This window comes from Phyllostomus discolor, chromosome 1 (assembly GCF_004126475.2).
Source record: "Phyllostomus discolor isolate MPI-MPIP mPhyDis1 chromosome 1, mPhyDis1.pri.v3, whole genome shotgun sequence".
NCBI classification, from domain to species: Eukaryota; Metazoa; Chordata; class Mammalia; order Chiroptera; family Phyllostomidae; genus Phyllostomus; species Phyllostomus discolor.
In genome coordinates, this window is record NC_040903.2 from 82,070,110 (window position 1) to 83,117,903 (window position 1,047,794).

The following is a 1,047,794-nucleotide window of genomic DNA, read 5'->3' on the forward strand; positions in this document are numbered from 1 at the left end:
GTTCTCACCCCCCAAGGCAAGCTGTAAACTCTTCTCTCACTAACAGTCTATGAAAAATAGATGTTTTTTACATTTTTTTGTGGGGAAAACAAGGAGTGGTGAGACTTCAACTACTTATCTTCATCTCTGTGGGAACAGGATAAACAGAGAGATCATAAACTCAAACATCTACAGGAGGACAGTTCAATGACTGAAAATGGTGGTGGTGACACCTTATTGTACAGACTTTCTATAAAGAAAAGGAGGGTTAAAATGTGTGTGTGTGCATGCTTGTGTAGGGGGTGATGATTTGAGGGCCTAAAAGTTGTCTGACTCCAAGGAGAAGGGCTGGGAGCCACATTTATGCAGCACTTTCATTAGACTGAGAAGGGGAAGCGTGCGCGGCATGAAGTATGACAATGGAGGGCTGATGGGAAATGCGGTGAGGTGCAGAAATTAAGCTCTCGCTACGGAGGCAGCTTCAACTTAGCTCCCACTGATGGTTGCCAGTTGGCAATGAAGACAGTTGCCAGATCTTCTGAGTTTTCAGAAGATGGAAATCCGGATTTTTTAAGAATGGGAAATCTCCTATTTTTAAAATACTGTGTGGGCCAAACCAAACATGTTTGTGGGCTGAATTCAGTGTGTGACCTACCATTGTGAGAACTTTGATTTATAGTCCTCACAAAACATGACATTTCTGTTCCAATTTGTAATCTCGGAGTGTTGCTTCAGCCTCAGTTCATTTTCTGCACTTCACCTTCCTCCTTTGCAGTCTATGTCTGAGGGCCATGGAAAGTTATACCTTCTTCTGATGGTACAACTGCATCTTTTTTCAGTTTTGTATCTACTCCATGGTTTACTCTAGTGTTTTAAATAGTGAAACAATCAGTAAGTTGCCAATAAATAAGTATTTGTTGAATAATGCCTTTTCAAAGCTAGTCACAGGAAACTTGAAGTTCTACTTGTGGTCCATTCACTGAAACACAATCTGCCAAAAAATAAATATCTGAAAGCCATTTTGGGATTTCTACTTCCAGTAATAGTTGACTATAATTAAGCCTAACTTCTTGCCAATTAAACTAAAATATATGGACAAAATATAGAAAATATCTTCTTAATAGCATCAAAGACCTAACAAGGTGGGGAGGAATTTCATGGAGAGAAAAGGCAGAGTGTAAGAGCACACACTGGTGAACTGATACGTCTTTCATCCTGAGGCGTCTGTTGCACCTAGGAGGTGATGGAGAGGAGGGGCCAGAGATCACAGGTGGGCTGGGACCGGAGAACAAGATGAGTGCCTTGGAGCCTCCTATTGCTTCTTGGCTGGGACTTTGCCCACACCCTCGCCTTCCCTACACCCAATATTCAATATGTGACCTTCCTGGGAAAAAGGCTTTCGGCTTTCAAGGGACAGGAGCAGACACTCAGAAACACTGGAGGTCAGAAACCTCATGTAACATAACTGTTGTCCTGGGACAGGTTGGTGACTTGACTTTCCCCATTCAGCTTCTTGTCCTTGTAACTCATTCTGATAAAGCTAAACCTAAATCACATGCTTTTTGAATCTGTGGTCAGTGGAACTGTTAAAGCTTCACTGAGTATGCTGAACATTAGCCTGAGGTGGTACCACTCTTACTTTCTGGGCCTTGTTAGAATGTACTGGGACAGGGAGGACCTAAGCCTCCGCCTGTGCTGAAACAGAGAAGGCATGCATCACTGGCTGAACACCTGGCTGGGAGATTCCCCATTATGGAAGCACCTGAGCCTCCTGCTGGAAACAGGGTGAATCCTCACTGTCCCTTCCCTCTCCCTTGAGATTTTCCCAGAAACAAGGACCATAAATCTCCCCACCTTTCTGTCGCTGAATCAGCCATGCCTGATCAGAGGACATTGTTTTGCAAACACCTATACCCAGGATACCTGAGGCAGATCAGCAGGGTGACCCACCCTCCCTGGGGCTCTGCTACATATGCTTAAAAGCCCTTCTGCCCTTTCCCTTGCTGCAGGGCCTGCTCGGACTCAGCCAGCCTCAAGGAAAAGCCCTCAGCTGGATCTTTTTGGCTCCAGGTCCTTTCTTAGCCATCTCAGCTACCTAACAAACCTCACCTGTTCACTGCCCTGTTTGGATCCTCCAGCAGCTAGTTGCTGCCCCACTAAGTGAAGGGTCCTCTGGGCCAAAGGCCTGTGCCCATCCAGTGCTGGGTCTTTCTCTGTCCCCATCCCCGACTGTACTCAGGGTACTGAACAGTAGGATTCCTTGCCACACGGTGCCGAAGCCCATTACCCAGTCCTCCGCTCGTTTGAATTGTGGGGGCTGGATGACCCACCCAGGGTGGCTGGAGAGTTCTGCCCTTGTCCAGAAAAGGGGCAAAGACAAACTTGGCCATTGGGTATAAAGCTGGACACTCCTACTGGCTTTCGGAGTGCATGGGATTCTGGAAGAGAGGACTTTTTAAGCAGGAGGTGGGAAGAAGCTCTGGGGCTTTTGGTGCTGAGTGTAAGGTCTTCCCTCGTAGCTTTGGCTCCGGATTTCTGGTCACTGGTGCGCCTGGATGCTCTGGGTGTCTGGCCCTCACTCCCCACAATGACAGAGCGCTCCTGGGACCTGTCAATGCAGGGCCCACCAGGGGCTTAGGCCCCGCATGGTTGGAAGCTCTCTGCTAGAGGCAGGTCCCACATGATGTGTTCCTCGCCTCTGGGCTCCAGCCTCTGGGATACTGTGATCCAGTGCAGCACGCACATGGGTCCTGTACTGCTACAGGGAGGCTGAGAGCAGCGCACCCCAGATTCTGAAGGAGAGAGCTGCTGCAAGAGGATGACGACTCTGAAACCCACGAGTGCATGTTCCAGAGAGGACAGAGATCTGGTTGTGTGACTGGCCTGAACTCCAAAAAGGACAAATAAGGAATTTTGGGGAGTGGTTTTTGCTTGTAATAGCCTGTGGAACAGGAGATGTCCTGGGTATCGTAGGGGGGAAGAGCTAAGAGCAGAAGTACTCTCTGCCCTCCCAGAATTGGAACCCTGTTAGTGAAAACCTGTTCCCCTCGACACAAATCTTCAGGTCATGTATTAGGACGACAGCAGCTGAACCCCATACTGCTTGGTTATAGTAGTTGTATCTGTGTGGAGGGGTTGGGTATCCACAACATCCCACATGGTGCTTGATTATGGGTTACTGAAAAGAAACAGTCATTCTAGAAACCTGGGGAAGCTGAGGCATGAGACTCCCTGGACTGGACTTACTGTTGGGATAACTTGAGAGTAGCCAACTCATGTTGACTGAATTGCACTTAACATCAGCCTTGTTGTAAGACTTGGATTCCCAAATCAGAGCAAGTTTTTGTTCAAGTGTGAGATGTGTCATAGGTGCCTACATAAGGGTGGCCTGGAAAACTTAAATGAGGTGATTAAAATATATGGCCTGCTTGGATCTTTGCTCACAGCCCACTGCCAGACCCCACAGCCAGACAAGCCCCTCCTGATGCCACTCTGTACTCACTTGCAGAAACTTCTGTCTGATACTCTCTTGGAATGTGCAGAATCACACCTTAGATGCAGACATACTGGTGGTGGGTAAGAACACCCACAACATGTTAGTAATGAGTTAAATTATAGTAAATGGCATCTCAAAAAGCAAGACCTCAAATAGTCCTTGTGATATTAACATGCTTCAGAAAAATTATATGCTTTTTCCAAACAAGCCTTTTTGTCTTTAATAATAATTATTTAGGAATGCCGTTATAACATGCTAAATACATCACGGAGGGGGAACTGAATAAAATTTCTTAAAAATTTTTTTCTCCTAAAAATTGCAAACTCTATTCTCTTGTACTTCAGTTTTGATACGTATCTGTGACAGATATGTTGTATGAATGAGATGCTAAATCTTGATTTTTTTAATGTTCTCACTCTGTTGAATACTTGTTTAATGAAAAGAGCTTTCATATCTAAGTTTTTTAAATTGAGGTAAAATTTCAAAACATAGAAACCATTTTCAAGTGTACAATTCAGTGTCATTCAGTGCATTGACAATGTCGTGCAACCACAGCTCTCTCTGTTTTTATGAATTCTTCATCACCCAGGAAAAAGACCTGTTTACCATTAAATAATCACTTGCATTTCCCTTCCTGGCACCTCCTGGAACCTCCTGGTAACTACTAACCTGCTTTTGGCCTCTGGACTTGCCTGTTTGGACATCTCACATAAAAGGGGCCGTGTAACATATGACCTCATGTCTGACTCCTTTCACTTAGCATAGTGCCTTTGAGCTTCATCCAAGTTGTAGCATTTATCAGTGATCTGTTCCTTTTTATGGTGGAGTAATGTTCCATTGTATGTATATATCACAGTTTATTCATTCATTGGTTGTCAGGCATTTGGATTGTTTCTCCTCCTTGGCTCCTTATGAATGTGCAATAAACATTCATATACAAGTATCTGTGTGGATGTGTTTTCATTTTCTTGGGTATATACCTAAGAGTGAAATTGCTGTGTTATATGGTAATTTTATGTTTAGCTTTTTGAGGAACTGCCAAAATACAGTCAAGTTTTGGATACTTTGATTATGGTAACTTTGAATTTTAAACAACATAGTGTATCATTTAACAGCTCTGTTGAGATATAATTCATGAACCATAAAGTTCACCTATGTAAAGTGTTACTATTCAATGGTTTTTAGTATATTCACAGCATTGGAAAACCATCACCACAATTTTAAAACACTTATTACCCTCAAAAGAAACTTTGTACTCTTGTAATTAACCACCCTGCCCTCCGTTACTCTTAAACCTAGACAATCACTAATTTTCTTTGGTAGGTTTGGTAGGTCTGGTAGATTTGGTGTGCGATTTGCCTGTCCTGTATATTTCATGTAAATGGAGTCCTACATTATGTGGTCTTTTGTGACTGGTGCCTTTTACTTAGCATGATGATTTCAAGGTTCATTCATGTAGCAGCATGTATCAAGTCTTTATTTCTTTAATGGCTGAATAATATTTCATTGTATGGATGTACCATATTTTATTTACTCACCCATCAGCATCTGGGTTGTTTCTACTCACTGGCTATTATGAACAATGGCGCTGAAAACACATGTGTACAAGGTTTTGTGTAGACCTAGGTTTTCAATTCTCTTGGTAATATACCTAGGAGTAAAATTGCTGGTTCATATGGTAATTTTGTATTTAACTTTTTAAAGAACTTTCATACTCTTTCAAAGTGGCTGTAATAGTTTGCATTCCCATCATCAGTGTGTTAAGGTTCCAATTTCTCCACATTCTCAATAACATATATTATCTTTTTTATTATAGCCATCCCAGTGAGCGTGAAGTGGTACCTTGTTGCAGTTTTGATTTATGTTTCATTGATGGCTAATGATGTGCATCTTTACATGTACTTTTTGGGTGTTTGTGTATCTTCTTTAAAAAATGTCTATTCAGATCCTTTGCCTTTTTTTTTTAGATTTTATTTTTTATATTGGGGGAAATGGCAGGGGAGGAAGAGAGGGAGAGAAACATCTATATGTGAGAGAAACATTTATCAGTCGCCTCTTGCACTCCTCCAGTTGGGGACCTGGCTAGCAATCCAGGCATATGCCCTGACCAGGAATCAAACTGGTGACCTTTTTGGTTTATAGGCCAGCAGTCAATCCACAGAGGCAAACCAGGCAGGGACATTTGCTTATTTTTTAAAAAATATTTTTATTGTATTTTTTCCATTACCATTTAGCCCCCTTATACTCCCCTCTCACTACTCTGCCTTTGCCTATTTTTAAATTGTATTATTTGTCTTTTTATTATTGGGGTGTCAGAGCTCTTTGTATTTTGTAAGTGCAAGCCCCTTATCAGATATGCCATTTGCAAATAGTTTTCCTACTTTGTAAATTGTCTTTTCATATTCTTGATTTTTGAAACACAAAAGTTTCAATTTGATGAAACCCAATTTACCTATTTTTCTTTTGTTGCTGTGCTGTTATGTTGTAGCCCAAACCAAGGTCATAAAGATTGATCCCTGTTTCTTTGAAGGATTTTATAGATTTCAGTCTTTAATTATTTTAGGTCAATTTTTGTACTGTGGTGTGAAGTAGAATCCAGTTTTGTTTTTCTGCATATGGATATCCAGTTGTCTAGGTCATATTTTATGTTCATATTATATTTTCTAAAAATAGATCTTTTCCCCTACAAACAAGTTTCTCTGCCATCTTTTCTCTTTCTGCAAGTGTACTATCACTCTTCCCCAAATGAGAAACCTGGCGTTACTCATCCTCTTTCCTTGGATACTTTATCCCTGGGCTCACCACTCTCTATCACTACTCCCTGCAAAAATTCGTTTTCATGATTTCATTGTCCATGTGGATGATTAATCCGACACCCTGGGGTCTCATTTTTAAATTTAATCTAATGATCATGTGCAGCTTATCTCAGTCATTTGCCTCCAAGGTCCTCAATTAGAATTAGTGCTTAATTAGAATTAGCTGGGGAGCCTTGCAGTGCTACCTATCACTTCTTTTATGAAGCCCAGCTGTCCTGCTGGAGAGACCATGTGGAAAGACCACACGAAGAGACGAAGTGGAGAGGTAGAGGCCCTGAGGGAACATGTGGTAGAACCAAGGGACTCAGATGATGGTGGGAAATCTCTGGGACTGGATAAAAAGGCAAAATAGAGAAACAGCTTTTACATTGGGGGGTACAGGATAGTTAACGACTAACGTTTACAGCACACAGAGATGGTACTCAGGGAACTAGATAACAACATGGGGTTCTTTGGTCTCTGCCCTGGTGTGTGGGTGCACCTGGAGGAGTCTGGAGAAGATGACTCTGACACTTCAGAGGAATGTTGTCTTAGATGCAACAAAAGACAACAGACAGTCTCACTGAAGGTAAAGATTGACCTTTGTCAAGAAAGCTACCTAGGACTTAACTACTTGCCATGACCCTCTTCTAGTTAGGAATTTTTACGTTCAGACTACCCTATTTGGTTATTTTTTTTCTTTATTTTTATTGTTGACACTATTGCAGATGTCCCTATTTCCTCCCTTTGCCCACCTGCTCCTCCCAGACCCTGCAACCCTTCCCTCTGCCTTAACCACACTGTTGTCTGTGTCTGTGGGCTATACATACATGTTCTTTGGCTACTCCCTTCACCTTCTTTCACCAGCTGCCCCCCTTTCCCTCTGACAGCTGGCAGTCTCTTCCATGTCTCTGTTTCCATTTTGTTCATCAGTTTATTTTGTTCCTAGGTGGTTACTTTTGGTTGCTGAGTTTGTAAGTCCCAGGTGACGCAGGCCTCCCTGAGCTTGTCAGGTTTAGTACGTGGCCCATTTTTTGTCCACACCTCCTACATCATCCTTACTTCTCTGTCCTGCTACATGGGCCTCCTCAAGCACACTGAGTACATACGCCTGCAGGGTCTTAGCCTGCTCCCACTTTCTACAATTCTTTTCCTCGGAACACCAATCCCAATTCCAGGTTCCCTGTACTTCTGACCAACTGGCTATAACTCAGAAATTCCCACAACCCCCTCTTATAAGGTTTGATTAATTTGCTATGATAAAAACTAACTGCTACTTTAAGCAAACATAATCAGTTGGAAGAGTCTATGGGAGACATGACAGTTGATGACAGCTCTCGAACTCTACATAATCACAAGAACCCTGAACTTGAGTTCCTTACAGGAAGAACTCTATGCTTACAATAATGCGCTATGGCTCTCACTTCTTCCTTTTTCCTCCTTTTCCCTTCTACGAGTGCCTCTCTGTCTCGGCATGCACGCCACAGTGTGCACTTGGCTTGTCCTGTCGGCAGGTGCTGGACTGAAGCCCTTTCTTTTTCCCAAACAAATCCTTTTTGGTGACTAAACACCTAGTTGATATTATTTTTCAGCTAACAGCTAGAATGGCTCATAGAAGATCATAGAATTCAGAGCAACATATTATGTACTACATCATGTGTTTGTTATTGTAAAAGGATGTAACTAGGAACAGCTAGGTGGAAGAGATGCATAAGGTAAGGTATGTGGAAATGATCTTAGAAGTTTCCATGCCCTTTCCGAGCTCACCACTTTCCCTGCAGCTCCATGTGTTCACCAAACTAGAAGACTCTGAACCCCATCTTCTTGGGTTTTTATGGAGGCTTCATGACATAGGCATGATTGATGAATTCAAGACCATTGGTGGCTGATTCAACCTCCAGCTCCTCTTTCCACCGCAGAGGCTGGGTGTAGGACTGAAAGTTCCAACCCTCTAATCCCATAGGTAGTTTTTCAGGTGACCAGCTCCCACTTGGGTTGGGTTCAAAAGTCACCTCATTAACATAAAAAAAGACATTAACCATTTAGGAAATTCCAAGGGTATGGGAAACTGAGCCAGGAACTGTGGATGAAAACCAAATAAGTTATAAATCTTAGAGAACTACACAGTTTTAAAGAAAATTATATCAGCGCCCTGGCTGGTTGGCTCAGTGGATTGAGCACTGGCCTGCGAACAAAAGGGTCGCCAGTTCAATTTCCAGTCAGGGCACATGCCTGGGTTGCAGGCCAGGTCCCTAGTAGGGGGTGCATAAGAGGCAACCATACACTGTTGTTTTTCTCCCTCTCTTTCTTCCTCCCCTCCCCTCTAAGAATAAAATAAATAAAATCTTAAAGAAAAAAAAGAAAATCATTGGTGACAGATGTGAGGAGGTTCAAGATGGCAGCAGAGTAGGCGGAAGTTATACTCACCTCATGCCAGGGCCATACCAGAATAGTGGCTAAAGTGCAGAACAATCAACCTGAAAAACCAACTAAAGACTAGCTAAACATCTTATAACTAAGGATTTCCAGAGGATCTCCTGTCAAGACCAGTAGGAAGGAGTGATATGGAAGCTGAGGAGGTTCTGCAGCACTCCCCCACCGGTGGCCCTCCCTAAGAACAAGGGGCCTTAGCCCCAATCCACTCTCCCTAGCTCAGAGCATTAGATCTGGGAAGAGGAGTCCACATGATATCTGGAGGTGAAAATCAGTGGGAATTGCACCCACCCAGGTGAGAAGGGGGATGGCTCTCTTGAAGGGCCAGTGCACAGAATCTCAGTCACAGCACTCACTCTGGGCTCTAGCAGTGGGTTGGCAGCTGGAAGCGGAGTGGACTGGAGTCATAACAGGAGAAGTTGATGGCATGGCTATGGGGAGAAGGCTGGAGTCACAGCAGCAGACGTCCCTGTGCTGGGTCCCTCTTCCACATCCCCACAGATGCCATCTTTCCTGCACGGAGCATCCGCTGCCATACAACATCAGCCTAGAGAGTGGCAATAGCCCCTCCCTGATGACTCCCAGAGGCCCCACCCTTCAGGGAAAGCTCCCAGTGGAGAGGTTTCTGATGGACACCAGCAGTGCAGCCCTTGCTGAGGAGCTCTTGAAGAGGTTCGGGCAGGCTTGAACAGTGCCAGAATCTTATCAAAATACCAAATGGTGTATTTCACAGAACTAGAACAATAATCCAAAATTTTACATGGAACCACAGAAGACCTTGAATAGTGACAGCAACCTTGAAAAAGAACAAAGTGGAAGGTAACACTTTATCTGATATCACATTATACTATAAAGCTAATAGTAATCGAAACAGTCTGGCACTGGCATAAACACAGACACATGGGTTAATGGAACTGAATAGAGAGCTCAGAAATAAATTCATGTTCTACATGGTAAATTAATTTATGACAAAGAAAGCCTGTTCAATAAATGGTGTTAGGAAAATGGACAGATATGTAAAAAAAAATTAAACTAGATGACCTTCTTATACCATATACAAGAACAAACTCAAAATGGATTAAGGACATAAATGTAATACCCAAAACCATAAAACTCCTAGAAAAGAACATAGGCAGTAAAATCTCAGGCATTTTTCTTAACAATATTTTTTTCTGACATATCTCCTCAGGCAAGGGAAACAAGAAAAATAAACAAATGGGTCTAGATCAAAAAAGATTTTGCACAGCATGGGAAACCATCAACAAACAAAAAGACATTCTATTAAATGGAAGGAGGTATTTGTCAATGACACATTCCATAAGAGGTTAATATTCAAAATTCATAAAGAACTCAGACAATTCAACACCAGAACAACAAACAATCTAATTAAAAAGTGGGCAGAAGACCTGATTAGATACTTCTCTAAAGAGGACATATAAATGGCCAAATAGACATGAAAAGTTGCTCCACATCACTAGTCATCTCAGGAAAATAAAACCCCAAAACACCATGAGTTATCACCTTACGCCTGTCCAAATGGGTATCATCAGTAAATCAGCAAACAAGTGTTCACAAGGATGTGGAGAAAAAGGAACCCTAGTGCACTGTTTGTGGGAATGCAGACTGATGCAACCACTATGGAAAACAGTACAGAAGTTCCTCAAAAAATTAAAAATGGAATTGCCTTATGACCCAGTGATTCCACTTTTAAGTATATGTCCAAAGAAACCCAAAACACTAATTCAAAAATATATGCACCCCCATGTTCATTGCAGAATTATTTACAACAGCCAGAACATGGAAGCAATTCAAGTGCCCTTCAATAGATGAGTGGATAAAGAAGATGTGGTACATATGGAATATTACTTAAAAAGAATGAAACCTTACCTTTTGTGACAGCATGGATGGACATAAAGGGTATTGTGCTGAGTGAAATAAGTCAGCGGAAGACAAGAACCATATGATTTCATTTATGCATGGAACCTAAAGAACAAAATAAGCAAACAAACAAAACAGAAACAGACTCACAGCTCCAGAGAACAGACTGATGGTGCCAGAGGGGAGGGGGTCTTAGGGGCTGTGTGAAAAAGGTAAATGGATTAAAAAGTATAAATTGGTAGTTACAGAATTGTCACAGGGAGGTAAAGACCAGCACAGGGAATATAGTCAACAATATTGTGGTATGTATGAGACCACATGGGCAAAATATTGGGGATGGTACAATTTATAAAGTATGTGATTATCTATCCACTATTCTATATACCTGAAACAAATACAGGATAATATGAAATGTAAATTTCTTTAAAAACATTTTTTTAAATTTTTTAATTTTTTATTTATTTTATTTTTAGAGAGGGAAGGGAGGGAGGGGGAGAGAGAGAGAGAGAGAGAGAGAGAGAGAGAGAGAGAGAGAGAGAAACATCAATGTGCAGTTGCTGGGGGTTATGGCCTGCAACCCAGGAATGTACCCTGGCTGGGAATCGAACCTGGGACACTTTGGTTCCCAGCCCACGCTCAATCCACTGAGCTACACCAGCCAGGGCTGAAATGTAAATTTCAATTAAAAACAAAAGAAAATTATATTGGCGCAAACATCATCTTTAATTGAAAGAAGAGATACAGCACAGAAGGAAGAGAGGCCTTTGGATTCTCAGGTCTGTGCAGTCAGGAAGCAGGGTGAGAAAGCTTTACACGCATGGCAGTGTGTGTGCACACACTCAGGAGCTACATACATGCAGGATATTTTTCGTGGCAAAGAAAAAATAACTTAGAGCACAGAACCAAAGGGCCAGGAGATAGAGCCAAGGGTCATGAAGAATCATTCTCAGGAAGAAATCATCCTTAGTTCTAATCAAAGGACTTCTAAATTTTTTCTAGCTAAATTTCAGAAGCTCTATGGACTAGTGACTTCTGATGATATTTCCCCTGCCCCCCACACTTTTATTTAAACAGGAGTGACTGCAGCAGTTATCCTATGCCTGTCCCCCTATTGTATGTTGGGTGGATGTGGGCAGTTAACTTGACCCTCTAGTTCACTGGTCGTTATATAGAGAGTTACTATTTTTTAGAAGAACTTGAGGTTCCTAATCAAGGAGCCACACCTGAGAAGCCTCATTCACACCTGGACCTGACTTAGGTGATGAGGGCCTTGACTTAAAGCTGATGCTGTTATATGATGAGAATTTGGAGGCTTTGGGAGAGGAACTGAAGCTTCCTGTCAATAACCAGCACCAAATTGCCAAGCATGTGGATATAATGAATCCACTTGCCCCACTTAAACCTTCTGAGTGGGAGGGGGGTTGTTAGAACTTTTAATCTACAACTGGCTGTAAATGCCTGGACTTGTGGTGGGTGTTTGAAATGTGTGTGTGGCTGTGTGGGGGAAGTCTAATGGGACTGAACCCTTGGCCTGTAGGATCTGATGTTATCTCCAGGTACCGTCAGAACTGAGTTGAATTCTTGGACACCCTGCCGGTGTCTGAGAATTGTTTGTTGGTATGGTGGACTCTCTCCCCTGCCTCCGTGGACACTGGGGTCCAGAAATCCCATTTAGTCTCTTATAAGTATTACTGGGGTGCATTCCAAAGAGATAAGCCATCCTTCACTTTGTTTTTCTGCGGAGACTGCTGAGGGACAGCATCCTTAAGCTTCTTATATGCTCTGTTGTCTTATTAAAGAGTTGTGTGAGGTATCACTTCAGATATTTTATAGTCAAACTTTCAGCTTTTCTGTTTTTCTGAAAGTCTCTGGATTTGATCTTGTCCCAAAGGCATTTCTTAATATAAGTATCAATTGTCATCTGGCGAGGTTGGGGATTTTCAATCCCAACAACTCCTGGCCTCTTTTGGTTTAAAAGTCGTTCCTTTAGCTTATCCATCTCCTTTTACACGTAACTACACAATAAGAAAAGAAAAGAAAAGAACCTGTTGGCACTGTCAGTATTTTGAATGGAAAATTCTTGGCTAAGTCACACAGATCATTAAGTTCAGTTTTCTACTTTCCATGCTAGCACAGGCAACAGTGTTGCAATGGCTGCCGCTATATATTGGCAGACATTGTAATATATATTATGTATATGTATATATTATGTATATATAATATTCATATATTCTGTATAATATATGTATTAAATATGTATTGCAATGTTGCTCCACATTTAATACATTTGTTATTGTCTGTCTTTTTCATTTTGCTACTCTTGTAGGTGGATAGTGAGTGGTAAATATGGTGGTTTCAATGCACATTTTTCTTATGATTTATGGGTTGAATAACATTTAAAAACATTTATTGGCTATTTTTAGTTTTCCTCTTGTCAAAAGGCTTATTCAAGCATTTGCTCACTTTTCTATTGGGTTGGAGATTTTTCTCATTGATTTGAGGGCGTTCTTATATATTCTAGATAATGTATTTTTCAGTCCTATAGACTTCAAATATCTTATTCTCTGGCTTATCTTTTCACTCATTGTAAGATGTTTGTTCTTTTTTAATAAATGGAGGTTCTTAATTTAATGCATTCCACTTACCAAGTTATTTCCTCTATGGCTAGTGCTTTACATGTCTTATCTTAAATACCCTGCCTTAGTGTCAGGTCATGAAGATACTCTCCTCCACTACCTTCTTAATGCTTTATGTTATTATCTCTTACATTTATGTTTATAAATCATCTCCCTTTAATTTTTGTTTATTCTATGAAGAAAGGATTCAGTTTCCATTTTTTTTCTGTGTGAATGTACAACTGTCCCAGCATAATTGATTCAAGGTTCATCTTTTTCTCACTGCTGCTCAGTATCATTTCTTTCCCATTTTAATGTCTGTGTGTGGGTTTGTTTCTAGCTCTTTATTCTATTTCTTTGATATAATTTCTGTCCCTGCAGAAATCTCAAACTGTGTTGATTACTATACCTTTTTAATATATTTTGGTATCTGATAGAATCAAGTCTTCTTTTTGTATTTCTTCACAGAAAATATCTTAGCCATCTCTATATGAAAAGAAATATTTTTGTTTTTTAATATGCAAAATAAAAACCTTGTATACAAATATTCATAGAAGCTTTATTTGCATACCAAAAAACTGGAAACAATTCAAATGTCCACCCATAAGTGAATACATGAAGAAGTTGTGATATCCAATGGAATATTATTCTGCAATTAAAAAATAGTGTTCTAAATTTAAAGGACACATGGATAAAAACTAGGGGGAGGGTGGTAATGGGAGGGAAGTGGGGAGGGCTGGGAGGGTGGGCTGGATTGGGAGTAAAAGGGAGAAAACTGTACTTGAACAAAGATTAAAATAAAATAAAAAAGAAAGAAATGTGACATGCTTGAAGAAAAAAAATAGTGTTCTATACAACAATATGGATAAGTTTCTAAAATATTATGTTGAGCAAGGGAAGTCAGATGTATAAGAATAAATGCCCTATGCTTCTATTTATATGAAGTTCTAGAATAGGCAAAACTAAACTAAAATGACATAAAACCCATCAATGATTGACTGAAGTAGGGAGTTCTTCAAATCATCTAATAGTTGAAAGGTGGCCCTGGCACTATTCTGTTCTTTTAAACTGGGATAGAACTAAAATCATGGTTAGTATACACAGGTGCCTCATAGTACAAGAATACACATTTTCTTGCCCTTCAGCACTCATGGATCAGTAAATTGACAGTTTTATAGTGACAGTAGTAAAAGCACATGTAAAAGCTACAGCTTACACTGCACTTAATATCTACTGGGCATTGCAGTGCTTTACATCTATCATTTCATTTATTCACCACAAAAGACTTAATGGGTAAGTATTTGTTTTATAGATGAAAAAACTGAGGCACAGAGAAGTTAACTCACTTACACAAAGTCACACAGCTATTAGATGGCAGAGCTGCAGTCTGGCTTTGGAGTCTGTGCTTGTAACCACCATCTGAATCAATGCTGCAGACATGTTCTGTCTTCATCGCACTGCAACAAAAGGTTAATTTGGTAAAGTTAATGAAAAGTTGTCACTTGTTAGCCTTAGCAATATAATTGGGAAATTTGGGGAAAATCTAAGTGTGGTTATTATCTTGTTCTTTAAGATTTGAGAAAAATTCACCTCTTCCCTCCAAAGAAAAGAAAACAAAACAGAAACAAAACAACCAACAAACATAAAACTGACTCTGCAGAGAGGAATGGGATTTGGAGAGCTTGTATTATCCAGATTACTGGATTCATAGAGCTTTAAGCCTCTTGCTTAACCAGGCTTGTGTAAATGGGATCAGGTCCTTGATCTGTCTGAAAGAGAATTTTTCAGCCTGTCACTAAGAGCCAAATCCTTCTCTCCTGCTTCTAAAGATATTTATATATTTTTGTGATTTATTGAAATTTGCCTGCCTGTGGGAGAACTGCATCTTTTAAGTTCACTTCACTGCCTACTTCATTCTATTTGGGAAGCTTTATCTTCTTAAAAGCTGTTTCTCTGAGAGCATATTTCCATTTGAAGCTTATGAAATAGCATGCTCAATACAGCACAGAATTCATTCTATTATTTTACTTTTGAAAAAAATTTGTTTTATTTTATATTCTTATTTTTATTTTTTAAATCCTCCCCCAAGGGTATGTTTATTGGTTTTAGAGAAAGAGGAAGAGAGAGAGAGAGAGAGACGAAGAGAGAGAAATGCTATGTGTATGGGGCTGGACTGGGATTGAACCCGCAATCTAGGCATGTGTCCTAACTGGGAATCGACCCCTCAACCCTTTGGTGCAGGGGACAATGCTCTGACTAGTGGAGCTAACAGGCCAGGGCCATTGTTTCCTTTATTAAGGTACTTACTGGACACAGCAGCTGGTTGTGTGTATAAAGATAGCTACAAATTCCCTCAGACATTTGTTTCTGTTTGATAACTTTGGTGGTGAATACTGGTTAAAAGTGTGGTTTAAGGAAATGAATCAGCCTCAAAAATTGTTAGTGCTAAATAATATTTTCTAAATAAACTGAAATATTTTTTTTCTGTCATGTACTTAATATCTAAAAACAGTATAATATGATTATCCCAGTTACTTATTGGGGTCAGAAAAATCTTTTAAAATACACATATGACATCAAAATGTTAAGTGTGTGTTAGTTTACCTCTATGCTATATTTCTTCTATGGCTCAGTCTCTTAGATACAGGTGTGAACCGTGTCTTTTAAAAAAAATGATCACTTCTACTTACTTAAAAAGCTCTTCTTTGACCTTCATTTCTTTCTCTGTCTTGCTTTTCTCACAGTCACCTCCTTTCTCACTTTAACTTCTTGCCATGTCTCTCTGTCAGATGTCTTTGTTTATCTCCCTTTTCCTGGGTCCTGGAGACTGGTCACAGTAGTGCCTGCAGTCCCTGCCAGTCAGGATCCCGGCCTGGCCAGTGTGAGTAGGGAGAAGAGGGGAGAGAGGCTGCACAGTTTGACTGGTTTATTGTTTTTGAGTTGCACCAATGGGAGACATCAGAGAAATAGAACATATTTTATTCAGTTTAATATGCCTCAGTAGAGGGCATCCTAATTTTACATGACAAGGGGGAAGGCATATCTTTCCAATTCTTTCCCACTGGGCATGTCAGTAAAATAGGAATGCGAAAACATGTGAGAGACAGGGATTGTTATGGCAGGGCCTGCTGGAGTTACAGGGTGTTATGGTGGTTAAAATACAACTTACAATGCTGTAGCAGATGAAAACCGATTTCTCGTGACTGTGATTTTATTAGTTTCCCATTGCTGTTATAAGAAATTACCAAAAACTCAATGACTTAAACAACACAAACTTATTAATTACAGTTCTGATGGTCAGAAGTCCTAAAATCAAAGAGTTGGTAAGGCTGTATTCCTTCTGGAGGCTCTAGGGGAGAACTTGTTCCTTGACTTTGTCAGCTTCTACTCTGCCCCTATTCCTTGGCTTCCATTTTTAAAGAGAATATTAACATCATTCTGACCTCAGAGAGATGTCATTACAGCTCTTTAAGACTATGAGACTCTTACAAGGGCCCCATGGTTACATAGGACCCACCTACATAATTGAAGAAAATCTCCCCATCTCAAAATCCTTCACTTATTACATCTGTCAATTAAGGCCCCCCCTTATAGATTTTGGGGATTTGACTGTGAACATCTCTGGGGGTCCATTCTTCCAATCACATAACTGTTCTACAACCAGCTGCTTGCTTTTACTACTATTGGTATCAGTCTTAGGTAAACTGAAGTTGGCTGGACTGCACCATTTTTACTGCTATTTTAACTTTTTTGAATCCTCCTTGCAAGAATGAACAACTGTAGTCTAATGAATCTACAGATCACCATGAGTTCAAATGCCCAGAGCCTTCTTGGTTCATGCATTCTCTGTACTTGATACAGGGAATCCGCTGGGTTTTGAAATCTCTTGGCTATTGTGCCTACTAATCATATGAATCAAAATTAGTCTTCTGGCTGAAGATGTTGAATACACAAAATTCCAATTCTGTCTCTCCACTAAGATCTGACAGTTCTGAGAGCTTGTAAGAGTTGTTAATGTGCAGGCTCATGCCAATTTCCCCAAAGAATAATATAAAAACATTGCATCATCAAATTAAATGTGTGACTTACTGTCAGCATCAGCCAGCACAGAAAAAGGCCTTTCTACAGAAATTTTAAGAGAGAGAGATCTTGTCTCATCCCAAAAGTTCTTCATTCTTTTTGTCTCCATACTTTGATTAGAGAAACTATCTCATTGTTCATCTATCTCATAGAGGAAAGGGAAGAGGAGAGGGTGAGGAAAAAGATGAACAATGAGAAAGAAGATGACAGACATCATGTGGTAACTTGCAGGACATATACAATTCTGCACTAAGGATAACAGGACATATCCAAGGACTTTGGGTAGATGAGGAGGGCTAGGAAGAAGTCCAAGGTTATCACTGGGTATTTTGGCTTGGGGACACTGGATGTGGGTAAGCTCCATTTACTGTGGTGGGAAACGAAAGAAGAAGAGCAGGGTTTGTAGGTAAGATACAGGTTAAGTTGGAATTGCTTATGGGTCATCCAACTGGAAGTGGCTGACATGCAATTGGCTGTATGGGTCTTAGGCTGAGGAGAGATTTGGGCTTGTAGTTCGGATTTATGACTCATCAGTGTAAGGATGGTAACTGAGAACACTACTGGAAAAGAGAAGATGGCATAAGATAGAGAACTGAGGAGCACCAGCATTTAGAGGACAGGGAGAGGAAAAGCTTGCAAAGGAGTCTAAGGAATGGTTATAGAGGTAATTCGTAATTCAGAAAGAGTTGACATATTCCAAAAATTTGTACCCATTCCTTGGGTGCTATTATTGGAAACATGTTTAATCACAATTAAATGTGACTTGAAAATTGTTACCTTATATGTAAAATGGGACCAATAATTTATTTGCATCACAGGGTTACGAGGCTCAAGTAAAAAAATGTATTTGAAAATATTTTGTAAAGTGTTATACACCAGTGGTACATGAATACGTATCAAAATCATTAGGAAGACTTGGCAAACACACAGATTGCCATGTTTCTGATTTAGTAATAACAGTAATTTTAGGTTCTACTGAATTTGAATTTTGCATAGAGACTCTGATGCTGATATTGCTGGTCTTGGGACCACCCTTAGAGAACTACTGTGTAAAACAAATGTAAGACATTATGCTTTTGACTTTACAGCAAAATTCACTGTTTCCTCCAATGTTGTGGCTGTTTCATCTTCTAATCTTTTTTTCATTCCTATATTTTCCATCAACAGATGTTTCTGAAACATCCTTGTTCTCCTTGGTACCTACTAATATTCATTTATGTATTTGAAAGATCAGCCTATTGCAGTATTGTGTTGATTGTTTACATAGCTTGATTAAGAATAGGAAAATTTTTTTTTTTTTCCTGGGGAGGAGGTGATAAGAAACTCTTTGGAGTAAGAGGTGGGATTTATTTTTTTCAAAGTCAGTTAGACGTAGAATTCTATTTGTTACCTACTTTCAAAAATCCCATTAAAGAACTTGTAATTTGATCCAGAGGGAGCAGCATGAGTAGAGTCAGGTAAGAGGAAAAATTGACCTCATTCTTCAGTCCTTTCCTAAATGCTGAGAAATGTGCACCTCAACGCTGCCTTTTTCAATCCCACAAACCAGGGAATCAGGAAAACGCATTAGCACCCTAGCACAGACTAGGAACACAGAGCAGGGAGGCGACTCGGCCCGTCAAGACAGAAGGAAGCTGGGGGAGGGGGAAAAAAAAAACTTCCTTAGGTGGAGAATCTGCAGGGCCGTGGGAAGAGAAGGGAAGTGGGGAAATGTACCTCGGGCGTCAGCCAGACACTTTGCCTCTGGGCATGTGGGGAAAGTGAGGGAGGAGGGAAAAAGGCTGCCCAGACCGAGACCCCAAGAGCTTCCGCTGCTGCTTTTGAGTGAAGATCTGGAGAGCTGGAGCTTTCTGCTCCACTTCTTCCCGCCTGGAGGCCATTTCTCTAGATTTAACCGTAATAAAAAGGGAGCATTGGGTAGAGACAGTCTAAGCCACTGTCGCAGCCTGGCCCTCGGGCAGACCCTGGTTCAGCCCCTGGCCTAGGCGGGAGAAGTGGCCCTCGGGACGCTAAAGTTACTTGGAGGAGGGGGAGGGGTCTTCAAGCTCATCTCCAATCACTGTTGCCGCTCCAGGAGTTGCATATCTTATGCTAATGAACCTCCCGACTTAGCTTCCCCGCCCCCTTGGGGGCCTAGCGGGCTAGGCGAAGGTGAATATATTAGGATAATGAGGCAGGCCTGGGCCTGGCAAGGGAGGGGGCGCGCTGCCGGGGGGCGCAGACCCAGCCCACACCGAGAGTGGGCGGGGGCGGGGGCGGGACGTCGGCTCCGGGCGCGCGCGCACTCTCACACACACTCACACACGAGCATCTCGAAGTGTATTTAAGGCTCGCACGCGCAAGGCTGCGGAGATCCTTGGGGCTGCCACGACTGGGGCTTTGCCGTTCGCTTTTGCTCCTCCTGGGCCATTTCGTTTCCTCTGTTCTTTGACCCTCCGCTACGCTTTTTGCCCCGCGCTCCTGCCGCGGGTCTCCCACCACTGCTCTCAGCCTTTTTGCCTGGAACTGAGTCCAGGTGGGAAACAGTTGGCGTGCGGAGAAACACAGACTAGGTAGAAATCAGGGGAACTAACAGAAACGCAACAGGTCCCCGTTGCGGGGCGAGGGGAGCGGCAGACACCGCAGCCCTCGCCCGCTGTCCCCTGACTTCGGACTAGGTGTCTGTCCTTTAGGGGCCAGCAGGACCATCCGGGTGGGTTTCAGTACGGTTTTCACCTCGTTGCCACCAGTCCCTAGACTGAGAGTGCTCTTCTCCCCGGGCTGGGAAGGGAGAAGAAGGCAAAGGACTGATGGTCCGCAACTGCTGGTCTCGGCGCTGAGGAGAGTGGGGGTCCACATCCTCGCGCCCCTGCTCCCACTACACCAACTAGTTGTACAGCCACGCTGATTGAACTTTGAAGGAAACGTCCTTTTTCTTTCCTTTTAAGATTATTGGAAGTGGTACAGGGTGGGAGGCAGCTGACCCTGCCACGATGCTGCTGAAGAAGCCTGCAGCGAAAGGAGGGGCCCGGGAGTCGGGATCGGAGGACCCAAGCCCCGCTGGGCAGCGTTGTGCCAGGACCGTACCCTCGTGCGCGGTCCTGGCGGCCCTCCTATCAGTGGTGGCCGTGTTGTCTTGTCTGTACCTGGGGGTGAAAACCAACGACCTCCAGGCGAGGATCGCCGCTCTCGAATCCGCCAAAGGGGATCCTTCCATCCGTCTGCTTCCTGATTGCGTGGATCAGCTGAATGCAATGGTGCAAGAGAAAGTGGAGCGACTTCTGGCTCAGGTGTGAAAGGCTGGGGTATTTTGCTCGTGGATAACATCTGGCACACGCGTGATTCTGTGTATATGATCAACCTCTACCCTTACTGTCCGCATACTTGGTGTGGCTGTGTGTGCATATGCTAGGCGACCATCTCAGTGTAGAATATATTTGTATGTGCACATCCTTTGATATGATCCTCTCTGTGTGTATCATCTTCCCTTACTCTTCTGAATGCTTGCACGTTAAACATATATGGAGCTCTAAAAGAGGGAAGGGTGGCATTTAATCTTCTTTTAGTTTTCCAGAGTCTGATCTGAATCTTTCCCAATTTTGTGGAGAATATTCCTTGCAGAGATAACATTATGTTCTTCATATGTTCTAAGAAGGTTAGGACCATAGGGTTAACATATGGTAGTTACTCTTGAAAGTCACTCTTGAAAGTAAAATAACCGTCCATGTGATTTCGGACCAGTCATTTCATACATTGAATGTTCTCATATTAAATGTTTAAAAATAAAATATAGTAGCTGAATTTTTTTTTTGTAAAAGTGCCATTTGACTTGAGAGTTCAAAATAATCTATATTATATATCAAAATCAGGGGCTGCTTTAAATGAGAATTAGGAGATTTTCTGGAACTTGCTCTTCCAACACAAGAGCCTGTTTGGCAGCAGTTGCAGCACAATATGATAGGCACTTGATCTTCATGTATAAAATATGGATGCTTTAAAATACATAACTTAACCTAGAACTGCAACATGTTAGTAACAGGTTTTTGCATTGATTGCACATGTTTGAGCTGAGGGAGAAGGTGGTGGTAGTTGAACAACGGAAGAAGATGTTATACAGGTCCAGCAGTCTTGATATCATGTCAATAATCATTTTCTTTTTTTAGGGCTTGGGTACTGTTACCTTTTGACTAAAGTCCAAGTACATATGTAAATTTTAGTATGCAGGCTATCAAATGCTGGTGAACCAAACATATGGCCAGAGAATCCCTAAGGAGCCCATTTCTCTATGATACTACTGATTACTTTTAATATCTCTTTCTTCCCCTGCAGAAATCCTATGAACATATGGCTAAAATAAGAATCGCAAGAGAAGCACCTTCAGAATGCAACTGCCCAGCAGGTAAAATGGAACTTATTTAATAAGGTTGGCTCCATAGCAGAGCATTTTAAAAGAAAAGTCCTGTGTCTGTCAAGTCTACCTGTAATAATAGTAAAGAAAGAATGCAGACCTAACTTACTTTAATGAAGTCAACATGTCTCAGTCAAAAGAATGGCAAATAAAGCCCCAAATATTTAAGCAGCAAACCAAGGTCTGTTATGGAGGGCAAAGAAGAGAGATAATCACCAAGGAAAATATGGCAAGATGATGTACAAAGGTGAAATTCATAGAGGCATAGATAGAAAATATTGTCCAATTGTATTCAATTTTAATGTCTGTGGTGAAAAGGACTGTAGAACATGTTACATTCTGAATTTCCTGGTGGTGAATGTTGGATTAGTACAGGTTTACGTTTGCTACTTTTGACATATATTAGTAAACAACCTTAACTTTCTCTCCTGCTTTTATTCTTGTCTATCAAAAAGGTTCTCCTATCCTATAGCACAGGGAAATTAGTAGCTCTTTATCTTGAGCTTTCCATTGCAAACTACTGCATTCTCAATGACCTCTCAAGAAAAGCTCTTATATTTTTACCATTTTTTTTTTGGTGTGCAGCTTTAGGGGATTCTATTAATGACAGCACATTAGTAGAAGGGTGAAAAAGAGATATCAAAGAAAGAAACCTCTAGGTAATCATCAAATTTTCCTTTATTAGCTTTGAGGCTAGGGTTCTGTAGACCTAACAATTTTAGAAGCCCTGGGAATATGTCTGTTGGAAAACATCTAGTGGATTCAAGTGATAAAAGCCATGGAAAACTCTCAGAAGTCAAGATATTTATTTCAGGTAAATATTGTTAATGTGTTTATGAACATTCCATTTCTTTTACCATCACTTATGGAAGAGTGAGTCTGTTACATTTTCTGTACCATTCAGTAACATGATGCTTAGATACTTATGTATGGAAAGGCTACTTCCTGTATTTTTTCATATTCTGAGTATTTTTCTCATGATAACACAGTTAAATCAGCTAAATGTTTAGAAATTTTAAATGTGAACTCCCAGTTGTACATCATAAAAGTTTTACTATTTATGTTCTGCTACATTGTTGACCATAATGGAGCTGTATTTTTTTGTAAACGAAGCCCTTTCCATTGAGAAGACATATATATTAGGTAATAGGGAAATAAGTTAATGTTTGTTTTGACATTGTGGGTTTCATTCTTGGTTGTTTTAAGTTGGAAAAGACCTCAGAAGTCAGAAATTCAAGGAAAGCACTTTTCTAGTGTAGGGATTAACTCGTAAAAGCCTCATCAGCTTGGAAGGATTATTTAAATTCCCAAAACAGTTGGTATAAGACTTCACTGGTCATATCACTTAGAGTCCAGCATTTTCTATTCAGTACTTGTGAGCTGTGTGAAAAATAGCCAGTGTTTAATTAATAGGATTCTTAGTGAACTGGGTAAAAAAGTAGAAAAGTGCCAACCACATAACTGTGCTGTTTTTGTTTTTTGTTTTGAATTTAACTCCTTCATCATGTTTGACATAAACTAGTTGTTGAGGTCTCAAGTGTAATCTGGAAGAATGATATATTTACAGTTTACCTTACATTTGCTTGGATGACCGTTTTTCTTTTTAACATGTTAATTGAATAATAAGTGGTGATTTCACAATAACAAACAAATAAATAATAAAGGGTAAACTCCTTGGCTGTTTTGTTGGCCCTCACTCATGGCTGCTTTACTTTCTTGCCACCACTAGAGCTCCACATTACATCAGTTTTCACCAGGTTACTTGAGAGGTAAATATTTGAAGGTGCACATTTCAATGCACAGAATCAGACAGGTTTCTTGGTGACAAATCGCTGCTTGTGGAATAATTAGATATCATCAAAATAAGGCATTATGTTCAAAGTAGAGTCCTGGGGGAAAACTAGTTATTTCGAGTTATGGTCAGTGAGTTATTGTTTTAGGGAACGGATGGGCTAGCTAAGAGGATTAGAAAGGAGATACAGCACTTCCCACCTGGTCTGTGAGAGCCAGGCTTTGGCTGTAACCCTGGTTTGCAGTGACTAAATGTTGTCACCCAGACATCTGTTTGTAGGGCAGAGTGAGACAAGTCTGTGACCTCAGCTTGCTCAGTTCCTGTGGACAGATGCCCACCCCTTGAAGTTGACACTCTTGTTGACAGTCTCCGTCACAGAGCCAAGGACTGATAGCAAAGGATTAATGCCATGTTGTTTGTGTTCCCTTTAAGTGCTTTTGATAGAACTCAGTGCCAGTGAGGTTTACCCAGGTAGGCTACAAGGAAATCATAAAATTTATAGATTTTTTAAATAGATTTTTTTAAACACAGGAAGGAGCTTTTATGGGAGAGGGATGAGAAAGAATACGATTGAATAATTTTTAATTATATGGGAAGTCCTTTCTCATTAAATCTTCACAACAACCCCGAGAATTAAATATTAGTGATCTCATTTTATAGATTAGGAAACAGGACTCAGAAGGTGATAAATTTAACATAGTAAAGGCAAGGTCAGGATTCATGCCCACATCTGGTAGAATCAAAAACATCCAAGGTTTAGTGAGGAATAGAGAATGAGTACAGGTTTTGGAGCTGGACAGCTCTAGATTGAAATCCTGGGTCTGCTACTGAATAACTTTGTTTGACAAAGTATGAACTTTGTCAAACTATTGAATTCTATATTACAGCCTCCTCATCTGCAGAAAAGTAGTTAATAATAATACCTTCCTCATAGGATGATAATTTAAACAGTCTGGCATATTGGTGGCTATTCATTAGATAATAGCAGTTATCATTCTTTTTACTGTATTATAGGCTATTTAATTCTAATCTTGCCCATAAGGACACATGATAGAGGTGGGCAAACCGAGGTCTGGCGATGTGTAACTTGCTGAAAGTCCAATGGCTGATGACAGGTTTTGGACTAGAACACTATGCCTCACTAAACATATATATGTGTAGATCATTCATACAGATAATCAAACAACTCAGTATCTCAGTGTACACCAAGTTGTTTATACTAGTGTACTAAATTATTTTTACCCAAATTGCAGGAGAAACTGTTGAATATGTAGGTAAACCATGGATGAAGTAGATAAAAATTGGGCTTAAAAGAGTATGGGGATATTGAAAAATTTCTTTACAGTTTTGATATCAGATGTTTACAAAAAGAAATACTTTAACTTTCTGACTCATTTTCACACTTATTTTAACAGGTTTATTGAAGTATAATTTATAATAATTACCCATTTTAAGTGTATAATTTAAAGATTAAAATAACAAATTTATGGAGTTAGGCAATCATCACCATAGTCCAATTGTAGATCACCTTTGTCACCTCTGAAAATTCATGTTTACTTTTTTCATGTGCTCAGAAGCTCTATTTTAAAATATTTGCATTAAAGAAACCCCAAAATAAAATAAAATAAAGTAACATTTAAATGGAGCTCTGGATAGCAGGACATTTGATTCTGCAGTAGCTGAACCATGGAAATTCAGCTGGCATCTGTGGCTTGGCCTCTGTAATACTTGACTCTCATAGTTGTGAATAAATCAGCTTTTCACTCTGGCTATAGAATTCCAGTTAGGGTTTTGTTCTTGGAGTCCAACAGAAAAGTATGTATAAACCAGGCATATGTATGGGAGGATTTCTATCTTCCAACTGAAAAAAAAAAAGAACACTGGGAGCCAGGCAGCCAACCAAATGATGTTTAGAGCACAAAGGTTTCTGTGCCTTACTCATCAGCAGTGTTGGTTGCCCAGGGTATGAGGTATAAGAACCTTATGGTGTAATGGACCAAGAATGTGAATGGGCAATCAAGGATCCAGAATTCTAATCCTGGCTTTGTCATGAGCATGTTATACAATCTGGGGCAAGTCATTTTTAAGAATGACTTTTACTCAGTTTTTATATCCTCCCAAAGTAGTGTTGGACTAGAATGATTTTGAAGGGCATCTGTCAATTCTCCAGGTCTCCAGGTATAAAGAGTCTTCTGTGTGACAAATATCATGCTAGATAGTTTGAATAAGCTGATGATCCGGCAAACTTGGAATCTGCCCTCATGGAGCTTACATTGCAATGAGGAGGACAGACATTTATTTAAAATTGGCATGAATTTGTAGGTGCAACAAGTGCAACCAGGGAAAAGAGCGGTGTGCTTTGGGGCATGTGACCAAAATTTCTTCTATGTTATAAAAACCAAAGATAAATCTTAAATTTTTCTCTGGGGAAAACCCAGAAAATCACAGTAGGATAAAATCATAATATGAGAAAACCTGGCTTCTAATTATAAAGCTGTAGCAATGGATAAAAAGCAGATTGACATAACCTTACCCAGCTTTTGGATTTCCAAGAATTTATGGTCAGGTGAAGGTGCTCAGACACCTGCTTTACCTACACTGATACTCACTGAACCAAAAAAATGGCTTTCACTTGTAAAGATCAGTAGTAGATAGGATGGTAATTTATTCTTTCATTTTCTCCTGGAAACAGTGAGATTTGTGTTGAATAAGAGTCAAAACTTTCTGCCTGGTGGTACTGAACAGGACCTGGACCTTCGGCATTCACATCAGTGAATGTAGCACAGCTAGTCATCTGCTCAGAGTTTAGCTAGAGATAAAAGAGATATACCACATAATTTCTAAGGTCCCTACATACCCTCCAAACCTATGAAAATGATTGTATGCAAAATAAGAATAAATATGGGTAATTAAAGCCCCTGTGATTTATAAATGTGAGTGATACAGGCTCTGGTGGTGGGCTTTGTGGCATCTTATCAATTTGGGGCGGAAAGAGGTTGTGCACTCTTTCCCATCATATGAGAAGACCTTTAACTTACCTTGTTAACACAAATTATGCCCATAAAACTTGTATTCCCTATTAACATGGTTTTTCACTGTATTGTGCATTTTTTCTAATCAGCCTCACACTGAATAGAAAGAGTACATCCAGTCAGGGCATAATGCTGGATTTTCAGTTATGTGAGGTGAAGAATCAGGTCTAGGGATGGAGAAGGGGGGGCATCCTTTCATCAACAAGACCAGGTAAATGGAGGGCTTATGGGGAAGACATTCCAGAATCAGGGCTGTTTTACAGTCCAGGGGGCATTTCCTGTTGTAGGGGAAACTTACAAGACACTCATCAAAATAACATCACTTTTGTTATCTCGAGTGGAAACCATCCAAAACGTATTATGAAAAAGTGTTATTCTTCCATTTTTCCACTTGATAAACACCACTCCGTGGTTTGTTGGATGCTGAGAATTGAAAACAATGTATGAGTCAGCCTGAGTTGCAGGTGGTAGTCCACTGCAGAACTGCGAAACGCAGGAGCTGTCGCACACTCCCCGGTTTGCCAAAAGGGGTGAAGTTCCATGCAGTGGGTTAATGCACCATGACATTTAACACTTTTTTTCCATCTGTGTTAGAAATGTCTGTGGCATACCCACATACTGAATTCTTAGACATGCATAAGTACTGTTTCATTGGGACATGTTCAGCAATCTTGCAATTAAAAAATATTTTAAAATTGACTTTTAAAAAGAAGGAAATGCACAAGAGTGGGAAGCAGAAGTGGAAATCACTTGCAAGTTAAAACTGAGCTCTTTTCATTGGCATCATCCATTCCTTCAAATGACTATTCTGTAAGTCATTTAAATAATAGGATTCCCCGAAGGAATGCCACCAGATGGCAGGCACCGTCCCTTTGTGACCACAAGGAAGAGGAACTGAGCTGCGTAGTGGGACTTCCTCTGTTCCACCAGCTCCTTATCAATTAAATTCCTAGTTACCTTCTATCTCTTGACTTGTGCTTGCAATGGAAAAGATTTATAGAGGAAGAAAGTAATTTCTTCCATCTATATTTGAAGATTATAATGTCCTACCTACAAGCTTTAAGATATTTAAAATGATCTAGTAAATTTCACATTTGTATTAGTCAAAAATTTTAGTTATTTAGTTCACAGACATGAACTTGAAGGTAGTAGTCTAATAGGTAGAATTAAAGAACTAAATTTAATTGAATTTACCAATTGGGGATTTTGTGCTTATGTTTTATAATTTCTCAGAATCAACAATCATTTGTAGTCACTATCATGCCTTTGACATGATTTCATCTGGAGTCCCCATTTCAACTTCAGTTACCACATAATGATAGTTGAAATATGTTCCTTGTTTTTCACGTTGTGTTTCTTAGTCTGATTGCTTAGTTTGATTAGCCAGGAATGCCAAAATCTTGTACATTTGGATATGAATAATTTATATTTTAGGAGCTCTAGACTTCTGGATTATATACACAAAGTTTATAGTCAGCACACATTTCAATATAATTTTCACATTTAGGCTAAGTGGCTGAGTAAATTATATGAATTGTAGCCAGTTTTAGTTTGCGCATTATGGTAGTGTTGAGATGAAGAACATGTCTAACTAGAAGTAGGCTGGTCCTGCTAGGGGCAGAGCCTATTTTTCCTTTCTTTACTAAGAGTTCACATGCAAGGAGAGCAAAAGCAGAAGGAAGAAACTACAATATCCCCTAATCTCTGGGAACCAAATCTCCTCACCATCTTATTTGGCAAGGCTGGTGTTTTAGCATTCCTGCTGTAGTGCAACTCTGGGCAATGGTTTGAGAGTTAAGGAAATGGTTTGAGAGTCAAAGGGATTCTTCACTATCGCTTTGTCTCCAACAGCCTCTTTGGTTCTTGTAGCAGCTGATGGGGGAGAAAACTTTTTTAAGAGCTTCTCCTTCAAGTCTATTTACAGGGCAAGAATGGTGTTCTCCTTTTTGATTTTTAAGATACTAGAATTAAGTATGCCGGGAAAATTGACACAGTCCTTTTCCAATGTTCTTGTATCTTAAGTTGGTTCTGGCAATTATGAAAGGTAAGATGTTTGTATTACTCTTCTAGGAATTATGAAACTCCATTTTATATCTCAGAGGCTCCAGAATCCAGCTGGGATTTTTTAGATATACACGGTACGATCAGAAGATAAAACATTTCCACAAATCACATAAAAAACAACCCTTTGACTTGAAAGTCACATTAGAAATGCTGGCGAATTCTAGGGCCTTGCCAGGGAACTTTGGAATGCTATAAATTCTTTTTTTTTTAATGGAAAGAATTGGGGTTCCCAAGGTCAGAGCTGATAAAGTTTGAACGGAAACAAGCTGCTGAAATAACTGCCTTTCTAAAGATGGTTATCAGCCTGGTTGAGGGTCCAGTGAGTTAAGTGGGTCAAGAATTTGGTGACTCTGAGTTCTCTATAGAAGATTATTTAGAAAGTTCCTAATGATCATAATGAGGATCTGTCAGCTTGACTTGGTTGAGGACTTTTAATGTGGTTTATCTCTTTATACACACCGATATTCTTATCCACAAGCCCCCATCCCCCTTTTTAAACTTTTTCTCTGAGGACTTTGTGAGCCAAAACCTATTAAAGCTAATATAAATCTTGGAGATCAAGTAGTTCAGGGTTCTTCCAACATTTCTTAAAGAGGCTGAGATTTTTTAAAAATGAAATCTTATGAGAAAACCAAGTATATGAAATTGGATGCAATGTTAGCTACACACTGATTGACCTTGAAGGTCAGAGGAGACAGAGGCCAAAACCGTTTAAGCTATTTCTTTCTGCTGCTCAACCTCCTTCCCCATGATGGCCCATGAGGTATCTCCAGAGACTCATAGGACTCTGTTAGAAAATCAAGATACTGTTAGAAAATAACTTGAAGTTCAGTTCCCAGTGTGATCCCAGCTCTTGTGTTTAGAGATACCGTACCCTTGTCAACACTGAACACATCTCCAAAAGTCTGTAACTGAAAGCATTACTAGGCATAATGAAAGCAAAATTATTTATTAAAATGAGTATAATCCTGAAATTACTCTAATATAATATTGTTTTATAATGGGTTGTAGTAGTCTGGCAAAGGAGATGTAAAAGCAGCAGTCACACCGGAAAGCTGGGCAAATGTAGCATGTGACTGAGCACAGCACTGTTGATCAGGAAATCAGCTTTAGCCTTTTTCTTAGTCACTTATTTTTTAAGGCTTCAAGTTACAATATAGATCTTGTTTTTTTTATGACAGTTTCTGTGTTTTTAAATTTTTTCTTTTTTCTTTTATTCTTTAATTCTAGATATTACTGTGGGGCTTTATCACCAAGTTACAGAAATCCATTGCCTTTAAAATATATTTATTGAAAACAATTGATTTTTAGACTAACAGTTAATATTTAGATTGGAAAGTAGTTTATGAAAAACATCTATCCCCCAAATTCTGTTACTTAGAGATAATTTATATTGTGAGAAAGTTGTTATTAAAGATGTTTCTAAGATCTTTGAGACTTTCTTACCTGATTTGATTCTTATTTGTGTTAAGCTGATGATGTTTATTTATTGAAATTTAAATTGACTGTACAATGAGAATATATGAATTGTGCATCTGTGTTTAAATAATGATAGGAAAAATCTTTCGGAATTAACATTTTACCCCCTATGAAAATATATATATATATCAAGAGAAAGTGTATATTTGGGTACAGTCATACTGTGACAAGTACTGCAAATGGAAATTTGGAAGACAATACTCTACCTCCCACTTAAACAAATGTCCTCTGTCGTCAGCAATGTTATTTACTGTTTGAGTAGCTTGTGGACAGTAGTTTCGCCAAGTGCAACACCTTCCTCAGTCGTCTTATTGGACAGGTAATAGGATGACACAGCATCCGTAAAAGTTACTGAGCTTTATTGAGCAATTTATTTTCTCCTTAATGCACAGTCTCAATCTATGGGCTTCCAGGAAGTCTGGAAGAGGAAAATGACTTTTTAAAAAACTATTTTAGTTACTTGGCCTTTTGAGAGAAAACAATTATTAGTAAAGCAGCAAAGATAGGAAGTCTGACCAAGTACTGAAGGCTGGAAAGGTCATACATGCCAGCCAAAGCTATTGTAAGCTGCAAACCAGGTTTAACCAAGCACACTGTATCCCCTGAAATTTCTTCCAAAACCCTCCAGACATGCTGACAACTTCCTAGGAGTTTAAGCAGCAAGCCTGACTGCTTAAAGCAGCAAGTATGGCTTAGTACTGCTATATATGTTATGCATCTGGAAGTTTTTAATAAAAGAAAAGCTCTAACATTGAGACATTACATCTGTAAAGAAACCAGGGCTTTTATGTTCTTGTATATAGTTTCCTTCTGTGCAAAGTTATTTAATGCTCTACATTTTAGCTACTTCTGAGGATACCTTCCTGAATATTGGTTTGTTCACAATCAAGTTTTGTATGAGGAGTGCTATGTATTGATGGTAAAATGTATATTATCATTTTTGGATTATTAAACATTTAATATATATTTTATGGCAAAAAGTATCCTTGAATTGAGAGGTCTGAAGTATACTTTCTGTTCTCTGTGAGCCCAGGACACATGAGACTCAGAATGTGTTGTATTCTTTTATTCCTTTATCTGCTTGACATAAAACTCTTGCTTCCAGCAGCAAGAAGAAAATCTTCAAGAAGCAAGTCTAGGTAGAAAAATTTAATAATCAGTCACATTTATCCCCTATGTATATATATCTCATACGTCATTTTTTCTTTATTTTCAATCTTTTATAAATCTTGAGTTTTATTTAATTGTAGTCATCTACCACTAACATTTATTTTTTCATTTCTAAATTATTTTTATTTTTAATTACATTGATATACATTATTGTATTAGTTTCAGGTATACACTCCAGTGATTACACACTTCATAACTTACTAAGTGATTATCATCCCAATAAATCTTGCACCTATCTGCCACCATACATAGTTATTAAAATATTATTGACTATACTTCCTATGCTATACTTACACCCCATGACTATTCTGTGACAACCAATTTATACTTCTTAATCCCTTCACCTTTTTCACCCATCCCCCCATACCCTTCTCATCTGGCAATCATCAAAATGTTCTCTACGTATCTATGAGTCTGTTTCTATTCTGCTTTTGTGTTTAAGTTCAATAGATGTGTATTTATTGCCATTTTCTTGTTCCTATTTTTAAATCTGTTTTCTTCTTCTTTTTCTTAAAGAAGACCCTTTAACATTTCATATAATACCTTTTGTCTTTTGAGAGAAAACAATTATTGGTTTGGTGATGATGAACTCTTTTAGTTATTTTCTTGTCCGGGAAACTCTTTATCTATCCTTCAATTCTAAATGATAGCTTTGCTGGGTAGAGTAGTCTTGGTTGTAGGTCCTTGCTTTTCATCACTTTGAATATTTCTTGCCAATCCCTTCTGGCATGCAAAGTTTCTGTTGAGAAATTGGTTGTCCATCTTATGGGAGCTCCATTGTAGGTGACTAACTGCCTTTCTCTTGCTGCTTTTAAGATTCTGTCTTTGTTTGTAACCTTTTGCATTTTAATTATGTTGTGTCTTGGTATGAGCCTTTTGGGTTCAACTTGTTTGGGACTCTGTGTTTCTTAAACTTGTATGTTTATTTACTTCACCAAGTTAGGGAAGCTTCCTGTTATTATTTTTCCAAGTAGGTTTTCAATTTCTTGCTCTCTCTCTTCTCCTTATGACACCCCATGATGCAAATGTTGGTATACTTGAAGACTTCTTACACTATTCTCATTTTCTTGGATTCTTTTTTCTTCTATTTGTTCTGATCAAGTGTTTTTTGCTTCCTTTCATTCCAAATCACTGATTTGATTATATGCTTCATCTACTCTACCATTGATTCCCTGTAAATTATTCTTGTTTCAGTTAGTGTATTCATTTCTGATTGGTCTTTTGTATGCTATTGAGGTTCACACTAAGTTCCTTGAGCATCCTTATAAGCAGTGTTTTGAACTCTGCATCTAATAGATTGCTTGTCTCCATTTTGCTTAGTTTTTTTTCTGGAGTTTTGTTCTATTCTTTCATTTGGACCATGTTTCTTTGTCTCCTCATTTTGACAGCCTCCCTGTGTTTATTTCTATGTATTAAATAGAGCTGTTACATCTCACAGGTTTGGTAGAATGGTCTAGTGTAGTCAGTGTTCTGTAGAGTCCAGTGGCACAGTCTTCTCAATCACTCAACTGAGCATGCAAGATGTATCCCTTGTGTGGGTCATACACATCTTCCTGTTGTAGCTGAACCTTGATTGCTGTTGGAACATCAATGGGAACAATTTATTTTCTGGCTGATCAGTTGCAAGTACTGGCTGTGACCACTGACCTCTGACCATCATGGATGTCTAACTGTGCAGGGGCCCACCCCACATAGCAGGACTTACTTTAGTGTGGCTCTGGTGCCCACTGAGTCTTCCCCTTGAGTGTGTCACCTGTGGAGGTGATTGGGTGGTGATGCTTTTATGTGGTCTGAAGCTATCCACTTGATGTCCTGGCTCTGGGGCCTCCTGGAAGGTGCACACCAAGGTCAGCCACTGTTTGTGTTTGGCCTGGGGCAATCTGAAATGAGCTACAAAGTGATCTGCAGATGGTTGCTACTTGTGCTGGGCTTGTGGGTACCCAGGTGAGGCCAAACTGCAAAACCAATGCCAATTTCTTTGTTTGTTTGTTTGTTTGTTTGTTTGTTTGTTTTTTAATATATTTTATTGATTATGCTATTACAGTTGTCCCATTTCCCCCCTTCTCTCCCCTCCACCCTGTACCCCCCTCCCACCCACATTTCCCCCTTTAGTTCATGTCCATGTGTCATACTTATGAGTTCTTTAGCTTCTACTTTTCCCGTACTATTCTTGCCCTCCCCCTATCTATTTTCAACCTACATTCTATGCTACTTATTCTCTATACCTTTTCCCCCTCTCTCCTCCTCCCACCCCCCTGCTGCTAACCCTCCATGTGCCCTCCATTTCTGTGGTTCTGTTCCTGTTCTAATTGTTTACTTAGTTTCTTTTGGTTTTGCTTTAGGTGTGGTTGTTAATATTTGTGAGTTTGCTGTCCTTTTACTATACATGTTTTTTCTTTATCTTCTTTTCTTAGATAAGTCCCTTTAGCATTTCATAAAATAAGGGCTTGGTGATGATGAACTCCTTTAACTTGACCTTGTCTGAGAAGCACTTTATCTGCCCTTCCATTCTAAATGAAAGCTTTGCTGGATAGAGCAATCTGGGTTGTAGGTCCTTGTCTTTCATGACTTGGAATATTTCTTTCCAGCCCCTTCTTGCCTGTAAGGTCTCTTTGGAGAAATCAGCTGACAGTCTGATGGGAACTCTTTTGTAGGTAACTGTCCCCTTACCTCTTGCTGCTTCTAGGATTCTCTCCTTCGTTTTTACCTTGGCTAATGTAATTATGATGTGCCTTGGTGTGTTTCTTCTTGGGTCCAACTTCTTTGGGGCTCTCTGAGCTTCTTGGATTTCTTGGAAGACTGTTCCCTTTGCCAGATTGGGGAAGTTCTCCTTTATTATTTGTTCAAATATGTGCTCAATCTGTTGCTTTTCCCCTTCCGATTCTGGTACCCCTATAATTCGGATATTGGAACGTTTAAAGGTGTCTTGGATGCTCTTAATCTTTTCCTCAATTTTTTGAATTCTTATTTCATCATGCTTTCCTGCTTGGTTGATTCTATCTTCCTTCTGGTCCACTGTATTGTTTTGAGACTCATATTCCTTCCTTTCACTATTGGCTCTCCTCTGCGTGTCTTCCTGCATCTGTTTTATGGTAATCTGCATTCTTTCATCTAAATTTCGTCCAAAATCCACCAGTTCCGTGAGCTTTCTGATCACCAGTGTTTTGAACTGCGCATCTGATAGATTGGCTAGTTCTTGGTCGCTCAAAAGGATGAGTCCTGGGGGACTGATCTGCTCTGTTGAAAACATAGTTTTTGTTTTTTGTTTTTTCCCCCTGTCTCTCCTTTTTTTTTTTCCGGTCTAGTTGCTCTTGATGCGGTGGGGGGCAGAGCCTTAGGTGCTCACCAGGGCTGGGCACCCCAGTCGCTAGATTGTGACGTTATATGTGGGGGCGGGGCGGGAGAAAACAATGGCGGTAGTTCCGTTCCCCTGGACTCAGACCCTTGTCTGGGCTTCTGGGCCACAAGTTCTGCCCTGGTCCACAATCGCTACCCCTCTGGGTCTGCCAGCCGCAGCTTGCGTACTCAGGGATCACCGCTGCCTTCTTGCGCGCTGGATGGCTTTTGCGCCAATTTCGCGCCAAACCTTCCCCTGACCTCCGCGTGCCGCCGACCCGAGCCAGCCCCACGCCCGCCGGCTCGTCTTCTCCTACCAGTCCGGATGGACGCGTCTACTTCAACTTCTTGGCTGCCCGACTTCCATTCAGATAAATCCTCTGCCGGATCTGGGTGTTATTCTGATAGTAAATTATTGTTGTAAATTATTGGTTTTCTAATCTTGGTTGTGCGAGGAGGCACGGTGCGTCCACCTATTCCTCCATCTTGCCAGAAGTCCCAATGCCAATTTCTACTAGGATCAGGGCTAGGGCCATGAGGCATGCTGAAGGCAGGTACTGCTTGATGGAGAGATTAGGAAAATCTGAAGTATGAGCCAAGACAGGTGGACCATTGTACGGAAAAGCCATTAAACACAGGTTGGATGGGCCTGAAAGTTGGGTGAGGTAGAGCTCTGGTAATCACTGGGGCAGGGCAAAAAAGTGTGAGCCAGATTGATGGATTCTTAGATATGGTACCCATCTGCCAGCTCTGTGGGAGGAGGGCTCATCGAAAGAACAATGGCCTCTACCAGCACTTCTGTTTGGGGGAAAGCTGCCCCTCCAGCTCTCTCCCTGAAGCTGAGTAATTTATTTCCTCTCTTTATGTCTGTGGTACCTTTTGAGCTGCTGCCCCAGTGCTGGAACTCAGAGGGAGTGAGTCTGAGTAAGTCCATGTGTGGACCCTTTAAGAGGAATGCCTGGGACTTCAGCTATTCCCATCTCCCTCAGCCTCAACTCCTGATGGTTTTTACAACCAAGAGTTATGAGAACTTCTCTTCCTGGCACTGGAACCCTGGGATGGTATAGGGCATGGATCCCTTGCTCCCCAGCAGGGACCTCTGCAGCTGAGATATCCTTCCCAATTTTTATCTGCCACACATGGGTTAGGACCAGCCTGTTCCACATCTCTGCCCCTCCTACCAGCCTCCAGGTTGCTTCTTCTTTAAATCCCTAGTTTTAAGACTTCCATTCAGTTAGAATTCAGGTGGTTCTGAATGATCCTTGTTCTGTAGTTCTGTTGTAATTTTGATGAGTTTGTGTGAGGAGGCAAGTACCTCCATTTACATACACTACCATCTTGCCTAGAAGTCTGCCACTAGCATTTTGAATATTGACATGACGTGGTTATAGATGTGATGATATTAATGTTTATTGAACTCTTGAAAACCAAGAGTGAACACAAGCAAGCACATCCATAGGCAGATAAATGATGCTCTGTCAGGATGTCAATTAACAGGCATTGTCCTATTGCAATCTATTACTGGTGAACAGAGTGGACAGGATTGTTTTCGGATGCAGTCATGGGTTTATAAACCTGCAAAAACAGAAGATCTTCCACACTACTGAGGAAGAACTTTCATTCTAGTCAGGCCATTCTTCTTTCTATCCCTCCGCCCCCTCTCTAGTATAAATAGAAACTCTATCTTGCCTTCATTGTAGTGATGACACTCTACCTGACTTACTGTTTGCCTGTGATTTCTCCCAGACTCTAGGCCTATCCAGGGTAATAGCTATACTTATAATTAAATCCAGCAGCATAGCTAAGAAAACATCATGGTAAATATCAATACTTCTCCCAAATTTGAAAAGTGACTAATTGTTTTCTTGAAAATTACGGCTAAAAGATTATTTTCAAAAAAGTAAAATTATGACTTTCATGCAGATATAAAGTAAACACATATTAAAGATTCTACTAAATTATTAAAGAAGTAACTGGTAAGATGTTAATTGAAAATTTAAAGACAGACATATTTAATATTGACATCAGTGTAACAGTGGAGGCAAAACGAAACTTATCCACAGTAAGGGGGGAAGTCACTTTCACTCAGTCAGAAAAAATTTGCATGTTAACAGATACCTACAGAGCTTTAAAATAGCTCACAAAGAATCAGAATCAGATAAGCCTGAAAGATGTGTTCCAGATGATGCATAGTTTAGGGACACATTTCCCTCTGTATTCCTGAAGCAATTACACAGGAGAGTATGTTTTCGGTAAAAAAAAATGTTTTTACTCTTCAGCATAGCAATGGTTATTATTCTATTTTCTTTGATGTTCTATGGGGGCAGTGCTGATTGGTATGCCTGTGTATTACTGGCATGACTTACATAAGTGGCCTTTAAAATTCTAATACTAAAATTTTGTTTAGAGATCACTTTGAAAGACTCAGCTTCTTGTGTTTTGATATCAATGAGTAGTTCCACAAATATTAAAGAGTTGCTGACCTTGTCCTTGTGTGTGTTTTTAAAAATAATTTATTTATTTATTTATTTATTTATTGAGAGGAGTGATGGGAGGGAGAAAGAGGAGAGAAACATCGATGTGAGAGTGAAATATTAATGGTTGCCTTCCATATGTGCCCTGACTAGGGAGCAAACAGCAACCCAGGCATGTGCCCTGACTGGCAATTGAATGGGTGACCTTTATCTTTGTGGAATGATGCCCAACTAACTGAGCCACACCAGTCAGGGTGCCCTTATGTTTTTTGATACTCTGTCTAGGCAATTACATTATTTAAATAGGGCACATTTGCTTGGTGTGAATGTGTGTTTGCCTTTGGGATTTTGTTCTGCTATTTTGGCGATGCTGGCTTTGATTTCAGATTTCTTATCTACTACTTTGGCTTTTCCTTGGACACTTTCAACCAATTCCCAGTATTTTCATTCATACTTCCTACTGTTTGATCTTAGTCAGTACTTCTAAGGTTTATTTCTCTTTTCTTGGCCAGTTATCTCTCCCCGAGGCCCCTGCCTTGTTTGATCTCTACCTCAATGTTAGCTATGCACAATGTTCACTTTACTAGCACCTCAATCAGCACAGCCCTCCACTGCCCAGGTATATGGCTGTTCTTCTCTGCTCCTTCCTGTTTTCAGTGTTGCCACCTTTTGTCTGAGCCCACTGAGGTTTTGGTAAATGAATGACTGAAGCTAGATAATGGCCCTACCTATATATCCTAGGAGGACAATGTGTCAGAATGGGGCTGAGGGTGGGTGAGGATACATGGAAACTACACACTAATAAGTGGTTTTTGTAGAGAAATATTTACCTCCATTCAAAGCGGCTTATGTTCTGATAGCCTCATATTACTAGGTAAAGGAGAGAGTTCATTATTAATATTAAAAAACTTTTGGATATTTGTATCTAAAAATTATATACTGTGGGTGGTAACTGACCTCTGGTATTACCTAACTCAACTCTGGCAAAAGTCAGTCATGTGTATCATAGTCTTTAAAAAATCTTTTCATTCAATTAACTAATAACATATTTATTGTGATTTACTGTGGATGAGACCATTTCCCATATGCATTACTATTTAAAGAAATAAGTAGGCTGCTAAGCCCTTATGAAGGAATAGCGGCATCAGATATGCAGACTGAAGACTGCAAAAGAAATAAAAGCTGTAACAGTATAGTTGTAGCCAACTGTATCCAATTCTTATGATTTAAAACTAAAATGATAATTGATATTTGAACTTATATATACAGTTCATTTACCTTTTATGATTTCAAAAATAGTAATGTATAATTAGAGAAGCTGGTGTTTGAATTTTTTAACTTTTTTCTAAGAAAATGGAAAAGCTTTCTAATGAGTATGATGATACTTTGCAGAAATGCTGGTGACACACCATTTGGATGGCTTTTCTGAAGAAAAATGATCTCTGTCAGTTAGGTCGAGTGTAAGATTTTTAACTTCTCCCCAGGCTACCTTCTGTGGCAGTGACTTTTAAGGAGCCTTGCAGGCTCTCTTAAACATCAGTTCAAATTCTTGGCCATATTTTCTAGTGAAGACACTGGCTAGACTGTCTTGGGTTATGAAGAACAGAGATCTACTCTGGTGGCCTTAAGTAACAGTGGTGCAGGGAATTCTCAACTTTGTGACTATGGACATTTTGGGCTGGATAATTCATCATTTGTGGGAGCCTATCCTGTGCATTGTAGGATGTTTAGCAGCATCCTTGGCCTCCACTGACTAGCGGCCAGTTGTATTCTCAATTTCTACAGCTAAAAATGTCTCCAGAATAGCTAAATGTCTCATAGGGGTCAAAATTGTCCCCAGTTGAGAGCTTTTTTTTTTTTTTTTTTTTTTTTAAGAATACCCAGTGACTAAGGAAGGCAGAAATATAAACTTTGTGAAGGCTGCCCTAGAAGAGCAGGAAGTGGAGAGCTATCAGAACAATCAGGATGTAGAGTATCTCCCCTCTCTCATCCATGGTTTCACTTCCCACAGTTTGTTACCCACGCTCAAACACAGTCTGAAAATAATAAATGGAAAATTTCAGAAGTAAATAGTTCTTAAGTTTTAAATTGCATGCCATTTTGAGTAGCATAGACTGTCTCTGTGTTGCTGTACTTGTGTTCAAGTTACTTATTTTACTTAAAATGGCCCAAAGCCATTCATATAACTTTTATTACAGTATACACACACACCTATTTTATTATCATTCATCTCTTACTGTGTGTGAGATATATATCTCATTCATATATATATATATACTTACATATATATATATATACACTTACATATATATATATGAATGAGATAAAGGGCAATTTATAAAGTAGGCACATGATATATATATATATATATATATATATATGCCTACACAGCTACACAGTAATATCAGGTTTGGTATTATTTATGTTTTCAGGTAGCCACTGGCAGGCGGAGGGTCTTAGAACATATTCCCTGAGGACTGAGGATTGGGGGATGACTGTCTTTCCCTCAATGGGAAGATTAAGATTCTGCCTTTGTCAAGGCTGTTTCCTCTCTTCTCTGCCTTGTAGATGCTTCTATTTGTTGCCTTTTGATAAAGGTATTGCTCAAGGATGATCCCTTTCTTTGTGTTTGATTACAGCATTTTTGTTATTATTATTAAAATAATACATGCATGTGCCAAAAATGTAAACATTTGAATTATAAATGGTACTTAATATCTCATTTCTCTGTGTAGAGGAGTCTAATGTTATTAGTTTATTGTGTGTCTTCCCAATACTAATTCACATCATCATCTTTTAAAGGCTATATTCTATTGTATAAATGTACCACAGTGTATGCAACAAGAAGGCAGATTGCTTTGAAAATTCTGATACTGCTTTCTATTGCTGGTTGTCCTTTGATTCCTACTTTTATTCCACACACCTCAAGTGTATGTATGGGGGCTTAATAAATACTTTTTGCCTAAATATATTCCTGATGTGGTGTGCTGATGACAAATATTTTGTACTCTATTCCCCCTACATTATAAAAAATAAATTGAATACTTCTGTAGTATGACAGCTCTTCAAATGTTTGAAGTCACCTATTATATTTCCTGTTGATATTTTTATTTTTGGAATAAATGTTCTTAGCTCATTTGGGTGTTCCAGTTGGTCTCTGTCTTTCTTAAAGTGTTGCACATTGATTTGAGTACAGCTGCAGAGGGGGCCTGATAGGCATGTATGAGAGGGAGAAAAGAAAACTTCCCTAATTCCAAATACTATACTGCTAACTAATGCAACCTAAAATTACAATAATTGTCTTGTTGGTCCCATAATTCTACTGACTGACACTGAGTTCAGTGTTGGTGAAAGCTGCCAGGTGTTTTTGTATATGCTACTGTGTAAGTCCTGTCACCTTATTCTTGGTTGTATGGTATGTGTGAGTTTTTTTGGAATGGGAAGATAAATCAAGACTTTATATTGATTTTTAATAAAATTTCATCTATCTATATAGACCCCAACTCCATCCTTGTCAGGATTTGTTGGGATCATGATTCTTTTAATAAATTTCCTACTCTTCTTGTCTTTATATGATTTAGAAATTTGATGAACAGACCAACTGTGTTTTCTTCTGGTTCTGGGAGGAAATGTGTGAGCATGAGAGTTCAGGACAGAGCATCATGGCTTTCTAGTGATCTTTCCCTTTTGGTTGCTATTAATCTATTTATGAGACATTTAGAATTGTCTTACTACCACTTCCATCCACTCTGTTGTATTTCCTACATTACAGTGCATCGAGCTGTGTTCCTCAGAGTACCGCTTCTTTTTCATGTTGAATGTTCTGAGGAAGAAAGTTTTCCAGACAAATTAGAGGCATACTTGTTTAAACAGATTTGTTTACTGTAGGATTTATGTATTTTAAAAAAATTGTTTAAGTACAGTTGTCTCCATTTTCCTGCCTCTGCTTTCTGTTGCCCCTCTCACCCTCAATCCTAGTCCTCTTTGTTTTGTCCACGGGTCCTTTACACATTTTCCTTGATGTGTTTCCTTTCCCTTCTTTCCCCATTATCCCCCTCCCCCAACCCCTCTGGTTACTGTTAGTTTGTTCTTTATTTCAGTGTCTCTGGTTACATTTTGCTGGCTTGTTTGTCTTATTGATTAGGTTCCACTTATAGGTGAGATCATACGGTATTTGTCTTTTATCGCCTGGCTTATTTTACTTAGTATAATGCTCTCCAGTTCCACCCATGCTGTTGCAAAGGGTAGGAGTTCCTTCTTTATTTCTGCTGCATAGTATTCCACTGTATAAATATACCACAGTTTTTTGATCCACTCATTTACTGATGGACACTTGGCTATTGTAAATTGTGCTGCTATGAACATTGGGGTGCATAGGTTCTTTTGAATTGGTATTTCAGGATCCTTAGGGTATATTCCCAGCAGTGGAATTGCTGGGTCAAAAGGCAGTTCCATTTTTAGTTTTTTGAGGAAATTCCATACCGACTTTCACAGTGGCTGCACCAGTCTGTATTCCCACCAACAGTGCAGCAGGGTTCCCCTCTTTCCATATCCTCTCCAGCACTTCTTTGTTGATTTGTTTATGATGGCCATTCTGACCTGTGTGAAGTGGTATCTCACTGTGGTTTTAATTTGCATCTCTTTGATGGCTAGTGATGCTGAGCATAAGATTTATGTATTGTGAATCTCTGGAATGGGGAATATAGGTATCATATTTTCTAAACGTTTTTGGTCATGGAGCGCTCTTTCCTTTTTAGATAATATAACATGGGTAGCAGAAAATTGTTTTGTGGTTGATAAAGTTTTTCATCAACCCACAGACAATGGTTCCCAACTTGTAGTATTAAAACTTGATGAGCTTGTAGAAAAGACAACAAGGAGGAGAAGAAAGAAAACACAAAATAGAGTAAGTGGGGGTTTTTCAGGTAGGACTTAAGTGTAAAGGCAGAAGGTAAACTCAAATACCAGGCAAGGAACACATCATGTTTGTTAGACTAGGGTATCTTGTCATCAGATTGGAGTGTAAAATCCACTTAAAAGCATTCAAATAACTTTTTAAAGCATTCTGCCAAATAAAGCAAATCTTTGGGTGTTATTTTGTCTGGTCTAAAGGCTGAACTTCATGATAGCAGCTACCTAACTCACCTACATACAGAACTCCTTTCATTTTTGGAAAAAATTGAGTAACTTATATTTGATATAAATTTCTTCCTTTTTTGTTTTCTTTAGAATACATTTTACTGATTACAGTTGTCCCATTTCCCCCACCTCCTTTATTTCCCTCTGCCCTGCTCCCTCCCTCCCATCTGCATTACCGCCCTCCTTAGTTCATGTCCATGGGCTATACATATAAGTGCTTTGGCTTCTCCATTTCCTATACTATTCTTAATTCCCCCCTGTCTATTTTGTACCTACCATTTATGCTTCTTATTCCCTGTTCTCTTTCCCCCATTCTCTCCCTTCTCCCTCCCCACTGACAACCCTCCATGTGATCTCCATTTCTGTAATTCTGTTCCTGTTCTAGCTGTTTGCTTACTTTTGTTTTCATTTCTTTAGGTTCAGTTGTTGATAGTTGTGAGTTTATTGTCATTTTACTGTTCATAGTTTTGATCTTCTTTTTCTTAGATAAGTCCCTTTAACATTTCATATAGTAAGGACTTGGTGATGATGGACTCCTTTAACTTGGCCTTATCTGGGAAGCACTTTATCTGCCCTTCCATTCTAAATGATAGCTTTGCTGGATAGAGTAATCTTGCATGTAGGTCCTTGCTTTTCATGACTTGGAATACTTTTTTCCAGCCTCTTCTTGCCTGTGAGAAATCAGCTGATAATCTTATGGGAACTCTTTTATAGGTAACTGTCTCCTTTTCTCTTGCTGCTCTTAAGATTCTCTCCTTATCTTTAATCTTGGGTAATGTAATTATGATGTGCCTTGGTATGTGCTTCCTTTGGTCCAACTTTGGGACTCTGGGTTCCTGGACTTCTGGAAGTCTATTTCCTTTGCCAGATTGGGGAAGTTGTCCTGCATTATGTTTTCAAAAAGGTTTTCAATTTCTTGCTCTTTCTCTTCTCTTTCTGGCACCCCTATGATTTGAATGTTGGAACGTTTAAAATTGTCCCAGAGGTTCCTAACCATCTCCTCATTTTTTTTTTTTGTTGAATTCTCATTTCTTCATTCTATTTTGGTCGAATGTTTGTTTTCCCTTCTGGTCCATACTGTTGATTTGAGTCCCAGTTTCCTTCCCATCACTGTTGGCTCTTTGTACATTTTTCTTCATTTCACTTTGCATAGCCTTCACTTTTTCCTCTGTTTTGTGACCATATTCAACCATTTCTGTGAGCATCGTGATTACCAGTGTTTTGAACTGTGCATCTGAGAAGTTGGTTGTCTCTTCATTGCTTAGTTCTAGTTTTGGAGCTTTGATCTGTTTTTTCATTAGGGCCATATTTTTGCCTCCAAGCAGCTGTTATGTAGTAAGGGTCAGAGCCTTAGGTATTCCCCAGGATGGGGCAACCCACTTGGCTGCATTGTGCTGCTGTATGTGGGAGAGGGGTCTGAGAGGGAACAATGCCACTTGCTTGGATCTGGGCCAGCTTTCAGTCACTTCCCCCACTACCCATAAGCAAATTGGATCCTTCTGGTGCTGATTCCAGGTGGATGGGTTTGTGTATGTTCTAGGACCCTATGGGTCTCTCCAACAAACTGTCCTGTGAGGCTGAGTTTCTTCTGCAACCACAACCCCCATAAGTTTTCACAGCAGGAGGTTTGAGGCTTTATTTCCCCATTCTGGATCCCTGGGTTGCACAGTCTGTCTCATTCTCCAGTTGTTCCCATGGGTTATCCGCATGGAAATGTTGGACCTCTGGTCTGCCAGCTACCACCTTGCCTTGGGTCCTCTCTGCCCCTGCTGTCCATCTCTGCCCCTCCTACCAGTCTGAATGAATGTTTTTTTTTTTTTTAACTCCTTGGTTGTCAGACTTCCATACAGTTCAATTTTGTGGCAGTTCTGGTTATTTTTTTGTTTCTAAATTTATTGTCCTTCTTGGAAGGCAGCTATGCTAATCAGTATACCACCAACGCTGTGGCTGTTGTCTTTCTTTTGGTTGTGGGAGGAGGCAAAATATCTATCTATGCCTCCATCTTGGCCAGAAGTCAACTTCTTCCTCTTTAGTGCCATAGTCCTCCCTAGTTAATGCTGTTCAGTTTTGTGTGTTTGTGTGTGTGTGTGTGAGCATTTCAGGCTTTTAGACTATTCTTATGTTGATTAAAATGTAAAAGTTTGCTTTCCTTAAAAGTACAATTATCATCTTTTGTTTATTTGATGCTCTACCATGAGTGGAGCACAACTAATAGGACTTATATAGTAACCAGACATAGTTAGGTTCAATAAGTATTTAAGTTATATCAAAGCCTGTTATGCAGGGTCTGAATCAAGTAACCTAATAATATATAGCTCAAATGATTGTTCTTAAGACTTCAAAGGTATATCTAGAACACAGCAAACTTAAACAATTTTTTCTTGTAAAAGTAGAAATAATACTTTCTTGTAATGGCAGTATACACTCATTGTAAAACCAAGCTAAATCTCTGTATGATATTCATATGGATTGTCCATTATTTGACAATTCCCTTTTTATACCTCTAGATTATTTTCAGTGCTTTTATAAATAACTTTTCAATGAATAATGTGATATATGTTTGTTTGTCCATTGCTTTCTAATAATTACCTATAAGTGGAATTGGTGATTCAAACTTACGAACATTTGTACAGCTCATAATGCATATGGTTAAGTTGCATATAAAACAATGATTTGCCCTGGCTTGTGTGGATTGAGCACTGGCCTGCAAACTGAAAGGCCAGTGGTTTGATTCCTGATCAGGGAACACACCTGGGTTGCGGGCCAGGTCCCTGGTTGGGAACCTGCAGGTTGATGTGAGATAGAAACATCAATGTGTCTCTCCTTTTCTTTCTCCCTCCTTTCCCTCTCTCTAAAAACAAGTAAATAAAGTCTTAAAAAAAAAAAGAAAGTGAATGAAAGTGATATCTGCTGGTATTCTCACTGACATTGTAGGGAACTCTTAAAGGGGGTGATCAAACTAGTGTAAGAAATTAACAGATGATATTAAGAATATTTTAACTGTTCTTGATTCTATAAATAGTTAAGTGAAGTTTTCTCAGAATTACTTCCAAAACAGATTTGGATAGATTTTTTCACCATTTAGCTCAAATCAATAATTTTTGGTAGGCACAGTCTTTATACTATATACATATGTATTTCCTTCTTATTTAATGTAACTTTATTTCTTTCCACTTCTGGCTTCTGGTTCAGTTTTTGTGCTATAAAGGGAAAAAATATTGTACTTTCTAAGTACAAAGGACTCTTCTAATTATAATAATTGTTCTTGAAGTACTTTTGCTATTCGTGAAGTTTTGCCTAGAAGGCTTTGTGGAAACTGGTTTCTGTTGCTCTTATTCTTGGGGAGCTGGATGTAAAACTCAGCCAGAAATCCATCAACATTCTACTGTATTTTTGGAGTAGCTGAAGAATTGCTTAGTATGAACTTTAGTGTTCATATAAAAACATGATTTCATTGAGAGAGGAGCTAGTTTTAAAAACATACTTGAAGCAAAACTATAATTTAACTGTGTGAGTCATCAGTTTCCTTGTTAAGTTGGTTTTCTGCTGTCTGCAGGGTGACGTATTGGCATACCCCATAGGCTCAGCTGGCAGAATTGATGATTATATTAATGACAGTGTGTATTCCTCTAACTTGGAAAGAGTAGTCACTGTTCTAGGGGTTTGCAAGGAAGTGAAGTGTTTTCAAGGAAGAAAGTTATAGTAGGATAACTAGCAAAATTGCTTATATTGCTGTAAAATAAAGCTATGGTCCTTAGGAGAAAATATCCTCTGTAGTTCCTTTGCTGTAGTGTTGCCCTTATTGACTAGCTGGATATGATCTTTTAAACCATTTTTTTTTTAAATGACCATTTAAGAACTTGGAAGTGGCTTTTCCTGTTCTTCAATGCCATTGCACTTCCTGAATGTAAAATATGGCTTTTTGTAAGTTATTAGTAGTTAAAAACTATTAAGTTGTCTCATTAGGTCACAACTAGCTCATATCCAGGTGCATAAAATCAGTTTGAGAGGTGGAGTGCTAGTCCTTTATAAAATTAAAATTTCTACTGTTTGATAAAAAAGAAAGCTAAAATGTCAAAATAAGTGCCCTTCCTATACCTCCCACTTTCTAAAATATTTATTTGGAATCTCAGGGTTTTTAAAGCCTTTTTTGGAATAGGAGAGGAATTTTAAAAATATAACAAGCTGATGTCGGGGATTTGTTCAGGACAGAAATTTTTATAGCATGACACAAAGTCAACTGATAGCAACCTCCTATACTCTATAGTTGCTTGATTGCATTCTTAATAACCAAGGAAAATAAGTCATGTTCTGCAAAGTTTTAGTTTTTAGCTTTATTGATAAAAAATTATATTCAGGGTTCAGCAGAAGTAAGGCCTGCTTGAGTGTGGTTAGTAGGGTAATAATATGGGTGTAATAATTTATAGTTTTAATTTGAATATTCCACCTAAAATATCATATAGTGTGCTTGAGTGTGATATTATTATGTTATAGAATTACATGCTTATGATTTTGTAATAAAAATGGGCTTTATTTGTGTTGGACTCTGTATATTTAGATTACACAAAGTGATTTTTATAGGTGAATAACATGAGTTATATATTGTGAAGTAATTATCACAATCAAGTTAATTAATACTTTTAGTTTTAACTTTAATGTTATTTGAAAAATAGTGAATGTTGACTAGTATGTAATAATTTAGTCAACTATGTTTATTTAAAGAGATTTTAGAAAAAGTGGAACTTATTTTTTTACACATAAATATCGTAAAATGTTTTTTCTACTGTCTCACTTGTTTTCTATTTAATATCTAAATCTAATATTTTCACACATGTGCTTTCTTTATGTATTTACATGTATATACCTCTATAGTTATATGTATGTGTTTTGTTGAACCATTGAATGTAAGATGTAGAAATGATACTTCATCACTAAATATTTTAGCATAGATTTTCTAAGAATAAATAATACTTTTTTCATACCTAAAAATTGATAATTTTCTAATATCATCTAATATCCATGTAGTATATTTGAATCTCTACTTTTTTTGAGAAAGGTCTTTTGTAGGGGCCAAACTTTCTTGTTTAAAAAAAAATCAACTCATTTTTTAAAAAAATTATGAAAGTATTTTCTTTCCATTAAACAAAAATCTTCAAACATGGTGAAAAATATAAAGAAAAACACAATACATAATCCAGAGATAGATTCTTATATTGTATATTAGGATTGGATTTTATATATGAAACTATACCCATCCTTTTCTATTATTCTAGGTTTTAAAAGTTAGTTGTGATTATTATTATTAATAATAAATAGTTGATGTTATGAAAGTACTACAAGTCTTTTAAATATTTTCTTATTATTGTATGTTTAGATCAATTCCATTTTTTTCCTTATAAATATTACTATGATAAACCTTGTCCCACAATGAGGATGTCTTTTCTAACTAATGCTTTTTCCTCTAACCAAAGTCAGTTCAAGATTTATGCACTGAGTTTAGTTGCTATGTTTCTTCAGTTCCTTTTTTCTCCTATGGTATAAGATTTTCTTTCCTGATTTTTTAAAAAAGATTTTATTTATTTATTTTTAGAGAAAGGGGAAGGGAAGGAGAAATAGAGAGGGGGAGAAATATCAATGTGAGAGAGAAACAGAAACATCAATCCATTGCCTCTTTTACACACCCTGATGGGGGACTGAACCTGCATCCCCAGCATATGCCCTGTCAAGGAATCGAACTGGCAACCTTTCACTTTGCAGGATGATACCCAATCAACTGAACTACACCGGTCAGGGGATTTCCTGTTTGTTTTGTTTTGTTTTGTTTTTAATGGCTACCATTTTGAAGATACCAGGCCAGTTGTCTTGTAGAATGTTCCATGTTCCAAATTTACTTATTTGTTTGTGCATGGTGTTATTTCACTTGTTCCTCTATTTCTTGTGTTTCCTGTGAACCTTACCCCACACCCCCACCCACACACATAAGACTTTTTGTCACCATTACAAGTCTGAATTCTAAACAGAATCTTGGACTGGTGGTTCATCTTCACCAGCTTGTTCAACTTTAGCACCTGTCTCATCCCCAGTAGCTTTTCCAGAACTTCTACCTTCAACATAAAGCCCCATGAGTTTTCCCAATTCCAACTTGGGCTCCTCCAGCACTTCTACCTTTCTAACAATGACATGATGAAGCAGATAAGCAGACTGACAAGACTTTTCCATGTTTTTTCCAATGTTATCTGGAATCAGTCCATTGATTACTTCTTTCAAGTATTTTTTCTGTACCTCTTTCAGCGTGATTTCTGTCTTCTTCTGATTTTGGCAGACCTATTGGTGCTGAGTACTAGAAGTTTTCTGAATCTGATTGTTGCATTTTTTTGGTAAAACCAACACAGAACAGACAAAGTAAATAACTATCAGTAGATAGTCTTGACACCAACATGACCTTCAACTATAGTCTGTCACTGATGACAATGGAGCACATTTTATCATGGGTAAGTTCCATACAATGGAAGTTTGTTTGTTTTTCCCCTGAACTTCCTTAGTAATTGGTTTGGATTTTCTAAATGCAGCTTCACCATTCTGCAGATTAGCAAAGTTCACTTCAAAAACAGAACTCTGGATGCCATCAGATACTATTTTGGTTCCTTGAGTTCTCATGACTAGTAGTATTTCCATGACTAGAAATACTGTGTTTTCCCAGTATTTCTTATATGGAACTTAGCTGGTACTTGCATATCACATCAATCTTTCTTAGAAAATGGATCAACTGGATGTGAGGGCAAAGTGGCTGCAACACCTGTCACCTCATTGATTACCAGGGTTGATTTGGCTGATCTGGCTGGCTCAGCGGGTGTCCCCTTCCTCCCTCACCAATCCTTGTGTGTCCCTCCTGAAGCTGTGTGCTCAGTCAAAGAGGATAACTTCCCAACCAGAGGGGAGGACCGATCTTTGGTCAAGGGTACACAGGTAGCTGTGCTCCCCTGCTAGAACCACCAAACAAGCTCTCAAGAAAATGGTCCAACCACTTTCATCTTGGCTCCTTTCATGATCCCTTTTGTAAAGTGCTTGCTTTTGCTGATAGCCATGGTGCTCCTCAGAGAGCCAAAGGGTGTGTTTCCTGTAAAATTGATAAGATTCAGGTTACATGACAAGAATATTTTATAGGTGACAATGACTCATCTTTTGTGGCTTTAACAGATTGGATTTCTAATTTAGAAAATGCTCTCAAAGGATGGATGTTTGGGTAGTTTCTTGCCTTTAAACCTCTTTTAAACATATAGTAATGTCTTCTGGTGAAGAAAAGGCAGTACTCAAAATTTGCTTATATTTTCATCTTCCTTGTTCAGTCCTATTAAATCCTGTTAAAGTGCTTAATATTTTTGTTTTTTTTTTCCTATAGGAGACACAGAGAGTTTGCATTCATTGTATGAAAGACACCAGTTTAGGACCAAGGCAAATACTTAAATTTTAGTGTTTAGAGGATTATTGCCATATAATGAAGTGTTTTTGCATTGGCTCTAATCTGAAGGCTTTTGTGAAAATATGCTTATTCTGAAACTAGGGGTGCAGATCAACTTGGGGAAGAGCTTTCGGACCATAGTTTTCTCATAAAATGATGTATTATAAACTCTTTGCTAGATCCTAGACCCTGCACTATCCTTTACTACCCATAGAGATTGGAATTTCATGTTTGTACTCTTAATTTTAGGATTTTAAGAATTGGTCTGGTCTGCAGAAAACATGTGTTGTAAAGTATCTTTAATATTAGGTTATTTACTTTTATCCACATTTCACTTTTCAAGAACTCACTGTTTACTTTTGATCATGGGAGAGGTATATTTTTAAAAAATCATGAAGTTACCTTCTTTATGCCTAAACACTAAGTTGGTTGCATTTCTTGGTCTTTGACAGTGAAAATCTTATAGATATAATTAAGGTAGAATTTGAAATGGATTATTAAACCAATTGTAACAAATTGGAGGATTAGTTTACTTTCTTAAAAAAATTACTTGTCAAGTGGAAATTCTTCAGTGGAAATGAATATCAGGTCCAAGTCACCAAATTCTTCTTGGACAGAATTGAAGCTGGAAGTTGTTCCATGAGGAAGTTGTTCTCATTTTAACTATATCATTAATAGAAGACAATTTCTACAACTAGCCAAACTTAAGTCCTCAGTGCAGCACATTATACATTTTTATAAGAAATGCATTTTATATTTGGCAATATATTTAGTTCTCAGAGTACTGTAAGAACTGGTAAATGGAATTATAGAACTAAATTCAATAAAAATTAATAGGGTAAGGCATGCAGCCTTTTTCTTTGATGAAACTGCTGAACATTTCTTGTTTTAATATACTATCATAACATATGAGAAAAATGAATCCTGGACAGAGGGTGTAATCCTTGTACATTTATTGTTTCATGACGTCTGACTAGTATATTATGCAAGGTTTGAAATTACACAGATCAGGTTCTATTACTGTGCTGCAGAGAGGTAGCCTGAACTGATGTGCTAATTCAACTCAAGTTCATTAAAATAATAACCCATACGGCAGTTCCAGAAATGAGAAGTAATATTCACATACAAGACATGTTGTAACATAATGATAATATTAATATGTGTTAATTGGGCCAGAAAACTGTAAATGTTGGACTGTAGAACAGAACTAGATACATAGAAATGATGTATAATCTAAGTTATCTGAAAGACTCCCAAGGTACTTTCTACTGAGTGAAATTTTTCTGTGATCTCTATGTTAATATTTTCTTATCTTTTAAAAAAGATTTATTTACTTTTAGATAGATGGGAGGGGAGGGGGAAAGAGAGGGAGAGAAACATTGGTTGGTTGCCTCTTCTATGTGCCCCAACCAGGGACTGAACCTGCAGCCCGAACATGGGTCCTGACTGGGAATTGAGCTGGCAACCTTTCACTTTGCAGTACAATGTCTAATCACCTGAGCCATACCTGTTGGGACTATGTGTTAGTATTTTCAACAAAGACTGTTATTTGTTGTTTCAAGTGAATGAAAACACATGTTTTCTTAGGATAATGTTCTGACAGTTATATGCAGAAAAAAAATCCATATTAGTTGTTAGATTCTTTTAGAGGAGATATTTAAAAAAATTCAGTTTCAAAACTGAAGAAATCTGCAAGATTGTCACCCACCCCTTGCCCCACCTCACTCCTGGCTGTCTTTCAGTCAGGCTAATTACTTGAAGCAACTGCCTATAGCCTTGGGCTTTTCAGAAAAGCTCTATATTAGTATGAGTGTGTGGATAATGACAGAGGGGTTTCCTGTCTGTTTGATTAAATACATCAGTCATGGAGAAAACAGAAGTCCTAATCCCACTGAAGTTCTCTATCATCTCTTTCAGAAGCATAGATGGAGGGATACCAAGGAGAAGGCTAACGGGAGACATGTAGTGCTACACTAACACTACTATTTTGCCTTGTAACAGAGTTAGGTGGTGGTTCTGCTGTGTGATGCACAGGCTGAACCATGCATGCAGTATTTTTTTTTTTAGTCTTAAAAGAAATATTGGCAAACTAAAGAAGTTCTAGAGGACAGCAATAAGGATGAAGAGAAGAGCATCTAAAATTTATCTTGGAGTGCTAATAGCAACAGAAAATGGGGATATTTAGATCGAAAAAGACAAGAGCTAGAGATTGTGGTGGTGATGTGAAAGGAGAGTGGATGGTGGTCTTCAGGTGCGTGGTGGACCACTTCTACTTAGCACTACAATGTGGAACTTGCATCCAGACAAGACTATTTAAAAGAGTCTCTGTTTTCATGTGGTAGCTCTCCATAAGTGGAAGAACTCAAGCATTTATAGGACAAATAGTTAAGTACCTGCTCTATGTCAAGCACTGTGTTAGGTGTACAAATCTTTATCCTTGAGGGCTTATCATCCAGTAAGAGGAGACACATGTGTAATAAGTGTAATTAAATGTTATCAGTTCTATGAGGATGGTATATGTGGAGAAGAGTGAGCTGGGGAAGACTTTATAAAAGAGATTATATTTTTAAAAAATTTCTTAAATTTAAATTTTAAAAAATATTTTATTTATTTATTTTTAGAGAGGGGAAAGGAGGGAGAGAAAGAGGGAGAGAAACATTAGTGTGTGGTTGCATTTCGCATGCTCCCTATTGGGACCTGGCCCACAACCCAGGCAGGTGGCCTGACTGGGAATGGAGCTGGTGACCCTTTGGTTTGCAGGCCAGCACTCAATCCACTGAGCCACACTAGCCAGGGTAAGATTGTCTTTAACACTGAACGATGCATAGGCGTTTGACCAGTGGAGGCAGGTGGAGAGGAAGGAAAACCACTTGCATGGCTTCCGGTCAATGACTTTTGGAAAGGCTTTTGCCACTTTGCATTAGGGTAGTGGTTACATAACCCTGTAGGCCTATTATAATTCTACAGCTTCACCTAGTGATTGCCTTCTGAAAATCTTTACCGAGAGAAACCTGACATTGTACTCTATTCTTAATTTTGCCTGGGGTTAAATCAAAATTGCCATTTCTATTAATATTTCTTGTGTAAACAGTCAAAGAAACGGAATCATGAAAATTCTTTGGGAAAATGGCTGTTGGCATTAAAGAGCACTTGTTTCCAAGTGAAGACAGAATTCCTCTCTAGTCCTTTTTTCTCCCTCAGGCACCTCTAGAGCACATTCTATAGTTGACTGCACTCAGTGTGTGGCAAGATGCTACAAAGAGAGACACATCTCTGTCTTGCTTTGTGCCCTAGACACACTTATCAAAAAGATGAGTTAGGCCATGGTTGGTCACCTCCAAGTAACCCCTCTGAAACTGCTGGGGAAAAGTGGCTTGAGATGAACTTTTTGTGACAGACAGACATCAGTTCAAAGCCTATATGCAGTGTCAGAGTTGAAGGGAACTATAATGGGCTATGAGAAGAGGCTCCCGGGGGTCCCTTTTCAGGGCAAAAGGACAGATGGTTTTCTCCACTTGAGATCACGCACAACTCACAATAGATTCAGGACTTGCTTCCCTACTGTGCTACATGTGCACCTTCCTCATATGGGAACATACACTTTTTATACACCCAGTGGGGGGCATATCTACTGTGGATACTGTTCTTTTCAGCCATTTCCTTGGTAAGCTAGGACTGTCCTTTTCTGGAGTGACAAAAAGGGGACTTAGTAAAACACTGGCTCCATAGAGAGAGCCATTGTGTATATATGTATCTTTTGTGTAAAAACTAATTTTGTATTTTAAACACAAAGAAGTTCAACAAGTAATAATTCTGGGTCTCAATTATTTGTGGTAACATATAATCAGTGGTTTTTACTGTGCTAACATACTGAAAATTTTCAGAGACAAAATGAATCATCTGTGTATAAGTACACAGTATAATGTTCCCACACTATTTGTTCTGCACTAAGCTACTTAAATATCTGTTATACCAGTTTTACTTGCTGAATTTAGGAATTATTTTCCAATTATATATAGAATATGATTTTTCCATTAATATTTCCAAGTCTTAAGTACTTGCTTTTAAATTTTAAATAAAAATTAACATGTAAAGAGTTTTATTTCTCTGAATTCTTAAACTATTTGTTTTAACCAAAATTAAGTGGTGAAACAATTTTTAGCATTTTAAGTGATTGCCTCTTTCCTCTAGGATATTTTGGCGTATTTGCCACACATTCAACTATGTCAAATGAAATATTAAATAAAAGGATCTTTATTATGTATTTATTATATTGAAGACAATAATATGCTTTTCATTGTTGTCAACTAATCTGTGGAATGATTTTTCCCTCTTTAAAACAGTCTAAAGGTAAAAAGAATAGCTGTTAATTTATTAGAATCTTATTGAATTATTAGAATCTTACTAAATTTCTTTTTATCTCTTTTTGTTATATCCAAAATTGGAAATTTGCGATGAAAGTAATCTGTGCAGAGCAAGTTAGGGTATTTTTTTTTTTAACAATGAATCAGAAAAGTAGATTTTTGAATTGGCTTTGATTATCAAGATTTTTTAAATAAAGAATAATTAGAACACTCGACTGACAGGAAAATAAAAGATGCTTTGAAAAATTTGGGGTTGTGCAATGCGTGTGAAGACCCAGGACAGGATACGTGTGGATGTTCACAGTGGGTCGTGCCTGGCTGTACGCGCTCTGGGTCCAGAGGGGAAGGGATGCGTGCCTGCGTCAGGTCATCTGCCTTTTGCCACATAAAGAAGAAATGCCCTTTAAAAATACTTTAGTTTTACTTTTTTTACAGTTTATAATTGATCTTACATTAATTATGTCATTTACTTTCTATAGCAACCTGGACAGAAGGTATGACAGGCTTTGTCATCACAATTTGCATGTAGAAAACCTGAGACCCAGAGGCCATAACACTCACCCAAGATGGAGGTGTGGCCCTTTATTTTTCTAATTATTTGGGTGGGTCTTTGGCTGATGCACAGAGTGATTATTTCCTTAAAATAGAATTGCTGATACACTGAGAAAGATGGGCTTTAGAACTTTTGATAATACTGGAAACCGTTGGGTCAAACAATTGCTTTTAATCAACAAATTATATCTATTCAGAAGTAACAATCATATGAAAACATATTTTTTAAAACTTGGCATTTTACTGTTCTTTGGCAAGCAATAAATGCAAAGCTCACATTAATTTTCTGTATATTAGTGATTGTTCAGTGACCTGTCTTACTGATGTAGTTGGGTGACAGTTTGGCCCTTTAGGAGGACTACGTAGCTAAGGCTCTGGGTGGTGCCTAGCTAATTTAAAACTTTAAATAAATTAAAACTTTAATTAGTATCTAGTTTAATAAAAAATAGTGTTTATTTCTTATATAATGAGTTCATTTTGAATTTAAAAATCTCATTACCTTCAATTGGAAGACTTTTGCTTAGTAAATCAGACAATTGCTATGATCTTGGTTATTGTATAAGTTGAGAATCTGGTAAGCATGAGGTATTTTAGTGGGCTGATAGGTACTGGGGTGGGGGTTACAGAGGAAGTAATCCTGCATGTGGCATCTGGTTTCTCTTCATCCTCTTTTTCATAGATCAGATATCTTCTTTCTCCTCTCCTGCCTCCACTCCCACAGTCAGGCATATATTGGGATATTTCTAAAATGCAAATCATATTACATGTTAATTTACTCACCTGCTGTGTACCAGGCATTGGTATAGGTAGTGAGGATACAACAGTGATTAAGGTAAACATATGAGCGCGAACTGATGTGGCTCATTTGGGTGAGTATTGACCTGCAAACCAAAAAGTTGCCAGTTTAATTCTCAGCCAGGACACATGCCTGGGTTGCAGGTTCAGTTTCCTGGTTGGGGTGTGCACAAGAGGAAACAGATCAATGTTTCTCTTTCTTTCTCCCTTCCTTTCTCTCTAAAAATAAATAAAAATCTTAGAAAAGAAAACAGTCGACATAAGTAGCTCAGTTTTAAAAGCCACTGGGGTAATGGTAACATTCTATGTCTTTTCTTTTTAATTTAATTTAAACATTGTTCAAGTACAGTTTTCTCCCTTTTACTCCCAATCCAGCCCACCCACCCAACCCTCCCCTCTTCCCTCCCATTACCACCCTCCCCCTAGTTTTTGTCCATGTGTCCTTTAAATTTGTTCCCGTAAACCCTTCCCATTGTCCCCTGAAATTCCCTCTTCTCTCCCCTGTGGTCACTGTCAGCCTGTCCTCTATTTCAGTGTCTTTGGTTATATTTTGCTTGTTCCTTTGTTTTGTTGTTTAGGTTCCTGTTAAAGGTGAGATCATATGGTATTTGTCTTTCACTGCCTGGCTTGTTTCGCTTAGCATAATGGTTTCCAGCTCCATCCAAGCTGTTGCAAGGGTAGGAGCTCCTTCTTTCTTTCTGCTGCATAGAATTCCATTATGTAAATGTACCATAGTTTTTTTGATCCATTCATTTACTGATGGGCATCTAGGTTGCTTCCAGCATCTAGCTATGGTAAATTGTGCTGCTATGAACATTGGGATGCATAGGTTCTTTTGGATTGGTGTTTCAGTGTTCTTAGGATAGAGTCCCAGCAGTGGAATTGCTGGGTCAAAAGGCAGATCCATTTTTAGTTTTCTGAGGAAGTTCCATATTGCTTTCCATAGTGGTTGTACCAGTCTGCAGTCCCACCAACAGGGCAATAGGGACCCCTTTTCTCCACAACCTCTCCAACACTTGTTTGTTGCTTTGTTTATGATGGCCATTCTGACTGGTGTGAAATGGTATCTCATTGTGGTTTTCATTTGCATCTCTCTGATAGTTAGTGATATTGAACATCGTTTCATGTGTCTTTGGATTTTCTGTATGCCCTCCTTGGAGAAGTGTCTGTTCAAGTCCTTTGCCCATTTTTTAATTGGATTCCTTGTCTTCTTACAGTGTAGTTGTGTAAGTTTTTCATATATTTTGGAGAATAGACCCTTGTTTGAAGTATCATTGGCAAATATGTTTTGCCATACAGTTGGTTCTCTTTTAATTTTGATACTGTTTTCTTTAGCTGTACAGAAGCTTTTAATTTTGATGAGGTCCCATTTGTTTATTCTTTCCTTTATGTCCCTTGCTCTAGGGGACATGTCAGTAAAAAAGTTGCTGTATGAAATATCTGAGATTTTCCTACCTACGTTCTCCTCTAGGACTTTAATGGTGTCACATTTTATATTTAAGTCTTTTATCCACCTTGAATTTATTTTTGTATAAGGTGTAAGTTGGTGCATAAGTTTCATTTTTTTGGATGTGGCTGTCCAGTTCTCCCAACACCATTTGTTGAAGAGGCTATTTTTACTCAATTTTATGTTGCTGCCGCCTCCTTTGTCAAATATTAATTGACCATAGAGACTTGGGTTTATTTCTGGGCTCTCTGTTCTGTTCCATTGGTCCATGTGCCTGTTTTTATGCCAGTACCAGGCTGTTTTGATTACAGTGGCCTTGTAGTATAGTTTAGTGTCAGGTATTGTGATCCCTCCTACTTTACTCTTCTTTCTCAAAATTGCAGCAGCTATTCGGCATTGTTTATGATGCCATATAAATTTTTCAAGTGTTTGTTCTATGTCTGTGACATATGCCATTGGTACTTTAATGGGAATTACATTATATGTGTAAATTGCTTTGGGTAGTATGGACATTTTGATGATATTAATTCTTCCAATCCATGAACATGGTATATGTTCCCATTTGTTTGTGTCTTCCTTGATTTCTTTCCTGAGTGTTATGTAGTTTTCTAAATACAGGTCTTTTACCTCTTTGGTTAGGTTTATTCCTAGGTATTTTATTTTTCTTTTTGCTATTTCAAATGGATTTTTTTCCTTGATCTCTGCTTCTGCTGTTTCATTGTTGGTGTACAGAAATGCCTTTGGTTTCTGGATATTGACTTTGCATCCTGCTGTTTTGCCAAATTCATTTATTAGGTCAAGCAGTATTTTTGTGGAGTCTATAGGATTTTCTATGTATACTATCATGTCATCTGCAAACAGTGAGAGTTTTGTTTCCTCCTTTCCGATTTGGATGCCTTTTATTTCTTTTTCTTCTCTGATCGCTGTGGCTAAGACTTCCAGTACTATATTGAATAGAAGTGGTGAAAGTGGACAGCCTTGTTTTGTTCCTGATCTTAGTGGAAAAGATTTTAATTTTTGCCCATTGAGTATGATGTTGGCTGTAGGTCTCTCATATATGGCCTTTATTATGTTGAGGAATGCTCCCTCTATTCCCACTTTTCCGAGTGTTTTTATCATGAATGGGTGCTGTACCTTATCAAATGCTTTTTCTGCATCTATTGATATGATCATGTGGTTTTTGTCTTTGCTTTTGTTTATGTGCTGTATTACATTTACTGATTTCCGAATATTTTGTACCATCCTTGTATCCCTGGAGTGAATCCCACTTGGTCATGGTGTGTGATCTTTTTAATGTATTGTTGGATGTGGTTTGCCAGTATTTTGTTGAGGATTTTAGCATCAATGTTCATCAGCGATATTGGCCTGAAGTTTTCTTTCTCTGTTATGTCTTTATCTGGTTTTGAAATTAGGATGATGGTCTCATAAAAAGAGTTTGGGAGTCTTCCATCTTTTTGGATTTTTTGGAATAGTCTGTGAAGGATAGGGGTTAGCTCTTCCTTAAATGCTTTGTAGAATTCTCCTGTGAAACCATCTGGTCCAGGGCTTTTGTGTGTTGGGAGTTTTTTGATTACTTCTTCAATTTCTTTTGCTGTTATTGGTCTGTTCAGGCTTTCTACTTCTTTTTCATTGAGTTTTGGAAGGTTATATTTTTCTAGAAATTTGTCCATTTCACCTAGGTTTTCAAATTTATTGGCATATAGTTCTTCATAGTAATTTCTTACAATCCTTTGTATTTCTGTGGTATCTGTTGTAATCTCTCCTCTTTCATTTCTGATTGTGTTTATTGGGGTCTTCTCTCTTTTTTTCTTGATGAGTCTGCTTGAAGGCTTGTCGATTTTGTTTATCTTTTCAAAGAACCAGCTCTTGGATTCATTGATCCTTAGAATTGTGCTTTTAGTCTCTATGTCATTTAATTCTGCTCTGATCTTGGTTATTTCCTTCCTTCTGCTTGCTGTGGGCTGTCTTTGTTGTTATTCCTCGTGTTCTTGTAGACGGAGGGTTAGGTTGTTTGTTTGGAATGTTTCTAACTTTTTTAGGTGGGCCTGTATCACTATGAACTTCCCTCTCAGTACTGCCTTGGCTGTGTCCCATAAGTTTTGGGTTGTTGTGAGTTCATTTTCATTTGTTTCCAGAAACCTTTTGATTTCTTCCCTAATATCACTCTTGACCCATTCATTGTTTAATAGCATGCTATTTAATCTCCATGAATTTGAGTGTTTTTGTTTTTTTTCCTTGGGGTTGGTTTCTAGCTTCAGTCCCTTGTGGTATGGGAAAATGCTTGGTATGATTTCAATTTTCTTGAAATTCTTGAGGCTTGTTTTGTGTCCTATCATGTGGTCAATCTTTGAAAATGTTCCATGTACATTTGAAAAGAATGTGTATTTAGCTTCTTTTGGATGGAGGGCTCTGTGTATGTCAGTAAAGCCTATTTCATCAAGGGTATTGTCCAATGCCACAATATCTTTGTTGATATTTTGTTTGGAAGATCTGTCCATTTTTGATAGTGGGGTGTTAAAATCCCCCACTATAATTGTGTTGCTGTCCATATCTTTCTTGAAGTCCTCTAAGATTTTCTTTATGTATTTGGGTGCTCCTATGTTGGGTGCATATATATTTATAATATTTATGTCTTCTTGGTGGATTCTTCCCTTGAGTATTATGAAGTGACCTTCTGGGTCTCTCTTTATGGCCCTTTTTTGGAAGTCTATTTTGTCTGATATGAGTATTGCTACCCTGGCTTTTTTTTTTCCTGTCCATTTGCTTGGAAGATTTGTTTCCAGCCCTTCACTTTCAGCCTGTGCAGGTCTTTTATCTTGAGATGGGTCTCTTGTAGGCAGCGTATGTGTGGGTCATTTTTTCTTATCCATTCAGCTATTCTATGTCTTTTGATTGGAGCATTTAATCCATTTACATTTAAGGTTATTATTGATAGGTACTTATTCATTGTCTTTTATGTTCGTGTGTTCCTCTCTCTCTCTCTCTCTTTCCCTCCCTCCTTTAAAGCAGTCCCTTTAGAACCTCTTGCAGAGCTGGTTTGGTGGAGGTGTATTCTTTTAGACTTCTTTTGTCTGGGAAGCTTCTTATTTGGCCTTCTATCTTGATTGAGAGACTTGCTGGGTAAAGTAGCTTTGGTTGCAAACCTCTGGTTCTCATTACTTGGAATATTTCTTGCCATTCTCTTCTGGCTTGGAGTGTTGCCATTGAGAAGTCAGCTGTTAGCCTTATTGGGGATCCCTTGTATGTTACTTCCTGTTTTTCCCTTGCTGCCTTTAATATTCTCTCTTTGTCTTGTATTTTGCCATTTTAATTATGATGTGTCTTGAGGTGCACCTCTTTGGGTTCCTCTTGATTGGGACTCTCTGTGTTTTCTAGATTTGTGTGGCTTTTTCTCTCATCAAATTAGGGAAGTTTTCCTTCATTACTTTTTCAAATAGGTTTTCTATCCCTTACTCTTCTTCTCCTTCTGGTATCCCTATTATATGGATATTATTATGTTTCATATCGTCTTGCATTTCTCTTAATCCCTCTTCATTCTTTCTGAACCTCTTTTCCTTTTCTTGTTCTTTCTGGGTGTTGTTTTCTACTTTGTTCTCTAGCTCGCTAATCTGATCTTCTGCTTCATCAATCCTGCTTTTCATTCCTTCTACTGTGTTCCTCAGTTCAGAAATGGCATTTTTCATTTCCTGTGGGCCCTTGTTGAGAGTTTCTATTTCCTTTTTCATGTTTATATAGTTTGCAGTGAGATCATTGTAGCTTCCCTCTAGTTTCTGATAGCTCATTGTGAGTTCATTGAACTTCCTGATAACCATTGTTTTGAACTCAATATCTGATAATTGAATTGCTTCTCTTTCATTTTTTCTGAGGCTTCCTCCTTTCCCTTCAGTTGGGATTGTTTCTTTGTTTTCTCGTTGTTCATGGGATTCTTCTTGTTAGCCTCTGTTTCTTAAATTGATCTGTTCTGGTTCCCTGTGATTATGGTGTGAACTTCTGTGGTAGAATACCTGTGAGATTCAGTGGTGCAGTCTCCTTCGTGTATCCTAGTGTTTACAACTTCCCCCTAGTCTTTTTTGTGATCAGTTGGAGGACTAAGGCAAAATGGTTTAAGACATCAAGACAGTATACTATGATATTTACATTATCAGTCAGTAGAGAAGAGATGGGTTATCCTTTGGCTCCTTATAGTGGTAACCATGATCCTCCACCCCACTATCCACGTTTTAGAAAGGATGGAAAGAAGGTAAGACTCTTATTGGGGATGAAAGGATTGTTAGTTGGATCTAGAAAGCTGTGAGGCTGTGGGAGGTCAGATTCTAAGGTAGGGTTGGAATAAAGATTAGTAAATAGGAGTAGTTTGTAAAAGAATAGAGACAACCCCCACAATAGTATAGTTCAGGAAATTGCAAAGTGGGCTGAGATCAGGTAGGGGTGTTGAGTAGTATTTACAATTGTATGAAGTAGGTCTTATTTACAGTAATATTAAAGCAACAGTCTTGTGGCAGAATCAATGTGATCTATATAACAAGAATAAGGAGTATAGAACCTTGAGAGGTGTACTAATGGAACACAGATGAAGGATAGTACATTATCAACACACTGTGACTGAGATAACAGGGGGAACTTATCAAATGACAGTATAACCAGCCAAGTAAAGAAGATTATACAGAAAGAAAAAGAATACCAAAATACTATTAAAATAAAAAATGTCGGAAGAGTGAGAAAAAGATAATACAAATTTGCAGTAACTTGCAATATCAAAAAAAAAGGGAAAAAAGGAAGGAGATGGAGTGCAGGAGAGATAAATTTGGAGTGGAAGGAATAATACTAGGATGAATGGAAGAGAAACATAAGGGATAGAGAGATATAAAAATAATAAGAATTGAAAAATAAAATGTCACTTAAAACACAAGATAAAATCAATCAACCAACAACAGCCAAAAAACCAAACCAAAACAAAACAAAACAAAACGAAACAACCTCTTGTTGGTTTTTAACTGGCCAGACCAGTTTTTCTGATCTTGCTGGCTCCAGCAGGCTGAGGGGCCTTTGAAATGCCTATCACTCTTCCCAGCCAAATCTCAGTAAGTCTCTCAGGTACTATCCCCAGGGCCAATCTGACTTTCCCCTACAGGACCCTGGGCGCTCCCGAGCACACTCTCCGGAGCTCACTGCCACGGTCTCCAGGGCTCCAGGGCCCCGCTGGGCTCCTGCGTCTTTTCGGTTTCAGGATGCAAGCTCCCAGGATTGCAAGGAGACGTGCTCTTCCCCCAAATTCCATCATGGCGAGCTCTATGATCTCAGGAAGCACCCGTGACTTTTTTGGATTCCTGTAAAAGGGCGTGCCCATCCACCAAATTTTTGAGTTTCAGGCTCTAGGAATGCACTAAGCACTGCATCCCTTCCAGGTTCACAGTGCGAGAGTCAGGATTCGCAAGGGGGTGCACGCTTCCACAGTTCAGCACCGCAGGCTCCAGAAACCTGAGAACGCCCGTGCCCTTTCCTGAATGGGGGCTATGAGGTCTGGGTTTTCCACCGATCCACACTCTCACTGGGCTGGGGGTGCGGGCGTACTTCCAGGCTACCCCTGGTCATGCTGGCTGGAGGCACTTACTTCTCCCAGGGCTATGGGTGGGTGCTCACAGCCCCTGGGCGATTTTCTCCCAGTCCAACTGTCTTCTCTGTGCCTTCAAGCCACAAGGTCTCCCCTGGTGTTGTTCAACCCTGTAGTCCCGGGAGGGAGCAGCGACTCTGCTCTCCTGGGAGCCTTGAGGCAACCCCCCTGGTCTCCGCGCTGATACCTGGGTCCCTTTTGTCCTGAAGCAGTCTCCTTACCGTCTGGTTTTTCAATGATCACTATAATTTTTGATCTCTTGTTTTCAAAAATGTTTCGGTAACCTAGGCCACTTGCTCTGTTCCTCCACCAATCGGCGAGTTTCCCTCCTCTTCACAGAAGCCGAGAATCACACTTCCTGGAGTAAAGCCACCATCTTTATGACCCCCAACATTCTATGTCTTGATAGAGATTTGGGTTAGATAGGTACATGCATGTGTTAAAACTAGATTCCAGTATTTATAGTTTTTTCCTTTTGATGTAAAATTTACATATAATGACATGTACAAGTCTTCAGTGTGTTTGCTGAGTTTTGACGAATGCACGATCATCACAAATCCACCTCCCTCCAGTGTCAGCAGATAACCTTGTCTCGTGCTTCACTGAGGAAATAGAGGCCGGTAGACAGGCCCCTTCCCTCAACTTACCAATGCATCTGCAGTTCTATCTATTCTTTTCTCCTCTTCTGTTATTGAGGACAACAGATCTTTGTTCCCATCTGAAGCCAATATCTGCCCCTATTTTTTTAAAAATATTTTTCAATTGCAGTTGACGTACAATATTATATTAGTTTCATGTGTACAGCATAGTGGTCAGACATTTATGTAACTTGCAAAGTGATCATCCCAATAAGTCTAGTACCCATTTGAGTCCATGCATAGTTAATGAAATGTTATTGACTATATTCCCTATGCTGTACTTTATATCCCTGTGACTATTTTCATAACTGCCGATTTGTACTTCTGAATCTTTTCACTTTTTGCTCACTGTTGCACACACTAGTGACAACCTTCATCCCCTCCATAATTTTATTGTGATGTAGCTAAAAGAGACTCCTTGATATTTAACTTTTCAAGATTTTACAAAAATATACTGCATGCCAAGTTGAGAATTTCCTGAAAAAAGCATTTACAATGAAAACACTCATAGAATTTTGAGAGGATTTGGGATTTTTGCCCCCTGCTAATTCTTTAAAAAAGTTTAGTATGAATGTTGTAAAAGGTGTACATTTTCTCCCCAGGTGCTTAACCCCATCTTAAAATTTTAAGTAAAAAGTAACTCATTAGTATGAAAAATAACTATGGTGTCCAGGGTTGAAGTTTTTTATATAAAGAACTCCCCTGAAAGGTGCTGGTTGGATTTCTCTTCTGCATAGTTCATGACTTGTAACTGGTACTCAATAATATTTAATATAATGAATTACAGAGGCTTTGAAAATTTAGGCCTCTGAAGACCATATCCAAGATGGTAGATGGGATTTTCACATTACTATGAAGACAAGGTAGAAGTTGACATAGTTGGTCTCCTGGGGGTGCTTCATCACATAAATGAAAGAGCTATATTCACCTAATTTATTTTAGCAAGGGAAATACTATTCTCCTTAATGCCACTTATTCAAAGCCAAAAAGAGGTCAGAGAAAATGATATTTTCAACTAGGTAAAATCAAATTTAGTGCACTGTAAAATTTTGCATTTTCTCTATCAACTTGCTTGAAGAGCCAACATTATATTATTTGCCTTCATTAAATTTAGATTTTATCTTTGCTTTCCTGTGTTCTTAGGAATTTTGCATCAAAGTGTTTTTGAGTAAAAATAATAATACAAAAGAAAAATAGCACTTATTTTAAATCAATACAAAATAGAATATTGGTTATTTCCCACTCGGGCAGCAGTGGTCCAGCCAGCAGGAGGCGCTCAGGCTTTGGAACCAAATAGAATTAGCTGTAATTCTGGCTCAGCTGTTACCAACTGTTTGGTGTTGGGTAAATTTCTTAAATCCGTCCATCCTGAGTTTCCTCATTTATAAAACAGACCTATCAATGTCCATTAAGAATTAGAAATGATGTATAGTAGGCATCTAACATGATCCTGGCACATAAGAGGCTGTTCAATAAATGGAATGTAATAATTGATTGCTCTAGATTAGTCTTAGAATTTATGGTTTTTAAGTTCATAGAAAGAATTATATGCCATAGGTTTTTTGGTGCCTAACACAGGACCTGACACATGGCAGAGTCTCCATAAATACATACTGAGTAAATAAACTAGTGTGATTTTGTACAAAAGGACTTGGTCACATATGCCGTTAGTGTCATGCACAGTAAATATGAGGCCTGTTCAGAAGGTATTGAGCCATGTACTATGAAAGATAGAGACATTTATTGAAGAAGATACAAGATACAAGACACATTGTACATCGGACAATGATGCCTCAGTCCCCTTCAAAGTAGGGGGCACCTTGGGACCTCAGACAGTTTTCCCAATCACCATAAACTTCCCCATCATAGTTTCCTGAATCTTATCGATGGTCTGAAATCTCTTCCCTTTCAAAGGTGATTTTAGTTTTGGGAAAAGCCAGAAGTCGCAGGACACCAAATCTAGGCTGTAGAGGGGGTTGAATCACCTGGGTGATTTGATGTTTCACCAAAAAACTCTGTATGAGACATGATGCAGGAGTGGGCATGTTGTTGTAGTAAAGCTGCCAGTCACAGTTGCCCATTAGCTGTGGCCTTCTGAATCATCTGGATAGTTTTCTGTGTAAGAATGTTCAAGCTGAATGCAAAATTTGATGCAGATTCATTGCTGTACTGGCTCAGTCATTTTGAGTGTGACAGCCACACAGTACACATACTCACTCAGTGACGTCTACTGTTCCCACTGACTAGTACAGCAAAGTCATCATTGTTCATACAGGCACCTTCCAGTTCACTCTTCTTGGCTTCCAGTTTACATCATTGTCATGCAAACTATTTTCATTATATTAACAATGGCTGAACTTTTTCCTGACAGACCTCATATGAAATAGGGGTAGTTGAGTAAAAACTGAAGAGTGGAGAAGTGGCCTAAAATCCCTGAACTGTCATTTAGCAGTGCTGGATTACATGTTGCAGGGGTGGCTCCAGGGGAGGGACCTACCCCTCAAGGCTTTACGTATTTGTAGGATGGGTGGAGGGGCAGTAGCTGGGAGGTAGCTGTGAAGGAGGGGACCAATAGAAACCTGCTGGTTGAGGAAATGGTCTCTTTAGAAAGGGGGAGCCTTCAGATCTGAGGCTGAGCAGTGTTTCCTTCTGTTGAGCCAACTTACACCATAGAGTCAGCATTTTGCTGAGCCTCAGGGCATCTGGATTTGTCTTCCTGAGCAGTCAACATAGTCTAATTTAGCAAACATCCTTTATAGTTCATACATATTAGGTTGTCCTGATTGTCCTGTAATCTTTCTGTTTCATAATCAAAAAGATTGTGCACGTATTTGGCTCTAAATGTTTCATTTTTAGAATATTTTGTTATTTTTGAATAGGTTACACAGGTTCATTGCACAAGAATAGAAAAGATAAAAGAAGTATTTTTCCACCCCATCCCTAAGCTAAACTGCTCAACTAGTCAGAAGAAATCACAGTAATGTTTTTTCCAGAGGAGGTCTGTGCATGTGACTATGTATGTTACACATGCTTTATGAACTTGGGCAATGGTCACCACTTTTGGACCTCATGACAATGGTAATTTACAGCATAAATACTTTTGTAATTATGATAGTCTCTTGAAAAGAAAATAACACAAAGATAAAAGGAGAATACTCCAATAATTGCAGATACCATTTAAATGCCCAGATCTCTTAAGACATATGCTATTACTTGTGAAAATGATTGCATTTTGTCCAAGCAATGTTCTCTTTGTAGTATATTGCAGATATTCACACCTTTCTTTTAAAAAATGGCAGAAGTAAGTTTCAATCAGTTTGATACATTACTTGCATCCAGATTTTTATGGTAAATTAAGTTTAGCATCTTAAAGTTTTAGATTCCCCTCCCCCCAAATAATCTCTCCCAAAGTGCACATTTTTTTCACACTAGTGAAATAATCTAATGATTGGAGTCATAAGTAAGAAAAGACAATATGGGCTAAATCCAAACCTCAGGCAAAATCAGATCTGATTCAAGGTGTTTTAGGCTCTATACTGTGTTATCCATGAGGGAGATATACAAAGTCATACTGACTAAAGAAAAAAAAGTGGAGTTAAATTTTTTTGTTTGACTATTCTGCACAAAAGTTACAATGGAATTTTGTTTAGTTCAATCAGGGACATTAAACATTTTCTTTTAATTTGGTTATTTTCTAGTTTCTTTTATTTATTTTTTCTTTCTTAGATCCCTGAATGGGAAAGAACAGCTGAATAGGAAAAGAACATTTAATATTTTGAATGTGAAAATATTTTTGTTTACTCTGAGTTTGGAAAACTTTTATTCAAATAACAGGTAAATATGGGATTTTGCCTTCTTATATTTTGCCAGTTATAGAAGTGAGAATTTGTCAACAGCTGTACTAAATGAATAGGGGTTTCTAACAGAATATTTGGAAAGGATCCTCAAACTAAATTGATCATTTTTAACAGCTCCCCTCCCCTCAAAAGCTCTGCAGACTTTTCCCATCTGATTTTAAGGGCTGTATCTCAGCATTTGGGTTCATTAGCTTCTCAAACCATGTGATTTATGATGATCTCAGATTCAAGTGATGCAGTTAATCTAATTAGGACATAGTGCAGAATAAGCTTGGAGTGCAATAGGGAAGACTCTCCGAGGACTCCCAAAAGGCTGACAGTACAGAAGTCATGGGCTGACTTTAAAACTATAATTGCTACTTGGTTTTCATTTGAAAGAAACATGTAATTCAATGGTATAGAAAAAGACTTGTATCCACATTTTTTATGTCATTTTTTCCCAAGGTTGGGAATAATCTTTACCCTCTCTTCCTACAATGAATACTTTTTTAGGTAGTAGTAGTGTGTGTAAACATTATAAGCTGAGAAAGTCATGCTGACTGGGCAGGAGGCAACCATTTATTTACAAAAGCCAGCCCTAGATTATTAGTACATTTCTCTTGGTCTCCATATCTTGGTAAGTTTAATGCCAACAACATAAACAATATATAAAGGATATTTTGGGGTCAGTGGGGCCTTTTTAGGATACTGAAAGTTACACTGCTTAAGGCGTAAGCTTGATCTTGCCATTCTTTCTTCAAACTACTCCATTGTCAAGTGCAGATTTCTGAAGGTCATTCATCTTCACCTCATTATTTTTCGGAGAATAATTGTAGCTGGTGCACTTCATCAGCTGTTCATCCATAGCCTTCCAAGCAAAAAAGAAAAACAATAGCTGACACTCATGTTGCTGAGTACCAAGCATTGTTTTAAGTATTTTTCATGTATTATCTCAGTTAATCCTTGTAATACCCTATTCACACACTTTATAGGTAGGATAAATGAGCCCCAAAGAGGTTAAATAACTTTCACAGATCATGTAACTTTTAATGTGGATGTTAGCTCTGTCTTATTCCAGAGTTCAAGCTCTTAGCTTGTGATTATTAAGCCTATTTTTCTGAAGAAAAGATTCTATTAAATTTTTTTTAGGAAAGGAAATATTGGAGTCAGTATTAGCAGGAAGGATGTGTAGGGAGTAGAAAACTACCCAGGAGACCAGAAGGACTGTGGAAAAGCATTCCATCATCATGAGAGGAACCCAGAGAAAGGGCTGTATTCCCTGATGTGACTTGATTATAGTTTCTGTTGTTTTAAACAGGTATATCAGTGCAATTTGTTGGATTGTTTTTTTTCTTTTCTTTCCTTTTTTTTAGGTTGACTTTCTGAGTGCTTATCCTCCTAATATTGTTGTTTTTAATAGCAGGTAGATGATCAGAAAAAGCAGAAAGTAAAATTTAGGAAGGTCTAGAGGCCCCATAGGGCCATAGCAGTGGCGATTCTGTAGAAGAATCCTAACATTGGTATTCTGAAGTTGTTATATCTTTCATTCTTTATGTGGTTTAAATGGCATTAAAACACAAACACATCTTTCTGCCTTTAGTATACAATATTACTACATCAAGAAAAAATGTGCAAGAATAGGTAACTGTTGCCTTCATTATAAGTTCATTTTAATGAAAAAAGCATAAGGAAAATTTCACTATTAATTGAAAGCAAATACTAAAGGGAAAGCACAGTCGGTTTGTTCAAAGAAAGCAGCACTGTTTAAATTGTTCCTTGGCATTCAGCTCAGAGTATTTATTGTAGATATGATTATTAGTCCAAAGTTTTAGGCTGTACTGAACACTTTGTAGTGTCTCAGCTCTCAAACTTTAATAGATAGGTTAATAGATTAGAGTAGAAGAGTTGAACCAGTATAGTTTATGGTTTGCATTGAAAACTTGAGGATTTTCTAATTAAATACTGCATGATCAGTGAGCTTTGCTCAGCTTACTAAATCACGAATTTTTCCATTTTAGTGACATGGTTAAAATTGGAAATGTCAAAAATGTCTGAACAAGAGCATGATTCATGGACTTGAACTTGAACTTGCTTTCAAATTTCTTTATTAAAAAAAAGACATTATAAATAGATTAACCAGAAATTATGGTGTATAACCCTGTCTTTTAGAAAGACTGTTTCTGAGTTAGAAAACATTTACTTCTTTCAACAAAGGTGATGTGGATCTCTCGAAAATATAATAAAAAATTAAATAATTACCCAGTGTCAGTGGCAGAAAAACTACATGGTCCAAAGTAACAGAAGTCAGAACTCATTAGTGTGCCTGAGTGGGTTTGCTGCAAATGTTTGTCAGCCCGGTGTTGCCAATATTACCACATGTTTGCTGGGTTTCCTTTGAAATCTCCTTAGAGGCATTTGATCAGCAGGCCTGAGTTCTAGCTGGGCATCTCAAACTAAAAATAACTCAGACTGGATCTGTTATTCCACTTTCTTCACTTGATGTGCTCATCCCTCTGCTCCTCTCTCAGTGTATTGTGGTCCCTGTCCAAACCAGAAAGTTGAGAACTATCCTTGGCCCAACTGGCACTTCCTATAATTTTTCTTTTATTTATTTATTGTATTTTTCCATTACTATTTAACCCCCTGATATCCCCCATCCACCGTAAGCACCACACTGTTGTCCATGTCCATGGGTCCTTTTTCCTTTTTGCTCACTCCGTCTATCTCCTTATCCCCTTCCACTACCTGTCATCCTGCTCTCTATCTATGAGTCTGTTCCCATTTTCCTTGTTACTTCAGTTTGTTCATTAGATTCCACATATGAGTGAAATCATATGGTATTTGACTTTCTCTGGCTGACATATTTCACTTAGTATAATGTTCTCCAGGTTCATCCATGCTGTACAAATGGTAAAATTTTCTTCTTGCTTTACAGCCAAGTAGTATTCCATTGTGTAAATGTCTGATAGTGGTTTTATGCATTCATCTATTGATGGACATTTGGGCTGCTTCCTTATCTTGGCTATTGTAAATAACGCTGCAATGAACATAGGGGTGCTATGTTCTTTTGAATTATTGTTTTGGGTTCCTTCGGATATGTTCCTAGAAGTGGGATTGCTGGGTCAAAAGGCAGATCCATTTTTAATTTTTTGAGTTATCTTCATACTGCTTTCCACAGTGGCTGCATCAATCTGAATTCCCATCAATAGTGCAGAAGGGTTCCCCTTTCTCCACATCCTCACCAGCACTTGTTTGGTGATTTACTGATGATAGCCATTCTAAAAGTTGTGAGATGATATCTCATTGTGGTTTTAATTTGCATTTCTCTGATGATTAGTGATGTTGAGCATCTTTTCATATGTCTATTGGCCATCTGTATGTCCTCTTTGAAGAAGTGTCTATTCAGGTCCTTTGCTCATTTTTTAATTGGATTGTTTGTTTTTTTTGGTGTTGAGTTTTAATAGTTCTTTATAAATTTTAGATATTAGTCCCCAATCAGATGTATTGGTAAATATGTTCTCCCATTTTGTAGGTTGTCTTTTTATTTTGCCGATGGCTTCCTTTGCTGTGCAAAAACATTTTAGTTTGATGCAGTCCCGTGTGCTTATGTTTTTGTTTGTTTCCCTTGCCTGAGGAGATGTATCAGATGAAGTATTACTATGAGCAATGTCTGAGACATTACTGCCTAAGTTTTCTTCTAGGATTTTTATGGTTTTGGGTCTAACATTTAAGTCTTTAAGACATTTTGAATTTATTCTTGTGTGTGGCATATGAAGGTGGTCTAGTTTAATTTTTGTGTGTGTATCTGTCCAATTTTCCCAACACCATTTATTGAATAAGCTATCTTAGCCCATAGTATGTGCTTGCTTCCTGTGTCAAATATTAATTGACTATAAAGGCATGGGCTCTTTTCTGGGCTCTCTATTCTGTTCCATAGATCTATGTGTCTCTTTTTATGACAGCATCACACTGTTTTGGCTATTATGATCTTATATTATAGTTTGTTATTAGGGAATGTGTTTCCTCAAGCTTTGTTCTTTTTTCTCAGGATCACCATTGCTATGTGGGGCCTTTTGTGGTTTCATATAAATATTTGAAATATTTGTTATATTTCTGTGAAATGCATTACTGGAATCTTGATAAGAATTGCATTGAATGTATAGATTTCTTTGGATAGTATGGACATTTTAATGATGTTAATTCTTCCTATCTGTGAACATGGTATATGCTTCCACTTATTTGTGTCTTCTTCAGTTTCCTTCATCAGTGTCTTATAGTTTTCCAAGTACAGTTTTTTTTAATCCTTGGTTAGATTTATTTCTAGATATTTTATTCCTTTTGAAGCAATCATGAATGGGATTGTTTTCTTAATTTCTCTTTCTGATAGTTCATTATTGGCATATAAAAATGCAACTGATTCCTGGGTATTAATTTTGTATCCTGCTACTTTGCTGAATTTATTTATCAGTTCTAGTAGTTTCTTGGTGGAATCTTTAGGGTTCTCTATGTACAGAATCAGTTCATCTGCAAATAAAGACAGTTTTACTTCTTCCTTTTCAGTTTGGATGCCTTTTATTTCTTCTTTTCTGATTGCTGTGGCCAGGACTGCCAGTACTGTGTTGAATAAGAGAGGTAAAAGCAGACATCCTTGTCTTGTTCCTGATCTTAAAGGGAAGGCTTGTAGGTTTTGCCTGTTGAGTATAATGTTGGCAGTGGATTCTTCATATATGGCCTTTATTATGTTTAGGTATATTCCCTCTATTCTCACTTTGCTGAGAGTTTTTATCATAAATGGGTGCTGGATTTTATCCAAAGCTTTTTCTGCATCTGTTGATATGATTGTGGGGTTTTTATCCCTCATTTTATATATGTGGTGTATCACTTTTATTGATTTGCAAATGTACCAACCTGGCATTCCTGGAATAAATCCCACTTGGTCATAGTATATGATCTTTTTGATGCACTGTTGTATTCAATTTGCTAATATTTTATTGAGGATTTTAGCATCTATGTTCATCAGGGATATTGGCTTTTAATTTTCTTTCTTTGTTGTGTCTTTATCTGGTTTTGGAATTATGATAATACTGGCCTCATAAAATGACCTTGGGAATCTTCCCTCCTCTTGCATTGTTTTGAAAAAGTTTGAGAAGTGATGTGTTAATTCTTCCCAGAATGTTTGCTAAAATTTATTTGCGAAGCCATGCAGTCCAGGTCTTTTGTTTTTTGGGAGCTTTTTCATTACTGCTTCAATTTTACTAGGCGTAATCTGTCTATTCATATTCTCCAGTTCTTCCTGGATTGTGTGTTCCTTGGAATTTACCCATTTTGTCCAGGTTGTCCAATTTGTTGGCATATAGTTGTTTATAATATTTTCTTACAGTCCTTTGTTTCTTTGGTGTTAGTTGTTATTTCTCTCCTTTCATTTCTCATTTTATTTATTTGGGTCCTCTCTCTTTTTTTCTTGATGAGTCTGGTTAACGATTATCAATCTTTCTTATCTTCTCAAAGAACTAGCTCTTGGATTCATTGATCTTTTGTATCATATATTTAGATGTTATTTTGTTTATTTCTGCTCTAATCTTTATTATTTCCTTCCTTCTACTCACTCTGGGATTTTTTTTTGTTCTTTGTTAAATTCTGTTAAGAGTAGAGTTAGATTGTTTATTTGAGCTTTTTCTTGTTTTTTGAGGTAGGTCTATAGCGCTATGAATTTCCCTCTTGGGACTGCTTTCCTTGTGGCTCACAGATTTTTGGTTGTTATGTTTTCATTTTCATTTGTTTCCAGGTATCTTTTGATTTCTTCATTGATCTCATGTTAAACCATTCCTTGTTTAATGACATGTTATTTAACTTCCATGTCTTTGTGTATTTTTCAGTGTTCTCCTTGTGATTGATTTCTAATTTCATGGCATTATGGTCAGAGAAGATGCTTGATATGATTCCAATATTCTTAAATTTATTGAGACTTATTTTGTGTCCTAGCATGTGGTCTATCTTACAAAATGTTACATGTGTGCTTTGCATATTCTGATATCTGGAGATATCAGTTAAATCCATCTGATCTAGTATGTCATTTCATGTCACTGAAAGAGACATTTTAAATGAAAATTTTTTTTGAAGTTGGAAAGTTATTTGTTAAACAAAATTTATATCTAAAGACCTTGATTAATTTTTCTCATTATGAAAATTACTTCAGTTTCTTCTTCAATCAGTCTGTTGAATCTACTTGCACATTCATAAACACTGACCTGCACACAGGTATCTGTGCAATCTTCTCTTTGTAAGGCACTGTACTAGGGTTTGCTCAGGTTACTCAGAAGTGTAAGTCCTAGTCCTGGCCTCAAGGGCCTGAGCCATGGAAATAAAATACAAGCATTTCAAAGTGATTTGTAAACTTTAATATGAAAATATTATTGCTTATAACTAAAAATTTTAGTAATATATAATTGATGTGTCACAAAAAATTAACTAGAAATGAAATTCAAAGTTGGTAAGCCATAACCAATTTGAATGGAAAGCTCAGAGAAGATGTCTTAAAAGGGTCATAATTAGACTAGATTTTTAATGATCATATTGAAGAAGTCGATAATTTGAGAATAGGGAGATCTTTCAGATAGAAGAAATAGCAAGAAGATGTGCTTGAACTTAACAGTTTAGAGGTAGTAATCTGGTCAGTTCTTCTTGGCATTATAGTATATTGATTAAAGCGTAACTCTAGAGCTAGATTACATGCATTCAAATTTTGGTGTCACTACTGCTATTATTTTCATTATTGTCAGTAACATTTATGTTGGGGTGTGGTATAATATTTATCTGAAAAGGTAATAAAGCCAATAATTTTTTTCAGAAGTTTATTATTAATAGTACAATAAAAATGATATTAATGGTTGTTAGTATTTATTGAGCTCTTTTTGAGCAGTATTTTACATGTATTAATTTATTCTCAAAATAATTATACGAGGTGAGTACTATTATTTATTCCCATTCTTAATGTGATAAACTGAGGCACAGATAGCCTAAGTTGCCCGAGATCAGACAACTAGTAAAATATTCACAGAGCTAATAAGTTTAACTAGGGCTGTTTTAGGAGCAGTTCACTCATTCATTTATTATTTTTTCAACTTAAAACATTGTTTCCCAGTGCTATTGAGATATGATTGACATGTAAATTTCAAGTGTACAGCATAATGTGGAGATAATACACATAATGTGAGATAATGTGGAGCAGTTAAGTATAAGAATGCATATGGGTAATAGAAAAGACTGTGAGGGGGAATATATTATAGTTAGCAGAAAGCCATTTCAGCATAGAAGAGTAATACGGTCAGACATTGTTTGGGGGGATGAAGCTAGAAGGTGTGAAGAACACAGAATGGAAGCTGTGAGACCAAGCTGCTGCAGTTTCCCCCTGTGAGATTATGTGGGTCTGAAGTTGGGTGGGGGCAGGCAGATTGGAAAGGAAGGGCCAGAAAGGAACATTCACTTGGGGTCTGTTACTAATTGGTGGGTGGGGTGGGGAGAAGGTGTCAGTGATGATTTACAGGTGTTTTACTTAGGTTAATGGTGACATTAACAGGTAGTCAGTCTGTCCTCATATTTAGCCAACCTCTGAATGTTTAACATTTTGACTAACCTTTTGAAGTTTTCTTTCCTTCTTTATGTTGGAGACTATTTTTAAATCTTGGTTTTCCTCTTACCCAATTCCTCATTCAGAGTTCTTTCCTGTAGTGCATAGCCTTCAATGTCTCAATGTGGAGCTCATTTGTTTTTCTTTTACAGGCCCACTTGGCCCTATAGAGAGAGAATGCTGTTCAGTTTCCTTTAATCCGGAGGCAGGTAACCTCATGGAGGGAGAAAGCTGAGCCTCAATCCCAGCTACACATTATTAGCTGTGGAGTAACTATGTCTTTGTTTTCAGTTTGCTTACCTTTAGATGGGAATGATACCTACTTTATGGAATTATTATGAGCACTAAATGAGTTTAGGGAAAAGTCTGGAAGCACAGTAGTCCCTTACCAAGTTCTATCTGCTCCTTTCGTTACCTTCTTTCTATTCAGATATTTCCCTTTGGTTTCAGTTGCTTCCCTGATGGAGGCCCTTCCTCCATTGAGAGAAATAGTTATGATTTTCTTTTGCTTGCCAGATGTTAAACTGTGCATTATAATCTTTTGTGGATAAATAGAACAGTGATTGTCTTTCAGCTTTAAACATGGAATGAGTTAATACTCTAAAAACATGAGGTGAACTACAAAGAGATGTAATAATAAACTGGTTTATGTGAAATTACATTTTAGACTGGGTGTGAAAATTTATCTTCAAATTGGATTCTTAAGTGCAATGTGAAGACAAGCTGTGGGACCACAATATATGAAATATAAAAAATTTAAAACTGTTTACATATCTAGAAGTTTTATTTGTACAGATGGTATGAATGATACAATGATTGATCTTGTATGTAGCAATTAGAATAGGAATTGCATTCGATTGAACGGATGCTATTGTGAAGAGAATGTATCTCAGCAAAATACTAACTCACACAGAATGCCAGGAAGCACCTTGTTTTGTAGACAGATGAGCTGAGATAATATTTGCTAAGCATAACTAGTTCAAGTTAGCTAAGTTCTAGTTGTGGGTTTGGAAATGACACACAGGGGAATTTTTCTTTATTCAGTTAAATTTTGTGGACTTCAAAATCTCAGGTGTAATATATTAAAACTATAAAATATTAAAATTAATTTTAGAATGCAGAAGTGGTTTCAGGTGTGACCTAGTACAACCATTTTTTTAGAGAGAAAGAAACCGAGGCCTAAAGTTTGAAAGAGATTTGCCCAAGACTCCCCAGGATGATAGTGGCGAGTCCGAGATTGAAGTTCGGTCTCAGTGTCCTGGGTTCTTACCACTTTGTCACAAAACCTCATGAGCACTTAAACATTATTTCAACCAAACCCTGGCCTAGAAATGAGGTTTCTGTTAAGTTGTAAAAAAAAAAATAAATAAAACAAAGAAACAAACAAATAAATAAATAAGGCTTGGGACTAAAACTTCTTTAATCATTATTTTTGATCAATTTTTCTTTTCCATATTTCTTTGAAAATAAATTAAAAAATATATAAGATCAAAACATTCAGTTGTCTTTCAAATACTCACACAAAATGAGTGTGTCAGGGTGTGTGTCATGTTGGTGCCCTGTGAGCTGACATTCCGCCGGGGGACCTGGACTCCAGTTTGAGAAGATGCCTCAATGGGTGCTTATGGCCAAGCTAGTTCAGGTTCACCCAAGGTTCACCCAATTTGATTTGAAGGAAATTAATTGTCCGTACATTTTATGAATGAAAAAAAACTTACTACTTAACTGTTGATCAAATTTTATTTTAGTTTGAAAATTATTGTAAATAGAAAACCAGAAAGCAGCCACTTTAATACCATATGGTAAACTCTTGCTTTTCTGTCTAGGTTAAGTCTGCACTAACACACATATACACAAAATGGTGCTTAAAATGTTTGTATCTGTTTGTAGTTTCTCTATGTGGCTCCTTTCCAAAAGGCTTCGGGTTCGTGTGAGAGATGAGATTAGCACTGCTGAACAGACAATGTGGGAAATGGGTATGCTGTGTTCTAAAGGCCAGTTGTGACTTTTGGACTGTCACTTGAAATCTGTCAAATGCTCCTTTTACTTAACAAAGTAACGATATAAGAGCAAAATGGAATAGAAACTTTGATGTGTCCAAAATTCAAAGCAAGTTTTGTAACAATGTATAATAGATGCGGTAGTTATGTGGTAAATATACCAGGTCTGCCCAGAAGGTATCCAACCATGTACTATGAAAAATAGAGACATTTATTGAAGGAGATACAAGAAACATTGTACACATGACAATCATGTCTCAGTCCCTGACAAAATAGACATCTCGGGACCCCACACAGTTCTTCCAATCACCATCAGCTGTCCTGTTGTATCTTCCTGAATCTCATTGACTATCTGAAATCTCTTCCCTTTCAAAGGTGATTTTAATTTTGGGAAAAGCCAGAAGTTACAGGGCACCAAATCTAGGCTGTAGAGGGGCTGAGTCACCTGGGTGATTTGATGTTTCACCAAAAAACTCTGCATGAGACATGATGCAGGAGCGGGTATATTGCAATGAAGCTGCCAATCACCAGTTGCCCATAGTTGTGGCCTTCTGAATCATTTGGATAGTATCTGTGGAGGAATGTTCAAGCTGAACCCAAAATTTAATGCAGATCTATTGCTGTACTTGCTCAGTTGTTTTGAATGTGATGACCACACAGTGCACATGCTCACTCAATGGCGTCTATTGCCCCCACTGACTAGTACAGTGAGGTCATCATTGTTCATGCATGTTCATGTCCTGTCTCCTTGGCTGCCAGGTTACATCCATGTCACAGGAACTGTTCTCATTATATTCACAATGGCTGGACTTTTTCCAGACAGATTTCATACATGAGATTGTCAGAAAGTATCCATATTTGGAAGTTAGTAAGTGTTTTAATGAGAGGAATTTATTTGCTGTTGCTATTTTGATTTTTTGTCAGCTTCTTATTTCTACTTTCCTGGTTTAGGGGAAAACCTGAAAGAAGATAAAAAGGGTTTTAAAACAGTGTAGCACATAATAATAAAGATTATTTGAATGAATGACTGATGGTTCTTTGGCAGTGGTGGTTCTTTGGGAGGGGATACAGTTGACAGGGCTGCACATAAGAATCATCCAGGTAGCCTTCCCCACCACCAATATTCACCCCATTTCCCATTCTGAGATTCTCCATCCTGAAGGAGAACCATGGCTTTGGAGCAATGAGTTAAAATATATTTGGAAAGCACCCAAACATGAGGTCTGTGAGCTGTGCACCAAATTTTCAGCTTCAGTGGAGTCTGGGTTTATTTTAGCAATGTGGCACATTTTTGGTTTGATGATTTAAGTTTTATTTTTAAGTTAAATTGAAGTATAAGATGAAATTACTTTTGAAATATATGAATTTAAATCTTCCAAGGATACCATTTATGAGTAAAATAATTTTTCATTATGGCTAAGCTCAGAATTCTTGAAAATTTATAGCAGTCATAGTCTTATTGTTCCACATGAAAGAACTATCCCTGAAAGTAAAAATTTCATTGAAAAGAGGCATTTTTACAATCAAACAGGATACTTATTTTTTTAAGAGTTCAACCACTAGATTTTTATCTTATAAAAGAAGATAGCTTTTTCTTTGCCCAGTGACTCCAACTCATCCCTGATGGATGAGGTTTTGCAAGCCTAGTGTTTGCATTAGTGCTTTTTGAAACTAAGAGAATTCTGTGAAAACACCCGGCACAATACCTGGTGCATGGTAGAAGCTCAAGAAATGCTAACTTTTTCTCCCTTTTCTTCCTTCTTAAAAGATATCAAGAGATGTACTGAAATTATTTCAGGGAATTAATATGCAGGGGTGGGTAAAGTAGGTTTATAGTTGTTCTTATGGAAAATGATACAATAATTAATAAATAATACAAGAATAAACTGTTTTGCATACTCACAGCTGTTAACCTACATTTGCCCACCCCTGTATTTATTGGTTTTGAAACATTGTCAAAAAATTAGAAAAATCTCTCTGCTGGGCAATGTATCTCATTTTCAAGCATACTGATCAAAATGTAGTAACAGGCAAGCTTTTTAAAGGAATTTCATTTAATTGAGCTCAATTTAACTAAATTTTATTTATCTACTACACACAAGGCACTAATATGGACATTGTAGAGGATAGAAAGAAGAGTGCATTGTTCCTGTGTTAAAAGAGTTTATAATCCAAGGTTGGTGAATATGAGGGAGCATATATTCAGTACAATATATACACACACATTCACATATATGCGTATAAACATATACACACATGTATAAAACATAGCACACTGTAGAACCCAGGTCTCCAAACTTCTAACACATTATTCTTTCCACTATACCATACCCCGTGGCTACTGGATGCCCAGCTCTTTAAGAAAGAAAGTGGGTTTTAACTCCTACCTTCTATTTACTTAGTGTAATCCATGCTTTAGTGTGTCTCCAAGCATTGGTCTTTTCTCACTAAGAACTTCTGAAAGAAGCACGCATGAATTAGTAAACTATTTTAATTATAGGTTATTTTTGAGTAAGCATAAATTTAAAAATAATTTAAAGTACATGCAGTAACCCAGTTTTCTTGCTGACAAATGTTTTGTTGATAGAGGAAAGTAGAAATCTTATTGGGCCTGCTTTAATGAATATGTAACACTCAAGTGTAATTAATGTTCTAAAATACTTAAAACCAGCTCACCTAGAAAGCTTAAGTAGGTCATGCCTATTTACTGTTTTTTTTTCCTTTTAAATAAATCCTTTCTTTTATAGTGCAAAAGTGAAGTTAAGATTTGTTTTGATCAAAGTGTAATAGATTCAGTATTATTGGCAGTGGAATTATGATTATTAGTATATTGCATGCATATATATATTGCACACATAATATATATAACTATTTTGTTTATTGTGTCTCTCCATCTAGATTTTAAGATTTTCCTTCTTGCTATAGGCAATAAGACAGTGTTTTCTTCCCAAACATCTAATCTGTATTGAGCCAAAGTGGGTAGTTGGTAGCTCATTAATGTATTCATTATGCCCTGAGGAATGTGAAGATGGAGGGAATATTAAGATGACATGACTCTTGGCTTCAAGCTACTTATAGTCTGTTAGGAGATTGCACATATAAATAATTACAGTGGGGGATACCATGTTCTGTAAAAGAGGTCTAAACAGAGTGCTGTGAGAATTTAGAGAGAAGACTAGTTACTTTTGCTAGCAGATCCAAGGAAACCTTCCTAAAGTAGCTGGCATTTGAGCTGGGCTCTTAAAGTTCAGTCTGGATTTGAGCAAAAAAAAAAAAAAAAAAAGAGGATACTTCTGAACAGTTTCTACTGTGGATATGCATTAGTTAAGGTGAGTAATTAGAAAATCTAGTTCTTACTATATAGTGTCTGGCACCCAGTAGTTGTTCGGTAAATGTATGCCGAATAAGTGCATAAACTTAACAGTTAATTGCATGCCACTAGCCAACTGTTTTCCTTATATGAAGGGTGGGTATCAGAGAAGTAATTGGAAAATTTTTGCCCAACTGCTGCCTGGAGCAGTGCCTCTGCATTTATCGGGGGCTTTAACTGCTTAGTTTCCCTATGTTCATCTTCTCATGAGCATTAACCATCGTGCTTTGTCCATGAAACATGGTGCAGCTGCTTGGTGGCTATTTCACACACCCCCTGACTAATCAGCTGTTCACCAGTGAGCTAGATTGACATCTGACAAACAGATGATTGTCTACAAGGAATGAGAGGAGGAATAGCCAGCTTTTGGGAAGTGACCGGTGCTCTGGTTTGGTGTAGTGCCTTTTTTTAAAAAAATAGAATACACTCTAGTTGTGTTTTAGTAAATAACAAATATCTTACTTAAAAAAGTGTAGGTAAATACAAAATTAAAATACAGCAACAAGTGCATCCAAAGTAGCAGGAAATGATTTTTAAGTAGGAAGATAGACACTTTCAGAAGTAGGTATTTAAAATTCCGTAAATCTGCTCAGAAGCAACATCTTAAACAGTGATGTTTATAATCAAATATTCAGATTTTCCTTAAGATAGCACATGCAAACACTCATCTCTAATTATAAAATTAAGCAGATAGTAAATGCAAATGATAAATCATATAGTAAGCACATGGTAAAACTTGAGAACTACTACTTCCAGCATCATCATTAGGCTCGTGCTCTGCTTCCTTTGTGAACACAGCATTTCAGAGCTGTCCCACACAAAAGTGATCTGCATCTCCCTGTCTTCATAACTGGCTTGAAAACTAGCATCTATTATTCTCCACCCATGCAATGCAATAATGCCAAACTAGAGCACCGTTCACTTGCCAACTGCTGGCTGTTTCTCCTCTCATTCCTTGCAGACAGTCATCTGTTTGTCAGATGTTGGGGGTGGGAGGGATGTGGAGGTGGAAGAGGGTATAGGGGGATAAATGGTAATGGAAAAAATAGTACAACAGAAAATAAAAAACCCCAAAAACAAAAATAAAGGCTTTCTCAAAATCTAAGAAATTCTCATTTACTAAACTGGAAAATGAATAAGTCATCAAGATGTTTTTTAAAAATGTAGCTTTTAGGAACAGCTTCTGCATACCACCCCTTCCTGTGGTCATAATTCTTAACATAGACTTCTTTCTCTTTTTTAGATTTGATCTTACTTTGTGCTATAGTTTTGGTCAATTATCATCTACACTGTTTTTACTTGATACACTGTGCTGGTAACTACCACTGTGCTCTAGTTCCTCAGTCCCTGTAGCCAATGTTAACATAGTAGGTGTGCATTTTATATTTTTACAGTAATTGGATGAATGGATCTAGCTCTTGAATTTCAGTTAAACCTGCGGCTTGCTGTTTGTATTCCCTGCTTGTCTGAGTTTTTCCTGCCTTTTCTTTACCCACCACTATGCTCCACACAGATGGTAGGACACCTCTGTTATTTCAGGTTGGGCTTCCATCATTGCCTAAGTGACCTTTTGAGAGATGCTTTGACCTTCAAAATAAACTTTCCACTCCTTTATACCAGTTAATTATCTCCTGCATACCAGTCTCAACCCAGATGGCCAAGTCCCTGGACACCATGCAAGCTTCTATGTTTGTCCATAACAAAATGGATTATGTTGTTCCATGATAGAGATATCCATATTTTCACATTTGTCTAGGAAAGTACTGATTTTCGCCTGCTGTTCTGGTTTTTCATTAATAGAACCCCTTCACTTTAAAAAATACCTTGGTTGGGATAATAAATTATATTGTATAATATGATCGATTACCTAACCTCTTCCTGAGATATGATGTACTGAACTTTAAATTTCATCATATCTGTGTTGATTTTAGTGCCATATTGAGAAAATCTGAGGTTTAGTTTTTAAAATCAGATCATATAAGGTATATAGTTTAAGTGATTTTGAGATTATGGCTATTTGAATAGAGATTATAAAATATAAAAATAAAAAATGGACAAATCATGATACAAAATATATTGCTCAAGGCTCATACATTTATCATGTATTATATTATCATAGGTTTAAGAATTCCTGGGAAATCCATTTTAAAATATTTGTTTCAGGCCCTTCATCAAATATTCTGTAAAGCAATACACTGCCTAAGACACTTAATTTTGAATGCCTATATTGTATGTGCTTAGTTATGCAAGCTCTTTTGGGGACCATACAGCAAGTGCTACAGTTATTGAATCACTCAAGTGAGGGATTATAACAATTCTAAAAATATAGCATCTCAGGGTATTAAAAAAATGATAGCAGGCCTTTCATGTGCAGTGTAGCAGAAAATGACTAGGCCTTGGTAATTACTCTCTGGGCTGCTGTCTGTGATTTAAGGCTTAAATGCCTTGAATTGCAGATGCTTCGACTCCATTTTTATTCACTTTGTGAAGTCCCCTAAAATTTTTGCAAATTACTGCAATAGAAAAGGAAGAGTGGGATCTTGTGACTACATTTAAATGAAACATAATCATAGTAAGGCCTACAAAGTGACACAGTACTTTTTCTCATAAATTCTGTGAACTTTAGAGATATTATCATTTTGCTATTCCTGATATTTTGATGGGCTCCAAGATATTGAGAAAAGGAAAAACATAACCCACAGTATAGACACTGCGTTTCCATTGCACATGCCTAACTGACCTTGACTTAGGGAATTAAAGGTCTATGTTTGGGCTATATTTTATGATGAGTAAAAATAAATCTGCTTCTGTTTCTCTTCTTTTTATATCCTTCAGCCTATTCCAGGCTAGGGAAAGAGGAGAGTGTTTTTGCATGAGTGTAAGATCAACAAAGGTGCCTCTACTGTAGACTAGGGCTGCTTCATGTAAGGTCTGAGAATCCTTTATATAGGAAAGAGCCTCTATCTCCTGGACCTATTTTGACACTGACTTCTAACTTCACTGCCTCCAGTACCCTTTATAAGTAATTGTGTATTAAAATAGAAGTAAGAGAGCCTGACTCAAATCATAGATTTCATAGGCGTACAAGGGACAGGAGAAGACTTACCCCTCTACCTTCTGTTAAGTACCACAACTCCAACCCCAGAAGATGGTCATCTAGGTCCGACTTGAAGACTTTCAGAGAGGATAGGCCATTCCAATGTTAAATAACCCCCTCCCCAAGAAATCTTTCTTAGATCTAGCCCAAGTCCTTCATATTGGAATTTAAGGCTATTTCCTTTGGTTCTGTCCTCATTGTAGATAGAGAACAGCTGGTCACTGGAATAACTGATCAAATACCTTAAGAATGTTATTAAATCATCCATCAGCCTTCCCTTCACCAGGCACAATAATCTCAGTTCCTTTAATCTTTCCCCCTAGATATTAGTTTCCAACCCTTTAATCATTTTGTGGCTCTTCTCCACTTTTGTAGAGTTAAATTTGAACCCTGCAAATTGGGTACAGGTTTTTAAAAAACTGTTTCTTTTAGAATAGAGAGTAACTATCTGGTCCTACAAATATTTGGCAGAGTTACAGCTGCACCCAGGGGCCCCTTTCATTCCTGAAGCAGACTTGGTTCCTAGACCTTTTCCATCCATGTTCATGGAGCAATTTCTTCCACATGTGTTGATGACCTCACAACTCATTTGGTCAAAAAGAAATGAAGTCTTCATTTTAAGGTGATACTCCTTCTAAGCTTCTATTTGCTCCCCTACTACTAAAAATGGAAAAATTTTATTTAGTTTATGAATATATTAGTTGAAGGAATATTTTAAGCAAGATAGTTAATATTGAGAAATTGAAGAAGTGAATAATTAATTACATTGTGTAAAAAAACTTCTCAAGCTTGAGAAATAAGAGTTAAGAAAGTTTTGATAAAATGAAAACACCAACTTCCAGTCAAGATGGTGGCATAGGTCAACACAGCTCACCTCCTCACACAACCACATCAACATTACAGCTTAAATATTAAAAAAAACATCACTCAGAAACATCAGAAATTGAGCTGAATGGAAGTCTAACAACTATGGAATTAAAGAAACCACATCCATCCAAACTGGTAGGAGGGACAGAAACAATGGAATGGGCTGGTGCCACATTCACATGTGGTAGATAAAAATTTGGGAGAGATATATTGGGAGAGAGAAGTCCCAGCCCCACACCAGGTCCCCAAACCCAGGATTCCAATGCCAGGAAGATAAGTCCCCAAAACTTCTGGCTGCAAAAACCAGTGGGGACTGAGTCAGTGGCAGAACCTCCTAGAGTCCCAAGTAGTTCCTCTCTCTTAAAGAATCTACACATAGACTTACTCTGACTCCCTCCCTCCAAGCTCCAGCACTGGAATGGCAGTTTGAAAGGCACTAGTGGCATACAGGGAGAAACTGAGTATCTGGTGTCAAAGAGAGAGCTAGGGGACAACTTTCTCTCCCCATAGAAAGGGGGAAAAGCTATTGTCCCTTTGCTGACCCCTCCCCGCCACAGAGCCAGCCATCTGGTGCCATATCTGAGACTCCATCAGCCTAACAGTTTCCCCCTCCCTAGAGATCCCCTGAGACTTCATCCCACCCAACTTGTAGACCCACACAAGCTGTTAACCATGACTTTTCCATATGAATTGCTGGTCTTGGCTCATGCTTCACTTCTTAAATACTATGAAACAAGCAGCAGCTGGCCTCAAGAGTTCCCAGCCTCCATACCTCTTGCTAAGTGGCTTCAGGCCCAGCACTATCAGCAGGCAGCCTAGATTCACAGCTTGGCTTTGCCTGGGAATCTCCAAGCCTAGCACAAGCAGCATCCATCTCAGATTGCTTTATAACTCATGCAGGGTGGCCTCAGACAGAACATAGGTCAGGGCTGAACTTGGCCTGCAATACCTGGGAAACACCAGAACCTGCATACCCAGTGGACAGCTACAGACCACATCAAAGCACCATCACCCTGCTCTTGCACAACTGATCTTCTACAGAGGGTAGAGTTCAATGGTCAATGGTTACAACCAGTCCTTATAGCTGATTGGACTGGGTAAAACCCTCCCATTGACTTAACAGCAATCAAGGCTCAACCACAAGTGTATTCAGCCCACATGAAGGGTGCTTCTTGAGTACTCAGCTTGGGTGATAGGGAAGGCTGTGCCACTGGACCCTACAGGACACCTACTACATTAGGTTACACTACTAAGACAGGGGGTTATAGTAGCTCTACCTAATACATAGAAACAAACACAGGGAGGCTGCCACAATGAGGAGACAAATAAACATGGTTCAAATGAATGGACAGATCAAAACTCTGGAAAAAGTATTAAACAAAATGGAGATAAGCAATCTATCAGATGCAGAGTTCAAAACACTGGTTATAAGGACACTCATGGAACTTAGTTGAGGACCTTAACAGCATAAAAAAGATCCAGTCAGAAATGAAGGATATAGTAATTGAAATGAGAACAATTTATAGGGAAACAATAGTAGAGTGGATGAAGCCAATAATCAAATCAGTGATTTGGAACATAAAGAAGCGAAAAACAAAAAAACAGAACAGGAAGAAAAATAATACAAAAAAAATGAGGATTCTGTAGCAGCCTCTGGGATAACTTTAAGAGTTCCAACATTCGCATCATAGGGATGCCAGAGGGAGAAGAGAAAGCAAGAAATTGGAAATCTATTTGAAAAAATAATGAAAGATTTCTTCTCTAACTTGGTTAAGGAAATAGACATGCAAGTCCAGGAACCACAGAGAATCCCAAACAAGATGGAGGCAAAGAGACCCACTCCCAGACACATCATAATTAAAATGCCAAACTTAAAGATAAGAGAGAATCTTAAAAGCTGTAAGAGAAAAGAAGTTACTTACCTCCAGGGGAGTTCCCATCAGACCATCAGCTGATATCTCAAAAGAAACTTTGCAGCTAGAAGGGATTGGTCAGAAATATTCAAAGTCATGAAAAGCAGGGACCTATAGCCAAGATTTCTCTACCCAGCAAAGATATTTATAATTGAAGGGCAGATAAAGAGCTTGCCAGACAAGAAAAAACTAAAGGAGTTTATCATTAACAAACCAGTATTATATGAAATGTTAAAGGGACTTATTTAAGAAAAAGAGGATCAAAACTAAGAACAATAAAATGACAGTGAATACATTATCTATCAACAATTGAATCCAAAGAAAAAAATAAGCAAATAAGAACAGAGACAGAATCATAAACACGGAGAGCCTTTTGATGGTTGCCAGATGGGATCAGTATGTGGGCTAATGGGTAAAGAGGTGAGGGGATTAAAAAGTACAAACGGGTAGTTACAGAATAACCATGGAAATATGAAGTGCAGTATAGGAAACAGAGTAGCTGGAGAACTGATATGCATGACCCATGGACGTGAACAATGGTGGGGGGATGGCCTGAGGGAATGGTGGGTGCTAGGCGGAGCGGGGCAAAGGGAGAAAAATTGGGAAAACTGTAATAGCATAATCAATAAAATATAATTTAAAGAAGAATCCAATCACTTTCATTGTTTCAGAGCGTGAATTGGTTAATGCAAATAATGTCATTATCAAGGTACCTTTTACATAGAATATAAATTTTAATTAACAGGGAAGAATAATTTAAAAAAGTGTCACTTCTGGTCTACTTGGATTATACCATAAGTCTTGTCCAGTTCAAGGTCCATCTTATGAACTCTAATATTGGCTACTCTCTCTGACCATAAAACTACCATTCTTAATTTGACCTTCAACTCCACCCCCTTACCTCTTGAAAAACTTTGATAAATTGTGTGTTGGTGTGTGTGGTTATCATAGAGAGTGAAATGGAATGCCTATGGGTTAAAGACATTCATTATTCCAAGGTTAGGTTTTGCCTTTTAAAAAATGAGGCCAAAGGCTTTCAAGTGGAATCGACTGTTAGAAAAATTGTTGGTTGAAATGGCCTCTTGTTATACAAATGATACAAAGCTGAGGGAACGTGGCTGTGAAACACAGCAGGTATTGGAGTGTTTGTAGGAAAAACTGGATGACAAGAGTGCAAGCATGTGCAGAGCAAGCAGTATTCCACATTACAAAGGCTCAGGGCACTGATGTCACAGTTGGGGAATGTGGCTGATATGAAAGGTAAAGCTCATCGACCATTAATATTCCAGACCCGGCCTCTCGGTCTTTGTATTCAGCATCCACTACAAACTTGACACAATTTAAGGGTGAACTTTTTTTTATGAAAAAAGTCTAGACTTGATATGCTGTCTTTCTGTCAACTTTTTTTTTTTTTTTACTTTAAGTGCAATAGAACTGTATTATACTTGTAATAAAAAAGACATATGAACACATCAGGAATCTGTAGAAATGAATTAAAGTCATGGAGGTAGTTATCTGGGGGTGAGATTGGGGTTACTAGGTTCCACTAACTCTACTTCAACAACAAATTCTAAGTGTTTCCTGTGTTGTAAATTAGAAACTACTTGTTTTAATTAAAACCATCTGTAAGTGTACAATGACTTGCCTAAAGGAGTGCCAAGGTGAACACTGGTGGTGTTCATCTGAGTCATTTATTCCTCAGGCCAAATATTTTCTTGCTGGACAAATATTTCATAGATTTGAATTAGCACATGACCTGCTTCCTCAAAAGTGGCTATCAGGTGATTTAATGATGTTGTATTCAAAAGCCATCCAGAAGACAAGGCTGCCCTCCCTGGTGTATATGTGACTTAATATGATTTTTAGTGATAGATCTTGATGATTAAAATAAGGCATCTGTTATTTTAGGGATTGGACAAAGGTGAAAGTGCAGAAACATGGCACTCCAGAAAATACAATCCATATAGATGACATTTTGAAAGAAAGAAAGAATGCCTTAAGTGAGAAAACAAGGAATGCTGGCAAAACTAAAAAGGAGTAGCTTCAGCATAGAGCAAGAAAGACTCAGCTGTAATTGTATTACAGGGTTTTAGAATGTTAGAATTGAAATACATCTTGGAGATTGTATAGCTCAATCTTTCAAATTTATTTATTAAAAACACCACCCCCTAACCCCTAAATCACAGAAAGGTCTTTCATTTGTCTTTGTATTCTTTTTCTGAAGACTGGTATGATGAGTACTAAGGTTGTAAACAGAGATTCAACAAATAAATAGGGATTGTGTAGTGTTTTGGAAGAATTGATCTTCATGTGAATGAACAAATAACAAATATATTTTAGGAAAAGTAAATAAGTACTCTTAAGGAATTATTTGTAGTCTGTAGTGTTTCAGAAAGGTTTTATAATTTAATATGGGATAAAAACATGTATAAACAGTCACAGTACAGTAGCAGCACTGCCAAACCATGGAACAGACAAATGTATTACATCATCTAACTCTTGCCATGACCTTATAAGGTACTATTATTGCTATTCTCCCTGTTTTATAGCTTAGGAAACTGAAGCACAGAGAGATTAAATCACTAGCCCAAGTGACAGTGGAAAGGTGTGGAGTGAGGTCTGCCTGTCTGCGGAGTCTATTCATGACTGTGACATCGCTTTGCCTCTGAGTATACAAGGCAGACTACTAATGTACTGTAAGAAAGAAGGACGTGGCTTATATGTGGAATTCAAAGTTGGAGAAAATCACTTGGGGCAAGGTGGATGTCAGTCAGGGTTGGAGGTAGGTCTGCTGGAGGTAGTAGCCCTGGTTGTGGCCTTTGATAGTTGGTGGACTTTAGACAAATAGTAATGAGAAACATGTTCCTGAAAGTTTAAAGATGCCATAATTTCTTTTAGCAATGTTGGAATGGCTTCCAGAATAACTGCTTTAAAGCTGGCTATTTAACCATTTCTTTACCCATGTGCATTCTGTGCATTAGTAGAAATAAAAATTTGCCAATCTTGGCTTTAAATAATCCTTAGGATAATTCCCTTGTTTATTTGTATAATTTTTATTTCTTTTTTTCCTGTCCCAATGAAGGTTTATACTCTCATAATTTTTGCACTTTGAAAGGTTCCGTCAGGGCTAACCCTAATTCCACCCCCCCAAATATGCTGAGTTCTGAAAGAGAATTTTTCATATTGGCTTAGGCATGAGATGCTTTATCTTCACTGACAGATAAGTTACCCTTGTGTTTTATTTCTCTAGTTGTGCCATTTATTTGAGCAGGCATGTCTCAACACTTATGTTTTTAATGTGTAGATCATATTAACATGATTTTGTATTTCCATTCTGGTATCTATGAAGGAGAGCAAAGAGCTGCTCCTGGGATGCTGTGATAATATCTAGCATTTTTATGAAATAGGGCATGTAGCATTTTCAATGGCCCAACTAGTAGTTTAAACAATTTCTTTATCAGATTTTAACTTGACACGTTTCTAAAAAACTCTGAAGTCTTTCATTCACTTTCAGTAATCATTCTACATGATTTAATCATGGGGATATTAAGTACAGCATAGGCTATATGGTCAATGATATTGTAATAACTATGTATGGTGCCATTTGGGTACTGGAAATACCAGGAGAAACACTTTGTAAAGTATATGATTGTCTAACCACTATGCTGTACACCTGAAACTAATACAAAATAATATTGAATGTAAACTAATTGAAAAATAAAATTAGCCCTGGCTGGGTGGTTCAGCTGGTTGGAGCTTGTCCTGTACACCAAAAGGTTGTAGATTTGATTCCCAGTCAGGGCACATACCTAGGTTGTGGTTTCGATCTGCAGGTAAGGCGCTTAAAGGAGGCAACTGATGAATGTTTCTCTCTCACATCCATGTTTCTTTCTCTCTCTCATCCTCTCTATCTAAATCACTAAACATATCCTCAGGTGAGGATTTTAAAAAAAGGAAAATATAATTAAAAATAACTATATGACAATGTTTCTAGGAGTTTTTCCTTTTACACTTAAATTTTTTTTTAGGTAAACAAAAGGAGCCCACTGCAGTGTGGTTATCTTCCATATCAATTCCTGCTGAGAACCAAATACTATAAAAGGATTAATATCCAATATTTAATATTCATAGCTTTTAACAGGTTTTTAAATTGATATTTAGAAAATGTAAATATGATTAGAGAAAATATTAAATCAAAGAATGTCCTAAAAACAAATAATAAACTTATTTTATTTTTTTAGTAATTTGCATTAAAATTTTTTTTCAACTACAGTTGACATTCAATATTACTTTGTATTAGTTTCAGGCATATAGTATAGTGGTTAGACATTTATGTAATTTACCAAGTGATCCCCTGAATAAGTCTGGTACCCACCTGGCACCATACATAGTCATTACAATATTATTGCTATATTCTTTATGCTGTATGTAACATCCCCATGACTATTTTGTAACCACCATTTGTACTTCCTACTTTCTTCACCTTTTCACCCAGCTCTCCAACCCCCTTCCCATCTGGCAACCATCAGTTTGTTCTCTGTATTTATGAACCTGTTTCTTTACCGTTTGTTCCTTTATATTGTTCCTTAGATTCCACATACAAATGAAATCATATGGTATTTGTCTTTCTCTGACTAACTTATTTTTCTTAGTGTAATACCTTCCAGGTTCATCCATATTGTTGCAAATGGTAGGATTTCATTTTTATGGCCTAGTAATATTCCATTGCATATATGTACCACCTCTCTATCCACTTGCCTGCTGATGTGCACTTAAGTTGCTTCCAGATCTTGGCTATTGTAAATAATGCTTCAGTTAAGAGAGGGGTGCACATATTCTTTTGAATTAGTGTTTTGGATATCTTTGGATAAATACCTGGAAGTGGAAATGCTGGGTCATATAAAGTAGCTCTTTTTAAAATTTTTTGAGGAAACTCCATAATGTTTTCCACAGCGGCTGCACTAATTTACAATCCCACTAACAATGCAGAACATTTTCCTTGCTCCCACATCCTCACCAACACTTACTGTTTGTTGATTTATTGATGATAGCCATTCTGACAGGTGTGAGGTGATGTCTCATGTGGCTTTACTTTGCATTTCTCTGATGATTCCTGATGTTGAATACCTTTTCATAAGTTTATTGGCCATCTGTATGTCCTCTTTGTTGAAATGTCTATTAAGGTTCTGTGCCCATTTTTAAATTGGATTTTTTTTTTGTTATTGAGTTGTGTGAGTTCTTTGTAAGTTTTGGTTATTAACCCCTTATTGGATGTATCATTGGCAAATTTTCTTCCAATTGGTAGGTTTTGTTGTTATTGTTGTTTTTGTTGTTAATGGTTACCTTTGCTCTGCGAAAACTTTTTAGTTTGATGTAGTCCCATTGTTTTTTTTTTTCTTTTGTTTCCTTTGCTTGAGGAGTTACATTAGAAAAAAATATTACTAAGAGCGATGTCTGAAAGCTTACTGCTTAGTTTTATTCTAGGAGTTTTATGGTTTTGAATCTTACATTTAAGTTTTTAGACTCAAAAACTCCATTTTGAGTTTATTTTTGTGTGTGGTATAAGAAGGTGGTCTAGTTTTATTATTATTTTTGCATGTGTCTGTCCAGTTTCCTCAATACCATTTATTAAATAGTTTAACACTATTGTATATTCTTGCTTCCTGTGTCATAGATTAATTGACTATATAGGCATGGGTTTATTCTGGGCCCTGTTTCATTGATCTATATATCTTTTTTTATGCCAGTACCATGCCGTTTTGATTACTGTAGCCTTATAGTATATGGTTTGCTGTCAGGTAGCATAATATATTCAACTTTGTCTTTCTCAAGATTGCTTTGACTATTGGTGGTCATTTGTGGTTCTTTATAAATTTTAGAATTTTTTGCTCTTATTCTGTGAAAAAATACCATTGGTATTTTGATAGGGATTGCATCGAACCTGTAGATTGCTTTTGGTAGTATGGACATTTTAATGAGGTTAATTTTTTTCTGTCCATGAACATGATAATATGCTTCCATTTATTTGCATAATCTTCACTTTCTTTCCTTATTGTCTTACAATTTTCAGAATATAGGTTCTTTACCACCTTGGTTAAATTTATTCCTAGGTATTTTTTTGATGCAATTATAAATGTGGTTGTCTTCTTAATTTCTATTTCAGATAGTTTATTATTGGTGTATAAAAATGCAGCCAATTTCCAAACTTTAATTTTGTATCCTGTTACTTTCCTGGATTCATTTATCAGTACTAGCACATATATTTTTGAATCTTTAGAGTTCTTTACATATGGTATAATGTCATCAGCTATTAATGATACTTTTACTTTTCTTCAGTTTATTATTTTTCTTTTCTGATTGCTATGTCTAAGACTTCCAATACTACATTGAATAGAAATGGTGAAAATAGACATCTTTGTCTTGTTCTTGATCTTAAGGAAAATACATTTAGCTTTTTATAAAGTATGATACTACTGTGTGTTTGTCATTTTGACCTTTTGTTATGTTGAAGTATGTTCCCCCTTCCCACTTTGCAGAGAATTTTACCACAAATGACTGCTGGATTTTGTCAAATGTATTTTCTGCATTTATCGATATGATTGTATGATTTTTATCCTTTATTTTTTATGCGGTGTATCATGTTAATTGATTTGCAGATATTGTGCCAACCTTGCATCCCAGTAATAAATCCCACCTCATTATGGTGTATGATCTTTTAAATGTTTTGCTTATTTTGGTTTGCTAATATTTGGTTGATGATTTTAGCATCTATGTTCACTGGGGATATTGGCGTATAATTTTGTCTTCTGGAGTATCTTTTTTGGTTTTAGAATCAGGATAATGCTTGCCTTGTAAAATGAGCTTGGGAGTCTTCCCTTCTCTTGAATTTTTGGAAGTTTGAGAATAATAGGTATTAATTCCTCTTTAAATATTTGGTAAAATGGAACTGTGAAGCCATCTGGTCCAGAACTTTGACTTGTTGGGAGTTTTTTTGATTACTGCTTTGGTTTTTTTCGTAGTTTTTGGTCTGTTCAGATTTTTTGTTTCTCTTGATGTATTCTGGCAGTTTATATGCCAGAGGCATATGTTTCAAGGCATTTATCTATTTATTCCAGATTGTCCAATTTGTTGGCATATATTTCTTTGTATTATTTTATTATATTTTTTTTTGTATTTTTTGGTGTCAGTTGTGATATCTCCTCTTTTATATCTGATTTTATTTACATGGATCCTCTTTTTTTTTACTTGATGAGTCTGATTAAAGGTTTATGAATTTCTTCATCTTTTCAAAGAACCAGATCTTGGTTTCATTGATTTTATTTTTATTTTGTTATACTCTATTTCATTAATTTCCACTCTAATTTTTGTTATTACCTTTCTTCTACTCACTTTGGGCTTTGTTTACTGTTGTTTTTTTCTAGTTCCTTTAGGTGAAAAATTAGATTGTGTCTATGGGACTTTTCTTGTTTCTTGATGTAGGCCTATGTTGCTATGAATTTCCCTGTTAGAGCTGCTTTTGCTGGGTCCCATAGGTTTTGGGTCATTGTGTTTTTATTTTCATTTGTCTCAAAGTATCTTTTGATTTTCTCTCTTGATCTTGTTGTTTACCCATTTGTTGTTTAGTGGCATATTATTTCTCCTCCATAAGTTTGTGTATTTTTCAGTTTTCTTCTTATAATTGATTTCTGATTTCATACCATATTGTTAGAGAAGATGATGCTGCATATGATTTCAATCGTGTTAAATTTTTGAGACTTGTTTTGTTGACTAACATGTGGTCCATCCTGGAAAATGTTCCATGTATGCTTGAAAAGAATGTATATTCTGCTGCTTTGAAGTGAAATGCTCTAAAAACATCAATTAAATTCACTTAGTTTGCTTTGTCATGTAGAGCCACTGTTTTCTTGTTGATTTTCTGTCTGTGTGTTTTATTCATTGATGTTATGGGGTACTGAAGTCCCCAGCCATTACTGTATTACTGTCAATCTCTCCCTTCATGTCCACTAATATTTGCAATATGAACTTAGATGCTTCTATGTGGGGTACATAAATGATCAGCTTATCATTATGTAGTGTCCTTCTGTTTTGTCTGATATAAGTATTGCTGCCACGGATTTTTTTGTCATGTCCATTTACATGAAATACCTCTTTCCATCCCTTTACTTTTAGTCTGTGTGTGTTTTGTTCTGAGATGGGTCTCTTATAGACAGCATATATGTGGGTATTGTTTTCTTATCCATTCAGCTACTCTTTGTGTTTTGTTTGGGGCATTTAACCCATTTACATTTAAAGTGATTATTTATAGGTATGTAGTTATTGTCATTTTATTATTCATATTTATGTTAATTTAATTAACCATTGTGACCTCAATAAATTCAATAAAAATAAAATAAAATAACCCCAGAGCTCACTAACATTTCTTATAATACTGGTTTGGTGGCGATGAGTTCCTTTAGCTTTTTCTTGTATTGGAAGCTTATTATCTCTCCTTTGATTTGAAATGATAGAGTAGCTTGGTAGCATTATCTTGGTTGTAGGTCATTGCTTTTCATCACCTTGAATATTTTGTGATAATGCCTTCTGGCTTGCAAAGTTACTGTTGAGAAATCAGCTGCTAGTCTTATTGGGATTTTCTTATAGTTAACTACTTTTTTCTTGCAGCTTTTAAGATTCTCTCTTTGCCTTTAACCTTTGGCATTTTAATTATGAATTTTCTCTATGGGCCTCTTTACATTCATCTTGTTTGCGACTATCTTTGTTTCTAGGGCTTTCATATCTATTTCATTTGCTTGGTTAGAAAACTTTTCAGTTATTGTTTTATTAAATAGGTTTTCAATTCCATGCTGTCTTTCTTTTTCTTCTGGTAGCCTTATGATATGAATGTTGGTATGTCTGATGTTATCCTAGAGGTCCCTTTAACTGTTTTGATTTCCTTTGATTTTTTTTCTGCTCTGATTGGGTATTTTCTGCTACTGTGTCCTTCAAACTGCTTATTTGATCCTCTGCCCCATATGCTCTTTGTTGAAAGTCTCAAGGTTGATCAGTTCTTCTGTTTGTTGAACATTCTCACAACCAGTGTTTCAAACTCTGTATCTGGTAGAATGCTTGCCTTCATTTTGTTTAGTTCTTTTGTTTTTTAGTTTTGTTATGTTCTTTTTTTTAAATATATTTTATTGATTGTGCTATTACAGTTGTCCCTTTACCCCCCCCCTTCATTCCCTTCCACCCTGCACACCCTCTCCCACCCACATTCCCCCTCTTTAGTTCATGTCCATGTATCATAAGTTCTTTGGCTTCTACATTTTCCATACTATTCTTGCCCTCCCCCTGTCTATTTTCTACCTACCATCTATGCTACTTATTCTCCGTACCTTTTCCCCCTCTCTCCTCCTCCCACTCCCCTGTTGCTGACCCTCCATGTATTCTCCATTTCTGTGGGTCTGTTGCTGTTCTAGTTGTTTGCTTAGTTGGTTTTTGTTTTTGTTTTAGGTGTGGTTGTTAATAACTGTGAGTTTGCTGTCATTTTTCTATACATGTTTTTTATCTTCTTTTCCTTAGATAAGTCCCTTTAACATTTCATAAAATAAGGACTTGGTGATGATGAACTCCTTGAATTTGACCTTATATGACAAGCACTTTATCTGCCCTTCCATTCTTTTTTTTAAATAGCATAATCAATAGCATATTGATTATGCTATTACAGTTGTCCCATTTCCCCCCTTCTCTCCCCTCCCCCCTGTACCCCCCTCACACCCACTTTTCCCCCCTTTAGTTCATGTCCATGTGGCATACTTGTGAGTTCTTTAGCTTCTACATTTCCCATACTATTCTTGCCCTCCCCCTATCTATTTTCAACCTACATTCTATGCTACTTATTCTCATACCTTTTCCCCCTCTCTCCTCCTCCCACCCCCCTGCTGCTAACCCTCCATGTGCCCTCCATTTCTGTGGTTCTGTTCCTGTTCTAATTGTTTACTTAGTTTCTATTGGTTTTGCTTTAGGTGTGGTTGTTAATATTTGTGAGTTTGCTGTCCTTTTACTATACATGTTTTTTCTTTATCTTCTTTTCTTAGATAAGTCCCTTTAGTATTTCATAAAATAAGGGCTTGGTGATGATGAACTCCTTTAACTTGACCTTATCTGAGAAGCACTTTGTCTTCCCTTCCATTCTAAATGAGAGCTTTGCTGGATAGAGCAATCTGGGATGTAGGTCCTTGTCTTTCATGACTTGGAATATTTCTTTCCAGCCCCTTCTTGCCTGTAAGGTCTCTTTTGAGAAATCAGCTGACAGTCTGATGGGAACTCCTTTGTAGGTGACTGTCCCCTTATCTCTTGCTGCTTCTAGGATTCTCTCCTTCGTTTTTACCTTGGCTAATGTAATGATGATGTGCCTTGGTGTGTTTCTTCTTGGGTCCAACTTCTTTGGAGCTCTCTGAGCTTCTTGGATTTCTTGGAAGACTGTTCCCTTTGCCAGATTGGGGAAGTTCTCCTTTATTATTTGTTCAAATACGTGCTCAATCTGTTGCTTTTCCCCTTCCGATTCTGGTACCCCTATAATTCGGATATTGGAACGTTTAAAGGTGTCTTGGATGCTCTTAATCTTTTCCTCAATTTTTTGAATTCTTATTTCATCATGCTTTCCTGCTTGGTTGATTCTATCTTCCTTCTGGTCCACTGTATTGTTTTGAGACTCGTATTCCTTCCTTTCACTATTGGCTCTCCTCCGCGTGTCTTCCTGCATCTGTTTTATGGTAACCTGTATCCTTTCCTCTAGATTTCGTCCAAAATCTACCAGTTCCGTGAGCTTTCTGATCACCAGTGTTTTGAACTGCGCATCTGATAGATTGGATAATTCTTGGTCACTCAAAAGGATGAGTCCTGGGGGACTGATCTGCTCTGTTGAAAACAGCTGCCTTCTTGCACCCCCGGATGGCTTTTGCGCCGATTTCGCGCCAAACTTTCCCCTGACCTCCGCGCGCCGCTGACCTGAGCCAGCCCCGCGCCCGCCTGGCTTGTCTTCTCCTACCAGTCCAGATGAACGCATCTACTTCAGCTTCTTGGCTGCCCGACTTCCATTCAGATAAATCCTCTGCCGGATCTGGGTCTTATTCTGATAGTAAACTATTGTTTTTCTAATCTTGGTTGTACGAGGAGGTACGGTACATCCACCTATTCCTCCATCTTGCTGGAAGTCCTGTTGTTCTGCCCTTCCATTCTAAATGAAAGCTTTGCTGGATAGAGCAATCTTGGATGTAGGTCCTTGCCTTTCATGACTTGGAACCTTCTTTTCAGCTCCTTTTTGCCTGTAAGGTCTCTTTTGAGAAATCAGCTGACAGTCTGATGGGAACTCCTTTGTAGGTTACTGTCTACTTACCTCTTGCTGCTTCTAGGATTCTCTCCTTCATTTTTACCTTGGCTAGTGTAATTATGATGTGCCTTGGTGTGTTCTTTCTTGGGTCCAACTTCTTTGGGACTCTCTGAGATTCTTGGACTTCCTGGAAGTCTATTTCCTTTGCCAGAATGGGGAAGTTCTCCTTTATGATTTGTTAAAATAAGTTTTCCACTTGTTGCTTTTTCTCTTCTCCTTCTGGTACCCCTATAATTCGGATGTTGGAATGTTTAAAGATGTCCTGGAGGTTCCTAAGCTTCTCCTCATTATTTTGAATTCTTATTTCTCCATTCTTTTCTGTTTGGTTGTTTCTTTCTTCCTTCTGGTCCACTCCATTGATTTGAGCCCCAGTTTCCTTCCCATCACTATTGGTTCCCTGTGCATTTTCCTTCATTTCTCTTATCATAGCCTGCATTTTTTCATCTAATTTGCGACCAAAATCAACCAATTCTGTGAGCATCCTGATCACCAGTGCTTTGAACTGTGCATCTTATAGGTTGGCTATCTCTCGGGCGCTTAAAAGTACTGGCTCTGGGGCTTTCAATTCTGTTTGAGCCATCTTTTTTTTTCTTTGGTCTGGTCACGCCTGTTATGTATGAGGGGCAGAGCCTTAGGTGTTCACCAAGGCGGGGCACTCCAGTTGCTGGGTTGTGATGTTGTATGTGGGGACAGGGTTCAAGAGGGAACAATGGCATTTGCTCTGCTCTCCGTTGGACCTCAGTCCCTCCCGCTGCTTCCCCGGAGCACAGTGGTGCTAATTCCCGTGTGGGTGGGCTTGTGAACCCCCCAAGAACTTTCCAAGGGCCTCTCGTGTGAGGCTGGGAGTCTCTGTGACTCAACCCCCACAGGTGTTTTCAATCAGTGTCCCAAGACTCTATTTCCCAGTGCTGTGATCCTGAGCTGCTCACAGTACCTTTTTCACAATTCCCACCTTGCTAGGTCTGACGTTTGCCACCCCTCAGCTGGGGTCTGCCAGCTGACACCTGTGCTGTCAGGGTCTACTCATTGTGGTCTTGCATGCCCCGGATGCCTTACGTGCCCGGTCCCAATGCTCTCTGCTCTCAGCGCTGCGACCGAGACTGGTTGCCTGACTCTACCCCTCTTACGGGTCTGGATGAACGGGTCTATTTTAAGTTCTTGGTTGTCCAACTTCCATACAGTTCAATTTTCTGTCAGTTCTGGTTGTTATTCTGTTTCTAAATTGTTGTTGTCCCTATCTTGGTTGTGTGAGGAGGCACAGTGTGTCTACATCTACCTATGCCTCCATCTTGGCCGGAATTCTGAAAGTGTCTGTTCTGTTCTTTCATTTGTGATATATTTCATCTACTTGTTTTGGCTTCCTCTCTTTTATTGTTTTTATTTATTAAGTAGATCTGCTATGCCCCTCAGTCTTGGCAAGGTAGCCTTATGTAATAAGAGTTCTATGGGGCCCAGGAGCATAGTTTCCCAGGGCTGGGTGCTCCAGGAGTGTCCCTTGTGTGGAATGTATGTGCCCCCCTGCTGTAGTTAAGCCTTAATTACTGTTTACTCATCAGCGGGTGGGATTGACTCTCAGGCTGACTGCTGTGAGGACCAGCCATAACCACAGGGGGTGCAAACTCCACGTAGTGGGATTTGTCCCGGTTGGGCTCTGTGTCATCCAGAACACCATTTGGGTGTGCCATTTGTAGAGCTAACTGAGTGGTACTCCATTGTGGTCTGAGGCTGGCCATCAGGTGTGTTGCTACTGGGCCTCTAGGGAGGAATTCCAGTGCAGGTTGAAGTCATCTGCTGCCTAGGGCTGGCCTCAGGGCCACCTGGTAGGATATACAAAGCTATCTGTGGTTGGTAGCTGGGCCCATAGGTGTATGGGCGTGTAGGTGCATAGGTGAATAGATGCCTAGGTCAACATTGTAACATGGAGCAGTAAAGCCAGATATAGTAAAGAAAATCTACAAACTTTAGAATTATATTGCTCCATGTTTATATTCTGTCTCTGGTATTTCTTTGTGTTGGTTTGAGCATATGAATTATCTAAGCCTCAGTTTTCTTTAGTCTAGTAGAAGCTGTGCCTCTCTTGGTACTCTGGGTGCATGCTGCTTCTTAATAGCTTGCTGCAAAAACATAATAAGCTTATATAAAGTATTGTAGGACACAATAAATAGCAAGGCATTTCTAGAAATTAGTTATTTGGAGGAGAATCAGAGTTAAAATGCCTTATTTTGGATTAGGATAGCTTTTTCAACATAAACACTATTTAGTAATGAACTATATTTTGTGTCAGGTTCATAGACTGAACATGATTTATTCATTTCCTGAAATATTGAGCGGGGGAAGTGGCCATTTATGGTTGTACCCACAAGTTTTATGAGAGCTTTTAAGAATGAACTGGAGAAATTACAGGTGTTTAGGGAATGGCTTTGGGTTTCATCCAATTCAGGAATAATATTCTTTGCCAGGTTCTATTGCTTCTGATGCCTGACAACCCAGAAAATTCACAATAGCTCCTATCAATATTTAGAGAAAATATGTCTTAGTTTCTTATTAAATGTATCATGCTTTATTCAAAAGACTCTTGAAAAATTTTGTGTAATATTTTATAAATTAGATATTTTAAATACATATTGGAACTTCTAATTTAAACAATATTACAAAAGTGAAGAAATCTTTGACAAAAGGAATCATTTATCCAAAGTTATATAAATATATAAATCCCTATTTTGTGCTTTGGTGATTTTTTTGAGCAGTTATTATTTTACAATGGGATATAACTTTTTTATCTTTTAGCAATTTTATGAAGAATACAAATGTAATAACAACAAATATATATAAGCAATATATAAGAAATCAGTGTTTCATTATAAGCAAAACCAATGTGTTCAGTTCTGTACCAATCACTGTAGGGTGCACAGGTTGTGCCACAGAGGTTATACCTAGAGCTAAGTGCCCAGTCTGTGCCAAGTAGGGGGTTATACTTAGAAATACTTTGCCATAAATAGTAGATAGCTTTGCTATAGAGTATTACACCCACCTGAATCTAAGTGCAAAATCTCTGCTACACAGAAGTCACACTGAGACCTACTTGCATAATCTGTGCTACCAATTGAGTTCCACCTGTATCTTATTCTTTATTTTTATTTTTAATCCTCATCCTAGGATTAGGACATGTTTGTCAATTCTAGGGAGAGAAGAAGGGAGGAAGAGAGAAAGGGAGAGAAGCACCTATTTGAGAGAGAATCATTGATTGGTTTTCTTTTCTACAGGCCCCAGATAAGGATCAAATTTGCAGCCCAGGCATGTGCCCTGACTGGGAATTGAACCCATGACTTTTTGGTTTATAGGATATTGTGCCAGCCAGCTGAGCCACACCAGCCAGGGCTTACCTGTACCTTATTGTTTGTTTCATGATCTTACTGAATGAATCATGTAAGGTCTGTACTCTGTCATATATTACCGCCAAAGTCTCTGCTCAAGTGAGTGGTCACTTAATGATTGGGCAGAGGTTTCCTTAAAAGACCTGAACCAATAAATCTTCCTTTATTTTGAGACAAATTTCTCTTGTTGTCTAACATGTTTCCCAGCAGCTAGGACAACATATTTCCACAGTTTCATAAAGGAACATTTAGGGTAGAAGGACAGAGGGAGGGAGAGAGGAAGGGGAGAGGGAGGGGGAGGGAGAAGCACTAGCTTCTTTGAGCAAATCAAATTGACCCAGACCAACTTTTCCCTGAAACTAATGCTGGTTGCTGGCAAAGGGGAGGAATTGATCATAGTTGGCTTGATTTAAACATTTGGATGTGGTGTTGGAGAGTCAACTATACTGCCAGTAGGGTTATTTCTGGAGAGTAATTTTAAATAAATGGAAGACACATTATTGAAGGAGAAAAACATCTTAGAAAGGGAACACTGGAGTTCTTGCCTTCATCTTTGTTTATGTAAAATACATTTTGATATGGGAAGAATATTTACTTTGATCATACCATGGGATAATTAAAAAAATTGTCTATATTGGCTTCTATCCACTTTTTCTTTTTGTTATACAGTAAAACTTTTATGTATGGGACAATGGATGGACCATTGGGGAAAAGGTTGTAAGGAATAAGTAGGTAGGAGGTCAGAATATATTGGAAGATGAGAAGTATTTTACTGCATTGCTGTTACTCAAGTTGGAGACCTATTAAGGGTGCTTGTTATGTTTGGAAGCAATAGCATGATCTGCAGAGTATGCAATTATTCAGTAGCTGGCAAAGGGTGACAGAGTTGTAACTATCAGTGGTATTAAGCATGGTACATTATGTTCTTTGGCTCCTAGAAGCTTGCAATTCCACTGCGGAACATTGCAGTAATGGAGCTTCTTGGTCTGTATAGTATTGTCAGATGTCTCATTTCTTAGTCATTCTTAACAATATCTTTGTGAAGCAGATCACTGTTTTTATAATCATTACCTGTCTCCCACATGATGAATAACCTAAAGCTCAAAAACATGAATCACATTACAAAAGATCAGACACATAGCTTATATTAGTAAGTTTTGAATCAGTTCTTCCATTGTTTGTTCAAGGTCCATACAATGAGCTTCCTTCAGCAAATGGACTTACATATGATTTCCAGCACCAGTCAGGAAAATAGAAAAATCCCAATGCTGTCTTTTAATATTCTGTTTCCTTACATTTATAGGTGAGATAGTCTTGGACTAGTGGAACCAGAATGAATATGGAAGTCAGGATTCTATAGAAAGAAACCCAACTCTAATTAATGTGTAGGGATAAAGAAAGAACAAGAGCAACACAACCTGGATTTAGCAGTCTCAAAATAAAATTATAAGTAATACATTTATTAAGTATTTAGTTATGAGAGTGATTATATGTTCATTAGGCAGCACATTTCTCTGTCTTGCTAAGTGAAGTGGAATGCTAGATAGTAGGTTAGTTTTAAAAAGTTGTATTTCTTTTAAAGAAATAAAAAATAACCTCAAGTCCTTCAATTTATAATATATAGGGTAAAGCCGTATATAGTAGAAAGAAAGAAGGAAAAATTCACTATGTACACAAAAGATGGTTGTTGCTAACATTTGATCCAATTCCAACCATTTTGGACTTCCTCTTTTGCACTGCAGATAGCAATTATCACTTTTTAACGTGGCTTTGAAATTTTAGAACAGAATCCTTGTGAAATGCATCAAACATTCTTGAACTGTTTTCAGAACATTCTTTTTGTGGAGCCTTGGAACCAGCTGCTCTTCTGCCTTAGTCAGTTAGCATTTTGTCATTGATGCTTTTAAGAATGCGTGTATAATAAAACAGAATCTGAGACATTGATCCACTGCAGCTATTTTAAGGAGGCAATTATACCAAAATGAGACACTGATTTATAATGTATTGTTCCTTGGTCTAGACCAAATTACGTGATTTGTCACAGAGGTTACCTATGAATATCTCTCAGAAAAAAAATTCTATAAATGTAACTGCAGAACAATTGAATGGACTTTTTTTGTGGTAAAGAAGAATGCAGTCTTACATTAGGGAATTATTATGGGCTTAGGGACTTGATATTTTTCTTGACAGTTAATGCAAGTGCATTGAAATGATGGCAACTATTAGGATAATTCAGTCTGAAAGCCCTTCTGTTAAAGACAAAGTTTTATTGACTCTGTATGTTCAAAAAGTGAATCAAAATTTCTGCCAAAATTATAGGACTGTTGCTTAGCATTTGTACTTTTGATTCAATATCTGAAGTCGACTTGAAATTTTTATTGACTGAAACAGTAGTACTTAACTAGTTCCTTCTTTTTCTGTGTGTCATGTGAGAAAAATCAATTGGCATGATGATTTCTGAGTATAGGTACTGAAGGCCCAGAGGGAAAATTGTCAGCAGGAATTATATGTTCTCCTGCTCCTGGTGTGGTTTATTGACAAAGTATTGATATTTGCAGTTATGAGTTGAAGGTACATTTCTCTCTTTTTATCCATTTACTCTACAAGTTAATTGTATATAGAATGAGTGAGTTCTGAAATCAACAACAATCATGTTTGGAATTTTAGTAATATCTGAATTAACCTAAGAAATTGAGGTGATACCTTCAGAATTATTTGACATTATCTTGTGCCATAACAATTATATATAACTAAATTCTATGTTAGATGCTGTTTATACTTTAACGTTAGTTTTCAAAATACAACCTTTTGGTATAAGGATTTAATTTCCTGATTTTGCATGGGAGGAAAAAAGCTTAGCAAGTTTCTAACTTGCCTAAGGTTGCACATTTAGTGGGAGAGCTGAGGTTTAAAACAGGTCTGTGTGAATTGCAAGCCATGCTTTTCCATTCTGTTTTGTTGCTCTCAGCAATAAAGAAACATCTCTCTCACTAAATACTAATAAACCTTTTTAAAAAAATCCCTTTTGATTTGGTGGTCAGGACATATTCAAGTAGGTTAAAAAAAAATAAAGTAAGCAGAGCTACATCCAAATAGACTTCTTTTATTGCATTTCTGACCACACACCTCATGTCATGTAAAAAGAGCCACTGTCTCCCTGCAGTTGTCTTTCCTGGATTTCTCTGTGAATTTTTGCCCTCTTTGATATATAATATCATGTACCACAAATGAGAATGTGGTACAGCTTGAAATTGGCTTAAGCTGAGCTGGTCATTACTAACATTTCATATGTAAAAAGAGGAAGTTGAACTAAATAATAGCTAAATCTTGGAAATTCTAAACTGTAAAATTCCAAGGTGTATAGATTAGTTTTTCACATAATATGAGACTTGACTATGAGTATTCAGTGGTTTTTGAATATGGAAATGTAATCAGTATGTAATACTAGTATGTTGAAAACTCTCATGGCCATAAATAATTTCACTCATTAACTTTTAATTTCTTGCATTTCTTAAGACTCCAGGTTTGTTTCCCAAACATTAATAGAAGATGAATAACAGTTCATTATCAACAAAAAGCATAACACCTACACTATGCTGAGGGAACATTTTGGTTTGCTGAATAAACAACTTTTAATTTTCAATCAGCATTTTGACTTTGTATTTTTGGTAATAGAAATATATTTCAATGTTCCCTATCCTCCATTTCTTTTCTGTGCCACTGATTTAAGTAGTCTGTTTTCTTTTTATCTTTCAAGTTTTATTAAGTGTTTTGAAGTAGACATTGCTTATCAACATTGGCAAAGATGTCCCCCCTTTTGACAATGTAAGCAGCCTGTGTGTGGCTATTAACATATCATTGGTAAATTTTGGAGTATACTCTGGACACTTAGACACTCAGGGTGTTAAAACACATGTGTCATTAGACTACATTAGAAATTTTTAATGAAATGTAGCAGCTGTTAATTGTCCTAAGGCAGGAAAGATAAATTACTAAGAATGTTAAAGTAACACTATTTATGGTATAATAATATATTTTATTGCAGTATTATATCATTGAAAAAAGACCTTAAAATGCTGCTGTGTGTGTATCAAACCTAAGATAAGGATTTTTAACTAGACAGTGAAAGTACAGTAGATCCTTATTATTCATAGATTCCATGTTTGCAATTCACCTACTTGCAAAAATTGTATTTGTAATCCCCAACTTAATACCTGTGGCAGTTTCAGTTATTTGTGGACATGCACAGAGTGATGAAAATTTTGAGTTGCCCAATGCTCACATTTTCAACAAGGTCCAAGAAGATGATGTTTGGCTTTCTTGGTTTACAGTTTTATGTATTTTTATATTTTTTGTTGGCTCTTTCCTTATTTAATACAGTCCCAGAAATGGGTTTGAGGGGCTGTCTAGTGTTCCCAAGGCTATGATGTGTCTTATGGAGAAACTATGTGTTAGACAACCTTGTTCCATCATGAATAATAATGGTGCTGTTGCCCATGTGTTCAATGTTAATGAATCAGAGTATCTATTAAATGAGATATCTTTAAACAGAAACATATAAAACAAGGTTATGTATTGAATGGTTGATGAAAGTGATGTGATTAGAGGCTCACAGGAACCTAACCCTACAGTTCCCTTAAGAGTAATGGTTCAATATTCACTGATTTAGTGTTTGTGGTGACTTTATAGAACTTAACTACTGCAAATTAAAAGAATATACCATAGTTAGAGTCACAAGAAAACACCTCCAAAATAATTACAAAGACTTCAAAGATAGCTATTTAGTAATCAGTTTTTCTTAGGGAAAGGGGACAACCCTACAACTTAAAGCTATTTTGTTTATTTTTGCTACATGCCTCTCTTAGGATTTTCCTTAAGATATTACTATTACTTTTGTGCAATTTTATTATTCTCCCTTTCAAATTTTACTACTCATTTATCTATATTTTTATAAAAGTGATATTTGAGTTAGTTACACCATTGGGCCATTAAAAAAAGATTTTGTTTAAAGAATGGTGCAAGTAACCTAAGATAGACTATTCATAAACAAAGAGACAAAAATATCTTTTCTACACCTAAGCCACTGAACTATCAGGAATACCAATGTCAAAACCTTCAGTGGACTCTCTATGTAGAGGGGTGATGGTCCTACCATATTGAGTCTCTGGTTAAGAAATGGATCTTTAGCATGATAGCAAGTTTTCACGTTACAGTAAAAGCTCTGGTAGAATTCACTTTTGCATGCTCTAATGGTCTAAGAAGGAGTTTTGCTTGAGATTGATAAGAGAAAAGGCTTGATTAATATGGAGTATATTAGCTTAATATGTAGGGATTGAGTAGTGTTTTTCATAGTACTTCCATGGGCAAATTAATATTAAATATTTATTTTACTGAAGACAGTTCTGTTAAATTCATTAAACAAGGTATTTCTAATGCTGTGGCAGCCTATGCAAGCAAACCCTAATCTAAGCCTGTAAATTCCTCAAGGTTATGCAATTGAAATATAAGGTCAACCAATCACAATCAGCCAAGTGGGCTTTAAGGTACAGCCAGCCAATAATTTCCTTGCTTTGCTTCTGCCTCTTCTCTATAAAGGTTTCTCCCTGAGCTCCTGTTCCTGGAACACTGCTAACTACTTCCAGTTTGGCTTGATTAGAATAGGGTTTTGCTCAAATAAACTCTTAAATTTTTTAATATGCTTCAGTTTATCTTTTAAAAGTTTTCTGTGGATTATTTTTAGAACCTATTGTCAGACACCTATGCATATGGTCATAAAATTGGAGTCTCACCTTCATGAGAGCTGATTGCTGTGTTCATCAGTGTGGAATTTCAAAGGCACCTGCATTTGAAACTAGAGGATTATGAAGTTTGCAGATTCCCTAATGACTCACTTCAGACTGTTTAAATCAGTTTCTGGGAGCATGACCCTGGAGGCTGTAGTTTTTAAACAAACACCCAGGTACACCCTAGTTTGATGGAATCATTCTTTTCTACTAAGTTTGTGGGAAACCAGAATTTCTATCATAACTTAGTCAAGTAATTTATATTCTTTGGTTCAAATGAGTTTTATTCTTTTTAATGTCTAAGGAATATATATATATATATATACATACACATATACACACACTACACACACACACTCTGTCTATATATGTGTGTGTGTGTATCCATCTCAAAATAAGTAAATCTAATATGAAAATACAAATCAACTTTAAGGTGGAATATTTTTATTTACCTTGTTTATTTAAAGTTAAAAAATTTCAATTACACTTGATATTTAATATTATATTAGTTTCAGGTGTATAGCATAGTGAATAGGCATTTGTAAAACTTATGAAGTGATCCCCCAATAAGTCTAGTATCCATCTGGCACCATACCTAGTTATTACAATATTACTGACAATACCCCTATGCTGTAATTTACATCCCTGTGACCATTTTGTAATTGTCATTTTGTACTTCTTAATCCCTTCATCTTTTTCACCCAGCCACCCAGTACCCCTCTCATCTGGCAGCCATTGGTTTGTTCTCTGTATTTATGAGTTTGTTTCTGTTTTGCTTGTTCATTTATTATTTTTTTAAGATTCCACATATAAGTAAAGCATATGTTATTTTTCTGTCTGACTTATTTCACTTAGCATAATACCTTCTAGATTCATTCACGTTTTCACAAATGGTAAGATTTCCTTCTTTTTATGGCTGAGTAATATTCCACTGTGTACTCACACAAAGTGGGATTTTAAAATAAGGTTACTAACATTTAAAAATATATACCAAACTTAGAAATATAGTATTGTATCTCCTAATGCAATCACTCCATTGACCTTTATGTGTGGTTTTACCATACATCCTTATGAGGTTCCACATATACTTGAGTGGGCAATTCCAATAACTTCTTTTGATATTTTTTCAGAGTTTTTCAGAACCTGACTGATAGTACCCTCAAATGATTCTGATTACTTTTTTCCTCCTCTTCCTTCCTCTTCTCTGTTTTTAAACATAAATGGTATTATCTACCAGGTTCATCACTGTTATTACCAGTCTTGGCTCAGAATCATTGTGACTGTTTCTAAAAGTCATATGCACTCTTTAAGGATAGAACACTGAGGATATTAAAAATATTTAAAGTTCTAAAATGGGAGTTCAGAATATGTTTAGAACAACGAAATAAATACCAAAATAGCACTTTAAGGTGTTTACTCCGAGCGCGACATAAATTCTGAGATGTATATTTCAAAACAGTAGATATAGGTGTACTTCCTAGATACTAGATCTACATTTCATATATCTTTATTAATATCAACATTTTTTTAATCAGCAGTAGTCACACACTATTTTGTGTGCAATGCCTGGCTGTAAAAGACATTTAGTAATAAACATGGAATGCTTTCTTATTAATACCTTTACTGATGTGAGATATAAGACATTTTGTTAAGCAATAGACTGGTTAATGTCTTAACAAGTAAGTACAGTAGCTATGACACAGTCTTCTGTGTTCCATAGAGTTTTGAGTTTACTAAGGAGCTTATACTGTTATATGAAGGGAATCAACATCTTTACCCTGATAGAGATACAGCTTAATTTTCCTATTAAGATCAAGGTGCAGTTTGCCATAACTGGTGTGGCTAAGTTGGTTGGGCATTCTTTCACAAAGTGAAAGACCTTCCTGGTTTGATTCCTGGTTTGATTTCTGGTTGGGATACATGCCTGGGTTGTGGGTTTGGTTGCAGTTGGGGCATGTACAAGAGTCAACTGATTGATGTTTCTCTCTCCTATTGATGTTTTTCTCCCTGTCTTTCTCTCTCCATCTTCTCTCTTTAAAAATAAATGAATGAAATCTTAAAAAAAACATCAAAGTGGGGGTGGGAGAGATATGGTCCATTCCCTTTCCCTCACAACTCTTCCCTAAGGTGGTTTTAGGTGCCACCAGCTGCTACAAGTTCCTGTCAACTGATTCTCCACACTCCTAAACTTTGTGGATTCTAAAGTCAGTATTTGAAACACAGAATCATCATTATTGCAGTTTTCTTAGTGAGCTTGGAATATACTGATAATATCTAATATTCTCATGTTAAAATGCACCTCAAATTTCTAAGGGAAAATATAAGACTAAGATTGAGGCCTACCTGGTTACAACTGATATATTAGAATAGTGATATTTATTTTTGGGTAAGGTTCACAATGGTGGCCTGATTAATAGGCTGATATGGATTGGAAAGATGTAAATATCTACCACAGCTAATATTTAAATTTTATTTCTATAGGTGACAGAAAATTAAAAATTATAGCATGAGAAAATGACTGGGAATAAAGAAGCATTTCCTGATAGTGTTTGAACTTAAAGCATCCTAAGAAAGGATAATGAAATATCACTCCTCAAGAATTAATTCTTGGTATATTTGAATGGGTTTATGTATACTATCAACTGAAGGCAAGAGGATCCGCTTCTATGGTCCTGTTTAGCTCTCCAAATATACTACACATATACTCACAGCACTTATTTTAAAATTTATTCATTCTAATCATTTTTATGTAATGATTTTTATTAATGAAACTAATCACATATCTTTCCAAATGTATACAAGTAGGTTTATAGAGAATCTGTTTAGACAAGGAGTTATTTAAAACAATGCAAAACAAAAACCAAAAACAACAATGCAGCCTTTCAATTCAGCAATATAGGTTTACTTTATCTTGAGCCCAGGACTGACAGCCTCCTTTGGGAGTGTGTCTGGTTTATAGCTGCAAAGACAAAGTGACCTTTTAAAAGTTCCTGGGGTCACTGAGGAAATAGTTGACTAGGTGTGTGAAGTAAGGATTCAAAGTTCAATATTTAATATTAATGTAAAGAGAAATGGAATTTACAAGTTAACATTAAAATATTTCTGTAGTAACTAATTATTAAATAGCTTAATATTAATTATTGAGAACATGAATTCTTTAAAATACTTAGTAGAGGATAGAGCTTATAAAGATTAATTTTTACTTTATAAAGTTTCTTTATAAAGTTTCTTTATAAAGTAAAAACCGGAGTTTAAAAAATACAATTACCGGGTCAAGATGGCAAAGTAGGTAAATGCTGTGCTCGCTTTCTCCCACAACCACATCAAAATTATGACTAAACTGCTGAAGAGCAGTCACAGAGAACCACTTGAAGTCTAGCTGAACAAAAGTTCTATAACAAAGAAGATACTGAATAAGCCATGTGGAGGCTGGTAGGAGGGGTGGAGATGCTGAATGGTCTGGATCCATACCCAAGTGTGGCAGTTAAAAATTGGGAGGGATATCTTGGCTGTGGGGGGCCCCCTTGAGGAAACTAATACCACCCTGGGTTTCCCAGCCCAGTGTTCCAGTGCTGGGAAGAGAAGTTCACATAACTTCTGGCTGTGGAGTCCTGAATACAGACTTACAGATGGACTTACTCTGCTCTGAGCACCAGTACTGGGGCAGCAGATTGAAAGGCACCAGGGACATATGGAGAGGACCTGAATTGTGTGGCTTTAAGGTGAGGCCTGGAGAGGTAACTTTCTCCCAGGCTGAAGTGCTAGCAGGAGCCATTTTTCCTTTGCTGAGCCCACCCCCCAACAGGCATGGATGAGCACCTTATCTGAATCTCCCTCAACCTGGCTAATACTACTCACCCTGCCCTAGTGATTGCCTGAGACCCTGTCCCACTGAATTTGTGAGTCCACCCAAGCAGTATCCAGTGGCTTTTTCATACAAACCACCTGTCTTGGCTTAGGCTGCGGACTTTTCTAAAATCTCTCAAAGGTTCACAAATCCTGGACAGTCAGCACCTCACCTTGGCATGCCCTGAACCTCTTGCTAAGCAGCACCACCTCCAACACTAACGATAGTTGGTCTCAGTGTGCAACTTACCCTCTTCCAGTCATGTCCAAACCAAGCATAAGTAACAACCATCTGCAGATCACTTTGTAGTTTACACCAAGTGGTCCTGGGCAGGGAACAGGCCATAGTAGACCTTTGTTTGTGCCACACTATCTTCCAAGAGGTCACAGAACCAATATAGTAGGTGGCTAACTGCAGATCACACCAGACCACCACCCAACCATGGCAAGTCCTCATAAACAATCAGCCTGAGGGTCAATTCGTCCCTTTAACATGCCAACAGTAATCGATGCTCAACTACAATAGGAGGGCATACACAACCCATACAAGGGACACACCTAGAACACACAACTTGGGTGACTAGGGAGTATGAACACTGGGCCCCACAGGACACCTACTACATTAGGCCACTCTACCAAAACTGGGAGACATGGCAGCTCTACTGAATACATTGAAACCACCTGTTGTAGAAACAAACACAGGGAGGCAGCCAAGATGAGGAGGCAAAGAAACATATCCCACGTGAAATAACAACAGAATTCCAGGAAAAGGACTAAACAGAATAGAGATAAGTAATCTATCAGATGCAGAATTCAAGACACTGGTAATATGGATGTTCACTGATCTCAGTAAAGAGATAGGAAACATAAAAATGGAAATGGAAAACATAAAAAAAGAACCAGTCAGAAATGAAGAATACATTACAGAGAATCAACAGTGAAGTAGGTGAAGCAGAGGATCAAATTAGAGATTTGGAAGATAAGGAAGCAGAAAATACCCAATCAGAACAGCAAAAAGAAAAAGAGAAGCCAAAGAAATGAGAATAACTTAAGGAGTCTTTAGGGCAACATCAGGTGTCCCAACACTTGTATCATGGGGGTATCAGAAGGAGAAGGATAGAGCAAGGAATTGAAAACCTATTTGAAGAAATCATGACCCAGTCTGGGCATACAAGAAGAAAAAAATTAATGCACAAACAAATGGAACAACAAATACATGTTTCACTTTCTGTCTCCCTCTCTCTCTAAAAATCAATAAATTAAAAAAAATAAAGAAAATCAAACGTATGAAAAATAAAATGACAATAACACCATATATATCAACAATTACTTTAAATGAAAATGGGTTAAATACTCCAATCAAAAGACAGTGTGGATAAAGAAAACAAGACCTTTACATGTGCTGCCTACACAAAACTCACTTCAGATGGAAAGAAACACACACAGTGAAACAAAAGGGATAGAAAAAGGTAGATCATGAAAATGGAACAAAAAATGTAGTGATACTTATACCAGACAAAATAGACTTTAATAGTCTCTAGCATCTGTAGCAGCAGACAAAGAAGAATCCAACAACTCTACTTCTGGGTATTTTTCTGAAGAAACCCCAAACACTAATTCTAAAAGACATAGGCACCTATATATTCATTGTAGCATTATTTACAATAGCCAAGGTATGGAAGCCACCTAAGTGTTTATCAACAGGTAAGTGGGTAAAGAAGAAATGGTGCACATTGTACACAGTGGAATATGACTCAGCCATAAAAAAGAATGAAATCGTGTCATCTGTAGTAATATATGGATGGACCTACAGGGTATTATGCTAAGTGAAATAAGTCAGACAGAGAAAGACAAATGTCAGATGTTTTCATTTATATGTAGAATCTAAAATAAATAAATAAATAAACAAAGAGAACAGAAACAAGCTCACAGATACAGAGAATATTTTGATGGTCATCAGATGGGAGGGGGTTTGTGGTTATGGGTGAAAAAGAGGAAGGGATTAAGAAGTACAAATTGGTAGTTATAAAATATTCATGGACATGTAAAGTATGGTATAGGGGATATAGTCAATAGTATTGTAGTAAGTATATATGGTATCAAATGGGTACAGATTAATTATAATAACTATGTATGATATCAAGTGGATACATAGTTATTGGGGATCACTTCATAAGTTATATAAATTTCTAATCACTATGATGTACATCTGGAACTAATATAATATTATATGTCAACTGTAATTCAAAAACTATTAAAAATAAAAAATAAAAGTAAATACAACAAAAATTATATTTGTTTTAAACATTGAGAATTATTAGAATTGAGTTTAAAGAATAAGGAGTTATTTGGAACACTATGCTTGAATTATAAAGCATGATAATAAATATAATTACACAAATATCTATTATACTGAGATTTGCTGAGATTCCACATTATTTCCCCTTTTTCTAAAGGGGTTATAATAGCAGCATCATTGGTAATTAACAGTGTCCTTCTGAGGATATTTAAAAAAAATGGCATACAAAGTCCTTAACATTTATAACACTGAAGACTGATATAAATATTAACATGTAATTATTGAATAACAAAGTCTTAACATTTCAGTTATGATCATGAGCTCTCACATTCAGTGGGCTAACCAGTGAATGGAAAGCCAAGGCAGCTAGGTGTTCAGTAATATTGGCTTGCACCCCTTTTCACAGGAGCTTTGATTTGGATCTCCTACTGTTAACAACATGGCAGTGCCCTCAACTGGATACTCAAATACAATCTTGCTTAAAATAATAGACATGTTGAAAGGGGTATTTTGTATTTTCCTTCTGACTCTACTTTCTTTTTGTAACAGGTATGAATATGTTTTTAAGTATTAAAAATGAAGCACTTACATAATGTGTTTTAAGGAAGCCTGCTGGGTTCCGATAATTTTCCACACTCTTGCAGACAATACTGGTGATTTCATCCATTACTATTTCAAATGAGGTTAGTCATTTGCTGTGATCCCTACAGGTATGTATTTTAACAGCCTAGTTGACACTTTTAGAACTTAGAGAAATTTGCATGGGTTTTCATTCTAATTTAATGTAGATTAGCAAAATTTAAAATTTTGAAAGTCCCTCAGTTTTCAGTGAAAATTAATTCACAGAAAGGGTAATACAGGTTTTTTTCCCCTGGAGAGTTTTATCCATGACACCAAATTATTTAGTACTTGATATGGATAAGTGATTGTACTAGTTTGGAAAACTCTTGCTTCCTAGGGAGTTTTGGCTCTAAAGGTCTGCCTCACATTCAGTTCACACATTATTCAGTTTTGGTTCTACATTTCACTGATAAAATTTTCTTACCATCAGTAAGATATTTGTCTATTTTATATTCTTTTGAGAAGAATTACAAATGAAAAACCTCATAAACAGCACAATACTGAAAACAGTGAAATAACAATATTATAGGAAATAAATCACATCATATTTGGTTGCTAGAAAGAAATAAAATTGTTTCCATGTTCTCTAAGGGAATTTGAATTTAGTTTCTATAATTTAAATTTAAATAAAGTACTTCTGAATTTTTTCTATTATTATAATGTTAGTGACACTATTTTAGTGAGGTTTGATTTGTTTTTATAGCAAAACACATTTCTATATACTGATAAAAATCCTACTTAAAATAGCATTTTTAATATATGATATTAAAAATATTATTACCATACTTGGTACATGGTGCAATTTATTTAGTCTTCAAATCTTCATGAAAAAATAACAGAAATCTCTGCATTCCACTGAGGGAACCTCAGGTTGACAGATGAAAAACCTTTTACATAGTATGTGTTTAGTTTAAGTTGCCTTTGTTCATAAAAGTCTGTTATGTAGAGTTATTTCTGAATATCTCCTCAGTTGAGATAAACCACACGTACCTGAAGTGAACTGGATGTCTGCTTAATCTCAGGGAATCTTCAGGTTCAGAAATATGGGTTCACTGGAGAGCAAAATCAGTTAATCTTTAAAATAAAATGTAATGAACCAGTAAAAGAACGGCAGTTCAAGTGGCTGACATCATACTATATGCCTTCCAGAAAACTGAGATTTTCTCATAGTATGGTTTTGATGATTTTTTTTTCTTATAGACTATCCAAAGACTCAATTAAGAACTTAAAACAACTGGTGACTATGATATAGATCTATTGCTTTTATTAGATTAAAAGTAAGGGTATAAATTACATATGGTACCATCTAGCCTACTTTCAAATTAGAAAACAAATAATACATATAGATTTCCCATCACATTTTTGAACAGAGATACAAATAAACATGACATGCATTTCAGGAGATCATAATAGAATAGAAATGATTCTATTGTTTCTAACATAAGTTTTTGTTTAGTATAAGGCTACCACAAGAAGTTGATTTACTAGACGCTAAATTGACATTTTGTAATTTTGTGTCATGTAGATGGTAATCTCAAAAAGAAACTAAGATTATAGCTATAGTTTTGACATCAAGGACGTACTAGCCTTTACCTTCAGACTAAAAATAACTGCAAAGTCACAGAAGGCTTTTACTACAATGTATTGAATGTAATTTTTTCTTAAGCTCAGTGAGAATGATAGGCAGCTATTAATGAAAGTGAAGGCATGGCACAGGAGAGGTAAAAGTAATTAAAACTCACACCGAGGTTTAAAACTCACGCCAAGGTTTGGGGGGATGACATAGCACTGATGCAAGGGGCTGGGGCGTGGGCAGGGAGGAGAATGGGAGGAACAGGCAGGTGACACAGAACGGAGGTTGAGGTTAAAAATTGGTAATTAAAAGGCATAGATGATTTGTTCTCAGTTCTTTGTGTCTTAGTAGCCTACTGTTGACTGAAAGCCTTAACAATAACATAAACAGTTGATTAACATTTTGTATGTTATATGTGTTACTATATTCTTACAATAAAGTAAGCTAGAAATAAATAAAATCATAAGGAAGAGAAAATACACTTACAGTATTTATTGAAAAAAATCTGTATTTATGTGGTCCTACACAGTTCAAACCTGTGTGGTTCAAGGGTCAACTGTACAGTCTTCTGAGAAGTGAGAAACAGTATGATTTAGTGGGTAGTACACTTGAAATAAAAGAATCCAAAAATCTAGTGATGTCTAAATCAAAGTCTCCTGTGGCCTCAGTTTTATCATCTGTAAATCAATGAATTTACAGATTATCAATACAGTTCTTCCTAATTCTGCCTTTTGCAATTTGATAATTCTCTACATAAAGTCTTCTGGGCTGCCATACTTGCTTTTCTTCTTGCAGGATTACAGCTGATAGTCAGATAATTTGCCCAAGAAATGTTGATATTAACTAATTAATGTAAGTGTAAGTTTGTTCGTTCCTGATTGATTTCTGGAATTTATAGCTGGCTAGTCAGATTTCCCCCTTAACAAGGTTTACAATCTGAGGGAGACCATGAGGTTACAGAAGTCCTGTGGGGCATCTAGAGTCTTGTAGAGGTATTCTAACTGTGTTCTTACTTTGGTAGAAGATATTATAAAGGAAGAAGAATGATAACTTAGGTCTTAAACCCAAATCCATATTTGGTATACATTTTAGAGGTCAGTATAATCTCATTAGATCAAAAATCCTATGAATATGCTGGTTAACTGTTTGGTCACTCTTGTGAGATGAGTCCAGACAGGGCTTCCACATTCAGGAATGTATGTTTAATGGAGGGAATTTTTTCTTGAAGTGAATTACATGCCAATTAGTGATGCATACATAAGGTTCAAACCAGATGCATACATAAGGTTCAAACCAACAAAGTTCAAAAGCAGTTCATTGGGTAAGATTATGTGCCCAACAATTTCCTAAAGTAAGGAGAATAGACTGCATAGTTTGAACAAGGACATGGCAGAGTGACAAGTTATATCAAAATCTGAAATGGGTGGAGACAAAATCTAGACAGAGGCTGGGTTGTCCTGAGTTTGGATGCAGTTTATACCCTTCGTGGGGTTTCCCTTGTTTAGCTGCTATGAAGACTAAGTTTAGTTCAGCACCCTGAAAAAAGTAGCAATCGATTCTGCAGAACTTTAGTATTTAGTAACACTTTCTACCATAGTGCAATAATAAATCGTGTCTCCTAATCTACACAGGGTTGTGGGGCCTCAAGTCACATTTTGTCAAACAGAACAACCCATATTACAGGATTTATCCTAAAGGTGAGTGTCATCATCATTATTGAAAATTGAGAAATAATTTTACCATCTAACTTTTTGTTAATTTATGGTACTACTGTCAGTTATTTATATGAGTAGTCCCATATGGAGAAAAACACAAACCTCCAAAAAAGGAAGACACGGATAGAGAATAATAGTGTAAATGTCATGGGCTCTGGAGCCAGGTCACCTGAGTACAAAGCTGACTCCACCATTTACTAGTCATGGGGATGCAGACAGATACATGTGACTTTTGCAAGACAAAATTTGTGGCTTATCAGGTTCCACGTATAACCAAGTTGACATTTTTGAGACCTACTGCATTACACATTTCAAAACTTCAGTGTTTCTGTCTGCTAAATTAGGATAGTAAGAGTTCTCTTCCTCTTAGAATTGTTTAGAGGCTTAAACTAACTCACAAAAAAGAGCTCACAAATGTATGTAACATATAGTAATTACTTAAAAATAATGGTTATTATGTTATATTTATTGTATATTTCAAATAAATATTATATTAATGGATAGTCAAAAGAAGAAACAAAAGTAGTCTTAAAATATGGCTAGAGAAAATTGAAACCTCATTTGAAAGAAATGTAAATAGGATTAATTGTTACAATCATTTTATATACAAGCCATACTAAGTATTACTTTTTTAAAAAGCACGGTGGCCAAGTACAGCATGGAATGTGGCCTCCAAGCATAAGGAAGAATGTCACATCTATTGTAGTTACATTGCTTGAAAGAAAACACAGTTCTTTTGGTAGTGGACATCTTTTCCTGTACTTACTGGCTGCATATACATATACATATACATACATATATATCTATGTATGTATATGTATATGTATATATATATATAGTCTTTGGAGAAATAGCTATTCAAATCCTTTGCCTATTTGAACATTGGACTATATTTTTATTGTCAAATTTAAAGATTTTTATTTTAGATGCGACTCCCTTAACAGATGCATGATTTGCAAATTTTGATATTATTGAATTTATTTTTCTTTTGTCTTGTGTGCTTTTGGTGTTATATTTTTAAAATAATTTTATTTTTATTATTGTTCAAGTACAATTTTCTATTTTTTACTCCCATCTAGCCCACCTGCCCAGCACTCCCCACCTCCCTCCCATTTCCACCTGCCCCTAGTTTTTGTCCATGTGTCCTTTATACTTGTTCCTGCAAACTCTTTCCCTTTTCCCCTGAAATTTGGTGTTATATTTTAAAACACATTGCCTGCTTTGAGGTCATGAAGATTTCTTCTGTATTTTGCCTTCTAAGAATTTTATAGTTTTAGCTTTAACATTTAGTTCTGTAAGCTGTTTTTGCCTGTGGATATCCAATTGTCTTAGCACCATTTATTAAAATAACTGTCTTTTTGCCATTGAACAGTTTTGGCATATCTTTTTCAAAATATCTTTCAGAGATCTAGAATTCAATGAATAGGTTTCAGTTGAATGGAAAACTGAGTGTGATTTTTCTTAAAGACATTTTATAATAAATCTTTTATTCAGTTGGTAAATCATTATAATTGGCAGTTTCTTTGTTATTACTATATCAAGTTTATGTCTTAGCTCAAACTAGTTTTTTTTCCTTAAGTCAAATAACCTTGGTCCTTTTTGTAGTACATTGCTAAATTAACCTTCTATTTAAATGTTACTTCTTATAGTACATTCAGAGGAAGAATATTAATCTGAATGAAAGTTGTTTGTGGCTAGCAAAAAAAAGGATTTGAATTACAAATTTTTAATATATCTAGTTCTTTAATTCGTGTGTGGCAAGCTAACTTAAAATTTCTACAACTATCATATTCACTTCAAGTAATATACTTTTGGTTTCTGTGAATTCCTGAATTCTTTTTTCTTTACCTATACCCTTTTCATCTAGAGTACTCTTGCTTTTTGACTAATATCTCAGTTACATAGATTGTATATCCTAACCTTACTCTAAAAGTCCCAAGATTTTTTAATTGAATTAACATGAAAGGGTAAAATATTTGCTTATATAGCATTAGATAATTGAATTGTTGGATTTTGTAAAACAAACAAAAAAATAAACAATCCCCTTCAATGAACAATAAACTAAAATACACTACCAAAGATAAAAACCAACAGATATTTTTAGTAGCCAAAAAGGTAAATATTGTATAACTAAAGAGAATGGAATAATTTAATGTTAAAAAATTTGTGGAGGTTGTGGTGGTGGCAGAAACTCCCAGCCTCACAGGAGAGTTTGTTGGAGAGACCCATAGGATCCTAGAACATACACAAACCCACCCACACAGGAATCAGCACCAGAAGGGCTCAGTTTGCTTGTGGGTAATGGGGGAACTGAGTGAAAGCCAACCAAGAGCTGAACAACCAGCATTGTTCCCTCTTGGACCCCTCCCCAACAGTGCCAAGTGGGTTCCCCTGCCCTGATGAATACCTAAGGCTCTGCCCCTTACCACATAACTGGTGTTTGGAGACAAGAAAATATGGCACAAATGAAAGAACAGATCAAAGCTCCAAAAATAGAACTAAGCAATGAAGAGACAGCCAACCTATCAAATGCACAGTTCAAAACACTGGTAATTAGGATTCTCATAGAAATGGTTGAGTATGGTCACAAAATAGAGGAAAAAGTGAAGGCTATGCAAAGTGAAATAAAGGAAAGTGTACAGGGTACCAAGAGTGATGGAAAGGAAACCAGGACTGAAATCAACAATTTGGAGCAGAAGGAAGAAATAAACATTTGACCAGAACAGAATAAAGAAACAAGAATTCAAAAAAAAAAAAAAATGAAAAGAGGCTTAGGAACCTCCAGGACAACTTTAAACATTCCAACATTCAAATCATAGGGGTGCCAGGAGGAGAAGAGGAAGAGGAAGAAACTGAAAACTTATTTGAAAATATGATGCAGGACAACCCCCCCATTCTGGCAAAGGAAATAGACTTCCAGGAAGTCTAGGAAGCTTATAGAGTCCCAAACAACTTGCACCCAAGGAAGCACACATCAAGGCACATCATAATTACAATATTCAACATGAAAGATAAGGGGAGAATCTTAAGAGCAGCAAGAGAAAAGGAGACAGTTACCTACAAAGGAGTTCCCATAAGACTATCAGCTGATTTCTCAAAAGAAACCTTGTAGGCAAGAAGGGGCTGGAAAGAAGTATTCAAAGTCATGAAAGCCAAGGACCTACATCTGAGATTACTCTATCCAGCAAAGCCATAATTTATAATGGAAGGGCAGATAAAGTGTTTCCCAGATAAAGTCAAGTTAAAGGAGTTCCTCATCACCAGGCCCTTATTATGTGAAATGTTAAATGGATTCATCTAAGAAAAGGACAATCACAACTATCAACAACTGAACCTAAAAACAAAAACAAACTAAGCAAACAACTAGATCAGGTACAGAATCACAGAAATGGAGATTACATGGAGGGTTGTCAGCAGGGAGGGGATGGGGAAGAATGGGGGGAAAGGTACAGGGAATAAGTAGCATAAATGGTAGGTACAAAATAGACAGGGGGAGGTTAAGAATAGTATAGGAAATGGAGAAGCCAAAGAACTTATATGTACAACCCATGGACGTGAACTAAGGTGGGGGAATGCTGAGGGAGAGGGGCACAGGGCAGAGGGCAATAAAGGGGAGAAAAAATGGGACATCTGTAATAGCATAATCAACAAAATATATTAAAAACTTTTGAGAGACATTGGGAGAACTTTCATAATTTCAGAGGACAATTCACTTAAAAATCAAGTATAATTTCCAAAAGAGAAGTAAAACCTACATAAATTCCTGCATTGCCCTTTCTGTAAACCCCCATACACTTGAATTGCTTATTTACTATTATTCAGCAGAATTTCATTTTTATGAGACATTGTCTTATCTAGGTTCAGCACAGGCTATAAAAACAAGACACATCTGTTTGATTGACTCACTTGCCAAATGTTAATGTCACCTTTGCAGTCTCTGAGCTTTCCACCGCTCTGTCTTTTGGGCTTACCTAGATCATAGCGTCAATTGCAACCTTTAACTCAACCTTTAACTCATAACACTCTGGTGCTATGGCATGCTAATGCTATTGGCAAAGTTTCCATCAGGTATTCAGATTTTTGGTGGATTTGAAGTAAATCAAAATGAAATGTGAAGGTAAGTTAACTTTCTTTTTATTAGAGACATCAGTGAAAAATCTAAATAAAACAAGATTTGCATTCCCCTACCTGCTCCCTTAGCAATATCTTGGAACTATTAGATTATATTGGATTTTATTTAACCAATTAAAATTCATTTAGCCAAATAAATGAAGCTAAATTCATTTAGCTTCTTCCTCAATGGATTTGAAGAAGCAGGTGTTGCTTGGCTTGTGGAAATATAACTTTAGTTTCTGCCTCCCTCTTCCTATGGCTACTTTCCCTCTGTGTGTCTGTGTCTCTTCTGTTCTCTTTATGAAGACAACAGTCATTGGGTTAGGGCACACTCTAATCCTCTATGATCTCATCTTAACTTGATTATAGTTCAAGCACCCCATTTCCAAATAAAGTCACCTTCACAGGTGCTAGTGATTAGGACTTGATTCATTTCTTTTTGGGGCACATAATTCAGCCCATAACACCCATGTATTATCTTTAATTTACTAAGCTGTTCATGATGACCTTCTTATTTTGAACTTCTTATTTTGTTATCTTTGGATCCTGTTGTTCCTTCCTTCCTTCCTTCCTTCCTTCCTTCCTTCCTTCCTTCCTTCCTTCCTTCCATCCATCCATCCATTCATCCATTGAAATCTCCATCCATCCACCCATCCATCCATCCATCCATCCATCCATCCATCCATCATCCATTGAAATCTGCTATGTGCCAGGCACTGTGGTAGACACTGGGAGCAGAGGGTAGAATGAAGTAAAACCTGTGCCTCATGCACTTATATTCCATTAGGAGCTGATAGGCAATCAAGACATTAGCTTTATAAAACATCTTTGATGGTAACTGTTACATAGTTAAATAAGGCATAGAAAGAGAACCAAGGGATTGAGGGGTAGGCAGGTGTGGCATGTGTGTGGGAGCTGCATTTCAGGCAGGATGGTTGGTGCTAGATACCTGTGCTGCTAAACGAATGCGTCTAAACCTGTTGCTGTTTATCAGTGACCCAATGTGCTGACTCACTCATGTAATATATTAAAAATATCTTTCTAAAAATAATTTCTTAAGCCAGAGGAGTAGTACAAATATAGATTTGATTTTAGAAGGTAGAAAAGATGACTTTGAGGAATATCTCTTGATACAGTCATTCAACTACTATGTGCTAAGTATATTTTGTGTGCCAAGAACTTTGCTAGGTGCAAGGGATGCAAAGTGGTAGGTAAGGAAAAGTTAGCTTCTGCCTTCATGGAATTATACATTATAGGATTTTCTCTCAAAACTTTGATGTAATGTGGAAACCATTCTTGAATAACCGGTAACTAATTGGCATGTGGGGAAGAGTTGATTGAAACTTGACTTTATGTATATATTTCCCACTGATATCTTGGCAAATGAATTAAATATAATTTCATTAGTTCTTTAAAAGACATTTTCTAAATACTCATAGCTAATTGACTATAAAGATGATGTGTCAGAATTATAGGGAGCTAAGAAAATTTTTAGTGTGAGTGTTGTTGGCCGTATACTGTTTTCCTTGGTATAATATGTTGTAGGATTATTTTTACAGAAATATTATAGTGAGAAATATTATGAGCTACACAGTCCAGATGTGAATTATGAAAGCTGTTATGAACCATATTTTATATGATGATTTGTTTATTGACTTAGAACATAGAATAAGAAGAAATCATGTACTTTTATTTAAGAAAACAAATCTTTAATTTGTAGAAGACAAATCAAAGTTTGCTGAATAGCTCACCTAAAAATTGACCCAAGCTGTTACCATGATTTCCTGTAGATTGTGTATATCTGCCAGCTATTGTTTTACTAAGATGAATGAATCTCTGCCAAAGGATTTAGAAGCTCCTTTAGAACTATAAAATTCCTTAGTGTACAGAAATAAAATTTGCTGAGCTACATGTTCATCAAAAGGTAATGCATCAAGCTAAGGAAAAAAAATCTCCAGACATACAGGCAGATTGTACATTTAAATTTCCTTGTATATCATGTTAAAACAAAAATTATGGAATGCATCTGTTACTAGTCCAAAAAACAGAATAAACCAGAGTGGAACCCGACACGATCACTTTCACCAGGGCTGTGACAGTCATGCTGAGAAGGAAGAGAAGCCTTAGCACTCACTAAGCACTTAGTAAGGTTTCCACTGGCACTTTGGAAAGACAAACTATGCCCACTTCTGATACTCCCCGGGTTTACTGAAGCCCAGGACAGATGTGTCCTTGCTTCCCTTTTGTGGTGTGTTTTATCTCATGTTGCTACTTTTTTTCTCTACTTGGACCTTTTCCAACATGTAACCTGTTTTATAGATTTTTTTTTTTATATTCAAGCTGAGGCTGTCAAAGTCATATTTGGAAGTAATATATATATATTTTAATAATTGTAAAACTACTGTTAATTAGTTTTTAAAACAAAGTTGGTAATCTGGGACTTTTCTTAGTCTTATTTGTCTTATACACAAACAGTGTTGATTGATTTTGTGGCCACTCCTCGTTTTCTGTAGAATATGTGTATGAAATATTAATTATAAACTCAGGGAATAATACTATCTGTATTTCCTCTAGGAATTTTTTGGTTTACTACAATAGAATTTCATTTTAATGCTATTGGACGAACTAGCCAAAACTAATTTGATGAAATCTTCAATATATTTTGCTGCTACTTTTTTTTTTTTTTTTTTGCTTGGGGTTAGTTTGATTAAAATGGACTATTTGTGGAGCCCACAAAACAGATTTGGTCATTATCAGTCTGAAGTTTTATTCTCTTCCATGGCCGCACACTGTCCCTTTAATCACAGATCAGTAATCTCACCAACATGCCATTGATTGCAGAGAGAGAATCTGGGCAGAAGGGTGGGGATGGCTTGAGTCCAATCCATCATGACTGTGGGACACCAGCTTCTGATGTGTGACAGTAGAGTCACTTTCACGGATGAAGGTTATTGTGTAGAGGACACTAATTTTCTTATTTATGTATAGAATGTCATAGCAGAATTCTGTTGCCTTACTTGTCATAAAATAAGATGGGTTCTCATGTTAGATAAAACTGATTATCTTTAATGTATTGGGGAGCAAAGGCAGTATTAATATAAGTTTACAATTTGGACACCTAGGATATTATGGTGATTTATTTTTGTATATTAAGTCACCCCTTCCAACTGGTAACAATCATTTAATTTGCTCACAAATCTGTGTTTTGGAATGAGCTTGTGTTTGTTCCATGTGGAGTCAGCTGGGATAGCTCAGCTGGGGCTTCAGGATCTGTTTCTAAGATGACTCACTCACATGGCTGGCAGGTTGGTGCTGATTGTTGGTTGGCTGGGAATTAAACTGGGCTGTGATGAGTGTTCAGTTTCTTTTCACATGGGCCTCTCCATTGTGCTTTTTGGGCTTTCTCAAGAGCATGGCAGCCAGATTCCAAGAGCAAGTATTCCAGAAGACAAGAACTAGCAACTCCAGGCATGGGTTGGGAAATTGGCTCAATACCTTGTGCCATATTGGTTGGTCAATTAGTCATAGAGCCCACTCAGATTCAAAGGGAGGGGACATAGGCCTCACCCCTCAATGAGAAATATGTCAAATAATTTGCAGCTGTCAATAATCAGCTACAAACCTTTTTTATAGTGAGTAGAGAAGACTGTCATTGTCTCAGTAAAAATATAGGCACTTGGGCACTTCCGCAACCTTAGAATATGTCAGTCATGCCCCAGAACAATAAAATGAAGTTAACAGATATCATGAATTTATAGTTATCATTCTAGAAATCCAATCTAGCTTTTCTAGTATCTTTTTGTTTCTAGGTACATACCAGAACATATATCCTCTTAGTAAACTTGAAGTTATCACCACTTCTAGGTAGAAACTGCCACACTTTGTTAGGGGTCCCAAAAGGTTTTTGATTATGCATTTCTATTATTACTTGTAAAAAGCAAATATTTTTTATTTGTACAGTGAAGAATGTTAAGTAGAGATAAATCAATAATTCTCATACTGCATGGTTCCTGCAGCAGCGGGCAGATAATTACTTGCCTGTATGTCTGCTAATGAAATTTTTTGAGCGTGCACCATTCATGCGCCAGAATACAAATGTTTTATTTACTTTATAAGTAGAAATTAAAACCCTGGCTGGGTAGGTCAGTTTGTTGGAGTATTGTCTTGTACATCAAAAGGCTGAGGGTTCGATTCCTGGTCAGGGCACTTACCTAGGTTGGGTGTTTGATCCCCAGTGGGGGCATGTGCAGGAGACAACTGGTCAATGTTTCTCTCTCACATTGATCTCTCTCTCTCTCTCTCTCCTTTTTTCTCTTTCTAAAATCAATAAAGACATATCTTTGGGTGAGGATTAAAGAAAAGAAATTAAAAAAGTAAAAGATAAAAATGTAAGGAGTTATAATATTTTTTCCTCACGTGCCTGGTCTGTGCACCTTGTTGTAGGGAACTCTAGAGTACTAGTTTTTCCTCCTTCTTTGGTTCTTCACTTCCCTCTCTATTTGCCTGGTAGACAGGTACAAACAATCCCTTCTTCCTGGTATGAACACTCTGCTCTTCATTTCAGGAAGTGGAATCTATTCACCCTCTTCCCTCCTTTAACCTGGGCTGGCCTTGATCAACAGAATGTGGCACAAGTGATGTTGTGGGACTTCTGAGGCTAGATTCTATGAAGGTTGCAGCTTTCCTTAGGCCTTTTAGAATACTGGCTGTTGGAATACTCCATTCTGGGACTCAGCCTTCATGTTGTGGGAATGCCAAGCCAAGTCTGTGTGTGGGTGTGCCAGTTGTCAGCCCAGCTGAACACTCAGCTGATAGACGGCATTAGCTACCTGCCAGGTGAGTAAACCGTCTTAGATGTCCAGCCCAGCCAAGCCTTCAAATGACTGTAGTCTAAACCATCATTTGTAACTGTGTAAGAGAACCACCCAGCTGGGCCTCCAGATGATGATAGAAAATAATAGGTTATTATTTTAAGTCTCTAAGTTTACAGGTAGTTTGTTATGAGGCAGTAGATAACCAGAATATCATTCTTATTCTCTAAATAGGTCTCCCAATTATTAATGCCTTACTGTGAATCATAACTACAGAATTTCCATTAAAACATTAAAATTTGTGTAGTTACTTTATAGATAAGGAAACATCCTCATAGAGGTTAATTAACCCTTGGTTGGGCTTGGCAGGAGGTAAAACAGTCAGATTAGAAATATATTTGCCAGGGTCAGGGATCCTCCCCACCCCCAGCAATGGGAGTGTCTCAAAAAATCCTCATAAGCACCCTGCAAAAGAAAGAACTCTATGACATCTTCCAGGTTTATAGAGTGGGTCACAGAGCCAGCTTACGACAATGCCAATTAAATACAATTCTCCCCATACCTTTCCTTTCTCCACAGTTTTGCTCATCAATCTCCAACTCAGACCCCCTCCTGGAGGGGTCAGAATGAGCTGCTAGAAAGTAGGATAGGAGGTGATCTCCTATAAGAGAGAGAAGTCCCACTCATCCCCTTCCCAGGTGGTAGCTTTATCTAGGGTTAGGTGAAATAGCTGGAATACGGAGTGATGTTGGCAGCCTTACTTAAAATGTGGGATGGACTTATTAGGTATCATATCGAGGTATTTTCAGCTTGGAGAAAATATAGGCATTTTAATTACTTAAGAGTCATTAAACAGGTCATGATTGTCTCTGTTTCCATTTCATGGCAGAAAAGAACATGTCCCACTGTGTAAGCTCTAAACAGACAGTGGAAGACAAAATAAAGTCATATCACAGCTTTTACCTGTTGAATTATGTTGGCTCAGCTTGCCTGTCATCTAAGGTATGGTGTAGCTAGGTACATTATGCAGAGCTCTGTAGGCTGAGCAGAAACCTAAAAGACAGAGCTACTGTTTTGAACATGGTTAGACTATGATCTCTTTTGGAATTGAGTGAATTTAAAAATTTTAAAAAAATGAAGGCACCTTAGCAGAAAGAACAGATACTCAGTGAGAATGTATACCACTTTAAAATTTTTTAAAGATTTTACTTATTTTTAGGGAGAGGGGAAGGGAAGGAGAAAGAGAGGAAGAGAAACTTTGGTATGAGAGAGAAATATCTTATCAGTTGCCTTTCATATTCGGCCCCATCAGAGACTGAACTTCAACCAGGGCTAATGTACTCTGACCAGGAATTGAACCTTTGACCTTTTGCTTTGTGGAACGACACCCAACCAACTGAGCCACATTGGTCAGAGCAAGACTGTACATTTTTTTTTATTAAAATAGTGAAAATTTCAGTATAAAATATAGCTGTTTACTATGAAATGGAGCTTTCTAACAACCGTATTATGTGACTTGCAGGTGGTTTTTTTTTATGAGTACACTATTAGGAAACTTTAGCTCTTAAAGTGACATTGTAATAAAAAGCGGGAACATCATATAATCTTTTGAGAGAGACAGATACATTAAATAAAAATGCTCTTAGTTTATACTGAAAAGATAATAATTGAGTTTTATTTTCCAAAGATTGTTGAAAGAAAGCAAATTTACTAATGTTATTACTGATAACATTTGTTATCTGTTTTACGGATTTGTAAATGAAATATTTTTTCTGAAGACATTGAAATTTATTGCCACATATTTGGAAAGAATTAGAGCTTATCAGCTAATCTTTTCTATTTTATTTTACATTTGAATGTTGCCTTTATTTTTATTAAGTAAAATACTCTTGTCAACTTGGGTGAGATTTTTATCTCTGAAAGTTTACTGTGTTATCCAGACAAATATGAACATATCAGGACCTTTCTTTTTTTCCTTGGCATAATCTCCTATCAGCTGTTTGGTATAATAAAAATAAAGTCTTTACCATTCACTATTGTTATGGTATTAGCTTCACCTGCTTTTAGAAACAGAACTAGATACTAGTTTATTCTGAGTGTACCAGAATGGACCAGCACATACCCATCATTTTCAGGCCATTTTCTTTCTTGTTGCACAGAACTCTTAGGCAGTGAAATTTCTTGAAAATATTAATACAAAGTCATTTTGCTTTAACAACAGATAATCTAGTGGAAGAGAATCTTCAAAAAAGGTGCCTCTATTTAACATTCTTTATCATAAAAATGGAAGATATATTGACTGAATATATTGATTGAGTACAATAATAAAATATTTCATTCAGTTAACTACTGTTTATTTTATATCACCTATTTTCTCAGAATACTGTTTAGAAAGGAGGTAGATAAGTGTAAGAAATAGTCTGGTTTGTGCGTGTTGAAGAGACTAGAAAAGATGGAGAGGGAAATGACCCTGCTTGGGGCATTTTGTGGTCCAAGTGGGATGGTTCTGTAATGACTGTAGCTCAGTATGAAGGAAATCCAACATCGTACGATGAAGGAAAGCTGTGCAGACTCATGTATATGCGTGCCTCCTTCTCTTTAAAATGGAAACTGAAATATTTGAATTATTACTTTCCCTCATAATTCTCAGTAGTGTTTTCACTAAAATTGATAGTCTTTTTATAAAACAGAATATTGGAATATTTTAAATCCTAAAATCACTATGTTAATTACCTTCTAATAAAAAATCCTGTTTTGAAATTACATGAATGTGTCCTGGCTGATGTGGCTTAATTGGTTGGGAATCATTGTGCAAAGCGAAAGGACACTGGTTCAATTCCTGGTCAGGGCACATGCCTGGGCTGTAGGTTCAGCTTCTGGTCAGGACATGTATGAGAGGCAGGTGATCAATGTTTCTCTCTTACATTAATGTTTCTCTCCCTTTCTCCCTTCCCAGCCCCCTCAAATAAATAAATAAATAAATCACAAACAGCATGAATGAGAACTAAAAATACAAGTTTTTCTTATTGACTAATATTTTTTTTCTTGGAAAAAAAATTTGCCTGCAAGTTCTGCTGGGTGGAGTGAGATGAAGACTGCTTAAAAGAAATGCCTTACTATATGTTTTTTGAATGAATGCATGTAGACCAAAAGAAAGAGTATGCTATGTGATTTCATTGTTTTTGGCATGGTGGGTTGCCAGCGTTCAGAAGCGTGAGAGGTAACTAATAAGAGCTGGAGGAGCCCAGTTCTCCAGTCAAAGCAGTTTTACCCAGACTGAGGCATTGTTGATAAAACAAAGGTTCAGTTCAGAGTTGTTATATTTTAGCTACGTCAGTAGAATGGTTTTCATATGATTGCATGCTATACTGTGATTAGCTGAGAGCACATAGAAAGGGTGTGCAATGGGATCTTTTAAGGTGCAAGACATCTAGTTTATGTTCACTGGGAGCCTTGGTGGTTACAGCGGGCTTGTTTTAGAAATAGGCAAGGACTTTCAGTGATTTTGGAAGGAGTTTTAGGATGTCTTAGAAACTGATGTCACACTGAAGACAATTCTTTACTAGAGTGTGCGCTACTGTTGTTATTGGTAGCACTGTGTCGTTGGTTGGCGCTGATCTGTAAAACATAACTCTACACTTGGATAAATTGTGAATTAAATATTCACTTTCTTTTGTGTCTCACTTTTTAAATATCCTGAATATTCTTTAATGAACAATAGTGAGTATGGCTAGTAATCACTGACTCATTGTGAATTAGGACAAATCTTGAATTATGAGGCAATGTTTAGTGCTTATTTCAAAACAATGGTTAGCCTGTTATTTCTGTTTTCTCCTACATTATCTAAACAGATAAGCTGCTGTTTTCTCACTGACATCTGTTTAAGGAAAAACTATGCAATAGAAAATTAGGCCCTGGCTGGCATAGCTCAGTGGATTGAGCTCGGGCTGGGAACCAAAGTGTCCCAGGTTCGATTCCCAGCCAGGGTACATGCCTGGGTTGCAGGCCATGACCCCCAGCAACCGCACACTGACGTTTCTCTCTCTCTCTCTCTCTCCCTCTCTCTCCCTCCCTTCCCTCTCTAAAAATAAAAATAAATAAAATCTTTAAAAAAAAAAAAGAAAAAAGAAAATTAGCATTTGAGAAATTTCAATGAAAAGTGACATTCAGCCCCTGAGCTATATAGCCTACATGCTTTGTCAGTGATGGAAGCTTCAGGGACAACCCATCAGGAGTGAGAATAGCACTGTTCTGAGAGCCTGGAATGATCCTTTCACAATTCACTCAGACTCTGATATTACCTTACATCACTGTAACTGTGCTCCAGGAAGACTGCCAAGATGTTCAAGTTCCCCCCTCTACCCCCAGAGCTAATTGATGAACTGATATGGGATGCCTTGACTCAGCTATAGTGCATACACACACAGTGAGGTCCAAAGGCAGTTGGCATACTCATTGCTGATTTCTTTGTTTGGCAACTTCCTAAAACAGCATGGGGCACGCACAAACGCTTGCCACTTCACTGAAAAGTGAAGAAGCCTGTTAGTTAATGCCAGCAGGAGGGTAAACAGGATGTGTTGGATATCAGGTTAAGGGGTGTAATTTATGGGTTGGACTGATATAATTGTGGCTTTCTTGTTTGTAGTCCTTTTTATTTCCAAATTCTCTGCAGAAATTAGGGGTCTGACCAATTTCTGTACACAACTAAGGAATGTCAATTAAAAGAACCCTATTTGGTTGAGTTTGAGGCCAAGTTCAGCTGATTGGCTGTGTCCTTGGGGGTGGTTGATGTATTGCAGCAGACAGTAGACAGGAGGGAGTTGTCAGACTGCCACTGGGGCTTTCCTTTTCCCACTTATCCCCTCCCCGGTTCTTGCCAAATCTGCTTTGCATTTGAAGTTGATTGAAATGCGTCTCACTGTTAACCTGTCAACCAAAACCCCTGTGATTTAGAGGGCTTTTTGTTCATATTTCATTGGCGCAAGAAATTGAAGTGAGAAATCTGGATCCTTTTAGAGCACTGAGATGACCAAACAGAACAGCATCTGGACTTACCCCCAATTAATGGAAAAGTGTTGTCAGGTGCAGGGGATGAAACTTTTTTAGAACGGTGGTCCTTTGGTGCCAAAAGTTTGTTGTGGGTAATGACCTCTCTGAAGCTGTTCAGAAAGTCCCTGGAAAACATTATAAAGAATTATACCATCTTGGATTTAGGTGCATTTATTCTTCCTAAGAGCAGAAAATGCTTTCATATATAGGTTATCTCATTTATCTTCATACCATCAGCATGAAATAGTTTGTGGCAGGTACAATTATCCCCTTTTATATAGGAAGAATTGGGAAGCCAAGGGAAACTAGAGAGCCACAGAATGTTTATGTTTTGTAGTATTTTTCTTTCCAAAGAGGTGAAAATGCTCTATAAATATCTACACCTATTGTTATTACATGAGGAAGCATTTATTATGGATGAATTGTGTATAATAAAAGGATGTTAACCATTTTGTGCCATAAGTTAACTTTAGGGAAAAACGTAAGTTGCTATCTATTAAACCACTTTTCCTATATATTCAGTCTGTTTCTGGTGAATTGAAAGGACTTTTGAGTGAAAACAAATCTGTCTGAAAAATGGATTAAAATAATCTTGTTCTTGGTTCTTGAACACTGGAAATTTAGCCTGCCCAGCAGTAAAGCAGTGAAGCAGAACCAGATGTTATTTTCCGGGGCAGAAAGCAGCCTGACACAAGCACCTTGGTCATGGGACCGGGGTTTGAGCCAAATTTAAAGCATTGTTACTCCATTACATCAGAGATGCTGTGAAGAATAGGATGAAAAATAGCGGAAAGTGAATTGAACACTTGAGAAAAAGGTGTTCAGTAAATTAAATATGTTGTCAAGACCCCCTGAATTGTATTTGAGGAAAGTGTTAGGTGGAACTTTATTAGATAAATTACAGGTTTTTCTAAGGTAACAGAGAATCTAAAAATACAGTGACCATCGAACTAGAAGTATTCATCTTCCCTTGTAAGTCTGGGCAAGTGGTCAGGGAGGTCTGGCAGCTTGACAGCAGCAGGAACCCAGAGCCCTCTGTCTTCTATATTCAACACAAGCCTTTCGTTTTATGATCTAAGATGACTGTTCTAATTTTCCTTTGTCATGTGAGTATTCTAATAAGTTGGGAAGGTGAGGGGTGCAGCAGAAAACCTGCTCCTAACTTTTGGGTACATACACCAGATGTCTTGCATAGCCATGTTTGATCACTATTCATTGGCCAAGACTGGGTCTCATGGACACATCTGGCTTCAGGAGAGGCTAGGACATGTAGCATGTCCTGGTATGGTCTTTAGCCATATGCCCAGCTGCAATGCGAGGGGCTGGTTACTAAAGCAAATCAGGGAGAATGGATATTGAGGGAAAACCAGCAGTCTCTGACACAGAAACATAGTGTGGCAAATTTTTAATCTGTTTTAAAATCTACCAACTTGAAGATTATTTTAGCACTAAATGCTATCCAATGTACTTTCTAGACATAATTGCTGAAAAATACATGTTTACTTTCTAGACAATATAGACAATATTGCTGATGAATACATGTGTTTGAGGCATGTTCCTTAAATCAATTAAGACTCATGATATAGCTAAATCATTAGGATAATGAATTATGTATTTCCTATATTAAAAGAGCAAATGAAAGTTCACTTTTTGCCATGCTCCTTAATACTTTGCATTGGAGTAATCATATTCTGATAAAGAAATTTTGTAAGCGTGCCCCATTCAACACCCCTCCTCATACCAAGGTAGTTAGAAGCATTGTCCATGCTTCTCCTCCCTCCTCCATGGACCTCATATACTTTTCCTCAGGTGAGTCTCTGAGTGTGGTGGGTTACATCACCCTTAATTCCTGAGACAGGGTATGTAACTTTCTGAGATCTTTCATGTCTAAAGATGTTTGTCCTCAGTTGCTATATTTGATTTTTAGTTTAGTTACCAAAGAATTTAAGTTAAAAATCATTTTAGCTCAAAATGTTAAAGACATTGCTACATTTTGTCTCTAGTTTTTATTAATATACCTGAAAACTTTATTGCCTTCCTCATTCTTTAACCTCCATATATGTCCTGTTTTTCTATCTGTAATTTTATGAAGCTTCCCTTACCTACAGTTTTGTGAGATTTCAATACGATATGCTTTTGTGTGGGTCATATTCAGTCACTAAGGTGGGTACTTTGGGGAGACACTTTTCAATTTATCATTTCCTTTTGTTCTGGAATTGTGGGGCAAGGGAGTATTATTTTTTTGCTTTTCCTTGCCTTTCTACTGCCACTGTTTATTTTTATTTTCTCTCATCTTCCTCCATCTATCTCTCCTATATATGTACATACATGGACAAGGTCTGGCAGAAGTAAGGCCTACTTGAGTGTGGTTGGTAGAGTAATAATATGGGTGTAATAATTGTTATATTATAGAATTATGTGTTTATGATTTGGTAATAAAAGATTTTATAATAAACAAGGGGCATTATTTTTGCTATACTCTGTGTATGTGTATGTAAACACACACATTTATGTATAAATTTATATATATCATATATACATTTATATAGATCATATACGTATACATATTGGCAAACTGTTTCCCTTTGAGGACTGTTCTTATCTGGGAAACAAAAAAAAGGAGTCACTTAGGTGAGGTCCAGTGAATAGGGAGGGTAGGGCATGGGGGTCATGCTGTTTTTAGACAAAAACTGTTAAACACTCAGCCAGTGTGGGCTGGTGTGCTTGTGAATCACCCATCATGAAATGGGCAAATACTTCGACAGCCTTCAAAACAAATTCACTGAAGCCAAATATAGCCTCTCACAACAATGCCAGCTGGCACACTGATACAAATAGGTTCCTAAACACTCACCTAGTGGGGGAAGCCTGTGTTACAAGAGGCCTGCCTGCCAGGAGATAATTCCAGTTTTTTGGCATCCTCCTTGTATAAAGGTGTATATCTGTTAGTTTAGGCTAGATTGTTCTATAATAATCCATAATCCCCAAATCTCAGTAGATTAAAATAACTAAGGTATGTTTCTTGCTGACACTCCATTTATTTATTACATAATGGGTCAGTGTGGGGGGGTTGCCAAAGTTCACTCTTACTCTAGGATCCACACTAATAGGGTAGCCCTCTTTCTGAGTACTGCCGGTCACACTGGCAGAGGAAAAAAAGATATGGCAATTATGCATTGGCTTTTAAATTTTTTTTTTAAAAATATACTTTATTGATTATGCTATTACAGTTGTCCCATTTTCCTCCTTTTATTCCCCTCTGCCCTGCATACCCTCTCTTACCCACATTCCACTGCCCCCCACCTTAGTTCATGTTCATGGCCCATACTTATAAGTTTTTTGGCTTCTACATTTCCTATACTCTTCTTAACCTTCCCTTGTCTGTTTTCTACCTACCATTTATGCTACTTATTCTCTGTACTATTCCCCGCATTCTCCTCTCCCCTTCCTCACTGATAACCATCCACGTGATCTCTATTTCTGTGATTCTGTTCCTGTTCTAGTTGTTTGCTTAGTTTTTGTTTTCATTTTTTTAGGTTCACTTGTTGATAGTTATGAGTTTATTGTCATTTTACTGTTCATAGTTTTGATGTTCTTCTTTTTCTTAGATAAGTCCCTTTAACATTTCTTATAGTAAGGGCTTGGTGATGATGAACTCCTTTAACTTGACCTTATCTGGGAAGCACTTTATCTGCCCTTCCATTCTAAATGATAGCTTTGCTGGATAGAGTGGTTTTGAATGTAGGTCTTTACCTTTCATGACTTTGAATAATTCTTTCCAGCCCCTTCTTGCCTGTAAGATTTCTTTTGAGAAATCAGCTGATAGTTTTTGGGGAACTCCTTTGTAGGAACTGTCTCCTTTACTCTTGTTGCTTTTAAGACTCTCTCCTTATCTTTCATGTTGAGTATTGTAATTATGATGTGCCTTGTTATGTACTTCCTTGGGTCCAAGTTGTTTGGGACTCTCTGAACTTCCTGGACTTCCTGAAAGTCTATCTCCTTTGCCAGATTGGGGAAGTTGTCCTTCATTATGTTTTCAAATAAGTTTTCAATTTCTTGCTCTTCCTATTCTCCTTCTGGCACCCCTATGATTCAGATGTTGGAACATTTAAAGTTGTCCTGGAGGTCCTGAGCCTCTCCTCATTTTTTTGAATTCTTGTTTCTTCATTCTGTTCTGGTCGAATGTTTATTCTTTCTTCTTCTCCAAATCATTGTTTTGAGTTCCAGTTTCCTTCCCATCACTGTTGGTTCCCTGTACATTTTCCTTTATTTCACTTGCATAGCCTTCACTTTTTCCTCTATTTTGTTACCATATTTAACCAGTTCTGTGAGCATCCTGATTACCAGTGTTTGAACTGTGTATCTGATAGGTTGGCTATCTCTTTGTCGCTTGGTTGTATTTTGGGGGGATCTTTGATCTGTTCTTTCATTTGGGCCATTTTTTTTGTCTCTGTGTGCTGGTCTGATGAATATTTCTTCTTTAACTTCTTGGTTGTCAGACTTCCATACAGTATGATTTTCTGTCAGTTCTGTTTTTTTTGTTTTGTTTTGTTTTTAAATCTGTTGTCTTTCTTTTGGTTGTGCAAGGAAACACAGTGTATCTACCTATGCCTCCATCTTGGCCAGGTACACTAGCTTTTAAAGCTCCCAAGTGCAAGTGATTTTCAGTCACTTTTATTCACATTTCATTAGCTAAATTAAGCCTTCCCAGGGGTTGGGCAGTACAATCTTAACACATTCAGGAAGGGGAGCTAACCAGACAATATTTGTAAACATCCCAAATGGCTACTATAAGGAGTATACTTACTTGTATTACTGTATTGAATTGTATTTATCAAAAATCTAACATTTATGCTCATTTCTATAAAAAGTTGGGCATAGGTTTTTCTTCAGGAAAGTAATATTTGCTTCAAAGGGGAAAATACCATTGAATGACAGCTCATGTACATTTATAGTGCCACTTTTGGTAATGTAATTCCAACTATGTACCATGTTGGTAGAAATATAAATGGAATATGGATTTTATCAGTGATCACTTTAAAGCTAGAAATAATGAAATTTGTTAAATAAAATTAAGAAACTTTTTTTTAGGACTAGTTGACTAAAGACCCTTTTTATTCTTCAAAAATTCTTGATAATTCTTTTAAACAATGTCAAGTGCTATAAGGCAAGACAACAAGAGATGAAAGAAAAATCTAAACTTGACTGCACTGATCAAATTCTCAGGCTACAGTTCAGTTCTCTCTAACCATACAGTCACAGTTTAAAACATTCCCCATGTTCCCAGGAGGATACATTTTCTTTCTTTGTACAAGTGACCACGTACATTTGGTTTAGCATGGGTTCAGTCCCCAGCTGCACTTTATAAATTCTGTACAGGGAAGTGTTTAGTGTTCAAAGCAAGAGCTCTACTTTATTATCCTGGTTTCAAGTACTAACATAATCTCGTGAATCTGACAGACTCTTCACAAATGTACATATTAGAAGTCTTTAGGAAAGCATCCTAGAGATTTGTGGCAATATTAAAGATTTAAATTATAAAGCATTTTAAATGTGGGCATGGTATGAATAGTAATTTCATGGATTTTGAAACATTTTTTTGGCACAGCTGAAATATATTTATCTGTAATACTTTTCTCTGTCTATTAAAAAGTGAGGCTTCAGTGCTAGCGGAGAATGCAATCAGGTTTCCATTTGGTGACATCCAGTTCCTTGATGTGCTCTGCAACTTTTCAAGAGTCTCTTTAGAGGACTTGATTGTTTAGTGAGTTTTACCTAGTTATCTGTGAACTTAAGGGGTCAAAGGAATCTCTGTCTTCAGTACTAATAAACTTCCTTTGGAACATTTAAAAAGAGTGAAATCAGATGTCAACAAGCCTGCCAGAGAGAGAAAATGTAATGAGTCTTAAACATTGGTTTTCTCTTCATAAAGTACACAGTATTAATAGCCACATGTGTGTTTTTTTATGTGTGTGAATGAGGTTGGTGTAGTTGATAGGTTGACTTTACTCTTCAGAGAGCTGAGACAAGATGAGTTATTCTGAAGAGGACCTGACTGGCCATGTTGCATTTGGTAAAAGAGTCTGCAAAAGAAGGAAGCCTTGGCCAGAGCCCCACACTCATCTCTGAAAAAACTGGGGTAAAATAAAATAGAACATGTTGTGCTGTCAAAGCAAAAGCAAACAGTTGGTATAAAACTATAAGAAATAATTAATTTTTAAGATCTAATAATCCAAGAAACATAAAATGTCTTGTTATCAAGGATCAGAGCTTGTTTAAAATAGTTTTTTTAATTAATGAGAAAATGTATTGGATGGATGTACCACTGGGAACATGTTAAAGTTTCATGTGTTTTAGGAATAATCTTTGTTTATATTAGAGTGGCATTCCACTGATGCTTGACAACTATCTCATTTCATGGCATATAAAATATTTTCACAGATAAATAGCTTATTTATCTGCTGAATCAGTCACCTGGAACTGCACTAGTGCTCAGCATGTGGTCAGGAGTATGAAGTTTTAGAAATTAGTTGGCTTCAGATATTTTGGATTAGAGTGTTAGCCTGGTATTTTAAATGGAATAAATAGAAACAGCCTGTATATTATTAGTTTTATGAAAATAGGATATAGGCTTTGATTTTAGATATTTTCCAATGGATGCTTTCAAATTTTAATATGGAATTTTAAAATGTTGTATAACTTTCAATATTTAATATTCAGGTACATACTTTACTATATATGTTTGTGGAAATTGTATATATCTGGTTAATAGATTTTAAAAGGACCATGAGTAACAAGAAACAGCAATACTATTTATCTAAAAGTCTTTGAATTTTAACAGTACATAATAATTATGTCAAAGACTAACCTCTCTAAAATAGCTCTGACACCTCTTAATATTTACACATAGATACTCAAAATGTCTCAACAATGGACTGATTTTCCATGTTGCTCAGAAGAACCATACCTTTCTTGTTAGGTTCACTACAGAGGTAGTAGATTTGATGTGTAATGTATGTAAGATGGAGCATATTTTTATGTCCTTCTACATGCACATAAGAATGCTTTGACATGGCTCATTTTATCCATGGAGTGACTAAGTTTTTATAAATGATAAGCTCCATATTTCTGTGGACAATTGAAAAAAATGACAACTTTCTTCCAAAAGGCTTGAAGTGGAAAGTACCATCACATTCACCGTGTAGAATCCTGGTAGAGGTGCAATCGACAATACATGATTTGTGTTTGTGTGTACAGCCAGCCATGTTAGGGTAAACACATTTATGATAAAACTTATATTATATATATACACACACACACTTACACATATTCATATATGCACATGTTAGAATACATATGATGTTTTTATATTTTTATATACTTCAAACTCTGAGAGAAAATTATCCTTTTTTGTCATTTAGATAGCTAACTTTAAATAGGCGTCCCATGCTGTATACATACCTTTAAACGTTACTTCTAACTTAAAGAATAAAGAAGGCTGTCTGAATGAGTTTCCTTTCAGCATTGCAGTAGTGGTTTGCAAGAGGTCTCATCTCCCTGTAATGGAGGTGTATTATCTTCTCTCCAGCAGACCCCAGCAACCTGTGTACAATACACAGAGAACATCTTTGTACTAGGCCTGGAGCATGAGTCCAAACCCATTACACTAGGAAAGATATAACATTTATTCCTTGGTGGATTATTTCCTTTACTTCTGTTGCTATTTCTGAGGCAGTACAGAGGGTAATAGTAACACAGGGCTCTCTGTAAATATGAAATTAAAAAGAATAGCTGGAAGTCTCTATTCTGGGAGCCGAGTATACTATGCCACATTCACTTCCTTTACAGAATACATGAAAATGAAAAACATATGGGGTGACTTGTTGAGTTGATTTTTGTTCTGTACTCTATTCTTGTTATGATTTGTTTTCAGAATAAAACATTCTAAGTGTTTCTTGGTGAATGCATGTGGGTTTGAAAACACCACAGCATGTGGGACCCAGTAAAACATGAATTTCATTTATTTTCCTTGGCTTCTGTGTGTCATGATCTGTTCAATATGACAGTCTGGGAAATAGTAAATTTTAGCAAGGTCTTAGGGCTAAGTCATGAACTTCACTTTGGTCAGAATAAGTCCGGTAATGAGAACTGGACTGATACTCCACTTGGTTCTTGCATTTATGCAATTTATATTTTCAGGCTTTAGTTTCTTACTGTTGAGATTGGAATACGTAATTATAGGTCTAGGCACATCCTACTACATTTTTTTTTACTCCAGGGGAAGTGTTTATTCTATTCAGTGAGATGAACAGAACATTAGGAACTATTAAGATGAATATATATAAAGTTGTATTAGTTATTGCTACAATAATGTTGTATAATGAGCAGCCACATTTGTCTCTGTGAACTAAAACCAACAGCATTTACTAAATTCATATGTTTGTGGGTCAAATGGAGGACAGCAGATCTAGGCTGGGCTTGTCTGGGGGAACTAGGATTCCCTCTGCTCTGCTTCACATGTCTGTCTTTCTCCTCCTGGAACACTGCATTAGGGTTTGCATGTTCCTGTGTCAATGGTGGAAGTCTAAGAGGGCAAGCTCCATCACCCATGTGCACATCAGTGTTCTAAATAGTGGGGGGTGGTGTCATATTACACCTACTAGTGTTCTGTTGTTCAAAGCACACCACATGGATACAGTCAAAGTCAAGGAGAAGAGAAATATTCTCATTGTCTTTACTGAAGGAATTGCAAAGTAGAGGAATTGTGCAATTAACAGAATCTACCATAAATGTTATTACTTATTTTCATACTCTTGATGGAATCAAGTAAGCAGTTCATCTCAACTGATTACTTGATTGGATATATAGTTGTTTGATTACATATCTTTCTTCTCCTCTTGCTTCCCCTATATACTCCATGGAGTAAGAATGACCTTTTCTTTATGCATTATGTTATTTCCAGAATAGTTCTTGTTATAAAAATTCAGCATATTATTGTAATGAATTAGTGAACTTTATGTAAAGGTAGATTTTTCCCAAAGTCAGTTGAGATAACAGATTAATTGATTTTTTAACTGAGACATAGTTGACATTTAACATTGTATCAGTTTTAAGTATACATCATGATGATTTAATATCTGTATATATTGCAAAATGATTATCACAATAAGTTAACATCTGTTATTATACACGATTACAAATACTTTTTCTTGTGATGAGAACTTTTAAGATATACTCTTAGCAACTTTCAAATATACAATACAATGTTGTTAACTATAGTCATCATGCTGTATCTTACATCCCCAGGATTTATTTACAATGGTACCTTGGTACTTGTCTTCATTCATTCCAGAACTCTTGAGGAATGCTGAAAGCAATGAGTATCTAATGGTGAAGCATTCTCTTGTGGGGTAGTGTAGTGACTCCTACAAGTTCTACCAAGTGCAATGGCAAGTGCCAAGTGCTGAAACATTTTTTTCTCATCAAAATATGATGAGCACAGTGTTTGATGAGTTCTGAAGTCGACAAGTACCTAGTATGACTGTGTCTTATAATTGGAAGTTTGTACTTGGATGACTTTCACTCATTTCACCCACTCCCTGTTTCTGGTACCTACCAATCTGTTCTCCAAGTTCATATATACATATTGTTTTAGATTCCACATAAAAGTGAGATCACAAAGTATTTGTCTCTGTCTGTCTGACTTATTTCAGTTAGCATAGTGACCTCAAGTCCAACTGTGTTGGACTTGATATCCTTGGCAGGATATCTTTCTTTTTTTTTATGGCTGAATAATGTTCCACTGAGTAGGTATGCTACATTTTCTTTGTCCGTTTATTCATCTTGGCTATTGCAAATAATGCTGCAGTGAATGTGAGACTGCAGATATCTTTTTGAGATATGATTTTATTTCCTTCGGATCAGTACCCACTATTTACCAAAATGGCTGCACACTTTACCTTCCTATCAACAGTGCACAAGTATTCCCCTTTTCTCTGATCCTCACTAATACTTGTTATTTCTTGTCTTTTTGATGAGTCATTCTAACATGTGTGAAGTGACAGCTCATTGTGATTTTCATTTCTATTTCCCTGGTGATTAGTGATGTTGAGCATCTTTTCATATGTCTGTTGGCCATCTGTATGTGATCTTTGGAAAAATGTCTACTTAGATCCTGTGCTCATTTTTTAATTGTTCAGGGTTTTTTTTGCAATTGAATTATATGAGTTCTTTATATATCTCGGGTATTAACTCCTTTTCAGATATATGATTTACAAATATTTTCTTCCATTTGGTGGGTTGCCTTTTCATTTGTTGATGGTTTCCTTTGCTGTTCAGAAGCTTTTTAGTTTTATACAGTCCCACTTGATTATTTTTGCTTTTGTTGCCTATCTTTTGGTGTCAAATACAAAAAAAATATTGCCAAGCCCAATGCCAAGGCAATGTTTTCTTCTAGGAGTTTCTGGTTTCAGTTTGGGTTGGGCTGTTTTTTGTGTATGGTGTATGATATGGTTCTGTTTCTCTCTTTTGCATATGGCTGTCCAGTTTTTTCCAACAACGTTTATTTTAGACTCTTCTTTTCTCATTTTATATTCTTGGCATTTTTGTTGCAAATTATTTGACATGTATGTGTGGGTTTATTTCTAGGCCCTCTATGTGTTCCATTGATCTATGTGTTGGTTTTAAAGCAAATATCATACTGTTTTGATTACTATAGCCTTGTAATATAGTATGAAAACAGGAAGTGTGATGCCTTCAGCTTTGTTTTCCTTTCTCAAGATTGCTTTGGCTATTCAGGGACATTTGTTTTTCTGTGTAAATTTTAAGACTTTTTTTCCAGTTTTTTGAAAAATGCAGTTGGAACTTTGATAGGGATTGTATTGAATCTATAGATTGGTTTGGATAGTATGGATATTTTAATAATATTAATTCTTCAAATCCATGGGCACAGAATATCTTTACATTTATTTGTGTCTTTTCCAATTTCTTTTATCAATGTCTGATAGTTTCATTGTACAGATTTTCCACTTCCTTGGTTAAATTTATTGTTAGGTATTTTATTCTTTTGATGCAGTTTTAAGTGGGATTGTTTATAGTTTCCAAATTAATTAATTTGACACTTTTGTTGAGTGCTTACTTTTATCAAGCACTTATAATACATAATACACTATGATTAGCACTGTGTAAAATATGACTCTGTAAAAGGCATAACTCTGGCCTCAAAAAGAGAAGGTAAGATGAATGTTCAAATATTCACTTTTTACCTTTTTTTTTTCCACCATAAGCCTCTTTACAGTTTATGGAAATATCCATCATGTTGAGGAATTGTGGCTTTATTGCTGATAAAAATCATTCCCTCTTACCCTTAAATTTGAGATCTTATCATTAAGGATTCTGATAAGCAATAAGATACAGCTAAAATACTTTAACAGTTAGTGCTTAAAACAACTTGATTGTTTGACACAAATGGTCTAATTTTAAAGAAAGAAAATGGCATTAAGTGGTATCAAAGTGGTATCATTAGTTAATACCATTCCTCGAAATTTTCCTCTTTCTGTTTCAGTGGTTTCTTTCTTTAGATCTGAAAAACTCAAGTTGATTATATCCTAAGCCTTTGAGCTTCTGACTTCCTAGGGCCATCTCATCTCTCTTCTTTCCATTGCCAGATTTCTTGAAGGTGTGATTTATACTTATAGGCTGTTTCTAATTCCTTAGCTTCCACCTCCTCTTTTACCTTATCTTACAGGTTCTGACCTCACTTCTGCCACTTCTCACTGAAGATCAAGTTCCTAATCCAAAGCCTTTTCTTAAGGTGTGTCATTCCCTGCCTCTTTGTAGTGGTGGCCAAAAATTACCATCTCTTAGATCTTTTTTCATTCTGCATGTACATTCATTAACTACTTATGTCCTCAACACTATGCAAGCTCTCAGGAATAAACAGATGTGCAGAACACAGTGCTTGACAAACAAGGATTTGCACATACGATTAGTTTAATGGGGCGCACAGCTTCATGGAGTACCAGCCTGAAACTTACTCAGATTTTCCAGTCACTACCTTCTGTTGAACTGCCTTTTCTCTTTTCTCAATAACTTGAAGAGATATTATAATTTTCTGGTTACATTTTTTATTGAACATCCAATCTAGCTTAGATCTCAAAGTCGATTTAAATCTCATCCTCTCTCCTGTGCCCGTGACTGACTTGATGTGTCACTCCCAGGGTGTGAAGGGGAAGGGGGGCTGCCATCTGCATTTTACTGCTTATCCCACTTCTTCACCTTGGGGTGGTGGTGGGTGTGCATGGCCTGGATCTCACCAGCTCCACACCTCCCTCTCCTTAGGGGCGGGCACAGCTCTCATCGTCACTTTGTTGGTGTCACTGTTTCTCTGACCAGTACTGACTGAGGTTGGATGCTGCCCATGTGGCAAGGGTTCAGATGTTGGTTGTCGTCTGGGGACAGCTCTGAGCTTATCTCACCACCCCATCTTGAGATGAGGGATCCAGATAAGTCAACCTCTTGCTTTCTTTGTAGTTCTGACTCTCACACTCCTTGATGTTAGGTGCCCATGTTTCATGTTGGTGTTCCCATGAAGTTGTGACTGTCAAATAAACTGTTTTTTTTTCCTGCAAAGCCTTGTGTGCCAAGCACTGTGTTCTGTACATCTGTTAGCTATGTCCCAGGAAGCTTGCATAGTGTTAAGGATATAATAGGTAGTTAATACATTTACATGCAGAATAAAAAAGGGTATAAGGGGTGAGTCCCCTCCTTCAGTAGGTAGGCCTCTCAGGTGGGAACAAGCCAGGTGGCTCAAGCCCTGCCATCTTTTTTAGTGTCCGCTGAACCATATATAACTTTCTTTCCACCCCACATGGTGAGAGGTCCAGCTGCCTCACTCACTGGCTGCCCCTCTCTGCCCAATCATCTCACTTGAGGTCTCTCCAATCCTGTTTGGACAGGCACAGGTGAGGGAGATTGTCAGGTCCACTGCCTAAGTGAATATCTAACTAGACAACATACACCAGTCTCCTTCTCTTTATGACCCCCCAACCTCATCCTACAATACACAAATGGAGGTGGGCAGGAAAGTGCCCTTTTTCCTTTCACCACAAACTCTGTACTCCCTAACAAGGTGGGTGACTCAGATCTTCCCAGGCACCTCTCCCCTTCAGTTCCAGTTTTTAGTTTTTATAAATAGCTGGTGTGTGTTGGAGGGGTCTTCGGGGGGTATAGTAGGGCTGGTTCTACAGCTCTGAATAAGATCTAGGGGGAGACATCTAGCCTGTTGTGCTGACTGTGCAGTGTGGCATGCTTGCTGCCTCTTTGGCCTTCACTGCGAGTCGGATCAGCAGCAACAGGGAACTCCCGCACAACATCCCATTGTTCGGTGACAGGGGAGCAAAGGCACAGAAATGTTATAGGTCTCTGACAGAAGCTTGTATGTCAGGAACACAAAGTAGAAGTGGTGATTTAGTCACTTCTGTATTTTGATGCCATAAAACCAGATGACTTCTGTGATCACTTTCTCTCACACTCTGTCTCTTCATTTTGCCTATAAGATTTAGGTTCTCTTTCATGCTGTGTCTTCGGTTTCTGTATTTTTTATAATCTTCCTGAGCAAGCTTTTTGTTCTTACAGACTCAATGTCCACTTTCATCTGGATGACTCCCAAATTTAGCTCTTTCCTGAGCTCCTTTGCTGTATTTACATTACTTAATTTATACCTTTGTAAGGATGCTTGTCAGAATTCAAACTGAACATTTTTCAGACTGAGTTATCATTTTTACTTAAACCAGCTTCTTCCAGTTTTCTAGATTTTTACTGTTTCTTATTTCCTAGCTGCCTGAACTCACATCTTGTGACCTTTCACTCCTTTTTTCTTCCTCTTTCTAGCTGTTTCCCACTTTTCTGAAAAATTTCTCCCCCCAATTTTTCATATATGTCTATTCTTTCCTATGTTAGTTTTCTAAGACTGCCATAATAAAGCACCATAGATTTGATGGTTTACATAATAGACATATTTTTTTTTCACATTCTGGAGGCCAGAAGTCCAAGGTCAGATATTGTGAGGATTGCTTTCTCCTGAGGCCTCTTTCTTCAGCTTGTGGATGGTTGTCTTCTCCCCGTGTCTCCATGTGGTCATCCCTCTCTGTGTATGTCTTCTAGATTTCTTCCTTTTTTAAGGATACTAGTCATATTGGATTAGGACTCATCCTCATAACTTCATTTTATCTTAGTTACCTCTTTAAAGATTCTATTTTTAAATAGAATGACATTGTGAAGTATTGGGGGTGAGGACATCACCATATGAATATTGGTTGGATGCAACTGAGCCCAAAACACTGCCTTTTTCCCCTGGTCACCTTTAGTCAACTTATCATTTCTTGTCTTGGCTATTGCAAAGTCTATCCTACTATCCCACTCCAAACCCAGATTTCCTGTCTTTATTTTTTTCACCACGTTACTACACACAATCATGGGATTTATCTAAGGAGAAGTTTTTTTTTTTTTTTCGGCAACACCTTAATCGCTCTTCACTTGACATTGATGGGCATCCACTGTGGGGCCACATATGCCTTTCCAGGTTTGGCTGCCACTGCTCCTGAACACAACCCCTGCTCTAGTCTAACTCACCAAATTGCTACCGTGTCCCAAGCAAATTCTGCATTCCCCTTTGCTGTCCCTCTCTATTTCTAATCCTATTTGCCCTTAAAGGCTCAGCTGAAATGGCTCCTTAATTTACATAGCTCTCCTTGACACTCTTGGTTGGGATGAATTCCTCTCTGACCACTACTCCTGTTATACTTAATCTTATTTCTCTTAGAGAAGTTCTCACAGCCTCCTTTGATTATAGTAGTTCATGTGACTCTTATCTTATTAAGGGAATTTAGTGTATAAATTCCCTTAGCATAGAGATCAGATCTTGTTTCTCACAGTAATTTCATAGAGTTTGTAGAATATAAACTCAGATGCTTTTCCTATAATATCTTATTTAGAGATTCAATGATGTGTGGTATGATATTTTAAAAAGCAGAGTATTTTTGCACATGTATGTAAGTGCGAAAGTAGTTCTCACTGCTATCAACATTCAGTAAATGATTTAAACTACAATATCCACTTTTGAATAATAAATATTGGATCTGCAAAACCTAAATGTGCAGAGACGCTTAAGGCTGCATGTGTGGCTTATGGAAAACAGAGGAGTCCTCAAAGCCCAAGGTGGTTGGACCTAGTGAGAGGCTTTCAGAAACGTGGCTGAATGCAAGAGGACTACTAAGCCCTCAGTCTTTTTGAGCAGCTGCTGAACTCTGTGTTTTGTGTGTCTCTTTCTTGTGGGCGACAAGTACCAAACCTCTAAGGCACGCAAGGGAATGAAAATGAGAGTTTGGGGTTCATGGCCTCAGCTGTTGGAATTTGTCACCCTGGTCAAATAGCACAAATTCTCCCCTCCCCTCTGCATTGTCCTTGATTTCCCACAAGAATGTATTTTCCCCAACGTGATGGGCAAATGCCTAATTTATTTCATCACTGAATTTACTGTGAAACCAATTGTTTTCCTAATGTGTGCAACCAATGTAAACAAAACTAAGAAGCATGGTTTGTGGCTTATTTAAAACACTGCTGTCTGAGTACAGTTCCAGGGAGCTGTCTGCTTTGGGATAGTGGTCTGTATATTAGCTACCTTGCAGGAAAATGCTGAAGCAATTTGCCGTCTTCCCTTTAGAGTAACACTACCATAGCCTAGGAGGATGGTATGCTTCATAAAGCAGACATAAAATAATTTCAGAGCTCATAAATTAAAGCCATTCTCAAAGTCTTATATTTTATTGTCATTTCCTCCTTTATTCGAAATAGCAGATGCAAGATGCCTCTCTGCAGCTCTGAATGGCAGGTGGGATGTTGTGTGTACCCAGTCTCATCACTTAGCTTTAAAAGCTACAGGCTAATGGGAAGCAAAGGAGATGTGGATTATAAAACAGAAATGAAATTATAAAGTTTAGGATACTTAGGTTTTCCTAAATAACTAGTCAATCCTTACTATGTTTATCTATTGCATAGTTTCTTCAAGAAGAAGTTGAATCAGCTGATCAGGTGATTTCAGGCCTGTACAACTTAATTACTTAAAACATTTTCATCCTGCCTACTCATATCAAGTTAGATAATCTCACACATGACTTTCTTTTAGACACTGACCAACCTGCTACTCTACTTACAGCTTTGGTCTCTCACTTGCTCCTGAAAAAGCTACATTGTTTATGTTCCAGAGAAAATCAGTTGATCCCCACACTGGAATTGTTTTATTTATTTTAATTTCTTATTAAGTCTATTTATTTTAATTTTATTTTTTTGTTGAAATTATTGCGGTGACATTGGTTAATAAAATCATATAGGTTTCAGGTGTATAATTCTATAATATATCATCTGCATATTGTATTGTGCATTTATCAACCCAAGTGAAGTTTCCTTCCATCACCTTTTATCTCCCTTTACCCTTTTCTACTTCCCCCACCCTTCTTTCCCTCTGGTAATCACCATACTGTTATCTATGTCTATGATAATTTTCTGTTTTTTTTTTTCTTTTTCTTAATCTCTTTACCTTTTTCCACCTAGCCCTACAACCTCTCTTCCCTCTGACAGCTATCTGTCTGTTCTCTGTGTCTATGAGTTTGTTTCTATTTTGTTTGTTAGTTTATTTTGTTTATTAGATTCCACATATAAGTGACATCATATGGTACTTGTCTTTTTTGACTATCTTATTTCATTTAGCATAATGCTCTCCAGGTTCATCCATAGTGTTGCTAATGGTAAAATTTTCTTCTTTTTTATGACCAAGTATAATTCTATTGTGTAATTGTCTCATAGTTTTTTTACCCACTCATCTATTGATGGACACTTGGGCTGCTTCCAAATCTTGATGATTGTAAATAATGCTGAAATGAACTTATGCCCACTCTTTTTTTTTAAAGATTTCATTTATTTACTTTTAGAGAGATGGGAAGAGAAGAAGAAAGAAAGGGAAAGAAATATCCATGTGTGGCTGCCTCTCACACACCCCCTTCTGGGGAACAAGCCTGCAACCCAGGCATGTGCTGTGAATAGGAACAGAAGCAGTGACCCTTTGGTTCGCAGGCTGGAGCTCAATCCACTGAGCCACACCAGCCAGGGCTGCTTTGCCCATTCTTTAATTGGATTGCTTGTTGTTTGGTATTGAGTTGTGTAAGTTCTGTATAAATTTTGGGCATTAACCCCTTATCAGGTATATCATTGGTGAATACGTTTTCCTATGCCATGGGATTGTTTAGATCAAAAAAGTATGGATATGTATTTGTGCTGTATGCATATATCTGTCTTCTTTAGTACCCACCCTTCCTTCCTTCCTTCCTTCCTTCCTTCCTTCCTTCCTTCCTTCCTTCCTTCCTTCCTTCCTTCCTTCCCTCCCTCCCTCCCTCCCTCCTCTTTCCTTTCTTCCCTCCTTCCTTCCCTCCTTCCTTCCTTCCTCATTGTCTCCCTCTCTCCCTACTCCCCTTTCCTCTCTAGTTGAATGCTTAGTGAATATTCCTTAATGTTGTGATTTAAAAAAATCTGTCAATATATTTTTTGACATTAGTCTCTTTCCTTAGATTTTGCCTAAAATATGATGAGTCCATTTCATTTGAGTATCTGTGATTTGGTTTAGTCTAAGAAAGTTTTTCTTTGGTTAAATCTTTTATTATTGTTTCCACTCCAATTGCTGTGGTAAAATACCACAATAATTGGCTGTTTCTCAATTCTTTGTCTGTGAACATGTTATCTCTCTTATTTTTTGTCTGCTTGTTCTCTTTTGCATTAATAGAGAACATCTAATGTTTTTCTTTCATATCACTCATTATATTTTATAAAGCATGAATTTTTCTTTTTATTGCCTTTATGCTTGATATATTTATCCCTATTTTGTTAGTTTTTTTATTAACATGAACATTTAAAATACAGTTTATTTTAATAAATACCACAAATAAAATGAAAAGCATAAAACAAGTATTTGGTGGGTGAAAATCCCACTAATATTAAAGGTTTATAAACTTAATGTTCCAAAAACTCTTTCAACTGAAAAGAATATCAATACTGTACAGGGAAAAACCCAGGCCTCCCTCCTGTGAGTCTCCTGTACTATTCTCTTGCACAGAACACTTCACTTCTGACAATTCTGGCCACCAAATTTGTGTGGCGCGGGGGGGTTTCCCTACCAAGTAATGTTCTACAACACTAGTTGGGTTTCCCACAAAGTAACTCAATTGTGACACTACTTGGAGGTAGCGTCAGATCTTACAGGTGAAGGGTTCAGTCCCAGAGGACTGCCCCCCCCCCCCCCCCTTCAGATGCCAATCACAAATCCAGGTTTCTTCCCATGCTTCTAACCCATCAGCTATAAATCTAGGCTCCCACCACCTTCTCCTCTGGTTCAATTATCAGAGGTGCTCACAGAACTTAGCAAAACAGGCTTACTAGTTAGTTGAAGGGTAAAGGATACAGATGAACAGTCACATGAAGAGACATATGGGGTGTAGTCTGGGAGGGTCCACCGAGCAGGAGCTTTTATCCCTGTGGAGCTGGAGTGGTTCACCCTCCTGGCATGGTTATATCCACCAGCCTGGGAACTTTTGGAACCTCATACTATTGGGATTTTTATGGAGGCTTCCTCAGATAGGCATGATCAATCTATTTCCATTCCCTCTCTTTTCTCCTGAGGATGTGTGGGCAGAGCTGAAAATTCCAGGTGTATAACCATGGCTTGGTCTTTCTGGTGACCACCCCCATCCAGGATCTGACCCAGAGTTGCCTCATTGGAACAAGAGACACATTACTCAGGAATTCACAAGGGTTTTAGTAGCTCTGTGTCAGGGTCTGGGGTCATAGACCAAATATTAGACCAAATACTGCTAGAGCTCTTACCACTGAGGAAATTACAAAGGTTTCAGGAGTCTGTGTCATGAATTGGGGGCAGGGACCAATATATATCTTTTTCTTTATTTTACAATGTCATAAGAGAAAACCAGTGAAGTAATGGAGAGCTATTTATGGAGGATGACAAATAGACAAATACAGACAAGTGCTCAGCCCAATTAGTAAAAATTTTTAGCCAACAAAATATTTTTAAATATGAAGTTTCAAGATTAAAAAGTAGATACAGTGTTGAAGTAGATGTGATGAAATGGATAATAGCAGATCATGCTGATAGGAGAGAGAGCTTTAATGAACTTCTTGAAACTAATTTGTTGAGAAGTATCAAAAATCTTAAAAAGGAGAAAATTTATTGACTCAGCAATCTTGTGAGAATTTATCTTAAAGAAATAATCAAGATATTATGAAAATTACAAATACAAGGATGCCCCTTCTGATTTAAAATTGGAAAATATAAAAACCTAAATATCTAACAGTAAGAAAATCATACATGATAGAACACATACATGATGCACTATTATGCATCTTTTAAAAGAATTTTGTTTTAAAAGAGAATTTAATGATGTGGGGAAATATTCATTTTAATGTTAACTGAAAAAAAGTGAATGAAAATTGTGTATGATCTTCATTAACTAAACCTCCTCTCTCCACACACAAATTCCATGTATTTGCCATTATTACTAGTTAATTCACCCCATGATCTTTTACTCAATCTGTTCTCTTCTGAATTTCTCTTTTGTGGTAGCCATGGTGTCTTGCAACCTATGGAGGATTTTTTTTCAATAAATAATGTTCAGGTGTCTTCTTACTCTTCTTTAGATTGATGATCTCCTTACTTTGTTTTGCAGTATCTTTTTACTTAGGTTACACATTTGATTTTTCTTTACTCAGTCTTGAGATGAGAGATCAGCCTATGATTGATGATTCCCAGTAAGTTGCCTTTGGCTCCGTCCTCTCACTACTTGGGTGTGATTTCGTTCTCAAATCTACAACTCCCTGGAAGTTTGATATATCTTCTTGCTCAATTTTTCATGTCTAATTGGCTTTTATCTAGTATATAGCTCAGTTGGTCTGACATTTTCTTTTCTTCTCTTGTGCATTCCCTCACTCCATATTTCTCTGACACTGTGAACCAATGGAGTCATGAAAATCTACAGTATTAAGCACCTTGCTCTTAGAGAGCTTCCTGTGCCCATCTCGCTTATAGGACACAGTGTACTACCACTTGTTCCTGGCTTCTTGTTCCCAATGTTGTTGCTCATTTATTTCTAGTTCAGTCACTATGGGAGGAGAGTTATTGAGGAGAGAAAAGAGTAGGGCAGTATTCTGGCTAGCTTGAGAAGCATCCAGGAGAAAGGGTAGCTGGTTGTAGCCCTTGTGTTTGTAAACCAAAGAAGAGATGGTAGGGAGGAACATGGGCTCTATAGTCCTACATTAGAATTGAGAATGCAGCTATGATCTATGGATTGTGATAAATGATTAGTTTCATTGGCTTTGTAATTATCGCAGATTCTTGTCTTAGGTTTCTCATTACTCTTCTCTTTTGTTATGTGACCTCTCTCCTTCTGAGAGTGTGTCTCCATCACTGCTCTATCATGACATTGGAAAAGGTTGCTTTAGGGGCCACTTAACAAAATACAATTTTAAGTAGGAAGAAGAAAAAGGATTTTATTTATTTATTTATTTACTTACTTACATACTTATTTAAAAGCCTCACCTGAGGATATGTTTATGGATTTTAGAGAGAGAGGAAGGAAGGAAGAGAGAAAAGCATCCATGTGAAATAGAAACATTGATTAGTTGCCTCCTGTATGTGCCCTGATGGGGGAGGGAACCTGCAACCGAGGTATGTGCCCTGATGGGATCAGACCTTCAATCTTCTGGCACACGGGACCATGCTCCAACTGAGCCTCCCAGCCAGGGCCATATTCTGTGCTTTTAATCATCATGTTAGATACCCAGAAGCCAAATGACTGAACTCTTTATCCTAAAATCTCAAATTCAGGTATTTTTGAATGTCATTAATTAAAATATAAGTGAAAAATAAGTGAACTATAAGTGAAATGTAAGTGTAGAAATATTACACTGAGAAGAGTAAAAGATGGAAATGATTGTTAAATATCTATTTCTACATCTACATGTATGCCAGTCTACAGAGACATTTTAGCAAAATGACCACAGAGGGAATACACACACATAGAAACACACAGCTCTATATGTTATTATTTAAAATGGTACTATCCATGGAACAGACTGACAGCTGTCAGAGGGGAGGGAGGTCAGGGGACTGAATGAAAGAAGGTAAAGGGATTAGCCCAAAGTACATATATCACATAGACACAGACAACAGTGTGGTGATGGCCAGAGGGAAAGGGGGGTGGGAGGGCAGTGGAAGTGGGCAAAGGGGGATAAGCAGGGACAGAAGGAGACTTTGCTTGGGGCGATGGGTCACAATACACTGTGCAGATGATGATTCATTGACTTGTACACTTGAAATCTGTATGGTTTTATGAACCAATGTCACCCCAATAAATTTAATTTAAAAATAAAATAAAAATAGTAGTATCCTGTAATTATTTCCATAGTTTCTCTCTTTTGTCCCCAAGTATTTTGAAAGTAATTATAATAATACTGCCTTCTGTGGTATAGAGAAATAACACTGCCCTGACTGCTGTGGCTCATTTCGTTGGGCATCATCCCACAAAGTGAAAGGTCACAATTCAATTCCTGGTCAGGGCACATGCCTGGGTTGTGGCTGGGCTCCCAGTTGGGGTGTGTGAGAGTCAGCCAATTGATGCTTCTCTCTCATATCAATGTTTCCCTCCTTTTCTTTTTCCCTTTCTTACCCTTTCTCTAAAAACAAATAAATAAAATCTTAAAAAAATAAAATAAAAAGAAATAACACCAGTGGTTTTCCAATACCATATCATTAAGAATTTTTTCCCTGTGGCAGTGATAAAGTTGCACATTAGCTCATTATTTATTTTTTATACCACTTTCCATAGATCATCAATAGTTTGAATTTGTGAGATGAACACACTTTTGAGTCTAGTTTTTTTGTCCACAGGAGAGCAAATTATACACTGATGTTGAATTCATGGCTTCAGATCTTCTCAGAAACATTCTCTAATCAAATCAACTCCTGGGAACAGATTATTTACATCTGGAAAGCAGGCATTATATAATGTTTCTTCTTCCAACATCTCTTTATAGGGACTCAGAATTATCCCCAGGTGGTTAAGTCTACATATTGTTGTCTGCTGAGTGTAACAACCACGTCTCATTTGCAAGACTGTGGAATGAGCTGCCCTTCTGGAGAGGGCAACTTGAAAGGACTGTCACGGATGGGCTTCCAGTGTCTTTGTTGAGCCTGTTTGCATTTTTGAGAATCCCTGAATCTACTACAACATTCTTGGGATACTTTTCTGAAAAAATGTGTGGGGACGTTTTTAAAGTCATTGTACAATAAAATAAAAGATGTGGTCTAGCATGCAGTCACAAACAAAATTAACTTTGAAGCTAGAAATTTTTTTTCTCAAAATTTCTACCATTTATATCGTGTTTCTTCAATTTTTTTACTTTGAAAATTCAAAGAAGTAACAAAACTCTGAGAAAAGAGGAAAATGGAAAAAATATGCAAAAATCATCAGCAAATGAATATAAATTAGAAGAAGTTCTGTCTTCATCTGAGAAGACAATCATAAAGGATTGAAGCGAGTTCTCTAAGGCAAGGGTGTCAAACTCATTTTTACCGGGGGCCACATCAGCCTCGTGGTTGCCTTCAAAGGGCCAAATGTAATTTCATCTCCATAACAGTTAAGGAGTAGTTACATTTATACAGTCCTAAAATTATTTTGGCCCTTTGAAGGCAACCTTGAGGCTGATGTGGCCCCCGGTAAAAATGAGTTTGACACTTCTGCTTTAAGGTGACTCAGTCAGCAAGTGGGCCCTGGAGGGAGACCTCAGTGTGGCTCTCCCTCTTGTTTCACCAGATCAGAGTTACGTGAAGATCGGGACAATAACACAAGGCACTGGTCAAAGAGATGCCTTATTGTTATTCTTCTCTCGTATATAAGGCACATTGTGCCAAATACCAGAATGGCCTAGCGTATGTCTGCTAGGGCTGCCATAGCAAGATACCAGAGACAGAGTGGCTTCAACAACAGAAACTGATTTTCTCACATTTCTGAAGGTCAGAACTTCCATACCAAGGTCTGGCAGGGCTGGTTTCTGGTGAGCAGTGTTGTTCTCATTTGTAGATGGCCACCTTCTTGTTCTGTCCTCACACGGTAAAGAGAGAGTAAGCTCTCTGCTGTCTCTTCTTATAAGGACACTAATCCTATTAGATTAGGGCCTCACCCTATGACATTATTTGCCCTTAATTAGTCAATATTTCCTTAGAGGCCACATTTCCAAATACAGCTACACTAGGGGCTAGGGGTTTAACATATGAATTTTTTGGAGGACACAAATATTCAGTGCATAACAGACCTGTGGCATCTTCTAATTATAAAGAGAATAGGAAACACTATAGAAAGTCTTTATCAAAAAAAAAAGGGCAAGATAGGTTTGTATAAGCAGAAGAAACTTAGGTTTAGAATGAGAGAGATTTGAATTTGAACCTGTGGCTCCTCTACTTAGTACCTATGTGAATATTGATAAGTTATGTTATCTTTCTGAGCCTTAGTTTTCTCATTTGTAAAATGGGGATGATAATGCCGCAGGACTGTTGTAAAGCACTTAGCACAACACTGTTCATCTGGTTAAGTGCTCAGTAAATGAAAGTGGTCATTATTATTATTAACCCATGGATTCAGTACAGCCCAAGGACTTCATTTGCCTGGTGCAAGTAAATCTGTCACAAGCAAATATTTCTGAGTCTTTGGCTGTCTTATAATACGAATAATCTTAGAAGAAACTAAGCTATTATTATGAAATGTATGATTAGGGAAGAGGCAAAGCTATGTATACTTTTTTTTTTTTTTAGTAAATGGCTTTCAAAATGACTTTCTTTAACCTTAAGATTTTTGACTGCTAACACTTTCTTTTTCTCCACAAATGTTTGAATTTCAAAATATCAAACCACTTTATATCAGTGAAGATTTTCCACTGACTCATCTAGTTCTGGGGGCCCCAAAGGGCAGAATCAGAACCAAGAGATGGGATTTCCCAGGAAGAAGGTTTAATCTCAACTAAAGAAAGAACAGTGGAAGAGTTTGAGCTGTATGAATAAGGAATGAGTTTTCTCATGAGGTGGCGAGTTCCTCATCTCTGCTGCGGGACTGCTTGGCAGGAATATTGTGGTAGGGTTTCAAGAGACAAAAAGCAGGAAGCTGCTACATGTGACCTCCGAGATCTCTTCCACCCTGAAATTCTGTGATTACAGAATGTCACTTTCAGGAAGTCTCTCCTTTTAGAAAAGGGTGCACAAGTGGAAATTACCTCAGTGTCTGGCTTATAACTTAGAAAATAGAACTCTGATTGGCCTGTTCAGGCAGCCCTGGAACTTGAAGTTCTTTCATATTGTGCCTTAGTTCTTAGGGCTGCTCACCATGACTTGGGAGCTAAATATAGTCTAGAGAGTACCATTGTGTATCCGACTGTAGGAACCAGGGCAGCAGACTTGCTTCTTACCTTGGTGTCTAACACTTCATTAGGCGCTGGACACGATCCTTTTGTTAGATGCCAGCACAAGCATTTCATTACAGATTCAGGAAATGATGAAGAGATAAATGTTAAAAAGAATGTTTTCCAAGGAAGATATTAATGGAGTGTTAATGCGTCTCACTCTCTTCCCAGAGTGGAATCCTCTAGAGAGTTTTGGATTAATGGGAGTGAGGGCTAATTCATGCCAATAGAATCTTTAGCTTCATTTAGCGACAAAGTAAATATGAATGTTAATTAAAATACCTGGGTTAGCACTTCCTTGTAAGCAAAATTCCTTGAAAACTTCTACCTGGAACAAAGCCATATGCTTCCTCAGCCATGGGAACTTAAAGCCAAGAAAATTAATATGTGAGTTTCCTAGCTCTGAAGTGCAAGACAATAATAACATTGTGTTCTCCAAGCTGAAGAATTTTAGACAGCAGCATTTTCTTCATGAAGCAGGCTTCAAAGAAGTCTAGTGAAAGAACTTTTGAAAGTGTTTCCGGAGCTCAATCATTTTTTAAAGCTGCTGTGTATAAGGTTTTAGTAATATGGGCTTCATAAATACTTTATGTTTAAAAATCAATTTATTCTTCACCCTTTCAATTTGGACACTGTAAATCATAATGCTGTTTTGAATATTCTAGCCACCTAATTAAAATCCAGTAAGGGAAATGTGCATACTGGCATATGTGTTGTGCCCTCCTTGAAAATTTTGCTTTTAGGTTTTGCATTTAGTTCTAATGACAAAACATGCTTTAAAGTACATAGCCTTTTTTATTTTGTATTAGTGTTTCAAATGTTTTCAAGACCCCCTAGAGAATCTGAAATTTTTCATTATAGGTTTTGATCAATATAAAGATAGAAAACTGCTTGCCCTATTGCCAAATCATCTTCAAAATGACTTTTTATATTTGAAATCACTTGGGGTAGGGGAAAAAGAAAGAAAAGCACAGAAAAGTGAGGCTTATAAAATAAAATACAAGTTCTTGCATTTCTCTCACTAATTACAAAACATATGCTTGTTCTCAGTGTCTGGGGCTTGAGATGTGGTTGAATGGAAACCTATGAACTTGAGTTTTTGTTCAGCATTTAGTATGGGTACAAACTTTTCATCATCAATTTCTCTCCCTCACTCTTGCCTTTCATTCTCTTTTCTTTTTTTCGTTTAAGACTTGTGGCAGGTGGATATGGGAGCAAAAGCTCAGAATCCTTGACACTGTATGATCAGGATGCTGGTGGAAATGGAGAACAGCCTGGTTATGTTAATTTATTTTACAGCCTCCTCCATTATGTTTGTAGGCCTGGAGTGGTGAGGGGCTTCTCTCTGTCTCTGTATTGTTTAGGTTAATGATCCTAAAAGATTAACACATGATGATGTTAATAATTGCATACATTGAAAATAAGTAGGTCAATCTTGTTTTAAGTATTCCTAACACCAGGTAAAAAGGTTGCAGTATAATAAGCAGTGAAATGGGGACAAAAAGATTTTGCTAAAGCCAGGCTGTGGGTATTTTTTAACTGTGACTTCTACTGTTCTCAGAAAAGCAGTCTGAAGCTTGAAAGGCTAATAGGAAACCTTTTCTACATTATAATATAAAAATTTCTGAAGCTGCAAGTTCGCCATTTATTCTAACACCTGCTGGGGCAGGCACCGGGGCTGTGAGGCAGCCTCTGAGTCTGATGGCCTTGTGGTGTGGTGTGACCTCATTCACTGCTCTTACAGTGAGGGAGCTCTAAATGTCTGTAATTCCAGTTCTGTTAAATAGGAAATGTTTTATAAATTTTATGTAGTGCTGGCTAAATGACTTCTGTTTTCAGCTGTTATGTTGCCATTTTAGTGTTTTAGTACTCCGATAGGACTGTTGGGCATTGCCAGGAATCTCTTCACTACAAAAATTGCCCATACAAATCTTTTACCATGCTTATCAAATATTTTACTGTTAAACAGACTGACTTTGAAAATGAAGACTCCCTTATTCAGACACTATTATACATAGTTGTTGGAATCAATATAATCATACTATAATTTATCCTTTATTGAGTGTTTAAAAACCTTGCCCATACTTCTTGCTGTGTGCTCTCTACAATTTACAATGATACAAACATGGGGGGGGGGATAAATGGTGATGGAAATAAATAAACATTTTTAAAAGTTAAAAAGAACAAAAATCATAATGAACAGCCTTGAAAGTAGTACAGTATATCCTGTTTGGACATTTAGCAATTGGTCTCTACTTTCAACAGATAGATAGCAATATCTTTAATATAAATAATATAATCTAGTATTTTTTGCATAAAAATTAAGTCCATGTTAATTAAGCTCATCTATATTTCATATGGGTAAGTTATATTTTACTGTAATATTAAATTTCAGGGTGAAATCCAGTAGTTACCATTTAGAGTGGGGCATTCTCTGGGTGGACCTCTGGTCTGTGAAGCCCCTGAGACTGGATATGAAATGGTACGCATTTGTGAATTTTCTGGGGAGAAGGCTCTCACCCCCAAACACATATAAAATTCAAGTGGATTAATATAAAGTAGAAGAGATTAGCAAAAACTTGATGGGCTGATGAAATAATTGAGGATTTATTTCCAAGATTGCTGTGATTTAATGACCTGGAGCTCAGTGAGGAAGTGCTTCCCGTGTCAGTGTCAGAGCTCACTTCCTCAACACAGACCTTCAGAAAAGCCCTTGCAGAAACTCGCACTGCATAGCGGATGTTGGTGTTAGGAGTTAGGCCATTTTATGTTCAATTCTCTTTTCTTCTGAAAAAGGTATTTCTAGAAATGCTACAAACATATTATTTTACTGCGTGTTTTACAAATATTTAGAAATTAGACAACCAATATTTTATTTTTCACTGAAAATTTAGCTAATTTGCAAACATTTTTATTTTCTGAAATTGCAACCCTTTATGACATTATTTCAAAGGAATCTTTATATTTCAGAAACACAGAGTTAAAGCTTATTTTAGAAACTTCTTAGTGGAAACCTTAATATAATTGTTTTTCAAATCTTTGAATCCTGAAAGCCCTGTACCCGTGTGTAGTCATCCCTGTCTCCATCTGTGCCTGCCAGGCTCTAGGACTCTTCACGTATCGACTCAATTAATTATTGTCAGAACCCCAGTAGAAAGTGCTATTAGCCCCATTTTACAGATCAGAAAACTAAAGCAAAGGGAGGTTAAATAACTTGTCTGTGTTCTGTGCCCTCTCTTTAATATTTAAATGAGTGAATAAATGAATGGTTAAATTTCACTATCTTGGTTTTTCTTTATATGTAATCATCAGAGCTGGAGTATTAAAAGTTTGGATACTTATGCATTTGACTCCTCATCTGGTTTCAAAGTCAAGATTATTTTAGAAATTAGTTTTGTATTTTGAGGCCACTTTGGCAGTGTTGCCAAAGGTGTTATGTTATGGTGATTTGTGTGTTTTAACTTGAGATCTACAAGCAATTTATTTACATTTTAATCTTTCTAAATTTCCCATCCTTTAAATAACTTCTGAGAGCAAGATATTAAACATTCTCACTAAAGTAAATGAAGGCCTTACTCTAATAAGGCATATTCTTATCTTAGCATATTTATGCATCTAACTACATACTGAGTTAACATTATACCAAAACTGCAACATACTTAATGCATTGCAGCATCTATCTGATGAAAGCCACACTCATTAAAATATGCAAATCTCTTCATAATAGGCTGATTTTACAGTCATTGCTTATGGAAAATCCTTGTTGACTTCAGATGTGAATCATTTCATCATTAAATTTTAATCATTGATTAAATAACAAGAAACATACACAGAACTTTCTAAACTTCTATTTAAAAATAAAGCAACATTTAGATAAACTCTTCTAGCAAATTCCCAAGTGCTCAAACTCTATTGAACACTGTGTTAGCAAAAACACAGCTTCAAAAACTTCAAATCTGGTTCAGCAGAAGAGCTGAAAAAAATATTTAGGTGATTTTAACCAATAAGCAAGTGTTTGTTAAGCACTTTTGTGACTGGTGATTTTAAACAATGAGATTCGTAAAACAAATTGAGATACATTATTATATATTCACATGGAAGCTATGTTTCTTTACCCTGTTATGCAAGGTTTCCATTGGAATTTGGTTTCTGAAATTCAAAAAAAAACAAAGTGTGTAGCAAATGTTGAGGATCATGAATGCATATCGGAAGTCTCGCATGCCAGCATAGCCGAGCAGCGCAGGGCTTTGGAATCAGCAGCTCTTAGGGGAGGTGCCCAGACAGCTGTTGTGTCAGGTGCAGCGGGCGGAGGGGAGGTAAGGACAGTTAAGGCAGGTTGCTGGGAGGCTGTCTGTGACTCAATAGAGGATGTGCTGCTCCTGCCAGTTTGGAGGAATCTCAGAGGTGTTGATTTAACACAGTGGGACACAGGTGGCAAATGTCACCTTGAAGGGTCTCCTCTCATTAGTAGCTAATGATTTCCTATAACTTCAGACTAGGAAGTGAGAACAAGGCTCCTGAGTTCTTGCACTTGGTGGTGGATGAAACTTGGGAAAACATTTTAGGACAACTTATATTCTCACCCCTGTTTTAAATGGAAGTCTAATATTGCTTAAATGAGCATATTGTTACCCGCTTGAATGCTTAATATCCTACCATCCTGTTAAGGCCTGTTGTCACAGTAAAACACTATGATACAATATTCCATTTGATTTGAAACTCAAAGTTGGGTAGGTATTATAAAATCTATTTTTCAGATGAAGAAACTGAAACAGATTTTTGTTTGTCCTTGGCGTCATCCTAGCCAACAAGTGCAAGGTCAAATGTAAATCTGATCATTTGGCTCCTTATTTAGCCCAGTGCTCTTTCTAGTCTACTAGGTTCTGTCTAGATGGTAAGCTCTGGTCGTTGTTATTTTTCTCTTAACTCCTCAATATTCAGGTAAAAGGATCCTATTATTAAAAAGAAAAAACCCCGAACTTACTGGCCAACAAGTTAATAAACTCTTAGCCAACACTGTTGAGAACGTTTTTGAGCTACGATTCCTTAGAAGACAGATACTTGACAATTCTCTCTTTTAAGGAATGTTTCAGATATTTGAATTTATTAAACTTCTTTTGAGTCATTGACATGGGGATGTATACAGGAGGCAACCTAAACTGCCAGAATGGTAAAAAGAAACTTATTTAAATAAATAGCTGAAATAAGGGAAGCAATTAAAGTCATTTCCCCAGAAATTATAAGTAGCCATCTGTACTGAAGCCTACTAGAATGGATGAGAATATTACTTCTGATTAATTCACTTATACATTTTAAATTACTACATTTGAAATACTACTCAATTCTTATAATGCAGCAGCTCCTGACAGTTTAGGCCAGCTTTATCTCTTCACTGTCTCTGTTCGTTCACATATAGTTAACTTTGATAACAGGCAGTTTATATGGTTATATGCAGTTTACATAGTTAATCTTGATAACAGGCAGTTTTTTGGCAGCTGGTATGTGCTGTCAAGGTACCCACACTGAGTCACATTGTATGACAAATCATGTTCTAAAGTTTTAAGTTGTTCAGCAATGTTTTTGTTGCAGGCTCTGGTCTATCCTCATCAGCATGGGGCTGGTCAGCTGGGCTGAGTCAATCATGCAGGGAGAACATGTGTCCTTCCAGGCTTGTCACTTCCTGTTAAGTCACAAGATAAACTGGGCCTGGAACTCATCCTGGCTGGCAAGAGCGCCGTACTGAGCAGATGGCACCCACTGCATTTGGCCTAAAGGTTCAGCATCAAAATGGAGGAATAGGGTCTGGGGATGGGAGTGAGTTCTGGAGGAAACCTGTGGGAATGAAAATTTTATAGCCCGCTTTGGTCCTGGGATAAGACAAGATCCTCCACTTAATGTTTTTGAGTATAGATTTTTACCAACAATCCCCCAGTGCAGTGATGGGTGGGTGGCTCTGTAGGCTGCTTGCTGTCCAGGTTTTGTTTACACTCCCTTTCTTACCCTCGTTTTCTTCCTCAGTCTCATTCACTCTACAGACGATGAAGTTGAGGCTCTGAGAGGAATGTGTTCAAGTGACACAGCCAGGTGGTGACAGATGGGGTGTCTGATCTCGGCCACTATAGACTTTCCTATGTTCCATCTCTTGTCATCACAGAGGAGAATGTTATTTTTCAATTTAGAAACTTGATTTTGTTTGTCTCTATATTTGTTTCTGCTATTTGTCCTCAGACCAGGAAATTCATATACAGATACTCCACCTGTAATAGTTTCCTAGGGCTGTTGTAACCAATGATCACAAACTTGGTAACTTAAAACAAAAATTCATTCTCTCATTGTTCTGGAGGCTAGCAGTTGAAAATCAAGGTGTCATCTGGTTCCCTCTGAATCCTAGGGGAAAATCCTTCCTTGCCTCTTCTAGCTCTTGGTAGCTCCGGGTGTTTTTTGATTCTGGAGAGCATAACTCCTACCTCTTTCTTCATCTTTACATGACCATCTCCCCTTTATTTCTCCTCTTCTGTCTGTGCCTCCTTCTCTAACTAGAGGGACACTTGTCATTGGATTTAGGGCCCACCTGGTAAATCCAAGATGATCTCATCTTGAGATCCTTCCTTAGTCACATCTGCAAATACCTTTTTTCTAAACAGTCTTATTTATAGGTACTGGCTTTGGGGCTTGGATGTGCCTTTTGGGGGACTATAGTTTAACCCACTGTGCCATTCGTAGGCTATCTTAATTTACATGGCACTTTACTCTCTTTATAGGAATGTTCTCATTTTATTTTTTCCATTTTAATCTATTTTATTGCCCCTTTCTAATCTCTGTGAGGAACGTTAATTAACAGCACTTTCCCTGGAGCCTCTATTCTGATAAGTTCAAGTTCCCTGTCTAGATTCTGTGTTAATTCCTTGAGATTAGGGACTGTCTATTTTATCTTTGCAGCTTCCCTGGGTGGCCCTGGTATGTGTCTGATAAGTGTTGAATAAAGGAATGATTCTGTGGCAATTAGTAGAACCTTTCAAACATTTGTGATCCTATACTATTCTCTAATGCAGTTACATTAAGCAACATCTTCAATATAGGGATTGACTCATACTGGGAAAGATATTTGGCATAAACATAATTTACAATGAGTTATAAAATACTGATACCATGGGCCCCCTAAAGGATATAGGAAAAAACTTATTAAATGCAACTGGACATCTGTAGGGCTTCACTGGATAGGATTTGACCTGTATTTTCAGCTTTATCATGGCATTCTATGTGGTCTTAGCTGTATTTATTGAATGGCTACAAGTTCAATAGGTACTAAAGTATTTAATTCTTAGAAAAATTGAGACCAATTACTTGTAAAAATTTAATATCTTGGGATAAATAAATAAATAAAGCCTCCTGTTTTATGAATATGTGGGTTGATTGACTTATGTACCAGTAGGGAACTATTTAGTCATAAAAACATACAAGAGAAAAAAAACACAGGTTTTTAAGATATAATCACAACTATGTGGGTTGTATAGATAACTCTTATTGGAATGCTGCATAGTTCACCAATTGTATGGTTCAGTTAGATAAGATTCTCCTGAACTTACACTAATATAAAGTAGTTGAAGTGGGTTAATAATGATTACTTCAGGGAATATTCATTGAATGGTGAAGATTCATTCTCAGCACCCAATTTTCAAATTAAAATATATTAGCTACATAAAAACCCAGGTTTGTATTTGGTACAAACTATTTGCTTTGTGATGCTAGAAACTTGGTATCATTTTTGATGACTTTGACCATGAGTTGAAGCCCCTGGATCTTCCACGTCCTTTTCTGGCAATAATGCTTAACACTAAAATGATGATGGCGTGTGTGAATGAACTGTAGGTCTGTGGATTTGCACTAGAACAATAAGCTTGCTGTTTTAATTGCCTCCTTTTTGCCCATCAGTGAAGGAAGGATTCCTGCCCTAGAGTTGTAGTCATGGCTGAACGCATTACACCTGACGCTGGACAGATGAGATCAATGGCAGCTTATGTGTCACATATTCTCATAGGTGGATGAGAAGGACACATGTCATGCAGGGCCACAAAGGTAGGCTTCATAGTATTAACAGGGTAGAGCACCCCTGCATCCCATAGGAGGATGAAATTCTGTGAGTTGACAGGAACTGAAACCACTGCTCAGGGATAAGCAGGAACTGTGCCTGTTGCCCTTGATAAAAACGTCGGGTTGGAAAGGGACTTTACCTGCGGGAATGGAGTGGAGAGGGGAACCTGTAATTAGGCTATTCCAGTCCTTCCTGGTTTCACCAAGCGTAAGGCAACACATAATATTGGGCCTTAATTTTTGCCCTTGTACCACACTTGTTACTTCTAATTCAGAGCTTTAAATGTTTTAGGGTATGGAAATGTATTCATTTCACATTAACATCAGAGACTCAGAAGGTGGTGAATTTTTACCTGTAGTCTATAGACAGAATTTAGAAAGTGGCTTAAAGGTTGTATTTTGCATATCCTACTACTTCTTTCAGCATTTAGCTTTTAATCCTTATAAAAGCAGAAAATATAGCAATACTGAGGATACAAGAGTTATATCTGACAATAATTATATTTTTGAGTTTATGGATAATGTATTTTAAACTTACTATACTTATGGCACATTTTATAACACAACTGAGTTTTTGCTTTGTGAGAATTTCTGTAATTAAATTTCTTTACATTGGTATCTTGGCAGCTGGAGCTTGCCATTTGGTGGTTCAGAGAAAAGACATGCTGGTAGAGAAGCTAATGGAGAAGCTCATAGAGAAGCTCTTGCTTTGTTTTTGTTTTTGTTTTAGGACTTTTAAATTTATTTTTTGGGAGAGCAGAAGGGATGGAGAAAGAGAGGGAGAGAAACATCAATGGTGTGGTTGCCTCTTGCATGTCCTCTACTGAGGACCTGGCCGGCAACCCAGGTGTGTGCCCTGGTTGGGAACCTGAGGCCATTTGGTTCACAGGCCTGCACTCAGTTAACTGAGTCACACCAGCCAGGGACTCGCTTTGTATTTCTTATTCAAAAAGCATATAACTACATGCTCTCATATGCAGTAAAATTATATACTTCCTCAAGGCAATTTATGGATACATTTAAAATAATGTTTCCCATAATGTATTAGATAGAACTCTAACTGGAAGACATTTTATCTATCTATCTATCATCTATCTATCTATCTATCTCTTACATCTCACTGGGTGGTTTTTACTGTGTTCGATTTCAAGAACCCCAGCAACTTCAAGCAGCACCTTCTTCAGGATCTAGCTTTTCCACATTGAAACCTACTAGGTGGAATGTTCACCTACCCTAAGATATTTTAAATGTGTAAGCATAACATTTTAGGTATTTGCATAATATTTTGTATCTGTAGATTGCTGATCAGTCAATCATGTTTGCTGTTTATCCCATCCCATAGCAATCTTTTTGTGGTGCAGATTTGATTTATTTTTCTGTTCAACTGAGATACCCCGAGTGCTTGACTGGAGGAGGTGCGGCTGGTGGAGGTCTCCAAAACATTGTATTGCTGCTCTCAGCCTCAGAAGATCCTAGGGTGCTGTTTACTCAACTAAATTGCATTAAAGAAATTTTAGAATGCTGGCTTCAGAAAGGGATTTTAGTGTCCTAATAGAACAAAAATGAGTCCAGTCATTAGTTGAGCAGTTTGTGGCAAAGTGGTATAATCAAGATGGATTATAATCAAGATGGATTATGGTCCTGCAGGCAGGAGGCAAGGAGGATCAGATTGTGGTCAGGACGTGGATTTACAGAAAGGTTTAAATCAATTAAATTTACCTTCAACTCTGAATTTAGATATCACTGCCTCAGGGATGCCTGTTCTGCCTCTACTCCCACCCCTGGTGCTGTATTCTTCCTCTGTTCTATCACATTTTATTCTACGTGCTTGCTTAAATATGTTTTCCCTGCTCAATGGTCTTTTACGAGGACAAAGACCGTAATTGTATAGTTTACTGTTTTATCCTTATTCCGTATGACAGTGCCTCGCACATAAATGTTTGCTGAACAGCGGATGGAGGGAGAAGCAAAGGGAGGCTTAAGTACCAGAGAATGTTGTCAGTGAGGTCAGTAAGCAAATGGCTCCTATAGAGTCTCAGACTTGCAGAGCTGGTGGTTCAGGTGAAGGCCATATTAGGCTTTAAAATGTCTGGAGTTATTATGTCAGGCCCTAATCTCTTGAGGCGAAACTATTTTATTTTCATTATCTCTACATAATCTCCTTTTTGTTATTTATCCTCTTAGCACATTACAAGTATGCAACACAGTGTCACTAACTATCATCACCATGCTGTACATTAGATCTCCAGAAATTACTCATCTTGCATGACTTAAACTTTGTACACTTTGACCACTATTGTCCCATTTCCTCTTCCCTGAAGCCCCTGGAGACAGCACGAGCTCTCACTTGTTATGAGTGAATTGCATAGCCTACACTGAACTGTAGTCATTTCAGCTCTCTACTTGAACTAAACAGAGGCGCATGTGAAAGCTGTTTATTATAGAATCTCTTTAGAAGGAACTGCTATGGATTTCCTATTTCAAGAACTACTCTTTTTAGCATATAAACAAAATTTTATCTGTAATCTTCATCTTTCCTATTAGAGAATTGTCTCTTGTCCCTAATAAATAAAATATCTGGAAAAATATATAGGATACTTTTAAATTATTTTCTTACTTAAATTTTCCTTATGGAAAGTAAAGTATTAATTCATATTTATTTCCCTTTTAACTAAAGTTTGTAGCTATAAATTCCAAATCATTGATTTTAATATTTATTGATTTGTATAATTAATATAGGGGTTAATTCATCTATTATATAAATTAATTGTATAAATGAATACATGAAATAACATAGTTTTCAAATAAACTGAATAAGTTAGAATTTTAAATATTGAATTACCATATTTTTCAGACCATAAGACATACCTAGGTTTTAGAGGAGGAAAATAGGAAAAAAATTTTGAAGCAAAAAGTGTAGTAAAATATTTAATAACGTAAATAACATAATGTTTCACCAATATAAATGTAAACAGCAGCATTAACAACCATTATTCCTCCCAAACTGAGGGGAGGGAAGTGCATCTTATAGTCCAAAAAATATGGTATATAACTCTTGTGGTTCATTAGATAATACAAATATAATGATAGGTCGCAAAGAGATATGATGTGTAATAAGAAAATATAAGAAGACAAGCAACCCAATTACAAAGTGGGCAAAGGACTTGAACAGACACTTCTCCAAGGAGGACATACAGAGGATCCAGAGACACATGAAAGGATGCTCAATGTCGCTACCTATCAGAGAGATGCAAATAAAAACCACAATGAGTTACCACTTCACACTGGTCAGAATGGCCATCATAAACAAAGCAACAAACAACAAATGTTGGAGAGGTTGTGGAGAAAAGGGGACCCTAGTGCATTGTTGGTGGGATTGCAGACTGGTACAACCACTATGGAAAATGGTATGGAATTTTCTCAGAAAACTAAAAATGGATCTGCCTTTTGACCCAGCAATTCCACTGCTAGGATTATATCCTAAGAACCCTGAAACACCAATCCAAAAGAACCTATGCACCCCAATGTTCATAGCAGCACAATTTACAATAGCTAAGTGTTGGAAGCAACCTAGATACCCATCAGTAAATGAATGGATCAAAAAACTATGGTACATTTACACAATGGAATTCTATGCAGCAGAAAGAAAGAAGGAGCTCCTACCCTTTGCAACAGCATGGATGCAACTGGAAAGCATTATGCTAAGCAAAATGAACCAGGCAGTGAAAGCCAAATACCATATGATCTCACCTTTAATAGGAACCTAAACAACAAAACAAAGAAACAAGCAAAATATAACCAAAGACACTGGAATAGAGAACAGGCTAACAGTGTTCAGAGGGGAGAGGGGAGGGAATTTCAGGGAAAAAGGGGAAGGGTTTACAGGAACAAGTATAAAGGACACATGGATAAAAACTAGGGGTGGGTGGAAATGGGAGGGAGGACGGGAGGGCTGGGCAGGTGGGTTGGGATGGGAGTAAAAGATAGAAAATTGTACTGCAACAACAATTAAAATAAAATTTTAAAAAAATGAGAGAAAAAAGAAAATATAAAATGTTTTGATTTGTCTTGTTTGTTCCTTTTCCTTTTGAGAATAAAAACAAATATTTGTATGACTTCAGGTAAATTTTAGTATATTAATCCAAATAAACTACTTGAAGGAAAGGTATGCTTCATTATATTATGATGGAGATAAGTTACTATATAGATTAATTTGGACTAGTCTTAATTAAAATCTCTAGAGCTATGATGGAGTTTGATGAACTTAGCCAAAATGGTTCAATTCAGTCTAAATATGCATTTAGAAAACTCATTCATTCAGCTGTCATGGAGCACTTGCATAAGATAGGTGGCAGATAGATAGCTATAGATGCAGATACAGATATATATGTATGCACATGAAGATAACGAAGACATGGTCTTTGCCCCCAAAGAGTATGAGGGATGCAGTCAGCGACAGAGGCGGGAACACAGACTGACATGAGCGGTGAATGCATTGCCATGACAGAGTTGCCAGCCACTCCTGGCCACATTTGAAGAAGGCTGGGTTATAAAGGCTCTCAGACAGGAAATGAAAGGAAAGAAAATTGTAAGCAAAGTAAACGGTGTGTACAGGACAGGATTCACTGAGGATCACATGGGGGAAAGGCGAGGTGTTGCATGTGGCTGGACACACTGAGTGGATGGAGTGTGTCATAGCTGAGGCTGGAGTGGTAGCTCGGGGATAAATTTGTATAAGGACATCATTGCCAAGTTAAAGAATTAACATGTAGAGAGTGGGGAGTATGTGGAGGCTTTTAAACAGGAGGATGACACTGATCAGATTTTTAGTGAGGTAATTTTCAGAACGGTGGGGAGGAGGGAGAAGGTAGGAGTGTAGACTGCAGACACATACGGTGGTGCAGGTGAGCGATGCTGAGAGGGAGGCCAGGACATTGAATGTGGGGACAGGCAGAGGAGGGCAAATTTGGGCATTCTAGTGAATTCTCATCAAGGGATTACAAGGAGATTTTAAAGAAATTCAGTTAAAAATATTTGATTCTCTCTAGGGTGGTTAATATTTTGTTTGTTTTATAAGTTTGTGATACTTTCTAAGTCAAATTTTGTAGTGTCAGTGGTCTGAGCCACAATTTGGTGTAGCTTTGTCTGGCTCCAGATTAAACTTTTGGCGCAGCGCTGTAAGCATCCCTGCCAGGAGACTCTAACATGATATATGATGGCTCTGGGGAGTCATACATGTCAACAGGACCTTAGTAGAGATATACCATAAATAGTAATATAAATTTGTGAATATTTTATGACTTAGCATTGTTTATGTGTATGTTGGCATGTAAAATACATGCAGTGATGTGCATTGGCATGATATAATCATTATCTTTTCCTGTATAAGTAAAAGGAAAAAAACATAACTTAGGGAGAAGCTATAAGACAAAAGAAATATGGTGCATTTCCAAAGTGAACTAGCAAAAACTCCCACTTTGTTGCTGGTACTTGCTTTTGATCTTTAAAATTTATTTGGTAGTATTTCTTCAGTCCGTGATGATGAGGTTGCTGTAGTAAATTGACTTAAAATCTTCAGCAGAATAGAAAGTAAGTATGTAGAGGGAGAGTTCATAGGGAAATCACTGAAACTTCACATATCTTGAAAACAGCCCTAGCCAAGGGGCTGTTCTAACTCATTTAATTTTTCATCAAGATGTAGAGCCTCCTTCAGAAGAAACAATGAGCTATTATGGGAGAGTTGTATTCTCAATTCTAAGTCCACTATTCTTTCTTCGGATCCTCTGAAATGGTATCCTAAAAGCTAAACTAGTTACTGTTACCCATTCTCTCTCTCTGCCCAAACTTACTGCATTAATGAATTAAGGATACAGTATGAATGGAGTACAAGGTGAACAACTTTGTCTAAATTGTTTCTCTAATTCCAGAAATCATTCATCAACCTTTCACCCTCATCATTGCTAAGTTGCTATGTCTCTATAGATGATCTCTTTCTGTTATTTGTTCTGTAACACCTGCAACTTCTTTTCTTTTACGTTTACTTGTTCAATGGTGCTCACTTCTACTAGACAGTCAGAGACTGAATCCATCGTGTTGATGGGTATATCCAGAGATTAACACAGTGACCAGCCCCAACATAATGCACATTAAATATGCCTCAAAAGAAAGGGAGGGGGGAGTTGGGAGAGAGAGAGAAAAGAAGGGAAGCTAGGCTTTGAGAATACAGAATGGGGTAAAATCTCATCAATTCAGTTAAGGTGGCAACTGTAATACACTATTCTTAAAATGCGAAAAAAATGATATTGAAACATTTTAAGAACAATGGCCGTCACAATAAATATTTATTTTTCTTGAATATTCTCAAACTTGCTTTTCATCCATTCAGTAAGCCATAGACAGAAAGGATTTATTTTGTAGGTAAAATCAGTGATTGAAAATATAGAGGAGTTACGGGCAGAAAGAACTTGGCTCAGTTCTTGATGTGTCCCTTGCCTCGCTTTGCAGCCATATATTGCCTTGGATTCACACACATGTTACCCTGAATGGGACTCCTGAGAGGGAGAGGTGAGTTTTATAAAATGTACTTCTGGTTCAATTTCAAGGATTATTTAAACCTACTTAAGATGTTATACAAATTCCTATAGGGTTTTTCTCCCCCTTACAAACTTGTCTAACAAGGCAGAGTTCTCATTTTCCTTCCATTTTATGAAATTTAAGAGGAAAGTATGTGTTATAGAATTATGAACAGAGACTTCATTGAGTCTATCTACCTTCTAAAAGTTTGATTAATTTTCTAATTTCAGGTGCATTATTTACATGATATTTTTCTATCACAAATAACCTTCTTATAGTAGGTTTTGCAGTCACGAAGTAGAAGAAAACTGTCAGATATAGCAGATTCAGTAGAAATTTCTCATATCACTTAGGATTAAAAAAAAAAGAAATTCAGACTTGTTTAAAAAGCCATTAGTTACAAGCTATAATTTGCATATTCAGTTCGCATTCAGTGAGTGTGTCATTTGGCATTACTTTCTAGAGAAAAAAGCAATAGCAAAGTGCAACATTTAGAATATTAATAAGACTTGTGCTCTCACAGTGCCAGAAACTCTTTTTGTTGGAAATATGTCCCCTGTAACTATGAATTGACATTGCTCAGTAGAGTGCAAAGCTCAATTCACAAATATTTTGGTGGTTAGGCCCAAGGAAGAAATAGCACCTGTTCCAACTCTGCATGTAGAACCCAAATAAACAGCAGCCACTGCACTACTAGAAGGCGGCTTAATTGTTTTTATTTATGAACCAAAAGTAATCGGGAAGCTTAAAATTCTACACACCAGATTTGTTGGGAAGCTGATTCATTTGAATTTCCAGCCAAAAAGAAAGCAGGAAAATGACACTTATTAGGTTGAGGACATGAAGGGAAAGAGGAAAAGTGACAGAATAATAGTTAGATTGGCAGAGAGGAGCTAATGAGTCCCAGCTGTATTTAAAAGACAGCTTTAAGGATTTTTTTAAGCATAAGCAGTAATGGAAGGAAGAGGATTGGAATAATTGATCTAACAGACACACCAAATGAAATATGTTTGTTGTTCGGCAGGGAATCTGGAATATGCTACTGAATACCTTGAGCTCATCTTATAAATTGTAACTGAAAATACACAGTCCACACATGCACAGATAACACCCATGCTGCACTGATTGGACATTCAGGTGCTTCTTGAATAGAACACATGAACTAATTTCATTCTTTGTGCAAGTTTTCAAAAAAGTAAAAATGGAAATCTAACCTAAAAAAATGTCTACTTTGTAAAGCAAGGGCTCAATAAACCAGAAATTTTAATGTGGAAGTTCCAGGTGCTTTCTGATACTGAAGATGCTTCAGCTCATGAAATGTTACGTTGAACGCCGGTCTACGTCTGTGCCAGTTCTCTTCTATAAACAAACTCTACATTAACACACTGTGTATATTACACCGAATTTACTTATAAAGTTCTGAATGTCCTGTATATAGCATAAGCTTAATGTGAATTGTAATTTTTCTCACATCATGACTATTAATCTTAGTGATTTTCTAACAATGTAGTGTCCTCAATTCCTTTTAAAGATCTTTACAATTTACATATGTACACTCTCTGTAATTTTTCTCCAATCTTTTGGTTTCTTTTTTCATGTTGATGATTGGAAATATTAGAGATGACCCCAATAACTGACTTTAGGTGTTCACTGCTGTGAGTGAGATGCAGTTGAGAAGAGTTTTCTTCTTCTGTCTAATGGACTTTGTAGACCGCTTCACATATTCTGCTTGAACATTAGGAAGCTTCATTTCAAAAATTGAAAAATTGCCTCTTTCTGTTTATTAACTATTGAAGTTAAAGCCTAAACTTAAAATAATGTATATGCTTGAATTCTTTTTTTGTTACCTCAGAGAATCACAATCTTATTCTCTGAGCAGATGGTGTTACGTGGTTGTCATTGTATCAACATACCATCACATGCTGTTTTTCCGATTGGGGGTAACGTCTTTCATAGCAAACATTTGAAAGATGGCTCTCTGAGTTCAGGTGTGGTGTCTGAAACCCCAGAATGAAGTGGAGCTAGATTGTTCAGAGATCATATTTCTCTGAGCTATCCAACCAGGTTTAGTAATAAGCAAATTATTAACAAACAGGAAGATGAAGGTATGTCAGACTACCTGTAATTATGATTAATCTGATAAAGACTGGGCTGAAAGTCTCACATTGTGAATTAATATCATAGATCAAATTGCAGAAATGCTTAAAATATTTTACGTTTTATAAAAGTATCCTCCTTCAACTTAGAACCATTCAGAGAAACTGATTTGCATAATTTTATTTAGTATTGTCCATTCATTAAAAGATGAACCCTAAAGACCTGTTGAATAGTAAAGAAATGAGGTGAATAATCCTGTCGTGTAAATGATTAAATGAATGTTGTCAATCTAGTTTGAATTATGAATTTGAAATTGTATTGCTCTTGTCAGGATAGGCTCACTGTTTTAACCAGCAATTCCCCCAAATCCAGTCTCTTACCATAAAAAAAAATGTGTATTTCTTATTGCGGTCACACCCAGTGTGGAGATGGAGGGGTGGGTGAAGGGGTTCTCTCTGCTCAGCTAATTCATTCATGGATCCAGAGTCCTTTTGTTGCGTTTCTGGTCTAACCTCCCTCAGGGACTTGTCTTCCTTTCTTAGCAACAATGGATAAGGAAGGAGAAAAATCACAGAGGGTTTGCATAGAGGGCTGAAAACCGCCCAGGTTACTTCTGCCCACATGCCATTGTGTGCCCAAGAAAAAAGGAAACAGTTTAGCGAATACATAGCATTCCCTTCCAGAAACATTTCCTGAGAAAACATTTTGTATTTCAGAATTTTCACTCATTAAAACTGAGCCATGCCACTTGTAATCTATATTACTTAGGTTTTACTACTTGGATTAGGTAATTACTTAGCAGAAGTGTTGAAGCAATTTGCAATTCTATGATCATCAACATAGACCAGTTTCACATGGGCTCTAAGCTGAAGGGTCAGGAAATCCCCATGAATTATTTATTTTACTTCTATAATTAGAAATGACTCTGGTGTATTGCAATAGATCAGAACCAGAAACTGGCAGGATTCGATGAGCAGAGACACAGGTGGCTTCTCGTAATGAACCCGATATGAGGAATTTGGAACAGTTTAAGAGCTGAGCTGGCGTCCAGGTGTTCTTGTTCCCAAAGTCAGACTTAGTTACCTGCCAAAGAAATAAAGCCTCATTCATCAGAAAACACCTTTAGCTATTTATGCTGTTCAGGCTTCCAAAGGCTCCTGTGCAACACTTGTAGCAGAATTTCCTGCTGAGGGGAAATGGTTGATCTTCTGCAATTAGTCTGCTTCAATTTTCCCGTTGCTTCTTTTCTGTGTGTTGCTAGCCCACCTCTCTATCTCCCTCAGTTCCCTCATACCCCATCTTGCATATCCTCTCATCATATAAAACAAAAACTCCAGAGAATTGATTGCTACATGGCAGCAGCAAAGGCCACAGTCCCTGGTGGAAACAATTTTAGGCTGATGAACTGGCCACTTAAAGCCTGCCACCAACTCAATAACATTGTACACATTTCTAAACCTATTCACAAATCCAGATACAGCTAAGTACTGGGCTGCATTTCATATACTAAGTAGGATAGCTTTTGCCTTGGCCTGGGATGCCCAGGAAACAGCCTGGGTGAGAAACATGCCAGCATTTTACTGGGAAGCACAAACCTTGAGAAGCAGGAGTGAGGGGAAAAGAAGAGAACTTCTGGCCAAGATGGAGGCGTAGGTGGACATACTGTACCTCCTCACACAACCAAAGCAAGGACAACAAATTTAAAAACAAAAAACAACCAGAACTGCCAGAAAATCAAACTGTATGGAAGTCTGACAACCAAGGAGTTAAAGAAAACATATTCATCCAGACCAGTAGGAGGGGCAGAGATGAGGAGCCAGGAGTAGAGCACTCGCAGCAAGGCAGCGGCTGGTGGACCTGGCAAGGCGGTGGCTTGTGGACCAGGTGGTCGCACATCCACATGCAGATAAACTGGGAGGAACACCTGGGGAATGAGACAGACCCAGCAACTCAGGGTCCTGGGATGGTGGGGGGAGGGAGGATAAAACTTTAAACCTCTGACTGAAAACACCTGTAGGGGTTGAGGTGGCAGGAGAAACTCCCAGCCTCACAAGGGAGTTTGTTGGAGAGACGCACAGGGTCCTAGAATGTACACAAGCCCACCCACCTGGGAATCAGCACCAGAAGGGCCGCATTTGATTGTGCATAGTGGGAGAAGTTACTGAAAACTGGCAGAGAGTGGAGCAAGTGCCATTGTTCCCTCTTGGACCCCTCCCCCACATACAGCATCACAACACAGCTACGTGAGTTGCCCTGCTCTAGTGCACACCTAAGGCTCTGCCCCTTACTACCAAATAGGCTCTTGGAGACCAAAAAAAAAAAAAAAAAATAGCCCAAATGAAAGAACAGTTCAAAACTCCAGAAAAAAGACAACTAAGTGACAAAGAGATAGCCAACCTATCTGATGCACAGTTCAAAACACTGGTAACCAGGATGCTCCAGGACCTCACTGGGTACTTCAACAGCATAAAAAAGACCCAGGCAGCAATGTAGGTCAAATTATGTGAAATAAAGAAAAATCTACTAGGGAACCAACAGCAATGGGAAGGAAACCAGGACTCAAATCAATGGTTTGGAGCAGAAGGAAGAAAGAAACATTCAATCAGAACAGAATGAAGAAACAAGAATTCAAAAAATGAGGAGACATTTAGGAACCTCCAGGACATCTTTAAAAGTTCCAGCATCCATATCATAGGGGTGCCAGAAGGAGAAGAGGAAGAGCAAGAAGTTGAAAACTTATTTGCAAACATAACGAAGGGCAACTTCCCCAATCTGGCAAAGGAAATAGACTTTCAGGAAGTCCAGGAAGTTCAGAGAGTCCCAAACAAGTTGGACCCAGGAAAGCACACTCCAAGGCACATCATAATTACATTACCCAAGATGAAAGATCAGGATAGAATCTTAAAAGCAGAAGAGAAAAGGAGAGAGTTGCCCACAAAGGAGTTCCCACTAGACTATTAGCTGATTTCTCAAAATAAACCTTACAGGCAAGAAGGGGCTGGAAAGAAGTATTCTAAGTCATGAAAGGCAAGGACCTACATCCAAGATTGCTCTATCCAGCAAAGCTATCATTTGGAATGGAAGAGCAGATAAAGTGCTTCCCAGATAAGGTCAAGTTAAAGGAATTCATCATCACCCAGTCCTTACTATATGAAATATTAAAGGGACTTATCTAAGAAAAAGAAGATAAAAATATGAACAGTAAAATGACAACAAACTCACAGCTATTAACAACCGAACCTAAAACAAAAACAGCAAACAACTAGAACAGGAACAGAATCACAGAAATAGAGATCACATGGAAGGTTATCAGTCAGGGAGTGGGTGGGGTAGAGAGAGGGGAAAAGGTACACAGAATAAGTAGCATAAATGGTAGGTATAAAATAGACAGGGGGAGGGTAAGAGTAGAAGCCAAAGAACTTATATGTATGACCCATGGACATGAACTAAAGGGGGGGAACGCAGGTGGGGGGTGTAGGGTGGAGGGGAATAAAGGGGGGAAATGGGACAACTGTAATAGCAAAATCAATAAAACATATTTTTTAAAAAGGAGCAAGGCGGGGAGACTGGAAGATAGGTGTGAGACAGGTGGTCCACTTCCAACATGGATACAGATTTCTAACACGGTCCCCAAAGCTTGTTCAGTTTCACAGGACATCATCAGAGATGGCATACGAACTACGTCATGTCAGAATAGTCTCTCAGGGAGAGGAAAAGAGAAGAATTTACTGACTGTCTCACTCCTGTTAAAATTAGTTAAAATTCCTGTGAGTCAAAATTCACCTCCCTCCTACTTCAGAGAGGAGGGAATTAACTCCTTTGCCCTTACAGTTTGTGTCACCTGCATCTCCAAGCAGCTGCCAGGCTTCCAGCTCCCCACAGTCTAGTCCAGCCAGTGTCTCAGACAGTGCCTCCTCACAGGGCATCCGCTGCCGTAGTAGTGGTCTGGCTCCAAGACCTCAGGAACTGCTGCTGCTGAGGCTGCTCTGCCAGAAAGCAATGTTTGAATAGGGGTGGAGGAAGGGCACATAAACTGAGTCCAGTGACTTTGATTCTTTCCATCTAATTCCTTTTAGCCATACCCATTCTGATTTCTATACTAGTCCAACTCATTTTAAAGTAGTCTCCTTCAATTGGGGTATCCAGACATGTCTGGAGTCATTCCTCACTGCAATCCAAATACTTACTGCATCTAAGTATTTACATTTTGTTTAGAGAGACAAACAAAAGTCAAACAAACAAATAAAGATGATAATTTTAGGGAACAATAGTTCCATGTTGGAAACAAACCAGAGAAATGTATAGTAATTGCAGATGTTCCAAGAATCCATACAGCTTGGCACTTAATGGGCAAAAACTATGTGTTTCCCTTAAGATTGGGAATAAGGCAGGGTTACCTCTTTCACCTCTCTTATTTGACACAGCACTGGAAGTCCTAGCCACAGATTCAGACAAGAAGAAATAAAAGGCATCCAAACTGGAAAGGAAGAAGTAAAACTGTCTTTATTTGCAGATGTCTTGATACCGTGTATAGAGAATCCTAAAGATTCCACCAAACACTGCTACAACTGGTTAATGAATTCAGTAAATTAGCAGGATACAAAATAAATATCCAGAAATCAGCTGCATTTTTATACACTAATAATGAACAATCAGAAGGGAAACTAAGAAAACAGTGCTATTCACAATTGCTTCAAAAAGAATAAAATACCTAGGTATAAATTTAACCAAGGATGTAAAAAACCTGTACTCACATAATTATAAAACAATGAAGAAAGCAATCAAAGAAGATACAAATAAGTGGAAACATATACTGTGTTCATGGATTGAAAGAATTAACATCACCCAAAGCAATCTATACATTCAGAGCAATTCCTATCAAGGTACAAATGGCATATTTTACAGAACTAGAACGAATATTCCAAAAATTTATATGGAATTACAAAAGATCCCAAATAGCCACAGCCATCTTTAGAAAGAAGAACAATGTCAGAGGAATCACACTACCTGATATCAAACTACACTACAAGGCCATAGTAATCAAAACAGCTCGCCAAATAAGAGACATGTAGTTCAGTGATTTTCAACCGGTATGCCACAGAATTTTTAAAACATTCAATTTATACCTGACTATTTATTTAGGGGCACTGACCTCTTTTCTCTTAGATTGTCAAATTAAAAAAATGACAACAACCAGTATAGCAATAGCTATCCAGCATGAGTCAATCAAAATGATAACCATTTTTTTGTCAGATCAGCAAACAATATATTTTTTGTGTGCCACAGAATTTTAGTAATTAATTTATGTTCGGTATTAGATGAAAAAGGTTGAAAATTACTGGTATAGATCAATGAAATAGAATAGAGTGCCCAGAAATAAACTCATGCCTTTGTGTTCAATTAATATTTGACAAAGAGCCAAAAATATGGTTTTGGGGAAATTGGACAGATATATACAAAAAAAGAGAGAAACTAGATCACCTTCTTAAACCATACACAAGAAGAGACTCAAAATGGATTAAAGACTTAAATGTTAGACTTGAAACCATAAAAATTTAGAATAAAGCATAGGCAGTTAAATCTCAGACATTTCTCATGGCAATAGGTTTTCTAATAGATCTCCTTGGGCAAGGGAAACAGAAGAAAAAATGAACAAATGAGACGACATCAAACTAAAAAGCTTTTGCACAGCAAAAGGGAACCATCAACAAAGTGACAAGACAATGCCCTAAATGGGAGAACATACGAAGGGGGACACAAAGAAAACTGGAATTATCTTCTGGAGGGTGGGCCCCTTGTAGTACAGGATTTCCCCACTAGGTGAGTGTTCTAGGAACCAATCTGTATCAGTGTACCAGCTGGCATTGTTGTGAGAGGCTGTGTTAGGCTTCAGTGAATTTGTTTTTGAAGACTCTTTCAACACATTTGCCCATTTCATCGTGGGTGATTTACAAGTGCACCTGCCTACTCTGTGCTGAGTGTTCAACAGTTTTTGATCAAAAACAGCATGACCCGTGTACCCCACCCTTCTATTTACCTGATGTTGCACTGAACAACGTTTTCTGTTTCCCTGGATAAAAAAGTCTTCAAAGAGTAATATTTTGTCAATATGAAAGAGGGGAAACAAAACAAAACAAAAAATGGCAGAAGCACTTAAAGTTTTCAAAATTGACATGTTCAAAAACTGTTTTGAGCAGTGGAAAAAACATCTTGATATGTGTATTACATCAAATGGAGAGTACTTTGAAGGTGACTGAAGTTTAAAGATGTAAGAATAAATACACAATTGTTAGTAAATTCCATTTTTGATCCCCCTTGTGTTCACTAATAATACATCTTATAAGGGGTTGAAATCTAAAATTTGTAAAGAACTTATAAAACTCAACACCAAAAAAATTTTAATTAAAAAATGGGCCAAGAACCTGAATAGACAGTTCTCCAAAGAGGACATACAGATGGCCTATAGACATATGAGAAGATGCTCAACATCACTAATCAACAGAGAAATGCAAATTAAAACCACAATGGGATACCATCTCACACCTGTCAGAATGGCCATCATGAATAAATCAACAAACAGGTATTGATGAGGATGTGGAGAAAAGGGAATCCTCTTGTACTCTTGATGGGAATGCAGATTGGTACAATCACTGTGGAAAGCAGTATGGAGTTACCTAAAAAATAAAAAAATGTTCTCTGGCTTGGTAGCTCAGTTGGTCAGAGAATCATCCTGATATGCCAAGGTTGCAGGTTATATCCCTGGTTAGGGCACATACAAGTATCAACCAATGAATGAATGTATCAATAAGTGGAACAATAAATCAAAGTGCCTCTCTCTCTCTCCCCCCTCCCTCCCTTCTCCCCTTCCTCTCTCTCTCTTCCTCCCTTCTTCTCTCTCCATCTAAAATCAATAAGCAAGAACTTTTTAAAAATTATAAATGCTTCTCTGCCGTATGACTCAGTGATTCCACTTCTGAGAATATATCAGAAGAAACTTGAAACACTAATTTGAAAGAATATGTGCACCCTTATGTTCATTGCAGTGTTATTTTGCAATAGCCAAGATTTGGAAGAAGCACAAGTGCCCATCAGTAGTTGAATGGATTAAAAAAGGATACATATACACAATGGAATACTACTTATCTGTAAAGAAGGTGAAATCTTAACCTTTTGTGATAGCATAGATGGACCTGGAGAGTATTATGCTAAGTAAAATAAGCCAGTCAGAGAAAAACAAATACCATATGATTTTACTTATATGTAGAATCTAATGAACAAGTAAACTAACAAACATACAAAAATGTAAATGAGAGTTCTATAAATGAACTCCAAATCTTTTCCAGATTCAGTATCCTAAAATATTAATGTATTAATAGTAACTAAAATATTGTATTTAATTTTGTTTTTCAGAATTGTTTAAGGAAATAAATCATAACTTCTAAAATTTAAGTATGGAAAAGAAATACTTTATTATATAAATAAAGAAAATTTTTGGTTTTCCAAATTTAGAGTGTAGGAAAAGTATTATGCCTGGATAGAAATGTAAATTCCCTCATCTCTTGCCTCAAAATTGAGATTTAGTGTCAAGAGTTCAGTAAGCTATTATTTAAACTATCAATGCCAGTAATTCTATAATAGGTATAATATAGTACTACTTGATGTAGATATTTAGGAGTAAAAAAATAATTGATTTACTATATTATAAGGCAGATCAATTACAAGAACTAATTTGCTCTGTCAACTAGAACAATATTGGCACTGTCGGGAATTCTTTGTTTTGGAGGGCTGTCCTGTGATGGCAGGATGTTTCGCAGAGTCCTTGGCCTTCACCCACCAGATACCAGTAGAACTCTCTAGTCATGAGACTCACTATTTCTAGAGATTTTCAAATGTACACGGGGTCAAGATTGCCCCTGGTTGAGAACCACTGAACTAGAACATGATCAAGTTGAAGTTTATGTAAAGAAGTTGAAATATGTAAAATATTATAGATATTTCTTGTATAAAATTTCCAGAATCTAGCAATATTTAAATTTATAAGAGGAAAAGATATATTTTAATGAAAAGTAAATGGCAATTATAGAATATGTAAGATGGTGGAGGGATTTGGGGGGTATGCTTATTTAACACTTTATTTTTTGAGTTTGAAAGACAGAGAGTGAATCTTAAGGAGAATTTTTAGTTTTTTCTTCACTTACAGTTCAGGTCAACAGGTCACTGGTTGTCCCTTGGGGTCAATAGTTGGGGTCACACAGCTTTTCCTGCTGACCTCCAGCTCACTGATTCTCTGTTGGACCAACAGTAAACCACTCTTCTAGTAATTAGAGCAAATGTGCTAAATTGTGCAGATGGATGGAGGCAGGTCACAAGAGAGCTTTTAGGTGGTAGTGGCTTATCCATGATAAGGGCAACCTTAGATGTAAAAATATTATGAAAAGTCTCCTCTGCTTTTCTTTATCTTCAATTTAAAGAGAGTTTGGCTTCTGTATCTTAAAATTGAATGACATAAAGTTGTCACAATATTTATTATTTTGGGTTAATTATGGCCAATTTCCAAGACAATTTTACTTTTCTTAACAGTTTTCTCTGTTTATAAACATATCTTAAACTTTTTTTGTTTGACTTCATTTTACTAATTCAAGCATTACTAAAATTGAACCAAAGAGATTTTTCTTCTTTTCAACTTTAATATATGCTCAATTTTGGGGGACCTCTGATATGAGAAGTGGCATTATATTTTTCTTAGACTTTTACTATTAATGGATACTTGATTATAAGTAAAGCCAAAGAAATATCAATTTTTATAATAGAACATAAGTTAGAAAAAAGCAACATGGATTTTGGTACTTGTGTTTAAAACGTAGTCATGATTTTATTCCTAGTTAAACATGGCTTTTATATTTTTTCTATTTACAGATTTTTATAACCAGTTTCTCTTAGAATATATAAAGTAACAATATTTGGTAATTAAGTTGAATTTTTCTTACTTTACAATTTAACCTCTTTGAAAATGCATACTTTTACACTTTTTTGGTTTATATTTTGGTAATCAATTTTATTTCCTACCTTGCTATCAGTCTCTTTGTTCTGATTGCCTTGTTATTTTATGAGATTATTCTATTTGTTTCAGATGCCTATAAGCCTATTTACTTGCATATATATACATAAATATGTATATGTTTAAAACCTTAGCTGAGGACATTTCTTTCATTGCTTATAGGGAGAGAGCAAGGGAGAGAAGAAGGGAGAGAGAAATATTGATGTGAGAGAGAAGCATCGATTGGTTGCCTCTCTTATGTGGGATCTGGCAGTCAGACGAGGGATTGAACCTGCAACCTAGATATGTGCTCTGCCTGGGAATCAAACATGAAACCTGCAACCTGCAACCTGCAACCAACGCAGCCACACTGGCCAGGGTATCACTTACATGTTTTTGACCCTTTTAAGGGTCAAAATCCTTGATCACGAATATTTCTTCTGTGCCTGAGGAAACTCCTCTATTCCACTCCTCCATTTCCAAAGTGGTGGGAACCATCTCCAGTGTTGATCATACACCAAACCCCCTGTCGTTCTCATCCAAAGTCCAGAAGCTTGTCTTGTGAGGGTAGAATACTTAAGAGTGGGGCCTTTTGCTGATTGTTGTCTTCACAATTAGTGCTTTCCATAGTTTTTTCTCTTTGAATCATCTATTCTGTACTGCATGTCCAGCTTCATACTATCCAGTTACTTATCTGCTAGCTAATGCAGTTATTTGGGAGAAAGCCTGAGAGGAAGCGCCAGTGCAGTGGAGGCACAGACCTAGCAAAGGAGGTTAGGATGCTGCTGAGGGCAAGAGGAGTCTGTCCATCTTGTGTCCTCTTGCGGGCATCTGTGACAAAGAGTGAGAACTGACTCGTGTAATGTACTTTTTATTTCCTTAAAAAATGTCATGAGAATTGCCACTGTTAGCACTGGGAACATTTGGTTAGACGGAAGTGAGAACCACTTACATAATATATTCAACTGAACCTGTGAAGTAACTTTAGATTTAATTAAAACCTTATGGCCTTGGTTGGTGTGGCTCAGTGGATTGAGCACTGGCCTGCAAACCAAAGGGTTGCAGGTTGGATTCCCAGGCAGGGTACATGCCTGGGTCGTGGGCCTGGTCCCCAGTTGGGGGCATGCAAGAGGCAACCACATATTGATGTTTTTCTCTCCCTCACTTCCTCCCTCCCTTTCCTTTCTCTAAAAATAAATAAGTAAAATCTAAAAAAAAAGCCTTATTCACTGGAGAATACTTTTTATGACATTTTTGCCATTGCCTTTTTTCATCCATGATGTATCTTATATCAGGTTGGCCCAAACCTTCATTTGTTTTTTTCTGTAAGATGGCTCTAGTAGTGTTTAGTCGTCTTCAACTTCATTCAAACCAATTTTGTTAGATTGTATTGTGACAGCTGTCATATCAGCGTGTAGTAAAAAACATCAAAATTGGTGAATTCTTGTGTAGCCATTTTAATATTGAAGATGGAAAAAATAAATAATGTTTTTGGCATGTGGTGCTTTATTATTTCAAGAAAGGTAAAAATGCAACCAAAACACAAAAAAAAGATTCGTGCAGTGTATGGAGAAGGTGCTGTGACTGATTGGATGTGTCAAAAGTGATCTGAGAAGTTTTGTGCTGGAGAATTCTCAGTAGACAATGCTCCAAAGTTGGGTAGGCCAGTAGAAGTGGACGGCGATCAAATTGAGACATTAACTGAGAACAATCAATATTATACCATGTAGTAGATAGCCAATATACTCAAGATATCCAAATCAATAAAGTTATTTGTGAAAATAAAAGAAATGTGTCTTTTTTGGCTAACACAATATTTCTTTTTATTTTGTTCCTACTTCTGTGTTTTGGACTTCTGTGATCTTCTGTGTTTTGGACTACAGTGAGACATTTTATCTAATTGAGAGATATTTTTACTTGATATTTACTAACGTTGGAAGCCTGTTTTTATGGATTGTTCCACTTACCACAGAGCTGCCTTTTTTCTTTCAGCTTTATTGAGTAATAATTGACAAATACAATTGTAAGGTATTTAAAGTGTACACCATGATGATTTGATATATGTATACATTGTGAAAGAATTCCTCCTATTTAGTTCATTAATATAACCAACTAAGAGTTGCTTTTAATCACATAATAAAAAATATAGTAGACTCATGCAAGTGTCACTGATAGGTGAAATTTTGTTAATCAATGATAAGCAATATTTGGGTGTTATAAGAAACTCCTGTGTTAATTAATATTGGACGTTTATAGGGAGAGTGACCACCTTAATAGGGACTGGTATGGCAAGGAAAGTTTTCAGCATATGGACATTTATTCCTTTTAAATTTTAAACCAGGTGACACTAAAAAATAGTGTTAAAACTTCAGAACTTAAGAGTATTCTCTTCAGAGTTCTGAAACCGACTCCCTATAAAACCTTCCATGCATCACTGAAGCACAACACCATGCACGCACCTCTATTCATCCAGTGATTACAGCTAATTCCAATGATTGCCTACATCTCTGTATCCTTTATAGGGAGTTTTGAAGGAAGGTTTGTTACTCATTCTACATTTTACCCCTGGAACTCAGATTTGCTTCTAGAATACTGTAAATATTTAAGTAGCTATTTGTTTAATGAGTGAATGAACTTCTTGTTTGACTGTCTTTTATGGTTATTTCTACCTGGCCTTGTTATCATCGTGCTGTGTAGTCAGTATATTCCAAATAAAAGACTATACACCAGAGCAGAGTGCAACTTTTTGATAGTATTTCCCAGAAACTTTTAGTGGGTTGAATTGGAGGTGTCATTGAGAAAATGCTTTATGTGTTTTTTTTTAATTAACTTTAAGACCTCGCCTTTCAGGAAAACACACAGATTGGTGAATAACAGGGATAGTTCCCTCTGCCCCTCTTCTCCCTCCCCTGAAACCAACTTTAAAGCATTTCAACCATAAGCTAAAACGTCAAGCTATTTTTCTTGTTTTTTTTTTTTCTTAATTTAAATGGTTTTGACTGTCCATAGGCTGGGTACTGCAAAGCATTTAAAAAAGAATATATGCATTGAACAAACTGAAGGAACAAATTTTATAGGAGCAATCAGGGAAACGTGGTGCACAGTTTAATTTATTTTTTCTCGAGTCCAACAGGTGGTTTGTCAACATCCATGTAATTTTATATAGAAGTATTCAGACGCTTCAGTGCGGCAGATGATGGCATGCCAGCTATGTGCATGTCTTTGATCATGTGTGCTTGGGTGTCGGGCACAACTCTGCACACTGAGCTCGGCAGCAGTGCGGCGGGGCCATGTGCTGAGTGCCAACAGGCTGGTGTCCCCTGTGGGCCACTGCTCCTCCTGTGCAAGCACAGGCAGCTGCACTTGTGAAAGATGCATTTTTTAATATACTAGATGACTGTTTTGTTACCAATAGACTTCAAAATTCCTATAAGACAGGATTTGTGATTTAAAAATAAATATGAAATCAAATTACAGTAGTGGTTTTATTTTGCTTCAGCTGATTATAAGTAAGAATATACATCACAAGTGGCGAGAGTATTAAAATGCTTTTGAATTTATTGCCATCTTTCTTTAGGGAAGTTAAAACACATTGTACATATTGTCTTCAAGGTTCCCCTGAGAGGTTGTGAAATAGCACAGGTGAATGTACTGGGGAACCCCCACAGGAAGCAGCAGAACTTACTTTGTCGACTAAATTATGGCACAGCTTGACTCTCTGCACTGTACTCTGGAGGTCATCTGCCAAGGATGGTTTCCTAAGCTGAATTAATTGAAAATTGTTCTGGTTTTACTGGAGTATCTCTTTGGATTTTAGTTGTCTTAACTCATGTTTCTAAATTGAGATTGCATCTTGAAGATACGAGATTTTTAAAAAAAATCCCAGTAATTTTTGTTGAGTCAGAATCATTTTGTGCACTTTTGTCACACAGCTCCACTGTTCTGGTCACTTGATGCTTCCTGGGAATGCCTTTTAAGTTCTTCAGATTCAGAAGCTCTGTGTAAAGCACTTGACTATCAGCTGAAACCTAGGTGCTTGATCTTGCCCTAGGTCTTGTGAAATTGTTTGCTATGATGTGTGTGCTTATGTTTTTGTCAAACTTAAGTTGAAAATGAAAGAGGGGCTCCAGGTGTTATCACTGGTAGCTTGAATTCACATGCAAATTCACATAAAATTAGAGCAGTGACTTAACTTTTGTTAAGTCACGGACTCTTTTGAGAATCTAGTGAAAGGTATGATATCTCTACACAGAACAAAGTACATGTGCAAAACTTAAAAAAAATATTTTATTTATTTATTTTTAGAGAGATGGTAAGAGAGGAAGAAAGAGAGGGAGAGAAACATCAATGTGCAAGAGATACATCAATCAGTTGCCTTTCGCATACTGCCCAACTGGGGGCCTGGCCTGCAACCCAGGCATGTGTCCTGATTGGGAATCAAACCAGTGACCTTAATCGCAGAGCTGGTTTGCAGGCTGGCACTCAGTCCACTGAGCCACACCAGCCAGGGCCATAGGCAAAACTTTTTACGTGTAATTTTAGAAGGCTAAAAGACCCACTGGAGTGCAAGGAAGAACCTTTGATTTGTAGTTCACTGGCAACAAGAACTGGATGAAATGAGTGAATTTTTGTTTTGTTTCATTCTATTTTCTTGTTTTTCTGTGGTTTACAGTTGAAATCCTACATTGTCTTTTTTTCCCATACCCTTACCCTCTTAAATCCTCAACCAGGCTCTAGTTTTTGTATCTCAACAGATCACTTCGCTTTGTAGTTGATGTAATACCAACATAGTATATATTTGGGGAAATTCCAAAAGGAATTGTCAGTGATGACAAATTTAGATAGGAAGCCAGATTTAAAATTACTTACAGATGAATACTCTTCATTGCTTGCTGTTTGACCACTATGAATTAAACATTTTTAACTAGCTCACTTTGCTAGAATATGACATATAGCTTTCTATGGTACTCCTCGGTTTTCACAAAGGACACCAGCAGGCATGTAAAAAAACAAGCGAGCTTTCAATATTTTAGTTGTCCTCATTCTAGTTCGGAGAGGCCTACTTCAAAAACTGGGTCTCAAAGGTCCTTGGCTTTTATCTAGAACAGACAACGTGCTTGAGAAAGTTCCTTTAGTTTTTTGTTTCAGTTGACATTGACACACAGGTCAGACTTGTCCCAAAGCACCATGTCTAACTGGCTTCCTTTATGGGTTTCTAATTGGGATTCTTTCTCAGGAGGGTCAAATTAGAGCTCCTGCGATTGGAGCTACAGCCTCGGTAGTTGACAGCACCAGCTCAGTTCTGCCTCTTGAGACATGTAAGACGGCCACTTAGAGTTTGTTCCTACAGACTTTTGACAAATGGTCCCACTCTGACTGTGCACCTAATAGACATTTTTTGTTTTTCATCTGGAGCAGTGCCAAAACCATGGTTTTCCCTCTTATTTCTGCTTTGTTCTCTTTGCTTTGCCTTTTGTTGCCATGATTCAGCTTGTGCAAAAGCATTTGCTGACTTTCTTGTTCATGTATCATCATATGTAGCACGCTTACATAATGGTGCCTGGCTTAACTTTTATTAACCTCTTAGGAAATTCTCTCCTGCTTGAGTGAACAAAATTGAATTTTGGACACCTGCATTGTTCTATCGGTCTGTTAATGAAGATAATATGTGGGAGATTAGGTGGTGATAAGTTATACAGAATATTACCACAACCAAAATTAGTTAACAGTCATAGGATGGAAGCTAAAGACTCAAAAGATTTCTCAATTCATTAATTATCTATCATGTACCAAGACGTTTAAAGAATATATGTTTAATGGTTTAATTTCAACCCTGTTTCTACAGCATTTTGGAACACAGATTTTTTTTTTTTTAGAATTCCTCTGGATAACTTTGAAGCGGGAAGATTTTACAAAGAGTTTAAATTGCCTCATACATCTGAGATCAGTTACTGAAATTTAAGTACCTTACAGTGTCCTTTTAGAATCCAATTGTTTTCAAGCCTAAAAAGTAATTTATGACTGTGAAAATAAGAGTGATAAATTAGAGACCAAAGTATGTGTTTCTTTTTCCCAACAGCCTGAGGGATAACAGGAGTGGTCAGACAACATAAGTCTGTTTCTCTTTCTTGGGCTCCGTAGTGTTCTTGCAGAAGGAGCAGGATTGTTTCTGAACAGTGGAAGCGAGTGCCGAGTGACTTATCATTAAGTACCGTAAAGTTTGATTAGCATTATGCTCCCTTGACCAGAGTTGCTTAAAAAGGGAAAATTTAACATTATGAATATACTTAACACCATAAAACCCTGCCTTGCTTTGAAGTACTGTGAGTGATAGCAGAGCTGACTTTGTGCTCTGAAAGATCTAGCATATGGGGGGAAAACAGAGAGTAAGAGAGGGTATAACAGCATAATCTTTCCCCCAATTGCTAAAGATACATTTGCCAGGCCCTTCCCATTGTCCATTAAAGAAAGAAGACAGGGTATTTATATGTTAGAAAGGATTTCTCCTGTTTGAAATCTCAAGAGTAGGACAGTTAAATTAAAAGAAGAGAAACTTTCTATATACTTTGCTTCAGTAGAGACACCTTGGGTGTTTAATGCCTCAGGGAAGATGGTTTTTATTTCCTGCTGGTGATTTCAATTTCCCATTGCTTATTTGCATCTGCTTATTGATGATGATCCTGAATGTTTTCTTTCCCACTTATGTTCACAAGTGTTGCTGATGAAGGAACCACCTCAGGTATAGAAATGAACAGCTGGCCTGCCAACGTCTCCATGAGGTCCACTCGTGCTCTGCAGTCATGACCCCACTGTTACACCTCTGTAGTCCTTCACCTGTTTAGACCCACTGTCTTCAGCAGTACCTTCTCTTCCTGGGCTTCGGGAGAAACTAGATCGTGTATTTGCACGTGTGTGTGTGGGAGGGGTGCGGTAATTGGGGTCAGAGACATAAAGACAGAGAGAGAGTGAGAGGGCAGAGAGAGAAGGGGAGAGAGAGAAAGATTGAGATTTTGAGAAACAAATGGGATAAACCACAGCAGTTTGGTTAGGGCTGTAATTGCACTGAAAGTGCATACATGGTTAACAGAAATTTAGAGACAATTCTTGAGTGGTGAAGGACCTCAAGAACTGATCTTAGGTAATACTGTACATAAACTATGTAAGACAGATGGTTGTTTCTGCCTGTGCTGTATTCTTAAAGATTCCTATATGTAGAAATTTCGCCATCTCTCTGACAGCCTTTCATTGCCACCCACACATTAAATATATTTAACCTAGGTTTGACTATCATGATGATTGGCAAAATCCCTGCAATATTCCTAGTTTGCAAATAGATTATTTAAAACATTTTCTTACACTGCTCCAAATTTTCATTGTTCAAGCCCATTAGTTTCTACTTGCCTACGGACAGGGCCATGTGTTGCCAGTGTGGGCTCAGCCAGGCCTGTCTCAAACACTGTATGTACTTCTCAGCAAAATGCTGACTTCCTGGGTTTCAGCTTCATCACCAAAAAGAGGCATACCAACACTGACCTCATAGGGTGGTAGTAAACATTAAGGCATGGTGTTTGGTCCACCATAGGGCACTTAATAAAGAATTAACTATTGCTTGCTCTTAACTTTTTTATAAGTTATATAGAGCCTACAACCTTGATGAGGATATAAAAGTCAATGGAAATATTGAATGATTATTGGTGATAAACATAAATATGTACAAATTCTACTGAACTAATACTGAACTCCTTTTTCTAGTACTTTCAAATATCTTATGTCTTTGTAAAAATCACACAAGGAGTATGTTGTTGGTGACTACTAAGTTTTGTTAAGACGAGTAGTAAAATATGTGGTTATTCTTTGGAGGCATAGCATTCTGTAGTAGAAAAGGAGCAGAGCTAACTATTGTTTGTGAAATGTTTCCCTTTGGCTTAGAACCCAGCTACCCAAGTGCTGTTACTCTTATTTTTTTTCTTCTTCCCTTTTTTGTCTTAAAAAAACTTGTATAGAGTATTTTTATCGTGGCAAAATGTACATAACATAAAATGTATCATTTATTCATTTTCGGTGTATAGTTCTGTAGCATTATATTTATTCACTTTGTTGTTCAACCAGCACCCCATCATCCACTTCCAGAACTTTCTCACCTTCCACAACTGGTACTCTGGCCCCCAACAACCACCATTCTACTTTCTGACTCTAGGAATTTTACTACTGTAGGTATTTCATATAAGTGGAATCATACAGTGTTTGTCCTTTTGCAACTGGCTTATTACACCTAGCATGGCTTCAAGGTTCATCCATGTTGTAGTATGTATTAGACTTTCCTTCCTTTTTGAGGCTGAATAATATTCTGTTGAATGGATATACTGCACTTTGTTCATTCATTCATCCATTGGACACTTAGATTGTTTCTATTTTTGGCTATTTTAAATAATGCTGATATTCATTTTGCTTTTTAATTGCATGATTAGGCACCATTTTTACTTCACAATATGACCATTAAATGTATAATACCAGTGTCATGGAAGCACTGGCACTTTTACACTAAATGTTAACAGGGGAGAAAAAAATTTGATGAAGAATATGCTGAGTAATCCTAAATACTCTGAAGTGCAGGGTAGTTTGTTGTTCATAGTTGCTGTAACTGAAGTTCCCCTGACCAGCTGTAATTAAATATATGCTGATGGGTCTGTGTAATGCAGGCCCATCAGAATGCAAGTATATATTTTAATTCTACTAATTTGTTTTACCAAGATAAAATTTGGTACCCTGGAATTTTATTGGAATAAATATTAAGGATTATTAATCTTCTCTTGGATTTATTATTGAAAGGTTTTATGTTTTATATCAATATACTTGAAGTTAAGAGTTCTTTCTCTTTTTTTTTTAGTGTGGGGCAAATTCCAGTTCCTTTTGATCAAGAAGTCATGCTTTCTCTTAAAAATTGTCTGTCCATATAGAGAACTGATAGACATGAAATTGCAGCTCTTCTAATCTATATCATCTAGGAACATCATGAAGGATACTGGACTAGATCTAGTCAAGCATCGATTAAGTAGCAGTTTAGCAAATAGCCTAGAATTCTTAGGATTTTTAGCACTGACAATTTATTGCAATGAATGCCTTTTTATAAAGAAGGCTGGGTTAGCTTTAGTCACTGGCTAGTAACCATTTCTTTAGTATTCATTAATATTGCCTGATATAATGAAATCAGATAAGCTTAGTCATATATCCAGAGCATCTTTAAGAACATAAAGATTTCATTTTAAAGAATCATTGAGAGATTACATAGCTTTGGAGTAATTCAAAGAAAGTCAGAAAATGGTGGTTTGTGTAATCCAATAACATGAGATTTTATTTCAAATATTTCTAGGATTCCTAGGGATAGCCTGGGGGGCTCTGTGGAGCCAGGTGATAGTAACTAAAGAATTTTTGGTGTTGTCGATGGGCCATATTTTGCTTTTTAGGAAAATAAAAAATTTTTAAAAAATTAGATTACTGAAAATAAATAAATAAATATCTTACATAAATTATTTCTACACTAAAGAATTTTAATAAAACCATAATGCTGAAACTCTAGTAGACATAAAGTACTGTGATTATTCTTTAGTTAATGTTCATTATATTATCATGGGAGAATTGATGAAGAGAATGCCAACTAAGTCTAGTATGTTTTAGAAGAGACACTAAATGGTCATCAGTTCTCATCCTGACCCTTGTGGCTTTGGGCACTGTACCAAGAGCAAAGGGTTGCTGATCTGATTCCAGGGCACATGCCTGGGTTGCGGGTCTGGTCCCTGGTTGGGGTGCATGCCAGAGGCAACTGATAGATGTCACTCTCACACATCAATGTTTCTCTCTTTCTCCCTCCCTTCCCCTCTGTTTAAAAATAAATAAAAATAAAATCTTTAAATGATTATCAATTTTAGAAGGATTTTATAGTTAAGAAGACATTATCCATTGGGACATTTGATAATATGTAGGTAAATTTGAGCAGGATAGAAATGACCTCTAGTAACATTTATACATTTTTAAATTAAGGTGAGATTCACATGAGATCAAAACAACTATTTTAAACCATACAGTTTAGTGGCATTTTGTATATTCATCATATAAAGAAAATTATACCTTATTTTTTACTAGGTGCTAAATAATATTAATGTCTATGGCATTCTTAGAAACTACTTTTGCCAAACAAAAGACCTTTCAAAAAATTTCAAATTTCTCTTTTTACAGGCCATATCTAATTAATTTGCAGCCAACCAAAATAGAAGTCAGGAAAACAGGGATTGATATCTACAAATTGTTTCCCTTTGCATTCGCAGAGCTAATGTGATTGGAAATATTAAATTAATAGAGCACAAAATAAACCTTTTAAAGCTTCAACCACTGAATATAATCTCAAGAATAAATAGTTTCTTTCATAGGAAATGCAATGACAATTTGGTGTGTAATCTTGAGATCTAACTTTGGTCATTTGGGTGGCAGAATGGTAACAAATGTAATTGCATGTAAAATATATTTTAGTATTCAAATTTGTCATGAGACATAAGTTCCAGTGTCAAGTTTAATTCTCACAAAACAGTTGTTTTTCCCACTTTAAGTCTAGTTGCAATTTTCTTCTTACATAACTGTTGATATACTAATAATTACTTTTGAAACATGCTGTTAAAATATATTAGATAGCTGCAAGAAACTTTTCACCACATTTATATATTTCTCCTTTATCTTCTCAGACTAAAATAGAACTTCCTTCTGTGTAATATCCCTGAGGCTTATCCAAAGTATAAATTCCATTTCTCAACAATATAGAAATTATGACCACAGTTTCTACTCATCTCATAAGTACTGCAGGAGGTATTACTTGATTAACTAGACAAGAGAGAATTGCCAAAAACCTTAGAAACTTAATAAGCCTAGTAGGTTCTCTTTCTAAGGATCACAATGAGGCTAGACAGCTTTTAGAAAAATCACAGAGAAGCAGATCAGAATGTGGTCATTCACAGTATTGCAATGTCCTATGTGTGGCTTTACTTTCTGTATCTCAAAATAATAGCAACCAATTTGTTTGCAGTAGCTTATATAACTTAGAGACTCTGTATGTGTGTATTCATATTATGTTCATCTACATTCATATAAAATTATTTCTAGCAGAGTATTAATCCAGACATTTTCATTAACTGTGAAAATCAGAAATGGCCTCTTGACCATTTATAAGTATCCATCTAATCCTACAGAACAACTAGCTGTTACATGCTTTACATCTCATACATATACACATGCACTTAGAAAATCCTAATTATTTAGGGAAGAAGCTGCAAATAAAATAAAATGCAGGGAACACTGAACTAATTGTTTCACAATAATCTCAATTCAATATCTGTATAGTTGTCTGATTTCTGTTTTTTTCAGACTCATTTATATTTACCAATTCCTAACCTCAATGAAACATATATTGTCCTTATGACTTTCAGTCATAACTGTGTATATCACCAATGTCATAATTTTTAGATTATAAATTCACACAGGAGAGGTTATATATTATTAATGTTATGTAAAAAATCACCTCAGTGAACAGCAGTGTCATGCACTTTAGTAGGCTCAATCGATATTTATGGAGGAACATTTAAGAATAGTGTAGTTTTCATATATTTTAATATTTCATTGCTGAAATTTAATATATATTAAATTGTATTCAGTATTGTTCAACTTTAATGACAGTAAATGATCCAATAGGAAATAATTTCTTTTTTTTTTTAAGATTTTATTTATTTATTTTTAGAGAGGGGAGGGGGGAGAGAGAAAGAGAGAGGGAGAGAGAAGAGAAGAGAAGAGAAGAGAAGAGAAGAGAAGAGAAGAGAAGAGAAGAGAAGAGAAACATCAATGTGCGGTTGCTGGGGGTTATGGCCTGCAACCCAGGAATGTACCCTGGCTGGGAATCGAACCTGGGACACTTTGATTCCCAGCCCACGCTCAATCCACTGAGCTACGCCAGCCAGGGCTGAAATCATTTCTTATATGGCTCTTTATCATTATCTATTGGCAATCCATTGATTCACTGCCAAAGTGATTCTACTATACAAACATTTAGAGAATATTTACTGAGTATAAGCTCTTTGCTATAAAGTAGGGCTACAAAAATAAACAAGTAGCTCAAAATTTTGGGGCTTATGTGGAAGTTGAGGTTGATGATATTTGAGAGAGGCAGATATGACCATACAGATAAAATGTGCTGTGATAATAAACCGTGTTGGAGGAGCCATCAGTTGATTCCAAAAAGAGTGAGAAACATAAGCCAAGACATGGAGGCATGAACATTTGTGAAATGGTGAGAAGGCTGGTGCAGCTACACTCTAAAGTGTGGATGGAGGAGGGGCATCAGAGGAAACTGGTTAGAGGTTAAATCCAGAGTGTGAAAAGTCATTGAATATAATGCTGAAGGGTGATGAGAAGAAGCCACCAGAACTTGGAAAGCAAGGGAGTGACAGTATCAAAACTGTCATGAGAAATAATTATTGCAGCAGTGTGGAGGATGCATTGGAACTGAGCAAGACTAGTGGCAGGGAGGCAGGTGAGGATCTCAGGAAAAAGCCCGGGCTGTGTAATGGAGAACCGATGACTCACTTGAGACATTCTGTGAGTGGTCATGGATGAACAGGCATCCAAGAGAGTTTCACTTTTTTCTAATTTGGGCATGTGGTGCAATGGTAGAATGGATATTTGTTTTGGATAAATTGATTCTGAAATTCTTTTGAAAAGGTCAGGACAAGCATTTCTTTTCACGTTAAGTAATATTTGGAATTAATGCAAAATATGTATAAGAACATCGACTTCTATTATTGTTTCAAAATATTGTTATTAAATCTCATTTCTGTAAGTTCAATTTGTTATCTGGAAAATTGTGTGGCTTGGGTTAAGAATTAAACAAAAAGATGATGGATAAAAAAGTTGCGGTACATATATACAATGGAATATTACTTGGCCATAATAAAGAATGAAGCCTTACTATTTGTGACAGCATGGGTGGACTTAGAGGGTCTCATGCAAAGTGAAATAAGTCAGAGAAAGGTGGAAACCATATGATTTCACCTATATGTGGAATCTAGAAAACAAAAATTAATGAACAAAATTAAAACAGACTCATAGACACAGAGAAGAGACTGATGGCTGCCAGAGGGGAGGGGTGTGGGGGACTGGGTGAAATAGGTGAAGGGATTAAGAAGTACAAATTGGTAGTTATGGAGTAGTCATGGGGATGTGCCATAAATTATAGCGTAGGGCAGGGGTGTCAAACTCATTTTCACTGGGGACCATGTCAGCCTCGTGATTGCTTTTAAAGGGCTGAAATAATTTTAGGACTGTATACATGTAACTACTCCTTAACTGTTAAGGAGTTGAAATTACATTCGGGCCTTTGAAGGCAACCACGAGGCTGATGTGGCCCCCAGTGAAAATGAGTTTGACACCCTTAGCATAGGGAATATAGTTAGTAATATTGTAACAACTATGTATGATACCAGGTGGATCCTGGAAATATCGGGGGAAAACTTTGTAAAGTATGATTGTCTAGTCACTATGCTGTACACCTAAAACTAATACAAAATAATATTGAATGTAAAGTATGATTGAAAAATTAAAAAAAACATCATTAAGGTTTACCGAAGTTCTAAATTCTGTGACAACAAATTTTTGTTGATTTGGTTTGTTTGAAGTCAAACATTTCCAAAGTAGAACAGTAATAGTAAGACACTAGTGATAATGTTTAAGCTCTTTATGCTTACTGGTATTTTACACATAGAGTATTTATTTTTACTTTGCTATATACTCCCTGGGCCCTTTTAAAACTCCTGAGGAAGTGAGGAAGCTTGTCCTGACAATGAGTTTTGGAAGGATTAGTCACTCCTGACCTCTATTAAAGAAATTATTCATGACACTATTAAAGAACAATAAGGCAGACTTTATTCAGGGAGATTCTCTCTAGGGGTGTAGGGAGCAGTGTAATAGGGTTTTGCAGTGTGGGAGAGAGATTGCCCTCTCTATTGTATTTTCACTCTGCAAATACAGTAAGGAAAAGTAGGGACTTATAGCCAAGAGCAGGGCGGTGGTCAGTGGATGGTATGTTACTTAGAGGAAACCTCAGGTGTAAGGGACATTCTGGCTAAACTGACCTAAAAGGATTCTTGCAGAAGGCAGGACAGAGTGCTCAGCTATCATCTGGGATGTGAAGAATCTGATCAGATATTGAGGGTGATCAGATACTGAGGATGGGCACTTGTCACTAAACCAACTTGGCAGGAATCTTGCTGAAATTGGACAATGCAGAGATAAACACAGAAGCCCAAAAGCAGAGGCCAGGTTGAAAAAGAGGTCTGAAGAGCCTGTCTAAGGTTAGGTCATGGAGAGAATCTTTCTCACCTCTTAGCGCAGAGATCCCAACCCACTACTGTCTGTCTACTATGGTAAACAATTTCTTCTTTCAATCGGGTAACCTTCCAAGTAATCCACTGAGAGAGGTAACACATTCTTCTTTTAAGGTTGATATTTAAATATATAAGTAGATATGTATACTGCATTGTATTTTCAATCAGACCCCAAAATAAGAATTTTCTAAGAATCCTGATTGCAAGTATTTCCTGCCAGTAAACATTTGAGACGTAGTTTCTCCTTAACCAATTTTCCTGGCCCGGGGTTCAGAGGAGTGAGCAGTTCCCTTGGGGTCACGCCCAGGCTCACAGTGAGCAAAGTGAAGCCTCTCTTTCTCATGCTCATGGGTCTTCATTGGGGAAGCCCAAAACCTCATGTTAAGTCTCCTTAGGTTGGAAATGATACGGAATTTCACCTATTTAGTGTTAATCTGTGAATATGTTTGCAATTCAGAAGTCTGCATCTAAATTCTGTGCATCACTGGGCCTTTTAAGTTGAAAAACAAACTGAGACGCAAGCTCAGACTGTAAGGAGGGAAATGCAGGTGAGAAATGCCACTGTCATCAAGGCTCATTTGACCTCTTTTTTTGCAGTGGCTGGTGCTAATAACACACTGAGATCCTCCTTAGGTCATCACAGTTTAGCATTTTACACAGTTTGTGTGGTTCTTGTTCCAACCTGTGTGTCAGGCCCCTGTGAGGTATTGATTTCCTTCCATTATGTATACAGGTTTGGTCTGAAGACATTGGCAGATTCCAGAGACACATTGACTCAACATTCTTAAGCCCAGTAGTTATGCAATATAAAATTTGGAGGTCATTAATTGAAGTGAAATAATGGGAAATGAGAAAAGGAAACCTCATATTCTGCAAGAGTGGAAATCCACTTCACCGTCTTTAAGGGAAATTGCTCAGCGGACATGGACTACATCACCGCTGCCTCTTGACAGGTTCACCTTGGAGAGACACAAATTAAATCCTTTCAGTTGCTGTTTTGAAGCTAAAAGTGTTTGACCAGTTCAGCCCCTGAATGGTGTTTAAGGAATAAAGAAAAAAGAGCAGGAAGTTCTAATTGGCAAATTACTCCTTGTTATTTAGTTTGGCTTCCAAGTTGGAAATTCCAATAATGAGGAGCTTTGTGGGACTTGCCCTTGAGCAGAACCAGGGGGCTTTTTTGTTCAATTACTATTTAATGTGAAGCTATTCAAGAAACATATTGTAACATTTAAGCCATCACTTTCTATTATACAAATATTGTTGAATAATGATTTTTAAATCTCTCTCGGTGGATGCTTTTATGATTCTGAACTGTCTAAGTGAAGTGTAAATTGCAAATAAGACATAAATGGATTTTTCTTGCTAAGTAGTATTTATAGGGGTATTATTATTTAATGAGTTTCTTAAAATTTAAAAAAAGTATGTTTACTTAACAGTTGTCTTACCTTCTTCGTCATGGTTGTCATAATCACAACTAAAAAAACTCAAAAGATTTTTTAAAAAAGTCATTCTAAACTGAATTTACATCAAGGTGAACATTTCCTTTTCCTGAAATTTCATAATGTTAATGAAGAATTTATTTGATTGTTTAAACTTAGTAAGTTGTAGAAGATGCTTTTGACATTAATTTTGATTTACACATTTAAATTGGAAAAAAATGGGTTTCAACTTGCAGAATTACCTTCCAGACTAATTAATATTACTGTATCATTTGGAGAGATATCATAGGAAATACTTAAAAAGGAAATATTTTTTTACTTTCTATGTTGATGTCACCACTGAACTCAGTATTGACCTTGTCAGAGTTATGACAGGAATGAAGTAGAGAACTAGAATTTTTCTCAATGAAAGGCAATTAATAAGGGAAGTGATTATTTGTAATTTTTAAACTTCACAGAATATGGCTACATCATTTAGATAAATAAAAGCAAAGATTTTTAGTTGAAAACTTCTGCATAGATAGGGTGTTGGATTTTAGAGGGAAGAGCTTTTTCCTTTCTTGAGTATTGGAACTTTCCATATTCATTTAACGGTTTGTTTCTTGGCTAACGGGTTCTATGACACCTACATTACTTGAAACAATAGTGCAGTTGAAATGACTGTGAATTAATTACCAGTTTCCTTTTTACATTTAAATGTCTCACATAGGAATAATTCATATAATGCCTTTGGAAATGCTAATGGCTCCTGAGGTACTAATCTTGTCTTGTTTCTGAATACTTACAAAATGGTGTCTCCCCTGAACGGCCATGGACTTAATCTGTGTTGTGAAGTGCTACACAGAGGTGTCCAGCTGGTAAATGGAATAGTTTTCTGATGAGATGTAAGTCTACAGTTTTTTCCAAAATGTGTTTGGCCTCACTGACCAAAAAGAATGAAATTGCTTCTTTTCCCCTTAGCATTTTCACTTCTCTAAATCAGAGTGTTTTTGATAGTGATAACCATCAAAAGTGCTTCAGCATTGTGGCTCCTTTCTGTGCTGCATGTGGGACAATGCACGTACTCACTGAATGATGAGTTCAGCTCTTCGAAATTACTGAAAAATTATGCTAAGCACTCCCAGATTTTTTTGAGTGCCTAGCAAATTTGGAGTTTTGTACCAAGTTGGGATTTGGGAGATGATGGAGAAGAGGCAAGAGTCATCACTGAAGTGTATGTATGACTTACATAGCAGCTTGAATTGTTTCCTATGATGTGATGAGACATAATGTGAGTAACCTTCTCTTTTATGATCTCTTTAGCCTGCCTCCGCCCTCCACGCCCCCTTTTGTTTTTTGGTGGTAGTTTGGGAATGAATTGCAAGGACACCAGACTCTAGGTGAGGAAATGATTAGGAGGATGTTGCCAATGGCCTAGGCTAGAGATGATTGAGGCCTAAATTAAGGCACTGAGCCAGTGAGTCTGAACAGGAAGGGGGAGATTCTACAGTTTTTAAGAAATTAATCAGGTTGGTTGCTGACTGATTAATTTGAGGAGTAAGGTGGATGTTTTATGTAGGATAGCGTAGTAGAAATTATTTGCTTCAATGTTTATTTTCATCAATAGTTCCAGATTATTCTTTTAAACTTACTGTGACAATTTTACTGAATGTCTATAATTGCAAATGGGGACATAATTAATGTTCTTTCCTGCTTAAAAATCCTGTAATTAATTCTCATTCATTTAGGTTAATACTAAATCTAGTTCCTTAATATGGTATATTAACTATTTCTTGCTGTGTTAGCAAATTACCCCCAAATTTAGTGGCTGGAAATAACACTAATTTATCATCTCACAGATTCTGTGGGTCAGGTGTCCAGGTGTGGGGGAGGCTGATTCAGTCTCTTGAAGAGCTGCAAAAGGTGTCAACTAGAGCTGTGTCATGTTAAGATGCAACTTGGGGAGGATCTGCTTTTGAGCTCATGCATGTGAGCTGCAAAATACATGTGGACCTCTCGGAAAGACGGCCTCATGTTATGGCACACAGCTTCCCCCAGAGTGAGAGATCGATGAGTAGTCCACAGGGAGAAGGAGCACCCAAAACAGAAGCCATAGTTGTTCTATAATGAATCTTGGATGTTACAGCCTGTCATTTGGGTGTTTACTATTTGTTAGAAGTGAAGCAATAATCCAGCCCACACTCGAGGGCTGTAGGCTACACCAGTTGGGGGTCTCTGTGTTTCTCTCAAAGGTTGCCCACCATACATGGCTTACACCATCTGGATCTCCAGTTTCATGACTTGCTAGGTTTCCATTCACACTAAATTCCAGACAAATCAAACTTATTTCAGTTCTTGAAATGCCCCAATGCACTCTTGCCTCAAGAACATCTCTTCACTTGGCTAACTCACATGTGCCCTATAGATTTCAGCTAAATATCATTTCTTTGGGAAGCCATTTTCTGACTATTCTCTCTCAATTCCTTAGTTAGAACAAGAACTCTTGTTGCTTCTTCAGTTTTAGGTTGTATCAGACTTTAAGATTATTGCTTTTTATATTGTGTGCCTTTCCTACCCAGTATAAGCTGTACTCTAACCCTAGGGCTTCTGGATGGCACAATACTAGATACCTATTATCATTTGTTGAATGATGGCTAAATGAATAGTAAGATGCATAAGATATGTTCAAAGTGATCAATAAGTTTAAGTTCTCCTATGTATGGATGGAGCTGTCAGAGAGCCACCACATGTACTTCCTCTGAATACATTTTATTGAATGAGGTCTCAAGCCTGTTGCTTTGAAATATTTTCTTCTCTCATTTTATAACTTATGTAGACCTGTCTTGCAGTTTGAATTTTGAGTTTAGAGAATAAGATTAAGAAAAAATGCACCGTTTAAGAGAAGCTTAATTTTTTTTTGTAGAAGCCAAGGCTAGTTTTGATGTAAACTGTCCTTACTTGCTTTGAAAGTTGGCAGTGATTACATTAAGAAGAACAAAAAGAACTTAGTTTGAGTATGGTATATTTGCTTTCAATCTAGATGGAGTCTTTGGTGGCATTAAAATTTTTACATTGAAAATGTAGATAGTTTGTATTTCCTGGCTTCACAATTGGGGCAACTTTATGTGATTATGTATTTTTTTATTAAAAATGAGAATAACAAATGAGTTTTAGTGAATAAACAATAATGAAGCAGCACAGCAAGAAAGAATTTATATATTTTGACTTCTTCAAAGAGTAGTCTCTTTTCAGTTTAGTCATTTAATCGATTCCTGCTCACTTCTCAGATATAACTTATCTCCATGTCTTCATGGAATTTCTTCTAGCAAAGCTTGCCTTTACCAGCTCACTGCCAAAAGCAGAGCCTCCAGGTGCATAGCTAATTGAATTTTTGTCCTGTACTTCACTTCTGAGCATCACCTCTTTTTGAACTCTTCTAGTTGGGGGTTTCAGGGTACCTTTCTCCTGGTGGTGGCTCCCCTCCTCTTTGCTCCTCCTTCACCATTTTTTTTTGTTTTCTTTTCAGCTGTCTTTTTGAGCTCCTCTTTGCCTGTTCCCTAAGGATGTCTGTCCACAGGTTCTATTTTGACCCTCCTTTTTTTTTTTTTTTTTTGGTTTATAAAGAATTTTGTTCCTTGTATGTTATCTGTCATCTGTATTCTGATGATGTCACATCTCCAGTTTAGCTTTCCCAGGTCTCAGACTTTTATTTCCATTCTCTGTTGACTTTCTACCTAGGTGTTCTGCAAGCACCTCAGACTCTGAACTTGCTTCTCTGCACCTTCTTCCCCATCTCTTCTGATCGCGCTACCATCCATCTAGTTCACACATTGTTTCTAGATTCCTTCTTTTCCATCACCTAGTTCTCTATGTGATTATCTAATTACCAAATCCAAGTAATTTTTACGTTCTCAACCTTTTTCTCTTCCAAACATCTGAGGGCTATGATACATTCATAGGCATCATTAACATTCGGTCACAATGTCCGTGAGTCTCATTGGAGGCTGGGGTGCAGCCCTTAGGGGAAATCCTTAGAGGAAATAGAGGTTGTTTGAGGCAGGCTTCTGCATAGTTCTAATAGACTCCAGGGACCGAGAATCACTGTTGGAAGCACTGGGGGATCAGGCACTCTCTTCCTTGCAGATGCAACCATGTTAGTTCAAGCCTTTATGAATTCTCTACTCGATGATTGGAACACCATCGCACCTTTACTATCACCTATCTTTTACACAGTTGACAGAGCAATTGTCTAATACAAAGCCTATGCTTTCCTACTTAAGACCTTTAAAGGACCCCAATTATGCATAAGAAAACATAAATGAATTCTATGATCTGGCCTCTGTCTCCATTTCCAGCCTTTCATTGGATCCACAACCACATGGAACTTGACATTTTGAGCACCCTGTCCTTTTTCTCATATTCGCACTTTCCTGTTTGACATGTTCTTTACCTTGTTTTTTGTTTGGCTGAGAGTTGTTTATCATTTAATCCTCATTACTTTCAGGAAACATTTTCTGACTCTCATCCTTCCCTCCACAAGCCTTTCAAGATATGTTCCCTTTGTACATATGAAATTCTGTGAAAATGTAAGTCATTGCACTTGCCATAGTTCACTATTATTATCTGATTTTTACTTTCTTTCCATTGACCAAGAGCTTTTTGAAGTAAGGATCATGTCTTATTCATCTTTATCTCAAGTGTCTATATACTATCTCTCTATGTTTATAAATGTTTGTTGAAGGAAAATGTGAATTAATAGATTTAAGCTGTGTATCCATTTCTTCACTTAAAAATACTATTGTTTACCTACTTTATGCTAACCATCGTTTTGCACACAAGTGCTATAGTAGTTTTTATAAAAGGTAATAGATTTCTGTCCCCATTGGTCTTAGATCACGTTGTTAATACATATTTGTATAATAACCATTGGAATTTACATGTATGTTTTGATAGGGAGAAGAGACTTTCCTGATAAACATTGAACAATTTGTGCCCTTTCTTGGTGAATAACTGAATCTCTGCTAATTATTATTTTTTAAGGTGACTTTTTTTAAAAGGTTATATTTATTTATTTTTAGAGGGGGGAAGGTAAGTAGAAAGAGAGGGAGAGAAACATCAATGTGTGGTTGCCTCTTGAGCATCCCCTACTGAGGACCTGGCCTGCAACACAGGCATGTGCCCTGACTGGGAATCAAACTGGAGTCTCTTTGGTTTGTAGGCTGGCACTCAATCCACTGAGCCACACCAGCCAAGACTCTGCTAATGATTTTTAAAATTTGTGCTATGGATATTTTTTTCTTCAACATTTTCTCATGGGAAGGTACTTATTAGGTAGAGTTATAAAAAAATAATAACTGATAATAGTAAGTACTATACAGTACTGGACAATATTAAAAAGTAATGTTAAAATAGGATCTGCTGTTTCAGTTAAAATTTTTCTTTCAATTACTTGAGTCACAATAGTACTTTCCTTTAGTATCATATAACTACGAAATATATTATTTCTCCAACACTTGTACAGATCAAAATTATAAAATTAGTTTCCTTACAGGTATTTCACACTAAATATGTCAAGAAAGGAAGAAATTATGTCTTATTTTTAAAAGTAGGAGTGTAGTATAGATCTGCTGATAGGTCCATAGCTCTGGTCTAACAGTAGTAAATGCTGTTCTAATGAATGTATAAATGGAGTCTATATTAAAAGTTGTATTTCTAAATAATAATGAATATTGTATTTTCAGGGGGAAAAACCAGGTCCACAAATCAGATATTAAACAAGAAAAATGTAGATATGTAAAACTAATACTATTTTTGTGCCATGGTATATCACCATGAGTTAATCCCCACAGTTCAAAATACTATTATTCATTATGTGCAGTGGAAAAATCAGAACAAAATATTTCTACAAAGTAAGGTCTGACCCTGGAAGGTTTGAAGAATTATATTATTAGAAGAGGCTTTGGAAGTTATCCTTGCATTTTCATCTTTCTGAAAAATGAAACAATCTGTATCTTTAATTCCTTGTCTCCAGGGAATAATGCATAACATCAGAAAGTGCATTCTAGTATATCAAAACCCCTCTCTAGTTCAATAGATTTTATTAATAGCTAATGGAAATTTTACTAATACTTTAAAAGATTCTATTAAATTAATGTGATCTAATTTATTCAAATGTGGTTATTAGATTAAATTACTAGATAACATTGTGAGATTTTATTTAAATTAAAATTCTTTTATATATTGCCAAGAATAAAAGTGGGAAAAGGTGAATCTGATATAAGACCCTTATATCTACCAATCATAGTGGATCTGACATTATAGGTTTTCAAGAAAAGTAAGTTCTACAAAGGATGCTGGAATTAGACTCTTTGGAAACTTTCTTGAGAATTCAAAAGCAAGATTATTTAAAGTCTAATAACTTTCCCTCCCTGAGATATTGGTGCTTAATGAGCACCAACCCCTCTTCCTTTGTGTGACACTATTTGTTGATGAATTTGTGACTAGCCATCCTCTACCCTCATTCAAATATAAGATTTTTAAGCTTTTAAAAGCTTAGTGGCACTTTTCAGCATTAAGAGTCTCCAAATCTAGTTGTGATGAACTTCATCAACTACCTGTATCTCTATCAAAGGATGGTGCCCTTTGTGTTTGCCCTGGAGAATGGTGTGTAAGAGAGCCTCACTGCTCTGGTTAACAATGTTGTGATCATGTATCTTTCATCTCTCTGTACCATGTTCATGACCCACACTCATTTTTTTCCTTTGTATATTCCCATTAAATATCTGTAAAATATGTGCTCTTAAAATAACAAAATTTATACCCTACCAAAGATAATCTGATTAAGCCAGACAGCAATACAGCATTATGCTCAAAACTTTCTTTGAAATAATCTTGCTCTCAATCATATTTTACATTTCAGCCTTTTTCTATATCTACAGCAGCATTGGCCAATGGAAATACAATGCAAACCACATATGCAATTTAAAAGTTTCTAATAGCTACACTTAGAAAAGTAAATAGGACCAGATGAAATTAATTTTTTGAAGTCATGAAGATATTCTTTTTTCTTTTCTTTTTTTAATTGACACTATTACAGATGTCTTCATTTCTCCCCTCTTTACCCTCCTCTTCCCAGCTTCTACCCCCTTCCCTCTGGCCATCACCACACTGTTGTCTGTGGGTTGTGCATGTATGTTCTCTGGCTACTCCCTTCCCTTCCTTTCACCAATCCCCTCACTTCTCCCCTCTGACAGCCACCAGTCTTTCCTGTACCCATGCCTCTGTTTCTATTTTGTTTGTCAGTTTATTTTGTTCATTATATTCCACATATAAATGAGATCATATAGTATTTGTGTTTCTCTGACTGGCTGAAATTACTTTTAAAATATATTTTATTTAATCCAATGTATCCAAAATATTCTTTTCAATAATTGACAAGAACATTACTTACTAAGTCCTCAAAAATGGCAGAGCCACCCCTTCTTTATTTTCTCATAAAGTTGCACATTATTGTATATGTGGATTTTATTGTGACATAATCTCAAATGAGCCAAAAGATTTTTAGAAATATAAACTTTCATTTGCTACAATTATGCTGAAACTCATATCTGATAGATGCTGTACCTTGACATATGAATTATGGTATAAGATCATTATGATTAGAAAGGTATTTTAAATTATTTTTATTTTTTATGTCATCATTTTAAAATCTCTAGTTATATGTATGTAAATTATAAACTAATGATTCAATAACATATAATTTATAAGTAAATATATTATGAGTATAGGTTCCAGATTGAAAGGGATACATGAACAAAAATGTTTGATGACCACTGGCTACCAGGATAAAGTCCAGATATTTCAGGGTTAGTTTTTAAAGTCCTTCTTCCTTGCGCACATATAGACCCCATTGGAGCTATCAATGCTTTACCCCAAGGATCCTCTAACTGAAGGTCAACAACAAAAGCAAGCTTCTCCTTAACTTGTTTGTTTGAACCCAACAAATTCACTTGTTATATGTGTGATTTTGCTCAAGTTTATTTTCTTGTTCGCTTCTGTACATCTTTCCAGTTATAAACATATCTTTCAGGATTCAGTACAATTTTCAACTCTTGGAAATCATCTCTGAATGATCACTCCTCCTTATATTTTTATCTTTCTAGTCTGAATTCTTATATTATTTTTTCTGTCATTTATTTTGACATCTATTTATAGACTACCTTTATTATTTGTCTTTTTTAAGTGTATAATCTGTTTTTTCAGCTCAACTTTAAACATTTTAAAAGCAAGAACTTGTATGTCTTTGTATGACCTTTTAGTATTTATTACAGTGTATATAGCAACATAATATTATGTAAATAAGTCCTAGATTAAACAGAGTTAAGATTTAAATACTCCTTTTTTGTTGTTTTTGTTTTTAATACTTTTATCATCCTCACCAGTGTGTTCTATCTTAGTCTCTCTTTTTTTGAGGGAGTTTATTGATTAATGTGTGTACATTCTGTAGAAAGGTTTAATAAATAATTAATTGCTTTGTGAAGCCAAGGAATTTTCTGTTACTTCATCTCAGAATTCCAAAAATCTTTTCTTCTTAAATGACTATGCTTTGCAAGAGAGGGGCACAGCTTAGGGACTTTGCTTGAATGGCTTAATAAAAACTTGTCCAACTCTGTATAATCTCCCATAACCTGTAATTTTAGTACAAAATATGCTGTGGTTTATTTGCAGAAATGCTGCTGCATTATATATCTGAAAACATAATATTTGACATCTGTCAGGGGAATGGGACATAGCACAAATCAAAGTCTGGCTTGGCCAGGCTTTGTGTAATCTTCTCATGGAGTCACCAGTTAGCTCATATTTTGCTTATGTTAATCATAAATTGTCCTCTCTGAACATCTCTGTGATATCTTTTTATAACATTTAATTTTTATTTAGTTTTGAACAAGAGAGTGAGAAATTATTTTATGTTAGATTTGAGCACAGCAATTAGGATTTGAGTGAAAAATTTTAGAAATTATTTGACAAAATAAGATATAGCTAATTATAAAATAGACTTTATTTTACTAATTCCCAAACTTGGTTTTATGCAGAATCACCCAAAGAACTTTTATAAAATGAACATTCCCAGGTTCCCCTCAAACTATTGAGTCAGACTCTCTAGTCTGATTGGAATCTGTTTCTAGAATGCCTCCAGCTTGGAAACCCCCTGCTCTCCCTGCTCCCAGTTCCACGCACTGTTAGAGCCAACACGCTTCTTAACAAGGCTTACCTGTTCTGAAAGTCATCCTGGTCTGGGGCAGAGCAGAAAAGCCCAAAGGGACCTTGGATGCCAGCTTCTCTGATTCTCTCCTCTCCAAAGGAAATTTTAGCGATTAGATAGCAGACAATCCCATGAAATCACCGTCGTAAGGAAGGTTTCTTCCAGTTTACCATGGGCACTTGTTCTAGTTTTACATGACCTACTTCAGGATGCACAGCAAGGCAACAGCCTAGTCAGGGTCAGCTCCCAGGACTGTACCTCGAGCTAGGGTGTATGTTCCTTGGCCATGGCTAAGTGCTGAACTATAGTATTCAAGTACTTTGGGGTACGGAGAAGCCAAACACCATTTAGGAGAGAGCTGACCACAAGGTAGGTCCCCACCATGACTTACAGCAGAGATATTCCCTCCAGAGGTGGGGACTCAGTTGGTGTAATAGAATATAGTCCATCTTTGGATAGCAGAGAACACACATCAGGGAATAATTTTGTCATTTTTCATCATTTTTTAACAATTTCAATTCCATTTGTTTGTTTAATGCAAGATTTAAAATTACTCAAACTGATTAACACTTGAAGCCTGGCATTGCCATAGCTACCCTTTTGCTTACACAGGGGTCTAGAAGTCATGTTTAAGTTTGTGGTGTGTACAGGATCAACATTGTATGCTGTTCCTTGCTCAAATTCTGCTGATGGCTACCACACCACCATCACATCCAGTAATATTTCTTTACTGGTTAGACTTGCATTGTACATAGATTCTTACCATAAAGGTACACTGTTGCAAATAAATGGAACTAATATTTACAGTTCTTTAAGTACTAAGTGATTTTTAGACTACTTAGCCTTCCTACTGGCTACCCCCCTACCAAGGCTGATTTTTTTCTGTCTTTTTTTTCCTTTTACCAATGTGGAATCTAAGGTTCAAAAAGTAACTTATCTGAGGTCACCCCACAAATAAATGGTGGAGCTGTGTTTATGTGCCACAGGTCTGAATCCAAAATCAGTGATTCTTCTAGTTTAGCATACTGTTTCAACTATAATTTACTTACGCATCAGTAACTAGTGCTTTCTTTGAATATCGGAAAGGATAATGGACCAAATTATGACCAAGAAATGTTGAAGTTTTATCATGCCTTATAAATGCTTAATTTGAACAGCACATACATAAGGAATGAAGGCGTCATTCTAACTCAAATGTATCAAAGCACTTTAGAATATGTTATGGCTAGGAAATACTATGCAGTGCCAGTATAATATTCTGCCTGATCATGAATAATTCTTATTTAGTATTTTGAGCTCTTTTCTTTTTCTTCATTTCTGTTTTTGCTTTCATCTAATTCTTTAATGAATAAAAAAGTGAATTGGGAAATGAGAATGTAAAAGGAAGTGAAAAGAGAAGTATGCTATGAGGTAGCATCCCATACATTTTAAGAGGAAAGTTTTCAGGTCATCCTTTATATTTGGGGTAAGTGTAGTAGACATTGTGTTAGACTTTAGAAGATATGTGCTACAATTTAATTTTTGTCCTTAAAACATGAAGATATGCTGTACTTTGGAATGTTTTAAAATTGTGCACTGGTTTGAGTTTGTATTATTCTGACCTCATTATTCTGTTTTTTTTTTTTAAGGATTTTATTTATTTATTTTTAGAGAGAGGGGAAGGGAAAGAAAATGAGAGGGAGAGAAACATCAGTGTATGGTTGCCTCTTGAGCACCCCCTACTGGGGACCTGGCCTGCAACCCAGGCATGTGCCCTGACTGGGAAACAAACTCACGACCCTTTGGTTCGCAGGCGGGCACTCAATCCACTGAGCTACACCAGCCAGGTATTCTGTTTTGTTTTTAACTGTTAGTAGAGGACTTGGTGATATGGTAATGAAATCTTTTGGAAATTTTTTTTTCTCAAATCAAAGCAGACCAGGTTAGGAAGCTTTGTTTTACCTTCTTGTTTCCAGAGATGAATTTAAAATATGGAGCTCATTGTTTGCAAATGTATTCTGATTCCTTGAAATTCTTGACTTATAAGAAGTATCTATAAAATGAGGAAATTGGCCTTTAATGACTCAATTTTTCTTGTTTTAGAAAAAATGTCAACATTTATTAAGAAAATATGTCCTCATTTGTGTTTTTTTTTGTTTATCACAGGCTTATGAAAAAATTTTGTATTTTTAAAAATCTCTTTTCATTTCAATTAGCAAAACAATGAAATTTTCCCACATATTTTCTTCCTAAAAGAGAATAAGTACTACAGCACAATGAAGCACACAGGAAATAATTAGAGAGCTTGGTGAATGAGAACTAAATTTGTGTTGGAATATGAAGTTTTTATGTGTATCCTTTTTGTTTCCTTCAAAGGAGGACCTATTAATAGGTAGTATTTTTAAAGTCACAAAGTATTTCTTACTTAATCTTACCAGAAAAATGGCATCATTGTTTTTAGTTTGATGTTGAAATTGTGTTCAGTTACTCATTCTTTCTGTGTTTATATCTACTATCAATTGCAGTTTTCACCTTACCAGCCCTCTGGGGCTTCAAAACTGGCACAACTGCCATGTACTTCCTACCAGAGTTATTCTGTCTCCAGCTCCCTCTTTAATGGAGGTAGATAACTGATTCCAAGTACAGAAAATAGATGATGGTTTCAGTAATAATGATGTCAAAACACCTTTTCCAACAACTCTAGCCTTCTCAGCCAATGGCCATTGTCACAAAAACCTTTAGATTAATAATTTCATAGAGAAATGAAGTGACATACTCCAGAAATACTTTATTTAAGAAACTGTATTGAAATTGTGTATTTTATTCTCAGCTTTTGAGGATTCATTTAGGGGAGTTTTAGACTGAACATGAAAATACATCCGTTAAAAGAAATTGTGTTCAGCACCCTGCCAGCTGTACTTAGCACAAACTTTCTATAATTTAGAGGTATTGCTTCCTGAGAAAGCTATTTTCCCTTTCACTGGAGATAAATATGTATATTGAATACACTACCTAGATTATAGAACTAAGTTTTAAAAAAATCTTTGTCATCAATAGTGATGTAATATCAGCATGGTTTGCTCCCTAAAGGGTAGCAGTCTTCTCTCGGCCTTCCCTCCACACATGTGTTGCAGGAATGAAGGTAACTTTACACACCCCTTTGACAGCACTTAGGAAGGCAGTTCCCCATCTGTGGGCACAGATTCTGTTGGAAAGTAGTGTTTTGTTAGGTGGAGTTACACCTCAGAATACTTCTGCTGAATTTGTTGTTGTTGTTATCATTCTAGGGGAAAAGTTGAGGTTTTCTTTGTCTTTAAAAATTCTCTAAGAATTAAGCAAACATGATAATAAATAGGCTACTTCAAGCTTTCAGGACACTCACCCAAGTATCAAGCGCAGTTAAATGTATTCATTGATCAATTCCCACTGATACAGTAGAACAGGGAATAAAAATTGTATTTTTTTATCATTTGCTGTGTTTTTCTATCCAAAGAAGGTAACAAATTAGTAGAACTGAATTATTTGGCTATATAAGTCTGTGTTTTGCTTCTTCAATTTAAGGTAGAAATCTCCGTAGGAATAGGACAATTCAAGTTGTGATGAATCATTTTGCATTTATTGTTCAGCATCTGCTGTGGAAGGGAAACTTTATTACTTTTCAACAATTAACATACCTTGTTTTTATAGGGTATGGTAATTACTCATCCTCCACAGCAATAGGAGATTAGAATGTGGAAGGAAAATAAAAGAAACATTTCAATTTTTTCATCTTGCTTTGTGAGTTCATGTTTTCTACTGATATTCTCTTTAGAATTTTTTTTAGAACAGAAAAAATAAAAAATGTGTATATCATTAAGGACAGTTGTAACTAGAATGGAAAACTTCACAAAATCATATAATTTAGATTTTTATTTTAGAGTATGATTATGTAGCTAATAATGTCTAGCTTCCACTGAGTGCTTTGCCCACATAATTGCATGGTGTAATTTAGCTTACATTTTAGAACATTAATTAAAACCTTCAATATAAGTCAGTATAAAATGCTGAGAAATACAAGGAGGAGGGGTGAAAGCTGAATAACTATCTTGCTGTATAGAATTAAACATTGATTACACAGAGAACAGAGATTGTCAAAAAATACCATCCTGCACAAAATAAAATGATGGTTTGATATGTTTTATACTCAATGTCAGTGCCTGAAACAGCTCGACAAAAACAACCACAGAAAGCAGTGTTTTCTCTCTTGCACTTCTAGTTTTGCCTTTTGTGAGTTTCTTTTTCTTCATGAATCTAACGTACTTTGAACTTTTAATATAAAGTCATCAGTGTAAAATCTGGACCTGAGAGAATGGGTTGAAGTGGCATGTAGGTTTTATATGTCTGTATTTCAACTTGTGTAAACTCACCTTGTTGTTCCCTTGCATTTGTGTGCCCGAGGCAGTGAGCAAAGGTGAGGAGATGCAGGCGTTTCCAGATGAGGGAGGAATCATAGAGCAGCGGCAATGGCAATAAGTCACGCGGCTTCAGGGCCAGACAGTGGCTGGCCTTGTCAAATAACCTGCAATCATTATAAACATATCATGGTTCTTTACACAAGTGTGGAAGTAGTTTCATTTTTTTAATTCCAATATCAATAGAATATTTTTCTTTGTTATTGTGAAATGTCATTTCTTAATCTTTGCCCAAAATTAAATATATCACTACATATATTTTGTGAGGGAGAAGTTCCATATACTTTGTTTGTGTTTCCATATACTTACTGATTTACCTAAGCCCTATTTTTGCCTTAATTTAGTCATAGCAACTCAATCATTTATTTATCCATTTAATAAACATTGTTAATATGGGCTAGGAACTTATTTCTTGATTTAATATAGATCACATTGTGAAAGTAATGAAGAATAAGTTTTCATTTAGAAGCACATAGCTAATAGAATGATATGATTTTGCTCTATTAAGCAAAGATCTGTAGAGTTAAATTAAAAGAAAAAGTCTGTGATTTGGGGCAGTAAATTTGGAATCACTAACATTGGGTCCTTATATTTTCAGCTGCTCTTGTTTTTTATTTTTTATGATGTAAGACATCCTTATTAATGTTTCCATTAACAGAGCACAGTTGGTTAAATACCCCATACATCAGTCATTATACTCTGTTCTACACTTAGAAGATAGCAAATATGGGTTGAAGCAAAAGTAGGTTTATAGTTGTGAGTATGTGAAACACAGTTTGTGCTTGTATTATTATTTATTGATTGCTGTATTACTTTTCATATGAACAACTGTAGACCTCCTTTTGCCCAATGCTGTATATATCATTGGGATCTGTGGGAAGAAGTTTCACAGCCCTTAAATAGGGGGCTTAATTATAAAAATCCTGATTCCTCTTGCATAGCCTTAAAAGGTCTGCAATGGTTAAATTTGAGTTTCTTTTATTAAATAAGCCATTGAAGATAACTGACTACATCACCTGAGTGTGATGTGCCTGAGTCATGATGAACAGACCCGTGAAATCTTTCAGAAGCCTTTGCTGGTTTTACGCTTTTCTACTCTGCCCTCTCTCCTGGGAATTGTCTTGTTTTTGAGGACTGTCAAAGTATGTGAATAACTCAGGTATATTTCTCCTTGTTCATGGCTTACATATTTTTCCAAGAAAGTCATTGCTCAGTAGATTTAGTATCAAGTATACTTTTTGGTATATGTAAAAATCATACATATGTATTTTCTTTTCTTTGATGCTCTCATAGCACAAAATAGCTCTCAATTAGAATTATGAATAATTTTTCTTAGAAATTTCATTGGCAGTCCTTTCTTCACTTCACAGACCTATAATCAAAGTTCCTATAAGTTGTACTATAAGTTATATTAAATAATGTCTTCCTTTCCTAATTCCCATAACATTTTCTTTGTGGGCACTTGAGCACATTTCATATTCTGTGTACTTTTGTTGCTGGTTTATGTCTCTTTATTTTTTTAATTTTTAAGTCTTTATTGTATTTTTTGCATTACCACTTAGTTCCCTTAAGGGCCGCCCCCCCCCCCCCCCCAGCAAATACCACGCTGGTGTCCATGTCTATGAGTCCTTTCTCCTTTTTGCTCAACTCCTCTACTCTCTAAACTACCCCTGCCAATCTAGAGAAGTTTTAGGTTCACAGCAAAATTGAGTGGGAAATTCAGATGTTTCCCATATACCTCCTTTCTACCCCTTAACCCTCAATGCACACACTGCCCCCACTCTGGACATCCTGCACCAGAGTGGTACATTTGTTGCAACTGATGAGCCTAAGTTGACACATCCTCACCCAAAGTCCATAGTTGTGATTCTATGGGTTTTGACACATGTATCATGACATATATTCACCATTGTAGTATCATACAGAATACTTTAATTGCCCTAAAAACCCTCTGTGCTCTTCCTATTCATTCCCCCCTCCCTCTTAACCCATAGCAACCACTAATCTTTTCACTTTGTCGATCGTTTTGCCTTATTCCAAATGTCATGTGGTGGGAACCACACAACATGTGGTCTTTTCAGATTGGCTTCTTATACTTAGTAGTATGCATTTAAGTTTTCTCTGTGTGTATTCATGACTCAATAACATTTCTTTTTGGCCCTGAATAAAATTCCACTTGGTTGTACTACACTTTATCCACTTACCTAGTGAAGAACATCTTGGATGTTTTAAATTTTGACAGTTTTGAATAAAGTGACTATCAACATCTGTGCACAGGTTTTTGTGTGGCTACAAAGACACATTCAGTTCATCTGGGTAAACGCCAAGGAGCATGACTGCTGGATCATATAGCAAGAGTAAGTTTAGTCTTATAAGAAACTTCCAAACTTCCTTCCAAAGTGGCTGTGCCATTTGCATTCCCATCGGCAGGAATTGAGAGTTCCTGTCTACCTCCTCCCTAGCATTAGTGTCGTTAATGTTTTAGATTTGGCCATTCTATTAGGTAGTTTAGTAGTGTCTCGTTGTAGTTTTAATTTGCAACTGCCTATTGACATATGATTTCATATGCTTATTTTCCATTTGTGCATTTTTGGTGATAATACATTCAGGTCTTTGGCTCATTTTTTAATTGGATTTTTTTATTTTCTTAAGGTTGATTTTAAGAGATCTTTTTATATTTTGGATAATAGTCCTTTATCAGATTTGTCTTTTGCAGATACGTTCTCCCAGTCTGTGGCTTGTTTTCTCATTTTCTTGGCATTGCCTTTTGCAGCACAGGAGTTTTTTTTATTTTAATGAAGTCCTGCTTATCAGTTATTTCTTTCATGGCTTGTGCCTTTGGTATTGCATCCAAAAAGTCATCACCATATCCAAGGTCATATAGGTTTTCTCCTGTGTTATCATCTAGGGGTGAGAAGTGCAAAAACTTTTCTAGTTTTGCACTTTACATTTAAATGTATGATCTATTTTGATCTATTTAATTTTTGTGAAGAGTGTAAGGCTTTGTGTGTGTGTGTGTAGATGTCCAGTCTTCTAGCACCATTTGTTGAAAAGACTGTCTTTGCTCCATTGTATTGCCTTTGACCCTTTGTCAAAGATCAGTTGACTATAACTATGTGGGTCTGTTTCTGGGCTCTCAATTCTGTTCCTTTGATCTATTTGTCTATTCTTTCACCAATACTATCTTGACTATGGTAGCTTTATAGTAAGTATTCAAGTTAGTTAGTGTCAACTTTAATACTTGCTATAACTTAGGAAATCTCTTGTTCTTTAATACTAAGTTGGCTACGCTGGGTCTTTTGACTCTCCACAGAAACATTAGAAGCAGTTTGTTGATGTCCACAAAATATTGCTGGGGTCTTGACTGGGATTGTTTTGAATGTATAGATCAAGTTGGGAGAAACTGATATCTTAACAATAGTACGTCTATTTATGCATGAATATGGGTTATCTCTCCATTTACTTAGTTCTTGTTTGATATCTTTCATCAGTTTTTGTAGTTTTCCTTACATAGGCTTGTATATATTTTGTTAAATTTATGCCTAAGTATTTCAATTTTTTAGGTGCAAATCTAAATAGTAATGTGTTTTTAATTTCAAAATCCATTTGTTTGTTGCTTATACAGAGTATAAAAAAACAGGTTTACAGTTGTGGATATGCAAAATAGTTTATTATTGTATTATTATTTGTTAACTATTATATTGTTTTCCATATGAACAACTGTAAACCTATGCTTAGCTCATCCTGTGTATAAGTTCATATATAATAATTTGTTCATTTATTAACATAATAAAGTGATTGACTTTTATATATAATAACCTTTTGTCTCCAACTTTGTTATAATTGCCTATTACATGCCCTGACCAAGGATTGAACCTGCAACCTTGGCATATTGGGACAATGCTCTAACCACCTGAGCTACCCAGCCAGGGCTTCTTTATTAAACTTTTAATGTCCATGGGATCTGTAATGACCCCCTATCTCATCTCTGATATTAATTTGTGTCTTCTTTTTTTTCTTAGCCTGGTTAGAGGCTTATCAATTTTATTGACCTTTTTAAAGTGCCAACTTTTGGTTTCATTGATTTTTCTCTATTGACTTCTTATTTTCAGTTTTATTGATTTCTATTCTAATTTTTTTTTAAAGATTTTATTTATTTTTAGAGAGAGGGAGGGAGGGAGAAAGAGAGGGAGAGAAACATCAATGTATGGCCGCCTCTCATGTGCCCCCACTGGGGACCTGGCCCGCAACCCAGGCATGTGCCCCGACCGGGAATCGAACCGGTGATCCCTTGGTTCGCAGCCCACGCTCAATCCAGTGAGCTACACCAGCCAGGGCGATTTCTATTCTAATTTTTTTCTTCAGATTACTTCGGATTAAATTTGCTCCTTTTTTTTCAGTTTTTTAAGGTGGAAGCTTAGAGTTTTTATTTTAAATCTTTCTTCTTTTTTATCATATACATTTAATGCTGTAAATTTCCCTCTAAGCACTGCTTTTGCTCTATCCTACAGATTTTAATGTTATATTTTAATTTTTATTTATTTCAGCTATTTCTTAATTTTTCTTGCAATTTTATCTTTGACCAATGTGTTATTAAGAAGCATTTTTTAAAAGTTACGACATTTTTAGAGAAGTTTTGAGTTCTGCAAAATTAAGGGGAAGGTACAGTGTTTTCCATATACCCCCTGTTGCCACACATGCACAATCTCTCCCATTATCAATGTCCCTGCCAGAGTGGTACAGTTGTTATAACTGATGAACCATTATAACAAGACCATTTACCCCTTAACCATTGTGTAATGCCCCTCTTTGTTCCTGATGATAATTCTTGCTTTGAAGTGTACTCTGGCTAAAATTAATATTTATTCTTTTGATTAGTGGTAGCAAGGTATATCTTTTTCCACCCATTTACTTTTAATCTGTGCCTTTTTATTAAAAATGATTTCTTAGCCCTGGCTGGCTTAGCTCAGTGGATTGAGCATGGGCTAGGAACCAAAGTGTCCCAGGTTCGATTCCCAGCTAGGGTACATTCCTGGGTTGCAGGCCGTAACCCCCAGCAACTGCACATTGATGTTTCTGTTTCTCTTCTCTCTCTCTCTGTCTCTCTCCCTCTCTCTCTCTCCCCCTCTCTCTCCCTTCCCTCCCTAAAAATAAATAAATAAAATCTTTAAAAAAAATGATTTCTTATAGACAACTTATGGTTGAGTCTTGTTTTATAATCCACTCTGTCTTCAATCCAATCTGTCTTTTCATTGGTGTGTTTGTACCCTTGAATTTAAAGTGGCCATTGCTATAGTTGGATTAATATCTACAATATTTGTTCCTCTTGTTTTTTGTTCTTATTTTTCTTTCATACTTTTCCTGCTTTTTTGAGCATTTTATCATTCCATTTTCTCTCCTTTCTTATATTAATTTTATTTTTTAAAACCTTTTTTTAGTTGTTCTTCTAGAGTTCACAATACATTCTTAACTAACATAAGTGCCCTTTCAATAACACTATACTACAAGAGTACTTGTGAATAATAACAATAAAATAATTTTAATTCCTTTCCCCATCCCTTATATCTTTAGTATCATTCATTTCACTTATACATAATCATAGATAATTGAATACATTATTGTTACTTTGAAGAAATTGCTGTTAGATCAGTCAAGATTAAGAAAAATAAAAGTATTAAGTTCACCTTCCCTTATTCTTCCTTTCATGTTCTTCCTTTCTTTATGTAGATCCAAGTTTCTGAACTATTTAATTTTCATTTTCTCTGTAAAAACCTTTACCATTTTTTTTGAGAGGCAGGTCTACTGGCAATAAATGCCCTCAATTTTTGCTTGTCTGAGAGAGTCTTTATTTATCCATCACTATAGGGTATAAAATTCTTTTTTGTTGAATTCAGTTTTGAAGGATAATTTCAGCGTACAGATTTCTCAACAGTTTAAATATTTTACTCCACTTCCTTCTTACTTGCATGGTTTCTGAGGAGACGTTGGATGTAATCCTTATCTTTGCTCCTCTGTAAGTAAGATGCTTCCTTCACTCTCAGCACCCCCTTCTCTTTTTCAAGGTCTTTTCTTTATATTTAATTATTTTTAAGTTTGAATATGATATGCCTCGGTATAGTTTTATTGTTGTTGTCGTGGGTTTGTTTGTTTATTTTTTTTTCATTTATCTGTTCGGTGGTCTTTGAGCTTCCTGGATCTGTGGTTTGGTGTCTGACATTAATTTGAGGAAATTCTCAACTTTCTCCATTAGTTTGTTACTTTAAATATTGCCTCTTTTCCTTTTTCTCTTCTCCTAGTATTCCCATTAGACACGTTACACCTTTTGTAATTTCTCATAGTTCTTGGATATTCTGTTCTGTTCTGGTTCTTTTTAAAAAATTTTTTTAGCTTAGCTTTTTCAGTTTTGGAAATTTCTGTTATCATATTATTAAGATCAGAGTTTTTTTCCCTCAGTCATGTCCACTCTAATGAGCCCATCAAAAAATTCTTCATTTCTGGTAGTGTTTTTGATCCCTACCATTTCTTTTTATTTTATTTTTTAAAAAATTTCTTTATCTCTGCCTACATTAGCTATCTGCTTTTGCATCATTATATATTTTTTAAATTAATGTCCTAAGCATATTAAGCATAATTCTAACATTTCTGCCATGTTTGACTGTGGCTCTGATGCTACCTCAGTCTCTCTAAGCTGTGTTTTTTTGCATTTTACTGTGCTTTGTAAATTTTGTTTAAAGATGGACATGATGTACTGGGGAAAAGGAAGTGTGAGAAATAGGCCTTAATAATGTAGTGGTAAGGTGTGGGGAGAGGGGAAGCATTCTATAGTTCTATGATTAGGTCCCAGTCTTTCTGTGAGCAAATGCCCTGGACCAGTGCTTCCCAGTTCTTTCCCCCTTTTAGGTGGGACAGGATAGTTAGTGGGGGCTGAAGTTGAGTATTTCCCTTCCCCCAGGTCAGTTAGGCTCTGATATAACCCCAGCAGGTTTTACTTTGGTAAAATTGTTTATTCTGAGGGAAGGCCTTGTTAAGAACAGAAAATTCTGGAATATTTCAGTATGGTTCCTTCCTCTCTTGCCCTGCTCGAAGTATTCACTGTGACTACCTGGAGGTAACACTCAGAGAAGTGTGGGGCCCCTGTGTGACTGAGTTGTCCTGTAGGGTTTATTTTTTTGGCATTTTAACTATTTTGTTTGTTTGTTTTTAACAGTCCATTTTTTCATTGTATTTTTTCCCATTACCAGTTATCCCCCATCCCTCGTGGCCTCTACCCTTTCTCCACTCCCTCAAGATCACCACACTGTTGTTCATGTCTGTGAGTTCTTTCTCTTTTTTTTTTCTTTTTTGCTCAGTCCTTCCATCTGTCTAATCTGCTACTACAGGACTTGCTCACACTGAGCCTTCAGCGATTCATCAATTGTAGTTTAGACTTCCCTAGCCCACCACTAATTGTGGTGGTAGTTTCTGCTCCAATAGATTGTGAAAGTTCTGATTCTCCATGTCCGCCTGACTATTTCTCCCATATTGGAGCAGTCGTTTGCCCTGTGATCTCACTTCTCTGAAATATTTAAAAGAGTTGTTGATTTTTCAACTGGTTCCATTTCTTACCTGTTGTTAGGACAGTATGGTAAGCTCCTTATCTGCTGGACTGGAAACTGGAAGTTATTTATGTTTCTTGAAAGCACAGGTTATAGTCAAATCCATCTTTTTATAAACCATATTAACCATCACAATGCTTCCCACATACTTGATTCTCAATAAATGCTTTTTAATGAATGACCGAATATGTGTATATACCTTCATAAATTTTTCTATGATCCCTTTCTACTGTTGAAATTCCATTTTTTTCTTCATCTGTCTTAAAGTGTGACACCTCCATTGTTGCAGGTGTGGACACTGAATCTGCAATTGAATTATGTGACTGGAATTTGTCCCAACTTTAATCAGGTCAATTATCCCTTATCTGTTTTATATGTAACCCAAAAGTCACTTTCTCTAAAATGCCTGGTAAATAGAGGGGGTATTTCATCTACACTGTTGAGGTGTCCTTTTTGCTTCCCCGTTATCTCATGCTCCTTTTGCAGATCTAAGTGCTGCTGGAGTTGCTTCTCACACTTATATAGAAGCTAGAGTTCTCAAACTATTATGTTTGAGAACTCCATGATGCAATTATCCATACCCTGGCTTTGGTGAATGATTGTGTAACAAAAGCCACATTTTAAAGAACTTGTCTAATTCCTTAACCTTCTTGCTGCTGGACCCACCCCACCCCCATTTCCACACAAGTTCTATAGTTTTCAATAACTTTATCCAAGGAATGGGGGTGATTGATGGAAGTTAGAACATAGAAGAAAATAGGTAGAAATAAATGTTGTGACTGTCTCTCTAGTTCAAATGAAAAGAGCTAAAAAATTTAAGCCCTACCTACTTCATTTCCTAGCTTTGATTTTTGACCCTCTGACTTTTGACAGAACTCTTCAAAGGCCTACATTTTTACTCTCCAGCTGCCTCCACCCTGTCCTGCCCAATAGAGCTTGTTCCTTTTAGAATTAATCCTCCTTTCTACACAGGAAGTCTTTGAAATGCATGAATCTTGCAGCAGTTTCCACAGTCTGAAGTAGTTCAGATTAACATGGGAGAGGGAACATAGTGGCGAACCTCCAGCAGGTGTCTGAGTGGGTTTCTACCTCAATTCTGGATCTTTTTTAGGCCTTCCTCCTGGTGTGGGGTGTTTCTCTGCTCCTCTGTTCTTCATGACAGTCAAGTAGACAACTGTTGGATCACTTGCAAACATGAACCCATGCATGTTCACACACACAGATGCCCTCCCCAAATATAAAGCTGATTTTAATTGAAGAGCAGTAAAGATCCACAGTAAACAAATGAACCTGTAGATGTATGACTGAACTTGTAGATTTTCATGCCCACAATCCTCTTACATCCATTTCATACTCAGAGGCCAATGTTGCATAAGGAATGGGTCCATTAGCATGTTCTGTTAAAAATAATAGGCTTATGATTAACTGCCACTTCATGGCTGCTCTCTGGCTCTCTTGGCATGGGCTTGAAAATTATACTTTTCTGAAGTTTATGCCACCTCAGAGTCTGAGTTAAGGTGTCATGTACAATAATCTCTGGAAATGGAAAGAAGAATGATAAGGAGATCTGTTTTCTTTTTTTTAATATATTTTATTGATTATGCTATTACAGTTGTCCCATTTTCCCCCCTTTGCTCCCCTCCACCCTGTACACCCTCTCCCACCCATATCCCCCCTTTAGTTCATGTCCATGTGTCATACTTATGAGTTCTTTAGCTTCTACATTTCCCATACTATTCTTACCCTCCCCCTATCTATTTTCAACCTACATTCTATGCTACTTATTCTCTGTACCTTTTCCCCCTCTCTCCTCCTCCCACTCCCCTGTTGCTAACCCTCCATGTGATCTCCATTTCTGTGGTTCTGTTCCTGTTCTAGTTGTTTGCTTAGTTTCTTTTGGTTTTGCTTTAGGTGTGGTTGTTCATAATTGTGAGTTTGCTGTCCTTTTACTATACATGTTTTTTCTTTATCTTCTTTTCTTAGATAAGTCCTTTTAACATTTCATAAAATAAGGGCTTGGTGGTGATGAACTCCTTTAACTTGACCTTATCTGAGAAGCACTTTATCTGCCCTTCCATTCTAAATGAGAGCTTTGCTAGATAGAGCAATCTGGGATGTAGGTCCTTGTCTTTCATGACTTGGAATATTTCTTTCCAGCCCCTTCTTGCCCGTAAGGTCTCTTTTGAGAAATCAGCTGACAGTCTGATGGGAACTTTTTTGTAGGTTACTGTCCCCTTATCTCTTGCTGCTTCTAGGATTCTGTCCTTCATTTTTACCTTGGTTAATGTAATTATGACGTGCCTTGGTGTGTTTCTTCTTGGGTCCGACTTCTTTGGGGCTCTCTGTGCTTCCTGGATTTCTTTGAAGTCTATTCCCTTTGCAAGATTGGGGAAGTTCTCCTTTATTATTTGTTCAAATAACTTTTCCACTTGTTGCTCTTCCTCTTCTCCTTCTGGTACCCTTATAATTCGGATGTTGGAATGTTTAAAGATGTCCTGGAGGCTCCTAAGCTTCTCCTAATTTTTTTGAATTCTTATTTCTTCATGTTTTCCTGCTTGGTTGTTTTTTGCTTCCTTCTGGTCCACTCTATTGTTTTGAGACCCAGTTTCCTTCCCATCACTATTGGCTCTCTGTGTATCTTCCTTCATCTCTTTTATGGTAACCTGCATTTTTTCATCTAATTTGCACCCAAAATCAATCAATTCTGTGAGCTTCCTGATAACCAGTGTTTTGAACTGTGCATCTGATAGATTGGCTATCTCTTGGTCACTCAAAAGGATGAGTCCTGGGGGACTGATTTGTTCTTCTGTTGGAGACATGTCTCTCTCTGTCTCTTCTTCTCCCCCCCCCTCCTGCCGTCTGGTTGCTCCTGTTATGGTGAGGGGCAGAGCCTTAGGTGTTTACCTGGGTTGGGCACCCCAGTCGCTAGATTGTGACATTGTATGTGGGGACGGGGGTGGGAGGGAACAATGGCGGTAGTTCTGTTCTCCTGGGATCACAGTCCCTTCTCTGGGATCCTGGGCTGCGAGCTCTGCCCTGGTCCACAATCACTGCTTTACTGGGTCTGCCAGCTGCTGCTTGGTACTCAGGGTCCATTGCTGTGATCTTGCGTGCCCCAGATAGCTTACGTGCTGAGTGCGCGCCGAGTTCGCCCGAGTTCTCCCCGCTGGCCGCTACCAACCTGAGCTCGCCTGGCTCCGCCCCTCCTACCGGTCTGGATGAACGGACCTACTTCAACTTCTTGGCTGTCTGACTTCCATTCAGATAAATTCTCTGTCAGTTCTGGGTGTTATTCTGCCCCTAAATTGTTGTTGTTCTAATCTTAGTTGTGCGTGGAGGTACAGTGCGTCCACCTATGCCTCAATCTTGCCAGAAGTCTCGAGATCTGTTTTCTTTTTATTCAAGCAAATCTCCTAGAAGTGGAGCAGGAGTATTTTTTCGGTTGCTGTTTAAAAATCTACTGGATGAGATGTTTTATAAGAATTATTTCTGATGTGAATAATTTTATGATTCTAAGTAATTACAAGAATGTTATAACTTATTTTGACTCTTATTTAAACAGGTGAATTAGATTTTGTACTAAAAGCATTTCAATGCATTTTATTTCTATCTTACAAATATTTTATTGGATGCCTATACCAAATTTTTAATAATATCCTGCTTCCTACTGTTCTAGCAATTAGTGGTCTAGCTGTTTAATTTGCCTGCAGCTTGATTTTGCCTGAACAAATACTGTATTGAAGCTATTCTTTGCTGTGCTGTCAGTTTTCCTATGCCTTAAAATCTATAGCCACTCTTTCAGAAGACCAAAAAATTAGGTGGTCCTGATGATGTAGTACTACCATAATTTAAATTCAAGGGTAATTTTAGCATCCAGTGTGCCACTTTTATTTTTTACCAGTATTGCACATGCCTTGCATAAAGAAAAGACCCTATTACCTAGCACTGGCAACCTCATACTTTAATGCCTGCCAAAAGTGAATTCCCTGTGTCGTATTGACATTCCTGGTAAATGTGTTTGAGTCCGATACTCACTGAAGTATTTTGAATTCCCAGGATACGGACTGCTTTCTTATGTCTTCATGACTTTCACACACTGCTCCCTTAGCCTAGGTATCACATTGCACCTCTCTACCCTACTTTCCATCACCTTCTACACCTGCATAACTCCTTATCTTTTAACACTCAGCTCAGATGTCATATCCTTTGGGACATCTTTTTTGATTCTGCCCTCTCCTTCAAGTCTGGATCGACTGTCTATCCTACATTCATACTTACATGTAATTGTTGCCTCTGTAAGTATACAGTTTTATAAATCTTTGTCCTAAATTATGAGCCTGTTGATCTTAGGAACTAAGCCATTTATCGCTATATCAACAGCACATAGTAGATGTCCAACGATGTTTAATGAACTGATGGCAGCCTTGCTTGTAGATTCTTATTTGAGCATTCATTCTGGTTTTTCTGTTGGGCCTCGATGCAGAGCTTACTATTATACTGAGTTACTCATGGATCTCCTAGGAAGGGCTTTTTTACTTCTTAATACATTTTCATCTTATTCCAGAACTCTTGTCATTGTTTTTAGTATTTTTTTGTGTGTGTGAGGGTTGGACATTGATGATTATTGATCACCTATTATATGCCAAACCTTCTGCTAGTTTCTTGGTATGTCTTCTCATTTAATGCTTATGATGATCCTTTAAGATTAGTTTTTATTATCTTCATTATATAATGAAGGAACTAGACACTAAGAGATGTTAAGTAATTTGCTCAACTTCATGCTTGCTAAGGGGGCAGAGCCAGCTTTTGAATTCTAGGTCTATCTACTATATACAGCTCATATGTTTGTGTTGCATATATTAAGTTTGTTTAGGTGCACAATAAGTGCTTATGAAAGGTTATTGTAGGAACTTTTTTTTATGGAAATAGCATTGCAGCTCAGTTACCTGCCCTTCTTTATTGCCCAGTTCACCATGAATAACTATTTATTTTTAAATATGTTTGGTTTTAAACATATCGGTTAAATGACAACAATGTATTATATATCATAAACAAAAACTATACTGTATACAAATAAAGTTTCCTGGTTACTTTGAGAATTATAGCAAATTAATAATAACGCTTAAACTAAAAACAAAATTACATTTCATATCACACACATACACAATTCATACATCTAAACCATCAAGGCACAGTTTTGTGTTAAAAATAATCTTGTGTTATTCAAGGATCATTTTGGAATTCCCTAAGAATGGGATGTTGGAGCTCTGCACAGTGTCCAGGATACAGGGTCTGGTTTGCACATTTGTGACAAATCTCTTCCTAGAGCTGCAAAACAATTTGTTTCTGTCATCAGGGGGTTAAAGAAGCAGTTTCTTCCTGTGCTGTTGAGAGAGGAGGGTTTTTTTTCCCCCCTAAGAGATCAGGGAAATACATCAGAAGAGGAGATTATTCACATTCACCCCAGTGCTACTAAAACAGTTGTTTGTTTTTTCTCTCGCTGGTGTAGAAGCCTTTCTGATTCTCTTGTCAAAAGCGCTGAAGAACTGCTCCTCTGTACTGCCACCACCTCTGAGTCCGTTCTTTGATTTCCCACATTGATCAGATTTTAACTTGACGGTCTTTAGTTCAAAGCTCAGATGAATTTGGTGGTCCTTCTTCAAGCCTCTGTGGACATTTGCCAACTTTGTAAAACTGTTACAGAGTTCAACAGACTCTACATTCTTGGCAAGATTCCAGCTCTAAAAGATCTGGGATAAGAATAGAAAGAACACTACATAGAGAAGAGAAAAACCTTTGTGGAAATGTGATGAAGTAGTACCTACTCATTTTTCCCCCACTCTGTAATGATATGAATTTTTCAGATCATATTAAACATAAAATTTATTTTTCTTGGGATGACACTCATTTTTCTTTCCTTTTATTGTGGACAATTTTTCTTAATGTAGAAATACTTATGTATTAGTTTTACTTTAAAATTTTAATGTACACAGTGAGGGGACACTCAAGGGATAAAAAATAAAAATCACTTTTCATAAGCAACATAGAAAATAGAAATAATGGCTTTTATTATTTACTCATCTATTTACTTCAAAACATATCTACTGTGTTTTGAAGGCATTATGGAAGAAAATAATTCTTAAAGTTTCATACTTAAATTCAGTAATGATAACTGACAAAATACTTAATATTATTGAGCATTTAATATTTATAAAAGGAACTGTTTTTAGCATTTTACGTATATTAATTTATTTAATATTCACAAGAATCTTATGAAGGTTGATTAATTTATTATTTACCTTTTACAAAGGAAGGAAACAAAACACAGACAAGTTAAGAAACTTTCCTAAGGTCACATAGAATTTCACTTACTATGCTTTTGATAACAAGTAAAATAAAACAATAAGGATAATTGCTGTCTTACCTAATGAGAAATCTAGACGTAGAGTTACTCTAGGGTTGATTAATTTCATATCATCAAAGACATATTTTTTCCCATCTTTTTACTTTGCTGTTTTTAGCAAATTGTTTTGTCCTCCTAGACCAGCTACTCTCTAAGAATGTTTCCATATATTCCGGTATCATAGGTGGAAAACTTTATCTCTGTACAGACGGAAAAAAAGGGAAAATGCTTTTCTCAGCTCTATTTTAAGAAAGAGGAATCCTTCCAGAAACTCCTCAGGCAGTTTTCTACTGATGTCTTATTGGCCAGAATTGTATCATATGCTCAGGCTAATCAATCACCAAAAAGAGAAAAACCACCACCAGATCCACTAAGTCCGATGAAGATTCACTCCCAGTAGGAGACAAGCATAGCCTCTCCTAGAAATAGACCCTCAGAGGAAAGTGAACAAAATATGATTTTTTAAATGAATAAAATGGGGTAGGAGGGTATGCCTGTTGTGAGGTAGCGAGTTCTGTCTGCCACATACAGCTAATGAGTTGTGGCCTAAAATTCAAACCCAGGGACGTCTGTTTCTTCTTAGCTCACGCTCTTAGCCACTTTGCCATGAAGTCTGATGTTAGGTTGTAATGCGGTTTTCTTTAATCTTTTGTAAAATTATATATTCCAAAAAGCAAACAACATAATTTTCAAACAAAGAGGAATTTGGGGTAAAAAATATTTCACTCTGTAATTCACCATATTTATCATAAACATATAAGCTGTAGCTTGGAAAGGACACATGTGCCTTGATGTATGTTAAGAAAAATAGGCCACAGTCATCATCTTGAATCCCATATACTTCTCTTGGAAAGGAGTAAATCACTACAGAGTGGGGTAGGGGGATGGGGAGGAGCTCAGGCCTCATGTTAACATCCTGAGGTCTTCCATAACCAGTGGGTTTATTGGCCATTTATTCATAAGAAAATGGAAATACATGAGATAATTTAAGTAGTACTACTAAATCAATTTAGTCATTCATTTACTGTTTCTTTAATTCACTCAATAAATATTTAGTGTGAATAAAAACAAGAAGATAAAGCAACAGGGACTGAGAGGAAAACAGATAAACAAACTGGAGAGAATAACCAGAACCTGGGGGAACCAGAGTCTTAGTCTCAAAGATTCAATATGAGATTCTTCCAAAGTACTGTAACACGAATTTTTTCAGTCTTAAGGGAATATCCATGATAGAAGAATGACACTGAAAGAGATTTTTTCAATTGTTATGTGATTAAGCATTAAGCCATTAAGCATCTACTCTATTCTTGACATCATCTGGTATTGTTGATATAAAATAAATGATGCATTCTTTCTTTAAAGAGCGTATTGCCTAACGGAGAGAAAATGAACACTTAATTATAACAATATAAAAGCTGTACAATGAAATTTATTCAAAGCCTAAGAGTTAATGACACAAAGTTCAGGGGAGGCTTCACTAAGGAGTGTAATATTTGAGTTGAAACTTAAAGGATCGGAATAATTTTCCCAGTAGATGTGGACATTACCCAACTGACTGGGACCAAATTTGGGCTGGAGAGTTCCAGAGGAAGGGTTCTAAAGTCAAGACAGAGAGGGCACATTACTGGTTTATTTGCACTTGGCCAAGAATAACATGAACATGCTGGCACATAAGAGGAGAAAGTGGTGGGTGTGTGCTGAGGAATTTGTAAAGCATGGAACCAACCTGGGGTAGAGGACTAAATATAAAAAGGAAGCTAGGAGGGTGTGTGGGCACTTCAAGTTTAGGGCAGGCTAAGAGCAACTAAAGAGTGACTGTGGAACAGAGTCAGTCTAGGAAACATTTTCCTGGACTGCATTCTGACTCTCCCACTTGTCATAAAGCTGTCAATTCCTGCTGGATGCAGGGGAGTGGAAGGGGAGACAGTCCACACAGAATGAACAGTAGTTGCAAAAAGAAGAGCATAGTACATTGAGGAAACACAATTTATGACTGAAGAAAGACTCTGCATGTAGGTGCAACAAGGAAAGGTCAGAAACAATTATGGAATAGTGGTCAGGGAAAGATTTTGACGGGTTTTTAGTATGCCACATGGAATTTTTACCTGATTCTTTAAATGAGGAGTCCTTGGAAGATAAATGTTGTCAGCTTTGAATTTTGGAAAGCTCGCTCTGGAGCTGGGTTAGAGGCAAATTTCAGGGCGAAGGGATTGGAGTCATGAGACAAGGTAGGATGCTACTGCAATAGTGTGGATACAAGCAGATGAAGGACTGAACGAAGACAGTGGTAGTAAGATGGAAAAGGAAAAGGGATATATATATATATATATATATATATATATATATATATATATTGTCTAGACTCTAAAGGTTTGGGAGACCTATTAGATGCATGAAGTGACACAGAAGGTCAGGGATAAATCTCAAAGTTCTCAGTAGACAGTGGTGCCACTAGTCTTGATTAACATTAGAGGATGAATAGGAGCAGAATACATTGAGGGAGTATGAGTTAGAGTCAGGGAATTGGGAGGAGTGAAGGAATAATCTGATAAACTCAGTTTCATGCAGATTGCGTTTGAGACATTTGGAGAATTGGCCTGTGTGAAATTGGTAACCTTGACCTGGACATCAGGAATGGAATGTGAATTAAAGCTACAGATTTGGGAAGCGTGGATATTTAGGTTGAGTCACAGAGGCAGGTACAGGTCTTCAAGAAAAACAGTTATCAGAGAAGAGTATAAAGAATGTGAACTTTGAGAAAAAGTGGAGTCTGTAAATAACAGAACAAGATTATAGACACCAAGAGTAGAGACATTTCAATGAGACCACAAAAGGTGAGCACGACAGAGAGTAAGTGAGGCTTACTGGGTGAGCTCCAGTTGAATATCAACCCTGGGGGAGAGGCCACGATGATGACTTCAGTGCCTTTTCAGGAATACCTGGTTATCTCTAGCCTTGTGATTCAAGAGTGTTAGAAAGCATGGGCACTATTTAATATAAAGAGAAAACAACAAGTGCTATTTTAATTTTTCTTAACCATCTTAAAAACTATCTTAATGAGGAGGAAAGGAGAGATGTAACAGAAATGTCCAAAGTTGAATGGTGCTAACAGTTCTTGGTCAAATAGCTACCATAGGTTGGCAAGAACAGAGAAGGGGAAATATGCCCTGGATACCCTTGAATCTCTCTCTCTCCTTTTAAAAATGTTACTGTTATTATTTTAAGATTTTCAATTACAGTTCACAGTCAATATTACTTTGTATTAGTTTCATGTGTACAGCAATAGTGGTTAGACAATCACATACTTTACAAAGTGTTGCTCCCAATGTTCCATATATCCACCTGATGCCATACATAGGTATTATGATATTACTGGCTGTATTTCCTGTGCTGTACTTTACATCCCTGTGACTACTCTGTGACCACCCGTTTGTGTGCTCCTGTAGCATGGCCTGCAGTGCTGTATCCTTTGTGATGGGGGTACTGAACATGCTCAATAGCACGTGCTCATCATGGAATGGTAGAGCAAAGGATTTCCTCTTATTTGTACCTCAAAGGAAGCCATGTAGTGTGGCTGGAAGGACAGGAAATACAGAAGAGAGGGATATAATGCTGATCTCTAACACTTGTGATGGTCGACCACTGCTACTGTCTTCCACCCAAGTGATGATAGATCCATGCAAAACTTTAAAAGTTCTTCCCAGCAGTTATGTGTCCTCTGAATCTATAGCACACACTCAATCTCTCTATATCTTCTTATACAATTCAAGGTGTGTCTATATCAGAAATAATTATTTGAAATATTTAATACTTATATGTATATATTTGTGTTTCTATAATTTATGCATATGTATGTTTTGTGGATTAGATTGTGCATAGCAATAAATATGACCTAAACACAGTATCTTATTTCTCTGTCCACAGGCTTTAATTAATTAATTTAAAAGGTGCTTCTCACCATATGCTATAAATTATCTATTTTCATGTAAGATATAGATTTTAAGAAAACTGGCCACTTATATAGATAGGTTTTTAAGGTATATAGAATATTTATGCTGATACAGTTCAGATTTTATTATAAAAACAAAAGAATAGGAAGAGTTGGTCACATGAATTGAAAATTAAATGGACTTTAAGAAAGTATGTTCTATCTTGACCCTGTCCTCTACTCAATCAACTCGTGTATCCATGAGACACTGACAGTGAGAAAAATAAACAAAGAGCTTAGATTTATTTTTAAGTGTGTCTTTAAAAAATGTAATTAGTAGTCATGTTGATGTCCCTCTTTTGTGTGAAATCTGTCAGTTTCTGTTATTTGTTGGTATGACTTTGGAGTCGTCAGTATCATTCCCTAAGTGGGGCTGGTATCCCTCCGTTATTTCCGTTCACTTTAGGTGAAGTCAAGTGATGCAAGAGGAGGAACACCTGACTCTCATCTCTTGTTTTCCTCTGATCTTTTCTGCACACCCAACATTTTCATTTTTCACTTGCCAATGGTGAAAAAAAAACTACTTTTATTGTTTCACTAAATGACAAATTATTAGTTTTCTCATTATAAATAGGTGACAAATTTTATATTTGCTGAAGGTGACTATAACACATACTACTTCTGAAGTGTTACATTGAGGCCTAAACTTTAATATCTAGCCATCTTTGAGGATGAGATGGGAAAATCTGTAAATACAGACTTTGTGGAAAATAAGTCTTGAAAATGTACCTTCTGAGGTACATTTAGAAATCTAGAAAAAATATTTTTCTTGAGAATTTCATGGAGGCATGGGAGAATTTTTTTTTTATTATTGTTCAATTACGGTTGTCTGCATTTTCCCTCATTACTCTGCCCTACCCTCCTGACCCCTCCCCACCCCCACCTCCCACATTCAATCCCCTCCCTCATTGCCTTTGTCCATGGGTCCTCTATATATGTTCCTTGACTTGACCTATCCCCTTCTTTCCCTGTTAGCTTCCTCCCCCTAATAATTGCTTTTTTACTTTAATATCACTTTTTGTCTAACTTTTTTTCATTGGGAATTATGGCAGATAATAAATTTCTTTCACTGGAAATTATGGTGGGTACTAAAATAAGTTAAAAAAAACTTTTGTTGGAGGGAACATTTATCGAATTTTAAATGGATATTGGGAATTATACATGCATGTAATTCCAAAGTAATTGTCTTCATTTTGATGAGAACTTTTCATTCCTACTTTTATATCTAATATATTCTGTCTACTGTTAATGAATAGGGACAAATGCTTTTAGCCATACTTTTCCAATATAGAATTTCTTATCTATTGATTTTCTGTGACTTCTGATATAGCTGAATACCACTTCAAGGTGTTCATGTCATGCTCAATACTGTAAAGTAACTGTGAGGGAAAAGCAAATTAGCCTTTACAGTTAGTCTCTCATAAAATATACAGTTTAAGAATTCCCTAGATTTCTTTTTATTTGTTGGGATAAACTTTCAGGTAAACACTCTTTGCACTCTCAAAGTTAATGTAACTGTCAATTTGTTCATTTTGTGGAGGTGTGGTTTGTGCAAAATTGAGGAATGAAGAGAAATTGAAGTAGAATATCACTGCTCATCTTTCTCAATTTTAAAAATATATGTCATATATCACTGTTACAATAATCTTAATAAGAAATTCTGGGGTGGACTGGGGAGACAGAGATGAAAGATAATATTGTATAATTCATTGCTACTTTAAAAAATCTGTTTTTATATGGAGATTAAGAATGTTCCTTCTTCTATGTTCTCATCCCAATTGTATGAGTGAAACCCCTCATACTAAAAATACAGAAGGTATAAGTAGTTTGTTCATTAAGTGTAATAGCAGATCACATCTGACATCCTTAGTAATAATATATTTGTGTAAAATTGGTAATTAGGATCGTTATAGAGCAAAATAGTTTTGACAGAAAATTTTACAGCTTCTAGAAGTAAGCACATTTATAAATGGAAATGAAATTGTTAGGTTTTATGGAGGAAGCTGAAGTATATTTAAAATAAAAGGCTGCTACTTGGTACATTTCAGTTTGCTGAAGAGGATTTGGGGTTTTATTTAATATCTTTACCTTCTGTTTCCTTGAGAGAACCAGCCTTGAGGACAGGAGCTCTTTCTAAGGTAATTTTACACTCTTCAAAATGAGGAAAATGGCATCTTTCCAAGTAGTGGAGACATTTTCAGAGCTCTTCATTTTACCTTTCCATAGCTCTCCATTTTTCTCTTTGTTGCATGTTATAAAGTTATTACAAATAAAATTGTATAATGAGGTTCTTCCATTTTTTTTTACCATTTAGTTTAACTAGAGTGAAGAATAGAATTTTTATCATAGAAAATTACAAACAAAAGCAAATGCATTTAGACTAGCTTAATGGAATTAATTTATCTTTAACCAACCTGAATAGTGATTAACCTATGGCCTCTATTCCTACCCACTTCCCCCCAATGCCAAAATTATTTTGAAGAAAATTTAATATAAAATATTATTTCATATGCAGATATTTTAGTATTTATCTCTAAAAGTCTAGGACTCTTTCTTCTACCATAATCACAATACAAGTATCATACCCAATAAATAGAAATAATTTATGAATAATACCAAATATCCACACAGTATTACAAATTTTTAGCATTTCTTTTGTTTGAATCAAGGTTCAAACTTCTTACAATTGGTTGATGTGTACCTTAAATTTTCTTTTAATTTATAGGTTGCTTCCCCATCTCTTTGTTGTTGTTCCTGTTGAAGAAATTAGATAATCTGTCCTGCACTTTCCCAGTTTGGATTTTGCTACTGCATTTCCAAAGGTGTCCTTTAATGTGTCCCTCTGCTGCCTATGTTTTCTTCAAATTAGTAGTTAGAGCTAGAGGCTTGATCAGAATTAAGTTCATGTATGGCAAGACTATATCATAATGGAATTTTGGGCTTCTGGTTAGATAAATAATGTTTGACTTTTGCTTTGTATTTCTCTTATTATCTGAGTTGATGAACATTGACTGGAACCATTAACTCATGAGGTGTTGCAAAAAAGTGAATTTTTAAATTTTAGCATTCCTTTTTCACATAAATTTAATGTGTTGACACTTTATAGTGTGGATAATACTATAAAGTATTATCCATATCAGTGCTTAAACTGCCTTGTCTTGCATCCAAAGTGGCTCCTGAGCCCTTCGTGAAACCATAATTTAAAAAGTATAATTGTATGCTAAGAAAAAGAATGAACTTTCTATGAAAACAAATATTTAATCATGGTCTCTTATTTGTTTTTCATAGTAAAGTATGAATTCAACTGAAGTTCTTGGGATCAGATCTCTTTGTAGCACCCTCTGGGGTGTTTCTATGTATTTCTATGTGTTCAGTGTATTTCTATGGCCCTTAATTAAAGTTCATTGTTTTGAGGAGTTGTGAATGGTAGTTCTGTTGCCAAATCAATGAGATGAGTTCAGTATTTACATGATTTATGAGTGTTTACATAAATACATAGCAAAATTGATAGATTTAAACCCAAACATAATAATTATATTAGATGTACATAGTCTAAACAACCCCTTTTAAAAGGCAGATATTATTACACTGGATAAAGAGTGAGATTCAACCATATGTATGTTTAGACATTCACTATAAGTATAAAGAAAGCTGAAGTGGCTCTATTAATATTAGGCAAAGTAGATTTTCAAATAAGGAAGATTACTAAGGATACACAGGGACATTTCATAATGATGAGGGGTCAATTCATCAAAAGAATGTAACAATCCTGAAAGTCTGTGCAACTAGTAACAACTTCTAAGTATATGAAGCAAAAATTGATTGCACTATAAGGGGAAAAATGTATACATTCTACAATTTTAATTAAAGAATTCAATGTGTACACTGTATAGTTTATAATCTATCAATGATTACACATTTATAATTTTATATAACATATTTTACAAATAAATATACATATACATGCATTTAAAGTTGGGAGTTTCATACATGTTTGAGTTTATTTGAAATGAATTAGAATAGTTGGCTGTAACTGACTCACTTCTATAGGGCAAACAACATAATGATGCTGTGGCTGAGTGTGATGGGAACGGCTCCTACTGTGGAATTTAGTTCCCAATGGGAATACAATATTACAAAAATATAATGCATTTCATGTTACTTTTTAAGCTTTTTGCAAAGATAATGGCCTGGATAATGGGTAATTTATTTATAGAATGAAGTTCACTGAAGTCTTCTTGGTTGTGAGTTTTCTTCGGGGGATGAGGAAGAACATTTCAGCAGTAGCTCAATCAGGTCAGGGTGTATGCAGGGGGAACCTCAGAGAAGCATTGAAAAGGTCTCAGCTTTGTGAAAGAGACAGCCGGATGTCAGCCGGAAAGGTAACCTTTTCCTGCTCTCCATGCTGGGTAGAGAATGTCATGAAAAGGATAATAAACATATGGAATAAATTACCGGGAAAGGCAATCAGAGGAGAGAACAGATGAGACACCTCGACTTGTTTCTGGAGAAAGGTAATGGATGACTACTATGGAAAACAGGAGGTTTGTCGTAGCCTGTATGGGTATTTTTCTTTTGTACACTTGTTACATTTTTACTATTTTAATTTACTATTACATTTTACATATTTTTTAAACTTCTATTCTAAGGAATATCCTCCCCAAATCACACTGTTCCTTTACAATTTCTTTTCAACTTTATTTTCCACGAGGCCATATACATTTGGAGTTGGTGCATCAAGGATGATTTACTGCAGTTTACTGTATTTAGACAACTCCCTGCTACTGACTGCAACTCTTACTCACTAACCTAACCTTTCTCTCACCTCTAATCACTCAGAGTGCAGCTTTACCTGTTCATTCCTCCTCAACCTCTACCTTTCCAATCACAATCATGGCTAAATCACATAGTGTTTGACAAATGATGTTGAATATCTATGGTTTTTCCTAACTCTCCCTTCCAATCTTATTTTGAAGTATTTTCAAGTCATCTGGGGGCAGTGTTGCGACATTGTGTGACCTCAACCTGAGCATGACATAACCTTCTCAGAGTTGTCACAATGTGGTCTTGTACCCTCAGTTCTGAAGTCTGAATATGAGGCGATTGGAATTGGAAGTTGCTCGCCGTTTCTGGGACTGCATGGAATATGATATTCTTCTCCAGGATTCTGTCCCAAACTCTGCCCTATTAAAAAAAAAGTCTTTCCAGGGATATTTGGAAATATTTAGTAATAATTATTAGAGGGTAACATTCTTTCAGAAGATAAGTTTGGTATTAAAGATGTTAGATTTTTTACAACTATTTTTATTCTTTAGGTTTAGAGATGCCATGGGAGAATATGTATATCTATACTTTCTTTTTATGGCAAAAATTTTGATAATATGAACAAAGTTGACAAATAAGAAATAACTATTTCCCTTACTTCAGTTGCCCAAAAAGGGCAGATATTAACTTGTGAGCCTGTGTATCCAGGTTTTCTTTTCTTTCAAAAATTGGCCCATATAAAATGTAGTTTTGTAATTGGCCTTAGTTTCATTTAATAAAACTTCCTCCTTCCTTCACTTTTGCATCACTGCCTCCTTTAAAGTAGTTTATGTTATAAGCATTTACAGATAAGGAAGGAGACTGACTTTGAATGAAGACAGTCAGATTTCAAAATTTATACTTTTAATCACTACTTAATATGTCCTCTACATTATTTCACTTGATTTTCTAATGTCTCAATTTTTGCAGTTACCAGTGATAATATAAATCTGTGCCTGAGATAGGTTGAGAGACCAGGGTCATGTTCTTTATCTTCTTGATAAGTTATATTTCTTACTATTGGGTGGAATTATCTGAGCTGGACAGTAAAGTTGTTTAAATCAGTAAAGAAAACTAATCTAAATAAAGAAGACTGGTGAGACTTTAATGATGTAAGATGGAAGTTTTGGTGTTTTTTTTCCTGAGAATAAAAAAGTTTAATTATTACTTAGAGAATGAAAATGAGCCACAATATCAAAGATATTTCAATTATACTTAAAATGAATTGCATCTGCCACATGGAACTATTAATTAATACTTAATAGGACAAGTAGCTTTATTGTCTTATCCAAAACCTTAGATCTGTATGGATTATGGGGGCTGCTTACTTAAAGCAAGTGCTGGTATCACCAGTACAAGCATCTGCTTGTCTAGAGGTGTGGATTCTCAGTCCCTGGCCTCCTTGTGTTTTGGAGCATCTCTGCTTAAACACCATACCCTGCATCAGGTTAGCCAGGGCTCCTCTGGCTCACAGATGCTTAACTGCAACATAGCGTGGGTGTTGAAACTGCGTGCCAGCTTATACAATTTAACACTTCTGTGTCTGCTTAAAGAAAAATAGCACGCTAAAAAGAAAAAAAAAATGTAGGAAGTATACTGATGAAGGATCACAAAAGTGTTGTCTAGAGCAGTAAGAGGCCTTTATATATATATATATATATATATATATATATACACACACATATATATGTATGTATTTATATAGTGATAGAAATAGTTTACTGAAACAGCAGCCTTCACAAAATGACATATCATCTGTCCCCAGTCAATGTCCCCATTACTTCAAATGATTGTTTATATCTTAAAAAGTGAAATTTGTTGTTTACCTAAGAGAACATAATTTCAATTACCATGGTTCACCTGTCAGCAACTCTCCCATCACATGGCAGGAGAAATTGCTGTTTGTTAGGAGTTCTACAGCTAAGTGCCAAAAGGGTGAACTTGTAAAAAGTTTCTATTTGGTTAACTAGTTGCCACGTGGAATTTTACATCTGTAGAACTTTTAACAATAACAACACAACAATAAATTATAATAAAGCAAGACTCTTAGTAGAAAATTGTAGAAGAAAAAGTTTTATTCTTTGCTGAGAAATTGATGATGATAGAGCAAAGTTCATTAACAGGCAATATACTATTTTGCTATGCATGAAGAAAATACTCATTAAATGTCATTGACCCATTGTTTTCTATCGCTAACTATCCATGAATCTAATTCCAAACACTTTCACTCCATTTCACTTTCTTAAACCTCCATTCAGTTCATGAATTCATCTTCAAACTCTACATAAATCTTAGTCTTTGTATATGCAAAGACCAAATTTCTACTTTTGGTAAACAATTTCTGTTGCTACCTTTATATGATTTATTCTGTGAATGTGGGCATGCCCATCAAGGGTTACAAAGGGTAATGAGACAGTTCGATCTCTTATTTTCTTGACAATATCCTATAGTAAGTAAGAAGGTCACTTTATGAAGTCTAGCTAGGCCTTGTTTTGCATATATCCTGGTCTTCCACCTCATCATCATTCATTTTACTGTTGTATTATCCAGAATAACACGTTCAAAGGCTTCTCAGAAAACAGCTGATTCTTAGTCTGGAAAGGTTTGGTTTAGGATCTTCCAAGCTTTTCCAAGAGAAGCATGAGATGCTCATGCATTGTCTCTGTATGGTCTTGTGGTGTGAAGCCTTGGAGCCCAGGCATATTGGCCTCACATGTGCCACATGTAGTAATGTGCACCAGAGAAGGTAAGTCAGAAAGTACCCTCAGTCTCTATCCTTTTTCTAGCACTTTGGTTTTGCATCATTATGCCCTCTTCCAATGAAGGATAATAAGGGAGTTTCCTTTGTTCTCCAAAGCATGTCTGAGCCCTAAATATGCATTATTCCTAGGTTAAAAAAACCAGCAGCATATTTTTAGAAAAGAAATAAATATATTATTTACTTTGTTCTAAGGGAAGCTGAGTCCTATGTCTCTTTGGTGTTCTGACAGATGTAAAATGGAATGGATTCTCTGTGCATACTAGAATTATAATCCTTTATTAGTTAGTATCAATATAATGATAACATGTCTTTTCACTATCATTTAAAAATTAAGATTTGAGGAATACTGGAAATTTTAATTTATCACTGAATATTTGAGTAACTTTTTTTGTTACATGTGCTTGAAATTGCTAGTGTATCGCAACAATATTCAAGCTAAAAAGTCTTATTTGAGATCATGTTTTTCCATATTAACAATAAATGGTGGTTGATTATATCAAAGTAGAATAAAGTGAATGGTAGTCTTTTGAAAACCTGAAAAAAATAAACAAGGAAAAATGGTGAGAGATCCAAGAAGGCAAAAGAGTAAGTGGAAGCTACACTAACCTCCTCCTAGAACCAATCTGGAATTACAACTAAATTGTAGAGAAATCATCTTGAATAACCAACTGGACACTAGCTGCAGAGAAGCCTTATAACCACAGTCAGACAGAAGAAACCACTTCACCACAATGAGACTGGTAGGGAGTGCAGAGTAGGTGTAAGGGGCCTCGCTGGGCTCCCTTGGGGGGAGGCTGAAGATCCGGACAGATATTTCAGCAGCTGGGGGTCTCCCTTGATAAATGTGGGGTCTAAACCACAAGCTGGGCTACCCAGCCTATAGCACCAGAGCCTGATAGGAACCCAGATAACATTTAGCTGTGTAAAGCAGCAGGGTTTCTATCTGCCAGGGAGAGATGACTGGAGATGCAGAGAATCTCTTAAAGGCCCAAAACATAAAGTTTTGTTTGTAGCCACCTACCCTAGGCTCCAGCAGAGGGAGGGCAGAGTAGACTAGAGATACTTCAGGAGAGTCTAGGGCTGGTGGTACTGGGGAGAGAACTGAAGGAACAGCCACTAAGATCCCTGTGCTAGGTTACTCCCCTTACTGCAGAAGTCATCTTTCTCTGGCAGAGCACTCTTTTCCAAGTGGCATCAGCCTGAAGGGAAGCAAGAGCCCTGCCCACAGGAATTACTCTGCCCCACCATGTGGTACTTAAGCCAGGCTGCTAGTTACAGCTTGATTAGTTTAATACCAGACAGTTTAATGGCTGATTAGTTTAACAGCTAAGGGGGGAAATACAAAGAAACAGCCAAAATGCAAGACAAAGAAACAGACTCCAAATGAAAGAATGAGAGAATTCTCCAGAAAAACTAGATGAAATGGAGACAAGCAATTTATCAGACAGAGAGTTTAGAGTAATTATTATAAGGATACTCAAAAGGATGAAAAAAAGCATAGAAAACATAAAAAAGAACGAGTCAGAAATAAAGAATGCAATAGATGAAGTAAGTAATACACAGGAAGGAATAAGCAGTAGGTTAGATGAAGCCAAGGACTGCATCAGTGATTTGGAAGAAAAGGTAGGAAAAAAACACCAAGGCAGAGAAGCAAAAAGAAAAAAACAATTTCAAAAAATGAGGAGAGCTTAAGAAACATTGTAGACAACATGAAGCTTAACAATATCCACATTGTGGGAATAGCATAAGGATAAGAGGGTGAGCAAGGGATTGAGAGCCTATTTGAAGAAATAATGACTGAAAAATTCCTAATCTGGTGAAGGAAAAAGACACACAAAAGTTTAAGCTTCCAGGAAGCTCAGATGGTGTCAAGTAAGTTGGACCCAAAGAGGCCTACACCTAGACACATTACAATTAAAGACAAGTAGACAATCCTAAAAGCTGCAGGAAAAAAGCAGGTAGTTACATAGAAGGGATCATGAATTAGACTGTCATCTGATCACTCAACAGAAACATTTCAGGCCAGAGGGAGTGGTATAAAATATTCAAAGTGATGAAAACCAAGGACCTACAATGAAGGCTGTTTTACCCAGCAAGGTTATCATTTAAAATCAAAGGAGAAATAAGGAGCTTGCCAGAAAAGAAAAAGCTGAAGGAGTTTAACACCAAACCAGTACTGCAATGAAGAAGAAGAAGAAGAAGAAGAAGAAGAAGAAGAAGAAGGAGAAGAGGAGGAGGAGGAGGAGGAGGAGGGAGGAGGAGGAGGGAGGAGGAGGAAGGAGAAGGAGAAAAAGGAGAAGAAGGGGAAGAAGAAGAAGAAGGGGAAGAAGAAGAGGAGGAGGAGGAGGAAGGGGGAGGGGAGAGGGGAGGAGGATCAAGGAGGAGGAGGAGAAACAACAGAGGAAAATAGTCTAACAATAAAATGGCACTACATAATGTACCTATCTATAATCACCTTGAATGTAAATGTCTTAAATGCTCCAAGCAAAAGACACAGGGCAGCTGAATGGATAAGAAAACAAGACCCATATATATGCTGCCTCCAAGACACACATCTCAGATCAAAAGATATACACAGACAAAAAGTAAAGGAATGGAAAGAGGTATTTCATGCAAATGGAAAAGAAAAAAAAGCTGGGGTAATAGTACTTATATCTGACAACATACATTTTAAAACTAATGCAATGGTAAGAAACAAAGAAAGATACTACATAATGATAAAGGGAACAATCCAATAAGAGGCTATAACCCTAGTAAACATTTATGTGCCCAACATAGGAGCACCAAAACATATAAAACAAATCATGATGGACATAACAGGAGAGAGTGAAAGAAATACAGTTGTAGTCAGGGATTTTAACACCTCATTGGCTTCAGTAGATAGATATTCCAGGCAGAAAATCAACAATGAGACAATTACCTTAAATGATACACTAGATTAAATAGATTTAATTGATATCTTCAAAACATTTCACCCCAAAGTAGGAGAATGTACATACTTTTCAAGTGCACATGGAACATTTTCTAGGATAGACCACATGTTAGGACACAAAAGATGTCTCAATAAATTTAAGATTGAAATATCAAGCATCTTCTCTGACCACAATGCTATGAAACTAGAAATCAATCACAAGATCACTGAAAAACATCAAAGATATGGAAACTAAATAACATGTTATTAAACAAAGAATGGGTCAACAATGAGATCAAGGAAGAAATCAAAAGATACCTTGAAACAAATGAAAATGAGGACACAACAATTTAAAATCTGTGGTCCATTGGAAAAACAATCCTGAGAGGGAAACTCATAGCATTACAGGCCTATCTCAAAAAATAATAAAAAACTCAAATTAAATGAACTTGAAAAGAACAACAAACAAAGCCCAAAGTGAGTAGAAAGAAATAAATAATAAAGATCACAGCAGAAATAAGTAAAATAGAATTTAAAAAGCATAAAAGATCAATGAATCCAAGAGCTGGTTCTTTGAGAAAATAAACAAGATTGACAAACCTTTAACCAGACTCATCAAGAAAAAAAAGAAAGGACACAAATAAATAAAATCAGAAATGAAAGAGTAGAAATAACAACTGACACCAAGAAATACAAAGGATTATAAGAAAATATTATGACCAACTATATGCCAACAAACTGGACAGCTTGGACAAAATGAATAAATTTATAGAAACATCCAATCTTCCAAGTACAAAATGGATAAATTTCTAAAAACACCCAATCTTCCAAAACTAAATCAGGAAGAGTCAGAGAATCTGAATAGACAGATTACACATAGTGAAATTGAAGCGGAAATAAAAAAAAAAAAACTCCCCAAAAAGAAAAGCCTGGACCAAATGGCATCATAGATGAATTTTACCAAACATACTAAGATTTAACCCCTCTCCTTCTCAAAGTATTTCATAAAATTCAAGAAGATGGAAGACTCCCAAACTCTTTTTACAAGTCCAGCATTATCCTTATTCCAAAACTAGATAAAGACACTACAAAGAAAGTTATACAGTATCCCTGATGAACATAGATGCTAAAATCCTCAGCAAACTGAATACAGCAGTGCATCAAAAGGCTCATATACCATGAACAAGTGGGATTTATTCTGAGAATGCAAGGTTGGTACAACATTCACAAATCAATAAATGTGATTCATCAAACAAATGAAGGATAAAAACCACATGATCATATCAATAGATACAGAAAAAGCACTTGATAAAAACATTATCTCATTTGTGATAAAAACTCTCAGCAAAGTGAAACTAGAGGGAGCATAACTAAATATAATAAAGGCCATATATGACAAACCCACTGCCAGCATATACTCAACAAGCAATAAGTACAAGAATTCCCCTTAAGGTCAGAAAGAAGACTAGGATGTCCATTTTCACCTCTCTTATTCAACAAAGTACTGGAATTCCTAGCCACAGTGCTCGGACAAGAAGAAGAAATAAAAGGATCTGAATTGGAAAGCAAGTAGTAAAACAGCTTTTATTTGCAGATGACATGACACTCTACATAGAGAACCCCAAAGATTCCACCAAGAAACTACTAGAATGGATAAATGAATTCAGCAAAGTAGCAGGATACAAAATTAATATCCAGGAATCAGTTGCATTTTATATGCAAATAATGAACTAACATAAAGGGAAATTAACAAAACAGTCCCATTCACAATTGTTTCAAAAAAACAATAAAATACCTAGGAATAAACCTAACCAAGGATGTAAAGACCTGTACTCAGAAAATTATAAGATGCTAAAGAAAGAAATTGAAGAAGATATAAATAAGTGAAAGCACATACCATGTTCATGGAAAAGAAGAATAAACATCATTAATATGGTCATACTACCCAAAGCAAACTTTAGATTCAATACAAGATTCTAATGACACATTTCACAGAACTAGAAAAAATTTTTTAATAATTTGTATGGAACCACAAATGGCCACATATAATAACAGCAATCCTGAGAAAGAAGAACAAAGTTGGAGGAATCATGCTACCTAATATAAAACTATACTATAAGGTCATAGTAATTAAAACAATATGGTATTGACATAAAAACAGACACATGGTTCAGTGGAACAGAATAGAGAGCTCAGAAATAAGCCCACACCTTTATAGTCCAATAATATTCAACAGAGGAAGCAAGCACATAAAATGGGCTAAAGATAGTTTATTGAATAAATGGTGTTGGGAAAATTGGACAATTATGTGCAGAAAAATGAAACTAGAGCACCTTCTTACACCATGCACAAGAATAAATTCAAAATGGATCAGATTTAAATGTTATACCTGAACCATAAAAATCCTTGAAGAAAACATAGCAAAATCTCAGACATTGCTTTTAACATTTTTTTTATCAGATATATCTTCCTAGACAAGAGGGACAAAAGAAAAAATTAAACAAATGGGACTACATCAAACCAAAAACTTTTTGCACAGCAAAGGAAATCAACAAAATAAAAAGACAACCCACAGGACAGGAGAACATATTTGCTGATACATCTGATAAGGGGTCAATAGCCAAAATTTACAAAGTACTTACAAAACTGAACACCAAACCCCCCCCCCCCCAAACAACCCAATTAAAAAATGGGTAAAGGACCTGAGTAGACACTTCTCCAGAGAGGACATACAGATGGCCAATAGACATATGGAAAGATGTCCAACATCACTAATCATCAGAGGAATGAAAATTAAAACCACAATGAGATACCATCTCACACCTGTCAGAATAGCTATCATCAATAAATCAACAAACAAGTGCTGGTGAGGATGTGGAGAACAGGAATCCTTTTGCACTGTTGGTGGGGATGCAGATTGGTATAACTACTGTGGAAAGCAGTATGGAGATACCTCGAAAAAATTAAAAATGGATCGGCCTTTACCAGTGATGCCACTTTTGGGAATATATCTGAAGGAACCCAAAACACTAATTCAAAAAAATATAAGCACCTCTATGTTCACTGCAGTGTTATTTACAGTCTCCAAGATATGGAAGCCACCCAACTATCCATCAGTAGATGAGTGAATAAAACAACTATGGAACATGCATAGAATGCAATAGTACTCGGCCATAAGAAAGAAGAAAATTTACCCTTTGTGGCAGTATTGATGGACCTAGAGAATATAATGCTAAGTGCAATAAGCCAATCAGAGAAAGATAAATACCATATGACTTCACTTATATGTGGAATCTAATGAACAAACTAAACTTACAGAGAAAATGGGGATAGATTTATAGGTGGAGAGCAGGGTGAAAGCTGGGTGGGACAGGTTAGGGGGTGGAGGGATTGATTAAAAAGGAAAGAGGACTCATGGACATGGATAACAGTGTGGCGATTGCTGGGGGTGGGAGTTAGAAGGGGTCTAAAGGGTAATGGAAAAAATACAATAAAGATTAAATAAAATATTTTTAAAAAGTGAGCTGATTACTCAAATGCATGACTAGTATATATTTAAACCCATTTATTCTGGTCTAATTTTCAGAAAGGTCATTTTACCTTCTGTAGTTTTTGAAAAGCCAGTTTTCAGAGCTAGTCTTTGTAACTCATCAGATGAGTTTAAGAAGGCTTACTTTGACTTTCAAGGGAGGATTTGGAAACTAATCAACAATACACATTTCCACTGATAAATGTCTGAAATCCTAGTTTTCAGACATGTGGCATGAAGTGTATTGCCAAAATGTATTATCTTAATGCCGTGCGATGTAAATGATTTGATGGAGTTGGCAGTTAGCTACCAAACATAAGAACCCAATGTTAAATACTAGGTATGAATATCCATCATCTAAATTTAAAAGAAAGTTGTGATGAGTAAAGGAGTAGAAGATTCCTAAGTTAGTTAATATAAAGACACACATTATTTTTGAGGAATAATTCTTAAAACTTTTTAAAAAGGAAGGAAAGAAAAATAATTTGTTACAAAGTGAATTTAATGTTTAGGAGGCGTACAGTGATGTATTTAATAGTTCTCTTCTGAAGGAGTTTCGTGTCTGTGCCAAGGAAATGTAATGGAAATGAGGAGAATTAAATTCAAGAGTTTGCCTTGTGAAACCTCAGTGCTTTTGGCAGAATCTGAATGAGGACTTGTTCGACTAGTCAGCCCTAAATATTATCTCTCATCCAACATGTGCCTGTGGTTTGGATGGATTTCCTTTGTATTTTTATGCAACTGTGAATGGAGAAAAGAAGATCTCACTGTCCCCCACTGGAAGGATACTTTACAGATATGGAAAGGGTTACAGAACTCTGAAGACAAGCTTTAGTCATTATTCATTCACTCAGTCATTATATCTTTCATTAATTGTTTCATTTATTCAAGCACTTCCAGACACTGTTCTGTATTTACCTGGATGCATACTATAAAATATAGGGCCTTTAAATTTATGGCTTCTTTGATTTGTTGTGGGTATTTTACAACCAAAATTTCCTAAGTAGTTAAAAACTGTTTTTAACTACTTAAGAAAGAAATCAGTAGGAGTTGCTATGGGTTTAGAAAAAGCTAAAGTCTTGATGAAAATTTTGAAGTAACCCAAATGTTATCATTTAGGTTATGTTAATAATGCAAAAGCATGCTATTAAAATTTTTGGTCCCAGTATGCTTTGCCTCAGATTATTTTATAGGATTGTCATTAGTTCTGCAATATTTTCTTAGAACACAGTCCTTAGAACATAGCATTTTATTTTTAAACCTACCTTTTGGCCATGCATATTTTTTAAGAAAAAGGATTAAAGTAGTTGAGATGTCAAAGGATTTTTGGTCGTAACCCACAAAAAGGTTGGATACCACATTTTAGACTAATGGGGACATTGGGATGTGATTTTGAATTTTAGTTTGTCTTTTTTGCAGTATTATTTAAGTCATGTCTCATGGTTTCTTTTTATCTTATCATACAAGCTCTACATGTATTTGAAAGATCACATAACTCTTAGCTTTCTTGTTTTGCTTAGGTCCAGAGTAGGAAATTTTACCAGTGTTCGTTGTAACTTTCCCCAGTGAGGATACAAAATTGACTGTAATTTTATTGATTTGTAAAGTGGTTGTCAGAGTTAAAAATTTTTTTAACAATGCTTTATTTAACCTCCAACCCTCTGAACCTCCAGTGAACATAAGTTACTGTCATCTCTATTCTACAGACCAGAATCTGGAGCTCACGCAGATTGAGGGAGCTGCTCAAGGCCATGCCACCTCAGCTGGGCTGAGACTCAGGCTAGAGTGTCTCCCGCCAAGTTGTGTGCGCTCTTTTTAACTACAGTGTAGGCACTCCAAGAAATCTTGAGCATAAATAAAAAGTGCTATGCATATGGAAGGCACTAGAGTCATCTTATGAATGTTATTGTTTACCTGTGCAGTTATTCACACCTTTGCTTTTGATTAACAGTAAGAGAAACAGGTTATAGCAGCTTTGTTTCATCCATCATTTAGTACAAGTATCTTAAAATTTAAGGCAGCTTCTGAAAGAGTAAGAGGGTAAGGGCAATCTTGAGGATTGCCCCAAAGGAAGTCTATTCTGATGTATGTATGTATGTATGTATGTATGTATTTATTTATTTCCCAGAAATTGTGATTTCTTTTAAGTTAAGAGAATTTTTTCCAACACCATTTATATCCCCATACCCTCTTCCACCTTCACCTACCCCCTTCCCATGGCAATCACCATACTGTTGTCTGTATCCATGGATTCTTTCTCCTTTTTCTTTTTTGGCCAATCCCTCCACCCCCAGCACCTCCAGATCAGTCAGCCTGCTCTCTATTCTTTTCTGAAAACAATATTTATTCCAATGTGTATGTGTGTATATGTGTGGTGATGTGGTATGCATGTAAATGCATGTGTACGTGTGTGTGTCTTAACTTTTGTCTCAGATCTTACTGTGGGCCATTGGTGGTGGCCCTTGTCTTATGGTCCCTTTCCCTGGGTCACAAGTAGCTTTCTGTATTGCATTAGAGGACTATAAATTTTTCGTGATCCGAAGCTGAGTTTTAACTAGTCACCTCAAGGTGAAAAGCTCAGTATCACATTACTGTTTCCTTGGGCTGTTATCCATTGCCCCTGACCAACATGTCATAAATGTTTTAAGAGTCTGCAGATCTTTTAGCTCTGGGCTTGGTTCTAATCTGAGGTACACAGCATGGGCTCACATCTCAATGAATCTTGGAAAACTTGCTTCTGCACTTGTGTGTGTAGGCAGAGCAGCCAGACTCTTCAAAATAAGTGGTGATATGTTCTGGTCTATTTCAGATTAAAATGGATTCCCTCTGAGTCTAGTGTTAAGGACAACAGTATTGCACAGGACTCTTTTCACCTAAAGAGTTATTAGTCAAACATATGAGCCACTATGCAGGAAAGGGAAGAATTGCCCTGGAAATAGTTTGGCTGACTTCTAAAAAAGCTTTCAGGAAATGATAGATGCTTTTGAGCACTCTATTGCGAATTCTGTGTTAAGTGTTATGGATATGTATGAAAGCATAGGATAGACACACATACCCATGCAAAGACAACCTGGATTAAAATAACTTTTTCAGCAACAGTACGGGACATCTCACAAGGAAATGTGTGATGACTGGGAATTAAACTGCATAGACAATTGCTTTAGGGTTTTGAGGACAGGGAGTACTTGGCACTGAGGAAGACTTCCTTAGTGAAGTGAGTTTGAGTGGCATCTTACAGAGTGATGGGATTTGGAGGGACAAAGAAAAAGAGGTATTCTTGAACACAAGCATGGAGGGGAAAATGTGAAAGGAAAATGTGTCTAATGTTAGTTAAGGGATTACAGAAGAGTGAATTAAAGCAAACAAAGTAGAAATTAAGGCTATCTGGTAGAAGCCCTTCTATGCCAGGCTAAGGACTAAACTTTATCCTAAAACATTTCAAAAAATGTTTCCACCAACTTCCTATTCAAATATTTCTGTGATTCTTTGTCTTCCAGTGGGTGTTGCCAAATTTGTATTTTGTCCTTCACAATGTGGAGGGAAAAAAGAAGGAACCCAGAAGATTTATATTCTATTTCTGTACATATAATATATAAGCTTTGCTGAAGAGAGGACCTTTCTGAGACTGTTTTTATTTAAAAAAAAAAAAGGTCTCTTTGTTTGATCCTGACCACAAATATTAACAACCTTGGTTTAAACTTTGGTGATGTGCATTCATCCTGTGAAGATGTCAGTCACTAAGTTGAGTCCAAAAGACAGCTGGCTTCATTGTTACATATTGTATGGACTCACTATAGTTCTCAATGATGTTAATTCAGAAAATAAACTTTCAAGTGGAATTTAAAACTGATGTGTTCTACTTGGCAATCTGACCAAGAGTAAGTGTATGAAACCTAAAGAGTAAAGAAGGCTTGTTTGTTTTTTTAAAATAGCACTTACTTATAAGAATATTATCTGTAATAAGACATTTAGACATAGTGAAACTGCATTTCAGCACTTGCAAGCCATTTGTTTTGTTCTGGTTGCTATAAGTTCTGTAACTGTATATTTTAAATTTAATTTCTGAAGACTTTCAGAGTTTCCTAACAGCTCTTGAATTTTTTATAAAGGTGATGAAATGATTGGTGACAGATAACTTCCTCCATGTTTAATTGAGATGCAAAGTCATTTACCAAAAGAGAAAATTACTATGTGAAGATAGAATGTGGAACAAAATAAAGAAAACCTGTTAACAAGGAAATAATAGAAGATGAAGACTCAGATTAAACTTTCATGGATAAAAATTATCAAAGGTTTGTTATAAAGGAATTATGTAAAATTATCAGCTCTGTATGCTTTTTATAGTTCAAATGTACTAATTTGAACTTAAACCTTAAAGACAAAGCAATTTGCTTTAAAAATAACTAATTTATTCTGAAATAGATACATTTAATATTTATATATACTTTATATGAAATAGAAATTCTTTACATTTATATATAATAAATTTGTAAGCTTGAATTTTGTGCAGAATATAGTTTTTCAATGTTATGTCACTTAACTTGAATGTCTGAAAAAAATTTGGCTATTCAGCAATTACAGTTCTAAAGTATATTCAAGTAAGTCACATGGGGGGTGTAATTGTCTCAAGTAGATCTGACCTCATTATAAATAATCATTCAAAAAAGAACTGAAATGTAGTTTACTTTTGTATTTTTTAGTGAAAGAACAGAGTAAATAAAGTCTGTACAAATGTGTATAAAACATTTCCAAGCACGTTTTGAATTCTTCACTTTGTAGAAAGGAAGAGCAACTAATGTTTGTTAAAAAGAGCCGGTGCCATGAAACTTCTCCACACCTGTGTGGTAGGCGTTCTAATGAAGAAATCCAGGGTCAGAAACAGAACTAACCTGCCTAAAATGGACTGAAGTCATTGCACTGGAACCTTTCTTTCCTGTTTTTTTATAAGCATGATTTATGTTAACTTTTACTATTGAATTTTGCCATGGAGAATGGGGAGATCACTTGATATTTTATTCTCTTAGAAATGACCTAATTTTCCTGCTAGGATGGTTAAGTGATTCTTTTTCTGTAACTTTTTAAGGTTAAGGCTCTAATTTAATTGTTCTGTATCAGTTTTTCCTGGGAAGTAATGACCTTTTCAATTGAGATGGTTTTTTAAAGATTTCCTTGGACTGCTACTTCCAAGTTCCCCACTGTGTTTGTCTAGCACTCTTCTTCGGGTGCCAGCCATGCACAGTCCTCCCTTTTCAGTCCTCCTTGGAGTATTTTATTAATAATGAGTTGTTAAATTTCACAAGGCCAAGTTGAATGGGACAAGATCCCTGCTTTCCAGAAGTTTACAGATTTATGGGGAAGGGAGACAGATAAGTCAACCGTTTTAGAACAGTATAATTCTTGTGGTAGTAGAAGTATCCATTGAGTTTACTGAAAGAACAAACACCTCAAGTCTATTTCTTGAATATCCAGAGAAGTTTTTTAAAAAGACCTATTGATAATCACTATTGTTTTTATAGTAGACTTTATGTTCACATTTTCAGTGCAATTTAGTTAAAAGAGAACAGTCTAATATTTTACATCATATTCGTAGGGTCATGATAGAGGGGAGTGTTGAGTGCTTTGGGAATACCCATGTTGATCATTCTGTGCCAATTTGTTCAGTGAAATAATGTGTGCAGCTGCATCAATGGGTCTGTTGACATTTTCAATGCATTATGCAAGTATAAATAATTGTTATTTATTGCTTCCTGTGGTAGGCACAATTTAAGATTGCCTCTAATTACCCATATCTTGTATAATCTTTTACTGTGGGCAAGACTTTCAACTTCTTTTTTTACCAATAAGATATAGCAAAGCTGATAGAATATCACTCCTTTGATGATATTACATTATATGACAAATGTGAAGAAATTTCTCAGACACAATTAAGATCTCTAATCAGTTGACTCTAAGTGTACCAGAAGGCAGTTTTGCTGTCTGGCTCTTATCTAACCCATGAGCCCTATGACCGAGGATCTAGAGAACATGGAAGAAGCTAGAGCCTTTCTCTCTCCTGCAGATGTGCAAGTCATGAGAAGCTCTGTAAATACGAGGAAGTAAATTCACCAACATCCAAATGAGCTTTGAAGAGAACCTCAGATGGGACCATATTCCTAGTGGGCACTTTGTCAGATTCCCAGACCCTGTGCAGAGGACCCAGTGAAGCTGTTTCTGAACTCCTGACCATGAAATAATAAATGTGGTTTCTAAAAATTGACTTGAGAGAGAGAGAAAGGGAGGGTGGGATGGGGGAAGAGGGAGAGAGTGAGAGAGAGAGAGAGAGAGAGAGAGGGAGAGAGAGAGGGAGAGAGAGAAGAGAGAGAGATTTAATGGTCTATGTATTTATGCATTCATTAGTTGATTCTTGTATTTGCCCTGACTGGGGATTGAACCCTCAACATTGGCATATCGGGAGGATACTCTAACCAACTGAACTTCCTGGCCAGGGCATGTATATTGTTTTAAACTGAGAGATAGAGATAGAAATAGAGATAGAGATAGAGATAGATAGAGGTAGAGAGATAAAGAGAGAGAGAGAGAGGAAACAAACTAGATCCTAGTCCTGGATATGCCCCCAATTTCTAAAGTGATAAATTAATATATCTGGAAGCATTTATTCATATTTAGCATGGGGATAAGTTACTTGGTCTGTCTTAATATGTGAGATTATGTCAAAGTTAAAATGAAGTATTTAAAAAATGTCATACCCTTAAAATGTACCTTAGTGCTTCCTTATCATTAGATTCACTACCGTTTTTGTTTTTAGAGGGTAGGGAAAAATGAATTGGCACAGATTTTGTGACCTCTGTAGATAATGAATACGAAACTTAGCACACTGCCTGGAACATTGTAAACAATAAGTATGAGCTATTATGAAACATACTGAAAGTAGTAGTGTTTTCATGAAATGGCCAAATTCTTTATCATGTAAGCCTTTCATTTTGATCCTCCCCATAGAATCTGACATTGTAAAGTTATCTCATTTATGCAGATTGAAGACTATATTTTTGGGTCATTAAGATTGGGAAAGTAAAATTTGGTTTCTGCAAAAGTAAAAAATGATTTCTGCACTTAAAGTATGGGACTGTTAGGAATTATAGTACCATATATTCATTATGAATGTATTCAAGGTGAAATCTTTATTAGCAGGCTGGGAATTGTCTTAAAAATGTGTATTGAAAACAATCCAGCCTTCTTTCTACTAGAAAGTTTTTAGAATTTGTGGTTTCATATGGATTTTTCAATTTTGACCTTGTCTTACAAGTTGTGTGTGGTTAAGAGCTCAGAACCAGAACCTAAATTTTTCTGGCTGACTCTCCTTGGAAGCTATTCAATTTTTAATGAATTCAGAATTATTTTTGATATCTAATGATAGTAGAAAGGAAGATTTATGAAGTTGAGAAAATAAAAGATGTTTTTAGTTTACTATTATTTACATTTAATTCTCATTTGAGACCTTCAAATTGAATTTATACCTAGGCAGATTAGGGGAAAAAATTAACAATGTATGTCTATTGCCTATTTTTGAAACTTTTAGAATGATGATGTTTTAAAATTTATGAAAAAAAACTCATAGATACTACCACTAACTTTGATAATTATGGAATACATAAAATATTGCTGACACTCTTGCCAAATTCAGTGATGTATATCATTGCCTCAAATACATTTTAATAGGTGTTTTAATGAGTTAGTATCTAAGACAAAAGGTTTCATTTTAAAGGTACATTTTCTAGTTTATAAATCCTCTTTTCTTTGTATCTGCAGAACAGTGTTTTGGTGAACACCTGGGCAGTTACTGTACATGTAAGATGCTTTTTAGAAATTAAACTCAACTGAGACAGCCCCTCAACCATGTTAATTAACATTCTCAAGTATCAGATAAGATTAATAAAACTTATGAAGCACTTATCCAATACATAAGATGAGCAGCATAAAATATGCCTTTTCTTGTGTGTCAATTATTTTTAAAATATTTTTTTAAGTTTTAAAATAAGCTTTTTGTAAAAATCTATTTTCAATTGAAAAAAGAAACTTAGAGTCTATTCATTACCCCAAGAAGCCAGAGTATTAAATAACTCCTGTACTTACTTTCTGGATTCTAGTTGAGTTGTGTGTTGTTTTTAAAATATAATGATATGAATAGTATATAGAATAAGGTTTAAATAATAATCAGAGAACAGTGCACATCTCAGCCCTCTGCAGCCACTTGACTCAATATTTAACTATTATGGTATTTTGAATTATTCAAAAAAAAGTACAGGTGAGGCATAGTATGTGGAGAGCAATATATTTGTAAGTAATACATATCCTAATGTATATACTTGAATGTCTGTATTTAATAACAGAGCTTATTAAAATAAAGAAGGCAAAATAAAAGTAATATGTCCCTTAGGGTTATAATAAACAGCTCCATTAGTAATTTATAAAAGGGTCTTAATAAACCTGAAGTGGTCAAAAGGAGCAGAGGGCCACAGAATGTGAAACAAGGATCTTGCACATTATAGATGGGCGATGAGTCTATTTCCTGAGGCGTGCGCATAAGTTAGAGGCCACATCTATCTTCCTGGTAAGGGTGGCACATGGATCATGTCAGAGAAGCCCATTAGACTTCAAGGCATGGGTTAGGTGGTAGCGTTTCTATTCCTGGTGCCATTCAGGGTGCTGGCGTGGGCAGTCAGGAGGGAGGGTGTGGGGATAGGTAGTGTGGTCATGTTTCTGTGTTACAGATGCAGAACACTTTTGTGTTCTATCCAGTCCAAAAGCTTTACGTAATCCTAAGGATTCTAAGGTATTTACTATCCACATGATTGGTTACTGCTGCTGTTGACCTGATGCTGATGTATACCATCATATATATGCTGTTTCCCTCAAGGGTAGTTTTTGAGGGTTTTTTGTTTGTTTTCTGTCTGTTTTTACTAAAATAAAAATAATGCCACAGCATGAATATGACAGTAGCAATACTGAGAACTGGCATTCAGCCATGGCACTTGAATGACTTGAATGTTGTTTCTCCACTAAATTCTTGCAACATTTTGCCCACACACTAGGTGGTCGATAGGCAGGTCATATTCAGCCCTAATACTACTCGCTGGGTGGGATTCAGCAGCAGGTGTCTCATTACTCACTGTTAGACTGTTTTCTCGTCCCCCTCCACCTCCCCCACCCCATACTGCTAAACCGAATAATACAGCACCCTGTGTCAGAGGTCCTATCAGAGAACTTATTCATGATATTTTAATTTAATTAATGTACTTTATTGTTTAGAACAGTGTTACATTTTCAGAATAATTGAACTATAGTATAGAGAATTTCCATTAACTTCACCCACACTCTCCATGTTTTCCTATTGTAACATCTTTTATTAATAGTATTGTATGCTTGTTATAATTAATGAAATAATATTTATACTATACTATTAACTAAAGTAAATTCACTCACACTTCCTTGTTTCTAATCTAGTGCCCTTTTCCTGTTCCAGGACCCGGCCCGCAGTGCCACATTATAGTCAGTCGTCAGGCCTCTTTAGTCTCCTTTTGCTGTGACGGCTTCTCAGAATTTCCTTGTTTTTGATCATTTCACTGTTTTGAGGACTACCTACCGGCCCAATATTTTGTAGAATGTGCTTTAATTGGGAATTTTCTGATGTTTTTTTCAGAGTTAGACTGGGGTTATGGATATCAAAGGAATTTAGTATCTAGATGACATGACTATTGAGGTGGACCTTAGTCACCTGAGTGAAGTGTTGCTTGTCTGGATTCTCCATATTTTTGGTATTTTGATAATGCTCTGGGTACTTTCGAGAGACAGTCAACTAACTCCTCGAATGAAGTGTAAAGGGAGCCAAATGCACTGAAAGAAGGGGCTCTCCTCAGCTCCTAAGAGCACGGAGGGGCTCTTCCAAGAAGAGTTAACAAGAATTCTATTTGAACAGCCAGGTACAGTGGTGAATACTTGTTAAGAGTCAAGCATAGGGTAGGTATCCATTGATTCCTAATTTAGAAGCCTTGAGAACCAGTTAGGGAACAGCCCACACAGCTTCTCTATGTATTTTTTATTTTTTTTCATTTTTATTACACTAGCTTGTTATCTACCTCCCTGAAGTTTAGATGGACATGACAGGGGAGGTCGAAATGCTGTCTCCCTGATGTATGTGAGAAAAATTAAGATCTGTGCATTTAAATGTTTCATGGTTCAAATCCTGTCATAAAGATCTCATCATAAAACATATCTCAAAGCAAAGATGAGAGCGAGGTTATCTGTAATAGAGTCATTTCAGGGCTTGTTTTTCCCACTTTTCTTCCCACTTTATCATCATTATTAGACACACTGGCATCTATTTCTTCAGTTTTATGGGTGTTGAAGCCAAACATGCAACACATGTTTTGTTTTGTGAAGTAAGATTCCTTTTTTCTTTTGGTACCAGAATGTTTTTGAGTTGAACACTCAGTATCCTTGGACTAGTGTGTTAATTGTGCATTTTTTATAGGGAAAGGTTTAAATTTGTTATGCTGTTCAGTCCTTGACAAATGACTCCGATAGGTCACACCCATTTGTAAGTAAACAAGGAACAGCAGGAAGTGAATTTCCTCTAAAAATTGTGTAAGTGCTGGGAGATTCTTTGGCAAGTTACCACGTGCCCTTTTACTTATGTCTAGAAAACTCATGTGCTTTCCAGCAGAGCTAATCATATTTTTAGGGAGAGGGTCCTCCTGGGGCTTCCTTAGTGGGTTCGACTCTCATTACTCCTTTGGCTTACTCTGCATTTAGTAAAGTTTACAGTGTCTTCTACCTTATCCTTGCAAAATATACTGGATATGTTTTCAGGGTAAAGGGCTCTTATGTGCTGTCATTGATTTTGTTCACAGATATTTATGGGACACTTTCACATGGTAGGCAATGTTCTTAGTGCCAGTAGTGCACAGATGAACATATTCTCAAAGAAGACTTTGTAAGTCCATTTTGCTGAAGGGCCAGATACCCAAAGGGAGCCGAGAGAGAGATAAGGTTGGAAAGTGGTAGATGTGGCAGAGGGCTGTGAATACTAGACTAGTTTTTGCATTCAATCCCTCGATAGCTATTTGCTCAGTGTAAATATATATTCAGAGATGCCCTTAAGGAAGGTTATTTTAAGAGCAATATGTTTGTGTTTTTTTGGAGAGGGAAAAGACTGGAAGCTAAGCATCCACTTGGAATTTTAGTTTTCCAGGTGAACGAAATTGAAGACCTAAATTGAGGTGGAATGAGTCAAATGAGAAGAACAAACAGGTGCAGGATATTGCAGAATAGACAGGGTGAAAGAGAGTGGTCAGTTTAGAAGACTGGAACCTGAGGAACAGTAGTATAGTACGGCTACCAACAAAAATGAGGTCTGACTCATTGACGTGGACAACAGTGTGGTGATTGTGGGGGAAGGGAGGTATAAGGAGACTAAATGGTAATGGAAAAAATAAAATAAAAAATAAAAGTGAACAGAGAAAGTTTTTTTTTAAAAATAAATGAGGTACAGGGCATACATCTGAGGGGAAGATAAGTTTTGTTTCAAAATTTTGCATTTGAGGAGTTCAAAGGTTATCAAAGTGGACACACAGGACGACTAGAAAGGCAGGCTTGCATCTTGCATGGGACCAGGGACTGGCACGTCACTGCAGGGCTAGGTCAAGTAGATAAGAGAGTAGACAGAGGTGACAGTGTGACAAGGACAAAGGCGTGGACAAGGCACACTGATATCAAAGAGGACTGAGAAGCAGTGGCCAGAGGGGAGTGGAATGAAAGCAGGACAATATGGAGTCACAGAAGTGAAAAGGGGGAGAAATACCACATGCTGCTGTGAAGTCCAAGGTTGGGGACTGAAAACAGAAAATTTGAATTTGGAATGTTGTTAAGTGAATTTTGAAAGAGCTCTTTTAGAATTGTAGGGATAAAAATAAAAATGCAGGAAAGAATAGGCATATATAAAAATATTCTTGTGATGGCTATTTGAGAAAACAGAGGAGCACCAAACAGCATGTCCCAGAAAGGAAATAACAAAGTCAAATGAAATAAAGCAATCTGAAAACCAACCAAGTAGCACTCAGATGTGAAAACTATTGATTTATACCAAGTGAGAGGTTGGTATTGCTTTATAAGCGAATCATGATGGTCCCACAGAACATAATGGAACGTGGGCTTGGATATTGGGCATAAAAACCTGGTATGTGGTTCCTGGTACAGCATTGCTTGTATAATAACATACCAGAACAAATTCTCAAAGAATTCAGTTTAACATAAGAAGTGGTCTAGGCTCCCCTGTAGCGTTAGGGAGATTAAGTGTATGATGTGAAAATAAACATGCTTCAACCATCTGGGTCACCAGGAAGGACCATATCTTGGAAATATCATATATTTGCAGTGGAAATATTGTGTTTTTGCTACTTCATATTGTTTTTTTTTTCTTTTTGAGAAGTAATTTGTAAGCAGTTGCCTTTATTACAGTTTTGGTCTTTAAATTTCAGCTTTGCAAGAATAATGTTAATACTGTGGCCTTAATTAGGGAAAAGCATACACACATTTCATTCATTTTTAATTTCATTTCTTTTTTTTCAACAAACATTAGTTAATGAAGTCTATTCCAAACTCTGTACCAGGCTCTGAGGAATCAAAGGTGAGTAAGACATACATACCCCTTGCTCTTGAACTTCCAGACCCATAGTGGAGATGGCTAAAACAAATGAATGCAGTCATTTGTCACAGCCTCGAAGACAAGTGTACAGGATTTCCAGAGGACATAAACAAGGGAACTCTAAGTTCTACTTGAGGGCAGGGTCATCAGGAAGAAGCTTGGAAAGTTGGCGACACTTAAGATCAGTCTGAAAATATGTATTGGTGGATTATTCTCTCTTAAAAAAACTTGCATGTATTTTTCCCTTTAATTTAAATAGTTTTTCTGTTGCTGAACTGAACAGAATAGACAACAGAGAGAAGAGAAAAAAATAGAAGAGAAATCTACATGAATAACTGGGGAGATGAGAGCTAGTATTTTTTGTCCCCGTGTTTTATGGTTTTTTTTTCCTGTGGAGGATTATCACAGAAATCTGCCTCCTCCCAATGGAAGTGCTTTATTTTAGTAAGAGAATTATTGGTGTTGCTGTATTTTGGTTATACTAAATATATAAAGAAGAAATGAACCAGTCTAGATGTATAGAATAATATAAATTGTTATATTTTTTAGAAGTTGTTTTCAAATTTTAGACTTTCTTTTTTAGCTTGACATAATAACATTTTTTGACTTTTAGAAACTGTAACTAAAGGAGCTAATATATATCAGTAAATCAAATATCTGACTATTACAGAGTCAGCAATATAAAAAATTCTTAGACTAGACTCCTTAGGCAAATACTTGATTTTTTTTCTCAAAAGATCCTGAAATAGATGAATGCTCCTTTGTTTAGAAGTCCTATTAAATTTTCATGACAACACCAGAGTTTTAAAGCCGTTTGTTTCCTTTAGAAAGTTTTATTTTAGAAATGCCTGTATTGGACTTGATTTACTGCAGTTTTCATAAATTTTCCTCTTTCATCAATTGTATTGTATTTCTCGCCCAATAATGTTCCATGAGGAATTTTTTCTTTAAGAAAAAACATTATTTTGTTGAAAATATTAATCCTGAAACAGGGTACAATTAGGTCAGTTTGGATTCATTACTAGTGCTTACAGAATATTCTCACAGGAAGCAATGAAAACAAATGGAATTTATTTTCTATCAGCCTTTTATACTTAAAGTCATTTACTCCAATTTTTTAATATTTCCCTCCTTTTTTACTGAATAGATGATCCAGAACATATTTATTTGATATGATGCAATAAAATTCTGGTAGGTAATAGATTATTCAAAGCTAAGCCATAGGTTTAGTAATTGGAAAGGCTTTTTCATTTTTACTCTTCAACACCAAACATGCATTAATTAATTCATACATGAAATACAGGGAAGATACGCAGGAAATTAAGATTGGTATGTTAGGAATGATATGGAACATTCATGAAGTGGCTTTAAGTTCACCGGCAGTGTGACCTTGGGCAAATTACATAACCTCTAAAAGTTTTCCATGCCTGTTCAATGTGGATACTACCACTCTACTCACAACATTTATGAGGATGAACTGAGAGAAACATATCATGCCTGTAGCACAATGCAAGACATAAATGGTAGGAGCTCAATAATTTAAGGGAGTTGATTGGAATAATTCAAGTGAGAGGTGACAGCTGAAAGTAGAACATTTTCATTGAAGATGGGAAGGAAGGTACATATTTAGGAAATATTCATAAAGTGTAAGAGATAAAATCTAATAGGTATACAGGTGTGAAAGAATAGAAATAAATAGGAAGCAGTTTGAATCTGAGATGCCTGAAGAACATAAAACATGTAGGAATCCCGCATGTTACTCATTGGATACTGGTTGCATGAAAAGTATAGCTGTTCTTTACTACCCTTAGGGCAAACTTAATGGAGTGCATATGTAAAAGTTGTAGAAGTTGAGTTTATTTAGGTGAGAAAAATAGAAGAGTTTTTGAAAAACAACCAGCCAATTGTTTGCAGTGGGACATACTTGTATAAGGCTATCACAGAGTTATGGAGTCCTAGAGGTGGCTCTTCCCTTAATTCCTGTGTATAAACTTCACATTAGCTTTTCTATTAGGATGAACTCTTTTAAGTAAGTATTATATTACTGTATTAATCTTTATTGCATTTTAAAAATATGTAGAGAAACAGTTTAGTGTAGTGGTTAAGACCTAAGACTCTGGGGTGGGACTGCCTGGCTTTATGCCCAGCTCTACTCCTTGCTAAGTAGTTAAGAAGTTACCCAACTCCCCTGTGCCTTGCTTTTCTTACCAGTAAAATGGGGATAACTGTAGTGCCTAACCCATCCAGTTGAGGTGAGCATAAAACGAGCTAATGTTTGTAATAGAACAGTGAGTGCCTAGCACAGTGGCTTTGCTGTGCCACCCATGTGAGTTGTGGCTAACGTGGGGGTGAGGCGGTGATAGCAATAACACCGTTTGGTGGCGATGACATGCTAACAGAAACTGGCACAGTCCACTGCTTTTCAATAAAGCAGGCAGTCACCGACACTGAGCGAAAACAGCTCTCTGCTGCCTGGAAAGAAAGCCATTTGACTCCCTTCCTGTTTTTATCAAGGACTGGTTGTGATCTGACTTTGAATTCCATATCATTGATTCCTGTTTTACACTGCTCTGTTGTTCCTCGTCATTTTGATGAGTGTGATCAAGTTCTCAAAACTACCAGCTTTAACTCACTTCAACTCTTCAAAATATAAAATAAAACTTTTTTTCCAGGAAGATTGAAAGTATGGGATGCAAAAATTAGTGTGTCAACTCCAAAATACAGAAAACTCTGTTCTAAATAAATAAAAATTTTGTCTTCTTTTTCGCAATGAAAAGACATACACTTTTCCCAGACACTGCTTGTAAGACAGAATTAACTCCTTTTACTGTACACACTTTTTAGCTCTCTGACCTTGAATTTCTTATGGCTGTTATCACTGTCATCTTAGTTGTTTGTATGCCTCCCTCTGTATTCTGGAATCCTCCTGCCGATAAGGGCAATACATTATTTTTCTGCTTTTTATCCCCAGTGCTTAGCAAAGCACTGTGCCAGCATTTTTTTTGTTGTTGTTATTGAATGAATGAATGTATGAATCAGTCCAAAAAGATTGTCCAAATGATTATAAAGTTTCTGGTTGCAATAAACTATCTTACCCAGCTAAAGTAGGTTAATTCTAAATAATAATGGCAAATATTCTTCAATATAACATGGATAGCATTCAACTAGCAGGGGAAACTGTCTGGACACTAGGAACAAATCAAAACACATGAAAATCTTAGGTAGAAGAAATTCCACCTAAACAATTGTGAGGCTTTGCTTTAGTTCAATCTGAATTTTGAATTATTATGAAACTATATTTCAGAATGATATGTCTTATTTAATACCATTCTTTCATTCACCTCCTGAAAAAAAAGCAATAAAAACAAACAAAAAAAAGCTCACAGTAACCTAGATCATCAGTCTGTTTCCTGGAGTGTCAGCAGAAATGGTAAGATTCCTCTGACCACGAGGCCCTGTAAGTTTGCCAATGAAAATATGCATGTTGTTCTTCTTGCCTTTTGTGTCTGAGGTGCCATGTAGTCAGCGGAAACAAATCAGTCTAGAAACTCTGTTGGCTGCTCTTCCCCCAACATTCTGTCCCAAGGAGCCAGTGTGCTGCAGCTGCTGACCGTACCAAGGAAGCCACTAGGATTTATGACAAGGGCAGGCTGGAAGAATCCCCCAGGATTTCAGCTCAGGGCTCTGGTTCAACGTGACCGGGGGTGGGGGTGGAGGAGGGGATGAGGTGCAGTACCCAACAGTGTTGTGGGCACTCAGCACTGTTACCACTTCCATCACAACATAGTCCACACTACACTCCTGCCTTGTGACTCTTCAAGTGTTGGCCCCCAAGGGTCTGAACACCTCACCTAGAAATAACTGTCCTATGTGATATTAGCCCTCCTTACACATTTGAATGGGTTTGTGGCAAATGGTCTTTCTACCAGCAATCCACTTGAATCTTCATTCACCCTGTTCGATAAGTGTGAATGTTTAATCTGATGCTAGAAAGCTTTACAATAAATACATTTTTAAAATGTGCTTTATTTTGGGGGGTGGGGGGGAACTTGCTTGAAAGTTCTGATAATGCAAATAGCTATTTCATATATTTTGTTTAGTTAAAAAATGCAGATTTTAGAGTGTCTGGCCATATGTGATAAATAAATAAATGCTAAAATTCCCCAAACCAGCCTGATGGATTTAATTGTACTGCGATAAATGCTCTAAAGGAGCATCGTAAACATCAGAGGCTACTTATAAACGGTACCAAGATCCCTAATTCTTGTTTAAAAAGCCAAGTAAAACAAAAACTTCCATATCATTCTAGGAAGTGAGTTATGGGTGATACTATTCTGATTTTTTTTTCCATTTTGGAAGTTATATGAAAATTTGTAGAAAATTAGTTTAATAGAGAAACTCAAACATTGCAAAAAGCTTCTTAAGAGACAGGCAAATTAAGAGGCTCTGGGATAGACCCTATATGGTGACCCTCCAGGATTAGCCAAGAAGAACAAACAAGAAACCATCCCACCAGCATTATGCTGAGGAGACCTCATCCATCCTCTCTGCCTCCCAGAATCATCCTCTGTGGGTGATGGCCAGAGAGTTAAATGCATAGTGAGATGTATGTGAAAATTTCAGTCACCCAAAACACAATGAGTGGGTAGACGACCTTGTCAGCGTTATAAATGACTTCCTTACATTGCAGATTTTGCCTTCTCCTCTACTCTTATCCTTCAGCACTTCATCTTTGTAGAGCTTTCAACACCATTGATTATGATATAGTTTGAAAATGCTTGAGGGAGTTTGCCTTTTGTCTGTTTCCATTTTTAAATGGTTTCATTCTTACCCTGCAGACAGTTGACATCATGTATCAATGGCTGCCCATTGTTCTGGGGCGGAAGTGCTTGAGGCTGGTGCTCCGTGGCCCAATGTGGGTCTATGGCTATTGAAAGTCCTCAGGCTGCCTAGCCTCCTAGACACAATTGTGGCTGTCTGTGGTCAGCTTCAAATGTTTAAAGATACTGCTGCCACTTTTGCTCCTTGGTGGGAGGTAGGGGAAGAGGCAAGAGGTCGGAAGCGAGTTTTGTTTATAGTGGAATTACAGAAATCCAGGTCTGGAAATTAATTCCACAAATTTACCCCGTGTCCCCTGGAACAATGACTTGGCCTTAGGCTTCAGTGTTGCCGAATCAATTGCACAGTCTCTTATTCTCTACCAGCTTTATGTTCTAAAAAGTATTGTTTAAAACTTTTTCTTTATATAACTTTATTTAATGCTTCCTCATTTGGTTTTCCATTTCACTTATCAAACTGTTCACTTAGTGTGCAGAAGTGTACCAATGAGTTTACCTGCTGAAGTGCTTTAAACATAGTAATAGTGACCAGGGCAGGACCCTCTGTGCTGCTTGTTATCACAACCAGTATTCTTATTAGGAATGACTTGCAGAATTTTGTCATTTTCTCAATCAGGATTCCACAGAACACCAAGGTGAGGCATGTAATACTCAAGTAATGCTAACTCGCTTAGTAAATGAGTAAGTTACTGGGGTTAGTAAACGTTGACAGGGAAGCAAGGGAGCAAGTTTTACTTGTTATAATTTTACTGCAAATTATAAAGCAGTTATTACTTACCTGGTTTAAAACACCTGAAAAGCATACCTACATGTCCCTTTCACATAGGGAATTCTGCTAAATGCTTAGAATATATATTTATTGTGACCATTTAAGCATTTAAATTTTCATTGTCAGTCAGAACTCCCAGGAAAGATGTGATGTTTTGGTATTTATATGGGCTTTCAAGTGAACATATAAGATTATGAAGATTGTTGATTTGACTAAGTCTGAATGGATTATGTGGAGCAAAAAATATACATAGATAGTGTGCTACATGAGGGGCAAGGTTTTCGCTAACACCATGAGGGTCTCTGCCCTATGAGTGGGGTTTGATAGTAGTCCTTGCTACAAGTGAAAAAAAAAATACATAGAAAGCAAAACACACCTTACAATAGTTAATTCCTAATTAACTATTTTACCTTTGCGGTTATATTTTTCGATGTTAATGGAGGTCTAAGGGAAAATATAATAAAAATGTGTGTTCTACAATTTTATGAGAAGATCTAATGCATGAAAAATGAAGTTTTAATATACTTTCATCTTTAAATTTTTTTATTGATTTTAGATAGGAAGGAGGGGGAGAGAGAGATCATTTCTGTTGTTTCACTTATTTATTCATTGGTTGGTTGATTATGTGCTCTCACGAGCAGTGGGGGGGGGGGGGGGGGTGGCAGACAGAACCTGCAGCCTTGGTACATGGGGATGCCGCTCTAACCAAGCTGTCCAACCAGGTTATGTGCTTTTCTCTTTTTTCTCATTCTATCTTTTTCAAAACACATAATACCAATTCTTGTGTCCAATTCATTTCAGTCTCTTTCAAATGCGATTCTGGTCATGTCTTGACTTTAGTCCCAAATTTATAGAATAACTTAAAATCTCTTCTTTATTTATGAGTATTTACCTCTTTTAAAGTACATGCAGACAACTAATCTAGCAGTTAAGTATTTATTACAATAAGGTAGAAAGTGCCTATAAATCACTTGAAAATTAAACTGGAAAGAAATACTGAAACTAATAATGATATTCCATCTGGTTATTGAAACTGCCATCATAGATGCTAGCAACTCAGGAAATGTTGGTATTTTCTGGGTTTTGAATTGACGTTTGACTGTCCTGTTCCCACAATAAAAATATGAGGTGAAGTTCCATCTGGGGAATGTTTCTGGCCTTCAGTGAGCCTATCTATGCCCGTTACTGAGGGACTCAATCACCCGTTTCAGTGAAATTACATCTCTTTACCTATTTGCGTTTTTCTTAGGACTGTTGATAAGAAAAAGGTCTCCTACTTTAGCATTTTGTTTTAGGGAAACTATTTTGGATAGGAATGGGTGAGTGGGGGTTCACCAAAGCTTTAAAGCATGTGCACAGTCCTTTCAACCTTGTTAGGAAAGCATCTCTGTGCTTTATTTTCTAGGGCCTGAGTTAGTATCAATGGCATGATAAGTAACTTTGTAAAAATAGGCTGAAACAAGCTTAGTGTTCTTAAATGAAACATCTGTGATTTCCTTGACTATAAGGTTTGATTGAATGCCTAAGTGATGGCACTATTGTAGTATAAATCGTTTAATCATATTCTCATAATTAATGAGAACAATCCACAGAACTCCCTTTGGACCTAATGTTAATTTCATTACTGAAACTAAGTCACATCATCAGGAATTCATCTGTCTATAAATTAAATTTGGATTCAGTTTAGCTTGGGAGAACACTGAATTTTTACATTAGTTAAACTGTTTAATATTCTGTATCATTTGACACATTTGTGTGGTATGCTTTGTTTTCTATGGCAGCAGTAGGAATTTTTAAGAAGAGTTGCTTATCTTGTCTTCAAAGCAAAGAGTCAGTGACACTGTGGGTGTATTGGGAGAGGGGCCAGAACTGGCCACATCCTATGAAGCCACTTTGACTCCTTTTTCAACTACTTCAAACAGCCACCTAAGTATTGACTGTTGACCCTGACTAGATATCTACATGTTAATTTTTTGTGCATTGAATGATTAGGGTCTGGGCAACATGACATTTTTGTGTTTTTTTTTCCTTATTTTTATATGTTAAACTATTTTTGGTTGTGGTTACTGTGTCATGGAAATGACACTGAAAAATTAGAATCCAAGAGTGAATAGCAAAATGGTAGAGGCTTGAAGATATGATCTATGAGAGGATATTAAAGAAATGAGTGTTTCTAGCCTTGGTGGGAAGCAACAGGGAAAGATATGATAGTATCTGAAAATGTGTAAGTTACCATTACAATAGAATGAGTAGAAAAACACTGATTATCAGCGGACCACAAAAGCAGATAAAGCTGTAATATGCCAAAGGATACATTGTGTTGTGGTTCACAGCTAAAACTTAGATATCTAGCAATCAACAGTGAAATGCTGTATTACGAAACCAGAATTCCAGGGGACACTTATAAAAGCAGATCTGCTGTAACTGTGTTATTCTTTCTGAATAAATACACACGGCCGGAAGAGCAGCTCGAAGGGTGAAAATGAGTGTTGTCTTTTTGGGATCTCTGGTCCATTAGCTCTCAGTATTCTCACGATGCACATAGCGAGGTCTTCTCTAGAGTTAGTTCCAAACCCTGGAGGGACTTTAATAGAAGACTAGCAGCAGAAATGAAGTTCAGGAATTCAGAGATGGTTAAGGTGTTTTGTTTGTTCTGAGGTAGGAGGCTCAGGTCTTACTTTCTTTCCTTCCTACAACACACATACTCCTTCTCTGAGAGGGTCCAGGTTGTGTGTAGCAATGTAGTGATACCATCTGGACATGTAGTGAATAATGGTAAATCTGTCCTCAGAGAAAAGTTTCATCCCCATTAAACTGAATTGCAGGTACCAGCCCAGGACACAGAGGAGGAATGGAAGAAGCCATTAAATCCTACACTAGGCTGCAGAGTCAGGACAGCTCGTGTTGGTGGTTGGAATGGGGTGGTGCTGAGCAGTATAAAGTTTTATGTGGGCCCCCTGTAGAGTTATGTAACTGATTTAGCACATCTGGGCAAGGAATAGCTTGGCAGCTACAGTGCTGATTGCAACATTTGTTATTGAGAAATAAGACGTCTTGGTGAGGTTGGAGATCTGCAGTGGTCATGGTGCCTGTCATTTCAGAGTAATCAAAAGGTTTCAGAGAGAAGGCAGAAAACTTGCAGAGGGTTTTGCAAGCTGAGAATGTGGGTGGGTCTATATTATGACAGAAATTGTGAAATCACTATGAAACTCCAGATTTCAGAGACCCTTATTGATCCTGTAATTGTAGGAGGAGCAAAATTCCAAAATCCAGGGCCCTTGTAATGTGACTGGGGTATGCCTTAAACTGGAAATAGGACTTCAGTCATAATAACCTTGAATAACAATTTTTTAAAAGATTTTATTTATTTATTTTTAGAAAGGGAAGGGAGGGAGATAGAGAGAGAAACATCTCTCTCAATGTGCAGTTGCTGGGGATCGTGGCCTGTAACCAAGGTATGTACCCTGACTGGGAATCGAACCTACGACACTTTGGTTCACAGCCCACGCTCAATGCACTGAGCTATGCCAGCCAGGGCTGAATAACAATTTTTAAAATAAGAAAATGAACTCTCATTATTTCATTCTCAAAACTCATTCTTACAAAAGATATAAACTGAGCTTATAAGAGAAGAAATGTAACTAGTAAATACAAAATGGTCACCCTAATTAGTCAAGAAAGAAATGTGAGTTAAGTTGAGGTAATATCTTTCATTTATTAACTTAGAAATTCCAAAATTAATGAGATTATGCAGTACTGGCCTAGAAATGGAGACTGGAACTATCATATATTTCTAGTCAATTTCCACAAAAGATCTTTGCTTCCCTTAGCTCAGGAGTCTTATTTCTGAAACTCCATTACAAGGAAATAATCCCTATTAAGGAAACAAAAGCAAAAACATCTGTTTTTGTCTATTCAGGACACTATAACAACATACCATAGATGGGGTAGCTTACATACAACAGGAGTTTATTGTTCACAGTTCTGGAGATAGGAAGTCCGAAGTCCTGGCACTGACATGAGTGGGTTCTGATGAAGGCCCTCGTCCAGTTCACAGGCTGCTGACTTCTCACTCCCGGTGGCCTTATGTGGTGGAAGGGGCAAGAGATCTCTGTGGAGCCTCCTTTAGGAGGGTAGTGATATAATTTATGAAGACTCGTACCTCATGACTAATCGCCTCCAAAAATTTCCACCTAATATGATCACCTGGCCAGTGAGGATTTCAACTTGTGCATTTTAGGGAGAGACACAAACATTCGGACCATGACAACCCATATGCACAAAGATGCTCATCGCAATAGAGCAAATAGTAGTCAAAATGTGTGGGAAACCAGAATGATCAATAGCATCAAGGATTATTCCAATTACTTTAAAATGAAACTCTTCATAACTAAATAAGATTAAAGATAATGATTATGAAGAGCAATGCATATGGAAAATGTTTATGATATATTAAGAAAAAAGATTTAAAAATATTGTATGCATAAAATAATCATATCAAGTATACCAAAGTGAAACAGTAGCAGTGTTAAAGAAGTGAGGATTTTTTAATTGCTTTTCTTTTCTTGTTAAATTATATTTTATTGATTATGCTATTACAATTGTTTCAATTTTGCCCCCCTCCATCCAGCACCCCCAACTCCCTCAGGCAATCCCCCCACCATTGTTCATGTCCATGGGTCCTCTAAATAAGTTCTTTGGCTACTCCATTTTCTATACTGTACTTTACATCCCCATGGCTATTCTGTAACTACCTATGTGTGCTTCTTAATCCCCTCACCTCTACACCCATTCCCCCATACCCTCACCCATTTGGTAACCATCATAACACTTGCCATATCCATGATTCTGTCTCTGTTCTTCTGGCTTGCTTAGTTTGTTTTTTTAGATTCAATTATTGATACATATGTGTTCATTTTATTGTTCATAGTATTGATGTTCTTTTTCTTAAATAAGTCTCTTTAATATTTCATATAATAATGGTTTGGTGGTGATGAACTCCTTTAGTTTTTTTCTTGCCTGGGAAGCTCTTTATCTGCCCTTGAATTCTAAATGATACCTTTGCTGAGTAGAGCAACCTTAGCTGTAGGTCCCTGTTCTTCATGACTTTGAATATTTCTTACCAGTCTTTTCCAGCTTGCAAAATTTCTTCTGAGGAGTCATCTGAAAGTCTTATGGGAACACCCCTGTGGATCAGAACTTCTCTTCTCTTGCTGCTTTTAAGAGTCTCTGTCTTTAACCTTCAGCATTTTAATTATGATGTGTCTTAGAGTGGGTCCCTTTGCATCCATCTTGGTTGGGACTGTGTGGTTCCTGGACTTGCATGTCTATTTCCTTCACCAAGTAAGGGAAGAAATCTTTAATAATTTTCTTCAAATAGATTTCCAACTTCTTGCTCTTTCTTTTCTCCTTCGGGTACCCCTATGATGCAAATGTTGGAATGCTTGAAATTGTCCCATAGGCTACTTCGGCTAGACTCAGCTTTTTTTTTTTTTTTAATTCTTTTTTCTTCTTGTTATTCTGATTGGTTGTTTTTTGCTTCATGTTCCAAGTCATTGATTTGATTCTCAGCTCCATCCATTCTACTGCTGTTTCCCTGTAAATTGTTCTTTATTTCAATTAGTGTATCCTTCATTTGTGACTGGATCATTTTTATGCTGCCGAGATCCCCACTAAACTACTTGAGCATCCTTACAACCAGTGTTTGGAACTCTGCATCTGATAGATTATTTATCTCCATTTTCTTTAATCCTTTTTCTGAAGTTTGATCTGTTCTTTTCTTTGGACTATATTTCTTTGTCTCCTCATTTTGACAGCCTTCCTGTGTTTGTTTCTATGTATTAGGTAGAGCTGCTATGACTTCCTGTCTCCATAGTGTGGCCTAATAGTGTCAGTGACACAGCCTCCCCTATCACCCAAGTTGGTACTTGAGGTGCATCCTTTGTGTGAGCTGAGTACACCTTCCCCTTGTAGTTGAGGCTTGATTGCTGTTGGTAGGTCAATAGGAGAGACGTACCTAAGTCAGTCAGCCTAGCAGCTGACCTAGGTCTAGCAGCAAGTAGGACTTGCTGTGACCACTGACCACCAACCTCTGACCTCTGTGGAGGATCAGCTGTGCAGGGACAGGTTGGTGGTTCTCTGATCTGGTGTGTAGCTGTCCACTGGGTGTGCTGGGGTGTCCTAGGCGGTGCAAGCTGAGGTTAGCCCCCACCTATGTTTTATCCAGGGCCATCCTGCCTGAGCTATAAGGTAATCTGAGTTGGCTGCAAGTTGTGCTGGGCTTGGAGATTCCCATATGAGGCCATACTGTGAATCTAGGCTGGTTACTGCTAGTGCTGGGTACTTAGGCAAGAGGTATGAAGGCTGAGGGCTCACTGGGGCTCACCGCTGTTGCTTGCTTGAAAGGATTAGGGAAGTTGTGAAACATGAGCCAACACCAGCCATTCATATGGAAAAGCCACTGTTAACAGCTTTGGTGAGCCATAAGTTCAGTGGGATAGAGTCTCAGGGGATCTCCAGGGAGGGGCAAACAGTGTTAGCCAGGTTGATGAAGGCTCAGATATCAAACCAACCTGCTAGCTCTGTGGGTCTGTGAAGAAGGGTTTAGAAAAGAGACAATGGCCTCTGCCTACCCTTCTGTTTGGCAGAAAACTATCCCCCAGCTCATGCCTTGATGCCAGACACTTCAGTTTCTACCTCTATGCCACTGGTGCCTTTCAAGCTGCTACCCTGGTGCTGGAGCTCAGAGGGTGTGAGTCTGAGTAAGTCTGTGTGTGGATTCTCTAAGAATAACTGCTTGGAGCTGCAGAAGTTTCTTCCACCTATTCAATCCGTACTGATTTTGGCAGCCAGAAGTTTTGGGGACTTATCTTCCTGGCACTGGAAGCCTGGGCTGGGGAGCCTGGTGTGGGGCTGTGACTCCTCACTCCTAAGATACCCCTTCTGAATTTTTATCAACCACACATGGATGTGGTACCAGCTCATTCTGTGTCCTGCCCCTGCTACCAGTCTGGATGGATATGGTTTCTTTTATTCTATATTCTATAGTTTTCAGACTTCCATTCAACTTGATTTCTGATTGTTCTGAGTGATGATTGTTTTGTAATTTAGTTGTAATTTTTGATGTGGTTGTGTGAGGAGGTGACCCATGTTTACCTATGCTGTCATCTTGACCAGAAGAAGAAAATGCTTTTCTTAATTTTGTAAATTTCATGTTTATAGTTACCCTGCTTCTATTTCTTAAAGTTGTATATTTTAAAACTTAGCAATCTATGATAAGTAGCAGTATGCCTAGTTTACAATAAATAAGTAAAAGGAGTTTTCAAATGTTTAAAAGTCAGCAGCTTCCACGTCTTCTAGGCAATCCCAGTTCTCTTTTCCCCCCAAGAAAACAGAGCCATAGGTAGATGTGAGTATTTCATTTACAATGAGCCCAGAGAGTATGACTCTTTTGTTTTACACAAAGTGCCATTGTCCATCCTCCCTCCCTCCATTTCTCCCTCTCTTCTCCCCCTTCCCTTTTACTCTGTCAAAAATGATAAATCTGTTGCATGTGCACCAGGCCTTAGACTAAATATCCGACTTACCCATTACTAGTGTTTCTTCATTGCTTTTATTTTTTTCATTCAAATAGAATGATCTAAACATTGTGTTGAGTTTGGGGGGCCTATAACATGTCATTAAGAAGACCTTGATAAAAGAAAAGGGCAGGTGTCCCACCTGTGAAAAAGCAATAATAGAGAGGATTAGTTTTCCAAGTCCAGCATGGGGCTTACTACACTGGCCAGCTTCCAAGCTACTGAAGATATGCACAGCTGGCCTCGAGGAGCTGCTCAGAGCAGCAGCACGTGCCCCAGTAGACTTCTGGGTATCTCGTAGAATAGGACCTAACTTAGAAGACAAGTTTTCAGTTTTAGATTACTGTTGGACCCTTTACCATTCTTTTGGTGCATCGGGTAAAACATTGTTTACCTGATGAAGACACTATCCCAGTGTCTTTGGTTTTATTTGAGATCTGACTCTCCTCTCTATTATACTTTGAATTAAATTAGATTGGGAAAAATTTCACCTCTCTAATCCCTTTTCTTCCAACTTTTCCTTTTATTCCATTTTGCTTCTTTCCCTCCTTAAATCATTACCATAATCTTGGCCTCAAAAAATCAGCATAAGCCAAAGGCTGTCTCATGAGGGAAATATTACTTTCATGCGTGGCCTAAACATAGTACATAAACTACTCTTTGGAAAAGAAAACAAAAATTATTCACCAGGAGATGAAGAATATATTCTTCTGCAAGGAGATTTTTCCACTGCGCTTCCTGATATCCGAAATGGTCCCCAGTGTTATGAAACAAAATTTAGGTTACTATTTGGCACCAAAGCATTTAAAATGCTATAAAGATTAAAAAACATTTTCAGTGTTTATTTTCCTAAGAGTCAAAGAGTTGCAGTGTGTTTACATGATGAGGCTGCCCATTAAAGTGGGGGAGGTGGGTCTGGGGTTTCTGTGGGGTCTCTCAGGAATTGTACACATTCAGAAAGTACAGATACTTGAAGAACACAAGTCCTAAAGATGATTTCTATGCTAAGTCAGATGAAAGAGGATTTAAAATGTTTTATACTTCTATACTCATAGGATGGTCTCATAAACCCAATTACACTTCCCTAAGAAAGTTGCAGGAGTAGGATATAAAGCACAAGTAACTCAAAAGACTTATCTCTTGGGATTTTTGGTTCATCATTACTACCTATATGAAAGCCAAAGAAAATTTAAAGGTTACATGTGTCTACAGGAAAATCCTTATAAGTAATCACAAATGCTATATGAGAATGAGAATAATTATATTTTTACATTTGTATGTTATATTCTCAAAGTGACATAATGAAGTTTGACTTTTATAGCTCATTCATTCATAGATTCACCAAACACCTATTAACATTATATCATTCTCCAAGACACTAGGGCTCAAAGATAAATCAGACTTATCCTCTGTTCTCAGGTGCTTGAGAATAGTAAATGGAAGTTGACTTGTATAGAAAAATTACAGTACAGGATATTAAGTGCTATAATGATGATGGAGGTGAGTAAGGTGGTATTAAAAATATTGATCAAGCAGTATGGTACAGGCTCCAAAAAAATCAGAAGAGATACCAGCCTTCATGCTGGAATAGAGTCTGAAATATCACCTGCTGGGCCCGGTCTTTCCTCTTTAGCATGGGGATTCAGGAGGTTTCAAGGTAGGAGCCTGGATGGTCAGCGTATTAAGAGAAGTACTTGGTGGTGGTTGATGGGGGAGACTACAATACTGGCTACTAACAACTGGTGTGGTAGTACCGATGTGTACCAGCTGCAAATCAGCTCTGCACTTGGAGTGTTACCATTTATTTAAAAATGCTCAGATATTTCCTCTGCTATTATTCTAGATTGCTGCCTATTTTAAATTCATTGAGTATATTTCTGCAGCTGTCACTAAGCTTTGCTTCAAATGATATATGTATCACCCTCGGGCAGGTGGGACATGTGAAGACTTTGATGGGACTCTGCTCAGCTTGGGGTTTTGGATTTAAATGACTGGTAGCATGTGTGTATTCACCAAAGATATTACTGTTACAAAAGGGTAGTTATGTACTACCTTTAATCTGAGCATATTGCATTTCATCATTGGTTGCTGCAGTGAAATGAAAAACCTTGCCATACAGTGAATACTTTAATCTATCACCATAAAGAAGGCCTTGCCAAACTTAGCTTAGAAAATCTAGGCTTAATGACGAAATTGGAGAAAAATAAAAATAGAAGTTATTTAGTAATCATTATATTATTTCCTCTAAATTAATATTCAGTATTTTTGTTTATTTCATCAAACAGATTAGAAGTTAAGGAATAAAATTGAGAACAAACTTATTCTTGAAACACACACATACATATATCCATAAAGCACACAAAAAAGTATTTTTAAACCTTTGGCGTTATTTAGGTTACTGCATCAATATTTTATAGTACAAAAATTCAACAAAATGTTTCTGTCAGGCACCTAAAGAACACAGCTTTTTACATTCTTCTGGAATGTAGAGCTTTATCTGGTTAGATTATAATTGACAAAGGTGAACAAAGACTGTCTGCTGATTTATTATAGCTTGTGATGCAATTGAATGGAAGTGATCCTACTTCCGAACATTTCTTCACGAGGGAGGCAGGGTGTGTGGCAAGATCAAACAACTGTGCTTCATGGTTGTGTGTACTCAGGCAGAGTGGTTAGGACTCCAGAGGGATTTGTTTGCCTGCATCATGCCCTGGGCACTTCCCCTCCTCAATCCCCATGGAATTTCTCAGCTGCAGCCATCAGTCCTAGGGGTTAGATGTGCCTGAAAGAAGCAGACCACATTGCTCTCATTCATTACTGCTGCCTAGTTCTTGCCACAGTTCTGAAAAGTCAATGAATTCTTGGCTCTGGCTGACTCTCCTACCACTGCATTTGATACAACTTCCCTCTGCCTCTACCTTCTACCTTCTCAAGGCAGGACCTCCACACTTGATACCACTAAAAAATACAGTAGTGACTACTATCATTATACCCATGTAATGCTATATCTGCATGTTTGATGTGAAATCCTTGGACTAAATTGGCATTCTTGCATTTACTTTGGGGGACCTAGAGTGCTACTTTTGTAGGTAGATCAGTGTGGCCATTAGTTAGGAAATGAATTATTTTCTTTTGTTTCTCATTAAAGCATTTTGTTGGAAGGAGCTCTAGTACAGTCTTTTCATGTTACAGATAAGTCTAAGATTCTGCAAAAACAATGACAATGAGGCGTAGGGGGTTTCTGGTTCTTAACCCATTAATCAGTCCTGCTGTGTCCTTATTTCAGGGATAATTCACATCAATATTCCATTGATGAAAATCCAGAATTAACTCATATGTGAGTGGAAATATTGGAAAGAATTTCACAGACTTTAAAGGGAATCAGTAAAAAGATACAAATAACCCTAATAGGTTTAACCTCAGTTTTGTGTTTTGTTGTCAGAGACTATGTAATATTATCATCACATTATTATCCATTTCACCTGGGCAAGTCATTATAATAATGTCTGTGAAACTGCCCTGATGCTATAGATGTTCAAGTACAAGACCAATGTTTTCCAAGTTTTAGGGCTTACACCTTCAAGTGTAAAGGGCTATGGATCACATTTTGTAAAAAAAAAATAAAGACTCTGTGATGAATTTAATTCACAATAACATGACAATATTCTGATGCTGTTTTCAAGGCCCAAGGTTGACATCTGACTGTTGTGCTAATGATAGAGGGACATTTTGTTTTATCTCCTCAACATGCAGAAATAGTACCACCAATCTTTTATTCTATAAGGCTCTACTCCTTGGAGCCACCTTTGGCTTTCAACCTCTCCTATTCCTTCCCTACATCTAGTTAAATATCCCAGCTTGGTTCTTTTTAAATCAAAATTACTTTTGCTATCTAATTTTTGTCCTCATTGTCACTATACTTTTTATCACTTTATACCTCAGCTTTGGTAAGAGTCTCATATCAACTTTGGTAACTCCTGCCAGGTTTGTCCTCCCCAGATACCACTTCTTCATGTCATTATATTATTACTCAACCTGCGATAGCTTCCTAATACTTACTGGAGAATTTCCTGACTTCTCCTATTTTAAGGCCTTCTATAATCTAGACCCACTTTACTCATCCAGCCTTTTTCAAACAGAAGTTCAAATTCCAGTGGAGGTGTCTCGTGGTTAGCTGCAGTGCACCTGGCTAGCTGTGTTCTTCCTGACCCACTCCACAGCTTGCCTTATCCTCTTTATATCTACTCCTTAAAGTCAACCTACAATTTCACCTCTCGAAGCTTCTCCCAATTCTCTTCTCTGAGCTTCTGTGGTATAGCAAAAACCGTGTAACACTGCATACCATATAATACAGTATAACACTGTATTACATACTGGCTAACATTGTTCTTTAATTGTTTTTGTTTTAGGGCTTGTTATCTCTAACAAGATTGTGAGATTTTTCCAGGAAGAAACCATACATACACAGTGTTGATAACAAGGCATTCTTGTTTATTCCTTAAATTAAAGTATTTTCAAATTCAACAGCTCATTCAGATATGCCCATCTTTATCTCAATATATTCAGGTATTCAGAGAACGATCAAGTTCAATCAAGTATCTAGGGAATTTATTTTCTTTATAGAAATGATTTTTTTAACTGAGTATTAATGACTAACTTCAAAGCTACCAGTACAATTTGAAAATTTCTTAATGACTATGGAATGAGGAGGCTGATTCTGGAGGATGGTGAATATTGCATGACCCAAATGAGTCATACAGGTACATCAATATGATGCAATAAGTAGCGTCAAAATGAACTAAGATCCTGATTTCCTTGTTTTTGTTCACAGTCATATAAAGATATGGAGATTCACTATAAATGAAAATTTATTCTATTGAACATTTTACACAACACTCTTTCAGTAAGAAATATAGTTTACTTATATTGTAAAATTGTCTTATTCAAGATACCTTCTTCTGAGTTTCAAAAGACACCCAATGAGAACATTTATGGGCACATTAGAAATGTGAGTCATTTTACTAAGTGAGCAGCATAAAAGAGATTTCATAGAACCAACTCCATTTCTGAGCATCACAGTTCCTTCTATATTTACTACAGTTTATATTTTCCTTCTAATATTACCTGGCATCATAATAAAATGCCATATTTTAAACTCTTCTATTTAAAAAAAACTCTTATGAGAACAAATTGCAAAATGAAAGAATTCAAATCCTACTTTGAAATTACCCTCTCTGTATCAGAACCTAAAGTTGTATAACTCTTGAACTTTCACCCCTGATCATTAGTTCCAGAGTTCCTGGTCTGCTTTATCAGGGGTCTTTCCTAAGGCCTTTCAGGATGACTGGCATTTATCATTAGGCCTTAGACATATTACTTGTTGCCCCCTGACACACATCGGAACCTTGGCATGCTGTGAGGTTCCCATCTTGGTTAGAACAAAGGATGCCTGATAGAGAGCCAAGGTTTTGGTTTATGTTTCCTTTATTATTTAAGGCCCTAAGAATGTATGTCTACCAAAATAAAAGCCTTTCTATTTCTTTTCTTTTTTTTTTTTTACTTTTCATTAGTTCCTATACAACAAAGGAACTAATAGTTAAAATTAATTCAACCCCCAAATTAAAATTGTGTGTCTTGGACTGCTCCTTCTGCAGTTTGATTGGAAAATGTTTGCTCACTGTGTGATGTGTATAGCAGCAGTGAAGTGCCAGAGTTATTATGAAATCATATGGGGAAGCATTTTATTCATAGAAATCTACTCATAATGTTTTGTATCCTAGGGAATTTTCCTGTCAGGATGAATCTGAGATTTAACCATAAGGAAACAACTGTGTGTATTTTGAAGGAGGCACTGAAACTCAGTGGGGTGGTTAGGAGATTTCAAGTATCTCTTTAAATGGCCAAATGGGACTTGATTTTCTGGTAAAGATCACCCATGTTAGCATTTCTATGGGAGGCCCACAGTTACCCTGACCTGAACTGTAGTTTGTTCTAGTTAGTTTAACAAGATAATTTGACATTTTGTAGTGCACTTTTTATGTACATGGACATTTCAAATACATCATAGTACTGAGCAAATTAGTTCTGTATATGGGCAAACAGCAGCTCCTCCTTAAACAGTAGTTTGAAGTACTAAATGATACTGCTATTCGGAAAGCCAAGAATAATAGTAAAAAATGTGTGTTTTTACTTTAACAACTCTATTAAAATGTTTATTAAACTGGTAGTGATGTTGCAAGAATGCAGAATCTATATCAATTCATGGATATATTGGAAAAAAGTTCAGAGGAGAAAAATGGACCAAATACATGGTGAGGGAGAAAGGATTATCATTTCTATATTGTATCTTTTAAAAATTAAATTTAAGTAGGGAGAGGACAAGAATGATGAAAAGCCAGGAATTAGGTAAAAGAGATACCTGGCATGGAGACCTGGGGTTGGGAACTACTGGGGTCAGGATTTCCTAGTGGGAAAACCTTATCTTATAAGTACGTCTTCCCATATTTAATGGAGGCATATTTTCATGGGGATTGCATGATGAAAATATATTAAGATGATTACCCTAGCAATTGTATGCAGGTGAATTTGAGAGAGAGCAGTAAGAATTTAGAGCTGAAGAGAAAATACCTAAACTATGTGGGGTAGATATTATATACATTTTGTAGATGTAGAAACAGGTTCTACAAGACAAAGCTGCCCAAAGCCCCACAGCTAGTATGTTGAAGAATTGAGTTCGAGCATATGTCCATATGGCTAATTTCAAAAGTTGTACTCTGCTGTCTTTTTATTTTCTAATCAGAAGAAATACTACAAGTGTTATTGTTTCAGCTGTTTAAAAAAAGTCATTCATTTAACTAACATGTAATTATGTGCCAGGCAGTGAGAACAGAATGGTAAACAAGATAGACACTATTCTTTATTTCTAAAAGATGAATATTTTTATTTGTCTCATTCTGAAACATATGAAACAGACTTGTTAAAACTGGTGTGTGTGCATGCTGTAGTTAATATTACTCTATTGCACACCTAAAATTTTGTTGAGAGAACAGATCTCATGTCAAATGCCCTTACTAACACTCAAATTTAAAAGCAGGCCTCATGGCATAAGAGTACATTAACTAAGCAGGTACATAAATATGTGTGAATCACATCCCCCTGGGTTAACCCTGAGTGTTTTCAGTGGGTGGAGAGAGATTAGTTCATTTTTAGCTTTGTAAAATAAGTTTATTAACTTCTGGTCAGCAATTTCTCATGATTATTTTACATTTAAAATGAAAAGCTAAAAATAAGCCTATGAACTAGATTGTAAACAGAGGCCTTCACAAATGTTCTTGAACCTATTTCTAAGTTTATTTAAAACTCCTATTTTCTTTAACGGCAGCACTGTATGTTTGCATCAGAAAATACAGTGATCCACAGTGTGCTCAGTAGACAGCAAGTCTTTAGCTGTATAGTTTACAATTCAGGAGTCAGGCTGCTGGTGTGAGTCCGCACCTCATTACTTTCTAGATATGTGATGGTGAGCAGGTCCCTTCACCTCTCTGTGTCATCACCTTCCAAAATTGTTTTGGGATCCCACAACTAGTATAAATAGTGAAACAATGCATGGACTGTACTTGCCAAATGCCAGAGGGGTGGTGAACACCCATAAATATTAACTCTCATCATTATCCCTTTTGTTATATCCAAGAATTTTTTTTTGCCCCTGACACTATGTGGTGATCAGGTTCACTGGCTTCCACAGACAGCATTATTTGACCATTGCTGCTCTGATTGTGTTAGTACACTCATGCCATCTGACATTTGTTCAGCACGTTTGGACATCCCTGTTGCTCTTTCCCTCTTAAGCATTTCTACTCCTATTCTGGTGTTCATTTAGATGCTTTGTTGACTCATTCTCCATCTCCGATTTTCAGTGTTAAACCACTTCTATTATGATTATTTTTCCTATTGGTGACTGCTTTAGGCAATAGATATTTTCAGAAATTCATTTAACACTAGCTTAAATATATGTGGGTCATTTACATGTGTACAAATGGTACATGTGCTACTACCATGAACAATTTATCCATGAGCAGTTTGGCAAAAGCTTACAACATTGCAAAGCTGTTAATGAAAACAAATCCCAGTTTCCACTAGCCTACTTTTGTTCCATTTCCCATAAGAAAGATCGTCTCAATCTATAATAAATTAAGAATTAATATTATTTAATATATTGAGCATACAACAAACTATATTCAACCATTATCTGCTTTTCCTGTTATTGTTATTTCTGTTTTTTTTTCCCTAAAAATCCTGTTCATCTTTAAAAGATCTTTTTACCACTCTACATTCTATTGGAAACACGGAATCTAGAGCACTCATTAAAATTTTTCTGCAGGCTTGGGAACTAAATATTTTTTAGAGGTTAATGTATTTCATTGTATGTATAATAAGTACTATTGTTACAGCATACAAACTCACAAAAAACCACATCTTTCCTGTCTCTCAACCCTGCTCTCTGACATTTTGCAGCCCCCTCCCCTGCAAACAAATAAAAAAAGCTGTCATGACAAATCTCCTGTAGGATCATGGGTAAAGCACTGTGGTGCTGTAATAATGAAACACTTCACGTGTTGGAGAAGAACGGTAGGAATAACAACCGTGCCACATCAGGTCTTGTTAAAGTCAGCATGCTGCAACACTGAGCTCTGTGTAGCGTAAACAGTTGCTGTTGAATAATCTGCTATATTTATTATCTAAATATTGAAAACAGCAACAAAGACAATTCCTCATTTGCTGTAATTCCATTTTTTGGAAACAGACCATCTGTGTAAAGCTCAGAAATGTTTCTTTGCACTTGGTCTGGAAACCCCTTTCTTTTATTGTTGAAGTGTCGTAGTTTCCCAGTATGTTCTTGTGAGAGCATCCAATTGTCTTGTAAATACAGTCATTTTCCCCTAGTTATAAAAGTATACAAATGTCAGTTAACACTTGGGTAAACTTGAAATGCCTCCTTTAAACTGAGCACCAGCTGGAACTGACCTTGCCCTGAGAGAACTGGGAAGAAGGGTCACAAGGCAGTGTTTGCCCTCTGGCCTTTGCTACAAGGACTAGAAACTGATCCAGTTAAAAATAACTCTAATGATCAAATAATGAATGAATTAACCACAATTCTGGTATAAGTTAACTTGTGTCTATTTATTTTCAAAATTTCATAGAAATTGTTAAAACTGGAAAAGTATATAAATGGATGAAACTGTATTTTATGAGAGTAGTGTATTTTATAGGACAGATGAAACATACTTTTCCAGAAGGTCATGCCTTGCCACCTCAGTACTCTCCTAACAAGAAGTGTGTTTTGAAATGACTGGTCCAGTTCCTTCTAAACCAGTGACTTTCAAACCGTTTTGGCTACTACCCCGAGGAGGCACTGCATTTGCATTGAAACCAGTGTACACTCACGTGCTTCCCACTGGCTCAGGTGGCCTAGTGTGCACACCGTTAATACACTCATTTATTAGCTACTGGAGGGAGGTTTTAAAAATACCTTCCATGAGTCACAGTGTTTTGTTCCCATTTATTGAGCACAATTTCTGTGTATACTTTATGTTTCATAAGTTTTATTCAAAATTGTCAAAAAATTCTGGTATAAAAGCTAGAAAATAAGTATATTTATGAAAATAAGCTCATAAAATTAATTTAAAGATATGTTTTCTTTTAATCCTCTTTAGAAATTTAACACAACTCTAATTACTAATATTAGGGAGTCAGTACCTTATAGATATTTATAACCTTATTAAAGTTATGATTATGGCCTAGTTAGAGCATGAAAATAAAAATTCAGCTACTTCATTTTTGTTGTTTATAACTAAAATAGTAATGAATTATTTTTCTAACAAACCATTTATGTATTTTTGATTATTCAAATAACATGTAACAGTGGAATACCTGAGACATTAGTATGTCTCTTGTGTTGTTAAAAAAAGGGAAAAATATTTTCACAACTTTTCAATTGAACTCATTGCCTTTAAATAAATACCATATATCTGATAATACTCTATAGTGAGAGTTTTGGAGCATGGCTATTGTAAAATTAATGCCTAACATTTATTATGATAAAATTTCCTTTATAAATTGACATTCTGTGGAGATTAGAAACAAAGAGATTTAAAACAAAAACATACACAATAAAAGATATTTTAAAAAAGCGAGCCTGTGTTACGTTATGTATGGTGAACTACATGTTGATTTAAAATGTCTTGTGAAATAAATCTCTTGAGTTAAAAAAAAGTTATTTCTTTTAAAAATTAGCATGGTATGAAATGATGTTGGCAGGCTTCAAACAGCCCAGAGACACTCATTTTCTGGGGTGCAGGGGTGTCAAACTCATTTTCACCGGGGGCCACATCAGCCTTGCAGTTGCCATCAAAGGGCCAGATGTAAGGATGTAATTTTAGGACTATATAAATGTAACTACTCCTTAACTAGGGGCAAGGAGCTCGGTGCTGCCACAGGTAGAAACAAAGTGCCAGGCAAGATAAAACAAGGTGGAGGGCCTTGTGTTTGCCACCTGTGCTTTAAATGTTCATCAAGTGATAAACCCTCTGCCACTTGCTAGAGATACAGGGATGAACAAGAGAATTCCTACCGTCAAAAGCTCCCAGTCTAGTGGGAGGCAATAACAGTCAATAATAATACATCTGCCTAAGCAAGTATGCCAGAAAAATACGAGGCAGGCTCGGGATAAAATGAAGCTGCTCAGAAAGTGTGTGCCAATTGTGTCCAGTCTCGGTCCACGGAGTGCGAGCGTAGAAAGCAGAGGCAGCGTGGGAAGTCAGAGCACTGAGCGTGGAATCAGGAAGCTAGCCTTTGCTATGTGGGACCTTCAGCGGGTTGTTTTCACTTCAATTACATTTGCAGAAATATGAATCATTGATTTATAAACTTGTTAGCTGTGAACTTTTGCTGCAAGTGGTTGTAATTCAGTATGACAAATTGGAGCTGCTCGGATGGTTCAGTGTGAAGCACAGTGTGAAAAACTTTGGCCTGTTATCACCTCCCGGGTACGTTGTAGTACAGACATTTCGTGAGTACAGAGAAAATAAATTTTGGCTAATATTTTACTTCTACCAGTTATTGGCTATATAGCTTTTGCTTCTAATTGTGGAGTGAAAGGCTCTGGTGTATATTGAAAGAATTTCAGGCATTCAGCAAGCAAGCAGGTGCGGGGACTTTGGGGAAGGCTCTGAAATTAATCTGTGCCTATTTGTAAGGTTAATCCAAAAGATCTGAAGGTAAATCTGGTTTAGTCTTCTGAAAGTAGCTGGAGGATGGGGAGTATGGTTCAGAAAGGATGATCCCTGTCTCCTATGTGCCCAGACAGGTCCCTCCCTCCCTAGAGCCTTCTGCAGCTGTTGGAGACCTATTCCTGGGATCCACTGGGGTAGAGAGATCGTGCTGGATGTGCACGAATTTCTCCTGCAGGCCTCCCTGCCTCAGCCTGTGTCTGCCCTTGGGGCTTCTCTGCTTGCCGCTTCTCACCCACTCTTCCTCTCCCTGACCACAAGCTCAGCCTCCTGCTCCGTCCTTTGCCTTCAGAACTCTACACAAGAGTATTTGCTTTTTGGAGTATGTACTGTTTGAAGTATTTTGTGGCATTTTCTCTGATGTCCTTAAGGAATCTCTGTTTCTCTGGAGATGAAACTTGTAAGAAGTTTTAGTTTTTCATTAGGATGTGTCAAATTGTTCAGAAGTCTTACTATTTTATTGACAAACTAATACAGCATGGATATAGTGAATAAACTTCACAGTAGTTAATAAAAATAAAGGAAACATTCTACTAACATATGTGTATGGTATTTTACAGTTTTCATCTTCACAATAATCATATAAATGTGGTAGAGTTGGTGCTATTTACCAGATTTATTTTAGCATACTAAAATCAAAGAGGCTAATTGGAAATTAGCTCAATTTCCACATTAGCAAAAACCTTTTACCTCTTTCTGCCATGTTCTTTCCATTATACTAAATTGCCTCTTCAAATATTACAATTAATGGTAATGTTAATCTCTCACACTTTTATTCACATACTTTTGCAGCATTTCTTCCTGAACATTCAAATATGTTATGATCACTTAATGACTACATACAAAAGATACAAATAAAGCAAAAAAAGGGGCTGATATTTATCGCGCTCCTAGTCCGCACTCTTGTGTGTGTTCATTGCCTCCTTTAACAGAGATTTGGTCAGGAGTTAACTTCCTAATGGTGTGTGTCAGCAGTGGCCAAGAGGCCATGGTGTAGTGAATGGCTACATTCCTCCCTGATCTCAGGTTTTTATGACAACATACCTAAGCACAATCACCCGGGTTGGAGCCTTTTCTTTGTTTCTTTTATTTAAAACCACTTTACTGAGATATGGTTGAATTGTAAAAAGCTGCATATGTTTAATGTTTTCAACTAGATGAGTTTGGAATAAGTATACATCTGTGAAACTATCACCACCATCAAGGCCACAGACATATCCATCATCCCTCAAATTTTCTTCCTGTTCTTATAATAATAATATTAATGTTATTAATGTCATTAATATTATTATTTTGTGGTAAGAATGCTTAACATAATATCTACTCTCTTCAAAAATTTTAAGTGTATAGTACAGTATCATTAACTATAGGTACTACACTTTATGGTCAATCTCCAGAACTTACTATCTTGTATAACTGAAACTTTGTACTCTTTGATCATCGCCTCTTCCTTTCTCCTCCCTCCGCCCTCAGCTCCTGGCATGACCATTCTACTCTCCGCTTCTATGAGTTTGGCTGTTTTTGATTCCACATGTTGATGAGATCATTACGGTTTTCCTCTTTCTGTATCTGGTTTATTTTGCTTAGCACGATGTCCTCCACTTCCATCCATGTGGTTGCAAATGACAGAATCTCTTTCTTTTCGAAGGCTGAATAATATTCCACTGTATGTATACATACCTAACATTTTTCTTAATCATTCATCTCTCAATAGACTGTGTTTCTATATCTTGCCTATGTGGGAAATGCTCCAGTAAGCCTGGGAGTGCAAGTATTTCTCTGAGGTCCTTATTTTAGTTCCTTTGGCTAAAAGATGCAATTTTTTATATAATTGCATCATATAATGGGTCATATAATAGTTCTGTTTCTAAAATAGTAATTTCATACTATTTCCTATAGTGGCTGTACCAAGTTATATTCCCACCAACAGGATTCTTTTTTTCTCCACAACCTCTCTAGCATCTGTTCTTTTTTTTTCTTTCAAATAATAACCGTCCTGACAGGTGTGAGGTGATAGCTCATTGTGGTTTTGACTTTCATTTGTGTTATGATTATTGATGTTGAGCACCTTTTCACACACCTGTTGGGTGTTTGTATGTCCTCTTTGGAGAAGTGTCTATCCAGGTCCTTGGCCCATTTTTAAGCTGGGTTTATTTTTTTATTATTTTTTTGCTGTTGATTTGTAGGAGCTCCTTATGTATTTCGGATATTAACCCCTTAGAGGATGTATTATTTGTAAATATATTCTCCTGTTCTGCAGGTTGAGTTTTTATTTTATTGATAGTTTCCTTTGATGTATAGAAGTTTGCTGTGATCCCACTTGTTCATTGTGCTTTTGTTGTCTGTGTTTTTGGTGTCATATCTAAAAAATCATTGCTAAGGCCAATGTCAAGGAACTTTGTTCCTATATTTTTCTCAAGGAGTTTTATAGTTTCAGTTCTTATGTTTAAGTCTTTAAACCATTTTAAGGTGATATCTTCCCTTTGTTTCTGTCACATTATTTCTTCTCTCCAAAAAGCAGCAGACACAGCCTGAAATGTGTGTTGAAATAGAAAGCAAGAGATAAAAAAAAACCCTGCCAATTATGAATTCTGAAACTTTTCTCAAACACTTCCTGTGCATTCAATTGTAAATATTTATAAGATGTAAAAATATTTTAAAATACAAATAACATCCCGATTAAAAAAAAAACCCTCTTCTCAGAGTACCCAGAAAGGTTATGTCTAAGCTCAACTTGAAATACTAATAGGATTGGAGAAGAGTGAACAGATCCAAGTAATAGGACTAGAATTGACAAGTAATTTATATGATACACCAGATAAGGGTATTCCAGATACCTTCAATAACTACCCACCCCCTAAGACCATGGAAAAGCCCCTATGTAGGTGTATGTTTACTGCTAGGCACTTATCTAACCTTAGAGAAGAGCCTTATTACCGGTACATAAAGTACTCAGTAGGGAGGAGTGGTTTTTGGACACATCTTTAAAGAATTACCATTACACTAATTTTTACTAATTTTTATCTCAGGCTGACAGTTTGCATCATCTTTCAAGTAAAAACTCTGAAGCATGAACAGTATCGGTTATCATGAAATTTCTTATCATGAGGAGCACTCTGGTTTTATAGCCTTCCTCTATATTCTATAATTCATTCTTCACTTCATGAAATCTCTGCTTGTGAGTCTTCACTTCCTCTGTTGCTGATAGCTCCTGCTTTTTCTCTTTCTATTCATGTTCTTGAACCAATTTCTTTTGCAGAGTCATGTCTTTCTGTGGATAGAATTCACTGATGATTTCTGCTGCCAAGGATCTGGCCAAATTCAGTAAATAAGAGTCAAGTTCCAGCTTCCATATTTGTTCTTACAGCTCATGCCTGGCTCATACTTCATCACTCAGCTTGGAATGGAAATGGCCACTGTCTTTTTCAACTATTGCTAACAGCAGTTTTGTCCAGGAAATGGCAGTCGTTTGTCTTTCCTGATTTTTCATCTTCTCACTCTGGTAATCTGCTAGTTATCCATTGTCAAATTTATTCCATCCATATAATTTAATTATTCTTACCCTTAAATTCAGAAGCAATTATAAAATTGTCTCATTTGCCCAGTAGACTTCTTCCTAACTTCTATTTATTCTTTTTATAAGCAAGATCTTTATTTATGCCTTACTGAGTATCTTATATAATCTATTAGTTCCCTAAACTCAGTATAATGCTCACTCCAGTCCTCTCTTTCTTATAGTAATTATAACACTTTCTTCCGAAATCTAGTATTTTCTTCATAAATCAAGTAGAGTTTAGATTCCCATGTTCTCTTTAGCCTAGCTTCATTTTCTCTCAAATATTATTAGTAAAACTTTGTCATATTTAATAAATATCTGTCTTGCCAAATATCTTTTTACTTTCCTTAGATTCTATTTTTCTCAATTTTAAATATAATAAGCATATTTCCCACAGCATTTGATTCATTTCTCTAAGTTTTCTGATTCAATATTTAGGCAGACATATTTTATCTTTGTTTCCTGATTTCTTAAAAAATTATTGTTTTATTGATCCCTTTTGTACACTGATTTCCTTTAAATATCATTTCTAAAAGTTTTTTTCAAACTATTTTTAAGGTATTAATGCAGTTTAGTATTTTTACCTAATACATTTTACCATTAAAAAGGAATGTTCTTTAGGGGAATGTGACAAACTAATTCTAATAAACAAATATAATTATAGGCTCTAAGACTTGTCATAAAAATCAAGGGCTCCTTGGCACCTTGTTATGGGTGAGCAGAAAAAGTACTTCCCATGGTAAGTTTGCCTCTGGTAGTTTGTAACATTTTATCTTTATCCTTCAATATTCCTAAGTTTCTCCTTCCATGCACTTAATTATGAGTTATTTTGATTCACCACTTAAAGTATAAATTCAATTTCAGGAATCCTATATTCAATTCTGGAAAATTCTCAATGATTATATCTTTAAAAAGGCTCTCCCATCATTTATTTTGGATTCTTTTATTGATATAAGTAAAACTTTGTTTCTTAAAATGAATAGATACATGAGTAATATCTTATTCTGTTTGGGCTGCTATAACAAAATACTGGGTGGCTTATAAACAACAGAAATTTGTTTCTTTCTGTCTGGAGGCTGGGAAGTCTAAGATCAAGGAGCCATGATGGTTGTCTTCTGCTGAGGACCCTCTTTCTGGTTCATAACTGGCCAGTATTTTGTTACAGCAGCCCAAACGGACTGAGATACTATCCATGTATCTATCCATTCCACAGCAATGGGAGAAAAATGAGCACAACTATAACTGAACAACAATAAAAAATTTTAAAAGAAAGGAATGAAATTTTACTTGTATCAATAAAAGAATCCAAAAGAAATGGCAGAAAAACTTTTTAAAGATGTAATAGATGAGAATTTTCCAGAATTGAATGTAGGATTCCTGAGATTGAATTTATGCTTTAGCTGGCAAGTCAAAATAAATTACATACAAAGGAGTTCCCATAAAACTGTCAGCTGATTGATTTCTCAAAAGAAATTTTGTAGGCTAGAAGGGACTGACAAGAAGTACTCAAAGTGATGAAAAGCAAGGACTCATCCAAGATTACTCTGTCCAGCAAAGCTCTCATTTAGAATGGGAGGGCAGATAAAGTGATTCTCAGACAAGGTAAAGGTAAAAGGAGTTCATCACCACCAAGCCATTATTATGTTAAAGGCTAAAGGGAATTGTAGAAGAAAAGATGATCAACATGATGAATGGGAAAATGACAACAAATTCCCAATTAACAACAATTGAATCCAAATAACAAACTAAGCACACAGCCAGAACAGGAACAGAATCATAGACATAGAGATCATTTGGAGGGTTATCAGTTGGGAGGAGAAGGAGGAAAATAGGGGGAAAAGTGCAGGAATTAAGAAGTACAAATTTGTAGGTACAAAATACGGGATGTTAAGGACCGTATAGGTAATGGAGTAGCCAGAGAACTTATATGCACAACCCATGAACATGAACTAAGGGAGGGATTGCTACAGGGAATGGGGTAATGGGTGGAGGGGGCAGAGCAGAAGAATTGAGACAACTGTAATAGCATAATCAATAAAATATATTTTAAAAAACCAAGACACAAATTCTATTCATGAGAGCTCTAGCCTCATGACTTAAGCACCTCTGAAAACTCCACCTCCTAATACCATCATCTCTGGGGGTTAGAATTTTAACATGTGAACTTTGTGGAGACACAAATATTCATACTATAGTACATAGATGATGATATATAGATAGATGATAGATACATAGATAGATATATTGGCTCCATGTCTCTGAGCTGCATTTTGCATCTTCCACATGAATTCTTTTTTCAGTCATATCCAGGCTAGCAGTTAACTGGTTTATATTTTTAAAAATTTTGATGACTATATTTTTCATTTTCAGATTTCTAAAGGGTTCTCTTTCAAATCCACTTGTTCTTTTTCTCTCCTGGTTTTCATTTAAAATCTTGCCCTTTAAAGGATGCTAATTCTTCACTTAGCTCTTAAAGCTTAATTAACATATTAGCCTTTATCTGATGCGTTCTTTTTTTTATGTTTTTTTTTAATTTTAATCATTGTTCAAATACAGTTTTCTCCTTTTTACTCCCAATCCAGCCCCCCACCCCTCCCCACTTCCCTCCCATTACCACCCTCCCCTTACTTTATGACCATATGTCCTTTAAGTTTGTTCCCATGAACCCTTCCCACTGTCCCCTGAAATTCCCTCTACTCTCTTCTGTGGGCACTGTCAGCCTGACCTCTATTTCAGTGTCTTTGGTTATATTTTGCTTGTTTCTTTGTTTTGTTGTTTAGGTTCGTGTTAAAGGTGAGATCATATGGTATTTGTCTTTCACTGCCTGGCTTGTTTCGCTTAGCATAATGTTTTCCAGCTCCATCCACGTTGTTGCAAAGGGTAGGAGCTCCTTCTTTCTTTCTGCTGCATAGAATTCCATTGTGTAAATGTACCATAGTTTTTTGATCCATTCATTCACTGATGGGCATCTTAGTTGCTTCCAGCATCTAGCTATTGTAAATTGTGCTGCTATGAACATTGGGATGCATAGGTTTTTTGAATTGGTGTTTTAGTGTTCTTAGGATAGAGTCCCAGCAGTGGAATCGCAGGGTCAAAAAGCAGATCCATTTTTAGTTTTCTGAGGAAGTTCCATACTGCTTTCCATAGTGGTTGTACCAGTCTGCAGTCCCACCAACAGTGCACTAGGGATCCCTTTTCTCTACAACCTCTCCAACACTTGTTGTTTGTTGCTTTGTTTGTGATGGCCATTCTGTCTGGTGTGAAGTGGTATCTCATTGTGGTTTTAATTTGCATCTCTCTGGTAGCTAGCAATATTGAACATCGTTTCATGTGTCTTTGGATTTTCTGTATGTCCTCCTTGGAGAAGTGTCTGTTCAAGTCCTTTGCACACTTTTTAATTGGATTCCTTGTCTTCTTAGAGTGTAGTTGTGTAAGTTCTTTATATATTTTGGAGATTAAACCCTTGTCTGAGGTGTCATTGGCAAATATGTTTTCCCATACAGTTGGTTCTCTTTTAATTTTGATAGTTTTCTTTAGCTGTGCAGAAGCTTTTAATTTTGATGAGGTCCCATTTGTTTATTCTTTCCTTTATGTCCCTTGCTCCAGGGGACAAGTCAGTAAAAAAGTTTCCACGTGAAATATCTGAGATTTTTATACCTACGTTCTCCTCTAGGACTTTAATAGTGTCACGTTTTATATTTAAGTCTTTTATCCACCTTGAATTTATTTTTGTATATGGTGTAAGTTGGTGCTCAAGTTTCATTTTTTTTGCACGTGGCTGACCAGTTCTCCCAACACCATTTGTTGAAGAGGCTATTTTTACTTCACTTTATGTTGCTGCCTCCTTTGTCAAATATTAATTGACCATAGAGGCTTGGGTTTATTTCTGGGCTCTCTGTTCTGTTCCATTGGTCTATGTGCCTGTTTTTATGCCAGTACCAGGCTGTTTTGATTACAGTGGCCTTGTAGTATAGTTTAGTGTCAGGTATTGTGATCCCTCCTACTTTACTCTTCTTTCTCAAAATTGCAGCAGCTATTCGGGGTCATTTATAATTCCATATAAATTTTTGAAGTGTTTGTTCTATGTCTGTGAAGTATGCCATTGGTACTTTAAAGGGAATTGCATTGAATGTGTAAATTGCTTTGGGTAGTATGGACATTATAATGATATTAATTCTTCCAATCCATGAACACAGCATATGTTCCCATTTGTTTGTGTCTTCCTTGATTTTTTTCCTGAGTGTTATATAGTTTTCTGAATATAGGTATTTTACCTCTTTGGTTAGGTTTATTCCTAGGTATTTTATTTTTCTTTTTGCTATTTCAAATGGAATTTTTTCCTTGATCTCTACTTCTGCTGTTTCATTGTTGGTGTACAGAAATGCCTTTGATTTCTGGATATTGACTTTGTATCCCGCTGTTTTGCCAAAATCATTTATTAGGTCAAGCAGTTTTTTTGTGGAGTCTATAGGATTTTCTATGTATGCTATCATGTCATCTGCAAACAGTGAGAGTTTTGTTTCCTCCTTTCCGATTTGGATTCCTTTTATTTCTTTTTCTTGTCTGATTGCTGTGGCTAAAACTTCCAGTACTATATTGAACAGAAGTGGTGAAAGTGGACAGCCTTGTCTTGTTCCTGATCTTAGTGGAAAAGATTTTAATTTTTGCCCATTGAGTATGATGTTGGCTGTAGGTCTTTCATATATGGCCTTTATTATGTTGAGGAATGTTCCCTCTATTCCCACTTTGCCGAGTGTTTTTATCATGAATGGGTGCTGTACCTTATCAAATGCTTTTTCTGCATCTATTGATATGATCATGTGGTTTTTGTCTTTGCTTTTGTTTATGTGATGTATTACATTTACTGACTTGCGAATATTGTATCATTCTTGCATCCCTGGAATGAATCCCACTTGGTCATGGTGTATGATCTTTTTAATGTATTGTTGGATGTGGTTTGCCAGTATTTTGTTGAGGATTTTAGCATCACTGTTCATCAGTGATATTGGCCTGAAGTTTTCTTTCTTTGTTGTGTCTTTATCTGGTTTTGGAATTAGGATGATGTTGGCCTCATAAAAAGAGTTTGGGAGACTCCCATCTTTTTGGATTTTTTGGAATAGTCTGTGAAGGATAGGGGTTAGCTCTTCCTTAAATGCTTTGTAGAATTCTCCTGTGAAACCATCTGGTCCCGGGATTTTGTGTGTTGGGAGTTTTTTGATTACTGCTTCAATTTCTTTTGTTGTTATTGGTCTGTTCAGGCTTTCTGCTTCTTTTTCATTGAGTTTTGGAAGATTATATTTTTCTAGAAAGTTGTCCATTTCACCTAGGTTTTCAAATTTCTTGGCATACAGTTCTTTGTAGTAATTTCTTACAATCCTTTGTATTTCTGTGGTATCTGTTGTAATCTCTCCTCTTTCATTTCTGATTGTGTTTATTTGGGTCTTCTCTCTTTTTTTCTTGATGAATCTGCTTAAAGGCTTGTCGATTTTGTTTATCCTTTCAAAGAACCAGTCCTTGGATTCATTGATCCTTAGAATTGTGCTTTTAGTCTCTATGTCATTTAATTCTGCTCTGATCTTGGTTATTTCCTTCCTTCTGCTTGCTCTGGGCTGCTTTTGTTGTTGTTCCTCGAGTTCTTGTAGACGTAGGGTTAGGTTGTTTGTTTGGAATGTTTCTAACCTTTTTAGGTAGGCCTGTATCACTATGAACTTCCCTCTCAGGACTGCCTTGGCTGTGTCCCATAAGTTTTGGGTTGTTGTGAGTTCGTTTTCATTTGTTTCCAGAAACCTTTGGATTTCTTCCCTAATTTCATTCTTGACCCATTCATTATTTAATAGCATGCTATTTAATCTCCATGAATTTGAGTGTTTTTGTTTTTTTTTCCTTGGGGTTGGTTTCTAGCTTCAGTCCCTTGTGGTATGGGAAAATGCTTGGTATGATTTCAATTTTCTTGAAATTCTTGAGGCTTGTTTTGTGTCCTATCATGTGGTCTATCTTTGAGAATGTTCCGTGTACATTTGAAAAGAATGTATATTTAGCTTCTTTTGGATGGAGGGCTCTGTACATATCAGTAAAGCCCATTTCATCAAGGGTATTGTTCAATGCCACAATATCTTTGTTGATATTTTGTTTAGAAGATCTGTCCATTTTTGATAGTGGGGTGTTAAAATCTCCCACTATAATTGTGTTGCTGCCCATATCTTTCTTGAAGTCCTTTAAGATTTTCTTTATGTATTTGGGTGCTCCTATGTTGGGTGCATATATATTTACAATATTTATGTCTTCTTGATGGATTCTTCCCTTGAGTATTATGAAGTGACCTTCTGGGTCTCTCTTTATGGACCTTTTTTGGAAGTCTATTTTGTCTGATATGAGTATTGCTACCCTGGCTTTTTTTTTTCCTGTCCATTTGCTTGGAAGATTTGTTTCCAGCCCTTCACTTTCAGCCTGTGTAGGTCTTTTATCCTGAGGTGGGTCTCTTGTAGACAGCAGATATGTGGGTCACTTTTTCTTATCCATTCAGCTAATCTATGTCTTTTGATTGGATCATTTAATCCATTTACGTTTAAGGTTATTATTGATAGGTACTTATTCATTTTCTTTTATGTACGTGTGTTCCTCTCTCTCTCTCTCTCTCTGTTTTCCTTCCCTTCCTTAAAGCAGTCACTTTAGGATCTCTTGCAGAGCTGGTTTGGTCGAGGTGTATTCTTTTAGACTTCTTTTGTCTGGGAAGCTTCTTATTTGGCCTTCTATCTTGATTGAGAGCCTTGCTGGATATAGTAGCCTTGGTTGCAGACCTCTGGTTCTCATTATCTGGAGTATTTCTTGCCATTCTCTTCTGGCTTGAAGTGTTTCCATTGAGAAGTCAGCTGTTAGCCTTATTTGGGCTCCCTTGTATGTTACTTCTATTTTCTCCCTTGCTGCCTTTAAGATTCTCTCTTTGTCTTGGTATTTTGCCATTTTAATTACGATGTGTCTTGAGGTGGGCCTCTTTGGGTTCCTCTTGATTGGGACTCTCTGTGTTTATGGATTTGTGTGACTTTTTCTCTCATCAAATTAGGGTAGTTCTCCATTATTTTTTCAACTAGGTTTTCGATCCCTTGCTCTTCTTCTTCTCCTTCTGGTATCCCTATTATATAGATATTATTATGTTCCATATTGTCTTGCATTTCTTTTAATCCCTCTTCATTCTTTCTGAACCTCTTTTCTTTTTCTTGCTCTTTCTGGATGTTGTTTTCTACTTTGTCCTCCAGCTCGCTAATCTGATCTTTTGCTTCATCAATCCTGCTTTTCATTCCTTCTACTGTGTTCTTCAGTTCAGAAATTGTATTCTTCATTTCCTCTTGACCTTTGTTGAGAGTTTCTATTTCCTTTTTCATGTTCATATAGTTTGCAGTGAGATTGATGTAGTTTCCCTCTAATTTCTGATAGCTCATTGTGAGTTCATTGAACTTCTTGGTAATCATTGTTTTGAACTCACTATCAGATAGTTGAGTTGCCTCTATTTCATTTAGCATTTTTCCTGAGGCTTCCTCATGTCCCTTCAATTGGGGGTTGTTTCTTTGTTTTCTCATTGTTCGTGGGTTTCTTCTTTTTCTTCTTGTTTCTTAAATTGATCTGTTCTGATTCCCTGAAATTACGGTGTGAACTTCTGTGGTAGAATATTTGTGAGATTCAGTGGTCCAATCTCCTTTGTGTATCCTGGTGTTCACAGCTTCCCCCTACTCTTTTTTTTGTGATCAGTTGGAGGAGTAAGGCGAAATGGTTTAAGACAGCAATGCATTCTACTATGATATTTACATTAGCAGCCAGTAGAGAAGAGATGGGTTATCCTTTTGCTCCTTATAGTGTTAACCGTGATCCTCCACCCCACTATCCATGTTTTAGAAAGGATGGAAAGAGGGTAAGACTCTTATTGGGGACTAGAGGATTGTTAGTTGTATCTAGAAAGCTGTGAGGCTGTGGGAGGTCAGGTTCTAAGGTATGATTGGATTAAAGATTAGTATATAGGAATAGCGTGTAAAAGAATAGAGACAACCCCCACAATAGTATAGTTCAGAAAATTGCAAGATGGGCTGAGATCAGGTAGGGGTATTGAGTAGTATTTACAATTGTATGAACTAGGTCTTATTAACAGTAACAGTAAAGTGACAGTCTCATGGCAGAATTGATGAGATCTAGATAACAAGAATAAAGAGTATAGAACCTTGAGAGGTGTATTAATGGAACACAGATGAATAGTAAATTATCAACACATTGTGACTGAGATACCAGGGGGAACCTATCAAATGCCAGTATAACCAGCTAAGCAAAGAAGATTATACAGAAAGAAAAAGAATACAAAAATACTATTAAAATAAAAAAATGTCAGAAAAGTGAGAAAAAGATAACACAAATTTGCAGTAACTTGCAAGATTGCAAAAAAGAAAGGAAAGAAAAGCAGAAGATGTAGTGCAGGAGAGATAAATTTGGAGTGGAAAGAATAATATTAGGATGAATGGAAGAGAAACATAAGGGATTGCAAGGTATAAAAATAATAAGAATTGAAAAATAAAATGTCACATAAAACACAAGATAAAATCAAGCAACCAACAACAGCCACAAAAACCAAACCAAACCAAACAAAACAGAATAAGAAAAACCTCTTGTTGGTTTTTATCTGGCCAGACCAGTTTTTCTGATCTTGCTGGCTTCGGCTGGCTGAGGGACCTTTGAAATGCTTCTCTCTCTTCCCAGCCAGATCTCAGCAAGACTGTCAGGTACCCTGGGCGCTCCCGAGCACACTCGCTCTCTAGAGCTCACTGCCGCATTCTTTTCCGGACTCTGGGGTCCTGTAGGTTTCCAGCTCTATGATCTCAGAAGGCACTCGATATGTTTTGGGATTCAATGTGCCCCCCCTGGGAATCGTAAAAGTATGTGCCCCTCCACAAACTTTTGAGATCGGGCTCTAGGATCACCCCAAGTGCCATGCTGTGACTCTTCTTAGTTCACAGTGAGCGCGAGACAGGCTTCCAGATGGAGCGAGCGACCCTTCCAGGTTCACAGTGCAGGGAGTCAGGCCTCCCAATGGGGCTCTAGCAGAGTCCTTCCCAGCTCTTTGTTTTCCACTGATCCGCACCCCAACCAGGCCAGGGGTGTTGGCGCCTTTCCCAACCAGGGCCGGTCGTGTTGGCTGGGGGCCCTCACTTCTCCCAGGTCTCTGGGTGGGTGTTCATAGTCCCTGGGCGATTTTTTCCCAGACCAACTGGCCAATTTGTTCCTTCAAGCAACACGTTTTCCCCTGGAGTTGCTCAACCCCCGTATTCAGTGGAGGGAGCAGCGACTCCCCTCTCCCGGGAGCCCTGAGGCAGACCCTGGAGCACTGGGCCTGGGGACCACACACCCCCAGACCCTGCACTGATCCCCGGGTCCCTTTTGTCCCGAAGCAGTCTCCCTACCGTCTGGTTTTCCAGTGATCGAAATAATCCCCGATGTCCTGCTTTCAAAAGTGATTCGGTAACCCAGTCCACTTGCTCTGCCTCTCCACCGATCCGCGAGTTTCCCCCCTCTTCACAGAAACCGAGAAAAACGCTGCCTAGAGCAAAGCCGCCATCTTCCTTCCTGATGCTTTCTTAAAATTAATTAATTTTACTTGGAAAGAATTTATGATATTATTGAGTACTGTCTTTCTTAGAATTAGATTTCATTATCTGTTTTTGAAGTTTTTACTTTTTATTAAATTTATTAGGGTGACACTGGTTAATAAAATGATAAAGGTATATAATTCTATAATATATCACCTATATATTGTATTATGTGTTCACTACCCCAAGTCATGTCTTCTTTGTTTTAGGAATTTTGGTTTATGTATTAATTATGAATAGGGGAGAGGTTTTTATTTTGGTATAGTTTTCTCTGTGTGTCTGCCTGTCTTTCCTCTGTGTTCACCCTTTCTTTTTAACCATTTTATGTTTGTGTTTACCTGATCGCCCAGCCTTCTAGACCAGACTTAATGTAAAATGACATTTTAGGGCTCTTGTACCAGATTTATGTTGGGCGTATCATAGAATTAGGCATCAAATCAGCAGATGCTTACTTCATTTTTTGGTTGAGAGATAATGTCTTTATTCCTCAACCTTTAAGCCATACACATAGATTTTTTTGCACCATCTCTTTAGCATTTCCATGGTGCTGGCTTTAGGAGGTGAGTCTGGCCATGAAGAGGTGGCTCAGTTAGTTGAGTGTCATTCTGTGCACCAAAAGGCTACAGGTTTAATCCCCGGTCAGAGCGTGTATGGGAGGCGGCCAAGTGATGTCTCTCTCTCACACTGATATTTCTCTCTCTCTCTCTCCCTCCCTCCCTCCTTCCCCCTTCCTTCCTTTCTTTCTAAAACTCGATGAGCGTGCCTCCAGTGAGGATTAAAAATAATAGATAAATAGATAGATAGATAGATAGATAGACAGACAGGCAGACAGATAGAGTCTGGCTCTGGTTAGAGAATTTTGGAGCATTTATTCTTCAGAAGTAGGCAAGCCACCATGCCTACTTCTAGAACCCAGCAGGCCCATGGTTTTATCTCTGTTCTCAATTTTGCATTTCTGGTCTATTTCTTATATACAAGTACTTTTTAAAATGTTTTTTTTCTTTTTATAATTGACCTTGTGTTTAGAGTAGAAGGAATAAATCAGAGCATTAAATTCATTACACCATCTTCACAACATGCTGCTAATGAATTTTTCATGTGTATTATTTTAATCTTTTCAACTCATTTTCTTCTTCAGGGCAGATGCACATCTTACCCCTCACCTGTAACTCCTACTTCGCAGATCACAGACATCATCAGTATATTGTAGTTGCTAAAAATTTCTTAGTTTATTTGATTTTGTAATAGAAAAAATCTGATCTTTAATCTTACAGACATTTTACATATCAGAATATGTCAATAAAGGGGTTTGCAAATGTAAGTTTACAGTTGTAAGGACACAAAACACAGTTAATGAAGCTATTGTAATAAATCATAACCTGCATGTCTTTTTCTGTGTGAACAACTATAAACCTCCTTTTGCCCCCCATATATATCTGTGTATAAGTGTGTTTGAGTGTGTGTATAGGTGTATATTTTTCATACTCATTAGGATCCCATTAGGTTTATTTACTTGTTTACATGATACTCCTTCTGCTTCCAATCTGGCTAGGAATGTCCCAAATAGGATTAAAACCTTTTTGTATTTCAGAATACAGACAATTTCGGACTCTCCTACAAAGCTGCATCTCCTAATATTTTCGATTGATTTTATTGCTTGATTGTTTTTAACCTCTTACAAAATACGGTTGGCCGGACTTATTCTGTGTACAGGCTTGAGAGGAAACTAACTGGCCTGCTGATGTTTTCATTTCTCATGATAGTGTTTCCATGTGGAAGTTCGTAGCTCGGGATCCCATTCAGGGTCTGCTGGGTGCTAAGGCCTGTGCTGCATGTGTCTTGAACTTTGTAGGACTTGGAAGTCATCAGTCCAACTTAGCAGCTTGTTCTTTAAAACCAGGGAGTCCTATATTTTCCTTGGCCTCTTTCTTCCAGCAAATATTACAAGACCTCAGTTCTTGTTGTGGGCTAATTATCCCCTTCTATTTGCTGGAACCATAATTCAATGGGAACTAGTCCTGCACAAGGAAATGAGAGGAGAAATTATATAATTGAGAAAAATGGCTTGAGAGCCATGAATGTCTAGACTCTTGTGCTAAGTCTGCTACATACTAGCTTGGTGGTCTTCATGGGCAGCTCAGGGGGAAAAAAGGTTTTTTCTACTTTTAAAATGGAATCATTATAAAGACTAAATATTTATTGAGTAGAATTATGAGCTAGCCGGTTAGTAAAATGAGACCTATAGTTACTACCTAGACACTTTCTAATTAAAGAGTTGTGATTTTAACTCAGCTGGTTCTCAATTAGAGAAATTCTAATATATCAAAATTCGCATGTAATAAAATAGAAATATTTGTCAGGTTATTTTCATTACTAACATATACATTTAACTCACTGCCAACAAAATATTTTCAGGGGAGTCATGATGGAATTTACTGAAGAGAAACCAATCATTTGTACTTAGTACTTTTAATCATTAATTATACCAAAACCTTCAGAACAGAAATTTTCCTAAGAAACATGAAACTCAACCCTACCAGTTTGCTGAGCAAAGTCATTCTTTGTTGATGGTATTCGGGCAGGATGAACACAAATTCTGAGTCTTTAGTGTCCCTATGTCACACCGGGTGGTGGGCAATCTAGCACAACTTTTACAGCGAAACGAAGCAGAAGAGTCATGTTGACATACCAGAGATAGTGCTGGCCTTTACACACATCTCGTTCCTTTTGGGTGGGGAGTGTTCTTAGCTAGAAACAGTAATAAAATATGTAGAAATGATTTACTAGCCATTTTGGAACCAAATTTTTTTTAAAAAGTCAATCTTTGTATTTCAGGCCCTCCAGGGAAACGAGGTAAGAGAGGCCGAAGAGGAGAATCGGGTAAGTTTCCCTCTCAGCTGCTCCGTGTCATTTATGTTGTGCTTAGGTTACTGCATCTGCTCCTCCTAATTAATGATCGTGTTGTCCTGTTGGAGGCTGTGCATACGTGTGTGTGCCTGCCTGTGTGTATGTGTTTAAGTCTCTGCTAGACCCAGCATATTTTTCTGTCTTCTTATTTTCATCAAAGGAGAAGCTAGCAAAATATTAGTAATTCATTTTTGGCTACTTTATTGCGTCAAGTCCATCCTTTCAGTGTATGGTGAGGGTTTCTTAGCTGCACACAGTGGGGCGACATCACCCATGCCTCCATCTTCATAGGTGGTCAGTCCACAAACACAGCTTCTCTGTGAAAACATCTGCCTTAGGACACCAGGGCACATGTCTAGGAAAGCTTTATTATTATTTTATCCAACTGGTACAATTTTGTCATGCTTTACTCTCATTCATTTCACTGTTTGAGAGTTTTTATACCTCTTGTATAACCATAGAAGTTTAGTGATGACAGGAGCCTTAGAAATCAGTCCAGCATTTTCATTTTGTATGGAAGGACATGGAGGCGAGGTCAGTCAGGTAATTCGGCCAGGCCAGACGGTTTTTGTGACGAGGACCTAAAACACACCCCGTTGTCCTAACACCCATCTCAGTGAGTTTTTGCTTTCAGGCCAAATCCCTATATGCAAAGTGAAACAGTGGAGCCAGATACAAACTATTGTTTTGAAACCAAGATATGCAAGTCAGTGAGTTCATTGACTTTCAGTGTTTTACTTGTTTATAAAAGTCTAAGATTCCAAAAATGTAAATGACTATGTGAGGCCATTGTTTCTTACTTGCAAGTAAGAGAAAGATAATTTAAGATTTGATTCTGGTATGTGATAAATGTTATTTTCAATAAGTATTTCTCAGTATTAAAAACAATCAATTACTAAGGGTTGAAATAGTAGAAATACTTATCTATCAAAAAGAGCAGAGAGCAGATTGATTTTATTTTGTCTCATTTTCTCTTCCTTTTGAAAAAAAAGATGTAGAAAGGGTTTATGAAAACTCAAGAATTTGGGTAGTGTGCCTGTTTAATTACTTTAAGAGTATTCTCAAAAGTTATCCTTAAACCTCACTGAATCTAAATAATTGGAAACTCGTGTAGGTATTCCCTTCACAAAATGCAGTTTCATGGAGGATGCTTTAGCAATTTGTTTTAAGGAGAAAGAAATGACAAAACATTGGTGGAATCAAGTAACCAACCGCTGAATCGATCTTTGTGTCAAAAGAAAGAGAACTGAAGAGGAAAAAAGTGAAAATTTTGTGCTTATACAGTGTTTTATAGAAAGTACAAAAATTAATTCCCAACTCTCTGGCTACATAGAACTAATGTTTTAATTGAGCATATGGTGTGTGAACTGTTGAAATTTTCTTAGAATTTGCTGGTGTTTTGATGAGAATACATAGTTTTAAAGACACTTATGTAAACATCAGGGCTTATTCTTCTATGTATTGCCCATAAGATTGAATGAAAAACATTCTTAGAATGAATAATGAGCTTATTTCCAATTTAGAAAGTTTACACATCAGTTCTCTATAATTGGTTTATCATTAATGACCAAAGATTCTCCTGATTCAAATCTAAATTTTAGGTATAAAAATTAGACAATCTTTGCTTAAAATATATGAACATCTCAGTAATTCATAATCAGGCCTCAGGGAATCTGAACATTCCCTAAAATTTAATAAGTTTTGTATGCACATAGACATAAATGTATTTTTCTGATATGGTGTCTGATATTTTTCTGATAAGTTTTCATGTTCTGAAAAAAAATGATTAAGAATCACTGACTTCTATGTCCCTTGTATTGTGCTGATGATTGTGATGATGATTTAATATTTTATTTAATTTAATGTTCTGCATATTCACTAATTCATCTCTCCCTTTTTCTTACCTTCTCCACCCACCCCTCACCATCTAGGTCCTCCTGTAAGTATCTTTGCTGCATTTTTGCTCTTCTGCATTAATCAGGATCACGTATGTTGAAACTTGATTAAAACCTCAGTCTATATTTCAATTAGAAAAATGTTACTGACCTTTCAAGAGTACTTCACTTTGGGAAATTATTTTTAAAGTACATGCTTTTGTGGTCATGTGATATGTTGGAGTGTAATATGTGTCAACTAAAAAAAGCTTTTATTAATGTCATCACAAACCAATTACTCTCTTGGGACTGTTGAAATAACTTATGAAGTTCCTAATATTAAATGCTTTTCCTGGAATTCTGAGGGGTTTTTTTGCAAGCGAATCTCCAAGCTCTTTCACACCTCTTTCTTCATCTGTTTAAACTTGTATCTGAAGTATTTGCATTTGCCAGTCCACCAAAGGTAGATGGCAACATGATCATGGAAATGATACCCCCCGTGGGCTTGGTCCGGCACTCCCCCTTAGGCGTCACTCCCTTTGATGTCTGCTGGAGTTTTGCCTGCATGGAGAGCACTAGACGGAGCCCTTGGGGAGTTGCACTTTCTTTTTTCTTTCCTCGAGTAGGTCATAGCAGCAGCATTCCAGTCTGCTTTGCACCCACAGGAACAGATTATCTTGTCAGCTTTGAGTTAGATGTGTTTTTGAGTAATATCCTGGATATCTGCTGTCTGACCTCAGTGTTTGTACTGTGTGCTGTATGTTTATGGTAGCGATGATCATCGGCCTTGAGCTATTTTCTCATCGCCAGTAGCCACTTTGCTCCGGGTTTCACAGACTCCACATTGGCAACTTATCTGACGGGCAAGCATGGTCCAGGGAGAGGGACTTAGCTTATACTCGTTTACTTCATTCAGAGGAAGCATTGGCTTCCAAATATCTTTTGCAGTCTTCCTGCCACATTCAAGGATGGAGCATAAATCATGTTGGAAGTGATTGTGCTTCTGTAACTGACTTCCAGTTCTTGCTTAATGCTAGGCAGATGGCATACTCCAGCCCTTGGAGCCTGATGCTTTGGCTTCTTACTTAAGCCTCCGTCTTTAAAACTAGAAACAAACCACTACTACAAAGAGGAAACTGTGGAGATTACAGCCAGAATAGAGTGTTCAAGGCTTCTTTTGGGGATGTAAGTATTAGGCAGGCCAAGAGGTAGTTAAATCTCATTTCTGCCTTAGGGAGACTTTCGGGATTCTAGAATTTCCTCTTTGGCCCTTCACAAATTTAGCAACCACATCACTCTTGCTTTCTTGGGGATATCTATTGATCCAGGTTCTTTATGTAAATATCTCAATTTTTCTTCCTTCTGTTAATATATATATATATATATATATATATATATATATATATATATATATATATCACGTTTGAAATCTCTAGCTTCAAACAGGTAGGCCATGTTCTACTTCAGGCCACTTAATGCTTTCAGTTTGTCTCACAGCCACCCTCTGATGTTACCAATCTCATTGTTTAGGGAGGAAACTGAGACTCAAAACTGCACAGCCAGAAAGGGTTTGCAAAACTGAAATTCACTCAGATATGTCTGATTTGAAATGTTTTCTGTTTACCACATTATCCCAATTCCTTATGAATTATAAATGTGTTTTAACATGAATCATTGGTTGGTACACAGGTTTGGCAGGCCACAGGTCAAATGATTTCCTTGATATAAATAATTATATGAATAAAAGCATGACCAAGAAATGTACAAAACTAGCCCTGGCTGGCATAGCTCAATGGATTGAGTGTGGCTGCGAGCCCGAGTGTCGCAGGTTCAATTCCCGGTCCGGGTACATGCCTGGGTTGCAGGCTATGACCCCCAGCAACCACACATTGATGTTTCTCTCTCTCTCTATCTCCCTCCCTTCCCTCTCTAAACAAAAAAATAAATAAATGAAATCTTTAAAAAAAAAAGAAATGTACAAAACTAATTTGTAGACAAGCATTAGTGCCGCCCCATCTCAATTGCATTTTGAAGAAGTTATACTGTGTTTAGCAAATTGAATCAAATCCAGGAAATAAAGAATAGTGATGAGTTCTCATACTGACTAAAAGATAATTCAGGTTGTTTACATTTGAAACAACCATTTGACAAAATGAAAAATCATTGATTGTAGAAAAGAAAAAAAACATATATATTGACTATGCTGTCTTCGCTAATATATTGGACTCTTGCCATAGTATTTGGGTCCCCATATCATGGGGGCCTTTGTGGGCAAAATACTTTGTAATGAAATCCTCTTTAGCTTCCAATTCCTAACCACCCCCCCCCATATATGATTTTCAAGAAGTACTTGCTTTCCATCAAATTTTGCTTTAGACTAAGTGGCTTTATAAAATATGTCCAGTATGTTTCTTGCATCTGAACAAAAATTAATAAACAGTGCCATTTATTATGATTAAATAGACTGATCAATTTTATGTTTATTTAGATACACTATCCAATTATTGACAACTGTAACTTGCAGCTTCCTATTTTTAGCATCATTTAATTTTATGTGTATTTTTCTTTCTGCTTCTTTTTCATAAACTGAAATTTGATTTTTAGAAAATTTTATTTTCCTAGTTTTGTGTTTAAAAAATTATTTATTTTATCCCTACAAATAAAATTGGATAGAATATCAAGGCTTATGCTGCCATTTTAATGGCTTAAACGTAAAGCATGAAGGTACTTTGAGAAATTAATTGGTCTTGCTTGTCTTGCTTCTGATGAGCAATTGTTGGCACAGAACCTCTATCAAGTAAACTCCCCCAACTTCCTTCTAGCCTGAGCTTTTGTGGTCCTATGACTTGTACTGAAGTACAACTTGGTGGTCCTGATGACTATTTTCTTGTCATTCGTTCTCAATAGTGCTCAACAGTGCAAGAGATGGCATCAGGGCACTCCGATGTTGGCTAATAAACAAACAAACAAATGGTACATTGGTTGGCCTGAGGGACAGTGGCAGGTTTCTTTGTCTTTGAGAGTCACAATTTTTCATTGCCCTCTTGAAGTAATGCTTTCAAGTAAGATTAAAAAAAAACTTAATGATAAAATATAATTTAGGGACCTTACTTTTACATCTTCAATGGTATAATTTGGAAGACTTGGCTATATCACACTAGAATTATGTATAGCTAAAGCATTTCTTTTGTCAGTTTGTATGTCTTACATATTGGTATCATTTATAATTTAAAAGTTGAAATAAAACTTCATGTAGATCCTGTAAATTAATTTGCTCTTTAGAAAGCTGTTCATCTTATTATTTAGCCTTACCATTTTGACAAAAAGATATTACTATCACAAGTTTCTCTGCTATAAAAAGTTGCAAAGGAGCACTTTTATGATAATGTATGTAATTTATTTTATGTTAATATCAGGTGCTTTTTTCTATTTTTTACTCATAAAGGTAACATGTATTAAAACATTGATTTAAAAGAGTGATTTTCAACCAGCATGCAATGGCACTCTGGTGTGCCCCAAGAATGTTTAAAACATGCAGTGCCCGATCATTTATTTAGTCAGGCTACTTGACCTCTTTTCCCTAGACTGCCAAATTAGAAAAATGACAATAGCTAATACAATAGTAGTTGTCCAGTGTGAATGAATCAAAATTACACCTATTTCTTTTGTCAACTTGGAAAAAAATATATTTTTTGGTGTGCTGCAGAATTTTAGTAGTCAATTTTTGTGTGCCATGAGATGACAAAGGTTGAAAATCGATGTGCTAAAGGAGTCTGTTCAAGTGCTTTGAGCACCCAGTTCGGATAGCAAAAATGCATTTGCTGAAATGATTTGTCCAACCATTATGCTATCTGACTCCAAATGGCATGAAATGGTACCTTTTATTTTGTATAAAATAGATTCATGGGTTTTTTTAAAGATTTCACTTATTTATTTTTAGACAGAGGGGAAGGGATAGGGAAAGAGAAGGAGAGAAACATCAATGTGTGGCTGCTTCTTGCGTGCCTCCCCAATGGGGGCCTGACCCACAACCCAGGGAGGTGCCTTACTGGAATTGAACTGGCGACACTTTGGTTTGCAGGCCAGTGCTCAGCCCACTGAGCTATACCAGCCAGGGCGTCATGTTTCAATAAGAAGCAAAAAACATGATCAAATTTACAAAATGACAGCAGGGCTTTCAAATATAGCAAATTTTGCACAAACTTTGACCCCTTTTAGGGTCAGCGGGAGATGTGGTGTTTCCATCCTTTTGTCCAAAAATGAGGAGTTGTTCCAATATTCACAGGTAACAGAATCAAACAAGCCCTATAACTGTAGCCAGAAAAGAGTCAGAAGACTGATTTTAAGTGGCTTTTTTATTCGTATCAGTCTATCAAGCCTTATAATTGTGCTTGACTGACAGAGGTATATTACTGTTGGTAGCATAAACCCTTGGCGGTGTGAATGCGATGCTGTGGTGCAGCCTGCTCTGTTTCATCCAGCTTCAACAATTGTCAGCTGGATATGAAGCCCAGAATCTTGTAGATGGATGAATGAAGCAGACTTAGCCAAGTTAAACCTACAATGCTACTGCTGCCAATGTGGTAGATGAATTAGGAAAAGGAATCTTTGCAGAACTCTTAAATGAGAAACTCTGTTATCTTTACTTCATATTGAAAAAAACAATGTGACTTTTAAGTCAATGAGAAATCTTTTCCAGATATACTAATAACTACAATTTATAGTAACTACCTACCACATCACTTTACACACTAGTTCTCACGCCAGCTCTGGGAACTAGAGATTCGTTGTACCTATTTTACACAGAAGGAAACCGAGGTAAGTTAAGTAGTTTTCTTTTTTTTTCTTTTTCTTTTTTTTAAATTATTTTATTGGTTATGCTATTACAGTTGTTCCATTTTACCTCTTCACTCCCTCCACCCTGTACACCCTCTCCCACCCACATTCCCCCACTTTAGTTCATGTCCATGTGTCATCTACATTTCCCATACTATTCTCACCCTCCCCCTGTCTATTTTCTACCTACCATCTATGCTACTTATTCTCTGTACCTTTTCCCCCTCTCTCCTCCTCCCACCCCCCTGTTGCTAACCCTCCATGTGATCTCCATTTCTGTGGTTCTCTTCCTGTTCTAGTTGTTTGCTTCGTTTCTTTTGGTTTTATTTTAGGTGTGGTTGTTAATAATTGTGAGTTTGCTGTCATTTTACTATACATGTTTTTTTAATGTTCTTTTTCTTAGATAAGTCCCTTTAACATTTCATACAATAAGGGCTTAGTGAGGATGAACTCCTTTAACTTGACCTTATCTAAGAAGCACTTTATCTGCCCTTCCATTCTGAATGAAAGCTTTGCTGGATAGAGCAATCTGGGATGTAGGTCCTTGTCTTTCACGACTTGGAATACTTTCCAGACCCTTCTGCCTGAAAGGTCTCTTTTGAGAAATCAACTGACAGTCTGATGGGAACTCCTTTGTAGGTTACTGTCTCCTTATCTCTTGCTGCTTCTAGTATTCTCTCCTTCATTTTCACCTTGGCTAATGTAATTATGATGTGCCTTGGTGTGTTCCTTCTTGGGTCCAACTTCTTTGGGACTCTCTGAGCTTCCTGGACTTCCTGGAAGTCTATTTCCTTTGCTAGAATGGGGAAGTTCTCCTTTATTATTTGTTCAAATAACTTTTTCACTTGATGCTCTTCCTCTTCCCCGTCTGGTATCCCTATAATTCAGATGTTGGAATGTTTAAAGATGTCCTGGAGGTTCCTAAGCCTCTCCTCATTTTTTTGATTCTTATTTGTTCATTCTTTTCTGTGTGGTTGTTTCTTTTTTCCTTCTGGTCCACTCCATTGATATGAGACCCAGCTTCCTTTCCATCACTATTGGTTCCCTGTGTTTTTTTTTTTTCATTTCACTTATTGTAGCCTTCATTTTTTCATCTAATTTATGACCAAAATCAAGCAATTCTGTGAGCTTCCTGATCACCAGTGTTTTGAACTGTGCATCTGATAGATTGGCTATCTCTCGGTCGCTTAAAAGGATGGGTTCTGGGGCTTTCTTTTGGTCTTCTGTTTGAGCCATCTCTTTTTTTTCTTGGTCTAGTTGCACCTGTTATGGTGAGGGGCAGAGTCTTAGGTGTTCACCAGGGTGGGGCACCCCAGTCACTGGGTTGTGATGTTTGTATATGGGGTCTGGGTCCAGAGGGAACAATGGCACTTGCTCTGTCCTCCTGGGACCTCAGTCCCTTCTGCACTTCCTCTGAGCAAACTGGGCCCCTCTGCTGCCAGTTCCCATGTGGGTGGGCTTGTGCACCTTGTGGGGCCCTCCAAGGACCTCTCCTGTGAGGTTGGGTGTCTCTCCGTGTGTCCCAACTCCCACAGGTGTCCTGAATCAGTGTCCTGAGGCTCTATTTCCCAGCACTGGGATCCTGGGTTGCCCGCACTGCCTTGCTTTACAATTGCTGCCTCACTGGGTCTGCTGGTTGCCACCCCTCGGCTGGGGTCTACCAGCTGCTGCTTGAGCACTCAGGGTCCACCCGCTGTGGTCCTGCATGCCCCGGATGCCTTACGCTCCGGGTCCCAATGCTCTCTGCTCTCTGTGCTGTGACCGGCGCCTGGCTGCCCAACTCCGCCCCTCCTACCGGGCTGGATGAATGTGTCTATTTCAACTTCTTGGTTGTCTGACTTCCATTCAGATCAATTTTCTGTCAGTTCTGGCTGTCATTCTGTTTCTAAATTGTTGTTGTCTCTATCTTGGTTGTGCGAGGAGGCATGGTGTGTCCACCTATGCCTCCATCTTGGCCGGAAGTCTCGAGGTAAGTTAAGTAGTTTTCTATGGATTCACATTTAGTAGGAGGCAGAACCAGAGTTTGAACCCAGGCCTGTCTCTCTTCAAAGCTCATTTGCCCCTAGATTTAAACAAGATTTTTTTCAGGTACATAAGCTTTAATTGTGTTACTGTTCTTTTTATAGCTATCTTTTTTATTGCATTTTATTCTACCATCTACTATCTATGGTTCATTTTAACCTTTTCTTAGTTGTCTATAGAACTTGCATCTTATAAGTGCTTTTTCATGCTGCCAGTTATTCAAGACAAACTTTTAATCATCCAATTCTCATCTACCAGAAGTAAATTGTGTGGAGGTATAAGCTTTGGCTCTTGAGTCAAGAAAACCGAATATAGCCCTGGCTGGTATGGCTCAGTGGATTGAGTACTGACCTGCAAACCAAAGGGTCACTGGTTCAATTCCCAGTAAGGGCACATGACTGGGTTGTGGGCCAGCTCCCCAGTAGGGGGCATGCAAAAGGCAGCCACACATTGATGTTTCTCTCCCTCTGTCCCTCTTCTCTAAAAATAAATAAATAAAATCTTTTTTAAAAAGAAAACAGAATATAAAATTATCATGTTTTTCAGCAAATTTTCTTTAATTGCTTTAATTATTATATTCCTGCTTAATTATTAAAATGTTTTTATTTGTACTCGAAGCATGTACTTTTGAAGGATATTTTATTCATTATGCTATTAAAGTTGTCCCATTTTTTTCTCCCCTTAAATTATTTTTTTCTATAACAATAGGGTGGTTTTGTTTATCTTGTAGTAGGCAGTATTGCTATAAAATACCAGTATAGCTACATAAAGTCAGACATAGTCAACATAGCAAACAAAAGAAACAAACAAAACAAATCTGGAGAATTAATTTGTTATAAAGGCTGTTTGGAGACAGAGTTATAGTAGAATGACCTTAGGCTGTCGGATGGGTAATTCATTTTGGGACCTTGCACACCAGTTTGTCTCCTGGAACAAATGGTAGGAAAAGAGAATATAACTATAATTCTTACACAGAATAGATTCCCCAGTGTCTTTTCATGTCTTCTGTTTTGAGTGGTTTAAGCTACCATGTTTGAAGAAGGAACTGTGTTCCGTGGCAATTTGTTTCAATGCTTCCTCTGATGTTGTTAATGTAGATTCAAGGCCAGATTGAACAGAACTTTAGAATTCTTCAAGGGGCAAAGAGAATGGGTGAAGACCCTACAAATGAAATAGGAGTGTTAAGTTAAAAAAAAAGAAGAGGAAGATACATAAAAATATTGATAATATTTTTCTTTGCAACATTTTTTCTTGTGGTCTATTTCTAGATACCTTCTGTTTTAGAATAATGTTTGCTGCTCCAACAGACATCCTCTGACATGTTGCCTTGCCATGATAGGAATTTATTTCTGACCCATGGTGAGGGGCAATGCTTCTTGCAGGGATTCAGACTCATAGCGTCTTTGCCATCTTTCACATGTGTGTTATAAGGTTACTCTGGGCACAGACATACAGCCACCAGATAGCATAAATAGGAAAGAGAATGCAGGATCAAAAGAAGTACAAAATTTTATGGTTTGTATCACTTCTGACCACATTTCTATGGCAACAGTCAAGTCACATTTTCACACCTAATAGCATGGAAAGAAAGTAAAGAAATGTAGCTCAGAAGAAAAGTAAAAAAAGTTGGACCCCAGCCAAAATCTGCTACCCTGTCTGGAAATAATTCCTGAAGAAATAGGCCCAGAAATCCCCAGAGAGATGTACATAGGTATGTCACTTGGGTAATAATGTGACTTCTGTCTTATTGTAACATTTAGAGAAGAACAACTTTGTCAAAGTTATTATCATTAGAAACTTCGAACAGAAAAAGAAATAAAAAGGAAGAGATTTCTTTTTTAAAAAGCAACATAAAATTTGGCTGTGGTTTGTAAGAAGAATTGGGTATTAATGCCAGGCTAGGAGCCTTAGGCCCCCTGGTCACTTAACCTTATTAATAATGAAGGTGTTTTGTCTTTAAGCACTTCCACACTGTAAAGCACCATCAGACACTGCAATGGCCTTGTCTTACTTCTCATTTTCTTTCTTGCTACTGAATGATTTCATTACCCTGTATTGGGTTCCGGGTGACCTTTCAACCTGAAATAATTCTGGTTATCTGTCCTGTTTCATATGCCCAAATGGTTTCAAGTGAAAGCTTAATTTTTACTAATACTTTTGTGAAAAAATTACTAAACTCTTAGAGTCACTTTACTTAAAGTCAACTGATTGTAAATATTAATCACATTTATCAAATATCTTCACAGAAACATCTAGACTTATGTTTGACCAAACAACCAGGAATCATAGATTATCCACATTGGCACAAGACCATCATGATGATATTTTCAAACGAGCACCTGTCTGAGCTGTACTTTCCCAGATGCCTGTTGACCAGGCACAGGTGCATGCTCAATGCTTATCCTTTGTTGCTGTCTTTTCCTTCCTCTGGAAATCTTCTCTCCTTCCTTCTTCAACCTGTTTCTTGATTGAGCTTCCATATTCCATGTGCTTAGTGATATGACATTGGCTGTGATGTGTAAATATACATTTTTCACTTGAATAAATAGCATTCTTTGCTATTAATTATGCAGTACATTTAATTGGAAGTTAGAGATCAAAGCCCTTTTATCCAGATCATTTGATGCGGCAACCCTGTGAAGTATGTAGGGCTGATGGTACTGCTCTATTTTATTCAATGGCTGTGAATGGGGCCCAGAGAAGGGGAGTAACACACGAGGCGTGCATGTCTCCTAAGTGCATGAGGGCATCGCTGAGTTCTGGAATGCTTACATTTGATCTTTCCATAGCAAATAAACACAGACCTGCAGACTTTTTAGAGAAAGGCTGCAAGAGAGTCTCTCCTACTTGCCACAGTTGAGATGAAACACACTTGAGGGAAAATTTGGAACCTATGTAAAAGAAAGCATTTAGTAACAGCATTTCTGCTGCCAAGAGCTCCATATCCATATTTAGGGAAAAGGCAAAAACGGAGCAGCAGGGGCTGGCCGGGACCGAGGTAAGCTGGAGTCGGGAGGCCCAAGGGCTGGGCTGCAGACAGAACCAGAGGGGCGAGGGGCTTGCTCTTCCTAATCACAGTCCCCCCACACTCTCCTGTGCTCCTAGTTTTGAACTGTCACATCTTACAGTGTTTTGTGGAGGGAGAGTAGCAATAGGAAAACTAGGGCATCTATACAAAGTGGCTGAATCACCACTTCCTTCTGTTAATAAAAAAATGAAATCCATATTTGTGTAGCTAACCCACAGAAAAAGAAGGAGAATGTTTGGCAGGCACAGTAGAAACCCAATCTGGAAACTACAAATTTAAAAACAATTATTTTGCATTTTATATCACAAACTTCCTTTCAGAGGCTTGCCTTCCCTACATCTATGTTAGGAAATTCTTCTGGGAATAAAAATACAAGCGCTCCCGAGTGCTATGCTGCGCACAGCCATGGACTGTGCAGGACATGTGAAGGCACACTTCAGTCTGTGCTACAGACATAGGCTTTTGTTCTGATATATAATTTCATTCAACAGTAGTAGACACACATACTTTGTCTCTTGATTTGCAGTTTGGGGAACAATTTCAACTTGTTCCCTTCCCAAGCACATCATTAACAACCAATTGGCATACAGTTTCAGGCTGCTTCACAGGTGAGAGTGAAAGCTGAAAGAGTGGATTAGAGAGCTCTCTGCAGGCACCCTGGATAATTTATCGCCCTTCGGTTATAATGGCTGAATGTATATATCTTTCACCATATGTAGCCTTCCATTTAGATTTCTAATCAATGGTGAAGAATAAGAACAGGTTTTTAAAATCCATCCCGTGGAGTGGAACTAATCAGCCTGTGGTTTCCTTTCAGGTACTCGGACCATTATCCAATATGCCCAATATATCCCCAGACAGGAAATGACCTGAAATTCCACTTCCACTTGTAGGGGTTATTTATGCCAGTGCCCCTCTCCATGTCCACCCAACTCTCTACTTTGCATATTAAAGTTAAGCCTCTAATCACTGATTCTTCATGTCCATCTGGGAAGTTGATCCGGCATTGCAATTACATACAAACTTATTTTGTACGTTATATGGCATGAGTTGAAAAGAAACTATTTTTGAATTCTTGTATTGTTTGCCAGTTTCAAAGATGAGGATTTACTCCTTTGCCTGACTAGATCCCCTGGGTTATAGTTGTTAAGAGTGTTATTTTCCCATAGGCATTAATTACCCTGCTTAGAGGGACAAAAAATTTCCTATTTTATCTTTAGTTTGGTGATGTTAGCAGAGTTTAGGAGGAGAGACTGTAGAGCATAAACAAATTGATGGCAATTTCAGATTGTTGGAACATTTCGAACAAAATGAAAAGTTGCTTGACCTTGTATCAAATACCATAATTTGTATGAAACTCACTATAGAAATTGCATATTCCATATAATAGGAAGTTTCCTATGTGCATATGTATAATGTGTATATAAATAATCAAAACCACAAGGCAAATGAGTCTGGGTTGGGAAACCTCCTCCTAGACATTATAGTTAGCAAGGGAAGCTTTTATTTTGTCATTAAAAGTATCATTGAAGAGTAGGCAGTTTCTTTTGTTCCTATTCATTCCTGGAACTTTCCAGTAACTCTAATAACTAAAGCACCTCAATCATTTTTCTAGGCTTGTGTTCTGTTAAAAATAAATTAAATAGCAAGTTTTCACTCATGAAATTATTACTGAAAATCAATCTGTCTTCTCTCTCTGTGGTAGTAGGAACTAAATCTCTTGCCTTAAAATACAGTGATTACAAAGATGTAACCTTCTTTCGGTGATTTATAAAATCCTTATAATAATGTCAGTAAAGGAGACTCCATAGACAATAAACATTCCTTTTGGGAGAGTTTTGATAGAAAGGGATGGTTTATATTAGAATATTTTTAGTCTGGGGACTGGAAATCAGCTTCACTTCAGGTGTGAAATGTTTCCTTGCTATATCTTACTTTTGCTCCGTGACAGTAGCTCAGCAGGTGGGTTACTATTAAAATCAATATGATGTATCTCTTACAAATAGATATCTCTTGTTACATATTTTTCTTACTTTGTCTCATTCTGTGTGGGCTAGCCTTTTAAATACATTAGCATAAGAAGAATGGTATCTAAATAGTGTTCTTAAACTATAATCTTCAAAATTCTTACTTTTAAACTATAACCAAATTTAGGTAAACATTATTTGGCCTTATCCATTAAAGGCATCATATGAAGCCCAGTAACATAAATATATGTACTTATAGAAAACTAGCACCTTGTCTAACACCCAAATATACCAGATCTTTCCAGAAAGTATCCAATCATGTATTACGAAAAAGAGACATTTATTGAAGGAGATACAAGATACAAGAAACATTGTACCTAGGACAATGATGCCTCAGTCCCCTTCAAAGTAGGCACCTTGGGACCTCACACAGTTCCCCCAATTGTCATCAGCTACCCTGTTATATTTTCCAGAACCTCATCAATGGTCTGAAATCTCTTCCCTTTCAAAGGTGATTTTAATTTTAGGAAAGGCCAGAAGTTGCAGGGTGCCAAATCTGGGCTGCAGTGGGGCTGAATTGCATGGGTGATTTGATATTTTGACAAAAAACTCTGTATGAGATGTGATGCATGAGTGGGTGTGTTGTCATGATGAACCTGCCAATCACCAGTTGTCCATAGCTGCAGCCTTCTGAATCATCTGAATAGTTTCCATGGAAGAATGTTCAAGCTTAATGCAAATTCTGATGCAGATTAGTTGCTGTACTTACCATTTTGAATGCAGTGGCCACACAGTACACATGCTCACTCAGTGGCACCTACCATCCTGAGCAACTAGTATAGTGAAGTTGTCACTGTTCATGCCTGCACATTCCAGTCCATGCTCCTCAGTTGGCAGGTTACCTTGATGTTGGATGAAACATTCTCATTATATTAACAATGGCTGGACTTTTTCTGGACAAACCTTATATATGTTATGTGGTACTAAAAGCCCCATAGTGGTGCACTAAGTTCTAATATTGGCATTTGAAGGCTTGTAATTTCTCACAAATTTAGAACTGATGAATCTGCAGCAGTTGACCAAGATACTGACTCTCCAGTCAGAATGTCTTGTAGCTCAAACTTTTCTCCTAGGTAGAAAACAAAATTATTTTTCGGATCTTTTCCTGAGATTTTTATCTTCAAATCACAGAAAGCTTCAAAGTACATGAAATTCAAAAAGTATAGAATTATAGTTGCTTGGGAACTTCAGAGATCGAGTCCAGGTTTTCTTTTTGTTTTTTAAATTAATGAACCAGAAGTGAAGCCCAAACAGGAATTTGAAGAAGACATTGTCACACTGACATAGAACTATTCTATAATGATGAAAATGGACATATGAATAATGGTATGGGGTATGTTTTATCTAAATTAATTTATTTCTAAGGGAATATTTTTAAAATGCTTCATATTTTGAAATGTTCAATTCATCAAAGTCAACATGTCACATCTGTTATAAAGATTTGTCTCTTGCTGAACTATAGCCAACAAATTTTTCAGAAATGACATTTTTCACAGTTTATTGTGTTCTCATCATCATGGCAGAAACCACATCAAGTGTATTTCTTGAGTGATGCTCGAGATGCCTTGGCCATGTGCGTTCTGTTTCTGCACATGGAATTTGTTTCTTAAGAGAAATGAGAACTTTTAGGTAAAGATGTCTTTCACATTTCAATCTGCCATAAAGTTTTACATTTTTGTTTTTTAAATACTTCTATGATTAAGAAATAGAATAGCACCATAAAGGAAATCCATTTCCTATTTTTAAATACTGTTATCCTTTAATTACTTGAGTTAAACCTCAAAATTTTGTTAATCTTTAATTGCTTATTTTTACTTTAAATGTAAGTAGAGTTAAGAATGACTTTGCAGGCTTATTTACTATTGAATTGAATTAAAATATTTAAATAATTTAGCATTATTTATAAACTTTGATTTTAATGCTCTTTTGGAAATTATATAAGATTGAATAATATCCATGTTTATTGAAAAGGGTACTGCTGCAAAAACAAATTATGTGGTTTTTTTAATATAAAGGCTAGAATAAAACTGCTTCTATAGTATTGTTAAATGGGTTGAATAATTCTCATTCTTAGCCTACTGTGGGCTCTTTATGAAAGGGAAACATTAAAAAAGAATTTAGAAACCTGGGAAATTTCTACAGCAGGAAAAAAAGGAAGTTAAATTCTATTCTCTAGGATCACAAAGCAAAGAGGTTTCCATTTTATTGTTTTCTTCAAAAATTTAAAATCTGATTCATGGTTTGGTTGAATTGACCTCTCTCTTCTGACTGGGACTGCCTTCTGCAGTTCTTGCCAACAATCGCAATACGGCTGTCCAAACAGGGGGACCAGCTTCCACGGTACTACATACAGATTGTTCTTGTGGGAATATACACAGGAGCTAAAGGAACCTGGAACTGTACTACACCTGCCCTTTGACATCAGTGAAAAATCCTGCCTCTGCTTAATGGCAGAACCAGGTCCCTTGACTTCCTTTGTGAATAAGGACAGTACTATGTAACTCTCATGCCCTAGTTCATGCTTCATACACCTATACATTCGGTGTGCGTGTGTGAGTGTGCATGTGTGTGAACTGAACTGAAACTTCTCCCTGAACTCCCCTTTCAATGAGAAAAAAAATAAATGACTGAGGTTTGCAGTTTGTCAAAAGCTTTGAAAAGATGGCTTTAGCAGACTTTATTCCTGGATGTTTGTATTGCCTTTCCACCCCTTTAGGAAGGACCTGGTGGGATAGTCTAATTCACTTCATGCACACCAATTACTAATACAAACGTGTACCTTGGCCTACTTCCTTTCTTTTATACAATTTCAGGGATGGTCAGTCAACCATGCTCCAGGCAGGACATAGAACCATTCATGAACGGGAGCTTGTGCTTTATTCTCTCCCCAGTAGGCTGCGAGCTCGCTGTGGCTACAGCCCATAGAACACTATCTTTTATCCCTCAGCAATTATTTCAAATCATTCTGAAAGAACCTGCTGAACCTCATCAATAGAGGTAATTTAGTCAGTATCTCTAAAATGCTAAGTTATCTCTCCTGCCTCAACTGAAAACACATATTATAGAAGAAGTGAAATGTATTCAGTACCCTCTTGAAGACTGCATTACAGTATCTAATGTAGTCCCAGATTATTAACTGAATAATGTTATCTCTTAAAATAAAGGTAGTTCATTTGACATTTTAGTATTTCAATACAATCAATTGTATTGCAATGAGAAGAGAGAGCTATAATTAGCTTTCACAGTTTGGGCCTTAGTCAGACGTGTTCCCGTTGCTTGGGAAGAACAAGCCCCATCCAGTGTGGGAACCAGAGAATGTAATAACTTCTCAGTGTTGCTTGTGACCACAAGTTCCATTGTTGAAAGGTCTATGCCTTATTTTTCCTTGTGCCTCCACCACCACTACAGTGCATGGAATTTAGTAGGTTAATTGAAATAAAATTCGTATAAGGTTGAATTTTTAAAAATCAAATATTTATTGTATGTCTTCTACCATTCAAGGTGCAATATAGCAAAATACAGGGTCCAGCACAAATAATGCCCTTATTTATTACAAAATTATAAGCGTGCAATTCTGTAACATAACAATACCACACTCAAGCACACCATATGACATTTTAGAAAAAATGTTCAAGTTGCTGTTCATCTTGTATGAGACATACACATACCCTATCACCCACTCTTAAGCAGGTGTTACTTCTGCTGGACCCTCTAGCTTAAAAGTGCAGGTTCTGGAACCTGACAGACATGCATTTTTATCTTCGCATTTCCACTTACCAGTTGTATGATCTCGGGCAAGTCACCTCTGTCTCAGTTTCTGCAACTGTAAACAGGCTAATAAAGGTACCTATAATGTCCACAAAACAAGTAGCACAGGGCCTGGCATATTGTAACAGCATGTTAGCTGTTCAAGGAACATGCCATTTAGTGGGAAAGATATGACATTAATAGGTATAATTTTAGGCAGAATGGAATGTCATAAAGGAATTAAAACAATTGCTGGATATTCAGAAAAAATCAAGTTCCCATCTGCTGTAGGAAAACAGGCAAATCTTTGTGGAAGAAGTGAAAAGTCCTAGATCTTGGAAGGGATTTTTGACAGGTGAAATATGCACCTTAGCAGGAACAAGCATGTGCTAGGAGTCGGGAACCTGAAGCAATTGGAGGGAAGTCAAAAGGGCTAAGGGTCTCTCCAGAGACTGCACCAGGGGTTTTGACTGCCAGATGTAACTGAGCCTTGACCTGGTTAAAATGAGGTGCTATTACATTTGATAGAGTAAAAGTGAACTTTCTCATTGGTCTGTCCATACTGCCGGAGCTGACGGCCCTATTTCCTCCTCTGACATTTTAGCAGCTTTTTGTTACATGGCCACTGTAACTCTGTGTGTGTGTGTGTGTGTGTGTGTGAGAGAGAGAGAGAGAGAGAGAGAGAGAGACAGAGAGAGAGAGAGAGAAAAAGAGAGAGAATTGGTTAGTGAAGTGCATATGGCCTTGTTACAGGAAATGTAGGAATGGGTGCTTCATGTAAATTCTGTGGTGGCTCATCATGTATGATGTCTAAAGACAGTAAGATTTGTAGGAAAAATCAGAGTAATTTTGGGCAACATATTTTGCAAAATTAGTCCATACTTCCAGTGATTTTTGAGGCTTTATTGAATAAACATAGATAGCATTATATTTATTATTGTCATACTCAGTTATTGAGACTACATTTATACAATTAAGCCTAAAGAAATAGAAACACAAAATAGCTAAAATAAATTAAAAGCATGTTTTTAAAACTTGTTAAAATAGTAATGGTAAAAACAATACATCAGACATTTTCCTAATGATACAAGCATTGATACAATTGAACTTTTTAAATAAACCTGGATGGGTATATTACAAAAATAATGTGAAGTAAATAACAAATATATCTGACAAAGAAATGGAAAACACTGTTCCACCGCATACCTCCCATAGCATCACTTCTCCCCTTCACAGATTAGATGCCGTGGTCTATCATTGTAGTCATGCTCTTGCATACACCTGCCTCACTCTCTCCCTTGGTCCTGGCCTGGGAAATGCCAAGCCTCGTTAAATACAAGTCACTCTCTACACTGTACCTGCACCCATATCGCTCAATATGGGTGAAGAAAAACAACCCTTTCAGCTGATTTTGCTTTAAATTCACAGCCAGTGTTCTGAACCTCTTCATATCTGTAGAGCTGCCCATGCCCCTAATCCATGTTCATGGTTTCTTAGCTATTTCAAACCCTTCCTTGCTCCTGAATCCTCTAGCATCTTCTCCCCACTTAACTTTGTTAATAACTTTGTTTTTTACTCTCCTGAGAAAATCGAAGCAATCACAGTATAACTTCTATGCAGTCCCACCACCAAGTCTGATCATTTACTCAGATCTGTACCCTCCTTCCCATCTGTTAATGGGATGAACTGTGCCTTCACTTGCATTTGAGCCAGTCCCCTCTGCCTTGCTCAAGGTCGTTGATCTTGCAATCACCAGTTTTTCTCTATTGGATAATTCTATTAGCATAAAATGAAGCCATAATATATTCCTTCCTAAAAAATAAAAACAGAACTTTGTTGATTCCATCTTTTCCCCAGACAATGTTGCATTTGTTCATTCCCACTGCCCTTCACAGCAAAACTCCTAGAAAGAATTGTCCACAATCACCAAACACTGTTTTCTCATTCTCCCTTGAATCTCTATCAGGCTGCTGGAAACATTCTTGTCCGGTCCCTGGTTACCCTCACCATGACAAATTTAGTGATCGGGGTTCAGTTCAAATTTGACTGGACTATTTTCAACACAGTTTATTGCTCTCTTCTTCTTGAAACACTTCTTGCTTATCTCCTTGCTTGATGTCGTGGCACTCCTCTACCGCACTGGCCCCTCCTTCTCAGCCTGGCTTGTTCCTTTTCTTCTTCATGGTCTCTAAATGTTGGAGTGCTTGGGCTCAGTCCTCGGACATTTTGTCGTCCTTATTTACATTCACTTGCAAAGTGATCTCATATAATCTCGTGGTTTTAAATATTATGTCTATGTCAAAGGCTCCAGATCTGTATTTCAGGCCAGGACCTAGCTATGAACTCTAGACTTGTGTGATGTACCTATCTACTCAACATCTCCACATGGCCATTTCAGAGGTCTCTCAAACTCAACATGTCTGGAACCAAACTCTTACATGTCTGCTCTCCAAGCAGGTCCTCGTTCAATCTCAGTTTTCTGTACATCAGTAAGTGACATATTTGTGCCTGTAGTTGGTCCAGGCAAACCTTGGATGCATTCTGATCCTCTTTTTTCTAACATGCCTCATTCAATCTGCAAATCTGGCACCTCTTTGTTCACCATATATGTAGAATCTAACCGCTTTATTATTTTAAAAAAATTTTATTAGATTTATCCATTATCATTTAGCCCTCTCATGCCCACTTCTTCCCGTAATCACCACCCTGTGGTCCTTGTCCATTCCATGAGTGCTTTTTCCTTTTTGCTCTATCCCTCCTCCCTCTAATGCCCCCACAGAGGTCACCCTGCTCTCTATCTGTAAGCCAGTCAGTGAGAGACAAACACCATGTGATTTCACTCATATGTGGAATCTAATGAACAAACTGAATTTACATGCAAAATGGAGCATCTAACCACTTTTTACCTTCCCCACTACAATCCTGGCCCATCCCATCATTTATCTTTTACTTGGATTGTGACCAAAGCCTCCTAACTTCTCTCTATGCCCACACCCTTGCCCTCCTACAGCCTTTTTTATTCAATGAACATAATTTTTAAAAAATATAATTCAGACTGTGTCACTTCTCTTTACAAAACCTCCTCCCTGTGGCTTTGTATCTCTCCCCCATTAAAGGCCAGGTTCTTATTATGACTTATAAAGTTCTGCATGATCTGCCCCTCCACCTCTGTGGCTTTCCTCCTTACCCCTTTCCCATTTCTCTCTCTAATCTGGACATGCTATCTGTCATTTGAACACCCTATCTCTGCATGATAGGGCATTCTACCTGCTGTTCCTTTTTCCTATGTTCAGAGAGTTCTTCCATGACCATCCTGTAAAATGTTCTTCCGTGAACACCCTGGCACCCTCCCACTGAATGGCTCTCCAGCCTCCTTATCCCTGTATATGTTTCATCTTATTTGTTACAATCATCTGCCACTTTATTCATAAACAATCTCTTAAAGTCTGTCTCCTTTAACAAGAGTGATAGCAAGAATTATGTCTTATTTACCATACTCTTAGTTTCTGAAGATAGCCTAGTACCCTGGAGCTGCTTAACAAACATTAGCGTATGAATAATAAACTTTACTGTTCCCACACTCAGCAGACCTCTACCTCAGAGTCCCCAGAGATTTGGGGCATGGAATACGTCTGTTTTCTGCCTCTGTACATCCAGATATGTCTGAATCCTCCTTTTCTCCTCTCCTCAGACAAAATGGTGCCCCGTGTCCTAACGCTATTCTCTTACACTCCTTCCTTTTGTGTTTTCTTACACATTGATTTTGCTCTGCAAGCCATTTCTTTTCTGTCAGCTAACAGTTTTCTGTCAGCTTGTAAACATTTTCAAAGCCTTCTTACCTTACCGAAAAAACAAAAACCTTTTCTTCAAACCTAATATCCCTTTTAGTTACTATCCTATTTCTTTTCTTTTCCTCACAGAATTGTCTATTGAAAGTGGCAAATTGGTACACATATTTTCCACTGTTTGCCTTTAGTAGACATTTCTGATTAAACCCAGTGTCCTTTCCCAAAGTCTATAACCCAGCCTCAGAATCTTCTTTTAACACATTATTCCAGGCAGCCATCACCGATCAATCAGTTGGCACTTGAGATGACACCTGCTTGCTGTCTGTGGTGCTTATTTTTTTAAATAGTGCTTATTTTTGACTTAACTTACTTCATTGCTCAATCAGTTACAATGAAGATTTGACTCCCTATTAACTAAATGCAGGAGATTCTTTGTAGTCTTTATTTAAATTTAATTTTTTTGAAGTTCTCTGAAATCTTGGCTTATTTAACTTGAGAGATTTTTTTTAATGCTGGGTTGGTATGTTACAGTATTCTAGAAGGCTTTTTTAAAGTTCCCATCACTCCTCCTCTTCCCCTTTGGCAGCCATTAGCTAGTTTTGTATATCTGTATGTTTGTATAGGTCTGTTTCTGTTTTGTTTATTCATTCATTTATTATTTTTTAGATTTCACATAAAAATGAGATCATGTGATATTTGTCTTTCTCTGATTTAGTTCACTCAGCATAATACCCTCTAGGTTCATCTTTATCAATACATCTATTGTTGGAAATCTAAGTTATTTCCATATTTTGGCTATTACTAATAATGCTTCAGTGAACGTAAGAGTGGATATATCTTTTCAAATTAGTGTTTCTGTTTTATTTGGGTAAATAACCAGTAATGGAATTGCTGAATCATACAGCAAGTCTATTTTTAATTAACTGAGAAATCCCCATATTGCTTTCCATGATAGCTAAGCTAATTTATAGTCCCACCAACAGTGCACTAGGGTTTCCGTTTACTCACATCTTCTCTAGCACTTGTTATTTGTTCACTTACTAATGATAGCCATTCTGACAGGTGTGGGGTGATATCTCATTGTGATTTTAATTTGTATTTCCCTGATGATTAGTGATGCTGAGTTTCTGTTGGCCATCTGTGTGTCCTTTTGGGAGAAATATCTATTCAGGCCATGTGCCTATTTTCTAATTGGATTGTTTGTGGGGGGAGGTGTTTAGTTATGTGAGTTCCTTATGTATTTTGGATATTAATCCTTTATCAGATGTATCATTTACAAACATTTTCTCCCATTCAGTATATTGTCTTTTTGTTTTGTTGATGGTTTTGTCCACTGTGTAGAAACTTTTTACTTTGGTGTATTCCCATTTGTTTATTTTTTTGTTTCCCTTGCTGAAGAAGATATGTCCAAAAAGATATTACTAAAAGCAATGTCAAAGAGTTTACTGCCAATTTTTTCTTCTAGGAATTTTTTCTTCTAGGAATTTTATGGGTCTAACATTTAAGTCCTTAGTCCATTTTTAGTTGACTTTTGTATATGGTAAAAAGCAGTGGTTCAATTTTATTTTTTGCATGTATCTGTTCAATTTCCCAACACCATTTACTGAAGACACTGTCTTTACCCTGTTGTGTATCCTTGCCTCCTTTATCATAGATTATTTGACTGTATATACTAGAATTTATTTCTGAGCTCTCTACTCTATTCCATTGATCTATAGATATGTTTTATACTGGTCCTATACTGTTTTGATTATTGTAGCTTTGTCATGTTATTTGATATTGAGGAGCATGATACCTCCCACTTTGTTCCTCTCAAAAGTTCTTCAGCTAGTCAGGGCCTTTTGTGGTTCCATGCAAATTTTAGGATTAGTTCTAATTCTTTGAAAGAATGCCATTAATATTTTGATAGGCATTGCATTAAGTCTGTATAAGACAGACTTTAGGTAGTAAGGACACTTTAACAATATTAATCCTTGCAATCTATGAGCAAAGTATATTCTTCCATTTATTTTTATCTTGTTCAATGTCTTTCTTCATTGTTTTATAGTTTTCAGAGTACAAGTCTTTCACCTCTTTGGTTAAATTTATTCCAAGGTAGTTTATACTTTTTGATGCAATTGCAAATGGGATTGTTTTCTTAATTTATTTTTCTGATTGTTAATTAGAAACACAACAGATTTTTTTTGTATATTGAGACTGTATTCTGCAACTTTATGTAGTCATTTATTATTTCTAATAGTTTTTTGTGGATTCTTTAGGGTATATATATGTATATATATTTAGGAGATTATATATATACATATATATATACACATGCATACACACACACACTATCATGTCATCTGCAAATAAAAGTTTTACTTCTGGCTTTCCAATTTCTATGCCTTTTATTTCTTTCAATACCATGTTGAATAGTAGTGGTGAGAATGGGCAACCTTGTCTTATTCCTAATCTTAGAGCAAAGGCTTTTAACTTTTCACCATTGATTATATTAGCTGTGGGTTTGTCACATTGGTTTTTATTATTTTGGGATATGTTTCTTCTTTTCCCACCTTGTTGAGAGTTTTTATTGTATAAGGATATCAAATTTTGTTGAATGCCTTTTCTGCATTTATTGAGATGATGACATGATTTCATCCATTATTTTGTTAATGTGGTGTATAACATTGATTGATTAACAGATGTTGAACCATTCTTGCATCCTTGGGATAAACCCCACTTAGTGACGGTGTATAATTTTTTTAATGTATTGTTGAATCAGTTTGCTACTATTGAGAATTTTTGCATCTATGTTCATAAAGGATACTGGCCTGTAATTTTTTTGTAATGCCCTTATCTGATTTTTATATCAAAGTAATGCTAGCTTCATAAAATGAATTTGGAAACATTCCTTCCTCTACAATTTTTTTGAAATAGTTTAAGAAGGATAGGTATTAATTCTTCCTTGAATGGTTGGTAAAATTCACCTGTGAAACCAAATGGTCCTGGACTTTTATGTGTTGGAAGTTTTTTTATTACTGCTTCAATTTCATTCCTAGTAATTGATCTGTTTAGGTTTTTTTATTTCTCTCTGGTTCTGTTTTGGAAGGTTTTATACTTCTAGAAATGTATCTCCTTTCAGATTGTCAAACTTGTTGGCATGTTATTGTTCACAGTATTCTTTAATGATTTTTTGTATTTCTGTGGTGTTGGTTGTAACTTCTCTTTCATTTATAACTATTTTCTTGGGATCTCTTTTTTTTTCCTTAATGAGTTTGGCTAAAGGTTTGTCTATTTTATTTATCTTTTCAAAGAACCAGCTCTTAGTTTTATTGATCTTTTCTTTTTTAAAATTTTTCATTTTTTCCCATTACCACTTAACACTCCTTCCCCCTGCAATCACCACACTGTTGTCCATGTCCACAAGTCCTTTTCTATTTTTGCTGGATCCCTCCACCCCATCCACCCCCCTACAATTGTCATCCTACTCTCTATCTACAAGCCTGTCTCTATTTTGCTCATTAGTTTAGTTTGTTCATTCGATTTCACATATGAGTGAAGTCATATGGTATTTGTCTTCCTCTGACTGGTTTATTTCACTTAACGTAATGTTCTCCAGGTCCATTCATCCTGTCATAAAGGGTAAAATTTTCTACTTTTTTATGGCTGAGTAGCATTCCATTGTGTAAGTGTCCCGTAGTTGTTTTATCCACTCATCTACTGATGGACACTTGGGCTGCTTTCATTTCTTGGTGATTGTAAATAATGCTGCAATGAACATAGTGGTGCTTATGTTCTTTCAAATTAGTGTTTTGGGTTCCTGTAGATATATTCCCAGAAGTGGGATCACTGAGTCAAAAGACAGATCCATTTTTAATTTTTTGAGGTATCTCCATACTGCTTTCTACAGTGATTGCACCAATCTGCATTTCCACCAACAGTGCAAAAGGGTTCTTTTTTCTCCACATCCTCTCCAGCACTTCTTGTTGATTTATTAATGATAGCCGTTCTGACAGGTGTAAGGCGATAGCTCATTGTGGTTTCAATTTGCATTTCTCTGGTAATTAGTGTTGTTGAGCATCTTTTCATATGTCTATTGGCCATCTATATGTCTCCTTGGAGAAGTGTCTATTCAGATCTTTTACTCATTTTATGATTGGATTGTTTGTTTTTTTGGTGTTGCATTTTGTAAGTTCTTTATAAATTTTGGATCTTAACCTCTTATCAGATGTGTTGTGAATATGTTCTCACATTTTATGAACTGTCTTTTTATTTTCCTGATGGTTTCCTTTGCTGTGCAAGAACTTTTTAGTTTGATATAGTCCCATTTGTTTATATTTTGTTTGTTTCCCTTGCCTGGGGAGATATATCAGATAAAATATTACTATGAGTAATGTCCAAGATTTTACTGCCTATATTTTCTTCTAGGATTTTTATGGTTTGGGGTCTAATATTTAAGTTTTTAATCCATTTTGAATTTTTATTTTTCTTTTCTATTGTTTTTAAATTTCTATTTTGTTTACTTCTTGTCTGATCTTAACTATTTACTTCCTTCTGTTTACTTTGGGCTTTGTTTATTATTTTTTATTTTCTTTAGTTGTGGAGTTAAATTACTTACTAGGGGTATTTCTTGATTCTTTCAAGTAGGCTTATGTAGCTATAAACTTTCCTCTTATGACTCTTTGCAGTCCTCATTTGAATTTCTCTTTTTTGAAATTCTCTCAAATCTTGGCTTCTTTAACTTAAGCTTGTCGTTGTTTTTAATGCTTTCTTGCCTCAATTACCTTTTTGGGACACTCTTCCTCTCTTATTTATATTTCTCTACCCAGGAGATCTTAACCTGAAGTGAATGATTTGCTAGAGAATCTATGGACAGACTTCATGGGGTGTGTGTGTGTGCACGCAAAATTTTAAGTGTTTCATGTGTGGATGTTTCTAAGTAGAGCAGTTCTAGCCTTTATTTAATGGAAAAGAGTGTTAGGAATCACTCTGACTTGCTTCCCCTGGGCAATTTCTCCTAGGCCCAAGGCTCCAGCCACCAGCATGATGCACAAGAGGGTTCAAGTCAGACAAATCTATGTTAATATTCTGGCTTTCCCTTTAGAATTTGCCTGTCTCTGAGAATATTACCTTACCTCTTTGAAACTTGGTTCATTCAACTAAAAAATAGTGGAAATGACCCCTAATTTACAGATTTAGAGTGATAGAGATGTCATTTGTAAAGCTCTTGGTGACTTGTTGTAGTCAGTAAGTGGTAGTTTCTATCATTATTTATTTTTCTTTTTTGTTATTTTTAATTAAATTTATTGGGGTGACATTGGTTAATAAAATTATATAGGTTTGAAAAGTACAGTTCTGTGATATATCATCTGTGCATTGCATTGCCTGCCCACCACCCAGTACAGCCCCCAGCATCTTGTTCACCATAGTACAGCAGCTTGTCGTCTTGAAGAACCACTCCCCCCCAATGTCAATATAGGTTTTCATTTTGGGGGTTCTGTGTCACTACAGCAATAAGCATTATGTGACTCATGCATTATAATTTATTTACTTTGCTAGAGCTCACATTTATTAATGCAAAATATGTAGGACAAACAGCTGCAGAGAGAAGTCAGATCATTTTTTGCACAGTATTTAGAAAATAGGATTGAAATCGGGTTCTTATTATAAACTTAACAATAGATGTTTAAAATCAGCTTCCAGTATTTGGAGTAATAAAAATAGCACATTTTAAAAAGATGTTAATAAACATGGCAGAAACAAAATTATGTATTATTTATTGTGTAATAAAAATTGGCAGGGGAGTAAAAATTTCCTTCGTGTTCTTTAAAAGGCATGTGTTTTTTAAACTATGGAAACTGAGCAGGTGCTTCTCACATTTATTCCATATGTTCCTTTTATCATATTAAACATGTTAAAAAAAACTGGTTGTTTATTTATACCTTAGTAGTCTTCCCTGGTTCCATGCCCATTGGTGAAAACAGTTGGATATGTACAATAATCTCCCTTTATCTGTGGTTTTGCTTTCCGCAGATCCAGTTACCAGTGGTCAGCTTTGGTCCAAAATACTAAATAGAACATTCAAGAAACAAACAATTTCTAAGTTTTAAATTGCCCACCATTCTAAGGAGCATGTTAAAATCTCACTCCATCCCACTCCCTCCTGCCTGCAGCAAAAATCATCCCCTTTTTCAGCATCTCCACCTCACTTCATCTCATCAGATGGCATCTCACAAGAGGAAGGTTGAGGACAGTAGAGTAAGATATTTTGAGAGAAAGAAAGAGACCACATTCGCATAATTTTTATTGTAGTATAGTGTTATAATTGTTCTCTTTTATTGTGAATTGTTGTTAATCTCTTTCTGTGCCTATTTATAAAATAAACCTGGGTATGTAGGTATAGGAAATACCACAGTGTATATAGGGTTCTTCACTTTCTGTGGTTTCAGGAGGGTCTCCAAAGGTTTCCCCTGTGACTCAAAGGGGACTACTCTGTTATGTTTTAGGAGTCTGATACACATTTATAGCCAAAACCATTACGTTCTTTAAATGACTCCATAAAATAATATAGATAAATCTTAAAACCCAAATATTTTAGTTTGCAAAACAGCCAAGTTTCCAACAAACTGCCTAGCAGGGATTTCCAGTCTGAGTGGAGTTGTGTCCTCCTATCATCGATGCTTGATTCTGGAATCTTCTGTCTCCTTCTTCTAATCTCCTCCTAAAAGTGGTGCGTGGCACACACAGAAAGTGAATTTAAAACCTCACTTACTGAATTTTGAAGAATGGTTTTATGAACTTTGCATAAAATTCCAAGTAATTTAAAACACCCTGAACTGGGAAAAAATTGGACAATGGGATTTAAAATTACTGACCTAGATCTTTGAGTGAATGATCCCAGTATGGAAAACATTAACAACTTAGTTTAGGTTTGTTTAAAAGTTTTCTGCAGTGAATTAGATATCATGTGATAAATATTTTTATAATCAAGACTTGAAACTAGTAAAATTTTGAGAAGTGTAAAAAATCTAAATATAGTAATAATTACCCATAATTCCAACACCCAGAAATAACCACTAGTTTGTATACTTTTCCTCCCTTTCTCCCCTTCACCTCCCTCCTTCTTCTCTCTTTTCCCCCTTCTTTCCTCTTTTTTTCTTCTCTTCATATAGAAAGATTTACAAATGTGTCACAATAAATACATATGTATTTACATGTAAATTATATCCTAGACAATATATAATCTGTATTTTATGTACTAAAATATAAAGAAATAAATACATAGATTTCAAAATTTTTATAACACTGCATTTTCAGTTTTACATCATAAAGAAATAATCAAGGATATGGTCAAATATTTATAAAGAAATATATAAGTATTATTTATAATAGCAAAATCTGAGACAACCTCAGTGGAAAGTTACATTAAAAAATTTTAATGTTGTAAATTAACGCATAAATAAGAGTCTTTTTCTTATGTTCTGTATGTGTAATTTTTTATGACAAAAATGCACATATAAAATTCTTTACTTTTCTTGTTTCCATTATGAACATTTAATTATATGAAAGAAAAGGATTTCTTTTTCTCAGCCTCTCCAATACTTGTCACTTGTCTTGATGATAGCCATTCTGATAGGTGTGAGATAGTATCTCATTGTGGTTTTGAGTTGCATTTTCCTATTAGCTAGTGAAGTTGACCATGTTTTCACACATCTGTTAACCTTTTACATGTTTCCTTGATGGAAATTTCTGTTCAGGTCCTCTGCTCATGTTTTAAATTGGATTTTTTTGGTTTTTGTTATTCAGTAATATGAGTTCTTTAGATAATATACTTTGGATATTAGGCCATGTTGGAAGTGTTGTTTGTAAATATCTTCTATTCAGTTGGTTGCCTTTTTGTTTTGTTGGTGGTTTCTTTTGCTCTGCAGAAGCTTTCTAGTTTGATATAGTCCCATTCATTTACTTTTGCTTTTACTTTCCTAGACTTTGAGGTCAAATTCATAAAACCTTCCCTAAGACCAAAGCCTGTAAGTTTAGTACCTGAGTTCGTTTCTGTGTAATTTATTCTTTTAGGCCTTATATTTAGGTCTTTGATCCATTTTGATATATATAATTTTTATATATGGTGATAAACGACAGTGTAGTGTGGGCAGGAATGTAAACTGGCACAGCCACTGTGAAAATAGTATGGAGGTTTCTCAAAAAATTGAGAATAGAGTTACCATATGACTCAGCAATCCCACTTCTAGATATCTAACCAAAAAATTGTAAATGTTTATTTGCAAAGACAGATGCACTCCCATTTGCATTGCAGCATTATTTGGGTGACATGAGAGAACCAAAGTACCCTTTGATAGGATAAAGAAGATGCAGTGCATGTATGCAATGCAATACTATTCAGCTATAAGAAAAGATGAAATATTGCCATTTGGGACAACATGGATGGATCTTGGGAATATCATGCTACGTGAAATGAGCTAGACAGAAAATGTCAAGAACCATGTGATTTCACTCATATGTGGGATATATAATTAAAAGCAACAAATGAACAAACAAGACAAACAAATAAAAACTCATAGACACAGACAACAGTATGTTAGTTACCAGAGGGAAAAGGGAGTGAGTGGAATAATAAGAGTAAAGGGGGTCAAATATATGGTGACAGAAGAAAATTTGCCTTTGGGTGATAAACATATAATGCAACATACAGATAATGTATTACAGAATTGTACACTTGAAACCTATATAATTTGATTAAGTGATGTGACTGCAATAAATTTAGTTTTTAGAACCTGTGATATGTACATGACTTAAATATGATATATATGATATATCATATGATATATGTATGACATTTATGATTTAAAAAGAAAAATAAACATGGTATTATGTTAGGAAATATAATAGTTTTTTAATTATTGTGGGAAGAAGTTGTTAACCAGTTTAAATATAAGACTAAATCTTTAAATATAGTTATTTATTTATGAAAAGCAAATATGGAAGAAAACTTCTAAGTTTTGAAGCAATTTTTGTTTTCATGAACCAAACAAAAACACATCCATGTTTGCTCTTGTTCTCTTTCTCACTCAAATTTTAGAAAAGAAATATTTACCATACTTGAGACTATAGCTCTTTATTTTCCTCTAGTGTAGAATATGATTTCTTCTTCCCAGAACTGAAACCATTGAGGTTAATGTTTTTTTTTAATTCTTAAATTGAAATGCTCTTATCTAAGTAATATTATGTGACTATGGCTAAAGTCAGAATTATTAATATCTATCCTCTAGGATAACACATTAGGCAATATAAATTATGAATAATGTTTATTTTAGTCAAGCTCGTAAGAGTCCTGGGAAGCCTGAGCAGCTTAGAGACATTGTGAGATTATGCAGTCTTTGCAAAGCATTTTAAGATTAATGCACATAATCCTTAGTGCTTTACTTCTGCAATTGCTTTTCTCTATAGTATACCAGTTGCATATTAATTTGTTTTTAAACTGATAGACTTTTTATCTAAATCTGTGTTAGTTGAACTAATTGTTGGTATTGGATATATAATGAACTTTAAATTGCCATGCTAAATTTTATGGCATTTAATAAGTACCAGAGTAATTTGATGTAGCAACCTCACATTAATTAGATATCGAAGCTTAATCAAAGAAGGAAGAGGTTTTTCTTCAGGACAGACCTCTCCTGATCTTTGTCCTGTGTCGTGTGTGGAGAACCTGAACCATCCTGTGAAGCCCCTACAGTCTCTGCCTGCCTCAGTCCCCGCTCTGTTATCTGAACAAGATCCCACTGACTGAGGAGACCCTGACATGGATGTTTTTATTCTGCAGTGAACAGAAGCCAAGAGAACCCTTTCTGGAATATGGGATTAGGAAATTAGATTTTGAATATATAACCCTGTACTGTAAGAATAATAAACTTTCTAATGGTTCTATAAAAATACTGTAAACCATCTTTGGGCCAGTCAAAATATTTTCACCTTTCGGCAATTCAACAATTTTTTCAGAAGCACCTGTAACTTGGGCCCTAAGATATTGGAGTTAAATGTGAACAAATTCCCGGTGCCGTGAGGCCAGGCAGGATTCCTGCTTCCGGGTGCTGCGCATGCAGAGTGCGTCTGCTCCACTTGCATGGACTTGACATTAGACTGAAATGTTTGCAAGGTTAAGGGGTCCCACTGACAGGATTCTATGATAGGTGTCCTATAGGTCCCCATAATCTCCTGCCACCAGGACAATCCTGTGCCACTTAGAGCTCCTGTGACGTCATTCTAAAGCTTTACCTGAACACCTAGTTCAGATGCTGTTTTCACCTGAGGGAAAAATAGGCTTGATATCCAAATGTGTGGATTTGAGAATTTTCAAGAGGTAATGAAGTTATAGTGATCACCTTCAAATGATCTTTTTAGGCAGTATGGGTTCCAAAATGCAAAATATAGAAATAATTGTTTTTAACTATTTTTTTACAATTCAAGAGAATGAAATAAATCTGAATTGAGCCTACTAAAAATAGTTGTCAAACTTGGGTTTCCTAATGAAGAGTTGCTAGGTTATTAAAATAATTTCTTTCTAATGACCTTGAAGCAGAGGTAGCACCTTTAGAGTTGCATGAACAGTACTAATATTCCCTCAAGTTTTTGTAAATGAAAGTGCTTTTATTGACAATTTATCACAATGAATTTATGTGGATCTGTTATCCTAGTCAATATTTTAAAATAAGATTGTACTTTTAAAAGTACAAATATTGTGTGCCTACCTGTACATGTGTTAATGAAAAACCAATTTGTCCCATCTGAAAAGGAATGACACAGGTTTGCCATCCATAAGAAAGTATCATGTAGTGAAACTAACTGCTTCAGTTTTTTCTGCTTCAGAAAAGTGTTAGCACTTTCTGGCAGCACTTTCTATAACAATAATTGTGATAACAGCCTAACAAAGAATGGTTAATATTGCTCTTTAATTACCTAACATAACAATACATACTCCAGTAACATGTCATCTCATTTCTCATGTTGCATTGTGGTTTACTTACCTCACAAATCTTTCAACTTGCTTTGAACCCTTTTCTGTCAGGCATCAGCTACTGGCTGATTGTTTGCTTGCCATACTGTTCTGATTACCACTTTTTAAAGCCAACTCCTCCTGCTGTTTCTTTTACTTCGTGCTGGTGCCTTAGCTGCCTTGAGGGCATTGCATGGAGCTGCTGACATTCAGTAAATCAGCCACTTGGCATTCTCCATCTTTACCTCTATGTTTGTTCCAAATGTTGGCATTTCTGTGATTTAACTATTTCCCTTGGCATGGCTCTTGATTATACTATATTCAGGTTTTTTATTTATAGTAACAGTTTGGTGATTTGTTTGGGAAAAAAAGTCCTTTTTACAAATTTCAATTTAAAAAATTCAACTAAATTGTATTTTGTGAGCCTTCATCATAATTTATAACTACCCATTTGAAGAGTATTTTAGACTGAAAGAAAGTAACTTTCACAGTTGATTATTAGTAATGTTCACTACCTATAAATTACTGTAGACTAGAAAAAATATCCACTAATGAATGAAAATACCTGTATTTCTCAATGAATTACTCAGAAGCAACTTGAAAAATTCTGAGACATTTCTTCTGGTTATTTGTGAAGAAGGCTTTATCACCCAGGGCCTTCACTCCCAGGGAGTTTCTGAGATGTGCTTCTCTTTGGGCTCTAGTGACTCTCCTGCATGCTCTGCACACACCCCCACCCCCACCCCTTGGGGAAGCTCTCACTGCCCCGCCCACAGACACCGCCCCTCTGATCAGTTCCCTCCTTTGTTTAGAGGGCTCTTTTCTGATGACTACAAGATTCCAGCTGCTAGACTGTTTTTTGTTTTTGTTTTGTTTTTTTTAATCATTGTTCAAGTACAGTTTTCTCCCCCCTACTCCCAATCCAGCCCACCCACCCAACCCTCTCCTCTTCCCCCCATTACCCCCCACCCCTAGTTTTTGTCCATGTGTCCTCCAAATTTGTTCATGTAATCCCTACCCATTCCCCCCTGAAATTCCCTCTTCTCTCCCCTCTGGCCACTGTCAGACTATCCCCTATTTCAGTGTCTTTGGTTATATTTTGCTAGTTTTGTTTTGTTTTGTTTTGTTTTGTTGTTTAGATTCCTGTTAAAGGTGATATCATGCGGTATTTGTCTTTCACTGCCTGGCTTGTTTCACTTAGCATAATGCTTTCCAGCTCCATCCATGCTGTTGCAAAGGGTATGAGCTCCTTCTTTCTTTCTGCTGTATAGAATTCCATTGTGTAAATGTACCATAGTTTTTTGATCCATTCATTTACTGATGGGCATCTAGGTTGCTTCCAGCACCTAGCTATTGTAAATTGTGCTGCCATGAACATCAGGGTGCAAAGGTTCTTTTGTACTGGTGTTTTAGTGTTCTTAGGGTAGACTGTTTTCTGACACCATTTAGGTATCTGCTAATGAAGAGTTTGTTGTATCACATTGAGTGTAGACAGTCGTAGGATTTTGGGTAAGATTTACACAGCTTGCATTCTGAAACCCATGTTTTAGGGACAGTTACCAAATTTGTCATGTTGTATGTATCATTCTTTGAAGCCTCTCTTCCACCCCACTCCCATCCCTCTTTTTCATATTCCTCACCCTACACAAACACACAAACACATGTGTGCACACACACATGCACATCATACACACTTGAAACTCGTATCACATGTTAGGGTAATCTGAGTTTCCTGGTGCTGTATACTTCCCAATGCTCAGGTAGGAAAATGGAGACAGCTGTATTCTAACATTAATTCAAAATTATTTAAAAAGTCAACTTTTTTGTTTTACCATCATTTGCTATTCCTTTACACTAGCACTAACATAAAATCTACACAATGTGTATTTGTGCATAACATGAATATATCCACACATCATGCTAAAATCATTTGATCAGGGTGATGACACAAGCACCACATTTAAAATAGACAGGAAAAGTCTCATTTGTAGGACAACCACAGGAATCAAAACAATCTCAGGAACAATGCTACAATGTATTCTTTTGAAGAAATTCTCTCTGAATTTAGAAAATCCTACATTTGAGCTCACACACAAACATATAAGAAATGTAATATGTTCCAAGGTTCTATAAATGTTCACATTTCTGAGTTTGCAGTGGTTATAAGTTTCAGAAAGATCAGAAGCTTAAAACATCTAGAAGCTTAAAACATATAAAGTGCAGGCAAGAGTAAGCATGTGTTGCAATTTCACCTATTACATGGATCTGGGAAGATCCATATCTATGTGTAAATGGGGAGCCTGCTTTTGTAGGTTTTCCATGTTTAGAGCTGACACTAGGGCCGTTTGTTCCTCTCAAGAACCTTTCTGTTCCCTGCAAGAGTCTTTGCTGACCCGGCTTCTGTACAAGTATTGGTTAAGAGTCTGTGCCTGCTGGTCTGAGGTTGACATCTGGAAGCAGAGGTGCACACTGTAGTGGGGACTGGTCGGAGGTGTTGTGACCACTCACCTGAGGAGTGCTGGGGTATCATTGTTGATCTGAGCAACTCCACGTCTTTTTTCTAAAAATTTCAGACTGAAAGACAGAATGACCTAGTAGAAAATGCATGAACTTCAGAATCAGATTTGGTTTAAATTTTAGCTCTCCACCTAAAACTGTGTGATTTTCCACTTATTTCTGTGAGCCTCAGTTTCTTCATTTGTAAAATGCAGAGCAGTTATATGTGATAAATGGAGTAACGAATCCCAAGTGCCTGGTACTCAGTAAGGGATTAATGAATATCATTCCCTTTCTCCCACTCTACCACTAAAGAGTTTAGGAATGGAGTGAGTTACCTCCACGACAGCTTGGTTTAGCTCCCTTCTGGTTTGAATAGACAAAACCTAGCCAACCACACTTTCAGACAAAGCTTTTGGAAATCATCTGTTCTATACCCAGTCAGAAAACAAGTACCTAAAATAATTCTAAGCTTAGGGAGAGACTAAAAGAGATAGACTTCTGTGGGAACTATATTAGCTCCATGCTTTCCTGAATAATACCCAGTGATGTATATCTGATGCAATGAGATTGTACATTATTAATTTATTTTTTAAGATTCATTAACTCAATGTGAACTTTTTCTTTCATCTCATCTTACACGAAACCCAACTGGAGATTTTAAGGAGGTGATATGTAATAAAGAGTTTCATTTACAGTTGATTTTCTCTTAGTGAGAATCCTTTATTTACTATTATGCTGCTTGGAAATTTTTATCAGCTTAAACCACAAGAAAGCAACATTCAAAATGAATTAGGTTGGCCAGAGGTTACATAATGTATTGACTGTGTGAGAAGTTATACACATAATTGAGCCCAAACCTCTTCTGTCCTTTCAAAATGCACTTAGGTTGGGTTATGCAGAATATGAAGTAGATGTTTATTTTTTTAATTGACTTAAAATGTTATTGAAACAATGAGAAGTTCAAAGACATGGTGAGTTATAAAACTAAGATATCTGCTTCTTTTTTTCTTAACCCTATGCCATCTTTGAGCCATGATGGTAGCTCATAGAAACAGCCTGTGTTAGCAGATGCTCCCTTTAGCCAACCCATGCACTATGACCACGTGAGGTGTACTTCTCCTTTGCTGTCTCTTTCTGCAACTGAATTCTAGAGATACTGAAACCCTTGAGTAGTTTTGAGGTTGTGATAAACCATAACAGCAAGATTTTAGGTAATATAGCAGAGAATAAAAATATTAAATAAAATATGATTTTAAAACACAAAGTAAAGTTTATCAGTAGTTGGGTATTGTTATCTTCAGAAATATTTTGAAATAATTTTCAGTGCTAGTTTGGGTTTTAGTAGTGAAAATATTTACAGAAAAAATATTTGTAACTGTTTCTCTTTTTCCTTTTTTTTCAATTTCAGGGTCAACCTGGTCCTCAGGTAAGTGAACTCTTTTCTAACAAATCAATTCCAATTTGAGATTTTTCAAGTGTGGAGGTTTTTGTAATTCTTTTTAAAGGATATAAAAAAGCCGTGAGCCAGCAATCATGACCCCACACAGTAGACCAAATATGTCCCAGGAGTAAAGCTTCGGGGCCTCTTCAGGGCCGTGTGAGCCGTGTCAGCTGTTGGACCAGATGGCAAGTTTAACAATGTACTGTCATATAAAGCAAAACTCCTAACTGATCTGAAACAGAGCCACAGGACTTTAATGTAAGACACAATGACTTAGTAGATGTCGGGCATGAGCTGGTTCACATTAGGTACTGATTAATCATGTACTAATAATGTTGTTGTAAATCCACACACACTCTGATTATGCAGACTGTGATCCTACCAGCCACTTTTGATTCATTATAGACAGATATTGAGTTCGTTCTTCATTTTCAATATAAACCAACTGCTGAAGACATGATTTATAATTAAATGGGAATGCAGTCAACAGAAAATCTTTTAGCCCTAAATCATATTGAAGAAAATGAGGAAATTTTAGGAAGGGGAGGAATGTGTATAAAGATGAAAGTATAAAAAGAGGGAGTTGTCAGAATTAAAGAGTCAGTAAAAATCAAGAAATTTAATATTAATGCTTATTGTAGTAAGCTTCTGTAAGAAGCTATAGAGAAGGAAATAGCATTATTAATATTTCACCCTTAACACCATAATACCTGTAACTAACACAACTATTTCTTAAGTTTCCCTTACTTCTCTTTCAACATACAAAATGCTATTTCTATCCTAGATTGTTTGATCAATAAATAATTTTCATGATACCTTTTTTAGTATCATAAATTGTCTTTTATGTACTAATTTCATATTAGACAAAAATAATATTATTTATGGTTTTAATGAGCTCTGTATATTAAGGATGTCTAACAAAGAAAAACTCTATATACTTCAAAGAGAAGTTCCTTTCATACTACACTCATGAGAAAAACTTTGACATGTGATTAATTTATATTCATACCAAAGAATACTCTCAATATTTGTGATTTTTACTCATATTTTTAGTTGGTTGAAGGTAATTAAAAGACTCATCAAAGAAAGTTGTAGCTTCTTCCCTATTTTTGAAACTGCCACATTATACTGGGATGAAGACAAAGGAAAAGGTGCTCTATGTGTTTTGTTTTATTTCATTTCATTTCACTTCACACATACAACAGGTCTGGAAAATATTTATATATAAAATTAAAAGAGATAAATGATTCACCTGGGGTGACACCATAAAACTGGGTGCAGAGGTCAAGTTTGTCTCTAAACCCCTCATACCCCTGTATCTCTCCAGAAAAGAGATAACAGATGATAAAAAAAAGAGTGTTAGTTTTGAGACAGGATTATATTCTTTAACATATTAAGTTTTAAAGGGAATTGTGTCTTAGCCTGCCTGCATCACCTCCCCCTACCCTAAAGCAGTTCTTAAGGTAAGGATTTGAGCATAAATAATTTATCTGGGAGATGATCCCAGGAAGCATTGTGAGGGAGTGGGAATATAACAAGGAGAGCAAGAAAACCAGAAAACAGATGCGTTAATGAACAGGTTATTGCTGTGGACAATAGGGGTTCAGTCCTGCTGAAGAATATATGAGAGAATGTGTAGAGCTCGCCTTAGAGTCACCCCACTGAGGAGCAGGGAAATTGATGTATTTATCCACTAATTTACCTTCCTTCACTGTTGAGAGTTGTGCCTGGGTGTTAACTCCCTGGGACTTGTGACCTGTCCCCAGAAGGTCCAGCACGACCCAGCTGCTGGAGGAATGCTGAAAGCCTTAGGGACAGATGGGGCCTGTATCCTCGCACTGTCTTGAAGGCAGCAGTGGTGTGGGTTGACACCTACACCTGCCACAACATCTAAGGACAAGTGTCCCAGCAGCAAAACAAAGAGTGGGAAGTTCAGATATGCATGTAAACATTTGGAGATGGGATAAAAATATACCATTAAAAGCCTACTAGTTAATGAGATGTTAAAAAGAATTACTATACAAAGAACAAGGTCATAATAAATCTTGAGTGTACAGCTACAGTTAATGAGCAGAAGAAAGATGGTGAACCAGCACAGGAAGCCAAAGATGGACAGAACTGGGAACATTCTGGATCACTGTAGCTGAGATTTAAAAGTATATCATGACATTTCAGAATACTTTTACATCACATCTTATAGTTACTGTGGCTCTTCAGAAAAATAAAGTCTACATAATGGCCTATACTTGAGAAATTTGGAAACTTTTGAGTGGATTAGGAATGGCATTTTTAAATGGTGATCTGCTCTGGTTTTCCTTCATTTTGGCCACCAGTCTGCCTCAGTGGGCACTCAAATCACACGATCCTTCAGTTCAGAATGCCTTCCTCACGTTATAGCCAGCAGAGAGCAGTGGAATTGGGAAGGAGAGGGAAGAGGGGAAATGCAAAGCTGAGAATTATCCTCATATTGTCTAAGGCATGAAAATAGAGTTTTGTTGCTATGACTCTCTGACCTACTTCTATGTCTACATCATTATCATAGTTTTCAAAAGAAATTTCCATTTTTGGATTTAAATTAAATAATTATTGATGAAGTTATTCATTTAGTACTTGATCATTAACTTTGCTCTGAGCTTTTTATAAATTATCCATCAATTTATATATATGGGTCCTTTCCAACTATATTTTTATTTTTCCTGTTTACCTATAATAATATATTATTTCCCCAGCCCCTAATCTACTCTTGGCATTTTCTAAAACAAAATATGGACCTTAAATAGGTTTTTAACTCCAAGAAAAATTTTCATCTAACTGAAAATATAAATACTTAGAAATGACCTATGTAGTAGATATGATTATTAATATATACATCAGAATTATAGTATTCCATACAGATATATTTTACAATAACACCTTATCATAAATCCACTTTTTCCTTGAGTAAATTTATATAAACTATACATTAAGTTTGTTTTATATGGGTTTATAAGTTACATATACTGAAAAAGCAATCAATGTACATTTAAAATGTAAATTAGGAAATTATAATGGGTTCTTAAATGATTCAAAGTTTTCTTTTAGTTGATCGAATGTCTCTTAAAGTGTCTATGTTTTGTTATTTGGATGACTAAAAGTGATTTTGTTCACATAGTGTGTATATAACAAAAGAAACTTATAATTTGAGGTATGTCTTCTTTTTTTTTCAACATCTTTTTGGTGACTTAAAAAGATATCTACTTGTTTCTTAAAATGTCAACTTTTTCAGTTTCCCTGGCTTTATAAGACTTCTGAGCTAAAACTCTTCACAACTTATTTTCTGTTATGTGTGTATATATGAGTCAATATAACAAATCTACCTACATTTATTCCCTGCTGATCCTGTTCCTTTCTCATCACTGCATCTTCTTAGCACACATTGTTCACTGTGGGGAAAGGGAAGGGCGCAAACACTGCAAAACTTTCTAACTTCTTATCCTCTCTCCTTTTGCCCTGTAAACAAGCTGTCTCCAAATAAGTTCACTTAACTAGTCCTCAAACCCCCGTCCCCCAGTCACAACCATGTCACCAAGGGATGACCCTTAGCTACACTACGTGCTTCACTGAAAATCCACACTGCCTATGACTTGTTACTACTATGAGAGATACAATTCTAACATCCCAAATTCCAACTCTCAGTGGATTTTGCCATCAAGAGTAGTACCAATATGGTGTCTATTATATAATAAGAATTTTTAAAGGTATATTAGGAATAGGCTTTTGTGGAATGGGCTGGGAAAATAAACTACATCTATGTTATGATACCTCTGTGGAGATACAATCAGATTTTCAAACAACCAACTTACAAAAATCTTGTAAATGCTTGAGTAGAGAAATTGTATATCCTTTCAAGTTTATAAAAAAAAAATTGGGCAGAATTATAGTTGGTAACTTGTTTATGTCTGTGAGAGTTTTCTTAGATAGGGTGAATATTCCTACATCATTTATTCACAGTACTATTTCTTATACAGTGCAAAACTCTTCCTTAGAGAGTGTAACACTCAACTTTCCTTCTTTCATTTCTTTTCAGTTCTTTTCACTTCATTTCACTTCTTTTCATTTCTTTAGTAAGGACTTCTGGATTAATAAGGTTTTATTTTGTAGACCAATGGTAAAAAGGAAAAATGTCTATTACATCAAAAGAAGGGAGTTCTCATTTTCCTAAAGTTAAAGACAGCTTAGATAGATTTGAATTAGATTTTTCAACAATTGTGGAGACTGCAGAGCTAAATGGCAGTGAACCCTGTTGCAATGATAGAATGAAATTGAATACAAAAAAAGGCCCTGGGAAAGGGAGGTGAGTCTTTTCATTTACCTAAATGCATGAGAAAATGGTTCTTGACAAGGGAAAGGAGATGGTGAAAGGGTGTTAGAAAGAAAAAGGCAATTCTAGTAGCTGTGGCTGAGATGGGAAAAGAGGCAGGGACACGAGTGGAGAGGATGTTGTGAATCCACTGAAACAAAGGAAATCAAATTTTTAGGAAAAGGGATGGGGCAGAGTAAATAATATCACAGAGATTTGAAAAAATGGTTGGGTTAACAGAAAAATTGACAACTGAATGTAAGGGAAGAAAGAAGGAAGGGAATTTAGAACAAAGACAGACAAGCATTTATATTTCAAACTAGAGGTAATAATTATTTGGAGGTGGGGCAAAATCAGTAACAGTCACACTGGCATTTCTTCACTAATTCATGTTATTATAATTTAATTCAATTACTCAAGTATTTATATAGCTCCTCCTGTGTACCAGGCACAATGACAATGCTGTGAAATCATGGTGCCCAAGACAGACTCAGCTCTGTTCTTTTGATAGTTCTTTTAACATGAATAGTCAGAGTATGAAGTCCAGTCAATTCTCATAGGCCCACCATCTGAGGGTGCCTTTAGCTGCACCCCTACTTCCTGTCCTGCATCTCCACATCTGGGAAATCCCCAGGACTTCAATTCAATCGGGACACTAAACATGAGGCACTAAAAGAGCCTTTTTCCAACATGCAGGTGTCTGAGGATCAATGTCGCGCACTAAGTGTGGCCCTGGTGCCATGCTTTATTTCTCATCATGGTTTCTGTCAGTATCCGGGCACCCCTGTTCCCGTAACCGAGTCCTTTCCTGGCTCCCCACTCCTGCATGCCCTTTCTGTGTTACTCTTTTCATCTCACATCCTCCTTTTCCTTTTCTCTGCTCTCAGGTGTTAAGAGCCTTGGTGCTAATGCTTTATGCAACCCTGCTAATGGCCGACAGAGCAATTACATCCCTCTAGCTTACTGCCCACATGACAGGATTTTATGTTTCCATTTTTTTTGACCCTGACTTCCCCATTGCCATTCTGCACACTGTGAAGACATGCCTTTTTGGCCAGTCATTGATGCAAGGAAAATGAGTCAGGAAATTTAACATTTTCCTGTCTTTATGATGAGGATGAGAACTGGGATTAAGTTAAGTGTAGCATCAACCAATGTCACCCTATATATGACTGCCAGATAAAGGTTTTCTATTGTGGTTCTGATTATATCATTCTTCTTACCCCAAACTTTGAGTCTCACAGTAATTACCATTTAGAGTGAAATAAAGTCTAGTTTCTTGCCTGTCATTCAAATCTTATGTTTTGGCCTGTGTTTTCAGCCCAATCTCCTGCTAATTTTTCATTAATACTCTCTCTGGACATGGTGCTTCATCCAAGCCAAATCAAACCATTTACTTTTTTTCCTTTAAATCTGTTTTTATTCATTTTCCTTTTCTTAGAATATAGTCTTTTCTCTAGAACTGCTTCCTTCTTAGCCCCCAGATACACTCAGTTTCCACACATCCAAATACGACTGCCTTTCATGTTTACCCACCACTTCTTCCATCAGGGGAGTCTTCATGCTCCCCTGGCTGAATGTAGTTTCTCCCTTTTGCTGAACCCCACAGCACTTATCTGCACAGCTTTTTATATTGCTTCACCCTTAAAACTAGGAGGACATAGACAGCAAAGGCAGACAGATCATAATTCAAATCCTAGCTCTTCCACTGATAAGCTCTGTGATCTTGGGCAGGTCACTCAGTCACTGAGTCTCATTTTCCTCTCTGCAAAGCAGAGATATTAATATCTCAACAGATAGTTTGAGGATTAAACTAAGATAATAGACGTATAACTTCTAACTTGGTGCCTACTACAAGACATGCTCTCAGTAAGTAATAATTCCCTTCTTCCCCTTTCCTCTTTCTGTTGTATCACAGTTGTGTATAAACATCTTTTCTCTACTACTAGCTTTTATGATCTTCAAGAGTGGAATCTATGTTTTCTTTCATCATTAGTATCCTCTGCAAGACTTGACATAGTTCCTTTTACATAGAAGTCCAACAAATGCTATTGAGTTGTGAGTGGTAGATCCAAGACCTTAAAGAAAAGAAAGCCAAGAAAGAGAGAAGCTTTTCATGGTTCTAAACACCCCAGTGAGTAGTACCATTTAAAGCAGGTCTCTATGGTTTCTAAGCTCTGAGATTTTACTGAATTTTTATTAATTTTAATATCTTGCTTCCACAAGGTTTGGAGAGTGTGGATACCTTTATTTCCTTTCCTGTCACAGTTTATTTGTATTGGTATTTAATTTTGGTGAAAATACACAGATAGCATTAAGCCAGGATCATACTTACGATGCATTGTTTTATTTTGGAACAATTTATTTGTAAGATTCAAGGCTTGGCTTTGATTTTTAATAATCAAGACAATAAAAGAAGGCAGTTCATAGTGGTTGGGCGTAATGCCACATTGCTTAAACAATAATATTCTCTCACTAATAAATAATTTAACACAAATTATAGAAACAAGTTTTTTTAAACCTTCTCAGGATGTCATCTCATACACTTCAGAAAAATACTCCAACATTTTTTTCAGACAAAATTACTCCATCAGTATATTCAATAGAGGATAGTGAAACAGTGGAAGCATTTTATTAAATGAAAGTTACCTCTTCACTACCAAGACATTTCTTTGGCATAAAATGTTTAGACTTTAAAAGCCCTCCTCATAATTCCCCTTTGGAGTTGCATGGGAACATAAAGGAGATTCAATTCCCTTAGGAATCCGAAGTACTAAAGCGGCATGCATGTTGTAATTCTGTATTACTCAGTGAGAAAAAAATGTAAGAGAAAAACCACAAGTAAGCATCAGACAACTGCACACAGAGGCCTGTGGCTTCCATTTGTGTTTTTTTAGATGTGCTTGAAAAGAAGTGGAAGATGTCAGTCATTGTGCTTTTTTCCCCCAAATCCCTTTTTGCTTTTTCTTGTTCTGACATTGTCATTACCATTTTACAACATTTTACTAAAATTTACAAAAATCAAGCTGTGTGCCCTGTAAGGAATCAGTAGTGCTATTTTGGGGCAGTATTTAATTTTCTATTCATGTTTTTAATTATATACTAAGCTCCTTCTGACCTAACATTAGCAGTTCCCATATTTCATTTTTGCCTTCCTTCTGGCCCATATAGCCTGCCATGGGGCAGGGAGAAGACATCTATACTATCCAGTTTGAAAGCATGAGCTCATGTGCTCATGTGTGTGTGTGTGTGTGTGTGTATGTGTGTAAGGTCTTTATTTTGCTCATTATCATATAGATAGAGCTATCATATTAAACTAGTAATCATTAATCAGTCATGCTAGCTTTGATAATGTATTATCATTTCCCTTTATATTTTGTGTAGTGGTTAGATGACAAAGAGAATGGTTATTAAAGTCTTAGCATCTTAGATTTTTAAAGATATTTTATTAAGTGGTTAATATGATATGAAAGACTCCATTGTACTACAAACAGCTTATATCTCTAAGGATATACATGGCATAATAGCTCATTTATTTTATTAAAATCCATATTTCTTTATTTTTACATTGGTCATTTGTATATTGAAATGGTATAATATCATTCTCAAAGCTTTTAATTATTTTCCACTGACATTAACTGAACATTTATTGCCAATTTTATGCCTTGTTTTCCACCATATGTATTCCTTTTAATTCTGCCTGGATAAAAGTGGGTAACACATAGCTTTCCATGAATAATTAAGTTAATCCAATTTTGATTTGTATATGTTGAAGTTGTTATTATTTCCTGAACTTATTCATTTTTCCATCTCAGTTGCTTTATATAGTGTTGATATATAGAAGATGCACATTAAATTTTTGTTGACTAATTGCATATATTTAATTCAAATTTAAAGATTTTATATTCATTCAATATTGAAATGACTGAAGCAATTGAAAATATCAGCTTTTGGCAGGCTATTTTTAAAAGTAGCAAATGGAATACATTGAATAAGGAAGGTTAAGGGGTGGCTCCATGGGTGGACAGGGATCTAAATCCTGGTCCACCACTTACAAACTGTATAACTATAGGCAAATTATCTTTTTTCTCATTTGGCGTTTAGTTGTAAAATAAAGATGGTTGGTTCAGTTTAACACATGACTTAATGAAGCATTTAGAACAGTGTATGTCACACACGAGTGTTATTAGAGGCCTGCTTATGCGCATAGCTTTGCACATAAGCCCTCACACTGGGACAGAGCCATAAAGATGTGTCACCTTTACAGGGGTACTTCATCTCTGGGTTAGTTAACCCATGGTTCGGTTACATACAGAGGTTTAGGATAGGTAGTTCTATCTTAAAATCAAGAAATTCATGAAAAGTGATTATTACTGTTAAATATGGCTATTGTATAGGATTCTCTATTAAAAGATATTAAGTGCACATTTCTAAGTATGTCCAATTCTTTCTAAAGATAGCCAAGAGTTATCTGAAATATTTTTCAGTGAAGTAAATTTAGTTTGAAATATTTTAAACTTTGTATTTTTATTTATAAATTTTCTCAAGTATATAGTATATACATAATTTCACACATATGTTTAAAAATTTTGATATTATAAGCAAAATTCTTAATAGGCTCAATTTACTTTCTCATGAAATATCTCTAGTCATATTCAATTGATACCACATTTTTAATATAGAAAACATTTCTTGGATTGTGCAGAGATTAAAATGGAGGAATGCTATAAGATAAAATAAGGTAAATGCTATAAGGTAAAACAATAGCTCCAGAAACATCTTGTTGTATCTTCTTTCTTTTGGATAGGCCATATTAAAACTAAATGACTGTAGGAGACTCTTTTACATCCCTAAGCTAAGAAACCTGAAGTGAGCCTTTATACTTCAGATTTATTTTTTCAAATGTTCAGTATATCAAGTGTTGATTATTTTTAAGATCTTAGATCAGGCAGAATCTATCACAGTAATTCACATTTGGTAAATATTCTCTTTATAAAAAATACATAGAGTTGATTTGCATTTTCCTAATGATTAGTGATGTTGAGCATCTTTTCATATGTCTGTTGAGCATCTTTTCATATATCTGTTGACCATCTGCATGTCCTCTTTGGAGAAATGTTTATTCAGGTGCCCAGCCCATTTTTTAAAAATTGGATTGTGAGGGGTCTTTTTGGTGTTGATTTGTATGAATTCCTTATGTATTTTGATATTAACCCCTTAATAGACGTATAATCTGTGTATACCCTCATACCTGTCAAAGTGGCTATCATAAAAAAAAAATCAATAAATAAGAAGTGTTGGTGAGGATGTGGAGAAAAGAGAACACTTGCACAATCCTGGTGGGATTGCAAATGTGTGCAGTCACTGTGGAAAACAGAATGGAAATGCCTCAAAAAATTAAAAAGAGAGCTTCTATACAACCCAGCAATACTACTTCTGGATATTTATTTATCTAAAATCCAAAACACTAATTCAAAATGATTTACAATCCTGTGTCCATTGCAGCATTATTTGCAATAGCCAAGATATAGAAGCAACCTAGTTATCCATCAATAGACGAATGAATAAAGAAGATGTGATATATATATATATATATATATATATATATATATATAGTGATATACACACACACACACACACACACACACCATGGAATGTGACTCAGCAATAAAAAAAAGAATTAAGAATTAAATCTTTCCATTTGAGACAGCATGGATGGACCTAGAGGGAATTATGCTAAGTTAAGTAAGTCATATAGATAAAGACAAATACCATTTGATTTCACTTATATGTGTAATCTAAAAAACAAAACAAAACAAACAAACAAACCCCAGCAGAAACAGAGTCACAGATACAAAGAACAACTTGATGGGTGCCAAAGGGGAAGGGAGTGAGTGGATGGGTAGAATGGATAAATGAACAAATGAATAAATAAATTAAATGTCTGTTCTTTATAAAAATGCATGGAGCTGAAGACAAACCAAAGGCGATGCATCCCCAGTTGATACAGTTGAATAAGTATCATCAATTATTATTTTGCTTAGAATAGTTGTGGCACTCCTTCCTTACAACCTCTTGCCTGGCAATGTGAGCTATAGAGTTATTTGAAAAAAAAAATAAACATAGCAGAACTTTGAGTTTCTGAAAGAAATGTTGCTCCTTGCAGTAAACTCAGGGTCATTATTTACATTACTGCAGGCTGTATACTGCACAAGGCTGCTCAGCCGAGTGGGAGGCAAAGCCTGAGATCCCGCTACTGCTTAACTTGCCAAACTCTGAGCCCTGGCACGGGGCTACATCTGTCTGGAGGAAAACGTACTCTTCTAATTCACACAAAGTCTCAATTTGGGCCATCAGGACCCTGAATGCATACAATTTACTACATAGAAAACTAACCAGGATCTAAGTGCTGGGTATCATGATCTGGGATGGAACAAGACATCAAGGATGAAATGTAGAGTGGGCGGAAGCACCATCCTGGAGAAATGGATATGGCATAGGTAAATAGTAGCTGAAACTATAGCAATGAATGAGATGCCCAGGGAAGTGTGTGGATTATGTAGAAGAAAAGAGAAATCATGGGTGGAGAAAGGGTTCATTATGAAGTACAGAAGAGGAAGAGGGGGAAAAAGCCGATCATATAGTAAAAGTCCCAGAAAAAGGCACTGCCAGAGTAGCTTAAGGAGAGTGGCCAGCCACATGAACTGTTGTCAATGCGTTTGCAGTCAGTAACTTCAACAACTTTAGTAGGCTGGTGGTTTTCAAAGCAGTACTGCCATGGTTCTAGGAGTAACTCGGTATTGAACATGTGTGGAGAGCGAAATAGAATGATACTCTTTTTAAAAATTGTCAGTCACAGGCAGAAGGGAGATAGGAGTCAAAAATATCTGTCCATGTTTGAGGTGTGAGAAAGAAAATCTTTCATTGGATAGAACTCACTTTATCTTTAAGATACTGTGTGAGGCTGTTTTATTCCTTTTGCTGTTAGTCTTAACTCTTGTGAACTAGAGTATGAGTTAACAATGAGAAATCACAGTGACTTCTAAGGCACAGTTTCTAGCTGAAATCAAATATGTCCTCATAAGCATTAACTGGAAGCAGGTTGGACATACAGATAGATGTCTGTGAATTCTTGATTGTCAACAGGCTATTCAGGGAATACTAATTTTGGCTCTGATGTCTTGATAGAGACCTCTGTTACATAAAATCTGTTAACATATTTATTGGATAGTCACCATATATAAGGTGCAAGGCTAGACACTTGAATTAGAAAAGAGAGGGAGGGAAATAATATTTATGGAAGACCGTAAGTTCTTTTAATTACTTCCTATAACTCCCATATGAGATGATTATTGTATGTTCCATCTTACAGATGTAGAAACTGAGGCTCAGAGAGATTAACTCATCTTCCCAAGGTCATGTGCTAGTACATATTGAAAGCTCCAAAGTCATGTTTGTTACATTTTCCCATATACTTCTCTTTCTGCCCTTAAGGGCCCTGATAGTTTAGTATGAAGCATAAATCTCATACCCAGCTGAGTGAGCTAAGTTTTACAAAAAAGTCACAGGTGCTGAGGAGTTAAAAAAACAGGGGCCCTGGCTTGTGTGGCTTAGTGGATTGAGTACTGGCCTGTGAACCAAAGGGTCACTGGTTTGATTCCCAGTCAGGCACATGCCTGGGTTGTGGGCCAGGTCCCTAGTTAGGAGTATGTGAGAGGCAACCACATGTTGAATTTTCTCTCCCTTTCTTTCATCTTCCCTTGCCCTCTGTCTAAAAATAAATAAATAAAATATTTTAAAAAATAAGGAAAATGATTCAATAGGGAGTCAGATGAGGTTGAGAAGAGAGGTCAAGAGATGGGATTTTTAAATGCAAGGACTGACATTCCTTTCAGAAACTCAAATTTCTACTCTGTTCATGTTTTTCCCCAAGTAGCTCCAGAGCTCATGTTTCTAGGTAAGAGGTTTCAAGAGAGGTATGCTGTAAATTATTCCAAGCAAAATGATAATTGATGTTTATTTGGCAGAAAGAATAGGATAAGCAAAGATACAGAGAGTGACAAGAACGAGAGGCATCCTGAGACACCTGGTGTTCACAGCTTACTGGAGGAGAGGATCCTTATGCAGATCTGGGGCAGCTGTAGGAGTGGGCATGTGGCAGACAAAAGAAAGTTAGGAGCAGATTGAATGGACTTTGCATGTAGACAGAAGTTAACACATTATTTGGTAGGAATCTGAAGGGTCACCTAAAATAAAATTTTAAGTGACATCACTACTTCTTTGGAGAATTTTTAAATGTTCTCAAAAAGTAGAGAAAATATTATCAGAAAGTGTCCTAGACCCATCACGCAGCTTCAAGAATTATCAATGTCTAATCTTATTTTGTGACTCACTTTCCTTTCTTTATTTTGTTTTGTTTTGCTATCATATTTAAAAATGAAACCTAGATATCATGTCATTTCATCTGTAAGTACTGAAGGATGAATCTCTTACTGGTAGGGCCTTTCTAAAACAAAACCATTATTTTATATCAACCTTGATAAAACTAACAATAATTCTTCAGTATCTTTATACTCAGTCATATTCAAATTTTCCTAATTATCTCAAATATATCTCTTTATAGATGCTTCACTTGAATCAAGACACAAAGCTCACAATTGGCATTTAATTGCTATAGCTCTTCGATCTCTTTTACTCCATACTTGTCATCTTTTTATTTAGGTCATGTTATCAGTTTTTCCAGGACATTTGTCCTGTAAATCGAATGCCCCACATTCTAGTCTAATGACTTCCTCGTGGTGATGCTTAACTTGTTCCCCTTTCTTCAGTATTTCTTGTAAACCAAGAGTTTCGTGTAAAAGTTTGATTAGACTCTAGTTCAGCTTTTAGGAAGATTCGTAAAGGTGTGTTATACTTCCTAGTTCACTGCATCAAGAGGTACATAGTGTTTTTGATTGATCAGCAGGTCAAGTGAAATAGGCCGGGTTCTCTACAATCTGTCACCTCACAGCTTTTGCATCCATGGAGGATCATTTCCTTTAACAGCTTTTTCATTGTGTGTTGAAAATGAGCTGTGGGCCTTTTCTGAGCTGGGGAATATGTTCAGAAATGTGCTTTGGAAAACATAATTTGACAAAAGTGTGTAGGACCGAGTAGAGTAAGGGAAGCCCAGGAGAGGCTTTTAGACCAGTCCTGTTTTCCAGGAATAAGGTGCCAGCAACAAACATGAAAAAGTAGATTCAAGGGATTTTGTGGATTATTAAATCTATAGGACTTGACAGCAGAGTCCATTACTGCCTCATATATAACACCGAGCATTTAGGCTTGGAGGCGTAGTGGTGCGTCTAACAAAAACAGGGAAGTCAGGAGTCATGACCTGCTTGAAGCAGAAATCGAGAAGCGTGGTTTGAGAATGTTGAGTTGAGCTGATGATGGCATATCTGGCCGAGACATCTGGTGAGCAGTTGGGAATGCAGGACTGCAGCCTGGAAAGGAATTTAGGACATAAGTCAGGTAATAGTTAAAGCCTTGAGGGTGTCTTTGAGAGCTGATGAAGGAAGTAACGTGAAAAGACAAAAGGTTTAGACACAAATTTGGGCAATCTTGACATTTATGAACTTTGTCAACCCCACCTCCCCAAAGCTCTCATTTGCTCAGTTTTAGTGTAGCACAGGGCAACTCCTTTCCTACCCCAAGGGCCAGCTCTGCACTTTCTTTTCCCATAGCTTAGCTTTCTTCTTCCTAAAGGACAGAAACACCCCAACACCACTGTGTATTTCAGCTGTGTTACTTTATTTTTGCCAAAACCAGACTTTAAAAAATAGGACATCTACTCAGCTACCTCCTCTTTTCTCAAATCCAGTTTCCTGTCTTTCTGTGACCAATCTATAATTTAGGGGAGTTTTGTGAAAATAGTAAGACTAAGGTTAGGACTTATTACAAGGAGGGAGTAGAGAGCAAAGGCAACGTTTCTTCCCCCTGACATTAGGAGAGGGTGAATGACCATGGGTAGAGACCAAGGGAAGAATCTGAGGGGCCTGTAATGGTGGAAGAGATGAGTGGGAGAAACGATGAACAGCAGGGCAAGGCTGGAGAGGAGGCAAGAGACAGACAGGCGTAGTATGGTCTTCGCTCCGTGAAGAGAGGAAAGTGAAGACACACAAAAATCTGGAGTCAGAGAGTCTAATAGTTGTGGAAGCTTACATTAAAAACTTCTGATTTTTTCAGCCATCAGTGGACAACGAGGGAGACTGGGTTTCTGATTTCCACTGGAAGCTTGAGAGTCATAGATAGACCCTGGGATTCAGGCCCTCCTAACCTCATCTGACTGTTTTTTCATTCCTTCTGCATGGCTTCTTAGACTCCCGGACATCCGGCCTTCATTCACCCTGTGTTGAGCTCAGTTCTCAAAACCAATATTGCTCCATAAGAAATGGCAAATGAAGCAAAGAATCAAACTGACCTTCCAATCAGGCTTTCTTAGGTGGTTATAGGGCCAAAATGGGCAAAATGATGTGGGGACTGTATTTAGGAATATGCTTGAAATAGGCGATTATAAATTAAACCCAAGTTTAAAGACACATGCACCTCTGAATACATTTTAATTATATTGAGGACACTGGGAGTATTGTAGGATAGTTTACACCATTCACTATGAAATCACAGGGGCTACTGTGGGCATTTATAGAGCAAGTTGATACTTTCTTTCGACAACAGGAATGTTTAGGATTCCATATCTTTCACCATGGAGTTCATTTTATTTGACCTCTTGGAAATAAGTTAAAAATGCAAAGTTAAACAAAGTTTTAGCAACCCCTAAAAACATCAGAGACAAGGAGTGATGCTGGGGAGAAGGACCCCCTTTGTTTTGATTGGCAGGAGTGGCAATTGGGCTGTATTTAATTTGTATTGTGTTAGAAAAGAAAGCCAGAGTGAGCCTCCCAGATTCCTGCTGTTTTATAAGCCCTTAACTCCATTGAGCTACATCAGTCTTACTTTTGAGAGTCCTTTTCCAATGTTTGGCTTTTGAAATATTCTTTTAGTGTTAGACCCCACTAATTGTTTCCTTGTGGCAGCTGCTTACAAATTGAGACTGGTCATGGGCACGTATAGTCCTTGTTTAGGGTTCAAACTGACACCACGAAAGAACCTGTACTTACAGTCTCAGCACACAAAATACCTAGAAAATAATAGCTGTAAAAACTTGTTTTGCAGTAAGTGGAGCTGTTTGGAGTATTTTAAATTTCTGTTTGTACCTACCTCTTTTCCTTCTTGGTCTCTTTTAATCTTCAGTGCAGAGTGAAAGGTGTAAAATCTAAAGCCATAAATCTGTTCATAGCTATAATTCCCTTCCCTACCTTAGCAAAATTTGAGACTTTAATAAACGTGTTTCTTTTGCAGCAATATTGGATCTGGCTCTTGTATAATTCTTAATGTGTTGCTGTTTTGAGCACTGAGAGTTTATTGCATTCTTTTAATTTTGGTGTTTTAATCTAGCGAAAATTGATTGAGGACCTACTATATTCTAGGAGTGACTAGGTAGTTATAGGGCCTAAAGTTTAGTCTTGTTTAGTCATTGAAGTAATGTGGTTAGAACTACAATAAAATGTTTTTGTTTCATATTGTGTTGTTTGGTAAAAGTCCCTGAACACAGAGGTAAATTCTATTAAATGTACATATTTTCCAACATTTTCAACCACCCACCTAACACGTTTCGTACCACATTGCCTTTTGATTTTAAGAAACCAATATATATATTTTCTTCACCCTCAGATCAAGTATCTGAAAAAGAAATTTTATGTTTTCTGTGCTTAAAATATTAACATTATTAAAAATATTGAGTGTGTACTTAACAGAGTACTGTCACTGGGAGAGCAGGCATTCTGCAGATCACTCCGTGACAGTGCTTCACTGCAGCCAACGGCAGGCGCTGTCTTCCCCTTCCACGGACGAAGAAATGGCCTCACGGAGGCTGTCGCAGCCGGGATTTCAGTCTGGATCTGTGTGACTCCGAAGCTTGAGTGCTTAACCACCAAGACACTTTATTTTACATATACTTGACTTTCAAATCACCCCAAATTATACTTCTGCTTTCTATTTTTTACTTTTTTCAAAGCATTTAAAAAAATCGTATACAACCATACACACGTGTGCATGCACACATTGATCTATACTTATATGCAGGAACTTCTACATTTTCACATCAGGTTTTCCTTAAAAAGTTTAGAATTTACGTGCTAATCACTGAAGTTATTTGCGAAATTGAAAGTCTGTGAAACAAACAAACAAAAATGGTGCTTTGAGAAAGAAATGACGCTAAAAATTATATGCTAGTAAAGCAGAAAACTGTATATATGAATTCAAGGTTGAAGTATATACTTGGAGGAACACATGTTCACATTTCAGTTGGAGGAAAAGGTATGCTAACTGCATAAAACACTATGCAGAAGTGAGGTAGATGAATTCACATTAAATAGCTAAGGTCTGTTTTTCAAGTCAACACTTGATGCTTCCATTGTTACTACTGTTTGCAGTATGGTTTTATGCAGTTTCAGATAAACACCCTGGTACCAAATTCAGTTTCTTCATGAATGTGTGGTATAAGAGTATCTATCTTACTGGTGCAATGATCAAGTTGAAGACATGGGGAGCAGGCAGATATCTCACAATCAGTGGAACTGAAGCTTCTATTCTACTTGAACAGGGGAAGACTGGATATTCCCCATTTCCTTTCTTCCTGGGAGACTAAACATCAATAGAGTAATGTTTGTGGGGGTGGAGCACACACATCAAACAGTCAGTGAACACTGAGGTTGTGCTTCGCTCTAGGGAATGGCCAAGGGGCAGACTCTGTCTTCTTGATCCTTAAAAGACTAGGGCAATGATGGCTTTTAAAATATAGTAAGCCCTTCTCAGTTTGCAATCTAAAAAGTAAAGGAAGGGAAATGTAATAAAGCTTTACTTTATTCCTAAGTTAGCACCAAAGAAGGATGGCCTCCGCCTGGTGGCTGCACAGTGTGGCCGCCATGTATCATTATCATCCATGCTCCTTTTTCCCAAAAGGAATGATGAATTCTTCCTTTCTCTCTGTTTGTCTCTCTTCTCTCTCTCTTCTCTCACAGCTATTTCTGATTAGGTCAGCCAAAGCTGCCAACAATCTGTTTGGATTTGACAGACACCCCCAAAAGCAGATTTAAAACTCTGTATGGTTCTCTTGGCTCTGGAGCTGCTGTGTTGAACTGCTTGGGGCAATGCTTTTCTGCAATGGCACTAAATTGTGAAATTTCAAATGAGTAGGACTTAAGCTATGTTGATGACCTGCCCATGGCTCCCATGATCAATCACTTAACTGGTCTCGTTGGTTCTACCTGAGATATATTTCTGGATCCACAACCATCCCTGCGTTCCCACTGTCATGATCTTAATTCAGATGTTCGCCATCTCTCTCCTGTACCAAGGTAATAGCTTCCTAAGACTAGCACTCCATCACACTTGATCTTGTTGCTCTCTTGTTAAATTGGTAACAGTATCTGACCCAGGGACCTGGGTATTGTTAACTAGCCTTTCCAAATCTCTCTTTCTTAGTATTCCCCCATCTTCACTACCACACCACTTATGTTCTTACCACTCTGAACTCCTCACCTTTCTCTGGTAATATGATGTCCTTTCACATTTAAGCATGTTCTTTCCCTCTGCCCAAACTGCTTCACCTCCTCCCAGTCCCCTTTATCTCTGGCCAACTTTCAAGAGGCAATTCCAATATCGTCTTTTTAACTGCAGAACACCTATCTTCTTTCCTCCCCGTGTTCCTGCAACACAGTGCTCATTCAACCATGGAACCAACTGTACTTACGTGTCACTCCTCCAGACTCAGGCCATACTGCCTGCTAACATTTGGCCATAAATGCTTAGAAAATGAAACTTGCTTGTTCTCATAATTCTATCATAGTGAAAAGATTAATCAGAAGTGGGTTGTTATTTTTCAAAAATAAAAATGGCCTACAATTTATGGGATAGAAATCATAACCCCATTCTTATTCCAGCAGCTCTGGCTGCCAAGAATTCCCAGGTTTGCTCTTTTTCTATTTTTTTTCTACCTTCAGCAGAATTTAATTTTGTTTTTATTATTGCCATCTTTTAAAAAGTATTCCCTCTTCAGCTTTTGCTGGTTCAAAGTAGGCAAAATTTACAGTTGCAGTGAATGAAAGGCTTTTATTGGGACATCCAACCCCGATGAATATATCTGTCTTTTCCAGCTATATTTCAACTACTTTTATGTAGATTGAAATGCAACATATTCCCAAATCTCATTTGTTCTGCCTCTTACTCACTGTACTTTTAGTTTGGTTTTATCACTTAATTGAAATAGATAATAGAGCATGGAAAACTTAGTTATTTGGATAGAAATAAATTTTGGGAGACAAGTTAAAGGCTCAGTACAAATAAAAAAGTTGTTACCATAAAATCATTTGAACAAGGGCTGATTTGAAGTTTGCCACTGAAATTTTTAAATTCTTTGGTAGTAAAATAATAATACTCTAACATGAAAGACATGTTCCAACTACTGAGTAACTGCACTAATAATAAAAACTATGTTAACACCTTTAAAATTTATTGAATAGAGCTAATTACATCAAACTAACTAAAAAGATTATTTCAAATATTTTTATTTATTTAAGTGGACATTATAAAGATCTGGTCCAACATGCTAGACCAGACAAGATGGAAACAGGAATCCCAAAAGAAGTCATATATAAAACTGTGACTCACTATTTACTCTTTCATGATCAGTAATTTTACTGTATTTACTTCCTGTTGAACTCAACCATGTTTTACCAACAAAGTTCTATCTTAAAATATTTACTAACCATCACTGATTCTGTTTCTGAACAACAACTATATTGGAAGCAACAAAATGCCATTGAAAAGTACTCAATAATGCAAATAATTCATTGATTTGTATTGCTTCCAGTCTTTTAGTTAATACTGTGATTTTTTTCCTTTTACTCTAAAGACAAAAATAACTTCTTTTTTGCAACTTTGAAAGGTGCAGTTTTAATACATTTGAAAATAATGCTTTTGTATTTAATGGTAGGGCTATTATTAAACCTAAAGTTTCCAAGTAGCATAAAATATAATGCTTTTTTAAAAATTGTTGTTCAAGTACAGTTTTCAGCCTTTTCCTCCCACCCCTCCCTAACACCCCAGCCCTCCCCACCTCCTTCCCCTATTTTCATGTGTCTTTTATAATTGTTCCATAAACCCTTCACCCTTTTCCCCATTATCCCTCCTCTCTCCCTCTGGTCACTGTCAGCCTGTTGTCAATTTCAATGTCTTTGGTTATATTTTGCTTGTTTGTTCATTTTGTTGTTTAGGTTCCAGTTAAAGATGAAATCATATGGTATTTTAAAGACAAAAATAACTTAAACAATGACCCAGCTTTAATTTTAAAAGTTAATAATCAAATAAAGTGTTCTTTTATTTGTAATGTTTTCACTTAGAGAAGAGCTGTGGCTCCCAAATTTTGAAATACTATTTGTGTTTACTAAAGTAGCCCACATTTTTTCTTAAAATCCAACCCATGTTTGCATTGAAGAAGGTCCAATTCAGAAAGAAGAGTGGGATTTCTGCCAGAGCAGAAGAAAAACACCTGCCATTAATCCCAAGAGCACAAGTGGGGTCTGGAGTGTCCGAAGCAGCCAGCACAGCTGTGAATGGAGGTTGACCTCTGCTTTGGTTCTGTCTTGAGCTGGCAGGTGCCCGGACGCCATTCTGTCTGCTCAGAAACACCCCTTTTGCAGCACGTGAATGCAAATCATGAGTGCAAATTTTGAAGCTGTGTAAAGGGCTCTAGTTGATACATGTCACTTTGGTAATCAGTAATTAGTAATTACATATTGAGAGAAAGACTCATCTCCATTTCCCACTGTCAAATTATTTCAGAAAAGCTTTGACCTCAAACCTCCCTATAACTTAAAGTGATTTTAGAGGACTAGTACGGTGAGAAGCTTGGCCTCTGAAATTTCACCAGTAAAAGCAAATAGAACTTTCAAGAGGAGAAACTTTTGGAAAAGAAATGGTGAAAGCTGGGGAGAGGTGCACAGTAATTGTAAGTGACCTTACAGTAGCTGGACTTTTAGGGGTGGTTTTTCTTAATGTTAATATCTAATGCTAACACTAGACTGTTTAGGTCTTCCAGAGCAAACTATTTAGCTTTTCTAATCGGTTGCTCCCACCATTTTCTCCATCACTACTCAGAACACTGCCAAACTCTCTCAAGGTATTTAACACCTGTATATGAAGATCAACACAAAGTTAAATAACATTCTACTTAAATCAAGACTAGAATCTCCACTGTAGTTCTTAAACTTGATGTCAGATAGCTTCTCATTCTTTTCTTTGGGCCAACTAAAAGTAAAATTCTATTTGTGGAGTATTAGTGAACATTTTGTGTGTGTTTAATGTGACCAAGTAAATTCCTTAAACTTAATTTTACAGAGGTATGCACATAGGACTGTACTAATTAGTCATTGCTTGATTCAATGAAAACATTAATTAAAACATTAAAAATTCACTGAAAACATTAAAAAATAATTTTTCTAGACTCCCTTTTTCGATGGCAAAATTATTTTCTGGGAAAGAGATAAGAGGATTTTGTCTTTTTCCCCTCCCTAATACTCTATAATTCCTCTTTCTCTCATTTTGAACTTGAGATCTTGGGGTCAGTGTCCCTGACTCTGTGGGAAATGCAGTGAGAGGCATTTCAGAAAGCACCTGTTGAAGGCAGGCACATGATCATCATTCTTTCTGAGAACTTAGTGCTAGAGTTATATCCTGACACTTAGTGTCCCAAAGCACTGCATGTGAAGTCTCACAGACTAGCTTAAACTCACTTACGAGAGACCTAAACTGGATATTTTTTAAAAATTTTAGGCATCTATAAAAGTATCAATATAATAGTTTCCTCTTTGGATTGGGAGAAGTTTAAATGCTGAAGCAATTTCTCTGTTGATGGTTAAATATACAAAATATAAGACATGATGTTATTGTTACTATTAATTTCGTGATAACCTTACAACTATCACCAGGAGTGCCACAACTGAGAATGAGAATGTGATACAGTTCCTCTGTCACTAATGCTTAGCAGGAAATGTTTTAGTAGGCTGAGCATTCCCACCTGCCCACCTGAAATGACAGTAATCTCCACTGGAACCTAAGGAGGGTACTTTGCTAGGACCTTGGCTCTTCTTTCCATCTAGATTTCTTATCTCCCAGCCCTACTGAAGGTGAAGGTGAGGGTAACTCTGAAATGCACCAGTTCCTCAGTAAGCTGAGCCCTGAAATGTGACTCTATTTTTAAGAGCTAGAGGGGGGTAAAGTATTGGTGCATCTAGAATGAGTATTTCCTGCTAGTAATTTTGTTCAAAGGTAGAGAAAATCTCAGTGTGTATCAAGAATAGACATCTGTCCAACAAAGGAGAAATTCCTGAAAAGGTCCACATATATGTGGTCATCTAATTTATGCCAAAAGTAACATTGCACTACAATGGGGAAAAGATACATTTTCAATCAGTGGTGTTGGGTTAATTTGATATTCACATGGGAAAAGAAAACATCTTGACTTTAACCTCACATCATGCAAAAAATCAATTCTCTGTGAATTCAGATCAAAATATGAAATATAAATTAATACAACTTTTAACTTTTAGTATAAACATAGAATAACCTCCTCATGATCTTGGAGTAGGCAACAATTTCTTACATGGAACACAAAAAGAGATAACTATAAATATAAAAAGTGTTAAATTGAGTTTTATTAATATTAAGAACTATTCATAAAAAAAACACCTATAAGTGAAAAGAAACACAGTGTACAGAATGGGAGAATATATTTGTGTTCTCACTCTCTACCTCGCCCCATCTCTATATAAATATATATAATATAGAGTATGTAGTATAATATATAAGGAACTCTAACAAACAGGCAAACAATTGAAAAAAAGGCAAAAGATGTGAACACTTTCTGAAACAGAATGTTTCAATACTGACATTAAGAGAAGTTCAACTTAATTAATCACTGGAGAAACAGATTAAAATGCAGTGGAGAACTACTATACCTTCCACCAGAATGTCTAAAGTGAAACAGATGGAAAGTACCAAGTATGGCTGCTAATATAGGGGAACTGAAGTTCTCATACATTGCTGATGGAAGTGTAAAATGTTAGAACCACATTGGAAAACTATTTGGCATTATCTACTAAAACCAAACATATGTATTTTCTATAACCTAACAGTTCCATTCCTAGATATACAAGGTCTTCCTGGAAAAAGTCCAGCCATTGTTACTATAATGAGAACAATTTGCCATCACAATTTTTATTTTGATGAGATCCCATTTATTTATTTCCTTTATGTCCCTTGCTCTAGGGGACACATCAGTGAAAATATTGCCGTGTGAAATATCTGAGATTTTCCTGCCTATCTTCTCCTCTAGTACTTTAATGGTGTTATGACTTATATTTAAATCTTTTATCCACCATCCATGTTGTCATCCATGTGACCTGGCAGTCAAGGAAAGAGGACTAGAATGCACATGTGTGAGCAATGGCGACTTCGCTGTACTAGTCAGTAGGGTCTGTAGACACTGTTGAGTGAGCATGTATACTGTGTGTCCATCACATTCAAAATGACTGACTGAATAGAACAACAAATCTGTGTAAAATTTTTCATTAAGCTTGAATATTCCTCCATGGAAACTATTTGGACGATACAGAAGGTTTTCAGGGACAATGCAATGAGTGCAACATGAATAAAGGTGTGGCACAAACACTTAAAAAATGGTCAAGAATCTGTTGAAAGTGATCCACATTCTGTTCTGCGACAAGCAGAACACTTGAGAATATTGAATGTGTATGGGCTGAAATCAACAAAGACTATGCAAGAATTAGAAGCTGATTGGGGGTTTCCAAAAACTACTGTGTCCAACAGCTACAAGCAAAAATATTAAATTCAAGCACCAACCTATACCATACACAAAAATAAATTCAAGGTGGATAAAAGATTTAAATATAAGTTGTGACACCATCAAAGTACTAGAGGAGAAGATAGGCAGGAAAATCTCAGATATTTCACGCAGCAATATTTTCACTGATGTGTCCCCTAGAACAAGGGACATAAAGGAAAGAATTAACAAATGGGATCTCATCACAATAAAAAGCTTCAGGCAGCTAAAGAAAATACCATTAAAATGAACAGGGAACCAACTGTATTGGAAAACATATGTGCCAATGACACCTCAGACAAGGGTTTGATCTCCAAAATGTATAAAGAACTCACACGACTCCACTCTAAGACAAGCAACCCAATTAAAAAATGGGCAAAGGACTTGAACAGACACTTCTCCAAGGAGGACATACAGAGCATCCAGAGACACATGAAAAGATGCTCAATATCACTAGTTATCAGAGATACAAATTAAAAGCACAGTGAGATACTGCCTCACACCATTGAGAATGGCCATCATAAAGCAATAAACAACAAGTTTTGGAGAGGCTGTGGAGAAAAGAGAACCCTAGTGCACTGTTGATGGGATCGCAGACTGATGCAACCACTATGGAAAACACTACGGAATTTCCTCAAAAAACTAAAAATGGAATTGCCTTTTGACTCAGAAATCCACTGCTAGCATTATATCCTAAGAACCCTGAATCACCAATCCAAAAGAACCTATGCATCCCAATGTTCATAGCAGCACAATTTACAATAGCCAAGTGCTGGAAGCAACCTTAGTGCCCATCAATAAATGAATGGATCAAAAAATATGGTACATTTACACAATGGAATTCTATGCAGCAGAAAGAAAGAAGGAGCTCCTACCCTTTGCAACAGCATGGATGGAGCTGGAAAGCATTATGCTAAGCGAAATAAGCCAGGTGGTAAAAGACAAATACCATATGATCTCACCTTTAACAGGAATCTAATCAACAAAACAAACAAGCAAGCAAAATATAACCCAAGACACTGAAATTGAGAACAGGCTGACAGTGACAGAGGGGAGGGGGTTATAGGGGAAAAGGGTGAAGGATTTGCAGGAACAATTATAAAGGACACATGGACAACCACAAAGGGGGGGTGGAAACAGGGCAGGGAGGTGGGGCAAGCTGAAGTGGTGGGGAGGGGTAGGGGGGAAAGGCAGAAAACTGTACTTGAACAACAATGAAAAATGTTTAAAAAATAAAACTACAGTGTCCAAGATTTTGCAGGATCTTGGCATAAAATGTGAGGAAAAATTTATTCCACAGCTTCTGTTATCAGAGCAGAAAGAACATCGTGCTGCAGTTGTTAAAGACTTGATTCAGGTTGCTAGCAATGAACCACATTTCCTCAGGAAGGTCATAACCAGAGATGTCTGAAGAAGGCACTGGGCAAAGTTGCAACAAGACCAAGACTGCTAACTGTGTTTCTTGATTGGGAAAGTGTTGTCCATCAAAGTGTTTAGTCCCTCAAGGACAAATAATTAATAAGGAGTACTACCTCAATGTTCTTCATTGGTTGAGAGAGGCAATACGATGAAAACAGCCACAGCTGTGGGCAACTGGCGATTGGCAGCTTCATCACTACAATGTTCCCAATCATGCATCACATCCCCTGTAGATTTTTTTTGGTGAAACATCAAATCACCCAGGTGACTCAGCCCCCTACAGCCCAGATTTGGTGTCCTGTAACTTCTGGCTTTTCTCAAAACTAAAATTACCTTTAAAGGGAAGAGATTTCAGACTGTTGATGAGATTTAGGAAAATATGACAGGGCAGCTGATGGTGACTGGGAGAACTGTGAGAGGTCACAAGGTGCCTACTTTGAAGGTGACTGAGTCATCATTATCCTGTGTACAATGTTTCTTGTATTTTGTGTCTTCAATAAATGTCTCCATTTTTCGTATTACATGGCTGGATACCTTCTGGACAGACCTACGTATACCCAAAAGAAACGCATAAGAATATCACTTGCTAAAAAGTTACTACACACACACATGAAAAAATGCATACAATTTTTAACCAAAAGACACATACAGTTATATTTATTACAACACTATTTGTAATAATCAGGACCTAGAAACTCCTGGAAACTAATGGGCATCAACTGTAGGATGACTAGACAAATTATGGTTTGTTCACATGATGGGACATTGTAAAACAGGAAGAAAAATGATCTACAACCACAAACAAAGTTATGCATGAATTTCACACATATTGAACAAAAGAGGCCAAACACATAGTGTATGATTCCACTTATATGAAGTTCGTACACTAACCTATTCTGTCTGATATCAGCACTAGCAGTTACTGTTGGTGGAGAGTAATAATAAGGAAGTGTCGTAATAGGTGCTTCTGGGTTTCTTTAGCTGGTTCAACTTGCACAGGTATGTTCAGTTTGTGAAAATTTATTTAGTGTATAATACACATATGACATGTGCTTTTCTGTGTGTATATATATATATATACATCATACCATATATACAATGTTAATATTTTAACCATAATTATAGTTTAGAGCCCAGCATTCATTGAAAAACCTCAATGACAGCTCTCTCTTCACATTACATGAATCTTATAACTAACCCTTAGTTCATCTTTCAAGCTATTATTTTTAAGATTTTATTTTTAAAATCTTTTTCTCTTTCTTTTCTTCAGGGCCCTCCTGGTCCAAAAGGTGATAAGGTAAGGAAATGAACAGCAGAAACAAATTAAGTTAGTGGAAATCCATATTGACATGACCTATACTATGATCTTTTTAATGAGCATCACATACTGACTTAGTGCTTAAACTACCTATCATCTCATTTTTCTTCTCCACAGGGAGAACAAGGTGATCAGGGACCTCGGGTAAGTTGTACTCTTCCAGTTCTGAGCAGAAAATTAGTTTTCAGCTCCAAGCTTACTGAATGAAAGTAGCCCTGGCTTTGTAACTGCCTTTGTATCACTTAGTTTAGTGATGGCCAGCACAAATACTGTACCACTTGTAAGTGAAATAGCCTTGAGAATAACTAATGTGTATATACTGTTGCATCATCTTTACTTGATAACTATAAATAGTACACTCTACAGTAATTTGTCTTACTGATTAAGGGCCAGAATTGCTACTAAAAGTGAACACCACCACCTTCCCAGAGGCTGTTGGGTCCTTTATTATTGCATGCAGTGTTTAGCAACATAAAAGCTATGTGCACTCCTGTTGAATTTGGCTTTTTTTCTGCAGTTAAACTTTATGTGCTATTGCATAAATAGGATATGTTATAGATGAAAATATTAATGCATTTGATATTTTTATTCTTCATCATGTTTGAGTAATGCTTATTTGAATATCTTATTTTTAATAGGTTTTCAAGCAGATAAAAGGTGTAATATAATTTAGCATTCCAGGGAGGAGGGTCATCCTTTTATTCTTCTCAAATGTGGCTCTTTTAACCATTAAGCACAATGGTGAATGCGTTGTTGTTACCTTGGTAGTGCCAAGTCCTCTGCTCCACATCTGTGCCTTATTACCCAAATGTTCAGACATACTGTTCCAATGATGTAGTGGCTCCGTTCAGACATACCTCTCAATTTTCTCATGTCACTAAGCACAAAAGCGAGTATTTGGTTGAAGAGAGTCATTTTTTACAGTGGAAAAGTACATTTAAAACTTACAGGTTGAAAACACAATTATGTAGGATTTTTTTATCATTGTGCATAATTATTGAATTCATGTATACCACAGTAGAGGGTTTATTGCAAAAGATGTCGTCAATGCAAATTTGAAAAGTCTGTAGTCTTACCTGCTCATGCTTATTAAACTAGGTAAAAGTTATACTATGATTTACTTCCCTTGCTATTCTTCAGCCATTCTGCATAGAGAAATGATTATGCCTTGGAGCATTTTGTTTCTCATGGCAGTTATTCTAGTTGATGACTAGCTTCAAGGTAAAAGCTCACTTTATGGTCAAGGAAATTAGACATTATGATATATGTCATGGATGTGAATGGAATAAAATTCTCATAACCTTAAATGATTAGCGTATAGCCACTTGCTCTGTATGTGGTGATTATTTCACATGGCATGTCTCCATGTATTGAGTATCATTTCTTTCCACACGCAATATCAAAATCACTCAACTTGCCCTTTCCAGGTAAGAGGGAGACTGTTTCCATTCTGAGAAATCTTCTTTTGGCGAAGGAAGTGGAGGGGTGGGCCACAGCTTAGCTGTCATCAGTATGCATGCAGCCCTAATTTTCAAAAAGGTGTGTTGGCTTTCATCGTTCCAAAAAGTGATGATTGATTATAAAGCTAGGCCAAATTTTCAGGATGAAACCTGAAACCATGTGAAATTCACCTGGTTTCATGTTGCAGTACAAACTTAGACTTGGACCAGGTTTCTTGGAAGTTTGGCCAAAGTTCATGAACTACTTTGACGAACCCAGACTGCCTTTCCTACAGATTTCAGCCAGTTTTCACACTGACTCAGGCCAAGTTTCACACGATTCAGGGGCCATTCAACATTTCAGGTGCAAAGTGGCAAAAAAATGATCCCATTTTCCCCTGTAGTTTTCTTTGTATTAAAGGAATTTAGATTGAACTAACAATGCAGAATAAATCTTTATGGGTAAAGATCTAAATGTCCTGGAACATATATGAGAGAGAGAATGAAAACCTACTGAACTGCCTCTCTCTTCTCAGATTCTTAACTTAGAGATCAGGCAGGTCACGTTCAGTGCTTAGATTTTATAAATAGTCCTTTCTGGTAAGGTAGTATTAGCTACTTATTAGGACATTTATCATATCAAGATAATAAATGAATGTTTTATATTTTCAGATAAATGAAAGTAAGTTAGAACTGGAAAAGTCTTTAATTTAATTAAAATTAATTTTACCCACATCTTCTATAGGCACACTGTTCCAGCTGATGCGGACACAGACTCTCTCTTTCTAAAATGTAAATTCTTGTATTTGAATACCCTGACCCTTTTTATGCTATCAAAGATTTGAATTCTACTTTTCACCATTTGTTTCAAGTAATTTATTTCTTTCTGTAATTAGCTTAACAATATGGCCCTCCATCATTTCAGTTCTTTGCTGGCTGACATTCCATTATGGGACCTATACTGTTCCCTTGAATATGGAGTTCATTCACTTTCTCTTTGGCTCCCCAAGTGTCACACAGGAATATATTAAAGTATAACATGTGAATAAAAGCAGGAAAAAGGTAACATAGAAATTAAGGTGAAAGTATCTTGAATTCTTGGACATATACTTAGCAATGTATATTGAGCACCTACTAAGTTCAAGGTACCATGTGAATACTACAGACACGATAAATATGTCAACTTCTCTCTCTCCTGCTACCACGACATTCAACCTACTTTCCTGTTCTTGATTGCTATGGTAAGCAAGAGTCCAATTAATCTTGCTTCCAATCTTAAGCCTGTATAATCCATTTTCTATACAGCAGCCAGAGATATCATGTTACATTATAAATTAGATAATACTACTCCTTGTTTTAAACCTTAGAATGAAATCTAAACCACTTGTGAAATCACAGACCTTCAAGGTTTAGTCTTTGCCTACCTATGTAACCTCATCCTATACTACTAGTCTTCTGCTCCACACACTGTGCTCCAGCCACACTGTCCTCCGTGTGCTCTTCAAACACACCACACTAACTCTTAACTTGATGATGTGTTTCCATTTGCTCTCTTCTGGCCTTCTTGTGATTGGGTTTTTCTTATCATTGAAATTTCATTTCAAATGCCTCCCCAGGGAGAACTTCCCTAACTATCCAATCTAAATCTGAGGTTATCCTATTTGCTTACTTATCTATTTGCTTGTTATCTGTAAAACATGTTCTTCCTGGAAACATAAACTCCAAGTACCTGGTCTGTGTTGTTCTACCACCATCACCTAAAACAGTAAGGACTTGATAAATATTTATTGAATGTTAGAATGAAATATTATTACATCATTACTACTCCCAAGATCTGATAATCTCATGGGTGCCTGAATAAGAAAACTATGTGGTTTTATAGTATATGCCTTAAATAGCTGTGCCAAGAGATGCTACAAAGTGAGCATTCTTCCATTTTAAATAACTGGAGACTGTGGAAGAATTATCATTTGAGCTAGGACTTCATAAATGGGTAATCTTTAAAAGATAAGATTAAGAGCTAGACATTGCACATTCCCAGAAGAAGAAAAACAGTATTAATCATGTAGGAAATGATAGGATTAACTTAAGAAACAATAATATTCCATTTGCCAAGGAAATAGGTTAAATATTAAAAATTATATCATATAAGGCTAAATTTTTTATTAAAGTTATATTATGAAGCATTTTGACTGTCTAGTGTGGTGGGCAGTAGAGAGCCATTGAAGATTTTTTTAATTACATCATTTGATATATATTACCATCAGACTACTGGGTGTTATTACCAAATGTTTTTTATGAAAATCTTTTTTGGTTGTCAATATAAGGAATGCGCAAACCTGTAGAAAATTTTTGTAAGAATTTATTTAAGTCAAACTGACATGACCAGAAGCAAGATCTCAAATGCTCCACAGAATAACAGCTTTTATGCATTCATTTGGAATTAAGGAGGGAACGTTAGGAAGATTCTATGGAGGTAGGAGAAAGCAAGGACAGGGAAATCTGTATGGTTGGATTACAGGACAGTTAACAAGATTTGAGGGTGGTTACACCTCCAAGGGGTCTAAAAAAGAAGATTACTCTGGCATTTCAAAGCTTTGTTCACCTAGCTACACAAGAACAATGGACAGTGCTTGCTTAAAGCAAAGAAAAACCTTTTATAGGCCTGAGGTGTGACTATCCACCATGCCCTGTCCAGTTAGGAATTTATGATCAGATCACCCTGTGAAATTACTTTTGGTCAGTGGACTTGGCAGGTTTTTTATAGAACCCTTTTTATCCCACATGTTGATGGTGTCCAGTACAGAAAGGAATTGGAAAAGACTGAAAGCAGGGAGAGCAAGTAGACAGGGAACTATGTCAGTCATCAGGACAAAGTCATAACAATCTGAGCTATAAGGATAATGTCCAGTCCTCAGTGGAGAAATGAGCAAAAAAAAAAGGGGGGGTGGGGCTGGCTCAGTCTGGAACATCAGAAGCCATTGGACGTAAGGGGCTATGCTGGGCAGAAAGTATAGTGTCAGAAACTCCACAGTGGGGAGGGGGCTAAGTTGGTGCCAAAGAAGAAATTCCAAAGGAATCACCCAAATATTGCATAAAGCACAATGTTTTCTATGGAAATTAGGATGATTTTATTTTTCTCATATAGTGGGAGATTCAGAAAAGGCAGTCGATGGTTTTATTTTTGTAATTCAATGATGGTACTGTGAAAGTCTCAGTGAATCTGTTGGCCACTCAGTCATGATTGAAAGAAGGCCACTTTAAGTCCAGCCATCACATCTATATCTATCTCAGCAGGGAAGAGAAAGGGAAAAGAGTCTATATCAAGAAAATAATTTTTTTTCCATGAGTTTTATAGTACACTTCTGCTCATGTCTCATTGGCCAGACCATGTTATATAATTAGGTCAAAGCTGGAAGTGATCCAAAGAGAATAGGGTTAAAAAGGAAAGTTGTGAGGCTTCCAGTGAAGATGGCAGTGTAGACAGACATGGTACACCTCTTCACACAACCACATCAAAATTACAGCTAAAATAAAAAACAACCATCACTCAGAACCATCAGAAATTAAGTTGAATGGAAATCTGACAACTATGGAATTAAACCAACCACATCCATCCATCTAGACTGGTAGGAGGTATGCAGAAGCAGAACAGGCTGGTCTCTCAGCCATGTGTGGTGGATAAAAATTTGGGAGAGATATCTTGGGAGCAAGGGGACCCAGCCCCCCACTAGGACCCCAGCCCAGGGCTCCAGTGCCAGAAGATAAGTCCCCACAACTTCCGGCTGCAAAAACCAGCAGGCATTGAGTTGGTGGAAGAAACTTCTGGAGCCCCAAGCAGTTCCTCTTAAAGAACCTACACATGGACTCACCTACTCAGACTCACTTGCTCTGAGCTCCAGTACCAGGGTGTCAGCTTGAAGGGCACCAGTGGCATACTGGGAGAGGCTGAAGTGTCAGGCATCAAGGTGAGTAGAGGCCATTGTCCCTTTTCTGAGCCCTCCTCTCACAGAGCCTTGGGGCTGGCAGGCTAGTGCTATATCTGAGATTCCATCAACTTGGCTAACTCTATTTGACCTACCTTGGAGATCCCCAGAGACTCTGCCCAACTCAACTTACAGGTGCACCAAAGCTGTTTTTCCATATGAATGGCTGGTCTTGGCTCCTGCTTCACAACTTTCTAAATCCTATCAAATAAGCAACAGCTGGCCTCAGTAAACTCCAGGCCAGGCACTAATAGCAGCCAGATTAGTTCCACAGTTTGGCCTTACCTGGGAATCTCTAAACCCAGCCCAAGTAGAGCCTTCTCAGATTACTTTAAAGCCCATCAAGGGCATCCCTAAGCAAAACACAGGTAGGGGCTGCCCTTAGCCTGCACCACGCAGGAAATCCCAAGGACAGTGCACCCAGGGGATAGCTACAGACTACTTCGGAGCACCACCACCCTGCTCCTGCACAGCTGATCCTCCATGGAGGGCAAAGGTTGGCAGTAAGTGGTTCCAGCCAATCCTTGCAGCTGACTGGCCTGGGTAAATTCCTACCATTGATCTGCCAACAACAACCAAAGTTCAACTACAAGAGGAGGGTACTCAGCACATATGAAGGGCACACTTTGAGTACACAGCTTGGGTGATAGGGCAGGCTCTACCATTGGATCCTACAAGAACCTACTACATTAGGGCACACTACCAAGACATGGAGTCAAGGCTGTTCTACCTAATACATAGAAACAAACCCAGGAAGACTGTGAAAACAAGGAAACAAATAAACCTGGCCCAAATGAAAGAACACATCAAAACTCTAGAAAAAGAGCTTAACAAAATGGAGATAAGCAATCTCTCAGATGCAAAGTTCATAAGGATGCTCAAAGAATTTAGTAAGGACCTCAGCAGCATTAAAAAAAAAATCTAGTCAGAAATGAAGAATACACTAATTGAAATAAAGAATAATTTACAGGGAAACAACAGTACAGTGGATGAAACCAATAATCAAATGAACAATTTGGAACATAAGGAAGCAAAAAACAACCAATTAGAACAAGAAGAAGAAAAAGAATCTAATAAATTGAGGATAGTATAAGAAACTTCTGGAACAACTTTAGGAAGTCCAACATTCGCATCATAGGGGTGCCAGAAGGTGAAGAGAAAGAGCAAGAAATTAGAAATCTATTTGAAAAAATAATGAAAGAAACTTTCCTAATTTGGTGAAGGAAATAGACATGCAAGCCCAGGAATCACAGAGACTCCCAATGAAATTGGATCCAAAGACCACACCAAGGCACATCATAATTAAAATGCCAAGGGTTAACCATATAAGCAGCAAGTTACCTACCAAGGAGTTCCCATAAGACTGTTTATTTCTCAAAAGAAACTTTGCAGGCAAGAGGTAGCTGGCAAGAAGTATTCAAAGTAATGAAAAACAAGGACCTACTACCAAGATTACTCTATCCAGTAAAGCTATCATTTAGAATGGGAGGGCAGATAAAGAGCTTCTCAGATAAGAAGCTGAAGAAGTTCATCATCACCAAGCAAGTATTACATGAAATGTCGAAAGGACTTATTTAAGAAAAAGAAGAACACCAAAACTATAAACATTAAAATGACAACAAGCTCACAACTATCAACAACTGAACCTAAAAAATAAAAGCAAAAACTAACTAATCAAACAACCAGAACAGGAACAGAATCATAGGTATGGGGATCACTTGGAGGGTTATCAGCTGGGAGGGGAAGGAGAAGGAAGGGGGAAATGGTGGAGGGATCAAGAAGCATAATTGGTAGGTACAAAATAGACGGGGGGAGGTCAAGAATAGTGTAGGAAAAGAAGAAGCTAAAGAACTTACTTGCATGACCCATGGACATGAACTAAAGGGAGGGGATTGCTGGAAGGAAGGGGTGTACAGGGCAGAGGGGGGCAAAGGGAAAAAATAGGGACGACCTGTAACAGCATAATCAATAAAATATACTTGAAAAAAAAGAAAAGTTATGACAATAGGGTTTATCATAACTGCCAAACAAAAACCTGGACAGACAAAGAGCGGTAAAATCAAAGATGGCATCAGGACAGGAGAAACTGGTAAAAGAGAGTCTTTAAGCAGAAGGTGGAAGATCGATTTGCTCAGTGTTTATATCCAATGTCTGTGGCCCTGGGTGGAATTTTGGCCAGTTTAAGGTTTGTCGTTGTTGTTGTTGTTGTTGTTGTTGTTTTAAGGAAAAGAAGTCTGGAAGAAAAACTTCAGGATACTGAGGTGAAAATTCAGTACATGTCTTGGAGCTAATTAGATTTAGGGCTGAAGTTGAAAAACACAATAAAATATAGGTCTAAAGTTTCTGGCTCAGCATGATAAACTCGGTCAGAAGAAAGTCAAGAGGATAAATAAGTTGAATTATAATTATGTTGAATCTGTAAGCTTTCTAAATTATTTTACTTGACTAATGTAGCAAACAGTTGGAAACAGGAGATTAGAAATCTAAGGTGGTGTCATAACTGAACGTAAAGGTTACATAGCTGAACTGTCACACAGTGAGCACTGAAACTGTAGGAGTAAAAAATGGGTAAAAGAGTAAAGCAAGAACCACTTTAGAAATATGCATATGTTTAGGAGGTGGGACAAGGAAGGACGTCAGCAAAAGAAGGTGAGCATTCAGGGAGAAACTGGGACTCTGCCATGTTGGAGCCCTGAAGGAAGAACTACATGAAAGGGGTATGGGGGGAAATTCTGCTAATAGAAAGAAATCCACGGGGATGAGATCTATAAAAAGCTTTTGGATTTGGTATTCTGGAGTGATGGGGATGTTAAGGGAGTGCATTTTGTTAAGTAATGAAAGCGAAATATTGTAAGAAGTTAAAAGTAAATGGTAGGAAGTTGACTATCTGAATATTGTTGATGGCATGTGATTTAATGCAGAAATCGGTGGGCTGACTTTTTTTGACATAAGCTATCTGTCAGTATTCACTGAACCAATTTTGAGCTCACAATTTTATGTATGAATAACAACCACAGATATCATTTTGTTTTATTCTACAAGACACCGAATGTTAGATTTCTACACATGAATGCTTCCTGACATTAGAATTGCACTTCCCTTGTTGCTTCTTGGTGAGATGTCATTATGGATTTGCCATTACTCTTTAGTTCATTTTTGCAGTCAAACATTGTGCCTCAGCAATTATGCCTTTGGACTATCTGGTCAGTTGGAGCTTTTTCTGTGCTGCCAGTCACCATGCCCATGCTCATTTTTTAAAATGTCACCCTCCTAGTTTTGTATTCCAGTTTCCAGGCTGTGACTTTACTCTGTGTGCAAGCAGAGAGGGAGTTACAGGGGCATCCCTAAACTGAATAAATGTTGGACTAGGGAATAATGCCTCACATATTAATTATAACTGCTAATTACTTAGAGCCTTACAACTTGCTGAACACCTTTCTAGGTAAGTTGTCCACATTATCTCTAAGCCTTATTCACTTCAGCAAGGTAGGTTATCAGGGAAGAAAAAATGGGAAAGTGAAAACAGTACAGTGTACAGTGAAATGATTATATCCACAGGGGCCTGGGTCAGGCTGGACAGGGTTCAAATTCTAACTCTGTCACTGTCTATCAGTATGGTTATGACAAAGATTAAATAAAATAACATATGAAAAAATCTGTAGTAAGTTCCCAGCAGGCCGTAGCTGATTGTTCTCCCGTATTTCACAGGAGAAATCTTGGATAAAGTAACTCGCCCAAGTTCACATAATTTGTAAGTGGTAGAAGTGGGGTTCAAGCTCAGCTCTCTCAGCCTCTACCTTGTGCTGTGCCCAGCAGATCAGGCTGCTTTCTTACGAGAAAGGTAGTCCTTAAAGTCATCTGCCTCCGTGTGAAACAGCACAGAAATATCTATGGCTCCAATAATAACAGTAAAAATGATAAATAACTTTACCAAGTTCTTAAAATATGCCAAATGCTCTATGAAGGCTTATTTCAATAGTGTTATGAAATACTTAAAATTTTATTATTTTCATTTAATAGATGAGGAAACCAAGATTTACAAAGTTTGAATAGTTTTTCAAGATAACAGTGCCAGTCAATGGCACAGATTATATTTTTTATATAGTATCTCATTTACCTTCAAAAGTAACTCTGAGTTAGTAGCACACATGTTAACATGACCTTTTTTCTTTCGTGATGAGGATTGTGCTCAAACAAGCTAAGTGACTTTTCTGCTCTCTTTCACACACATCTACTGAAAGACAATGCTGGAACTCAAACCCAGATTTCAAGATCTGCTCTCTCCACAATGCCAAGCTGCCTCCATAGACAGCTAGAATCTTTTCAACTTTAAGATTCCATGCCTCTGTGAATCAGATCGAAAAGCTGAGGAACACAAATGCAAATAGGTACAGCTTTTTTGGCAGCGGGGCGGGGGGGCGGGGGGGACTGTTGTTCAATCATGATAATCTCAGTCTTTACAACCCATCCACTGTCAACCCTCCAAAAAAACCGAATGAATGGTTGCTATTAAGTCATACTCTAGAACCTGTCCAAATGGAGCCTGGGCTGAAAGGGCAATGCTGAGGGAGGTCAGAATATGCATTTGCCTTGTTACACTACAATTGTGCTTCTCAGCTCGAGGGCACCAAGTTGAAAATGATATATAAATCAAGATTCTGTTATATTTGCTATTAGCGATATTATTCTTTAAGATAACCAGATGAATGAAGTCTATTTTCAGCCATTCATAGTGCTGTGTTTACATGTTTTGCCACGTATTTTGTTGATTCTTTTAGTTGAGCCTCTCTTTTTGAAAGGTTGAATTACATCTCTTGATCAGTACAGCACCTTGAACATCGAGTGTAAATGATTCAAGACTTTTAAGGATTTCCCCACTGTCTGCACCCCCTGCCACTACCACATTTCCCTTCATTATTATAGAGGACTCGTGGCTTGCTCAGTTCATAAGGACCTCTGCCCTCATCATGAGCCACAGCCCCGGGAGGCACAATGGTACCCAGGGCTTTGATATTAATGGCTAATATTTCTTTTCTGTATTTTAAACAATACAACATAGGCTTAACAATAAGCAAAGCTCTCTTAATATTTGACACTGTCTTTTTAAATTAGGCTATTATGTTCTGAAATTGTATCAAATTTATTAATCAAACTTAGGCAATAAGATGAACAAACATCACAAAATTATCTTTTGATCATATATTAAGCTTCTAATCAGTTGGCTCCCATCACCTTGCCAAATAACACACAGGCCCGATAAAGAAGAGATTTAGTAGTTATTGGTCTCAACATCATCATCCAACAGCTGTTTTTAAATGAGTCCTGGGATCTCACAGTTTCAATAAGCCACCCAGGAGCTCGGCTTAACTATTTTCATAAAATTCTTTTCTCTTCCCAGTGTATTCAAGTAAATTTTCATAACAGCTGGGACTATGCAAAACTGATAGCATCTTAAAAACATCTTCAGCAAGACGGATTAAGTTCCAAAAAGGAAAGCATTCAGAAGTTTATTTTATTATCTTAACCTTTGTTGACTTGAATGATTAAACAGATTCTTTGGCTCTGCTAAAGCATTTAGGCCTGGATATTAATTTGATGTTCTTATTTACTTAACCCTTGCCTCTCTCTAGCCCTAATGAATACCCTACTCATTTGGTACTGAATGTATTGCCTGTGAAAAGGGAATTGATATAACACAATAAAAAGAAATAAATTGTGAGAAAATTATTTTAATGCTTTCCAGATTCAGAAGTTGGCATGGAAACAGCAAGCTTGTTAAAATTTGCAAACGTTCTTGTTATATTTTATAATCAGAGTTCTCTTCTGAGTGTTCTCTGTCATACTTCAAACCACTAAGAGCTGGTATATTGAACTGGGCCCAGACACATTTATAAATCTGTCCTAATGTGGGTCAGTTTAAAAAAATAAATTACCTTTGCAAATAATTGTTGATGTGTGTGTAGACAATATTTCCCTTGGAATTCAGTGTTGTAAATTATATCCCAGTCGTTAGTTGTATACCTTAGTTCATCAAGTAAGAAAAAGAAAAGAGAATTTTGGAAAGGTTCAGGAAGAATAATTTTACCTATTTTACGTGGTTTTAAAGCTTGTATATTTTTGCTTAATGTAAAGGATTATGTGAGTAAACCTATATTAATACAGTGTGGTAAACTTTTATATGAAATATTTGGAAGTAAAAGTGAACATTTTTCTTAAAACAACAACTTGTAAGCCTTTCCACAATAAAATAGTGGAAAGCCTGACATTTGAGCCCTTAACAGAAAATTCTGTTAATGACTGCAGATACATTAAAGCAAAACCAAAATCTGATCCTAAGCACATCCTTTGGGAAGGAATTCTGGAGAATGACACCAACCAGTTAAAATAACCATTGAATTTTCTTTCAGTGTTTTTAATGCAGTGTTCTTTATAATAAAATAACTATTCATTCCATCTTAGAAAGTAAAAGAGAGATTTTACTCATCCACACTTTTGCTTATATCAACTGCAATATTCGCCTTTTTACTTTTTTACATTTATATATGTATATGTGTACATGCATACACACATATATGTATTTATGTGTGTGTATGTGCATATGCATATACACATATATACATATACACACACATACACATATATATACACACATACACCTTACAACCTTTTCAGGCTCATGTGCACCATTTCACATTTTTCTTGAAAAATGAGTGGAAGGAAAGATTTTGCATGAAAGAGAATAAATGTATATATATTTAACATTCATTTGTATTTCTTTTGTTTGAATTTTTACAAATGCTACACTCTGTAAAATATCTTCTAAATAATTTAAAGAATAGCTTGATTTATTAATAACCCCTCAAGCACAAAACTATACAAAAGATTTCATTCTTTTTATGTCATATTTAAGCAAGTTAATTCTCTCTTGAATTAAAACATGATTCTTATATTTGTTAACCCATACAATGTGGAGCTATGTTTTGCATTAATGCCTGCAAATGAAGCATATAATAAAATGTGGAGGGAAAGATAGATTTTGGGTAGATGACTTTCAATATTATATAAGGAAGAGAAAGTAGGCCTTCAGATAAAAATATCAAAATCTGTATATGAAATGGAAAAAATTTGAACATACTATAGCTGGTAATTTCTATGAATAATGAGCATATTTCAAATAGAAAATAGGGCAATTTATAAGTAATTCACACTAACAAAATCCAACATAATTACCATCATTCTTTTTCCATCACTCTCAAAAGCAGAATTATCATTGCAACAAAAATGTTCATGAAGCAAATTAACCAAATAGAAATCAAGAATGTATGGAATAGCAGATTTTTAATGGTTCATCAGGATTTGTAGAAGGGACTAGAATGCAAGACTATATTTTTGATTCTTCCCTTCAGAATGGGTGAAATAGTAGTTTATGCATTGGCAGATCATGTTTAGGAAGAACAGTTCCTGGAGTTCTGAATGAGATGGTCTCTGGAAAGTCATTTAGTGCCAGACAGCAGTGTCTTTTCATAGCATACCCACACTAATGTGTCCAGCAGCTCCTCATAGCAGACACAGCCTGTAAATCACAAGTGGCAAACAGGACTGGCTTTGTAGGGAAAGGATGTCAGTGGTGAGATCTCACTTCAAATGCAATTCTATAGCGACTGTGGAGTGAGTCAGGAAGCCTTGATTCTCATCTCTTAGAAGTCACTTAAATTTTATTTGACAAATGTTGGTGTTAAGAGAAACCCTCACTTACCCCAATTTTTTATTTGCACAAATAAACTTTTGAATCATTTAACACACACACAAGTAATAGTTATAGTGATAATAATGATGATTATGATGTACCATTATTGTTTTCAGAGTTCCACATGTCAAGAAAACTTCTGAGCATGCTTATCATGCTATTGACTTGTGAGTCTAACATGAGTCTGATGATCAAGGAGCCCTACTGCTGGAAAAGATGATAACAAAACCCCCAGTGTGGCATTCAGAACATCAAGGAACTAGTAACACAGGACATTCTTTCCAGGCCAGGAACTTCAGTTAGCTACAAGACTGAAGGAATTCATTCAAATTAAATAGAAAAATGATAGTGAGTAAGCAAAAGGAGAGAGAAGCTGGCCTGGCAGTGTCAGTGTTGCTGTGGCTTGAAGCCTGAGTGATGCGATGTGAGATAGCGGAACTGACTATAACTGTAGGAAGTTCAAGGGAACAATGGGTGGCAATTGCTGCCTCATTTACCTTGTCTACAAAAGAGCACATCAGCCTGAACATTCTGAGTTTACTGGCAGGTGAGAAAAAGATAAAGGAGACACTATCAAAAAAATTCGTTCATGTATTTTATTGACTATGCTATTCAGTTGCCATCAAAATTTTAATTAAGAAAACATTTAGCTGTTTTTTAAAACTATCTATCTTCACACACACCTTGGCCTTTTTTGTGAGGCTTATTTTTAGAAGCTGAGTTAATCTGTTTATCTAAACTATTAAAATTTTGGCCCACCCTTGAAATATCTCCCCCAAGTCTTGACTCCATTATGATTTAGAGGAGGTCGTTGTGTGTGAGATTCCTGGGACTGGAGAAGGGAAATCCTTCCGCTGGCAAAGTAGGAAGTATGGGATGAAGGATGTGACTGAGGGAGTGATGCCCAAACCCAGGACACACAAGAAAATCTGCTAAAACATGCCTGGCACTAAGTTGCTGTCGTGTTTTGTTTTTCCAAGGTTTACAAGTTGTTTCTCTTATTAGGAATTATGAAACTCTTGCCTTTTCTCACAACCAAACATTTAAACTATTATACTGTATATTATTCTGTATTAGTGCCTGCAAATCAAGCATATAATAAAATGTGGAGGGAAAGATAGATTTTGGGTAGATGACTTTCAGTATTATATAAGGAAGAGAAAGTAAGCCTTCAGATAAAAATATCATGGTCTGTATGTGAAATGGACAAAAATTGAACATACTATAGTTGGTACATCTATACATATATCAATTATATACATATATAGTTGGTATGTTTGTGTATATACCAGTGATTAACAGGTATTATTCTATATAGAGAGATATTTTATATACATATATACATGTGCATGGATATTTATGCAAAATTGCAGTTGCCTATACTATCTTCATGAAACAGAATTCTCCATGAATATAGGTTAGTATTCATGTACACAAGACCTAAACACATACAAATGTTAGCCTATTTTTATTTATACTCCAATTCCTACTAAGAAAAGATAGGCAAGTATTCAAAGTAACCTAGAAAGTTTTGGGGGATTAAACTGATATATCTTCCTTAACTATTTTTTTCAAATTCTATTCAATATGGCTTTTCAGAATTGCTTAGAGAACATAAATTAACTTTTAATAATTTAAGGCTCAATTTTCATTTTTTCCTGCTTAGTATGCAAAGGACACCATTTTTACGTTCTTTTGCAAAGTTTGATGGAAACGATCGCAGTGACAGTTCCTGACTATCGTAATGAACACGGGCTCTGACCATCCAGGAGGGTCCACTGACTGGGCTTTTTTTGCAATAATCCTTAAGGCACAAATACTCGCCTTGATTGGAATATCAGAGAAAAGTTTAAGACTTAGTCCAGAATTTAGTTGCTATTTCTTAACCATCTTATTCCTTTATATTTCTTAGTGCTCAAGGAAGTCAGAAGTTCCTAGAATGTCAGCACTAGAATTTTCTTTTAGGAATACAAACTTTTTGATGTGAAATGGACTCAAACATAGTTCCTGAATTGTTAACATTAACATAAGTTACAGCAGCACCTTGTTTTTTCAGTCCCGAGTCTTCTTTTCTCTCAATTTACTTCTATCCTACGGAACAGTTCTTTGAGAAGGTAAACTTTGGAGAGACTGTGAATCATTAGTAGAGTTTTATCACATGTTTTGGAAATTGGAAATTATTTTGTCTTCATTAGAATAGTTGATATCCACCACATGGCAAAAGCTGCTAGCTAAAATTTAACCATTTCCACTGATTTTTTTTTACATTTCTTTGATTTTATGTCTCTGATGTTTAAAAAAAAAATTATAAGCTATATGACAATCAATATGATTTTGATAATGAAAATAATAAGGAATATTTTATCTTTTATTAATATGTTATCCTTTCTCTGCCAAATAGTTAACTACTATGTTTAAATTAAGAACTTTACCTCTACACACATCACTTTCATTTTCTGACATAAAATAATATATAATATTTCTGCTTTGATAAATTAAAGTTCCTATAGGACCTTCTGTGTTAAGATATTCTAGAATACAGCATTGCAAAGCCATTCTGTTTTTGTTGCCTTTTTCGCTCAGTACAAAATCACCTTTCAGTCTTACACCCTTTTGTTTGGCAGCCATGAGCAATTACTTGCTAATAGTGTGAAAGGAAATGAATTTTGAGGAGTTTCAGGAAGGAGAGAATATCTGGAGATCTATTAGACATTTTGGATTTGTTCATAAAATTAATGTAGAGCTTTACGACTTCACCCTTCATTTTAGGCAGAAAAGTCAAACAAAATCGAAATGGAGAAAGCTTGCTATGTCACCAGTACAATGTTGAATGTGAAAGCTGTAACTCTATACTGGTCTGTGGTATTACTTCCACTTTGAAGCCATGTAGTTGTAATAAAATGTGTCAGAGAAGAATGCAGAGTTTGAATCATGATATCTACCCACAATTTTATATAGTAACTGTTATAATAACTCAAGTTTTTAGAATGTGTCAAATGAAATGGCATATGCCAACAGGGTTGTAGTATGAGAAATTGTTGCATCTGATATGGGATTTCTTTTCAGCATGGAGAGCAACAGCCTTGGTTGAAGCAGGAGAAGGAAATTCATTGTCTTCATTTTTCCTTATTTTTGAAAAGCATACACTGTTTTATGCCATCTTCCCTCTGTGTTCTGAATTAATCATTCCCGTGAGGCTGATTAGAGGCTACAAAGTGGTAGCCAGTGGACCACAACCAGATAGTAGGTACATTTTGTTTGGCTTTCACAAACTAGTTGCTAACATTTTCATACTGGCAATTTCAGATAAAATCTTATCTTTTCATTTTTCTTGGAATATTGGAAGATGCTGACAGATCTTAAGAAAAAGAAGTAATTTGGGTTTAGTATTATTTGATCCTTTTTTTTCTGTGTCCTCCTTGATAAAAATACATTGAAACCCAATTTGTCTAAGTAAAATAAATGCAGAATTTGAGGGTGAGGTCCAAAGGATTAAAAAAAGATGGCATGAAAAAAAGGATTCTACTAGGTAGATTGTATTACCTTTTCTGGAAAAGAGATGTATGCATTTAAAACATTTTTTATTACAGTGTTTTTAACTCTTCGGTAATATAGGAACTAAAAATTGCCTTTTAAAATTAGAATTATTAATCTTTATGGCAATGCCAGAAAAGGTTTCTAGGTCATCTTCATGGACCTATTTTTAAAAGATGGTGAGGGGAAGATAATATGGGTGAGGCAAACTCACTTTTCCTGTGAAATTCTGATTTCCTCTTAAAACTGCAAAATAAACTCACTTCACAGCCAGCCAATTGCCCAAAACTTACACAGGGCAGCCCGAGCTCACGGTTCTGGACCTGTGTTCAGACACCTCTGGCGGCAAGGGGGCCACTCTCTTCCAAAGCAGACTATTCTAATTATAGACAGTGCTGTATGTTACAAAGCATTTCATCATCCATTCAACAAATGTTTATTGTTTCTTCTTTTGAATCAGTGCCTGCTATTCTCTACTTCCTACGTGTTCATTTTTAGTCCTGCCTTCTGAACTAGTTCCTCTCATACATGACAACCCTTAAGTGATTTTCAGGAAACATTAAATGAAGCTCAAGATTCGAATGAACACCCATAGCCCTTCTAGTCCAAGCCCTCATTCACTACATCCCTCAACTAGTACCAGCCCAGCCTGAGCTGAACACACCCTGGAAGGTGGTGGAGATGCTCCAGGTGCAATTCTGGGCTTATTTAAAACTGCTTTCCTATCCCATCTCATCTTCTCTGCTCCAACCCCAGCTCCTTCATCCATTCCACAAGTGACAGTTTTGTGTCTTCTTACTCTCCAGGTTATGCCTATGTCCTCTTTAAAGGGTAATACCTAGAGATTAAACACATTAATTCAGGTTCAGCCTGGCCCAAGTGAAATATGGTGACAAGTATTTCCTGCTTATGGTTCTGTTTATTAATATAGCCTGAAATTAGCTTACCCTTAAACAACATTGGTAGTCATATCATATATTGATGTATAAGAGTATTATCAACTTAAATTCTAAAGTTTTTTTTACTATTACTAACCCTTAGCTCCCCAACCATGTATTCGTATAGCTTGTTTATTGCGCCCAAACAATGTTTCTTACTTTTATTCCCATATAATTAGCATACTCTGTCCTCTCTGGAGTGTAATTCTGCCACCCAACAAATATGGCATCCCCTCTGTCTCATATTCTGGACATCTGAGCTATAGATACAGAAATCATTCCCAGACCCAGAGTCTGAGAAGACTAATCTAATTCAGGATACAAATATTGAATGGAGTAAGACTAAGAACATGAACTGTGTGACCAGTTAAGCAGTATTAACTAGGTAAACTGTTCAACCAGTTATAAATCCATTATTTTTATTGGTTTTCAATTCAGGTTCTTTAATTTAGTATCTAAGGATAATATAAGAAACCTTAACTTACCTCTTGTTGTAATCCAGTTATATAGATACATCCACCTTCTCATCACCCTTTTACAAAGGAAATAAAAATTGTATTTTAAACTTCACTTTTTTTCAAATGTTCACCAATAATCTTTTAAATAATTCTCATCTTGACTTCTGTCAATAAAATCTTACGAATCTGTCTATATTTAGTAGGATTTATCTTGTTCCTTATGTTTTCTTCTACTACTTCTTTTACTTTCTACAGTGTCTGGAAAGTGATCTGAATGATTTGATAATTTTTTTGCACATGTTCAGTATTTTGAAAGTTATTTCTTAAGACTAGTTTAGGTTCTCAAAAATTTTACTTATAGTTTATTTTTCTTGGCATTTTATACTACCAATATTTTTACCAATATTTAATTCAAATATTTATATTTTTCTGTTTGACAGAATTAGAAGCTAAATAGAACCTGGCTACTATTGATTTCTTCTATCAATTAACATTTAACTCTCAGTTGACCTCAGGCCTGTTCTTCTATTCTTCTTCTAATTGAAAATGCTGCTGTTTCCTGTAGTATTTTCCCCAAGCCCAGGGGCCCTGGGCCCCAGGGGCCCATGGATCTCACCTCCCCATGCCATTCTGCTGTAGTGAGCCTTAGCGTGACTTTGCTTCCTTTTCTTTGCCTTCCTTACATCTACTTATGGCAGCCATAGCAAAGGACGTTCTACAAACAATGAAAGAGGGGAAGGAAAATTAAGGGCCTAAAAATTCACAAACCAGATAATGTTTTGTAGACATTACAAAACATTAGTGGAGCTGCCAGGGTCCACTTATACAAAAGTGGACCCTGGCAGCTCCTTTAAAAATAATTTTTTCAGTCATATTTGCTTCATGCCATTTTCCCAACATTTAATAATTTCCCCCAAACATTTCACAAGCCAAGAAACATGGATAATTGTTCTATCCACATTTGTGAAGCTTCATCTCAACTCCGTGTGATGTTACAAAGTTCATCCCAGTGCTGGAAAATGACCAGGTATTCTCCCTCACCTTTGAGTTCCATAATTGCTCATGTCCCATGTCGCGCAAGGAGAAAGATTGCCTTGTGTGTCAGTGATGCAGTTTCAATGATGACATAATAGGTGTACATCTTGTAACTTTTTAGTCACATGTGGGAATCATAAAAGTTGTAGTTGATGAGGTGGTAAAAATGGTTATTTATCTGAGTATACCAGATGCCACCTGGTTTTTAAAACATAAACTTTGTTCTTTATGGGTGATGAAATTGAAGACCCACTGGAGAAAAAAGATAAGACCTTATGAAGTACATTTGTATTTTTGAAACTGAGCTATTACTTTTAAATCTTTTAAGACATCAGAGAAACATTTTTTCTTGGTCTTTATACATGTATGTATGGGGCCTGTCCGGGAAAAGTCCAGCCATTGTTACCATAATGAGAACAGTTTACACGATGTTGATATAGTCTGGCAGCCAAGGAGAGTGAACTGGAATGCACAATGATGACTTCATTGTACTAGTCAGTGGGGGTGGTAGAGGCTGTTGGGTGAGCATGTGTGCTTCGCATTCAAAATGACTGAGCAAATAGAGCAATGAATGTGCATCAGATTTTGCATTAAGCTTGAACATTCCTCCATAGAAACTATTTGGATGATTCAGAAAGCCATAGCTATGGGAAACTGGTGATTAACAACTTCATCATGACAACGTGCCCGCTCCTGCATCATGTCTTGTGCAGAGTTTTTGGAGAAACAAAAAAATCACTCAGGCGACTCAGCCCCTGTAGAACCGAGATTTAGCACTCTTTGACTTCTGGCTTTTCCCTAAACTAAAATCACCTAAGAAAGGGAAGAGATTTCAGACCATTGATGAGATTCAGCAAAATTCAGTGGGGTAGCTAATGGCAGCTGAGAGAACTGTGTGAAGTCCCAAGGTGCCTACTTTAAAGGGGACTGAGGTGTCATTGCCCTGTGTGCAATGTCTTCTTCAATAAATGTCTCTATTTTTCATGTTACATGGCTGGATACCTCCCGGACAGGCCTCGCATACATTGTTTCATGTGCTCAAATGCAAAAAACAGTTACTTTGTGGTTTCTTTTCTCTTTATTGGTAAATAAGGCAAGCATTTTATTTAATGTTTACTAAATTAAAAGACCATGTTACATTTTAAATTAATTCTTGTACTCATAGGGAAAAATATTGCTTCTGATATATGTGGCAAGTTCATTTGATAAATAGAATATTAAGTACATTTAAATAGAGAATTGACTTATCATAAATTGCAGCTTTGGCTTATTTGGAGCCCTTATTTTCAGCAACTTTCCCAGACTAGTTAATCTTTACTCTTCACATTTTTGACTGGCTTATTATCATCTAATTATTTGAAATTAAGAGATATAAAAGGAAATTTGAGGTAAAAAAGAATTTGAATATTATCAATGTAGTTATTACAAGTAAATTATATGTGCAAATAAATACCACTTAAATTAAATACAATAAACATGATGTTAAATTTAATATTAAAGATGAACTGCATTTCATTAAATAATATCATAATCAACCACAGCCACAAAATTAGAACTCCAAGTTAGAAAGTTTATATTACAATCTATGGTACCCATATCATTAAGAGGTTTAGACTTAATTTCACAGAAGTCAGGAAATTCTGTCCTGAGATTCCTAAGGAAACCATGACTCTCACATAGAGAACAGGCTTTTCATTAGGGGCTCCAGCCAGGGGACTCCGCCCAAACAGGCCCATCAGTACAGGGTGCAGTGATGCCTTTTCTAAGAGGACACGCCCTGTTCTGTTCTTCCTCCTAGAGGTCCTGTATAACAATCGTATCTGGACGTTTTTATGATTTAAACACCAGTGTTACAGAACACTGTGTTAAAGCCTGTGATCAATGCAAGGAGAACTTGTAACCCTTTCTTCAAAAGCCAGGACAGCAGAATAAAGCTCCTTCGATGGTTAATCATTTCCGTTCTAAAGCAGAGCCCTCCACACTTGTCTTGTTTCTAATCAACATGCAAAAGCACTAGGTCAGAGATGGTGCCGGTGGTCTGTGGGCCATATCCTCCTATCAAATGTATTTTTGTTTGGACTATCAAATGTTTTAAAGTAAATTTGAATTGGTAGCAAACATCTAAAATCTGAAGCATTTATTAAAAGGAAACCCTTGGATTTCTGGCTTCCTGTGAAGTGCGTGAAGCTGTGGCAGCTCCAGCCCAGCTTGCCCTGTAGCCAAACCAGGTGTGTCCTCATTTCCGTCAGCCTTGGCTTGGCTCCCATTCAGCCCTATCTCCCCATGCATTTCTGTCTTAAGCCTTCTCCCTCATTGTGCTTTTAAATGAAAGCATAGTTGCCATGCAATGTCATATTAGTTTCAGGTAGACAACATAGTGATCCTATGTTTATATACCTTACGGTGTCACCACTGTGGTCAGTCTATTGACCATCTGTCGCCATCCACACTTATTACAGTATCATTGACCACACCCACTGTGCTGTACATTCCATCCTCCTGACTTTCTTATTTACAGCCTAAAGTCTGTGTCTCTTTTTCATCCCTCCACCCCTTTCAGACTCTGGCAACCATCAGTTTGTTCTTCCTATGAGGTTTTTTTTTATTTTGTTTGTGCATTTGTTTTGATTTTTTAAGATTCCACATATGAGTAAAGTCATACAGCATTTGTATTTTTCTGTCTGACTTATTTTACTTAGCATAATACCCTCTAGGTCCATTCATGTTGTCACAAATGGAAATATTTTGTTCTTTTTTATTGCTGAGTAATATTCCATTGTTTATATATATCATATCTACAACCATTTCTCTATTGATGGGCATCTAGGTAGCTTCCATATATTGACCATCTGCCTGGTCCTTTAAATTTACCCCACATGCACAAGTGACATCAAATATAAAGATAATTAGAGAGCATTCCAAAAGCCCTAAATTGCAATAAAAACTTCAGTCCTGTGTGGAAACATGCACATTTCAGGGACATCTTCAAGCCACAGACTATTTTAGTTTTGTGTGATTTGAATTGACCCTGAGAAAAAAGTAGGGTATAGACCAAAGGGGAATGCAGTGTTAGTGAATGAGATCAGTGAGGTAGTGGAGGACGGTATCTAGAGTAGTTCTACTCCAAGTAACATTACTCTCCAGTGAACCCTCCCAAGTACTCCATTTTCTCTGCATTGCTAAGGTCATTTTTGAAGAGCTCCACTATTTCAGAGGGCTATCAGGCATTGGCTGTGGTCTCACATTGATGTATGGAGGAGGGAGAACTTGGGAGGCGGCAGAGGAAATACAAGGATAACTGTGCACCCGTTACAGCTGAGCCCCATCTGAGCCCTGTGGGACTCTCACCAGCTCTTTTACCGACTGGCTTCCGGCCATTTACCTCTTCTGTTGGAAGAAGAAAAGAGGCTGCCAGCCAGGAGTGTGCCTGAGGAATTTTAGAGTCAACCAATCTAACATCACACAAAGGAAGTTTACCAAATACCCATGAAGCTAGACACAGAATAGAGTTTCTGGGAACAACAGGATGCCTTTGCTTTCTCCCCCAGAATGAGGAATGCAAAAAAAGTAGAATTTTTCTCACAGGCTACTGGACAAATGCCTGATTTCCCTTCAATATAAAATGCCCTGTCAGCTAACAAATCCCCCGTTTTCTTGGCACTGTTCTTTCCTAATCCCGCTGTGTCTCCTCTCCCAGAGGGAAACTCTTTCCTTTCAGAGAATGGATAGGGTATATTGAAGGTGAGGCGAGCCCTTGACCTGGCAGTCTCCACCAAACAGCAGCCTCGGTTGTGTGGAACAGTAGATGCACAGTGTCACCAGAGTGTGTGCTGCCACGGCACTGTCCCACCTCGGAAGGAAGAGTCCTTGAGAATTAAAAGACTATTAGTTTGGCACCATAATTCATAATTTGTACTGCAAATGCAAATTGCATAAAATTTAAATGGAATAGAATTAAAGTTTGCTTTTGCATTATTTTTTTAAAGAGGGGTTGTGAAGCAAATTATTATGCAGTGTTTGGTAATCAAATTGGACTTCTAAACAAGACTTGCGAAGGTTGTTCTTTTTTTAATTTATAAAAGAACAACATTTTCACATTTCTGTTTTGCATTTACTTGCAAAATATCTATGCTAATTATAATGTGCTTATTTATTCATTAAAGCAGTTAAGGAAAAGATATATATATCTATATATCTATATCTAGTATATACATATATACTAGATAATTCATCGGGATAGTTCTGATTAAAATTAAATTGAAATTATAAATGTAAATTTATTTTTCATTACCATAAACTGATATAAATTATAATGTAAATTCAGATTGCCATCTAGACAGGGCATTTGCTAGACGGGCCCATATTAACAAGTTTTATTGATTGAAAATAAATTAAATGCCTTAACTTCAGAGCTTGGTACTCTTTCTATAATCTTTGGTTTTGTTAAAGGATCTTTGATTTCAGCTTTGAAACGAGCTCACAATCCTTTCTTGAAAACCTCAGAGTCAACTGTGTTTCAGAATTTAAAGATTTTAGGCATAAGAAAGTGAACACAGTTCACACACAGCTCCTCGCCTGGCACCCTCAGGGAACCGGAGGCTCAGACCAGCAGTTTCTGTGGCGAGACGTGTGCACGTTCACACTGAGAGGGACTGTTAGTGACCGTGAGTGGCCTCACGTCTGTTCGAATCAGTCTCTGATACCAAGTGAGTTCGCCACAAACTTAGACAACCTTTAGTTTAAACTTATGAATCACGGCCTATTTCGGGGGGACTTTAGATTTTGGAATTACAGAAAAGGAATCAAGGATTATATGTTTACTTTGAATCTATTCTTCATAATTTTGCCAGGGTTGTCTTCCTCAGACCCACTTCTGTCATGGCGCCTTCATCGTGTAAAGATCTTTCTGGCTTCCCACTACATGCCCCTTTAAAGCTCCTTTAAAGACCTTTCAAAAGTTATATCCTATTCACTTTTCCAGGCTCCTCTCTAAAAGGTGTGTGCTTCACCCCAACCAAACTCAACTTACCAGCATCCCCAGAAGGTACCTTTCACATCTTTGCCCACTGTACTTCAAAGCAAAGTACCTTGCCCAAGTCCACAAGCCATGTCACATTCTATCGTCCTATTCGTTCTTCTCCTGTCTCCAATTCCACCTTTATAGGAGCCTTACCCATTCCCTAGTCAGAATGTGCTTACATAGAATACTGCCTGCCCTCTAATTACAGCACTGATTTAGTGTAGTTTCCATTTGAATTGATAGTCATGTGCTAATTTCCCCACCCAACTAGATTTAAACCCATACAGCTTTTTCCACTGTACTTGGTGTAATGTAAGCATGTAATTACAAGATGTTGGTTACATGAAGGAATAAATGCATTAGTTAATGCCTCTCTTGATCTCATCAATCTGATCACCCACAAGGAACATACCCTGTGGTCCTTGCCGTTGCCCTTACCCTAAAGGTCTCCAAAGGGAGAACTGGATGGAGATCTCCAGGAAGCACCCAGAATACAACAATCTCTGCATTCCAAGTATAGATTTAGTGTTGCTTTGGAAAAGGAAACTATATTTCATCTTTGGTTGTAGTATTCATCCTGATGATACTACCAAGAAGCCAAGGTGTCACCCCCCCCCCCCCCTTTGAGAGCAGCCAGGCGCTGAGGGTCTGCAGGGCTCCTTCATTCTGCAGGTCTCAACCTAAAGAAAGCCTCCTAGGGGAAGTCCTCCCTGGCCCACGGGCATGGTGTAGGTCTCCATTCTGTGCACTCTCATAGCTTTTGTGTTGTTAGTAGTCATCATACTCACTTTTGGGGTATGAGTCTCAATCCAAAAACTCAGGTTAGGAAGAAATAGGACTTAATTTGCTATAAAAATTTTATTTCTGAATCTCAGCCTCCATTCTTCTGGGCTAACAGAAAAATAAAATAAACATCAGTCTTCTTGGGATGTCTACACTTTCCTCCACCTCTAGGCCTGCTTCATACTCCTGGGGGCCCTACAGTATCAGAAAATCTGGGGGTGAGAATAGAGGCACCTGGCCTTCAGCTGTCAACCTCGCAGTTTGCTGCCGAGAAGGCTGAATGACTTGATGACCTGCATGGCCCTTTGGATGCAGTGTCATTGCTGCATCTTGGGGCATAGGAAACTTTCTGCTACGTCTGTGCCACACTTCAGACAGGCGGATCTTTCACAAGACTTCCTATGTTCTTGTGCCTCTGGACACATCACGCAGCACTTTCTTCCAGAAAGGTATTGCTGCCTTCCTGGAAGTGCTGCTGGGAAGCTGGGCTAAGGCCTCCTGTGCTCCTGGGGGCCACAGATCTCCTTCCTGTCTTCCAGTTCGAGGGAGTCTCTTCCTAGATATCCTTGTTTCTAGAACTGTTGGTGGACAAGTTTTGTTTCCTACCCTGCCTTCTCATACATCTTCTAAGGCAATATCAGATGGCCAACTGAAAGGTTGATGAAGGGCAGAGGAAATGGAAAAATATAAGAGAAAAAAGCATAGATAAATATATTAAAAGAAATCTCAGCCACATTGTAATTGCTTGTTTAATACCTTCCTTTCTTGGTCAGATTCTGAACTCCATGAAGCCTGGCATAAAGCTTCCTAATCTCAAAGTCCAAGTATTGTGCTGTTTGTGATAGGATCCTGTTAGATTCTTCTTGAATTAATGAATGAATAAATGGGAATGAACGTCAGAGACTAGATCTGTGGAAAGTATAGTGGCTGAGAGGGTAGACTTGAGAGAAGATGGCCAGGGTGCCAACCTTGGGTTTCCTGTTCTCAGTTAGGTGGGCAAAATCCTTAACCTCTGCAGGCCTCAAATTCTTCATCTGTCAGATGGTCGTTGTAAGAATTTTTTTGATTCTATTTATTTATTTTTAGAGAGGGGAAGAGAGGGAGAGAAACATCAATGTGTCATTGTCTCCCACATGCCCCCCACTGGGGACCTGGCCCACAACCCAGGCATGTGCCCTGACTGGGAATTGAACTTGAGACCCTTTGGTTCATAGGCCAGCACTCAGTCCACTGAGCCATACCAGTCAGGACAGTTGTTGTGAGAATTTAAAAAGTTAATGTTTATAATACCCTTAGGCTAATGCCTGGCACATAGTTGTATCATATGAATGTTGATTACCATTATTACCAGTGCCCTCATTATTTATTATCTTTATTATTACTAAGAAATCCTCAGACAGGACTGTTCTCTTCATGTTCTAGCAGAGAGAACAGCTCTGGTCCAATTATAGCAAAGCTTGTATAAGTCAAATTGATAGGATTTTATTTTTGCATGATCTCCCAGACTGCCAGACTGCTCTATATTTCTGCCCTGTGTTGTGTGCACTCTGGTTCTGGCGGGACTGTGCTGCTCCAGGAATCTGACTTCTTCTCATCTGTTGGCCTTTCTTAGCCCTGTGTCATTAGGAAGTACTGCAGTGAGCCCCTCTCCTCCTGGGATCCCTAATTAGATTGTAGGTAACAGCCAGAGCCTTTCTCAGCATCTGTGGTTTAGGCAATTTTTCTTATATTTTACACTTGCCAGTATTGCAGTTTATCTGCCATCTTTCTGCGTGTTCACAGATCCTTTGCAGTTGTCTTTGCATAGCATTTAAGTAGTTACAATATTTAATGACATTTGTCAGTGTAGAGATTGCATTGTTCTCTCTCCTCTAAAAAATTTGTAGACTCACACTTGTCATTTACATATAAAAAGGTAATTCCTGGAGTGACTAGGGTTGATATTTATAATAGAACACAACAGAGTGGAACTTTGAGTGTCTATGCAAATGAAAGATTAACTTTGGGAGCCAATGTTATATTCATCTACAGGAGGCTACTGTAGTTCTTTTCATAATTAGTACTTCCACAGACAGGCTTGCTCAGTCAGTTATGAATTCTGATTTTCATAGGCCCAAATGCTTGTATTACGATTTTTCAAAGGATTCCTTTAGCTATTTCGAGCTTCACATACTTGATTTTTCTATTCAGACAGATTATACCATCCACCACAATGTCGAATGATTTAGCAGCAAGCTTCTTTCTCTTAATTCTTTCCTTATTTAGCCTTCTAACATTTCCTGCTGTTAAAGTTATTCTTTTACCTAAATACTTTTGCATTCTATTATAGTATTGCCCCATCTGGTCTCTCTTAGCTAGAAATCATTTTATCAACTTCTAGGAATATTTATCTTTATTTATGCTGCACACATACCCGCTGTAGTGTTTGTGTTGTAATGCATGACATATTTTGGGCAAACAGAATCATGGTCCTATTTACATTATGGGAAAACTTAGGGATTCTCATTTCTCAGCACAACACACATTTTTCTTCCAATATGATTTGTATTGGAGCCCTTACTGACCTTTACAATGAAAATAATTGTTTGTTTTTCCTCCATACCTCTACAACCTCAGGTATACATACTCTCTGTGCTTATCAGTAAACACTACTAACTGTCAGTGACATTGGACATTGTTAGCTTGTTCTTACTATGGGTCATTTCTGTATATTTGTAGAACACAATTAATGTTGCAATAAACAGTGAAGTCAAGTATGTGTATCTGTAATTTTGAGCAATTTGCCTGTGTAGGAGGGAGTTGCCATTCCTCCTGCTTCTACAGCCACTTTTATTCATCCTTTTTGCAGTTGCCTCTTTCGCTGCTCATCCCTTAAACTGAAGTCTCTCCAAGTGTTCTTTCCTAGTCTGTTCTGTCTACAGCCTCCCTATGTGACTTGACAGAGCCCTGTGACTCATAATTTCCACTTGTCTCCTATTTTTTGTGCATATCCAACCTTTGCTCCTTGGCTGTCCATAGGAACCTCAAATTCAGCAGGGTCCCTAGCTGAATTCATCATCTGTAACCACCTACCTACCTACTAGAAGAGAAAATCCAGTCTCTTCTAGTGTTCCCTCTAACATCCCCTACTCCTTAAGCTGTAGAGCAAGGACCACTCTCTGCTCTTTTTCTCTGTGTTCTCAGCCAATCTACAAGTCCTGCAAATTCTACCTCTTTATTATCACTCAAAACTATCAATATGTCTCTCCCTGGTTCTAGGGCACGGTCCCTCAACTAGACCATTGTAACAGTTTTCTAGGCAGTCTGTCTGTGTTTGGTTTCCCTCTTTCTGTGCCAGTGGCCATTCCCTCATTCACCTGGCTACAGAAGTCTTCTGCAGCTCCTCACACCTGACGTTAGGCACATGTGTTAGCTCCTTTGTAGTCCTTCTACTTCTCCATCAAAACAGTTGTCACCCTGTGTGATTACTGCCTGCTTACTTTTCCCCATTTCCCCACCAGATGTTCACCCCTGTGAGCTTGGGGTCTTGCGCACCATTCAGTCCCCAGGGTCTGTCACAGTGAATGCTGCACAGAAGGCACTCAATAAATACTTAAGTGTTGTGCAATGCTAGTCAAGTTTTCTTACATTTAAACTATAAATAAAGTAGAAAGAAATTATAAACACATAAATAGCATGATGACAAAGTCTGGAATTATAAGTCCTGGATCGAGTTTCTGGCTCTGTCGTTGTCTCACTGAATACTTCTGACAACACACAATGTTTTCTCTCTGCAGCGCACTCATGTAGCACTCATCGTTATCGAGCATCCCATAAAACTGACTATGGCATCTTGAATTTATGGCCCCTAAGTAGCTAGAAGTGTTTCTTATGAATTATTTATTTGTTCAACATCCCTTTGGGATAGGCTTGCATCTTTCCTCCTCGAAGGCAGTGGAGGGAGAGCGAGCTCCTCCTATAGTGGTGTCAAAACCCTGGTCCTGAGGTGGTTGCCTGCTCCATAGCATGTCGGGAAGGTTCATGACATAGTCTGAGTCTTTATGCTCTCAGGGGAAAATACCTTCTATAATATAGTTTCATACCTTATCTAGTTTCTGAAGAACTCAAAATATTTGGGAATGAAATTTGCACAAATTATTTCAGGATTTGAGCTCATTCCTGGATTCATTCTCCATGTTTTTCTGGAGACACATTTCCCACCCCCCCACACCCACTTGAACCATCTGTGTACCAGGCAAGTTTTCCAAGATGTAAAACCCAGTAAAGTATGTCCATTTCATTTATTTAGAAAGATCTATGACTAATAATACTATGAAAAAATTTGGCATAGTTAATGAAAAAGTATGCTCGCTGTGTGAACAGCTAGGAAAGCCTCACGGCACCACACGAAGCCATGATCCATGGAGAAGCGTTCAGCGCCAGTGCGCCTGCGGGAAGCACAGTCAGATTGGTGTCTGTGAGTGAATCTGGAGGTGGCCCCCAATGAGAGGAGATTCTTCATCATCCTAAAACGTTTTTTTAAATGTGCACAAATGTTACATTCTGCCCCAAATTAGGTCAATGTTTGCTTTACAAAAAAAAGTTTAAAATTCTACTTAATTTCCAAAATTTATAAACAAGAACTACAGCACCAAAAAACAGACAATACAATTGAAAAATGAACAAAGGGCCTGCATAGAAACTTCTCCAAAGAAAACATACAGATGGTCCATAGACATATGAAAAAATGCTCAGTCTCACTAATCATCAGATAAATGCAAATTAAAACCACAATGAAATTTCACCTCACACCTGTCAGAACAGCTATCATCAATAAATCAGCAAATGAGTGTTGGAGAGAATGTGGAAAAATGGAGTCCTCATGCACTGTTGGTGGGAATGCAGACTGGTGCAGCCACTGTGGAAAGCAGTATGGAGATACCCCAACAAATTAAAAATGGAACTGCCTTATGATCCAGCAATTCCACTTCTGGGAATATATCCAAAGAAACCCAAAACATTGATCTGAAAAAATATATCCACCCTATCTATGTTCACTGCAGCATTATTTACAATAGCGAAGATTTGGAAGCAGCTCAAGGGTCCATCAGTAAACGAGTGGATGAAAAGGCAGTGGTGCATTTACACAGTGGAATACTACTTTGACTATGAAAAAGCAGGAAATCTTACCTTTTGCCACAGCACCAATAGACCTGTAGAGTATTATGCTAAGTGAACTAAGCCAGTCAGAGAAAGACAAATACCATATGATTTTACTTATTTGTGGAATTTAATGAATAAAATAAACTAAAAAAAAAAATAGAAACAAACTCATGGATACAGAGAACAGACTGACAGTTGACAGATGGGAGGAGAGTAGAGGGCTGGGTGAAAAAGACCAAGGGATTAAGTAAAACAAACAAACAAACAAAAAACCTCCTATACAGAGACAACAGCATGTTGATTACCAGAGGGAAAGAGACGTTGAAGGGAGGCAGAAGGGGGTAAAGGGAAGATAAGTGGTGGTGGAAGGATGTTTGACTTGGGGTGGTAAACACACAATACAATATACAGATCATGTATTGTAGAATTGTACATTTAAAACTTATTTTTGAGCCCTGGCTGGCATAGCTCAGTGGATTGAGCGTGGGCTGGGAACCAAAGTGTCCCAGGTTCGATACCCAGCCAGGGTACATTCCTGGGTTGCAGGCCATAACCCCCAGCAACCATACATTGATGTTTCTCTCTCTCTCTCTCTCTCTCTCTCTCTCTCTCTGTCTCTCTCTCTTTCTTTCTCTCTCTCTCTCTCTCTCTCCCCCTCCCTCCCTCCCTTCCCTCTCTAAAAATAAATAAATTTAAAAAATCTTAAAAAAAGAAAAAATAAATAAATTAAAAAAACAAACAAAAAAAACTTATTTTTGAGGGAGGACCCAAAAAAACCCCCAGAATTATCTTCTGGAGGGTGGGCCCCTTGTAATAAAGTCTTCTCCCACTAGGTGAGTGTCCTAGGAACCCATCTGTCTCAGTGCAACAGCTGGTGTTGTTGTGAGAGGCTGCGTTCAGTATCAGTAAATTTTTCTTGAAGACCCTTTCAGTGTGTTTGCCCGTTTCATGACTGGTGACTTACAACCACACCTGCCTGCACTGCACTGAATGTTGATCAGTTTTTGACCAAAAATGGCATGACCCCATTCCCTACCCTCCCAAGTCACCTGATCTCACCCCAAATGACTTTTCTTTTGTTTTCCTGGATGAAAAAAGTCCTCAAAGGGAAATATTTTGCTAATGTGAGACAAGTAAAACAAAAAAATGGTGGAAGCACTAAAAGCCGTCAGAATCGATGAGTTCCAAACCACTTTGAGCGATGGTAAAAAGTGTCTTGGCAGATGTACTGCATCAGGTGGAGAGTACCTTGAAGGTGACTAAACTTTTAATGGGTAAGGATAAACACAAAATTTTTTATAAGTAAATTTGTCCCCCTCATAATTTTATTTGCCAATATCAGCCCAATAAATTCCATTAAAAGAAGTAAATAAAAATTTAAAATAGAATTATTTATCGTTAATTAAATGGGCTCCTAAGGAAGATGCACTGTGTTTATTACTGCCTTTGAACTCCCCAGACACTGGCTTGCACCCTTCAAGCATGTCCACACTTTGAGAAGCACAAGATCCCAGGATATTGCAGCCCAGGCCAAGGGATTTTTCTTAGAATTTAAGAGAATTCCTCCACATGTCCCCTTTCTACTTTGCTATTCAGTACATGTAAACTCTTGAAGTCCTTCTGCTTAGTTCTAGTGAAATTGTTAGAATGCAGCTCTTAGCACCTAATTGGTAGCATGTGCACATTTAGGATGACAGAGGGACATAAAATCAGCTTCCTGACACAGACATTTTCTGTTTGAGGAGAAGGGTCTGTCCGAGGTGAGAATTACCTACCCACTTCCTCTTTAAATCTGGTTAACACTGGAAAGCGAACTAAGAAGTGCTAAAACTTAATGCTTTTTTTTTTTGAGCATTTAGAAAATATGATCAAACAGCAAGCTGGTCACGCTCAGGTATCTGTACAAGAAGTGACTTATTTATACATTCAGACTTCAAAACATTTCTAAGGCCTACCATGTGTGCTGTTAAAAGGTTTTTAATTTTTGTTAGATAATCCCGCTTAGAGTGACATTATGATTTATTGCCACTAATCAAGATTCTGATTCCTCGTAGACTTCTTGTTTGTATCTGTTTTTGTTCTTTGTTACATAAATATGAGGTTTATATATAAAATTCTGACTGTGTAATATAGGGCTAATGAGTCACAGATGGAAGGGCGCTGGCACATTACCATCTAATAACATTTTAAACTCATATTCCATAGTAAAACAAAAGCAAATTGTACACATCTGTTTTCCAACTTGTAGCATTTCTGAATTTGTGTGGAGTCTGTGCTTAAAGGACATTTTACTTAAGGAGAAGAAAAAGGGGGGAGAGCGGGTCACCCTGCAGGTACCCAGCCACGTTTTAGCCTGATCAGAAAGGACTGGCCAAAGGCGTGTGATGTCTTCTGCTTGGCTTCCTGAGAAGCCCCAGCTCCAAAGAATGGGAATCAAAGGCATTAAAGCCGAAGAGAAAGTCTCATACTACAAACATCGTTTCAGTGGTTTTGTTGAAAAGAAAAATCTATTTCTAGTGAGAAGAAAATAAAAGAGAAAATGTACCCAAACTAGTAAAATTTAGAAACTAAAAATTTTCTGGCCTTTCCTAAAAGTATTGTCAAAATAGATCTGGGTGGGAAGAGGAGGAGGACAGTGAAGGGGCAACATGCAGGAAGGCAGCGTGTATTGCCCTGGTGGTTGTTTATCTTATTTGTATGCCGAACATGTTCTGTGTGAAAAAATCGAATGAAAGGCTCCAAAATTGCATGTCATTGAGAAAAAAAAAATAGAACAAAGGCAAAATTTCCGTTTCAGACCTACCCAGCTGACAACTCCTGCAGGGACGAGTTAGTGCAGTGAGTGAAGCACAGGGCTCTACATCGCCTCTCCCCGTGCTCCCTGTTTAAGGAATTCAAAACCACTTCTTGGCTTCAAGGGGTTGTGTGAACTGTCAAGTTCTTTTGCAAAAGTTATGTGACAGAAGTAATCACTACAGAGTGTGACCATAACGCCCCCTGACATGAAGTACGCATGTTATAAGAGACAGATTTCCATCCACCACCTCTGCAGGAATTCCTTAAACCAGAGAGACCTGAGAATCACCAGATGATTGGAGGGAGAAATTTTGATATGTGGGGGGTAAGGCTATACTTTGTGAGGCGTACTATATTTATTCTGAGGAATACTGGTGATTGGAGTGCAAAATTCTGTTCACAGTCATCCAAAATGGAATTAATACACGCATTGTATGTCCTGAATGGTAGAGTAAACAGAATATCGATAGAAGGAAATTCAAGTGTTGTTCTTATAACAGTGTCTGTAGTTATCTGCATTTCATACTAACATTTTGTGCATAAGACTCCAGACGTGGAAAGAGTGTATACTCAGATCTATTGTACCTGCTGCAAGGAGCAGTTACAAGGAGTTCCCATTCTGGCCCTTTAAGGAATGTGTCACCTGGGAGCCCCGTGTGTCTGATTTTGTTTATGGTTTGTCAAATGAGGCAAGAATTGGAACTGGGACGGGGTGCTATTAGGTACATGCTTGTTTTGTTTGTCCACCAGTGAAATGTCTGTGTGACGTTTTGTGTCGTGTTTTGGTGCTGTGCCCTGTCCATAGGGTCTGCCGGGCTTCCCCACAGTTGCTGCCCTGCACAGTAATCAGATCCTCACCGTCAAGGTTTGTGGTTGGCACCCATGCACTCCGTCAGAGCCTGCAATCAGCATAAGAGTGAGCAAGAACTGCTAAATTGGCCAGCTGAGTCCTGCCGCACTCCCTTTCATCTGACATAGCAGGCATTGGGCTCCTGGGGCCTCACCTACATTGGTGAGGTCAAGCAGATACCGAAAAGGGGAATCTTGAGCATTTAGGGCAGTAGGATGTTGGAATCGAGCAAGGACAGTGAGGAGAGGCAGGCACAACTCTCTAGGACTGGGCCGCGCCTTGATGCTTGAGTGTGCATGCATGGCAAGGCTCCATGATATTTTTCAGTCAAGTAAATAATCCTAAGTACTCTGGACTTCAGCATCGATAAAATGGCCGTCACGTTCATGCCACATTATGCTGGTTGGCAAGTCTGACGGAAACTGAACTGGCACTTTGTCTGTGGGCTTTCTGCTTGGAGTGTAGAGTGCAGGTGACTCCAGCTTACCTGACCCTATAGTACCCTACATGAGAAAGACCCAACACCTGGGCAAAATGATGGGATACAAACAAAAAATCCATTTCTAACTAAAAATCTGGTCTCACCGTCCTGTTTCAGGGTTATATTTCTTTCACAAAAAGCCAGAGGGTCTGTTATGAGACACAAGTGCCAGTTCTGCTTTATTTGCTGGTCATTATAAGTCTAATGTGTATATCTTTATTTCTTTCTTGGGGCCTTCTGATGTCTATTCTTCAACTCTCTCACCTCTGAACTTCAACCTTTGACCTCACCTGACTGATCAGATGGTGTTTCCTAAAATCAATCATGGGTTTCTCTCTGCTGATCAGCAGCTCATTAAACGCCGCCTGATTAAGGTAGTGCTTATTCTTGCTCAAGTCTAATTTCTCCTTTGCATTCAGTTGTTACTCTATATGCTGTTGCTTTGCCATTCACCTCTCATGGGTTGGTGTGGAGTGGGGGGATATTTATTTAGAAATATCTTAAAACAAACTTATGTTTAGTGAGCTGCATTTGTTTGAAATGTATGTGAAAGTACCAAAATAAAAGGCATATAGTGCCTATTTTTTTCTTAATTAAGGGAAAGACAGCTTAAGTTATAACCAGTAGTAGACCGAGTTTCTAAGGTCTCTAGCTTGGGTAATATATAAATTATGATATAATATGACAATAGCCTTGTATGCTTAATTTAATAGGCTATGAAAAAGAAAACACATTGCCCAACTTCAAATGCAGCCCTTTTGTTAAACAAAGTGATATCACTGATGCAGCACTGTCGTGGATAAAGTTATGCAAAGGTTTTATACCAGCGTGGAATAGAGTGGAAACAGACACACCGTTCCCAAGAGCTGAGAGCAGTGCTGGTTCCTGAGCTGCTGTGATTTTAATAGCTGCACTTAGCTCACCCAGCATGAATATTTATTTGATCCCTGCTGGCAAGCAAATTGCCTACATGCTTCATGTTTCTGGTTGCTCTGGTTCTTTCAAAGTGTAAATGTGAATTAGATAATGCAAATTTAAAGTGTGGAAAAGAAGACCCGAGTCTTTATCTTCTGTGCTCATGGTTGGTCTGTCCCCATCTCCATTGTAGGGTGACCAAGGACAAGCTGGGCCCCCAGGCCCGCCAGGCCCTCCAGGCCCAAGAGGGCCTCCTGGGGACACAGGCAAAGATGGCCCCCGTGGAATGCCAGGAGAGCCCGTGAGTTGCTTTTCAGATCACTTGTTCTGACAGGTTTGGTTTTGTCTGGAGGGCTGAGAATTGGGAGGGAGTGGGTTTGGGAGGGGTCGTTAAGGGGGTCTAGAATGTGGAGTGAGTTGACGGAAGAGGGATGGTAGGGAAGTCCCCAAGCAGAGAGGACCCTGCCAGCACAGCAGGATTCTGCTTTACCACTCAGTCCACGGGGACCCCATGGGAACCACAAGACCTGGGGACTGCAACTAAGCTGGTTTTCAGGTAAGCCCCCAGAAGTCTGATTGGACAAGGCTGATGTCATTTGAGTCCTGATAACACAGAGTTCATCAGTGCCTGCAGTTTAAATGGAAGACCAGCGTGAAAACCCAGGTGGAGGATTAATCACATTTTCTAAAAGATCAATAGCAGAGATGATAAAGTCCCATACAATTTATGAAGAGTAAAGAATTTAAATCTTTCTAATATTTAATCCCTTGTTAATAACTTGACCAGAAAGGATTGCTGATAAAGCAGTAAAATTAATGGTTAAAACATCAAACTAATATAGAGACTATTTATCCACAATGTAAGAAATTTTTAAATAAAGACAACCAAAAACAAAAAATAAAAATCAGCATAGTCATTGTTTTGGTATATTTTATTGTTATATTCATATATTATGTATTTTTTCAAAGAATAGTTCTGTTCCCAAGAATATAAGGTGCTTTAAAACTTCTCTTAGACAAACTTCTATAAGCCCCATTTCCCTTTCTGAAAGCTGTTGTTAATTTGTCATATGAAATGAGGAATTAATTTGCAACATATGATACAGGACTGCTTTAACTGAATCATCAGAGAGAGTGGTTTCATACAAAATTGTCAATTGTTCCCCTTTTTTCTTGGGTGGGTATCTTCAAAAGATAGGAGAAGCTGCGGTTTTAGGAATATTTAAAGCTCTCTGACTGATTGCTGGTCTCCAACAAAGGTGCATTGAGTGTCTCTCCGGGAAGCGGGGCAGTTAAAGCCATGTGGATGGTGCAGAGTCAGTCAGGGCTTTGGGTGTTGCTACTCTACAAGGAATTTGAAGTGTAAGTTACTTTCAAAAAACAAGATAAACTGAGAGCACAGCAAATTGTAAATCATCCAAACACTAGGACATCCTAGTTCAGATATAATTTGAACTAGATTTAAAGTCTCAGAGTTAATTTTATATAATATCATAACCACTGAAAAAAGATTTTATAAAAATCTTTTATAAACTGAGAAGTATTTATTTTTAAAGTCCAACTATATCTATATCTATATCTAGGCATTACAAGCATGTTTAAAAAAATACCTGTAACCAATGACTGCTGTTATAATAATATACTAAAACATGATAAGGAATTCTGTATGAATCTGAGTATTTGAAAGTTATGATCGTGGTATAATATGACAGAAAATTTTATCTTAATATATGCTGTCCATTTTAATTAATCATGTTACTTCAGCCATCGTTAATCTAGGATAATTAAAATTCAAAATCAATCTTCGCTCCTTTTCTTATTTAGTTCCTGCACTAAGAGTAATTGCCTATCTCTTGTATATACATATGTATATACCCATATACATATATATACATATGGGAGTCCTGAATTCACAGAAAGAGGTCTGTGTCATTATCTTTTGCCTTCATGAACATGACATAATAATAGTGATATATTACTGTAATTACAATTAAATATTTTTCTAGGACCATTTCATGACATAATATAATTTTATTTAGAATATATTCTTGGTATAATCTTAAATCTCTACTATAATCTTGGCTCATTTTATTAAATCCTAAAATGTTTATAAAATGCATTTGAAGAAAGGATATTGGCCTTTTTTTATTGCACTGTGTTTGCATTTCTCTATTTAGCTTGAAAAGTGTATTTGATGTTTACACACCCCAATGGGTATTGTGAACAAGAAAAACAATATTGAAATTGTTTTTTAATGTTTATAGCATTAATAAAATGATCACTATTCTTTTTTAAGGGAGAACCAGGGAACCCAGGAAAGCAAGGCTCAATGGCAAGTATCTCAATTTATCCTTTACTTTGAATTCTATAAATTGTCATAAAATTGATATGATAAATAATGGAAGTCTAAGTTAGTTAACACTGTTGTCAAGATTCTGTGTAACAAATATATCTGTCATGTGACCCATGGCAAAAAGAGTGAAAATTAATAAAAGTTTAAAGGTAATATGGCCTATTATATGGTGAAGGTCACAAGACACATCTGTGGGACAGACAGGAAAAAAAGAGAGGGAGATTCTGGGTGGGAGGAGTGACAGAGACACAGGAAGGGCAAAGGAGAAATTCAGGGACACACTTAATAACATAAATAAAATGAGTTTTGAAAAGATTGGTGTAACTAACTGTGAATTAGTATAGTAAACCTTCCACAGTAATTCAAGGAGTTTTTGGTTGAAGGGCTTCACTCAGAGAGAAGCAGTTGCGCCTTCTTGATCTCTGTCATTAAAAAAGATCATGAGAAGGTTCCACATGGACTCACCCTCAGACACGCACACTCCGTTCCTCACAACTGTTGATCATTGGCCGGTGAGAGGAGTTGGGACAGCTTGCTGAGCCCTGAAGAGTGGAAGCCCTTCAACCCACCTCTCCCTGTCTCTCTTGCGGCCACTGGAGCCTTTTTTCTGACATATTTTATGATATAAACAGTATTGGGGAACAGCGGGTGACCATCTAATAGCCCAAATACCACAGGATGGCAGTGTCTCACCTCGTTGTCCTGGAGGCAGTGATCACAATAAGCTTTACCAGGCCTGTTCTACAGAATGTGTGACACGCAGCCTGCAGGTGTATGTTCAGGGTATACAATTTATTTGAAAAAAATAATTAGCTAAGTTCTAATGAAACTGATGCACAGAAATGGGATGGTTGGTCGATACTGAAAATAAATGTGTAATTGGGTTAAAGGTCAAAGTCTTATCCTTGCACAGGACACCTGCAATAGCCCTCCTGGGAAGAACTCAGCAAATGGTAGGCAGAGCTGTAGCGTAGCTGACTTGGAAACATCACTGGGGAAAGGGGAGCATGCTGGGGCCGAATCTGACCCTTTGCCTGGAAATTCTCTGTTCCTCGCTTATAATACCAAGATAGGTACTTGATGCAGATAATTTGGTGGGAGGGGGAGATGTTATATTGGATTCTTTCTAAAAAGATGAAAATGAAGCAACAAGAAAAGACCACATATAACAATGAAACAAAATATTTGCCATCCGTGGTAACTTTGCGTGCAAGAGCAGCATTAGCTGTCAGGGTTATAGGATCACGAGAGGTGAAGGATTCTTGGAAAACTACAATATAAATTTTGAAAGTGCTTTAGGCAACTGAATGCACCTGTGATTTCTATCCTGGCTAATGGTCAGAATCCCTCCCAGGCATTCTTACACTGACGGCTGCTGGGACTCTTCGGAGCCCTTGTTTGTTCCCAGGTGTGCACGTCCTACCGAGATTGTCATGGCTTTCGACCCCACCATGCTGTGCAGTGTCCTCATACACAAAGTTCTGAACTAAAAGTGGATTTTTAAATTACAACCTTATCTTCCTTAAATTCATATATTCTCTCTAGAATGTACTATGTGAATAGCAATTTAACCCCATTTCCCTACAATTCCTAGCTCACTATCATTAAACATAAACGTACCTGGCCTCAGCTGTTATTATTTTAGTGTGCTCCACTTTCCCATTTCTTAAAGCAGCTTTTGAGATGAAGATAATCCTGTGTATTTTCTATAAACTTTTCCTTGACTTTAAGCTTTTAAGATTTAGTTTATATTCTCATTTTTAAAAATGCAGCTAAGAAACTTAATTAAATCACAAATGTTCAGAGGCTATATGCAATGTAATGCTCTCCCAAAGTACACTGTACTGATATTCAAGATGTAAAATACTTTTTAAAAGAAAACTTCTATATTATATATAAGGGAAAGTAGACAAATCTTAAAGTCTATATCTCAGGAAATTTTTCTGAGTCAAAGAATAGAATATTACCATATCCAGAAAACCCCCCTTTACCCTCCAGTCACCACCCTCTTTTCCCCCAAGTTCACCACTATTCTAACGTCTATCACCATAGATTAATTTCACCTGCATTGGAATTTTACATTAATAGAATCAACAGTACACTTTAGTGCCTGGCTTCTTTCGTTCAACATTGTATTTGTGAGATCATCCACTTCTGTTTTAATAGCCTTCACAGCTGGTCAAGAAAAATAGGAGGAAGAACCTTACTTCCTTGAATACCCTGTTAAAGCTACATCACTCAAAGAGCAGTAAATGAATGAATGGTCTGTAGTTCTGACCTTGGGCAAGTCACTTAACCTCTCAATTTCTCATCCGTAAAGAAAGGATAATAATATGGTCTCCACCTCCCTTTTAAGGTTGCCCAAGACAAATGTAATAAATTAGGAGAAAGCACTTTAAAATGTAATGAAGAAGTACACGAGTATGTTACTATTATTATCACTCAGTTGTTTCCTCTAGAGTAAACTACAGGTGAGCATGGATCTATATAACAGATGCATTCTTGCAAAGTTCTGTGTGAGTCATGTTTTCATAAACCAACATATCTTAAATGTGCTGAGGAATTTTGCTATTTAAAGCAATCCTATTCAGAGTCTTTTTGTAAAACAATATAATCTTAATTCTTCCAAGCAAGCTGAAATTTTTTATCTTAAAGTTGCTTAAGTTGAAATATTTCTATGATATAAAAAATTGTATCATTTTTTAAAACCACTATTTATGTTTGTTAAGTTAAATAGCATCTGTATATATTAACCAATTGCAAAGAGAGAAGAGGGATACTAGAAATATAATAGCAGTTTTCATAAGGAGAAAAATTTCCTTAGAAAGCTTTTCTTTTAAATCAGCTGTGTGTGTGTGTGTGTGTGTGTGTGTGTATTGACTCAAAGTCTGGTAGGCAGAAAAGTACATTGCACCCATAGTTCTGGCCTCAAAAGTACTTAGGAGTGTATGACTAGAATCTGCGATCCTTTTTACTGGCCTGCAACATATAACATGTGCACAGATTCCCATTTTACACATATCACTGGGTTATGGTGAGAAGGAAGTAAAATAATAACAATAGGAAACACTTTATGAACTACAAAGAGTTCCATAAAGGAGAAGTATTGGAGGTTAAAACAGAAGTCCAGTGGTACAACTCAGCATACGGACCAGCTCTAAGAAACGTGAGGGTGGGAACAGGGTGGTTATAGACATCGCTGAAGTCACAGATCCTGCGATGACGGAGCAGCTTATTCCTTTTGTCCTGGTGTGTTGTCACCATATGTCTGGCCTTCTCCTACGTGTCATCATTTTACATCATCAGCTTCTCATGACGCTCCCCTGTTCATCCATTCGCTAAACTAAGGGAAGGTAATAGGTACCACTGTTCTCATGTTTTCCACAAGAGCCACGACATCTCTTGGTTTGTGTTGTGCAGGAGCATTTGCTTAAATGAGAGTCTTGAGAAGCACTGGAGAATTCTTAAAAATTTAAAATGTCCCTGATGATGAAATGAAAAAGCTAGGAACAATCTAAAATTAGATCTCACAAAACTGTTTATGAGTGTGTCAGGTGCGGAGTTTGTTTTCCTAATCCAGGATATATATTTTATATTACAAAAATAATCATCTGAAGATTAACAGCTTCTCCAATACGATAAAGGAGACCTGCTGCTCAGGCAGCTCCACGTGTGTTTAATCCTGCTGTGCATCTATTCTGTCAACATGACCTTCAGGTTTTCCAGGGAGTTCAGGATGAGATTTTAAAAGATAGACCCTTGAGCTAAAATAAATTGGACCCCATCTAAATAAAGAGGGAATGGCTCCAGCCTCAAAGCCAGGACTGACCACAATTGGAGATGCTAAAGTTCTGGACCCTGGCATGAGCGAGCTTTATTCTTAGGTCTTTAGAAATGTAAATGCTTGTTAAAATAGTATTTTTGAAGGTATCTTCTTTTTGATATTTTCACTTTTTTTTTTACAAATTGTAGTGGAGGTTCTCAAACGCATAAAAGGTAGACGGTGTACACACACACACACACACCAACCAGTCCCATTTTCCTGGAAATTATTTTTTGATCCAGCGTGTCTATATCCAAGGTTTCACAGATCAAGCTACTTTCTTTTCTCTGAAGCTCTTTCTTCATTTTTCTCTCTTACCCCAAATATATACAAATTCCATAGTATATCCATTCATTTCTTTCTGAATTATTAGAGTACTTAAAATGTGATTCGTTGGGCCCTGATGGTGTCTGAGAATTCAAAACCCAGAAAAGTTTTGCTGTTATTATTCCTTAAAGTTGAAATTTGGACTGTGTCAAGGAGTTTACACATATTTTCAGTTTATTTCAATTTTTCCTGCAATCACATTTAATACATTTGGGTCAAGTGAATATAAATAATGCTTTTTAGTTAGTTAATAACATAAGCATAAATAATTGCTTCTACTTTGTTGAAAATAAATCGAAATAACCAATATGTGAAGATTTATTCTAAATATATTCAGTTATAATGCTTTGCTGTCCCGCAGATCTGATAAGACGTGTCATCTCACTTCCTTGTGTTTGCTCTGCCAGCTAGCTACCTTTATCAGCAGGATGGCAGGCCTCGAGGCAGCTGCAGGCTTCTCTCCCTGTTAATCTGGCAAAGGAAGCAAAACCTCAAATCTTCAAATCATAAATTGCAAAAGTGACCAAAATCCTCTCAGCAGATTCATAATTAGACTACATGTTCACAATGAAATCTCGTTTGGTAAAACTGTGTGTGCTTCGGTTGTGCGCACTGCCTGCTGGGGTGACTTAGCAACTATTCTAATGCTTTATTGTCCTCACTTCATCTGCTCGTCCATGAAGTACATGCAAATGCCACACCAACAGACCCCTTCCCACCTCCTTGGTGCCTTTGTCGAAGCCTGTAATGCTGTTTTCCAAACAGGCGGAGAAACGATAGACAAATAATGTCTTCTCCTTCTGGTTCTATCCCACTGCCCCATCCAGTTGCCCAGCTTAAGGGAACTCACTCTGTGTGGGTTTCTGTGTGCCTGGTCTGCTGGAAAGGTATCCAAAGGTCACCTTAGCATGGTATGAGATGGGAACGTCTAACTTGGCTTTAAAGCTGGTTTGGTCTCCTAGAAACAATTGTCAACCTTAGGGGGAATATTTTTAGTGGTAGTTTAAGATAACTAAGATATCTAGGCCTTAGATTCCTCACCATCTAAAAGTGGTGAGACTAAATTGTATCTGAATCCACTTCCAGCTCCAAAGTCCTGCCCTCCTACTATGTTTTCTCGTCAGGGCACAGGCACAGGCACACATCGCATAGCCATTCACCTGTGTTGTGTGTGCTGACCTCCAGGACTCTGAAATGTCTGGACGCAGCGAACAACACTCATGTATTAAGTTTTAGTGGAAGAAAGCCTTAAAAATTGTCTCCTTCAAACCTATAATCAACTTCTTCAGTTATTATTTATTTTAACTTTAGAATTCAACCTACTTAGCTAAACTGATGCAAAATATGTCACACTTGTATGAGTGTGTTAATAAAATTATGACTAATCTGTTTTACCAAATTTTCATATCTTATCATTAGATTAAGAAGAAACTTCAAAATAAAGGTTGGTCCATGTAAGGCCTTTGCCTTACATCTGTAGATTAAAGGCAAATGTACAAATTTTCGGGTAAGCATGTAAATAGAAACTTTTCTACGGTATATGTAAATATCAAACAGATATAAACCAAACCAATAAACTATTAAATATGTTCTATCCTCTGACCTTCACAATATATCCTCAAAATGACTCGGGAGGTTAGAATGCAGAGTTGTTGACCTCCTTGGAAATCCAAGCCAGGATGGGATGGGTTTCTGAACGAGGAGAGCTGGAACTCAGCCCCAGCTCCTGACCCTGCCCTGCCTGCTGCCTTTCCCTCCCACACCTCCCTCGATCCCTTAACTTGATGAGACTCAAGCTCTCACATGTGGACATTCTGGGGTACACATAGGAGCAAACTCCAGCCACACCCTCTTTGCCCCTTCCTCCAGTTTATTATTGTGCACACCAGCAGCGTGATTCACCTCCAGAAAAACAGACCTGAGAAAGAGGCAACTCAGTCTCTGAAGTGAACTCCCAGCGCTGGGGTGGAGAACTCCAGGGTTCTTAGCACTCAAAGCATAGTCTAAGATCAGGAGGTCAGCTACCACATGAGGAGGAGTAAGCCAGAAAAGAGATCTCTGAAGTATGGGCCCCAAAGCAAGAGTCCTTTTGCCCAGGGCTAAGGAAAGTACAGAGACTATGTGTCTGAATGGAGTAAAAAAAAAAAAATAGCCTTCTGCTTTAGTTACCTCCTTTGAGAAAACTTCAGAAACACTCACTTACTCACACACAGTCACCATCCCCAAACTAAGTCAGAAGTTGTCTTCTCTTCTCCTCCACAGCATTTATCACGTCATATAATTGTGCTCGGTACTTTGTGTATTCAGTAAACTGAATGACTGCATGATATGAATCCATGAATTGATAAATCAGGTACTGATACAAAGGAATCAAATTTATATTTTTCTTACAACCAATGTCATTGCACATCAAGAGTAATATTAAACAGGATAAATCCAACAGAATTACTACAAAACTGCTATTTCTCTGCATCTTCTTATATTCACTCATGTGTTATAGGTTATTTGGGGTGCATGTGTGTTCAGGAGTATGCACAGTGTAACAAAAAGACTGATTGGCATGAGGACAGTGATATTTGAGTCAATTTCCAGTCACACAGTGTAGCTATTTTTAAAGTAGAATGTGAAAGACATAGAAGATATCTTAGGAATGATCTAGTTTATCACTTTACAGGTGAAGAAACAGCACAGTGAATACATGACTTGACCAAGGTCACAACGCAGTCAGTGGCAGGATGAGGCAGAATCCAGGCCACCTGGCTGCAGACTTGTGTGTTTTACACTCCAGATCTGCTAGGTCTGCACTTTCCAACACAGTAGCCACTAGCCACATGTAGCTGCTTGTATTTAAATTGATTCAAATTAAATAAAATTTAAAATCTACTTCCTAACAATTGCACTAGCTGCATTTCAAATGTTCAGTAGTCACACGTGGTTAGTGGTTACTATCTGGATAGAGCAAGATAGACCATTTTCATGATTCCAGAAAGTTCTGCTATACAGTGCTGGTCTAGTTAGAAAACAGGCCTGAGTGTATATTATACTGTTGACTTTAAATTCTTCTTCTGCTGATCATGGGATATTTAAATTTTAGTAGCTTATGTTTCTCAGTATTGTTGACTTAAAATAGGAAAGCACTTCCACATAACCGAATAGAAACATTTTTTACTGAGTGTATTGCAGGGTGATAGGCCATGTGAAACATAAATTCGTGTCCTTTATGGTGCACTAGGGAAGCACACTTAGTCACAGAGGGCAGAGGAAGCCTGCTAATTTTTCTCTCTTTCTGGGTCATTTCCATTTTGGGTTTAGCAACAAGAAACAATTTATTGAATATTTAGAAAGGATGGAGTAAGCTATTTTCAGCCCAGAACATCCAGTGAAAGGTGATACAGTCTCTGTTCTGGGACCTAATTAGAACATAGATTTTTAAATACCTAGATCTGTCTTCAATCTGCTGGTGGTAGTTAGTCTGCTGCTCAGTATTTAGTCTTGGGTTCCGGTTGTGTCAAGTGTTGAGAAAAGTGTGTTATTTCTTTAATTTCCTGAGCTTTAAGAGACCTCCCTTACAGAGGTCAGAGCTTCATGATTTTGAAAAACAGCAATAAATGAGTTATCCCAGTTTAATATTTCCCCCCAAAAGTCAGCACTAGAGAAGTCAGAAATCATTTATTTTAAAAAATAACTACTCCATTTAAAACTTTTGTCATCAAATATTTGTGAATTAGAGTGATGACCTGCCGTCTTACTGATGGGATGTACTTGAGACCTGTGTTAGAGGAACTTATTCAAGTAATAGAAATTATAGAGTGATATCCTCCCAACAAAACTCCCAGGTGCTAAAACAGAAACAACTGTCTCAAAACCGGAACTCTTTCCAGCGATATAAGCATGATAGTTTGAGCAGTAAAATATGGAGGCAATCTGCTAAGTGAAATTTAATAATTTTTCTATTCATTAATTCACGGTTTCAGTTTAGTTAATAATTATTTATTTGCTAGGAACTGACCTAGGTGCTGAGGATATAAAATATATGGCCTGAAGAATTTGCTACCTAGTCAAGTACATTTTATAAATATGCAAATACATTAAAATACCACCAGTAAAAATGTGCTACAGAAACCCAGGACAAAGACAAGCTCTGTCTGCGGGCATTGGGGAAGGCTCACAAAGGAAGTGAGTTACGACTGCTGAGCCTAGAATGATTAAGAACTCCATGTGAAGACTAATAGGAGACTGCTTGGGAAAATACAAATGATTAAGTGTGACGGAAGACAGAGTCCATGAAAGACTCAAAACGAGATGAGGCTCTCCCATCCCAGCACTGTCCTGCTCTTTATTGTTTATGCTAGGTTTCTTCCTACCCAGTTCAACTAAATCACTGACTTTCACAACCCAAAACATTTCAGCACACTCTCTCATATTCTAAACATTTCCCAGTAGTTTCTGATTTGGCACTTCCACACACTTAAGCTATGAAATCTGAATCTTGTAAAACATTGCTTGAATTGTACTCCAGACATACATATAAAAGTGGCTAGAGTTTATGTTTCTCGACCTTCCTTCATCAATCATTCAAGTAGAACGTGGAATTTTACATAAGTACATCTTAAGTGAATCCTTCTTAAGACAAATTTCCATTATTTATTTCAAATGTCCTCCTACTCTTTATAAACTAAGTTTATAGATTCTCTGATCTTGTGATGCATTTGACCTGGTTAATATCTTGCAAAAAGTTATAATTGAAGTGTATTGCACCAAACCCTTGAGAAAGTCTGATGATGCTAGTATTTTATGACTCCGTAAGCTAGATTATGTGTGTTATCATTCTTCCCTATGGAACCAGACTTTTAAAGGAATTTTCTTCATTTTATTAAATCATGGAAAAATTCCTAACTCAAAAAAGAAATAATTTTAAATGGCTTGAAGTTTGGGGCTTTTATCCTCCCCTTCTCAGACAGACGCATGTCTTTTTGTTCTCTGCGTTTTTTATTACAGAAGCTGGTTGTATATTCTTGTATCTAAAAATGACCAGCAGCCTTCAGAGCTTCAGATTTTACTGTTAGCCATCAGGGACAGAACAGGAACTGTGTCCGCCCCCTGCTCACATGGAACATCATTTCCTAATAGCAAGCAGCCCGAACTTGCCTTCAAACACCTCCCGAGAGGCATCCTAAAGCACATCATTTAGAAACTCCACGTCCTGTTTAAGTAATTAATACCTCAATCAAATTTGTGCTAACTTTGCTTTTGTCAAAAAAATTCATTAATTTTTCCCATTTCATGATCTATCAAGCAAAAGGTTTTTTAATTAAAATTTTTTTCCCATTTTTGTGAACCAGAAAGTGCAGCAAAATTATAATGGTTATAGAAACATGCATTTCTTAACTGCCAGCTTTGAAGATGAACTTGGGTTGATAATTCTACTTACTGTTTGCATGACGGCTTTCTGAAGTGCATGGGAGACCTTAGACTTACATCCCCGTCCACAGCACTCTGAGTGTTGACATGGTTGTGTAACTGGAATGATTTTTCCTTGCTGTCTTAGTATAGAGGCCGTGAACTGAACTCCTCCACTCACTCTTGCACTTAGAGGTGATCTAGAGGCCATTAGGGTGGCCCAGCATGTTAGAATGACTCTGGGGAACACAAGGGTGAGAAACCTTGTCATTCCTATCTTGAGACACTAGTGTCTAAGGTATAAGGAAAAAAACTTGATTTACTTTATGTATTCACTTTATAAGTTTTATGACATTCAAAGGAAATACCATTGTGCTTATAAGCACCTACAAGGCCATACAAATATGATCTCCCTTCCCGATCCCTTCCCCCATGTTCTCCTTCCACCTGTAGCCTCCTTGGTGTTTTTTTAACACAGTTAGCGGGTGCCCATCTCTTGGCCTTTGTTCTTGCTGTTCCCTTGCCTGGGAGATTCTCCACCTTCTATATGCCTGGCTTTCTGCCGGACCTCTTTCAGTGCTCCACCCAGGAGTCATGTTAACACCAGGGCCTTCCCTGACTCCCCAGCTTAAATCCTTCCACCTCTCAGTCTCCCAGTTCTGAGCCTCCTATTGCTTCAGCACTTACTGCCCCACACAACTTTGCATTTCAGTTGTTTATCATTTACTGTCTTTATTTACTAGAATATGAAGTCCAGGAGGCCATGCATTTTTGTTTAGCTTGTTCACTGCTGTATCTCCCATGCTTACAACATTGCCTGATACTCAGTGGGCATTCAAATACTATTACATAGATAATTTAATGAATGAACTCAAAAGGATTCACTGAGCAATTACTATATCCTGGCTACTGTGCATAATAAAAGACATTTAAAGTAAAGAAAGAAGTAACCACCCAAACCCAATACTGTTGGTAAATTCTATAAAAGAAGTACTGGCATGGGGTACTGTGAAGACAAAATGGAGGGAGCCTCACCCCAAGGGTGGAGACACTGAGCTCCGAATTACTGAATGGGTAGAAGAGAGAGGACCAGAGACACAAAAAGGCCACTGTAGAAACCAGCAGCCAGAGGTGAAGAGATAGGAAAGCATGGCTTATGTGGTGAACTGCAACTCTTACAAAAGCTTGGACTTTTCTCAAAAGCTTTTTTCAGGATGGACAAACTGAAGGATTTTTTTCAGCAGAGGAAAGGTATGAACTCATTAACCTTTTAGAAAGCTCACTCAGGCAGCACTGTGCAGAAAGCATTGAAGGAGACTAAAAGCAGAGTGGCCTTCGGGTGGATGCCACACTAGATAGGTGACAGAGCAGAGGGTTTGAACAAGAACATAGCAGTGCCCCTGAAGAGGCATTCTCCACTTGGAGCACAAGGAGGAAAGGATTGCCTTCATGCCTGAATAACACATGTTTGGTAAAGACAATCCCTAAATGGGGACGAACATATTTCTTTAACTTACTTGCTCACCATATTCTACCTAATATTTTACATAATCTTTAGAAATGGAATCTAGCAGGGGTGCAGGTAAACAGGAAAGAAAATCAAGGGTAGTATGTAAATTTATTACTTGTTTGAGTTTTAACTTAACTTTGCATACTCTCCATGGTCTTTTCTGAAAGACCATGAAAACCTTTGTGTAAAAGTCTGTCTGCAGACAAGTGAATTTTTCAGTGGCTCATTTGTTTTTATCTTTTGAATAAAGTTATGTCCATTATGGAGTATCTTTAAATGAAAAAAAGTTTATACATTTTACAACATCTACAACCTATATTGAAATGAGTATATTTTCAGGTTCAAATTGTATTCTAACACTTCTGGAGTTAAAGAAATATAGCTTAATACATTGAGATTCTGAATGTTACACAGTTTTTAATATTGAGACATATACAAATAAATTCTTTTGAAAAATAAGAGGCCAGATTATTCTCATTTTCATCAGTTGGATACAAAGTATACCCAAGCATAAAGGTGGCCACCAAAAAAATGCCTAAGAAAGAAACAATTCATTGATTAATAAAAATAGACTAAAAAGACTGACTCTTTGGCTTGAAAAACTATTTGATCCAAACTTATTTTCATGGGGATAACAATAATGTAATTATTTTAGAAATCTTAGAACACTAGAAAATTGACTTTAATTTTAGGAATAATAAGAAGCATTAGTTTGACCAGTAAATAATGAACTTAAGACATTTTCCTCCAAGTCATTATTCATAATGAAGCAAGATGAAAATATAAATAGGAAGAAAGATTAGATAAGTTAGTGAGTGGTTCTATGACATTTGCCCATTATTTTATATATTTATGTTTGTACTAGAAACCACAAAATAATCGAATGTAGACATCTTAATTAGCTGGTAGCAACATACTGTGACTTCAAAATCAATTTTTGAGCAGTGAAGCCTTCATTTATAAGCTTAAATTTCATGACAACAATATCACAGACATATAAAGGGATTGTTAATCTAAGGATACTCAAAGCACATACATAAAAGCAACATCTTAATCGGTAAAATAATTACTGGCATGTGTGTGTGTGTGTGTGTATGTGTGTGTGTGTGTTTATACTTACTCTGATGTAGGTGTCCTATAGTCAACTCTGCTCTACACCCAGTCTCCTTTCAAGAAGGGCTGACACTGCCCTTGGCTTACTACCATTTTTCCTGCCAATGAGATGAAAGGAGAATATGCACATTTCTGGTAATTGAGAATATATCCTTGGCAACATAGTTATGAATAATTCACAAGACATGTACTCACAATTCAAAATTAATGATATAGTTAAAAACTGCTTGTATTTTTAGAGTTTAACAAAAATAGAGTAGTTTCCTAACAGTGAAGAATAACATATTTACTTTCTTAATAGCAATCCTTTGACTTTCATTAAACATTGTGCTAAAATATACAATTAATGTACAATTTTATGGATTTCAGAGTTATGAGTTATCTTTCTAAATGTCTGATCTAATGTGATCATGCAACAGAGACCAAATTAGAAAATATCAGATATACTAGTCTCTAGTTAAAATACTTGATTTAAAAATTACTCTTATTTTTATATGAAGTATCCCTTCCAGGGTTATACATCAATGTAATGAAATATTCAATTTTGGTGAGCATTATTTTTTCAAGTGGCAAAGTTAGGTTTATAATGGGAAACAAACCTTTTTGAATGGAACATATACATTCTCAGTCTAAACATTGAATTAATGTGCTTTTTGTTATATGATTTTCTTTCAAACATCAACATTTTAAGGAGTAAAATACTCTGGGGACACTTGGGAAAATAGAATCATAGACAGTGATAAAATCCAAATCTTTCTTTTACTCTCAGATCTGTAACTACAACTTTCAGACTCTGACTTTACTCAGCATTAACATTCATTTCCCGAACAATTTACCCGAGTGAGGAAATGATCAAACATGTTTATGTGCTAAGGGGAAGGAAGCAGTGGAAAGCAGGCGGCTCTGATATGGATGCAGGGATAATTGATTTGCTCAAATCCCCACGGGCAGAGAGGCGAGGATGCAGCACGGACAGATGCATTCGCCCTGCACAGGAGGAGGGTCTCGTCTTCCTCTGACAGAGCAAGTGCTCCAATGGGTTTGAGTTGGTGAGAGACATGATGTTCAGGAATTTATACCTGATAGCCTCTGTTTTCTCCATAACATCTAGCCAGGGAGAGTTTTAAATAGAAGGAGTGAGTTGCGGGGGAGGTTGTCTGACCACACAGATACATCAGACAACCGGCTCATTAAGGAGTTGGTTGGTTGAATAAATCAAAAAGGAATATATAAAGGTGATGTTGTGCATGTGAGTTCAATTACCTAAAGCTGGTTATATGAGGAAATTGTTAGTCTTCCTGTGAGGATTATGAAATAATTTAGGAGAACAGATTTTTTCAGTGTCCCTAAACATTGTGTACTTTTAATTAAAGAAATTGTGTATGACCAATTCTTCCTCTAATGACCACTCTACCACTCATTTAATGTCTCTGACATGAATGTAAGATGCCGATTAACTGAAAAGTAGCGTATTGAAAATAAGCTAGTATTAGTTATATGTAGTTCAACAAAGAGCTTTTTGTATGAAATTATAGAGTATATATAACTTCATTAAAATATGCTAACAATTGAAGGTATTATTTTGAACAAATGGAACAAAAATGCTGAATATTTTAATGTTAAAATAGACACCAATGGTCAGGTTATAGCTGTACCTCTTTGCGCTCATTTCCACTGTTCTAAATAAAGCCACCAGGATCCCAACCTGACTTTGTGGTTGAAAAACCGCTAAATCTCAGAATGGCCGCATTTCCATTTTGTGTGTAAATATTGCCATTCATCTTCCTAAACATTGTATTTCTTCATCCCTCCCCTGCCTCCCTCCATAGTGTCACAGTCCATGCAACAGCTGATGGCATTTTGTTCCTTTTATGAAACACTCTAGGTGCCACAGTGGGCCTTGCTGTCCCCTAGTTTGTGAACAAGTGTTTGTACAGGTCAATTGGCCACACTTCATAAGAAGAAGACTAGAATAACATGTTTATTTATAATACCGTTCAATTATTTTCTTTGCAAATCTGCTTACTGAGGTTTTGAAGATGCAGAAATCATTTAATGTGACCAGTTACTGGGGAATTATGTTGTATTTTTTCCCTTATTTAATCTTTACTGTATTTTTTTTCCATTACCATTTAGTCCCCATATATCCCCATCCTTCCAGCAATCACCACACTGTTGTCCATGTCCAAGGGAGGGGTGGGAGTGGAGGGATTAAGCCAAAAAGAAAAAGAAAAAGGAAAAAGGACTCTCACTGCAGTTTAAGTGCTTCTGACAGCAACCCCTTGAGCTTCCTAAATGTGACTGATGTGATAGATATGAAGGTATTTGAAGGAACAGAGGTGCTGGGATAACAAAGATTCTTTTTTAAGGAAAAAAATCAGAATCTTACTGCATGTGCTTAATGTTCTTCAAATGAGAATAAGAGCAGAAAAGATCTCTTATGTACTTCCAACTGAAAATTTTCATTTTTCTTGATGTACAAAACATAAGAATATTTCAACACAGCAAGAAGAACCTTATAGAATAGCACAGTTTTAATTGGTTATTTAAGTTTTAAATGCTTATGTTAATTGAATTGATTTTTCTTTTTAGGGTCCTATGGGGCCTCCAGGACAAAAGGTAGAGTATAAACTGTGCTGTGAAAGTATCAATAATTATGCTCCCATTGCCAAACGACAAAGCACGAGGGGTGAATGGGATCAGCTACTGTGAGCCATGACAAAGTGGTCTGGTGTATGCAGTCTGCTTTATAATAATAAAAGTCATATTATATGAGCCATTAGATTTCTAATCAGTTTCATTATAGAAAATCCAATAAATCCAGACTCTTTTTAGGCTGTCTGCCAAACTTGTAAGTTATTGAATTTTTAAATTTAAATACTGATAAAGTGTGACAAAACTTAGAATGTGAAGGTTCATACAACACTACAAATTAAACACGTGGCATTGCTGAAATATCTTACTGTCACATGACCATAGAACTGACCAGAACCAAGGACACACTTGTTGCTTGGTGACTGTATTCAGGCAGTCCAAGAGTGTCTTCCTTTGCTGAGGTAACCTGGAAAATGACTTCCTGATTATCATTGCTATGATATATGTTATATGTAGTCATCAGAATTGGCCATTATATTCTGATGGAGGGGAACTACTATTTCTAAAATTACATCAATACTTTGGTAATAACAAGTAGGTGGCCCTTTGCCAACAAAGTATCACTAAGTCCCCATTCCCCATCACACTCCCCACCCCACAAGGGGGAAAAGAGGATATTTAACCTGCAGAAAATGAAAGAAAACAATTGTATTACAACAGGTGGAAAAGTGATTATCTTTATCTTTGGAATCCATCAAAGATAGAGACTTTTTATCCCTAAGCACTGGGCATGTGGCATCTGTTGAAACGTAATCCAAACCAAGTAAAAGCCAGTGAGTTGTGACATGGCTTGTGTATAGGAGGAACACGTTGTCCTTCGCAATAATGTCTCTATTAAGCGCGGTGTGAAATTGTAAAGCCCCCTGATCCACATGCAACCAGGATAAAATTACTGCCTTGGGCTCTGGGAAGTGCTTTAATGGCCCACTCAATCTCACTCACCCTGAAAGCACTAAGGAACTTGCCATCTCAATTTGTTTTGCATATAATGACTATATTTTTAATCAACTTATTTTTAGGGCAGCCAGTTTATAATTACTATATTTTAAATTTTTCCACTAATATAAAGAAATTTAGTATCATATATCTACTAAGAAAAACCTGTTTTCTAGTGGTAGGGAGGGAATAAGCACATTTTCTTTCAAAACGGGCTCTCCAGAGCCTACACAGGAAGTGTATGAAGGGAAATGACATCACTGTTTGAAAACATTTGTTAATGTCACTATATCCAGCTCACTGTCAGAGATTTTCCTCAGGTAATAGTTAGCTCGCTTATTCCCAGTTTACTCCACCTGTGTCCGGCCACTGGTACTCACTGCAGTGTACATGTGCACACAGGACCGAGCATGTGTGCACATGAACTCACACTTAATACTTTTATGTACAGAAGTTGTGTTGTTCCTCATCAGTGTTTAACATTTGTAACATCTTTTCTAGTCTGCTTTGCAAGATGTATTCATACTAGCGTGGCTTACATGTACTCCCTGAAGGTTTGGGGGGAAGTGATGCTGATAACAACAAATTTGAGTTTACACCATGGGTCACTTATTTGACTAATTGTGGTACAAGTGGTAGTTATTTTAATTACCTTTTGTTTCATGGTATTTAAACTCATGAAATTCAAGAGTTGCTGCTACTGCTAAGCTTTTTCCAGATAGAACTAAGCCTATTATTTCCTAAAAGCACCCAAATTTAGAACCATGTGACCTTGTGATAGCCATAGATCTCAATATACAATGTCACTTTCTTGAAAATCTTACTACCGTTACAGGGATATTTAGATATATGGTTAAATTTAACTCCATAGTTTCTGCAAACATTATCATATGTTTGAACACAGTGGATAAGGACTGAAAAACATAGCCTCCCAGATATGTTTTAGCAAGGTAAAGTTATGGCTGACATAACTAATACAATACAAATTTAGAATAGAAATATTTTGTAATTGTGGTAGCAGTTTAATCTAATTATGTGTCTCCTTAGGGTTCTGTTGGAGCACATGGAATTCCAGGGATGAATGGGCAAAAGGTGAGTACTATAGATCACAGTATTTTTGATCATTTTGAGATGACTAAAATCACAAAATTATTCTAAACTGTAATTAGTAATAAGTTTATGTGCTCATAAACACTCTATAAATACTTTGGAAACAAGAAAACTATCATAACAATGGTTGAATTAGTTAATTTTTAAAGATGTATTAAATAGAAACTCTTAGAAAATTTTTCATTTTATTTTGATAATTTATATAAAATATATAACTGTATCTTTTTCATAAATACATATGATATAGGGAAAATGCTATGTTTAACATAAATTGTGATAAATAAAATGCACTCTAGTTATTCTTGTCATTACAAAAGCAACATGCATTATTTTTCATTAACAAGTTATTCTTACTAGAAATCTATTGAAATCTGAAGTCAGAAACAAGCTCTTTTTACTGGTAAGCAAAATTGGGAGTTAAATAGACTTGTCAAGCTCTGGTCATACACTTTTATTGTAATAATGTTAATAATGAGGGGGAATAAACTAAAACACACACACACACACAACTCTCCATAGACATATCTGTGTACACAAATGCTTTTATCCCTACAATGTACTTACTAGCAGGAAAAACACCTAGCTTTACCCTACAGCCAGGTCTGGCATCCTGTGTCCCACAGCAGTCCTGACTGGCTCTTCAATCTGGAACCTCTACAGAGACCCGGGAAGCTGTGGCTGCAGCTATTAAAGCCACTAGCTGAGCCAGTGTGCTGGGAGCTAGGGAGCTGAGCTGGGGACTTTCCTGTCTCCCTTAGAGGTTTTGGACTGGCTCTGTGAAATCCTGTGATCCATCAGCTTGTCTTCCCAGAAGATTGTAAATCCATGCACTCTGGATTAAATTCTGAAATTGTAAGGAACCCAACACTTACAGACAGAATAAATCTCTTCATGACCTTCTTTAACTCATCTTTTCTTCTCTAATAATATGTAAACAATCATAATTTAAAATCTACTAATGAGCCCTGGCTGGTGTAGCTCAGTGGATTGAGAGCCAGCCTTCTAACCAAAGGGTGGCTGGTTCAATACCCAGTCATGGCACATTCCTGGGTTGTGGGCTAGGTCCCCAGTAAGGGGCACACGAGAGGCAACCATGCATTGATGTTTCTCTTCCTCTCTTTCTCCTTCCCTTCCTCTCTCTCTAGAAATAAATAAAATATTTTAAAAAATAAAATAAATAAATAATAAAATCTACTAAAGAGACCGTGTGAATTTTGGCCAAGTCTTTGAATTCTCTGTCCTCAGTTTCCTCATCTGCAAAAAATAAAAGAGAATAGCAAAACCTACTTAATAGGGTCAGAGTGAGGACTAAGTGAGTGAACAGACAAAGCCCTTATGGCAGTAATCTAACTATTAAACTTCTCCTTCATTGCATTTGAGTGAAATTCTGGAAATTGAATTGACCCGTGATTGAAAAGAGGCTATTTCCAGAATTACGCAGTTACCCAAGTGAAATCAATGTTCTCCAGCAGGACTTATGGTATCTTGTAGTCCACCAACCAAACGCCGCACCCTCAGCAGTGTGAACTGCCTCCCCATGCCACAGCTCTGCTTTCTGTTGAGTAAAAGGCATGTCCATTTGTTTTGCAAGTCCTGGTAAAGAGAGAGGATTAACTTTTTATTTAGAACACTGCAGATCAAGAAGGGAAACATAAGCAAAAATTCAGAAGTGTGTTCATTTGAAGATGGATTTGAAAATTACATAACTCAGAATAATGTTTTAAAAGGACAAAACATGGATATAGAATAAACATTGTTTCTAACGTTGGTGAAAAGCAAAACTTATACTTAAGGTTAGTGTTTTCCTTCTTTGTTTCTTTTTCAACTTTGAGACAATCATGAAAATTTATAGGAACCTTTCACCTGAAACAAAACAACTTTAAAACTGTCACATATATGCTTATGAAGACTGCATATTCTTTAGTTTTTGCAAAGGAAATATGCAATTTCCTTAGCAGGAGAAAGGAATGTGACATGTCCTTGTCCTCATCACCAAGTTTAAATTATATTTCAAGGACATAGTTAATATTTGTGGTTTCCTGTCTTGTTATACATCTTTGTGGCATTTTAAAGTGTTTTCTGTAAAACCTGGGGAAGCTAAATGATTTCACACTTACATGAAGGTATCAGTGAAAAGTAATTTAAAATTGTTTTTCCTTGTCTGTGGAACTTAAAACTTTGGGTGTGGGGTTTCTGTTAATCCCAGTCATTATCTAATGTTTGTAATATTCGGTATGTCATCTTTAGGAAAATAAAGTGCATGAAATGAGTCTCCTTCACTGAAACAGCAGGTCATTTAGATAGTAAAAACAAAGTTGGAAATTGAGTAATAGTTCTATACTTAAAGCATATGAAATATGTCTTGGATCTCTAGAATTTGCTTCTCTAAAACACAGCTTACAATGACATAAATTTTTTAAAAATGCACCTCAATGTCTTTAAACTGTCTTGAGAAAACATCTTTCCAATTTTACAATTTTACTTTTTTCCAACTATATACTTTTAATGCTTAGAGAATAGTGTTTAGACAGTGGTTAAGGAAGGATATAATTTCTAAGCCATCAGTGTGGTGATTGCTAGGGGAGGGGCTATAAGGGGACTAAATGATAATGAGGAAAATATATAATAAAGATTATATATTAAAAATTTTTAAAGAAAAATAAAGTAATAAAAAGTAAAGAAATCTTCAGCATAAAAAAGAAGTATGGCAGATATGTAGAAAATAAACAATTTTTCTCCTATATAAAAAAAGAAAAGTAAACTACTTTAAGAAAATGTTTTGTATGTTTTCTACTAGAACATTTTCCATTCATTCAGATTAACAGAATCGGTGATTGGCTTTGACTAATCAGTTTGGTGGTGACATTTTTTTTTTACTTCACATTTCTTTTTTACTACTTTCCTTTAAATTTTGGTCATCCTGATTACTAAGCTGAGCATTGCTTATTTTTGTAATGGTCTCCCCCATTCTTCAGATCGCATTAGGGAAGAAGACTTACATGAGGAGTAACATGGCAGTGAATTCCACTCTAGCTCTTTCTGGTATGACCGTCTCCAAATGGCCCCTCGGCCCGCCCCGTGAGCAGTGGGAGACCCTGTGGGGCGGAGGCAGGAGCCTGGACTCTGCAGGCAGGGGGACAGAAAGCTGCAAGTCCCTGTCCCCCACCAGGCAAGGCAGTGAATGTTTCTAACTAAGGCTTGTGTGTAAAATACAAATACAGACCGTGCAGTATTAACTAGATGACATCTCTAAAGTGAACATAATATAATAGGTGCTCAATAAATGTGATCAAATATCTGTAACAGTATCACACCTCAAGAGTTTCAGCAAACGAGCCCTCTCAAGTAGGGAGCAGAAACCAGTTGACTTCATGATAAGGAGAAAATGAAAATATAAAAGTATACACAAATTTAATATATAAATATATGATATCTAAATATAAATATTAAATGTTTCTCTGTTTGGCTTCCCCCTATCCCTGCCATACACACATGCCCCATACTAGGTAGTTAGGATGTAGGTACTAATATGGGAAAGAGAAGGACACATCTCATATTACCTGCGAGCTTAGGCACCAGCATGGGGCAGCGATGCAGGAGCACAGTCCTGGAGTCAGGGTACTTACTCTGTGGTCTTTCACTTCACAGGCAGCCTGTGAAAGGCCCTTTTCCTCTCTGGGTCAAGTGGCTTCATTTGTAAAGGAGAGGTGGGGGCTGTACTAATTTATCTCTATGGGCCTAAGTGATACCGTGTATCTACAAAAGGTCACGCATGTCTCATTCCCAATTCAACCAGCTTCTAGCATCTCCATTCCCAGTTCTGAAAGTTGTTTCCATAATTTGGATTTGTTTCTAACAAACAGCTGAAGCAGTTAGAGAAGATTTAATGCTGTCTTACCTAAAAATTTGAAGTGTTGTCCTCTTCTTCTGTATTATATTGGACACAAAAATTTTTGTAATTCTCATGAATAGATCTTGTTGGCACAGGTATAATTGACATTTTATTTGTACTCCATGATTCCTTTACTCTCTCTCTGTCTCTCTCTCACACACAGACATCTGAATATGTGTCAATTAAACCCTACTTCTCAGATACACTGGGGAAGTATGTGGGCTTTTAAAAATGATTTTATGGTAGGCCTTTTTAAAACTGAAGCGTCCTTTGACAAAAAGAATTGGTAATATATGTCAGAACTTCTAACATTTCACCCCTTAATAGGTGTAATTAGAACCCTATATTTTTCTACTCTTTCCACATTTTCACATTAATTGGCACCCATAAGAATAAATCATCATAATGACAATTTATCTGAATAGCAATCAGTGCCCAGGGCTGTGCAGATGTCGTAGAGAGGAGGTCTGGGGAGGAGGGAGGGTTCTGTACAAGTCTGATTTCCACATCTGTTAGTTTACACCATCGTTTCTTTGTTGTGATGAAAATATTAAACATTTTCAAAATTAAAAACAAATTATTTTTGTCTAAGCAAGCTAGAATCTTTTAGAGTTCTCTGAATTACAGGGATTGTTTCCAAAGCAAAGAGAAATATCAGGTGAACTTGTTTCATGTATTTTTCAAGTGTTTCCTAGAATTTGTTATTTTAAGACTTGAAAATAAAATATAAGTTAAATATTGCTATTCATGTATCACCTATGAATTTATCCCAGATAGCAATGAGATTTTTAGTCACATTAAATTTTCATTAGTTTATGGTATTTACAGTTCCTTTTCATCTCTTATCCATGGGTCTCACAGTTCTTCACTGACATTCATCTTCACAGCACACTTGTAATGGCATTTTTATTGTAAGTATATTTAGCAAGCAGATAAATTGAAGCTCTCAGACTTCCAAAGGTCAAGTTGTTTATTCATGTCTGTACAGTGGGCTATGCAGTGAACTCAATATTTTTTATTCTTGAATTACTTACTGTAACCACTAAATACACTCTTTTCCTTGGCTACCTTGACTCTATCATTAAACACTCCAAATTAAATTCCTGAAGGATCTGAATATGTCATAGTTTGGTTTGTGTTCTGGTTAGCTTAAAATGTTCCTATAATATACTTTACCCAGTGATCTACCACCCAATCTATTTATGACTTTCCAGTTTTAGACTCTAAGTAAAAATATTTACAGTTAAATAAAGTGATGGATTTCTGATTCTAGATTAATTAAATAGTTCAGGGAAAGTATCTTACAGCAACTTAGTTCTTTTGTAGGTTGAAGTTGAGAATTAAATTATTTTTATTAATTTTCCTGTCTTTTAAAATTGGCAGTTGTATACATTAGAAGTCTAAGTTTACATGGTTTTTTTCCCTCTGCTAACTATACATAATAGTAGAATGCATTTTCTTCTCATTTATTTATTTATTCTTTTATTTTTTATTATTTTTTAATTTATTTTTACTGCTGTTCAAATATAGTTATCTTCCTTTCCCCCACCTCTCCCACTACCCCAGCCCTCCCCCACTCCTTCCCCTGTTTCCACCCCCCCTTGTTATTGTCCGTGTGTTCCTTATACTTGTTCCTGCAAACCCTTCACCCTTTCCCCCCATTATCCCCTCCCTGCTCCCCTCTGGTCACTGTCAGCCTGTTCTCAATTTCAGTGTCTCTGGTTATATCCTGCTTGCTTGTTCATTTTGTTGATGTACATTCTTTATTCTTAAGAAACATCATTTTTATCTATTACAGGACATTTCATATTGTCAAATCACTTCATCCCTGACTGTGATTCACTCATTCTGAGGCATTTTTATAATGCAAATTTACTCTTTAAGAGACTTTTTACTCAATTTTACTCATTCTTTACATAATTAACTTAGTTCCTCTAGAGAAGGAATAAAAAGTTAGTTGAAAGAGGTAATTTCATGCTGGCTTGAAATAAAACAATGGTAGGAAGATTTTTTTTAAAAAGGCACTCTTCCCTGACTTTATTTAGGCATGTCACCATAAAATTTGATACCACTTATCATTCTACTAAGCAGACATACAGGGAGGGGAGAAGAGAGACTGGAGGGAATGGGACAGGCGGGGTGAGGGGCGTGAGAGGAAGGGAGGCTGCTCACAGGCTGTTGCAAAACAAGGAAACAGCAAAGCAAGTGTGTCTGAATGCATTGTGACATTATCAAGTCCACTCGTTTTTCCACTTTAATTGAAAAGACACTATATATTAAAGAAGGGATCACACAAATACTGATTTAGTAGATCTGATTAAATTGAATACATAATTTTCAAACTTTTTTTTAAGTTCCCTTAAAATGTGTCCATTGACGCACTTACTGATGCCTCTAATCATCTCATCAGCCCTAATTACTAAGTACAGGCACTGACGTTAAAGCTGTCTCTGCCCTCATGGAATTTCCACCCTAACTGGGGATATGGACGTTAGACGAACATTCATAGTAAAATCTGTTAGATTACTGTGCTGTTAAGTCCCATGGCGCAGAAGCACAGGGCAGCCTGGCCTGGAGCAAAGGGTCAAGCATTGCTTCCCTGAAGAGGTGATTTTAGGGAAAACTTACAAGGTGGACAGCATTTGGTGAGGGGAAGAGAAACTACCACTCTGTTGCAGTACATGCAAATTAATTACAGACAAGCTTGGTCCTAGAATTCTGTTTCTAAAACACTGAATTAGTAACTCGTATAGGATTTTTATGTTCACCATAGACTACCTTTTATCCAACTTTCTGACCCTTAAAATATTAAGTCAATATAAGCCACAAAGTCTGTTTTTATGTCATTAGATCTGACCTCTAAATGATCCTCTTGACTGTGAAATTTGTATTAAAAAGCAGGCTGTGATGAAGTAACTTCTGACACTTCATGGGTTAATATCTACCCAGTTCCATCCATTTGCTACCAGGCCACCTTGCCAAGGGGACAGTGACCATTACCCAATTGTGGGCTGAATTTATGAGGAATTGAATTTCTTTCAGGATTCTTTTCTCTGTCTTCTCTGCCCAGTGCAGAGAATAAAAGAGTGCCATGTATAATAATTACTAACATTTATTCAGGCACTGTCCTAAATGTTGCATGCACATTAGTTCACTTACCCCTCACAGCAGTCCTATGAGGTAAGTATGGTATTCTCTCTATTTTATATTGAGGAACCTGAGGCACAGGGAGAACAAACACTTTGCCCAGGGCTACCCAGGTGTTTGTGGTAGAACTGAGCTTCAAAGCCCAGAAATCTGCCCCCAGACTTATAGTGAGGATTTTAAATTCAGAATATCTCATCTCTACTCACCAGTATTTATATAACCTTGGGCAAGTTACTCACCTTCTCTGAGCCTTAGTTTCTCTATTTGTCAAATAAGGACTATAACATTTACCACAAAGTTTAATCAGAAAAAAATGAAGGAAGTAATAACTTTATTCAGATATATTATTACATAAGAACAAGCTATTTTTCTCTGTGAACTGGAGAAATTAATAACCATGAATTCAGAAACCTCCTGGGTGTGTAAGTGAACATTAGTAAGAACTGTTATCTCTTTCTACTTCACTGATCTCTAGAATTTTTCCAGTTGGACATAACATTTAACAGTTCCATTAATAATTAGGCACACTTCCTTCTCAGGAAAAAAAGAATAGTTGATCATGCAAAATAGACATAGATTTATAATTAAGAACTATACCTTAGAAGAGAAAAAATAAGCTGAGTTTTTAAACTTAAAAATGGACATGTTGTAAAGGGCACATAGAATACTTAAGAAAACTAATTTTTCAAACAGAAGTGTTTCCTGGGTATCTAACTTGAAAGTTCAGCACCAGTGCAGGCGTCAGCTTCACTTTGCTTGGGCAACCAACCCGCATCACAAGAACACAGGTGCTTGTGCTCCTCACCCTGTCTCCACATAGCTGCCTTCAGCCCAGTTCCTCCTCTCGTGCTTGCTGGGTGGCTGCCATTCACTCTGGGGCTCCATTCTTTCCCATCTGCCTCCAGAGAGTGGATGAGTATCTTTTCCCCAGGCAGCCAACAAAATGTTTGAGTCCCTTTGTAACTGGATACACACAGGCCATGGCCTCTCCCTCAGCCCTTGCTAGAGGAAGGTCAGTGATTAGCTACTGCCGCTGCAATTTCTTTTCTAGCAGCCCCAGTCCCATGCAAAGTTGCAATAAACACTAACTGTCTGATTTAGAAGAGATCCATGGAGCACAGAGAGCTAAACCAGTGTTGTGTGTGGTTTAGCCCACACCTAGCAAACTCTCCCACTTCACCTACCCTCCTTCATCCCTTTGACATTTTGTCTTTCTAAAACATGTCTTTAGTCTTCACCTTTCATTTTCCACGAGAGTATACACAGAGTACAACGTTTTTGTGTGTGCAGAAAAGAGTACCCTCTGTGGCATCATCCTCTCTGGCTGGTTTTTGCCCAATTTTGCACCCTTCTTAAGTTACTTAAAAAGGAGCTACTAGCGTTTCCCTTAGACCCCGGCATGTGGGGCTCCTTGTCCAGCCTCTACTGTCACGCTAGTTGTGGGACCCTTCCCATGGAATGAGTCCCTAAGGCCAAGGAAATATGCCTACTCACAGCCCAGCCTCCCTACTTCTAGGTCATATTTCAGGTACTCCAGATGCAGGAATTACTCCTTCAACTGTCCTGAGTCTGCTTCCAGGGCCTATACTGGCCTCATCGCCAGGCCTGTGTTCCCAAGGATGAACTGCACAGCTGGATGTGCGCTCCTACGCCTGTGGGTGGCCTTGGAGCAGCTACCAGTAGGAATCTGCCGGCAGAGCTCTCAGGCTCAGGAACTAGAGAGCTGGGGCTGGGAGGAGAAGGGAGGACATTAGCATTGTGGGGTGGGAAGGGCATCATCCTCGTACTCCTGTCCAGGCCTTTAAATTTTAAGGATGTGCTCAAGGCAGATCATTCTTCTCATTTGTATAAATTTTGCCCAAATAAACTGAACTTAGCTACTTTCTGTGCCCCTAAATACTTACTGTCTCTTCGCATTTCAATTTCTTTGTTCAAAGTATATTCTGTACATTTCCACCTTCAGGAACAGTACAGAAAACTAAAATAAAAAGAGCCAACCAGCAGACTTATTTTTGAAATAGTCCATACTGTAATATTATTGATATAACTATCACGTTTTCCTATTTTTAGACATTTGTACATCTTTTTAAAGAGCATAATGAAGGCTTGATTATGAGGTTTAGTTCAGTTATCACTTGAATCAGTTGAAGATCTATTTCAGTATATTATCTGAAATAGAATATTTTTATTAAATTCCTGCTGATAGCCCTGCCTACTTTTATACTCATTAGTATTCCTATTACCAATGCGGACAAAGAGATTCTAATTTTAGGGCTGGAGTTCGCTGATTAGAGGAACAAAACAAAGTCCTCTAAAGGGATGGCAGAGCTCTGCGCAGAACCAAACCCAACACCCAGGCTAAGGGTGCTCTGGTTTTCCTTCTGCCATGTTACAAAGCCTCCTCTGCCTCCAGGAAAGAAATAGAAACAACAACTAGGGACTCTTTCCCGGAGGCAGAGGAAAAGAATTAGCAAGTAGAAGCTTTTCCACAACTACTGAATTGCTTCACATAAGAGAGAGTGAAGCTGAATTCCCAGGATGGTCTAGGAAGGTGGGAAGAGGGAAAAAGTTGAGGTGGGAGGGGGAGAAAGGAGAAGACAGCAAGATGAAGGAAGACTGCATGCTCTGTGATGTGACACCTTCCCAAGAACACCAGGGGCTCCATCCTGAGCTCACCAAAGGCCCAGGGAGAGCGGGGTTCTCAAGGCAACTGACTGACTGATGCATCTAAATTGGTCTGGGCAAAGCAGATGTGGCACATACGGATGCAGGACTCGAGCCGAGGGGCCTGGAAAGCAGGTCCCTGTGAAACTGGGACTTGAGCCAGGTTTAATCGGATGTCTGGAAAATAAGAAGCCACTGGTGACATCTTTAGCCCAACAAGAACAAATAATAATCATAATAAAACTAAATCTTAATCATTTAAAGCTGAAAGAAAGAAAACACTTAATTTACACTGCCCCCCCTCAATACATACACACACTGCATAGAAGAAAAGCTGAGCTCCACAAAAGCTCAAGGCATTGGCTGTGTCCCAGGACCAGAAGTGGAAAACATGGGACTAAACCGGAGGCTTCCTGAAGCCGCTTTCCTATTTTATGCTAAAATTAAAGAGAAGAGAAATGTAAAACTGAATGAGTTTTTTTTTATATATATATAAGTTGCTCAAATATAAGAAACACAAGATGGGAATTGGAAGACGTAGGTTCTAGCCTCACATTTTCCCCTTTGCACCTGTTTGCCTCTGGAGAATTTACTTCCCCTCCCTGGACGTTTCTTCACCTGTTGCAAATGACTGGCTTTGTTCAACTAAAATAGTTCCCTATTTTGCAAGTGCTTCTGCTTAGGGAAAAGGACATGTTAGCATGAGTCCAGAAGGTGATGACACTTGGATAAATTCTAAAAGGGTCTTTTGGGAACTTTAGATAACAAGATAATTTATATAACCAACACTGCCCCAGCTACAGCTCACCCTTCACCAGAGGCACATGGGTGAGGGAAGGAGGGAGATAACCAAACATATGGACATGTTATAATGACTGGTCTCTGTACCCATAGGCAGAATTGTTGCAGCCTTTCATCCCTCTGAGCAGCCACGCTTGCCCTGCCAGAATCCGGAGGGGCTTCAGGGGCTTTGCTGGGAAGCTCATCGCTAGCAGCCTATCCTTACTGGGACTCCTCCCACCCTTCACTCTTACCACGTGCTCTTCCTCTGTTTTTCAGTCCTAATATTGCAGATGGGCCTGCGTGATTGGAGGTGTCACCGCTGGGTTAGCAGTTGTACCATTTTTCCCCTGAGTCCTGCTACAGCTGAGACAAAGAGCCATCTCTTGCCAGCATGATTATAAGTCTTTTCTAGTTTCCCAGCATTGAAACAGTTATGAGTGTTTCATGTCCTCATGTGGGTTTAATGCATTGGCATCTCCTGTATTTACCCTTCCCTCCAACATACGTGTCCTGAACAATTATTATGTGTCAGGAATAGTTTTTAAGCACTGTGGAAAGAAAGTGAGCAAAATAGGCAAAGTTCTGTTCTAGTGCTGGTGAGGGGATGGGGATGGGAAAGAGTTGCCAAATAAAATATAGAATGTCCAATTAAATTTGAATTTCTGATAAACAACCCATAATTTTTAATATGACTATGTCCCATTTAGTGTTTGGGATATATGGTACTTAAATAAAAAATTATTTGTTGTTTACCTGAAATTCAAATTGAACTGTTTTGTATTTTTATTTCCCAAATCTGGCAGTCATAGTGAGGGAAACAAAAAATAAACAAAAAATGGCCTATTTGCTAATTGGTGCACTAAAAAACTAAAGTAAGGCAGTAGGTGCAGGGACTGCAGGTCGTGGTGGCAATTCCGGGGCCACCACGACCCCGGGAATGTACTAAGGGGACATGTGTAGACCTCCGATGTACATGTGGGCTGTATTTTAGATTTAAAACATGTATAGATAACATATATATAAGAAACTGTTTATAAGAATAAATAGTTCAGCAGGCCAACCCACACAAACTTGTTAAAAAGATATTGGAGCTGACCTGTCATTAGTGCCCACGAGATCTCCCTTAAGTCTAACTTCCTAAGCTGGGAGTGAGCACCCCTGAGAGCTCAGAGATGTGTGCAGAAGTACAAAAGGACCGAGGATTCTTCTAGAGCATTGATTACACTTGAAGGTTTGGCCGAGAACTCTTATTTTATATTATTGTGATGAAATGCTACATTTCTATACATTTTCAGGTAAAGAATGTTGGTTATTTTGTACCTTTCACCTTCTCCCAATTTCATGTTCATGCTCACTTGCCATTAGGAGACTAGAATGAAATACTGCAATGAAAATTAGGGGGAAAGTAGAAACCCCATTTTCCTAACTCTTCCCCAGAAAGCAACATCTGAAGTCCCTGTTGGCTGCCTCACTTCCAGAGAATCTTCCTCTACCAAGTGTTGTTTAGCCAATTGCTGCCAAAGCCCGTGAGGCCCTGAGGCCCTGTGGAGGAACAGCGACTCTCCACCATGACTGTCTGCAGGAAAAGAATGACTACGCTCAGTCCTGCTCACCACTCCAGCCACTGAAGCCCTTCATTGTCAGTCACTATCAGGAAGAACAGCTCTGAGCACCCACTGTTTTAGAGAGGTATCAGTGACCTCACTGCGCATTTTTTAGTCTTCATTGCGCATGTGCACCAACCTCACCAACTCGGGGGTAGGAGACCCATCGTAAGAATGATGGCACCTTAAGCCCAATATCACACTCCATCCACTGCTGGTTTTCTTTGACAAGTGAATGTAAAATTACATTATGCTAAAAAATTTAAGCTGCGACTCCTTTTCATTGGCAGAATGAAAAACAGTTGTGATCGGGCGTTGGCCAGTTGTGTTACTGCAACATGACCTACTCCCATCAGCACTCAGCTCCATAAGAAAGCTGTATTCCTTTCTACATTTAAGAACTCTTTTGGGTTGCTCCTGCATAGCAGTACCTGAAATCATTGTAAAAGCCGTGAGTGATGTTTTACATTAGAATTCTAAAGAGTGTATGGAAGGAGTGAAGGGAGGAAGAAAGAAAAGGAAAAAAAAAAAACAACAAAGGAAGCAGCAAGCCATCCTTCTTGAAAGCCAGCCCAATGTAATTTTAGCTTGAATATACAAATCGTCACTTGGGGATAATACACCAGGAGCAGCCGTAGAATTTCAGGTACAGAAGAGGAAACCCCATCAACCTACCTGCAGTTAAGATGTTAGCTGCTGTTTCTCTTTGTTCTGTCTTTGGATTGTCCTTCAGAACTTGCAAATGTGAAATGCATTCAGAAATAAATGGATAGATGACCCGACAAACAAAATTAGCTCTCCACACACACAAAACCTAACTCCCATTTTTTGTCTGTTCTTTTTTGGTATATTTTCTGCATATGTATGTTTTTACATTATGTAGCAATATAATATTATGACTTTATTTGAGGAAACCTCATGATAATTATATTTTGTCCTTATATATCAGAAAATATGAATATTATATATGACATATGGTTCATTTCTCATTAAGACATGCCTTTGATTTCTGTTCACTATGCCTCTTCATGAGGTATAAGACAACTTTGTTTAAAAAATAGTTTTATAACTTCAATTAGATGCCCTCAAGTTCTTTTTGGGTATATCTTTTTTCTTCCTCAAAAATAAGAAAAATAAGCTGTTTAGGCACAGACATCTGTCATGCCTATTTCATGTTTCTATCCCATGAAATAGTCCAGAGTAGAATGTACAGTAGATTTTCAGTCAATTCAGTGTTAGTTGAATGAACTCATGCCACCAGGACCCCACCGTGGTGCTCAGAGTTACATGACATTTTAGCTTCAATATTTCTTTCTCACAACCTGGGGGACTAACCTTGAATAATAACAGAATGCTCCATAACCTTCTAAACTAAGTTTAAATATATTTTTCATGATATATTTTAATAGAAATGTAAAATTCTGAGTCATTTTTCCTTCTTGATTCTATCCTCCGTCGATTCATTCAGGAAACAGTTCATTTGCTTTTTAGCTTTAACATTATGTGAGACACACATCTAAATTACAAACACATGAAAAATATTTAACCTACAAGTGATAAATGTAAAATTGAGCAACAGTAAGCTTTCTTTTGGGGGTATTAAAATAGCCACGAAAATTATTAAGATTGTGATCTTTAGTGCTGATGAGAGGGCACCTATACAAGCAGATGAAACTCAGAACCTTTTTGGAAAGCAAATAAGAAGTATTTCAGTGGTGTTAGTTTTAGTTAAATAGCAAAGATTAGAAATGATCTAAGTATTCAACAGTTTGGAACAGATTAAACAAATGATCAAACCTGACTTTGGTAGGTGATAATTAGGTAAACTATTCATAAGACAATCATGAATACTGTGTGAAAACAAATGTGTGATATCAAATAAAAAATCAGAGTGTCAAACTTTGTAATCAGATGCTTACAATTGCCTCAGAATATATGAGCATACATTAAAAAAAACTAGAAGGAAACAGAAAAATGGAAACAGTTGTGATAGGGTGATGGGATTATGGGTGCAATATTTTTTGTTTCCTTTTATGTTAAAAGATTATTTTAACAGTGCATAAAATCAAAGAAAAGAGATCAAGTTTTAGTCCCTCAATGTTCATAAATTAAGGAAGACTTTATGCAGATGCCTAAACAATGCTTCTCTTCCTTGCTTCAAAAATCTTGGCATGTGTTTTGTCTGGTTCCAGGGGCCTAACCATTTTTATTATTGTTATTCTGGCTACCATGGTTATTCTTTGAAAATCTAAACAGAATTTGTATTGTTCCATGGCAGCATCTCTTGTTTGAGTTCTGCCATGAGTTATGACATCGGTGCATCCTGTGATAGCATCTTTGGAGACAGCAGACTGGACAGTAAAATGGTGGTCCTTTTTTGGGGTGGACTTTATTTCCAAGTTTCTACTCTTTGTGATTATAGATGACCTATCAAAATTTTCCTATGATGGCCATCATTATTCTAAGTCAACAGTTTTGCTATTTTACTAAGCAAGGTACAAGAGTTACGATTATAGTGTAAGTTAATATAAGAAGCAGAATTTCTTCCAGAAAGTTAAGCTGTTCACAATTATAATAATCCAGTATGTAGTAAAACAGTTTTTCTCTTCCATTGCAGTAAGACACCATGAGCTTCACATTGCTTTGTTTATCTGATGGGTGTACATAAATCATCTTGATAAGTAACATTTAATTCAAGTTTCTGTACATTCTTTGTAAGTGAGGAGTATGAACCAATTGTTAATGAAGATAGAAATACTTATCACCTACTCTCTCCCAGTTTGTAGGTATTAACGCATCCGTTCATTCAGCAATGCGTTATATTGTTAAGAACACAGCCTCTTATGCCACATCATGAGAGTTCACATCTTGGCTAAAGTTGTGGAAATCTGAAAAAAATTATTTAGCCTTTCTGTGCCTTAATTGCTTCATCTGTTAAGTAGAGCTAAAGGTAGCACTTACCTCATAGAAATTTGTGATAATTGAGTTAATGAGTGTGAAGTTCCTGACACTTAAAATGTTATTATTATTAATGCACATTTTATACATGTACATGTTTATGTATATTTTTGCCAAGAGCACAAATATTAAAATGGCACAATCCCTGCCTTCCAAGTGACTTACAACCCATACTTAAATATCAACTAAGTTTGCTATGAATCTAAAACTAATCTAATAATAAAATCTGTTTTCTCAAATCAACTAAGAAGCAACTTTACTACCATTGGTGGAAGAAGGAAGTTGTCCAATAGCTGGAGCACATAGTAAAGGACTCTGAGAATGTTTTTAGATGAACATGAAATTCTAGGTGCTGTAAACTGAAGTCATATGGAAGCACTGAAAGCCAGAGTATTTCTCCTTCACTTCTGGGCCCTTCAGGGTACTTCCCCTCTGTGGGAAACAAGTGCTGGTTCAGAGTCCAGAAAGATGAGTATGCATCATATTCTTACGGAAACGGAACACTTTCTAACTGAAGAGCCATCAGCTTTCTCCCACATGCCTATCACTCAATATGACACCAAGAGCCACAAGTCTGAATGGTTTATTCTAATGATTTTTACAGTGAAATTGGAAAGAGAAAACAAAGCCATTTTTACTTTAGTGTCCAATGAATTAAGTAGATGTATGTGTTCTTCAAGATTTAGATTTGGAAATGCTCATTTGATTAAGTTTAATAATATAATGATTTAGTCTATATTTTCCTAAATAGATAAACCTCTTAAAAGGTCTCTACCAAAAGAGTCTTATGTTTTCAGATGCCTTTTACTCATGCAACAAATATTTGTTGCCTACCATGTACCATAGTAAGTGTTCATTTCATATTGATAAGTTGCTTCAGCTTTCTTAATGGAGAAAAGACAGAACAAAGGGACTATCCCTGCTTTATCCTTGGTGCCTAGCACATGGAATTTTGTACCAAACACGCAAACTTGTATTTACAGCGGTAGACATCTACTTTTAGAGCCTTATTGATGGCCATATCTTCTAATGATCTATGGAATGTACTGATTTTGTCTATTTTACTCAGCCATATCTATTTTTTATTTTGAGGGTGAGCCCGGGGTACCTGGAGCAGTGGGGCAGCATGGAATACCAGGGCCAAAGGTCAGTACAAATGAAACCAGGCAGCAGCATTTGATATAGGAGTTTTCATGGAATTGTAGCTATTACATATTTTTTTTAAACATCCCACTGATTTTACCTGCATAGAATTTCTTATAATAGTATAATACACTTCAGTACAGAACTTTGTGACAAATGAATAAATTATGTTTGTGTTTCTTGTTAGCATCACAAATGCAGGATATGACCATCTAAAACCTACATTCTGGGATATTTAAACAACATGAGAAAGCCTATATTTCAAATGTGACTGTTGTCACTTGCCACTTAATATGAGCATATTAAAACATAGGCCATGTCCATGTGGTCTAAAATTTCCATAATATCCACATAGCCTACTAAAGATGATGTTCACAGTGCCACTCACTACGGCTTTTCCTCAAAATGCGGCCGCTGCCTCTAGCACTTACACAACACAACCAGTTAATCAGAGAGAGAGAGAGCGGAATAAAGATTTGGTATGTTCAATGTGTAAAAATGGATGTAGTCAATTACTGAACAGAAAAATATGTAATGAAGATTATTTTTTTTTGGATTGCAAGTTTTCTTTGTTTCTTGAAGGACAAATGAATCTGTTAAATATAAAAAGATTGGTGACAGTTTAGTTTAAACCAAACAGGCAGACAAATCCCAAATCCTTTGATGAGTGAACATCCCTTGAAGTACAAAACTAACGTCTAATCCTGTCAGCTGTGCTGGCGTTTATCCATACCCACAGATGCCTGTCAGCTGATTTTCCAGATCACACTGCTATTGACAGGCGCCTAGGATGGACCTAAAATTTGTAGACCTGTCCTTTGTCCTGTAGGAGAGGAAAGAAAATACTGTTTCTGCTACTACAGCCATTCTCCTGTCTTTTCCCTCTCCTGCTCTGTGCTGAAAGGCCAGCTGATAGGAGTTCATGCTTAATGCCTGTTCTCAGTGCTATTCTTCTGTTGCCTAGCGACCCTCAGGATGGATGTTGAGCACTGAAAGGTAGCCAGAAATTCAGAAAGCCCAGGGTCAGGCTGCCTTCCAGCGAATGAGGAGTCTTGCCTCCGAACTGACTTCTAGAGTGGGTTATAATTTTTAAACACACAATAATCACCTTATAACATTTTTTAGGCAGTTTGCCTCATGACAACGCTTATTTGTGCTTTTTAGAAAGGGAATATTATCATAATATGTATAATTTGCTTTAGAACCCTCCCACTCTATCCCTTTCCATTCATGGGTGAAGTGGAAGTGAGATTCACTTCGGAGCACAATGTTTCATTTTAGTCTTCATGCAGACTGGGTCATTGTTTTGAGTAAAGACATTCTCCTAAACTCACTCTGATTCTGCCATTCTAGTGTTTTTGCTGAAGGTACTAGTGCCTCCCAAAATACACCTAATTTGGAGCATGCTGGTTACCAGTAGGTTAAAGAGAGTCCATGGCATTGTGAAGGGCTCCAAGTTCAAGACTGTGTCTATGGTCATGTTAGGGGAAGACAGATTGGGGAACAACATGGAGACTCTGAACCCCTGAAACAACCCATGCACCAGGGGCTGCTTGGAATAAAGACCTCATGGGAGGATGTGCTGGCCCATCTTAACGATTCTGAATTGGGGCAGAATACAAAGTCCTAGACTAAGAAACCGCCCAAGACAACACATTGAATTGCTACCACATTGTTCTCCTTAGAGCCCAAAAGCCGGTTTCAGGATGATAGTTTCAAATATCTTTCTCTAGTCTTCTTAAAGCAAAGAATTATGATTATATTTGATATTGATATCCATATCCAATTCTACAGGAAGCTCACCATTTGTTTTTATATAGCAACTGTATATTGCCCCCCCAAAAAAGGTCATATGATTTATCTACTATGTTTCATATCTAATTTTGTTTGGCATTGCTTAATTAGGTGCATTATAATTTAATATGTCGCCCAATCTTGGTTCTTTTGACCAGGGAGAACCTGGAGAACGAGGAGAAAAGGTGAGAATTATTCTGCCTACATTTATCTCTTTTCCCCCAAAGATCTGTATATAAGTATGGATAGATGGATTTAGATATAGATATATATTAAATATAGATATAGATATATATTAAATATAGATATAATGACCACTGTTGTTGTTTTTTTAAACTTAATTAGTGGAAGGAGAAAATAGTGTGATTCTTCTGTATAGATAGAAGTTCTTTTAAAAGTTTAAAGAAATGGAGAGAAAAGGAGCAAGTTCAAACATTCTGTGTCTGGATTTTAAATGGCTTTCAGAGCTCACCAGGCCTGCAGAATTTCTGCTCTCCCTGCCTGCTAATGCCACTCCAGCACTTTTCTAAGCATCCACGTCTCTCCGCTGCTGCTTCTTAGGTCACTGAGTTAAAGGGATACAGATGTTTACTGCAGTGAATATACTGAGAGTTGCCCACAAAGAATTCCCATAAAAACCAAAAAGAGAATCAAAAAAAGAAGAGAGCCATATGTTAAATTTCTCTTAGCCAGCCTTCCTGACTACCTTTGGGCATGTCCTGATTACTTTTAGACTTCCAGTGCATTCTTTAGTGCTAACTTTCCTGGTTCTCATGCTACTTAATAGTATCCAAGAAATGTGCTGTCTGCATAGGCAACTTCCAAGATACTACATAGTGCTCTTCTTAAGTGATCTGATCTTTCTGACAAAACAGTATTATCGCCTCTAATCCCAAGAGAAGTATGTCTAAAGACCCGGCAAACATATTGAATGTAACTGTAATTTGGGGCATTGTGAAACAAAAAGGAAAAGGGCCGTTACTTGCGTGGAAGGAGAGCAAACCAGAAGGGGGGTCAGACCCTTTGTTTCCTGACTGCTCTGAGCAGTTTTCCTAATGAGAAAGTTTGTTTCCTTTGTTTTTTTAAGCTTTATTATTATGTTTTATTCATCAGCAAGTAGTTGCTTATTAATAACCTGATAACTCTCCACAGAAAAATATTATTCCTGATCCACTATGAAATCAGTGTAGACAACTGGCATAAAGTAGAACACCAGAAAGTTAGTGCTTTGTTTTTTAATAAATGAATTTCTAAGCAATTAAGAAAAAAGTATGCTGCCAAGTTCCTATCAAAGGTCCCTCATAACAGATTATCTGTGTTTTTACTTGGCACCCAACCAGTTCATGGTAATTAACTTGAAATTAATTAGTCACCAGATGACTCTTTGGTGTGGACACTAAGGAGGAAAAAGGGGCAGCGCCAGCCCCATCGGGACTGCTCGGGCAAAGTGGCTCGGGCTCCTGGGCTGCTGCTGGGCGTCCCTCACAGAGACAGCGGCCTCAGGGTGGCTTCATGCTTATGAAACAAGAGAAGGAAATAGAGAGAAAGAAGAGAATGTCTTCCTCCCTCACCCTCCTTCTTTCAGGGAAACAGTTATCAATAGTTCCTCCTCTTATCTTAAGGAAATTGTTAAGTGAGTGAAAAGTGACCTCTTATGAAGGAGACAGAGAGGCGTTGCAGCTCAGGGAATATAAGAACAATAATGAGCCGTTGTTGCTAACAGCTCTCATTTATAGTGAACGTGACAGACATTACTGTCTTCGTTGCTTTCTACTCAATATATTGTTTACTTCTTACGATCCCATAAAGCATTCTTGCCCTTATTTTACACATGAAAAATAGGATGCAAAGAAAATTTCATTTGCCCAGTAGGTGCTGGAGCTAGGCTTGGTTTCTCTGGCTCCAAATCAGTGATGTTTCCACCATAACATGCTATGAGCCTTAAAGAATTCAGAATTTAAGGAAGCAAAGCATGGGTAATAAACATGGGTAATTTTTCTAATGCATTGCTTTGTGAGAGAAAGGAGATGTTATTAAGGGAATAAGCATAGGAAATATTGAAAATAACCGAGGAAACATAAATTCCCCAATGTATGATTTTTAAAAAGCAGTTTTCTAATAAAATATAAAACATTCATTTCACAAATGCAAAACATGCAGGTACAGATAAATACTCAGGGCACAGGCTTGGAGGGCTGGGTCATGTACTTTACGGCCCTGGAGATTTGAGATGGGCCTGAATACCCAAGTAGGGTTTATACAGATCAAAGGGAAAGGAGAAAGCAGGGGTCCAGGTAGCAGAAATGGATCCAGAGGTGTCAAGGCATGTGGCATATTGAGGGAATGGTCAGGAGAAAGTTTTCATTATCGTGGAGTTCTGAGCAGAGGAGAAAAGAGATAGGGTTAAGGAGGCTGTAGATGCCAGGATAAGCTATTAGGTATCAGAGAAATTGCTGCTTCCCGTTAATATCATGGAGTAGTTTAAACCTGTTCAGCCATGTTCATTGTAATAAAATGTATTTGGACCTGTGATATCAGGCAGCTGGTCAAGTAAAAGAACATTAGCTTTGTACAACACTTGCAACAGATTTTGACATATAGTGCTTATGAAAGAAAACTTAAAACTCTTTGCACAATATTGACAGAGACACTGGCCCACAGTGACTGCGGCGTTATAGATGAGATGAAATAAATTCACACGGACTACCAAGTCCTGTGGAGGAAAAAAGATGGTGAGACCTCTCTCTCAAGGGGAGAGCAAGCCTCAGAGTGCCTCGGCCACCCTCTCAAGAGGAGAGCACCCTGGCCCTTGCCTTGAGAGGCTTTTATTGGATTCAATTTGCATAGGAATACAGGGTGTATACGTAAAGCTCATTAATCATTATCAGGCAGTAAGGATCAAACAATAGATAACATACAGAGAACTCTGAGGGCCTATTTTGAGTCAGGGTCAGATGCTAAATGGTCATAAAACTTTGGGGAACAAATTCACTTCCTGTTTGGACCCTTATCATTTAATTGAGAGCATCCTAAACAAAGCAGGTTTCACCGGGATTTTACATATTCTTTCTTAGGTCTGATCGCCCTAGGGAACCTGCCCTTTCCAGCACAGGGCAGCACCTACCACCAGCATAGTTTCAGGTTTCAGTCAGGCAGGGGAAGTAAGGCAGCCAAGAGATTAGGAGACTTCTTGCAGACAGAATGAGAACTCAGGCTGTGTCAAAGCCAAGGGGCGAGGGTCCATTACCCTTTTTCTGCAGCCCTCAAGTCCTTCTTTGGGGGCCCCTGTGATCATGCCTGTCTTAGATTGTCCTTCCCTTGAGGAATCTTACCCATCATTAGCTAACCGATCAAGCATTGGGGGCCAGGCAGGGTGAAGTAAAAGGCGGAGAGGCAACACCCCTGCCAGGGAAATAAGCTTTGTCTCCTTAGTGGCTTAGGGTTCAAAGGTCACTCACTCAGCCTTAGCCATGGGGGGCGGGGCGGGGAGGGGTTACAGCCCCTGAAACCAGGCAGGGCAGTTCCCAACACAATATAGTTTATACATATGTCTTTTTTCCTCTCTTAGGGTGATGCTGGCGAGAGTGGCCCCAAAGGTGATGCAGGCGAAAAGGTACAGTGGTATAAAGTATGGAAGGGTATGTGTATGAGCAAGAAATAGTGTTCTGTGTATATGAAAATGGGAGATTTTGAGAGAGGTGAATGAATGGTAGTAGCTTTGTTTGACTAGAAAAGATAACTCTGCAAGTTAAGAAAACATTTAAATATTTAATTTATAAAAGGTGATTATCCCACAAGCTCCTAGTGACAAATTTAATTATTTTAAACACAAAATGGCATGTTACAAATTTTAGAAAATGTGTAAGTGGGTTTCTAGTAATATGCCTTCCAAGGAGTAAAAACATTTCTGTATAAATGACCCACTCCCTTTATATGCAGAGACACATAAATGGAATTTCTAAAGTGATTCTATGTGTCCCACTGTCAGGAGAGAACACGTCAGAGGATTGGGGTGGGATTTAAAAGTTTAAAAGTAAATGTCACTTGATTGGATTATCAGATACACTCTAGAAGATGTGCCTCTATTTGAAGTCTACTAAGTCCAAATATTTTGTCAGCCCTTGTTCTGTCATTATGTTTGATCTTTTAACCCGTTATTTATATGCCAGTGGTCTTGTGGCTCATCTTCCCACCTCCTCTCTCTCCCCAGATCTATCCTGACAGCTTGTGCTGCGGTTCGCACTTGCAGGCGTCTCTGACATGAGAGGGATATTTTCTTTCACTTGTCCTCTCTGTTAAGAATGAAGAAACAGGTCTTTTAAGAAACCGAGAATAGAATAGTCAGTCATATTTTAATTTAAGTCAACCTAAGTAATTGAGTAGTAAAAAAATGGAATTTTTTCGATGTAGGCTTATAGTTCAGAATAAGGATCTTCCACTTTGAAAATTATTACAGTACAGATGGATAATGGTTAGTCATAAAAAACATAGCCATAAAATAAAGAGAAATTTTATCTTTCTCATTCTTATAAATATTAATATAAATATGGCATGGTGGTAGGAACGAATTAATGTTGCCAAGTAGCAGCGGTGTTTGTATCCCAGGAGCAGTGGGCAGTTCAGGTGGGCTGTCAGTCTCCTGCGGACCAGGTTCCCAGCCCAGCGCCGCTGATGAGTAGGACTGGGTCACTGCTGTGGGGGCTGGTGGGCACTGAGCATCGCTCCTGGCCTCTGCCCTCTGCATGCCAGTGGCACCCTTGAGTTGTGACAACCAAACCTGTCTCAAGATATTGCCAAATGTCCCCTGAGTAACAAAATCACCCCCAGTTGAGAACCGCTGCTGTAGACCCATTCTATTTACCTACCAAATTTAAGTACCATGGTGAATTCAAGTATGGCATGAATGTGTTTAATACTAATGAGAACAATATACCTCGATCACTGTCAAAGTCAAAATGTCAGACCCCAGATATATAAACCTGGATATTTACCTTTTCTATTTTTCTTAGAAGCAGAAGTTAACAAACTTTCCTTGTAAAGGACCAGAAAATAAGTATTTTAGGCTGTGTGGACCATACAGCCTCTGTCACAACTATGCAACTCTGTCGTTGCAGTGTGACAGCGCCCATAGATGATACACACACAAACGAGTGTGGCTGTGTGCTGCAAAACTTTACCTCGGGTGCTGAAATGTTAATTTTGTGTAATGTTCATGTGTCATGAAATATTACTGTTGATCTTTTTAACCATGTAAAATATAAAAGCCATTCTTAGATTTTGTGCTGCCCATTCACGGGTGACACAGAAACTGCATGTAGCTGATTCAGCCAGTGGGCCATAGTTGCCAACCTCTGCTTAAAGAAAGGAGCTCTTCTACACTGAGAGCAGTTTCTTCAAGTTATACACACACACACACACACACACACACACGTATGTATATGTATATGTGTGTATATATATGAAGTCTGAATTACGCCTCTGTGAACTTATGTAGAGAGTTTTATGCTTCAGAAGATGTATTTTTAAAGCTTCATTTTTGGAATGTAGGCCAATAATTGTTTCTTTAATCACACATTTTAAAAATTTAATTTTCCAAAAGTAAAGCAATTTTTTTCTTTTACAAGACCAAGTTCATCTCAGAGGGATACTGTTCTTATTTTTTATATTAATGCAAATCATTTACCATACTGACTCACACATAGTAAACCCTCAATAAATGTTAGCTTTCTTACCACATGGAAATTGAAATCAACTGGATTCGTTGTTTTCCCTTTTTATCAAAAAGTTTTATTAGTCAACTGAAATTAAGTACAAGAAATGCTTCAGTTAAAACGGAAATCATTTCTATAAACTTTCAATGGGCCTAAGCAGGGAATTGTAAATAGGAATCTGCAGCGTATAATATGTAATCTGACCCACAGCATTCATCCCCGGGAATGCTATAATTGGAATATAATTTTTGATGTGTTTTTTAAAACATTTCCTGCTTCTGTCACATAATTTGTTTCCAGCATGTTGGAAATGCTCTTTTCATGGCCTTTGGGTTTAGTATGTGAAACTAATTCATCATTTACCAAGTTGGAGATGTAAAATCAAAAAATGCTTCTTCTCTGTCATTGATGTAGTAAAAATTACATCATTGACTGATCCAATTTAATAGGGTTTTTTTTTCCTTTTGATGCAACTCGGTGCCTTTGAATGGTAAAACAATCTGAGCCTTTCCAGACTGGTCATCTGGAAATGCTGTGCAACTGTAAAAACCACTGGCCGGTGAGAACAGTGCACTCGAGGGTTCAGAATGACCTTCCAGAAACTGCTTTCAGTCATGTATGGAGTCACTGTGGAAGGGTTAGTTCTGCTCTTTGGACTATTGGTCCCACCCGCGAGTGTAGAAATGGGTTTCTTACCTGTTTCTTGCACTTGAAAGTAGATGCCTGTGCAGGGCACTTGGTGGTTTGGACAGGCCACTTTTTTGTTTATAATTTTATCTGTTGATTCAGAAGCTTCACTCTCACTTTCTTGGTATTACTTGTCTGTGCCTTCATTTCCTTTGTTCCCCCATCTTCATTCCTAAGAATACACCGCATCCTTAGTTTATGGCTATAGATCATCTTTGATTTACATTCTCTGAGCCTCTGCAGAAGCCACACCCATATGTGGAACCACCAAGCAAATTATCCTCTTAAAATCACACGTGAAGGGCTCTCAGTGGGTGCTTTCACCCCAGTCAGTGCAGAGTCCTCTCTAACTTACACATGTGATTCCTTTAGCTTAGAACACTCTTGCTCCACCCACCTCCACCTTCTTTTTTTTTATTATTTATTTATTTTTTTATTTCAATCATTGTTCAAGTACAGTTTTCTCCCCCCTACTCCCGTTCCAGCCCCTCCACCCAACCCTCCCCCCTTCCCCCCATTACCCCCCACCCTTAGTTTTTGTTCATGTGTCCTCCAAATTTGTTCCTGTAATCCCTACCCATTCCCCCCCGAAATTCCCTCTTCTCTCGCCTCTGGCCACTGTCAGACTATCCCCCATTTTAGTGTCCTTGGTTATATTTTGCTAGTTTTTTGTTTTGTTTTGTTTTGTTGTTTAGATTCCTGTTAAAGGTGATATCATGTGGTATTTGTCCCTCACTGCCTGGCTTGTTTCACTTAGCATAATGCTTTCCAGCTCCATCCATGCTGTTGCAAAGGGTAGGAGCTCCTTCTTTCTTTCTGCTGCATAGAATTCCATTGTGTAAATGTACCATAGTTTTTTGATCCATTCATTTACTGATGGGCATCTAGGTTGCTTCCAGCACCTAGCTATTGTGAATTGTGCTGCTATGAACATCGGGGTGCAAAGGTTCTTTTGTATTGGTGTTTTAGTGTTCTTAGGATAGAGTCCCAGCAATGGAATTGCTGGGTCAAAAGGCAGATCCATTTTTAGTTTTCTGAGGAAGTTCCAAACTGCTTTCCATAATGGTTGTACCAGTCTGCAGTCCCACCAACAGTGCACTAGGGACCCCGTTTCTCCACAACCTCTCCAACACTTGTTGTTTGTTGCTTTGTTTATGATGGCCATTCTGACTGGTGTGAAGTGGTATCTCATTGTGGTTTTAATTTGCATCTCTCTGATGGCTAGCGATATTGAACATCGCTTCATGTGTCTTTGGATTTTCTGTATGTCCTCCTTGGAGAATTGTCTGTTCAAGTCCTTTGCCCATTTTTTAATTGGGTTACTTGTCTTCTTAGAGTGGAGTCGCGTAAGTTCTTTATATATTTTGGAGATTAAACCCTTGTCTGAGGTATCATTAGCAAATATGTTTTCCCATACAGTTGGTTCTCTTTTTATTTTGATACTGTTTTCCTTAGCTGTGCAAAAGCTTTTAATTTTGATGAGGTCCCATTTGTTTATTCTTTCCTTTATGTCCCTTGCTCTAGGAGACAAGTCAGTAAAAAAGTTTCTGCGTGAAATATCTGAGATTTTCCTACCTACGTTCTCTTCTAGGACTTTAATGGTGTCACGCTTTATATTTAAGTCTTTTATCCACCTTGAATCTATTTTTGTATAAGGTGTAAGTTGGTGCTCGAGTTTCATTTTTTTGCACGTAGCTGTCCAGTTCTCCCAACACCATTTGTTGAAGAGGCTATTTTTATTCCATTTTATGTTGCTGCTTCCTTTGTCAAATATTAATTGACCGTAGAGGCTTGGGTTTATTTCTGGGCTCTCTGTTCTGTTCCATTGGTCCATGTGCCTGTTTTTATGCCAGTACCAGGCTGTTTTGATTACAGTGGCCTTGTAGTATAGTTTAATGTCAGGTATTGTGATTCCTCCTACTTTACTCTTCTTTCTCAAAATTGCAGCAGCTATTCGGGGTCGTCTATGGTTCCATATAAATTGTTGAAGTGTTTGTTCTATGTCTGTGAAATATGCCATTGGTACTTTAATCGGTATTGCATTGAATGTGTAGATTGCTTTTGGTAGTATGGACATTTTAATGATATTAATTCTTCCAATCCATGAACATGGTATATGTTTCCATTTGTTTGTGTCCTCCTTGATTTCTCTTCTCAGTGTTATGTAGTTTTCTGAATACAGGTCTTTTACCTCTTTGGTTAGGTTTATTCCTAGGTATTTTATTTTCCTTTTTGCTATTTCAAATGGGATTTTTTTTCTTGATTTCTGCTTCTGCTGTTTCATTGTTGGTGTACAGAAATGCCTTTGATTTCTGGATATTGACTTTGTATCCCGCTGTTTTGCCAAATTCATTTATTAGGTCAAGCAGTTTTTTGGTGGAGTCTATAGGATTTTCTATGTACACTATCATGTCATCTGCAAACAGTGACAGTTTTGTTTCCTCCTTTCTGATTTGGATTCCTTTTATTTCTTTTTCTTGTCTGATTGCTGTGGCTAGAACCTCCAGTACTATATTGAATAGAAGTGGTGAAAGTGGACATCCTTGTCTTGTTCCTGTTCTTAGTGGAAAAGATTTTAATTTTTGCCCATTGAGTATAATGTTGGCTGTAGGTTTCTCATATATGGCCTTTATTATGTTGAGGAATGCTCCCTCTATTCCCACTTTACTGAGTGTTTTTATCATAAATGGGTGCTGTACCTTATCAAATGCTTTTTCTGCATCTATCGATATGATCATGTGGTTTTTGTCTTTGCTTTTGTTTATGTGATGTATTACATTTACTGATTTGCGTATATTGTACCATCCTTGCATACCTGGAATGAATCCAACTTGGTCATGGTGTATGATCTTCTTAATGTACTGTTGGATGCGGTTTGCCAGTATCTTGTTGAGGATTTTAGCGTCAATGTTCATCAGCGATATTGGCCTGTAGTTTTCTTTCTTTGTTGTGTCTTTATCTGGTTTTGGGATTAAGATGATGTTGGCCTCATAAAAAGAGTTTGGGAGTCTTCCATCTTTTTGGATTTTTTGAAATATTCTGTGAAGGATAGGTGTTAGTTCTTCCTTAAATGCTTTGTAGAATTCTCCTGTGAAACCATCTGGTCCAGGGCTTTTGTGTGTTGGGAGTTTTTGGATTACTGCTTCGATTTCCTTTGCTGTTATTGGTTTGTTGAGGCTTTCTGCTTCCATTTTATTGAGTTTTGGAAGGTTATATTTTTCTAGAAATTTGTCCATTTCATCTAGGTTTTCAAATTTCTTGGCATACAGCTCTTTGTAGTAATTTGTTACAATCCTTTGTATTTCTGTGGTATCTGTTGTAATCTCTCCTCTTTCATTTCTGATTGTGTTTATTTGGGTCTTCTCTCTTTTTTTCTTGATGAGTCTGCTTAAAGGCTTGTCAATTTTGTTTATCTTTTCAAAGAACCAACTCTTGGATTCATTGATCTTTAGAATTGTGCTTTTAGTCTCTATGTCATTTAATTCTGCTCTGGTCTTGGTTATTTCCTTCCTTCTGCTTGCTCTGGGCTGTCTTTGTTGTTGTTCCTCGAGTTCTTGTAGACGTAGGGTTAGGTTGTTTGTTTGAAATGTTTCTAACTTTTTTAGGTGGGCCTGCATCGCTATGATCTTCCCTCTCAGGACTGCCTTGGCTGTGTCCCATAAGTTTTGGGTTGTTGTGAGTTCGTTTTCATTTGTTTCCAAAAACCGTTTGATTTCTTCCCTAATATCATTCTTGACCCATTCATTGTTTAATAGCATGCTGTTTAATCTCCACGAATTTGAATGTTTTGGGTTTTTTTCCTTGGGGTTGGTTTCTAGTTTCAGTCCCTTGTGATCCGAGAAATTGCTTGGTATGATTTCAATTTTTTTGAAATTGTTGAGGCTTGTTTTGTGTCCTATCCTGTGGTCAATCTTTGAAAATGTTCCATGTACATTTGAAAAAAATGTGTATTTAGCTTCTTTGGGATGGAGGGTTCTGTAAATATCAGTAAAGCCCAGCTCGTCTAGGGTATTGTTCAATGCCACAATATCTTTGTTGATGTTTTGTTTGGAAGATCTGTCCATTTTTGATAGAGGGGTGTTAAAACCCCCCACAATAATTGTGTTGCTGTCCATATCTTTCTTGAAGTCCTCTAAGATTTTCTTTATGTATTTAGGTGCTCCTATGTTGGGTGCATATATATTTACTATGTTTATGTCTTCTTGGTGAATTCTTCCCTTGAGTATTATGAAATGACCTTCTGGGTCTCTCTTTATGGATCTTCTTTGGAAATCTATTTTGTCAGATATGAGTATTGCTACCCCGGCTTTTTTCTCCTGTCCATTTGCTTGGAAAATTTGTTTCCAGCCCTTCACTTTCAACCTGTGCAGATCTTTTATCCTGAGGTGGGTCTCTTGTAGACAGCATATGTGTGGGTCATGTTTTCTTATCCAATCAGCTATTCTATGTCTTTTGATTGGAGCGTTTAGTCCATTTACGTTTAAGGTTATTATTGATAGGTACTTATTCATTGCCTTTTATGTACGTGTGATCCTCTCTGACTCTCTCTTTTCCTTTCTTTCCTTAAAGCAGTCCCTTCAGTATCTCTTGCAGGGCTGGTTTAGTGGAGGTGTATTCTTTTAGACTTCTTTTGTCTGAGAAGCTTCTTATTTGGCCTTCTATCTTAATTGAGAGCCTTGCTGGGTAAAGTAGTCGTGGTTGCAGGCCTCTGGTTCTCATTACTTGGATTATTTCTTGCCATTCTCTTCTGGCTTGGAGTGTTTCCATTGAGAAGTCAGCTGTTAGCCTTATTGGGGCCCCCTTGTATGTTACTTCCTTCTTCTCCCTTGCTGCCTTTAAGATTCTCTCTTTGTCTTGAAATTTTGCCATTTTAATTATGATGTGTCTTGAGGTGGGCCTCCTTGGGTTCCTCTTGATTGGGACTCTCTGTGTTTCCTGTATTTGTGTGACTTTTTGTCTCATCAAATTAGGGAAGTTTTCCATCATCACTTGTTCAACTAGGTTTTCTATCCCTTGTTCTTCTTCTTCTCCTTCTGGTATCCCTATTATATGGATATTATTACGTTTCATATTGTCTTGCATTTCTCTTAATCCCTCTTCATTCTTTCTGAGCCTCTTTTCCCTTTCTTGCTCTTTCTGGGTGTTTTCTTCTATTTTGTCCTCTAGCTCGCTGATCCGATCTTCTGCTTCATCGATCCTGCTTTTCATTCCTTCTACTGTGTTCTTCATTTCAGAGATTGTATTCTTCATTTCCTCTTGGCCCTTGTTGAGAGTTTCTATTTCCTTTTTTATGCTGATGTAGTTTTCATTGAGTTCATTGTAGCTTCCCTGTAGTTTCTCGTAGCTCATTGTGAGCTCATTGAGCTTCCTGACAATCACTGCTTTGAATTCAATATCTGATAGTTGAATTGCCTCTGTTTCATTTAGCATTCTTTTTGAGGCTTCCTCCTTTCCTTTCATTTGGGGAGTATTTCTTTGTCTTCCCATTGTTCTGTGGTGAACTGAAACCTGATTTTATGCCATTTCCCTGGAACAGCCTTTCAGTCTGCGGAGTTGGTTACATTACCTGCTATATTCTCCCACAGCCCTCCTCATGAGCCCTTTCATAACCTGTATTACGATTTATTGTAATTCTTTGTTTAATTGGACATCCAGCTCACCGAAAAAGAAAAAAACAAAACAAAACACTGTATGATACCAAGCTACCCTATTTCTAATACCAGTCCAAGTTCCTGGAAGACAGACAACCAATATTTATTAAATGAACAATCATTACATTTTTTTTCTTTTTACTTTCAACTGTTTCTTATTTTCACCAAATGGTTTAACTTCTTCATGTACCATGCATGTGCTGAGCATGTCTTCTGTGTATATACAATGACACAGAATTTTCAAAACATGAGCATCTCTTCCTGTCCCAGGTTTTTCTTAATGAAGATAAAGTATCTTTCATGCTTTCAGTCAGTGATACTTTTGTATACTTGTATAAGTAAATGATTATCATACTCACAGGATAAGGGCAGGGATTACAGCTACATTGTTGACGGTTGTCTTCTAACCCCTAGCACCCCTGCATTCAGAATCTGGCTGGTACTCAGTAAATACTTACTGAACAAATTAGTGAATGATAGAAATATGGCCATATTCACTTTATATAGCCACATAGACTTCATTAACACATACATACGAGGACTGTCCAGAAAATATCTGGCTATGTAATATGAAAAATAGAGACATTTATTGAAGAAGATACAAGAAACACTGTACACAGGACAATGGTGCCCTGGTCTCCATCAAAGTAGGCACCTTGGGGCCTCACGCAGTTCTCCTAATTGCCATCAGCTGCCCCATCGTGTTTCTTGAATCTCATCAATGGTCTGAAATCTTTTCCCTTTTAATGGTGATTTAGTTTTGGGAAAAGCCAGAAGTTTCAGGGAGCCAAATCTAGGCTGTAGGGGTTCTGAGTCACCTAGGTAATTTGATGTTTCACCAAAAACCCTGTAGGAGAAGGGATACATGTGTGGGCACATTGTTGTGGTAAAGCTGCCAATCACCAGTTGCCCATAGGTATGGCCTTCTGAATCATCTGAATGGTTTCCACAGAGAAATGTATTTTAAAGCTTCACACAAAATTTGATGCAGATTCATTGCTCTACTCACTCAGTCATTTTGAGTGCCATGGCCACATAGTACACATGCTTATTCAACAGCGTCTACCGCTCCCACTGACTAGTACAGTGAAGTCATCATTGTTCACACATGTGCATTCCAGTCCACTCTCCTGGGCTACCAGGTTATACTGATGGCATGCAAACCATTCTCATTATGTTAACAATGGCTAGACTTTTTTCAGACAGACTTCACAATATAATTATATTCCAAGTTTTGTGTTTGAAAATGATCACAACTAAAAATGGAACTTTCCGTGCTTGAATGATAAATAGTAATGTCAAATTCATTTACTTCAAGTATCTTCTCAAAGTGTTTTTTTTCCCATTTATGATTTACCCTGTAAAAACTTTTATTTCCAAACCAGCTGATTTATGCAGCCAAGAGTATACTTAAGACACTGTGGCTTTTTTTTCCTACTTTAATCCTGTATTCATTTTCACTGTTTGCGGAATGGGAATTATAAACACTGACTTTTATTTCCACTTCTTGCAGCATTACCCTTTAATATGTTTAACTTATGAATGCCTTCCAGCAGTTGCTTTTCCACTTAAAAGTTATAAAAATTCTTTGAGATTTCACAGTTCTAATTTTTTAAAAAGAGAAATAAAATATCACTCATAGTTGTCCATCAAATGGCTTCAATTTGCACAAATCAGCCTTTCAGGAAATTGTCTTTTTTTCCCACCCACTTTCTATGAGAACTGAATCTAGTCTTCATTCTCATTAGTGGGTTATCTAGCCACTGTCTGTTAAATCACTGAAAAAAACATTTTTAAACCACAGTTCATACAAGCAACTGCCTTAATTTATAATTTTACTACAATCTTTATGTCCTGTTGTCAAAATGAAATAAACCAATAATTCTTTTCTTATGATGAAAGAGTCTAGGGAGTCCAGAATTCACTTAACCTCTGTTGCTTCAATTCCCTCATCTATTAGATGAAAACAGTAATATCTGCCCTGAGTCCTGGGAGGTTTGTGAGGTATAAATGAGATGAAAGAAGGGCCTTGGCCAAATTGAAATTGCTTCTATGAATACAAAGGTCTTGTTGTACAGAATCTTGCAAACGTGATTCATTGGTGTCTGTGGCTTTCAGACTTGATTCAGTAGAAACAGAAGTACTATCCTGTTAGTCATATTTATTTTACTTCTCATGTGGAACTAGATTGTGAATGCCTGGGAAGAGAGATAAGTGTCATTCTACCATATTTTGGGTCCTCCTCTTTATGTCTCATCATGTTTTAATTTTCCCTTGGATAATAATAATTACAGATGTCAAAGAACCTCACGTATATGTCAGTTTCTTCATAAGCTAATTTACTATTTCCTTATCTTTCCTAAGCTTTTTATTTCCTTACTAAAGTTTTGTTTTTAAATTTTGATCCTTGACTTCTAACTTGCTTAAAACATTCTTTCTGAGATTTGTTCATTCACCATATATGTATGTATCCAGGATATACTATGGGCCAGGCACTGAATAAAAATAGACACTGAGCCCTGGCTGGTGTGATTCAATGGATTGAGTGCCAGCCTGTGAACTGCAAGGTCACTGGTTTGATTCCCAGTCAGGGCATATGCCTGGGTAGCAGGCCAGGTGTCCAGTTGGGGGTATGCGAGAGGCAACCGATCAATTTATCTTGCACATTGATGTTTCTCTTCCTCTCTTTCTTCATCCTTTCCTCTCTCTCTAAAAATAAATAAATAAAATCTTTAATAAAACAATTCAGTGCTCACCATCCATAAACAAAAAAATATGGGCATACAAAGAATAGGAAGAAAACATAAATAAATGCGTAATTACACAGTAAGCTATGCTACGCAGTGCAATGTGAGTGTGATGGTCATGTGTCTAGGTTGGTTGGTTGGTGGAGGGTTATTTGAGGCAAAGCCACTCAGCCAAGATCTGAAGAAAGAGGAGGTGCCAGCCATAAGAAGAGGTGACAGGGGGAAAGAATCAAGGGACTGGTACAGGGACAGGGACTCCATGTATGGAAGCCTGAGGCCTTATCTGTCTCTAAATGAGACCGATGAGCAGCTTCCTAAATCCGGAACAAGGAAACAGACCCCAGGAGCTGCTCGAGCACTTGCACAGATGTGACAGCCAAGGAGATCCCAATAGGAGATGCTTGCTCCTTGTGGCTATTTCTGTTTTCTTGACAGTCTCAGAAAACTCGGTGTTCTCCCTTTATGTTCATGGGATGGAGACCTGGAAGGAGCTTGCAAATGCTGGCCTTTTGCTGGACTGATTTTAGGGGAAAAAGAGCAGCATTCTCAACTATCCCACACTCTTTCCCACTTGGCCCTCTCTACTCACATAGAACACATTTGCTCTCGAAATGTAGCTGGCCTCTATGAAATGCGGATGGAATACAGTGCCTCTTAGAAAACCAGATTCTATCTCGAGATTTTTTCTCAGACCTCACTTGTATCTCCATCACCCGCAAGTCATTCATCATCCTGTAACTTTCCGGTGACTGTGTTACAAAGAAATAAGTGTGAAGCTCGAGACAACGCGCCGTCCCTGGCTGGGACAGTGCTTCACGAGGAAGACAAGTTGGCCTGCTGCGTGGTTTTTCCAGCTCAGAGTCATTAACCCTTGACTTCAACTGTTGAACCCTGACTTTCTGAAGAATGAAGGGTCAGGGAACTCCCACTAAATGATAGCCACTGACTTTAATAAATTCCAGAAATAGAGAAAACCACAATTCCAGATCCCCAAATTATAACTTACTGCTTTAGAACACAATTTTAGCAGTGTGTGAAGGGAAGGGTCTGTATTTATATATTTGTATTTATTTCAGAGACTATAATAGTCCTTACATATTTTGCACTCAAAGTAAACCCATGTTTTTAGAAAGTACATTGTTTATCTTGGAAATTGTTTGTATCTTAACAGCTGACAGATTGATACACAGTCTTAGGGAGCCTAGTTAAGCCCATTAGTCATGGGGTTCCCTTGAGTGCCCCTGTCAATAATGACTGTCTGTGTGATTGTGTGTTTCCTATTTCCATAATTTGTGGAATAATCCCTCATGGGTTTCATTTTAGGGGGACCCTGGATCATCTGCTGCTGGAATTAAGGTAACTCTGGCCTTGAAAGAGTTTGTACCCCAGAAGATACAGTTTTGTTTTTCATAAGCCTCTGCTTTCTCTTCCCTTTTACCAACTTGGAGGGTTATGACTCTGTTCCTGTTCACTTGCAATAATCAGCTTCCAAACACAATAGGAAGGAGCGGTTGGAAATCTGATAGAGGCTTAAATAAGGTCTTGCCTACTCTTCCCTTTCTGATTGGTTTTTATGGAAATGTGAATGATTATGTGAGCTTTAGGTATATCCACCACAAAAATTTGTTTTGCTGTGTCTAATGCGATGTAGAGTAACAGAATAAAGTAAATAAAATATATGTAATCGAGGAGGCTGGGCCATCTCTGTGTGAGTGTGCAGAGGCCTAAGGGTTTTGGAAAATTCTTGTAAGACTATCCTTTTCATCTTTGGTTTCTTTGGCCAGGGAGAACCTGGAGAATCTGGTCGTCCAGGGCAAAAGGTAACATCTTTATTTCAGTGTGTCTTTGCACTGTCTCATATCACCTGTGTCATATGAAAGCAATTACTGGAAAATGATGTCGTTTTCCTGCTTTTCATGCTGAGTGTTGTTGATTGTTTTGTGTTTTAAAAGGGATGATGCTGACCATAACAAAAGTGAAAACACACTCTGTGCACATAAAAGGATGCTACGAACTAAAATCTGCATATACCAAGCTGTTTGAGACTAACAAAGCCCAGTTGGCTTGGAATGCAATAACTTTTCTTGCATGTTTAAAGATACTCTGCATGCTTCTGTCTTTCATGAGAAGAAATGAATACTCACTAAATGGTCTCAATAGGAAGGATGGGCAGTTCTTTTACAATTATATTCCTTTTTCTTTCACTTAAAATACTTCCCTGCTGATAATTTTTCTGCAAATAATATCTATATGTGCAATGAATGTTTAGTCATACAAAGGGGTTTGTTCGCAAAGTGAAATTTAATTACAGATACTAACCAAACCACTTTAACTGATCTATAGATACATATATAAATTTATTTTTACCATTTGTATTTCACTTCAATGATAAATTGGAGGACATGCAGTGCATATGTTTAGATTTGTGTTCTTTGAGTCTGAGGCAGGAGACAACTGTTCTCACTGGAGCATCTGGATATCGATGCCCAGTGCAGTCGGATTTGGAATAACAGATGTATTGTAGCTAACAGATCCATGTGAATTCCACACTAGGCTAAATCTCTGAAGATCATGACCCTGCCTTCGTCCAGCAGTAGCTGATGTTTTAGGGGGAAAAATGAATAGAAACATAGACTTTACCTCACTAGTATACAGGGAAAGAGAGAATCTATTCCTTTGTCATAGTTTGGAACCATAAAACATGACAAAATATAGTTCCCACATTCTCGAAGTCACTGCAAAGATCATTGCTTTGTTTTGAACACTTAGGACTAAAGTAGTTTTGAGGTCTTTCACATTCTTTAAATATTTCTCTAGTTTAAAAATAGATTTTCTACTTGAAACTAAGAATATAAGAATAACAATTCATGAGGACCAGTTTCAGGCAAAGTCAAGGCTTTTCCAATGAGTACAGCAGAATGGTGGAAATTTTGCTGTTTAATTCCTAAGATTTCCTACTGATTCTCTACTTGAAAACTTGAAATTAGTGATATCATCCTACCAGAAATCCAATGTGTGCTTTGGTTTGAAAAAACAACTAATCTCAGATGATCTAATTTCAGGTCCCTTAGTAAAACTTAAAGGCTGAATTTAAGCTGAGTGTTTAATTCTGGGATACTCTAAAAGAAATGTCTGCAACACTGTTGTGTCTTTAAAAACAAAACAAAACAGATCTGCTCTGATCTCACACAGCTCCACTGTTTTTAGAGTGGAGAGTCTAAATTGGTTTTCAATTGCTTAATAAAACATTGCCTTATCATGATTATTTAGAAATATACTTTAGATTCATTTCTGGAAGTTTGTGGGTTTACACATGGAAACCTTGAATTTCTTTCATATTTCATTAAACACCTGTTTTAAATTGTACTGAGAAAAACTTACAAGCAATCTGAATAAACATGCACCCTGAAATGAGCGGCATCTTTTCCATGAATATTTAGGGCAGATTCTACCCTCTGAAGCAGTCTCACTTTCCCACAATATTTATGACTTCCTTTGTCTGATATCTGGGTTTGGCAATACTTACCCAACACTGATATAAAAGTACAGCATGTCCAGGCTTGCTTGCTCACTCAGATTAGAAAATAACAAACAGAAGTGACTGCAAAGTCAACTCAACAGATCTTTCATGGCAGTTTTCTCACCATTGCAAAACTGTGTTGTGGATTCACTGGCACTTAAGCTCTTGCGTTAGGGACATTCCCAGAAAAGTAGAGGATGAAAATCCTATTGCTCAGTTTCCACTGCCTGGTACTCTGTAGTATGAAGGTTTGTTCTTTAGAGTACCATTCATAATGTAGACATGATTTCATTATAGGTTGTTTTCTTCTACAAACTCAACAGTAGAGTGTATGACTAATACATGAGTTAGAGTGTGTGTATATGTTTGTAAAGTTTGTAGATGTGTAAAAGATACTGTTTTTCACCACAAAAGTCTTCCCTTCCTAACTTCTCCATCATCTTTTAAAATAGTTTAAATTTAAAAAATTTTTTTTAATTATAAACAATAAAACTACTCGGTCCCCATTGGAAGGGGCCCTCACAGTTGAACTACACCTAGAAGGACAGTGCACCATCACAGGGACATAGGATGACAGCAGAGTTCCAGCTTTGGCAGCAAAGTCTCCTCTCATGGAGGGTAGAGAGTGAAAGGGAGAGGAAAGGGGAAGTATCGTGTATCTGTGTGAAGTTTAATGCACTTGGATAAGTATCCTTCAAATAGAATAGCAAACTACTTAATTATGACCCAGATCTGACCATGGACTCTGTATGACCAAAAACTCAACTCAGAGAAGCTCCTCAACCAAGGAGTAGGCAAGAATGGAGGAATTAACTGACTTAGTATTAATTGGAAGATAAGCCTTCATGGTATAAAGATAGAAATTTTACATGGGAAGAAATATCTTCTTAAAAATCTCAAGAGATAGGATAACATGAAATATTTTGTAAGATTTTATTATATCACCTTTCAAGTAAACATAAATTTGGAAATGTCAAATTTATAAGAATGAGTCTGAAATATTAATTCCTGAAACACTTGTTCATTAATAAGTACACTTATTATAACCTCTATACATACATACGTATACACATGCATAGTATAGCACAGGGAACAACTATTATAAATGATCAAAGTCTCTAAGTATTCACTTTACTTCACAAAGGGTCCCATTTCATACATCTTTCTCACTGTTGGAAAACCTGGGTGTGTGTTTGCGTATGCTTGTGTCTGTCTTGCTTCAATCAGTCATGTGATCTTTGTAATTTGGTCAGATGGGAGGGTGTGGTGAGAACTCCTGCTGGGGAAGGGTTACGGCTTATGTTTCAGATAGGGTGTTCTGAGTGTTAGGGGACTTTTTAAAAACAATACAAAACTATAGATTTGACACCTCTATATTTACTCTTTTATGGTTGTATATCTACTACAATTTAGTATTTTCCAGAGCCTTATACTTTTTTGAAAGTAAAAGAGAGTCCTCGGTAAAATATAAATGCAAACCCTTTTGACTAGATCTCCCTAAATTGATTGATTGAAGGGAAAAGTGGGAAGAAAAAAAGAAAATCAAAGGTATAATGTTGTATCTGTATGAAGTTTAGTTTACTTGGACAAATATTATTTGAAAGAAATATCAAATTCTTAGTGATCATCCTTTCTTCTCTGGTTTAATTTCATCTCAGCGTTACTGTTCACAGTGCCAGCTTTCACTGATAGTTCCAGGCAGAATCGCTTTTCTTTTGCATTCCTGAAGCACCTTTGACCCAAGCCATCAGGAAAGTCATTGTCCTTTCTGTGTCTAACCATATGGCTTAGTGAACAGCATATGAAGCCACTTAGGGATAATCAATACTAGAGCAAGATATGACTCTTCATAATTTAGAAGAAATAATGTTAAATAATGAAATGTCTGGTTGTCTGCAGTTGATTTTCTTTGAAATGAAGGTTGTTAGAGCATTTAGATGAGAAGAGATGCTGCCATTCACCACTTTTGTGGTTAGTTTGATGCTCCTATCTCGTCCAGTAGAGCTGTCATCCCGCTGACTGACCATCGAGAGAATGTGTAACCCTTTTACCTTCCAATGTTACTTCCACAAATAGTCACCTCAGTCCAACACAGGACGGACTTTCATTGTCTCCAGTGATTCCATTATGCTTCTTTAGTGGAATTCAGGAGATTTTCTAAGTAATATAACCTCTTGTCACTATACTTTGTACTTAAAATAATGTAGACTGTTCTGTGAAAATGAGAAGGTTTATCATGACTCCAGTGTGCTCACCCAGAATGTCCCACTTAATCTCAAACCTGGATTCAGGAACAGCTGCCTGGGCCCATTAGCCCTAAAATGCTAGGCAGGTTTACCCAGACTCAACGATTGTCAGAAATATGGGCTGGAGTTAAGTATAATATTAACCATGCATTTATCTTCTCATCATTCAGGAATGGAAAAGAATCTTACCATACTTTTAAGTGAGCACGACTTTTAATGTATATTGTTTTGATGTAACCATCTGTTCATACAGCCAACTCTTGATTATCTAAGGTAAGAGACCACTGGACTAGGAGGCATTACTGAGATTCACGCATAATCCTCATTTTAACAAAGAGCTTCAGCCTCCCTAGCAAATCATTTACCAGGAAGTAATAAAATATGGGGATTCATTCTCCTTTTACTTCTCTTTCTTGCCTTCTGGTAGAAATGCCAATGAGCAGTGAACTGGCAGGAAAAGGGAAAGTCCTCAAAAATCTGCAAAATGGTCAACCAATGTCTGAATCAAGAGTTGACTGAACTGCATCATCTCACCAAACTTCTTAAAGCAAGAGAGTATATATATAGATGGCAACTTTTCAGCTAGGAGCATTTGCCATGCTTTCTCCAGAGACTGTGCCTGAGTGAATATTATTCTATAATGTTGTGTGATTTTCCTGTGTAGGGTGAACCAGGGCTTCCTGGGCTTCCTGGACTTCCGGGGATAAAGGTAAATACTGCACTGACAGTCTTGGCTTCACAGAACTGTAATTGTGAGAGTCACAAAAACCACAGGAAGACAAGGGGGAAAATGAAAACTAAAAATATAGCCCTCTTCCTTAAATATTCACCAGCCATCTCAACCAATTAAATTTTTGGGTTAAATACCACAGGTATTTTTCAAAGCTTTCCATTACTATCTGGACTATATATTATGCTATGTAACTTAATATGCCCCTTAATTAAGTAAATATAAAAACTACTTCATTTGAGGTTATAGGAATTCTTTAAAGTCTGGAATGTCTACTTAACATTTAGTTTAGTCTTAAGATCAGATTTTTACTAGAATCAGAGTCTTCACATCCCATAAATATAACATTTAGGCAGCTGTTTTATGATTCACCCCTTACAATAATCCCCCTAAAATGTTTTACACTTCTACTTTCTGTCAATAATTCTCACTGGAAAGTGTAAATCATTTTACTAAACTATTTTGAGCCATATACTATTCCTATAAACTTTTTATGTATCTTTTGAAACAATTGCTTAAGGCTTAGTTTCAAACATTGTTTTACATATATTTAAACCATCTAAAAATGTTAAGAAATATTTTTTAATTGTGTAAAATTTTTCACATGGCAACTGAGAAGACTTAGAAGTTCCACTGCCTTAGCTATAGTTACTCCTTTAAAATCAGCTTCTTGTTTTATAGTTCTGTTCTAAATTCCAGAACTGTTTGATAGGGTAATACAAGGCAAGTAGATTTTTCCTTACATCGTTCTCACCTCATAGAGGTTGAATTTATCTCCAGTATACATTAGATGGTCCTACAGTCAGTATTCCTCATGTCAGTGTGAGGGCCGTGTACACTGTTTTAGGAAGGTTGTATTTAAAGTGCATTACAGAAAATGATTTGACTTTAAAATAAATTATTCTAAAATCTAGGGTCAAATTATTGGGTTCCCAGACATATAGTATCACATATATATAATATTTTATGAGTGTGTTTTATACAGTTAATGTAATTAACGGACATGAAAGCTATGTCTTCCAGGTTGCACTCAGAAATTTTGGTCCTGCTTTTTGTTTGATGGTTTCCGATTGGTTGGCAGAAGTACGGATGCGTGTTTTACAATATGATTAGACCTGGCTTCTTCAGTGAAAGAGCACAGTCTATGACAATAGTTTACTAAAAAAGCCAAAGTTATTTCCTTATTATTTGTTAATTAGCAGAAATGACTTCATAAGTTAATATGTGATTTCATATTACAGAGTAATGTGTGGAAGTTCCTTATTAATTCCCACATATTTTTAAAAAGAAGCTTTTAAAAAATGATGAGAAGATCATAGAATTTTACAACGAATTAAAAAAGTCATATTCGCCATTAATTATAAAGGACCTTGTAGCATTATGATAGAGGAAGGCATTTAAAGGGGGGGGGGGGTGTTTGGGGAGGATCTGAGCTGGGTTTGCTGTAACATGTGCCTGTAGGTGGGCAGGGCTGGGCTGTCCATGAGCAGGAGTTCACAGCAGGAACCACAGTCAGTGCTGTGTGGCAATACAGTTGCCCCTTCTCCAGAGCGCAGGGCGCTTTCTTGTTGAGAGAGGATATATAGGGTGAAGGTATCGAGACTTTTCTTTCCAAAACAAGCAAACAATTTCAATTACCACTGTTTTGTTATCATTACCCTTTAGTTAGTTCACGTCCTCCACCATGAAATAGTTTCATCTGTGGATTAATCTGAATGTCTCAAACATTTTCAAATTGGGAAAGAGGTTGGTGATTTGTCCCCTCCAGTAAAAGCTTTTATCCCTAAGGTCAGAAGCAATTGCCAGACAAATGTCGTTGAGATCATAGAACTCATATCTTTGTTTTTCTAACCTTGATATTGATTACAATGACAAGATGATAATGACAAAAACCTTTTCTATATAATTACCAAGTACTGCTGGGTAACTATCTAATATTTTATTTAAATTACAGATTCTATTTTTGGACAAATAAGCTTTGTCTTCTCTGCTCAGGATGTAAATGATAAGCTTTTCTTATAACAGGTTTTCAGTATACGTAAGCAAATTTGTAAAACGAGACAATTTAAGAACACATCATAGTCATTAGTACTCACTTATATTTATAAATGTAGAGTTGAAAGTTTGTCCATTTTATGATATAGCTTCATTAAGTTGGGATGTTTTTATTTCTTTAATATACCTGTTTTTATTAGGTAGCTAACCACAGGAGACTTAATCATGATTTCATAGTTTGAAAGAATAACAATATTTAAAAGGTGAAACCAGGTATGATAGAAAGAGCCCCCCTGAACTCATGCATTTGTTTATGCTTTGGAAATACTTCTGTTGCTATTCATCTCCTTCTTATCTGCTGGTAGTACAGAGGGCATGCAAATGCCATCCGTTATTTCCAAGACGTTGAGGAAATCAGCCGTGACATGCCAGGGAAGCTTTGATTTGCCACCTGTTGTACTCGGGGAATGGTTGGAAACTTAATGAGCACCCAGATGCCTTCCATGCAGCTCTCAGGAAATGAGCAAAGTGCCTAAATACAGACAGCAGACTCATCTATCACCTCAGAGTCCCACTCAGAGAAAAGTGCTAATACCTTAGGCATACATAATAAAGTCACTAAGAACAGGCATAACTTAATTTCAAATTACTCTTAAGCTTCCTGCACAAATATTGGAAAGTCCTCTCACCATGTGGAAGACATTTGGAATTCCCGTTTCATGCATTCATGGTTCATAGAGTGTGGAGATGTTCAACTGGGAAAATTAAATTATGCACGATGTACCATGCAGACATTGATCTTCTGGAATAAGATTTGAGCTCAGAAAATTATTTTATAAACAAGACTGCAAATATATTTTTCAAGGGCAAAGCTTATAGCTAGCTTTTCTGGTATCATATAAAAGAGTAAGATTCAAAGTTCCAGTTTAAAAAATTTTTTTCTCTCCACAGTTATTTTGGAAAATGTAAATACATTACTTAGCCCTGTTATTATGATTGCATGTCCCTGGTAATGAAGGAGTACAGGGCAGGCAACCAGAGCCCGACTACAAAGCCAGGTCATCAGTCTGCAGATCCTGGTCCTGCCACCCCTCTCCCCACCAGTTCGTAAATCTGTGTCACCATGTTTTCTTATGAACTGAGAATCATCATTAGACAGAACTCAGAGGGTTGTTGTGAGGGAAAAATGAATTAATATGTGTGTAGCTCCTAAAATATCGCCATATATTAAACGCTGTATACATTTTAGCTATTGTTATTTCTTCTTTTTAGACCAGCTCAGAATATTAGAAACATTGGTTACATACCTGTTCTACATCTTGTCTTTCCTCATGTGAGTAATTTTAGCCTAAAGAACATAAAGCCAAGTTAATGGATGTAAATTCTGCAAACTCCTGTGCAGCAATAGGTGAATGTTATCTTTAAGAGCAGTCAGATAACCAAGTTCTCTCAAAACACGACCTCACATATTCCCCTTTTCCTGTCACTGAAATCTGCTCTAGGAACAAAAGATGGGGACATAATGTTCTGGGTGTAAGACACGGCACTAAGTTCTTCCCAATGCTGTTCACATGAAAAGCAAAATGAAAACTTGACAATTCAGTGAAAAAATTCTTTAGGCTTTGGTCACGGTATTGTCTTGCCCAAGACATTTTTACAGATTTAATTTTTAATGCTTGTTTTTCTCCTTTTAACATTAGACTACCAGTTTATCTCATTTTCAGAAAATAAATTGAAAAAAATATATAATACAGTAAAATTAATACAGTGCATATACATACTACAGTAAAAATTACATCAAATTACTTAGATGGCAAAGAAGGTTTTGTAGTGTTTTCCCTCAAAGCTTGATATTTTTGCTCTGGCTTCCCCATTAATGAAAATTTGACATTTAGATCAAGAACTTGAGGACTGAGATATTATGAGACAGTAACTCTTTATTACACATTACATGAAATCATCTTTGACACTAAATCATATAAAGTCTAACTTTTACAGGTGGTGGGAACATTTACTTTGGCATCCTTAGGATTAAATGTAGTGCTCAGTAATCTAACAGAAACTCAATGTTCTAAATCTGCTGGAGACGAGGTTCCTTCCTCAGAAACATCAAATCACATTTTAAAATAGCAGAGGAAAGTTTTGGGAAGTAACATAGGATATGAAAATGAATTCCTAAAAGAAAAAAACAACAGGAAGAAATACTGGTTAAAAGGATAACATTGTATTATTATTATTTCTTATAATTATTTGCTGCTCACACAAAGTGTGTCTGAGCTGTTGAATAATTTAAAAGCCCAATTAGGAAACTCGCACAACCAGAAATCAAAGATTTTAGAAGCCAGAATAAAACCTCCAATAAATATACCAAATGTACTTTCATGATGTAATCCTGTTAAGAAGAAAAGTCAGAAAGGTATGTTTTCTGGGTTTTAAATAAATCGGCTATGGTAGTTCATTTTCATCATAGCCCACCAAGATGTTTTCATTTATACTCAAATTTGATCCTTAAGGAAAATTAAGTGTTTTGGGGATAGGCTCTACTTTTTCATTTTCTTCCCCTCAATAATTTTACAAATCAATCATTACCAAAACTGGCTGCCTGGAGGTTCTTATTACAACAAATGTTCTTGCTGTAATCCTCGAAAGTAGGCATCATGCTGACTTGAATTCTAATTAGCCTTTAAGCAAGAAGAATATTGTGTGGCTAATGCATTCAGTGTCAAGTCACATTAATCAAAATTATTGGTGATGCTTTTTGCACCCAGGCAAACCAGCACATATTTTTTGAGTCCTATTGTACTGCTTTGGGGGGGGGGGCAATTAAAATTCTATCTGCTCGTGGGTAGTAAATATCATGGAAAAACATAGTTTAAGCTGGTATATTACAAGGGTTTTTTAAGACAGGTTAAAAAATGATATCTTTTACTTCTTTAATTGATAATGACTTATAAAAATAAAACAAATGGTAATAAATGAAAAAACCAGAGATTTTTCTGTGGGCAAGAGCTAATCAGTTAGGACTTTCTGGCCAATCTTCTATTTAACAGATGTTAAATTCTGGAAGTTTATAGGGAAACACCTGGTGAGCCATTTCTGTATGAGTGAAGCTGTCTCCTTTTTTACCTTGACTAATAATCCCATTTCAATATTTGTTGACTCTTCTCATCTATATGAAGGACATCCTTTATGTGTTTGACAAAAGAGTGTTAGGTGAACTGTCCCCAGAAGCCATTTAAAAGGTAAAGTAAGGTCATCTGAAATACTTTCTTACTATTAATAAATGTGGGTTTTGAAGAAAAATTGGTCCAGATTTTATTATGGAATTCTAAGATTTAATGAGACCTTTGATGGTCATTGTTAGAGTTCATAAAGGTCAAATTCTTAAAGCATTTCCTGGCCTCCACTGGCCTTTTTGGAATATAGAAGGCCAGGTTTTGTTGTCCTCTAGATTTGTAAAGATGGTAAGGGTTTGCATGGTTCTGAGGTTTTATTTTGTTTTGGGGTTGTTTTTTTACCAGCCAGAATACACAGAATTTAAGTTACCTCAATGGGCTGTTTAAATTTTTAAAAACTAATAGCAAATGAGTTGAGCAAAAGTGACTTCAGTCAAAAGGTTGTTTTTGTGGTATCTTCATTTTATCTTAGAGTCAATATTGCTGATTACAGAAGAAAGTAGAAAAGAGAGAGAGAGAGCTCTAATACTGACACTCTAATCAATTATCCTGTTTTTGATGAAAAATAACGGGATAATTGTTCAAATATAGTACATATTAGTTATTGTGGCTTATTTTCATAGTACAAGATCAAAGTTGTGGCTACCAAAACGGTTAGCTATCATTGGAAAGATCAATGTGAAACATTTAGGTCCGCCAAAATTGGTCAGGTAAAGATCCACCCTTGATTTCAGCTATTGCTGCAATCCAGAGTTTCTTTCTGCACCTTTTTGTGCCCTGACTATTTAGAGCTTTCATCAGATTAGCAATATGTGTGAGATTTTTCAGAGGAATCTGCTTGCTGCTGCTGCCACTTCCAGCAGTTCACTGCTAGGCTGACTATATTGTGCTTCATTCTGAATTCATAGCATATCTGCTGCCAACCTGAATCCCAGTTTAGTTGCCAAAACCACATCTTTCCTACCAGCTCAACACAGTCTTTACAGTCTTATTATAGTCTTGGTATTGAAACCTGGGTTATTAACTCTGAGCTAATTAATGTTAAGGGTGAACAAAGGACAAAAATCATGAAACAACTCATGAAGAAATCAGATGCAATATCCAGGATAAGACCAAAGTTTTTATTTTAGAATTTAATGTTGTATTAATGCTATGTTATAATACCACTAGCAGAGCTGAGATTTCTATTTCTCTGGCAACCATTTAACCATTGATTAGCATGTGGCTTGGGTAGCAAAATATGGTGCCAGATATTAATTGTGTTTTAGTGATTAACATTTTAGATTGTTATTAAGGGTTTTGATAAATAGTATATATATTTGATCTCCAGGCTTTGGTTAAATCATACCTTTGTATTTATTTTAAGAGTTAAATATATGGGGTTTTTTTCTGTTTGACACCAAGGGTAGACCTAGTTTTTAGAACCAGTGGGCTGGGGGGGGAGGGGACACAGCAGATTAAACCTGGATCCAGTTTATTCTGGCCATGGGAGAGGAATAAAAATTTTGAGATGCTTGTTTCTCCCCATTCTTCCTCACCCCTTTGCCTTCCTCCCTCTTATTTCTGCTCCCTCCTTCCATTCCTTCCTTCCTTCTTATTCTTCTTCACTTCCTCTCTTCCTTCTTATACTTTTCTCTACCCCATGAGGTACTTTGCATGCAATTACATTTTAAGATCTGTCGGTTACCTTCACTCTTTTAATTCCCTTCCACGCACAATCAGCAGCACCCATATGAATAGAATCCCAATTGACTTCGTTCTCTGCAACAAAAAAGTAAAAACCTAAAATGCTACCTCACTTGAGATAGTGAATAAATACAGAGATGGAGGAAAAATTAGAATATATGAAACAAGAGAAACAAGCAGATGTGAAACTTGAGAGAAAATCAGACTAAAGCAACTCTGAAATAATTAGTATTCTTAACTTAGGCTATTTGTTTGGCACCCTGGTGTTATGACAAACCAATGTTTAAAGGCTTTGCCTTCCCCCCACTTTTCTTAGACCTTTTTTTGTTGCCATTCAAAAAGAAGCTCTAACATATCATAAACTGAAATGATTAATATTTTTTCAGAAAATGCCATATTTGATTGTTTTCACTCTAATCGTAAGCTATTTTACTTCCTGTTTACCTATGTAAAGCTGTGTTTCCCTGATCACAGGGGCCGCCACCTGCTCTTGTCAAAGTGTCTCTGCCTTATGTCTCCCATCTGTTCCTATAACGACTCGTTGACATTATAGTTTGAATTTTATAATTCAGGTAATTGCCTGGAAAAAAGCAAAAGAAAAAAGCCTCTAGATTTAGTTGTTTCTTCATTAAAAGTAATGTAAGAACTTCATTTCCTTGTAGTGCCAATTTCCTCTGTCGCATCTCACTCTGTCTGCTTCGACAAATACATGTGAGTGATTTTCAGTTTAGCGATCTCCTATTTCCCATTGACTAAATGAGATTAGATATGTAAAAAAAAAAGGTCTGAGCATCATTTTACAGTCCAATATAAATAGTTACTTCTCCTGTATATTGCTCTGAAAAAAAATGACATAATGTCATTTTTGTATAGTCTACTTTATTCCAAGATGATTTCATCAAAATGTTTTATGTTTGAATCATATTTCAGCTGCTTTCCACTACCTTCCCCTACTGGTGTCCTTCCTCTATTCTGGATAACTGGAATTATGACTACAGTAGAATAACCACTTGCTTTTCATTTTATCATATTAAAGTATTTATAGAACTTAGGTTGTTCTAGTCTTTCTACTAGACATTTTAGGAAAAATCTAGAACCTTTAAACCCTACATTAGCCCTTGTCAAAAAGGCAATTTTTTTATAGGATTACATTTTATATAGGGACATTCAATAGGTATGACCATTTTCTTCTTTCTCCTCCTCATAGGATGAAAACTCATTCATAGTAACCTGTTACTTCTTTACCTTACACACTTTTGGTTTTGCAATCCTACATGCTCTGGCAGATGGATATTGTGTCATAAATGATAAGGTCACATGAGAAAATTGAGAGTTGCTTCTTGAAAGAAGTTGAAGAGGCATTGAGTATAGCCCCATCCACAGTGTAAAGAAACAAGCATTCACCTTGTATATCACCAGTGAGTTGAGGGGATGTAATACCTCAATTACTATTACCAGTAGTAATAATGATAGCTAAAATTTTTGAGCCATTAGATAAGGGCAACAATAATAACAAACATTTATTGTTCACTTACTTTATTCTAGAGACAGTGCTAAGTGCTTTGCTTGCATTATCTTATGATAAGTCTTAACTAAGCCACCCCTAATGATGCCAGAATCTTCTGTTATTTGGCAGGTCAAGATTCCAGCCTACAAGTCAGGCTTTAAACTCACTTCTGTAACTTTGTACCAACAGTTCCCATTTTGGTCTCAAAACCCCTTTACACACTTACAAATTAGGATTCAAATTTTGTTTATGTAGGCTATATCTATTTATATTTCTATATTAGAAATTAAAACTCAGAAATTAAAAAACAGGTTATGTGTTAATAACATGTTTTATGAACTATAACAATCTTCAAAAAGGCAAGAAAAGAGCCATTGTTATTTTTTATTCTATGCAAATCTCTGTAATGTCCGATTTAATAGAAAATAGCTGGATTTTCATATCTGTTTCTGCATTCTATCTGTTGTGATTTGTTGTTTTAGTTAAAATATATAAAGGGAGACTTCTGGCCAATATGGAGGTATAGGTAGACACACTGTGCCTCCTTGCACAACCAAAAGAAGGACAACAACAAATTTAAAAACAAAAAACACCAGAACTGACAGAAAATTGAACTGTATGGAAGTCCAACAACCAAGGAGTTAAGAAGAAATGTTCACCCAGACCAGCAGGAGGGGTGGAGATGGGCAGCCAGGAAGAGAGGACTTTTGGAAAGGCGGCAGCTGGAGGGCTGGGCAGGCAAGGCTGTGGCTGGTGGACCTGGCTAGGCAGCAGATTGTGGGACTGGGCAGTCCCACATTCGTGTGCAGATAAACCAGGAGCAAGATAGACTGCGCAACCCAGGGCTCCAGGGTGGGGGAAATAAGCCTCAAACCTCTGATTGAAAACACCTGTGCGAGTTGAGGTGGCAATGGAAGAAACTCCCAGCCTCACAGGAGAGTTCCTTGGAGAGACCCACAGGGTCCTAGAATGTACACAAGCCCACCCACCCAGGAATCAACATCAGAAGGGCCCAATTTGATGTGGGTGGCAGGGAAGTGACTGAAAGCTGGCAGAGAGCTGAGCAACTGACGTCATTCCCTCTCGGACCCCTCCCCGCCAAACAGCATCACAACTCAGTGACATGGGTTGCCCACCCTTGTGAACACCTAAGGCTCCACCCCTTACTATCTAAGAGGTGAGCCAAGACAAAAAAATGGCCCAAATGAAAGAAAAGATCAAAGAAATGGTTGAATATAGTTGCAAATTAGATGAAAAAATGAAGGCTATGCTAAGTGAAATAAAGGAAAGTGTACAGGGAATCCACAGTGACAGGAAGGGAACTGGGACTCAAATCAACTATTTGGAACAGAAGGAAGAAAGAAACATTCATCCAGAACAGAATGAAGAAACAAAAACTCAAAAAAAAATGAGGAGAGGGTTAGGAACCTCCAGGACATCTTTAAATGTTCCAACATCCAAATCATAGGGGTGCCAGAAGGAGAAGAGGAAGAACAAGAAATTGAAAACTTATTTGAATAAATAATGAAGGAGAACTTCCCCAATCTGACAAAGGAAATAGACTTTCAGGAAGTCTAGGAAGCTCAGAGAGTCTCAAACAACTTGGACCCTAGGAGGAACACACCAAGGCACATCATAATTACATTACCCAAGATTAAAGATAAGGGGAGAATCTTAAAAGCAGCAAGAGATAAGGAGACAGTAACCTACAAAGGAGTTCCCATCAGACTGTCAGCTGATTTCTCAGAAGAAACCTTGCAGGCAAGAAGGGGCTGGAAAGAAGTATTCCAAGGTCATAAATAGCAAGGACCTGCATCCAAGATTACTCCATCCAGCAAAGCTATCATTTAGAATGGAAGGGCAGATAAAGTGCTTCTCAGATAAGGTCAAGTTAAAGGAGTTCATCATCACCCAGCCCTCATTACATGAAATGTTAAAGGGACTTATCTAAGAAAAAGAAGATAAAAATATGAACAGTAAAATGACAACAAACTCACAGTTATTAACAACTGGATCTAAATCAAAAACAAACTAAGCAAACAAGTAGAAGAGGAACAGATCACAGAAATGGAGATCACTTGGAGGGTTATCAGCAGGGGGGTGGGTGGGAGAGAGGGGGAAAAGGTACAGAGAATAAGTAGCATAAGTAGTAGGTAGAAGATAGACAGGGCGTGGTTAAGAATAGTATAGGAAATGTAGAAGCCAAAGAACATATATATGACCCGGGGGGGGGGGGGAAATGCAGGTGGAGGGGGTGTGCAGGACAGAGGACAATAAAGGGGGGAAAATGGGACAACTATAATAGCATAATCAATAAAATATATTATATGTATATATAAAGGAAAGCCAGTCTTATACAGATATGTAATTGGACAAGGGAAGATTATTTTAATAAAGCCTTTTCATAAAATTAGGAGTATTCTTTTTTGATACTACCCAAACTCCACAAGTGCTGGATTTTTTAAGGGCTGGGTGACATGTGGAATCTGAAACCACAGCAATGAACTTGTCCTACTCTTTACACTAATAAGCTGTAAGCTTAGGATGGTGAGAACAGCCCAACCAGCTCAGTCAGGACCATGAGGAGGCATATTTATGCCTCATTTTCTTCAATAACAGTCTTTCAAGCCTGAGACAAAGAAGAGACCAATGATTATTTCCTCCCCATAGAGAGGGTGGAGCTAATGTCTCTAAAGCCACTGAGAGCTCTGGAATTAATAAACAAAAGTCTGTGACCCTAAAGTTAAGCATGCTATTTTGCCTTTGAATAAATTGATATAAATAAGTGTGTGGATATGGTAGATGCTTCCTTAAATTTTTTCCTGTGACCACTCTGTTTAAGGTAACTTTTTATACATTTACTCAGAAAAATTTAATATATGTTCTCTTTTCTAAAAATGAAGGGAAAAAAACACTTCTCTCTAGCCACTGACATCACAAAGCTTTATTTATTTGTGAACTATGAAACTGCATGCTTCATCTTTTTATAAACTAAGCACTAACATGAATAAGAAATACATTTTTGCAACATTTGCTTTTTTTCTCTTTTATTAGTGTGCTTTAATAGTGCTTCTACTTGCTTTGCTAAAAGAGTGAGATCATTTGTTCTTACTTGAAGATGTGCAAGAGTCTTATCTACATGTAAACTTTCAACCGATTAACTTGCCTTGTATTTCCATGACAGTAAGTCATTATTAATGGTACACATTGACTTAATACAGCTTGTTTTCTGAGGGTGGAGAGGGAATATTTATATGTTTATATATATAATTTTATTGAGAGAAATATCTTACTTATAAATAAATCTATTCCTTATGACTTTTTTGTTTAAAATAACAAGTTAAACTCTTTTACAAGAAGTAAAATAGTCATCATGATTTCTCAGAATATTGTTGGTTTTCATTTTAGAGCACTAAGAGATCCACCCAAAATTACTTGTGCAGATGCTCCTTTCCAATATGTGTAAGGGTACAGGGGCAGGTAGAATAGAGATACAGAAATTTCACAAAAAATAAACCTAAATACTAGTTCTTCTCCTCCTTGTTTCTTTCTTAAACCAGAATCCATGAACATCAGTGCCAGAGATAAATCCATTTGAGTTCTTTATCAATGTGATGCATTTTGTGGTGGTGATATCAGTTTGTTGCTCACCCAATACCCAAATTTTATATAGTTTTTTTTTAAACTTAATTCCCAGTATCAGAAACTAATGTTGAAATGTCACTACCTGGCCCTGGCTGACATAGCTCATTGGATTGAGCGTGGGCTGCAAACCAAAGTGTTGCAGGTTTGATTCCCAATCAGGGTACATACCTGGGTTGCAGGCCATGACCCCCAGCAACTGCACATTGATGTTTCTCTCTCTCTCTATTTCTCCATCCCTTCCCTCTCTAAAAAATAAATAAATAAATAAATTTTTTAAAAAAGAGAATGAAAATTATCATTTAAAATAACTTAAAAAAAAGAAATGTCACTACTTTATGAGAAATCAACTGTATCAACATTAGCAGCTATTATAGAAATAATCTAATGAGGAAAGAGAGAGAGAAGAAAAAAGGAAAGAGAAAGGAAGGAAGGAAGGAAGGAAGGAAGGAAGGAAGGAAGGAAGGAAGGAAGGAAGGAAGGAAGAAGGAAAAGGAAATATATTCCAGGGTTTTTTTGCTTAAAAACTTTATTATAGGTTTTAAGAAATTGGACCCTCTTACATTTGAGCTCAAGTGTTTAAAAAGAAAACAAAACTTTATGGGTATTCAAGAAAATATGAACACTGGTCTCAGGTTTCCTGACACCAAATATGTGGTGCCTTTTCCAACACTGATTATCCAGCTCTGATTCTCTGACACCAACTGTGTGTCTTACAATTCAATCCTGTTGTGACACTAACCACTCAGAGTTAGCATCAGACTCCACAGGTTTAAATGCTCAGCCTCTCAAGACTGCCCTCCTTTCAGACGTGAGTCACAGGCCCTGGGTCCCCTGGTTACCACCTGAACTTCTGACTTAACTACAAATTTGAGGGTACTCATAACCACTACTCCTAACCCAACTCAAGTTTGATAATTTGCTAGAACTACTCAAAAAACTTAAGAAAAGACCATACTTAATATTATGGATTTTTATAAAAGATGAAAATGAACAGCCAAATAAAGAGGTACACAGGATGAGGTCAGGAGCCTCTGTCCCCATGGAGTCAGGGTGCGTGATCCCACCAGCACATGGGTGTGCTCAGCAGCTTGGAAGTTCTCCAATCCCCTTTGTTTAGGGGTGTTGATGGAGGGTCCCCAGTAGGCATGATGGGTTAAATTATCAGCCATTGGTGATTGAACTCAGCCTCCAGCCTTTCTTCCCCTCCTCTCTGGAGATGGTGAGAGGAGGGAAGGCTGAAAGTTTCCACCTCTTGTCCCAGCCCTGATCCTGAAGCTATCTAGGGGTCAGCAAGAGTCACCTTACAAACTCAGGTAGGTTTGAAAGAGGCTTGTTAAGAATAAAAAAAAGGTGCTCTTATTACTCTTATGACTCAGGAAATTCAGAGGGTTTAAGGAGCTCTGTGCAAGGAACCAGAAACAAGACCAAATATATTTTTATTATACCACAACTGGGTTTCCTCCAGGTAGTGGAGAAGAGGTTATGCAGGTGGCACAAGGAGAGAGATTTTTTCTTTCATGCCAAACATTCCTGAATCTTTTCCCTAGCCACATTTGCTGTTCAGGTATCTATGGCTGCATATCATTTTTACCCCCTTAAACTAGAGTGACTTAAAACAAAAAATAATTATTGCACAGTTTTAGAGAAACAGGAATTTGTGCACAGCTCAACTGGGCGCCTCTGATCAGTGTCTCCTATGAGGATGCAGTCAAGCTCTCAGGCAGGGCTGTGGTCTCACCTGAGTGGAGCATCCAGTCCCAAGCTCACGCATGGTTGCTGGCCTACCTTGGACCTCAGCATGTGGGCCTCTCCATAGGGCTGTTCACAGGATGGCAGTTTGCTTTCCCCAAAGCAAGTGATCCAAGTGACATAGAACAAAACAGGGCCCCTAAAGTGGAAGCCACAGTCTTTTAATAACAGTCTCAGGAGTGATACCCCGTTATTTCTGCCAAATTCTGTTCATTAATATAAGTCATTAAGTCCTATCTGTACTCAAGCAGAGGGTATTACACCAAAGACATGGTACAGGAAGGTGGGATCATTTATACCTACCTTAGAGGCTTCCTACTATAGTCACCCAAACATAATTGGATTTGGTTAAATGGTAAGAACCACTGGACAACAGGCGAGAAAGGAAATTATAAAGACATTTCTAAAGCTTCTCCAAAGCTTTTTTCAAAGTATTCTCATCGACCAAAAACCTATTCCGATTAATTTTATAGTCAGTAGCTGGATCTCAGCAAGAAGGCTGTATGCAATCAAAGGAGTAAAATCCCAGTAGAAGGAAATAGTTTAATTTTATGTACTTGCTGTCAAGTGTTAACGACCTCATGTGCCCATTTTTTTAAAGGGTGAACCAGGTTTCATTGGTCCTCAAGGAGAGCCAGGCTTACCAGGGTTACCAGGAACAAAGGTGAGTGGAGTCTCTTTTTCTTTCCTTTCTTTCTGAATTTTCCTGTCATATATTTTTAGTTCATTAGGTTGAAAGATATGTGGGATAACTTTATTATTTAGGTGAACATATATGTTAGCCTAATAGAGAACTAAAGCCGCCTATCACCCATTCTAACACTTCTAATGGGGATACCATCTTAAATGGAGTAACAGGAAGTTAATTTTAGCCTTAGGTAGGACAACAGGAAAATAGAATATATTAGTTGTTCCAGTTGTCCCCGAAATTGCTCCTAAATTGCTGTGATGCTATTAGCTTCCTGGCCATATGGAAAAGTGGAGGAATTCTGAGGAGGAGAAATAGAACTCATTAACTCCTGCCCCTTATCACTGATTTTAGGGCATACTTGTAAATCAACGTTATTATTATTCCCACATCACTCCCTAGATTTCAAGGAGTACTGATGTCCATATAGATTCCTAAGTGCCTCATCCCAGCAAGATCCATCCTGAAAAACATTTGCAGAAAGAGTCTGTAATGAAAACCATCTCATAATCTTCCACTTGGCAACCCTAGAGAGGGCCCTAAAAGCACAATCTATATGCCGGCAAATAAAAAACTTACGTTGCTATGGATACAGTAAGGTCTATGGTTTTCTTTTTATCTACCCAGTAAGACATAAAAAGGTACAGGTCTAAGGATGGAACCTTCCTCTTGACAGACTCATGAATCAAAGGAGGGGCAAAATTAGATCAAACTTTTTTTTTTTAAACTATAGCAGTCTTTGCCTCAGTATGTATTGCATCCGCCAGAAATAAACCAGGATGACTTCCAGGAGCTGGAGAAATGTGTTCATGGTCTGTTCTGACAGAATCGTCCTCATTCCCTCTGGTCGGGAGAAAATAACTCTAATCCTAGTAAATGGAAACTGAGTGTGGCCCAAGGGAGGCTGAAACTTGGTCGAATTTATGCAAAATTGCTTTTTTTTCCAAGCAATTTCTTTTTCACATAATGAGCTGTCAAACTTATTAACAAAATACGAGAAATGCCTGTTTTAGCCTGAACAGATTCACACAAGAAACACACTTTCTGGAATAAAGGGAGAGCGAGAGAATAACGAGCATTCTGTGTCCATGTGAGAACTGTACTCACTGGGCTTGCAGCCTCCGGGAAGGAGGGCAGTCTCGGTTCGGGCACAAACAGGGGAAACCCAGTCAGTGCTGCAGAGAAGCAGGCATGTGCTCACTAATCTCCAAATGTCTGGGGACAGTACAGAGTGGAGTTTATCCCAAATATCTCTTCTTTAGTTTATTGATTTTAAACTATGGCCACAGTTTCAAAAAATCCAGGTGTAGAGCCCTCAAGTCAACATTAATTACTGTTCATGAAGGACACAGACTGATTTTACAGACCAGATACTTTTATAACAGATACTACTCTGAACTCCCAATAGAAGTACAGAATGTGACCTGGCTGGCATAGCTCAGTGGATTGAGTGTGGGCTGCGAACCAAAGTGTCGCAGGTTCGATTCCCAGTCAGGGTACATGCCTGGTTTGCAGGCCATAACTCCCAGCAACCACACATTGATGTTTCTCTCTCTCTCTCTATCTCCCTCCCTTCCCTTTCTAAAATAAATAAATAAAATCTTTAAAAAAAAAAAGAAGTACAGAATGTGAGGTATCCATTTCCACAAGAAGGGATGTAGATAGGAAATTCATTTTATTAACAATATCATGAAGCCTGTTTTTCAGCTAAATTGTCTATCTTTCATGAATTTGGTATTGTAACAGAAAAGCCATGATTATGTAAAAGTCTCTTGCAGCCAAACACTAGTTTTTTCCCCAATTTCGTAGATAGTCTAGATTTGTACCACTCAGTTTAGGTTGAAAAAATAAATTAGCCCTGCATTCTACGCCCAACACAGTGAAGAGAATCATAATGATGGAAGATGGATAATGCCATTTAAAAAGGCAAAAGATTTATAGGACCTGAAGAGAAACCAGAGTATAGATAATGCCATTTAAAAATGTATTTATGCATTGTTATATCCTCAGTGTCTACCTCAGTCCTGGACAGACACACAACAACCTAAAGAGATGGAGTGTTATTCCCAATAACTTACAATATTTTGAGTACTACTGTTTATTCATTAATTCAATATCTTTTCTAGTGTTTGAGAACGAAGAGTAAATGGAGCAAAAACATTCTCTACTCTTCTGCCACTTGCATTTCCAGTATGTGTGAGGGAGGGCAGGACAGGAGGGAAGTAAAGAACAATGTGATCCAGAAAGTGATAAGCAACTAATTAAGGGCACTATGATTTTTTTTTAAAGTGATTCTAGGTAAATATATATTGACTCTACTCCTATGGCTTATACGTATAAATGATTTTCTAAGGTTTTTGTTCTTCCCTAAAATATTACCTTCTAGTTATTATTTTAGAATTCGTTTATAAAATATTAAGAAAAACACTAAGTATGGTATTTTTTTAAAGTAAAAATTTCATATATCACCCAACGTGCATCCGTTGCATCTCTAATCCCTGGGAAAGCCCTCTGGAGCGTCTTTTTCACCCCTGCACCCAGTCAGATCCTTGCTTTTCTCCCACCTTCTTCATTTTCCCACTCTCCTGGGTTCGTGCTGAGAAACCTGCTGAGACTTCTTTCATCCTTGCCCTGCTCTGTCCCACCTCCCCTGCAAAACCATACAGGCTTCCCAGAGTAGGGATGACACACATAAACATCTCAAAATGGAAAGCCCTACATCATCCATACAGATCCAATCCATTTTCTTCTCTTTTCCAAGATGAATCCATTCCTTCTGTGAACATGCTAACACCAAACTGAACTGAAAACCTGTTTGATTATTAAAATTCTGCCCACCATGAAGGAAGCTAGACAGTCTACTGTCTGTCTTGCCAGAGGGTGATTTGGCCAATCTCTAAAATGTTCATACTTTTTGACACAGCAATTCCTCAACTACAAATTTACCCAAAGCAAATGACCAGAAATGTCCAAAGGGTTCCATACAAAAATTTATACAGAAGTTGAAGACGAAGCACAAACAGTTGTAAATTACAGCTTTTCTTTTAAAGCTTTGTGACTTTGAGAAAGTTACTTAGCTTCTCTGAACTTCAGTCACCTCATCTGTAGACTGTGAATACTAACACTTTTCTCATCTGCCCCAAGGATTAAATAGAGTAATGTATGTAAAGTGTTTTGTGAAGTTCCTGTACTCACTAATAACACAGTCACAAACAGCATAATGATAAAATGCAACCTGCTAATCCTTCAGAATGTGGCTGGAGTCTCACCTTCGGGAGCCAGGCTGGATGATTGAAGACCCCTTGGGCTTCCTCTTCTCACCTGTGGCCTTATGTTACTCCTCAATTCTTAACTGTTTTGTTATATAGATCTCGTCTGTCTAACCAGATCACTAGCTCCTTGGGGCCAGTGACCTTGTTCATACTTCACAGAGCTGTGATTAAAAGCTGTAACACCTCTGTGTCTTGTACCATGCTGAGCACTTTACATTTATAAGTTATGAGATCAGTACTACAATTTTTTATATTTTACAGAGGAAATTGAGGCTTTGGGAACTTAACTACTTTGCCCCAAAACACAGAACTGATAAATAACAGAGCTGGGGTTAAGACCCAGGATGTGGGATTACAAGTAGCCTGGCCATTGTGGAGTGAGAAGTTGTAGCCATCACAAGGCCTTGACCACTTTGCCATGCTTCATCCCAGCAGGGCTTAGAAAGGGGCTGCAGAAGGAAAACTATGTCTGTTTCTGTTCTGAGGTATCATCATGGCCCTTATCAAGTCCTTTTAAAGGCCCTGCATGTACCAGCATAGGTTTGTGACAGGCATTTACCAATCTACTTCCTTACCTATCAAATGGAAATGATAATACAATTGAACCATCATTTTATTAAAGGAGATAAATCGTGCTGAGATTAATATAGTGCTTGGTACATGATAAATAAGTGGCAACTCCTCGTTTTTTTTTAATCTTATTCAACTTATTTATTAATCTACAGGGACCAGCTGGGGGTGGGGGATGGAGAGGGAGGTTGCCATTTTCTGGTTTTGCGATATTTGACAGGGCGAACGAGGGGAGGCAGGGCCTCCTGGAAGAGGCGAGCGAGGAGAGCCTGGAACCCCTGGACCAAAGGTCAGTTATTCTTATGTTGGAAAATGATGTTCTTCGGTTTGGAAAATATAAAACTAAAATCTAAAAATTTCTCAACAGGCATTAATAATTTATTAAAATGTAAGAATAATTTATTGAAAGGCACACCAATTGGTTCTTTCCCAAAAGAATGTTACAATTCAACTTTTCCTAGTTTTCTCTCTTCTTTTTGATTAACAAATTTAATGACACATCTGAATGTAAAGGGGGAGGGGCTGTTGCTGACAAATTATCACTCACTGGGTATTAAAACTTGCTGAGGACATGTTGATATGTGTTGTGTTAGTTTTGATGGTAACTTGATGGTAACACTTGGAAAATATTAGCACTAAGGATTTACTTGATTGTTCAATCTTTATTTCTCTAAACTTTCTGAAAACTAATATGGTGACACTTTATTTTAATAACCCATCCTAGAGACACAGAAAATGATGAGAAGGAAATTTATGCAGATCCTGTTGAGACTAAAGAGAATGAATCACAGTACTCCTGCCATCCATGGGTGGGAGGGCAGTTAGCAATTACTGTGGGATGAAGGTTGATGGGCAGACCAGCAAATGAACCAATGAAACCATGAGGATACTTGTGTTTGGTGTTTTAATAGCCACCATTACATAAAGCCATATATAATGGTAGTTAAAATAAAGTGTTTCCATCTTTACGAGTCACCGATAGTTTCTTTTTCCTGTTCTTATCTCCTCTGTCTTTTTTTCTCTTTTTCATCTTCATATTCTCCTATCATAGGGGAAACAAGGTGAATCAGGAGCTAGAGGCCCAAAGGGGTCAAAGGTCAGTAACCAGGCAATCATGTTAATGTAACATGAAGCCTTCAAGAGCTGTGCTTTTTTTTGCCTCTTCCACAGAGAATCATGTTTTCAATTAAACTCCTCCATACACTGGGATTGTAATAATTTATCCCTACGATGATATCCCAGAACAATTGGTTTCTTTCATCTTGTTTGTTTTTGCATGTTCCTATGCTTCAGATTATTCTTTAAGGAAAGTTGTACTTTCTGTTTCATCGGAATAGTTTCTTTGCAAAAAAAAATAAGTTCTGTACTTTATTTAACTTATGTATGGAATAATCTTATTTTTCATTTTCTGGCAATCTTTGTGATAAATGTTCAAATTATACTTTGCTTTTAAGTTAGTTGGCTCCCTTCATTGCATTAAAATTTAACCACCCATTAAATTCTTTCCTTTACCGTGTTCTTTATAATGTTTGTAATTATCTATGCACCGTTAGCAGAATCATGTTATTTAAGATGCTGTTAGCTAATATATAACATGGAAAAATTAGTGGAAACATGAAGAAAACAGAGCAGGAATTATTCTCCGTCCATAGCAAATTTAATTATTATGGATTGGTATGGATGGATAAAAACTTTTCCTGCTTTTCCTGCTTGTCTTCATTGGTCCTTACCCACTTTATAGTAATATATAGAAAGACATGTCAAAATGCTTTTGATTCTATGTGGAAAAAGATCTGAATAAATTTAATGCCATTTAAAAGAAACTCCAAATATTCAGGTTCAAATCTGTTCTCCGACACTTCTGTTTAGACCTGTGAGAATGTTGAGTGTTCTCAGGGTGTAGTTTGAGATTTTGACTCTTCCCGGTGCCTTCCTGGGGTGGGTGGTAACGCCATAAATGGAACTTCAGAGACTTTTCATGTTGCATTTAAAAAGAGGGAGAGCTGGCTTTGCCCTTGACTTTCAGCCCTGACTTTCAGCCCTGCCCACCAATCCCAGCTATCCGTGGTCTATGGCAGCACCTTCCAAGTGTTGAAATGCCTGTACCTACAGGAAAATTTCCTTCAATACCCATCATCATAGGAAGGCCTAGCTGGTGACCTATCTCTTCTGATTCACCCTAAAATGAGCTCTCCACTCCTTCCCTGTCTCAATCATTTACACATTACTTCTCAGAGGAAAGTCAAAGTGGTTGGCTCTTATTTCCTCTGCCCCAAACCTTTTCATATAAAGGCAAGAACATGGTTCAGTCTGAGAGGTAACAGTGTACTTTGGGTATCATGGAAACCACTTGCTTCACTTTTGAGGATCCCTAGCAAGAGAGCAACATATGTATTGTTGTTCCAAGAGTCTCTCTTATCTTAAAGAAGCATTTGCCATGTTGGTGGTTATGGTTCTTCTAGTTGTGATTTTCAACTCCAGAAGTCTGTACTAAGGCTGCCACTGTATGGTATTAAATACATCCTTAGATCTGAGATATTTTTAGACTGTTGGCCTAACTACTAATTAGTTTTTTTTCTCTTTTCCCTGGTGAAGGGTGACCGTGGTGACAAAGGAGACTCTGGAACATTAGGACCAAGGGTGGGTGTGTCTCTCATCTAAATTTTTGCCCCTCCTCTCCACCATTGTAAGCTCAGATTTAAAGTATGTGTCTGTGAGTCCTTTCACAAGGCACTTGAACTAACAGCATGCAATAATAGCACTGGAGGTAGACTACTATAGTTATTCCTGATCACCCCCCTCTCTTATTATTTTTTTATTTCAGTCACTGGTGGCAATGAGTATGTAGATTGTAACTCATAAAACAAGTTCAAGAGAAGAAGATCTAGAGAACCCTCTCAATCTCTTCTGACAAACAAATGATAGCAAACCCATGGTTGTCCAGCTAGTAGAGTTTTCTATTTTTTAATTAGCCCAATTATATAGAAAGCAATAATGTGTATTTTCAAAGTCTTTTAAACACAGGCAAGAAATGAGGACATGACTAATGGAAATTCAGTGGCAGAGATAATGAGCAGGATAGAAGTCTTAAAAATATATGTATTCTCTTTTGTGGTCCCTGTTTGGTTTTATTTTAATAGAATTCTATTCCTGTTGGGAAAACCAGGCATTTCCTAAGAACAGTGTTCTATCTTCTTAAAGAATGAGAAAGCAATCTTTGAGTTGTAGGTGACTAGAAAGGTTTGAGTTGCTTTAATAAATATGAATAAAGCCAATAAATATTTGCAAATCAAATCACCTTTTGTAACTTTCAGAAAACAGTTCAGATATTGAATCACATTGTTTTATTCAGATTTCATGTCTTTAAACATACACAGACAAGGAAGTTAGAAATAGTTTGCCTCCTTTGAAATAAAGACAAAATTCAAACATGATTTATGTATGCATTTGTGCCTTCACAGGGAATTAATGGCCTAAGAAAGCTGTAAGTTGCTACTTCTGTTTTCACCATAGTCCTCTCTATATCCCTAGCCTGACCACATGGTTTTCTGTTGGTTGGTTTTTTTATAGGGTCCACCTGGCCAAAAGGGGGATCAAGGAGCCACCGAGATCATCGACTATAATGGCAACCTCCACGAAGCCTTGCAGGCAAGTGACTGCTCCCCGCCCCGACCCAGACAGTGATGCTGAGGTACACTGTGTAATGAGCGTGAACATCAGTTTCCACACCCCAGGGATCCCAGAGGTCCACTTCTCAAAGCGCCCCCTCTCCCTGTCCTGACCCATCCCCTTCTTTCTGCCCCAGTTTATTCTCTTTATTTCCTAACGCTTTTCAATCTTTCTTTTCCCTTCTACCTTCAGATATGCTTAAGTCCTACCTGGTTTAGATCTTGTGTTAGTTTTGTCAATTTTTGCCTCCTTGCTTGAAAAGCAAGCCTAGCAAAGCAATGAAGAGCCCTGTGGTTCTGCAGTTAAAGTTGCCTGGGTTCAAATTTCAGCTCTTTTGTTTAATAAATGCATCAAGCTAATTCACTTCTCCATGCCTCAGTTTTCTCTAAAATGAGGACAGTCATAGTATCTACCTCATCGGGTTGTTGTGTGCTGAATGGGAGTTAAGGGGCTGAGTGCCTGGCACAAAGTAAGTCCTCTGTGGGTGTTTCTTATTACTGCTACCATTCAATTCTTGTCTTCTGCTAAGTAAACACTATAGATGGTGTGGCACGTCTCCATCACTTTGCACCCTAGTCATCCTTTCCATGTTTAGACTCCTGCACTCTAGCCTGTATCATCATTCTGTTGGACCTTCTCCTATAAAGGTCACTAATAACCTCTAGGTCAAGCACATTGTACTTAATATCCTTGACTTCTTTTGACATTTATACTAAACCAACTTCCTTTTAAAACTTTTCTTTCTGGTTTATCTGATCTCTACTCTCATTTCTTCCAGTTTTCTTTTTTTATGGATCCACTCACTTTTGTAACTCCAGGTTCTCTGTCCATTCCCTAATTTTTGGCATCACCTCTAGTCCTTTCTTGGTGCAATCACTCCCTGTTCTTCTGCCTTGCGGCTGCTTCCAAATCTTTCATTGCTAGGTCAGACCTGGCATGTACTTCCAGCTGTCTAGGAAAATCTCCTCTGTCTAGCAAACACTTCCACCAAGACACATAATTAAACTGGATACCTTTCCCACCTACCAAGTGATTCCCTTTTTTAGCTAACCAGTTTCTTTCAGTTAGACAATAAGTCTTTTAAGTTCTTGAGATAGAAACCTTACAGTTATTTTTAAACTATTCTTAGCCCTTCATCCATTATATCTCACCAGATGCTGCTGCTTCCTTTTTCAAAGTATCTGATGAGGCTGCTCCATTCTATCCATTCCCAACTGGGTCCACACTCCACTTATTTCAGGTCTAACACCACAACAAGCCCTCAACCAATTCCTCTGCCCTAATGACTCTTGCTCTTCTGATCCATCCTGTTACCACTCCAAGGCTCACTTTCCTGATTTTTACTATTTTAATGGCTTCAGTGTGCTCAGAAACCTAAATGGACCCCTTCACCTTCTCTATGAGGCTCAAACTTCTCCATTGGGCTTCTAAGGCTCTGTAATCCTACCTTTCCTGTGCAGAATTTGCTATTTCTCTGCAACACATTTCCCCCCAAATCAGTCATATTGATCACATCCATAAAAGTCCTCCTCTTTTTGCCTGGTCTATGCCATTCTTCTTTCCTTTTTACATCCATCTAAATCATTTCCGAAAATCACCTGCCATCACCCAGATGGGTTCCTCCTCTTAGTCCTTTAAACGTCAGCAGTCAGGGCCCAGTACTTCAACATTTAATTATTCTTAAATCATGTAGATTGTTTCAGCATTGCTGCTTACCTCACTGGGAGTTGCTCAATGACAGGAAACATGCCTTGTGCTTACTCTGTATCCCGCAAAGTGCCTGACCCTGGTCTGGCATAATTAGTAAATAAACTTATTGGTTGAATGAGTGAGTATACTTAGCTCATACGTACAGTACATTTTTTTTTCTGCTTGAAAGGCAAATCAGTTGTTTTAAATATTTGCTATTTTGTACTTGTTTGGGTTTTTTCCTATGCTCATGATTCATTACCATTCTTTAATTTTGGTAGGCATACATTTCTGTGGGTCCTTTGCTACAACTACCATTTTTAACTAGTAAAGCATTAAATAGCTTTTACAGAATCTGTGTTCAGCTCAGCCTGCTTTTCTGTTCTTTTCATTGGCATGTGTGAAGAAAGAGAGAAACAGAACAAGAAGCTTAGGCATATCTGCTATGTTTTCAAAGTTCTTACTTATAAAGTATAGGGACACTTTTTAAACTTAATTTATTAACAGTGTTGTAAATTTCCCTTAAGCTGCTTCCAGCGGTGCCATAATTCTTACTACCATCTTTAAGATTCTCTTGCCTTCCAAGAAATGCTCCAGTATTATTGGCCATTTTCTGAAACCTTGTGACAGAGTACTTTTAAAGCATTCCGTGCATGAACAGGGCTTGGCATGGAGCCATTTCTATTTCAAGAAATTCAATGACTTATGGTATCATTAACAGACACTAGTTAGTTAAGAAAGGGAACCACTGGGCCTAAAACCGAAATCTCTGCTTCAGTCTCCCCTCCATTGCTAACTAAGTCATTTAGAAGAAATCAGTGTATCTATACTTCATTGATTGTATCTGTAAAATGAGGATTTCGGAGAATAAGTTATATTCTAAAAGTCTATAAAATCTAGCATTATGCTTAGGATTATTTTCAAGAGCTCCTGAACACTTTCTGCTGGTGTGCCTAAGCACATTGCACTTTATTAAAATTGTGACACCTGCATCTTGACATGAGGGGATGTTGCGCTCAGGTTCTTCCTCTGACCCGGAGTTCTGTACGGCCATACACAAGTCACAATTCATCATCAACTAGTTCACACTTACATCTCAACCTGTGAAGATGTATTATTCTTGGGGACTTGTTAGGGCAACAATATGTTGTGCTTGTAAATAGTTTATAGTTTCTTTTTCACTTCAGAACTATTTATTTGCTTTTCTCATTATGTACTGTAGTGGATTTCAAGAGTCCCTAATAAAGTGAATTAAACTAACGATTAGACTGAGAGGAAGTTGTAGACATGCATTCTTCTAATTCTCTAACCAGTGATGAATTTTCACAGTTTTGCCAAATTTCACTTCTCTATTGCATCCTCTAAAATAAAAATCTGCAAAAAAACCTAGGATAATTAGATAAATAGGAATATATTGCAGTTATAAAAAATCACATTACAAATATAAAATTTTACTGTTGTCTCTATTGAAAGTTATTATTTACATGAACATTTGCCATGAACCATTTATTTTTATTTTTATTTAAGGTGATTACATTTCCACAATTAGCAATAAAATCTCTCCATTTCCTACTCAAGCTTTTAAAATTCCTCAATACCATTCAAACTCAACCTGTTCTGTAGTATAAATCACTGGTGATTTTAAGCTTGCATCTTTGTCAGAAATGAAACATAATAACCTTTAATTCTAAAGCAATTCACCTAAGCATCTCAGGGAATAAATTACAAAGACCCTGCCAGCCTCCCACCAGTTTACAGTCGTGCCAGCCTCCCATCTCGCACCATGCCTCACTAGAGAATGGCGTGTCTTTCTTCATCACGGCCAACATCCTGGTTTTCAAATCATTGCTGAACTTCAAGAGAGAATCCTGCTGAGTTTATGTAACTTTAATTAGAAGAACCAGAGCCCTGGCAGGTGTGCCTCATGTCTGTGTGTCGTCCTGTAGACCAAGAGGTCTCAGATTCAATTCCCAGCCTGGGTTGCGTGTTCTGTCCCCAGCCAGGGTGCATGCAGGAGGCAACCAGTTGAGGTTTCTGTCTCACATTGATATTTCTTTCCCTTCGTCCCTCCTTTTCCCTCTTTCTACAATCAATAAAAGAAAAAAATTAAAAATAAATAAACAAATAGCCAAATACAAGAAGTCCAACATGAGCAGACATCTTTCCGATGTCTCTGTGGTCTGCACACTGGTGCTTCAGGATGGTAGTAAAGACTTGGTTTTGAGAAATTAGCTTAGTTTACTGTCAGTTGTTCTTCTGTTAACTGGACAGAACCTGCCCTGTATAATTTTTAGATCTCATAAATACAGTAATTTAACAAAATCACTTAAACTCAATCTGTCAGATAATTCACTTACCATTAACACTATTTTTTACTAAGCACCTCATTATAAAACAGACTATTGTCCTTAAATTAAAAAAAAAAAGACAAACTAGTTTTGTGTTTAGGTGAAAAATAAATTAATTATACATGGCACATGTTGGAAAACCTCTGAGAGTTCAAATTTGAAACTCCCTTCCCTTTCTAAGGTCTTATGATTCTACTTTCTAGTGAAGATTGCAATATGTAATTGGAAGACAATGATAAAGAAATTATTTCTACTCTATAATTTTCTAACAACATTTTTTTAATGACTCATCTACCTATAGCAGTGAAAATATAACTTTCTTATAACCATAAATTTGACTCTAGCTTTAGGTGGATCCCATAAGCATAAAGTAAGTGGTATCTTAATTTATATAGGTATGATGGCATGAAAATCTGGGCCTTGGTTTGTTTCATAAACCTGCCCAAGTTTGTGGTAATTTTTCCTTGATCTTAGAAGTACTGCTTGATTTTCTCCTACTATGATTTCTCTGTAGCTGTAATGACCAGAATTGATTTTATCATAGAGCACAAACTCTAACCATTTATGCACATGCATAAATGTATTGTTTTCTAAGAAATAATGACACCATGTCACTGGAAACTCAAGTGTTTGAAGTACAATAAATAATGTTAAGATTATTTTTGACCACAACAATAAAAAAACAAACCTGCAACAACAACCTGAATCAGAAATTGAACAGAGTCGTGGAAAACGAAGGGATTGCGTTAAAGCGGTATTCACAAGTTTATGTGCAGTTGGACAGCACTTCTCTGTTGGGCCTGGAGTCCCTGATGGAGATCGTTTTCCCCTCTACGATTGCATAAATTGGTTATAGGTCCTTTAGAACATTTAGCACAAGGCTTAAACTAGAAAATATTCCTGGCTGGTGTAGCTCAGTGGATTGAGCTCAGGCTGCAAACCAAAGTGTTGCAGGTTCGATTCCCAGTCAGGGCACATGCCTGGGTTGCAGGCCACAGCCCCCAGCAACTGCACATTGATGTTTCTCTCTCTCTCTCTCTCCCTTATTTTATCTAAATAAATAAATAAAATCTTTAAAAAAAGAAAAGAAAATATTGATACAGAAATGATTCATGGATCAAGTGTTTGGGAGATTTATATTTTCCAAGAATATATTTTGTTACAGTACTCAAGCACTTTACATTAAGAAACTAGATAAATCCCATGTCAGCTTCTCTCTTTAGATGTGGCATGCACATACATGCCATGAGGTACAGACTAATAGAGGAAAACATGCCACTTAAAATTAGATAGCTTGGTTTTCTCTAATCAAAGGAGTCTAGACTAGAGCTCTTATGAATGATGGAGTTTCTCAGGGCACAGTTACACTGACAAACCTCTAGTGTATAATATTTCATACATATATTTTTTTTAATCAGGTGAATTAAAATTTTCACATCTTTTATAATCCATAGATTTCCTTAAAAAATAAAGTCCTAAAAGTAATGTTTAAAAGAATCTTTATAATATATTGTATTTATTGGAAGATAGATAATATGCTCTCAGACTCTCGCCAATCCCTTATGAGATATCAGTCTTGCCAAAACATATTCAAAAAGTTTATTATTTCAGAATGTATTACTGCACTTTGGCACACAAAATAGGTAACTTTGTCTTTGTTGATTCACTTTCTCAACAGAGGATCACCACCTTGACCGTCACGGTAACTCCCATTGCATGGTTTCTGTGGTTTGGGGCTTCATACTTAATGCTGAAGCATGCTGTTCCTAATGGTACTAATGTAGCCATTGTTTTCATCTGAGATTTTTGTTTTTCTTATATTGATAACCTTTTACACTTTTGCCCCAGTGGAATCACTTTGTCTGCTTAGTAAAAAAAAGGTCAAAAAAGTTGTTTTTCTTAAAAGTCTTTGCCCTTATCTTAATTATGTAGCTTTTTTCTTTAGTGTTCAGGAAATCAAAGCCTCTAGAGGGGAGGGGAGAAATGTGTGTAGAAACACAGGGAATATTAATAAACTAACTCAACCCAAAACACTGACTGTAAAACATGGCAGCAATTTTACATTGTCTTACAGATCAACCCAAAAGCATCTTCAGTTATTATTGTGGCCTAAGTATTTGTTGATGTGTATGCATATATAGATAGTGCGGGGAGTTTTTCAGATCCTATAACCAGTGACATTTTTCCTCATTGCAATCAATATTGGGGGATATTTGATTGTGATAGAAATTAGGAATGTGTATAGTGTACTTATTATTTAAAGCATAAAATTTAAGACGTAGACTTGGCTACTTTTTATAACTTTATCTTTTCTGGATTTAGGGTCCCCCTGGACCACCTGGACCTCAAGGACTACAAGGGCCAAAGGTTATTTTTTATTTTACTAGTTTCCATTGATTACATATGGTACAGAGAATTCTATATTAAGTATTTCTATCTTTGCAAATCAATCTTACAAAATGCTGGAGAAGCTGAGATCAGCAGTATTGCTCAAGGAGGTAAGAATAGAAATTGAGGTTTGGGCTAAAGGAAGAGGAATCAGGAAAAAAGGAAACTTAGGAAGGAAGGAAGAGAAATAGGAAAGGCAGTTTAAATTTAGGAGGAGGAAATGGAGAAAGACAGAGAATATTAAACAAGGGGAAAACAACTTACAGAAATTATAAACATAAATAAACACTAAATGTGGTATCTGAAGGAAGGAAAATATTTAAATAGGGGAGGGTTGAAGGAAAATTTATGCAGATACTAAAAAAGATCCTTCCTCCCAATCCTTTTGTGATAAAAAGAATAAGGGGAACTTTAGTATGTTGTGTATACAATGACAATTTTAAGGAATCACTTTTGAGTCATTTTGTATAACACATACTATTATTACATGTATTCAGACATTCTGTCATTTAAATCTTATCTAATGAAGCATATGAACAACTATGAACAGTAGAAACTTAAAATTACTTGATTATATCTCAATTTGTTGCTGGTGTTAACTTTATCCCTCCACACTAAAGCTGAGTCATGTAATCAGTTAACACATGGCCAGTTACTCTGGCTTTTCAGAACTAAGCTATGTGTGTTGAAATATGACTTTCATCATTGGATTTTTGTGGGTTATTCAGATAGTTTAGAAATCCGTCTTTCGTTTGTGCTTCTCAAGGTAGTTTATTTGCTGTCTATTATACACATACAGACACACTCACATCAGCTTTTGTACTTATCGCTTTCAAGATACTTAAGAACAGAGAGCTAGAACATAGAAACAGTTATTTTTCTATTATAAAAAGAAATATAAAGTAAAACATTACTGAGGTTGTTGGCTATGTGAAATCATATTTGAACATAGACCTTAACTTCAAACGGACTTCCTGTGTAATGGTGTAAGATAAGGTTTGGGACTTTTAATTTTCTATTTCTCTACCACATTCTGGTCACACATAATCTCTGTTCCTGGTGAACAAGTCAGCCTGGATTCTCATTCTTTAATATCTTGGTGAGCTGACTAGACAACCTAGAGGGAAACCTGCAGGTTATTTTTCCTCTATGTAGAGTCAGCCAGGTCTGAGTTCCTTGTTTCACCTCCTCACTTGCCTGAGTCTCCAGAAAAAAATTGTCTCCAGTACTAAATATGCACCTCATTTCCTACAAGCTCCACAACCTCTAGGACTTCTCTATATAGCCCAAACACCTACAGAAATCAGAAAGGTACCCATCCCTTGACCCACAGGAACAAAAAGGGCCACCTGGTCAAGAAGGCTGTATCATTAAAACCTACATCCCTCTGTTTTATAATCCAATTGCTGTTCATTTATTAATTCAATTATCCAATAAGTAATTTTTGAGCCTCTATTCTGTGATAAGCACTAACATCTAGTAATGATACTATGGTATAGTGAGGGGTTTCATCCAGAGAATTACAGCTTGAGGAGGGAGATAGATAAGCAAAGACACAATTATTTATAAATAAGTATAAGTGCTCTGATCAAGATGTGAATGAAGAAGGTTGTCGCAGCCTTGGGAATCAAGGATGACTTTGAGCTGAAACTGAAAGACAGGGAAATTGGCCAAATGAACGTCTACACAAATGGGATGGGGGGCGGCACCAAGTCATACTCTCTTACCCAGCCATCCTTCCCAATGTGCGGTCCCTCTGCCCCACCCCTCATACCTCACAGGGACCTGATCATTGAAAACTTGGGTCAGTGGATGGGGGCCTTTATGTGTTCCATGAGCTCTCCTGGAGGAGGCTGGGATAACTGGGGTGAGATGTGCCTGTGACCACAACTCCACGATGCAGCCTGAGCCAAATGTAAACCCCGTTCCAAATCAGGACTGACTCACAGCCTCAGAATGAACAGGGACCTTTCCAATCAGCATTGCTCCTTCCTTAATCAAATAAGGATTGCGTGAATTCTTACACATGAAATAACTCTTCACAAGTTACAGTTGATGGATGAAGGATAAGTGAATAACTCACAAATTAGGTTTTTCTTTGAAACAGTCGTGGGTCACATTTTGAAGGTAAAAGTTTAGCAAAGCAGTCATTATTGGGCCCCAAGCACTGACAGGTATTCAGACGGAATAAAACTAGGGCTTAGCCAGTTGCATCCAACCTCAGCGGACTTATTTGTGGCAAAATAAACTTAGCTGCTACCACAAAGAGCAGGAAATCTGGAAAAGAAAAACCCTTTCTTTTCTGTTTCTTTTTTTTTTTCATTTCTTTGTCATGCCTTCTAAAACATTGGAAAGCTCAGATTTCATGCTGCAGCCAATAGCTGTTAAGAGTTTTTACCAGGAAAAAGAGCTCTAGCCTTTTCAATGTTGTGGTTTATAACATCACCAAACAAACCTTTCTAGAAAAGTACACCCTTGAGTCAGCTCCCTTGGAATTCTGTCTGTGAGGTGGGCCACTCGGCCCTTGAAGGAGCTGTTTTTACAAAGTGTCTATACTGTGGAAACAAAGGATACTGATAATGGTGTCCAAATACATGATTCACTGATATAAAACAATATCTTGCCTTTCAAAGAAGTTGTTTCATATCTTTCTAGCTGAAAGGTGACCGACACTTGTTGTTTGAAAAAAATCTCTAGCACATTGTTTAAATTTGTTTTTAATGGAACATCTTCAGTTAACAAAAAATAAATCTATATATTTTGAGTTTGTGAAGAGTTTTAATAAATCACAATATAAATAGGAAATTTGGTGCATTCTTAGCATAGTATAAGAAATTGAATCGATCCAAAAGTAATTTTGTGTGGATTAAGATATTATTTGATTTGTTGTAGCCCTCAGTGGGGCTACTCTGAAAGTACCATTCACAGTCATTATAAGTTTGTGTCTATAGCTCAAACAGTGCTAGCTAAAATATTGTGAATTTAAGGGACTTTGCATTTTATTCTTTCTTAAGATAACTGTCATATTTTAGCTTTTTTTCTCAAGTTGAAAAATAAGAGAAATCATACAGATTTTTTAAGGAGAAAAAATGAACGGAGGCATACAGGTTGACAGAGCACATGGTCAGCCATCCAATGATTTTTTTCATTCAGTTGCCTTTCACCATTTTTTCAGCTTGCATCTCACCTGAGGAAAAAAAATTTAAAGACTTAGATCTTAATGACATATAAGTATTGTTATACATAATACTCAAGAAAATGCTCTTTTACTTAGTTTAGAATGTATTATGATATAATAGTGTATTCCTCGGTCGTGATGCATTTGCTGAAAGCCAAACTGTACTGTTTCCAACTAGAAACATTTTTGTATAGTTTAATATGCCACCAATGATAAACGGAAGGAAGTCATCAATTTTTATCTTAACAGGGAGAGACAGGATCTCCAGGAATCCCAGGAGTTGATGGAGAGCAGGTAATTTTAAAGATACATACTGTCATTTAAAGCATTGTTATTGGTTACTACTTCTATTATATGTTTGAAGCCAAGAAAGGCATGTGTGTTGATATATGATAGCCTTTTTTTTTTTTAACCATCTTTTCTGGAGACTATATTAACTCTAAAAAGCAATTGGTTTTAAATTAGACAGTTTTATTCCCAGAAACATACAAGCTATATGATGCTTTAGTTTTGTCTTTAAACTTTTTATCAGTCTACCTGTGATACTTTTGTGAATTTTTAATAGACTTGTACAATTATTATGTATTTAGTAAAAATAGCCTACTTTGTGTCAGTGAATATAAATGATTCAAGATGAAAATCAGTAGCATAGTTTCCACAAAATTAGATATATGTATTTTCTTTTCCCAAGTAATGATCACACTTAATTTTCTAGACCGTTGGAAAAGATGGAAACAAGTAGGGTCGCTGTAGCTTTGCAAGGATGGCAGTTTCTCTGAGGGTTTCCGCCAACACAGAGGTTGGCAAAGTTTCTCTATAAAGGACTGGGGAGTAAATGTTTCAGGCTTTGCAGGCCACATACAGTTTCTGTTGCATATCCTTTTTTTTAAAACACCTTTTAAAATTGTTTAAAACATTCAGCCTGTACAAAAACAAGCACTGGGCTGGATTTGGCCCATAAGCCAAAAAGAACCTGGCCAGGAGATTGTAGAGAGTATTCAAATTTCAGACTTAAATCACAGGGTTAGTTTCAGGCTTTTTGCTCTTTTCTCAGCTTCCATAATTTACCAAAGAAATGGCTAAAATCAAGTACATCAGAAGAAGTCAAGGGGATTTTGGGACAGTGAATACACTCCTCAGGTGATAATATTAAATACATAAGTTAAGTTTAAGAGAAGACTTGTTATAATATCAGAGTTACATGTTGAAAGTACATGATGTCTCAGTAAATAAGTGTGGTAGTTAAAAAGAGAGAGATCACGAGAGAATTTTAAAATCTGGCTGTATGTATTTCCTTTGCCACTATTGCTCATTACAAATAACTTGACATACATAAAAACATACTTCATGATCTCTACATGTAAAATAGCTGGAGTTTTTCCTATAGGCTTTACAAGGTTTTCCTCTGCTACTCTGTCCAGAGGGCTAGCTATTCTGCTAATATCACTAGAATCCTAAAAACAGCCAGGGTCTGATTAGCCAGTAACATTTACTTAGTCATTCAGGCACCTACCCACTCACCTAATGGGTAATTCTGAAATAGGTGCTATAAAATAGGTATAAGTAACAAGGAAAGAAACATTTCTGTCCATTTCTGGTCTTAGTATAGAAAAGATGAGCAGGTTGTGTAGCCTCAGAGCCTCTTACTGTAACGGTTATGATTATCTCTGCTGAAGGATGGGCCATCTGGTCATATTGCACTGAGGAATGCAGTTTTGAGGAATGAGGAAATTATACATTTTTCCTCAATGAAAATGCTTAACATAAATTAATTTCAGTATTAGTATCACTAATTCAGAGTTGTTAGCATTCAGAATATCCATCTATCAATTTTCTTGTAATAAAAGGAGAATAAAAACAACATCCTGGATCACCTCACAGAGATGTGATGAGAACAAAATAGGAACACTGTGGAAAAGTTGAAGTATTTCTGAACATTATTGAGCATCAGTGTGCAGTGAATGACTGGGCCATTTTGAAAAAGGATGGTGGTTGGAACTTCTCCCTGCATTTAAAGGGGCCACAGGGCATCTAGTGGGAGATGGGAGAAATTTGTTTGGACCTTTGTTGTTAAAACACTAGCTTCTGGTTCAAATGTGTATTACACTGTTGAGAATTAAATCTATGCAATCGTTTTCAGGACTGGTGATACAGAATTAGCTGCCAGGTAAAGATATGGAACCAGGGGAAATGATGTCAACACCTAAGTCCATGTTTTTCATACTTACATGGCCTGAACGATAGACTGTAATCCCTTCTATTACGCAGGGAACCCGTGTTGATTGAATGCAGAAGGCCACTGCTAGAAATACCTCTATCTAAAAATGAAAATCAGAATCACCCCCACATAAGGACCCACCTAATGACAAAACCGATCGGAATTCTGTTTTTTCTAGGAGATAACTATTAAGGGTCAGTATGATTCTTACGTGCAAACCGTATCATTTGTAGGGACTCAAGGGCTCGAAGGGCGACGTGGGCGACCCGGGTGCGCCAGGTGAAAAAGGAGGAATCGGACTTCCTGGACTACCGGTATGTTTGTGTTCATGTCAAGGTAAATATAATCAGGAAAGAATTGCATTATTAGCCATGGTCTCCTCTAATAGTTCATATAATGTTACTATTTTTAAATATTTGAGGTACTGTTGTTTAATTCCTGCAACTGGGGCTCTACAACAAATTTTAAAGCATCTAAATAAATGAAATATAAAATAAATCTTTATGTTTCCTGAATTATTTTCACTAGAAGATGGTAAAATAAATGAAGTTCATCACTTTAATTTAATATACATAAGACAATGATAACTTCATTTTTAAATAAACCATAATTTAAAAGTAAACTAATCAAAAATGTAAAACAATTAAAAAAACAAATTAGTCTGGAAATTGTTCTCTTTATGTGTATGATACTATGGGATGGTGTTTTTATGGTTTTCCCTATGATTTTTACAGAGAAATGGGAGGGGAAATAGTAGGAAAATGTAGGGAAAAATGCAGAAAACTTTACTGCCCTCAATTTTTAAAACAGGGAAGTTGTATAAATAAACGTTAATGATAACAGAGTTAAAAGACTGACCTTTCCCTTTCAAAGTGAGCACCACCATAAAAAATAAAACATTTAATTTGATATATTCAGCAATGTATAAGTTTAACCCATCGAGCCTAACTTAGTTTATATTTCGTTTACTTTCTATTTTATTTCACATATCACCCACAGTCTAGGGGTTTGGGGAAGCTTGCTGTTTCAGGCTAAATGCAGGGGAATAAATCCTTCTTTTACATATCATGTGTACAGTGTAAAAATTTCAAGAGGATGATGGATTTTGGGAGAAAATTCAGCTGTTCCTTACACTTTGGAAATAACTTGACCAGCTCAACTCTCTTACTGATTATTTGTAGGGTGCCAATGGAATGAAAGGAGAGAAAGGAGACTCCGGATTGCCAGGTCCTCAGGGCCCCTCCGTAAGTCCGTGAGGCCGAACTTCCATGGCTCCTGTAAAACTCTGCAACTGGCCTATTATTCATTTATTTCACTCTATGCCAGATGGCTTATCTACAGTGGAAAGACCATGAACCTCTTGGTTTGTCAAACTGTGGAATAAATACCTGTCAGCCTTGTATACAATAAGAGACAAAATGTTTCAGAGGTCTCAGTTAGAAGCAATTTTTCAGAGGACTGCCTAATCCTGGGGAAGAAAAATCAATGGTTTTCCCACGACACTTGTGGGTAGAGCTTTGTGAATACAGAACATGCGTTCTTTTCTTTTTCTCCAGAGCCCTGTTGTTGCTTAGTGAAATATTGGAGAATTTAATAGTGGTTGTGGCATTACAGCATTTCTTGGTAATCAGTTGCTTCCTTTTCTTTTAATGTACTTTTGATTTATTCTGGCTTTTGTAAAACAACTGTATTTTTTTTAAGTTTTTGTTGTTCCCATAAAGGAATTTCTCTGCCTAGAGAATCAAACACATCATTTCTTCCCAGTATCCTTCTTGCTCCGCAACTATTAATGGTCTTAACAGAAACCCAGCAAAAGATTCAAGCCAAACTGCCTTATCTAAATGAAGTAACCAAACCCATGTTTATTGTTTGAATACACAGATCATAGGCCCACCAGGCCCTCCAGGTCCCCACGGCCCACCCGGCCCCATGGTAAGTCTCCCTTCTCTCCAGAACGCAATCACTTATTTATGAGCATGCTACCAGAGAAAACATGAGTGCATTCCTCAGAACAGCCTGTTTGTATTTCGTACTACTCTCTGTGGAGTGGATGGGAAATACGAGGTGCTCTGAGATATACTGACTTTACGGTGTTGTCTTTCACTCCCCCGAACATGTCTGTTGGGGAGAGATAGAGCAGCTTTTGTGATAGGGAAGTTGGAGACAGACAGATCTGGCAAGCTGTACCCTGACCTGACAGGGTGAACATCGGAAAATCATTCTAAACACTGCTCTAGGCCATTAGCAGCAAAACAAAATTAATAATTGTAGCCATTAATGAATGTCTCCAACCAACTTTGAAGACTAACATCCTTTAATGAAATGTCCAGTAAGAATACTTATAAAATAATATGATAAAAATTGAAGCTCACTTCCACAGATGACATACGTTGCTGGGTCTTTTCCTTTGTACTTTTGTGGTACCTTGATAGACACAGTATGTACTGCAGGTGTCCCTCGGCCACCAATGTAGACAATGACCGTGTCCTTGTAGAACTTACGTCCAGCAAGGGAGGCAGCCATGAAACCAGTGTAATTCTCCAAATGTCTAATGACCATTGTGTAAAGACTAGAAGTGGGAGGCAGAGAGCTTCCAGTGCTTTTGACTGGGGCAGGATGGAAACAAGTCCAGCCGCCTCTGAGGTCCCATTCTTGTCTACAGTGCTTCAGTAAACCATGTCTTCAATCCTACTGATTAAATGAGCGGTGGGCCTCACCTTCCCCTACTGTGCCCTAAGGAAGACCATCATCAGAATGCTCCGAGCCCCAGAGCGGAGCCCCAAACCCTGCCATCGGTTTCTTACTGTTGTTACTATTTCACCCACAGATCAATTATAGTTAACCTTATTTTCTTAACAGCTAAAGAATTTATTAAGAATTAAACAAATGGCATAGTTTTGGATTTTTTATACTCCCTCCATTTTAAGTGAAAAGATTCAATTTAAAAACACTGTATCCTGTTCATATCATAAAGTTAATTCACTTAAAAGAATTTTAAATCATGACTGAAATGAGATAAGAATACTTAATAAATATCAGACATTTCCTAAAAATGTTTATCTACAACTTATCTAAATAGAAAGTATTATTCCAATGTGGACATATGTAACAAATTTCTAGATATTTGCTAGTTAAAAATTTTTCTTACTCTTGTATGATTTCACTGATGGGTATTTAAATACTCCTCTCTCCAATATTTATTTAAATTACTTGAAAATTTTAAAGCAATTCACAGTAAATTTTAGTTAATTTAGGTTGGCTAATCAGTCTCTACATTTAGATTTTCCATAAAATTCAGGGGGGAAAGCTCTGATTCATGCATGCATTATGACTTCCTTCCACTGGTAAACATTTGCTACAACAACCTTGAAGAACTCATCTTCGTAAAAATAAATACGCTCTAAATAATAATGCTTACCACTACTGCATTAGAATCCTCTTCTCAGTGTGAAATGAGTGAGGGGGTGGGGTTCTGGGCTTGACTGCCATCTCCGCATTTTGTTCTACCTCCGCATCCTCAGCGCCTGGGTCTAGAACAGTCAGTAATGGAAAAGTTCCCCTCTTCAGTGGTGTTTAAAGTCTGGGGCTTTTCTTTGGCAAATTTCTGTCTTGTAAGTCCTATCAGTATTCCATATTCATAACGTATCTCACATTTTCCACCTAGATTTTTTAATGGGGATTTGAGAAATAGGAGCAATGTGGATTTAAGTACAATACTTTTTTTTTCTATTTTTTCCTTTCATATAGCCCCTTCAGACTCCTCCCTCCCTCTCACAGATATTTATCAGAAAGCATTGCTGTTAATAAACTCCCTATGACAGAGCAATCCAGAAACTGGAATGAACTTCTACTAGGTGTCAGCATCCACTGGCCTGCCTCTAACTACAGCTCAAACAAAAGGATTCTGGTTTTACAGCTCTTTTGTTACTTTGTGTAATCACTTCTGCTGGAAAACAGTGAATCGGTTCTTAATTAAAAGCTGTGTTTTTCATTTTCAGGGACCCCACGGACTTCCTGGACCAAAGGTAATCCAACAAATCCCTTGGTTGCTGGATTTCTGTTTCCTTGTTAATCATGGAGCAGCATGACGGAAGCATGTCTGTCCTGTCTTATTTACCTGTCAAGAATGTTGATGATCTTTAAGCCTTTAAGTATCCAGATGTTTAGCTCTCACAACACAGAATGACTTAGAACAAATTTAAGCGATATCACCTGGAGAGGAATTATTCCTCATTTTGCCTTTTTTTCCTTTTCACTGCGTGAATTTCTTAAATCACTAATCATAATACACTCAAAACTAACCATTTAGAAGTAAATCTGATGAGATTCTCAGACCAGTCTGGATGCTTTCTTATGATAGTGTGTTTAGTTATACATTTAGATGTTACTGATACTTCTTGCTTATCATATAGTAGCAGTACCTCATCAAAATGCTTTGGCTGTCCAGCACCCTAATTCTGTACCCTCCTGGAGGTTACTGGCCTAGAAGGGAGCAAGGAGGATCAGTTGCGCTATACTGAGGAGATCACATCTCATGCTTTGAGACATACACATACACTCTGAATTAACAAGAGAGCAATGGAGAGTAGCCCCTCCTCTTTAGCATTAGCGCAGCTTGTATTGTGAAGGTGGTCTCACCTGTTCTCTGCCTTCATGTGAACCAAGAGGACATCTTGGAGGATTAAAGTGAGCCCTGGAAGACAGTCTCCTTCTTCCAGGGAACATGTGTGATGATATCTCATCTCAGTTTTGTCCCTCACAGGCTGTGTCACCTTGGGCAGGTTATGTACCCTGTCTGATCCTTTTTACTCAACTAGGTAACTTACCACATAGGGTTGTGATAACTTAGCAGCAAAATATCTGGTGCAGTTGTTGATAAGCACCCGATAAATGTCAGTTGTTTGTTTTCTTGTGATTTGATGCTTTGTTCCAAACAGAAAAATTTAGCTAGTCCACAAGGCTATTTGAGAGAAGGTTCAAGCACTCTTGAAAGCTCCTCAGTAGTGAGTTGGTACATTTCAATGGTGAGGGGTGAGAGTACATACATGCAGTGTTGGTCCTAGGCATCAGAAGGGCAGCCCACCCTCTCCTCTGGAGGCTCCCTCGGGCTCACTCAGCTCTAGGGACGCAGAGTTATGGGTCTGACTCCAGAAATCCAAGTTTTCCCTTGGTCAGGCAGGTGACTCACTCAAGTGTGGGAGGAGTCCATGCCTCTTTATTCGTTGTAGAATACCTCACCTTCTGGTAAGGCCAGTGAGTAACAGTGTCTCAGAATCATGGGTTACACTTTGGGGTAAGAGCATTTTTCTGTGGACCAGAAGAAAGAGCCTATCTACCTGCCGGCTTTGTGGTCTCAGTAGCCATCTAACCCCTCTGGGCCTCTTTTCCCACTCTTGGCTTCTCCTTGGATGTTAAGGCACCCCAAAGAGCAGCCCAGTCATAAAAACTCAGGCTAAAGCCATCAAGACCATGTTTTTAATTCCATGAATGATTCAGTATCCCATTACCATTAAATTAATAAATTCCCAAGATTTTTTTGATATCTAAAATGCAATGATTTTTTTTTGTCTGCACTTAACTTTAATTGTACTTAAATCATAGACATCAGAGAATTTTTATAAAGTTGCAAAGACCCCATAGGCTATCTATGCTGGTTCCTTGATTGTACAGATGATGAACTGTAGGCCCAGGAAATTTAGGTTATTTATCCTAAATTATACTGCTAATTAAATGACAGATCTGGGACAGGAATTTAGGTCCCGCATTGAAATTTGGTCTTTTTCCCACTGAATTAGATTGTTTATACATTCAGCTTCTCAATTAATGACTATTCTTATCAATGCATGATTCCTCACCAAAGAATTTCACAGCCTTCCAAGGCTTTCCTGCCTATCCATCATCTCAAGACCACTTGCTGAGAGACCACACACGTACAGAAGCCTTGCATCTCAAGTTTAGACCAGTTAACTGAAGCTGACTATTGAGCCTTGGCCTTAACCTCACATTAACTCTAGCTCTGTGACATCCCCAGAATCGAGCTTTACCAACCCGAGCACTTCTGGATTTCCCACAGCGGCAAGCACTGTGACCATCCTATCTTTAGAACCCAAAATTCAACTAGGTTGTGCCCACATGTGCCCACTACTTTGTGACCCCTCTAGAAGTTCAAATGTATACCATGGTTCTAAGGACCAGCTATTTCCCAAATTTCCTGATCAGAAGAATCACCAGGAAGCTTATTGAAAATCCACATTTCCTGTGCTACTAGGGTCCAGGTAGGGCCTCGGACTCCATGTTTACCCAGCACCCCACAGATTCCATCATCAGACAGATGGGGAAATACCAGCCTCCCGCCAGGTAGACCCAATCTCTCCCTACTCCCACCTGACCCAGAAAGACTCTATAGGGCTTTGAGACCGAAGTCATCTTTCTTTCAAGCCTCTCAACATTTTCTTGATAAATTTAATGTCTGTGCTTAAAAGTTGAAATGTGAAGCAATCAGAACTCTAGTTCTCACATGCTGCTGCTGATAGAAAATAGGTGCACTGTATTTTTAGATTTTTTTTAAAGAAAAGAGTCAACAAAATTTATCACTTCCCCTGGCTTTCGTCCTGTCACCCTAAGCTGAATGCAAACTTTTATTCTAACATTGGGCAGACGAAATCACTACATGTAAGTTCTGTGATCTTCCTATTCTCTTCTGGGATTGGCTATTTGCTGTCTCCTCTATTGATTAATCCATGTAGGGACCTGACTTGGCAATGTCGGTGAATGAGGACTCACTAATGGCATTACTTCAAACATCAGCAGCTATATTTTTAGCTCATTCCCCTGGGCAAAATGCTTAAAGGCTTAAAATGTCTGTATATAACACTGTCCTGCATATTCCAGTTTTCCATTGCAGCAGAGTAGGTTTTTTATTGCTGAATCTCCTTCAGCATCCTCCCCTGTGATTGTCTTTGATTTGCTTGGTCAGAACAATCTGTCGTAGCCCCCATTTCCTTAGTACACAACTGAAAAATTCAGGACCTCGGTTATAAGTATATATATTTTGATAGTAAAAAGCACACTTACTAGGCAGTTTGGTTTCCTAGAATATTATTTGTCAATTTCAGCTTGTTAACTTTTTAGTGTTTTAAAAATTAACACTGAACTGATACAAGACAAGTCTAGCCTGACTCAGCTGTTTCCTAAAACTGGAATCTGCAACCATTTCAGAGACTGGCTCTCTTCTCTCACAGTTGAAACGCCCGTGATAGCAACCAAAATTGGCATTTGCTTTTGCATTTAGGGTGAACCAGGGTTAAATGGTGTTAAAGGATTGAAGGGTGAACCAGGTCAAAAGGGTGACAGAGGACCCCTTGGTCTTCCAGTAAGTAAAGACAATTTTCCATTTCAGTGCACATCTCAGACTTTCCTTCCTACCTTAAGTAACAACTCTGGTTTACTCAGCAACTACCTTATAGTTGAGATTTCTGTAACTGGAGAACGCCTTGAGCTAGTGCAGAGCTCAGCCCAGGTTTGCCTTCTGACGCCTGCTCCCTGTCAGAGGAAGACCCCATAGCACACAACGCCGTAAGTGTTCCGTCCTCCAGTTGCACACATGCCCGCCTTCCTCTGGGAAAGCTGGCAGTTCTTCTCGCATCAGTCTCCTCTTTAAAAATGCATTGTGCTGATAATTTCCCCAAGCATTTTCATAATTTAGTGCATTTTAAATTATTCTTCAATTCTCTTTTTCTCCTTCAATACGCAAAATGTAGTCCTTTGTTGGTGGCAGGTACGCAGTTGGCCCTTGTCGATGGCCTGAGGTCGGCACTGCGGCTCCTCACATTAATCAGTCACGCTTGTGGTCTGAATGTTGTGTGTTGTTTGTTTTGGAAATGCCCTCCTAATGAGATTATTGCGGCACTCGTGGGGAGGACAGAAAAGTGCCGGTCTTCTTTCCATGACAACTAAAAAGAGATTTTTTTTAAAAATGTGTATCGAATACGAGGTTTTCGTTTCAAGCTTTTACTACGATGTTTATTCAGTAAATGCTGGTAAAAGCCAATAAAAACATTATAGATCACATTATTAAAATATGACATAAAATTGATAGCAGGAAATAGTTTACACACATTTTACACATAAAAATTGATGACCGCTTATTTTATTAAGATACTGTATCTTGAGCATTCTAGTTGATAACCAGTGCCTTATATGAACCAGGCATGTGAAAGATGCTCAATAGATATTCATTTATGGAATGAGTGATAGAAGCCTTGTGTCAGAGCACAGGTCCAATCACACCAATTAGATCAACGGACATCAGGCATCAAAGCTCTATAACATATGTAAGTCATTAAATCACATTCCAGGTAAATATATTATCGTTGCAAAAATTTTTCCATCTCCTTACTGGTTTTTAAATGTTGTAATAGTGATGACTCTAAAAAAAAGTACCAAAAGGCAAAAGAAAATTTGGATTTCTATTTCATTTAAGCCCTTAATCTGATTTTTTAAAAGTTTGCCTTAATTTCAAATTTAGGGATGTAATAAGTTTCATACAACATTTAGCAGAGAACTCTACATGTGCTAGCATTAAACAAACAGCAACACACTGTTAAAAAAAATTTTAATCATTGCTAACTAAAGATGTATTTTGCAGTTATAGTCTTACTCAGAGTTATAAAGAAGGAATTATAAAATGGGATCGAAAATTACTCAAAATATATGTGGTGCAGCATCATTGGTAGAGTTTCCAGCTGGAATAGATGTTTTCCCTTCATTTTGTATTATTGAGTACATCTCAAGCACAAAGTGAGAAAATAGTTCTGCAACCTTGCCAAGAGAATTTATAGGGCAAGTGCATTATCTTTCCTAAATACTCCTTGATTACTAGATAATCGATGTTTTTAAATGACTATAAGTAAATATTTGAGTTTCAATATGCAACTCATTGTTACATTGAGTTTCAATGTAACTCAGTATTTGAGTTACAAGGAGTAATTGTGCTTATTCTTGAAATAAGCACGGACAATGTCATCTTTCAATCACGCTCTGGGCACAGCCTCGAGCCCGGGGCGCGGAGAAGCGTGCGTTACTGAGCACAGCATTGGTGTTTAAAGCGCTTCCCTTCACACTTCGATGCAATGTTTATTTGAAGTGAACTGAGGAACAGTTTTGTTTGAAGTAGTTATTTTTCATTTGGACTCATGAACTATTTCTGGCTTTTTTCCTGTTCCTAGAAGTCCCTCTAGTGGTGACTAATGTGAACACAGTTAAGGACAAACCAGAAAACATTGACCATTGTTCATGTAAAATCCAGACTCATTTGGCAGGTTCAAGTTCTGCATTTGTTATTCATAAATGCTATTTTAACAAGCAAAACTAGAGCTCTTTTCCTCTCCTCTGAAATGATAACCTTGATTGATTATTATAATGATCCCTTTCTTAGGAGATTGGCCATTATTTTTCATTCAGAACTTAAAAAAAATATTGTGAATAGTACAGTCTTTAGAAAATGAATTTCATATGTATGTCAGCAGCCTGTGACAGTTACTGATTACCTACTTTAAAGTCCACTCTATAAATCTCATTAACTTGATTTCTAAATAAGAATTTGTCAAATGGAATTGTCATTAAAATGCCATCATCTGTGGGGGTGTTTATTGTCCTGTGTTTTGTTTTTTTTTTTAACTAACAATTTGTAGCAATGTGATATTCATCCCAGAGCCCTGTGACTGGGTATTATGTTGTTTGAAGTTTTACACTTGTTCATTGGTACCTCATACTAATCTCTGTTCTTGTCATTCGTGTTACACCCACCAACCCTGCTACCAACCAAATCACACAGGGAGCATCTGGCTTAGACGGAAAGCCAGGAGCCCGGGTGAGTCAGTGCCTCGTCTTGCTCCAGCGCGTTCGTGGCTATGAATTCTGTGCTTCAGGACAGACCCTTTTCGCTCACGTGCTCTCATTAAAAGATGAGGGTGCAGGGTGCCTAGGACTGGGGTGAAACTCGAAGGTGGACAAGGATAGAGGCAGAAAAGGGAAGGTGAACAGGGCCTGGGCTGCAGCTCTGTTAGACGCACAGCCTTGCCTACAGAGCACGGAATTCAGGTTTGGACTGCTTGCTGGGGGACAAGAACGTCCACTCTAACTGGCATCACTGTCTTAGATCTGACAGATTTTTCCATAGCCAATGGACATTTCCTGTAATTCCATGAGAGAGGCCCTCTGAGGGGTTAAAATCATGTGAATTTATTTTAACTTGCTTTTCCTTTTATGTTTATGTTTATTTAGAAATGTAACCTCTTCATCGGAACTAACTTTCAGATCTTTGTTCATCAAAATGACTTGTCTGTCTTGTCATTTTGTCTCTTTTCTTTGGCTCTTAACAGCTCCATCTCTTAAATTTCAGCCACAGATACTCAGTATTTACAAGTCTTCTGAAGGTGAACACTGAGTTCAGATAGTAAAAGATCAGTTTAAGATGATGAGAATTCACCTACATTAGACTGAATATAAAACCCTGAATTATTCCATATCACAAGGCTCTATCAGAATAAACAAGAACAGAAGAGAAATAAAGAACAGTACAAAAACTTGTTCTGAATAGTTTCATTTGCAAATTCTGTAATAAATTCTTTGCCAATCTAAGTACAGTCTTCCAGAACATGAGCAAATATATTGAAGTCCTTGCTACAGTTTTAAGAATCAAAGAGAGACTTCAGCTCTTCCATTCTAAAACCCTTCTTCAGGCTTTCAGCTTCAGGCAGTCATTGTTTTTCCTGGACCTCGGTGTTCCTGTGTTCACTCAGATGTCCTCTCATCTGCCGCAGAAATCCTAATCCTAAGCAGGAGGCCAGAAGGCAATTATGCCGTTAAAGTATCAGCTGCCTGGTTTATGCCTCGTAAGCCTGGTGACTTCAGCCACCACAACAGAACCTGTGAGAATAATTCCTTCCCTCTAAGCCCCCCGCTGCTCCCAACAGAGCTGAAGAAAGTTTGGTTTGAACACTGTTCTCATTTGTTTAATTCTTGTCCACTTGTGTAACTGTTCAAGCCTCTTAAACAGCCGAATACAAGGCTTCAGAGCATCGGCGGCCAAAGAAGTGGGGGTGACGTTGGGGTGGAGAATGAATGAGAAACTAGAGGTGATAGGAAGGAAAAACTATTTTTTTTAAGATTATGGGGGCAAAGCGAAGAGGTTCCATTAGTCAGGGAGGAAATATATAATGAAGTATGATATACAGCTTTTTGTGTGTGCCCTTCATTGACATCTACAGTTATATAATTCATCCCTTTTTGCATGAGTTTCCTGAAAACTACTGGCCTGAAAGAATCGAGTACAAAGCTCTTGGCAAGATGAGTTGTCTTCCTGACATTCTCAGGCGCCATTCACTCAGGAAAGGTCCAGGATAAATGACAGCTGCCTTTCTGATAGCCCTTAGGATATGTCTCATATTATCTTATTTTTATCTTTCTTTTAGGGTACAGATGGCCCTATGGGACCCCATGGCCCCGCAGGTCCCAAAGGAGAGAGAGTAAGTTGCTCCTGAAGTTTCTAAGCTGTGACCTATGTGTTGCCTTTTCATTTTACTTGAACCAAACTGTTCATTTCCCAGGAGAAACAAAGAGCCATCTAATATTCAGTGAAAATAGATATCATCTTAAGTTCTATTCAGAGCCACCACACTGAGAGAACAGCAGAGTATCAGTGTGGAATATGGCGGCCTTATAGAAAACAATGCATACATTTACATAGCTAAATAAATAGCTCAGACCATTCTTTCTGAACCCATAAGGAAGATATTTTTATTTGGCCTTAATCCAGTAAATAGAAGTCAATAGGGCTAAAATGTCCAGGACTACATATTCTGGTTGATAATCTTTTATATAAAGCTACTGTATTCATTGAGAGTAAGGCATAACATTTTTTAAAGGAAAATTTTAAAGAAATTTTTTTAAAGAAAATGACAAAACCTAAGTATTCTCCTCCACACAGTTACACATGCTCCTGTTTGCAGAAAAAAAAAGGGGGGAAGAAGAAGAAAGAAAGAAAGAATAGCCTGTCTTTCTTTAGCCATACGGAAATAATTTCAGTGCATTATAAAACAAAAACCTTTCACTAACCTCTCTATTGCTAGGCCATGTTTCCATATCCTTGGGAAAAAAAAAAAAAGACAGAGCAGAAGATAAATATCCAATACAAAAAAATGTGCTGCCGCCTCAGCAGCTGGTCGTCTGTCTGGAACTTCTCTCCCTCTTTCTCTGTCTTCTCCTACTTTTTCTTTTCCTCACATTGCAAGACTTAGAAGTATTTGTGTGTCTGAGTGGAACTGTGTTACCAGTTTCCTCACCATCCCATGATGGGATGTAAAGAAAGTATCCTAATAGCGAGGGCTTCGAAATGTTGGAATAATTCATTGTTCAAGTTTCTGGTCTTTCAAAGTTAGATGGAGTTTCATCAATGTGTGATAATTTGCTTTAAAATAGAGGGCTCACTTAGTGATTTCTTTGGCATACTCCCGAAGTCCATGTTCTGTAAATTGAATTCACTCATTTGGTAAATATTTATCACATGTTACAATGTACAAAACTTCTAGTGGGAAAGAGAAACACTCTCCTCCCTTTTATGTAAAGTCTATTTTGCTCCAGTGAATTGAATAGCATTATAGTTAATTCTTCATCCTATAATCGTTTACTACTACACTATATATATATTTATTCAATGCTATAAAGGAAACATGTTTGCGCTGATCTAGAAGAGTTTACAACCTAACTGCACAGGAAAAAAAATTCTGCAAAAAACAAAACAAAACAGATACTGAGGCCAAAGTGAACACAAATAGGTACAGGTAGACCACACAGCAATGAGGAAGGCTGACTTCGTCTGAGAGTGCCTCTAGAAGGAGGTGAGTCTTAAAGGAATATATAATCTGATCTTTATTTGATCTTATTTCTAAGATCAAGCCAATGACTTATGAAGATCGTTGTAATTAAAAATATTTAAAAGCAAAGAGTCTCTAGTGCTGAACCATTCAAGCATTGTATCAAGAAATTCAGTACATGTACTAAAAATGGAGCAGCAAATCTCAAGTAATCTTTTGGCAGAATGCCCTGGGGCTCAAGAGGGTTTACCATTTGGTAAATCAGCTGCTACTTCCGATAGCTCTGCAGTGTCACAAGAGTATCAGGTCTCGGCCCTGGGGCAGAATTAACCAGGAGAGCAAATGAAATCTCTAAGAATTTTTGATGGCATAGTTTAAGTCAAATGGTGTGCAGTGTGAAGTGTTACACTTGTATTTACTCAGCACGTTAACTATCTCAGCTGGATCATGTATCAGTGCTCTCTAAGTGCCCCTCACCCCAAGTGCTGGACCGAGTGTGATTCTCAGTGGTAATTGATTGAGGCGCCACCTGGACTTTCTTGAAAAGTTTCCCATTTTAAAGCGGGAGGAATCAGGAAAGGGGGCCATTCTAGAATAATCCCTTGGTGTAGACATGCAAATTAAAGAGCCTGAATATAATTAGACCAGCTAAAGGAAACCAGGCACTTGATAGGCCATTTTATCCAGAAATGGTCACACACATGATGGACACCATTAGTGTTCAGTCTTCAAGCACCTGGTGGTTCTTGCCTCCAGTTGGTTTCCTCATCTAGCCTTGTAACTAACTGCCTAGGAACTGTGTAGAGGATGTTAAATTTGAGGTTCAAAAAGCTTTGGAATTATTTAATCCAGGAAAAGAAGTTGCACATTCCAATCCCCATGTCAATATTTCACTCCTGAAAGTTTTCAAGCTGGGGCCATTAGGATGCCTTTAGCTCTAAGTGACAGAACCGCAGCTCAAATGCCTTAAACGATAAAGACATTTATTGTCACGTGTAACAAAATGTTCAAAGGAGGGACTCTCAGCTTTGCTTCTGTGCTCTTTCCGCATGCTGCCTTTGTCTTCGGACCACTGGCAGGTTGGTGGCGGTGGCTGTAAACCCCGCTCCCGGAGGGCAGTGCAGAGAGCACCCAGAGCCCTCCTCCTCCTGGCCTCGAGCCAGGAGCCCTCCTCATGGCTCCCCAGCCAAGGGCTCCCACACCTTGTATCGGCTTCTGAAGTCCCCACTGGCAAAGGAAATGGGATGGTCATTGTTAGATTAAAGTCATTGTTTGGGGTGGGCATTTCTATCAGAGAAGTTCCACAGACAAATGTTTTAGTGACATTTGTCACTTAATTCAAATAAGCCATGGTATGTTCATTTTTAAAACAAAATAAAGCCAGTATACTCAATCAAAGCAGGGAATAGGTATACAAATATAATATGTGGAGGTTTTTTCAAATTAAATCTAGTCTAATCTGTCAAGTTTTTTAAACTAGATCTCCTCCAGGTTATCAGAACCCTCCTTCAAAACCCCCACCTCCCACCACTCCCACACACACATCCACGACCACCTTGTAAAGACCATAAAGAACACTGCCAGTTCAAGGCAAAATGAATTTATTTTGAATTAAGTGACCTTTGAGTTGCCAAGCCCATTTTAATCAAACATAAGACCTCTAAATTGTATAATAATAATGATGATGATAGCTACTATGTATGGGACATATTACTTGGCAACGATAAATTTCATATTTTATCATCACATTCGTCTTCAGAAAAATTCTTTTTACAGCCATTGAAGTTCAGGCACAGAAAAGTTAAGAAAGTTACCTAAGGCCATGCAGCCAGTGAGTGGCAGAACTGGAAATCAGATTTACGCATTGTCCCCAAAGCCTGGACTTTCCTGAAGACAATTGCTGCTCCTTCAGTAATGAACACAAAGTTTAAAAGCACTTATCATGTTTATTTTCAGTAGGCTCCCTATTCCTTATATGCTTCTAGGTGGCAGTGCCAACTAGATCCACCAATCCCTAAAGTTAGAGTAAAGAATGGTAGCGGAGACTTGAAATGTGGTCTGAAGGGAATCTGGAGCACAGGGAAACACAGCAACGTACTTGGACCTTCATGCACAGTTATTAGCTGAACTTGGCATTTTACCCATGAAAAAAAATTGCTAGCCTTTAAACTTCTTCAGGAGTGTTATAAAAGAAGGTAACATTTTCTGTCTGGCCACTCATGTAAACAGCACATGGCTCCTGAGGTGTTCATGCTAAATCCTGACAAACACATTAACGCTGGAGATGGTGGTGGAGGGGAACTCTGCTCAAAATGCAGAACACCTCTTTCTCTGTCATCACAGCTATATTTCATATTCATGGGACCACCTCCAGTTGTGTTTATTCTTTAGAAGCATTCAAGATTGACATTTAAGCCAAGGCATGCTACCCTACTTAACTAGGCACATGGAGAGACAGCCATGAAGGTTACCAGGTACTTAGTAGAAGACATAAAAGTTTTTAAACCCTCTTTTTCAGAAAAGAAGCTGAATAGGTGTATGGTTATATTAATGTGATTTGATTTATTAATTAACAGATATTTACTGATGTTCCAGACACTATTATAGGCCATGGGAGTGCCTCAGGGAACAAGCCAGAGGCCCTGGCCCCCAAGTGTGAATATCCCAGTGACGAGCTCGGTGAAGAATACTCATGTTATAACCTGTGTATGTCTCCCTGCCATGTGCCGTGTGAGCTCCAGAAGGCCTGGGTGGTCAGGGGAGGCCTTGCTGAGGAAGAGACGTTTGACAGAAAGAAAAAAAAGGACATTTTATTCTTACAGTTTTAAAAAGGTAGTAGCTGAAAGTAATTAATAACAAATAAATGTTTCACACTAGTGCCAAAATAACCCAAGTACAGCATGCTAGATATGCTGGTCCCTTTGCACAGCCAGCCCCTCTTGCCAAGGTGATTTAGTAAAATAGTCTAATGTAGATGATTTTTACTGTTTCATTGTCAGTGACTCTGAAAGAGCCTGAATCTTTGGAATTTTGATAGACTGACTCTTCAAATAGAGGCTTTGTACACAGGCCTTTAGGGTGCATGTGTGAATATTGGTGTTTGGGTATGATTTGAACTTTCTGCCTCTCATTTTAGGGTGAAAAAGGAGCTGTGGGGGAGCCGGGACCCAGAGGACCCTATGGTCTGCCTGTGAGTTCTCTGTCTTTGTGTGCTTCCCCTTCACTGCACAGATCGCCTGTCACTGGCACGGTTAACCCTCCTCCCCTCACAGAGCCAACTAATCACCTTACAGGGGCAACAGGAAGTCCCCTAATTCTCTACAACCCCGATGCCACCCTGCCCCCAGAGATGGGTCATATTCATATCGCATTCTCCCATTCACGTGCAGACGCACGCCCCTGCCCTTCACAAGACTGAGAAGATCGGAGCTTGTCCACGAGACCAACAGTTCTGACCCAAAGGCAGGAGGCCCACTGTCTGATGACACGTCCCTGGGCCATCCGAGTGCTCGCCCCTAACTGGCACTTCTTTGGGAGGTCACTTTACCAAAAGTGGCTATAGAAGCTTTAATTAAAAAATTTCCTGCAGACTTGGCCTATTCTCATAGGATACTCACTAAGACTACTCTTATAAGAAAAGTTATTTCTCAAATTGATGCTTATGATGCCTTTGATATCTCTGGTCCCTTTAAGTCACTGTGATGACAATGGATCTTCGGAACATAAAATGTGGGGAATGTTCTGTCTTCTAAAAATTCTCAATTACACAGACTTCTAATTGAGGCCTCAGGTCTGCTTCAGAACATTATCTTTCGTATACTCATAAATGACTCCATAGGGTAGGGAAGGACTACAGTAGAACCATATGAAGAACTGTATTAAGGTTTATGCTGTGTACCTCCCACATACCTTGTATTTTCAGTTTTTGTGAAGTGATAGAATAAACCATGATTACTTCAGTGCTAAAAGAGAGGCTGATTTTAAAATAGATTTCAAGTGAAGGCTGATTCTGAAATAGAGTTCAGCTGACAAAATTAAAGCACCCTCTTGGTAACTTTGGGTGAACCCAGTGTTGACGTGACGGGGTCACCCGCCAGCGATCCGTGCCCTGGGAATGCATGTGCCGTCCTGGCACAACAGTCTATGACTCCTTTCACATCTGGGGATTGTGTGTTCACAAAGCTTGCTTAAAAACAGTGTCTGAGTTGTGATCCTTACACCCTCAGTATTTGCAGACAAGGTGCACATCTAGCCAAATTCAAACTTTAACAGTAAAGTTGCCACCTTTTTAACTCATTTACAAGCTAACTACTAAGTTATCAAGTTAAAGCAGCAATGACTTGCATACTTTATTAGTGCTGGTGTGTTTTTAAATCAACTAAACTATTTTCATCTTTCTCCTGGATTGATGACTTAGATACCAAGCATTCAACTTCAGCAAAATAACAAACTATTTAACCAGATATATAAGAAAAACTTTTCACGACTGGTAACAGCAACATTAACAGTCACTTCACTTGATTTAGTGAAAGAAATGTATATTACTAATCAGTAGAGAATCTTTTTCACCTTTTTGAAGTAGCTCTAACACTAGTGTTGCATGTCCAGGCAGCCTGCAATAGAACAATAACCTGTTCATGAAACCTAGGAACACTAATGTAGCTACTGTGGTTCTTTGGCAGGGGAAAGATGGAGAGCCTGGTCTTGATGTAAGTAATACGTGCAATGAACATCTTCCTATTATAGTAGATTCTGATGGTCTCCATCATCCATAACAGCAAGAATACTTCTTATTATTTCTGTGCACATAGTTATGCATACAATATCCATTGCTGTGCATATAAACAGCAACATAAAATACACCGGAAGTATTTGCATAAATTAAACACAAAAGAAAAATAACAATTGTCTAGTATAAAATTAATAACAGATAGTTAATACTGCCAGTTCAAAATACTTTCCCAAACTAGGGACACTCTCAACATTTGCAGTTGAACCACTTACTTTAAAATATGCATAAAATTGAAGTACCTTTCACACACCACCCTTAGGTAATGGTGTATTATATCTATTGTCAAAGCTCTAATGCAATATTTTTTCCTTTAGCATAAAGCCCCTCTATATCTTATAAATACAGAGAATCTCAAAAGTAAATGCCTCTTGAAATGAGCACTGCTTGTCCCGTATTGTGTGAATAATAGCAATAGCAAAAATAATAGTAGTTACTATTTATTGAGCACCTGGTATGTGCAGACATAATTCTGGTACTTTATATCGTTGCATTTAATACTCACACCAACAGTTGTGCAGTAAATATCATCAATCCCATTTTGCGGACATGGCACTAACACGCTGAGGTAAGTGATTTGCACAGGCCACACAGAGCGGTGAACTTGCCAGGATCCAAACTAGGACCCTGATATTCTCTCCACTGGACATTTCCTGGAAAGAGTCCTATAGTATGTAGAAAATTGACATGTTAGTAAACTATTATTTCTAAGTTCTGCTTTACCTAAGTTTTGAGATTGTTGGGCTTGCCATTTTTCTTTATGTCCACATTGAAAAACGTGAAATTTTACATTTATTTTTTTGAATTCGGTGTTGCCACAGTTACATCAGCAGATTTCCTTGGTTTGCTTTTTACCCTACAGGGCTTCCCTGGTTCACGCGGCGAGAAGGGTGACCTAGGAGAAAAGGGAGAAAAGGTGACCCCTCCGTCTCAGCACGTGCCTGCTTGGTTTTTCTCGTGCTGTCTGCTTTGCTGTTCAACCCGTGTGATCCTTTCCTACATTAAACCTCTCTCCATCCTATGCTCCAAAAACACACCAATGCTTGATCTAAGACATCAGGTCTTCACAGTGGAATGAAGAAGGCTGTACCACTGAACATGAGAGTACTGATAAGAGCACTGAACATAAGAGTATAGAAGAAAAACATTATAATCCCCAGATAGCCAGGCTACAATTTTTCAACTACCTGACACCAATGTGTTGAAAGATGTAATGTTCAGGGACTCTTGAAAATGAAAAAAAAGGCATTTATTACACATTAACAGGAACTGAAATAGCACAAATCTGTAGTGGTTTTCTGGCAGAGTTCACCTAACACAGTAAAGCCCACACCTCAATTATCCTCAATGTTTCCAGTGAAGAAACAGAAGATAGGCTCTGTATCTGGATTTTTTTTATTAGAAAATAGAAGCAGTGTGACTGATAAACCCCAGCGAGCCCACGAAGCAGGGTCCAGGGCTTGCCGCTGTCAGCTGCTGCAGATGTTTCTGATGAAGGTGCTGGTGTATTTTATGAGGTCATGTTTAGGTTCTGTCTCAGGACCGTCAGCTCCAGGGCACACAGGAGCCAAAATCAAGCAAAATGGTTTCATGTCTGAAAGTAAAAGTTAGATTATGGATTTTTAAAATCACTATTTTCTTTCCTCTCTCCTTTGCTTAGATCTTTGAAGAATAATTTTTTTTACACTGCAAAAGAAGCAAACAAAAACTGAGCACCTCAATGGAATAGTGAAAATCATAATATGGCTGAAATTATACTTTCACAGTTCAAATTTACACCAATTATAGTTCTCAGATTCAGTCGCATCCTGATCTACTTGACAGCACATTGTTTTCTTCAACAGTGAAATTTTCAGAACTTTGTTGTAAATTTTCACTAACAGTGAAGTTCACAGCTGTTGAAAACCAAGGCTGAATGAGAGTTGTCAAAGAAAGGGCCGTCTGAAGGCCGCTGTGTGCGCCACAGCCTTAAACCTCACTTACCTTCCACTGGTAAGAGAGCTCCTGTCCACACTTACGTAAGAGCACCACCACCACCGCCGTCATCAATATCACTGCATTTATTGAGTACTTAGTGTTTTTCCAAAAGCTTTACATAGGGTGAATCTTTTAATCCTCATAACAACCCCCTGAGGTTGGTGCTGTTTTGTGCCCATTTCACAGACAAGGAAACTGAGGCAAAAATATTTTTTTATTCTGAATAATAAATTCTTACTATAAAATATAAATATTTAGAGGGAAATCATGTATTTTAGCTCAAGGCAATTGTGCTGTAAAGATTATAGACTTTGTATTTACCTAGTGGGTTATGTGAGTCTAAAACCTTACTCAAAAATATGTTACTATTATGAGAATATTAATTTTTAATGCTCTTTTAAACACAGAAGAAATTACCAGGATTGTAACTTATAAAAACATTAAGCTGCAAATTTAACCCTCAGAGTAATTTAGTCACCCAGACAAAACATTTCCATGTTTCAGATTCCATATGTAGAAGTTTTTTGTTCAGGAAAATTACATTCTACATGTGAACACTTAGAGTTTGTACATCACTCTGTCACGGGAGATAAATACAGAGGAGCCCTCATGCGCTCACTCCCACAAGGACAGATGGTTTTGTGTTATGCAGGGCATCCCTGTTACAAAACTATGCTGATTAGCAATAACACTGATATATTATTCCTTGTGTATAATACTGTTTTCCATAAAGTTTACCAAATTATATTACTGAAAAAATTATTCCTATAGCCTGTTCACTCAACATTCGTATGACAACACTCTTCTGCTGAATTATTAATGAGTTGATTTACCAAACAATGAAGTGAATTCTAAATTAATAACATCTAACACACCTGGTGTCAGTCATGCCCACATGAAGAGTCCACTTCGTCCTGAGAGAAAAGAGCTCATACAAACAAGGTTAAATCAGTTTTATGTCATGGCCCTGAACTTATTTGCTGAGGAAGGATGTTTATTCATCTTGCATGAGTGAGCAATTTGCTTCTGAATGTGTCTCCCATCTTCCCTCCCACCGCACCTGCCGCCATTTCGCAAAGACCTGGCTTCTCAGGTCTTTGTCTTTAATGGTGATCAACAAAATCACACAGAATTTCTCTTTCCCCAGTATGAAAGAAGCCCAAGTGTTTCTGATTCTGAGCCTTCTGATGCAATCTTTTTGGCACACAGGAGATAAATGAGGAGCTTTTGCTCACACAGTCAGAATGAATACATTAATTTGAATGCACATCTCATATATTTCTGTTATGTGTATGTCTTTTCACTTTGACTATTCATGTTGTTTTGCTTCTGAAATTATTCAGTTTTATCGTAACTGCCATCCTGATTGCAAAATGACTATGCTGATTTAAATATGTATTGTATTTTGTATTCTGTACTCACCAACTTCTTGTCTATAAATATGCAGATATTTATGTTAATGTAAAACAGCTGAGGTGCATTCCTTCCTTCTCCTCCTTTTGCCTCCTTTCCTAAATTCCTCCATCCCTCTGATCCATGCAGATTTCCACAACCTTTACCTTGATTCCTAATACTAATTTCCATGGCTACATTCCCACTATGTAATTATCCCGCCTACCTCATTTTTATTGTTAGCTCAACTGAGTCCAAACTGCTTTTCCTCTCCTGAACACAATTTTTTTTTTTTTGGTATTTGTAAGTAAGCTGGAAACCCATTTACCATTGTGAACACCTGGCATGAGATCGATAAGAGTGAATTAAAGAAGATCCCTGGGTTTACAAATAAGTCTGTTTCTCCAATTGGTATTACTGAGAAGTATTAGCACTTTTAAAATTTATTTACCTGACTTAATAAGGAAAATATTTGCTCTTCAGTTCCCTGAAAAAAATGTTAAAAGAAATAAAAGCATATTTAAATACATTGAATAATTTTTAATGAGAGTTACAAAAAAATAGTCACTATATTTCAAAAAGGTCAAAGCTGTTAATGTTCTTTTCCTCTGGCTCAATGAAGCTTTCATCCATTATAGGATTAGGACTTAAAGAAACAAGTTGACAGGTATTGAAAATTGGGCAAAGTATCCATTAGTCCTCCGAACTTCACCTGCCGCTGGCTGGCTTCAGCACAGCTGGCATCTGTCACACACCCCACACTCCCCAGATCCATGGCAGAAACACTTCTCTCAAAAGGACGGCTGCACTGGGTTCTGTGTCAGCACTGATGCTCCTTTCCGATGGGTCGGCCTCTTAGGCCTCCTTCTGTCATCTCCCTGATGACACGTAAATACAATGCCACGTGTTGCTGCCCAGAATCCAGTCACTCTGTCATTTTTATAATATCATGCCTTACCTAAACCGGTGGTAAATGCCCTTCCAGATTTTATTGGCTAAATCATGTTTTGAATCACCATTATCCGCCCCCCCAATAAAGCCTGTCTTTTATTTAAACCCTTGTATCCACAGGGGGAAAAGGGAAAGAAAGGCAAAAAGGGGCCTAAAGGGGAGAAAGGAGAACAGGGTGCTCCTGGATTAGATGCACCTTGCCCGTTGGTATGTCTGACTCATGGAACTCTGTCTCCAGATGTCTTGTGTGGAGGGATAAGCTGGGAGAGGAGCAAGCTGGAGGGACCTGTAACAGCAGGGGTTCTGGATGGGGTCATTTCACATACATTTCAAAGTACCAGGAGTGTCCATCTGGGTTATCCTGATAGGGTCCACACCTTGTCTCTGGCCACCAGCTCTGCCTGGTTTCTTAACACTCAAGTATTGATCCAATGTGAATGTCTATGATCTGAAGAGGAACTGACCTGATTCCGTACTTCTCAGAAACGGGGCGTGGTTCCCAGACAAGCCCTCCTCCTTGGTGAAGCTCTGGCCAACCTCACTGCAGGGGACCTTTCACTTCAGAGTTGCTCCTCTCCCAGCCTTTTTCTTATTGTGTTTATTTCTTTAGCAGATTTGTATGTAAATGATTTCTTGTTAGTAACATTATGAGTTAATCTTTACAAACAGGGATTCCGTGGCATTAAGGGGGAAAAAGGGGAGCCAGGCCAGCCTGGCCTGGATGGGCTGGATGCCCCTTGCCAATTGGTACAGTATTTCTCTTTCCTACCTCCCTGCATGCAGTTCCTTTGCTTATTACATATTCATCTCTATTGGTGTAAAGTGGTGCTTCTGGACCAAGCTTTACATGATAAACACACTACATGCATGTGCATGAACAGCTCCTTCAGCAACTCTGCCGAGTGAAGAGAGCAAGCATGCATTTCTATCAGTGGCTGCAAATTAATCTCCTAACCTTGTTCTCACAACTGGCATGACTACCATGTCTGCCTTCTGGGGATATTAATTTACTCAATAAATATTTAAAGGTTACATTAAAGTATATGAAAAGCTTCTGTGTAAAGGCACAGCTAAACCATAACTATGGGTGTTACTCCTACATTGAACTTTTTTTTTTTCCTATAAAGGAAGTAAAGGCATTTTTGCCTCTTCCACTAAATTTCTGTCAGGTTGAAAATAAGGCCAAGCCTACAGAGTTAAGCTTCTGCGGTTGAGACTTAGCCATTTCTAGGGTGCTGTTAGGAGACCATGGGGAAGTAAGCCAAGCTTCTTTGAGCTTCTAAAGATGACAGTAGTCTACAGCCCAAACCCTCTTCTTTGTCACATAACCTTCTCAATTTAATGGTCTCTCCTTTTGAAACTCACTTTCCTAAAAATAGACAGAACTCCCTTATCTCCATCGGCATGAACTCAAAATCCTCCTTATACTAAAATCTAAAATTCTACTGGGTGATCCTTCTCCTTGTACCAATCTGGCATTACCGAATTTTTCCCACGTGTCTTATAAAGCTATTTCAAAGTGAGCTTTTTTACATTTTTTAAAAAGTATGTTAATATATTCTGAGGTATAACAGAAAACATTTTATGGTTGTGTTGATGGTTATACTTGGTCTGCATGTTCTTATATTATTTTTTAGTGCTAAGCATGATTCTATAAGGATAACTTTATGTATCTCATGTCCTGTAAGAGATTATATTTATAGAAAAAAAATTTTCAGCTCATAATTGCAATTAGAAAATATCAATATGAAGTGCACAGTCTTTTATTTTGTTTGCTTGGTAATAATAATATTTTACAATCACTTTGTGGGAAGAAAATATAAGCATGCCTCATCATATACCAACTCTTCCTCCTTTTTCATATCATTTGTATCTGAAGAGTATTTATGCTTTAAATAAAAATAAAATTTGCAACATTTAGGAATCCCTTGTTTACTCAGAAGTTGTTAACTGGCTTCTGAGAATTTTTAATAGAAAAATTGAATGCCATGGATAACATTTTACTGTAAAGATATAGATAGGCTGCCTATGTTTTAATTCAATTGATTAAATATATTCTACTACATCTACTTTCAATATAGAAAAGTGAAAAATAATGTGTGAAAAGCTATAAACTTCAGATAGAAATGGTTCATCATTGATTATTCATCATTATCGTGTATTCAACCACAGACCATAGTGACCAGGAAGTGAAGTTATTTCTGTTTATTTAATAAAAAGAATTGCGAAATGTGTTTTAATAATTAAGAGAAATAATACAGAATGTTTATCTAAAGATAGAACTGAGTAGACCACCATGCTTTGGAAATTACTTTTTCCAAATTAGGCTTATTTTTTTCTATGCTTTATGGGTTTTCAAAATGTATACTCTCTAGAAAAACATGAATTTCTTCAGTTTTACTCATGTTGGGTATTCTATTGGAAGATGTTATAATTAGAAAAAGATTCCTATGACTAAAGCTACCTAATGAGTAGAAATCACCACTCCATTTTTAAGCCTCTGAGCATGTGAATTATGAAGTATGATCACTTTTGTGGAGCCTGAGGAATTGTTATCCTTTTCTTTAAAATAGGGGCCAGATGGATTACCCATGCCTGGCTGTTGGCAGAAGGTAGGCTTTATGGAATTTTTTCTAATAGAAGCACGCTCTCTTTCTCTTCACCTGGCCTAGCCTTTTCCATTTAGAGCAAAGCTTTTGAATTTGACATTGCTAAAAGTTTGTTGGATATTAAAAAGCAAAAGATTCCATTTCCAGAATACTTTTGATTATTATGTTTACTACCGATTTCTTCCTAAACTGAGCAGTGAAAACAGTTCTTAGTAAACATTGTGATTTGGAACCTTCCCTGTCTAATCTTTTCTTTGGATGGAAAGGGGCAGGCAGTGCATGTTCATAATGGTTTGCTTGTCTCTCAATGAGCTCCTTATCCTCCTACTAGTGAAAACTATTCTTAATTGTGATTTTTTTCTATTTATACTCAATTACTTAGGCAAACATGCAAATACATGGTAGAACCCTGTCATATTAGTCACAAAGCTGAGAAAGCAGAAAATGTAAGCACGATATTTTTCTTCAACAATATCCTGATATTCCAGCCTCTTTATATGGCTACCCATGGCCACTGTGTAGGAAGGGAACTTTTCCTTAACAGAGAAACTTCTATGTGATCACATAGCCCTTTCATATACAGGGTGTCATTTTAGTTAACCCTCACAAAAACTCCATGGAGTGTCATCCTCCATGATTCTGATGAAGAAGCTGAAATTCAGAGCAGTTAAGGAATGTCCAAGGCCCAGAGCTAATAAGCAATAGAGCTAGCACTGGACGGGGGGAAAGCAATGACAGAATTTGCGGCAGGGAAGAGCTGGGTCTGTGCTGTGCTGAGGGGGTTCCAAACCCCTACACAACCACGCTGTGGACCTGTGCAGGGCTGTGCGGGCGTGCTACCGAAGGGCAAAGGAACTCCACTGGTGTAAAACTAAGCTAGGGGAAGTGTGCATGCTCCTTTGATCATTTTGAAATTTACTCTCTAAAACCTTGTGGCTTATTCAGTAACTCTTTACAGACATGTTTCATCAGCAAAATTATTCAAAACTATATAGGACTGCAGAAAGATGAAGGGAAACTTGACTCTCCTCGTTTCATCTTAGCTCATCAACTACTTTGGTGAGATCCTATGTGACTCACTCTCTTGCTTAACCACTCTTACCCTGCTTGACCAGGGAAAGAAACACCTTTCTTCTTTCTCAGCAGCGTCATTTATTTAATAGCTTCCCAAACTCCACTTTCAGCCTGTCAGATAATGATCTCAATCACATCTGAGGTCAAGTGGTTCTCAGGAAGATGGCCCTCTCATCGGATTCTTCTTCACCTGAGAAATGCCTGTTCTCAGAATTTTTAATACCATTCTGAACTGGAATTACCACTTACTCCTTAACCCTTGACCTGTAATCTAACACTATAATGATTTTTTAATACAACCACTGGCACACCTTACACAGAGGGAGATGTACGAAAGGCTGCCTTTAGTGGCCTTCTAACACCACTGAGAACTTGGGTTCACCTCATTTTCATTGACTTCTAAATCACTTCCTTTCTGTGAGGGCATAAAAATGACAATAAGCAAAGCACTCATCATCCTTTGGGTTCATGAATAGGCCAAACCTAGTAGTAATATAAGTAGCATCAGAAAATCAGAAATGTCCCTGGTAAGTACTCATTTTTCAAAGAATAGATACCAAAGTCTACATAAGATCAAGGATTTCTTAAATCTAGCATCTTCTTACATAAAGAATAATAACTCAGTGATAAAACCTCAGTATTGTGTACCACACCCCCAACACACACATGCAGATTGTTGTGATCAGCCTCTCCCAAAACTGCCTTCCCCCAGAAGAAGAAAGAAACAACTAGAAAAATGTCATGTTCTAAAATCTCTTATGTGCTCAATATAGCTATCTCAAATACACTGTTAGTCAAATCAAATTATTTTTTTAAATATTTTAAAAAGAATACCAATAGATTCCTTGTAGTTTATCCTGTGTTATGTGGATCCCCTTTTGAACATTATTATTTATTAACCTCTGGAACATGGTGGTAAATATTTGATGGAAAATTCCGATTGCAGTGGCTGTGTCAATCGTGATTGGCAAGCAAGTCCCCTTGGTCGGGCTACTCTCAATAATAACTTTTTCATGTAAAATGATTTGGTCTTTGTTTAAATTTCTTTTCTTTTTAGATACAGTTCAGTTGTCTACATTTTGAATAATAATGATGTATCAGTTCCCAGTGTAATTCACGTGGCGAGTAAATGGCAGAAGTTATGGTTAAGAAAATGCTTACAGGCTACTAAAGTTGTCATCCATCCTCATCTAGAGCTTAAAACTACTTAATAGGAAAAATACCTTGAGCCTTTGTATTTTTTAATGTTTCACTAAACCTTATTTTTCCAGGAAAAGCTGACAGGTTTTTAGCAGAACCTACCTAAAACAAAGTGACATATTTTTTAACTAAGATTTAAAATCTAGAGGGTAGGAGGAAATTTTTTAAATTCTATAGATTATTTACAAAGCACTGGTACTCAAAAACCTGCATCTGTTTGAAATTTGAGATAAGTGAGAGTTTGGAGAAATACTTCCTGTAGACACATTCTCTGGCATGGACACAACACACATAAACAAAGAGTGAACCACATCTCTAAAGATTACACAGTTCCCAGCCTCCTAAACACATCGAATGTAGTGTTTACATATCTTGGAGAGAGATAACAAATGTTTCTAATTAATGAATTGGACAGTTCACTTTTCTCATTGCTTTTTTTAATTTTTTTAAAGATTTTATTTATTTATTTTTAGAGAGGGAAGGGAGAGAGAAAGAGAGAGAGAGAGAAACATCAATGTGTGGTTGCTGGGGGCCGTGGCCTGCAACCCAGGCATGTGCCCTGACTGGGAATCGAACCCGCGATGCTTTGGTTCACAGCCCGTGCTCAATCCACTGAGCTATGCCAGCCAGGGCTCACTGCTTTTTATTTTTGAGTGAAAGTTAACATCTGCAAGGTCTGCTCTATAAGTTTTTACTTCAGAGACAAGTGTCTCTAAGTTCCCTCAGACTTAACGTTAGTTCTAGGAAAACCTTAATAAGTATGGCTGTTCAAAATGAGGAGCCAGAGATTGATGGGATCTTAGATCACAGTGGAGCCAGTGATACAGCTTAAAGGCCTCACAGCAGGCAGGTTTACCTAGCACATCTGCCACAGCAGGGCAGGGCTAGCGAAAGGAAAGAGGATACAAGAAGTAGAGTATTGTAGTCAGGTGTCTCTGAGGTATGTAGTGCCATTGAGTTCGGAGTCCTCAGCCTTTTACACAGAGTGTTTTAATGCTTGGGGAAGGTTATGTAAGTTATAAATAGGATATATATATATATATATATATACACATATATATTTTAATTATGGCACATATATGCTAAAAATCCTAATTTTCTGCTTTCTCAGAATAGTTACTAAAAAAAACAATTACCAGAAGCTCCTCCACAGTAAAAGGAAAATGTGTGTGGAACCTAGGGTGAAAATTTTGATGACACTGGAGTTTCAGAAAAGTAATGTGTATGACATATATTGATTGGGTCATTGATTTTTTTTTAAAAAATACAACTCTATTCAGGGTTCTACCACTGTTCTTAAAATAAATGTTAATTTGGAATTTTATCCTAGACCACTAATTCTGTATATTTGCCTTTTTTTTGTTATTTGTTTTTCTGCAGTGATGAATCTAACCTCCCAAGCATGAAGTTGTGTACATAATGGTCCACTTTTTATATTTATAGTTGAAAATCGAATTGCAGATTTCACAAGTCTGAGATATGTTTACGTGTAGCTGCTTCCTCCTGTTTGCAGTAGTGCACATGTCCATCTTTTCTTCACTTACAGCTAAAACGGGGCAACCTGTGAAACTAGTGAGAAGCATGCAAAAAAATATAGATCAGTATCTCTATCTTATGTAAAGATATGTATTTATATGGACATACCAGTGATAGAGAATGATTGTTCTTGCTATTTTCTTACTTTGGGTTTGTTCATTGCATGGACAGAAGGTGCCATGAAATAGTTTACATAAAATTGTGACCAAATATGGACTCAAGCCCATGAAAGTGTACTATACTGACTGATGCTAGAGTTTATCGTCACGTCCCTACTCACTTTCACTCTCAGCATTGAGTTCACCCCACCCACGGAAACCGACTAAAAAAGCATGACTGTGCCAAACCCGCTCGTTGCCGTGCGACTCCAGATACTAGCATGCCTCTCCATGAGTCCTTTGATCACATCTGAGCTTTTATTTCTTTTGTCATCTCAAGGGGGTTACACCGTGGCTTATTGCCAAAAAGAGATAAGGTGGTGGAGAGCACACACACAAATGGTCTTGTATTTTGAGGGAGCTGCAGTCCCAGCTGCGGATCTACAGCTTCCAGTATTGCAGGCTCAAGTGAACACCTTGGTTGAAATATCGAGGGGTTGAGCTGCTTGTGCCGCCGGTTTTCCTTGGGCTGCCCTCGGCAGTGAAGACCAGGAAAGAGGACCGGTTCAGCCTCCTGCGCTGTCTCTCCGTGTGACCAAGTAGGAGAGAGGTTTACGAGTGCAGGCACCCAGAACAGCAGACCTTCTTTTTAATAAACTGAGTTTCAGCAGGTGTTAGGATGGGTGCTTTGGGAAAATGACAGCAACACAACAGGACGTCTTTCAGGTAAAAGATTCTTGGAATGGCAGCCTCTGTTTCTGAGGAGGAAGGGTGTGTACATCCCACCAAAGCTCAGGTTGCTGACAAATTCACACGTCTTAAAGGGGAGTCCACAGTCTCTACCGAAGCTGATGTGCGAGCTTTTCTCCTCTCCAAGATGGAACCCACTTCAAACATTTTCAACAAGGTTCTAGAAACAGAGGACTTCCAATTCTTTTAAAGTCTTTTTTTTTCTTTTTTTTTAGTGCGCGGAACACTAAGCTGAAATACTTTTGTCATATTTGTTTGAACATTTTTTTAACAAAAAGTCTTTAAATCCTAATAACTTGGAACCAACAGTCAAAATGGCCTTTTACTAATTTCTTTCTCTCTGGTTCTAAATAATTGAAGAGGCTGTAAAAGAAGCTCCACTTCCACTTCAGTCATAGCAAAGTATCGAAATTAAGCAATTTTTTCAGTACTTTTTTACTTCTTTCATATGATGAATATAACATACAGTGCGATTATCAGTAAAGATAAAGTCAAGATTTGGTCACATTTGATAGTATTAACTCGTTTCTATTTTTTGTAGCTCTATTTAGATTTAAGATTTGTTTCTATTTAGATTTCTTTATCTTTTTTTTTTACATTTCTAAATGTTTGTCATATGCATAGACCAAATCTGAGATCTCAGAAAGCTGTGAAATATAGTTGCCATAGAGGGAGTATTTTTTCATCTTTTTGCTCAGAAGTTACCTGACTGGATTAGACTGAGCATTTCTTTGCACAGTGAAGTGTTGGTACAGTGTTCCGAAATGGCTTGTTCTACATGGGAGAGTTCCATTAGGGAAAACTTCATCAATGAGGAGTTGTCACATTTAGCTCATGGGACAATATAATTTTTCTCCCAACTTGATGCCATTTTGTGGGGAAATTTCGAGTTTCACACATAGGTTTTCACCACCAAAGGGAAAATTAGCTCATCATTGACTTATGCTGACAATAGTCAAGATATGGTCATAAGATGAGGATCCTACACGGTCCTTAAGAGCTCTTTCATATTTTATAACCAAATGCTCAATTACGCAAAATGCCTTCTTTTTATTCCCATTAAGTTTTCAAGATGGGAAAGATGTTCAAACAATTGGATCAATCTGATTGGTGGCAATTCTAGTAACATTCCACACTCTGAAGCCAATGTGGCATCTTTAAAACAACAGAGGGCATTTTCCTAACCATCTCTTGTACAACATGGTTAGGATAAAGTACTGTTGTTCAATGTCTGAAAAATGTGTTTTAAATGGATTGGAAAAATAAACTGAAGCAGGTCAAACTATAGTCTCCTCAGGAAAACAAAGAGCAGTATCTTGAGAAAAATCTGGTGGTTATAGTTCATCCTATCTATCTTTCTTTCTACTCCTCTAGTAGAAACAGGTATTAAGATGGGTCACTATTTAAAACTTGCACAGCTTCTAAAGAGAATAATACCTCAAAAGATAATCATTTTATGTACAAAATTTTTTAAAAGGCAGCCCTTTAAGATTATTGTTCTGTCCTATGTGTATATTGGGTTTTTGCTTTCACTTGGTAACATTGGCATTTATTCCATGATTAAAGGAATAAAATTATTAACTCACATTACATGTACTTCCTTGGGAAAAACAAAGGGATCACAGTACTCCTCTTTGTTCAGTGGAATTACTGGGTCTTAACCACTATGGATAAGCATAAACTTTTGGTTACTAAAATATTTTCAACCATCCATTTTGTCATCAATATAGAGAATCCTTAAGTAACTGCCAAGTGAACTAATAAATTATGTCTGCTGACATATGTGTTGGCAGATACATATATTTTAAAGATTTCTTTCTTTTAATTTATATAATTGGATAGAGGATTGAGGAAAAATACATGAAAGACACATTGGAAGGAAATCAAGATCATGTTCTGTTGCTGATAAGCATCTTTTAAGGATACCAAATTGGTTGGTGTTTCAGCTTTAAAATTGTCTTTCATTCATGTTGGTGCTGATGTTATTTCTTTTATTTTTCTTTATGGACAGTGCAACTCTACTATGGATAATTTCTTTCTCTGTTTAATAGCATTCCTAAACTGTTAGTGTGTAATTTGATTTTTAAAGTTCATGAATTTGCTGTAATCACGGTTCAATCAATGACCAGTCTTTGTTAACATAAAACAAACGGAACAATGAACCCATAGATGATGTATCCTTACCTGGATCATGATCCTCATATCACATGTTCTTCTCGCATTCTATATATGCCTTTTATCAACTTTCATTCTCATCTCTTAGCTTACAGAATAGATTGTGTGACAAAACCAGAATTAGGCAAGCCTGCATACGTTCATAGCATGCCTGATACACAAGTAGGCCTAAATTTTTCCTGTAGTTTTTATTTCCATTATGAAAAGCAGTGTTCAAGAATTTTTCTGTTTTATTTGATTTTATAGAAAACATGAAACTGTCTTGAATTTCTATCTCCAAAAAAGTCTTCTTGAATTTACTTCCCCTGCGTGGTGTTCTAAAGGCACAGGAAGAACTTACACCACTAGTAGTTCATTCCACCTGTCCTTTGCTAGTTTGGGAAACGGTCAGATCAGCATGTCAGTATCAGTGGAAAAATTGTTGGTATCTTATATTTTCATTACTTAAGAAATGTGCTTAATTTTCCAAGATCTTTATTTTTTTTGGCTGTTACTATCATAGCATAAAATGCTAACACCACTTTTCATCCCTTTTTTTTTTTTGCTTCTATGTATTATCTTGCTCAGGAGTCAGTTATGCTTTGCTTGGTGAGTGGTGTTTTCATACCTTCTAATAAGTAATTATAAGAATATGCCAATACTGGTATTTCCTCTGTTTCTTGATAATCAAGTTATATTAATGGTTAACATTACCAAAAACATGAACTGTTTCGACTCATACCAAAACAAAAAAACAAAATCCCTGCTATCTCTAGAAAGTCAAGACCATAGCAACATATTCTTATATTCTCATAAATAACAATTCAGAACAATATCATGCATTTGATTCTGGCTCTTAAAATTATTCTCTCCTAGTGGAATTAACATGATTGACCAATTACGATTTGCTGACCTTCAGCCCCTACCTTTTCTTCATATTGGCTAGATTTACTATATGCCATAGCAAAGATACCCTTCCAATTTAAATTTTTCATGGATTTAGTATTTGTTAATCCAATGCTGAAACATTTTAATGGCATGTCTGATTTTTTTAATGTGCTTAGATGCGTAAGACTCCCTGTGTTGTTTATTGACAGAACGGTCCTTTTGGGAATAGGGAGACTTTTTAAACCTGACCTGTTATGATTTATTGAAAACTTAATAAAGTACTATCATCTCTTACAATGCAGTTGATATTTTCACATATCCCAGAAATATTAATAAATTGGATTCACAAAAAAATGTCTTACATATTATTGACATTTATGTGAATATTCTTTATACTGTTGTAAATGTTTCATGCAACTGAATTACATTTTTAAAAGATGTATGTATCTGATTTTTCTTTAGAAAATATTATATTTTTATTTGTATTTTTTACATTTTAAAGTTCATCTCTACATGCAGCTATTTTTATATTGCCAAAAAATCACATAAATGCAAAATAAGAGGAAAATGCAAACAAAATATTTTGGCACACAATACACTGCATATTTTTCTTAATATTTTGTGGGCCAGTCTCATACAACTGATTATTCTAAGATGTGTTGTGTCTTATCAGTGTAAATATGGCACAAACCTGTTTTTCTCTGTAGTGTAAATAATTGAGAGATGAATTCTCCCTGTTTGATTTCTTGTTTCAATTTTATTTTAATTTCTCCAGCTGACATTGCTGAATCAAACGATGCATGTGATTTTCAATTTGCAGTTTGAAGATAATTGCATTGTGTTCAGTTTCTAATTTGTCTTTATTTGCTTTTATAACTTGTTTACAGGGTTCTTAGTTTGTGAGAAGTTGATCTTCAGAATTATTTTTACACTATTTATGACTTATTTTCATAATGTAAAAAGTGTGTAATTATTACAACATTAATCCAAACAATGGTAATGAATTGTATTGTTATAAAGCTTTATTGATATTCATGAATACCTTGGCCTGTTTTCTCTGATTTAAACACAGCCCATAATTTTATTTTACACTTACAATACTGCAATACCTCCATTCAACTTAGTGCACATACCTAGCCATGATAATTTGGTTTTAAAAAATTTGTACTTGCACTCTCTGTTTATCAGTCGGTAATGCCTCCAGACTGAACTTCCCCTCTAAACTCACCTTTCTGCCAGAATTCTCCATCTGGGCAAATTAAACCTCCTTACACTCCATTAACTTTTATTTCCACCACATCAAATCAGTTATTATTGTTCAATTAGAAAGTAATCACTTAAATGTATTGAGTAATGAAGGTCAAATGCCTCCAGTCAAGTCTCCAGTTATTTACAAGTCCTTACTGAAAGCACACACTTCTCAGTCCTCATCTCCCTCACTCTCACCAGCAGCACAGCTGCAGCTGCCCACTGCCACCCTCTTACACACTCTGCCTTTAGCTCCCATGCTCAGGCATGCGGCAGTCAGTGTGTTTCTTGCTCAGTTGACATTCTTCTTTTAGGAGCTGTTCCAAGTAGTGACTATTCAGAGCTGTCTTCACTGGTAACACCTCCCTGTGTGGCACTCCTTTCCACTCCCCTCTTCCGTCTCCATTACTCCCCTCATCCCCTCTCATGTCTCCACCAAACGTTCTCCTCTTAGTTTGAATTGGAGCCTGACTTTAGTACTGACCCAAATCCATCATTCAAAGGCAATGACAAGATCCAAGAGTAATGAGTAATAAAGTCCCATTTGGGAAATGTTTTTCAGCACAGTGCATAACAGGCAGCCAACTAGAAATAAACTTTTCTTACAAAATTAGGAGTTGACTTGCAAATTAAAGGGGTGGCTGGAATATGAGAACAAGGAAAGAGGTGAGCCATGTTTATATTGAATCAATATATCAAGTCACTGAGCAAGAAGCTAGGAATACTGAAATGGTAAGACTTTAGAAAAATAGTTGTTGACTTCACCTATGGCTAACATGTTTGATAAATGGACAAACTATCAAATGTCTTGCCATTTAGATATTGAATAACTGTGGGGTTTCCTAGGCTATTCTATCTTCAGAAAATCAGAACAACCATAAATAAAAGCGAGTGATATTGGAAAAATTGTGTAAAGGTGTTTGACAAGATAATTTATTCTGAAATGATTTTAGTCACATATTTTACTCTACTTTCTGTTTTAAACTTACTGTCCATAATTTACTCTGTACAACTTACTGCCCTATCAGCTCTCACGTCTCTTCTTTAATTCATCTAAGAAGTTGGTGCCACTCTAAGAATGCTACCACAGTAAAGGTACCTTGTCTGTTCTTGGAGCTAAGGGTTCATTAATTTTTAACGGGTATTGTCCTCCCTAACTCACCACCTTTTCAAACATATAGAAAGGGCCCTGGTCAGTGTGGCTCAGTTGGTTGGGCACCGTCCCGCAAAGTGAAAGGTCACCAGGTGGCTCCTGGTCAGGGCATGTGCCGGGTTGGCTGGGTCCCCAGCTGGGGCGCATGCAGAAGCCAACAGGTCAATGTTCCTCTCCCTCTTCTCCCTTCCTTTCCCTTTCTAAAGTCAAACATAAAAATTTAAAAATATGTAAGAACAGAGAAGAGCCTAATTACCTCATATTCTGATATAAAAAGTACTGAATATATAATATAAGAAAGGTGAAATTAAGATACAACATTTGATAAAATTCAATAGATAGTCCTGATAAAAACTGAAATGGAAAATTTTTCCTTAATCTGAGATAGGTATGAATATGTTAAAAACCTATAGTATGGATCATGGCTGGTGTGGCTCAGTGGATTGAGTGCTGGTCTGCGAACCAAAGGGTTGACAGTTTGAATCCCAGTCTAGGGCACATGCCTTGGTTGTGGGCAGGTTCCCCATAGGGGGTGTGCAAGAAGCAACCACACATAGATCTTTTTCTCCCACACTTCCTGTCTCTAAAAATAAATAAATAAAATCTTAAAAAAGAAAACCTACAGCATGAGGGGCTGCGGGTGGGTGTGGGTAGAAGAGGGCATAAGGGGGATAAATGGTAATGGAAAAAAAATACAATTTAAAAATGCAGACAGTTAAAAAATAAATGAATAAATAGTTTTTTAAAAAATGTATAGCAAATGTTTTTCTTTTTTAAAACTCATTTTATTGAGGTGTAATTGACTTATAAAAAGCTGTATTTAATGTATGCAACTTGAGTTTGGAGAAAAGCGTACAGCAGTGAAACCATTACCTCAGTCTACAAACATCTTTTTTTTAACAGCAAAAAAGAGTTAGAAATGGTCCCTTTAACGTCAAGAACAAGAAAAGAATATTTAATATCACTACTCCTATTAAATACAGGGTGGGGCAAAAGTGAGTTTACAGTTGTGAGTACGTGAAACAGTTATTCTTGCATTATTACTTATTAATTATTGGACTATATTTTCATATGAACAACAGTAAACCTATTTTTGTCCCACCCTGTATTGTATTGAAAGTCACAGCCAGTACAATTAGGAAGCAAAAAATAAGGTAAAAGGGTTGAAAAGAAAGAAACAAAAAAACCTCTCTGTATTAGTTTTCTATGGTCCTGTAACAAATTACCAAAATTTAGTGTCTTGAAACAACACAAATTTATTATCTTATATTTTCACAGTTCAAAAGATCCCACTGGGCTAAATTCCGGGGTTGGCAGGGCAGCATTGCTGTGGAAGCCGGGAGGGGGAATCAATGTCCTTCCTTCTCCAGTGCCCAGAAGCTGCCTGCATCCTTTTGGCTCCCTCCTCCATCACCAAAGCCAGCAGCACCCTGCCAGGCAGAGCCCTTCTGATGCCATGTCTCTAGGCTTCTTCCTCTTCTGCCTCTCTCTTCCTCTTGTAAGGGTCCTTGGGATTACACTGGGCCACCTGGATAATCTAGGATGATCTCCCTATTTTAAGGTCATCTAATTAGCAAACTCAGTTTTTCTGCAGTCTTTATTCTCCTTTGGCACGTAGCATAATGTAGTCACAGGTTCCGGGGGTTGGAGACAGCCGTCTTGGGGCGTCATTATTCTGCCTCCCGCACTGCTGTTATTCACGGATCATTTGACTGTGTGTATAGATAAACCAAAAGGAACTACAGATTGTTGTATTTTGGAGTATTGGCATCTAAAAATTATAGTTAATGTAACTGATATTTTTGATAAAATGATGCTGCTATTCATATCACATTCTTTTCACATGTTACACTAGGAAGAATATTTGACAATCTTGGTATGTTAATACTTAAATACTTTTTGACTTCTGTTTATCTTTAAAATGTTATGGTGTGTGATTTTTGTTGTTTTTATTTATTTCAGCTGGAAAGCTGTTCTTGGTTTTGTTTTGTTTTAAGCTATTTAGGATTTCATGAGAGGGCATGTAACAGGATACTATTATTACATAATATTATACTGAACCTTCATAACACTGAAAAGTAAATATTTTTCTCCCTCTTTTACAAATAAAACAGCTGAGGCTCAGAAAAGTTAGATCACTGTTCTTCCAATAAATAAGTGACCAAGTGAGGACTTGCATACCAGACAACAGTCACAGCTCTGGATGCTCCACCACCTTCCAGCTTCTCGGCTCTGCCCTCCGGGCAGGTGCCTGATGTCACTGCCATTTCTCCCCACCCTGAGATGGCATGTTCCATATGGGACAACAAACTACAATAATACCACTTATATTTCCATAATACTTTGTAAGCCACTTCCATATCAGTTACATCTTATTCTCTCCATGACGATACAAGATGAATAACACTGCATTAATATTTCCACTCAGGAAAAAGAGTGAGAGAGGAAGAACTATGCAGCCAATATGACACGGCCATTAATAGCAAAGCATAGAACCAGAATCTCCTCACCCTTAGAACATGGTGCTATCACCGAGAAATAGAGTACGAAAACCCGGGGAAGCAGTGTTCCAAAGCCATTTGATATGCATTTCCCATAAGATACTTTTGGGCAGGGAAAAATCTGTTATAAAATCTCATTATTTTCTTTTGTGTTAAACTCTTCCCTTTTTTCATCATAACAGGAATACATTATTTCTAGGACATTCTCAGTTGATGTTTGCAAAGTCTTTGTTGTCATTCAAAAAACATGTAATTTAGTGTTTAAGAACTCAGTTGCTGGAGCTAAATGCCCTGTTTGACCTCTTACTAAGGCAAGATATGACATGGGGGTGGGGGGCGGGGGGGGCCTCCAAAAACCGGAATTATCTTCTGCAGGGAGGACCCCTTGTAGTACAGGCTTCCCCCACTAGGTGAGTGTTCTAGGAACCTGTCAGTATTATCGTACAACCTGGCATTGCTGTGAGAGGCTGTGTTTGGCTTCAGTAGATTTTTTTTTTTGGGGAGACCCTTTTAATGCTTTTGCCCATTCCATGATGAGTGATTTACAAGCACACCTGCCCACACTGCACTGAGTGTTCGGCAGTTTTTGACCAAAAATGGTATGACCCCCATGCCCCACCCTCCCGATTCACCCAATCTCGCCCTGAAAGACTTTTTTGTTTTGTTTTTCTGGATGAAAAAAGTCCTCAAAGGGAAACATTTTGCTGAAGTGGAAGAGGTGAAAAAAAAAACAACAGAAACACTAAAAGGCATCAATATCGACAAGTTCCAAACTGCTTTCAGCAGTGGAAAGAATGTCTCAGTAGGTGTATTACATCAAGTGGAAGGCATTTTGAAGGTGACTGAAGTTTAAACATAAGAATAAATACACAATGTTTGACAAATAAATTCCAGGTTTTGGGGGTTCCCCCTCATATTTAACCTCAGTGGGCCTCAGTTTCCTAATTTGTGAAATGGGAATGATAAAAGTACCTGCCTCAAGATGGTAAGCTAACACACACCTTTAGAGAGTCAGTATACACATAGGCTTAGGTCAGAGCCCAGCCCAGAGTCAGCCCTTACCATGCCACTAGCTAGTATTCTCTTCAGAACAAAAGCCCTGCATAGCTATCACCTTAGTGTAAAGTCTATAATGATTCCATTCCAATCTGTATGAAGAAACTAAGGCACTTGTTCTTTCAAACTAAAAGGTATTTTTCTTGCATTTCAGTGGTGATTTTAGTGTCACAAAAGCATCTGCGGACACTGTATACAGACATAAGCCCCAATTCTGATAGAAAAGCTAGTAAGAATGAAAAGTCGTTTTCTTCTTTTCTCCTACTCCAGCTTTACTGATGTAAAACTGACAAGTAAAAATTATATATATTTAAAGTATACATTGATAGCATACATCTAAAATAATGACCACAATCAAGCTAATTATCATATTCATTGCCTTACACAATTCCCATCCATGTGTGTGCAGGGACCTGCTCTCCTAGCCAATCTCATGCACACGACACAATATTAACCACAGCCACCACGCTGTCCATTAGACCTGCAGAACTTGTTCGTCTTACATAACTGAAACTTTGTACCTTTTGACCAAGAGCTCCTCATTTTCCCCACCCCGTACCCCTTAAAACCACCATTCTACTCTCTGCTTTTATGAGTTCAGCCTTTTTGGTGTCTGCCTGTAAGTGAGATCGTGCAGTATTTGTCTTTCTGTGTCTGGCTTACTTCAGCTAGCTTAAGGTCCTCCAGGTTCATCCATGTGGTCATAAATGGCAAGGTTGCCTCCTTTCTCGTGGCTGAATGATGTTCCACTGTGTGTTTTTGTGTGTGTGAGTGTCACATTTTCTTTACCCATTCTTCTGTTGACAAGCACTTAGAGTGTTTCTATATGTTGGCTATTGTGAAGAATTCTGCAGATAGTTTCTTCTAATAACTTAGTTAAAAATACTGAATGTTACCACTTTCCAAGACACTGAAAATTGTCCGTGTGTAAAGATAGTTAGCTACTGACAGGAGAAAGGTATGGTACTCCCAGAAATGAACAATGGAACAATGAGAGGGAAGCCCATCAAAAGACAGCTGAAGGAACGGAGAAGCATTGAAACAGGCATTTTGCTACATGTTTGCCCTGTTGTTCACATGGTCTAGTCAAACTGCTGGACAAGAGAGAACTGTGAGTGCCTTTCTCAAGCAGCAGTGCCAGACACTTCTATAACCCTGAACTTTTGTGTTCCAAGCCCGGCACCACACAGATACTATAATATTAACAAAGACAGAATTATCATCACCTAGATTAAGGTAATGGGCTTTTTATAAACTAGTTCCTTTATTATTAAGTTCAATAGTGAGGAGTTTTATTGACACTTGATAAAGATTAATTCATAAAAATATTATCACAGATAACTACAAACTCTTCTATGACATAACTCCTTAGCAGGTTGTGTTGTTCTCTCTCTCTCTCTCTCAGTTGTGTTCTCTTAAAGACATTTGCATTTGGTCTAAAATCGAGCTCATACTGAAGCACAGGGAAAAGTCCTCTACAAAGGCGACACCTCGCACTCACATGCGCTTGAGATGTTTTCTAATACTAGTGGCAGCTTTTCAATGAATGAGGAAAATACTCTTGTTCAAGGACCTGTGAAGCCAGTGGTATGAACTTAAGTGATGCACCAAGATATCCAAACCTAACTGGTTCTTTGGCTCTACACACCATAGGCACTGTGACCAAACTTGAATCAGTCAGTTCAGCTCAGTGGTCTTGGGGGTCAACTGCCAAGCTCTGTACAAATTAGACACAAAGGAATATGTGGTCTATACAGGTAAAGAGGTACTAGTGTTATATGTCACTTAACGAATGCTTACCACATACCATTATGCTAAGCCATCACACATAGGTATCTCATTTAATTTGTTCAACTCCCTGTGATTTACATACTTTATTGTTCTCCTTTTACACACTAGAAAGCTGAAACTCAGAAAGATTAAGTAACTTCTGCAAGCTCACACAATGAGAAAGCGGCAGAGCCAGAATTTGCATTAAGGTACAGTTTGGCACAAAGGAGGAACATTTGGCCAAACCAACTCCATTTCTCACTCTATGACTCAAGAATGCTAAAAAGAAATGCGGTGAATTCATGGGAAGAGGCTGCAACCACCCAGCTCTCTCAAATGTCTGTTGCCAACACCTAAAACTGGTCCATATGGGAACTGGAGGCTGAACTTCCCCCTTCTCGCTAAGATGGGAACCAAAATTAAGAATCATGATACTTGCTAAAAATGTTTTCTGTCCCCTCTATCACATATATCAAATCCTATAGTAAATTGGGTCGCTATCTCCTGATGAGTTTTCCATTTCCAAAGTCAGCCAGAGTCCAATACACGACTCCTTTCACATAATATAATATAATCTATGCCTTTGAGTGAATCTAAGAGCAGGGAGAAGCCAGTTACACTAGCTATACTGACAGAAACTTCAGATATAACTCAGGACCCCCACTGCAAATGCATGCATACATGTAAATATGCACATAAATTTATATATAAGTGTACATTTACATACAAGTTGTTGATTACATTAAATATACGTATTTCTGTGCTGCGGGGTCTCGGGACAGCAGAAAACACAGCAAGACCCAACCCTATTTGTGTAAAAGCAGCTAATCCATATTCCAAAATGTACAAGAATAAAATTAAGATAGAAAAAAATAAAGAACATCTCATTACATGATTAAGATGCTGTTTTTGTTATATTTACTATACTCGGAGAATACTCAACCATTTAAAATAAAACCCCTAATGAGAGATGTGAATCACATAATGAAAAGTATGCCTAAGAAAAAACTGATAAGCAGAATAACTTGACTTAATGCATAAAATATTCTGAGTCAGAACATTTGATGGTGAGATAGCTCTGACATCTCAGTTAATCAGCCTTTTCACAGTGAAGAGGACAGAGGACTCAAAGGACATGTGTAATTGCAATGAATCGTGTGAGCTTGCTTCTTCTAACAGCAGCTTCCGTGTCATCATACTCTGTGATGCAGAGCACTTTTCTGTATAGTACCGCCTAAGAATTATTATATTTTGAACTCACACTGGACTTGTCTTCTGAAGTGCTGAGGGCATCTTCACATATAAAATGTAAGCATGCAGAACCCTCCTGGGGGAAAGTAACACAGCATCAGTGAAATATAAGGAGGAATTGTTTGCAGTGTATTCCAAGACACTATGGAATGCTACATTCAGGCTATCAGAAAACGAAAATCTGACTCATTGAGAAGTGTAGAAATGGGAGGTAAAAGATACAGATGTGTGTTGGGGTACATACAGGGAACCACGCAGTAAACATATAAACAGAAAACTGATATATGGACAGCTGAGTAACCTCAGTTGTTCCTTGGCTGGTAGATGCCATTCTCCCTGTGTCTCCATGTGGCCTTCCCCTTTTACCTGTCTGTCTTTGTGACTGGATTTCCCCTTTTTATACAGACTCACTCACGTTAGTTTAGCGTCCACCCTAATGACCCTGTCTTAACTTGATCATCTACAAAAACCGTATTTTCAAAAATAAGATCACATTCCCACAGGCACTGGGGCATTTCAACTGCAACCTCTTTGTGGGGGGAGGTAGAGACATAATTTCATCCATAACAAGTAGGCCAAAAAGAAAAAGCAAGTTGAACATAGGCACACAGGCACCAATCGGCTGGGAGCTTTGCTCTTCCTGGTGCCCGGAAAACTGCAGTGACACGTAATTCTCTGGGAGTGATGCTGATATTCTAGAAATGAAGGGTTTGGCATACAACACATTGTTTGTCTCTGCTGGATGCTTTTTAAAAAGAGAGGGCTTCGTAATAAAAAAAAACTTTGGTTTCGGGATTCTTTGAGGTTGTTTATTTAAAACAGATTTTTGTGTAGCTAACACAGGAATTTACTTATACTTCAAATCGCACTGAAGTTTACAAGCCAAACAATGGGGACAAAGAGATGGCTAACTCACAATTTTCAGTGGTATTCACCTAAAACAGTTCTTCAGTTATGAAAATGCCAGTGGGTAAACCCCGTTAAGTTCCATTTAGTTATGCATTCACTGCTTGCCTCTGGTATGTGCCCTGACTAGAAATCAGATCCACAGCCCTGGCGCATCGGGACAACACTCTAACCAACTGAACTACCCAGCCAGGGCTGTGTCCATTTTTCTTTAGCTTTTCCCCAATCTGTATTCTGGTATTAACTACAAGTCCCACACAAAGAAAAAATTATAACCTGATTTTGAGTTTGTAAAGGGTTTTCTACTTTGTTCCCGCCGAACTCCCCATAAACACTATGCCTAATCAATAACATTTATTTCAACGTAATGCAGAATTCCGAGGGATGAAGGCATTTTTACAGCACCTCTCACCCATAGAGGGCAGACCCGGAATGCCCAGAAAAGTTACGTGTCCTTCAATGCCCTTGGGCCCAGTTTCTTTGAAAGCTCGCATAGGATAAAGAAATACAGCTGCAAGTCCTTCTGGTTATGTTAGCGGCCCCAAATCTAATTCACTTACGTGAAGTGTATTTCCTTTGCACATACATCTTATCTCTCAAATAATGTCCTCTTGTTTTAAGAAAACAGTATCCAAAGGCCAACAAATAAGCAAAGCAAATATTTCTGCAAGTCCCAAACCTGAATAGCATAAAGATGAGAACAAAACTCAATATATAAGCCCTGGCTGGTGTAGCTCAGTGGACTGAGTGCAGGCTGGGAACCAAAGTGTCCCAGGTTCGATTCCCAGCCAGGGTACATTCCTGGATTGCAGGCCATAACCGCCAGCAACCACACATTAATGTTTCTCTCTCTCTCTTTCTCTCTCTCTCTTTCTCTCTCTCCCTCCCTTACCTCCCTAAAAATAAATTAATAAAATCTTTTAAAAAAACAATATATACAGCTAGCAGATTTTTCCAGTAAATCCAAAGAAAGATGTACATTTGATAATATCCAGAAACCTGAGTGCTAATTAACATAAAGAATATATTTCAAACAAACTATTAGCCCCAGAAAGGCCCACTTATTTGAAATCTGGCAGAAAGAATTTGACTGAGTGTCCATAAATTCCCAATTTTTTAAAATCAAATAAATAATGTGAATGTTTTTATAAAAAACAGCAATATTACATTTTACAAAGTCCCTTTTATTGAATTGATAACAAGTTCTAAAAATTCAATTAATGTAAAATTACTTGATTACATTCAAAAAGTGAAATTTGCTTACTATTTTTTCCTTTCTCAATCTGTTTTCCCACGCCCACGTTTTATTCAAGTCAGAAACAGTAGCACACAACACGTACAAAGCCCCAGACAAAGAAGACAAAAAGAGGCTCCTGCCGTGGAGGTGTTTTCATCTATATAAACAAAACCAACTCATCAGAACGCCCGGGGAGCATAAAATAACTTCTATACTGGTGGCACAAAGAAAGTGTGGTGGGGAGAACCAAAGAGAAATCATGAACCAGTTCTTGAACTCGTGGATCTTAAACAGAAGAAAAGTACTTTCATGTTACTGCCACGCCTTTTAAGCCCTGAATCAAGCTTTTCTCAGCAAGTGAGCACACTCTGACTGGAGTTTAGCAAAAGTTCTGGTACACTTGCAAATGAGTTTGTTTCTGCATACGAGCATTTTATATTACAATGTTTCATGCGGGAAAGAGCTAGAAATATAATACCAATGACACCGTTCAAGCTAGAACAGAGACCTGCCAGGGAGTGGACTGGAGTGCGAGGGCTGGCTCCTGTAACGGGGGTGGCTCTGGACCCTGGAGACCCCCCAAGTGACAGGCATGGGACGAGGGGGTTTCCTGCGCATGGAGCAGCTGACAGTCCTACTCTGAGAACGCAGCCCAGCGGTCAGACTGAGGCCCCCGGTGTGCACTTCCGCCCTCAGCCTCTGCCAGGGACCGCGTGTGCTGACTGAGGCGCAAATGAAAGAGTAACTTGAGAATTCTGAAAACTGCAGACATTTAGAAATAAAGTATATTTCATATTCACTTCTGAGTTTTAAATCAAGGATCTACAACACGTTGCCCTAAAAATAAGCCCCTTCTACACTCACTGAAGTTATCCAGATTTAAGGCATGTGGATAGATAGTTTACCTCCACATGATAACTGCCCCCCAGATCTCTTTCTGCTTCCTTAAATCATTTATTGTGGCTAATAGTTATCAAAATTTGACTAGTGTGCCTTTTACAAGCTTCCTTTTGCATAGAACCTGCCCAGACGTTACCATCATTGTGAAACAAAGAAACTGAAACAAAAAGAAGGTGATGCCTGAGATCACCCACATTCTAACTAAAGGAAGCCAAAGCAAGCTCTAGGTATGCTCTAAAGATTTATTACCATTACCATGATTATCAACATAACATAAAGCAATGTATTTTTCTAACATTCCTTAATTTAAAAATCCTTTCACATTTACCATGTCATCTAAATCTATAAAAACAAACTCAGGAGAGTGAAATGTCTGGCTGTGAGTCCCACAGAATATGAGGGTGGGGACGCTGAAAGCAAAGACTGCTGGGGAATGTGACCGCTGCCTGAGCACGGCAGGACACGCCAGTTAGATCTGGGGTAGAACAGAGATTGCCCCCAAGTCCCCTCAGAGACTGGTCAATCGACTTCTCCCCTTTGGCCCACAGTTTGTGGGCTTGTGCGGGTTCCTACAAGAGGCCATTGCCTCGCCTTGAGCAGGTGTGAGAGACATTTTCCCTTGCCTGGGCAGTGCCCCATCCGTCCCACCCGGTTCTATATAACCCTTTTGCCCTTTAGCACCTGCCACGTGATGAGGAGGATATCTTGAGGCTTCCAGGGGCACACTGAGTATGTAATTTCCCTTAATAAACTCTTTATGTAATGGTATTGTCAGCCTCTTCCTCTGGTCTCTCAGCTCTGGAAAATTTTCCCAGCAGAACTAGAACCCAGCTCTAGGCAGCGGGGTTCTCAGTTGTCTCGCCACATCTCTCACTACAGCCAGAGTGTCAAGGAGTAAGGAGCCATGGGAATATTATCTGAAGACTCAGAAGCAATTTAATTCTAGATTAGGAGGGCATGCTCCATGGTGTCTTTTCAGGGCTGAGCATACCATGAGCCACCAACACTGAACCCTTCCTGGAATTTCCACACTAGATTTCATTCCTTTCTGAATTGAGCATGGGAAAGTCTGGTACGGAGGCCGGAGATAACTCACCAAAGTAACCTAGCAAGTTAAAGGCAAGAACCAGCCCTCACGGAACATTCACCATGTGTCAGGGCTACATAGATCATTTATCTACCCTTCCTCTCCCCTTCCCTCAGGGTCAGTTACCCTATTTTACCTGACGAAACCAAAGATAAAAATTGAATGGCTTGACCAAGGGCTCACTCATAAGCTCAGGGCCAGGCCTTGAACTCAGACCCTGGGCCATCACAGTCTAGCATCTCCCACCAAGCTCCACTCTGTCGCAGGAGAGGGTCTCTCAGCTGCAGCAACCAAAGGTCTCTGCTCCACAGTGGCAGGGGCTGGAAAGCTGCCTCCTATTCTGAACCCGCTTTTAAGAACCCTGTTATTTAGTATAATGTTCATTCTGAATTCAAATTCTTAAAGCAACAATAGGGAAACAAATTTAGACATAAGAAAACTGAGAAACATTAAAAGCTGTGAGTGTTCTCCAGAGGGAGAGCATAAACATTGGGATTCAAATTACAGAGGTTGTTGAAGTTCAAAGAAAAACATAGGGTAAATTTCCTAGAGCTGGCAGCGTCTTTTTAAAAATAAAATGTACTTATGTATTAAGAGTATTTTAAATCCCTTCAGCCAGATGTCTTTATAAAGTAAGAAGGGAGATGCTTAAAGTTTCTATGAACCTTTATAACTAATGTATGTGATCAATTGATTTTCTTTTAGTTAATTCCTCTGGGAGAAAGAGGTATGGATAGCATGGGAATTCTCAAGCCTTTATTTCTATGAAATTAAACAGCAAAAGCTATTAATGAATGCACTACCAAGACTAGACATGTCTATATATAAGTTATATATACATTAACAACAAGAATGCTAACACTAATGAAACACTTGGTGTAATGATGTCAGACACTGTTTTAAGTGCTTTCCCTTATTATCTCATTTGATCCTCCCAACAACCTACTACTTGCTCTATTCTCTATAAGAGGAGGTTGACTAACACCCCAAAATCATACAGCCAGCAAACAGTGGGCCAGGACTTGAAACACACAGTCTGACTCCAGGATCATAACTCTAACCCATGTATGACATGTCACTTAACTTAACCTCCCCATAATCCCGTGTCCTGTGAGTTCCTTTGTATGTATGAAAACCATGGCCCAGGTGGGTTAAGCAGTTGAAACAGAGCTCAGTTTCAGTTTCAAGTCAATTTGTCTCCAGAACCTTATTTCTTTTTGTTTGTGTGTTTTAACTTTGTATTAAAATGCTTAGGCTACAGATCACCTTTCTTTTGTAGACGACTGTTCACTCTTCCTGAAATAGGACCTATATACACTCTGATAACATCCAATGAAAAGCCTCCAGTCATGGCAGTTCCTGTACCCAGGTCTGATCCTCGCTGTTAGGGGCCAAGCTCCTCATGGCAGCTTCTTTCTGCTCTGTTATTATAGGGACTGGTGCTATTTGACTTTTCAATCCCCTCTTTCTCCAGTGGCCAAAATAAGCCACTTCCACAAAGAGCTGCTCTGCGTAGAATCCAGAGGTTTCTAGCTGGCTACAAAGTGATTAGGGGGAAACAGGGAAAAGAAAAACAAGAAAACTAACACTGAAGCAATCATACTTCTCATGTCTCTGGATAGAGAAGTATAGTATGGGTTACCTTTAGGCAAAGCAAATTAAAAGTATGCAAGTTAACTAATTCATGGTTAAATAGACTTGTTCACTTAAGGCTTTAACCACTTTCCAAATCAACAACTATCTTAATCCAGCTATGCTTTCTCATAAATGAGAGCCATGCTCACTCCAGACTCATACCCCACTGAGCCTCTGCATTTGGTACACGGCAGTGAAAAAATATGCTTTCCCAATAGCACTGAAGACATTGTTAACAATGAGAAATCCAACTAAAGAGCAATGCTCTCTCACCCCAAAAATGTTATTCACACTTCCCTTCCTTCACATTATAAGCAAGAAACCACTGAATTCAATCCTCTGCAAATAAGCACCATCGTCACAATTTTCAACTTTGAAGAAACTCCCTCTAATTTTTCACTAAAGAAAAAATGAATGAAGATATCCTCCTCTCTTAAGACTATCTCCGATCCCATCACCTTTTACTGCAAGGGTAGAAAACTGGCTAAGATCATGAAAATCCAATGTCACACATGGCATTAATAAAACGGAAAGTTATAAAAATAATCCTCATCACACTCCCGGGGATGAGGTGGCTTCTGTACCGACTGTTTTCCGACAGTAAGTGATGCTGGCTCAAAAGCAACAGCTCTACACAAAGTTTTTGGGTTAGAGTTTCCCCAGCTTAATTCTGGAATAGAGAAAGCCAATTTCATACAAAAAAAAATCTGGAGAAGCTACAAATGTTAACCTTTAAACACTAAAAAAATTGATAACCCATTTTAAAAAAAGCTCATGAACAGTCCAATAGAGAGACCAAATTCTCCATGGGGAAAATTTAAAGTCCACTGAGCAAACCTTTCCCAGATTCAACCAAATGCTACAATACCAGATTTTTCAGTTCTCAAATCACAGAATTAAGAGCCTTTAAACTGTTAATTTTATCCCATATGACTCTCCTATTCAGAAAATCCCCCCAAAATCTGTACAATGGATTGCACAAAATCTGACGCACTGGCAGTACATGACAACATAGGAGATGTCCTCAACGCTTTCATGAGGCAGAAGTCACTTTTTATAACTGAACATGAAAAAGGTGCTACAAAGAGAAATAAAACTTCCCAACAGTTAATTAAAAGCAGGCTGGCTGAAATTTGTGACTTTATAAGTCAAATTAATAATAATAACCCACTCTGTAATTAACTCCTCCACGGTGAACAGTCTGCTACACACTCTGTGATGAGGAGCAACCCTAGCTCGCTGCAATGGAAACTGCTGAAACTGCAAGGCCAGGGCTCTGCCCTTTCCTGTTCTCCATGCACAAGGTGCAGCCACCTGCCACGAGGCAGTCAGACAGACAGGGGGGCTTCTCTCCCCAACCTGCTAACTCCACGGACTGGGTTCACTTGACTGAGCGCTGGCCTCCAACATGTATCTGTGCATACATGTTTTATGAAGTATCTAAATGCCATTCACTAGATTTAAAGAAGAGAAATTGAAAACCCTGGACCAAATAAATTACAAATTCAAATAGAACAGAAACCAATTGCATTAATAACACTTTCTTTAAAAAATAGAATCACTTTCTTTTGAAATCAACCACAGTGGTGAGATATGTTTTTCTTTGCAGGTGTCCCATGATGGCACACAGCGTTCCCCAGCAAATCCTGCCAGCTCCCAAGTCCCGGGGTGCTGACTGCACCTGCACACCAGGGAGCATTACCTCCCGACAGTGTGGAAAAAGCAGGGTTCACCACTGGGTGATGAGAAAGCTGACAGAGACTCTTGGCTTCTTAATGCCTAATATGCTTTCCTTGTCCTATTAGAAAAGTTCATGAGTAAGCTGTGCTGAGGATCAGTCTAAAGAAGTAAAACTCTTATTTTTGCTGTCCAAATATCAGTCAACACGCTGGGAGAGCCAGCGAAAGCCCTTGCCATAGCCTTGCCTCTTGAGCATGCTGCACCTGAACACTTCCATGGGGCAGGCGTTCAGCTCCTTCAGGGCCACATTTCCCTTTCCTGTGGTCTGTCCATAAAGTCCAAACATCTCATGGAGCTTTTCTTCACTGGTTGCATCTGATCTGTCAATTTTGTTACCCAAGGTAAGGATTGACACAATGGATAGTGTTTCATCAGTCATTAACACATTAAGTTCAACTTTGAATTCCATGAGACAAGGATGATGTACACAGTCCACCAGAAAGACAATCCCATTAATTGCTGGGAGATAATTTTTCCAAACCCAACGTGCTCGCTCATGCCCACCACTTGATCAAAAGTTGTAAAAGTCATTCCAGCAATCGCCAGCTCTTCTGATGTAGGATGTGATGTTGGAACATGTTGGCCCAATCTGTCCTCTTTGAGCACATGTAGAAGAGTGGTTTTGCCTGCATTGTGCAAACCCAAGAACACAAGTTTTCCAGATTTCTTGTAGAGTCCTAGGAACTGGAGCACATTGCTGAAGCCTTTGTAGATTCACTCAAGCATGAAAGACATTATTGATGTTTACTACAGCCCAACAGCTCCTCCTGCGGCAGCGGGTGGCTTTGACCCTCCTCTGAGCACACAGCCCAGCTGCACCTGGGCATGTCCACTGCAGAGCCCTATTTCTTCCACCACAAATTCCCTAAAACAAAAGCAGTGCCATAGGAAATACAGTCAATAGTAGTGTAATAACTATGTATGGTGTCAGATGGGTGCTAGACGTATTGGGCTGATCACTTTGCAATGTATATAAATATCTAATTGCTATATTGTACACCTGAAACTAATATAATACTGTATGTCAGTAGTAGTTAAAACATAACTTTTTTTAAAAAATGAAAAACTATATTTAAAAAAGAATAAAATGAACGAATTAAAAAAGAGAGATGCTCAAGATGAAGACAAGAGACAGGAAGGCTAACTCTTCAGACCACCCCCCATGTCAGCTGCTGGGGCTCCCTGGGCCCTCAGCACCTAGGAAGCAGCATCTACAAATGCCTGTGCGGATTGTGGAAGGAGTCCCAGGAGTGGCTGGAGGGCTATTTTCTTTGGATCATCTCTACCACAGGCTCCGGTCTGCTGAATCCTCGTCCCTACTCTGCTCAGCGGACTCAGTTTGGGGATCCTGCCCTGTTCCCCGATTTCCACAGCAGTCTCGGGATAAACTCGGCCTGGATGCAGCAGACAGCCCTGTTCTCTTTGACCTTTTCTGTCACACAGGCCCCGCCCCGATCGCCCCTTCTGATGCTCCTCTCTCACTTCCCGTTCTCTCCTTGAGCCCTTCATCTCCGGAACAAGGATTCCTTCCCTTTTCCCAGGCAGAGCAGTTCAGTCTCCGGAGCCTTGCTATCCAAGGCTGCTGTGAGGCCTACAATTTCAGACTCCGAAAACTTCCCAAGTTATTTTGTTTTCCAGAAGAGAAGGTAGCTCTTCTTCCCAGAGGGGGCTGGACGGGCTTTTACAGTAGCAGTGGCCCCTGCAGCAAAACCTGCCACAGAATTCTTTCATCAGAAAACAATGGGCTGGGAGGAATTTCAGGGCTACAAAAACAGAATGTCATGAAAACCTCAGTATACTTAACTTTTTAAACATTCCAAATACCAAACATAATATCAAATTAAACATTGTTTTACTTCCATTTTCTTAAAAAATTGATCATACATATTATATAACTTTGCTTGCTACTGGCCTGCCGCCGTATCCCCCAGCCTCAGAGTTAAGCCAGAAAGAAAGGAATCCCATTGGCGCAGCACCAGTCAGCCATGTGGCTCCTGAGGTCTGCCAGTTCCCAGGGAGGCTGCTTCCTGGCGGCCTGCCTGGAGGCGTTGGCACTCCTGTGTGCTGTGTTTATTCTTGCAATGTCACCCATTAGTTCTGTACTCAGTCTCCTAAAGACACTAACTGACATTTCTGGACTTTTTCACATAAAAGGAGGCTAACATATCAGCTGAATGCTACTGCATTGGTGGCTTTTTTTTTTTTTTTTTTTTTTGGTTTGACTGTGAAACCTCAAACTTTCTCCAGGAAAAGCAGCTGAGGCTCAGTCTCAGCCAAACCTGCAAGAGACTAGCTTGGTGGTATGAAGAATAGAATAAACACAAAATTCCTAAGGAAGGAGATTTGAAAAGAGAGCAGGTAGCCCAGGTGTTAGGCAGAATAGAAGAGACCCGAACTTTAGATCCTCTCCTGACTCTACCCCAATGCAGCTGTGTGGTCTGGAGCAAATCATTGACCTTCTGAGTCTCAATTCCCTAATCTGAAAGTAGAGATAACAATGTCTACCTTGCTGACGTAAAGATTGGAGAGAGGTTAAGTCGAAGCACCCAGTTTACGCCAACCACATGGTGGGGGTGGGACACTTGTAGCCGTGATTGCTGCACTGGTCATTAAATTTGATACTTATATATTTTTTATTTTTTATTGTATTTCTGATTTTTTTAGTTTTTGCTTCTTTTGATCTTTTTTCCTTTATTTTTATTTTTTAATGATTTTATTTTTTTCCATTACCTTTTAATCCCCTTATATGCCTCCACCCCCACAATCACCACTATGTTGTCCATGGCCATGAGTCCCTTTTTCTTTTTGCCCAGTTCCTCCACCCTCCCTAACTGCTGCCCCCACATAGCTGTTACCTGCTCTCCATCTATGAGTCTGTCTCTGTTTTTCTTGTTAGTTCAGTTTGTTCATTAGATTCCACACATGAGTGAGATCATATGGTATTTGTCCGTTTCTGACTGGCTTATTTCACGTAGCATAATGTTCTCCAGGTTCATCCATACTATCACAAAGGGTAATTTTTTTCTTTTTTATGGCTGAGTAGTATTCCATGGTGTAAATGTCATAGTTGTCTTATCCACTCATCTACTCATGGGCACTTGGGCTGCAATATTTATTGTTAAAATATTTACTGAGTACTTATCACGTGCCAGGCTCTGGACTAGCCACTAGGAATAGAGTGGGAAAAGGTTAGATCCAGTTTCTGGCCCATTGAATTTCAATTCTAGGGAGATAGAATAGGCCTTAAATACGTAATGGCATAATGCATTTTTTCATTAATTGCAGTTGTGACAAATGCTACTAAGGGCAAGTATGGGTATTGTGAAAATCCTAAACAAAGATCGGCTAGCTAGAGTTGTTTTCCTAAAGCGGGAGGGGGGGGGCCGCCAGGAGACAGCATCACTGAAGTGCAGTGACGTGGGAGAGGTGGGAGTAGGGTGGGCGCCAGGAAAGCTTCACACTGAGGACTTGGATGAGGCATCTCTGTGAGGACCAGTGTGCCTGAATAAGCAAGCAAGAGGGGGAGAGGGAAGAGGTAGGGTTGGGGGATGCAGAGCTGGCAGGTTGTGTTGAGGATCCTGGACTGTATCCCTCAGGAGACTGGGGAATCAGTAAGAAGTGTTCACAGGAGAGTAGATGATCCAGCTTCATACTAAGTGTGTCACTGTGGCTGTTTTGAGGACAACACCAGAGGGAGCCCAAGAGAAAGCCTAGAGCTGTAATTAAGAGGCCGTTGGTACAATTCTGGAAGAGGAATAGCAGAGATGCATTGAGGTGGTGCTGTGGCTCCAGCCTATCTGCTACTACAATGATAGAGACCTAAGACATTTGTTCAAAATACAGGTTCCCAGGCTCCCACTCTAGAGATTCCATTTTGGTGGGTCTGGGAATCCGTACTTCAAAACAAGCTTCCCCAGTGATACTTCTCACTGGCAAGTTTGTCCAGAGCTACCCTGCAAAATACACTGGGGAACAGGCCTGTGTTCCCCTTGTAAAATAAATGGTATTTCTAAAGATTGTACTTCTTGTGACCCCAAGCAGCAAAGGATCCAGGTGTTAACTTAGTTCACATAATGTTTTTCCTACTTAGAACTTCAGCTGTAACATTTCCAACATTCAAATGATCTCAATTGGTGTTTTTTTTAAAGTGAGTGCCTTAAAATATGAGTTTTTTTGGAATGTTAATCGATGTATAGCTGTCAGGGAGACAAGAAGCAGGCACTCCATGACCGAGAAAACTGCCAAGAGCAGCTGGAGTGGAGAGCAATGGAATGGTGCATCCATCTACTTCTGCATTTTATAAAATACCTGCAAAGCTCAGAGACACCTCTCCCGCCTGTCACCTCTTCAACTGGAGACCTTGTTACTTGCCCCAGCCTCTGCCAGCATCTGCAGAAGTGGATTCTTTCCTTAGAAAATTCTTTTCAGTATTGAACTAGTTGCATATTATCCAGTTGGTGTAGGAGGGAAGCCTTTTGCAGTCTATCCAGGTATCTTCTCCCTCGGCTCACCCACAGAGAGGCAGTGTAGCATGGTGGTTTAAAGAACAAGTCTGAGGATCAGACTCCCACTGCTCAGATCCTGGCTTGTGCTTATTAAATGGAGAAGCTACTAAACCTTTTGGTCTTTGTGTGGCCTTTCCTCTGTACATGTCCACGTCCTACTCTTCCCTTTTTATAAGCACACCAGTCCTATTGGATCAGGGTCCACTCTAATCACTTCATTTTACCTTTTTAAAGACCATATTCCCAAATACAACTGCATTCTAAGGTATTGGGGGGCGGAATTTCAACATATAAATTTAGGGGTACACAATCAGCCCTTAACAAATGATATCCACCCAGCAGGGTTATCATCAGCATTAAAAGACTTAATGCGTGTACCTGCCCTGTAGTGAGTGTTCAATAAATGTTGTCTGTTACTGTCCACTCCTTCACAGTGAGCAACAGTCACGTGTCAGGTACTCTGGGTAAAGCACTGGCCATGCAGTGAAGAACAAGATGGTAAAGCCTGTGTGCTGGGGAAGCTTACATTCTTGTAGGGTCAGACGAAACAAGTAAAGAAAACAAAGGCACCAAGGAATACTAAAACATAGGAACGGGAAAGAGCAAAGTTGGACATACTTTTTCTGTAAAGGGTCAGATAGTAAATATGTTCAGCTTTGTGGGTCACTGATGTGGACCCCGGCTCATGGGGTCCGAAGCAGTATGGATGAGACTCGAGACAAATTCACATGGACTACCGAGTCCTGTGGAGGAAAAGGGACGGCATAGTTACTCTCTCTAGGGGAGAGCACCTCAGAACATCTCGGCTACTCTCTCAAGAGGAGAGCATGCCAACCCTTGCCTTAACAAGCTTCTGTTGCTTTTCTGGGCACATTACCTTGAGGACGGTCCTCATTTACTATGCACGGGTTCGCTTTAGGTGGTTACCTTTTACAGAAAACAAAGGAGAGAATGTTGCTAATTACTTCAAAGAGAAGGATGTTACAGATCAAGGGGAAAAGTGGTTGAACTGGTTACACTCCATACTGGGGAGGTTTAGCACAGACTTTAGGAAGCTACAGTAAGCACTTGCTGCCTCAATTCAGGGTGAGGGAGTTTTTTTAAAAAGCAAGTCTCCAAGCAGCCTAGGAACAGTGCAGGCCCGATTCCCCATGGGAGAACCTATCCGTGAGCATGGTCCTGTGCACTGGACCTCACTTTCTACTGGCCTTTCCAAGTGGGAGCTGGGCCCATGCCATGCAGAATGGTCTCCTATAAGCCACAGCTACTGAACTCTGCTGTTACAGAGCAAAGGTGGTCATAGACAACACACAAGTGAATGAGTAAGGCTGTGTTCTGTTAAAACTTTATTTGTGGACACAGAAATTTGAATTTTATTTAGTTTTTATATGTTACAAAATAGTCTTCTTCTTTGTTTGGTTTTAAAGAAAATGGAAGCTCCTTCATTTCAGATAACCTGTAAGTTCAGAAGTCCATTTGTAATTTTCTTTGCAGGAGCAGAATATGCCACACATCAATATCCATCTTCTTGTCAAATCCTTGAAAAACCTTTAGTTGAAAAGGAGAGTGAGACACAGGACCCAGATGGCGAAGGGCGGTTTCGGCAACATCGTGTGAGGCAGCTCTTGGACACTAAAATCTGAATTTTGTTTAAATTATGTATGTTATGAAATATTATTCTTCTTTTGATTCTTTTAACCATTTAAAAATGTAAAAAAATCATTCTCATGATTTTAGCTCATGAGCCATATAAAAAGCAGTGATGGGCTGATTGGGGTCTCAGTTGGTTGACCTTTCCTCTAGAAAGCTGACACTGGGAGGAAAAACTTCCTCTACCTGCTCGGGTTCAGTATACTTGGGGGTCTGCAAATTAAACTTGATAAAAGAAAGATTAACAGGAGAAAAGACACATTTTATTCACTTATGGTGAAGCATTCAGAAAAATGCTACTCAAAAGAGCAGATAGAATTTGAAGCTTTTATACCATTTGTTAAAGAGAAAACAACAGGCCCAAAATGTCGCATGCTACTAAACCTGGACCCAAGATCTTGTCTAATTGCAGTTTCAGCCCCTTTCAGAAATGTAACCTTAATCAGCCAGTCTGGAGTGTTCTGGTCAAACATTGGTAAGGTAATCTGTCACATGCCCCCTCCCCATTTCTTCCCCCACTAGAAAGAAGAGGCAATTTGCATGATTACAACCCTTGAAGTTCTCTTTCCCCCTAACAAAATGTCCTGGCTTAAAAATAATCCTTTCTTTTCTTTTGTTACCAGCTCCCTTGCCCCACCCCTCTTTCTATAAAGACCTTCCAATATAAAAACTCCTGGGAGCACCCTTCCAGTTGCTGGATGGGCTACTGCCTGATTCATGAATTACTTAATAAAGCCAATTAGATCTTCAACTCTACTCGGTTGGATTTTGTTTTTTAACACATCTTCTTAAAGGAAGGGGAGTGGAGAATGGACACATATGAGAAAACAAACTACTTTTCGTAAAGATAAATGAGCCTTTACGAGAATAGGTGGTAGATACCATGGTTTTGTGATTGTTCTCATGATCCATCCCAGTGATTAGAGTCAGTCTTCCCCAATTGTGTGAAACTCCAAGGAGAGGATTTATGACAGTTGGGTTCTTTTTGCAGGCTCTGCTTTTAGGCAAACACAGGGGTTTGCCTAAAACCCACAGGGGTGGGGTGGGCAGAAGACTAATTGTGTATCTGTTGATTCTCAAATGCCCACAGTTCAAAATAATTTTTATGCCACAGTGGCATATCCTGGACCTCTTCAACAATAGAAATAAACTCACTAGAAAGAAATTGAAGCTATATTCTAGATCCCTGTCTACCTGTGTGTTGGGAACCACCCTGCCTGGTTTCAAAAGCTATAACCGCCCCCAAGGCTAAGACTGAGTAAAAAGACCTTGGGACCATAACGATTAATGAGACAAATCTTATCTCCCTGGCAAGGGTGCTGCCTCTGCCCCCTTTACTTCACCCTGCTTGGCCCCCAATGCTTGATCAATTAGCCAATGACCGGTAAGATTCCTCAAGGGAGGGACAACCTAAGACAGGTATGGTCACAGGGGCCTCCAGGGAAGAACTTGGGGGCTACAGAGAAAGGGAGTGATGGACCCTCACCCCTCAGCTTTGACATAGCCTGAGGCCTCATTCTGTCTGCAAGAAGCCTCCTAATCTCTTGGCTGCTTTACTTCCCCTGCTTGACTTAAACCGGAAACAATGACAGAGGGCGGTGAAACCCTGGGCAGGGATAGGTGGTTCCCCAGGGTGTACAGACCTAAGAAAGAATGCATAAAATCCTGTGAAAGCCTGCTTTGCTGAGAATGCCCTTAATTCTCTGAGAAGGGTCCAAGCATAAAATGAGTTTGTTTCCCAAAATTTTATGTCCTTTTAGCTATCTGATTCTGACTCAGAATAAGCCCTCAGAGTTCTTTGAATGTTATCTATTGTTTAATCCTTTCTGCCTGACAATGATTGATGAGCTTTACCTGTATTCCTGTGTAAATTGAACTCAATAAAAGCCCATTGAGGAACAGGCTTAAGGCCTTTCTCCTCTGAGAGATTGGCTATCTTACCTTCCCAAGCAGATCATGTCTTGGTAGACTTATTCTCATCCTCGATGGCCAGTGGGGCTCTTCTGGACAAAGCTCCCCTACACCTGTGCATCACAGAGTGCAAGTATCAGTAGTGGGCTTCTTGAGTTTTCATGTGACAGCTCAGGATGCCTACAGGTTCCAGTAAGAACTGGGATGAGCCTAGAATAATTAAAATACAAGCTTATTCCACAACCATTCCTTCTCCCTTAGGAAGCCCCTCATTCTTACACCCCACAACACACAAACAGAAGTCTGGAAGACTCCTGAGGACTTAGTTTTGGGGGGAAATTCAAGATGGAGGGAGGAGAAGAATAGGTATATATGACCCTAATGTGCCATTCATTGGTAAACAGCAGGGACACATGCCCACATATGATGTGTAGTCAAATGGATCCTTTAAAGTGGTTTTGGATGCCCAGGGATGGGAGGACCTGTCAGGCTCCTCCTGATGTGAACCAGGAGCTGGGGGAACAGTTATATGCACAGGCTGACATCAGTGAGTAAGGACTCTTGGGGGAATTAAGATATGGGGGAAGCATAAGATACTCTCATGCAAGGTCTGGCAGGCACAAAGGAGACCCTCTTTGGATATCATGTGTCACATTAGCAAAGCATCACACCCAGCATTTGTCACAGATAGTGTATGGTTTTCAGGAAAGACAAGTCTCCAGGGAAGTAGGGTAGGCCAGGGCAGAACAAAGTAATAGGAAATAGGAACTAGTCAAATCACCCTATTCTGTCTTGAGCACTGTACAGTGTGGGGAGGAAGAAACTTTCCTCTACCCTCAAAGTTCTTCTGGCTGGTCTAATAATCAAATAGGCATGAGACTGATTAGCAAAAGAAAATAACTGAGTTAAATATGTACATATGTATGGTGACACAGATTCCAGCCCACAGTGTCCACAGCATGATGTATGAGATACAAGATAAATTTACGCGGACTACCGGGTCCTGTGGAGGGAAAGGGACAGTGCAGATTCTCTTTCAAGGGGAGAGCAAACCTCAGAGCATCTCTGCCATTCTTTCAAGAGGTGAGTGTCCCGACCCTTGCCTTGACAAGCTTTTATTGGATTCAATTTGCATAGAAATACAGGGTGTATATGTAAAGCTCATCAATCATTGTCAGGCAGAAAGGATTAAACAATAGATAACATTCAAAGAACTCTGAGGGCTTATTCTGAGTCAGAATCAGATAGCTAAAAGGACATAAAATTTTGGGAAACAAACTCATTTTATGCTTGGACCCTTCTCAGAGAATTAAGGGCATTCTCAGCAAAGCAGGTTTTCACAGGATTTTATGCATTCTTTCTTAGGTCTGTACACCCTGGGGAACCACCTATCCCTGCCCAGGGTTTCACCGCCCTCTGTCATTGTTTCCGGTTTAAGTCAAGCAGGGGAAGTAAGGCAGCCAAGAGATTAGGAGACTTCTTGCAGACAGAATGAGGCCTCAGGCTATGTCAAAGCTGAGGGGTGAGGGTCCATCACTCCCTTTTTCTGTAGCCCCCAAGTCCTTCCCCAGTGATTGTGCCTGTCTGAGGTCACCCCTCCCTTGAGGAATCTTACCGGTCATTGGCTAATCGATCAAGCATTGGGGGCCAGGCAGGGTGAAGTAAAAGAGGCAGAGGCTGCATCTCTGTCAGGGAGATAAGCTTTGTCTCATTAATCGTTATGGTCCCAAGGTCTTTTTACTCAGTCTTAGCCTTGGGGGCGGTTATAGCTTTTGAAACCAGGCAGGGTGGTTCCCAACAGTATGGGAATCCTGCATACACAAGAGAATCAGAGACTCACATGCAGGAGAGGTTCAGGGATGGAAAGGGAACATGGGTATACAGGCTGGGGCAAAGGTAGGTTTACAGTTATAAGTATGGAAAATAACACAATAATTAATGAGTAATAATACAAGTGTAAACTCTGTGTTTCACATAGTCACAACTGTAAACCCACTTTCGTCCCACCCTGTCTAAGACCTCTTGTTCTAGGGAAGAGGAAAGGTGCATTGGGGGCTTCTGGGGCCACCCCAGGATGAAAAGAAGAGCAGCAGACCTTTAGTAAACAAAGTTTGCCCTGCCATATAGATGGGTGCAAAATGTTATTACTGTTAATCTCTTATAGGAAAGGCCCCTAATTTGAATTCTTCTAGTCAGTTGAAGGTCGGGGACAGAAATTTCTCCTGAGCCTGCAGCTAAAGTTGCCTTCAGTACAACACAATCTGCCTGCCGCAGGACACCTCGTGGGTGACATCCTGGACTGCACAATCGTCACCTGGGGAATCTGTGTCATTGGAACATACAGTTCACTCACCTCTGCACCTTCCTCACTGACCAGAAAATCAAAAACTGCCACTCAGGCTCTTCTCATCTGACTGTTGAGTGAAATACTTATTGTCCCAGGCTCACGCAGGCCATGCCATTTCATTTCAGTCATGCACAAGTAAGGTTTGTTTGGCCAAGCCCAGATAATTGAGAAATCTGTGACCTTCAGGCCTGAGCAAACACGACAAAGTGAGCCAATCAATAGTGTCAGAAGCAAAACTGAGCAACCGTCAGCTTCTGGGGAGAAAGGGAACTGCAGTGCCCATTCCTACCAAACAGTCATATGAGGGAGAGGTTCATAAGAAAATGTACCTCAGGTTGTGGTTTTGACAAAGCATTTTATAGGACGACCTGTTGATGATTTTTACCCATCTTTATTTTGGTGCTATTGTGTGTCTGTTCTTTATTTAAAGACAGTCCTTGATCCTTAGTTAAAATTGTATATTCTGCACTGTGAAATCAGCTAAACAATGGGGAAATGCTCTTTCATGCAAGAGTAAAATGCTTTCCTGTATATTAGATAATGAATCACGTATCTCTCCAAAAACAATAATGAAAATGTAAGTTGGCAGTCACCACACAAGTAGAGAGAACAGTTTCAAGAGCGATATGGTTCATAAGAACTTTCATCTTCAAAACGAGGTATTATTGAGGGAGAGGGGTGGATATAGAGACTAAATGGTAATGGGGAAAATATAATAAAAATAAATAAGTAAAATAATAGTCCTTATTAAAAATAAATAAAACATATTTTATTTGGCAAATAAAAAACCAAGGTCATTAAGTCTTAATGTGCTTCCCCTTTCAGTCAGCCAGTCAGTCAGTCAGCAAATATCTATCAGTCTACCACACACCAAGTGCTGGGTACATTGATGAACAGGACAGATAAAGACCAAACAACGGCAGAATTAAGACAGAGGAACAGGGTAGAAATATTTTTTTAAATAATTGAGAACTATTAAGATGGAGTAGTCAAGAATGACCTCTCTGAGGCTGACTGGGGCATTAAACTGAAACTGAAGCAAGTTTGAAGTCCTTGAAGTGACTCAGGACGAGGGAGGGCGGTGCCGTGGTGTGCAGGCTGGGTTGGTGGGCAGGGGCCCAAAATGAGCTGGAGAAGAAAACTGGAGGCCACTGATGGGTTTTATGGATGGAAAGGACTTGATCAGGCTGCATATAGCAGAAAGGGGAAGCAAGGAAATGATTTATAGTGTGTGCCCCTCAGGTGAGGAGCAGAAGGTTTCTGCCTTCAGAAGGTTTCTATGGGGTGGTAGTGGATAGGGTAGCAGTAGATGGAGCTAAGATGTGTTTTGAAGTGGGGTGCACTGGGCTTATAAACAATCTGACATGCGGAAGGAGTTGAGGAAAAGATAGGAATTACCCAGGACTCTCAGGTTTCTGACAGGATTGTTTCCCTTAGTTTATTTTCTTCAAGCCTTTTACCACAGCTAAAGCAACTCAAGCCATTATCTTGTTTGTTTACTTTTTTATTCTGTCCATCAACAATAATGCTGTTCAACAGAAAACTAATGCAAATCGCATATGTAAATTTTAAATTTGCTAGTAGCCTCATTAAAAAAGGTAAAATTAATTTTAATGATATATTTTACTTAATTCAAAATATCCAAAATATTCTTTTGGCCCTGGCCAGGTGATTCAGTTGGTTAGAGCATCATCCTGTACAGCAAAAGGTTGTGGGTTCAATCGCCAGTTGGGTCACATACAGGAGGCAACCAATTGATGTGTCTCTGTCCCATCAACCTCTCTTTCTCTCTCTCTCTCCTCTCTCTCCTCTCTCTCCTCTCTCTCCTCTCTCTCCTTCTCTTCCTCTGGCTCTCTAAAATCAATAAAAACGTATCCTCAGGTGAAGATAAAAAATATTTTGACAAATTATCAATATAACAATGAGAATTCTTAAACATTTTTTGGTACTAAGTCTTCAATATACAGTGTATATTTTATTCTTACGGCATATCTCAATTCAGACTAGCCACATTTCAAGTCCTTAATAATCGCCCACAGCTAGTGGCTATGTACTGGACAGTGGTGCAGATCTGGAGTGTGAACCCCCAAAGGCAGGTCTGTTCAGTCTAGCTCACTGTTTTTCCCTAGCAATTGAAACATTCAGTGAGCCCTCAGGTTCCAGTGAGTGAATAAATGTGTGGTGATGGAAGGCTTATTGGAGGTGATAGTTTTGGGGGTTCGGATCAAAGCTTCCATTTGGTCTCAGTCAGTCTGGCATGTTTCTGAGGTCTCTACATGGAGATGTCCAGAAAGAAAGTGGGTGGGAGAGTCTGGCTGGGACTGAGAAGAAAAACCTGGGTGGAGATGTAAATTTGGTACCTTGATGGGTTCTAAATCCAAGAAAATCATGGTGAATCACCTTGGGAAAGAGTACAGAGAAATGAAAGGGTCAGACTTCTATTTCCAGAGATACCAACATTTACGTGTTTAGTGAGAGAAGAGGAAAATCAGGAAAAGTGTGGTGCTGTCAAAATATCAAGACAAAATGTTTCAAGGAAAAAGGAGTGGTCAGCTCTGCTGAGAGATCAGTTGAACAAAAAGTAAAATAAAAAGACCGAGGAGGCAGAAGCACTGAGATCAAAATAATCCTAACACATTGCACAATCTCTTTTAAACCTTATTGGTAATGCTTTGAGTCAGAGAGAAACTCTTTTCATTTGTGTCTGTGTGTATGTTTTTAAAAACAAAGAAATTTGACCTCCGAAGGTCAAAAAGATTGTTTCTGAAGAACCAGATCTAGAACCCAAGACTCATAGTCTAGCACTATATAAAGAACATATTATAAAGCACAGGGAATAACAAAGGACTGTTGGAGGTTTATGGAGGGAGCATGAATATCTGTGACTTCACCAGGTCTAGGTGGTTTGAAAGCAGATATACATTTGACAACATCTTTTAGGCATAGAACCCTTCATTTATAACACCTACAATCTTTAGCATGCTGCTCCTCCTAGGACTTCGATTTCTCAACCTTAGACAATGCAATTCTACTGTTCCTATGGTGGGTTAATGTGACCTAACAACTTCATTCAAGAAAAAGATCATCAGCCTGGCTGGCATAGCTCAGTGGATTGAGCACGGGCTGCGAATCAAAGTGTCGCAGGTTCGATTCCCAGTCAGGGCACATGCCTGGGTTGCAGGCCATGGCCCCCAGCAACTGCACATTGATGTTTCTCTTTCTCTCTCTCTCTCTCTCTCTCTCTCCCTCCCTTCCCTTTCTAAAAATAAATAAATAAAGTCTTAAAAAAAAGAAAAAGATCATCTGAGTGGATAAAAAAAGTTGTAGCACATAAAAAAATAATACTCCAATACAATAGAATATTACCTTGCCATAAAAAAGAATGAAGTCTTACCATTTGCAACAGCACAGATGGACCTGGAGGATATTATGGTAAGTGAAATAAGTCCGTCAAAGTCAAATAGCATATGGTTTCATTTACATGTGAAATCTAAAGAACAAGATAAACAAACAAAATTGAAACAGATTTATACACACAGAACAAACTGGTGGTTGCCAGATGAGAGAGGGGCTGCAGGGAATGGATGAAAAAGGTGAAAGCATTAAGAACAAAATGGTAGTTAGAAAGTAGTCACAAGGATGTAAAGTACAGCATAGGGAATACAGCCAATAGCTATGATAGCTATGCAGGGTGATAGCTATGCAGGGTGTCAGGTAGGTACTAGAAATAGCTGGTGGGGGGGACACACTTAGTAAAGTATCTGATTGTTGAATCACTATGCTGCATACATGAAACTAATACAAAATAACAATGAATGTAAACTGTAATTGAAAAATATAAATAAATAAATAAATAAAATGGCCATTTACAAACATCTATCGAGTGTGTTGTTATAGGTAAATTAGGCTTCCTCTGCAGCCATTCAAAACACAGAAAGAATGAAATGACCTAAATTCTATGGCTAAGTAGCTGTGTGACCTTGAATAAGACTATACTTTGCCTGCTCTTATTTACAGAACAAAGGGGTTAAATCAGATTATTTCTAGTTCTAAAAATAGTTTGTGATTTAATGTTATGGTTAATTAGGGTTTCTTCTGTACACATATTTAACTTCAAACTTGGTCAGTGTGCAAAGATCATCCTATACAATGTCAAGAAACCTAGGAATGAATTCCAACTTCACTGCCAGATAGATGGTAATAATGGAATAGGGAACTAAAACGAGATGCTAACTGTCATGCTAGTTTCTCGGGGTTGTTTTTCCAACTGAACCAGACAAATAACATGAATGTTTTGTAATCTGTATAGTACTAGAGAAAGTAGAAGTATAGTTATTGGATAATGATGTTTGAAACACTATACATTATCACTCCCAACTAATACCAGGATGAGTCCTCATTTATCCTTAGGGCATGTAGTTTGTTACTTTTCGTGGATTATGATAATGGAATACTCTCAGTGTGAGAATGGAGACAACCGTTAAGCCTTGTTATCTCCCTAGAGGGCCTATCTTTGCATGTTTGCAAGAAAATAATCAGGTACACACACACACAAAAGAAAGAAAGAAAGATGGAAGGAGGGAATTCCCAGGCAAAGGAGGAAGAAAGGTGAAAGCAAAGTTAGGAAAATAAAAGGCAAGTCAGAAGAAGTAACAGGGATGGGGGTGGGGGGAGTGAGCATCAGCTGGGTAGGAACAGGAGCCAGTTAGCCGGGAGCGGGAGGGCGGGGGGTGGCGAATGAGTGGCGAGTCCAGTGACTTGCCAAGCAAGCACCGGGCGGAGGAGGGTGGGGCTTGGGGGAAGGGTAAAGGCAGGGCAAGTCTTAAAAGGGAGATGACCCTAGCTAGTTGATGCCACTGTTTACCTCCCAAGAGCAGAGGAAAGGGACCCAACGCTCGGCAAAAGGACTCAAGGCCTGCCACTAAGGCAGTCCGCTAGGAAGCGCGCAGACGGGACACCGGGACCCTTGGGAGCGTCTGGGCACCCCGCCACCATGTGCGAGCTGTACAGCAAGCAGGACACTCTGGCACTGAGGAGGAAGCACATCGGGTAAGGCCTCCCCAGCCCGGAGGAACGGTGCAGAGAGGGAGAAATAACGAGCGCAGGGCACTGAGAGCTGAAGCACCGCAGGCAGCGGCCGAGACAGGAACGGCGCGCCAAACTTTCGCAAGGCGGCTGCCAACTGAGTGCCTCCGCTGCCCGCTGCACCTGCGTTCGCACGCCGCCCTCAGCCCGCACACCCCCTCATGCAGAGCGGCCCACCGCAACTGCGCACGCGCGCTCTTTGCGGCTGGGGAAACTTTCAGCCCGCTCCAGTGCAGTTTGTGTTCTAGTCCCTGGAGGAGTGAGGCTGCGGGACCTTTGGGAAAGTTGACCCGTGAGGGTTAAAGGCCCCTGCAAACATTTATTCCAGAGATGGGCGCTAAGAGAAGGAAGGATACCTCTCCGCAACTCCCACCAACTCGAAAGGGTTTCAAAACTAGGAACTCAGAAATATGTTTAGTGATGATTATAAAAACAAATTCTTACATCTTTTATTTAAAGTGAACTTATTGCATGCTTGGTTCAGAGGTAAAGGGTTAAACTAGCCAGTAGAAAAAACGTTGAAACCACCGTCCTAAGGGTTAAAACGATACTTACCCACATTGGTGTCTCCCAAGCCATGCCCCTTACTTAAAGTTTAAAGTGCAGTGTTCTCTCCAGTCTACGTTTTTGTCCGTGCTGTAAACGACATGGTAATATACTGGTGAGCACACAGGACTGAACTTGGTTAGACCTGGGCCTTAATCCTAGTAGGGTGTCATGTTACCTGTGTGACCTCTGTCAAATTAATTGCCTTTTCTTTTAAAGTAGGAATAAGAACTCTGCTTCACAGGAAGGAGCAAATGAGATTAATGTGACTTTTTTAAGTAAAAATGAATGATGATTGTGGCCATTCTGGACCCCTTGTCCCTATAAAATCAAGGGTCTGCAGTATTTATATGTAATTAGCAAGCGCTACAGAGTGCACATGAGAGAGGCCTGGGGGACACAAGAAAGAAAAGAATCAGGACCCCTTCGGAGAAGTGCTGGGCAGTTTGACACCCTGAGGCTCCAGAAAGCAACCCAGAGAGGTTTCTTAACATTTAGCAAGTTGGAGCAAGCTTTCTCAGCCCTGCTGTATGGTTAAAATAGACTCCTCATTACCTATCTCTCCTTTCTTTCCCCGTTTCTTATCACCGCTCCTTTCTGTTAGTTTTCAATCCTACATAGTTAGGTTCCAGTGAAAACCTAATGATTTCTGATGTGAGCAGAACAAATTCTGTGAAGGGACAAAGGTAGCCATGGACTGACTGGAAAAAGAATTTTACCCAAAGTCTGAGGGGCAAGGTGGAAAGTACATTATAACAAGGCAAGGTGAAGTCTGCAGTTTTCAGCACACATCCATAACAAAGGTTTCTTTGAATTTTAACTCTTAGGTATAAACTAACAGCTGAGTATGAACCAGTAAGAAAGTCATATTAAATATTAGTTTCACCTTCACTGATGATGATTAATCTTAGGCACCTTTAAATTTCAGATTACCTAGTCACAATAATCAAAATACTTTCTAAACAGTTGTATATCAATTTAATATATAAGTATCTAATTGATCCTCTAAACTTCCTCTAATGCTTGTGGCATTTTTTTGTGTACACAAAATCACCAAAATAAAAATAATATATTCAGTTTTAGTTTCTAAATGTCCATAGAGCCAAGATCAGAAATCTGATCTTGTTTCTATGTTGCTAATATTTATACTCCAGACATTCATTTAAATAATCAAAAATATAGTTGACTTTATTATGTTCAAAAGAGTGGATTAAAGGGTTAGAAGAATGATTGGATTTTATTAAAGACTGGAAAAATCCAGGACTTCAGGTCGAGATAGAGGTGTAGGTAAACATGCCTTGTCTCCACACACAACTATAGCAAAAAAAATACAACTACATTACAAAATAAATTTCACCCAGTATTGTCAGAAAATCGAGCTGTGTGGAAGTCTGACAAGCAAGGATTTAAAGAATCCACATTTATCCAGATGAGTAGGAGGGGCAGAGCTGGGAATGGGTGGTTCCACATGAACGTGTGGTAGATAAAAAATGGGAAGGGTACCTTGGGGCAGAAAGATCCCAGCCCCAGTCCAGACCACCCAGGCCAGGGTCCCAGCATCCGGAAGCTAAGTGGAATAACTTCTGGCTGTAAAAACCAGTGGGGGTTGGGGCAGCAGAGGAAACTGTATCATCTTACAGGGCCCACAACAGTCTTAAGACTCACGCAGGCCCACACCCTCTGGGATTTGCCACCAGGCAATAGTTGGAAGGGTATCAGTGGCATGTGGGGAGAAAGTAAAGTGTTAGTGAGGAGATTAGCTTCCTCCCGGGCAAACTCCAGAGGCTAGGGAGTGGCATTGTCTACTCTGTGAGCCCTCCCACACATGGAGTAACAGAGCTGTGACAGGGGTTGTCCTGCCTTGGCGATTACCTACACTCTACCCCATACAACATAATGTGTGCTAAGGCAGGGAGTCACAGCTGCTCTACCTAATACACAGAAACGAACATAGGGAGGCTGCCAAAATGAGGAGACAAAGAAATATGGCCCAACTGAAAGAATAGAACAAAACTCCAGAAAAAGAACTAAATGAAATGGAGATAAGCAACCTATCAGATGCACAGTTCAAAACTGGTTATCATGATGCTCCAGGAACTCATTGGGTACTTCAACAGCATAAAAAAGACCCAGGCAGAAATGAAGGTTGCATTATGTGAAATAAAAAAATCTTCAGGGAACCAACAGTGGAGGGGATGAACCTCAGAATCAAATCAATGATTTGGAACATAAGGAAGAAAAAAGCATTCAATCAGAACAGCAGGAAGAAAAAAGAACTTTAAAAAATGAGGATAGGCTTAAGAACTTCTAGGACATCTTTAAATGTACCAAAATCTAAATCAGCTGATTTCTCAAAAGAAACTTTACAGGCTAGAAGGGGCTGACAAGAAGTATTCAAAGTGATAAAAAACAAGGACCTACAACCTAGATTACTCTATCCAACAAAGCTATCATTTAGAATGGAAGGGCAGATAAAGTGCTTCCCAGAAAAGGTAAAACTAAAGGAGTTACTCATCACCAAGACATTAGTATATGAAATGCTCAAGGGGATTATACAAGAAAAAGAAGATCAAAATGATGAACATTAAAATGGCAATAATTCACAACTATCAATAATGAACCCAAATAACAAACTAAGCAATGAAGCAGAACAGTAATAGAATAATAGCTATGCATATCTTTTGTAGGGTTATCAGTTGGGAGTGGGAAGGGGGAAAATGGGGAGTAAGGCACAGGGATTAAGAAGCAAAAATTGGTAGGTACAAAATAGACAAGGGATGTTAAGAACAGTATAGGAAATGGAGTAGCCAAAGAACTTATATGCATGACCCATGGATATAAACTAAGGGGGAGAATTGCTGGGGGAAATAGGGGTACTGGGTGGAGGGGGGCAAAAGGGAAAAATTGGAGAGCTATAATAGCATAATCAACAAAATATATTTTTTAAAAAAGAATGAAAATCCACTGGATACAGAGCAAGCACCACTCAAAGACATGGAAATGATCTCCCATAAAATCTCCTTCATTGTATTTAACACTAAGTTATTTGTATTTAGCCTTTATTGCTATTTGATTCCTTATAAATTAGAAGGAGAAAGAGAGAAAGCAAGTAAGCATTATCTTGAGCTATGGCATAAGGCAGTCTAGTTTAAAATTCTGGATTTCTTACTGGCTGTACAACCTGAACAAGTTCCTTAATTTTTTCTGTGCCCCAGTTCCTCACCTATAAAAATAATAATGATGATAACTCCTATTTCATATGATTGTTGGGAGAGTTGGGAAAATTAAGTGAAATAATATTTGTAATATCTGTCAGTTCCTAACACATAGTAAACCTAAAAAAAAATAGTTTGCTTTTCTTTCCTGGTGAATGAAATTTCCCAAAGGAAAATTAGTAGTTCATGTAATTAGATCTGTCAGATTTGATCCATGTGCTTCTACATAGTGTCAAATCACAGCAAATTTAATATAACAAAAATAAGAAATGTGAGCAGTGTCACAAATGGGAGGTTAAGATGAAAGTTTCCAGGCTGATAAGAATTTTTTTTCAAATGTGTCACCCAGGTGGTGTTTTCCCTTTCCTTTATATAATTGTGATTTCCCACTTACAGCGACCTCCACCGAGAAGGAAAAACACTGAAAATCCCTAGTAGACCAGAGTGTTTCCTTTCTTTATTTCTAGGCCCTCCTGCAAAGTCTTCTTTGCTGCAGATCCCCTTAAAATAGTGCGCGCCCAGCGACAGTACCTGTTTGACGAAAAAGGTGAACAGTACTTGGACTGCATCAACAACGTCGCCCATGGTAACTGTCCAGTCTTGTTGTGCCTTGTGGGATTAAGGCACAGGGATGTACCTTTATGGAGTAAGGCAGCCTTAGCACCATTCACATTTGTGCAGGAACTGTAGAGGCTGCAGCTCCTTTGCTGAACAAGACCGGTAGTTCTAGAGGAGAAAAATTGCAGCAAAATGTGGGACAGAAAGGAGATCAACTATAGTTTTCTTGCTTTAGAATCCCCCTCACTTGCCAGGCATTTAGTATTGCAATTTATTTCTGTGGCTTTTGTCTCCTAAATTTTAGTGGGACACTGTCACCCAGAAGTGGTCAGAGTGGCCCTGAAGCAGATGGAAGTGCTAAATACAAATTCTCGATTCCTTCATGACAACATCGTGGAATATGCCAAGCGCCTTTCCGCGACCTTGCCAGAGAAACTCTCTGTTTGTTACTTTACAAATTCAGGGTACGTTTCTAAGTTTCCCATTCTTCCTTTTCCCAGCAATTTCTTTGTTAAGTCTCTCATACATACCTTTTAGTTTTGATTTGTGGTGGAGCATAGATGTCTAAAAAGGTTTCCTGACATTCTTGCCATTTACTAGGTGACTATACACCGGGGACCTGACCAGTCTGATTCCTGTGCTTTAGTCCATGAGCCTGCTGTAGACAGGACACCAGACAGCATGTTCCAAGGCTTTTGAGCACAGCCACTCAACTTTTTATTACCATAGTTTCCCTGGCAAAAGATGAGGAAGCCATCCCCTTAAGTATCCCAAAAGGCTATTGAAGTCTTGTGTTCCTGTGAGAAAACCTAACTAGTCAAATGACACTAACCTCTTCCAGCAGTAGAGTAAGTAGCTAAAGTATCCATAACCTTGAATGAGATTTAGCAAGCAAAAAGAACTACTAAACAAGCTATAACGTGTGTAGGATTTTTTATTGTTTTGAACTTATTTTCATCACACAAAGACAAAGAAGGAAGGAATAAACTGAATAGATAATATTGCAACTTTTAAATTTTATAAATTCAAATTATTATATATCCATTCTATGGAATATTCTGTAGACATTTAAAAAGTAATTTTTGAGCCTTGGCCAGTGTGGCTCAGTTGGTTGGAGTGTTGTTCTGTAGATGGAAAGGCCGTGGGTTTAATTCCCAGTTGGGGCACATACCCAGGTAAGTTGCAGATTTGCTCCCCAGTCAGAGAACATTGGAGAAGGCAGTCAATTGATGTTTCTCTCCCACATCAATGTTTCTCTCTCTCTCTCTTTCTCTCTCTCTCTCTCTCTCTCTTTCTCTCTTTCTCTTCCCCAACCCCTCTCTAAAACCAATGGGGAAAAAAATGTCCTCGGGTGAAGATAAAAAGTATGTTTTGAAAATACATGCCTCAGCAGGTACTCGAAGTTGAATCTGAAAGAATGAAAAGAGAGGCTAAGAGTGAGTATTCAAACTGCTGCTCTGAGGCCTCCAGAGTAGCTTAGGATCCGGTCCCAGCCTCCATGAGTCCAGATCGTCCTAAGGTTCTGTCTGTTCATGTGCCATATTTCTTTCCATATTGCTCTGTACTGAAGACATCTGGGGAACTTGTATTAGAAGGATGAAGTGAGATTGTTGGGTGAACAAGATTGAAGGTGAAAGAGAGTTCAACTTACTTCTTTTTTTTTTTAAGATTTTATTTATTTATTTTTAGAAAGGGAAGGGAGAGAGAAAGAGAGAGAGAGAGAAACATCAATGTGCAGTTGCTGGGGGCCATGGCCTGCAACCCAGACATGTGGCCTGACTGGGAATCGAACCTGTGACACTTTGGTCAACTTGTTTCTTAATACATTTCTGAATATGGTGCCCCCCACCCCTTTATTTTAGATTTCTCTTTCTGCCATTCTGGTTAGCCATGACCAATTGCAATCAGAAAATTCCAGAAACAAACAATTTATACTTTTTAAATTATGGACCATTCCAAGTAGCAAGAGGAAATCTTGCACCATCTGGCTCTGTCCCCCCAGGGCATGTGTGAACCAAGCCTTTGCCCAGAGTATCCACACTGTATATGCTCCCCACCCATTAGTCACTTAGTAGCCCTCTCAGTGATCAGACTGACTGGTGGATCGCCCAGGGTGTCGCAGTGCTTGTGTTCAAGTAACACTGACTTTACTGACTCGTTGCCCCAAAGCACAGAGAGCAGTGGTGCAGACAGTTCTGCTCTGCCAAAGGGGGGCTGAAAGTGCTTCCTTTGGGTGAAAAGGTGGGTATGGTGCAGTAAGATAATTTGAGAGAGATCACATTCACATAACTTTCATTACAGTGTATTGTTCATAATTGTTCTATTTGACTATTAGTAATTGTTGTTAATCTCTTACTGTGCCTAATTTATAAGCTAAGCTATCACAGGTATATATGTACAGGAAAAAATGGATATCCATGGTTTTACACATCCATTGGGAGTCTAGCAACATATGCCCCTCAGATAGAATCTGTAGTTAGAATCTTCTTTTTAATGAAAATTTTGAAATATTTTTAAAAGAACTTACGTTACATTGTTCCCTCTATGTTATCTCGTAGATCTGAAGCCAATGACTTAGCCTTACGCCTGGCTCGGCAGTTCCGGGGCCACCAAGATGTGATCACTCTTGACCAGTAAGTCTTGGACACAAGATCTCTAAGCAAGACACTCCTTCAGAGACAAAATCATCTTGACTCTCTCCATACTAATACTGTACACACATGTGGAGGAGAGGGATATGTGGCAAGGGGATTTTTACTTGCATCAGGGTATCAAGGCCAGGTTAGGCCTGTGGGACACTTAATTTCTCCCAAGTTCCTGCAAACAGGGGAAGCCCTGATGGGTGTTGTGGTTATGGCCTCATGGGCTTTGCATGAATCAGGGCTCTACTTAATTCAGCCACATCTGCAGAGTCCCCTTTGCCATGTAACATAGTCTTAAATTTGAGGATTAGGATGTGGGCATCTTGTGGGCGGGTGGCTACCACAATTGATTTTTTGGTCCTCTTTTATTCCCATTCTTCCCACTTATAGACAGTTATTCTAATGTGTTTCTTGCATATCTTTTATTTTTAATGTATATTATTTTATGTGCATCTGTTTTAATTTTGAAAATATTGCTATAGATCTCTTTCTGTTTCCGACTTTTTTCCTTCAGCACAGTTTCAAGATTCTATGTTGATGGGTGTGTATCTATTCTTCTAATTCAATGTTATCATATAGAAATATAATTTGAGCCACATAGGGAATTTACAGTTTTCTAGTAGCCACCATATCCCAAATATCATTTCAACATGTAATTCTTATAAAAGATATTGAGCATTTTTTTCTCTCTTTGTCTCTCTCTCTCTCTTTTTTTTTTTGTATTGTCTTTAAAATCCAATGGGTGTCTTACACTTACAGCGCATGTCACTTCAGACTTGCTGCATTTCCTTTTTTATATATATATTTTATTGATTATGCTATTACAGTTGTCCCATTCTCCTCTTCACTCCCCTCCCCACTCCCCACCTCCTCCCACCCACACACTCCCCCTTTAGTTCATGTCCATGTGTCATAAGTTCTTTCGCTTCTACATTTCCCACACCATTCTTGCCCTCCCCCTATTTTCTACCTATTGTCTATGCTACTTACTCTCTATGTCTTTCCCCCGTCTCCTCTTCTCACTTCCCTGTTGCTAACCCTCCATGTGATCTCCATTTCTGTGGTTCTGCTCCTGTTCTCTTTGTTTGCTTAGTTTGCTTTTGTTTTAGGTGTGTTTGTTACTGTGAGTTTGATGTCTTTTTTACTGTTCATATTTTTTATCTTCTTTTTCTTAGATAAGTCCCTTTAACATTTCATATAATAAGGGCTTGGTGATGATGAACTCCTTGAACTTGGCCTTATCTGACAAGCACTTTGTTTCCCCTTCCATTCTAAATGAAAGCTTTGCTGGATAGAGTAATCTTGGATGTAGGTCCTTGCCTTTCATGACTTGGAATACTTCTTTCCAGCCCCTTCTTGCCTGCAAGGTGTCTTTTGAAAAATCAGCTGACATTCTGATGGGAACTCCTTTGTAGGTAACTGTCCCCTTATCTCTTGCGGCTTCTAGAATTCTCTCCTTCATTTTTTAAAATATTTTATTTATTTTATTTTTAGAGAGGGAAGGGAGGGAGATAGAGAGAGAGAGAAACATCAATGTGCGGTTGCTGGGGGTTATGGCCTGCAACCCAGGAATGTACCCTGGCTGGGAATCGAACCTGGGACACTTTGGTTCCCAGCCCGTGCTCAATCCACTGAGCTACGCCAGCCAGGGCTTCTCTCCTTCATTTTTATCTTGGGTAATGCAATTATGATGTGCCTTGGCATGTTCCTCCTTGGGTCCAACCTCTTTGGGACTCTCTGAGCTTCCTGGACTTCCTGGAAGTCTATTTCCCTTGCCATATTGGGGAAGTTCTCCTTTATTATTTGTTCGAATAACTTTTCCACTTGTTATGTTTCCTCTTCCCCTTCTGGTACCCTTATAATTCAGATATTGGAATGTTTAAAGGTGTCCTGGCAGTCCCTAAGCCTCTCATTTTTTTTAAATTCTTGTTTCTTCATTCTTTTCTGTTTGGTTGTTCCTTTCCTCCTTCTGGTCCCTTCCATTGATTTGAAACCCAGTTTTCTTTCCATCACTATTGGTTCCATGTGCATTTTTCTTCATTTCACTTATTGTAATCTGCATTTTTTCATCTAATTTATGACCAAAGTCCACCAATTCTGTGAGCATCCTGATCACCAGTGCTTTGAACTGTGCATCTGATAGGTTGGCTATTTCTCGGTCGCTTAAAAAAATTGGCTCTGAGGCTTTCAACTCTGTTTGAGCCATCTTTTTTATTTTATTTTTTTCCTTTGGTCTGGTCGTGCCTGTTACATCTGAGGGGCGGAGCCTTAGGTATTCACCAGGGCAGAGCACCTCAGTGGCTGGGTTGTGACGTTGTATGTGGGGGTGGGGTTCGAGAGGAAACAATGGCTCCTGCTCCGTTCTGACCAGGAGTCCAGTCCCCTTTGCCGCTTCCCACAAGCAAATTGGTCCCTTCTGGTGCTGGCTCCCGGGCGGGTGGGCTTGTGCACTCTCCCAGACTCTGTGGGTTTCTCCAAGGAGCCTCCTGTGAGGCTGAGAGAATCTCGAGGTCTCAACTTCCACAGGTGTTTTCAATTGGTGCCTTCAGGCTTTGTTTCCTGGCGCTGGGTCCCTGGGATGCGCGGTCTGTGTCGCGCTGCCTATTTTCGCTTAGTTCTGTGTGCGAAGGTGCAGCTATGGACAGCCAGCTGCCTTGCATGCCTCACTGGGTCTGCTGGTTGCCTCCCGTGCCCAGGGTCTGCCACATGTCCGTCAGCTGCAGTCTGCACCCACGCGTATGCCAGCCACTGATTTTTCCTGCTGGTACCCCTCGACCCCTCTCCATAGGCCTCCAATTCCGCCCCTTCTTACTGGACTGGATGTATGGTATTCAGACTTCTGTTTGGTTCATTTCTCTCTGTTCTGGTTGTTTTTTGTTTGTAAATTCTTGTTGTCCTTAGTTTTGGTTGCGCGAGGAGGTACAGTGCAACCACCTATGCCTCCATCTTGGATCCTCCTTTCATTTAGCTTTTTTTCTGATGTTTGATCTGTTGTTTCATTTGGGCCATGTTTCTTTGTCTCCTAGTCTTGGCAGCCTCCCTATGTTTGTTTCTATATATAGGGTAGAGCTGCTTTGACTCTGTGTCTTGGTAGCATGGCCTAATGTAGTAGGTGTTCTATAGGATCCAGTGTCACAGCCTCCTCTATCACCCAAGCTGGGTACTGGAGGTGTACCCTTCATGTGGGCTGAGGACACCCTTCTCTTATAGTTCAGCCTTGGTTGCTGTTGGCAGATACGACTTGCTGCATTTCAAGCACTCAATAGCTACACTTGGGCAGTGTCTGCTATAGGGAACAGCACAGCTGAAACTATTGCATATGGTTCCCACTAGTGATGGATGCTGTGACCACCCTTGACCCCCAGCTACCACAAACAGTGCTACCATGAGCATCCTTGCACATGTGCCCCTAAGGACCTTTCTGAAAATTTCTCAGGGATAAACACCCAGAAACAGGATTGCTAGGCCATAGGGGTACTGTAAACATTGCTAATTTGACTAAATACTGCCAGATCCACCTCCAGAATGGTTATAACACGTACTACATAGTGCATGAAATTTCCCATTTTTCCATGTCCTCTCCAAAACCTAATAGTGTTTTGCTTTCTGATTTTTTTCTAATTTTTGCCAGTCTAATAGGTATAAAATGATACCAATTTTGTTTTAATTTTCAATTTTCTAATTATAAGTTTGAGTATCTCTCCTTATACTTATTTCACATTTGTGATTTTTCTTCTGAAAATTACTGTTCATATTCTTTGCCCAATTTTAAAACTGGGATTCTACCCTTTCCTTGTTGGTTTGCAGTTGTTTATATAATCTAGATCAGAGGATTTCAACATTCAGAGGACTGTGATTTAGAATTACCTGAGGAATTTTTTTTTAATACTAATGCCAGGCCCCATGCCAGACCCATGAAAGAGAATCTCTAGAAGTGGATCCTAGGAAATAGTATGTGTTTTACATTTTCCCAAGTGATCCTAATGTACAGGCAGAATTGAAAACCACCATTTGGGGAATTAATCTCTTTAAGTGTGAGACATTTCAAATATGTTTTTCCTATCCATTATATGTCTTTTAATTTTGTCATTGGTATTCTTCAACAGAAATCTTTAATTTTGATTAAGTAAGTAGATGAAATTTTCATCTTATAGTTTGTATTTTCTACGTTTCGTTAATATCTCTTCTCCAACCCCCAGATTGCAAAGATATTCTTTATTTTCTCCTACCTATATAGTTACTCCTCATATAGAATGCAGCTGTGAGTCCCCTGTGTTACCATTTAGGTATGGGTGTATCTCTGAGGTCACCTGTCCCAGTCATCTCTTTGGTCCAACGCCACACTGATTGTATTGTTCTGGCTCTGTAGCATGGTTTAACCTATGATTTTAAAAAAGTGCTTCTCTTTGCTTTATATATTTATGGGCCTTTTACAATTTCTTTTCCAGATCTCTCAATTATATCTCTGGGGAAGAAACAGAAAAGGGCATATGAGAGCCACCTGCATTTTACTGGAAAGAAACTTCATAGCCACTCAATCACTTACCAATCTTAGTTCTTGAAGAGACTTTCTGTTCCTTACCAATTTGTATTTGCCTTATGTGTGCAACTGGGTATCCTTGGGAAACCATCCCGAACAAAAACACAGCCCATTATATGATAGAAAGTTATTTTTAAAATTCACTAGAATGTAAAAGTGAAAGGCACTTTTCATGAAGCTATAGAAAATACTATTTTTTTATACTTAGATGATCTAAGTTAGCAGATAAAACTTAAAAAAATTAAGTTCTTTCTGGTTAAAAAGAAATTTTTTATGAGGATACATATTTGGACTTCCTTGTGTTTTATTCCATGAATAAGAGCTGGATAAAGTAAATGGCCGGTCCTGTCACAGAAAATTAGATCCCACACTGTTAAATCTGGCGCCCATATTGAGATTCTCTTTGGATGATATGCAATGCTATTTTGTATTTGCTAGAAAAAATCCTTCTTTGAGCAATTTTGTTTACTGATTTTTTTCCTTTTCAGTGCTTACCATGGTCACCTATCATCTTTAATTGAGATCAGTCCATATAAATATGGACAGGGCACAGATGTCAAGAAAGAGTTTGTGCATGTGGTAAGTATTTTAGGGTCCAAGAATCAGAATGTTAGTACTGGAAGTATGCTTGGTGATAATCCAGTCCAGTCTTTTCATTGAAATGAAACCCTGAAAAAGAAACTAAGATCTACAGCAGTATGTGACTTGCTAAAGTCAAAAAGCTAGTTAATGGCAGAATGTGGCTCAAAATCCATTGATGAGCATGCCATTGGCAAGCAAATTAGTATAGCAGTAGTGATCGCTGTTATTCACAGCTGTTTGTTTTTCTTGCCCCTTGATCTTTAATTACTTTTTCTACCAATGATACCAGCTTGAAATTCAAAGTTGAATTAAGTGTGTATGATTGTCTTTAAATTGCTTTATGCTAAATTATTATATAGATTTACTAAGTAAAATAAACAAAAATAAACCAATTAAGCTGTTGAAACAGTAAAACTGATTTGGTTTAAGAAAGGATCAGTAGACTTTCTTAAGAAAATCATCAATACCTTCTTCCAAATTTTAAAATCTGGAATCTGTGGTAAGGCATTCGAGTTTTCTGAATAATTACAATTTGTTATAAAATTGGTAAATGTTAGTTTATTTTCAATCTAGAATAGTTAATACAGTTTCCAGCCATTGACATTTTCAGATAATAATAATCACACTTGTTAATTTGAACTTGGTCCCTATGTGAATATAGGATTGCAGTCTTGACTTACAAGGGTCTAGGAGCATTAGCTCCCATTCACAATGAAAAGATTTCAGGTACTCATGGAATTCAGAAATGTTATGGAAGAAGAACAAAAGAACCTAGAGTCACTTAAATCCATGTGATCACCTTTCTAATATACTTTTGTGGGAAAATGCCAAATTTCAAAAGCTTATTTTTCCAAAAAGCAAATCATAAGAGATTCTATTATTTGATGTTTAAGGCACCAACTCCAGATACTTACAGAGGAAAATATAGAGAAGACCATGCAGACCCAGCCAGCGCTTATGCAGATGAAGTGAAGAAAATTATTGATGAAGCTCATAAAAGTGGAAGGAAGGTTTGTATTTACAGTTTTGGAAACATTGTAACATCTTTTATATCACTGTGATATATTGGAGAGATGGAAAAGAACTAGATCTTATTTCCCTTTCTGTTCTTCTCTGGTTACATTTTCACTTGGTTCATATTTCAAAAAGTGTGTTGTTATAGTCATGCCTCTAAGACTACCTATTTTTATTTATCCTGGAAGGGCAATCACTGTGCCCATTCCAAAACTGGTGGCCTAACTCTGACCTTCCCAGTGGGGTGCAGACTTTGGTCCAAAGGGGCAGAGGAGAGAGGATTAGGGAAAGGAAATGAGCCAGGGACAGATTACTCCAAAGTGGAGCAGCACAAGGGGCTAATACATGGTGCCAAGAAGGGAGGACGCAGGGTGGCCCTGAAGCATCAGGACCAGTGCAGACTCCAGGACCCGCAAAGGAGCCTTGGCACTTCCCTTGAACTGGTTCAACTTTCCTGAAGCCACAGCACTTGGGTAAGTCATGTCAGAAAAAGTTTCTTCTGATCTGGACCTGGACCTCTGAGACAGAAGCAAAATCCTGCAGAGTAGGAAAAACACTTTGCTTTCTGAGTCTTTACCTTACTGTCTTCAGCTTCATGTTAACTCTCAGCGCATTTGAGGGTTACTAATATGGTGTTTTAATGTGTTTTGACACGTGTTGCCTTTCAACATGTTTCGGCATCAACATGGCAAAAAGAAAATTTAATGACAATACAAATGAAGTTTTTGCCTTTTCCCATTCAAATATGTGGTTTTAATGACTGAGGAGTCACTTTTATTTCTGTTTCTTCTTTTTCTTTCCAACCCATCGATTTTCACATCTTCCTACGTTACACCTATGCAGGTGGACCTAAGCTTAATATACTTTTTCTCTTCAAATGTAGCCTTTACCTCTTTACTGAACAGTGAGCACTGCTCCCAGGAAAAACATTTTGCATTGCCAAGATCATATGGTCTTTTTGCTGTGAAAGGGATTCACATGATATTTTGAGCACATTAGCATTCAATAGTTATTAAATGCTGTCATGTTAACAATGCTGAAAGCAATGAGCAAATATAAAATCGGTTGCTTTGATGTATTAGATGTGCTTAGAAAGTCATAGAATTGTAGAGAATATTTCTTTTGTGTCCAGCAACCTCATTTTACAGCTGATAAATGAAATAGTTTAAAGTAAGGGACTTTAAGGTAATACAGTTACTAAGAGGTAGGCTAGACTAGAACCTTAGTTCTCTTGACTTTATATCTTAGTTCAGTGTTACCTGTTTTCTACTGTTCCTATCCTCTAGAACACTCCCTCTGCAGTTCCTGTTGGGAATTGCCTAACTCTGCTGAGGTGAACCTAGCTCAGGGCAAGCACTAGAACTGCAGCACGGTGACTCGGTGTACTCGTGTGTGGCCTCAAGTCCTCCTCCCACTTTATTTGTATGCATTCCAGGCTCAGGCCATCCTAGTGCACCAGGCTGAGAAATAAGCACCTCAGTAATGTATTAGAACCTGGGTAATTTTTTAGATCTTCATATGAAGACTGGCCAAAACATTGGTCTTATTCAGTTGGTCCTAATGAAAACCCTGCATTTGAACTAATTGTAATGAAAGGGAAAGCACCCTTTCTTCATTTCTCACAGTAGTTTGCCACTTGGCACAGGTCGATTCCTAGACATTTTTTAAAAAACTGCTGTGTAAGAAGTCCCCTTCTTAAGGTAGTTTGAGGGGGACTTAACGGACTTTGACCCCATCTTCTCTTGTATAGATTGCTGCCTTTATTGCCGAATCCATGCAGAGTTGTGGCGGACAAATAATCCCTCCAGCAGGCTACTTCCAGAAAGTGACAGAGTACGTACTTGACATGGGCACCCTTGATGAAACTGAGGGCACCATGACAATTCTGTAGGGCCATATTGGTTGTGAAAATATTGATGAACTTCTGCCCTGGCTGGTGTAGCTCAGTGGATTGAGCATGGGCTGTGAACCAAAGGGTGGCCGGTTCAATTCTCAGTCAGGACACATGCCTGGGTTGCAGGCCAGGTGCCCAATAGGGGGTATGTGAGAAGCAACCACGCATTTATATTTCTCTCTCTCTCTTTCTTCTCCCCTTCCCCTCTTTCTAAAAATGAATAAATAAAATCTTTAAAAAATATATTGAAGAACTTCCAAACTAGCTATTAAATAGCCACTTCAGAATGCCTGCCACCCCAAGACTCCCAGAATTCCTTCACCTTCTCAAGACCCAGCAAACAAAGAAGCTTGCAGGTGGTTTAGCAGGGGCCCTCCAGGACTCTGCCCCTGCCCCTGGCCTGATATGCCGGTGCCTAACCCTAACCAGTTAGTAAAAATTTCAGGATTAACCCCACTAAACACTGCTTTTTGTTCACTTCTTTCTCTTCCCACTTAAGTTGCTGTCATAGAGCTTATTTTAACATAAACCCAAATAATATATAATAGATCTAATCTGGAAATTATGTGGCTTTATTTCAAAGTCAATGACAACATAGATGTCATTGAGAGTTTTGAGCACTGAAATATTTTTAACAAAGACTCCAGGCTTCAAATTGACATTTTTTTCTTAAATTCTCAAAAATCTGTATCTTTGTGGGTGGGTGTGGGGGCTCTCAGTGACATGAAAGCATTAGACTGTGCTTTTGTTTTTCAGATATGTTCACAAAGCAGGAGGTGTGTTTATAGCTGATGAAGTTCAGGTTGGTTTTGGACGAGTTGGGAAACATTTCTGGAGCTTCCAAATGCACGGAGAAGACTGTGTTCCAGACATCGTCACCATGGGAAAACCAATGGGCAATGGCCACCCAGTGGCATGCGTGGTAACAACCAAAGAAATTGCAGAAGCCTTCAGCAGCTCTGGGATGGAGTATTTCAATACGGTATATCTTGATCTCTGGCTTTAATGCTAAGAAGAGAAAAGAATGCTTGCTCTTATACTTCTTGCCCATATAGTAAAAACTAAAGCTCATTATTGACAGCTAACCACTGCAGAATCCTAGCCAAACTGATCTAACCATGCTTCATTCTATCTGACACAGTTCTTGTATTTCTCCTTCTGTGTCTCTCCTGCTTCTCAATTGTTCTTACTAATTATTGCACTGATAAGTGGCTTCCCTGCTAAATTCTAGTTATGATATTTCTTTAACAGATATTATTTCTTTGTTTTTTATCATATTTGAATTTCCAAAACATCTCTGTTTAGATGATTCATTACTATAAATGTTATATGGCTGACAAAAGAGATACTACATTTTTATCTTTGGGAAATTTCATTTCCTTGGTTTTATCCCCTCAAAAGTATTAAGTGTTAAGCTGGGGAAAAATATTATAGTTTGTATGGTATGTATAATAGCATTTGTTATTTAGCTACAAGTAAGATTCAAATCTAAGGACATAAATTATTTGAAAGAAACCCATACCTCTCCCCTCCCAACCACACTCTGAAATCCTTAATTCCCAACACACTGTCTCTTTTTTGTTGAGATGAACCAATGAATTTCCTGATGGTCTTTCATACTACTTATACAGCATGGAGAATATAATTTTGAATGAATTTTCTTTTAATCCTCAATAAATAGAATCATGCTATATTCTAATCTATGAAATTAATGTATAAGAGAAACTTTTATTGAAATTGCTTGCTTATGTTTGACACAAATTTCTCATAGATGAAGCAATGCTACTAATGTAATTATGTTTTCTCATTTATCCTTTTTCTGAAGTATGGAGGAAATCCAGTATCTTCTGCTATTGGTTTGGCTGTCCTGGATGTGATTGAAAATGAAGACCTTCAAGGAAATGCCACGAGAGTGGGGAGTTACCTTATTGAGCTACTGAATAAGCAGAAGGCTAAGCACCCTTTGATAGGAGATGTCAGGTGTGTTTGCCATGACATTGTTATGCAGCTGCTCATCCTTCCAAATGAAAATGGTTTATATTATACCTGATACATTTAAAACAAAGTGCAGAAAATGAAATCTAGAAAACACTGAAAATATAAAAAACAGAACTCATTCTCAGTCTAGAACCCAGATATCATCGCTACTGTTAACGTGTGAGTGTATTCCTTTATAAGCTTTTGAAAGACAAAGCTGGGATAATTTCAGCACCAAAAAAGGTAAAAAGAAAGAATTGAAATAACTTTAAGTTATTTATTAAAAATTCTTTAAAATTATATCTGAGAAAACTTGATATTTTACATATATGTAACATTTATCATCATTAATGTCCTGAGAAACCAAATAATCTGAAGAGGTTGTTTTCAGTCTTTTGTTTACTCAATTAAGTGAGGGGGAAAAAAATACTGAATGACAAAAACTGACTTGTCTCAAAAACTAGAAAGACCTGTGAACACGTGGATTGGTATCTTGGATTAGTGAGAATCAATTACAATCACTCTTAAAGAGGGTCACATTCAGCCTCACATTCAACTGAAGTTTAGGGACCGTGTTAATTTTCTGTGACAATGCAGTGTTCAGTGAAGTGTGTCAAGTTTTCTTTCTTCACCTCCCTCAGGGGAATTGGCCTTTTTATCGGAATTGACTTAGTGAAGGACCAGCAGAGAAGGACCCCCGCCACAGCCGAAGCTCAGCACATTATCTACAAGTAAATGTACTTCCTCCCTGTGTGGTGTCTGGGTTCTAGGGTGCCCAGCCTCGGGAAGGCTTCTTTTACTTCCTCCCACCTTGCCAAATCGGGAAAGTTTAAGACACATGCATTCTTTAAATGTGGGCTTCTTGTGTGTGGAATACAAAACTGCTCTGTGTTCACATTATTCTTAAAGAATCTTACTTATCTTGCATGCATTCTCACGTATCTTCTGCATCCTCATTAGGATGAAAGAAAAGCGAGTGCTTCTCAGCGCCGATGGGCCTCATAGAAATGTACTTAAAATAAAACCACCTATGTGTTTCACTGAAGAAGACGCCAAGTTTTTGGTGGACCAACTCGATGGGATTCTAACAGGTCTGTCCACAGATTTTTAAGATGCCTCCTTGGCCCCATGTCCCCTGCTCTCCACCACCAACCCCGGGTTGCTCATACACAGTGTGCATCTTGTCATTCATGATGGAAGTGAAGGAGGGTGGAAATGAATGTTAACTTTGTATTTAGAACTAGGAGAAGAGAGCTGAGAAATAATAACTACATTATGGATTGTTAGTTAAATCAACATTTTCTCTTTGCACTCACACAACTCCAAGCCTAAGCTTTTACTGAAATAGCACACAGTTTTATTTTTATCATTTATTTTCACTTTTTAAAAACTGCATGCACCACAAATTCTGCAGTGTATAGTATTTCAACATTGTGCTGTGAGGTTATGTGAGATGTTATTAATAAAAATTGTAGTCTTCAGGCTAACAATTATTTATTTTATGCTGAATCATTTGATTTTGTGTATTTTACCTATTACAATTTAATTTTGAGCACTTTTGTTTGTCCATTCAGAATTATAGCCTGTCATAGGAACTTATCTTTTGTTTACTTATATTATAAAACTAGGTTAATTAATTTTTTTTGTCGTGAGTATAAATCGATATTAGAAAGTAAATAAACAGTGTAAAACCATGTTGAAAAACATAAAGTGCTGTCAAATGTTAGAATTTTTGTCACTTCAGTTATATTTTCAAGATTCACCTTCTCTGCTTTCAGTCTTTTAGGGTTGAGAGAAGGCTGAGAAGCTAGGAATCAGCGTAACATACAAAGTGGATAATTAATGTTTGGGAACTTGAGAGTCAGCCCAAGTGATCTGTACCTGCCAAAGACACCCAAACCTGACAAGCATTCCTCACACACCTGCCTGTCCTCTGGTCCCTTGAAGGACCAGACAGTGGAAAGAGTAAAAGTTGGGGCAAGTCCATAACTATTACTTAAAAGTCACCTCAGAGCTTAAGTGCTGTCAATGATGAGCTGAAGAAATTCTTTTGAATGGAGCAAGCGAGGCGTAGCTAACACAGGCTCAAGTGCCCCTTGTAAATGATAATGATGAAACACTGCAATAAAATCTTAAAAGCAGCAATTTGCACAATGACACCTTTAAAAAAAAACGCACACACATTCAGCTCTCTATTCTTAAGGGTATCCCTATAGATACCAAAAGGGTTTTTTGAGATTTTTATGTTCTGTCTTCTCCATTGCACCCTCTTTGATGCAGTTTTAGAAGAAGCCATCGGAGCCAAAACTGAGAGTGTGACAGACTCTGAGGATACACCATGCAGAACAAAGGTAAGAGTCAGCTACTTTATTTTTAGGAGAAAAGGTGAAAACTGTAGGAATTTATGAAATAAGATTGCAAATTTTAAAAAATTGTACAATGACCTTTGGAATAAAACCTGCCTTTGCTAGGGATGGCTTATTGTTGCAGTTTTGAGTGCACCATTAAATTTCAAGCTGTGTGTCAGGCCACTGGAAAGGCACAAAGGTGAAGATTCTGATAGGATATTCCCGTAGCAACCATCAAAAACCCCTCAGGCCCGTGAAGAGAGCCTTCAAGTCATATAGAGAGATGATTACATGTGACCTAAATGCCTTCTTGTTTGCTCTGAAGACCACCTGATACTGCCTCAGATTCTCACACACCACTCTTTAAAATCAACAGAAGTGTTAGCAGCATGGCTCCAAAAGGCGAGTTTGATCCTGACGTGAACTAAAGTCGAAACTTTGAATGGCCTCCGGAGCCTGGGAACCTTCTGGCACCCAGTGGCCTACTTTCTGCATTTGATGTGCTTCCAGCAGAGGGCCTTTCCATTCTCCCCCTGAGCTGCCTGGGGTGTGAGAGAGAGCTCCCCGGGTCGGGACACAGCAAGGCAAAAAGCTTGAGAGGCTTCGTTGCATAATTTGTTTATGACTTTGCCGCATAAAGGAACAATCAGTGCCTTGAGCCCGCCTGCACGTCCAGTGTGGTCAGCAAAGTCCTTCTCCTCACTGAAAAACATTGGCACTCAGGATGAGAGCAAATGATTTGCTTAGTAGGACAAGCCAATTCTAGAAATCAATGATTATCTGCTGTTTGAGAGTAGCTTCTCTGGCTAGGACAAAATCACAGGTCTAAGAACTGAGCAAGCATTAAAAAGGAGATTCCATAAAAGGGGTTCACTGTGGGAAATTCTACTTTGGAGTTTGTGAAGTTAACACACATTTCTGAAATGTTGGCTCGGAATGCCAGATTTTATGTTGACATCACTTTTCAAATGCCTATGGAAGGTACTTACAGCATTAGGGAGGAACAACTAGCGCTGTGTTGTGTGGGGCTGGCGTGGGTTCTCCCACATGCTGTGTTTGCCTGCCTCTGCAGCACCCCCGGGGGGCTGGGCAGGTCAGAGATGGAGTGCCCACTGGAGTTTGTGTGCCTGTCTTGCAGATGCCGAGGGAAGCACACTTGGAATTGCTCAGTGAGGGATCCCCGGACCAGAAAGCAAATCCCAGGCAGAAGAGAAATGGACTGTGCGCAGATAAACATTCACTGCTCAGTAAGCGGCTTAAGACATGAGACATTAGTGTTTTAAAGCAAGATAAATATCCTGAGTTATGAAAGGAAGTGTCTTCTTTACAGCTCTCTGTACTCCTTAAAGGTAGAATTTGCATTCCATATAGCTTTGTCAATAAAAAAGCATAGATGAGTAGTAAGAATAAACCAACTGATGATCAAGCCATGTCAAAATTATTAGTTTAGCCTTCAGCCTGTTAATGCCTGACTTGAACTTTCTGAATGTACTTAATTTATTCTACTAAATTTAAGCTTTAAGTTGAATATTATGTTGGAAGTTTTACTTTTCATGTTTTAATGTCTGAAATAAGGGAGCAAAGTACAACAGGTTCCTTAACTTAGGAGACCTAGTGCCTTAAAATATGAATTCTATAATGATTCCTTTGGTATACATTTATGGACTATAATAAAATAAAAGATAATGTACACCAAACATGTTTTACTAGCAAAGTGTTTATCCTTCTTTTGCAAAGAATATAAAAAGTTGGGGTGGTGAATGCGGTCATTTGGGGAAACAAATCACATACAGCAAATGTAAAAAGTGAATGAATAACCCAGACCTCTGGCGAGGCGCTAGGACTGGGTTAATCATGATCCTGTGGGGACTAGGGGTCAGGACACAAGGAGTACACCCAGATATGCTCTGCAGAGGTAGCTCGGACGGCAGCAGGAGCCAAAACTCTGTTCCCAGGAGACTGAGCTTTGTCTACGTAGATTGTGTCACCTTGGCAAGGCACTTACCTGTCAAGTAAGAAATTAACTTTGAATCAAACATCTTCTTTTTCTCACCATCAAGGTTGTCATGCACACACACACACTTCTAACCAGACATGAGGACACCTGGAACCTCAAGAGACTCTCCATTACATGCTGGTAACATACATCAACTTGGAAAGCAATGTACCGAACGGGGAGAAATTTAAATTTTAGTATAGACTCCCCCTTGTCTCTCTATTGCCTTCCTAATAATTATTAAATTTTGTGGTTTTGTTACATAACGTAGCGGTAGTAATCTTGCTATGGCAATTTCATGACAACTGAGAAGGATGTTGGGAAGAAAATTAATTGTAAAAAGCTTTCTTTCTGAGTTCATCATAGATAAGAAGCCTACAAAAATATAATATTATTAATACTTTTTACTCCAAAAAGTAGAACTGATTCTGGACCTCAGCTGGATAATGCTGCAGTTGGTTCCCAAAGCTGGCAAAGAGGAAGGGGAATACAGGTCTCTGTGGTTCGCCCCTAGGGAACAATTTAATGACAAGATAAGTTCTGTGCGCACCCCTTGCTGTCTCCCTAAATGGAGCTGGGATACATGCTCAGAAGAGGAAGAGCAAAACCCATGCCCGTGGCTTGTTTTCCGAATACAAAATAGTAGAAAGCCAAGACTGTATTCTTTAATACATTCCACTCTTCTTCATTATCTAAACATTAGGTTTTTATAATAAGAGAGACACAGAAATATGTGGCTCCTTCCTGAATGTAGCTGTGTGCAATGCCATGGTAGCTGCCCCATTTGTGGCCTCAAAAGGGAGGCTGTGTCAATGTGGGTCCTCTGGGACTCAAGAGAGTCCCAAGGTGGATTTAACACCAAGACACAGTGTGAGAGGTCGATAGGGGTGACTCCTGTCAAAGATAAAGGGAGGAGGAAACAGGAGTAGGCTTTCTCTGACAGTAGGGCTTTCTACTGACACCTACGAGTAAGGGTCTGACACTATGAAAGGAGAAGAACCAGAAGGGAGGATTGAGTAGGAAGAATCTCAGGTGGAGGTGCAGCCCTGAGAGGGTCTGTGCCAGCATGCGGGGGCCCAGTGCAGAGAGGGTTCCCCTAATGGAGAGCTGTGCCGGGAGGACATGACCAGCGCCCCCCCATCTCTGCTGCCTTCACCCCCAGCTGGGAGCTCTCAGAGACAGTGCACCCAGCTTAAACACTGCAGCGGATCTCAAAGACACTGCAGCTGGAGGCCATCAGCAGTCGACTCTCCTCAGGACAGGTTTCCTCTTGAAGAGAGACCTGAGCAGCACACTCCCACAGCTGCCACGTCCACCTGGGGTGGGACACAGATCCACTTCCCCACACATTTGGGGTAGCAGCTCCTTAGTGGTTCCTCAGTGGGTCTCTCTTCTTGGGTGGGTACTTAGTGGAGCAAACTACAACTCCTGGCACTGCAAATAACCCAGTGCTACAACTGGTACTTCTTATCTCCCTCTTCCACCATTGAAGTTCCACTCCCCCTCAGCTATCACTCCTGGATCTCCTAGAAGTGATGCGACTCAAACCCTCATTCCTAGGAGTGTGAGACCCTGGAAACCAAGGCCTCCTCAGGCCAGGACTGTGATCCCTGTCCTTTCACAGTCACAATTAGGCAAGGGGTGCCAAGACACACCAAAACATGTCACCTGAGTTCCACATCTGTTACTGCCTTCTCCACATTGCAACAGAAGCCCTGCCTTGAACGTGGTGACTCGAGAAGTGCAATATGATCAGATGTCAGGGGCAGCTTGTAGTTTAACAGGACTCTTGCTTTGTCCCTTGGCAAAAGTGCACCCATTAGGAAACCAGGGGCTCCCACTTGGCAGAACCCAGAATTATAGGGATAGGAAGAACATAGTTCTCCACTGAGTCATTGATTGGAAATAAGGCCATTCCTGCTATCAAGATCCTACTGGGGACACAGTGCCTTACAGAGGTCCCTGATTGGGTGCAGGTACTACGTTTGAAGGATGCCACCCTATCCTCTCAGAGTACTGGGTTGTTTTTCCTTAAAATAAAAGACACATGTTTTCATTTTCACCAATAACTTAATTGATTTGGGTTTTTTGAGTATGTCGGCTCTCTCCTGCATGGTATAACATTGATTGTTCTCAGTTAATACCTGGATTTGATCTCAATTTCAACAGGTCTACCCAACTGTGAAGTATCATCCAGGGAAAAATCTTCAGTGCAAAACTTTACAAACCACTTTTGACACGTTCAATCATTCACAGCATCTTCTCCATACACTGCACAAATCTTTTTTTGCATTTCCTTTGCATTTTCACTTTTCTTGAAATAAAAAAGTATAATATGATGAAAATGTTTCTTATTTTCTTCCATCTTCAGTATTAAAGTGACTACACAAATATCCACCAATTTTGATAAGTGTTTTTTAAATGGACATTGATATGACAGCTGTCACAATACAATCTAACAGAATTGTTTAGCATGAAGACAACTAAGTGCCACTAGAGCCATCTTATGGAAAACACCAAATGAACTTTTTGGCCAACCCAATACTACCTCTGCACTGGTGCTCCAGCTGAACCTTCATTCAGGATGGTATTCCGATGCCCTTTCAGAGTGGCAGCTTCCTGACGGGGTGATTGTAATACAACCAGCTGACTCATGGTCATGGGCCCACCCTACACATCTTCGCTATAAAGTGGGTTCCCCCTTTGGATGATGTTTTGTGGGATTTCATGCTTGTGAATCTAGATTCTGGTGCTGGCTCAGGCTGTGCAAGTAGGATGGGACACATGCCCCAAATAGATGTATATTCCTGTGCAAACAAACCACTGGCCCTGCCGGCATGGATAGGGTCCAAGGTAGTCAACTTGTCACCATGCTGCCTGCTGATCTCAAGGAGTGGTGTCACATCAGGGACTCACTGTTGGTCTCTGTTGCAGGCACAGTAGGTGTGCAGAGGGGGCAATAGCTAGATCTGTCTTGGTAAGTAGGAGGTCATGCTATGGCCAATGCACTGTCCCCATCTCTGCTACTGTGGCCATTATGCTCATGTGCCCATTATGCCTGTTGAGGGATGGCCAATGTCAAAGTCCGGCTAAGGTCAACCAGCCAGGTCATTTTGTTTACTTGGTTGTTCAGTACTTTTTCTGTGGTAGACATTAACATATAATAAAAAGAGAATCTTAACATATGGTGTTTATTCCATATACCCACTTAGGTTCCTCTACTCAATACCTCCTTTGTTACAAACCATCTAATACTTCTTTTAGGCTCCTAGCCAGCTCACCAGGCTGTTCACCGTGGCTCAGGATTTCATACATGTGCTCACCTCACTGGTCCTCCCACACAAAGTGGATGGCCGGGTGCACCACTCAAAGTTCTACCTTCAGAAGGTTTTTGTGTCACTGTCTTTCAAGGCCACCATTGAGTGTATCTGTAATGTGGCCATCATCTACTTGACTGAAATGATAAGTCCCCGATTCTTTTTAGTGTTTAATTCCCACCCTCTTGAGCAAACATGCCTCACTGAGGTCTCCAGTATTCTGGCTACCTCTCTTCCTGCAGGATCACGATGATGTCACCTATGTAATGGGTAACCAATATTTTTCAAATTGCCCAGATGGTCCAGATGTTTTCAGACCAAATTGTGGCAGAGAGCAGGAGAGTTAACATAGCTCTAGAGCAAAAGTATAAAGAATATTGTTGTCTGTTTCATAAGAATACAAATCATTTCTGGTTTTCTTTCCTGATTAGGTTAAAAACAAACATATTCCCCAAATTAGTGACTATAGATCATCCACATGAAGCCTTATTAATCTGCTCTTGAAACATCACCACATCTAGTTCTTCAGCTGCAATTGGGGTTACTGATTGGTTGAGCCTGCAAGCGTATGGTAATTTTCCAGGTGTCATCTCCTTTCTGTAGCAGCCAAGTCAGCTAATTAAGAGATGTTAGAAACAGCCACCCCCACATCCTTTAGATTTTTAAGAGCGGCACTAATGTCCACCATCAATGCCCAGAATGTGATATTGTCTTTGATATATCATCTTGGTTGGAGAGGGTGAGGGAAGGTGTGTGGAAGGATGATTTAGAGGCTTCCACCTGGCCTCCTCCACTGTGACAGCTCTTACTTCACAAGCTAGAATCCCACATGGGGGTTACTCCAACTGCCAAGTGTGTCCATCCCTATTGTATGTTCAGGAACTGGAGAAACAACCACAAGTAGACTTAATGAGTGAAGAGCAATGAGTTTTCCTACCTACATCCTTCTAACAAGGCTTGGCACTCATCTGTTACCTGGGAAGACCTCTTTTGGGGCAGTGTAAGCAAGCAGGTATAGACTTTATACTGAGTGCTTTGTGAATAGGAGGTAGAGGGGTATCATTCCTCAGGAGAGCAGGGGGGAAAGGGCTCTTTCCAAGGTAAGCTATCAAGCTGAAATAGAAGGGAAGAAAATTCAAGACCTTTTCCTGATTGTTCTGAAATAAGGAATCTAGCCTTGATGGGTCTACATTTTGTTAGTTTTTTCAGAGATAGTTGATATATTTGGGTACCACTGTAAATAGCATTTTTTTAAAAAAATTACTTTCATTTTTTAACTATTCTTGATGTTTAGAAGTTTAGTTGATTTTTGCAAATTGATTTTGAAGTCAACAAACTCACTAAACACTTGTAAATTACAAAAACCTATCAAATTCTTCAGATTTGTACCTACATAATCAAATAATCTGAGAATAACAACAATTTTATTCATGCCTTTGTCATCCCTATGTCTTTATTTTTTCTTTTCTGCTTCACTCTGCTGGCCAGGAGTTTTAATGCAAAAATCATTAATGTGGATAATGGTGAAAACCCTTGGGGACTTGTTGCCAGTCCCCAAGGGAAAGCACTGAACATTTTAATACTGAGCATGATATTTGCTATAGATTTTGTATGTGTATGTGCATGCGTGTGACTGTCTAATAAAGTTAAGGATAATCCCTTCAACTGCTGCTTTGCTACAAGTATTTATCATGAAAGGGCAATGAAATTTATCAAAGGATGTTTGTGTCTATTTAAATGATTACATGATTTTCTCCTTTATTCTGTCATGTAGTGATTATAATGACTTTCTCTTTTCTTCCTTTGTTTAAGCACAGGAACCCTTTCTTACTAACTGCCCATCAATGTTTTCAATCTCCATTTTGAGGAATTCCTTTCACTATGTAATCTCTTAAAGCCACTTAACATTATCACTTCAATTTCACTGTCAATTTCCTGCATATCAATAGCCACTTTACATTTTGATATATCACTTCTATTGTATTTTTCATTTTTTTCTCTATATATATTTCCCAAGTTTTTATTTTGAAAAATTTTAAACCTTCAGGAAAGTTTCATATAGCAGTGCATATTACGTGTATCCTTACCTGGATTAACCAATTGTTAATATGTATTCTACCCGTTCACTTTCCCATCTAGGTGCCTACACACAGGCTTTTGGGCTCTGGCTGAGCTGTTGGAGCAGTTTGAGATTTAGTTGCTGACATCAAGGCAATTCACCCTATATATTTCACCTTGTCTTTCTTTAAAACAAAGTCATTCTCCCCCAACTCAATTACCATATTAAGGACATTTAACATTGATTTATAATATTATCTAGTATATAATTCATATCTAAATATCCTAAATTGTATCAGTAATGTCCTTCACAACCTTTTTTAAAAATTAAGAATTGTGTCAAGGATCCTACATAGTGTTTAGATATCATTTTTGTTTGGTTTCCTTTAATCTGGAATATGTCCCTATATTTTTTTCTCCCATCAAAATTACATTTTTGAAGAGTCTAAGCTGGTTGGACATCTTGCAGAATGTCTCTCAATTCAAATTTATATAATTTACCTCATGATTAAATTCAGGTTGAATACTTTGGGCAGGAAAATTAGATAGGTAATGTACACGTATTTATTTTCAAACATAATACTAATCTAAAATTAATTCAAATTGGTTGTAATGTATATATATACTATTTTATATATGTATATCAATTTATATATTGTATGTATATATCTCAGATATATATACAAAAATTCTAAACACAATTCTAGCAAACCAAACCCATGCTCATTTAAATCTGATATTGCAATATCGACTGGGATTTTTATCCTCTTCCTGATGAATGCAAAGACCTCAGAATATTCTTACTTTGTTTATCCCCATCTGAATGTTACTGTCTTGTGTTTAAGTCTGTAAGTTTAGACATGTGTATTTTTCATTGCTCTTTATTTTTCCCTTCCATCTGGAATTATTTTCCTTTTTCCTTAAAGAACATCCTTTTAGTATTTCCTTTAGAGTGAGCCCAAGGTTCAGCTGCCTTGTTTGAGGACTGGATAAACTGAAGGCCTTATATGTTCAGTGGATGAGATGTCCCATATCTTTAAAGGCAAAGTGGTTTTTCCTCCACACCTTTTAAAAATGTTGGAGTCGGGGTGTGCTGTTCTGATCCCCCTCAGTGGGGCCGAAGCCAGGCTCTCCATGACTCCTGGGAGCCCTCGAACACTCCACGCCAGGCCATAGTCTGCCAGTGGGCCCACACTAGCATTTCCTGGTGCTGTTGGCCATGGTCACCAACTCTTGGGCCCTGGGTGTGGACCAGCAGGAAGCAAAGGTCGAGTCGTTGAGCAACTTGCATCTTCAGAAAGAGAAAATCAAACCAGAGGCCAACGGTGCTGTTGTCAAAACCTGCGCTAATGAGGAGAAGACAGATGAAGAGAAAGAGGACAGATCTGCCCTGTCATTAAAGGAGTGGATCAGAAGCTACTTTGTCACAAACAAACAACCAAGCAACCTGTCAGTAACACAAACCTAGTGGAAGCCTTGCAGCAGGACCCCAACTTCCCCCTCCACTCTGTGTAGTCTTTTGAGGAGTTTCAGTGGAAATCACAGCTTCCCCGAGGAGCCTGTGCACGGGATAGAAGAGAATGCAACCGGCAAAACTCTATCGCATTTTAAATTTTCCACTTTTTAAAAACTTGCATTATTTTAAAAAACTGCACTGTAAATACATGCTAACTTTAGAAAACAATGAAAATAAGAAAAAAGAAATAACCTGTAATCCCCTTCCCCACATACTATTAACATATGGAGTAGATTTTTTTCTATATAAACTCACATATGTATACTATTTTTTTAAATCCTCACCCAAGGATTTTTTTTTATTGATTTTAGAGAAAGAGGAAGTGAGAGAAGGAGAGAGTTAGAGAGAAAGAGGAAGAGAGAGAAACATCTATCAGTTGCCTCCAGTATGCTCCTGATAAGAGGATCAGACCCACAACCTAGGTATGTGCCTTGACTGGTGATAGAACCCACAACCTTTTGGTGTATGGGATGTCACTCCAATCAACAAAGCCGCCCAGCTGGGGTATATATGTATACTTTTTAAAAGATGAAACCATATAAAATGTTTAAGTGCTTTTTAAAAACTTAGTATATGATCATCTTCCTGTGCTGGTAAGTATACATTTATATCATTCCCATATACCATAATTTCACTATATGGTCTATAAAATTTGTTGTGTCACCCTGGTCAAGTGGCTCAGGTGATTGGAGCATCATCCCATGCATGGAAAGTTTGCAGGTTCAATTCCGGTCAGGGTGCATACTTGGGTTGCATGTTCCATTCCCCAGTAGGGGGAGAATATGGTGATGTCTCACTCTCTTTCTCTCCCACCACTCTCTAAAATCAATGATAAAATATCCTCCTGTGAGGCTTTTTTAAAAATTAAATTTTTGTGTCACGTATAGTAGGCAAAAACCAAACAGGGTTCTAGGAGACCAGAACAGTACAATTACTATGGTTGTTTGCTGGCACAGTGTTTCTCATGCTTGCATAGCATATGAATCTCAGAAATGCATTAAAATGAAAATTCTGCTTTCAGTGGATCTGAGGTTCATCATTTCCTGTAGTTCCTAGTAAGCTTTCCAGGTGAAGCTTATACCCCTGGGGTCAGATCTCTTTCTGAGTATAAGGCACTAAAGCACGAGGAACTTTTTATAAAAATTGACTCCTACATTATATATGATTATGTAAAATTGTACTACATATAATCTTAAACGCTGACATTTCTTTTCTTACTTATCTAAAAATAGGTATTTTAGGTCTGTATTTTCTCAAAGTTTTCTCTGTTCTGTGTCATAATGATAGGGGACTTAAGAGTTGGACAATTTTAGTTTAAATAATAGCTAATAAGCTTAGTAATCAATGCATGTAAAAGCTTTTGTTTCAGGAACTGAAGGTATGACCCACCCTGACTCCAGGAGACCATAAGCTATTCTACCTTTGTTCCTCAGGAGGACTGCAAGCAACTCCAGATGATTTCTGAGCCATGGTGCTCCAGGGTGAGACGACCACCGCCCAGGACACAGCTAAAGGCCACCACCTGGGGAACAGCTTAAGACCAGCCCCCAGGCCAAGAATGCTGAAGCTGGTTTTTTAATCCAATTAACTTTTCCCTGGATTCCAAACCCCTTACCTACACTTTGTTCTCCTTATAAAAAGGGCCATTTTAAAATGGAATTTAAGATGGTCTGTTAGGGTGTGAACCCACCATCTTCTCAGATCGCTGGCCACCTGAATAAAGCGCCCGTAAGATTCAGTCACTGTCTCTGCTTATTGGGTTTGGTAGTGACAAGCAGCCCGAATGCCAGAGTCTTTTCTGGTTTCAATGATAGGGACATTATTTTAAGATGGGTAATGTCTTTTTGTTAACTTGGTACTTGAAGATACTTAAGATGAATAAATGATACAATTACGAGAAAAGAATAAAATATTGAAGTCAGAGGCATAAAAAAGTAATCAACTAACATAAATGATTGAGTCTACTAATGAATTATAAAACCAGTTATTTTGATCAATTGGCTTTTTACTACAGCAAGGGTAGGGGTTCAGCATGAGTCACCCCCAGATGTGCCTCTATCGTATGCAGATTATTTTGAGCTAAAGTCAGCTGAGACCCTAGGATCTCAAGAGAAACTACTGCCCTCCCCTCTAACTACCTGGAAGAATTTGAATTAGGGGCCTTGCCCATAATAACAGATTATCAGAGATAACACTTCTCCACCTCTATGTGGCAGGGCAAACTGCTAATTACTCAACATCTGCTCTTCTTATTGTCCTTCAGTGGCCTTCTTCCCCACTGAAGCCCCAAGGCCATTTACCTCATCCTCTGCTCAGAATGCAGTATCTATTTTATGTTAACTTCATGTCTCTGAACCTCTCACATACCTGGGATTCCCATCTATACGTATATAATTAAATTTGGTTATTTTCTTTCATTAATCTGTCTCAGGTAGATTTAATTATTAGACCATCCCAGTGAAAGAACCTATGAGGGTAGAGAAAACTTTCTTCTTTTCCCATACAGTTCATCTTTTTATTTTATTTTTATGGTTGACATTATTACAGATGTCCCCATTTTCCCTCTCTTTGCCTGCCCCCACCCCTCCTTCTCTCTGGACACCATCACACTGTTGTCTGTGTCTATGGTTATACATGTATGTTCTTCAGCTAATCTCTTCACCTTCTTTCATCCAGGTCTCCCTATCCCCCTCTCCTCTAACAGCTGTCCATCTGTTCCATATTTTCATGCTTCTGTTTCTATTTTGTTTGTCAGTTTATTTTGTTATTAGATTTCACATATAAGTGAAATCATATTGTAGTTGTCTTTCTCTGACTGCCTTATTTCACTTAGCATAATAATCTCCAGGTCCACCCATGCTGTTACAAAAAGTAGGATTCCTTCTTTTTTAAAGCTGCATAGTATTCCATTGTGTAAATGTGACAGACACAAAAAATATTAATGAGGAAAACTCACCTAATGACACAATAAAAAATACACAATAATTCTACTAGGTGATATTGATTCATGAGATGGAGAATTGAGGGGTAGACAGGAAAGGGAGTCCTCTCACAATTAACTGCAGTGATCCACCAGAATAATGCTTTCTTCCTAGCCCCACAGCTTGGAGCTCTGCTAAAAATCCTGGTTCCAGAGAGAATAATCCTGCCACTAGAAGACACAAAAATGATTCCTCCTAGAAACGGAGGCTGCCACCTGGCCACTTTGAGCTCTTCATGCCACTGAATCAACACGCAAAGAAGGTTGTTACTTCAACTCAGTGGAGTGATTGATCCTGAGCATTAAGGGAAAATAGCACTGCCAGCTTACAATAGGGGTGAGGAGAAGTGTATCTGGAGTACAAAAGAAAAACATCACCCCAATATGTAAGAAAGGGGGGAGGGAACTTTGTACCCTTTTCTGGGCAAAGGGTATTATGGTTTGGGTTGTATGTGGAATAGGCGGATCATATGCAGTGGAAATGTGAAATTGATACTGTCTTTATTTGGGGATTAAGTATGGTTTAAGGAGATGTGCGTAGGTTCCAGGCTGATGAAGGAAGAACTATGGCAGCTTTGTAATGTGTTGACTTTCCTAGGCTGAACTATATTTCTCTGAGTTGCTTTCTCTGTATATTTCTGGTAAGGGTGGGCCACAGGACAGACCTTGGCATGAGATTTTGAGGGAGAAAGTGAATCTGCAGTCACTTTGTAGGCACACACATCATCACCAACATGCTGACTTACCCCCTTGGACTGAGTCAGTGACAGGGCTTCAGCTGCCCCAACTTCCTGGGACCTCCTTACCTCCTGCAACTCCTAGACCTGAGGTGTGTGTTGAGTTCCATGACAAAGGGCCCGGCAATGCAGGAGACATACACCACCTGGATCAGAGACTACAAAGCTGACAGAGGTTTCAGCCTGTCCTCATGGGCTTCTGATTTGGATTCTAGCTTCTTATCCTCCCACTTTGCACACATCTTCCCTTTCCAAAGGCTTTCCTGCCCTACAGAGATTGTACATCTCCAAATACCATCACATCGGCAGTTAGGGCTTCAACACATGAATTTGGTATATGTGTGTGACAGGAGAAGGGATAGGGAGGAACAATTTAATCCATAGCATACCTGTAACAGGGTCCAGAACCTGGGATATAGGAATACAGGATAATAGGCCTGTCTGGGGAAGGGACATATGAAGCAGAGCCATTGGGAGATATTTTGCAGGCCAGCTTCATACCTGATAGGCAAAACTATTATTTTGTATGTCAATAACAACAGACTAGTCTTCCAGCCAGAATGGAGCCAGAAGGTATGCATAACTTTGACCCATGATGTAGCTGAGAGGCAGCTCCCCCTGGTTGCAGCGCCTGTGTGAGAGCTTGGAGGTGGTGTGCCCACGCCATGGGGCTATGCCTGCCCAGATTTACTATGGCAGCCCAGAAAGGCGGCAAACTGCAGCAGTGCTGGCAGGTGTATCCAGTTGTGGGAGGAGTTGGAAATGGGGGTATGGAGGAGGTTCCAGGCTGGGATTTAAACTAAAGATGGGAGACCACAAGGGGCAAGAGACAATGCAGGACAATGAGAGAGGACAATGTGAGACCATGCGGGGAGGAAAGGGATGAATGGGCCCATTTGGTGGGCCATGAGGAGGTGCCACTGGTTTTAGATTAAGAAGTGGAGATTGCAGTGACACAGCTGATGGTACTACTGGGAGGAACTGGGAGAAGTGAGCTGTGGATTTCTGTTCCTCTTCTTCTGAAGGGCAGTACTTCTGATTGGCATGTTCTGAGGCTGGCCTGCCCAGGCAAAGGGGAGAAGGAAGGGCTGTGTGTGTTTGTGGGTGTTTTAAGGGACTTTGGGATTTTAACAATGACAGTCTTTCATTACCCTCAACTTGTATAACTTTTGAATAGTTCCTTTCCTTTTCACCAAACTCCGGCATTGAGAGCCACAATTCCTAGTAACTGGCAGTGGGCAAAGAATCCACAGTGACAGAGAGACCCCGGATCTGGAGCACTCTCATGGGTTCATTCTGTAACGTACCCATAGAGGATATTTCTGGCTCAAAGCTTCAGGCCTATAAAGCATTTCAAAACATAGAGGTAGAGAATCTCTTGCTTCTACGGAGATGTGCAGAGACTCTCTTTGCTTGTAATCAGGATTTAATGGGGAATGTGAGGGTCAGCTCTCTGTGGGCAGCACAAGAGCTGTGTATTTCTTTACTACCCTTCAGGTCAAAAGTTGTCAGGTTGGGACTCCTTATAAATCAAAAGTCAAGATTCTATTCTTCAGAAAATCAGGGCCTTCCCAGCTCTTGGAGTCCAGTCAGATGCTTTACAATTTGAGGTTAATTTAACCCTCTTTAACCATTGAGGTTCTGATACACCTGCTTTAAAAGGAGGGTCAAGATAATGAATTTTCTCTGATATTCAAAGTGATAAAATTAAAAGTCCCAAAAGTTAAGATGGCCCTGATACCTGACAGCAGCAGTTTTCAACCGGCGTGCCACAAGAATTTTTAAAGCGTGCAATACCTAACCATTTGGTCAGGGGCACTGACCTGTTTTCCCTGGGATTTCCAGATAACAAAATGGCAACAGCTGACACAACAACAAATGTCCACCGTTGTGAATGAACCAAAATCATACCTGTTTTGTGTGTGTATCAGATCGGTAAAAAGTATATGTTTTTTGGTGTGCCACAGAATTTTAGTAATTAGTTTATGTGTGCTGTGAGATGAAAAAGGTTGAAAATCATTGCCTTAGAATAAAGAATAAAGTCTCTGCACTTATGTAGATGTAGTTGGCTTTTCCATGAAATGTGTAAAATTATTGTTAGCAAGAACTACTTGGGAATCCTCAAAAGATTCAATTTGCATATCCAACAGGAAAAATCTCCAGGGAATAATACAAAATTCTCTACCAAATAACAATATTATTAATTATTAAATAAGAAATTTACCACTTTGAAAATAATACCTAAGAGTTTCTCTAAAGTCCTCTAATGTGATAAGATCCAACTATAAAGATAATTTGATAAATAAGCTGTGCTCAAAAAATGCATGAAATCCTTTCATTGTGATTGTTTCCATGTGTCTTTTTGAAAATTTCACAGGTCAAGTCTAACAGTGATAGAAAACAGCCTTTTTTTTTTTAATGGCATGTTTGCGTTAGATAGTCCTACATTAGTGTTGTATCTGATCTGGCTTGATTCTGGGTGTTGTAATTTGGGAGTGCAGACTGACAGGGCCCCTGGAGGGGGAGCCGCTGCCAGTCAGGGGAAAGAGAAGCAGACTATCCTCTGCGTTACCAGATGAACAGGACAGACGGTGAGACTTCAAAATGAAAGGGCAAAATAGTGTTCTTATCTCCATCCCCACAATGAAGTCATAAAAGTCATGACTTTCCCTGTGGAGTCGCCATGTGGTTTTAAACAATGCCTTAGTTCGGGTTTTCCTAAAAGCAGGCCCTGAGACCGGGGCTGGAGCAGATGTTTGCTTTGGAGACAGTCCCAGGAAGCACAAGCGAGGAAGTGGGAAATGGAGACTGGAAAGGGAGAAAAGCAATAGCAAGTGGATATCCACTCTCAAGTACTTGGAAAACATTAGTTAAAAGCCTAATACTAGGTGGAGCAAACGTGGGTTTACAGTTGTTTGTATCGAAAATAATAAATAATAAGAATAAAGTCTGTGTTACACATACTTATAACTGTAAAGCTACTTTTGCCCCACTTTGTATTAATTTTAAATGATCTCCCATTATTCTTGGCTACTTTTCCTTCTAAAAATATTCCCCTGCTGAGCTTGCTTTTCCTGTATTTGTGTCCCTATGTGTGAGGGTTGCTTACACAGACCAAAAACATTCATTGGCCCAGCCTCTCCTAGAGCATTTTCTCTGGCTTGAAACCCTAGGGCTGAGATGTAGGTCATTTGGTAAATGCCAACCCAGACAACCACTTTCAAGCCTGTCTGAGCTGTGCTATGGCTCACTGGAGAACTGGAGGCAAGATGGGGTGACACAGGCATAACCATCTATGCCTTTGGCCAGTATTTCCTGGGACTCCTACAGTGGTCTTGCCTAAAACCAGCCCCTGCCAGCATGTGAGCAGCACGATGTCACCACAGATGGTGTGTGCTACATATCATCAAGGTACACAGAGAGTGTGATGGGAGGAACATTGAAAATGGAGCCATAGACTAGGTCCAGAGAAATCCTGGAGTCTTCATAGTCCAGAAGATGTTGAAAGAAAAGAACTTATCAGGCAGGGAAGAGTGTATACCCCTGTCCACACAGAGGAACAGCATGTGCAAAAGCCTAGAGTCTAGAGTACAGGTGACAAACACAAGGCCCGAGGGCCAAACCCAGACCTCCACTTTGTTTTATCCAGCCCAACACATTGTTTCTACCCAGCAGCAGCACCAAGCTCTCACTTAACTGTAAAAGGGTAGTTACATTTATACAGTCCTAAAATTACATTGGGCCCTTTGAAGTCAACCACAAGACTGATGTGGTCCCCGGTGAAAATGGGTTTAACACTCTTGGTCTACAGTAAAAACAAAACAAAACAAAACAAAACAAAACGAAAAGCAGAAGGGAAGACAAAAGGAGGAAGAAAGCTAAGGGTTGTGAAGGGACAAATAAGGCAACTTGTCAAAGAACTTGGACATTATTACCTAGACTCTGAGGGGTCCATGAAGATCTTTAAGCAAACATATTTGCATATTTAGAGCTCTCCAAGGCAGCTTCAAGGTAGAGATCTGAGAGGTGAGTCTGGAAGCAGAGGAAGAGGTAGTGTGATTGTATTAGTTTCCTTGGCTTTTCTAACAAATTACCAAAACCAGTGGCTTAAAACCACACGAATTTATTCCTAGAATTCTTGGCAGCAGAAGTTCAAAATGTATGCCAAGGAGTTAAAAAGCAAAGTATTGGTAAGCCTGGTCCCTTCTGGAGGCTCCAAGGACAATCTGTGTCCTTGTCATTTCCAGCTTTTAGAGACCACCTAGATTCCTTGTCTTCTTGTCCACTTCTTCCACCTTCAAAGTGCACCACTGCAACTTCTGTATCTACTGTCTCGTCTCCTCCTTTTCTGACCATCTTGCCTCCCTTTTATGAGGACCCTTGTGATTACATCCGATCCAGTTGGATAATCCGGGATAATCACCCCATTTCAAAATCTTTGATTTAGTCACATGTTCAGAGTCCCTTTGGCTATAAGGTAAACACTCAGAGTTCCAGGGATTCATACAGGGTATCTCTGGGGGCCATTGCTCATCTTACCACAGTGATGATTTCCAAGTGGGAGACAAGTCAAGTGAACTTCTAAAATACACAGGAATATCTCAAAATAAGGGAGCTCTTGGAAGAAAAACTCTATTTCATTTTATTTCCTCGATGCAGAATGAGAAACTTGTTTCAAACAAACAGACAAGTAGCAGAAATACTCACATAAAAGGAACTAATATCTTGGCCGCTCTAGCTTCTTTCCTCTTCTTATCCAATGCTTTCTTCACTTTTTCGTATGTGTGTGAATTTGTCTTCATTGTGTAAGAGCGGTGATTCCAGTGGGTCAGTGCCCACAGAGTCAGACAAAATCTGTGTTCTCCCTCTTGAGACTTTGATCACAGCACCGCAGGCAGGTAATACCATCATGAAAGCACCTTGGGGTGTAGGTGTTCAGGGAATATCCATCTCAACGACTTCCCTTTGAAGCCCTTGAGAACACTAGCTCCCCCGTTCCTATTACCTCCCACACAGCAGAGCATGCATTCTCCACTAGCACTTGGTGTCTGCTGACACAGCGTGCCCTTCTCCCACCCTCCCTCCCTCATCTTAACAGTGCTAGATTTTCAAATGGGTGCACAACACACATGTGCACATGCACGCGCATACTATTTGGTGAACTCAATCAGCATTTCCATGCCTTAGGCTACAGCACACAGACCATTGGCCTAAGCTGTTCCCCATGGAGTGAATGCTGGGACAGAAGAGCTTTCCTAGTACAAGGTGCATCGGCAACTTCTACAGACACTCAGCCCACATGTGGATAAAAGTACTGCCTCTGTGAAGAGAAACATATTGTTGACCCAATACAAAAAAAGAAAAAAGAAATCAACCCTAAAGCCAGATCTTCCTCCAGGTATTAAATGAGCCAATAAATTCTTTGTGTTCATTAATCTAGTTTGAATTGGATTTTCTATTCTTACAAGCTAGTATTTCCTAACAGGTACATATTTATTTCTTGTTGAATGAATGTGAATGAATAAATGAATAACAAGAAAACCCCTTCTGTTACAAGTTTCTTCTTCATGGCACTCAGAATATTTTTAGTGTTGATCTCATTAAAATAGCTGCTTTTTTCCCTGGCCTTTGGTGTAATTAGGAAAATGTCGCATAATTTTAGAATTACATATAATCAGATAAGGATCTTTGGGAGTGATTTTCTAGATGAGGGTTTGAGGGGCAGCAAACCCAATGAGATTGCTGAAAATCGGAGTCCTGGTCTTGGAGAGGCTTTTGTAAGATAAGCACTTTGCTTTTCCTCAGCTCGTGTGAGGTTGGGGGCTGGCTTTGGAGGACTGACAGAGATTGCGAGGGTGTGAAGACTACTCATTGATGGCTTTACTGGCTCAAAGATTGCTCCTTACTACTTTTCCAAAAACCATTTGGTGTAATTAAATATTAAATAAGGAAATTGTAAATCAGTTGCAGAACTTAAAAGATATTGCTCTCCCAGGTTACTTATAATTGTGTTTAAAGGCAGCTAAGGAAAAAAAATCTTAAAGGAAAGAAAATGGCTCTGGCCAGGAGACTCAGTTGGTTAGAGCATCATCCCATACACCATAAGGTTGTGGCTTTGGTTCCCAGTCAGGGCACACACCTAGGCTGCAGGTTCCATTCCCAGTCAGGGTCCATATAGGAAGCAGCATATCTATGTTTCTCTTTGCCATCTATGTCTCTCTCTCTCCCTCTCTCTCTCAAACTCACTCATTCCCTTTTTCTCTCTCTAAAATCAATAAACATATCCTCAGGTGAAGACCAAAAAAAAAGAATGTAAAAGGTAGATGGTCCCACCATCTTACCCCAACTCCTTCTTACACTAACAGTTCAGTTTAATTCCCTCCATTTCTATGAACACACATATAAGACAGAGAACTGAACATTTTTGATCCCTTCAAAAAAAATAGAATTGGCCTAAGCCACCTACATGGTGACCCAGGGAAGGCCTTACAAGATCATCCCTCTCCAGCATTTGAACTTCTTCTGCAGACTCTAATTTGCCCTGCTGTTCTGCCTGATTTCCCCCGTGTCTTAGTCTACTCACCCTCAGAAGAAAGTGCAAAACACTGTTTTGGAGGATTAAAATTTCTGCTGACTTTTCTTATGTGCTAACCACTGCTTCTGCTGTCTTACTTTATTTAAATGTTACTATTTCATCCTGTTGTTGTCGTCATTGCATTTTCTTGCCAAAGGCACTATGTTATAACTATGAATATATGTAAGCATATTATAACAAATTTTTACATATGTAGTTCATGTAGTATGTGTGTAAACCTGGTTTTCACTCTCCCATAGCAATAATATAAAATACTATTGGCAGAATACATGCAAAAACTCACAAACTATAGATGCCACACATCTGGTCTTTAAACTGTTCATAACTGGTGGGTTATTTCTTAGTGGTGTTGCAAGAACTAGGCAGCCTCCTGGAGAAAAATGAAGTTAGAGCCATAGTCCACACCTTACACTTGGTTAAATCCCCTTAGATGAAGGATTTAAGTATTAAAAATAAATGACCTAGAAAAAAAAATAGGAGATTTTTTAAAAATATAATCACAAATTGCAGAAAGCCTTTCTAAATTCAGAAACCATTAAGAAAAAATTTGAGAAAATTTTTTCTACCATGTAATAGCCCACTTGTAAAATCTCTTAATTTAAAGAAAGTTTTATTTGGAAAAACTATGTGGGGAATTATTAGCAAGCTGTGGTTCAAGCAATGTAATTTACACATCAACTATTTATACATGCATGTGTGCATATGTGTACACATGGGGATGTGTCTGGAATGGTGGGGTCCTTGAGCAACTCCTTCCTTGTGTCCCCCCGGTCACCCCAGGGTCTGTCCTCACACATTGTTAGAGGGCCTGCTTTCCTCCTTCTCCATCTGTGTTTGCACTGAGAGGCAGGAGAAACTAGCAAGTGGCAGAGAAGAAGACAGGTGGCTGCCTATTAACAGGGAATGGAGTCAAGTTGAAAGCTCACTCCCTTGAAAATCTTGAGGATCTGCAACCCCATCTGTAAGCACAACCCAATTGCCACCTGTAGCTCTCTATGAGGCCTTGAATAAGTGTCTTCATGGATGGATTGTTTGAAAAAAGTGGAAGAAGGAAAGTGTGTGGAAATAAGATGTGTTTTATAGATATGATGTTATTGTTATTACTCACAACAGTTGCAGTGACATGGGACTTGCAAATTGGATATAAGTGCATACATTCACGCCAGGGTGGATTCTCCAACTGTTCCAAGGCCCAGGAATTCTGGGGAAAATAATGGGACACAACAACGTTAACTTTATGAAGTAGAAGGTGGGCAGTGGTTGTAGTTACTAAAATAATTCTGCTGGGATAACAGAAGTGGCTGCTGGAGGTGGAAGGAGCCTGGGTCCACACCACAAGCCCAGGGCAAGCAGGGCCATCTGGGAGAGTGGGAGGAACTGCCTTCTGAGCCCAGAAGGATGTGGCATGCAAAGGATGTCAGTAAGAGCAGGACCAGGCCCCCATCATAGGGATGAACATGAAAAGGGACAGAATCACAGTCTAGCTACCAGTAATCTGGATCATTGCCCCAAAGGCTCCATGAGACAGCCCAGCTTTGGCGTTCTCCTTTTCTCTGTCTGAGAGCCAGTCATGAGTGCTTGCTGTCAGTCTCTGCGTATTCTGGATTCAATTAGGATCCATCCTTCTGGCCATTTCTGCCAGCCTAGCAAAGTCTGGATCCCTTCCTTAGGAGCAAACATTGTCTACCTACAAGTCCTCTGTCCCCCTCACAGAGGCAGGACTGAAAACCTTCAGTCCCTGATTCTACATTTCTTGGAACAGTCATCTGCTTTCTTTTGTCTGTATTCCAATCTCCAAAGCGTCCCCTCCCTCCCCTGTCTTATGTTGGGTTTCCCAGGAGTGGACCCTAATTAAAGTATTTGTGTGAGTGGTTTATTACTCCAGTATTGGCAAGGAAAGCGGGAGGTGAGCTAGGAAGGGAAGGCAGCCAGTCAAGTGCAATTTCACAGCAGGTCACCACTCAGGGCAGCTGGTGCTCAATTCTACTGGGAACCTAGGGAGTCAGTGAGAAAATGGCTCAGTTTCCCACCCTATGGGGCAAAGAAGCTAAACTATTTAGTTATCTTCCAGTTTCCATGCATCATTAGCTTAAGGCTGCTTGTGGAGAATTAAGAAACTAACCCTTCTGGCTGGCCCCATGCCTAGACCAAGGGCCAGGGCTCAGGCAGAGTCACAGGTCCTTGCAATATGACACCTTACACGCTTACTGGAATGGTGAGGACCTAGGGCACGTGGGCAGGGCACAGAAGCATCTGCTGCAGCCTGTTTGTCCCAACTTCTCCTAGGCTTTGACACATCATTACACAATGAGACATCACATCACATCACAATTACACATCATTTAACTTAACATTTCAAGTTAAATGAGGTCATTTAACTTGAAAAACGCAAGTCATTCAAAAAGAGCCCTGGTTCCAGCAGAGCAAAAGTTTCATAACCTTTTGACTAATGTTAGTGCTCACCTCCACTTAGCCTCAGCTGCCAGGGGCAGAGTTAAATCCATTGCACATGATTTTGCACACAGAAGATGCTATTTTGTGGAGTTAGTCACACAGGCATAAAGTCAATCGTGTTTAACTATTTTTGACTAGCTTTACCCCCAAGGCTGTTTCACATTTTTTATCATCTCACTTACCCTCAAGAATGTAATACAGCATCAAAGAATGTTGTAGGACAGAGATATTTGTTCCTACGTTAGAGCACATCATAGCCAAAGAGCATGGAAATTGGAACCTATCAGTCTAGTTCTAACTCTGCTTTTGTGTTTTACAAAATCCTTCCCAAGCCTGATGTCATGAAGATATACACCACTGTATTTTGTAAAGGCTTTGTAGCCTTTCACATTTAAATATTTAATCCATCTATTAGAGCAGGATGGCAGCTGTGGAAGGGAGGGGGAGGGATAGGGTGTGGAGGGATTGAACAAAAGGAAAAGGGACTCATGGACATGGACAACAGTGTGGTGATTGCTGCGGGGAAGGAGGTGTAAGGAGATTAAATGGTAATGGAAAAAATACAATAAAGATTAAATCAAAAATAAATAACTAAATAAATATTTAATCCATCTAGAATTGAGTATTGTATATAAGTTTGGCGGGGTTTTCTTCCATATGGATATGTGATTGTCTAAGAAACATTTATGGGAAAGGCCACCCTATCTCCACTGGTCTAAACTGTCACCTTATCATGTGTCAAGTGCCCATATGAGTGTGAGTGTGTTCTCTGTGTCTGGCTCTATTCTGTTCCACAGGTCTATTCGTCCTCTGTTGGGGCAACACCTCACTGGCTTAAGTAGTATGGCTTATAAATTTTTATGTTTGGTAGACCAGCTTCTCTTATCCCGTTAGACTTCTCTTATCCTTCTAGACTATGTCATCAATTCTTGGCCCTTTGTATTTTTGTATATATTATAGAATCAGCTTGTTAAAGTAATTGCTGAAATTTTTATTGGGATTATTTAATCTATAAATCAATTTGAGGAGAATTGACATACACATAGTATGCTTCATTTATATAAAGTTAAAAACTACAAACTAATCTATGGTGTTTAGAGATTGATAAGTTTTAAATATAGCAAAGAATTAATCACCACAAAGGTCAGTGAAATGATTACCTCTAAGAGGAAAGTAAGGGGCAGGATTTGAAAGAAATGCATAAGGATCTTTGTTTTATTCCTTTACCTAATTGTGGTTATTTATTAAACTCTGAATTTCTGATTTACTTAATTTTATGTGTATATTTCATATTAAAGTGTTCTTAAAACTCTAACTCAGCCCTGGCTTGTGTGGCTCAGTGAATTGAGTGCCAGTCTGAAAACCAAAGGGTCTCTGGTTTGATTCCCAGTCAGGTCACATGCCTGGGTTGCAGGCCAGGTCCCTTGTGCAAGGCGCACAAGAGGCAACCACATACTGATTTTTCTCTCCCTCTCTTTCTCACTCCCTTCTCCTCTCTCTAAAAATAAATAAATAAAATCTTTAAAAAATTTTTTAACTCTGCATCTTACTAATTGTTACATTTGTCTTTATCACATTAGCCATTCTTTCTCCTCTTTCTCTCTCCTCTCTCTCTCTATCTCCCCCTTTCTCAGCCCCAGTTTTCCTATTTGTAAAATGGAGCCAATCCCTGCATCACAGATTTGTCTCTTCTTACAGCACTTAGTACAGTGCTTAGCACATGATAGACAATTTTTTAAAAAAGCTGATCCCACCTCCTCAGCCCCCAACAATCCCTAGTAAAATCAGTCAGAGAGGAGTGAGAGGACAACTTCTGCAAGAATTACAGAATTACATATTCAGGAGTCCCCTACCTACAGCCTTGGACTTACACTCTGCCCTGTACAAAAAGAATGTTGACTGAGCAATGAGGTTATCTTCTGTTCTTTCTGGGAATCATGACATCTGTCAGTTTCATCACCTCAGGTGTAGGGCAATGTGAAGCTTGTTTAATAATGTTTATCTCTACACCAGGCTCTGCCAAAGTCATCAATTGGCAACGGACTTCTCCCCGCCTCTTTCACTTTGCCCTTGGCTCTAGAGAATGTGAACCTGTAGCCTTTGATCCCTACTGGTAAGCACTAACATTGTAGCAAATGGTGGTAGTTCTTAAATTAATTCATTCCAAATTGAGATCCCTCTAAAATATTGTGATGGAGCACCTGTGAGACATAGCTAGCTAGCTAGCTAGCTAGCTAGATGATGGATAGATATATCTTCATAGTTCTTGTAAAATAGGCACCAAAGTTAGTTCCTTAATAATAAAAATTAAAGCAAGAAGGGTTAAGATATTTTAAGTGGTTGCTAAATATGCAAAGCATTTTGTTTAGCATAATGCACTTAAAATGTATTATTTATTTAATCCCCACATGATAGTGTTATTTTTAGCCCCCATTTTATAGATGAGTAAACTAGGTCTTAGAGAAGTTATGAGTTCGCTCAATGTCCCAAAACTAGTAGATTGTAGAGGCCTTTACTATACATCTAAACTGGTGTAAGGACAACTTACAGACTGAAGTGGTGGGTGTACACATACCCTCATGCATACAAACTGGCTCATATGTCATGCCTTCTATTTCTGCAATGACCAACTGCCATAATGATGATGTGTTCTCCAACCTGTGTCATTTTTCTATGACTGGTGGCCACATATCAGTGCACTAATAATCATGATGATTCTCCTGCTCAGACCAGCACAGTGAGTATAACTGATCGAGGAAGAGGAGCTTATAAACCCAGTCATCACAAGTACATTTGATAGCCAAATTGTTCCATATCTGTAGGAAATACAATCACCAACTGCATACAAAAGTAACTGCTTGTTGGGTCTTGGAGAAAGTAATTGTCTGTGATTACAAGAAATATCTGACCGCAGACTAATAATATCCTCTACTGCAAAATTTGGAATCAGAACAAAGACCCATTGGGTTCTTTGTTTAGCCAGAAACGTAACCCATTAAATCAGGAGCTGTGACAGAGGAATGTGCCCTGTACCCAGAGGAGCAGAGAAATCTGTTCACCGGAGAAAGAGCAGAAAGCAGTGGTGCAAAAAGAGGTGGAAAAGTGAGGTCAAGAGAAAGAGCCTTGAGACCTTGGTGGTTGCCCATTTCATTGGCTCTCCGTGGAGCTTGCTGCACCCCTGTCCTGGAGTTCCTGAGATGTCCTTTATCCTTTTAATTCAGATCTATTTTGGTTGGTTGGTTTGTTGGTTCTTGTCTTAAAGTAGTTTGAATGTGGAAGAGAGTTTAAAAGGAAACGTCCCCCACCCCTTTTCCTACAGTGCAGCTTAGAGAATTCTGATTCACCAATCCCTTCAACAGAGCCTTCAAGCTTCCCCCAGTCCCTGACATGGCTGTTCATGGTTTTGTCCAAGCGTCCCTTTCAAGCTCCACCTGTGCTTTTTTTTTTTTTTTTGAAGATTTATTTATTTAATTTTAGAGAGAGAGGAAGTGAGGGAGAAAGAGAGGGAGAGAAACATCAACGTGCAGTTGCCTCTCGAGCACCTCCTACTGGGGACCTGACCCGCAACCAAGCCATGTGCCGTGACTGGGAATCACAATGGCGACTCTTTGGTTCACAGACACCAGCCAGGGCACCTGTGCTCTTTGAATGTTGCTTAATAACAGTTTTTACCAGCACTGTCACATGGCCCTAATCCTAGATATGGCACATGGTGTTCATATTTACAATAAACAGGAGAGACACAACAGCCTGCCCTCTTTAAAAACAACTGCAAAAGTGCAACCCTCTAAATCTCTAGAGGTGGCAAGATACAGCCCCTGGCTATTTTCCAAAACGGAACTAGAGGATTCATGTGTGTTCTTGGAGACAAAGAAAGGGTAGAGAATGACAAGTGTATAGACCAGATGCACATGAAATCCCTCAGGTAATTTTAAAATCGTGATGCCAAAGTTCTATCTCCAAAGATTCAGATGGAATTGGTCTGGACCCACCATACCAGGACATTCAAAATGATTCAGCCTCCCAGGGGATTCTAATGAGCAGCCAAAGGCTGAGAGCCATTGTTATGGAGGAGAAACATTGTTGGCAGTTGGGCAGGTTTTAGGAAAAGATAAAGGTGATGAGATTGATTTTTTTTGTTTTGTTTTTAAAATACATTTTATTGACTATGCTATTACAGTAGTCCCATTTGCCCCCTTTATTCCCCTCCACCCTGCACACCCCCTCCCACCTCCACTCCCTTCTTTAGTTCATATCCATGGGTCATACTTATAAGTTCTTTCGAGTCTACACTTCCTATACTATCCTTAACCTCCCCCTGTCTATTTTCTACCTATCATTATGCTACTTATTCTTGTACCTTTTCCCCCTCCTTCCCCACCCACTCCCCTGCTGATAACCCATTTCATATGGAGTGATCTCCATTTCCATGATCCTGTTCCTGTTCTAGTTGTTTGCTTAGTTTGTTTTTGTTTTAGGTTCGGTTGTTAATAACTGTCAGTTTGTTGTCATTTTACTGTTCATATTTTTTATCTTCTTTTTCTTAATAAGTCCCTTTAACATTTCATATAATAAGGGCTGGGTGATGATGAACTCCTTTAACTTGACCTTATTTGGGAAGCACTTTATCTAACCTTCTATTCTGAATGATAGCTTTGCTGGATAGAGTAATCTTGGATGTAGGTCCTTGCCTTTCTGACTTTGAATACTTTTTTCCAGCCCCTTCTTTGTAAGGTTTCTTTTGAGAAATCAGCTGACAGCCTTATGGGAACTCCTTTGTATGTAACTCTCATTTTCTCTTGTTGCTTTTAAGAGTCTCCCCTTATCTTTAATCTTGGGTAATGTAATTATGATGTACCTTGGTGTGTGCATCCTTGGGTCCAACTTATTTGGGACTCTCTGAGCTTCCTGGACTTCCTAAAAGTCTATTGCCTTTGCCAGATTAGGGAAGTTCTCCTTCATTATGTTTTCAAATAAGTTTTCAATTTCTTGCTCTTCCTCTTCTCTTTCTGGCACCCCTATGATTTGGATGTTGGAATGTTTAAAATTGTCCTGGAGGTTCCTAAGCCTCTCCTGCGTTTTTTTTTTTTTTTTTTTTAATTCTTATTTCTTCATTCTGGTCCAAACCATTGATTTGAGTCCCAATTTCCTTCTCATCATTGTTGGTTTCCTGTTCATTTTTCTTTATTTCACTTTTCATAGCCTTCATTTTTTCCTCTAATTTGTGGCCATATTCAACCAATTCTGTGAGCACCCTGATTACCAGTGTTTTGAACTGTGCATCTGATAGGTTGACTATCTCTTCGTTGCTTGGTTGTATTTTTTTTGGACCTTTGATCTTTTCTTTTATTTGGGCCCTTCCTTCCTCCCTTCCTTCCTTCCTTCCTTCCTTCCTTCCTTCCTTCCTTCCTTCCTTCTTTCCTTCCTCCCTTCTTCTTTTGCTTTGTCTCAGTGTGCCTGTTACATAGTAAGGGGTGGAGTCTTGGGTGTTCACCAGAGTGGGGCAATCCACATTGCTGTGTTGTGGTGCTGTATGTGGGGGAGGGGTCCAAGAGGGAACAGTGCCATTTGCTCCACTCTCTGCTGGTTTTCAATCACTTCCCCCAATACTCACAAGAAAATTGGGCCCTTCTGGTGCTGATTCACAAGTGGGTATATTTGTGTGCATTCTAGGACCCTTTGGATCTCTCCAATGAACTTGCCCATGAGGCTGGGAGTTTCTCCTGCCAGCTCAGCCCCTACAGGTGTTTTCAGTCAGAGGCTTTGAGGCTTTATTTCTCCACACTGGAATGCTGGGTTGCGCAGTCTGTCTCGCTCCCCAGTTGTTTCAGTTTATCTGCACATGAATGTGGGACCACCCAGTCTGCCAGCTGCCACCTTGCTGTGAGTCCTTTCCACCTGGCTGCCTGTCTCTGCCCTTCCTACTGGTCTGGATGAATGTTTCTTCTTTAACTCCTTGGTTGTCGGACTTCCATACAATTCAATTTTCTGTCAGTTCTGGTTGGTCTTTGTTTTTAAATGTGTTGTTGTCCTTCTTTTGGTTGTGCAAGGAGGCACAGTGTGTTTACCTAGGCCTCCATCTTGGCTGGAAGTCGAAGAGATTGATATTGACCAAACTTTTTATTCTCCACCAGATCTAGGTTTAAATAATGACTATCTATTAAGAACCCACTGTGTGCCAGAAACTGTACTTTATATTAATTACCTCCACTCATCAGAGTGACCCAGGAGTTTTTCTAGTTGAGGAAGATAAAACTCAGGAAGAAAAGTATCTCCACTAAGGACAAACTCCCCAGTCATAGCGTTTGTGTCTTTCCTGATACACCACTTGCTCTGACTTCACTGTGCCTCAGGACCAAAGACTTTAAATGGGTTCAAGTCTTTCTCCCAAGTGCACCAGGTAAGTCTTATGCACATGCCTCAGAGACAACTTAAGAGAGTTTCCAAACTATACTGTTTCCTCAGTGCCAACATAGTAGATGCTTAAGAAAAAAATTACTGGGAGGGAAGGAGGGGAGAAGGGGGGAGGGGAATAAAACTAGAAAAGTCAGCATTCATGCTGCTTGTCACTACCAGAACCAATAAGTAGAGACAAGGATTGAATCTTTATGGGTGCTTTATTCAGATGCCAGCAATCTAAGAAAATGGAGGGTTATGTACCCTCAAAAATTATGTTAACATCTTATCTCAAGCCTACCTTTTTATAAGGAAAAGAAAGGATAGGTAAGGAGTTAGGAGAAAAGGTTAGTTGGATAAGAGTTGCAGTCCAGCAATGATTTTCCTAGTACTTCTTTATCTACTGACCAACAATTTTTTTATCCTCCTCCCCTTTTATTGGAAAAGTAAGGACAATTTATATATTTCTACTTATATCACCACTATGTGGTCAGATTTATTTATTTTTATTGTTGTGCAAGTACAGTTGTCTCCACTTCCCTCCACCACCTCCCCCACCCCACTCACCCCCACCTCCCACCCTCAATCCTACTTTGCCTTTGATTTGTCCATGGGTCCTTTATACATGTTCCTTGATGAACATTCCCCTCTTTTCCCCATTATCCCCTCCTCCCCCTCCCATCTGGTTATTGTCAGTTTGTTCTTTATTTCAATGTCTCTGGTTATGTTTTGCTTGTTCGTTTGTTTTGTTGGTTAGGTTCCACTTATAGTAGATACCATATGGTATTTGTCTTTCACCAACTGGCTTGCTTCACTTAGGATAATGATCTCCAGTTCAGTCCATGCTGTCTCGAAGGATAGGAGCTCCTTCTTTCTTTCTGCTGCATAGTATTTCGTTGTGTAAATGTACCATAGTTTTTTGGGGGGGGGGGTGGCGGAGGGGAGGTTTGCTATTTTTTTTAATTAATTGTTGTTCAAGTACAGTTTTCTACCTTTTTCCCCCATCCCAGCCCTCCCCACCTCCCTCTGTTTCCACCCCTCCCCCACCCCATTGTTGTCCATGTGTCCTTTATAATTGTTCCTGCAAACCTTTCATCCTTTTACTCTGAAATTACTTCCCCTCTCCCCTCTGGTCACTGTCAACCTATTCTTAATTGCAGTGTCTTTGGTTATATTTAACTTGTTTGTTTTATTGATTAGGTTACTGTTAAAGGTGAGATTATATGGAATTTGTCTTTCATTGCCTGGCTTATTTCACTTAGCATAATGCTTTCCAGTTCCATCAATTCTGTTGCAAAGGGTAGAAGCTCCTTCTTTCTTTCTGCTGCATAGAATTCCATTGTGTAAATGTACCATAGTTTAGTTTTTTGATCCACTTATCTACTGATGGGCACTTAGGTTGTTTCCAGCACTTGACTATTGTAAATTGTGCTGCTATGAACATTGAGGTGCATAGGTTCTTCTGAATTGGTGTTTCAGGGTTCTGAGGGTATAATCTCAGCAGTGGAATTGCCAGGTTGAAAGGCAGCTCCATTTTTAGTTTTCTGAGGAAATTCTATGCTGTTTTCCATAGTGGTTGCACCAGTCTGCATTCATACCAACAGTGCACTAGGGTTCCCTTTTCTCCACAACCTCACCAGCACTTGATGTTTGTTGATTTGCTTATGATGGCCATTCTGACTGGTGTGAAGTGGTATCTCATTGTGGTTTTAATTTGCAGCTCTCTGATGGCTGGTGATGCTGAGCACCCTTTCATATGTCTCTGGGCCCTCTCTATGTCCTCCTTCGAGAAGTGTCTGTTCAGGTCCTTTGTCCATTTTTTAATTGGATTGTTTGTCTTCCTGGAATGGAGTTGTGTGAGTTATTTATATATTTTGGAGATCAGACCCTTCTTCAAGGTATCATTGGCAAATATGTTTTTTCATATAGTTAGATCCCTTTTCATGTTAGTGTTACTTTCTTTAGCCATGAAGAAGCTTTTATTTTGATGAGATCCCTTTTGTTTATATTTTCCTTATGTCTCTTGCTCTAGGGGACATATCAGTGAAAATATTGCTGTGTGGAATATCTGAGATTAAAAATATGGAACGCTTCCAAATTTGTGTGTCATCCTTGTGCAGGGTCCATGCTAATCTTCTCTGTGTTATTCCAATTTTAGTATATGTGCTGCCTAAGTGAGCACTGATCAACAATTTTTTATCTGCTTCGTGGACATTCCCTCCCTGGAACACAATGGCTCAGATTCTATCTCTATCACTTGCAGATCCCCTGGGGCACAAAGATTTAATTTCTCATTGATGTCCTGGAGTCATGTGGTCATGCATTCCAGTTCCTAGAATAAGAGTTTTCCACAAGCATTAGTCACTTAAGCCTATCAACTATGGCTGAAGCTAAAATCTTTAACTCTTGAGTTCCGCTATTATTCTCCACCTGTTTTTAATTATCTTATATCTATAAGATTAGTTTAAAGAAACACAAACTAAGACAACATAAAAGTGATAAGATTATTTAAAAATCGTTTTGCTGTTGAGTAAATAGTCCTTCCACATATTAGAACCATCTTGCAGGCAATTTAACATGACTGAAGACATGAGGTATATTCGTGGTGGTGTTGCAATTCATCTAAAACAGTTTTTAATACAATTGACAAAAGTTACACATTTTCCAGCTGGGGCTATGATGCAGACACCAGCACACAATGTCTGAGGCGTTATGGATTAGACAAAATAAATTCACATGGACTACCGAGTCCTGTGGAGGAAAAGGGACAGCACAGCTTCTCTCTCAAGGGAGAGCACCCTGACCCTTGCCCTGACAAGCTTTTATTGGATTGAATTTACATAGGAATACAGGGTGTATACGTAAAGCTCATTAATCATTATCAGGCAATAAGGATTAAACAATAGATAACATACAAAGAACTCTGAGGGCCTATTTTGAGTCAGGGTCAGATAGATAAATGGCCATAAAACTTTGAGGAACAAACTCACTTCCTGCTTGGACCCTTATCACTTAATTGAGAGCATTCTAAGTAAAGCAGGTTTCATAGGATTTTACATATTCTTTCTTAGGTCTGATCGCCCTAGGGAACCCGCCCTTTCCAGCACAAGGCAGCACCCACCACCAGCATTGTTTCAGGCTTAAGTCAGGCAGGGGAAGTAAGGCAGCCAAGAGATTAGGAGACTTCTGGAAGACAGAATGAGAACTCAGGCTGTGTCAAAGCTAAGGGGTGAGGGTCCATCACCCGTTTTCTGCAGCCCCCAAGTCCTCTCCTGGGGACCCTTTGATCATGCCTGTCTTAGATTGTTCCTCCCTTGAGGAATCTTACCCATCATTGGCTAACTGATCAAGCATTGGGGGCCAGGCAGGGGGAAGTAAAAGAGGCAGAGGCTTTGCTCCTGCCAGGGAAATAAGCTTTGTCTCCTTAGTGGCTTATGGTCCAAAGGTCTCTCACTCAGCCTTAGCCATGGGTGGGGGGGTGGGGATTACAGCTCCTGAAACCAGGAAGGGCAGTTCACAACAGGGCTACATTAGCCTTTGGAAAGAAAATATTTCCCTATTCTTCAGAGTTATCATAGGTCCCCAATTATCTTTTCAGGGGAGTACAAATGCCTATAAGACATGAAGTGAAAGTTTGTTCGACAGAGATTCCAGTCTACTTTTCTTCTATTTGGCTTTCTGTGGATCCTGTCTTCCAAGTCTTGAGTAGCACCTTATCTCCAGGCTCAAAGGAATATAACAGGAATATAACAAACCTGTAGGGGAGAGATCTCTAATACAGCTAAGGTCATTAACCACAGCTAAGGTCTGACTTAAATATTGTATATAGTTTTTTACCTTAACTTCCTGATACATATATATATATATCCCCTGCCTCCAATCTTAACCTGAAATGGTCTCCAATATGCAATTTCATAAGGACTCAATTAAATCCCATTTTGAGGAACCACCCTTATCCTAAACATGACAATAAGTAAAATTTGATCCCAATAGAGATGAGTTTCTTTACACAATTTGGCTATATTTTTCTTCAAGGTGTGATTCATCTTCTCTACCTTCCCAGAAGCCTGGGGTCTCCATACCACATGGAGTCTCCACTTGATTCCATGTAATTTCTGAAACAAAAGCAGGTCCATTAGCATTCTGGATGCTGCTGGGTAGGTCAAAGTGAGGGATTATTTCCTTCAGTAGGACTTTTATTACCTCTGAGGATTTCTCATTTCTATTAGGATAGGCATCTATCCAACCTGAAAACATGTCAACAGAGACTAACAAATATTTCTGGCCTCAGATTCTTGCCATCTAGGTAAAGTCTATCTGCCAGTCCTCAAACAGGCAGTTCCCTTAGTATTGTTTCCCTCTTTTTTCTGATAGAGATCTGTCTTAGGATTGTTCTGGCTTTAGAAATTCCAGGGCCTGTGGGCCATGGTTTAGTATAAGTGGTTTAAAACCCCAGCTCTTAGCTTTCTCAAAGTTTGCAGTTAAATATTCAGGGTCAAATTCTGACAAGTCTGGAACAGGTACCAAATGTTCCTTTAGCAGCCTGTTTGCTGCTTAATCAACCAGTTTGTTTGTTTTAGCCACTTCAGTGTCTTCTTTCTGTTGCTGAGTGCAGTGTATAACTGCCACCTATAAAGGTACTTGAACAGCCTCTAATAATTTAAAATTTCAATTGCATGCTTAATTTTCTTTTTATTGGGAGTTAGTAGTCTCTTTCCTTCCAGATACACATTTAATCTCTTTTAAATCAGTTCTTTCAGGAAAAAACTTCAACTATTTCAGCACAGTAATGCATTAGCATGACCAAGTCAGGTTCTAGGAGAAAGGAGGTGGGATTTCACTTACAGTTTTAAATGCTTGGTACCTGCCCATTCTTCTAGCAGTGAGCCACAAATTTCCCTTTTGCTCCAGCAGGCTCAATGCTTGGTGGGGTGTATCAATGGTGATAGGCTGTCCCAAGGAAAACTTTTCAGCTTCCTATAGAAGCTCACAGGTATCTGCCACAGCTCTCAAGATGGCTGGCCACCCATGGGCAATGTGATCTAGTTTCTTTGACAAGTCCAATGAAACTTCTTTCATCAGGTTCAAGAAGAAACCCAAGAAAACTTACTGCTTGTTGGCAAATATGGGCCTTCTGTGCTGTTACTTAATAGGCACAAAATACCAGATGGTTCAAGGTAGCTATAGTATTAGCTAAATGATGCATGTACATATTGCAACAGAGTTCCTCCTTCTAGTTTTAGATCTTTAAGTCCTGGCTCCCCCAAAAGTATCTGGGAGCATTTGAACTCTTGTCAGAAGACTGTCCAGCAGTTCTGACTGGACCCAAGATTCTGCATCCTGCCATTCAAAAACAATCAGTGGTTGAGAGTCTTGGTCAGTCAGAATGCAAAGCATCTTTTAAGTTCAATACTGAATACCAGAGCCTGTCCTTGAGTATATTGTTCTATACAATGTCACTTATGGCCCTTAAATCATGTATAGTATGTGGAGCAGTAAGGCTAAATGAGTCCATACTCCTGAAACTTCTGAATTATTGGGCATATTCCTGTTAGGGTCTCCTTTCACAAGGCATGCTGCCTACTATTGGGAGTTACTGCTCCTGGTTTAAGATCAACTGTAACAGGGGAGGCTCACTGAGCCTTCCTTGGCCTTCCAGCAGCCAATACAATGGGGTTAACCTGAGTCTCAATTTCTTTTTATTTTATTTTATTTTAATCATTGTTCAAGTACAGTTTTCTCCCTTTTACTCCCAATCCAGCCCACCCACCCAACCCTCCCCACTTCCCTCCCATTACCACCCTCCCCCTAGTTTTTGTCCATGTGTCCTTTAAATTTGTTCCTGTAAACCCTTCCTATTGTCCCCTGAAATTCCCTCTTCTCTCCCCTGTGGTCACTGTCAGCCTGTCCTCTACTTCAGTGTCTTTGGTTATATTTTGCTTGTTTCTTTGTTTTGTTGTTTAGGTTGCTGTTAAAGGTGAGATCATATGGTATTTGTCTTTCACTGCCTGGCTTGTTTCGCTTAGCATAATGCTTTCCAGCTCCATCCAAGCTGTTGCAAAGGGTAGGAGCTCCTTCTTTCTTTCTGCTGCATAGAATTCCATTGTGTAAATGTACCATAGTTTTTTGATCCATTCATTTACTGATGGGCATCTAGGTTGCTTCCAGCATCTAGCTATTGTAAATTGTGCTGCTATGAACATTGGGATGCATAGGTTCTTTTGGATTGGTGTTTTAGTATTCTTAGGATAGAGTCCCAGCAGTGGAATTGCTGGGTCAAAAGGCAGATCCATTTTTAGTTTTCTGAGGAAGTTCCATACTGCTTTCCATAGTGGTTGTACCAGTCTGCAGACCCACCAACAGTGCACTAGGGACCCCTTTTCTCCACAACCTCTCCAACACTTGTTGTTTGTTGCTTTGTTTATGATGGCCATTCTGATTGGTGTGAAGTGGTATCTCATTGTGGTTTTCATTTACATCTCTCTGATAGCTAATGATATTGAACATCGTTTCATGTGTCTTTGGATTTTCTGTATGTCCTCCTTGGAGAAGTGTCTGTTCAAGTCCTTTGCCCATTTTTTAATTGGATTCCTTGTCTTCTTAGAGTGTAGTCGTGTAAGTTCTTCATATATTTTGGAGATTAAACCCTTGTCTGAGGTATCATTGGCAAATACGTTTTCCCATACAGTTGGTTCTCTTTTAATGTTGATACTATTTTCTTTAGCTGTGCAGAAGCTTTTAATTTTGATGAGGTCCCATTTGTTTATTCTTTCCTTTATGTCCCTTGCTCTAGGGGACATGTCAGTAAAAAGGTTTCTGCATGAAATACCTGAGATTTTCCTACCTACGTTCTCCTCTAGGACTTTAATGGTGTCACGTTGTATATTTAAGTCTTTTATCCACCTTGAATTTATTTTTGTATAAGGTGTAAGTTGGTGCCCGAGTTTCATTTTTTTTGCACGTGGCTGACCAGTTCTCCCAACACCATTTGTTGAAGAGGCTATTTTTACTCCATTTTATGTTGCTGCCACCTCCTTTGTCAAATATTAATTGACCATAGAGACTTGGGTTTATTTCTGGGCTCTCTGTTCTTTTCCATTGGTCTATGTGCCTGTTTTTATGCCAGTACCAGGCTGTTTTGATTACAGTGGTCTTGTAGTATAGTTTAGTGTCAGATATTGTGATCCCTCCTACTTTACTCTTCTTTCTCAAAATTGCAGCAGCTATTCAGGGTTGTTTATGATTCCATATAAATTTTTGAAGTGTTTGTTCTATGTCTGTGAAATATGCCATTGGTACTTTAATAGGAATTGCATTGAATGTGTACATTGCTTTGGGTAGTCTGATTCTCAATTTCTTTTGGCTAAGGTTGTTTTCCTCCTTCCCATGGTTTCATAAGGAAGTGCCAATCATGCTCTAGAGGAACCTGTAGGTGGAGCTGTTGTTCTTCTGGAGACAAAGTGGTTTAAGCACAGAGTTTTGACAACAAATCCCTTCCCAGAAGAGGAAAGCTGTATCTCCCACAGCACATATGATTGGCTTCAAGAATGATTGGCTTCAAGAACAATTGGTTTTTAGGGCTTCCAGAAATTCCATTTACAATTGAGTTAGAGGTCAATTGACCACAAAACATGTCACTCAGGGGTCAGTTATAAATGTCTACAATTTGTCCCCCCACTGTTAGTTTTATGGGGCACTCATTGTTCCAGTGCCCTTTTCCCTTGCAATATGATTTCCTTGTCCCAGTAAAGGCTTGTTATCCACCAAATTGGGTTCCCTGATGGGTTTGGGATAGAAAGACCAGTTCAGGTTTACCTCCTTCAGCTCCCTTGGCCAAGTAAGGAGCAGGATCCCCCAGGGCTGGAGGGTCCATGGGAACCCTGGCCATGCTAGCAGCAGCCATCCTGATCTTCCCGGTCTCTCTCTTCTGATCTTCTGCTGTCTGCCACAAGCAAATTTCCTTTTCTCTGGATCATTTTCCCATTTCCTTGATCTTTGACAACTTTAATTGCAGTATAGTACTGTAGTTTGAAGACCCATTCAATGGCCAGTGCTCTCCTGAGTCCAGGTTACACATAAGCCAAGCAGTATTAAAACAAAACAAAACAACAATAACAACAACATTTTCTTAGGTTTATAAATCAACCTATCAGCCATAATTTGCCTCAAAGAGCTGTTTCCCAGAACAGAGGCTCCCCCACCCCAATTTTACCAGACAGAACTCTGTAATATCACACAAACCAGAAGACACCTTAATTCCTGATAACCATTCCAAGTCATAACCTGAGGCTGCAATTCTACCACAAAGCACAGTGATTCAATCAAAAGTGAAGTTGATAGGGAGTGCTGAGAATCAGAGGGGAGTTCCCAAGAGAAATCACTTGGTAGCTACTAGGAAGTCTCCAAATCTGCATCCCAGGGCCTCTCAGGCCAGGTAGCCAACAGGACTCCCCATCAAATATCTAGACTTACTGGAGAGTCCTTACTGGAGAGTCCTGGAGAGTCCTGAAGTCCATTCCACCAGAGTCATCAGAAAATGAAACCAGAAAAGTTGGCATTCGTGCTGCCTGTCTCTACTAGAACCAATAGAGACAAGGATTGAATCTTTATGGGCACTTTATTCAGATGCTGGCAATCTAAAAAGACTGCAAGTTATGTACCCTCAAAAACCATCTTAACATTTCATCTCAAGCCAAGATTTTATAAGGAGAAGAAAGGATAGGTGAGGGTTTTGGGGGGAAAGTTAATCAATTAATAGTTGCAAGTCTAGTGATGATTTTCCTAGTACTTCTTTATCTGTTAATCAACAATTTTTTTATCTGTTTCATGGACATTCCCTCCCTGGAACACAATGGCTCAGATACCATCTCCACCACTTGCAGGCTCCATGGGGCACAACGGTTGAGTTGCTTGTCAACCTTCTGGAGTCATGTAGGTCATGTGTTCCAGTTCTTGGAATAACATCTTTCCAAATGCATTAATTACTTAAGCCTATTAACTATAACTACAGCTAAAATTTTTAACTCTTGAATTCCCATCAGAAGGAAGGAGGGAAGGAAGAAAGGGAGGAAGAAAGGGAGGAAGGAAGGAAGGAAGGAAGGAAGGGAGGAAGAGAAGCAGGGAGGAAGAGAAGGAGGGAAAAGAGAAGAACGGAGGAAGAGAAGGAGGAAGGAAAGAAACAAGGACTTGGACTTCAATAATAATTTAGTAATAATTATTAATTGATTAGTAATTGATATGACTATCACACAATAAAATATCAAGGGATACACTTCATATATCTGTGGGGCTTTTTGTCAGTCTTTCTTCCTGATGTCAAGGAGGTAAAGTTGAAACCCTGAAGGTCAGGGATTTAGAGGCAGGAAAGGGCAAAGACAGCAGTGGGAAGTAGATGGGAGAGTATATCCTGGTCAGAGCTACCAAAGTTGACCAGATGCCGACAACAGAGGCATCCAGTTCCAAAGATAGATCTCTTGAGCCCAAAGGTGATTTCTTGTCCATGCATCTATTCTATTGAACTTGTTTTTTACACCCATGAATAAAACATCCATTAACATAAAATACAGAAGGTCAAGGTTCTAATTCCAGTTGGCATTTCAGGTCTACTTTAAAAAAATAGAAGTTTCAGGTCTACTTTAAAAAAATAGAAGTATTTTTTATGTTTTAATCCATCCAGCAAGAAGGATTCCATACTTAAAAACAAGGTCTTAGGCAAAGTGGCAAGAACAAAATAGATTTAGAGGTTAAATGACTCTTTCTGCACAAACAGGAGAAAACTCACTCTGAGTTATTTATAATCATTGCCCCAAAATTTCTGTATTGAAAAAGTAATAATTACCAAGGCCCCAGTGGCACATATATTTTATCTAACCACATTTGTGGCCAATAAAGGAATCTGGGCAGTCCCTCAGCATCTGTTCACTGCCAATGGCAGAACTATATTGACAACAGGCCAAACCACATCTCTTCCTGCCTCTCCCTCCTCCTCAGCTCTCTACCACCACCATAAATTGCCTGCAAACCCAGTGAAAACAGCTAAACGGGGACCCAGAGATATAACTTCAGTGAACGTTTCTTTTTTCCACCAAATACATGGACACAACTGACATGTGAAGGACTTATGAAATGTGTGTGTTGAATGAATGAATAAGTGAAAGAATTAATTAACTTAAAGACAGCCTGGGAATCCATGTAAATAATGCTATATAACAGAAAAAAGTCAAAAGCTTGGCATTGACTCAGAAATTCTGTAGTAGTTGCTCAATAAATGAGTGTTAAATGACAGGGAATAAAGTATTCATTGAGACACTGACCCAGGTGAAGTATATTTATTCAAAACCCCAGGGCTGTGTTTCAAAAATCCACCCATTACTAAGAAGCATCTGGTGTTTTTATTAAGAAAACAAATTCCCCAGTCCTCTGCCACATAGATTCTATTTCTGCAGATCAACTGCAAGGTCTGGAAATCTGTATTTGCAAAATTCCTAAATACTCTAGGGCCAAAGTATTAAGGCAGTTTGCTATTTTTCTCCAATTTAGTGGAGTCTGATATATTCATTCATTCAGCTAACATTTATTGAGTTTCTACTATGTACCAGGCACAGAGTTGGGTGCTGGGCACACAGCATGACAAGCAAAACCAGATCCCTGTCCTTGAGAGGTCACTCTGTGGAAGATTCAAAACTCATCAGATGGAGTGAGATAACAACTCAGTACATCTGAGACCAGCACAAATGAAAACCACTTTGTCAAGTCCCAGGTCAGTGGATGAGAAAAGAGAGAGGGTAAACAGAAAGAAACCTCTCTAAAGAGGATTAAAATTCAAAGTTCAGGAAGATGCTGGAATTTGCTTCACTGACTATTTTCTTATCATCACCACACCCAGGGTGGTGGGAAGCATTCCCATGGTTTGCTCGGGGTCACTTCAGTAATAATGGGGTGAAGACTAATGTTCCTGCCTGACCTCCAGAACAGGAATGTGTCTCTCCCTGGGGCCTGTGGGACTTGACTTACAAGAGTTTCCAGAAAATAAATATTGTAATTACTGCAACAGATGAGTGAAGCTCTCGTGGCTTTCGGAGAGCTTTTGCTGTGAAGGTCTCCTCAGGGAGATTATGGACAGCCTGGGGCCATGAGTGTTTCCATCTTTATCACAAGTCAAAAGTACAGGGTTATAGGGCTGAAGTACCAAACACCACCAGTTTTGGAGTTAAGGGGAATGAACTGAAATTCTGGTTTCTTGACTTATTTATTGTGTTAGGCAAGGGAAGTCCTTGAGCCTATTTTCTTGTCCCTTGGGCTCTTTGTGAGCATTATATGACAGAATACATATGAGTGTTTGGCAGAATTCCTGGGCCACAGAAGATGATCAACAAATCATTGCTATTGTTTCTTCCCTAGATGTCCAAAAAAGAATAGCAAAGATCTATGTGTCTATAAATGTCCATTTTGTGGCTGCCATCTTGATAAGCTCCCTACCTTTGGAAGCCTGGAGTTTCTACACTTATCTTCCAGGTTTTCCATATACAAGATATTCATTAAGATATCCTGATTCAAAGAGTGTTAAGCACAATGACCTAGTGGGTTTAATACCATCAAGGGAAAGACCTAGTTGGTGGGTGAATGTGGACTGTGGGTGTTAAGGATTAAATCATGAACAATATTGACTTTTTTAACTAAGCAGAGAATATAAAGAATATTGAGAGTGTTGGTGGATCAGAGAATTGAAACTTTGAGGAAAAAAATTGTTTCAGTGGGTGAAGGGACACCCAAGGGGCATGCAAGAGGATGGAAACAATGGCGACACAAGGTGAGGAGAGTCCCAAAGGAAGACAAGGAGAAAAGTTGGTCAAAGAGAGCAGAATACCTCAGTTAGGACCTTGAGTATTTGACTATTAACTGAGTTTCACCCTGACATTGAACCCTGCCAGGTCGGGTATTCACTGGTTCATTCATTCATTCATTCATTCATTCATTTAATAGGTGTTTATTATGAATGCAACATGAAGCTGCTTATTATAGAATGTACAAATTCCTGAACTGGATTATCAGGCCACTTCATGCAATGACTGACTTTGGGCAGATTACTTTACCTCCATTCCTTAATTCAATAAAATGAGTGTAATAGTACTACTCACTTCATAAATATGCAATAAGGATTAAATTAATACACATAAAGTGCTAAGAAGAGTGCCTTGAAAATGGTAAGTTCTCAATGCTAGCTGCTGCTTATTATTAACAGAAGGGCATTTGGGTGTCAAATTAGGAATGATGTTTGTAGGCAATTATCAATTCTTTCTTTCACCCCATCCCCCTCCACACACACACTCTTCAGTTTAAGATCAGGTGGTTTATAGTCAGCTCAGCTTTCCCAGACTTCAAAATTTCCTTTCCCTCTCTTATATGCCTCACACAAGATTCTTCTGTTTCACCTCATTCTCATTCCTGTCTCTCATGTTAGCAACTTTAGAATTCCACATTTTGTTCAGAGTACTCATTTGATTCTCATACTTCTTTCTTTCTTGAATGAGTCCTTGCTACTCTTACGCCTATTACTGCAGACAGTTTAAAAGACCCAGGTAGAAAGTGTTCAATAAATTTTCTTTTCCTTCACTCTCATAATTTCTTCTGAAAATGACTTTCTATTCTTGAGATCTATAATAGAAGTTTAAAATGACTGGTTCACCGTAAGGTGATTAATAGACTTTAATTCATTTGTATGCCCCCAAACTGATGACTCTCCCAGGACTCAACACAGGATTTACTTATATCTGAGCTATGTCTACAATTTTTTTTCAACTCTTCCTGTCCCCATTTGTTCACCATAGAGAATGGAAATCTCATCAAATTCCTGCCGACCCCACAAGGGTATCATAAAGGTTAATGAGGCAATTTCCCAGCAGTTCTTTGAGTGCTGAGAGTGTACAAATATTATTATTGCAAGCTTATTGAGGACTTTTAGTGCTTATAAAATAGCAGACTTTCCCCTCAGGCTCTTAGATTAGAATTCTTCATTTAAAATTTTCAGAATTTAGTGAATTCGGGTTCTTTCATCTTTAGAGTTTGTTAAGCATTGTATTGACATTTGATGAGGTGGAATTCTGAAAAGTCTTAATGTAAATTAGAATGTGTAAATAGAATACTTATATATACTGTTATATGTGTGTAAATGCTTGTATTTCTATACCATATCAGTAATTTTATATATAATGCCAAAAAATCCTTCCAGACAAAAGTGTCTGAAAGAGTAAATATTAAAGGCTTGAGAAAGGAACATTTAATAATCCTACATCTTCAGTCTGACACTTGAATTGCCCCAAAGATATCACTGACAAATGTTGTCCTCTCTATGCTTAAGTCTCTCCATTGACTAGTTCCATTTAGTATAAACTTGCTAACATGTACGGAATTCTTGCTTCTGCCAGGGAAGGGCTGTTTGATGTTGTCCCTTCTTCTCCCATGAAATCTCCCACACTTCCTCCATCCTCATCCAGTGGGCCATCTTGCCACCAGCTTTGCTGAGGAAATTAAAGTGATCAGAAGAGAACTTCCACAATCTCCCATCACCATACACTATGCCTTCTCTCTGCTCTCTGCAGGTGGATGGACTGTCTGTGCTCCTAGCTAAGTCCATCCTCTATCACCTGCTGTAGGACATCACACTACCATTCTCTTTTCTGTCATTTACATCATCCATTCTTCTCTCTCTACTGAATTATTCCCGGTTGCCCATTTTAAAACAACTTTTTAAACCCCACTTGTCCCTTTTGACTAATACTCATTTTTCTCTCCAACCCTTTTTGGCAAAAATCCTTGAAAGTCTTACATGTATCCACTGGCCCAATCTCTGTCCTTCCATTCCATCACAAACACCTTCACCACTCCTCTGAAACTGTCTTCTCAAAGCCACCGGTGACCTCCACACTGCTAAACCTACAGATGAATTCTCAGTCTGAATCTTACTTGACCTAGCAGGGCATTTGACCCAGTGGATCACTCTCTTCTCTCTGAAATACTTCCTTCACTTGGTGTCCAGGACATCCCCTTTGCCTGGCTTTCCTCCCTCTCTTCTAGTGCTCATTCTCAGTCTCCCCTGTTGGTTCTGCCATTGATGTGTATCACTTCTAGCTCCACCCTTGCTGTCCCAAGCTTTGTCCAAGCTACCATCACCACTCACCTATATTATTGCAACTGTTTTCATAACTGGTCTCCCTGCAATTGCTCTTGCAAGATATTCTCTCCACAGTAGCCAAATTGATCCTGTTAAAATATGTCAAGTTGAGTCATTCCACAGCTCAAAACACTCCAGTGGCCTCCCATCCCATTTGAACTAAAAACAAAGTCCTTACTATGTCGGTAAGACATAGTAAGTGCAATGTGATTCTATATTATCTAAGTTTTTCTCTCCTATTATTCTGCCACTTGCTCACTCACCTCCAGCCACATGGCTGCCTTACAAACTCCTTGACCTCATGGCCTTTAGACCTACTCTTCCACAAATCACCTCACAGCTCATTCCCTCACTTCCTTTATATCTTTACTCAAGAGTTGCCTTCTCAATAAGGCCTCATTGACCATCTTATCAAAAATTGTAAGCACCCCTCAATTTTATATCCCCTTTTCTGCTTTTATTCCTGTTTAGTATTTTCATATCTACCCATATTTCACTCACTTGTTTATTATGTCTTCCACATTAGAATGTAAGCTCCATGATAATTGGGATTTTTTTTTTTTGCTTTGTTTTGTCCGTTTAGTTTACTGTTTTATCCAGTGCCTAGAACAATGCCGGGAAAATAGTAGGCACTCAATATAAATATTTCCTGAATAAATTATAAATGAAATAGATAAATCAGGTCCTGGCTGGCTAGCTAAGTTGGTTGGAGCATTAACTAGACATACTACAGTTACGGGTCCCATCTCCAGTCAGGGCGCATACAAAAAGCAACCAATGAATGCATCAAGTGGAACAAATCCATATTTCTCTCTCTCTCTCTCCCTACCGCTCACATTTTCTCTCTTTCTCTCTCAAAAAAATAATAAATCTTTTTTTTGTAATTGGTAAATTGTTAGAAAAATAAAATTCAAATGTTGGCATCAAATCATCTTTGCTGTGGATTAGGGCATCTATGTGCCCTGTCAGTTCCTGGTGTTGATGAAGCACCAGCTGGATGACCTTCCCCTCACCTTCTCAGCAGCATGGGCTGCAACAGTCTTCTTGCAGAAGCTGGTCTGTGCTCAGAGAGGACTGGCTGTCCACCAGAAGGAGTTTGTCAAGTTCATTGCTGTTAACTAATCGACAAAGGCCAATGGGATTTTGTTCTTTTTTAATATTCTACTAGGTTATCAGGTCTCAATCTTCTTGGCTTTGCCTCTTAGTTTTGTTCCCAAATCCAATTGGTAAAGATGTCTATTCAGACTTAATTAAACTCTTAAGGAACTAGCTGTACTATGATTTTCTTTTCCTATTGTTTGTCTCTGAATGTCAGCAAAGCATAAACATTTAAGTAAGATATCATTCATCATTCAATTTGTATAGAGCTACAAGATCCCAAGTACAATAATGGATGCAAAAATAAATAGGGCCCAATCCTCGCTTCTGAGGAGACCAAAATCTAGAGGGAAAAAGAGGTTTACCGACTAATTCAACACACTGTTATAAGCCCAGTAATGGTCAAAGGGTTGTGGGAACACTGAGCCGAGACCAATGAGGTCTGAAGGCAGAAATGAGCTTTGAAGGAGAGAAGGTGCTTGCTGAAATAAGAAACTACAGGAGATTCTGCCTCCCACAATGACGCCTGCTCCATTCAATGTGACACAGAACAAGAGTCACCTTCTGCTCACCCTGAGGCTGAACAGTGACACAGGTAAAAATAACTTGACTTTTCACAAAATTTTATGTTTCACATCCATGTCATTTGATCCATCCCCAGGAATAAAATACCATAGGATAAAGTAAGCCAAGGGGCCTGCTTAATAGGTTTTCTGCCTTAGACTCACAGACTACTAGAGATGAAACTTTAGAGACTAGCTTTGCCCTAACTTGATTCTCTCCACCATAAGGAAGCCAAGGCCCGGAGAGAGTGACTGCCCTCGGTAAGTGTGCCTGGTAAGTTAGGTCACCCCATCTCTCAACAGGACTTGATTTGAACACATATCAAGGGAGTGAATCAATTCTTGCAACTTATTTTCTGCATTTTCCAAGCCATTCTTACCACTCTCCAAACCTGAAATAGACAACATTGTTCTGACCCATTCTCCCCGCCCACCCCCACTCACCATTGTGGTTGCAAGGGACCTATGTATGTAGCAGGAGAAGGCAGTACCAGGAGGTCTGACCCAACCACTCTTCCACATCTAAAGCAGTCCATAAGCGTCCCCAAGCTTTGCCTTTTAAAAAGCTCCAGAGTGGCTTTTAACGGTTGTGACTCAAACTCCAAACGTAGGTCTTTGTTGGGGTGTTAAAAGCTATCACATCTTGGCATTGAAGATTTTTTTCTGATTCTCCAGGGTATTCTTCATTGAACCAGATTCCCCAGGCTTTGTCCTGATCAAGAACAACAAAACGGATCAAAAGAAAAATGTCCTTTTTCCTCCCTACCTGATCATAGCTCTATAGAACAAAGGAAGACAGCTACGTGTAGACCAGTATCATCTAGTGGAACTTTGGACCTTTTAGCTTCAGTTAATAGGGAGTTATTTTAAAGTTCCACAAGGAAATAAAGACATGAAGCCTCACAGCAGTTAAACAATCAGCCTTGAGCAGTCACTCAGAATACCATGGTAGGCCGGCCCTCCAACAGTTCCCAGTACCAGTCATCTAGTCGTCTTGACCCTGCTGCCTCTACTGCTCCCCTCCCTTTTGCCTGTCTTTGAAGCTTTTATTAAGATTCCAGCTGCCTCTCTTGCTGCTGCCAACTACCATTAAAAATATCTGATTGCATGGTTTGCCGTGTATGTAGTCACAATTTGACATGAAAGATCATTCTCATCCTCTGAAACATACATACACTCATGTGAGTAGAGTTTTTAAATAAGATTGGTTCCTCTTCAACTGAGCCATGGGTTGCTCCTTCAGACCTAGATTAGAGGAGGCAATAATACCTAGTGTTTGTGCAGAGCTATACCTACATTAATTCCTTTAATTTCCATAACCCTACTCTGATCCATTTTCCTTCAGAATATTTGTCTACCTGATGTTATATATTTATTTATTTGGCTATGTCTCCCCCTCTAGAATATAATCTCTATGAGGACAAGATCATGTTGTTTACTGTTATATCACCGGCATCTAGAAGAATACTTGACAATTAGTAATGTTGTTTCAATATTTGTTAAACAAATTAATCCACTGACCACCTATGATATAGATGCTATGATAACCTTTGTTTCCGGTAAGAACACGGAGGCACTGAGGAGTTAAGTACATTGCCCAAGATCACACAGTGAATAGGTGCTGGAGACCAGGTTAAAGCCCAACTGACCCCAGCATCCTCGTGCTCTGCCACTGTGCTGTCCTGTCTCTTGGCATGCTGGCTGGGTGCTCTGGGAAGAAAGCCTTCCTTTCAGCGCCTGCCTATTTGAATCAGACTCAGACTGGGTTTTAAAATAAATGAAATAATTGTTCCCTTTGAACTGATGCCATTTGTGATCAGGAGCAGCACAACTCTCCCCGCCCCCCAGTAGAAGGGGAAAAGCATGGCTATCATTGCAACCCAATGGTCAGGGGCTGTTGCCAGGCTGCCAGGTCCAGAGAACCAAACTGCCAATATAGCCTTGAAATCTCAGCCGAATAAATGAAATACCAGGAAGTTAAAGCAGGTGATTCTGCACAGGGATTGCCCAGTGGGGCTGTAATATGAACAACTGTACAAAAAGGGCTTTTTGAGAGCTGATTCCTGATTTTCCCAAAGATGAACCATCAGCTCTTTATAAACAATAAAGAAAACTATGCCCCACAATGATATCCTGAGTGATGAGTGTCAGGTTCACTTCACTAGCAGCTTCTTAGAACTATCACACCAAGGTTATCGCAGAGGACAAACCTTCAGTTGTGTCTCTGTCAACATAAATGTTTCTAAGGACCCAAGTGGCTGGGGTCGAAAGTATTGTAGTTGGGCAGTAACACTTTTGTCACAGGTAAACAAGTCAAGAGAAGAATAGTGATAGGATTTAAATAGGATCAGAATTATAGCATTTGAGCTGGACATCTATAGTCCGACTTCCCTTTTGTAACAATTTTTGAAATGTGACTGATGTTTATGGAATCTCAAATAAATACTGTAGTTCTAGCCTAATAACTATATTCTAATATGCTTGCATATTTTAAAAGATTTGTTTACAGATAAATATTTATCTCATCAGGGATTCACTTCACATTAATCTGGGATGGGAGTAGGGCAGTGGCGGTGGGCGTCACTGGAACAAGATTGGCCATGAGTTCATAACAGGTAAAGCTAAACAATGAGTGAAGGAAGGTTTGTTACAGTACTCACTCTGTTGTTGCCTGTGTTTGAACATTCCATAATAAAAGTGAAGAGATAAGCTAACAATAAAAATAACCTTTACCTTCCAGCACACACAGCACTATGCCACGTATAGTGAGTACAGTGAGCACAGCCAGGTTCCTGCTCAAGGAGCTTAAAGTGCTAGCAGGGAAAATTTGCAAAAATCATTCTAAAGTCTAGCAAATTAAGGGGATTTGTTAAATACCTATAATTAGTACTAAGTGGAGTAATTTGCATGTATTTTGTAAACTTCAAAGCAGTTCTCAAAAGTTATTTCTACTTAAGTCCCCAAACATAAAACTAGTCTTACTATACACTAAATTTTGTGCCTATTTCTCAGATGCAGGTGAGACTAAACTCATAAAATGTAGTAAGTGCTACAATAGGTGAATACAGATATGTAACTAGAGCTATGGTGCAGAAAATTTTGTAAAGAAGTAAATAAGAAACAGAATCAGGCCCTGAACTCAAAACTATTTCCAATCTAGTTTATTCTTTTTTATAAATAATAAAAGGTTGCTATTCCTTTGAGGTCAAATAAGGACACGTTCTTGGAATGCTCCATTGGTTAAGAGCAGAGACTCTGAATCCAGACTGTAGGTCCATCACCTAGAATCTGTGCAAACTTTGACAAGTGACTCGACTCCTCTGAGCCTTGGTCTCCTTATCTACAAATCTCATAGCACTGCTGTGAGGATGCAGCCAGGTGGTAGATGAAGAGTTCTGGGAGCAGTGCCGGCACATGAGCTGCCTGGCACACGAACATTAGCTGTGTTTAGTATCTACACTGCCTTGAACAGCAAAGTTTCCCACAGTAAAAGAACATCCTCTGCAGGACACTAGTGTGGGATGTAAAAGGTTAAAAGTCTTAGAGAATGGACTGCTGTAAGGCTAGTGAGTCAGCACTTTTCCTTATTTACTCCCTGTCCACTCAGAAATACGAATTAACATGCTCAGAGGAAGAGATCCGAGATGAATTTGAATGACCAGGAAAACAACCAACATTCTTGATACAGAGGCAATTTCCTCGTTCAAGTTCTACTTTATAACAACCAGGTTATGCGACTTTGGGGGGTTGGAGGGAAAGGGGAGAGAAAGAAAAAGCTAGACTCAAAGACCCAGAGGTAGTTAGTCTTCAGCTTTTTCTGGTACAACTGTCTGCTCTTCTCAAAGTGCTGACCAGGCATGGCCCAGGGCAGAGGACACCCAACCACGTGGTCCAGACATATGACCAGCTTGTTGTGAAGACCTGCACAGGTTACTCAACCTTTGTTACTCTGAGAAGAGGCTTACCCCAAGGGGGACGTGACCTTTCATGAGGACACATGTCCAAGCTTAGTAAATGAAAGAGCTGTAGTTTGTCCTGGTCTGCCTTCAAGAGGAGGTTGAAAGACTTGGCAAATATTTGACTTGATTATTGAAGCAGTAGGAAGTGGTATCGCCTGCTGAAGTACCCTCCCATCTTGAGACATCTCTTGCTTAGAAATGTGAAGAGACAATGTGACAGCACCCTACAACTGAACGTGGCTATTTATAATATAATAAAAAATTATACTGGAAAGCCCTAAGAAAACTTTGAGAGAAAAAAAGAGAAAATGAAATTTCAGAAACACCTGGATTTTTCTGCTTTCTGTTTTGAGGCATCATTTATTTGGTATTTAAGAGGAAAAAATATTGATGGTATTAGGATTAGTATCCATTTATAGATAAAAATATTAAGTATGAAAATGTATTTATAGCCCTGGATGGTGTGGCTCAGTAGATTGAATGCCAGCCTGAGAACCGAAAGGTCGCCCATTTGATTTCCATCAGGGCACATGCCTGGGTTGCGGCCAGGCCCCCAGTTGCGGGTGTGTGAGAGGTAACTGATCGATATTTCTCTCCCTCTCTGTCTCCCTCCCTTTCCCTCTCTCTAAAAATAAAATCTTAAAAAATATATTTATAAATTGAAAATATTCTTGAATTCTCTAGGACTTGTACTCTATTTATGATCACAATAGCCTTAATAAGAAGAATTTCCCAGCTTCTGAATTCCTGGAACATATCTGAAGGCCACAGAAGATCAGATACGCCAGTTCCTTCACAAAGGAGGCGGCGAATACTAAGGTCACTAAAGTCTGGGCCTCAAATTGTGGCACTTAAGCTTTGGGAGCCTCCTCAGTAATCATTGAATCCAGTTTTAAACATGGAGGGGTTTCTTCCTGGTAAAGTGGTAAGTGCTCCTTTGAAACCTTTACCATATGTCAAAACAATTATTTGAGATAAGCTTAAGAACGTAATTATACAAATGTGAAGCAGCAGCAATAGGATTCTACCTAAGTACATGGTAGGCACTCAGTAAATGCTTCTTCCTGTTTAGTTATCAAGAGCCCCATCTGCTGGTCAAATGGAAATCATCTGTAGCCCTGTAGAAAAATCATGTGTCCAAAAATTAGAAAAGATAAAGGGAATAACAAAGCTGAAAGATTACGTACATATCATCTGACACACATACTTTACAAATGAAGTTTATTATAATATCATATGTAGTTAACTAGAAGAAATGAAGAAAGTAAAACAATTTGTTAAAATTGTAGTTCACATATAGTAAGTCTGAAAAAATTGACTCTGAGACAAACAAATATGAAATTTTATAAAATAAAAATAATCCAGTTATTGAACACACTTCCTGATTTAAATTGTTATCTGCTCTTCTCAGGGAAAATGGTAAATTGGGAGTTTGGGTTTGAAGTCAAACCAGTGTTCGAACTGAGTTTCCACCCCTGCTCGCTGTTTCTTGGTTGAGATGGTTCCCTCTGTAGCTTAAGATCCTTCATCCTTAAAGAGTGAGTCACAATACCCGCTATGGGGGTGAGCGATCGTGCATCAAAGCCGTACCAGCAGTCACATGGTAGGAACCCCAAAAATGGAAGAGAAGGAAGGAGGGTAACTGTGGTTGTTGCTATTATTTATGCTGTGGACAAACGATAGCTTTTCTGCATGCCCAACAGTGGGCTTACCAGGACAATCCCAGTGCTGCGTGCACAAGTTCTTTGTAAATGGGAAACATGCAACACAACTAAAAGTTACAACTATGAGTTAACCACAGAGATAATATACTAATGATTACACTTTTAATCATCAATTTAACAACAAAATCTTTTCGAAAGAATTAATGAGGAACATTTCTTGGATAAACTGTGTTTTAAACATACCAGCTTTAATGTGCTACCTGGAAGGACTGTTCTCAGCTCTCTGTTTCTCTAAACTCAGCTCAAAAACTGAGCCATTTCTTCTCTGACTCACCTCTCTCTTCCCACCTGTCATTACACATGAACAGAAGCCAGTTTGTACTTGCTGCCTGGAAATCTCCCTAGTCGAATCGATGCGTTCTTAGGCACCCTTTCTATTTTACAAGTAACTGCAGGCAGCAGTTGAGCAAACTTGTGACCTTTGCTCACAAGGGTCCCTTTTTCAGCCTCCAAGGCCATTTTCCTCACTGTCTTCTCACTGTCCCCAACACTTCCCTGAGCACCTGTTGACTGCCACTTGTGGTCTTCTCCAAGCCCTTCTGGCTTGCATTCTTCAACTCCTTAAGCCCCTGTTTCCATCTGTCACTCAGTCCCAAAGCCAATGGCACATTTCTACCCCAGTCACGTAGTGCTGCATAAAAAAAGTCACCCTAACACTTAGTGCCTAAGAAACAACAGCTTATTAATATTTCCCAAGCCTTTCTAGGCCGACTGCACTCAGTGGGCAGTACTCCTTCAGGGTGTCTCGTGCGGATGAAGTCAGCTGGCAGCTGGGGCTGGATGTCCCCAAGGCCTCGCTCTCAGGACAGGGAGTTGATGGTGGCAGCCAGCTCAGAGCTCAGGTGGTGTTGGCAGGAGCAGCCACTCGTTTCTCTGTGTGGCCTGGGCTTTTCACAATCTTGCAGCTGGGTTCCAAGAGCTGGCACACTAAGAGGCAGGAAACAAAAGCTGCCAGGCCAGTGAAAAACTACATGCAGCACTGGTACAGGGTTGCTCCTGCTTCTGCTCTCTGTCAAAGCAGGAGCAGGGTCGGCCAAACCGCAAGAGCTAGAGAAACCATTTCCACCTCTCGATGGGGAGTGGCAACATCACTCTATATAAAACAAGTGGGGCAGGAGACACTGTGGCAGCCACCTTTGGAAATCGTAATCTGCCACGTGAAGATAAAAAAAACAATCCACCCAAAAAGGGGGAGAGAGGAGGAAAAAGAAGCATTAAAAATGAGACAAATAGAGGAGGAGATATAGAAAAGTCCAACTATGTGATAATCACAATTCCTGAAAATGGGCTAAACTCATTAAAAGACAAAAACTGTCAGAGTAAAACACAAATAAATGGAGCTTCATGATACACATGAGAGATACCCCTAAAACCTAAGAACAAAGAAAGGTTGAAAGAAAATTATAGAAAAATATACATGGCAAATTCCAACCTGCAGAGGACTGAGCAAGCCACACGGGCTGAGACTTCATAGACGCTGAGACACAAACTACTATCAAATACGAAGGGGGTCATTGCATACTGATGGAAACTCTGGTTTCCCAGAAATTACAATCAGAGTCTAGAAAGCTAAAAATATATATTTTTGTGTACAAAGGGTAGTTTATTTGTAACACAGGCAAAATTATTTCAGATTAATAAATGATTATTTAAGAAATTTCACACATGATTCTTTCCACTGCCTTAGTTCCTCCTGAGATTGAGTCTTAATCTTAAAGATAGTCCCTTTAAAAAGGGACTTTTATTTAATCCACAGTTGTCATGTCCATCAGTCTACAGTTCTCCTATTGGGCTTCTTTGATCTCTACTTGACTATGGACATACTTCAAAAATTCTCCATACCGTTAGGGTGAGAGTAGATGAATCTGCCTTGTTCTAAATTCAAGTCATATTCACTCCTAAACTATCACACCCTGGAATAGTACAGTTCATTGGGATATACCAATATCTAAGATAAAAAAATTTGGCTGCTAGGTCTTTCATAGTTTTTAAAAATTTATAATTTCTGTCCAGTACTTATAGTTTATAAGTACTAATCTAGCCTCCTTTACTATTCTTTGTTTTGTTTTGTTTTTAATATATTTTATTGACGGTCTTTCATAGTTTTATCAGCTCTGTCTTATAGTTCCTCCCCACAGATCTAACACATATTTACTCTTTGAGGCATTTCCAACAATGTAGGTCTATGGAAAAAGCCCCATTAAGATAGACCTCAACTGAAAATATATATATTTTTAATTATGATCAGATAGCCTTGGCTAGTGTGGCTTAGTGGACTGAGTGCCAGCTTGCAAACCAATGGATCGCCAGTTTGATTTCCAGTCAGGGCACATGCCTGTGTTGCAGGCTAGGTCCCCAGTAGGGGCTGTGCGAGAGGCAATCACGCACTGATGTTTCTCTCCCTCTCTTCCTCCCTCCTTTCCCTGATCTCTAAAAATAAATAAAATCTTTTTTAAAAAGTATGATCATAGTGATAATACCATATACAATTTTAAATTAACAATGTGTTAAGCAGTAACTCGAAAGCAAGCAAGACTAAATGATATATTATTTGAAGTGCTCAACACAAAAATTCAGAGCAGTGGCTACCTTTAGAGGGAAGGTAGGGGAATGGATAAGAATAAAAAGATAGACTCAGTGGTATTGGTAACATTTTAAGTCTTATGTTGGATTATGTGTTCACAGGACTTGATTGATTTTATCATGCTTCCCAATTTACATGTTTGTTTCATACACTCCTTTGAATATATTATATATTATATAATAAAATATTAATATGAAAATGACATGAATCAAGATTTAGAGGGGAAACAAAGGAATGTGAGATTCCAAAACTACAATTTCATTGAATTAATAATCCGAGTGTTTTTTCCATAGTCCAGTCCTTTTTGAAAAAATTGCCTGTCATTCTTTTCAACCTGAAGGGGTTCTTTAAAACTGTCTATGGATGATGTACTTCAGGAGGTTCAGGTTTATCCCTGAAATAACAGCAAAGTGTGTGTGTGCGTGTGTTGGAGGGGGAGAGATTAGGGAAAGAGTCCATTCTTTTGGCAAGAGTGTCTAGAAATAAGCAATGCTTAGTAGTTAAGGGGATGGGCTTGGGCGCCAGAAAAACTTGGGTTTGAATCTTGAATTAAACATTCCGTCATGTGCAATCTTGGGCAAGTTGCTTACTTCTCTGAGATTCAGTTCCCACCTCCCAGCGTTATGTACAGATGATATTTATAAAAAGTTTGGCTTTGTTCCTGATAGAGAATAAATACACTTTGATTATTATTATTTTTATTGTAATTTTAATCAAATCCTCAATTGATCCATGACCCAAAAGATTAAGCAACACTCTCCCTGATTCCGTGAAACTGGCTCCAATTTCTCCATTGTAAATGAGCAAACGCACATGAGCTCACTTCGTCCACTGCAGCAAGCAAGCACAGTATTAGGTTCTGGGGATAAGGAAAGAGTTCGCACTTTCAAAAGAAAAACTGGCTTACAAGAACTTTTTATTGAAATACAAGATTCGTAGATTGCACACATCGTCAGCGTACAGCTCAGATCAAAAAACGACATTAGCAGCAACCCAAGCAGCAGCCCTCATGTCCCCTGCTAGTCCCCACCCCACCTCTCAAGGTACCCACTGTCCTGACCTCTAATGGCGTGGGAAAGGCTGGCTTTTAGACAATAAATTATAATATAAGATGAAAAGTACACAATGTGCTGGCAGAAAGCACGGGGGATTTAGAACCAGCCACACTTCAGTTCAGTCCTGGCTGACCGCTGTGAAATGGACACCATATACTGTCGACCAGACTGCATGGTTGTGAGGATCAGGAGAAAATATGGATCCAGTACCCAGCATGGCACCTTCCCGCGTGGGCTCAGCCTGCTGCTGCTTATGATACTAGGAGACCTAAGGAGGGACGGGATCCTTGTTAAGATTAAATGAAATGACAGATGTGCGGGCACTTCAAAAAGATGAAGCAGGTCCTTATACAAATATTAAGTGTCATGTGAAAAGACACAGTATGTTTACTATGTGGGCTTAAAATTGTCATATCAGTTACAGTAGTTTGGCAGTTTTGGGATTCTGAAATACAGCTGTTCCAACCTGTTAACCTAGTCAGACCTTGAGAGCTCTATGGTTAGACTGGCGCCCGCCCACACTCGGCTGTCAAGAGAAAACTCTCTTTCTGAGGTGGAGCAACTGCCAACATAAGCACGGATGCCCTGCATGAAGGTTCATCCTTGACAGGAGTGCCTGAAGAGACAGACTCTAGAAGAGGTGGACTTTAGAAGAGGCGATGCCATCCATGAAGCAAAGGCAGCTCCTTGGCCTTAGTCCAGTGGTGGTGTCATGCTGCAAGCTGCATAGAAACTGTTTCCACCTTGCAATGGACACAACATAAATCATAAAACACTTTTTCAAGTGGACATAAAAATAAAAGCAGACATTCTATGCTTCAACTACATTTATCACACACACGTATGTGTGCACATTTCCACCACTCCCATCCCCAGGGGAAAATGTGTAATGTGTATTAAATACAGCTACAGAGTGTGAAGGGAGAGATAACTAAAGATTTCAGAGCTAATATTCCTGGAGCACTTAATAAGCTCCAGAGGCTGTGCACTCTCTCATTTAATTCTCAGAGCATCTCTATGTCATAGGCACTGTTAGCTTCATTATACTAAGAGGAAAATGAGGTTTGCAGAATCTACATCGCCTATGGGTGACACAGCTAATAATTGGCAGAGCTGGAATATGAGGCCAAATCTGGTTGATTCCAAGTGCGAGCTCCTAGTAACTGGCGGTATTGTCCATACAGATGTGTAGTGACCATTGCTGAAACCCCAATATTAGCATCACTTATGAGAAGTATGTAGCCACCAAAATGGCTATAACAATCTCAGTGTAAGCACCCCAGAAGCAGTACATAATTTTGGGGGAAACATTTTTGAAAGACTATGAACAACCAGGGTTTTAAAGACAAACTGGGTTATAAATTGCCTTTTTAAAAATAAGTATATACTTCTTATTACTATGTTTAAAGAGTGGTCTTCTATACCAAAAAAATAGCAGCATGTGATGGAAACAATTGGTCTGCTGTGCAGAAGACCTGAGTTCTACTTCAAGCTCTCTTGCAAACAAATCTCAATTTACTCATTAGCAAAATGGGAAAATAACCTTTATTCCAGCTTTACACTTTAGAAACATACCACTTACTGAGGACCTCATACCTTTCCATTTGAAACATTAACAACATTCATAGTTCAATCTTTTTTTTTCTGCTGTAAGAATGTTTATTGGTTAAAAAGAATACTGTCTTCGAAAAGTAATTTCCTTCCAGTATTTTCAAATAATTTGCATACTTCACTTTATTCACCCACATAGCAGATACATTCAAATGAGAAACAGAAGACTACGTGGCTCTTTATACATTTAACATCACAACATCACCAGTGCGACCAGTCTGTCCTTCTGGTGGCGCTGAGAAGGCAGGGGAGCTATTCACTCAGGCTTTCACTCCTAGCATCCCTCCAAATACTGAGGAAATTTGGGGTGAGTGCTTATGGCTTCTTTTAAAAAAATGTACTTATGTAATGTTAGAGAGGAGATGGAAGAGTGAAAAGGAGAGAAACATCACTCGATTGCCTCTTGTACGCAACCAGGCCAGAGACTGAACTCATTACCCAGGCACATGCCCTGACCAGGAATCGAATCGGCGAACTTTCACTTTGTGGGATGATGCCCAACCAACTGAACCTGGACCAGTCAGGGCCTTATGGCTTCTTGGCCATCTAATTCCTCAGGGACAGGAATTCAAGGAGGGAGCTTAAAATGTTTCAAATAATTTTCAACACTTCACTGGGTTCTCCCAAAAGGCCCAGAGGTAGGAAAATAATCTATCCTTATTTCTCTTTCTATATGTAAAGGCTTCCTTTATATTTGTGAACCAGTTGGGATCCACTACCCAACCATCCACAGATCCCATCAGACGCACAGCAGGTTGAATACCCACTACTGTAGGCTCACCTCTAGCTGGCAGTGCCCACAGGGGAGACCACAGAGATGGAATGTCCCTTTCATAGGCTCTCCCAGAATGAGCATTTGTTATTGCCACACTGGTCCTGCTATCTGGCCAGCCTCCACAAGCTCCTACACTCTCTCACTCAATACAAAAAGCTTTACATTCTTTTCTTGCTTTTTGTTCGTCAAAGATCTCCATGCTTGCCAGCTGGCTGGAATTCGAGCTTCAGTGTTTATTTTTGCACAGCCCAAACCCCTGCAAACCCTAGCTTCCTTCTGTATCCCCCACTGTGGCTCAGGAAACACAAAACCTTAAAATCCAAGGCTTACTCTCAGTAAGTGAAGGGACACTTATGTAAGATACCTATCGGACTACCAGACTTTTTTCTTTCTTTCTTTTTTTTTTTTTGATAGCCAACAACACATCTAGTCAAGTGGGTATGGAATTTGCTGCAGCCTGCTGGAAAGCTCCAGCTAGTCCAACACTGTTGCCACTGTACCACACAGCACTGGACAATCCCGTTTGGGAACAGCTAGAGCCCGTGGGAAATGCTCTGAATATTTATTTCCCTTGATGGCAAAGCACTGATTTTGAAAACAGCTGAAAGATGTCTGGAGGCAAGCCTGGTCACTAAATGGGACCCCAGATAAGGGATGGCAATAACCAATGGGCCTGTGCTAGAAAGCTCTCTGATGGCTGAGGGCCATCACTAGAGAAGCATTTCAGGCACGCCTGGAGCAAGGGCAGCCTCATCACCTAAAATTCTTCTCTGAAGGACCTCAGTGAGTACCAGGCTCAGTAATTTATAGAGTCATACTGCACACATTTGCTAAGGACTAGAATGCTTTCTTGAATGGACAATATTTTATATGCACTTGGTAGGCAAAGTGCTTCAAGAAGAATTTTACACGCAAGCAGTTCCCATCAGTTTCTTACCTGAGTGTGTACGGATTACATGACAAACACATAAAGACAGTAGGTACACACTTCGCTTCTCACAAAACAGGAATAGAAGCTGAAATTTCGGGTGCTATGCCAAACTTCTGGTCTTGTTTCTAAATTTCTGTAATAAATCCAAGAAGCAGGACATTCAGCTGTCAGAAGATGGACCCCAAAGCTACTTCCAGATTGGGAAGCCCAAGAGTTCCAATGGAATTCTATGTCTAAGTCAGAAGATCAGTTGAAGAGCTGGAAGACTAAAATAACTGGTTCTCTGAGCTGCAGGGAGATTGGGATAATGGCACAGCCTCCGTGACCCAGGAAGCTCTGGAAGGTAGTTAACTTTGTGAGTCAAAAGGCACTTGGAGTCCAGCTGAATAAATAGAGAGCAGACTCTCTCCTTTAAAAGCAGTCCTGCGCTCAGGACTGGCAAGGTTAAGGCCTTTAACCTTGGGCCAGCTGTTTGGGTCAGAAGCACTCTGGTCCCTTAACAACCAGGTCCTTCTAACTTATCCACTTCACTCACCTCCCCAGGATTCCTCTATCACTGCAAGCTGTAGCTAGCTGCATTTTATTTTTTATTTTTTATTGTTTATTGTTCAAGTACAGTTTTCTGTCTTTTACTCCCATCCCAGTCAATGCCCCCCACCCAGTGCTCCCCATCTCCCTCCCATTTCCACACCACCACCCCTCCCCACCCCAGTTTTTGTCCATGTGTTCTTTATACTTGTTCCTGTAAACCCTTCCTTCCCCTAGAAATTTCCTCCCCTCTCCCCTCTCTCTGGTCATTGTCATTTTATAAAATGTGCTTTAAGAGTGCCCTCAGGTGTCCTTTAAGAGAAAAGCTGCTGGCAGGGACCAGCTAGACTGATCTTGAGACCCTGATGTGGAGAAACCCCTGAAGCAGAGGGACTTTTGTTTCGAGAAGTCTTAGTGCTCGTGGGCTCATGTAACCCCCAGATTGCAAGTCGCTGAGGTTAGGCTAATGTGCTGGAAAACTGACGTGGCTTGGAACAGAATGGATGCCTTGTGGATTTCTCAGACCTGAGCTTAATCCTGCATAGGAAAAAAGTTCACTTAGGTGAAAGCACTGATATTCCTGGGACCTTTATTGTAAGGATTTGTTGAGAGATTCTACACTCTTGGGAGACAGGAAAGGAAAAAAACTGGGTCAGGGGAAAAGCAGATGAGATGTTCATTCCACTTCATCTGGGCCATTTTGTGCCTTTTATTATCTTTGCAACTATGGTTCCAAACAGACGATTATTGCGGCTGAATTTCTCTTTAACAGTTCAAGACCGTCTAAGCACATTTGGAGAGGCAGTTCCAAGCATGTTTTGATAATCCCCCTTTAGGGATGAGGTTGAAAGCTAGAATTCTATAGTCCTAACCAAGGCAGGGTTTTACTGCAAGAAATCCTTGAGATTTAGTTTTGGCATCATCCTCCTAAGTCTCCTTATCCAGACAGCGCAAAGCAGTGGGGCCTGACTGAAAGTTGAAAAAGCCATGGAAGGAGAGGGAGACGTGCCTGCAATTCAGCCTCAGGAATGAACACCTCTCCTTGTACTGATATCAGATTACTGGAAGAGCTTGTTGGAAAGGTAGACCCCAGGACCCCACACCTCCCAAGTCCTGAGTGGCTGGAGGTGCACAGTCACATTGTAAGGCAGGGTAGGACTGGTGGCCTCTGAGACAAAAGATGAAGGAAAGAACAAAGAAACACATGTGGGGGCAGGGGGGAAAGCTATAGAAAAACATGAATGAAAGTGAGCAGAAGCACTAAAAAGGAACCATAAAATAACAAACATGGCCCGTGGAGCTGGGTGGAGCTGCAGCGGCCAGGTGTCCCAGGGCAAATGAACTCAGCGAGAAAGCAGCATGTCAGCATAAGGCTTCTGAACCATGGCTGTCCTGGGAGTCTCCACTGGTAAAACACCAAGCTACCAAAAATTCTCAAAAATTCCAAATCAGGCTGGTCAGCTGGGCCAAAATACAAAACAGACTGGCTACAAGGGAGGTGGTGTGGCACAGTCCCTGCAACATCCGCCCTCTTCCAGCAGCTCTGGAAGGTGTCTGTGTGTGTGTCTCAAGATCAGCCCAGACTGGGCCCAGCATCCCCAGTCTAGGGGTGAAGTCCCTGGGCAGTGATTCCAGCAGGGAGGGAATGTCTTCAGCCTGGGCAGTGTTGGCTCTGGCACTTTGCGATCTCCTCCTTGATGCGAAACTTGATGGCCTCTCGCATGGCTGGATCCAGAGGCATGTATGCTGACACCTCCTCACCCACCCTTTCTCGGTCATCATCCTGCTACACAGTAACTGATGTGACCTCCCCACTTTCTGCCTCCTATTCTAAGCAGAAGAGCTAATGGCCAGAAGGCTCTGGCTCCAAGCTGCCACTACTGCTTTCGCTGGACTCATCAGTCTGGGTTGCTTGGTTGAATAGAGTCAGCTCTGCATGGTGGCAGGTACATTTGCATGTTGGCTTGCAGGGCCTCATCAGCATGGTATGTGCAGCCTCTTCGCCTTCTCTTTGGCCCCCTGCGTCACCTTCTTGTCATGCTTGTCCTGGGCGAGCTGATTCCGCCAGATGTGGTACACGAAGCCAAAGCCATGGCTCCTGTCCAGTCCCCCGTCAGGCTTGCAGCAGAGACCTGGTCCCGGATTCGGATTCGTTGTTGCTTCCATCTGGGGCACTGGGAGCAGCGCAGATGCCACCCCAAGGGTCGTCCTCCCTCCTACAGAGCTCTGTGCTGCTCCTCCCAATCTTTCGTTTATAAGCAAGATATGTAAAATTTCTTCTCACTTTAATTCTGTAAAGGGGATGTTTCTTTTATAAATCTGTGGCAAACAGATAGATGTGTGGCTCACTGGGTGCAAGGAGTGGGGCTAGCACACAGCCTTGTTAGCTTCGTCAGGGCTCACAGCCAAGATCATGCTAACCTCCAGGTGGTCAAGGACTTGAAAAGGCAATGGTAAAATGGTAAAATGGGCTAGCCATGCCCATCCAACACACTACTCTTTTGATAGGCAGTCTTTGCTGCTCTGGAGATCCCCGTTGGGCTAACAGCAACTCCGTCAGCTGCAGAATGACAGCTTCCCCGCCTAATTCTGCATCCTTCCATTGCTTCTCACTCGTGTTTCTCTCCACTTAACCATATTGCACTTCTAACTCCATTTTAGCACCTACTTCCTAGAGAAAAATCAAAGACTAGTTTACTTCTAACCTAGCCTATTAATTTACTGTCTCTCTCTCATTCACTTAACCTCTGCTGATATTAACTATGCTTGGCAGGCTTTCTGTCAGGCTGACATTTTAGTGTAGTATCCCCAAAAGCATTTTAAGTCCAGTACAAAGCACATTTACTTTCTTCACATATAACACTTTAATAAAAAAATGTATGAAGATTTTTCACTGTATTTAGTAAATTTACTTTTATTATAATAACCAAAACCTTAAAAGCTGTGACACAGAAAAATACACTAAACCTTAATAGCACCATCTGGTGGTCCTTAACAGGAACTGCTCACTACTCAATCATTTAGGAAAAGACCTTTTAAAGCCATTTACACCTTTAATTATCTTTTGTCCATCTAGTTTCATGTTTTAGAATATGTCCAAATAACAACAAAAAATATAATTAAAGTCAAATCAAGTCTTTAAAGTTAGTGAGTACACACAGGTCTTGTTTTCCACTTTCAGAGCTTTGGAGCACAGCAACCTCCTCTTCCCACATCTCTCATCACCACAGTACACTGTCACCTTGCTCGATTTTTGTGGCATGTTATCAGTACCTGACATTTTATAAACATTTTTATCTTGTGACTATCTGGCTCCCCAACAAGATTTTGATTATCTTCTCTTCCCTCTATGACAGAAACTTTGTCTTATTCACCCTTATAAATTCTCAGTGTGGCCCCGGCCAGTGTGGCTCAGTGGATTGAGTGCCAGCCTGTGAACCTAAAGGTCGTCGGTTCAATTCCCTGTCAGGGCACATGCCTGGGTTGCAGACATGCCAGTTGGGGGCATTTGAGAGGCAACTGATTTAGTACTTCTCTCCCTTTCTCCCCCCATTCCCCTCTCTGAAAATAAATAGAATCTTTAATAAATAAAGTCAATGTTTAAAAAAAATCTTCAGTGTGGCTTGCCATGTAATAGGTATTCACAACTTTTGTAATAAATGAATCTCTAATTTACAGAATGGCTTTTATTTTTATTGCCAACACTATTAACAGATGTCCTCAATCCCCCACCCCTTTGCCCACCTCCATCCAACCGCCACCCTCCCTTCCCTCTGGCCATCACCACACTGTTGTGTTATGGGTCATGCATGTATGTTCTTTGGCTAATCCCTTCACCTTCTTTCACTTAGTCCTTCTCTCCCTCTTCCCCTCTGACAGCTGTCTGTTCCAAGTGTCTGTGCTTCTGTTTCTATTTTGTTCATCAGTTTATTCTGTTCATTAGATTCCACATATAACTGAGATCATATGGTACTTGTCTCTCTCTAACTGGCTTATTTCATTTAGCATAATAACCTCCAGGTCCATCCATGTCACAAAAGGAAGAGTTCCCATTTTAATGGCCATAGAGTACTCCATTGTGTAAATGTACGACAGCTTTTTTACCCACTCATCTTCTGATGGGCATTTGGGCTGTTTCCACACCTTGGGGTATTGTAAATAACGCTGCTATGAATAAAGGGGTGCATTTATTTTTAGATCAGCCTTGGAATTAGAAAAAACATTTTACCTTAAAACTTTCCTGTAAACTTGAACATTTTAGGATAAGAATTAATTGAGCCATTAGAGAACTAAAGTTCATGGCCAGTCAGGGAGAACTGAAAGGCCTGGCTAGCAAAAATGAGGGGAAGGTCACAGCTGTCTAGAGATGTTTTCAGATGTGCTCCAAATTGCGCTAATTACTGAAAATGAATGAAGGGAACTTTCGTCTAAGACATCACATTTCCAACAACTCTGATACAGATGTGCAGCCGGTGCTTGAATATTCACAGGGAAGTGAAGTTGCTGCCTCACAGGGCACCCTGACCGCTGTATTTGGAGACCATAAGACACTGACAATAGTGAGAAACAAAAGACAGGACTGAATAATTATAGACCAAAAGGCTAATATCAATTAAAAACCAAAAACAAGAGGTGTTAATTACAAAATTATTTATTTCTGCTCCTTTCATACACCTTATTGCTCAGGAAACAGTCTTACACACACTCTGAAATGACATCCTGCCATGTACTCCGTTCAAGGGCAAAGCACCACAGGTGAAGCTGATCAGCTGCCCAGAGTTCTCGGCTTATGGGACCTTGCTTCCTGGTTTTACACTGATTTCTGAAAGTCAGAAATGTCATCTCCAAAAAATGTTAAGAACGTTGTAAAAAATAATCACTCTATTCAATATTGTACTTTTGGAAATGGAGTATATTTTCAAGAAATTAAAAACTGAGGAAAAAATGCCACTTAACATCATTGGTGTGTCAGTTTAGGTCAGCAGGAAAAAGTGTGATGAGCTTGTCTCTTTGCTACCAAGAAGATACTCTAGTCCAAGCTTCATATGCTCCCCATGTTTTCTACTAGATGCTTCTTTTCTACCTGTTTTCATCCTTTTCCATATATCATATCAGAGGACTGGTCCAGCCTTTAAAACTTCAGCAACAGGAACAAATCCAGTATCCACAGATTTCTTCTCAAAAGGGACTCTAACCCATCAGATAGCCCCTACAGAAAGAAAATTTACAAACACAAAAAGTGAAAATGAAGCAACATTTCATAATACCCAAACAAATTTTATGATGAATCAAATAACAATCTGAAAATATAATTGCATGATTTGTTTTTATGGCTTTTAGCTTATATCTTGCCACCACCCTCATTTTACTGGGCCTCAGTTCCATTACTCTTCTTCCTCAAAGGATAAAATTACAGACCAATATGCTAAACAACAAAAAATTGGGGGGGGAGAGTAAATTAAAAAAATGTTATGTAAAAATTAAAGAGTCAGAATCAATTTCCTTTGAAGTCTCACAACTATAACAAAAATCATAAACCTTTTAATGGAAAGAAGTTGATTTTGATTTTCTAATAACCCTAATAATACCAAAGAAGGTGGGAGGATCAGGAGCTCCTCACACCTGGGAAGTGAGCCCTTGAACACCTATCTTTTCAGGAAATGTCCAAACAGCAGTGAGATACCTTAGCTGCAGCTGTTGAGCAGGTCAGACGTTATGTGGATCAAACAGGAGATTCTTTTACTAAATGTACAACTTAGGCCCTGGAATCCCTTTTAAATTGAAGCATTAAGTTTGGTTTTATAAAGTTCCAAACTTTGACCTTTGCAATAAATCCTTGCAATCTATTAGTAAGGATCTGCAAGATCAGGGAAAAGAAAAACGAAAAAAAGAAAGACTGTATAAAGCTATTCACATTAAGAGAGTTTAATACACCCTGTCCCCAGTGCTGCCTGCAGAGCTTCTCCCCTTCGGACCCTGACTATAACACTGAGTGGGTAAGCCTGGGCAAACCTCACTGTTTCCCTATGGGTACAGTGGAGTTATCTCAAAGGGTTTTAAGGATTACATAAGAAAATCTAAGTCTACAGTAAATGCTACTCATGGTAATTAAGCTCTTGAAAATGATAGCTGCTACTGTTAGTTCAGAGTCAAGTTTCTTCATCTGTAATGTAAGGGATCAAAATTCTTCATAGGGGTGAGAGCTAGTACGGTGTCTGGCACATAGCAGACATGCAAAAATGTTATGTTCCTCTCTTCCAGCTTCTGGACTCACTTGATCTACAGGGCTTACCATCTCCCTAAAGTTCAGTCTCGCTTTTTCTTCTGCTGTGTCAGCCTGGCTGATCCAAACTCTGAGTACAAAGAGAACTTCTAACCCACACAACCACCTTTGCAACAACTCTGATATGGCCCAGTACTTCTCACCCAAGGAAAAAAAAACTGAAAAATAAAAAGGCTCTTAGGATATATATTGACCTTGAAGACTCCACATAAACTTGCTACTAGAATACCTGACACTTAACAGAAAGCATACCTTAAGACCTAAACTCTGTAAGAAAAAAAAAGTTCAAAAAAATTCTAAGGAAGTATCCACTGATATCTGCACCCGTGGAAGTTATCTTACACTTGCACTCCACTGCTGGCGTACACTTTACAACCCTGAAGGGCTGAGGATTCTTCAGGGGCAGCCACCTGTCACCTGCATATACTGATATATGAGCATGCACTTCTGGACATCAGTCTCTTGCCAGAGTTATATGTTGCGGTATCCTTCCTTGCAACTAGTGTGTGAGCTATGCTTACATACTATAAACCCATGGATTATCGCCAACCTAAATTTACATGGAACAGAGTACTTAAATGGATAAATCCTTGTTCAAAGCTGCCAAACACAGATAGTCCTATCTTAGAAAAAATTGAGGGAGCATTAAGAAATATAATGTAGGCCCTGGCTGGTGTAGCTCAGTGGATTGAGCATGGGCTGGGAACCAAAGTGTCCCAGGTTCGATTCCCAGCCAGGGTACATTCCTGGGTTGCAGGCCATAACCCCCAGCAACTGCACATTGATGTTTCTCTCTCTCTCTCTCCCTCCCTTCCCTCTCTAAAAAATAAATAAATAAATAAAATCTTAAAAAAAAAAATGGAGACAACAGTACTTGAACATCAGTAAAAATAAAAACAATTAGAAATATAATGTTATAAAGATACCATGCTGGAAGAAAAAAAAAAGAACAAATGAACTAATACACTTCTTGGTAGGGAATAAAAATAAACTTGTTGAAACACATTTAGTCCCTCCTCATGGGCCAGAAAATGTCATGATATTCAATTATTATATTCAGGCTTGTGAGAATTTTATACAAGTAAAACTATTGGCAAATACAAGTACTTAGGTAATACAAACATTATAGATAAATAAAAGTAAATCAAGAACGCAAAAAAACTAGACAACAGAAGCCAGAATGAGTTCCTATTTAACCTTCATTTTAAGACACTCATTCTATAAGGCAGGTTCTGTTAGGTTGGCACTAACACAAAACCACCTCAAAAAACTATGACATGCATTCTTGCATTTAACCCCTGCAACAATCCTAAAAAGGTGGGTGAAACAAATATTGTTCTCATTTTGCAGTTGAAGAATGTGAGACTATGGGGGCAGTTACGTGGTTTGCTCAAAATCACATCACGAGAAAAGAACAGAACTGGCATTAAAACACAAGCATCCCACTTTTGGACCACTATCTCCTCCAATGATCCTAAAACAAAAATCTCACTTTTTTTCATTTAGAAACAGAAATTGCTTATTTATTTGTTTTTAAAATGGTGGCCACAATTCAATTTGAAACATAGAACTTTTAGAATTCTGTTTATCTTTACAATAAAAACACAAATAATTAATATTAATATTATGCTTGAGAGCACATAAAACACCCTCTCATTTAATCTGGACAGCAACTCCGAGTCTCATAATTAGCTGCATTTAACAAGTTTGGAATCTGAGCACACACAACTGATCCAAAGCCTCAGAGCGAAGACACAGGAAGCCCCGATTTGGCCCCCAATTCCTCACTCCTCCTACCACACTCTGTCCTCAGCAGCTGCACACTGTGTTTTGTTAGGGTTCCTTCTCTCCTTTGCTAACAATGAACCCTGGACACGAGATTTCACTCACAGAAACACCCCAGCTTATTTGGACGCCAGACCCTCTACAACGTTACCTTTTTGAATAAAACTCCAAACCTGGGAACAAATGAAAAAGACTCAAGCACCATACAGAACTGGAAAAGCCAGGCTGTCAAGCTCTCCTTCATTCAGGGCTGCTTTAAGAAAGCAGTCAGACAGCTAAGATGTCCATTCCCTCAAATCACAGAATAACCAACAAACTGAAAGGAGCAAGGAAAGGGTGAGCTTACAATGATAACCATGAGAAGTGACAGGTTTCACTGAGGAAGTCAACAAAAAAAACTGAAAAGTACTACTATGTCTAACATAAGTGTGAATGTAAAATGACCCTGAGTCAAGAAGGCAAAATTAGAGACTTCCGGCAAGATGGAGGAATAGGTGGACGCACCGTACCTCCTCGTACAACCAAGATTAGAAAACCAATAATTTACAACAATAATTTACTATCAGAATAACACCCAGATCCGGCAGAGGATTTATCTGAATGTAAGTCGGGCAGCCAAGAAGTTGAAGTAGACGCGTTCATCCGGACTGGTAGGAGAAGACGAGCCGGCGGGCACGGGGCTGGCTCGGGTCGGCGGCGCACAGAGGTCGGGGGAAGGTTTGGCGCGAAATCGGCGCAAAAGCCATCCGGCGCGCAAGAAGGCAGCGGTAATCCCTGAGTACGCAAGCTGCGGCTGGCAGACCCAGAGGGGTAGCGATTGTGGACCAGGGCAGAACTCGTGGCCCGGAAGCCCAGACAAGGGTCTGAGTCCAGGGGAACGGAACTACCGCCATTGTTTTCTCCCGCCCCGCCCCCACATATAACGTCACAATCTAGCGACTGGAGTGCCCAGCCCTGGTGAGCACCTAAGGCTCTGCCCCCCACCGTAACAAGAGCAACCAGACCGGAAAAAAAAAAAAAAAGGAGAGTCAGGGAAAAAACAAAAAACAAAAAACAAAAAAACTATGTTTTCAACAGAGCAGATCAGTCCCCCAGGACTCATCCTTTTGAGCGACCAAGAACTAGCCAATCTATCAGATGCGCAGTTCAAAACACTGGTGATCAGAAAGCTCACGGAACTGGTGGATTTTGGACGAAATTTAGATGAAAGAATGCAGATTACCATAAAACAGATGCAGGAAGACACGCGGAGGAGAGCCAATAGTGAAAGGAAGGAATCTGAGTCTCAAAACAATACAGTGGACCAGAAGGAAGATAGAATCAACTAAGCAGGAAAGCATGATGAAATAAGAATTCAAAAAATCGAGGAAAAGATTAAGAGCATCCAAGACACCTTTAAACGTTCCAATATCCGAATTATAGGGGTACCAGAATAGGAAGGGGAAAAGCAACAGATTGAGCACATATTTGAACAAATAATAAAGGAGAACTTCCCCAATCTGGCAAAGGGAACAGTCTTCCAAGAAATCCAAGAAGCTCAGAGAGCCCCAAAGAAGTTGGACCCAAGAAGAAACACACCAAGGCACATCATAATTACATTAGCCAAGGTAAAAACGAAGGAGAGAATCCTAGAAGCAGCAAGAGGTAAGGGGACAGTAACCTACAAAGGAGTTCCCATCAGACTGTCAGCTGATTTCTCCAAAGAGACCTTACAGGCAAGAAGGGGCTGGAAAGAAATATTCCAAGTCATGAAAGACAAGGACCTACAACCCAGATTGCTCTATCCAGCAAAGCTTTCATTTAGAATGGAAGGGCAGATAAAGTGCTTCTCAGATAAGGTCAAGTTAAAGGAGTTCATCATCACCAAGCCCTTATTTTATGAAATGCTAAAGGGACTTATCTAAGAAAAGAAGATAAAGAAAAGACATGTATAGTAAAAGGACAGCAAACTCACAAATACCAACAACCACACCTAAAGCAAAACCAAAAGAAACCAAGTAAACAATTAGAACAGGAACAGAACCACAGAAATGGAGGGCACATGGAGGGTTAGCAGCAGGGGGGTGGGAGGAGGAGAGAGGGGGAAAAGGTATAGAGAATAAGTAGCATAGAATGTAGGTTGAAAATAGATAGGGGGAGGGCAAGAATAGTATGGGAAATGTAGAAACTAAAGAACTCATAAGTATGACACATGGACATGAACTAAAGGGGGAAATGTGGGTGGGAGGGGGGTACAGGGTGGAGGGGAGAGAAGGGGGGAAATGGGACAACTGTAATAGCATAATCAATAAAATATATTAAAAAACAAAACAAAACAAAACAAAAAAAAAAGAAGGCAAAATTATGCTTAATGTTCAGTGTTCAGGAAGTAACAGTTATCAAACAATATATGCTAAATACAAATGTGAGTGTTAAGCAGGCACTTTTGAAAAAAAACACCTTTGAAAGAGGTCTGTCAAAAATGAGTAAGAGCAAGTTTTAGTACATGTAGGATTAAATTTCACTTATATGGAAGAATCACATATATGCATTACCCTAATTCCCTAAATGATATTAATTTAAGTAAAATACTATTATATTCTTATTCTTATTTTTCCCCTCCTCCCCCTTTAGGAAAACTTCTTTTCTGAACTGATCCCATTATCTTAGGGTTTACTCAGGGGCTCCCTAGGTTTTCTCATCAGACTTAATAAACACTTGTTTGAATTACTAAAATGGCAATTTCTGCCAGAGTAAAGCAGGTCTTTTGTCTTCAATTACATAATAGTACCTATTTGGTCTATTTTATACAGCTTTACAACAGACTTGCCTGGAAGGACTCTCTCCCAACCAACCACTTTAGGCCATTACACCATGACACGGCAGGCCATCTTTTATTTTTTTAACTTTAAGATTCTCCTATTAGTTCAAAAATACCCTCACATTGGAGGCTAAAGAGAATCTAATAACTATTCTTTATTTTTGTGGAAAAACAAATTACAAATTCATACCAGAGTCTTCTACACAGTATAAAAACATTATTTCTTCGAGCCTGTATACATTTAAAAGGTACCTTACACACAACTTCACACACATTATCTTATGAATTATATTAGAAGACTTTTGTTTTCAAAATGAAAATTGCTTCTTTGTTAACTTTGTGCTAGTACAATAAAAATAGGCACTAAAAGTGGATTTTTTCATGTTAAATGTATTGTCATGTATAAAAACAGCTGAAAATAGTTCTATTTTATCAACATCTACATTTCTTCAAAAGACAAGGCATCAAAGCCATGTTTTAATTTATAAAATTTTATCAGTAGGGGAGACACTGGGTCCCTAGAAAGCATAAATCAGAAACTATAAAGTTAGTGGTACCATTCCACCGCTCTTGTGTTCTCCTTTTTAAAGGTAACCATGCTAAAAATGATAAGCTCATGTGGAACAGCCCAGCACCGGAGGTCATCATGATGCACCCCCTCACGCAGCCATCCCGTCTCAGGTGCTAGCCACCTGTCTAATCTGAAAAAAACCCATGGTTACTGGTATTTTTAAATGTCTTTCTTATTGTTACTGTTTCACTTACTATGTATCAAGCTGTTTGTATATGTTGGAGCCAAAGATAACATGTGTGCAAGAAGACACATCCCCTCCTTGCTGGTGGTACAAATCACGACCTACTGTGTACAATACACAAGCTCATAAACCTGGCCCACTACGGTGTGTGGGGCCTGCACATATGGCTGAAAATACAACACCCTTCTTCCCTCTCTTTTCTCAAACTGTCCGTTGTTTCTCCCCACTCCACACCTAAGGTATCAGGCATTAGGAGCTGTAGATAAGGAAGCATATCAAAGAGGCAAGCATAAATTCTTTCCTCTTAAAAACTTAAATCCTAGAGTTACCACTATGACAAGTTACAGAAACAAGCAATTTTCTGCCTAGATCGTTGTTCTGCTTTGATTACACCTCAACATAACTCACACCTGAAACCCAGCAAGTATACCCCATTTCCTGCTGTTGGCTTAAGTCAACAGTCTTGGATGATGGCCTACAGAATGGGGACAGCAAAACAAATGTTTATATAAATAACTGCAAAAGTGAGATGGAGGCATCCAGAGAATTAAACACTTATCAAAGCATTTTAGTAAGCAGTAAATAGCTCTATTATTCTAAAAGTCAAATGCCTGAGACAAAAGAAAAACACACTCACATCCTAAGGAGAGGACTAACACTACAAGGAAGCATGGATATTGCAGAATGAGAACCAATCTGCTTCTATGGGCAAAACCAGCCCACTTCTGTTCCGCTGTGTCTCCAAAGGTTCCTTCTGTTTTGCTTGTTAATTTTTAATAGCCTCCTCATTCTCTATGAGAGCCTCCTTTTTTCCTTCCTTGCTATGGAAACTTTAGCCTCTTCCACATACTCTTCCAGTACATCTTTTTCAGCAGGGGCAGAAAAAAGAAAAGACAGGAAGCTAGAGCACCTTAGCCTTTATACAATTTAGCCAATACCCAAAATTGTTTCTGCTGGACAAAAAACAAGAGCCACTGGCAAGAGTCTGAAGGAATACTGCATAACCACGTCGATATTCAGCTGACAGAGAACACTGTGCTCTTTCCCACCCTGCAGGGCTAACATGGGAACATGATTGCAGGGCAAGTGCTGGGTTGGCCAAAAAGTCCATTACGTTTTTCCATACCATGGCTCTAGTACTGCTTACTTGTCTTTAACTTCATTTGAAACAATTCTGTTAGATTGTATTGTGACAGCTCTCATATCAGGATGCATTAAAAAATCTTATCAAAATTGGTGACTTTTTGTGCACCCATTTTAATATTGAAGATGGAAGAAAATATGCAACATTACCCATGTATTATGCTTTATTATTTCAAGAAAGGTAAAAATGCCACTGAAACACACAAAAAAAGATTTGTGCAGTGTACAGAGAAGGTGCTATGACTAATCGAATGTGTCAAAAGTGGTTTGCAAAGTTTCTTGGTACTACTGACATTTTGGCCAAATAATTCTCTGCTGTGGGGCTGTCTTATGCACTGGAAGATGTTTAGCAGCACCTCTGGCCTCTCACCACTAGAAGCCAATAGTGCAGGATAGATGACATACTCAAAATATCCAATAAAGTTACCAGTTAAAATGAAAACTGTGTCTTTTACAGAAGAAATGTAATGGACTTTTTGGCCAAGCCAATACTTCTGATTTTCTAGGGGGAAGTCTGCCTATTCTCCCCCAGATGTATTATAGATAATGGACAGATTAAGTGATAGAACAAGTAAGCTCATGAAATTCAAACACAATCCTATATTCCTTTTTATTGTCTCTTATGAGGGGATGTCAGTTCTAAGAAATCAGTCTAGTTGGCACTTGATATTTAACACATCCACTAACAAATGAATGAATTTACCAGCAGTTAATTTTTGTGTTGTGTGCTTGCCCAAAGTCCCCGTAGTCACTTACTAATGCACCCAGAGGTGAAGGAGAATTCAGGGCAATGTGATCAGATGTAGCCACATCTCAAATTAGAGATCTCAGCTGGAATTATAAAAGTTGTCATAAAATGAATTTATTTTTTGTTCTTAAGATATACTAAGTTTTCTGAATTAAAATTATATATATTCCTTTTCCTATCTTTTTAGGGGGGCAACAACTCTCCTTTCCCATCCAAGACTTACTGGGTTTTCCTCATACTAATATCAAGGAACAGCAGCAATTAATGTCTTGAAAATATTCCCTGCTATACCATTACTGCTACAATCCCATATGCTAAAGATTAATCAAAAAGCACCTTAGCGAAACAGTGATCAGTGATGCTACAGCAAAATAACTAAATTTTCTCATGAACATGCATGAAGATAACAATCAGGAAGACCTATTGGTCTAATTTTTAACTGTAACCATGAGCAAGTAACCAATTTTTTTAGTTCCATAAATTTTCATCTATTTAAATGAGTTCAATTAAATCTTCTAAAATTTTATGTTAGCTAGGTAATTATTTTACCAGTTTTCAAGAGAAGTTAAGTTGTTGATTACACAAATACTTAGGAACTTACGGCAGTTTCATTCTCATGAATACTCTGGCCATGAAAAAACTCAATAGGACACAGACGAATCCAATGAATAGAAGAAGAAATCTATTGAGTTTTGGAATGTTTGGAGCATTGGATCGGTCTAGGATTATGAAACCTAAACCTCCCATTGTAAAGAGGAAGCTGGATGCAAGTCCTTCCATTATATATTGTCCATTCACTCTGAAAAAGAAAGACCACAGCAAAATAAAAACTTTTTCCTTAGGTTGAAATTCCCACTTCTGCTAAAACATTTTTGTGCTAATTTCTTATTCTTACCCTTACACTATTTTACTACATTTCTGGATATTTGTTTCAATATATATTTATTGAGAGCCTATTAGCTTCTGGGGCTGTAACAATGAACAAAACAGACAAAAAGCTTTGTCTTCATGTGGCAAATGTCCAAATAAGTTTTAAAACTCAACTAACACAACTATCTGTGAAAATCAAACTCATATTTTAATCATTAGCTTAAAAAGCCAATTATTGTATCAATATGAATCCTTTACACAGAACTTTAGCTTTAAAAGTTATACTATTTAACTTTTAAATAGTATAATGAATTTAAATTCATAGCTCTATGAATTTCAAATTAATTTTGAACTGGTTAGAAATGTTTTGGCCAAGTTTTATAATAATTAATAAACTTCTAAGTTCAAAGGCAAAAATGTAAAAGCACATGTTCTTAAACTCCATGAACACTGACCCCTCCCCATCCCCAGATTCCCAGTGATCTGTAAACCCCTATAATCATGTGCAAATTTTTGTATATTATTGTATCTGGTTTTTAGAGTCTGTGAGCCCCCCAAAACAATTTTCTCTGTTAAATGGGTGATTTATACATGGGCACATGCAAGGAAAGCACACATTTTTTTGTTAATTGCTTTAACTGAAAACTCAATATATGCACCAGGTTCAAAATTCCAACCACATGAACCACAACACTGAAAGGTTTCCCTACCATAGAGATCATGTGTCATCTAGATCTCTCCCCAAAGAGTCACAATAATTATTCCAGGAATATCCTAAGCATAGAATACCGCTAATGTAAGGCATAAATACAAATATATAGCTACGTTTAGGTAGATAGTTATCAAGTGGATTGTAGAAAACAATACAATAAGCATTGCTCAAGTGAACCAAACCACATTGAAACAGTGTTTCATTACTGAAACTGAACTCCCAAGTTCAGTCTCAAAAATTATATTTCTTATTCAATAAGAAATATAATATTATTCAATATATTTCTTAAATAGCCAGATAGTACAGTACAGGCCATATGGTTTGTGCCATACTTACCACTGTAGCTTGAAAGCATCCACAGATGGTATATAAACAAATGGGCATGCCTAGTTCCAATAGAGCTTTACTTAAAATTGGTTTGCTAATTCCCAGAATAGTGTAGAAACATGTTTTAAACTGATACCCTACTTTAAATGGTCATATCATTGTGAAATGTTATTTCTTAATAGATGAATAGATAATACACTTCTCTTATTCCTGCCCACTTCACACCATTTCTGAATTTAGCATTTTAAAACAGCTATTGTCTAAATATAGATGGACTCTATAGGTTTTGCTGTATTTTTAAATAAGCAGTCATGGTCCAACAACTTTCTTTCCCACCACCAAATCATTCATAAAGGCATCTTTTACCTGTAGGCCAAGAAAGCTACTGGTCTCTGATGGCCATGTTCATCAGTCATAGAGCCAACACTTGGAGGTTCAACAATAACATCATAAATTATTCCTATATGGAAAACAACAGTGAGATTAGATTGAGTTCCTAATTTTTAAAACAGAATTAGTTCTGTCTCTAAAGATTCGTTTTTATTTAAATAGCACTGCTTTGATATATTATTATAATCCAATGAGGTGCAGCTAATCTCCTAAACCTTAGATAAAACCATTCGGAAATTCATCTCAATACTTCAGAATGACTTGTAAAACAGTATACTTTGTCTCATGAAAGAAATTCATTTAGTGACTGTTTCTAATACTCAAAAATGACTCCACAATAAAAGAGATTTAACATTAAAGATTATATTTTAGTTCAAAAAATGTTCTAGAAAAGCTTGGATTTGTTCCTATAAATTGAGAGCTACTAATTATCTTGCTTAAATGTAAAACAAAGAAACATTTTTAAATCACACCATTAGCACTAGAGATTCATCATCATTAATATTAACATCTCTCAAAATGTTAAGTTTTCCAAATCTCTCATTGTCAACATGTTTTTCTCCATTGTTCTCCAACAATGGAAAACACCTCCAGCTTTTCTGATGAATAGATTGTGTCTCTCTCCCCACGGACTCACAAAAGAATCATAATGGAATTCCTTAATCCTCCCTCTCCCAACTACTAACTGGTACCTCCATCTATCCTCACCTCTTTCCGTCCACACTACAATCAAGGAAGAATTCCTCCCCCTATGAAGGTGGAATGCCTTCTCCAGTTATCATGGCTCCATCCCGTCTAGCCTTCTTAGACTTTGTTCCTTTGGGTAGCTGTTCTCCCTCCTGTATTTTCAACATGCCTTTCCCTACATCATTGTTCCATTGACTTCAAACCATCCTAGCTAACATACCATTTTTATGCTTCCTTTTTGAAAGAGAGTCAGGCTTCCTTTTGGGAAAAAAAAATTTTGGCAAATTTGCTGTCTCCCAGTCTTTATTTACTCTTCATTCTTCAGCTCACTCCAATCTGGCTTCTGCCACCACTGATATTACTCTTGCCAAGGTCACTTATGACCTCCAAGTTGCTTAATTCAATGGCCATTTTTCAGTTCTCATCTTAGGTTCCAGCAGCACTTGATCCAGCTTTCTAAATCCATTTTCTTGTGAAGATATATGGCTTTTGTAACACTCTTGTCCACGATTTCTTGCTACCTCTCTAGCCATTTCTTGCTACTTCTCTAGCCAAGCCTCCTCTTCCATACAACCAGTTAGAAAAGTTCCTTAGGGCTCAATCACTATCCACTTTTTCTACATTCTCTCCCAAAATGAACTCATCCCTCTCCACAGCTTTCAATTCAATGTGCTAATGACTCCCAGTATGCCAACACGTATCAAATAATGTTAGTACCATTAGAATTAGATGTAAATTCCCCCAAGAACAGGGGCTTTGACTATGTTCTTCAAGATCTCACTTACGGAGGTGTTCAGAAAACATGTTATTAACCAACTTCAACACAGACCACTTCGCTCAAGGCTAGACTCACACCTGTAAATTCACATATATAATTAATTAGAGTTGGTTATGTCTAATTATTATATATCCCAAAGTGACCTCTGGTTCACCATTCTCCACCAGCAAAGACTTCATTTCTTCAATCTCAGAAAATGACACTTTCATTTACTCAGATGCTCAAACCAGACACCAGTAAGATTCATTCACACTTCATTCTCCCCCTACATCTAATCAATCCATCAAGACCTACTGAATCTACTTCCAAAATATCTTCCATTATATTTTTCTCCATCTCCACTGCCACCCACCTAGTCTGGTCTAAGTCAACTATAAAACCCACCTAATCAGTCTCTTGGTCCCATACCTGTCCATACCTCTCCCTCTGCCTTTCCCCCAACCAATCAGATTTTGACTCACGTGCCATTTCCTCAGGAACCACACTCCAATGACATTCCCAACTCCCATTATTTTCTCATAACCTGTCATTCTTTTCTTTCAATGCATTTGTGGCATTTTTGCAGTGAAAATAGTAACGTAACAGAAAAAATGTATGTGATATTTAACATGTCTCAACCATGACATTATAAGCTTCAGCAGGGCAGGGTCCTTATCTGTTTCATTCACTGTTGTACCTACTGCCTGAAACTTAACAGGAACTTGATACATTATTGGCTGAATATTTCCCTGCAGTAAATACTGTTTATTTATAAAGGTACACTCAGTTTTTCAAACAGACACCTTTCCAGTGGCAAATTTCTTGAATGAGATACCTTATGGCAACGGCCCCTATAAAGGTGTCCTTTTCACTTTCCCCAGGGATTGGTGCAGAAAATCTCCCCCATGGGAGGGGTACAATCAACATGGAAAAGGTAGTCAAAATAAAACCTGTGAAGCATCTAGCAAAGAGAGGTAAGGATTATAGAAAAGAGACTAGCGGATAAAAGCCCATGAAGACACTCTTACTTATTAAAAAAAAATTAAAGACATGCATTTCAAATTTCATTTATTCAATACAGTACCAGTGGAGAGCTGAGCAAGTGTTAATGCTAATGCAATGCTAGGATAGTCTCTTACACACATAAGAAAAATTTATGTAACTTATTTAAACAAACGTAAGTAAACTGTCACTCTTCTGTGGGGGAGGGTATGTAATTGAAAGATACATTCTAGAACTAAGCTTTCACAGTTTCACATTCTTCCCTCTTGTATAAATATTCTCACAAATCATCAATGAAAATGAAGATGTCTCACTATTGCCTTAAAAGGAAAACCACTTTTACTGTCCCTAACCTGCGGAACTGATTTTAATAACTTCCAAATAAAGTATTCCACTTTCCAAAATCTAACAGTAGCACAGTCGAGTAAATCGTGGAACTGTGGCTTGAAAGGGTGGTGGCTCTGAAAGGACTAGCTGGACTGCCAGCTCACCACTATACAAAGCAACGCCCCTTTTGCAACTTTCTATATTTGAAAAGAACATGACAGAACAATTCATAAGTTTTTAATAGTAATGCTATTTTCCTTATTCTTTAAACTCTCAACTTCTGCTCTCTGAAATACAATACCACCTGCAAATCTATCTCCAATCTCAAATATTTATAGAAAACCACGGTTTTAGAAAATTCCATTCATACTCACTGTTGACCTGGACAAAAAGCAACACCGAAGCCTTAGGTCTGAGCTAAAAAAAACCTTAAGAATTCTCAAGTGTCTTCCAAGGTTCCAGAGACCGAGGACAAAGAAAAGGTAGAAGTCCCACACTTTCTTGGCCAACCATGGAAGTAAAATGGGCCAGACTAGACTTTCCCAATAAAGACTTTGTCAACCATGGCAATCAATAAACAGCAACAACCTGGCCTTAAAAATATATTCAATTTGGATCTCCAGGCTAAGAGGCTAGAAAAAGAAAAGCAATAGGAGTGAGAACACGAGTGCTGCCAAGAAAAGGAGTGGGCGTCCGGGCAAATAAACCTTTGGGATGTTAACACCTGGCACCCCAGATTTTCCCTCCACTCTCTGAAACGATCAAGAGCAGAGAGATGCTTGCCCGGGGGCTGAGAGTCAGAGGAAGAGGAGCCTCAGGGGCGAGTTCCCCACGGCTCCGCGCCTCTCGAACCCCGCCAGCCCGAGTTACCTCCGGTGATGAGAAAGTAAGACACCACCACCAGAGCGTACACCGTCATAGCCGAGGGCATATGCACCCAGGGCGGCTTCTTCAGCTTCAGGTTGGGGCATTCCAACACTAAGAATGGGACTCGGTACAAAGTCTCCATCTTGGTTGTGGCAAGGACAGCTGTGGGTCTCAAGCCTCACGCGCCACCCGGAAACAGACCAGTCCTTCCTTTCTTTTGCGCGTGCGCCAAGTAGGGACCGGCAGGTCCACAACACTCAAGACAGTTTATATGTCCATAGAATAAAACAAGAAACCTATTAAAAAACAAAAAAATACAGTATTTACGCTAAATATTACTAAAGTTTTATGCATAAATTTGAATAAGCAGCTCAATTTTTTTTGAATAATTTAACGTGATTTACGTACCTTCAAGGACCTTCACGGTTTCTGACGTGGCCGAGCTAGGAGTGCTGAGGAGACCCTACCCATCTGAGCCCGCCCACTTGGTGGCGCTAAGGATTTGGAAGCTGATTGGACCAGGGCGCTCGAGGTTTCCCCAAACTAGAGGCTGAATGGGGACGTTTGGAAAGCTCTTCCTTTTTTAATAGCATTTTTTTCAGGAGCTTGAGAAAGCACTAGATTGCTGAGCTTTTACTTCTCGATGCACTAGTGGTGATAGTAATAATAAAAATTGTTATTAATAATTGCTAAAATAATATACTATCAACATTTTAAAAATATCCAGTGCAGATCTAGCACAAATGTCAAGAGGAAATCTCCACAAGACGGGTAAAGTCGATACCTTGACTTGACTAAAATACTATTTTTTAAAAGATTTTATTTATTTTTATTTTTAGAGGGAAGGGATGGAGAGAGAGAGAGAGAAACATCAATGTGTGGTTGCTGGGGGTCATGGCCTGTAACCCAGGCATGTACCCTGACTGGGAATTGAACTTGCGCAGCCTGCGCTCAATCCACTGAGCTACGCCAGCCAGGGCTAAAATACTATTTTAAATAAACCTCGTACTCTCCTCTACTTTGTTCTTCTCTGAGCCATCCCTAGCTCATAAATGCTAATCTTTCAGGCAGAAAATCTTGAAATCAGCTAGCTGTTCTCTTTATTAAACCTTCACACGCAAAATATCAGTAGGTGTTTTTCTTTACTACCAAAAATATCTTCAATTCACCCACGTTTCTTCATTCCATTGCTATCACCCTAGTGGCAGCCACAGCATCTGTTGCCTGGGCTACATTCACAATCCATGTGATGAAAATATATGATGAAATATATGATCTCTGGGAATAGAACAAATATCGAAAAATGTTTTTTGCTTTGTTTTTTTTTTAATACACTCTCTTAAGATTCTGTAAGTATCAATTTCCTTTTGGAGTAAGAATTAAAAGTGTCTGATTATATAAATCCAGAACAAACTGATAAATGGATTTTTGTTTTTGTTGGTTTGTTACTGAACTCCTGGTTTTTCACAGGATAACATGAATCTATTCTTCACATTTAGTTAATGACTCAATTATTGAGAAATTGTTTAAATATCATAATAATGAAGACATTTATGAAACATTGCAATATCCAATTCTAAATACAGATGCAGCTTGCTGATCCTACAGTTCAATAGTGAGAGTCTCCCCAGAGTCTTACTCAGCTTTGTATTAAGGAAGGTACACTGATCTTAGGTTATGAAGAGGTCACTGGTAACGCCAATAATGAAGTATATTTATTTACACCAGAATCTGCATTTGTACTTAGGAAGTTTCTCTGGGAACTGTAAAGCATAGTGTTTCTGAAGTTCTCGTAATCTTATAAATAAGGAAGACTGGAACAATTAAAAATGTTGCCTTGAAAAAAAATGAGTAAAAATAGAAATGAAAAGTTTTAAAGCTTTCTTTATAACTTCAGGAAGAAAACTAACATTAATTAACTATTGCTTGGCAGATACTATGTTAAATGATTTACATTGGTCCTTATGTAGTCTTCATGACAATTCTAGTAGGTAAAAACTAAACCGAAGCTTGGGAAATGAAATAAGCTAAAAAAGTATAGTGTGGTTTGTAATTAGATGACACCAAAAGGCAATTGCCCTAAACGTAATACAGATTTAAGGTGTTTAAGGTGTCATCCTTCTTCCTATATATTCTTTGACCAAATAATTCTATATACACGATGGAAAACTCAGTTTTACATAAATAATTTTTAATGAAAAAATAAAAATGCCGAGTCACAACAGATCACATTTATCTATATGTTGAATTATTACTGTCACTTTTTTACTCTGTTTCAAAAAGTAAGTTGTTCCAAGAACCAATTCATTATTGTTTTTAACATCTTAAACTTTGAAATATACTTCAATTGAGTTTGTAATATTCTACAAGCCAGGTATAAAAGAAAACTTTCTTGAGTAAAATATATACATCTATTACCCTCTGTGTCCTAACCAAAATATTCCTATAGAAAATGTTTTGTTTAAACAACATAAACTCTAACAGAAAACCAAAAGAAACCACGGACATTAGATTCTAATCATTTAGTCACTGGCTATTTTACATAGATGAAGAAGGACAATTGTTGGTAGAAACAAAATTTTAAAATATTATACACAGTAGAGCCTGTCATTTTTAGCCAGAAATAAAATTTTAAAATGACTAATTCATACTGTGCACAAGCAAATCTATACCCAAGGAAGAAAGGAACCTAAAACTGATATTTACCAAGATTTTCATGTGTAATGTACAAAATCTTAATAAAAAGCCTTGAAATCAAGAATGATTCTGCCAGTCAAAAGTGAAGGAAAACCCCACAAATAAGTTTTTAACTAAATTCTAAGCAGGCCGGAACTACCATGACTATTAATATTGCTGACTTCAGTTTATTTAATGTTTTAGAGAAAAAATTAGTAGCTTTGTTTTTTGTACGATAGTAACATAGAGATTTAGCCAAGATTTATTCAGAAAACATTATGCAGTGTAATTGAAAGTCTCCTGGACTATGCTCTCCCCTCCTGGAGTCTGTACAAGCAGCGTATGCCTGTTTCGTATGCCTGTTTTCCCAGCTCAGAAACCATTCGTCGCGTGGCAACTCTGTGCCAGGCACTCTGTCACATTCTATTATTTCTCATGACCGCAACAAAAAAACCTTCATAATACAATATTAAATTGTGAATTTTGTTGTTGTTGTCATTATTTTAAATTTTGAAAATTAAAATTTCCAAGTACAACATAGGTACATGGCCAATGTAAATTAGTTAATTAATTTAAAGACCAGAGACACATATGGAATAAGTCTCCTTTCATCACCACTCATTTCAGTTCTCCTTCCAGAGGTAGTGAGAACACTGGAATTATTTCTGGAATGCACAGTTGGAATAAACATGCTTCGAAATGTAAGACACTCCATATTTGTTTCCTGAATCATACAGTGAGGTCTCTTCGATGCCACCATCAAGGACTTGAAAGATGCGGGGTGGCAATTCCTACCACCTTCCTTTCAGTTAGCCAACCTAGCCCTTGCACGTGGCAGGTGGAGCTTGGAGAACAACAGCAAATTAATGTCAACTTAACTATGTGGTGACTTTAGTTGCAGCTGCTACTCTACATTTGGTTTTGTTGTTGGGGTGCATCATCACATACCCTAACACTTATCAAGTAGCTATTGATCTGGCTAATGCTTTATATACCTAGTGGTCATGGCCATCAGAAGAAATTTGCTTTCAGCTGGCCAGGTCAGCAACACACCTTCACAGTCCTGCCACAGGGCTATATATAAAGTCCAGCCCTATGTTATAGTCTGATTTGTAGGCAACTTACTGCCTTCTCATTCACAAGACATCACACTATGCCATTGTCCTGACAATGTGCTGGTTGAACCTAGTGAGCTAAGTAATTACTTCTCTAGGTACATCAGTACCTGAAGCTGGAAGAACAGTGAGCAAAATAAACATCAGGGGATCCTCAGGGAAATCTCTAGGGGCCCATGACCTGTAACACGAGAGATATCCCTTCCAAGGTAAAGGTTATTTGGTGCATCTGAAGACATCTTCCACTAAGAAAGACATAAAATGTTTAGGGAACTACTTAGGATTTTGGAGGCAGCATACATTTCATTTGGTCATACTCTTTTTGCCTACTTACTGAGTAATCCAATAAGCTGCTAGTTTTGAGTGGGATCCAGAACAAGCGAAAGGTCCAGGCTGTCAAGCAAACTGCTCTGTTATTTAAGTAAGCCACATGACTCAGCAGATCCAATATTATTTTTATATCTGTGGAAGATAGGGATGCTCTATGCAGCTTTTGACAAATCACTCTTGGTGAATCACAGCAGAGAACCTGGGAGTTTTGGAGCAAATATATGATTTAGAAACAAAATCCACCTACTCATCAGTTACTTCTGAAAGGTTGAAAATATGCAACTGAAAATAGAGGATTAATTAAATGAATTTCATCCATGTAATACATACTATGCAACCATTAAAAATGATACTGTCCACTTTTATTTTCTGGAAAAAGAAACAGATGTTCATAATAGGTTTTAAATGATGAAAATAAGACTGTAAAATTGTGTGTAGGGTATTGGCCAGTTTGTTATTGTATGTATTTCCTAGACATTGTGCACTGAAAAATTCTAAAGGGACATAAAGGTGATTAATAGCTATATGGTAAGATGACAAATTAATTCTCCCTTCTTTGAAACTACATGTATCTACTAATTTTCTTTAATAAACATGTATTTTTTTATAATTCAAACCAAGTTTAAAAACTACTTTTTTGGAACACAGCAGATATCTTGTTTCTAGTCTTATGTCAGCATATCTGTCTCCCCAGGTATTGTTTGTTCACTGCTGTATTCTGTAAAGAATGAATAATAATGCTTCCCAATTGTGTTTCCATCACTATGCACCACTAGACAGCCAACTATAGAATCAGAAACTCAGTGGATTCAATAATATGCTTTTCATCACTGGATTCCCTGCATCTGTCACAATGCTGGCACATAGCAGTACTCATTATGTATTTGTTAAATAAATCAATGAACAAACCCTTGACCCTTCCATCTTATTTGATCCTTCAGTGTGTCATTTTAACAACTGCACTTCCTTAATGTCTCTTTAGTTTCTTCCCTCCTCCTTACCACCACCACCACCTATTAGCCCAGACCCTGCTACCAGACCCAAAGGTGGGCAGAGGCCATTGTAATTTTTCTGAACCTATGCCTGCAGAGCCGCAGTGTGGCAGACAGGTGTCATATCTGAAACTCTATAAGCTAGCTAACACTGTTTGGCCTACCCTGGAAATTCTATGAGGCTCTGCCTCACCCAACTTCAAGCTCACTCAAGCTGTTAACAGTGGCTTTTCCATATGAATGTCTTGTCTAAGCTCTTAAAAAAGCAACAGCTGGCCTCAGTGAGCTCCCAGCCCCCATACCTCTTGCTAAGTGGCCACAGGCCCAGCACTAGCAGCAGCCAGCCTAGGTTCACAGCTTGTCTTGGCTTTGGAACCTCAAAGCTCAGCACAAGTAGCAGCCATCTGCAAGTTGCTCTGTAGCTCATGCAAGGTGGCCCTGGCCAGAATAGATGTGGCTGACTTTGGCTTGCACCACCTGAGAAACACCAGAGCCTGCACACCCAAGACAGGGAGTCATAGCAGCTTGACTTAATACACAGAAACAAACACAGGGAGGCTGCCAATATGAGAAGACAAAGAAACATGGCCCAAATGAAAGAATAGATCAAAACTCCAGAAAAAGAGTTAAACAAGATTGAGGTAAGCAATCCATCAGATGCAGAGTTCAAAACACTGGTTATAAGGATGCTCAAGGAACTTAGTGAGGACCTCAACAGCTTAAAAAAAGATCCAGTCAGAAATGAAGAATACACTAACTGAAATAAAAAACAATTTACAGGGAGTCAACAATAGAGTGGATAAAGCCAAGAATCAAATCAATGACTTGGAACATGAGGAAGCAAAAAACAACCAGTCAGAACAACAAGAAGAAAAAAGCCATAAAAATTAGGACAATGTAAGGAGCTTCTGGGACATCTTCAGGTATCTCAATACTCACATCATAGGGGTGCCAGAATGAGAAGAGGAAGAGCCAGGAATTGGAAATCTATTTGAAAAAAATAATGAAAGAAAACTTCCTTAATTTGATGATGGAAATAGACATACAAGTCCAGGAAGCACAGAGTATCAAAACAAGTTGGACAAAAAGAGGACCACACTGAGACACATCATAATTAAAATGCCAAAGATTAAAAATAAAGAGAGAATCTTAAAGGTAGAGAGAGAAATGAGATTAGTGCCAACTGGGGAGTTCCCAGAAGAGTGTCGGCTGATTTCTTAAAAGAAACTTCTGCAGGATATAAGGTATTTGCAAAGAATATTCAAAGTGATGAAAAGCAAGTACCTATAGCCAAGATTACTCTATCCAGCAAAGCTATCATTCAGAATTGAAGGGCAGATCAAGAGTTTCTCAGACAAGAAAAAACTAAAGTTCATCATCACCAAATCATTATTATATGAAATGTTAAAGGGACTTATTTAAGAAAAAGAAAAACTATGAACAATAAAATAGCAATAAATACATATCTATCAGCAATTGAAGCTAAAAAACTAAGCAGTCAAAAAGAACAAAAACAAAATCATAAGTAGAGAATGGTTTGATGGCAATCAGATGGGAGAGGATATTGGGGACTAGGTAAAAAGGTGAAGGGATTAACAGGCACAAATTGGTAGTTACAGAATAGTCATGGGGATGTAAATAGTAGTATGGGAAATCTAGAAGCCAAAGAATTTATATGCATGATTTGTAGACATGAACTAAGGGGTGGGGAGTGGGGGTTGCTGGGTGGAGGGGTGCAAACGGGGAAAAATTCGGATAACTATAATAGCATAACCAATAAAATATAATTGAAAAAAACAAAAAGGAAAAGGTGGTGGAGGGCCTTTCAATGCCATGATGAATTTAGATTTTATATACATTTTTAGGTTAAAAACATTAAAAGATTTTTTTAATGGAAATAATCAGTTGTGTGTTTGGAAGGTGGGTGGGATAGCAGAAAGACATGAGGCAGAGAGAATTTGTGGGCCCTGAGTGTGAGAGTCCAGCTGAGAGATGATGAGGGCCTGTGGTACTGTGGGAATGAGGACAACAGGGAGGTCGGTGGTAACAGAAAGATTGTAAAAGATCTATCTCAGGCAGAATCAGCTGAATGTAATCAACTGATGGATATGGTGGTCCCTCTGGAAAGAGAGGCTATGATTCAAGTGCACTGTGTAGTAATGGCTCCGGGCAACTCTGCAGCTGTGTCCAAGAGCTGGACCAAAGAAGAGGGCTGCTTCTAGAGCGAGTGGAGGAGATGAAGGAAAGGCCGGGGGCAAGCAAAGCTTGGGCAGATAGCATGAACCAGGTTGGAGCAGAGCTGCTCCTCCCCAGGGACCCTGAGGATATATGTACGTCTTGTTCATCACCCCCAGCTTTCTCAAAGCCTCTCTGAGGGAGGTGCAAGGAGTCGGAGGCTGAGGTCCCGTCTGCCTGGTGAGAATTATTGTTCTAGAAGGACCCACCAGGAGGAGACCTTGGCAAGGTCGGGAAAGTGGCTGGGGTTAGAAATACAAGAGCCAGCAGTATCTGGGTGATGGTGGGAATTGTATCAACTGATAAACATGCTGAAACACAAGATGGAGCAGGCAAGGGTTCTGTTTGGAGGGGTCATGGATCTCCTTGGGGAGCTGAGAAAAAATTTGAACTCTCTTTCCAGAAAAATGTCCACACATACCCACCAGATGTAGCTACAATTATAGAGGTTCACAGGCTAAAGGTAAAATAGTGAAGGGGAAGCGAGCTGAAGATGATGCCTAAGAATCACCTAGGTGATTACCAGGTTACTACAAAGTAGCTACAGCCACAAAGGAGCAGAAGAGGCATGGGAGAGCGGCAGCAGCAGCAGAGAAGGCTCAGAAAGGGTGGTTCCCAGCTAGTCGGGTGGGGTGGAACTGAACAGAAGCCACTGGGCACAGCCTGAGAACATGGTGTCATGATCGATGCTCATACATGTTTGGCAAATTAACTCATTAATTTCAGTAGCATCGTGTTAGGAGAAACCAGACTGCAAAGGAGAGAAGTGGTCGGGAATTTTAAAAATAAGAGCGATTTAATATAGAATTTACCCTTCCAACTGGGTATGAAAGGGATTTTCTGTAATACATATACACACCCATGCCTTTTCCACTAACATTTTTAAATGAAAATGACCGTAATCTGTATATTATTTTTTACCTTTCCTGCAAAACTGATGCGATTCCATGAACTGCGAGTTTTTCTAACTGCCCACGTGTAATTCCTTTCTGTGGCCACAGCAGGGCAGGAGTTCTCTTTTACAGGCGTCACGGCCCTGTAAGTTTTAACTTCGCCAAAACGTATTTTCGCTGTCTGGAGATTTCCAAACTGTACTCGCGAGCGTAGTGAAAAGGCAAACTTACTGAAAAGAAACTCGTCTCAAAGCCGTGATCAAACAAGCGCAATGAAACATCACACAAACGGAAAAGGCTGCTTCCCAGGGCAGGCGAGCGCAGCTTTAAAATGCAAATGGTTTACTCTTTTAATGATGAAAGGAAAATCTTGTGGAAGCAACATTTTCAGATGAATAAAATATGAAACCCAGAATACTTTCTTTTACATCTAGTTGCCTTGCAAATTACATAGCCTATAAAAGAAAAAAAAGAAAAAAAGAAATGTGTACTTGTCTGGCACGTTTTGGTTATTAAGCCTTTTTTAAAAGAAATAATTTCTAGTGAAGCTTTTTTGTGAGTACGATAAAGTTTATTGGTATTTTTGATAATGTAACAGAAAAGCCCTATACTTTATTCAAAAGAATAAACTGATAATACAACTTAAGAGTTTAAAGAATACTGAGATCTAGTTAAATTCCCCTCTAGTGAAGCTTTTGAAAGTCAACTTTTTAGATTTCATTTTTCAATTCAGAAATTTATAAAGAATAAATAACAAGAGTGACCTACAATACCAGCACACAGATGATCCTTGTTCTTTTTAAAAATAAGATTACATGTTCGGTTCTAAAATTCAGAGCACAAGTAATAAAAATATGAAAATCAAACACCACTGTCCACTTATCGTCTTCTCCCTTGCCCATTCCTTCTCCCTGGAAAGTAGTCACTACTAATAGATTCTTGTGATGAAGAATATTTTCCACGGAATGCTTAACCCCAAGATTAGGAACGGCGTTTAAACAACAGACTTTAATCTTTTCAAAAGAATTTGAGCCAGAACCCAGATTGCAATTTGGTCACACATGTGAAATGTGGCAACGACTTCAGAACCAAAGGCCTGCGTGATGGCCGCCACACCACCGTCATCCCCCACCAACACCTTTCAGAGGGTATAAGAAATCAAAGTGCCTTCTCACCTCCACAAATGATCTTTCCAGAGGTAAGGTATTTGGGATGCATTTGAACAGCAGCTGCTCCTGCTGGCTGCCAGAAGCCCAGAGAAAAGACCACTGTCTCCATGGCTGTCAATTTCACCCTTTCATACACACTTACGTTGATTTAACAAAACAAAACAAAACAATTCTACTCAGAAATGACAAGAGACCCTTTAAGACACTGATATGTCCATATTTGCACACATTGAAGAGAAAAGTATGTTTTATATATATATTGAATAAAATATCTAACTTTTTAAGAATGCTGTAAAATATTTCCATATGTACATTATATCAAAGTACTTTTCCCCAAAGTTCAGTTTTGAAAGGAAATACCCAGAGCATTAGGCCCATCAGAATAGATGTCTCCAGTTGTGGTTTTCAGATGCCCTAACGTGCTTCTGCCCAGAACTAATCAAACACAGCTTGGCACTTCCAGCGGGCGGGGGGTGATGGTGTGTGTGTGTGTATATTTCTTTACAAAGAGAAAAATCATTTTGGGTAAAACATGATATAGGAGGATAAGATATCTGTTGACATTTTGGTTTATTTCCAACATTATCACTTTAATCATTCAAAATGAGAAGATTTCCTTGTGGCTATCTTGATGCACTTTGTTTTCTCTGTAAACATGTAATAAGGCCGGTCTTGTACTGGGAGCAGGAAAGGTCATCCGGTCTGTGGGGTGGATAACACAGGACATTTCACTGAGCCCACAGAACCTCTGAAGTTATGTCATCTCCATGTTGTGGGTGAGGGGACAGAGGGTTACAGAGGGTAAGAAACATGCTCAAAGTCACCTAATTGGTTAATGGTGGACCTAAGATTTATTTAAACCCATATTTGTCTAACACCAAATTATAGATGCTTTCTCCAGTATCTTTTTAAATTGACTGTAGTGGGGTTACACTGGTTAATAAAATTATGTAGGTTTCAAGTGTACAGTTCTATAATGCATCATTTATATATTGTATTGTGTGCTGTATCATGTGAAAGGACAGGCCGGGATCCACTTCAGCTTGTTAAAATGTAGGCTTGGGGCCCAACTTTCAGAGATTCTGACTGAGAAAGTCTTAGATGGGGCTCAGAGATGTGCATTTTAACCATCTCCCCAGCAGACTCTTAAGCGAATCTGAAGTGTGAGAGCCATTGTCTGTGTCATAATGCTCAGATGTTTCAAACAGAAATAGAAATCTCATATGATAAACCTTACTGAAGCTATTTGTAAAGAGGTTGCAATCCCAGAGTGTTCTTCCCCTCAACGTGTCCTTGGATTACCTACTAGCTTTGTATTTATATTTGATAGAGCTATCCTTGACTCCCACAGATTAAATTATCAGCTTCACCCTCTTGAAATTTCTTTAGCAAAAGCTGGTCTTTCAACCCACCATCAGTAATTATAAAGCCAAAATGTAAACTGCCCACAGGGTACACACTGATTTATGTTCACACAATGGCTGAGGGCAGATGTGTTCTGAGATAAGATGGTGGGAAGAGATGGAAAGAGACTCAGAACCAGCAGTTTTTAAGTACCTACTCGGTGTAGGCACATTTAATCTTTGCAACAACCCTGGAAGACAGTTATTTTTATACCCATTTGGAGGTTCATGAAACAGAGACTCGGAGAATTTTAAGTAGCTTCTTAAGGCAAGTAACAGGTAAGCAGTGGAACTTCTGCTTTCTCCTCAGTATCAAGCCCATGTGTGTATGACAAGAGGGGGGCAAGGAAGAGAGATAGGGAGATGGGAGACTGTATATGCCAGGAATCTTCTCAGGGTCCATGCCAGCCCAGTGCTTGGTGTATGCCCAGGGCACAATTAGGGTTTGTTGAATTAATTGCTGTGAATTCTTCATGCCATTACAGAGAACCTCCTAAATGCTAATGTACTTAAAACTCCTTGGTGTCTCCCAGTTGCCCACAGTAACAGTTCTCTAACTTGTTTAGAAAGCAAAACATTTAGGAACCATGGTGCTCTTTTCAGAATACAATAGATTTATATATTATGCACAATTTAATTTATTGTTAATCAGATTTTGTGCAAACAATAGCCTGTACCAAAAAGACTTAAGAAAAAATGTAAATCAACACATTCACCCATTCATTTAGAGTTCTTTTTCTAAAAATTGGGAGTATTGGATTACCTTGCAGAAGATCAAAGGTTTATGGTTTGATTTTTTTCCAAAATGTTGAATTTCTCCAGATAATGTTGAGGAGAAAAATATAATCACCCTTGGTTTTAGACAGTGCATTCCTGGAAAATTCAGTATTTATTAAAACCATGCAAAAAATACTTTTTGTTTATATTTAAATGGAATTTACTAAGGCTTCAATAATAAAAAACAGGTTTCTCACCAACATAAAAACTTAATTGGATATTGGAAAGTAATGTAGGACTTGGGACAATTTGTTGAGAGGACTGTCCTATACAGAACAGAATGTGTTGCAACAATGCCCCAACAAATTTCCAAAATGCCGCATAGGTGCCAGCCATTGGCTTGAACCATTCATTTAAACTAATTTATCAAAAGTCATACGTGGCCTGCCCAGCCTGGGTAGATCTGTTGGTTAGAGCATCATTCCAATACACCAAGGTTGCAGGTTTGATCCCTGGTCAGGGCACGTACAGAATCAACCAATGAATGCAAGGATAGATGGAACAACAAATCAGTGTTTCTCTCTCTCTCTTCCTATTTCTCCCTAAAATCAGTTTTTAAAAAATGAAAAAAAAAAAAAACCCACATATGTGGCTGAACTGAACAGCTAAATGGTGAGATCCTGGAGGGCCCTGGCAGCATCATATTCACCTTGGGAGCTCCATCCAGTGCCCGAAGCCCAGCAGAGGCTTAATTCATTACCAGGACAAATCAAATGAATTAATGAACCCACTAATCTAATCTTCCAGAGCAGGTAAGTGACTTTACTGAGATAATAGAAGTAGCTACTGGCAAACCAGGACTATATATAGTCCAGGCTTCTTGACCCCTGTCCGCCCTACCTGGGGAACCTCAAGTATAAATTCTTTTTCTACCAAATCAGGGATCTTTAAATTTGGTTCCTGCCCTGGCTGGTGTAGCTCAGTGGATTGAGTGAGGGCTGTGAACCAAAGCATCGCAGGTTCGACTCCCAGTCAGGGCACATGCCTGGGTTGCAGGCCACGGCCCCCAGCAACCGCACATTGATGTTTCTCTCTCTCTCTCTCTCTTTCTCCCTCCCTTCCCTCTCTAAAAATACATAAATAAAATCTTTAAAAAGTACTTTAAAAAATTGGGTTCCTCATACCTTCAATCTCTAAGGTACCTGAAGACATCCCAAGAGGCGCTGGAACATTGCTAGTTTTAAGGAAAGCAGTTTCTAGATTATCAGCTTCCCTATGTACTCATCGATCTCCTGTTTCTCCCTTTTACAATCATTTTTCCTCCATTTTACAAAAGAAAATGAACCCCACACCCAGCTGATGCTCCATGATGCATTGACTAGATGCATATAAAATTTGAGAGAAGTAAATGAACAACTTTAAATGCTGGGGTAAGCCTAGCCTCTTTTAAGCAAAGCACCTTGGATGGCTGCCTGACGACTCAAGAGCCAATGACCTGCTTGCAACATTTGCAGGACTTGGCACAGGAGTACGAATAGATGTCTAATGTCACATCCAATACCATGTGCAAACACTAATAAATCAATCAAGCTGACACATGGTTCACTAGGAGAAGTTCTGGCCTCTCACTTTGACAAACATACTTCCCAAAGGTCTTTAAATCTGGGTTCAACATTGGAATTTGGGGATTTGGGGAGGTTTTTGTCGGAACATGGTCACCATGTAGGAGGAGCCTGCTCTCTGCTCGACCCATTTCGCGCCTCTGGTTGTCCGCCCTACCTGGGGAGCTTCATGTGCAGGTACATGGACAGCTTAGCCCACACATCTGAGCTCTTTTCATGGCCCCTGCCAACACCCTCCAGGTTCTGATGAGCATCTCAGGGGCTCAATCCTCCCTGACAGACAGGCCCGAGAAGAGTGCTCAGGCCCAGGGGGGGCACTTGGGTGCCTTGGGCAGGGGTTTCTAGGCCCATGTGTACTTACCCCTCAAGTGCGGGTGTCAAAGGGAAGTAAGTGTACGTTCAGTCCTGTTTGCATGTGGGGTGGGGCGTTGCCACAGAGAAGCCAGATCAGGGCTTCTAAAGTGTGGGGCTCAGGGAAGAGGTCTGTAGAGGCCCAAACAGAGAGCTGTAGGAACCAGTACAACCTGGCACCTTATTAACTTACTGACCTCATCTGCTCCTCCAGTCTAGCCACATGGCAGCCTCCTGCCTCCAGACTATTCTCTACTCTGAATGCTCTTTCCAGATGTCCTCATGGTCTTTCCTCACCACCTTTAGGTCTTTGTTTAAATGTCCCCTTCTCAGGAAGGCTTTCCTTCACACCACTATTAAAATGGCAACCCCCTGCTTTCTCTTGCATTCTATGCCCTTTCTCTGCTTTATCTCTCTTGGAGTCTATAGCGTATATCATTCATGCAATTCACTTATTCATTCTTTCATTTATTCATTCATGTCTGTTTCCCTTCATTGAAATGTAATCTCCAATGAGGCAGGGATTTTTGTCTATTTTGTTTATCCCAGTGCCTTGAACAGCTCCTTATAAATAGTAAATAAACAGTAAATAATGCTTGACTGACTGATTTTAAAGAAATAAAACAAAAGCAGTGGCAAGGCTTTGTACCTTTTCCTGTTGTACACATAAGGTAGATGTTAGTTAGATATTGGACTGCACATTTGGATGACCCAAATACAGATATAATGTAGAACGGAGTAGGAGGGAATGATGACAATTTTCACGTAACATCCTCACCTCTTTCATCTTGCCCCAGACGTTGAAGAATGGATTACTCCTGAGAGAGAGAGAAAGAGTTCCCTCAGAGCCAGGCAAAGAAAACACAGATGAAAAGGCAGTGGTGCCTTATTTCATCCAGAGGGCAAATGGGTGGCAAGACTCCATGCCTCCCTCTTTCGCTTTTTCTTTCTTAGAAATAGAGTGGTGGGAATTACAAATCAGAAAAAGAGTTACAATATAAAACTTCCAACTGTTAAAAGAGCTGATTTTTGTCCCCTCCTCCTCCTCCTTCTTCTTCTTTAATGGTTGCTATGTAGCTTCTATTTGATACATTTTCAAAGTGATAGAACAAGCTTTTAAAAATATTCATATTTTACTATGCTGGAAATTATATCCTGATTTCAACAATTTAAAATTATAATAAAAAGTTTTAGATGATAATCTAAAAATGTGCAAGGGTCTATATGCTTTCCAAAATTCATTAAAGGATATGCAAGCAAAAAAAAATATTTGAAGACCATTGTACTGTACTACTGTTTTAGTGGTATATTGCTATGTAACGAAGCACCTAAAAATTTAATGGGACAGAACAACCTTTGGGTTGACTAGACTCAACAAGGCAGTTTGCTTCTGGTCTTGCTTGAGGTTTCCCGTGCAGTTGCCATCAGATGGCAGCTGGAGCTGGAAGCACAGGTCATCCAGAACAGGGAGGGTCCACACACTACAACCTGCAGACCAAATCTGACCCAACATCAGTATTTGCAAGTAAAGCTTGATTGGCATACAGCCCTAGCCACTTATTAAGTGTTGTCTGTGGCTGCTTCCACACATATCACTAGAGTGAGTAATTGCAATAGACCCTATAATTTATAGTCTTTGTACAACTTGCACTGATGCAATGAACATTTGAGTTTTCTTCAAGATTTTTTGTTCTTTAAGGCATGTCAAGCTGTAAGTTTATTTCTAAGAGAGAGAGAGAGAAAGAGAGAGGAGAGAAGAAAGTGCAGAGCCCTCAGGCTATTTGCACAGGCCTGGGAATATAGAAGCTGAATGCACATCTGGGGAATTCAGTCAATAATTTCGATCTTTTCCTCCTGATCTAGGGGATTGTATAATTCAAAAAAATATCCTCTAATGCAGAGTAGAGTGGGTGCCTTTGCTCCTAAGTAAAATAAAAAGTTTAAGAAAGCTTCTCCTTCACTGGTCTCCCTTGGGAAGGAAAGGTGGCACAGATCTTTGGGGGCCTCGTAGGTGACTAAAAGCTATTTGCTAACAGGAATGTTCCTTCTCAGTAACTAACAATTTGTCCACACATGCCAGATTAATTGGGTTCTAAATGTTGAGGGTGAATTGGGTTGCATGAACTACTTTTTTAAAAAAGCTGTTTCTTACATTCATACACATTGATTCTTATGTCTGAAATGATCTCCCTGCTTTTCACCCAGCGAACATACATTTATTCTTGCTCTGAGCTTAAATATCACTTCTCAGAAAAGCCTCTCTTAACTTCCCAGGAGATTCCATTCTTACTGTTTAACAGCACTGTGTACTTTCTTTTTATGATTCTTATCCTAATGTGTGCAATTAAAAACGTATTTGTATCCTCATTTAACATGATCTCCCCATGTACCATGAGAGCAGGGTAAGAGTCCGCTCTGTTGACAGTTGTATTAATATATACCCAGCAGCACAGTTTCTGAAACATAGTGGTTTCTAATAAATATTTGTTGAGTGGATGAATGAAAGCTAAGGCAAATTATAAAAGAATGTAAATGAATAGCAAAAATATTTATGCAGTCATTCAAATTAACCAGAAACATTTAAAATTTATTCAAAATTGAGAAGCTAATATTTGAAAAATCAGAAAGAATCTTTTGATCTAGAAATATTGTGAATCTTATCCTTTAGAAAGAAAACTCATGAAGGTAGTTTGCTGGCATCCCAAGTGTAAATACTTCTGTCCTGCCAATTTCGAGGTATGCACCTGACATCACAACATGGAGCTGGAAAGGGAGACACGCAGTTGGCTCTGACACCCAGGATGAGCCATGCACCACTGCTTCTATTGGTGATATCTAATAATTACTGACCAGCAGTAAGTGATCTAACTCAGAGAAAATCACAGTGTTCAGCCCTGCTTCACAATCTTCCTGCAGAGATCGGTAGAGGCGTGCATCCTTTTACTGTGCCTCACTTGGTTGCTCTCCACAGATACCGTGTTTTTTTACAAATTGAGGGTAAGGCTAACCAGCAAAAAGATTAGGACTTGCTGAAAGCTCAGATGATGGTTAGCGATTTTTAGCAATAAAGTATTTTTTTAATTAAAGTATGTGCCTTTTTCTGGACATAATGCTATTACACACTTAATGGACTACAGTATAGTATAAGTTTATATCCACTGGGAAATCAAAAACCTCATGTGACTTGCTTTATTGTGATGTTTGCTTTATTGTGGTGGGGTTGGGAAGCAAAGCCGCAATGTCTCTAAGGTATGCCTGCATGTGATTTCAGTTAGTAGGATAAAATGGTTTATAGTCAGAGCTGGGTACAGCCCTGCCTGTCAAAGTTCTGGGAGCCCAAGCTCTAAATCATTAGGGTAAAAAGTGTATGTTATTACACTGCTGAAAATAAACTTGATCTACTTATTTAAATATATGAATATTTTCTGCTTTTAAGGGTGAAACACTCCTCTTACCCCCCATCCTGCATTCTTCCAATAGAATCTATAAGCAATTCAATGGAAGGAGAAACATTAGACTCTAAAAAGGAACCACTGACTACATTCACATGTCCTTTTAGGAACCTGTCAAAAATACTTCAAGTCATACACACAGAACTGGATTCAATAAAACTTTTTGAAAAATAAAATCAAAACCTAGAACAGTGCAGAATCCATTTTGGTCACTTGGACAGAACTAGCACTGTGTTCACACCAGACTACAGTCTTCCACATCTGCCAGGCATGACGCAAGCTCAGCACCCCTGCGAGTGTTGGAGTGAGAGGAGAGAACTGGACCGGGAGAGTGAGAGAGGGAGGTGGGGAGCGTTAGCAAAGGGAGGGTGACGTATGATCTATGGTCAAGGACATAAGTGGCTAACTAACACAGGTGAAGAAATGGCCACCAACCAGGCACAATTCACGTCCTTACTGTTATGGATGTGAAATGTGTTAGTGCTATATATGCTTGTGTTCCTCCAAAATTCACATAGTGGACCCCCAATCCCCAATGTATTAAGAGGTGGGGGCCTTTGGGAGGTAATTAAGTCATGATGTTGGAACCCTCTTTATGGGTTTAGCGCGCTTGTAAGAGCAGAGACAAGACAGCTTGCTTCTCTCTGTGCTCTGCATCATGTGGGGATGCAAGAAGACAGCTCTCTGCAAACCACCAAGCGGGCCCTCACCAAGAACTGAATCTGCCAGCACCGTGACTTCCCAGTCTTCAGGACAGTGAGAAATAAATGGTTGTTGTTAAGCCACCCCATCGACAGTACTTTGTTACCGAAGTACTAAAGCAGACTAAACCACCTAGGAGACATCACTGTAACCCCAGTAATTAAACTTGATTGTTGAAGTACTGTATTTTATGCCACCTTAGGAATGAAAACAAACAGCATAAATGAATTAGATATATAAGAATGCTCACAAGTGTTAAAATAGGGAAACATTAGAAACAGCTCAAATGTTCAAAAGAAAGGGAATATTTAAATTATGGCACATAGATTTGATGGCATATTCAGTCACCAAATTAATTTTTCAAAAGAAATAGGTTCACAGGGGTTAAGGGTAGAAAGAATGTTGCAAATTTATATATAAGCCATGCTTCCAACTTTGATTTAAAATGTCTGTCTTATACCTAGAAAACAAAATGTGAAGACATCAAACTGTTAAAAATGATTATCTGCATACTGAAATTAAAGGGGATTTTTTTCATTCTTTTCCCATACTTTCTAAATTGCCTACAAAGATGTTTTATAAGAAAAGTGAAAACATTTCCAATTTGGAAAAGGTTAAACCATTTAACATGAAGAATTCTTTGAAAATTTAATGCTTCAGTTTTCTCGAATTTCGAAGTTAACCCGTTTATTTTGTTGAAACTCGATAGTCCTCACATTAGAGCCCGTGTTCAGTCACGTTGTTTACAGAACTTTTCGCAGTGGGAAGAGTCCTGACAGACAAAGGGAGGCTTTCCCTCCAAGGCTACTACTAAAAATTACATCTCAAGCATTTCAAAAACTAGATTCATTTACAAAGCAATTAAATAACTGAATATAAATTTTAAGTCATTGTTTTTGAGAGTGTTAGTTTACAAGTACCAACTTTTAGATCATTACACCAAACACCCTACACAATCACAAAGCAGACCCATGAGGTACCTGTCAGCTTCACTAAATCACGGAGAAACGAGCTGTTAATCTACCTCAGAATCCAATGCTTTCCAATTATATACCTATTAAAAATCTGCTTGCGTTGTGATGAAACATTACTCAAAATAATCATATTATTCTGGTTGTTTAACAATCCAAGTGGAAAGGCATTTGGGGGAAACATGACGGATCTCAATCACCTGAGACAATGTAAACAGGGGCCTCGGTATCACTTCCTGTGCTAAAGTATTTATTAGGGGTGAGCCATCACTCAATCTCAACTCCCTAAACACATGTGCAAAAATTCTAATGGGTAATAACACAGCATCTGTGTAACATTTATAAAATGGGGATAACAAAGATGTCACAGGGGTGTTGGGAAGACTAAATGAAGATGTTAAGCACTTTGATGTGTCATGGCAAATAGGTATCACTATGGAGATACTATCGATATTGTTAAAAAGAAGTATTTAACTGCCTCAGTTCAAATGCCAGCCTAGCCAATTTACTCTTCTGCAAAATGTTGATAAAAAATCAACCAAAGAAGTTAGCTGACAGTGTAGTGCAATGAAATTTTCAAGAGGGAAGGAAGATTTCTGCCTTTTTCCTTCCTTAGAAAAGGGCACTGCATTTATTATAAAGAAAAAAATGCTCCCCTGTATAAACATCAGGCCAACAGCAATGTTTACAGAAAAAGGGTCAAATTTTACAGAATTTTTCAGCAGAGTTTCTAGATTTCTTGGCTTGTGCAAGTAGCCTGGGGGTCCGCTTTCTACTCTTGAGATTAGAAGTAAGATTGACATGGCTTGAAAAAATGGTCTTGGAGGACAATTCAGAAGTAATGCATGTAGAATACTTAGATGGATGCTTGGTAGTCTCAGCACTGTAAGAATGAACTATTAAAATCTTTATACACCTTTGCGTTATTACAAATTGTCAGAAACTATTACATAGTTCAGAGAAAAATACAGGGTAGGGCCAAAGTAGGTCTACAGCTGTGAGTACACGAGAGTTCATTCTCCTATTATTGTATAATTTCCTATACAAACAACTGTAAACCTCCTTTTGTCCCACCCTGTATACCTTTATTATTCTAATGCTCTGATCTGCATTACAGGCCCAACATAAATCTGAATTTCAATTCACTAGACATGATTTGTACAGAGTTCATTATTTGCTGAGTTTCACTCTCCAAAATAGACCATTTTGAAAAAAAACCCCAAGGAAATAGAGGATTTAATGATGTAAAAAGTTCCATTCCAACTTGAACACTGTGGTCTTTGTCCTACGCACTTTGGTGAAGGAGCCGTTACACGAATGATCCAAGCAGTATTCAGAGACCTTTAGCTCTAAGGGCCACTCTTCTCAAACTTCCTTTAGTTACTATAAAAAAATTCTATCATTGACTACTCATTACTGTGGTTTTCAAGAGTACTGCCAGAATTTTAAAACATGCAATACCTGACTAGTATTACTCAGGGGCACTGACCTCTTTTCCTTTAGCTAAAAGTGACAACAGCCAACACAAAAGTATTTATTGTGAATGCCCTTTCTCGAACCATAAATATACAGATCATGTAATAGTTGTATCTTATTGGTCATGCGCATAAGGCTGCACCTCATTGGTTAATCCTTATATAGAAGTATAGGCACTTAACTTTTTATACATTTTTGTGAGTCAATCAAAATTATACCTATTTTGTCAGAATGGCAAAAATTAGTTAACACTTTTTGGCGTACAATTTTAGTAGTTTTGTATGCCATGATATGGAAAAGGGTGAAAGAAAATCACTGCTTGATAGTTATCTGATCAGATCAATGGGGAGCAGGGAAAGGGATGGAGTTTGCAGAGGCAATGGTCAAATCTCAGACGGGATTGGCTGAGAAGCTCAATGCCTCCAGAGTGCATGTAATTATGGGTGAGATCTGAAACAAAAGCTGCACTCAGAGAGATCAGACTGGCCAGAGATCTCTGCCTTGAGGGTACCTGGATGATCCTGGGGCAACTGCCTGCATTTCCCAACAGACTGGGCTGCCCTGGGAGAGGGTGGCAGGGTGATTTACAGGGGACATGAAGCAGAAGATTGCTACTCTTCTTAAAATGTGTAGCTTTTGTATCTTACATTGTTTTAGTTTGTAAACTAATCCCATTAAAATTAGATAATTAAAATGAAAATTATAGAACTGAGGTGTTGAAGTTCAGCCTTAATTGACAAATTGAAGTGACTAATGCATGTGGAAAGCTGTTATTCCAAAATTGTGATGCTTTGAATAAGGACTCTTCCTTTATCACCAAACCTTTGCCTCTGGGGTTATGCCTAGAGCAGGGGTACCAAATTCATTTTCACCGGCCTTGCAGTTGCCTTTAAAGGGCTGAATGTAATTTTAGGACTGTATCAATGTAACTACTCTTTTAACTACGGGCAAGGAGCTCGGTGTTGCCGCTGGGTAGAAACAAGGTGCGGGACTGGATCCAGCCCTTGTGTTTGCCCCCTGTGGCCTAGAGGATGACGAGCAGGCATCCGGACCCAATTGCTCTTCTGTATAACAGTATCAGTCAGAAAAAGTAAAAATTTAGAAATTAGAGGGCCCCCAGATACAGACTGCATCTAACCTGTATACTAACAAATTACAACACAAATAACAGAACAAGCCTTTTAACTATTTTTATTACTCAGAAAAGCTCCATTTTTTTATTTAGCTTTTTGACTCTGTGCTTGTGCCTTCAATACTTTCACAACAATTTTCTGCTCCTCAATAAGGAAAGCACGCTTGATCCTAGAAAGGAAAATATGAAATAGAGTTAAAACCCAAATAACACTGACTTAACAAAGGCAGGAAAAGCACCAGAAAAGAATTAAGGAAAGCTATCAGGGAAGACACTCAGAAAAGTAAACAAAACCCACAAATAAAAATTAAAAATTGAAATTATATGGACAGACCTTTTCAACCTAAGGTCTCTCCCTACACTGGCATTTAAAGCAGGTAATTCTTCATCTCTACGGCAGCAGTACCTCTCCTCTCCTTCGGAGTCATGATAAACTATAAGACCACCACCACAGTAGACTGCTCTCTGCTACCGTAGTAGCTTTTATTTAACTGCATTTCATCAGAATCCAGGGCCAATGACACTACTTGATTTGTAAAATGTCTTAAAATGTTTTCACCGAATTATCAAAAATTTCCAGTAAAAACACAGGAAGGAGTTATGTGCTGGGAACCAAAATGAAGGGGTAAAACATGTTAGCAAGAGGTACTTTATCAGGAGCAAGGATTCTAGAGACTGAATGTCTGAGGCCAAATCTACCATTGTGATCTCGGGCAAGCTGCCTTTTCCGTCATAGAGCATAGAATACTTTTATACATATTTCACAGGGTTTTTATAAAGATTAAATTTGGAAGGATTTACAATTTCTGTAATTGAATTTCCATTTAGAGATAAAGTAGATTTTTATCAATCACTGTCACTAGTATGCAGGACCTGGCAAAGAGCAGGCACTACACTATTTGTTAAATCAAAGTTACCTCCAGAGCTAAAACACTCATTTAATCCCCACAGAAACTTGTCCCACCCATCTTCCCCACTGGTACCTCTGGTTACCTAGTAACCTAGACTCAAAATGCTGGGATTCCTGCAGCAATCACATGACAGAAATATGACTGATGCCACTCTTACTCAGGACACTTAAAAATTCCCTAAACTTAACACAACGCAAAGACCAAGCACACTCACTGTCACAGCTGATGCTAATCCAAATGCGGTGTTCTAGATTCAGACCCAACTTTCCAGGAGCTAGGGCCTGAGAATTGTACTTTTAATAAACTTCCCCATGAGAGCATGACTGCCAAAGTCTAGGAAGACCGGTGATAAGCCAGACTCCTATTGCTGGAAATGTGTAATAACCGTTTCATCTCCAATGTGCCTTTCCAGTTTCATTTATGCTTTTTATACCCTCAGTGTGCCAGACCAAACCTATGTGTGTTCTCTGCCTGCAGTGCCCTTTCAACCTCTTGGTTTCCACCTTAAATGCCATTCCTAGATTCCCAGCCACTTGCAAGTAATTTCTCCTCCCAAACTTCCAAGTTACGTTCTCTTGCATTTCACCTAAGTTATACAGTGTCCGGCAGAAGGCCTGCTTAAGTGTGGTTGGTAGGGTAATAATATGGGTGCAATAATTTATAGTTTTAATTTGAACATTACACCTAAAATGTCATATGGTGTGCTTGAATGTGACATTGTTATGTTACAGAATTACACGTTTATGGTTTTGTAATAAAATATTTTGTAATAAAAAAGGGGGTGTGCTGGGCCCTATATTTATCATGTATTTGTATTCACATAACATGCCTTACCATCCCCTTACAAATTAACTCCTAAAAGGCAAAATGAATTTGCAAAGGCTGGTGTGTCAGGTCTGGTTCAGAAACTTGACCAGACCAATTTACAGAACTATCTGAATAGACTGGAGGCACAGTACTATTCCAAACCACCTTCTTCACTTGCAGAAACCCATCATCCAGCCACTTAGGCCTTTGGAGACAATTTAATACAGTCAGTAAGGTTAAGAGCAAGGTCTTAATGAAGCCTGGTATAAATCCCAGGGCTGTACCTTACCAGCTATGTGAATTTAAGCAACAAGTCTTGGTTTCTTCACAAGAAAACAAAAACCAGCAACAGTATTCATTATAAAAATGTGGAGTACCCCTGGCTGGTGTAGCTCAGTGGATTGTTCACAGGCTATGGGCTGAGGCCCTGGGGGAGCGGGGGCATGTGGGAGGCAACCACACACTGATGTTTCTCTCCCTCTTTCTCCCTCCTTTCCCCTCTCTTTGAAAACAGATAAACAAAATCTTAAAAAGTTACCACCATAAACTCCACTGCTTCCACTCCTGTCTATCCTGCTTTCACATACCCAGAAGACCTAGCCCTCTACCTGAACCCCCTCCTTTCCAGCCTCCAGGTTTTAATGAGGGTCATTTCATTAGCTTTCACGAACTAGAGAAACTGTTCTAAGCACTACCTGCCTTTTGTTGAAACAATGATTTCAGCATCCATCCTGCTGTAGTTTTAGTTTCTGGCACACCAAAGGTTTCCCTGCCCTTCTTAAACCCTTCAATTTCCCTCATTTTTAAGAATCAAGCTAAAAATTGTTCTTCATGATCTGGGACTTTCCCCCTTTTCTTGTCTACCAGCTCCCACTATTCTCTGCTCTAGCCACACTAGAACCATATACATCTACTTTGTTTCTGCTTTTAATTCTTCCCACTCTCCATCTATCTTAATGCCCCAATAATCAATAGTTTCTTACCTGCCTCCCCCACAAAACCAGGGTCATTTTAATTTCCAAATCTAGCATAAAGATGGCCAAAATCTTAATGAATTATTTTGAACTAGTATCATTTATTAGTTTGTACAGCACTAATTATCCCTAGTCTAGGAAGGATCCTAAAGCACGCAACTTCTGTTTAAATGATCTTCTTCACTTGTCTTCTAGGAACAAACAGCATGCACAATTAGACTCACACACTTGCCTAAGAAATCCCTTTTGATCTAGGAGTTATATTTACCTGTCACGGACACACTTAGCACACATGGATCCACCATAGGCCCTGCTGACATGTTTTTTCGTTTTCGACAACCTCATTAGAACTTTAGGCCTCACAGCACGAACCTGCATACAGAAAATGCTGAGATTATTTTTGTGATACTTTTTACAGAAACAGAAACTGTGCCAATTTTTTTCTTTTTCAGAAAGTGGTAAGTGCAAACATTAAACTGGGTTCCAAAAGGGAATGGTATACTGATATATGTGAAAGGCATTTTAGTTTATCTGTTATACTGGCTTTAAAAGGAAATCTACGTTCTTACCAGGCCTGGAGGTTCAGTCATTTCTCACCTCCCCTAATGGTGACCCCTCCTTCACCATTTCCATACCAGAAATTAATGCTCAAAACTTCAACCCGTTAACTCTTCCGGAGCAACCGGCTCACTTACCCCACGAAGTCGGCCTGGGCACACGCCACATGCAGATTTTGGTGCTTTCCCAACCTTTTTGGTATAAAGGTAAACAATTCTATTGCCAGGGGTTCGGGACCTAGAATATGAGAGGGCAGACAATAGCTCAGCATTCTGCAGAGTAAATGACAACATGCATTTTAAACTTTAGTAATACTTACAGCCTAGTTTTGTTAGAGGCTGTATTGTAGGACAGCCTCCGACGGTATGTCAAACGCTGGACCATTGTGAATCCCTAAATTAAGAAGGAATAAAATTTCATTGCGGAAATAATTCACTTCAAAACAAAACAGCATCAGGCAATTTATGCATTATCCCTATCTGTAATATCCTTAACTAAGTTATCTTATGAAAGGGGTTCACTTTTTGAAACTACTTTTATTAGCTTGGCACATAGCAGATGCTCATCTTGCCCAAAAAGCAGCGCCTGATTCAACTTAAGTGCCAATCATTTAACACTAACTTTGGTAACACTTAGGAAATTGGTTATACAGATACTGGGTTGGCCAAAAAAAAAAAAAAAATCCGTGTTTTTCTCTGTAAAAGACACATTTTTCTTTTCACTAATAACTTTATTGATTTGGATATTTTGAGTACATTGGCCATCCCCCACTATTGGCTTCTAGTGGGTAGAGGCCAGGGTGCTGCTAAACATCTTCCAGTGCATAAGACAGCCTCACAGCAAGGAATTATTTGGCCAAAATGTCTGTAGTACCATGAAACTTCACAAACCACTTTTGACACGTTTGATCAGTCACAGAACCTTCTCCACACACTTAACAATTTTTTTTTTGCATTTCAGTTGCGTTTTTACATTTCTTGAAATAATAAAGCATAATACACTGGAAATGCTGCATATTTTCTTCCATTTTCAAATTAAAGTGACTACACAAAAACTAACCAAATTTGATTTTTGAAATCATATGCTGACATGACAGCTGTCACAATACAATCTAACAAAACTGTTTCCCATGAAGTTAAACTAAACACTGTTAGAACCATGGTAAGTAAAAAACTAAACAAACTTTTGGGTCAATCCAATATACAAATGAATGACTCAAGTTATTCAGTGAACTATACAAAGTAACATGAAATCATAAGCAAGACTTGAATCAGCCTCATTTTTTATCCTGAATTTTGTAACCATTTCATCACAGTCATGTTATTTGAAAACGGCCTGCATTTATTACAGGATCCTTACTAACATTACACTAAAACACACCTGTTAGACAACAAAACCTAAACGGAAGGCCAAGGTGAGTGACCCAATTAGCCACTATTGCGTTTGCATCTCTAAAACTACTATAGAAAACCCCTTTCTAATACATTAAAAAGAAAATCTTCCTTGCTATTTGGCCTGAGGGGAGAAGGGGAATGTTTGAAACATGTCGGCCGTCCGCCATCCACAAGCCTGAGAACATCCACGGGAGCGGTGTTAAAACATCGGCCCAAGTACGAAACTGTTCCGCCATTTCCCGGAGTCTCGACCATCCGCACCACAAACCGTATGTCTCCAAACGCGGGTCTTCACAAGCGGCGAAGTGCCGGGCTGTGAGCTCCAACCCCTCGAGACTCCCGAGGTTAAGGTGGAGAGGTGTCTGAAGCTAAAAGTCGGGGACCTGCTCACCACCAACCTTCCTCCAGAGCCTTTACCCCCACGCCAGCTCAAAACACTGCGTCTGATAGATCTCGGCTACCGCAACTCCCTGGATGGCGGCCGATTCTAACAGGAGTAACTACAAGCAGAACGAAAAGGCAACCATACCTAATAACACCGTTCCCGGAAGAGGAAAAGGAAAACGCTTCCGAGTTCAAAGGTACAATCGACTAAGCACGACAGGAGGTTACGTCAGAACCAGAGGTGTGGTAAGAGAGTGCCGCCATGTTGTACGGATACAACGCAGCCTTCCCACGTGGAGGAGGAGGCATAGCGCCGCCACGTTGTACGGCAAACGACGAGTCTTGTGTGAGAGACGCACTTCACCACGCGAAGATCTTTGGGGAGTTGCTTAGGAGCAAATGCAAGTGGCAAAGGAGCTGCGAAAAGCAGAGGCAGGACAAAAATCACTATATTTCGTTTCTAAGGACGCTGTGATACATTTAACCTAAAGAGCTCCAGTTTTAGGATTAGACCTTGGTTTACATCCCAATTCTAACACTACTAAGTACGTGACTCTTGAGGAGTTACTGTCATCAACTTTCTCTTATTTTTCCTTGCCATTCAAAGCATAAGATTTACAAATTGGGGTTTTAACTCAGTATCTGCTAGTTATTAGGTGTGTTAGGTTGGGCAAGTTCTTAAATCTCTAAAAGAAAGATATTAGTAACTAACTACCCTGCAGACTTATATCAAGATCAAAGGCATGGAGTTAAAGCACTTACTTAGCGCATGTCGTGTAAGAGAGTAAGTGCTCAATAAATGGTGGCTAATCTTATGATTATGTACAAAGAGCTACTTGAGGCTTCAAATGGGTGGTAAAGTTTGAACTGGACCTTAAAGATGAGAGGAAGAAAAAAAAACCTCTCTAAAATATTAAAATAGTATGTAAACGTTTACACTAAGAGCCTGTGTGTATTTTTTTCTGAGAAAAGGGTGTTTAGCTTTCATTGTATTGTCAAAGGGGTTCATGGCCTCCAAGAAAGTAAAGAAGTTTGCCTGGCCTCAAAGGAAGAATGCTAAAAAAGGTCCTTTAAACTTTTAGCTTAGGCTTCCTGGAAGCAGACTTGCATGCTGGTGTATTGGGGAGTGCTCTTAAAAAATACACCCATTGACCTGGATCCTTGAAGGATTGAAAGGATGCCGGTTGGATTCCCCGTCAGGGCACATGCCTGGGTTGCAGGCCAGATCCCCAGTAGGGGGCGCACATGAGGCAACCGCACATTGATGTTTCTCTCCCTCTCTCCCTACCCTTCCCCTCTAAAAATAAATACATAAATAAAATATTAAAAAATAAACAAAAGAATACCCATTGCTCTGGCCCGCATGGCTTTGTTGGTTGGGTGTTATCCTGCAAAGCAAAAGGTCACAGGTTTGATTCACTGTTGGGGCACACACCTGGGTTGCAGTTCCTCCCCTGTAGGAGCATGGGAACAAACGTGAGGCAACCAATCAGTTTCTCTCTCACATCTATGTTTCTCTCCTTCTCTTTCTTCTTCCCTTTTCCTCTCTCTAAAAATAAGTGAAATAAAGAAAAAAAAGAAAGAAAGGAGGTAGGATCAGGGGACCCACAATGTGTTTGCAACTGAGGTTGTCCAAAAGGGCAGTGTGGAATTAGGATGGTTCTTCATAGGTGTCCCAAAGAGGCAGGGAGCAGGCCTTTGTGCTCCCACATCAGCCATTCCTTAGCCTGGCTGCCCCCAGATGGTGGGTGAGGCAGTTTCCTGCAGCTGAGAGCAATGTCCAGTGAGGAAGGCAGCTGTGAGCCAGCTGCACAGACTCAGAGAAGAGGAGTTGAAAAGAGCATCCCAGTAGTCACTCCAGTTTCCTTGTAGATTTTCTGTGCAACTATTGAGGTGAGAAAACAGGCAAGTGACTGAGGGAAGACATCAGGGAGGCCTGCTGATTCCATCATGCTTCACATCCCTGCCATTTTTGTCCCCACACCAGATAAAAGGCTCAGGTTATACTCTTGCCTTTGAGGATTCAAAATAGCTGTTTCTCCCCTGACCTAGTAGTGACTTACTCCTCTTTTTCCCAGTCCTCAAACTTTTGTCCTCTGGAATCCCTTTCATCTCTGTACCAGGAATTGAGATGGAGGCTGGAATAGAGAATCAAATGCAGTTTTTGAATGAATGAACAAATGAATGCATTTTCTTGCAGTATTCTTTTTATTCCTAGAGACACTTTGCTGGGTAGATGAGTACAACAGGTGGTGGGAGTCCTTAATGCACTGTAACGGAGTTCACCTATCTTTCTGTGTTCCCCTCCACCCTGGTATATTAGGACGGTGGTCTCACTATCACAGTTTGCCCTTATTATACCTAACCCAGTTCTGTAATGTGACTTTTCTTCTCTTTCAGTCTGTATTTGCATTTTTTCTTGATCTGTCTTGCCAGAGATGTGGTGATCTTATTAAACATTTCAAAGAACCACATTTGTTTTTATTAATCTTTCTCTCTCTTAGTTCTCTGTTCATTAATTTCTGTGTACACTTACTAAATATTTTATGAACTTTTGTGAAATTGAAATAAGATGAACCTACCTCAATTTTTTCTGCCTTGGGCTGGGAAGCTTTGAGGTTTAAAATTCACTTATTTAAGGGATTTTCATAAAAGTTATTAATTTTAATATGATCAAATTTATCTTTTCTGAGTTGTGCTTTTTGTATTTCACTTTAAAAATGCTTTTCTACTCTAAGGTCTATAAGACATTCACCTATCTTTTCTAATGATTTAAAGTCTTAAGAGTTGAATTTTGTGTACTGTATAGAATGAGTTAGGGAAGCACTTTTCTTTCTTTCTATATATATAACCTTATTTTTTCCAACTTTATTTACTGTGTAGTCTTTCCTCCCCTGCCAATCCAGTAAGTACTGAAGTTCCATACATGTACGGGTACTATTTTGGTTCTTTTCTATCCCACCGTTCACTTTGTTTTTTCATCAGTTCTGCATTTTCTGAATTCTTTAGCAAATCCTAAATGTTGGAAGGGCAAATAGCACGCTACCTGTTTTTCTCTTTCAGAAGGGAAATTCTTGACCTTTTTCTCTTCCAGATACATTGTAGAGTTAGCTAATCTGAAATCTGTTTGCATTTGCATTGGATCAATTAGAAAAGAATTGACATTTTTTTTATATGAAGTTTTTGTAAGTATGAATATAGTACATCTCTCTGTATATTTAAGTCCTCTTTAACACCCCTTAATAAAGTTTTATAATGTTTCCATTGAGATTCAGATGTCTTTTGTTAGATGAATTTCCAGATACTTGACATTTTCTGATTCTGTTGTGGGTGGTGTTTCAAACTACTGATTTTAATTTTTATTTATACATAAAACTATATATTCTAGCTTTTTGTTGCTGGTATATAGAAATGTAATTTTACATTCATTTTACTTTTAGCCATCTTGATAAGTTCTTCTATTATTTTTAGTAGTTTGTGTGAAGATTCTTTCGGATTTTCTGAGATTCACTTGAAGCAGTAATTTAAAATCTTCACACATAGAATACAAATACTGCTCCATAAGTTTCCACAAACTGAGTACACTTAGCTCAGGACACAATATTGTCTGTCTGCCTCCTAATGTCTCCTTCCATTCTTTTCCCCTTTTTCCAAGATGGAAACATCATTCTGATTCCTACCCATAGATAAGTTTTATCAATTTTTGTACTATATATAAATGAAAAATATCCTTTGCATCTGGCTTTTTTTCTCAACTTTATGTTTGTAAGATTCATCTATATTATTTTTTATTCTTATTGCTATGTAGGTTTCCAACGAGCAAACATACCACTGTTCTCTTGAGGGACACAGGGTAGTTTCCCAGCTATGATCAGTGCTTCCGTGAACACTGGAGAGCATGTATTTTGGTGAAGATAATGTACACATTTCACTTGGGTATATACCTAGAAGTAGAATTGATGGGTGATAGGGTATGTGTGGTAGGTGGAAGGCTATGTATTTTAAGATGGCCCCAGTGACTTCTGTCCATGGTGATATTCTTGTAACTATGCATGGCAAAGGGGATTTTGAAGGTGTAATTAAGGTTACCAATCAGTTGATCCCAAATAAAATCAAAATTAAAATTGGGCTGAAGGAATGAGATGTGGGACACCAATAGCTTCTACTGTGCTAAATATAAAATTCAAGGTTGCTGATTATTTTTTTCTTTCAGTACTTTGAAAATTCCACTCTATTGTTTTTTGGTTTCTATGGTCTATTGAGGTGTTAAATTATTCTTATTTTGTTCCTTTCAAGGGGATTTGTCTTTTTCTTTTTTTCCTGGCTGTCTTTAGCAACATTATCTCTAGATTTGTTTTCCATTTGTTGGGGACTGCTCTGTGTGGTTTTGGAGACTGTAGCCCCGAGAGAGCGCGCCCTGAAAGGGGCTAGTAAGTCTCCCTGGAAAACCAGGTAAAAACGCAGGTGGCAGACATGACACAACTCTAACACCGAGGGTTACCATGAGAACCAGGCCTGAAATGTACATTTTGTCCTTTGAAGCCTGTTCTGCCTATCATAACCCTGTTGATATAAACCAAGTCCAAGGCATAAGGAGTAAACTCTTTATCTCATGAAAAACATCTTAAAGACCCTCTGGCGTCAGCATGACTAACAGACCCTGACCTATGACAGATCTCTGTGTTTCTTCAATTGTTATCTACAGATAATACCTGTTTTTGTCTGACTGTAGCCTATTGACATTGATTGATGGACTATGCATGTACCATGTATACACCTACACATACCGATCCCAATAAAGCCATTTGGGAGAAAAGCTCGGGCATTCTCCACTAGAGGGAATTGCCGCCTCCTTTCCTGCTGGAACAGCAAGATTGTGTCCAGGATGACTTATTTCTCATCTGTGGCAGACGGGAGAGCTCTGCTGGACAGACTTCCTCCCACATCCATTAGCTTCTCAATGATGTGCTTGTCTTGTCTTTTCTTTTTATTTATTCCATGGGGTTCACTATAGTTTTGGGAAAACTGGACAACAGAAAAGAGTGAAATTGGACCACTATCTTACACCACACACAAAAATTAACTCAAAATAAATTAAGGACTTTCATGTAAGACCTGAATTCATAAAACTCCTAGAGGAAAACATACACAGCAAGCTCCTTGACATCAGTCTTGGCAATAATTTTTTGTATCTGACACCAAAAAAGCAAAGGTAACAAAAGCAAGGCAAAATTGTTGAACTACAGCATACTAAAGCTTTTGCACAGCAAAGGAAACCAACACAAAACCAAAAGGACAGCTACTGAGTGGGAGAAAATACTTGAAAATCCTATATCTGATAAGGGGTTAATATCCAAAATATATAAAGAACCCACACAACTCAATAGCAAAGAGAAAAAATAAAAAACAAAAACACTCAAATAAACAAATAAACAAAGAACAACAGTTCAATTAAAAAATGGGCAGGGAATCTAAATAGACATTTTCCAAAGGAACATACAGATTGCCCACAGGTATGTAAAAAGATAATCATCAGGGAAACATAAATCAAAATTACAATGAGATATCACCTCATATTTTGCTAGAATGGCCACTAGCAAAAAGACAAGGAATAACAAGTGTTGGTGAAGATGTGGAAAAATGAAACCCTTGGGCACTGTCAATGGGAATGTAAATTGGTTTAGCCACTATGGAAAACAATATTTTTTCCATTTTTTGAGATTTCTCAAAAAATTGAAATAGAACTATTATATGATCTACCAATTCCAATTCTGGGTACAGTAAACCTTCACTTAATGCCATCAATAGGTTCTTGGAACTACAGCAAGACAATGCATAATTAAATCAATTTTACTGTAGGGTTATTGATACAAATAAGAGTTAAGTTCATACAGCATCTCATCAATGTTATAACAGGACAATGTTGTATGAAATGACACTATTGGAGGAGGACCTGCTCTATTTATTCAAAGAAAATGAAAAAAATTTGAAAAGACACATGTACCCCCATGTTCATGTAGCATTTTATACACATGGAGATATATGTATATATGTATGTGTGTGTGTGTGTGTGTGTGTGTGTGTGCACGTTCAGTCATTAAAAAGAATGACATCTTGTCATCTGCAACAGCACTGATGGACCTTGAGGGCATTATGGTAAATGAAATAAGTCAGACAGAGAAAGACAAATGCCACATGGCCTCACTTACACAGGGGATCTAAGAACAACAGGCCTGTAGTTACAGGAACAGATCTGTGGTTGCCAGAGGCAGGTGAGGGGGGAATGGGTGAAGGGTCAAAAAGTACAAACTTACATTTATTGAGTAAATAAATCATTGGGATATAATATACAGAATGGTGACTATAATTGATAATACTGTATTGCATATTTGAAAGTTGCTGAAAGAGTAAATCTTAAAAGTTCTCATTGCCAGGAAAAAAAATTCTGTAACTATGTATGGTGGTAGATGTTAACTAGGTTTATTTTGGTTGTCATTTCACAATATATACAAATATTGAATCATTATATTGCATACGTGTAACTATTATAATGTATGTAGATTATACATCAATAAAAATAATAGCCATTGATAACTATTTAATTCTTTTTGTCATGTCAGGAATGGCTGTTTAACTTCCTTTTCAGTTTTTATTAAGACAATAATTTAAATTTTCTCCTTAGATAAATTAATGTGGCCAATAATATTTGGGGGGTGGGTGGAGGAGCACATTTTCTGATCTGTGCACAGGCATCAGACAGGTGTTCCTATTTCCGTGCTTCCTCTTCCCCAGACATCTGCATGGCCTACGCACTTCCTTTGCTGCTTCACTCATGGTCATGTCTTCAGTGCGGCCCTCCCGAACTATCCCATTTCAATTGCACATTTCTATCCTTCATTGGGACTCCTACTTCCCTCCACACCGTTCTACTTTCTCCCTGCACATATCACCTCCTAACATACTATATGTTTAGTTATTATACTTACTATATGTTGTTTGTTTCCATTAGAAGTACTCTCCACAAGATAGGGAGTTCTGTCCTTTTAAAAATTCTTTTGAGTGATATATTTCTAATGCCTACAGCAGTGCCTGGCACATAGGAAGCACTAAAAAAAAAATTTTTTTTAACTGAATAAGGATTGGAACCTGTCAAGGAATGGTGAGAAGGAACATTTGCCTGGAGCCTCCTCTTCGAGAAGAGCTTGAAGTTAAGAATTCCAACATTATTTCTAGATAAGGTTATGCTGATAGTCATTGAGACGCTGGGAAACACTGAAAGTCTTCCCTTGCAGGACTCTCTGCTTTGTTCTGGGGCTGGGGTCGCAGCCCGCAGCCCGAGGCGCTCCGCGATTCACAGCATTCCGTTAACCCCGAGGGTAGTCTGAGCAGCCCGATTATGTTACACTGCATTCTGTGTACCAAAATCATTGCTTGGTTTCATATAAACAGTTAAAATACGTCATTTTAAAAATTTTACTAGAAACCTCAAGAAAAGTAGAGGAGTGGGCCGGTCTTTCCTCAGCCACGGAGAGGCCTGCCTGGCACCTTCCGCCGCAGCCCCTGCCTTCTCCTGAACTGCTGTTGACCCTTTTCTAAGGGTGTCACCTGCACCTTCAGTAGATTTGCTAGTTTGAGCTGTCATTTAGAGACAATTTTTGCTACAGAGAATTAAAATATCAGAGCATTTAATTATTCTAAAATTTAGAAATAGGAATTTGAAACAAATTAGATTTTTCTAATAGAAATTTTCTGAGCCTAAAGCCCTAAAGCAGAGTAAGGAAACCAATTAACTTTAATTTAAATAATCGCGTCTTAAGTAGCAAATGAACCAAGTTCTATTGTTAAAGAACAACGGTATTAAATCCCTGAAAGGTTGGCTTCGAAGTGGCACTAATGCAGTGGTTTCTGTCTCACTGATGAAATAAGTCTCTGCTGCTCACTGCAGCCTCTGCTTGTGGTCTCACTGGGCACTGTCGCAGCTGAGAGAGAGGGGCGGGGAGAGACTGGGAGACCAGAGAGAGAATGGTTGTGTGAAATTCCCATTGTTGTTCCTATTGTAACTTTTTTTTACTTTGTTTTATTGTTTATACTATTACAGATGTCCCCATTTCCCCTTCTTTGCCCACCTCCCCCCCACCTCCCCTTCTCTCTGGCCGCACTGTTGTCTGTGTCTATGGGTTTGTGCATATCTTTGGAGGGACTTTTTTTTTTAAATAGCATCAAACAAAAAAGCTAATCATTTTATTTCTGGGAAAAAATAGTACAAGAAAACATGAGATGAAAAAAGCTTATTTTCTTATTCTAAAACTTGTAGATAGCATATTACATGATTTTTTGTACTTGCTATTTAAAAATAATGTACATATTTATGATGACTGAAATTATTATTTATAACTACAATTACTAAATTTCAGCCAGTGCCTGTAAACGTTAACACAACCATCAACAATGTATTAATAGGGTTTATATTGTGCAAACATCAGGGCCAGTGCCTGGAGCTGTATTTTGGATGAGTCTATGTAATGAAGTAGAAGGATCGTGAGTTTAGCAGACAGTTTAAAGCCAGATCATGGAAGGCTTTAAATGCTATGCTCACAGGCTTGAACTCTCCTATTTCTTCTTCCTCGTGTGCTACCTTGGTGACCTTAGTTAGAAAAGTGAGTTAACCTCACTGAGACCGTTTCCTTCTCAGTAGTATGGGGGTTATACTTCTGTATTACAGATACACTGGGAGAACAAACTAACAGAAGCAAAGCTTGTGACTGAGGCTGGCCCATAGTGGAAACTTAATAAATAGTGGCTTTAGTATTGTTTTCTAGAAATGAAACGCTTTCTTTACGAATTCTGCACATCTCTGTCACTCACATCTGTGCTTACTAGTGTTTGCTGTGTTTGTGAGAGAACCTTTTTATTTCCCTGTGGAATATTTTGGAAGAAGCCTAAAAAAACCCCCACCACTATAGAATTCACTAAAATGGAAAATAGCATGGATTGACAGAAAAAGGCAAAAAGACTTTATGTGTTAATATATCAAAGCCTTGATTTTCTGGAGATACTTTTTTCTTCAAAACATATCTACTGCCTTTGCCAGCCATATGACCTGTGCCTTTCCAATTATTTATGCAAATCAAGACAATATTTTTTTCCCATGAAAGACTAGGTGAAATGATGCTGTAGAAAAAGCTAGTGCATTATTACCATATTGCTTGCTTGACAGCAATACTATTTTATAGCAAGAGGAAAGTAATTTCACAGAATGCTCCTCCACTCCCACATAGAAAGTACATAATATCATGTTTGTGTTGAAACTTTTTCTTCCAAAATGTCATAACCTCATAGGAAAGAGAATTAAAATCCTGTTATTTTAATTTCCATCTAGCCACAAGATAAGTAAAATTATCATTGAAATTCTAATTAAGTGGGATGATTGACTAAGGTAGCACATCAAAGACGAGAAGTGAATATGGTAAGTCGGAGACTTATTAATTAGTCTGCGTGGAAGAAATTCCAGGGATGTCAAGCTGAGCCTGCTGCAAGGAGAAAAAAAGCAGACAAGAAAACGCTCGTTTCTTTGAAGTTAGGAACTGAGATAGTGATGGAGGTAATTGTGTCTGACTGGATCCAGTAATGAAGAGCTGTAAATCAGACCTCAAAATCGAAGGAAAGATTCAAGTAACGAATGTGGCTGCCCACCCCTGCTGTGAAGAAACAGAATGCAGAGCGCACTAATTGACCCAGCCTATTTCCCAGTAGTTCTCTGTTATTATTTATTAATTTTTAATTTCTGAATTATTTACGTCCTGGGAAATTATTCTTGACAGCCTGTTAGGCGTGCCAGAGTTAATGGAGGATGAAAGGACTGGTACCAGAATTAGCAGGGATGTAGTCACAGGCTACTGGATTTAATGATTTTGGAAAGAAAAATTGATTTCACACAGCGTGTCATTTTATACTACTTTAGGGATACACCAGCTATTTGATTAATTGAGGAATAACCAATTCAAAGTATATTTGAAGTGTAAATGAGTCACACTGCTCAGCTGTTTATTTTTCCTCCTTTCTGGGAGATCTGAATTTTCTTGAAGCTGATGATTAAAAGCTGATGAAGACACACATGCAGGCTGTGAGTGCACACCTGTTTGATTTGCATTAAACTCAGAACGGAGGAAAGCCCTGAACTGCATGAGAAGATACTTTCACTTTTCTTCTTTCTCCTTTCTGATCTCTATGTGATTTCTCTCTGGTGTGTGGCAGGGCAGTAGTTACAATCTGCAACCCCAAAGAACGATACACAAGACAATTTCTCATTTGCTTTATGGCCTGTGAGCACAAGCAGAGAGAAGCAGTGCTTGCTAATGAATAGAAGGAAAAAAAAATAGAAGAAAAACATATCAAAAGAAAACAGCAACTTTAACAAATAAGGGAAGAGGATTATTCTATGGGGAAAATGAGTGAGGCGGAACTAGGCTATCACCATCCCGCCTGGAAACTCTGCGTCACTCTGCTCCCTCTCTGACCAACCTCATTAGCTTTGGGGTCTCTCTACCGCTGCCATCTTTGTTCAGGTCTCTTTGGCCTAGTCCTCCACTGGTCTCAGGTCGAATCTCTCTTCCATCGTTTGCTACACAATGTTTGCTACACATTCTCTAAGTTCAATGGGCAGACGTCACCTGGGAGCTCGTGCTGCTCTGTAGGTTTAGGTTCAGTGGGTCAGGGCAGGGAGAGGGGCTGAGATCCTGCATTTCTAATAGGCTTCCAAGTGAAGCCCATGCTGCTGGTCCTCAACTGGTCTTTGTGCAGCAAGGTCCTGCAAAACTGTGACAAACTCATCTTTAAAACACTGTTTTTAACCATGCCACTGTCCTATTGAGAAACATTAAGCAATTTCCAGGACCTACAATTAAACACAGATTCTTTAGCCCGGCATTCAGGGTTTTACTAAAATGATCACTGCCTGTCCCTCTGGGCGTATGCTGCATTTCCCAGCTCCGGGCTGCTGTTTATGCTGTTCGTTCTTCCTGAAATGCTTCTGTCTTTTGGAAATGCTACCAGTGCCTCAAGGCGTATTTCATATACCACATCCCTAATGTTGGCTATTCTAACCTTCTGCTCAGCAGACACGAGTTCTCCTTCAAGTTCTTTCTCTTATACTTCAGTTTTACTTCTTTCTTGCTCTGTGATGTCTTCATCTCGTATCATTGCTATAATGTACCTATTTCTCCCTATGTACATACAGGACTGTGAATTATGTAAGGGTGGCGACTATGCCTTTCTATCCTCCTCAAGTACAGGTGTAGCACACAGAGTGTGCACCTGACAAAGACTTTTTCTGTCCAGAAAAAGTCCAGCCATTGTTAACGTAGCAAGAAAAGTTTGGGTGACATGGATGTACCCTGGCAGCCAAAGAGAGTGGACTGGAATGTACATGCATGAGCAATCACAACTTCACTGTACTAGTCAGTGGGGGCAGTAGACAGTGTTGACTGAGCATGTGTACTGTGTGGCCATCACATTCAAAATGACTGAGTGAGTAGAACAACAAATCTGCATCAAATTTTGCGTTAAGCTTGAACATTCCTACATGGAAACTATTCCGATTACTCAGAAGGCTGCAGCTGTGGGCAACCGGTGATTGGCAGCTTCATCATGATGACACACCTCATGCATCATGTCTCATGCAGTTTTTCTGGTGAAACATCAAATTACCCAGGTGACTCAGCCCCTATACAGCCCAGATTTGGTACCCTAAAACTTCTGGCTTCTTCCAAGACTAAAATCACCTTTGAAAAGGAAGAAATTTCAGACCATTGATGAGATTCAGGAAAATATGATGGCGCAGCTGATGGCGATTGGGAGAACTGTGTGAGATCCCAAGGTGTCTACTTCAAAAGGGACTGAGTCATCGTTGTCTTATGCACAATGTTTCTTGTATCTTGTATCTTCTATACATGTCTCTATTTTTCATATTATATGGCTGGATACCTTTTGGACAGACGTTGTACCTAGTTAAACTGAACTATGTGAAAATATTCCCTTCATGATCATTCCTACCTTTGCAAATTTATAACATCTCTGGAATTCTTTAAAATAGCCCGCAAATTATGACATTTGCTACTTCACTTACTCATTCATCCACTTACCTGTTTATTCATTTGAATGTTCCCTCTGTGCCAGGTACAGTGCCGGGGACTGCAAATAAAAAGTGAAATGGTTTTTACTCTCTAAGACCCACCCCCGCCACACACAATTTTGTGTCCTGCTTCATCATTTTTCTTTTTCGTTACTCTAACTCCCAAATATAACCTATCTAAGTCATACATATAGTCAGAACTCTTCTTGATAATCCTTGTAGCTGTTGTAGGCCCAAGCACCATGACCCCAGAACAGGGGCTGCCATGAATCCTAAGGAACTTTCTGCTCCGTCTAGACTTTGTATATATTTATTCTCCTCTCCAAAAGAATTTAATAATCCCTAAAGCCTTGTCCTTCCAATCACAACACCCACCTCTCCCACCATGCCCCTATATCTCTTTTTCAGCATCATACCAGTTCTCAAACCACTGCCTCAACCTGTACTGGACTCCTGAAGGGTAAGGCTCTACAACATGTTTAACAAACTTACCCCAACACCAAAAGTGTCCCCAGCTTTTTCTGCTTCTTTGCTTCTCTCCTCTTTTTTCTCTTTGTGTGTCTCATGCCCTTACTCTGCCATAATTTTCATCCATAACCCCTATACCCTACCAAGTGCACGGGAAAAACACTTATTTTTATTTTTAATTTTAGAGAGGGGAAAAGAGGGAGAAGTAGAGGGAGTCACTGTGAGAAGCATTGCCCAGCTGTCTTCCTCATGTGCCCCGACTGGGATGAGCCAGCAACCCAGGCATGTGCCCCAGCTGGACACCCAACCAACTGAGAAGCACCAGCTGGGGCGGGAAAAAAGTTTTTAAAAAATCTCTTAATTTCTTATCTATCATAAATATTCATACAAAAATAAGCTACAATAAGCAATTTATTTTTTCAATCCTTTGATCAAATGTGAGTTTCATCTTTTCCCTTTATATATTCATTTTTCCTTACTTAGTTAGAGATATCTGTATTGTAATACTTTTACTTGGTATTATGGTAGTAATTTTGACATGTGTTTTCCTTGCAAGATGGTGAAATCCTTGAGGGGAAGATTATTTTATTTACTTTATCTTCTTGCAGATCTCTCTGCAGAAAGAAGCAAGGTACAGATGTATAAATAAAATGCATTATATTTCTCTTTGAAAGTCCAATGTCCAGCACATAGAAGATTTTCTATAAAGAGTCATTGAGCTCTAGCTGCTCCATCCCTCAGAATGGTCTATCAGTGAAAGAAATAATTTTGAATTTACTTATTTGTCATAGGCTGTTTTCACGGACCTTTGGAACCGCAGTCTCAAACAGCTGGCAGTCACACCACCTGGAGCAGCGGTGGCTGGAGGCTGTTGCTGAAGATCTGCAGCCATTCCTTGTGGGTCAGGCCCCAGTGCAAGGCTTGTGCTGCGAGGGTTATTTTACTGGATCACTGGCTGTGTGGTGTATATATTATCCAATTCAGTTATTCAGTTCATGAGACCAGACAATTCTAAAATGAACAGGCAGATTTTACTTTATAACATCTAAAAGACTCCCTGAGAACAACCAACCTCCTTAAAGAAAAGGCAGACAAAGGGATTTTCAATTTTCAGTGTACATAAGTATTACTTAAAAGTCCAGAACCTGTAGCTGATAAGATAAAGCAAAAAGAAAATACAAAAACCCTTTTGGTGGGATGTTTTAGCTGATATATTAAATATTGAAATTCTTTTGGTGGGATGCTTATAACTGATATTGGCAAAGGAATGAGGAGTGATTCAAATTACTCATTATTAAGGAATATTACAAAGCATAAAAACTCAGTATAGTTCTGGTGCAGAAACAAACTAAAGGAACATAACAAGGAGTTCAGAAATATGTCTGTGTGTAGATGGGAATCAGACAGATGATAAACATGGTGCCACAAAAATTGGAAAAGAGTGTTTTGTTTGGTATCAGGAAAACTGGCTCATTACCTAGAGAAAAAGTTGGATTTCTGCTGTATATTTTACAAAGATGGGTTAAAACCCTAAGTGAAGGTACAGATCCAGTAGAAGAAAATGAAGAATATCTTTGTGATATTTAATAAACAATAAAAACACAAATAATATATGAAATATTGATTATTTAACTACATCAATATTAAGGCTTTTTGTTGTTGTTGTTGTTCAACTAAGGATACTAAAAAAAGTTAACAGAGCAAAGATAGATGCAGCAAACAAGTGGGGATTGAGTTGGTAGAAGAAACTTCTGAAGGCCTAAGCAGTGTCTTTAATGAACCCACACACAGACTCACCTATTCAGACTCACTCCCTCTGAGCTCCCAAACTGGGGTAGCAACTTGGAAGGCACCAGTGGCATAAGAGGAGAAGCTGGAGTGATGGCATCAAGGCAAGAGCTGGGGGACAGTTCTCTCCCAGACAGAAAGGTGGGCAGAGGCCGCTGTCACTTTTCTGAACCCGCCCCCACAGAGCCACAGAGCCAGAAGGCTGGTGCCATATTCCACCAATCTGGCTAACACTGTTTGCTATGCCCTGGAGATCTCCAGAGGCTCCAACACACACATGCAACTTGCGGGCCCTCCTAAGGTGCTTTTCCATATGAACAGCTGGTCTTTGCTCATGCTTCACAACTTTCTTAATCCTCTCAAATAAGCAACAGCTGGTCTCAGTGAACCCCCAGTCCCTGTACCTCTTGCTAAGTGGTCCCAGGCCTGGCACTAGCACCAGCCAGCCCAGATTCACAGCTTGGCTATGCCTGGGAATCTCCAACTCCAGCACTAGCAGCATCCATCTCAGATTGCTTTGTAGCTCAGGCAAGGTGGCCCTGGGCAAAACACAGGTGGGGGCTGACATTGGCCTGCACCACTTGGGAAACCCCAGAGCCTGCATATCCAGAAGCCAGCTACAGACCACTTTGGGAACCACAACCCAGCCCCTGCATAGCTGAACCTCCACAGAGTGCAGAGGTTTGTGGTCAGTCCTTGCAAATGACTGGCCTGGGTAAATCCCTCTTATTGACCTGCCAACAGTAATCAAAGCTCAACTACAAATGTAGGGTATACACAAAGGGAGAACCTCAAGGACCCAGGTTGGGTGATGGGGAGGCTGTGTCACTGGACCCTACAGGACACTTACTGTACTAGGCCACATTACCAAGCCAGGGAGTCATAGAAGCTTGACCTAATACATAGAAACAAGCACAGGGAAGCTGCCAAAATGAGGAGACAAAGAAACATGGCCCAAATAAAAGAACAGATCAAAACTCCAGAAAAAGAACCTAAATAAAATGGAGATAAGCAATCTATCAGATGCATGGTTCAAAACACTGGTTATAAGGATGGTCAAGAAACTCAGTGAAGACCTCAACAGCATAAAAAAGATCCAGCCAGGAGATTTCCGGTCAAGATGGTAGAATAAGTAAAAGTGGCTCAACTCCTCACACAACCATATCAGAATTACATCTGAAATATAGAACAACCATTACTCAGAACCAACAGAAATAAGGTTGAATGGAACTTTGAAAACTACAGAATTAAAGAAACAACATCCATCCAGACTGGTAGGATGGGTGGAGAGACAGAATGTGATGGTCCCACATCCATATGTAGTGGATAAAAATTTGGGAGTGATATCCCAGAAATGAGGATTACCAGCCTCACACCAGGCCCCCCTACCCAGGGTTCCAGTACCAGGAAGATAAGCCCCCATAACTTCTGGCTGCAAAATCCAGCAGGATTGACTCAGTGGAAAAACTACTGGAATCTCAAGCAATTCCTCTTAAAGAACTCCCACACAGACTTAATCAGACTCAATGCTGATCAGAAAATGCCAGTTGCACCATGGAGAATGCTGGAGGGAATGGGGGTACTGGGCAGAGGGATTTAAAGGTGATAAAAAATATTGGAGAACTATAATAGCATAATCAATAAAATATACTTAAAATGATTTTCCTTTCAAGCAAAGCATATCCGTTTCAAACTACATTAATCATCTTTAAATAAATTCACTAACTCTTGCACCAACTTAGTATAATTACATTGAGTTCACAGGGCTATTACATAACTGGAAAGCAACTCTAAATTTACCAATATTAGCAAAGCATTCTCAGTTTTTTCTTTTTGCAATCAAATTACATAATGCAATTATGGATAAACTCTCCTCTACTTTATACATGTTATAAAAATGTGTAAAACTATTATTAATAATTTGTATTTTATGAAGAGTTTCAATTTCAACATATTCTTGTACCTGTCTAGGTAGGTAAAAAATAAGCTTTGTTTTGGTGTTTTAAATTTAGTTTGTTCATATGTAGTTTCTTATCTGTGAGAAAACACCAATTGCACCATTATTTTGTGTTTAGTTACCGAATATTTAGCAAGCATTCCCTCTGTTTCCAGAAAATCTTGAATTGGACTGAACAGTATATTTCTAAGATCCTTCCATGATTCTATCAGTGAACAAATGAGCACTTTGAACAAATACTGAAAATGCCACTTAAAATCACTGTCTTCTGTTTCTTTCAACTGTCCTACAATTTGGCAACAATTCACAGCATTTGTGCATATGCACCAAATGACTTTTAAACAAATGGACCCATAAGACTTTCCATAGAGCTAGTTTCAGAAAACTGAGCACAAATACTTTTTAATGTATCATATACTGGAATAAAGCAGTAAGGGAAAGAGCTGTCTTGTTTTAAAATTCCAGTAAGTCTGGATATTTGATCTACTAGAGCTTCACCACTGTATTTCAGGTTAGATCTTTTAAAAAAATATCTAGCTGAAATTTTTCTTTGGCTAGATGGCTGTAAAAGATTTTTTAGAATCTGCACCTCAAATTTTGTTTTCTCCCACTCTGATTTAATAACTTTTCTTTATAATTTTGGAAGTCCGTTGAGAAACAAACATACCAGGTATTAATAGACAATGTTTTAGATCTCATGGTTCATGTAATGCTAAAGAAAAGTAGTTGCAATTTTTAAAATTATGCATTAATCAATCTTTGACATTGTTAGAAAGGTCTTGTAGTCTATGAGCAATTGTTTGGTGGTTTAGTTGAGATCTTTCACTTTTTGAAAAGTCCTTTTTAGCCTTTCCTTCATAATTTTCTAACATTTTCTAACGGAAATAAGAATTTCTGTTACTAACTTTTTGTCTGGAAATGACTTTCTTTTTATTTCATTTCCTTCCCCTTCCTTCCTTCTTTCCTTTTCTACTTCCTTTTCTCCTTCTCCCTCTTGTGTATGTAAGAATCCAAAACATTTTTTCACTGGAAAACTAGAAGTTGTTACCAGCACATCTACTTTTTAAAGACTGCCTACAAAGGAAATTATAACAGGGCTTAAGACTTCAAAAACGAAGAAAAAACAATGGAATAGGTAAAAATAGGGGTAAATATAATAGGCTGTTCTTCACCTCATTAGTTTTTAAAATCATGTTGGACAGTTTATTGGTTTTCTATTGCTGCTATAACAAATAACCACAAGCAAAATTGCTAAAACAATACAAATCTTACAGTTCTTAAGGTAGAAGTTTGGATGAATCTTACTGGACAGAAATCAAGATGTCATCAGGATCACATTCCTTCTGGAAACTGTAGGGAGGATCCACAGCTTTGCTTTTCTCACCTGCTGGAGGCCACTTGGCTCTTGGCTCCCTTCCTCCGTCTTCCAAGCCAGTAATGTGGCTGAGTCCTTCTCACAACTCATCTCTCTGGTTCTCTCTTCTGTCTCTCTCTTTTACATGTGAGAATTGTATGACTACATTGGGCTTACCTCAGTAATCCAGTATAATCTCTAAATTTTATGGTCAACTGATTAGCAACTTTAATTCCAACTACAACTGTAATTTCTCTTTACCCTGTAACCTAACATATTTGGTGGTTCTTGAAATTAAGATGTGGACATCTTTGGAAGAGGGGGCATTTTTCTGCTTATTACAGGATTTAAAAATTATTATACTATCTGATGTGGTGCTCAATGTATGGAGAGGAAATACTATGTATGGACATTGCACTTAAAAGGTGAGGAAGGAGAATCCCTGGAGAATTATGCTGAGAGAAAAAAGTCATTCCTAAAGGTTAAACACAATATGAGTCTGTCTATATAACATTTTTGAAAAGAAAAACAACACAATTTTAGAAATGTTGGACATATGACCAGGACAAATGGCTGTCAGAAGTTCACATAGGACAGTGGGTGGAGGCAGGAGGATGGGTTATAAAATGACAGTACAAGGGATCATTGGGACTTCAGAACTGTTGAATATCTTTTATTTATTTATTTATTTATTTATTTATTTATTTTTAGGCAGAGGGGAAAGATAGGGAGCGAAGCATCAGTGTGTGGTTGCCTCTCATGCACTCCCTACTGGGGACCTGGCCTGCAACCCAAATATGTGCCCTGATTGGGAATCACACCAGCCACCCTTTGGTCCGCAGGCTGGCACTCAATCCACTGAGCCACACCAGCCAGGTCATAACTGTTGAATATCTTGACTGTGCTGGTGGATACATGAACCTATACAAATGAAAAACATTTATAAACTTAGTACATAAACACATATACACATACACATATAGCAAAATAAAAAAATCTGAATATTATCAGTGGAATGTATCAGTTTCAAAATCCTGATTATGATGTGGGGTTTTCAAAGTCAATATATAGAGAGTGCTTTTATATTTTCTATTTTTATTTTTTAATATTTTTAATTTTTATTTAATTATTGTTTGGGGGAGTAAGAAGTATTGGGTTTCTTTAGGACCTTAAAAAATGTTTGACAGAGGCAGGAGGGAGGCAGGTATGCTTATAAAAAGGCAGTATGGGGGAGCCCCTATAGTGTTGGAACTGTACAGTACCTTTACCCTGGTGGTTGATGCACAATGCCACACACATGGTAAAATTATGTAGAAGTTAATATATTATACATACATAAATGAGTCCAACGGGGAAATCTGAATATAATCTGTGGGCTATATCAATGTCAGTATCCTGATTGTGATATTATTCCAGAGTTTTCTAAAATACTATATTGGGGGAAACTGGAATCTGTGTACAAGAAACACCTCTCTAGTATCTCCTACAACTGCATGTGAATCTACAATGATCTCAATACAAATTTTGATTAAAGAAAAAGTGAAAGAGTAAAGGGACCTAATAAAAGTGAGGTTTCTACACTTCACTCAAAGTGATAAAATGTTCACATTAAGTAAGAAGAAAAAGTAAGGGAAAGATAGAAATGAGTGACCATTGGATGCTATGGTTACCTCACAGGTCTCTTAATCCCGTCAGGGTCCTAGGCCGCCTTTGTACCTCTTCTCCTCCAGGAGCCTTACTGAGACACTCTTCAGCTGAGCACACGCACAGGGCATGGCATCTGTGAGGCCTTCTGTGAAGACCCACCTCCAGTGATACAGGCTAGTGTGCAGAAGTCTCTTGAGCACACTGTATCTTCTTTCTTGATTTTTTTCTTTCATTTTGGTGGGGTGATATCCTCACTAGAGGAGCTTCTTGAGAAAGAGTACATAGAAGTTAAAATTTTAAGACCATGCATATCTGAAAATGTCCTTATTCTTTTCTCATATGTATTCAATACTTTGAGTGAATCTAGAATTGCAGTAAGAATACTCTTCCTTGAGAATTTTGAAGGTCTTTCTCCCATGTGTTGTTGCAGCCAAGAAGTCTGAAGTCGTTCTGATTCACGGTCCTTTGTATGTAACGTGCTTTCCTCTCCTGAAGCTCGAAGAGTCTTATCTTGGTCCCAGTGTTCTAAACTTTCACAGAGGTTCTGTGCTGTAGCTCTACTTGAATCTATGGGCGGGGCAGGGGGAGGGGCACTAGGTGGACCCACTCCACCTGGCAATTCATGTCTTCATTTTTAAGAAACGTTTTCTAGGAAAAATATCCATGACTACTGTCTTTTGATCTACTTTTTTAGGACTTTCTTGAACCAGATCTTCCAACTTTTATTGAGAAATATCTTGTTTCAGCTGTTTTTAACCTCCAAGAACTATTTTTACTTTCCAAATCTTTCTTTATATAGTGCCATTTTCCAGGTGCACAAGGATAATATTTTTTTCTGAGGGTACTAATACTTTTGTTAAAGTTTAATTCTCTCTCTCGTCTTTATTTTTTCTAGGTTGCTTTTTCCTATTTATTAGTTTTGGTCTCAGTCTTCCATGTTAGAGGTCCTCCTCAAAAATCTGGACGTCCTCCCTTAGGTGTTCATGGCTAAGAATGAGGGACTGAAATCATAATTGGCTGCTCCGAGTTCTTTTGTGGGGCGTGCTTACTTTGACAAACACAGTTGCGTGACCTCGATGGGCTATTTGTTGGCAGACTCCTGATGTCAATATTTCTGAATCTTTCTTCCCAGGCTGGTTATGTTTAACAGAAGAATCTTCCAGTCTCCTGCCTAGAGGGAAATGGTAAGGCTGCTGGCATTCTGGGAGCCAAGTCAGGGAAGAGAGAAATGTTTTTAGCACTTAGCATTCAATGTGCATGCAGGCATGTGATCTCTCCGTGTTTGGTGTGATAACAATACAGACACCTTCAATTATAGCTGATGTCCCACAATTCAGAGGCCTTCTGCTGTACTTACTCCTGAAAATGAACTACCATTTTTTGCCATGTATAATGCGCACTTTTTTGCAAACTATTGTTTCTCATTTGTAGGAAGTTCAACGTCCAAGTTACCTCTAAAGAAACACACATTAAACAGTAAACAACCTTAATTTCTGAACAAGAAATTTTTCTTGTTTTACTTAGTACACAATTACATGTGTTAATTATTGAAATATGGATAAACTGTCTTCCAGGAAGATGTATTTAGTGTGAAGCACAATAAACAGAAAGGGAAAATATTCTATTTGTTTCCCATAAAAGTGAGACAACGTATGATAACTGTTATGGATACTTCAGGACCATGAAATGAGAATTTTGCCAAGGGTCTCTGGGACTGACTTTAACTGACATTCATGCTTCCTTCCTTTCTTCCTTCCTTCCTACAAACATATTTTTGATTCTAGGTATGTGCAAGGTTCTGAGCTAGTGACTGGAGCACTAGCTGTGGACAAGGCAGACACTGCCCCTGCTTTCTTGGAACCATACCCTGGCAGAGGGACAAGCATGAAACAAGTAATTACGATATTTACTGTAATAAGAATATAAAAGAGGAAGACTTGCCCCAATCTCAAGAGAACATGTGAACTGAGGTCTGAGAGGAGCAAAAGATGTTAATTAGGCAAAGGGAAGATAGGGGGCTCAACCTATCTGCCAGACCTGAGTAACAGTGAGCACCGACGCCCAGAGGCATTCCTGGGTGGCCAGGACCCAGGGACAGAGACAGTTGAGACAGACGGAGACACGTCAGAGATGAGGCTGGGGCAGAAAGCAGAGTCTACTGCATGCTTGGTCATAACATTCTTTCCTCAGAGAAAGAAAAGAACTCACAGCAGAAACACCAGGCAGTGAATGTATCTGCTGAATAGATTAAATGGTCATTGTGCTTCAATATGAGAATATATTTCAATTAAAACATTTTACTAAGGATAAGTGTTAAAAAGTATATATATATGTTAATTATTTACAATTACACAATAACATAATAAGTTGCATATAATCACTTATGTTATTTATATTAATATACAATAATTCATAAATGGTATAGGCTTCTATTAGAATACAAAATAGATTACTAACAAGTGTACAAAAACAGGATCTATTAAAGGGTACTAAAAAAAAGACCCAACTCCTATTTGCTAACATATCTACCTCCCAATATTTTTGTTTTGTTTTGTTTTAATCACAATTCAGTGTTTAAAAGATAAAGCTTTTTTAGCATTCAGTATTTCTGAACAGCTAAATGCATGTGCTGTCCTAGATTATGAGGTTAGTAGTACTTATTTAAATATTAAATAAAAGGATTCATTTTCATTGAAGCAAGCAGGGAATTAAGCTTACAACTACAATTACCAATAATTAATTCCCCACATTGCAAGTCATGCAGTTTTCATTTAAACTCCCAATGCCCAATGGATAACAAAAATCTATTTTGATCACTTTTTATTTTCATCATTTAAAAGGTACATCTTATTTCAATTAAGCACATGTATTTCTAGATTATAATAGAGAACAAATACCTCTTCTTAAAAAACTAGGCAATTAGAGTGGGGGAGACTTTTAAGCATGACAAAGATATTCTGGGGTCTTTTCATTTCTCTAGCTTTCATGGAAGGAATGCCTAATATTGTGTACAATTAGCTACCTTGTATACACTAACCTGTTATTTATAAGCAGATAGATAATTTTCTGGAATTTGTTTTTCCTTATGCATTAAGCTATTCTTTGGTGGCTTTTCATTATCTGAGAGAGAGAAAGTAATTGAGCACATGATTTAAAATGAGGCAGAATTAAGTCCTGCTCCAGGGCCAACCTCAGAGGCAGACATAAGGATCAGAAGGACTCCTCAGATGGGGAGGCTTGGCTTAGTGATGCATCCAACAGACTGAGTTCATCAGGATGTTCCACGGGTTGTTTGTTTGTTTGTTTGTTTGTTTGTTTTTTTGACAAGTTTTGAACAGAAAGAAGCCACCAGGGTGTCACCAAAGCAAAGACACAATCAGAGTCCAGTTCCTAGACATAAAAAGAGGTGATTGGAGTTAGGTTTGACTGAAAATAGGCACACCTGTGTGGCATGCAGAAAATATGTTCTAAGAAACCTTATCTTTTAAGTTTAAAAAATATGTTATATTGATTATGCTATTACAGTTGTCCCAATGTTTCCTCTTTGCTTCCCTCCACCCAGTACCCCTAGTCCCTCCAGCAACCACTCCCCTTAGTTCATGTACATGGGTCATGTATATAAGTTCTTTGGCTTCTCCACTTCCTATACTATTCTTCACACCCCCTGTCTATTTTGTAACTATTTTGAGCTTCTTAATCCTTATACCTTTCCCCCCATTCCCCCCCTCACAACTGATAACTCTCCAAAGGATCTTCATATCTATGATTCTATTCCTGTTCTGCTTGTTTGCTTAGTTTGTTATTTGGATTTAGTTATTGATAGCTGTGAATTTATTGCCATTTTAATGTCCATTGTTTTCATCTTCTTTATTTTAAATGTGATTCCCTTTAGCATTTCATGTAATAATGGCTTGGTGATGATGAACTCCTTTAGTTTTACCTTGTCTGGGAAATATTTTCTCTTCCCTTCCATTCTAAAAGATAGGTTTGCTGGATAGAGTAATCTAGGTTATAGGTCCTTGCTTTTCATCACTTTGAATACTTCTTGCCAGTCTTTTCTAGCCTGCAAAGTTTCTTCTGAGAAATCAGCTGATAGTCTAATGGAAACTCCATTGTAGGTAACTCTTGGTTTTTCTCTTGTTGATTTAAGATTCTCTCTTTATATTTAACCTTTAGCATTTTAATTATGATGTGTCTTGGTGTGTTCCTCTTTGGGTCCATCTTGATTGGGACTCTCTGTGCTTCTTGAACTTGTATGTCTGTTTCCTTCATCAAATTAGGGAAGTTTTCTTTCATTATTTTTTCAAATTAGTTTTCAATTTCTTGCTCTTCTTCTTCTCCTTCTAGCACCCCTATGATTTAGATTTTGGTACATTTAAAGATGTCCCAGAAGTTCCTAAGCCTATTCTTATTTTTTTAAATTCTTTTGTCTTTCTGCTGTTCTGATCGAATGCTTTTTCTTCCTTATGTTCCAAATCATTGATTTGATTCTCAGTTTTATCCCCTCCACTGTTGGTTCCCTGTAGGCTTTCTTTATTTCACATAAAACAACCTTCATTTCTGCCTGGGTCTTTTTTTATGTCGTTGAAGTACCCAGTAAGTTCCTGGAGCATCCTGATAACCATTGTTTCGAACTGTGCATCTAATAGGTTGCTTATCTCCATTTCATTTAGCTGTTTTTTGGGATTTTTGTTCTATTCTTTCATTTGGGCCATATTTCTTTGTCTCCGCATTTTGGCAGCCTCCCTGTGTTTGTTTCTGTGTATTAGGTAGAGCTGCTGTGACTCCCTATGTTAGCACACATGTTACGTTGTATGGGGAGGAGCATAGGTTATCGCCAGGGCAGGACAACCCATGTCACAGCTCTGTTGCTCCATGTGGAGGGGGGCTCACAGAGGGGACAATGCTGCTGCCTGGCCTCTGGAGTTTTGCCTGGATGGAGAGGCTATCTCCCCACTCACACTTCACTTTTTCCCTGTCTGCCACTGGTGCCCTTCCAGCTGTTGCCATGGTGCTGAATTCAAGGGGGGAGGGTCTGTGTGAGTACTAAGTCTATTGTGGGCCCTTTAAGAGGACACAGTTTCTTTTGCCACCCCAACCCCACTGGCTTTTACAGCTAGAAATTATGGGGACTTATCTTCCTGGTGCTGGAACCTTGGCTGGGTGGTCTGGGCTGGGGCTGGGATACCTTGCTCCTGAGGTGTCCCTCCCGTTTCTCACCTACCACAAGTGGATGTGGTACAACCTATTCCTGTCTCTATGCCTCTCTGAGCCACTCTGTGTCCTCATGCCTCTCCAGGCCTCTCTCCGTGTCTTCCTATCCTACCCATATGGATGAATGTGGCTTCTTTAAGTCTTTGGTTGTCAGACTTCCACACAGCTTGAATATCTGATAGTTCTGGGTGGTATTTGTTTTGTAGTATAGCTGTACTTTTTGTTATAGTTGTGTGTAGGCAGGTAGTGTTTACCTACACCTTCATCTTGACTAGAAGTTTATTTTTGAAGTTTTAAAGACATTTGCTTTCTTCCTGCTTGTGTTAATTTTACTCCAGATAAATTTCATAGAATTGATCATGTTACAGTAAAATCTCATTTAAGTGGAACTCAATGACATGAAACCATAAATTAATTGGAATTACCATTTACATTTGGCTTTTAGGAAACACAATGTGATATCAGTCACTTGATAAAAAGTAATAACTACAATGGCAAGCACTAAGGTTAGTACACCTCCATTTCAATCTTCAGTCCATGGCTTTAAAATGGCTAACCATGTCCAGAGTCTTGACTTGCATATCCTACAAAATCCTTAATATGGTAGTAACCATGGAAAAAAATTCAATTTGGTGCATTATACTTCCCATTTTAAGAAATCAAACCAGTGTCAACTGATACATTTTTATTCACAAGGGTTGAAGAAAAAGGATTTTCTGGCTAAGTGAACCTTAATAATTAAAAATAGTAACAATTATTCAGACTAGTAATCAAGCATTCTGATTAATCAATCAACTATTTCCATCATTTTAAAAAAAGACTTTACTTATTTATTTTTAGAGAAAGGGGAAGGGAGGGAGTAAGAGAAGGAAAGAAACATCAATGTGTGGTTGCCTCTCACACACACCTTACTGGGGACCTGGCTCACAACCCAGGCATGTGCCTCGACTGGGAATTGAACTGGTGACCCTTTAGTTCATAGATCAGGGCTCAGTCCACTGAGCCACAACAGCCAGGACAACTTTTTCCATCATTCAGTAAAAATATATACAACATTGATGGACACCCAACTCTCATATAACATTCAATTAAAAATTTCAAATGCAAGGAAAAAAGGAAGGGATTCACTGGATATTAGTATACAAAACCAATAAAGAAAAACAGATTTCATGCTCCTGCCGGCCAAGAGCCACATCTACTAAAATCATTTAAACACAGAGACTCGCCACTGACCTTGCTGTGTATGTGTTTGATGCATTGTTGTTAGCACGGCCAGATATTTCCACCTAGGAAAATTAAATCTAAAATATAGTGTGTGATTTCTTTCCACATGGAAAACGTAGAGAAAGCAAGAAAAAGTTTCTATAATGGCAGAATTTTTGTTAATGAACCACTCTGATGATAGGAGAAGACAGAGGAGATTTGTTTTGCTTGGGAATGAAGAAGTTATGTGAAATTCACTCAGTGGCATCTGGCTTCATGATATTTTCAAGATCATGCCTTCAACAATAAAGCTAAGTCACTCACCTTAGAGTCTTTGTTACCTTTCTGCTCAACACCATCTGCTGGGCACAACCCCTCTCTCACTGCTTGTTGGGCTTTGGCTTCTTTTCAGTGGCCCATTGATGTTTCAGGCATGCACAAGCAAACTCAACCCAGCAGCTTTATTGTGGTACCAAAAGAATGTAAGTTTCTAAGCACAATGGATTTTATTAGTCCAAAATATCCCTACAAGACCACACAGCTCTGAGACTCACCCCCTAGTCATAGATAGCCTCGGGGAACAAAGAGAAGAGAGAAGCTTTAAATTTGCTTGGAAACATCGGCCAATCCTGGAGGTCTGGGACTCGGAGCAGCTGAACGCCTGACGGATTTGCTGTGACACAGCTTTTCTTCCCTGGAAGAGAAGCAGGGGGCACTTGTGCCACTTTCCCAGATTCTGTAAATGACAAACTTCTGGAGGAAACAGAATACCACTGGCTAAAACCATCTGTGTAACTCTGTAAGAACTCAAAACAGACAAGATCAGAAAGGCCAGCAAGACCTTTGTTGTTTCCCAGTTGGAACCAGAAGCTGTCTCAAAGTTAGCAGTCCACCAGAGCTCGGAGATGTGCTGTTTTTCACAAGTCAGGTAGACAGTGTCCATGGCCATTGTCTGTCACTCAAGCATCTTGAGTTGTTTCCTCACTAGAGACGATGATCTCATGCTCTTCTGCTCTGTGCTCCCTGTTACTAAATTACTGTTTTTGAGGTGAATTCCTAGATAGGGGTGCAGACTTTGGCACAGCAACACCAACTCTTATCGCACAATGGTCCAGGGAGTTCTAGGGGCTGAAAACTTATCAAGGTCGTAAAACTAGTTAACCCAACACCGTTGTGAACTCAGATCTCTTGTTGGCTCATTCCAGAATTATTCTGACTATATAAATCATTCCAGTGTTTAGGATAGATTCTTTTTTAATTCACTGTGATACATGGAGAAGTTACCATTCAACCCCCGCCCCCCCAAATGTTTACATTCTGGAACCAGTGAATGTTTTTGTTTCCTGGCAAAGAGGAATTAGGGTAGCAGATGGGATTACGGTTGCTACTCAGTTGTCCTTATAATAAGGAGGTTTTCCTGGATTATCAGGGTGAATTCCAATGTATTCACAGAGGTCTTGAAAAGTGGAAGGAGGGAGGAGAGTTAGTGTCAGAGTGACATCATGCGGGAAAAGCTTGACCGGACATTTGTGGAGGAGAGACTGTCTCATGATGTGACCTTGAAGGCTGGACCTGGGCCAAAATGGAATTGCTTACCACAAACCCTCCTTGGACACTGTCTGATCATCATGAATGCTCATTTGGACATAAATCAGCACCCCTCCCTGCCTCCCACTATGTGCTGGTTCCTAGAAGAGGCCATCGTCCTGACCTGCTCAAGCATGTGAAGTAATTTCCTGTACCTGGTGACATTCATATACTGGTGCCCATGGCCATCCCCTTTTACTCTGTATAATTCTTTAATTATACCAACTGGCATGGGGATCCATTTTGTTTTGCAGCTGCCCAAGAAGTGTCTCTTATGTACATTTCTCTTAAGAAACTCTTAATTAGCAGACTGGAATGGCCAGCCTCTCTATCTTTCTCTGCCCTTTGCTCACAGAGGTAGTCTTTCAGTTCTGGGGCCTTTCCCCATGTCTGTGTGCACTAACATCACTGGCTTTGAAAGGGGAAGGGGGCCACCAGCCAAGGAATGCAGGCAGCTGCTAGAAACTGAAAAGGCAGGAGAAATGCATTTTTCCCCAGAAAGGCAGTGTCTGACCAGCGTCTTGATTTTGGCTCAGTGAGATTCATTTTGGATTTTTGACTTCCAGCATTGTTAGATAATAAACCTGTATTTTTAAGCCACTAAATTGGAGGGCATTTGTTACTGCAACAATAGGAAACCAATATACTCTCCAAAGTATCTAAAACACATGATAACAAAATTCAATAATACATCCTACCATCTTATTGTTTTTTAAAAGTATCCATTATACCTTTGAGATTTGATATTAATAAGCTATAGTCATTAAGAATAATAGCAAATATGCAAGTATAATACCTAGTATGTGTCAACTGTTCTAGATGTTAGATATGTTAACTCATTTAAACCTTTTCAGAACATCGTGAGGTGGGTTCTATTGTCAGCCAAACTTTGTAGAGAAGAGAACTGAGGCACAGAAAAGTTGTGTAATTTCTCCAAGGTCACAGAGCTAGAAAGTTGCAGAACTGAGGTTGAACCCAGACAGTCTGGCTCTGGAGTCTGTCCATTGCTATGCCGTCTGCTTCCCTCAGTGGCAGTGGCCCGAGAGCATCCTTACCCAGAGCTGACACAGATGATCTTGTCCTGTATCCAAGAGCTGAACAAAATTGCTTATGGAGATACATGTTTTTCTAGCTCTTAGATTTTTTTCTTTGAAATATTTTTAGCTTTTCCCTGTAGGGTCCCCACACTGCTGTTTAACAAGTCTCTCTCCTTAGCTTTGATACACAAACACTTTACCTTAACTTAAATCCTGAAGTTTCATAGTCTTACAGATATGGATTATTCAAGAACCAATCAACATGCCTGTGGTTTCCCTGTTAGGTTGTCTCTGTTCCTTCCTGCCTCTTGTCCTTTGCAGGTACTTCACCCCACCTGCTGGTCTACATGCAGTGCAGGGTAGAGGAGGTGAAAACAAAATCTGTAGACTTAGTTACTTGTTAATAAGCTCGGACAAAAGAGGAGGTTGCATATCATGGATCTTTTTTTTCTCTTCGTTTTCAAGTGAAACTTAAGCTTCTTGTGTTCCTCTAATGTTTTTTATTTAGACATCATTTTCTTTTAAGTCTTCATTTCTAATAGAAGCTTTTGAGATTTGTTAATTTGATTCATTCATGCTACACTACACTACACTCTCCATTATCACAGATGATCAAGAATTGGCTTTAATCATAGTGGTTTTCTTCCCTGTCTCTAGACTCAGAAAACCAAAACAGACGTCAACATCAGTTTTTTCTTCTTAAAGCCTTCCTTCCTATGTTAAATATACTTCACTCTACATGATAACCTGGGAGTGGAAATAGATTAGTAGTGGCCAATAGGTCAGCAGAGACTATCCGAGGTGTTTTTGAAAAGGATTTTGTGGAAAAGTCTGGGCTTGGTGATCTATTAGCAGATATAGGTGTTCATTAGACTGTGCAGATGCACATTTTGGAGCAGAGCTGGGCATTGCAACCGCCACACACTCGCTGTTCCTGCTCCAGTGAGTAAAGAGCTGCTTCACGGCAAATATCTGCTGAGCTTCGTGTGGAGGAGCTTGGGTTCAGGCAGTGATGTCTATTTCAACATTACCCTTTCTCAATCCTCACAGCTTTTGAGAACAAATGCTTAAAAGCTACATAAAAGCACAGGTACTGGGAATGCACCTTAGCCCAGAGATGAAATCGAACTCATTTCACGTGATCCCCATTTGAAAAAGTAAGAGTTACCACAGTAGAAACATTGAGTGATGTGTTAGGTCATCAAGGGATGGGACACGGCCAGATCTCAGCTGTGGCTACCTCCCAGGACTCTGGTAAGATGGAGCAATCTGTCTCCCCTTTTCTGTCTCCCCTTTTCTGTCTCTTTCTGGGCCATTCCTTGCAGGTTTTCAATCCCATCCATGACTCTTCTCTACGTTGCCGATCAATTATGTGTTGTCTTGCTCTGGGGTTGTGATAGTTAAAAGAAGATAGAAATCAAGCTCTGAGGTTTTGCCTAGATTCCTTAGTACTTGCCTCAAATTTCTGTTTAATTTTCGCATTGGAGACTAGTTATACAATGGGTAGGTCTTCTTCTGCATCAGAGGTCATAGCACAAAGCTAGGAAAGCTTGGTCATTATCACAGGCTCGTGAAATCAGATCTCTGGTAGGAACTTAAACCCAATGAAATATCAATTGAGAGACTATTTGACATTCTATTGAGGTTTTGTCTAGTTTCGAGCTTTCAAAAATACACAAGTTAAAATACACACACAGCTTCAGCTTCAAACTGGTTTGTGAGGTACACTTTTCAAACACTGGCTTGGGTCACACAGGCTGGGGAGAAAACATTGGGGTGATAATGAACTTGATTCATTCCAGCTTTGAAGATTAAAGTTAAGGTAAAGTAACTGTGTCTGCCATTTTTGATGTCCAGGTGTGTGGAAAAGAAAAATATTTTCAGAACTCAAACACTCAGAGAATGTCATGAGAAAAACAGAATCCATACGTGCCTGAAACAAAGGTGAGTAAAGATCATATTTGGAGATGGTTATTGTATACACAATACCTTTTACTTAAAATAGTTCTTTAAGTGTGACTAAATAGAGCTTATATTTATCATACAATTTAAAGACAAGATGATAATCTCTCTTGTTGCATGAGTCATGGCGAGATTATATTCCTTTTAGCATGCTCCTGCCAAGGCTATATAGATTTGTGGCAAGTTCGTTATGTGTCCACCAAAATCCATTTCTTGCCTCCTGATGAGACAGCTAGCCTACATTTCCCAGCCTCCTTTGTACTTCATTGTGACCACACAACTGAGTTCTGACCAGTGAAATGTGGGCGGACAAGAGGCACGTTACTTCCAGGCCCAGGCTCCCCTCCCACCAAATTTTACAATAATCTTCATATTCTTTCTGATGCCTGTCCTCAGACTATATGATCCAAGAGAGGACTCTGAGACCCTAGTTATTCTGAAGTCACAAGGTGGAATGACCACATCAGACACTGTGTCAGAGGGAAATCATTATTGCATGAAGCCACAGAGATCTTGGGGTCTGCTTCAGCAGTCAGCATTACTTGCTTGAACTAATACAGAATTGGTCTTTGCAATCAAGATAAAAGATAATGTTATTACTAGCAAGTCTGAATAAATAAACTTGCATTACTTTCACAAGTTAAATTGGATTTGAATCAAAATCTCAAAATCTATACTTTTCTATTGCCACAGCATACAATAACAAAAGAACTAGTTGAAAATTCAGCCATTGATTATTGTGCTATTTGTTTTATCTAATAACTTGTTTGTCTAATATTTAAATTAAACTAATAGGTATATAAATTCAAGAGACTAGTTGTTTTGGTGATATAAAAAATTTAAATGTCTCACTTCTTATTTACATAAAGAACTTGAAATTTTTATTTTTTCATTTGTTTTCAACCACAGTTAAATTAGCAGAATTTCTTTTCTTTTTAAACCTTTAGCGTATCTAAAGGCATTTGAATATTCAAATTAAAATAACAATATTTAAATTATTTTAAGAGTATCTTGGTACTTTCACCAGTTAAGTTTGTGCACTTCATTTTTTGTTTTCTAGAGACATGTCCAACTGAGTCTAGAATCTTTTGAGGGAAAATGATAGGGAGACTTTTTTGTTATAACATTCATTATAAGGCTATCCCATGAAAAACAAAGGCATCACAGGACAACAAAAGCTTTACATACAGTGTACTTCCAAATAATTTTAAGATATGGTAGGAGAAAAAATGGACTTTAAAAAATTGATCTCTGTGGTAGGACTTGGATGCCTTGGGGAACACAGCTCAGAAGATACTCATTGAACAAGGATAATTTGTTCTGGGTCCACACCACAAAATGGCTTCAAAGGTTTTTAAAGTAGGTTGTTTGGGCACTCTGAATCGTTCGGTGGGTGGTAACCTTCCTTAGCATGTTGGTATGAAGGTAGGGTGCCTCCCAATAGCATCCTTGGGGTTTCTGACAAAATCGAAGCAAAGTCAACTACATCATCAAGGAACTCTAATTAGACAGCTTGTTTAATTGAAATGCTTTCAATTACCAGGTAGTATGGCATGAAAAAAATAATTATTTTCATTAGCTGAACTATTTGAGTTAATCACAAACTAAAAGTTCTAATATTGAGCATGATATAATAAATGTAAAACATGTTAAGCAGCAGGTTACAAAGATAAATTTAAATGAAAGAATTTATTTAAAATATTGAGATTTTGCCTTAAACATCACTCTTAGTCACCTGGACATTGCCAAGCCAGGAGAAGTAGCGACGAGAACTAGGCCCCATCTACACAGAGAAAAACCACCTGCAGCAGCACCAGCTCCTCACCCTCTTTGTCTCCGTGGGCCACGCAGCTCCCAGGTCGGCACTCAGGCAGGGTGGGTTGCTGTAGACACCATTCCATTTAAGAGCTTTTAAGTATTTTTATTACCGAAGATAAGCTTATTTTGACGTAAGAAGAGCTCACCCATAATTAAATGGGAAAGACCCACATAGCATTTGTCCTGATTGTCTTTCCATCGAAAGCACCGACTGTCTAACAATGGATTAGCAGACTTCAGTGTCATATTTGTTTAAAATATGATCTATTCCAACACGAGCCACTGGTTTTTAAGAAACATCAAAAAGTAGCCTAAGAAAAGAACAAGTCTCAACTCCGAGATGTTATTTAAGATGGATTTTAAAAATGAGATGCAGAATATTAGCAATAGAAGAGACTTTCTTGACTTTTGGGTAATAGCAAAGGTTTGAATTACATGTTTTTGATTTGTGCAAAGGAATAGATATAACAGGAAAATTTCTTATTCATGGGCTAGATACATGGAAGCTACTTGAAGAATTTTTATAAAAATTTTTCTCTAACTTTGTGGAAATGTTAATTTGAGTCTGTTGTGTTTTGTGATTAAATGTTTTAGAAGATGCTATTTTGCTAATAGTCATCCCAATAATCAACTTCAAAAAAAATTCTCCAGTTTTATACAGGTAACTTCACATGGATAAAGAGAGCTGAATCCAGGAATCTTTGTTTCATTAATTTTTTTATACTTCTGACATTTTGCATACAATGCATATATGATCTTAAGGATTCTCTTTTAGGGATCCTGGAAGAACTCCTCCCACAGAAAAAGTATTGATGTACTAATAAACTATGCCAGTTATTTTTTCTACCATGTTATAAACTAGAAAGTTGAATCTTCTGGTTTCTAAAAAAAAACCTTGAATGTTTTAATCATTCCTCCCCTGAGTCCTGTACTCAGTTGAAGTTTCATTTTCCCATCCCCGGTCCAGTTTTAAGTTCTTTGTCTGCGATTCGATCTCTTTGTCTTTAATCATTTTGGATTGTACCAATGACTTCTCGGTAATAAAAGAAATGGGGAGCCAGACTCAGCATGAGACAAGTCTTTTCAGCGGGAGTCAGATATTACATGTAAGTTGCCTACCCACAAAAGGGCCTGCTGTCATATTAAATTAATGAGCTGCATGTTTTAATCATTAAGGTAACAGCAACATGTGGATTCTTTGCTTCTGTTTTAATCATTTTTATGTTTTTACCTGCTAGCTCACGAAATGATTTTTGAGAAGTCTCCCTATTTTCTTGCAGAGAATAGCATCTATGTGGGGCAGAAATAAATGCTTCAGAGCCCTAAGAAACACTAAATAGATTTACACATTAGGGTTGAGTGAAACATATAGAGCTACCTCTTTGTCCTCCAATGACAGAATTTGGAGGGAGGGCTGTGGCCACCATTAGCAAATGGATCCAGCATGGGTTCTAAGTCACAAAGAGTTGAAGTGGAAGAGGTGAATTGTCAGCCTTAGCAGCTGAGGCTGAAATGAGTTATTTTGCAGACTTTGCGCAGCATTTGGACTAGGTGAGTTGAATGAGATACTGCTGACTACACCAGCGGGGGTTCTGAACACTTTGCCTTAGTGGGAAATTGCTTTATGCAAACTTTCAACTCACTAGCTGCTATCTGCTCAGCAAATGTTGGTAAGAGGACTTGCTATTCTCAGGAAAGTCCTGGTGAACAGATCAGGCCACATGGTTCCTAGACCCGATGGACCTGATAAAGCATGCTTCAGCCCTGCCTGGCGTAGCTCAGTGGATTGAGCTCGAGCTGCAAACCAAAGCATCGCTGGTTCGATTCCCAGTCAGGGCACATGCCTGGGTTGCAGGCCATGGCCCCCAGCAACCACACATTGATGTTTTTCTCTCTCTCTTTCTTCCTTACTTCCCTCTCTAAAAATAAAAAATAAAATTTTAAAAAAGCATGCTGCAGAAAAGGGTGTATGTATATTTTTCTCAGCTATTTAAGTGAAGCTGAGAGCATAGGTTCAAAAATGAGAAAAAATCCAATGCACTGGTTATTTTGTTTGGGGATGCCAAACACATGGTTTAACTGATTTTTCCCTGAATTTGCTAAATAAAAACAATCATTTTGTGAGCTCAGTGGAACTAGTGCACTGTCCTTTGTGTTACCACAGAGATTGTTCACAGCTTGAACATAGCTTGTTCTCTATGTGTTATAGTGAATTACATTACTCAGCTGTAAGCAGGGCCAGCCACAGTCACCTCTGTGTCTTCAGGTCTTCACATAGCTGATACTTCAAAAGAGATCATAGAACAGAACTAGTGGTGTAGGGATAAATAGAGTTTCTTCTTTTCTTTCTGAAAATTGGGGGACATCAAGGGGTGTGGGAAAGAGTTTAAAAAATATAAAATTTATGGATTAGAAAGGGTCTCAAAAATCATGTAGTTCAACACTCTTGTATTACAGATAAGGAAAGGGAAGCCCAGAGAGGTCAATGAGTTGGTCAAGGTTGCTTAGTTGGTGGCAGAGCCAGGGTGGAGATGGTATTGGACCTAGCATTTTCCAGAAACAATTATAGGCTGGGAATGTGTTAGACCCGTGCCACCATCCAATACAGTAGTATGTGAGTCCAAGTTCTCCAGAGAAACAATATATGAGAGGATTTATCATGAGGGAGTTGGCTCACATGATTAGGGAGACTGAAAACCCCAAGACCTGCCATCTATAAATTGGACACCCAGGAAAGGTGGCAGTTTAACTCACTCTGAGTCCAAAGGCCTGAGAACCAAGGAAGCCAGTCATGTAAATTCTAGTCTAGGGGCAGGAGAAGATGAGATGAGATGTCCCATCAGGAAGTGAGGCAGGAAAAAGTTGTGAATTTCTGCTTCTTCTGCCTTTCGTTTGATTCAAGTCCTCAACAGATTGGATGATGTCTACCCACACTGGGGAGGGCAACCTACTTTATTGAGTGCACTGAGTTAAATGTTAACCTCACCCAGAAACACCCTCGCGTACAGCCCCAGAAATGGCGTTTAATCTGGACACCTGTAGCAATTAGGCTGACACATAAACTTAACTATCATGGTTAGCTACTAGCCTCTCAGGGATACTGAGCACTTGAAACGTGACAAGATGGATCATGGTACTGAATCTCAAATCTTACTTAGCCTTAAAAACTGAAACAGCATAAAATAACTTTTCATTAAAGACAACTTCACTCTTTGGTAGACTCACATTTCACATTAATCATTGGAAATTTAGTGTCTGAACCGAGATGTGTGGTTCACAGAATACACACAGAATTTTCATGATTCCATATGGAAAAAAGAGTGGAAAATATCTCACTCATAATTTTTTGTATTGACTACATGTTGCAATGATAATATTTGGTATATATTGTGTTAAATGAAATATAATATTAAAATGACAGTTGTTCTTACTATTTTTGTGTGGCTACTAGACAATTTAAAGTGACACATATGGCTTTCATTATATGTCCAGTGGATGGCACTGGGCTAGACAGTTTATTTCACTTAATACGTACAACAGCTATCACCACGTTATGCTCTCTCCACAGTTTAACAGATGAAGAAACTGAGAACGACAGGAGTTAATGTATTTGCATAAAATCAAACCACAAGGGAATGACAGACGCAAGATGATACTCCGTCTGGCTGACTTGGCAGCCAGTGTTTTTTTCTAGGGATTCTTGCTTTCCAGACAGTGGCTCGGCATCCAAACAGCTACTGACATGCAAAACCGAGTGTAGATTCTGATGCAGCCATTCATCGTTCTTTCACTTATCTCCACTGACCATTCTTAGGAAAAGAAGAGGGACAGTCCCCTTGGTTGACCACGGAAGAATTTAAATTGGCCAGCCTTAAGGTTCTTGGATTCTGTTCTACATGTGTCTCTTAAGAATTCTGAAAATCAAACACATATAGTTAATTCATTGTGGGGACTGTTCTTATATTTTTGTTTGCTTCAATTTTCAGTGCTCTTAAAAATGTTTCTACCTGAATGATTGTGCTTCTGATGAAAATCAGATACAAAAATGGATATATCTTGTTTTTTACAGAATCACCCATTTTTATGTGAGAAGCAGGCTGTATGTTTTGAAAAACACTAACAATATTATGGAACTAAAATTATTTCAAAGTTGAAATATTTAAATAAATGTTATGTTTTAATATTTGTTTTGTTCTTGTTTCCAGTATAAGTCTGCTTTTCCCCCAGACCAGAAAAATAAAAAGGTAATCTGTCAGCTCTAGAGTATATTTTCTGCAGGGCAAAGATTTTTTTCTTACTATCAGAGACATGGAAATTCTATCACAATTTTACGCAGGGCTCTGTTGGTCAGATACAGGTGCCTAAAGATGTGGCACAAAAGTTTGGATGCACGAACACAGCTTTTGATAAAAGAGCAGTAGTATTTTCCCAAAGACTGTAAATTCACCTAGAGTCTATATTAGCAGAAGACCCGAAAATACCCTCCTCTTAGCTCTGCTCACTAGAAAACGTTATAAATTTACTGCAACTGAGTTTACTGTCAATAGAGGGCGCCAAAGGATGAAAAAGTAATTTTTGATGGCTTCAGTTTATTTTCCCAGTTCAAAACACTATTAAAAAATTAATTAATGAAAGCTAAGTAAAACCTTTGAAATGTCCTTTTTTCACCTCAAAAATGGGGTAAATCTGTATTTCTATCCATATGTGTCATGTTGTCTCTGCTTATCTAGGCATGAATGGGCAAGTCTGGAGTCCGGATGGGTTGGTGCAGGGGTGGTCTCTGAAGAGCAGAGAAAACTCCTACTTTTGGCTCTTTTACCAGAAAACAAGGTACAGCAGCTTCACTTGAACTAGGTCTTTAATTGTTAGCAAATTAAGTTGCTTCACTGGGAAGTAATTTGACTGAGCAAATATGCCAGTTCCTGCCATGTGGCAGCCATTTGGTTAGTTTTGGGGGGTGGGGGAAAAACAGACACTAAACAGACCTGGCTGCATGCAGCCTACAGTCTATTGAGCAACAGAGACATTAACCAAACAATCACACAGACACGTGGTAAAACGTTATCTTGACAATGTGGTGTTCAGGCTGAGATGTGAAGACTGAATAGAAGTTAACTGGATGAAGCGGGGAGTGCTGAGGAAGAAGATTTCAGGCAAGGGGAACAGCAGCGTACCCTACCGGAGCCAGGAGGGAACATGGCGCTTCAGAAATTGAAAACCAGAGTGTCTGGAGCCTGAGAAATGAGAGGAGAGTGGCTGAGGCTGGACAGGGAGGCAGAGCAGTAATATGTAAGAGCTGATGGCAACAGCAACAGCAAGGATTTTGCTGTATATCCAACACAAAGCCCTTGATAAGTGGATGATAGGATTAGATTTATGTTTTTTTTTTTTAAAAAAAAAAAAAAACCACAACGCTCCAGCTGTTTTGTGGAGAACGGATTAAGAGAGGGCAGGAACATAAGGAGCCTGTTGTAGCAGTTCCGATGGGAGATTTCAATGACTTGGACCAAGGCAGTGAGGGTGAAAGTGAAGAGACAGGACCAGGGAAGGATATCAAATCAGTTGGACAGAGTTGTGGATCGATTGAACTCGGTAGTGAGGGAGAGGATATTGGTAAGGATAACCTCTAGGTTTCCGGCTTGCAAAATTTTCACCAGTTTTTCAAATTTAGAAAATACAGCTGGCAATGTTTGAAAGTGTTACCATTACTGACGTGGGGCAAAAATTAGAAATTTCAGCATTAGACAAGCACTTGTGGGGCAACGTTAGTCCAGGCTGTTGACCTTTCCCTCAAGTGTTCCAACTGTCATTAAGTTGGACATTTCAAGAAAAGGTGGGAGTGACCAACAAAATTTGTAATGTGGTATCTAAATACATAGCCGATGTTAACATATACATGTGTATAGGCATCGGCAAACATCTGGAAGGATATAACTAAGCTGTTACTGTTGTTATTTTTGGAGGTGGGAGATGACAGGAAGCATCCATTTCAAGTCTACATGTTACTGTGCTGTGCGAAAAAATTGAAAGTAAACCTTAATTGGTCTTCTAATTAGTAAAGCCCATAAAATCACCATCATCACCAATAAAAAGCTATTCAGCTGGGAAATTTAAAGCCCTTTGTGGAGCCCCGGTAATCTCCCCTCTCCATTAAACCTCTCTCCTGGAATCTAGAGGCTGTTTCCATTTGAGGACCTTCTAGCCCCGGAGAGCAGATTTGTCTTGCTTCAGCCCTTTGGAAATGCTCAAAATGGACATGAGGACTAGTAGCTGCAGAAGCCCTCCCAGCACCCTTTTTGATCTTTTCAGTAGCAAATATGTCGTTTGTAGCAAACATTCCCATTCTTCTGTGAGCCTGGAAGAGAGCTGCTCAAAGGTGCTGTTGAGACTCCCAGAACTCCAACTAACTACCAATCTTTCTCCCCATTCTTGCACAAGTTCTGCCATATCCCCGGGGAAGTTCATTTCCACCTGCTTGGTAAATAATTAGTCTAGCTGCCTTTGGCTACAGAAAGGATTATAAATATTTAAGCACTGCAAGTGATTGAAACTGTCTCTATTTGATTTCATCTATGCCTGCAAAGCTTTGGGAGGAAACTTATCTCTAAGCACAAAACATCCTTGGGCAGATGAATGTTCTAGGTGTGAGAAGAGTGGGTGTTGTTTAGGCTGCTATGGTCAGTGGGTATTCCGAAACATGCTGTCTAGTAAAACAGTAGTTAAAGCCTTTCCAATTTTAGCTCACACCGGTTAATTTTTCTCCCAATGAGAGAAATAGAAGATATTTCCCCAAAAGAACATTTTTATGCTTACAGGATTTTTTAAAAATAGACTTTATTTTTTTAAGGCAGTTTTAGGTTCAAAGCAGAATTCAGTAAAATTACAGAGTTACCAGGAACCTCTGTCTCTACACAGGCACAACATCCTTTCAACACCCTCGCCAGTGATACATTTGTTACCATTGATGAACCTGCGTTGAGGCATCAAGTCCTGGGTGTACTTCTTGGTGTTGCATGTCGCCCAGGTTTGAACAATGACTTGCACCCACCATTGTTTCACTGCCTGAAAGCCCCCTGTGCTAGGTCTATTCCTCCCTTCCCCTGACCCTAACTCTGGGCAACCACTGGGCTCCATAGTTTTCTATAAGGTGGAATCCTTATAGAAATTTAAAAATTATCCCTCTAATGGTAAGTTAAAAATGCATGTTTCCATTAATATAATTGTTTGCAATCCTTACAGTGAACTCTTGTGGTTGCTATGAACGCCCAGGGTCCCACACAGACCATGCCTGTCTGTAGTGCAGGGAATGTAGTGTAGCCGGGTGGGAACCTCAGCCTTACCCAAGGCAGGTGGGGGTCAGGGAGAGGGCTGGGATGCTGCGGTGGGGGATCCACCCAGCACCCTGCAGGGTATTTGTTCTCACTCTCATTTTCAAAATGGTAAAATGTGTTCATTGATTCACAAAATTAAACACTACAATTGTGCAGAGAGTAAATGTCATTCCCAGAGATAACACCCACTGTAAATGGGCTCATACTATAATTAGTGTTTGACAAAATGCCGATTTTATTGAATAGTATATCATGGGGAACATTCCATGTCAATTCATAAAGATCTTATCTTTTTAAAGATACACAGACATTTCATTGTCTGTTGATGGCTATCTGGATTATTTGCAAATATTTGCTGTGAAACACCAGCAGTGAAGATTGTCTCTCTGCACATCTGTTTGATTATTTCTTTGGGCTAAATTCCTAGAAGTTATAGTGCTAGGTCCTAACGTAAACACTGAAAAATTTAAAATTTTGGTTAGCCCTGGCTGGTGTGGCTCAGTGGATTGAGTGCTGGCCTGTAAACCAAAAGGTCTCTGGTTCCATTCCCAGTCAGGGCACATGCCTGGGTTGTGAGCCAGGTCCCCAGTTGGAGGTGCGTAAGAGGCAACCAATGGATGTTGTTTCTCTCGCACATTGATGTTTCTCTCCCTCTCTTTCTCCCTCCTTTCCCTCTCTCTAAAAATAAATAAATAATATCTTTAAAAAATAAAACAAACTTTTGATACATATTGAGAAATTACACTCTCACCAAAAGTACTTGAAATTATACTTTCTACATCCAAGTTAAGAGAGAAAACAGTTATCTTTCACATTTGCCTATTTAAATTAGGTTCTTAGGTTAAAAACCTAACAGTTATCTTTCATATTTGCTTATTTAGTTTTTTAGGTTAAAAAAGTGTTAATTTTTATTTCTTTATTGAAATATTAATGATGTTGAATTTGTATTTTAATGCTGGTTACGTGAGTATATTTAGTTCGTGAAAATTCAATGAGCTCTATATTTGATATAGACAGTTTTTTGAGGTGTTATATATTTTAGGTCTTTATCTGGGGGCTGGGATATTTTGTTTATCTCTTGGTTTCCTTAGGACTGCAAGTAACAGAAACTGCAAATTCATTAAGAATGTTGTGGGTAGGGTGGTACAGGGTTGATTCATTCAGCAGAATGGTGCCTCATCAGCCATCCTCAGAGCTGTGGCTGAGTTCCCCTCATGGATGCAAGATAGCTGCAGCAACCCCAGGCCTCACAAGCAAATGCCACAACATCTAGTGGGAGCAGACTGTTTCGCCCTATCTGTCTATCTTTAAAACTAAGGGAAATCTTTCTCAGATATTTCCTTCCTTCTCCAAAACTTGCTCTCTCATGTATTATAATTGATCAAAATTCCATTGTATGTCCTTACCTCAGTCATTGGCAAGAGGAATGAGAACACCATGACTTGTCTAAATGAATGTTGATTCCCCAACTATGCTAGTTATACCTGATCTTGCAGAATTCTTACAACTCTGTAAAACAGCTACGTACTCTATTCCAGTAGTGCAGAAACTGAGGCTTTGAGATGTTGAGTCATCTGTGAAACGTCACTATTGTATTTGAACCTGGGTCTTTAAGACTCCAAAGCTTGTGAATTAGTTAATTTCACTATATTAAGATAAAATATATTTTCCAGCCCTGACCAGCATGTCTCAGGTGGTTGGGTTTTGTCCTGTAAAGCAAAGGTCACTGGAAATGTTGCCAGTTCAATCCCTGGTCAGGGCACATGCTTGGGTTGTGGCTTGGTCCCATTTGGGACACTTAGGAGAAGCAACTTCTCTCTCACATCAATGTTTTTCTCCTTCTTTTTCTCCTTACCTTCCCCTCTCTTAAAAATAAATAAATAAGATCTGTGTGTGTGTGTGTGTGTGTGTGTGTATCCAAATAGAAAGCAGGGAATTCTAAAAAGAAAAAAGAACAAAAAAGAAGAGCACTAAAGCATGTAAAAACACGCTAATGCCCCCTTTGTATTGAAGAACCTTAAGAAAATTAAATTTAAGTCTATTTGGAGACCACAGTCCTGACCAGACATGCTACTGTAGTAGGGTACCTCAAATTACTCTTCTTCTTGAAGAAATCCAAATCCAGAATATAGACTCTTCCCAAATATTTTTTTCATGAAAAAAAGTCAGTGTGTATTAAAATTTACAATCTTTTAGTAATTCTTATATATATGTAATAGGCACCTTGCATTTTCTAGATGGATATCAATTTATCTAGATGATCAATTTATCTATCAACTTTTTAGATGAAAGTAAATTAGTTTTAATTTTTTACTGAACCAGCCAGCTGGCTGTGCTTACAAACCAAGAGCTCCAGCCCGCCCCACTCACCCCACTGTGCTCAGCTCCACCATTAGGGAGCAGCAATTACCCAGAGGGTTTTCTGTTTCTCCAGAGATTCCCTCAAGGCCTTGTCCAGATGTAAATGTAGTACATGTGGTGTTGGAGTCTTGACTTTTCAAATCTTCTTTTCTTTAGTAGAATGACTGGGTGGAGCAAAGGAAATTGTTAAGGGGCATTATGGTTTCTCTTCTAAGCTGAGCTGAACCTTGCCAACATCATCAGCGACCAAAGTCACTGCCATCTGTCAGTTGTGGGTGGCCCAAACTAGGGGTCTCCTTCTGCTCCCAATGGACAGGTAACTTGCATCCAAAAAACCCAACACATCACATCTGGAACTTATTGGCAGACTCGAAAGAAAATCCAAACACGAAATCAGTCACAGAGATAGAACGCCCTGCTTTTTCTTGGAGCTGGTATCTGTTGGGTTCAGGCTTGTGGCACATGCATAGAACAACTCAAGAAAGTTTTCCAAAGGTGTAGGCCAACTGAATGTACTTTTCTGAAGCACGACCTTCTAACAAAAATGGAAAGGGGGGAAAAAGACCCAAATCAAACACACCTAAACCAACTCACTCCTTTGGTGTGCCACATAAAATAAAACTGCCTGTCATGAAGATATTTGAATTTAAATCGCTGCCAGTTCTAAGGAAAACGTAGGGTTAGCTGCCTGAGAGATAATCAGCATTCTAACAAAGTACCCAGGCCTAACACTATAATTAGTAAACACAGGTGGTACAACTTCTTGCTTCCTCTTCCTTAGATACATTAGAGATCACCGGGGTGGAAAGAATGACAGGATGGGGGAAAAAATAGAAAACATGTAAGGAAGTAACTTTATAAATAGAGTATAGTATAGTTTTGCACCAGAAGGATAAAAATAGATGAAAATCTCGTTAAAAATTATTTTAGTTTTCAATATTTTCTATACATAATTATCTCATTTTATTTGCCACAGTGTTAGAATTTACATAGCGATGTCCCTCATAAACACTTCAGATAGCAGTATACTCATTTCAAGTACAAACCATGGCTGCTTTTATAAGAATACAGTATTATAAAGAATTTAGATGAGTGAAAGAAATGGAGAAACCATATTTAAGAAATACTCTGACGTATCCTTAGGGGTCTGAACAGGCAGCAGTTGTTAAAGGAGTATTTGTCCTGCAGTCAGCCAGGTCCTTACACTCACACACACTCTTTTCTGGGGCTTTGAGCCTAGAGAGGAGTGAGTGTGGGACAGTGGAAAATTCATGAGCTCTGGCATCAGACGGACTCGGGTTTGACTCCTGACTCTGCTGCCTACCAGCTGTATGACTTTGGGCAAGTTACTTAAATTCACTGAGCTTTAGTTTCCTCATCTATGAAATGAGAGTTGTTCACACCTTCTTGGTAAACTGTCTGTGAGGATTAAATGAGAAAACACATTAAAATGTGTAGGAGGGCTCTGCAGATGCTTTGCTGTCGGATTTCATTTCCTCTCCTGTCTCTCAGTGAAGGGTCACTGTTCTCCATGTAAACGTGTTGGTTTCTCAGAGCCAGTGATGGCTTTGGCAGAGTGGAATCTGGTCTCTTCTGCTTTGCACTCTTTCTTCTCTTTCTCCCCTCACCCCGAATGATAGTGTGATTGCAACATCTTATGGAATAGCTGATTCATTCTGGATGCTCTTTTTCCCCAGCCTGAGTAAAACATGAGGTATTCCCCTCTGGTTAAGAAACCCTTCCTCAGGGCTAGAAGAAATTCACCAGCCATGGGGCTTGATTCCTCCCACTCCATCAGGGTATGAGGAGAAAAGAACAGCAAGGGAGCTTGCCTTGAAAGTATTGAAGGTCAATTAGAAATTGTGCTTGTCTGTCTCTGAGCTTTGCTTCTTACCTATCTCAGAATGATTGAGAACATCCTAACCCTGCCTCCACATTACCAACTGTGTTTGTCTGGATTAAGACGTTGATATTTCCTTCCAATGTCAACATTGCGCCATGATGAACTCCTGTGTGTGTTTGTCCAGGTATGGCCAAGTCTACTTGTTTTATACCCTTCATGGCACCAGCTACGCATTGGGGCATCCAGGAAGCAGTTGATAAATTCTAAACAAGCAAGTGAATGAGTTACTGAATGAATAACTTTAGACAAACACTTCTTCACTTTTTGAAATCTGTGTTCTCTTTTGATTAATACCTCCCAGCCCCCAAATGTTATAACTCTTCCAAAGGGTCCTGCCTTAAAGACAATGAATTACATTTTTCTACACATCCTATGAGATAAACTTTGTAGAGCTTCACTTTGTCTATCTATTTCCCCATTCCCAAATTATACATAGAAAATGTACTATTGGGCCTGCTTTCTCCTGCCCAAGGAAGGTTCTGATTTCCACCCCATGTCCCCAAGGGTATTTGTACCATTTTTGATCAGAGACAAGACCATACTTATTCAAGCATCTGCCATGCTTGAGATATGTTAGGTACCAAATAAGTGCTTTTGATAATTACACAAAAGGCAACTTTGGGGAAGCTTTAGTGCCTCACCATCACCGATTACATCTAGCAGTTCAAAACTGGGTTTAATTGCAGACCTCCCAAGAAGGGTCCCAGTAGCCTAGTCTGAGATGGAATGCGTGGTATTCTTCAACTTCTCTTTCTTAAAATCTGTCCAGCTTATGTCTTTTCATGTGCTTTTGAAGTAGAAAAGAATCGTGTCTTCTACTAAAATATTTCCTGACTCAGGCATTTAATATTATTAATGAAAACTGAATGGCTAGAGTTTTAATTTTTTTAAAATGCTTTCAAAGTGAACCATAGGATTCCAGGAGCTGAATCTTTGGCCCATAATAGCTAGAGGCCTGCCTACACTTTTGGTGTGCATGAGTACAAAATGAAAAAGTAGCATGTAATTTTATAGCAACCAAACACATGGTTTCCCCCTTTCCTTTGGGATGAAAATTCCTTCCTGTAGAAACTAAGGTTATGCCCCTACTTGTGCAGCCCACGGAGGGACACTTTGATGTGCAAGAGAATCCTGGTGGCGTAACGGATACAGAAAGCAGTGTGGGAATAGGAGGAGCCTCCAGAAACAGGAAAAGGCATTGTCCTGAGGAGGGGTTATTTCATCCCTCTCTGTCGTCATTCGGGCTGTCTGGTTTACTTCCTCCCCCAGGTTGGTGTGAGTTGGAAGGAGAGCCCTTTGTTAATGAGGTCGAGAACAAGACTGCCCATTTTGTGAGGTGGTTAGGGCTGAACTTTCAGATTTCAGATTTTATGAAAGGTGACCAAGAACAAAATTAACCTGGGCTTCATCTAAGTGACTGGCTGGGAAGTGAAAACTCCAGTTAACTGGTGTGGCTAAGCAACATCAAACGACTTGGTTGGATTGATTTTCCAAGGAAATGCTTCCATTGGCTAACAGTTTAGGCATTATGTAGGTATGTATAAGACTGAAAATTTGCCCACAGCTAGGTTCCCTGAAACCAAAAATTTGTTAAAATAAAAAGAATTTTATTTTGAGTTTCTTATGACAAGTGAATAGCTGCTGGTTGGAAGCACAAAGCAATGCTTAGGGCTGGGAACATTTGTGACCTGGGTTTCTGGGTTGGCATTAGCAATGCCCTATGTGGGTCCCTGCTTCCTCGGGGGTTTTCTCAGCACACACCAATCGGGCTGGACCCTGCAGCTCCCTCTGGGAAGGAGCACTGATGTGTGGGTCCCAGCAGAATCTTCAGCCAAACCTTCGTCATCTGGGAGCAGTATGGGAGAGTGGCCAAGACCAGTTCCATCTGGCACAGGTCCGAGGCCTCTGGCCACGTTCTTTTCACTATACTTAGCACTGAACTCTTTCAGAGTGTTGGGAATGCTTTGTATTTATTAGTTTTCACACCAGTACATGGTGTAGAGCAACTGTAGTATTAGACCTCCTATTTTACAGACTGACAAGCTGATGATCGAGAGGCTTACGGGATCTGCACATCATCATCCAGAAAATGAGTGTTAGAGCCAGGATGAGGCTGCACAGATAATGTAGGGGCTCTAATGGCTGCGTAGTCCACAGAGAGCATTGGCTCCTGCTCTCAGGACCAAAGGAAATCAATTTTCACCTCAAGAACCCTGTAGGAACCTCTCTCCTCCCAGGGCCCAGGGAAATCCCAGCCAACGTCCTCAGGACGTGAACTCCGCATGAACTGCTAGAGGCACTCTCCGAGCTGAGTTGGGCTCAACCCAGCTCTTTGTTCCTGGTCACATACAAAGACCCATGAGAGTTGGAGATGAGCAGGGTTTTTTTCTAATCTGGAATATTAGTACATGAAAACAAAACCAAAGGGCCTTAGGGAGCATAAGCTGAATAAGAAGCCAAGTTAGGTTTTCTAAGGCCCTTCAATATGTTATGGCAATGGCACGAGACGCCCTCCATGTGCAAGGCCCAAAGTTGAATAAAAACAGTCCTGAATCTCCAGGGCACAGCCTTGTGAAGCAGATGAACCGGTGCACACTTATCATACCATGAGACAAACTGGTGCACACTTGTCATACCACATGACAAACTGGTACACACCTGTGTAATGGCTGCAAGGAAAAAAGAAACAAAAGTTAGGGGTGTCCAGCAGAGGAAGGAGATGTTGATTCTGACCAGTAAAGTCTGGAAGTTTTCTCAGGAGAGGTGGCAATTGAGCTGGACCTTGGTAAGTCAGACTTGCAGAAGCAGAAATGACTTCCAGGGTCCAGAGCAGCAGGACGTGCCTGAGCTCAGAATCAGCTCTGTATTCCTGTGCCCAAACTGCTTCAGAACCACGACCTGAAAGCTGCCAGAGGGACATGCTGTGCTGTAAGGTTCAGATGTTCTTATTGTTGGCTCTGTTTTGCTAAAAAAACCCAGAGTGAGACAGTGGCAGAAATGACCCATTTTTTATTCTCATTTTGGATAATTTTGCATTTAAATTCTCGCTATTGGGGATTTCCATAATAATATTTATCCAGAACCTTGCTTCAGTTTTAAAGAAGGACTTGGATTAGGAGAAAAATTTTCAAATATATCAAACATGCGCTGAAATCCATTTATGTTTACTATATTACCAGTAGGCGTTTCCTGAAATGTTTTCAAATTACTACATTACTTTTAGCCAAGATCAAATTCCTGGTTTTTCTATTTATTTAAGTCAGAATCAAATGAATAGATAAGGCCAAATCTATTGTCTCTATTGAATTAGATTAAAAGGTTATAAACATAGGATTAGAATTAACTGTAGTATTAAGCAGGAAAAACTTGTTATAATGTGTGACAATAAGTTTTTTTATGTAAAAATAAATTCTTCTCAAAGCACCAAGGTCTTACACTGAGAGTGGCTTTGTTAATACTGCCTTTCAATATCTCCCCTTTAAAAGAGATCTTCTGAGAAACACATAATGCAAAAATTAGCTAGTTGTGTTGGATAGATATGTGTGCTTGGTTTTCAGGTATCTGCTTGTGTGGAAGTTTCTGTTTAGCACCAGTATTTATAGCTCAAGCTTCAGGATAAGGTATTGGGTACATGTGAGTCTGACATTAAGAATAAGTAGTTCATTTTGTCCAAAAAGCTTACTATGTGTCCTGATCATCCGTAGTATTGGGTACTATGTTTTCTTGGCTGAGACCCATACAATCCTATCTAAGCTTAATTCATTCATTTGATTAATCATTATTGGGCACAAAGGTTATGTCAGAAATTATACTACATGCTGGGTAAGCAAGTCATTTGTGACCCTTGCTCCAAAAAAGCTCATAGTCTTATAGAATAGACAGACAATAAACATGAAAACAAATCAATCTATTTTGAATAGATTGAATAGAGAGGCCACTGTTTATAAGACACATCATTATTTTTGAATCACTTAGAAAGAAAGATCATGGCCAATTATCATATGATTTATCCCAAATTCAGAGATGTTAAAATGTGGGGAAAATGTACATCTTAGAATCACTGAAATGCAGTATTCTCAAGGAAACAGAGGCTGTATTAGACTATTGCTGGGGATCTTTTAATAGGGATAGACTCCGATGAGATACATTTTAGCCTAGACCTGAAGAAGAGGGAGAAGTTGGTCCCACTACTCCACTCCAAGAAAGAATATTCCAGGCAGCAGGCACAGCCTCAGGCCACAGAGGCAGGAAGGCACAAAGCAGGTTTAGGGTGCCCGAATTCTACCTCACAGGTTCAGCAGCACTTGTCTTGGGGTTTCCCCAATCCCCCACTGAACTGATTTATAGAATTCTAAACCACTGAAGCATCTCCCTCCTTCCCACATGGCCTTCTGCGGCAGTCAGCTTTCCTGCAGTCATTCCGCTTCCACAGCTGCTCACCACTGCTCTCCTCCCACTGCTACTGGCTGCATGGCCTGCCTCCCTGCTCTCTCCCACTACCACCCTACCATGGCCTGCTTCACTCTCAATCAAGGTGAATGCCACTCTTTGGAAGTCTGGGGTGGTCTGACCTGATATTTTAGTTTACTGGCCACAGATATTTTAGGCCCCCAAGAGGTAGTCTTGCTCTTTCCATTTTACAGGCCCCACTGTTTAAGGAACTTGGACCAGTTTCCCCTGGGACTGGTCTGGAGGTACCGTTGAATAACACCACAGTGTTTTTCTTCCTCCCCACAAAGGACCAGCTGGAGATGCAGACCGGCATAAACCTTTTGGCACTCTAAGTCTGAGGGAGAACACTGCTTTCCTTCAGTGTTCCTACCCTTCCTGGTCAGGCAAAAGCTTTTATTCCTTTGTTGTTTAGGACTTAGAATCTTGATGCAACTTCCATTTTCTTTATTTTTCTTTCCCAAGAGAATTCAGTGCCCTTGGGCGTTAGGATTATAGAACCATAAGATTGCCTGGATTTTCAGACTAAGTCTCTTTTCCCTATCCTTCCTTCCACAAAAAGAGAGATAGAGAGGAGATTGGGCTTAAAACACACATTGTTGCTTGCTTAGCTGTCCATAGCCTGTATAAGAGCAAGTTGGGGCAGCTAGCATAAGCCCTTTGCACAGCTTTTCTGAGATGCTCACAGTCTCCCTGAGGAACTACCTGTCAATCCCTTTATTTATACAGGGAGGAAACATAAATCATCTGCAAGATAATTTTATGACACATTTGAGATAAAAATACTCAGGAAAGGATATTTTAAAACAATATTAAATGTCTATGCACTGGTGAATGGATAAATAAAATGTGGTATATCCATACAGCGCAATGCTATTTAGTGACAAAAAGGAACTTTCTAGAACATGGAGTAACTTCAAAGATGCTATGTTTAGTGAAAGAAGCCAGATATAAAAGACAATGTGCTTTATCATTCCATTTATACAAAATGTCCAGAAAGGGCAAGTCTATAGAGATAGAAAGCAGGTTAGCAAGTAGTTGTCTTGGGTTGGAATGAATGTGATTGCATGTGAGTATGAGGGATTTGTATGTGGTGGCAAAAATGTTCCAATACTGCATTGTGGTTATTATTTAATTATACATTTTAATGGGTGAGTTTTATGGTATGCAAATTATACCTCAAAACAGATGTTAGGGAAAAAAAGGATGATGTAAGACATCCATTGTGGCATCAGCCAACTCCATTGGTGCTCCTGGCCTGTGTGGTCTAAGGTATTTCACCAACTTAACTAGATTCCAAAATCAACATTTCATAAACCCTGGGTATGCACCAGTGATCATGTTCAGATATATCCCTTTATATAATTATTGCAAAAAGAAATTTGACTTGAAATGGGGGTAGAATGAGTCTCATTTTAGATGATACTATCTGTCCTTATGTGTGTGGGTGTGTGCTTGAGCCAACCTGAGGACAATGTCAGGAAGCAAGATCTCAAATGTGCCTATACTATCTGTCCTTAAAATTGAAAAGCAATCAAGGTAAAAGAAAAAAATTAGATGTAAAGAAAGAAAGTGCATCAAGCCACAATAAACCAAGTATGATTGCCATATCTTTTTGCACCATTTATATTCAAATAATGCATCAGTAATATAAAGTCTGGAAGGAAAACACATATCCCTCCACAGCCCCAGCCTCTGCTTCTTTATCCCTCAGGTATCCCCAAGTTCACCTGAATAGGAGTAGGCCCAGTTGTTCTATATGTGCTGACTATAGTGGAGGTCTATTGACCTTGGGGGCCAACTCTAATAGCAGAAACTGGGATAAGGTCCTACTCTCCATGGTGGCCCAGTAATAGGACGTTTCAAGAATAGACTGATTTACTTTCTACTGCTAAATTGAATGAAAAGGATTCCCAGCCCAAGTGGCCAAGGGTAGGACTCTTTCCAGGCTCCTAAGAAATCTCCAGGTGAAGCTAATAGGTTTACTTTTGATAATTACCACTGGGCTGGTGGTAGCAGAGACCTGGCTGCCATGGAATTGCTATTGGGGTTTCTAGCTATTCCTGAAAGTCAAATAAAGACCAGGACAGGTCAGACTGTCCTGAGTGTGACCAGGACTAAGGTAGTAGAGACAAGTCTTTCTTATTTACAAAAATTTTTCAAAGAAAAATGATTTTTTTCTTGGGTAATGCCCAGTTACAAAAGAATTTCTAGCCAGAATCTGGCCAGCCCCTTAGTGTTATTGTTCTTAGCAACCAGATCTTTCTGCTTCATGCCCACACTATTTACATGTGTGCAAGGTAAATCCAGGTTGGGCAGATCAGGATGCACTCAGCTTTCTTCTGTTCATACCCAGAAGTACCATTGCAGGCACCTTCTGTCTCAGTGCCAGGGCTAGACGCTGGTCCTCTTTCATTCCCCCTACAATGGCTTTTGGATCAAGTCATCGTAAGTCTCCTTGATGTATTTTCCTAATTCCATACTTCTTGGAAAAAGAGCAAGAGTTACTGAATCCTTTTTTCCTAAAAGAACTCTGGCTCCTTATCCTATCTCCACCTGCTTTTTCAAATCCTATTTTTTCTAACCCCTCCTATCTCCTTCCTCCTTAAGCTATTCTACCACAGCTTCCATTCCCATCAAAATTTATACTGATACCAGTTAGCCAAATTCAATGGCCAAAGATGATTTATACATCATCTTACTGACCAGTCAGCTCATAGTTAACCACTCTGATTCTTAGAACAGTCTTTGTTTCCCTGACATTATGCTCTTCTGGTTTTTCTCCTTTTGGACATTCTTTCTTTGCTCAATGCCTACATTTTTTAGTATTCCAAAGGCCAAGTCTTAGTTTTCTTATTTTTGTCTGTCTGTGGCCTCTCTAGGCAATCTCATCCATTCCCATAATTTAATAAACCACTCAAATGATGATGATGGTTCTTCAAATTTATTTAATCAAATGCACTGAGCTCCAAATTTCCATATCCAATCACCCCAATGATGTGAAATTTGATAACTAAAAAATCATTTTAACCAGAATTTTAAGAAATATTTTGTCTATTTATTTTTAGAGAGATGGGAAGGGAGGGAGAAGAAAGGGAGAGAAATATCGATGTGTGACAGATACATCAACTGGTTAACTTTCCCATGCCCCCAACCAAGGATCTGGCCCGGCCATGTGCCCTGACTAGGAATTGAACTGGTGACCCTTTGATTCACAGGCCAGAATTCAGTCCACTGAGCTGCATCAGCCAGGGCTACATCACAGTTTTTGACTCCCTTCCCAAATCTTTCCCTCTCTTTATCATGTCAATGTATCTATATATAGTTGTTCAGGCTAAAAACTTAGAAATCATCCTTGATTCCTTTTCCCTCATTCCTATGTCCTGTCCATTAGGAAATCTGTTCAGCTCAACTTTTGATGTAAAAAATGTTCAAACTCATCAAGATTTTTTATGAGTTTATTTGAGCCAGATTGATGACATTGACAGGAAACAAGATCTCAAGCTCTGGAGAATGACGGGTTTTTAAAAAGATTTTATTTCTTTATTTTTAGAGAGAAGGGAATGGGGGGAGATAGAGAGAGAGAGAGAAACATCAATGTGTGGTTGCTGGGGGTCATGGCCTGCAACCCAGGCATGTACCCTGACTGGGAATCGAACTTGTGACACTTTGGTTCGCAGCTCGCGCTCAATCCACTGAGCTACGCCAGCCAGGGAGAGAATGACGGTTCTTAAATTTATTTTATATATTTGGAATTAGGGAGGGAACATAAAGGAGATTACATGAATGTGGGAGAAAGAGAGGCGGGGAAATCTCTATGACTGGGTTACTGAATAGTTAATAAGATTATGTGCTCTCTTAAAGGCGGTTGTGTTTCCAAGGGATCCGAAAAGGAGTCATTTCAAAGGTGTGTTAACCTAGATGCACAAAAACAATGGACAGGGCTTGATTAAGACCAATATACCTTTTCCTAAAGAAGTTATAGGCCTGGGGTATACTATTCACCATGACCTTCCCAGCTGGGAATTTATGATCAGATCACCCTGTGAGGTTATTTTCAGTCACTGGACTTGTCAGATTTATTATAGAGACTCTTTTTCATCCACACCTCCAAAATCTATCTCAAATCTCTCCGTTGTTCTTATTCTCTGCCTTTACTCTCTCAGTCCAATGAGCGTCTAACTGGGCTCCATGCTCCCATGCTTGCTTTCTCACAAGTCATTCTCTACACAGCAGTCAGAAGTTTTTTTAAATGCATTTCAGATCATGTCCCCTCTCTGCTATTTTTATTAAACAAAATCCAAATTCCCTTACTTGGTGTGATATGATCTTATCACACAAGTTTCATTCATTTGGTTTCTTTTTATCAGGCATAGAGGTGTAGGTCTTTTTATCTTTTTATGTAGATCCTTTTAGTCTTCAACTCAATCCCAGTATTGCTGGCAGCAATAGAATACTTCTTGGTCTATTTAAGAGCTGGTTTAGTGCATTGAGAATGTCTTTTCTTTTCCTTAAATCTGGACTGTCCTGTGACGTCTTTGGTTAATAGAGGATGACAGTTCTAGTTCTGGCCTTTCAGAGGACTGGCAGCTTCTGCCTTGTTGTTTTGAGCCATATAAGAAGTCTGACTAATCTGAAGTTGTCTTGCTGTGAGGAAGCCCAAGCTAAAAAAGTTGAAAGACTATGTAGTCAGAGAGAGAAGTTCCTGGACAGATCCCAGATGTTTGCATTACCCCATCTGGAATCTCAGATATTGAGGAGCAGAGACAATCTGTGCTGTCTGTGTCTGTTCAGATTGTTGGAAACATGAGATATAGTTGTTTCAAGACACTAAGTGTTGAGATCGTTTGTTATACAAGAATATGAACCTGGGACATATGGGAAGTAATTTGAGACCTTAAATGTGTTGAAATGTCTTCATTCCATTTATTAGTTATATAACAGTTTGTCTGGGTATAGAATTCTTGGTTGGAAGAACTTCCTTCAGACCTTTAAATGTACTCGTATTGCTGTGTTGTCTTCTAGCTCAAGTGCTGCTGCTGAGAAGTTTGATGCCGTTCTGATCCACATATCCTTGTATGTGATCCATTTTGCTTTGTTTTTCCTTCTGTGGAAGTTTTAGGTTTTCTTCTCTGAACGCAGTGTTGTTAAACATCATGATAATATACATTGTTGTGGGTCTTAGGTTTCAGCTTCTTCTAAGTTTGCTAAGTTCACCTCATCCATCTAGTTTTCACAATTTTTATTGTTCTACTTCTCTACCGCCACCGTTTTTAATAGGGTTATGCCTTTCTAAACCACATACTATATTATTAATGGGATTTTTGGAAACTGGTTGTAATAGGTTGGCCAGGTTTTCTGAACTTCTGTTTTGCAACTACCTGTATTATTTTATAATTAGTTTTTTCACATGGCCTCTCCCACAAAATTATAAACTCCATGACAGTTGGGACCATTCCCTCTTGTTCAATACTTATTCTCATTTCCAAGTACAGTGCCTAGCACACAGTTGTCATTGAATAATCATCTTTTGAATGGATGAATAAAGAAATGCTCGAGGCAGAGGGCAGAAGAAGTGGCAGGGGCAGACATATCAAAAGCAAACACCATAATCTGCATCATCATCATGTCTAGACCAGAGAGTTTTAAACAAGGGTCATTCTGTCCCCCAGGAGACATTCAGCAATACATGGAGGCATTTTTGATGATCACAGCTGGGAAGGGAGTAGTTAACTACTGGTATCTATTGAGTAGCAGCCAGGAATGCTGCTAAACATCCTACCTGAACAACACAGCTGCCTACAACCAAGCGTTATCCACTACAAAATGTGAATAGGGCTGAGATCGAGAAACTCTCATATAGGTTAAACTCAGATACAGCTAATATGTATAGACTGGTCTCTTACATGCACATACCATTTTCAAAATACCACACACAGGTGTCAAAACTTCCAACTACATGCCTTCTTCAGTGTATAGACTCAGGGAAGTCTGAACTTTGGATGTCCTATGGCTCACCTCTATATAGCAGATTTTTGCTGTATTTAACACACTCACTTATGTTTTTGAAAGCTGGGATTAGTGGATAAAGAATGGAGTAGGAAAGAAATTCATAGAATCCCTCCTAATTCATTTTTTTCAAACATGCAATGGTAAGTAGATTTAATAGTATCTTGCATTTTTTTCTTAGCCAATCTCCCACTTTTTCAGAGTAAAGTGCCTACTAGACTCTTCCCAAGAACCAAAAAATACAATTATAACTCCCTAAGGCTAGAAGAGGCCTCATTTTAAGATAAAGTAATTGAGCCCCATATAGCTAGCTCAATACAGAACTAAAATTAAAATCTAGGTCTGTCCTAAAAGGTAGTTATATTCTTTTGTAGCATGTTCTTTGAATTAAAAATAATCAAAACAAAAAAATCCTTTTACTACACAGATTCACTTTCAACACCACGATAAGTAAAATGCTTACTCTCATGTACTTTCATCAAAACCGAAATCACCTGGGGTAATCGTTCCATGTCATCCAACCATGCCAAATGCTACACTGCAGACACAGTTGATTATGACCTTACAGACAAAGCATGGATTTGTAGTTATATGTTGTAACATGCAGCCCATTCAGGAGCCTTGTATAAGCTACATTTTGATGACAGTTATGTTTGCAGAGTGAATTCATTCAGGCTAAACTCAGCTATTAGTCAGGGTTGGTTATTTAATGCTCTATCATTCCTGAGCTCCACCTCTCTCTTCCAACCCTACCATTGAAGCCTAAACTAAGGTTGGCATGAAATGGACCCTGTGCTTTCTTCTTTGTGGCTCTTGTTCCACGAATGATGTGGGATACATTTGAAGCAGTTAACCATTGTGCTGCTGTTACTCTCTCTGTAGAAATCAGATAGTGGTTCTCTTATTTATTTTCTTCTCCCCAAACTTCTGAAAGTCAGTAACACCACAAAGTTTCTTCAGATAAATGAAATCCTTGAACCAAATCCATGCAGTGTGCCTACTTCTCCCTTCACAACTCTGCGGGGAGAGAGCTCAGTCATTCCCTTCTTTTCCCACCTGCCCTACAGGTGCCGGGTTCCTCCTGGGCCTGCAGTACTTCTCTAAGGCTTAATGTTTAATGACATCTCTGGACTAGACTTTAACAGAAGTTGCCCAATCTTCTCAACAGGCTACAGACCAGAGTGGAAAATCCATCATAATCTCTGATCATGGCATAGATTTAAATCTCCTTTCATTACCAAGGAGAATCTGGCTACCAGCTACTTCTCACCAATCCCCATTTAACACTTCCCTCTTCATATTTATGTTCATTTTCTTGTACATTTATATGCATGACTTTTCTCCACTAAACTGTAGTTCCTTGAGAGTAGAGCCCTTTTTAAAAATATTTATATGGATAGTATACTGCCTCACCCCCCATGACTCATTCCAACTGTGTGATTTGGCCCTAATGAGTTTTGGGTAATGGGTGACACTATAGTTGATGTGCTCTATGCCATAGTCCTCATTTACCTATTTACTTTATTTACCTGGTGACTTCCCTATTTGGGCACCTAGACCAGAAGGTATCCATTTCTCTAGGAGTTGTCAGTGAGGTAATGATAAGAAAAAATGCAAATTATTGAATTTTAATATAAAAATCTTTGTCCTGAATGATAGGAAACAGTATAAAGAATAAGCAGTAGGTAGAATCAGTTATTCTCCTCTGGCTGAGCCTTCTCACCAGCAAGTAAGTATGGAGCAAGAGTATGGGAAGAACCAGAGAGCTTCAGAAATTGGCCACTCTCTGGGCCTTGCCTCCTACTCCAACCCTGAGAGTGTCAGGATATCCCTGATTTGAGTTCACCTGGGCTCTGCTGACCACACCTGGAACTCGTCTATGTCCTGGAGAAACACATCAGAGATGGCTGTGAGGCATCGAAGGAGCAGGGTGAGTGCCAGGGACAGTCCAAGGTCCTTTGGAAGCCCTAGGGCTGGAGATGACTGACCTTCCTGTGGTTCCGTAAGAAAAGTCACAGGGATGTCCAAACTTGTGGTGTCTCTGGCCACACTGGAAGAAGAGTTGTCTTGGACCACACATTAAATACATTGTGGCATGTAATCACACACACACACACTAAACTCATGGTGTTTTAAGTAAATTTACGATTTTGTGTTGGGCCGAATTGATTGCCATCCTGAGACGTATGCAGCCCACAGGCGGCAGGTTGGACACCCCTGTGACCTAGAAGTTGGGGAGAGAGGGAGAGATAAGAAAAGGAGGGCAATATGAAGAGAAAAGAGCAGGGGAGAGAGAAGAAGGGAGGAAAAAAAGGAAATGAGGGAAGAAGGCAACTAGAGGGGGTAGGGAAAAAGGAAGGAGGGTTGGAAAGAAAGCATTAATCTCCTTTGCCTTCTCTGCCTGTCTAGCTTGAGTTGAGATTTTTCTGCACACCAGCGAAGGGCCCTCTGAGAGGGAGATAATAGGTCAACACTTTTTTGTTCTTTAATTTTACTATGGTAAGAACATGCACCATGAGAGTGATCCTCTTAACAGATTTTTAAATACACAGTATAGGATTGTCATCTATAGGCAGATCTCCAGAACTTATTCATCTTGCGTAACTGACAGCTTACACCCATTGACTAGGCATCCCTTGATTTGTAGGTCTAGAACAGTTGCTCATTAGCAATTTCATATCATCTAGCCTCATACAACAGGCAGGACCACAGTATGACTTTCTAAAAAATCACCATCCAAGGACATTTTTAAAATTTCTTTTTAGAGAGAGAGGAAAGGAGAGAGAGAGAAAAAAACATGCATGTAAGAGAAACATTGATTGGTTGCTTCCCTTACACTCTGTCCTGGGATCAAACCCACAACCTTTTGATGTACAGGACAACACTGCAACCAACTGAGCCACCCAGCCAGGGACACATTATGAGTTTTGAGAGCATAGGACACTTCCTTTCTCCTTTAAAGTAATTAGAAATTATGGTGTATGATTATTTTGGAGTAAAGAGAAATATATTAATATTATATATTCAAATGTTTTCAACTTAAAAGTTCACTTCATTCTTCTGATTTCTGAAGAAATAAAACATTTTCGTGGGCCCCTAAGAGCGCTGTGGTCCCTAGGCTCTGTGCCCACTGCGCCTCCTGGGGATGCTGGTCCTGAGGACAGGACAGGAAGGGTGGGGGGTGCGGAGCTCCACCCCTCTCCTGGTAGGGGGTCCGCCCTCCCTTTTCTCTCTGGATTTTGTAGATTCCTTTCTTCTCAGGAAGGCTGGGCTTCTCTTGCCTTGGCCTTTTACAGGTGAATAAATCCCTCTAATCTCCAACCCCCTTCAAAAAGTCCTGCTCATGTAATTAGTAAGACTATTTCCATTTCACCTGGGAACTCATTGCAAATGCAAGGTTTTGTGCTGCTATGTAAATTAGCCTGGCTGCACACTATAATATTAAAGACAAACAAACAAACAAAATCCCCAAAGCATCGCTCCCACCATATGGATATCGAGTTCCTGACCGCCATCCACATTGTCCCTGGAGACCGGGAAGCGAGCTAACAGCTGATCTCAGTAGCAGGCACATTTACGCACTGGCAAGGTTTCAAACCTCCCCGCCCCTTTCCCCCTCCACTAATTGCCCTTCTAAGACTGTGGCAGAAAACACACTGGCTCCTGCTTTGAAGACCACAGGGGCTTGTGTGAGTGAATGGCATTTTATTACTCTGCCCTTTAGAAATCAGCCTCCGTACTGTCAGGCCCACCATGGAATTTTCCCCCACTTCTTCAGATGTCAACCACCCAAACTTCGAGTAACACTGGAGATGCCACTGGATGATTTGGCTGCATATAGATCAGAGTTGCCTCTGGGCAGCATGGGGGCCAAGGCTCTGTGGCTAGAAGGAAGTGGGGATTAACAGAGAATCTGAAACAACATTTTAGTTCAAAGATCCATCAATTAATTGGCTACTATTGGTAACATACACACACACACACACACACACACACACCTAGTTTTATGAGAATTGCTTGTAAGTTGATGTGGGTAGAGGGCTGGACCCAACTGAGTAATTCTTAGTCTTTGACGTGCAACACTCAGTCTCCTAATTCCTCCCCTATGTAGCATGCCTATATTTTCAAATTAGAGCAAATTAAATTTGATTTTGCTTCAATAACTGTCTTGACAATTTTAAGATACCTTTTGAAACTATTTGCAGCACTGCAGACCTTTTCAAAACTAAGGTTGGAATTAACTTTTGCAATTACTTGTCCCATGTTTGAGTTCAAAATCCAGGTCTTGCCCTGGCTGGGTAGCCCAGTTGGTTGAAGCATCGTCCCTGATACAAGGTTGTGAGTTCGATTCCCAGTCAGGGCACATACAAGAATCAACCAATGAATGCATAAATAAGTGGGAGAACAAATTGATGTTTCTCTCTCTCTCAAATCAGTTAAAAAAAAAGAACACAAGTCTTTGCATTTTCAACTTAACAGGTGATTTTGAAATCATATGGAAACTTCAAGTTAATTAAACACTTCAAGAATTATTATAGAATATCTTTGACAGCAAAACTATGCTGTATTCAGTATTTCCTTGATGATTATGAAGACATTTTCTGATAGCAAAATTATGAAAATCAGTTTTCATTATGATATTAATGTGATTAATTTTTAGGTCAATGGAGACATAATTTTATAGATAAAGTAGACCTATGTTTTACTTGGAAACTGACTAAAACACCTGGACATTATGTATGTATATATCATTGAATGAGATTATGTGTACCAGTGAACAAGCACCAGATATATTATAGTATATTTTCAGAGAATAGAATTGAATATTATTTTTACCTTGGGGATTAGCTTACTAGAACTGTTTTCCTATATGCTTCTTTTCTATCAATCTCACTCATTCAACAATACTTATTAAACACATACTATTATATTTCCTTCCATTTTAGGCCAAACATTTATTCACATTCATTTTATCAGCTCTAAAATTGTGATCAGTTTTAACACTGATGACAGTTCACATTACTCTCACGCAGAGCAATCATGTACCACCTGGCTGTCATTCTCGGTGGCACAGTCAGAAAACTGAGCCCTTTCGTGTTCCTGTCAATTGACTTCTTAAGGACCACTTGCCGAAGGCACATGAACTTCTCCATATTCCGAGTCTAACACTGCTGAAAAGGTAGACTCAGCAGTGTTAGAAATATGGAGAGGTTAAGAAATTGAATTGAGCCCTGGCTGGTGTAGCTCAGTGGATTGAGCATGGGCTGCGAACCAAAGCATTGCAGGTTCTATTCCCAGTCAGGGCATATGCCTGGGTTGCAGGCCATGGCCCCCAGCAACCACACATTGATGTTTCTCTCTCTCTTTTTTTGCCTCCCTTCCCTCTCTAAAAATAAATAAATAAAATCTTAAAAAAAGAAATTGAACTGATTTAATTTGCTTATATTTTCCTTTTTATGTATGCATAAGAGAGATATAAATATTTGACTACATAATTCTCTTATACTAAATAGAAAAATGTCTAAATAATAAGAAAGTATAATATCATGGTTTCAATAAACATGATGCCACAATTTCTTAGAGGCTTTTTTCCTGTTTCTTAATTGTATATAAAATCATGATATATTTCATTATCAGTGGTGCCTTAGATGTAATGAATTCTGAGTACCTGCTAGACCCTGTACTAGGCTTTGCAGATACAATTAATTAAGTGAATATTTATTGAATGCCTACTATGTGCCCCCAAACTTGCTGTGTGCTGTGAATAGTCCAAACTCTCATGAAAGTTTTCCTGGCTGGGAAGAAAAACATTGTACAGTGTTTCCAGAAAGGTAATAAATATTCTGGAGGGGGGAAATGCATAATATATTATGAAGTGCATTGTAATAGAGTCAAACACCAGTGTAAAAAACATAATCCTTGTTCTCAAGGAATTTGCAATCTAGTGTCAAAGTTAGAAGGAAATTTCAAAGTGGTGTATAAATGCTGTGTACTCCTGAAAGGTCTGGAAGAATTCAAGGGCAAATTAGTATTAGCCAGATGAAGAGCAAAGGAAGAGTATTCCAAATAAAACTGTGATGTTTAAAAGCCAAGTGAGAGGGAAGCTGGTGAATTCTTCCAAATGTAAGTAAGTTCAGTAGGTAGAACTTACTTACCTAGTGACACAGGACAAGAGCTGAGCCTAGAAAGTAGGCAGGGCTTGGAAGATCTTGTAGGCTAGCATGAATCTTTTGGTCTTTATCTCAAGAGCTGTGGAGTTTTATTCAGGGTATATGCACGTTCAAATTTGTATTTTAGAAATATCACTGTTGCTTGAGTGTGGAGAGTAATTTTCTCCCTTCCCCTTGCCCGCAAGCAAAGAGCCAATGGTTGCAAGAAGTTAGGTGTCAACAGTGGTAGCCATGTTAAGTTTCTCAGTTTTCCCAGCTCGGCTGGATCTTCATCCCACTTGTGTGTGAGCTTTGTAATAAAGTGTTGCCCTTGGTAGCCTGTGAGCACCGCCCAAGGGGTGCCCTGTTACAGATGCTACAGCCATTTTTAAATAGGGTCCCATCAAGGTATTTGACTAGATAAGCAGGTTGGAAAACCCACTGATCCAGTGAAAATGGGTCAATAAAAAAGTGCCACCTCAATTACATGAAAAAGTAAAAAATCAAAGTGCATGGTTACTCTCCTGAGCTTCTGTGAGACTGAAGAATTTCCATCTGAGACTTATCAAAGGGTCTTGAAAGCCAAAGAATGGCTTAGATAAAACTCCATTGATTTTGTGTTTCTATCAGAACTCAGCTTTCTACAGGCCACAGCCTGTCAGGTGCAAAAAAAAAAAAATCATAGTTTTACCAGAGCTTCCTTTCATGATTTGGAAGGGAGAAGACCCCAGCAAATGCGGAACCAATAGTAAATGCTGGTGATGCGTCTGTTTAAGTGGATGTAAATGGAAATGCCAAAAGGCGCAAATTCAAAGGATGATTCTGTACCTGAGAAATGTCGTTTTATGGAATTTCCACTTCTTTGGAAAAGCACTTGGCTGAAAGTTTTCTTTAGCAAGGCCGGCCGAGAAGACAATTTTAGTGCATTCTTTCCTCTCCCAGAGAGCACCAGCACCACGCTTTCTTCTCTGGAGCCCATAGAAAGCTGGGACACCCAGCCAGGTGGGCTGTTGCCGGAGCCATCCAGGAAGGGTGAGGACCCAGGGAGAGCGCTGCCAGCTGTGCCTCAGCAGTGCGTGCCTTTCTGAGAATAGTGGCATTTTCTAAACATCCTCTTGCAAGGACATAAAATGGACTAACCAAGTCATCTTTAGACATTTTATCCTCATTTGCTTTTGTATTTCTGGGGGTGCATGGATTTATCCCTGCAGGAAACCATTTAAAGAATGTAGATAATACCTACCAGTGTTGTGAGTCACCCTGTCAAGACAGTAACTTACAATCCTGCATCCTTGTAAGTTATTTATCATACCCTGAGGCTGGAATGAATACAGTTTCCTTGATGAAGAGATAAAAAGGAGCAACATAAAAGCAAGGTAAAAGAACACTTCATTAAAACTGAATCTCCCTTCTGGTCTTAACTTTTGTTGCCTTTTTTTATTAGTATTACTGAAATTTATCATCACAAAATTTACTTTGTAGAAACTTTTCAGAAAATAAAGAGAATAATGAGGAAGGGAATAAGGTTGGGACGGGAGAGAAGAACAGAGAGATGGAGAAAAGTTAAGAGACAAAAACAAACAGCAAAAGAAGAAAGGGTGTGGGGGCTGGGTAGAGAAAAACTGAAGAAACTGGCTTCTGTAGAACTTGAATGCTGAAAGAACAGCTCTGAAAAGGCAGTGGCTTTTTGCTGTTGAAATCAGTGGGAGGAGTTTGCAGAGAAAAGCATCCCCCCCCCCGCCCCCCCCCCCCCCCCCCCCCGCTCCCCCCATCCCCCCACCCCGCACTCCCAAAGCAGGGCTGTAAAATGAGGTTGTAGAGAACAGGATTAGTCAGCAGGAGCAATGAATTCTAACTTGCACAGACCAGTACTTCCACCTGAAATCCTGGGGGTGAAGCAAAGGTTTCTGAGGGTCTTACCAGCTCTTGGATTTGGGATCTGTCAGGGTGCGTCACATAGCCACCAGGAGGTGATGGGCTTGGCTCCAAGAAAGGGTGAAGAAGGAAGATAATTAATGTTTTATTCTGTGTTGATGTTTATTTCAAATTGCAGTTTGTCTACCCCTGTCTCCCATTGCTTTACTAGAACAGAACTACGGGAGTAAATAAGCCTCAGGAAGAAGAACAGCTGATTTTCAGGACAATATTAAGGGTAGCTAAATAGAGCAACTCGAGAAATCAATGTTTTAATCTTGCAGCATTGTTTCTGTTTAAAAGAACTTAAATTTGAACTACACAGATAATATATGGGTACAGTTTTTTGTAAAAGATGAAAACATTACATATGAGGCTGAACTCTCCTTTCATCATATTCTTTATTTATTTTTAGAGTGAGGGGAAGGGAGGGGGAAAGAGAGGGAGAGAATCATCAACGTCAATTGGTTGCCTCTCTCACACCCCCAACTGAGGACCTAGCCCACCTGAGTGGGAATTGAGCCAGCAACCTTTTGGTTTGCAGGCCAGCATTCAATCCACTGAACCACACCAGCCAGGGCTCCTTTCACCATTATTCTTAATCCCAAATCTCCCCCAGCCTCTCCCAAGTTTATTATGTTTCCTTTACAGATCTTCTAGGTAGACACCATACAGTGTAGTTGTGTGTGTGTGTGTATGTGTGTGTTTAATATAAATAGTATGGGTTTATGGGTTAAATATGTAAGAATCTGTGTAAGGTTAAGGTGTATAGCATGTTACTTTGACATTTGTTGCAAGTTTGTACCCTTAACCACCATTGCTCTTTTTTTTGAGATTTACTTATTTTTAGAGAGAATGAGAAAAGGGAGAAAGAAAGGGAGAGAAACATTGTTGAGCGAGAGAAGCACTGATGGGCTGCCTCTCATGCTCCTCCCACTGGGGACCTGGGGACCTGGGGGATGTGCCCTGACTGGAATCGAACCAGCAACTTTTTGGTGTTCAGGATGACACCCAACCCACTGAGCCACGCTGGTCAGAGCAACACCATCACTCTCACCCCTCCCCAAGACTTCCCTTCCCCTGGTAACCACCATTTTATTTTGCTTTTCATAGGTTCAACTTTTTTAGATTCCACATATGTGATATCATATAGTACTTGTCTTTCTCTGTCTGACTTAGCTTGCTTAGCATAATGTGGTCTAGGTTTATCCTACTGTCATAAATGAAAGAATAGCCTCCTTTCTCATGGCTAAATAATATTCCATTGTTTATATGTACCACACCTTTTTTATCCATTCACTTCTTGGTGGGCATTTGTGTTGTTTCCATACCTTGGCTATTGTGAATAACTGGGCAGTGAACACGGGGTTGCACATAATTCACTGAAATCCTGTTTTTATTTCTTTTGTGTATATACCCAGAGTGGAATTGCTGGATCCTATGGTAGATATACTTTTTAATCTTTTGAGGAAACTCTATATAGCTTTCTATAGTGCTTGGACAAATCTATGTTTCCATCAGTAATGTATAAAGTTCAGTGTGGGTTTTTATATTGCCATGACTCGGATGTGTGTCCTTATTAATAGTTAAGTTCCATCTCATTCTTTTAAACTGTTCTGGAATGTTCTGTGATTAGTCACAGTTTATTTAGTCATCTCCCTATTATTTATGATTACGTGGCTTTCAGGTTGTTGTTTGTTCCTTTGTTTGTTTTTAACGCCTGAAAATACCAGCTGCACAGACCATCCTTATACCCGCTTCCGTGGGCAGGCACCAACGTGATGATTTGTTTCTCTAAGGTAGAAATACTTTGGCTTCTAGACTTTGGGTCTTGAGGTCTTACAAGAGCAGCCTGAATTCAGCTCCATGCCACAGAGGGTCTGCAAAATTGCCTCAAAATTGGAGAGAAGGAAAGAGTTACTCTTTAATTTTAGCAAAACACTAGCCGTTCTCTCAGCTACCTAAAACGACTATTAGTTTTCCAGTCTTGATGATTAACTATCAATTAAGAAAGTATGGCACCACCGGCCTCCCTCCCCAAATACTCTGATATCCTTTCTGTCTTTTGTAGCTTGCATGTTAAATATGTATGTTAGGAATAAAAAATGAAAACACGTATAAACCAAGATGTTCATCACGATACAAAGAGCCACATTGAAAGAATAATGTCCTTTTTTAAAAAACTAATGAACACATGAGTGCACGAGCTGGGAAAGGGAGAAAAAGGCGGATGTCGACACTGGAAAGTGCGGTCATCCTGCAGGCACCGCACAGTCTGAACTGCCCGTGTCAGGGTCAATCCAGTCGCAAATCCTTTGAGCAGCTGCCTGCGTGCCGCCCACTAATGAAGCTCTGTGAGTGCTCTGTCACTAACGCGATGAAGCAGGAAAAGGAATAAAGGAAGACAGTGGGCCGAAGGAGATCCATCCTAAAGAAAGACTCCCCTTCCCCAGCCACTTGTGGAAATCCATTTCAGGTCAACTGGGACCAATTGTGAGTTCTGGCCTTGGGCAAAATTCTTATTTGCAGTCAATAAATTAATGGGTGACACCTTGAAATGGGTTGCACTTTAACCAAATCGATGTCTGTTGCGGCAATCTATCCTCAGGCCAGATTCCCCCTGAAGGCCGTAGGTTGGGGTTGACTGGAGAGATGGACAGATTCTCAGAACTTTCTTCTATTTTTAAAAGCACTATGAAAAAAGCAGAGTGTACTATTCTGGTGCTAACATTTTCTCTTTCTTATTCTTGCCCGTCCTCTCCGTACCTGGCATGGAAGAACTCCTGACAGTATAGATTTCTTTTATGCAGAACTCCACCATGTACGGGGTTCTTTATCTGGCGGATTCCAGGTTAATTTGTTTCCTCTAAGAAAGTTGCCCATAAGGCCAAAGAGGGAACTATTTCATTACAGTAGCCCCTTTTGAAACAACCTCTAGGCAGCAGGAAACAGAGAAGGCTGCTCTGTTGGTTCAGCTGGCTTTTACAGCTGAAGATAACACGCACCACAAATCTGTTGAAGTTCGTGTTTTCTTGGAGGGGGAGGAGAATTCAGGGAGCCAAATAAAGAGAAGTTGAAGTTTAATATTTCATAACTGTCTGCTCTTTTCCAGGTTTTATTCCTGTAATATTCTCAGTGTGTGGCCAGGCCTTTCCTAACACAGCCCTATTGAAGAAGGAGAGGGGAAAGGAAAAGGGAGGAAGGGTGGAGGTAGGGATTAACAACTAACCTTTGGGGGAAAAAAATGACCACTGCTTTTAAGTACCAACCATGACCTTAACTGGATAGTCAGAGCCCCATGGAATTGAGTTGGTCATTCATTCTGAAACTAGGATGGAGGGCACACACGGACACGGCATTTGTTGTGAGGCCAGAAGAGAAAAGTGACCCATTTAGAATCTTTTCTGAAAAAGGTGGGTTCCTGAGGCATCAAAAAAGCGATGGACTAGGAGCTTTCCTTTCCTGGACTAGGAGTATTCCCTGAGAGAATACTGGCAAAAAAATGTCTACTGGCAAAAAAAAAAAATCTGAGGAACAAATATGGTTGAAACATTGGAGCAATATCTTTTTTGTTTTTTGGAATCATTCTGTGGAACTAAAAAATAGGAGAAAGATTTTCTAAATCTCTGGAAAAAGAACAAGCATTGGCATGTCCACATTAAGTATGCAACGCTGTTTCTGCCACCAGAATGGGAGTCTAACAAGCTCCGCTGCTTAGGAGAAGCATATTTTATTTTCAGGTTGGCCAAGCAATTTCCTGCCTTTGGAGCAAAAACCAGTGCAGCTACTGTACCCTGACAATATTTTTCTCTCTCTGAATATCATAACCTTTTAAATAACAAGCATGCTGCTTGAAAGAGCATGCTCTGAAAACACGGACGGGGAAACACAATAACACCATTTTATCCCTTCCTCCAGAAGGACACCCCTTTCTCTAGGTCTATACACCATTGCTGGGGGTTCTGAATGCAAAAGTAGAAGATGACAGTTGTTTTCATCTCTCAAAAGTAAGAAAACATAACCAAAACACACAATAGTGATCAAGTCACATGGCCTTGAAAAGAAGCAACAAAAATAGGGCCAGTTATACTGTCTGGGCTGGGTGGGGGTCTGTCAGAGCAGAGCCAGGTGTGCTGGGCAGGGTGGAGGAAGAGTGGGGAGGGAGTGGGGCCATGATGGGAACGTTTGTCGAGAATGGTGAACAATGGCATATGGCAGCTCACGTTCATGGACAAATATTTCTTCAGTGCATGATTATAGAGCTAAAAAGACCTTAGATTTCATATGGCCCAATGCCCTTATTTTACCAAATGACTTGCTAAGGCAAATGCCACAGTCAAGCCAAGATTCAAGGCCTCTTGCCTGCCAGTTTGGTATTTTCCATTGCCTTGAGTTGGGTATTTTACCATTCATGTTAAAACACACAGTCTCTGTCTTCTAGTAGCTTACAATTTAAAATGTCTTATTTCCTAGAAAAATGAGTAGTTTGGAGAATGAATTAGCACTGAGATGACCAAAGAAGATGCTTGCTTCTAAGCCTTGTCACTGGGTGATCCTAAGAAAGCCACTGAGCATGTCTGTGCTTACCAGAGGACCAGAGAGAAAAGGGGAGACTGGGGCAGCTGCTTTAGCATTTTAAGAGTTAGTGGTTCTGTGTTAAACCAATGTAGACTCTTTATTGTGCCATGAGGGACAAGGGAGTTTTCAGACCTAAGGCTAAATTTCTCATTTGAAAGTGTAACATTAGAATAATAGTCCTACCTGTCCTGTTTCTGTATCAAAGGTCAGTGTAGGTTCTCACAGTGACGTAAAATGCCTTGGTTCTGTACTTCTTTCTTTACCAACAGGCCCCACATGTCAGCTTCCTGAGTGACTTCTGGTAACTCATCCTCAAGTGATTCCTGGCATTGACCTCATAGAGGGTTAAACTTCCTTTCACAAACCGAGGGCTACACGCAGAGGAGAGAGACTACAAAGGAGGGTGTTGTTACTTATTTTATACCAATTAGAAGAGGAGTGCCAAAAGGAGGAATAATTTTAAAAATTATTATGTGGCATAATTTTAAAAATCTAGCTTCATAAGAAATTTGTACTGAGGTTTTCACTCTATTTTTCCCCTCTCTCCTCCACCCCACCTAAACCATGTTAAAACTGTTCTTATTCAGATAAGAAAGACTGTTTATGCTACTGCACTCCATGTTGAAACCTGGGAACAAAGGCTTGAGCAGAGGGGTTAGGATTGGTGCCAATAGGGGTTAGTGAGGTTGACTCACTGGATTCCCGGCCTTGGACCAGAAGGGACTGAGGGTGAAAATGGTTTCCTGCAGGGCCACCTTCATCCTCCACATTAGCAGAACTGAAAGAAGCGTATGATTGAGGTAAAAAGGAGCTCCACCGTCATTCCTCTGCCCCAGCTACCTCTTTCTGAGAACTGAGGCGAAGAGAACAGTCACATCCGTCAGAGCCTCTGAGAATTCCCAGGAAATGGCAGCAGGGCGCAGTAAACCTGTATTGCTGCAGAGCTGGAAGTCACTAGAAACACAGAGTTGGGTTTAGCTAACATCTACGTAGAAATGTACAGCACCTTCTTTAACAAGGACTTAGGTATTAGCCCCTCACAAACACTGTATGGTCCCTATTATATCTTGCAACCTCTTCCTGATATAGCTTTTCAGAGGTCAAAGACATGCAATAAAGAATTAACATCTAGGGAAAAGCAGAATGAGCTGCTGGAAACTTCCATGCTATTACATAAGGATAAGCAGACAAGCTGATAGAGTGCATATTTAAACAGTCCAGAATGAGGCAATATTAAAAATATTTATTCTGGTACCCGAAGTAGGTGTTGACATTTATATGAAGGGCATGCAGACCCACTCGACTGTCTTTCTGTGCATTGCCATGCTGTTTAAAGGGCCAACCACCTCTTGAGAATTAACCCGCTTTATTTACTAAAAGTAAAACTTTCTTGGGTTCAATTTTTTGGAGGGGGTGTAAAAATAATTTGTTAGCTGTCAAGATAGCCAAGCAGAAGGAAAAATGGCTTCCTCCCTCCCTTATTACCTGCTTTGATGGCCCGGTAACCAAACAACCGAGCTGTGTGCATACACTCACCATACAGAGAACGAGAATCTGTAGGGTGGGGTGAGGTCATCAGCACTTTCCTGAAGCTCCTCAGACAATTCTATTGCACAGTCAGCATTGTTTGAAGTCTCACCGGTTCCAATGGGGATCAGGAGAAAACTTGGTAAAAAAGGGAACACTAGGAAAGGCAAACATGTAAATGAGCTATGAAATATAAATGTGCTGCTTTCTGAATTGCTTCATCGAATTTAGAACATGAAAAGAACTTTGAGAGTTCATTTTTTTATTCATGGGCATCCAGATAGGAGCATTCTCCAGGAACTGATCTTTTTAATGTCTCTCAGTGCTGAGAGTCCGGGTATCGTTTTATAATCCATTCAAGAAAACCACAATGGATGGAAAAGCAAGTAAGTTAAGTAGAACAGTAGTGAAAATTGTTCTAGAAAGAGCCTATTTTTACAGAAAATAAAAATGGAAGTAAAAGCTCAAGTTAGGATTGCTTCGTGACTATGCATTATGGGTAATATTACAAATAAAACTGATTTTCTAAAACCAATTTGTGTATGCTCTTAGCACTCCCTACCAAAATTTTTCTTCTTAGCTAATGCCAGAGAGTGCTTTAGCCATTTCTCTGATCTCTTGTAAAGGTACTGGTCTGGCTAGATTTATAGGTAATTTCCAGGTTGTAACAGCAATAACCAATAGCTTACCCATATTTAAAAGGTGTAATTATAGGAAGAGAAAAATTAAAGGTAAACCTTTCAGCTCCATTGAAATACAAGAGGATAGAAAAGTTTATAAAAGGAAAGGACCGAAGACAGTCATACAAATGTTCTAGTTTGAAAATATAAATTGTTTTCTTAACTAAAGGAATTTGGGCATATGTAATAATAAGGACTATTTTCTTTTAACAGCTAAATAGGCAATCAGGTGGGCTGAACTCCAAATCTGATGGTCTTCCCCCTTTGTCTCCTTTAGGGTAATTTCCCCCCACCCCTCTCACTGCACTTAGGAAGCAGGGAGATACTTAATTAAGGAAGGCGCAGGTGGCCCTGTTTCAAGACCTGAAGGTAGAATTCCACTGGGAGGATAACAGGTCATCATTGTAGGAAGTGGGGTTCTGAACTCACTGGGGAAGGTGCTGAGCCAAGGAAGGAAAGCAGTCACTGAATACTGACCAATGGGATCTAATGGGAAATGCAAACCGGGAAGGAGGGAACAATTCCTTAGCTTTCCCACTTTACGAAATAGTAAGACTTTCCCAGCTCAGCCTAGATTCAGCCTAGACTTTTCCCAGAATCCCATGAGAACTTTCATGAGCCCTAGGTGATTTTGCCTTTATGGGTCCTTTCTTTTATTTAAAAAAATACTAAAAATTATATTTTATGACTGTGTTGGTATAAAGTCAAAAATGCAGAGTGAGGCAAAAGCATGTTAATAGTTACTCATATTGAAAATAATACACTAATTAATAAATAATAATACAAGAATAAACTGTTTTATGTACTCACAACTATAAACTCTACTTTTGCTACATCCTGAATTAATAGTATATGTTAAAACATTGTCTTTAACCTAAAAACATTTTTTCAGTTTTTAAAAGAAATTAAAAATTGTATTTTAAAAGTTTTGTGGGCCTATATCTACTGACTAGTGGAAGTTGCCCCTTACCGGACAGGGTAAGTGAGGAAGGGACTAATGCCGGCCCTGATACTCACAGGAACAAGGCTCCCAGGGCTTCTAGGCTACGTACAGTGCTAAGGATGGTGGAGTTTATGTTCATGAGTGAGATGGGATGTTTTTGATTGTCATGGACAGAAAGGTGACACAATTTGACTAACATTTTAAAGGGATTGTTTCTTTTGTGGAGAATATAATATAGAAGGTAAGGAAGAATATCAGAGAGACCAGTGAGGGGGGTATTCTGAGATTCTAGGAAAGGATGATGTGGCTTGTCTTAAGGTGATGGTGGAGGTGGTAAGAAGTGGTTAGATTATGAATGGATATTAAAAGTAGAGGCAAAAGGATTTGCTGATGGACTGGATGTCGAATGCAATTAAAGAACATGCAAGATGACTCCAAGCTTTTGCTTGAACAACTAGAAGAGTGAATTTGTCATGTATTGAGATGGGAAAGTCACAGGGAAAACTCATTTATGGAGGAAAACCAAGAGTTCCATTTTGGATGTGTTACATTTTAAATATTTATTAGACTCCTAAGAGGAGATGTCTGGAGTTGGGAAAGTGGTTCAGGCTAGAAACAGAAATATGCGAACCTCTGCTTTCAGGTGGTATTTAAAGCCAAGGAAGAAGTGGAGATCAGAGAGAAAATGTTGTCAGATACAGCACAGAAGACACCCGAGGGTTAAAATCACAGGTCCTTTGATATTTAGTGGCTGGGAACATGAAGAGGAGCCAGCACAGGAGACATTTTAGGAGGGGCTGGTAGAGTAGGAAGAGATCCAAGAGAGGGCATCCTGGAGACCAAGTACACGTGCCACCAGGTCTGCACACGCAGTTGCTCTCAAACTTGACCACCTCTGACTGCTGAACACCACACGAAGTGATGGTCGGCCCACGAGCTTCCTCCCTGAGGGGGCAGGAAGCTATGTTCCTACAGCCAAAACCGTGATGGAAAAATCAGCCTAACGGACAGTCTATTCCCTTACCCCCTTATGTGACTTGCCACAAATAAAGAAATTTATTTTATCTGTCTGGTTCAGTTAAGACACAAATATTTCTGAGAAGGAAGAATAACCCCAGGGTGTAATCTTTCCTCAAGGTGGGAAATTCCTCTCTGTAGGCAGATGACCTCTTCTGGTCACATTTGATGAGTCTTTTTCTCCCTTATAGGATTCTGGACGTTCTAGAAGGAAATGATGAAAATTATGTAAAAATGGCAGAGTGAATATGGTGGACACAGAAACATGAGGAAAAAGCTCAGAAAAAGGAAAGCATGGCTCATACCTGGGGGGGGAAAGAAAGCAAAATGCACTCAGAAATAAAAGAAGTGAAAGAGAAAAAACATTATTCTTTGTTCCAAATAAGATCTTATACAACAGTTTACATTGAAATATGATTGTCACAGATTTAGTCAGACATTGGTGGTGAGTCAGCACCAGCACCCAAGGCTGTTCATATAGGGTTCCGAAAGATTTTTAAAAGAAAGTCTTGGGTCACATTTTCTATTGCAATACAACATTAATTTTTAAAAGAGGTATAGGAGCAGGGAACAAATGGCCATTATCAATGGGTGAGAGGCAAGGTCTGAAGTTTCTGAGTAATTTAGAAATAAAATCTTTTTGAAAACTGCTTGCTTCTGAGAGTACCTTCTGACACCAGAATATATAAAAACTATATTCTGTTCAGTGGGGTTAAATTATAAAAAGACAAAGAGAGAAATAATAAGATCATGATTAATATATATATCAATCTTATAATCTTATTAACTCTCTCCTTGCCTCTTTATAATATATATAATGGAATAAAGTAATATAATCACATCACAAAACTTTGAAAACATATAAAAGAAAAAAAAACACCCTACATCAAACCACCCAAAACAATCATCATTTTGGACTATTCCTTTTAAATCTTTTTCCTAGGCAAATTAAAAAATATGCATAGTTATAAAATGAATAAATGGTGTACCATATTTTCTCCACAGAGCATTAAGACATGGGTTTTTAAATATGAATAACTGGCTTTCTAAACTGGAAATCCCTTACAGCAGGATCCTTCCAACCTTTGGACTCCTTCCAACACTTTCACTGCTGCAAAAATTATTCTCCAACAGCAAATGACAAAGGAGTCTATAGAAGACCCTGCTAATCATCTGTCATATAGTACATCCTCTTTTTTCTTGGCAACTCAAATCCAAATGTTGTTCAGATGTTCACACGTCCTTTGTTGGCATCCATTCCCAGTTCCAAGGTGACTGGGCTTTGCTGAGCCTGGTGGTCCATTTCTCTGGGTATGAGCATGTGACTCAGGTCTCTCCAGTGAGATGTGAAGAGAAATCTGGGAACAGCTTATTATTAAGAGTCATGAAAAAAAGATAGATCTTGCAGCCAGGAAGAGAGCTAGCCAAGGAGAAAGCCGAGATGCTGCGGTTGGCAAAAAAGAAAAGAGAAGGAAAGAGGGAAATAACATAGATACCAATCCTGGTATTTGTACCCCACTTAGCATCCTACTTAAATATTCTTTATTGCTTAAATTGGTAAGTTGAGGTTTACTGTTACTGAAGCCAAGGTCTCCGCACTGTTACTGAGCCACTGCCCTCAAGCCGTCCTCTCTCCGTTAGGAATTAGCTCTGTTAGTTGTGTTTCTCAGAGAGAAGGGCCCCATACGTGGTTGCCCTTGACTCTGGATGTTGCCCAAGAGCTTGCCACATTGTAATTAACACTTATTTTTCTCTGACCTATACCTTTTCTCATTTCCTTAATTTCAGGAAAGAAGCTTAAGGTGTCTTTAGGATCTGGTATTAAATGTTGGATTCTTACCTTTGGTACTGCTAACCAAACTGTGAATTCATTCATACTGAACACACACTGAATGAATTTATTCAGTATGTGTTTGAGCACTTCCTTTGGTCTTTTATTAGACACTGCTAGTACAAATAAGAATGAGGCATGATATCAGTCCTCAGTTGGTCAAGCGATATATATTGATGACCAGGCATGCATCAGATGGGCTTATCACAGAGAACAGAGTCAGATGGGATGAGACAGACACATTCCTCCAAAACTCAAACTCTATAATAGTGTAACAGTGGCATAAATAAAATATTCTAGGACTCAAAAACTGACAGATTCTCGTTGACAAAGAGTCAGGAAAATTTTTACAAAGGAAATAATTAGATTTTGATGTGCTTTGGTACAGAAATAATATTTGAATTGGGTACTGAAGAAAAAAAGTTTTTCTGGTGTAGAAGTGGAGTGGGAAAGGACATCTTTGACAAAGAACTTAATATGAATAAATACATAGAGTCGTATTAAACATTTGGAAAACAGTGGAAAGTTCAAGGGGGCAAGAGATCTTGTGAGATGAGAGTAGGAGATGAGGCTACAAAGATTGGTATCTGATTGTGTATAATCTGCTGGACGGAGCTAAGAATGTGGGGTTTTATCTTGCAAGCACGTAAACCTGTGCCCTGCAGGAACATGGGACGTTGCATTTAACATGAAACAGGCAGAGCATTTATTTGAACTCTTCAGGTTTATCTGAATTCATATGAATTTTGTGAGCCTATACCATAACATATCTATATTTGATAATATAGACTTAATATATTTTTTCTAAATCTTTAGGTAAAAGTAATGACAAGGAAGACATGTCCAATTTACCCTATCTCTTACTTCTCCAGTGCACTCACAGTCTTTGGGGGTATGTATCCTAGATTGAGAAGCACTCTGGAAGCAATGGAAAGCTTAAGATTGTTTTTAAGAAGATGATTTGACTTTGGGTGGTGGGCACACAGTGCAATATACAGATCATGTAGCATAGAAATGTGTACTTGAAACCTATATGATCCTATTAATCAATGTCACTCCAATACATTTAATAAAAAATAAAGTCAATTAGAATTGAAAAATTTAAAATAAAAATTAATTAATTTAAAAAAGAAGCAGAGACGGAATAAGGGCATGTTGTTCACCCACCCTTCCCTCAGGAATGCATCTCTGGTTTCAGAATGGTGAATGGACTAGAGGGGGAAGGGAGACTAGTGACATGTGAAAGGAGAGAAAGCACTACATGGGCCTCAGTGAAAAGTGGAATTTGAGCTAAAGTAAATAGTAGCTGTTCATCTCCCCAGCACCCATTTCCCCTCCTTGTAACAACAGCCTCGGTTTTTCCGCTCCTCCCACTTTCTGCTCACACGGGGCCTGCCCAGGCCTCTGTACCCAGCCATAGGAGTGGAGCCTATGACTGCTCTGGGCCAATCACTACACTTCATTTCCCTGATCACAGAGATTGATTCAGTGGCTCAAGTGAGTTCAATCAGAAAGAAGCACAGAAAATATGCTAAGAATGCTGGGGGGAAAAATTTGTTCTTTTCTTCTGAATTAGAAGCTGACAGCCCCAGAAGCTGTTGAAAACCTTATTTTGACTACTTGTATTATAAGAAAGGAGTAAAAAACAGAGAAATAAATATGAAGCTTGGTTCAATTTAGCCATCTCAGTTATGTGAACAAATAAATCTTCATTCATTTAAACAAATTTGATTTGTGTTGCTGTCATTTGCAACCAACAGATCCTAACAGAGACAGAAGAAAAAAAGTCTATTCTTTTTATAAATGCTGTATTTACTGATATATGTACCACAGGTCAAGTTCTGTGAAGAACATGGAGATTTGAAGAACTTGGAGATTTATATTTTTTTAAGTTTCTATTTATCTTGCCCCCAAATAATTTAACTTTTCAACTATAGTAATAAAAAGCAAAAAGAAAGGAGTTACATTCTTAAAATTAGATATTTAAGTGGATACAATTATCAAAGGCTATGCTGGAGATCTCTTTTATACACACACACACACACACACACACACATTACACAACTTGGTTGCATGGGGAATTTTTTGCATAACAGTAACTTGGTGAAAAGCAAATGAGAAATAAAATCACATGCAAGGCAATTCTTCTCTGGCAAATCTACTGAAACCTACTTTTGAAGCAACATGCTTTAAAAACCCACTTTTAATGCATTAAAACAGCAACTGAATGATGGAAGTATAAAATTAAATTCTACATTAATGAATATTCTCAAGGCTATAAAACTTCTGAGATAGGCTGAATCTGGTCTAGGGACTGAAGGAATTAATCTGGCACTGATATTGCTTTAGCAAGATAAGCTGCTGTGGAGTGCGTTGACTCTATTTCATGGTGTGCCCCTACTGATTTAGCCTGATCCTGGCTTATCTGTTGCAATCATTTGGCACCCCATATGGAAACCTATTGACCCCATAAACAATGATCAAATCTTTGGTCCAGACATTTCAAATTGGAAATGTATTTTCATCCCTGACAGAGCTCACATTAGATTTCAGTTTACTGTTACAAGAGCAAACCCAAAAGCTCATAAAACTTCTATCCTTCTCAAGGTGGGGGTTCTAAATGTAGGGTGTAGTGTGGCCAACAGTAACCAACCCACAAAGAAACAGACCTCATTTTTGGGATTCTGTGGAACAGTTGGATGAAATTTCCTCCAATAAAGGCTCCAGGAACAGATAAAGTCCTGTAGAGCATTAAAAGATAAGTGTTTTTGGATGATAACTTTGATAGCTGTGTAGCAGATGGGCTAAGTGGGGACAACTGTTGGAATAGATAAGACTTGCTGAGAGTAGAGGTGATGGATATGGAGAAGTGAGGCTTATGGAAAGAACCTTAACGCTAAGTGCCCACTGTGTACTAGGCGTTGTGTCTTCATGTAAACTCCATGAAGGCAGAATTTTTTCTATCTTGCTGGTTATTTGTTGAATAAATACATGAATAAATGGGTGAATTACTCTGTGTAATCGATTCTTACCCTGTTCTCCAGTCCTCTTTCCATAATAACCTTTAACTCATACAACTGCAATTGCCATGTCCTCAGATTAACCTACATTAGCCTGCTGTCCCCTGTACTCTTCCTTTATAACCGTCATTACACTGTTCAACATCCCTTATTCCTATTAGACTGTGAACTCCATGCAGGCTGGAATCATGCCTCTCTTGTTCACTGCTGCACCCAATAAATATATTGAATGAATGACAATCTGTAAATCTTATTTAGCTAAGTCTTCTTATCATCATTTCACTTAAGAGTAGCTCACCAGGAAGCTAAGTGACTTGTACAAGTTAATAAGATGATGCATCTTGGAATGTGTTACAGGCATAGACACTCCCAAAGTAGACTATTCTGAGAAATGCTCCGAAAGCTAATTTTTTTCTTTTAGGCCATTTTCATTGTTTTTATGGCCACCTACACATATAAGTACTATTTTAAAGATATATTGAATACAAGAAACCTCATACATGCACCACTTTTTGTTAAGCAATCTGTGTATTAAAACCTCCACCACAGCCTCAGAGTGTTGAGTTAAAAAAATAAACAGGCCCAACAAAATGATGCATTAACCTGACATCAGCTCTTAGGGGAAATAAAACTATAATAATAAAAAAAGCCAAAATAAAAACTTTATACTCCCAACCAAGGAGGAATAAAAATGATAATAATAGCAAACTTGTATTAAGTACCAGAATGTGGCAAAGCTGAGCAAAAGCATGCCATTGACTCTCTTTCAACCCTCACAACAAAAATGTGTGGTAGAACCAATTCATATTTCTATTTTATAGAAAAGTAAGCCACCTTGGGAGGCTAATGATTTTCCTAAAGTCACAGGGAGAATGTGGCAAAACTCAGACCCAAAAATGACGTGTCCACCACTCCAGCCTGTCCCGGAGAGAGAACAAAGCACAAAACGCTGGGTGCTGCCTTACACTCGAGGCCCCTTAAAAGGACAGTTCATAGTGGAGCACTAGAAATTTGGCAATTTCCAGGTATGTTTGACTTGACTTTAATATTGTTGATCTAGAACACTTGTTTTTAACCTTTTTTTGAGGTTTGGAAGCATGACTAAACAAGTCTTTAAATCCATCATTTTTTTTGTGGCAGCAAAGCTGTTTAAAATGAGTGTATTTCTTCTTCAGTAATAAGGAATGATCTCACTTTTTCTCTCTCACTTCACCTCTCAGGTACTTCCCATCAAAGTGACTAAATTATCAGCACAAGTGTGGTCTGGGAGGTCCCAATGTTGACTGTGGGTCAACATCTCATGGGGAGTTTTTGTTTTTGTTTTCTTTACTATTGATATTTCAGGCAAAATAATTCAGAAGCAAAGCTAAACAACAACGAAACAAACACCATATTAAGTATGTGATATTAGCTTTCTTCTTTAATTGTATCAACAACTTTATGAGTTAGATATTAGTAAACTGCAGTGCATAGAGAATGCTTCTTGTCAAAGTCTCACAGTTGTAAGTGGCCTGTACTCCCAAACACTGCCTCATTTTGTTAAAATGCCAAAGCCATTTCCAAAATAACTCCATATGGACCCTTTCACATTACCTGATACTGTCTTGGTTTACTCCTAAGATGGCAAAGCTCATCCACATTTCCATTCAGAGGGCATCCTTATTCTCATTGTTTCTAAATTTTTGCCATGCCAAAAGCTCCTATGCTTTGGGGAAAACTGAAGTATACCTTATTGTTTTTATAGAAGATTATACAATAAAACTGTTGTTCAAAGAGTATGCAGCTAAATGTAGAAAAAGTATTGTAGAAGTGTCAGGTAATTCATTAATAAAAACATTCTGTTAACCTGAATTTTATGATGTTTATAGTATTTATCATTTCTTCAAAATCATTCTTAAATATTTACTTTCTTACCTAATTGTAACGTTGTGTTCTGTTTCTGAAAGAGAGCTCTCCGAATGGTGTAGGCATTAGACCTCACAGAACAGGATCTGTCCCTGGGGAGGGGAATCCCATTCAGGATGTTGGTCTCTTAACATCATTTTTTTTTATTTTTAAATATTTTATTTTATTATTTATTTTTAGACAGAAGGGAAAGGGGGGAGAAAGAGAGGGAGGGAAACATCAATGTGTGGTTGCTTCATGTGTGCCCCCTACTGGGGACCCAGCCTACAACCCAGGCATGTGCCCTGACTGGGAATTGAACCAGTGACCCTTTGGTTCCCAGACTGGCACTCAGTCCACTGAGCCACACTAGCCAGGGCTCTTAACACCATTTTTAAACCAAGGTTCTAATTTAGAAGTTGAGGCAACATACAACTGTTATCACCTTCTAGAGGGCTATTTGCTGTCCCAGAACTGGATTAGATTGCCAGGGAAAATAAACCATCTGTGGCAGCTGATATTAGCTGCCACAGTGTGCTATCAAAAAGTAGTCTGAGGCTGAGTAGAAAGCAAAAGTGTCCAGTTAGCTTTCTTTTATCCCCACTTGGTTTCAAAAGGAGTAAGTCCAAAAGTTAGTCATGAAATAGAAGTGACATGTCTCGGGGCGATTGAAAGAATCTAATATGGTATTTCCTTATGCTACTGTACCAGTTAAAGTGGACCTATTACGTTTTCTATGTAAATAAGTATTTTGGTAAATGTCCCTTAACCAACAGTACACCAAAATCTATTGACTTAACTTATACAAAGGTGATTTATTTAGCCACCTCAGTTTGCTGAAGACATTTGATAGCTCAAGGTAAAGTGCAAAAAGACAGTCAAAAAGGTTACCCCAAATTCTGTTTATCAAAACAAGTGCATTTCAATCATAGACAGGCCACGGAAAGTCTCACTCTTAGTTTAGACATGCTTCTACTAAATTCAGGTGTACAATTGCTGACACTAGGTTTAAAGGAAGAGAAAAATTAAAAAAACATGGCTACAGGAAGGCTGAACTACTGTGGATGCCCAGTGAGAAGGAATAAAGGCCAGGAGAGGAAGCCACAAGAACTTAGCAGGAATGGGGCTGTTTCTTGTGGGGGCCGACAGGCTCGCATGTCACAACTGTTCCTGAGGACTTTGTACAGTAAGTGACGTTCGTAATAAACAACTCTGTGCCATGCAGGGAAGTTTAGTTTTCTTTAGTATTCCTCTGTAAACATTAAAATTTATGGTGCTTAAAATTTCAATTACCTAGAACATCTACTTATACATATATACCAGTTTACTTTACAGTGATGTGGCTTTAAAGATAATAAAACTATACTAAAGAACCACATTAGGACAGCATTCCATTTTAACTAACTTTGGAAAGCGCTCTGTGATTTCTTCCGGGGCACTGCTTGCCTTGATTATATTATTTGCATCCCCTGCCCACACATCAAAAGAGAGTTAAGGAGTTCATCTCAGATTAGAGACAATGTAAGATTAAGTATTTGCTGTGTGTAATTCAAAATTTGCGTAATCCACACAAGATGAACAATGAGGGGCTGGCTGCATGTCCCATGGGCGGATGGACATCGACCTCCCTCTTCCTCGTGTGTCCGACCACGCTGAGCTTTCCGTTGCCTCGCATCGCAGTGGAATCCCCCACTAGATGGTGCTGAACAAGCAGGGAGGGCTGGCTGGGAAGCCTTCCTTGCTGGACCCCACCCCGTTCTGACCCTCACCTCTCCTTCCGTGTGATTGATGTTCCGAGAGAGAGAGAGAGAGAGAGAGAGCTCGGTTGTTTAGGAATGCCTAAGGATAACAAAACCCCTTTCAAACATTAGACAAACCCGAGCTGAGGTGGGTAAACATCATTGGCAGACTCCTCCTTTGTCTGTTACTAAAAGGAGTGAAGCCTAGTAGCACCAAATGCAAGCTGGTGTGCTTCCAGTTATGGTCTCAGTAACGAGGCACCTCTTGAAACACTCAGATAATCTGTTCGGGGTAGAAGGCAGTAGCGGGGAGGTGCGGTGTAGAACATTTAAGAAGTTGTGTGTGTGTTGCAGGGGGAGAAATGTCAATTTGTCTTTGACAGCGAAGTGGAAGAGTTGGACGCAAGCAACCTCCAGCCAGATGCCCTTGTGTTGGAAATTACATACTTTATAGTAAAATGAGAAACAAAAACAGGAAGTTATGTATACAAAACAAAGTATCATTCAGTTACACGATAGCTCCCCATAACATAACAATAAGTGATGTGTGTGTCAAGACAAGAAATCAATTTCTTTTTCTCATTAAGAGCTCTCAACGGACCGCAGGGAAAATGCTCTGGGCTGCCTTAAATACACCCCCATGCAAAGAGGAGCCTGCACTTCATCGCTCCTTTTTAGAACACAAGTCTGATTTCAGGCCAGGCAAAAACATGGGGGAGAAAAGGCTCCAGGAAGAAAGTAATCTTTGTTTCCACTTTAGCACTGGAAAAAAAGCATGAGGTGTTTGGTTAATGTTGATACTTAGGTGTTCATTTTACAGCAACTTGGGGGATCCAATGAGTTGAAACTAACTTCTTACCTTATAAATCTTCAAGAACTTCAAGTTGAAGGAATTTAACTGAAAATAATGGTGTCAAAAAAGGAAGTTAAGCGTTATTACTTAACTGTTTTTCTTGCCAAACCAACTAGAGCAGAATTTCTTGACCAAGGCCACGAATCTCCAGTCGTCCTTCCTACAGCTGATCAGGACTGCCATAACGCTCTCCTTAGTGCGTGCTCCGGGGGAGAGCCTCAGAGAAGTGTGCATTGGATTATTTCCTCCAGAGCCCCGTCTGTGTGCCAGGAAATGCAGGGGGTATGGATGGTGGGACTGTGTTTGGGGAAGCAAAGGGGAATGAGATGTACGTATAACACCAGAAGTAGGAGTAAGATCGTGATCAGAAGCAAGTGTAGCTGTGGGTCTGGGGTCATTGTAGGCAGGAGTGAGACATGTCTGGGGGAGAATGATACCATGGTCAGGAGCAGAAATTGACATAGATGTGTGTGCTCCTAGGTTGCCCTATTTTTGAAGGTGAACTTTAGGATGGCAGCTGGGGAGGGTGCAAACTGGTTTGAGAGGAGGGTGGGGATGTGTCAGATGTCATGACCACCAAATGTTATGCCTGTAGCAAAGGTCAAAGGACACAAAAAATTTTCCTGGTGCATTTTCACCAAATGCCAAGCTGTGTAACCACCAGCAAGGCATCAGTTGCAGCCTGCTATATAGCTCCCAGGCAGCTAGGCTGTGTGATCTCCCGTGTGGACTCCAAGATGCCCCTGTGGTACCTGCCTAGAGTGAGGACCATTGTAACGGCATGGTTAGCTGCAGTCACTGTGCTCTCACCTTGAAAGGGGGAGCTTTGCAGCACTCGAGAATGGCTCCAAGCTGCTGGGAAAGCTCTGCAGCGACAGGGGGCCTTGGTGAGCTGGTGGTGAGGAGCACAGTGGCCCAGTGTTGGCCTTTATTGCTAGATTAGAATTACCCCAAAACTTAGCAACTGAAAACAAGAAACATTTATTACATCATCCAGTCTCTGTGGGTCAAAACTTGGGAATGACTTAGCAGGTTGGTTCTGGCTCAGGGTTTCTCATGAGGCTGTAGTCAAGATGTTGGCCAGGGCTGCCGTGGTCATCTGAAGGGGTGACCAGGGTTGGATGGTCTCTTTCCGAGATGGCTGACACACAGACCTGGCAAGTTTCTGTGGGCTGTTGTCAGGAGGCCTGCGTCCTTCACCTGTAAACCTCTCCACGGGGCTGCTTGAGTGCCCTCACAACATGGCGGCCGGCTCCTCCAGGACAGGTAATGAGGGGAATTAAGCTCCACCTCTTCAAGAGAGGAGTATCAATATATGGACAAGTTTTAAAACCACCTCTAACAGGGAGGATTGCTAGGTGGCTGTCTCCCCCGTGGCTAGGGCAGAGCCTTAGTAGACTCTGTGTCTCTTACAGCCCCTGGAACAGCTGCCCATTGTCTCACTTGGGAGCTTCAAAAAGAAATGCCAGCACTGGAGTCCCAGTCCAGGCTAACAGAGTAAGAATCTCGGGGTGGGGAAAGCCTGGGAATCTGTATTTTTAAAGCTTCTCATGTAATTATAAGCACAGGGAGGTTTGACAATCCTAGTCTAGACCAGTGCTGTCCAATGGAAATGAAATGTAAACTGAATATGTGATCTAAATTTTTCTAGTAGCCACATTAAAAGAGCAAACAGGTAAAGTTAAATTTGATATATTTTATTCTCCCAAATATATCCAAACTATTCTTATTTCAACATGTAATCAGGAAAAAAATTGAGATGTTTAACTTTTTTCATGCTAAGTGTTTGAAATCTAGTACACATTTTTCACTTACAGCTGGACTAGCTGCATTTTCTTCTTCTTTTTTTAATCCTCACTGCAGGATTTGTTTCCATTGGTTTTTAGAGAGAGAGGACGGCGGGTGAGAGAGAGAGAGAGAGAGAGAGAGAAACTTTGATGTGAGAGAGAAACTTCAATCAGTTGCCTCTGGCACTCACCTCACTTGGGGATCAAACCGGCAACCAGAATAGCCACATTTTAAGTGACCAGTAGCCACATGTATCTTGTAACTACCATACATATTGGTTAGCACAGGTCTAAGCTGGAAATCCCATAAGGGCAGGGACCTTGTCTATTTTATTCCCTGCTTCTCACAGAGTCTGGCATTTAGTATGTACTGAGAAATATTTGTTGAATACACTAATACTGTACTGACATGAAGTTGAAATGATAAAATATATATTCATTTCATGTATAGTATTTCCAAAAGATTCCAATGGTCTTACAGATTTTTAAAGATAGACTGAGCTGTTACATGCAACGCTGAAATTCTTCACAAGAAGGCTTTTTGGGACTTTGGGACTTGTTGGTTCAGCTTTCAGCCTGAAGAATCTAAATTACTTTATCCTGTAGTGTGATCACTAAAACTTGCATGTGATTCTAAAGTCAAAACATAGCTTGGCCCCTTCCCCATCAACAGTGCCTCTTCACTGCACCCCTCAGCTCCCCACAGGCCTCCCTCACAGCTCCTGGTCAGTCCAGGTCCCCTGCATTTCTGGACTTCAGGGCTCTGTAGCAGGCGAGTTCCTGGAACTCCTCAGCCTGAGGGCCAGAAGCCAGACCCCTTGGTCGTCTTCTTGAGCATCTCTCTGTTTCACCAACAGGTCCAGAGAACTGCAAGAAGCTCCTGAGTCATCCTTTCAGGGTTTTATACTCTTCAGAATTGAAAGGGTTTCTTAGGATTAACAAAAACTCAGAAAACATTAATGACACCAAAGAAAAAGACAGTAGAACTCAACTTCAACAAACCATAGATTTTAAAAATAATACCCAGAAGCTGGAGAGCTAGTAGCTCTCAATCACAAACATAAAGGTCTACTTTCGTTCCAAACTGTAAATGCAATGCTTAAAAGAAGTCAGTATGAACACACACTTTAGAAAAACCAGGTAGAGAGTCAGTATTTTAATTCAAATACTTTGTTATTTTTTTCTTATTTACACACACACATTTTTAAAATGGGAACTCACTGTACCTACTGTTCTGCGTTACTTTTTTCATTAGGCTGCATTTGTGACTATATTCTCATGACTCCACAGAATAATTTATCTCATTGTTTTTGGTTGGATATGTAAACTTTCATGGAAATGTGTAGTCTTACTGATAATCACTGGTCATTTAAAATGTTACATTAAACATGCTTGGGCAATAAAAAAAACTTGGTGGGGAGGGCAGGCCTGACTTCAATGACTAATACCCCTGAGCATGTAAACAGAGGAGAACTGGGGCAAAATTCATGGATTTTAATATTCCATGATGAGTATGTTTGTAGGAACCAGGAATTCCCTGGGTGGGCAGTTAGAATACTCTGTCCAGAGCCGAATTAACAAAGACACTCAAAGTTCTAGGTCAAAGTCATCAACCAGGTATTAGGCTGACTGATTTCTAACAGGGTAGCAATCAAGAATGAATCTAGTGAATAGCACAGCTGGCTTTTTCTCCCAGCTGTGGATATCTGGGCCCAGAGTCCAGATGGGACTATTTGGGGTGCTGATGACACCACCAAGGGCGGAATGGCAGGTGGGGGTGAGGCATCACAGCTGCCACTCACTGCAGAATAAAGCTGACTCCATGTTCTAGAAGAAAGACAGCAATTCTATGTGGGCAGCCCTTTAGGAAGTACTCCACATTCTCAATTTTGTAGACTTTAGATGAGATCAGACACTGAATGCGGGTGGTATGCCTATAGACTCAATTTTGTAGATTGTAAGTTACAAAGACCTCAAAGCAAATATTTCTTTGTGATGTGACACTGGGCAAGTCACTTAAATCTCAAATTTAGTTCTCTCATTTGAAAAACAAGGGTTTATAGCTCTTGTTATTAGAGCTTCAGTAAGAATCAAACAAGATAATCCACACAAAGAGCTTAGGGCGGGGTCTGGCACTTGGGAAACCCTCAGTACCCAGTAACTGCTGTTACTATTTTAAAGGAAGCTGGGAAGGAAGAAGAACTTATCAAATCTAAATTGTGTTGCACACAAGACAAACATGTTCTCTGGTGAATCAAAGTCAAAGGATGTACCTGTAGGAGGAAAAATTGGCCCATGATTTAGTGGGAACAGATTCCCACCAGATCCTGACCGAAACAATGTTCCGCTTCGAAAACACAACACAAGACTAAAGCAGACATCAGATGGGGTGCTGAAAGTCGTTGCTCAGAGACAATAGTTTACCTCCCACGTAGATTCCATTCAGCTTGCTAAGTGCTAAAAGTCAGATCACAGTCAGGTACTGCACCTTCTTCTCTGTCCCTGAGGGCATGCTAACCAACCAGGGCACCTGGCCACGAGGCAATGATCCATGTTGTAACGGCAGCGCTGGCAACGCACATCCGTGGCATCTCTCCAGGGATGAACCAGGCTTGTTCATTTCCTGTTTAGTTTCACGTGGGTGGTGATTATTTATGGAGCTGCAGGAGGTAAAGTTCTTTTTTTAGATTCAGCAACCAGTTATGGGTTTGAGGTTCATTCTCTAAATAACAACAAAACTAATAGTTTGATTATTTTAAGTTACTCCCTCCGCATTTGCTGTGTGGCCACCGAGGGAAGTGCCATTACACTTGGCATTGGGGGCATGTCCCAAACCTACCTCCCCAAGCCATCCTGGGACATTTTGTAAGATTCTGTGTGATGGCCCTAATTTTACTTTTTTTTTGGCAGCCAGATTCTGCAGTTTTTCCATCTCTTCTGCCTGCTTGTCGACTTCTTAATGGTCTGCCACCACTCCCCAATTCCATCACCCTTCTGAGTTTTTGTAGTTTCTGTTTTCCTAGCTCCCCCCAATACCCCTAGGCATCAGGCTTTTTCCTGCAGGGCCACTGCAACTGGCTTCAGGTGGTACACAACAGAGAAGTCTTGGCTGATCTTGGCCCAATGTGGTGAGAGGGCCAGCCTCAGTCGCTGTCTTTCTAAAAAAAAAAAAAAAAAGTGTTGTAGAGACTCTGATGGCATCTCCTATATAGTTTCTAGAGTCAGTGCCTAGTTGAGTGTTCCCAGCCAAAAAACGGTCTTCCTGCTCTAGTCCAAGGTGGGACGAGGTGGCCCCTTACAGGCCTGTTGCTTTCTTACATCCACAGAGCACAGGCTTTAGGCAACCCAGTCACAGCATGGAGCTAACTGCATATATACCCAGATTCTGGACAAGAAGTCATGCCACATGCATGTTTATTTATTTATTCTCCATTTCAAATCATATTTCTATTGGGTTCACACATGAATGAGAAGAATGAAAAAAGCAACATGAATAAATGGTTTGGAAAAATTTAGGAATAATTAGAAAAAATTATTTGAAGGCACAGACAAAGGCCCATTATATTCATCTTTAAATCTTGAATTCAAATGTAGCGAACACTGAATATCTTGGCATCTGTTCCCATATTCTTCCTTCTCGACTGGACACATTTTCCATTTGTGGTCGTACCGCTCCAGAGAAGCTGGCTACCACCAGCCATGGCTCAGGGGTGACGCACATGGCTTGGGCTTGACTAGTCATGGTGTGCCCTCCTCTGGTCACCGGACTGGCTCCAAAGAATACATGTGCCTCAAGCTGGTCCAATCACAGTGAATCTCAGAATTTTGCTGGAAGTTATGGGGCAAATGAACTCTATCTGGGAGCTCCTAGCAGCCAACTTGGGACCAGTGGGGGATGTTGCAGAAACTACACAAAGCAAAACAGAAAAATAAAGGCTAAGAAAATGGTTCCTTTGTTTGACATTGTTGAGCCACCAGATTAAACCCAGCCAGACACTAGCCCCTTTTCAGTTATATGGGCAAAAATATTTATTTTGAGTAATGTTCATTTCTATATGGAACTATAAGTATTCTCACCAGTATATTATAATGGTATGTGCCACATAGTAGGTATTTGATAAATATTTGTAAAATGAGTGAGTGATTGAACAGCTATACCACAGTGAAGCTTTAATAAAGATTGAAATGTCTTTGTTTTAGCTATACTTCAATAATAATTGAAACCAGAAAAATTAGAAAGGCAAAACTAGAAAAAGTCATCAATTTACTGGCAGATTTGGTAGATTTGGTGAAACCCAATTTAATGTCTTAGAGATTCTTCTGAATCCAAACTATAGTAACCTTTCAACCCAGAATGATGTCACATAATGGAGATCAACACCTCGATCATCCTGTCTAAAGTTGTAACCTCCCCTGCAACGCTCTATCACACCTTCCCTTCTTAATTTTGTTTATAGCAATGATTACTATGTGACATACCATATATTTTCTGTTACTTCTTTTACTCAGGTTTGTGTATGTACTATTTTATACTCTATGGGGTTGGGGATTTGATCTCTTATTCACTGCTGTATTCTCAACGCCCAGAGCAGTTCCTGATACATAGTAAGCACTTGGTAAATATTTGACAACTGAGTGAATAAATTATAACCTTCCTTAGCAATCAGCAATAAAGACAGATTGCACATAAATAATTATTTAGATTAATACCGGGTCTTCTGCTTCAGGTTAGCTAAAGGAATTCACTTAGGACCCAGAGATATCTAAGCTTTGGGGAGCTCCTATTCTACTAAAGATTGAATGGGAGGTATCAATTTCATTCTACTCAAAAAGTGCAGAGAGACATTACCGGCCAACATATCACTGTGTTCTCTCATCTATGTTCTCCTCACTTTCATCTCAGCCAGTCTCTGACTTGAGGCTCCTCGGAGGCAATCTTAGTGAATCTTTAAAAATCTCTGTGGAGGCTAATAAAACAAACACAGGTGAGGCTGGAATATCAACCGTTGCATTTTATGTTAGAAGTAAATGATTCCTTCAATTCACCTTCCATTTTTCAAGATAAGCAATGTAGCAAAATTTAAGGAAGGGTCTTAGCTCTCAGGAAATGTTTTGTCAGGATCCTATAATGTAGCTCAGGGATAAGTCCTAAGGAAAGTTTCTGCCAGATGAATTTATGTCAGAGATGTAGTCACAATGACTTTGTAGAAAAGTCATTTTTTATTTCCCAAATCAAACCGGGAGATACATTTCGAGACACTACAGGAATTTACCACATACTACATCTTATTTGGACATTCCTAAGCTTTTCCTGAATTAGTGACCTTCTTGTTTCTGTATAAACTAGTGCACTTTAAAGGGAAAAGTAGAGGAAAACTCGATGACCAAAGCGAACAAAATGAGAAAGCCGTGTGATAGTCAAGTACATGAGGGAAGCATTTATCAAAGAGTTTTCCCTTAATTTAAATAACTTTTGATTGGAAAAAATAGCAGGGTGTAGCTCATGAATAGTTTGTCATAGATTTATAGTCATGAATTTCCCCTTGAGCTTTAAGCACCAGATCACACTGCAAACTGAGCAGGATCAGGTGAAATGGGAGAAATGACTCCTTAATTAAGTAATGATAAGCATTTAGTTGTGCAACTTGACTTAACATGACCGCTTAAAGGAAAATAAAGTATTTATTTCATGCAAACTCGGAGAGCTGTCCTGATGTTGTATTATTGGGGACTGGTGTTGTCTGGCAAAATCTGGAGCCAGTGTGTTGCAGCACACTCATTAGCAGGATCCAGGAAGTGATTGAACTTAATCTTTCATGACAAAGAAACTGCAATAAGTATTTATGTCTATACATACACACACACACACACACAGGAAAAATGTGGCTAAAGAAAATATGAGCAAAGTAACCATGCAGCATTGGGACCTAACTATCACTAAAGATTCTTAGGGCATTTCCATTAACTTAAGAGAATGTCAGTGCGATGCAGGTATGTGGAAGAGAATGAGGCAGAAACAGGGAATTAGGCTTGAGTACAACATTGTGTTACCTACTGTCTCTAATTTGTCACACATGGGCAAGCCTCCTTGCAGAGCATACCCTGGGGCTGAAACTGCATTCCACAGTCCTCACCCAGGAGATAGCGAAGTTGAGTGGAGCTGAGGGAGTGATACTTCACAGCTTACAAGGACTGGGTTCACGCAGAGGGAATTGATGTAAAAGGTGTTTCTGTTTTGCCCGGAGCCAGTACTTCAAGGGGGGCGGGGGGGTGGTACGCGGTGGTAAGCTGACACATATTTGTGCAAGTAAATTAACTCTGCATCTTGGTTCACTGACTGGCTTGGGTGAGAACAATAAACTGTCAAACCCATTTAAATAGAAAAGGAAAAGGAGTAAAAGAAATGAAGTGAGAGGGAAAGCATAGGAGAATTTTTTATCTTATCAAGATGCTAGCCTTACAAAACTTTTACCAAAAAATGTATGCATTTTATATTCCAAAGGCAGTGGAAATAGGCTAATTCAAATAATTAGCTGGGTTAGCCTAGATGATTCTGTGGTAACAAATGAACCCCCAAATCTCAGGGGCCCAACACAATGCAAGCTTGTTTCTCTTTCACACCAAGTCCAAGGCCAATTGGCAGGGACTTGTCTCCTGCCACAGAGTCAAGAATCCAGGTTCCTGCTGTCTCCTGATCTGTTCTCTCCACACTTGGCTTCCACTGTTGCCAGATAACGGAGACAGAGAAGGCACTCTGGCTTTTAAGTGCCTCACCCTGGACATGACACATGTTATTTTTGCTTGCAGTCATATTGCAAAAACCTAATTCTGGAGAAATCTGGGAAATGGAGAAGAAAACTTGTATATGCAGCAAAAGTGAACTGAATTCACCACAGACATTAAAGAAAATGACAGAAAATGGGTGACTAAAGGAAAGGACAGATAAATGAGTGAGACTGTTGAAAAATGTAAAGAGATAGTAGAGCAGGAGACCAAACCTTAGTCTCTCCCCCACGGCATTAATGGGTGGTCTAGCATGGACTTTACAATGCTTTTTTTTCTTAATTGAAGTAATACATGTGGACATTTAGGGAAAAGTTTTAAATGATTATATGTATACTTCCATCCCTCCCTCTTCTACCGTACAATTATTACATGCCTTTATATTTTCTTTCTCTTGTTTTATTTTTTGAAGACCCCATAAAATGGCCCCTCTTAGACAGAATTCCTTATTCTCCCCACTAGGTATACACTGGCCCTGTTTCTATAGGGCACTGGCCACATGGTTGACCCCAAAGCCTGTCTGTCTCCCTTGTTGGATTTGAGTTCCTGGGCACCTTTCCTTCCCCAGGGTCTAGCATGGATCTGACAGAGTTGAATGAATGAATGATGCTTGCAGGTATAAGTAAAGGAGTGAGTAAATGAATCAATGATTCTTGCTCTTTAACTTTTGTGTTAGAATTAGATATTTTCATGCCTCTCTCCTCTGAATTCTGTAGTAAAACTTAACTCTTACTTCTTCAGAAGACTTTGGGGACCCAGTCTGGTAGGAAGCTGGGATGTGTGTAGATCTTGTCTGTACAGACATCCCAGGGCAGGCTGGGGCCACTGGATGCAGTTAATAACTCACACACATGGAAATCGGGGTTGGCTGCTAATGCAAGGGTTAAGGGTGGAAACTGGGGGCTTTTCAGAGGACCGTGGGATATGAAAAGGAGTAGAGTTAGCTGGGGAGTCTCAGTATGACAAGACTGAGAAACAGCTCATCAGAAACAACTAGGCGATTCTGACACCCAACAAATAGAGAGCAGTAGGCAAATTCCGGACGGCAGAGTCAGGGGCCCTGAGGTCTTCCAGAAGAAGGACTGACTCGGAACCTAAGTGGACTCACTTAGTGGACTGACAGAATATGCCCTTGTGTTTCCGGGAAACAGAAATACAGCCTTGGGTGAAAGACTGAAAGCCTTACCAAGAGTGAAGACAGAGGACTGCGGTTGGAGATGGGAGGGAGGGACAATTGTGAGAGGGAAACAGGGAGAGCGGGGCTGTTTGTCTGTTGAGTGAAACCCAAAGCTTTCAACTTGTGCCAAATAAATTGAGTAACTGGAGGCTTTGTGATTGTAACTCCCCTAATCTCTGAGTCACTTGTACTTTGAGATTCCCTTGCCTTGTCCTATAAACAGTTTACCTGAACTGATGGTGTGTTCTAGTCCAGAGAGGCTTCAGGGTGGAAGAGACACGACTGAAGAGAGAATGGAGCAGAGGCCAGAGCCCCAGGGAGCATCCTGCTTAAAGAAAACAGTACTGACTCTCCCAGGTGATGCCCAGAGAAATAATAGAGAGAGTTCAGGAGGCCATACTTTCTGCTTCAGTGTTATTTCAAAGGTATTTGTAGTACCTGCTCTTTTTGTTGGGGTGCTCCTTGTTCAGAGGAAATGGCTCGATCCTGCTTTGGTTACGCAGACTCAGCTTTTCAAAGCTGCTGGGGTGAGTCACCGGCAGTGCCTGGGTTGCTCTAAAACAGCAGGGAGAAAGACCGAGGTAGGCCCTGCAACCACCATGAAACTTTGGATAGTCTCTCAATACTTAGAACATCCTTGAGGCTATCAAGAGAAAGCAGCCAACTGAAATGTCCTTCCAAAGGAATTACAATCCTTATCAAGAATCTGGTAAGGGTGAGAGATTCAGCAAATTTGGTAAGGCAGTTTAAGATCTCATGGAAGTGGGACTGGGAGTAGATGGGGAAACTTTGCCTATGAGAAAAAGTTCACCCACAAGTAACTGAAGGCAAAAGAGTTCATGATCAGAAATCCCAATACTTAGAAATCAGATACTCTAAGTCCACATTGTATAGTGTAGAGAAGCATTCCTTATAAACTTGAGACAATTACAATAATACTATTAATAGTGCACTGGCATTCAAATAATGGCAAGTCTAACCCAATAATTGAGAAAAGTGAGGGCTAAAAATGTGATTTGCTCAAGGTCACAACATTGTTGAAAAAGTGTCACAACACATTAAGATATGTAAATGATCCATTAATATGCTGCTATGGAGCCCCTACTCTTCAAAAATTTGGGGGTGCCTTTCAACCCCCAAACACCTCAATTCTGAAAACAAATAATCTCACTCCCAGACTAACAATCACAGATAGGACCCATCACATACAAACAGCAACCATCAGAAACATCACAAAACAAAACAAAAAAACTCCTCTAGCTTTAAGTTGAATTTTAGAAAAAGCAGTATTATGACACAGACATTGGCCAAAATTTACAAGAGGGAGGGAATTTACCTCCTTAAACTTTGAACCATCTGAATCTTAGAACATGACCACTCCTACATATAAACATTGATTTGCTGTTTAGTGTCTACAAAGCCAGGTACACAGTCTTAGGCAGAACCTTGAATGGAGTGAAAGAAAAAAAAAAGAGGAGTGAGGGGACTTCCCAATTCTCTCCTTATTGTGTCCTTACAATGTGGAGGTCCTTGACACTCATTATCCTGCCTTATTCTTCACAGCAGCCTTGTAAGTCACCTCATCTGTCCACAGATGAAATTACCAAGGCTCAGAAACATTAAGTAACTGTCAATTCACTTAGCTTGTGAATGCTCAAGCTGAGACTTGAATCCATGTTTTTCACCATGCGACTCTCCCAAGTCTTGGCATGGCTCACAGCTCCGGAGTCTAGGACACCTGGGGTTCAACTCAGCTGTTTAAGTCCTCAAGTAATCCAACATGGGTGAAAACTTAAGGACCATTTGTGAGAATAATTCTCTACATGGTGGTGGCTTCTTTCTCTGAATAGAGCAAGAGAGGATGTCACTCACTGTGGATCTCCCAGCTTAGTGATAGATCTGCTCAGAGAAATGACCTTGTTTACTTCAAAATGATGCAGTTGGTTCAGAGTCTTCAGCTGCTGGTTCAGTAGCCCCAGCTCCCACCACAGCAGGACTGGCCAGCCATCAAGCCACTCTCCTGAGGGCTTCTTAGGAAATGACTCTCCCCAAGCAGCACCACCCTGGCAGCCAGTTAGGGGTGATGGAGAGAGCACAGCTGGGGAAACAAAGGTCAAGCTTGCTACCAGAGAGCTTCCCTGTTGAGTAGGCCCTTCTTCTCTCTGGCAGACTTCAGAAACAGTACATGCAGTAGTGAAGTTCTCAGGGATTCCATGAAGTAGTATCAGATGGCTGGATACATGACATCCAACCCTGGACAGAGGGAATTGACAGCAGTTCATTCGTGACATAAATTCACAGCTTGGGGGAGCAGCACATCGCCTGCCACACAGGGCTGCACAGGAGTTACAACTGGGAGCAGAATGAGCCAGAAGGGGCTGTGGGTGGTAGGCTTTGTAATAACAAGAGGGTGTGGTGCCTCCTGATTGGGGATGCATCCTGATGGGGGATGCATCCCCCAGGGGGTGCATCCTGATGGGGGATGTGATTGGCTTGTTCAGATAATTTCACAGGCAGGCAGGGTGGTAAAACCTATTGGGTTGAGGACCAGTTGGGGTGCAGCTGGTCCAGCTAACAGGGAAACTAGCCAGGTGGGAAGCCTTTCCTACTGGGACAGTAGGGGCTGTCCTACTGTGTCGGGGCTGGGACATATCTGACAAGAGCAGGGGAGGTCATGGTTAGGCCTCTGGGACCGTGAGAGGCTCAGAGAGGTTAAGGCAGCTATTGAAATTTTAGGCCTTGACAATGCATCGTCCAAGATCTCAAGTTTCTGCCCCATCATGTCCTGGCTGTATGATCTTAGGCTAATTATCTCCAAGATTGTTCTCCTCAGAAAAATGCAATACAGTACCTACCCCCTTAGGCTGCCATGAGAATAGGTGTCACATGCTGAGCACAGTATCTGGCACATGAGAGTGCTGACTAGGTATTAGTGACAGCCACCCTCATCACTGGAACTGGCAATGGCAATGGACCGCTTCTCCCCCCCATTCTGTTCTTGGTCGAGCAGTATTCAAGCAAGATCTTGCTTTTCGGTTATTTGGGTCGTTTAGTGACCTCAGCAGTCACACGGATAATGCAGACATTACTGTGTTTACATCAATGCCTTGACTTTTTTTTGGAAGCAAATGCTTCCCCAGCACCGGCAGGCAGACAGGGAAGGGTCACTAAGTGGCCTGAAAGGCTGAGAGGGAGAAACAACTCTAGCCAAGGCCTTTCTAGTAAGCTGAAGGTTTAGACTATTTATAAGTTCTTTTCTTTTACTGTCTAAAAATTTTTTATTTTGATCAGAAATGGAAACACAGGGATTAAAGGGATCAGAAGAGTGATTTGTAATTGGTCTCCAGACTGCACTCCTGTTTCCGTTTGTCAAGAGCAAGCTGGTGAATGAGACTGCACGGGAGGACTTTGTTAGCAGTAGCTTTCCTCCTGCAGCCTGGGATTAGAGGCATACTTTAACCTTGACACGTTCGTTTTATGATCACAAAGCCCTTTGCCTATCAGTCTATTTTCTCCTTTTCATATTGCCCTCATCCTGGTAGAGGCTTTTAAAATGACCAGAGAAAGGTTTTGTATTCCTCTCCCTCTGTCCCCTCCTGCTCCTTGTTTTCCCCTAAATGTACACACCAGTTTATCACTAAGACAAAGAAAAATGAACCCTCAAGGATAAGAATGTGATGACATTTTGTACACATATTATAGAAGGCTGCCAAAGACAATAATGAGCATGGCTATCGAGTAAGAGTCGATGCAAATAGTACTGATTTCCAAAAAGACTTTTATGAAAATTAACAGATTTCCAGGGAAAACATGAAACATCACACAGGGAAAATATCAAATATATTTAGCCATCAAATCCTCTGCAAGGAACAAAGGGAACCAGGAAACTCTATGTCAGAAAAATATGCATGAGACATTTTATCCAAGTGATTATAAAAAGGATATATAATCTGCTTTAAAGAATCCATTTGAAATTGTAGTGGGGTGGGTGCCACTGATGTGCATAAATCTCTGAGGTTCAAGTGTACAATTGACTTGTATATCTGCTAATGCGAGATCTTTATTCTGAGTTAAAGGTTAATTGTAAAACACCTGACTAGTATCCCCAAGATACGACCATCTTTGTTTGTTTGATAGTTGAAGAAATCTATCCACTATACACCAATTTATTATAATTATGGAGTTTTACTTTACTTTTTTCTTTATCCAGCAACATTTTTGACTTGTTTTAGATTAAAGTGTAAGTCTCGTTAATTATGGAATTTACTCCTCAGTGTGTAATTGGTATCTGGTGCTTCTAACCTGTAGAGCTCTTACTGTTGTTTCAAGGGGGGCTAATGAATTTGCCTGAGGTAAACTAAAATGGAAAGTACCAACTTCCTTAAATAATTTCAATGATTTCTCATAGCTTCCGCAGTTTAAGATTGTTTCAGCGTAGGGGGCGGGGGTGGTGAAAGGTAGGTACTCCGTCTGATTACCTCCCAATCAGAGGGAAGGAGATAGGGGCCTGTATTACTGGCGGCACTGTGTGCCAAAATGTAATCAAATAGGAAACTGGGTGCCAATGGTAATTTTTTGAAATGTGCTTTTATGACATCCTCCGCAAAGATGAAAGCAGTGTTCCCAAAACAAACAAACAGTACTGGACTTGGGCTAAAGCTCTGATAGGAAATTTATTTATGTTCCACCAAACCTGACTTGAAAGTCAGTGTACATGATTTGGAACTTTTAATTGTTCTTGTGTCTCTCCACAAATAAGGAAATCCTGGCTTTCTGTAAAAAACTCTAGATCCTGACTATTGGTTTCTTTTCAAGATTCGGCCACACTAATTGCTTTCTGTTTGATTCCCTGCCCTTCTGAAATTGAAGGTTGCCTCCAGGCAGGAGAAAAGCTGTGGTGGTGACTTGTGGGTTTGGGGACAAGGGGAACCCACAGAGGTGGCTGCAAGCCAGTCTCATTATCACACGGCTCGGCAGGGCTGGCCAAGGGGCCTGGTTGACTGCTGCAGATCTGAGCCCATGACTGGAAGGCGTAGAATCTCAAAGCTTTCTCTGAATTATTTATCATTTCTGACTGATAACAACACCAATTTCTTCCACAAACCAAACACTGGTCATTATGGTTTTGTTTTAATGTGGTATTTGGTATTGCATTTCACTGTTCTTCAACCGCAGATTTGAAAACTGGGAATATATTCAGGGCTATGTGTTTCACAGGAAATAGACGTTCCACTTCTTTTCAGCAATAATATGACTTTATAGCTTCTACACCAACATATCCCTAATGTTGCCATGTGATTGTTTCCCCTTTGAATCTGTCCAAACAGCAGTGGTGAAAGTCGAAGTGACTTTATTGGTGTCTGAGAACACGTTTGAGCTCGATGAAGTCAGAAACAATTTCATCAGTTGTGTGACCCGATGGTTTTATAAATGGGATTTCAAAATTAGAATTGCATAGTAATCCAGAAAGAATGACTCTGTGGGATATATAGGCATCCTTGCTGAATGAAAACTTTATAGAAAGAGGTAATTAGCAGGAAAAGCTGTGGGTCAGACTGCCTGGGTTCAAACCCCAGCTCTGTCACTCGCTAGCAAGGAAGGCTCGACCTCTGTGCTTCAGTTTCTCAGATGTCACCTGAGGGTGGTAATGGCACCTGGGACTTAGGGTTGTTAACACATCTTAGGGCGCTTAGATCAGCACTAGGTACCTGTTGGTGGCTCAATAAATGCCAACTGCCATTACTTTCCAAAAATGTCTTAGTACTTTTAAAAAATTGCCCATTAAATATAATTTGACGTTTTCCAGCGTTCTGAGTCATTTTTGAGGACTTCAGTGATAGCAAAGGGATGCCCTCCTGGGATCCTAGGTGATCTAACCACCCTCCAGGCGGCGCTGTTTCAGCCTGGAGCCTTTAGCACCCCGCCCCTCTCCCCCGCCCCGCCTGCTACCTGCTCCACCCCACTGCCTGCCCATCGCTTCTTGGGCCAGTGCGGGGGTTTTTACCTGTCTTCATTCTCACGTTAAAGGACAAGTACCCCATGCTTCCCTTTCATTATCCTTGTGATAACCTGAGTCAGTCTTTTCTCCCACTAGCTTGTACATTTCTTGAGTCCGGAGGCAGCAGCCTGTCTTGTCGTTGCTCTTCCTCAGGGCTCGCTGCACAGGCTTCCCCAGCGCCACAAGCCTGGTGCCGACTGCACTTAACAATCCTGTGCCCCCGAGGCCGACAACCTGTGTCTTAATTCTGGTTTTACAGTTTAGTAGCCTGAGTGAGGGTGAGAAGGTTACTCAAACTCTTAAGTTTAAAGCTTTAGTTTCCTCATTAATAATAATAAAAGAAGTGATAATAGTACTGACTTCTCAGGATTGTTATGGAGATTAGATGAAGTGATCTAAATGGAAAGACCAGCATATAACAGTTACTCAATAAAAGGGGGCAATTACTATAGTTGTGGCTAAGCTAAGAAAGTGATCAGTAGCCCTGATCTCTGTGCCTGACCCACCCACTGTTGTAGAGGTGCTGGGAAACGTTACAGGAAACTCGAATATGATCCAGAGAACGGAGCATTCAGAAAGAATAGGAGTTTTCAGTAGAATGTTGCAGCATTACAAATAGGACAAAGCAGGGAATGGAAATAACTATTTTGTTCATTCATATTAAAACTAAATATAAGTCTTTAACTCTTAAAGCAGTATGTTTCACTTTCTAAAGAGCACCAACTACTTCCTTTTATCCTTATTTTAAATTTCTTCAGTGAGTTATCTAAACTATTCATCTGCATGGTCCAAATTCATTACAAAATTGTAGGTGTAGACCAATGGTTCTGAGCACCATTCTGACTGTAAATTTAAATAAAACTATTCCCTCTATTCTCTCTGCATAGTGACATGATCTAAGCAAATAGAGGCCACCTTGGTCATGGCCATTCTACCCTGGCCTTAGATCTGGAAGGAACCTCAGAAATCACCTCTTTCAACCCAACCATTTAGACTGATGAGGCTGAGAAGGCTAAACAAGTGAAGCCACTCACTGAAGACCAGAGAGCTGATTACTGGACATGGCGCCAGAGGACTCCCATCACCTGTTGATTGCTTTGCTAAGATTCGTGAGACCAAAGGTCCTTGATGTGTCCCTGAGCACCTGTTCCACTAAACTTCCCAGTCTGATTTTTTAAAAAAGCATTTATGAAAACAGCACCAGGTTGGGGATCAGGAAGCCTGTCTTTTCTGACTCTATCGCTCAGAAACTTGGGGAGTAACCTTATTCCCTATTCTTCATCTTTGACAAGGGAGACCAGCATGCCACCTTCCCAGTGCTGCTGGAGGATCGAATGAGCTGATAAAGGAGAAAGTCCTTTGAAAGAAAGATCAACTGGATGCTCCTCAGACCAGGGTTTTGGTCCTGAACCCTTCATGTGCTGTATGTCATTCATGTACCCTTGATCAGTGCAGCTCATGAATGGGAATGAAGCTTATCATCCTATAAAGCCTGCTTGAAGATTTAATGAAATGGTATATAAAGTACCGGACACAAGGTGGACTCTCAAGAAATGGTAGCTGTTATCAAATTATTATAATACTTCCTCAAACAACTTTGTACAATACTGCAAGGATGTGCGAGGCCGCCTTGTCCATAGCTGCCCTATCTTAGGAGGTCTCACTGTCTGCGACCCTTGTAAATCTTCAACACCCAGAACTGCATCCCAGCGCTACTGGAGATGCACGACGCTTCCTTGCTGAGCTGAGTAAGTTCGAAGTGTGTTTATACTTATAAAATGGCTTGCTAGAAAGCTTAGCTGTAGAATTTATGAAGGAAAAAATGGCTGCTCTGAACACCATTTCTGAACTTATGTTTTCAAAACAATGAACTCTTCCACTTACATAAATTAAAAATCTAATAAGCACTGTGTACAGGGAGGTAAGGTCCAAATTGCAGCCCAGCAGGGCTTTGCACCTCCAGATGGCCTTGGGCCAGGTTGTCTTCTTCATATCTAGTGTGTGTGTGTGTGTGTGTGTGTGTGTGTAAAAACTCAGAGAACCATGTGGAGGTTTCTCAGGGGTGCGACCCTCACTGAGGGAATGGAAGCTCTGTGTTAGACATTTCCTCACACAGTGAAGCCTGACAGACACCCTGTGGCTCTGTCTTTTACTTCAATTTTACTTGTCCACTCATGGGGAGGAGGAGATGGTCGAAAAATTAAGCTGATGCATAGTTTTACACATAAATTCACGAAGTCTTCATTAGAAAGTAAAACCACAGCGTGGGAGTGATCAAAATAAATTGTATTGTCATAAAGCAATTAAGAGAAAATCAAGCAATCAAAAGGTGATAAAAGCCTATTAGGTAAAGGGCCTGCAAAACATAGCAGGTTGTAAAAAAAATTAAATTCTCACACAGAAAAAAATGCAAATGCATGTGATTGTCTCTCTATGGCAGAGTCAGATTACTGATGTGTGTGAAGAGTTAAAATAAAAGCCTTGAAAAATGTGAGGTGCAACTTTATTTCTCACTTGTGCTGAGATTTGAAGATTTCTGTCCCCTAAATTCTTTTTTTTCCTCCAAAGGAAGTCTTACAAAACAGCTGTGTCCTTTGAAAATAAGAAGATGCATCCTTTAAAATGAAATGCAAGAGCGTGTAATGAATTTCATGTAGATTTCTACTTTTCAATTCTTTGAGAACATTTTGGAATTATAGCCTTTAGATGTCAAACAAATCTTATTCTAATGCCATCATTAGAAATGAAGAAACTGCAATCTGAGAAGGTTAAAGCCAGGTTTGCATATGGCCAATGGGATAGTTAATGGGAGCAGATCTGATTCTACACACAAGATTGGTTCCCTTTTTCCCAGCTCAGAGCTTTTTCCACTAGGCTGCCTTGCTTTTCTGCTATCATGTTAGTTATTGAAACATTGGGTCTGTATCAGAGTTGGCAAACTTTTCCTATAAAGGGACATATAGTAAATATTTTGGGCTTGGCAGGCCACAGGGTCTTTCTTGCCACATGCTCCCCCTCCCAACTCCCACCACAAGTTGTAGTGAAAGCAGTGGCTGCAGAAGGTACTTAAACAAGGGAGGTGCCTGCACTGCAGTGAATGCACTTACAAAAAGGGGCCCCTGCCCTTATTTGGCCAGCAAATGGTACTTTGGCGACCCCTGGTCTATATAATTTCTTCAGTAAACATTAAGATGTCCTTAAAATAACCTGAACCAAGATTTCTAGATATTATAAGGTTGTTTCTAATGGAAAGATAGATCAGTTCCCTTGGTTAGGTGTGTATTTTTTTTTCTGCACACTTTTCTAAGTTTTCTGAGGCCTTCCTCGGTGAGACCAGTCCTTGGTACTATAAGTGGCCGAAGCCCCAATCTTGGTCTTACCCATTTCTTCCTGATTCAATAGCAGGCACACACACAATGCAGACAGGTGCTGGTACACAGTGACCTTGAAGCTGTCCCAGGCAGGCCTCTCTCTGTGTCCACAGTGACCGATCCCAGCTTAAGGCAGGGATCTAACTACTTTTCTACAACTGGATAAACAGTTCTAACGCTAACACTTCAGGTAATCTGTCTTTTTGGCACTGATTAGAAATGCCAGGTTTATCATATATGAACTTTCCCTATGCATGTAAGTAAGTCTGTTTCTACATAGTCACATGTTTCATTAATCTCTTCATTTATTTCTCCATGGATCTTTGGAATATTGTATCTTCTCTGCCAGGAAAGTCTTTATCCAGATTTAGTTTTGTGTCTTTTAATAAAATGAATAGTTCTCTTCATATGTGTTGTATATTTTCATCATGGTTTTTACATAAGCTACAGTTCACTGAATTAAACAATTTTTTATTGATTTTCTTTTTAGAGAGAAAGGAAGGGGGAGAGAGAGAGAGACATCAATTTGTTGTTCCACTTTCTTATGCACTCGTTGCTTGCTTCCTATACGTGCCCTGATCAGGGATCAAACCCACAACCTTGGCATATTGGGACCATGCTCCAACCGACTGAGCTGCCCAGCCAGGACAATGGTTCACTGATTTCTAAAGTGGCAAACAGGAATACAAGTGACTGGAGCCTATGTAGTGAGAGCAAACACAATTGCAAACAGAGCCTGAGCGTGCTCTGTCATTTCTGTATCCTCTTTGGTACTGGAAGCGACCGGCTGGTGTGCACCAAAACAAGAAGACAGAGTGGACAGAGAACCAGGCAATTTTACAAAGATCCTGGACCCAGTCAAGGAGCAAGGCAGCCTTAGCCCTCTTGGTGGAGCATCTCATCAGTGCACACGTGAAGAAGGGTCAGAAGCTGCCTCTGAGGGTGAGGACTGCAGGGACTCTGTGGCAGGAGGCATCTCCTGTTGGGTTGCACAGGCTTTTGGGTTTTAATTGGATGAAACCAATCCTTCTGCATTTCCCTTTGTCCACAATGGCTGATCTGAGAGCTTCCCTTCTTCCAGATCACCCCTGCCGCATTCTGGCTTATTGGCCCCAATTCTTGCTTTGTACCTACAATGGTTCAGCCCAGCCTGCCTTAGTTTAGTTGCTTACTTGTCATTCTCACACTCACTTCTGTGCCTGTGTTTATTTGAAATGATTTGTTGGGCCTTATGTTCACTTACTACCTGATTCTAGTTCTTTGCTATTAGAATGATCCCTATTTGGCCATTTTGTCTTCTGGTTTTCCATTTTGGGGCAATAACCCTGCTGCTCTGGCAACCACTTATTCCCCAGGAACATCTGTTCCCCAGAGCCTGCCGGCCTCCTGGGCAAGACTCCAAGGTAACCCAATGTCTCTATCTTCACAACTCATTCTTTTTAAAAAATATTTTTTAAAAGATTTTATTTATTTATTTTTAGAGATTAGGGAGGGAGGGAGAAAGAGAGGGAGGGAAACATCAATATGTGGTTGTCTTTCACACGCCCCCTATTGGGGACCTGGCACACAACCCAGGCATGTGCCCTGACTGGGAATCGAACTGCTGACCCTTTGGTTCGCAGGCTGGCACTCAGTCCACTGAGTCACACCAGCCAGGGCCACACAACTCATTCTTATCCTAGTTAATACTAGTAGCTATTTTAAATTATACCTCTGTATGTGTTTTTACAATAACCATATAGTAAGAGATATCAAATGAATCCTATAGAGTCACTTCTAACTAAACCTCTTGTCTATTTTGTGAAGTCCTGTGTTAAATGAAGTGCCACAGATATTATGAGGAGGCTTATCTAAGCCAAGTAGATAATTTCAATGCACAGAGTCACTCTCCTGGCATGTACACTGGGCAGGTCAGGTGACCAACACCACTTAGACTAAGGTGGATGCTACCTGTTACTGGTTTTGCCACTTCCAGCTGTAGCTAACAGTGTTTGATGTACATTTTCATGCATAAATATTCCTATTGTATAAACTGAGACACATCTATACCAGGGCATGATGAGTAGTTGTAGTAATAGTACCAAAAGATTTCCAGCTTGTATGCATGACTTGAATTTCCACTAATATAAAGTTTCTCAACCATGGTCTTAGATTAGCTTGGCAAACTTTTAAAAGATACGGATGCCCAGGTCCCACTCCAGGCCAATTGAAGCAGAATTCCTAAAGGTGGGGCCCAAGCATTGCATTTTTATAACTTTCTAGGTGACTCGAATGTGCAACCAGGGTTGAAAACCACTGTTTTAGCACAGCTTTTGGAGGCACTAGCATTGGCTACACGCCCTATTGTTACCAGACCTCACACCCTCAAAAGTGGAGAAAATTTACGGGAACCCAGTCTGTGAGTTAGGTCATGCTACCTGACTTGGTATTCAGAACTTGGACTTCTTTTTGTCCTTTTTCTCTTGTGTTCATCTTCCAGATTCAGGAAGAGATGTACCAGAGAGAATTATGCGTACTTTTTAAGAGGGCCATATCAGTGCACAGAGCCACGAGTTTGTCTCCACAGGGATTTAAGCGGCTGTGCTATCTTTGAAAAATCTGGTAGGAATTTCAACAGAATGAGAAGTTCAGTGAGTATTAGTGGAACCAAAGCAAGTCCACAGTGGAATGCTATTGTCAAAACAACAGTGTATCAGCCTGCCTTTCCAGATGTAAACAAGACTCACTGTAGTTAGTCTGTGCAGAAAATTCATTTATAAAGGGATTGAGTGAAGGTAAGAGGAGTGCCCAAACCCTGCCACATGATTGCCCCTGTGAAGGCCTGGCTGTTGCCATTGGAGGGCCAGGGGGGTCGTCCACCCTGAGGATCTGGGCCGGACCCCTGGAAGTTCTGTTAGCACATATGCTCCGCCCCCCAGCCCACCCAAGGATGCTTTCACCACCAGCTTAGTTAAATGATGTTCTTTCTGGATGGAAATGTTGACATTGTGCAAGATTATGCCTGGCTGTAAGCATTGCTGGGAAACTGAGTGATTCTTTTCAATACTTGGGAAGAAAGACAGATATTATAAGAAATTCCTAAAACATAGGGAGGATGTTCAAGAGATACACAGTAGCCTTAAAGAATGACAAACACCCTTTTTGAGCTTGTCCCTTTCCCTTATCCTTGGATGCTGTCCCTCCTAATAAAAAACTACCTGGAAAGGACCTGACCTCCATCATCTTTATGTCCTTGTGAATTCTCCCTCCCTGGAGCATGTGGACTTTACCTCATCTCTACTAATTGGAGAGGAAGGCAGGCTTCATTCTCTGCTAAGGATGTTCCTGTTTTCAGTGGTGTTGGGGGAGAGGATTGTTAGTTGGTGTGTAAAGAGAATGAAAAGAACCTCCCTCTTCACTCCATCAAAAAAATCAGCCCTAGAAGAGTTCCCCATCACCCCACACACTTTTGTTTACACACAGGGTGCCCCTGAATTCAGAGTTGGACTCAAAATTAAGAAAGTTTAATGAGTATTTGAAGTGAATTTTAGAAGAGCTATAATAAAATACTAACAGAAGGCTGGAGCTGTGAGGAAATGCTGGTAAAAGAATACTGAGAACACATGAAGAGAAAAATGAAATACAACAGATTTTATGGAGAGGGTGGCATTCTTTCTATTAGGGGTAGGGAAAAATGAAAAAAAAAATTACAGAGTAACAGGAGGGGCTTTAGTTAGACCAAAGGAACGACGTTCCTGTGATGTTGCCCTGAGGACACCCAGTGACACTTCTGGTCCTTCAGTGGAGGCAATTCTCTTCCAACACTGATGGCTTCTGGCAGGACTTGCGTGGAGGCAATGCGATGACCAAATACTGTTTTCAAGTCTCTTGCAGGTTTTGATGCTGTGAAAGAGCTTCTTCTCAGTTCTCCAGTGGAAACCAAATCAGTGTCTTCAAGCACACCAGTGATGTTTGCACAGTCACATGAAGCCTCTGGGTAGTTGGTGGAATAAATACGCACAGCTGAGCCCCTGCCTGCCCGTGGATCCAGCCTCACTGGCTCCTCACAGTGAGAGCGGTTTGCGTTCATCTGGTCCCCTGTCCTCTTACCCAGGGTGGCCTCCTGCTTCTTGAAAAGAGGCAGAAAGTCTGAAACACAAACTTCAAAGACAAAGGGAGTTATATTTTAACATTTTTATTTCATTAAACTGAGGCCATTCATGAAAGGTCGTCAGTAAAGGACAAACAAGATAAGCACTGATCTGCACGTCTTCCAGAAAAACGGAGGAAGGAGTGGCTTCAGAGCCCAGCGCGGCATAATGAAATGCGTGCTGGCTGCTGACGGTGCGTATTCAGTTCAGTTTTCACACAGGAGGGAGAGGTTTTCTATTGCAAGCGTTTGGTTGGTGTTGGTCCAGTTTCACTGAGGGAGGAAAGTTGCATGTGGGAACATTTACTGTTTTACCAGGCTATGTAAAGATGTTGCCTTTTCTAGAACTTCCAAATTCTAGCCTTTGCTTTTGGGAGCCTGTGTGAGGTAACAAAGAATGGTGAAAGTATAAAAAATAAAAACAGGAGACCCAAGCAAATATTTCAAAGGATGTGTTTATTTCCAAGATAAAGTCTTAAAAAATCGATGAATGGCAACAAAAATATATTGATAATAGCATCCAGCATCTGTAAGCACATGACCTCAATTTAGTCTTCACAAAATGCCTATGATGTACGTATTACTGAAGCAAATGAGGTTCAAAGGTGTTAAGGAATTTGTTCATAGTTAAAAATTGGTTACCCATGATCTTTCCGCTTAGCTACACTGTAACCTTTGGCAGACTCCGCTGCAGTCAGCAGCTGCCGGGGGTTACAGTGGACAGTCAGGGCCCTGCCGTACCCTCTTGTTCCTGCCACTTGGGTGCACACTGCTCAGTTTCTAAGTTGGCAGTTCTTTGTCTGAAGACTTTCTTGGGCTGACCTTGAAGCCCATTCAGCTCCTATGGCAGGTCCAGAATACCCATGAGTGAGTGTTCCACAACCCAAGACTAGAAGCTGGGTATTTATATCCTAGGCCCCTCATTCTTCAGGTAGGACCACTCTAAGGCATGTATTCTATATTGACTCTGAGTTCCTCAGCAAAAATAAGCCTCAGTTAGCCACTGTGGGGACCTGCTTGATAACAAAGGAAGGCTCTGTCCTTTCGCACCTCCCCACGCCCCTACCAGTATTTCCCAGAATCAATATCCAAATAAACCCCTTGCATTTGGATCCTTGCCTCAGGTTCAGTTTCCAGAGGAACTCAAATGAAGGCAGTTGTATGTGTTCATCAATGAAGTTTGGCGCTGAGGCAACTGTGATGGTTTGATGTCAAAATTCCAGCCTAGTTCTCCAGCCCTCTTTGTATCCCTACCCTTTGTAATGTGAGTTTGCAGCTTCTGCTGTCAAGAGATGGAAGATACTGCTTCATCCCTTGCAGCTGTGTTGGCCTCAAAACGTACTTGGGCTGATAGAGTGAGGCGGAAGTGACAGTGTGCCAGTTTTGAACCTAGGCACCAGGGGGCTTTGTGTGCTTCTCCTCTCTCTCTCTGATGTACGCTACCCTCATATAAACAATTCTAGGCTTGTGTGTGCTGAAGGACAAGAAAACACATGCAGCAGAGCTCCTCAGAGGTTAAAACCACCTGAAAGCAGCTAGCCCTTAGCTGACTGACCAGCTGACCACAGACACATGAGTAGGTCCAGCCATCCGCAGTCCAGTCTGGCCCAGATCAGCAAAACTACCCAGCAGACCCAGAGACTTCGAGGCAAAAATTAATATTTATTCTTGTAAGCCACTGTTTGTTACTATGCAGCAATTTTGTGGCAATAAATAACTGATGCAGTTACTGCAAGATCTTCTAATTTCTGTTCTTTTCACTACCTTCCTTTCACTATACTATTATTGTACACATTCACTTGCTCTCTTCCTCTCTGCTATTGTTTGTAACTATATTAATACTCCTCTGATCACTAATCAGGCAGGATTGCTCAGCAACATGTAGGGGACTATATGCCACTGATTTAGCTGTAACCTAACATTACAGAAAACCTTTTCAGGTTTGTTCTTCAGTTACTCTGCTTGTTACACATTGTGTAGCTAGGATATTTTTATGTAACATGATCATAATATAAAGAATTTTCTCTAGAGGGGGTGGAGGGCTAAGGGAACAATGAGGCCCTCAGAGGACACAAAGGGAAATGAAGATTTTTCTCCCAGATTTTTTTTAAAAGCCAAAAAGAGAAGATGGGACACAAGGTAATGTCTTATTTCTAAATATTCAATAATCGAGCTCCAACTATGTGTCAGGCACTGTTAGGTGGTGGGAACGCAAGGGCGGATAAGAGTATGGTTTCTGCCTTTGAAGAACTAAGGATCTAGTGGAGGATTATGCTAGAAAAAGCAAAAGTTAAGTAATTCTTTGTATTCTAAAAGCTTGAGAGAGGATTGGTAAACATGTTTTTCTCAGGTGGGGGTGGGGTTTAGACAAACAGGTTACTATGAGGCTGGTGGCTTCCCAGAAGGCAGCTTGAAGGAGATCAAAAGCCAGAGGATCCGGTGGGGTGGGGCTGGTGCTAGTGGAGAGGAGGGAGGGTTAGACAGAGAACAAGTAAGGAAACTTCACCCCACTACCCAGCTTTAGGGCATGCAGCGAAGTCCTGACAACCTCTGGGAAGCTGACGATGGGGAAGTGCATCCTGGGAGCTCTCCTGTGCTCAGGACGAGATAAAGCTCATGGGGTTGCTGAGGGGAATAGGTAGTTCACAGATTTACATGTAGTCTACTTACTTAATAGCAATCAATGTGTCATTTCACATTTGTGTTAATTAAACTTTTTAATAAAACTTTGGGTTAAGAGTGCTTATCTCATATTTCAGACATTCCCAGGAGTGCTTAGAAGGGGGCTCTGAGTAGGAAAAATATGCCACTTGGCAATATTCCATCAAATTAATTACCATGGAGAAGTCGTGACAATTGCACAGAAGGGTTTGCTATAAATATTTGAATCAATTCAGAAGATAAGTTACCACAGTTTTGCCAGTGCTTCTCTCCCACGTGGAAGCTTGCAAGAGATCCAGTCACTTTGCCTTCCCAAGATTCCAAAAGTATGAACTTGTCCTTTAAAATCTGACTTCCGTGTGGGCTCCCATGGGACCCCTAGATACTAACACCAAGAAATAAGGAAATGTTTTTCTTTGTTCTTTAGAACAGAGACACCAGCATAAAAGCTTCCACTGAAGTTCACCATTCAGGACAAGCTCTGTCACCTTCTGAGACACAAAATGTAATACCACTATGTTGGCCACTTTCACCAGCTTTTTTTTTACCAGTTTATTTTAGCTTGACTCCATTTTACAAGTTTAATTTAGCTTGACTGTATTTCCAGTACCCAATGTATTTTAGTCGATAAAAGAGTATAAGAATTATATATTGTATTACACTCAAGAACAGCAAAGCCAATTAAAACCAAAAATGAACACCGAAATAAAAAGCACTTTCCTCTAGGTAACTGAAGGAACAATGCATTTCTGAACATATGAATTTCTGTATGACCTATAGAAAGTACATTTAGGTGGCCCAGGGTGGAAAGAGGCTTTAGAACAGGTCAGGACAAATGTCCCAGGTCTCATAATTTGAAGGTCTCTTGGCAGCTACAGGTACGTCTTGCCTGAACCACATTCTGCCTATCCGTCTGTATTCAAAAGAAGCACATATGACCCATGATGGTGATGAGAGAGGTGGTCCCTTTCTCTCCCAGTCCTGAGCCCTGGAGATTTTGATAACAAAGGACTGGTATATGGTACATTGAGGAAGAAGTACCAGTGGTAGTTCATTAAAAAAATAAATGGGTCATAGCTTTCTCTTTCTTGTGGTCTTCTGTCTTGGTTCTTTGCTTCTACAAATACCTGATCACAAAATACTAACATTACTTTTGTTTGTTCTTCAGATTTAATTTTGTTTTAGGTGTCTGCCTATAAAAGGTTTGGGACTTGCTGTTTTGTGAGTGATTCCCTGTACAGTCTTCATTGAAGCCATGGAAGTACCACATTTGTGACTCCACTGACTTGTAAAATCCCAACTGTCAGCCATGCATGAACACATGGAGAAAAAGTATTTTGAGTTTCTGTTTCTATAAATATACTTTTACGAGTTTCTTCTGTAGAAGACAATGATGTACCTCTGGTATTTGGTACAGATCAAAAGCATTGGCCTTCATTTTAATTTTGTTCTCATGGGCTTCCTTTGAGACCAATAAGACATGCTTGAATTGAATTGAATTGAATTGTGGTACCCAGTACTGTGGGAGTATACAGCTCATGCTCTGCCAGAGTAAGAAACAGAATCAGTGGTCATCAGCACATTTGACCTCAAGTCTCTGTTTCTCCATCCTAGATGAAAGGCTCACGTAGGAAAGCACCCTAACAGCCTTAGAATCTAACCGCTTATTCTGGTGTTGCATCTCCATCTTTGCTCACCTCCCCCAAGATGCCCATTCCACAGAACAGAGACTGCAAATGGGCATCCCACAGAAGTGTTTGGTTTTGCTTGCCTGGTGTTTAAAGTTTGTTTGTTTGTTTTTTAACTTATCTTGCTGCATTTAGCAATTGGAGAAAATCATTGACCTACATTGGCACTCTATTCCTGCTGGCATGAATGGCCCAGAGTGTAGTAGCCACTCCCCAGTTCAGAAAAAGCACACCCTTCCCAGCTCACCAATTTCCACCCAGGCTGCTCTTCACTCATTATGTTGCCTCTGTATGCCTTGGAGTTTCTAACTTTGTGTGAGCACCTACGCACTGACTTGGCATCACGAGGGACCAGCTCAAATCAATATTATAAACCTCCATGTTTTTGAAAAAGGAGAATTCACCTTCACTTCTTCAGTTACAGTCTACCTGCTAAAGTTCATGTTTTCTTCACTCTTCTAATTGGTATTTTCACAATCTATTAATACTCTAGTTCATTTGAGCCACATATTGTTTGCACTCTCTTAGGGTATGCATTTTTGAACAATAGGTGCTATGTAAATAGGGCAGAAATAAGGAAAGGACATGGTCTCTACACAGAAGGAGTTTACACCTCATTTAGGCAAAGTGGAAACATTGCTAGTTGAGGTAGATGAATGTACATGAGTTGATAAATGCATCAGGATGAACACTGTTGTCCATTGCAGGAAGATTCACTCTATTTGCCATGGGCTACCTACTTCTGCCTATGTGGAGCGGACAGCCGGAGACCCTCCTGACATTCTGTGCTGTTAGACCTGACTTGGGAGAAGAATATGTAATAGTTCATATGGGAACTAAGTCTGATATCTTTGAGAGTTAATATCAAAGTAAATTTCTTAAACCTCTTATGATTTTTCTGGACTCACTTATTGTTTATTGTGCTTAGCTCAAATCATGGAAAGACTAACATTTACTTTACATTCATATTCAAACTGTATTGGCATTATGGTTGCTTTTAGGTGGTCTGAATGCTTCCTCAGACTTGGACAAGGCCCACCCAGCTGCTAGGAGAGAGATTACCTTACTTCTAAATGATCGGATTTCCACTCACAGAGTAATGTATGACTCCCTTCACAGTACCTCTCAGGAAATTTAAATTTTATTAAGTTTTGTATATATACACACACACTCTTACATATATATACAGAGAGAAAAAGAAATAAATGGAAGTATCATAAGTGTAGAAAAGATTATGTTAAACCATTTTTTGTTGTTATTTTTTGTTTTGTCCTGTTTTTTCTTTTCTTTTCTTTTCTTCTTCTTCTTTTTTTTTTACATTAGACTATTTGAAATGGGCATTTGTCTATCCCGTCACAAGCAGACAGTAATGAGTATGCACTCGGATGTCTTACTGAGCATTTCCATGGAGCAGAGGAAGCTGGTCTTTACTACTGGGCTGCTCAGACTCCCCAGCCATTCCACACTCATGGACAATGGCACAGAGCACAGAGAGTTACTGGGTGAATCCAGTATTAGCTGGGGGGTGGGGAACCACTTCAAGTAAATAAAAGACAACACAAATCTTTAACAGAATTCAAACTCTACTCCGATTTCTGAAAGTCTAATCTACTTAGTTAACATTTTAAACTGTGGCTTTTTAAAACCTAACCCTATTAAAGAGTGACTTAGGACTGGCAACAAAAGGTTTTTTTGTTTGTTTGTTTGTTTGTTTTTTTACTGGTTCTATTTCTAGCCTGGATGGAAACTGAAAGCTTTTGAAATCTACCAAGACTATCTAATTTTGCTAGATTTTTTCGCCCAGTATTGAGGTCTGTGGGTTTGGATAAAAGTCACAGAAGTCTGTGGTAACATCTCAAAATGTACATTTTCATGTAAAAATATTATGAGGAAAAGAGAGAATGGGGGTGCAAATATAGTAAAGAAAAAAAGAAAAGATGATCCCAGTCTTTTATAAGTTCAAATGGTTTTAGACCTTGTCCAAAGTAACACTAAAATTATAAGTGAAACAATTCAGTTTGCCTGAGACAATGATAGGTGGGAAGCCAAGCTGCTCAAAGAATTACTCAAATCTGTGCAGTCCAGGGGTGATCTGACCCACTGTGGTCATTCAGAGTTGTCTGAAGAATGACAAGATTATGGAAAGCACCCAGGACAGTGGGTGACAGAAGAAAGGCTTGCGAAATTTACCCAGAAATCATTGCATCATTCCTCGAACTGGTGCAGGCATCTACAGGAAGCAGAGAAGTGAAACCAAAATGAGAAAGACCAAGCCCTAGCAGGGCTGTCCACCCTTTTGGCATCTCTGCATCACACTGGAAAAAGAATGGTCTTGGGCCACACATTAAATACATTGCAACACATAATCACAAAAATATCTCATAGTGATTTAAGTAAATTTACAGTTTTGTGTTGGGTCACATTCACAGCTATCCTGGGCTGCCTGTGGTCCAGGGCCATGGGTTGGACATCCCTGCTAGAGACAGGACTCTGTACTGGTATTCAGATTCAGCCTCCACTGGTAAAATAAAAACCTCCTGTGTTCAACGAGTGTTGGTAACCTTCACTTCATAAAATGGGCTTACTCTAAGAACTGATATGTAACTGCAATTGAGGCAAAGGGATTTCTACTGGGACAAAAATGGAAAGAATCCTTTGAGATAGCTTTGTAAAGTGAGTATTCATTTATTAATCTGGTTATTTGGTGAGCTTGAATTTTCTTATGATGAGATTTCAAAAAGAGGGCACAACAGTTGTTTATCTGAGTGAGGCACTTGAAGGGCAAAGTTTATGTCTTGGTTAATTTATTACTGTTTACCCATTTTGTGAAGATGTTCTTTCTACTGTTTTTTAAAGCTGGTTAAGAGCCACTTGCTATTCATTTGGCACGATGGCTATTGTGTAAATAATAAGATTTTTTTGTGGAGTATAGTCTTGAGATAAGAGAACAAATTCTTAGATTAGCCCTCCCTCGAATCCAATGAGTTGCTGGAGAAGTTTGGGGGGTGGTGTTGGGGGTGTTCTCTGACCTGAATAGCAAACCTGGGGGTGGGGGCAGGGAGGAGCTGGCAAAGCACAGACAAAACTAATGAACAGGCTTTAAGCATTTGTGATAGACAATTTCTGCCTTTTGGGGAAGACATATGAAACTGAATCCTCTAAGCATTTCCTCTGGAATCATACCACAGGGCTATCTTTTTATTTGCTTTTAGCCACAGCTACTGACTCAAGGAGGTGGTGTCAATTGTGGTCCTTCCTCTTGCAAAGGTCATTTGGCTGCTGAGCCCTTTCAGGACTGGGAATCTAAAGGTGGACATAGAAGAGGGGAAGCTGGAGAGTGCAGACAGACAGGCAGGCCTTTGAGAAGGCAGCCTCCCCAAGACCAGGCTTTCAGATTCAGGAGCAGGCCTGGCTTGTGTGCTGTGGCTCCATCACAGCATGGCCGACACCTCGTGCAGCCCAAAGGAGACCCAAGGGTCTCAGGTGGGGGCTGGAAGCAGTCATTTGTTTGGTGCAGCTCACCTTTCATGAACTGACAGAATGAGTAAGGGAGTAAAACACGAGAGGGGAGGGGGAAGCGGATGCTCTGCTCACAAGTATTTCTGTTTCTCATTCAGCATTCTCATTTGCAAACTGCTGACAATATTATTCCCCCAAGTGATATCAGAAGGGTGAATAAAAGTAATATATGCAAAAGAAAGCCCACCGAGGCTCCAGCCCACAGGAGACACATAAGCTACAGGTATGGGTCTGAATCTCACTCTTGGTAAGAGTGCTAAACCCAGGCTGTGGTGGGAAGGGGCATCTCCAAAGCACAGTGGAAGGTCCATCATCACTTACAAATGCACCTCTCCCAACAGCCACAGTATGGTCCTGCACAAACTGGCCATTATTACTGACTCTAGGGTACTAGTTACTAAGCTTTTGTCTCTCAGCTTCAAATCCATCCTTCTATAATCTACTCGGGGGCTCTGGAAACTATGATTTTTGTTGTCAGCTAATTCTCTGTGAAATCAGCCACTAGAGAACATTAGAGGAAAACTGGAAGGCAGGAAGAGGTCAGTTTGGCAGCTCAGTTTGACACTTCCATTGTGCACCTGCACTCCCAGAATCCATGTTGGGGTCCCCACCCCCTCTGTCTCGGAGACAATGGCATCAGTCAAGTGAGCCCTTCTTAGACATCAAAGTCAAGCCCTAGATCTATGAAAGACTCCTAAGGTTTTTAGGTTCTGATAACCCCAATGTCCTCCCTGTGTTTTCCTAACTTTGAACGTGGCAGGTGCTTTTTGTAGTCTTCGTTGCTGCGTTAACTTGGTGCGCGCTTTTGGACTATTTCATCCTTGAGCACCTGTTCTCTCATTTTCCTGCATTTTAACATAAAGCTTAGAGAACTATACACATCCTGATGCACCTTGTGTTTTCCATGTTACAATGTATCTTGTGAACATTTGTATATCAATATTTTTCTCATTTTTATGGTAGTTTCATAGTACTCCTTAAGGTTGATGTACCATAATTTATCTAGCCTCTTATTGTTAGACATTGGGCTGATCTCACTGTTTTGGCAATTTAAACAAAATTTCAATGAATGACATACCCTATCACCATTTTGCATATGTGCATGTATAGCTGTGGGACAGATTCTGAGTGACATGGCCTGCATCATACTCATTTAGATGTTGCCAAATTGCCCTCTGTAGGGACTATACCAACTTACATTCATGCTAACAATGTATGAGAATGTCTGCTTCCCTTCTGCTTCACCAACAGAGTGTTAGAACCCTCTTCTGAAGCTGATAAAATGAGTCTTTCATCGAGCTCTGAAGTCATAGCATGGTAGTTAAAAGATGCTTTTGTAGGCCTTAAAGATCTAGAGTACCACTTTGCGGATCCATAAATAATCTCTTTCTCCAGGCAGAGGTTCCACAGGGAGGATTCTCCTCTCTGTGAGGCCCGTCTTCTCCGCTCTCTCAGCACAACGATGAAGCCCGGAGTGAGGCAGCCTGGGGATCAGAACTCTAGCTTCGAAGTCAAAGGCCTGAGGGTGTCTCTGGATGTCAGTTTGACCCCCTCCTTGTCATTACCTCCTGATTTCTTTTCAGTGTTATTCTTTGGTATTTTTATGTCTGGGAATTTGATGTTATTTGGAGGCATGGGGACCTGTGGAAAGGTTTCACCAGGAGAGGAAGTGGGAGAATGGACTGACTAGGGAGGGGCAAGGTGACTTATGACTGAGGCCTGAGGAGGGCAGCGCAGCAGCCATGAGTGAGGAAGGGAGGGTTGGTCCCCAGGGATGGAGAAATGAAGACCAGCTGATAGGGTGGAGGGAGACAGGAGCTCTGAGGAGGAAGGGAGAAGTGACACATGACACCAAGTTAGTTTCATGTACTTGGTGAAGAGTGAATAGACAAGGAGTAAGTGGGAGATTGAAGAAAAGTTTTCAATTTGTGTTTGCAGATTTGAGTATTATTTTTCTATGTTTTTAAGTGAAAAAAATTTAAACACGTACAACTTTTGAATGAAAGCATATTGAACACTCCTACATGTATTACCTAAGTTAAAAAGTTATTAATACTTTGCCATATTTGATTTATACACATATGCTATACAAAGAGAGGTGTTAATTTTTTTTCAGAAACTTTTGAAAGTAAGTTGCAAGCATCACAAAAATTCATCCCTAAAATACTCAGCATATACCTCCCAGGAATAGGGCATTCTCATTCACGAACATCATACCATTACCACATTTAAGAGAATTTGCACTATTTCTCTAATAGTATCTAATTTAAAGTCCATGTTCAGATTTTCCACATTGAACCCAAAGTATCTTTTATAGCTGGTTGTTTCAAAACAGGATCCAATTAAGTTCCAAGCATTGCATCTGGTTATCTCTTTTTAGTTCTTTTATTCTAGAAATCCTCCATTTTATAAACTATATTGACCTTTATTATTTACTGTCTTTTCGAAGATACCAGGCCACTTGTTTTACAGAGCTCTCACAACCTGGATGTGCCTGATGGTTACCTTGTGATATCATTTACCTTGTTCCTCCATCCACAGTATTTTATGTAACAGTGTTTGATGTTGGGCCTTAACACTTGATTACATTCAGGTTAAACATTTTGGGGCAAGAATAATTTACAGGCAATGTCTTATACTTTATATTTTATCCCATCAACAAGTATATAATGTCAGATTTTCCCACAACTACACCCCATTTGGTGGCCGTTGTATTTCTTCATTGTAAAGATACACTTTCCCAATTTGCAATTAGCAAGTAGTTAGAGGGGTAATGTTTGGGCACCTTGCTGAAGGACAGAAGACCAGAAGAGTTCTATCTTTCATTATGAGTTTAATTTCGAAAGCTGACCTAGGGAGCTTTCCAGTGGAAAACTGGTGGTGTTTAGGGAGCTGAGGCTCAGAGAGAGGGCTGGGAACCACGGGTACCTGGTGATGGCTGCAGCCAGCGCAGAGGATGAGCTCAGCCAGAAACAGTGTTCAGAGAAGAGGACTGGGCCTGGGTAGTGGCAGCAGAAGAGATCAGGAAAAAAGTTCTGACCAAGAATAAGAACACATAAACCTGGGAGATAAAAGTTTCGAGTGGGGAGTAGAAGGGCAACAGCACATGACCCTGCAGGAGGTCTCGTAAGATGAGGCCTGGAAGGAGGTTATGGGATGTGGAAAACCACCAGAAGGTTCTTAGCAGATTGTTGAGGACAGAATCAGCTTGACAATGAGGGCAAGGTCTGAATCAGACGGATGCCACCTTCTTCCAAAAAGCTGGATGTGGGAAGACAATAAAAAGTGCATCTTCAGAAATAAGAGGGTGTAGTCATGGAGAAGACTTTATTTTTGGTTGCTTGTTCATTTGTAGGATGCAGTACTTTTTAAATCCTATTTTAGGACCAAAAGTAAGGAACCAGTGGAGAGAGAGAGGACTAAAGAGGTAAAGGGATCATTTATAGGTTAGAGGAGAGGGGAAGGGGCATGATCAAGGACACAGGTGTTGCCTTTGGAAAGAATTGTCCCCTTCAAGACAAAAGTAGTCAGTAAGGATGGGGGGAAATGTATAAATATGTTAGGGAGGGAAGATGGGGGAGTTCTTGCCTGATGGTCTCCATTTCCTCAATGAGGAAGTAGATTCCTTTATCTTCCAAGACAGGAGACGTGGGGGTTCAGGGCCTGGAAAAGAGTGGAGGGTTTAAAACAGCTGCTGTTGAGAACAGGAAAGGGGGCCCACACATGCTCACACGATAGCAGGGAAGAAGATTGTGAAAAGGCCACCAGAAATGTAAATGAAAGGTCTGTTCCTTTCACATCTGTAGCTCGTTAAGAAGATCATAGCTCCGTCAAGAGTCCTCATGCGACTACATCTGCCTCTGCTATAGGTTTAAAAAGCGGTGTCAGTGGAGCCTGGAAGCCAGCCTCCCACCCTGCCTGGCAAACACTCCACAGACGGGCAGCCCTGCTGCCCCTCACGCAGGGCCAGCGCGATGCTTCAGAAGTCAGCCTCACAGAGACCCATTGTGGCATGTCAGAACCCACAGAAAATGTTCCTCCTGTGCATTATTTATGACTTTCCTGCATTTATATAATATCCAGCTTCCTGAAAGTAATTTGTTTTGGATTGTGTAGAGCTGGGCAGCACATCAAAGGTATGCTAAGCAGTGGTAATAAAACATTGAGGTTTATGGTCACTGAGGTATTAAATATCACTCATAAATTACAGGGTGAGTATTTTAAATGAGCTATGGCTGAGAGAACAGTAGGCGCCCCATCTCTGCACATATTAATTGCCACTACTGCCTGCCTTATTAATTATCAATAGTTCCAAAGGCTTTGTTGTTGTTGTTTTCTTAAAAAAAACACTCTATGTCCTTTCTGTGGTTCTGTGAGTGTGTGCACGAGTGGACATGTTATGTGCCTAAACCGGCATTAAGCATAATGAAAATGTGGGGATACTTTCGAATACTGTAGAGTCTGACAGCCTTTCATTTAAAATGAAACATCCATCCATGTTAACCACTGGCACTCTGGCTGCTGTTTAACTTTTTGTGTTTAATTATTCAATCTAGAAATTGCCACGGAGTCCCAGAGAACACCCCAGCTCCGATCTTCTAAAGGGGCTGGTGTTTTAGCAGAACTGAGTCACTCACACTTTGGGAAATTCATCATTTGAAACAGAGACTTCAGATATAGCTACCCCAAGTATATGGAACTTTGGGGGACTCTCCCAGCTTTGCACAGCGGGAGCCATGGAGAGGTTTAGGAAGTAGGTGGCTGAGCACATAATTCAGGCTAGGCTCCTGTCATTAAGTGGCCTTGACCCTGGCTGGTCAACTTGCCTTTCACTGCAGGTGGCTCCGTGTGGTTCCCTTTGTACAGCAAGGCCACTCTAGACTTGTTTAGTTGGATTTCAACCATATGAAAAGAGGAAGCACAGAGACGAAAGGCAGGTGAATGTAGTTTCTTAGCAGCACAGGTTACACCTGCTCTGTGCAAGGTGGAAGCCAGGAGCGTCTGTCACTAGGGAGGTCTTAAATGTGGTCAGTGAGACTCAGAAACAGAATTTGGCATTGTATTTCATTTCAATTAATTTAAAGTTACATTGATATCAACACTCAATTTAGTTAGAGAACTTTTACGTATGATTGGTATGTGACTCTGCCTTTATAACTCTAAATGTTGTGAAATCTACAAGTAGAGAAAGTGTCTCTAAATTTAGCCCCCAAATAGGTACACTCTAAGGGTAAAATGCACACGAGATTTTAAAGACTTAGTGTGAAACATAAAAAAACTTACTAAAAAATTTGATTACATATAGAATATTTTGAATGTGTTTAGTTGAAATGTATTATCAAAATTCATTTTACCTGTTCATTTTTATTTTTTAATTATAACTACTAGAAAATTTTTAATTACATATGTGGCTCACATTATGGTTGTACAGGACAGCTCTAGGTTAGAACAAATATTTCTTGAAGGGGCACGAGCCCATTTCTCCTGAATTCTGCAGAAATCTTGATTGCCGCAGTTACTTGGCACTCACGGGGCACAGCTTCCTACACAGGGCTGGTGGACATCCGTACCTGAGGGAGTGCCAGGACTGGAAACGCAGACTCGGTACCCAGATTAAGGGTTTAAATTTGTCTATAATAATAACTACTAGTCTTCTTCTTTTGAATATTTTAAAACTTGATATAAATGACATTTTTCCTTTTATGCTTCTATAGACTTTTTTTGTCCTAACATTATTATTATTTTTTTGAGAGTTATCAGTAGGGATACAGAGTGACAGTAGTAGTTCTAGTTAATTCAGCTTCACCACTGTATGGCACATAGTGTTCTGTTATGTGAATACACCACAGCTTGTTTACTGGCCTCCTTTGGATGGACATTAGATTGTTTCCGCCATTTAGGTTGTTTCTCACCAGTACAAACAAATGGTGGAATGAATTGTCCTGTTCACGTTTCCATGCTCAAGAGTTTCACATGTGCAAGAGTTTCTCTGGAGCGTAAGTGTGGAACGGAAATGTCGAGCCTTAGTGTAACACACCTTCAACTTTGCCACACAGTGTTAAATTTTCCTCCACGGCTTTTATCGGTTCATATTCCCAACAGCAGTGAGACTGCACTCCATTCTCCATGTGTGGTATTCTGTAAAAGAAAAGTTTAGCAATCTAAAGTGTGAAACAGTGTCTCTTTACTGTTTAATTTGCATTTCTCTGGACACTTTTTTCATATTTATTGATCAGTCAGGCTTCTTTTTTGACATGTTTGTTTGTAACCATTGCCCATTTTTCTACTGGGTAGTTTGCTTTTTCATATGAAGGACTCTTGCACCAGTCCTCTTGACTGCAGATACAGAGACAACTGAACTGTTCAATATCTTATCATTGCTCCTTTTTCTCTATTTGTTTTTCCTTCTCTTTAAATGATTACTTTTTAAGTTTGTCATCTGAGATCAGAGAAGGACCACCTCTTTGCCAACTCCCTCCACCCCCTAGGTGTGGTGAGTACCAGGAGTGGGTGAGAGTGCAGGATGCTGCCATGAGAGCTCTGAACGCCAGGACACAGGGCCAGGCAAGGTGATCTCTGTGTCCTTGGCATGGTGGGCAGCCCTCCTTATGTGCTCTGCCTTTACTAAAGGCAAAAGCTGCTGTTTGCGAGAGGAAAAAGACAAAAATTACCACATGCAGTATATGCAAGTATTCAAGAGGTTCCACTGAAGCTACAAATAGATAAGAAAAATCAAATAATTTGAGAATTCCAAAATTACCACTAGCTTACAGTAGCAAAGGAAACTAGTTTGAAGATGGCAAAAGTGTTTTTAAAAGCATCTCTTGAATCTATAGCTAAGTACCAGGCTGGCTGTATGGGAGCGCAGGGTTTAAGCTGACAACAGGACATGAAGCTCTCTAGATAATTCTAACTTAGGTCTTCATAGACCCTTGTGAATCAGTCTTTCAAAGCTTTTCTGTGGTCTGTAACAGCTTTTGTTTCTTAGGACACTTGGTATCATAGGTATAGATATAGTTATTAAATGCTAATAATGATAACTAGCATTTATACAACACCTTTCATCCAAGGGCCTCAAAGAACTGGGCAAACATTAACTCACTAATTCCCATAAGAACCATGAAGCAAGAGTTATTATATTCATTTTACTGATGAAGGAACTGAGGCCCAGAATGCTTAAGTAACTTAACTTAGTCACAAGACATTAGACCTCATGCTCTCTGTTCATGTTTGTCTAAAAAGTTATCTACTTTTTTTGAAAGACTTATGTTTTTCCCCCTTTTCCCCTTCTCTTTTCCCCTAGTGAGTCGGGTTAAGCAGTTATGGAAAGAGAAATATTTTAATGCTTAAAAGCAAACTTCCAGAGGGCAGCATAAAGTCATATAATTTTGGAGGCATGTGTATTGAACAAAAGAATACAGGTGTGTGGCCGAAGAGGACAAAAGGTTAGGTAAGATGTGCCACTGGTTTCTGATAAATGAACCCTCAAGTCGTTCTCTAAAAGAAGTGGCCTCTCATTCCTTTAAAGTGACTAAGAAAATTCTACCATTTCAACAGGTAGTTCTACCAGCCTACTCCAACAAGAAGACTTAGATATTCTTCTTTCTGCTTGACAAATCCTGGGGACCCTCATTAGTTCATTTGCAGCCCATTTTAGTAGATTCTGAATTTCTTTTTATACTGAACCGACACCTGCCTCATTGATCTTAGTTCTGCCCTCTGGCATGAGAAAGAACCAGCCCAAGCCCTGTGTGACATGACCAACCTTCACAGCTCTGGACCCAGATCTTTTGTTTCCTTCAAGCCCTTTTCCAGCAACAACCAGAATCTGCCCAGAATCTGGGCAGCTCCGACTCACATGTTGCTGCATGTAGGTACACACCATTCCGTTCACCCTTACCTGATACACTCCAGTTGACCTAGGTCTCTCTTAAAATGTGGCACCCAGACTAAATGTCATATTCCAGATGTGGTTTGAGATTGGGCAACAGCTTCTACCACCTACCATACCATAGTTTTTCCTATTTTTTCAAAATTATGATTTAGTCTTCTTTCAGCCTTTTCTTTTTCAAGCAAAAAAAAAAAATAAAGCAAAAGTAAGGCAATTTACCTTGTCATGTCTTCTTTTGAAATCTTTTTTGTTTAATCTTTATTGTATTTCTTTTTCCATTACCATTTAGCCCCCTTACACCCAACCACCACCCCTGCACTCACCACACTGTGGTCCATGAGTCCATTTACCTTTTTGCTCAATCCCTCCACCGCCTAATCTATGCCCTCCACAGTTGTCATCTGCTCTCCATCTATGAGTCTCTGTTTTGCTTGTTAGTTGAGTTTGTTCATTAGATTCCACATATGAGTAAAATCATATGGTATTTGTCTTCCTCTGACTGGCTTATTTCACTTAGCATAATTTCTCCAGGTCTGCCCCTACTGTTGCAAAGGGTGAAATTTTCTTCTTTTTAATGGCTGAGTAGATTCCATTGTATAAAAGTGCCATAGTTGTTTTATCCACTCATCTATTTGGGCTGATGGACACTTGGGCTGCTTCCTTATCTTGGCGATTGTAAACAATGCTGCAATGAACATAGGGGTGCTTATGTTCTTTTGAATTAGTGTTTTGGATTTCTTCAGATATATTCCCAGAAGTGGGATTGCTGGGTCAAAAGACAGATCCATTTTTAATTTTTTGAGGTATCTCCATACTGCTTTGCACAGTGGCTGTACCAGTCTGTATTCCACTAACAGTGCCAAAGTGTTCCCCTTTCTCCACATCCTCATCAGCACTTGTTTGGTGATTTATTGATGATAGCCACTCTGACAGCTGTGAGATGGTATCTCATTGTCGTTTTAATTTGCATTTCTCTGATGATTACTGATATTGAACATCTTTTCCTAGTCTATTGGCCATCTGTATGTCCACTTTGGAGAAGTGTCTATTCAGATCCTTTGCCCTCTTTTTAATTGGTTGTTTAATTGGGGTTTTTTTTGGTATTGAGTTTTGTAAGTACTTTATAAATCTTGTATATTAACCCCTTCAGTATGCTCTTTCATTTTGTAGGTTGTCTTTCTATTTTGTTGATGTTTTCCTTTCCTGCACAAAAGCTTTTTAGTTTGATGTAGTCCCATTTGTTTATTTTTTTCTTTTGTTTCCTTTGCCTGGTGAGATATATCCAATTACAAAATTCTATAAGCAATATCCAAGATTTTGCTGCCTATGTTTTCTTCTGAGATTTTTATGGTTTTGGATCTAACATTTAAGTCTTTGATCCATTTTGAATTTATTCTTGTGATCCATTTTGGTATAAAAAGGTGCTCTAGTTTCATTTTTCTGTACATCTGTCCAACTTTCCCACATCACTTATTGAATAAACCATCTTTAGCCCATTGTATATGCTTGTATCTTCTGTTGAATATTAATCGACTATAAAGATGTGGGTTTATTTCTGGGATCTCTACTCTGTTCCATTGATCTTTGTGTCTATTTTTACATCCGAACCAGGCTGTTTTGATTTCTATGGTCTTGTAGTATAGTTCGATATTAGGTAGCGTGATTCCTCCAACTTTGTTGTTCTTTCTCAAGATCACTGTTGCTATGTGCAGCCTTTTGTGGTTCAATATAAATTTTTGAAATATTTATTCTAGTTCTGTGAAATACCTCATTGGAACCTTGATGGGAATTTCATTGAATCTATAGATTGTTTTGGCTAGTATGGATATTTTAATGATGTTTATTCTTCCTATCTATAAACAGGTTATGTGCTTCCACTCATTTGTACCTTCAATTTCTTTCTTCAGTGTCTTATAATTTTCTGAGTACAGATCTTTTACATCCTTGGTTAAATTTGTTTCTAGGATTTTATTATTTTTGAACAATTGTGAATGGGATTGCTTTTTTTTAATTTCCCTCTCTGTTAGTTCATCATTGGCATATAAAAATGCAACTGATTTCTGGATTTTAATTTTGTATCCTGCTACTTTGCTGAATTTGTTTATCAATTTTAGTAGTTTCTTGGTGGAATCTTTGAGGTTTTCTACATACAGTATCATATCATCTATAAATAAAGAAAGTTTTTATTCTTCCTTTCCAATTTGGATGCCTTTTATTTCTTCTTCTTATCTGATTACTGTGGCTAGAACTTGCAGTACTGTGTTGAATAAGAGATATGAAAGGAGATATTTCTGTCTCATTCCTGATTTAGGGGAATGCTTATAGTCTTTGCTTGTTGTGTATGATGCTGGCAGTGGGTATGTCATATATGGCCTTTATTATGTGTAGGCACATTCCCTCCATTCCCACTTCACTGAGAATTTTTTATCATGAATGGGTGCTGGATTTTATGAAAAGCTTTTTCTGCATCTTTTGGTATGATTATGTTGTTTTTATCCTTTATTTTGTCAATGTGGTAAATCACATTTATTGATTTGCAAATGTACCAAGCTTGCATTCCCGTAATAAATCCCACTTGATCATGGTGTGTGATATTTTTGAATCAGTGTTGTATTTGGTTTGCTAATATTTTGTTGGGGATTTTAGTGTCTATGTTTATCAGTGATATTGGCCTATAATTTTCTTCCTTTGTTGTGCCTTTATCTGGTTTTGGAATTAGGATAAAGGTAGCCTCATCAAATGAGTTTGGGAGCCTTCCCTCTTCTGGAATTTTATGAAATAGTTTGAGGAAAGGAGTTAGTTCTTCTCAGAATGCTTGGTAAAATTTACCTGTTAAACCATCTGGTCCAGGGCATTTCTTTCTTGGAGTTTTCTTCGATTTCTGCTTCATTTTCATTCGGTGTACTCTGTCTATTCAGATTCTTTGATTCTCCCTGATTTATTTTTGAAAGATTATATGTTTTTAGGAATTTATCTATTTCATACAGTTCATCCACTTTGTTGGCATGTAATTGTTCATCATATTTTCTTAGAACCCTTTGTATTTCTTTGGTGTCAGTTGTTTTTTCTCTTATTTCTTTCTCATTATTTGAATAATTTCTATGCCTGTTTACTAACACTCTTTTTCTAATCTCTTTCTAAATTTCATAGAAGTGGACACTATGATCAATAACACTTTTGAGCTGATTCAAAATAATGAGATTCAATTTAATTAAATTTTAACTTTTTTCTTCATCAGCTCTTAGACTAACTTTGGTAGCTGTGTCTGGAATTTGGGTATATATTTAACATTTGTTATGCAACTTATAAACTAAATACAATAGTGGGGTTTATTGTTTGTTGTTAAAATAAAAATTATATGCTTGTATGTTCCTTTTTTAAATTATATTTTATTGATTATGCTATTATAGTTGTTCTGAATTTTCCCTCTTTGTCCCCCTCCACTGAGTACCCTCCACTTCCTCAGACAATCCCACCACCATTGTTCATGTCCATGGGTCACATAAAAGTTCTTGGCCTACTCCATTTCCTATACTGTACTTCACATCCCCATGGCTATTCTGTAACTACCTATTTGTACTTAATCCTCACCTCTTCACCCATTCTCCCCCACCACCTCCCATCTGGCAGCCATTAAAATGTTCTCCATATCCATGACTGTGTCTCTGATTTTCTTGTTTGCTTAGTTTATTTTTAAGATTCTGTTGTTGCTAGGTATATATTTAATGCTATTTTATCGTTCATAGTTTTGATCTTCTTTTTCTTAAAAAAGTCTCTTTAACATTTCATATAATAATGATTTGGTGATGATGAACTGCCTTAGATTTTTCTTGTTTGGGAAGCTCTTTATCTGCTCTTTGATTGTAAATGGTAGCTTTGCTGGGTAGAGCAATCTTTGTAGGTCCTTGCTTTTCATGACTTTGCATATTTCTTGGCAATCCCTTTTATCTGCAGAATTTTTTTCAAGAAATCAACTGTATGCATCTAACTTATGGGAACTCCCCTGTAGGTAACTAACTTCTTTTCCCTTGCTGCTGTTAAGATTCTCTCTTTATCTTTAACTGTTGGCATTTCAATTATGATGTGTCTTGGAGTGGGCCACCTTGCATCCATCTTTGTTAGGGACTCTCTGTGCCTCCCAGACTTGCATGTCTATTTCCTCCACCAAATTAAGGAAGTTTTCTTTCACTACTTTTTCAAATATATTTCCAATTTCTTGCTCTTTCTTTTCCCCTTCTGGCATTCCCTATATGTGAATGTTGGACCCTGTGAATTGTCCCAGAGGCTGCTTATACTATCCTCATTTAAAAAATTTTTTTTCTTGTTGTTCTGTTTGGTTGACTTTTGGTTCTTTGTGTTCCAAATCACTGATTTGACTCTCAGCTTTATCCACTCTACTGTTGTTTTCCTGTAAATTGTTCTTTATTTCAATTAGTGAATTTTTTTTCCTGACTGGATACTTTTTATGCTGTTGAGGTCCTCACTAAGTTCCTTGAGCATCCTAAGAACCAGTGTTTTGAACTTTGCATCTGATAGATAGCTTATCTCCATTTTATTTAGCTCTTTTTCTGGAGTTTTGATGTGTTCTTTCATTTGGGCCATTTCTTTGTCTCCTCACCTGGCAGCCTCCCTGGTTTGTATGTATTAGGAAGAGCATCTTTGACTCTGTGTCTATGTTCTGTGGCTTAATGGATTAGGTGTCCTCTAGGGTCCAGTGGCACAGCCTCCCCTATCACCCAAGCTGGGTACTCAAGGTGAACCCTTTGTGTGGGCTGAGTGCACCCTCCTCTTGTAGTTGAGCCTTATGTGCGGTTGGCAAGTCAATGGGAGGGATTTATCCAGGTCAGTCATCTGCAAGGACTGGCTGTGACCACTGATTACAACTTCCACCCTCTGTGAAGGATCAGCTGTGCAGGCACAGGGTAGTGGTGCTCTGACGTGGTCTGAAGCTGTCCATTAGGTGGGCTGGCCCTGGGGTTTTCAGGGTGGTGTGTGTCAAGGTCAGCCCCCACCTCTGTTTTGCCTAGGGCACTCTACCTGGGCTATAAAGCAATCTGAGAGTGCTGCTACTTGTGCTGAGTCTGGGGCTCACTGAAGCCAGCTATAGCTTGGTTGATAGGGTTTAGGAAGTTGTGATGCATGAACCAAGACAAGCCATTCACATGGAAAAGTAGCTTGGGACAGCCATAAATTGGGTGGGGTGGAGTCTCTGGAGATCTCCAAGGCAGGTCAAACAGTGTTATCCAGGTTTACAGAGTTTCAGTTAGGGCATCAGCTTACTGGCTCTGTAAGGAGGAGGTTTAGAAAAGGGACAATGGCCTCTGCTTGCCGTGATGCCAGATACTTCAGTTTCTCCCTGTGTACCATTGGTACCTTTCAAGCTGCTACCATGGTGCTAGAGCTCAGAGGGAATTAATCTGTGTAAGTGAGTCTGTGTGTGAGTTCTTTAGGAAGAATTGCTTTGGACTGCAGAAGTTTCTTCCACTGATTCACTGCCCACTGGTTTTTGCAGCCAGAAGTGGTGGGGACTTATCTTTCTGGCACTAGAACCCTGAGCTGAAACTCCTTGTTCCCAAGAAATCCTTCCCAAATTTTTATCTACCACACATGGGTGTGGGACCAGCCCATTCCACATCTGTGCCCCTCCTACCAGTCTGGATGGATGTAGTTTCTTTAATTCCATAGTTGTTAGACTTCCATTCAACTTGATTTCTGATCATTCCGAGTGACCATTATTCTATATTTTAGTTGTAATTTTTACATAGTTGTGTGAACAGGCAAGCCATGTCTACCTCTGCTGACATCTTGACCAGAAGTCCCTATGTGCGTTTCTGATTACACAAGAAATGAAGTTTAGCATAGTGGCTAATAATCCAAATTCTGGAATCAGCTATACATGGGTTTGAATTCTGGCCCTACCACTAATGAATCATTGTGCAAGTTTATTTAAACTCTTTAAACTTTAGTTTCTTCATGAGTAAAGTGAGGATAACAATTGGGCCTCTCTTATAGGATTATTGAGAAGATATTATGTAATAATGAACTTAAAATACTTCATATGGAACCTGACATAGAGAAAGCACTCAACAAATATAAAGCATTTTTATTGTGGAAATACTTAGAACATACAGCAAGGAGGAAAAGAAAAGTCATCTGTAGTATCCGGCTTATTCCAGAAATATTTACAATGTATTCTTCAATATTTTTGTATACTTTTGCTACTCCTCAGTAAAAGGAATTCTTGCAGAATAAACAAGGTTGTGAAAAGTAGCAGTGAAATTTCCTATGTATCATGACAAACACTAAAACAAGAATATCAAGACTATGGTAGGCTTCACTTAGAACTTTAAGAAATACACATATAAATGGTAATATCATTGTTATTAGAAGTTGCCTAAAATCATATGTAATGGATAAGCTATTCTGTCTTTTATAAAAGTAAATCAGTGATACAATGGGTGTGGTTAAGGAAAGCCTCTCAGAACATACATATGCAACCGTCTCCTGGCCAGGGAAATGTGTATATCAAGACCAAAAAGCATCAGGTAAATTGTGGTTCTCAGAACCTTTTATGATCTTACATAACCAAATTACAGATCAAATTTTGGTGATGTAGTACTTTGAAACTAGTCATCTCACCAAGAGATTTAAATTCCAACAGTAGTTGATTCAAATTTACTTACCAGATTTATTTATGGGATTTATCTTATTGATAAATAGACTTAAACTTGTGTTAAATTGGTTTCTTTCTTTCTTTCCCTTAACATTTCCTTCCCATAATGTGGTCTCTACTCTGGGAGAAAAGGTCTATGGTTTCCAAAGCTATATTATTTTTGGCTTCTCTGCTGCACCTGACTTATGTGAGAGGGCCATTAGACATGGGACCACACTTGCTCCCCAAGTCCAAGCCCCCACTGCCATTTCACACCCCCTTCGCACAGCCTCCTGCAACTGCTAATAATATCCGGCCATTACCCTGCAGGGATGGATTCCTGCCAAAGTGGGAGACTCTCAGTACCAGGACCCTGAGGCAAACTTTACCAGCCCTTTCTCAACCCCTGAGCCACACCTTTCCCATGTAATAAAACTTCTAAACCTGGCACTGAAGGAAAGCCAGGCTCTAGCCCTATTCGGCTCCTCAGCCACAGGTTGCGCCAACATCTCAAAGGCAGAACACCCGCCAGACGGTCCTGGGAGCTGTGAAGGTCTTCTGAGGCTTGATCAGGTGCCAGGCCAGAAGGAAGTGGGGCCAGTGGGGTGTGGGGTGGGGAGCAGAGCTTGAGACACTACTGTGCTTTATGGCACAACGACATCAGCATAGAGACAGATGGCTGTGGAGGCTGTTTGGAGAGCAAGCCTGTGTCAGACCTAGAGGGTGTGGGCTCTGTGAGTCATGCCAACAGGTGTGTTATTATCAAAGTGATGTTGGGGGGTGACGGTGGGGGTCTGGAATGTAACTTAAAAGGCCATAATGAGACATTATCTATAAATATTAATTGCTTCAAGTAACATGGCACTAAAAAAAGAGAGGGTAAAAAGTGGTTTCTTATGAAATCTCTGCTCTCTGCTTTCTGGCCACGTGTGAGCAAATATAAGCGATGTGTAAGCAGAGTAAATGAACGGGGCTGGGTGCCACTTCCATCTGGAGGAAGCCACACAGTTCTTAGTCTCCATTTCTCCCCTGCCCCATTTCCCCAGCACAATTCCCCTATTAGAAACAGACTTTCCATATGGGTATCCTGTTAGTTCCTAAGAAAATCTTACCGTTTCCTGCCATCCTGTCCTAGGATGTGAAGCCTACCTATTTCTCAAAGTACAGTTACATTGGAGGGTAAGGGGTCTATCATTGTTCCCTACCTGTTCCTGTCTTTCGGGATCACAAAGGATGTGTGTACAATCCACTTTGAGGGTGCAGAGACCTTCTCTGCCTGGGGCCCTGGACAGGAATCAGTAGCAGTCATATCCAGCTTTTGGAGTGCTGACTGGGTAAATCCACGAGGTGAGCAGTGATCGTCTTCAAGGCTGGCTGCCACTAGCAGCTCTTGCTGATGATGCCCTCAATCAGCCTCTTCTCAGCCATAAGAGCCCATTTCCATATCAACCCAGCAACCTCCCCAGAGTGCCCCTGGGACACCCCAGGAAACATTTTAGCATCACCAGAATCATTTTGCAGAGACAAACCCAGGAGGTAGCCCTGAGCAACATGACCTACAAACAGGACGGCTGCAGGTTCCAACAGTCATCCTGTGTGTTTCCACCTTCTGTTTCTCTGCTCATAGCATTAGGATACTGTACAACCCTGAAACTTGCTTCATCACGTTTCTGCTCAACTCTTCACCCTATTATCATCGTTCTTACTGTTAGTAAGACTACTAACAGTACCTATATTTACCCATATCTGTTACTTTTTCAGTGTTTGTAGATATTGTATATTACCTCATTATTATTGTTTTGTGATAACTTTATAGGCAGCTTATTTATTTTGAGAAAATTCAGTATATTGTTAAAAATTATCAATATATATCTTAGGATTTTAAGTTACTCTCTTCACACAAGACATTGGATGCTGTCTTTATACATTATCTCAAACTTTGTCTCATGTCTAATTATAAGACAGTTTTTCCCAACATAACTCTTTGCTTAACTAAAGGTTTTTTTTCTGAGTAGAAGAAAGAAGAAAGATGAATATTTTTTAAGCTTAATACATAGTAGTTACCTTTTCACCACTGACCTCCTAAGTTCTCCACTGACCCTAAGTGATAGCTCTTATTATGCCTGTTTTATAGACATGAATTCAGTAATATTGCCCAAGGTCACAGAGCTAAAAAGTGGCAGATCCAGAATATAAACCCAGAATTTAAAGTTCTTCCTGGCTCAAAATATTCCAATTATGAACCTGAAGCTTTGAAGTTAAATGCAAGATTCTTGGAATCTTAAAACCATAGGTATTCAGCACTTTAATTTATTTGATAAAACCAAATGAACTATGTGAAACCCAGTTATGAAGATGGAGTCCTAGGTTAGAAAAAATCTTGTAAAAATACTGCACAGAAGATACCACTTATAAGCTTAATTATTTACTAGAAACACTTGATTTTCAATTATATCACATAAAGAATAACTAGGAAGTACATCTAAATTACTGGGATAATGTCAGTGTTAACAAAGATATATTTTAAATCTTTACCCAATGATTTATTGACTTTAGAGAGAGAGGAAGGTGGTAGGAGTAGACAGAGAGAGAGAGAGGGAGAGAGAAACACCAATCTGTTGCCTCCCACACATGCCCCAACCAGAGATCAAACCTGCAACCTAGGTATGTTCCCTGATGGGGGATCGAACCCACAACCTTTTGGTGTACAGAACAACTCTCCAACCAACTGAGCCATCCAGCCAGGGCAACATAGGGTTTTTTATGGTTGCATATTTAAATACTTACATTTTCTAAATAATTTACTTATATTTCTTATTTGTTTTTAAACTCAAAACTCAAGATTCTAAGATTTCATTACTTAATTTCCACTGCAAGGTAATAGCCATCTCTGTACAGGTGACAGGAATACAGACAAATGTCACACGAATGCTGACTACCATATTATCTTCTTCATAATTCTGCCATACTGGAAAATAGCAAAACCTCAAATCTACCAAATATGGATTTTAGATAAAAAATTTGGCTTGAAAATCAAGCTTAAGCTGTAGAGGAACACTGCCAGCAGCCTTTGACCCTATGTCATGGGCATCTATTTTTTGGGGGGGTAGGGGGTCTTGGACAGATAATTAGACCTTTTTGCACATGTTTTCCACACTTAGAGGATGGAACCAGATAGTTACTACAGACCCTTACATTTCAGAAGTCCATGATTCTATGGTTCACAGCAAGGTCATAGATGAAAAGTTCCACTCTTCCTTTTCTGTGTAACTATTGTTTGGGGGTTTCCAGAACTCTTTTCTCCTTTTTTCATGAACAGCATCTACTTCACTGTTGCTTTGGTGAACTGCTCCTCTCTCCCTATCATCCCACGAACTGCTTGTCTTATAATTCTGGTGTGGCAGCCACTTGGCACACTCTACCCACCTGAGCACAGGGATGAGCCAGTGATACAGATGTGACCCCAGTAGTGCCAACCCAAGCCTTTCTTTGAGATTTTTTATATGGCAGCTGGCAGGGATATTTTCCTTTTCCTTTGGAATTCCCATCTTAGGATGGAGCCCAGACCTGCCTATTTATGCCGCTTAACATGTGAAGGAGCTGGTCAGCAAGAGGCCAGGACTGAGGCAGAAGCCAGGATGAGAGAAGGGGAGAAGACAGATCCCTCATACCTTTCAAGACCCTGGACCTGGTTGACTCTGAGGTCAGCTCCATGATTACCTTCCTGTGATTTGGTGATGGGAGTCTACAATGACCACTTCCTTACTCAAATCTTATAAGTTTGGAGTCTCTGTCACTTAACAATCAAAAGAGCCCTAAGCAATACAATTCTCCACTTTCCTCCAAATTCCAATATTCTAAATTCCCATTTAGTTAAAGTTGGTGCAAACCTGTTTATGACTCTGGCATCTCACCAGTCACCACCCACATCCATGCTGTAAAACACCATGATTTCAAATTTTAAGAAATGGATACTTTTAATCATGAACCAAAGAAATCTTTTCCTCTCCAAAAATATTTGAGACCTTTTTCTGTATCCTGTGTGGGGAATTCCATCCTGCAGAGTCCTCCAAGTTGAGGATGAAACGAGCTATCTTAGACACAATCTGTTGTTCAGGCAGAAAAGGGGATAGCAATTCCCTTTAGTGGAGAATGCCCTGAGCCCTTCCCTGAAATGGCTTTTATTGGGATCAGTATGCACAGGGGTATACAGTATGCATGCAAATCTCTTCAATATCTAAAGGCCATAGTTACAGAAACAGATATTGTTTATAGGTAACAGTCAAAGGAACACAGGGATTTGCCACAGAGTCTGTTAGACATGCTAATGCGAGATGGATGTTAAGGCCCATTTCATGAGATAAGGAGTCCACTCCATCTGCTTTTGGACTTAGATATCTGATTCACGGCAACAGGGCTACACAAAGGAAAGCAAGCCTCAAGTGGTATAATGCATTCTTTAGGGCTGATTTCCCACAGAAACCCTCAGTGCTAGTATCGGGCCATGTCTGCCTCCAGCATTCCCAGCATTCCAATAGAGACTTACAGGCCTCTTTCAAGGTCTTGCTCTAGAGGGATTATAGTCTCTGATACCACACAAAATGATCCCCAACAATCCTGATTTTTTAAAAGAAGAAATCAAGCCAGAAAACCTCATCATACTAAGTTACTGAATAGAACTACTGGAATGAAATTCAGGGGTAGGAAATGCCCTCTGTTGTGTTGGATTTGACACTAGATCAAGAGGAGGTAGGGCCTTCTCCTGATGGTGAATGCAGTGGAGCAGGAAGGGAGAGGAGAGAGGAACAACACTGCCAGACACTACTGAAAACTCAGGTTTGGAATCATGGAAACATTCTGGTCAACCCTGGAGAGATCACTGAGCAGCGCATTCAGTGTGAACACCCAGATCTGGCCCAGGGCAGCCTCGGCTCCTTATTGCAGGGAAGCTGGGGATGCATGTCTGGGGGGAGTTGTTCAGTACCTCTAGCAAGTATAGTCATGCACTACATAACAATGTTTTTATCAACAACAAACCATGTATACAATGATTGTCCACTACGATTATAATGGGGCTAAAAACTTCCTATTGCCTAGTGACATAGTAGCCATCCTAACACCATAGCACAGCACATTACTCGGGTGTTTGTGGTGACGCTGGTATAAACAAACCTACTGTTCTACCAGTCTGTAAAAGTATAGCACATACAATTATGTACAGTACATAATACTTGATAATGATAATTAACAATCATGTTGCTAGTTTTTATATTTACTATATTATGATCTACTTTTATCATTATTTTAGAGTGTATTCTTTCTGCTTATAAAAATTCTGTAACACAGCATGCCATGTTATGCTGACAAAAAGCCTCATACATCTCATTTACTGTGTCTCTTGCTTGCATCATTTTCTCTTGTGTTTGATTTAATCTTGTGGTTTTTGTCCATTGTGGGTCCTAAGTGTAAAAAATCCACTGCTAAATGTTGCCAGTAAGAGGCCATATGATTGACCTGGAAACAAAATTGAAAGTGATTAAGAACTACGAAAGTGGAAAATCAGTGGTGGTTATTGCTTGCCAGTCAGGTATGTCCCATTCTACCAGAGTTATGACCTTGAAGAACAAAAACAAAATGATGGAAGCTGTTAAAGCCTCTGCTTCATTGATGGCAACAAGACTAACAACACTTCAAGGAAGGCCTCTCTCACACAGAGAAAAACTAGTAATGGCCTGGAATGAAGACCAGGCACAGGAGCACGCTCTTTTGAGCACCACAATAATCATAGCCAAAGTAATAAGTTTGTGACATTGAAAGAAAAGGTTAGACCCAACTATGATATTATATTTACTGCTTCTCTGGATGGTTTAAATGATCCAAGAATCAGTATTCATTATATTGATATAAAGTGAGGGGTGAGTCTGGGAGTGCTGATGTGAAGGCAGCCGAAGCACTTTTGGAAACTCTAGATAAGCCAATTGTGGAAAAATATTACTTGCCAGAGCAAGCATTCAATATGAATGAAACTTCTTTATTTGGAAACTGATGCCTGGCAGGACTGTCATCCATGAGGAGACTGAGTCCATGCCAGGTTTCAAGGCCTTTTTTAAAAAAAATTATTTTAATAGTTGTTCAAGTACAGTTTTCTGTCCTTTACTCCCATCCTAGCCCACCCACACATTCTTCCCTACCTCCCCCCCATTTCCACCCCCACTAGTTTTTGTCCATGTGTCCTTTATATTTGTTCCTGTAAACCCTTCCCATTCTCCCCTGAAATTCCCCTGAAATTCCCTCCCCTCTACCCTCTGGTCACTGTCAGCCTGTTCTCTATTTCAGTGTCTTTGGTTATATTTTGCTTGTTTGTTTGTTTTGTTGTTTAGGTTCCTGTTAAAGGTGAGATCATATGGCATTTGTGTTTCACCGCCTGGCTTATTTCACTTAGCATAATGCTTTCCAGATCCATCCATGCTGTTGCAAAAAGTAGGAGCTCCTTCTTTCTTTCTGCTGCATAGAATTCCATTGTGTAAATGTACCATAGTTTTTTGATCCATTCATTTACTGATGGGCATCTAGGTTGCTTCCAACACTTGGCTATTGTAAACTGTGCTGCTATGAACGTTGGGGGGCATTGGTTCTTTTGAATTGGTGTTTCAGGGTTCTTAGGATATAATCCCAGCAGTGGAATTGCTAGGTCAAAAGGCCTAGCAATTTTTAGTTTTATGAGGAAATTCCATACTGTTTTCTCAAGGCTTTTAAGGACAGGAAAACAGCGTCATGTGAAGGCAATGTTGCAGACTACAAATGGGAACCCTCTGTGATCTGAACCAGTGAGAGCCCCAGGGCCTTCAGGCATGTCAATGAGCACACATGGCCAGCCTACCTTAAGAGCCATGAGAAGTCATAGCTGATCAAACTCTTTTTCCAAGATGCCCTCCTGAATTGATATGCCAATGAAATGGAGAAGATCTGTTTAGAGAATAACATATTTTTCAAAATTTTACTTATCATTGATAATGCTCTGAGACAGCCTCCTTTTGTTGGTGATTTTTATCCCAATATCCAAGCAGTGGTTCTTCCACCAAATACCACCTCTGTGGATCAAGGAGTTATAGAAGCTCCAAGGCCTGTGACCTGAGGACCTTTCCTCAGGTTATTGCTGCAACTGAAAAAAAAATACTGAGAAAACAATGATGCATTTCTGGAAGGATTATAATATCTATGACTGCATCAAGAACCTTCTTGGACTTGAGGTGATATCACCAAAGAGTGTATAAATGACAACTGGAAGAAGGCATTCAAGAGTTCCTCCAAGAACTCAAAGGATATGCCAAAAATAAGGAGGTTGCAAAACCCATCAATGCTGCGATTGGAATGGCAAACAGCTTTCACCTGGGTGTGGGTGAGGGCGACACTGAGGAGCTCCTAGTGGTGGTTCCTGAGGAACTGACTAATACGGTGTTGGAAGTGCAATAGAAACATATAGCTGAACAAGAGGCAAGAGAAAAGAAACATAGGAGAAGAAAAGAAACATAGGAGAAGAAAAGAATGGAACCCCCCAAAAATTAACAGTGAAGAATTTAGAAGAATCTTTTTCAGACCTAACAAGCACCTTAAAATGAAAATATGGACCCCAGCACCAAATGGTTTTCATTAACAGGAAGGAATGCTCATGGGGCATTATCTGCTCACAGGTAAACCTATGGTGAAAAAAGAACCAAGCCAGGCAAACCACTATGGACATGTTTCTGAAAATAGTGGAGCCCCCTCCAGAGGAGCCTCCTGCAGGTCCTTCAGGAGGTGTCCCCTGCAGATGTTCCAGGGGACAAGCAGTGGAGGGGGAGATAGTCACAGCGATGATCTTGTCCCTGTGTAGACCTAAGTTGTGCCTCAGTGTTTAACAAAAAAGTTTTAAGAGTAAAGAAAATTGTTTAATTTTAAAAATAGAAAAAAGGCTTATGGAATAAGGATGTAAAGCACAAAAATATTTTGTATAGTTGTACAATGAGTTTGTGTTTTAAGCTAAGTGTTATTACAAGAGAGTCAAAAAGTTTTTTAAAAATTAAAAAAATTTAAAAAATTACAAAATCAAAATGCTACGACAAGCTAAGGTTAATTTATCATTGAATAAAGAAAAAAACTTTAAATAAATTTAGTGTAGCCCCAATGCGCAGTGTTTATAAAGGACAGCAGTGCACAGTGATGTCCTGGGCCTTCACATTCCCTAACCATTCATGGACTCACCCAGGGCAGCCTGCAGTCCTGACATCTCCAATCATGGTAAGTGTTCTACACAAATGAACCACTTTTTATCTTTTGTATCATATTTTTATTGTTCCTTCCTCTGTTTTGGTGTTTAGATACACAAATACCATGGTGTAACCATTGCCTACAGTACTTAGCACAGTAACATGCTGTCCAGATTTGTACCCTAGGAGCAATAGTCTGTACCTTGGAGCCTAGGTGTGCAGTAGGCTGTGCCATCTAAGTGTGCACAGTGATGTTTGCACAATGATGAAATCGCCTACCGATGCATCTCTCAGTCATTACGTGATTCACAACTGTATACAGAATACATAGGGACACTCCATCTAATGGCAAGAGAAGAAAACCACATATAAAAACTCCAATCTATGGTTTCAGTGTAGGCTGGAAGGAGAAGTCTTTCTGTCTCACTGGTGAGAACACTTCTAGAAAACCCAAAGGAAACCACCACGCCTGTGTTGGGTTCATGGCAGAGCTTGTGAAGACACAAAAGCCCCTGAGTGGCTGCGAGCACAGACCAACCCTGCAGATGGGGGGACGTGGCTCCTGAGGGACAAACCAACTAGAGCCACTCTGCACCACAGATACTCAAAGGTAAACAAGGTTGTTTCCATTTGAATACCATTTATTTGCTTTAAATACATTTAAGCCCGAATCCACACTGCAAAATGACATGTATAAATCCCAAGGCTTCAAATCCCTGTCTCCTTCCCATGCCATTTCCACAGTCAGAACAGTGTGTAGTCTCATGGTTAGGCTTTGATTCATATGAATATAAGCTAATAATACCCTCTAATAATGTCTTAGGAATTAAAGCTTTAACATGGCCACAAAGGATTGTATAGTAAGTCACTCTAAGCACCACTGTTTGGGTTATTGTAAATCCAACTCTGACGGGTTTATAGGATCCAGCACTCCATATCTATTATTTGTGCCTCATATTTTTCTCCATTGCCTTAAGCATTTTCTGAAGTTACACATTGGTACAGGGATGTACCATTGAAATGATCTGGCTTAATTTTCCTGTTTTTTTTAAATTATTGAATTTATTGGGGTGATACTGGTTAACAAAATTATATAGGTTTCAAGTGTACAATTCTATAAAACATCATCTGTATATTGTATTGTGGGTTCACTACCCCACATCAAGTCTCCTAACCTCCTTGTCTTTTAAGAGCAGGACACTAAGACTCAAATAGATGACATAGCTTGCTCAGGGTCACCCAGGTTACTAATGACAGGACCAGAGTTAGAAGCCGAGTCTCTGGAATAACAGGTTCTGATCAACACATGCCTCCATGAGCTGCTCTATGGAAGACAGGCATCATGACGCAAGAGTTTGCAAGAGGAAGTAAAGGGGACAAGCACGGCAACCCAAGCTGCCTGGAATGGATTTGAGGCAGCAGGTCAAAACTGTGACAAGCTGAGAACAAATAATGTTTACTCAAGTAAACATGGCCCAGGACTTAGATAGTAGTTAACATTTTCACAATACTTTTCATCTGTATGCTCTCAAAATACTGTAAAATTAGTATGATTAACTCAAATTTATAGATGGGGAAACTGAGGCACTTGGTAGAATTAAAAACTTGCCCAAAGTTGTACAGAGAAGCAAGAATGGAACTTCGCCTGACTTTGTCATGAACCATGGAGTCGGGGTGGTTTGAAATATGAGTCCATAGTAATTGTCTAGTTCTACCCTCTGTGTGGACACCAAGGTACAGAAAGATTTAATGACCTGCCCAAAGTCACAAAGCTAGTTAGTAAGTGAGCTGCAATAAAACCTAGGCCCCTGGAACCCTAGAACTGGGCTTTTCCCCTTGTTTACAAGGCCTGTGCAGGCAGATGTGAAGAGCCCCAGAAGGGACTTCCTGCTGAGGCCTCCTAGCTTTCTGGATGCAAGGTTCTGCTTCTTCCCTCACTTACCCTCGAGGGATGATTAGCTCAAGGAGACAACCTGTCCTTCCTGGCTGTGAAGACCCAACATGAGACCCAGAGTGAGAATAACACACTGATTAAGGCAGGCCACTCAACAGTCCTCATTTCAGCTGATGAGTGGCATCTCCCAGACTCTCAGATGTACCCACCGCCTCAGAGGTTATTAATCTGGAGGTCCAGCAGTAGCCAAAATGGTCTGGCAGCATTTGGTGGATACAGACTGGACTTATGATTCCATTAGATTCTTAATGGTGTCTTCTCCTTCAACTTGAAAACACTTAGTATTCTTCCCCCCGACAGGGCATCCCTAAGCAAAGAATACCTTCTTATTTTTCCTTTAAATATTATTTTGGCAGCCACAAGAGATGCAACTCTGCTGCACTTGAGAAATCTGCTCCACATCAAAGCCACCCTTTCTTTTCACCAGATTCACACAGCTTTTAAATCCCAGCCCTCGTAAGTCCTCCAAATGCCACCAGTGTTTACATTTTTGTCCAGCCTACATGTCTTTTCCTGCTTAAGAACCATGTGTCCTATCACTTTAGTCATGTGGCTAACACACCCTTCCTTCCTTTCCCCTGGCTCTTCTGGCCTCTGACTCAGTTACACCCATCCTGGCTGGTGGCACATTAGGAAACATTGAAAAAATACCAGTTCTTGCCAATGCCCTCTGACATGGTCCCCTTGTTCAGGTCTGAAAATACTCCACCCACTCAGTCACCCAAGAGCCACCAGTATTCCTCACTGCTGATGCCTTTGTGCCAAGTATTTCCATAAATGTTCTCTGATGGTGACCACTGTAGAATGTGTCTTATCCAAAGTCTATCTACTTTTACTGTTCTTGTCGCATTGAATGAGAGTTAGGAAGCAAGATAGTGCTGATTGAGTTTGGAAAGAAGGTAAAGACCAAAGAGGCTGTCATCCATCTCATGCCTCAACGTAAAGACAGAAACCCTGGTCCACCCAATGACACTGGGTGTGGAAAAAGAAACAGCCCTATTTGGGGTAAAAAATCCATTAACAATCTCTTTCTCCGATGCTACTAAAATGTGAGAAAGTGAATTTTCCAGAGAAGTCTTCATTCTTTCATAGGGAAAATATTTTTTTAAAAAGTCAAGCCATGCCATCTTAGGTTGTGGCTGGACTCAATTCAGTCATTCAACAAACTGTTTATTGACTGTGTACTGTGTCAGGGGACTGTGCTAAGTTCTGGAGAGCAGCGAGTAAAACATATGGTACCTACCCCAGGGAGTTATAGCCTAGTAACCTAGGAGATTATGAATTGGATGCGCATCTCACCCAGATAAGTCTAGTTGGTCAGTTGACACTTTGGTAAATTAACTAGCCATTGAGTACAGAGTATTACATAAGGATATAGACTATTTTATTGTTGAAACATTTAGTAATAAATCCTGCTAAATCTGAAAGCTGCAAAACTTCCTACCATTGGGTAGGCTGCCTCACCAGCAGAGGGCACCACTGTGCACTTGACTGGAGATAGCATTGGAAGCCCTGTAATGCTCTCTAGGATTTGGGTAGGCTAGAGGAGACTTCTCACCTGCCTGTGGGCTAAGAAGCACTCCAAGCACACCCAGCACTCAGTGCAATGTATATATTTACCCTGTCAAGTAGGTTTTGTCGCTTCTGATTTATGGAGAAACAAATCTAGGGAGGTAAATTTACTTGTTCAAGGCTAAGAGCTAATATCAGGCCCAAGTTCAGATCTGTTGGCTCAAAAGTTCTTGTTTTTCTCACTCATGACACACTATCTCTCAAATTATAGAAGATGAGGTCTACAATGCAGTAAGCTAAGACTTAAAATTTGCCAAAGTCATTGTTTGTGTAATGGAGGAGCTATCCTTTTATAAAAAAGCTTTTTGACTGTTAGAGTCATAAGGTTGGGGACACCTTCACTTCTCCTTATTATCCAGGGATCTTTAACTATGGAAAAAGTTAGGCCCTTTACAGATATATATTCACACACATACACACACACATATGTAATGTAGGCATGTATATGCCTACAGTATTTTAAAAATGTGTATTTCATATGTGGAACTACTATTTAATTTTTGTCCGTTCTAGACCACAACAAAAACACCAACACAAAAACAAGAGTAAGAGGGGAATGCTGTAGGGTCATTCTCATGGGAAATGTTATGTAGAAATCATGTCCCTGAGCTCCACTTGCTCTGTCTCTCTGATCCAGTTTATCCTCAGTTCTCAAGACAATGTAATAATTTGTCATACCCTGAAGGGGAACAAAAAAACCCCCAAAACTGTACTTCAAAGCACAGAAACTTTTTACTAACTTAAAAGAAATGATCAAGCAATTTAATATGAAAATGAGTCAAATTTACTTAAAAAAAAACCAACAAACATAATTGGAGGCCTCTTGAATGAAACAAAAGAAATAATTTAGTTTTTTAAAATTTTGTAAGCAGACTATTTTGGAAGAAAATCCGGCTTTTCTAAGAAAGCTTATGCTTGCTGAATGTGGTCAGGTGGTTGCAACATGGGCGTGGAAATGGCTCCCTCCTCCAAATTGTGAATATCTAATGGACTGGAAGAGTACAGAAAAGTTTTTATTAACTTTGTGCTGTTCTTTGGCTGTCTGTAACATCAGCATGACTATCATAATATGATTTTTAAACTATAGATCCACAAAAGGTTGTAGGAATTTATAGCGCAAGTGGAATCATCCTGCCAGACATGGTCGGGCTGCTGGAAGCGGCACTTGCTGTGCAGTGAAAATTGTGACCAGAAGACACCAGTGAACAGGCAGGGTGTTTATATCAGTGTCCATGGGAACTCATATCAAATGGATCGCTAATGGGCACATAACCAAGAGAACCACGATGGCACAAGGTCACTTTTGGAAGGAGTCAAGGAGGGAGGTTTGGGAAGAGTTGTGTATTATATCAAGTTTGAGCTGAGCCTAGCAGCAGGAGAAATACAAAGCCTGTGTGGGAAAGATGGACTGGCTATAAAAAGGGAGCAATGAGGAGGGGATAGAGACCAAGATTAAAAGAAGGAGTGATGCATGTGAAGGTTTGGGAAAAGATTATTTTCTCCATACTAATGAAGGTAACTTTGCATTATTATTGACTCAGAAGTACCCACTATACTAGAGTCAGTACTGAGCATACATATTACATACTCATTTTTAAGCAAGAGCCTCCAACTCATGGCTTGATGGTGGCCTGATGAAGTACATTTACTGATTTAATGCACCGTAGTGGTTACTAATAATCCTCAGCTCTGGGAATTACCATTTGCACGGATCCTTGAATGAATGAAGCTGATACTAGAAATGAAAAGGATATCACCCTCAAAGGGAAATATTTGGATGGACAAAATAGGTCTTGTTGAAACTGCTAATCCAGCTGCCTAAGCTTTTCTTGGAATTCTGGCCCATTCCTTCTCACTGGCCGGCTCATGTCTTGTGATCTAACCAGCTCTCAGGGGCTCTTTGGTCAAGCACTTTGGCCCTGTTTCCTCCTTTTGCTTGGCTGGCAACTCTCACATAGACTTCAATGGCAAAAAGCTGTCAACAGTTCATAAAAGGATCAAACACCTTAAGACATTGTATACAAGACCCAGGGATGTTTTCAAATACACTTCCTTTCCTAGTTCCTCACAGATAACCTTTGGCATGCAGTGAAGTAATTGGGAGGGCGGATAGCCAGTCGTGATCTGGGGAAATTTTTCCACCCACTAGTTGTCACCATGCAGGGTTTGGTTGGGGAGACATTTCATCAATGGAACCTTGTGATATTCCTGTTAGCAACCTTCCTCTTCCCAGGGAACAAAGGTCAAGGAAAGGTCTTTCAAAGGAGGCGAATTGTACAGGCCTGGGCTTACTTTCGTGTCTGCCACCACAGTTCTTAACCATTCCTCCCCAAAGAGAAGCAAAGAAAAACAGCTTTCCACCAAGGCTGTTCCTTTTGTGCCAGCCTAGTTTCTAGCAAAAAGAGTTTCAAAATGAAATAGTAAAGGTTGCATAGTTGTCATTTTTTAAAAAAATCTCCAACTCTGAGGCTAAACATTGGTAGACTGTTTAAAGAGGATGTAGAAGATAAAAAGCAAGAGTATTTTCTGGCCTCATCTTCATGTCTGGTGGGACTTTTTTGCTTTCCAGGGCAGAAGGCAGTGAATGGATCAGCTGGTGAGCACAAGGTGAGACTGACCCATTCATTATTCACAGCATTACCATCTCCAGTCAGACTCTGAGCAACTGTTCCTAAGGCCCCTTTTGGAATCCTCAAGGTTTCTGCATTAGGGTTCTTCCTGTGAGCCACAAAACAGACAATGATTTGAGTGACTATTTTCTCAGTTCTCCCAAGGATGGCGGAAAGCTAGTGCCATTCTGAAGGCACATAGAAGAGAAGTTAATCAACTTATATCATGAATACGTCACAGCAATTGGGGTTAACTCCATCTCCAAACTGACTGAGGAAGGCTGTTAAAGAAATACCACACTTAAAGGCCCAGGCCTGCAGCCAAAACATGATAGATAGATAGATAGATAGATAGATACATACATACATACATACATACATGCATATTGCCGCTCCAAGAAGCAAAGGTGATTCAGTGGTTTAAAAATACATGCATGGACTTGAAATTTAGCTTTCACATGGTCACAAGGTTTAGGAAAAATTCTTTCAGATAAATCTAAGAAAATTTCCAGAAGTCTTTTGAAGCTTTAGGTGGGAGAATCACAATGAAAGGAAGCAAAATCACTCTACTTTGGATTCAAATGACCAAATGAGCACATTTCCCACAATATTAACTCTGTAGCAAATCACTAATTTCTCCTTCTTTCCAACAACAAACAAACATTTTGTTAGGCACTCCCTGGATGTTGGGCATTGGGGGCCCATTGAATGTTTCAGTTATAAATTCAGCTATGGCACCTGGACAACACTGCCTGTTGTCCAGGCACCATAGTCAGAGCAGGGATGAGAACAGGTATATAAGATGGCCCTGGGAGCAACAGACAGAGGTGGGTGCAATAGATATTAAAGAAACCAAATCTTTACAGGTTGGTAATTGGATGTACTTGTAGACTGAAGGAAGGGGCTGGTTTTGGCGGCAGGCTTTTCCAGACCTTAAACAAGGAATACATGAGGTAGAGTTGAGTTGCTGTGATTGCAGTTGCCATTGTGAAGTGAGTGGCGAAGGAGACTGTGATGCAGAGCTAAGTGTTGGAGGAATCTGAGGTTCCAGTAGGGCATCCAGGTGAAGGTACACAGTGAACAGCGGCACACAGGTCTTGTAGCTTTCAGGGGAGAGAACTCACCTGGAGATGCAGATTAGAGAGTCATTAAAGGTTTTAGAATATGCTCTGCTCATTCATGGAAGATGTGTTTACTGGAGAGGAAAGGAGGAGAGGAAAGGTCTTTATGTTTGATAACTTCAGGAACAAAAGCTATATTTTTGGTAGTAGCCTCCGTTCTGCCTGTTCAAAAGGCGAGTTTCATCAGTGAAACTCTGGGCCTAGACTTTAACCCAAGGAAACCCTGACAGGCTGCTGCTTTTGGCACAACTCCTCTTCCCCCTTCAAATGCTATAATTCTCTAGTTTTCTCTCAGCACTCGGCTTCCCTGAGAGAGATCAAAAAGCCATCCGGTCTTCAATATGCATATTTTGGAAATCTGTTTGATTACGCTTCCCATTGTAGGAGGCGATTAAATAGGAATATTAACCATTAGATGTTAATATGGTTAGTATCCAAATAGTCAAAGTTTTACCATATTTCTAACAGCTTAAACTATCTATCTATTTATCAATTCTTATGACAAAAGAGACAACTATGATGATATGAAATTCCAAACACTGACCTTTCTATAAGCCATTATACAAAACATTATGTAGAACAAATATTGTAATATTGCATTTATTGAAAAAAGCAAGTAATATAATTTGAAAGCAAAATTTAGCACTAACTGAAAATGAAAAATTATTATATAGTAACTTTCACCTAGCAAATGAATGAAGAAATTATTAGTGATAATATTCAAAATTATATGTGATAATTTATTGATACAGAACCTAATCGATGAGTCCTATACATTAAAATAGCAATTATTGCAAAATGAAATGAAATAATTTGCTCAAAAACCTTCAGGAATGCAGCTCCTAAACCCTGGGCTCCCCGCTGCTGAGCTGGAAGCCGCTGCAGCAGTGTCCACAGCAGAGGGGAGAAGCAGAGTTCCATGAGAAGTTGGACAGCTCAGTGATTAAGAAAATGGGCCAAGGAATCAGACCAGCTGGATGAAGATCTTAGGTAAATTACTTAACGTGTATTTTTTCATCTGCAAAACACAGATAACATTCGAACTTTTGGTGAGGGCCAGTATAAAGAGTAAAGGAGACAATACAGAGTCTGGTAAGCAGCGAATGTTCAATACATATTACAAGGCTGTGGTGATGATAGTGATAACGGAGTGGGGTTTGGAACTGAGATGTGAAGCAAAACCCCAGCTTCTTGAAACAGGACATTGAGCGACATTGTAAGATACACGGTTTTGACAGTATGACACAGAGGGAGAGTCAGAAGGGCTGCTTTTGGTTGCAGCCTGCACGCTGCCCAATTCCAGGGGCTCCGTTCACAGAGATGCTGACAGCCCAGGGCCTGCTGGATTTATGCTGGCGCTAGCCAGAAATCAGCCCACAAGGACAATAATGACCCTTTTCTTCACTCCTTGAATTTTTTTTAAAAATGTTGCTTTTCCCTCATTTAATCTCCAAACTCCGGACTCGTACAGAATTCTTTATTTCTGCTACTTTCCTTAAGTCAGGATTCCAAATGAATGCTTCCAGGGCCAGGCCGTTGAAGACACACTTGAACTGAGCTTACTACAGTCAAAACAGAGAGAAGACCCCTCGTCTCAAGGTGCTTATGTTCACATGGTTTTGAAACACTGCACAGCACAAATAAAACTCACCTGGAGGCTAAGCAAGCTAACCAACCGTGCAGCCTTGCTTGAGTCAATTCATCTGTTTTCTTAATGTGGACAAATGAAAGATGGGATTGTTCTCTGGCTGCAACTCAGGAGTGATGCTCAGGGAGCCTGAGCCTCCTCAGCCTACCCCAGACACTGTGATCTCCTGAGTCAGACTGTGGATGCAGGCTGGGAAAGAGCAGCCTGTTCCCCGGGAGCAGCCCGTCTCCCCTCCTCCCACTGCCCTGTTTCATGGTCTCCTATTTGTTTGACTGTAGCTTTTTAAATCATTTAATATCTGTTTGCTGTAAAATGCAGCATTTGAAAAATTCAGAATAGCAGAAAGGAGAAATAAGTCACTTATAGCCCCATCTCTGAGTACACACACACACACACACACACACACACACAGACATTCACTTCTCCTCTGGTCAGTGCTCACACTAATTATATGGAATAGAGATCATTCTGTACCTGCTCTTTTATAATGTAACTTATGTGATTAATATTTTCCTTCAGTGTGTTTTAAAATGTAAGTAAATGTTTTATTTTAGAACAGTTTATGTAGAAGTCGCAAAAGCTACAAAGAATTTCCCTATACCTGGCACCCGTTTTCTCTGTTGCTTACATCTTATTTTATTATGTATGTTTGTTACAACTAACAACCAATATTGATACATTACTATTAGCTACATTCCACACTTTATTCATATTTCACCAATTTTTCCCCTGATGACCCAGAAAATCAAGAGTACTGGTTAGGTATTTTGCAGAGTGCCTCAAAGTTTGGATTTGTCTTTTTTTTTTTTAATCAGAATTAGGCTAGGACTATGGCTTTTTTAGGGAGGCAGACCACAGAGGTGAAGTTCCATTTCACACACCACATCAGGAGCACATGGTATCAATATGACTTACCGCTAATGATGGTAAATCTGATCACCTGCTTGAAGTAGTATTTTTGCCATGTTGCTTCACTGTGCAGTTGCTTTTTCATACGCTACTTTTTTTGAAAGCAAGTTGCAAAGCACAGCTCACTCAAGGTGTGTGGAGATCAGCTCCACTACCTTGAAGGAGGAGAATCTACATAAATTATTGGGAATTTTTCCATGTGAGAGATTTGTCTCTTCTTCATTTATTCACTTGTTCTGTCATTTATATATCAAAATGGATTCATGGTTATTTATTTTAAACTTTGAGATTTAATCCAATACTACATTATTTATTTTATTGCTCAAATTGTTGCAATTATTTTTTTTTTTTTTGGTTATTGGGAGCTCTTTTAGGTTTCCACAGGAAATCCCCCACAGGAGTTCTTTTACCTCCTGTGTTATTTTGACATACCTCCATCCTTTGGTTTTTGAGTACTTCCTTACTTCCTGGCTCTTAGAGGTGTTTCAGGCTCATCTTACATATTCCCTGTCCCAGCACTAGAGTCAGCCATTTCTGCAGGGAGCCCTGTGTCCTTTTGTTGTAGAACAGTATTAGAAATGAGATCTGAGTGAAACATATGCTCACGGCTACTATGGTACCACTGCTTCTAGTCCCCTTCAGTAGGTAGAACTAGGAAATACATGAATGCATACTAATCAATGGGTACACACACATCTGTAATTATTCCTGCACCTATTCTTCAGTCCTATCTTAAGCTAAACACGAGTTCATATTAATGTCTCTAACCCTAATCCATTACTACATGGTTCATTCTATTTCCCCCCTTACTCGTCTGTTACCTCTTCCTCCAACCATGAGAAGTCTGTATTCTGTTATCCACTTATTTATCTGTTCAGTGCCAGTAAACTGTATACATCGCTTTTAGAATCATTAAACCAAATGCCATGATAAACAATTTTACCAACTAGAATGTAGTGTTTATGTGCAATTCCTTTTAACTTGCTGTTTCCAGTTAGAACACTATTTCTCAAAGTTTCTTAGGTCAACACCTTTTCCTCCCCACCCCAACCCCCCTCAGTGAGGTTAGTCATATATTTGTTATACAGTTGTATTCTTTTGTCATATTCTATCCTGAAATTTCCTGACCTCTTAATGGTTCAGATTTGTACATATTAAGGTTCACCCTGTATTATAAAGCTCTCTGGGTTTTGAAAATGCATAGAGGTATGCATATACCACTATAGTACCACACAAATTAGTTTCATTACCTTAAAAAATTCCTAGTTCCTCCCCTAGTCAAACACTTCCTTCTCCTTTTATTGTTTTCCCCTTTTTATTGAATTTATTGGGTTACACTGGTTAACAAAATTATACAGGTTTCAGGTGCACGATTCCACAACACATCGTCTGTACACTGTACTTGAGTTCCCACCCAAGTCAAGTCTCCTTCCATCACCATTTGCTCCCCACCCCACACCCTCCTCCACTTCCCCTTACCCACTCTCCCACCCTACCCCCTGGCAATCCCCACACCATGGTATTTTTTCTCTTTTTTCTTTTATCCTCAATTCCCCCACCCCCTATCCAGTCCCCTAACCTACCCCTACCCTTGACAGCTATTGGACTGTACTCTGTCTGTTGGTCTGACTCCTCGTATTCTTAATAACCACTGTTCTATATTTGATCCCTATAATTTTGGCCTTTTCCAGAATATCATATGAATTGAATTATATGTTATGTAGCCTTTATGGCCTGCCTTTATTCACTTGTAAATGCATTTATGATTCATTCATGCTGGTGTGTGAAATAATAGCTCATTCCTTTTTATTGCTGAATGGTATCCCATTGTATGGATGTAATGCAGTTCATTGACCCATTCCCCTATTGAAGGACATTTTGGTTACTTCCAGTTTTTAACAATTATGAATAAAGTTTCAAATCAGTTAGATAAATGACTAGGAGAGTGATTACTGTCATTGGTAAGTCTATGTTTAATTTTATTAAAAAACTGTAAACTGTTTTCCTAATTGGTGTACCCTTTAGCATTCTCATCAATAGTAAATGAAAGTTCCCATTGCTCTGCTTTCCTTACCAGCATTTGGTATTGCTACTTTTTTTTTTTTTGGATTTTACCCATTCTGATAAATGTTTGAATTTGTATTTTCCTAATGACAAATGATATTGAACATCTTATCATCAGCTTATTTGCCATTTGTATATCTTCTTCAATGAGGTGTCTGTTCAGATCTTTTGCCTATTTTTAAATTAGATTATTCATTTTCTTATTATTGAGTTTTAAGAGTTCTTTATATTATAGCAACAAGTCCTTGACAAAAGGTCACTTGCAAGTATTTTCTTCTCATGTGTGGCTTGTCTTTTCATTCTGTTAACAGGATTTTTATAGAGCAAAAGTTTTACATTTTAATTAAGCCCAGTTTACCATCTTTTTTCTTTATGAATTTTGTTTTTCGTGTTGCAGCTGAAAAAATTTTGCCCAGCTCAAGATTACAAATATTTTCTCATATTTTTTCTAGAAGTTTGATAGTTTTACATTTAGGTCTACGATACATTTTTGGTTAATTTTTATGTAACATATAAGGTATGGGTTCATTTTGTTGCACATGAATGCCTAATTGTTTCATCACCATATATTGAAAAGACTACTCTTTCTCCATGGAACTGCTTTTTCACCTTGTAAAATAAATCAACTACATTTATGTGGATCAACTATTTCTGGCTTCTCTTTTCTGTTCAGTTGGTCTACATGTCTATTCTTTTCCTAATTCCATGTTGTCTTAATTACCATGGCTTTATAGTAAATCTGGAAATTGAGTAATGGGAGTCCTCCAACTTCATTAATCTTTTTCAAAATTGTTTTTGGCTAATCTAATTCCTTTGCTTTTTCGTGTGTGTGTGGGCGGGGGGGGGGGGTGATAACTAAAAAATAACACTCTTCTGGGATTTTGAATCTATAAATTAAATTGGGGAGAATTGGCATCTTCAAAATATGTTTTCCAATCCTTAAGTATGGTGTATCACTCCATTTATATAGGTCTTCATTTATTTCTTTCATAATAGTTTTAAGTTTTCAACATACAGATCCTATACATATTTTGATAGATTTATAACTATTTTTTCTGCTATTGTAAATGATATGTATTTTTAATTTTGAAGTTCAATTCTTCCTTGCTAGTATATAAAAAGACATTTTTTATATTGATTTTGTATTCTACAATGTTTTTTGAATTAAACAACAACAAAAACTCACTAACTCTAGGAACTATTTTGTAGATTCTTTGGGGTTTTCTATATAGACCTCTATCTGCACAGAGACAATGTTATTTCTTCTTTTCCCATCTGTATGCATTGTATTTCTCTTTCTTGCTTTATTGTGCTAGCTGGAAAGTCCAGTGTGATGCTGAAGGGGAGTGGTGACAGAGGGCAGACTTGCCTTCCTTCTGGCGTTAGAGGCCTTCCCGAGGGCTCCTGTTCCTCTATCAGCTGTGGAAAATGTTCATACCTCCATAGAACCATGACAAGAAAGGCTGTTAAAATCCTAATATTTTCAAGATGAAAGAGACCTTAAAGATCTTCAATACTCTTTATTTTGAGAATGAGAAAACTGAAATCTAGTGCCTAGTTCACTGATTTATTTGTTGCAGAGCAAGAACCAGAACTCAGGTTTGTTCACTTTTAGTCCAGCGCAGCTTCTACAGTTCTATGGATGCTATTTGATGTGACAGAACAGACAAACCTCTCTGAGGGTCACTCTGATGATTCCTATTTACAGTATATCTGCCTATACAGTATATACAGTATACTCTATAGGGGGACCTCGATGTAAAACTGTTCAAGCCTGTCTTCTTCCTGATATGGAGTCCCAGAAGGCCTTCCTTGGAAATCAGTTTCAGTGTGGTCCTAAGACTAGTCCTACCTTCCATGTAACCCCATTCCCTGAGATCTCTCTACCATAGCCTCTATCCCCTTCAGGTCCTCTGAGCAGGTCCTCTGAGTTCAAGGAAAAGAGAAGGGTGGGAAAGGCAAAGAGAAGTAGGTAAACAGTAAAGTACATATCACACCAGGGGAGAAGATATATAACCGTCCCAAAGATACAGGAAGTTAGAAACATGTTCTGAGCAAGGATAACAACACAGATGTTAATTTGAGAATTCTTACAAAGCCTACTGAAAGGATTGCGCTTATTTGGTGTTTATAGTCTGGCATGCTACATTATGAAGTGATTCTTATTACTTTATAGTTACACATCATATTTAATCCTTTATAATGGCAAATAAAAGGGAAATAATAACACGTATGTTTATATATTACTTTGTAGCTTACTAAGCAGTATTATAATCATGATCTCATTTGATCCTTGCAGTAATATTGTGAAGTAGCCATGGAGGGCTATTATTAATCCCATTTTACAGATGAAGAAACTGAGGTTTAGAGAGATTATATAAGTGCTCCAGATCACAGAGCTGGGGGATAGGGTCCAAGACAGGAATCCAGAGTTGGGGACAAAGTGGTGCTCTGTGAGGGACTATTGAGGCACAAAGCATGGCCAAAGGTGGGAAAATTTTCTGTTTCATGGATTTAAAATTCAAATCAAGTCACAAGTTTGGGTACTGGAAGAGACCTTGAAGGTATATTGAAGTGGCACGACATGTGGAGGATTCAGGGGGTGAACATCCTCTGCAAACAAGGAATAGGTCGTGCAGCTTTAATATAGGTACAGCTTTTATAACAACATTGCTATAAAAAGAAAGTCCTGAGTGAATGAAATGGAAGTCCCAGAAAGTCTTAGAAAGATCACAGACAGCAAATAACTTGAACTCCATTTTTGCCTACTCAGGAAAAAAGAAAAAGAAACAACTTTCAGAAAGAAAAAGGGAAATGAGAAAAAAATAGCAATGGAAACACATTCCTGTGACTCTGTCTACCCAAAATAACCATGATGTCTAATCTCCCCTCAAGACATACACAATGAATTTCAGAATGACTGAATACATACGTACTTCTAGGCTAACCTATTGGGGAAAATTTACATAATTTTAGAAGTTTTCTAAGCATGACACCAAGGCAACAATGATAAAGGAAAATATTTATAGATATGACTATACAAAACTTAAACATTTCTCTCTCTTAAGTAAATATAAAATGAATTACCATAAACAAAATTATGCAAGGACAAATTGGAATATTTGGAAAATACATGCCCGACAAATGGTTAATGTCTTGTTTTTAAAAGTCCCTAACAAATTTGTGATAAAAATGAACTCCCCATTTGAAAATTATGGGCTTTAGAGTATGAACAGGAACTTCAGATCAGAAAAATATATATGAAGTCATGAAAAATAGACACATTTATTGAAGAAAACACAAGATACAAGAAACATTGTACATAGCACAGTGACGACTCAGTCTTCTTCAAAGTAGGCACCTTGGGACCTCACACGGTTCTCCCAATCACTATCAGCTGCCTCATCATATTTTCCTGAATCTCATTGACACTCTGAAATCTCTTCCCTTTCAAAGGTGATTTTAGTTTTGGGAAAAGCCAGAAGTAACAGGGCACCAAATCTAGGCTGCAGGGTTTTGAATCACCTGGGTGGTTTAATGTTTCACAAAAAAATCTCTGCACCAGGATGTTGTCATGATGAAGCTACCAATCACCAGTTGCCCATAGCTGCAACCTTCTGAATCATCAGAATAGTTTCCACAGAGGAATGTGCAAGCTTCACACAAAATTTGATGAAGATTTGTTGCTTTACTCAGTCATTTAGCATGTGATAGCCACACAGTATACATCCTCACTCAACAGCATCTACTGCCCCCACTGACTAGTACAGTGAAGTTGTCATTGTTCATGCATGTGCATTCTAGTCTTCTCTCCTTGGCTGCCAGGTTACATCGATGTCATGCAAACCATTCCCATTATATTAATGATGGCTGAACATTTTTTGGACAGACCTCATATATAGCCAGTGAGCTGTATATTCTACCCTATTTGTAAGCATATCAATTCACACTAAAATAAATTTATATTACTGATGTGGGAGAATGTTATAATAAGTGTATAAAAGAGGTTACAAAACCTTATCATTCAGTATTGGGTTTTTTGAAAGAGCAGAGGTACTAAGATGTAAATAGTGGTTACCTGTAGACAGCAGGATTATGGATACTTTAATTGTGAAGTATTTTTCTCTCATTTAATTTTAAAAATAATGAGCATGAATTACTTTTGTAATAAAGAAACCAAATTGGCCATTAGACCTGTAAGCAGGGACATAACTGACCATTACACAATGGTTTCTATTTAAAAATCACTTTTGACTTATAGCATTTTTAACTCCAATTTCAAGAACACAATCTGCCCTGAAATGGGAAAACTTTGCGTACAACTCAAATCATATAAATGAATTTAGTTGGCACAAATGACTTGAGTTGGCTTGTTCCCTCCTGGTGTTCTTGCCCTTCAGCATAATTCACATAGGTACTCCTGGCTTCCTAGATGTAATTATTCTACTAGGAAAAGAGATACTTAGGTTATTATGTAAACAAACATCATAATCATAAATGGTATCTTCTGCAATTTGGGATGTTGTCTATTTTTCTTTCATAACAAAATATGATTTACATGTTTTGTGTATGCTACCTTAGAAACTTAGAACATTTGATGAAATCCTCTGTGGTGCTTAGATGTTGAATCTTTGATGCAACAGATTATTCCCCCAATTCAGAATGTTCTGTCTTTGGCAATCTTGCCTGAGGCGTTCTGCCACACTCAGCCCCATTAACAGGCACAACCTGCTACACACACTAGTGTTTAACCAAATACAGACACAGAGAATGAAAACACATTCTCACAATCAGTGAGGGACAAAACTAGGATTCAAATAAAAGGCAGTTTGAGAAAACTTAATTTTCTGCCTCTAAATATTCCAAAAGTCAGATCACCCTCATTGTTGAAGAGGGATGATCTGATGTGTTTTTAGGAGACTTTGAGATCCTGAGGGTATTCTTATTCTCCATGGCCCTCACAAAAGAGTTTGGCAGGGCACTTTGTTTTATTGAAGGTCAAGATAGCAGATAGACTTTACACACTCAACCTGATATGCCTCGTATACCACAGGGATAAAGACAGAAATTCTCCTTAAGAAGGAGGCATCGTTAGCATCTGTGTTGTGCATCATGAGCACATGGCTGAAGTGGGACTGGCTGGTTCTGCTCCGGCTTAATCACATACATCATAGACCACTTTGTATATTGGGCTGACTACCATTCCCCAGAAATAGAAAGAAACCTTTCCTAGATGATAATGGTTTCATTTGTTCTCCACCTCCAGATATTCTACTGCATGTGTGTGTGTGCACGCATGGGCATGGCGGGGAGCGGGCAGTTACGAGGGTCTCTTTTAGAAGCCATGCTGAAATGCTGTCTTGACTCTGGCAGAACCTGGCCGGAAGCAGTGGAAGATATTTCATAATAACGATGATGCCACTCACACTTTTCATCTTCAAAGCACTTTCTAAACAGTAATTAATTCCCATAATACCCATGAGGTAAGTAAGTAAACACAATTATCCCCATTTTATAGATAGAGAAACTGAGGTGAAGTAGCCAAGCAAATGGCCCAAGGCCAAAAGGAGACAGTGTCAGGGCAGAGATCAAAGGGCAGAAGCTCCCTGCATCTGCTGGTCCATCCAGCTCGCATCACCCCAGGCCGCATGTGCTGGGGGGAAGTCACAGTGGAGCTGCAGGTAGCCGGAGGCGGAAGGAGGGCAGGATCTCCCAGCAGACCCGGCTCTGGCCTCACTGCCCTGGCAAATGAATGCAGCTATTCATCCTGTGGGCAGTTTGTGGGCATTCACTTCAAGATCCTTGCAAAATAACAACAACAAAAACCTTATTGAGGCTCCTTTCTCCTCCGACCACGTATTTCCTGAGTTTTTCCTTGAAATCAGGAGCTGCATGGTACATACACGCCCTCAGGAAGCAGGATTATTCAGCCCACCCTACAATTCTTGGGAGGCTACATTCAGAGATGTGACCACAGACCGGGCCACACTGCAAGAACCTTCTCCTCCGGGGTTTCTGGCCCAGCTCCCTCACAAGACATTTAAGAGCCATCTGGCTGGCTTCACACTGGAACACTCATCTGGCTGCTGCCTCCGCATCCCTGTATTCAAGATGCACACATCTCAAGTAGCTGGCAATTACCCTGAAACCTTATATGACTGCCACAGAGGCGGGCCAGGAGAAAATATGGGTTGAAATGAAATGAAAATGGCTTATGAAAGAGGGACCCCATCTTAGGGAAGGGAACATCACAGACCAAACTCCCACACCACCCTGTGGTGAATTCTACCCAGGGCCCCAAGGATATATCAAACGCTGCTCTCTGACGCTTTTCACCTGCCAAAAATGCTGCTGCCTATTCCCCATCCTGAATCTCTCCTCTCACCACCTCAGATTTCCTTCAACAGCCTAAGGGTTGCCATGACCACCCACTTCCCCTGTGTGGCAAATGTAGGAGCTGCTGCTTTCAGCATTATCTAGATCACGATGGTGTCATGACTTGGCCGCTAATGAAAGCTCCGAGTCTTTGAAGTGCTGAACCTACCATTCAGCTGCATGCTCCCCTCTGGCTCCACGTTGTGCCTCCTGCTTGGCAGCATGTACCCTACAGAGCTGTCTCCCAGAATCTGCAGGGAAACCGGACCCAGGGAAGCTTGGAAGGTCTGTTGGAGAAGTGTTGGCCCAGAGAACATAGGAATGGCACCCAAGAAAACAGTGATACAGATGTCCTGTCAGCTTTAGGAACACCCAGCAGAGGCCTTCGTCTGGGACTCCCCACAGCATCTCACTGGTTGGCCGCAGAGGACAGCATGTTTGTCACCTCTAACCTGCTGTTGGAATGGGTGGGCTCAGTAGAGTACAGGGTCGTATAGTTTATACAGGGCCTTCCAGTGAAGAAGCAGACCTGTGGAGGGGGAAGTCCCCAATGCTGAATAAGGCCTGTCTTGATAATATGTAGATGACATCAATCAGACAACACACCCCACGATCAGGAGTAGCCTTCCTGGTCCACATAATTGCAAAAATTAAACAATCCTAAAAATAACCAGTACAGCCTGAGCAATGATTACAGTAATGCCTTGTCCTTTGGTTCCTGGGCACCCCCACCTAACCAGACAGTAAATGAAGCCCACAGGAAGAATCCTTCTCTGTCTGCTCTGAATGGACTCCACGTCCCCCTCCCACACTGAGCTCCCCTCCAGCCCCGTGCCTGAGTGTGTTCCAGACTCAGGCATTACACACGCATTTGTTCCCTCCACGGCGACACACTCCAGGTGAACGCAGGAGAGGAGGGCAGAGCAGAGAGGCATAACTTTTCACCACATAAAAGAGGTAGAATCCGGCTCACTGCCAGAGCGCCGGCTGCAGTGACAAAGCATGTCACACCTTGGATTTTGAAGTTCATAAATAGATCCACAATGTTGATACTTCAGGGGGAGGGTGGGTGGGAGCTGGATTTCTGTTTCTCTGACTCTGTAATTAATTTATCCAGCAACAAGGCTATAATGATGCCAGGAAGAGAAAAAGAACCCCGGGGGGGCTGTCTGTGGCTTTTCCTCAGAATGACTGGGTATTATGGAGTTGGGGCTGCAGCCTAGATCTGTGTGAACTCAAAGCTGTGTGTGTGCATGTGTATGATCTGCTTATGGTGCATATGGTATGTGGTAAAGGGGGATGTATACATGCACACTTTGTGTGGTGTGTGTGTGTGTGATGTGTGTGCAGTGTTGTGTCTATGTGGTTTGGTTGATGTGTGTATCTATCTGTGGCATGTGTGTGGTGCATATGTATGTGCCATGTGTTTATGTGTAATACAAGAGTGTGAGGTGTGGTGTGTGCTATAGTGTGTGTGCTGTGTGCATGTTTATATCTGATGTGTGTGGTATGTGATGTATATATGGTGCATATGTGTGTGAAGCATATATGGGAGTGATGTAAGGGTATGAGGTGTGTTATGGATGCACTGTAGTGTATTGCATACATGTTATCATGTGTGATGTGTATGGGTGTGCTACATGTGGGGTGCATGAGTGTGTGACACATGTGTTACACGTGGGGTATATATGCATGTGTGGAAGAATGTACAATGTGTGTGGCAAGTGTTTTGTGTGTGTGTGTTACATGTGGATGTATGAGTGTGTGTGGTGTGTGTGGAGTGTAGCTCTGTGTGTGTGTGACATGTGTGCAGGTTCAGCCGGCCAGCACTTGTGGAGACAGGCCTAGCCCTTCACTTTTTGATGTTAGCACGGAAATATCCTAGAGCACCTGGCTCTGTGTCCTGACACTCTTACTGGGAGAGCTAAATCCCAGGGTAGGAAAAAAGTGCAGCTCAAGCACCACACCCGGGAGAAGGGTTTGAAGTTGAGGACATTTGTGGGAGACTCTACCAAGCTTCTGCCCGCCCCTCAGGCTGCACTGCAGAGCCAGGTCTTGTTGCTGGAATTCAGAGAGTGTGGGAAGGGGAGGGATCCTGATTCCATCTGCAGAGGACTCCAGCCTCAGGTTCAAGCCTTGGCCCTGACACTTTCCAATGACGTGAGCAAGTGAGTTCAGCTTCAGTTCTGACGTCGATAAAACATACATAACGTCATCTTCCTCCTGACTGGAGAGTTTCATAACATAACATTGCCCTGAAATTACTGCTCCCCTCCTCGCCTTCAATGGTGGTGTGAGCTTGCTCAGGAAATGGGATTCTTCAGCTTTCTTTTGGCTTTGGACGTTTAGTCCTCACCTCGTACACTAAAAACGCTCTTCTCCAAAACTGAGAACTACTTGGCAAATAATATGGCTGGTGACTTGCTGTTGTCCCCATTTTCCATTTCCAGTACCTGTGGACAGTGCTAGCAGGCCTGAGGATGGTAACAGCTTCCCTGCTCTGAGAGTGGGAAGGGAGGGGACACAAGTTCACTGAGACTCCAATTCAAACCCAGCATCAGGGCCATTCCTTTGCCATGGGGTGGTATTCAAGTGCTTTAATGATTAGGGACACAGGCTTTCCCATTTCTGCATATAAACCCCATGTAACTTTGAAAAGATTACTCAACTCTGAGCCTCCATGTTTTTCAGTCTTCAAGCTAGAGCTCAAAATAGTACTTCATTCATAGAATTCTTTAAGAATTAAATAAGATAATAAATAATAAACTCTAGCACCATGCCTACCTCATAAGAAGTGGTAAAAAATTATTGCTTTACAAGATAATTCCCCTACTCTCCTACTTAGATTCAACCCATACAGAAAGAAGCTCAGAGAGGTAAAGCAATTCGCCCAAAATCACACAGTTAGTAAGTGGTGGGCCTGGCTGTCTTGCCAACCCTCTGCTTGGCCATACTCTTCACCTTCTATTTCTACCACCTCACGGTGCCTTCCCTTGCAGCCTTCAGAGACCTCTCCCTGGGAAGCTGCTGAGTGCCAGACACACTGTTATCCAGTTAAGCTTTAGTCCTGAAAATATTCTAGGAGGAAGTCTAGAAAGTACAACAAAAAGTGTGATGGACTGGCGAAGTAAGATTATTCCCTTCAGGAGGAGCTAAAAAAATGCCCTGGCCTGTATTTGTGTATTGGTAGAGTCCTGCACTATCTTCCAGACATGGGGAATTAGTTGCTGAGTAAAAACAAGCCTGATAGCAAGATTCCAAGGCTACCCTCACTCACAGCGGAGCCTCCTATGCTCTCTCAGGCCTCCATGCCTTGGCACAGGCTGTTCCCTCTGAAAAGACACCTTTCCCCTTCCCTCCCAACCACCAACTCCACCACCCTACTCTCAGCTTTCACCCTACTTTGAATATACCTCTTTTGTAGCATTTAGCACATTAACCTAACAATTGTTTATATATTAGATCCCTGCCCCTGGATTGTGTACACCCAAGGACAGGTGACCTGTTCCACTCACCATTGTTTCCCCAACACCTGGCAGGGGCACCTGGAGAGAGAGCATTGCTAGAGCAGGACACAGACCCATCACCTGATGCAGCACGTGCAGTGTTGGTCCTGGTACAGAGTGGGTTAGGTGGAAGCTCAGGGATGGGGACTGCACCTCACCAGGATCTCCACAGAAAATAGAAATCACTTCGAGTGTTCACGGCAAAGGGAATTTCATTCAGAGAAACAGTTCCACAAGTGTTGGAGGACCTAAGAAGCCAAATAGAAGAGAGGAGACACCAGAAATTAGAAATAGACATGACTACTATCACTCATAGGCTGGAGAGACAAAGACAAGGGATGGCAGTCCCCAGACCCTGAGAGCAGAGGCAACCTGACTGACATCCTGGGGAGCAGGGCCACCAAGGAGATGCAGCCATGACAGATGCAGAGAGCCTTCTTCCACCTTCCAGTCTCAGGCCAGTGCCCCGGATGGCCTCTCCCAGCAACAGGGCACCAAGAAATGCCTCCTGCAGGGTCAGCCCCTCCTACAGTGAGCACAGCCTGGGCAGGATGGGGTGGATCTGAACGTAAACAGACCCAGGATGGGCTGATACACACAATTCTAACACTGATACCTTTGGGTAATGTGGTTAGGTATAACTTTCATTTTGCCTTATTATATTTTCTAATAATATTGCACTTTGTAGGAAGAGGGCTACTGTGGAGGGGAGCCAAGGCCAGGCTGAGAAAGGGCTGAAGGGCACAAGTCAAAGTGACACACTCACGGGTTTCAGGGCAGGTCTGTGTGTCAGTTATTTGTTGCTGCGTAACAAATAACCACAAATTTAGTGCTGCAAAGCAATAACGTTTCTTGTCTCCAGTTCCTATGGGTCAGGAGTCTGGGCCTAACTGAGTCCTTGCCAAGGGTCTCATGAGGCATCAGGCAGGCATTCAGCCCAGCTACATTTTTATCTAGAGACTCGAGTGGGGAAAAACCCGCCTCAAAGTTCGTTCAGGCTCTTGGCAGAACCCGCTTCCTCATGGCTGTACCACGGAGGGCCAGCTTTTGACTCGTGGTCACTGGAGGTCATCTGTGGGTCCTACAGCTGCCTGTAGTTCATAGCTATGTGGGCTTCTCCAATATGGCTACTTGATTATTAACCCCATAGAGAAGACTTGTGTCACATAATTTAATCACACACATGATGCCCATCGCCTCTGCCATATTCTGTTGTTAGGAGCAGGTCCCAAGTCAGGCCTGGTCTTGAGGGGAGGGAATCCCACCAAGTTGTGAGCACTAGAGGCAGGGGTCAGGGGTACCTACGGTCTGTTGGCAATGGCACATCTCACACTGTGTAGCTTTGTGTACCTCAGTTCTTATTTTCTTCTTCGGCAGTTTGAACTTTTACTCACTAAAGAGTAAAAATTAGCATTAAAATCTACAGACATTGCAATTAGTGAAAGCTCAGATGTACCACAAAAATTTGCTAAAGAAAATTCCATCTCAGATTAACTTTAACTTTTAATATGGACTATCCCTATTCATCTTTAAAGTTTTAATATTTTTCAAGCCCTTTCACCAAGAAATTCCAGTTTGAGAAATTTATTTTTAAAAAACTGTCATGGCTGTGGGTGAAGATTTAGCTACAAAGATGTTAACCACAGCTCTGGGTACAATAAACCCCACCCCCCAAAACCCTAAACTACACACAACCTGGTTTTTTTTACAATTGGTTATTGTCCAGAGAAAGCTATGATGCATTCACGTAATAGAATGTGATGGTCCTTTTGAATATGATGTAGAAGACATTGAAATATATGGAAAAGTGTTTACTACCTAATACTAAAGAGGGAGAAAGATCTTAAAACAGCACTTACTCCACGATACCCTTTGTCTCTTCTTCATTTTGTTTCAGCACGTATGAACACGCACAAATGGCTGGGGGAGGCCCACAGAACGGTAACAATGGATACCTGTGGGCAATGAGATTAGCTGTGATTTGTATTTTGCATGATATTTTCTAAACTTTCTCCATAAACACTTTTTATACAGTCATTGGTTGATTCTTTTTTTAAATTTTACTTTAATTGTTGTTCAAGTTCAGTTTTCTGTCTTTTACTCCCATCCCAGCCCACCCACCCATTCCTCCTCACTTCCCTCCCATTTCCACCCCCTGTAGTTTTTGTCCATGTGTCCTTTATGTTTGTTCCTGTAGACCCTTCCCCTTTTCCCCTGAAATTCCCTCCCCTCTACCCTCTGGTCACTGTCAGCCTGTTCTCTATTTCAGTGTCTTTGGTTATATTTTGTTTGTTTGCTTGTTTTGTTGTTTAGGTTCCTGTTAAAGGTGAGGTCATATGGTATTTGTGTTTCACTGCCTGGCTTATTTCACTTAGCATAATGCTTTCCAGTTTCATCCATGCTGTTGCAAAGGGTAGGAGCTCCTTCTTTCTTTCTGCTGCATAGAATTCCATTGTGTAAATGTACCATAGTTTTTTGATCCATTCATTTACTGATAGGCACCTAGATTGCTTCCAACACTTGGCTATTGTAAATCGTGCTGCTATGAACATTGGGGTGCATAGGTTCTTTTGGATTGGTGTCCATAAACATTTATTACTTTTATAATAAGAAAAATGTTAATTTTATGTATCTAAGTTTTCATAGTCAAATATTAAGAACAAAGGGGATGTTAAAAGCAATATCAAGAATTCCTACTAACTTTGGATCATGTTTCTCCTATTTGGTAGTTCCATTACCTCAAGCAAATCACTTAATTTCACTAGCCATGGTTGACTCATGTGCAGAAGAAAATCCCATTTCCCCTAACTAATAGTAGTGTCTACCATAACAAGATGATGAGTAAGAAATTGCTTGCTAATTATGAAACATGAATAACAAAATCTTTTCCCTTCAACATTCAAATTAAATCAGATACATCACAGACAGAGGTATGAGGAAGGATCTAGTGGTGAAAGCTGTCATTCTGTGAAGGAACTTGATTCAGTTATCACCTCACTTGGTGTCTGGGCTCACTGGGTCAGTGTATATGTCTTGTTTACCTCTCTGACTTGAGTTTCCTACCAAAACCTTGTAAGGTAAGCATTGCACTAGGTTTAAAGGTTTTCTACCAGGCTTGTTTCTGTTACGGAGCTGATGATTTCTAGAGTTTTTTCCAGCTCTAATATTCTATGATTCTGGGAAAGTATGTTTTTCCATGGGTAGAGTATAGCTGAAGGAGGTGCATCAAAATTGAGAAAAATAGGAATCAGGGTTTTTCATTCTGAAGAGGTTGCAATCCAGGCTAGTTACAATCCTAGGTAAGAAAAGGTTGAAGGATATTGGTGACATATTAGTGATATAACAGCAAACTTCCTGAAGTCCCACTGCATTGGTATCATTGCAGGCACTAGCATGAGTGGTGGCATTGAAGAATTCAATAACATGGACTCTGGCATCAGATTGGCCTGAGTTCAAATCCTGACTTGGTCTTACCACCTGTATAATCTTGGCTTGTTATTTCATTTTTCTGAGCTTTGGTTTCTAAACCTCATGTGACTCTTTCCCTATGTAGTTCGTGAAGAATTAGGAACTAGTACAATGCCTAGCATGCAGATATTCAGTAACCAGTATATGTAATTAGTATTTGGAGTTCATTGGAATAAAATAATCAGAAAATATTCCTTTTTAAAAAAAAGGTTTTATTTATTTTTAGGCAGAGAAAAAAGGAGGGAGAAAGAGAGGAAGAGAAACATTGATACGAAAGAGAAACTTCAACCAGTTGCCTCTTGTGCATTCTCTGACCAGATGCCAAACCCACAACCCAGGCATGTGCCCAGACCAGGAATCGAACCAGTGACCTTTCACTTTGTGGGACGGCACTACTGATCCACAGTAGTCAAGCCAGAAAATATTCTTGATTTAATTTAATTCTCCATTTCTCTTGGGTCAAAAGGATGACCTTATAATCTAAGATGTGTCCTTGTCATGGTTGAGGTATCCTTTGATGATGCCCAAGTTTTCCAGAGTCAGCTTTTTAGTCACTGACTGCACTCAAGTATTCAACCATCAAATTCCAAATTATAGATAAGAATCATGTTAAAATATCATGTGGCTTTAAGCAACTCCAACATATAAGATAGTTTTCTAGAGTCCTGGCCAGGTTGCTCAGTTGGTTGGAGCATCATCCCACACACCAAAAGGTCATGGGCTTGATCCCTGGTCAGGACACATACCTAAACTAAGTTGTAGTTTGATCCCTGGTCAGGGTGCATATGGGAGGCAACTGATCAATGTTTCTCTCCCATATTGATCTCTCTCTCTCTTCCTCCTTCCCTCCTTCTCTCTCTAAAAATAAAAGCAATAAAAAGATATATTCTTGAGCTTCTCAATAATATTCTCATTTCAGCTCTCCCACAAATACCCAGAAGATGTGGAATTGCCAAACTGTTGCCATGAACACTGAACAATGAGTCGAACTCTGCCCTCACTCCTTGTCCCAAAGCTGTAAGTCAAGTGCAAAAGCAGGACAGAAAGTTTACTTCATGGCCTAATGTGTAAAGACAGAGTGTGTGACTTCTGTTGGTAAATGAAGTTGTAATTTTTACCATATGTCCTACACTTAGAAGGGAGTGACCTAGCATGGGGCAGAAACAGTTCTCTTAAGGAGAACAGTCTGGTCCTCTGGTCACCCGGAGCAAGGATGACTGTACTAGTTTCCTTTCCTGTCCCTTCATGGCGCTATTCTCAAGTGGCAGGATTTGTTCATGGATAGCTGGGCACCCAGTTCCTTGGCACATCAATATGTGGGAATCTTACTGTGCTGATTGCACATTCCAACTGCCGTTAATGAACAAGAGGAAGGACCCTGACAGATGTTAAATTACCTTTGACACTTTGTGTCAGAGGTTGTGTTGAAATATCTGAGAAGCTCTTTGTAGGATAAAATTATGTGTGGATCTTGTGAGCTAAAGATTTGGAGAGAGTTTCTCTTTAGAAAGACTAAATTAAAGATTTTTCTTTCTATAAAGGGATAAGTTTATATATTTCCTAAATACCAAGGCTGTTTCTGCCAAGAAACTTTTTAATAAAAAGTGCAGAAAAAATATTTTTAAGTAATAATAAGTGAATTAGGTTTGATTTTTAAATTTTTATTAACTTATTTCCTTTTATTATAAAACTAACACATGCACATGTTAAGAAATTTATTTTCACATGATTCATTAGGGAATAAAATGGAAAGAGCTCTCTCTTCAGCTTCATCCAAAGCTCTGAGAGCAACTCATCCACCTTCCCAGAGGTAATCTCTGTTAAAGCTAGGTATGTTTGACATTTCAATTATGCTGTGTCTTGGTGCGGGCCTCTTTGGGTTTATCTCGTTTGGAACTCTCTGTGCTTCCTGGACTCTGTTTATTTCCTTCAACAGGTTAGGAATGTTTTCAGTTGTTATTTCTTCAAATAGGATCTCAATCCCTTGCTCTCTCCCTTTTCCTTCTGGTTCCCTTATGGTGCAAATGTTTTTATGCTTGATATTGTCCCAGACGTCCCTTATTCTACCCTCATTTTTCAAATCCTTTTTTCTTTTTGCAGTTCTGATTGGTGTTTTCTGCTACTTTGTCTTCCAGATCACTGATTCATTCTCTGTTTCATCTAGTCTGCTGTTGATTCTTCTGGTGTGTTCTTTATTTTGGTTTTGTATTCTTCCTTTCTAACTGGTTCTTTTTTATGTCCATTTTCGTGGTAAAACTCTCTTTGTTGAAGTTCTTCTAAGTTCCTTGAACATCCTTGTAACCAGTGCTGTGAACTCTGTATCTGGCAGATCAATTGTCTCTGTTTATTTAGATCTTTCCCTGGAGTTTTGTCCTATTATTTCATTTCAGACATGTTTCTTTGTCTCTCACTTGGGCTGCCTCTCTGTGTTTGTTTCTACATATTAGGTAGATCTGCTACACTTTCCAGTCTTAGCAGAGTAGCCCTTTGTAGTAGGTTTCCTATGGGGCCCAGTGGCACAGTCTTTCTGATCACCTGAGCCAGGTACTCCAGGAGTGTTCCTTGTGTGGTTTGTGTGTGCTCTCCTATTGTGAGCCTTCACTGTGGTTGAGTTTGACCCTTAGGCTGACTGGCTGCCAAGACTGGCCATGACCACAGTGTATGTATGAGCTGCTGGCAGGGGCTGACCCCACGGCATGGGATTTGCCCCAGCTGGTTCTGCCAAGGTCAGCCTTTGTGCCACCTGTGGAGCTAATTGGGTGGTGCTCTATTGTTTTCTGAAGCTGTTTATCTGGTATGTTGGTTCTGGGGCCTCTTGAAAGAAGTTCCTGTGCAGACCAAGGTCAAATGCTGCCTATGACCAACCAGAAGCTACCTGGTAGGACCTGCAAAGCAATCCATGGCTAGTAGATGACTGTGCTGTCTGGATGCTTATGGGAGAGGCCATGCTGCAAACAGTGCAGGGCCTGGGGCAGCTCAGCAAAATGCACAGGGCAACCTGAAGCCTGCTGCTGCCTGCAGGCTGCCCATAGTGCTCAGCCCCTGAAAGAGCCTCTGACAGTATGAGAGTTAGGTGGGGCAGGTCTCAGGGAGTCATGGGGTAAGACAAGTGGAGTTCACCAGGCTAATGAAGATTCAGATTTGGTCATGCGGGGTTGGGGGGGCTCAACACAGAAAAAATGGGGCTTGCCTGTCAGCTATGTAAGAAGAGGGCCCAACACAGGGACAATGGCAGTTTTCCCTCCACTCCTTGCCCTGAAGCCCACAACTGTTTCTCCCTATGTGTCTTTGGAGCTTTCTGAGCCTCTGTCCCTCTGCCAGAGCCCAGGTAAGTGCCTGCAAGTGAGCAATTTTGTCACATGCCCTTTGATACCTGGATTTCCAGCTGCCTTCTGACTCACCCAGACAGATGGGTGGAATCCCTGCTGATTTTCACAGCTAGATGCTTTGTGGGCTCTTTTTCCTGGCACTGATACTCCAAGCTGGGGAGCTTGTGTGGGGCTGGGACCCCTTGCTTCTCAGGGGAGACCTCTACAGCTGGCACCACACATGGGTGTGGAGCCAGCCTGTCTTGCATTCTCTCCCCTTCTACTAGTCTTCATGTGGCCAAACTTCTTCTGTTCAGCTACTCCTCAGATATGTCTCCAGGTTTATTGTTCTATAATTTAGTTATAATATTGAGTTGGTCATGGTAGGAGATGCACACAGAATTTACCAACTCCACCATCTTGATCAGAACTCCTTATAGTACTTTTTTACATTTATGTTTGCAGCTCTATTTTAAATAATTAATTTTGTAAGCAGTTTGAAACTTAGGTTGAGGCTCATTATTTTTTTCCCACATGGATGTCCAATTGTTCTCACTCCTTTTGTTGAAAAGACTATTTGTCCTCCATTGGACTGATTTTGTCAAAAATCAGTTGACTGTATTTCTGGGTTCTCTATTTTGTTCATTTATTTACGTGGCTATCTCTATGCCAGTACCACACAGACCTCATCATAGGGTAGACCAATTAATCCTATTAGATTACTCTTTTTCAAAATTGTTTTAGGTATTCTACTTCCTTTGCCTCACCATGTAAATTTTTGAATAACGTCATCTATATTTATAAAAATTATTGCTGGGATTTGGATAGTCATTGCACTAAACCTATATTTCAATTTGGAGAAAATTTATGCCTTGACCATATTAAATTTTCTAATCCCTGATACAGTGTGTCTCTCCATTTATTAAAATTTTATTTGATTTTTTCATCAGCATTTTGTAGTCTTCATCATACAAGTCTTGCTCATGTTTTCGTAGATTTAACCTAAGTGTTTTATATTTTTTTGTATTTGTAAATGGTATTATAGTGTTTGAAAATTTTTCCAATTTCATTGAGATATAATTGACATAGATCATTGTGTGAATTTAAGGTGCACAATGTATCAGTTTGATACCTATGGTTACCACAGTAAGATTGGTTAACACATCCATCACCTCACATAATCACATATTTTTGTATGTAGTGAAAACAGTCTCTTAGCAACTTTCAAGTACATAATATAGTATTATTAACTATATTCAACAAGCTACATATTAGGTCCCCAGAATCATTCTATGTATCTTATAATTAGAACTTTGTACACTTTGATCAATATCTGCTCATTTCTTCCTCCCACCAGTTTCTAGCAACCACCATTCTACTCTCTGTTTCTATCAGTTCATCTCCTTTTAGACTCTACATACACATCAGCCCAAACAGTATTTGTCTTTTTCTGAACTTATTTCACTTAGCATAATGCCCTTAAAGTTCTTCCATGTTGTTGCAAATGGAAGAATTCCTTTCTTTTTATGGCTGAATAATATTCCATAGTTTATATGCCATGTTTTCTTTTTCCATTTACCGATCAAGGATGCTTATGATGTTTCTATGTCTCATCTACTGTGAATAATGCTACAGTGAACACAAGGGTGCAGATACCTCTTCGACATAGTGCTTTAATTTCCTTTGGATAGATATACGAGATCTATCTAGAAGGTACCCTGGCCATGTACTGTGAAAAATAGAGACATTTATTGAAGAAGATACAAGAGGCATTCTACAGAGGATAATGATGCCTCAGTCCCCTTCAAAGCAGGCACCTTGGACCCTCACACAGTTCTCCCAGTTGCCATCAGCTGCCTCATCATATTTTCCTTAATCTTATTGGTGGTCTGAAATCTCTTCTCTTCCAAAGGTGTTTTTAATTTTGGGAAAAGCCAGAAGTTACAGGGTGCCAAATCTGGGCTATAGGGAGTCTGAATCACCCAGGTGATTTGATGTTTTGCAAAAAATCTTTGCACAAGACATGATGTATAAATGGGTGCATTTTCATGATGAAACTGTCAATCAGCAGTTGCCTATAGCTGCAGTCTTCTGAATCATCCAAATAGTTTCTGCAGAGTAATGTTCAAGCTTTAATGCAAAATTTGATGCAGATTCGTTGCTCTTCTTGCTCAGTCACTTTGAATGCAATGGCCACACAGTACACGTGCTCACTCAATAGCATCTACCACCCCCACTGATGAGTAGACTGGTTATCATTGTTCATGCATGTGCATTCTAGTCCACTGTCCTTGGCTGCCAAGTTACATTGATGTCTTGGAAACTGTTTTCTTTATATTAATGATAGCTGGACATTTCCCAGACAGACCTCAAGTACCCAGAAATGGGGGTGCTGGGTTACATAGTGGTTTTATTTTTTATGTTTTGAGGAATCTCCATGTTGTTTATAATAGTGGTTGTACCAATTTACATTCTCGCCAACAGTGCATACCTGTTCCCTTTTCTCCACATCCTTACCAACATTTATCTGTTTTTGATAACGCCCATTTTAACAGGTGTGTGGTGGTATCTTATTCTGGATTAAATTGAATTGTCCTGATGATTAGTAATGTTGAACATCTTTTTGTGTACCAGTAAGCCATTTGTATGTATGTGTTCTTTGGAAAAATGTCTATTCAGGTACCCTGCCCAATTTTTATCAGATTATTTGTTTCAGTTTTAGTATTTGTTTTTTCTATTGGGTTGTATGAGCTCCTTATTTTTTGGATACTAATCTTTTATCTGATATATATGGTTTGCAAATATTTTCTCCCATTCTGTAAGTTATCTTTTCAGTTTTCACTATCAGCAGAAATGTTAGCTGTAGGTTTTTTATAGATTCTGTTTATCAAGTTGAGGAAGTTTCTTTTCCCAATCTGTCAGAGGAAATAAACTTCTAGGAAATTCAGGAAGCTCAAGGAGTCCCAAAGAAGTTGGATCCAAGAAAGCACACACCAAGGCACTTCATAATTACATTAGCCAAGATTAGAGATATCGAGAGAATCTTAAAAGCAGCAAGAGAAAAGGAGACAGTTACCTACAAAGGAGTTCCCATAAGGCTATCAGCTGATTTCGCAAAAGAAACTTCACAGGGAAGAAGGGGATGGGAAGAGGTATTCAAAGTCATGAAAGGCAAGGAACTACATCCAAGATTACTCTATCCAGCAAAGCTATCATTTAGAATGGAAGGGCAGGTAAAGTGCCTCCCAGATAAGGTCAAGTTAAAGGAGCTCATCATCACCAAGCTCTTACTATATGAAATATTAAAGGGACTAATCTAAAAAAAAGAAGATCAAAACTATGAATAGTAAAATGACAACAAACTCGCAACTATCAACAACTGAACCTAAAAAAAAAACAAAACTAAGGAAACAGCTAGAACAGGAACAGATTCACAGAAATGGAGATCACATGGAGGCTTATCAGCAGGGAGAGGAAGGTGGAAGAATGGGGGAAAAGGTACAGGGAATAAGAAGCATAAATGGTTGATAGAAAATAGACAGGGGGAGGTTAAGAATAGTATGGGAAATGGAGAAGCCGAAGAACTTATATTTATGACCCATGGACATGAACTAAGGAGGGAAGAATGCTGGTGGTTGATGGGTGAAGGGTTAAGGGAAATAAAAAGGAGAAACAAAATGGAACAACTATAATAGCATAAGCAATAAAATATACTTTAAAAAAAAGGAAGTTGCTCTTTATTCCTATTTTTATGAAAGTTTTTATTTTTATCATGATTAGGTGTTGAATTTTGTCAAATAGTTTTTATGCATCAATTGATGTAATCATGATTTTTCTTCTTTAGTTCATTAACACAGTAGATTATGATTGATTTTCAAATATAGAACCAACCTTGCATCCCTGTAATAAAACCCACTTGTCAGAGTATATAATTATTTTTTTGTTGCTGAATTCTGTTTGCTAATATTTTGTAAAGGGTTTTACATCATATTAATGAGAGACGATGTCATGTGTTTACTTGTTACTTGGTACTTTGTCTAATTTTAGTATCAGGGTAACACCAGCTTCATAAAGGAAATTGGAAGTAGTATTTCCTCTTCCATTTTCTGGAAGAAATTGTGTAGAGTTGATCTTAATTCGTCTTTAACTATTTGGTAGAATTCCCTAGTGAAAACATTTGGGTCTGAAGATTTTGTTAGAGTTTTTAAATTACAAACTTAACTTCTTTAACAGAAAGCTATTCAAATTCTTTGTTTCATATTGGGTAAATTATGGGCATTTTTTAAGGAACTGGCTCATTTTGTATAAGTTGTTGGATTTATGTGTGTAGAGGCATTTGAAGTATTCTCTTAGCTTTTGATGTCTACAGTGTTTTGGTGATATCCTCTTTTTCATCTCTGATCATTGTTTTTTTAGTTTCCGAGTGTTTGGTGATTTCCCTGTACCCCCTTCTATAATTTATTTCTATATTAATTTTATTATTGCCAGAGAATACATTTTGTATGATATACCCGCATTCAATAAGAGAAGGAGAACCATTAGGATATATATAAAATACACATGAATATGTTTATATTTATTATGTTTATATTTATTTATATGCCTAAATTATATATCTATGTTTTTAAATATATATTTTAATGAGTGCTCTAGGTATAATATATAAATATATAATTTCTCTCAGTCTACTGGTATTCTCACCAGTTTGAGTAAAGTATAGAAACATTACTCTTCTTTATGCCCCTTTACTTAGCTACCTTTATAATATATTTATCTTAAATGTTTCCTTTACATACATTTAGAACCACATCAGAGAGTGTTATCCTGCTTGCTTTAACTATAAAACTCAGGAGAAGAAAAGTATATCAAAAATAGCTATGTTTTTGGTTATCTTTATTTTCTTCTTAATGCACCAAAATATCCTCTTCAATCATTTCTCCCTTTATTTTTTTCTGGTTTCCATGGTTTCTGATGGGAAAACTGCTGCCATTGAAGTTGTTTTCCCATATGGGTAAGGCGTTGTTTCTCTCTTACTGTTTTCAATGTTTTTTTTCTTTGATTTTTTCCCAAAAGTTTGATTACAATGTGTCTGCTGTAGATTTCTTTGTCAGTTCTAGTGCAGGTGCACTCAGCTTCTTGAATCTACAGATTTATGCCTTTTATCAAATTTGGGAAGTTTTCATTATTATTATCTTTTTGAGTCTTTTTCCCTTACTCTCTTTCTCTTCTGGAACATTAATGACAGGAATACTAAATCTTTATTGATAAACTTTGAGTCTATGGGGGGTGGGGGTTTCACATTTTTATCTATGTGTTATTCAGATTTATCTTCATGTTCACTGACTCTTTCCTCTGTTCCATTCTACTGTCGTGCCTATCCATTGGGTTAGGTGGTTGTTGTTAGCTATTATGTATTTCATTTTTAAATTTCCATTTGGTTTTTCAATTTTTGCTTCTATTTTTTATTTTTATTGTTATTGTTTTTAATCCTTACCAAGGATGTGTTTATTGATGAGAGAGAGAGAGAGAGAGAGAGAGAGAGAGAGAGAGAGAGAGAGGAACATCGATGCGAGAGAAACATCAAGCGGATGCCTCCTGTACACACCCCAACCAGGCATCAAACCTACAACCTAGGTATGTGCTCTGACTGAGGATCGAATTGCACCATTTTGGTGTGTGGGAGGATGCTCCAACCAACTGAGCCACCTGGCCAGGGCTCTATTTTTCATTTTTTAAAACATGTCCATAATTGCTCAGTGAAGCATTTTTATGATGGCTCCTTTAAGAATCTTGTCATGTAGGTGTAACATCTCTGTCATCTTAGTGTTGACATCTATTGACTGTCTTTTATCACTCAGTTTAAAATCTCCTGCTTCTTGATCTTCTTGATACAATGAGGGTATTATGCTACAGGACTGAGGATCTTATTGAAACCTCTATTTTTATCTGCCTGTGATGCCATTCTAGCAGGGGAAGAGGGAGCATTGCCTTATTACTAGGCAGGAGTAGATATGCAGCTTCCCTCTATCTACCTCTATCTTGGCCTCTATTGACACCCAAGGTGGGGGGTGCTCCTCATTACTGCTGGCAGAGGTGGAAATGACTGTATTTTGTGGTGTATTATGAGGACTGACAGTTTTGTGCACATTATACATGGGATTATTATACCCGTGGTATGTAATCATTATACTCAGGTATGATGTGCATCCATATTTTTCCCTCAAAACTTTGGGAAAAAAAGTGCTCATTATACACAGAAAAATATGGTATAGTTCTCCACTGATTCCTGGCTTCGGGGAGTGGGAGTGCCTCCTTACTGCTCTTCATATGGCCTCTGCTGACACCCCTGGAGGCCTTCTTACTTCTGGGCCGTGGTGAAAAACCTGACTCCCTATTTGCCCTTGTCAGCACTATCCTGCCACAGGGTTTGGGGCATTTCATTACAGGCTGGTGAGAGTGGATATCTGAGCTCTCCATTCAGCCTGGACTGCTGTGGGTGGGAGTAGGGCCACAATTTTTTTTTCTGTGGTTTTGGTCAGAGTAGAGCAGTTATTGCCCCAAACTTTTTGGTTTTGCTATGTTGCCCCATTCTTGGTCCACTGGTTACAGATAGCTAACTTTTACTGGGACTTTTTTGTTGATTTATCTGCCATTGATGTTGCTATTTGCCAGCTTCTTTGGCTTTAGGATATATGAGGCAAAACAAACAAACAAACAAACAAACAAACCAAACAAAAACACCTAGGGAATTCACCACTGTATTATTTCTAAGGTGCTGAACTCCTCAGCTGGTTTTTCCTCTGTCTTCACCTTTCAGAGTCTTCTTATAGTTGCTTTATAGATAATGTCCAAGACTTTTAGCTGTATCACTCGCAGAAACAGAGAGAAGTGTGTGTGTGCTCTGCTGTCCTGAAAGTGGAAGTCCCTGGGTTACTTTTAACAGGGACTCAAACAGTACAAGTTTTCCCTTGAGCTATAAAGCACCGAGTTCTAGCAACTACAAAGAACTAATGGAAGACTACAATTAAGGAAAGCTTTCATATTTAAATTAGCTAAATAAAATCATTTTATATGTAACAGTTGAAATGGAATAATGCTTGTGTATTATAGGCCCAGAGTTGTGAAGTTAGAAGAGCTTAATAAATTTTTTAAACCAAGTGTGCAAATAGAAGTGTCTTACGAGCTACCAGAACTGTCAAAATGAAATTAAGACCCAGAGTGTTCACAGTCTATATTTTATTGTGTGAAATCATCATTCTTTCCTCTGTTCTTTTCTTCCCTTCCTCCCTACCTCTCCCTTTATCCCTTCCTTCCTCCCTCTGTTCCTTCCTTTCTTCTTTGTTCTTCCTTCTGTTCTTTCATTTTTCTTTTTATTTTAAGACTTTGATTTTGGAAGCCTTTTTTTTGTAGTTCTACATTGTTGCTTCTTACATTTATTTCTGACTCTGCCATTTGACCCAGCTGATTGGAACTGTCACTTAGAAAAATGTCATAAATCTATGGATTATTGTGGACGAATCCTGAGGACATTTTAACTAAAGACAATTCTGTAGACTTCCTGTGAATGGCGACATGGAATAGCACTCCACAGCAGTTTGCTTTCAGACTTTTCTACAAACCCTGTTTCCAAACTTCATTTACAACCCATCCTCACCAAATGGGTCACATTTTTATTCCACTTGTTTAATTTGCACTTTATATTTTTCTTAAATTACTTTTTAAAACCTTATTTACTAAAAAACTGTAAAAAAAAAAAAGAAGAAAAGAAAGAGAAAACTGTACCTCAAAAAAAAAAAAAGTACGGCAGTCTCCTACAGTAAGTAAGTTCACCACTTTAAATTTTAGAGCTGGAAGTTCTCCATGCTGTCCAGTCAGCCTCTCTGTCCCTGACTGCACTTTAAATTCAGTTGGTTTTATGAACATGAACCTGACAGTGCACTGAATACATGAGCCATTGCAGAGAACCAAAACTTAACTTTATTTATTGTTTCTCCTTTAGAGTATCTGTCTCCTTTAAAATGTATTTTCCTGCTACTTGATGAAAACTTGCAGACCTCATGGTTTTCCTGCTCATTCTGGTATAACAAAACATCCCAAAGTCTCAAGTCAGTAAAGAGGATGTATTCAAAGATGGAAATCAACTGTTCAGTTTTCAGTTGAAGACCAGAATGCTGCTCCCCTATTTCTTCTTGAGGCATATGGTTGGAGGCTGCCTGCCTGGGGGTAAGGGGAGTGTGGACTGCTTCTGCTCACTTCCGTGACCACATTCTCCCCTACTCTGAGCCACTTATGCCAACCCTAGCTATGTGACAAAGGAGTGAGATAAGTCAGGAAGGTGGTGGAATGATCCTTCTTTGGTCACTGGCTTTGTGCTCTCTGGCATTCACAGGCGAGACAGAGAATCACCCTTTCCAAGATACCATCCCTGGGGCCCTCCCTCTTGCAACCCCTCTGGCAGCCTTCCCCTTGTGGGCCTGCATTTGGAGTCCTCTCACTCTCTTGGCTTGTCCTCTTGTGTAGGATTTGAAAAAGCTGCAGTGTGTTCCTCCTCTCAGACACGGCCACACTGAGTCCCTGGGAAACATTCATGCATCCTTTATGATGAGAAATCAAATTTGCAGGCCCTTCCCAGCTCAGGATTACACTACTGAGTTAAAGTCACTCACAGCCCTTTTCTGTACTCCACATCTCCTCAAAGACCAGACCCAAGCTCTCCCTGTCTTCAGCCTACACGTCCTCAGACCAGGCCCCTGGAAACACCTCCTATAATCCAGTGAAGGAAGGAGCACCCTGTCTTGGAGTGAGTGGGATCACAGTGTACCAACAGCTCTCTCGGTGGGGAAGTTCTTACAAACACTTCAGTCTGGCTCAAGGGGCCCAGGAATTGTACAGCCAGTTCTGGTTTGTTTTTTATTTTTTGTTTTTCCTTTAGAAAGTCTGCAAGTGATGATCTGGTACCTCAGTATATTTTTCTCATTTCAAATTTTAATGTTAACTCCCGGCACAGGAGAATGGCAACTTTTTGTCCCCCCCCAACTTATTTGTTGGTATTTCCATGCTGGTATTAAATCTTACTCCGGCTTCTTCTTTCAGAACCTTGGTGACCTCAATTCCTAGAGTGACTCGTATGTCCCTCAAGGCCTTTAAGATCCCCGATTTCCCTCTGCTGACTTCTCTAGTTTTACCACACTTCAAATAATTTATACATCAGGAATAAACACAAAAACTGTTCATATGATTTTTATGGTTTTTGTTTTTATTTTGCCCACTATTTTCATAGGAAATACTTTCATTTATTTAAAAATTCAGAAGTACAAAAGGGTTCTACAGTGAGAATTTCTCTTTATTTTTGTCCCAAAGCTGCCAGCACCACCCCCCACCCTAGGAATGAGTATAAATAGTTCCCTAGTGATCTTTCCAGAGACACTCTGTGTACATACAAGCAATTGTGTGTTTATGTTCTGTCCCCCCACTCACCCTGACACTTTCCTCTTTTTCACATTCTTTTCCCTTTGCTTTTTTCCCTTCTAAGAATAACTTTGAGATCCTGCATATCAGAAAAGAATTTCTTCATTCTCTTCTGTAGCTACATGATAGTCATTTGGCCAAATGTCCCACAGTTAATTTAACCAGTTCCTTATACTTGAATATTCCAACCTCTATCATAAGTAATGCTGTAATGAGTAATCTAAATACATCATTTAGCTCAGATAGAAATATGCCTACAGGATAAAGTCCTAGAAATTGTGTTAGTTGTCAAAGCATGTGCACCATTATAAGTCTAATGATGTTGCCAAATTGCTTGTGTTAATTGATTCTTGTGCTAATTGATTCTTCCTGGCAATACAAGAGTACCTGTTTTTTTATACACTTTCCATGAAGCACTATCAAAATTTTTATTGTTGACAGTCTGATTGGTGATATTTTATTTCAGTTGAATGAGGCTGGGCAAATACTGTCCATACATTTCATCCACTTATATTTTCTTACTTTGTAAATTTTCTTTCATGTGACATTTGAATGCTTACCTGGTTAGATCTGAAAATGGTGGCAGGAATACTGTAATGGCCATGGAGGTGAATGGTAGGAGATCCTGTTCCCGTTACGTGAGGCCTCAGGGGTCCTCGCAGCAGGAAGTGTGGATGCTATGCTACAGCACGATGCGAACTTGGACAGTGGCAAACTTCAGCTGGGTACAGGGATGGTTCTTAGGTCATGCCCCGCTGCAGGGGAATCACTAGCTGGGTACTGGCTCCAAAGAGAGACTTATTAGCAGGTATTATGTTCCAGCTGAACATAGCAATCAGGAAATTGCAACTGGGCAAAAAAATCTTGAAAATATTTGATACCCACTATGATACCATTCTATATCCATTGGCACTAAAGAAATTCGGTCTTGTGGTTCAGAATCTAGGAAGAGAAATATGTGTAAGTAGTTATGTATATAAATGCATTGAAGATAGATATAACTATGAATATACATACATATATTTACATATAAATATATAGTATATTTAATATATAATAAGATATACATTATATAAGTAATCAAATATTTTGCATCTTTTTAATAAATATTTTTAAATTTATTTTTAGAGATGGTAAGGGAGGGAGAAAGAGAAAAAGAAACATCAGTGTGTGGTTGCCCCTCATGTGGCCCCCCCACTGTGGACCTGGCCTGCAACCCAGGCATGTGCCCTGACTGGGAATGGAACCTGCGATGCTTTGGTTTGCAGCCTATATTCAATCCACTGAGCAACGCCAGCCAGGGCTCAAATATTCTGCACCTTTATAACAGTAAATTAGTTTGTCTTAAGAGCTAAACCATTGATTGTTTAATGATAGAATTTTTACCAACTATTTAAAAAATTCTACACAACAAACAGCTACAAAAACAAAACAAACAAGCAGGAGATATTTCTGCCAGTTTTGCGTGTATATGTGTGTGTTAGGGGTGGGGTGCTTTTTTTCCTATAAGAAGTGTATGAAGAAAAGTCATTGGTTGGAGATCTTAAGCAGTGAGCAAATTTACTTAAACTTTTTGTAAAAAGGTATTGAAAAGGTAGACTTTTAACTTTTCATTTACTCAGCAACATAGGCAATACTTGCAAGGCTTTGAAATTAGACATGTAGAAAGATTCCTTTCCAAGTCGCATTAGCTCCTTTCACTCATCTTTGGGCAAGCTGACTCTTGAATAACCGAAAGTCCCTTCAGCTGGGGTCGCCTGACACAGATGGGCAGTGATAACCTCAGATGCTGCTGCGGTTCACAGATGTGGCTCTTAGGAGACTTGAAGACCTCTGGGCCAGTTGAAGCTGTAGGGTGTTGAAGCTGCAGGGTGCTTTGATAAGCACTTTGCCATGTGGTGGGAGATGATAAGAGGGCAACACCTGAAAGTATCGGGGCCTTGAGTGCAGAAGGGGGCAGGGAGTCTGGGAGCCATGTGCATACAGTTAAGAATAGGAATAAGCACAAAACAATATTAACTTTAGAAATGAGATGAAAGCCCATGTGTGCTAGCTCTCACACAGAAGGGGAGACCCAGAGAGCCTCCCACCCCTTCAGCAGTGCTTTTAGATGGAAATGATTCCGTTGAATACTGACACAAAGGGAAGACACAGACACAGTGAAGAGCCTTGGCGAAGAACAATTACATGCAAGTAGGTTACATGAAAATATAGTCTCAAGTGCATGATATCTTGTGAATATTAATTAAGGAAATTATTCTCAGAGCAGCTAGTGTTTAAAACAAGATCTAATCTCTGCTGAGTGGGCCCGCCATCCTCCCTCTCAATGTTAACTTCAAAGGGCTTCAGAGTTGGAGCAAATGAGATTATTATTACTTCAATCTAGAGAGGAAACCTTTTCTAACCAATTTGAGAGTAAATTCTAGAAATACCAGTTAATACAAAGCATACAAATATTCTACACTCACAAATGTCTATGCGCTAAAATGCTTCTTAATCTTTTTCATCTGATTCACTCTGTCTGCCTGAAAAAAAAATGGCATATTTCAAATGTGAAGCTGGAGGAGGGTATGGGCCAGCTGAAGATACCACTTGATTAAACTATTCTTTTATTTGACTTGGGGCTGTTCAAAATAAGAATATTGCTGTTAACAGTAGCTAACACATACACATCTGTGTGTCTAGTGCTAGGTGTTTTCCTTGCCTTCTCTCATTTAACCCTTATAAAAGCCCTGTGCGGTTTGCATGGTAAACAGACATGGGAGAGGTATACATGTTAGTTTGCCACAACAAAATGCCACAGCCTGGGGGCAGGCTGAAACAACAGAAATGTATTTTCTCACAGTTCTGGAGACTAGAAGAGCGAGATCAAGAACAAGATCAAGGCGTGAGCAGGGTTGGCTTCTAAAGCCTCTTTGCTCACTTCGAAGATGGCTTCCACCTCTCTGTGTCCTCACAAGGTCCTTCCTCTGTGTGTGCACACCCGGGCATCCCTTTCTGTTCCTCGATTTCCCCCTCATACAAGGACACTAGTCAGATTGGATTAGGACCTACTCTACTGGCCTCATTTTAATGGAATCACTTCTTTAAGGGCCCTGTCTCCAGATATAGTCACATTCATAGGCTCTGGGGATTAGAACTTCAGTGCATGGACTTTCATGCGAGGAAGAGGGAACACAATTCATCCCCTAACAGAAAAGTAACCCACTCATGTCCTCACAACAGCTCAGAGGTGGAGCTGGGATTCCAGCACTAGTACAGAGTCAGATGCTTAACCATCATATTATGCTGCCCTGTAGTTACAGCCGGTGTGAGATAAGGCAATACATGTCTGTTTCAGTCGGGATAATGGTCTCATGCCCCATACAACTGAGGGCAGAAGGACAAAGATAAGGCACAGAAAAATAAAGAAAACAACGATCTTATTAGATAAGACCAGTAAAAACAAATCCCATTCATAGGTTATTAAGGGTGTCCATATGAATTTGGCAGATGTGTATTTAAAACACATTGGGGAGAAGATAATCCTTTGCCTAATGTTAGAATTTCAGCCATTGGTGAAATCAGTGCCACTGCCACTCAGCTTTTCTTGCACAACTGCAAACACATGCTGGGCACGGTTGGCTATTGACGGGCCCAGATGCTGAATGGATGTAGTTGCAATGGGGCGAGAAATGCAGATGGGGAATAGAGACAGAAAGACTGCAGATGTGGGCTGGATGTGGGTCAAGGTGGGCATGTCCATGTAGGTTCTCCAGCAGATACAGGCTGCCATGGTGCCACAGTGAGTGTTGGAGGTAAGTGGAAGTGTATTCTGCCACTTGGGGATCCACCTGAGACTCAGAATAGTCAGACTGCACCAGTCAGAGCCAGCCTCATCACCTGCTGTTTGCCCCACACACAGCCTGGCCTGGTTCACCAGCTGTGCTGGTGAGGGAGAGGGAGGTGAACCAGCCCTCTCCTGGTTCACCAGCTGTGCTGTGCAGGGTCCCACCTGCATGCCTGCGCTAATACTGTTCCCTCTGCCATGAACACCCTCACCTCCCCATCCCTGCCCCATCGCCCCAGCAGGTAAGACCCTCCTTGGAATTTCTGACTGCCTCCCGCCTGCACATTGAGAGTCTCTTCTTTCACTGCCCCATCGATCTTTATTGGTTTGCTGTATTCCAGCAGTTTTTATTTTTATTTTAGTTTCAGCATCTCTCCTTCACTTAACAAAATATTTGAAAACATGAACCCACTTTTTTGCATTTTTATATCTGCTGGCTCCCAACACAGTGCCAGGCACGTTGTTGGTACTCACTACATAACTGCAGAATAAACGTCCTTCTCAGACAAATCTAAAGTCCTGGAGGTATGTTTTCTTTGGCCTGCATACCACTCAAAAATGATAATAAGTATGGTGTTCATGTTTACGATTTCAGAGACCTCACAGAGTAAAAATTGAAGTACTGGCTTTGCCTTAAAAATCAAAAGATCTGGCCACACGAGGCTTGAATTCCCACACAACAGCAAGTTGGTGCTGAATAGTGGCTGTCCCCTTTGAGCGATATGTCCGCTCTGCGGTTTGCCCCAGCCTCTACCCTTCCCTCATTATTTTTGCCTCATTCCTTGCATTCTTTGCTCATTTATAAAACTCACTTCACCCTTTTTTGGCATTTTGCACATCTGATTCCATGAAACCAAGATCCTCATTTACTTTAGATTGCCACCCCCCGCCCATGTACTAGAGTGGTTTTCCATCACCCAACTTTTGCCGTAGACGCGTCTCACTCCCCCCAGTCTGTTTTAAAAGGGCAAAAGGGGTGGAAGAGAGGTGCTTCCTTTGGTCGACGAAAAAGGAGCTAAAGGAAAGATCTGTCTTCTCCTGGCATATCAGGTACTGGCCCTGGTGAGAGGCAGGATACTAGCCGGGGTGGGCAAACAAGCCAGCTGGGAATGGCAGTTCCTCTATTTCAGCCAGCAAAAGCCTTTTCAAAGCCTACTTTGCATAAGACGGTTCCGCTGACCACATTAGAGTCACAGGGAATAGTTACCTCTGGAACTTCCTTTCTGCAACAGTAGCACCCTGTTTAAGGGAACCGAGAATGGAATATGATCGTCTCATATATATGCTGCCATGAGGTTTCAGACGACCATACTGGCATGAGCTTTCAACATTGAAAAAATAAATGAAAGCTCTCTGGAAATAATAGGAGCACTGTGTCCTGGAACCCGAAGAATAATAATCCCAGGCCATCAGTCATCCAAGCTAAAAACACTTTCTTCCTCTCTCTTGGCCGTGCCTGGGATGACATGACACAGATCCTCAGTGCAAGCGTGACATGACCCCTGGCCGGGGACACAGAAGAGGCTGCTCCCCCCACTGCTGAAATGCTATGGACAGTGGGCGACTTGTCCCTTACACATGATGAGGGTCACTTCCCATGTATAAATAGGAAGCATGCTTTGGGAAGACAGATTGTATAATTCATGAGCCCCGAATATCTAGAGGATTCACAAGAATATGAACCCTGTAGAGAGAATTTACAAGTTCGGAAGCCCATGAGACTCTCTCCACACTTGGCTCCCCAACAACCCGAAGTAGCAGGCACCACTGTCCTGACACCCATTCCCCAGATGGCTATGCTGCAGCTGAGCAGGACAAGCAAAGTCACCAAGCTCATGGTCAGCAGATGACGGTCTGTCTGTGTGACTCCAAAGCCCTGGCTCCTAGCTTCCACTCTCTGTTACTTCCCCATCCATTCGCTTCACAAATACATGTTTATTGAGCACATGCTATGAACCAGGCACTGTTCCAGCTGCTTACGATACAAGTATGAACACATCAGGGAGGAGGCCCTGGAGGAAGTCACGTCGGACCCAGCGTGCACTGCAGTGCTGTCAAGCGCACACCCCCCAGCTAGGAAAGCTGTTTCCAGGGAGGTGTCACTTCTAAAGTCCCAGGGAAAGATGAATTTGGGGAGAGGTGTGAGCTGAGTTGCTGCATATGCATTTTTAAAGCAAATTCAAAGGGCTAAAACAAGTTCCTGCTGAACTCGAAAATGAAGTTGGGTACGTTCTATCACTTTTTCCTGGAGGGAAAAAACATCCCCCAAGTTTAATTCCCTTCTGAACTCAGCCACATGTTGAGATAAGGAGGGTGGGATTATAAATCAACTCAGCTCCCTTGGGAGAAAAATTATAGTAATAAGCTTTAAAAAAATGATGATAATAATAAGCTATATGATTTCAAAGTGACTCACCACCACTCCCTCCCCCTCCTTTATTATTTTTTTTTGACAACTGAAATTGATTTTGAAAGGAAAGGCAGTGGAGATTTTCATAGAATACAATCCAGACGTTCTAAATCTAAACCCTCACACCAAAGAGACTGCAGATCTGGGAGCCTGGGCTCTGCTGATAATGCCCTACTCCGGGCCGACACACTATACCCACCACCACATGTCAGTCAACGAGCCAGAGAGCTCATAGATGAAGGAAATGAAGATGGAATGATATTAAGACAAAATCAATACAGCTTTCTTTTACATTTCCCAATAGTCTCAATAACTTCAAAGACGCAGATATGAATATAATTAATGAGTAGAACAAACACCAAGTGAAAAACAAACCTGGCCCCTGTTTTATGAGCACTGCTAGAACGATGGGTTTGGAACTGCAGACGTTTGTCGGCGCATCTGACTGCACACTCATTTCCAAGTGCTACGGTCTTTAGGGCAACTGAGGCCACATCAGCCTGCGTGGCCCTTAGGAAAAATATATTACTGGAACTACTTGCTACCCAATTAAACAGAGCCCTGTACTTGATGCATTCAGCCTGCGTTAAAATTTACGTTTGAACAAATGTGAGGATGAATCCTTTTGCCAACTCTCCATCTAGCTGCCTCTGCAAGCTAATCCTGCTTTAAAATATGTATATTCTTAGGAAACTGACCGGCCTGAATAGCAACAATGCTCAGGGGCAATTCACACTTCTGTTTGGAAAAGAAGTAGGAGTTCTAGCTGGGGAATGGGCACAAAAGCTATGAAAGCACATGGCTTTGTCTGTGGTTCTAACTCTGTCTCTCATTGTGTGGCCTCCTTACTGAAACTCCTCAAAGTTCTGATTCTTGGTTTCCTCATCAAGAGTAATGGTAATGGTAATAATGATATAAGTATTTATTGGGTGTTCATGATGTATGAAACTGACCCTGTTTTAAGGCTTCATACATTTATCTCTTTTAGCTTTCACAACAGGCCTATGAGGTAGCTCTGTTACACCCCCTTTTTACAGATGAGGAAAATGAAGCTCAGAGAGGTGCAATGACTGACTCGTGTTTTTACATATATGAAAGCCAGCATTTTAAGCAAAACCCCCTGCTCTGGCCTCTGTTCTTAAGCACTATTTTCTTAGGGCTGGCAGTCAGCAGGTTTCAGATATGAATTCATTTATCAACCCTGGCTAAGTTTATTTACTCTGTGTTTCAGTTTCCTGGTCTCTAGACTGATAATAATCATACTTGCCTACCTCACATCTTGGACTTAGTATATTTGGCATGAAAAAGTCAAAAGCAGAGGAGGGAATGAATGGCAAATTGCAATGGTCTCTTTATATGTGATAGAACCAGCAGCAACTGGTAAAAAACACAGTCTTAATTACTTATAGCCTGCTTACAGCCTCTTGCGATTCCAAGGCCTGGGTACACTGGTTTCTTTGCTGCTGAACCTTCTTAGCGCACTGTGGGCAATTTATGTGACGAACTATTCAGATTTATTGTAATGGGTCTCTATTGGAAGAGTAGAAGAGTTCAGGAATTCTTCATGGATATAAACCATGTGGAATCAAACAAAGGCATTCAGGCCTTGGAATGACTGTTGAAAAGCTAGATTATTTTCACCTTCGGGATCAAATGTACTAGTTTGTGCTCTATAGTATTGGACCATTATTTGGCCCCAGAGACAAACCTATTTCCAGACATCTGCCCTGAAAGGACTACAGGCACATGGATTTAGCCAAAAAATGTCCCAGCAAGTGAAGTATGTTCATTACAGGAGAGAAAAAGAAGTAACAGTTTGTTCTGATGACTGTCACGCAAGATACACAAATGTCTTGGTATTCTTTCTTTTGAACGTGTTGTAAAAAGGGAAATTGCCCCCTTAAATTATAGTTGGATAAAAATGTGTATAAATCTTGACCCATTAGGGCTGCTCAGTGTTCACGGGGCAGGGACTGAGAGCGAACTCCAGGGAGGCCCGGGCCATGTCTGAGAGGGACAGAGTGAGGAGGACAGACTCCTTCTTGGGTCTGAGCAAGGAGCCAGCCCCAGGCAGAAGCAGCATCCTGGGTGCCCTGTGTCTGCTCCAATGGGTATGAGCCCAGAAAAAATAAAAACATCAGGCTAGGCCCAGTGGGCTGAGGGTGGGGTGGCTGAGGGTAGGTGGAATGACAGCTCATACGAACTACCCCTTACCCTTTTTTATGTGGTAAGGAAATCTAAGATCTAATCCTTAATTGAAAGGTTCAGTGAGGGGGATCTTGCAGCTCCTCTTCCTGCCATTAATTTTAATTTTAACCCCTTCGGGCATATTGACGGGAGTGAAGGTGGTGCGTGGGGACCAGCCATTCTGAATCCTGTAGCTGGGGAAAGAGTGGGAAGCGCTTCTGCACTGCAATCTGCAAAGCCCCTGAGGAGCAGGTGCACTGGTGGTGCGGCCCAGGTACACAGAGTCCTCCCCTTCAAAGCTGTCCTGCTCAAGAGCCGTAGTTTTCCACCTCTGCACATGGGCTGCCACACAGTACCTGCTCCTGTCCAAGAAGGGAGACCTGGCCCGTGGCACTATCCCTCAGCCACCTTTCATGAAGGCCACACTCATCAGATGTGGGGTGGGGGGTGGGGGTGGACAGAGGAGACCTGGATAGAGAATGGGAAAGGGTCCAGAAGATTGGGAGGCGGGGAGAAAATGAACCAACACAGCAGCAGTGAGGAGTGCTGTTGAAGAGCTTTAAAGGAGCATTACCTACTCCTTGTCCTTTATTTTTGCAATGGTGTTGAATGCTCCTATGAGATGCGAAGTTAAAATCTGTGGTCGTGCTAATTAAGCTACCACTTTGGTACACACTACCTGCTGTTACACAGGACGAGCTTCCTTTTGCGGGAATTAAGACTTTAATAGTGTCTTCATCATGCTTTCACCAGTTTAAAGCCAGCGCAAAACATAATTATGGCAAAGGCTGTTAATGGATCAGGTGGTGGCTTTTGCGGCCTTACTGTGTGCCAGACTTTCCCTCCATTTGGCTGTGTTGGCTCCTGTCAGCTTCTAATGACCTGTTCCACTTTTGTTTGACAGCTTTAGAAGTTACAAGGACATTATCTGAATCCAAAGCCAATTTCTTTTTTCTTTAAAGGAAACGGAAAACAAGGCAGGTTCTTTTTAGGAGTGGTGTACTTCACTCCAGACAAACCAAACACCAAATACATGTAAAAGCATCTATGGTTTTCAAAATCTACGAGAGCTCAATTACCCCCCAAACAATGCTAGCCCTGCCTTGGATGCCATGGGCAGAGTCAGTCTCTTTTCTACCTGAGGATTTGCACCAGAAAAAATAAAAAAGAAGGAAAGAATCACACTTACTCATCTCAGAGTGGCAATTGGTGGATTTAACAGGGCCCTGAAAATGAGACTCCTGGGTTTAATACAGCATTTCATTCAAAGGTTCGTTTGGCTAATAAAACCCCCGTTTTTCACTTGTGTTTGAAGCTCATCTATTATTCTCTCATGTGTGGTGTGAACCAGTTTTCTGTGAGCTGTGGCCGCTCCCGAGGATGGATATGAATGGCACTTATTAGGAAGGGAAGAGCTCATGAATTCAGATCATCCTTAATGCTGAAATGAGCTGTAATGAAGGCCTGAGATCAAAGTGCTTGAGGAGCCACAGTCGATGAACAGGCCTCCGTGCTTGGTCCAGGTTACTGCAGAGGGGGATTAGGAAACTTCGCTCAAATAGCCGTAATTGTTTATGAGACCCATGGAAGGGAGACACTTTCAACAGCCATGTAGTCTCCCTCAGAGAAGACAGGAGTTGTAGGGTATTTTCTACAGGGGAGACGGAAAGGCTTTGAATTAGTAGCAGGAAGAACAGAAGCAAGGCCATTCTTAACTCCAGGGGGCGGGGGATGAGGGAAGAACACAGACCCAGAGAGAGGGGAAGGAAGGGGAAGGAGAAAAGAGGAGCCACTGGAACACCGCCACCTCCCCCAGGCCCTCTGCGTTAGCATAGACCCTCCTTCCTGGGAGACGCACATCTCTCTTTTTCCAAATACCGAATGAGTGTGAAGCAAAACAGAGAGCCTGAGTTGCAGCGGCGTCCCTCCCTGCCCTGCGTCACTGCAGCGAGAGGCCGGGAGAATAGAAAGCAGATGCGGTAGCCTAAGTACTCCAACATTTCACTCTCCTCCTTGAAAAGATGTCAAGGAGTAGTTGTGTTATGTTTGTGGGAAAAGCCGAGACATTCTCTTAAAGGATGAATGAAAGATGAGTACAAAGAGTTAATTTGAAACCAATCAAGCCCTGTGTGTGTCTGCTGCTTCAGAAATCCTGCTATTTTAATGACGAATTTATTTTCAAAGCAGTGCTGATTCTTTTGAGGGGAATTCCACCTCTCACAGCTGCATGGTGTGCCCTGCAGTGTTGAGCTTTCTTGCCCACCTGTTCTTTGTGAAACAGTGTGGACTTCCCAGAGCTGAGTGTGTGCCAAGCTGGCTGAGGCACCGAGGACCCATCCTCAGCCTACAGCCACTGAAGTGTCAGCGAATACACCACAAACCCCTGCAAAATGGGCAAAGCAACTTGCGGAGCCACACAACCACATGGCAAAGCCACAGACTCCCTCTCACCTTGCAAAGGACCCTCCTGAATTTTCTATGGTTGATCTGTTAACCTAACTTGGCTTCCCCACTGCCCTGTTCAAAAGCAATTGCATTGAAAATATTATTTGCAAAAAGTTTTCAAAACATCACACCTCAAAATGCTAAACAAAATTCCTATTTTGTATCCAAGTACAACTCCCAAAGAGACCAGAGGATTCTATCTACTTTAGCTGGAATAGCGCTGATGTGTTTGTTTTGAAATCACACCTGGCCATGACTCTCAAAGCTCCCCTTAATAGCTTTTGGTTCCCTTTACCACCACCCCCCTCACCCAGTCTTTATTCCAATACTTCTAATTGTAGTGTTCTGGAATTTAAATGTGGTTGCTATGCATTTGGTTATCAACAAAGAACTTCTGGATTAATGCAGAGGCCCACTGAATAGAGCAGAATACTGTCCCCTTGATCCTTTGAGGACACCCATAGTTCTCTTAGCGAGGAGGATGATGAGGTCTTACCTGTGGCTGAGAAACTCATCCCTTTCCCCTCTGTAAAAGGAGGTCTCCTTCTAGCTCCTCGAGTTACCCGAGGTCCATTATTATTATCCACTATAGTGTTACGGCAAACAGAGTAAAAGGGAAACATTATATCAAATTACCTATTTTATAATTATGACTCATTGAGAAAATGCACAATTTATTCTAAATTAAGTTTAATAAAATATAAATGGAGTAACCTTTATTCTTCCCTTTCAACCTTAATAACCCAATTTTACACACCTTCACAGTTCTCTCAAAGTCAACCAAGAATCTCAAAATGAGGTGATGGACTCATATCTGTGAGCTGTGGCAGTGATAGTAATAGTAATCGTGATAGCAATAGTAGTAATACGAGTAGCAATAATAGTAATAGTAATGCTGGACTAAAGGCAGGGGACTGAATTTTATTGAACTTCATTGAATACGTTTTGATATTATTACCTTAGAGCATCAAACTTCATGTGCTTTCTTTCTATCAGTCTTTACATGAGTAAGACAAAGATCACTCTTTGTGCTATAGCATCGCATAATTTAGAAATCCATAACATGCAGCTCACAAGCGTTATTCAGACAACAATTTAAAGATTTTCGGAATACAGCATGCTTCAGTGAAGTATACAATCTGTTTCCATTGAATGAATAGAACTTGCATACCCCCCAGGTCCTTGTGAGGAACAGAATTGTCAGGAGCCACCTTTGGCTCTCATTCCCCACTTCTGGCCTTATGGCCATGGTAGACCCACTAGCGACTGTCCTGTCACAAGTGCAGGCTGCCAGGGTGCCAGACTGTGCAGACACACCTGTCATAGAGGAACTTTCCAGGCAACTGGGGCCGTGGCCACACGGCAGTTGCATTCTGTCCTCCCCACCCTCTCCTGTGCCGAGACTTGAGTTTGACATACAGTGCAATCCCCTGAATCAATTATTTTAGTTCAATTTACCTAAATATTTAAATATATTCTTTCCATTACAGAGCTTAATTGCTTCCAACCGAAACTCTAAAGCAGCATCAAGTAGGAAGCTTGTAAATCCTCAGAGTGAACCTACCAGTTGTGCTTCCTCTAATGATGGGTTTCAGACCAAAATCTGCTTGGCGGGGTGTGAATGAGCAAGCTCTCTGACTCCTGGTGCAACTCCTCTACCGTGTGCCATAGGCTAGGAAAGTACTCTAGAAATATCAGAACAACGATTCAGAGTTTTGCCCCACTTCATATTTTAAGAATGTCAAAGTTGGGCTATCAATGTTTTAAAAATCTGCGTATAGGTGTTTGGCGAGACTGGACCATTCACAGTGGTACCCTCAAAGCCAGGCTCAGTGTATGGCATGAGGTCCGTGGAAGCAGAATTGATTGCTTCCCAGCATCCATGCCACCTCTCCTGCATCAGGTATAGTGGCTGTGTATGGGACTGTCTACCTTTACTCTAAATCCAGGGTGGACCCTAAATAGTGTGGACCAGTCGGTAGAATTTCAATTTTCTATCCACAGTGATTGTTTTAGAGAAGGCACATAACGCAAATTGGTCAAATAGGAGTGAGCCCAGAACTTTGCCAATTGGGGGAGAAATCTTTTCTCATTCTGGATAAACTAGTGTACGGATATGAGCTATGAAGTAAAATAGCTATTTTTCTACTAGGAGAAAAAATATGTGAGAATAAAGGTAGTGCCCAGAGGAGAACCAGGGCTAAAAGGAGAGTAAAGGGCTTCTAAATTAAGACAAAGTGGTTCAAAATATTTATTGAATGATTACCATTATATATATATATATAGTAATTTAGTCCACATAAAAATAAAACATTGCTAGTCATCACATTTATATCACTAAAGTCTCTATCATTAGCAAGTTCTAAGAAAAGGTTTGATAATTGTAAAGTACTATATTTTTATCCATGGTAATAGACCATTCCCTGAGAGTGAATGAACAGAAAAAGATGTCTTCAATTCCTGAAAGATTTCTATATGTTCCCATAGAAATAAAAGATGTTGCGTGTACTCTCTACACATATGAAATAAATTACAAAAGTTTAAGTTGTTAAGGTAAAATGTTTTGAACCAATATCTTAATGGTTTGCAGTGAGGAAAAGATAATCTCAAAAGTGGTGATTTGTTCTAAGCCATCCATTCCCTCACCTGATCTTCCAGTGACCAATGGTTCACAGGTGTGTGGCAGCTGACCAGGGCACGGATGGGATCTCAGCTGGATAAGGACCATCTCCGTGCTAAATTAGGTGGTTCTCCCACAGATCCTAGAAAATGAACTCAAAGAGGGCGGGAACTGGACTTATTCTCCTTTGTGTCCCCACACTCAGTACATGACATGTGGCATGTGCCTGCATGCGTACATTTTGCAACATGTAGTGGGCTCTTAATCATTATTTGTTGAATAGAAGAATGATATTCATTTATGACTTGAGTCTCATTGTCACTATTCTTATTCTGAGCCTTATATAAGAAGTTGGAGGAAGTGAAAGACATAACTTAGTTAATTTGCCTTGTTTCCTCCCAAGCTGCTCTTGACCCTCATCAGGTTCTTGCATCCCTCTAAACTCTCTTTAGGATGCCCTCACATACTCTTAAGCCATTTTTCTCAACAGAAAATATGCAGTCTGCCTATAAAAGAGGAGAAACAAGTGAATTCTTAACCTAAAAAGAGGATCTGCAACCTTTTTTTCTTTTGGTAATTGTGAGGCCTTAGGGAAGTCATTTTACCTCTCTGGGTTTCAATTTCCTCATTCTTAAACTAGAAGGAGCAAGTTGAACCATATGAATAACTTTTTGAGCTTTGTCTTATAGAACTTGGTATATTTTACAGAGCAGAAAGAGAGAGGAATAAGGCCAGGACCCAGGGTTCTCTACTTCCATATAAGCACAAGAAGGTTCTGAAGCTGACTGCCTGGGTTCAAATCTCAGCCCTGCTTTTTGCCAACTCATAATCTTGGGCAAGTGACTTGATTTTTCTGCATCTTAGTTTCCTCATCTATAAATAGAGATGACAATCATATTTCTTTATAGAGTGCTATGAGGATTAAATCAATCAATATATAAAACCTGGTACATGATAGACATTATTATCTATTGGGGTCTCTCATAATGCTTAGATTTAAATTTTTAAAGGTCTTCTGCTACCACCAAAACAAAAATACTTAGATTTTTAAAAACATTCCATCATTAATTAGAATGTAATAAGGAGTACTAATTGTAAAGGGTCTGGTGGGCTGTCACCTTGTCCAGCTACTGCCCCGCCACTGTCACTGACGCCACACCCCTCTGCCACCAGCCAGACTCTCCCCATTGCTTAACTCAACACAAGGGGCTTCTATCACCCACAGGAGGCGACTGTTTCTTCTACAGCTTCTTCTGCAGTCGCACTCAAAGGGCCTCTGCCACTCGGGGCAGCTGATGCCTGGCGCTAGAGAGAGAAGGGCTCCGTGGCTAACTGCCTACATCCCTGCAAAGACTGAAGGAAAAGATAAATTTCCTTAGCAGTCAACATTTCAGGGAAGGCATTTCTTAACAGAAAATGGCGACTATCTGAGAAGATAGAAACATAATGCAGTTTCAAATTTGCAAAGAAGGAGTTCCTGGCAGTTCAACTGCTTTAAAACCTCTTTTCCCCAAGACCCTGTATGATTCTAAATAAAGCTTGTATAATTATGGCAATTCTCCCCACTAATAATCTTGCTTAGAAACTTCTTTACCTGTGGTATCACTTCCAGAACATCCTAAAGACTGCAAGGCATCAACTTAGTTCCCTTACCTGGGGAAGGAGGTGAAAGTTAATTGGCATACTTCTCAGGAACTGAGATTATGGCACAGTCTGTTTTTGGACTTGCCCAATCTCTGCACTCCCTGGCCTGACTACTGACTGATACCACCCTTCAGCAAGCCCCATTTTCCTAGTTCGCTCCACCAACGCTGAGCAAAATTTGGCTTACATATACATTTAAAGAAATATTTGCTTTCCCTCTTTCTCCCTCCCTTCTTTTGTTTCTCTCCCTGAGCTCACTCGGTATAAAATTAAAAAGTGCTTCTGCCTATTTCTCAGGACAGGGATGTCTCTGTCTCAGAAATATGCTGAGATTAATCCAATTTGCAAGGGCACATAGGAGCTGTAAATATTTATGGACAACAGAGAAGAAATTGACCCAAGCACACAAAGTAAAGGAACTGGGCAGAGGAATGGCCAAACAGTAGTGAGCCCAGATGTCACTCCCTGGGCACCAGGTGCAATCAGCCACACTGCCTTCGGGGTGAGAAGTGGCAGGAGAGTGGAAGTCTATTCTGGCAGTAGACGCATTCGCCCTCCCTTTTCCTTACCCCTGGTCCATTTCTAACTATCAGTTTGTTGGAGCTTTTAGGGACCAAGTTAGTGATTGGAAACTTCCCACTTAGCCAACCTGCCTCTGTCTGGCTTAGGTGACTGACTTCTTCCGGGGAAGGAGAAAACAGATGCCCACTATCCACTCCCCCACCCTCGTTTTCCATACTTGTACCCAAGCACATGTGAATTGTTTGAGGTCTAGGGTTTAAGAGCAGATGTGTCAAAATCCACAGAGTTTCTAGGACATTCTCCTTCTTGGTTCCAATGTAGGCAGAATAATTTATAAATAAATACATTGATTTATTACTAGGTGATTTATTACTAGAAATGTATTGTTAACAGAGAAAAATTTCCACTAAGTGGTCACCAGCCACTTTTTGTCTTCTGCCAGTAATGGGGAACTCACTACTACCAAAGGCAACTCAATCATGTTGGCCCAGTTTTGTTCATTAGAAAAACGTTTGAAATCAAATTAATATCTGCTTCCCAACTGAACATACCCATTGCTCTTTTTCCCATCTCTTAGTGTTTTACACAAGTCATCACACATTGCTACTTTGTAGTCTACATTTGCGGGGTTTTCTTTTTTATTTGTTCATGTCTGTCTAGGACTCTAACTTTTCTTCTTTGGGAATTATTCTCCATGCTGTGAGTCTTAGAGGGAGGCAGAGCCCCGCCTCCCACTGTGGAAGCTGAAGGGGACTGGGCATTCCTTCTACGCCTACCCCAACTCCAGCACATGGTCGTGTAGCCGATTGCAAGCTCTGAGCAGGATTTTTACTATGTGAGAGGAGGGAAGGGCAGGCACGGTCCAAGATTATCCGAGGAAGCAGAGAAGGGTCCAGGAGCAGTGGCCACTGTGTGTCATCGAGGTGGTGTTGGGCGGCACCCTGGCTAGATGGTTCTTCCGGCAGAAGAACCTTCCGGCATGGTCTGCCCTCTGCTGCCAGCCTCTCAGCTCTTAGGTGTTTGCCTATCGGTGTCCCCAGTCTCCTCATGATCCTTCAAGTCACCCAATAGTCTCACAACAAACTTCTTTTCTGACTAAGTGAGCCAGACTCAGTTTCTATTGTTAGCAGCCATGAGCCCTGTGACTGGTATACTTTCTTTCAAATATTTGAAGATAGTTGTAATGTACTCTTGCTGTCTTTTAAAACCTCCCCACTTCCTCCAACACTTTTCCAGATGGTGCAGCTTGCCTTCCCCTCCCCACCCTTATTGCTCACCCACAGATGCACCCGGTTGTCTCTGCACACCCTGATGAAGCAGACTCTACTCTCTCCTTCCAGATCTAGACAGATACTTCTAGTAACACTGCTGCTACCTAGAATTCAAAATCATATCACATTTTTGACTTGCACTGAGTCAAATTAGATCCCCAATTCTTTTCTCTAGATATTATAGCTAAGCCATATCTCCTTCTTTCCACCGTGTGTGTGAGTGTGTGTGTGTGTTTTAATTTGAAGTTCTAAGTCATGAAAAGGGTCAGAATTTCTCTGTCTTGGGGGAATCCCACCTTCCCTAACAGTTAGGGAATGAGTCCAGCTGCAAACTCATTTGTCCAGGGGTCAGTTTTTGACCTACCCTTTCCTTACTTCTACTACCTCCCCAGGGAGACTGAACAGCCTGCCTGAGTCTCCAAGTCACACCGCTGACCACCCCTCAGGAAAAGCCCCTGCTGGCACGGCCAACCCTGAGCCACCACTTGAGCAGGCCCTGCTTCACATTCATATGCGGGACATTAGGCCCAAGAGGTTACCACGTGGCTTTAGATATAACGCCTGTTCTGGTCCTTGCAGACCGACTTCCAGTTTCTCTCGACCTCCAGGTGTATGTCTCAAGTAACTAAACCCCATATTACAGTGCCTTCTCTGAGTTGGTCTTGGACATGGGGAAATGGGGAAGGGTATAAAGAAGATTACAATTGTTGAGTGCTTATTGTATACCCACCATGGTACTAAGATACCTTGCCTTAGTCACCAGCTCTCTATGACAGATACAACTGTCCCAATTTTAGAGATCAGACAATTGCGTCCCCGAAAGGATAACGATATCCATCCAGTGGCAAATCTAGAATTCAAACCCAGACTCTCTCTGGTCTCTCCTGGTTCAGTTCTGATACAACTAATGAAACTGAAGTATGTGAATGAGAGTTCAGAGCAGAGAGCCTGACACAGTCTCCTTCTGGATTCACTTCACCAGTCAATAAAGAGTGTCTTTAAATAAAGAGTGGGTCTTAAGGGTGACCCAGAGTCTTCAGTCATTTCTCTCAAGATAACCTTATTGCCTCTTCAACACTTCGTATGAAAAGTAGGGTCAATATGTTTAGACAGGTATTTATCCTGGGTGCTCTGCAACCTAAAGTGCTTCTTAACTATGAAGGTTATTTTACCAAGACTATGATATCCTTTGGGCACGACGGCCCCCCCCCCACCCCAGTCCCATACAACTCCACTCTGAGGACCAAAAATGCTAAAATAGGAACATGCCTAACCCTCTTCTTGGTCTCGCAGTGGCCTCTGCCGAAAGGAGTGGGGAGGCCTGGGACCTGCTTGGCCAAGCCTTCTGATTCCCGCAGACTTCTCTCCAAGAGGACAAAGCCATGTATATGCTCTCATAGCCTGAAAACTTAATTCTGGTCAGCAGCTTGAACCATTTCTGCAACCAAACCTTTTCTATAAAGTGCTTATAAATAGAAAAATTGTCTGGTTTGAACTTTGTTTTATTGATTCTTCCAAATAGGAAGGGAAGAACAAAGGTCTGGGTAATCCACAAACTAGAAAATTGGTGTCTGATGAGAGCCGATGGTATCTTCTGGGAGGTAACACATTGCCAACAGCACTGGCCTAGTTTTGTTTTGAAACCTCCCATCCTGAAACCACAATTGCTACCACTTTGGTGGCAGAAGGAAGATGTTTATCCTTCACCAAGACTGCAAGCTTTCCAACCCTTTACGTAATCTCCCAGGCCACCAAAGGGCCGGCCACATGGTGTCTGCAGATGCAGAGAGAGGCCGACAATTGTCATACCAGAAATTCCTCCACTGTCCTTCTAGTGTGAATAACAGGTCTCTTCCCTTCAGGTTGCTTTGCTTCCTTCCAGCCCAGGGAACCCGAGGCTCCATTACTGACTGCCAACTTCCTACTCAGACCTGACAGCAATTTGTAACTGAGATTCACAGACCCTCCTACTGTCTGTATTTTTGTTTGCAAAATGAGCCATTTGCTCTTGGTTACTTGGCTCCTCTGTGAAGGCAGCCACAAGGGCAGCTCAGCAAGGGGGACAAATGGTCAGTGGAAGCAGAAGTCAGATCCCCAAGCACACGGCCGGTGCTTGGCCCCCCTCTGCATCCCGTACGCAGGTTTGTCCCACGGACTTGCTCTCCAGAAGCCGAGTGCCAGATCTCCGTGTGTGTAATTTGCAGCAACAGAGAAGTCAACCCAGAAGGAAGTGTTGATGAGCTGTTTGGGAGGACTGGGCAAAGGCGGTGCCCTCTGGGCAGCCACCTTCTTTTAACAGACTTTGTCATCTTCTCTTGAGAGAGGAGGCCTGGGAGCGGGGAAAGGAGGTGGCAAAAATTTGTCCTAGCTCACACTCCAGGGGTGAAACAAACCAACGCGCTTGTCAAGTGATAAAGACATGGTGAGGAAATAAAAAACCACAGCCGAAGCTTATTGCCTCAACGGCTACGACATTATCTCACCACTCATTTAGAACATATGTTCAACAGCAGCGTGAGGATTTGGGGTCTCAACTGCACTCTGAACACAGAGGGGAAGAGGTGAGAAATAGTGCAGGGGAAAGGCCACGTGACAAACTCTACAGACATTCTGAGACCCGCTTTCCCCTCCCTTCTTCCTCTCAATGCCATCACCAGCATCTCTACCACATGCAAACTATTTTGTCATTGAGAACCAAAATTAACACGTGTGGCTGTTCCAGCTATCTGCATTCGACATTTGCAAAGAGTGGGTAATGCTACCTGACTCTCCTCCCTGACCGCCTCCCCCCACCTCCTCTGTCAAGGGGAAAAGGTGCAGACTCACAGTCTTATCAAGCATTCAAACGATTTCATGGGAACACTACACTTTGTTCTATTCTGGCTTCCCTCACAAGGGGTGGGGGGACGGCACATCTTCAAACGCCTGCTAGCTTAAATGGTGACAGCTGCATGCAACGGGCTTGCTTACAGCCCGCCTGGTGCAGTGGGAGATAACTGCAGGGTAGGACTTCAAAGACAGACCCACTGCAGTCATTCCAACAGCCCCAGGCTGCCGCCTCCAGTTGGTGGCTCCCTGCATGCAACAAGTGAGCCAGGGGAAGCTAAGAAATGAGACCTTTCCCATATGCACTCTGAGTTATGATGCAAGAAGGCAAGAACGAACCAAGAGAAGTGTTTAGGATTTTCTGCAAAGTCCTAAACATTTGTCCCAGACAAATGTTTGTGTCTAAGGTAGATAGCGAGGAAAACCAGCTCATCACAGCATGTCAGTTTCATCAACAGTCATTATTATAGCAGACTATGAATTACATTTTAAAAGATGGAAATGGGCTGAGAATTTTATTTTGTATGTGTGTGTATTTCCCTGATGTCACCGAAATTACCCATCTTTAAGGAAATCATTTATTAAAAGTTGGCTCCATGTTAAAATGTCTGGTGGCCTTTGATCTTCGGCTAAGGAGCCGTTACGGGAGAAACTGTCACACAGAAGATTCAAGAGATGACTTGAAATCCTCGGCTCCTTGCAATGGGTAGCACAGATGGCTGTTTAAGGAACCACATTAAAGAGGCACCGTGAAAGGTAGTTATTTCCTGTCTCCTGCATCTGGCAGGTCCTACAGAAATGCACCCCAAGGAGCAGACTCACTGTGACATTGTAGAGACGAATGTGGCCCCTGAAGCTTTTTGTGAGGCTATTCATGTTGGTAAATTGCCCCCCTCTGTCCCACCACTCAGTGCAACCCTCGTTCTTCCTTTCCGCCTTTCAAAATCCTAACTGAACACGGGCAAGTTTATATAACCTCTAAGCCTTGGTTTTCTTGTCTGTGAAATGGGAATTAAAATGTAATAATTGTAACAAGTGTGTTTTGTTTCAGTTAGGTTAGGTATGTTCAACAACTCAAAAGGAACCTCATTAATAAATAAATTAAGATGTATTCATATGATGGAATGAGTGGAATTCAAATGATGGAATATAAGATAATCAAAAATGTTTTAAGACACAAGAAGAATACTGTACTGTGATTATTAAGTGAAAAGAGCAAAGGTTTTGAAGAATGAATGACAGAATTGATGTAAAATGATTAGTATAGTGTATCACTTGGTCAGGATGTAAAACACTTAAGTCTTTGTCACTTTTACCTCTCCCTTGTCCCCAGTTCAAATACCATCTCACTTATGAGACCTTATCCAGTTGTCCCATCCAGCACTAGTCTTTCCTTACAGTTCCGTATTCACCCTGCCTTTGGGACTTACCACCGTATACCTTGAATTATACTAACTTATGTCACGTTTTGTATTATAAATATTCCCCTTCTTGTTTTGCTTCAATAAACTTAAGTTGGCCCTGCAACTTGAAAGGGAGCTTAACTGCCCTGGACAGCATGACTCGGTTGGGGCGTCATCTTGTAGCAAAAAGGTTGTGGGTTTGATTCCCGGTCAGGGTGCGTACCTGGGTTACAGGTTTGGTCCCAGGTCCAGGCCACATGGGAGGCAATAACTGGTGCTTCTCTCGTATTGATGTTGTTCTCTCTACTTTCCTGTCTCCTTTCCTCTCTCTAAAACCCAATGAAAAAAATGTCTTCTGGTGAGGAGAAAAAAAGGGAGCTTAACTAACAAGTTATGGTGTATTCATATGATGGAATATAATATAACCAAAAATAAGACATAGAGAAATGTTATGTTGTTAACTATTAAGTGAAAAAATTTACATGGAAAACTGTTACTACAGTATGTTTGCAAACAGTAAAAGAGAACCCCACCCCCTGAAGAAAAAAAATTTTAAAAAACCATTGCTGGAAAATACACTACATAATAACAGTGGATATTATTTGTCCATACATTTTAGCTGTTTTTTTATTGCTTATCTTCATATTTTTTAAATTTCCCCATTTCTACTAATCAGGAAACAAAAAGTAATATGCTCCTTTTTAAGGGGCAAATTGTGAGGTATGAATATGGAGTAAAAAATAAAGCAAGGGACTAGGAAAGATTTCATGAGTTTCCAATTTTATTTGTTCATCCAACAAACATTTTTAGAAGTACTATAAGTATAAGGCTTTAATAAATGTTTAATAAGTGTAATATAGTGTTATACTATAAGTATAAGGCTTTAACAAGTGTTAAAACATGTTTAAGACAGGCTCTAACCTCAAGAGTCTAAATATTTAGTTGGAGAGATGAGACATACAAACAGGGGTAAGAACACAGGTAGCATCAGAGGAAGAGACAAGGCGAGCAATTTTGGCAGATGTGTCCGCCACGCTGAGGAGGGCTGCCCAAAGAGGTGCACTAAGGACTCCTTAGGCTGGGACAGGGTGCATGGCCATCCCTGATTAAAGAAGTCAGGGATGGAATGATTAAGTTAAATCTGTATACCTAACATTTTTATTTAAACCATTGATTTCAAATGTTTCCCCCACCCCACCCCCCAATTTTTTTCCAGAGTTACTAGCAAGTAGCAAAATAGCTTGAGCATGAATTCCATCAACTTTTGGTTGATTGACAGAGAAATGCCGAAAAGACAAGGAGCAGACAGGAAGAAGCAGGCCTGACTATCCTCAACCAGGTTTTCCCCCTCACAGACCATTAAGACTTATAAAATTTGATTTTTCAATGCTAAAATATTTTCAATTCTGAATAATATTATGGAAATTAAGGCTTTCCTGTAATATTTTTAGACAGGAAATTTATCTGATTTTTCTCAAGATAATAGAAGTAATTTAATCTTCTACTCTGTATTAGCCAAATTTTTCTCTAGTCTCTGCAAGGCATTTTAGTGGAATTTAGCATCAAGATGTCCAAATTTATCTCTCATATAAAGATGTAACAATGACCGCTTTGATGGAAATTTGACAGCTTTGAGGTATATACTTTGGTGGAAAGTATATACCTGTCTGAAGTTTCTAGATTCTCCATTCTACTAACTAGTGGAAGAGTTGATAATCTCAAACCATGGCAAGTCCAAATAATTGGCTGTTCCTTTTCATCACATGTAGGAAGGGCGATGAGACAGAGGAGAGGTGCCCTGATGGTCCTTTTAAAAGAAGCGATGGTGTCGGTGCCATCAGAGTCGGTCCCCAGGAGGCAGAACAAACACACAGGTTGGTGAGAAACCTCACTGACACAACCCACTCCACCAACTTAATCAAAGCTGACATTTAGAACAGAAATTCACCTTCAAGAAAGGAAGAGGCTCCTACGGTCAAGGTCAAAACTTTTTCGTTACTTCGAACTAACTCTCAACCCAGAGATTTGGGCTTTCGGATGCTTTCCAAAGGCTCTCCGCATCGAAAAGTTCACTAAGGAAATACGTGTTTCTGGGTTCTGGAGAAAACCCAGTGCCAGTGCTTAAGTGGAGATGTTGATGTTACCATTAGAGACAGCTTTTATCAGGTGCTTAGATGCAATATCTGAAGGTGGTACTCTTGAGAATGCTCATCGTCATGTGTGGCCAGGGGTCAACAATGACATTCCAATGCTGAGTTCATCCCACACATGGGCCAAATGGCCTGCTGACCGAAGCAGTTGGTGGCGGCCGATGCCCGTAGCAGCTGAATCCTGGCTGCAGTTCAGAACCCATCCAGCCCTCCCTCCTTCTCTGGGGCTTCCCCAAAACTTCTGTTTCAAAGACAGGGCCAGAGGCTGCCTCACACTCAGCCAGCAGCTTGGTTACCAGCTGGAGGTGTCTCAGCACAAGAACGCAGAGTACACAGCTTAGTTTTATCACACCTTGATTTACAGAGCTGAAACTAGAGCCTCCGAGGCAGTTTTCTACAAACACTTTTTCACGTCATTAAAAATATGCATAATATTATCAGTTACCATTAATAGCTTCTGTATTTCTAGTAACTGGCATTGTTGTTACTTCAGACGAGCCAGAAAATAAGCATGCCAGGAACTGACATGGTGCGTTATGTCACCAAAACAAAAACACTCACACTGACAAATGTCAGGTTGGCTTCTTTGTGGTTTCCCCCTTCCTCCTGCAAGTTACAGCTTTTGTCTTCTTCACCACTCTCGGTGTGGGGCGAGGTGTTGAGCAATACAAAAACTGGAGCCTCTTTCAAAGATTTATGCGTCCTAAAGGTAGGAGTTTATGGAATGGCCACAACTTAAGCAGATTCAAGAACTCTAACCATTTCCTTTGTCTTAGATCTAGGAATCTAGTAATGTTTTTAAATAATTGATATTCCTGGGAATCATGCTCATCTGGCATATTCATCATGCAGAGAGGAAAAGGCGTAATCTTTTTTTGCCATGAAAACCCTGGGTGGTCAGGGCTGCTTGAAGGAGGGGGAGACACTAGAAGCCTTCTCAAGTGGCAGTGAACAAACAGAAGTAGGTGGAAACGTGAGCGCGGAGGAAGGGTGGTGATAGGACTCTGAAAGACCAGGTTGCAGACAGCTTGGCTCTGCGGTGTTCCCACCTACCAACTTCACACTCTTGGCATCCATTTCCTTTACTGGCTGATTTATTGCCATTACAGACAAACTAAGAAAAAGTAATCTCTGCAGGGGCCATTTTCATTGGTTTTTATCTTCCCTGAAGCTAACATGCATTACTGCTTTTGTAAAAGAGGAGCTAGTATTCTTGGGCTAGTATTTTGGGTGCGTGATTTGTTTATACTTGTTTCTGCTCTGGGTAGATGGCACATGCTACCTGAGTGTGAACAAGTGTGCACACATATTAGACACAAGCAACTACTCCTGGTGGTAAAGACTGCTAGACATTTACCCCAAATCTCTCTCTCTCTCCTTTTTTTTCTAGACACACAGCTAGAAACACTTTGAAGAAAATCCACGCTGACCAGGAGTATTCACTGTGGCCTCTTTCATGAGCAAGAGATTTACTGCTACTGTGTTTAACCATAATGCATTACCCTAACTTAACAAATACACTCTCAGTCACATCTTATAGGAACACACACACAGTTATCATATAAGCAACATATCTTCAAAGATGTTTTGAAAGTTAGAGAAAACATTTAGTGTTCTAAGGACATATTACATCTGAAGACTATTTTCCAGTTGTCAAAGCACTTTCATGTATAGTCTCTCATGTAATCTTTCTAGCAATTTTGCAATGCAGGTAATCACTGCTTACTGGTGAGAAATCTTGGCTAAGATGGTGAAGTGGCTCCCATAAAGTCAAAGAGCTGGTAAGAGAAAGAGTCGTAGGCTGGGCCCTGACCCCGACCACTCCTCCTGGAAAACTCTTTCTCCTGCTGCACACGCCTTACTGGAGCCCCGCTCAGGCTTTCCCCGCAGGCTTGCCTGGCCACCTCCACCATTAGAACTTATCGTCTGTTCTTTTGTGACCCACTTAGCCCTGTATGTACACCCACAAAGGCACTTCCCACATTGCATTACACTTATTTATTTACATGGACTCTAAGAGTCCTGAGTTTGAAGGAAGTAGATCTTATTACTTCTTAGACCTACCACAGAATGTGACTCCAAGTTAACTGCCAATCCATCAAAATGGTACCTAATATGGCTCCAAAAGTTCTCTAATATGAGAGCAATTTGAGAGGACTAATTGTGCAAAGCAATGTTTCCTTAGATAGAATTTAGGCATGATTAACAAGCCCAGCAAATTTTTTAGAAGTTACATAAGAATCAACTAGGCCTTCCTAACTTTGAAAGCTAGCTGGAAAACAGATGATTCCTGGTTAGGCCAGAATCGCATAGCCCGTTTACACTAAGTCAGTTTTGACAATGGGAGTGATGTGAAATAGTCCTAAATAATCCCAAAATGCAATTCTGTAAGTGAGCATTACCATAAATACACATACAAATACATCTAGCCACACATTAATGAGGAAAAAAAGACACTATTCTCTCATTTTTTAAAATAATTTTTTAAAAGATTTTATCTATTTATTTTTAGAGAGGGAAGGGAGCCAGAGAGAGAGAAACATCACTGTGCGGTTGCTGGGGGCCATGGCCTGCAACCTAGGCATGTGCCCTGACTGGGAATCGAACCTGCGATGCCTGGTTCACAACCCACACTCAACCCACTGAGCTACGCCAGCCAGGGCTATTCTCTCATTTTTTTAACTTCACTTTTTTAATGTGCTTATTTCTGTTAAAGAAATGCTTCACATGGTTCCATAACCTGCACAAGTTAGGCAATGGCGTTAACCTATTGTCAACTCGATTATAAGTAAGGCACTTTGGGATAGAGACTCATTACATCTCCACGAGCCATGCAAGCAGTCAGACTTCAAATTTGTAGGGCTTCATTCCTGGCAGCAAAATTACCAGAAAGAACTCTCGTCTCCTACTCCTGGAGGTTTAAGACTTGGCAGTGATGCTGTATAGGGGCGCCCAACCTTTTGGAGTCTCCAGGACACACTGGAAGAAGAGTTGTCTTGGGCCACACATTAAATACATTGTGACATGTAATCACACACAAAAAATTTCATGGTGTTTTAAGTAAATTTATGATTTTGTGTTGGGCCACATTCATAGGCATCTTGGGCTGCATGCAGTCCATGGGCTGCAGCTTTGGATACCCCTGGGGGTGTCTAAAACTTGGCAGTGATGCTCCAGCTTCATAAAGGCACATAAGGACTGAGGAAGTAATACTTGTCTGTTGGAACCACATGGGAAATTCTAAAAGACCCACCAAGTGTCACTCCCAGGAATGAAACTGGGAAGGATGAACACAGCTCTTGCCAATGTTAGTTTTCTAGAACATGCCTTGGGCATAGTTAGTGAGGAAGAAGGAGAGGGGAAGGGGATGAACCGGTGAGGATTTCTGGCTAACAGACAAGATTCCAATAAGCTGTTTAGCCTTTGGTTTCAGCGTTCCCAAACATCATAAAGATTTCAGCTCTTGTAAAAGGGGAGCCAGTTGTTTACAATAGACTATTCTGGAGGGAGTGGGTGTGTCTCGTGAGGCAAATATTTGCCCATAGGAGGTAATAAAATTGAATTAAGCTTTTACTCCACTGCTGAACGTGGTCATCAATGTGATTAGCTCACTCAAGTCTATTTTCAGACCCTGTCAGGCACGAACATTGACAAGAACCTGGCATTTCTCCTTAAGAATATATAATTGACCTTTCAAGTCCGTAATCTTGTTTATCAGAGCGGATGGCAGGGGTTTATGCAGAATAGTTTGCATACCTCTTTGATTTCAGCCCCCTGAGAACCCAAACATGCATCCCACCCAATCCTGTTTTATTTTCGCCATATCCTGTGTTGTTGAATGGGCCTCTTGTAAAAATTCAATGTAACTGCCCCCCACCTCCAGTTTTTTTCTGATGTTCTAAACAAATCTTACATCAGTTTTGTAAAATGTGCCGCTCTCTTACATTCCTCAGGCAAACTTTAAAGGTCACAGTTCTAAGGAGCTGGGGAAATCTATTTGTGTGGACAAGGACCCACATGGGTGAAAGCGAGAAAGCCCCAGAACAGACAGATAAGCAAGCTTTGTGGGCAAATTTGCACTCCAGAAAATCTTGGGTAACGGTGGGTAGGAATGCACAGGTCTGGAGTTTTCTTAGTCAGTCACCCTTTCCTTAGGTTTCCTTAGGTCTTTTAACGAAACTTTCTGACAAAAAACGTGTGGACCAACAGCCCTCTTTTTTGTTAAGGCCACAGTGAAATAGAACCAGAGACTGTCAGCTGCCCAGGAGGAACTGGAGCTGGCAGGAGAGCTAGAAGGAAACGGGATCAGGGCCTGCTCGCCCCCATCGAGTTAAATCCAGCCCTTAAAGCTTCCCTTGGCATTTTTAATTGTGTGTTTTAACCGTTGAGCCCAACCCCTTCTCATCTCCAGGCACCATCACATGGAATCGCTTTCTCCTTTCATGAACATTCATACGACAATGTTCCTTATACTCGTACACATCCACGCTTTACCTCTCAACTGGCTTTCAAGTCAGTTCAGGCGCCAACAAGAATCCAAACCATTCTTTGTATGGGTCTGAATGATATGCACAACCAAAGAAATGCACCAAAGACTCCCTCAGCTCTGTTGCTATAAAACTAATAAATAGAGCAATAAACACAGAAAACCTTCCAGAGACAGCCTGTGCTCCAGGGTTGGATGTGGTGACTCAAAGCACCAGGCTCCCCACATTAAGAGTAATAGGAAGGTTGGGGTGTGAGGCTAGGAAAGGGATTACATGTCATAAGAAAAAAGAAATTATGTCAATAATGATTCCTGGAGTCACAGCCAACAACGTCAGCCAACTTGCTTCATCAAAGATGCCAAGAGCAGGTCCAATACTGTCAGGGCTAAGAACACTCTCCACATGGATCAAAGGAAGACCCTCAGAATAAGTTTTCAAATTCAGTACAAATATTGGCCCCCAAATCAGAGACCTCCAGACTCCTAGACTTAACATATATTAGAACAATTTCCCAGATTACTGTTTTAATAGGAACCTGGGGCTAATCTTTAATACCACCTGAGACCCATTTGTTCATTTGTTTACTGTACTGGTTGGGCACCTACAGTATGCAATGTATTTTGCTATTTTCTGTGCAGGATCCAAAGTTGGCAAAGCTAAGAGGCAGGATAGCATTGCATTTAAAAATATGGGCTCTGGTGAAATTCAAATCTTCATTTTGTCACTAAGTAGATGTGTTATTTAAGCCATGCCTACCCCATAGGGTCCTTGTAAAGATGAAATGATAATGCATGTAAAACACTTGGCTGAGCCCCTTGGCACATGGATGTACCTAGTTCACGTTAGTCATGATTAAACCAGGATTTCTAGAGCAGAGGCAGAGTTTCTGAAGGGGAAAAAGTGTTAGACATGGTCACCCAGATCCTAACACTCAAACTTACTTCCTTTTCACACACACAATATGCATACAGCTCTCAGACTATCTCCAAGTAAATATTTGCAATTAAGTTTATTTACTCATTTGTGTCAATTTTTTTTTCTTAAACTGTCTGGGAGCAAAAGCAGGATAGGGGGTTGTGCAGGACCCACTGTGGACTGGCATTTGAGCCCCACCAAATGCCGTATAGTCTGTGCCCAGAAGAAACATCTGCTGGCATATCCAGAAGAGTGTTTACTCACCTCTACACTATGCCATTGTCCACCTGAAGAGAAAGTCAATCAACTATGGAGGGGGAAAACAGAGGACAAGACAATAGTCATGTGCTCCAGAAGAGAGGGTTTTTATACACCTTTGGGGTCCTAGACACCTCTGGCTCTGTCCAGGAATGAAGTTTCTCAGCAAAGCTTTGGACTTGCTCTGCTGTGTCCTCGCAGAGCTACCTGCAAAGCCTTTTCCTGAAGTGATGAACTTGTCTTTTGCAACCAGTTAGCACCTGCTCTCAAAACTTGATCCCTCCCTGATTTGTTTCAAGTAGAGCCAGGGGATCAGGACTTAATTAGCAGTGATATATCTCTACTGATCAGTTCCATCCCGCTTCCCCCGGGGCCCCAGATTTGTCTCTATTTGGAATTCCCGTGCTAGCTGGGCGGCTGGTGTTTGCAGCGAGCTGGCAGACCGGTCTGTGCAGTGTGGGGTGGGAGCCCCCCTGGTGGTGCAGCAGATGACGCCTCCCTAGAGCTGCCACCGACCCAGGGACCGGGCCACGAGGCCTCCCATCGAGTAAGAAGGTGATCCACCGGAGGAGGGACGCCGGTGCTGGAGCAAGTGCGGTGCAAGCCCGAGTCCCTTGTGTTTGCAAATGGCCCTGGGGCTGCTGAAGCAGGATTTTTTTTTTTTTTTTCATGAAGGGAAACCGCCTCCTGCTCTGTACCAGCTTGAAGCCAAAATAACATGTTTTGGCAACCGTTATTTGGCAATTAGGGCCTCAGCTCACTGAAAGCATTCTTCCATGCAAAATATGCCTTGGAAAGAAAACCCTAAACCACATCTGAGTGGAAATATAGGAAATGAACAAAGGGTGACAGCGCAGTGAGAGTCAGAAAGGGAGGAAGAGGGGGCTGAGGCCGGCCCCTGAGGCGGGGGCTCCGCAGGAGCGCGGCTGGATGTTTCCACTGCCCGGCCAGACTCCAAGTCTGACCCAGTCCAGGGAGAGGCCAGAGGCCAAGCCCGGAGGTCCTGTGTGTCCGCGGGAACTCATCTTCCATTGTCCCTCGAAGGGGCCCTCGCGCAGGATTTAAGCGAAGGCCAACTACAGCAGCAAGCATTGCCTGGGGTGGTGCTGTCTCAGGGGCACACACCTCCTAGTCACCTCCCAAAGGGTGTGCAGGGGCAGGGCCGGGTGGGAAGGGCGCTCCCGGACTGACGCACCCTCCAACGATGCTAGCCTTTGCTCCCTTTCAGCCTGGCGCACCCCATTGAGGAAAGGATGTGGCAGAAAAAGAGAGACTCCTCTTCCCAGCAGTCCATGGCGCCCGCAGTCGTGGTCGAAGAGCGAGAGGACAATCAAGCGGAATAGACTCCTTCATGGCGCAGTGTGACGAAGATACAGGGAGGCTCTGACACGCGACACTCTGCTCCCCGTCACTGCGCAGCTGCTTCCTGCGTGTTAACTGAGACACCACACGTTGCTGCGTGCTGTAGACTTCTCTGAATAGGGGGGACCTTCTTTCTTCCCTTCCCTTGCCCAACTCCCCGACTTTATTTTATTTATTTATTTATTTATTTATTTATTTATTTTATTTTATTTTTTGTGGCAAACTCTGGGTGAGATTTTGAAGGCAGGGTAACTCGACTCCACAGTAGGCAAAACGAAACCCCATCCTCAAGCGCAGAGGCCGCAGAGGGTAAGGGAGTGAGGGCGGGGACACTGGTCTCACCTTTCTTAAAACCCCAAAGAACCATCTGAAATCACCAACAAAAGTGTCGATGGTTTCATTGCTGACTCTGATGTCACCCTGTCAACGAGCACATATCCCATGGGCACTGGTTTAATTTCCCAACAGTAAACTACTTTCCCCTCAGTATTAGGTTAATTTTCTGATATTTTTTCTTTCTTTTTTCTTTTTCTTTTCCCTTTTTCTCTTCTCTTTCTTTTCTTTTTTTTTTATCTTCTTCCACATCCCCCCCCCCCCATTCACAATACAGACCAGGCAAAGGGCCTGGGTTGAGGTGCACAGGGGTGGGTTTACTCTGCCTCCTCTTTCTGCAGGCAGTGTAAGAACACAGCCTGTGGTAAGCACTGGGAGGCCTGATAGTTTTCTTCTAATAGTAAAAATGTTCACACAGAAATTCATTAATCCTAGATTGCTTATGCATAGCCATTGGATGAACCATTTCTAGCTTAATCAGAAATTTCTCCATGTCTGCATGACCTATTTCTATACAGTCATCCACTTGATAAACATGATTTAGTCATTACAATGGCATTTCTGAATTCAGCTTTCATAATATAGATATAGCGTTGGTATTTTAAAATCAAAATATTATTTATTTTGCTTATGTATCAGATTTAAAGTTTCTAGTGGTCATAGATTAAGATACTTAAATTAAATGTGAATAATATCTGGCACACCATCTTATAAATCTAATGTGATCTATAATTTTGCATAGATAATATCCTCACCTATGTTTAAATCAATGAAATCAAAATATTATCAACTTCTTTCCATTTGTGTATTTTTTTAACTTACATGTACAGTGGCAAGGTAAACCAGACCGTGCAGACTTGGAAGGAAAGTCTAGTGAGCTTGGCACCAGCCTCACTGACTGTTCCTCCTTTTCTGGGCACCCTTTGCTGTGTCTTCATGCCCACAGTCTGGAAGTGTTGCAGAGGCTTGGTGGTATGCCGGCACATTTTGGCTTGCCTTTCTTTTGAAACTTTAGAAAGAGTTCTGCCTGCAGCTTATAAAGGGGGACCCCCAAAACTCCAGAATTGTCTTCTGGAGGGTGGGCCCCTTATAGTACAGGCTTCCCCAGTTCTAGGAACCCATCTGTATCAGTGTACCAGCTGACATTGTTGTGAGAGGCTGCGTTCAGCTCCAGTGAAATTTTTTTAAAAGACTCTTCATGCATTTGTCCATTTTATGATGGATGGTTTACAAGTGCACCTGCCTCACCATGCAGAAAAAGGCATGACCCCCATGCCCTACCCTCCCTATGCACCCTATCTCCCCCCAAAAGGACTTTTTTGTGTTTCACTGGATGAAAAAGTTCCTCAAAGGAAAATGTTTTGCTGATGTAGAAGAGGTGAAACAAAAAATGTCAAAAGCCCTAAAAGGTATCAGAATTGACAAGTTCAAACACTGGTTTGAGCAGTAGAAAAAAAATGTCTTGATAGGTGTATTGCACCAAAGGGAGAGTACTTTGAAGATGATTGAAGTTTAAACATGTACAAATAAATACACATTTTTTAAATAAATAAATTCTGGATTTTTTTTGGTTTACACTCATAGTCTGGACCCTGAAAAAAGTAAAGTATATAATGTTTTCTCTCTGGGCATGGGTATTGAGGTCCCAACGTTCTAAAAGGGTTAGTGTCTTTCAAAGTTGGCTCTAAGGGCCCCATCTCTTCTTCAGCCACCCCCCTGCACTCACATGGTGTGTCCTACATGTGGGCACAGCTGGCTTTTGGAGGGCAGCAGGTAGTCACTGACAGGAGCAATAGGAAGAGCATACGATAGCTCTAGAGATTTACTGCATGCATGTTTTAACATAAATTTCTGTTGCACTTAGAGATGGTAGCTAGAATATTAGGCAGAATGCTACTCTGCCCTTGGAATTGAGGGTCTTTCTACCCCAGCAGAAACAGAAGCTCGTTTTGCCAATATTTGAAAGGCCTGTGGGCATAAAGGGCATAGAACCTTTTCAGAATAATTTTTTAAATCAATTACTCTTTGGAACATCAAAAGCTATGTAAATTCATATTGCATATTATAGGAACTAAATAAGTAATTGTTAAATGAATAGATGAATATTAGAATCTGACAGACCTCACATACTCAGCGTCTAAAGCAACGTTTAAGGTTCTGGCGTGTTGCAGGTGTGTGCATCTCACTGCACCACTGAAGGGTACCCTAGCGTACTCACCCTTAACTCATCCAATACATGGGTGAGAAGGAAAATGTCCCTAAGCTGATCCTCCTTATTAATTGGCTTAAACGCAGTCAGGAGGTGGGTTACCTAAATGCAAACTGCCTTTTCCTTAACATGCTTGGTGAATTACATGCTAGGATTTTTCTCTCTGTCCATGTCTCATAATTAAGACTATTATTATAATAACATGTAGCACAGATGTCACTTGTCTTTAGCACTCATCTTGCCTTACACTTCCTTGCCTGAAGTCACCATGCTGCAGGATCACACTGTCCAACACTTTTCTAATAAATTATTATCGTTTATATTAGGTTAGTGAAAGGCTGCAACAATTTTAAAAATTAAACTAAAGAAAGAAATGAAGGATGAATTTCAGACATAGCCAATGAGACACGGTGGGGAAGTGGGCATGTGTTGTCACCTTGTAAAAACCTTCTAAAATGCAGCCAAGCAGGAGGAGCTCAGCAAAAGGAAAAATTTGACTCGGTAAAGTGCCTCATTGGAGCCGTGATGGAATTTAACTCCCAAGATTGGGAACTGAATTCTTCTCCATAGGAAGGGCTCCCAGAACAACATACGCATTTGTGTGGATCTCTTGAAAAATTGTAACCACTTTGCTTTGCCCTGGGAGAAGCAGACTTTGCTGACCTTTGGTAAATAATTTAACTTCTGCAGTTTTGTGTCTGAATCTATACAGAATAACAATTTTGTAGCACTTCCCAGAGACATGAGAATGATAGTGAGCTGCCCTTAAAGGGCCTGCAGTGCCTCGGACAGAGCTCCAACACGAGGTTGTTTGATTGGAAGATGAGATTATTACCTCTTTGACTGAAATTCATATGTATGAGAAGCCAACACTGCACACCAGTGTTGTTCTTAATTCACAGAGGTTGGTGCACTGAGTACACTAGGGGAGTATTTTATATGTGTTACTCCCAGAAAATAACTCCTTTCACAGTGCCCCCACAGTGTCTTTGTATCCTCCCCGAGCTGCTCAGAAGCTCGTCGGTCTCCAGCTCCTAAAAGCAAGGGTTTGTCTATGTCTGTATGTGGGAACAGAAGCATTTAATTCTTTTCACAGAGTTTGAGAGTTGTCTCCTTTATTTCCTGTTGACTCAGCTATCTTCTTCCCACATTTTGGGGTTTGTGGTAAATGAAGAATTTGTATTTGGCCACTGGAAACAAGGCTTTTGAATAAGCAGAGAATCATGTGGACCCTATGATTTTTCTAAATGATCTGAAATTCTCCTTTCCTCAGAGACTCATCAACATTAATAGGAATTATAGGTGCATTTGGTAGGAGTGGGGCCTAAGTGATAGGAGAAGGCTTAACTAAAAACTATCTAAAACTCAGCTTTAAGATTCCTCACTTCCTTGACATTCTTTCAAAAACAAATCAGCCCTTGTGAATGATGCACAAAGCCTGGTTTTGTTTCTGCAACTTTTCTCCCTCTTGACAGGCAATCGGCCTACACCAAAGGAAGAAATGCTTAAACGCATGCCGATAAAAATAGAAGTTGTCTATGCAAATCCAAGCGTGCACTGCAAAAAAAAAATCTGATGTACATTTGACCCAGTTCATTTAATAATTTTGAAGGATTTTACAATACTTTTCTATTTCTCATTCTACTTTTATTTCTCTTTTCTTACTCCTTATGCCGTTACCAAAAAGAAAATCTTTAAAGTTATGTTAATGTTCATGATTTTCATTGTAAACATCCTAAATTGACAGAGTGAACTCACTGTAATCACTCAAAAACCTTTTAACCATTTTTACGTGTACAGTTCAGTGTTGTGTCACGTTCACCACCAACCATCTCCAGAACACCACTTTCTTTTAAGCATCGTATTTTAAAGCTCTCGTCCAAAAGAATCGTTCTCACTCCCAGTACATGACTGGGAATGACTGGATCCCAGCACAAGATTAGGGGGCTTGTTGGGGGCTGGCCCTGACTTGGGGTGATTTCGGCCCCCACAGACAAAGAAGGCCTGTCTGGAGCAGAAGGAAGAGGCAGAGGTGTGGGCAGACACAGCCGCGTCTCCACATAGCAGACGACTAGGACATGCTAGGTCTGCGGGACACAGCGAACTGTAACAGGAGAATAAAAGGTGATGCCAGTGTCAAAGCTCTCTCGAAAGACAGAGAACAAGGTATGAGGTGCAGGAGGGTCAGGAAGCTCAGAAGGCAGATCTTCAATGAGTAAGTGTCTGGGAATCCCTGTCAGTCACTGTTTTCTTAGCTGCAGGACAAGAATACCTGTTGAAGGTGCCATTTCCTAATTTATTTTTCTTCCTCATTCTTTTGAACCCCTGTTTCCCCCCAGTATTTACTAAGGAGAAATTAACTCCTTTTCCATCAGTCATGATTTTATATTTCATCCTATTCAAAGTATTTTGAAACAGAGCATGTGGGGTTGGAAGGAATGGTTAAGCCTTCTCCTCTATTTTGCTACTAAATACAGCACTCTTCTTCCTTCCTTCTCCTCCACACCCCATTAAACTTTTCTTTTTGCTCCTGTTATTATACATTGGACTTTCATGGTTGCTGTTGTTACTTGCTAACTAGAAAAGTAGACAGGAATTTTGGAGAGGGCTTGCCAGAAGGGTGTGCAGGGAATGGTGGAGTGTGTTTCCTGACCTTTTCCATGAAGGGGATAATCAGAAGCTTAAGAAACTATGAGGCCAGAGGCTCATGAGCTCAGTGATCAAATGTGGCCCAGAATCATGGAGAAAGCTATTCTTTCTGCCTTTGCACAGGAGCTAGCGTTACTCTGATATCTCAAAGGTGGCAAGTTCCATGACTTTGTCATGAGCATTGCTTTTCTCATCCTGGGTGGTGGCAGAAGAAGCACTCTTCAAAGTGGCTTCCGGGCCAGCAGGTACAGATGCTTTGGGACCAAAGGCAGAGCAGAGTGGAGTGGGTATCATGTGGTGACAATATCCGACAGCCCTATCTGTGGGCACAAGTAAAGCACCCCCTAGGGATTTCCGCAAGTAACCTATGGACACATGGAAGAAGGGCTAGAGGCCTATTTTACAATACTATCACAAGGGGGGAGGCTTTGAGCTGATACATCATATGACTCTCCAATATTCACATTATTCCTAAACTTCCTATGCCAAATGACAAATACACGAATTGTTGTCTAAAATATGAGACCTAGTGTCCTAGGCAGAATAATAGCTCAACAAAGGTACTGAGGTACTTCCCATCAGAAGTGTCTTATAAAGATTTGCCATCCAAAGATATGACACTGTATTATTTTAAAGTGGCAAAGATGCTACAAAATTTCAATTCAGTGCTGAACCCAAAAAGTTAACTCATTGGACTAAGAAACATATTCTGAGATACAATTATGAGCTAGGCTCTAGGGGTAAAACTATGAAGCAGGGTCTATTCTTTCAGCTCAGAGATACAAAGCTGAGAATTACCTGTGTAAGAGAGGACACCTGGAGAAAACACCAGCATGTGAGGACCGTGCAAAGGAAGAGTCCCCACAGGGACACAAGAGCAGTTGGAGATGAGTGTCCTTCACATCCTGGCCCCAGGTTCCCTGTGCCCTTCCTGCCCCCAGGGAGGGCACTCGGGCATCTGGATATTCCCCCTGGCTGTGGAAGGAGCCAGGGAGGAGCCCGCCTACATCAGGGTTTCCCTCCACATGCAGAGTGCATTTTTTCTCGATGGTGGCCACTCCACACTACCAGGACCACTGTACCAGGTAACAGTCTTCTTTCAGAATCCCGGTTGAGAAGAATTACACAAAATTCTTCCAGCTCCAGGATTCCCAAATCCCCCTGGGAGATTTCCATTTTTTTTCCCTCCCCCAGTACCCCTACTTTACTCCAGTTTCCGTCCATAGTCTTGTCTCACCCCTCCCCCCACCGAGTTCCTCCGCCTTTCTCACCAGGTCGTACCCCTGGCCAGGGCCAGGATGGGTTTCTGTTTTGCTTTGCCCTGTTCCCTCTGGTATGACAGGAAACCACCATACATCATGGTGTATCATTTATCTTTCTTACTCTGTGGTTATCTCTATCAACTGTGCTCTAGTTCTCTATTTTGTTTCCTTGAAACCCACACATCCTCTCTTCTCTCAACAAAGCCTGCCTCTTGCAAATGGAAACCTTGGCTTTCACATCTATTTTCCCTAAAATGAGCTTCAACGGCCTCCTTTGGAGAAGCTCAACACTGACTCCTTTGTTTTTGGCTGGTTTCTACTGCCTTCCTGCTGAAGCAAGGGACGCCCTCCCCTTCAGTGGATGGCAGGCAGCAGGAATTACTGAGGAGGAAAAATACATCCAATAATGTGTTAAAAATACTGTCCCATTTTGGAGAACGTCAGGCAGCAGCTGAGGTTGAAAACCCTAAATTTGTAGCAGCACTAATCTCACTATTGCATGATTTTCTCTGGCAACACTCAGAAGGCTGAGTGGAAGCAGAGAGCTGGACAGATCCAGGCTGGGTGTTCAGAGGCAAGTTCTTTGAAAAGACAGGGGACAAATGAGTCGAGCTATTGACAGGACAGTGATTACTGGATAATGGAAAAAGCAAAGTGAGAAAAGGGCCGGAGGAAACATAAAGGTCAGGAAACTAGAAGTTTCTGAATATTTGAAATGGATCGGGAAGTAACTGAGTGGGAGTGAGTGACATTCTTAAATGTATGATTTTAGTGATGAAATAGTTTATGGAAGTTCAACTCAGATGAGGTCATGGCCAAGTGTGTGGAAAAATATCCTGCCACTCTCCTGATTAGGCTCTGAATACTAGAGTCGCCTAAAACCTAGTGCACTTTCCTTTGGCATTCCCACCCCAGTTGCTCTGTAAACTACCCCAGGGTGGTCACCACCAGGGGGAAAGGGCAGTAGGGCAGGCATCCCCATCTCCTGCCTTCTCAGCGCTCCCTACAGAACACCTTGTCTTCACCGTTGGAAGGGCTCTCTAAAACAAAGCCAGGGGAAGAGTAAAATGTTGGCAACACTGATGTCAGCCCTTGTGGGTCTTACATGCTATGTCTTCATTGCTGACCTACGGAAAACAATTCAAAGATACAAGTACAACAAGAATGGATATTTACAAAATTTACAGAATTGTTTTATCCATTTTATTAACCCCCATGCCATTGTGGTACCTATTCTACAGATGAGGGAAATGAAGTTTCTGTGAAGCTAGTCCAAGTTCACAAGGCTAGTTTATCCACTTTGCCCCTCATTCCTGACCCAGGTACCATCTCCCTCTCGGACTTGCCTCCCCTTCCTCTCAACCATACCCCACAGTTCATCTTCTTCCTGACCTCTTTCTTGACCTGCACACACTCTGTGCACACCTCGTTCTATTTAATTGGCGGCAGGCACTATTGTGACGTCATCACTCACCTGTGTGTGCACTATACTAGGCTATCTCAGGGGCGCCTAGCACAGAGCATGGTTCCTATCAAGGCCTTCTGAATGGTTCTTCAGTGAAGAAGTAGACAACCTTGGCAACAGTGTAGAAGGAAAAGAGCATCTGTAAATATCAGTGCTCCTCATAGTCCATTTGCTGACAGCTCTCATGCCACTTGGGGTTGCCAGGATGCATGCTCACAAATTGATTTGTGGACAGGGAAGACGTGAGGGCTTGGACTGACCTGCCCAGGTACACTGAAGGTAACACTCGAGGGAGACAGGCATTTAGGAAATGGGGGTTTTATAGGCAGATAGCCAATCCTGGACCTTTGGGCTTCAGGAAAGAAAGGGCAAGAAGGAGAACAGGATTTTTACAGCATTGTACATAAAGATTTTCTTATAAACCAAACTTCAAAGGGAGACAGAATATCACTCCTCTCCAAAGAGTCTCATCAATGATCACAGTATCTCTGAGAGGGAAGTATATTGGAAAGAGTATTTCTCCAATGAGGAAACAGTGTGAAATGGCTTGATTGCCTGCAAACTAGAAAAACACAGCCCAGTGTATTTCCAGATTCTCCTTCGGAAGTGCCAGCAGCCTCCACCAGGCCGGTTAGCCACTCACTAAAGAGGCATTTACAGAGACTGTGTTAGGCCAGCACCACACCAGGATGCAGGAAATGCAGTCTCTGGCCTAGAGGATTTCACACAGCACCTGATCACCAGGGAAGTTTGCAAATAATCTAAACAGGCAAACAAATATCTGTGACGTACAGTGTGAAGTACAGGATAGAAGTGTGAACACAGGGCTAAGGGATCACAGAGGGGAGAGTGATTACATTTGCCTGGGAACATTAAAAAACCTCTAACTGAAATCATTTGTTCATCACAAGGCTTAGCGAGCTGACGTTATTAGCAGAGTTCTGGATTAATACTTTGAATGAAGCTGTTAAGTGAGGACAAGCTGCCCCTCCACAGCACTGTGTTTTCATAATCTTACAGCATTATCTTACAGAATTAGTTAATATCTACACTCCCACTGCGCCAGCAATGGCAATGAACTGTGCAAAGTGTTGTCATGATCCCTAACATTTATTCGGTACTTACCATTTAGTATGCTAGTGTTGTTACACGAATTATTAATTTAATTCCCACAACTTGTATCACTAAAAAAATATTTGTATTGCCATTTTACAGATGAAGTTTAGAGGGATTAGGTAACTTGCACAGTAGTTCACACTGAGACAAATTACTGTTATTTTCAGAACAGTCCCTGTTTGAATTAATGAGGGTGATTAGTTGTTTTGGTCACATGTTTACTAAGTTATACAAATTAGCATTTATTTTTGTCGCTTAAAATTAACAGCATTCATTTAATTATGTAAAATTAACATTGACCATTCTTGTAAAATGTTTCCTTTTCTCTCAGCAATGCCTCCCCTACAAAACCCTCTGAATATAAGGAGGTGAAATAACTATTCACTTGCATGCCATGTTATGGGCCATGCAGTTGAGATGCGGACAGTGGTCCCACAAGTTCAGAACACCATTCACATAAGCAGGACTGGTGAGTTAGAGTTAAAGAGGCAGCAATTTTTTAAAGCTTCAGCTCAAAATCACCTAGACTGGATGTGTTAAACCAATGCACCCAATTAGAGATGACTTAGAGTGATGATACCTTTCTTTGTCACTTAATATCCTCTCACCTCAAAATCCAGAGGTTTTTATCTGCACCACAGAAACCTCACTTCCAAAGGCAGAACACCCACTCTCTAGGCTGTTAGCCTCTTAAACTCAAACAATGGAAAGTTCAGGTCTCATTGCCACATTCCCACTATGGAAAATTCCTGATTACCTCACTCTTCTAGCAGACTTAAGTAAAATCCCACAACAGATACCAATTTAAAGAAAAACGGTTGCTGATGAATTAATTAGACACATAGCTGTTTATATCATTGTCACTTAAATGCTAAATTTTCAGCCTCAGAATGCCTGGTTTGAACCCCATTGCCTCTACTCAAGAAGTATGAGTTATTGGGATCGTTATGGAAACTTGCTAAATCTAACTTGCCTCATTAGTAAAATGCCGATGATAACTGGTAGAGACTGCAAGTTGCCCAAGACCTGACAGGTTTAGTTCAGTTAGGATTTCAAAGAAGCCTGAATATCTGTAACAGAACTACCAGTGCTGGTGCCACAACCCTTTCTCCTCGTTTCCCACAGTACTGGCATACTAGCTGAGTACATAATTTTTCAGCTGGATTACCTCCTTGTCTCCCTTGGTACCAGGTCAGCCATGACTAAATTATAGCTAATGGAATGTAATTCAATATGAGTCACTTCTAGGTTAGGTCCTACAGACACTGGAAGAGCAATCTTCCAAGCACTGTTTCCCCTTCCTCCTGCCAGAAATGGTAACAACAGCAATGATCATGAGGTACTGCCCACCATCCTGGGGCCCTGGATGACTACACGGAGGAGAGGCATACGAGTGTATCTGCTGGATTTATGAGAAGAATAGAGTCCTATTCTGTCTGAGTCATTACATTTTGGAAATTTATACAGTAATAGTATAAAGTCATAAAGGAGTTATAAGGATTGAGAAGGATAGTGTGTGTGCTTTTAGCTTATAACATTACTAAGCATAAGCTACTAATGTGAGAGGCTGTAGTGGCTGTGTTTCCTAAGAACCTGTTCAAACTGAGAGATGCTTTGTAATAGGGAGAGGGAAAAAATGAAAAATCTCCTTCCTGCTCAGGATTTGCCTGAGGAAACCTTTGGGTGAAGCTAGGAATTCTTTGCATTGTCACCGTGACACCAGTTCCTTTTTGCAGGGAGAGCAAGCTATTGCAGAACTCTTAAGTCCAGTGACTCAGAAGCCCTTATTTGACCCAGAAAAACTCCAGCCAGATTATATAAGGCACAAGGTCAAACAGATAAGGTAGATAAGAATCTAAAAGCCAACAGAAGTCTCTAATTAATGCCAACAATCTGCTCTTTATGGCTTCAATTTGGTCTCTAGTTGGTAGTCAAATTAACTATAGTTCATTTCCTATTACAGCCAACTTACAATTAGGCATAATAATGAAGGGAAGTAATGGCATTCACGATTAAAAAGAGAAAGTACTACAAAATTCATTTTCTTTGGCTTTGCAATTGTACATGCATATTCACCATTGCACCATCTACACACAGACTTGCCCCCTCCCAAAAGAGGTAGGAACAATTGGCCCATAGCTCTTCTTTGTTGTTGATTTTCTATTCCCATGATTAACTTCACACAGAACTAAAATAAAAGTCTTTTGTTTCCTTACTAGTGCAATTATGCAAAATCATTTCTGGATCAGTATTTTATTTAAAGTTCAATCACATTTTAAAATGAATCCATCAGGTTTCTGGAAAATGTTAAGCGTACCTCCTACAGCACAATAGGAAGCTCTGCAGTAACTGTGGCTGAAATAGAGTGTCCAGGACGAGCTGTTGTCCGTTCACTCCTCTCTACTCCATTTCCCCTCTGTCCATGTGCCCTGTTGTAAAAAGGGGCATCAATATAGAGACCCGGAATTCTTTAATGAGCCGTTTTCAGTTTGGTTGCTTTATTTGCAGGGGTTTTACTTTAGTGGGATTCCTCAGGAAGAAGAATATTCAAGAACTACAAGAGACCATTTGTTTCCTCACCTTTTGACCCATGTTGAGTGTCTGGTTTTCTCCAGGCACATTCTGTTGCCAACAGTGGGCTATACCAGGACCCCAGTATGAAAGGGTTCATTAGCCCTGGGAAGAAAAAAATAACTCTCACCCCATAGCCACTGATAAGACAACAGCAGCATCACCTCCTAAATCAGTTCCTGGAGACTCAAAGGAGATTGGGCTACTAAACATTTACTTAATATATTCCCTTCCATTTAAATGCCCCCCAAACCCTCATATGCTGTTAAAAGCAATTTGGCAATGCCCAATAAAGATGAAAATGTACATCCCTGAGGACCTAATAATTCTACTCCTATATATACACCAATGACAAGTATGCACATATACATACAAGAGCATGTACAGATGTGTGTTCATGGCAGAGCTGTTCATGAACAGAAAATTGGAAATAGCCTAAATGCCCACCAATAAGAGAATGAAAAAATAAACTTCTGCAATGGAAGTCTGCACTACAGTAAAAGTCTACCCTTTTTGATTTTTTTTTAAATTCTTGCCTTAGGATATGTATGTTGATTTTAAAGAAAGAAAGGGGCAAAGGGAGAACGAGAGGAAGAAACGTCGATTGGTTGCCTCTCATACACATCTCGACCTAGGTACATGCCCTGAGTAGGAAATGAACCCACAACTTTTTGTTGTACAAGATGACACTCCAACCAACTAAACAACCCAGCTAGGGTAATCCATTTTGATCTATAAAGATGTGTGGATATGAATAAATATAAGAACATTATACTGAATGAAGAAATTTAGTGGTAGACTTATATGTTCTAATAAACCATTTATATAAAAAGCAAAACTAAATATTATTTATGGATATATATAGCTGTTGCCATAACTATATATAAATTTGAAAACATGTCTTGGAATAGTTAAAACGCAAATTCAGGATAGTGGTTATTTCAGAGCAGAGATGGGATAGTAAAAAGAAGAATGGGTTCAAAGAGGGTATCCAATAACTCAACCAAACATCTAATCTTTTATTTCTTACAAAAACATTTGAGTAGCTATGACAGTATATTAAAATGTGGCAAAGCTCTGTGGAGCAACAATGAATGTTCATGATATTATTTTCTAGATTTTCTTTATGGCTGAATTATAGGACTTTCTCAAGTGGTCTCCTCATAGATGGATGTGGGTGGGTGTCATCACATCATTTAGGTTCACAATAGGGAACGTTGGTCATGGCTTTTCCAGAGAGCAGCAGCTGAGACCCAGCCAGCATGTGGTGAAGATGAGGGCCCCTTAACTGTCCTGGAACTCCAAGCAGTAGCTAAATACATATATATTACATATGTCCAACATTTATTATGGGCTAGATTGAGTGCTTAACATGCACTATGTGCTGTACTCCTTACAACAATTCCCAGGATAAGACACTGTTATTATACTCATTGTATAGTTGAGGAAACTGAGCTGTACAGAGCAGCAATTTTCATCTTGTGGCACACGTAAACTTCTGTGGCACACCAGAAAGTATATTTTTTGCCTATCTGACAAAGAGGAGTTATAATTTTTATTTATTCACACCAGATGCTATTGCTGTGTTGCTACTGTCATTTTGTTATTTGACAGTCTAAGGGAAATGAGGTCAGTGCCCCTGACAAAATAGTCAGGTACTGGATGTTTTAAAAATTCTTGTGGGACACCGGTTGAAAATCGCTGGTATATTCTGGCCCAGATCCCGCAGTGAGTGGAGAAGCCAAGAATCACTCCAGGCCCACTGAGACTCGACCACCACTCTCTACTACCTCCTCACGGCTGGTGTCCATTGTCTTTACAAATAGTTATTTTCCAGAATTTTCAGGTTCAAGAGGTCACCAAAGTTCCCAATGGAGGAGGTGTGGAAATCACTGTGTAGCAATCCTCTGACTCTGGAACTGTCCCTGCTGCACACCCGCCACTGTCTGCTGTGGACAACTCCTTGGTGAACTTGAAAGCTGTCCTGCCAACCAGGTCTCAACTCGGGAGTCAGGTTGGCTGAGGCCTGTCCTCACAACAGCTCTGGAGTCAGTGATGTTCATTCACAGTTTCGATCTATTCAGCGGCAGGCCTGAAACAGAGACGTCATAAACCCCATCAAAATCTCCTCCATTATGTGACACACTTTGTTAGAACAGAATAAGGGGTTCGGCTCTGTTGGACCAAATCAAGTTGGTCTATGTGGAGTATCACATTTTAGATTCAAATCCCTCTTAAATCCTCTGCTTAGGCTCGTGGTTAACAATATTTTCATATCTGTCTGCAGAGATGACAGGCAGCCCAGCTCTGGAGCGGGCCCAGCGGCCTCTGCACGGCTGCTTTGCGAGCAGGCTCCACAGATGAAAGGCAGAAATCCCACCACCCCAGTGTCTCCTGATTAGCCTGGAGAAAGGCTGAATGACAAACATGTTTCCAGTCTGCCTGGCCCATGCAGGGAAATGGGGCAATCTGGCCTGAAAGGGGATTTAGACTTTTGTTGTGTGGAGGGGAGGGGGGATGGAGAAAAGAGCTGATTTAAATCCATCCACAATGCTTTCCCTCTTGGTGATCTCTCAGATAAGAGGCAGCCTGGCTGTGGTTCAGACCCCCACCATGCCCGTGCACCTTCCCTGTGCCCGCCTCACCGCTGGGTGATCTAGGCCCTCTCGATGTTGGACACTATATGGATTATGGCAACTGGTTGTTTCAGAGCACTCGCTCTTTTAGCCAGAATATTATACTATGCTTGCTGATTAATAAAATTGGCCTACAGTAAAATTCTCTACAGAGCTTCTAGCTTAGAATAAGCTTTAGCACAGTGTATACATTACCTAGTTAGCTATTCAGTTACTTGCATTAATCATATTACCCTATAGTAGCTTCAAAACCATATAAAATGCTCCATAAAATGATCACAAGGCTCCTGCTGCAAATGCTAAGTGTTAAGTATGTGATTTTTATTAGAGACACTGCAATAAGACAGAATACATTTCTCTCTTCCCAATAGAGAGAAGAGCCTCACAGATATTGAAAGCATATATGGTTAATGCAGAGCTTCTTTTAATTATATAAGTCAATAAATCATCACTTTTTATTACATAATTGTGTGTTCAGGTGGGCAGGGCTTGGTGCCAAGTATTTATGAAAAATCCACAAGCCAGATAGAGGAAAAGTCTGTCCTCTGAGAGCATCCATTCTGACTTCAATGCACACACTTGGGCATCGCTAGTATTATGCTAAGGGAATCAAGGGCGGATTCAGGGAAATCTGTCCCCTCTGAGAGGCCCCGAGCCAGGATGTGGACTTGAGAAGAGCACCCACAACATGGCTGCCCGCTGCATCTGCTGGCCGCCTGGGTCAGCCAGGGCGTCTTGCTCTGTGGGCATCAGTACAGTGCTTCTTCAAACACAATTATCAAGACAGTCTTCAGCGACCTCTTATTGCTGCCTTATTTGGGAAACAGCATTCAGATGCAGATTGACCTAAATCCTATCAACCCACTCAACCATGTGTGTGACTGTGTGTGTCTGCGTGTGCACCCACACATTTGTGAACACATATCACATACATATTTGCACTTACATATATTCTCCCAAGAGCATTTAAACCCCCAACGTAAAATTTCCAAGTAAGGAGAAATGCTTATTTTCCCAGGCAACTTTATCAATTGCTCTTGTGCTCGCCTTATAAATATTTCATAGAAAATATTTAACATGACCCTCCAATTGGATCAGCTTCGAAATGCTCCTCAAAGTGAATTCTCCCCTAACAATAGCTTGATGCAAAAGCTTTTTTCTGCTTTTAAGCACATGGTCTGCTGCCATAGCAGCACAAATAGTTCTTATTTAATGGAAAAGAAAAGATACTTTATATTGATTCCATAGTCACTGGAGGCGGGGGCCAGGGTGGGGGGTGCACTGGAAGGCGCAACACAGGAGTACCTTGTGCCTCCAGGGTGGAGGCCCAGCCTACCTTGACCTCCCCTTCTCCTCCCCCACAAACGCCTGTGATTATCACTCAGCCTGAATTAGAACTGTAATGGGAAGTGACAAGTTTATGTAAATGATCCACATAAGGATTTTGCTCTTGTTAATACTGAGCAGTTACTTTGGGCTTTCTAATTATTTCATGCCTTCTAGTTCTCTGATGGGGCAGAGATGACTGCAGTTGAAAAGTACCCCGTGATTGATAGACTTCAGTCCCCCTGGAGCTCATTAGGGCTCTGGCTTTGGAAGTGGGAAATAACCCTACCAGGCACACACACACACACACAAAAAAAGAATTTACCTTAGCACTAGTGATTCTGTAGATTCATTTGTTCAGATTTATGTTTGGTTGGGAAAACGGTGTTATCAGGAAAGTGGACTACTGCCTTTCTGATCCGAGCAGACTCCGCTTTGGTGCTTCTGATTTTGTAAACTGCATGTAGAGTCACACAGGCTGTATGAGGTAGAGCATGAAGGGTACGAAATGCCAATAGGATTTTTCACAAGGAAGCGGAGAAGAGGGTCAGGTGGGCAGAGCAATATGCCTTATGGAGCAGCTGTAGACTGTAACCAGACACTAACCACTGTTGTCGCTCTGCAGACTCAGCACCACCTCTTCCTAAGTCACATCAGCAGGGAAATCAGCGAAGAGGGCAAACAAAAAGGGGTCGTTGGTTAGGAAAGTCTGATTGTCCCTTCAGTTTAAGTACACCCTAGTGAAAAAGAGAAGTGCTGAAATGGAGCATGACTGTGAAAGAAATCCATACAGCTGGAAAGACTTTAAGTTTCACTTATTTTAGTCTTCCCATTTTACAGATTAGAAAAGCAAGGGACAGAGCAGTCACACAGCCAGCTGGCAGTGCAGGCAGAACTGAGCCTGCACCTTCCTGTTCAATACCCACTTGTCCAGAGAGGAACCAGCAAAGGAGTAGAATTGGGGAAGACCGGGTGAGAAGAGGTCTGCCAGTGGATGAGGAAGCTAAAATCTGGTAGTACAAATATAGGGGGTTCATATTTTTATCCACCACTCAAATGTGTAAAAACTAGAGCATTGTTTATATTTCTATAACAGATCTTGCTATCAAGCCACATATAGCTGGGTAGTTAGAACAGATATTTATATGCCCTAATTGAAGTAAGTTCAGTGTCTCTCAGTTTTAAAATTTCTTTCAGTTTGGTTTATTTTCTCTCAGATAAATATTCAGTCAAATTCAATGTCTAAACTTCCTACCAGGGTCATTGGTCTTCTTTCAAAAGTTCTCCAATCCCCCATGCCTACTTTCTCAAGAAGACTTCTGGATATGTTTGTGTGTGTTTGTAGTGACAAGAGGAACCAACTGGTTTAAGTTCAGATGTGGGGAGTGTTCTCTGGTTCCTTCATTTTTTAAGTATATTTTATTGATTATGCTTTTATAGTTATCTCAGTTTTTCCCCTTTCCCCTCCTCTGCCTAGTTCCTCCCTTCCCTCCAGTGATTCCCCCCACCCCCTTAGTTCATGTCCATGGGTCATGCATATAAGTTCTTTGGCTTCTCCACTTTCTATACTGTTTCCTAGACTCTTCTTAACATCCTCCTCTCTATTCTGCAATTACCCAATTACGCTGCTAAATTCCTATACCTTTTCCCCCATTCTCTCCCTTCCCCCTCCCAGCTGATAACCCTCCAAGTGATCTCCATTTCTATTATTCTATTCCTGTCCTAGTCATTTGCTTAGTTTGTTTTTGTTTTTTTTTAAATTCAGTTATTTATAGTTGGAAGTTTATTGTTATTTTAATGTACATAGTTTTAGCTCCTTTTTTTCTTTAAATAAGACCTTTTAACATTTCATATAATAAGGGCTTGATGATGATGAACTCATTTACCTTTACCTGGTCTGAAGCACTTTATCTGTTTATCTGTCCTTCAGTTCTAAATGTTAGCTTCGCTGGATAGAGTAATCTAGGTTATAGATCCTTGCTTTTCATAACTTTGTATACTTCTTGCCAGTCTCTTCTTGCCTACAGAGTTTCTTTTGAGAAGTCAGCTGACAGTCTTATGGGAACTCCTTTGTAGGTAAGTCTCTGCTTTTCTCTTGCTGCTTTTAAGATTCTCCATCTTTAACCTTTGCCATTTTAATTATGATGTGTCTTGGTCTGGACCTCTTTGGGTCCAACTTGTTTGGGACTCTCTGTGCTTCTTGGACTTGTATGTCTATATCCTTTGCCAAATTAAGGAAATTCCATTATTTTTTCAAATAAGTTTTCAATTTCTTGTTTATCCTCTTCTTCTGGCATCCCTAGGATTCAGATGTTGGCCCTTTTGGAGATGTCCCAGGGTCCTCTTAAACTCTCCTCATTTTTTTGAATCTTGTTTCTTCATTTTGTTCTGGTTGAATGTTTATTTCTTCCTTATGTTCCAAATCATTGAACTGAATCTGGCTTCCTTCCCTTCACTGTTGGTTTCCTGTGGATTTTTCTTTATTTCCCTTAGTATAGCCTTCACTTCTTCCCTTATGCTTTTGCCATATTCAATGAGCTCTTTGAGCATTCTGACCAACAGTGTTTTGAATTCTGTGTCTGATAGGTTGGCCATCTCCCCATCACTTAGTTCTTTTTCTGGGGTTCTTTTCTTTTCCTTCATTTGGGCCATATTTCTTTGTCTCCTTGTTTTGGCAGCCTCCCTGTGTCTGTGTACTAGGTAGAGCCATTTGGACTCCCTGTCTTAGCATACCTGTTAAGTTGTAAGGGGTGGAGTCTTGGGTATTTGCCAGGGCAGGTCAACCTGCTTTGCCACTTCGTGGTTCCATGTGTGGGGGAGAAGTCAAAGAGAGGACAATGCCACCACTGGCTGACTTCTGGGGCTTGTCTGGCACTCGCCTCTTTTCCAGTCACCAGTCACTTCCTGAATGTGACTGGCATCCCTCTAGCTGCTGCCCTGGTTGTAGTTCTCAGAGTGGGTGGGCTTGTGTATGTTCCGGGATCCCCTGAGAAACTAGTTTCTTCCACCGCTTCAGTCCCCACTGGGTTTACAGCCAGTAGTTATTAGGCTTCATTTTTCTCTATGCTGGAACCCTGGGCTGTGAGGTCTGGCCTGGGGCTAGGATCATTCCCTCACAAGGTGTCCCCCTGATTTTTATCCACCACAAATGAATGTGGAACTGCCCATTCTGCTACCTCGCCACCCCCAGCTTGCTGCCACCATACTGCGTCCTCTCCTGCCCAACTCCCCTCTCAGTCCCTCCTACCTTTTTGGATGAATATAGCTTCTTTAAGTCCTTTGTTTCTGGACTTCTGTACAGTTCTGGGTATTTTTCTGCATGATTTGCTGGCAGTTTTTCATTTTCAAGTTAGTTGTATTCCTTCGTATGGTTGTGCAATGAGGTCAAGTATGTCTACCTACACCTCCATCTAGACTAGATGTTTTCTGGTTCTTTGATGTCTCTTCAGCCATGCCTACCATCAAGTAGATGTACATGCAGACAAGCCTGCTTCCCTTTCCCTCACTCATCTTGGAACCTAAGAAGGAAAGGGGAGGGTATATCTTCAAAGTGAGACTTATTAAATGATAAGATACTTAGATACTTTTTTTTTATATTTGACAAATTTTAGCACAATGTCATGACCTTACAATGCCCTTCCCAACCTCTATCAATGACAATGGAGGAAGTATGAGTCAGTTATGAAAAATAAAATAATTATACATCTCAGCCAAACTATAAACTTTGACCAGCTGCTATATATTAGCAACACAGAGCCAGAAACAAAGGCACAAACCATAAACTAGAGATGAGATGAGGCAGCAACTCAAGTGCCAGAGAAGCAAGTAAACCAAGCCAGGTAGAAGTAGATGGGTAAGTATGGAAAGGAAAAGGAGGGAAGCCTGCAACAGAGGCATAGTGCAGAGCTTCCACAATGAAGAAAATACAGGAGAGGCAAAGCTTCCCAACTCATTTTGGGAGGCTAATAAAACATTGATTCTAAAATCAGTATGGACAGTACAAGGAAATAAAGTGCATGCCAATTTAATCTATGAATACAGGTGGGAAAATCCTCTATGAGTTGCTATCAAAGTGAATCTAATAATGTGCTAAAAAACAAACACATGTGAGGTTTATCTCAGGGATGCAACAATGGTTTAATATCAGAAAACCTATCTAAAACAGAAAACAAAAGGAAAGAAGAGAAAAAGGATTGCAAAAGGATTTCATGAAGTTTAATATTTACTTACAATAAAATAATGATAGTCTCAGCAGTCAGGAATAAATGGAAACTGCTTTAATCTGATATAGATTTTGTACTAAAAAACTAAAGTCAACATGATAATTGCTGGAGAAAACATAAAATTTCCATTCTCATGATCCCTACCATCATTTAAGATTACTAGATGTCCTCACCAATAAAAAATATTTTTAGGGCAAGAAGGAAAAGAAATTATAGGATGTGGTGGTTTAAAATATGTTCATACAGTCTCTGATGGTACCTTCAAAAAGTGGAGCCTGATTTTTCTCCCCATGGGTTTGGGCCGGACTTAGTGAATTGCTTCTAACAATAGAGTCAGGTGAAGTAATGCTATGTGACTTCTGACACCATTTAGATTCCTGAATTTCTAACCTCAGAGATTGTGTGATAATTATCTGTTGTTTTATGCTGCTAAGTTTGGGGATAATTGGTAGCAATTGATAACTAATACACAAACCCTGGAATAAAGGATGTTAAATTGTCATTCATTACTGATAATAGGATCACCTACATAGAAAGTCCAATAGCATCAATAAAGTATTAAAAGTATGAGAGTTCAGCAAGTTTGCCTTAATGCAAGATCAACTTATAAAAATCAGTAGTCTTTTTTTACCACAGCAATAACCAACTAGAAAATAAAGTATCATTCACAATAGTACCAGAATTGTAATTTATGTGGGAGTCAGTCTTACAATGACAGTGCAAGACATTTTTATGGAAAAATATTAAATTGTATTAAAAGATAAGGAAAGACTGAATAATAGAAAAATACCACATTCAGGGTTGATCACTTAGTATTATATATTTCAAAATCTTCCTCAGTCATATAAAGACAAGAAAAATTCCAGCCAGATTTCCCACCTGCCCATATGGCTTCCCATCAGCTACCACTGTGTCCTCTAAACACTCAATACTGAACACCTTAAACACCAGGTTCTGCCTTTACCCGGTTCCTCAGGTGGCCTTCAACTGGGTCCATATTAAGGGCCTGTCTCACTCTTGTGGCCATGTCTCTTTCCCAAGTTTCAGCCTCCACCATGTGCTCTGCCTCACCTTGTTATTTATGGAGTACCATGCTTCTCTTGTGGCTTGGGCTATGATAAGAGATGAGAAGCTAGGCAAAAGAGGAAGGAGGAGGAGGTGGAGGAGGAAGAAGGGTGAGGGCAGAGCAAAAATAATAACATTTGGATCCTGTGAAGATAGGACCCCTTTGAAGGCAGTTTCACTATGAAACCAAAAGACCAAAAGATGTGGGATCCTGATTATCAACTCATTTGAATGAACCCCTGGGGCATATTTATTTGCATTAATAAAAACTGCTAGAAGTGAAGACTTTTATGCAAAGTTTAGAAAATATATTAGAGGAGAAGATTCCAGACTGTGTTGTTATTCTAGTTAGCAGACCAAAGCAAATGACATTTTTATTGCCTTCATGAATAATGAATAAAATAATAGATTTTAAAATTATAAACTAGTTTAGATTTGGTGTGGAAGAGAGGAAAGATAAGTAAGAAACAGACTTCTATCAAAAAAAAAAAACACATAGGATCACCTAAACAGAAGTTCTTCTCATTCAGGAGCCAAGAAAGGCTATAGCTGTTGAGGAATGCAGTCAAAAAAGGACGTCCTGTAGCTATACTTTGAGAAATCATCTGAGTGCATGAGTAATCAAGTAATTCAGCCATGAAGGGTTTGATTCAATGCTAAGGGAAATATTGGGATCTTCTTTAGAATCTGCACTCCCTCTAACATATTCATACCCGACTTCTCCTGAGTTACTCCTAATTACGCTTCAAAACTCAACTCTGATGTCAATAGCTCTACAAAAATGCTTTCCTTTCTATCTCTTCCTTGCATCTCAGTTTCCACTAATTGCCCCTCCTCAATGTACCCTGCATTGCTCCTTCCATAGACTTGTCACCCAAATGGGATTTGTTTATTCATCTCTTTCCCCACTAGACTTTGAGCTCAGAAAGGGCAGGAACTATGTCTTGAATTTCTGTCTTCTAAAGACCCAATCCAGCACCTTCAAGATAGTAGTCTCTCAATAATATTCACTCAATGAATGAATGAGTAACTGAATGCCATTGCTCTCTATAAAAAGAGAATTATATACAATCTCTACAAAGCTAAAGTGAGTATGCGTGCATAAGAGAATAGCATCACTGAGCCAGATGTGAAGGGCCAATAAGAAGAATGAAATAAATAACAAAAGTGTCCAAAGGCATGGAAGAAAGTTATCAGGGACTGGAAGAGAGAGAAAAGAGAAATGGTGAGTAGGAATTTAAAAATAAATAACAGAGAAAAGTAAAGAACACATAGTTTAGGCTGCAATAAAGGGAAAGGCAAAAAAATAAAAAAGATATTTCCAAAAGCTCAAGATAAGCAAGAGTGCGGTGAAAAGAAGAAAAGGGACATGATGAGAAGTGAAGATAGGGTGGGCAGATTTCAGAAAACTTAGCCATACCTGAGGTTCCTACAAAAGAAAAGTGAAGGGTGAAGAAATTAGGGAAACTAAGAAATGGGGAGGATTAATAGAAATAAGATTATGAATGCCCAAGAAGTTACATGAAGGGCAGAAAGGCTGAATCAAGGAATAAAATAAAAACATTTGTTGAGCACATCCTTGGGCCACTGTGCTAATTTACGTCAATTCATTTACCCTTCATGATGGCAGGCACTATTGTACAGGTGAGGAACTGATGACCCAGAACAGTAAAGTTTAAGGCTTAAATTCACAGAGTAGAAATGGGTCTCCAATCTAAGCCTTTTGGCCTCTGAAGCTCAGAACCTGAAACAAAAAGGAGGGAGACAAATAAGCAATGTAGGAGGGGAGGAAGAAAAGATTTTTGCAGGAAGCCCAAGTGTACCAAGCACATCTATCAAATGTGGCTGACACACAGCTCAAGTGGGATTGCACAAGCTGTGAGAGAACATTGAATTCTGCCTTCTGAGCTCTGAGGAAACAACTTTTTTTTAAAAAGCCCAGGAAGGAATATCTTCTTTTGTGCATTCGAGTATAGTTACGTCTCCGTAAGAAGAGACACAAACTTGTTGAGACTCACAGAAGTCAGTACAAACTACAAGCCAACTCCACGCGGGCCCTGGTTTCATAAGAAAGCGGGCAGTTTTCTACATGATACAGTGGGGGAAGAATTTAAGTTTGAGGGGAGAAAATGTATGAAGGAGGAGGAGGAAATGAGCAGTCAAGGTTGGAATGGTCTACCAGCCACAAGAGCACCATGAGAGAGGTGGAACAGTGACTGAAAGGTCTAGTGAGGTTTATGAAGTGTTGCTGTGTGGTTGAGTTAGAACTAGGGTTGGAGGCCCCTACACAATCTTCAGCCAAAGCAATGAAAAATAAACATTAACATTCTGAGATGGTTTGACTTCTTACATAAAATGTTGAGGAATGCCAGGTCAGAGTATGGTTTTAAATGGAGACAAAACAGCCTGTTTGACAAGAGAAAAGCTAAACCAGAATTGTATGTATAGTAATACTTTGAAAACAAATCCTTAAAGCATCACATATCAAAAACCTGGAAAACTGAAAGTTATATGTATGTGTCAGAAAATTGCACTACTTGGAATTTATCTTATAGAAATAATAGATGATATACCTAATGATTTTTGCCTACCATGAGTCCATGGGAGAAAGGATGTGAGGAAAATGACCTGCCCAGCAAAAAGTGGCTGGTTAAATAACTGATGATGCATACTCATAATTGACTACTAGAAAATTGATTACCTACAGAAAATTACACTGAAGAGTCATTCATTTATTTGGCAAAATTTGTGGATGTGGCTTTCGATGTGGCCAGTGTTGTCCTAGGCTCTGATGACTCAGCTGAGAACAAGAAAATGTTTCTGCCCTCTCAGAATTTATATCCTAGTGGAAGAGAGAGAAAAACAATGTGCAGGTAAACAAATAAATAACATAATTCAGATGGTGATGAGTGCCAAGAAGAATAAAGAATAAAGGAGATCCCAGCAGATGTGGCTCAGGTGGCTGTGTGTTGTCCCATGAACTGAGAGGTCTCTGGTTCGATTCCTAGTCAAGACATACACCTGAGTTGCAGGTTCAGTCCCAGTTGGGGCACATACAGAAGGCAAATGATCAATGTTTCTCTCGCTCCCTTCCCTTCTCTCTAAAAGTCAAAAATAAACTTTAACAAAGAAGAAGAAAGGAGGACAGAGATTGACCCAAGTGAATAAGTTATGGCTATTTTATAAGGGTGTTCAATAAAGTCTCATTGAGCATAGAATCAGCTACTCCACAGGAAAATGTGTCCTCTGGCTGGAAGTGTTCTTTTGGGAACCAGGATCTTTTTATCTGAATAGCTCAGAGTTGGAAGGACAGGAAGCACAAAATCCCCAGTGTGTAACTGGGAGTGATGGTGTGCAGGACTACTCCTATTTCCACCCATTGAGTCCTAGATTCATGTATTCTACCTATTGAGACACTTGTCATATAATTTTGTTGATTTAAAGTGAGTACTTCTTCATCCTCAAAAGCACCTCCAGGGAGCTTCAACTGTAACTTGAGCTTATTCCATTATTCTCTCAGGCTGGCAACTTCTGGGTGGTGCAGTACCTAATATGACTGTGGATCCTGTGGGTCTGTAAAGTGGATTGTTTGGTCTGATGTGATGTCATTGGGGATCATGTAGACACACATTAACCACATCATAAGCTTTCACAATAGGATACTGGCTGAGATCCTGAAGGCAAACCCATATTCCAACCACTTGTCTCTTCCAGTCAAGATGAATGCTACCCTTTCTAGTATAAAAGGGACAAGGGGTCAACTTACCACAAGTGGCTGTTACAGATAGCTTGGGCATTTGGCAATAGGGGCTATATTGTTTTTAGTTGGTGAGACCGTGTAGAGATGCATAATCCTAACCCAAGTCCCCAGCAAAACACTTCATAAATTTCAGTTTCTTTCAATTCAGCTCAATAGACATTTTCGTTCTCTCTAACATCTCTCGAAGGCAGCTTTTTGCCTTGCAAACTTTTCCCCCTGCTTTCTCCTCATGGAGCTATATTCTTGTTTGCTGACTCTTCCTTTCCACTCTTAGCCTCCATCCCTGCCTCCATGGCTACCCTCTCTGTGCCTTCATTGTGCCAGCTCCAGGGTGATGACAGACACTGGTTGGTATCAGCTGGTAGAGTCATTCTGCCTACTTTTCCACAGTGGGTGCTCTGTGGTGGGTATTCATTGACACGCAATCCAAAGGTCTTCACAGCGCTTGCTCATCCCCGTGCTGACCCACATGCTTTTATTCCTTGTCTCCTATCTCCTAGTCTTTCTTCCTCTAGGATCCTGGCCAGCTGCCTAAGCTACTTGCCACTGTCTGTGGGTCTGTGTGTATTCTAATTTCAGGCCACTCTGTTCCCCACAAAGCAGGTGACCAAGTGCACCCCCCTAGTCTCTGCCAGTGGGATAATTCTCTGCCACCCCTCGGCGTTTGGTAGTGCAGCTGCCATCCTTTTTCAGTTGGCACACAAATACCAGGCTGACACATCCATGATCCAAAAACAGCTTTTTCTCCTGTCAGTTGGTCATAAAGGATCCCAGGGGGGACCATCTACGTGAGCTGAAGGAGAAGGACGTGGAGAAGAACACTGGTGGATGACATGGATGTGGGCTGCCCTGTACAGCTTGCTTGTGCTCTCTGGCCCTGTTCATGCTTGGTCCTGATGTGCCACTTGCATCATATGATGGTTTGTGCTGAGCCCATGTCACCTCATGACTTGGTGGTCTGACAGGACTTAGCTCAACATGAGCTGTTCTGGTGGCTTTGTCACTTGGTGTCCTAAGGTCAAGCACTCTCAGGGTACAAGGCTGAAAGCTATTTTTCAACAGGTACATAATTCTCCACTGCAGATGGCACACTCTTGCTCCAGACACCCAAAGCCCTGTGTTATTATTCTGAGGCCTGTCATAAACTCCAGATGATGACTTTCCCACCATGACATCTCTAAAGCCATAGGGCCTGCTGGATTGTAAGACCTAAGTGGCAGTGCTGGACCACAGCCGGGACCTGCTAGAACTTGCTCTTAATTTTACTCTAAGCTGGCAGTCTTTGTGTCATCCGATGTGGATCAGAGCTGTACCTGCAGGTGTGTAATATGCTGCCTCCAGAACCCGAAGGCCTGTGAGATGTCATGTTTCCTCTTTTGTGGTGGGGGATGCAAGATGCAGTAATTTGTCTTTCATTTGGGAGGGAACCGGGTGATTTCCCCCCATGCCCAGACCACTGCATCCTCAAACACTTCACTAAGTGACCTGAAACTTTACTAAATGTGTTGCTCACCCTCTGGAGGGTATGAACCCGACAGAAGACCAGCCACTTCTTATTCACAGACATGATTAGCATAATATCATCACTCTAGCATACTAGTTTGGCAGAAAGTCCAGCCATTCGAGATTTTTCAGACTATATTGTGATAGAGCACATGAGAGTTAATATGTCCTAGGTCAAGTTTGTGGATGTAATCTGTTGCTTATTCCAAATGTTGTGTTTAATCTTCTTTCCTTATAGAGATAGAAAAGAACATATGTGGCAAATCAATGGCCACATATCATGTACTCCAGGCCTTGTTAATCTGCTGTAGCAAAAATTCCACATCTGGCACAGCAGCTGCGATTGTAGCTACTGCACAATTGTGTTTGTAGTTCCCTGTCATCCTCCAGCACCCATCTGGTTTTTTTCAGGGGAAGACTATTCAATAAAATAAAGGTATGATGGGGCCCACGACTTCAGCATCCCTTAGTCTAGAAAGGTGGCTGAGATGTGATTTTGTTCTTGAGTTACTATTTTTGCTGGAAATAGGGGACTGGGTTGCTTGGTTCCACTTGGCCTTCCCACTATCATGGATCTTCTTCCAAAGGTGAAGGAACCAATATGGAAATTTTGCCAAATATTGTACAAAGTGTATTTTCTCCCACTGTACATTTGGGGACAAGGAAATGACCACTGAGTGGGCCATAGACCCAGCGGACCCATGACGAGCCAGAGCTGGGCCAGGATTCAGTTTCTTACTTGGCTGTCATGTTTCCTCATATGATATTTCAGGTCTCTTGGGATCAACGCTAAGTTAGGACCCTGTGCTGGGGACTCCCCCTTCCCTAGTATATGCTCCCCAAATTAAATGGCCACAGGTCTCTTTGGAGAAGGACTGGGGAACCATTACCATGTACTTGTCATGATAATGCAGAATCTTTCATCCTGAGAATGGCATTTCCTTCAGGTGGAGATTTCTTGGGGCCAAAAGCAGGCAAGAAATTAAAACTATTTATTAAAGTGACTGTCTTCAGTGTCCTGATCACCCATCCTTGGTTTGTTTTGACTGAACATCTTGAGTAGCACCCTGTTGGCTGCCTCTCTGTTTACTCCCTAGGGATACTGTTCTATTACCCACCTGCCTACCTTCCTGTGGGGTAGATGCCTGACTGCGCTTGGACCTTGCCAATCAGTTTTTGACCTCTGGCAGTTAAATGCTCAACCTCATCCGCATTGCTTTCAGAGAGTCCAGTCTGACAAGAATCTTCTACCCTGAGCCCTCAGCCATATAGGAGGGCCACCATTGAACTTCTTAGGGGCGACGGTGCCCTCTTACTAGCACATTCCTTATTGCTTTGGTAAATTGTGAATTCTCCGAAGTCTCCCATGAAGCATAGTTATCTTACGTAGCAGATACGCTGTAACCTGCGCACCTCTCTGGGCCTTTTAATCTCTCCTACCATCTGCCATGGCAACTCTGCCATGTCTGTCTCACTTACTGTGGACCATTTCGTTTCCCGTACTTCTAGGCCCCCTCCTGACAGTACATTTGTACCATGGATTAGTGTCCTCGCTGAGAGTTGAATGCTGCATCCTGGGAAATTACTCTCAAATCAATAAACTTGCCCTTATCCAACTCTGTGGCATGACTCCACCCTGCGCCCCTCCCCCACCCAAAGCCAGTGTGCCCAGTTCCTGGCGTGCTCTCCCGGCTTCTGCTGCTACACGTCGTTAGAAGGGTCCCGTGGCTCCCTTTTCTCCCTTACCAGACATAGAATGTTCCCATCCAGATTATGCTGTGACTTAACCCTTGTTATCCTGACCAGGAAGCAGGGACAGCTCCCAAGGAACGAGCTTGTTCTTTTACAGGAGAAAGGTGTGTGCAGCCTCTTCAGGCAAGGAGGCAGTGCTCACATGGAAGAGGGAAAAGAAAACTACTGCTGCTAGTCCAGAGTTCAGAGCAATCTGAGGTACAAGATCTGGAGTTCTTCAACCCAGATGTCTGCATTCCATGTACCAGGAACCCATTCTTTCTTAGCCTACCTGCCTCAACTGAGAATTAAACTTTTAGAGCTCTGTGAATTTTACAATTAAGTCCCAGTCTTGGTCCCCAGCTCTCTATAGCCTCTGGCTATAGAAGATTAGAGCAGTTTGTAGGCTACCTAGGAAGCCCTGTGGCTATCACTCTTAGCATTTGACTGTCAAATCATCATTTCTGCTTTTTATTAGCTTTTCCTGAAGTGCTAGATGAGCTTCACAATAGCCATTCAATTCTGCTGGCCTTATGTTATTTCTGCCGTATTTACTAACACCTGCTATATCTCACTAGCTGGTGCATTTTACTCTACCATCATCTCGTCCCAGTTCACCATCAGTGAAAACTTCAACAATGCTCTGCATCCTTTGGCCAGGCGTTGTCTCTGCTCTACCCACCACCACTGATGGGGTCCTCACGGCCAGGTAGGGGGCAAGCGATCCAGCCCTAAGCTTAATGTCTGGCTTCTTAGACCAGTCCCAATACCAACTGTTATGGGTTGGGCTCCCCAGAAAGAAAACTCTGAGACAGAGATTAGCGTATACGAGGTTGTTAAGGAAAGTACTCTCAGGATCAGGTCTCTAGAAGGGAAGTAGTAGGGTGGGTCAGACTGAAAGGAGAAGTGGGCTGTGATGGAATCCCAATTAAAGATCTCAGCCTACCCCACAGGGAATTCTGAAGCAGGACTAGCCCTTCAGAAGTGTCTAAACTCAGGGCTAGGGAAGCTAGCTTTTATTTCCTTGCATCTGTCAGCCCTTAGAAGCCAGCAGCTGATGGAAAGGGGTGTGCCCCTGGGCAAGGCGAGTACTTTCGTCCCACAGTTCTAAAGAGAGCTGAGGGCCACGGGCTGTCTGCCAGTAGCCAACAGTTGGGTAAATCCGTCTTCTAGGCCTGACGGGAGATCTGGGTGGGATGGCACAGCACGAGCTACAATCCCCTGGATGAACCAGAAAGACATTCAGAATAGATTAATATGTGAAAACAAATATCAGGTTATAAAAGAACACGTCTAGATGACTCCTTCTGGAAGGACACGCCCGAGGCATTGACAACCATCCTGTCTTGACAATGATGGGATTCTGACTTGGTTTTCCTCGTATTTATCCACATTTTCTAATATTGATTTCTATATTTCCTTTAATTGATTACTTATAAATTAAGTCTTTACTTTTAACTTGAAAATGCTCTGAAAATAAAATTGGACCTATGTGAGAAATTAGAAATAAAGTATTTTAAATGTCCCTTATTATTTTAAGCTGTTTAATTAAAAAGATTTACGTTGTGGCCTTTATGGACTTAAGTAGTTGAAAGTATAAAAGTGAGCTAAGGAAAATATATTGGATTTCATAATTAGTAAAAATATTCACACTGCTTAGTTTTCAAATTAAAAGTTATATTGCTACTATAGTGTAGTTCTTATCTGGACACTCAAAAATTCTTAATGAGAAATTATTATAACTCCTATTTAGCTGACGGACAAAATAAAATATAGAAAGGTAAAGTGATCCAGCCAAAGCACACAAATTACTGGCAGAAAAGATACCCTTGGTTTCTGATTTGGAATCCCATTTTCTAATTATTTATCTGTCCTTTCTCCAAGCAAAGTTTAGGTCAAGGGCATTAAATACCCAACTCATTCTAAAATGGCCCTCTTAATTACCAGTGCTCATTAACTTTGTGTGTCATTATCAGAGCAAGGAGGTGGGGAGGGAAGTGGGAGATGTAAAGGAAACAGGAAGTAATACATTAATTTCTAACCAAGGTCAGCTGTTCCCCAGAGCACAAAGCAATGGAAGGCGGATGACTCCAGGGACTTGTGTTGGCAAAGAAGTTATTTTGAAAAAGTTTTTAAGATGTGGGCAGAAAATTCTGTCAGACAGAAAATATTCACCAGCTAAAAACTATGGTGGAAAAAAATTTGAGTTTAAATGTTTTTCTGCAAGTTCTTTCTTCTATACGTCTATTCTTTACAGAATAAGTTGAAACTAAAGGAGCCCATAAGTAAGTAGAATGAGATGGTCTTAATAAAAGGAATCTGAAAGAAAGAAAGAGACGAGAGAGAAAGAATGAATGGGGACCTCCAAGCATTTTTTTAGTTTGTCAGGAAGTTTGGATGGGTGTTTCAACTTTTGTAGTCTTCTTCAAGTGGCTTTCAGCCTTGTGGAGAGTCACATATTACTGAAGTCATCAGTAAATTACAAATTCATCGTTCACCAGTTGAAAAGTAAATAAAACCTGTTTATATAAGCTAACATAGTTTGCCATATGAGATACATAGATATAAAATACAAGATGTAATTTTCTATGTAGTCAGATGCTACCAAACTTCACAGAATTTGTGGACAAGGATAGAAAAGTTTCAAAAACTAAAGTTGATAAGAATCGACACAAAACACCTTAAACAAGCTTAACATCAAATTGATATTAAGTCCTCCCAATGAGATACAAAGGAAGACATTCTCACCTGTATAGCAGTCTCGCAAAAAGGTTTCACCTGCATCTACTAGCGAGCAAAATCCAAAGTGTTGGCCTGGAGTTTCACAATGTCACTGTGATGAAAGGGAAAAAAAGTCAAAGGTGGGGATGAGAGATTTTCCTGATGAACATTGACTAAAAGAGACATGACCACTGAGTGTAATGAATGGTATTTGAGAGAATCCTAGATTTTAAGAGTTATATAGAATATTTTTAACTGAGTAAACTTGAATATGGACTACATCTTAGATATCATAACAATATGTTAATGCTTGTCTGTGATGATGGTGCTTTGGTTGTACAGGAGAGCGTTTTCAGGAGATGTGTGCAGATGTGTTTAGGGGTGAAATGTCATGCTGTCTACAACTTACTTTACAATGCTCAGGGAGAAAAGGAAGCTCATATACAAAAGAGAAATGTTTATATATGTGTATTTATAGATACATACATAGAATATAGGGCTGGGAACCAAAGTGTCCCAGGTTCGATTCCCAGCCAGGGTACATTCCTGGGTTGTAGGCCATAACCCCCAGCAACCGCACATTGATGTTTCTCTCCCTCCCTCTCTCTCTCTCTCTCTCTCTCTCCCTCCCTTCCCTCCTTAAAAATAAATAAATAAAATCTTAAAAAAAAAGAATGTAGACAAGTGTTCGTGTGTGATATATATGCATATAAGTATGATATGTGTGTATATACATACTTATATATGCACAAATATGTGTGCACATATGCTTACATACTTAGAGAGGTGTGACACAGGTGAACCGTTGGTGAATCTAGCTAATATACTGTTTGTCAAAGTTTTCTGTAGGTTGGACTTTTTTTCAAAAGGAAATAAAAAAATGAACTCAAAATGGAGGTGGTCATTTCATGGAAGTGACCTGTCCACCAGTGGAAGGGTGAGTGGCTTTCCTGTGCTGGGCACCTGGTGTCCCGTCCTCCCCACTCCGGGTGCTCGAGTTGCAGGCGGAGGGGAGAGATGCTGGCTCTCAGTCCTCAGGCGGACCCCTTTTCAGAGCAGGTGTCCAAAGGGATGAGTCTGGTCTTTTGATGTTTACTCTTTGGTCAAGGGAGATGTATTTTAAAACAGCTTTTTAATAATTTATATGAAATGCTAGCTATCAGATACACTCTGATATAATCTCTTTTCATTTTAAAGAAATTAACAAAGTTCAAGCTTTAGTTGCTTCTTCTAGGGACAATGCAAATAGAGTTCAAAAATACATGGCTTAGAATCAAAATCAGCATACAATCTGGCTATAGAAATTTAAATTTTGAACCACGGATTAAATACCCAAGGCTAGTTTTGTAGTCAAATTAGACTTTGCAAATTCATGATGTCACAAAATATAATTGAATTAGGTTGAACACATGAATTTGACATTTTCATGGGTAAAAACAGGTGAGTAAAGGCGATTTCATAAGGTTCAACTGTAAATTTTCCATTTATCATACAGATCCAATTTTAATATGAGTTGCTTTAATTTGTTCAAAAAACCATCCTTCTAAAAATGTTTACTCAAGCATTGAAAATCCTCTCAATTTTCAGGGAGCTCTATAATTATTTTAAACAACAAAATATTCTGAGGGAAAGACATTCACCTGAACTGACCTCAACCAGTGCCTAGGTTGGGGGGGTTTCGTGGTTACCTGGCAGGAGCAGTTCGTCCTTTACACACACACACACAAAGTAACACAGATTTAGTAACTATTCCAAAGGACTTGATCACACCCCATAAATGTTCAGTTTCATTTTGTTTTATTTTATTTCTTATTTGCTTAATTATGGTGAAATATACAGAACAAAATTTACCATCACAAGCATTCTGAGTGTTCAGTTCAGTGGATTAAGCACATTCATGCTGCTGTGCAGCCATCACCACCGTCCTCCCCAGAAGTTTTCATCTTGTAAACTTGAAACTCTGTAACCACTTAAATTATAACTCCCTGTTCCCCCTGCCCCAAGCACTAGGCAACCACCATTCTCTCTATCTCTATGAATTTGACTATCACAAGCACCAATAACTCATGTAAGTGGATCCGCACAGTATTTGACCTTGTGTGACTGGCGTATTTCATTTCCTCGAGGTTCATCCAGGATAGCATGCATCAGAATTTTTTTTCTTCTTAAGGCTGAATAATATTCCTGTGTGTGTGTGCCACATTTTGTTTATCTATTCACCCATCAATAAATATTTGGGTTACTTCTACTTTTTGTCTTTTGGAAGTGTTGCTCTCTGAACATGGGTGTACAAACATCTCTTCATGACCCTGTTTTCAACTCTTTGTGAATGTCCCCCGCAATGGGATTGCTGAAGCATATGGTAATTTTATTTTTAATTTTTGAGGAGCCACCATGCTGTTTTCCACATTATCTGTACCATTTCATATTTCCACCAACAGTGAAAAAGCATTCCAATTTCTCCACATCTTTAACAACATTTGTGATTTTATGAGGGTTCTCTTTTTATAGTAGCCATCCTAATGCATGTGAGGCGGTCAATTTTATTTTTGAACAAGATTTTTAAAGTACATTTTAAATGATTACAATATCATAATTATTTATCTTTGAAAAGATTTTTGGGAAAAACTATTATTTAATAAACAGGTAGCCATGGCTTATATTAAATTTACAATGACAGCATAAGTCCTGAATTTAAAAATTGACAGAAAACAATATGCTCTGTAAACTGTGTTTGAGGAATTAAAAGGTGGCTCTATGAAAAAATAACCTAATGTCAAAGTTGCCCACAAAGAATCTGCATAAAATTGTTTCATGAAATATGTGAGTAGAAACAAATAATCTTTCTAAATTAATATTTTATGTGTATAATTATAAATATGTATGTGTATCTAAATTAATAAATTATAAGTAGATAATTGCTTGGTTTAGTCATATTCCAAAAGTTTATATACTCAAATTGGCAAAAAACTGGCTTAAAAGTTTACATATTCAAAACAGCCAAAAATATGAGACCAACTTATATCGGATCCTCCTTCTACCCAGGTATGTCCAGGACACGATGTTTCATGGTTCTCGAAGCATCTGCCCTTATCTTTGCAGAAAGAAACAGCGTGGGCACATCTTCCAGGCACAGATCAGAGCCAGTGTTTGAGAAAGGTGAATCTGAAAATGACTAACTACATTTTTAGTGGAAAACTACATAAAGAGGTCATATGCTAGGCCTTAGGAGTCACACTATGACAGTATCGCAAAATAATTCTCCTGTGGGCCAGAGAGCGTCATTTTCCTAACTATGCAATAGATTCAGTGGCGGAGCGGGGTGGTCCTGCACAGAGACAGGCCAGTGTGTGGGAGACCACATCACAGGCCTCTGGGCATAGTGGGCTGGACTGGGCATGAGGAAAGATCAATTAAACAGATGTGGTTCTTTATTCTCCAAGAGCTGATTAGTTTCTGAAATGGGTACAGACAGAGGTTTCAGAGTGTGCTGCAGACTAAAACAAAACAACCCCCACCACACACACACACACACACACACACACACACACACACACAGCATTAAGTTAGCTAAGAATGGCCCTGGCTGGTGTAGCTGATGTAGATTGAGCACAAGCTTATGAACCAAAGGGTTGTTGGTTCGTTTCCCAGTCCGGACACATGCCTGGGTTGCAGGCCAGGTCCCCAGTTTGGGGCAGGTGAGGGGCAACCACACACTGATGTTTCTCTCCCCCTCTTTCTCCTTCCCTTCCCCTCTCTCTAAAAAATAAATAAAATCTTTAAAAAAAGATAGCTAAGAATGTATATGTTTGATTCAACAAACACGTTTTGAGTGCCTGCTATATGTGTATATCAGGGCTTGTTTTAAATGCAAGGCATTTCAAGCTAAACAGGACCCAGTCACACAGAGAGATGGTGATGATGATGATGGCAGCAATTTCACTGAGCGCTGATCATTTGCCAGGCATGTTCCCGGACAGCTTGTGTGAGCCAAGTCAAGTAATCCTCACAGCAATCCTCACCATGGCCTGTGAAGCCCTATGTGATCTGGTCTGAGGTTTCAGCCTACTTCATTTCCTAGCACTGCACTCTCCCCATTGGCCTGTCCTCTTTAGCCACACTGGTTTTGGGCTCCCTGACCACATCAAGGACATTCCATCTTCAGAGCCTTGGCAATTCGGGTCCCTCTGTCTAACATGCTATTTCCCAAGACATCTGCAAGGCTCGATTCTTCATTTCCGTCAGGCCCCTCCTCAAGTGTGACTGTATCAGAGAAACCTTCCCTCATCACCATATGTAAACTAGCACATCCTTTCCCACCTGCAGTGGACATGGTGATGCCCTGTGCACACACCCTTCAGGGCCAAAGCACTGATCCCCCCAGATGCTGAAAGTGATGGCAAATGACAACCTGTTCTCAGCATTCTCCAGAAATCACTCTCAGCTGAAGAACCACCTTCCTAGGGGCATGTCTGTGGCCTGATGAAAGGGTATAAATGCCCAATACTCTTGCCCCATCTGGGGTCAGACCTGAAAGGCCATCCAGCTCCAAAGCTTCCCATGGCATTAACTGTGGCCCTTTATCCTCCTGTGCATTTATGCTCCCACAGGTGTTCATCGTGTGAGCACTCCCCCAGGAGTCCTGCACAGCAGCCTCTATCTCAGCATCTGCTTCGTGGGTAACTAAACTGCCACCCCCCACCCCTGCATTCTCTTTCTCCTCTACTCTGCTTTATTCTTCTGCAATAACTTAGTACATCTGAACATACTACATACTTATTTGCACATGTTTCTCTCTGTATGTTAACTCCTGAAGGCTGGGATTTATGTTGTTTACTGCTATATCCCTCGGGTACCTGGAGTAGCACCTGGCACATAGTAGGAGCTCAAGAAGTATTTATTGAATGAAAGGCTGGATGGGTGAATTAACAAACAGCACCAGGAAGTAGATGTTGTTGTTGTTGGCATTTTACAGTAGAGGGAACCAAGGCTCTGAAAGATTCAGCAACTTGCCCAAAGTCACACAGGTATGGCAAAGTTAGTAGAAAGACTTGTAAATGGAATGTTTCAATAGAACATAGACAGTGAGGCATTGCATTATGTGCTGAGAAAACTAGAAGCAAGCCAAGGAGAAAGACACATTGCTGGAGCACAGCGAAGGGAGAAATGGGAAAAAGTAATTATTTTCTGTATCAAAATTTGTAAAGGTATGAAACTTTTTAAAAAGTTAAGAAAGCAAAAAGAAGCATTTCGCCACCCTCGATGAATGGCTAAATATTCTAGACTCCAAGTAAGAATAATCAACGCCCAAGCCAACCCTTTATTCAGACCCAAAGCCATTCAACATTAGGTGTTTCCATTAAATTTTCTTTTCTCCCCTAAACCATCAGTTACTTATCATTTATGTAAATTTGGGTTGAAATAGGTGAAAAAATCAAATTTGTTGTCATTGCCTATATTTCTGGCTTTTCCAAGGTAGCAGGACTCAGGAGGGTAAGCAAGGAGAAACAGTCCTTTGTCACACACTGAGAATTTGATGATACCTACAGTCAGCAGATGACAAAGCTGTGAAAAATGGATCCTTAGAGAAGCCTCTATATTTTTATTATAAAAGTCCATCTTTAGACAACTGAATAGTTACTTTAAAAAATACTACTTCTTGGTTGGAAGGAGAAAAGATTAATAAAAAGAAACCAAAAACATGTCCTAAGTTTCTGTCACAGAGAGAAGTAGTAGAAAAGTCACACTAATTTTTGGAAGGAAAACAAGGGGCTCTGAGGACCTGAGTGAAAAAGATGTTGGGGGTGGGGGGGCAATGAGGGGCAGGGGTAAAGAAAGTCGGCTCTCCTACAGACAAGAGAAAATCTTGACTTTCTTCTTCCCAACAGAGAAACAAGTAGCTGTCACTTTGACCTTGTAGGCATATTTCAAAGATCACAAGTAAAAATTTACAATACAGGAATACGAAACCATAGAAGAAAATCAAAGAAGAGCATGTGATTTTGGTGGCTTGTGAAGAAAGATAAAGGAAGCAAGGCGACAAAATGAGCTACACCAGAGAGCTAGGGAAAAAAATTATGCTTTTACAAGTCTGCCAAAGGGAATAAAACCATGAAAGGGAAGTGTGCCACTAAATAAAGGAGGAAGAGATGAGATGAAAACACAATTAAATACATAAACAGACCACAGTGAAAACTGAAAACTCTTGTGCTCACTAGAAATCGCTACCACAGTATATTTTTCTATAATTATTGAGATCTCAAGGTTGATCATCAGGGCACCGAATTCAATGTGATTAAACTCTGCTCATCAATATCTCCCTTTACCAAGGCTAGTCTGGAGCAGAGCCAGCTTCGGATCGGGCCAGTGCATATGTGAGTCTGGGAAGCACAGCCAAAAGGGAAGCTTCGTCTCAGTCCTTCCAGAGGCCACCTCCCACCTCCACCTTGCCCCACCTCCCTACACACACACCCCTAGACTGGACTACCTGGGGCTATTCCTTAGTCTCCCACTTCAAAGCTACTTATTGAGTGCCTGTCTGCTAAGTGCCCAGCACTGTGATAAGCCTAGAACCTGCAAAAGTGAACAAAATAAACAAGGTCCTTGCATAACATAGAATCACATGGAAATGAACACATTAATCAGATCATCTTACAAAGATTATATTAGAATCATCATGAATGCTAAAGAACTGCAAGAATGTACCACATGGGCTCAATCCAGCCTGGTGGGTCAGAGGAATTAAGGTCTGTGCCTAGAATTGAAGGACAAAGAGCAGGAGCCAGATTTGAGGGGGTGGGGCTTGGAAAATAACATTCCAGGCATAGGGAACAGACATTGCAAAGGCCCTGAGTCAGATGGGCTGTGGCACAACTGAGACTCCATGAAGGCCAGAGTGCAATAGCCAGAAGAGATACAGGGGCAGAATGGGGACTTGGGGTTTTGTAGACTTTTGTGGCTATTTTAAGGAATTGTGTCTACTCCAAGAATGAGCAGTGAGGGTTTTTAAGGGGGGGGGGTCTGACAAGCCAGATATTTTTATCTAGGTTTTTAAGTGGAGCCAGGACCAACTGGGGCTCAGTGCAAAATAAAAATGAGGGTCTTTGTTAAAAATTAATAAGAACTTGAAGGCTGTGATAGTAGAGCATTAAACTAAGCATTGGACCTCCTAAGGCAGCCCAGGTTGGCACAGCCCCTGAGAACCCAGGATTATTTCGGTCTTTGGTGAGTTAGGATGGCTGTGTGGCAGGTCCTCAGCCTTTGTGTTAGGCCAACTATGAGCTCCATGGGAAAGCTGGCTTGTCGCCTCACTGCACATGGCTTCTGGTCTTCAGATTCTTAAAACTAACCAGCAAAAAAGAGAGAGAAGCTGAGCTGAGGTAAATACATGAGAAGCACACAATTAAGCTGTAAAGACCTGATGTGAGGGATTTTGTTTGTTTGTTTGTTTGTTTGTTTTAAAATCCTCAATTCAGGACATGCTTATTGATTTTGAGAGGGGACAGGAGGGAGAGTGAAACATCAATTGATTGCCTCCCATATGCACCCCTACGGGGGACCAAACAACCAGTAGGCAAGTGCCCTGACTGAGAATCGAACCTGCAACCTCCAGTTTATAGTCTGATGCTCCAACCAACCGAGCCACACTGGCCAGGGTCTGGCTGTGAGGTTTTTAAGACTAATACAATTCATACATTTGTTTCCAGAGCATAGAGCATCTCTCTCCAGGCCAGAGTCAAAAATAAGGGGAGGCAAATGAGGCTCCCAGGGTACAAAATTTAAGGAGGCACTTTTCTCAAGGTCGTGAAAGTCCAGGGTCAGCACCTAAAATTGAGCACCTCCTTAAAGCTTCTGCCTTCACTCTGGCTTACCTCATTCTACTCAAGGCTCTGGTCAGGGCCATTCACCAGACTGTGTGAATCTGAAGACTCTGAGACCAGCTGACACCCCATGCCAGGGCTGGATGAAGACCTGAAGTTTAGGAGAAGAGGTCATCTGTGGGTTGGTAGCACTTTTCTAGAATTCGGTGACATGGAGCTCTTCTACTGCCAACTTCAGACAAGTAAGCTTGAGCCATTTAATGACCTGAGACCCCGCAGCTACCTGAGCCATGTTACACTCTGCACACTGCAGTGGCCTGTGTGCGCTCTGGTCAGCCGGAAACAGTGTGGCTGGCACACTTGTCCAGGAGTTCAGACAGTCAACTGCTGACATGCAAACAGCTCCAGCTAGCTCAGCCTTGTCTTCATCAGCGCTACATTCATTTCACCCAACTATCAGCAACACACAGGCTCCTGCTATTTTATGTGAAGAGAAATGAAATGGTGATTCCGTTGAACCTGTCTTCCTTTCTTTTTCCATTTCCTGCTATCGCACCACTCACCTCCTGCCTGCCTCTTTCTTCCTCTCCTCATCCCCTGCCCCCTAGTTCATGCCCCAGTGACCATTACAAATGTATTGAAAGTGGTTTTGTTTGTGGCCAAGTCAAAGCCCTCTGCAGGTTCCATCAGAGGTCTGGCTGTGTACCCTGATAGCAGTTCCCTAAAATGCAGACTATCCTCATAAAGTAGTTTGACCCTCGAACTCTGTCTGGCTTTGTCTTTCTTCTGTCTATTGCTTTGTCTAAATATTTGCTCCCTTTCTGCCTTGAAAAGGCACAATTATTCCATGGCGACTGATTTCCCTGGTAGAGAAATGGAACGGCCGTTATTAATTTGTCCTCACATTAATATACTTCATTTCCTTTCATCTTTATTACCCATCTATATCTTCCTCAGAGGTCTTGTTTACATAAACAGGGACTCTTGGATGCAGAAAGTACTTAATTGAGTCTCAGCCTAAACCACTACAGAGCAACACGGTGCACACCCCCTTTATAATTATGAATCATTTGACAGTATTAAAAAAACGTCTTCAGCAAAATGGTGCCAGGCAGCTTCTTTCTAGATTTTTTTATTACTATAAGATCAGCCATAAACTAAATTATGAGCTTGGTCTATGAAATTTTGGCCTTAAGCTCTAACAGTAATATGAACTGTGCTCATATTACAGGCTTGAACAATTGGGCTCTTCTTACTCTCACAAGTCCCTCCCTCCCTCATTTCCTTCCTTCCTTCCTTCCTTCCTTCCTTCCTTCCTTCCTTCCTTCCTTCTTCTCTTTCATTCTTCTTCCCTCCCTTTCCCCTCCCATCTTTCCTAACCTCCTTCCTTCTTGTTTTAACCATTGCTCACATTCAGAGCACTACACACAAAGAAATAAGATTTCAGAGGCATCAGCCCCCTCAATCCTACCCATACTCTTTCCTCATGAAAGGATCTCTGCCTCAGCAAAATTATATCAGAGCCTGGGCTCTGGCCAATGAATTGCCCTCTGACTGAGTCTGTATTATGAACAAAGTGCTGAGAGCAGGTACTTCAGTTTGAACAATTAGTTACTGAGCACCTGTCATTGTTTTAACTATTGATGAAAACCAGATGTGGGAGAAATTAATTTTTTCTTTAACTATGGAGTTCAGATCATTGATCTAGGCTTTGCAGGATGACTAGGAGTTTGCTAGCTAAATAGGGAGAGAAAAGACATGTTCGAAAAAAAGCCCAGGATAATAAATCAAGATAATAAATCAAGGATAATGTGGGACAATTCATTCTATCACACAGACATTTTTTGAATGCCTTCTACATGCATGGCACTAACTAAGCACTAGAGAATGGAAAAATGTGGTTCTCCCTCTTCAGGAGTTCACAGTCTACCTGGGAATACAGAGGTACTTAAACAACTACTGCTCAAGGCAAAATGAGAAGGGAATGATAGGAAATACATAAAGAAAGCATATGGCTGGGAGCAATGAATGCCATCTGAGAAGGTTCAAAACGAGTTGATTTGAGTACAAGGAATGATGTAAAACAAGGGCAAGAGCTTTCCAAGCATAAGGAATGACCCGAACAGCATGAATATATGTAAGCGATCAGCCCTGTGTTTAGGAAAAGGCAGAGAAAAGAGGCACCTTTGAGGAAGAGCATGGTGGTAGAAAGATGGGCTGGAATGTGTTTAGGAAGAGCCTTGAATACCATAACAAGAAGCCTAGGCTGTATCCAAATAGAATTGAGATCATAAAAGGTTACTGAACAGTAATATCATATCAAGGCATAGTCTAGGCAAATATATTTCATCTTGAGACCTACACCTTTTTATTTAGTAATGGCTGCCAAGAATGTTGTATTGAGAAGGATTCTGAGCTCAGTGAGGAAAAAATGGATCCATTTATCCATTCAATTATATTACTAGCCTAAAAAGTATTCATTCTATTTGAACAGCAAAGAACCTCTGGGGGAAAATTGATTTATTGTCCTTCGGCATATCTCCCTTTCATTCACCTCAGTAAGGTCTCGGGAATAGTGGAGCAACACCCATCAGAGGCTTTTGTAAGAAGCAACCTACCCCAATCAGCTTAAACTGCAGAACTGAGACACCATTAGTTAATAATACTGACCAAGTCTTATGAAGTTCAAACAGTACCATAAACACACTACAAATGTTATTAGTAACCAGTGAAGGAGAAACACTTCACAGGTGGCACTCCCTCCCTCTCCTTGTTATTACAACCTCATGACACTGCTTCCGCTGATGTTGGGGGCAGCTCTGCTTTTCCTGAATATCAGGGGACCTGGGAGTAAATGGGGGCAGCTGGGTGCAGGAAACATGGGCATGAATTGCAAAAACCAAAGGGAGAAACGACCCAGATCAGCTGGGAAATCTTAGGAGACAGTCCACGGGACAGAGAAGCAGAATCTTTGAGATGGGAAACTGGAGTGATTGAATTCTCACGTCTAGGTTAGGGGTCTTTCATTCAGATCCATAGAATGCCCTCCTCCCCAAAGGTTCCATGGAAGAAATTTTGAGGGAGAAAAATAACTTGCACCTTTATTTTCAATGAACCTGTAATTGAAATTAGTATTTCCTTTCACTATAAATAAATCAACAAATCACAATGACATCAGCAGTACCTGTGATTTTTTTCACTAATAGAAATCACAGTTATTTTCATGTCATATTACAGTAGTTGCAGATATCTTGAAATATTGTTTATGGTGGTGACTTTGAATTGTGGTAGGTATTAGACTTAGTGCTAGATCTGGATCTTGTTAAGTGTTAATAAAGAAGTTCCTATATTACTATATCATAATGTAATTTTTAAAAAAATATACAGGTTATTTTTAGAGCAGTTTAGGTTCACAGAAAAATTGAACAGAAAGTACAGAGTCCCCATGTACTCCCATTCCCCCTTCACACACACAGCCTCCTTACTATCGACATCCAAAGACCAGAGTGGTGTGTTCGTCACAACTGATGAACCAACATAATACACATCATCATCACCCGAAGTCCACAGGTGACATTCTGTAGGTTTTGAAAAATGTATAATGGCACATGTCTACCATCATGATACCATACAGAGCAATTCCACTGCCCTATAATCCTGTGTTCCTCCTCTTCAAACCTCTCTCTTCCAAGTAAATGTGTAGTTTAAAAACTATTCTGATAAATTTTACTATAACTGTTTTCTTTTTTAATCCTATGAATTTTATGTCTTTAACAATTCTGAGAAGGGCTCATTGGCTTCACTCAGACTCCCAAAGAGTTTAAGGCAGAAATAACTCCCTTCTCCCTTTTGTCACAGCCTTGGGGATAGGGTCTCCTCTTTTTCTCTGCAGACAAGCAGGCTTTCTTCTTCCATCTGCCCCTTGGGAGACCTTCACACCTTCTTTATGATGTACAGAGGTTCTAACTTTGTCCCAGTATCTCTCTCTTAAACTTGCATACTTAATGCTTTATACTGAGGTTGTGGAACTGGGGTGATTAGCAAAACCAAAGATCCTCCAGTTACCAAGACCCACCCTCCTTAACAGCAGTGGGGATTGTAAGTAATAATTTTTTCTTGTCTTATGCTCGAATTAAAGCTAGAGATTTATTATATGTCCAGTAGAGGAACCAGACCATTTACGTTTCCCCCCATTCCCTAACAAGTAATGTGGGGACATGGTAGTAAATGGCGCCATCTTTCCAATGTTTTTCCAGGGCTATTTTGTACCCTTTGTAGAAAAGGCACCTGGGAAACTCTGGGGTTGTCCACCCCGTTAATTCAATCTCTTCTCCATCTGAAGCACCACTTCCCCACCCCCCCTGGCCCGCCCATCCATTCTTTAAGCAGCACTCTTCTAGGTGTTTTTCCCTAACCTCCAAGGACACCGTCTTTATGGACATACCCAATGATATTTGCATTTAAATGTTTGTTTACTAATAACAGCTAATACTTATTAAGTATCTACCATGTGCCAGGCACCTTGTATTTTACAATCTCAACAGGGGTTGAGGGGTTTCCACAAAATGTTTTAAACAGGGCTGCATCTTGGTAGGACTTTATAAATCTGATGTTCACAAAAACCCTAATGAGATTATTAATCACCCTTAGTTCATGAAATGAGGATTTGTGACCCCAAAAGGTCACAATCATATTTCAAAGGCCACACAAACTTGATCAGCTTGACTTTAAACAATGCATCCAAACCTAAAATTTGAACATTGACTGAATATTTTATGACTTCTTAAAGAATTTGCGTTTCTTTAAGTATGATAACAGTATTATTATATATATTTAAAGTCCTTTTCTTTAGAGACACATTCAGAAATATTTACTGATAAAAAAATCAAATAAAATACAGGTCAGTAAATAATGTCAGGCTAAAGGACAATTTGTCATCAGGGTACATGCACAGGGTCACTGTAGTTTAGAAAGACCCACACCCAGTGCAAGAGCCGGATTTTTCCCCAACAAGCTTTGTGGACGTTGGATGTGGTTCACTACCTTTCCTTTTGTTTATAAAGCGTGACTTCAAACAAGTGATGGTTATTTAATTCTGTCTTGCGGGTCAGTTCCATAGTTAATGAGTCTTTAATAGAATGTAGACTATAGCCAGATATGATCCAATCTGCCTGAGTTTAAACATAATCTTAATGAAGAAAATCTTTTCTTATTCTGTGCCAAAATTTTCAATAATCAAACTTCTTACTTCATTTGTGTTTATTTGCATAAGTAGTAGAACCCTTTCTTCAAATGAAATATATAGATGTATAATTTATAAACCCTTTAAAAAGAGTTTCTCTGGTTTAAATAGGAGCTGAGAATAGTACCTTATAAAAAAATCAGTTGTCCAGCCCTGGCTAGTGTGGCTCAGTTGGTTGGAGCATCATCCCATAACCAAAAGGTTGGGGGCTCAATTCCTGGTCAGGGAATATGCCTAGGTTTCAGGTTCAGTCCCCAGTCAGGGCACATATGGGCAACCAATAGATGTTCCTCTCTCTCTTTCTATTGTCTCACTCTTGCTCTTTCTCTCCCTCTCCTTTCCTCTCTCTCTCTCAAATCAATAAACACATTTTTAAAAGAATCAGATGTCCATACTACTCAGAAACTGTTATAATTATCACATTTATTAACTTAATTCTCATATCATCTAAATAAGATGGATTCCATTTGAAGATGAGGAAACTGAGGCACAGGGAGGTTAAGAAAGTTGTCCAGTGTCATAAATATGGGAAGTATCTGAGCTGAGCAGCCTGGTTCTGGAACCCGTGCTCTTAGCTACTGTACTATGGCCCTCTCGAGTGGTTACACATTCATCTTTCATGAAGAAGTGAGGTCCTCAGGAAAGAGTGGGGATATGTGACTTTGCATTCCCAGTGTCCAGCCTCGTGTCTAGTCAAGATCAGGTATTAGGAAACATGTGTAGAATGAATGAAATTTATTGGACACTTTTCAGAGGTGAAATTAAAGCTTATTAAACTTTATGCATATGAATAGGCAGTAGAGATCAAGCTAAGCCCCTTATTTTTAAGATGAAAAAAGAGGCCCTAAAAAGTTAAGTGATTTGCCCAAGACCAGCCAGTTAGTAGCAGAACCAGAACTAAAGCCTAGGTCTTTTCACTACTAAGGTACTAAATCAAAATCATAAAGGATTGGATTAATAAATGCTTACTTCTCATTCTATCTTGAAGCTGTTCTTTTTCTAGTCATGAGATGTTATGGTTAGGGGAGTGGGGAAACTTTGTCCTGGGACAGCAGAGCTGGAGGGGACCCTAGAGGGAGCTTTAAGAGAGGTTCTATGGCATCCAAAAAAAACCTTAAGCGTTACCAGTTGGCAAAACACAAAGTACCCACTTGTCAACATTATCACTAACCATATTCCTGGTTCCCCCAAGTTTTCTCTTTCCTTCATAGAACTTGAATGAGGAGACTACAGACTACAGCCTCAGCCCCGTTCCAGGCCCAGGAATAATCAGGGTATAATGAAAGGGTCTCAATTCAATGTTCATGGCTTATGGCTTATGTCATGTATGTCTAGTCCTTTCCTAACCTGGTTGTAAAAACTGGCTTCTTTCTTGTTTTTGAGACCAAACCCTCACATATAACTCAACTTATTATTTTCTTTCCCCCACCCCTCCACTGGGCCTAAGATACAATGTTGATCATTGGTTTATGGCAAAATGCAGAAAGAGAAGACACCTGGCCCACATGCTGCCCCTCACCTCCACTGCAGCCCCTCACCTCCACTGCAGCAGACATCACTAGTGGATCACAGTGCTCTTTCCTGCAGAGCCCACAGGGGCTTCAGAATCTTTCTCTAGGAAGCCCCTGCACTCAACAGGAAACCTATTGGCCACTGGGCTTTATTCTTTTAAGGATTTGTTACTACCTTCATTCTGGTTTTTCTTCTCTGGGAACCAGTGTTCTATCCGTTCACAGGCCTTCCTATCTGTCAAGTGGTCTTTCTGATGCTGAGCGCTGGTGGCAAGCCTGACAGCTGTCCCCTCCGGAGACACAACTGCCCCCACCCCCCGCTTCCTTGAAGGAGTGGACTTAGGAGAGGTCATTTGGGAGTTAAAACCAGAGAACATATATCTCAGTCAGAATTCAAGGAAAGTTAGAGGTGTGTATGGAGTGACAGAAGGATAAAGGAAAAAAGTTAACTTTATAAAGCCAGAAAAGGAATTGGAGGAAAATCACCAGCAGAAGTTGAAGGGGAAGCACGAAGAGAAAGGGACTTGGAAAGCAGAGGAGACAGACCATGACGTAACCCATGGACTTGCACCTGTGTGCCACAACTACTTTTAGAACATGCAACACCTGACTATTCAGTCTGGTGCACTGACCTCTTTGCCCTTACACTGTCAAATAAAAACATTGACAACAGCCAACACAACAATAGCCATCCAATGTGAATGAATCCAAATTATACTTATTTTTTTTAGACTGGCAAAAAATACATTTTAGTGAGCTGCAGAATTTTAGTAATTAGTTTATGTGTGCCGAGGTGAAAAAGGTTGAACATCACTGATGTAACAGATCAAGGGAGTGGATAATAGGGTGAGTAGGACTTACATAATCCATCATATTTTTCTTATTGTGAGGAAGTTCAGAGTCAAATTTACTATCTGATAATAGTAACGCTATTAGCTCTTATAACTAGACTATCTGCTCTCACCTTCCCTTAGAGGCTTTTTTTTAAAAAATATGAGGTATGTCTAAATATATATATACTATATATGAATTAATTTTTGCAATTTCCATTCACAATAAGTGGGTCGGTCCCATTTTAAAACTCTAGCTGGAAAAAAAGCCCATAAGGCCTTAGACATCTGTGTGGAAGGAGAAATTTCAACCGCAATGTTCTTTGCCATGGGTGCCTCACACGTCTCCCTCCTCCCCACCTATGGCGCAGGAACGGGTCGTGCTGCCCTAGACACTACTAAAAAGTAGAATTCAAAACAAAGCAACGCTGCTCAAGTTCTAAACTTACACTTCCCTTTACAGAAGGTTTAGACTCAAGTATTTAAGCAAGAGCCCTGTTTAAAATGATGTAAATTTTTAAAAGTCCCAAGAAATGACGAATGAGAAATCTTCAGTCTATACACTTCTCTCAATGCAGCTCATGTGTCTTTATTGGGTAGTGAATACATGTTGTGCTCTGAATCGGATACTGTGGAAGACATAAAATCGAAGAAGTGACTGATGTCCTTGAGGAGATTAGCATCTTCTTGGGGAAACTGACTGTACAGTCAGCTCAAGTGAAGATGATCTACTCATCCCGAAAGAAGTAAATTCCAAGAACAAAAATGACCACAATTATTAATCATTTCCTATGTGTCAGTTGATTCACTAGCCCCTCAACCCTTCCACCATCAAAAAAAAAAAAAAACTACAAAGAAGACAAAATTACCATTCCCAATTTACAGAGGAAAACATGGAACTCAGAGCAGTCAAGCAGCTTTTCAAGGTCCCCACTGTGTGTAAATGATGGTCAAATTTGAACCCGAATTGGTCTGACCCCAGAGCCGGTACCCTTCACCACCACCTTCATTAAAAAAATGAGCTGTTTTCTGAGTGCCTGAAAACACAAGGCCCAAGCAGTAGGCAACCCCCATCATATCGCCAACCCTACTGCCAACTTGTGGGGTATCACTTCATCATTATGCCTCTAGTGGTATTTTTTGCATAAAATATGAGAGATTCTGCTACTTGCCACCCAGTTACCTGTGAGCTGGAATGAATTAAGATATGTAAAACTTTAGTGAACTAAGGATGAAAAGTGTTATAAATATTATTACAAGTGGCAATAAATCAGGTAAAGAATGTAATGTACAAGTTGGAACATAAACTGGAATTAAGCCTCATAAATATAAAAGAACCCAAGGCATGCAGCTCTTTGAATCGAATAGTAAAATTCTGAACCTAAATTTTAGATTAAGAAGGCACCCAAACAGCCACCTCAGAAAGGCATAATTTGAGAAGGTTGGGCAGGATCACCAGGAATATTTTGAAAAGGTGGCTAATCTGATGTATATCTCTAGTGTTTTTTAGGAAAAATGAGGGTAGTAAAATTGACAGCTTACTATGGGCCAGGGACAGTTTCAAAGCTCTTCCCATTATTAACTATTTACTCTTCACAAAATTCTGTGAAGTCAGTCATATTAGTATCCCCCATTTGAAAGATGGATTTTTTAAATCGAGAAACAGAGTTCATGTAAGTTTTTTTAACTGAGGAACAGAGGCTGTGTGACTTTTTAAACTGGAGAACCGAGGTCATGAAACTGGTACGTGGGAAAATCAGGGTAAGGATTTAGGCAGTTTGGCTCCAGAGTGCATAGTCCTGACTGCGTGTTCAGACTAGCACCTGTATGTTGATAACTTACTATTTTTAAATCTCTCTCTCTCTCTCTCTCTCTCTCTCCTCTCTCTCTCTCTCCCTCTCTCTCCCTCTCCTCTCCCCCTCCCTCTCCTCCCTCCCTCCCTCCCGCCCTCCCCTCCTCCCTCCCTCCTCCTCTCTCTCTCTCTCTCTCTCTCGCTCTCTCTCCTGTCATTGGTTTTTCTCTGTTTATCCCCTGTTCTGTCTTTTTACCTTCATTATCTCTGACTGCTCAATGACTGTTGCAATAAAATACAACAAAACAGCACCACAATGACCATAACCTTTTTATTCTTTATGAATGAAGCCATCTAGACAAGAATATTAATAAGAAAGTTTATATCAAGGAACCTCAAAGCAACAAGTGAGTGTTTTGCCCTGATGCACAATGTAACAAAAGAACAGAGAACACACCTATCGGTTCTTGGTACCCTTGCGATAACCCTTGCTCTTCGCAGCCTCACAGGCTTCCTTCCTCTGGCAATTCTAACTTGACTTATCTAAAAACTCTGCCCCAAGTTGATGCCTTCCAGATAATTTTCTCAATGTAATTTCATTTCTAAGTATTTTACAGTTGATCAAATTCTTAGAAATCAACTAAAATGATCCCATGAAGCCCCCAAAAGTAAGCAACTTTCCCAGAGTACCTCAGAGGATTGGTGTTACAATGCTCTGAGCCACAGATCTGCCCTGGGCCTGGCCGCCCTGAGTCTGAGCGTGAAGCTGGAACCTGGGCCCTGCTCTCCAGCCAACCTGTCTGTCAGTTCCAGGTTCCCCAACTTGCTCGATGTGTGAGCTTAAGAATTATTTAATCAGACACTACTATCAGAAAGAGATTGAAATACAATAGTTTGCAAAGGGTATATGATGTATACTTAGAAAAGCCAGAGAAACTTGTTAAATAAATATTTATATATTGATATATATTCCTATATATCAATTATAATTCATTACAACATATAATTCATTTCTTCTCAAATAGCTACCAAAAATACAAAATGCTTATAGATTTAGCAAGTGATGTACATTACTTATTTTTGAAAGATAATTTAATTACTTTGGTAGAAGGAGAAATATTTCTGATTCTAAATGGAAAAATTACATATATAAAGATGACTGATTCTTCATATTCTTCACATTCTTTAATGCAAACCCAATCAAAAGCCCACCAAAAAATTTACTAGCATTCTGAAAAATTAAAATAAAGTTGATCTGGAAAAACAAATGGGTGAAATAATAAGTAATATATTGAAAGAGATTAGCAAGGATAAAAGACTATTTTAATCAAATATTAAAATAGAGTATAAAGCAAATTCAGAACAGTGTGTTAGTTCTAATACAAAACCAGACATACACAATAATGGGCCTATGTAGGAAGTTTGTTATGTATAAAAATGTAATATGTGATATGGAAATTAAAAATATTTGTATAAATGATATACCTCTCACTAGAAATTGGAGAAAAGAAATAAACTTATGTCTGTATGTATCTCTCACAACCCCAGATGAAAATTAAAGAAGAAATAAAAAATAAGTAGCACAAAAGATGATCTAATAATAATCAAATATCAAGAGGAATAATAACTTCATAAGTTTGGGAAGGAAATTTAAACTATGAACATTAAAACAAAAGGCAAATAGACTAAGAAAACAATTTTAGTAAAAATTGGAAAGGGTAATTTTTTATCATTTTTGCAATATAATAAGCCTGTTTAATATTTTAATAATGTTGAAATGAAACTAAAATAAGTTATATATAAACTCCCACATTTGGACAAGAAAACAAAGACCCTAATAGACAAGTAGGCAAAGGACAAACCACAGATAATTTATACTAAAAGAAATAAAATTGATAAACATCTATGGAAAAATTATAGCATCATTACTAACCAAAGAAATTCAAATTAAAGCAACAGTGGGGTACCATTTTCCAACTGCAAAATTTACAAACATTGTTTTTCACTGTTGGTTAAGGTCATAATGAAACTGTATGCTCATATATTTCTGATATCAAGGTAGAGGAACACAAATACTTTAGCCATAAAAATAAACTTTGTATAAAAAAACTTGAGAATGGAAAGACTGTAAGTAAAAAGTGTTTATAGCAGTGTTATAATTTTTATAAAAGTTTTAAGGATTATCTAAATGTCTCAGCATAACAATGCTCTAGGAATGTCTCTAGCAAGCTTTGCCTCTCTTCCTGGCCTGCTGTTTCCTTACCTACAGATACCTCAGGATTTCTATCACTCACATGTCCCGAGCCTTTGGCACAGGCCCTGGCACATAATAGGGGTTTTGTTTAGTCATCATTGAGTAAGTGAATGAATGTGAGTGAGTGAATGAAAGTGGGTGAATGAAGAATGGAATCCATGTTAAACGGTAGCAGATTGCATTAGTATGGCTTTTGATGAAATGTGAAACTATTAATTTGCTAGTTATGAAAATAATGTTGCAACTTGGAAAAGGCTTCAGTGTAGCAGCAAAAAGTGGAGAGAAACAGAATACATAACTGCACACATATGATGATTGTAACTAGATAATTGTTGTAAGCACATGTTTTAAGGACAAACCCTGGGAGATAATATGTAAATTTAATGGTTTTGTTGGAGTCATGGGATTGTGGATGTTTCAGTCTTTTTCTATTTTTAAAAAGCATATTAATTTTTTTTCTTTTTACTATTGTAAAAAGGCAGGGTGAAAAATTCGCAGGCCTTGAGTCAGAATACTTGGGTACCAGTCTTGACTCGACTATTTATTTAATAGCTTTCTGACCTTGGACAATTTACTGGAACTCTTTGAGCCTCAGTTTCCTCATCCATTAAATTGGGACCATAATAGCAACCTCTCAGAGGTGTTGTGAGATATAAATGGCCTAATGCATGTGAAAGAGTTTTATAAACTATAAAGTGCTGTGTGAATGTGATGTCATTATTATTAAAGTAGCCTCTGTTTCCTAAGAGAAATAAACTTTTTATTCTTCCAAATGTCTACATTTGGTCATTTACATACAATGCAAAAACAATTCCAATGTCCTTGAACTGCACACCATCCTGTGTTTTACGAGCTAATTCAAAACCAGCCCTAAGCCTGGCCTATCAGCAGTAATGGGTTTCCAAGCTGGGTAAGTAGAAGGGACTTCCGAGAGGCTGGGAATGCATGGGAACAGAGCCCAAAGTGAAGTAGTTTCCTTGGGTAATCAAATCAGGAAAGTCACAGAAATCTATCACCAACTTTTAAATGTTAATTATTTATGTTTTTGCTCAGTTCTTTTATTATTATTGTTATATTACAGTTGTCCCCCCTTCCTTCCCCCTCACCCTCCTCTGCCTAGCCTTCCCCCAGTTCCCACAGTCAACCCCACACTGTTGTCTATGTCCATGGGTCATTCATGCATGTTTCTTGACTGATACTTTCCCTTCTTCCCACCATTATCCCTTTCCCTCTCTTCTCTGGCAGCTGCCAGTCTGTTCCCTATATCCATGTCTCTGGTTATATTTTGCTTATTAGTTTATTTTTTCATTAGATTCCTCTTATAAGTGAAATCATATGGAGTTTGTCTTTTACCACCTGGCTTATTTCACTTAGCGTAATGTTCTCCAGTTCCATCCATGTTGTCACAAAAGATAGGAGCTCCTTTCTTTCTGATGCACAGTGTGGAAATGTACCACAGCTTTTTTATCCACTTATCTAGTGATGGGCACTTGGGCTCTTTCCAGCACTTGGTTATTGTAAACAGTGCTGCTATGAACATAGGGGTGCCTAAGTTCTTTTGAATTAGTGTTTCAGGATTCTTAGGGTATAATTCCAGTAGTAGAATCATTGGGTCAAAAGGAAGTTCCATTTTTAATTTTTGGGGAAGATTCCATACTGTTTTCCACAGTACCTGCATCAGTCTGCATTCCACCAAACAATGCACTAGGGTTCCCTTTTTTCCACAACCTCTCCAGCACTTGTTGTTGTTTGGTTGGCCATTCTGACAGGTGTGAGGTGATATCTCATTGTGGTTTTAATTTGTATTTTTCTAATGGCTAGTGATGTTGAGCATTTTTTCACATGTCTATGGACCCTCCGTATGTCCTCCTTGGAGAAGTGTTTGTTCAGGTCCTTTGCCTATTTTTTAATTGGATTGTTTGTTTTCCTAGTGTTGAGCCATAAGAGTACTTTACATATTTTGGAGATTAAACCCTTGTCAGATGTATCATTGGCAAATATATTCTACCAAACAGTCAGTTCCTTTTTCATTTTGTTGATGGTTTTTTAGCCATTCAGAACTTTTAATCATTTAATTTTAAAACCAGAAACTATGAGAGAAGTCTTCCTCCCATCCTGTCCCTGGTCACTCAGTCATTCTTCTTCCTTCCAAATGGTGACTATTATTGCTTTATTATGTATCCTTCCAGATTTTATGCATATGTAAGCAAACATAAATGTATTAATTTTTCCTTTTCAAAAAACTGAACTATGCATCCTAGTGCTATTTACATATTGGCACATAAAGAGTTTCCTTATGCTTTTTTTTTCTTGCAGCAGTAGTGTTCTATTTCATTGAATAGATGTGTCTTTATTTTTTTATCAGGCCCCTTTGAAAGAACACCAGATCATTTTCAGTCATTTGCTCTGCCCCTAAGGAAGGAGGGTCTCATCCTGCCTTAAGCAGTGAAAGGAGCAGCCATCTAGAGAGTCCATTGCTTGCTTCTCTTCCTAACAATCAATTAGGCCTTTAAAACAATCTACTCACTTATTTTTCTTGCTCTGGATTGAGGCCACATGGTTGGGAGAACCTATTTTAGTTAGCCCTTTCCTTAATAGTCAGTGTAATGCTGTATGTAGAGTCTGAAGCCAGACTACCTGGTTCCTATGCTGATCCTTCCCACTTATTCAAATTCTCTCTACCTCCAAATGGGGATAATAACAGTATACACAACACAGGGTTTTATAAGGCTTAAGGGAGTTAACATGTGCATCAGTGACCCTTTTTATATTCCGCATCTTTCAGAGGGTAATTGGAAAGGAGCAACCAAAACAATAAAAGGTGTTTTTATCTCAAAAAATTATGCCCTAAATCAATGGTTCTCAAAGTATGGCCTGAGGGCCAACAGTATCACTTGGAAACTTGTGAGAAATGCAAACCTACTGAATCAGAAACTCTGAGGGTGGGACCCAGCAATCTGGGTTTTAACAAGCCCTCTAGGTAATTCTGAATGGTTTAAGACCTATTGTTCTAAAATGTAGGTTTTGGCAGGGCAGGGTGGTTTTAAAACCCATTCAGACCATGGAACTCCTGAAAATCATGTTCTTTGTGGGACACCATGAATTGGTAACATAAAATTTTATGCACTTTACTAGTGGAAAAATATGCCCATATTATTCTGTGTGCTGTTTTCTGCCTATCACAAAAATATATACACAATTGTTTTCCATTAAATCACATTTCTAGTTTTCTCTTAGCATTTGTTTGCTACTAGTTCTGTAGCACTGATAAATTAAATAGTAGCAGGTATCAATATTTTAATTAAAATATGGAGGGGAAAATTCAAAACTGAAAAAAATGTCTAACTCTTAAACTCACTCTGTAATTACAAAATGAAATCTAACCACTATGATTTAACTTTAGTCTTTTTTTATTTGTTTATTTATTCAGCAAATGTTTTCTGAGCATTGACTACATTGTCCAAACTGTGCTGAACATTTGGGATTCTAGTCCATAAGACAGGCTGGAGGAGATGACCTGTCCATTGATCTGTCGTATGAACTATCCACAGAAAATCACAGTGTATCTTGTACTTACCCATGTTTCCATGCCATTGGGCAGAGTTTACAGAAGGGGGCAAGCCATTACTCCCTTGTTCTTCCTTGGATCCAGCACAGTGGTTTCCCAATGAAGAAATGCTTCTATCCTGTAGCATAAACTGGGACAATTTCAGCCAGCTGGCAGGACCTATCTGGAGCATTATTTTCAGGAAGATTCTGGGACAGTATTCTGTCTGGGCAAGAAAGAGCGCTATGCAAAAGAAAGAAGGGAGTACCAACATAAGGGTTCTTTTTATTTGTAACCCTTGAAGAGTACAGTTTTTCTTTCCCTTTGGGATAGGGGAGGCTATTTCTAAGCATTTCTTGGATTATAAAATCATGCCATTTTCCTTGTCTACCCCTGAGGCCTCTAATATTGTTGGCCTTCTCCTTTCCCCTATTACTTTCTTTCTCCAGAGCCATTGGGAATGACCTAGCCAAGTTCAGAGTCAGTGAACAGTGGTTTCCTGATGTCAAGCACATTAGCATGAAATGATTTTCTCTGTGGTGTTTGGGCTGAGGCCCAAGTGCCCAGCCCTGTTGCTTTCTTCCATTGGCTTCAAGTCACCTGGCATGCTCCTAAGCATGAAGCAGCAGGATTTGTTTTCCTGAATTAGAGAGCCCACACTTTCTCCTTTGCTATGCGGTTGGCATTGCACAGATGTGAACACGTCTCTTCATCTTCCACCTCCATGCCAACCAACCTCTTGGAGTAAACATAAAGAAGATTTCCACTGCGAGCTTTGTACAAGAGAACACAAGAGGAGACAAAGTGGGCATTATAGTAAAGAATCCACTGGTTGGGCTGGTTTTCCATTTGCTCTACAATTAAAAAGGTGTGTACAGCATTTCTAGATTGCTTTTTATTTGCTTCCATGCCTCTCTTACAAGGTAATCATGAATCCCTATTTAGGATCTATTGGGCTCATAGCTCTAGGGAAGTTTGAACCAGATCAATCTGGCTCATATGGTCAGCTAAAGCTTTAATAGTATGGGATGTGTGGTATAGAAAACTCATTTCATGCTTTAAGAAACAACAAAGACCCAGGCCCTGTCCAGGTAGCTCAGTTGATTACATCATCTCTGTGCACCAAGGTTGTGGGTTTGATCTCCCATCAGGGCACGTACAAGAATCAACCAATGAATGCATAAATAAGTGAACAATAAATCAGTGTCTCTCTCTCTCTTCCTCTCTCTCCCTCTTTAAAATCAATGAATAAAAATAACTTAAAAAAAGAAATAACAAAGACCCTGAAACTCCAAAGATTTTTTAAACCAATTTTGTTCAAGAAGAGCCAATATGAAAACACTATGAAGAGATTTTTCAGTTAGTCCTACCGAGAATACATGGAGATTGTATTTATTCTTATTTGCTAAAGACATTACAAATCACTTTTCTCTCCCCCTAAAATGCTATTTTTTCCTCCTGTTTTCTCTTATTTGCCTCATTGTTGAGATCCAAATAAATTTATGATACTTGCTCATCACTTGATTTTTCAGATATTATTTAGACTTCCTTTCTTTGGCCTTCCTTTCTAAATATTTCTGTTTTCTTCAGATTCTTTAAATATATTGTTTTTAAGCTCTTTGTTTTTTTTCCATTCATTAAAAAGTGCATATATATGGGGTTATCAAAGTCTAAGTTCTACCCACAAAATGATGCTTTATAACTTCTGTAAAGTTATAAATTGGGAATCAAACCTGTTTCCCATAAATAGTTAATTGTAAAAACATTAGGTCTTTACTGATTGATTCTAATTTTACACCGCTGTGACATCTGACCAAAAGATGGCCAGTTAGAGATTTTCAGCCAAGATGGAGCTGTAGGTAGATATACTGTGTTTCCTTGCACAACCAAGAGAAGGACAACACACAAATTTAAAAACAAAAAAACAACCAGCACTGACAGAAAATTGAATTGTATGGAAGTCAGACAACCAAGGAGTTAAAGGAGAAACATTCACCCATACCTGTAGGAGGTGGGGAGATGGGCAGCCAGGATGGAGAGGACTCTCGGCATGTCAGCAGCTGGCAAACCAGGCAAGACAGTGGCTGGAGGACCAGGCAATCCCACATGTGTGTGCAGATAAACTAGAGGAAAAACTGGGGAGCAAGACAGACCGTACAACGCAGGGTTCCAGCATGGGGAAATAAAGTCTCAAAACCTCTGAAAAAAAACCTGTGGGGTGTTGTAGCAATGGGACAAACTTCCAGCCTCACAGGAGAGTTTTTTACAGAGATCTACAGAGTCCTAGAACATACACAACCCACCCACCTGGGAATCAGCACCAGAAGGGCCAAATTTGATTATGGGTAGTGGGGGAAGTGACTGAAAACCGGCCAAGAGCCGAGCAAATGGCACTGCTCCCTCTGGGACCCCACCCGACACACAGCATCACAACACAGCAATGCTTGTTGCTCAGATCTAGTGAATACCTTAGGTTCTGCCCCTTATTACATAACAGGCAAGCCAAGAAAGAAAATGGCCCAAATGAAAGAACAGTTGAAAACTTCATAAAAAATACAACTAAGCAACAAAGAGATAGCCAACCTATCAGATGCACAGTTCAAAACGCTGATAATCATGATGCTCACAGAAATGGTTGAGTATGGTTACAAAACAGAGGAAAAAGTGAAGGCTATGAAAAGTGAAATAAAGGAAAATATACAGAGAACCAAGAGTGATGGGAAGGAAGCCAGGACTCAAATTGACAGTTTGGAGCAGGAGGAAGAAAGAAACATTCAACCAGAACATAATGAAGAAACAAGAATTCAAAAAAATGAGGAGAGGCTGAGGAACCTTCAGGACAACTTTAAACATTCCAACATCTGAATCATAGGGGTACCAGAGGAAAAGAGGAAGAGCAAGAAATTGAAAACTTATTTGAACATATAATGAAGGAGAACTTCCCCAATCTGGCAAAGGAAATAGTCCAGGAAGTCCAGGAAGCCCAGAGAGTCCCAAAAGAGTTGGACCCAAGGAAGCACATAACAAAGCACATCATAATTACATTACCCATGATTAAAGATAAGGAGAAAAATCTTAAAAGCAGCAAGAGAAAAGGAGACAGTTACCTACAAAAGAGTTCACATAAGACTAGCAGCTGATTTCTCAAAAGAAATCTTTCAGGCAAGAAGGGGCTCAAAAGAAGTATTCAAAGTCATGAAAGGCAAAGACCTACATTCAGATTACTCTATCCAGCAAAGCTTTCATATAGAAGGGAAGGGCAGATAAAGTGTTTCCCAGATAAGGTCAAGTTAAGGAGTTCATCATCACCAAGCCCTTATTATATGAAATGTTAAAGGGATTTGTCTAAGAAAAAGAAGATTAAAAATATGAATAGTAAAATGACCACAAACTCACAACTATCAAAAACTGAACCTGAAAACAAAACAAAGACAAACTAAGCAAACAACCAGAACAGGAACAGAATCATAGAAATGGTGATCACATGGAGTTATCAGCAGGGAGGCTGAGAAGGCAGAATGCAGGAAAAGGTACAGGGAATAAGAAGCAAAAATGGTAGGTACAAAGTAGACTGGGGGAGGTTAAGAATAGTACAGGAAAAGAAGCCAAAGAACTTATATGTATGACCCATCGACATGAAATAAGGGTGTGAACTTCTAGAGGGGAGGTGCCAAGGGGGGAATAAAGGGAGGAAATGAGACAACTGTAATAGCATAATCAATAAAATATATTAAAAATTATGAAAAAGATGGCAAATTAATTAATCCTAGTAATAATGGATAGAAAGAGTAGTGCAAGTTAAATTAAGCCATAGATTACTATTTTTATAATAATATCAATCCCTCCCCCCCCACACACCAGCAGGCAGAAGTGATATAAGGGTAAAATTGTCTGGCTTACTTTTCATTGTTTTTCTTTCTGTTTCTTTTTTGAAAACAATGAACAAAGATGGTGAGAGGGAGGGGAAGAGTAAAGGATGAATATCAAGAGATATATGAAAATGCCAGGAATTATCCCTAGAGAGTAAAAAAGTTGGCTTTTGTTGAGACTTTCAAGATTGTGGACGTAATACACCATGTCCATTCACTGGCTTTCAGTACAGTTTTTACAGCCAGTCATAAAACGGAAAGTAAAGGTTCATTGTGAAACAGTTGGCACATATTTAACAAAGGTAAGACAAGCTGGCACCACTATAATTTATGCCCATTAGCATGGGGTTCAGTGGTGATCCTGTGGTAGAGGGCACAGCTAATAAAGAAACTTCAAAGGAAGACAGAACAAATTATGAAATGTAGATTAGTGTAAGCAGTTTACATTTTCAACATGGTGAAACTAAATTTAACTTGCAAAGATTAGTAAATATCACTAATAGTTTATATAAATAACTTAGCAAAACTATAAATGAATACAGACTTCCTACAAGTTTTGCCATAAAAAGGACCCAATTCATGTATCTAAAATCCACTATTTAACTTTTTAGAGAAATGAAATGATAGCTCATGAGAGCACTTAATAAAGTTACCTGTCAGTCCTACACTTGTAAAGATCATCCTTGTGAAGACAGAATAACTGGATCCCTTTTCCTTTTAATCACCCTCCATATTTCTAAAAACAGGAACTGACTCCATAATCTTTGGTTTTATAGGTGAAACAATTCCATCCCCATCAGCTTTTTCTTATAGAATCCATTTTCTATATCCTTGGTTATTTGATTACTTTTCTCTGGATCTTTTTCCCGATCTTGCTTTTAAAATAAAAATTGGTCTCAGGAAAGATTCTTCCAAACCTCACCCAGAAATATTTCCATGTCTTCTAACTCTGTGTCCTTTTCTTTAGTTGGGACAGTTCCATCAAAAAACATAACCAGACACTTTTGAATTCCTAACAAAAGAGATGGGACACAAATCAAAGATGACAATCAAACCTCTAAAATCATAATAGCACTAATCCCTCTGTTAGTGGATGGAGGGTCTGCGAACCACATAGCTTACACTGAAGAGTGTGTGGCTGGAGAACCCGTGAGCTTCTAGCTGTACCATCAGATAGTCTCTCTGCTTGACTTGGGTCCTGCTGGATTGCCCAGTGTTTCATATGGGGTCTCTTCCTTCAGTCATTCATAGTTTTGATTGTTATGTTCTACCCCCTGCCCCCAGAAATTGAGTCTGCTCATGGCATTTTGGAATACTAGACTGTTCAGAACAAGCCTTTCAAGTATGTCCTATTAAGCTTCTTTTTTTCTCTTTTCCTTATAATATAGATTTTAGAATTTGCAGTTGACCCCCATAGGAGCCATGTTGGAAAGTCTTAATATACTTGAAACATATAAATAGTTCCTTTAAAATTTTACCCTAATCTAGTTTTTTTTTTATTTTTTTTAAGATTTTGTTTATTTACTTTTAGAAAGGGAAGGGAGAGAGAGGAGAGAGAGAGAGAGAGAGAGAGAAACATCAATGTGTGGTTGCTGGGGGTTATGGCCTGCAACCCAGGAATGTACCCTGGCTGGGAATTGAACCTGGGACACTTTGGTTCCCAGCCCGCTCAATCCACTGAGCTACGCCAGCCAGGGCTCCTAATCTAGTTTTTAAGGACCAATATTAAAATAAAAGTTCTAGTGCACAATTTTTCTCTTTATTCCAATAACCATTTTCATTTCCATGGTAGTACTAATTTTTTTTAATTTTAATCATTGTTCAAGTACAGTTTTCTCCCCCCTACTCCCATTCCAGCCCACCCACCCAACCCTCCCCCCTTCCCCCCAGTAGTACTAATTTTGTACTAATTTTTAATTTATTTCAGCTGCATTTTCAACTCATGTATAGTTTGAAATCTATAATGTATCTGTTATTTGCGTAAAGTGAGCTATATATTCACCTTCCTTAAAGATGACAGCAACCAAGGAGGGACTGCATCTGGGGGTCACACAACAATTGAGCTCTGTGGCAGCCTCTGTAATATCTGGGAAAGCAGAGAAAGCAGGAAGATGTGAGAATGACCCACAAAGAAGAAACTGAGGACCAACTTCCTATCACTTTCTATGGATCGAGGCCAGTCCTTAAGAAACTTGTAAGACTGTGCCTATTCTACTTGGTCGAACAGGCTAAGTTGCCAACAGTGATTATGGGAACATTCAGGAGAGTGTAATTAGATTTCTGACACAAGGCCTGAATGTATTCAACATTACACACCAGTGTTAGCATATACTGGAAAACCTAGCATTTATTAAAACATACAGGAAATTAACTTACTACAAATAAAACAACACTGCAAGTAACAGAGTTTCCGTGTCCTGAATCTAAGTCCTAGGATTGTCGTTTCTCCGTCTCCTCTTTGCTCTCTGGATACACCTAAGAATGGTGCTAACTCTTCAGGCAGGCTGGATGTCTGAGTTGTATCCCTTTAGACGAGACAGCAGAAACCATCTTATCACCCACTACCCAAGACCTTTGGATTTCTCATGTCTACCCTCTTAACCCTTTATACTTCAGTTTCTTGAATCACGACCATCTTTTTGTTTTTTATTATTCACTGGCAAAGTTTCTTCTTCTCTAACAGTTCTAATTCCTAATTCCAAAGAGATAGCTTTGGTTTCCCTGACTTATGCTTAGATTAGGGTTGCACCCCTCCCCTACAAAAGTTTACACCTTTAGAGACATACCTCTGTTAAATGTATGATTTTATTCACTCAGTAAAAATAGATTATGAACAGACAACAAAATGAATATGTTCTTTTCCCTATGCCTTTCCAGCTGCCTCTTACCTGCTTCTCATGGTAGGACCGCCTTATCCAATTTCAAGTTTTGGTTGAATATGTTTAGCCATTATGTTCAAAGAATCAAGTCCATGCAACGCAAAAAGTTATTTCTAATCACATATCCCTGTTTCTTTAACACATATATGTATTTATATTCTTAAAATATTCCATACAGGACAAATTCATGCAGAAGAATTGGGTTTTGACTAAACCTTTGCACAGTGATTTCTTTGGTTTAAATTTCCAATGTAGAAGGAGGGTGAGCAGATGTTGTGAAGGATACTTAACTCAGTGGTTTTTAGCGCATTATTTTCGTGGTGAGAAAGCTGGAAGTCGAGCTCTTTCTGAGACCCCAGAGATCAAAGAGAATCCCGTTAAAGGGCAATCGTTTGAAGAGCAACAACTATACTATTCTTTAGCAGAAGTTCTGTGAAATGCATACATTTCTGTGATTCTTATGCACATGTCAATGCCAAGAAAATCTGTTGGAAAATGTAGATCTAGCCATTTAAAACTTGTATGGCCTGTCATTTTGTTTCATGACAGTAGGCTGCACCATCATGCAAACTGAAGGTATATATTGATGTTATTTACTAGTATAACAATGGTCCCATCAGGCATGCCCCTCATACACACTACTGTGAAATGCTTGGTAGTCAAACAGAGACTTTATGTTGTTTAACCTCAGGGACTATACTTTAGAACTGAAAGGAGAGCATAATCCAAACTCTTAAACCTCTCTTCACTTATCACCTGTCCTTTAGTACCTCACACTCAAAGTGTGGGCCCCACACCAGCAGCAAGGGCATCGCTTGGGAGCCTGTTAGAAATGCAGAATCTCTGCCCCAACCTCAGATTTATCAAATATGTATTTTAACTAGATTCCCAAGAGATTAGTTTGTGTATTCAAGTTTCAGGAACACTGTTTAACAGATAACTTTCTTTTCTTTGTTTAAAAAAATGAGCTGTAAAATGATTTTTTCATCAAAGTTCCCTCACTGGGAAGTTAAAATGCTAATTTAACCAAAATGTATTAATTACAAGTTTCTTGTAAGGCCATCGGCAATGCCCTCCATCTTTAGATTCATAGGGTGGCCTATTTCACCCAAGCACTAAGGCCTGGAGGGGGAAAAAGAGAGTTAAAAGACAGCTCTTGGCAAGACATCAGATATATTCCCTTCCATGTTTTACCTTGTCTAGTGAGGAATCTCCCTAGAATCAGCTTCTTTATTTCATACAATTTTCTACCATTTAGAGTCTAGAAAAACTTCAAAGGAGGGCCAGGTGCTCTAAGATTAACAGCTGTTTATTATTTTAATTAATTAACTGAAAGAGTTTAGTTCCAAAGAAGTCCTGGGGAGATTCTGAACACAACCGGAGGGGCAAGCAGCCTGTATGCCTACTCAGCACAGATCAACTACCCCACAACTTAACAGCAAGAGCCCGTAAAGCTGGGGGGAGGGGGGAGACTCTATCCCCAGAAGTTCCTGAAACTGTCCCTACCTATTCCAATTAACACAAGTATGGAACTGTGGGGATCTAACTTCAGGTGGAGCGCCTCTCTGAAATGCTTCGTGACTTCCAAACCAGCCTGGGGTTCAATTTTCTGTGACATCAGGCACCGGGGAAGGACCTCCATGGACAGAACACTTTAGGAATAGGGCATGAGTTCTGGTGAAAAGAGACAGACAGTAAAGACTAGGTTCCAAAGGATATGGTAAATGATTTCTGACAATTCTAGGTTACTTTCATTGGGGACACAACAGCATTTAGTGGCCATTCTTGCTAATTCCTCAACCTATCCCTCTTCAGAAAGTACTTAAGAGATTTTCAGGCATTTTAAGGAATCGTTTGTAAATGGGCTTTTAAATTTCCCCTTTGTTGCTTTTTCTGCGCAGCCTAGATTGTGTAGCAGATCTACAGAGAACAGTCTGAGGACAAGTACATGGTTTCTTTTTTTTTTTTTTAAATTAAGGTTTGGGTTTTTTTTTAAGATTTTATTTATTTATTTTAGGGAGGGAAGGGAGAGGGAGAGGAGAGGAGAGAGAGAGAGAGAGAGTGAGAGAGTGAGAGAGAGAGAAACATCAATGTGCGGTTGCTGGGGGTTATGGCCTGCAACCCAGGAATGTACCCTGCTGGGAATCGAACCTGGGACACTTTGGTTGCCAGTCCGCTCTCAATCCACTGAGCTACGCCAGCCAGGGCACAAGTACATGATTTCTTAACATAGTACTTCCTGAAAAGTGGACTAGGAGTCGCCTGGGCCAGAATCTTCCAGAGTGCTTGTTAGGATGCACTCATGAGTCTCCGGATCTACTAAATCAGAATCCCTGGGGGTCGGGTCTTAGAATCTACTTCTTCAACAGCCCTCTGGGTGGTTTTAGGCTCATAAACTACTTTTACAGTTTAAAGTAAGCTGAATTTTGGTCTATGAGAGCGCTCCAGCTTGCGTCAGATTCCATAAGCATCTCCAGCAGTTAGGCAGGGCTCTGAGTGAGCCTGAGGTGTCTTCCCGTCTTAGGTGATCCCAACTCAGCCTAGATTTTTTTCTCCATATAGAAGTGTTAGAGGAAGAAGCAAAGTATTATCGGTGATACCCTGATACACTGAAATGCTTCCCTGGTGATTTACATTGTAGCTTCATGGACCTTCAACCCGGATCCTCCCTGCACAGTCGAAAGACATTTCCACAACCAACTAGCTCTCAGGAGATTCTCTCAGACTGTGGGATTAGAACAATCAATGCAGGAAACAAGTGGTATGTCAGCTAGATGGACTGTAGAAACCCCTCAAGTTTCACCTAGACTACCTAGGAACACACAGCATTCCAATTAGGTATCTAGTTGGTCCATGCCTGAACTCCCCTTGCAACAGATTAATCATATCTTGGGTTGTTTTAGAATTTGCAAAGCCACCAGAATTATGTCTCCACTTCTTAATTTCTACATTGGAAATGATTAGATTTAAATTTCCCATTAAGATGAGTAGTAGACCTCTCTGGTTGAGCGTGCCTATTCTCCAAGCTCTAAATTCACTGTGTTCTTATCACATTATTGGTGTTTCTTTCATTTTTTCCCTGGCAGAAAGGAAACATTTATATGAATCCAATAAAAAGGCAGTCCTGAAAGAGAACCATTATGAACAACGTTCTGTGTCTATGAGGATTAATACTCAATTTGATTTAAGCCTCAAGACAACAAACAAATCAGCTAGTACACATTTTTAAACCACTTATATAGTAAAAGAGCTATCTTTAAACTCTGTTTCTTATCAACTTAGGTTCAGTATTCCGTTGAAATAAGCAGTAATGTAACAGATTTCTGGTAGGGTTTTTTCACCAAAACCATATACCCAGCCCACATTCACAAGCCATCATCTGGACACCTACATTTTATGATCAATAGTTAACCCATCTCATGTTTCACTTAATGTGAACTTCCTCTTTGAGGTCCTGTATTTAAAAAGAAATACACAAAGAATTAAGTTTCGCTTCAAAGGAGTAATAAAAGGAATGTTATGCTTGGCCTAAGAACTAAATGATTTCCATTCCTATGAAAAGCAGACAGCCACAGGTATACAACCAAGCTCCTATAGGTAACTATCCGTTTTTCCCCTAAAATGATGGACTTTTGCCCCAAAAACTACTCAGAACTAACTACCTCAGAATGAGGTAAGCTTGACATTTTTATAACAGGAAGTGAATTTTGAGTAACATGTAGCCACTCTCACATTTTAATCCTTTATTGTTTGTGCTCTTAATATCATTGATATGTAAACAAAGATTTATCCTGACGACACAAGAAAATTTTAGTCACCCCAGTGATCTACCTATTCAGTGTTCAGTGTTTCTGGATCTGAAATGTCCAGATAATTGGCCAATTCATTTAGAATATTTGAACACAACTTTGTATTCAAGCAACAAAAGGGTAAATAATGTTTGATGGTTAGTTAGAGGTTTTAAAAATGGCTCTTTTCAACATAGGCACACGTCCACACTCAGATGGGAATGAGGAAGTCTCTGCCTGAGCACCGTGAAGCTGCACGGAGTCAAGGTGAGTGCACACTCCAGGTTCCCATTGCTCCTGGGCCAAGTGTGCAGTTCTCATTGATCATCAGTTCACAAAAGGACCAAGGACTAGTTTCCTAGAGAATTGGGAGGAAATAAAATCAAAGGTTATCACTACTTAGTAGATCAAAAATAGAGCATTTTGAAATAAGTGGAATGATTTGCCTCAGGTTATATAATAATTTTGTGCCAAGCCTAGATTAATGCTCAGAATGTAGAGGGGTCTGGGAAGAGGCCATTGGGCATATTCTCTGGGCCAGTACTCTGTTATCAGCAGGACCTCATATATCGTTCTTACAAAAATCCTGTGAGGTCAGTTTTCTCACACCCCTTTTACGGATGAGGAAATAGGGACTTGGCTGCCTTCACACACCATTGGAAACTCTCAGAGCCAGGAATCAAACACAGGCCTCCTTTCTTCAAAGCCCATGTAGGTTAAGCTCTAAATCTAGTGTTTCCCAAAGTATAATGCACACATCACTCCTTGGTGGTACGTGGCAGATGACTAATGCAGCAGTTCAACTTGACTCTGAATGAGAATCACCTGTGAAGCTCATTAAACTGCAGAACCCCACAGCCTCCCCAAGAGCTTCTGAGTCAGCACCACCCAGGTGATGTCCCGATGGTCTCACCGTGAGAAACTCACTAGGGATGAAGATATAATTAGCACTATGAACACACTTCATGGTCATTTTCCTTTTTAAATAAACTTAGAAGTAAAAAGTTTGGGGAAGGGATTATCAATTTACACACATTATTCTTTTTTTCATTTCAGTTAATTTAAAGAAGAAAACTTTAAGGAAATGATAGTAGAAGTGGCAGCAGATCTGTCAAAGATCATGGAGGAGTCTGAAATCTGGGAAACCCAGTGACTCCCTGCTCTGAAATGGAGAGGAAAGGGATGTGCCTCTGCTTGCCCAGAGGAAGGCAGGCACTGAAAAAGCAAAGACCTGCCTGGGAGCTCAGGGCCCTCTGCTGCTTTGATGGCCTGATGTGACCACTGAGGACACAAGAATGATCACCAAAGTGCTGTCAGCTGAAGGCACAAAGAAGCATCCTACACCACCACAGTGGTCCAGCAGCACGAGGTACACTACAGCCTCTTCAGGTTCTCTCTCTAAGGTTCTGGACCACGTGAGGTCCCACACCACTCTGATAATTAAAAACAGCATGGAATACTTTCCCCAGAAGAATTCCCGTAGACACACAAAAACGTATCATAGTGCTTCAGGGGCTTTTCAGGCTTCTTGCAGTTCATCCACAGACTCCAAATGTGAGAACTCCTTCTTACTGTAAAACAAAGAGTGCGTTTCAGCTTGCGGCAGCCTTGTTTGAATTCGACTTACCCTTCCTCTGAGGAGTTCTTCATCTGGATTTCATGGTTCCCAGGGAGGTGGAGCTGGGAGGAGGGTGTCAGAATTGTGCATTGTGCCCTGACTCTACAAGAAGCAGTCCGATGTTGGTACATTTTTCTAGGGAGTACTGTCATGGGAATGCCAAAGGAGCTCAAAACTCAGAAACAGTTTCTTAAAAACACATTTTTTAAAACTTGATTTAAAAAAACCTTTTAAAATGCAAAATAAAACACAAATAACAGAAAACTCCCACAAACCAAAATAATGGCATAGTGAATTATTATCAGGTGGAGAGTGCATGCCCATCTCGGTCAAGAACTAGAACTTTGCCAGCCACCCAGCAGCACCTTCATGTGCCGCAGCCCATCACAGCCCCTTCCTCTCTTCAGAAATAACCACTGTCCTGAGATTAAAGAGCAGTCATTTCCTTGTAATTCTCTCTGATTCTATCACACAAGTGTCTACCCTAAGACATTGTCATTTAATTTTGCCCATCTTTTGTTTCTTCATCCTCACCCAAGGACATTTTTTCATTGCTTTTAGAGAGAGAGGAAGTGGGGAGAGAGAGAGAGAGAGAGGGAGAGAGAGAGAGAGAGATTGTCATGCAAGAGAACTATAGGTTGGCTGCTTCTCATAGGCTTCCATGACCGGAATTGAACCCACATCCTTTGGTGTACAGGACGACACTCCAACCAAGTGGACCATACTGGCCAGGGCTCATTTTGCCCATCTTTAAAATCTGGTATATATTTTCAATCTGTTTTAATCTACCAGTTATCCTCTACACCTTATTTTTCTTTTTATAATATATCTTTTAAAAATCAGACTATTTAACTATAGTATTTCAGCCAGATTTTGCTGATTGCATCCCCTTGGTGCATGCACTATATTGTGTTCACCTGTCCCTGGTATTTCTTGCAAATTGGCGGTCAAGTCCAGAAACTGGATTAGACTCAGTTTGGCCAAGTTCTGAAGTGTTGTGGTTTTCTATCAAGTAGCATAAAACATCTTGTTTTTTTTTTAATGTTGGCAGCCATTGCTTTAATACCTGGATCTATTGACTCATTAGGAGTTACAAAATTGTGACACTTGAATTTTATCATTTTGTTTTTATTTGTTAGCTGCAGTTTTACAAGGAGATACTTTGTGGTATCATCCACAAAGTCAAACTTCATAATGCTTGATTCTTCCCCTTTATCTATTCAGTTTTTAAAGCAGCAAGTGGGTCCATGTTATCTCCAGAAGGTGACCAATAGTGTAATATATAAATACATATATATAATCATGAACTGACAGAATTAAAAATATTTGATGGATTTCAAACCTTTGTGATTCTTATCCATTTTGAAGCTCACATTAGTCAGTGGAAGCCTTGTCTTCAAGTTCGTTCTCAAGTCCATTAGCCATGACTCTAGAAGTCTTTGATAATTTCTTTGCTATCTGGTATTACAAGATGGTCAAGGCTCATTTTGTATGTCTCCTGCCCCAGACTTGGGATCAGCTGTTTTCCAGTAAACCCTGGTTTCCTTTAGATGGGAATGGTATTTCAAGACCACATCTGAGCCCTAAGGATATTCATTGTTTCTAAAGATATTCATTGTTCCTTTTCAGTGAGCAGAGCTAGTAAATACACACACCAGCTATGCCTATGCATCTTTTTAAAATACCATAGGTATTCCCAACACCAATCTAAGACAACCAAGATTTTTATAGGGCACATGGGACAATATTTAAAGTTGTTCCATGTTGATTCCAAGTTTCTGCACCCTTTTTACTTGAAAGTCAGTTTTTGCTAGATGCAAAATCTCGGTACTCATTTTCCTTGAGTGTTTATATTTTACACCTTTTCTTCTGTCAGAAAACATTGCTGTTGTTAAGTCTGATGATCATTAACTGTATCTTCCTTTTTGTCATATGTTTTGTTTTTCTATATGCACAAAGGATTAAGATTTTTTCCCTTTTTCTTTAAAGTGCAGTAATTTTACAAGAATTTTTCCTGGTGTTGGTCTTTCTGGGTTGATACTCTAAGGTTCACAGTGTGCTTTCTGAAATGTCATTTTAATTCTTTTTCTATTTCAGAAACATTTTCTGGAATTTTATATTTGTTCTATTCCTGTACACTGGTTTCCTTCTCTGGGGACTCCTGTTATCTGTATTATCTTCTCTTGCCTATTTTTAAATCTCTGTCTTGCTGTCTTGAATCTTTCTTATTTCTTTTGTCATTTCTTTTTCAGCTTTAATTTTTTTTCTCCTTTTCACCTCCTCTTAGGGAATTGTTCATTACAGTTATTCGCTGTCTCATTTTTTTCTAATTTAGCCTTTGGTTTTCTTTTATTTTAAATTATTTCTGACACCTGTTCCCTGACTTCTGAATTTTTCAAATTTTTTGTTGTTTTGTCATGTTTTGAATAATACTCTAAAATCTTTATCTTGTTTTAAAATAGTATATTATAGTTTTTACCTTTTTTGCACATCTTTCTGATACGTTATATTGCCTGTAGAGATTTTATTCTGCCCTCAATTCTCTTTGTTCTTAAAGTAACTTTGTATAGGATTTGACCACAATAATTTTTTGTTGCCAATTTTTATGTAAAATTAGGTTTCCTGAACTTTTAAGAAGAGTTTTGTTCTCACAACTTTTCTGACTTCACAGAGATCTCTCCTCTCTTGTTTTCACAGATTGTTTAAAATATATATATAGCAGGTATAAGTACCTGACAAATACTCTGCAAAACTGCAAAGGCCGTCGAAAACAAGGAAGGTCTGAGGCACTGGCACAGCCACAAGGAGCCTGAGAAGGTGTGACAACAAAATGTAATATGGCGGCCTGGCTGGGATCCTGGAGCATGACAAAAAAATTAGGTGAAAACTAAGAAAATCTGAAAACTGTGGGCTTCAGTTAATAGCAATGTATCACTATTGGTTCATTAATTATAAGAACTGTATTATACTAATAAAGATTTAAAGATGCTAAAAGCAGGGGAAACTGGGTGGGGAATATATTGGAAGTCTGTACTATCTTCTCAATTTTTCTGTAAATCTAAAACTGTTCTAAAAACAAGTCTAACACACACACACACACACACACACACACACACTCACTCCAGCAGCTGCAGGTTTCTCTCTAACATTTCCTGGCTCAGTTTTCCCCACCCACCCATCCACTGTTACTTGAACCTTCTCTTTCCTTCACTCTTCAGGCTGTTCCTGATCCAGTCACTTTAAGCCTTAACATAGGAAACTTATATGACCAGTAGCTGAGGTGGGCCAACCTGACAGTTTCAGCTGTTGTTATCAAACGGCCTGCTTTCGTTCCCAGTGTCATGTACTTATGGATCCTTCCATTCTCTTATTTATCAACCTGACCTCATTGCTTCCTTCTGTTCTCTTTACACAGATGCCAGAAAATACTGGTCTTATGGCTCCTACCTAGGGTTCATTGGTTTACCTTGTTCCCTTGGTTTTTCTTTTTTTTTTAAATACATGTTGTCCATGGATATTTGGTTTTATTATCTGGTTGCTCTGTTGGTGTTGTTTTTTTCCTTTACTGTTTAGGATCCTGAGCTTTCAGAGCGTACACACACGTGCATTTCTTACAGTTTTATTGAAATATAATTCATATACAATTCACCCTGTATTTTTGTGGGGAAGTTAGGAAACCCCACAAATCACACTGCCATTTCCCAGCATTGACACTGTAGACCATTGAGACAATGAGGATTCATCATGGTAGAAGATGCAATGTCTTGTTCAACTACAGATGAGCTAGAACGGCATGTGGGTGGCAGAGATGTGCTGCTGTACTTCTTTGTGTGTTTAAAAGCAGAAATTCAAGGACTTCCTGTCACGTGTGGTCTATCACCAGTTCACAATTATTAACAGAGCTATAATAGTAGCATTGGCAAGGAGATTTGAAATCCAGCAACCATCTCAATAATCTCATTAATTTTACTCTTTCTGGCCTGAGTTTCTCCAACTTGACCAGTCTTTGAGGACTAAGAAAACTCAAAACATACACAAGTGTAATTTCACCGTCACCTGCCAGAGCATGCGCACCTGTGTGGAATTTTCCTCCTCTCACCCGGAAACACAGCTCTGCACTGGAGGAGGTCTCCAGGAGACAACACCCAGGTAACATCAGAACAACAGACGCTGTGAAACAATACACCTTATTTTCAGGGTTCCATTAAAAAAATCTTTAAAAAAACTCTCAAGCTCTCAAGGTCTCATCTGAAGTTCCTTCTGGTGTCCACAATTTGGGGGACTCAGAGCCTGCAGCACCAACCTGAAGAGTGTTTCCCAGGCCTGTGTAACAAGGAGCTGTGTGTTTGCTGAGGCCCTACCAGCCTCATTCTGATAGACACATTTAGCAGGGCCAGCTCACACCAGTCTATAAACTGCTCACTATGCAAAATTAAAATTGTTAGAGCAATTCCACTCAGCCCCCAACAATTTCTTCCCCGAGGTGCTAATAAGTTTAATATTCAAATTTCCTATTTTACAATTTTCCTACCTTCTGGCTGCCCCTGCCCATTCTTTAGGTAAAGTGCTAACAGGCAGCCAAGGAGACAAGTAGCAGGGTCCCTCCCACGATCCATAGCCTGGATAATCAAGCCCCAAATAAAGGACAATGAGCTCCATAATGTCTTATTTTAAAGCTACAACCAGGCCTTGTTGGAATGAGACAGTGGCTCTTTCTCCCCAGAACATTCTGAGGATGAGAGGCCACCCTCGGAATGCCACCCTAACACAGACTAATCCCCATGCACACCACTAGTCATGGTTTGTTTTCTTAAATAGCAAAAGTTTATTTTATTTCACTGCTCCATCAAAATTATTTATCTCATTTATCCTGCCTAGTGTGTTTTGCCAGAACTAACATGCATGAAAATTATGTTAATGGGCCTTGGACTGGTTTTAATGTACTTCATATAATCAAGAAACTAAACAAACAGAAAGGGCTCTGAAAGGTGCTCATTCTCCTCGGAAGAACCGCTTGCTCTTGTAAGACACGTTTTTTGAGGAGAGTAACTGCCAAGGATCAAACCACCAGCAGTGCCCTTAGAAAAGAACTACTTATTCAAAAAAGAAAAGAGACTGAGGGAGTGATCATTGATTGTATCCCTGCTCCATCAAGTACCCCAGGTTTCCATGAACCAGAGGTGGTTTCATGGAGAGAGACTGGAAGTGATTTGGAAAGGATTCTTAACACATAAACTGACCAAGAGAAAAAATGTTTTGATTTTTGAGGAGAAACCAGCTTGGTGGAAATCATCCATTGCTGGAGGAAATCAATGTGTGTATACACAGGGATGTCACTATAATGCTGGCCTGGTGGTCTCCTTCCAAAGCTCACTGACGTAGGGAAAAGCCATATTATAAAGGAGTCTTTCTGCTACTACTGAGAAATGACTATCCTAGGATTTAGTACAAGTTGGACCCACATTATCATAAATTTTCCTCCATAAATAGGTCTTATGAAAAAACTCCACTAAACTTGCTAAAGAACTGAAATTTTCAGCAGCAGTTTAAATAGCTTTGTGATACGACTCTAAATATTTATATTTATGTGCTAATTTTTTATAAACAACTAAAACATTTCTTGAGAGCCAGAAATTGGGCTAGTTTCTGGGATACACCACAAAAACACACACACAAAAAAACCCTCATTAACAATATCAAAAGAATGGTAAAACCAGAGAGAATCTATGTGTCTCAAATGAAAATAAAGATACTGGTGTGCTATTTTCAGTCATTCAAATAATCAGTAGTATCAGACGGATTGATTGACTGGTCAGACCTATAGAGTTGAACTTCGTGGTTAAAATGACCAAAATATGTGATCTCAAATGGATTGTAATGTGTAAATATATAATCTTCATTCTTATCTCAGATCCCACCCAGGACATTGGTGTCACCTCTGTTCCAGTGACAGGAGGAATTTTGTGCATGTCAAGGGAGAAATGAAGCTGCCTTTCAAGGATTTTTGTTGTTGTTGTTTTTTGTCTAATCTGTTCTCCACTGAGAACAAGAAGTATTTTTGCTTCTTTAAGAATAAGAAGGCAAGCCCTGACAGGTGTGGCTCAGTGAGTTGGGTGTTGTCCCACAAAGCTGAAGGTCACCAGTTCTATTCCTAATCAGAGCATGTGTCAGAGTTGTGGGGCCTGGTTAGGGCACATGTGAGAAGCAACCAATCAGTATTTCTCTTACACACAGATAAATAAATAAAAAAAAATTTTAAATAAAAAAATAAGAAAGCAAAACACAGCTGGATGTCACCAGCTCAGAAAAAGCAGCCATGGTAAGTGTGAGAATAGGCGCAGGAGCAGTTGCTGAAGCAGGGCCCTGGAGATTGCAGGCTGGCAGAGTCTACAAACCAAGTAGAGCCTGAAAACATAACGTAATCTCAATAAAGCACCTTCAACAGCGCATGCCCATTAGTAGATGAATGAATAAAAAAGCTGTGATATATTTTCACAATGGAAATACTACTGAACCATAAAAAAGAAGGAAATCTTATCTTTTTTTGACAGAAATTGATGGACCTGGAGAGCATTATGCTAAGTGAAATAAGCCAGTCAGAGAAAGAAAAGTACCATATGATTTCACTCATATGTGGAATCTAATGAACAAAATGAACTAACCAGCCCAAACAAAGACAGACTCAGACAGAGAGCAGGCTGACAGCTGTCAAGGTGGTGGGGGTGTGGGGTGCTGAGGTGGAGGGATTGAGGAAAAAAAAGAAAAAGAAACTCATGGACATGCAACAATGGTGCGGGGATAGTTGGTGGACAGGCGGAGGAAAGTAAATGAGGGTATAAATAGTTGAAGGAAGGAGACTTGACTTGGTGGTTCTGAACACACTATTCAGTGTACAAATGACGTGTTGTGGAAATGTGCACAAGAAACCAGTATAATTTATATATTATTATTAAAATTAATATATATTATTATTAATATAATTTTAAACCAGTATAATTTTATTAATATATTATTAACCACTGTCACCCCAATAAAATCAATAAAAAGGAAAAATAAAATAAAGCACCTTCTTAATGTGTTCAACAATAGCTAAAACTTCACATTTGAAAAAGTTTTGTTCTTTAAGCCAAATTAAATGAGGTCTTATCTATAGAAAATAAAAAATATATACTCCTGAAGAGAGGTGGCACATTAAACTTATCATTTATTTTGTCATTTCAGATTCTTTCCTTACTTTTTGTTGCGTAAGGAGCAGCTTGGGAAGGGGCTGTGCAGGAGGAAGGGCACAGAGGCAGCAGTGGTGAGGTAGTGAGAAAAGGGGACAAGGGTGAGAGGACCCCCGAGGTGAAAGGAGGAAATAAACCCTGAAGGGACAAAATAATGAATAAAAATATAAGCAAAACTAGAAACAGAAGCCAAATCTTAACTATATATTTTCCCCCTTTAGCACTTCATTTATAGGTCAGTCCTGCAGGTAGAACAAGATAACAATCCCTCTTCTGCTCTGTTCATCTTGTGACAAATACTAGGTCTATGAGTGTGCCACATTTTAAGAAAGATGTTGACCAACTGTTGTAACATCAACAAGAGTGTGACTAGGAAGATGAAAATTCTGCAGGATCTTTGAGAAGACTAAGTATGTTTAGCTAGAGAAGATTTAGCAGAAGCTAAATTAACTCAGAGTTTATGAATTGCAAGAAGGCAGATAAAGATGTACACTTACAAGTGTTGCCTTTGATATACATAGAGGACCCGATGAGAGGAGATAAATTTGGGATCAGTGCAAACAATTTCTTACAATGAGAATCAACAAAAAGGAAATGGACTGCTTCACAAAATAGTGAGGGTCCTATCTCTAGATACATTCAAGGACTTGGCTGCTGAGTTTTCATTAGAGTTGTTACAGAAAAAAATTACATTAGTGAGAGCTCTCAAATACAAGTGGTAAAAAACTAAATGAAATGGCTTAACAAAAAAACAAACACAACTTCCAGCCAAGACGGGGCGCAGGTAGATAATGCTTGGCTTCCTCATACACTAAAAGAAGGATAACAACCAATTTAAAAACAAAAGCAACCATAACTGCAAGAAAATTGAACTGTATTGGAAGTCTATACCAGGACCTTAAAGAGGAAATGTTCATCCAGACTGGTAGGAAGTGCAAAAACAGGCAGCTGGGGCAGACAGGACACATGGACCAGGTGTGGTGAGGTGGTGGCTGGTGGACCAGGTGGTCCTGCATTCATGATGCAGATAAACTGGGAGGAACAACTGGGGAGTGAGATAGACGCTGTGCAACCAGGGCTCCAGTGCTGGGATATAAAGCCTCAAAACCTTGGCTGTAAAAACCTGTGGGGGATGTGGGGTGGGAGACATTCCAGTCTCACAGGAGAGTTCATGAGAGGCCATGGGATCCTAGAAAAGTACATAAACCCACCCACCTGGGAATTGCACCAAGAGGGCACAATCACTTGTGGCTAGTAAGGGAAGTGACCGAAAGTGATACAAGAGCCAAGCATGGCATTGTTCCCTCTCTGACCCCTCCCCCACATACAGTGCCACAATGCAGTGAAGTGGGCTGCCTCTCCCGGGCGAATTGCTGAGGCTCCACCCTTTACAACATAACAGGTGTGTCAAGACAAAAGAAATATGACCTCAATGACAGAACAGATCAAAACTCCAGAAAAGGAACTAAGCAATGAGGAGATAGCCAACCTATCAGATGCAGAATTCAAAACACTAGTAATGAGGATGCTCACAGAAATGGATGAGTATGGTTGCAAAATAGAGGAAGAAGTAACGGCTATGCAAAATGAATAAAAATATACAGGAAACTAACAGTGAAGGAAAGGAAACTGGGACTCAAATCAATGATTTGGAGTGAAAGGAAGAAATTCAACTGGAACAGAATGAAGAAAAACAAATTAAAAAAAATGAGGAGAGGCTTAGGAACCTCTGGGACAACTTTAAACGTTCCAACATCTGAATTGTAGGGCCACCAGAAGGAGAAGAAGAAGACCAAGAAACTGAAAATTTATTTGAAAAAAAAAATGACCTGCCTGGTGTAGCTCAGTGGATTGAGCGCGGGCTGCGAACCAAAGTGTCACAGGTTCGATTCCCAGTCAGGGTACACATACCTGGGTTGTAGGCCATGACCCCCAGCAACTGCACATTGATATTTCTCTCTCTCTCTCTCCCTCCCTTCCCTCTCTAAAAATAATAAATAAAATCTTAAAAAATAAATAAATAGAGGATTTCTATTAAAAAAAGAAAAAAATGAGAAGAACTTCCCCAATCTGGCAAAGGAAATAGACTTCCAAGAAGTCCAGGAAGCTCAGAGAGTCCCAAAGAAGTTGGATACAAGGAAGAACACACCAAGACACATCATAATTAAATTATGCAAGATAAGGAGAGAATCTTAAAAGCAGCAAGAGAAAAGGAGACGGTTGCCTACAAAGGAGTTACCATAAGATATTAGCTGATTTCTCAAAAGAAACCTTTCAGGAAAGAAGGGGCTGAAAAGAAGTATTCCAAGTCATGAAAAGCAAGGACCTACACCCAAGATTACTTTATCCAGCAAAGCTATCATTTAGAATGGAAGGGCAGATGAAGTGCTTCCCAGATAAGGTCAAGTTAAAGAAGTTCATCATCACCAAGCCCTTATTATATGAAATGTTAAAGGGACTTATCTAAGAAAAAGAAGATAAAAAAATATGAACAGTAAAATTACCACAAACTCACAACTATCAAAAACTGAACCTGAAAACAAAAACAAAGACAAACTAAGCAAACAACTAGAACAGGAACAGAATCATAGAAATGGGGATCACATGGAGAGTTATCAGTGGGGAGGTGGAGGAGGGAGAATGCAGGAAAAGGTACAGAGAATAAGAAGCATAAATGGTAGGTACAAAGTAGACAGGGGGAGGTTAAGAATAGTATAGGAAATGGAGAAGCCAAAGAACTTATATGTATGACCCATCGACATGAACTAAAGGGGGAAATGCTGGAGGGAAGAGGGGTGCAGGGCGAGGTGAGATAAAGGGGAGAAAAAATGGGACAACTGTAATAGTATAATCAATAAAATATACTTAAAAAGAAAATCATAAAATAAAATAAATGGCTTAACCCAAAAAAGAAAATAAATTGGTTCAATGTAATTGTAGATTCAACATAGATAGATCCAGAAGCACAAATGATATCATCAGGAATCTCTATTATTCAGTTATGCCTGCTTTTGGCTTGGCTTCATACTCAGGCACATTATCCTGAGATGGTGGCAAAGATGACAACCTAGAGCTTCAGTTTTACACTACACCAACTAAGCAAATGAAGTGGAAAAAGTTTTTTCCTTCTTGACAGCACCAGCAATTGCTAGACTTCACTTTAGCTTGGATCAAATGCCTCCCCTGAACCCATTGGTATGGCCACAGGAAAGCAGCAATCCTATTAGCCAGTACTAAGTCACATGCCCACCTCTGCACAAATTTTGGTGGTCAGGCCTTGTGCGTGTGCATTCTGAGAGCAAAAGAGGCAGGTGGGCATGGAGTCAACACTCCCTCCCTCTCAAACCATGTAGACTTGAGAGTTGCCAAGGGAAAATCAAGATGCTATTATCAGAAAAAGAGGGAAGAGTTTCAGGACAGACAAAAATAACAGCCATCCTCTAACAGGGGTTCTTCATAGGGTAGGAGACGGGCCTACAAAACTTGTCCTGCCTTTTCTAATTAAAATTTTATTGCTAAGTCACACTTGCTAAGTCAAGAACTAGGTACTTATTCCATAATTAAAGTGAAATTTCTGACTTTTTAGTTACTTAATCCCTTAGATATTCAGTAATATTCAGTAATATTGACACAGAAAGTGAATTATTGAAGTAATATTTATTCACCTCCCTTTGTAAGATCTATATAAATGGAAACCAGTGGTGTGCTGGTAAATGGTTCTCTGGAAATAAAGCCTGATGTATACTACACTGTTGGCCAATTCCCATGAGTAAATACTCCCCTAAAGGCCAGTTTCAGGCTATCAACATGAGGTCACTAAGCACAAGGTTAGGAAGACATGCACGCACTCGTGGCTCCTAAGTTGGTGCTGCCCAGCTCCAGCACACCACTTGACAAGCCTGTGAGAAATTTCAGATGAAGGAGTCCAGGTTTTTTTTTTTTCCTATTTCATTTGAGGATAGAGTAAGAGACTAAGGATTAAAAATATAGCACAAAATATTTAAATTAAGTATATCAGTTTTCCTATAGCAAATGCTGCTTACTATTACAGCAGATATGTTTGAACTTGGTATGGAATTTCCTCATGAAGTCCTCATAAAATAGTTCTCATTTCTTATGGCTGAATTTGAATGATCTAACAGACACATTGCTAACTAGTGGCTTATCATGGTATCTCCAGACGCCTAAGGGCCTTCTCTACCTTACAAAAAATGGTCTACTTTTTGGCCAAAAAAAAAAAAACCACCTAATGGGTAATAAAAATATGTCTATAATAGTTTATCAAAGATTTGACTTATTTTGTGACAAATGCAAAAATTAAATCCCACAAAAGCAAGTACAGCTATATATGAATGTCATATTGGGAGCATTTGGCAACAAGGGAAGAGACTAGGAGGAATGCGCAGAAACTCTACAGGAGAGTGACTCCTGTAAGAGCCTGTATGAGCACCCCTAGCAAAGCATCTTATTATGGTTCTTTGCAAAAGGTTTCAGTTCAGACTTTAAGCATCTTATATCCCAGATAGACAATGACAATTATCTTTTTAAAAGGAATTGCTTTTAATTGAACCTTTTCAAATATTGCAAAATAGAGTATAGCTAAATACATGTTTCTTTGTTTATAGCGTCTTGTCGCAGGTTATAAGAACCCATCCAAACTGGTGAGGCCCGAGGCAAGGATCAGAGCAGATGGAAGCCAGAGGCGCGCAGAGGACAAGGGTGCAGGGAGCACGAGGCTGCCCAGTGAGGCTGCCCAGTGAGGCCGGAAACAGGCACTTCTGCCGCCCTCCAAAGTAGATATACGGCTGCTTGTTTCACTTATCACATCATAGATAGAACGATGTAGAGTATCTTTTTAAAAATCAGAAATCTGAATTTTGAAATGGGTGTATTTTAAAATTTTTGTGGGGAAGGTCTTTTTAAGGAAACCGTAAAACCCAAAAACCATACAAGAAAAGATTGACCTATTGAATTGCCTCAAAATTTGAAACTTCCATAGGAAAAAATGCCACAAATAAAATACAAAAAGGCAAACTTCAATAACACTTTTGCAATACATACAAAAAGATCTCTTATAAATAGGAAGGAAGGAAGGGAGGGAGGGAGGGAGGGAAAGAAGAAGGCAAAGGAGAAGTAAGAAAGAAAGGCAAAAGAAAAATAAAAAAAGACAAACAGGAAAAGCTTCTCATAATTTTATACACACCACTTATAATTTTAAAATATAAACATCATTCACAATTTTTAAAATGTAAATTAACACAACAATGAAGAATCCTTTTTTAGCCTGCACACCTAAAATTAAAGCAAGCATGTCATCAAGTGTGTGGTGGGAGATAAATTATGCAACTTTCCTCGAGGACAGCTTGGCAAAACACCAAAATTTAAAATGCATATATTCTTTGACTTTATGATTTTATCTAAATCCAGAAAAATAAATGAAATCAGGATTTTGACTAATGAAACAGCAAGCTACCTAAATAGGAACACTATTGTTCCTAGATGATTTATGATATACTTTATAATATGAGAGAATGTGAGCTTTCTTAGATTGGACTGATGGATCGCAGATCCACTTGGAAGAATATTTATGAGCAGAACTAACAACAAATTCTGAGCCTACTTTGATCTGTGACTTTCTTGAATTGGCTTTACCTTTGTCCTCCCCCAAACTGATCATCCCGTAGAAAGCGAGGTTATTCAACACCTAGCATATCACTTAGGTTAGCGAGCTATGAGCAACACTGTGCCGGAGGCCAGGGAGGGGACAGTGTGTGAGTCAGGGTAACAGAAAAACTAGATGCTTTGTGACTGCATGGGTGAAAGCGGCTTTATAGAAGACAGCACCTGAAATGGGTCTTGAAAACCAGGAGGGAATTGAAAAGCTGCAAAGGATTGGAAAGGGCCTCCCAGGGGCAGGGGAGAACAAGACCAAGAGTCGGAAATGGGCAGGGAAATTCAAGGCTTCAAGACAGGCCCAGAAGATACTGAAATAGGAGCAGGAAGTCTTGGCACTTATCCACAACCACCAATAGACCAAGGACAACAGAGACCCTGGGTGGCAAGATCTTCTGTATTACGTGTGTGCCAAACTCTATATGATCATGACTCTCCCTCAAAAGTTTTGTATTGACCTACAGACCTATCTACTATAAATTTTTTTTAAGTCTACTTTTGTTCTCAGCCTCATCCTATGGAATAATATATGTGAAATAACAGGTCTGATATGCTGGACACAGTTCCTCTAGTACAGGTCAAGTAAACCCATTGCCAATAAAATGTTTTCAAAAGTTCACTGAAGACCACCTAACAGGATACTGTGAACCAACCAAAGACACACATCCCACCTTGACAAGCTCCGGTCTTCAGAAATAGTCCCTTCTAACTGAGCCCCAGGAAAGCTGACATTTATGTTTACGTCTCACATGACAACCTAGCCCAAACATGAAGCGTGAATCTGAGGATCCCAGATGGCGTTTTTAAACAGTGCTGAAGCACAAACCAGCATCCAGGAGAACAAGAACCTCACATTTGGTGGGGGGAGCAACTCTCATGTGCTGTCTGTGTGCTGGTTATTTCGATTTCCTTATGAATGGACGTGGGATTTACACAAAATCAGAGAGTGTAACTCGCACGTAACCTCCTAATGCAGACACCTTCATGTTCCAGAATCTTAACAACCTGATATTAAATACCATTTCAAAGTGGTTTTGGCTCAGTTTTGAATTCCAACCTTTGAGGAAGGTTGTTGGATCCCACTTAAAAGGACAACTGTCCTCTAAGGAGGAAGACCACAAAACCACAAGAAACAAGAAAAAAAATACAACCATCAATTATCTTACAACGTTTACTAAAGGCAGAAGAGCTTTCAAAATAGTGTGGCGGCCGGTTGGAATCATGGTATGGTTTCTCCTTTATCCGTTTACTTGCCTAACATACATGCATTCATGTCTCCCACCAGCATAGATTCCAGGTGACCAAGGGCGATTTTTAACTGGGATTATCATTGTGTTAGTATGAATCTCTCCGTGTGTGGAACTAAGTGACTTACCTTCCACTGGGGACAGAAAGGAATCAGGGACTCATGGTTGCCTTACTGTCCTGGTTTGGGGATTCTGGCAGAGTCTGTTTTTATTCCCCTGATTATCCCTAAACCATAACAAGAACCCTCTTCCTCATGTGGCCGGTGAGGCTGAAGTGGGACAGGGCTGAAGGTACCAGGTAAAGCATGCTCTGGGGCACTAGGAGGGGACAACCAAAATGATTAAGTGTTTGGGAAACAGTCCTCACAGTGAAAGAAATAAAATAATTTAGATACATTGTGTCTTAAGAGAAGACAGCTGAGGGCAATGATGTGACTCTGTCCTTAAAAGATAGGGATGGTTATTGACAGTCGGATGACAAGGATCTGTCGACCATATGCATGCAAGTGGAGCAACACTGAACGTGACAGGAGGTGTTTCTTGTGAGCTGCAGTTCCCTGGCTGCTTTCGAGAATATTGACAGTGTGTGAGGGCGGAGCAGCCAACCATGCAGCCACGCAGACTCTGGAGTCAGACGCTGAGCCTCAGTTTCCTTCCCTGTGAAATAACAGCCACAGAGCTTACCTCATTAAGTTTTTGTGAGGATTGTACTTGCTACTATAGGCAAAATGCTCAACCTGTGAAGCACATATGTTCTGTGAGTTTGCTATTGTTGATGTTAGTATTACATGAACTGCAAGCACTTGTTCCATTTCCATGAAGATTAAGAAATTTGGGGATTAAATGAAAGTGCACAAAAATGAGATGAGATGAACAGAAGGAAATTTGTTAGGAAGGGGAAGTGTATATCTTATTCTTGGGGGTTGGCCTATTTTTGTTGTTTGAGGCAGTGTTTCTGAGCTGGTGGTGTGAATGAACATAGTCCTTCCTAGAGGATACAAAATGACGTATTAGTTCTTCCAAGCCAGTTAATTTGATATCATCAATGTAACCACACCAGCTCTGGTTAAGAAATTTTCCCCAAGGAAAAAAAAGAAATTTTCCCCAAATGCATCTCACAAGAAGCATCTCCTGTCAAGGTCTGTTGACTTGCACATTGTGTTACTCGCATGCATGTGGCCGGCAGATCTTTGGATCCACCAGTCAATACACATGTGTGGTGGCGTCTCTTCCTATGGCAGGAGGGGGATGAAGAAGTGTCTCTGAATCCAAACTTTACAAAGGATGTGAGCGGGCTCTGTGGGTCTCTGCTGTCCGTGTCAGTCAATAAAATTAGATCCTTACATCTCCTTTTTCTTGAAGGCATTTAATGAGTTACATACTCTCTTGTTTAAAGAAGCACGCTTGAGTAACAATACAGTTTGTGGGCAGAAAGAAAAAAACTACTCAGGCTAGGTTCTGATGCCATAAAAACTTGGTGATAGGAAGCAACCTCAAACACTGGTGAAATCTTCTGAACGAAGTGGGAGTCGGCCTGCTGAAAGACTGCAGGATCCCCTCTGTGGGGGGAGCTGCCTAGTGGCAGACAGATGTGGCTCAGCGGGTGTTTAAATCCTGGAAATCCTTGACATTTGCAGATCATCTATTCATAGTAGACCATTGGGGAGCAACCTCAATGGCCTCTACCACATAATCGTTTGTAATTCTGCTGCAAGGTTGGAGTTCGTGAAAGGCCACATAGCTAGTGCTGGGACATGGTGGACTACCCAAGGGCAGTCCAATGTATCAAAATTGGGACAATTCACTTACTGTACACAGTGGAACAACGTTTGAGAGTAAGAGGAGATGTTATTAATAACTACAACAGGACAACAGGCATAAACTGAGTCTGTCCTGGGCAAATAGAAACATATAGTCACCCCCCTCCATGTCCATCTTTAGAATCTTCTATTAGTTCCAGCTTTGTCTCTGTTTAATCACTTTTTTAAAAAATGATTTCTTATTTAAAATGGCAATAAAGTGAGGGATGCATTTTTAATTCAGAATGGTTAACCTGCATGAAGTTTTGCAGAAAAGGGGAGAGTCATAAAGCATGTCCATTTTGACAATTCATCAAAATCTTGCCCTAGAACAATAGTAGTATGAGGCCCCCCAAAGTTTACTGAATTGTCAAACAGAGCATCACTCTGAAGACTGTAGGTCCTCACCCTATTTCTGTCAAATTGGGTCAGGACACTTATGTAAGAAGATGATCCTCCCTGTCCTCTGCCCCTCCACCGAACCAAGCAAAGCTCCAGCCCCGACCCCTAGGGTTTGTTACTCGGAGCACTGCAGTGAATGATCATGTGGGTCCCTGGTGAGATTTATGTCTTGTAAGGTTCTTACTGAAAGCTGAAATTGATGAATTAACTTGGAAAATTCTTGAATTAGGAACATCATATAAAAATAGCCCTACTAAGGCTTCTGGGTAAGAGGAAATAGGCAAATAGCACGTGTTGTACACTCAGAATGCGCCAGGCTCTTCGCTAGACTCTCTGTATATGTGCTCTGATCAAACCTGCACAACTCTCTTTAGCAGCCTGAGAAATGAGAAAGTCACTCAAGGAAAGTCACTTAGATTTTCAGGAAACGTTTTACACAATCACGGTCAGGAGGCAGCAGAAAGTCAACGTTCATATTCTGTTCACCTGGGAAGAGGAAGAGAAATTAATTCTTTGTTGCCCCCAAGAAACCACTGCAATTGACTCCATTGTGTGGGACAAACTTCTAGAGTCTAAGCAGACGGAGAGGCTAAGTAGACAAACTAACCTGTCTGTCTGTCTGTCTGTCTGTCTGTCTGTCGCCTGTGATTGTGTGTTTCCCTGCAATCCCCAGGACACTGGAAGAATTCTGGGGCAGCCTGAGTGACAACAGGGCAGTGATTTGCAAATATTTTACTATCAATAGTAAGAAAGCCCTATTTGGGGGAAGCTCTTTCCATCTTTAATCGAATATCTGTGCTGATTCATTAATGAAGAGGAAGAAATTGACATTAAGGGGTGTACTGGAAAGAGACAGAAACTACAAGTTGTAGCCCAGAAGTGACTGAAAGCATTTTGTTACAAATGCAATGGTTAAAAAAAAAAGTGAGGCCCTGGCTGGGTAGCTCAGTTGGTTAGAGCATCTTCTGTTATGCCAAGGTTGCAGGTTTGATCCCCCTCAAGGCACATACAAGAATCAACCAATGAGTGCATAGATAAGTGGAACAACAAATTGATGTTGCTTTCTCTCTCTTCCTTTCTCTCTCTAAAGTCAATAAATGAAAAGAGTGAGGAGAGCACCAGTCTGTTTAAAAACTGGACACCAGTCTGCAGGACACAACTCCCAGATGAACTCGCTGTAGGTGAGAAGGTGAACAGACTCAGGTTTATGCTGCAGTAATTACCTATAATTATCAATTGGATTTTCTTACATAAAAGGAGATAGGTTGTATTTATGTTTCAACAATCCACTTAAGCACAGTTTCTGTGAATTCTGTCTATGATGGAGATGGGAGGGTGTGGGGAAGAACTCTCTTCAGTCAAAACTTTAAATGAAAATGTGTTTCATGTCACCACAAGTCAGGTAAGTGCAATGATCTGGGACTTGTAATTCATGAATGAAACATTGGAAGCCTGGCACTGGCGGATTTCAAAAGTAAAAGAACAATTCCACTAACCTGGCAAGATTTCCTGGATTTGTGTGTCCAACAGGGCAGTGTGTTCCAAGATGAAAAAACGTTTTGGTTGACTTTCTCCGGGACACGCCTTCACTCTGGAAAACTCCTTTGATGGAAGCAGCTTTCCTGTTCCTCCCATGGCCCCTGGCAAACTCCTGCTCCTCATTCAAATGCATCTCAAGTGTGACCTCTGCATGTAGCCCTCTCCCAACCCCTCTGTGATCTGTAGAGACTCCTTAGGTCCCCTATGCAGGCACACCTGTCCCACACTCCTCGTGCACCACACCGCATTAGCACTCGAGAGTGATCAGCCTCCAGCACATCACCCCTCCAGCCCCAGGGCTGACGGAATGACCTGAAGGACCGAACACAGGATCTCTTCCTCATTCAATATCCAAGAAGACGGTGTGCAAACCTAGTGGAAGGTTTCTGTAGAGTACAGGGAAAAGAAGCAGCTTGCAGGTAAGTGTTATTCCATGTATGTGTGCTTGTATGTGCTGTCCACTAGACTGTGAGTTCCTTGGGCCCGGGAACTTATTGGTGTTATTGGCCTTATTGATCTTTCATAATCTGTACTTACATAGTACAGATTATATGTGCCTCATACATCAATGTATGTTCATGCAATAAACTGCAGTGAAAATAATGTAACCACTCACCTTTTCTAAAACTGCCATTTCCCAAGTTTTTATTTTCTAGGATCCATCTAGATTTTTTAATGATTTTATTTTTACCATAACTGAAATAGCCTCAAATTTGTAAAGGAATCCATGTTTGTATTTCCAGCCCTGCGTTCTAAACTCATATAAGCAACTTCCAGCTCGCGTCTCCACTTGTATATCCAATAGGCATCTCAAGACTTTCGTGGTCAGAATAGAACTGTGGACTTGATCCTCACCCCACCCTTGAAAGTGATACTCCTCTCTCTGCCCATTAATTATCCTCAGTATGTATCTTGTCTCTTCATTTCCAAATATAACCAACCACTGCTATCACCCTGGCCTGAGCCATTGTCATCTCACCTGAATGACTTGCATCTACTCACCTGTTCCCTACACACAGCAACAGCTGTTGTGCTCTCCTTAAAATATTATCCCCACACTCAAAACTCTCCAATGGCTTCTTAAGATACTTAGAACAAAATCCAAAGCCCTACTAAGAGGCTCCAGTGTTCATGGGCCCACACTCCATTCTGCCGTAGGAACCTGACTGCTCATCCTCCTCCTAGGACCCATCAGGACCGTCTCTTTGCCCACGATGCACTGCTCCATCTGGTCCTCCTGCCTCAGCCTGAGCGTGGCTCCTCAGAGGAGCCTTCTCCCACCCACCCTCTAAAGTAGGTCTCTGAACACTCACCTGAACATCTCCTTATTTGACTTGATTTGCAAATTATTTTGTTATTGTTTCTCTCTCCACCTCTCTCCATTTGCCTGTCTCATTCAACTGTATCCCCAGCTCCTAGAACAGGACAAGTGCTCACTGTGGAAAGAAAAGGGAGGAATTTTGAAAAACAGGAACAAAAAACATGATGCCAACAAGAAATCTGAATTTCAGTACCATCACCAGGAAGCGGCTGCTCTGTAGGCATGTGACGCTTTCTTTGTTGTCCTCCCTAGGAGTATGAGAGGACTGCACACAAAGAACAATCTAGTGACAAATGTGCAGCTGTCGTTCTGTGACGACATCCACAACATGGAAGATTGTCAGTGCACTGGGAGAACAGATGTTACCCAAATTGCCTGAAGGGCCAACACAGCTGTGTTGGACACGTGTCCTACTCAAAAGAGCGTGGGCAAGACTCTTCACCTCACAGAAGAGATTCTCACTGATGGAAAGCACTGTGACAGATCCAAAACATGCTCCAGCAAGGAAACAGCCCAACCCTTCAGTGCAGTGGAAGGAGGCTGAAGAACTAGTCTATTTCATAAAATACAAATCTTGATTCCACCCTGACCCATACCCGGGTCACTGTGGCAAATTAGCTCCCTATTTCAGATACATATATTTGCCTCTGGTCTCTCTAATCATCACCCCCTGATACCAATCTCACATGTGCCAACCACTTTGTCACACAGCTAAAGTGGCGTATATGTACAGACACACCCCAAAGGCCATCCCACAATGAATTTCATTATTTTGGTAATTTCAGTGGCCAGTATGACATGTAACATGATCTATGTGATGAGTGTGATAACTGCTCATCACTATGGAGTTATCAGAGCCACCACCTGTATGGACATTAATGTGGCCATAGCTCTATAGATTCCTCCAGCCTCCTCTGTGCTCTTGCTTGAGAATCTAAAAGACTCATACTCTCCCTCCATAACCACCCACCAATTCATCTAAAAATATCTAATTTTTGTTTTCCAGTCAATTCTAGGGGAAAGAGTCCTTACCCTGATGCTAGTTGAGTCCTTACTTTTCCGCGATGTGGAAGAACATGGGTTTGAAATCATGCACATCCTGTGACCTGGGCAAGTCAGTGGACTTCTGCCATCTGGGAGTTCCTCTCTGAGGTTCCATGTCCCACTTTAGGCCAATTCATAATCAGCAAGTCACAGTTTGGCCATCACCTATCATAAGCAGGCAATGCTGCGCATCTCCAGAAACACTTCTCCATGAACTCACTTGTGGCACACAGCCTGTGTGCCGATGGGGGCTGCAGTGGAAAGGATCCACCTCAGAGCTCCGGGATTCGGTTACTGGATGAGGCGATGGAAGGCCTAGCCTGTTCCTTCAGTGGCTGTGAGTGCAGTGAAGGATGACCTCCAACAGAGCTGGGTTTTCAGGTGAGATAGTTAGGAATTTAAGTTCTGGAATAAAAAAAAATGTCCGATTCTGCCACTTACTGGCTATGTGATACCAGGTGGCCAACAACCTCTTCAGCTTCCATTTCTGAAAATTAAAAAAACAATGCAGTGTCTACCTTGTTTGCAGGCTGATGAAAGGATTAAATTGCATCTTTAGTTATACTTATTATTTGATGACTTTGTTAGAAGGTTCAGTTAAGAAGGTCAGCAGCTCTCCCTGTCCTGTGTTTCCCATGTTCCTGGAGGGTCAGCAGAGGCAGGGCCTGTGGCGGCAGAGGCAGGTCCCGCAAAACCAATTACCTGGGAGTCTAGCGCACAAGCGCCCTGGCCTGGGTACTGTGTAAAAAACCATGATGGAAGTACCCACCTCGCAAGGTAAGATAACTGTGAGAAGTAAGTAAGATAAATCATGTGAAACTACCTTGAGTCTAAGGAATCATTTTCTTTTCTTCTTTCCTTGACATGGTTTGGAAAATATTTAAAATCTTTATTTAGTAACTTAGAAAAAACATTTTTTTACCTAAAATCTGAGGAAACTATCTCTGTCCATGATAGATTTTGGAGTGCTATGTGTTTATGGCACGTTTTTTCTAATGCTCTCCCCTTCCTTTCACCCGAGAGCCTCCTTTCCCCTTGTCCCCCCTCCATTTTCACGTTGATTTACATTCTGTTGCAGAGTCCTGGTGTGAGAGCTTTACTGGGGCACCAACCTCAGAATGACTTTCTTAAATGGTCAATTTCTAGAAAAAAAAGTAGAATCTTAGCAGGATGCATCCTGCCATACTCCAATGGATATTCCTTTTTTCTTCTGCATTGAAAAAATGGCTCTTTTGGTATTCTATGCAAATGAACTTGGAGTATAAGTTGGAAACACATTCAGCTGCCTCCTCAAGCAAAGATGTCTTTTCCGTGTCAGAATTCTTGAAAGTCCTTGAATAAAAATTCACTTCCCTCGAGAGTTGTATTGATGTATTTTTAATATTGCTATTTTTCTTTTATTGTTGTGTAGAATGCATTCTAATTTTATTTGTAGTTTATAATAAAAAGGAACCAAGGGAAAAACTAGTAAGGGTCTATTGAAAGAGTTAAATCATTTCCCTACAGCTTTTCTAAGCGGAACTGATAGTCTTAGTTTGACTTAGAGAGCTAGAATAGAAAGGCTGCCAACATCTGCTTTGGTCAGAGACAGATAAAAGAGACTAATTCATAGCGGGAATAACCCATGTATGGCATTCTGTATTCTATTACCCTTTTCACAAAAACACACCCATGATACAGATAGACAGATATATTTCTACTTAAACTTTTCCACAGTGGAAACAAAAGAAAGGTAAAAGGCTCAAAAGAGTTATTGTTGATTTCTTTACCTAGAATGAAGCCAGGAAGCACAGCACATCAGCATCACCACTCTGCAAAGGTGGGTCTTAGCGATTTCACAGGACGGGTCTTAAAACTTAAAATTACAGAAAGGAAAGTAAATTTTCACACACCCATGGAAACATGGGTTAAGGCTGACATAAATGACTGAAATGCAAGAATAAAGTAAAATATCCATTAGCATCCACCTTCTCTTCATTAATATTAATTCAAGAACTGCTAATGTGTAGCCAGATGAACTAGTCTGAGACCCTCTTTTCTCACTATTGGCAAAGATGCTAACAGGGAGGCAAGAGAAGTGGCTGGCTGTCTGGATAATTGATAAAATGAGTAAGCCACACAGAAATAATCAGGACATGGCTGTATCTAGAGATCAACATGAGAAAAAATGTTCTGCACTTGGCAGGGGTGCAGCTGTGGAGGTGGGAGGGGGATTTGGTTTCCCGGGTTGGTCAGCTGGTTGGTTGGCTGGGAATGAAGACTGTCAATTCCATTCTTACCTAAGAACACACAAAAAGCTTCCAACACCCAGGGCCATTGAGAAATTCATTTAACTCTGAGTTACTTCAGACAAGTAACTCAGGCTTACAATCTACTTTCCTTTTTGACACCAATCTTTGCATAATTGAAACAGTGTTGTGCAAGGAAGAGGGTTTTATGATATACATTTGACAATGACCAGGAAAATCTCTAGTCAAAGCAGCCCAGTGGGTGAACTACATGCCACCCAGGACTTACGATGCCCACAAGAGGAAAACTCCACCTTTGATACTCTGAACATGGAGGGGTGGGTGCTCTTGTTTTCCTTGAGGTTTGAATTCTCATCTCCTTACTTAAAAATTAAGCACAAGCCTTTCATGACTATCCTACTCCTTTGCTCTTCTTCCTCTTTCCTCCTTTCTTTTCTTCTTGGCCATCTTTCTCACCCTCTTTTTCTCTCCTATTGCCTTGGAAATGGGTCACAACCTGGGTGAAGAATGTCTTCTACCTGAATACTGAAAGCTCACGGGGGACTGAGACTGTACAATGAAGACCAGGAGAAGGTGATCAAATAAACACTTTTAATTAATAAAATAGAATAAAATCAATAAAGTAGAATAAAATTAATAAAAAGAATAAAATACAATAAAACCAGGATGACCCCCAAAGCCCTGCACTGAGGAAGAAGCTCCCACGCAGGGAGGGTGGTGTGGGATACTGTTCTTTACATCTCAGAATCTGAAAACATTTGCTTATGAGCAACTGTCTTACAAACAACTGTAGCCTTTGATAGTCAGAACACAATACAAATGTTTTATGTTTCTGGATTCTTTAATCATCTTAGAACCTTCATTGACTGAAACTCAGTGAAATGGAACATTACTACCACCACCACCACCAAATATATTTAGAAATTTTGTCATCCCACTTTTATGAGAAAGATTTAATAATTTTCAAATTATATTTTATTGATTATGCTATTGCAGTTGTCCCAATTTTCCCCTTTTTCCATCCTCTACCCAGCATCCCCACTCCCTCAGGCAATCCTCACACCTTTGTTCATGTCCACGGGTCATATGTAGGCTGCTACTCCACTTCCTAAACTGTATTGTACATCCATTTGGCTATTCTGTAATTACCTATTTGTACTTCTTAACCCCCTCAACTGTTCAACCATTCCCCCATGCCCTATCTGGCAACCATCAAAATGCTCTCCATATCTATGCTTCTGTCTCTATTCTTTTTGTTTGCTTAGTTTGTTTTTCAGATTCAGTTATTGATAGGTATGTATTTTTGCCATTTTATTGTTCATAGTTTTGACCTTCTTTTTTCTTAAATAAGTCCTTTTAACATTTCATATAATAATGGTTTAGTGATGATGAACTCCTTTAGTTTTTTCTTGCCTGGGAAACTCTTTGTCTGCCCTTCAATTCTAAATGATAGCTTTGCTGGGTAGAGCAATCTTGGCTGTAGGCCCTTGCTTTTCATGACTTTGAATATTTCTTGACAATCCTTTCTTGCCTGCAAAGTCTCTCCTGAGAAATCAGCTGACAGTCTTATGAAAACTCCCCTGTCGGTAATAATCTGCTTTTCTCTTGCTGCTTTTAAACTTCTCTCTTTGTCTTTTACCTTTGGCATTTTAATTATGATGTATCATGGAGTGGGCCTCTTTGCATCCATCTTGCTTGGATTCTCTGTGTTTCCAGAACTTGCATGTCTATTTTCTTCACCAAATTAGGGAAGTTATCTTTCATTATTTTTTCAAACAGATTTCCAATTTCTTGCTCTTTCTCTTCTCCTTCTGGCACCCCTATGATGTGAATGTTGGAAAGTTTGAAGTTGTCCCACAGGCTACTTACACTATCCTCCTTTTTTTGGATTCTTTTTTCTTCTTGTTCTGATTGGTTGTTTTTTGGTTCTTCATGCTACAGATCATTGATTTGATTATCAGCTTTACCCACTGTACTGTTGATTTCCTGTAAATTGTTCTTATTTCAATTAGTATATTCTTTCTTTCAGACTGAATCTTTTTTGTGCTGTTGAGGTCCTCACTAAGTTCTTTGAACATCCTTATAACCAGTGTTTTGAACGCAGCATCTGATAGATTGCTCATCTCCATTTTGTTTTTCTTTTGTAATTCTTTTTCTGGAGTTTTGTTCCGTTTTTTCATTTGGGCCATGTTTCTTTGTCTCCTCATTTTGGCAGCCGCCCTGTGTTTGTTTCCATATATTAGGTAGAGGTGCTATGACTCTTGTCTTGGTAATGTGGCCTAATGTACTAGGTGTCCTGTCAGGTCCCATGGCCTACCTATCACTCAAGCTGGGTACTTGAGGTGCACCCTCTGTGTGGGTTGAGTACACCCTCCTCTTGTAGTTGACATTTGATTGCTAGTGGCAGATCAATGGAAGGGATTTACCCAGACCACTCAGCTGCAAAGGACTGGTTGTGATCACTGACCACCAACTTCTGCCCTCTGTGGAGGATCAGCTATGCAGGGGCAGAGTGGTGTTGCCCTGGCCTGGTCTGTAGCTGTCCACTGGGTGCACAGACTCTGGGGTTTCCAAGGCAGTAAAGGCCAAGGTCAGCCACCACATGTGTTCTGCTAGGAGCCACCCCGCATGAGCTACAAAGCAATCTAAGACAGCTGCTTCTTGTGCTGGACTTAGAGGTTCCAAGGCAAAGCTAAGGTATGAATCTAAGTTGGCTGCTGCTAGGGCCAGGCCCAGGGCCACTTAGAAATTGGGAAGGGGCCTGGAAGCTCTCTGAGGCCAGCTATTGTTTGTTTTAGAGCATTTAGAAAGTTGTGAAGCATGAGGGAGTCATTCATATGGAAAAGCCACTATTAACAGCTTGGGTGGGCCCATGAGTTGCAGGGTAGAGCCTCAAGGAATCACCAGAGTGGGGCAAACAGTGTTTGCTAGGTTGATGGAGTCTCAGATAAGGCATGTACCTGACAGCTCTGTGGCTCTGTATGGGGCGGGGTCAGAAAAGGAAAAATAACCCACTGTTTTGTATGGGAGAGAGCTGTCCCTCAGCTCTCACCTTGATGCCAGATACTTCAGTTCCTCCCCTTATGACACTGGTGTCATTCAAGCTGCCACCCCCATGCTGGAGCTCAGAGGGAGTGAGTCTGAGTAAGTCTGTGTGTGGGTTCTTTAAGAGGAACTGCTTAGGAATCCACAGTTTCTTCCACTGACTCAATCCCTACTGGCTTTTGCAGCCAGAAGTTACAGGGACTTATCTTCTTTTCACTGGAACCCTGGGCTAGGTGTGGGGCCTGATGTGGGGCTGGGACCCCTTGCTCTGGAGATATCCCTCCTGAACTTTTATCCACCATATGTGGGTTTGGGACCAGCCCATTTCATGTCTCCACATTTCTGCCCTTCTGTACCTTCTACCAGTCTGGATGGATGTGGATTCTTTAATTGCATAGATGTCAGACTTCCATTCAACTTGATTTCTGATGGTTCTGAATGATGGTTATTCTATAGTTTGTTGTAATTTTGATGTGTTTGTACAAGGAGGTAAACTGTATTTACCCACACCTCCATCTTGACCAGAGTTTTGGAAAGGTTTAAAACTTAAGTGACTCACAGAAACCACAGGTACAAAATGATAAAGATGTCCATGTACACCTAGGACAGTATGCATTCTGGCCAATCCATTAAAGCTTCTACAGGCAGAACATACAACACTAAGTGCATAATGATATCTGTATTCAGAATCTTAATCATCAAGTAGAACAGAGCCATGATAATGGAAGAAATATTGTTTTGTCCTCTGTTCTTACTAAAGCAAGAGAAACTGCTACTGCTCTTAAGGAAGATTTTCAACAAGAGAGAATATTCTTTTTTCTTTGCATTCCAGATAATTGAATTTCTTTTTTCATCTGCCAAAGAATGTCAGTGCTCTGATACTTCTAAGAAATCTGGGAGTAGTAGCCTGGAATTATTTATGATTTATGCCTACTGCCATAAAGGATTTGAGGCCTGGGATTCAAAGAATTGATATGACCAATATGTTATAATCTGCCCTTGACTTTCTGACCAAAGATGTATGCTTCTACTACTCTAACTGTAAAACAAAGGAACAGGAGTCATAGAATGACAGAGTGAAAAGGGACCTTTACTACTGAAAATTGTAGATCACTCTATAGAAAACCAAGTCCTAGAGAAATAAAATAACCTGTCCAAGCCCAAAGTACCCTCAGTAGCAGAACTAGGAGTAAAACAGATTGCCTGACTAAAAATCATTTCCCAGTGGCCCAGGAGTTGTTAGTAGGACCATTTTTTTTAAGTGTGTGAATGCTGGACAGGCTCTGGAGGAACAAAATATTAAGTCCCGTTTTCCTCTAAACACCAAATCCACCCTGCTACTTAGACTAACCTAGGTATACTTCAAGTGGGTTCCAAACTAGCATCTAAGCTACCACATGGCCGCCACCACGTTCCTCCTTTCTCTGCCATTGTTCCTGGGGTTACCGTCCCTGGCAAAGCCACTGAGCAAATGGAGTCCAAGAAGCAGCTCTGAAATCTCCAGTGCCCACCATTTGGCTTCCAGGCTGCCCCCTGTGTGGTGGAAGTGGGTCGTGGTGGGTGTTGTCTGGCTCATGTGCTGTGGGCCAGAGCTGGTGGCATTAGCAGATACCAGACCATTAGGCTGGGAGTGGGACACGTAAAGAAGGAGGGATAATAGGTTACAAACTAAAGAGGCGGGAAGCACATAATGGGAGATGGACTGTGGCTCTGTGGGCTGCGAGTACCAGAGAAAGGGACTGCCATGAAAAGGCAGTTTGCGTGAATGGCTGAATCTTTTGTTTTTCACATGTAGTTTTTTGTTTTGTTTTGTTTACTTTTTATGAATCAGGTCCACATTTAGGGCCTGAGTGGGGAGGGCTAGAAAGACTGTTAGACTGTTCCTTCTCTTTCAACAAAGCTGTAGTTTGTTTTGTGTGGGTCCCAACAGCTCTCTCAAACAGGCTGAGTACTCTTGTCCCTCACTTGTGCTGCAGCTCCTTCTCCAGGACCTAACACAGAAGAGACTTTGCTCTGGGAAAACGGAGGCCAATTCCAAGGAGGAGTTGGAAACTCAACTTTATTAATGTGTCATAGTGTGCTAGCGGAATTTAACATTCAGCTTTCCAGGGGGGGAAATGTATATATAAGATTAATATATATTTTACAGATATATATTAAAGAAAGTGAGGCTACAATTTATAAACATAATGAAATACACAAAACTCTGTATACAAATCCTATATACTTAAGCAAATGATTTCTCACAGAATGCTATTTTTTATTTTTATCTAATTATTATATCCTTAGCCAACTTATGCTTGCAATTATCAAACAAGTATAATTCCCAAAGTACACTGGTTAATATTTTTTATTTATGTTAAGGAGTAATAAACAAAAGAAACATGTGATTAAGCCACTTGTTCATTGACTATGGAAGCAGCTTCTTTGCTGAATCAGACAATAGTTTTGAATATAGAAGGCTATTTCCTCAATTTCAAGGGCTATGCACATATGTGACTATAGACACAACACACATTGAGGTTTGATATGCATTGTTACCATTGTCTCCATCACTTTCTTAAGTCTATAGAGTCAACAAAATGCCAAACCAAGCCCTGATTTGCAGCCAGTTTCTGTGATGTAATACTCTCACCATGCTGATTTCAGACTCTCACTATGACGTCACCAAAGATGGGGTTGTAAAGAGACCCACTGTGACGTAGTCGGTTCACCAGACTGCTAAGATAAGTGCCAGTCACCTCCAGAGCACAGATCAGGTTAAAATGTAACAAAATATGTACAGAGTGTTCAGTTTGAGGTATTTTTCACCCTTATTTTTAATATAACATGTAATTATAAGTTTATAGAATTTAATTTTTAATCACAGCTGAGTTTAAAAACTGGCTTACAAAATGCCTAAAATCTTACTCATCAGCACTGCTATGCTGGATAAACTGGCTCCAGCACTCCACTTGGGGAACAGATATACTTTTAAAAATGAAGTATCAGGAAAAAAATCCTAATTTCATAAGCTATATGTTGATTTTAGGTTATACAGCCATTTGTTAAGACACTGAATTTTCAAAATCCTTGTCCAGTCAGGAGATTTGGCACTTCTGTCCAAGCGTGTGGGGGGGTCAGATTCCCCCACTTCCCCCGCATTAATCAGCCCCACCACCTCTTCCACAGACACCCACTGCACAGAAGGGATTCATTTCACACACCTCATGAGAGCTTCACCTTGTCCTATCCAAAATAACTCTTTCTGGAGCCAATTTTTTAGTGTAATTTATTCCAAACCTTTGATGGGGAAACTTGTACTCTTGAAGCTGTTCAGATGTGCAGCCAGCAGGGCGCTCCTGGACCACATTGGCTTCTACAGCTACAGATGCTGCGGCCAGCCCCGACACCCAGGGACACCACATGGATTTATAACATTCCTGAAGGGATCGCAGATCCACAGCCTGTAAATGAATGTATTATGCTTATCCATGTACATGTTTTTCATCTGTGACAGGTATTTTATGGATTGGAGCCTTCATTTAAATGTTACATAATCCTCCCTTAATAAATAATGTGAATATTCAATGTAGTTGAAACAAGAAAGACTGCCTTTGTTTTAGCATAACGGGTTCAAAAAAAGAAGTCACCACAGACCAGAGACTGTAGAGACTGATCATCAAAATATCAGTTACCTTAGAAGGTATGAGCACACATCTATCAGTTTCATCATGATGAAAGAAGCATAAATGATATAAGGAGTTTGGCTTTTTATATGGTCATCATGAGCTCCTCAGACATAAGAAGTTAGAAAAATGCCCCATTTGGTCGCACTAACTAATTTGGCTTAACTAAAAGAAAAGCCAGGGTGAATTAAATTTAAATGCTAAATTAAAAAATGCTTTTTACAAAATACTTTGTAAAGCAATTGAGGTGTATTTCTCTGCGGTATAAGGCATAACTGAGATTTCTGTCCATATCATCGAGTAGAGCTCTTACTCCAAAGGCTTTTGTGTGTAGGCAATTGATGTCGACTAGGGAATCTGTCACCTCATCTTAAAGAGCTTGTACCTGTAGCATCAGCACAGTGCCTGGCTAAACGCTGAAAAGAAATTTCTATAATGAATGAATGAAGTTAATGTCTTAATGACTAAAGACATTTTATTAACATTATTTTAAAAGTTTCTTCAGTTCTTTAGACTAAAGAATGTGTTTGTAATTTTACTTATGACACTAATTTTTTAAATAAACATTCTCCATAAATACTATAAAAAGCCAGGCCTTCACTAAATTATTATGTTTTAGATTATGAGAGCTGATGATTAAGAAGTTACATAGCTCCTCTGTTGTTTTGTCCTGAGATCCATTTCCCTTTCTGACATTAATAGCACCCTGATTTTCTCCTGGGAAATCAGCTCTCCCCTTCTCATAGTCCACCGGTGTACACATAAGTTGACCCCAAGCCCAGTCCACAAATGAGTATATGATATCCAAACCTGGCATTTCTTCCTGCTGTCCACAGCAACTGATTTGGGGGTGAGCATGTGACCTATTCTGGACCAATAAAATCCACTCCCCAGACTTCTACTACGACTGTTATGGGATAGATGCCCCCTCGTTGCTAGTGTGCTAATCTGCTAGGAGTAAGCCTGGTATTGATGTTAACTGCATTAAGCTTAAGGAGAGAACCAGACCAGGAATGAGGCCAGTGCAGGGGAATGCAGAGCTGAGAGATAAGGAAAGATGGAGTCCTGATGGATGATATTATCTGCATGTCTGTGCAGTGGCTAAAGGCTGCTCTAGTTTTGGAGTTTTCAATTTCATAACCTATAACTGAGTTGGGTTTCTGTCATTAACAACCAGATGAGTCTATTCTATGAGTTTCTTCTATGCTGATTTTCAAGGCTTACTCTCCTTGATTACATTTTAAATCCCATTGGAAGTAAATACATTTATTCAGCTGGCCATATGCATAATTTAAAGTCTTGCTAAACTTTCCAAACATTATAATTAAGGACTTCAGTAATTCAGAAAGCCAAGAGTTATGTTTTAACAGAATCTATGAAGAAAAGTGCTTTCTGTGTAGCTTGATAGTATACAGGAGCTAAAAAGATACTTTGTTTTCAGAAAATAACTCAAATCTTGGGAGAGTATGATTCAAAAAGTCCTTCATACAGGACTTTTTTGTACTCTTAAATAATACCTGTCACTACCAATAGGCAGGAATCTAGAAAGATGGCATTAGGGTGACAAAAATACAGATTCTCACAGTGAAAAACCTAGAAGATTGCCATTCTTCTAAGACTCATGGAATGTCTCACAAAACTCCTTAAAGCAGAACTTACAGAAAACTATTCTTAAATAATGTCTTATCATCTCAAATACTGTACCATGGAATCAAAAGGGGATGATGGAATGGCTTGGAGAGAGAAGCCTTCATCTGGGTATGGGTGCCACTTTGGGGACTTACCAATTGTTTGGTCCAGGGTGTCAGCTTTAGTGTCTCCATCTAGAAAATTAGGGTGATATTTTTTTCCTCATAAGAATCAGTAGAGACAGTGACCTTTAAGTACCCTAAGAACTGTATAAATGAGCTCTTAGCTATCATTTTCATCAATGTACTGTTAATTTTGTTATGTTTATTGACAGAGTTCATGTACTTCAAAGAAAATCTGGTGTGGTAAGCAGTTAGTATACAGGGAATTTATCCACAAATCCCCAGTCTGTGTACCTAAGACAGGCTTAAACACGGGTTTAAATTCTTTGCAGCAAGAAGGTAGTGTGGGTGTTCCTCCACTTTGTGAACTGTGCTTGACTGTGGGTAGCATACTGAACCTTGCTTTTCTATCCACAGCTGATTCGGACTCTGGCCCACAAGGTCCATGTGTTGTGGCTGCAACAAACAAATTCACACGGACTATAGAAGTCCTGGGGAGAAAGGATGGTATGCCGCTCTCTCAGTGAGAGAAGGCCCCCACCCCTGCCTGGACAGACTTTTATTACCTTTCTGGGCATGTTACATTGAGGATGGTCCTCATTTACTATGCATGGGTTCGCTTTAGGTGGCTACCTCTTACAGATAACAAAGGAGAGGATGTTGCTAATTACTTCAAAGAAAAAGGATATGTGCAAATGCAAGGGGAAAGGTTGTTGAACTGGTTACACTCCATACTTGAGAGGTTTAACATAGATCTTAGGAAGTTACTTTAAAGATATGCAGTAACATTTGCTGCCTCAATTCAGGGTGAGGGAGTTTTAGCAAAAAGCAAGCCTCATAGCAGCCTAGGTACAATGCAGGCCTGATTCCTCACAGGAAAACTGATCCATGGGCTCCATTCTTGTGTCGGCTCACTTCCTGCCGGTTTTCCAAATCAGGGGCTCCACTACATTCACCACTTCCACGCAGAATGGTTTCCTATATACAGTCATACACTAAGTACTTACCAGAGCTACTGCCGTGTATAAGACAGTCTCTAATTCTAAGACCACAGAGGCCATCTACAGAGGTAAATGTATCTTGGACCAAGCACAGCACGAGTGCTAGAACAGATGGGCAGGCAAAAGGCTATCTCAGGGGCAAAAAAAAAATGGATTAAATCCATTTGACCATCAAAAATGGACATTTCTGCACCATTTCAGAAATGGCTTAGGATTTAACCAGTACTATGGAAGTGTCCTCATAGGAAAAAGGAAAAATATGAAAAAAGGCACTGAGTAGTAAAAATGCATATGGGATTCATGGAGTTGGGGATAAACTATGAAGGAAGGTTTGTCAGACTAGGGAGGGCTGGGAACAGCTAGATAAGAAGGTGAGTTTTATTCCACAGGCAGTAATGAATTATTGCATTTTTAAATGAATGAGCTACAAAACCAAGGTAAAAATTAGGAAGAAAATTCAAGCATTAGTGTAAAGAGTTTTTTTAAGTATTTTTAAAAATATTTTATTATTTATTTTTAGAGAGAAGGGAAGGGAGGAAGAAAGAGAGGGAGAAAAACATCGATGTGCGAGAGATAAGTCAATCAGTTGCCTCTCGCACATCCCCAACTGAGGACCAGGCCTGCAACCCAGGCATGTGCCAGGAGTGGGACTCGAACCAGTGACCTTTCATTCCACAGGCTGGCACTCAGTCCACTGACCCACACCAGCCAGGGCATGAAGGATTTCTTGAATAAGAGAAAGTATATTGTCAGGTAGAGAAGCAGGGAGTTTATCCATACTCCCTACTTCTGTAGGGAACAGAATGTAAACATGCTGTAAACATGCTGTAATTTATCCATTTGAGGGAAAACTAAAATCTGAATTATGCAAGTGCCAGTGGACACAAAGATGAAGGGAGATATTTCAGTGACTTCTGCATAAAAACTAAAAATATTTCTTGATACAAAACTGGAAATGGGCAATAAAGGAAAGCACCAGTTCTTATTGACAGAATGACTAGGAAGTTGATAATAATACTAATCAAGTAGGAAATTCAAGTAGAGAAACATGGTCAGAAATAAAGGCATATTGTGTACTTTTGGGGTTTGGGGTGGTGGTAACAGTGTAAGAGATAGTGAAAGTCAACTGGAGATGAAGATATCTAGTCAGGATGAAGGTAAGAGCTAGGGAGAGATTTAGACTTCATGAAACCTTTCCCGAGGAGAAACCATTGAATGGTACATGGGGTTATGTGTGAAAAGGAGAGACAGAAGTGACCCAGGCCCTTAGAAGCAGAGGGGTGGGGAGGTTTACGAAGGGAGAGGTCCTCTCACAATAGGCTGTGCAGAGAAGGAAGGTGAAAAGCAGCATTTACCCATTAAAAGCTCAATTTGACTTTAACTGAAAGCTTGCTATTTTAAAAAAATCCAATTGTATATATACAAATATTATAATTTTTTAAATCCACAAAGCCAGAGCCAATTAACACACTGATTGTAAAACTAGATATTATAGCAAGGTAGTTTAAACAAGAATAATCATTTACATTTTTTAAATCCCAAGCACTCTCTCAAATGTTATTTTCCTAGTTTTCTTTCCCCAAAGGAAAAAGTAACATTAAGGATTTGAGTGATTTCTTTTTTAGTGTAACATTTTTTAATGTTTTTTTCTATTTTTTAAATATTTCAATCAACTTTATTTACAAAATACTAACCTAGGAATTACAATTCTACAAAGCATCCATTTGTAAAAATATACAATCAGATTATGATAGATAATTCAAATTTACTTTAGGAGAAAGACAAATAAAGCTTTGGTTTCTTACTGTTTCTAGAAGTTCAGCAATGAAAGAGAATCCAATCTAAGAAGAGGAAAATGGGAACTCCTTGTTGGAGAGGTACTTATTTTGATAGAAGGATATTGCAGACCAAAAAACTGCTTTGCAAAAAAGGTCCTCATTGTGGTTCATAAAAGTCTTCTTGGAAAACAAGAAGATAGTGTCCCCTTGGATCCACCATCATCACAAACACGTAATTGGAGTTGCAGGTGAAGAAGCAAAACAAAGGTGCGAATCTCAGAGGAGGGAAAGGGAAAGGTCTTCCCTCTAACCAGGGCTGACCCTTCCTGGAGGACCACACCAGAGCACTCAGCCTGGAGCCCTAATGGAAGAGGCCACTGGGGGTTTCATTAACTTGATTTTTTTCCCAGTGCCTACATTTCTAGAAGTATCAGTCTTTTAGTGTATCTAAATTTGACTGTTTAAATTTGTTTGCTTAGTTCTTCTACTCTAAAATCATTTTTACTCTGAAAGACAAGAATTAGTTAAATGGAAAAGTGAAATGGAATTAACTTCCACTGGTCACCTCCTTCTCAGCTGTTCCTGATCACTCACAATTAAGGCTGACGTCCTTTTAGGATAAGTGGTTACTTAGCATTCATGTAAGTTTAAACATCTCAAAATTTTTTACATTTTCTTTCAAGTACTTTGGAAAGTTGCAAAGCAAAATGTTTCTCCCTTTGTCCAGCAGCTGATTTTTAACTGAGTGAAAACTTTTGCAAGAGAGAGAGAAAGACAGAGAGAGAGAGAGAGAGAGTGAGTTATCCAAAATTCAAGGATTGCCATCCATGCCATCATTTCCTATCTGCCATAATGAGGACCTGGACTCAAGTTTCCAGCTGCAACAGTCTTATACAGCTTCTCCAGAAGCTCAACACACAAATCCAAGGCAGTTCCAGCCTCTTTGTAGCTCTGATGGATGACAGAGTTGCTGTTAGCTGCCAGTGTCCCAGGAGTCCCGCAACAAACCAAGCAGAATACAGAATTCAACCTAGATCCACCCCTGCTCCTGGTAAATGGGAGAGCCCATCAATGGAGCAGGTCAATGGCACTGCCCCCTCTCCTCTTCTCTTCCCCCTACCCCCTTGTGCCTCTCTCTTCTCCTCTCCTTTCCTCTCCTCTCTTCTCTCCTCTCCTCTCTCTCTCTTCCTTCCTCCTTTTCTTCCTTACTTTCTTCCTCCTTCCCTTTCTCTCTTTGTACAACTTTATTAAAAAAGTAATTGACATATAATAAACTGCCTATATTTAAAGTGTCAGTCTGATAAGCTTTGCCAAATATGTACCCATAAAAACATCACTACAATTAAGATAACATTTCCATCACCCCCAAAGCTTCCTGTTAGCCCTTTGTGTCCATCCTTCCCTCCATCTCCAACTCAGGCAAACTCTGACCTGCTTTCTATCATATAGATTTGTTTGCATTTTCTAGAATTTTGTGTAAATGGAACCATGCAGTATGCATTCCTTTTTGTCTATCTTAAAGCATAATGATTTTGACATCCATTCATTTTTTTTTGTAGGTCAGTACTTTTTTCCTTTTGTGGTAGAATTCTGTTATCTAGATATACCATAATTTGTTTAACTATTATTGATGAGCCCAGTTCTATAAGTGAAGTTGTTTTGAACATTTGTATATGAGTATTTGTGTTAAAATATGCTTCTCCTTCTCTTGGGTAAACACCCAGGACTAAAATGTCTGGTCATAGGGTAGGTACATGTTTAACTTTTAAAGAAATTTCCAAAACATTTGTATTGCAGAATTGGTATTATTTCTTCCTTAAATGTGTGGTAGGACACACAAATAAAGCCATCTGGTCCTGGAATTTTCTTTGTGGAAAAAATTTAACTAATAATTCAATATCTTTAATAAGTATAAAATTACTTAATGTTGTTCCAATTCCCTCTCTTTATTTTTTGCTTTTTTTCTGTTTTTTTTTCTTTTTGCAGTCTTTTCTCTTTCTGTGTTTCATTTTGGATAGTTTATATTTATATGCCTTCAAATGCACTAATATTTCTTTCTGTAGTGTTTAGTCTGCTATTAATCCCATTGACTCTATATTTTTTCTCAGGCATTAATTTTTCATCTCTAGAAGTTTGATTTGGGTCTTTTTTAATCTTTTCAATGTCTCTCCTTACCATGCTCGTGTTTTCCTCTATTTTCTTGAACATATAAAACATATTTTAAATAGCTATTTTAATGTCCTTATCTATTAATCTTATGATTCATGTCATACCTGGATCTGTTTCTATTGACTGTTTTTGTTCCTTGATATATTATATATCTTCCCATTTCTTTGCAGGCCTAGGCTTTTTTTGGGGGGGTGGGGGGGCGGGGTGCCAGACATTGTGGATCTTTAGCTGTGGAGTGATGGATTCTTGCTCTTGTATTTCTTTTTATATTCCTGAAAATTGTTCTGGGAAAGTTGAGTTACTTAGAAATACGTTGATCCCTTCAAACTTGCTTTTAATTTTTTTCAGGCAGGGTCATAATAACACTTAGTGACTCCACAACTAAGGGAACACCTTTCTGAGAACTCTACTGAATATCCTGTGTGCCAAGAGGTCTGAATGGTGGAAAGGTGAACTATCCTTGGTCCTGTGTGAGCTCTGGGCATTGCCCTACCTACTTCTTCCCTTTGCCTCAGAATTTTCCTCACATACATACACTGACCAGTAGTACTCAGCTAAAGACTTGAGGGTACCCTCTGCATATTTCCAGAGCATTCTCTCTCCCTCCCTCTCTCCCTCTCCCTCTCCCTCTCCCTCCCTCTCTCTCTCTCTCTCTCTCTCTCTCTCTCTCTCTCTCTCTCTCTCTCTGTCTCTCATCCTGTATCTCTCTGCTTTCTGGTACTCTGCCCTGTGAATTCTAGCCACCTTTGTCTTCTCAAGGTACAGACTCTTTCTCCTCAACCCAGGGAGGAAACTCACTGCAGTCTGGAAACATTCACGAAATAGTGAGCTGGGCCAATCATAGGATGCACTTCACTTGTTCCTCTTTTCTCAAAGATCATTGTCCTCCACTATTTTAAAATAACTAAACACTATTATTGTTTTACATACTTTTATCCATTTTTTAGTTGTGTAAGGCAGAAGGGTAAAAGCACAGTGCCAATTACTCCATCACAGCACAATTTGTAACTCTGATTCAAGGAATTTAAGAGCAGGTTCAGAGATCTGAACTATGAATTCCAAGGGTTAATGTTGAACAATTTCTACAAATTTCTCAGTCTGACCCACAGCCACTAACACATATGAAAGGAATTCAGTGTTCCCGATAGGAATCCTATTTTCATTTTCATAAATTAGGATTCTAATTATTAATATGTGTTGCTCCATATTTTCAAACCCTAGCCCAGAGATTCAGAGATATTTTCTCTCTCGCTCTGTGTACACGTAAGGGGCAGGGGGGGGGGGGGTCAGGGAGTGTGTTGGGACGGAGTAAGCAGGGAATGCTCCTGCAAACACACATGTGCATATGCTTTGTATCCAGCTGTGTCACTGAATTTAGGCTTAAAATAAAATTGATGAGTAAACTTTGTTTAATGCATGCCAACAGGAAATTGTTACTTATTAATTCATTAATTAGAGTCCTGTGTATGACATTATTGTGAAGGATAATCCTTTGCTCACAAAAGTGAGGTCTTGCTGTTAGAATGAAAGAGACTGAGGTTCTGTTAAGGAATCGCCTTAGATCACTGCACAGCCAGCCAGTTTCCATCCAGACCCCCTTGTATCTCCCATCTCCTAAGACTGGGTCTTACTCTCAAAGTAGTAAGCTCTTGACTGGACTAGAGCCTTTCATAAGAATTAGTCACCAATTCATCCTGCCTCCCCTTTCCTCTGAATCCATTCCTACAGCCACCTTGGCTGCCTGCCCAGAACCTTGACTTCTTCTCAAATTTGGACTCACTTTGTTTTCCGCGCCTGGCTGAACCCAAGGCTCACCTACCTTTCCTTGACCTTTGGTATAAATTTTCTAGGCTCCTGTCTGCCTGTCCACCTGGCCATTGCTTGGCTTGATGCCCAGTATATGTTAAAAGCAAAAAGCAGGATATAGGAATCCACTTGTTTCCTCTGAACTGTGGAAAGGCAGCCAGCGGCCAAGCGGGATGGATATGGTACCTATTTATAATGTTAAATGAACCAAGGACGTACCTACAGTTCAACCAAACACTCCTTAAGCCAGGCACTATGCAAAGGTCTAGAAAAAAAGCTGAAAACCAACACTAGCCCTGATGATGGGGGCTCACAGTCTAGTATGGGAGACAGGCAAGAAGGAGATTATAACACAGCATGTGAAAGAACCACGGCTTCTCCCTGCCTGTCTAGTTTCAAACACTCTATTCTTACTTACATATATGTTCAGACAATAGACTAGACACATTACTACTAAATGACTGATACTGTGTCCAGACTGGTTTCCAAAAACAGTCTATATATCTGTTTTTGTGACTCAATTATAAATTCCCAAAGGATAGGGGCCATGTCTTATGTCTCTCTTGTCATTCCCAGTGCCTCACATAAACCTTCCTTATATTTAAAAACATGCAATTCATAGATATAAGGGTCTACTATAACATAGTAAATCAATTATAAAATCAATGCAAAATAAACTAAAGTATGCCTTGTGATATGTAGCAATAATTCTATTTAAGAGGATAGAGATGGTTACAATTCACAATGGGAAGTTAACAGGTTAACTAAATGATTATAAGGTTAATAAAGTAAATGTATTAAAGTTGTTCACATTACCCCGAGCGTCATCTTTAATGCACATGGGTTGTAAGGTCACACCCACACATAAGCAACCGCAGCACTGCTGGCACCAAGCACCTGGGTGATTGACAAGATGGCAGCTAGAACTCATTTTCAAATCAGGAAAAAATTCTACCTTCTGCCATTGTTACCATTTTTCATCATCTTTCAGCCACTACTTTGACCTACCACACCTCTGCTCTATATAAAGTTGCCTAAGAGAAAGAAGATAACCCTAGATAGTTTTGTGCCTAAGGAAAGGCAATAGTAAGGATTTAACTAGCAGCCAAGGTAGGGGCAGGAGGTGGGAGAGAGGTCCACCTGACTCTGTTGGTTAGGAATCTTCCCAGTGGCAAAAACCTAACTCAAACTGATATAATAATAAATAAATAATAAAGCTACAATGTTTATGCTTCAGGTACACGTAGAGTCAGGGCTCAAACGTCACCAGAACCCTGCGTCTCCACCTCCCAGTTCAGCCCTCCTCTGCGTCAGCTTCACTTTCAGCCTTCATTCAGCTCACTGAACAATTCCGCCTTTCAGGGAAGCTGATTGCAGTGACATATTTTCTAGAAACTTACCATTGTATTTGATCACGAATAAAGGACGAATGAAATTGTTTTAACCACTCTCTGCTGTGTTACACTGTAATGTCAAGTTCAGGGACAAAAGTATTAAATATTGATCTAACCAAGAGAGGGGCAGCCCCTTCCACATTAGCTGTCCCTGAACTCAGTGGTATCGTCAGGTCTCGTGAGCACATGCTGGGTCACACAAAATGAAAGATACACGATTCTGTGTGTCTGTTGAAGGCAGTGAAACTTCATGAGCAGTACATGTTCCGTTTCTCTGGCAAAGACCACAGTGTGATTTATAATTCAGTTTTTAATTGCACTTTATGTCCTCAGTTACACACTGTCATGGTAAAATAATGTCATTTCATTCTAGCCTTTTCCTCTGCATTGGTCTGGTTTAGCACACATAATTTTGCAAAGTCAGATTGTGTTTTAGTCAAGTATTTATCCCAAGCAGAGTACTTGGTCCAAAGTAGGTGGGCGACAGCGTATTTTAAAGAAAGCCTTCCATCTTCAGCAGTCTGGCAGTGTGCTGTTTTGCCAACACTGCCAGCCCCTGCGTACCAGCTTACTAACTCCCCCACTGAGCGCGCACAGCTGTCAGTCATATGCTGTGTGCCTGTGTGTGTGTGTCCTAATTGAGGTTTTACTCATGTGTAGCACATGCACAAATCTCAAGTGCTCAAGTATAAAACTTGATGAATTTTTACCAAATGTGTGACCATCAACCAGCTCAATAAATAAAACATTTCCAGGAGGCTTCCTTAGGCCCCTTCCTGACAGTACCCCAGCAAAGATAACTGCTGTTCTGACCTCTGTCTCTATGAATTAGCCTTATTTTGAACTTCATATACACAAAATCATACACGGTATCAGTTATCTTTGCTTTATAACAAACCACCCCAAAATGTGGTTGTTGAAAACAACCACCATTTATTTTATTTGCTCACAATTCTTTCAGTCGGCAATTTGGCCTGGTCTCAGCTCTGCTGTCTATTCCACCTTGGGTCACGCATGCTGCTTCTGTCATCCGCCAACTCAGTTTGGTGCTTCATGATCTAAAAAGGCCCAAATAAATCTCTGGTGGCTTTTGTTGACTGTTCGTACAGACTTTATCACATGGCATTCGTTTTCCAAGATGGTGAGAGCTGCAAGCCCCTGAGGCTCAGGCTGAGAAGTGAATTACCTCGTCCACATTGTCTTGGTCAAAACAGGTCATAACAGCAACTGATACTCACAGGAGGAACACTCAGACTCTGTCTCCTACTGGGTGTAGTTGCAAAATATATGTGGCCTTTTTTATCCAACACATAGAGCAGGTACTATTTTATGTCTGACTTCTCCCACTTGACATTATGCCTACAAAATTCATACATGATATTGTGATTATAATTAGTTTGTTCTGAAAACACTTTTCCAAGCAGTAATTACAAAGCATTTTGATCTAGAAGTTTCACAGTGGCTTGGAAGCCTATTTCAACACCAATACCCATGTTTCTTCTTGGGTTCTCAAACAAAACTTTGGATTTTTTTTCTCTGTCATATATTCCTATAATTCCTTTAGTGGTAAAAAAAAAAGTTTGCTTACATAGCCATTTATTTAATTACTTTGGCCTAAACAAATTTCCTTGAGCAATCAAAACACAAATACTTTTTTCTGAATGGTCTAGAGATAGATACATGACAAAGCCAGGATGTCAATGACAGGGAGGGTGCAGTAGCTGAGTCAGACAAACGTGGCCGGGAATCACACCAGCACCAAAGTGAGAGACAAGGGTAAGGAGAGGGCAAGTAACATTTATTGGAGACCTATTGTGTGAAAAGCATGGTGCTGTGCACTCTGCCTGAGGGAACTCAGTGAATCTTCACAATGTTGTGAGGTAGGCTTGCTTATTCCCGTTTTATAGATGAGTGAGTGAGGCTCATCTACCTACTACATGAAGTCATTTGCCTGCAAAGTGGCAGTGCCTAGATATACATTTTCATATGTGCTACCTAGCATTGTTTCAAATAATTGTGAAACAAATATCTTCAAGATGAGGAAGATTCATGAATTACAACAAATCAGACTGAAACGAACTCCTTGATTAGCACTTGAATATACTGAGACTCAGAGAAAGCCAAATGACAGGTGCTGCAAACTTCTCGGCTTGTCCTCAAAAAGCACAAACTAAAATGCCTCATAGTTTTTTATGAATCATTTTTCAAATTAAATCCCCACCTGCCTCAAGCATCAGAGGATGAAATAGCACTGCCCATGTGCCCAGGAGTGAAACCACTGTGTGGCTGAAATGAGCCAGGGACCCAGAAGAGTATGTCCAAGCCCACGTTCACATGTTCCATTTCTTGACACTATCCGCCCATTCTAAATTGCTCTGTGCCTTTAAATGACAGCCTCCCAAGCTCCCTGATAAAGTGCTCAGTGTTCTACCGGAGTCTCTGTTCCCACCTTCCCTGTTCACCCCTGACACACTGTGCCCTGATAACATTGGACAAGTCTATGTCCTATGCACACCAGACACCAACCCCATAAGCCCTTCAGTCTCTGCTCAACCCTCTCAACTGGGCACAAAAACAACCCATCCAAACCTGGGGCATGATTTACACTTTAAGAGTACAGTGGTCCTTCAGTATCCAAAGGCCATTTTTTCCAGGACCCTTCTCAGATACCAAAATCTGTGAATGCTAAAGTATCTTAGTTGGCCTTCCAAATCCACAGGTTCTACAACCATGGATATGGAGGACTGACTATGTATAGTTTGTGCTTCCTACAGTTTTGTTGCAGTAGGAAAACACTTGGTTCTGCATCACATGCTGTCAAAACAATGTACCTCCACACACAACTGTTAATTCTCCCACTGTTCCACACACATACATGTGTACACACAAATGCACATATACTACTTCATTCAACAGCCTCTTCATGGAAGTTAATCAATGTCCTTTATTTTTAGTCTGTTATTTAAAAAGGCATTTTTCTCTCCTGTCAAAGCTAAATATTTTCCATAAAACTCTAGGCCTTTTTAAGGAAGAAAACAAAACTAAATCAATAATCTATACATGCTGCAATTGTCTCAGCCTTTGAGGTGTTTTTCAGAGCTGCGATTCACTGTGGAGCTTTGAGGATCACCCACCCCAGGCTAAACAAAATTGACGTTCTGCTTCTGAAGACTACCTAAATAAAAAACACAGGACTGAAACCTCCTGAGTCTTAGAACCTAAGTCCTAGACCTACTCTTGGCCAACAGCATGGCCTTGGGAAAGTTAAGACTTCTAGAAAATATAAATAATAGTATCTATTTCATATTACTGCTGTGGGCCTCAATGACATAATTCACGGGATATGCTTGGTACAGTATCTTGCCCATAAGGAGGTCTCAGTAAACATTAGCTATTATTATTCCCCAAAACTGTCAGAATCACCATTGCACCTTCAGCCTGACTCCCCATCTCCTTCCTGCCTCCTGTTATTGGAATATTGCCCTAGATGGAAATTTCCACACTCTGTCCTCACTCCCTATACTCTCATTCCTATTTGGTTCAACCCCATCCTTCCCCCCACTCCAACCAGGACCTTCCACTCTGCCTTGTGGAACCCCTGTCCTAATGTAAGCACACATACTCTGTCCTTTCTCCTCAGTGCTGGCTTGTGCCTAAGCCAGCCCTTTCAAAGGTGACCTGCAACCCGTCACCTTGGAGGGAAGCATACTCGAATCATAAACTGAACACTTCAGTCATCTCCGAACACCTGTTTACTCTGAAATCAAAGCCGTCCACATAGATCACCTTTCTTCCTTTTTCTTGCCGCCATATTTCTCAGCTTTTTCATAAATTGTACTTGGTTTTGGTTGCTTGGACTCATGTATTTAACGATTATTGAGCATGAATAGGTGCACAAAACCCTGCATCAAGCACAGGAATAAGAAGATAAATAAGTATCTAAATATAGAACTTATAAGTACCTATAAGTAAGTATTCGAGTCCTACGAATTAGCAGTCTGGTGGGAAGGCAGACATGTGCTAACGAGAGAATGGAGGAAGGACGAGCGCTACCAAGGGGGAGAGTGCTGGTGCACTGGAAGCTCCAACCCTGCAGCGCCTCCATGTCCATTGTGTCAGCCCTTCTAAACCCTGTCTCTTTTGTGACCTGATCACCTCCACTTTTCTACTTTCCCTGCCCAGAAACAGACCCCCACTTTTGATCTGGTCATCCATAATTCAGAATTGCCCACCTCCAAGATCTTAAATTGCCATGTTTGATGATAACCTCCAATCCCTACTAAACTTGCTCTCTGCTTCATTTTCCATTAATTCTTAATATTCCCTATCCTCACTGCTCATTGGTCTCTTTTAGACTTTTTACAATCTCCATCTAGTGCCACCAATTCTATCAACCCATGTTCCCAGTGTTACCTTATTTAAGAATCCCTAACATGGATCTTCAAACCATCCATATTCACCTTTCTCTTCCCAACATGCTATTACTGAAAGTATTAAAAAGAAAAATAATTTAAAACTGTTGGACTTTCATCCAGTGAAACCCAATCACCGTGCCTACAAAGCCAATTGCACATTGTTCCCTTTCTTCACATCTTCCTACCATTTTTGTCTCAGCTGAGACCAAGGGCCCACTTCTCCTCAAATTATCTTTAAATTTTCATCCAGTTTTTCATCTTTCCTTCCCAGCACAGAGCACAGATTTTTGCTTTCCAAGGCTAACCACTGTACATGTGACCTTGATCTTCCAGGTCACCTCCTTGAGCAGCCATACCAATTGTTGGTTTACTTGATTCTCTTTCTCCCTCTCCACTGGTACCACCTAATTGGCCTATAAGCAAGCTGAAATTGCTCTTCCTATCCTAAAAGAGCATTCTCTTGATGTGCTATCCCATAGGCTATCACCCGTTCTCTTTTCCTCAGAGCCAACTTCTTGAAAGTAACCTTGTGTCACCGATTTCCACTCCCTGACCCACTCACTGTATCTCATGCCTGTGAAATCTGGCTTCCACCCATGGGGCTTTAACAACATTGTTTTAGCACAGATCACCAAGAAAAATACAGGATACTAGAGCAATCACTCAAAACCAAGGTTAAAATAGAACAGTTAGGCTTTTGCAGTGAAATTCTCACAAGAATTAAGCACCACCCAATTCTCACGGTTGTATGTGTTGATTTAAAAATTTTTTAAAAAGTCCTTAATTGTTTTTCTGAAAGAGGAAGAAACTTCAGGATGTAAATTTCAAATCATGTGAGCTCTTTTTCCTCTTTCCTAAAATACTCTAATTTTTGGAGCGTAATGACAATATATAGTATTTCAGAGAACCATCTTGATTTATAATGTATGACTTTTCCATTTTTCATTAAATGAATCCTATGGTTTATACAGTATTCTTTATTTATAAAAGTACCTCCTAGGAATTAGCAATAAACCAGTTTAACTAATTCTTCTATTATTCTGAAGACAGGAAAGAAAAGGCATAAAAGTTTGGGGAAACATACCTAGAATGAACACATAATATGTCTATAATCTCCTGTCCTTGCAATCGAAGACCATAATACACACCCTTGTAACTATTGGAGAATAAAATTCAGTATGTTTTCATGAGTTTCAGAAGGCTTTAGCACATTGCTGTTTCTGTCCACACCTTTATTATGACTCACTTTCCCTGGGATCCTGTTGACAACCTGTTCTAATGCATTAGTGAGAAGCCTAGAGAAAAACTCCTGTAACCATCATTCAGGCTGGAATACATCTTGTCCTAGTCCAACACTGTGCACTTATACAGTGTTATTCACTCACCAAAGGGAATTCTGGTTGCCATGAAAACAAGCCACAGGGACACTATAGACATTTCCCACAATTATTTGTTCCAAAGTAAATACACTTCCTTTGATTTTGACAAAACCATAAAACACAGAAGTGTATTGTGAGGCTCTGTTTAGCTGTGTGTTTACCAATACCCTGGAGGCTTCACTCTTTGAAATGCATGATTACATCATGCTGTTTCATCTGTCATCACTTGGCATGCCTGTATGTTATACCTAACAATCAGAAGTCAGCAGGGACAAACAATGAACTAATTCATGAATCAGGATTCCGGCTTATATTCCATTTGTGAAGGATTATTGTGATTTAGCTTAAATAAGCCTCTGCCTGGATTACAGGTTTCAAAGCACAAAAAGTGTTGACCAAGCCTGGGTCCCTGGTATAACACATGAAACGAAAAATATTCCTACTATCTCTGCCAGAGGACTGCACAGGCGCTAACTCATGTGCCGTCCCGGAGAAACAACAGAGCATACAGAAGATTGCCATTTCTAAATTGTATCACTGTTCTTCTCAACCATAGCAACGACTCTGTTTTCACTGAACTTTCTTGTCTCATCCAATCAAAAAGGCCTTCACGTGTTTGTGCCCCCTCTCTCCATATCTCTACTCTCCAAAAATCAGACAGTCACTTCAAGGGCGCACTCTGTTTTCATTTCTGATAGAAAACTCCTTTTGCTCTCTTCATCTATTTCATTAGCTTACAGGTAAGGTCGGGTTGTAAAAGAGCTCACAAGTAAAGTTTATAGTTTCTCTTTGCGGCTATCCTTGTATTTATTCATTCAATAACTATTGAGCATCTAAAATATGTCAGGCACTGATCTTCCAAGAAACAATACAGAAGGGTCTTGTAGCTTTACAACCTCCTTCACTCTGGTTCATTTTAATCAATTCCCATGGACATGCCTCAGGGACTGGGTCACCCTGAACTCATAAACACAGACCACACCTTCCTACCTACACCCTTCTCCTGCTCCTTTCCTCTTTTCAAATGTATTATTTGATATTACTGACACCTTGATTTCTCTTTCCTTGGAGTTCTCTAGACATACCTGCACTCACTCACTTACCTAGAGTCCACAGTTAGTCTTTCTAATAACACTCTGTCCAGTACCCTTCACTCTAACCTCCTTTGTCCCCTCTACCGTCCCCATGACCACCCCCGGCTCGGTCCAATCCAACTAAACCACCGAAGGCTTGGTGGAATGGCATGGCCTCAGACCAAGCCCTGGCCTTTCAAATGAGTCTGCAGTTTGCAACTGCTTCCGCCAATTGCCAGCTTAACCTCCATCAGCCTCAGTTTCTTCTCCAGGTGTTAGAAATAATTATAGGCTTTGTTATGCGAAATAAAGGATGGGTGTCTTAACCATGCAGCATTGATCCTGGCACACAGTAGGTATGAGGAAATGGCAACTAGCATTATTTGTTGTGTTGCTGGAAAAAATTGCATATTCATATTGCTGATCATCATTATAAATGTATGAGCCCCAACCTTATCTGGGCCATCAAGAATTTCTCGTCCCCCTCCATCACAGCTGTTGTGAGCCTTACCACTTCCCTCAAGGGTCCCACCAGCTCCCTGCCTCATTGCCCTCAGCAGGCAGCCTGACCTCCTCCTTCACTGAGAAACGGGTCCCTGTAAGCAAGTGCACCATCCTCTTCTGTCCTGACCTCCATCCGCCTTTCATCATGCCTCCTCTCTGGCTTTACTCCTATCTCAGGGAAAGAAGTATCCTTGCTTATGAGATCAATAACTAAATGACACAGGAAGTATTTATGGAATGCTGACCAACCGTGTGTCAGGCCCCCTGTGCTGAGTGTCAATGTGCCCTCATAGGTCTTTAGCTTCATATAGGAGTCAGACCAGTAAACAAACAAGAACCAAACAATGGGATTCGTGTTACAACAGATGCAAAGACAGGTATTAGCCAAGACTTGCAAGCAGCTAGGACAGCTTTCTATAGGAGGTTGCACCTGAGCTAAAAACGGAAGAAATAGTAGTAGCCAGGTTGGGGGAAGGGAAGGGGCTTTCGGGCAAAGAAAGGAGGATATGCAAATCATGGAAAGTGGAGGAGCCAGGGGATGGGCTTAGATTTCATTACAGATGTGAGAGACCTGGGGCAGCACAGCAGTTGGATATGGCAGCTGGACTGAAAACTCGGTTTGTGGCACTAAGTGGGTAGGAATGGAGAAGCCAGGCAGACCCTCCCGCCTTGCTCCAGAGCAAATCTAGTGCTAAAGAGGGTGATCATAAAAACCCCGAACTGGAGCATGACACTCTGTACTGGACATGGAATGGCTTCCCCTACATATAACTCAGAAGGGACCTGTTGATTATGATAACAGTCCTTAAAAAAGATAGGCCAAAGTCACTGCACCATTTTCTGGGGGAAAGAAATTGAAGTTAGAACCATATTTGTTTAGAAATCCAGCTTGCTTCCACCCCACCCCTGCTTTTTTTTTTTTTTTTTGGCTACATGCACCTCCATGAACAGATTAGAGAGAAACTTGTCCTTTTGTATCCCAAATAAGGCAAAATTAAGTTTTATGTACCTTTCAAATATAGGCCCATAGTTCTTCTTTGGAAAGGATAAAAAATATTGGAGATCTTCACAGTTTACTAGAAAGACATCCTGAGCCAACTTCAGTAACCTTGCCAGGGCCATGGCCATCCTCTGCCACCCCTCTACCCCCTCTGCTCAAGTCTGAGATCTTCCAGCTAGCTGCAGATTCTCATCCTCAGGTGGAGGGTTTGTGGGGTAAATGGAAGTAGTTTGGCTTCCTCACCCAGGTGTCTGGGTAACTAAGGGGAGCAGTTTCCCATAACCTTGAGAATGGGCCTGATGTGCAGTGTTCTCATAGCCTTGAGACTGAGTCCCATAAACTGTTCTCACAGCCTTGAGTGGGCTCGCATGTGTAGTATGAAGCTCTGTTGCAAAAGATCTGTTGGCATCCTGACTACTTTGTTTGTCTCTAATACTTAAGCAGGTAGGGACTCCCCACTGGGTACCATGACATGTGCTATGCAAGGGGACAGGTGACATACAGTGTGCCATGCAGGGACATGTAAGGGGACATGCAGTGTATGTGGCTCGTTCACCTTTGAATAAAGGCCTGTCAGACATCCCAATGGCCCCTGTGAATATTCTTCCGTCTGCCCACATACCATGAACCTGTCCGGCTTTGAACTGTTACAACACAGGGCTCAAGGCCATGTGGGTCCTATCCAGATCTTGTTTAGATATTAGTTTTGAAAGGAATAAAAGGATATGAAATCATTTGACTGGGTTCTACCCCTTGATGCATGGAATTTTGTCTTTATGTTTAAACGAAGTGAAGTCATCATTCCCTTGGTGGTTGTCATAGTTCCCATTTCCAACACAGAGCTTCTAAAACCCTTGGAATTTTTTAAGTGATAAGAGAGATAATGGTGTCTTTTGTCAATCTCTTTCTAATTAATTTGTGAGAATTTTACAAGTTTTGTCTTGCCATATTGGCTGCAAATAATTTTCAATTCAATGAAGCATTTTTCAGTACATAAAATGTTTTATGTCTTTGATGGATTTTATCTTTTACCAATATTGCAATGGACCCCCTCTCTTGTGTTCAGTGTATTTTGTCTTAAGTTCTTCTTTTCTCTTACAATATTTCTATTCCTAACTTTCTTTGGCATGCATTTAACTTCTATCTTTCCATGTCTTTCTTAAAACATAATTCTTTGTCAGTTAATTTTAAGTATATGTCTTATGAATAAAACATAAGTGGTCTTGCTTTTTACCCAAATGGAAAGCCTTTGCTTGTTGTTGAGTGGTATAGGGAAGAGAATTAACTCATTCACACTTATTCTGACTACCGACCTATTACCACTGATTTAGTCCTCTTCCTGCCATCTTAATTTGTACTTCAATGTATTATACTTGTTCTTTGCTTCCTTCCTTCTTTTTTACATTTTGCCCTTTTTACTCTAATAAATATAACTGAACTTACACATCTCTATCAAAGTCAAGAATTATTCAGAATCTATAATCTATCTTCACACAACTCATCTATCTTCAAGATCAGACAGACCTTCAGCAGAATTTTAGTTCCTTTCTGCACTCTTAGGCTTCACTGAAGGAAACTGAAATTTTGGCTACAGGTTGTTTTATTGTTATAATTTATTTCTTCTGATATAAAAGTCCTTAAAACTTGAATTTAACTTTACAATTACAGCATCAGTTATTTACTATAAATTTTATATTCACCATTCTATATTGTCTATCTCAGCTTCCCTTTCTGATTTCATTATTCTGATTTGTTTTTCATTTGGCTGGAGTAGTTCCCTGAGTAACTATTTTTATAAAAGGTACAGGTAGCATGGGTTCTGTGTTTTTTCACATCTTCACAATTGAATGATAGCTTAGCTGTGTGTGGAATTCTGGGGCTATGGTCATTTTTCCTTAGAATCCATCATCTCCTAGCTTATAGCATTTGTTTATGAAAACTCAGATTCCAATCTGATTATCTTTCTTGTTTTCCTGATTTTCTATTTTTTCCCCACCTAGAAGCTTGGATTGAGAATTTTCAAAGCATATGAAGTAAAAAGTTACTCAAAAAGAAAGCAGTAATGCCTGTCTTGAGGATTTAATGGTTTCCTAAAAGTGACTTAAGAATAATTTATATTCTACTAGAAAATAATGGGTAAGTTTTTTAAGAAACATAATAATTAGTTTTTAAATGAGTAGCAAAAAAGTGAATGTGATTTATCTCAATGATCAAAACAAACAGGTTAGGCAGAATGAATTATTTTTGGAAAGTTTATAAAGTTAAGTACTACGAAGTAAGTTTCTCAAGAGTCCAAGAGGGTCCTTGGAATTGGGAAGGAATTCCAGGTCCAATCATATAACATTCAGCATTACAGGAAGATGTGTCAGTCACTTTACCTACACTATTCTTCATGACTAGTTCTCAAAGAAGATAAATACTTACTCAGGCCCCAGGCACTAATAATTAAGTGGCAGAACTAGAATTTGAACCCAAGATTCTATGCCTTGTCTAACATCCTCTTTGGAGTGCACCTTGCAAAAGTGAATGCTGAGTCCCTGCCTTCAAGTTGTTATCTAGGTAGACCCTATTCAGTGTACTTAGTTTTAAAAAAAATAAGGCCTAGCATTTTTCTTCTTGTTATTAAAAATTAGGCCATGAGCCCTGACTGGTGTGGCTCCGTGGATTAGGCATTGTCCTGCAAAGCAAAAGGTCACTGGTTCCATTCCCAATCAGGGCACATGCCTGGGTTGTGAGCCAGGCCCCCTGGGCAGGGCGTGTGAGAGGCAACCAACTGATATTTCTCTCAGCACATCAATGTTTCTCTCCTTCTCTTTCTCCCTCCCTTCCCCCTCTTTAAAAATAAGTAAATAAAATCTTTGGAAACTAACTAAATACATAAATATGTCCATGAATCTATGATGCAGAAGAAAAGTGTCCTTATCTAGGTGAATTTTTATACATTAGCATTTAGGGCAAATTGCCCAGAACTCCAATACTAATTTATCTCCAGCAACTCAACCTGTAGTTACTGTTGAATATTTGGCAAGTAGATTTCCCTGAGGGTAATAGTCAAATTAAGAAGTCTCCTTAAAGAAAAGGTGTTAGTCTTAGGCAACAATTCAAAGCCTGGTGTTCAGAAGTGGGAGGTACTCAGAGCAGTGCCCTGGTGGTAAAGGAGGTGAGAGATTGCCTGTTTCCCTTGGCTAACCCCTGCTTAATGGATCCGTGGTAGGATTTGATGTGTAGTGGTGACAATCTTTCCTTTGCACTTAAAATTCTAGTGAACCATATTTTAACTTCTAACTCCAAGGTTGTCATGGCAGATTTGGGGGTCTGGGTGAACATTTCCAGGATCACACTTGGACTGTCTGCAAGTATGAAAAAGCAATGGAGTTTGGCCATCCAGACAGGTGCGTCCCACGCCTCTCCCATTCCCTTACAGCAGAACTCAAATGGATGAGTTTGTCCCCACTGAACTGACAGTCCCCTTGGATCAACCAGGAAAATAATAACAATAACAACAACAACTAACTTTATTGATCATTTGCTATTTGATAAGTATATTCTAAGGCTTTACCCTTTATTTAATCCTCACAACAACTCTATAAGTTTATATACATTTTCTATTAGATGAGAAAACTAAGGCCTAGTGACATTAAGTGATTTGCTGAATATTATACAGCTGGTAAGTGGCAGATTCAGGATTTGCACCATATAAACTGACTCCTGCATAACTAACCACTGCCATTTATAAGGTTTTGTGTGATCACATCTGACCTTTAGAGAAAATATTTATCACTTGGATCAATGTTGGTAGGGCTGAGTGAGAGTTCGACTGAGAAAGGTGACTGCTATAGGACTAACTCCTACAAAGTTAAGCAATATTCTTTGCAGACTCAAAAGGGATCTAGAAGACAGAATGTCAATGAATTGTAAACACCAAAATTAATGGGGTAGAAATCAGTGGCAGGGCTGTAGTAAGGAAAAGCCACAACTGAATGAGCAGGTCAGTACTTATCCCCAAAGCACAGTCTGTGGCAACAAGAGTAAGTTGTGCCTCACTTCCCAGTAAGGTACTGAACTTGCTCACTGTCCTGATCAGGAGTGATTTAAGAATTGGGTATAATTTATATGAAGAAATCTAAAACACTAATTTGAAGAGTGCATCTTTATGTTCATTACAGCATGTTTTACAATAGCCAAGATATGGAAGCAACCTAAGTGTCCATCAATAGATGAATGGATGAAGAAGATGTGGTACATACATACAATGAAATATTACTCAGCCATAAAAAAGAATGAAATCATACCATTTATGACAACATGGATGAACCTAGAAGGCATTATGCTAAGTGAAATAAGACAGAAAGATAAAGACAAATACCATATAATTTCCCTTACATGTAGAATCTAAAGAACAAAATAAATGAACAAACAAAACAGAAACAGACTCATAGATATAGAGATCAGACTGATGGTTGCAAGATGGTTGGGGACAGGGTAGAAAAGGTGAAGGAAATAAGAAGTACAAATTGGTAGTTACAAAACAGTCATGGGGATGTAAAGTATAGCATAGGGAATGCTGTCAATAATATTGTAATAACTGTGTATGGTGCCATGTGGATACTAGATTTATCAGAGAGGTCACTCAGTAAACTATATAAATGGCTAACCACTTGCTGTATACCTGAAACTGATATAAAATGATATTGAATGCCACCTGTATTTTAAAAAAGAATTGGGTATGGCTGAGTCAAATGAAAGACATGTGAGGGAGGGGCTCAGAAGGCAGAGGCTGGAAACCAGAATAAGCATAAAAGGGAAAACTTTCAGATCCATGTCCAATTTCAACTAGGGAACATGTACTAATAATTTCCCAGTTTGAGTTAAATTTCTACTGCCTAAGATATCTGACGTACCTTAATGTCCCTTTATTATATGCACTGAATAACAGGAATGTTCAATGCAAGTTTGTTGATCGATGTCTAGTGTGAGATCGAAGGAAGGATTGTCCTTCATGTTCTCCCTGTCTCCTGGTGATTCTCTTTTGCCAGTGAGCACCTCCCACAGTAGGACACCTACTCTTGAAAGCCTGCAGCCGCACCATGGCCAGGAGCTGGCTGGATAAGTCCCAGATGGCCCAGATGAGCTCGACCCATAAGGTACAGGGTGTGGCAAACCAAGGAATCGGCAGTCCTGCCTACGACAGCCAATGGGGCTTTTTTAAAATACCCACAAAATACTGTCTCAAATTAACTAAAATTCCTCTTCAGTGAAAGAGGACTGACTAGGAACCTAGAGATCAGAGCCTTAGGTATAAGCTTTCCTGGCTGGCTTTTTAACTTTATATGGCTGTGAAAGACCTGGGTTTTTTTGGTTACTTGCATCTTCTCACATTCGAGGTTTTCAGTCAAGGATGTCTCTGGATATCAGGGGGAGATACTAGCAGCTGTAAGGGGAGATTGGCCACCTTTTATTTCCATCAACCTCAGAGGCATTGCTTTTGGCCAACCTTCCCACCCCATATGAAAGGATTCTCTTTCTCCTTTTGATCTAGTTTTCTGGCAAGACGTGTACACCAGGGTGGACAGTGGGTCTGTTGGGGGCCCATCCAAAACGCAGGAATCAGGGGGTCATGTCCTCATGGGACACAAGTCTAGGAAAAAATATAAGCTCCATGGGATGAGGGTCTGTGCTGGTCTTGTACTGCCCATGTCCTCGGCATTGATCATAAAGCCTAGGACACAGTGAGCATTCAGTAAAGGTGGTGGGTGTTCAATAATATCTTTCTCAGTAAATTTACTCTGGCACAGAATCTAGTGGTGCTAAATAGCAGTACCTGGGATAACCTGGAACAAATTCTATCCCATCTGTATTCTGAGTGGCTAACATTATAGATTATGACATCTTTCCCACGTATTTTCTGGGATTCTAGATTCAAAAGGTGCTCAGCAAAAAATTGATTTAGTGTGAACAAGTAGTCACTTGGGGTCCCAATTCTTATTATTCTATTAAAGAAACCTTTCAGTTTTCCTATAAAAAAACATGTTTAATTTAACCCAGAATTTCTTTTTTTTTTCCCACTATGGAATCTTCACCTTGCATGCATTAGTTGCTATCCCATGAAACTAGTGTCCCTTGGAACTCACTTTGTAATTACTTTAAGAAACACTGAGTTATATCATGATTAGCCCTCTATTGCTTCCAACCATCCTTCAAATGGATATTCTAGACTTTCCTCTGAAGCCATTTATTAGGTGAGACTAAGGAACTGTAATTTCCAAGTCACCCTAAATGAAAATAGGAATCAAAACTCCCATCTTTCTCCCTAGGAAGGGAGGTTAACACTGTCTAAGTACTTTGTTAAGGGCAGCTCTGTATCAGAAATCGTGCGCGTTGCCTGGCCTGGAGCTTAGCGTGGCTCAGGCACCTGGTGGGAGTGGAAGTTGGACCACTGGTCACAAAGAATGCTGGCTTCCTGTGACTGCCTGTGATATGTCAACCTGACGAGGCTAATGTGCCTAGTTATAAGATTAAACACTAATCTGGGTGCTGTTGTGAAAGTATTTTGTAGATGTGGCTAACATCTACAATCAGTTGACTTCAAGTAAAGGAGATTATCCTCAACAATCAGTCTGGGCCTCTTCCAATCAGCTGAAAGTTCTTAAAAAGAAAAACTAAGGTTTTTCCTGAGGAGGAAGAAATCTTACCTGAGTGTATTCAGTGTCCTGCTGGTTCTGGTTCTCAGGTAGAGCCCTGATTAGTGCTAACACTTTTCAAGCAGAGTAAGGAAAGATGAACACAGCATCTGCCCCTCAGGCTGCATAAAGGGTCTGCCTCAAAGCCATGGGGAGTATCAGAATCTGCAGTGATGAGAAGGCTGGAAAGGAGAGACAGAAAAAGCCCTTTGCCCTCTACCCAGGGGCAGCATGCGCCCCCTGATCAGCCTGTGTCTCTTCCAGGTTGCTGCCCAGCAGTGTGGGGGGAGGAATTGCTCAGCATCATCGTGTTTCCCTGTCTAGGCACAACCAGGTGCATGAATTTGTGCAGAAGAATGCCTGCTTTCGATTTAACAAATTTTTCAGTTTAACAGTATCTCGAGGCATTTGTTTTGATTTAGATGAAGAGCCTAGATTTGTACATATTATGGAAACAGACTGCAGTTCTCCCTTTGGTGAGGAATGTGAAATCTGGCCCGTTCGCCAGCACTGATGTGAGGGAGAGATGGGACACGTGTGTGCACTTACCTGGACATCCCCCTCACAGTGTATAAGGAGGACTTTAATTTTCATAATTTATGCTGAAAACAAAATGTGCATACTCCTCAGTTCCAGGTCTAAGATTTACCCTGAGGATATGTACAAAGTTATAACTTATAAAGGATTTCATTTCAATCATAAAACATTAGAAGCCACTTAAATATTGAACATAAGAGGTTAGCAAGCTATGACATAGCAATATACAATAGAATAAAATAAAAATAGCTATGATTCATTTAATGGGGTCAGGCACTGTTCTACAAGGGTTTCATATGTTTTAACTCAGTCCACACAACAAATCCACAAGGCAGGTTCTCTCATCTTCTTTTACGGATGAGCAAACTAAGGCACAGAGCGAGTGACAGGGTAAACTGCACAAGGCCCACAGCTCGCAGATGGAGCCAGGATGCCAGCCTGAGCGTGACGCGCTGTGTCTATGCTGTGCCTCGCTCTTGGAAAGAGGATGTCATTTCAAACAGCCGTATGTTCCTATATGTATTTATAAAACAGAGTAACAGCAAAGATGGAGAGTGTTACACTTTCAAACCAGTGAGCTTCCTTTTTTATTGCTCATCTCTATATACTAAATTTTCTACAATAAATGTCTAATATTGATCATTCATATTTTAAAAATAAAAACAAAAAACCATGTTATTATTTTTACTGGGAGTCAGCTGGATACAGACTGACGTTCAGAGTAGCAACTCAAGCCAGTATGTTCCAGAAGAACACGGACCAGGCAGCATGGGAGGGCTCCTACAGGGCGCAAGCTCTGGGCTTTCTGGTTACGCACACTGTCCGGGAGCCAGTGAGCCAATGAACTCTCTTCTAGGAACAGAGAGCTCATCGGGGAACATCTCCTGGACCTTCCTTTAGCTAGTTTCCAAACCTCAGTTTTCTCCACCCAGCCAAGTGTTGTGGTTGCCAAAAGTGACCATGAGTTTCAAGTCCATAGTCTTTTGAACAGTCAGGGGAAAAAAAGAAGCAACACATGTGATGAGTCGGACTTCACAGAACTCTGTGGGTGTGCTCTGCATCTCCTGCAGACTGCATACCTGTTGACTGACATGAAAAAGAATCTGAAATGTAACGTTTAGAACTGGATGGACTCTTAAAGATATAATCTAAATATCTTCATTTGACAAAGATCCCAAAGCTCAGAGACTTGAAATAACTTTCACTGTTACCTGGCTGCCATAGGCCAAACTAGACTTAAAACCCACGTTTTTAGTGCCTAGTCCAATGCTCTCTCATTCAGTGTGCCAAATGGGGCTTGGACTCAGGTGAAACAAGGGAAGGAAATATTGGTGTGAAAACAATAGATATTTTATGAAAGCCATTTTCTATTCACTCCTTACATTAGCACTATATACAAAAGAGAAGTACATAGAGTTAATCATGGAGTTTCCCACCCCCTCCACACACAACAACCCCCCACCAGGAGGTGATGACTGCAGTCAGTAATTTGGGGTGTGGCCTTCCAGACCCCTTTGCACAATGTCCTAGATGTATTTACTAGTGTGCTAGATACAGTTCACTCTGGTTCCCAAGAGCCAACATAACTTTTCAGGGAAGTTGTGAGCTGGTTGTAAAACAGCTCACAGTTAAAAGTTGTAAGTACTCAAAACTCATCGCTTCCTTTTTTTTACTACAGTTTACTATCATCTGCATTTTGGGGTTATTAACATTTATTGTATCTCAATGGTGGAAACACAAATGGTATCTCACTGTGCATCTCTTACAACTTTAAGCCCAGTGATGCTGCAGTGGTAGAATCTGCCACAGTGGGAGTATTTACACCACGGAAATTGACAAACACTATACAAATCAGTCCTCCCCTCCCTTCTCCTCCCTCCAGAGAGCCAATATTTAAGCATTTATTTGCATACCATAATATATTTTTTCAAGTATTTTTTTTCTTTATATAAAGAAATGAGGTGGGTGAACACTTAAAGGTCTGTTAAATGCATTTCTTTTCCATGGTGGAAATAGAGAAGAAACACTCACTGTAACATGTAAAACATCTTTGCCATCAAACTGTTTTTTAAACTATAATTCTTTTCTCCCTCAATAAACTGCTCCCTTGATAATCTAGCCTTTTATTTTAACTAAATCCCAGTTCCTTTTAACTTTCCTCTTCAAGTTTAACTGCCTCCCACCTCAGTTCACCCCCACACATTTCAAGCCCTCTGAAAGACAGAAGAAGCATTTTTAATGGTAAAGGTGAACTTTTTCAAAGGTAATTACTTAATAGGCAACCAAACAAGAATGGCTGGGCTTGCTTTGCCTGGTAAGCACTAGATCTTGTTAGCTGCTACTCCGACACTCCTAGGCTGTTGAGTGTCAGAGGGAAAGCAATATACTAAAGTCCCTTTTGTTTACACACCAAAAGATTAGGTTTCCTTGAATTCCAAAGGAATTTCAGAAGATTAACTTTCAGATAGGAAACTCCATAGGCTGACCAGGCTGAGAAAAGAAAAAAACATCATGTCACCCTCAAGCAGTTCCATCAAGGGATGAAATTTTAAATCACATCATGTCTCACACCCATTTCTTAGTGCAAAATAAATCACTTGAACAGAGTGCAAGCCAATTTTTACTTTAAAAATGTTGTGTCCTAAGGCTGTCTTCTTGAACTTCAAAAGCACACTTTGTAATTACTCTACCTATCAAAGGAAACTCAACATTTCACCCCCAATCTTTTTCAGTCTGTGTTATCACTTTTAATTGTTAATAAACCACATTAATTTCAAGCTGATTATTCTGTTTAGAAATTCTACACTAAATTATAATAAATGAATTTAGTTATGAACAGGCTTATCAAGTGGGTCTTTTTCTCTGCCCTTCATTGGTTTTATTTTTAGTAATTTCTGACATTTTGGAGACACAACAATTAATGTCCTTTGTTTCTTAAAAGAATAGTGTTCTGGGAATGACAAGGATAAAAAGAAGTCAGATTTCGCCATTGACATCATTTGATTGTGGGTTATGAGCTTGACTGCAACATTTGTTTCTTTGTTTGTTTTTGTTTTAAGAAAAGTGAAAAGCTAAAAAATAATTTGCCAGATTCAGACCACATTGTTAACCTGTATAATTCATCCAGATTTGTTTAAACCCTTCATTTTCTTAACAAGTTTTTCCACAACCTGGAATTAACCAGCTAAGTACTTCTTATTATCAACCTCCCTGTCAATGTAGATGCTGACCGTGCCTACTTAAGAAAAGCATTCGTTCACAAACCACACTTTTCCAGCCTGGCCAGTTTTCTCTCGGAGTACAGACAAAACATCCTTGGGATGGAAGCATGCCATGTCTGTTCCCACTTGGACACCAAACTCAGATTTTAGGAGCAGGGAGCACTGGCTGCCTGACTCAGAAGTTCTCAGAACATCCTTCTCCCTACCCTCACAGTACCCGTAGTGCTGAATCTTCCACCTGTTGGAGGCTCCCTCTGCTCTGCCGTCCTTCCCAACCTCCTAGATGAAACTGGCATGCCTTTCTCATGCCCCCACCTGGGAGCAACTGTCACCACCCCCCATCATCAGCATCCTCATCCTCTAACAAGGGCTTGCTGTGGTGCCAAGCACTGTTCTACATGTTTTACACATGTTAACTGAAGTAATCCTCATCACTGCCCTGTTGTAAGTGCCCTTGTTATTCACACTTTATACATAAGAACACTGAGGCCCCGAGAGGTTGGTGCCTGAAGTCACCCAGCTGGTAGATGACAGAGCAGGACAGCTCCAGGGACTGTACAGTCAAGTGCTGTACCATACCACCTTTCAGCATTGAGCTACTTAGCTACCTAGTTGTTCCTCCATTGGCCCACTCTCTCTCAGAGGGTAGGGACCATCTCTTATCCGTTCCTACCACACCCAGAGTGCCTGCTATAGCACTTGGTGGATGGTAGGGGCTCCTTAACTGTTAATGGAATGAATGAGTGGAGTTCTCCTACCATTTCCAGGTATGTGAATTAAGAGATATCCCTACAACAAGCTGACCTATGGTAGCATTAGGGAAAGAGCTCACCAAGCAGGTAGCTCTGGGCTTACATGGCCTAAAGCCAAGATCTGCCCACACCCGGGCCATATGAGGTAAGCAACTTAACTGATTTTGCTAGTCAGATAAACACTAATCAATTATCACCTTCCCTAGAAAGGAAGGGGTCCAGGTGGCACTTGACGTGCTGCAAGTCAATGATTGATGCTGGTATAAGCTGCAGGCTCACCGTGGGTTGGTGGCAAAGAGGGGGAAGTTGCCATTAGCACATTTTTCTATTTCTATTGGCACTCCACTAGCAAAATGATAATGTAAATATATTCAATTATTTATGCATACCCTATCTTTCCACCAAAATGGCATATGTATTCAGCAGATTTACAAACTGGAAGTGGAAAGAAATAAAACAAAAATACAGACAAAAAATGGAACTTAAATAAGGACAATAAATGGAATGAGTAGGCTAACACAAAAATGTGTATAATAGCGTTGTTAAATATTTGCTATGGTTAGACAAAAGATTGGAATGTATACAGTATTGTATACTGTACATTCACAAATATTTGCCTACTGGATCTCCAATGTGACCATTCCCTATAGTTAACGTTATCGAGTTTAGGTTATAGGTGAGGAACTTGAGGCTCAAAGAAATCATGAAACTTGACCAAGTTCACAGAGAGAGTAAGTGTGACTGTAAGCAAGGCCAGTACAAACTCTTTGGGGTAAGGAACTATAGTTGACCCTTAAACAACACAGATTTGAACTGTGTGGGTCTACTTACACACTGATTTTTTTTTCAATAAGTAGTGTAAATGTATTTTCTCTTCCTTATGATTTTCTTAATAATGTTTTCTTCTCTCTAGCTTACTTTATTGTAAGAATACAGCATACAATACATATAACATGCAAAATATGTGTTAATCAACTGTTTATCTTCTCAGTAAGGCTTTTGGTCAACAGTAGAGCATTTGTAGTTAAGTTTTGGGGAGTCAAACATTGTGCTCGGATTTTAGACTGTGTGGGGTAGGTGTTCCTATCACACATGCTGTTCTGGGAGAGTTACTTCCAAGGAAGGACCCATATCTTACCAGCCTTGGTGGACTCTCCTCCCTCCTCCTTCTCTGCCCCTCCAGCTTCACCTCTCCCTCCATCACTTCCACTTGCCGCCCCACCCCACCACCTCCTCCAGACAGTTCCCCACCTGAGCAAACCTAAGGAAAATGCTTCAGACATTGCCTTTCCAGAAACGTGTTTCTGAGCCTCTGCAGCTGCCATTTACAGAAGGCCCCACTGCAGGGTGCACCAGTCGATGCAGTGAACATAATCCTACACACTTAGACGTGGGATTAGTGGCAGCCAGGCACACTGAGGAACAAAACTCCCTCAGCCTCCAGCTGACTTGACCTGTGAAGGAGAGGTCCAGCTGATATGCTAGCAATCTTCCCCAAACAATGAAACAATTCAACGTTTTCTGTTCAGAGATACAATCACGACTAAAGGGATCTTACCAATGACACAAACACCCTGCTGCTCCCACCTTTGCTGACTCTCCTCACGTGGCCCCATTCTGGCTGTGATAATGTACCAGCATGTACAGCTGTAGGTACTTCTCTTCAGAAAACTAATCATAGCTCAGGGTAGCTTGAAGTACCTGAGTCCAGTGACTTTGTCCAGCTATAAAACCATCTATCAACAACAGACTGGATTTTTAATAAATGCTTGTGAAAGAACATGAAATAAAATCCAAAGATACCTCAAAAAAAAAAGAAAAGGGATTTTAGGAGATAGTTTAGTCATCTTTTTAGTCAAATACTCTAACAAGACAAGCACAAAATAGCAGACAACTCATTTATTGGAAGATAATGTTGTGCACCTTCATTTTACAGATGAAGAAATTGAGGCCCAAAGAAGGTACATGAGTGTTCCAAGGTCATAGTACAAATTGGTGGTGGGACAAGAAACCAAGAGCAAGACAGGCAGCAGAAGTAAAGTAGTAAAAACAAAGCAGCTTTGAGAATCCAAGGCTGCTGGGATGATACAGTTTCCTCCATAAGTTAGAGACACACACACCCTGTGTCTCCCACTGGTATCAGTGGGAATCAATGCTCCCTCCCCTTTACTATAGCCACTGCTCACACGCCTCCACCCAGCCTGGAGCAGGTGCCATTTCACATTTCCATCTGGGGAAGTTGTCACACGTGGTGAGATGCAGCCTGGAGGACAGAAGTCAATGACATCCCTTTCTACACTCAATGGGTCTGTTTCTCACCCCAGGAACGGGCGAGGGAGGAGAGCAGTATGAGGAGCAGCAGCAGTTGCTTTATTTATCCCTGTTCATATGTGCCCCCTCCCCGCCAAAAGCAACCTGTTGCAAAAAGATTTTAAGATGACTTGTTTTCTTTAAGGCCTAAGCATCAGAAGTCTAGGACCGTTAAAACTGCCACAGTGAAAAATGAGTGCAGAATGCCATCATCCTGCAAGTGATAGCTGAAATAGCCTCTTCAACTTGCCTACAAAAATAAGTTAAAGAGGAATTGGAAAGAAGACTACAGAATGTGTTTACCGAGTTCTGAGTTTTAAAAACTCAATATTATCACTGAACAACTAGCTTCCTTTTTTCTATAGTCTGGTACTGTAGCTTGAAGTAACAATCGGCCCTTGGTGACAGTCGTCCCAGGACGCTACTCTGCTCCTAACCATCATCTTGGAGGCTCAAGACAGAGGCTGGAGCCCTTAGGGGACTCCTGAAACGGGGATTTTAATTTATTCACTGTTGACTTATTTACACACTTGTTTTCTAAACTCCTTTGTGATGTTTAATAACACATAAAATTAACTTTTACCATATAAATAAAACTGATCACCACTGCCCACTGTAGCCAAGATAACTGCTAAACTGTAGATCTGCAGAGAGGGGCAGTGTTCAGAGCCTGGGTGTGCAGACCAGCACGAAAGACTGCGTGTAACTGAGCACATCGGGGGAAAGAAACCCACTGCCACTTAAAATACCTACTCTATTCTCTAGCACATCTGTGATGCAATTAAAGAACCTAGTGCACAATTAAAATTCAGGTCAGCACACAGCAACAATGGGGCTCTTTGATGTGAGGTCAGCTTTGGTCATTCTCACAGACTCATTAAACAGGTTAATCAACTTAGTGCAGGATATAGGACAGGAGTAACCCCAAATCTAATTACCATTACTCTGAAAGCACTGGCAGAAAGATCCGTTTTATTTGTTTGACATAGCAACTGCCGCTTCACTGTCAGCGCATACTGGAGCTAAAGGCATCCTTTCTGGAATTGTGTCCTTTTCCCCCAGCTTACGAAATGTAGATATTACACAAATACTTGTTTGTATTTATTATTAATTAATACGTTACAAAAATAGATGGTCTGGTGTGTGCCCTTCTTATTTTCCCTACACAGTTCTCTTTCCTGGTTAAAGTCACAAACCGTGGGTTGTATTTGTGGCATCTTCCTCATGTTCTTTACATTTGTTTGTCTTCCCTTGAGTCAAGAAGGTGCTAATGCGATACATGCAGTTCAGATAAGTAAACTTGGTTTGAGTTTTCATAACATGCTTTACCCAGTACCCACAAGGAAGAACAGTTAATACAGGCAAGTAGTGCCTATTATGAGTGCTTTCATAGGAAGATCCGGACTTTAGGTCATATAGGCTTGGATTTGAATCCAGCTCCCTGATCTTCAGATGCTCATTTGAAAATTGAAGATCATAACCTACTGTGCACCATTGCTGTGAGGATGCAATAAAATAACAAATATAAAGTGCTCAGTGCTGTGCTTGCCACATGATAGAATTTAATGGTGACTGTTCTTATCATTAAAGAAATGCTTCCCTAAGTCACCAAAGAATCTATAACATCATTAATCAGGGTACAGTTTTCTTTCCCTCCCTTAAAGACAGTATTCAATGCTTCTTAATACAAACCACTGTTCTTTTAATGATGAAATCGAACATACAACATAATGTCAAATTAAATAATGGAAATCACTCACTAGACCCTAAAAAAACAGGGTTATATGGCCTCAAAAGGAAGGCACTGTGATGTCACAGGCATCTGAAAGCTTCCTGTCTCATACTCAAATAAGATATAGGGAGTTTCATCTTTGGGGAGCAGGAGGTAATATGGGGATGCTCAGGTAGCCCAATAATCCTGGAATATCCATTAGGAAAGAACACTTCACTTGGTTCTCATTATTCGTGGTAGTTAATGTTCTATAACATCACTGCAAATACTGAACCATTGTTCCTAGAAGAAATAGAGGATTAGGTTCCTTTGAGGCTCTGTCCACATTTTTATCAACTGATTGACACATAACCTTGTTTGCTATGTGTTTCTGATTTAAAACACTGCATTTAATATACATTGTTGATTCATTAACATTGAACTCATGGACAACAGCCTTTCAACTCATGACTGAACAAAGCTTATCTAACACATTTTTCTCTAGAAGGTACATCACAGCCCACCTGCACAGGAACACCAGACTGCACTGGGCAGGGGCAATTTAAAAAAGCAAAATCACCAGTAAAAAGCAAAATAACCCCAAAATATGGTGCCACATTGACTACAAATAGGATTCTTGTTTATGAGGTGTCCTGTTTGTATGGACACCTAAACATGGGAACAGAAACAAGAACACAGAAGTCTGTGTGGTTTGACCTCAGCTGGGAAACCTATGCATTAAGCAACTCAAAGTTTTCTTCATTCTGTGCATGTCTATGAATGAGTGTGAAAGCACCAACATTAATTTTGGGGGTACAAATAAATGTGAACAAGTAGGTGAACTCACATATGCAAAACTCATGAATGATGAGGATCAACCATGTGAACTTGAAAATCGACATATCACCTCTCAGTATGTCCAACATAGCAAGTCTTCTTCAAAGTTTGAAGGAAAGCTCTTTCTTTGGGTAAGCACCAGGTGAAGCTATTGACTTGAAATTAGGGATAACAGTGCATGGAAAGCACTAGAACAATATTTTTTATTATTTAATTATTTTTATTGATTATGCTATTACAGTTCTGCCATTTTCCCCTTTGTGCCCCTCCAACTGGTATCCCAATTTCCCTCAAGCAATCCCCACACCATTGTTCATGTCCATGAGTCATGTGTATAAATTCTTTGGCTACTCCACTTCTTACATTGTACTTCACATCCCCATGGCTATTCTTTAACTACCAGTCTGTACTTCTTAATTTCTTCATCTCTTCACCCATTCACCAACATGCCCTCCCATCTGGCAACCATCAAAACGTACTCTGTATCCATGATTCTGCCTCTGTTCTTCTTATTTGCTTAGTTTGTTTTTTAGATTCAATTATTGATAGATATGTATTTGTTGCCATTTTATTGTTCATAGTTTTGACCTTCTTTTTCCTTAAATAAGTCCTTTTAACATTTCATATAATAATGGTTTAGTGATGATGAACTCCTTTAGTTTTTTTCTTGCCTGGGAAACTCTTTGTCTGCCCTTCAATTCTAAATGATAGCTTTGCTGGGTAGAGCAATCTTGGCTGTAGGCCCTTGCTTTTCATGACTTTGAATATTTCTTGACAATCCTTTCTTGCCTGCAAAGTCTCTTTTGAGAAATCAGCTGACAGTCTTATGAAAACTCCCCTGTTGCTAACAATCTGCTTTTCTCTTGCTCCTTTTAAACTTCTCTCTTTGTCTTTAACCTTTGGCATTTTAATTATGATGTGTCTTGGAGTGGGCCTCTTTGCATCCATCTTGTTTGGACTCTGTGCTTACAGAACTTGCACATCTATCTCCTTCACCAAATTAGGGAAGTCTTCTTTCATTATTTTTTCAAACAGATTTCCAATTTCTTGCTCTTTCTCTTCTCTTTCTGGAACCCCTGTGATGTGAATGTTGGGAAGTTTGAAGTTGTCCCACAGGCTGCTTACACTATCCTCCTTTTTTTTTTTGGATTATTTTTTCTTCTTGTTATTCTGATTGGTTGTTTTTTTGGTTCTTTATGTTCCAAATGATTGATTTGATTCTCAGTTTTATCCATTCTACTGTTGTTTCCCTACAAATTGTTCTTTATTTCAATTAGTGTATCCTTCATTTCTGACTGGATCTTTTTTGTGCTGTTGAGGTCCTCACTAAGTTCCTTGAACATCCTTATAATGCGTGTTTTGAAGTCTACATCTGATAGATTGCTCATATTCATTTTGTTTAGGTCTATTTATAGAGTTTTGACTATTCTTTCATTTGGGCTATGTTCCTTTGTCTCCTCATTTTGGCAGCTTCCCTGTGTTTTTTTCTATGTATAAGGTAGAGCTTCTATGACTCCCTTCTTGGTAGTGTGGCCTAATGTAGTAGGTATCCTGTAGGGTCCAATGGCACAGCCTCCCATCACCCAAACTGAGTAGTCAAGGTAAATCTTTCGTATGGGCTAAGTACACCCTCCTCTTGTAGTTGAGCCTTGATTTCTGTTGCATCACTGAGAGAGATTTACCCAGGCCAGTCAGCCATAAGGACTGGCTGTGACCACTGACCACCAGTCTCTGCCCTCCATGGAGGATCAGCTATACTGGGGCAGGGTGGTGGTCCTCTGACATGTCTGCAGTTGTCCACTGTGTGTGCAGGCCTTGGGGTTTCCTGGGTGGTGCAAGCCAAGGCCAGCCCCACCTATGTTCGGCCTAGGGCCACCCTGCTTGAGCTATAAAGCAATCTGAGATAGCTACTACTAATGCTGAGCTTGGAGATTCCCACTCAAAGCCATACTGTGAATCTAGGCTGGGTACTTCTAGTGTTGGGCCCGTGGCCACTTAGCAAGTAGTATGGGAGATGGGTGCTCACTGAGGCCAGCTTTGCTTGTTTGGTAGGATTTAGGTAGTTGTGAAGTATGAGCCAAGACCAGCCATTCATATGGAAAAGTAACAATTAACAGTTTGGGTGGTCCCATAAATTGTGTGAAAGTGAGAACAGAGTCACAGGTAATCACCAGGGCAGAGCAGTGTTAGCCAGGTTGATGGAACCTCTGATATGTCACTGGCCTGCCAGCTCTGTGGCTCTGTTTGGGGAGGGCTCAGAAAAAGACAGTGGTCTCTGCTCACCTTTCTGTCTGAGGGAAAACTGTCCCCCAGCTCTCACCTTGTTGCCAGACACTTCATTTCTTCCACATATGCCACTGGTGCCTTTCAAGCTGCAACCCTGGTGCTGGATCTTGGAAACAGTGAGTCTGAAAAAGTCCATGTGTGGGTTCTTTAAGGGGAACTGCTTGGAACTCCAGAAGTTTCTTCCAGTGACTCAATCATACTGGTTTTTGTGGCCAGAAGTTGTGGGGACTTACCTTCCTGGTACTGGAATGCTGGGCTGAGGAGGCTATGATGGAGCTGGGACTCCTCACTCTGGAGATATCCCTCCCAAATTTTTATCCACTACACACAAGTATGGGACCAGCTCCTCTCTGCATCTCTGCCCCTTCTACCAGTCTATATGGATGTGGTTTCTTTAATTCTGTAGTTGTCAGACTTCCATTCAACTTGATTTCTGACAGTTCTGAGTGATGGTTGTTCTTATTTTAGTTGTAATTCTGATGTGGTTGTGTGAGGAGGCAAGATGTGTTTACCTGTGCTGCCATCTTGACCAGATGTCTAGAACAACATTTTAAACATTAAAACAAAACTCTGCAGAGTCCCTGAGTGAGGAGATTTTAACTATGAGAAGCAAGAGTGAACTGAGGCCAATTAAAAGGTCAGTAAATTCAGGTCTCCCATGACCCATTTGTTATGGAATAGTAAATAGAAGAATAACAACAAAAACTATTAGCTTATAATTACGCAGTGTTTATTTGGTACCAGGCATGGGTCTAAGTTTAACTTACCAGTTAAATATATGTTAACAAAGTAATGTATATATACATTTACTATTATTATTTAAGCATTGTTGTCTTCCTCTTTTTTCTTGAGAAAGGTTGGTTTGGATGCCCAGGGAAGGAAGCCCCTGGTGATTGAAAGCAGCAAGGTGTGCTGGTAGGAAGACTAGAAGCCATGGTTTTCTAGAAGTATTCTTACCCCCACACCCCTGAAATAAGAGCATCTATTGATTTATGCAGAAAACAGCCACAACTACCATATTTTGCCATGGATAATGCACTTTTTTTGCCTATAGTTTTTAGGGAAAAATAAGGATGCACATTATACATGGGTATAATAATTACATTCCATGGATATGATAATGGGTATAATAATCCCATGTATAATGTGCACAAGAATGTGGGTGCACATTATATACAGCAAACTACAGTTATTTCAATGAGCTGACCAATGACATCTTTTTCAGAGAGCTAGATAATTTTTAGGGTGGTAAAATGTTAGACCTTGATGGGAACCTAACAGTCATTGAACTGAACACCTTTTTCAGAGCAGAAAAATGAAGCTCACAGATGTTAAGTGACAGAGCTAATTAATAATATGTATATATGACTTGATCAGTTAGAAAAATTATATTATCTCCCTCACTAGTGTGGTTCAGTGGACTGGGCATCATTGTGCAAACCAAAAGCTTACCCGTTCAATTCCTGGTCAGGGTACATGCCTGGCTTTTGGGCCAGTTCCCTGGTTGGGGGTGTCCAAGAAGCAACCAATCAATGTTTCTCTCAGCACATGGATGTTTCTCTCCCTTTTTTCTTCCTCCTTTCCCCTCTCCCTAAAAGTAAATAAATAAATAAATAAGTCTTTTAAAAACAATAAGAAAAATTATATAATCATAATAATAGATGTTGACAGTAATTTGATGAAACCCACAATTAATTCAAAAGAAGAGAAATGAAGATGGGTGCTTGCCCTATTACAATTAAAATGTGTTATAAAAGCATATCATTTTAAAATATGTGGTACTGAAGAGGAATTAAACAGACAGACCAGTGGCATGAAATATTGGTTGACCAAAAAGTCCATTTAGTTTTTTCTATAAAATAACAGACATATTTTTCATTTCACCAATATCTTTATTGACTTGGATATTTTGAGTATGTCGACTGTCTCCTGTGTGATAGAACACTGGTTGTGCTCAATTAACGTCTTGATTTGATCACTATCGACTTCAACTGGTCTACCCAACTGTGGAGCATCATCCAGTGAGAATTCTCCAGCATGAAACTTCACAAACCACTTTTGACACATTGGATCAGTCACAGCACCTTCTCCATACACTGCACAAATCTTTTCTTGCATTTCAGTTGCATTTTTACCTTCCTTGAAATAATAAAGCATAATATGCTGAAAATGTTACATATTTTCTTCCATCTTAAATATTAAAATAATTACACACAAAAATCACCAATTTTGATAAGTCTTTTTCAAATGCACACTGATATGACAGCTGTCACAATACAATCTAACAAAATTGTTTATTTTCTTTTCTAACAAAACTGTTTTGAATGAAGTTAAAGACAACTAAACATTACTAGAGCCATCTTATGTAAAAAAAACAAACAAAGTTTTTGGCCAGCCCAATATATACCCCACAAACAAATCACAGTGTGTTTATATGGATGTATGGATAATTATCTGTAGCATTACTTGAAATTATTTACCAAAATAAGATATAGGTAGATTAAAGAGCTAAATATTTTTAAAAACTAGAAAATACAGGTAAAATATACATTGATAGGTATCAGATCTCCATTTAAGAAGGGCTTTTTAATTTTACAATAGTGGAAGAAATTATAAAAGAAAATATCTACTATGTAAAAATTTTAATTATCTGTTTAAAAAATTACTAAATGTTGAAGTAAACAAAATGAGAAATATATTCTAGCAGACTGATGGCTATCTAACCAATATCCATTCTCTCCTTTTCACTTACTAACAGAACTCCAGTTTCCTCAAAGTACCAATGTATCCAATTTAAAATCCTGTTTAGACATCCTTGCAGTCAGGTGTGGCTATGCAGTAAGTTTAGATTGAAGGGATGTACTGAAGATTGATAATGAAGCATCCAGAGAAGCTTCATAACAGAGACAAACTGCAGTGAACACTGGGTGCTCTGCCCAGACCCCCTCAGAAACCCTTCATCCTCTCTGCGCACCCTTTTTTCTGTGGGTTCTGATCCTAAAGCTTGGCACCTGTTACTTTCTTCAGACAACTACCTTTGGCTGTTACAGCCTCTCTGCCCAGATATCAGAGGTCTGGGTCTTCACATCCCCATTCCTCCTCTCATGACTGGGGCAGGAGGCTGAACACGGAGCCACTTTCCTTCAAAATGACACCAACCTATATGATTTATGCTCATAGTTCCCCTTGAGATTAGGCTGAAGCACTTCTTTGTTGGTCTTCATCTTTTCCTTTGTGCTGCTTCCTTTTCTCCATTTACTAATTTCTCCTAGAAATTCTTCTTTTAGTAAATCACTAACACATGAACAGGCCAGGGTCTGCTTCTGGGGAATCTGACCTAAGACATATTCTCAGCTGGCATGTCCTTCTATCTTTTGCTTCTTTGTCCTTCACTCTGCCACCTTTTTCCTTCCTAGAGACTAGAAGAAATGCCCAGAGGCTCAGCAGCCCTCTGATGACCATGAGGCAATAAGCACAGAGTCAAAGATCCACGCACTAAGAATGGTATAGAAGAAAAATGGAAAGAGCCTGAGTACCTAGTGTCATAATTAAGTTATACTAGTCCTGGACTGACACCCCTAGGCTTATTTTTACATAAAACAAGTAAACACCTTTGTTTTCTTGACTAGTGCGGCATATAATAATGCACATCCCTGCCCTGGCTGGTATGGTTTAGTGGACTGAGTGCTGGCTTTCAAACCAAAGGGTCACCGGTTTGATACCAGTTCGATTCCCAGTCAGGACACATGCCTGGTTTGCAGGCCAGGTCTCCAGTAGAGGGCGCACAGGACACAACCACCCTCTCTTTCTCCCTCCCTTTCTTTCTGTCGAAAAATAAATAAATAAAATATTTTAAACATAATGTATGCCCCCAAGATGTCCACATCCAAATCCCTTGAACCTGTAGTTATGATAAGTTACATGACAAAGAGGAATTACAGGCATAGATGGAATTAAGAACAGAAGGAGTTTTACATGTGGGCCCAGTATAATCACAGGAATCTTTAAAAGTGGGAGAGGGAAACAGAAGAGAGATCAGAGCCAGAGATGATGTGGTCGCGGAAGCAGAGCTGAGAGTGATGGTATGTGGAAAGGACTCAGCCTGCCCTCGCTGGCTTTGAAGACAGAGGAAAGGGTCATCCTCCAGGAATGCTGGCCAACTCTAGAAACAGGAACAGGCCAGAAAACACATTCTCTCCTCTGTTGCCTCCAGGAGGGAACACAGCCCTGCCAACACCTTGACTTTAGCCCAATGAGACCCATTTTAGACCTCTGACCTAAAGAACTGTAAAAGAATAAATTTGTGTTGTTTAAGCCACCAAGTTTATGGTAATATGTTAAAGCAACAATAGAAAACTGATACACCTGTGTTTAGTGAAAATTTGCTAAGAAAGTAGATTTGAAACATTCTCATCAGAAAAAAAGGTAACTTACTATGTGAGGTAATGAATGTGTTAATTAACTTGATTTTGGTAATAATTTTTATATATATAAAAAATCATCACCTTGTACACTTTAAATATATACATGCAATTGTGTTGGTTAATTATACCTCAATAAAACTAGGGAGACTAATACACTTGATTTTTTGCTACTTGTGTAGCCTGATTCATTATAGTATAATAGTACATGAAGATGATACAGAAATCATACTGTATGTTTCCAACTATATTTTTAAAATAAGCATTAAGAAAAGGCTAAAAGGAAAGATTTTTAAATGGTAAGATTTGGGGTGCTTTTTCCTTCTTTCTATTACTATTTTGTATAAGTCATATCCAAATGGCTACTTCTCTCACTTTATTCAGCTCTCTTTAATAGGGAAAAGAAAATAAGCATTGCCTTAAAAATAATTACAACAAAGCCCTGGCTGGCGTAGCTCAGTGGATTGAGCTCGGACTTGGAACCAGTGTCTCAGGGTTGATTCCCAGTCAGGGTACATGCCTGGGTTGCAGGCCATGACCCCCAGCAACTGCACATTGATGTTTCTCTCTCTCTCTCTCTCTCTCTCCCTCCCTTCCCTCTCTAAAAATAAATAATTAAAATCTTTTTAAAAAATAATTACAACACACAATGCTATTTGTAATAGTACATGGAAGGAAATGGAAGGCCCAGTGCTGGGATGAAGGAGGGGATGAGGCTTTGCCTGGGAGCCCTGGGAAGGCCTCACAGAGGGGCAGTAGCTGAGTGGGGTCTTATCCAGGCCCACAAAGGAAGAAGGGCTCTCCGGGTAGAGGAACGGTGCGCACCAGCCCCAGTGTGTTGAGCAAACTGCAAACAGCTGTGATGGCTGTAATGCGGCATGGGAAGAAGAGAGCAAGTGGAAGATTAGGCAGGGACAAGTAGAAGTCATACCTGAAAGGGTTTTACATCATGAATAGTAAAGTTTGACCTTCATTGTATGGGGAAGCAATTTTTGGCAGGAAAGCGCCATGATCATATTTATAATTTATAGAGATTTTTCTGCAAGTGTGAAGATGGACAGGGGACCCAGAGACAATGGGATAAATCAGTTCTATTGCCATTGTCCAGGCAAGAGATCTGAACTGAAGCACAAGTCAGGGAGATGAGAGAAAGAACAAATTCAATAGATACGTGAAGAATCTATGAACCAAGGGGAATGATGTAGAGGAAATAATGGGGTTGACTCCCAGAGTTTATTGAGCATCTTTCTGCCATCTCCCCCTAGTTTTTAAAATGACAGCTAACATACACACTGAAAGCAATGAAGTTAACAGCATGGCATGTGCAGCTCCATGAATTACCACAAAGTGGACACACTCAAGTAATCACCACTCAGCCAGTTATTCCTTGGACCATTGGGGCCTCAAAGGAAATGACATCCACTTGCTCAGGCCAAAATCCTAGAAGTCATCTTTTATTACTTTCTACTCCTCAGATCATACACCTAAATCATCAGCAAGTCCTATCAGCTCTAACCTTCAAAATAAATCCAGAACCCAGCCTGTTCTCACCATCTCCTACTACTACCCTACTCGGAGGCAGCATCATTTCCAACCCGAACTTTCGCCACAGCCTCCTGACCTCTCTCAGCCCACCCTTGCCCCTGGCAATCTGTTCTCCACGCAGCTGGAGTGGTCCTTCTAATGTGGGAATTGCATCCTGTTACTCCCTATGATGAATTACCTTAATGGCCCTAGTTCTTTGCCCCTTCCTAGGCTGGTGGCATTTGTCACTTTGCAGTGACCTGGCCCACCCCCTTTGATTCAGGGGTCAGCTGTGTGATTTGCATAGTAGATATGATGCAAGCAGAAGCTTACACTGGATTTGCACATTAAGATTTTTCTTTGCAGCCCTGGCTGGCGTAGCTCAGTGGATTGAGCGCGGACTGGGAACCAAAGTGTCCCAGGTTCGATTCCCAGCCAGGGTACATTCCTGGGTTGCAGGCCATAACCCCCAGCAACCACACAGTGATCTCTCTCTCTCTCTCTCTCTCTCTCTCTCTCTCTCTCTCTCTCTCCCCCCCCCTTCCCTCACTAAAAATAGATAAATAAAATCTTTAAAAAAAAAAAGATTTTTCTTTGCACCCTGGCTGGTGTGGCTCAGTGGGTTGAGTGCCAGCCTGCCAACCAAAAGGTCACCAGTTTGATTCCTATCAATGTTTCTCTCCCTCTCTTTCTCCTTCCCTTACCCCTCTCTAAAAAAATAAATAAATAAAATCTTTTAAGAAAAGACTTTTTCTTTGCAAAATTCTGCCATATTCCATGCTTCTCCCAACTTAACTGAGGTCAGAATTCAAGTCTCACAAAATGCACCTGATTGGTAGAACCTAATTCACATCCGCAGCTCTACTGTAAGGGCATGTGTGAACAATAGGCAATACACTATTGGAAGAAGAACAAGAATGAAGTTACCGTGAACAGAGAATGACCCCACTCAGACTATCATCATATTTTCCTGCTCTAGTGTGCCTTTCCTGATTGCCTTGCGCAGCCTTGCCCCTGTGCCTGCCATTGCCCCAGTCTCCCCCACTCCACTCTCTGGCTCTCAGGGTCCTGGCCAGTATCCCACCTTTCCCCTGGACCCCACCCTACCCACACTGGTCCTTGTGGTTCTCTGTCCCACTCTTCCCAGTGCCTTTTATCAATCTCCTCCCAAACTCCACAACTGTCATTAGATGAGAGAAAATCTCCAGTCTCCCTTACTATGCGCCTGTGCCTCTTCCTTCCCACCTCACTCTGGACTTTATTCAGCTGTCCGTCCTATCTTCCCTTTGTCCTGGAAACCGACCACTTGGCATCATCTTTGTGGCTAACTTTGAATCCCTAAGAGCCTTAGTTCAGGTATATACAATCTCTTCCTCCTCTGATTTTTTCTTACTGTGTCACATGTGGAAATAGGACTGACTTACCCACTGGGGACAACACCACAATACCTAGAGGCCCACAGAAATGTTTTTATCTGAGTTTCTTTTAAAATAAAAAGAAAATAGTAATAATGAATCCAGCCTGGATTATATTTGTCTTTGTACTGTACATTTGTAAAATATACTTTTAAATATTTTTTAATGGAGGAAAGGGCCCACAAAAACAGAAAATTCCTAAGGCAATCAAAAGAGTATGCTGTTATCTTTTGTGTGTGTATGTGTGTTTGATTGAACTTTAAGCTCCTTAAAAATAGAGGTAGCCTCTTTTACATATTTGCTTTTGTTTTTCTATAGAAACTTTCTTCTTATTAGAAACTTGTTTTAATTGGCTGACCAAGCGCACACGCTCCCCACAATATAGTAAGATCAGTAGTTACAGTTTCTTTTCTCCATTCTAGGGTCCAGGCCCCAGATGCTGCTGGGCCCCACACAGCGAGCTTAATCTACATGAAGCCCCATACAGCTGTTTAATCTACATGAAGATAGTGAAGATCATTCACTTTGGGTTGAAAGTTCATGAGCAGGTAGCATTCTCACATGTTTGTGGAAAGGCAAAGGAGGCAGTCGGTCTTCCCATTCTTTATTCATTCGTTGATGTAGTGGAACCCTGTCTCCTCTCTTCTAACTAGTTACGTGTCACAGGCAAGTAATTTAAGCTCCCTTTGCCTCAGCTTCCTGAGCTAGAAACTAGGTCACAAATACTAACGTCAGAGTGCCACGATGAAGAATGAATGAGCTAATCCACATCAAGGCCTACAATGGAGCCTGATATACTTTAGCAAGGGTAGCTGTCAGTTAACCAGACAAATATTTGAGTGCCAACAGGTTTATTGAGGTGACGCATGGCAGTTGAATGAACCAACACCTATCGAATGTCCAAAGGCCTTTTCTGCGGGCTCTGTCTCTCCTCAGCCCCCCGCAGCACGCAGCTGGGCCCTTAGGTCAGCTTGACCCGGCTGCATCAGTCAAGCACATTTCGCTCATTGGCTCTTGGTGGAATGCAGGCACCTTGAATACATGTCCACTGACTAAGGGGAGAACTTGTCAGCATCCTCGTGGGACTGCGAACAAAGTATCTCTAATAGTTGGGGGGTTATGACAAAAGCCACCTACTTGTCTTCCCAGCCTCAGTTTTGCCTCCATATCAGAATAACCTCCAAAGAGCAGCAGACAGATCCTTGCAAAGGTGTGTGTTAGAGCACTCACTTCCCTGATTATCTTTTAAAGGCTTCTCTTTGAGTCTACAGAACAAACTCTCAGTGGCTTACCAAACCCTCCATTTTCTACCCCAGCCTGCCTCAACAGGATGGTCTCTCTCCCATCTCCCTCTGACGCTCCACTCCAGACTTGACCTTGGCTTTTCAGTTTCTCAAAAGGGACCTTCCTTTTATCTCACAGATCTCCTGCCTGCCCACCCTCTCCCCACATCACACACATACCCATGGAGTTCCCTCTGCCTCGAGTAATTGTCTTTTCACTTGGCTAATTCTCACTCCATGCTGGGAAATAACTCTGGCCCCAGACCAGATTAGATCCCCCAGCTTTGCTCGCCCACAGCAGCTAGTATCTCCCAACCATCACTGCAGTCTCTTGTAATTATGTTATTGAATCTGTTTTTCCCACAGGTCTGTGGGGTGACCGTTATTCCTGTCTTGTCCATGATTGTATCCTCAGCCCCTAACACAGTGCGTGGCACTTTGGATCTGTCAACATGTAGTTGTCAACTGAAAGAATAAATTAGTATATTAAAGAATAAAGTCCTAAGCCCTGGCTGGCATAGCTCAGTGGATTGAGCGCGGGCTATGAACCAAAGTGTCGTGGGTTCAATTTCCAGTCAGGGCACATGCCTGGGTTGCAGGCCGCAGCCCCCAGCAACTGCACATTGATGTTTCTCTCTCTCTCTCTTTCTCCCTCCCTTCCCTCTCTAAAAGTAAATAAATAAAATCTTTTTTTAAAAAAGAATAAAGTCCTAAGAAACAAAACCAAAAATAAACCTGAATGCCAAGATTTAGTCTGTACCACTAAAACAACACAGGGTTGGGGCCAGAGAAAAAAGGAAGTACATGGGTAACCACTCTGTTCCTCAGTTTCCTCATCTGTAAATTGGTGATACTAGAAAGCCTGTCTCACAGGGCTGTGCTGATGTTTAATGAGTGAACAAAAATAAAGCACTTAGAACAGGTTGTCACATATGCTGGCATTGTATGTGATTCTTCCTTTCTTTTATTCACATGGGTCATTTTTCCTGGGTAGTGTACTTCATTCCACACAGTGAGCGTGGGGGCAGTTCACTGAGGCAAGCATGTGCAGGAAGGGACATTCCTGGACAGGCAAAGAGTCCAGTTCCCGTCCTGGAGGAGCAGAGAGCAGAAATGGCTGAGGCTGCTACTGCTTGGAGAATCCTGTTGTCTACGATGTGATATAGATTAGAAAGTTATGAGCCTGCTCTGTGGAAATGCATGTAACACGCTGCTGCATTTTCAGCCCATCTGGAGAGCCGAGCCCAATGAGTATTCCATCTTTATCCTCCCAAGTCCCCAAGAATAAGACATCAAAGAGCATGTTTGCATCCCTACAACAGATAAGAGCACTGCCATAAGCTTCAGGGTCCACACAAGCTACAGATAGAATAAATTAATAATTTCACATATTTATAAAATATAAATTAACACAAGAAATATATAACTTTAAGTAAAATTCCTGCTTTATAAAACTGAGCAGAGAAAGACACTTTGCTAAGTAAAAGGCTAGTAAGTTTTCATTATGTGGCATCACCAAATTGGCATTTATCACGTGGAATAAATCAGGTGTCTCTGATATATAGATGTTGACACAACAGAAGCATCAGGCTACTTTGGTGCTGACACAAGGGTTGGATTCCAGAAAACTGACTTTTTAAAATTACATTCATTATTTGGCTTTTTTTTAACAATAGGAAAGCAAGTAATATGATCAGTAAGAATTCTAGAGGCTCCAGTGCATTTATATAAGCACAGTAAATTACTCGTAAAACCATGAAGCATTTACCTCTGTCTTTGTGTATAATATACCATGTCTGTGTGGAACCTAGTTCGCTTTGATGGTAAACAGCTATTCTTCCTGAAACCCTGCCTTCTTTTACTCTGCTCTGCATTGAGAGGTTCCCTTAATAGCTGAACTGGTTTTCCTGGAAGAAGAAAAAGAAAGCAGTGTGAGAAATGTATTGGACTTTTTTCTTTTCTATAATAATGTAAGGAAAATTTACATTCATATGCAAAATGTAAAGATCCATATTCCAGCTTTGCTGAGAAGCAATAAAAATGTAAAGCAGTATCTTATATTAAATATACCACAGCAAAGAAAAAACTTTGTCAGTCTATTCTGCAAGGACATAATAAACTGAAAACCAACCTTTCCTCTCCTCATGTCTCTGACCCTGAAACAGAACAGTATGTGTATCTGCAAGAATGCCATGGGCATGTAGTTTATTCATCACTGGGTCTGGGGATTATTTTGTTGCTAAATAGGCTTGAGATAGACTGTATATTATCTACGAGATGTTTCCAAACATTATTAAGGACATGTTATGAGAAAAGAGAGAAACCTTATAACTTAAGGTTCTATTTTCTTTATAAAACAATTTTCCATTCAGAACCTGAAATTGTATCTCATATATATATACACACACACACATACACACACTCACACACACAGATCAAGATACATATATCAAGATTTTATAACCATGACAGCAAAAATAAGATTAAAAAAGGAAGACAAGCCCTGGCTGGTGTGGCTCAGTGGACTGAATGCCAGACTGTGGACCAAAGAGTCACCGGTTTGATCCCCAGTCAGGGCACATGACTGGGTTGTGGGCCAGGTCCCAAGTTGGAGAAACATGAGAGGCAACCACACATTGATCTCTCTCTCTTTCTTTCACCTTCTTTTCCTGTCTTTCTAAAAATAAATAAATAAATAAAGCCTTTAGAAACCGAGGAAGACAAAATCATTAGCATTACCTCCAGGTAAAGAAATATGTGAGCTGTAATGGAAAGCCTTTATGTATAAAGCCAAGAATACTTCATACTGGGTGGGTGGGCTGGAATGGGAGTAGGGGGTAGAAAACTGTACTTGAACAATGATTAAAATAAAAAAAATTAAAAAAAAAGAATACTTCATACTGTAAAATGTGTCAAGTTTTGCAGAGTTAATAGCATTGACTGAAAATGTTAATTATAATAAATGTCCCAGAAACACCCTGGGCTAGAACCTCTCCCTGCAGCACAGGATGTTCTGTAGAGCAGACCAAGGAGCTTGTCCTTGCCTTTCTCTCCTGTTCTCTGGCCTTTTCTAAATGCCTCAGGTGAACTACAACATTTCTCTTTGGCAACAGAGCCAGAAAGCAGCATTCAGAGAACCCAAAGTTACCCTAGAGGAAGCTCTCTAAGGTGCCCCATAGCCACAGCCATGGCAGAGCCAGCCCAAGACTCCCCCAGAATCAGGCCTGTGAACTCCACTCCAGCCAGGGCCACCCAGCCTCTTGGCAATGCCCATCTGGCCAGACACTCCAGTGCTGCAGCCACACATGGAACCACCTGAGAGAAGGGAAGAGATCCTTCCTGCTCCACAGTCCTCCTCTCTCCATGTGTATCTGAGCCAATTCCATCCTTCCCACTTGCAAACCACACTGAGTACAGAATAAAACAGCATTGCATACCAAGAGGAGAGGCTGGAATCCGTACTTGACAGAACCCTTCTTCCCAACCTTCTTCCCACATCTGTTCCTTCACAGCCTAACAATTACTTTGGTAAATTCCAAGCTGTGGTCCTGAGGGATGTGTTGGATATAAAGTTTATTTTAGAACAGGGAAGATGGGAAAAGGGCGGTATGTGAAAACAACCTCTTATTAGAAATTTGTATTGTACTAAAGGCTCTGCACGCATAAACTCTGCAAGTTTCTATGATCAGATCATTCCATTTCACAGAGGATGCAGCCCAAGCTCAGAAACATGCAGGAACTTACCCAAGATTACCTAGACCGTAAGCATCTCAGTGAGGTTTAAACCCAGGTTTTTCAGAGCCCCTGATTTTAACCACAGAAACAAATCATACTGTTTATCTTCATAGGTTAGGCAAATGTAGACATTATGAAAAGAACCCATTTATTGATTTAATGAACAATGGTTTCATCAAAATATATACAACAACTCTATCAGCAGCATTTGAAAGATAGTCATTGCAAAAGCATAAAGAAATGTCGATTTGTGTTTATATCACACACACACACAGGTTTAGGTTAAATGCGTGGAATGCCACAAACACAGAAAGGAACACGTAGAGCAGGAACGCGGCATCATGTGATTGAATGATCAGATTCTGTGGTCATAAGGGTTTTCCTCCAGCCATAGGACAGGAGCCGACGTGGTTAACCCCAGAGGCTGCAGAGAGCAAGGCTGCTGCCTCCTCTGTGGGTTAATCTAAGAGCAAGACTACGGAGTGCCAGATGGTTTCCTGACTGGATCCTGAAACAGAAATGACATGAATGGAAAAACCAGTGAGACCCAAATGAAGTCTGGGGCTTAGTTAAGTAATGTCAATGTTAATTCTCAGTTTTGACAAATGCCCTACAGTTATTTAAAATATTAACATCAGGGCAAACAGGGTGAAGGGAGCATAGGAATGTTTTTTACAAATCTAAATGTTTAGAACCTTTCTGTAAATTTAAAACTATTCCAGAATAAAACATTTGGTTTTAAAAGTCAAGTAAATTTTAGATATAAAAATGAGAGAGAGAGAGAGAGAGAGAATGTTATAGGCCAAAAAGTCATCTTGCTGGGCTCTCTCATATCCAAAGGGAAAAACCGTGTGGAATAATTTTGCACAAAGGTTGTTTACATGTTACTAAGATGGTCACAGAGATGCAAGCTCACCGACTGTGTATACTTAAATAAAGAGAAAGATGAGTCCCAAAGATTATAAATATACATTAGTTAAGCCAAAATCTTGCTTTGTCTGGCTAGCTCTTGGGAGAGCTTATCCTCTTGCCAGCACCTCATTAGGAAGGATTCTCTTCACTGGAGTGAGTATTAAAGAAATCTGCTACTAGTCACAAAAGACGACTTGAAAAAAAATAGCAAAAAATACCATGCTCTTGGATAAAGACTTACCATCTTAAAATTTAATTTTTTCTTTATCAATCTGTAAACTTAACAGGTTCTCAAAAAGTTGGCTAACTATCTTGGTGGGGGAACTGGACAAGCTCATTTCAATGACCATAAACAAGCCAGAATAGCCATGAAAATTTGGAAGAAAAGAGTAATAGGAGAGAACAAGCTCTATAAGATTTCAAAATGGGTAAATAAAACTACACTTCTGAAAACAACATAGTACTGGTGCAAGAACTAGACACACTGATGTATGGAATGATACAGAGTGCCTAGAAATAGACTTAAACTCATGATGTAATGAATATATAGTAGTGCCCTGGCTGGTGTGGCTCAGTGGATTGAGTGCCAGCCTGTAAGCCAAAGGGTCGCTGGTTCAATTTCCAGTCTAGGGCACATGCCTGGGTTGCAGGCCAGATCCCCAGAATGGGGCTCATAAGAGGCAACATTGATGTTTCCCTCCTTTTCTTTTTCCTTCTCTTCCCCTCTCTAAAAATAAATAAATAAAACCTTTAAAAAATAATAATACAGCAATTTTTAACATTAATAAAAAGATATATATTATTCAACAAAAATGGTGTTGAGGCAAGCAGATAGCAATATGAAAAATAACAGCAAGAGTGTTTTTTTACCTTATACCTTCCACAAAAATAAATTCCAGATGTATCTAATATAAATTCATAGACAAATAGATAAAAGTATGGAAAGATTTTAAAAATAAACTATTTTGGGAAAACAGTCTTCAAATTTAATGTAAAACCTTTATGTCATAAAAGATAAATATCTGGATATTTGATTACATAAAAATAAAAACTTTCTGCATGGTGATGGAGAGGGACTAAATAAAATAAAATAAAATACAAAAAGCAAACTGGCAAATACATTTGTGATTCATATTCCAGAGGGAAAAAAAGACGGTCATCATTAATATGTAAAGAGTTATAACAAATCAATAAGAAAAAATAGCAATAGAAAAATGGGCAAAGGCTATAAACATACAGTTTACGGAAAACAAAATACAGAAAGAGCTCTTTAAAGGTAGGCAAAGGGGTTCACCCTTACTTGTAAGAGAAGTACACATTAATCTACACTGAGGCACTGTTTTCACTTTCCAGATTGCAGTGATCCAGAAGTCTGATATCACGCTGTGTTATCAAGGATGTGAGGAAACAGGCCCTCTCTCACATGGCTGCAGGGAATAAACTGCCTTAATCTTTATGGAACGTGAGGCAATACAATTTCTACCAATACCACCAATGCTCATACCTCCCAATCTAGCAAATCCAATTCTAGTTCTTCTCCAGGCACACTCTCACAATTGCAAAATACCACAACTACAGGAATATTAATCATCCAACTGTTAGTAACAGCAAGAGATTAGAAACTACCTAAATATCTATCAATAGAGGACAGGTTAAATAAACTAGGGAACATCCATATAATGGAATACTATGCTACCGATAAAAAAGAATGAAACAGTTCTATAGGGATTGAGAGTGAAATGCCTCCAGAATACACTAAGTTAAAACAAAAAGCAAACAATGAACAACATGCTGTCATTGGGGAGTGGTTTATAAACGGATATAAAATCTGTGCAGGTGAGTGTTTGGCCAGGGGAACAAATGTAGGAAGAGACTTGGTGACAGAACTTTGTAAATTTTCTTCTGGGCCTCTCTAATTATTTTATAATAATCATTAATTCCATTTTAATCAGGGAAAATCAACAAAGTTAATTTTGTAAGAAATTCGATCAAACAGTCTATAACTACTCCATGGCATTTCTGAGAAGAAAGGGAAAACAAATCAAGCCACCTGGTTCCTCAGGCCCCTCTCCCAGACCCTCCCCAGTCCCTACCTCTCCCTAGGAAAACAATGTCCTGTTAAGCCCTCAAAGCCTTCCAGCTCAGTTGTTAAGGTAATTGTGTTTACTCTTTTCCAAATGGAGTAACTTGAATCAGAAAAGTAAACGTGCTCAGTCTTCAGGTTCTTTGATGTCATCTTCCTCCTTGCTCGGCAGCTTGAGATGCGCCCAGGGCGCTGCTGCCCAGAGCGTGACACACACATTCTATAAGCATTGCCATAGCTACACCATTCTGCTTGTGATAACGACATACAACAAATAAGAAAATTCAAATTTGAACTAAAACAATAGGCTTTGAAAAACACAAGCTGTGGACAGTTGTGGAGATTATGAAACTTCAGAGCATCATAAAATTTCAGAACAATTTCTAGTGCGGCAAAGTCCCAGAGACAAGATTTTCTTTCCTGAAAACAACATCTGATCGAGGTAAATGGTATGCTTCATGCATTAAGAGTCTGTGCCCATATGTCCTGAGCCTATCAGATACTTTCCCTCTACCTGACCCTTGTTAAACAGCACATCAGCTCTAACCATGATTTTAGGATTTCAGGTTCCTAAGACTCCAAAGCTGGTGGCTGTTTAATCATGCAGGCTGGACTTATGCAGGCAGAGGACAGGGCAGTCTGTGCCACACCGCATCAGATGAGCCATCCGAGTCATCCCAATAAATTCCTGTAGTTTGTGAGACACCTACTGTCTCCTCTGCCCCGAACCACCAGGCCATAAGTCCCTTCTCCTCAGTTTGTGGGGTCCTGGGTCTACTCACCTGAAGCTTAGGTTCTTCTTACTGTTGCCCTTTTGTGACACTCCTTTCCTCCTTTGCCCTTGTAACAACAAATTTGAAGTTGAAAGTTTTAAGAAAAAAATTACAAAAAGATTTTTAAATATGCTAGAATTTCCTTTGCTCTTTTAACACCCTGGTGTTAAGCTTCTTTAATGGCATTTAAATCCTTGGAGTTTTCTTTTTCATTACTTTATGTACTTGCAATAAAAACATTCCTTTAGATTTTAGAAATTCTAAATAAAACAAGAACAAAAGAGTGTTCTTTTTTCAACTCTCCACCCAAATGTTACCATTGTAAATCAAGGTAAGAAAGTAAATTAACTACTGGCATTTAAATGTTTGCTGTCCCAAATATTTATTCCTTCCCTCTCCCCCAAATTTGTTTTATACAAAACAATGCTCATAAAAACAATAAATATTCATTTGTTATCTACTAAAATTTGTAGATCAAAGTACTCTGTGGCCCAAATCCTGAGTAACAAAAAGTGATGCCGTTTGTTCAGCAGGAAGCCCTCGTCCTCCCAGAAGCCACCTGACCAAGTTTTGTTTCCATTTTCTCCAAGTGCTGGCAGTGTCATGTACAGACATAACAATATAATTATCACTCTACATTTGCATAATGCACTTAGCAAATAGTTGGACTCATGCCTTCAGTGCACACTGTGCTAGAACTCGACACAATCTGGCCTCCAAACTGGGTCTGCATCCAGGTGCTGTCACTTACCTAGCAGCACACTGCCACAGCTGAGTTCAGTTTGTCGTGGGTAAGATCAGAGGATGTGCCTACTTCACCGGGATGCTGTGATGACTGAATGAAATAATGTGTCCATGGCAGCCGGCCCCCAGCAGGCCTGCCTGCTGTTGCACATGCCACGTTTGCTGCTTCCTGTGTTGCATGTTTGCCTCCCACTGCTAAAATGTGAACTCCTCTAAAGGGAAATTAGGTTTCCTCTACCTTTGAAGTGGACCTAAGTGTACAACGAACATCTGATTTTTTTCATTCTTTCCTTGGGGCTCACAAAACTGCTACTGTGCCCCCCACACACACACACATCCCCAACAAGAGGGAACTAGAGCCCCTGTTTTTCCCACCGTGTTTCTACTTCTCCTCCAGCCCTGCTCAGTGTGAACGTCTGCAGGAGCAGTGAGAGCCTCTGAGATGAGGTTCTCCCACACCCCAGCTTCGAACCAGGCGAAGTTGACACGCCCACCCTTGCCTGTCGGACTTGCCGAGAGCCGCACTGGCCTCCACCAGCTGTGCTTCACCTTGTGCACACCCACAGACACACACAGAGGGAGGCTGTGCACACATACGCATGACTCCCAGGCTCAGAGTGCCAGGCAGCCCACGGCTCCCATGCAAAGCTGCAGGATTGCCAAGGCATTCAGACCTTTCTGTCAGCCCCTCCCATCTGCCCAGAGAGAGGGGACAGCTCCATGTTTCCCTGAGGTGGTGTCCCCACCCCAGGCACTTTGTGTGTGTGCCTTGTTCAGTGACAAAGCTGTTGTAATAAACTTGGCAAACAACTTTGAAATGTCTTCACTGTAGGGCAAATTACCCAAGGGCAAATATACGCTCTCACCCCTGCAAACTGCTCTGTGGTCCTTGAGTCCCTTGGGCACTTCTTTTAGAGAGTACATGGAGAAAGGATGAGGTTAGGCACTTTTGGTCAAGATAGAGGCAAAGGTAAAAATGCTTCACCTCCTCACACAACTACAGCAAAAATTACAACTAGACTATAAAACAAATATCACCAGATTCATCAGAAAAGAGAGCTGTATGGAAGTACAACAACCAAGGATTTAAAGAAGCTACATTCATCCAGATGGGTAGGAGGGGCGGAGATGCAAAGACATGAGGAGAGGTGGAGAAGCACGGAGCTGCAGAGTGGTGCAGAGAGGCACAGAGATGTGGATGGGTGGTCCCACATCTACATGTGGTGGATAAACATTGGGAGGTAAACCTCAGGAGCAAGGGATCCCAGCCCCAGACCAGACCACCCAACCCAGAGTTCCAGTGCCAGGAAGATAAGTCACCATAACTTCTGGCTATAAAAACCAGTGGGGTATAGGGTGGCAGAAGAAACAGCAGGATTCTCAGAAGACTCATCTTAAAGCACCACAATGGACTTAGAACTTATGCAGGTACACCCACTCTGGAATTCAGCACCAGGACAACAGCTGGAAGGACACCAGTGGCATACGGGAAGAAACTGAAGTGACTGACAACAGGGCAAGTGCCAGGAGACAGCTTCCTCCTGGGTGAAACTCCAGAGGCCAGAAAGCAGCATTGCCTCCACTCTGGACCCTCCTCCACACAGAGACACAGAGCAGTGACACGGTTTGCCTTGCCCTGGTGCTTACCTAAGGCTCTGCCCCCCACAACTTAGCAGTGCACTTTTCTATAACAGGTCATGCTACTAAGACAGGGAGTCAAAGCAGCTCTACCTAATATGCAGAAACAAACACAAGGAAGCCACCAAAATGAGGAGACAACGAACTATGGCCCAAGTGAAAGAGTAGATCAAAACTCCAGAGAAAGAACAAAATGAAATGGAGATATGCAACCTATCAGATGCACAGTTCAAAACACTGGTTATCAGAATTCTTAAGGAACTCATGAGGTACTTCAACAGCATAAAAAAGACCCAGGCAGAAATGAAGGTTACATTAAGTGAAATAAAGAAAAATCTACAGGGAACCAATAGCAGTTCAGATGAAGTCAAGAATCAAATCAATGGTTTGGAACATAAGGAAGAAAAAACATTCCATCAGAACAACAAGAAGAAAAAAGAATTCAAAAAAAGTAGGATAAGCTAAGGAGCTTCTGGGACATCTCCAAACATACCAACATCCAAGTCACAGAAGTGCCAGAAGGAGAAGAGGAAAAGCAAGAAATTGAAAACTTATTTGAAAAAAATAATGAAAGAAAACTAATTTAATCTGGTGAAGGAAATAGACATACAAGTCCAGGAAGCACAGAGAGTCTCAAACAAGATGGACCCAAAGAGGACTGTACCAAGACACATCACAATTAAAATGCCAAAGATTAAAGATAAAGAGAGAATCTTAAAAGCAGCAAGAGAAAAGCAGAGAGTTACCTACAAAGGAGTGCCCATAACACTGTCAGCTGATTGATCAAAACTAACTTTACAGATTAGAAGGGACTGGAATGAAGCATTCAAAGTGGTGACAAATAAGGACCTACAGCCTAGATTACTCTATCCAGTAAAACTATCATTTAGAATGGGAGGGCAGATAAAGTTCTTCCCAGATAAGTAAAGTTAAAGGAGTTCATCATCACCAAGACCTTATTATATGAAATGTTAAAGGGAATTATGCAGTATCCAGCAGAAGTAACTTCTGCTTGAGTGTGGTTGGTAGGGTAATAATATGGGTGTGATAATTTATAGTTTTAATTTGAACATTTCACCTAAAATGTCATATGGTGCACTTTAGTGTGATATTGTTATACTACAGAATTACATGTGTATGATTTTGTAATAAAATATTTTGTAATTAAATGGGTGCATTATTTGTGCCAGACCCTGTATAAGAAAAAGATCATAACTATGAACAATATGACAAGAAATTTACAACTACTCACAACTGAATCTAAAAAACAAACTAAGCAAATAAGCAGAACAGAAACAGATTCAGGGGTATGGAGATCATTTGGAGGGTTATCAGCTGGGAGGGAGAAGGGGGAGAATAGGGGGAAAGTTGCAGGTATTAAGAAGTACAAGTTGGTAGGTACAGAATAGACAGGAGAAGGTTAAGAATCGTATAGGAAACAGAGTAGCCAAAGAACTTATGTGCATGACCCATGGACATGAACTAAGGAGGGATTGCTGGAGGGAATGGAGGTACTGGGTGGAAGAGGGACAGGGCGGAAAAATTGAGACAACTATAATAGCATAATCAATAGAATATATTTTTAAAATTCTTCTGGTACACCACTGTGCCATGGCACATGAGTTGAAAATTGTTCAGCTAAATTATGACCTACTTTATTATATTATTTAATGTTTACTTAAATGGCTTGCTTTGGTGGAGTACAAAATGCTGATGAGTCAGTAGTTGGATACTGCAGAGGTTTCCAGCTCTTGATGTAGTCTAAAATAAAATAAAACTTTCTTTGTATGGATGGAAAAAAAAGAGAGAAAGGATGAGGTTAATTCATAAACCTGATAAATATTCCTTGGTGAAATGGACTACTATCCTACTAAATTATTCAGTGACACATATTTACTGTTGGACTATGAGCCATCGTTGTGCCAGCTGTTGTGAGTGAGACACTGTAAGACATGGTCCCTGCCTTCAGTGCCCCCCAGGAGAGGGGCACAGGGCAAACTTTCCACATCCCAGCTCCGCCACAGACCATCTGGGTGACATTAGCCTAGCTTTGAGCCTCGATTTTCATTCTGTGAAATCGAGATATGCTGCTTTGCAGATTGTCTCCAGGAGGAGAAATGATGTTTTGTGTTCATGGGGCATACAGCACAGAGGAGTGGTTCAGTAAATGACAGGTCTCATTTTGTTGGTTTTTGAGTGCTTTGCTGAGAGGCACAGAGGAGGAGGGGCCTACACATAAAGAAAGCGCATGGGCACCAGAGTGGACTCCTCCATCGGGTAGATTTCCAGGGTGGTGAACAAAAGATGCATGCTCACACTTTCTGGGATGGGGAAGTCCTCATAGAAGAGGTGACAGGACTTAAGCCACGAGGGATACTTAAGTACAGGACAAGTGGTGGAGACTGGAATGGCACTGTACATGGAGGGAATAGCATGAGCAAAGCCTGAAAAACTGCATGTAGTTCGGAATTCCTGGAACCTGTAGTGTGAGCCTGGCCCACATGACATAAGACTGCCGTGTGCAGAAAGGAAGCCTGAGGGGGAATCAGTGACAAGGTACAGTGAAGTTTTAGTCTCCTGCTTGTAAGCACAGGGGGTGTTCATTGAACGTACTTCCTCTGGAAAATCTTTATCTTTATTCATTTTCATTGGTAACAATACACTAATTGTTAAAGAAAAATCAAGTTGTAGAAAAGTGCGTAGAATAAAAAGCAAATGATCTTGCCCCATTCCTTAGAGAAAACAGTTTAGTGTTCAGCTTTCTGGACATTTCGTTGGAGATTGTTTTAAGCCAGAAAGTGTCATGAACAGATTTTGTATTTTTTTTAAATCACTTTGCACATAAGGTGAGGACACTGAAGGCAGGTGACAGGGCCAGTTGTTTCAGAGGCGCCCAGCGCCTGCATGGAGGTGGTGCGGTGATGGGGCAGGAGGCCGGGCAGAGAGTGAGGAGGCCAGGATGACTCACTGACTTGGGAAGTCAGTGAGCTGAAGTTGATGAGCTTGGAAATACAGGAAAAACGCAGGTTGATGAGAAAACATTTTTATATAATTTTAGACACGATGAGTTTGATGTGGCCATGGCACATGTGGGAAAGGATGCCTTAGCTCTGGGGCTGAGGAGTGCAATCCAACTTAAAGAAGTAGACATAGAGTGGGTTTCACGTGGTGAGATTCAAGGGCTGGAGTCAAGAAACGAGCAGAGTCCTGACTGGTGTGGCTCAGTTGGTCAGGTGCCATACTGCAAGGCAAGGGGTCACCAGTTCAATTCCTTGTCAGGGCACACTCCTGGCTTGTGAGTCCTGTTCCCGGTTGGGGCACATGTGAAAGGCAACCAATCGATGTTTCTCCCTTGTATTGATGTTTCTCCCCCTCTCTTTCTCCCTCACTCCCACTCTCTCTAAAAATCAATAAATAAGTAAATAGAAATGAGCAGAGACAGACTTTTATGAGAAAATAGAGAAGGAACAGACCCAAAAGGGGAGAGTTCAGTGTCACAGTCAGTCAGCAGGACAGAACTTCAAGAAGGATCAGAAAGAAGGGAATAAGTAAAATGACTCAGGTGAAAATGAGCATTGCCCTTAATGTTCATCAGGGGGCTTTACCAGAATGGGTTCAGTTCATCACTTATGTATGTTATTAGAAAAGGACAGGAGACAAATGTAACATAATGTCAACAGTAATTATTTTTGGGTGTTTGTTACAGAACAACAAGTGGGGGGGGGGAGCTAGGCAATATACTATTGCCCGAAAGGAAGCCCCAGGTTTGTTATGTCCGCCGCCTATAGGAAAGATGTCTCCCAATGCCAGAGATTCATGAAAAGGAAAGGAAATGTTTATTTAATGCTATACAAACTTAAAGTAGTGACCTAATGTCTTCATCAAAATCCCAAAGTCCCTTAAAACACCCACAAACACACACAGTCCTTCCTTCCCCCTTTGCCTCAGTCTGGGGTACTGTATCTCAGGAAAAGAAATAGAAGTCCATGGCTCAGGCAGCCCCCAGTTCTTCCCAGTAATCTGTCTCGGCTGGTAGGCCTCCCTTGGTTCCCGGCACCCTCAGCTGTGTTGCTGGGATCTCTGCTATAGCCGGGTGGTGGTTCCACCTTCTAAGGCTGCGAGAGTCCCCACTCAGCCCAAACCGCATGGTTTTCCCTCCTCAATGGCTGCAAAGACAGGGGTCGCCACTCGGCCAAAGCCGAGTGGCGGTTCTCTGCTAAAGCCATATGGTAATTCTCCCTCTCAGGGCTTCAGGAGTAACCACTCTAATAAAGACCGAGTGGTTCTCTCTTCCATGTCCACAGCTGCATGGATTTCTCTGCACAATGGCTGTGGGAGTCCCCACTCTGCCAAAGCCACTTGGTTCTCCTCCCAATAGCTGCCGTGTCTGGGTTTAAATCCCTGCACCAATCTTCCTCTGCAGTCCCATTTCCAACTTAGCTATACTTGCCATCAATTTCACATTCTTCCAGCTTTACTGGGCTGCCATCATGAATCTGGGCAGGCGTGGCCCCATGTCATGGAGCCAATCTTCTCCAAGCTCCCATGCAGGCACTGTAACTCAGGGGACCTGCCCCCCAGTTTTGTCTTGGTGGGGAAGTTTCTTCCATTCCCCTGGCTCAGAGCATGGCCACAGCTATTTGACATATCTATGTAACCAGTCAAAGGTTATAGATATGTTAAATGACCACACCAGAGGTTAGTTGCAAGGCTGTTGCTATGCAAAACAACTCTCAATGGCCCTGTTCCATGTGTCCTTTCCCCTAGCCCACACCTTGCAGGGCCCGGGGGGAGGTGGGGTAGGCAGTGTGGTGAGGACATCCTAATATTTTCTGAACACCTTGAGTTCTGGACCCCATTCCAAATCCCTATTTGGGGTTCCCCCTCTTGGCTGTACCCTGTAACATGTTGAGATTATGGGTGATTGCTCTTTCTGTCTCTTCCAAGAAAAGAGATGAAGGATAAGGGAGAAATAAGAAGGTATGATATTCCAAAGGGAGACATTTAAAGATTACACGGATGAAGCAAATTTATTCAAGATGCTCAAGTATTTAAATCATAAGGGAAGATACCAACTTTACGGGGATCAAACCATAGAATTATATTGCTGCTACATATTACTTCTTGCTATTTTGTGAAGGAGCCACATGAAGCATGGCAGGACACTCTTTGGTTCCCTCAGAGACCCGACAAAGCCAGTTAAGGAGCTACCAGGATGTTCCCCAAACTTCAGTCATTGAAGTCCATGATTTTTGTCAAATCCCTTTATGACCAGGCCTGTTATTTAATTGGCACTATATAAACCAACTCACTTTTACACTTGAATGGATCCATTTAATATCACAAGTGTAAATAGAAAATCATTATCACAATAAATTGGTTACTGAAAAATAAGTATAATAAAAACCAAACAGCCCTGGCTGGTGTGGCTCTGTGGATTGAGTGCCGACCTGCAAACCGAAGGGTAACCGGTTCGATTCCCAGTCAGAGCACATGCCTGGGTTGCAGGCCAGGTTCCCAGTGGGGGGCATGGAGAGGCAACCACACATTGATGTTTCTCTCCCTCTCTTTCTCCTTCCTTTTCCCTCTCTCTAAAAATAAATTTTAAAAGATATTTTTAAAAAATAAAATAAAATAAAAACAACTGTTAGTAATTCCAGCAACAAGCTCTCAAGAACCCAAGATTTCCAGCCTGAGGCCTGAACTAGTTCTCCTGTGAAACGGAAGCTCTGCAAGCACTGTAACCAGTGAAAAGCTTTACTGGGACCGCCTTAGTGTGATTTCTTCAGAAGCAAGCCCTTTGACAAGAATTCAGTTGCAAGTACTTTACTTGAAAGGTGAAGGAAACATGGAAACACAAATAAGGGAGTTGGGACTTGTGATAGAAAAGGGAAGGGAGTCAAGAAATTATGTATTAGACCAGCGATCTCTCTGGGAAACTGGAGCTTAATCCCCTTGGAGAAACTCTGGAAGCCAGTGCAGAGTACACCTCAGAATCAGCCCCGGCCAGGGGTGAGAGCTATATACCCACCTTCGTCCAAGGCTGATTCTGGGCTCATTAGTTCCCCAGCATTCTTGGGCTGCCTTGAGGGCAGCAAGGCAGGCCCCGGAGGCAAGAGAAGACCTCAGGCAAAGAATACCACCAGTGTCCCAGTTGGAAGTCTGGCCTGAGTACACTGACTTGATAAAAGTGAGAGATATGGACGGCAGGCAGAGACTGCTAGTCACTAAACTGAGACTAAAAGATAAAAAAGGAAATAGCTTTCCCATTATTTTCATCAAAGGAATTTACGCTGGACCTATTAATCACTCAAAATCAACGTCCATACCACCAGCCTAAGGCCTCCCCACCCAGTGAGGCCTGAAGCAGCCCCAGAGGCACAGAGCCTAACCCAACCACCTTCCTGCAGGGCCTGGCCGAATCTCATCCAGGCCAGGCCAGGCCACTAAAAAACAGAGCTTTTAAATACCATATGATCTCACCTTTAACTGGAACATAATCAACAAAAGAAAAAAGCAAGCAAAATATAACCAGAGACACTGAAAGTAAGAACAATCTGACAGTAACCAGAGGGGATCGGGGAGGGGACAGTGGGGAGAAGGGTTTTCTGGAACTACCATAAAGGGCACATGGACAAAACCAAGGGGGAGGATGGAAGCAAGAGTGTGGTGGGGGCTTGGCTGGGGTCAGGGGGAGCAGTGTGGGAAAAATGCAGACAACTGTAATTGAACAACAATAAATAATTTTAAAAAACTAAAAATATATATTTAAATTTAAATTTACTTTCCTCCCTATCAATGAGAAATAGCCTCATCATATCTACCTGCCCAATAGAGTTGTTGAAAAGACCCTTATCCTGGCCAGAGCTCAATGGTTAGAGCGCTGTGCCAGTACACCAAGGTTGTGGGTTCAATCCTGGGTCAGAGCACATACAAGGAGCAACCAACAAATGCATAAATAAGTAGAACAACAAAGCAATATTTCTCTCTTTCTCTCTCTCCCCTTTCCTTCTCTCTCTAAAATCAATCAATAAATTTTTTTAAAAGATTCCTCTCTATGAAAGCAATTCATTAGGATGAAAATCTGTATTGACAATAAAGACAAATGAGAACTACTGATCATTTTTAAAAGGAATTTTACCCTCATATGCCTTGATCCGTTTAAAATGATTTAATAACATCCCTGCTCCATTTAAAATGATTTATTTACAAATATCAAGCTACCCCATCTATAGCTCACGAGTACACAAGGGATAAAGTATACAGGTGCCTAGTGCTACCAAACTGCGTGTATATGTTTAAATATATTCTTTCGTCAGCAAACATGTATTGACTCTCTCTATACCAGGAACTGTTCTAGGAGACTAGAGACATAGCAATAAAGGAAACACAAAAATCTCTTCCCTCCAACAAACTACATTCTAGTGGGAAAGATGGTCAATAAAGAAATGAATAATATATAGAGGGTGCCAGCTGACAATAAATGCTACAAATAAAGCAGGAAAAGAGGATAGGAAGTCCCAGTGTCTGGGGAGGGGTTATGATTTTAAATGGGGTGGTCAGAGAAGGTTTTTCTGATGAGGGATATCTGGAAAGACCCAAAGGAGGCAAGGAAGTAAGCCAGGTGAAGATTTGGAGAAAGATTACCACAAGAAAAGAAATAGCCTGCACAAAGATCCCAGGGCAAGGACATGCCTGAGATTTGAGGAACGGCAAGAATCCTGGTAAGGCTGGTGCAGAGTAAACAAGGGAAAGGAGATGCAGCAGGTGACCTGACCAAAAAAGTCAGGAGTGAGAGTAAATAAGGTAGGGTCTTGTAAACCACTGAAATGGTGAACTTCTGGATAGTCCTGAGCAGAGGAGAGGCCTGAACGCAGGTTTAAGAGGATCACTCTGCTGGCCGTGAAGACAACAGGCCCGTGTGGCAAGGCCAGGAACAGATCGGTTAGGAGGCTGCTGTTGAAATCCAGAGGGAAGATGATGGCAGGTTGAGCCAGGGTGATGAGAAGTCATTGGTTGTGGTTCCATTTTGCAGGAAAAGGACTTGTAGCTAGATTAGGCATGGGGAGTAAGACAAAGACTTCTGGCCTGAGCAGCAGCGGCAGAACAGACCTGTCATTTCCTGAGAGAGAAGACTGTGGAGGAACAGATCTGGGGAAAGATCGGTTAGATTTCGAACATATTAGATTTCAGATACCTATGAGACATCCAAATGGAGAGGTCTTAGGCAGTTGTACATGCAAGTCTGTAAGTCAGAGGCTAGGTCTAGGCCAAAGATATAACTCCGGGAGTTGCTAGTGTCTAATGTGTCTCAAGGCTGAGACTGGATGAGGTCACCAAGGGGATGAATCAATGGAAAAGAAGGGGTTGAGAGGCTGGGCCACAGGGCACTCTGCCAATTTCAGGTGAGGAAGAAGACGAAGAACAAGCCAAGGAGGCTGAGTGACGGGTAGCCCAGGAGACCAGGAAAGAACCAGAGCTGGTGGTGTCCTGGGAGCAAGTGAGAAAGTGAGGAAAGGGCAATCAGCTGTGTCGAATGCTGATGATGAGTCAAATAAGAATCGACCATCAGATGTAGGGAAGCGCTCGGGCCCAAAGCATGTCTGAAGTGCGTTCTGGAGAGAATGCGTGAAGGGGCACCTGCCTGCACCTGCTGCCCCCTCTGTGCCACTGGTTTTAGCTCTGTTTGGGACCTTTAAAAAAGTCTGATTTTTTTCCCTGACAAAATAAAGTATGATTAAACATCACATTTAGCTGATTAATTCAGGTTAACAAAACTGCCTTTTCTTCAACAATAGGGTGCTTTGCCTAAGATATTTCATGACTGGTTTAATTTTCTGATTTATTTTTTACATGAACAAAAATATCGACCCCACTCTGTGATGCCTGTAGTAAGTGTGACGGATATTGAGCGTGTAGAGTCACTGCTGTGAGTGCCTTGTAGTATCTAAGTCAGTAAATACCTTTCTGCCCTTCTCTCTGTTCCCTTCTGGTACAGCACCAGTGACCTGGAAGGTGGAAAAAAGGAGACAGCGGGGTGAAAAAGAGGAGCAAGCAATATGTCTCCGTTGTCTCCAACCTGGTGATGAAGTCAGTTCCATTTAAATCCAGTAGCAACGTAGTGTGTGAACACAAAGTCACATTCATCAGTGTTCACAGTGAGGCTAGTGGCATGGTTACCAATCCACGCACAGTGTGACTGGGTCACCAGAATAAAAAGAAAAGAGAAATTGCCCCCTCTTCCCTTCTAAATTAAACCTTGTTGTCATGTTGATCGGAATACAATCCTGAGTTTTTAACTGTATAAATTAGTTCTGATGTCTGCAAGTGTCATTCTTATTAGATTGTAAATTTCTCTTTCATCTTAGACAAGAAGAAACTATGAGGAAATAGGATATCATTCATCCTCTGATTAATGAGAAGTGCGGCAGTTTTATTCAAAGGATCGTAGTCTTAGGCTAGAAATATAATTATTATTTTATTTATTTCTTTTTCTTTTTTCTTTTCTTTCTTTTTTCATCTTATTCTTTTTCCTCTTCTTTCCTTCAGTAAAAAAGGAGGAGAGAGAGACAGTGCAGCTGAAATAGAGCCACTTCCCTGAAGTGTTTCTTCCCTGGTGCTGGGAACCTGGAGATAACAGTCCTGTATTCAAATGTGAGAGGCAGAAAATGTCATTTACTTGAAGCATTATATGAAACAGAATAGCTTTTTTTTTAAATCAACCATAGTAAAGTGAAATACTCACAGTAAATAATGTACAATGTCCACTTGATTTTTAATCTTTTTTCACTTTTAGTAATCAAAAATAGATATAATAACAATGATTGTCACTTAAAGATCAGTTTCGCTGTTGCTATTGTTGCACTGATGACTATAATTAATTATAGAGCATTAACTCTTGCAGGGAAAACGAGCAAACAAATAAATGCCCACCTTGGTCTATAAGCAGAGGGGGCAAAGAAAATATTAATTGTTAAGTAAACTTCCTCTCTTGCTTCTTTTTCACAGACTGTAACTTAACTTTTATTATTGCTCTGCTTACCTCTTTCTTATTATCTTAATTTTCAGCTCACTTATTATTTCTTACCTACATGGCCACTGCACAAAGGTGTGTCTTACCTAGGTTTCTGGTGACCAATTCACCACCTTGATCCTTAATTCTCTTCATTTTCTGGGGTCAAACTATGAAATTCTCATAACTCACCAGCGGAAACAGTTTGTCGAGCGATTTCACACCCCGCGTGCTGCAGGGCCCATGAAGAAAGGGGATGGATGAAAGGCAAGCAGAAGCAGGCCAGCAGCTCGGGAGCATTTTGCAGTCCATCCCTGGAGTAAATCCTGAGTGTGGTTTTCACATTATTGTTTTATTTCCCTCACAGCATGCAATGTCTTTTTGGACTACCAGGACAGTAATCCAAGAAGTTCTGACCCTTAGCTAAGAAATCATCTGACCTGAACCACACGGCAATCCACTCCACAGACAGTTGGACAATTCTGACCTGTTTACTGATCAGATTGTTCAGGCATAGGCCTTTGAACCCATATTTAAATTGATTAAATTTTCTCCTTCCTGGAGGCCCAGGTTAATTTAATGTAAGGGTGGGAGTGGGGAGAGAACTGAGAGATACAGAGAGCCACTGAGAGAGAGAAGACAAGAATGTCAACTATTTCACAATAAGGGGGAAAACCATCAGACTGCATCCTGTCTGTATTTTTTAACACTTCCTATAAGAGAAATCCAGGAAATGCCCCCCCCACCACCTCCTTTTTTTTTTTAACAATGAGTGCTATTTTGTGCTACAGCCAAGAGACCCTCCTGTTAGCTTTGCTCAACTGCATGTATGCAGCGGGCTGGACCAGACAGAGGCCAGAGGAGTGCTAAGCTCAGGAGCATGTGCCGGAGGCCTGCACAAACCCACCGTTTTGCCCTCCTGTGTTGCTACGCCTACCACAGGTCTTCACATTCCCAGGTCTCTCAGATGCAGCTGCCTCTGGAAATCACCCCATCACCTCTTTCTCAATTCACCCCACAGTCTCCTCCCCAAAACACCGTGACCGGAGCACCCAAGGCCTCTTCTGACTGTTGTCTGTTGGGGTCGCAGACATCATTTCATCTGTTACATTGAAAAGCAATTTGTAATATAAATATCTCCCTGAATTTACTTGGTGTTTCACTTCAGCATTTCAATGGCCAACCCTGCACCATGAGTTCCGTTTCCACCCTTCCTATAAAATATATTATTAGCACATTTTCTGGAAAGGCCTATTTTCATCAGACAGGTTTTTCAGATGGAGATAATAAATCACATTGAATTTAAGGGATAGTTCCAAAGCAGTCAGCAAGCAAATGATGATCTAACAACATATGACATTTCACCAAAAAAATGTAGCTTTAAAAGTTGCTTCAAGGTAAGTTCCTCCCATGGGGGAATTTCTGGGGTGATTAAAATGTTCTGTATCTTGATTAGAAGGGTGGTTTCACAGGTGTATGTATTTATAAAAAATCATTGAATTGTACCCTTAAAGCCTGTACATTTCACTCTATTCAACTTTTGACTTAAAAATAAAAAGCCCAGCCCTGGCCGATGTGGCTCAGGTGGTTGGAGCATTGTCCCATAACTGAAAGGTTGCACATTCAGTTCCGCATCGGAGCAAGTACCTGGGTGACAGGACTGATCCCCGCTCCAGGCAGGGGTGCGGGCCCATGCGATCCCTGTCCGGTAGCACACAGTCCCTGGTCCCAGGATGCAGGGAGGCAACCAATCAATGCTTCTCTCTCACATCAGTGTTCCCTCCCTCCCTTCCTTTCTCTTTCTAGGAGCAATGGGGAAAATGTCCTTGGATGAGGAGGTAGAGAGAGAAAGAGATAGACAGATAGCCCACCTTTCGCTGCACTATGAATGGTCAGAGCCCCTTGCGTTAACTTCTGCACACCCACCAGTGGGCCCTGCAATGTGTCTGCTGTGACACAATGGCTCCGATGCTGCCACTGCGGCCTTATCCTCGTCTAGTCCATGCTGACTTCATAATATCGAATTATGCTGACAAATTATGCCCCCCATGCTGACAATCTTTTTGTCATATTATATTTTAACATTTTAAAATGTTCTCCCTTTAATAATGTTTGTTCATTGCATATGTTTTTAAAAGTGCAAAGAAGAGGATAAAACCCACCTGTGCCCCACTATTCAGAGAGAAGTCCATCGGCACTTTAGTCTGTCCTTCTAGAGATAGCCAACAGATTCAGACTGAGTGCCCATTTGTGTGGCAGGAATTGTTCAATTGTTCGAGGCACCAGGTATCCTGTAATAAACAAGGCAGTGCCCTTGCTATCACAGAGCTTGCTTGCTAAAGAATAACAGGTAGAAAGGGATGTTAAGTATCAATACTTGCTCACTGATAATCTTTTACCACTTAACAATTTGGCCCTGCTATCTTTTCAAGTGAATAAAAGTAATTATGTGTAACTTCACTTTCATAGCTACATAATGCTCTTATGTGGCTAAATTAGAGTTTATTTAATAACCTCTAGTTCAAACAACTAGACTTTTCAAAGTTATAAACTACTCTTCTGTGAACATACTGTTGAGGGTCTTTTGCATGTATTTTTAGTGCTTTTCTTGCTGGCAAAATAATTTCAGGAATCATTGTTAACATACTTAACTGTTTTCTTTCAAACACTCTTCACTTAAGTTGTTGCATAGCTGTATTGTTGATGAAAAAATCTACAAGTCATTTTCAAAACCATGGAAAAGGATGACATGCTCATGCACTTATGTCCACACGATGCCTCTCTACCGTTAAGGCACATCAAGGCTTTGAAGGCAAACCCCCCCATCAGAAAATTATTTACCCATTTCTTCCAGGAAATTACTTAATTTTTTATTGTATCAGGATTTAAATCTCTGAAATGGGCAGAATCATTTTTGCAACTCCAAAGTATTTGCCTAAGTCTAAGGCAAATGCTTTATTAATGTACCTTGTTTGAAAAAGCCAGGCACAGCACAGAGGAGATTTACTAACTGGCCTACGTGTGGCCGAGAAGTAGGAGGAGGAGGAGAGCTGAAAATCAAGCCTGAAGTGTGAGCGGGAGATCTCCATGCCATATATTTCTTGAGAAACCTTTGATCCTAGACAACTTGTAGAGAATTTAGCAGTTTTGCAGGGGAGGAGAAAATCATTTTAGAAAATATGATATAGAAATCTTCACCTTATATATTTCTAAGAATGTAGCAAAATACTCAAACAAACTATTCAGCACACACTTGAACCACAACTATTTAGTGAGGCCCTATTATGTGCAAAGCACTATGTTAATCATTTAAGATGATTCTTAGAATCTCAAACTAGCTTAAACACTTATTTCACCCTCCAATGAAGTTGAAAGTAAATTTATACTTGCCATGAGAATAGAATGTAACAATATTATAATATTCTTTGATACATTTTTGATCATCTACTGTTTTAAGAGAATTCTGCAAGGTACTATTGTAGCAAGGGGCTTACAAAGATGCATTAGACAAAAACTTGCCGTTAAAGAGCTGACCCAGTACAGCTGCGCTGTCTAAGATGGTAGCCTCTAGCCACACATGCTGCTGATGGGTGGAAACTGGGCTACTATGAACCGAGAATGCTATAAGTAAGTGATACACTGATTCAAAAACTTAATATGGAAACGAGAATGTAAAATATTTCATTAATAAGTTTTGATAATGATTACATGTGGAAATGGTAATATTTGGAATATTGGGGTTAATTGAAATATATTATTAAAATTATATAACCTGCGTCTTTCTAGCTTTTTAATTTAAAATTACATGTGACTTATGTTCTATTTCTATTGGCAGTATTGATCAACACAATTATAGTTACTAACCCATTCAGTGTATATACAGTGTGCCAGGTAATTTTATATTAGATACATATAATCTGCCACAAGAAAGGTATTACAGATGAGAAAACTGAGGGGCAAAGGCTATATTTATTCATTATTTCAACACGTACCAAGGTCTGTCCAGAAAGTATCCAGCCATGTACTATAAAAAAGACATTTATTGAAGAAGATACAAGATACAAGAAACATTGTACATAAGACAATGATGTCTCAGTCCCCTTCAAAGTAGGCACCTTGGGACCTCACACAGTTCTCTCACTATCTCTTCCACTGTTCAAAACACCCTGCAAAGTCCTTTGTTGGAATCACCATCAGCTGCCCCATTGTATTTTTTTGAATCTCAGTGATGGTCTGAAATCTCTTCCCTTTCAAAGGTGATTATAGTTTTGGGAAAAGCCAGAAGTCACAAGGTGCCAAACCTGAGTCGTAGTGGGGCTGAGTCACCTGGGCGATTTGATGCTTTGCCAAAAATCTCTGCACGAGACATGATGTATGAGTGGGCACATTGTCGTGATGAAGCTACCAATCCCCAGTTGCCCACAGTTGTGGCCTTCTGAATCACCCCAGTATTTGCTACGGAGGAATGTGCAAACAAAAATTTGATGCAGATTCATTACTACTTCCTTAGTCATTTTGAATGTGATGACCACACAGTACACATTCTCACTCAATGGCATCTACCACCCCCACTGACTAGTACAGTGAAGTCACCATTGTTCATGCATGTGCATTCCAGGCCACTCTCCTTGGCTGCCAGATTATGTCAATGTTGCAAACCATTCTCGTTATATTAACAATGGCTGAACTTTTTCCAGGCAGACATCGTATCTTCCTTATTTTCTGTGCACTTAGGGCTGTTGAAGGCAGTAGAGATACAACAAAAGTCTGTACTCCCATGGAACTCATGTTCTAGAGGGAGAGAGATATACTTACTTAATAAGTAAGTAAGTATAAAAATATGTCAGGCAATGACAGTAAAGAAAGATGAGGCCTATAAAAAGAACACATAGTGCCCAGAATCGGGGTGAGGTAGGGTGGGGTATTTATTAGATAACAAGGTCTGAGAAGGAATTGTCATCTGAGCAGATACATGAAGGAGAGAGTCCTGCCTGGCGCCAGGACAGAGGCAACAACAAGTAAAAGACTAAGGGATGTGTATGTGTGTGCTCACACGCTTTACACATTGGAGGAACAGCAGGAGAGCCAGTGATGTTGGAAGCAGTGAACAAGGAGTAGAACGAGAGGAAGCCAGAAGTCTATTCCTGTAGCAACTTGGAAGCCACCATGACTAGGAAATATTGAAGGATGACTTTGGCTGCCTGATGACGCATGGACTGTTGTGGGCATGCCTGGAACCCAGCAAGAGCAGAAGCCGGAGACCAGCTAAGAGGCTGCTTGCAGTAATGCAAAGAGATTTTACAAGGTCTGTCTGACTCAGCCACCAGAGATTTGCTGTTCCTACAATACAAAGTAAAATAATCCAAAAATTATCCAGAGAATTAGACCAGCAAAGGTCAAATATCTGTATAATTTAAGCTTCAAAATATATTTGGGAGTCTGTAGAGTTATCTGAAATGGCAGTAAAAGAAATCACTGTCTAACTTCATAAGATAGTAATTTGTCTCTGTCTCTTGCTTTCTGCCAATTTAACCTAAGGAAAGTGGACTTGAGATCTGCAATTGGTAGAATAGGATTGCAGGACCTTTAAGTCAAATTCAGATCAGGCAAATTAGGGTTTGTTTTTTTGCCAAAGAAAAGTGTTTAGTTAAACCAAATGACAATTTTGTACCCTAAACTATTTGCATTCGCTGTCTACCTTCTGAATTAGTCCCATAATTGCTAATTCTGAGATTGAGCATAGCTGTACATGCAAGACACAAGCCGTGTCTTGGATAAATGTATTAGTCTAGATACCCCCCTCAACAAGTCTGTTTTGATGGACAGAAGTACTTTTAAAAAGAAAGCATCCTGAAGGTCAAATGTTATGTAGGCCAAGACCCTCCTCTGAGAGATATATTAAGGTTTAAAAGTAGGTACCCAGTCTCAAATGAAAACAAGTACAGAGCAATCACAAGGACACCCCCAAAGGCTTGTCTTGATGAAAAGGAGGCTAAATCTTGACCCTCCAGGTGGTTTATTTACTTTGGTGGCATTCACTGGAAAATTGTCCAGCTCCGTGTCTCACTGTGCCTGCGTAGGTGTGTTTTCTGGGCACTGGATGTAGCTCCCGACAGTCAGGCAGTTTCCCTGAGAACTGAAATGTACAGATCGTGCACATCAAAGGCAGGCTGCAACCACTGCAGCTGAAATTTACACAAACCTGTGCATTGAGTAACTGGATAAACAATGAAATGAATGACCTTGTTCTGCATCAATCTCCATAGGACTCTGTTGGTACTGCTCTAGTCTTCTGGCAATAAGGCTGTAGCTTGGGCTTCTGGCCTCCAACCAGGGATTAGGTGCTGGCCCATGGATAGCAGAGCCCAGGGCCTTGCTCTTATTATAGCCCCGGAATCCTGAGAAGGCTACAGAGGCCGTCCATCTCAGCAGGTGTGCCTTTGCCACCATTCAAGAAACCCCTCCATTACCACAGCCATGGGGGAAATGCACTTATAAAAATAAGAAAATCCTTTAGTCATGCCTCTCCCTTCGGAGAGCTTACCTTCTTCTACAGAGGACCCAAGACTTCTTTGAGTATTTTTAGGGCCTTCCCACTGCTCCAACCCCTCACCCCTCAAAGGAGACTGAACTCTCAGTGCCTTGGTCCGTGTTCCTCTTTCCACCAAGAATAAATTTCAAAATGGCTGCATCTGTAAAGAAGAGTGAAGGGGAGACTCAAGCTGATCAATGAACTTGATCAGCATTTACTTCTAATCTGAGATACTTGGGGAAAGATATTTTTTAAAAAGAAGCTGCCTCCTAAATGCCTTCCTTTCTGATGGCCATCGAGTCCCTTGGACACTATTTGCAAAGTCTGAGTGTTGCTGCCAAAAGAGGTGGAGCAGCCTTGGGCTGTAGTAAAAGGAGAAGGGAACACTGGAAACCAGCCCCTACGCCTGCTTCACCACTTGGTACACAGGTCACACAGAACATTTACACTGAGGGGTAGAGCCGAGGCAATGACTCCGTCAGTGGGGTTAGCTTCGGTTAGAAAGGGTCACACAGGAAAGAAGCACACTGAGCTGAAGGCCCTAAGTGCTGCACATGTAACGCTCCGGTCACTTCCCATCCACCCCTAGCCATAATCTTTATTGCCTTGAAAACTTGAGATGCCTCTGTCTGAGGCATGCAATCACATTCTATTCTTAACATAAATTCCGGTGAGATTTACAGTCCCAAGAAACACCTCTTATGTGCCTTTCTGCTCACTCTCTCTGTATTCGTAGGGCTTTTGTCGTTTGAAATACTTTACCCATGTATATGCATTATCCCTTTCATAGGCCATCAGACTACGAAGGCTGTTCTCAGAGTTATTGGGATCTGTCAAATGCCTCACAAAAAAAGTATTCTATTTCCAGTGTCATTTTTCTTCATCCATTTATCAGTTCATTAAGAGCCCATCAAAAACATGAGGCAGAGGTAAGGCACATTCCCTCCCTTCCTGGAATATTCTTTCTCTCATCACACTCACTCTGGGTAACAAGGGTGAAGGTGCCTTTGGTGCCTTTGTAATACATGAAGACAGTCACGGCAGTGTGGATGTATGTGCTTGACACCATCCCCATCCGCCTCTGTGGTAAAGGTTCCTAGTGCTTTAGAAGTTTCCTATTTTGTAACTTACAGATCTCCTCAAGAATCATCTTCTCTTTGTGGACTAACAACACCTTAGATTTGTACATACTTTCACATGCATTATCTCACTGAATTCTTAAAACAATCTTATCAAGTAGGCAGCCATCATACCCATTTGCAGGAAGGAAACTGAGTCTAGGAGAGGTTGAAAGTCTTTCCTAAGGCCATCACATCATGGGAGGGAGTGGCAAAGCCCACCTCCAACCCAGGGTTTCTGACTCTTTGCATTACACTCTTTCAAAGCTGTCTCTTTATATTGGTTACTTCTAAAACAAGAGAAAACTGTTCAAGAAGCACTTCAAAAGGGGCCTTACAGTTTAACCATCAAGGCAGAAACTTTCTAGTCACATTCTAACTGTAGGAAAAGATTTCTGAAATTTGCCAATAAAAGGACTCCAAATCAGTGAGACCATTGAGATAGTGAGTGCTTTGATAAAAAATAATATTAACACTGGTTCTCCAGACCCTAACTTCTGTGGGGAAAGAATTATGTGTTGCACTGTACTGTGTGTAGAAAAAGCAACATTCTGTACAGTAGATGCGTGCACACGTGTTGTGTCAACATTCTCTTCCCAAATGTGGCTGCAGAAGAAAGTGTGAAGCATACTGAAATGAGACAATATTTATGGCTGAAGAAATTCGGCTTCACATAACGGTAATTATGAACAAGATATTTTCCTTAATAAAATTACTGCAAAACAAAATCTGGAGGAACTAAGTGTTTCCCTATGTCCTCTTTATTTTATTCCATGTGCTCAAGGATGGTTGCAGGAAAGAAAGGGAGAGAGTAGAGGGAGCAGAGGGAGAAAGAGAGTCAGAGCCAGACGGTCTCTGCTGAGGGTTGGTTTTGCTTTAGAAACTGGAATGTGTCCAGGCTTGATTTTTATTTTCAATTCACATTTCAGATCCAGCTCCCCAAACTCTTTGATCTTTCTCCCTGTCTCCTTACCCGGAAGAGAACCCTTGGCCTTCTCAGCTGGGAGCTGAGAGCACACGTGGAAAGACTGGCTCGGATCCATATTCTTGCCAAATTTAGTCACACAAAGGGGCCTGCGAGGGAAAAAAGAAAGGATGAAAGCGGCAGCCGCCCGGACTTCAAAGGCCGCGCCGCCGCGCCGGGTCCTGCGCAGGCGCCGCCCTCCACAGATATAAGGCGAAACTAGCGCGCGGGCGGCCTCTCCGCGCCGCTGCCCGGCGCGCGTCCCCGGCCGGAGGGTGGGCGGGGGGTTCCCGCAGGGGAGTGAGGGGCGGGATCCCTGCGCCACCCGCGGGCTGCCCGAGGCCTATCCTCAGCCAAGTTAGGGCGCTTGAGAAAAGTTCTCAGAACGTAAGGGGAAGGCTGTCGCGTCCAAGCGCCCTAGGCGAGCGGTGCTGAGGCCAGCCAATTTATTCCAGCTCCCACTACACTCTATTTCGGGGATCCCCCTTCCAGACGAAATGCCAGCTCTATAAGTGATCCCGGGCCCCTCGCGGCTTCCCATCGCGGAGCAGAGCAGGGAGGGCGCGTGGCAGGACTCTCCGTGGTCCAGACCGGGCCCCCCGCCCCACCCCGTTCCGCACCCCGCCAATCCCGTCGGAGAGGGTCTGCCAGCGAGCCCACAGATGATGGGGTGGGACGTGGGCTCACAGGCCGTGGGAGGACCGGGACCCTGAGCCGGCGCCCCTGGAGCCCCAACCCAGCGAGACCAGGACGCCAGGCTCGGCCCGTACCCGCACCCGGCGCGGGAGAAGCCCCCAGAGGGCTGAAGCGGGCACCGTGGGCGGACCCGCCGGTCGGCGCTGGCCGGCGGAAGCCGGGTGTCCGCAGGCGGCCGGATTTGGGAAAGACATTTTTACGGTCCCACGAGTTCTCTATTGCCCCGGCGGGTGGGGGGGAGGGGGTTTGTTTGTCTTTGGAGGAGAGGGGGCGGAAGAACCCCTGGGACACAAACTGCCATTTCCCTTGCCCTCCCCTCTCCCTTTCCCCTTAGTCCGTTAAACTGAAGGTGCGCACAGCTTTCAGTCTCTGGTGAGGCTGCAGTGGAAAATCCGGGGTGCCGGACGGAGTTCTCTCTCTGCAATCATGTTCCTCGTTTTTCTAATCCTTAGCCCTCGGTTCTCTCCTTCCGAGCATCCTCTTCCGTGGGCCCCGCCACCCGCTTCCTTCGGGATCCCAGCAGAGTTGCAGCTCCAGCTCGCTGGGAGCGAGTCCAGGCCGCACAAAGGGGAAGACCCAGAGCTTGAGTGGGGCGGGGGTTAGGGACCGCGGGGGCGGCGAGGGCTCTGAAGGGCACCGCGCTTTTTCTCTCCTCCCTGTAATTAAGGACTCACTTTAGTGTTTGTAGCTGACTCGGTTTGGCAGCAAAATCGCTGGGGTGGGGGTGGACTCCGGTGTGGGTGGGGGGGTCATTCTCCCAGTTCCCCTGCCGGCACTCGCGGGGAGCTGAGCCCAGTCTGCCCTCCGGGCAGCGGGCCGCGTCTCCGCTCCCCCTCCCTGGGTTCCGGCGCGGGGTGGGCGCCTCGCCCCCCACGCGCAGCCCTGCCTGCGGCGCCCAGCGCAATAGGAAGTGTTGATATAAAACAAGTCACTGTTCGCTCGCTCCCAAACTAAACCCCAACCAACCGAAGCCACCAAGAGGGGAAAAACCAACAGCAATCCAGCCAGCCCCTAGCAATTGTTTCACGGTCGGAATTAAATCACTTCAAAACGCCCCCTGAAACCCACATCCTGAAGGAGTGAACCTGCAACAGCCAGCCTCCAGTCGTTCGCTCGAGTTCACACGAACAACCCGCCTCTACATCCGAGGGAAGGGGGCGGTGGGGCGGCGGCGTTTCTCCCGCGCCGCACCCACCACATCCCGGACCTTGCACCCCAAGAGGCGGCTGTATATGCTAATAGCAGCCCCCACACGAATTAGAGGAGACCTACTGGCAAAAGAAATACCTTTGCCTGGAACTTCACGCAGCCTGAAGGGAGAAAGGATCGCCCTCCGAAGAGTCACTTCGCCCCTCTTGCGCCCTCACCCCTTTCCCCGGAGAGACAGACTTCGTGCGGAAATGTCAACCTCCTTCCCAGACGAAGCTTTTGAAAACTTGGTTGAACGTTTCCTAGTAAAACAAGCTCCTTTAAAGACATTTGCAACAGTGCTAAGGACAATCAGCCCACATCTCGCACGCCATAGGGAAGGAAATCAGGCACACAGAGTCGGGCATTGGGTGATTTCCAGGGTTACGGCCAAGTGCTAAAAGCAGGCACCCACCCTCGGCCCTTTTAGTAAACAGTTCCCACTAGTTATTGTTCCCCAAATTCCCATCTTCTCGAGTGCCTGATCTCCAGGACACCTGGAGTTGAGTTCCAAATGACTCAGGGAGTCCAGATAATTAAGGAGAAGGAGAGAATGGGATTCGAGTGAGTTGCCACACTTAAACGGGGGGAGGGGAGTAAAGTACGCGGTCGTCATTAATCTTTTTTGGCTTCCAGAAACTACATTCTGGCCATGCCGTGTGCCCCCTCTCCCTCCTCCAGTTTGAGGAAAAGGAACTTCCACCCTGGCTGCTTTGGTGAAGCTGCTTTTTTCCAGCTCTTTTTTGTCGGCTGGCAAATTGGCCCTTTTGTGAAAGGACTTTTGACCCCCACCCCATATTTCTTTTAGGAAACGGTGTAAATGTCTGACGTAGCTACATGTTCCATTTCTAGGACCTTGTACTCACACTGGTACACAGCTTCACGGGAAATTGCATATGAACGCCAGTCAAAAAATAAAATTGTTTTCTTTCCAGCCTCTTCAGTATTGCCATATAGACACATTGCAGCAGAACACTTTTTAAAATTTTTCTTCTCTAAGGCATAGCATTGTCAGCTATGCAAAGTGGCTTTAGTGTTTCACTCTTCCTGGTTCCCTTCACCAGCCCAATGTCCCGGGAAAGAATGGCGAGAGAATGGCTACTCGCCACTCTCTATGTGACCTAGAGAACCCTTTAAATGATAGTTTTAAAATTTGCTTCCTAGAAAACCCCCATCCCCAGGAAGCAGTCACCAGTAGGTGCAGTTTTAGGTGCTCATTTAGAGCATTGTTGTCAGCGTGTGGCAGCAGGGGTTCCCTCCTAGGAAACGAAGAGGGATCTTCGCCTGACTGTTCCTGCATGGTAGAGCTAAAGTCGGGTTCTTTAGTGTTTTCCTTATTTTCAAATTGAGGGAGATGTAGACACATTTCTCCCTGCCCCATGTTTACTGTTCTGAGGTTTTTACAGATGGCTACTGTATTGGGTATAATAATTTCGCCTGGATTTTTAACTGAGAGGGGTTTGAGAGCCAGGGAACAAAATGTAATGTGTTTTCGAACTTCAGCCTCGCTTACACTGTCACTTTCACAAAGCATCTCCTTAAAAGTCCTGTCCTTGTATAAAATGCATCAAAGAGACGGCGGAGACTGGAGAATGTGTGAGGTCGGATTTGGACTGGCAACTCCAAGGGTCCCTTTGAGCAGGCCGTCGGATGGGCCGGGAACTGCCGATCTTTTCTCCCTCTGCCGGCCGGGCTCTCCTGGGTCCTTCTGCCTCCTCGTCCTCCTCCCTCGGTTGCTTTTTCATCCTCGGTGACATTCCCACACATCGTGGGTGTAATTCCGAAAATCCAGGAGAGACCTAGAGTGACTCTCTATGTACATCACATGGTGAGGATGTAATGTAATAGATCTAATTTAAAAAGCGATAATTAAGATCTTCAGTTTTTTTCTTCCTCGTCCTGTATCACTCTCGGTAAGCCTGGAGATTTTATTTTTGCTAGCGTGTGATCCCTTGTCCTTTGGCATTACATTTAGGAAAGCCACAACTCTCTCCCTTGTCCTTGCTTCCGTTCACTCGTGAGTTGAGCGATGTCTGTTATATTCTCTTTTCCCTTCTTCTCTCTGTCCGATTCCCGCCTCATCCGCTCGGTCAGAGCATCTATCAATGTGGTGTCGATCACAGCTGCGGCGGCTTCTCTTTCATCTTCCTCCCCTTGCCAGAGCCGGGCGGGGGCGGGGGTAGAAAGGGAGGCAGCAAGGAGGTGTGCGTGAGACTGCAGAGGAGGGGGTGGGAAGGAGGTAACAAGAAAAGAGATACTTGGATGATGAAGTTAAACCATTCGGGGAGTTTCTTGTCATTTCACGCAGGCAAAGCCTGACTCTCAATGGGTAACAAGAAGAGTCCGGTCCTTCCTTCCCCTGCCAAATTGCCTGATTCTTCCCTCCAGGAGCGCGCGCGCACCCGGACGCGTGCGCGCACACACAAACACACCCTAAAACTAGGACTCGTCTTACAGGCTCTGGGAAAAGAAAAAAAAAAGTCCTCAATCACCACCTCCACTCGCGGTCCCCCTCCTCCCCCCCCCCCCCCCCACGGGCAGCCGCCAAGGAGAGCTGGAGGCGGGGGATGGGAGGGGGAGGAGGAGACGCAAATGGGTAGCTTTTCAGCGCCAGCGAGGCGCGCGGGGAGGAGAAGCGGTGGGTAGGCACAGCCGCTCACCTGCGGGGCAAGGCGCGTTGGAGGGACCCAGGCTGCGTGCTCTCTGACCAAAGAGCGGGGACGCGCCGAATCCCGCACACACGGCCAAGCCCGCGGCGTCCCCTCCCCTTGGCCGGGAGAAACCGAGGGGTGCAGCTCTTTGCTTTGACAGGGAGGCCCAGCGGAGGCGTGGAGAGCGGCGAGCGAGACAGCCCGCGAGCCAGGCAGAGAAATTCGAGCCGGGAACAAAGAGGGGTCGAGCTCTGAGCGTGTGTGTCGGCTCCAGCTCCTGGAAGAAGCAATTGGGTTCGAGGTCCCTGCTGTGACTCTCCGAGACCCCGCCGTGCCCTCCACTGCCGACTCCCAGAGCTCGACGGCACAAACTTTATTCTTGGCAAACTTCTCTTTCTCTTCCCCTCATCCTCCGCCCCCACCTCTTTCTCCTCCTCCTCCTCCTCCTCCACTAGCAGATTAAACGCGCCTGGAGAAGGAAA

General features: G+C 39.1%; 4 protein-coding genes, 3 long non-coding RNA genes, 3 other non-coding genes and 2 pseudogenes across 20 annotated transcripts; 4 read left to right on the forward strand and 8 right to left on the reverse strand.

The window, feature by feature from the left end:
- Nucleotides 1-19,585: 19,585 nt before the first annotated feature.
- On the forward strand, nucleotides 19,586-518,477 carry COL25A1 (collagen type XXV alpha 1 chain). Of its 8 annotated transcripts, XM_036025471.1 has the most exons (40): nucleotides 19,586-19,791; nucleotides 20,204-20,545; nucleotides 21,585-21,654; nucleotides 295,343-295,387; nucleotides 297,346-297,353; nucleotides 331,631-331,648; nucleotides 357,692-357,718; nucleotides 357,857-357,883; nucleotides 392,251-392,322; nucleotides 393,057-393,164; nucleotides 395,160-395,195; nucleotides 409,982-410,008; nucleotides 412,028-412,072; nucleotides 428,231-428,284; nucleotides 430,234-430,260; nucleotides 433,644-433,688; nucleotides 446,195-446,227; nucleotides 446,656-446,691; nucleotides 451,302-451,346; nucleotides 465,727-465,789; nucleotides 469,876-469,944; nucleotides 470,707-470,751; nucleotides 472,251-472,295; nucleotides 473,226-473,303; nucleotides 479,040-479,063; nucleotides 479,684-479,728; nucleotides 483,177-483,221; nucleotides 485,379-485,459; nucleotides 486,327-486,389; nucleotides 487,027-487,077; nucleotides 489,144-489,170; nucleotides 492,437-492,517; nucleotides 494,981-495,016; nucleotides 496,620-496,673; nucleotides 501,157-501,210; nucleotides 502,703-502,729; nucleotides 503,672-503,725; nucleotides 507,250-507,336; nucleotides 509,703-509,741; nucleotides 513,393-518,477. In XM_036025471.1, exons 2-40 carry the CDS (start codon nucleotides 20,249-20,251, stop codon nucleotides 513,393-513,395), a joined length of 2,091 nt encoding a protein of 696 aa, XP_035881364.1. In that variant the 5' UTR covers nucleotides 19,586-19,791; nucleotides 20,204-20,248; the 3' UTR covers nucleotides 513,396-518,477. The 8 variants fall into 8 exon arrangements, with proteins under 8 accessions (XP_035881364.1, XP_035881375.1, XP_035881361.1 ...); XM_036025482.1 differs by lacking the exon at nucleotides 392,251-392,322 and adding an exon at nucleotides 391,423-391,482 and having other exon boundaries at nucleotides 19,586-20,545; XM_036025468.1 differs by having other exon boundaries at nucleotides 19,586-20,545.
- Nucleotides 518,478-519,312: 835 nt separating this feature from the next.
- LOC118500530 lies at nucleotides 519,313-532,922 on the forward strand. Its single transcript, XR_004903096.1, has 3 exons — nucleotides 519,313-519,323; nucleotides 529,445-529,448; nucleotides 532,110-532,922. It is a non-coding gene; the product is annotated as an uncharacterized LOC118500530 (long non-coding RNA).
- Nucleotides 532,923-534,058: 1,136 nt separating this feature from the next.
- LOC114493188 lies at nucleotides 534,059-534,758 on the reverse strand (annotated as a pseudogene).
- A 14,388-nt stretch (nucleotides 534,759-549,146) lies between these two features.
- ETNPPL (ethanolamine-phosphate phospho-lyase) lies at nucleotides 549,147-570,434 on the forward strand. The gene is made up of 13 exons (XM_028506693.2): nucleotides 549,147-549,384; nucleotides 553,649-553,767; nucleotides 554,044-554,203; nucleotides 556,298-556,372; nucleotides 561,410-561,500; nucleotides 562,397-562,513; nucleotides 564,268-564,350; nucleotides 565,168-565,393; nucleotides 566,237-566,391; nucleotides 567,030-567,119; nucleotides 567,349-567,479; nucleotides 568,669-568,739; nucleotides 569,875-570,434. The coding sequence occupies exons 1-13, from the start codon at nucleotides 549,329-549,331 to the stop codon at nucleotides 570,001-570,003; spliced, it is 1,503 nt and encodes a 500-aa protein (XP_028362494.1). The 5' UTR covers nucleotides 549,147-549,328; the 3' UTR covers nucleotides 570,004-570,434.
- Nucleotides 570,435-598,861: 28,427 nt separating this feature from the next.
- LOC114493555 lies at nucleotides 598,862-598,967 on the reverse strand. The gene has a single exon (XR_003684191.1). It is a non-coding gene; the product is annotated as a U6 spliceosomal RNA (small nuclear RNA).
- A 12,850-nt stretch (nucleotides 598,968-611,817) lies between these two features.
- LOC118500534 lies at nucleotides 611,818-618,288 on the forward strand. Its single transcript, XR_004903098.1, has 3 exons — nucleotides 611,818-612,648; nucleotides 615,821-616,344; nucleotides 617,260-618,288. It is a non-coding gene; the product is annotated as an uncharacterized LOC118500534 (long non-coding RNA).
- Nucleotides 618,289-620,411: 2,123 nt separating this feature from the next.
- Nucleotides 620,412-620,516, reverse strand: LOC114493691. Its single transcript, XR_003684300.1, has one exon. It is a non-coding gene; the product is annotated as a small nucleolar RNA SNORA18 (small nucleolar RNA).
- A 6,918-nt stretch (nucleotides 620,517-627,434) lies between these two features.
- On the reverse strand, nucleotides 627,435-629,208 carry LOC114491967 (annotated as a pseudogene).
- A 1,208-nt stretch (nucleotides 629,209-630,416) lies between these two features.
- OSTC (oligosaccharyltransferase complex non-catalytic subunit) lies at nucleotides 630,417-645,438 on the reverse strand. Its single transcript, XM_028508021.2, has 4 exons — nucleotides 645,240-645,438; nucleotides 641,573-641,666; nucleotides 639,899-640,096; nucleotides 630,417-630,992 (listed from the first exon to the last, which is right to left on the reverse strand). Exons 1-4 carry the CDS (start codon nucleotides 645,376-645,378, stop codon nucleotides 630,974-630,976), a joined length of 450 nt encoding a protein of 149 aa, XP_028363822.1. The 5' UTR covers nucleotides 645,379-645,438; the 3' UTR covers nucleotides 630,417-630,973.
- Nucleotides 645,439-666,507: 21,069 nt separating this feature from the next.
- RPL34 (ribosomal protein L34) lies at nucleotides 666,508-676,177 on the reverse strand. Of its 3 annotated transcripts, none has more exons than XM_036025531.1 (5): nucleotides 676,166-676,177; nucleotides 670,042-670,115; nucleotides 669,860-669,959; nucleotides 669,433-669,536; nucleotides 666,508-666,642 (listed from the first exon to the last, which is right to left on the reverse strand). In XM_036025531.1, the coding sequence occupies exons 2-5, from the start codon at nucleotides 670,104-670,106 to the stop codon at nucleotides 666,558-666,560; spliced, it is 354 nt and encodes a 117-aa protein (XP_035881424.1). In that variant the 5' UTR covers nucleotides 670,107-670,115; nucleotides 676,166-676,177; the 3' UTR covers nucleotides 666,508-666,557. The 3 variants fall into 3 exon arrangements, with proteins under 3 accessions (XP_035881424.1, XP_028362411.1, XP_035881421.1); XM_028506610.2 differs by lacking the exon at nucleotides 676,166-676,177 and adding an exon at nucleotides 671,646-671,674; XM_036025528.1 differs by lacking the exon at nucleotides 676,166-676,177 and adding an exon at nucleotides 671,515-671,623.
- A 198,494-nt stretch (nucleotides 676,178-874,671) lies between these two features.
- Nucleotides 874,672-874,800, reverse strand: LOC114493699. Its single transcript, XR_003684308.1, has one exon. It is a non-coding gene; the product is annotated as a small nucleolar RNA SNORA51 (small nucleolar RNA).
- A 164,030-nt stretch (nucleotides 874,801-1,038,830) lies between these two features.
- Nucleotides 1,038,831-1,042,939, reverse strand: LOC114493365. 2 transcript variants are annotated; one of them, XR_004903104.1, is made up of 4 exons: nucleotides 1,042,787-1,042,939; nucleotides 1,040,708-1,040,855; nucleotides 1,040,188-1,040,299; nucleotides 1,038,831-1,038,954 (listed from the first exon to the last, which is right to left on the reverse strand). It is a non-coding gene; the product is annotated as an uncharacterized LOC114493365 (long non-coding RNA). The 2 variants fall into 2 exon arrangements; XR_003684127.2 differs by having other exon boundaries at nucleotides 1,040,126-1,040,299.
- Nucleotides 1,042,940-1,047,794: the final 4,855 nt, after the last annotated feature.

Bases quoted from the DNA above. Each gene is read 5' to 3' on its own strand.
- COL25A1 (XM_036025468.1), top strand. From the start codon at position 20,249: ATGCTGCTGAAGAAGCCTGCAGCGAAAGGAGGGGCCCGGGAGTCGGGA. The intron at 496,674-501,156 runs GTAAGTTGCTCC...CTCTCATTTTAG, and splicing joins CAGGTCCCAAAGGAGAGAGA to GGTGAAAAAGGAGCTGTGGG. The intron at 501,211-502,702 runs GTGAGTTCTCTG...GTTCTTTGGCAG, and splicing joins GAGGACCCTATGGTCTGCCT to GGGAAAGATGGAGAGCCTGG.
- ETNPPL (XM_028506693.2), top strand. From the start codon at position 549,329: ATGTGCGAGCTGTACAGCAAGCAGGACACTCTGGCACTGAGGAGGAAG. The intron at 554,204-556,297 runs GTACGTTTCTAA...GTTATCTCGTAG, and splicing joins TGTTACTTTACAAATTCAGG to ATCTGAAGCCAATGACTTAG. The intron at 565,394-566,236 runs GTATATCTTGAT...CTTTTTCTGAAG, and splicing joins GGATGGAGTATTTCAATACG to TATGGAGGAAATCCAGTATC.
- OSTC (XM_028508021.2), bottom strand. From the start codon at position 645,378: ATGGAGACTTTGTACCGAGTCCCATTCTTAGTGTTGGAATGCCCCAAC. The intron at 641,667-645,239 runs GTAACTCGGGCT...TTTTCCATATAG, and splicing joins TTACTTTCTCATCACCGGAG to GAATAATTTATGATGTTATT. The intron at 640,097-641,572 runs GTAAAAGATGCC...TTTCTTTTTCAG, and splicing joins GTAGCTTTCTTGGCCTACAG to AGTGAATGGACAATATATAA.
- RPL34 (XM_036025531.1), bottom strand. From the start codon at position 670,106: ATGGTCCAGCGTTTGACATACCGTCGGAGGCTGTCCTACAATACAGCC. The intron at 669,960-670,041 runs GTAAGTATTACT...CTCATATTCTAG, and splicing joins GCCTCTAACAAAACTAGGCT to GTCCCGAACCCCTGGCAATA. The intron at 666,643-669,432 runs GTAAATATAACT...TTTCCTTTCTAG, and splicing joins GCTAAGTGTGTCCGTGACAG to GATCAAGCGTGCTTTCCTTA.